Genomic DNA, 1,008,512 nt, shown 5'->3' on the forward strand with positions numbered 1-1,008,512 from the left:
GTTTATTTTTTTCAGAACTTACGATATATTGTTGTATTTATCTATGCTTTGTTCTTGCAAGATTGCAAAGAAGCTGAATTGAATTTCTCATAATTTGCAACATCTGATATCCCGAGAGAAATCAGCTAAGTATTGGCTGAGTCAACAAGCACAAGCAACCTTTCTTACGATTTGTTTTACAACCCCGAGTAAGAAGTGCAAGTAAATTACTTCAAAGTTACCACTTTATGCCAGAAAACTGACGGATCAACGTTAAATACATAATCAATTTAGGTTTTCTCTCACAAACAAAACGTAAACGTTAAATTTTAATTATCACATTTTTTTCAGTATTGGAAAGTGTACTTTATGGATCTATTGAAGCGCTGCCACGCTGGTTTGAGGTATTATGTGGTTCTGTACTATTTCGGAAGAATGAAAATGTAATGAATTTAAAAATATACTCGTATTAGAACATTGTTATAGTGCGAGATTCACCAAAAATAAAGGTGATTCTAATATTCCAAATTTAAATACTTTTAGAATCGTCCTGACGATAAGGTAGTAACCTCGAAACCAGTTGAAGTGTAATTAAAAAAATTAAAGTGGTTTTTACAAATTTATAAAAAAATAAGCGTAAAATGTCATACCACAAAGTGAAAAATGTTTTTGAAAACAATAACTTTTAGAATTGTTTTTAAAGACCACGCATTGATTTTTTTTACGTAAAAGTGTTATTATTTTTGAAGAAGTTTTTTTAATTTATTGTCTAATATTTTTTTTAAAGACTATTTTCATCGTTTCTTTGAATCCCTTCAAATATTTATGTATACCAAGAATGTGTTTATCCTTTTTGAAAATGTTTTTTTTTTTGCATCTGAGCATGTTAATCATTATTTGTTTTAATTCTTACATTTTAATTACTTTTACTTATTTTTTTTCTTCATTTTAAATAGTATTTACATTTGTACTAACTACAAAAATTTAAATATTTTTTTACTTTGAATTTTAATGTTTAAACTACTTCCAATTTATGTTTTTTTCCTTCACTTTTTTGTGCTTAAAAAAAACGGTTTTTATTTTTTTAATCATTTAAAATTACACTCGTTTAAATATAAATGAACGTATTAAGGCTTTTTAGGCTGGGCCCGTTGACATGGGATTGACAGCTATACTAAATAACAATAAAAAATACATGGTAAAATTAATTCGATTCAAATAGAATGACATGTGATGTATTATAATAACAATCCAGAAAAAAAAAGTATAAGTAATAAATTATAAATTGTATTTTATTATAGATTGTCTCAAATAGTTTGTTGACGCGTTGTCTATGTAAAACAGAAAATTTTGTATTGTCGATCTCGATAGCACACGGAATGGAAATCTTTCCATTTCCAAAAGCTATATTTATTGGCTTAAAGTGTTTTGTTGCCATAAAAAACAATACATATTTAATGATTTAATTGAATTAAAATATGCCTGTTAAAAAAAACCCAAAACACTTACGAAAATATTTTTATCGAATCATTTATATAAATATTATAGATAACATTTTTAATTAATTCAAAGTTTCGTCAACTTACTTTTGTCACGATGCTCACTCATAATAAACTAACAAAATCAATAGCTCTTTTTAGTAGCGTGCTTTTCTCGGTTAAGCTATCTTGTTAGCGTAGCGCAGACTACGAGAAAGTTTAAAAAGTTCCCATAGGGGAAGCAGTTTACATGATTTTATTTTGGTTCCGTAAAACTGGATGTTAGAAAAAATTTCCCTTTGCATTTTAAACATATTTTCTAATCTCGATTTTACTTTGTTTGCAACCTTTGAATCAGTATGACATATATTTGAACGGAGAGGGAAAACATTTTTAAGAATATAATATGGATAAATGTCTATAACACATACAGTGCTTATTACCTGATTCACTGGTTTCAGTGACCATATCACACACTATGTAACATTCACCATTCCTTCCATGTGTAAATATGTATATTTCCTCAACTCTTCCATTTGTTGACTTTTTAAAAGTAAAAGGGCTGAAATCTTTATTGGTGTTGGTGATTCAACTACTAGGCATCACCTGAAACAGATTTTCGATTTTGTACATATTTTTATAACAATGACGTATTTTGCGTGACTTACGACTTATTTTATCATCATCATTTCCCTTCCGCACGTAATGATGCATAGGTCAATGCATTAGTACGCCTATTGCAGTAAATCTGGATATTTTTTGGTACATGAAGAAAAAATGATCAGTCTTACGCTTCAGGTACTAGTCCAGGAACCACTGCACCACGAGGCTGAAATATTGTTTTATAATTACCTTTATGTCGCTTAATTATTTTTTGTTGCATTTACCGATATTTTGTCTTAGTACAGAAATTAAAAGATATGATTGCAAATATAAAAAGAAAAAAATAATGTTTCCCCAATATTTTTAGTCCGTTTTAATCAATCGTTAAAATTTTAGCAGCCTGAAATTTCGTCAACTTTTCCACAACAGGCAAACAGGCTCAATAAATTAGATATGTAAATTATAGCATAAAATATCCAGGCTTGAGAAATTCACACTTGTATTAAAACTTTTAGTAAAACAGAGATGTATAATATGTACTTTTCAGAAGGGAATATGGAAGTCTAGGCATGTACAGGGCTTATGATCTGTCATTGGCTGGTTTTCAACAACATTCATCATTCTGCATTTTCGAACATCCATATTTCTTAAATTCTTTCTTTCCTAGCACAAAATGTGTCCAAACTGTTATGATAAAATTGAAAAAGTTAAAACCATTTAAATAAGCAGTGTTACATACATGAATATGTAATTCATCTTTAAGTGACTTAAATGATGGGCATCGGAGTGAGAAAATTGATTAAATTACTATAATGGATATAGGCTATTGTGACACAAGTAAACACAGTTTTTGCTACCATTTGTGTTTGCAATAGCATGGTCACGAGAACGAATGATAATATCCGATAAAGACCTTCTATAGAATTTATCAAACTCACAACAAAAAAGGCAGTAAAAGAGTAAAGTAAAATAAAATAAAAATTGCTTTACACGAAATTAAAAATTTAAAAGAGTTACTCGTTTATCGACTAAAAAATCATTTGATTTTTTGAGTGAAACCGATGAGAAAAACCAGTCTGAAAAATAGTTTCAGGTATGTGTAGGAATGTACTTTAAAGGTCGTTTGTCAATGATCATCTTAAAATCAAGATGATTAATTGCAATTTTATCATTATTTACCTTTCAAAGTATACACTAAGAAAATATCCGCACTAACGAAATTGTGTTCTTAAGTCTGATAGTTTATAAATTGTAAATCGAATTAACTTTCATTACGTATAACATGAAAATGTTGCTCATGAGTATTTACTATTTCTTTAAAAAACAACCGAAGTCACATCTTTTGTGTATTTGTGAAAAAAAACAGTTTTTCATTTTTGTAAAGGTCTTTGGTTCACAAAGTTCTTTGTGGAAAATGCAAAATTATCATTCAAAGTTTGAAAAATAATACGACATGCATGCTTTGTGACATTTTACTTGAATATCTAGCAATCCCTAGAAACAAAGTAATATGATGAAAGGAAAAAATAATGGTCAGTTTATTTTATTCAAAGAGCATCAAGCAACTACCGTGATTTAATACACAAGTAAGAACAAAAAAATATATTGCAGAGTCCATAACGAGTATTAAATACTTATTTTTTTTTAGACAATTTTTTTTACGACATGATAATGATAAAAAATAATAATGACTTTTCAAAATAACAAAAATATGTTGTTTAAAAAGGCATAAAATAAATCAAATTCAATTTAAAACATATATTGGTTCAAAAATGTTTTGAGTATGTCTAAATGCTTGCAGACAGGCTAAATTTCCTCGCTAGGCAGTTATTAAGATCTCAATTTGTTGCAACAGAGACTTTTCAGGCGATGTCTAGTAGGTGAATTGGTTCAGCCAGATGAATCTTGCCAAAAAAAAAAGGTTTCAGCTCTTTTGCTTCACAAAAGTCAACACAAGGAAGAGTTGAGAAAGTGTGGATGTTTAAATAAAGACAGAATGATGATTTAAAAAAAAATGAATAACCCGCTAAGCCTCTATTAAGAGGCTTGTCAGCAAGTGCAATAAAGGGGATATGGGAAAGTGAAAAATACACCACAACCCCCAGATCAATTAAGAAATAATCTTTTTTGTGTTATTTTTTCTTGCAACTGGCGGGAATCGAACGCACAATGCCAGTTTCACAGTTGATCGTCTAACCAACTACGCCGCGGTGCCTGTCACAATGTTATACAGTGTGTAAAATGGGCACTTAAACAAGCCATTGACAAGTCATAAGACCTGTAAATGCCTAGACTTCCATATTCTCTTCTCAAAAATGTTTTTCCTCTCTGTTGCAAGTATTTTTCATATATTTGTTATTTAAGTCGGCCTCGTGGTGTAATGGTCAGCGCGTTTGCTTACCATGCAAGAGGTATCGGGTTCGATTCCCGACATGTTTGATATGAAATATTTATTTAAAAGGATGTTTTCACATCAGAATATTTTATGGTCCCTGGACTGGTACCTAAAGCGTAAGACTGATCATTTTACCTTCATGCAACAAAAGTGATCAAGATACGCTGTGAGTGGTGTACTAATGGAGTGCCCTATGCAACATTAGTTGCGGGAAGAGAATGATGATGATGATGAAAATCGTTAAATAAACTCAATAAGTTTCCAAAATGTTATGAAATTCTTCTAGCCTTAGAATGAGTAGTGTAGGTACTAGAAACTACTTATTGTAAATCAAAACTCACGCAGATACGCATTTTTTATAGATTTGAAACTGGTAAACGCAATTGTCTATCAACAAATTAAAAAAATATAAAAAAGGCACTGAAATTCTAAATTATGAATAAAAAAACTGAAACAAATGAAACATTAATTTAGGAAATAAAAAATATGGCTAAAACCCTTTTTATTTACAACATATATCTATGTTTTAATAATATTAGTATTAATTGCGTTGCTAGTGTTTCGGACTCACGGATCAATGGTCCGTGGTTTGAATCCCACTCTACCCCAACTTGATTCCCATTATCTAATAGTTAGTTATTCACAATTCGCCGAAAATGGCCCTTGAAATGACATATTTGGGTAAATCGTAAAAACGTTTTTTTTTTTTTTTTAATATTTTGTTTATCGTATTATGCAGTGTGTATTATACTTGTATACCCACGCACAAGCGGTGGTTTGTGGAATTTTTTGTTTATATGATGGTGTAGTTCGTTTCATTGATTGTTAAAAGCCAAACCTTAAGTCTGGTAAAACGTACGCAAAATTAGGATATCATACGACTTTGCAATTTTAAAAAACCTAAATAAGAAAAAAAAAATATTTTTAAAGGTATTTCCGTTAAAAAAGATACTTGAAAGTTTTATGTAAGTAAAATATAATTACTTCAAGACCGGCAGATTACGCCATTTCAAATTTAGACTAAACTAAGGTATCTAGAGTCACAATAAAGATGAAGTATTGAACTAAAATTTGTAACAATAATTTGAACATTCGTTTGAAAATGGCAAAATCGTATGATTTCCTGATTTTGCGTTCGTTTTACCAGACTACAGCCTTTAAAAGTGAGTGTAATAAACCCATCACTGAAACGAATGACCTGTGATTTACGTTAGAGATCGAATACATTTATACAAAAATACACGCGCAATGTTTGTGAAGAAATTCTTAAAATAAATAATGTATTGGTTTGAGTCATAATATGTCAATATGCGAGTCACATACAGTGTAAAAATGGTCAAACAGAAAGTTCTTGAACAATGAAACTATATTTGTTGCTCGTCGTTTGTGGCGATCCATCATATATAAAGTCATTTTCTTGCATGTCTTTCGCTGGTCGCCATGTTTATATTTCTGTTGGTCGCGGTTTGCAGCCATTTTGCACACGAAACTCGGTTTATTCAATTTATTTATACCACTCGCCCAAATTCAATGCAATATCCGAAGTTATGTATTTTAACATGCACATAGGTTGACATTTAAAAAAAATTCGGATTGGCATTTGTAGAAATTATTCAAAATCATTAAATTGATACGCTTTTAAGTAGTGTATACGTTGATTTTAGGGGAAAATTGTCCAAATAAGCAATTATGCATTGCTTCCCATTATTTTTGACTTTAGATAATAATGTTTTATACTTACTTTGTTAATGAGAAAATAAACATAATTGTTGTTATTTATTTAAAAATCACCGCCATAGTTTACAAACAACCTACTTGTTTGCCCTACAAAATATATATATCTATAATGTGCGCTCAAGAACCCGTTTTCACAGAACGATAAAACTAGCCAATTACCTTAGCTCATTCCTTCATACAAAAAAGGACACCATATTTTACATTTTTAACCCAATCACGGTTTTTAGTACAAAAACAAGCTTACAGATTGCAAATATATTTAAAAAATTGTCTGGAAACTACTATTTCACACATTTTTTTTATATGATACCGTTGACATAATATTATGTATCACATATAACATGTGATGTTCGAAGTGGCCGTTTTTGACATTGTTCATTTAAAAAGGAATTGGCCAGAGCTCAGACTGCTCCGACTGACTGAAATATCTGCATCTGAAAATATTATTATTATTTTTTATCGCAAAGTAAATAATAATTATTGTTTGAGTTGATTTTTACAGAACCATAGAATTTTTAAAAAAACTTATATGAAGGTACAAATTTGTGATTTTTTTTGTATATTATCAATAAAAAAATTAGCGCTCGCCACTAGATGATTAACATATAATTTATTCTAAGCGAGTTAATTTATAATTCCAACATTTTGGAGCGCAAAAAATTATTTGCACAAAAAAAAAAATAAAGGCTAGGCAACAATCACCATATTTCGTTTTTCCTGAATGCAAGACCAATATACCGTTGATGCTGTCTGTAGAGAAGATGATTGGTCTGTTGAGCAGTCTACCGAAATAGGTGGATCTTTCGCATGCTAGAATTAGTAGTTTTATTCTCTTTTTCTATATGTGTCGTAATGTTTATTGGTGATTTGGTTGTATTTCTTTACTGATTTTATAGAAAACATGTTGTTACGTTTGTACCTTTAAATTTTCTTTTTTTTAAAAGGAAAAACCCGCTAAGCCTTTATTTTGAGGCTTGTCAGAAGGTGGTAAAGTGGGGGTATGAAAGGAGATAATGAAAAATACACCACCACACCTAGACCTTTAAAAGAAAAAATCTTTCTTGGATTTTTTTCTTGCAACAATCAAACCCTCGACTCCAGTTTCACAGTTGGTCATCTAACCAACTGCCTCTGTCAAGCGTTTTTTTACAGTTGTTTAAATATTCACTTATGCATTGGAATAGGAAGGTTTGCTGTAATGTACATGACTAATACTTTTAAAAAAATTAAAAAACGTTCTGATTAAAAAAAAACGGATTCAGCATTCAACGAAGGATACGTAAGAGTTTTTCTACATTTCGTTTTTCAAAATCAGAAATTTATAGAAATTTAGATTTTTTTTCGTTTTCGCCTATTTTGCTATTTTCTCATTCTTAAATTAAAAATAATAACCAAAATACATTTTTTTAATAAAACCTGTAATAAAATTTGGTGAATTTGACCGATAAAATGTAAACATCCTGATGATTGTTTTAATCAGTTTCAAACTGGAACAAAGGTATTATTTATTAAACTTATGTATTCAAAGGAACAGAAGCAAAGTTCTCGTATAAAAGTTATCTCGGGGTAGAAAATTTAGTTGAGGATCTTCCGCTTTAATATATGCATCAGGTCACCAGCTCTTGTTAGGATCCGAGACAGAGCTAGTCTCCTGGGTCTTGTTTATCTGATCATGTCGGGAAACTCCTGCATTGTTTCCATTGGGGTTTGTAAAGTGTTTCAGAATGCAAACTTGCACTGATTTACAACTAAACTGGTTCAAGTCTTGAGAAAAATGTATGTTCGGGTACTAGACATAAATACACTTTTATGTTTTTCTCTGCGATACTATTAAAACAAATCTGGTTTCGAGATAAATATCTAGGTTAGTTTTACTGACTCCAAATCAGCGGTCTTCAACTTAAAATGGAAATTTTGTTTTTTAAACCTAGTAATGTCCAAGCTTATACGATTAAATTATATTTTACGGGTTTGATTTCTGCCAAAATAAGCATAAAATATTTGTCAACCGGGTTTTGTGTATAGTGGATTTTGCATGTTAGTTTAATTGCTGTCCTGGTGAAGAGACGGGTACGTCTCGAAATCGGTAGATGTAGAAAAGTCGGTATGTGGTAAGATACAAATATTAAACAACATTTTGTTAAGTGTTTGACTACAGAGCTTTAATGCTTAAAATATTAATTATATAAAATATTTATTTAAATGTTTTAAATGTTCGGCAATAATTCATCGACTGCCATTTGGAACACAATAAGTTTTTTTATTTATGTTATTCATTGATAATTCTAACTGACATTCCAATTCTAAAGTTATAAATTAAAAATACATGGTACACTTTCACTTAATTATTCGAGCAATTGGCATTTTCCCCCCTCTAATAAGCATCATCAGATTGGTAAATATTACAGAGTAAAAGGATCATTCAGATATGACTAAATTTGATATGATATGATATGACTAAACTTAAACCGAATTTCGGCTTTCGTCGTAGTTTCGGCCGAAATCAAAACTTATTTGAATAATATTTTGAGTACGCCCAAATTTTTAAAGACAAGGACTGGATTCAACTCCTTAGGAAGCTGTTAATATAAACATATCATAACAGGGATGAAAAACACTTGAAAGAAAGTAATATAAAAGTCTTACAAGTCTTTCAAGTTATAGAGGTGTTAGAGGTGTGACGGGTCATAAGCCCTGTAGATGTCTAGATTTCTATATTACCTTCTCTAAAGTGTTTTTTATCTCTGTTGTAATATGTCATTATTAGAATAAGTAACAAGTCACCCCCAAAATTGGGCATTTTAAATATGAAATTTAATAAAAAGCATAAATTTAATGAGTAAATTTGTTTATTCTTAGCGCTTTTTGGTTCGTTGTTACTTTATTTATTTATTTAAACGTCTTTTAGGCTTTAGCATGTTTTACATACATACATACAAATAAAGACAGACATGTCACACATACACAGAAGTAACAAAAATATATCTAATTTTTTTTTAGAAGAAAAAGATAAATATTAAAAATATAATCTTGTGAGAAGAACAGAAGTGTATTTTTAAATATAAAGACAGAAATTCATTTTACACAAAAAAAAGGAAAAAAAATGATTAAAGAAGCAAAAGAAAAAAAATAATTAAATCATTACATATTAGTAGAAAATATAGGAGGATACATAATAATACAAACATGTATTGCAGTGGAGAACAGAAGTACATTTTTTCGTATGGGTTATATTAAAAAAATCTTAAAGTTGGAAGAAGTTAGAAAAATACTTATTAAGAATTCAGATATAAGTCAATAAACGGTAAACAATTGAAATCAAAATAGTATTATTTAGGTATTACAATTACAATTTGAAGATAGTTAATTGATACACTGTCTTTTAATAATCAAAAGTGTTATACATATAACTTATATAATATGAAGCAGTTCTTTGATGTATGCTATGGGAAAATTCCTGAAGATTACTTATTAATTACAAAAGAATTACTAAAATATACATTTGAAAAATTTTGGAACTTCTAACTATAAACCAACAAATCACAAAATCAGTCTCGTTTTCATTTTTTATGTTGGACAATGACAATACAGTATTTAATTTTTCAAATGGATGACAATCCAATATCTCTAATTATGCTATTGTTCAGTAATGAATAGCATTTTGCATTTGGAATACTTCCACAAAAAGTTATGAAACAAACTTCTCAAAAGTCTGCTTGTACAAAAATATTATTAATCGTTAGTGGGGAGAATCGAAACGGCCCGGCCCATCCGACGCGTGCGGACGCTAATATTGTAATCCGATATATTTCGACCGCAGGTTTCGGCTGAGCCGACGTTTCGGCCAATTTTTGGCGAAAACCGAAACCGCGGCCAAAATTCGTTTTATTAGTTAAAACTGACCGAAACCTAAATTTCGGTCGGTCACTATGTAAAAGGGGTGATTTTTTAAATTCTCTCAGTTGATTTAATTAAATTCAAATGTCGTTATTTTTAATTATATATATTCCTCAAATTTTTGGTAAAAATAAATTGTCATTTATATTTAATTTATCATTTATTTATTTATTGATTTACACGCCCAATGGTCTTTTACATATTTTAGAAATTACATTTAAGTGCAGCAGTGAAACATGAGTATGTAAATTTGGTTAAAATAAAGGATAACATAAGAAAAGCTAAAAGATACAATAATAAGTAAAAATCAGGAAATGTACCAACATAGGTATATGGTACATAGAAAAATATTTAAAAAAAATTACATATGAAAACATACACGCATACATATACATACATATAAGTTTATACATTATTAAAGAGATACACGAGAAAAAGAAATAGTAAATAAAGAAAAATATTAAGAAATTTTACATAAATTAATTTATAACCTTTTGAATACTTAACCTATATTTATATAATGACAGACAAAATATATCAACTTCACCATACTCGTTACCTAGCCGGTGTAGTCTAGGTATTGGTGAATTGTAATAATAATTGTGACTGCCAGGAGATTCAAAAAATAACGTTAGCTGCCGAGTATTTCGAAGAGGTACTTTCAAGCTGATAACACTAGTTAATTCCGGGACGTCCAATACGCCATTTGCTATTTTATATAAATTTAATAAGTCATTTATAATTCTCCTTTTACATAGAGTTGACATATTTAGTGTAGATAATAAATTATCATAACCAATATTTTCATCATCATCATTATATATCTATCCGCACCTTATGTTGCATAGAGCACCACATCAGTACACCAAATGCATTGTATATTGATCATCAGTTTCATAAAGGTACGGTGATCACTCGAACGCTTTAGGTGCTAGTCTAGGACTCAACAATCTTACTTAACAATGATAATAAAATATATGATTGTTTGAAAAGTAATTCACCGTATTGACATATTACAACAGAGATGAAAAACATTTGAGATAAGGTAATATAGAAGTCTAGGCATCTACGGTGCTTATGACCTGTCAATGGCTAATTTAAGAGTTGATATGTTAATATTATCAACTTCTTAAGGAATGTTAATATTAACTTCTTCCAGTAACTTGTCTACGAAAAATTAGGACAAACTTAAAAAACTGTTAATCCACCTTATGTTGGAGAAAAAAAAAACTTTTAAATTAATTCTAAAACAAATGTAAATAAATTAAATATTCGATTATTTCCCGTACGTAATCTGCGTGGAAATCAACCCTGACACCATCGCTGATCATTCTCATGAAAAATAAATGATCTCCTGAATCCAAATATGACCCCCGTTTCCTACTGTTTTTGGTGGAGACCCCTCCTCACCTATGATCCCCTCACCAACGACTTTGAGCTACAACCTGGACCATCAATAGGTACATCCGCCGATGACGAAGAGTGCTCATCTCTATAATTCTTTACAGCTAAAATAATCCTTTTCACCCCACTAAATCAAATCCACGGCCATAAAACTACTATCAAAAGGTGATAAAAATTGGGGGGGTTCCCTTGAAAACGGCAAGTGATGGGGAAAACGGGGATGATATTCGGATCCAGGAATTTATTTTTCAAAAGAATCAACCGGAATGGTGTCAGGGTACTAATTTGATTTTTTTAGATGACCAGTGTATTCGAGCAGAATTAGGAATTTGGAATAATAATGCAATGTCCTGCTGGCGGATGTGGAAATAATGATTTTATCCACATGATCGAATGATTTGGAAACAACGTAAAATACGAAATTTAAAAAACCTATTTGATCATCATTCAATTAAATTTTTCGGGTCTCATTTGGGAAGAAAGTTATATATGTACGTAGGTAAGTCATGTTACAAAAAAAAATGGAGTTAAGACATTTGTCACTCTTAATAATTGTCTTATTAAATTTGCCCTATTGCCCGATGCTCATGGGTTGGTGACCACTGCTCTAGATTAAAGATTAAGAAATACAGTTACGACGAGCAAAAAGAACACTAATAGTTTTATGTTTCCTAGATCCGACTTATATAACTAGTATGACCTCTTTGTGCGCACACAATGTACAACTAGCTTAAGATAAAACGGAGCATAATCTGAGGATAGTGAAAATTTTCCTACCAATTTTATTATGTTCCGTAAGATTCAATTGTGTATTTAATTTATCTTGCTTAAATGGTTAACCTTTTATGTTGTATTTTCTTAGTAAACTGGAAGTTGTTCAAAAGTATAGGAAATTCCATTCATTTAGCGAGATGATAAATATTTATACTTTTTTGTCCCATCATATCACATCTGTTACTAATATTGCAATGTTTAAATCAAGCTCAGGACCACGTGCGTATTAATCAAACGTGCGAACAAGTTAACAACGAGGAGAATAACTGTAATTGTTATTATTATTATTATCTATTTAATGTTACTTTTTAATTTTTTTATTTATCTGTTTTAATGTAAAAAAAACCTTATTGTTATCGAAATTAGTGCATTTTAGCTCTTAAGGTGAAAATCCGCGTTAGGCTTGTGTATCACGGATTAGACTTGTTTATCGCATATTCGAAATGACAATACCAAATAAACATATCTTATTGTTATAAAAACATATATATTTCTCAAATTAAAAAATAATCTGATGTCCAATTTTAAAAAAAAAAACAGATTTTTGAAATAATGAATGCACAATTAACCGATTATTAAAAACATATTTAAATATCGATCATAATAAACAAAAACACAACTGTAAATCGAATACTTATTAACTGGAGCGTTTTAAAGTACGAGTATCATTAATAATTTTAAGTAACAATGTGAATATTGATAACTTATATGACGCCGTTTAGTAATTTATTACCTCCAGGGCTTAGCAAAATGATTTTGTGAATAAATTCAGAATATGATTAATTAATTAATATTTCAAACATGTGTTAAACTCTCGTGTGGCTGTGATGTCACACTAGTTGACATAGGATACAAGACTTGATATATCTCTCTTATTTTATGGACATTTTCACTTAAAATTTGAAAAGTTATATTCGTATAACTAGCGCTGAATTTTAAAACAAAAAATATTTATCCTTGCTACGTGAAAAATGAATGTGCGCTAATTCAGCAACACATATGTATGAGAAAGATCACGAAGATTCAACTCATAACAAGAAAGACAGAGACGCTATTTTGTAGCGAGTATTGTAGTGTTGTGTAAAACAAATTCTGTCAGTTAATGACAGTGATGAGGGACGCACGCACGTAATAGTAGCGACGTAATTATGATTTTTAATTTATTTTGCTGTAACAGGGCTACATTATATGTTTATTTGCATAAATTATGGAAAGGGAATAATTGTTTATCAGTATGCTTACATGTTTTATTTTTTTCAAAAGTTGGAACTTTAGGATATTCCGTCTTTTACTAGTGGTAACACGATGTTACATAACCGCGCGAAAAGGGATCATTTACCACAGTCTTTTCAGAGTTAATATTTTATTTGAAAATCATTATAACGCTTTTATCTGTGAATGTTTTTTCGTCTGTTTTTTCTTGTGTTTTAAAGTATCTAGTAATCTTGAACATTTAAAGTTAGTAAGTACGTTAGTTAAGATAAGACTCACAAGAAAGTAATATTTCATAGAGTTGAAGAACATTTACTTGGGAATATAAATGTCTTATTAAAATGCCCATGCGATGAAACTTTCCTTTTACTGTGCTTGATATTATTTTTGAATATTAATACGTTAACTGATCTAAAAGTTATGCGATTTTTTTTTTAAAGAAAAATTAGCATTCTTGTTATTTACCCAAATATTAAAATTTTGGTGGCCATTTTCATTAAGTTATTATTTTATTTATTTACTCATATTTTTTGTCTTACAAACTATACTGTTTTTAAAATATTTTTGCATTTGAGAATAAACAAAGAAAACCTACGCAATAAGCAGAAATAATTAACAAAATGTTTTGACAGTTTTAAACATTTCATATTTATGTTTATAATTAATTTATGTACATCTATATTATTTATACTACAAAACGCACAATGAAAGAACAACTACCTAGCTCCACTATCCATTTTTATAGCCTTTTTGAACATTTTCTCGTTACTTATTGTTTTAATAGAAAGTGCAAGTAGATTATAGATTTTATTTGAATAATACTCAAAATCCCTTTGTCCAAAAGTAATATTAGTTTTTTCGTGTGTAAGTTGTCTCCGTGTTGAGGATCTAGTGATGATTTTATTTGTGTTGTAGGGGTTATGACTTTAATAACTCACTATTTAAGCGTGTTTATCGTAGGAAATGAATTAGCCATTCACAATGTTGTCCTGGTGCCTACTCTTCTAAAAAAAATGAATAGATGGAAGCTGAACACTGTTAAATGCGTTATTTTAGGCAAATGTGTGGTATTACGATGTACGATAGGTTCTCAAAAATCAAAATTCATTCATTTTGTACTCTTATAGTTGAAATATGCACTATCGACAAAATTATTTTAAAACATCTGCGTTAAACAAATGAACAGTGAAAGAACGGCTAAAAACATTTAGTTAGTGCGTGTCCATGAAAAGATGTATGAATGTAGATGAAGCGAGTTTTGTATGCAGACAGAGTGATACTGCGATACTTTCTTTCTGCCTTCCCCTACAGGGAACCAGCGTGATATTTTTTTTTATTACAGGGGTCTTCAAATTTTTTAGCCTAAGATCTACACCGGCTCTTTTGCATATTGTAATTTCAAATTAGGAGCGAATTTTGAGTTTCGGCTGGCCGGCGAGCAAGGTATCTATGGCGCGGGTTGCGATGTTGGATTACGCTCCGTTTCAAATAATTTCCGTTGGTCCTTAGGAAGTACTAATACAGTCAAAGTATACAGCGCCATCTTGTAGCGAATAAATCAGTAAGAGCATATCCTGGAAAATTTCTTGGAAAATAAAGATTCTTGTAGTGTTCTTGAGTACTTGCCAAATCGAACGATAAAATTTTACAATGTAAATTGATACTGTGGAGCGCCGAATACCGAACACGTCCGGATTGGTAGTGCTCGAGGGCCGGTGTGGTATTGGCCCGCAGGCTGTAGCTTAGAGACCCCCGGATTATGAATAAAAAAATACATATGTTTAACATTAAAATCCATAATTTACTTTTTTAACGCTTTCAACCCGGATGTTCATTCAAATATATACGAATAACAAGATTTTTTACACGGCGCATGGCGAAGTTTAAAATCCGTGAGTTTATTTTTTAATTACTGGAACCCCGAAGTATGTCTTTATTTTTTTTATACGTCAGTTATCAATATTACATAGAAAATTTGATTTTAAATTTGACAACTGGCTCCTGGCTGGTTTTCTTGTTTTAGAGCGAATTATTGTCGTCATTATACATTATATTTAATGCAAGTTTGAAACATATTTCAGTAAAATGAAATTTATTTTTTTTAATAAAAAAATTTATGGTAGAAAGTAAAAAGTTACTAAGAGATAGGTAGTAACTTAACAGAAGGGCAAATAAAAATTTATTCGTTTTTTCTTAATTAATAAAAAAAAATCTCGTTATTTTATTTCCACATAATTTTATTTCAAGTGTAAAATATGAGATGTTTTATTAATTAAAAAAAAAAAAAAACATTATTTGACTCTTCTGTAAAGATACTACATGTTTTTTAGTAACAATTTCCTATTTGCTGTCGATTTTTACATTGTCAGATAATAAAACATAAAAAAAGATTTTGTATATTGGATTATCAGTTTGAGCCAAGTAAAAAAAAAATGTAAAATAATTTATTAAATATAAAAGATAAACAACATTAAAAATGTCGTCAGTAAGAGCAAATAATTCCGCTAGTATACACAGTTTTAATATCCACAGGAATTTATTCAGGTTTGAAAGTGTGAACTTTTTCTGTATTTATACACTCACATTTATTTGATCGACACCTAGTATTGTAATTTCTTGAAACAACAGTTTTATGGATTTAACAAAGCAAATTTGAGGATTGTATGATTTACGGCAGAACGCTGCGTTATGCAATAAAAACTGAAGTTATTTTACAATTTCGCTTACGAGTTTTGAGAGTTCATGTATTTTTATCTAACTATCAAAAAATTGAGACACAATTAGTTTTTCCTTGACTCGTCGAAATTTTTAGAGATCACTTCGGTTGACACAGTCGCTGATTAATCCACACCTGTGATGCTTAGAGCACTGCATTGATAAAGTAATATGCTGCGTATTTTTATCATATATTTAAAAAAGTTAAGGTGATCAATCTTACGCTTCAGGTGCTAGGCCAGGGGCAGTAAAATATTGAAGAGTAAAAAATATTTTTTGTCGACCCTTCTAGGAGTCAAATATAGGACCTCAAGCATGGTAGGCTAACGTTCCAACCACTGCTATTTTAGATGTGTTTAAATTTAATTCAGGTGTCGATTTGCTCTATTCTTTGAAATCCGGTGGCTATTGACTTGAGTTCCACAGTCACTGACGTCATCCTTTCCTGGCGGTGCGGCGAGTCAAGAAAGCGTAGTACTTCGTCAGATATCGTAATGAACATCACACGAAAAATCCCATCTTTAAAATATATATTATATTTGAAATTTAGAAGATTTGTGATAGGCAGTAAACCTGTTTACTTAACATGTTACAACAGAGATGAAGAACATTTAAGAGAAGGTAATATAGAAGTCCAGGCATCTACAGGGCTTATGACCTGTCAATGGCTGGTTTAAGTGGCCACTTTACACACTGTGTAACATTCACAATTCTTTCATCTGTTGATGTTTGTGAAGTTAAAGAGCTGAAACCTTTATTTATGCAGGTGAGATTCAACGAATTGAATTATTTCACCTACATACTAGGCAACGCCTGAAAATATTATTTTTTCAATTTCTATACTTCTTCATGGACCAGGTAATTTATCAACAATATTTTGAGTTTGTCCAAATTTTTGTAGACAAGGACTGGATTCAACTCCCTGGGGAGCTGTTTATATTAACATATTACAATAGAGATGAAGAACCTGTTTACTGCCTATCACAAAGGAAAAATCCACTTTTTTTTAAATAAACCTTGTATATTATAAGCCTGTTTAATTATACGATATCATTAATTATGAATGTAGTCGTATGTTGAATATTGTATTCTGTACCATTTACATTATTTTTGTATATTTTTTTCTTTTCCTTATCTTTAAATTTAAATTTATACTATTTCTATTTACTTTAATTATATGACTGCATATAAATATATGTATTTTTATTTTATTTGCAACTTTTAAGTGCCTAACATTTCTTAATTGTAAAATTGCTTTTATTTTGATGCCGATAATGTACTTAATTAATAGCTTACATCACTGTGGAAAGTTAAACTTGACTGTTTTCACAATTTTCGTTTATACATATTTTTATTTTTTTTATACAATTTATGTAAAAACTATGGTTTTTTCCCAAATAAAAATAAGTTAGAATTAAGTGCGCGGATCAATCAAATAACCTAAAGTGAATATGCAACGATCAAACGCTATCCTGGATCCAGTGCCAAAGAGAAAAAACCGCAAGTCCTTACCCCTTTATTTAATTCCTAAATTGACCCGTTTAATATTAAATATATCGCAGATTTGATCATCCCCAATTTTCTTAGAACATGTTCCTGGAAAAAGCAGAGCCATGTTTACAGTCCCAAGGTATCGAAGTAATTAACGAAACAACTTCACTAATAGGCGAACTTTTCTTTATTCGAATTCCTTCAATAGGATTTTTACCTGTACGAAGATGGTATGTTGTTGTTGAGTTTTGAAGATGTCAAATAATTATTCTGGAGAACTGATATTTAACGTCGAATATTTTTTTTCTGGTGTGTTGTGAAGCAGTGTGTTGGGGAGCCATCGGGGGTTTAATTTTGCATGGGTAGAATTACGTCGCCCTTGTGTGTTGTGTCGAGGCGCCTCGACACAACACACGAGAACAATTTGATACTGTCTCAAGTTCATAATACTCTAATAAAAAATATTTAATTACTAGTAGCTGGGTTCTAAGCTTAGATCTGTTCAGTAGGAAGTACAATTCTAGAATGAGCTTGCTAGAATATGTTGGTATGCAGATATGCTATTTCACACGCATAACTGCGTTTTTATCCGCTCAAACATAGAAAATTTTGCTTGGATTAAATTATAAATATTTTTTTATATATCTATTGTAAATTAATAATTTTGTATTGTTTTCAAATGTAGTATTAAATAAACCAGAAGGTTTGTCATTTTGTATACCTACGAAGGTCGAAATTTGTCCAACACGTTCTTGACAAATTGAAATATAAAATATGCGAGGCAAAGAGGTAAGTCGGAAAATTACAATCTCTGTTGCATTATTTGGGGGAACAAAACACAATTTCACTAAGGGAAGCGGAGTGGAAGGAAGTCTTACGAGGGTATTACTTCAAACATTGGCAGATATGTTCTACAAGATACGAGGTTTAGTAAAAAATTCAAAAGAAAAACTACTAAAAGATTTCAAAAAACCATATGAATAAAATGATGGAATTTAGTCGACTTAATGTAAAACGAGACTTTGACGCCAGCGCCGTGGCGTAGTAGGTTAGACGGCTATCTGTGAAACTGGCGTCACGGGTTCGATTCCCGCCAGTTGCAAGAAATAATTTTTTCTCAATTGGTCTGGGTGTGGTGGTGTATTTTTCATTATATATTCCTTCTTCCATATACCTCCTATCACACCTGCTGACAAGCCTCAAAATAATCCACCTAATTCATGAAGAAGTCTTGAAATTGAAAAAATAAAATTTTTAGGCGTTGCCTAGTATGTAGGTGAAATAACTCAATTACACGAATCTCACCCGCATAAATAAGGGTTTCAGCTCTTCAGCTCTTCAACTTTACAAACATCAACAGATGAAAGAATTTAAGGAATATAGATGTTTAAATATAGAAAAAATGGTGAATGTTACACAGTGTGTAAAGTGGTCACTTAAACCAGCCAATGAAAGGTCATAAGCCCTGTAGATGCCTAAACTTATATATAACCTTGACAACCTCGAAAAAGTAATTAAAAAATAAAAATATATACAATTAAATAAAAATTAGAATTAAAAATTAAATCATTCAGTAAGAGAGATTAAGAGACGTTTGGTTTAGTCGGGCGCCAGTTATTCGTAAAGAATAACAATTAGATTAAAGTTGCATTCAGTTTAATTATGTCAATGTGGAGGGGTAAGAAAGGAAATAAGATAAACGATGGAAATTAAATGTATTTAAATTAAATTATAAACAAAATCTAACCTAACTTAGAAGTAGCCTTAACCTACTTAAACAATAAACTTAAAATTAACCTTACGCCCTGATGCGGCGCGCGGCGTGGTGACGCGAAGGCGGCGTGGGTCCTTGGCGTGCGGCATGGGCACAGGACACGATGGGGGCGGCGGCGTGGTGCATCGTAGGGGGAGGCGGCATCTGGCTGCGGCGACAGGGGTAGCTGGGACGGCGGCGTCCAGCTGCGGTGAGGTATGCCGCGAGGACGGCTCGTCATGAGCGGCGGCGTGGCTTCCTGTCCCATGGCGGGGCATGAGAAGTGACGTCGGGTGCGTAGAGGGACGCACGACGTCGGCGGCTCGTCATGAGCGCAGCGGCGTGGGCGCGTGGGCGCGTGGGCTGCGTCACCGTGGTGCGGCGACGTGAGCGCGTGGGGTACGTCGTAGGCGGCAGCGTCGGGGCTGCGGCTTCAGGGCTGGTTAGCCAGCGTGGTGGCTTTTCTAGTGGCTGCTGACTGGGCTGCTGACTGGGCTGCTGACTGGGCTGCTGACTGGGCCACGGGGATGGCAAGGCACCCGCCCGTGACCCTTGAGGTCAATTGACGCAAAAGAAGAGAGTCCGAAGAGAGAGTCCGTAGAAAGAGAGTTTAAGTGGAAGAGAGTCTAAGTGGAAGAAAGTCTAACAAGGAAGAGAGTCCGGGAAGCGGGCGTCACGGTTTTTATCATCTTTTCGACGTCCCCCCTTCCCGGTTGGTCTCGTCGCTCTCATTGGCGGGCGCACGCTTCGGTCGGGGCGGTCTTCTTTTCCCGCCGAATTCCGTCTTTCCCGCCAAATGGTGTTCTTAAAACTTATTCTACTACTTAAATATTAAATTAACCTAGTCTTATAATTAACTTATGATAAGAATCGGAATAATCGGCGAGCGTGCACGAGAATAGGTATGAAGGTAGAAGAAGCGAAGTCTATATGCTGAGATAGAGTGACGTGGCGTTCCATCCTCTCTACCTACTTTTACGGGGGAACGGCGTGATGGTTGCTGTTATAATTTTCATGTAAATTGTAAAATATAAATATGTTGTTCATGGAAATAAAGTGATTTGGATTTCGAAATATAAATATTATTTTAAACTATTATTATTCGCGTTTTTAAAAGTGTCCTGAGCTTCACAAATATTGACATGTGGCCGGTTCTTGGGGTACCTTCTCGGCAAGAACAATAGGCTCCCGATTGCCTGGGCGAACGGACTTTTATTACCTTCAGCGACCCTTGCGAAAGGCGCAATTCGGGTCCTTGTTGGTTCCAAAATAATCTAACGGTATTTATTAAAATATAGACGCGTTTACAGAAATTATTTTTAAACAAGAAATTATAGAATTGATGGATTTGGCACAGCGGTACTTTCGGTCTATATCAATCTTCTTTAAAATGTTCTTCATCTTTGTTGTAATATGTTAATATTGACAGCTCCTCAGGGACTTGAACCCAGTCCATGTCTGCAAAAATTTGGACAAATTTAAAATATTGTTGATAAAAGCTTAGCGGGTAATCCTTAAAAAAAGAACTTTAATAAAAATCTTATAATTTCAAGAAAAATTGGCTTTATTTTCAATGCCCAAATTTATGAATAAAAACGATGATATATGCATACACTAGATGCAGTACTAAGCATCCGTCTTGTGTTTTACTCAACTTAGGTTCCGGAACTTAACTTGAAGTCAATAAATATGAAATAGCTTAAAAGGGCGTGACATGCAGCTTTGAATTGACCGTAAACTGTCGTAGACAGTTAGTCCCTTTTGCTCTACTGCGCGTTTTGCACCGCAATATTGATGCTGCTGTTAAAAACACAATTTGAGCGTATCGTTATATGAAGCATCATCTCTATTTATTTATATCTCAGTGTTTGAAATAATGCAAGAGCTGAAAAAGGTAAGTTATGCCACTAACCATATGCACATTAGAAATAAGTTAAGATTCTTAATGGAGCCCGTAAACAGAAGTATACGTGTTACTCTGTGAGCAACAATAAAGGATAAAACTTTCAGGAGGAGCTTTTTCCTGCATTAAAATGGAGAGAAAATTTTAATTGCTTTCCCCTATCAAAAGCATCCGGTGTTTGGATTTAGTTTCTCGAACTTTGCAAAGAATAATAAAAATAACATTTTTCGTTTTATACTCATTTAATCCCACTACCTAGTTGTTCTTTTGTTAGGAACTTAAATCTTTTGAACTGTTGAAAAACTTTATTTTATTCACACTTAGAAATTCTCAGATAGGTATGTTATGTTTTCTAATTGCCATTTACGAAACTATATAGATTTGCAAATATGACAAATCAAAACAAGTAAGTTTTGCAATGATCCATATTTTACAACAGTTTTTATTATATACATTCAAACAAAACTTATATTCTTATAATTGTTATTACCTTATACTTAAATGATTTTAATTTTAATTCTTTTATTTACATAATTATTTAAAATCATGATTTACAACCCCTGCTTGCACTTGTATATAACATAGAAATTTGTTTAGTCTCCCACCAGTCTGACAATGTCGGTCACGATGAAACTCGGTCACTGGTAAAAAAGTTTATAAAATAATTATGAATAAAAGTGGAATAAAACTATAAAGAATTTTTTTTATTATGATTAAAATGCAGTTCCACCAAGAAATGTCAGTAGAAAAACTTAATATACTATTATTTAAGTTGACAAAATGTAAAAAAAATGTTATGTATCTAATCTACCCAGTTTACCTTAAACATACCAATGTCCAATGATCACTAATAATCTTGTTAGCAACTCAATATCTTGCTACCAAAACCCTGAGAGATTTCCATTCAGAATATTTGCCATTAAGCATATTGCTAATTAAATGTCCAATGACATTATTTTATATGATATATAAACCCAAACGGCTCTCACAACAGACAGATTGACAATTACATCGAACAACTGGGCAGCTATTATTATATTCAACATCATTATGAGTTTTTTAAATAAGTTTTTTTAAGCCAATCAACAGGCTTACGTGAGCCCTAACAAATTGACAATGATGAGAAATACTTAATTTATACTTAATCCAAACAGTCTTAAAATTTATTTAAATTTGCCAAAGGTATAATTAAAAAAGGATTTAAATAGAACATTATCTAGGCAAACTTGGTAATAGTGTCATTGCGAGTCAGGAGTGACAATACTGCTTGCTTCTTGAATGCCTGCCGTTTAATGAGATTTCGTTTACTGTTCTAAGGTTCCTTGGCAGAGGGAAAAAGAATCCGATGTTAGTTTTATAATTCCCCACAGCAAAGACAGGATTGGTTCGCAAATTACGGCGAAAAACGTTAAGGTTAATCTTAGCAAGGATATCTTGGGCATCTATACAGTTAGATATTAATTTGCGCAAGAATATCAAACCAGTCGAAATCATTCTGAATTCGAAACAAGATTTAAAAGTACTCTAGACGATCATAATAGTTTATTATAAAAGTATTTAATTCGATTCAAAATGAACGTTGTTGCACATAGTTTTCAATAAAACACACAAGTTATTATTTTAAAATAAATAATTATTGATTTATAATTAGGAATAATTTATTATTTAAACAAATTTATAAATTCGAAACATCAAAAATACACTGCCAATGTGTTTGGCTAGAAGCCGCCTGTAGTTGCAAGACATCGAACCCTTCAATTATCAATTCACACTGCAATTGAATGACGAATATGCAGTGTCTGATACACAGGTAATAAATATCGATAAATGTAGCTTTCTTTTAAGAGAACGTAAGTTTATTTTGATCATTATATAAAAACATGATAAAAAATGCAGTGAAAATATTTTGACTTATTTTATTTTATTTTATTTCATTGGAAAGCCAACAGACATTTATATATTTATAAGATACAATTATACTATAAATACATATTAAGTCCAATTTGAGGCTTCCACATAATAAACAGTAGACTCATTTAATGCTATTCTGAACCGACTCCACGTACTCGGCAATAACTATTCCGATGTTGCTAATATTTCTCACATAAAGTATAGTTTATACAAATCAACTCTATTTAATCATTTCAAAGATTGTGAAGGGTAATTTACATTTTTCAGATAAAAGTGCTTTCTATGTTTACTTTTGTATGAGTACTATTGTGTACCATATTTACGCGTGTACTTATTTTTTTAATTACTTCAATTGTAATAATCATAACTATTTTTTTTATATTCTTTTTTACTGTTTTTTTTTTGAGACAAAATAATTTTATTAAATTTAATATACTTATATTTTATACCTCTTAAAGAAAAAAATATAAAGTCTTTTTTCCTTTTAAAATTTTATCTGCACAAATTTTTTATATCTTAATATATTCTTTATATGAAACAGCTGTGTTATAGTATTTATGTAACATAATACTTTTCAATTTGATTTTTATGATTTTCACGTTATATTGAAGTGTTGAATTCTTTTGATATTTATTTATTTACACTCATTATCAAAATACAATTCCATGTTCACTTTGCCCAGCTAACAAGGGTACAAACCCCGTCCCAAGCTAGGCAATTACATTTTAATATATTATAATAGTTGACAAATTAATATGGAGCACAGACAAACAAAATATAAACTTATTCGTATGCACATTTTGATACATAGATATACAGACATATATATACATATATATATATATATATATATATATATACACATATATACACATGTACATACACACACACGCACATACATCCATGCGCATACACATACATACATTCATAAACACATAGACAGTTTATTTATGCCAAACTTCATGGTTGTCATCTATAAATATATATTTTTTAAATTATTCCTTATATTTTATATTTTATTTTCGACATCCAGTAAGAATCTCCAATCCGTGGCATGCATCAACTTTTCTGACTCCCTACGACCAATGTCATGAAAGAGCGAGCGAAAGAGCGTTACCTTCCGTAACTTGACAACACTTCCGTCTTTCCACGATTCTGGCAAAAGATTATGGACCTTGTGTTGACTCCTTCACTTAGAATCAGATCCCTATTAGAGTATCTTTTATTAAAGTTGTGGTTGACGCTTGGGTAAATGTCTCTTTTTATGTGTGTAACCACTACCGTTCTCAATATATACTAGTGAATAATATTCAGTACTCTGAATTCTTTGAAGAACAAGTCACTTGGATACCGAAATGTTTTTTTTTTTAATTACTCAGATTAAAGGTTTCTGTACAATTGCTACTAATATAATATGTATCTTTGTATGGTCAAAGGCACTGCGTGCCGTGTATATTAATAAATAAATAAATAATATTGTTATTGTAAATTTTGTCAAATAAAAATAATACATTATATAATATAACTAATCATACAAAACTTGTAATATTATTAAAAATTTAAATGTTATACATGTTAATAAAAATATATCTACTTCTGAATATTGGTCACACAGTTGCACAATATAATACATAATACAACTATAGTTGACCATACAGGGTACATTTATTATGTGCCTAAATACAGAACAGCACATAACCTACTATAGGCTGCGGATTCAAGGGGCAACATCAGAACTTGATTTCTTTCTGGAAATTTCATTTTTAAAGGAAGTTAAAGATATGTTATTTTTGTCAATACAATTTAATTTTTGATAACACATATTACAGGTTCTATTTATCGTAGATAGGACCCTCAGAGATATGATACTAAGCAAAGATATTCGAAAAATTTGAAAATATAGATGGCATTTTGAAATGAAGTAGGCAGAGAACACGACTCTAAAGAGACTACGCTGAGAGATGCGTCCAGCGAGGATTCCAAAGCTTGAGATGCACGGGGCTCCATAGGGTCGTCGACCGCCAGGACGAACATCAAAGTTAGAAATCTGCATCACAATATCAAGATTTATATCCTGTCTGATCGGATAGCAAAATCTATAGAAATAAAAATGGCAAAAAACAATTAGCAGTATAAGCTCTTAAATAAAACTATTAGTATTATATTCTTAAAAAATTAAATAAGAAAGCGAATATGAATTAATTATGTTAGCACTTGTACGAAAAACGTTTTCATTTTATCAGTTTGTTAGCTGCTATTTTTTTAATTTGGAAGAATACGTACGAAAAAGACGAGTTTCTTCAGTGTGCCAATAAATAGATATGTACGTGTTTTTCTACTGCACAGTTCAATTATCGTACATGTCCGTAATTTATCTTAAAGGGTTGGTCTCCGAACGATCAACCCTTAACTAAGATGTAACTCCCCGCCCAGTACATAAAGGCCAATTTACAAGACAAACCGAATTACCGTCCTTCCATTTTTGGGCATGGATGATTCAGGTGTTAATTTAATGCCAAGAGGTCAGTTAGATGCCCTTGCTTGATTCAACTACCTACCCTTAATAATTAGGGTGAAAGAATATTGTTAAAACAAAAATCGTTTTACATGAAATACAAAAATGTTGTTAACAAAGCATTCAATATTTTTTATCAAACAATTGTTATTTCAACAAAGTTTTAAATACCTACGTATTTTATTTTTTTGACATGTTGAATTTTACTCCCTAGAGAGTTATTAAGATCTAAATCTATTGCAACTGGGAGAAAAAATAGATTTGAGGGAAGAGGGATATTTAAATACAGGCAGAATGGTGAATGCTAAGCAGTGTATTAAGTAACCATTCAAACCAGCATCATCAGATTTTGATCCCTGCAAATGCTTATAATTACATAACCACATTCCCAAAAATGATATTTTTTTAGATATAAAACAATTGTTTAACACAAAAATGAAAAATGTTTTTAAAAAAACGATGATTCGTTTTAATTTCAAATATTAGTTGAAAAAACGTGCTAGACAACAAATGTTGTTTAGATTGAACTATTTTAAATAAACAAATGAAAATTATCTGTTATAAAATTAACTTTAGATTGCTAAAAATATAAATACTGATTAAAAGCTTTTTAGGAAGAACATTAACACCTTAACGCTATTCAAATACATGTAAAATAAATATATTATTTTAAAAACTAGTAATAGAGAATCTTATATTGGTAGCGTCACAAGTTACAAAATACAAATATTAAGTTGGAATTATCACTTTTACAGCTAAAACACTAATTCGTTTAACCTCGCAGGTAATTATTATAAATGGAATCAATTATGTATTTTATTATTCCACTTTGTAAAGATTAAATCTCTGGGTAAACATAGAGCTCGTTACTTTTAATTCGATGGGCAATTAAAATCCTTCACCATTCCAATAGGAGTGAAGCTCCAATAAATTTGCATGCGAATTCAAATTATTTTCTACTTTATAGCTAGCAATAAAATTGTTTAAATGAGATGAACAATCGAAGGGAGAAAATAAAGTGCGGATCTTGAATTGCAGATCTGGGAACTAGAAGGGTAGTTAGGGGTAAGATTTATTTACTAAACTTTGATAAGGCGTCGGCGTCGCTCTTCGGCTGAATATTTTATACTCGGGGAAGGAATAGTATTTAGCCCCGCGGGGAAAATTTGGCCAACTTACTTCTGACAGGTATATAATCACACGGGAAAATGTTTACTTACATTTTGTTTGTAATCAATCATAAATATTAATAATTACTATTTGTAAGCTTCTAAAAGTTATAATTAGGCTTGACATAATTTATGTTATTTTGTTTCTTCAAATGCAAGAGTAATTAAAGGAAAATTAATATTAATTCATACAAATAGAAAACAAAAAATTTATAATAACGCATCCCAAACTCTATGAAGCCAAGAGCCCCGTGTTGAGTTGGGATACAAACTAATTGAAAGTGGAAGCATGATAATAAATAAAAGTTTTAATCTTCTCCGTCTTCTTACTGTGCCCTATCGAGTGTCCCTGACGTTGGTAATCACTTCTTAAAAGGCTTCTTCGACTTGCGCTGCCCGGAACAACTCTTCCACACATCTCACTCCGGTCCAGTTTCTTATGTTGCACAGCCAAGATCTTCTGCCAGGTCTACGTCGTCCCTCAAGCTTGCTTATTAGTATAAGTTGTATATTTTACACTTGTCTTCACCCAAGATTTGACCCATTTAGATCTTACGGACACGTATACATTTTTTTTATTCCAGTAAAATGGCTACATAGTGCATGGCCAATTCTACCATATAAAACAATTTTTTTTATAGATTTTATATTTGAAGCCCTTATATCTAGTCTCAACATATTTCGCCACCGTGTCATAGTGTCTGAGACCGCAAATGTGCAATTACTAAATTAAGTGCGCTGTTTGCGTAGAGGTATAATAAATTTTTCTCTCGCCGTAGACGTAGCTAATCTAAGCGTAAGACGCCTGTCAGCTAGTTCATCTGGAATGCATAGTTCTCTTAGATATTCTAAAGCAGTATGAATTATTATACGTGACCCTTAATTTATTCCATGGTGCTTGCGTATAATTGTTCAATAGCTCCGCTGTTTTATTTTTTATTTAATTTACACAATTGTCTGTTGTAATAAGTTTTCCTCAAAACCTGTAAATTGCTGACCAAATGTGTCCACGGTTTGCAAAAAAATATTACATAAATCCAGGTCTCAAATGCCTCCAACCGGTTTATAGTTTGTGCTTTCAAAGTCCAGGTTTCTGAGCTATACAACAGAACAGACCAAACATAACGCTTCACTATTCTCTGCCTTTGTTTGAAATTAAATTTATCATTGCAAAATATTTTTCTCATTTCGTTGGATGTTCTATGGGTCATTTCAATTTTGCATTTCACTTCCACATCTGGGTCTATAGATTTTGTAATAATTTTTAAGATTTATGAATTTCAAACTGCATATTCCCATATAACAAATCAACTACAGGTCTTTGTTAAACTTTTCGAATTAACCTACTCTGGAGGATCGCTGAAAAATAACTGACCTAATATTTTTATATAAAATCATTCATTCTAAATTCGATTGTTGCGAACTCCTGGATTTAATAAACCAATACGTAGAACTAGACAAAAAAGTCTACATTATTGTCACCCTTCTCAAACCAGCTATATTTGTCTTTCACCAATACCGCGTATACATAGACTAGGAAACGAATGTACCACTCATATCAACATTTTTAGCTTAAGTCTTTGTGATTTCAAATAATCTCTTTATAAATATTTAATGATGTTCTATAGTAACGATTAACGAATTTTTCGTAAAAGCTACTTATGCTAATGATCTGGTGTTTATTCATTTAATATTTTATACATATTTTTTGTATACTGACATACATACTCGTATCTACATACTCGTATATTTCTTTTTTAATAACCATGTTTTAATATTGCTTTTAATTTTTCGGATACCTAACTTACTCATTATTTAGTATATTTTAAATTGTAAAAGGCACTTGAGCCGTATAAAAAATAAATAAATAAATAAATAAATAAATAAATAAATAAATAAATAAATAAATAAATAAATAAATAAATAAATAAATAAATAAATAAATAAATAAATAAATAAATAAATAAATAAATAAATAAATAAATAAATAAATAAATAAATAAATAAATAAATAAATAAATAAATAAATAAATAAATAAATAAATAAATAAATAAATAAATAAAATAAAAAATAAATAAATAAATAAATAAATAAATAAATAAATAAATAAATAAATAAATAAATAAATAAATAAATAAATAAATAAATAAATAAATAAATACATAAATAAATAAATAAATAAAAAAATCAATTTAAACAAATAAATAAATAAACAAATAAATAAATAAATAAGTATGTAAATAAATACAATACTTTTCGGGAGTCAAAATTGGTTCACCATCTCCAACAGTTCATTTCATAGCCGTAAAGTAATGCTAGAGTAGTCTGCCCTGCCAAATGCTATGCAATTCGTCTTCTTGATGTTTATGATTAAACCCAATTCCTCTCCTGCATCGTTTATCTTAATAAGAAATTATTGAAAATCAGACATGTTATCAGCCAAAAAGAAAAGAAAAATTATTTAACATAAAAAACATTTATAACGGTCATAAATATTAATTTTATCAAAAAATCTCGTAACAAAATATCACAAATACTGTCTGATTATACCTTTAGGTTTAGAAAAGCCAAAGAATAAAAAAAATAACGGCTATTTTTCAATGTCCAATTACATTCAAATCAGATTAAAAAAAAATAAAAACAGCATCATACTTTGGTAACATATTCCGGAATAAGAAGTATGTCTTCTCCAACTTGTTATGGAAGAAAAGATAGAGGGCGGGCGGGATATGGGACGGAAAAGAGCATCATGACTCATCTCAGACAGAGGTTCGGTGTGCCGGATTAGACTGGTCCAGGGCCGTGATGAGATTGAGAATGATGGTCGCCAACCTCCGGTAGGAGCGGCAAAAGAAGAAGATAATAGAAAAGTTCTTGAAAACAAGTTAATAATATACATAAAAATAACACATTGTCCTTACAGATAAGATGCTCAATAAATTGACTACCCAATTATTTACTGACGTAAAACAAAAAATTGACTCTCTGTGAAAAGGAAATAAATCATAAAACAGTAAGTGATATTTCTTGGTAGAGGTACATTGTAATTTATAAAACAAAAAAAAAGATAAATATTTCACAAATGCTCGTTTTTTATTTTATTATGATTTTTTGTTTTTTTTAAAAACATACATAAGAGGTTAAACAGAGTATTCAAAAAAATAATTATTTTAGAGCAATGACATACGTCATATTGATAGTAAAAACAGTTTTCAAAAATCCCACAGGGGCATGGCCTGTTCATGGATATACAAGAGACGTTTATGAATTTTTTACTCATCTGAAAAATAGACAGGTTTATTATTTTTAAAATACAAAATCGAGATTATTTTTTTCAAAATTTTTTTTCTATAATATGGTAAAATTATGTGTTTGAGAAATCATTACGAGTGTTGTATTAGCATAGTGTAAGTTTTGTGCGTTTTCTCCAAATTTTAAAATGAGCAATGAAAAGTGTAAAAAATTTATAAAGGTTATTCAAAACAACATTCGAAAGATTTTTAAGGCAATATGTTTCCTCTGATCACAAGCCTTCAAAATGGTATGTCAAGTCAACGGTGAGCATTTTTGACATCACTTTCTGTATGTGTTCAATCGAGGCAATAGCTCGCGATATTTGACTGATTCGTTGTACAATAATGAAGGATAATACTTTACTGACTAATTTGTTGCATTTTCTTTGTTGGGTGGTATTGTTCTCTTCAATTTATTTCCAAAAACACATACGACGTTTGCTCAGAGGAATTTCTTTCTTGTAGCCCCAAGAGTGTTCAATGTCCTGGATGAACGTATTTCGTTCTCCAAAACGAAAGTTATTTTTAAAAAAGAGTGTACAAGTTTGGATTTTGTCTAAAGGCAGAGACCATTGCAGGAAACTGCTGTGAGATATTGCATAGATTTATATACTATTAAGCGTGTTGTCCAGATGCTTTTTGAAATAAAGGAGCCTTACTTATAAACCTGGTATAAAATTACGCCTAGGCATAGTGATGAAACAAGGAAGGTAGTGAAAAAATTCTTACTTATAAACCACGCATAAAGTTATACCCGATATAGAACTGGAACAGCGACCATAGAAACTTATTCAACATTTATACCTGCGTAGAACGTAGTAAAACACTGGAATAAGCCAGTGATTTGTCATTTGTCACATTTTTTAGTAGTAAATTGGATTGTAAACAATTCAAAAAACTTATATAAAATTATCTCGAATGTAAACAATTCAAAAAACATTCTGTCTTAGATTTTAGAGTTAAATATTGTTTATGAGTGTAAAAATTATCATCCATATTACATTAATGATGTAATAAACTATATTTACTTATGAGTTATTAATTTAAAAAATACTTGGTACATTTCCATTTATTTATTTTGACCAATTAGCGCTTTCACCCTCTAATGGGCATCTTCAGACTTGACATCATTACAATGGAATTCCATCAAGAATTGTCAATAAATAATTTAAATGAAATAATTTGAATGAAACACATTACATTACATACATACATTACATTTATATAAATGTTATTTAGCATTTGTTTTGAAGATGACCCTCTTTATATTTTGCTGTATTTAAACATAAAATATTTATGTTTATTTATTTTATTTTCTTAATATATTAAATGAAAATATATGCGTCGGATATTTTATTCGGTTTTATTTCGCTAGGTATTTAATAAAAAAAATAGGACTAATTTCAATTTAAGCATGGTAAATCGTCTCTCTTCAATTAGTTACATTAAATTTTCTCTTTCATAAGTCCATGACGCCCAAAAAACATAGTTTATTTACAGTTTATTCTTTTAGAAGAAATTCCAAATCTTAAACACCACAATAATAAAATAAAACATTAATAAATAAATATCATTATCGTTTTTGATTGACTTGGATTTCATAAGTTACGCTTGACATTTGTTTATTTCGTTTTTTTTGTTACTAATACTAATAACGTATTAGTATTTGTAACTGCACATGCGCACGCAGCTTGTTCATAAATGAATGCAGAAATGTGGCATAGCAAAAAAATAAACGACAGAATAAGCTTAGTATAGCCATACTAAGCCGTAAATATTTTTATAAGTAACCTTTTTCTTGTACCGGGTATAAATAGTTACACCGGGTATAGTTATTCCTTGGTACAAGCAAATCTTAAAAGTGAGGCCCTATGTATATTAATGTCATAAAATTTAATTTTAAGTTAAGTTATTATTTAATTATATACGTGCTTCCAATTTCCATTATGTTGTATCCCAACTCAGTTTGGGATGCGTTATTATTGTATTTTTTTTAAATATGTATGTCTTTGTATGAATCTATAAATAAATAAAAAAACTTTATTTCTCTTTAACTTCGTTGTTTTTGAAGATTTTCGTTACATGGAGCTTGAATGCCAAATCTTTCGGATAAATTGGAGTTATGAGCAAGAGCTAATCTGCAAACTGAAAGTGACCGAAAAGTTTAATCGAAAAACTTCGGCCTCAATTTTTTGGTTTCTTATTATATGGAAGACCGCTTAACTCTGCAAACTTTACATCTCATCTAACAATCCTCGACCATGAAATTTATGCCGAAAATTGAGAAACTCTACAAAAAATTGGCCATCAATTATTAACGTAACTGTGCCTTGTGGGGTTACGACCAAAATTTAAGCCATTTAATTCGATGATAAAAACCGTTTATCAGAGCAAAATTAGCAATAAATATTGAAAACCGCTAGAAAAGAAATTGGATGTTTGATACGAGTTGATGATTTACTTATAACTTATGCGAATACTGACACCTCACAAGGACCCAAAACAGCAAATTACTTCGTTTTTAGAATAGGTGTCACAGAAGAATCTTGGGTGTGCGGTGGTCTGACTTTGTGAGGAATGAAGCTATAAAAGAACAGACGCAGCAAACTTTGGTGACAACTGTCATCAAGCGGAGGTGATACGGTTTTTTTAAAATATTTTTTTTATATATGGGAGTTGCTTTATTATTTACCTTGCTTATAATATACAGGGTTTATATATAAAAAGATGGATTTTTCTGCAATCAAATTTCTTTAAATTTATCTTAACTGTTAGGATCAGGAGGGATATAATTACTTATGTGTTGTCTCAGCATTTGCTCACGTGGAGAAGAAACCACTTAAAACTCTAAGGGAAAAACCGGCCTGTTGGCAGTAATCAACAGGCCTTCCGTTCCACTAGTGGAGTGTTCGGCATTTTGTTCCCTACTTTGGTTTATTTTACCAATTGGCTGCACTATATTGACCATGTATGATAATACATCTCGTGTGAGTTCTTTATTTCCTTTCACCGATGGGATGTTGCGTAAATCCTAACCCAGGCTTCTGCATCGTGCCTCCAGCTGTTGCCTTTGAAATCTAAAAAAAGGGCAATGCAGGAGGTGGAGGTGATACAGTTGGCTGGGCCAAATATTGCGGGTGCCTCCTGAGAGTAGTTATTAGGCTTGCCAATTTTCGTTCACTGCTGACAGTTCGTCGGCAGTTTATGTCAGAACTTCAGGATAAGAAACTGACTTAAACTGAAAACGCATAGGAGCTGGCAACCGATAAATATGTATGAAGGCTCGTTTAAGATACCAAATGCTCCAACTAGGGAGCGACGATGATGATGATTTACTTAAAGAATCGGTAATAAATTCTGCAACCGGATTACTAAATAAGGATACGTCTATCGTTAATATTGCTTCTTCTCAATATTACCTTCTGGCATAGAATTTGAAAATACCAGAAGGCGCGTAGAATCATATTTGCATACATCGCACTGTGTCCAAAAGTCTGACATCCCGCCTGCGCGCATGCTTGAAGTGGCCGCGTAATGTTACCAGACCGCGAACAATAATAATAATAACGCGCGAAGGACATAATTTTGTGTGATCTTATGTTATGTTTTACATTGAAAAATAATTTTCTGACTTGGCTAAAAAAAAGCAGCTACTTTTACTAGGTAAACGTAAAAAAAAAACATTTAATATTTCGTTTATTTTTTTATGTAAAAAAAAAATACTTTCGTTCTTATGATTTAATTTTGAGGGCCATTTTTAACGAGTTGTAAATAACTCACTATTAGAAAATGGAAATCAAGTAAAGTAGAGTAGGATTCGAACCACGGACCTTTGAGCCGGGAGTCCGAGACACTGGGCATGGGCCCACATCGTGTTACTGAGGTAACACAGAATATTATGAAGTTCAGACTTTTGAAAAAAAAACTATTGAGACATAATATTGAATAATTCTTTTTCCGTAATTTACAAAAATTATAAGATGATTGAAGCCTGTAATAGCAAAATAAATCAAAAATTACAAATACGCCAGTCATTTGACTAGCACGCACTCCTGCTCACTGCCAATAACCAACTGATTGAACGAATTTATCTTTTATTTTTGTCCCTTTCACACAAACACCCGTCAGAAAAAAGCGTCTCTATCTTTCTTTGAATAAATTCTATTCTCGCGCTCTTCTTTTTACAATTTAACAGATTTATTGTGTTATTGGCACCGCAATTATTCGTAGAATAACTCTTTGCATTGGTAAGGATATATATTTTTTATAATAAAATCTATAACTCTAATAAAAAAACAGAATTTTAAAAAAAAATTGATCGGAACCAGCATGAACACGATCACAATACTAGAGAAAAGAACAAAATTACACTTCCATTTAGGAAAAAGGCAAAGTCACAAAATTCAATTTTATTTAAAGCAATAAAAAAGTATTACGAAATGGAAAAAAATATTTATGAAGAAAAAAACATATCAAAATTTAAAATAATGGTCAAGACATATGTGATAAACAATTTATAAATTAAATATATTTGTTATGTTATTATTAGAACACACATAACAATATGTATGATATGTGTGCCCTACTTTAAGATTTAAATAAAAAAAAAATAAAAAAATCCAGCGTTTTTTTTACAAATTTTACTTTTACGACAAGGGAAATGAATCATTCAGTAATTGAATTGTTTCTCCTGATGGACAGCATGTGGCGCCGTCTTGTAGAAACCACATGTTGTCCACATCTATATCTTGCAATTAAGAAACAAGAAACTGGGTTATCATGCCGCGACTGTGAGCATCATTAAAATTCTATATTGTCCGACCGTCCGTATTTTGAAGAAAAATGGTCCGATGATTAAAATTTTGTTTCTCAAAAATCATTCGTGGATTTTTTGAACCCCAAATGTGACCATTTTGACGATTAACAAAGCCATTGATATGATGAATCAGCCCCATGATATTGCAAGCTCTAGCTGCCAAACCTTTTTTTATTTTCAAAATATTGCTCAATATTGAAAACGCGTTGTTCGTTCGTGTGGCCCTCCTCTTTTAATAACCCTGAACCATAAGCTTTCATGCTAACTTTTTTTTCGTTGGCAACATTTACCACTAAAAATCTATTACACAAATTTAAATTTTGTCACTCAGATACCAAAATAATTTCTAAATTCCTATATTCCACACAAGTCATGTTCAAAATCGTTTTTTTTTCAAAGGATGAAAATATAAATAAACTTTCCAATGTCAATAAATAACAACAGAGATAGTAATACCTTAAAGAAGGGAATATCTGTCATTAGCTGATTCAAGAGGCCACTTTACATACTATGTAATATTTACCATTTTGCCTATGTTTGAACATCCATATTTCTTAAATTTATTCAATTTGTTGTTTTTAGTGAAGTTAAAGAGCCAAAACCTTTATTGTAGTGAAGATATTCATTTGACTGAATTATTTTACATTCTAGGCAACGCCTGAAAACAATTTCCAATTTTTAAACTTCTTCTTGGACCAGTTGGTTTTATAACAATATTTCAGTTTGTCCAAATTGTTGTGGGCAAAATACTGAATTTAAAGCCTTGTAAATGCCTAGACTTTCATATTTGTTAATCTTAATGACTTTCGAAGGGGTGAAATCTGGATCTGGACAGTCTTTTGTCTACAAACATCTAGATAAGCTCAATATTGTAACTCTCCAATGAACTAAAAACGATGAAAACTAATACAGAATTCTATTTTAGTTAGTAAAAATTTATTAAACGTTTCTATTTTTCTTTTTATTTATTTTATTTTATTTGGGATTTTTACAGCTATTACATAAAAAAAATAAGTATAAAAATCTCAACAATGCTAAAGCCAATTTAAAAAATCCACTGTAAATATAATGACACATAATATATACACAAACATGAACAGATGAAAGAATTGAAGGAATATAGATGTTCAAATATGGGCAGAATGGTGAATGTTACACAGTGTGTAAAGTGGCCATTTAAACCAGCCATTGACAGGTCATAAGCCCTGTAGATGCCTAGACTTCTATATTAGCTTCTCTTAAATGTTCTTCATCTCTGTTGTAATATGTTGATATAAATAGCTCCCCAGGGAGTTGAATCCAGTCCTTGTCTACAAAAATTTGGACAAACTCAAAATATTGTTCATAATACATAAGAAAAGAAGTTTGGTAATTGTATTTGTGTGTTCCACATATATTTTTTTTTTCTAGTATATTCAAAATAATAGAATTTCAAATGACTAAATAACTATAACAGTGTATGTCACTCTCCAAGCACATGAGCTAGTCTCTTTATCAGAAAGTTACTGTTATAATATCAACTAAATATACACTAGTAAATGTAAATTGTAATAAAAAAATAAAAAAAGATTTTATGAAACCATATTGAATTTTAAAAAACGGAGCAAAATTTAAATCTATCGTAAATTTTGGGACAGTCGTTATGTTAACTAAACAAAAAAGGCTATTTTTTTAAAGAGGGTAGGATTTTCCATTTAAGTGTGACACTGAGTGGGTAAAATCAGATATTAGAAAGTAGTAAATGTATGATATATTCTGTATACGTATTTATTTGTAGAGGGTAAAGCAATGTGTAGATGATGTAGGTAGTGTATATGAAGAGCGTAGACGAGCTGAGAGACGAAAGTAAATAATGAGATTTTAAAACCAGACTTCTCATGTATTTGATACTTTGATTGATGTCCTCGGAAATACATTTCCTTTGGTTCATTTTTGTACTTCCCCGTTTCGTTTTGAAAATATTAAATAATTTCCTATTCAAGGGTGACCATAATTTAAAAATTAATTTAGTAATATAATTTGTAAATGTGGGATACAGTAGATCTCCGTTTATTGGAACTTCAGTCATCCGGATTGCGAAATATCCGGAACGTTATCACGAAATAAAAAAATGAAAGAGATGGTGTAATCAAGTTATAATTTAGTTCTTAATTGATTGAATTTTTGCTAAAGATCAACATTTTTTTTATTTATCACATCTCTTACTATGTTTTATTTAATGGTTTTATTTTTATGATGTTTTTTTATCATATATTTTACTATATTTTTCAATTTTAACCATGTTATTTTCACTGGGTTCTAAAATATGTTTTTTACCATGTCTTTTACTTTGTTTTTTACTGTGTATTCTCTTTTACTTATATATTTTACTGGGTTTTTAAATATGATTAAACTAAATTGTTTACCGTGTTTTTAATATATTTTTCCTTTTTTTAAACAATGTATTTTACTATGATTTTCACAATGTCTAATTTTTTTTCTCTCTATGTATTGATTGTTGTTTGTGTTTTTATGTCTTTGACTGCCTTAGAACGGGGTAAAAAACCCTACTTAGATAGTCAAAGCAAACTTATATAAATGTTTAATTTTATGTTTTTAAAATGATAATAAAAAGATAAAATAAAATGAATTAATAAATAAAATAACAAATAAAAGATGCCAATGACATGACAAAATAACATGTTAAGTAAGTTTTTATGTGATTCCAATTCACTGTTTTATTTCAAAACCAATAACAATGTGGTAAGATTAAATTTTGCATTTTCTTTCAAAACTTGCTTTTATTGAATTGTTAATCCAATTATCATGTTTTCTGCATATCCAAATAACTTCTGGCATTTACAAATCCGGATACAAGTAAGGTTACACTGTTCTTGTGTGTTGTGTTTAGATCTGGTCTGTCGTGATAGCGAGTTAAGGCATAATTACATTGTTGTGTCGTGTTGTACAATAGTAAGGTGTATTGAGGGCTCTTCAGTCGTTTTTGTTGTTCATTCATAGTGTTTACTTAGCTTGCTTAACGTGCTTGCGTAATTGTGAACAGTGACTCAATGCGTTAAGTAGATGTTTCTAGAACACATTGTTGTGGTGTGTTGTGACGCGCCATAACCTCCCGCCATCACTCTGGCGCAGAGATGAAGATCGTTGGATCGGGGCTGTGTCGTGGCGCGCCACGACAGACCACGCTTGTGCAGTGCAATTTTTACTATTTAAAATACATAGAAGTGGTACGCGCTAGGTAGCTCCTTATCACAACACACCACAACAGGATAAAACAACGTAACCCTGCCTTTATTATTGTTTTATTGTATAAAAACATTGTTTTAAATTATTATTATTGCGGGTTGGTAAGTAACTAGTGGCTAATCTGAAAAAAAATATGAAACAACTTTTAAAAAGCTGAACAAAAAAGATGTTAAATTCATCATCATCATTCCCTTTCCGTATCTAATGGTGCATTAGTACACCAATCGCAGCGTATCTCGATTATTTTTGTTGCACGAAGGTAAGGTGATCAGTCTTACGCTTCAGGTGCCAGTCCAGGGACTATGAAATATTCTAGTGTAAAAACACATTTTTAAATAATATTTCATATCAACCATGCCGGGAATCGAACCCGAGATCTCTTGCATGGTAGGCAAATGCGCTGACCATTACATTACGAGGCCGACAGATTTTTGCCATTGTTTACTAATATGTAAAAAAAATATATCAAAGACATATTTCAATCTAAAACCACACTTTTATTTATTTCAGAATACTTCGACATTATAGTCACATATTTTTTAAACAAATATCTAAATTTTTCTATTTTTTTTATTGGTAAACGCGTGCTATGAAATAATTTAATCATTTATGATGATTATCTGTTACATGAATAAAATATGCTTCAGGTGACTTTAACATAGCTTATTATTCAACTTTTGTATAATGACAGTATTTATATATGGGGTGCAAATCCTGGCACCTTACCAAAACTCGAAACACCAATCTAATGAATTTTGAGTGTAAGTTTTCAAAGAGAAGAGAATGTAAGGTATAAGGTGGTTCGATTTCATTACCAATATTGAAGTCCGAAAACGGACGCAGCAGCTTACAATAAGCATCTTGAAGGTGTGACGGTGGACCTGGTTTGGACGCTTGCTGCGGATGCACCAGAAGAGCCTTAACCTAAGCTGTTTCTTAACACCTGCGGGCTTCTGCTGTCGTGGCACGCCGTCAATGACGATTTTTCGGCTTTATTCTGCGGAACTTGGGGACACGGGATTAAACTATTATGAAACAAGTAAATACAGATTTTGCTACCATTCGTGTTGGCGATATGGCCGTGAGAATGAATGACAATATCCACAAAGACCCTTTATAGAATTTTCTAAACTCACAATGAAAGGGATGGCAGTAAAATAGTAGAGTTAAATCAAATGAAAATTGTGATATATGAAAATAAAAATTTCAAAAGAATTAGTCGTTTATTAGTGGAAAGACCCGCGGTATTTAAAACGATTTCAGGTATGTGGAGGAATGTACGAGTACTTTCAGTTTCCCAAAACGATCACGTCACGCTACGATTGATGTACAAATACAGTGCCCTATGCACAATTAGGTGTGGAAAAGAAATGTTGATGACGATTTTAATCTTGCTGGGAATCAAACCTGCACCTTGTGCTCGGTGGCAAAAAAAAACAACAGAAATACAAGTAGATTTGCTGAAGTGAATTTCTAGCTGCTGTGAGGCCACCAATATTAGTATTCAACAGTCACCCTAGTAAAATCTCGTTCGGTCTCACTCGTCGCAATATCTGCGTTGAATAAGGGATTAGAACCTGCAACCGAATGTTTCATCTTGTCGACATGATCCACTGTGCCACGGCATCCATCTTTCATTCATGCGTCAGCTCTTTCACAGGGCAAAAACATCCAATATTTATGAGCGCTTTTCTCATAAATCGAGCCCATAAAAGATTTCACCGCGAGCATATTTAAATTTTATTGATTTCGCCTTTCCAAATAGAAATAATGTTTCCGGGGGAATGTTTACAGTGTAAGGGGATGTGTTTTGTGATTTGTGAGTAAAATTATAATAAATACAATATAAGTGTTGTGTTTACCAAGAATCGGAAAGTAATATTTCACAGTTTTTCCTTTAGCTCTTTAACAAATAAAACATTTTTGTTCGCCTTTTTTACTAAATAACACTTGAGCCTAGTGCTCCAAGAGTGCGAAGTTTTTGGTTTTGCGTAGATATTTACCAATAAAAGCAGTAATTCAATATTTTTTTTTGTATAACGTCATTAAACTTTAATTGTAGATGTAAAAAAATCTATCTGATTCATAGTAAAAAACAATATAAAAAAATTAGTAATTTTGAATACGCACTATACAAAGCGATCGAACGTAACAAATTTGAATGCCCTGATGCCAATGCCAATGTATTTCCTCTCTGCTAAATCTTCATTACTCTCTATGGAGTGAAATCCAGCCTGTCTACAAACATTTTGACTTATTCAAACAATTGGTTAGTCTTATTATGACAAAAGTTCGTTCACTCTATGTTTACGATGGTGTCAACTTAATGTGTGAGTTTGAATATATCAATCTAATTAAATGTATTTATAACATGTGACTGCTTCTGTGAATGCATCTACTGAAGTGGTACAGAAGTCATTTATTGAGTTAAAATGTTGGCATAATAACGTTATCAAATAAATTACATTTAGAGTGGAAAATGTTAGAATAGTCGAGAGAGTTATATTATTTCTCATCAGCAATATTCAAATAATATCATAAATAAAATAAGTAAAACAACTTTGTTTTTAACCACTAATTGGTGGTTAAAAATAAGTGGTTAAAAACAAAGTTGTTTTTTTTATTTTATTATAATGAATAACCACAAAGTTAGTGCTTCGGATATAAACTTTATATCAAATAATACCATTTAAATTTCAATAGAACTGTTACTGTAATTTGACCTACTTTGATATTTGCTTCACTATATTTTTCATTTTGTCGGCCTCGTGGTGTAACGGTCAGCGCGTTTGCCTACCATGCAAGAGATCTCAGGTTTGATTCCCAAAATGGTTAATATAAAATATTTATTTTAAATGGGTGTTTTTACACTGGAATATTTCATAGTCCGTGGACTGGTACTTGAAGCGTAAGACTAATAATATTACCTTCATTTCACAAAAAAAAAACAATATACGCTGCTATTGGTGTATCAATGCAATGCCCTATGGATCGTTCGGTGCGGAAAGGCATAAAATAATCCAATGCAATCTTAAACATATATTTGTTCAACAATGTTTCGAGTATATACAATTGTTTGACTGGCTAGATTTCATCCCTGGGGAGTTATTTAGATTTAAATTTGTTGCAACAAAAGGTTTTCAGGCGTTTCCTAGTAGGTTAATTGGTTTAGGTGGATGAATCAGGGGGCATTTTCGAAAAGTTGAATTATCAACTGTGTATTAACGCGATCGGAAAATGGGAACCAACGTGTAAGAGAGAGGGGCGCGAACCTCGGACCTTCGATCCGTGAATACGCGATACTAGCCACAGGACCACAACCCAATTCTAAATTGCTTTGTATAGGACCATCTAAAAACACAAAAAAACCCTTAGTTTCATCTGCCGTCTTTAGATGAGCGGAACACAGAAAATTTCCTTTTGACGTTGTTGATTTTGTTAAACATAATCAGTCGGACGTGCAGTTGCCCCTTTTGCACAATATCGGGAGAGAATTTGCAAGAGAGTGGCAGAAAAAACATGTTAAAATTCCTATACGTCAAATTTATCTGTCGCCACATATCCTCTCAAGTTCAGTAGAAGACAGCCAGAGGCGATTATAGGCGAGGCGAGACGTCAGTCAGCAGGGTAGTACCGCCCGGTGAGTACCCTCACTAAACTTGCATAATATATCTCTAGCTGCTGCTCTCCGGACGGAGTGACGAGAGCTAACGATGTTGGATTAGGAAGTCACGGCAAGTACGGAAATCATCGGTCGTGTAGCGGCTCAACTAATAAGCTAGGCTCAGCCGCCTTACCGGATCAATACCTACCGGAGCTTAAACGTGACTTGGCAAAAAAAGTACAAAAGTACAAAAATATTTATTGCCTATGTAAGATGAGTGAAATTTTGTTTAAATAATGTTAGCAAATATAACCACTTACTGACTTGTTATGTCTATTGGTTTCGAGACGCATCCGTCTCTTCTTCTTAAATTAAATAATATAGAGGTGTTTTACCCTAGTAATGATTAAAAAATAATATTTTCCTAACAAGGCTTTAATAATAATAATGTTTAGATAATTTATATAGCGCCATTTTTGTGAAAATCACCTCAAGAGCGCTGATATTGATTATTATTTTATGTTAACAGTCATCTATTTTAATGTTTGTAAATATATTTTGTGAAAAAAATACGTGTACTCTTACTTTTAAATATTTTTTTAAAAGTTTTTTTTAAATTAAGAAAATTTATTAATAACTTTTTATCTTTGTAAAGGAAAAATAAGTAACCTGCTAACAAGCCGGTTTCGCGGTTTAATGGGTTTTATTATTTTTTCTTTCATATTTTCTGTTCATGTTTTACCTTCTTAAATAAAAATAAATACAAAAAAAAACAAAGTTTAATCAAACGATCAAATATATTTTCAATATAGCCGCTTTGATTGAAAAATTAACCAATTTTGTAACTTTCTATCTCCTAGCTCCCCTCCCCCTTTCCAAACTCCAACCCCCATCCATTCGCCAACATAACACGGAATATTATTAACCTAATTTTAGTCCATGTTTGGACATGGTGGCGTTTTCATCCTTTTGAACTCGGCATGTAGGTGAAAGTATATTTTAATCTTTGTATATTGGTGTAGTAACTGTGCTGACGAAGAGGCGGTTACATCTTGAAACCGGTAGGCATAAGAAGTCGGTTAAAGGTTGTATACTAATATTTACTAATATTAGTTAAATTGATGACAATCTTTCTGCTTTATTCGGCGTAACTAAGGGATGCGGGATTAACGTGGGAAGGAATGAGAATGCTGGCTGGTGATAGGGTCTTCTGGAGGCGTCTAGTGACGTCCATATGCTGCATTTAGGAGCTAATGTGGAAAAAAAGAGAAATAATAGCCATGGAGTTAAAATCACTCTTTCAGGGTTCTGGTTCGATATGCTCAGAACTGTATTTATTATCAGTCCGGGAACGATATTATAATAGGGAAAAAAATTACTTATACCTCTAATATCATGTGTCATGCATTGTTTTGAAAAATTCCTTTTTTAACTTTATTTATTTTATTGAGACTCTTTTGATTTTTTGTAACCATTATTATCATAATTATTGTTTTACATAAAAATAAAATTAACTTTTTATTATTACAATACAGTTCATGAATTTTAAATATTTGAGCGAAATTGAATTAAATGCATCTATTTTAATGAAATTTGATTAAAATTAATCTAAATTGCATTAAGTATATTTTTCTATGTATATATAAGGCAATGTTTGCATGTGTGTCCTCAATATGCTAAATAACTACTGGACCGAATAACGTGCTTTTTTTCCAAAATGATGAGCATTGCGCTCGACACATTTATAGCTCTTAATATCTTCAATATAGTAAGATTAATTTTTATTTTTTGAATAGTACCTATACTCCGTAGGTACATTGTAATTTTTTTGACTACTATGTCAAAAATTAAAGGTTTTTTCATACACAAAATGATTGAAAACTGGTCCTTAAAAGTTGACAAATGATTTATCAAAGTTCAATGAAGTCTTTGAACATCGCTGGTTTAGTCGGAACAGTGATGCTAAAAATTTGAAAATCAAATCACGTCCGACCATTCGGATTCAACTCAATCAATTTATCTGAATATGACGAATGTGTGACCAGTTATTGGATTGTAGGAAATCAGCGGTATGAAACTGGTAACATTTATGCAGCAGATTCCGGATGATTGCATGTCGCAGTGACTCGACGGTAACCCGATAAACCTCCCCTGCACTAATACGGTTACCGACTGAGCTACAGAAATCCGTTTGTTAATTCGACATTAACCGTTTGGCTAATCTCATCGGCAAAGTCTACAAGTCCTCCGTCATTCGTCAAATCAAACCTCCACACCTGATGGTGCACAGGGCACGACGTTGGAATACTACATGCAGTAAATCTCGATCATGTGTGAAACCATTAAGTAGGGTTAACATTATTAAGGAAAACCAAACTTTAAACATCATATAGATAACATGACTCGTAAGTCATTTAAACAATTGGGATTCCTAAAAAGCTTTACCAAACCCTTTGAAAACCGGAAACTGATATATTTCTATGTTTGATTTTTTTTGTTTGAGTTTGATTCTCAGTAATCTTGAGGACGCCTCGTGCGAATAGAGTTCGCAATATCAAAATTATATAAAATCGATAGAATCTATTTTTAAAAAGTTCTTAAAGTACATTTTATATAAGTCCCAAATTTCTTACCCTCGTTCAAATTCAAATTACGGGCAATTTCTTACTCTTTTTCATTTTGATTCTGACAAATCGTCGCGTTGTTTTCGAAATAAAATTTATGAATAAAATATAAAACTATTAGGTAAATACTAACCTCCTCAATAAAAAACAAATAAATGCGGGATTGAGAATATTCAGACTTGGGAACATATTTGAATTAAATTAATTAATTAAATTAAAAATTAATTCTATATTTTTTTACAATAAATTTTTCTTACATTTTTAGGTTTATGTAAAATATTTTGTCATTATTACTTCCGACGTTTAATTATTAATTTTAATTTAAATAGTTTTAATTTATCATTAATATAAGATTAAGTTTGTTAATATTCTAATTATTTTGTTGTAATTTTTCTAGTTATTAAGTTCTATCTTCCTTCTAATCTTACCGTAAATTTCTATTTTCTGTTAAATAGGCACTATAAGGTTTTGGTGGGTTTTTCTGTTAGTGCCTATTTCAATTTATGTTGAAATTTTTACTGGTTTGGATATGTGTTTATTATTACAATTGATATTTTGATGTTATTCTTGTACTTATATTTTTCTTGTCTTTTGTTTCCTGTCTGTTTATGTTTTTCTTATGTTTATAAATGTAACTTGTTTTTGGCCGATGTTATCAAGTTTTGTTGTAGGCCCTAATAAAGAAAAAAAAAAAAAAAACATATTTGAGGTATTTTTGTTTTCGAGTAATGCTATTTAATTTACCTTATTACGTACCTGTTTTCAAAAAAATAATTCAGTTTCAATATTGGATATCAAAATAATATTATAAGTAATGTTCGTTTTTTCCAAATTTAAAAATGAACAACATAAGTTAAATAAAATGGTGATTTATACGTCATTCGAATAAAACATTTTTGTTCAACAATATGTTGTGTTTGTTTTTAAGTTACATGAATTGTTTTATATAATTACAAATCGTCAAAAAGGAATTTCAAGGTGACGAAAGTGAACATTTTCGACACCTCGTACTATTCGTGTTCGAAAAATGCTCGCGATATTTTTTATTTATTTGACTTTTTGTACATGATATTATTTGTGCATTGGCGGGCTTATTGCCAAATGGCAATTTCTTCTAACCAACCAATATAATAAAAGTTTTATTTTTATAATTCAAGTAACATAACATGTTCAATAGAAAAAAAAGGATAAAAAGCTAAAGATATATAACATAGAAATAAACGTATTTTTTTATAAATCATCTTTAATCAAAACAATTACTCAATGGAAAAGAGGAAAAAAGGGGAAAAGGAAAAGGAGGAGAGATTAAGGAAGAGAAAAAAGATGTTTCTTCAGACGTGATTAAAACAGAAATAATGTAGTAACATCTTTGATGGTGGATGGGAGATGATTCCATAATCGAGCCGCATGGACAATATAAGAGTTAGATAAGAAAGAGGAATTGTGGATGGGTATTAAGAGAGTGCCTTGAGAATTAGAACGAAGAGGTAAACCATAAACTGATAAGCGTTTAATTTCTTCACGCAGGTATATAGGAGCGATAGGACTATGAAGTACATTGAACAGAGGTGAGAGGGAGTGATAGTCTCTCCGCTGTCTAATTTTGAGTCATTTCAGTTGCCCACGATAATCAATGTGGTCATATTTCCTGAGACCAAAAATGGACCTTACGCATGGTATTTGCGCTTGTACGGTTACGATGCTATGAATTATTTACTAAATTTTTGTATTTTTTGTTATTTTTTGCAGCAACAGGCCAAGAAACCCAATTACTATTGTCAATTACATCACAAAACGTCCAGGCTTGAGAATAATTACATTAGATTGTTTACGTTCTCACTGGTTATCAAACCTGGAACCTTCCGTGTGTGAGTCAAGCGTATTGATTTCTAGCAGAATAAAAGAGTGTACATTATTGACTAGTTTGTTGTATTTTTTTCGTCTCCTCTTTTTCTTTTCATTTGAAACAAACAAACACCTATGTTGGTACCAAAAACAATATTTGACTGTCTGCCTGCATAATTTGCATTGAACACATTGATTATATTTTATAACCTTATCAAATTTTAACGAAAATGTTTTAAATAATTAATAAATTGCATAGGTATCTTGTTCTAATTTATTTATTTTTAATAAATCAAATTTTTTCAAAATATCCTTAAGAACCTGTAACAATTGCACAGAAATCTTTGATCCGAGTAATTAAAAAAAAAAACCATTTCGTTATCACTTGTGACTTGCTCTTCAAAGAATTCAGAGTACTGAATATTATTCAACAGTATATATTGAGAACGGTAGTGGTTACACACATAAATATATACATTTACCCAAGCGTTTACCACAACCATAATACAAGATACCCTTATAGGGATCTGATACTAAGTGAAGGGGTCAACACTGTTCTGGCATCGAGACAACACTATTACGAAGGTTCATAACCTTTGCCAATATCGTGGAAAGACGGGAGTGTTGTCAAGTTGCGGAAGGCGTTGACCTCGCTCTTTTATGATATTGGTCGTAGGGAGTTAGAAAAGTTGATGCATGCCGCGGATTGGAGATTCTTACTGGGTGTCAAAAATAAAATATAAAAATAATGAATAACTTAAAAAAATATATTTATACATGGCAACCATGAAGTTTTGTATAAATAAATTGTCTTTTTTTATGAATGTATGTATGTGTCTGCGCATAGGTGTATGTATGTGTGTGTGTATATATGTGTGTATATATATGTGTATACATGTGTATAAAAATGTGTATACGAAAAACTTTTTATTTTATTTGTCAGTGTTCTCTATTAATTTGTTAACTATTTTAATATATTAAAATGTAATTGCCTAGCTTGGAACGGGGTATGTACCCTTATTAGCTGGGCAAAGAGAACATTAAATTGCATCTTGATAAAGAGTGTAAATAAATAAATAAATAATCTGATATAAACTTGCTATTTCATATTTTTTATCGAAAATTCTCAAGAACATATTTTTTTCAAATTAATTTGAGATATTTCAATGCTTTCTTTTTTTTCTTTAGGCAACTCATTGTACTGATTAAATTCCTTGTACAATTAGTTTTGGGACTCAGTTTTTCTCCTCGTTGGTAATTTTATATTTTTTTTATCCCTAGTTTAATATGTATGACATTGACAGTTAAATTTCATTACATTTTTTATTATATTTATCTCTTTAATCATCTTTTGCATAAAAATTGCTACGTTATATTTTATTTGTTGTTTTACTGAGAGCAAGCTGATATGAATATCTTTCCTCAGATAAAATAATTGATAATTTAAATTAACAAAAAAAACTTCACGAAACACAAAAGAAGCGAAGGTAATTTCAACCGTTTACAGTTGCACGGTTGTCAGATATAAAAAAGGAAAATAAATTTTCCTTTTACCGAGAAAAGAAATATGACTTTTTCTCTTAAGTCTGCTTAGATTACCTTCTAACTACAAACGAGCAGTCTCGGTGGTTTAGTGGTCTACGTAATTGTGAATACTTCCCTTGCCATCTTATTTAACTCGTTGCAAAGGCTTGGGGTAGAGGGATTATAGTATTAGGGTAGTTGTGTAGTTTCTTCATTGAAAAATCTTTCATTCGTAGAAAACGACACTGTGAAGATTACTTTGAAATGTCTTGTCTGTCTCGTGCCTGTAATTGAAAAGGATTAAAAAGATTAATTAAATACTACAAGAGATAAAAATCCTAGTTAGCTTCACTCATTATATGGAGACAGACGAAGGATTTCTAGTAATCACTCGCCCTTTTTAAGTACTTTTTTACGATACAGTAATTGCCGAAATAAATACAAGATGTTTTGTGTTTCTAGTTATTCAAAATAGAAATGAAAATGTTTCAATAAACCCCCAAAATTTTGTGATAACGCTCTTTTATTGGTAAATTAAAATAAATAAAATATTTAATTTTATTTGAAATATTTTGCCGATTTTGTAAAAACATTGTGATCGTATTTTTTTTTTCTTTATAATCAAAAATAATTTATTAATAATAAAAAAATGGTTTTCATACAAGACTTAAGTTTTAAGTTATACATGAATCAGTTTCCAGGCTACTACCTTATTATCAGGACATAGCTTGCCTCCTATATACTGTACACCGCATCTGAGGACTTTCTCCATGGGGTGCACAAATACAAGGAAAAAATATTGGTCTTTGCTATCCTGAAAAATTGCCCGACCGTAAGGTTTCTGTAATCTGGTAGCTGGTCTCAAGTATCGTAAGCGAACTCGCCAAAAACTTCACCGCAAGGCGGACTTATCTCCAATCGATTTCATTTTGCAGAATTTTTACTTGAAAGTAGCCCTCGAGTCGAAAACACTCACCCAAAGTTCTAATTATATTTACCTTATGGTCATACTGATTACCATATCGGTGGAGCCTAAAGATAAGCAAGTGCATGTGATAGTTGGTCCTTGAACTTGCAGAGCAAAAAGGAGATATGTGGAGGGTTTGTCGACTAGGTACACGGATAGCCACCAACTCCATCAAATCTGACATTCAATGAATTAAAATATTAAATTGAAATTTTCGGTATATTAGAACTCTTTCATAAAAAAGATTTGCCGAAGATTTTTTTTTATTACATTTCTTTTACTCAGGAAATATACAGTTCAGTTACATAATTTTGAAGGTCACAAAAATAGACTTAATTAAAATGGATTAGCGAAGTTTCCATATTATATTACATGCTTACGTTATCAAAGAACTATTTTAGTACTAACTACAAGGAGAAAAAAGATGTAAATGGAAGAAGTGTAAAAATTTCATTAAAATAAAGTAAAAGGAAAAAGTTTTGTTAAAAGTACCAAGTCAGTATTTACTTAAGTGGAGATAATATTCAATTTGAAAATACTCACTAAAATAAATGAAAAAGTAGAATTTAAATAAATAAGAAAAAAACATTTTCACTCGAGAAAAACATTTTTTTTTATGAGATAGAAATGACAATAAAAAGAATAAAGACAATAATTTCAAGTTGATTAAAAAAACAATTGAGAAAATAATAACATATGACGGTAAGAAAAGTTATAGATTTTTATTCAAAGCAAATGTAAAAGTAATTAAAAGAAGTTTAAAAATATAAAAACATGCTCAGAGTAATTAAATAAAATTTTTTTTTTTAAAAATTGAGATATTTTTTAATATTTGAAAAAGAAATATTAAGAAAAGATTTTCAAGGTTGTTTAAAAAATATCAAAGCAATATTGGAGGTAATAGGAATTTCAGTAAATAAATTGAATGTAAATAAGAATATCAAAATATATAATTTAATTTGAGAGAAAAAAGGTTAAGTACTTCATCAACGGGAGTTTTATTCAAAAGTTTTCAATGCACTGTTTTTAAATAACCATAATCCTGTAGGAATGATATCTTTATGAATTAAAAATCTTTTAAATAAATAATTAAATAAAGCTGCAGGAATATAAAGTACAAAATTATAACATTTTGGAAATTTCTTCTGGACGCGCTCTAGTGAATCAGAATATTCACTATAATGAGGCGACCAATAAAGAAAAAGACTCTAGACGACTTCTTACCAGGGAGCAATAAAGTGACTCGATTGGTGTTATATTTTTAAATTTGCTATTAACCTTTCCAGTTCTTCTCTTTTCTGGGACACAGATAAGCTAAGAACACAACGAAATATAAAAACGTATTTTGCCATCAGATTGAATTACAGTGTGCCTAATAAAAGAATTGCCTTCTCAAAACATCACTTTAATGTCTTACGACCACGCTAAAAATACCTTTGATGTAGCTTATTTTTAAAACTAGTCACGCTCAAGATTATTAAGAACAAAAATCATGATTTGTATGATCAAGTATACAGGTTTGTTTGTCTTATGAACTTTTTTTTACAATTTTTCAAATGCAATTATGTTTTTTAATCCAGGAAAACGGATTTGAATAACAACGTTTTTTTCGTTTTACAAAATTGGATCAATACATTTGAGCGGTTCGTCAGGGTAAATAATTTTTACATAATATAATAATGAGATTACAATTCGCTGTAATATTTCAAATGCAATTTGAAAACGAAATCGGAGTAAGTTTTTTGATTTCTTTCGAAACATAGTTTTAATTTAATGGTTAATCCAACTATCCGGATTTTGGCATATCCAAATAGCGTCTAGCATTAATTAATCCGGGTAGTTAGAGTTTTACTTAAGTTAAAATTATTACTGTTTATTTTTTTCTGATTGATTAATGCACTAAACCCATTAAAAATAATTCATTTTAGTTATTTCGAGTTATATAAGTCTTGATCAATAAATGCTATACGATGCGGTAACATATGTGAGATTTATTTCTCAAGAGTATACAAAAGATTAATAATAATTTATGATAAAGAGCTTTAAAGATTAGACGAAACGTTTTCGCTTGGAGCTGTTTTGATTGCGCCCTCTGTTGGCCGGTCCAGCATTATCTGTAATGTTCAGTTACAACAGTTCAGTTTTCAGTTTTGCATGTAGTAATAAAAAAAAAACATATTTTTTAAATTTTTTCATGTAATTATTTCATTTTATTGATAGCTATTCATATCATACTGCTTTAAAACATACATATTTCTCTCGGCTATGTAGTAAAAAAGGGACGTTTGTTTTTGTTATAACCTCGACCAGTCAGACGATGTCGGTCATGACGAAACCCGGTCACTGGTAAAAATTTATTGATAAAAGTGGAATAAAACTATATACGTATTTTGATTATATTAATTAAAATGCAGTTCCACCAAGAAATATCAGTAAACAATATTTTGAGTTTTTCCAAATTTTTGTAGACAAGGACTGGATTCAACTCCCCGGGGAGCTGTTTATATTAATATATTACAACAGGTCATAAGCCCTGTAGATGCCTAGACTTCCATATTACCTTCTCTCAAATGTTCTTCATCTCTGTTGTAATATATTAAATGTCAGTAAGAAAGCTGAATTATACTATGCATAATGTGAATAAACTTATGGCAAATTTCAATAAATTGACTCGTTAAATCAACACGACAGGTTCCATTTTTTTATAATCCATTGCTGAAATAACATGCTTTAAACTTATATTCTATCGTATCTACTTAAAATATAACTTACTCTGTTTCCATCGAACGTACTGGACATTAGACTTGGAAAAAAAAAAGAGTCATTGACACGTTATTGGTCATGTGGTTACAAAAGGACATCCCAGCAGACTGCTCGTACTAGGTTTTCCTTTAATTTAAATGATTTAATACCAAAAACACGTACGACTTCCGCTCAGAGAAATTTCTCTTTGGTGGCCCCAAGAGTGTTCAATGTCCTGGATGAACATATCGTGAGTATACTATCAAAAAACTTTGACTCTTAAATCCCTGTTTAGAGAATTCAAGAATTTAAGTTTTGTTCCAATTTTACTTTTCTATTTCTTATTTAAATATAGTAAGATGTTACGTAAGTAAATATCTAGTTATTTAATCTTTAAACCAAAATAAAATACCCGGTAAATAACTTAATTTTAAATTTACTTTCAAAACTAAAGATTTATGAAATTTAATATGATTTAGTATATTTTTCCAGTTTGTAAAGCATTAAAAACTTAACGAAACTGCATCATTAGGTCAAATCCGCATATTTTCGAGTTAACGTTTTTTGCCAATATATTCACGATGTAAAATTCTCCAAAACAATAGCTTTTTTCAGGAAAAGTGTACAAGTTCGGACTTTGTCTAAAAATAGAGACCTTCGCACTAGACTAGTGCGAGACATTTGAGATTTTTATACTACTCGTATTAAGCGTGTTGTCCATATATTTATTGTAATGTATTTTTATGTTATTTTTATTTTTAGTATTTTTTAATCATTTGCATGCTTCCACTTTCTATTATGTTGTATCCCGACTCAACACAGGGCTGTTGGCCTCATAGAGTTAGGGATACGTAATTATTTTTTGTTAAACGTATCTTTGTATGAATAAGTATATAAATTGAGATATTTTTCGTATAAAGTTTTATGCCTTAAAGAAAAACTTTAGAATGATGTGTTTTTTAAAATATATTTAAAAATATTTATTTTGGTTAACCTTTCAGCTTTGTGGCATTATGATCAGCGCGTTTGCCTACCATGCAAGAAGTCTCGGGTTCGATTGCCGAAATAGTTGATGTGAAATATGTATTTAAAGGGTGTTTTGACACTGATTATTTCATAGTTTCTGGACTGGTAAAACTGATCATATTACCTTCATGTAACAAAAAAATGATAAATATACGCTGCAATACAAATGCAGTTCCCTATGCACCAAAGGGGCGGAAAAGGAATGATGATGATGTTGATTTTCATTATGGTTGACAAACAATAAACAGCACTTCAAGATTGCTTAAATAATCACAATTTGTTATGTTTTGATATTGTTCATCAATTATGTGTATTGAACACAACATTGTTTTGAGTTTGTCCGAATTCATGTAGATAAGGGCTTGATTTAACCCTCTAGGAAGCTGTTTATATCTACATATTACAACGAGGTGAAGAACGTGTCGTGTTGTGGTCCCGTGGCTAGTGTTGCGGAATCACGGATCAGAGGTGCGAGGTTCAAACCCAACTTGATTTCTATATTCTAATAGTGAGTTATTTACAACTCATTGAAAATGGTCACCGAAATTGAAATATTTGCGTAAATTATAAGAACGCTAATATTTATTTAAAAAAATTAAAAAAAAACATTTTAGAGAAGGGGACGAACTTTACAAACGTGGAAAAAAGAACTTAACAAACGTCAACAGATGAAAGAATCGAAGGAATATATATGTTTAAAAATAGGCAGAATGGTGAATTTTACACAGAGATATCTTCATTTAATTTCTTGTATATTATATTTTACATTTTCTCTTTAGCGTGAAACATGTTTTACTATTATATTCGTGAAAATTTTATACTGGATGTATTTACATATTCTTTGATATTTTTATAGCAATCTTTATATATATAATTCCTCTGTACGTGTGATGTCACCGTACTCCTCCTAAACGGCTTAACCGATTTACGTGCAGTTTTCAGAGAAATATAGATCTTTGCGCTGTGCGTGTTCGTAGATATTAAAATCTTCAATCGAATAAGCGAAAAATAAGTTAGGAGCATAAATGTTTATTTCATCGATCTACCAGGGTTGCATTCGAGGAGAATGCGTTTGCAAAAAAATTGAAAGATGTTGTTTTTGTGTACAAAAAAAGTTTGTTTTTAAATATTAACAAACAAAATTCGTTTTTTGTGGATCTCAATCAGATTCTTTGCTTAAATTCTTTATAATTTCTACCCATTTATTTCTTTTTTGGTAGTACAAAAATAATATTAAATTAAATTTATTTTTAAAAATCGTATTCCTACATAAGTACACCCCTTTGTAGGTGAGACTATCGGAGTTTGACGTTTGCAAAAATAATGCCAAATTTAAAAAAAAAATACATTTGAAGTTTTGGAATTCAATCATAAACAAGTAAAGTACTTAAATTCAATAATGTTTAAACATTAACATTTTTTAGTTTTGGAATTTAATTTCGAACAAGTACTTCTATAACGAAAGTTGAGTTTTACTATAGTTTAATTTATAAACGAATCGGTTTAACTATCGTTCTTCTATCAATGCGTTGTTTCACCAACGTTTTTACTTGAGTGAAATATAACCACTGTTTTTTTTTTTCCAAATCTCAAAAAAAAAATGTGTTTGATTATTTTTTTACACATTGTTACACTGTGGAATGTGACTTTGCAAACGTCAAAAAGGCAAACAAATTAAACCACGTGACTACATGGCATATTTAAACGCAACCAAATAATAACATCGGTCAACAGAATCTTAAAATAATAATATAGTTTGACAATTTCATAAAATAAAAAACCGAAAAACAATAAAAATATTTCAATATTTGAAAACAAGAATGATAAGAACAATTAAAAGTCAACAAAAATACGGTAATCCAACAAGCAAACAAAATGAAATATTATAATGTTTTTTTATTATATAAATAAAACACGAGTGATACTTTGATCCACAAATTTGAAATATCCAGTGACCGGTTTCATCGCTTTCGCGACATCTTTGAGACTGGTATCTTTATTAAAAAGATAAATGTATTAATGTTATATGTAAGTAAATTAAATAAAGTTATTTTTATCTTAAGGGTCATTATCAACAAATTTTCTTTGGGTTAACTAATGAATTGATATAATGCTATTTTAATGAGTTTAAGTATTTTATTTTATTTTTGGTGTCCCATCCTTCGTGAGTGTAGTTTTGTAAATAATGATTTCTGAAAAACAAAGGGTAAAAAGTCATTAGTAAAATTATATTTCAATGGGTAAAGTAATGGAGAATGCACATGCGTTATCTGTTCATTAAGTAATTTTTTAATCTATTAATTTCGAGAATTTCTAATTTGTCAAGTTTATGGCCTTTAGGTGCAATATGAATTATTTTTTAATTCGTAGGAATGTTTATTTTCTATTAAATGATTGGCAAAATTTGAATTATCTTTATTATTAGACCATGATTGTGTGTGCTCTTTTATGCGTGTTTTAAAGGCTCTACCCGTTTGGCCTACTTAGCATGTATTTTTAAAGTCGTTAAAATTAAGAAGGTAAGTTCCTGAGTTGGAAAACTTATCTTTTTTGTCTTTAATATTTACCAACAGTCCCGATACAGACATTTACCGAAGAAATAGTCCATTAATTACAACTTATGACACTAAAACAATTATACGCTAAAACAATACTCACTTATAGATTCAAAAACTACTCTAACTCAAATGAAAGACATAACCCCCACAATACATCACATACAAATAATATAATCACTAGATCCTCAACACATAGACAATTTAAACAAATACAATCTAATACCACTTTCGGACAAAGGAATTTTGAGTATTATTCAATTAAAATCTATAACCTACTTCCACTATCTATTAAAGCAATTAGTAATGAGAAAATGTTTAAAAAGGCTGTAAAAAATGGATACTTATTTTCTTGTTTTTCCAATCATATACTTCGCTCCCATACATCTGAGTAGGGACCAGGACCCCATAGTATATACTCAATATGTAACAAAAAAAAAATTTTAAAAATTCATTTATGGGAAGATTACGAAATATAATAGATTTAAAAAGTAGTATTCTTATATATATAAAACAATAATATGTGCACACATAAATTACTGTTCTTCCATTCTTTTTTTATGTAATGAAGAAGAAATTCAAAATATACAAATTCTTCAAAATAAGGCATTGAGGATTATACTAAAAAAAAATATATATTCTAATGTAGAAAGAATGCACAAATAAATTGACTTGCTCACAGTAAAGCAACAAATTAAATATAATGTGGCAAAAATAATAATTAAATATAATGTGGCATAAAATAATTAAGGGGATGAATAAAATAAAAACAATAATAAAATTTAACCAACAATGTCATACATATGAAACAAGGGGTAAAAAAAAGATAAGATTACCAATGAGGAAAAAAACAGAATCTCAAAACTCATTGTACAAGGTATTGAAGCTGTACAATGAGTTACCTGAAGAAATAAAAGAAATATATAAAATTGAAATATTTAAAATTAATTTGAAAAAATATGTAACTGAGAAATTTTGATAAAAAAATTGTAATATTATTAAAAGTTTATATTAGTTCTTAAAATGTTATGAACTAACTTAATAAAGCATAAATAAATAAATAGAGAACTGCTTATTTTGCCTCTTGCGACAAATATGATTTGAGTGCACCGCTCACTCTCTTTCCGGAACTCACCCTCATTTAAAGATATTTCTCAGTCATTCCATCCCTAGTAAAAATACTTTCCAGTTATACAAATTCCTCTAGCAAAGAGGTTCCCAAACTTTTTTGTGTCGTAGAACCCTTGCCATGTTTTTCGTTTTTTAGTAGACCCCCTACTTATCTGATTTTTCATAAATTTCTAACTGTAGTGAAGTTTAGTGTTAAAAACTTAAAGTTAAAACAAATGTTAAGTTTTATACATTTGTTAATTGAATTTGAATTAAAACTACTGAAAATAAAAATTTGTATCCGTTATATAAAATAAACGTAACATAAAATAAACTTAGCAATAAGTAAATGTTTTTAGTAGGAAGGATGAACCTGATGCTTTTATAATAAATTATCAACATTTGGCGTCAATTTTGTCACGTTTAATCTTAAATCTCCTCGGCTAATGATGTCCAGTCTGTTTCTTTTTTTCGTTAGAAGACTGGTAACAGCGCTGAACCTCCTTTCCACTAGGTATGACGATGGAAAGGAGAGTAAAAATTTTCTCGCTTTATTTCATAAAACAGGATAAGTAACGGGTATGTTTTTTTGCAGCCAGAAGTACAGAAATACTATCAGTGTATGTTGAGATGCACTATCGTTCACCTCCATTTTCATTTCATGGACCCCCAATTTTTTTTTCGTTGACGTAGACCCCTTGCAGGTTGTCATAGACCCCTGGGGGTTGATATAGACTACTTTGGGAATCACTGCTCTAGCTGTTTCAGTCTAACTTCATTCACAGTGATCTCACACTTAGTCATACTTTTTTTTTCAAAAACCATCATATTCGCCTGAAACACTTATCGCCCCGCTTCTATACACCACTGACTTTTGTTACCAAGAATCGCAGGTCCTCAACTAGTAAGAAGTACGGCATCACCAGCATATAAAAGACAGTTGACAGTTAAATCACCCATTTTTGCTCCCATTCTTAAACCTTTCAGTTATTTTATACCATATCTTTATATAAATTCATCAGCTATGGTGACATCACACAATTTATTTTTTTTGCTAAATGGAATTAAATATTTGACTTATACTTACGGAATTTTCTAAGTCTACCGGTTTCGAGACGTGCCCGTCTCTTCGTCAAGACACTAATTAAACAAACATGCAAAACCCACTATACACCTTCACCATATTTGTTGCACAAAATATAAAACAACATGACAAGTATTTTAATAAGCAACCCTTACATGCGCTGATTAGGTTATTAAAATATTTAATGTTGTAGGAGAAATAGTTTCAAAAATAGGAAGATGATTAAGGAAGGGACGTGAGTTTAATAGGCATAGGGTGACCATTACAATGAATATTGTATAACGGGCAATATTAAAATGTTGTTTGGTTATTGATCAAAAGACCATTATTCTATAAAGTTTTCCTAATGTGAAATATTTCCATATTATTTACCGAAACCGGTAGACATAGAAAAGTCGGAAAGTGGTTATTTGCAAATATTTAATAATATTTAGTTAAACGTTTGACCACATGGGTAATGCTTTAAATTTAATTAATGAAAAAATAAATTATATATTATTTACATGATACTCAGATGATAAACCGATTCATTAGGCAACAAAAAAATATTGTCTTAGAAAGAAAAATAAGTGATTCTGATTTTTTTTCCTGAATTCAAATATGATATCGGTTTTCCCCATAACACAAGGTTTCCAAGATAAGAAACAGACATGTAAATGCTTTTTCCATTCTTAGCTGCACGATATTCGAACACTCTGGTATACCTAGAAACTGTGAGTAGCATTTTTGAAGGCTTGCCAAGCTGCATTATCCAGCGGATTGTTCCTTACACTTTTCATCATACATTACTGATCGTTTTTGTGGACCCACAAATATTCCCTCTTTAATTTTTGCTTCATTAATTTCAGGAAACTTGTGTTTGAGGTACATGAAACCAGGAGTGGTGTCCATGGCTTTGACGAAACTCTGTGGGTGATGGAAAAATTTGAAATACACACTTGAAAACAAAATATAAACCTGCCGCATCTATAAGTACTCGTGAGACAAAAATCAAGTCGACCCAACGTCATAAGCTAAATAGTTAAAATTATTTTTAATGAAAAAATGACTAGACGCATTGCTTGTCCCGTAAAATAATTCATTTATTTATTTATGTAAATATTGAGTTCATTGCAGTCTTTGTGTAGTCCGGTATACATATTTATAATCTTCCTTTCAAACATGCAGACAATCAACTGATAAGAATTTCACTGAGAATGGAAACTTGGTCAAACAAGGCAAGGAATCAAACATTACAACTAGTGAAGCTTATATTCAATTATTTCGAATGAACTAATTATTTCGTTTAATTGATATATTATTATTATTCTTAATGGTAGAGGCTAGGGCTATGCAAGCTTATGACGTCACTGCAGCCTGTGAAGATTTATTGTGTCAGGTCCTTGTGAATAGTTATCGCCTTCCAATCATAAGTCTATAAAAAGCCTGGCTACTGTGTGGATGCGAGAGTTTTCATTTTGCTTAATCTCCAATTCCAAGCCCAGATTCGTAAAGTATCGGACTATTAGGTAAGAGGCGAGATATTTAACATTTATTGAAAGATATTTACTATATTAAATTATCATCAAGCCTAGATGATTCGGTTTGCTTCGCCATAGACTTCAGATGCCTCTTGAGAACCTTAACCATCGCGTTTGCCTACTTTATAATACCCAAATATTATATTACTCCGTTGTATTGTTTTTACACATATGTTGCAAATAAAGCTAAACAAATTTTATACAAAGTTTACCAGCGCTTTCCCTTTATGTGAAATCAACACAAAATAATGCAGATCTTGTATCTCGTGGATTGGTTAAGTCATTCTTAAGGTGGCACGGTTCAACATTCATTTTATTGGTTTTGGAGGATTTGCCTATGAAAGTTACATTAATAGTATTAGTCAACTCGAACAGAAACTGAAAAATTTTCTCGTTAGTTTGTTGGTCGTTTTAAACATCGATATTATTTTTCTTAAGAAATTTTTGTCATTTAATAAATTTCAACGAATTATAATTTGGTGACTTTGTTTTTTATTTAACTGCAAATACAAATTTAAAAATTGTAAAAATCTACCATTGGTCGTGTTTTCTAGCTTTGACGTACACAGGTGACAGTTGTTCATCTAATTACTGGACGCGGTACTGACTTAAAAGAACGCTCAGAAACTGGCCGTCGATTTTGAAGTCCGAATGGACTTTTAATCACCATATGCTCCACCTAGAACTGGGAAATTGATAAGGTTTTAAATAAAATATTTATAGAACTTAAATGTTGACAAAGAACGACAGAGATAAATAACTTTTTAGATAAGGGAATATGCAAGTCTAAGCATTTTTGCCGCATACGGTCTGTCATTTTATTTATTTAACTTTTTGTACATTGGCGGGCTTATTGCCAAATGGAAATTTCTTCCAACCAACCGATAAAATAAAAGTTTCATTTTTATAATTCAAGTTACAGAACATATTCAATAGAAAAAAAAGGTTAAAAAGCTAAAGATATATAAAAACAGAAATATACGTATTTGTTTATAAATTACCTTAAATCAAAACTATTACTCAATGGGAAAAAGGAAAAAAGAGGAAAGAGGAAAAAGGAAAGGAGGCAGGTCATTGGCAGGTTTACGTAATAGTCAATATGAAAAATCGGGATCTAATTATATAAACTAAGATATTCTCTTTCCAAAAACGTCCTGTATTTTTTGTGACCTATAATTTTTTTAAAATTAAAATTATTTCCTTAAAAATGTCGCACTATTCGCCTTTCAATACTTTAAATTAAAAAGGTTATTTGCTGACGAATATTTCACAGACCTTGGACTGGCGTCTACCAATGTCTACATATTTTTAACATAAAATATGCCTATTCAAATTTCTTTTAACAGAGAGGGAAAACATTTTTGAGAAGGGAACATAGAAGTCTAGGCATTTAAAGGGCTTATGACCTGTCGTTGGGTGGTTTAAGTGGCCACTTTACACACTGTGTAACATTCACCGTTCCGCCTGTGTTTACACATCCAAGTTACTTCACAAAAGTCAACAGATGGAAGAGTTGGTAAAATGTGGATGTTCAAACATGGGCAGAATGGTGAATGTTACACAGTGTGTAAAGTGGCCAATTAAACCAGCCAATGACATGTCATAAGCCCTGTAAATGCCTAGACTTCCATATTTCCTCCTCAAAAAGGTTTTCCCTCTCTGTTGAAATAAATTTTAATTTTAATAACTCTTCAGGGAGGAAATCCAGCCAGTCTGCAAGCATTTGGACATACTCAAACATTGTTAAAATATAACTTTTCGATTTTTTTTACGATCACCAACTATTCGATTATTGTCACTGATCACTTATGCCCGCCGCTAACCTGAATCGTCCACTCGTCTACTGTAGCTCTGTGTATTGAATGTACAATGCTCTATGCACTGCTTTCTGTGCACTGAGCGCCGAACAATGAACAATGAGGCTACTTAGTTTCAGGAGACAAGGATAAAAGATTAGTTTGTTCAGTACACAAGTAGTGGAGATTTATTTTTCAGCCCATTCCACTTCGTTTACTTTTACTGGACAGTCCTTAACTATTTTCATCCCGGTTAATTGAATTAAAATAAAGGGTACTTCTCCATTTTAAGTATCTTTTATATTTTAAGTCAAGTTTTTGATGTATTTTTTCATCAAAATATACGAAAAATAGTTTATGTACGAATACAAAACACTTGGAATAAATTTAAATTTTAACTGTACAAGTACAAATATTAATATACATTGTACGTCTACACGTTTGAAAAAATATCAACCTTTGATTTAAAAAAAAGATAATATTTTTTCTATGAAAAAAAAAACTGTGTCTTCCGCAAATAAATTTTTATACTTTACTAATGTTAGCTAATGCTTAAAATATTCAGATTATTTTGCAACCGTCTTTGCATAATTCATATTAGATACAGACACGACAAGGATACAAAGGTTTCGAAATAAAATCATGAAGCTTACTCTACTTGACCTGTACGACTTAATTGTATGAAAAAAACACACCAGGGCCCCGATAACAATGAGAATTGAACATTTTGTTCAATTTCATATACATTTTTTTTTTTTTTTGTATGCAAAGCAGAATATGCAAACAATTTTCTTCTTCTCAACATGTTCAATCGTAGGTTACTGACAAAGATACTTTAAATGTTCAAGAAAATATACTAATTTTCGTACACAAATATCGGTTTATCTTTATAGACAGTCGAAGATAACTCTGTTAACTTCCCGTTATATTCTGGGTCCAGTTTGACATGAGATACTTGACGAAATCTAAACGATAAAAATTGCAAAACCTTTTATTAATAAAAAAAAATGTTTTTGAAACCTTATAGATTTTCCTGTATTCAAAAATAAAATATATAAATTGATTAGATTTTTATAATTATTGACAATTCCCGTGGTGAGACTCTCGCCGTCTGATTCCCGTTACGATCAAAATAAATATGATTTTTGTATGCCTGGGCGTTATGCATAGCATTGCATTCTTCACAAACCATGCGCACTAAAATATATTGTTGAGAGTTTGATTTGCATTTCTAATAATTTTCAATCATTTCGCTTTTCTCAGGAAAGAACACTTTTCATTCCTTGTCATATCACATCATTCTTTTGTAATTCCATTTCCGTTCGAGGTGCCAGATTTTGAAATGAATTACCTTTTTATGTAAAAAATGAACCTTCCTTGGCCACGTTTAAGAAACTCCTTAAGCATTAAACCCTAACTTCCCATATTTTTTTTATATCCCTTTTATTTTCTGGATCCTCTTACTGTCTCTTTTTAAACTCATAATCCGATCATACTTTCTTTATTATTTAATGTGTAAAACTAAATTATTTTTTCAATAAATTCATTTGTTCTCGCTCTATACACTAAATAGTTGTGATTTGGAGAAAAGAACAATTTTTTTTTAAACAACATTTTTTTTATTGGCTGAAAGAATTTTTTTTTTGCAATAATTTCCCAAAGTGCAAATATTTTTGAACTGTTGTTTTAAAAAATAATTTGCCGCTGTACCATTTACCACTTTTGGGCTGACGTGGGACGGAAATGAAAAATAATGAAAAATTTAGTAATTTCACTTGATTAAAAAATAGTTAACAAAAGAACGCTTCAATCGTTAATTTTTTTACTAAAGTAAGTTAAGACAATTTTTGTCTAAACCAACCTAAAAAGACATGATTCCATATTAATTACTTATTCTTAAAGCAAATAATTTGAGTTCAGTAGTACACAATTACAAGTAAGTGTTATTGTCTATTCGATTTAAATTGTAGACGATATGATTGGACAATGTATTGCAGGTATTTGAATATAGCCCATATGTATTCTGTAGCAATCCATGGCAGATTAGCACACTTGTATGTGAGGTGGGTATTTATCGGTATTTGAGGCCAATTCGCTCCACTAATCTAAGATATGCAAATACACAGGTGATGCTAGGATGACTATCGTTTACTGAAAGGATTGTTAAACAATCAAAATGAAATGTAGATGTTTATCGAAAGCAAGTACATTTTATTTTTTTAGTTAAAATAAAACCACTTTGTTTGTAACCACTTAATATTTATTTCATTACAGACCAGTTTTGGACCATCTACAACGCTCTCCTTTATTATGGTGTTATTTACAAATTAAAAAATACATAACCGCTCACCTGAGGGTTTTGAGAAAAAAAAAGATGCAACTTAGAACTAACGAGGAAGTGTGATAATTATCCATGGCGCTATCTCACTGCATTTTTTTTTTAAGAATAATCATGCAGGATCTCTGGAACAACAGTTTGGAACTTTGAAATAATGAATTCAATTGAATTGTGTTTATTCATCTATATGTACATTACAAAATGGAATATCTTCATTTATACCTGTAGAAATAATGAAAATAATAAGGTTTAATTAGGTATATATAAAAGTAACATAGTTATAGATAATATTCAGAGAATAAAATGTTAAAAAAGTGAGAGAATCTTGTAACGAAAAACTCCCTCACAGACGTAAAAAATGACAATATCCAAAAGAATATTGTTCAACATAGAGATGGTCCTTTCAACGGGCATAACCATTGGCAGGTTGCTCTTGTATATTGGAATGTGAAACAGTCTATGCTGACGCTGTCTAAGGTAACTATCCGGAACATAAAAGCTAATGCTCCGCATAATTTTAGGATTGTCAATAGTACCGCGCAACAATCGAAAGAAGTGCGTAGTTAAATACACATTCCTTCTGGTCTTTAAACTGCCGTAACCGAGCATACCCTGGAAGAACTCCGTGGGATAAAGCTATGGATAATATCTGCACTCTTTCATGTAGAGAAACCGAAGAAATTTCTTCTGAACTCTCTCCACCATAAGACAGTACTTCAACTCACACGGTCCCCAAATCATGGAGCCACTTTTGAGTCTACTTTATACCAACGAGTTATAAAGAATTCTCAGTTCTCGTGTATCAAAAAACCCAGGGAATACGCAAGACGAATCCCAACATCTTCAACGAACTACTACAAACTGTTTCGATCTGATCATGAAATGTCAGGGAACTTACAAAAATGATGCCTAGATCTTTGACCTCCGAAGTCCGCATAAGATTCTGATCATTCATTTTATAGCGGAAAAAAATCGTTTTGTGGGCCCTGGTGAATGACATAACTGAGCATTTTAAAATATTGAATAATAATTTATCCCGTCTTCCCCATTTAGATACGTTTATTATATCCACCTGGAGAGCACGAAAATTATCCAAAGTTTCAACCCTCAAAAATAGCTTCAAGTCATCCGCAAAAAATAAAAAACGCGTATTGACAACAACTTTTTGAATATCATCGATACAAATAGAGAACAGCAAGGGGCCCAGGTTGGATCCTTGGGGAACACCTGAGTAAGTACATACAATTTTTGATGCAAACAAGTCATGTGAAACGTATTGATTTCGGTTTCGGGGGTAGTTCGCCATTGATTTTAGCATTCCATTCGAGAAACCGATCTCCCTCAGCTTGTTTAACATAACATCATGATTGACCGTGTCAAAGGCTTTGACAAAGTCGTTATATGAACCCTCAACCTGATGTCCTGCGTCTAATTCAGACGTAATATAGTCTGTTAATATAATTTAATTTGTTTCAACTGAGCGACCATTTTTGCACCCATGCTGTTCATCTATTATAAATGGCTCGACTCGAGAAGCGATGATTTACTAATTAAAATTTTAAATACCTTAGCTGGCGCTGAAAGTTCATCTACAGGTCTATAGTTTTCTACGGATGACTTAGAGCCACTCTTGTGAATAGGAGTAACTTTAGATATCTTTCAAATTTCAGGAAAGGATCCTGTATTTAATGACAAATTAAATAAAAAACAATGCGGCCCCTTTAAAAAATCTACGCATCCTTTAAAAAAGAACGTCGGTAAAAAATCTGGGTCAAGAGAATTGGTATTATTCAATCTGTCATGTTATTGATGGTTAACACCATCGACCAATTAATAAAAAGATACATGATTCTTCACTGATGCAAAACGTTTAAAGTTTAAAAAATTGTATTTAGTTGTTTTTCGACCGTCATCGCCAGCCAGACGTGACGTTTATAATCAAAACCAAATTGCCTGTTTGTGTTATGAAGCGTGTCAGAAAAAAATGATAAAAATAATTAAATGACCTTTTTTGGTAAATATTTGTTTATGATTGATGAGCAAAGCTAAGAATAATTTATATTTAAACATAAATACTATTTTTGTGAAGGTCTACGCCTAGCGGCGCAATTGGGAAGCTCTTTTAAGTTACAGGGAGGTACTGATAGAAATACGTTTGTAAAATATAATTAATTAGAGTTAATATTTTTTTTGCGTTCCCCGAAATCCCGTAAAAATAAATAAATGGGTTGAGATTATGGGTAATTTGAGGAAAGAATCTGATAAGGATCCACCAAAGACTAATCTAGATTATTAACGGTTCAATACGAACTTTATTTTGTACCAAAAATGAGTATCTTACGATTTTTGTTAGCATTGCATGGTCATTGAATGCAGCTCTGGTGTAAATAAACAAACTAAGTAAATATAGATACGTTTTCGTAGGTAAAACAGTCCGCGCTGACGTTTTCGAAGATTCCACCTATAACATAAAAAAAACATTATCTCTAAAATCACTCAGTTTTCGATATAAACCTTTAGCCTGAAAAATTGGTCGGTATTAACCATTCACCAATTCATACATAGACATAGACAATTTTTCAGGCAAAGGGGCTACATTTAAGGGGATTTTAAAGGGAATTAATATTTATGTTATGGGTGGATATCTTCGACAACTTCAGCGCGGACTGTTTTACCTCTCGGTTTCCTGAACCAACATTCCTCTAGTCATGCCGATAGAAGTCAGACAGCTGAAGATGATTACTTTGGAGATCGACATCTTTAACGTCATTAAAACTATATTTAAGGGCAAATACTCTCACAATAATATCAAGCCTTTGCTCAAGCGTAAAAAAGTTATTTTAGTAGAATAAAAATGAATTTGAATTGTTTTGCAAATTTAGAGATTTCAAAAGCATTCATTCAGTTTCATTTCATTTTTTTTCCGACTCCATACATAAGCGTTGCGTCGGTTCTATGAAAGCATACAACATGAAACTATAATGTAATTTGAGACGAAAAATTGGGATTTAGGTCTCAAATTGGGTTCATAAGTCATAATTATTTAATCTCAAATCTCTATTGTTAGCTATGTTTAATAATTAGGAGAAAACTCATTTTTTTATAAATAGGTACGACTACAGTAGTTATTTTATTACTAAAAACTACAGACTGTGAAGATAGTATATGCATTTCAATATTTGTTCATTGTCCTAGCATTATACATCTCTCAAAATCACACACAGTCTCAATTTTGAGTTTTAAATTTTATTTCAATTTGCGATTGTTGAAAGAGGTTAAATTTTGTTTTTGATAGGATTTTTATTTTATTTGATGACTCAAACGTTTCGAATTATATCATGATTTCTAAAGCTGAAAATTTGTTTTATTTTATTTCTCTAATTGTGCATGACATGTTTACAATATTATTCGTGGAAACGGAATATTTTTGTAAATTTTATTGTCTCATGGTTCAAGCAGTTAAATGCTACATGAGAAACTATGACTTTCTTATTGCGTCTCATGTTTGAAACATTAGCAGGTAAATTAGGACAACAGCAAAAAAATAAATGGAAGGATATTAATATGTTCACACATCTGGTATGCTTCTGTAATCTGAAGTATAGTCAACATAAAATTTGTGTTTAAATTTGAAAGCGTAATATTAAACATATAAAAAGATAACGTCAGTTGAAGTTGAAAACTGTTTCAAGTTTTATGCTTTTACGGTACCTACAATTTTAAACTTGAAAATTTTTAATTTCTTCGAAAATAAATGGCAAAGAAATAATTTACTCATTTGTTGCATAACGGACTTGAATGTATATGTGTGTTAATGCAGGTGGGATTATATTATATTGCATGCATATTCTACGAGCTGGTTATGTACGAATGGCGTTCATTACGAGAACACCTGCATATTCCTTGAGTTAAATGTCCAGTACAAACATTAGGTATAACCTAACTACCAACATAATTCTACAACTACGCCTGTGCGAAGGGCATGCTTAGGCCTCTTGTTTACAATGCCTTTGGTCTACTGAACTGCACTGAAGATATTAGCAATTTGAATCTACGAGACCAACTCACCATACAAACAATAATTGAAAATCTCATGATTAAGTGGTGCCCAGAAAACGGTGCAAACAACGTTCTAAAAGACCGGAAACAAGAAAAGTAAACCTCATTTCAAAACAAATAAAATGCTGATATGAAAGAAGAAGATTTTTTGTTGAAAAGGCTTTCTTATCACGTGATGTGGACGATAGATGACGATAAACGAAAATTAAGACGGTAAAAATTGTGCAAAAAATTTCATTGCAAACATTCAAGACAATAATATAACAATTACCAAAAATGCTGACAAACACAAATATAAAACCAGACGACTAACACTTAAAAAGAAAGGACAAATGCAGGAATGTCAAAATACTATACATTGGACTGACTTACCTGGCCAATTGAAACTTGAAAGATTTCAGAAACCGATCTTTAAGGTTAAGAATTATGGTATATCATATAAAAAATGTAACTTTTTTTTAATGAATAGAGGTAATATAGACTTTAAAAATGAGGTAGAAAAAATGTAGGTTTAAAAAACGTGTGTTTTTTTTTATTTTGTGATAAATGTGAAAAACGGAAAATGTCATAATCATTTTTTTTTGTACACCAAAAGCAGGGTATTTCTATCGTCTGTTTCATAAAGGTGATCAGTCTTTTGCTTATGGTGTCAGTCCAGGAATAGTGAAATATTCTTGTAAACCACGATTCAAATCAATATTTCAGTTCGTGAATTATTAGTTATTTCGCCCGTGACCTCAACCAAGGTGAATGCGTCAACAATGATTTTTTACCTTAAAGTAGTCATTGAGTTAAAAATGCTCGTATTGGGTTCTTATTTTCATTTTTTTATACATGAGAATCAATTATACCATAAATACATATCATAAAGTCCAATTAGAGGCTTCCACATAATATTGTTATTGTAAATGTTGTCACATAAAAATTATACATAACATAAAATAACTAATCATTAAAAACTTATAATATTACTAGAAATGTAAATGAATATTAGTCACACAGTTGCACATTACAGGAAATAATACAACTATTGTTGACCATACAGTGTTCATTTATTATGTGCCTACATACAGAACTGCACTTAACCTGCATAATATAGGCTGCGTTTTGTTTCACATACAGAACTGTATTCTTCGTCCGTTAGTACACAAAAAAAACTCTAAATAAAATGAACAAAAATTATTAAAATAATAAAATATATTTTTTTTAAATATGCAAAATCTCCGTTAGATAGTTTTCATCTGACCACCAAGAAGTAAGCCAAACGAATAAATGGTTAAAAATTTACAAGAAAAAAAAACCTAAAGAGTATTGTATGGAAATATTTAAATGAAGCTTCTAGAACCTTTTTATTATTTTAAATAATTCAACAGTAACAAGTGTGTCTACAGCCTTGTATTGCGTAATGATTTGTTTATTCGTGGAAAAAAGGATTTGAAATAAAAAACCCAACCCTTAAACCTGTCATAATACTCAGAAAATTGCTCTTGTGCAAACTTTTTTCGAAAATGAAAAAGCGTAGATACAGATCGTATTATATTTTATTCAGCAAAATACAAATGAAGGTATTGACAATATTATTTCGCTAAAGAAAACAAAAGGTAATTAAACATATTTTACCCGATAAACCAGTAATTAATAAAATAAATCAAGTTTTTCACCGATCGGTTTGAAAGCTTAACAAGTTAATTAATAGTTGGTCATTGGGTGCTCAGACATATTTTTATAATATATCGAACCTATGAATATAAACACATATATATATATATATACATATTATTTTTGATGCTTTTAAAATAAAAAATAGAATTATGAAGAAAAAAAAACACATCCAAACCATATAAAACGGTTTAAAATGTTGTTTAAAAAGCAGAAAAAGAGAGAAAGAAAAACAATTCAACTGATGAATAAACGTACATTTAGATTTTAAAATTTAAAAAAAAGTGCTCATAAATGCCTCCAAAACGAGATAAAACATAAAATAAAACAAATCAAAATTTCGAATTTATATGAATTTGAAAAAAAAAATTATATGAAAAGTACCTTTTAAAATGAAAAAATAAAATATTTAAATAAAATAAAAAGAAAGGGAAGATAAGAAAATGTATTTAAAGATACATAAAAACACTGAGTTATTTTAATAAAAGTGAAATATAACTATTTAATCAATATAGATTTTTTTTTTTTTTTTATATTATAATGTTGATTCTGTTTTTGTTGGTAACGTTATTTAGATAATTTTGTTTAAAAAATTGTGTCATAATTTCATTTTCTAATAATTAAAACAACAAAAAAATCAATCCTTGTTGTTGATTAACTAGATATTTAAATTTAATACATAAACCAATGCATTTCTTAAACCCTTATTTAATAAATTATCAGAAAAAATATGCAAAGTCTTTTGTAAAAAAATATTGAAAAGCTTCCTTCTAGAATATGTTTATACAATGATGTATACGTAAGCGTTTCATAAAATGGTCTTGATTTAAAACAGAAAAATTAAAAATTTCCTAGTTGTACCAAAAATGTATTTTTACACATTTATAATTATAAGTATTTTTTAAAATCACGTGTTTATTAAAAAAAATATATATTTGTTTGCGATATTGTTTGAGTTTGATTTCTTTAGGAGATCGTCGGGAGGGGGGATATAAAATATAACTTTATGACAAAACTCCCCTTTTTCTATGATTCATAGTTTGCATTTGTACGAACGGACTCTATTCATATTCTTCGCCCTTTGAGGCACCGCCCCCGCCCAATGATTCTGGGTGGACGAGGAAAAACTATTCAATATTTTACTGCTTTCTCATTCCGTTTGTAGAAGGAAATCAAAGCTTAATATACTATACCTGCTGGATTTTACTCAATATTTATGTTTAAATCTGAATGCACATTCATTTTTTGAGTGCATGCATTCACCATGTTTTACTTATTAAGGGTTTAACATATTTGTACTTTTTTTTTTAAATGAAAAAACATAACAAATTGCTTCATAATCAAAGTACTAAACAATTTTTATACTTATATTAAACAATGCTAATCTGTATATATATAACACAATGTTCGTATGTGATTTACTAAATAACTACAGGACCGATTTAAGCGAATTTTTTTTCAAAATGATAAACTTTGCCATAGGCATTTAATAACTCTAAAAATCTTTAATCTGAAATATGAAATAAAAGTAGGCGCGTCAATGTTTTATTTTTTATTTCCCTGGGCTGTTTTTGGGAGGATGTTATTTTTGTGTATAAAAAAGTGTGTTTTTGAATGTTCACAAACAAAATTAGTTTTTTTGAGGATCTCAATCCAATGCTTTCATGCAATTCCTTATAATTTTTACACATTTACTTATTTTTACTGGATTTTTGGAGATGATAAAATAATGATTTTGAAAATCATTTTAAAGAATTGCATTTCTACATAATTGCAACCCCTGTTGGTAGAAGTGCAGAGTTTGAATTTTGCAAAATAATTATATATTTAAAGATGAATTATTTTAAATTTTGGAATTCAATCATAAACATGTACCTAAGTACCTACTTATGAATGAAAAGTTTCACCATCTTTTTAACGTTTATTTGAACAGGTTTTTAATACTTTCACGACATAATACATTATTTTGGTTTCGAATTAAATGTCAAACTCACGTCAAAACCTAGCTGGCGGTTGAAAAACGACTAAACGCACTTTGGATGTGACTAAACATTTGGGCGTGAGTTAAGTGTTATGATTGTACAGAGTTCAAGGTGAATTATGTGTATTAATAAGTAAATGGCTTTATTTATGAAAACTGGACTTGTTTCTATAGTTAAGTAAAAGCATTATAAAGCAAAGTGGTGTTGTAATTATACTTAATCATATATTAGCTTAAAAAGAAACTTTTCTCGATTCAAACATATTTCAGGATTTTTACTCTATATTATGGCACTAGAGCAGGAATTCTTAAGCACACTATAGATGTTTTCTGTTTTTTTTTTAATAAAAATTGTTAATAATTTAAACACTCGTTGAATCTTCGGGCACACGATAAAAAATTATGATTAATTTTAAAATTATTATTAAAAAATGCAAAAAAAATATTTAAAAAAAAATTCTGTTAAAAAATAATGAAATCGGTTCAGTTTTGAGTTGCAGAATACGGGATAATGATTTTACACCTCAAAACTTGTAAAAATAATAGTACGATAGCTTTTTTGAAAGGGTTTTTATAATCAACCAAAATATTATAATTCCAGTGCCATTTTCATTAATAAACAAAAAATGTTTTGGAAATCATTGTGGCAGTGGTATTTGAACCTTAGACTTCTTGATCCGAAGTCCGTAACATTTCCGACGGGACAATCCATCATAATTTGAATTAATAACAGTATTTAATTTTCATTTTAAATACGTCATCAATGTATTTTAATAAACTTGTTTGGCATATTTAAGACGGTTCATTAGTGCTGTAAAATACTGGAAAGCCAAACGTTGAACCCTCTTTATCCGAAGGGTGTAAAAATGTACGGTCAGCTTTAGGGTAGCTACGGGTGGTATGAAAAGGCAAACTAATTGAGGTACCTCCACCTTCTATGTATTATATAGCCACAAACTGCTGCTGAGCGCAATCTTCCTGGCATTATGATGCTTCGATTCTATTCACAAGAACTGATTAAAGGCCATATCTCGCAAACGGGGATTGATACATTCAATACTGAATGGGCATGAAATCGAGAAAATGTTTCCTTAAAGTTGATGAGTCAATTTACATTTTAGCACTAAAGCTTCCGAAAAGTTTAGTTCATGAATATAAAATATTTAATAATAATAATTGTAAATCAACAAAATTACAATATCTTTATCTACTACTGGTATAAACATATTACAACAGAGATGAAGAACATTTTAGAGAAGGTAACATAGAAGTCAAGGCATCTACAGGGCTTATGACCTGTCATCGGCTAGTTTAAGTGGCCAATTTCACTTTACATACTGTATATTTTTGATGCTATATTTGTGGTGATATACTCATGTGAATGTGTCAACAAATTGCTAGTCCCATCTCAACACAGAACTTTTAGTCCCATGGAGTTGGGACCTATGTCTCAAATAATGTACAATTGACTTATGTATGTCAATAAAAAAATGAACGGTCATAAGCCCTGTAGATGCCTAGACTTCTATATTACATTTTCTAAAATGTTCTTCATATCTGTTGTAAAATGGTAATATTAACAGATCCCCAGGGAGTTGAATTTAGTCCTTGTCAACCAAAATTTGGACAAACGCAAAATATTATTTATCTACTATTTTTTTTATGATAATAGATATATCTGGATTAATGTGTAGTCTGCCTCACTAGGGACAACATGTTTTCAGGCGAACATTTTTTATGTGGAGCTAAATTAACAAAACATGACTACCTACTAGTGAACTTAGTGTCCAATTTTATGATATTAAACAACCTTTTTCTATTATTTTTTTTTTCATTACTATATTTTATCAAACGTTTTGACTTCTTTCTATCCATGTCCTGAAAAATTTTTTTGTTAATTTACCATATACGATCTGTTTTAAAATAATTTTACAATGATTTTGGCAATCTTCTTTTTTTATATATAAATGAATCGTCGTATTGTGTCTCGCAAAATAACTTGTTAGATTTACATGCGGTTTTTTACAAAATTTTCTAATTCATGTCCTTTAGGTTTACAAATAATAACATCTATAATTGCACGCTTTAACAAAATAACCAAGCATTTTGGTTTCTTATTAAATGTCAAGCTCAAGTCAAAACCCGGTTGGCGGTTAAAGAACGACTAAATACACGTAAGGCAGGGTTGAGCGTTTGAGCATGAGTTAAGTGTTATAAATTTAGAGGGTGCGTCTTTGTGTAATTGTAGATTACAATAAAACACGGTTTAATGAAGATCAGTGAACCTGTTTTTATGGTTACATAAAATTGATCGGGTTGTGGTCCCGTGGTCCCAAAGGTCCGTACTTTGGATCCCACTCTACCACACCTTGATCCCATTTTCCAATAGTAAGTTATTTACAACAAGTTTAAAATGGCCCTCAAAATAAAATATTAAGGTAAATCATAAGAACGCAAATATGTTTTTTGTATGAAAAAAAAGCATTAGGAAGTAAAGTTTTGTGGGTATACTTAATAATATTTAATCTGGAGAGTAAACGTGGGCCGATTTTTCTTCGTACACACGTATTCCCGTATTTTATCTCTAGATTATGACATTAGAGCTGTGATGTTTTAACACACAATATATAATATTTACTATTTGCGTTGTTTTGTTCTGACAAAAATAGTTTATTATGGCAACGAGACACAGTTTTATCTGTTGTCGTCGTGCACGGAGTATACAAATTATTCTTGAAAAACGCAAAACGTACCGATACAGAAGATTTTATTTCGATGATCTGTCTAAAAAAATAAGAAAACGTTTGACTTTTGAGGTGCGGAAAACGGGAAAACAAGACGTCGATTTTGTTTATTCTAAAAAAAGGCCTGAAATGCAGTTATCTTTTCGCACCGTATCGGGGAAAACAATGTTTGAATACCTATTTATTAATATTCTGTGTCCTCACGATTTATGCAAACCGAAACACAAACTAATGAATGTGTACGTACATATTTATTTTGGACTTAATACAATAATTGATATCAAACTTTCGATTATGTTCATTTAATATTTCTAAATACGAGTATGTTCTCAAATCTAGCAATAGCAAAGCATTGCCAGGTTTAGCTCGGACAAAATATAAATGAACGTAAAAGTGGAAATAAAAATAGATCTTATTTATATTTATTTCTGAGAAAGAAATCAAATTATGTACAGGGGAATAAAGTTGTAAAAAAAAAATAGGAAAGTCTATATATATTTTAAAATAAAAGTAAAGAGTACACTTTTAAAAAATACAAGGTAAGATATATTATTAGTAGCGAATTTAGAAAAGTAAGTGTTCATATATATATTTTTTTAATTAATTGCATAAACATCAGAGAATCTGTAAAAAAAACTAGCGGATTAGAAAATACGGAGCGTCCTCTGGTTAGGATAGTCTCTATCTAACATGATTTTTTAGGTCTTAAAGTAAAAATGTTGATTTACTAATATAATAATTACAAAAAAACTACAGCTTCTTAAATATAAATACATAGCTAATTAAATGCAAGAATTAAATAAAACTTAACATATAAATATAAAGTAAACATATGTGCTAAGAATAAATAATGAAACATAAATAATATAGTAAAATATATTGAAAAAAAAAACATATAAAGTAATGTAATACATAACAATATAAATATTATTTGCTCTAATTATATAAAGTAATACATTCGTTAAACTATATATATTTCTTCAAAAAAATATCTCGCTACACTTTATATGCAGAAATTTTAATTTACAAAATTCATTTTACATTTAAAGTCCTTTATATTTGGCATTTAATCTTCTGGAGTTATAAAATAACACCTATCACCCATTTCCAGTGTTTATTTGGAGGATATTTTAAAAATGTATTTACTTCAATACCATCGATCCATATGAAAGAACTGTTTAAATATTATAAATAAGGATAATAACGTATGATAAATAAAAATGTACATGTATTAGACTTTGTTTTATACAACATCATGGAACTAAATAAAATAAATAAATGAAAAAAAATATTTCAGTATAAATATGTGTGATGAACAATAAAGTTTATTGTTTGTTCGGGGTATTTTCAAAGTAGATTTTATGATAGCGTGTTTTATGTTTTACGTACAGGCGAATATTTTTAGGAGATCACTTTTTTGCTTATATGTTCTACTGAATATCTAAATCGATTTTATATACATTGTGAGTAAAATAGCGTATGCAGAGCTTTTATGAAACATCGTAAATGTGTATGTAAATAAATAATGAAGACTTTATGGATATTTGCTATGAAAACGCTGTCCGCTCGACCGTTTATCACAAGTCGTTGGCTTTCAATCGTAAAATAAGGCAGACAGTTGTAAACACGACGGACGGAATCTCTAATAAAGTTATATTATTCACTTGTGTTTGTCGTCATTTTACTTTCATAGTTAAAGTTTGTACATCAGCGCAGCGAAGTGAAAAATTAGCAGTGTGTAGAAAAGTAGAAAAACTTTACTAGATAATCTCCGGTTGCGAAACAAATCAACAAGGTTTCGAGGATTTCCAAATGTTTGTGGACAAGCTGAATTTCCTCCCTTGGGAGTTATTTAGATCTAAATTTGTTGCAACAGAGAGGGAAAACATTTCCGAGAACGGAATATGAAGGTCTAGGCATTAACAGGGCTTATGATCTGCCATTGGCGTGTAATACAACACATTTGGATTTAACTCTTGTGTGGCTGTGATGTCACACTAGTCGACCATAGGACACAAGACTTGATATCGTGGTTATACAAGTAAAAGTGACCGTTTGCAAAAATGACGAAATTGAGATTACTGACTTTTTGACATCGTATTAGCATAATGCTTGACTGATAAAAATGCCAAGTCGATCCGACTCTCAAAAAAAAATTTTTTTTTTAATATGTGACCATTTGATAGACGTTCACAGATTTTTGACAAGTAAAACTGACCAACACACAGTCACTTTTATGAGTAAATTTAAGATCCAAAGAATTGACCAAGTAACAGTTAGTCTATTTTACTTGTAGGTGATGTTACCAGTGAAAAGTAAGTTTGAGTTAGTACTCAGTAGTTAGTAATTAGTATTTGTTTTGCATTTGACAGATACGGGTTTTTTTATGAAAAGTTAATTAATAAAATTTATTCTTTATATTATTACGTAACACTTCTTAATTATCTTTTCTTTTAATTTATTTAGTATTTCTGTGTATATTTAACCTTTATAAATAAAAAAGATGGATTATTAAAATAAAGAATTCCAGAAACATAATTTATAGTTATAAAATAAAATAAAATACTACTTCTCTCAATGAACGAAACAAAAATGATTATCTGCCAAATTTAATGACAAATTTTACAGGTAAAATTGACTAAGTTTTTCAATTTATGGTTTTTATATAAATGTTCTTTAAATGTGTTTAAACTTTACGTTAAAGTTTAAAGTACCGTACATATAATATAAAATTACCAAACACTTACTTGAAAAATCTGATCTTTAAAAAGTAATTGAACTCTAGAAAAACACTAAAATGGCTCCCCAAAACATTTTCGATTTTGTCACTTGGTCAATTTCTTTTGTATGCTCACAATATATCTCTCTTATTTAAAAAAAATGAGAATTCGCATTTTTTGTAATCTTCAAATGGATATTTTCACACCCGATTTGGAAGGTTAAATTTGTATAACTATGCTAAACGTTAGTACAAAAAATATTTATCCTTGCTATGTGAAGAATAAATGTAAGATAATTCAGCAACACATTTATAAAGATACCTTATACAAGAGGAAGCACGAAGATAAAAGTCATAACAAGGAAGACAGAGACGCTGTTCTGCGGCGGGTGTTGTCCAAAACAGATTCATTCTTCAGTCAGTTGATGACAGTGATGAGGGACGCACGCGCGTAACATGAGTGGAGTATTTGTGATTTTTACATTACTTTTTATTTCATCTTTTTTATTTAATGAATCTGACATTTATATTTTGTTATGTGTTGATAATAAATTGGAAACTCTGTAATGTTCTCAATGTAACAAGAAATAAATAAATGAAATGAAATCGTTAAATTAATATAAAAAAAAAACAATTTCACTTTTGCACCATTTTATTAAGAATCCATGTAAGAAGAAATTCCGGTGTTATACACGGTTTTTCAGGGCCAGGCCGTGAAACTTTAGAGGAACATTCCTCATAGTAAGCTTTAAAAAAAATCCTAAACTTTTTTTCCAAAAAGTCATTTGAAAAAAAAAACTGAAATCTCAAAGGGTAGAAAATCCTTAATATCTTGAACAAGCCATCCTTTCACAAACCCCTACCCCTCTCCTACCCAGCCGCTTCCCATGTTCGTGTCTGGTGCGTATCGCTTTGTTTACTTTTTTAAAGCTTACCATGAGGACTGTTTCTCTGAAATTTCGCGGTCTGGCTCTGAAAACCCGTGTAAACAGTGGCAATTCTTATAAAACTATATTCAGATTTTTAGCAATCAAAAACACGTTCACATCTTATATCAATGTTTTATTAAGATGTTAAAAAACACAAAGCGTAAAAAAAGTTTCAGCTCTTTTATAATCAATATCTACGTTCTTTGAATACAAATATTCAGCGTTAGTTGCTTACTAAACAAGTTGGAAATTTAATTACGAAATAATAGATTCAAGTTCTCGATAAAAATAAAATAATTTAATTAGTCAGAAAGTTAACACATTTTTCTTCTAGCATAAATAAAGATACAAACTTTTCTTGCTTCAGATAATATTAATTGGAAGTAAGGAGGAGTTTTATATTCCTAACATATAATATTTTATCACAATTCGGGGTTTTGGGGTGACAACGGTGAACTACAAAAAACATAGTGTACAGATAAATAATACAGTATTAAAAAATATATTCTTAACATATTTTATTTATTGTTATACAAAGAAAATATTATAATTAGGACATTACGTAAAAAGAAACTTTTAGATTTATTTCAACAGAGAGGGAAAAAGTTTTCGAGAAGGGAATATGGAAGTCTAGGCATTTACAGGGCTTATGACCTGTCATTGGCTGGTTTAAGTGGCCACTTTACACACTGTGTAACATTCACCATTCTGCCCATGTTTGAACATCCACATTTCCTCAACTCTTCCATCTGTTGACTTTTGTGAAGTGAAAGAGCTGAAACCTTTATCACGTGGGTGAGATTCATCCGGCTGAACCAAATCACCTACTAGGCAACGCCTGGAAACAATTTTCCAATTTTTATACTTCTTCTTTTACCAGGTAGTAATTCAACAATGTTTGATTATGTCCAAATGCTTGCAGACTGGCTGGATTCAGCTCTTTCACTTCACAAAAGTCAACAGATGGAAGAGTTGAGGAAATGTGGATGTTCAAACATGGGCAGAATGGTGAATGTTACACAGTGTGTAAAGTGGCCACTTAAACCAGCCAATGACAGGTCATAAGCCCTGTAAATGCCTAGACTTCCATATTCCCTTCTCGAAAACTTTTTCCCTCTCTGTTGAAATAAATTTAAATATGAACAACTCCCTAGGGAGGAAATCCAGCCAGTCTGAGAAACTTTTAGCTTCAAGAAACATTTAGTTTCACATAGATTTAATAACTACTTATCAAACTATACATCACATTTAGTGAATTTAAACATTCTTTTGATAAAGAAAAAAACATAAAAAGTTTACATGTAGGACATAAAGGTCAAAAGTTAGATAGATTAGAAATTTTAGAAATAAATAGGATAAAAAATAATAGCGATAGTATATATAAAATCTATATAGTGGAGAAATGTTTTCATATATAAATGTATGGAAAAAATTGAATAATAATACGTTCGTAGAAAAACGCGACGTGTTTGGCCTTGGTTGTTGTGACGTCAAGATTCGTGATATTGTTCAATACAAATTTCATCGGCCACAAACAAATAAACATGAATCGTGACGTATTAAAGCGCGCGGCCAATAGGATCACCATTTTTGCGGGAATTCAAAATTACAAATTTAAAAGTATTTTATATGAAAATAATATTTTTATTTTTTTTACTGAACTGTATTTCATAGACCTTTATTAATTTAAAAATGTACAAAAAAAAGTTATTATTCTCTATTCTCTATTCGAGTATTATTAAATAAGTTTTAATACTCGCAGATGTTACCAGAATGCATAAAGCTTTGCAGAGTAAAGGACAACTCTAGCATTCACTTATTCACCTAAGAACTTTTCCAAGACGATTTCATGCACGCATGTATGTCATGAATACTTGTATCTTGTATAGGGTTGCCATCCACCCCGGACTGTCTGTTATTGAGCCTTCTGTCCCGACGTCCCGATGAAACCTGTACTGTCCGGATTTAAACTTACTCAGTGCAACGCTGTTAATTAGCAAAAATCTTCCACGGCCGTCCTGGCAATGAATGTGAAAATAAGGTGGCTAATGATTTCAGCAATTGATGTATTTAAAGAATTTTACAGAAGTTGAACTTGCCTCGATAAAGTGGAAATCGATAGGTTATTTGTCAATTTTGGAAATCGAATGAGTTTTTAATTTCCACTCCTGCTCGTAAAACCATAGTAGAAAAAGCCATATCATTGATGTTGGCCCAATAAAAACACACGTGCGTTTCCAGAAATTCTCCAGCAGCCTAGTGGACCACATGGTGACGATATCTACCTACTGTCTACAAAAGATTCTCTTCGGACATCTATCTCCCTTTGTTAACCATGGAGTTGATACAGTGCTTTATTTATTTAGTTTTTTATTGCTTAGTTCTTGGCATGAACACTTGACAAACTTACAACTATGCTCTATTTTTTATAAATTTATTGATATCATTCTAACTTTGCTAGAATTCCACTCGTCCATGCGCTTTGTAGCTGCACGATGATTGGTTATCTAGCTTTTATATACCAACTTAAAAATACCTAAATTTTATAAATGGTGTCTAGAATTCCAATCGTCTATGCGCTTAGTAGCTGAGAGACGTGTTGTAATCTTACTCCCTTTTATTATTCATTTTATTTTTATTTATTTTTAGTATCATTAATACACTAAATTTATTTGTCAATTTTTAAAATGTGTAAATGGGGGCTAAATTTCTAACTGTCTATGCGCTCTGTAGCTGCAAGACGTCCTGTAATCTAGCTCCTATCAGTTATATTTTTTTATTGATCTTAATTGAAAACGAGGAACTAGAATCCCAACCGTCCATGCGCTCTGTAGCTGCAAGACGTACTGGGATATTTATTAATTGTACAGCGCCCTTGAGGTGATTTTCACAAAAATGGCGCTATAAAAATTATCCAACTATATATATATATAAAGAACCGATAAAAAATGTCGTCTGCTGCCAGGAACTGTAGATCAATATTGCAGTAATTTGTTAATTTTAAATCAAAGAAGAAATTAGGCCAGCGGTACTTCTAATTAGGAAGCACCACAAAAAATATGAGAAAAACATTTCGATTACATTTCTAAAAAACTGTTATAAAATTGCCTTTTTTGCTACAACATATCCCCATTCAAGGACGTCCCGACCAGACGGTAGCGAAATAAGGCAAGCCTAGACATGTACATAATAGTGCGAGAAAAATGGGGCGTGGTCCCGTGTCTAGTGTTGCGGATTCACGGATCAGAGGTCCGAGGCTCGAACCCCACTCTACGCCTAACTTGATTTCTATTTTCTAATGGTGAGTTTTTTACAACTCGCTGAAAATGGTCACCAAAATTTGAAATGCTTGCTCTTTTTTAACAGATTGTGCTTAGTTTGTTTGCACCTGAAATAAGCGGAACTAATACCTTTTTACCACTTCTCACTTCAGTAATTTTATTTGTCTACCATTAGAGTAGGCTTTATGACTGCAAATGCGGATTTCGGGCCGATTAATTTTTTTGTGAAGCAATTCGGAAGAACGCGCTTTAACATTGCTGATAAGGAATCTTACCTTTCCTTGCCTTCAAGTAAAAGCGTGGAAATAAATTCGCAAAAAGAGCGTGCTAAGCATAAAGCACACTTTTCGTTAAGTTTTTTAGTCCTTTTAGATATTTCTCGATTCTTTACATGAGCGTATTGCGTTATTTAATTCAACCAAAATAAAGCGAATAAAAACCGTAATGTAAATGTTGGGTTTACGGCCAATTCAGGTAACATTATAAAATAAATAATAAACGGAAAAAATAAATAGCGTGGCTGTGTTTTTAGGAAATTTCCTAACTCAATAAAAACATGGTTTCGATTCGATTGGCCTGGGAATTGCGATTTAAATTTTATTTGTTCAATTTCCACATTTATCATTCCACCCCAAGGACAAACCTACGAGAAAAGGATTTTTGAATAAGTTAGTTGTTAGATTTAAATAAATAATATCCATCAAGATTTCATGAATGATAAGATATTACGTTTATAACGTTTATTTGCTAAGAGGAAAATATGAAATTTATTTTTTTTTCTATTCAACACCTTTTTTATAATGATATTATTTCAATGTTATAGATTTCTCTGGCATACATAATGTTTTTCTAACTAACTATCTCAAACGTTTTCATTTAGAAATTGTTTAATTATTAAAAGTTTAATTTCAGCACTTGATCTTTACAAATATACGCATTTTTAAACAGTATTAACAGAAACACAGTAATACAATTACGAGAGTTTGTGGAGTTTAAATATATTTTGGTTAGAACAAAGCGTTGAATATAATGACGTCTATAAAACAATGCTTTAAATGAATTATCTTTCTTCTCACTCTTCGTTTAAAGCATGTCCTCACCTTAGCGACTTAACTCAATGTTTATAACAATTCGGGGGCTTAGGGTCATAAGGGCGAAATTACAAAAAATGCTGTTTTGTGTTAAGTACTAATCTGATATCCAAACAAAATATCCTGTTAGTGACAAAAAGATGAAACTCATCCGATAAGTAGTTACCTAGATAAATTTGTGTGAAACTACAAATGAAGCGTTTTGTTTAAAGTCAGAAGAATAAAACGCCTTTTACATCATTTTGTTAATTTACTAATGTAAGCGCAAGTTAGGGTCATAGAGACGAAAGCGTAGTTTCATATTTTTGTCTCTTAAACATTTTATGCCCTATTAACTGTATTTTTTATTTTCTTTATTTGTTACCCTTAAAAGACAGTTTTTTTTTTGAAAACTGTTTTATCATTTATCTCAAAACTGTGTTTTTGTAGTTTCGCCCTTATGACCCTTAACCCCCGAATTAAACACATATTTTTTTATTTCATTTTTTTAAATTTTTAAGCTTGATTTACCCTCAACTGATGACATTTAAAAAAAAACCTCTACAATACAAAATTACAAAGAAAAAAATTACACTTAGTTACATAATTCTCGGGACTCCTGATTTTAAAATAATTCAACCTTACGCCAATGCAATACAACTGCAGCTTTGAATTATTATTTAAAAAAAACTTAAATAATCTTCCACAAATCTTAAAATCAATATTAAATATTAAAACATTCAAATCTTAACAAAAAACAATACACGAGACCCACTTTATCCTGAACTCCAAACAGTAAAAAATTGTACATCTTTTAGAGTACAATATCTACTTTAAAAAAATGTTTAAGGTAGTAAAAGTGAAGTATTAATTGATAAAGTGAATGGAAAATTAAAATTAACTGTAAAACGAACTCCCTTTCTAAACTCAAGTTTCCCACTATAAGAAAGGTAGAAACGTTATTTTAAATCATTTATTAACAAACCATTTGTATTTACATATTACAACAGAGATGAAGAACATTTAAGAGAAGGTAATATATAATTCTAGGCATCAACAGGGCTTATGACCTGTCAATGGCTGGTTTAAGTGGCCACTTTACACACTGTGTAACATTCACCATTCTGCCCATAGTTGAACATCTATATTCCTTAAATTCTTTCATCTGTTGATGTTTGTGAAGTAAAAGAGCTGAAACTTTTATTTATGCGGGTGAGATTCATCTAATTGGATTATTTCACCTACATACTAGGAACCACCTGAAAATGTTATTTTTTCAATTTTTCTACTACTTCATGGACCAGGTGGATTTATCAACAATGTTTTGAACATGAAAATGTGTTAATATAAACAGCTCCCCAGGGAGTTGAATCCAGTCCTTGTCTACAATAATTTGGACAAACTCAAAACCATTTGTTATTTTAAGCTTTATTTTGTAAACAGTTTTTTTCAATAAATGATAAAATAAACTTTACCTTAACAATTCAAACAATTATTTAAATATTGGAATCTTAAATCTTTAAACGAAACTATTTAAAAGTAATATTGATGTTTTTGTTGATATTTCTTGATAAAACTCGAAATACTCCCAAAAATGAACTGTTTAGCAAACTAGTTTCTATTTCTTGTTAAAATACTTATTTGATCTTATCTCCAAAATATGTTAAGAATAGTATGAAAACTGTAAACGTTGTAAACAATTCACCAGTCTTGAAGATGCCTACTTAGGCGAAAGCGCTCGTTGATCAAAATAATAAAAAGCAAAACTAAACCAAGAAGTTTCATTGATAAGTTGATTTTAAATTTTATCATAATCATTGTTTAAAAGTACATGGAAAGTGTGTCATCCTTAAGAAAGGAGCGATAATCCCGTTACAGTTTTTTTGCAAAATAAGTAATATTATAAATCGTTAGGAAACAGTAGGTCCTTTTTAATGTGATTAAAAAAAAAAGATATTTAAATACTGATGCGTAATAAGTTACAGAATAGTAAATTTTGTTTTTCTGTAAGACGTTTTGTGTGGTTAAGTGCTTGAATTATGTGGATTTGTTGTTAAAATATATATTATAGCTAAAAAAACTACGCTTTCGGAGGTAAAAAAATACATTATAGGAATCATAAATTTACCTAAACGATCATAATATATTTAATAAAATCATATTAATGGTCAACAGTAGAGCCGATAAAACATAGAAATCGGTAGCGTAGGTATCGCACAAAAATCTCTTCGTAGATTTTTCACTGGCATTTTATAAGGATTTATGGGTCTATAAATTCCGATTCCAGCGGTGGTATTTGTCAAAAATTCGCTGTGAATTTGTATGCATACGCATTCACGCATAATCGCAGGGTTCGGGTTCGAAACCCGGTAGGGAACTTAGCATAAAGATTCACCCTGACTCCCTGTGAAAACAAATCTAATGTAAATAAAATATAAATAACCCTCGGAAAGGACGTTACCTCCGGCGTTCCTATCAATAATCCGATTGAATTTACAAATATTCACAAAAGCAATCATTTCCATTTCACCTGTTCTTGAGTGATTGAAGATACATTTAAGCCAAGGCAAAAAAGAATACCTTACTAATGCTCACTACAGGAGTGTCTAGGTGGGTGAAGAACACAGTTCCGTGAGTGAAATAGAAACAGAACCCCGAACGAGTGTTTTCGGCTCAATGGCGGCTCTCAGGTAAAAGTCACGAAGAGCTAAATTAAATAAAAATAAGTCTGCCTTATTGCGAAGTGTTTGGTGCGTTCTCCTACCTTTTTTTAGGTTTTCTTGACAACTAAAATGTAAGACTTATCACCTTTAAAAAAAATACCTTTGGTTTTTGACCTTTTATTAATTTTTAGTATTTTTTCATAAAATTAATTGTTTTGTTCTTACGATGTACTTTCCTAAATAAATATGTATTTTCCAAACAATTTTGTATTGGTCATTAAAGAAAAAAATTAATACCAAAGATTAAAACTGAGGTAATAGTGGTGAAACCTTTTTCTTCAGTGTCAAAAAAATAAACTGTTTTGTGTATCTCAACCAGTGATTTTTTTAACCGTTTTAAATACGCAACACTCTAATGAGTAAAACAATAGCTGCTGACCCCTCCTCCCTTTCCCCAGAAAAAGATTTTGCCTTGTTTGGGTGGTCGCAGTCATGTATTAATGCAAAAGCTGTAGTCCTGAGCTGGTATTCGGCTGATATGGAGGAAAGATCGCTTTGCTAGCGTGTATTAGGTACGTAAATACGCGCCAAAAAAGTGTTTTCTACGCGCGCTATAGCGATCAGAATAACATGCCGGAGGGGAGAGTAGTGCCAGGTTTCTCAAGATCTTTAAGATGTCTCACTTTTCTATCCCGAACATTTTTAAACATTTTCCTTACTTAGGCCCATGACCTTCTAGCAAGGCTTTGCGACCCGCTGGTTTATAAACACTGGTCTAAACAATTTAAAAAATGCATTTAATAAACATGCTTTTTAACCAAAATGCATAGTCTTTTGACTGAAAACATGTAGGAAAGGTTCGTTTCGACGAATCAATCTTTTCTGGAAACAGATTTCTCAATAATCCAAATTGTACATTTGTTAGTTAGCAAAAACTTCTAATATTTTTATTTAATAGTACAAAGTTTGTTTATGTAAATGATCAGAAAATATGATTTACTCTTTAAATAAGTATTTTGTTTTTGCATTTCACAAAGAAATACTCCAAATGTAAATTATAATATTACCTTTTAAAGCGAGATGTTTAACATTAATTACCATAACAAACCCTTTTTGTTTTGCTCAGAATATTTTACAGAGATTAATTCAAACAATTTACCTTGAATTAACCACTGTTATTTTATCCGAAATCCTTTTAAAGGTAGTTTATTAACTATATGGTTTTTATAACTTCTTAATTAGTTGAATAAATAAAAAACATGTGAACAAAAACAAACAAACTTTATTGTGGTTAAAACATTTCAAGCTGGCTTTGAATCGTGCCCTTAAAACACCTAAAATATGAATCATCATTTTTATTCCATACTCGATCCCTAGTTGGAGCTTATGGCGTCCACAAAGATCCTCCAGACATCACTCCCGGAAAAAAAAACCTACAGAGTAGCGTGGTACAAACCAATAAAAATCCAGTATTTTTTGTTAAATATTTAGTAACAATGTTTTGAGTTCGTCCAAATTTTTGAAGACGAGAACTGGATTCAACCCCCTAAGGAGATGTTATTATTTACATATTACAACCGACATGAAGAACATTTTACAGAAGAAAATATAGAATTCTAGGTATCCACATGGCTTTTGACCTGTCATTGGCTGATTTAAGTAGCCACTTAACACTGTGTAACATTCACCATTTTGCCTTTATTTAAACATTTATCTAATCCACCGGATCTACGAAGTATAAAAATTAAAAATCATTTTTTAGGCGTTGCCTAGTATGTAGGTATTATTAAGGTTTCAGCTCAAACAATTAAGGTTTCAGCTCTTTAACTTCTTAAACATCAACAGATGGAAGAGTCGAGGAAATATTAATGTTCACATATAAGCAGAATGGTGCATGTTACACAGTGTATAAAGTAGCCACTTAAACATTGTGCGCTTTGTAATGTAAATAATTTAGATGTAAATAATTACGTAGTGCTAAAAACTGTCTTAATATTTTGTTGATTGTGTCTGTTTATTTTAATAGTAAGTCTTCTTTAACATATTACAACAGAAATGAAAAACATTTAAGATAAAGTAATATAGAAGTCCAGGCATCTACAGGGCTTATGACCTGTCAATAGCTGGTTAAGTAGCCACTTTACACACTGTGTAACATTCACCATTCTGCGTATATTTGAACATATATATTCCTTCAATTCTTTCATCTGTTGATGTTTGTGAAGTTAAAGAGCTGAAACCTTTATTTATGCGGGTGAGATTCATCTAATTGAATCATTTTAGGTGTTAAGGTGTAAAGTCTTCTTTGTTTATTCTCTAATGTAAAAACATTTCTCAAAAGTATATTGTTAAGTGTCCTCGGCACGGGTAATTCCAGTGAGGTCACATTATTTTTATTATTTTTTATAGTTTGTAAGAGAAAAATATGAATAAATAAATAAATAAAAATAAATAAAGAACCAGTCAATGATAGGTAATAAGCCTTCTGGATACCTGGACTTCCATATTCTCTTCTGTCAAATGTTTTTCATGTCTGTTGTAATGTGGTTAAGTTAAACATTTAGCTTTTCATAAATTCCTTTTACCAAATATTTTAAAAATAACATTTCAATTTTCAAGTTTTACTTAGAAGTATTTTAAAGTTAACCAAATAATGACGTTAAATCAGATAGTATCACGATAATTGAACAAGTTGAACGACTATTGAGAAATATAATTGAAAAACGTATCCAAAATAGATAAGGAAGTTCTCTTTACATTTTGGGGTGGGTGGTTTTACCTCTGCACGGGACGTACATTGAGTAGATAATAACGTCTGGCCACGAAACTAACCGATCGTTCGCAGGCGGAGCGGAAGTATCTCTCCAACTTTGATTACCAGGAAATTGGAGTAAGTGAATTTCTACCCTTAGTACATTATTTAAAGGTATCAAAAACCATCTTTTGGGGTGAGTACCCGCAAAAATTTTCACAAACGTTTTTATTTTATTTATAATTTTACACACCTATGTCAACAAAAGATTCTATCTCCCTTTGTTAACCATGGAGTTGATACAGTGCATTATTTATTTAGTTTTTTATTGCTTAGTTCTTGGCATGAACACTTGACAAACTTACTACTATGCTCTATTTTTTATAAATTTATTGATATCATTCTAACTTTGCTAGAATTCCACTCGTCCATGCGCTTTGTAGCTGCACGATGATTGGTTATCTAGCTTTCATATACCAACTTAAAAATACATAAATTTTATAAATGGGGTCTAGAATCCCAATCGTCTATGCGCTTAGTAGCTGCAAGACGTGTTGTAATCTTACTCCTTTTTATTATTCATATTATTTTTATTTTTTTTTAGTATCATTAATACACTAAATTTATTTGTCAATTTTTAAAATGTGTAAATGGGGGCTAAATTTCTAACTGTCTATGCGCTCTGTAGCTGCAATACGTCCTGTAATCTAGCTCCTATCTGTTATAATTTTTTATTGGTCTTAATTGAAAACGAGGAACTAGAATCCCAACCGTCCATGCGCTCTGTAGCTGCAAGACGTACTGGGATATTTATTAATTGTACAGCGCCCTTGAGGTGATTTTCACAAAAATGGCGCTATATAAATTATCCAACTATATATATTTAAGTCATGTTGTATCTCTTCTGATTACTATAGTCAACGTGTGTTTTTGAATGTTGATTTCAAATTCGTCGTCAATTTAATTTTTGTATTCCGGTTAGTTATAAATTTTATATATTTTTTTAATAGTAAAAAAAAATATTAGCGCTTTTATAATTTGAAATATTTCAATTTTGGTGGCCATTTTCAACGAGTTGTAAATAACTCACCATTAAAAAATAGAAATCAAGTTGAAGTAGAGCGGGGTTTGAACCTCGGACCTCTGATCCGTGAGTCCGCAACGCAAGCCATGGGACCACAACCCGACAAAATATATATTAATATAATTATAATATAAATACATATATTTTTTGCTCCATTGGTCAGGGTGTTATGGTGTATTTTCCATTACCTCCTTCCAGATCCCCTCTATTCCACCTGCTGACAAGCATCAAAATAAAGGCTTAGCGGGTTATTCCTTAAAAAAAACAAGTGTTAAGTATATTTACAATGCCTTGAGTTTGTTTAAATGTTTGTAGACAAGAAATGGAATCATATTAACATAGTATTACGACAGACATGAAAAAAAAAATTCAGAAGGAAATATATAGGTGTCTAGGCATCCACACATCCATTTGGCTTATGACCTTTCACTGGCTGGTTTAAGTGACCACTTTACACACTGCGTAACATTCACTATTTGGTCTATATTTGAACTTCTGTAACTTCTAACTTCGATTCTTCCATCTGTTGACATTCTTGAAGTTAAAGAGCTGAAACCTTTATTGTTGCGGTTGAGATTCATCTGACCGAATTATTTCACCTACACACTAGACAACGCCTGAAAATATTTTTCAATTCTCACACTTTTTGGACCACGTAGATTCATCAACAGTGTTTTGAGTTTTTTCCAAATTTTTGACGACAAGGACTGGATTCAACCCCCTCAAAAGCTGCTGATATTGACATATTACAACACACATGAAAAATATTTTACCGAAGGAAATTCAGAAGTCTCGGCATCATTATCATGTATTAAAATGTAATTGCCTAGCATAGTATATATAATAAAATGTTTAAATAAATAAATTTAACAATTATGTATGTATTTATATGTACATGTATAGTGGGAAAATTTTAGAGAGTATCTTTATATTCGCGTTAAATAACAACACACTAGTTTAAATAATAATATTTTTTCAGAGTTTGCCAATCATCTCATAAATTCAAATCACGATCTCAATAAAGGTACGGGAGTTAAAATTTTACATTCAAATACTGAATAAGGACTAATATTAAATAACATAGAGGTGTTTAATATTAAAAATGCTTTATATAAAAATATTCCCCTACTAAATAATCAAACATCTTTTTAGTTTGTCCGAATGTTGGTAGAAAAAAGACTGGACATCACCCCCTAAAAATTTGTTCATCTTGATGACTATTTAGAAAAAAATGGGTCATCCCTATGACAAACATTTGGACAGACTCAAAATTTTGTAAAAATAACCAACTGGTCCAAATAAAAGCTTAAAAATGGAAAATTGTTTTCAGGCGTTGCCTAGTTTGTAAAATAATTCGATCAGATGATTATTTTCACAACAATAAAGGTTTGAGCTTTTTAACTCAAATAAAATCAACAAATGGATGAAAGAAAAAGAGAAAAGTATTGAAAACATATGAGTGTTCAAACAAAGAAAAAAGTACTAAATGTTACACAATTGAATTGAAAATACCAATTTTTTTAATTGAAGTTAAATTATTGTAATAATTAATTTATTATTATAAAATACATTTTATGTACACATGTTAACACAGATAAAATAAAAAACGAATAAAATTAACAATACGTATTATTTTAATTATATCATTGTAAAAAAATCATTCATTAATATCAAACTACTAAAAACAATTATCACAATACGCATTAAAATATTTTTTTCATTTCTTATACACATGAGTCGATTAGTAATAATCTAAAAATGGTAAAGTTAAAAACGTTAAAGTTTTTCAATTTTACGGTAAAACAAATAAGAATAGGGAAAAATCATATACTACGAATACCGATAAAAATATATTAAATGTATTTTAAATATTTAATTTTATACATAACTTTAAAACATAAATTATAAAAAAATATGTTCCTAGAAAAACGCGACATGTAAGGCATTGATAATTGTGTCGTCAAAGTTTATAAAATTCTTCGATAAAAAAATTAAACGGTTACAAACGAATTTCAAAATCAACATGAATTTCGCAAATTTTTACAATTTTGCAATTACGACCCTATATTATTTTTTTTGACCGCTACATATCGGTTCCTTAGAACAGGCATTGCCTATATAGGAACGGATAGATCCTTTCAAGTATTCCGCTATACCGCACTCCTTTGCTTGCTTGATTTATCCTAAGTGTTTAAGAATAATATTTGTCTGTTACTTTGCTTATGTGGTTTTTCTAATAAATCAATAAAAATATTTTTAAAAAAACACCGTTACGTGGCCAATGCAATGACCGTTTTAGCGAAGATTAAAAATGTTTAATTTAAAAGTATGTTTTATGCTATAGTAATAAGAAGTAAAAAATAGGTTAAGTATTTCAAAGACCCATATTACTTTAAAATTGCAAAAAAAGTGATATTTTCCCATTGAGAAAATTTAATTTCAAATACTTTAAATAAAATAATTTAAATTGATTATATTTAGCTACACACTTATTTTATACAATTTATTAAAGATGGTGGAGTTCTATGATTGAGAATATGTTTAAAGAATGTTAACAATGCTTAGTTACAAATCATATGTATTTTATGTATCCTTGTTGAGCTTCCAAATAAATAAATAAATAATATTGGTCCTGTTTCTGTTAAATCGTGTGTGGACTACATATGCAGGGTGGCTAGGAAGTAGCGGTTAACCGTTGTACACGCCATCAGTTACAAGACGCGCAATAAATACCATCACAGGGTGGAATTTGGGATGCTGGACCGTTGGCTTTTGGTGTATCCTGTAGCCTTAAGCTTTCAGTGTGTGTAAATATGCATACATATACATCCGAACATACGTGGTACCGAGAGCTTAGATTGTGGATACAAGCGTGTAAATTACCCGATAGATTTGTCTGAATGAACCAACACAGATATAATACATCTGGGAGTATAATTACATTTATATATACACATACATATACATACATACATAATATATTATCAGTAAAAAGGTTAAATGACTGATGCGCTTTAAAGTGAATTTCACAATATGTTTTATTTTAACCTTTCCGAGTCTAAGCGTGGAAAAAATCTACGAGTTCCGGAGGTAGTTACCAGGGCCTCAATTATGATGGGAAGATAAAGACGTCATACCTTCATCTTGATGGTATAGTTGAAGATAAATTTTCTTTTTCGATTACAAAGGTATACTACCAACTCCCACCCTTTAGGTAGGTGCATCGATATGAAACAAGGGGAAGCATCATAACGGTATACATATCTACGCTCTTAAATGACATTACTTTAGTATGACATCATAATTAAAAATAAAATTCTTCCAACCGACTACAAAGATATACTTCTGATCCCCTCACCACCAAGTTTTGATGTAAGTACATCGGTTTATACCGATGGGTCTAGAACCCTTCACCTAGCAATTTTTCCTTAAATTACGATTTACTCCATTTTTAATCGTTTTGAGGTTGGAATTTTTTTTCTTAAAACCCAATTCAAAATATAAGAGAGGATTTAGTAAATTTTGAAGTCGAATTAAATTCTGACATAACTGTTAGTTTCCGAAACGAGTGGTTTGATGCGAAAATAATGTTGATAGATTCTGGATTATTAACATATACGATTATCTAGGCTTAAGAAAGTTGCCACTAAAAAAAACCTGTTTTTTTTCGTATGTTTTACTATCTTCCGGAGTGAATGAATCAAGACATTAAAGGACCTGGCCTGATAAATACAGACGATATAAACCATATCGTCTTAGCAAGTGTCAAAAATATTTTTAAAATTACAAACGAGCATTTTTTCTATAAATTGGGATTTATTGGAATTCATACTCGCTTTGAAGTGGGCATTTTCTATCACAAAAGCCTTTTTAAAATATACATGAAAACTATTTTAAATGTTAATGAAGTAAGGAACGCGGATAATTTTTGCTGTCATTCATTGGTTCGTTTCGATCATATGATGTCGATATGGAAAGAAGGTAGAACATACCGAGGAAGATACAGTTGCCGTTCATTTTCGATATATCTACTTGTTTTATCATTTTTTCGTCGTCCATTCGTTCTACGTGACCAAACCATCTCATAGACCCTTTCTTAATCTTATCAATTATACTTGACTCAGATTTACACTCTCGCCTGATTTCATCATCAAATGTAAATTTAAAAAATGAAAATAAACGCATCTTTTGCAAACAAAGATATTTTTGGAAAAAAAAACCGTTCTAATAAAAAAAAGCAAAAAAATGTTTTTGCAATGTGCGGATCTTAAAAGAGACGACAAGACCTTTAAAAAAGATACGGGTAAGCAGGTGGGGTTTTCAATGTCGGGATGTTTTTAGATTTTGATTGCCTTTTTAAACAATCGAGTCTAATAAGTTTTTAGTCTCCACAAGATTTTGTCTCGAAGGGAGACTTACGAGTATGTCCCATTCCGATGTGGTGTTTGGTCATTTTTCGAGGCGAGTTTTTGGGGTAGCCAAGCAATGATTTTAAAAAATCACATTAAAAGCGTTGTCTGTGAAGCGCCACAAATTTCGAATTGATAAGTTATGGACTGCCACGACTGTGACACGGTACAAATCCTTTGTAGATAAAGTTACACAAATACATTTTTAAATTTTATTTTTATCAGAAAACCTATGTTTGTTGTCTATTCATTTATAATAAGTATAAAAAATAAAGATTTCCAAACATAAAAAGACCTATTAACTTTTCAAGAATTATTTATGTATTTATTCTGTTCATAACCACCCAAGAGGCATTTACAAAAAATAAAAATGAAATACACGCTAACAAACTATATAATAAACACAAAATATACGGAAAAAATATGTGAAATTAGTTAGAAAGGATATAATAAAAAATTTACAAAGTAAAAATAAAAATAACATAGGTATGCAAGAAAAAACAGTAAGCATATAAACAAAAAATGCAGAAATATAAGCTTATGAAATAAATTCTGTAAATCAAACAATAAATAAAGTAGTTTTTTAATTTTTTATAATGAATAACCACAAAGTTAGTGCTTCAAATATAAACTTAATAATAAATAAAGTGTTACGGTAAGCAAGAAAGACAAATTTAAGGTAAATAAATATATAAGCAAGCATATATTATCACGAAAAAAAAAGAAATATAAATATGTATTTATGAAATGCGCATTTGCCAATACTACAATGCAATTTGATATAATAGTAAAAAAATTAAAAACAAGTATAAGGTAATAAAAATAAACAAGTAAGTATTTTTTCATTTGTGGAATTGAATTGGCAATAATAGTTTGACGAGAATTATGTAAAAGATATAAACATTAAATGTGACAGAAAATAAATAAATAAAAAACTTAAGCAAAAAATTATGATATCTACACAGATAACATAACCGAGAAAAAAAAGAGTTGTGCATCTGAACGGCCGTGAAAATCAAAAAATGTATATAATTGTCTCATACTGTGTAAAGTTTTTTGCAAAATTCATACATTTACTCAATTTGTAAATGGGGGCTAAATTTCTAACTGTCTATGGGCTCTGTAGCTGCAAGACGTCCTGTTATCTAGCTCCTATCTGTTTTAATTTTTAATTGATCTTAATTGAAAACGAAAAACTAGAATCCCAACCGTTCATGCGCTCTGTAGCAGCAAGACGTACGGGGATATTTATTAATTGGACAGCGCTCTTGAGATGATTTTCACAAAAATGGCGCTTTATAAATATATATATATATATTAGAAACTATTTGCAAAAGGATGATCAATAACATCGCGCTTATCTTGCTGCTACACGTTAAATAACACTGATCTAATATCACGTTAGTCTAAGTTAATTCATTTTTTATGCTTTCAGTATTGTTTACTTATAAATACAATTGTTGGTAGGTTTTTTTATAACAAACGTTTTTTAAGTGCACATTCTTTGCTTGCTTTACCCTATATTGTAATTTTAGACAAGCATACATTGATCGATTGTAATTATTTAATAAAATCATTTAAATTATATTTTTAGTACAGTATGTAGGTACGTGAAAATACATGATGCTTTATTTTTTTTAAATATAAGGGTGAGTCGTTAAAATTAAACGTCAAAAAAACAGACTGGCCCTAGGCATTTTTGAAAACAGTTTTTGTATGGAGAGTAGTCGAAAGTAACGAAGCCTTCTTGTGAACTGAGAGATCATGAATGGTTCTTGACAGATATTGATTCAGTGTTCAGTATGTAAAAAACATTTGTATTACCATTTCGTCGACCAGAATTGTAACAATGTTAATTTTAAAATATTTTTACCTACTCTAATTTCAGTACAACCGACGCGACGCGGCGCCGGGTTGCAGTCTCGTAGTAGTATCGCGAATATTGGACCAGAAGATTCTATGGTCGTATTCCACTATATAACAAATTGTTTGATATTTCCGATCACGGTAATTTTGAAATAAATATATTTTCACGTGTTTTTTTTGTCAAAAAAATCTTAAAAATTTATTTTATGGATTTGCTGGATTCAAATTTTTATTTACCAGCTACGGTTTTAAGGTTGATTCTTAAGAAAATTATTTTAAGATGTAATACAACAAAATTCAACAATTATTTAGAAACAAATTTTTACCAATCGTATAAATATACACGATAGGATGAAATTTGGGTCAATAGATTTTTTTATCCAACAATCAAAAAGTAAAAACATGTACAGATAAACATATTGAAAAAATAATCATTACACATTGAGTAATAATCCTCTCTATGTAATTTAATAATGCTTAGGTCCACTTATGATTTACTAGATTTTTTATAAGAAATCTTTTGCGAAGCGAATTGCGAAAAAAGATTCTATACACACGAATATAGTTCAAAAACAAAATATTTTACAAAACTTGGTTAAAAAGATTCAGATGAATATTTTACTCCGTGCCCGGGCATAAAGAATACAGTTCACTGTGGAAAAAAGAACCAGAACACGAGTGTTTTCGACTTGATGGCTGCTCCCAAGTAATAATCCTGAATAACGAAATCGAGTGGAGATAGGTCCGACTTGTTGCGAAGTGGTTGGAGCGTTTGCCTACCATTATTGAGGTCTTGGGTTTGACTCCTGGCAAAGTCGACATGAAATATTGAAAGGTTGTTTGAATTGTAATATTTTCTTGTTCCCAGAAGTATAACCTTTCTTGTAACATCATTTATGCGAATATTTTAAAAGTAGGTAAAACCAAAAAATATATATTAAAAACTTTTAAGATTTAACTATTATTTTGTTAAATAATGGAAAATATGGTTTTTCCTAATATCCCAGGTGTTTTGTAGGCTCGATTCAAAACCTGCCTAAAATGTTTTAAGCTTACCTTCATGTAACATATGGGCTAGAAATATTTAATTTGGTTTTAAATGCAGTGCCTTATGCACCACTGGGTGCAGAAAGGAAGATGATGAAGAAAATTAAAAAAATTATATTTTTGTTACATGATTTAGAGGTTTTCATCAATGTTTAGGATTCTCAATAACCAATATCGTCAGACAGGTTCAAAAGTAGATACAAAACCCATTATTATTAAGACACAGTACCATATATTTTTTTAGAAAAAACGCAATATGCGCTTAGTTTTAAAAAAAGTTAATGTGACGATAATATAATAACTTTGTTCAACAACAAGATTTATATTCGTTTCATTTGTAAGCTGTATTATTTCTCTTCTTTACTGACTGAGGGGTCATTGTGTGAGTGAGAAAGATAAATTACGTTTTCTAATTTTACAAATACTCCTTGCAAAATAGCGGGAGAAGTTGTTTCTCGGTCTGGCTGCTTGTAAATTGAACGAAATGTCAGACGGCGCTGTCACTGTTTTGTCTTTGCGTCGTGTCAAACAGGGGCATGTTCCATAATGCCGCGCTGGGAAATAGAACATATTTGAACATGCTGTGGCGGTAAGTTCAATTCAACGAGATTTGACCCGAAATACGAATTATGTGTTTTATTTAGGATAGTAGTCCTGTGGGTAGTGTAGCGAACTCCGAAGCAGCAAGCCCGAGGTTCGAATCCTGCCCTACCACAACTTGTTTTCCAATTTTTACACGGTTATTTACGACAAAAAGAAAATGGCCCGGACAATGAAATATTCGCACAAATCATAATAACGCAAATCGATCGTCAGATTTGTTGTTTTTTTGGTGATATAGTTTTCAACAGTTTTAATAGATATTTTATTAACTACACAGCAAAAAAAACTGTGTCATTTAAAATAGTAATAAACTATTGTAAAATAAAACTAAAATATTTTAGTTTGTGGGAAGTCTTGAAATTAAGTCATATTTCATCTTTCCTGAACTTTTTTGAAAAATACAAATGGTCTTTTCTGGAATCTAACTACCGAAAAACATATTAAAAAAATAAAAATATCCTGGTATTAAAGGACTGAAACTGAATCAAACCGAAACGATTAAAAATAACAAAAATAAAAGTAAACACAAAGGAACATTGTTTTTAACCACTTATTTTAATTTTTTCTACTGACCGGTTTCAAAATTACACGAAAATCTTTTTTTTCCACATAAATGGCATAAATTGCCCTCAAAATATACATTCAACATAAATATGAAGGGAAAAAATACATATGTACAAGTTTATAAATGTTTAAATACCTAATAAAATTGAGAAAATTCCATAACTGTAACAACAGCAACAAGTATATACACATAAGTAACCAAATATACTAAGGAAATATGTACATAAATATGAAAAAGCAAAAAAGAAAAAACATTTTTAAACATAAAGAAAAGTTTAAGAATTATATTGCGGGAGAAAAAAGAAATCAGACTCGTTTTATATCTTTTAAGTCCAGAAATAAATTTGAAACCAGTCGGTAGAAAAAAATGTTTTAAAAAAAGTTGTTTTATATTTATTTTACTACGATGAAAAACTTTAGAGACAGCGCTTCAAATATAAATTTTACAAAAACATAAATACCTAAAATAGATCTTCGCACGCAACGGCTCAAAATTAGACACTGAAGAGATTATCAAACTCTCACATTTCTGTTCACTGTAGTCCATAGTTCAAACGCTCGGGTATGTATTCTTGAAAAAAAAAATATATCAGACCATGGCTAACCTTTTTGTTTACGTTTATAAAACAGCTTCTTAAAATTAACTTATTGTCCATGTGTGAATTGCAATTTAAAAGATACGACAATAAAACCAGACATTGTCCCAGAGATATTATTAGGTTATCTCCGCAGGACAATGTATTACCCCCACCACTACACGCAGCAGCATTGTTCTCGTGTGAACGCGAATGGACATGGTCGTAGGACTATAGCGATTTTCCAAAAGAAATAATATTTTCCACACACTCGCTTAACAAACATCGCCGTCGGTCGTCTCATATTCATTTTTGCATCGTTCAAGTAAGAACTACGGTCAAATGTTTGTAGTTTTCAACGACTTTTAAATAACTCATTATTAAAAAACGGAAATCAAGTTGAGATATACTGGGGTTTGAACCTCGGACCTCTGATTTATGAGACGGTAACACTAGCTAAGGGATCACAACCCGCTTCATGTGCAAATATACACACAGAGACAAACATAACAATATGAAAAATTAAGAAAATAAAAGAATAACGGTAACTTAATTCTGTCTCTGGTATTGTTGAATGGGGTAAAGAAAATTTGATACCTACCTATTTGATTCAACCCTTCCGTTTGATTTTCTTCAGTTAAACTAAATGTGTTTTCCTAAACTGAAAACAGTCTTCTTCTCTGAACGAGTCTGGTTATTTCATAGGTACATCAATATTTTTTTTTACTTTCTTACATCAAACATTTCCTTTTACTTTCTTACAATTTGATTGTTGAGGAAATGAAAAAAACATGATTTTATTTATTTTTGCTTTATTATAAATATTTACAGTTATTACATAAAAATATGTATACTTTTATGTATGCGACGTTTGTATTCATGTGCGTATGTGTGTGTGTGTGAGCGTTTGTTAATGAAATAATGAGGGTGTGTGTATGTGTGAGTGCGTAAAAAAAAAAAAAATTTTAAATGTGTATTGTATCAAAGAGGGTACAGGATAAAGCTTGATAAGAGGTTTGAGAATTTAAAAAAAATATGCGCTTACTTTCGAAACCTTTTTAATATAAATCAATTTTTGATAAATTATGTTTTCATGCTATGATAGTATTTAATTTCAAAACCTTTCTCTGAAAACAGCATTTTATTTTAAATTTTAATTTGCACATACTTAATGAATAAGGTGCAACGAGCCCCATATAATGCAGTAGGTAACTGCAATATGCAGTACATGCGATGTAATATCAACAATCAACAAGGTTGGTGTGATAATACGCGTACGTCGGTACCAAATGAACAATGAACATAAATATACATATTATATGCACCAACATAATGTAAAAACAAATAAAACATATAAGTTTGAAAAAATCATTATAGTATTTTCATTGAATTGCTTGCATAATTTTAAATTTGAAAAACAAAATTTAAGGAATAAGTCCCTGCTATCAACGGCTATAAGCTTCGTAACTTATGATGATGAACTGATTACAAAAACGTGAATGCAATCAATAAAACTTATAACAATGCTCAATATTTTGGTTTGTGCTTGTTACCATAACTGCCATTTATTTGTTATCGCACTCTCCAATGTACACTTGCGTTTTAACTTTGGAAATTAATGAATTAAACCTCTTGATTCTCCTGGTTCAGGGCGAGGAAGCAGAGCATAATGCTCAAGCAAAAAGCACCAGGTCAGCACAACGCAAAAGAACTGAGAAAGGGATAATTGCAAAGGTTTGTTTTCGACCTTATTAAACTCAACCGAAATTAAGTGAGGATTATCGATGGAGCCCTTAAAAGGCACTACAGATTTAACAAATACCACGTTAAAAAAAACGATTCTGAAATCACTGTTAGGTGATGCTTTATGAAATAAAATATAAAAGCCGAATCCACACGTTGAACCGGAGAATGTTAAAGAGCTCGTCCCCTACCCAATCTTCTTCTCTCTCGTTCCTTAGTTCTAAGGGTCGTGATCATTGGTACTTTCTCCAGCCATTTTGTTGACAATGCGTCTCCACCCTTCACGGCTCTGCGCCTTCTCTCAGCTACATATAAGGTCGCCCGTGACGTTATTTTTACCTGAACGATCTATCAAGCTGCAGTTTTGCCCCAGCTTCTTCATCCTGCCACACTGCCCGTGATTATAATCTTCTCCAGATTTTATGGGTCACGTGTAGATATGTGTCCAAAAAATTGCAGAATACATTTGCAGCATATGGCCGATAGGCGAACCTTTACGTTGAGTTCTTGCAGTATAGAGACATTTGTTCTTCTGAGTGTCCATGGTATTCTCAGCATTCAACGCCAACACCACATTTTTAAGGCATCTATTTTCTCCTGTTCATGTGTTTTAACTATCCCTACCGTCCTATAGTCCGATACTTTATGAATCTTGGCTTGGAGGGGGATATTGAACAAAATGAGAACTCTCGCCCTTCTTACAGTAGCTAGGCTCATTAAAGACCTGGGCTTGGCACAATAGATTTTCACGGGTTGCAGTGACGTAAGGGGCCTTTAAAGCGCTGACATTCACTTTAAAGAATAAGAATTTAAATAATAGCTAAATAAAACTTGCTTAGACTTCCTTAAAAAGTTTGCACAGCATTAAAATAAACTATTTTTTTATTATATTTATATTTTTCTCTTACAAACTATAATTAATAATAAAAATAATGTGTTCTCACTGGGGTTACCTGTGCCGTGAACACTTAACAATATACTTTTTTGAAATGTTTTTACATTAGAAAATAAACAAAAAAGACTTACTTAACAAACAGAGAAAATTAACAAAATATTTACAGTTTTAAAAACTAGGTATTTATGTACATCTATATTATTTATATTACAAAACGCACAATAAAAATAACAAAAACCTAACATAAGCTTTACACTTGTACAGCGGTTGATTCAATATTGGTTTGAGCGAATGAGACAATCCATTTTACTTCTACCTAGCTCCACTGTCCATTTTTTTATAGCCTTTTTAAATATGCTCTCGTTACTAATTGTTTTAATAGAAAGTGAAAATAGATTCAAGATTTTATTTGAATAATACTCAAAATCCCTTTGTCCAAAAGTGGTATAAGTTTTTATTTGTTTAAGTTGTCTTTGTGTTGGGAATCGCGTGATTATATTATTTGTTTGTGATGTATTGTACGGGTTATGTCTTTCATTTGAGAAGGGGTAGTTTTTGAATCTGTAAGTGAGTATTGTTTTAGCGTATAATTGTTTTGGTGTTATAAGTTTTGATTCGTGGAATATTTTTTCAGTAAATGTCTGTATCGGGACTCTTGAGTATTATTCCAATTATTAATTTTTGTGCAACAAATACAATATTAAAAACTGTGTCACTCGCACCACCCCAACCGATTATACCGTACTCCAAAATTGATTGACACAATGCAAAATAAATATTTTTAAGTTCCTGTACATTATTAATATATTTCGAATTTTTTTAAATATAAACGTTAGTCTTTAAAGTTTGTTAGTAATATTTTTAATCTGCTGTTTCCACTGTGAATTTATGTCAATAACAACTCATTAATTCAATAAATACCTAAATATTCACTTAAATATTTATTTTTATTTTAAAACCACGGAGAAACACATATTATTATACATGTATAAGGGCATAGAAATGCCATTCATACATATTTATGTTCATACATATATATCCATACATTAATACATAAATATTTCGGGATATTCACCGTAATTTATAAAGCACCTGTCCCGACGTCCCTCCAAAACCTATAATGACCCGATTCAAACATTCATATTGCAGCCACGCTTTTAACTAAAAAAAAATGTTCCACGGCCGTAGGTACTGATTTAAAATGAGTAGCCGGCTTGGGAAAGGTCGCGGGGCCGCGAACAGGGCGACATTAGGTGGCAAATTATTTCAGCAATTTATGCACCTAAAAAACTTATAGGCGCTGAACTCGCCTCGATATAGATTCATTTTATGAAAATTTTAAAAATAAAGTGTTTTTTAATTTTCCTCAACAATGTTATGAGAGTGTCAAAATCTTTGTAGATAGGCTAGATTTCATCCCTAGGGATTTATTTAGATCTAAACTGGTTGCAATAGAGAGAGAAAATGCTTTTGAGAAGGGAATCCATATTCCATAAGTCTGGGGAAGAAATCCATCAGTCTATAAAATATTTGGACATATTCAAAATATTGTTGATTAAACTAACTGGTATAAAAAGAAAAAAATAATCAGGTGTTGCATTGCTTGTAAAAGAGTTCAGCCTGATGAATCTCACCATAATGAAAATAGTTTCTGCCCTTTTATTTCACAAAAGACAATAAATGGAAGAGTTTAAGAAATGCGCATGTTTAAACAAAGGTAGAATGGTGAATGCAACGTAGTGTGTAAAGGGGCCAATTATACCAACCGAAGATAGGTTATAACTTCTGTAAATGCATTGACTTCCGAATTCCCTGTTCAGAAATAATTTTCCCTTATGTGTAACGAATTTGGATTAAATTTCCTGCTTGTGTGACGTAACTGTAAAAAGAATAAGCACTTATTCAGCAATAAATATCATGTTTTTCCAATTTAATATTTTCGCAACAATATTTACTATATTTATTTAATTATCTATTCATATTTTTTTCTTACAAACTATAATTAATATTAAAAATAATGTGACCTCACATGGGTTACACAGAGGACACTTAACCATATACTTTTTTGAAATATTTTTACATTTGAGAATAAACAAAGCATACTACATAACTTAATAAACTACTCTTGAATATAAATACGCTCTTTATTTTTGTCTGTATAAGCTGCTTTTTTCCAAACAAACAAATTAACTCAACTTTGGAAAAATATTTTTTAAAAACATAAAAAAGCTCCCTTTTTTGTCTAAACCTCCCAATCCTAGAATGTCCCGAAGAGTTCCTAGCCAAATATGACAAACATCTGCATGCACTGTGCTTGTCATGATGCAATTATTTTTAACTGAAAACATTTATTATTCCCGTAAGATGTATATTTTCTTCAAAAAATGGTTAATTGATAAATCAATTGCGAAATATTTTTTTTATTTTGGGGAACGAAATTATGCAATTAAATGTTGTTACATGAAACTCTTCCGGAAAACCTCCAATGTTTTATGTTAAATGTTATGTGCACACGAACGCTCGTCGGCGACATAGTTTGGCTTCGCAAAGCCCACCCGATGGACACTGCCAGTTTTGCGATCTCTGTCAGTTTGTTGATCTCTGCCAGTTTGTGTGTGGATTTATTTAAACTCTCCATTAAAATTTCGATTAGCAACGCACTCCGACATAGTAATTAAATTACAAACCCCGGCAAACGATCAACCCTCGGCTTGATGGATTTTCGCTAAAAAACTGTAAATCGAATGGCGGTCAGGCCGTATTTTAACCTTTACAGCGCTTAATTCGCGTTCAGTTTTGATGCTGCTAATAGAACTTACTTAGGACAGACTAATGTGATTACACCGGTTTTATTTAATCCCCACAGATGTTTCAAATGGTCGACGCCATTTTGTTAACTGATTTTTTATACAACTAAATTATACTTACCTAGTCATTTGTTTCTGTTGAAGTAAATAAATGCAGGTACATAACAATGTTCTAAGTTTGTTTAATTTTTTGTAGACAAGGACTGTATTTAACTTTAAAGAAGGCTGTTAATATTAACATATTACAACAGAGATCAAGAACTTTTAAGAAATGGGAATATGCTCACAAAAACACGTCTTATCTTAGCGGCTGCCACAGACAATGAGCAAATAATAAATACAGCTGAAAATTTTAGCAAACACACCTTGTATAATGAATGATGATTTATAAAATTAACATATGGTGTAAAGTCGTCACTTAAACCAGCCAATGACAAGTCATAAGGCCGTAGGATGCCTAGATTTTCATTTTTCGTTCTATAAAAAGTTCTTCATCTCTGTTGTAAAATGTTTATATTAGCAGCTCCCTAGGGGGTCGAATCTAGTCCTTGTCTGCAAACATTTGAACAAACTCACAAAATTGTTGATAAACCCACCCTGCTTTAAGAAGAAGAAAAAAAAAAGATAAATATTTTCAGGCGTTGCCTAGTATGTGGTGAAATAATTCATTCATATAAATCTTACCCGCAACAATAAAGGTTTTAGTTCTTACAACATACGAATGGTGGTATTTCAATTTTATTTATTTTGTATATATAAAAAAATAGTTTATTTAAAATTCAAATATCAAAAATACGTCTGGTGAACGAGCTCACAGCAGGCAAGCCGACGTTTGGGCAGGACAACGTCTGTCAGGTCCGCTAGTATGAGTGTAAAATATATGAGTATATTATTCATATGGTGCATACATACATTGGTGATTGATAATGATGATTGTAAAGATGATCAAGACCTAGAGAAACAGAGAAGAGCCATGAATGGCAGGGCCTCTATGCTAGCGAGACGCTTCTTTCAGTGCAGTGACGAAGGGAAGAAAATCATATTTACATCGTATTTGAAGTCCATGTGTACAACAAAACAATGGAACAATTATACGCAAGCAGCATGGAATAAATTGAGAGTCACGTATAATAATTCATACACTGAAAGCATCCACCCCTTTCCCGAAACTGTTCATAAAGACTTGAGTCTTTCTTCAGTTTCGCATATCAATATCAATTTTTTTTTTTAAACTAACTAAGCGAAAATTTAATGTTTCTTTACAATCAAACCGCAAAAATAACCAAACAAATAAACTTTAAAAACTTTCATTGTACCCCTCACTGCAGTATTGTCAGTTTGTGATCAATCAAATACACATGGTCAGCACAATCACCCCTTTCTAATTTCCCAGTATTACAGTGTTACAATTACAATTACAATTTATACAGGCAATTATTCAGACTGCCTAGGTACTGCAGTGCCTCCAAAATATTCACAGCTGGACGCGTAAACACCTTCGCTGCCCTACTTCGCCAAAAAGCCTGGAGCCTATGGGAACGCCAGAAAAGCTCCAATAACGCGCTTCTCTAAGCCACTGCAGGGTGAGTCCATTCACCCTTGTTCAAGCGATGGCGGGATATGTTGAGACCACCATTAGCGCTTAAAATATAAAATTTTGTTTAATATGGTAGAATTGGCTCTGAATTATGTTGCCATTTTACTGTAATAAAAAAAAAAGATAGTAATGAATAATAATATAGAAAAAAGCGTAACAACTTACGTCAGATTTTAGAATATATATCATATTTAATTTCTCGCAAAGAGCTTACAGCTTGTTCCTCTAAACTCGATTGTATTGGTTCGAATATGCATGTATTATTTTTTTAATAAGCGTATCTTCCAATCCTACATACAAAGCTAGTGCACATTAGCCGGCTTATGATAGGATTGTGGCCCCACTATTTGCCATAGTACAATGTTACCATACATTTGCTTCCAATGGTCTTTGAATAATTCTAAATAAATTTAACAAATTCATTGTAAATTTTAATATTTGTTTTTACAAACATTTTAATTTTTAGACGAAAATATCCTTGCAGATAAATATTGACTTTTTATGGCGTTGCGATGCAGAATTATTAAACATTTTCTGAGTTGATTTAGTTAAATTGATTTATCAAAATACACCTAAGTTAATAAGCGTAAATGAAAAATCTTGAAACCAACAAAAAAATTTATTTTAATTGAAAAAAAAATTCTATTGAAAAACATAAATTTCAATTTTTTAAACCAAATTTAGTGTTATTTTAATTGAAAACAGTTATTTAATAGTGCTTTGGAAAGGTTTAACACTTTCAATCAATGTTTTTATCATTTTATTTAAAACCCTCGTTATTTAAAACTAAATTTAATTAAACAGAATGTTACATTTAAATTCAGTTTCTGAAGCAAAAACACACATATATCTCTGTCTGATCAACTGCTGGCAAAAAACAATCAAAATTCTAGAATTGCTGTAACGAACTCGTTTTTGTAAGTTCGAAAAATAAGTTTTATATATATATTTATTATACCGACGTTTTTGTCTATTTTTTCTGTCATTCTATGTTTTAAAAACCTTTTTTATTAAAAACATGAATAAAAAGTCCCACAAACATTTTATTATTTTTTTAATGAGCTCGTTCTTTTAAGCACGTACTTTACGACAGTCACATCGAAAATATTTGAAAATCGCATTTATTTATTTATTCATTTTACGGCACAAGTACGTTTTACAATGTAAAATATAGCACTATAATGAGTTCAGTAATACAAAAATAAAAACAATCACCACTTAAATATAGATTTGTAAAAATAAAAAAATAAAACTTTTACGAAAAACCTATATACATATTTGTATTTCAGCATACATAAGATATAAAAAAGCCCGTATATTTATAACATAAAATGAGATAACAGCTTCTAAAAATTAATCGTTACCATAAAAAAACCTAAAATATTAATAAACAGATGATTTTTTTTTCACAGAGACACGAATTAAAAATGTCGATATGAGAGGTACATTAATTTTCTAGTCAGTGTATACGCGGCATAGGGGAGTGAAAAAAATTGCTGTTTTGAGAAGGTTGACAATAATATAGAGTATTTTGTATGGTTCTACGTGTTGGTATGTTCATATTTATTAGATCCAGGAGTTTGAAACAATCGAATAAGGAATGATGCTTTTTTGATAAAAATATTAAATTTGTTGTTGTCCTGCGATCCTCCAAAGTAGGTCAGTTCAAAGAACTAAACATTCATTCGTTAATTTGTTCTATAAAAATACGCGATTCGGAATTAATGAATCTCAAAAAAAATTGTTAAACTCTTTTGACATTATTTATGTGAGTTTCGTAAAAAAGGGAACATATAATAGAGTTGTTCTCTGATTTAAATTAAATTAATTAATTTAATTAGTTGCATTAGCCTTAATACATTCTGGTTTGTTACATTCTTTCATAAACCTTTTCAAAACCATTTCACTTTGCATATAAACGGGCGAAATGCAAATTTGTTTGGAGAAATATTTTTTATTACCTTTCGGTTGCAATCATGTTAATTTTTGCATAAATCTACATAATATTTCATGTAAATATAACGTTATGTACCACCACTTTTCTAATGGAGAAAATTACGGTGACGAGTTAAAAAAATAAATAATTTAATGAGGTATTTTTACTGCCGTTGATGTTAAAAATATTTTGTTACAGAAGTATAGTACTTTTGCTTCACATGCAAGTCTACTGAATAGCATAAATCAGAATAAAAAAAACGACTCGTGAGTATTTCTACAAAGGAAAATAAGTTAAGATATGTAATAATTTGTCCCACTCTGTTTCATGAAATATTACGTATTGTATTTCTTTCAACTTTTAAAAAAAGTGTACGTACACCTAAAATAATATTTCATTTAACATAAATTATCCTTAAACTGTATAATATTTCCCACTCTGAGGATGCCCATTACAATTAAGGTTGAACTAATAAGTGAAAGTGTACCAAGTATTTTTTGTCAGTAACTTTTTTGTAAATATAAGTTATTACATCATTACAATTGAATTCCAGCAAGAATTGTCAACACATAATTTAAATCATTAAAAGTTGAGAAACTAGTAAATTAATATCAATTTAAAAAATCTTATTCATTATCATCATCATCGTTCCTTTTCCACTCCTAATATTGCATTGGTACTCCAATTGCAACGTATCTTGATTATTTTTTTTACATGAAGGTAAGATGGTCATTTTTCGGCTTACGCATGAACGTTGTTATGCAGAAAACAACCAGTCCACAAATTTGAAAAAATAAGATATTGGTGTTATCGAGTGCACTAAGGTAAATTCTATGTTCTACTAAAAACAGCCCGACCATTTTCATACTAAAAATTGAAATAATCACCTTCCGAAAATATTGTTGATCACAAAAAACGGCATTTCTTAATATGCAAAAAATACCCACAGTACTAGAAAAATCTTACAGTGCTTTAAAAATCATTTAAACTGGTCAATTACACAATCAAATTCTTGTTTGCAATATTAAAAAACCCTGATGTATTCATTGCTTATCATTTGTGAAAGTCAAAAACATTCCAACTGTTGTGTTGTTTTTATTATTGACTTTTTTCATAAAAGTGCTATTATCTCAGTTTCACTTTTCTATGGCGAGGTGTTTTCTGCATAACTACGTTCAAATATTCTACTGTAAAACTCCTTTTTAAGAAATATTTCATATCAATCTAGTCGGGAATCGAACCCGAAACCTCTTGCATAGTAGGCAAATGCGCTGACCGCTGTGAGGCCGACTAAATAAATTCACTATCAAAATAATAAAACAATTTTTAACTTCTGTGGTCATAGTCCATTGATCGATGACACACACACGTGCAATGATTTTACCTAAAATATCGAGCAACGACCAAGGAAGCAATTCATAATTTTATATGAAATACATTACATTATACTCTGCAAGACTAACAGTATTACACATAAAGTATCCGTCTACATAAGAGCAACGTCAGTCAGTCAGCCCAAGCAAGTCGGCTCAAAGAGTCAACTCAGTTCCGTCGTGTAGTCCCAGTGCAAACAGTTTAACTCCTCATCGCTGTTATTCTCGTGTCCCATAAAAGCACCGTTTATTTATTCAGCATGTAACAAATACGCATTAAACCTCAACCTCTTGTCTTTTTTCAATCTTCAAAAAAAAACACAACGGTTGATTGCACGCTATGTATATTGGCATTCAGCGAGCTGAAACAAATTAATAAAATGCGCAAATGAATAAAAAAAGTGTGTGCGCGCTAATATTAATGAATTATTGCACGATCAACCCTCACAAAAAACTTTTTCTTTTGTGACGTGTGTAAATACAAGCAGGCGCTGGGGTATTTTGGTCCCCCCGTTCGGATTATATGTATTTTTTGAATGCTGAATGAGGAAAAGGTTATATAACCATTAATAAAGAAATATCCACGCAATGACTATTCAGTAAAAAACCTATAAATAGGAAATTGAGTAGAAAAATTTGGTCTTGACTAACCGACTATTTTACAGCAGTAACGTGCTCCTTTATCAAGGTATAATTTTAACAATGTCTATATAAATCCAATTGATATTGAGGTAGTCTTTATGTCAAGTATTACTTTTTGTTTGTGGAGGTATATAGTGAGAGAATAGTGGGTGAGGGGGGGTTGAATTTCGGTTCGGCCTCCATCAAGCGAAAATCGATAGGTTCTAATCATTATCAGCTAGAAGAGTTACACAAAAATAAATTTAAATTTTGCCGAGCTGCTTTAAAAACTGTTTTTCTTTATTAAAACATTTTTTAATATAACTTTTTTTTTTATGAGGGAGGGTCCCGGAGTTTTACCACGCTACTCTAAAAAATGTATTTGCATATCAGAAACTTGCCAATTGTTCGAAATGTTTGAAAACATGTAGAATTTCCATCAAATTTGGTTGATCGGTAGATTGCTCCCAAAATTGGTAAAATTGGCAACGCTAGTTAGTAATTGAATAAAGTTATTAAACCAAAGTGTTTCTATTTTATATATAAAATGAATAACCACAAAGTTAGAGCCTAAAATATGAATTTATTTGTTTTTAATAAAATTATTCAGCAGATATTTTTGTTCCATGCTGTATACGGTCAGCTCAGTAGTAAACTGATCGTAACTTCAAATGAAATGGGATAGTGTACATTAACGGCTTGACAATTTAGTTCAAACTGAACTGTAATAACTTTTCTATCTTTGAACTCGTTTCAGTAAAATATAGCAAAAGTTTCTGCAAGAAAAATCATAAATACAGTATGGAAATATCACATTCTACGAATACTGATAAAAGTTTTTTAAAATGGATTATAAAAAAGTGATTTTATTTTCGAAATCAGTATGGATATTGTAGAGAAATGTTTTCATGCATAACTTTAAAAAAATAAATTACAAAAAATGTCCCTAGAAAAACGCGACATGTTTGGCATTGATAATTATGACGTAAGAATTCGTGACAACGTTCTATTAAAATTTAAACTTTCACAAATAAAGTTCAAATTAACATGAATCATGATGTATTTGAGGCGTGGCCAATGCAATTACCGTTTTCGCGGAAATTCTAAATTAAATATATATATTTTTTAATAAATTTTATTTTCTAATGAAATTTAATATATTTTTTACTTGCCAGTTTTTTATTGACCCTTATTAAGTTAAAATTGTTAAAAAAAGTGATATATCCCTATTAGGTTATACTGAAAATATTACCTTTTCAGGTATTTTTTATTTTTATTCTACACAAATTTGAGTCAAATTTCATACAGAGCTTAACAATAAACTGATTTGATGATTTTTATGAATTGAAAAAATGCGCTCTCATGATCAACTCTAATATTTTTACAAGTTGTAAATAATCATAATGATCAAACCTTCATCCTCACTTACTGAAGCATATGAGTGTATGGTTAAATAAACTGCAGCGTATCTGAATCACAAAACAACAAGGTTAGGTGATCAGTACTACGCTTCAGGCGACAGTCCAGGAACAATAAAATACTTCAGTGAAATCATCATCAGCCCATGTCTGCTCACTAATTGGAGTATTGGTATCCACAAAGAGCTTCCATGCATTTCTTTCGGCTGCCAAATCCTCTCAAGTCAAGTCCTCTTCCAGAAGTTCTTACATAAACTGCCGACAAACAGTGAGCAGTGGACAACCAGGACGTCGAAAATTTGATGCCTTGTAAATTAGGCAAGCGTGGTCAAGGCTCTTCGGAGGCATTCGCAGTATATAGCCATGCCAACCGTTTTGTCTTCGCTTGACTACAGTAAAGTTTTCACTTGAGTTTGCTGCGTCCATTTTCTTTTTATCAGTAAAAAAACACCATTAAAAATATATTTTATTTTAACCTTTTCGGGAATCGAACCATTACACAACGAGGTGGACGTTTTTCGACTGTATTTTATTTTTCAGGATTTCAACTCAAAAGCAACCGTTGATTTGAAAACACTCATCCTAGATTTAGGTTTAATTTCGCCACATTTTATTTTTTTTCTCCATATGTTTTTTTCATGCATACATTTACATAGAATTTAAATTACAAATTACACTTTACAAAAATACATCTTAAAATTAAGCTTTAACATAAATTGGGAAAAATTCGAACAAAAACTTCAGCGTCTGATCGTGAGCAATTCTTTTTTTAATTATTAATAAGTTTATAGCATAAAAATATGGTATGACATGGCCATGACAAGAAAAAAAAAGAAAAATTAAAGAAAAACCAAATTAACAAATGCTGATATAACGAAAACTTTATTTATTTGCAGTATGCATTTATTTTTAATTTTAATTTTTATAAAAATAAATGTGTCTATCTGTTCTTTTCATGCTAATGGAGAGACCTCAAAGTGCTTCTGTGTGAACTTAGTTCTGTATCCTGGAACTCGAACTGACAGTACACTATCAAATCTTTTGCTTATACGATTTAAATTATTACTAAATGATTCCCTATTTAAGTGAACATATTTCAGGCACTGAATAAATATTATTTTCTAAAACTAAGAAGTACACTCTCCACGTATGGTTCATAACTAGAAAATAATCAATGAGTTTGTACATTACCTTAATTATTTTGGAATTGTATTCTTCATTAATCCGGACACAAAGTGAATAATTATGCTTGAAAACCATAATCAAGTTATGGTTGAATAGGAAGCAGACTTTCGACCTCTGATAATAGCGAAAGTTTAACATTTTACACCATTATGAACTTGTATTTAAGTCAATGAGGCATTTACAAAGAAATTGTTGACGGTGTTCTTAAAAAAATGGTTTTAAAGGTGGTTCCCTACTGCAGATCTTCATTGTTCCTGGACTGAGTAACATCACCATATCTTGGTGTGACATATAATCTAGTGCCTCATACACCACGGGTTGCGAATAAGGCAACGATGATGACTTTTGCATATGGTACTATATTGATAAGATATGCAGCGTGCATAATAATTTGTGACATTATTCTTATTTTTAGTGATGAGAGTCAGTGCTATACAAGCTCCTGATGTCTCTGCGACCTGTGAAGATCTATTATGACAGGTCCCCGTGAATAGTTCCCGCCTTCCAAGTCCGGGTCTATAAAGAGCCTGGGTACTGTGTAGAAGGCGAGAGTTTACAATTTGCTAAATCTCCCCAACTAAGCCCAGATCCGTAAAGTATCGGGCTATTAGGTAGGAAACGAGCTCTTTAACATCCTCAGATTTAACCAGTGGTCCCCTGAGAATGAAGCTTCTTTTATGATGTAAAGCATCACATTCACAGAAAATGTGCAAAGGTGTTTCCTTATCTGCACTGCAGAACCAACATTTAGAAGATTTGGAAAGGTTCATTCGAGCGAGCTGATTGTTCAATCTGCAGTTCCCTGCAAGGGCTCTAGTAATAACTTTCACTTGATTTCGGCGGAGCTTTATAATTTGTAACATACAACATTTTGTATTTTGAAATGCTAGTCTTGCTATCATGAAAATTCGTTGTTAAAAAAATGAGTGTATGTTGCTTGTTGTCATACTCTTTTTTAATATTAAATCTTACCTTGCGGCTAATAGTCTCAGGTAGAACTTGTTCTTTTTGATCTCAAGGTTCCTTGAAGGATAACATGGGTCCTTAGTTACTTTCCATTAGGTATTATTGCAAAATTCTAATAAAATACTGAATCTCTTGCTTGGTTGTGAACAACGGTGGGAAAAGACAGAATACAGTGGTTCATTTCAAGTCTATTTATTGCACATCAGTAAAATATAGTTTTACAGACAACGGACATATATGTTTCTCAAGATGTTCAACAATTATTTATGAGGAACTTAATTATAGTAAACAGGATTAATAATAATTGGAGCAGAGGTCTCTCCAAGTAAGAATTAAAATTGAAAATAGCCCATTATTAAAAGGATTCGAAATTAACCTACAATGTGATTATTTCTAAGTGTCCTAGAACCGAAAATAATTTGGGCAGCGGTTCCCCGTAATGAGGATAAAGATTTGAATAATCCTGCGTATCCATTAGTTCACTGTAGTATTACATTAGGAGTCACTCATTTTCGAAGTATATTTCCACCAACCTTTATGAAGAGATGCACGCGAGGTACTCACATAATCCTCTGAGAGATTCGAACCATTCTATATTATTTTACTTGAGAAGGAAGTACTAGGAACACCAGCGATTACGAAGGATCCTAGAAATGGCGTCCTGTGTCGATTTGCCATTGAGGAGAAAAACTGCTGAGTCACGCCTCTGCAGGATGAATCAAAGAAAATGTCGACAACTCAGGTTGAAGGGCGAGATTCCGGGGTAACCTGACTCTCCATATAAATGGAGATTTGTTAGTTGTTACGTGGTGTATAAGGCTAAACAGCCGTCATAATGGATTCTAGCTTAAAATGATCATACGTATCCGATCGGAAGCTGGTTTAATTAGAATACAAGTTTTTTTTGGGCACAGCTCAACATGGTGCATAGGGAATTATACCAAAACTCCCATAGTTATTTGCGAGGGAAAACTGGCCTAGCGCGGCGTGGACACTGCTCGCGAACCAGATTGCAACTGGCTGGCTCGCCAGCGGCGAGTACTACGGCCCTGTATTCAAAAAAACTAGTGTGGTGGGAGGTATCACGTGACCGCCGCAGAATGACCGCTGTCGGGTAAAGTGTTTATTTACGCGATTGATTTGTTTTCTATATTCAATTTTACTTTTAAACTATAACGGTTCTGATTATCTTATAGGTATAATTATTTTTGTCGCGGGACGCGACATTGTTAACAGATTTATTTCTATTTTGGCTCCTATTTCTACGCTTTGGCGTTTTGCAGTTCTAACATAAACTGCTTTACCAGAACAACGTTTTTCACATTTAAATGTAACCTTCATAAGATATATTATATAAGGAGGTGACCTCCGTGGTGTAATGACTAAAACACGTGACTCACGCACATAAGGTTCTAAATTCGTTTCAAGAAAACAAAAGAAATTAAAAGTGCAGTCACGAATACAACATATTTGAGAAAGAAGCAAAATTTTATATTTGTAGTTATTTTTTGTGAAGGACTGATCAAATATACTGCTTATTATTTTTTTGAAATTAATTCATTAATTAATTCTTCATACTTACGTACGTTAATACTAAAAATATGAATTTTTAAAAACAAAACAAACAAATATCTGTAAAACGTCACTCCGAATTATGTACACAATAATAGTTTTATGTACACGATAATAGTTTAATGTACACAAAAATAGTTTTATGTACCCAAGAATGTATGTATTAAGTTTGTATAAAAAATGTATTTGGTAGTAATACTTAATGCTTATTTTTTATCCGAATAAACTAAAAAATGTGATTTTTCTCAAACCTGGGTTTTATGTGCTGTAATAATTCACCTCTAAAATTGGACTTTCTGGCCTGTTGTGGTGCAAAAAAAATAATACAGAAAATAAACAGTACGTTATACTAAGTGGAGGGGTAGATTAAACAATAAAATAGAGGATCTAATAAATGATGCGGTCACTCGGACGCCGTTCGCAAAGAATTTTTTTTCTTATCATATTAGATTTTTTCACCATCTCATGTGCTTTACATGGACGAGGCATCTAAAAAACTTGTTTTTTAGGTTATTTAAGAAATTTCATAGCGTTTCTCTGGACCTTGCATTCTTTCTTAATACCCCCATTTCCGGCATAACGACTTCCCACACACGGTCATTAAAGACACCATTTTGATAGCGTCGGCTCCACTATTCGCCTCCTCGACTATTTTATGGAAACAACAAGGCCTTAAAAATTTATCAATCATTCATGTTAATCACCGAAAAAGTTTGCAGACTTTTATGTAAAAGTTTACGATATTATCTCAAATGTTAACAGGATAATATGCGAAGTCACTGCGCAATTTAAAACAATAATAGTGAAAGAGTGTATTTAAAATAAGAAACTTGACGTTTTTCAAATTTTGGAATTGACAAGAATTTTAAAAAATATATTATTACTGGGATTCAATTAGATAAGGATATGAAAATATAAATTAAGGTTTTTATTGTGATCCTTTCAGACCTAAATAAATTCCTGTGCACAGAAGGAATATTTTTATATTCTCTATTCACCAAATGAATTATTATAATTTTAATTTTTCTCATATTTTCAGTTTTTTTTTTAAACTTTTATATTTGAACAATTATTTGACGTGATTTTTAAAGAAAATATAAAAATTAATATCCATCAATGGCACTTTTTTATTTTTTATTGAAAAATGCTATTTTTACGTTTATTTTCAATGGAAATTTTACAAAACTTAGTTTGCGGAAACATTACACTATATTAATTATAAACAATAACATAAAAATAAAACTAAGATTTTTTTTCACAAAATGGGGTACAAAACAAAAATTAGGATGAATGTTTTTCTGTTTTGTACACCATTTTGTGAAAAGAACCTTAATTATATTGTTATGGTATTTGTTGCAATCAGAAAGTGTAAAGTTTCCGCAAAATAAACTGAAAAATTACGTTTTTCAATAAAAAAAATTATAAAAACGCCATCTATGAATAATGAGTTTCATATTTTCGTTAAGAATTACCTTAACGTTAATTTTTTTAATGAAAAATGAGTCTCAAATTGATAATCAAACATCAATGTATTAGATTTATTACGTTACAGTATTTGTTTATTCAATCAAATTAATATATATTTTTTTAAATATGCTTAAAACTTCCCTTAAATATAAATTATAAGAACAACCAAAATTCGCCGCAAACAAGCTCACCAACCAGAAGCCAGTTGTTAAAGTAAAAAAAAACTGTTCTGTGTTATGCTGATTACCGACGTATCCAAAAATTACTAGAGACGTACTTTGGAATCCAAATAATATAAAAAATGATAGCTGTTCTTGAATTTCGGTAGATACAAGACTAAAAAATCGTTAAGTTGTTTATATTTGAATAAATACCCGACTTGAAAGGGTTAAATATAAATCCGTTTCATTTTAAATATCTTACATTGGTTTTGTTTGTAACATTTCTTATTCTTCATATTTTATAAATAAGTACGACAGTTATAAGGGAAATCATGCTTTTTCCGCCTAGTAAAACGATTAACTTTATCAACAATATTTTGAGTTTGTTCAAATTTTTGTAGACAAGGACTGGATTCAACTCCCTGGGGAGCTGTTCATATTAACATATTACAACAGAGATGAAGAACATTTAAGATAAGGTAATATAGAAGTCTAGGCATCTACAGGGCTTATGACATGTCAATGGCTGGTTTAAGTGACCACTTTACACACTGTGTAACACTCACTATTCTGCCTATATTTGAGCATCTATATTCCTTCAATTCTTTCATCTGTTGATGTTTGTGAAGTTAAAGGCGTTGCCTAGTATGTAGGTGAAATAACTCAATTAGATGAATCTCACCCGCATAAATAAAGGTTTCAGCTCTTTAACTTCACAAACATCAACAGATGAAAGAATTGAAGGAATAACGATGTTCAAATATAGGCAGAATGGTGAATGTTACACAGTGTGTAAAGTGGCCACTTAAACCAGCCATTGACAGGTCATAAGCCCTGTAGATGCCTAGACTTCTATATTACCTTCTCTTAAATGTTCTTCATCTCCGTTGTAATATGCGATTAACTTTAGTTAATGCCGAAATGAAACATAACAATAAATTAAGTTGATTTTAATAAGATATTTCCTTCAGAAATTTGAACTCACTTTAAAAATAAACTTATGTTATCTCTCAAAACGTCCACTGATACAAAGAAATACTTCCTCTTATATTGTTTCCTATAAAATATGTACCAATAAAACGATTTAAACGTCCATTATATCCCTTAATCTTTGAATTTCGACCGAATGTTCTGTTAAGAGGCCCATAGACAGCCGTTCTGTTAAAGGCGTACTTTATCTTGCTAGTGAGCCAAATAGCCTATTGAGCGGTATCTGCGCCTATTACACATGTGTACTGAATCCAAAGGGGGTTACTTTCAACCAAAATGGAAAATAAATTAAAACTTCACCAAGATGTCAGCCTATTTTTACTGCTTTTATTTAAATCCTAGATAAATTCAAACTCCAAAAATCTGTACAAGTTTGCTGCTTCGGCATATATTTACCTGTCATACCTAAATTAGAGACTATTAACACGGCTCCTGCAAGACTGAGTCACCTTTTCAGTTCTCACTGAAGTAATTCTCATTTATCGCGTCCACGTTACGGTGGTAGGCACCTTTTATTTCAGTAGACCTTGTGTTTAGGTGGCAAAGCGTGGGTTAGAACCCAGTTTTGTGGAGTATAACGAGATCCCTCGCCCAGAACTACGGGTGAAGACTTCAACGGCTGTGATGGCGAAGATGAAGTGCATCAGTACGACGGAACAGGCGGAATCTAATCTTCTCTCTGGCTATTCGGACATACTTCGGGCTGTGGGCTGTTGGAAGACCGCGGCGTCGGGCAGTACGTTGTGTTGAGGATGGCAGCGAAGGAACAATAGTCAACGGTGGCATCTTATGCCCCAGTTAGCAAGAGGGGTAACTATCTTATGCCTGGTTTCGCCAGGTGGCAACCGACCGTAAAACAGAAACCAAACAACAAATTTCGACGACTAGAGGGGTGATCCCAAGTAAATGGGAGATAAAACCTGGAAGATGAACAAGATAAGATAAAGCGATTATCTTATTTCAAATGTTGATGATGTTAGCACATTTTGGATATTGTGAGCAAAAATAATACATGGCAGATTTAAGACACATTTAAATAATTATTGTAATACAAAAATTCTTCTTGTAGGTCATTTACATTTTTTTTTCTAATTTGTGTATATCTACGCTTTGAAAATTTAATTAAATAAATAGGGCCAACAATTTACTTTATAAAAAAGTAAGAAAAAATTGGCATTTGGCAATAAGCCTACAAACATTCAAAAATATGGATATACAAGAAGTTAAATAAAAAATAAATACCCATGATATGGAAACGAAAAAAATATTTCAAATTGTTTGTGCAGTTCTAACGTCCACAAACTGAGAAAAATCGCAAAAATATATCTTTATTAAGTGAGTTCAAATGTTCAAAAATCCCTTTTTTGTGTGTTAGTGCTAGTCGTGAACCAAATAAAACAAAAAATTTCGTTTGTATTAGTAGGTACACCAAAATTGATTATATATAAGAAAACTTATTGCTACATACACATAAAGCAGAAGTTATTAAATATTTGAATGGACTGTACCTATCTTCATGTATATTTAAGGTTTGTTTTCAAAATAAAAACACGCTCTTTTTTGAGAAACAGAACAATTTTATTTTCGGAAGTAGGTACGAGTGTTTTTCTGCCTCAATTATAATTTTTTCGAAGTAAAATAAAATGGACAAAATTGTGGGTGGATTAAAATGTCACTAAGTGACAATTAATGATACCGGTGCTGTGCGGTGATTACAATAGGGGATTTAGGGTTCGGGGGTTGTTAAAATTAATTACCAATTGCTTTGTGCGGTGAAAAAATTGATAGAAATTTCAGTGCCGCACAGGTATTTTTTTCCAATTTAAGATGAAATAAAACTATTATTCAATACTTTTAGTTGCTTCTCATTTAAAAAAAATATGCTTCTATTTTTAACTCTATTTTTTGTATTAGTATGATGTAGATACAAAAAAAACAACGGTTTTCAAGCAGGTTGTAAGCTATTTTTTCAAAGATCCCTATAATTCTGAGTTTATCAAAAATTTTGCAAACAAGTGTATGGTATCTCTTTTATTATAGTATTATTAACTAGCTGACCCAACATACGTTGCCCTGCCCAAACGTTGGCTTTTTTTCAAAATAAAATTTTTCGATAAACTATGTACTAAGTGACATTTGACAATTCAATATTTTCGTTTCGTCATTGCGTAATTCACTGTTGCTCACTGAAAGCCCCCACCCACTTACCCGAATCTGTTCAAAGGTCTTGTGGCCTATTTTCAGATCCGCACATTGCAAAAATATTTTTTTAGCTGTAATGAAAGGTAAATTTTTATTTTTTCAAAAAAATCTTTGTTTCCATAAGATTCGCGTATTTTTATTTATGAATTTACATTTGCTGCTTTCAATGCCCCTTTTACCATCAGAGCAACCCAAGTATATACAGTCAATTTGTCTGTCACCCTCAATCGAATTTTCCCGATTCTGATGACGATGGGGTATGTTGGTTCATTAGCTTGTTAGTAAACCGGAAGAAACAAGTCTGATCGGGAAAAACAGAATCATTACTACCCCTTCACTAGCCAAACAATTTAAACCGATTAAGCCCAAAAAATGTTCTTCAATACTGTGTCCTAAAGCAAAATAAAAAAGAAAGTGCAATATCAAGATATACAAGAGTACACAGAGAGTAAAACAAGTTTTTACTCTCTGTGTACTCTTGTTTTTACAGAGTTTGTTTCAGATTGCAGCGCCACCTACCGGGTCCCATTAAACGTAGTTGTGCAGAAAGCAGCCAGTCCACAATTTCGGAAAAATGAGATATTGATGTTATCGGGTGCACTGAGGTCGATTCTATGTTCTGCTAAAAACAGCCAGACCGCTTTCATACAAACAACTGTATTAATCACCTTCGGAAAAAGGTGTCTATCACAAAAACGGCATTTCTCAATTTGCAGAAAACACCCACAAAACTAGAAAAATCTTACGGTACTTTAAAAATTATTTGAACTGGTAAAATACATAATAAGATTCTTGTTTGTAATATATAAAAAAAAAATGTTTTCATTGTTTATGGTTTCTTTAAGTCAAAAACATTCGAACTGTTGTGTAGATTTTATAATTTACTCTTTTCACAAAATGGCTATTTCACTTACATTTTTCTATGGCTGGCTGCTTTCTGTATAACTACGTTCAATTGTAAATCTAAACCATCCAGGGACGCACTCAAATACACAAAAAATTTCATCAAAATCGCTACAGCCGTTTAGGAAGACTTCAATGACATACACACGTACAAAATAATTATATATATAAAGAATAAAATAAATTGTCTCACAAATATAAAAGTGCATTATTTTGTGTTTCTTAGTAGTCCTTTCTACAAGAAATTTTTCATATTTGTTGAAACAGCTGTCAACGTTCTTATGATTTACTTTATAATATACTTAATTTTAAAATTCCTCAAAGAACGATATGTAACCTATTCAAATACGACATAAGTATTTCTGTTTAAAGCTCACAAATTTTGAAGAGCAATAAAATATTTTAATAAGATGAAAAGCATGTTTTTCCAAGAGTAAGCAATGCCATATTAAAACCCTTGATAGTGAGTATCAAGGAATAAAGTAAATATACCATGTGCATGTTTGTGAAGGACAACTTGAAAAACAATTATGTCAAGGAGTATTAACTTAAATACAAATTTCAGTGCTTTACTCGGTTATTTCTCCTATTTATCCATGTATGCATAAGGCAATGCTTGTATGTGTGTTCTAGATAGACTAAATACCTCGGTAGTCAAATGGCAAGAGGGACCATTTGTGATTCAAAAACGTTCAGGGGAGCTGAAATGGGACTCTTTTTTAAGACTTTAATTCATAAAATAATATTTTTTATTTTTACTTTTTAATAAGAAGTTACCATTCCAAAAAATGATACTGTGTATTCACTGAAATATTAAAACTTTAGAAAACTAAAAAACAGATGAAGAGGAAAAAAAAATACAGATAGCTGTTTCTTCTATCTGCTTACCAAACAACTAGACTGATTTACAAGCAGTTTTTTTTTAAATGAGAAGATATCTGATATTTTTTCGTAAATAAAAAAAAAAAGTTTTTTGCAAAAAAGAATTTCTTATGATTTCTACTTATTTGTTCCTTTTTACTGAATTTTGGTATATTAAAATAATATTAAGTGACTTTTATACATTTTTAAAAATTCTATTTCTTCATAATGTACAATCCTGTTGGTAAAACCAGAGAAGTTTGACCTTTGCAAAAAGAATTTTACATTTGAAAACAAATTATTTTAAATTTTAGAATTTAATCATAAACATGTGCCTAGGTACACCTTCACGCTTTTAAGACATAATCAGGCATTTTGGTTTCGAATTAAATGTCAAGATCACGTCAAAACCTGGCTGGCGGTTTAAAAACGTCTGAATACACGTTGAGCATAACTAACGGTATGGGCATGAGTTGGAAGTCATAATTTTAGATAGCTCAGGGTGCGTTTGTGTGTATGAATGGGTCAACGGTTTTATTTAAAAACGCCGAATCTGATTCTATGATTACGGGAACACGGTCTGACTTTCTTTACACAAACGTATTCTCCTATTTTCTCCCTGAATTATGGCATTAGAGCAATGTTTTATTCGATCAAAAAAAATATTTGCCGTAAGCGTGTCTTTATGATTTTGTTTTATTGATAAATTTGTTATTATGGGAACTAGAACCATTAAAAACCTATAAAAACGCACTGCTTTATCGGCAATCTTCAGACGCATGGTACGCAAGAATGAAAGCTATTTTTGGTAAAAAAAGAAAACGCACCTCTGCCGGCTAAAAATCGGTTCACTTTTAAGGTACGGAAAATTTGACAACGAAACGTTGTTGATTTTGTCTATTTTAGTTAAGCATAAAAAATCAGACATGCAGTTGTCTTTTTTCCACAACGGGTAGGTATCTATAAAATAGTGACAAAAAAAATAATGTTCAAATATCTATTTATCAAAATACAATTTCACCTCATGTATCCTCACAATTAATGTTACCCTATACACAAAAATAATCACGTATACATATATATATACATAAATATTTAATTTTAACTAAATACAATACTTGATATAAGACTTTCGATTATGTTCATTTAATCTATATACTCGCACATGTCTGAGCTTATACTAAATTTGGAAATACCAAAGCATTGCCAGCTCAACTCAAATAATGTGTTACTTGATGCGATGTAAAATAAAAACTAATTTTTAAGACGTTTCAAATTACTCCCCTTAATTTTAATTGAAATTTTTCAATGAAAAATCTCATTTCATTTCATGAGATTTTGCTCATAATGTACTGATGGTAAATATACCTACAAAAACAAAATTTCATTTATAATGACGGCAGGAAAAGTTTGAGTATTTTTTTTGTCAAGCAAGTTTTTTTTTGCGTTCTTATAATTTAATTAATTTTTCAATGTTAAGGCTATATCAACGAATTATTAAAAACTAACGAATTCTTAAATTTTCCATTTAAAACGTAGATACACAATGAAACAAAAAAACAACACTCAAAATATAAGAATTAAAGAAAAAAAGAACAGGCATAAATGTTTGCTTATAAAATCAAGAGATATAACAATTTTTGTGAAAATTGTTTAAATAGGCCATTTTGTGATTTTATTTCGGAGAATGTCTAGTTAATGTTTTTAGCCTACTGTTAAAAAACATAATATATTATACAACGATTATGAGGTTTTCTTAACGTTTTTCAATTATTAAATACGTAGAATCCATATAAAGTATTTCCGAAGACCTAAACCCATGAATTCTCTCTCTTACAACCTGGTTTAGTGTTTCACAATTTTTCTTTTAGGTCTGGTTTGGTATATTCTAGTGAAATTGACACTTTTCTCGGACAAAGATCTGTCGGTATATGGTAGTTCTATTTTCTCTCTTTATTTTCACGGGCGATTTGACTGGATAAAGGAAAGCCCAAAACGTACACGTCTGGCATCTAATACCCCTAGAAGAGGATCGAAAAAACGGAATCGAAAGTAATGCCAAGGGTGATCTTGTCCCGAACGTTAATTCCAGAGATTTGTAATATGTTTAACGAGCGCATGATGAATAATTTATGCATAGTTTGTGGTTAAAAAAAATTAATAAAAAATAAAAAAATGTATGAAAGAAATTTTTAAGATTGAAATTTAAAATATTTACTTGTCCAACATGTTGACAGTCAAATCAATATTGATGTCTAGAGCTTTTATTTTATTGCAACAAAAAAGAAAAACATGTTTGAGAAGGAAATACTGATGTCTAGGCATTCACAGGCCTTATAACTTGCCATAAACTTAAATTTTTATAATGTCCTAGGGAGTGAAGTCCAGTTTATAGACAAGCATTTTAACAAAGGTACTATAAACATTGTAAGTTTATTTTGTGTTCATTAAATTTAAATTCTAGCTCTTACCCGTGGCTTCGCTAGCGTGGTACTAGGGAGAAATTAGTTTAAAAAAATATTTTGTTTGTAAAATAAAAAATACCTAGTATCAATTGCCGGTCCTCTAACACTAACAAAAAATGAGACACTCCGTTAGTGTATGCCGACGTAGCATCACTTTTCTGTTTTAATATTAATAATTTTTTAAAATAAGAATTTATCAATATATCTTTTTCGGCATAAAAAGTAACATGTGAGACTTGTCAGCTTTTTGGCTAGCCTTGTGCAAAAAAAACACGTGGATCGGTCCCTCTATTGCGACGAGAAAAAAAAAAAAAGACAAATTTACTTTTGCATTTACAGTTATAAATTTAGAATGAATTTTATAAAAATAAATAAATCTAATACAATTTTACTATAAGCACGATGGTTTTATATTTTGTATAACTACCAAGTATATAAAGTGGAATTTTTAAGTTAGTGTTTTTTATTTCTTGGCGAAACCCCTCGAAACCGGCAGACTTAGAAAAATCAGTGTGTAGTTTTATGCAAATATTTATTAACATTTATTTTACGTATTTTATGTCTATCTTTGCAGGAATTAAACCCGGGACCCAGGGACTGTTAGCACCTAAGAGTAGCAATCGAGCCAAAACCACTCGTCCAGGATTTGTTCTTTTTCACACGCAAAAATCAGACTGCTATTTAGAAAAAAGGCGAAGTCACGAAATTTTAGTTTATATGAGACGGTAAAAAAATATTATCAAATGAGAAAAAAATAATCTCCAAATTCAAACAGAAATTTTAGAAATATGTGTAATATAACTTATAAATGAAATTTATGTACATTTACAGTTAATTCAGATAAAATATATGAGTAGGTATACAAAATCACTATTAAATACATTTTTTTATATTAATTTAATGCATATATTTACATTAATATTTCCCATAACGTAAAAGAAAAAAACAATTTAATACATTGTTTTTATTAGAGTTTATATAAGAATATGTTCATGGGTACCCTGAGATGGTTTGGTCACGTAGAACGAATAGACGACGAGAGAATGGTAAAACAAGTATATATGGCAAAAATGAACGGCAACGCTAGACGAGGACGACCAAAGAAGACGTGGCATGATCAGATAAACCAAAATCTTAAGTCAGGTCATGTCAAAAGCAGACAGAACCGAAGGGCATGTATGACAAGATGTATGAATGTGGATGAGGCTAGGATTGTATACCAGGATAGACGTGTGTGGCGGTCCATTCTCTCTGCCTACCCCTACGGGGAAATGGCGTGATGGTAGTAGTAGTAGTAGTAGTGTACCCTATTTCAGATTAAAAATAAAAAAGAGTTCTTCATTTCCCCTGGTCAAGGGAGTCCATTAAGCTCCTGAGAATAAGACACACATTTATTTTATAAATTTAATGCATAAATATGCAAACATATTTAAAACCCGAAAATATAACATATTACAACAGAGATCAAGAACATTTAAGAAAAGGTTATATAGAAGTCTAGGCATCTACAGGGCTTATGACCTGTCAATGGCTGGTTGAAGTGGCCACTTTTCACACTGTGTAACATTCACCATTCTGCCTATATTTGAACATCTATATTCTTTCAATTCTTTCATCTGTTGATGTTTGTGAAGTTAAAGAGCTGAAACCTTTATTTATGCAGGTGAGATTCATCTAATTGAATTATTTCACCTACATACTAGGCAACACCTGAAAATGTTATTTTTTCCATTTCTATACTTCTTCATGGACCAGGTAATTAATCGACAATATTTTGAGTTTGTACAAATTTTTGTAGACAAGGACTAGATTCAACTCTCTGGGGAGCTGTTTATATTAACACAGTACAACAGAGATGAAGAACATTTAAGAGAATGTTTTTTTTTTTTTTTTAATTGTTTTTTTTTCTTTTATATAGAAAACATACAGTACAGTTACAAAGTATTATATTTTACACAATAAGACTTAACTCTAATAGACCAGTAAAGACAACCGAGAATATATATAAAACTGGTGAATTATAAAATAATTTCGTCGGGTCCTCTAGTTAGGTCTTTAAATGCGTGTATTGTTTTGTATAAAACATAATATTAAGGTATCATTGCCATTTCTTTTTCCACACTCAGTGGTGCATAGGATACTGCATTTCTAAACCAAAGGCAGCGTATTTCAATAATCTGTTACATGAAGGTAAGTTGATCAGTCCATCACTTCAGATGCCATTCCAGTACTCGTAAATGCCATTCCAGTACGGCCTCCGTGGTGTAGTGGTCAAGACGCTTGACTCACGCACGGAATGTTCCGGGTTCGATTCCTGGTGAGAACACAAAAGTTAAAATGTGATTTTTCTCAAGCCTGGGTGCTCTGTGATGTAATTCACCACTGTAATTAGGCCTCCTGGCCTGTTGTGGTGCAAAAAAAAAATGTAAAAAAATGTAAAAAAAATAAAATAATAAAAAATACTGGTTGAAAAAACTCCAAAAGCTTCTCTTTGTATCATTTGAATGCAAAACTTGCACACAGAACAGGGTACACGCTTGTTCATTGTAATTTAAAAACCATAAGGTTTTTTCATTTTTAGTTTCAATGGATGATCATAGTAAAAAAGTTAAATTGAATGTTTTGCTGATCTTTTCTCATTTATATGCATGTTACTTTCTTTTGGTAAGTGTGTAATATTTATTTGCTTAGTGTTCGCTGCAGTGAGTTATCAACCTTTGTTCCAAATTCCATCTTCGTATGTGCATTATAAATTGACATGGAAGGACTTTGTTTGCTATAAAGAAAGTATCGTTAGTTAAAATAAGTAACAAATATTAAGTGTTACGGTCTAAAAATAACATCCACTGAAAAGTAAAAATAATTCAACAGAGATGAAGAACATTTAAAAGAAGGTAATAGAGAATTCTAAGCATCTTTAGAACTTAGGACCCGTCAATGGCTGGTTTAACCAGCCATTGACAGGTCATAAGCCCTGTAGATGCCTAGACTTCTATATTATCTTCTCTTAAATGTTTTTCATCTCTGTTGTAATATGTTAATATAAACAGCCCCCCAGGGAGTTGAATCCAGTCCTTGTCTACAAAAATTTGGACAAACTCAAAATATTGTTTAAAAATAATTCGTTAATTCCCTTGTTTAAAATAATTACGTCTTTAATAAGAAAAGTGGATTAAACATATTGCATACTCGTATTTGCAAAAGAGGCCTGAATTGAGATTATTGGTATACTTTTTTTTTAAAGATGTAAATAATTACCTTCTTTTAATTTGAGAACAGGATGCCTCGCTCTACCGAAAATTAAAACTACCACGGCCAAACATCATCATACTTACATAGGACGGAAGCTTTTCAATAATTTACCACAAAATCTACGTCAAGAAATAAATTACTAAAATAAATTACTACAAAAGCTTCTTGACATAATTAACATTAACTGTATTTTTAAAAAAAGAGATGTATGTTTATTATGTGCCCGTGTTTACAAATTTTGTGTTTTTATTTAATATTTTTTTTTTTAGTGTTATATTTTCTCAATTTTTAAAATTGTTTAATTTTTAAAAATTTATTTTATTATTTGGTTTTGCATTTTATGTTTTATTTTTATGTTATTTTGTAAACTTGCCAAACACAAGAGCTAGACTCTTTTTTGGCAAGTTCAACCTTAAGTGTTCCATTTTTCTACTGAATGTATTGTTTATTTATGCTAATAAAGGTTTTAAAAAAAATAAATAACAAATAATAATTAAGTAAAAGAGAGAAAAAAAAGTCATTTGCTAAACATGTCGCTAACAATTAAAAATATATTGTGTTTTAATACTTACCGTGGACCCGTTAAAACAAAAAAAATATCCATTTTTAATTAATAGGATGTAAATTATAAACCTAACCCAATTCATTAATGTTAAGAACGTGGAATTAAGTTAAAAAGTTAAGAAAGGAAGTGTAGAAGATCCAAGAAGAAAGCCTAATGACTGATGACGTAATAGATATCAGATTTTTACTTATTTTATTTTTATAATGTTTTTAAGAAGACTTATCAACTGAAGGATATGATATATTTTCTAGAAGTATATCGCGATATCAGTTTTTAATTTTTTTTTCCTCAACAATTAATTTGTAAACCTGTCTAATTTTTATTTCAAGTTTTGTTAAATTATTACTTCGTAAAAGGAATAGAAGAAAGGCTTCTACGAAACACTTTGCGTGAAGGTGGAAAATGAGATTTACAGGTTACTGTAATTTGTGACCTGACAGAGAGATGGTTCGACTCGAAACCAGTTGCCAAAAAAAACAGAACGTGGTTAAATATTAATGTTTTTTAACATTTATTGAAGGACTTTTTTTTTCTATAAAAAGTTTATATTTGAAGCACTAACTTTGTGGTTATTCATTATAATAAAATAAATAAAACAACTTTGTTTTCAACCACTAATTTTTATTTTTCACCGACCGGTTTCAAAGCGAACAAGCTTCTTTGTCAAGTTACGTAAACCTTGACAAAGAAGCTTGTTTGCACTGAAACCAGTCGGTGAAAAATAAAAATTAGTTGTTAAAAACAAAGTTGTTTTATTTATTTTATTACTTTTTTTCATTTACTGGTTGATTTTGATTAAAAATTAGTTATCTATTGTTATTTAAAAAATGTTACCTTATGTTTATCTATTTTTTTAAAAAATGCATTATATAAACAAATAGATACGATTTGTGTTAGCGTGGTTAGAAGCTGAGACAGACTCAATAGGCTCAGAGCCCTTCTATGGGTTGCCTAAATGAGCTCTTTATAATGAACTTAGATCGTAGGCCCAATATCAGAGTGTTATTCCCTGGCAAAAGCACCTGGTCAGATCAATGTGAAGGAAATACTGAAGGAAAACTTTCAAAAAAATATTTTGAACTAATGAAACTTAGCCGAAACAAGGGGTTGAGGGTTATCACTAAAGCCCTCATAGGGAACTGGAAATTCAATAAACATATTGCTAGAATGATCCTTTTAGAAACATTTTTATGTGAGTCTGTAGTACAAATGATAAAACACCCACATTTTATGTATGTACACACATTTTATGTTAATGTAATACTTTATATTACAGAAGCCGCATCTTTGGGGACCATCGGCACGATATATTAAGAATTTTAAGAATCTTCAAAGAAGGAGAAAATACTGGATTTCACCCCCTCGGGAGTCATTAAGATTAACAAATTACAACAGGGATGGAGAACACCTTCAAGAAGTAAATATGAAAGTCTAGGCATTAACAGGGCTTTTGACCTGTCATTGGCTGGTTTAAGTGGCAGATTTACACATGTAACATTCACCATTTTGCTTATGTTTGAACATCCATATTTCTTCAATTCTTCCATTTGTTGATTTGAGTGAAATTAAAGAGCTGAAACCTTTGTTGTTGTGAATAATATCTGGAAAAACAAGGTATAAGAAATAAATACTACGTCTATTACGCTATGATACATTCTCACCTATCCTATTTATTTTTTATCAATATTCCTACAGAGATGAGGTAGAATTTTTTCAAATTCAGGGTTATCGATACATTTAACATTATTTTTTTGGTATGTGTATTTTTGTACATACACAAATCTGGATTTCTCCCGAGGGGGAGTAGGTATATATTTTTTATCAATATTCCTACAGAGATGAGGTAGAATTTTTTCAAATTCAGGATTATCGATATTCGAGCGTTTACAGGGCTTATGACCTGTCATTGGCTGGGTTGAGTGGCCACTTTTTTAACAACATTCCCCATTCCGCTTATTAGCGAATATCGACATTGGTATCATTTTGATTCTTGTATATATCTTATTAAATGAGAAAGCATTCACTAGCGTGTTGGAGCACCATCTATGTATTGATATTGAAGTTAAGTATTTTTAATTAGCATATTACTTTATTTTATGTATTTAAGACTCTTCCGAGTTAAATTAAGTACTAGTTAAATTAAGTAATAGTAATGTAAAATTAATGCTGTATTTGGGGTTTCGCTAACAAAAACCAGATCTCTGAGATTCAAGTTCTTCAAAACCGAGCATTCTTGGTTTGAAATGGGATTCCCATGTCAAGGATATTTATCGTAACACAAAAATACTTCCTTTCAAGGTAATGGCACTGTATGACATCACTAACACTATTTCAAACAACATAAACTTTTCTGCTCACACAAATTTAAAACTTACATTTAATCATGAAATTTACAACTATAATACACGACATGCAAGAAATCTTCACATTTCTAAATTTTGTTCCACGAAGTTCGGCAAAAGGTCTCTGGAATACATTGGTCGTATACAATTTAATAAACTGCCTGATGACCTTAAAAATGAAATGTCGAGTGGTAAATCTCAAAGACTAGAAATGAAGACCTATTTGTTGAATCTTTTTGAAAGTGATAGTTTTTAGCTCAGTTTCTGTGAATAGTCTATATATTGTGTTTTAGGTTTAAATGTTTTTCTTTTCTTTTTTTAATATTAAGTTCACAGAATGTTTAAATGTTTTTATTTTCTTTTTTAATATTAATTTCACAGAATGTTTAAATGTTTTTCTTTTCTTTTTTAATATTAAGTTCACAGATTGTTTGAATGTTTTTATTTTCTTCTTTAATATTAAGTTCACAGATTGTTTAAATGTTTTCTTTCCTTTTTTAATATGAAGTTCATAGATTGTTAAAATTTGTTTAAATTTTTACTGTAAGAAATGTACTATTTTTTTTTATGTACCGTCCCAAATGAGTTTTCTCGTACAACTCCTGGGAATATAATATCATGATATTCATGTTTTATATGTTTTATTAATAAATAAAAAAAAAAATAAAAAAAAATAATAAAATTCCGAAGAATAAAATATAAAAAAGTTAATCAGATATAAATATAAAAATGTAAATTGTATAAATATAGATTCATACATAATCAAGTGTACAAAATAAAAGTATCATTAAAATCAATAAAAAAAAAATTGTATGTAAATAAAAACATTACTGAAATGATAATTGAGATATGGTTTCTAGAAACTCACTTTATACTTAAGTAAAAAATGGGAGTAATAAATAATATGCCAAATAAGAGTGAGTATTAAAATAAATTATACGAAAATACAAAAGAAAAAAAATAAAAATATCCAATATATAAAGGTTATCTTCTGTCTCCGAATAGGTTTTAAAATTAAGGAAAAAAATGTACTCATTTTCAATTGGTATTATTCTTACTGTAAGTATAGATGTTATCTTTATTTTCATATGATCAATGACTCAATATAGAGAGGTACAAACGAACCTACGATCCTAGGCATCCCCTACACCACCCTAAATCAATGGCCTCGCGTCTGAGATCTATGTACAGTTTTTTCATTTCATTTATTTATTCAGATATTTAGAACATTACATAAAAAAGAACTACTTCATTCTAAATACAATAATAGATCACAAACTACAGTAGATAGTTATATTATTAAAATAATATAACAAAATGTAAAAAGAAAAATTAAAAGTTGGAAAGTGCTTTCCTAAGGGAAGGCCCACTGTCGTGAAATATGTCGACATCCGAGGCGATGCGATTAAGTAGCAAGATTGCTCTACCAACCAGCATAAAAAAATATATACTTCTTCGTGGACCAGGTGGATTTATCAACAATAACTTCACAAACATCAATAGATTTAAGAATTTAAGGGATAAAGATGTTTAAATACGGGCAAAATGATGAAGGTTACACAGTCTGTAAAGTGGCTACTTAAACCAGCCAATGACAGGTCATAAGCCTTGTAGATGTCTAGACTTTGATATTACCTTCTCTAAAACGTTTTTCATCTCTGTCGTAATATGGTAATCATTGATCTGTTGTCCAAATCAATTCAAGTTGTTACCAAAGATAATGTACAAAATTTTCAGATGAAAGTACATTTTATACAATACATGATGAATTATAAGTGTTTTGACAAGTCACATGTTTCACATAAAAATCATCTTCGATTTGTTATATTATCCTAAATATAGAGCTGTGAAATTCTAATAAAAGAGCAAATGGAAATCATCTGAGTAAATTTTCCCTCAAGTAACGTGCTTATCATTTCCTCTTCATTGGAATCTGTTTGTCTTCTGCATCATTAAACCCATACATATCATGGCTTTAGCACTACACACATACATATTCCCATACTTTTACACCCTTATTATATACGTACGCAATACGCACACATTCGAGAATACATGAAACTTTCAATGCCAAACCTTTCATGTACTCTTTCACATCCATTGACCCAAATAAAGGTTGAAGCGCCCGGACTGAAAAATTACATACGTATGAATAGATTTGTACTATGGAAAACCCTTTCTCTCTTTCTGGAAGCGATTAAGAAATTATTTATTGACGAAACTGAATACTGAAACTATTACTCTTTGTGGAGAAACTGGGCAAATTATTCGATTATTCTTCCTCTCTGGTAATAAAAAGGCTTATTTTTCTGTGGAAAAAACATCTGTTATCGGAAAAAATGTAGTAAAAAGATTACTGTGTCATTTATAGAAAACGTTCGTCAAACGTTTGTACGAGGTTTTCCCAGGAAATGAATAATGTTAAACCCTTAAACCCGGACGACTTTTAGAAATAGACAACTCTCCTTTATCGAACCTAGAGCGTTTAATATTTTAAAAGAGCGTGTTAAGCTCTCAGCGACAAAATCTATTCTCAAAAAAGAGTTTTAAGACTGGATCTTCCTTGGGAGAGGGATTTGAGTAAGAAACTCATTGACGGTTTTTCGAATATTTTTTTTTCCATCTATTTTAAATGATTTTTTTATTTCATGTTCTTTTTTATATTAGATTTTTTATGAATTTCAATTATGTTTTTATTATATGTAGTAAATGTGGTGATATTGACTGTAAAAGTTTTATACATAATATGTGACTTTGGTTCCATGGCGCTGAGAGTTGAAACTTGTGTCTCAATAAATGAAAAATACATATATTGTGAATAAAACAAAAAAACGGCAAAATGACGGATAATAATCTTTCGGCTTTAAGAGACGTGGGATTGACGTGGGAGGAGGTAAGAGTGATGGCTGGCGATAGGGTCTCTTGGAGGCGTCTGGTGATGTCCACATGCCCCACTTAGGAGTGGATTTGGAAAAGAAGAAGAAGAAGAAGAAAAAAAAAAAATAACGTAGCTGTTATGACTTAATACTGTTTAGTAATATTCCTGTTTTGTGATAAATTTAAACTCCAGGGACTTGAACACATTCCATAAAATTACATAGTCTACCAAACTAGAATATTCTACTTTGTGAACCATTTAATTACGGTATAATTAAGCGCCACGATCTCAGTGGGTTAGTGATAAGAAAGAATTTTATCCATATGTCACCGTTATCGCCCCTAAAAGATTAGCTGAAGCTCAACTTCTGAGGCACTAAAAATAATATTAATTGGTAACAAAAAGTAGTAGTTTTTAAAAGAATTTACTATTATTTTCTTATATTTATAATTTATAAAATTAATCAAAAATAATTATCATTAAAAGGTAAGGGATAGCAATTATGTTTATCTCTTTTATATAATTTTTAAAATGCAGTTTTTTTCACCTTAAAGGTGCTACGCAGTAAACATCTGTACGCGTTTTGCAGTTGCAGAGCGCATTCGTGATTGGGATCATAGTTCCCCGTTTCCAATTATTTCTAGTGAAATATTGATGATGATAAATATAATCATCTATATTTATCAATAATTAATAAAGAGCTTATTATATAAAGCATGGGCGCGGACGGAATGTTGTTATTTTTTCAAGCAATAAAAAAATATAGATTTTCAATTTTTGTGATGTGCCTTTTGTAAATTCAGTGTTAGGCCCGAATTTAATTTATGAATAATGTAATACTTTGAAATTTAAATAGCGTACTTATACTCTTATTTGTTACTATTATTTGTGTATTTGTAATGTTTAATTCAATTACCGTTTAAAAAAAACAAAAACCCCTTGTTTAATTTATATTACCCGAACTTTACGCCTAGCCAACTAAGGCATCAGGTTCTCGACGTCCTGGACGTCTACTGCCAGCAATTTATGTCAGAACTTTGGGACGAGAACCTGAGTTGGAAGGACGCAAAGGAGTTGATGAGATGCATGGAGGCTCTTTGTGAATACCGTTTGCTTCAGCTAGGAAGCGGACAAGGAATGATGATCATGAACCCCGTCTATTTGACGGTTTACTGATTTAAAAGTTAATTTAACAGTATTGGATAGGAATAGTAAAAATAAAAAAGACGCAAAAATGATTCGGCCGGTTAGAGATCCAGCCCCTATTTACAGTTAAACAAAAAAAATAATTTCACCCCATAGGAAGTCACTGAAATTATCAAATTACAACAGGGATGGAGAACATCTAAGTTAAGGGAAAATGGAGGTTTAGGCATTTACAAAGCTAATGACCTGTCATTGGCTGGTTTAAGTAGCCACTTAAAGAGTGAATTTAAAGAGTGAATTTAAAGAGCTGAACTCTTTTTGTTGTGAAGAGATTCATCGCATCAAACTTTTTTTGTCAACTTCACTAAAATCAACAGATCGAAGAATTTAAGAAATATGAATGTTCAATCATGGCAAAATAGTAAATGTTACAAAGTGTGCAAAGTAGGCACTTAAACCAATAAATGATAGGTAATAAGCCCTGTAAATGGCTAGGCTTCCATATTCCCGTATCTTAAATGTTCTCCATCCCTGTTTTAATTTGTTAATATTTCGCGTATTTACACTGGCTGAATTTACACCCTAGAGAGTTGTTAAGATTTTAATTGAAAAAAAAGGCAGCCAGATGAATCTTAAAACATGAATAAAAATTTCAAATGTTTTACTTTACAAAAGTCAACAGATGGACGAGTTGAGGAAATATGGATGTTCATCGGCGGAATGGTGAATGTAACACAGTGTGTAAAGTATCCGGTTAAGCCTAAATGACTAAATGTCTCGATTTCCATATTTCCTTCTCAAAAGTATTTTTTCTCTCTGTTGTAATAAATAAACAAAAAAATAATAGTGTACGAATATAATCTAGGCCCTTTTTACAGTTGAAATACTCAGTTATGTTTTGCAATTTTCCGGTAGAAATGTAGATTTTTATAAAAAATTCTAGCAAAATAAAAATGAAATTAAAGCATTTTAAAATCGATTGTATCTACGATTAATCACAAATAATCTTATAACTAAGCAAAATTATCTTTGGTTTTTTTTTAGTATTTTGAAAAATGATTATTATTTTTATAAGTAAAATATCTTATATAACAAATTTAAAAACGAAATGTTTTGATTGTAAATAAAGCAGAAAACATATCAAATCAAATCATAGGCAATATTTGATAAAAATGCCATTCCGTTTGATGATAAAAAATGAAAGCCGGAAAGAAAGAAAATTTCATCAGTACACATTTTCTTTGAATTGTTGTCGAGTTCCGCTTTTAAAGCAGAAGCAGCGGAAAAATAAAATTCTAACGAAAACGATTGAAAGGCAGGAAAGGGGGCATTCGCTCTACCATATTTTCATCCCCTTTTCAGCAAAATATTTGTTTTTGCCTAATAATATAATATATTGTGCGGGATATGAAATACTTCATGCTAACGGTGCAGTAAGCGACTTATTTATGGACTTTCTACGATTTTTCATCGTTGTACAACGCAGACAGGTAGTTTTCAAATATATTGGATTCTCCTTAACCCTTTTTTATGCCGCTAGGTTTTGCTGTTAGATCAGCTCATTACCTTTGAGGTTTGGTTAACTGATTACCGAGGTGGACTATGTAAACTTCAGATAAATATTTTAATATCTTTAAGTTTTTCCGTTTACGTCTCGTGAATGAAGCACTTCACAATTCACAAGTTCACGGATACCAGTATCGTGTGACGTCATACTATTCAACATAGGATGCAAGACTTTATATATCTCTTTCATTTTTTAAAATAATGAACTCTTCAAATGGACATTTTCACACCGGATTAGGAAAGTAAAATTTAATTAAGTATGCGGCTGTTTATACAAAAAATATTTATTCTGGCTACGTGAAGAATGAATGTTTGCTAGTTCAGCAACACATCTGTATAAGGGAGAGCTCAAAGATAAAAGTCATAACAAGGAAGACAAAGATACCGTTCTGTGGCGGGTGTTATGTAAAACAGATTCAGTTAGAAAATGACAGTAATGAATCACGCACGCTCGTAATATGAGCGGAGTATGTTTTTGCTCTAACAGGGCTGAAGTATACGTTTATTTATTTATTAACGGACATTGTCCATGTATACAATTTATAATGTTTAAATATTACAATAAAATAATAGTTTAAAACATTTAAAAAAATAGAAAGAAGCATTGACAAACATAAAGGACATCGAGACAAGATCTGGACTATTTATTTAGTGCTCGTTTAAATCGTTGTAAACTTAAACCAAAAAAGTCCAGATCTTGTCTTGAGTTAACAATACGACAAAGGCGGGTCATTTGAGAATTTAGGCCATAGTTTGTTCTATTCTGATCGATGAACAGTACTTCATTGTTTCTCAATCTACGAGTCGGAATATTGAATTTTACTGGTCCCAGTAATGATGGAACATCGATTATACCATTTAGTATGCCGAACATATATATGCAGTCAATATTAGTTCTACGTTTTTGTAGACTAGAAATATTTAACATTGACTCTATTTCAGCATAAGAATAATTATCTCTCTCTAGTCCAAGCATCCACGCTATTTTTCGAAGCAAGCGATGTTGGACTGATTTAATGTTATTTATGCGATTGACATAGAATGGAGACCACACCACGGAGACATATTCTAGAAGAGGGCGAACAGTTGAGCAATAAAGAGCCCAAAACAACTCCTCAATCTCTGATGGACTTGACTACATCAATTTTGGAGTTTTCTAATAGGTACTCGAAGGAAATTGGTTGTTTTGTTCAATGAAATGACATTATTTTCCATTTTTTAATATTTAGTTCTAATTTGTTTGCATAACTTATAAAAAAGGAATTATGAACCGTATGTCTCTATATTTATTTACTATTCAAATGTCTGAACTTGAGAATATTCCGTCTTTTACTAGTGGTAACACGATGGTTCATCACCACGCGCAAAGTTCTTTTTTACCACAATCTTTTAAGAGTTTGTAAAATGTATGTTTAAGGCAGTTTATGTATCACCACTTTCCGCTTTGTCTTATGTTGTAACTATGCTGATGCAGATATTATGATGATAAAAACTTATCAGAGTAACACTTGTGGCAATATGTGACTCGCTCACAGGACGGTAGAATAACAACTATTTTGAATAAGAAAGGATGTGGTAAGGACCGAAATATTTACAGGATTACATGTTGCTAGTTTCGAAAGCTACACCATCAGAACCAGGTTCTTGTGTTTCCGAAAAAAAAATACACAAATTATCAGTGACACAGAGAGCCATGGAAAGGAGAATGCGGGTATTTTGTTGAGAGACATGAATTAGAGCGAGAACAAAGGTCACCGACGTGGTTCATAGGGCTGCCAACCAGAAATGGAGCTGGACTGGTCTATAAAATGAAATTCTTTGAAATAAAAAAAAATAAATTAAAAATAGAATCGGTCCCGTGTCTAGAATTGCGGACTCACCGATCAGAGCTTCGAGGTTCGAACCCCACTCTACTCCAACTTGATTTCCATTTTCTACTAGTGAGTTATTTACAACTCGTTGAAAATGGCCTCTAAAATTGAAATATTTGGATAAATTATATGAACCCAAATATTTCTTTTTTATTAAAAAAAAAAGAAAGAAAATCAAGATGATGATGTTGCGCCTTGACTTTACAGCCCATATTATGCAGGTTTTGTGCAGTTAATAAGTGTACGATGTATGGTCAATCATAGTTGTAATATATAAAATTATGTGCAACTGTGTGACCTTTACTCAAAAATATATTTATTTACATTTAAATTTTAAGTAATAATACATGTTGTGTATGATTAGTTATTAAATGTTAGGTATAATTTTTATGTAACAGCATTAACAATTACAAGAGTATATCGACGCCTCTAATTTGACTTTATGAAACATATATATATTTTATTTTTTTAAAAAACCTTTAACAATACATTCAGTAAAAAAATGGAACATGTAAGGTTGAATTAGCCCAAAAAGAGTCTGGCTCTTGTGTTTGGCAAGTTTACAAAATAACATAAAAAAGAAACAAAAAATGCAAAACAAAATAATAATAAAATAAATAAAAAATTTAACAATTTTAAAAAATTGAGAAAATATAACACTAAAAATTATTAAATAAAAACACAAAATTTATAAACACAGGAACATATTAAACATACATCTCCATTTTCAAAATACAGTTAATGTTAATTATGTCAAGAAGCTTTTCTTTAATTAATCCTTAAATTTTCCGTAGATTTAGTGGTAAATTGTTGAAAAGCTTCCGTCCTATGTAAGTGTTATAATGTTTGGCTGTGGTAGTTTTAGTTCTCTGTAGAGCAAGGCATTCTGTTCTTAACCTTCCCGTAATACGGCCGATGGGAGGCTCTCCTTATGCACCTGGAGCATTCAACACTTTTCGTAGATATCCTCCACTCTTAAATCATTAAATTTTTTGAACAGTTCGGTAGTTGAGAAGAAGGATGGTTTATAAAGTATTATTTTAATGATTTTTTTTTGTGGAACTTTTCACTATTTTACTTTTTTTTTAAAACTTTTTTCATATGTATTTATAATATAATTGTATCATATAAATGTCTGTTGGCTTTCATGTTTCAGCATTTTTTTGGGTAATCCCGTGTTATTGGGACTCATTCTGTCATTTTGGCTACCGTTGCAGAATGCTTCAGGATAAACTGTTTGTTTTGTAGAAAAAAAATGTTTTAATGAACCTACTGGCAATTTAAATACAACGCCTAAATAACAAAAACAATGACGACGGGCTGAAACTTAACTCAACATAGTGTCCTGCTCTACACACTACAAAAATGCCACGGAATGTACCTACTGCCAACTGCGACACGGTACAAATTACTAGTAAGTAAACACCTTTTTTTTTTCCGTCGGAAAGAATCTAACCTACACTGGATCACTCAAAAAAGATACATTTTGAAATTAAAAGTTTATTCATTACAATAAAATTTAAAAAAACCACTTCGGTTGTAATGACTTATTTTAACATTTTTCTAACGACCGATTTTAAAGCTACATTAACTTATTTTACCTTGATAATGAAGCTTGTGTAACTTGAAAACCGGTCGGCAGAAATAAAAGTGATAAAAACAAAGTAGTTTCTTTGTAATGAATAACCACAAAGTTAGTGCTTCAAATTTTAACGTAGTTATACATAAAGCAGTCAGCCATAGAAAAGTGAAACTGAGATAATAGCAATTTTGTGAAAAGAGTGAATCATAAAATCTACACAATAGTTTGAATGTTTTTGACTTTAACAAACGATAAACAATGAAAAAATAATGTTTTTTTTTTTATTACAAACAAGAATCTTATTGTGTATTTGACCAGTTTAAAAGATTTTTAAAGTAACATAAGATTTTTCTAGTTTTTTGGGTGTTTTCTGCAAATTGAGAAATGCCGTTATTGTGATCAACACCTTTTTCCGGAGGTGATTAATACAGTTTTTTTTATATAAAGTGGTCTGGCTGTTTTTAGCAGAACATAGAATAGTCCTTACTGCACCCGATAACATCAATATCTCATTTTTCCGAAATTGTGGACTGGCTGCTTTCTGCATAACTACGTTCATACTTAGTTTATAGTTTTATTTAAATGTTAGGAATATTCTTGTTTTTATGATTTACTCAAATATTTCAGTAAATGGAGATGGGGATTAAGGTGTGGTAGAGCGGGTTTTGAACCTCGCGCATTAAATCCTTTCTGGAATTTGAAGTTATTTATTTAATTCAATTCTTTTAAAAGATATGTGTATTGTCAGATAACACATAATGACAGGCGTTGAATAAATTTGGCTAACGTTTGAAGCCTTCCCTCGTGCTATTTAAACTTTCAGCATTTAACGAGCGGTTTGCGGTAAAGATGTGAGAATTTACATAACCATCCATCGTTAGTTAAATACACAGCAAAGTTATACTTTGTTTTATCAACTAATTACGCTTTTTATCAACACGTACGCTTGTTCCTGGCTTCACGCAGGGAAGGAATAAAGACATTTATTCTATGGAAATGGATTGCAATCAACTTGTATTTGCATAAGGGTATTTCACGCTCCATACAAAAAAAAATATTTTTGTTGTAATAGGTCTCAAAAGTTGTATTATGCTCATGGTAATAATAAAAATAAAACAAAATCATGTTTGGCTCACTAAAATGGACTGAAAATTTGAGAGAAAAAATGTAAGAAAAAACGTTGAATATTGTTGATTGGTTAACTCATTAAAAAATAAAACACAAAATAAAAATACCTTTATTACAGATTAAACGAACATAAATAAAACAAAAAATAGCACATTTGATAAAAAAAAATAATTTACAATCATTATACACAGTGAGAAAAGACGGTTCTCATAATTAACATGTTTGCTTACGTACTTATAATATTATATACAAAAGTAGAATAGAAATTATGATTCACTACAAATTAAAAAAGTTTTTAAAATCACAATATAAACATAATACGATCAGGAAAAGAATTCTTATTTTTAGATAATACAGTTAAAATTTCATTAGACATAATTTTACTTTTCCTAATTTGACTAAGTTGTTCCATTTTTTACTTTTTTTCAAATAAAACATAAAACACATTGTAATCTTTACGCCAATTTTCGGCACTAAATTGAACTTATATATTAATATATTTTTATGCATTTGCAAAGCTTTTTACACAGGATAAAGGAGTTAGAATTGTGCATTCAAATACCAAAAATTAACATGGGGGTGTTTTATATTAAATAAAGTCCAAAACACGTCTGCTTATATTGCAAAGATATTTATTGCTTCAGTTCATACATTACATACAGTACAAGCACTAGGAAATTGAATAAATACAAAATTATTGGCTACACGGGTTGACAAGCACTGATTTTACAGATTGAGAGGCGGTGTAAATATTATTTCACAACAGAGGGTGAGTTCGAGTTTCGGGTGGCCAAAACACGCGTGTTCCTCGGACAACCAAACTAGTTCATCCTTGTAATATGATGTCTCGTGCCGTATTTAGAAGTTAGCAAAAGGGCCTAACAACCAGCATTTGTCCTTCACTGAGTAGGTACTTAGGATCAATTTTTATGATCTGGATCAATCAAATTATATATCCGACCTAAAAATTCGGAGGTGCCAAATAAGGCAAATAACTAGGTTAACAAGGATTGACAGTATAAAATGACTGTACGGGATGAGAGCCAGGGCGTAGCCTAGTACCAAAGAGTTCCAGAAAAGGAAAGCAAGCTGGTTTGCTAGGAGAGCCCTGAGTGGAAGTCCTTACCTAAAAGTACCAAGAAGATAGGAAATCAAAAAGTTTAGAGGACGACCCGGAATACTTCTAGAGCTAGAAATCCGCCTTATAAAGGTCGAAATCGAGGGGTGATAAGAAATTAAGGGGTCTCGCGGGGCATGAGATAAGCGCGGGTGGCTAGAGGCATTGCACTGGAATGCGGTAGAACATGCAAATATATGCTAAAGGAGTTGTTAATATGTAACTATCTCGTAAGAAAATAATAAAATATGCGAAATAAAATGTATAAGGAAAAAGTGCATGCTTTAAGTTTTAAAAAATAACATTCTCCAGATACGTTTTCAAACTAGCCCGTTTTTTTTATTTAATAATGAATTAATCGGGTAAATTTCAACCTCCTACACCTCAACTTTCTACTTATATCCCAACATTTCTTTTTTTTCCACACCCCCTCCAGACTGAAGCATGAAGACATCACGAGACGCCTCTAGGGGTGATAATCCAGACGCTCTCTTGGTCATAGAAAAACCTTCTATATCGCCTATTTACATAAAAAAATACGTGAGATCAAAGTGTTTTCTACGGCCGCAAGAGCGGTTTAGAATAGTACTGCAGGAGATCCTATCGCGAGCAAGCACTCTTGCCTCCTCTTACGCCAATTCCACAACTCTTAGTTTTGCTGAATGAAGCCGAAAGATCATCATTGACAGCATTTCAATACTGTGGGAGCCCACAAGAGAAAAAAAGAGTAAGTTTTGGTAAAAGCACTCTTTAGAAAGGCAAATTATAAATTTAAATCACTTTTACCAAATATAAAACTTAATTTCAATTTTTTGTGATTATTCCCGAAAAAGTAACCTCGCAATCTATTTGATTTGAATAGAATTTTATGCCGGATCCATCTTATTAAAGCAGAAAGAAATTCATGCTTTAGGGCTGGTTTCTTTCAATCCTTGGTGAGAAAAACACCTAATAAAGACGGATAATTATCCAACTATGCCATGGTCCAAAATAGATGCAGCATGAAAATATTCGACCCATAGAACATATTTTAGTCAAACAAAAGTCAATGAGTTAAAAATTCATGTTATTTTGACATGAAGACAGCTACACATCTCGTGCCGCCGAAAGGATAATCTTTCTTGGCAGAACCGCGTCAATTTTTTTTAGATCAAAAAGAAAAGTAAAAACAGGACCCTGTATGGGCACACAAACAATTCGAGGGATACAACAATGTTAGTTTTCAACAAATTACCCGAAAAGGAATCCTTTGTTCAAATATAAAATGGTTCCTCTATGTCGGAGCTCTTCCACCGCCCTCTTGCTTCATAAAAACCGTGGACAAAAAAGAAAGTACGCCGTGACGGATCGCTCGAATACGGCACCATGGAGAACCGGTGAGTGCCGGTGCCAAAAACCGTGTGAAGAAACACACCTACTTAAAATTATTCGTCACAACGTGTCTAAGCCAGGTCTACCATCGTACCGCGTCCTCAAAACGCTCGTTATAGAAGGCTGTTACGTCCCTTCTCAGACTTTAATTTTGGTAAAAAATCAAACCGCCTTATAGCTAATATTATTATTTTTATGTCTTCATTTAAAAAAAATATATTGATTACTTAAAATGTTTGAAACAAATTTCGTTTCGACTTGACAATAAATCTCCATTTAAGAAGCCCACGTTTATTTTGAAGACATTGCAGGTAAATTAAGGCGGCATTCTAAGGACTCGCTCATGTAATAAATTCAAAAAGGGAATTTATAATTGAATTGTCTTACTTTCTATTGGAACAGAAGATTTTCACGATTACTAAATTTTCTTAAAATAAATTTTTGATTTAAATTCCATCACTCAGAAATGGCCTTAATGTTGTTTTTTCTATTCATTTACAATTTCATTCTAATTTAAAATCAGCAAATTTCGAGCTATTTCAAAAAACATTTTTACTTGTACGAATGTTGATATTATCAGTAGAAAGATGAAGAAATTATTTCGAGAGAAACAGGAGGTGAAGAAATCTTAACATGAAAAAATAGGCAGAATGGTGAATGTGACACAACTTTATCGCATACCGCATATGAGGACATTAGTCTTCTTGATGGTGCCCAAATACACGAGAAAAGCTGCTCTTAGGCGTTCTCTGTAATCTTGTCATCTTTGTGCTAAAAGAAGGTAATCCGGAGGCATATGCAATTCATTGGATTGTGGAAAAGAGGGACACGTATCAAATGATTACAAAACTTTTTAAAAGCCATGAATCTATTTTTGAAAGCCACCAGATCACAGAATTTGAATGTTACACAATGTGCAAAGTGGCCACTTAAACCAGCTACAGATTGAATCCTGTAAATGCCTATATTTTCGATTAATTTTCACCATAGTGTCCCCTATCTACGTTATAATGTGTTAATCAACATTATTTTGAATTCGTCTAAACATTTTTTCTGATATTTTCAAGATTAAAATTTTACTCAGTGCTTAAAGTTATTATTAAGGCTAGCTTTTGAAACGTCATAAACCCTATAAATTCTAGTGTAAAAACACCTTTTTAAATAAAAAAAATCATGTCATGGCAGGTGCCGTGACGCAGCCAACTGTGAAACTGGTGCCGTGTGTTCGATTCCCGCCAGTTGTAAGCAAAACATCCAAGAAATATTTGTTTCTCAATTGGTCTGGCTATTGTGGTGTATTTTTCAATACCTCCTTCCATATCAACAAGGCCGACTAATAAAAAAAAGGAAATTATCATAATGATACACCGCCGTTAAATAAAATGCCAAAATTTAATGGTTCGTTGTAATGTGATATTTTATTTATAACTTATATGTAACAGTTCTTCGGTGTATCTGTATTCTACGCTATAGGGACTTGTACTTATTATATATAAAGTAATTATAAAAATATCAATACAAAAATCTAAGGACTCAGGAGAACTTTTCCAAGCTGTAAGATGCAACCGAGTACAGCCGAAAGTGATCCGACACATCCCGACCGCAGGTTTCGGTTTAGCCGAGGTTCCGGTCAATTTTCGGCCGGAAATGTCCGGAACAAGAATACATTTATAAATACGAAAATCTTACGCAGCAAATTTTTGTGGCTCAATGCCAGAGATTTATTGCGTATATAAAATTAACATTTCTTTTAGAAAATCCAACAACGTCAAGGTAAAAACAGTATGATTAGAAATACATTTTTTTTAAATTTAATAAAATATTATCAAGATTTTCCATTATTTCATCCAATAATACATACGCTATCCTACAAATACAAACTTGCTTGATAAGTAATTAACAATTCATTATATCTCAATATCCTTTTTATTGAGGTCAACCAAGTGTTATCCTCATGAAAGGAAATCAGCCGCAAGGGTAAGAAGTCCTGATTTTGATAGAAGGTTACGTCATGAATCTGTCAAATGTGTCAAGGGGTGTTGTGATAAGGAAATAAGGGTGGTCCTTGTTATTAAGGGTGCACTCAAGTGATGTCACTGCGCCATTATCCATCTTTCGGTTATGCCGAGCATAAGAGGTACTGTATTGTAAAATTTAATTTTAAAGGTTGAATCAAATTAACTGAAATTAATTTAGAATTTTATCTTTGGTTAGATATTTTTGTTAATTTTACACATTACATTTTGATTGAAAAAAACATGTCATAATTATGTGCCGGTGCATTGACTTTTTATTGACCTGTGATTGAACTGTGATTTATCAAATGTGTAATAATGATTTTGATACTTATAATTTTACGTTTTGTTCAGATACTGATTCGTTTTTCTGAGTAGTTTTGCTGTATATCTACAGTTTTTATGAAAAACATTAAATTTTTGAAAAGGCAAACGGCATATCAACGCAGAAAATAGCTATTAACAATTAAACCATGTAGTCATGAACACGAAGTTTACTTCGTTTTTTTTATTCAATAAAATTTACTTATTTAATTGCATATTTTTTTAAATTTAAAAGTAAATTAATATTTGTGGTCAGTTTTTGTAAATGCTTTATAAATTTATAAATTTTTAAATATTAGGGCAAATTTTAGCTGAGCTTATATTTAAGCTATAAGCAGGTCTTTTGCTAGAAGCAATATCTTCCAGCCAACCAAAAAACAGACAGGTAAAATAAGTGGTCAACATTTGTACATTGAAAAAAAAACATGATTGTGCTTCTTCGAATGCATTTATTAATTAAAATTGTTTCCTTATACTTATTTTATAATAAATAAAGTTGGATTAGGTAATGAATTTGGAAGGATACATAAATATGATTAAAAAAAAGGAATTTAAAAAAATGAGAGGTTAAGAAAAATAATGTTTCAGCCGTTTCTTGGTGGTAATTAAATATTTACGTATGAAGTTGTATATATCTAAATAATAATACATGATATCAGTATTGCTTATTATTTTTAAATAAACTGAGCAAGTTCTTATGAAATAAAATTAATTGAAAAATATGTTTAGCTTTTATACCCTTTAGTCGCGTTTGAGTAGGATTTTTATCAATAATTTTCCTTTTTTTACATTGAATGACATAAAATGCTTAGAGCAACGGCCATATTCAGATTAGTAACTACATAATCTATGAAGGTATCTTATATCTATAATACTGTTCACACAATGTTGTGTACACTGTTTTTTTATGAAAGCTGTAGATTTTTTACGACGTATCAAAAAAAACTTATTTTATCCTCATGTGAGTTGTGAAAAATACATTGATTTCCTATCGAATATTCAAAGAAATTTGTTTTAAACTCCTGACAACATCTGTCTGTGATAAATTGGAAAAATTTGGCACTTACAATTGGAAAAAGAGGCCATAAATCGTGTTTCTTTTATTGGCTCGGGGTATTTATTATTGGCCGAATACTTTTGTGCAAGACGATATTTTTAGTGACGGCAATTGATTATCGTTGCAAAATATTATTTTTCGATAGAATTCTTCGCAAAAATATCGGAAGTTGCCGACAAACAGAAAAAAAAGTAGACACAGCATGTTTTTATAGTAAAAATATATCCGCGAACTTCAAACTTTAACGTTTATTTTTATTATAATCTTGAATACAAAAAATATGCTTATAAATATTTAAATTCTGTCAACGTATCACTTTTTTTTACAAAACTTTATACGTTGATTTCCTCGTAAAGTAGAAGTTCCGAATTTGATTTTCGGAATTATGAGTGACTGGTATAGTCGGTAAGATGATTGACGTGGTGGTCAAGACGCTTGACTCACGCACGGAAGGTTCCGGGTTCGATTACCGGTGAGAACACAAAAATTAAAATGTGATTTTTCTCAAGCCTGGGTGCTCTGTGATGTAATTTACCACTGTAATTAGGTCTCCTGGCCTGTTGTGGTGCAAAAAAAAATGACTCTCCCACGGAAGACTCCAGGTTCGATTCCCGATGAGATGATTTTTCTCAATCAGAGGCGTTTTCAACTATAATTCACCACTGTTATTGGGCTTTCAAGCCTATTGTGATGTAAAAAAACATAATTGAAATAAATAAATGTCTTAGTAAAACAAATTGAAGATAAGCGTCTTTATTTATTATGGATGACTTATAAAGCGCCATTTTCGTAATAAAATACCTCAAGGGCGCTTTACATCGTGATTTTATTGTTAAATTAATTTAATTGAAGCTTTTAAATTTGTAATTTAATTAAAATAATTTATTTTGTTGTCACGTGCTACGGATTTATTCAAATGATTTAGAGAACAAGTGGGTTTTTAGTTTTTTCCGAAACATCACTTCACTTTCACAGCCTCGCACCTCTGCTGGGAGAGCATTCCATGCCATAGGGCCTGCGACCGCAAATGCGCGTTCACTAAATTTAGTGCGCTGTTTGCGTTGAGGTATAGTAACTTTTCCACTCGCCGTATACGTAGCTGATCTAAGCGTAAGACGCCTGTCAGCTAGTTCATCTGAAATGCATAGTTCCCTTAGATATTCCGGAGCAGAGTTGTGCAGTAACTTATACATAAGCCAACAGAGTTTGTATTCGACCCTCTGTGGAAAACGTAGCCAGTGTAGTTCCGCGTCGTGACATAGTTGGTTAGACGGCCAACTGCGAAATTGCCGTCGTGGTTTCGATTCCCGCCAGTTGCAAGAAAAAGCATAATAATAATTTAACTGCAAGGCAGTGAACACAGAATTTTGTATTTTCCTATAAAAAAATCAATATTTTTGTATGAAAATGAATATGTTTGCATGAACATTTAAATCATCTTCTTCGATAACCTGTATTTGAACATGTTGAAAAGAAAAAAAATGCTTGTATATTCTGCTTTTCATACAGGAAATTTAAATTTAATTTTGTAGATACAATTTAAGATAAATGTTAACTTCCCAATGTAATCGGAGTCCAGGACTCGACATCATAACGAAACATTATTTCACTATGTTTCCTTATAAGAAATATAACCGCGCAGCAAATTGCAATATTTAAATGCTTTCTTATTCCTAACACAACAGTCTTAAAATAATAATTATATCAAAGTTTATCCTTATTACTTCCAAATTATAATAAAACTATAGAATATGTTAATATTAATTATATAATACAAAAACTATCCACGTGCATAAGCTATAAGACATTACCAGAATATTCTAGTGAGCCAAATACAAAAATTTCATATGTCTAGAAATTATCACATAAAAGGTCTAAACAACAGCGTATACAATCGTATATACGACGTTAGACTCACTTTTTTAAAATTAGAAATGCGGTGTCTCATGCATCATCTGATACAGATATTAAGAGAATATATATTATAATACCTAAAAAAATAAACTTAAAATACATAAAACACTGACGGACGTGATAGACGCTGTCCTGCCCAAACGTTGACTTTGCTGCTTTTAGCTGGTTCACCAAACGTTGTTGTGATATTCTATTTAATAGTTTACTTTAAACTAAGTGATATTTGACATTGAGTTCAACATTTCAATTTTTTCGTTTCGTCATTGTGTAATTTGCTATTTCCCAAAGCAAAATAATAAATATGTGTGAAATCACCAGCCATATATATAATTATCCTTTACGTGTGATGAATTATTAGTATTCAAATATCGAATTTAATTAGATACCTAGTTACTTATTTTATGGGTGGATACCAAATCATAAAATATATATTTTTAATACACAGAATTGGTTTTGTAAATGTCAAACTCAGTCAGTAAGTATTACCAAAAAATAAGTCAAAAGAATTAAATGGATACAAATTATAAAAAAATTAAGAAAAGAATCTGATTGAAATCCACAAAAAACGAACGATGTTTGTAAAAATTCAAAAACATACTTTTTTGTATGCAAAAAAATTACCTTTACCCATTTTTTTAGTATATGCATTCTCGCCGAATGCAAAGTCCCCATGTAGGTCGAAGAATAAATCGTTTATGCTCCTTACTTTTTTTGCGGATAATATTAAAGATTTTATGACCTACAAACATGCGAAGCGCAAAGCTCATTATTATACAAAAAATCGCACATATATCGGTTAAGCCGTTTAGAAGGAGTTTAGTGACACCATACGTACAGAAGAATGGAATATATAGTCGATGTAACTTATTTTTTATTTGATTAAAATTTAAAAAAAAAATACTAAACTACAACATGATTATCAATTTAATTTCTTGACATAACATTGTATATTTAAGCACAAACAAAACCCCCGGATTATATTTCCTGGTTGATATTAATTTAGATTCAACTGATATTCATATTTTATTCGTTCTCAATAATGTATCCCGTAGGATAAAAGCACTCCAGAATTGGATTTGATAGGATCCTCGATTTGTTTACTGCTAGTTCGTGAGCCATTCTGTAGTTACTGGATCAGGGTGCACGAATTTTTCCGCTAATTCCAATTTTCTCTACCTCAAAAATTGCCAATTTGCTCAAATTGGAATCATGAACTGTGTAGGATATTTACTATAATCACTACAGTGCAAGTAACTTGAATCGGAAAATCTAAATATCCTTTTATTTTATCTTGACCCATCTTCAAAACAGGTAGGTAAGATCTTCTCATGATGTTATTCCGAATGATCCAAAAGATGTTAAAATATAATCGAAAAAAAAACTGGTGGCAGTTAAAAAAAAAGGTAATTTAGAAATCTAGGCATCGACAGAGCTTATATCAATGGCTAGTTTAAGTGGCCACTTTACACACTGTGTAACATTCACCATTTTGCCTATATTTGAACATCTATATTCCTTCAATTCTTTCATCTGTTTATGTTTGTGAAGTTAAAGAGCTGAAACCTTTATTTATTCGGGTGAGATTCAGCTCTTTAACTTCACAAACATCAACAGATGAAAGAATTGAAGGAATATAGATGTTCAAACATAGGCAGAATAGTGAATGTTACACAGTGTGTAAAGTGGCCACTTAAACCAGCCATTGACAGGTCATAAGCCCTGTAGATGCCTTGACTTCTATATTACATTCTCTTAAATGTTCTTCATCTCTGTTGTAATATGTTAATATAAACAGCTCCCCAGGGAGTTGAATCCAGTCCTTGTCTATAAAAGTTTGGATAAACTCAAAATATTGTTGATGAATTACCTGGTCCATGAAGAAGTATAGAAATTGAAAAAATAATATTTTCAGGCGTTGCCTAGTATGTGGGTGAAATAATTCAGTTAGATGAATCTCACCCGCATAAATAAAGGTTTCAACTCTTAAACTTCACAAACATCAACAGATGAAAGAATTGAAGGAATATAGATGTTCAAATATAGGCAGAATGGTAAATGTTACACAGTGTGTAAAAGGGCCACTTAAACCAGCCATTGACAGATCATAAGCCCTGTAGATGCCTAGACTTCTACCTTTTCTTAAATGTTCTTCATCTCTGTTGTAATATGTTAATATAAACAGCTCCTCAGGGAGTTGAATCCAGTCCTTGTCTACAAAAATTTTGACAAACTCAAAATATTGTTGGAATATTATAATTGTGCGATTGAATTATTTATTAAATATGCATGTGATGATGCATTGAAACCAGAGGTGGTTCCTTAGTATGTGCATAAGTGCAGTGCACTGCCAAGTAAAAATATGTGCAAACAAATAAGTAGTTTTATTGATAATAAAAATATGTTATAGGTAGCTACAAAACAACAGGGATTCGTCGCAATAATTTACTCGTAAACATCATAATATTCAATACTAGCGCCAAAAGATCTAGCGAGATCGACTCTAGCGGATGATTTTCACATCTCGTCTACGCATGCGCAATCCTCCTTGTGCATGTTTTGTTTTGCATAATTTTTCACCCTGAATTTGTATGAAATATGTAATTTCTCCTAAGATCGTCATTTGAGGGAGATAGACAACGCTTAATACCGGTGAATCGCGCGTTAGAGGAAGAAGATAATATACATACTCCGGGCATTGCCAACGCATGCGCATATTTGAAGTTTAAAGTGCGTTTGCAATGTCACTTTGAACGTGCGTAATGACATGATATAAGTACAAATTTAGTGGAATAAGTATCTTATAACGTGCGTATAATGTTAGGCGAATTTAGCGCTCTTGGTTCCGATGCGCGAGCTGTCATTTGTCATTCTATTGCCCGCGTGTCACGTCAGACCGGTCATATTGTTAAAATATTATTGAACTTAATATGCAAGTTACAAGTTAACAAAATGTAAAGAAATGCACTACCAATGTTTTCGGTAAGGGGCCGCCAGTACATTAATTTGTCCATCTGGTGGCTGCTGTCACTAATGAGTCTGCCAGTCTAGAGTGTTGGTTCTTTTCATCTCTCTCTTATAACCTTTCCACCACCAACCAGCACAAGCCTCTCCAGACTGTCGCTGCCTGTTCAAATTAAGTGTCCAAATGACATTACCGAAAGGTACTTTATACGTAGATAAAGGGGAGTCTGTCTTTATTTTAGATCTCCAACAGCATTCGGACATTCATGCGTCTGACTGTCGTATAAAAAAATGTAACGTAGTAAATAAATGGGGATTCGGCGATAACAAAGCTTTTTTGTTGGATAAACGAGTATTTAATGTTAAAATAAGTAGTATCCGCTTATTTTAAAATTTTAAAATGAGCTCTAAAAAAAAACAATTTTCTGCTTTATAAGATGTTTAGTTTAATTTTACCTCACAAATATGTTTTTTTTTTTACTGTGGGCATCGTGGTATATTAGCCAGTGCGTAAGCCTACCATGCAAGAGGTTCCCAACATGGTTGATATGAAATATTTATTCTAAACCTTTAATTAAAAATATGCTCTGAAACACTTGAATCAGCAAACCATATAAAAATTGGGAATAATTATTGATAAATATTTTAAATGGATAGAATATATAACACAAAAATTAAAAAACTTTCTCATTTCTTCAAGTCAAAACGTAACATCTTATCCCTAATTAAACTCAAACAACTATATTTTATTTTATGTACTTAAATCAATTATAACTTATGGTATTATAGGATGGGGAGGCACTAATATTAACACCTTTCAAATCTGCTCAAAAATCTATAATTGAAATAATTTTGAAAAAACCCTTTAGGTAACCCCATAGCCAAGTTATTTGAGGAATTTGAGATCTTAAATATGCGGCAATTATATATTTTTCAAAAAATAATGGCTGTGAAAGCAAATTATTATATCAAATCCTAAAAGGAACACTCCCACACTATCAAAAGTCAAACTAGAGGATAAGTCATGGGTTCTACCACAAATTCTGAATTCTGGCAAAGAATTTATTTTTAATGTAAGTAAAATACTTAAACTCATTAAAATAGCATTATATCAACTCATTAGTTAACCCAAAAATAAATTGATAATGATCCTCAAGATAAAAGTAACTTTGTTTAATTCACTTTCATATGATTTTGAATTACCTATCTATTAATAAAGCTGTCAAAGCTGGTCCCGATATTTGCGTGGCAAAGATTTTTTGAACAATTTGACTAATTTGTTGATGTTAAATTATTGATGTTAACATAAGCTGTGCCTATTTTTCCCAAATAAAGAGAACAAAAGGTCACAATAAAAAAATATGACAAAAGTTTTTTTTAAGTTGTACAAAAGTTTTAGTGTTCATTATTAAATTTGGAAAAAACAGACACATCCTATATTAACATCATTATAATCGTCATTTCCTTTTCAAACCTAATGGTGTATGGTGTAACGGGTTCCTTTCCCCGGGACGTCGGTCGTAGGTGCCCTATGCACCCGCTCCGGGTCCCTCAGAGTGCTCGTTTGCCTCAGGCGTCAGGGTATTAGGGCCGTACTCTCTTATCCCAGGTTTGATACGAATTTTTTTTTTTGTATTTGTAAAAATAAATTCAAGTGTTCAGTAGACTCAAATGAGTGTTTATTTTTTATAATATAAGTTTAAATATGGAGTTCTTCAAAATAAACACCAAATCCATCAAAAACGAAGTTTTTTGTTGGGTAAAAATATGTGTTAGATATTATAAAATATTTCTGAATTTTTAGGTGATAGTGCAGTGTTATGTAAACAACATGCACGTGTTCATAAATATGTTTAAATAGTCGACTGAAGCCGAATCTTCCGTCGGCAGAGATTTAGCAATAACCGTAAAGGTCTCGTCACAGGGGGGAATTTCCGTAAAGATGCCGCCCGGCCGTGGAAATACGGCTGCATTGTAAACAGGGATTTGCATTCTAGAATTGTCTCCTTCTTTTGCTGGTAAGCTGGTCTTTGCTTGCCAGCCGACGATACATCACAACACATTTGAACATAGGTGTAACTCGCAGCTTAGAGCGTTTTGCGGGTTAAAAAACATTAAACAGTGGCATAATTGACCAAAAGAGAACCACCAAGTGCTGTGATGATTTAAAGGATGATGCAATTCGTCCCAGTAATACAAAAAGAAAAACACATTTTGTTAAAAAAAAAAAGTTTCAGTGCTTAACTACGGCGTTTGTTGGCAAAAATATAATTATGCATACATTCACACTTACAGCCAATCTGCTAAACAAAATTGATTTTTTACCCTTGAAAATAGACGCACTTAATTTATACTTTAAATACCATATTTATTCATGTTTTTAAATTCATATTCATAAAATAATTATAAAATTGTAAAATGGTTGGTCCATGCATAATTAATAATAACGTTTTTACCTCTATAATATATTGAAAACTCGTGTTTAGTGAAGGAGTTTGTTTTTCATTTGTTTTTATACATATATATAAAATATTTGTACATATATGCATTTAATTAAATTTAGATTTTATTTTCAATATATCAAACAGATTCTTTAAAATAAGATACCATACCTATTATAAAAGATATACAATTTTCCACTGTATGGAGTTTAAGCTTGGGTGAGTCTCATGTGTTTTTTAATTTTTTTTTTCATGTTATTATAACAGTTATGTGTTTGTACTTATATTCTATTAATTTGAATGACATTATTTTTATTTAGTAAACTGGTTAAGGTTTGTTACTTCTTAGATATGATTTATATTCTTTTAGTTTTATAAGCTTGTAATGTTATTAATTATATTTGGATTGTTAATTTTAAAATTTAATTGTTGTGTTTAATATTGTTTCGTCCGCAAATATATAAATTTTTTAATTTATTTTATATTTTGCTGTTGTTGAATTTTATGGCTTAACAGGTGAATACGTATACAAATGTAATTTAAGTCGCAGCAACGCGCGATATTGTAATCACTGTTTTGGATGAAACAAACCGCACTATTGCTTCAAAACAAATCGAGATACATGAAATTTAATTGAAATTGTGATACACAAAAGAGTAACTCGTTTGTTGACAGAAGAGAAAAGATTTTTTTAACGATTAAAACCTGTAGGAAAACGCACGGTCTTTAAAACAGTTTGAGGTTTGTTAAATAATGTACCTTCGCGGTTAATTTTTCTGAAATTAAACCATTACTAATGCTAATGAAATTAATCTGAATTATTTAACCTGGTTTATTATTAAATATACCTAGGACATGAAATAAAGCTCGGTAAAGATAATCAAGAGGTAGAAATAGAAAGAAGGCGAGGTTTAGCATGGGCCGCCTTTGGTAAGCTTTCATATATCCTAAAATCTCCGAAGTATTTACATTACTTAAAGTAGAAACTTTTTGATGCCTGTGTTCTCCCTGTACTGACATATTGCTGTGAAACTTTTGTGTTCACGAAAAAAAAATACACACACTATCAGTGACACAGAGAGCCATGGAAAGGAGAATGCTGGGTATTTCGTTGAGAGACAGAAAAACCAATACATGGATAAGAGCAAGAACAAAGATCACCGATGTGGTCCATAGGGCTGCCAACCAGAAATGGAGCTGGGCTGGTCATATAGCCAGAATCAGACTCTAGATGGACCAAAAAAGTCCTGAAATGGTGACCCAGAACGGGTAGAAGAAGTGTCGGCAGGCCTCAGACAAGGTGGTCTGATGACATAAGACCAGTTGCAGGAAGTGGTTGGATGCGGTTGGCTCAGGATAGGGAAATATGGAGACTAAAGGGGGAGGCCTATGTTTAACATTGGACAAGAGACGGCTGATGATGATGATGATGGTGATGATGATTATTTATTATTGAAAAATAATATTCTAAATAACTTCATAGAGGGTAAAATAAAATTTATGTTACCCAAATTTTGACAGAATCGAAATATTGCTGAGCAATTAATAACAGATAAGAAAATAATTTAATCATGTTTCAAACTAAGAATTTTTTAAAAATTCAGTTTAAGGTTCAACTTTTTAACTGTAAAAATTGGCAAAAATATCCTGAAATCCGTTTTTAAAAACGAGGCTAACGTCAATCAAAAAGCTGACAGGAATGGTCTAGACGAGTCGAAACTCAATAAAATGGAAAAATATCGATAAATTTTAATTTCGCGAAAACGAATTTCCTGAAAAGCGTAGCCATTTAAAATGCTCTCTCGTCAACCTTTAATTATTATTTAAAGCTCTCACTCAAGTTTACTGCACTAGCAAAATTGCTCCAGTGAAATGGTGTGGCGTTGACGAGCCTTTTTACCTAAAAATATGTCTAGTAAATTAATAACAGTGCAATTTTATAAGATTTACAACGCTACAATAACTTACATGACAACTTGAAATTGAATGAATTCTAGGGAAATAAATTTAAAATTAAGTAATGAATTTATTTTAGATAGTTGTTCAAATAAATTTTGAACATCTTGTTATACCTGATTCAATAATATATGGACAAAAATAAATTAATAAAAAAAACCTTGTTAGAAAATTCTGACACAAAAAAAAACTGAAAGAACAATATTAACATACAATAACTAGACTAGACATGACATGAGCTTATCATATGTGGCTGCAGATATATACATTGAATGAAATGATAACAAAACAAAATTTTGTAATTGTGTAATTTCCAAAACATCATAACGTTTAAACCAAATGACACAATTTCTTTTGAAATTCTAAAAATATTGAAAAATTGTTTTCACGAATTGCCTAGTAAGCGAATTTGTTCAGCCGAATGAATCTCACCCACGCGATAAAGGTTTAATATTTTTTACTTCACAAAAGTCAACAGATGGAAGAATTGAGGAAACGTGGATGTTTAAACTTGGGCAAAATGGTGAATGTAAATGTAAAGTGGCCACTTAAACCAGCCAATATTATCTTCTCAATTTTTTTTTTCTCTTTGTTGCAACAAATTAAGAGGTAATTTCTACCTACAAAAACTTTTAATGCAAAATAACAATTATTTTTATATAAATAGTACTTATAAAAATAGCGTGTCTAGGATTAATGCTGTTTCGAAACCAGTTGAGGTGAATCTCTTCACAACAATAATGTTTTCAGCTATTTTATTTCACTCAAATCAACAATTGAACAAATATAGATGTTCAAACATACGCAAGATGGTGAATGTTACAATGTGTAAAGTGGCCACTCAAACCAGCCAACGACATGTCACAAGCCCTGTAAATGGCTAGACTTTCATAGTCCCTTTTCCGAGATTTTTTCTTTCCCTGTTGTAATTTATTGATCTCAATGACTCCCTAAGGGGTAAAATTCACTATTTTGTATACAAACAGTTTGAGAGACTAATTTATTTTTTTTGTCTTTTTGTACACAATATACGTTGTACATTGGATTATAGCCAATTGAAAATTTCTTCCAACAAGCCAGTAAAAAAAATAATTGATTTAGATAATTAAAGTTACAAAACGTATTCAATAGAAAATAAAATAAAAAGATAAATGTACAGAAAAATAAAGAATATAGTGTTTGCATATAAATAACCTTAAATTGATACCAGTACTCCATGGAAAAGGTAATAAAGAGGGAAGAGGAATGAGGAAAGGAGGATAGATTAAGGATGAGAAAGAAAATGTTTCTTCAGACCTGTTTCAGGGGTACTGTTGAAACATTTTTGATGGTGAATGGGAGATGGTTCCACAGTCGAGCCGCATGGAGATTTCTTACAAAGAGAATGACATAGTCTAAAAACTTACTGATCAAGGGTTTAAATGTGTACAATGGGCAATTATCACAATTTTTTTTATAGGCTAATAAATTAACATGAAAAATCACAAGACAATCGGTACTATTTTTATCAAAATCCGTTAAGAAATAAGGGAGATATAAAGGATCAAAGTCTAGTCATTTGGATGTAAATAAAAACAGACAACTCATGACGTCACTTAGTTTGACGTCATTGAATGCCGAGATAGTTTTTACGTAAAAATTTATGATTTGAGTAGAGTAAGTGGAATGGAGTGACTTTGATCAGTTTCGAACTTTAAACGTGTGAGCGAAAAAATAATAAAAACTTGGTGATCAAAGTCAACCCTTCGGAGCGGGGTCGCTTTGATACATCATGATTTTATGCGTTTGTTTTGAACATTTAATTTAATTTTGTCTTTATTTAGATTTAAAAAATATAAGTTTACAACGTATACAACATTACTACTAAAGACATTTTTTTTATAAATTCAATACATATATTTTCATTAACGTTTCGCTTTACGTAAAAAAAAAAACAATTCTCGTGTATAAAATGAGGAGTGACGTTTTACAATAATTTGTTTATTTTATTTTTAATCAGTCAATATTTTTTTGTAAAACATACAAATTGTAAAAAAACGGTGTTTTCAGTCAGCGCTACACAAAAAATAATTATAAATTCATCTTTTCACTTCTTTCTGAAATATACTGTCCATTCTCCAATAATAAATAACTCAAAAAAAAAAAAAACTCAGGTATTAGGAAATTATGAAAAGGCCTGTAAATAATATGCGTTTAAGTCGAATCTCATGAAATAATTAAGTAAATAAAAATAATATACTTTAATTCCATATAAAACAAAAAATATTTTTCTAATTACTGTAAACCAAAAAATGGAATTTTAATATAAACTCAAAAATAACAATTAAAATATAAATCAAGTTTAAAATTGAAAAATATTATGGTGAATAAAAAAAATGTTTTAATAAAATATTTAAAAAAATTGATAAATATAACATAGTATACCTTGTTTCTGATTGAATATAATTATCAGTTAATAAATGTATTATTGTGTATAAGAATTTGTTTATTGGCTGACATTATTATCGAAACAGAATGAGAGGTTGTTGTGATTTTTTTTATTTGATGAAAACTTATCTTTCGCATCTTTTGAAAACATTCATTTTACCGAATAACTTAGAATCCATTACTTTATTCCAGGAAAACAATTATTGAATCTGTTGATCTGTTTCTTACAAAAACGTGAAACATACTTGGGAAATTAATATTGGCCATATTCAACAATGTTCGACAAAATTTCACAAGAAGTGCAATTGAAGTGTATGAGGTTTTTTACAAGCATTTCATAACAATTATCTGATTAACTTTATAAATCACTTCACTATTATCGTTCGAGTACAAAGTTTCACATTTATTTGCTCACATTTAAAAGGAAATCTTTTAGACTCGCTCATTTGAGTCATTTTATTTTTTATTTATATTCTGAAATCCCGTATGTTAAGAGGAAATTCCCTGTCTCAACATTTCACTATCGTTTGGTAAATCAAATTTTTCTTTTGATCTGGAAAACTGGCTAAAATGCTTTTAAGGATGTAAAACATTATATTATTCATTGTATAGTGTTTCAAATAATATTTGGTAATGGTTGGAAGCAGCCCAAATTTTTATAACAGCTTTTCCTAGTATTTTAACAAAATATTTATTTGTAGGCCCTGTCTCAAAACTTTTATTAATAAGTTCAAAAAATGTCGCTCGCAATAAAAGGTGTATATAAAATGATCAATTTAAGCTCATTTTAGAAAACTTCTTATTATTCGTTAAAAAAAAATAAAATATGAAAAATACATAATAATGGACACTCAGTGATGTAAATACCAGTGATGTCAAGGCAGTACAAATTACACAAAATTACTTTGATCATTAAATAAATAGTATATCACTTTATTGAAAAAATAGCTTGTCGATTCCATTTCAAACTTCTTGAAATCTTACTTGAAATAAAGTTATATAACAATTGCATTTAAAGCGTATTCGGTATTACCATTAAAAAAACAGTTAAAATTTACCAAAATTTATTAATGATAAGAAGTTATAGAGATAAATATAAACAATATATCCACTGATCAAGGTCGCCTTACGATTTAAATGTCGCCCCATTTTACGGTCGCCATTTATTTTAAGGTTGGCTCTCTAGGGGAAAAATCATAGACAGCAATACGCGTCGTTTCAATTTCTATTCGGATTACCAACATTTAAAACAAATGCACGATTCGTGGTGTACTGTTGGGTGGATTTGGATGATCGAATTTAGTACCAATCGAATAAAATAGCTTTTCTGATATGTTAAATATAGAAAACGAAAGTTATTAATGAAATTATTGATTATTAGAGCTTTTATAAAAACTAAAAGAGTCTTTGAGAAATCCTTTATATGTACAATTTGTTAAATCCGATATTCCTCCCGGGTGATAATACCCTATTATTTACGCGAAAAAACATAAATCCCAAAAACAATTTTTATTTTCTTCATAGTCTTTATTCATTAAAACACTCACATTATTAGAATATAAATACATTATTAAAAGAGAAAAAAGTTTTAAAACATATTTTGTCCCGATAAACTATTAAATAATAGTTTGTTATTGGGTGCTCAGACATTGGTTTTAATTATTTTTCAAATAAAAGAGTACAGAAATTATACATAGAAAATAATGAATACATATTTTTTTGTTTTTGATGCTGTGAAAAATATTATTAAGAAGAAGGAAAAGAAAAAAACTCAACACGACCAGATAAAATGGTTTAAAACATATTTTTAATAAGTAAGAAAATAGAGAAAAATAGAACAATTAAAATAAAAGAAAAGCCATTTACTTGAATATGTTTAAAACACAGAGAAAAATTTAAACACATTTATTAATAATGTGAGCTCATAAATGTAATCGAAACAAGATAAAAAATAAAAGAAAGTAAATCGAAAATTTCAATTCGTATCTACAGAAAAAATTTGAACAGTAAGAAATAAAAAATAAAAAATACCCATTAAAATTAAGATCTAAAGAATGTTAATAAAATAAGAAAGAAATAAAAGGAAATGTTAGCTTGAGAAAACAACAAAAATGTATTCAATGAGAGACAAAAATATTGAGTTAAAAAATGTTTAGCAGAAACGATAAATCAGTAAAGGAACGTTCTGTCTACTAACCACTTTCGTAATAAAACCAATTTTAATTCTTTTTATGACATGTTTTTATGTCAAGTTGCAACATATTAATTACTTTTCGAACAATATAATACAACGTACGTTATCCATATTTATTTTTAATTTTGGTACCACTAGGCTATCAACAGATGTAAATTTTGTTAGATAGCTATGTTTTAATTTATTTTTATATATCGAGCAGAAATAAACTTTTGAAAATTAATGTTTAATAAAATTTTATGTTGTGATTAGTTCCAATTACGAAGTTATGAAAGAACTTAGCAACGAAAAAAAAATAATCAAGCAATGATATTTGATCAAAACAATTATTTTCATTCAACGTTACAACAAGTAGAATAATACTTTCACCTTTAAACAAAAATAGGAAAGTAAAAATCAATAGGGCTTTGTGAAGAGTGTATTGGACTTTTCGATCACAGACGTTAATTAACAGAAAACAATTTTGCGACTTGTAAGGGAAGGCTTCAAATGTCAGTTCCCCCCACTTCTGTCCTAAAACAACCCCTACTCAACTCTTTGCCCCCTCCATACAACCTTTCACACCCCTCAGAGGATATCGCGAGGACTTTTAAATTAACAACAACTTTTGCATTGAAACTGGAAACAATGTTTTTCGTTTGTTTTCATTAATATTATTCCAAAATTCATAATGTTTTGGCATATTGTATGTAGGTATAACAGTTATTTTATTTAGTTGAAAAAACAGCTCAATTGTATTAGAAAAAATATAATATATTCATTAGTCTTAGGAGCAGTGACAGATAAAGGTATATGGTTAAGTAAGACAGGTAAATTTGTTGCTGCATTTATGTTGTACATGAAATTTAGATATTTAAATTAATAGAGGGGAGTAGGTCTGGGTAGTCAATTTGTTATTTTTTTTTAAAAATAAGTCGCCAAGCCTCTTTTTAAAGGCTTGTAAGCAGATAGAAAAAAGAGAATATGGAAGAAGGTAATGAAACATACACCACAATACACAGTTTAATTGAGAAAAAAATACTTCTTGATTTTTTTCTTGCAGCTGGCGGGAATCGAACTTCGACGCCTGTTTTTAACAGTTTTCTGTCTAACCAACTGCGCTACGACGCCGACACCTGTCTTGACTATTGTATGTATAACTAAAAGGTCTCCAAGTGCTCGCCGTTTTAAAGTTGGAAGTGGAGATACGTTTTATTTTTTCTGTATTTGAAGTTAGGATATTTTACGAACTTGTCTTGAATGTATTCTTAAGCCTTATTTGTAAAACACTTTTTGTGTTTCCTGTCTTTTAAAGTATTTATCAATTTTTATTTTAAAGATACTCTAAATTTTTGTCTTTGTTTTTATTTGAGCGGATACAGAATACAGAAACGTGTATTGTATTTATATTATCAGAATCCTAGACAAATGCTTTCACTAGATGGTTACTTCAGATAAAAATCCTAAATAACGAAAATAAGTCCGTTTCATAGATTAAACTTTGGCACACTTTCGTCTTTGGGTTTAATCTCTAGCAGTTTTAGTTCATAGACCACTTGAGTCTATTTTAAAGTACTGCTTGTTTCGAAAGACACACATCCACGAAATGGAATCAAAACCATTTTTTTGATACAAATGAAATACAACTCCTTCATTTTATAACAAGTAAACGCCAAATAATAAGTTGTTTAGAAAATCTAGAAATACTAAAAAAAATATTCGGAAATTAATAATTCAATATTTTCAAATCCTTCGTCACTACTAAAAATATTCCCCTTATACTATGCAAACTTTTTCCTCCTTTACTAGATCCTTCCACTCCTGTCAGTAAACTAAAACTTTAATTTACGAACATTAATGTTTAGTGCTTTTGTACTTTTGTACTTTTTTTTAACTAGAAGCGCATTGAAATCAACTCAAGTGCTCCAAAAACATTATTTTTAAATGAATTACATATTGAATCATGTTATCCCTCAAAATTAATGCCAATTCAATCAATAGTATTAGGCGTTGAAAAATTATATCCCTGTATAAGATTGCTCCGGGAATAAATTTATATTATCAATGCTGTCTTCATTATTACTCTTGCATGTATAAATGTACTCGTATATCATCGTTGAATAAACTTAATAGTGATGCCTTATAATAAATAAATACGTATTTTAATTATTGCAAATCGAAACAAAAAATTATTTATCAATCTGTTTACTTAATTTTATATTGTACCATATGAATGTATTATTATCATAATTATATTATTATAAAATTATTAAAGAAATAAATTTAAATGAAGAGTACATGACCTTCACTCTGCTACACCATGTATGATTAAAAAACTTCTTTATTGTATTTTTTGACATGTACGAGTATAATTATAACTTAAATATTTTCATTTCTGATCGTTTACATTTGTTATATTAAACATAATTTAAAATATTGTATTAAGTGTAAATAATTTTTTTGGTGTGTTCATATATGTTTTACACTAATATAAAAAGAAATGGTCAATATTTGTAAAAATACTATTTGTTAAATAAATAAAACCGTGTGTTGTTTGTATAAAATTAAATTTTATAAACCCTTTCAATATAGCTCATTAAACGATGATACATTGTAATGTTCACCCTGTATCTAGTAAATTTATACTCCACGTTTCTCATCTCCCCTTTTTCCAACTATCCCAAAAGATTACACATAAATAAAAATTTGATAAGCAGTGCACGTTGGTGTCCGTTTTTAATAGCATGTGCCCTATCAACACGTGATTTCAATATTTTTGTGCAACTAATATGGAGGTGTATAGTGGGATTTAAGTGTTAATATCCTGGTAAAAAGACAGGTACATCTTTAAACCGGTAAACACAGAAAAGTTGTCAAGAATATTTTGAGTTTGTGCAAATTTTTGTCGGACACGGAAACACGGACTGGATTCAACTACCTGGGAAGCTGTTAATTTTAACATATTACATCAGTGATGAAGAACATTGTAGAGAATTGTGACCTGTCATTGGCTGCATTGAGTGGCCACTTTACACACTGTGTAACATTCACTATTCGGCCCATGTTTAAACATCTATTTTCCTTTAATTCTTTCATATGTTTATGGTTGTGAAGTTAAAGAGCGGAAACCTTTATTTTTGCGAGTGAAATTAATCTAATTGAATAATTTCACCTATATACTAAACAAGGCCTGAAAATTTTATTTTTTTCAATTTCTATACTTTTTTATGGACCAGGTTTTATTGTAGCACTTAGTCTTTGTTAAGGGCAGCTGCCAACAAAGTGAGAATTGCTACGATGATTTCCAACCTCCACCGAGAAGAGGAGAGATACGAAGAAGATCAATATTCGCATCGTAAACGCTTTAAGCCATTATTTTACCGACCATTCGCTCTACATGTCTAAACAAAAGCAGAACCCCAGTCTAAATTTTGTCGATATACTTATCTCAGTCTCACTTAATGCATGAATACAAATGTTTGTGAACCTATCGTTCACACATTTGCCTGAGTGATCGCTTTTCAACAGCATTTAGCCCATTTTTATCCTTGTTTTTCCATCTAATACTTCGTTTTTATACATGAGGGTTGGCACTAAGACATCGCTGTGAACGGTCAAATTTACATTTTTGTTAACTGAGCAAAATAAGTTAAATTTTAATTTTAAATTAAATAATAGAACTTACAATTATTCTTTTTTTTTTGTATTTTTCAAAATAAAATGTCAGTATAATTGTTAATTTTAAAATAACGATTCCTAATTTATCCTTATCGAAAGGAAATTAATTTTCTTGAGGATATTTGATGATTAGAAAGGCTTCAAAATAACAAACAAAATTTTTATTTTGGTTTATTATGAATTGTGATTATGCAGTTAATAAAAAAAGCTGTTTTACTCGTGTTTTAGTTCATGAGAAAAAATAAAATCAAGTTTTTCCCATAGGATACATTGTGAAGAAAATGGTTAAGTTACTAGATTAGTGAAGTTGTTTTTCTTAATGAACTTCCTACATTTTTCAACGGATACTATCAACGCATGAAATCATTTATCCCCTTACAATTGTCCAGCATGGAGGGTGGTTACTTTCAACCCCTACATCAAAATAGTTCTTAATTACTCCACTTATGCACATTTTGTAAAAGGCAGACAAATTTATCGGATATCTTTAACAGAAGATGACCATTACGTTAATAAAGAGACGATTGTCATGTTATTTAAATTGAAATTTGTCATAACAATCATTTTTTCTTCCCCACACAGAAGTTCATAGGGTACAGCATAATTAAAATAAATACAGCGTAGTTTAATCAACTGTTATATGAAAAATAAGATGGTTGGTCTAACGATTCAAATGCCAGTTCAGGAACAATGAAAAATCGAAATTCAAAAAACTCTTAATTGACATCCATCTGCCAGAAATTGAACCCAGGATCTCAAGAAAAGTAGACAAACACAACCTACATAACGATTTCCCTACTGAGAATGTTTATCTGAGAGTTGTTATCGAGTCTAAAACACCTGTCCACGGTTCCGGTTTAGGTTATTTTTTATATTCATCAGCTCAAGTTAGTGTTGACTTCTAATAACATGGGTCTTATCAGCACGTTGGTCTTATGTTTTTGTACATATACCATTGTAAAAGCGTAGTACGTTGTGAAACCGGTTGATATAAAAAAAGTCAGTAAGTTTTTACATACAAGTATTTACTAAAATTTATAGAACTGTTTGATCTTGGTTACGCGTGAATGTTTGCTGCCATTTATATGTTTTGGTTGTCGGCTTTTCCTTGAGAAGTAGGAACCTGAGCAGCCTGGTAGTACCTACCGCATTGCAATAATTCACAAATTCTATTTTTCAAATAAAACTGACATCCGTTTTTTTTCTTAAAACAAATGATGTCTTCTGTGATCCGCACTATGAAAAACTAGCAACAAATAATATTCGTACCGCTATCTTGCTATAGGAAGTTACCGCTTATGTGTCAGCATTATTATCATCACCGCAACCAATATCTAATCCTGATACACCAAACAGAATAAGAAAAAAATTGGCATCCGCATCATTCCCGCATTTAATATCTGGTGGAGCAAGGGGGAACACTTCAACACAAGTGAGTCGATTTCAATTGCATATTAAGTGGCAGAAAACGTTCGTAGTAACGTGTGTGTTGGCTGACCTTGTTGGACCATCTTGGATCTGTTTATGCGCTCTCTAAGCTATCGAGGAATTAAACTTTGCGCCTTTCTCTCGCGTCACCAGATCTAAAAAACAATGCTTTGACCATACAAAAAAAGACGAGATTTTTAAAAATAAGCACATGTTTATGTCTAGAATTTTTTGTTTTGTTTTCTTAAAAATAAAAATATTCTTTATTTTTAAATAATTGCTCTACAAGATATTACAAAAGTTAATATGCAGGTCTAGTAAATATATATCTAAAAATATGTTTTTTTTTTTTATGTTTCGAATTACATTATGCTTAATGAATGTATATAAATAGAGATAAAATATTACATCAAAGTAGGTAGGTAAATTATTAAATATTTTCAAAAACCAAAACAGTTTTTGGGAAAAAAAAAAAATTTTATTAATTTTTTTATTCATAAATTTCATATCAAGTACATGTTTTTGTAAAACATATCTACTTTTACACATCTAGTAAATGTTATCACTGTAACTCTCCAAAAAAAGAGACTAACTCTAGAGCTCGGAGGGTGACTTACACTGTTTTAGTTATTTATTTATAAGAGTTTAAATAATTTTAAATACGAGTACATGAAAAAAAAAAACAAAGGATATGTTAATAAAAAGCATCAAACAGTAATACATTCATACTAATTAAAAATTAATGTTGTTTTTACATGAGTTAAAAAAAATCTCTTCAGATTAAATTAAAATTTGTTGATATATTATTTTTAATAGTTTTTAGTTCATTAGGAAGATTATTATAGTTTTTTACATCTTTGAAGACAAAGCTATTTTGACCATACTTGTATGAAATTTAGGAATTTTAATATTATTTATTTATTTATTTTGTTCATTAACGCATAAAAGGCATTTACAAAAAATAAAAATGAAATACATGCTAACATACTAAATAATAAACAGAATATACAGAAAAAAATTGTGAAATTAATTAAAAATGATATGATAAAAAGTTTAACAAAGTAAAAAAAACAATAATAACAAAGGTATGCAAGAAAAATAATCAGCATATAAACAAAAAATGCAAAGATATAAGCTTATGAAATAAATTCTGTAAAGCAAACTATAAATAAAGTGTTACGGTAAGCAAGAAAGACATTTTTATGTTAAATTAATAAACAAGCAAGCATATATTATCACGAAAAAATAAGAAATAAAAATATGTATCTATGAAATGCGTATTTGCCAATACTACAATGCAATTTGATATAATAGTAAAAAATAAAAAAACATGTATAAGGTAATAAAAATAAACAAGTAAGTATTTTTTTTAATTTATGAAATCAAATTGTCAATAATAGTTTGACGAGCAGCTACAAATAAACTTGATATTGTGGACTTATAAGGTGGTAAAGAATTGGACAGAATGTCTGCAGCCGTTTCATAAGTGTTACCTATGCAGTCTCGGTACCAATGAATTGTTTTGTTGGTTGGAAGAAGTACTGGAGCAATGAAACAATAAAGTTCTCCCAGTGTTGACAGCAGGTACTCTAAAATTAATCAATTCAAGTATTTTTGGTGCGTCAAAAAGAGAGTTTACAATTTTATACAGTACAATGAGATCATTAATAGTTCTTCTTTCAGAAAGTGTTGTTAGGTTAAGCAGTGTTAATAAATAGTCATAATTCACATTTTGTATTGGAATATTTAGTTTGTAGTTTATATATCGTAGAAATTTATGTTGAATGTTTTCTATATTTTAAACATGAACATTATAGCAGGGTGACCATATTGATGAATTAAAATCCAAATTACTTCTTACAAGAGAACAGTATAATATTTTCAATGATAGGATGGACTTGAAAATTTTTGTGTTTTTTGTCAAAATAAAGCCCAACATTTTTAATGCCTTGCTTGAAATTTTATTGACATGATATACAAAAGACAATTTTTCATCATTATGTTGGTATCTGAGTGACTTATTCATTTCAAATTCTTTTCTTTTTTCTTTTTTATATATTTGTAAAATATAATTTATTTTATTAAGAGTGTCTACTGTATGAACCTTTAATATTATATATAGACTTTCCATATTGAATGTTAAGGGTTTCTTTAAAATTACTTTAATTATTAATCTTTGTACTATTTTAAGAGGGTGATATATATTGCAACAACACTAAAACCAAATGGTTTGTCATGAGAAAAGCTGTTACGCACTATCTCTTCAGCGATTTCTCTTGTCAAGTCATGAACTCCTTGAATGGGCTCCCACGAAGTAAGCCACAATATATTTTAATTATTCCAGTAAATCAGTAAATCATTTGTAAAGTAACAAGTTACAATAAAACATCAAGAATTTGAAACAAACGATCAGCCTATTTATTTAGCAAAAAACATACAGCCCTCAACTTTACAACGAGCTTAAAGTTCTTTAATTCATTTTTAATTGGAGAAAAGGGCCCTTAATATTAATTTTTGTTTCAGAATTGAGAAATTTTGAAACCCAAAATCGTGGTAAGTTTACTTTTTGTCATTAGTATTGTTGATGAAATTCGAAAGTTTTCAACAAATCTTAAATTCAAATCATATTCTTGTTCAATTTGCTAATTAACCGTTCATAGTACTTCGTTAGTATTTTTGGAGATAACTCAAACATTTTAGGTTTATAAATAAAGATTTCAGCACTTTTTACCATCGTTCTTCACAGTTCATAGTGTGAAATAGAATCAGAATCAGAATCTAATATGAGCGTTTTTGACTCGATCGCTACTTTTGGGCAAAAATATTGAAAAAGGAAATCAAGTGGAGGTAGAAAAAAAAGTAAGCCTCGTAATGTGGTGATTGGCATATGTGCCTATTACGCTTGAGGCCCCGGGTTCAATTTCTGGTGGGGTGAACGTGAAATATTAATCTAAAAGCTGGTTCTACATAAATAATTGCATCCGAACGCTTATATTTTTTTACCTTGCCTTCATGTAATTAATGGTAAAAATTATTATTTATCACCATCATCAGTTCATCTCAGTTCCTTAGTTTTACCGTGATCACAAACAGCCTAGAAGCCTCACTGACAGCTGACAAATCTTATAATTTCCATGTAGGCTCGCGTCCTAAAGTTCTGACAATAACTGCAAACGAATGTCATAAAGTAGATGCTTACATAAATAATGAACGGCTTACTGAAATTGAACATGTTAAATACTTAGGACTAACAATAGACAGACAATTGACATGGACAATTCATATCAACAATTTAATTAGCAAAGTGACGTCATTATTGAGTCTTTTTTTTTAAATCAAAAACTTTGTTCCAAAAACGGAAAAAAATATGATGTATAAAGCCTATGTAAAAACTAAAATATGTTATAAGCAACTACAATGGGGAGCAGGATATCAAAATGATATAAACTGACTACAAAGACAACAAAATAAAATATTAAAGTTAGTACATGACCTTCCCCATCTAACTGCAACTAGAGAACTTTTTAAACAAACTAAGCAATTAAATATAACTGAACTCTTTCAAGTAGGATCATTAAAATTTATCAATTCAATTTAACAAGACAAGGACAATCAAGACTTATGAACCGGGGACAGAAATTATACAATAAACTACCAGACAAAACTAAACAAAAGACTCAGACAAACTTTTCAAAAGATGTGAGAAATATTATTTTGAACAACAGAGTATGAATGAAAAATGTTTATATTATTTTTGTAAAATGAATGTAATAATCCGTAAGGGTTTATAAATAAATTTTCAAATAAAAAATTATTAGCAGTAGACGTTCAGGATAAGTTGACCCTATGCCTTATAAAATTAGCAAGTGTGGTCTTTCGAGAGGTCCACCCGCAGTATGTGGCTAAGTCAACTGTACCGCCTGCGCTTGATGACATTTGCCACTAAAATATACTCTGTCATTTTAATTCTTCGTTAAAACCATTGCCCACCCAATATTCTTCTGAAACACCATTTCAAGACAATGAGGAAGTTTAGCACTTTGAGAAATTGGATAAAAATAATGTGTTAGGCGCGGTAAAAATAAGAGAACTAAATGTATGAGAAAAAAACAATATTTATTTTAACATATTACAACAGCGATGAAGAACATTTAAGAGAAGGTAATATGGAAGTATAGGCATCTACAGGGCTTATGACCTGTCAATGGCTGGTTTAAGTGGCCACTTTACACACTGTGTAACATTCACCGTTCTGCCTGTATTTGAACATCTATATTCCTTCAATTCTTTCATCTGTTGATGTTTGAGAAGTTAAAGAGCTGAAACCTTTATTTAGGCGGGTGAGATTCATTTAATTGAATTATTTCACCTACTACTAGGCAACAATGCTGAGTAAACGTATGATTTTTAAAGCAACAATTTATTTTACATAAAGTTTATATTTGAAGCACTAACTTTGTGGTTGTTCATTATAATAAAATCAATAAAACAACTTTATTTTTAACCACAAATTTTTATTTTTCACCGACCGGTTTCAAATTCATTAGTTTCGTAAACCTTGACAAAGAAGCTTGTTTGCTTTGAAACCGGTCGGTGAAAAATAAAAATTAGTGGTTAAAAACAAAGTTGTTTTATTTATTTTATTACATTTTATTGTATTTGGAATTATAGAGATTTTCTACAGTTAAAGTTTTAATCCAGTGACCAATACACCACTGGAATAGAATGATAATGATGGATACTTGGGCGCTATAGATTTTTCATTCGCTCTGTAACACAAGATGAGATAAAACATTTCGGAACATTTTTTTTTAACCCAGAAAATATTTCATTATCGCTGGAACTGTAAGTGGTTTTAATTGAAAAGCAATTTAAAAACAACCAATCGGGATGTTTATTGATAAAGGTGAAATCAGTAGCTGGAACAAAACTCCCGTTTTATTTAGAAAACATTTTGAGAAGAAGTAGGGATCTGTCAGCAGTAATTGAAATGAAGAATCTGGATTGAAATTCGTTTCAGAATATATTAAGTTTTCCTGGGAATCTTTTGAATTCTAATTTACTTCTTTAAATTATTCGACTTGTGAAATATCGAGAAACGACAACATTTGAGGAGTGTTTAATAAAAAATATCGAACAAAAATCGATATTTTACTTTTGTGAAATGGCATTAACATTCTTCAAGGAGTTACATTTCATTTAAATGATTTATGAAAGAAAAATCGAATATATTTTTTTTCGTTAGACTTATTTTGAATACTTATTTGTTTATAAATTTGTATAAACCACTTAATTTTTTTTAAAATTACACTTCGACCGGTTTCGAGGTTACTACCTACGAGGTTATTATATAAATAGCAACGCGTGTAATTATAAGTTAGTTAAATTCCTGACGATGAGGTAGTAACCTCGAAACCGGTCGAAGTGTAATTTAAAAAAATAAATTAAGTGGTTTATACAAATTTAATTTAACAAATAAACAAATAAGTGTAAAATGTCATACCACAAAGAGAAAAATGTTTTTGATAACAATAATATATTATTTTGAATAGTTCAAAATAAATTATGTACCTTAAACACGGGATTTTACTTTTTGTGGTTTCGAACTTAAAAATGCAGTAATTTTATACGTTAACTCTTAAAAGATTGTGGTAAGTAATCTCTTAACATATTATTTAACCCTGTTATAGCAAAATAAATTAAAAATCACAGATGCTTAACATAAAACATGTCACGCGCGTACGTCTCCCACCACTGTCATCAACCGACTGAAGACTGAATCTGTTTTGGACAACACCCGTTGCAGAACAACGTTTCTGTTTTCCTTGAAATGACGTCTATCTTTTTGCTCTCTCTTGCATAAGGTATATGTAAAAATGGGTTACTGAATTAGCGGACATTCATTTTTAACGTAGCAAGGATAAATATTTTTTATATCAACATTAAGTATAGTTGTACAAATTTTACTTTCAATATTGGGTGTGAAAATGTCAATTTGAAGATTACAAAAAACACAAATTTATCATAAAAAAAAATAAGAGAGATATATCAAGTCTTGTGTTCTATGTCGACTAGTATGACATCACAGCCACACTAGGGTTAATAAAACACAGAAGTCACATTCGACGTAAAAAATGTATTTATAAGTTGATATGAAAATCAGAAGTCCACTTTTTTTTAATTTATTTTATTTAATAGGGAATAAACAACAGTTGTTATATAAGAATACAAAATATCAAAAATAGTACATACATCAAGTTAAAGTTTTTCACAAATATAATGAGAGAACATGTTACACAGTAAAGAGAAAAATAATACATTATATAAGACATGATAAAAAAAAGAGCTTGAAAGAAGGTTAGGGGATGAGGAAATAGAGTGGAGGAGTGGAGGAGAGGGATTTTCATAATATAGTTGACCCATTCATAAATTTTAAATTATAATAAAATAAACATAATTAATGGAACATATTTTATCTACTTACTTTTAACTTCATTGTTGTGCAGAGATTCATCTCATCTGGTTTCAAAACATCAGAAGTCCCAGATATGCTTTTCCAATATATACTATTATTATGAAAACATTTATTATTTTTCACTTAAAATTCTGTATTGATTGAAATTATCTCATTTGGTTCAAAAGTTATGATGTTTTGAAAATCACACAACCACATTATCTTGTTTCCTGAATATTCTGTTCAATGTGACTCCTGTGGTTTATTTATTTATTATATATACGGCTTAAACCAATAACAACAGTTACATTAAGAAACTGAACAAAAAGAACATTAAACTATGTAGCAAAGACAAAAAAAGCGCAAACCAATAATAGTATACAATATATTCATAAAAACGAAAGACATTTTTAAAGATACAACGTTTAACCTACTGTGTAAAAAAACTCCCTCTAGTCACTTTTAAGTGACTTGAGGTTAGGAAATGATGGCCTGATAATCACTGTCTATTTTTATCGTATAGAAATAAACATAATACAACGGAGATGAAGAACATTTTAGAGAAGGGAAAATAGAAGTCTAGGCATCCACAGGGCTAATGACTTATCATTGACTGGTTTAAGTTGCTACTTTACACACTGTATAACATTCACCATTCTGCTTTTATTTGTGTACACAGCGTGTTAATGGCTTCTTAGCCATGTATACTATTATATATATGTTTATAGATCTCTTGATCTATGAAAAGCGAAATAACTTTCCCTAAGAATTCTAAGTTGCGCGACGAATTGTCTAATCACAAATTTTGGACGTAAGGGCATAAAAACAAATGTTGTTCTTAAAAGGTTTGATTGATATCACATTTTGAGTTCTAATTGCACGATTGGGAACATGAGAAGAAATTTATTGCAACAGAAATAGGACATCACTTATGGCATTAAATGTTTTGAAATTGCATGGAAGGTCCATCTCCGTCCAACGTTTTTCCAACGAATCCAGATTAATATGTACATTGTAAAATTGATGTTATATAAATACTTCAGCATGAGATTATTAAACACTTTATTTATAAAAACAACTATATATTAAATTTTTTTTTTCCTTTATTTATTAAATATTAGCTTGTTTTCAGGATAACTCCCATTGTTCTTCTTTGGAGGATTTCAAACTTCTTTGTGTCTACTAAGATTGACATATATACACAACTGAGCTGGAAAACATTTACAAAGAGAGAAAAATAAAGAAATCTATACATTTATAAAATTTTAATTTGAAGCACATACTTTGAGCTTAATCATTTGAACATTATTATTAAAATTTTTCGGTCTTGTTCGTTTTTAAACACTCATGGCAAAAATTTATTCAGAAAACCTGAAATAATACATTGGAAAATAGGAATGGAATACGAAAGTATGGGCATTTACAGGGCTTGTGACCTGTGTTTCTATTTATTTGATTACCGACTGGTTTCGGAGCTAATTCGTGCTTTTTTATCAAGGTATAATTAAAAAAGAGATATGCATCTAATGTCAATTGCGGCACGGGAAAAACTAGTAGTACTCGTATATCAACATTTTTTTTCCACACTACACGGTAGCCAAAACATTAGAACGAATCCAACCTGCATAGAATCACCTAAGAAATACGATACATATTGATAACAGTGTGTGTGAAAATCTACATACATATTTAAAAACAACATAATTTTTTTACCATTTTGCACAAAATATAAATAGTCAATTGGTGGGCTTATTGCCGAAAAATATTTTTTTGCCACCAACCTATAAAATAAGGTTTTATTCAAATAGTTTCAAAACGTACTCAAAAAGAAGAAAAAAACTAAAGCTTTGAAAAATAGCAATATTTGTATATAACTTAGAGTATTTAATGAAAACAGGGAATAAAGAGGAAAGAAGAATGGGTTAAGGAAGAGAAAGGAGATATTAACCTGTTAAATTAACCTAACCATTATTAAATATTAGTTTGTGAGTTGCCAGTAATGCTTTAATATGTACAACACGATATGTCAGTTAAATGTGAGGTTTTTAATGGTTTATTTCATTGGCTTTCTGGCGACTATCCAAAAAAGTTAATGTTTTTTAACGCTTTCAATTTTCGCGAACATAAATACAGCACTACATATGAGTATCTAATGTATCCAAAATGCTAATGGATTTGTCAGATATGCGCGAATTAATTTCACGAATATATTGCAAATACCGAAATAATTTAATGGCTCGAAGTAGATTTATTTGTGCGGCTTGTTTCGGGAATCGATTCATTATTAATTTACATTCTGTCATATCCATTGATGTGTGAGTAATTACAAAACTATTATTGTAATTTGAAATCCAAATTATAATATCCAACATCGGCTACAAAGGGTTATATTTTATGATCTAATTTGACAAAATAGTTATTTGGCCCTTTTAATATCACTGTATCCTCGCACGTAGGTTCTGGGTTCAACTTCTCTCAAAATAACTATTCTAACTAAATGTTATTAAATATTTGTAAATAACCACTAACCGACTATTTTATATTAATTGATTTCGATACGTCTCCATTTTTTCGTCAGGACACCAATCAAACCAACATTCAAAACCCACTACACACCTTCACCATAGTTATTCCACGAAAATATTAAACCAGAACTAGATGCATTTTAATAAGCAACTTTTAAATGCACTGATTAGGTTACGAAAATATTTTATGTTAAAGGAGAAATACAGAAGTGAATGCAGGAAGAGGTGTGAGTTTAATAGGTATTAGGTTCTTTTTTTAAAAATTACATACATTTTTTTTTGTTTCCGCAAAACCGAGGCTTGTCTGCGGGTTACGTAACTTTTTTTTTTGTTTATAAAAGATAAGAACATAGTTTAATAAAAGATGAAGAATATAATACATTAATGTGTATGCTTAAGTATCACTTGCTGTTTTTAATAAGTTTTTGAATATTTTTTTTTGTATTTAAGTTTTTTTTACTCACGATTTTCAACAACACTTTTCATTGTTCTATCTCCATAGTGATTCTTCTGTCATGGTACCGCCAGTTGCTGTGCCGATACTTGTCGGGTCACAATCTGGTGGATTACTTAAGATTTAAAACTGCAATCGAGGAAAGGATCTGTCACTATCTTATACCAACAATGTTATTAGGCAAAACGTTAACATAATCAAACAATTAACATATTACAACAGAGATGAAGAACATTTAAGAGAAGGTAATATAGAAGTCCAGGCATCTACAGGGCTTATGACCTGTCAATGGCTGGTTTAAGTGGCCACTTTACATACTGTGTAACATTCACCATTCTGCCCATATTTGAACATCTACATTCCTTCAATTCTTTCATCTGTTGATGTTTGTGAAGTTAAAGAGCTGAAACCTTTATTTATGCGGGTGAGATTCATCTAATTGAATTAATTCACCTACATACTAGGCAACGCCTGAAATTAAAAAAAAAAAATATTTTAAAGTTTATATTTGAAGCACTATATATGTTGCTTCGATTTTTTTATACTTAACCTACAATAATTATAATTTAATTTAAACATATTACAAATCATACCATATTCTATTATATTAATAAAGATTAAAAACTATCAATAATACAAAAAACTTTTTTCCATTAGACATATTTTGAGCATACGCCTCACTCCTGTATTTATTTCATGTTTTTAATATTGTTTGGTAACACGTTAAATATTTTAGCAATACTGTTTTGCAGTTACTTACTTATCGGGTCCGGACTTAAGACCCTGCATCTTCAGTGTGCAGTGACAGATATCGCCTTGTCAGTGGACATCCTCAAATCATTATATTCCCAAGTTAACTGTATTTGTGGACGCCGCAGCAAATGAGAATCATCCTGCACCTCTCTACAATCGGAGTTCATGTCATCTCCCTCCAGAAAACCCCACCTCTGTTAATTGTATTAGCACCTAGACACTCCTACACTTAGTCTTTTGAGAACTTTCCATGTAGGGAAGTCCAAACTGTGGACAATGTTTGTGCTTTTGGATGGCATTATCCAGAGCCTGTCGCCGAGTTCCTCTCTCCACTTATATTGCAGTGTCCTTTTTTCATATTTTTAAAAATAACTGGGAACAGCTAGCCTTTCCAAAGGCCCAGCTAGGTTGTTTGATTATTGATATATTGTGATTGTTTGATGTTTAATTATTGACGATACGTCTCGAAACCGTAGACATTGAAAAGTCTGTAAGTGGTTGTATTTAATAACATTTAGTAAAATATTTGACAACAAAGTTAATGCTTTAAATATTAATAATTATGTAGTTACTTTTATATTTACTTAGTAACGGCCTTAACCAGTTTGTACAGATTGTGTAATATGGTTAAATGATACGGTAGAATACAGTAAAAGGAAGGCAAAGTAAGTATATTATACGGTTAAACGTAATAAAGGCAAAACACAATAAATAATAAGATTTGTGAAAAAACAGTGAATATATTGTTAGAAAAGTAATAAAATATAATAAACATATCATACTTATTTATACATATAAAAATACACACATAGGCATAATATGTATGTTCTATACGTTTGTATAAATACCAAAAATTAATTTTAGATATTTACGAACTAATTGAATTTTTGGTTCATTGGTTATTGTTGTAACATCAGTAGTACCTATTTCCTATGAACAATTTATTGAGAATGTTGAACCAATACAGATTGTAGGTATGATTTTTTGTAACTAATGTTTTATTGCAATCGAAAGTTAAAGTTTATCATCTATTTTAAAATAAGGTTTTCAGTATGAAAAATAAAGAATGCTTACATTTTTTTGATTTTTAAATCTTTATGATTTTCTTAACACGCGTGTTGCGGACAATAAAGTGATAACAAGCCATTAAGGTATATAACAAGAATAAACATGAGCGTTCAAATTATTGTCGCTCGACCTGCGGCCAATTGGCATATGTTTCATAGAACGGACTTTAGTCTGTTGCAAAAATTCTCCGGCTACTTTTGAAGTTTTGTCTTCTCGCAATTACTAAAATGCCCATAAATGTACGCTAAGATACTGCCCAAATCGATCTGGAAAAGATAGAAAAGTGATGGTTTACATTTTCATCGGTAAGAAATGTTTTTATCTTAATCATAACTTGTTTTAAATAGTTATTTAAATGTTTAAAACACGTTTCATTAATATGTTACCAGTATTTATAAGTCAAAATCTGTCTCATGTTTCTGTCCTGCTCAGTGATACGTATAGTGAAAAGATAAACTAAGGTGATGCGTTTTCGGAAAGGATCGACATACTACCGATGTAAACAGTAAACAGAAAACAATGTACCGATGTTAACAGTCCATGATTATTATATACCTACCGCAGCGTATATTGATATTTTTTGTTACATGAAGTTAATATGATCAGTCTTACGCTTCAGGTGCCATTTTAGGGACTGTGAAATATTTAACGGTTAAAATAAATATTTCACATCAACCATGTCGGGAATCGGACCCGAGACCTCTTGCATGGTGGGCAAACGCGCTGACTACTACACAACGAGGCCGACATCATATGAACATTTTTTAAATGAACTTTTCTAGATTCTTTTGAACATATTTAGTATTACTTTTTATATAATACCAATCCGTAAGGGTTAATTGAATAAACCTGTCGATTGTTAAAAAAAGGAATATCTAAAAAATTCCCTTGAATTGTGTTTGCATATCTTATCGGCAAACCTTAAAAAAAGGTTTGCATATGGAGATCTTAAAGGGTTTTTTAAACTTAAAATTGGTGAAAAAATATTCAAACCTTTCCTTCGAGGGAGCAAATACGAGTGGTTATTGCATGCCATCCATTTCGGCCTTAGTCAGAAAACCACTTTCTGCTCAGATGGGTGACGTATTTCCAAAGCCCTAAACTGTATTGCGTCCATATTGTCATCAAATACGCAGTTCATTATTGTGTATGAACAAATAATAGTGAAGATACGGCATAGAGTCCTAAATATTTTATCTAAATATCAAAACACTATTACACAATAGAATAACAAAAATGCTTAATTTAGATGAATTAATTTGCACAGTTTTCTTTACCTTTTGTTAAAGATGATATTTAAGATGCAAAAATATAAAATAAAGACAAATATTTAATTTAATTTTAACAACAATATACATTAAATAAATACAAGAGCGTCAAATAATTTAACTTGCGAACAACCTAGGGCCAACATAAAAAAAAACAGTTTTGTGTTAACAGCAATAAATTTTTACAATTCACTTTCTAATGACCCAAAAAATAAAAAAAAACACATACGTTCTTAAAAAACACCTAAATAAAACAGTTCTTATAGCCCGCGTGACGAGTGATATGAGATGTTTTTTTATCGACTTTTTTTATAAAAACTATTGTTTTATAATATATTATATCCTCTCATACCAGCAGTTTTGCTGATTAGGAATATTTTGTACAAATAAAATATGTAATGTCATGTTATATGAAAAGATTAAAAACTTTGTATTTATCATGAATAAATAAATCTAATCTAATCTTTTAACATTTCGTTTCATTATTTTTGAAACAATGACAAATTAATAGTAACATCATCATCCTTCCAATTCTGCACATAATGGTGCAAAGGGCGTTAAACACCAATTGCAGTGTGATAATTGTGTGTTGATAAATTTTTTGTGACATGAAGGTAAGATGATTAGTCTTTCGCTTAGGGTACTAATCCAGGGACTATGAAATATTGTTGTGCGAAGACACTCTTTAAATAAACATTTCATATCACGAGGCCGACAGAAACACTAACCTACATACAAACAAACCATCACACCGTATCTTTATACGGGTAGGCAGAGATTACAGAACGTCACATCTGACGGTTTACATGCCTCACTTCCTATACATTTAATCATCTTTTCATGCACATCTCTACCGACTTCTTTAGTTTTTATCTTCAAGTATTAGTTGAATTTGGTCATGCACTGTCTTTTTTGTTTTCTGGGTTCATAAACATTCGCATCTTTTATATATTAAACCGTTCTTTCACCATTCATTTTTTTGCATTTCCAAACTACTCTCCTTTCTTGATTATGTCGACAAAGCTTGTCTCAGCCTAACACAATGCACGAATCTCAATATATCTCCTATTGTACATAATTTTTCCTTACATTCCTCTATAAATAAATTCATAAAAAACAACCTGTAACTTCAAAATATAAATGTTAAATGTCTTAAAAAGTCTAATGGGCTTTAGAAAATATGTAACTGGCCGGGTCATCCTTTATAACCAACCATAGCAGGGGAGTTACAAGAATCACAAGGAAGATAAAAAAAATGAAAAAAAATGTACAATAAGTAAAGATAAGTTTATTTTTGCTGATATTGTGTTAGTCTATGTTAATCAAAGAACTTAATAAAAGTAATATCAACAAAAAAAAAAACTATTTTTCTTTTTTCAATTTATTGATAAAAATAAGTTTTTTTGATATTATTGCAATATCTGTAACGTGATTTTATCTTGACCTAATAAATACAGGTTGTGGCAAATCATTTTTTATTTTCAAACACATTAATTTGCGACTATCTGAAAATAACTACAAAATAAGAATATGTTGCATAATCTTAAGAACGCAAATATTTATTTAAGGATTCAAGAATATTTTTTTTCATTAATACAGTCATTTCCGATGTTTAAATAGTACAATAAAAAACTTACAAGAATAAATAATTCAATTTAAATTCGGGTTGTGGTCCTGTGGCTAGTGTCTCGGACTCACGGATCAAAGGTCTGTGGTTCGAATCCCACTCTACCCCAACTTGATTTCATTTTCTTATAGTGAGTTATTTACAATTGGTTGAAAATGCCCATTAAAATTAAATATTTGGGTAAATCATAGGAAGGCAAATATTTATTAAAAATAAAAAATAAAATCAAATGTATACGGGATCGCAAAGCAATTATCGGCCAAGGAAATTAAGGTACCTATATTTTTGATTATTATTACCAGTAATAATGCTTTATTTAAAGTATATTATTATACCATCGTAAAATTGTCATGTATTTATATCCTTCGAAAACTGCTCAAAAATGATTCCGTTTGTTGCCTGCTGTGCAAGGTTTGGAAACGATTGCCAAGTCAGGGTTGAGGAGCTAACCGAAACGGTCCAAGGCATTAATCACATAAGGATCGATCGTTCTCTGTAGAGTCTGGAACATTAATCACTGTCGCCCGACTGTGATCTTTCGCTCTGAGGAGACTGAATCGCTGTTTGAAGCGTCTTCATGGAAAATTCACCGCTTCGCAATACATTTTTAGGCAACTGTATTGAAAATTATTAAAAAAAAGATTTTAGATAACGAAACTGTATTTTTTTTAAAGAACAGTAGAGACAAAAATGACCGAGAACTTCTAAGATATTCTGGAAAGCGTTAAAAAAATTCCGAAACAGCAATGAATGTACATGTATGAGCTGTCATATTGCTGGATAAAAGAAAAAATGTAAAAATGGTGATGAATTATAGTGTTAATATAATAAAGAGATGGAATGAATACTTCAAAGAGATGTTTAAAAATATACAGAGAAAATAAAAACTGCGCACGTTCCCAAGTTTAAATGCAGATGCAGGAACGACAGAGATAAAAATTGAAGAAATAAGAAGTGCTGCAAAATATATGAGGAATGGAAAAGACTTCAGACTAAAGCACAAACTGAAATACGACTGAGATAAGAATTGAAAAAATCAGAGGTGCAGCCAATTATAATAATAATGATTATGGATAACTTATATGGCGCAATTTTCGTAATATAATACCTCAAGGGCGCTTTAAAAAGTGACTACATAAAGATATAAATTTAATTTCAACTTTTGAATTGAAGAAAAATAATGTATTTTGTTACCACGTGCTAAGAATTTATTTAAATGATTTAGAGAACAAGTGGGTTTTAAGTGTTTTCCGAAACATCACTTCACTCTCACAGTTTCGGACCTCTGCTGGGAGAGCATTCCATGCCGTAGGGCATGCGACCGCAAATGCGCGTTCGCCAAATTTAGTGCGCTGTTTGCGTAGAGGTATAATGACTTTTCCTTTTGACGTTGATGTAGCTGATCTAAGCGTAAGACGCCTGTCAGCTAGTTCATCTGGAATGCAGAGTTCCCTTAGATATTCTGGAGCAGAGTTGTGCAGTGACTTATACATAAGCCAACAGAGTTTGTATTTCACCCTTTGTGGTTTACGTTTACGTAGCCAGTGTAATTCCCGAAGTAGTGGAGTGATATGACTGAACTTAGAGATTCCAATAATAAGTCTCGCTGGCTATCGCTATGCTGAACAACATCGCTCTGGATATTGATCTGTTCCATGTATCCGACGGGGTTATCCGGAGCAGGATTCTTCTACTACTTTGACATGAGTCTATTTCGTGTATTTTTTTTTCTTTTTATAATATATACGTATTGAATATATTTTTGTAAATGTAATATCTAAAATAAATGAATTGAATTGATAACACATAGTGGTTTGACATTCAGGATAACTGTATGAAAGAACTGAAAGGCTTAAAATGCGTGCAAAGCTGGATGATTTTACTGTTAATTGTCATTTGTATGCTGATGATGCCGTGCTTTTTGCTAACAAAAGTGTACGGTGTATGCAAGGAAAAGGATTTGCTGATAAATGTCTATAAATCGAATGAGATGCTTTTGAAGGAAAATTAAAGAATGACTAAATATAGAATCACTGTGAATGGGGTGGGGTTATACTAATACAAGTAGAGAAATTTGTGTATCTGGGAAGTATGTTTACTGGGGATGGAATGACTGAGAAAGACATTCTAGGATCCATAAGAGTGCTAATAACAGAGTGAACAGTGCACTTCAATCATCTTTGGCAAATAAGTGTTTGTGGCAAGAGGCAAAATTAGCAGTTCACAATGGACTACCCTGATGTATGGGAGCGAAGTATGGACTTGGAAAAACAGGGATAAAAGAAGGCTGAATGCTGTCAAAATACGATATCTCAGGCAATTGTGCGGTAAAACTATGTACGATAGATGCACAAATGTTAAGATCCATACATTATCTAAGGCTGAGATGAGCACTATCTACAAAATCAAGAAAGAAGCTCTGCATTGGTTTGGATATGTGTAGCAAATAGATAGCAAAATACAACCAAAAATGTTAACAGTGCAAATTTTGATGGATGCAGAAATAGAAAAAGACCGAGGTAGACATGACATGACCAAACTCAAGAAATACTTGAAGATGGACTTGTTAAAAGTCGGAATAATCGGCGCGCGTGCATGAAGAGATGTATGAATGTAGAGGAAGCGAGATATGAATGCAAAGCTAGAGTGGTGTGGCGTTCTTTCCTCTCTGCCTCCCTTTACGGGGAAACGGCGTGATGGTTTGTTTGTTGTTTGTTTGTTTGTTTGAATTTGTTAATGGCAATTATTCTGCGACTGACAGACATTTTAACTGAAATGGAAAACTTTTCTTTGAGAATGAATTTAAAGTTCAACTATTTATAGAACACCTAGAACAAAATAGTCCATACATATACCACAGGAATTGAGGTCTATAGTTTCTGTAATTTTGTATTAATAATAAGTCTATTTTTTTAATTTTTTTTAAATAAAAACCTTTATTAGCATAAATAAACAATTAACAATACATTCAGTATAAAAATGGGACACGTAAGGTTGAACTTGCCAAAAAAGAGTCTGGCTCTTGTGTTTGGCAAGTTTACTAAATAACATAAAAAAGCATAAAAAAGAAACAAAAAATGCAAAACAAAATAATAATAGAATAAATAAAAAATTAAACGTTTTTTTTATAAATGAGAAAATATAACACTAAAAAATATTAAATAAAAACACAAAATTTATAAATGTATAAACACAGGCACATATTAAACATACATCTCCATTTTCAAAATACAGTTAATGTTAATTATGTCAAGAAGCTTTTCTTTAATTTATCCTTAAATTTTCCGTAATTTATTTCTTGACGTAGATTTTGTGGTAAATTATTAAAAAGCTTCTGTCCTATGTAAGTATAATGATTTTTGGCTGTGGTAGTTTTAGTTCTTTGTAGAGCAAGGCATCCTGTTCTTAACCTTCCCGTAATACGGTCCAATAGGAGGCTCTCATTATGGACCAAGAAATGTCACAAGAGTATCGCAATAACGTATGCTAGTTGATCAACCTACCACTTATATTCATAATTATTATATGTTTCATCATTGTCATTTCATTTCCACTCCCTAGTTGGAGCACATGGTGTCAAAGAGCCTCCATGCATCTCTATCAGCTACACGCTCCTGTGCGTCCTCTTAGGTCAGGTTCACGTCCCGTAGCTCGTGGCAATCAAAGAGTCTACCAGGACTATAATAGCTACAGGTTGAGGTGGATTTTCTACCTCCCTCGATATATGCGATAATTGGTTTAATAGCCGAAGGTCTTCTTACCGCTTTCGCTCATTTTTTTATCAATAATTTATGTTTTTAAGAACTTAAATTTACAATCCGCGATTTTTTTATTTCGAATAAATCATACAAAACAACTTTATTTTAATGTTGTACAATTTGTAAATAACATGTATTAAATATCGTTGTCGTATACACATTTCTTAACTTATCAAATACGGTGTTGCTCTTAGGGCAAAAGCTGACTTTTCCGTGTTTTTTATTTTCTCTGGTTAAGCGTTTTATAGTTACAGATTTATAAATCTTGTAAGTCCTTGCCTTGTTTTTCAAGTTTTTATTGAAAGGAGTGCATTTTTTTATTACAAATATTAGTTTCCCACGAGTAGCACGCAGTTTTGTTTGTCTGTGGTTCGATCAGCGGGGTTGGACGATTGTCCAACTTTATTTTTCGGAGGTATCTGTCAGGCGTCGCGACCGCGTCACGAGAACGCGTGACTATTGGAAAAATCCAACACCTTTTTGAAGACCATTCCCGGGCTCCTTTTATCTTTTTCTGTCTTCTTTTCTACACAAATGTTAATATGTTGCAACGGTTTCATCGTAAGGGATTGATAAAAAAATAAAACTTGAAAGAGTTTACGCAAATTCATCTTCCTAAACCTGCGATCCTTCATTCACAAAACCAATCGCTACCAGCCAGGCTACAACGCTAAAACATGACAGGTCTAAATGGGCTCGAAACTTAGTATATCAATCACAAAAATGTTTTTTCAAGAAAAAATATTTGAAATAATAATTTTATTTATTTACTTATTTAATGCACAAAATACACAATTTTATCATAGACACTTATATTTTTTTTTTATCCCGTCTTGTTAGAAAATTCAGTGTTAAGTCAGGACTCTCAATTTATTAATCAAAAATATTTATTTACATATTAAAACAATATACAAGTTATCAAAACAATATGCAAAATAATCAAAACAATGTACAAAATAATAATAGAAGAATATATAATAATGCCGGTACTTACAGAATATTGATTTAATTACACTAAATACAATTCATTTATTATTGAAGTTGAATTAACTAGTTAATTTAAGAACTTTTTGAACAAAACAACCTATTTCTTGTATTAATTAAAATATTTATTCAATTATTGATGTGAAACATAATCTTTCATAAATAAAAAATGGCGACGCATTGAACTTGGAGTTCTGGAAAATATCATCTTGGCCGGTTGGTTTAATAATCTGAAGTGCTCCATTTAAAATCATGGGTCATCTGGTTTGATTTGTCATCAGGTCAAGTTGATTGATGCTTCCATTAAATGCATAACTTCATAGCCCGGAAACGTCTTCAAAATAACACAGTATTATGTGACGATGACAAGCTTTTGATACGTTATTTTCCGAGTTACACAAAATCCAATTTTGTTTTTTTTATTTTTAAATAGCTGAATGATTAATTTATGACTTATATTAGTAAACATTAGTATATAACCACTTACCGATTTTGTTGGTCTACCGGTTTCAAGACGTACTTTTGTCTTTGTCAGGACACTCACTACACCAACATGCATATACTAAAATACATTCCACCTTCACCACCATCATAGTATTTCCAAAAATACATAAATTACATGCAGATTTATAGAAATGCAGGTTTATAGAGATGCAAACGCCACCATGTCAAATCATGCACTAAGCTTAATTAAAAAATAGTGAGTGTCCTGACGAAGGGACGGGTACGTCTCAAAAACGGTAGATAAAAAAAATTCGTAAGTGGTTATGAACTAATATTAACTGTCGTTAGTTAAAATGTTTGACCACAAAGTTAATGCTTCAAACGTTAGTAAGATTGATTTATGGATTACATCATCATCTTAACCCCCGACAAGTTCATATTGAATCAATTTAAGAATACAAAATTCAACTGGATAATTAAGATAGAATTGTTGCCAAATATATAAGTGAACAATAAATATATTATGTAGAAAAAAAGACTCTGTGGCTTTCAATTGAAGATTAATATGATTTCAGGAGATATTGGATCAACTTGAATAAAAATAATTTTAATAACTCACACAACTTGCAGCCCCCTGTGTTTTAGCTAAGTGATACCCTCGATTTTCAAAATCGTTAATTTAATTCTTATATCTGGAAACTATATAATAATTTCATTAACTATATAATATTATTTCAGCTAATTTATTGAATTTAACTCTACTGCTTTTTTTGCACATTTTACTGATTGTTTTGCAAATTGGATTGAAGGCTTAGATATGTCAAATATTGTCATTCTTCCTAATGAACATATTTAAATTTCTAAAAAATTACTTTTGTCGAACTAAGTTAAAAAGACCACTTCCACTATCGTATTTTATTAAACAAAAATCAAAAAATGTATCATAAAATAACATAAATATAAAACCACTTGTATTTTTTTCGACCGACCGGTTTTAAAGCTACACAAGCTTCTTTATCTAGAGGGCGACAGGCTGAAGAAGAAAAAGGTATGCATCAAAACAACACCAACTTCATTGGTGTTTAAAGCACATTGTTTACAAACTCAAAGAAAATTATTTATTATACTTCTTTTTAATAAATTGGGTTTTTCTATTGACATTTCTTCAGTGGAACTACATTTTAATTAAAATAATAAAAATACGTTTCTAATTTTTTTCCACTTTTATTTATAATTTTTATCATGTTAGAGAAGAAAAGATGAAGTTGGAGAAATAATAAGGAAAACTTCAAGTTTGCAAACCACCTTATAGAGTCAAATCATATTTTTGATAAAAATACTAATGTTAAATTCCTTCACACATGTAACAAAGGTGAAAAATTAGATACACTTGAAATTTTAGAAATCAACCGATAAAATAATATTGAACGATCAGGTAGCACACGTGCATTCCCCATTATTGTATCCAATAAACAACGAACCATAACACCACTCGATAATAATTAACTGCCGGGAATTTTTCTTTTAGATGATCACTTAATTACCCCTGGACCCGGGGACATAGCTTTCGAAGGATATACCAACCAGCGTTCCCTGTTGTAGTTTTAATAAAATTTAAATTCAAATACATTTTTGTTATAAAACTTAATAAAATCGTGCAACTTACATCTGTTTTCATTATATACATTTAACACTTTGTATCCCGGAACGGTATAAATACGTGATTATATAACCATGCGATGTGTCCCGGTCCCGTGTTTTCACGTGGTTTACCAGCTATCTAAAAAAGTGTGACTTTTTCTAGTGACTTTTTTTGTTTAAAAAAATATTTGCGTTCTTATGATTTACCCAAATATTTAAGTTTGAGGGCCATTTTCAACAAGTTGTAAATAACTCACTATTAGGATTCAAACCACGGACCTTTGGTCCATGAGTCCGAGACACTAGCCACAAGACCACAACCCGATTTTTTATTATTTATTAGAACTTTTTTGCTGCTGGTAAACCACGTGAAAACACGGAACCGGGACACAACGCATGATTATTATAATCACGTGTTTACACGGCTCCGAGATACAAAACACAAAAAAAGGTGTGGGGCCCTGTATATGTGCGAACATTGCAATGCGCAATGTGGCTCTCTATAAAGGCCAATGTTGGCAAAACCATCACACAAAAATGACTTATTTGATTATTTCAAATAAATTTAAGAAGTTTTAATCATTTTAACTCAGTATTTTCATAATTATGACACTTTTAAGAAACCCCTCACAAAGCATGAAATTTCATAAAAATGTAATGTAAGGTAAATTCTATGTGTATTCGGCTCAAAGTGTTAAAAATATTTTTAATTCATACAATTGTTATTACTTCATACTAAAGTACATTTTTTTTTTTTTTTTAATAAAAAAAGAAATATCTGCGTTCTTATGATTAACCCAAATATTTAATTTTGAGGGCCATTTTCAACGAGTTGGAAATAACTCACTATTAGAAAATGGAATCAAGTTGGGGTGGAGTGGAATTCGAACCACGGACCTTAGGTCCGTGAGTCCGAGACACTAGCCACGGGACCACAACCCGATCCGATTTAAACTCTTTTATTCCCATAACTATAATAAATCATGATTTACAACTCCTGCTTGCACTTGTATGTAACATCAAAATTTGTTTAGTCTGACGATGTCGGTCACGACGAAACCCGGTCACTGATGAAAATTATAAATAAAAAGGGAATAAAACAATAGAAGTATTTTTATTATTAAAATAGTTCTCTCTATTAAGTGGAGAGTCTAATTTAATTTAAATTAAAGCAACAAGTTGACATATCGGAAATAACTTCAAAGCGACATATCAAAATTAATGATATGTGCGATAAGTGATTTCGTATGTATATGTTTCGGCCTCCGTGGTGTAGTGGTCAAGACGCTTGACTCACGCACGGAAGGTTCCGGGTTCGATTCCCGGTGAGAACACAAAAATTAAAATGTGATTTTTCTCAAGCCTGGGTGCTCTGTGATGTAATTCACCACTGTAATTAGGCCTCCTGGCCTGTTGTGGTGCAAAAGAAAAATGTAAAAAAAAAAAAAAAAAATGTAAAAAAATGTATCGGAATTTTGGCAGTAGCTTTTATCAAACCAATTAATTTCAAGGTTCTTCCAACTATTTGCGTTCAATATTCTAATATTATTTGGTGAAAATCTAACTTCGCCAAATGTAAATTAGCAGCCATTCAAGAGAGAAGTAGGAGAAAAATTTAAAATATCTTTAACAGATCTGATAAAAATATGGTATTTCCAATGTAGTATGTCGATGTCACTAAAATTGTCATTATAGGTTATCTGTATTCTTCGTAGAGTGCTATTTTTAAATAATTAGTCGTTGAGTTAGGAATGTCGAAAAGTACAGATTGACGAGTTCTACGGACAGGGACTCGATATGAAATGCCTCTAACAATTTCTGGGCTATCAATTACGTTATTAACAATTTTGTATAGAAAGCTCATATCCAACATGGTACGCCGAGTTGCGAGATTTTGAACCTTGTGAAAATTAGCGGACTCAGTCCTACTTGAGAATGAAACATGGTTTTTGAAATCTAATTGTGTAAGAAAATAGTTTTGAATATGTTCAATACGATTTTTGTGAGTATTATATTGAGGATTCGAAATCGGCGAACCAAACTCGGGGACACTACGTTCATTTGAAAAAATGCGTCAATGCGTCAGTTCTTGTGAAAGGTTTGGTTGATCGTATGACAAACCCTAAATTCCATATTTCTTTGATTCTTCCACCCGTTGACGTTTGTGAAGTTAAAGAGCTGAAACCTTGATTGTTGCGGGTCCGTCTTTATTCATCCAGCCCTTGATCTAAAAATTTGGACAAACTCAAAACTTTTTTATAAAATAAATTTTAAAATTAAAAATATTTTCAAGCGTTGCCTAGTACGCGGGTAAAAAAAATCAATCATATAAATCTCATTTGCAATAATACAGGTTTCAGGTCTTAACTTCACAAACATCAACAGATGGAAGGATCAAAGGAATATAGATGTTCAAATAAAGGCAGAATGGTGAATGTGACACAGTATGCAAGGTAGCCCCTTAAACCAGCCAATGACAAGTAATAAGTCCTGTGGATTCCTAGACATCCTCATTCCCTTCTCGAAAATTTTCTTTATTTCTGTTGTCATATGGTAATTCGCAATAAACGTTTTCACGCGTTTTCTGTTGTTTGCGGATGACTTAAAACTATTCTTAAAGGTGACAACTTTTGACGATTTTTGTCTTCTCCAAGTGGATATATCGAATATATCTGAATGGGGAAGGCGAAACAAACTTAGGTTTAATATTTTCAAGTGTTTGATCACATCTTCTTTTATTTTTTCCCTACAAAATGAATGACCAGAATCTGATAGGAACATCGAATGTTAAGAATCTGGGCGTTAGATTTGTGAGCACCCTGACATTTCATGAACACATGGAGACAATCAGTGGTTATGCATTGAAGATTTAAGGATTTGTTCTGCGTACTGCCAGAGTTTTCAAAAATACTCGCGTACTGAGAACACTTTACAACTCCTTGGGCAACATGAACTGAAATACTCTCTTATGATAGAGAAAATCCAAAAAAAAAATCTGAGATATCTCTACATGAGAGAGTGCGGGTATTAATCCTTGGCTCTATCCGACCGAGTTTCTCCAGGGTATGCTTGGCTACAACAGTTTAGAGACTAGAAGGAATGTGTATTTGACTACACATTTTTATTGATCGTTTCGTGGTATGACCAATTATTCTGAGATTAGGACGAGCATTGGTTTGTGTGTTCCTAATTGTACCTAATTGTACTAATCCTAGATTGTTTCATATTCCGAAATACAGGACCAACTTGCCGATAGTTATGACTGTTGGACAGGCAACCGCTATGCTGAACAACATCGGTCTGGATATTGATCTGTTCTATTTATCCAAAGGGGTTTTCCGGAGCAGGGTTCTCCAACTACTTTGACATAAATCTCTTTCATGTATTGTTTTTCTTTTTTATAATATTTACGTATTGAATGTATGTTTGTAATGTACGTATTATTAAAAATAAATAAATTGAAAAGAATTTAATAAAGTTGAAATTGGCTAACTGACCCTGCGCGCAGATGAGACGAAAAATATAGAAGAAATGCAGCGAGCGATCTCTTTTCAAGTGTAATAAAAAAGTGTAGTATCGAGTGAAGTTAGGTTCATTTCATTTTCCCATTCGAAAATATGTTCCAGACTTGGCCACCTGATAATGTTCTTTTAAATACTTCGCTCTCCACTGCGACGTAAAGCTTTGTAGTTTAGCTATAATACACAAATAGTAAAAGTTAGTTAAAGAATTAGCCTCTTAAAAATAAATTCACGAAACAATAGTCACCAAAACTGGAAAAGATAAAGTTTAACGTTGTATCCGAAATTTATTTTCTTTTGCCAACTTTTAGATTTCGCAGTTTTTACGCCGTTGTTTAAATTCCGCCATAATACCAAAGCGAGTTAAGAGCCTTTTGTTCCTTTGTCCTTCGCCAGAACAATAATTTGGATATTGTCCAGAACAAAAGAATAATTATCTTTGAAATAATACATATTTTAAAGTCTGTTTTTGATTTCATTAGTAAATTTAATAACCAGAAAGCGAGCTTCGCGGATTATCCTCCCCTTTAAAAAAATACTGGTAGAATGGATTAAAAAATCAATTTTCAATCGGAAAACAAATGTATTTGACTGATAACAATTTTAATTAGGTCACTGGAAAGTAAAATTCTCATATAAATCCGTCTTAATTAGAAAAAAACCAAACGAAAAGCTTTTCTTTGATAAAATATTTACATAATTGGTGTTATAAAGCTTTTTATGAAAATCATGTACAGGTGAAAGAAACTGTTTTTTTTTTTATATTTTGTCAAATGCAGCATTACGTGATGAGTTCAGTGTTATAATTTGCATTTTTGCTTCAATTTTTATTATTTTCAGTATGTTTTCAAATTTATAATGATTATGTCTCATTTCTTAACTATAAATGGTATATTTTTTTATTTACATTTATGCTTCAATTTTTATTATTATCGGTATGTTTTCAAATTTACATTAATGTTTCATTTTATAATCAATAATGGTATATTTTCTTATTTATATTTATTTTTTTAATTTTTGTGATGTAATTATTATTATTTGAATTTATTGAGCATCATTATAAGAAATTTAAAAAAAAGGATGTAAAAAAGAAGGTCCTAAACACAGGAATTTTCTAGCTGTTCGGGACCTGAAACCAAGAAACTCTGTACATTTTAATTCTGTGAAATATATAAACAAATAAAATAAATAAATAAATCTTATGTTTTAACATAAAATGACAAATAGCTTATATTTAGTAGAGTAGATTATGATACCTCTAACAAGAGCATTTTATTATAGGTGAAATTTCTCAAAAATCAAAAATCGAAATTAACTTCTTTAAAACGTTACAGATTCAGATTAACAAATATATTTTTTAAAGCGTGTTATGTGTTGTGATAGATTTTCAGTATTCGGGAAGCCATGTTTTTCAACGTTTGGTATGTTTTAACAGGTGCGGAGTTCTCCTTTCAAATGTCAGAAAAATTCGCCGACTTGAATTCGTGACGTCACGAACGGAATAATTCAAATTTTCAGAACTTAAAAAAATTATGGCGTTGATAATACCATACATAAAAATAAAAAACATTTTTTAGGCTTTGTTTGATAGCCTATTAACAAACGAAAAAAAATACTTGTCTAAGCGAAAACAACATTGCAGGAAACTAATGCAAGACATTGCACACTACTAAGCGTGTTGTCCAGATGCATATTAAAATTTATATTTATTTAAAAAAATATTTTCAGTATTTTTTATTAATATGAATGCTTCCACTTTCTATTTTGTTGTATCCCAACTCAACACAAGGCCTTGGCCTCATAAAAAAAAAGATAAGATATATTTTTTTGTAGAACTGATTTTTTTACCTGCACCAAAAACTACGCCAAAACATATTTAAAAAAATATAATGTTCAAACGTACGCATAACAGTATGGAAAGTGGCCACTCAAAAAAGCCAGTGAAAGGTCATAATCCCTGTAAAAGCCTAAACTTCCACATTCTCATATATTTAATGTTTTCCATTTCTGTTGTAATATGTTCATTCCAGATTTATAAAAGAGAAAATACTCTTGATTTTTATTTTCACCAAAACAAGCTAGAAATCACAATTACATTGGTGAATTTCAGCACATAATACCGAGATTTTGTGGGAGAAATAGTTGAAATAAGAGGGAGAGGTTAAAATAAAGGGCGTAAGTTTAATAGGTTTAGGGCGGCCTTTATAGTGTAGTGGTCAAGACGCTTGACTCACGCACGGAAGGTTCCGGATTCAAATTTCGTTGAGAAAACAAAATTCAATGTGATTTTTCTTAAGCATGTGTGTTCTGCGCTGTAGTTCACCACTGCAGTTGGTCCTGACCTGTTGAGGTGCGAAAAAATAACGTTTTTAAAACAATAAATTTTTAAAAAAATGTGACCCTTACAAAAGAACATCGTACAATGGGCTATATTGAAAGCTTGTTTGATTGTTGATAAAAAAACGTTTTTTTTAAAGCCTTTCTAATATTCTCATTTCAAATATTTCCGTATTATTTACGTTTAATTCTTTGTTATTTGTACATAAATTATTTTGTTTGAAATAATTACATATTAAATAACATTACGAATTATTATTATTTTTCGGCCTGAAGTCGCGTTTAATACAGATTAACTGAAAAGATAACAAATTACCAAATAAAATATGGCAAAAGTAAAATCCCTAATCACGGTTATTTTCCATCATTAATTTATTCAAAAGAACCCGATTCAAACATGCCGTCCTTATAAACAAGTATGCCGTAAGTAATATTCTAATTTATCTCCAGCTAGCGTTTGATGTTGTGTACCCTGCAATTGAAATTCATTAATATTTACATCCTCGTCCTTTTTATAACGAAAAAACCTCGCTACAAGGACCCAAGTAAATTGGAAAAAACTCAAGGGTAGCATCCCTTGTGACCTATTCACTGACACTTGGGGAAAAATGAAAAAATCTCCGCTGAGGTTTGTGGTTTTCTGTCACCAGGTAGCGTCACTTGACTTGGGACCAAAATGAAGGTATCAAATTTATTGAAGTGCATTTAGATATAAAAATTTTTTTTGATCAATTTAACGATAAACGTCGGTTTGGCAGATTTTCCTGTATAAAAAAATCATCCTTAAATACATATTACATCTTGGCAGAATATTGATACACCAACAATATTTTAAGAATATCTAGATGTTTGTAGACAATGCTAAATTCCCCCTAAGATTGAAATTTATTATTTATTTATTTATTTTATTTTTTCTACAAATTTATTGCATAATAAAAGTATACATATTGAAAAACAGGGAACTTATATAAAACAAGTCAATAGAAAATAAAAACGGAGCATTCTTTGTTCAGGGTAGTCTCCATCTAACATGGTTCAGCTATAATAATTAGTCATAAGCTTGCGGTAATAATTTTTGCTAATGGTTTACCTCTTCGTTCTAATTTTCAAAGCACCTTTGCAATAGCCATCCACAATTGATGATAGTTATGCAGAAAGCAGCCTGTCTACAATTTTGAAAAAAATGAAATACTATTTATTTAGAAAAAAAAAACAAATTTTAAATAACTCACCATTAGAACATGAGAATTAAGTTGGAGTAGAGTGGGATTCGAACCCCAGACGTTTAAGCCGTGAGTTCGAGACACTAGCCACGGGACCACACCCGATTACTAAAACCAAGCTATCGGGTTTAGGAAAGTAAATTCCATGTTCTTCTAAAACTGCGAGGCCGCTTTTGCTCAAAAAAATTTAAAAATCCCCTGAAAATATAATTATTTCAAAATGCCACGAAAATAAATGTCACCTCATACATTCAGAGGATGTATGAGACATTAGACGTAGCTGGTCAGAAATAATACAACAAATTCTTTTTTCTTTAATAAAAAAAACGAATGTACGAAATATTCATCATTTCTCAAAATAAAAAGCATTTCAATTGTTGTGGAGATTCAATAATTCAATATTTTCGCAAAAGTGCTGTTTAAATCACTTCTGACGAAATATCTCTATTCTTTTCCTAAATTTTTTCTCCTTTCCTCTTTCCCTTGATTCATTTTTTAATAAGTTATAGAAGTAGTTGTGATTTAAGGTAATTTAAAAACAAATACAGCTATTTATTTAATGCCGACAAATTGAATGTGATGGTTTTTGGAATAAATGAAAGTATGGCTAAATGTGAAATCACTGTGAATGGAGTGACACTAAAACAAGTTGAGGAATTTTTGTTAGTACTAGGGATGGAATGACTAAGAAAGATATTGGAAAAAGGGTGAGTGCCGGGAACAGGGTAAATGGTGCACTTAAATCAACCTTGGCCAATAAATGTTTGTCGCAAGAGGCAAAATTAGCAGTACACAACGGAGTCCTGGTCACGACCCTGATGTATGGGAGCGAAGTATGGACTTTAAAAAACAGGGATAAAAGCAGGCTAAATGCTGTCGTAATGCGATATCTCAGGCAAATATGTGGTAAAACTATGTACGATAGATGCACAAATGTTGAGATCCGTACATTGTGTAAGGCTGAGACAAGCATTATCGACAAAATCAAGAAAGGAGCTCTGCGCTGGCTTGGACATGTAGAGCTAATGGACAGCGAAAGAACGGCTAAGAATGTTTACAATGTGAATGTTGATGGATGCAAAAATAGAGGAAGATCGAGAAAGACATGGCATGATCAAATATAACAAATACTTGAAGATGGACATGTCAAAAGTCGTAATAATCGGCGCGCGTGCATGGGAAGACGTATGCATGTGGAGGAATCGAGATCTGTATGCAAATATAGAGTGATATAGCGTTCTATCCTCTCTTTAAACAGATTCATTTAAATTAGTTATTATATTCTAAAAGATACTCAATTTTTCACTGTATGGAGTTCAGGATAGGGTGAGTTTCATATGTTTTTTAAAATTTAGAATTAAATGTTTTAAAATTTGTTATTGATTTTTGGATTTCAGAAAGATTTTCAAAGTTTTTTTTCCCAATAAATGAAGTGATTAAAAGCTGCAGTTGTATTGTATATGTGTAAAGTTAAATTATTTGTAAATCTATAGTTTCGAAAAATTTGTAAATTAGTGTAATTTAAAATAAAAGTTATGGGTTATTTGAATAAAACTTTTATTCTTTTGGCTGGTTGTTAAAAAATGCTATGAATTTGGTTATCAGTCCACTAATATACAATTTACATAACATACAAAATGCGAAATAAATAAATAAGCCCTGTAAATGCCTCGATTCCATGTTTCCTTCTCTCAAACTTTCTCCATCTCTGTTCAATTTGTTATACTTATATTTTAATATACTTTTAACAGAAAATCAATGTTATTAATATTTTCCTCTAGAGAAAAGACGACCTTTGACCAAAGCTTTGACCGCACTGTAAATAAACTCGTGTACGTTATGAGATTCAATTTCTTTTCCTTTTAGATTCAGATCTAAAAATGTGTTTACTAAGCATGAACGAGTATATCTGTATTCTAGAAACCATTTTATGTTTAAATATTTACAAAATAAACGCAGTAAGTGGTTTTCCCGTGAAGATCATTTAAGATAGTTAACAGGTTTTTGAATAAAAATGCACATTTACGTTCATACTAACGCAGGCAAACATTTACAACGCTTGGTACCCTTTAAGCTTAGGCCTTTTAATATGAATTGAATAAAATTATAATAATTGATTACCTACATAGTTGAACATTTATAAGGCATTTATTTACTCATAAAATACTGTGATAAATAATCCCTTTGCACGTGGTGATGTAACATCATGTTATTGACACCTTGACATGGGGCGATCGATCTGTTTGGGGCGCAGATATTGCGGAAGCGTTTGCAAGTCACTTCAAAACTGTATATGGTAGTGAACCTCCATTTCTTGACGTTAACGCTGCTAAACAGTGTACTACTCAAAACGGTGTACAATCTATTGTTCTTCCAAATATTAATGAGAAAGACGTAGCTTCGATCATAGATAGATTAAATAATACTAATTCTCTTGACACAGATTTTTTATCGACGTTCTTTGTTAAAGGATGCATAGATTTTTTAAAGGAGCCGCTTTGTTTTTTTAATTTAATTCGGCATTAAATACAGAAAACTTTTCAGAAATTCGGAAGATATCTAAAGTAACTCCTTTACACAAGAGTGGCTTTAAATCATCCGTAGAAAACTATACTCTTGTAGCTTTACTTTCAGCGCCAGCTAAGGTATTTAAAATTTTAATAAGTAAAATCATCGCTTCTCGGTCGAGCTATTTATAATACTCGTAAATGAACAGCATGGGTTCAGGAAGGGTTGCTCAGTTGAAACAAATTTAATTATATTTACTGACTGTATTATGGCTGCATAAGATGCAAGACATTAGGTTGACTGTTCATATAACGACTTTGTCAAAACCTTTGACACAGTCGATCATGATGTTATGTTAAACAAGCTGAGTGAGATTGGCTTCTCGAATGGAATGCTAAAATTAATGGCGAGCTATCTCCAAAACCGAAATCAGTACGTTTCACGTGACTTGTTTGAATTTATTTTTTTTATCCATACTCAGGTGTCCCCCAAGGATCCACCCAGGGCCCATTGCTGTTCTCTATTTTTATCAATGATATTAAAAATTTGTAGTCAAATTGCATTTTTTATTATTTGCGGGTGACTTGAAGCAATTTTTCAGGGTTAAAACTTTGGATGATTTTCGTACTTTTCAGGCGGATATAATAAACGTATCTGAATGGGAAAGACGAAATGAATTCTTGTTTAATATTTCAAAATGCTCAGTTATGTCTTTAACCAGGGCCCACAAAACGCCTTTCTTCCGCTATAGAATGAATGACCAGAATCTTATGCGGATTGTGAAGGTATAAGATCTTGGCATCAATTTTGTGAGTGTCCTGACATTTCATGATCAGATCGAAACAGTTTGTAGTAGTTCGTTGAAGATGTAAGGATTTGTCTTGCGTACTGCCAGGGTTTTTGGTAGTACACGAGTACTGAGAATTCTCAATAACTCGTTGGTGCGAAGTAGACTCGAGAATGGCTCGATGATTTGGGGACCGTGTGAGTTAAAGTGCTCTCTTATGGTGGAGAGGGTTCAGAAGAAATTTCTTCGGTTTCGCTACACGAGGGAGTGCGAATATTATCCATGGCTTAATCCTACTGAGTTTTTCCAGGGTAAACTTGGTAACAGCAGTTTAAAAACCAGAAGGAATGTGTATTTAACTACGCACTTCTTTTGATTGTTGCGCGGTATTATTGACAACTCTGAAATTTGCAGAGCATTAGCTTTTATGTTCCGGATTATTACCTTAGACAGCGTCAGCATAGACTGATTCACTTTCTAATATACAAGACCAACCTGCCAATGGTTATGTCTGTTAGAAGGTCTATCTCTATGCTAAACAATATTACTTTGGACATTGAAATTTTTCACTTCTCTGAGGGAGTTTTTCGTTACAAGATTATCTTACTTTTTTAACATATTATTCTCTGGATATTATGTATAATTATGTGTTATTTTTATATGTACCTAATTTTAATCATTTATTTATGTATGAATAAAGATATTCCATTTTGTAATGTACATATATATGAATAAATATAATATTCGAAAGCTCCAAAATTAGATGAATAAAAAACATTTAGACATTCAGTTTAATAATTCTTTTTCCATAATTTATAAAAATAAACATACAAAAAAAAAAATATTATTTAACTTTCTATTATTGATTTGATTTATCTATGGTTACTTTCGTCAACTTTTCGTTTTGGTTTTGTAGTAGGATTTTGGATTTGTAAACATAATAATGATGCGACGTCGCCATAGACTAACAGATCGGCGTATTTTTTCAAATCGATACGAGGACCGGCCATCGATACAAGCTACTTTCTGTCCCAAAAAATACATCATTTTATCGGCAAAATTCTTATTACCAAAGAACAAAACTTATTAATTACCTTACTTATTTCTCTGTAATACCACGCGACCGAAGCCGCGAGTTAAAGATAATAATGATATATGGTAAAAAAAATAACGCAAAATAAATCTGGTTATTTATTACAATTGACATAAAGTTGCCAGTAGTACCTATTCATAAAACAAACTCCTAGTCATTAATTACGGTAGGAAAAACACAATGAAATCGTCAATTTAAATTGTAATCAATGTGACAGAATAATATTAATAAATTAAAATGGAGAATTTCATATACACAGCCATGGGCATTTTTCAGATCAAACAATAACATTTGTAAAATAAAAATCAGCAATAACTTTTTGATTTTGCAAGTTAAGTTGTATATAATTGAATCATCATTATTATCAGGGCATTGGTAAACCAAAGGCGCTGAATTTTAATCATCTGTTACAAGAAGATAAGATGATCAGTCTTATGCTTGAGGCGCCAGTCCAGGAACAATGAAATATAGCAATTTAAACGAGCTTTCAAATTAATATTAAAAGCATTAACTTTGTGGTCAAACATTTTACTAAATGTTATTAAATATTTGTATTGAACCACTTACCGCTTTTTATATGTCTACCGGTTTCGAGACGTACCTATCTCTTCGTCAGAACAAAAATTAAACCAACATGTGAAACCCACTATACACCTTCACCATAGTTGTTGCACAAAAATATATAACCAACACGACATGCATTTTAATAAGCACATGGACTGATTATGACAAACATGCACTGATTAAATTATGAAAATATTCTGTGCTGTTTGAGAAATAGTTGAAAAAGGGTATACGGGATGGAATGCGGGGGGGGTAAGCTAAATAGGTTAAGGGTGACTTAACAGTGGAACATCGTAGATTATTATTATTATTTATCAAAGGAACATTATTTTTATAGCTTTGTAATGTGAAATATTTCCACATTATTTACTTTTAACCCTTTATTTTTTGCATGTAAAATTTTAACACCTGTATTTTTATTAGATTTAAGTTGATTGGATGATTTGCGTAAAATCCCTGAGTAGAACCCTGATTTGATTCAACTATTTCTCAAACAACATTTATATTTTAATTATTTAATCAGTGTATGTTTGTCCCAATCAGTGCATATGCTTATGCATGCATGTCATGTTGGTTTAAAATTTTTGTGCAACAACTATGGTGAAGGCGTAAAGTGGGTTTTTACATGTTGGTTTAGTTGGTGTCCCGACGAAGAGACAGGTACGTCTCGAAACCGTTAGGCATAGAAAAGTCGGTAAGTGGTTATATACAAATGTTGAATAGCATAATTAATATTTGGATTTGGAAAGTAAAATTTCTACAAAGAAATATGTTTGAATACAAACAATTTATATCCTTACCACGCAAAGAATAAGTATACGATTAAAAGAGATGCCAATACTACAATAAATCTGTTTCACTGTATAAGAAGACGCCATTTTGTGGCCTGTGTTTGTGTGAAAGAAACAAAAACGAAAGAAAAAATTCGTTCAATAAGTAAGTTAGCTACATGAGCGGCGTAATTATTTTGCTGTCACAGGCATTATACTATATTTTGTATAAATTAAGGAAAATAAATTATTTAACAGTATATCTCAAGATTTTTTATAAATGTCTGAACCTCAGAATATTCAGTTTTTTTATTGAAATAACATATCTTTTTAAGATGCGAAATCAATATAATACTTTTAATATGCCACCCGGATTCAGAACACGACTTACCATTTAAAAGATTATTTTTCAACCCGTAAATACTAAAATACAGTTACGGATACGTCTTGAAACCGGTAAACATTAACTTTTCCAGCCTTAACATGAAAAAATCCCCGATTTCCTAAGGAAGTACCGGATATACCCCACCTAAAATGCTATAACTATCACTAAAACAAATGTGTCCATTTAAAAAAATGTATGTATGTGCGTAATATATTTTCTGAAAAATTTATAGATTTTTTTGTAAAATACTGTTGCGAGAGGATTATATTATAATATCGCACTGTTCATACTGTGACACGTTGAACGGCACTGATTTGATGTCACGCCACCCGTTAGTGGGGCGGTACAGAGGAGAGTTGAGAGGGGGAATGCATTGAAATGTAAAACCCGAAATCCGGATTTTTGTGATTATAACTAGAAAAAGCGACCAAATAACAAAAAGCTCACTTGGAAACTAACCAATATGTCAAAGATTATTAAACTATAAAGCAATGTATTGTAATATTTGTAGTTTGCAGGGAGAGAAGGCAAAGACAAATCTGAATTATTATTGAAAGAATTATTTAAAAAAATATTTTAATAATTTTGATACATTCTTAAAATTGTAGGGTTGTATTATGTTAAAAATAAAATCAATGTCATCATTAAAATAAACGTATTTGAAAAAAATATACTACCTACGCTTCTATTCCGAACACTCTCGTGACCGTAGAAAACACTTTTATTGCGCGTATTTAGTTTGTTAACACGCGCTTTATAAAACTTTTTCTATGGCCGCAAGAGCGTTTATAATACTAGCCCCGGAGGACCCTAGAAATCCCTCTTTGGCCAGGAAAAGTCAGAAGTCGGTAAGTGGTTATGTACTAATATTTCATCTTCATCATCCCTCCCTTTCCGCACCTAATGTTGCATAGGACACTGCATTGATACACTTATCGCAGCGTATCTTGATAATTTTTTGTAACATGAAGATAGGATGAACAGTATTACGCTTCAGGTACCAGTCCAGGGACTGCGAAAAATTCCGGTGTCATCAACCATGTCAAAAATTGAACCCGAGAACTTGAGAGTAGGCAAATGCGCTGACCATTACACCATGACAAACTGTAATTTATATAAACTAATATTTACTAACATTAATAAAAAAACATTAATTTTCTTAGAAATTTAAAACACTGATAAAATTTGAACATTATAATATTTGAACATTGCATATTACGGGAGAATTTGTTTTTAACTTCCTAAATCACTAAATTAATTAGTTTTCATCCTTTCACTGAAAGTCAAACGTTAGCAGATGATACTTCAAGTTATGTGTGTTCAAAATAAATCTCCACTAAACAATGATCTCAACAGAAGAGCAAGCTAGTTCTTAGACGTTACATAACGTTATGATAGTCAGTCGTTTATAATACTTCATATTAAATTATATCATATTCCACTTTCCGCAGCAAGGATCTCTAGTGCATCTCATATATAATCAACTCAGCGTTCATAGCCCATACTCAGTCTCTTCACTGACCCTTCATCTTGATAATATAATTAAGTAATGTTCCAACAAGACAAACATTCCGCGTAAGTATTTGATTTAAGAGAGAGCATCTTTGAACTCTTACAATTTAATATGATCATTCAATATTTTTTATTTTATAATGTAGCTCAACAAAGAACCACCATGGAAATGTTGTAAGAAGCACAAGCTAAAGAAGTAACTGACAATTTTTTTCGGTGAAATTTGTCGCAGAGAGTCTGAGGAGTGTCAAATGGTGGCTGTTAGATGGCCAACGCATGTTCTTATTTGAATACGGAAAAATCACGTTTTTTTAAAACATTTTTAAAGTAATAAGGATGTATGAAATAGCGCATCAAAAATACTTTTGAATTCCCGCAAAAACGGTCATTGCTTTGGCCGCGCCCATAAAACGTCACAATTCATGTTTCTTTGTACTTTGTTCCGAAGCATTCAAGTTTTTTAGAAAATCGTCACGAATCTTGACGTCACAACTATCAATGCCAAACATGCCGCGTTTTTTGAGTGAAATTTTAAAAAATATTTTATTTATTATTATATGAAAACGTTTCTCCACAATATTCATATTGATTTCAAAAATAAAATTAATTATCTATAATCCATTTCATATATTTTTATCTGTATTTTTCTTCTTCTTCGTTTTTCAATGTCCTTTTCATCTCTCAACTCGGGTGTTTTGCCCAATCATCTGTATTCGTAGAACGTGATATTTCCCCTTTGTAATTATATATTTTTATCAACATATTACAACAGAGATAAAGAACATTTAAGAGAGGGTAATTTAGAAGTTTTGGCATCTACAGGGCGTATGACCTGTCAATGGCTGGTTTATTGGCCACTTTACACACTGTGTAACATTCACATGAGTTGAATCCAGTCCTTGTCTACGGAAATTTGGACAAACTCAAAATATTGTTGATTTATTTTTAGTAATTTATTGATTGAACTTTTGAAGATCCTCATTATTTTTTACTATGTTTTTAATATTTAAACACATTGTTTTATTTATCACATCTTTACTGTGTTTTTTTTTTAAATATGTTATTTGCCATACATGTTTGTAATTATTTTTTTTGTTTATTGTAATTGATTTATCTATTGCTTCGGCGGTATACTAGCAACAAGAATTTGAATTTTTTAAACCATATTATGGACAAAAACTATTCTTTTTTATACATGAAATAAAACTTTCTTTCAAAAACTTAGGTATTGTAATAAAAACTCACAAAAACTATAAGAAAAAAAAACAATTTATAGAAACCTTTAATCAATAACATTTTATTCCTAAATTCTTCACCCCTGTTATCAATATTCCTCATAATTAGGAAAACCCCAGCCCGTCCACCCCACTTTCCCTTACTCTTTCTTCCCAACCCTATCAGTATCTAAGAACTTATCTATATCTTTTAGTTTCATTTATATTTTTACACCTGATGATGGGTAATTCAGAATACCTGAAACTAGTGGCGTTACAACATTAAACTCGTTCGTGTGAAAAAGTTACGAGGTGTTTTATTTTAAATTAACTCACCATTTTACCTTTGTCAGAACATTTGTTTTCTTTTTTTGAAGTAAAATAGCTTATAGACCGAAAATATTGGAAATAAAACCAGCTGGTCCAAGATGAAGTATAAACATTAAAAATGTTTTAAGGCGTTGCCTAGTAGATAGGTGAAATAATTCGGTAAGAATTTCGCCAGCATCAAAAAAGGTCTTTGAATTCACAAAGATCAACAAATGAAAGATTTGAAGGAATATAGATCTTTAAATAAAAGAAAATTGATGAATGCTACACAATGTGTAAAATCGCTACCTAAACCAGCCGTTGACAGGTCATAAGCCATGTAAATGCCTAGACTTCTTTATTTTCTTTTGTGCAATTTTCTTCATCTCTGTTGCACAACATTAATATTGATAACTCCCTAGGTAGTTGATTCCAGTTCATCGATAGAAAAATTTGAATAAATTTAAAATACTGTTTGAATTCGTGGAGGCTCTAGACATTCGACAACTTTTTTTGTAAGAGTGTTTGACACATTTCTGATCATGCGGTTACAAGAATAAATCCCAGCAGAATGCTTGTAGGAGGTTTTACTGTAATTTGAATTATGTAATACCAAAAACACGTACGAATTTAGCACAGAGGAATTTCTCTTTTGTGTTCAGAAGAGTGTTCAATGTCCTGGAAGAACACAATATGTTCCCCAAAACGAAAGCCACTTTCAGAAAGAGTGTACAAGATTGGATTTTGTCTAAGAAAAGAAACCATTGCAAAGGACTGCTGAAAGATATTGCATAGTTTATTATTTAAAAAAAACATATACTATTATTTTATATTAATTTTATGATTTATACTTTAATCGTGTTGTCCAGATGTTAATTAAATTTATACTTATTTTACACTTTTTTCATTTAAATTATTTATTGACAATCCTTGGTGGAATTCTATTGTAATAATGTAATAACTTATATTTACATATAACTTATTAATTTTTCAAATACTTGGTAAACTTCCACTTATTTATTTTGACCAATTAGCGCTTTCACCCTCTAATAGGCATCTGAAGATGCATCTGCATGTACTTTTTTTTTTCTGTTTTTTTTTTTTTAATTCTGAGCATTTGAGTGGGCCGATAGTTTTTTCCAAATTTTGAAATAAAAAGGGTCTATCAAGTTGTCTTTTGGATTACTTAAAATGCAAAAAAAAAATATTTGATACTACTTTTGGCCCTAAACCAGAGCTTGAAATTTTCGAAAAAGTCCATTTTTTTTCGCTAAACCAGCTGTCATTTCATATTTAAGCAAGAAAATCAGTCCAATAAAATTTTAAAATGTACAATAAACTTTATTTGATAAGCATCTAAGGACGTAAGTTGCACTTTTTTGTAATAAATAGGTACCATTGTTATAATGAGCCATTGTTTTTGTCAATAATAGCCAGGTGGAATCAGTTATTTTTGCATTTCGGGAGTTTTAAAACGTGTTAAAATTTATAATGTAATTAATTTATATCTTTCCTGACATAAAAACAATTTTATTAATACAGATACTTAACAAAATATTCAGACAGTTTTAAAGTTCAAACCTCGGTTGAAGGCGAACAGTAGTATGGAATATTTTTTTAAATAATTTTTACGTTCAATGTGATCCAAAATGCAACTTTTTAGACCCCCTACACTTTGATAAAAAAAACTTCATACATCATCGGCCCACTCTTATGTGCATGTCTCCATTTTCCACTATGTTGTATCCCAACTCAACCCAGGGCTCTCGGCCTGATAGAGTTTGAGATACGTTAATATTATTTTTTTGTAATATTTGTGTATTTTTATGACTAAATATAAATAAATACGTTGTTGACAAAGCATTTTATTCGAGAATATTTTTAAACCTCTCTCAAATGTTTTTTCAATTCTCAGAGAATTCTAGAAAGCGTTTTAAAATTACATTGACTCGATTTTTTCGTGTCGTTTAAATATTGAATAAGTCTTTGGGGCGTCATGATGTTATGATGGCGAAATGGCCGTAAGCGTAAAACTCCATCAGATGTACCACACCATATTGCGAGTTCTCATTGACCTCCAGACAACCCCTTTAACCAAAAAACCAATAAATCAACCTTTTCACGAAAGTAACGTGGACATTTTTAGTTTTGTTACCAAAATAATTTAATAGTTTTTGTGATTTTAAAGTTGTTTGAATAAAAACGCACTTTGGGTGAAGATTTTAAAATATTACTCGTAAATACGTTTTGGACTGTTCGTCACTGATGAAAATTTATCCCTCATTAAACATAGATAAATTTGAAAATTTTAAGCTCATTAAACAAAGATAAATTTGAAAATTTGAAGCTCATTAATAAGTTATTTACCACTTATAAAAAAAATAATGGATATGTATATTAGCAATTGAATTAAACGTATTTTACCACTTTCAATGACCCATTGTATTCATTTAAATTCTTTGGGAGGAGGGAACAACCACATAAGTCAACAAAAGAAAAGGAGCTTAGAAGAAAAATTTTCGTCTACTTTTGATTGCCCAAAAAACAATCGCTTAAATTTAATTAATAAGATCTAAAGCTTACACTTTAAGTTAATATTTTAAAAAACTAAATATATATTCACTTGATGACACCTTAAAAAAGCATCTATCATACAAAATTTCAAAGCAAAAAAATCCCCTTATTTACAAAATTCTCGAAGCCCTAGATTTCCAAATAATTTTACTTTATACTTATGCAAAATAATTGCAGTTTTTAATCATTTTTGATATGTTGGGAAAAAAAACTATATTACATATCTAGAAATCTTAAAATCAATAGAAATTATTGAAACAATTAAATTTCTATTTTTAAAAACACATGAGACCTACCCTATTCTGAAGCCCATTCAGTAGAACATTTTGTATCTTTGAGAATATAATACTGCATTTTCAGGAATCAATTTTTGATAGCAAAATTAAATGTAAATAAAATATGAAACATTTACATATATACTATATACAAATATATATATTTATATTTTTTAAAAATTCATGTAATAAGAACTTTGAGATATTCCACGAAACCAGTTACATATTCTTATATTATGCCAAGCGAAAAGATCAATTAGGGGTGATTTAACTCACAGTACCGGAACCTTGGTGGAATTCAGTGGTAAAAATTGAGATGGCGTCATCTTAAAAAGGGTGCGTAGGTCATCTTGACTCTGCACGCAAACGCTGTCGCTAGACGGCTCGTAGTGCGTTCTGGTATCTCTCGCTCGGGTGTAGAAAACGGCGCGAGTTAAATACGAATTAGCGCCAGGACTCGTTATTTCTATACGAGTAAGCGCCACTTCGTAGCATATATCAAAATGTTTTATTGAATGCTACCAATATGAATATCCGAATTATAGGGATGAACCACACCATGCACAGATATTTCATAATGGGTATTTTCGTAAGTCTTACATTAACAAAAAACCGCACCGGTTAGAACTGGTCCGATTCTTAGAAATGTGTATTGCTAATTAATTCCAGCAAGCCTCTGGCGTAAACAAGGTAATGCGAAAATTTCCCTGGCGAGTACCGAGAACGGTCGGCGACAAAATTATTTCGAGGAATATCGATTTATCTTGCAAAGGTTCATGTAATAGTTACTTAATTTCACAAGTGTCTCATGTAAACGATCCTCAATCTCTCAAATGTCCCATGTCACACTGTCAATAGATGATTGGGTTCCAGGTGACATAGTTTTTTAAATAACGTTAATGTCTTGTGCTACTTGGCCGTCAATATCTACACAATTGTACTATTTGAAATACGAACACAGAACTTCGGGTTAGTCACAATCAAACGAATGCCAATATATACTCGGCCTATATTAAGTAAAAAAAATCCAGATAAGTTTCAATCATTAACTTCTCGATAATAACATAATAGTCTTTTAAATCACATTTACGGAAAAGCAGGGAGTAAAACATTCTAAAAGGTTTGAAAGCAGAAACAACGCTCCGGAAGACGCAGAGTGAAGTATTTAGAGTTATGCAATAATGAATCGCGTAGCAACGATGAATTTTTTGGCGCGGGATATTGAATGTTTACTTTCTTCAAAGATGACTGAAGAAAAGAACGCAATGTTCCATTACAATATTTACAAACATTGGTTGAAATAACTCTGAAAATATTATTATATGCCAGCATGGGTGCAAATTCTGGCACCTTACCAAACTTCTGAGTTTTGAGAGTAAGTGCTCGATTAAGCTGTAATTTTTAAGGTGGTTTGATTTTATTACCGAAACCAAAGTTCAAGGATGGAAGTAACGGCCTCCTATAACGAGAGTTCATAGAGTACAATGGTGGATCTGTCTTAAGGACATGCTGCAGATACCACTGCAGAGCCTTAACCCTATTAGCCTCTTCTTCACACATGTGGACTTCTGCCGTTCTGGAAAGCCGTCGATGGCGATCTCTCTGTTTTCTCTCTGTATTCAGCAGAACTAAGAGACACGGGAAGAAATATTTGCGTTCTTATGATTAACCCAAAAATTTAATTTTGAGGGCCATTTTCAACGAGTTGTAAATAACTCACTATTAGAAAATGGAATCAAGTTGGGGTAGAGTGGGATTCGAACCACGGACCTTTGGTCCGTGAGTCCGAGACACTAGCCACGGGACCACAACCCGATTGACATGGACGGATGAGAGTGCTTGCTTGCTATAGTCTTCTAGGAGCGTTTGGTGATGTCAACACGCTTCACTCAGGAGAGGATGTAGAAAAATTTAAAAAATCTTTTGAAATTCAATCAACTCAGTTGGTTAATTATATGATATTTTTATAATGTTTTATATTTAAAGTTGGAAAGACTCTTACAAACATTAGATTAAATAGAAATAATATCAGGTGCATACCTACGCAGCTCAAAATAAACGAGCATTTTTACTACTTATTGGTCGGTCAAATTCATAACTATGATTATTGTTAATGACGGCGTACTGGTTTTCTGTGCAGTTAAATTAAAATCACCTAGAGAGTGAAATGTGAAATGAGAACTTCCCTTTGTTAGCCATCATAATTGGCCTGACCACAGAGTGTGTGATAGGCTAAAATATTTCAGTCTCACTCGCCAACAAGCAGGAAAATTAATAACTCATAAAATTTTCATGCATATTTTCTCAGCGGCAACATATTGTTAGCAGGAAACGAATTTGTTTGGAGTTTGCAACTTCGTAATTGACTACGAAAATATAAAGGGATATTAGACAAAGGTATTTGCATAAAATGACTCGTGTTTTAGGTGTTAATTACTCTTGTTAAAATAAATGTTATTTAAAACGATACCCAAGTTTCGTTTTTTATTTAGTTGAGAGCTGTAAATTGTCGAGTTAAACAAAATTATATCGAAATCATTTTTTATTTGTTTAATTCAAAATGTTATTTTCCCCGGTATTTAAATGAGTGGAAATTTAATAAACCATCATGTATTCACAATATTCAATTGTTGTGCTTTCATATTTATACACTATACATAGATTTTTACGCGGACCGGGGGTGCTATTCTAAACCACTCTCGCGGCACGAGTTTTTTTCATGTATTTTGTATGTAAATACACGAGATAATACAGCCACGAGAGCGTTTGGAATACCAACCAAGGTATGATCTTAGCCTAACCTTTGAAATACTGAAATATTCATGTTTATAAATGAAACTTCTTGTTGGAAGTTTGTTGTAATTTATTATAGAAAAAAAAACAAGTGATATTTTAATCCATAAATTTTGATAAACCATTAATCAGTTTTATCGATTTAGCAATATTTTCGATCTTGGTATCTTTATTATAAAGTTAAATGTCTGTTTACAAAACAGTAAGGATAGAAAATTCAAAATTATGCAATAGTAATTTTAATTGTGTTATTTTTGTGTGAATGACCTATTAATAAAATGTTTAAAGTTAATGATTGGACAATAAAGACCCTAAACCACAATAATTATATACATGGAAACAATATTTAAACTAATTAAAATATTATTATACTAACTCGAAACACTATATCAAGAGGTCCTTCACATAAAAAAAACTCAATTAAAATTGCTCTTATGGAATTTTTAATTATCTGTCATTATTTTCTTGTATAAATATATTGAATTTTATAATAAAACTACCAGTCTAGAAGATGTTTCGAAAGCGATGAAACCGGTTACTGTTTTTTCAAATTTGTAGATCAAAGTATCACTCGTCTTTTATTTCTATAATAAATTCAACATACGATGTGAAAAAACTCCCTTGAGTCAGCGTGTGGTATCCTTAGGTGAGAAAAATATTGGCATTTAATCACGGTCTTTTTTCGTCTTATTAAAATTATAGACTTTAGAAATCACAAAAACTGGTCAAATACCTTGTTTAATTATTTTTTTTTATTACAAAATAAATGAATGCATGCATTTTTTATCATTTGTCAAAAAAAAACATTTCAACTGTTGTGTTGATTTGATAATTCACTCTTTTCACAAAAGTGCTATTATTTTAGCTTCACTTTTCTTTGGCTGGCTGATTTCAGTATTACTACGTTCAAGTGGCCTGTGACCTAAAATGGTTGAATTTATATATCTCATATACTATAAATGTATAAATTAAAATTGTTATGTTTTATTCGGTAAAATGGGTTAAAGTACCTTTGTATTTGCAACTGGCATTTATTTCTCATACCAATAAAAAAACATAAATTACATAGCAAAAACTTCTAAACTATAAGAAAATAAAAAGTCAAATGGAAGGAAATGCCAAATGCAAAATTTAGAAGAAATGCTTTTTCGTGGAATTCCCACGATATTTTATTTATTTATTTATGCTTTATTAAGTAAGTTCAAACATTTTAAATACTTATATAAATTATTATTAACATTACTATTTTTTCAAAATTTCTCAAGAACATATCGTTTCAAATTAATTGTAATAATTCAATTTCTTTTGTCTCTTGGGGTAACTCATTGTACAGCTTCAATACCTTGGACAATGAGTTTTGTTTTTTTCCTCATTGGTAATCTTACCTTTTATAATCCCTTGTTTCATATGTAAGACATAATTTATACATTTTAATATTTTTTTATTTTATTTATCCCTTTAATTATTTTATGCATAAAAACTGCTTCATTATATTTTATTTGCTGCTCCACTGTGAGCAAGCCAATTTATTTGTGCGTTTTTTTCTTTATTCTATATTTGAATACATATTTATTTTGGGCCTTACTAATAAAATTTACTTTCATAATTTTATTACATATTTATTTTGGGTCTTACTTATTAGATTTCCTTATACCAGGTTCATACATTCAGAAATAACTATACCTGGTTTCATTATTTATAACCGATATTAAAAAATCTGACTTATAAAAATATTTTTTACCTAGAATAACACATCACAGGTTATTTCATGCTTAATTTTTTAAACAGTCAACACGGATATGTGCGCGTGCGCAGTAACTTTCATAACAATAATAAACAAAAACAAACGTCAAAGTCAAATTAAGACTACTGTCAGTGTAATGAAAAACATGAAAACCAATAAAAAAAGAAATGAAAATTGGGAAGAAGAAGATAAGGTAAAAACGAGTTCTTTAGTTTATTCATGTTTTTTTTTCATCACAATCAATCTAAACACATGCAAATATATAACATTTCAGATATTACAAGATACCAATTTTTAAAAACTACTTGAATCGCACTGAAAAGGTCGCAAGACTTCGAAATTGTTTAAAATTGAAAAAAAATATGTTAAACTATCCATTTTCACTACTGAAAAATATGACTTGACAGATCGCGTGCTTATTCCAGCATTATACCACATAATGTGCAGGTATAAGTTTCAATGGTCGCTATCCCAGATTTAAACTGAGTTTAACTCAATGCGAGTTTTGTAAGTAATACTTTTTGCTATACCTTCAGTGTTCTACCACTATTCTGAAGCTTAACTTTATCCCCTATTTATAAGTGTATACTCATCGCCTTATTTTGAAAAATATAAATATTTTTAATTTCCCCTTCATTACATAAAAAAAAAGATGAAAGAACAGTAATAATTTATGTGTGGACATATGATTGTTTTAAAGATAAGAACACTACTATTTATATGTTTTACGTTTCGTAATCTTCCCATAAATGATTTTTTGTTACATATTGAGAATGTGCTTTAAAATTCAACAAAGTTAACTCCGAGATACTTTATTTCATCCACAGAATTTATATTTGAAATTTCAATATTCATATTGTATCCCTGGGGTATATTTTTTCTCCCAATATTCATATATTTCGTTATTGGGATATTTAATTTAAATTTATTCGCTTTTGACTATTTTGATATAATTCTTAAATCGTAAATAATCTTATTTATCGCTGTTTTATAATTATTTCCCGATATGTAAACTAGGGCATCATCTGCAAAAAATTAGAGATTACAATATTTTAAAGATTCAACGATGTCATTTTTGTTCATGATGTGTTGGTAGAGTGGAGATGAATGGTAGAATTTAATTTATGTTATGATATTTTAGAAAATACAAAAAAAAAACTCTTAAGAAAAGCATGAACATCAAATTCGATTGACTACCCTCAGATTGAGATTTATTTGTACATTTTCTTTTTTAATAACGTCCACTTATTTTCCTTATAAATATATTTTAGTTGTAAGTACGTACTTATTCAAGTTTTCATGTTAAAGGGGTCTTATAGAAAGCTTCCATTTGTGGTCCTACCCTCATTATACCCACAATTTTCGCACCCTTTGACGGAAATAAGATTTCATAATATTTTGTCGAGTAAATAGTATTCTTCCGAAAGGTCGAGACCATAACTTCCTGGTCCAATCAAATTGGAGATAGCTACCTGAGGTTATTTAAAAAAAAAAAATGTTTATTATTTTTAACATTGAGATTTAGCCACTAGTCAAATTGTCAAATTTTGGCAACCAGTTTTAGGAAAAATTTCACGTTTAAACTGACTAAAGTTAAAATGTTTGCAAACATCATCCGATGGGATTTTGAATTATTTTATTAATTTGTTGCATAAATAAGTAAACATATAATAGATGCTTATATAAACGAAGAACAACTAATTGAAAAAGAAACATGTCCAATATTTAGGACCAACATTAGATAGACAAATTATATAGACAAGTCACATCAATCATATAATTAGCAAAATAGAAATATAATCCAATTTTTTTTTAAAAAACAAAAGTTTTGTTCCGAAAATGGAAAAAAAATATTTTTTATAAAAACCTATGTCAAATCTAAAATATGTTACATGCATTATCTATGGGGATTAGGAAACCAAAATGACATAAACAGACTACAGCGACAGCAAAATAAAATATTAAAGCTAGTATATAACCTGCCTTATCTAACACCAACTAAAAAAATCAAAACATACAAAACAATTAAATGTGAATAAACTCTTTCAACTAGAATCCTTAAAAAAATATATAAATTAGCCACTGATGTTATTGTACACGAAAAACTAAAACTTGATTTATTTTAGTAAACATTGACTCAATACGAGAATATCAAAACAATATTATGCACAATTTTCTAAGACGAAACAAAGACAGTCGATACCAATAACCAGAGAATGAAATTATACAATGAACTGCCACACAAAACTAAACAAAAAACTTTACAGAAGATGTTAAAAATGTTATCATTTACAGTAGAATGAATTCAAAAGAAAAATACAATTTTGATTAATCTATGTATCTAATCCGTAAGGTTTTATAAATAAATATCGAAAAAAAAAATAAACAAGTCATCTTACTTTGGGCGTATTTAGATAACAAATAAAAAAAAGATTGTTTACAAAATTTTGTAAAATACAGTTAATAAGTTAAATGATTTAATCGATATTCTTATATTCTTCTCGGTAAGTAGATCACCAACCGTTTTGTATTCGCGCCTCGAGTTCCCTGTGTCGTTTCCTCCATCACACAGGCAATTTCTGAGACTGAGTGAATTTCTCAGCCGGCAGACATGTTCAATATTCAATAACGTCTCTCAGTCTGCTGCCACTCTTTGCTCATATGGAAACTCGAATATTCATGGGAAAATTATAAAACAATTTCGGAGCTCTTACACTTAAAATTTCAATCATATCTCGAGAGTATCGTCGCTGCACTCTTGAATAATTTGAAGCCTTTTTTCAGCACAAATTCTGTTACAATTTGCTTTTAATATTGAACATACTGTGTAAAAAAACTCCATTATTTCTCTGTGTGGTAACTTTAAATTAACCTTAAGTAATTTGAGGTAAAGAAATGATCGCCTTTTTTCATCTTATTAAAATTATATGTGTGTCTTGCTTAAAGACCTAATGAGATCGAATTTTCCGACTGACATTTCTTAGTGGAACTGCATTTTAATAATAATTATAATAATACCTGTTTATTTTTATTTAACTATTATTGAAATTTTAATTGTTGAATAAACATTATTAAACAATGGCTAGATGATAATCTTCTTACCCTGAATATCGATAAAATGAAATATCAGACATTTTGTATAAATAATTGTTCACTTCCAAGCATAACGCCTAATCTAGGAATTTACTGTGATAAAACATACCAACTTCTGCATCGGGTAGATTCCATAAAATACCTTGATGTTATCATTTAAAGGAATTTGCGATGTAAAGCTCAGGTCCAGTCACTAAACTCTAGGTTGAGAAAGCTGTGCCATCAATTCTGCTCTCTTGGAGACATTTTTGACATCAGCGCTCTCAGAAGTGTGTATTTTGCTCTGTTTCAATTCACTGCAATCTATAAAATAGCTGGCTGGAGGGGTTGTGCGGCATCCAAATGGATGAATTTAAAGCTTCTTATAATTTCACAAAAAAAATATTGAGAATAATATTCCAGCATCCTCCAACATACCCGTCAGAGCAGTTGTTCCAATACATGAAATTGCTGGATATGAGACAATTGTACCTAAAAGAAGCAATTACACACTTCTGGTCGAACAATAAGGAGAGGTCTCAGCAAAATATCTGTACAAGGTTTTCTCAGAGCATGAATTATGTCATACTCAAAACCCGTACGAATTTTGCTCAGAGACATCTCTCATTCATCGCACCGAGAGTGTTTAATATTTGAGAAGAGCGCATTAAGGTCTCAAGGACTAAAACTATTTTCAAGAAAGTAATTAAGGACTGTATTTTCCTTAGTGGGTGGGATTTGAGTGGGAAACTCCTTTATGATTTTCCGAATGTTTGAGATAACTGTTTACCATATTGATGTGCCATACATATTTATATATTATAGGTGTAATGGTCAGCGCTTTAGCCTACCATGCAAGAGGTCTCGGGCGCAATTCCCGACATGGTTTATGTAAAATATTTATTTAAAAGGGTGTTTTCACACTAGAATATTTCATAGTCCCTGGACTGGTACCTGAAGCGTAAGACTGATCACCTTACCTTCATGTTACAAAAATTAATAAGATGCGCTGCAATTAGTGTACCAATGCAGTGCCCTATGCACCATTCGGTGCGGAAAGGGAACGATGATGATGATATATACATATATGTATTTAAAAAAAAAAAAATATGTTTCTGATCCTATATTTGTGGTGATATACTCATGTGTCTGTGTCAACTAATTGCTTGTCTCACCTCACCACAGGACTTTTGTTCCCTTGGATTTGGGACATATGTCTCAAATAATGTACAATAATCTTATGTATGTAAATAATTAAATAAAAATAAATAAATTGATAATTTTTCCAGTAACCGGGTTTCGTCGTGACCAAAATCGTCAAACTGGTGGGAAAATCATGATTTACAACCCCTGCTTGCACCTGTATATGAAATGTAAATTTGTCTAGTCTTTCACCAGTCTGACGATGTTGATCCCGGCGAAACCCGATCACTGGTAAAAATTATAAATTAAGGTGCAATTATTCTAAATTCGATTTTTAAAAAAAATAATTGTATTCAATATGTTTAGTTGTTAAATAACCCTGAAGAGGGCATCGTGTTGTTGTCCAAACTAGTCGGTTGTGTAAATGAATAAAGTGGTTCATAAAACAAAGTTGTGTTATTTCTCAAAAATATTATCTGTAACAACGATCCGCAAAGTAAGTGCTACAAACATGAAAAAAAAAATATTTCTTTTAAATAAGCTAAAGAAATGCATTAGTATTAGTATAATATTATTTATAAAGGGTTTATTAAATCTCTTATAACTTGTTAATATAATTCGATAATTAGTCAATTAAATCTAACAAACAAATACATTTGTATCAACAAACTAAAATTAATAAATTAAAATCAATAAACACGAATATAATGCCAAGCTGTCTAGTCCTGCAAATATTCTTCGACTCTATAATAACTCTTTCCAAACAGCCTGTGCTTGACAAAATCTTAAAAAAAAAATTGTTAATAATAATAATAAGGAAGGTTTCTCTTATGGGAAGAATCAGAAGGTATATAACTGCAGATTCGTGCAGGATGATTTATAACTCCATAATTATGCCTCATATAAATTATTGTAGTAGTGTTTTGTTTTTGGCAACTGAAGGGGAAAAAAATAAACTTACTGTTGAGTAATTTTGAAAATAAATAAATATACCAGAATAAAGTTGATGCTGAAACAATAAAAAATTATGACAGTACGTCAACTTATATATTTTAATGTAATGTTTTTTGTTCATAAAATGATTAATGGTTATACCTCAAAAGAGTTGACTCAAAAGGTTTTTTCTAATCAATGTGAACACGGATATAAAACAAGAAATAAACATGAACTAAGACTACCATTTCGTAGGAAAACAAGTACACAGAACACATCGATGCACCGAGCTGTACTGTATAGTTATATTATAAGGAAATACCATTGGAAATAAGAGAGCAAAAAAATATTATTTCATTTAAATGTCAATTAAAAAAACATGTGTTTAGCAAATAAATTTTCGTGTTAGCTTTATAGAAGTGTTCTTTTTAAGTGTACGTATATCGTTTGAAAAGTGTTAATAATTAGTATATGTTTTAATAATAATTAGATATAAGTTAATATTAGGAAATTCATTTATTATGTTTGTACTATTTAAAGACAAAATAAAAATAAAAAAATAAAATTAATACGAAGTTTATGCAATAATAATTAATTATTTTTTCTATGAATTGTAAAAGAATTACTAATCTTGGTTCCCATTTTTTTAAATTAAGCTATTTACAACTCGTTGAAAATGCCCCCCCCAAATTGAAATATTTTGATAAATCATAAGAACGAAAATATTTATTTTTTATTTTTAAAAAAATATCATGTTTTACATTTATGAACATTATATATAATATAATGTGTTAAGGTTTGCTTGAAAATTACAAAAAACTAACGTAATAATATTATTTTTTGTTGTTTTCGATATAAAATTTATGTATAAAATATTAAACCATAAAGTAAATACTAACCTCCTAAATAAAATACAAATAAATGCGAAATCGGGAACACTCAGACATGGTGAAATATTTAAAATGCCTTTGTTTTCAAATATTGCTACATACCACACACCTATGGCCCGCATGTGTCGGGAATATAATATATACTGCCGAAACAATAAAATTGTCATTTTTAATGATACTCTCTCAGCTTTTGCGAATTATCTCTTAAGAATAAATCTTATCTAATAAATACGCACGTACAACTTATTTTCTATTGCATTGTAACCTGTTTAAAAAAATATTCAAAAATATGTATGACATCTTAATTTATAAATCTATTTTGTGTTATTCTATAATTGAAGATATATATATATATGCATGTAAAATTGTATCGACGAATGCTTTCAAATTGTATGTTTTCTAGTTTGTATATTTGTTGAATTACCTAATAAAATAAAATAAATTAAATTTATAATTGCCAAAATATTGATTAATTAAGTTCAATTTGCAACGCCATGCCGCGCCGACTACATCACAGGAACGGACAAGTGTCAAGTCAAATTTTTCTTGTGCACACTTTTTGCTGTTCAGTATGCATTATAAGTCTGATCCATCATGGTTTAGAGGTAAAATGTTATTGCGTAAAAAATTGGGGGAGCCGAGTTTAGCGGAGCAAGTGAGATACAAATACCTGTGCGTCACTACAATGTTTACTTAAATCTTTTTAAGTCTTAAAAGAATGTCAGACATTTGGAATAAAAACCACCAGACATACTCTCAAAAAATACCATTTCCATAATTTATAAAAATAAACATATAATTTAGCCTTGCATTAGCAAAATTAATTAAAAATCATAAATACGCCGGTCATCTTACGTGCGTGCGTGCATCTCCATCACTGTCAATAAACGACTGAATATGTTTTCTCACAAACACCGGCCACAAAACAGCATCTCTGTCTTTCTTGTTATGAACTATGTCTTCGTGCTCACTCTTAAATAGATTTATTGGCGTCACATTTATTCTTTGCGTAGCAAGGATAAATATTTTTTGCATCAAGATCCAGCGTAGTTATACAAATTTAACTTTCCGAATCCGGTGTTAAAATATCGTTTGAAGATAACTTACCAAAAATACAACTTCTTCATTCAAAAAAGTAAGAGAGATAGATCAAGTTTTGTATCGTATGAAGACTAGCGTGACATCACAGCCACACAAGATTTAAATAAAATTTACGTTTTATCATCATCAACGTATTTCAATCATCTGTTACATGGAAGTAAGGTGATCAGTCCCACACTTCAGATGCCAAACCAGGATGAATGAAAAATTGAGTTTAAATCAACTTCAAAATCAATATTTCACGTCAACTCGCCAGGAATCAATCCCCGGACCTCAAAAACGGTGGACAGACAGGCCTACCACTCCACAACGAGGTCGATTTACTCCACCCAAATTCCTTATTCTGTTTTTTTTTTGTCTTTTAAAATAAGGCATATATTTGTGTTCTTATAATTGACTTAAATATTTCAATTGCGATGGCCATTTTCATTCATTTTACGATCTAATTTACGCATTTTTGTACATAGATACATTCCTAGATATATGTCTTGTTTCTTTGTCAGTTTATGGAAACTCACTTAACACTTTTAAACTTTTTAAAACTTTTTGTTTTTAGCTTCAGTCAGTCTCAACTAAGGATGCCTAAAATAGCCTCAACTTCTTGTTTAATGCTTCTGAAAGTCTTTGTTGCACTTGATACTTTTCGAAATGTCTTTCAAAAGTTAGGTTTCTAATCCCGCAGCTGATTTGCGATCTTAATATTTGCAGAATGAAATTTTTTTAATTCCGCAATTTATTGAATCCCAAGTGTTTTAGTGCAGAGTTAACTAATAAAGTTGTAGCATGGTGTTAAAAAATATGTGATAGCTTACAGTTAAAATAAAAGTAAATGTTTTTTTTTTTTTTAAGAAAAGAAAACTTAACGAAATCTTATATATCTAAGACAAAGCTAATTATCATTAATTTTATTTTGTTGAAAGTGTTTTCGGTGAAAACATAGAATGTCTGTTGTGTCATTTGACAAACTGCTACGTATTTTAGAGGCTAAATAGCCGGCAGCAGAGAAAGACCTTTCAACTTCAACGCTCGTGAGCGGTATAGATTTTAGGGCATTAAATGTGAATTCTAAGTACTTCCCCAAGCAGCTCCCTAATTCATAGAGAGTAATTTATTTTTATAATACGATGTTCTGTGTAGCTGATGCTGGATGGTGATAGGCAACTTATTTTCGAAGCAGACGACAGAGTAAGCTCTTTCTCTACTTGCAGTGAAAGGTTAGGAACTGGTGAAGAAATTTGGTCATTGTTGCTAGCGGTTTGAGCGGTATTTTCAGCCAGAACAGAAAGAGACAAGTCGTCGTCATTATTTTTGGTGTGCTAAAAATTAATTTTTGACATCGACATATTACATAAATACGTAAATAATATGCCCTATAGAGTAAAATATTTCTCAAAGTAGTGACGCAAAAACAAACACATAGCTTTTCAATTTGTTAATTTATATAAAGGCTGCATTCAGCGAGCATGCATATATTGCATACGCTACCAAAAATTTAAGCATTTTTGGTACATAAAACAGTTCGTATCAATCGAAATTCGTTTTTGGTGGTTCCCAATCAGATTTTTCCCATAAATTTCTTTATTATTTCGACCCTTTTATTACATTTTACTGGATTTCTGGCATTGCAAAAATTCTATTGTTATTTTCATCATCATTCCCTTTCCGCACATAATGATGCACAAAGCACTGCATTAGTACACCATTTTGAGTCATAAAAATGGACAAAATCGTTGAAAATTTCATATATGAATGTACCATGTTTTCGTTGTGATTTTATTCTATAAGAAAAATTTTCAAAATTTGTAGCATTTCAATCGATTTCGGTAGTTGCTCACTAAATCGGTAGGGTTGGCAACACTGATTAAGGACAACTCCTGTAATCTTCATATTGTAATCAAAGCACTGGACTAGCACAAACCGATTGTTTGATTAAAATGCACTGGTGGAATTGGTGTACCAAAGCAGTGCCCTTTGCACTTCTGGGGGCGGATAGGGACATGATCATGGTTTTTTTATAAGCAATTCTATGCCAAATTGACAGAGATAAAAGTCGATCAGCCGGATTACCTGCAGTTGGCTATCCACGGTGAAGCGAAGGGTGTGAGAGTCGAGGTCTAGCAGGACCCCGACTTCAGAGCCCGGGCCGATGCCCTCCCCGGGCCGGTGTTGGCCCCCGTGTTGGAACCAGGAGCGGGATCCAACTATGTACATGGCTTATCCAGTTTTGTCCTTTCCTATAAACAGGTAATCCATCATTTTATATAATATCATTATCATTTTTCCCTTTCCACACCTAATGGTGCATAGAACACTGACCATTTTTGTTATACGAAGGTAAGATGATCAGTCCTACTCTTCGGGTACCATTCCAGAGACTATGAAATATTCTGGTGTGAAAACACCAACAAAAACAACTTTTTATATAAATATTTATTGGCAACCATGTCAGGAATCGAACCCGAGACCTCTCGCATGGTAGGTAAATGCGCTGACCATTACACCACGAGGCCGAAAAAATAATATTTACTCACGCCAAAAGTATTTTTAGATCATATTTTTATCAGTGCAGCCCTGTGTCAACGAAGAGCTTCGCAATTGCGCCACTAGGCGTAGTTTGACTTTTACAAAAAATAATGTTTATATTAAAATATTAATTATTTTAAGTTTCGTTTATCATTCTTGAACAAATATTTACCATATGAAAGTAACGCAAAACTTTTAACAATGTTAAACAGTTAGGTTTTTATTCATTTCATAACACAATCTGGCGTTTTGGTTTTAATTATAAACGTCACACCTAGCTGGAGTTCAAGAACAACTGAATCTGCGTTGGGCATGACTGAGCGTCATTATTTTTGAAGACTTAGGGCATGTCTGTGTATGTGGCAATGGCGTCTGATGATGATGACACGTCAAACTGCATTATATAAACAAACCCCTGTATTTCTTTTCAAAGCAGGCTTTTGGATGGCAAGCTAAATATTTCACTGTCATTAAGAGTTGATAGCTATCAGGATTTTGAAAACATATCAGTAGTGCGGTCATATTTTTGTGTCGTATAGAAACGGCGAATTTTGTAGCTAACGTCAAATTATTTTACTGATCCATAATCCCATAAATCCCTCGGGATCTCACAATAAATTGTTAAAATACCTTAAAATCTTTTTTGTCTTTCGCACAGTACTAATGTTGAACGTTTTATTATTTGAAATATAATATAGGCAGAATGGTGAATGTTACACAGTGTGTAAAGTGGCTACTTAAACCAGCTATTGACAGGTCAAACGCCCTGTAGATGCCTAGACTTCTATATTACCTTCTCTTAAATGTTCTTCAACTCTATTGTAATATGTTAATATAAACAGCTCCCCAGGGAGTTGAATCCAGTCCTTGTCTACAAAAATTTGGACAAACTCAAAGTATTGTTGAAATATAAATATTTAACAAGCGGATTCGCAGAATTAAAATACCGATTCCGAGGATAGAGAAGTCATGACACTTCTATCAGTGGTTTTCTCACGTAGCAAGTGCACTAAACTGGGAGCATTTCACAAAATATTAAATTCCGGGAGCAGTAAACTTGATATCACAATAAAATCATTGAAGTTGCCGGCAATAATACTAAATCCCGGATTATATTTTATATTTCAAGAGTTAAATTTGATGTTTACAGCTTTCACCTCTACAGATATAAAATCTTTATGACATGTTATGTGTTTATGTCAAAAACATAAACTAAAGTCAATCTTGCTATATTTGTTTGACGCTTTTTGCAAACTCAGCATTGCAATCGATTTATGGTTTAAATTTTTAAAAGTCATATAGTGCTTATTTGAGTAGAATATTTTTTTTTTTTTAAATTAATAATATTAATAATGGTTTTTTAACAAAAATAACAATGACTTTTTATACTACATACATTGTAAGGTGATAGATTTCTCTGGATCATGTCTAGTCTGACTAACTAGGTACAACCTGTTTTACGGCAGACATTTTTATGCAAAAAAACTATACAGTTATACAATGTTAATTTATACCATTTTTTATGTAAGAATGTTTTTGAGTACATTTTCTGATTTTTCTCGACCTAAATTAAATAATATTTTTTTTTATTAATTTACTAAATTGAATCCGGGTCATGGTTTTGCAATGTTAAAGTAACATATTGAATATTTTGGGGCACAGAAACCTGAAATTTCTTTGTCCAAATACAGAGTTTGTGGTAGACCCCATGACCCATCCTTTAGTTTGACTTCTGGTAGTGTGAGAGTGTTCCTTTTGAAATTCGATAAAATAATTTGCTTTCACAAACATTATTTTTCTAAAAATATATAATTGCAGCATATCTAAGATCTCAAATTTCTCAAATCACATCCGAACATTGATTATTGGGATACAATTTGATTACTCGACTCGCATTTTTATTTGCATCAGTTTTATTTGATTATTTATTACATTAACTTAGGATTAATAAATACGAATAGCTTCAAACACCATTTTACTAAAAGTAGTAAAAAAAATCTATTGTAGTTTTTACAAACGTTAATTATTATTAAAAACATACGGCAAAAAAATACAAATACAAATAAAATAAAATACTTTTATAATTTTGATCCGTTGTTTCCGTTATGGAGTAAGATTATGTAAAAATTAAAACAATATGATGAATTATAAAAAAGTTATCGATGAAACAGGTTACCCGGGGGATCCTAAAAACAAGTTACCGAAAAAAAAGTTACCCTAGGGAACCCCTTAGGTCCGGGAGGCTTAAATTTTTTTATCCTATTGGCTGATCTTAGATATTGCTGATAATTAAATATTGCACTATTGTTCAACTGGAGCGTAACAATGAATAAAACAATGTAAAACGTAGAATTAAGTATTTTTGTATCTACTATAGATATTGGTCTAACCAATGATATGGGACTAAAACAAAAGATCTCGAGCATAATACGAGCATACATATGTTTTTTAACGGCTTATGCCTTTAACAAAGTATGTAAATATGAATACATTCATCGAGTATGTTCGTCATACGATAAAAATTTAAGCACAATAGATCTTAAAGCTAGGGTTTCCTGGGACAGCGGTGCCCGTATCTTAACGGCCGTAGTGAACGGTGATGAGGTGGATAGCCGTCGTAACGTCGACTAGAGAGTGGTTTTCTAGGGAAACGGTGTTAAATGGTGTTGATAACACCGTTTTCTTAGGAAACCACTCTCTAGTCACCGTTACGACGGTTATCCACCGCATCACCGTTCACTACGGCCGTTAAAATACGGGCACCGCTGTCCTAGGAAACCCTAGCTTTACACCGAAAGAAAAAAAATATATTAAAATTGCGTTTAGTTACTCACACTATTTTATTTATCGTTTTTTTATGTATTTATTTTTCTTTTATTATTAATAAAAAATATTTACACGTATGTCTGTGAATTTGTCTGCGTATATGTTCATGTGTGTATGTATGTGTATATATATATATGGGTGTTCATGTGTGTACGTATTGTTTGTTTTTTGTTTATTTATTATTTTTGTTTTTGTGTATATGAAACCCGTAATTGGTCTTGATATTTATTGTCATTCTTTGTGTATTATTTACAACTATGACTGTGTTGGTTTCAAAAATAAATCATTATTAAAAAATAAAGATAAAATACGTGTAATAAAAAAAACAAAATACAATTAACCTACCTGCCATAAACAAATGAAAAAAAAAAACAGAAGTAAACATAAAAATGTAATAAAATTATTTAAACCCATAACATTACAATAAGATTTTTAAAAAAGTAAGACGTGTTTGTACTATAAATCGTTTTCTTAAGTCTGTGTTTAGAATACCAATTCTTTCGTTTTTCTACGCAAGTTTCTTAAGTTACAGTCTATCAAATTGTTTTTACTTTTTGTGAAATAAATATTGTTGAGGTTAGAAGCTTTTGATATCGTACCCGTAACCAGTATAATCTGTATATTTCTCTTACAATTTTTTAAAAATTATATTCAAAAATAATGAGTTTACATGTTTACTCTGAATGAAAATAACAGAAACATAATATAAGCTATACACTTGTGGAGCAGTTGATTCAATCTTGGTATGGGCAAATGAGACAATCCATTTAACTTCTACCTAGCTCCACTTTCCATTTTTTTATAGCTTTTCAAACATTTTCTCGTTTCTTATTGTTTTAATTTTAATAGATAGTGGAAGTGGTTTTAGATTTTAATTGAATAATACTCAAAATCCCTTTTGTCCGAAAGTGGTTTTAGTTTGTATTTGTTTAAGTCTATGTGTTGAGGATCTAGCATGGCACCCAATGACTTGGATATAATTAAATAGACAAGTTACCAGCGCACGATACATGGCATTTCAATTCGTGGGTAATTGTCTTCCATGCTTTTATTCTTTAGCAGACTTGCGTCGTGATCGGTCGTGATACTTTGAAGAACAATACCATCGTATGTGATGCGAAAATAATTTAACTACACTGAAACTATCATTCGTAAATACAATCCTATTTATTTAGTAAGAAGACATTTCTATGATTTTTTTATGGAAATATCCAGTCAACAATGATTTTACTTCTTCGCAGTCTTAATCCTGGATATTGGTTCGCAGCAATATCCTGCATCTCGTCTTCTGTTGGTCTCTATTCTCTGCAGCCCTCTTCAACTCGGTATATAAGGCGTAGTTCAAATCCTTGCAAACTTGCTCCAAATACTCCCGTCGGGGGCGCCCTCTGTAATTTGTCCCCTCAGCCATTCCCTCTAAGATGTCGTGCAGGAGACCCTTATGGCGTAAAATATGACTGATTTATTGGGCTCACCTCTCTGAGATAGTTTTGATTAGGTGCCTATCTTCTACGATTCTGCTGAGAACCTCGTCATCGGTGATGTGGTCTCTCCAGAAAATTTTTAATATTCTTATGTTGCACCACATCTCAAAAGCCTCCAGTGGCAGTGAATATCAATCATCTGTTACATGAAGGTGATCATCCTCACGCTTTAGGTGCCGGTCGTGGAACATGAATTTTCGCAGTTAAGAACCACCTTTCTTATCAATATTTCGTATCAACCTTTCCAGGAATCAAACCCGGGGCCTCAAGCATGGTAAGCGTACGCGCCAACCACTGCACAACGAGGCGGATTTATCTTAGCTCGAATTCGATTTTTATCGAGTCGAAAGCAAAATTCTGGTTCTATTTGACACCGTTTTCTTAGTTCGCCCGGACACAATAAAAACACCAATCAACAAAGTTGAATATTTATCTCGTAACTTTATTGATTTTCCCACTTTCTGTTTGAAACTGAACTCGTACGGAATAAATTCATTATTTTTAGAAACTTTCCGCTTTGCCCCATCCCTTCTTTCTTAAAGTACCTACCCGACTCCACTTTACGGGTCGCCATTGTTTCCCGCCATGTCATTGTTACCCCTTATGTCATAGTAACCCTACCTACCCGTACAGTGACGTGAGAAAACTCGTGTGTGTCAGCTTTACCTAATGAAGGGTGACCCTGACCATTAAATAAAACCCTGACTTTAAAATTTAACCTACGTAAGGGTTGATATCCCTAGTTAATTGGTCGCTTTTGTTGGCATTTTTTTTAACGAAACGATTATGAAATTCTGCTGAAATTCAACATGAAAAAAAACCTACGTAACACTTAAGGAATATAATTATGTAACAGCAAAACACGGTATAAAGCTTGATCTCAAAATACATAATATAAAATCAAAACAAAATATTGGTATTGTTTAAAACACTAAAATATTGAATAAATATTTTTTCTGCTATTTTATGCTTTTTAGCAGTAAAAAAATATTTTATGAGCTTAAAACCGATGACAGATTATTCGGGTTTTAACTGAGCTTACAATGGAATTCTTACTTTGAAAGTCATAAATTTTGACAAAGAACTCTTTAAAAAATCAGTTTTTATTTATTTTTGCATAAAAACATTATTTTTTCTTTTACTTTTCTTTTCAAGGGCAGACGCAACAAATCAAACAATAAAGAAGCTTAATCTATTTTCAAAGTTTATCATAAATCAGAATTCCGATCAAACTATTTTATATTTTAATGCTAATTACTAATTTATTTTATTTTTAATATCTACTTTTCAATATATTTTCATCATTTCCTTTCTGCACCTAATAGTCCATAAAGCACTGCATCAGTACACCAATTATTTTTTGTTACATGAAGATAATATGAAGTAATCATTAAAAATAAAGAAAATTATAATAAACAAATCAAAAGTTCATAAAACATTTTTTTTAAATTTATTGACTTGGTGTTTACGTTGAAGAAATACGTATAAGAACTTTAACGTTAAATTTGAACACTGATTTGAGTCGAATAAAACCGTTTATTTTATTTTTAAACACAATAACAAAAAAATCTGACAATCGTTTTACCTTGTTTTGACATTTTCTAACAAAAAAGAAAATAGTTTACACGACTTATTTTTTTAATAAATTTGTATAAACTATTTTGATTGATTTTGTGGTTATTTCTTCATTTTGAAGTATTAAACTAACTTTAATCGCTTCTTTTTTTTTCCCTTTTTTCTTATATTTGTTATTTTTTTCTGATTATACTTATTTTATTTTTTGATGTCTGGTTCTATTTTTTATATGGTTTAAACCGTTATTTAGTTGCTTTCTTGATTACTTTTATTCATATTTTATAAACCGTGTGTAAATTATAACAACAATTATGTTTTTGAACCATTTGTAGGATTAAGGTTGCTGAGGTTAGTAGAGCTCCTACTCCAGTTAGAGATTAACAGAAGATACGAGGTTGCTGTTGAATACGTATTTATTACATGGTGAATAAGATACAGCACTTGGTTGTGTAGCGCGAGCATAGCGGCGATGATGGGTTGACTGACTGACTTAACTGAACTGGACTGAAGTGGGCGTTGACTACGCCCTGTGGTCTCTTTATAAGCCTCGTTCCTTTGTTCTTCATATTTTCATTATAAAGACGATGTTAATGTACTGCAAGACGCATTTCTCGATGATCTCGTGTTCGCAAAATATAATGAATTAAATTCTATAAAAAACGCTGACTTGTTTCTTGGACTCATGACTATATTTCAGGTGAAATTATTTAGCACGTGTGTGTCATCAATCATGAACTATTAACCTTAATTCCAATTATAATTACATAATTGTTTTGTGTACTGTTTTATGTTTGTTACTTTATAAGTATGATTTATATTTTGTTACTTTTATTAGATTTTAAATTATTTCCATTGTTCGGATTGCCTTTTTAAAAAAAAAATTGTAATTTTTAATAATGTGTTAAATGACATTTTTATTATCAAAGTATAAAATTTGACTTATTAATGGTATTTGGATTGTTTTTTTTTTTCAAGTTTTTGTATTGTATCATATGAAATTCTTAATTATTAAAAATAACTTTATATTTTATTATTTTTACTTGCTTTGGTTAAACACAAGCACAACTCAAAAAGCCATGGTATATAAGTGAATGTGTAAATAAATGTTATTTGAATTTGACCGGAATTTATTCCAACAAAGTGCGTTAACATCACATAAACTAGTCAATGACTATTGCAATTAATTCCAACATTTTGAATTATTCATAAAAGTTAACCAAGCGTACATAAAAAAAGGTATATTTCTAACATATGTATTTCAAAGAGGCACTTCCATTCTTTCATTATACTATATGAAAATAGACATGCCATAAAAAAGTGCTTTATTTTCAATGATTTTTTCCGTAGTAAAAAATCATGTGCACCCTAAAAAACCCGTTTCCACACCTGAGATCCGCTGAAATAGCATCCCGTGTAGAATAAGGAGGATATGATACGAGGACCACTTTACCTGGGGAAAGTTTAGTTTAGACTATCACTCCCTCTACAGAAACAATATTGTCACATCCAATCCGCTACTCATGCCAACGATAACTACCCCGTAACTCATATTTCGAAGAAGCCTTCGGAATAAATTTTATTTAAATTCAATTTTATTTATTTTAGCAAAACAATATTACAAATAACATAATATTAAATGCATTATATTGGGATAACATATCAAGCAAGGAACTCTTCAGCAATGGTTTGACATTATTAAGGCATAATACTTTCCAATAGCAAGAGTATTTGTTTCTTAAACATAGTTTCACTGATGAGAAAGATGTCAATCTCTAAAGTGATCATGTTTAGCTGCCTGACTGCTCTTCCAATCGGCATAGCCAGAGACAGGTTGGTTTAAGAAACCGAGAGGTAAAACTGTCAGTGCTGACACTGTCGAAGATAACCATCAGGAATTAAAAAAAATATGCTCCCTAAAATAGCTGCCTTCTTCTCTATAAAACCTCTTATCAGTCTGAAAAAATAGGTCAGTGTAAACCCATCCCTTATCAGCTGCAAACTGTTGGTCCCAAGCATGCCCAAGAGGAATGCAGTGGGATAGAGCCACGGATAACTATCATACTCCGTCACGTAGAGATACTTCAGAAATTAAAACCCAACATCTTCAAAACAGGGACTCATGTTCCCTCAATGCGACGTGAGTATTGAAAGTCAATTTGGATTCATAGATGACTCCAAGATCCTTAATTGTCGAAACACGCGTGAGTTGGCGGTCATCCATTTTGTATATCTGATATACAGTAAGCAATACTCTAGTGAAAGATAAAATAACGCATATCGAAATATTTAAATACATTTTATTGATCACACAACTGCATCGTTTTCTTCTTAGGTGTGGCATTAGTAAATAAAGGTAAAAAATATCTGATTATTTATCTAAATTATAATTTGGGAATACTCCAACTATCTGGTTAAATGCTTAGCAGACGTTATCCGCAAACGTTATCCATTAAATTAAGGTTTTTGAAAGAGAACTCAAAATTCGCTCTTAGATCACATTTTTATTGCTTTTGAAATAATACGGCGATTTGGAATCGCATAAAAACCTTACCTAAACATGTCCAGTATTGCTTTTACGAATTAGTGTGACCAGCGATAACATCTCCTTTTTTTTATTTCCTGATAACGATCCAAATAACTAGCAATCCAAATGACTGGAGTTTGGATAAAAAAAGTTCTTCTTTAGTTATATTGACATGATAATATATTTGAATTGTCATTTTCTTATTAAAACATAATAAGGGTTTAAAAAAATGCCTAATTTTCAGCCAATCCTATTATTTTCATAAGCTATTTTCGACGTTGTTTCACATACATATTGAGTACTTGAAGCGTATTTTGACGCTTATCAATATCTAATTATATTCTATCTAAATCTTCATCGTTTTATTTTCCGCTTCCAGTAGGCGTATGACATGGTATGCGTATACTAAATAAAGTATATTTTAATCATGTGTTACATGAAGGTAAAGTGATCTGTCCTACGTTTTTAGGTACCATACAATATACAATTTAATATTCCAGTTAATACAACTTTCAAAATCAGTCAGGAATCGAACCCAGAAACTCAATAATGGTACGCAAACATGCCACACAAACCAATTACTGCAAAACAAGGTAAACTTATCTGTACTCAATTTCCTTGTTCAGGGCGTAATGACTTGGTGGCGGAGTTAATGAAATATGATTTATTTACTAGGTTCGTGCAGAGAAGTGTAATCGAATATAAGTTTTTAGATGTTTGTTGATTGACGGCAGAAGTGAAAGTACGCGAGCCTGGTGCCAAGCACTGGCTGATACCCTACGGTTTCTGTTTCCATAAGGTATCCCCACCATCTTTCATGCATCGGCGCCATCTCTGAAATAATAACATCTATTACAATGATTTTTCCTGAGAGCAGCCATCGATACGAAAACAGTCGTCAGGTGTTCTGGTTTTATTTTACATAAATAACCGTATTCTTCATCCTATTGGACACAAATTATTACGAAATCGTATTTTTATTTTATTTTTTATTTGTACTAAATATTCCCAATCTGCAAAAGTGCTGGTTTGAGGGGATATTTTATATAATAACACAATAGTTTAAATAAAAAGTCGATAAAATAACATCACATATCACTCGTCACGCGGGCTGTAAGAACTGATTTATTTAGGTGTTTTTTAAGTACGTATATGTTTTGTATATTTTTTATGTCATTTGAAAGTGAATTGTAAAAAAATATTTCTGTATACACAAAACTGTTTCTTTTTCTGTCAGTCTTAAGTTGTTTGCAAGTTAAATTTTTAGATGCTCTTGTATTTATTTATGTATGTTGTAGTTAAAATTGAATTTTATATTTGTCTTTATTTTATTCTTTATTACATTCGCATTTTCAATTAAAATTGCAAAATTTATCGTATCAGCTCTTTAACTTCAGTAAAATCAACAAATGGAAGAATTAAAGAAATATGGATGTTCAATCATTGGCAAAATGGTTAATATTAAACCAGCCAATGATATAATAGGCATATTTCAATTGATTTATTAAAACAGAGATGAAGAACACCACCTGTCATTGGCTGGATTAAGTGGCCACTTTTGACACTGTGTAACATTCACCGTTTTGTCTATGTTTTAAAATACATATTCCTTAATTTTTCCATCTGTTGGTCTTTGTGAAATGAAAATGAACCATCCAGTGACAGGTCATAAGCCCTGTAAATGCCTAGACGTCTCTAAAATGTTTTTTATTTTTGTTGTAATTTTCTACTAATTAACAAGTTTTTAAAAGCAAAGTGTTTTTATTTTTATTTCAATACATTCATGAATAACCATACAGTCAATTTTAAATTTTATATAATCTTGATTATAAATCATGGGTTCAACGAGCTGACTAAAAGAGTTTTAATATTATTCTGAGTAAAACAATAAAGTAAAATAAATAAAACAACTTTATTTTTAATAACTCATTTTTTATTAATTCTACCGACCGGTTCCAAAGCTATACAAGCTTCTTTATCAAGGTATATTTAACAAATGAATTCTATTTTATTTTACTATATCAGTATTATGCTACACATATAAACTAATATTTTGAATTTGCAAACCATCTGATAATCATACTTTTAGGCACTGGACTAAAGTTTCTTGATGTTGAAAATAAGATATAAAAATTAGACAACATGAAAATCTTAGTAATTAACAAAGTGATTCATAATTAAAAAAAATAATAAATAACAAAATAAACCATATTTACCCCTGTCTAGTTTTAAGCAAGTACATTTTGAATTACGCTTTTCATCCTTAAAAGACAAAAATACTTGATTTATTAGTTGCATATTTGTTGTATAATTTTGATAAAATAATATAGGATAGAATTCAAAGGTTAAGTTTACCTTGATAAGAAAGCTTGTATAACTTTGGAACAGGTCGTTAGAAAAAATAAATTGTTAAAAATAGAGTTGATTTGTTTATTTTATTATAATGAATAACCACAAAGTTAGTGCTTCAAACATAAAATTTATAGTAAAACTAGCAAACCCAACAGACGTTGTCCTGCCCAAATATTGGCTTGCCTGCTATTTATTATCTTGGAAAAAGACATTACATTGATAAGTAGGTACCTAGGTACTTGTTTGCGATTAAATTCCAAAACTAAAATTTGTTAATCTTCAAATAATACTGAATTTGAGTAGGTACCGAGGTACTTGTTTATGGTTGAATTCCATAGTATAAAATAAATATTATTTCAAATATGGCATTATTTTTGCAAACGTCAAACTCCGGTCTTCTCACAAACATATGGGTGTACTTATATAGGAATACGATTGAAATTAATGTTTTGAATTTAATATTGTTTTAGTGCTACGACAAATTCAATAAAAATAAATGAATGGGTAGGGTAGTGAGAATCAGATTGAGATTCACAAAAAACTAATGTCGTTTGTAAACATTCAAAAACAAACTTTTTTATATACAAAGAAACAACATTTTTTTTTTTTTGCAAATGCATTCTCTACGAATGTAACCCTGGTAGATCGATGAATAAAACATTTATGCTCCTAACTTCTTTTTTACATATTCGATTGAAGATTTTAATGTCTAAGAACACGCACAGTGCAAAGATCTATATTTCTTTGAAAACCGCAAATAAATCGGTTAAACCGTTTAGGAGGAGTACGGTGACATCACACGTACAGAGGAATTGAATATATAAATATAAAAACTTAATCGCGTTTTCTGTAACTACATTTCATTTTACGTTTCTAAAGCTTCGTATATTATACGCAAAGGAATAGGCGTTTTTAATAACCAGCATTCCGTGCCAGATTATTTTACTTTCGGCTTGCAGTTAAAAAGCAAAAAAACACGTTATTTCCTACCTAGTTATGTCAGTAGAACCGTAAAATTTTCGTGATACTTCACCCAATATTGCTATGTTTCTAAGCCTACAAAACCCTGATTCCTTTTACAGTAGTAACGCTTTTAAAATTGCTGCGCGTTTTCAAATATTTTTGTAAAGTTTTGCTTCAAATGTGAGTAACGTTTCCGCATTGAATTTATTATTATGATTTTCAAAAAGCTCAGCGCAAAGCTGAAAGCTCATTCAATACCAGCTCAAACCATTCATAGTATTATAAGGGGAGCTTTAGCCTGTCACTAACATTGACTCGTGAAAACATTTTCTGAAGCAAGCCTAATGTTAGGTTATAGTTGAACAAAATGGCAGCAACAACTATAGCTTGTTAATGTTAATTATCACCCATGTTCGCATTTAACAATGGGAACGTTAATGAAAGGCCACAAACATTTTATTTGCTTTTCACGTTAATGTGACATCATATAACTGGGATTTGAAAAATGTTTTGTAATCATTTTAGCGAATTGATTATGTTCAATCAATTCAATCCCAGTCAATGAAAAATTCACTTCCCTTATTTTTTAAATCTAATGAAATACATACGATTTACTTCTGGATTACCTTTTTTCAACACAAAGATGCTAAGTCTATCAGATTACAGAGAAGCTTTTCACGATCGTCAACGAGCAACTTTTACTTGCACGTGGGCACAGCCAAAGAGATAAACGACCTCGGATGCGGTGTGTAAGCTATTTATAATCAGGATTTTAAAGCATAGAATATAATTGTATTTTCCACGTTTTTTGTAAATGTTGATGACTTAGTAAAACATAATTTGAATTAACAGTCTTTCGAGTATGTCAAAATGTTTGCAGACAAGCTAAATTTCCTCCCTATTCAGTTATTAAGATCATAATCTGCTGAAACAGAAAGGAAAAACATTTTTGAGAAGGGGATAAGGACAGCTAGAAATTTATATAGCTTACAACCTGTCATTGGCTGTTTTGATTGACATTACACTGTGTAACATTCACCAATCTGCCTATGTTTAAACATCAACATTTCCTCAGTTCTTCCATCTGTTCACTTTTTTAAAGTTAAATAGCTGAAACCTTTATTGGGGTAGGTAATATTCATCTGGCTTAATTATTTCACCTACTCATCGGTTAAATTTTGAACTTTGTTTATGACCGTTTAAATTAAAAAAGAACATCGTCACGAATCTTGACGTCACAATTATAAAGGCCAATCATGTCGCGATTTTAAGAAGCATATTTTTAAAAACTTTTCTCCACAATATAAAAATTGATTTTGAAAGTACAACTAATTTTTCTAAATCCATTTCATATATTTTTATTGGTATTCGTAGAGTAAGTTATATTTTCCAATTTTTTTATTAATAAATATTAATTTTATTCTAAAATTATTTCAACAGAGAGGGAAAACATTTTTGATAAGGGAATATGGAATTCTAGGCATTTACAGGGCGTGTGACCTGTCATTGGCTGGTTTAAGTGGCCTCTTTACACACTTAAATGTTTTCTCTCTCTGTTGAAATAAATTTAAATACGAATAACTCCTTAGAGAGGAAATCCAGCCAGTCTGCAAGTATTTGGACATACTCAAATATTGTTGAATTAATTTTATTCTTTAAAGGTCATTGCTTACCATGTTGCTACATAAAATACTTTTAGATAAATTTGCGATAAAAAAATTCTCAAAGTTTATTTTTTTTCATTACAATCGCTCAAAACCACTCGGAGACTGGATTGTGAAATTTAAAAGCAATTCAAACCATCCCCTTTCATAAAATGAAGGTAGGTTCGCTGGTACAGGTGTTCCGTTATGACTCGACGTCATCAGAATCGGAACGCTGTCGAAAAGGTTTATTTGTGTGAGCGGTTTACTGACAAATAGGACCAAATTTACCAGTGTGAAGTAACATTTATCATGATTACGTCACGGGTCTCCAATGGCGGGAAGGCTTCGGATGATAGCTAGCCTTGTAAGCAGGAAAAATTGAACCACTTTTATGGAAATTCGAAGTTTGCAATGGAAACATTTTTCATATTTCATGCAACTTCTGTAAAATTACATGTAGACAGTCGTATTTGTTTTAAGGAATTCTTTTGTCTTTATGAATTAAGGTTGTTATATTTTTTGCAATAATTAGGTTTACGAAATATGTAAAATTCCGTATTTGTTATTAATATTTTAAGCATTAACTTTGTGGTCAAACATTTAAGTAAATATTATTGAATATTTGTATATTACAACTTATTAACTGTTCTATGTCTACCAGTTTTAAGATGTACCCGTCTCTTCTTCAGGACACAAATTAAACTAACATACAAAACCCACTATACACTTTCACTCCAATTGTTGCACAGACATATGAAACCAACACGACATGCATTTTAATATGCAACCGTTACATGCACTGATGAGGTTATGAATATATTTCATTTTGTAAGAGAAATACTTTTAAAAAAAGGAAGGAGATAAAGGGCGGGGGGTGAGTTTAATAGGTATAAGGTGACCAGTTACAATAGAAAGTTGACAAATGGGTTACATTAAAATGTTGATTGATTACTGATTGATTGGACATAATTTTTCAAAGCCTTCCTTATGTGAAATATTAACAAATGATTTATTTTTAACCCTTAATAATTTGTATGTAAGATTTTAACTCCTGTTTCTTTATAAAAGTCATGATTAAAATTGATAAGGTGTTTTGTTAATTCAGATAAATTGTTTTTGTGAAGGCATGCACCTCATATGTTTTTTAACATGAAAACTAAACGACCGAACAAATATCAAACATAACCGGTAGACATAGAAAAGTCGGTAAGTGGCTATACAAAGATATGTTGTATTTGTAAATTATTATTTTAAAACAATGCAAAGCACGTATTTTTCTCTACTGATGCGAATTGTGGCATCTCGCTAGGGCCCAAAACAGCAAACTTTTGCATTTTGAGAATAGGTGCTCCAGAAGAATACAGAGTGTGCGGTGGTATGACTTAGTAAGGAATGTAGAAATAAGTAAACGGAACCAGCAAGCGTCGGTCCATCAAGCAGAGGCGATACGGCTAACTAGGCTATATATTACAGATGCCTCCCGAGAGCTTTAACCATGCTTGCCTACTTTAAAACGCATCGGGTAATCATAGTCCTGGATGTCTGTGACTGACGATTGGTCGGCAGATCACGTCCGAACAACGGGACGCGAACCTGACTTGGAAGGACACACGGGAGTTGGTCGCAGACAGTGAGGCCTGGAGAGATTTCGTGTACACCATATTTATTTCTTCCAACTGACCAAAAAAAATGCTCATAAACATAACTTATAGAAAGACAATTAAAAATAAATATGTTCAAACAAATATAATGGTTAATTCAATTTAATTATTTATTGTTCCCTTTTAAGCACGAACGCCTGGCATTTTATGTGCATTAATGCGCTCAGTAGCTGCAATCGACCCCCTATTTTTAAAAGAGGTTTTCTTTATATTTGCTTTCATACCATTCAAACACTTAACTCCCCTTCAAATTAAAACAAAATGTAAGTGGGGGCTAGATTACTTATCGCTCATGCGCTGTGTAGCTGCAAGACGTGCTGGGATATTTAATTATTGTACAGTGCCCTTAAGGTGATTTTTACAGAAATGGCGCTTTAATAATGATCCAACCTTATATTTATTTTATTAAATTTCATTCTAGATTTAGTTTAGATCTTCTTAACTCTTAAAAGACTGTGGTAAATAATATCTTTGCGCGCGGCGGTGTAACATCGTGTGTCGCTAAATTAGCGGACATTCATTATTTGCGTAAAAAGGATAAATATTTTTTGTATTAACATTTAGCATAGTTGTACAAAATTTACTTTCCAAATCGGGTGTGAAAATGTCTATTTGAAGATTTAAAAAATAAGTTTTCAGTATTTAAAAAAATAAGAGAGATATATCAAGTCTCGTGTTCTATGTCAACTAGTGTGACATCGCAGCCACACAAGAGTTAATGACATTTGCTGAGTCAAAGTTTTTCATTGTGTTTTGACTAATTTATGGTCTAAGAGACGAACATCATAATCAGTAGCCAAGTCAGTAATAGTATTTAGAGAGAATGGTTTCTCAGAATCATTATCATTAATCATTATTACATTCATTTCGGTACTATTTCGTTCCTCCATTGTATTTCATCTGCAGTACGTACCAAGGAGAGAACAACAGTTCGCGCTTTCAGCGGAGTCAGCCGGTGTTTTATGGCCGCCTATTTCGACTGTATACTTAGGCCACGTTTATATACCGAAGCTTCAAAATTTCAAACTTTTTATTCTCAAATGTGAATCTTTAAATGGTAATGTGTTTTGAAACTCTACGCCAGATAAAGTGCATATTTTGCCACAAAAACACATATCAATTTGCGTTGAATGTATATAATTATATACCTACGCAGAATAACACATACTTTTATTTGTTTGTTTTTAGGGTGTTTATCCGTGCAGCGAAATTTTTAAATAATTAAACACGCCTTCAACACAGTCCTCTTATCAATTTAATTCTAAAGATTGGTAACAAATAAGTCTAAAATTGATTTTTTTAAATAAATATGTAACAGTATACCTTCAAACCCTTTTTTTTTTGCACTGACAATCTCTATCATGACGTACGGTGTAATTGGTTGGGGTAGCTGTTCCAAGACAGGGTTAGATCCAGCAACGAAACTACAAAAATCATTAATAAGAACCATTCTGAAAAAGCCTTATAGATATCAAGGTGATTATTTATTCAAAGAGTTTGGAATGCTTGAAATCAGACAGCAGAAATCATCAGTTACTTATCATTACAAGACTCGAAGTTCCCGTAGCGATCTGATTTCCCAACACATGGTTATAAGTGCTTTAGCACAGAGACAATACTCCTAAATAGGACAAAAGCTATATAATTTAATGCCAGAACCATGGAAATGTCGTAAGAGCCACAAGCTCAAGAAGTTATTTACTACTTTACTCAGTGAAGTTGGTCGCAGAGAGTCTGAGGGGTTGATTGGGCCATAAAATGTTCTTATTTGAATTGTAAATACATATTTTTATTTTTTATTGATTGCATTTTCGAAGATTCTCAAATTCTTTTTGTCTTTTTTACCATGGCTTTTGACTGTCTTTTTTTTATTTGTTTTACAATTACTATTTTTTTTTTACTACGTACCTATTTTACTATTTTCTTTCAAAACATGTTTCTTGCAATGGCACTGTGTTAAATACATTTTTTTATGATTCTTAAATTTGTTTTTACTACATATTTTACTGTGTTTTAAGATATGTTTTTTACTGTCTTTTATATTTTCACTTGAAAAATGAGTTCTTAATTACGCGTTTATTTGTATTTTGTTAAAGAGGTTGGTATTTCCTTGATAATTTAAGAGTATTCTTTTGTATAGAATTTTTTTATCGGAAAAACATGACGTTTTGTCGGGGAATCAAGATGAAAAAGAGTCAGAAGTTATTCGTAATTTAGACGTGGGCGTAGTAAGGAATTCAAGACTTACATCATATATAAAAGGTAGTAAATATACATTTTTAAATCGATTCTATCAAGTTTTTATGATTTAAATATTACAGACTACAAAACGTAAAGCATGCTCAAGATAAATGCGAATCAAACTCATATTTACTTATTATATATATGACCTAAGTCAACGACAACAGTTATATGAAGAAACATGTTTACAAAAAAACTGAACCAAATTAACTATGTAGCGAAGAAAAACAAGAGCAATTAAAAAAATAGGATATGAAAAATTTGTATAAAAAAAATAGGATAAAAAAAACACAATCAACAAATAAAACTTCGAGCTAACTCATGCCGATCCATCTTCTTCTCACACTGTGTTAATGGCGAAGAGAGGATAAAAAAACCGGAAGATTTATCGTAAAAAATTCCAAGTTATGTGACGAATTGACTAATCTACACATTCTGGACATTGGGGCATAAAAACAAAAGTCGGAATATTTGACAAATATCAAAATTTAACTTCTTGTGATATAAAAAAGGCATATAAGAGTTTTCGGTTTTTTGAAGGGTTTGGTGATTGATACATTTTTTTTTTTAATTTCTAAAGCCAAGCATTTTTTTAAAACACAATTTCATTCATGTATTGCACTCTAATTGTTAAACCAAAAAATATCATCATTTTCTTATTTGCTGCTTAATCTGCTGCTGCTTAAATAATTAACTTTATGAGGACAAGAGCCTTGTGTTGAATTGAGATACAATTAAATAGAAAGTGGCCGCATGCATATTATTTAATTATACTTCAAACAAAAAATATTTCATAAACATTAATTTAAATAAACACCTGGACAACACGCCTAATAGTATTATATGAGGTGGTTTAATGCAAAATCGATTTGTAAGTGGTATAACAGGTAGAAAAAAAACTATTTATTTTTAATTTAATATGTACATTGAACTTAAAAGAAATATTCATTTGGCTACCGGATTTGTTAATCTTATGTTCATATGTGTATGTATGTGTATATATTAGGGTGTCCCAGACTATAAAGGCAATTTTTTTTTATAGATTGAGACACGCATACCCTCTTTTTTTGTTCCATTTGACCTTAATAACTGAAACAATCAATATTATTGAAATCGGATAGCGATAACCCGTGCCGACTTGATGTCAAACTTTGAATATAAAAGTTTGTATGGAAACCATAGGGGAATATTTTAACTTAATATTTTTTTTTAGATAAAACAATGGTACTTTGATTATTGTATCATATTTATTATGTATTATACATATTAATTAATTAAAGGACATTTTAATTTTTTTTTTTTTTAAGGTTTGTTTTTTACAGTCAGGATATACGTTTCTGTGTTCTTGTACGCAACGTAATAAATATTGTATTTGTTCCTCGTACACTGTCATTGAGCCATGAAAGTCTTGCATCAACTTAACAGCTCTTTCAGCCGTATCATTAACTGCTTTCAGCGACTGCACCTTCATTTTAGCGTGTTGAAACGAAGCATTAGCAGGCCACGAAGTAGGACACTCCATGAGAAAACTGTCATCAATTTTGAGTCGCCTGAAAAAGGATCTGCTGTTCGTGGAAACAAAGTCATCGATGTTTTTTTCAAGAAAAGGCCCGCTTAGTTTTTTTCTCGATGGAATGTAGCGTTTATTGTGGACCGATGGATTTTTTTTGGCCAAATTAGCAACTATTTTTACCTTACTTTCTTGGTTAATATCATCGTCAAATAGAGACAAGATAGACACTTCGTCTGCTAAATACCACAAATGCTGGCAAAACTTCTGTATAGCCGCTTTTGATAAAGTTTTTTCGACCATTTCGTATGCCTTCACAGCCTTCAAAAAGCACAAGTCCTGGTAGGGCGCTTTTACCGCTTAAGTGCATTGCAGCCAAGGCTTGACATATGATGTCGCGATAAACAGGCAGACGTTTAATAGAGCTGTTTTGTCCTTACTTGACATTTTGAATTGAGAGCTAAACAACGATATTTTTAATGAATAAATAGCTCTCGCCATCCATCTTGCTTGTGCATGGCGCCTGGAGGCCGAATTTTAAATTCATTAACTTTATCTTCGCCAAGAAATATTATGCACAGCTCTATTAACTCTCGATAGTCATCTCTTACAATTTTTTTGGTCAATTCAGTTCTGTAATACTCTAAAAGTTTATCAAAAACGGCCTGTGTTAGAAGCAGTAGTATCACAACAGAAGATCTGTGCTTTATCTTCAAGATTTCAGTCAACAATAGTATTCCAAACTGCTTGTGGCTGTTCGCTTTCCGATGAGTTTTCTAATTTTGGCACAGCAATAAGTTGTTCTTTATTATCGTATGAAATAACAATTGGTAGACGTTTCTCTTTAGATTTGCGTACATCTAAAGCCAGCAACAGTTTTCCACCCCAGTGGACAGTTACAGTATCTGGTACATCGTTTTGAAAATTAAGTTTTATAGCTTCTGCGCGCTGTTTTCGCTTTTCTGTACGAATTCTTTGGATGGAGGACTTGCTTATAAGAAAATTTGTGAGTGTTGTGACCAAGTTCTTCAATAATTGCTTCAATAATAAAGACAGAATCTCTCATACTTAACTGACACCTGTCTAATGCCGCCACCAGTTTCGGAGTAATGAAATTTTTCTTCACAGAAGTTTCAATAGTATCGGGCTGTTTCCTCTTAATTGGAATGGACAAATCTTCTTGTAAGTCCGTTACTTCAGAATAAGAAGATAAAGTTTCTTGTAATGGCTCATGAGAAGACGTAGAGGGTGTTATGGATGCCAAATAAGTGGCCAGCCGCTTTTGCTCCTGGATATTTCTAAGACTCGCCTTTTCCCCCTTTTCTGTCAATTTTTTGTCCACTCCAGCTAAATGACTAGGTTGTCCTGGCTCTCTCTGCTTTTGTTAGAAAATCTTATCTTCATTTATCTTTATTAATTGAAGCGCATTGGCATGTGCAATATCAAACATTTTTTTTGTATTTGTAACAAACTCTTGTCGACGCTGCTCAAACACATCTTGAGTTTTGTTTGCATCTTTTTGCAAATTTCTCCAATCTTAATATAAGGCTACAAGTTTCTTAACACAGTTAGGTAAAGATTTAGTTGGTATACGTTCCTTTTCCCAATAAATAACGCACTCACGAATAGTAAAATTTGCACTTTCATTGACGCTTAAATTGAACTTGCGAATATTATAAAATAAAACCACCAGCACTTGTCCATTAAAAGGAAGTTGAAAACCTGTAATTTGATGTTTTATATCCCCAAACAAAAATATTTCCTTTTTAGAACTGCGTAACTCCACAGACATGTTGACACAACGAAAACAATGCGTTCACCTATAAAAACAAACACGATATAACAAGCACATTAACACTTAGTTCGCGCGCGCCGTACTATGTAAGTTCTGACAAGTTCCGATGCAAGTCGGCACGGGTTGCCGTGATTCAATTTACGTGAAATTTTATTTATAAGTGTTTTGACATCATTTAAACAAAATTAGATGAAAAAATAAAACTTTAATTTTTCTGGGACACCTAATATATATATATATATATATGCATGTTCATGTGTGTATATGTATATTCATGTGTATATATGTATGTATGTATGTGTATGTATGTAAGAGACACTGAAAGGGGCTGAAAGTTGTAAATGTAAATATATGTTCACGCTTTTCCTTAATGAATTTAGTGAGTAGAAAATGAAATATAATCGATTCGTGATGAAAAAAAATTTTCTTGATTGTATGAGTGAACCCGATCAAAGACATTTAGTCTTCATCGGATTCAGTCAAAATATAACAACCTTATCGTTGATCGGGGATGAAGCAAACTTTAAACTTCTGACCTGAAGTCCGTGACATTGATTTATTTTAAATATATTAATGATTCGATTAAATACTAGACACAAACTGACCGCATTTCAGTATTGCAATCTATAAAATCCTCGCGTGTTCGGGTTCCCGTAGCTAGAAAAATGGGGATAAGTAAAATGTATCGATTGTTGGCGTATTTCATGTGCCTTTTATGCTCACCAAGAAATATTGCAGCTGTCATATTTATATAAATAGCTGGAGTATTTCCAATGCAGCAAATAGGAATTCTAATGGAAGACCATTTTGAGGCGGATTTTATTTCACTAGTTAATTTTATTTAAACGATCAAAAGAATTTGATTGTATGCAAATAAAATTTTAATCTGTAAATTGGATTAACAAACTACAGCAGGGATGGAGAAAACCTTAAAGAAGAGGATATGGAAGTCAAGGCATTAACAGGGCTTGTGATCTGTCATTGACTGGTTAAGGTGGCCACTTTACACACTGTGTAAAATTCACCATTTTGCCAATGTTTGAACATCCATATTTCTTCAATTCTTTCATTTGTTAATTTATATGAAGTTAAAGAGCTAAAACTTTTATTGATGTGGGTGATATTCATCTGGCTTAATTATTTCACCTACCCATTATTTCAATTTCGAACTATGTTTGTGACTGTTTAAATTTAAATAGAACATCGTCACTCATCTTGTTGTCACAAATATCAAGGTCAATTTGTTATTATCCATTAAATTAGATATTAATAATTTCGACAAAATGTACTTAATAAATAAAACCTTTGTTAAATATTTTGTCTGTACTGTGCGAAAATATTTTATTTTACTTCTTACTCGTTAACAAATCAAAACAGGGATAGAGAAAATTTTAAAGAGGGGTATATGGAAGTCTAAGCATTTGCAGGGCTTATGACCTGTCATCGGCTGTTTTAAGTCTCCACTTTACACACTGTGTAAAATTCACCATTTCGCCTATATTTGAACATTCATATTTTTTAAATTCTTCCATTTGTTGATTTAAGTAAAGTTAAAGAGCACAACCTTTATTGTTATGAGAAGATTCATCTGACTGAAATATTTCCCTTACTAGGCAACGCCTAAAAACAATTTACCAAATTTTAAACTTCTTCTTGGACCAGTTGGTTGTATTACAATATTTGAGTTTGTTTAAAGGTTTGTAAACAAAATACTGTATTTCACCCCATCGAGAGTCATTAAGAGTTTTAATGCTGTAAATTAAAGTTTGAAATATTTTGAACACGAATAATTGATCATTTAAGTGTTTATTTTATTTTTATATTTGAAACACTAATTATGTGTTCATTCGTTATGATAAAAAAGTTTTTTTTTTAAATACTACTATATTTTACAATATTTTTTTTGATTAATGATACCATTATTTTGTATATTTGATTATGTGTGGATCTTTATTTGTTTAATTTACATTTTAAAAATTGTTACCTATTCCTTTTTTCTAGATTGTTATTCTATTGCATAACATGTCATTATAAGTTAATTTTATTAATTTTACTATGTATTTTTATTATTTATTATTATGGCTTGACACGGGCATAGCCTAAAAAATAGTAATTTTGAATGAATACACAAATAAAAGAAAATAAAAAAAAACAAGTTTTTTTAACCGCTTATTTTTTTACACAAGCGGAGTAAAAATAGTTAATTATTCATTGATAAAGAAGCTTTTGTAGCTTTGTAACCGGTCAGTAGAAAAAAAAAAGTGGTTAAATTCAAAGTTACTTTGAATTTATTTTACTCAAATATATTATTTGCTCAATTCTTGCTGTAAAAAAGGATTAAGTTTATAAAAATGATTTTACTAATTTTTTTATTATTTTTTTTATTAATATGAGAACCATGTGTAATTATATGCTTTAAATTAACGTTATTTGATAATATTTTTAAAAAATAGAACAACTTTGTTTTTAACCACTAATTAGTGGTTAAAACCAAAGTTGTTTTATTTATTTTATTATTATGAGTATCCAGAAAGTCAGTGCTTCAAATATAAATTTTATAAATGATAATATTTTCTTTGTAATAAAATAAATATCCTGAAATTAACACAAAAAATCCTTTAATTGTGAAAATAACTGTAAGCAGATATCCTTAAAGATACAAAATAAAAAAAATAATGCATAAGAACCAGGGATCGATTTCTAAAAAAAATTACAAAAATATAATGTTTCTAAAAAAACATCTATTTTTTTTCCATTTCCAGCCATATTTAAATAATTTAGTATGTAAAATAGGTGTACAAGTGAAAAGATATGGTAAAAAAATATTCCAGAGTTATTTAAAAATAGTTAGTCTTCGGAAACAGTTTCACAAAAATAAATAAAACTGTTACTGTTAGTTATAAAATAAAAGAAGAGATTAATCCGCCTTTTAATCTTGTAGTCGAGGCCAAAGAAATATTTTTTTATTTAATGTGTAGTATTTTATACCTGTATTTTAGTTTCTGAACCACCTGTGTAGTACTAGTATTACAACAAATGAGCGCTAATATGCTTCTATTGAAATACCAATATAGTGCCCTTAGCACCTTTACAATCATAATCAGGTTACATTAAAAAATTAAAAAACATTTTTTTTCTCAAAGTACATAATATTTAGATAAACACATTACAACACAGGCGGAAAACATGTATGAGAAGGGTAGATGATACAGATCTCATAATATGTCATTGTCTGGTTAAAGTGTCACTTTTTACACTTTGTAACATTCACTATTCTGTCTATATTTGAAAATCAATTATTTTGTTTTACTCTTCCATATGTTTTTTTTTTAGAAGTTTAAGAAGTGAAACTTTTATTGATGGTGGTGAGATGCATCTGACTGAATTATTTTACCTACATACCACACAACGCCTGAACACATTTTTGTATTTTAATTCTTATGTTTATGTTGATCAAATAAGTTGTTTTAAAAATAAAACAACCTTGCGGTGTAGTGGTCAGCACATTTGACTGCCATGCAAGAGGTCTCGAAATAGACTTCCAACATGGTCAATGTAAAATATTTATTTGAAACGGTATTTTAACACTAAAATATTTCAGAGTTCCTGAACTGGATCATATTTCCTTCATGTAACAAAATTGATCAAGGTACACAGCGATCGGTGTACCAATACAATGGCCTATGCACCATTAGGTGTGGAAAAGAAAAAAAATAAAGTTTCAATAATTACAATATGATAAAATATTTTATTTTAATTACTCTTATCCATATAACAGAGTTGAATTATCAGATTAATCTGAACTTGTCAAAACAGAGAGCTTGCCTCGCACCTTGTTAAACCTTTTGCTTAATCAAAGGTTCTAACCAATTAATTACTCAGTAAGATATAATTTATCAAAATCGAATTAATTATAGATAATAACCTATCTAGAGTCATTCTCAATAGGCAATCGATCATCCTGAATTAGCTTTCTGTACAATAAGCAATAACAATCTACTAAAATTAATATGTTTTACAAGTTGACAGGTTCCAAAAAACATTTGCATTACACCAAAGGTATTCTGTTATTCTCTTTAAAGGATTTTTACCTAAGAGTTTGTTTTTTTTTATTATTATAGGAATTGCATTATTTTTCAAAGAAAGAGTTTGTTTGATTTATTAGTTTTATTAATTTAATTCAATGAAAAACATTTTTTTTATGGAAAAAACAAATACTTGCGTTCTTATAATTTATCCAAACACTTCCATTTTAGTGGCCATTTTCAACGAGTTGTAAAAAACTCATTCTTAGAAAATGGAAATCAAGTTGGCGTACAGTGAGGTTCGAACCTCGGACCTCTGATCCGTGAGTCCGCAACACTAGTCACGGGACCACAATCCGATTCGATTACAAAGTAAATATGTTCATAATACGAGTATGAAAGGATTGGATGGAATGTTTCAGGTGTGGAGAGTTTTAGGAGCCACTCCGTATTTGCTCGAGTGACGAGGAAACCACAAAAAATCACCAAGAGAGGGAGAACTATTGTCGATTGTCAACAGACCTTTCGATCTAATTAAAGAGTGTTCCGCAATTGGTGTTCTGCTATCTTTGATACCTTTTATTGTATTCACTATATCTATAACGGATAATGTTACCTTTTTTGATAAATCCTTATGATTTATTACTAAATCTTCATCTGTGTATACGAGATTTAGGTATTATATTTGACACTGAACTTTTTTTTCCAATTCATATTGAACATGTTATCAATAAATCTTTTAAACTCCTTGGATTTATTAACAGAAGCTCAACTTAATTCAAAAACATCAATACCCTCGAAATTCTCTTCTGTTCCCTAGCTCGCCTGCACCTAGAGTATTCCTCTGTAATCTGGTTTTCATATTATAATGTTCACATCAAGAATGCTGAATCAGTTCAACATCGATTTTTGAGAATGATTGGCTGGAGATTGGGCTAATCCAGAAAAAAATATACGTATAATAAGTTCAAAACTACCCTTAATTTATCTTTTCTTTAAGACCGTCAAAATACATCCGACCTTCTAGTCCTATTTAAAATTCTTAACCCTCTCTTTGATACGCCTGAACTACTGAGCTCAATAAAATTAAAAATTCCAACTAGAAACCTCAGAAAAACATACTCTTTTAAACCGACAACCATAGAACTAACTATGGTTTTCATTCTCCTATGCCTAGAATTCTTAACTCTGCCAACAAACATACCAGTCTTGATTTCTTTGATAACAAGTTGTCTTCTTTCAAGCGATCACGGAATCAAATTCAATTATAAACACCCCTCTCCTGCTTTCACTCCCACAAAGTCTACCAAATACTATTGAGTCTTTCTATTTTTTTTTTATAATAATTTTCTAAACATGAATAAGCCCTTAAAATGCCCATTGGCCGTTTATATGAATAAATAAAAATAAAATAAAATCTCGACTTCCTCATCGCGCCTCCAGATGAATTCTTGGTAAACTAAAAAAGTGGCAATGCATCAACAGATGGTGGGCATTTTGGGGAGCAATGTCTGGTGTTGATCTCGGATTATTTGAATATGTGCAAGTGGCTCATAAACCAACTATGTCCCTTCAGGATGTGTGTTAATTCGTATCCTACACGCTGTAGTTTCCTGAAATCAAAAACATGGTAAATATGGTACTGAAAAGTAGCCATCAAATCAAAAACATTCGTTTAAGATTCAGGTTCTATTTTACATTTAGAAATGTGTCAATCCACCCTGACACGGGATAAATAAAACAATTTAGTATTATTCATATTCAAGGCTTTAACTTTGTGGCCAAACAGTTTATTAAATAATAATCTAACCCACTTTTCTATGTCTACAATTCCATGTAATTCCAACTATACACATTCAACACAGAAGTAGTTCCACTATACACAAAAATATAAAACCAACGTTCTGATAGGACACATGCGATTAGAAGCTGACAGGGCACATGTAATTTGAAACTATGATAGTAAAAAAATATCTATTTATTTTAGCACTTTATATACATTCACAGTTTACTAACACATGCATAAGGGCGGGTTTTAAAGCAATTTCTTCCTACCTACCCAAATCGTCGAATTCAAGAAAATTAGTAGTATATGAATATCATCATCATTCCCTTTCACACTTATGGTTCATATGGCACTGCATTGGTACTCCAATCGCATATTTCATATCAACTATGTCGGAAATCAAACCCGAGACCTCTTGCATGACAGGCAAACGCGCTGACCATTATACCACGAGGCTGACATATTTTAGGTATTTTATAATATATTCGTCTCAAAACAAAACATAGATGTACATATAATATATTTTTTAAACAAATTAAATTTGACTAGATATCTACACAACACTATGAAGAGAGGAAGGTGGCAAAGAGGAAAGAAAAGATGAATGAGAACGAAAATACTAAAATATTCAGTGACATTTGATACGTGATTTGAATGTAAATAAAGAAAGGGCATTAAAAGAGTTTTTTGTTACCATTACGAAGAGACAGCCTATGCTGTAAAAAGATCTCTGAATTACTGGCAGAGAGGAGTTAATTTTAAATATTATGATCAAGATGGAGTTGTCTAGTATTTAGGTGAAATAATTCAGTCAGATGAATCTCTCCCGTATCAATTACTCGTTTCTACTCATAACTTTTGACTTCTGGCTTGAAAAAATAAAGATGTTCAAATATGTATAACGGCACGTGTCCTGTCAGCACGATGGTTATATATTTTAGTGCAACTACTACTATGGTGAAGGTGTATGGTGGGACTTGCATGTTGGTGTTATTAGTGTCCTTAAAATGAGAAGAGTACGTCTCGAAAGAAAAATCGTTAAATGGTTGGTTATAAACAATCATTTACTAACATTAATTACTATAAAGTAGTTCATAAATTAAAAGTTTTTTCTACTATTTTTTAACAGTTATTTATACTTATATTGTCACCGCTGGGTTATTTGAAACTGCCACTGACAATTTTGGTATGCATTAAAGTGACTTGAGCAAAAACCTAAATTGCTTCTAACTCCTTATCTAAGTTTTAAGTTAAACTAATCAGAGTTTTCCCACTGATTCCATATTCTCTCTAAGCAAGGATAACTTAAGGTACAGAAGATAAAGCAAATGGAAAAATATCGAATCCACCTAGAATTTATTAAACAATTCAATGTGCAGTTTAAATAAATTAAAAGAAAAACGTGAATTTATTTATGCGAACAGTATTTGTAACTTGAAGCCAAATCAAAAAATTTTGCTTTTTTATATCTTAATCCCACGATTGTTAAATTTATTAAAAACACGGATTTATCTTGCAAGTCAAGATAGTTATTAAGAATACATAATTGTATCGTCTGTTATTTCAAAAAGATTTTTGTTTAAATTTATTTAAAATGTGATGGCATATAATACTGCCCTCATCAGCAATGCAAAAAGTCAGTTTTTCGACAAAAATCACTATATGAGTTTCATATGAGGTAATTCTACAAGACAAAATTTTGTTGTAAAGCTAAAGCAGTTAAAAAATCACCACACTACGAAAAACAATAAACATATTGTTTTTTTAAGATTTTGAGTGTTTTAAGCAGTTACACAGTATTTAAAGATTCATAAGCAAAAACACAGTGTATATATGACGAAAACTGGTTTTAAGCTTCCAAAAAAATTACTTACTGTGTTTTAACTATTAGCAGTTTTTTTATAATTTGCAGAAAATTGTAAAAACAAAAAAGTGACATTTTAATATTCGACTTTTGCGAATATCTTCTGTTGTGATTATGAGGGCAGAATAGGTGTAAAATGTATGGGTTATGAAAATATATAAAAAAATAGTTTTTTTTGCGTTATTATGACATGTAGACGGACCACGTTAAAACCAACGCAGAACTTCTTTCTTGATTTTGTCCATAGTGCTTTTCTCAACCGAACGTTATGTACGGATCTCGACATTTGTATTAAAAATATTAGTATAACAATATTTTGAGTTTCTCCAAATGTGTGCAGATGAGCTGGATTTCCTCCCCTAGGTAGTTATTTATATCTTCATTTGTTGCAACAGAGGAAAAACATTTTTTAAAAAAGAATATGAAAGCCTAGGCATTTACAGTGCTTATGATCTGTCGTTGGCTGGTTTAAGCCGCCACTTAGCACGCTGCGTAACATTCACCATTCTGCCTATATTTAAACATCCACTCTTCCATCTGTTGACATTTGTGAAGTAAAAGAGCCAAAATTTATATCCTGCGGGTGAAATTTATCCGGCTGAACCAATTTTGCCTACAAGGCAAGGCCTGAAAATAATTTCCCAATTTTTGTACTTCTTCTTTTGCTAGTCTACAAACATTTAGACATATTCAAAACTTTTTTGAATCAACTCACTGGTAAAAAAATAAGTACAAAAATTTTAAAATTGTTTTCTGGCTTTGCCTTGTAGGTGAATCTGTTCAGCCGGATGAATCTCACTCACATGAAAAAGGTTTCAGCTCTTTTACTTCACAAACGTCAACAGATAGAAGAATCGAAGGAATAAAGATGTTCAAATATAGGCAGAATGGTGTGACAGTGTGTCAAGTGACCGATTAAACCAGCCAACGACAGACCATAAGCCCTATGAATTCCTAGGTTTCTATTTTCTTTTCTCGAAAATGTTTTCCCTCTGCTGGAAAAATTATTTAGTCAATTTGAATCGTTTTGTTGAAAATATTACATCTAATAAAATTAATGTTCATAACGAATAAATAAATAAAACAAATTTCCCTTGTGTTTCAGGGCTTTGTAAGAATTTATATCGGACTATTAAAAGCATATACATTTGAACCTTAATTGGTTTGGTACCAATAAATGAGGGTTATTTCCCGAGAACAGTCTTAGAAGCGGATCGCGGTTTCCACGAAGATTAAGGCTGGTTTCATTGTTTTCTTTTGTTGGCGGCCCTTATCCGGGCAAATGTTGCCAACACAAGCGACTTTATGGAAATTTATTCCTCTGGTGTCTTCTTACTGTAGTTTTATTTCTCAGGTCCCAAAACGAGGAACAAAACTCTGATTTTAAACAACGTATAAATTGCGAAGATAAGCGCCGATCCGGGCAAATTGTGTTTTGGAAATATTTTTAAGGTTATCAAATTTTGCCTCGGACCAAACTTTTCTTTGTTGCCTCATTATGGCCGTGAGTTGTACGTTCTACGGATTATCTCAAAACTGAAATGAGAAATCTACTACAAGGGCAACGCGTCTCGGTATATCCTTTTAAGAAAAGATAAATAGGTTTAGGGAGAAAATAAATATCTTTTTTGAAGAAAAATCACATTTGAAAATATAATACTGGTAGGAAAATTCTTTATTTATATTATTTTCTCCCCTTTTTTTACCATAATGTTGTTTGAACTAAAAAATTACAATTTTTAATACGTCATACATATTTTATTTATTTTTTCAAAACATACCTATTTGCTGAAGTAATTTATTGATATTATATATTATTGGTGGAATTCCATTGTAATTATTTATTAACAAAAGTTTGCCTTCAGAATTGGTGCATGTATTAAAAAATTTATAATCTTTATGCAAATCGGAAAAACAAATGTTTATTGCAGGAGGCAAAACTAGCAGTTCACAATGGAGTTCTAGTGCCAACTATAATGTATGGGGGTGAAGTACGGAATTGGGATAATTAAACTAGGTTAAATGCTGTCAAAATGCAATCCCTCAGGCAAATATGTGGTAAAACGATAAATGATAGGTGCACAAATGTCGAGATTCATGAACTGTGTAAAGCTGAGACATGCATTATCGACAGAATCAAGAAAGGGGTGCTGCGTTGATTTAAACATGTAGAGCAAATGAACGGCGAAAGAACGGCTAAAAGGATCTGAACGATGTGAAAGTTGATGTATGCAGAAAACAAGGAAGACCGAGAGATACATGACACAATCAAGTCCATCAAATACTTGAAGATAGACATGTCATGTGTAGGAATAATCAGCGTGCGTGCATGAGAAGATGTATGAATGTAGAGGAAACGAAGTCTGTATGCAAAGACAGAGTGATATGGCGTTCTATTCTCTCTGCCTACCCTTACGGGGAAACGGTATGATGGTTTGTTTGTTGTTTTGTTTGCTTGCAAGTATAAGTATGTACATATATAAATAAAGATATTTATTTTATTTTCATGCTTTTCTAATGGATCAGGATTCTAGTGTTTAGAGTTAAAGTTTCTATCAACCCTTTACGGCGCGGCGGCGGCGTCAATTAATTTATTTTATACTACGCGGTAAATAAACTGGGTGTAAAGACACACACACAATTTAGAATATATTTTTTATTCTGTTATATTTTTACATTTTTATTGCTTGCAATTGCAATATGCTTTTTATTATTAATATGTTAAAATAAAATAAATTAAAAAGAGTTTCTCAGGGTAGCACGTTGGGACCACTACTGTTCTAAGTATGTATTGATGATTAATGTAAGAGAGAGTCTGTGTGTCAGTTGTTTTCGTTGCTGATGACACAATTATTTTATGCAATGCCCCAAATGGTTTTGAAGATCCTCATTACTTTTTATTCTGTTTTTACTGTCATTTTTCAATTTGTTTTATATATTTTTTTTAAATGTATTTTAGTGTCTATATATTTTACTATTTTTGTTTACAAACATTTGGACAAACTCAAATATTGTTATTTTTATTTTTACCATGGTACGTTCTTATGTGTAAAGTGTATACTATGTGTAAATATATACTATGTAAAATAAAAAAAATATGTCAAAAATTGTTTTGATAATTGATGCTTCAGGGTGTTTTTAAAATGTTTAAATAATATCGCAATCATTTTTGTAAGTATCCTTTGTACAAGAATATAATATTCGGTCGTAAAACACCTTTCAGCAAAGCCCATCTGAAATTCAAATCCTCAAAGAATACAAAGGTGTCTTTCCGCTTTTCCGTTTCCGATCTCCATTTGGCGGGAATTTATTACAGTCCGCATTGTCAAATACAAGGAACCCATATCTGTTTCATTCATTTTATGGCTCGGTTCTAACAACCTTAGACCACATAGGCTTTTTTATGAGGGAGTATTGAAAGTCTATTTTGTTTCCACACATTTGGAAAGCCGTTCGGGGACCATGTGTAATACGTGGAAGGATAGTTCGTTCGGGATTCCCCGATACAACCCCTGAACGGGTTTTAACAACTGTCAAGAATAGCTATTGAAGGGCGGAACACTAAAATTATACACCCAAATTGTATTACTTTCTCCCAACTTCAATTTACTATTTATCCAATATTTGGTTAATAATATCAAATATGTTTTATGAACAAATACAACTTTCCCATAAGTAGCTAGTATTACGTACTCAAGGATCAGAAATCCGAGGTTTGAACTTCACCCTTGCCCGACTTGATTCCAATTTTCAAATAGTAAGTTAGTAAGTAAGGCCCGCAAACTAAAATATGTGGGTTAGGGTGTCCCAGAAAAATAAAAGTTCTATTTTTTCAATGCATACCCTCTAATTTTGTTTGATTGATGTCAAAACACTTATAAATAAAATTTCACGTAAATGAAATCACGGCAACCCGTGCCGACTTGCATCGGAACTTGTCAGAACTTACATAGTACGGCGCGCGCGAACTAAGTGTTAATGTGCTTGTTATATCGTGTTTGTTTTTATTAGTGAACGCATTGTTTTCGTTGTGTCAACATGTCTGTGGAGTTACGCAGTTCTAAAAAAGAAATATTTTTGGTTGGGGATATAAAACATCAAATTACAGGTTCTTAACTTCCCACTAATGTTGTTTTATTTACAAAATAAATATTAAGTTAAAATAATCCCTTATGGTTTCTATACAAACTTTCATATTCAAAGTTTGACATCAAGTTGGCACGGGTTATCGCTATCAGATTTCAATAATATTTATTATTTCAGTTATTAAGGTCAAATGGAACAAAATAAGAGGGTATGCGTGTCTCAATCGGTAAAAAAAAAATTGCCCTTATAGTCTGGGACACCCTTATGTGGGTAAATCCTAAGAACGTAAATATTTTCTCTGTCGTCCGGGACTCTGGTTCTATTACACCTCCTAAACTATATTCATTATCAGGACATATTATGATATATCCGATCGTAAATAAAATAGTGAATTATTTCGAAGCATGATTATAACATTGTGAATTTGTCCCGTTATTTTGTTTTGTTTTTATTTTATTTTATGTTAGCATTGACTTTTACGGCGATTTCGGATGTATTTTTTTTTTTATAAAACGCCACATTATGTGTTTCGATAAAAATATGTTTACAAATGACTTATTTATTTATTTAATATTATGTTTAATGAAAACAATGCACAGCCCCCAAAAACTTTGAATCAACGACTTGATCGGGTGGCTTGGCTGTTCATTAAATGCCAGCATTCAATTGAACGCTTAGAAAAAATGTTAAAAGCAACGTTTAACGAAAGGGCCAAACATCGCTAAGCCCCTTGAATATTAATAGTCCAATAAAAATTTATTTATTTTGTTATGTGAAGTTAGGTTGGGATGGTAGGGTTAAGTTTAATAATAAAAAACTACCTTTTCCATCATCAAACTAAGTCCAACCTATTCTATCTACCCCGGTGGCTTTTGGTTCGGCCGTTTCCAAAAAGGCTAGCATTCCGCCAGCCAACATGTTGGACATTCAGCTATCTTAATTCATTCTACGAACGGCCTGGCCATTCAATTGAATGCTGGAATTTTATGAACAGCCCAGCCACCCAATTGAATGGCTTATTTAACTATTTGGTGGCCACATTTACACCAAGAAAAGGGGTTATTAAGTACAAAAAAAAAACGTTAACCTGTGATTTACAAAAAAAATTAGAAAAACCACAATTTGCTGAAAAAAAAAAAGGGAAATACCCATCTTACTTGAATTTTTTTCTTATAGTAATAAAAAAAAAAATTAACTTATTATTAAATTTTCCCCGAAAAAACCTGAAAATTGTGTGTGAATATTATATTCTGCTTCGTCGTGTAACAGTCAGCGTGTTGGCTTACCATACAAGACCTGTAGAGTTCGATTCCCGATAAGGTTTAAATATTATTTTTTTTCAATTTGCACCAGAACACAGTCACAGTCGCTGGACTGGCACTTAAAATGTAAGACTGGTCATCTTACCTTTATGTAACAAAAATAATTTATGTATAAAAAATAAGTTGGTGTACCGAATCAGCACCCTATGCACCATTGGGTGCGAAAAAAAGTAATGACACAAACGTATTGTGTACATTCATTTTAATTAAAAACATTTTTTTTTCAATCACCCCTTAAACAGACACCGTAATAATATAAACATAAGCAATTTTATATTTATTTTTTTATGATAATACTCTAATATTTATGTTTGTTAGACACATTCTTATAGAAGAAAGTAAATTTTTGAGTATCATTTTATTATACGATTAATATTTCAGTTCATTCTTTGCACAAGATATCAAAAAATATATCAGATGAAATTTCACATAAATCTGTATAGTCATAACTCATGGAATGACTTTCATAATATCGGAGTTATTCCATTAAAGTTTAACAACTGCTTAAAGTCAAAATCGCGTTAATTTGACATCCAGTCAAAATACGCCATGTGAATTTCTTTCCTAAAATCGATTTAGCGCTCGCGTCGCGACGCTGGAGACGCCTTCCAGAGACGCTTTGCCTTGCACAGCTCAGTAAGTGATTCGGAACCATTCAATATTTGATTTACACGTCGTAAACCAATCCATAACGGTAATTATTGAAGTGAAGATAGATTTAAAATAGGAAATGTAATCAAATATCACTTAGGTTGATATTTCAAAACGTCATTATTGTCAGAAGACTATTATCCGTTTTTATGTATTTCTTATAGCAGTATTTTTTCTGTTGTGTAATTTAAATGAAAACCAAGTATTTTTAAACTAATAGTTTATATGTAAATATAAATTATTACATCATAAAATGAAAAGTATTGTAAATTTATTCAGTCAGTAAATACATCAAACCAAATTGAAACTATATTTTTACTTAACTATATACTCGTACATGTCACCAGAATTCAACATCTGCGTTTTATTAAATCTTTTAAGAGCAACTTTTATTTTTTTGCCCCAGCGTCCAGAATGTGTAGATTCGTCGAATGCAAATTATTTGGGATTGATCTTACGGTTTTTTGTAGATCTCTTAGCCACTATAACAGTGTGGGATGAAGATGGATTGGCATAGTTTAGCTTGAAGTTTTATATGCTTATCGTGTTTATGAATATGTTGTATACCATTTTTCATTGTTCTTGTTTGTATATTTATACATATTTTTTCATGTAACTGTTGTTATTGACTTATGTTGTATATACAATACATGGTCAAATAAATAAATAAATATTAAGGTAGGTACTATTTTACGAGTGAAATATCCTCGACTGAAAAGAATTGCTTTTAAATAATACAACGTAAATATTATATTTTCAGCCATTGAGACCATTTTTATCACTGCTTTCTTAACGAGTTTATTTTTTAATTGAAAATGTTTTATTATATTACCTAGGTATAAATAAAGTACTTTTTTGAAGGAAGAAAAATAGGCCATTATTAAAATTGTACGTAATTGGCCAAATCTCGCTTTGCCACGTTCTAATTAATAATTTTTAGTATTTATATGTCATATTTATTTACAAAATATAATTAGAATTACCAAAAATATTAAAATATTTTTTGTATTTCAGAATATGACGAAACATGATTGTATAGAACCTTAAGTAAACATTCTATAAAATGAGCATTATATGAATATAAGTTTTTATTTAAATCGAAATTAAATTTAAAAACACACGAAACTCACCCTACCGTGAGCTCCATACAGTCATCTACACCATAATTCCCTTTCCGCGCCTAATGGTGCATAGGGCACTGCAATCGCAGCGTATCTTGATCATTTTTGTAACATAAAGATTGGATGATCAGTCTTACGCCTCAGGTACCAGTCCAGGGACTATGAAATATTCTAGTGGGAAAACACCTTTTTATTTATCAAAAGAAAATAAATTTTAAAAATATATTAACCATGTCGGGAATCGAACCCGAGACCTCATGCTTGGATAGCAAACGCACTGACCATTACACCACGAGGCCGACTCTATGCAGTAGAAAACTATATTTCGTTTTAATATATATATTTCTCTATTGAAATTTAAAAGTCATCAACACAATGCTACAGCTATAATTTTATTTGTACATGATACTTAAAATGATTTCTTACTAATAATTAAAAATGAATATAATGTTCAATAAGTTATATGACCAAAAAATTGAATTTGGATAACAAAAAAGAAATGTTTGTGCGTAATATATTATATGCCTTAGTAAATTTAAATTTTAAATAAAAAAACAAATCGTATCCTTTTCGCACCCAAGGTGCATAAGAAACTGAATTGGTACACCAATCGTAGCGCATCTTAATCATTTTTGTAACATGAAGGTAAGATGATCAATATTACGCCTCTGGTACCAGTCCAGGGATAGTGAAATATTCTAGTGTAAAAACACCCATTTAAATAAATATTTCATCTTAATCATGTCGGGAATTAAACAAGAGACCACTCGCATGGTAGGCGCTGACCATTACACCAAGGTTATTTTATATGGAAGATAAAATAATAAATTGTGGATTGTTATGAAAATATATAAACAAAATATCAAACTTTGCGTACGATTATGGCAAAATCTGTTTTCAAACAGGATTCTAAAACAACTTGGTGGATCATGTACATTAATGTGTAAATTCTATCTCAACAACTCCTTAGACTCAGATGACTAAAGATAAGCATCTAAATACAATATTGTTTACAGTCACCGCTTCATCTATTAACTTAACCCTGCCAGGTTATCATTACAGTAATAGCTAATACACAAATAGGGGAGTTATTGAGCACAAGCTACCCAAAATGTTCAGAGTGTCTGCACTGTTACAAAATGTCCCCCTACATCTGGGCACGCCTTTTTGTTGAGAGGGCTCGTATCAACTAGATGTCGCCTATTCTGAATACCGCGTTAAGTGCGGCTACGGGTTGACCGCCCTTAGGAAGTGGTGCGGAATTTCAAGACACCCTTCTAATCTCCCCATCTGTCTGTCTGGCCGAGGCCTTGGAACTAGTTTAGGTTTATTCTTAAGTGAGTTAGTGACGTCAGAATAGAGACATCTCAGTTTCAGAGGAGGCAATGCGAAAGTGATACGGTAATGAAACGTGTTATTGAGGATACGCCATGTAACTCAACCGGTAAAATATTTAAACTCGTATGTAGTAAATAGAAATTCATTTATAACTTAAATACGTATAACGCGTTTTTACATACATATTCTTTTAATGTTTACATAAGCAGTTTTTTGCCAAGAACTTATGGGGACCAGCGAGTGAGAGACAAGGATGTGCTGGACCTCACTCGCCGTCACTCGTCACGACGTCACTCGCCCTTCTCTGTCTTCACAAGTATTCAAAAGCCCTGTAAATGCCTAGACTGCCATATTCTCTTATTTAAGGTATTCTCCATCCCTGTTGTAATCTGTTAATCTTAATGACTCCCGAGGGGGTGAAATCCAGTCTTTTGTCTACGAACGTTTGGACAAACTCAAATATTGTTATAAAACCAACTGGTCCAAGAAGAAGTTTAATCATTGAAAAATTGTTTTCAAGCTTTCCTAGTATGTGAAATAATTCAGTTAGATGAATCTCTTCGCAACAATAAACTTTTCAGCTCTTTAACTTCACTTAAAATGGTGAATGTTACACAGTGTGTAAAGCGGCTACTTAAACCAGCCAATGAAGGTTCATAATCTCTGTAAATACCAAGACTGCCATATTCCCATATTTAAGGTATTTTCTATCCCTATTGTAATTTGTTAATCACTTCAAAGTATTCTTTGTTTAATCTCTGTATTTTTTAACCAAAAATTGTAAGTTCTTACTAATGTTAGTAAATATACTTTACGAAATACGAAATGTATCTAATTTATTATGTATCTATCTCTCAATTATATCTACGCAACAAAAAAGTATCCGGCAGTAAAACAGATTAATGGAATTATTCATGTGAAACAGTAAATATCGAAATATAATTAAGACAATTATAAAGTCTCATTAAACCGAGTCTAACTACGAAGGAAAAATAAAAGTTGAGTAAAAGTACGTCAAGAATATTTATATTTATAAGTGTATAAATTTTTGAACAATAAACATTAAATCCATAATACGTATACAAAAAATTCAGGAGAACATAAAAAGCAGACTTGGAAAATCAAATAACGTTCATATTTTATTGTACGGAACGAGAATATCAATGAGGCAACAAATGAAACGAAGAAATAAAAAATCACATCAAGCCCAGACGAAGCAGTATAAAGCATGATTTAGGAGTAAAGTTTCGTGAAAATGAAGGGTTGGAAAGTAAACACCAATTTCATATTATACTAAACCCTTATGATTCTTCTCTGAAGAAAATACTTGCCAAAGTAATTGGGACACACATGATTCGGAATTTCATATACAAATACGAGCATCTAATTAATTACATATCATTCGCATCCCAGGTTAATTTTGTGGCGTCCACAAATAATTGGCTTCGGATTTGTCAGCCATGTTGTAAACGGAACGCGTCTTAAAATTTACATTTTTTAAGATAGAAAACGTTCAAAACATACATATTAGTTCAGCGAAAAGATTGCTTTGTAAAAGTATGATATGTCACTTTATATAAATTTTAAAGGAGAGGAATTAAAAAGTTTGATGGGCTATGAAAAATAAGATTTTTAGTTTACAAGCCTAATTCTAGTATCAATAGATGCATAAAATACTTGTTTCTCCAGGATTTCTATAATGATTTTTTTCCAGGCTTCCATGACGTTTCATATTTTGCCGTTTAAAGCAGACGCCAAAATAAGATATGTTTGACATATCATCTTTAGTCATCTAGAACAAACACGACAAAAAAAGACATTATTTATTTATTTATTTAACAGAAACAAACAGTCAACAATAAAATAATAATATAAAAAAAGTTACGGTTTAAGGACAGACCAGCGAAGTTTCTAAATAAAAATCATATATATTAAATTGTAGTACAACAAAAGGGTGTGTTTATATGAGAGTAAGTGTATATATGTATTTGTGTGTATGTGAGAGTAAGTGTTCAGGTGTGTGTAAGTGTGTGCATAATTAAAGAGCAAGTGGGATCGTATCGCAGCCAAGAAGAATCAGTCTTAATTTATTTAAAAAAATATATTTTACATACCATCCATAGCCATCTTGTAGCAGAAATGACATACCAGCATCTTTAGAAATAGTGAATTATAATATTTGACAAAACAAGATTATATATGTTTAACATATTATATTTTGCCATCTAAAACAAAGACGGCAAAAAAAGACAAATTTTCATAAATTGTCAACCAGTTCTCCATTTTTAATGATAGAATTTCACGTTTCTTGTCAATTTGTGTTTGTTGTTAATTGACATATCTTAATTTTCCATCTTTTGAAAAGAAATATAGACGTGTTATAAAGTGACACAGTAAATTTATTTATTTATTTATTTATTTATTTATTTATTCACACTCTTTATCAAAATACAATTCCATATTCACTTTGCCCAGCTAACAAGGGTACATACCCCGTTCCAAGCTAGGCAATTACATTTTAATATATTATAATACTTAACAAATTAATATAGAGCACAGACAAACAAAATATAAACTTATTCGGATACACATTTTGATTCATATACATACAGACATACACATATATACACACATGTATATATAAATATACACATATATACACATGTACATACACACACACGTACATACACCCATGCGCATACACATACATACATTCATAAAAACATAGACAATTTATTTATGCGAAACTTCATGGTTGTCATCTATAAATATATATTTTAAAAATTATTCCTTATTTTTTATATTATATTTTTGACATCCAGTAAGGTTCTCCAATCCGTGGCATGCATCAACTTTTCTGACTCCCTACGACCAATGTCATGAAAGAGCGAGGTCAACACCTTCCGTAACTTGACAACACTCCCGTCTTTCCACGATTCTGGCAAAAGGTTATGGACCTTTTTGCCTACGTTATAGTGTTGTCTCGATGCCAGAACAGTGTTGACCCCTTCACTTAGTATCAGATCCCTATTAGAGTATCTTGTATTATGGTTGTGGTTGACGCTTGGGTAAATGTCTCTCTTTATGTGTGTAACCACTACCGTTCTCAATATATACTGTTGAATAATATTCAGTACTCTGAATTCTTTGAAGAGCAAGTCACTTGGATAGCGAAATGTTTTTTTTAAGATGACTCGGATTAAAGATTTCTGTGCAATATTATCTGACTTTATTAAATGAAGCTATCTAATATTTTGACAGATTCTAAATCTCATCGAGACAAATCCATTGGTATACTATTTACAACTCAAGATGCCTGAAAGGATTTTACCCAGGATTATTACCAAAAAACGCTCGTCTAGGGATCTGGCTCTTCTTCATACTAAAAACGATATTAATTATACGTCCGGACACATAATTTGGTTTAAGTTATTTATTGAAAATTCTTGAAAAATTAGGCTCACCACTAACTCACCTCTATTATCCCGCTTAGTTTTATCCTGTTCAAGGATGGTATTCTGAACGCAAAAGCGCACGTAGAAAACGATTTTTTAACGCGTAGTTACGTACTAAATACACGCTAACCAGTGGTAGTATTCCGGATCGTCTCTACCCCCTAGAAAGTGATAAAATCATCATCATCATTCTCCTTCTGAACCATATTTACTACTTATTTAATGGCACTGCGCCAGTATGCCAACCGGTAAGGTGATCAGTCTTGCGCTTTAGGTACCAGTCCATGGATTATGAAATATTCTTGTGTAAAAACACCCTTGAAAATAAATATTTATATTACCAGTATTACGGAAATCAGTCTTAAAATGCACCTTAGAGAGTGAAAGCGCTAATTGGTCAAATAAATAAGTGAAAGTCAATCAAATATATTAATTTATAACTGACATAAAAATAAAATCACATATTAAATTTTTGAAGCTAATGAATAAACACTTCTCATTTTTCACAGTTTATTAATCGTCGTAGTTATGTGTATAAATGAACTTAAAAACATGATACAATACAATTTTTTTTTATATATTAACTGCAATTTTTGAGTTTTTAAACCGACATTTTTTATCTTGGTAGAACTGCATTTTAAAAAATATTTTTATTACTAAAAATAATTTATTAAATGGAGTATATTTTATCATAAATATACTCCATTTAATTAATTATTATAATTAAATTATTTATGATAAAATATACTCCATTTAATAAATTACTGCATTTTATATTACGGATGTTTTATTCCACTTTTATTTACAATTTTTATCAAACTGGTCTGATGATGTCGGTCATGACAAAACCTGACTAGTAATGAAAATCATAAACAAAAGTGGAAAAAAAAAATTACAGTATTTTTATTCATATAATAACTATGATTGCGGTTATAACTTTTGAAAAATTTACAGAAAAATGTATAAATTTAAAACAGTTTATGATTAAAGAGTGGAAAGTATGTATAAAAACCCGTAATAATTATACATACAGTTCTTCTTTCCGTGTGATGTACGTGCGGTTTTCAGCAAAATGTAGATCTTTGAGCCACACGTGTCCTTAGGTATACAATTTTTCAATCTAATCTGTAAAAAAAAGTTAAAAGCATATTTTTTTTATCGACCCATCAAGTTGCATTTGATGAGAATGCTTATACAAAAAAATGGAAGGATATTGTTTTTTTCTGTTCAAAAAAAGTTTGTTTTTGAATGATAAACAATATTAGCTTTTCATGGATCCCAATTAGATTATTTCCTTAAATTCTATATAAATTCTTTCCATTTATAAGACCAGAGTTTGACATTCGCAAAAATAATTCTATATTAGAAAATGAATGATTTTATGTTTTGGAATTCTACCATAAACAAGTACCGGTAACTACTGAAATTTAATATTTGAATATTTGTCATTTTTAATTAAGAATTTAATTATAAACAAGTACTTAGGTACCTACCAATCAATTAAAAGTCTTTCCTCAAATCTGGACAGTTATTGCACGCTTTCACGACACAATCAGGAATTTGTCTTTTCATTACCTTTGGTTTCGAATTAAATGTCAAACTCACGTCACAACCCGGCTAGCGGTTAAAGAATGACTAAATTTGCATTGCACATGAGTTAAGTGTAATAATTTTAGAGGTTTTAGGGTAAAACGTGGTTTGACTTTTCTTAATTAACACGTATTTCCGTATTATCTTTTTTGATTATGGTACTAGAGCAGTGATTATTGCACACTTTTGATTTGAGCACGACGAGGACTCTTAGCCAATCACACGAGGAGATAAAACGAAAAACTAACCATTATTAAGAATTTATGTAAATAACTCAAAAAAGGCAAAAATAGCGTGTGTTCTCATTTCTTTATTAATCTGGCTATGTATATATATAATTCTTTTGTTCGCGTGTATGTCACTGAAATCCTTCTAAATGGGACCAAATATAAAAAAACTTTTTATTTCTCTTCAAATTATACCCGCGCACAGCTTTGGGTGTTTGCTCAGTGGACAGATGAAGACTTCCACCTTCAAAAATGTTTTCCCTATCTGTTGCAATCTTCTTTTTTCTAGCTATAATTTTTTCCAAGCTCGCGTTATTTTGCAATATGCCTTCCAAGTTTATGAATTCTGAAAATCTGTTAAAAAATCTTTTTAATTTTTAATAGTACTCAATTTGGTTGCAAACTATAGGTTAAGAAACACCGGCTTTTATAAATCTCGGTTATTTGAATTTTGCGCTTTATTTGCCATGAATTTTCGCTGTCTGGCTGCTGCCTGAATATCTTTCGCCCCTCCGGCCATAGTGCAGCCCCTGGGTGGAAACCCACTGAACCATGGAAACCCACCCCCGTCTACCGGATATCCTTGACACGTCATTAGCAAAATGTTATAAAGCCTAATTCCATGCATTCAAAAGATGAAACCGTGAATTTATTGAGTAGATGGATAAATGTCTCATCACAGTTGAATGAATTTAAATGAAATCAATGAAAGAAATTAAATTTAAAAATTGAATTCCAGTTATGATGTTGTGTCTTGAATCTGGAGCCTATATATACGAGTATTATGTGCTGTACTGTATATAGACACACAATGAAAGTAAACTCTTCATGGTGAGCTATATTATTAAAATACATTATAATGTGCAACAATGCGACGGGTATTTACACAGGCGCAGTTGGTAAGACGGCCAACTGTGAAACTGGCGTCGCGGGTTCGATTCTCGCCAGTTGCATGAAGAAAATTCAAGAAAGATTTTTTAATAAATGTTATTAAATATTGCTTTATAACCACTTATATGTCTACCGGTTTCGAGACGTACCCGTCTCTTCGTCAGGACACATATTAAACCAACATGCAAACCCACTATACACATATACCATAATTGTTGTACAAAAATATAAAACCAACGTGACATTAATTAAGTAGTTTACTAATTAATTAGTGTCCTGACGAAGAGATGGGTACGTCTCGAAACCGGTAGACATAGGAAAGTCGGTAAGTGGTTAAACACAAATATTAAATAACATTTAGTCAAATGTTTGACCACAAAGTTAATGCTTTAAATATTAATGAGGATTTTTTCTCTATTGGTCTGGGTGTTGTGGTGTATTTTTCACTACCTCCTTCCGTATCCCCTCTATCCCACCTGCTGACAAGTCTCTAAATAGAAGCTTAGCGGGTTATTCCTTAAAAAAATAACACTTTTTATTATTTTCAAAAAACATAAATTACTAAATTTGTTAAAGTTCAAAGAAGGGAATATGAATATTTACAGGACTTATGAAAAACAACTCTATCTTCTCAGTGATGTATAGCTATTATATATTGCATCAAATAACTTTAATATCTCCATAAATTTAAAGAATTATGGGTCAAAATTTTCACTTTTCTACCGTTATACATTTACGGATCGGTTAAAGTGTGGTTTTTATTCAATAATAAATGTTTACTGGGATCAGAAAAAACGTTTTATCAAAAATCGGAGATTCATCACAAATACAAGAGAAAGTTTACCAATGTTTCGCATGTTGTGGAGTACGCAGCAAAATACAAATCTTAATATATAATTGTGTCGCACACTCTTTACGTCTCACTCTTAATAAAACAAGTGTATTTGAGAGCGTGAGAGACAATATCACGCATCACACGTGCAAAAAGCAAAGTTCCTAGTACTTCTTTCCCGAGACGTCAGTTAGTAGCTCCCGACTTTCATCAGGGGTGGTTCTTTTGCCCGCGCTGTGAGCATGACCTAATGTTTCTTTCATATTTTTTGCAATAGATTAAAAATATTAGCTTTTTTGACGTCAATTATAAATAATTTAAGTAATTGCCTATAATTATTAAATGTTTCAAATTTAAATTCTCTATTTTTTTTAATGTGTAATGAATCCACTAAAATCGTGACCCGCTAAAAAAAGCTAAAAGCATAGTTTGTGTTACAAATTTCGTATTTAGTTCTTAAAAAACGTTGTTGAAATATCTGCTTCCCTTGATTTAATTTTTCAAGAACAAAATTTAAATCATGCCTACAAACATTTAGACGTATTTTCAGAATTGTTTATTTTTGCGAAATTATAATTTTATATAAGCACCAAATGCTTCGGTGTAAGGTTGAGATGCAGAATCTATTTTTATCGCTCATCATTGGTAGCGGAATGAAAGTAGTTCGCGCGAAACAAGGGTGGCTCACGCCCTTATAATTCTATTTGCATTTCTTTCTGGTTCACTTCCGATAAACGGATATACACCGCCATATGTTATTCATGGGAGCAACTAACTCTCGCTGGCGTTCAGCGCCGTTTTCCTAAAAGTATTCTCTAATCTGAAGCCTTAGGAAGTTTGATAAATGCGTCGGAAAATCCAACTAATGTTAAACTTACCTTTTCCGGGAATAAATATATGATGCAACCAGCTGCATTGCATTTTAGCAGATCTGATGTATTTTAAAAATTCGAAATATTTATTTATGCACTTATATCAAAACAATTGCACATTTATTTAGATATCACTTTAATAGAAGACAGATTTACGTTTTATCCCTTTTCCACAATATTTTAAATAATCCCACGTCGCTTGTTTATCTGAGAGAGCTCTTCCAACCTCTATTATAGCATGGGCTAACTCTTCGTTCTACTAACAAGAAAACCATTTAATTAAAAAAAATGGTGTATACATAGACCAAAACTTGAAATGGAAAGACCATATTCGTGAACTAGTTAAATGTATTAGAAAATGTAAATACATACTTATTAGATTGAGGAATATTTTGAAAATCAACAATTTAAAAATAGCTTATTACTCAATTGTGCAATATTTGTTACAACATGGTATTGTTGAACGGGGGTTGCATATGCTAATATATTAAACCCTCTTAAAATATTACAAAGATTAATTGTTAAAGTAATTTTAAGTAACCCTCAACATTCAATACGAAAAGTCCATATAACACATTTAAGGTTCATACAGTAGACACTCTTTGTAAAATAAATTCCATGCAAAACTACACAAAATATAAGTTCAGTTTATACAAAAGCAATTGGGTTCCCTTGATAACATGAAAAAGTTTATTTTTATTTTCAAAACCATTTTGCTCATTTTCTCAAAGGCGAGCATTTTGCAAGCATCGAATACTTTGTTGTAGAGCACCCCTGAGAATCTCCCATTTCTTATCCCATGAGTTAGTAAACTAAAATTCCTACCGCTTTTAACTGAGTCATGATTCCAGATGTTTTTCGGACTGGCGTCAAAGCATTATGAATATTTATCTTCTCTCACGTTAAACGTATTCGAGACACGATATAATAATTAGTGTAACGATGCATCGCCATTACGCGTAGAAGAGAGCAAAATCACAAAAAAAATAAACACGGTTTTTCAGGGCCAGACCGCGAAACTTTAGAGAAACATTCTTCATGGTAAGCTTTAAAAAAAATCCTTAAATTTATTTTACGTAAAACTTATTAAAAAAAAAAATATTATATCAAAATATATTAAATCTTTAATTTTTTGGACAAACAGTCCCTTCACAAACCCCTTCTCCTACCCAGCCGCTTCCCTTGTCCGTGTCTGGTGCGTATTGCTTCGTTGGTCAAATTCGTTTATATTACATTTTTTTTGTTGGGGAAGGTAAGGGTGCACAAATGGGTTGCTAGTTTGAGAAATTAAAGATTTACTCCATTTTGAGATCATAAAAACTAATTTCTTTTTTTAAAAGAATTTTTCGAAAAATTTCGGAAGGGTTTTTTTTCAAGCTTACCATGAGGAATGTTCCTCTGAACTTTCTCGGTCTGGCCCTGAAAAACGGTGTGAAGGTGGATTTTTCTTTTCAACGTGTCTCGTACGAGTAACAGTGTAGTAATGAGATTTCACATTTTGGCGAAATCATTTGTTTCAATTTCTGATAAAAAATATTTGCATCCATAATTATAAATTTTACGCGTACAGTTAATATGTTGATTTTTTTAAGTACCTTATTTCTTCTTTAAATGGCAAAAGATGAAACGTATTCGAGTTTCATAGTTTGATATGAATCATTCATTACGTATTCAACCCTCGTATTGCCTTTTTTGTGTTTCGTATTTCTTATACCGGATTTGATTTATAGCATCTGACAGCTTATAAATGTGTTTTATTGAACGGACAAAAAACCTCGTGAACGTTTCCACATTAAAAGGGAAAGATTTACTTAGCAAACGTTTCATTTTTCAACTGCCAAAACGTTAATAGTTCTCCTTGATAAGAGAAACCGCATCTCGGAATAAGAAACCTCTCCCACGGCTCGGGGAGAAATCCCCTGTTTCCATTGGTGAATAATGCTGTTCTTTCGGCTCTTAAAATACCCATTCTTTTTCGCGTCTAAACTTTGGGAATAACGCGTTACGTGACCAAAACGAATAGACGGGATCGTCTGGAAAAGTTATAAGGATTATTTTTTATCTTTATTTTACGCGTGTTATTAAGGATCATGTTTCAAGTTTCCAGAAGTGGGCATAAACTACTCCGTATAAGAAAGTTATAGAGATCACCTTTCTTCTAAGTTAATGGTTACATTGCCAAGATTAAATTTTTGTTTCAAAGAATAATATTGAAACTACGCAACCTCAGTAATAGGATAAAAATAGCCATTTAATTTTTTTGTGAAATACAGATAATTTTTATTGTTTAAATTTGTAAGTGTGTTGGCTACATTTAGAAAAAAAACATTTTGTGTGTTAAATGTTGATTGTAAATTTAAGAAAAATAATTCATTGCCTTCTGTATAAAAAAATGAATCACGAGTTTAAATAATGTTTAATATTACTTTTACAGAAGTCATGCCGTTTAATAACTTTTTCATTGAGAATTACAAAAAATATAACGCAGCCAGTAATATACATTTGGTGTTATTGATTTATTTCCTTTATTTTTAAGTAAAAAATAAACTTTAAAAAAAATATTATGTAAATAAAACACAAGCGATACTTTAATCCACAAATTTGGAATATCCAGTGACCGGTTTCATCGCTTTCGCGACATCTTCGAGACTGGTATCTTTATTAAAGAGTTAAATGTATTCATACAGAACAGAGGTAAGGATAGATAATTCAAAGTTATATGTAAGTAAATTCAATAAAGTTATTTTTATCTTAAGGATCATTATCAATAGATGTCGCAAAAGCGATGAAACCGGTCACTGGATATCCCAAATTTGTGGATTAAAGTATCACTCGTGTTTTATTTGTATAATAAATTACAATGAACTTCCATCAAGAATTTTCACTTATAAACTTAAATGTTTTTAAAAAAATATATATCTGAAGCACCAACTTTGTGGTTAAATTTATTTAAAATGGAACACTTTGTAATTTTTACGACACAAAAGTTAAATATATTATAACGCAACTAGTTAAAGGTTTCATGAATAATCCATCATTATGCGTAAATATAAACTAAAACTTAAATAATTTCAAAATATGTTTCCAAAAGTGTATGCTGAAACAATTAATAATGTAACTTTGTGATTATTCATTATAATAAAATAAATAAAATAGGTTTGTTTTTAACACTATTTTTTTTCCACTAACCGGTTTCAAAACAAACAAGCTTCTTTGTCGGAGGAAAAAAATGAAAAAATAGTGGTTTAAAAGAAAGTTGTTTAATGAAAAAATAAACATTTGCGTTTTTACGGTTTACACAAATATTTAGATTTTGAGGCGGCTTGTAAATAACTCACTATTAGAAAATGAGAATCAAGTTTTGTTAGTCCGGGGTGCGAACCTTGAACCTTTCATTCGCAAGTCCACGAAAATAGCTACAGACTCACACGCTGATTAGAATCGAAGAAGTTCTTCATACAAAGACCGACCAAAAATATTAAAACCCAAACTACAAAAAAACAACAAAAAATACTTAAATGTCATTTTTGCATCGCCTTTGTTTCAAAAGACTCGTATAAAATTACTACATATAGTTGAAATATCGAAATCCATAAAATAATTGACATTTAAAAAAAAAAATATGTTTAATTTTAAATAAAACGGTATTTTACTCAAACATATTTAAAAAAACGTTAATTTATTTTTTTACTATTGTTCCACATTTCCTATAAATGAGATTTTTTTATAAGTTTAATAACGCAATTAAAATTTACTAAACAAAGCATCGGTTTTCAAAAATTAAATTTGTTTTATCGAACAACAAACAATTTTTTTTTTCTCATATCAATTTTATAACATAAAATATATTTAAGTATATTAATTATCTGTTACGACACAAAAAAGCAAAACTTATAATAAATACAAAATAAAAAATTGATTGAATTAAAAAATATTATTAGGTACTTGACACGTCATTTTTACTAAAAGCAGTAGGCTTAAAACCGTTTTCCTGGTTTTAACAAAATGAATTTTCGACTAGCTGTAATTAATTAATTTTGACCATTTTTATTATGATTTTTTTTTATTTGACAATTGTAATCTGCATTATTTTACGAGTTGTTTGACCCATTGCGTTATGCAGACTGTAAACATAAGTTGCCAGTTAATGAATAAACAGCAGATAGTTGCTAAACTGCCGATTTGTACAGAAAAATTATCCGCAGAAGCCGTAGTAACATTGGGTAACATTTTAGGATTTTCCTTTGAAATCCAGTTTTTGACAAGCGGTCAAACTAGTAAAACAAGAATGAAGTAGTCAGCGAATAATTGCCAAAATAATTGGTGAACTCTGACTTGCATTTGTACGGCTTCTGAATGCGTAAAACAGTGCAGGAGACCTCGCTCTTTTCTATTTTTTGGGAACATATAAACTGATCTACTCACTTTATTTTGATTATATGGTATATATTTCTAGAAATCAGTTTTAAAAAATGTTGCCAAAGACGACAACATTCAAGGGAGTTGTAATTCAGCCCCCCTGCTAGAAGCAATGATGGATACAAGAATGGATAATTATTATTACTTAGAGATATTATAAATGTCGCAAAACTCGCTTTTGAACCTTTTTTTTGTAAATCTTGTTTAAAATGTCAACCAAATTAGCGTATACTTATATTGTATCGTGTAATTTAGTCATTAGGAACAATTCTACGGAAAGTATAGCATATTAACAAGAACCGTAAAAATTATACATAACAAAATATTCGTGTCTCCAAAATATGACTAACGAAGACATAGTGTTTTTCAAAGCAAATATAATTAAAGTTTAGTCTCTTTTGACATAATTAGTCAGCAGGCCATATGTTTTTGTACACATTTTTTATATTTCCCTCTCTAGAAATTCAAGGTTTGAAATTCCCTCGCTTTGTATATTTTTTTACGTTACACACAAAATTGTTCCATAATTAGACTTTATTACTTACGTAATCAATGTCTGCTCCCCAGGTGAAGTATTTAATATCAACAAATTCATTTTTACATGGCCGAATCCGTTTTAAATGCTGGCATTGTCCGCGGGTTTCGTATTTGAAGAATTAAAAAAGGCAAGGTTATTAACCCTTGCTCACGCTCCCGAGGCCTAAATGTTTTGTTTGTCTTTGTTTTTTTCCTATCTAACAGTGCACATGGCACTTTTTTACTCAACCAAATGCCAATTTTCTTTATTTGACATGTGAAGGTGACGCTTCAGACACACGGTCGAGGAACTGTAAACAAAAATTGTGAAAAAAGACGTTTTGAACCCGGAACTTCATATTATGGAAGGCAAACGCGTTAACTACAAGACCACGGAACGAACCATTAATTTAATTTTATAATTGAAAAAAAAACCTCATTTATTTATTATACTAATTAAAAAAGTTGATAACATTAGAAATAATGATGATTTCTAAAGAGATGTCCAAAAAGGTAGTTCTGTAAGTGAAATAGAACAAGCTCCCTAGACAAGTGTTTTCGACTCGATGGCTCTTCTTCGGTCAAAATTCTAATTAAAAAAATCAAGTAAAAATAAATCTTTATTGTTGTCAAGTAGTTGGTGCAACTATCTACCATTCTTGGGGTTCAAGGTTTGATTCCTGGCAAATGGACGTAAAATACTAATTTAAAGTTTGTGTTCACTATTTATTTTCTTGTTCCTGGGCTAGGACATGAATTGTTGGATTTTCACCGTACTTTTGTGTAACAGATGATCTAAATACGCTTCATTTGGTTTGCAAGAGCAGTGTCCTTTTCATCACTGGGTGTTAACTAAACAATAAACATCAAAATAAATAAAGCAAAAATAAATGTTGGGTGAGCTCATTACCTTTCAGGCTTTGTACATTGAGAAGGAATATTAAAGACTATATTAAAATTCACCATTGTTTTAAGTGTGTCAAAATACTTGCAGACTGACTGAATTTACTTCCTAGGGAGTTATTTAGATCTTAATTTGTTGCAACATAGAGAGAAAACATTTTTGAGAAAGGAATATGGAAGTCTTGGCATTTACAAACCTTATCACCTGCCATTAGCTGGTTTAAGTAGCTACTTTACACACTGAGTAACATTCATCATTCTACCTTTGTTTGAACCAGTTAATAACAGTTCATAAGCCCTGTAAATGCCAAGGGTCTCGAAAAGCATTTCCCTCTCTATTGCAAAAAAAAAAAAATCTAAATTACTCTCTTGGGAGGAAACCCAGCAAGTCTGCAAGCATTTAGACATACTTAACACATTATTGAATTAATAAGCTGATAAAAAAATAAACATAAAAATTAGAAAATGGTTTTCAGGCGTTACTTAGTCAGTGGATTGGTTCAGCCGGGTGAATCTCACCCACATGATAAAGGTTTCAGCTCTTTTACTTCGCAAAAGTCAATTACTGGAAGAGGTGAGCAAATGAGAATGTAAACATAGGCATAATGGTGATTGTTACAGAGTGTGTAAAGTGCCCGCTTAAACCAGCCAATAACAGAGCCTTGTTAATGACTTTCATTTTTGCTTCTCATTTTTTTCCCTTTCCGTTGCAACACATTAACATCTGAATTAAAAATGTTTAGTTACTTTTAAATTCTTCCGTTTGTTTATTTTACGAAACGCTTTACCTTTACCATTTTACAAATACTGGTAACGTGAAGTGTTGATAAGATGTTTAATTCAGGTTGTTTATTTAGCACTCTTTGCATTTTGTCAGAAATATTAAGCTTTTAACATAAATGCGTCTGTCAGTAGCAATGCTTATAAAAAAATGGTGAGCAAGTGGATAAGGAGTAGATCATTCATTTCCTGTAAATTATTTTCATGACTAAATGTTTTTTTGCTTTTAATTATCAAATATCTTCTTATTCTTTTTATTTATATTTTATTGTTTTGTAATTTGTATTAGTTTTAATTTTCTTATTATTATAAGCATTTACATTTTTTTTAAATACATATTGGTCTCCTCAATACTCCAAATACATTTTAAGAATTGAAAGGATTCAAAAAAATTTTATGAAGCATCTAAACTATCGACAAAATGAACATTTTAATAACTATGAAGAAGCTGTACTATATCACAATATTGAAACCTTACAATCCAGAAGAACTATATCTGATACCGTCTTCCTTTACAAAATAGTAAATAACAAATTAGATTATCCCCAACTTCTTGAGAAAATTAAAATTCGTATCCCTCAGCGCACAACTCGGCTGCAGCAATTGTTTCATGTTGGAAGATCAAGCACAAATAACAACAAGAATGCACCTTTTCCCAGAATCTTAAATAGTTATGACAAACATTTTTTTGAAATTGATATATATTTTCTAACTTTAATTAACTATAAGAAAAATGCCAAGGCTATAATTGCAGATAATAATCATTTAACTTAATCAGTACTATCTATTTAACATTTGTAATTTGTTATAAACTTGTACATTTGTATTTATGTCTAAGAGGAAAAGCTGATCTGAAGCTACTCCGTGGGGATCCGTAAAATGATTTTTTTTTTAAATTATTTAAAAATTATAATAATAAATTAAATTTTGTACTTTTAGTTATTATTAATTTTTTTATTTTTTTCAAGTGATATGATACGGAGTGGCTTAATACAGGTACGCTTTTTTTTAAATTTTTTACATTCTATTTAGTTTTTATATAGAAAACTATAATTGGCCTAAAATTTTGGTTTATTTGTATATACTGTACTTTTTGTTGTAATGGCTGTTGTTTTCTTTAAATAAATAAATAAATATTTAAGTAAAAATATATTTTCTTATTTATATTTGTGATTTAATTTGTCGGTTTATTTTCTTTATTTTTTTATTTTTTTTTTATTTATCTATTTTCTGTATTTCTGTATTTATAATTTAAATTGTTGGTATATTTCCTAATCTATATTGATGCTTCAATTTAAATTTTTATTTTATTTTATTTGGGATTTTTACAGCTATTACATAAAACAATAAGTAAAAATATATTATTAACAATAAAAATCCACTGTAAATCTAATGACACATTATAATATAAGAAACGAGTTTACGTTATTGTATGTGTGTAAAGTTTGTATTCATGTGTGTGTATGTGAACTGCGTGAGGGAAAAGGTGCATGTGCGTGTGAGAATGAATGAAGGAGAGGGTGCGTGTGTGTGGGTGCGTAAGTATAAAAAAAATATTAATTTAAAATGTGTAATTATATTAAAAAGGGTACAAGAAAGAGCTTGGTATAAAGTTTGATTATTTAAAAAAAAAAAAGTTTATACCTACTTTCGAAACATTTTGTTAATATTTAAGTCAAGAAATATTATAAATTGTATTTTTCAAAAGTATGGTAAATTTCAAAACCATATTCTGAAAAAAAAGCATTTTTTTATTATTTAATTAATAATGGCATATTTTCTAATTGTTCATATTTATGAACATTCTTTTATTATAACCAGTAATTTATTTATTTTTTGATATAATTACAATTTTATGATTTTTTTAAGCATAATTTAATGAAATGAAAAAAATATATCTTAAAAGAACGTCCTTCCTAAATCCAGGAAATTCCTTGCTAGTCGGGACCTGAAACAAAGAACCTCTGTGCATAAAAAATATAAAAAATTCCTTGATCATCGGATCAAAATATGTTTGACAATTATGACGTCATAAAATGTCAAATATATCACAAAGGCATTGGATCGTATGAAAGCTCATTCATGTACTAGTTTTTCCCGCCAATCAAATTCTCTTTTTTGACAATCTCTTCTTCCTGTCCTACCCTCTTTTCTCCCCCAAAATGTCTTCGTTCCTTTAGTCATCGATTCTTTAAACGCCATCCCTTAGAATTTGAGCGGGGAGAGCTTACGACTACAAAATTTGCCATTTCCGTGACATTAGCTTTGATGACAGCTATTTTTATGATAATCATTTACTTTGATCACCGATAAGGACATTATAATAATTATACGTCGGACATTCAAAATATTTTTCCTTGCTTTTTCTCAAAAATGACTGAATATTTTAAATTTTGCTGACGAAAATATGACTACTTTTTTTTTTATTCAAATAAAATCTTATTTATTCATTTAATTGAATAATTGGACTATTCGACAGAATGTACTTAATAAATAAAACTTGTGATTAAGGTTTTTTCTATACTTTTTTAAATGTAAATATTTTATTTTACTTCTAACTTATTTAATTTAACAAATGTTATTATTAAAGTAATGTTAAAGAAATCCTCAATTTTCAATACTGCAAGTCTATATAAATTATTTTTCATTTAATGTTCATACAATAGACACTATTTATTAAATAAATTCCATTGTTCAAATTTATGCACAAGAATAAAAGAATTTGAGATAAATGTAACTTCCTGAAGTTTAGTTACTCATATATATCTTTGTTTTTATATTTTGACACAATCGAGTGGGATTTGTAAGTCAAGTTGTCTTATTTTGTAAATTTTTCTGAACAATTAATTTTTACCCCAGAGGCAGACGGATACAAATCCGGAATTTGATGAAATAACATTTCGATTTTCGTATCTAGTTTATGATCGTATTCATTGATTTTAAAGAAACGTTAGTCTTATTATTTATTTATTTATATATACGCTCAATGGGCATTTTTAAGGACCTATTTATACAAAGCAAATTATAATAAAAAAAAGTAGAAACACACAATGGTATATAGTAGACTTTGTGAGAGTGGATGCGGGAGAGAGGTGTTTATAATTGAATTTGATTCAGTGATTGTTTGAAAGAAGACAATTTGTCATTCCTCTGTTATCTGGTCTCCATATTATGATGTTCCCATTAAGAATATTGCATCAGTTCAACATCGAATTTTGATAAAGATAGGCTGGAGATTGGGCTTATCCAGAGACCAATATACTTCTTCTCTTCAAGACCGTCAAAATAAATCTGACCTTTAATCCTTTTTGAAATTCTCAACTTACTATTTGATGCGCCTGAATCACTGAGCTCAATAAAATTATATATCCCAACTAGAAACCACAGACAAAACATACTCTTTCATACCGATAACCATAGAATTTACTATGGTTTTCATTCCCCTATGTCCAGAATTTTCAATTCTGCCAACAAACAAACCAGTCTTGATTTCTTTGATAACAAATTGTCTTCTTCCAAACGATCACTGAATCAAATTCAATTATAAATACCTCTCTCCCGCATCCACTCTCACAAAGTCAACTATATACCATTGTGTGTTTCAACTTTCCTTTATTATAATTTGCTATGTATAAATATGTCTTTAAAAATGCCTATTGGGCGTATATATATACAAATAAATTATAAGACTAACGTTTCTTAAAAATCAATGAATATAATCATAAACTGGATACGAAAATCGAAATGTTATTTCATCAAATTCCGGATTTTCATCCGTCTGCCTGCGATGTACAAAATTATACTCTTTTTTTTCGATTCGCCCAGAGTGGGTTTCGTGACTCTACGACTTGTTTCCGCTCGTTACAAGCAGGTATGTATATGTGTACGCCCCGTAGACAAGTGTGCAATTTGTATAAACCCTACACCCTACACGTAGTTTACACGCGAGTAGCTTGCATTCAAGGGCTCTTGAAGGAAAATGCTTATTATACCGCGTGAATGCCATCTGAGGGATCGGTTCATTACTACAGACGTTCTACATGGTCGGGTATATGTACTTTGAACTTTTTTTCATTTAACATCACCATTTCAATATTTGCATCTAGCAGGGGCGAATCGTTCAAATATGCAATTATGCACAGCTCAACATTATATTTGACTTTTAACTATAATGTTTTATGATAAATATTTTTATGCGAAAATAAAATAATCTTTATTACCACCACCGTTAATATCTACCTATAAAAACAATCTACAAAATGCGCCCAGCGCCTAGTCCGTTCTCAGTAAACAATAAAACTAGCCGATTACCTCAGCTTAATTCTCTATACAAAAAAGTAAACTATATTTTATCTCTTTAACCCAAGTCAGCGTTTTTAGTACTAAAACTAAACAAGCTTGCAGATTATAAATAATATGTGAAGATTCTCTGTTTGGAAACAAGTATTTCGATCATTATTTCCGATGGACTATTTTTCTTTGATCGGATACCGTTGATATATAATGTATCACATAGGACATGTGGCGTTTGCAGTGGCCGTTTTTGTCATTTTTCATTTTAAAAGGAATCGACCAGTGCTCAGTGTTGACAGTTGCTGCTGAATGTCATTGTGGTATTTGCTCATAAACTTTTTTACAAGAATTGTATTAAAATTGTGTAAAATAAAACTACATATATCGTGTGGTTAGTAATAATGGTTCCTTCTTGGTTTTCATAGAACCACAGGAAAAATAGTTAATTATAAATATTTCTTGAATATGATGTACTTAAATATGTAAGTACAAATTAATGATCATTTTTTGTAGATTACCTATAAATTAAATCACGGCTCGCCACTGATGCCAAGGTGTAGATAGAATGTTAAATTATAATACAATTGCAAAAAATCTTAATTATTTGATACGTGATCACTCACGATTTAAAAAAATGTCCAGAGACTAAAAATAATTAGTTGTTTTTTAAAAATATTATTATCAGGTAAAGCGAACAGATGAAATTGTATTCAAACAAAACCACAGAAAAAAAAGCCGTGTATATCCTCAATTACTTATATTTGTTGCAACATAGAGAAAAAACATTTTTGAGAAGGGAATATGGAAGTCTAGGCATTTACAGGGCTTATGACCAGTCATTGGCTGGTTTAAGTGGTTACTTTACACACTGTGTAACATTCACTATTTTTGAACATCCACATTTCCTCAACTCTTCCATCTGTTGAATTTTGTGAAGTAAATATGAATAACTCCCTAGAAGAAAAAAACAGCCAGTTTGCAAGTATTTGGACATACTCAAAACATTGTACTTAATTACTTATATGTATGTACATGTAGATACAAATTGTGAAAACAAATATAGCTTACCGATAAAAAAAGTCACCGTTCGCTACTGCTGATGTCAGATAGGAGTCACATTCAGTCAATAAAGGAACATGCTACGCGTTTACATTTACAAGTGTCCACCTTCCTCCAAATACGGTTTCGAAGAATAAAGTTTTATGAACATACGAGTATAACAAAACCAGAATCTTGAACAAGTATAGTTGACTCGATATTTGCTACTCTCATACCCGTATGCAGAGACAAAACTTAAGGTGAGGAAAGTACATTCTAATTTCAAATGCAGAGAATAACCCGAAGGTGAAGACAATAGAATGTACTTTCCTTACCTTAAGGTTTGTCTCTGCATACGGGTATCAGATAAAAATTCTGAAAAAATACGTTTGAAAATGTGAAGACGCTTGAGTTTCCGGGTTCAATTCCGAGAAGGTAAACGTGAAATACTTATTTTTAAGTTGATTTTCACAAGAACATTTAATAGTAAAGAGAATCTAGGGAGATTGACAAATCAAGCGTAAGACTGGTCCTGTTATCTTATAACAAAAACATAATCGAGCTATGCTACGATTGGAGTACTTACTACTTTCCTGTGCAGTGTCAGTGCCCTATGATTAATTAATGTATATTTATATTTTTTTTATTTTTTTTATTGAAATAAAAGTCACTTAGTGCCTTTTACATATAATTTGCGTATAGTAAAATACATACATGTAAGTGAAATAAGTAAAATATAGTATTTAAAAGAAATTACAACTATTTTTTTTTATTATTATTTAATAGCATAATTGTACATTTTTACAATTTAAAAAAAAATCACTTTTTATATTTTTACTAAAACTTAAATCCCACCAAGCCACTTTTTGTAGCTTGTTGGTGAAGATTATATTTATACTGACTTAATAATATTATTTACATTTTTAAAAACAATGAATAACAAATAAAAATTAACAGCCGGAAAGATCAGAATGAACATGTTTATACAAATAATAATAAATAAATTTATTTTGAAATACAAGAAAATACATGAAAAATTAAAATATTTACACCTAAGCTACTATTCATATATAAACTCTTGATCGAGTAGCCACTCTCTTATTTTGCTCTTGTTACAATGTGAGTTAAATTTAAGTTCTTTTGGTAATAAATTAAAAATTCTAGGTACCAAATATTTGAGAGTTCTTTTTCCATATTTATTACATACTCTTGGTACTAACTACCAAGCCATCATTAGACGTGAAGCGTGTATTATGGTTATGTTTGAGAGTAAACTTGAATGTATTACTATTAATTTTTTCCAAAATGATGCAAAGCCACAGTAGTCCTCGAAAAGTCAGAGTTTTGATTGTTTTGTACATGAGATCATTATGACTTCTTTGTTATTAACAAAGTGAGGAGTAAAAAAAGATACACGGTTTAAAAATAATATTACTAGTTGTAAAAATATTTCAAAAATTAAATATTTGGTGATAGAAATATTTTGAACCTGTAAAAAAAAAGAGAAAAAAAAACTAAGAAAGCAACACATTTTAAATAAAACAAGTTTGAATAACATTAAACTAAGATTTTTATTTTTTAAATTTTATGTATTATATTATTTATTTACCTTTATTTACATTTATCAAGTACTAATAAACTGCCCATAGTGACACATCCAGGAACAACCAATATCTGTGAACTTGTCCCAACTAGCTAGAAAACCCGTTTAGAGTTGGGGCGCTTGTTATTCATTCGTAAATATACATATTACTAATGTTAGTAAATATAAGTATAAAACCACTTACCGACTGTTTTAGTCTACTGGTTTCGAGACGTACCCGTCTCTTCATCGGGACACTCACTACACCAACATGCAAATACTAAAATACATCTTTACCTTCTCTCAAAAAATGAAGAATAAGAAGAAGAAGAGTTTTTTTACATTTGTCATGAATAACTTTAGCCCTACGGGAAAGTATATAGGCCGTTTAAATCATATCAAATTGGTGCAACATCGTCTAATAAAAAAAGTAGCATGAATGATTTGCCTCAAAAGGGGAGACCACACTTATGAACAAATGGAGTCAATGTTAAAAATTTCGAGTCTACAAAAACGTAGAAATAACAGTGACTCCATATTTATGTTTAATTTACTGAATGGTTTAATTGATGTACCGTCGTTACAGGAACAAGTGGCATTCAATGTTCGGATCCACCGGTTGCGAAATAATAATTTGCTGTTCCTTGATCAACACAGCGCAAATTATGGTATGCATGCACCAATGTCCCGATTGTGTCGAATTGTAAACTCGAAACAAGATCTGAACTTTTTTGGTGTAGGTCTTTATAGATTATAAAATTTCTTAGATAGAACAGATCTTGTCTTGAGGTACGAGTAGTATTTTTTTTTGTCCTAGCTTTAATATTAATTCGATGTATTTTATTTCATTTGTACTTGTATTAAGTATAATAATATGTGTTGACCATTGTTGGAATGGATTGTGCAAGTTTGTCAATAGATAAATACATTGGATACACTGTTTTTTTTCTCCCGCGGTAAAAATTGGAGCATTAAATTGTACGAATAATTTCCCTGAAATGTACGAGAAAATAATAAAAAACATTTTAATAAAATCAGACTTCTTTGAACAAAGTCACTGATTCATATGAATCAACCAATGATTAGAAAGTTATGAAAGATATCCGGTTTAGTTGCCGTGAATGAAAAGAACTGATCTAGAATAAGTGGAAGAGAACCGATGTCACGATATCTAAAAATCACGAGGTACAGTGTTGTAAATTTTGGGAGCAAGGTACATGTGACTTCTTTGACCAAACAATGCAGTCATTTTATGTGGATAAGGATAATGTAATTGTAAAAGAAAAAAACATTTTTCCTCTATGATCTTTTTACTATTTTTTTTTCACTGTATCTAGGCAGATAAAAAATACAAATCTGTTCGAAAAAAAATCATAACAAACCAATCACACCTTTTCGCAGGACAGGCAGAGTTGATAAAACGTTACACACTTCTGTACTGACATTTAAATTCTTAACTTTCTCAACTATCATACATTCTTCCACCTATATTTGATGTTTATTAGCTATGAGACCGGCACAATAATTATTGTAGTTCTACAGTGTGTTAAAGTGAGCAACACGCACACTTTTTACTGTGTGGAAACCACTATTAGACATAGATTGTAGTATTCACGCAGTGTAGCAAATGAAGATAGCTCCTTTGTGTAAGTTCACAGTACCAACCTCATAATTTTATTGTATGCGATAATAAATAACAATATTATGATAAATAATATTGGAGGAAGCAATCCGACGGCTAATTTTGGAGACACATTGTAAATTACGACTTTTGTACCTACATCAAAATGTTGAAAAATTAATCGAATTAAAATACATATAAAAGTATGAGTAATATTGTCAAGTAATACCAAAGACACAAACATTATAAAATAGATTTCATGATAAAATTTACATAAATGTTAAGGTGGTATTACTGATTACTGCATATAACACCTCGCTACAACTTCATACAGTACATTCCAAGCTAACAACACCCTGAAGCTAACTTCATACAACTCAATTTTAGTAACTAAAACACCCGCTAGGCGGTCGCTAGGTACAATACTGTGTATACCGCACACTGAAGCTAACTTCACGCAATACAATTTTAGTTATCAAAACACCCGCCAGGTAACGCTCAACATTACGCATTTTCGTAAATCAGTGTGCGTGGTGATGTGCGTGCGCACACAGTAAATTGTGTGATTTCTCATTGCTAATGTTTATGCCTACTTTTAAGCTAATCCGCCTACAGTATCTGGTTGATTTGATTTTTATAAGATTTTCTTAAAATTCGTTGGCTTAGACTTCAAATTTACGTCGTTGTAAATTTTCTTACATCACCTGTACTGATTTTGTTTGCTATTGGTATTTTGCTAAGGCATATTTTTTGAAAAGAACCTTTATTTTGATTCATAAAATCAAAAAATAAACATGAATATAAATAAGTCTACATTAATCACGAGGATTTTAAATTATTTAAAAAAATGTGCCTTGAACCGTCAGTAGGATCGCAGTGAGTCACATTTTGCTGGAAGGTGTGATTCTATTAAATGCTGCAAACGCCCAGTTGCATTCCACCGGCAACACTACTGACTAGTCCGAGTCGTTAGCGTCCACGTCACAAACCCCGAGCAATGGCGTCAGATAACGAAAGGATGAAAAGCGATTTCTGGTGCCTCCTAACCAGAACCAACCATCTAAGAAAAGGTAACCCTGACAGAAAAATCCACCAGAGAAGGCAACGGGAAACCACTTTGGTCATCTATTGCATCGATTGCGTCCAACAAGTAGTTGTCCTGGCCTCGGAGTAGCGCAGGACCGAGACGATTTCGCTGTAATGATCGCCAACGTCATGGGGAACTTACAAGTCACCGAAAGAAAAAGATAAAAATCCCAATATGGATGAGGCATTGTATACGAATCAGACAAATCTTTAAGATATGTTTCCTTTTCTTCTGATAGTACAGTCGGAAAAGCAAAAACCTTCCTTAATATTACCAAAGGTGTTTAATAGAAATATGATTATTTATCATATTGCACCTTTAGGACGAAAATGACTCACCTTAAAAAAATCAACTTTATGGAAAATTGCAAAAGAAGAATATAAATTGTGACACCTACATATTATTGAGTCGATTGTTACGTATTTTTCGAAGTAAGCACCTGGTTTTGAGTTAAATTTTTTACCGAAGGCTTACAGCTATGAATCGATGAAAAAAAGCGTGATAAAAATATTATTTTTATTTTAAACCATACATTAATTTTACGAGTCATTATTTGATTGAAAAAAACCAAACAAAACCACTTTGATAAATAAAATAATTACATAATTTGTATCAGGTCACTAAACACATGTTTTATTTACTCACGAAATGACATAAACGTAAATAAGTCACTAAGATTATCGATAATTTAAATAACAAAATAACATTTACTTAAATAAATCATGAAGATTATCAGTTGGAACCACTTTTCAGTGGTTGGAACGGAATAATCGCAAAGCTAAATTGGTCGTTTTAATATAAAAAAAAGTAAACATGCCATTTGTATCGGATTAATATTAACTCAACCAGTTTTCGGTCACTATATGTTTGTCTGCGTTGCATCTTTCACACAGCAATGTAAACACAACACTAATAGCGTCGCTTCCGTACTAACAAGGAATCTAAATTTTTGAATAATAAAGAGATCGATGTTGCTCGGACCAAATCTATACCTACTTACCCATCTTTCCTATTTCCTAGCGCATTCCATGCAACAATAATACAACGTGTGAGTGCCAGTAACATCATTTAAAAATCAGTACGAAATCTCACATTAACGAGTAAAGTGATTTACTAATATTTCCACAAGTGAGCTGTGCCTGCGTCATTTTAGACAGCCAGTTCTATTCAGACAAGCTGTGCCAGCGTCTCCCGACCGCCAGCTTTACCAGGGCTCCAGCATTTATCAAGCCTCATCCATCAGCAGGTTAGTGGAGTTGCGCAACCTTCCTTCCTAACAATACAGTCCACTCTAAATTTTCCTTCGCTTAGGACAAAGTATTCTTCACACTTCGTCCAGTCCGCAACAGATGTAACGGTTTTGTCCTATTCCCACCCAAATGTTGCGTTTTTTAAAATGCAGAATGATGGATAATGTTCATTGAAGTTGTTTTATGATCTTGACTCAAATTAAGCTTTCAGCAAAGCGTAATCTATTTAAAATGAAATTTTTCCTTGCTGATAAATGAATTTATTGATACACGTCTCCTAAAATCTGGTACGGTCGTACTTTAGTAGATACCTGCTTTGGCGGCTTCTGCTATTCAATAGCCCATAATTCCTGTTCTACAAGTTCCGTCTTCTCTCTACCGCAGAGAATCATTGTGTTCTAGTCTATTGTACCGAGCTCGACACGATGCATTAGGGGAACAAGGCTTACTTTAAGAGAGATAGGAGGGAAAAAGAACTCTTAGAAATGTATAGACGATACGTAATTATTTATTTTCATGGTATTGTTCACATAATACTTAATGTTAAAAGATCAACGGTATAATGAGGAAGTTCAGTGTTTTTCTTTTGTATTTTTTTAAAGACTTTTAACTTAGCAGAAAAAACTATTGTTTTAAATTTTTAATGATTTATTTATTTATTAACGGACATTGTCCATTTATACAATTAAAAGAGTTTTAATATTAAAATAAGAGAATAGTTTTTAAAAATATATATTTGGACCCCTGCATTTAGTAGCCTGACGTGTCATGTACAAGGCTAAGGTAATTGGAAAAAATCGTTTTTGTTTCTCTTGGAAATGAGATGTTCGATCACTAATTTTGGTTTATTACATTTAGTCCAATCACCATTGTTGCAAAGTCCAAGAACAAGGGCTTTTAACGACAGTGTGAATATCTGTTAAGGCTGTAGTCTGGTAAAACACACGCAAAATGAGGAAACTATACGATTTTGCCATTTTAAAACGAGTGTTTTCTTTCAATCGCACAATAATAAAAAAAACATGAATTAAATAAAAACAATAATTTTTAAAGGTATTTCTATTCCCAAATATACTTAAAAGTTTTATGTAACTAAAAAATAATTACTTTTAGACCGGCAGATTACGCAATTTCGGATTGAGATCTCAATAAAAACTAAGTATTGAACTAATTTTTTTATAATTATTTAAAGATAATAAATTGAACATGAAAGTGGCCGAAGCAAAATTTTATTTTTTGATTTCGAAAAAAAGTACAAGCATTTTAAATCATATACATTTCTGTGACATTTTTCTTTATTTCCACGTAAAATGCTGCCTTTGGTAATACTTTAAAAAAAATATATTTATTGAAATATTTAAGTTTAATTTATTATATAAATAAAACACGAGTGATACTTTAATCCACAAATTTGGAATATCCAGTGACCGGTTTCATCGCTTTCGCGACATCTTCGAGACTGGTATATTTATTAAAAAGTTAAATGTATTTATACAGAACAGAGGTAAGGATACATAATTCAAAGTTATATGTAAGTAAATTAAATAAAGTTATTTTTATCTTAAGGATCATTATCGACAAATTTTCTATGGGTTAACAAATGAATGGATATAATCAAACTCATTAAAATAACATAATATCACGTGAATAAATTTTACTTCAACCCTCAGTTTTAATATGAGAATCAATGAACCAAAGTTCGGTCTAAATTTAAAGGAGCGTAATCTGCCGGTCAAAAACTAAAAATTATATTTTAATTAATTATTGCTAAAAGTATAACGTTTTTCTAAAGAATATTTGCTTAATTTTTTTATTTTTGAATTTTGAAAAAACATCGTTTTAAAATGAGTAAATTGTATAATTTTTCTACGTGGTGTAAAATTAGCGTAATCCAAGCGATTCGATGAAAATAAAACCACATAAGTTTCTTGGAAAACTTGATGAATATTTAGTTTTTGGGGCATTTTGCGCTAAATATTATTTGGTTCGATCCAGAAATGGACACTTAAATCGGATTTTTTACGGGAATTCGCGATTTACAAAAGGATATGGAGGTCAAAGGCTTTGGTCAACGAAAGACGGACGACCCTTTGGAATTGTTTTTATTCCTACCCGAAACCGGCCAATCACACGAGAGGATCGGCTACCCTTTGATAGGATGGCAGAAGTGATGGGAAGAGCACTGGGGTGGAAACTGCCCTGAGTAGATTAGCTTTCCGAAGATATTTTTCAGTTTACAAATCTCAAGTTTTGGCTGCAAATTTTTCATTTCCTTATTTTTATCTTTCTGCATATAAATACCTACATTGATTCGTAATGATAAATATTTTATGTTATCCTCAATATCCATAAACATTTTTTATAATCAATGCTTCAAAAAAAAAAACAATTTCATTCCACAATATTATTTTTGGTATGTGTATATATATTTACATATTTATACACACACAATTCTGGGTTTTATCCCAAGGGGGAGTAGGTATATTTTTATTTATATCACTACAGAGATGGGTAGAATTTTTGTTTCAAGATTATGGATATTCGAGCGTTTACAGGGCTTATGACCTGTCATAGGTTGGGTTCAAGTGGCCACTTTTATGTAGATACTACAACATTCCCCATTCCGCTTATTAGCGAATATCCATATCGGTGACATTTTTGGTTTTTGTATATATGTCATGAAACAAGGAAAGCTTTTGCTAGCGCGTTTGGAGCGCCATCTATGTATTTGATATTGAGGTTAAGTATTAAAGCAAATTACTTTATTTATGTAGCTAAGACTCTATCCGAGTTAAATTAATTACTAGTAATCGCCTGCAGATGATTCTGCAATTTATTTTTACTTAATTTTTTGACCAGATCTCCTTTACACAGCTACATAAATAAAATAATTTGCTTTCATACTTAACCTCAATATCAAATACATAGATGGCGCTCCAAACGCGCTAGCGAAAGCTTTCCTTGTTTCATGACATATATACAAAAACCAAAAATGTCACCGATATGGATATTCGCTAATAAGCGGAATGGGGAATGTTGTAGTATCTACATAAAAGTGGCTACTTGAACCCAACCTATGACAGGTCATAAGCCCTGTAAACGCTCGAATATCCATAATCTTGAAACAAAAATTCTACCCATCTCTGTAGTGATATAAATAAAAAAATAAAAAAATTTCATTCCATTTTATCGTACCGGTTAATGTCTTCAAACATTGAACTTTTAATTTCGTCATTTTATGAATTTAGGAATGTTTAATTCAATTTTTAGGTTTATTCATATTAAGAACATACACCGCAAGACAAAAAAAATTACGAGTTTACCTGCTACCGCGCCCCTTGACTTTACTGAACCCTTTTTCTAAGAAATCCTTTATCGATACCTCTTTCTTTTGTTTAATAAATTAAGGACACTATGTGTCACCTTTCTACAATATTTACATTTTAAAATGTCTCAACAGTCTTGTTTTACCCGCGTTTGAGTGAACATAACACAACAATCATGGAAAGTGCAAAGCAAATGTCGATTGCGATAAAATCCAAAATAATCACATTGTCGCAAGAAAACATATCTAATTGTGAAATATCTCGTCGAGTTGGGTATTCAGAAGGTGCAGTGAGGTTTTTATTTAAAAAAATCCAAGAAACTGGATCCATAGAACGGAAAAAAGGAAGCGGACGGGGGCGCGTGACATCTGCCCGAGATGATCGCTTAATAAAAAAAATTGTTATGCGCGATCGATTTTTAACGGCACCTGAAATACACGCAGAGATGCAGTCTACCAGCACATCAACATTTTCAGTAAAAACAGTGTCCAGGCGGCTGTTGGAGCATGGTTTCCAAGCACGGAGTCCCGCAAAGAAACCATTACTCACGGACAAAATGAAGAAGGCTAGACTGGATTGGGCGAAAGAGCACCAGAATTGGACCTTGGAGGATTGGCAAAATGTTGTTTTCTCTGATGAATCAAAATTCAACCTTTTTGGTCCAGACGGCAGAAAGATAGTTCGACGAAAACGTGGGGAAAGATATCATCCGTCGTGCGTCACTCGAACCGTTAAACATTCACCCTACGTGATGATTTGGGGGTGCATGACAGCATACGGTTTAGGACCTCTAAATTTTGTACAGGGTACGATGAATGCCATTCAGTACAAAAAAGTGTTAAAAAAACATATTATTCCAACAATCGAGGACATTACGCAGTATACCGCGGACCCAATTTTTCAGGACGATTCTGCGCCGTGCCATAGAGCCCGCACTGTGAGTACAAATATATATATTTTTAAATGCATTTTGTGACCACATGATAAATAATTTATTGTTTTTTTATAGATCAATGAATTCAAGGAGAAAATTGGCTTAAAATCGTTGACGTGGCCCGGGAATAGCCCTGATTTGAACCCGATAGAAAATTTATGGGCGAATATGAAAAAAAAAGTCGGGAAAAAAAAATCAAAAAACATTGAGGAATTAAAAAAAAACTTAATTCAAGTTTGGGAAGAAGAAATAACATCAGAAATTTTAGATTCGCTTTACGCTTCTCTAAATAATAGAATTTTACATGTTATAAAAAATAAAGGTGAATTCACTAAGTACTAAATATTTTTAAATGTTATAAATATGTTTAAATGTAAAATACTTTAATTTAAAATAAAGCGATAAGAACCTACTTCTTAAATATGAATTAAAAAATAACATGTCTTTTATTATTCCATCACAAACACTCGACCATAAATGAACCGTTATGGGTCTCTAAGGTTCGGGTAATCTGATACCTGATATATAATGGCAATTTCTAAGTACAATTCATGAGTAAGATTTTTTATTTTAACCTTGAAATAACGAGTAGTCATCACATATGTCAAACAATATAAAAAAAACTAATTAAATATCAAGAATAATTCATTATATGTCAATTTTAGTTTTTTTTGAGAACTCGTAAATTTATTTGTCTTGCGGTGTACTTGATTTCGGTAGGTACAACATTTTTGTATCTTTTACATTGCTATGCTTATAATATCAGTCCTTAATTTTTTTCCCGTAAAATCCAGGTTTTTTCATTTGCATGACAGATTATAATTTTAAAATCTAAATAAAAACTCGTTGTTTCCAACCGCTTATTTTTAGTGGTTAGAAATAAGGGAATATGTATCTGTTCAGTTGTTTATTTCAAAAACTAATAAACTTTTAAATTTACTTGAAAGAAAAGCCTTATAATTTTTTTTTGTTTATAATATCTGTAAGGGTGAAAGTTTAACGAAATGTTCAGGAAACACGATTTAATGATTGTGCGATTTTCAAAACATGACAATTTTTTAACCAAATGAGATAATTTCAAATTATTAATATCAAAAGCATTAACTTTGTGGTCAAACATTTTAATAAATGTTATTAAATATTTGTAATAAACCACTTATCGACTTTTCTATGTCTACCAGTTTCGTGACGTACCCGTCTCTTTGTCAAGACACCAATTAAACCAACATACAAACCATCATGCAAACCAACATGCCTAACCCACTATACACCTTCATCATATTTGTTGCATTTTGCATTTTAATAAGCACATGCCCTGATTAAGACAAACATACAATTATTAAATTATGAAAATAGTATTAGAGAAATAATTGAAAAAAGGTGGAGGGGATGGAGGGAGGGGTTAAGCTTAATAGGTTTAGGGTGACCATTACAATGGAACATCGTATAAAAGACTATATTGAAATGTTGTTTGATTATCGATCAAAGGAACATTATTTTTTATAGCTTTCCTAAAATGAAATTTAATATGTTTTACTTTTTTACGTAATTCGAATATAAATACCTCAATTCCCCATTACCTATAAACACTTAGCCTTGCCCGTAACTATTGGTTTTCCCCACAATTATGATTTATGTACATACAATAGTTAATAAGATTTTATTAATTTGCTACTTAAGTGCCTTGATTTATATAACAATATAAATACATTCAATCCATCTAATCTTAACATTCGTTTTAAAATACCCTAACAAGGCGAAACAATTGTACCGAAATATTTGTTTTTTTATTTGGAAAAATAAAATGAAGTGTTCACTTGACTCAAATCAGTGTTTGATTCCTTATATTATAAGTGTACATGTGGAGTTGTACAAAATAAACACCAAACCAATCAAGCAATAAATGTATATTAACTGTGCTTTCGCTTAACTATATAACACTTTATCATTTAACTATTTCATACATTTTTCACGAATTGGCTACGGCCGTTAATAAATAAATAAATATTTTATTTGATCCGCAAGATGTAAATAAACAGAAAATATATGTCGTATAAAGGGTAAAAGGTGATTCTACGTTGCAATATCTGAACCTAAAGCGTAAAACTGCATACCTTACCTTCAATGTAACAAAAATCATCGAGATACGCTAGAATTGGTGTGCCAAAGCAGTGTAAAATGCACCACTTGGTGCAAATCGAGATATTATGACAGCAAAATAGTTTTTAAACAATTAGGAGAGATCTCAGCAGAATGTTCATACGAGGTTTTTCCATAGCACGAATTATGTCATATCCAAAACCCGTATGACTTTTGCTCAGAGACATCTCTCTTTTGCCGTACCGAAAGTGTTCAATATTTTGAGAGAGCGTATTAAGCTCTCAAGGACAAAACTATATTCAAGAGAGGAATCGGACTGGATTTTCCTTAGTGGAACGGATTTGAGTTGGAAACTTCTTGATGATTTTCTGAATGTTTGAGTTAACTATTAACCATATTAATATCCTATATATTTGTTTTTTTTATTGTTATTATTATTGTTGTGTTTATAATCCTAAAAATATTTGTGATGATATTCTCATGTGTCTGTGTTCACTAATTGCTCGTCCCAATTTAACACAGGACTTTAAGTCCCATGGAGTTGAAACTTACTTCCAAAATAATTTGTAAAAAACTGTCTTTAAATAAATAAATACATTTTGTCGTTATACATCTAAAAGTTTTATTTCAAATAGATTTAAATGTAAATTAGCATTGGTTTTACTGCCGTTTGAAAGTTTTTCAATTAAATACAATTTCGTCCTTAAGAGTTATTTAAGTGAGCCCTAAATATTTCAAAACATCGGAGCATTAAATCACTTTAGCGTCGCTTCAGTTTTTAATTTAAGAAACGTCCAAACTTAATAAACAATACCGTCCAAAAACAGGCTTTTACGGTTATCTGATAATGTTTTGAAGATTTCAATCTCCAAGGATAATGCTTAATTATAGCGATACTGAAATTTTCTGCTTTGCTTTTTAATATCCTTCGTCCTTGCAGATTACAATGTCGCCTGAACAAAATTAATGGTCTCTTTGCTCGTCTCGGGGAAACAAAAGCAATGCAGGAGCTATATAGCGAACATTTGTCTCTCGATCCTTCCGAAATAAAAAATCACGTTTATTATTAAGGCAAACAAACCAAAATAATATTTACGACATTCAGACATTTGAATTTATAACGTTAATTCACGAAGCGACCGCCTTGAAATAACAATTTTACAAGAGAAAGAAAACTAAAGTAAATTTTATCGACAACAAAGTAATATAATTATATTACATATTTTTTTGTAAATTTTAGTAAATATTTTATGAAAATATTACAACAGGGATGGAAAATACCTTAAATAAGGGAATTTGGAAGTCTAGGCATTTACAGGGCTTATGACATGTCATTGGCTGGTTTAAGTGGCCAATTTACTTAACAATAAAGGTTTCAGCTCTCTAACTTCACTAAAATCAACAGATGGAAGAATTAAAGGTATATGGATGTTCAAACATAGGCAAAATGGTGAGTGTTACACAGTGTGTAAAGTGGCCACTTAAACCAGCCAATGACAGGTCATAAGCCCTGTAAATGCCTAGACTTCCATATTATCTTCTTTAAGGTTTTTTCCATCCCTGTTGTAATTTGATAATCTTAATGACTCCCGAGGGGGTGAAATCCAGTCTTTTGTCAACAAACATTTGAACAAACTCATATATTATAAATATTTTATTATTTCTTTTATTTTTATAATTTTATTGTATTAAGGAAACAAACAGTCATAAATAATTAGTATTAAAAACAATAAGTTTTAAAGATAAAAATACCAATTAAGTTTTCTTAAATTATGTTATAGATGTAAACAATGTGACACAAAGAAAATAAACAAGTTAAGTGAGAACAGAATAGTCGTTAACATTTGCGTTTTTAATGGAGATTATTATTGCTAATAAAAAAATATATTTACATAAAACATACACAAACACATATGTACATTACATGTGGTAAAAATACATTTTATAAACCACTACGATGTACATTCAGCAACTATCCCAAATAATTAACTCCATGAAGAAGTTTTCTGTATTTACGAGTATGCAACGTGCAGTTAAAAATGTATGTAAATACTTACCGGCGTTTCAATGTTTACCGCTTCAAAAAGTACCCGTCCATTTGTCAGGATACTAATGAGACTAACATAGATACTATCCCACTTAGGAAATAATATGAGTTTTTTAGCCACTTAAAAGTTTGAGTCAGGAGAATTTTTTCGTAGAAAATCAATTGTATTTTTTTTTGGTTTCAATTGAAGTGATATAAAATTATCATGGTTTAATTGAAAATGATAAAATACTTTTGTTTCTAATCAAAAGTAACCCGGTACTTAATTTTGGTTTTTTATTTTGTTCAAAAAATAAATTCAAAAACAAGGTCCAATATAATAAGAACAGCTGCGTAGGGCACTGCATTGGTACACCAATCGCAGCTTATCTTGAACATCTTATCTTTTTTTGTTACATGAAGGTAAGATGATTAGTCTTAAGCTTCAGATACCAGTCCAAGGGCTTTTTTTAAAACCTTTATTTAAAAAAAAAATTGCACCACTACAGGCCAGGAGGCTCAATTACAGTGGGGAATCATAACACAGAACACCCAGGCTTGAGAAAAATCTAATTTTTTTTTAATGTTCTCACGGGGAATTGAACCCGAAACCTTCCGTGCTTTAACAACATCAAGGAGGCTGCCAATTGATACTACGGATATTAATTAACACGTCAGTTTCAAAGAGATTGTTTTATATTTTGATATTTTTTTATATTTTTATATGGTTAGATATTTTTTTGTTTCCAATATACATATTTATAATTTATTTCCAATATATTTGCATAATAAAGTTTCAAACAAAATACTAGGATTGCTATTATTGTATTAATAAAATTAAGCAAAAAACAAACAAAATGAACATCATTGATTTATCACCATTTAAGAAAATGTTACCGTGTCCTGTTACAAGTGTAAAATTGAATCAGAACCCTGAACGGGTGTTTCTGACTAAATGGTTACTCTCAGGTAAGAAAAAAATCTTAAAAAGGAAATTGAGTGGGTATTGGGTATCAGAGTGTTTCCTTACTACACGTAAGATCTCTGGTTAGATTCTCGGCAGAAATATTTACTGAAACAATTATATTGACTGAAACAATGTTAAGCCCCTGGACTGAAGCGAGAGATTGATCATCAAATCCTTCAAATACGCTGTTGAAGTATCAATGAAATGTTTTTTGCATGACTGAAATTCATTTGTAATTTCAGTAATATAATGTTTAATTGAAATAATTGAAAGAACAAAACGTTTTTTACCCATTTAACATAATTACATTTTTAAAATCTGATTTGATAAATATGAACTTTAAATTCCACATTTAATTTCAATCATTTCGTTACACTCGAGTGAAACATAGAACCTTTTTTAATATGGCGTAATATTACGTTGGTTTTCAGTTGGTAGAGCTTTTACGAAGCACATTACTGTAGGCTTTATTACAAAGTTTAAATCTGAAATACTTCACGTTAATCTTTGTTTATAAGGCGACACTCGAAACAGCCCCACAGAATTGAAATGAGTTGTGAAAATACATGCGGTAATATTTCTTCAGGGGTTTATCAAAAATTCAACTAAGCTGGAGGTACCCAGTACTTACCTGTTTCAATACATTTTTTCTATCTTGTTATTTAAATGAAATCGTCTGTGAGTGAAAAACTTTTTTTGAACATAGGCATTTTCATATTTTTTTTTCATTTCTACATTTTTAAAATGATGTAGTACACACATACATCTTTTTACTAGTTAAATGTTTCATCGGAATACATTTTGTGGTTCAATTAACGTTTTGAGGAAAAAAATTGGCAAATTTAGTTTTGTTTGTATTTTTTTATTTTGTTAAACCAATAATCGTTTAGGAAAAAAATTTACATAAATGATACTCACCCGGAAACCAATTTTTACAATCGTCTGACCTCCTATCGTCTTAAATTTATTGTAGGAGGTTAATCATGGTTTTCTAAAAATAAACAAGAAGATAATCAAAACACCTAAATACTAATGACATAACAAGCGCGGATATCAAATTGCTGACAGTAATGAAAATAAAAGACGATTTTAATTCCCCATTTGGAAGCAAAGAGAACACCATTAACAACGTGTTAAAATGCTGAAACACCATAAAGTACTATCAGTAGTAGTTTTGTAGAGTTCAGTTTAGATATGAACAAGTTCAGTAGCATTTTAGTGGAGTTGAGTTCAGACATTACTCGGACGTTACTCTCCCGCATCATTACCAAATTTTGTATTTTATTCAACGTATTGTAATCAATGCACGTCGTAGCATTATGTCTTTTTTTCTGTCACCTCCTTCTGAAAGAGGGGCTTCTTGCAGATGCAAGCAAAAAGTCAACACATACCGTACGGTTAATATTTTGTTTTGTAATTTGCGCTTATTAATATATTGACACAAGAATGTACAATTGATTTGTAAATATAATATAATTTTCCATCAATTTTGTTCTTTGTCTGACTCGAGAAAAAATTCAAGTCAAAACTAAAAACGCAACGTTTTGTATAAATAAAAAAAAATACACATTCCTTTGATGTCTCAAAATATTTGCACTTAAAATCGCTTTTGAAATGAAAACATATATATTCTTAAATAAATTTAGTCTTGTGTAGCTGGAATTTAACACGAGTTTACATAAGAGACAAGATTATATATATACTTCTCTTATTAATTTAAATAAAATAGTGGTATTTCTTATAATCTTCAAATAGACATTTCCACAACGGATTTGGAAAAAAAAATGTACAAATTTACTTGTTTGTAATATATATTTTTTTTATTTTCACTGTGCGAAAAATAATTATACGAATGTAAATGATGCCAATACCATAAAATCTGTTTTACCGTATTAAAAGAGGACGAAAATACAACTTATAACAAGAAAAACAGAGACGCTGTTCTGTGGCCAGTGTTTGTGTGAAAGAGACAAACATAAAATGAGAAATTCATTTAATCACTCGGTTTTTGGCAGTAAGCAGGAGTCCACGTTAGTTTTGTGATCGGGATTTTTATGATTTTCAATTTTTTTTTTTATAAAACAGGTCTAAATTAAATTATGTTCGTTGCGGATTACGGAAAAATGATTATTCAAAAGTATGCAATTTTTTCAAGTCTGTATTTTCAGAATATTCTGTATTTTGTTAGAGATAACATGATGCACAGCTTTTTAAGATTTAAATTAACATCGTTTTACCCCGGTTTTTTTAAGATTGGACAACTAATCAAATATTCTTGCAATTCTATTAAATGAATGAACGAGCTTGGAATTCCTCCGAGTTCATTCCAACGCTTATAGTCAAGAATCAGAAGTTCACTGAAGCAGATAATAATTATAAGGTGGGGAGAGAATGACTGCTGATTCAATGAAAAAAATCCAACGAGAAAAGATGCTGGAGAAATGCACCCAAATGGAAAATTTCGAAAAATACCTGCTTTGAATATTTATTACTTTCAAATTTAAAGAATAATATTGAATAATATGGATCTCTTCGGCATTAAACTAATCAGAATGAATAATTGATCTTAGAGACGGGTTTTAATCCCGTGAGTAGTGTCGTGGACTTTTGATATGAGGTCCGAGGCTCGAACCCCGCTTTACTACAATTTGTTTCCCATTTTTGAGCACGGATTTTTACGGTCACAAAATTTACATATTTAGGTAAATCAAAAGAACGCAAATACTTCTTCATTAAAAAAAAAAAAATCAATTGATGAAATAATTATAATCATCCTTCTTTCCGCTCCTTATTGCCCACTTCGCCTGTTTATCTGAAAGAGCTCATTCAACCTCTTTCACAACACGGACTCTTCTTCGTTCTAGTAACGAGAGAACCCTTTTAATAACCTGTCATCGCTCTAATTTTCGCCTTGAATGCTTGGTTCTAGGAATAGAGCGAATTTATTAACAACAATTCACTTTTTTTAGACTGAATAGGTTTGAATTATTTGGTTGATGGAGGGGTGGTAACGGATTTGGTTCTCCCGATTGAATTTGTTCCTACCGGTTTACTAAAAAGTTGACGAACTAACATACCCCATTGCCGTAAGAATTGGGAAAATTTGATTTAAGTTGTCAGACAAAATTGACCGTATATATTTAGGTTGCTCAGACGGTAATCGAGTCATTGGAAACAGTTTAGTTAATTCAGAAAAATAAAATTACGCAAATCTTTTTTAATAAAATAAAAAAAATATGGTTCATTACAGCTGAAAAATTTTTTTTTTTGCAATTTGCGGATCTCAAAAGAAGCCACAAGACCTTTAAAACAGATCCGGGTAAGTGAATGGGGCTTTCAATGTCTTTTTTATGTCTACTGGTTTCAAGACGTGCTTGTCTCTTCGCGAGGACACGAATTAAATTAACATCTAAAGAAATGTGGAAGTTAAAATATTTACAGAATAATCCTCGATGCGCAAAGTGTAAAATGCTCACTCCATAAAAAATACTCCCTTCTCAAGAATCGGGTTGTGGTCCTGTGGTTAGAGTTGCGAATTCACGGGCCGGAGGTCCGAGGTTCAAACCCCACTCTACCCCAACTTGATATCCATTTTCTAATAGTGAGTTATTTACAAATCGCTGAAAATGGCCACCACAATTTAACTATTAGGTTAAATTATAAGAACACTAATATAACTTTAATTTTTTTTTAAAGTGTTTTCAATCTCTGTGATAATAAATTTGATTTTTTGATAATGTAGATTAGTCCCAGTTGCCTTACTGGTCCCCAAATCCGTCTTAGTATTTTGAAATCCGGCAGGGGATTTTTAACCCCATTTAAATTAGGTGATTTTCTATATTTTACGATGTCATTGTTCCATTTCTTGTACAGAGTAATTCTTGAATAGAACGACGTGAGCACCCTTGTTAAACGTTCCAAACAATTTTCCTCTGTAATAATTTTCTGCTTTAAAACTTCCGACCCTCGTTAATGCACGCGTCATACGGTTTTTAAAAAAGTGACGTGGAATCCAAATGGAATTTAAACGCTCGCAAGAGAAATGGAAAAATGCTATTCAAACCTAACCAAAAACATTGTGAATGAATAAAAATTTGAATTAAATTTTAATAAGTGTGAAACAAATCACAAAACTTTTTCAGCGTGATTAATGACCGGCTTAGTTTCAAAATGATAAAATTTCCGACGTTTCAGACACTTTTTAATTTCCGAAATTAATAGAGAAAAATTTGATAATTTTCGGAATGAGGTTATTTCACAAACTGGTTTGGCAAGGCATTTCATGATTATAATCAGATTAAAATCATAAAAGGTTTGAAAAAAAAATTGAAGCATGATAAAGATACAAATATTTTTAATTTTATATCAAATACAAATGAAAACACACATATATTAAATATATTTTTACAAACGAACAAGGAAAGGTCCAATAAAATTTTCGGAATGATAGGGTTGCGTAGAGGATGTGGAGTTTTAATCTACATAACTTAATAGAGAGACTCATCACTTTGACGTATAATATACAATAAATATTGACATAAATGAGTTAATAATTGGCAAGTTACACCTTGATCATATTAGTCTATTTGGACGAAAAACGGAATATGGATAGAAGAAAATTTTAAGCCCTTTTCAAATTTCTTAATAAACACAGCAAATCCTTTTGGAAAAAATAAGGCATTATAGAGGGACTTTCTTCGGGAAAAATCTTAATTCATATTATATATCTTTGAGAATATTCTATCTTATTTGAAGTTATCTGTATTAGTTAGTAAAAATAAAATATTTAGAATATTCTATTTATTTAAATTTAGATTTTTTACTAAAAACATTAAATTTGTTAAAACTTAACGATAGAAGAAAATTGATGGACCTTTTAAATTCAAAATTGTAAATTCAATATGAGATTCCCCTGAACTATTATTTCTCATCAACTTCAGGGTGCCTAGAAGAATGACTAGACAGGTGCCACCGTTTTGTATCAACAATTCACGGAGAGTGTATACTTATAATGCCGTATTCAACAGACTTCATGAACTTTGCAATAGTTATTCCCACATATCTGATTTATTTAGTGTAGGGTATTGTTCCTATTGAGCAAAGATTTTGAACTTTTTCAAAGATGGTGAATGGTAATTATATTTATTTATTCATGCATTTCATAATATATACAGTTTTTTGTTCACTTTGCCCAGCTGTATGAAACAGTACTTATGATTTTCTTGTTGTATTACAGTAAAATGTTTTATTATTTAAACTTTCTACAGAATATGTTGTATAATTTTTAGGTTAATTTTTTAAATATAATTCTCATACACTTTATTTTTACAGATTTATTTTTTTTTATAAATCTTGAGTATAAGGAAATTTATGTTTTAAAAAAAATATATATATATATTAAGCCAAATATGTGAGCATTATAAATTTTCGTAATAGGCAAATTGCCGTTCATGTAAATAAAATAAAAATAAATAAAAAATGAAATATGTGTAGTGATACTTTTTAAATCGGAATAAAAATAAATGTAAAATAAACTCCTTCTCTAAACACGAGTTTTTTTCTCTTTTTGAGAGATAGAAACGTTATTATTAATTATGTATGTACCAACCATTTTGTAATTTTATACTTATTTTGTGAAAAAAAAAACAAAAAAAAAAAAAAAATCATAATGGTCAAGTCTTTTCAAAAATACCAGAGAATCAATTAAAATTATAGGAATATCATTGAAAGTCGTCCATCATCATCTTAGTATGTCAAAATGGGTGTCGAGAATGTTTACCCTGCTTCAAAAGCGACAGCGCGTCCAGAACTAAAAAGTCGTTGGAACTCCCACGACTTTTTAGAACTCCGTCGAGGCAACCAGAATGATGTTTTGGATGGGATTTTGTTACCGTAGATGGAACATGGGTTTGTTATTATGAACCTGAATCGAAACAAGATTCCACACAGTGACATAATAAAGGCGCACTGATCCCTGAAAATTTCATGGTATCGCAATAGGCCGAAAAGGTCATGGCGACTGTTTTTTGGGACATGGAAGATACCCTGGTGATTGATAACAAATATAATAGTATCACTATTACAAAAACATGTTACGTGTATCTACTAAAGTGCTTTTAAAGGAAGGTTTTAAGGAGAACCGAACAGGAAAACATTACAAATATTTCTTGCTTTTCCAGGACAACGCACCAGTAAAAAAAATCAATGCTACAATTTATGCATTTATTTATATACGTACACAAGTTTATTGTACATTATTTGAGACATAAGTCCCAACTCCTAAAAATCCTGTGTTGATATGGGACTAGCGATTTGTTGACACAGACATAGGAGTATATCACCACAAATATAGGATCAGAAACATAAAAATAAAAAAAAAACACATATATGGCACATCAATATGGTAAACAGTTAGCTCAAACATTCGGAATATCATCGAGGAGTTTCCTACTCAAATCCCTTCTACTAAGGAAAATCCAGTCCTTAACTTCTTTCTTGAAAATAGTTTTTGTTCTTGAGAGCTTAAAACGCTTTTCCAATATATTGAAGACTCTCGGTGCGATAAATGAGAAATGCCTCTGAGCAAAAGTCAAACGGGTTTTGGGTATGACATAATTCATGCTCTGGGAAAACCTTGTCCGGACATTTTGCCAAGACCTCTCCTTTTTGTTCAACCAGAAGTGTAAAAGAGCTTCTTTTAGGTACAATGACTCCTCTTCACAAAAAATCCTCCAAACAAAATAAATTCTAAATATTTAACCACCCTTCTTATATATATCTGGCTACGCCGATGGTAATATATTCCACAATTTAAAAAAAACTTCCAAGAAAGGAATTTACAAGTGATGAAGAAGTCAAATCATGATTTTTTGTAAATTTTTAAGAAAAAGACAGAATTCGTTTGGGGTTATAAATAAATTAGTTGAAAGATCTGAAAAATGTGTACATGCTTAAATATAATGTAATGATGAAAAAAAAAAAAAAATTTAGATTAACCTTCCCTTCCATTTATAACGCGAATTTTAGGACCTACCCTCGTATGTCATAATTTACAAATGAATTCGTAAAAACAGTAATCCAATTTAGACCCAAAGATAGCAGCGAGTATGAAAGAGCGAAAAATAGTTATAAAATATGCAAAAGGTTGGTTAAGAATGGAGTGAAAGAACGCAAAAAAACGACTTAACAAAGAGGAAGGTATAAAATTGTCCACTCATTTTCATGAAAATATAAAACTGTTTTGGAAAAAGGTGAAAAAGACAAAGAACTCCTCCAAAAGTGGAAACATAAAAGCGATAGAATCAAAAGATAGCCGAATGCTAACGAATGATGAAGGAGCGAAAGAGAGATGGATGGAATACTTTATGGAAGTAAACAAAAGTACTGAATGTGTCCCTGAGCAACAGCTTGGTTGTGCAGAGGAAAATACGAGTGATAATAGGTCATGTGAGATAAGCATGGTAGAAATAAAGAGTGCGCTGAAAAGTATGAAAAACGGAAAATCCGTTGGGTATGATAAGGTCGCTGTGAAATATCTGAAGAGTGGTGGCCAGATCGTGGATACATGGCTGCACAGACTTTTCAATCTCTGCCTAAAGGAAGGACATACGCCTTTGGATTAGAGGAGGGCAGTTGTCATGCCTTTATATAAGGGAAAGGGATCTCGTGAGGAATGAAGAAACAATAGGACTATCAGTCTTCTGAGTTCTGTCGATAAACTGTATGGGAAAATTGTAATCGAGAAAGTAAGAAAGGTGACAAAAGACAAAGTGTGGGACGTGCAAGGAGCCTATATTAGGGACGTGGATGCACGGATCAAATTTTTGCGCTGCGAATGCTAACGGAGAAGTTTTTGGCAAAAAGTCAAAAACTATTCTGCGCATTTGTCGATTTGCAAAAAGCGTATGACAAAGTAGATATAATGAAATTGTGGGGCGTGTTGGAAAAGAAAAAAAATAAACTTATACGTGCAGTATCGTCTCTCTACGAGGAGAGTTTAGCATGTTTAAGAGTTAATGGGGGATTTACATCGTGGTTTGCGATCTCAAAAGGCGTGAAACAGGGATGTGTAATGTCACCATGGTTGTTTAATCTATACATGGACAACTCTATGAAAGAGATAGAATGTATGGGTATTGGAGCAAAAATTGATAATTTTTCAGTAAGTTGCTTGTTATATGCTGATGATGCAGTTCTGTTAGCAAGCAACAAGGCTGATTTAGAGCAAATAGTCTCTAGAATGTATGATGTATGCCTGGAGAGCGAATTGGCGATGAACGAAAGTAAGTCAAAAGTGATGGTATTTAAAAGGGATAGTAAGGTTACTGACGGCATATTAAATGTAAAAAACGAATGTCTCGAGCGAGTAGAAAAATTTGTGTATCTGGAAAGCATGTTTTTAAGAGATGGAAGAGTAGAAAAAGTTGTTGAAAGAAGAGTGAATTCGGGCAACAAAATGAACGGAGCACTAAGCAAAGTAATTTCTAATAAAAATATGTCAATCCAAACTAAACTGGCAGTGCACAACGGAGTTTTAGTCCCAACACTTATCTATGGAAGTGAAACATGGAACTGGCAGAGCAAGGATGAAAGCCGAGTGAACGCGGTTGAAATACGATCTCTTAGACGAATGTGTGGTAAATCAATGTATGACAGGGTTACGAATGATGAAATCAGGCGAGAGTGTAAATCTGAGACAAGTATAATTGTTAAGATTAAGAAAGGGCTTTGAGATGGTTTGGTCACGTAGAACGAATGGACGACAAAAGAATGGTAAAACAAGTATATATGGCGAAAATGAACGGCAATGTTAGACGAGGACGACCAAGGAAGACGTGGCATGATCAGATAAACCAAAATCGTAAGTCTGGTCATGTCAAAAGCAGACAGAACCGAAGGGCATGTATGATAAGATCTATGAATGTGAAAGAGGCTAGGATTGTATGCCAGGATAGACGTGTGTGGTGGTTCATTCTCTCTGTCTACCCCTACGGGGAAATGGCGTGATGGTAGTAGTAGTAGTAGTAGCAATTTAGACTTTATGAAATATTGTTGTGGTAAACACCACTGTTTTAAAGAACATTTCGTATTTATCTTGTAAGGAATCGAACTCAAGATCTTATTGATTAGTAGCTCAATGCAATAATCACTAAACCAAGAAGCAGTTTTACAGTTAATATTGAAATGTTTTTAATGCATTTTGGAGAGAAATTAAGACTTAATGAATACCTTATTAATTGTTTGCTATTTATCTAAAACTTTCCTTGAAAAATTAAGTTAATTATCAACTAATAACTTGATTTCTTAATAATGTATATGTCACTGTTGTTTTTGACAACTTAAATTATAAACGTAATTACCGGTGGCAGTTTACTAATTTTGGTAAAAACACTCAGGCTATAAACAAATTGATTCCTAAGTGCGAGTAAATAAATTATGGAACCCAATCGCTCTCGTTGAATATTAATTGAAATTTGGGGATAAATATAATGAATTACTTCAAGCTTTAAATTAGAACAGTAGGCAAATTTTGTAAACAAATTATTTAAGATTAATTAATACCGCGATTAAAAAATATCGCGCCTATAACAATTAATCTTGGAACCGACATGTTGACGTTTATCAATTTTAAAAAGCAAACGCGTCCTTACTTTTTTTCATACGAACGTACTCCCGTATTTTTTTCTTAGATGGCACCAGAGCAATAATTTTTATACAAACTTTAGATATTTACCATTGGCAAGTCTTTGTTTTTTTTTTTTTTTGATAAATAGTTTCGTATGGGAGCTAGGACCGTCCAAAAACAACAGAAAAAGCCCAGTTTTATCTGCTGCCTTTGGGCGTACGGCATTCAAACACTATAATTTATTATTAATACCATAATTTTGAAAAACGGAAAAGAAATCGACAGAAAAACATGTTTTGCTACTCTTTCTTTCTAAAATACAGCATAACAATCTATTTCATTTTTAAGTGCCGAAAATGGGGCAGCCAAACATTGATTTTGTCGATTTTCTTTGTAAAAAATCAGTCCGTCGTGTAGTTTCCTTTTTTTTCCTTTTTTGCATTGTATTTGGGAGGCTTCTGCGAGATAGCAATTGAAAGACAATGATCAAATGCATATGCATATAGGCTGTAACAACGCACTTTCTTTTTGTCCATGGCTTTAATAAAGTAAGAGAGCGGTGGAAGAGCCCCGACGTGAAGAAATCACTTTATTTTTGAACAAAGGATTCCCTTTCAGGTAATGACTTTAAAACATATCTAATCAATTAAAAACCAACGCTGTAACCTCTTTTTAATGTTTTGCATATTTATACCGGGTCTTTTTTTATTTTCCTATTAACTCATACATTTTTATGTGGCTCTGAGATGGAACATTAACCTTTCCGTCAGGCATGAGGTATGTAGCTATTCTCTGGTGGAAATAACCTGTGGCCACAAGGAACAAGCCATCATCAATATCATCATTTTAAATGTCAGAGATACAGGAATGAGAATAATTGGTTTCGTACTAAAAATGTCCGAAGACTTCGATAGTACCAATACAAATTCTTTAAACTGTAAATACTGCATTCGTTCGAAGTCAAATGGAGTAAGTACCTAACTCAAATTTGGTCTACGTATTATAAAGTACACATTTTACTTCTTGAATCAATATAGAGAAGATTTCTAAGACACATTAACTACAAGCTTAATACCCCAATAGATATAATCCATTGTGAAACAGAAGAGAAATGTTTAGATTGATGCTACCGTATAAAAGAATCACTATTTGACTGTCCAGAAGTTGTACGCTTAATAAGGTTTCATGTACCACAAAGACGAACACGGTAAAAAATGTTATTTCTAGAAGAAAACTGCCAAACCCGCGTCAATTACAATAATGTTTTTAATTGGTTTGCAATTATTGCTAATAAATTTGGGAATATTGTTAATATTTTTGACACAAATAATAAACCGGGTGACAAGCCGGTTTCGCGGTTTGGTGGACTTTTTTTTTTCCTTTTATATTTTCTGTTCATGTTTTACCTTCAAAAATAAAAATAAATACGAAAAAAATGTGATTCACAAATCAAAAAAATATCTAGAACCGCACTTTTTACTTAAAATTTACGTTTATTATATTAAGTTATCTCCTCGTATACAAGTGTATTTTGATCTTATATTTATTTTAATTTTTCATTTAAATTTAACTTTTGTGTGGATGCGATGTCACACTAGTCGACATACGGTACAATAATATATATATATATATATATATATCTCACTTTTTTTTTTAATATGAAGTTTTATTTTTTATAATATTTATATCGGCATTTTCACACAGGATTTTTATATAAAAAATTAACCTTGCTACCCGAAGAATTATGTCCGCAAATACAGCAATGTATCTGTATTAAAGAGCACGAAGATAGAACACATAACAAGGAAGATAGAGACGCTGGTCTGTAGCCGCCGTAGCCAGTGTTGTGTGAAACGAATTTAGTCGGTTGTTGACAGTGATGGGGGACGCACGCGTGAATTATGAGCGGCGAATTTATGATTTTTAATTGTTTGCTATAACAGGCCATAATTATGTGTTTTTTTTAATTATGGAAAAGGAATAAGTGAACCGTAAGTTTCCATGTTTTTTTTTTCAAATGTCTGAGCTTTAGAATATCCCGTCTTTTGCTTGTGGTAACACGATGTTACATCACCGTGCGCAAAGGGATTATTTACCAGCCTTTAAAGCGTTAATGTCATTTGTTTGTTTGACCCTGCATGAATACACAAACAATTCGAGGTAGGTAAAAATGTTGGTTGAGTGAAGCCATTGCCAAAAACCGTGTGACAAAGCACATACTTCAAATTATTTATCACTGTGCATAGAACGATGCATTATAAAAGTAGTTCAACTTTGTATTATATTTATTTATATATTTATACTTTAACATTGTATTCTTTTTTTATACAGCATAATGTTCCCTCACTGGGGTGTTCCGTGCCGAGGGAAGCATTTTACAAAATGTGAAACATGCCTAAGATTAGCTATTTTACAAAGTAAACATAATAATAACAATAAAAAAAACGTAATTAATCCAAATAACCATAAAAAACTAAAACAATTAAAAAAAAACCAAACCAATTTATAAAGACCAATAAAACAAATTTCGTAAACAGCACACATATTTTACCTATTTGGCTTGATCCACTCATCGATATGTGCGCAACCCACCTCCACCATCCATTTTTTAATGGCAATTTTATATTGTGAGAACTAACTAATTGTCATTATGGATAATGGAAGTAGATTGTACACTTTAACCGAGTAATAGGCCAATCCTCTTTGACCGAAAGTTGTATTTATTATTTTATTTTTTTGCAGCATGTATGAAGTTTAGGTTATCAGTCTTACGCTTTGCGTGCTAATCCATGGACAGAAAAAAAAATAATTTCATGTTGACCCTCTAGGAATCAAACCCCGCACACTTCCTTACGAAGCAGACATTTTTCCAATCGATTTTCTTTTTCAAAATTTTTACCCTAGAGTAGTAATTAAGTCAAAAACACTCGTCCATGATTCTGGTTTTTTTTTTGTATTCTTCGTTAACCCAGAGTCAAAAATAAAAAATCTGTTTTTTTTTGCACGGTCAGATGAAATGTATAATAAATTGTAAGCATCAAAGAGATTGATTAAATTTAAAAATCGCTCACAACAAACGAAAAAGGAAAACCCTGTCCTAACTTACAGAAATATACAAACATTCAAACATTAAGACGTACATTTTCGTTTCCTTTTGTGATTTTGTGATACCATTAGGTTTGTGCCAAATCTGAGACACTTTTCTTTCCTTATAATATTATGAGATAAGTAAAACACTTTTCTCGCCTAGAATTTTCGTTCGAGCCATCTAAAGCAGACATCTTATAAAAGAGCATTATATTATGCCCAGATACCTTTTGCAATATTCTTAATCACCATACACATTAAGTATTATAAAAAACTATATAAAATCTAACGTAAAATTAACATTCTTATATAATGTGTTAACATTTTCTGTAATGCTGTTTTTTTTCCCAAAATAAATTAAATAAGTTTTAAAAATGAAAAATAATAGATTACAATAGAAAAATCGAAAAAATATTACCAAATTTTTAGTCGATCAAGGTGAGATCAGTTCTTGGCAATTATTGTTAACAAACGGGCAATACTTCTTTTACTTGAAACAATCCTGTAATTTTTAGGATTCTAAGGCAGCTCTTTAACATAAACATCTTCACATATTAGTTTTTTTTTTCTAAAAAGAAATATAAACTTACTTATACTTTACTAAAATATTTCAATTTCTTAATTTTATCAATTCTTTAATTTAAAAATATGTTTTAAAACAGAATATCACATCATACATTCAAGGTTGTAATGATGTATCATTCAATATTAGATCTGGCTGTTTTCTGCTAAATACATTTATAAGGTTGCGTGGTCAAAAAATTTAAATAATCACTAAAACTCCTTCAAACGTAAATAAATTATTTTTTATTTATTTTAACAAAATTGCCAAGTGATTCTTAACAATTAGGTATTAAATTAAATTAAAAATAGAAAAAATGAAAAATTGACATTTAGAACACTAATTTTGTGGTTATTCATTATAACTCTTTCCTCTATCGTTCTTGTTCTACCTGTATTTTTTTTTTCATCTATTCATATATTTAACACGCCCATTAATTTATTTAAAAATAAATTAAAACTCGTTCTTTCTGACTGTGATACGATCCCACTTGCTATTGAATGATGGTCACGCTTACACACATCTAAACAATTACTCCCACACACAATTCTACACGTACTCACATACAAATACATTCAACCACACCCTTTTGTTATACCACAATTTTACATGTATAATTTTTCTTAAAACTTTGCTAGTCTGTCTTTAAATTTTATCTTTATTTTGTTATTTAATATTTGTTTACAGTTAACTTCTGTAAAATAAATAAAACTTTTTTTTTTTTAACCATTGGTTAAGTATACATTGATAAAGAAGCTTGTATAGCTTTGAAACAGGTAGGTAGAAAAAATAACAAATAGGTGGTAAAAATTAAAGCAGTTTAATTAATTATATTATAAAATAACATAATGTCACAACATACATCAGAGCTTTACTAGCGATAGCTGTTTTCTGCAAAATGCTCATCTTAGGTTGTGTGGTCATCATCATTCCCTTTCCGCAACGAATAGTGCATAGATCATTACTTTGGTATAATCGCAGTGTATCTTGATTTTTTTTTTAAATGAAGGTAAAATGACCAGTCGTACATTTAACATTTAATATATTTTTTAAAATAAATATTTCATGTCAACCATGTCAGAAATCGAACACAAAACCTCTTGAAAGGTAGGCAAACGCGCTGACCACTACACCACTATGCCCTGTGGTCAGCATCATTAAAACTGGCTAAGTACATAGTGAAATTATTTTTTTTGGTATGAAAAAAATAACGTTTATATTATTTATAATTGGTCAAAGTAAAAAACATTGCAACATTTGTGCAGATTTGATTATTCAATATTTTCACATGAGTGCTATTATCTTAGTTCCAGTTTTCTAAGGCTGGCTGCTTTTTGTGTAACTACGTTTAACTCATCTTAAAAGTAAAAATGTATGTAGTAATCTCCTAGGTATCCTTTTAAATGTTTATAATTACTATAGCTTTGTAATGAATAAATCTATCTTTTATAAATCGTATCAATTTCCATGTCGAATCTAATCATGTTCGATTATAATTAGCATAATATTCTAATTAATTCGGACATTATTTTACATGACGTATTGCAATAACTAAAAACAGCTTTCATAATATTATTCTCGCCTTGTACGTGGTTCAAGACACCAAAATATATTTCCTTTATTACAACAATAAATTTTATGAAGCTACATAACACCATATTGTTACCAAGATTATTAAGGTACATTGTGGCAGTAAGAATGTTATGTTTAATTATTTTATATGTTTTAATCACCATCTATTTATTTCAATGAAAGGTATAGAATTAGTAAATTAACATGGAAAGTTAATTAGTAAAGATTGGTATTTGTGATAATTAATAATTATTTATTTCAAGGTAACGATATATGCTAATCATTTATTAAATTTTTTTAGCCGACTGAAATCATAAAGAAATTTTTTTTTTCTTTTTTATTTCTTTGGAATATCAAACATTTAAATAACCAATTATAAAAAAACGTGATGTAATTTAATTTGTTAGTCTTTATCTATATCATAGAATTAAGAATTGTCCAGAAGAAGTGTAGAATCATATTTGAATACATCGGACTGTGTCCAAAAATCCCCCCACTATGCCCCATTTTCGCCACGCGCATTTGTGATGTTGCCACGTAATGTTGCACGTTGGGAAAAAATATATTCATAACACAAATGTAAAAGCAAAAAAAAAGCAATTTGTTATTTTATTTCTATAAAACTTTATTGTGCACGCGGAAATATTGATTGTTACAACATATTAGATATGGCAGAGTAATTAAATTAATGAACTTTGAACTTAAAATATAAAACAAATTTTATTTTACATAAAACGGAAATTTTTATATCATGTTAAATAATATTTAATGTTTTAAATAAAATTTCGGTCAAATGTCCACCACATAGTTATTTAATCAAAGGTCTAATTTTTATTAGTTTTCTCATTAAAAGAGGAAAGTAGGGTAAAAAAAAATTACTACCTTGGCATCACTAATGAAATGTTCATTTTAATTTTTTCGACAATCTGACAGATGGAAAAATAATTCGATTTTTCAGTAATGTATTTACTTACACATGCATTTGATAATTACACATAAAATGTGATCCTATTCTGTTTCTAAAAGATTTTAGCAGTATTTCTACACTTTAAAAGGACACAACAGAGCAAAGTTGAATTTAAAAAAGGAGTTGCGTACTGGGCGACGTCTACAAATAAACTAATGGGTCCAAACGTAAAACTTCTCATTTATGAAAAGTTTAGTCACCTTCTGTTTTATGTTCGTATGCGGTTTCTGAACTTTTCTTAATTTTATGATCTAAATATAAAAATAAAAGTTTATGATAGTTGGTCCTTTATAGATTTGATAACTACCGGACCGATTTACATGCGGTTTTTTGCAAAATAATCAAATTCACGTGACTTAGGTTTGTAAATAATAATATCTTCAACATGTTCATCGGAAAAGAAGTAAAGAGCGAATATGAGTTTTTCATAGAACTTCTAGGGTTACATTTGACTGAAATGCGTATTCCGAAAAATTTAGAGAATGTTGTTTTTATGTAAATAAAAAAGTTTGTATTTTAACGTTTACAAACATCAATTATTTTCAATGGAGGCTAACTTTATTAATTTCCTTATAATTTTCTAATTTCTACGCATTAACTTAATTTTAATGCATTTTAAGTGATGTTTTAAAAATTTTAACCGACATTTGAAACATTTTGGAAAAACGGATTATTACACAGAATGAACAACTGTTAGTAAGTAGCGCAGAGTTTGGCATTTGCAAAAAAAATCTATATTTAAAAATGAATTATTCGGTGTTTTAGAATTCAACCATAAACAAATACCTAGGTACCTGATTAAATTCAATATTTAAATATTAAAAAAGTTAAGTTTTGGAATTCAATCATAAACATATCAATGAAAAGGATTTTTCCTTTTATCCGGACAGTTTTTGCACGCTTTTACGACACGGTCATTTTAATTATGTCATTATATTTTACTGACAAACTTATACAGTCCATTCCAACAATGGTTAACATATTTTTTATACGAAATACATGTACAAATGAAGTATAATAAAACTAAATCAAATTAAAACTAGTACAAAAAAAAACTAAATACTTCGCCAAATCTTATCGATTTTACTTATCTATTTTCTTTTCTTTTGGTTTTAAATTAAATGTCAAGGTCACGTCAAAACTCGGCTGGCGATTACAAAATGACTAAATTTGCATTGAACATGAGTTGAGTGTCATAATTTTAGAATGCTTAGAGTAAAACACGGTTTGACTTTTCTTCATTTACACGTTTTCCCGTGAATTTTATCTGAATTTTGGCACTAGAGCACTGATTTTTGCACAATTTTGATTTGAACACGACGAAAACTCTTATGAGGAGATAAAACGAAAAACAAACCCTTATTTAGAGTAAATCAATAGCTCAAAAAAGTCAAAAATAAAAAACATGTGCCCTTATTTACAAAAAAACGTTTGTTCAACTAGCTAATCGCAGGTAAGCCAACATTCAAGCAGGACAACGTCTGTTTGGTCCGCTACTCGAAAGTATGAAAGTTTGTCCTTTATAGACTTGATAAATACTAGACCAATTTACATGCGATTTTTTACAAAATAATCTTATTTACGAGAATTAGGTTTGTAAAAAATAATAAATTCAATGTGTTATTAGAAAAAAAAGTTAGTAGCCAATATGTGTTTGTCGTCAAACTTCCAGGGTTGCATTCAACTAAAATTCATATTCCAAAATATTTGGAGAATGTTGTTTTTTGCTTATTAAAAATGTTTGTATTTTAACATTTACGAATATCAATTATTTTTAATGGATATTGAATTGATTAATTTCCTTACAATTTCTTAATTTCTACATATTAACTTGTTATTTTTGGATTTTTAGTAAGATTTAAATAATTTTAACTGGCATTCGATACATTTTTGAAATTTGCATTCCTAAATACAGTGCACCTCTGTTGGTGAGAAGAGCGGAGTTTGACATTTGCAAAAATAATTCTTCATTTGAATATTAAATATTCAAACTTTTGGAATTCAACTATAAACAAGTACCTTGGTACGTACTTAAATTCAATATTTGATAACGAATTATTTTATGTTTTGGAATTCAATCATAAATAAGTACCCAGGTACCTACTTACCAGTAAAAAGTGATACCAAATTTTTAACGTTTTTCCGAACGGTTTTACTTAAGATTTTTCAGTAAAGTTTTGTGAGAATAATACGTTTATCTTAAACGCAAACGCGGTCTGAATTTTATTTTGAAAAAACGTATTCCCGTATTTTTTTTCTGCATCATGGCACTAAAGCAGTTTATGGACAAGCCAAACATTAAAGTAATTGTAGACGTACCTTTGTGACAATCTGTATAATAGGTACATTTACTTCTAGCAACCTATTCAGGCAAAGATGTCTCCTTTTTACTCATACCTATACAAAGAGCCAACCCGATATTTACAAGTTCTGACTAACATCATGTTTTGGGCAAACAACCCTGTTTGATACAGGAAGAGGAAATTTCTTGCTTCTTACCGGATGTGGCAGATTTTAGCACCACAGTGACACCTATTACTTCCGGTTGATCCTTACTTTAGAATGAAATAAATGCTTTTAATTACACCATGAACCTATTTGATCAAAACCAATAAGCTGAAATGAAATTAACTATCGTATGCAGGAGAAAATATTTAATTAAATTACTTCTTACTAAAACATGTATAAAATTTGTATTTGATCAAATAAAAACTGTTGATTTTAACAAAAGAGCAATGTTAATATTAACTTTTGGAACTTTGTAGTGGTGAAGACGCTTGCTTTCCGCTAGGGAGTTCCTCGTTCGGTACTCAGGGCATCATAATATTTATCATTTTTATATTAGTACCTTATGTTTAGGGCATGCAATTGGTACAACAAACGCAGCGTATCTTAATTATCTGTTAAATAAAGATAAAGTGATCAGTCTCACCCTTCAAAACCAGTACGTGAAAAATAATTCAGTGTTATAGTGTCAAATCACCCTTTAAACAATATCACCCCATTTGTTGTCAATTATATTTAATTTTTGCAATGTTTTACTGTCCCTGGCTGAAACCTTTAGCGTAATACTGATCACCCTATTGTAATCTAAAATATGACCGAGATTTGCTGCATTGGGTATGCTGATGCGGTTGTCTTTACTCTATCGGGTGCTGATAAGATTTATTTAAATAATATTTCATTCTTTAAAGTATGTATGATCTGATGATTGTTTTTTTTTCCTTTCCTTCCGTGCAAACAGCAAACATTAAAATAATTCGCCTTAGAGTTTAAAAATATTTAATATATTGGTCAGTTTGCACCAGAGCTTTTTTAAATTTGATTGCTTTTTCTAGTCATAACCACAAAAATACGGATTCTATGATTTAGATTTTACATGCATTCCCTTTCCAAACTTCCCACCACACTTCCACGCTAACGGGTGCTGCGACATAAGATCAGTGCTGTTCAACGTGTCACAGAGAAAGCAGCGCGATATCATATAGTATCCACTCGCAACAGTAGTATGAAAAAATGTAAAACTCAAAATATTATGGATCAGTTTAAGGAAGAAAAAAAAAACTTATTTAATCGTTTTTTATACAATATTAATAATAAATCTCCGTTTATCATATATATACAACGCGGTATATACATTTTTTTTCTTAACGAAACAAAGGTATTTAAAATCAAACGGCGGACTTATTGCAACGAGCAGTTTTTAACAGTCTTATCAAGAACAAATTTGAAAAATATGCAATTTAGTAAAAATGAAGTAATAAAGTAAATAAATCAAAAGTTAAGAAAATACCGACCCCCAAAAAATTGTAAACTAGTATTTTTTTACACCAAAAACTAGAAAAATATGAAATTAAGAATAAACAACTTTAAAATTAAAGCATTTGAGCTGGAGTATTTTTGGTATCTTCATCAGGAACTCGCCGGTTTTTGTTACCTTCAGGCTCGGAAAGGTTAAGAAAACATATAACAAAACCAGTTCTGTGAATCCCATGATATAAATTTATTGGAATTTGATAAACTTGTAACAACTTATTAACTGTGTTTTGTGTTTTTTGCGATTTCACTAAACTTCTTACAAAATATGAGATCTAAAAAAACGCTAGTAAAACTTCAAAAATATAAAATCCAAAAATATAAATACATAAAGCAGGCGTTGGCAAAATGTTCGTTTTTTTTTTTAAAAAGAAAATATGGGGATCTCAAGTAAACTGTATTTCAAAATTATTTGTTTCAGAATTTTGTACGAAATTACTGTATTGATTTTTTATGAACTTTCAGATATTAAAAAAACAAACCCTAAAGCTTGTATTACACGAGGCATCTTTTTTTGACAAAAATACCGAAAAAAAATAATCCGGACACCAATCGATAGATAAAACTTTGGCTTTGATCTCTAAGAATGTTGAAAATCGTAATATTTTTATTTTTTATGTTTAAAATGGCGTTGCCTAATAAATTTGATGCTTTTGCTAAAAACATGTTAAATAATTTTATAAACAAACTGGTTCGCAGTACGCAACCAGGCCCAACTGTCGGGTCAGCAAACAACCTAAACATAGAAACTCGTAATATTATAAGAGCGTAATTATTTGCCAGGTTGTGGCGTTATAATGAACTGTGTGACATCTTCGATAAAAAATATTAATGAAAAACTTTACCAAACAAGTATATCTGTATTAAATAGTTGAATATTAAAGTTTTTAATTGACATTGGTCCTTTACAAAATAGTGCCAAGAAAAAATGAAATCTGACAATGGCCGTTTTAGATCCAGGCGGATAATGTGTACAATTTAACTCTTAACTGGCCTTACTTATAAAGTGTGGTGTTAAGTTATGTCTAGGCATAGTGGAAAAAAAATATTTTGATTTATTTGACAATTTTAGTGAGCGGGTTGTTTAATCTTTTACGTAATGCAGACAGTAAATATAAGTTAGAAGTTAATAAATAGAAAGCAGAAAACTTCTTACATGTCGATATGTACAGCAAAATAGATCTATATTATCTGCATAAGTGGTATACAGCAAGAAAATTGCCCAATCGATAGGTAAATTTTAACTAGCATTTGTACGGCTCCTGGGTAGATCTCGCTTCAGTTTAATTATCGGGAACATACACACACATCTCTTTGAATATATATATATATTTATTATTTTTTTATATATATTTGGACCCCTGTATTTAGTAGCCTTACGTGTCTTGTACAAGGTTAAGGTACTCGGAAAAAATCGTTTTTGTTTGTCTTGGAAATGGGATGTTCGATCACTGATTTTGGTTTATTACCTTTATGAGTCCAATTACCATTGTTGCAAAGTTCAAGAACAATGGCGCGTGATAACTTCTTTTAACTACAGTGTGGATATCTGTTAAGGATATTCCATCTTTCCTGCATTCTGCTTCAAGATTATGGCGTTGCAAACTGAAAAATGGGCACTAAAATAACAGATGTTCGATACTCTGTGAAGAAATATCATCGCATGGACAATAGTCATCATTTCTTAATTTATACCTATATTGATAAATTCTCATAGCTCCGTGTCCGGTAAAAATTAAGGTCGTTTCGAAAGTACTTTGGTGATGATGACGGAAGTTTGCTGCATCAGCCAGCGTTGGGAAAAACATTTTAGTGATTTTACCTGTAGAAGAAGCGCGGTAATGATCCTCCCAACGCTGCTGCGTATTTTGTTTTATACAGCGTTTAGCATATAATATATTTTGATTATTCGTTCCTCAAGAAATCAGTTTCCAGAAGTCAGCTTATAAAAATGTTTCTCAAGATAAATTTGACGACGAGATTCGAGGGTATTGTAATCCAGCATCTCTGCTAGAAATAATAGATACACGAATGGATACATTCTTTTTACACATAAGATATCTCAAAAATCACTTTTGAACCATCTCTATTTCAACGATGTGGTTTAATTTAGAAATTTCTATCACCATGCCTGGGCACAACTTTATATCAGGGTTTAAAGTAAGGTCCTACTTTAGGAATATCCAAATCGTCATCAGAAATTTAAAAAATAAATGAAAAGTTTTTGATTTTAGTCTATTTTACAATGAACTTTTTACAGTAAAAAAAATGTATAATATTTATTTATTTTTACATAAACGGCAACAATTGCCTTTAACATATATTGAACATAAATATAAAAGAAAAACAAAATATGTACATATTTAAATACCTAAAAAAAAAATATAAAATTGCATAAATATAACAATAGCAACTAGTAGGTAAATACACATAAACGACCAAAAATATTAACAAAATATATACACAAACGTGAAATAAACATTTTTTAAAAATACTTTTGAACATAAAGAAAAATTTAAGAATTATAGTGCGATAAAAAAAAATTAATCAGACTCGTTTTATAACTATCAAGTTCAGAATCAAATATATCAGCCTTATCCTCATTCTTTTTACCATATCTGTAGAGCCTAGGAATAGGCTAGGGGATGTGATAGTTGGTCCTAGAACTTGCAGAACAAAAAGGAGATCTGTGGCGGGTATGTCGACCAGGTACACGGAAACACACCAACTCCAGCAAATTTAGAGTGATATAAAGATACACATAATGAAAATATAATAATTACGCATTGCCAACTCCGTGGGGCCAAAAACCGTGTGTTGAGTTAGGACACAACATAAAATACTTTGTTGGACATGTTTAAAAAGTTTTTAATACTATCCCAATTCGCTGGAATATTTCGAAATCAATCAAATCTGGCATTCATTAATCCAGATAATTGAAGTTTTTCTGTAACAGTATATTTTTTTGGATTAATAAATACTTTAGTTTATAGACAGCGTATGACTATGTTAGCTAGTAGCTGCATATAAGGAAGTTTAAATTCCCAGAGGCAAAGATAAAAGGCATAAGGTACATTCTCGGGGGACGATCTCGCAGTGCAAATGGCGGGTATATCCTCCACTAAATAAACATAGTGGAAAACGAAACGACATTATTGCGCTGCATTTGTTTCCATCAAACGGTTTTATTGGAAACAGTGCGAAACAAATGCTTGCTGATGTATTGTTACCGATACACATGCAAATATTAACGTCGGATTCTCTTTGACAAAAAAGTATTGAAAACGAAAAAAATCGGAAAATTGAAACTAGCGCGGAAATTATATCAATCAATTAACATGTACAAACCTGAGTATGAAATACTTTAACTGGACGGTGATAATCACAATAATCACAATAAAATAATCACATTATATTGCAATTATGTCAGTTTATACAAAATAAGTCTGTTTGGACCAAATCTATACCTACCTACCCATCCGTCCTATTTCCTATCGCACTCCATGTAACAATAATTCTACGTGTGAGTGCCGGAAGAAACATTTTCTTATCAGTAGAAAATCTTAAAAGAACGAGTGAAGTGCTTTACTAATATTTCCACAAGCGAGTTGTGCCTGCGTCATTTTAGACTTCCATTTTAGATCCATCCAGACGTCTGTGCCAGCGTCTTCCAACCGCCAGTTTCACCAGGATTCCAGCACTCCTCACGCCTTATCCATCAGTAGGTTAGTGAAGTTGCGCAACCTTCCTTCCCCAACAATACAGTCCATTTTCCTCCTCCTAAGACGAGGTATTATTCACACCTCGTCCACTCTTCAACAAAGTCAGTATATCCTAGCCGAACCGAAGGGGGAGATTGAAACCCCCCATAGACCGATTTTAATTCGATAACTCGAGCATTATTAAAGCTATTTGCCCTTTTTTATAATCGTGAAAATTATAGAATTAAGTATTTTCCTGTTTTTGATTTAAAACTTTCAAATCGTTGCGAACGATGCGATGAGACGAACTAAGGAGAGGGGTTTGGATCCCTGCAGAAAGTTATAATAATCTTCTTCTTTCTGGATCTATCTTGTGGCTTTGAATGGAGGCTGGAAATGGCCTTAGGACGCTTGATGGTTTTTTTTATTGCGATAGCGGAAGCGGTTACGCGGTGCGGAGCAATAAGCGGTAAGCAGCGGTGTTCAAGATGGCTCGGTGGTCAATTCTTAACTTAATCTACTGGGTAGTGAGGGACAGAGGGAGAGGTGAGGGTAAGAGTTTTAATGCTATTTTATTTATTTTTCTATTTTTTATTTTGTTTATTAAGAAAAACAACAGCAAAACAAAAAAATATACACAACATTATAAAAAAAAACATAAAATAAAGCCAAATCAGTTTTCCACATAAATACAATTATAAAAATCCAGTTCAGTTAAATATAATGTATGGAAGTGCATGTGTGCGAGTTTTTTTTTTGAGGATGCGTGTGTAAAAAAGTGGAGTGTGGTTTTGGTAAGTATGTGAATATGTGTGTGATTGTATATGGGTGTGAGGGTAGGTTTAAGGACATATATATGTGGGTAACATAAAAAATAAAGATAAAATTATACATAAGAACATATAATATCGGCGCAACCAGTACTAAAATGCATATTTTATTGAATAAAGACTATAATTTGTTACAATAGAGACGGAAAACATTTTTGCATTCGAAATATGGAAGTCTAGGCATTTACAGGGCATATAACTTAGACAAACATAAAAGATTGTAGAATTAACCAACTGCTATAAGAAGTTATAAGTTTCGAATTTGGAAAATTATTTTCAGGCGTTGCCTGGTTGAGTATTTGTGTAAATCAAAAGAACGCAAATATTTATTTTCCATTTTAAAAAAGTTAAATTAAAATAAAAGTAGTTTTTTAAATTATAAAATAAAGCACAGAAATAAAATACTATTCAGTTTCTGATCTCAAATAAAAGAAGCAGAGGCATGAATTCAATTTGAATATTACTTATATCAATTTGACTATTTTTTTCCACAAAATCAATCAAATGCTAAACTTTTTAATATCAAAAGATTGGAAAATTTTTATTACGGAATATAAAACCATCTGAAATTCATGATATGATCTTTGTGATTTAAAATCAGAACCCGCTTTCAGGGTTTTTCACGAAAAACCGTGGTGAACCTTGACCAATCATGTGACATCAAAAGAACTTCAAAGAACGACTATCCTTTGAAGATAAACTTTAAAGATGAACGCGATTTTTTTCATCTCATTCTAGATTCGATCCAAAAAGCCCAATCAGAATGGCTGATGATAATTTTTTAGTTAAATCATTGTTATTATCACGAACATAATTGAATTATATTCACGTAGAAGAACACATAATATGCAAACGAGAATAAATAGTTTTATTTTAACGTAAAATGGTATATATAACGACGTAACAAAATTTAAAATCATTGAATTATGTAAAATAAGCTTTGTTTTATTAAAAAAACTCAATAAAATTGACCTAATAGGATTTTTTTCAAAAGTTTTTGTTGAAGTATACAAAAAAATGAAATCACGTATATTCTTGTACGTGATAATAATTTTATTTTCCCCCATTTAAATAAAGCGTTTGTTTATGATGTTGTAAATTAATCTTCATACGATGTGAATGGCTTACTAATATACTACTCTGTGCAATTATTTATTTTTATTTTGGTTCACAAACAATAAAAAATACATATGACATTGGTATAATCACAAATTGTTATTTTAGGCATCGTTCATCAATTATACGTGAACACAGCATGCACAAATAAAGAAAAAAAAGTTTGTAATAGACAATTTTTTAATTGGCTAGCTTAATTGAATTATATGGTTGTTATAAAAGTTATTACAATAAATTATTACTTACAGGTTATTACAAATTATTTTACCTACTAACATAACTGACTATTCGATGTTGAAAATTGCGTTATAGTTTTCCTGTAACTATTTAATACATCGTAAAAGATATAAATATTAGCATTACTTTCTACATTATTATACAATCTTAACATACGCAATAATGCATTAAAGTGTGTCATATTATTATTGAAGGTTGGACGATAAAATGTTGTGTACGATCTCAATCTTAGATTAATAAAATATATGCATATTTTCATCAACATCCCCCTTTCCTTTTCGCAGTGGTGCATAAGACACTGCATTTATAAACCAAATCTAGTTAAGTTTGATAATTTACTTAAAGGTGATCAAACTACTGCTTCAGGTGACAGGCCAGGAACATTAAAATCTATCAGTCCAAAAAAATATTTGAATATTTTTTTCACATCCATCCTGCCAAAATTTGAACCCAGGACCTCAAAAATGATAGACAAACGCGTCGGCTACTATACTTCAAGGCAAACTTATATGTTATAGTTTTTGTAGGATTTTTTAAAATTAATATTAGCCATCTAGTGGAAAACTTATCTCCACTCTATTTCCTCATTCAGGATTTTTACCTGAGAGTAGTCATTGAGTCAAAAACACTCCTCAAGATTTCTGGTTCTAATTCAAACACAGAACTGTCTTCCTTATCCGCCTGGACACGAAAGATTAAAAGTTTTCTAATATTAAGATTTTACTTCCTTTACTTTTTTTTGTTACCCGTGTATTAAAAAAAATATATCGCTCATGAATACTCATACATCTTAATTTTATTTTGTTCCTCAAATAATAAGACATTTGTAACCATTCATGTTTAGGTACTTTTTGTTGGCTTATTACTTTTTTGTTATTTTTATGTATTTTTCATCACTTTTATTTTTATCGTATAAAAATGTATTGAGCCCTTGGAGCGCTTTAATAAATAAATATGAATATTTCAATTTTATCTTAAAACATTTACAATTATTTTTAAAAGTACCGTTTTAATATTTATCCGCGTTTTTTTAAAAATATAAAACAAATAAACGATCGTGTCTTTCTTATTTTATTCATTTTTTTAATAACCCTTTTAGTTGACGTAGCAGTAGTATTTGATAAACAGTGTAATTTTATGTTTTCTTGTAAAGTATCTTCACCAATAAGCCATATAAATTGGCTCGATACATTGATGGTACTTCTATAGAAGCCCGTAAGCCGGGCTTGCATATCATACCATGCATGTTTAAACAAGATATTGTTAATTTTGTGAAAATATGGCGTGTAAAAATATACCTTCTCGGTGCTTTGTAGACTATACTACCGTCTTGAAGAAAATAAACATGTTTTGAACTTAAAAAAAAAAAATGTGGGCTTGCCTTACTGGTGAACCCTAGGCACGCCACTGGCTAAGTAATTCATGTAATTAACAATAACTTGTCATGAACTTGTACCTTTATTGTACTCAAATATGTTTTTAATAAATAAATAGGTCCAAATGAATTGGAAAATCACATTAATTATCAATCTCAACCTTAATCAATAATGTTTTTATTTTCAATTTATTACTATGTTTCATAAATGTTGATGAAGTCCCTCGGATTTGGCGCGGAAAAAAATGAGAAAATAAGGCAGCCTCACGAAAAAATGTTATATATTTCTCATAAAAGATTAATTGAGAATGGTGTTGTAAAAATGTCAGAAATAAGCCGAGGATGATTCATTTCTGACCATTTATTATTTTTATAAATGTTAGCACGGCACCTATTTTTTCCTTTATTAAAACCAGCCCTTAATTATAACGAAATGTTTCGTCTTTTGCTTCCATGCTGTCAGTACACTAACAAGTGATTCGATATTAAATATTTCTTACCAGAAAATACATTGGTTTTTTAAGTTTTACATTGAAAACATTTAATAAGTATTTGAGATATGAATTTTACATTTAAAAAATAACTTGTTTTAAAAATAAAAGACTGGACCAGTCTTGAAAATGTCGCGAAAGCGATGAAATCGGTACTTGGTATTCCGAATTTGTGGATTAAAGTATCACTCGTCTTTTATTTTTATAATAAATTACAAAGAACTTTCATCAAGAATTTTTACTTGCAAACTTAAATGTTAAAGACAAAAACATTTTTATTTAAATGCTGCTCTTTTTTATTTTTTAAAACAATATAATAAGAATATAACAGTTCTTTTCCGGAATTGATTAAACAGTTACACTAAAAACTTAACTGTTATTTAACTGACAGTTTTTCTTTGGCAATAGCTGAAACCATTTTCAATCTGTGATTGTAAAGAAAAACTTGTCAGGATATTAAATAATACTGTTTTTAATAATAATAACTGCTTCAAGTTTGGCTCACAAAAGCTACACGAAAAATGAGTCCGGATATGTGGAACCGTTCTATTCTCAACCCCATGCAGTTTGTATGCACCATAAACAGTTTAGAGCAGCGTGGTTCGTAACAAGTAACAGTTTAAATTACTTTTGTGAATCTGTTCCAGCAGTTAGCTGTATTAGATTTTTTGCCAACGCTGCTCTAAACTGTTATTTAGAAACAGTAACCGTTTCTGCCAATCCTATTTGATAACCGAAACGCCCATCTCTCATACAATGACATACTTACTATCCAGTTTATATTTTATTAAAAAATCAGTTATATTTTTCCTTTATAGGACAGTAGCAATATTTATGCCACTTTTTATAAGGTTCATCTCTTCCATTCATTCAAAATATTCTTTATATCTTAACCTACAAAATGTTTTTGATGTTGATTAGTAATCTACAAAAAAATACGTCAAAACACTACAAAGTTCTACGCGCAAATGGCCAATGGGCAGTGGCAAATACGTATACCGCTTTTATCTCTTTTCATCAAAACGCATTCAATGTTTAAATATGTACATACAAGTTTATTTAAGGTGAATAATATTAACTAAGAAAACGACCCATAAATAAAGGCATAAATATTTGCCATTGTCCTATAAATAATGGTTAATAATTTTTTGTAGATATTTCTTCATGAAAATTTACTATTAATAATATTGAATAAAGCATTAATTAATCTTTTAAGTTAAGTTTTACTTATTTTACTTGGTGAAAGCACTAGTTGGGGTCGGTCAATAAATAAATAAATAAAATTAATCGAACTAATTTGCTTGATGCTTTTAGCAATATTAGTACATCGTTTTTCAAGCTTCAAGCGTATGTCGGTAGATTATTAACTCCGATAGAAATATTAATATTTTTTCTCTAAAATAAGTTTGCCGATGCAATAAGTGATTAAAATAACTACACAGCACAAATCACACTTACAATTAACAAAAGTAATGGCTGAAAGTGATAAATTACGTGAAATTTCAAATATTTTCGAAAAGAGAATGTCAAGTTTTGAGGATAAACTTCTGCAAGCCAAAACTGAAGTCTCCGGAAAATCTAGTGCTGGTAATGTGTCAGTGATAGATAAAATATTAAATGACTTTAAAAGCTTCCGAATGAAGATGTTGGAAACGTTGAGCTCACTCCGAGCGAGAGTCGACAGTCTGGAGCTGCGCGTGGATGTTTTGGAGGCAGCCGCCAGAAACAACGTTCTGCTGCTTCACGGGGCCGATGAACAGGATTCATCTCCGATTGATGTGATTAAAAAAGTCTTATTGGACATCGGATGCACACCAAAAACTATCGCGGCCGTCGAATTCGCACACAGAGTCGGTAAGAAATCTAATAATGGGGATCGACCGAGACCTATTCTAATAAACTTCTCAGATGTCGGGACAAAAAGACATGTGTGGGTTCTGAAAAGGAAATTGAAAGGTACAAAATTTCTTTTAACTGAATATCTCACACCGCTGAGACACAAAATATTTTCAGAAGCACGTAAGAGTTTTAGGCCTGATTCTTGTTGGACAAGAGACGGTAAAGTTATTATTCACATGCCAGATGGAACCTTCAAGAATATCTGTACCATGGAACAGCTTCAACTAGCGGCAGAATCTTGCAAAACCACTGCCACTACTCAAGATTACTCCCGTAGCACAGGATCTTCAAACAGCAAGAAAAGAGATCTTCGACCTAGAACGGTTGCTAAATAAATGGAATTTAATCACATATTTGTTTTAAAACTTCACTGTAATCGCTGTTGTTTCTTTTTATATTATGGTAAACGAGATGCGACTTAATGTTAGGTTATGTTTAGCTTACTTCTTTGTATACCCACTGTATCTGTAGCTGTAGTTTGTATACCTAGATATTACATGTATAAATAGAAATTCAAAATTCTATGTTCTAGTACCATAGACCATAATCTATTACCATAGACTACTTTGTTCTGGTTTAGTGTCGATAATGAGAACATCAATTTGATCACTGATTGGTTACTCACTGCGCATACTCTATACATAATATTGTCACTGATTGGCCACATAATAGTAAATATATATCTAAATAACATTTGCCATGTCGCTTGCAAAATGTAAACAAGCAAGTAGGTGTCAAAATAGTGTCAATTAAATATCCATTTGAATGTAAAAATTAGTAATTACTTATGACTATAGACTTACATTTCACGTCATATTAAATCTCTTCTTTACGTATTTTTCATTATAATTTTTTTTTTTTTTTTTTACAATAAATTTTATACGATACTTACAAAATAGTTACTATAATATTATTTTGCAATTAATAAGTTTACTGTTAATTTAATAAACTTTTCAAACTTAGTTCCAGGAATTTTAATTATCAGTGCGTAATATTAACTTATTATACTATACCTAGCGAACATAACTCCGCTAACCAAGTCATTTCAATTGATAAACCTACATAATATTGTCTCTATTAGGTTATTTTTCCTTGTTAATAACAAATATACGCTATGGGTTTTGAAAGAACGGTTTATTAAAAGATCTGTTCTTTGTATTTTATAATATTTTCTTTTATTTATTCATTTATGTAAGCTAAAACTTGTTTTTTTAATTTTTTTATTTCGTTTTTCTCTCTCTTATGACTATAGGTAAGAGATAGAAGTTGTTTATTATTTATATTCTACTTTTTCGTTTCATGCATTTTCTATAATCTTTATTTATTAACAGCAATTCACATTTGAAATGATCTTTTAATGTTGTTGTTACTTCCATACATTTTCTATAATCTTTATTTATTATACTAACAGCAATTCACATTTGAAATGATCTTTTAATGTTGTTGTTACTTCTACAATATTAAAGTCAGTTTCCTTTATGTTTATTTAAATCAGTTTATTTCTTTTGTGTTCTTTAAAACCTTGTGTTTTAGTAATATATATTTATTTCTGTTTTAATATCTTAAACATTTACTCGTATATTGCTATTGCCTTAGGTTTTCTTTGTATTTTTTTAAAATATATTTTTTATCGTGAACTCTTTATTGTAACTCTTTATTGTAATCTTCCAACTGACGCATAAAATGAAGTGCTGTGTTGTTAAAACACATTGAATTATTTTATATTTATATACTTTGTAACCTAATTAACTTAGTTGTAGCTACTTACTTAAGTTCGTGCTATTATTCAATGTCCTCCACGTCTTCCTGTGAATCTTTCCACTCTATTACCGAATCCCTCCCTGAAACTTCTCTCTCCTATCACTCTGATGTTACTGAATCAGACACAGAGGAAGTGTCTGGTCTCCATGATATACTCTTGAATAACTTTTCATGCTATCCTAAAGACTTTCATGTATGTCATATAAACGCTCAAAGTATACCAGCTCATTACTCCGATTTTCTATCAACATTTGCGGATTTGTCAACACATGCCATTCTGGTCAGCGAAACATGGCTAAAACCATCACTACCATCAACTTTGTATCCTTTACATGGATATCGACTTATCCGCAATGATCGAACTAATCGAAGGGGCGGTGGAGTATGTATATATCTGCGTGAAGAAATAAATTATTCACTCGTAAAACAATCTGAAACCAGTGGTGGCCATCCTGAATATCTGTTTTTAAAGATTAATTTCAAATACCATGATATGATGATTGGTGTGGTATATTGTCCCCCTGATATTAACTATTTTTCTGAGATGGAAACATTGCTGGAAAGCACGGTAGGTGATTTTCACTCAGTTATTCTTATGGGTGACTTTAATACTTGTCTTTTAAAACAAGACTCCAGATGCCAACGTTTGAGAGATATTATAAGTTCAGTCAACCTATCTTTGCTACCTTTAGATCCTACTCATCACACTCAAGTTTCTCATACTCTTTTAGATCTTATTATAACTTCCATGCCTGACAAAGTCTCTAATTATGGACAGTTGACCGCTTCCGGATTTTCTCATCATGAATTATTATTTATTAACTATAAGATCAAATGTCTCAAAAGACTTCCTGTCACATTTCTTGCCAGAAACTTTAGAAGCGTTAATAAGGAATCACTTGAACTTGATGCCATGAGTTTAAACTGGTCAGTTATTAATAATCTAGAGACCATTGATGAAAAAGTTGAAACTTTTAACAGAATGATTACTGGTCTGTTTGACATTCATGCTCCTATGAGATCGGTCAAACTTAAATATCCACCTACCCCTTGGCTTACCAGTGACATTATTCAACTAATGGCGAAACGTGACAAAGCAAAGTCTAAACTTAAGTCAAATGCTTCATCTCAAAAATGGGAAGCCTTCAGAGTCCTGCGAAATCGTTGCAACCAATTGTGCAGAAATGCCAGAAGGAAATATATCCTCACAAACTTAAATCAAAACTCTACTAGTAAATCCTGGTCGTTTTTAAAATCTCTTGGCGCAGGTAAACCTAAGATAACATTATCTTCAACTGTCAAACTAGACGATCTCAATACTCACTTTGCTACACCTCCACTTATACTGGATGTCAGCACTAAATCCGACACTCTCCGACGTTTAAGTATGGCAGCTTCTTACAATTATCCACCGTTTTTATTTTCTTCCGTTCAAGAAACTGATATTCAACGTATTTTACTTTCTATAAAAACCAAATCTATGGGCAGTGATCAGCCGAGTATGAGATTGATACACTTTATTTTTCCTATTATCTTACCGGTTATTACTCACATTATAAACTTTTCTTTAAATACTGGAGATTTTCCTGAAGCTTGGAAAAAAGCATTTATTATACCACTTCCCAAAATTTCTTTACCAGTTTCTGTCAAAGATTACAGACCTATATCTATTCTTCCAATTTTTTCCAAAGTCATTGAACGAGTTGTATATAATCAGCTAAATAATTATCTATTGTCAAATAATCTTCTTGATCCCAATCAATCAGGTTTTCGTGCGGGCCATAGTACAACTACCGCTTTAATCAAGGTTACAGATGACATTAGATACGCAATGAATAACAAAATGATAACCTTGATAACATTACTCGACTTCAGTAGCGCTTTCAACTCTGTGGATTTCGATCTTTTGTTGGCTAGACTTAAAACACTAAATATGACACAACCGGTTATAAAATGGTTCGGATCGTATTTACGAGCTAGACAACAGTGCATCAAAACACCAGATCATCAATCGGAATGGGTCGATATTGCCGCTGGAGTACCTCAAGGTGGAGTTTTATCACCATTACTATTTTCCCTGTTTATTAATCCGATTGCAGATTGTCTCAATTGTTCATATCATCTCTATGCAGATGATTTACAATTATATCTTCATTGCAGACCTGAAAACACCAGCAAAGCAATAGAATCGATGTCCAAAACACTAAATTGCGTGTCAACATGGACAAAAGAGTATGGTTTACTAATAAATCCGTCTAAAACACAAATTATGTTTGCAGGTAGTCAAAGATTGCTTAGTAAACTAGACATACCTTCACTTAATCCTCTTATTGTCAATGGTACCAATATTCAGTACAGGAAATCCGTAAAAAATCTAGGAGTACTAATGGATGAACATCTCTGCTGGCGAGCTCATACTAATGAATTAAGCCGCAAAATATTTTTCAGTCTACACTCACTTAGAAGGTTGCAAAAATTCTTACCCATTAGTACTAAATGTACTCTTGTACAAGCATTACTACTACCCATTCTAGATTACGCTGATGTTTCCATGACTGATTTAAGCTGTGAGCAACTCGATAAACTTGAACGACTTCAGAATACATGCATAAGGTACATTTTTGGTCTTAGAAAATATGACCACATTTCTGATTATCGTAGGCAACTGAAATGGCTCAAAATTAGACAGCGGAGAGACTATCACTCCCTCTCACTTCTGTTCAATGTACTTCATAGTCCTAACGCTCCTATATACCTGTGTGAAAAATTTCAACGCTTATCAGTTCATGGTTTACCTCTTCGTTCTCATTCTCAAGGCACTCTCTTAATACCCATACACAATTCCTCTTTCTTCTCTAACTCATATAGTGTCCATGCGGCTCGACTGTGGAATCATCTCCCATCCACCATCAAAGATGTTACTACATTATCTCTGTTTAAATCACGTCTGAAGAAACATCTCCTTTCTCTTCCTTAATCTCTCCTCCTTTCCTTTTTCCTCTTTCCTCTTTCCTCTTTTTTCCCATTGAGTAATAGTTTCGATTTAAGGTAATTTATAAACTAATACGTTTATTTCTATTTTTATATATCTTTAAATTTTTAATCTTTTTTTTTCTATTGAATATGTTCTGTAACTTGAATTATAAAAATATAACTTTTATTTTATTGGTTGGTTGGAAGAAATTGCCATTTGGCAATAAGCCCGCCAATGTACAAATAACATTATGTACAAAAAGTTAAATAAATAAATAAATAAATAAAACCGTTGCAGAAGACCGTTGCGACACATTGCAAAGATTTTTATGGTAATATTAAGCGTATTGTGCAAATGTTTATTGGAATTTATGTTTTTGTTATATTTTTTATTTGTTTCATTCTTTATGCAAGCTTTCACTTTTTTTTTCTATCCCAACTCAACACAAGGCTCTTGGCTTCATAGAGTTAGGGAAACGTTATTATTTTTTTCTAATATGTCTCTTTATATGAAAAAATAAAAATTAAAAAATTAAAAAAAGCAATCTAACATTTAAGATAAAAACATCTAAAATATGGCTTAGTGCGACTTTTGCTTTTTGTTATTTTTAATTGTAAAAAATAAAAAAAAATATGCATAAAATGCTCATTGCAGTGACAAATTTGTAAAATTAATAATATCGGTAAACCTCTTTTTTAAAAGTAGGTACCCATTAAAAAAATATATCTGTCAACTGTTATAAACGATTTGTCTTTTATGATGATTTGTTTTGCTTAAATAACTGCATTTTATTAACAGTATTTGAGTTTGTCCAAATGCTCGCAGACAAAAGACTGGATTTTACCCCCTCGGAAGTCATTAAGATTAAAAAAACCAACTGGTCCAAGAAGATGTTTAAAAATTGAAAAATTGTTTTCAGGCGTTGCCTAGTATGTGAAATAATTCAGTCAGATGAATCTCTTTACATCAATAAAGGTTTCAGCTCTTTTACAACAACAACAACAACAACAACAACAAACCATCACGCCGTTTCCCCGTAGGGGTAGGCAGAGAGGATAGAACGCCATAACACTCTATCTTGGCATACAGACCTCGCTTCCTCTACATTCATACATCTTCTTATGCACGCACGCCGATTATTCCTACTTTTGACATGTCCATCTTCAAGTATTTGATGGACTTGATCGTGCTATGTCTTTCTCGGTCTTCCTCGTTTTCTGCATCCATCAACATTTGCATCGTAGATCCTTTTAGTCGTTTTTTCGCTGTCCATTCGCTCTACATGTCCAAACCAACGCAGCACCCCTTTCTTAATTCTGTCAATAATGCATGTCTCAGCCTTACACACTTCACGGATCTCGACACTTGTGCACCTATCATACACCGTCTAACCACACATTCGCCTGAGGGATCGCATTTCGAAAGCATTCAACCTACTTTCATCATTATTTTTCCAATTCCATACTTCGCTCCCATACATTAGAGTTTGAACTAGAACTCCGTTGTGAACTGCTAGTTTAGCCTCCTGCGATAAACATTTGTTTGCCAAAGTAGATTTTAGTGCACCGTTCACCCTGTTCCCGGCACTCACCCTCCTTTCAATATCTTTATCGGCCTTTCCGTCCCTAGTGAACATACTTCCCAGGTACACAAATTCTTCTACCTGATTCAGAATATCTTCGTTCACGCTGATCTCACATTTAGTTATATTTTCATCCCTTTCAAAAACCATCACTTTCGATTTATCAACATTTATAAGCAAATCGCTTTTCTTGCATACCTCGTAGACTTTTGTTACTAAGAATTGAAGGTCTTCTTTGCTGCTAGCAAGAGGCACGGCATCATCCGCATACAGAAGACAGTTAACAGTTATACCATTCATTTTTGCTCCTATTCTTAAATCTTTCAGTTCTTTCATAGAGTTATCGATGTATATGTTGAACAACCATGGTGACATTACACATCCCTGTTTGACTCCTTTCGGAATATTAAACCACGATGTGAATGATCCATTCACCTTCACACATGCTGTGCTGTCCTTATACATTGACGCAATAGCCCTTGTCAGGTTATTAAAATCAACAAATAGAAAAATTTAAGAAATATGGAAGATCAACAATTAGCAAAATGGTAAATCTTACACAGTGTATAAAGTGGCCACTTAAACCAGCGAATGACAGGTCATAAGCCCTGTAAATGCCTAGACTTCCATATTCCCTTATTTAAGGTATTCTCCATCCCTGTTGTAAATTGTTAGCATTTAAATAAGTTTAAATAAAATTATATACTTACTTTTTTTGTATCCAGGTGCATGAAGAATACAGTTATGTGTGAAAATGAAATATTCTTTATTTCATGTTCCTGGACTTGCACCTGAAGCGCAAAGCCAATCATTTTACCTTCATGAAATAAATAATGCATATAATATGTTGCATTCAATGTACCTGCAAAGGTTCTTTGCTTTGAAATATTTGGTTTGAAGTATTTATTGAACTAATATCATGGTTTTCTCAGGTTTCAAGTTCCGTTCAAATGTGGTTCAAACAAACCGTATATCTTTGACATATTTTAAGATCGCATTTTATCTCCACGTGCAAACCACTGCAGTTATTTTGTTTTTATTTTAATGTTATTTTGGTTTGGTTTTACACCTAAACACTAAGATAAAGAGATACAACAAAAATGTTTTATCAATTTTCTTGATGGTTGATTGCTTAGTAAAAAATCAAATAAGTAGTTATGATAATTGTTATTGTGTACTATAGAGCAATAATAATGGGTATCTGGGTCCCCAAGAAGCATATTTTTTTCGTAACTTTTTTGTCAATCATTATGTTGAATTCATTTTTAGCATAATCTTACCCCATAATAATTAGAATGTATCATAAATATAAAAGTATTATTCTTACGAATTATTTTAATAATAACAGCAAATACTGCAATTCATCGCCATAATGTTAAATAATCTTTGATGTGTTGGTCAGTTTACAAGTAAACATTTTGCTAATTGTGCGCATATTTCCAGCTATAACCACAAAAATCTGGATTTCGTTTTTTACATTAAACATGCATTCCTGCTCCCAATTTTCACCTGTGGCTCAAAGTTAACGGGTGCTGAAGCGTTAGATCAGTGCTGTTTAGCGTGTCACAGCTAAAGTAGCTTAATGTCATCTTGTATTTTCTCGCAACGGAATTTTTTGAAAACATGTATGAATTTCGCAGAAAACTAGAAAAATTATGAAAACGTTTTATAAGCACTACCATGACAGTCATGAATTTTTTTTAAAAGTCATATTATCAATCAGGTTTTTAGTGCGGGCCATAGTACAACTACCGCCATAATCAAGGTTACATATGACATTAGAAACGCAATGAATAACAAAATTCTAAACTTGATTACATTACTCAACTTCAGCAGCGCTTTCAACTCTGTGGATTTCAATCTTTTGTTGGCTAGGCTTAAAACACTAAATATGACACAACCGGTTATAAAATGGTTTGGATCGTACTAACAAGCTAGACAACATTTCATTAAAACAAGAGATCATCAAACGGAATGGGTTGATATTACCGCTAGAGTAACTCAAGGTGGAGTTTTATCACCATTACTATTTTCCCTGTTTATCAATCCGATAGCAGAATGTCTCAATTGTTCATATCATCTCTATGCAGATAAGTTAAAACTATATCTTCATTTTAGACCTGAAAACACCAGCGAAGCAATATAATCGATGTCTAATACACTAAATTGCATATCAACATCGACAAAAGAGCATGGTTTACTAATAAACCAATCTAAAACGAAAATTATATTTGCGGGTAGTCAAAGATTGGTTAGTAAGCTAGATGTATCTTCACTTAGTCATCTTAATTTCAATGGTACTAATATTCAATACAAGAAATCCGTTAATCCGTAAATCTAGGAGTACAAATAGTTGAACATCTCTGCTGGCGAGCTCATACTAATAAATTAAGCTGCAAAATATTTTTCAGTCTACACTCACTTAGAAGGTGGCAAAAATTCTTACCCATTAATACTAAATGCACCCTTGTACAAGCATTACTACTACCACCCATTTAAGGTTACGCTGATGTTTCCATGACTGATTTAAGATATAAGCGACTCAATAAACTTGAACGACTTCAGAATACATGAATAAGGTACATTTTTGGTCTTAGGAAAAATGACCTCATTTCTGATTATCGTGGGTAACTGAAATGACTCAAAATTAGACAGCGGAGAGACTATCACTCCCTCTCACTTCTGTTCAATGTACTTCATAGTCCTAACGCTCTTATATATCTGCGTGAAAAATTTCAATGCTTATCAGTTCATGGTTTACCTCTTCGTTCTAATTCTCAAGGCACTCTCTTAATACCCATCCACAATTCCTCTTTCTTCTCTAACTCATATAGTGTCCATGCGACTCGACTGTGGAATCATTTCCCATCCACCATCAAAGATGTTACTACATTATCTCTGTTTAAATCACGTCTGAAGAAATATCTCCTTTCTCTTCTTTAATCTCTTCTCCTTTCCTCTTTCCCCTTTTGTTCTTTTTCCCATTGAATAATAGTTTTGACTAAAGGTAATTTTTAAACAAATACGTTTATTTCTATTTTTATACATCTTAAGCTTTTTAATCTTTTTTTTCTATTGAATATGTTCTGTAACTTGAATTATAAAAATTAAACTTTTATTTTATTTTTTGGTTGAATGAAATTGCCATTTGGCAATAAGCTCACCAATGTACAAATAACGTTATGTACAAAAAGTTAAATAAATAAATATTTATCACCCTTTACCTAAGTTGTTCCTGATACTTAGCTCAGGAACTTGCGGATTTTATTCACCCTCAGGCTCAGAAAGGTTAAGGACCCGTTAGGATGTGGAGACAAAAATAAGAGTCAGAGGGAAACTTCAAAGGATGCTTTAATCAACCAAGGAGAATGTTTGGAATGGCAATAAAATCTATAAAAAGAAGGTAAAAACTACTTTTTTATTTTCCTTCCATAAAATTAACAATATATCTAATGGCTTTTTTTTAACCTTTACAGATAGGCACATAATTGAAAACATATATTAAAAAGTTTATCACAATAAATTTTTTAATTTGAGTGGTGTTCAACCATTGTTTTTTTTTTTTCAAAATACCTCTCTACCTCACTCAAAATGTCGTTCAATTATCAAATTAAAGAGTGTTAACCGTAAGTAAGCTTTTGAAAACAATGAGTTATTAGCCATATAAAATTTGTCGCTATCAATGCAGGCCCTGTTGTCCATGATACGTATTCAAATAGTTCATTTATAGTTTTATTCCCTCTAGTATTTACTTTCATTACTTTATTTTAGGCTTCTTATTTTCTCCTTAATTTGACGCCGGATGGCTGAAGGCATATTTTTATAAATGTTCAGGTCGAAAAGATAAAATGTCGTTTAAATTATTTTGCCAAATCTGTTGTTCCTTTTAACTGATTAGTCATTTTTTGTACTGACATGTCTTCCGGTTCAAAGGCCGTGAAAAAATATATAAAAATCTTATAAAGACTAAATATAATGAAATATATATTCAAAAACAATTGCTAGATAATTTGTGATCATGATATGATAATTTTAATAAATGACGGTTTAACTCTCGTTCATACAGCTTTAACTTTACTTACTGTATGAAAAAACTCCCTCGATTCACTATGTGGTAACCAGAGGTTAGGAAATGATCACACCTGATAATCATTGTCTCTTTTTATCACATTAACAATTCGTTTAAATTTTTTGCAAAAGAGAGAAAAAACATTTTTGAGAAAAGAATATGAGAATCTAGGCATTTACAGGGCTTATGACCTGTAATTGGTTGGTTTAAGTGGCCACTTAACACACTGTAACATTCACCATTTTCTCAACTCTTCCATCTGTTGACTCTTTTGAAGTAAAAGAGCTAAAACCTTTATTATGGGGGTAGGTGAATTAATTCAGCCGGAGGAATCCCACTCACATGATAAAGGTTTCAGCTCTTTTCCATATCATAACAAGTCAAACATAGGCAGAATAGTGAATGTTACACAGTGTGTAAACTGGCCACTTAAACCAGCCAATGACAGGTCATAATCCCTGTAAATGCCTCGACTCCCATATTCTTTTCTCAAAAATGTTTTGCTTCTCTGTTGCAACAAATTAAAGTATGAACAAATCCCTAGGTAGAAAATCCAGATAGTCTGCAAGCATTTGAACATACTTAAAATATTGTTGAACATTATTTTTATTTATTTATTTAACAATTGTAGTCAGCATTACTTTACGGGCTGTTTATCTTGCTTGTCTAATAAAATAAAATTACACTTTTTTCCCTTCAATGAATGATTTATATATTTGTCTGAGAGTAAACGACATTTCAAAGTTTTTTGGAGATTCTGGTGGACAAAATATTTCATTTTAAATTATTTAATAAACCTAAATATGTAAAAAAAAATCTTGTGTGTTAAAGTTAACCTTAAGATTCCAAAAAATTCGTTTCATGCAATTTGCTACGCCACGCCGGTTACATCACAGAAACGGATGGGTTAAGATAAATTGTTATTTTTAAGCTTTGACGTAGCGAGAGTAAAATAAATACATACGTGGGCAGACACCTGCGATTATCTCCCACAGAATATAAAGCTAACATTAACTGCCGGGGAGAGATATAGCCAGCTCAGCGTAATGCCCGCATGAATGACACTTTAAGTATGACGAGATTAATGATGGAAGCTCTCTGGGGTTATAAAAACTAGAAAACTGCGGCCCGGAGCATAAGACAGCGGCCCGGCACGATAAAGTCACGCTTCTGTTTTCCACGTATCACCGTTAAATAGTTTTCTTGTCCCGATATAAAATGCCCAACCCCAACAGGCAAGAACCCACCAGTGAAAACCTCTCAGTCAACAAAACTGAAAACTTTTGTATTGTATATTTTAAACCAAACTGTTTCCGATTTTCCCTTTTGATGCGGTGTCCTGACTCGCTCTTAAAATATTTACAGTATCTCTGGAAAAGTCGTATCACGATTACGGTACCGTGTTTTATACACACGCATGGGACTATCGTTTTTATCGATTTATTTTATGATTTTCATAGCTTGAAATATAATATTACGAAAAAAAATCTGTACGTTTCAAAAAATAAACTCATTCTTTTTGTACATTTTTCTTATGAATAAAAATGTATTGCAACTTTTTAACGTAAAAGTTACTGTTAACTTTCGTCATAAGTAAAAAGTTGGTTATTTCAAAAGCTTACCATGAGGAATGTTCTTCTGAAGTTTTGCGATCTGGACCTGAAAAACCGTGTATTCATCAACCATTTTGAGGATTTTATTGTTAACAGTGATGATTTTGTTTTCTGAAGCTATAATTTTTGTTTTTGTCATATTCATATTCAGACCGATTTTACTTATAAATAGCTATAATTGTAGAATATTCTACTATTTCTTTTTTTATATAAATAAAATTCCTTTTTTGATTATGACGACAGCGTATATCGGATAAAATAATTGTATTATTTAATTTAGCTAATTATTTCACTAATTGGTTTACATTATTTCACATATATACTAGGCAACGCCTGAATTTTTTTTTTTTTAATTTATGTACTTCTTCATTAACCAGGTGGATTTACAAACAATATTTTGAGTTGATCCTAATTTTCTCTCCCTGGGGAGCTTTTAATAAAATGTTCTCTTAAAAAACCTTCTCTAAAAAGTTCTTCATCTCAGTTGTAATATGTTAATATTAAAAGCTCCCCAGGGAGTTGAATCCAGTCCTTGTCTACAAAAATTTGGACAAACTCAAAATATTGTTGAAGTATTTAAAATGTTGATTTTATTTCAGGCGTGCCCAGCAGGTGAAATAATTCAGCCAGAAAAATATTACTCACATCAATTTTACTTTGCAAAAACCAACGGACGTAAGGGTTGATGAAATGTAGTTGTTCAAAGATTGAAAGAATTCAGAATGTGACGTACTTTTTACAATATTTTAGTAGTTATTTAGTTATTTGCGTTTGTATAATTCATATTAATATTTAGAAAACATATTCATCACACTCAAAAAACGTGTTTATTTTTACATGCATAAAAAATTATTTAGCACTTAATTTGTCATTGACCTGTCATTGACTGTGTAACATTCACCATTCTGACCATGTTTTAACATCCACATTTCCTCAACTCTTCTATCTGTTGCCTTTTTAGAAGTAAAAGAGCTGAATCAAAGCAAAGTCAGCACGTTTGTTTACCATACAAGAGGTCTCGGGTTCGATTACCGACGTGGTTGAGATGAAATATTTATTTTAAAATCTGTTTTTACACAAGAATATTTCATAGTCCCTGGACAGGCACCTGAACCGTAAGACTGATCATCTTACCTTCATGTTACAAAAATTATCAAAATTTATGCTATTAGTTAACCAATGCATGACCGTATGTACCATTAGGTGCAAAATGGGTATGATGATTGTGATGCAAGTGTTTTGATTTTGTCAATATTTCCTGTAGCAGAAGTTCATTTACAAATTTCCACAAAAAACTTAAAATATGAGAGTACTCCAAGAATGTTCAATTTCCTGGATAAACATATTAAGTTCTCCAAAATGAAAGCCATTTTTAGGAGGAGTGTACAAGTCAGGATTTTGTCTAAGGGAAGAGACCATTGCATACATTTATATACTACTAGGCGTGTTGTCTAGATGCCCTTTGAAATATATGTATGTTTATGTAATCATATTTAATGTTAATTTTTGCTTTAATTTAATTATGTACCTGCTTCCACTTTACATTACATTGTATTCCAACTCAACACAAAGGCCAAGGCATAATAGAGTTTGGGATTCGTAATTATTGTATTTTTTTGTAATATAAATGTATTTGTATGAATAAATATGTGTACATATACATGAACTTGGTTTTTTATTCAGTAAATGATAACATCAGGCGCCGTGGCGCAGTTAATTAGACGGCTATCTGTGAAACTGGCGTCGCGGGTTCGATTCCCGCCAGTTGCAAGAAAAAATCCAAGATTTTTTTCTCAATTGGTCTGGGTGTTGTGGTGTATTTTTCATTACCTTCTTCCATATCCCCTCTATCCCACCTGCTGACAAGCCTCAAAATAGAGGCTTAGCGGGTTATTCCTTTAAAAAAAAATAAAAAAAATCTAGCATTTTTTAAAAAACTGGTGAAAAAATCTCATAATTGCAAAAAAAATACTCGGCACGTTTTCCTTGCTTGTTCACGATGTATAAGTACAACATAAGCATGTCTTCATTTACTTTCCCTTTTTTACAACAAAATATCATATATAAATATCATATTATAATTTTTACAAAATATAAAAAAAATAAAAATTATATTCTCTGATTATCATACCAAATTGTATAAACAATTACACCGCAAATTCATTTATTATATGTTCCTGTAACAATTATAATGGACTTAGTAAAAATGTTGATATGTTTGACTGCACGTTGCATTTGTTCAGAAAACTTCTTCATTGAGTTGATTATTTGGGATAGTTGCTGAATGCACATGAGTGCATGAGTGGTTTATGCTATGTATCGCATGTAATGTATGTGTTTGTGTATGTTTTATATGTAGATGCATGTAGATATATGCGTTCAAATATGTGTGCATTGATGGCTCTGAGTGTGCATATTATATTTTTTAATAAATTTATAAACCTCCATGGAAACTACAAACTTTAACGATTATTTTTTTCTCGCTTAAGTTTTTTTTTGTCAAATTTAATGTTTATATCTTTAGCATAGTTTATGAAAACTAAATTGTTGTTTTTATGTTTGAAAATTTTTGTTTTTTCATACTCATTATGTATAAATGTATGTTTTTAATAAAATATAACAAAAATGTATTTGAAAATCACCTAATTTTAATTGTAATATTTTTGTTATTTGTGTACGATATTTTATCCCACTACAAAAATGATAACAAATTACAACAGGGATGGAGAATACCTTTAAGAAGGGAATATGGAAGTCTAGGCATTTACAGGGCTAACGACCTGTTAATTGCTGGTTTAAGTGGCCACTTTACACACTGTGTAACATTCCCTTCTTTAAGGTATTCTCCATCCCTGTTGTAATTTGTTAATCTTAACGACTTCCGAGGGGGTGAAATCCAGTCTTTTGTCCACAAAAATTTAGATTAACTCAAATATTGTAACAAAAATGAAAGTTTTATTTTATTATCAATAGTGCATTAATGTTATCTAAGTCAGAAAACCAGTTTCTATAGTAGGATTCCATAATCATCAGGCAATCTTAAATACTTCAAATTGCCTGTTTAATTCTATGTTATACGATTTTTCACACTAGTTGTGACCTAGTTCCGCTGTTTTTAATATGCAGTTCACTTTAGACGGTTATGCACAAAACGTGTCTTTCATACGTTTCAATAACCAAAGTAATTAAAATATTTTTTGTTAATTTCATCTACTGCTTTTTTGAACTTCTATAATAAGATGTGTTTTCCAACTAGACCTGAGGCTCTGGGTTTGATTCCGGAGCAGGTCAACGTAAAAAAATTATTATATAAAAATTGTTCAATGCAATATTAAATACTCCCTTAAAAGGCCCCTAACACATTATAAGATTGTCTTTGTAATTTAAATTACAAATCATCGTTGAAAATGCTGCAACATTGGGTACAAATAAAGGAATAATGATGATTACTTATGCACAATTCATGTTATAAATAGATTCCGAAAATATTTTTTAAAATGTAGGTGAACTGAGATAAAAGTTGGCTTACAATAAAAAAGTGTATAATGACAATTTTATTCTTGCTAAGCAGTTATTTTATAAAAACATTCATTTACACTCTAGAGAGTTACAAATTTTGGACAATTTTAAGGAAAATGAAAATCATTTTAGTGTTATTTTGGATGAATTTGTCTTTTAATTAAAAACATGGTTGAAAAAACATTTTTAATTTCGGCAGAGTAGGTAATCATTGGAGAAAAGCGCAAACGACGCGACGTACTGCACAAAAACCTAGAAAAACATTTTGGAACTTTTCAGTCGTAAAAATCAATAAAAATTTATAATTTTCTATCAGTTCTGTGTTTGAAATAGAACCAGAATTCTGACTTTGGTTTTGCCTTTGACTCGATGGCTGGTTTCAGATAAAATTCAGGGAAAATAAACGTGAAATATTTGTTTTTAGAGGTGATTTTACTCTGAAGTATTAAATTGTCCCTGGACCTAAAGCATAATTTATTTATTTATTTATTCACACTCTTTATCAAAATACAATTCCATATTCACTTTGCCCAGCTAACAAGGGTACATACCCCGTTCCAAGCTAGGCAATTACATTTTAATATATTATAATACTTAACAAATTAATATAGAGCACAGACAAACAAAATATAAACTTATTCGGATACACATTTTGATTCATATACATACAGACATACACATATATACACACATATATATAAATATACACATATATACACATGTACATACACACACACGTACATACACCCATGCGCATACACATACATACATTCATAAAAACATAGACAATTTATTTATGCGAAACTTCATGGTTGTCATCTATAAATATATATTTTTTAAATTATTCTTTATTTTTTATATTTTATTTTTGACATCCAGTAAGGTTCTCCAATCCGTGGCATGCATCAATTTTTCTGACTCCCTACGACCAATGTCATGAAAGAGCGAGGTCAACACCTTCCGTAACTTGACAACACTCCCGTCTTTCCACGATTCTGGCAAAAGGTTATGGACCTTTTTGCCTACGTTAAAGTGTTGTATCGATGCCAGAACAGTGTTGACCCCTTCACTTAGTATCAGATCCCTATTAGAGTATCTTGTATTATGGTTGTGGTTGACGCTTGGGTAAATGTATCTCTTTATGTGTGTAACCACTACCGTTCTCAATATATACTGTTGAATAATATTCAGTACTCTGAATTCTTTGAAGAGCAAGTCACTTGGATAGCGAAATGTTTTTTTTAAGATGACTCGGATTAAAGATTTCTGTGCAATTGCTACAGGTTCAAGGGCGGTTTTTGTGCAAGCTCCCCAACCAATTAGACCCTAAGTCAACACAGAATTTGCCAGTGCATGGTATAGGTGGTTCAAGTCCGGGACTTTAAGTATATTTCTAAGTGGGATGAAAAAATGTATTAAGCGCTTAATTTTTGCAGATATAGTTTCAATTTGTTCATTCCATCTCAAATATTGGTCTATAATTATTCCAAGATATTTTATACTTTGAACACTACTTAGTTTTTTGCAGTTGCAATTTACCATCACTGAACAATTATGTAGTTGAAGTTTGTGAATTTCATTAGGTTGCCCGGCGGAAGTTGCACTAAAACGTATGAACTTTGTTTTATCCGAATTTAAAGTCAATAATAATAATAATAATACTATTCAATTTGGAAGATAATCTTTATATGCTGCATTCAGTGTATTAATATAATGCCCTATGCACAATCGAGTGCCGACAGTGATATGGTGATATGATATTCATGGATTACTAGTTTGTTTTTTTTTTTTGACAAACAGCACTTGCTGCGTGCCAGTCACATGACGTGAGATGGAGTGGGGAGCCAGGTGGGGCATGGTGACGCCCGCATTAAGCCAAAGCTCGGACAGTGGGGACTTGGATTAAGGCCTAGTATTAGGCCTTGTGTTATTATAATATTCTCAATCTCTACAACCACCATCTTTTCTTTGGCAATGTTAATTTATAACACAAATATTTGTATTGAAAGTGAAAAAAACACAGTTTATTTTATAAGACAGGAGGAAAAAAAATTAGTTTGGAAATTGAGAATCGTTTTTTCAAAATACGGTATTCGCCCTGCCATAATCCCTGCATAAATTCACGTGGCGTTTTGGTTTAAATTTAAAGCCAGTATTCATACGCATCGATTGCTTGAGAAAAACTCACTAAAAACTAGGTTAAAAAAATATCAAAGACTTACACAATAAAATTTTGTGTTTTGAAAAAACGGAAATATTTTATCTTGAATATTTTTGTTTAATTTATTCTAAACAATTTTCTTTCAAAAAATACATAAAACATAACGGACGAAAGTAGGCGTGAAAAAAACGAAACGAATACTACATCAGAAAAGAAGAAACCTCTTTTGCTTTCTATCAATCCTTAATTTCAATAATTTACATTGGGTTCTTATAAAATATCAAAGAAAATTATAAATTCACTAAAGTAAAATATCACATACTATGAATACAGATAAAAATATATGAAATGGGTTGAGAATAATTCATTTTATTTTCAAAATCAATATGAATATTGTGGAGGAATGATTTCATATATAACTTAAGAAAATAAAATATCAAAAAATTTACCACTAGAAAAACAGGACATGTTTGACATTAATAGTTTTTTTATTTTTTTTATAAATATATTTGGACCCCTGTATTTAGTAGCCTTACGTGTCATGTACAAGGCTAAGGTACTCGGAAAAAAAAAATTTTTTTTTGTCTTTGAAATGGGATGTTCGATCACTGATTTTGGTTTATTACCTTTATGAGTCCAATCACCATTGTTGCAAAGTTCAAGAACAATGGCGCGTGATAACTACTTTTAACTAAGGCGGCTTCTGTGGTGTAGTGGTCAAGACGCTTGATTCACGCACGGAAGGTTCCGGGTTCGATTCCCGGTGAGAACACAAAAATTAAAAATGTGATTTTTCTCAAGCCTGGGTGCTCAGTGATGTAATTCACCACTGTAATTAGTCCTCCTGGCCTGTTGTGGTGCAAAAAAAAGTAAAAATGTAAAAAAAAAAACACTACAGTGTGGATATCTGTTAAGGATATTCCATCTTTCCTGCATTCTGTTTCAAGATTATGGCGTTGCAAACTGAAAAATGGGCACTGAAATAACAGATGTTCGATACTCTGTGAAGAAATATCATCGCATGGACAATAGTCATCATTCCTTAATTTAAGCCTATAAAGATAACTTTTCATAGCTCCGTGTCCGGTAAAAATTTGGGTTGTTTCGAAAGTACTTTGGTGATGATGACGGAAGTTTGCTGCATCAGCCAGCGTTGGGAAAAACATTTTAGTGATTTTACCTGTAGAAGAAGCGCGGTAATGATCCTCCCAACGCTGCTGCGTATTTTGTTTTATACAGCGTTAAGCAAAGCTAAAGCTAAGATTTTCTAGGACAGCGGTGCCCGTATCTTAACGGCCGTTTAATTACGGGCACCGCTGTCCTAGGAAACCCTAGCTGAAGGGAAAATTCTGAGAAGAAAAGTACCGTTCTTTTACAAGTTGCGGCTCTTGCTCGTTCATCCGCTCTCTCATTTCCTACGATACCAGCATGTCCTCTTATCCAACAGATTTGAATGATTATCCCTCTGATTTTTAGATGCTTAATTTTACTCTGAATATCTACAATTAATGGATTTATCGACCGAGTATAAGTTGTTACTTGAACGCCCGAATGACAATCTGATAATATTTTTGCAATAACCCATCTCTCTGGTGGTTTTTCTAATAACCATTCGAGAGCTTCTCGTATTACGAGTAGTTCAGCCTGAAAAACTGAGCAGAAATTATTTAATTTAAATATTCTGCCTGGTAATTCTTTATCACTCTCAAAAGGAACGAATGCCGCTCCCATTTTGCCGTCGAGCAGGCTACCATCCGTAAAGATTCTTATTTCATTGGGAGCATAAGGAGGCATATCTTTGTCTAGTAAAAGTTGTGACGTCAAGATTTGTGACAATGTTCTAAAAAAATCGAATGGTTTGGAACAAAGTTAAAAATTCACATGAATCGCGACGTATAAGGGGCGTGGCCAATGCAATTACCGTTTTTGCGGGAATTCAAGATTGCAAATTCAAAAATATTTTTAATTCAATTAAGTCGTAATTTTTTATTTATTTCATGGTTTCTTTTAAATTAAAAAATATTTAAAAAAAACAGCTCGATATTTCCCTTTAAGATTAACTTCAGGTGTAGTTGTAAGGTGAATTTTTTAAAACAATGATTGTTCACGCAATTTAACGCGAAACACAAAAAACCCTCTCCTGAAAAATTACGGTTGAAATGTTATGCATGTAAAACGAGCAGTGTAGAAATCGATGCCAATGTCAGTAATTTGACGCAATTTGGTAAATGGTGGAACTTAATGCAATTAATAACAGCCATGGACCGAACTCTGGCCACACACTAATTCATTGCAGTATGCAGATTACTGTATGCAGAGAATCATCTATCTTGATTCGACCGTCGCGCGTCGCCACAACAAACAATAAAGCTGAGTTAATTCTGGTATATAATTATATGCATAGTATAGTGTTGTAGAAAATATCGCCCGGAAGACAGGGAGCTCGTAAAGTGGTCTTCAGTGCCGGAAAAACCGCGGTGTAATAAATATATAGGGTAATAATTTAGAGCTAGTGTGGTCTCCCGTAATATTAGCGAGTCTGAGTATTATTCATTTAACTGTTAGATAATGTTTACCGCGTTTAAATTTATGGATAAATATTACGTCGTTCGAATAGGTTCTATTCTAAAGAATGTTTTATTTAAAAACAGACCAAAGCATAAAAGACTTAAAAGATATGAGACTGTTTTTATGAAAATAATATAATTTTTTTTTTATATACGCCCAATGGGCATTATAAAGGACGTATTAAAACATGGAAAATTATTATAAAGGAAAGTAGAAAGACACAATGGTATATATTAAACTTGGTGGGAGTGGAAGCGGGAGAGAGCCGTTAATAATTAAATTTGATTCGGTGATCGTTTGAAAGAAGACAACTTGTTATCAAAGAAATTAAGACTGGTATGTTTGTTGGCAGACCGAAGAATTCTTGACATAGGAGAATAAAAACCATAGTAAGTTCTATGGTTATCAGTATGAAAGAGTTTTGTCTGAGGTTTCTAGTTGGGATATTTAATTTTATTGAGCTCAGTAGTTCAAGCACATCAAAGAGTGAGTTGAGGATTTTAAATAGGACTAGGAGGTCGGATTTATTTCGGCGGTTTTGAAGAAAATATATATTTAAGCTAGTTTCTAACTCATTATACGTATATTGGTCTCTGGATAAGCCCAACCTTCAAAATATATTTCTTAAAATCGATGTTGAACTGATTCAATATTTTTGATGTGAACATCATAATATGATCAAAAATATGATTTATTATAGGAATAAAAGTCAAGTGAGACTTTAATCCACAAATTTGGAATATTCAGTGACCGGTTTTATCGCTTTCATGACATCTTCGAAACTGGTACCTTTATAAAAAAGTTCAATGAATTCATACAAAACAGAGGTAAGGATAGAGAATTCTAAATTATATGAAAGTAAATTAAATAAAATTATTTTTTTCTTAAGGATCACTAACAAAATTTTTCAGGTTACCTTATGAGTTGATAAAATGCTAATTAACGAATTTAAGTATTGTATATATTATTTTTAGTGTCCCATCCTTCGTGAGTGTGATTTTTGTCAATTAAAACAAAGGGTAAAATAACACAAGTAAAAAGCCGGTCACTGAAAACCGATCACTGGATATTCCAAATTTGTGGATTAAAGTATCACTCGTTTTTTATTTCTATAATAAAATACAGTGAACGTCCATCAAGAATGTTAACTTAAAAGCTTAAATGTTTAAAATATAAATATGAGTTTAAATCAAATATGTTTTCAAACATTATGTTGTCACTTTGAGCTTTATTATTAAGAAAATTTGTTTATTTACAGAACCCAACTTATGTAAAAATAACTTTCAATAAAAAAGGCGTATATTCAAAATTTTTAATTAACAAAATACCATAATTAGATTAAATGCGTAAACTAACTTATCAACCAACCAGGGTGATCAGCTGTTGTGTATTTGTGATAAGAGTAAAATGTTATTTAAAACACTTCCACAGTGGTCATACCATAAAATATTTCAAATCAAAAATCATTTTAACAGGAATTCTAATTCTTTCGTTTTAGGTTCAAAAGTTCATAGGTGTTAACTTTAATTTAATTGAAAAAGATTGGTGATTTTCGATGATAATTACGATGGACAAATTTATAACAAAACTGTTTACGCATTAATAATTTTAAAAATAAATCACAAGTTTATAAGTAACGACATGTTTGAACCTCTGAAACTATTTAATATGATGGCGTTTCTCTTCAGCCCTCATAACTTTCCTTCCCAGCAATCGATCTCAATATGCTTATCTTTTCAAATATCAGGGCTGTTGTCAGCTTTAACCTGACCTACATATCCAAGTACTTTAATCAACTGGAAGAGTGCCTGCCTCGAACACATTTTTGGCATGAAGCCTCGACCATGATGTGGTGAAAGATACGTCACCATCCGTCTTCCTCTGGCCGGATGTTGATCTATCGCTAGTGTCCTCACAAATTCTATCACGGATACTTCCGGCTGATTGACGCAGCGTTAAAAAGAAAAAAAAAAGGAGATGCATTTTTTCGGCATTTCAATTTTTCTTTTTCTTGATTCAAATCTTAAATAATATATTTGGTATCTCGTTGCATAATCTTCCTTTGATTATTTGTTAGACCACTTTAAAAGAAATGGTTATAGGAAATAAGTTTATTTTATTTTTATTATTTGCTTACAAAATTAATGCTATTTAAGACAGAAAGAAACTTAAGTATTTTCTTATTAATAAATATTTAAAATAAATACAGTAAAGCCTCAATTATCCGTATTTGGACGGGAGAAAACTTAAATCGACATCATCATTATCATCATTCTATGTCCACTCCCTAGTTGGAGCGTATGATGTTAACGAAGACTTTCCGGGCATCTTTGTCAGCTAAGAGCACCTGTGCATCCCCCCAAGTCAGGTTTGCATCCCGTAGTTCTAACTGACGATGAACTGCCTACAAACTCAAAGTTCAGGTTCTCAGGAGGCATCCGCAGTACATAACCCAGCCAACCGTATTGCCCCCGCTTGATGACAGTTGTCACCATAGTTGTCTGCGTTCGTTTTCTTATTACTTATTTCTTACAAAGTCAATCGACTGCACACCAAAAAAATTCTGGGACACCTGTTCTCAAAACTCAGAAGTTTGATGTTTTGAGCCCTCGTAAAGAACCACAATTCGCATTCGTAGAGGAGACTAGGTATTATTCAGGCGTTACATAGATGGCATTTGGTTTTTGCTGAGTTAATATATAATCTCCCTGCTTTACCCAGCCGCACTCTCAGTTCTTTTTGAAAGCATCCATTTTTCGTAACATGTACTCTCAGGTATTTGAAATTCACGACACTTCCGATAACTTGGTAAGACAGAGTCAGGAGATTTTGCCCATCAAGGCACAAAATGTTACACGGTGCGTAGGTTTTCAGAATATGAATATTTAAACTCATGCATGCGGATTACATGTTTAGCTTATCTACTGTGACTTGAAGACCCCTGACTGAATCATCAATTATAAATGCACCATAGGCAAAACGTAGGTCGCAGACCCTTTTGGAGGAGAACATAAATAGTCTTCTTTCTTGTAAAATTAATTTCCTTAAGATAAGTCCATAAAGATTATAAAAAAAAAAACGGTGCAAGGACGCAACCTTGACAAACTCCAGTGGGGACCTGACATCAAATTGTGACAACATCGTTAATTTTGATTCGGCATTTGCCATTTGAGTATAGGGCTTTAATAAGTTCAACTTGTTTTGTGAGTATCCTGGATGTTTCTTATATTTTTTAGAGTAAAGGTCTATGCGGACTATCAACCCCTTTTTGTTATCTACGAAACACATAGCCAAGGAATTTTTGTTCTCCTATTGAATACAGCGTATGCTGTGGATATAATCCGTGCATGACCTACCAGGTCGAAAACACGCCTGGTTTTTTCTCAATAATACCATAATGGGTCCTCAAACTCTTCGCACCATTATGCATTTGCATATTATGTCCTTTTGAATTACGTTCCTTCAACACAAATATGCTAAGGCTACCAGATTACAGAGAGCTCATTCGGGCAGCCTTTCTCGTTCGGCAACAAGCAACTATTCCGTGTATGTGGGCACTGTCAAGAAGACTTATGTCCTCGAAAGCGATGTGGGCTTGGGCACCTTTCTTGTTCTCACACCTTGGTCATTAATTGGTGCAAAGGGCCAGCAATGCCAGTGTTAAGTAAATAACAGCATTTATTGATACTATTCCTGGCCGATTACCTTTCTTTCCCATCCTTTCTCTGACCCATTTTTATGGTACCTACCTAACATCAAGAAAGAAGAAATTCAAAATTAGAAGATTCGAATTTAGAACAAAACAACATTTTTCACTTAACATAACATTGCATAAAAAGTGCTTTGATTCCTCGCGCGTCGTTGAAAACATTGTTTCATTTTATAATGCATGTTGTCATTCAGTGCCCAAAATTAATAAACATTCACATCATATTAAAGGTAGGTATCCATTCCATGTTCCTATCCTTTTTTCAAATATTTCCTTATCACAAAACTGAATGAAATTAGTTTTTCATTTACAGTCCGCCTTTTCGTTAACAGCCAGTGATGCTGCTTTTGAGACATTTCGTGTTTATATCGTCAACTTCTGGCAACGTTCTGATTAATAAAATTTGACAAGGCCATTTTAATTCACAAAGTTTGATAAAATAATGACCGCTGTCGTGATATTTTTAAAAAACTAGAATAATTTTATTTTGATGTAAGGCAAATGCCAAGATTACGTAGTTTCAAATAAATGTGTATCTTTTACTAATAAACCCGTGATTTGTTATTAACAACATAAAATAACGTTCATTTAATTAAATTGTAAGCTAACAGGACGAAATTCCTTTAATGGTTTCTCAACGGAAATATGTCATGAACATAAATGTAAAAGATATGCTGAAAATAATCACATTTTCCCGATAGGTAATTAAAAATCTATTATTTTTATACCAAAAAAATCTAAAATTCTAACGCTTGTTATTACAAATGCAGTTTACCAAAATTCCTCAAAACTGTGTACATATATTTCTAGATTATTTGTTTTGGGATCGACTAATATTGTTTTTATTATAAATGGTATTGTTATGAATTTGGTACCGAAAATTTAATAAAAATAAAAACAAACGGAAATTAAATAAAGTCTAATTAATTTTGTTGCAACAGAGAAGGAAAACATTTTTGAGTAGAGAATACGGAAGTTTAGGCATTTACAGAGCTTATGACTTGTCATTGGCTGGTTTAATATGCCTGCTGGTTTATAAATGCCTAGATTTCCATATTTTCTTCTCACAAATGTTTTCCCTCTCTGTTGCAACAAATTTAGATCTGAATTCTGATCTGACCTGAACTCCCTAGGGAGGAAATCCAGCCAGTCTGCAAACATTTGGTATATTCAAAACATTGTTGAAATTATAATTTGAACAAGTTGAAGTCAACTCGAGTATAACTCAGTTATATGGTCACCGCATTACAGGGTTCATGTTAAGGACATCGAAAGAGTTCAGCATAAATTTTTGCGTTTTATCAATTTTAAATTAAGTATACCGATTGAATACATAAATTACTCATACTTAAATGATTATTTAAACATCCAAACATTAGAAAACAGACGAAAATTAAATGACTTGCTTTTTTTGTTTAAAATAATAATGTCGATGTTCGATTTTTGTGAACTTATCAATTTGATTAATGTGCGAGTGCCTGGTCGAGTTACCCGATGTAATACTTTGTTCTACTGCGGTCCATCATCGACCAATTACAGCGCGAATTCGCTAGTAATGCGGATGCATGTACTCGCGAACCAATATGCTAACAACATCGATGTCTTTAGCGTGAGTCTTGTAAATTTTAAATATCAATGTATATGTTCCTTATCAAATAGAACTTAATATTCTGTTCATATTGTATTTTATAACATTATGTACCTAGCTGCTTTAAACCTTTAATTGTATTTCTTTAGCTTATTAAAAAAATAGAAATATATATATATTGCTTTAATTTTTTTAAAACCAACTTAAATTTAAAACACAGTTCTATATTTTATTACAGTATATTGTATTTTTTTTTTAAATTTATGTTGTTAATACACTCATCTTTTTATTTTTATACCAACTATACTTCTTAACACTGTTCCTTTATTTTGTTCCTTTATTTTATTTCTTTATATTGTGTTTTTTTTTTAATCTATGCTGTTTATATACTCATCTTCTTTTTTTATACCAACTTTACTTCTTAACACCGTTCTATCTTTTGTTGCTTTATATTGTATTTTTTTAAATTTAATGTTGTTTATATACTTATATTTTGTAAAATTTTCATGTATGTAAAAGCCTTATGGGCGTGAAAAAATAATAAAATAAATAAAATAAAAATAAATAATTAAATCATGAATTCCACAAAAAAACATTGAATGGACAATAATAAAATAAAAATGATAACTATTGGATGAATTTGTGTTTCTATAAAATAAAATATGCGAAAATAAAGCACGAGCATATTAAATCAATTTCGGCATTTGTAACAAAATAGTTTTGGTTTGTTCGGCTTCCGTAAAACATACGAAAGATATATATATTTTTTTTAAATTTGTGATTTTAAAACTTGCGTTGATAACAATTATTGTGCATCATATATATACAAGCATGTCTTCATTGATATTCAGGAATTCAAGTATTTTTCGGGAAAACAGAATATTCAACTCAATCTAGAATAACTTTTAATTAATTTGGAATAAAAAAGCTATTCTTTGTTGGTACAAGCAGTGTGCGTACTTTTTTGCTTGTTTTCTGCTTTGTTTACGGTTTCGACCGAACATCCATCCCAATCTATCCGAACTTTTTGGCGTAGGGGAGATCCGAATAAAAAAAACATAACATAAAACTCGGTTGTAAAATTAATTGGAGCACTCGGTATACGAATGCCCATTCGTAGGAGTCATTCGAGAACATTCTGGAACATTTTGGAACGTTCTGGAATGACGGGTGTCACGAAAAACATTTTCGAAAAATTAATTTGGAGAGATACGCCGCGGTCAAATGTCGGTTGCAAAAACATGGAGCGAATCGTAAGTTTTAATGTCATTCATGAGTTGGTAGCAGCCGGTCTGTTGTGCTTCCCATGTGGGTTTTGACATGACAACTCTGTTTGAACATTTTGACAAATAAAAATGATCTTCATCATCAGTACTCATGCAAATTTTATACAAACTTGAAAGATGGGCACTTTTCTGTGCAGTTAGCTTTTTAGAATTTAAGTCAACACTTTTAGAAAAAACTGATTATTCCTAAATTATGTACAATTTTTATACACCGTGTAATATTTTTAACCTTCATGTACGTAGGAAATGTTTAATGTACATCAGCAAACAGAATGTCTCTCTTAAAAGTAAAATAATCATTTAAACTAGGAAGTCACAAAATGTTATTAAATATTAGTATATAACCATTTACCGACTTTTCACTGAACTCCTCCTAAACTTCTTAACCGATTTACGTGCAGTTTTCAGCGAAATGTAGATATTTGCACTGCGCGTCTTCGAAATTTTCAATCGAATCTGTAAAAAAAGGCTAGAAGCATATTTTTTTTTCATCAACCGACCAAGGATGCGTTCAACGGGAATTCATATACTAAAAAAATGGAAGGATGTTTTTTGTTTTGAAAAAAAGTTTGTTTTTGAATGTTTACAAACAACATTCGCTGTTTATGAATCCCAATCAGATTCTTTCTTAACATTACTTATAATTTCTTCCCATTTATTTCTTTTTACTGGATTTTTGGTAAAACTAAAATAGTATTAACGGACATATCACACATTTTTGAAAATCGCATTCATGAATAAAGTGCACCCCTGTTTGGGAGAAGAGTCGAGTTTCACACTTGCAAGAAGAATTATATATTCGAAAATGAATTATTATATGGTTTGAAATTCAATCATAAACAAGTACCTAGGTACCTGCTTATCAATAAAAAGTCTTTTTCCAAGGTAATAGCAAGCAAGCCATCGTTCGGGCAGGACAACATTTGTCGAGTCCACTAGTTGTAAAATAAAAATGTGAATGTGCGAAAACTCTAAATTGTTTGATTATGTCCAAATGCTTGCAGACTTGCTGGATTTTCTCCCTAGGGAGTTGTTCATATTTAAATTTATTTAAACAGAGAGGGAAAACATTTTTGAGAAGTGAATATGGAAGTCTAGGCATTTACAGGGCTTATGACTTGTCATTGGCTGGTTTAAGTGGCCACTTTACACACTGTGTAACATTCACTATTCTGCCCATGTTTGAACATCCACATTTCCTCAACTCTTCCATCTGTTGACTTTTGTGAAGCAAAAGAGCTGAAACCTTTATCACGTGGGTGAGATTCATCCGGCTGAACTAAATCACCTACTAGGAAACGCCTGCAACGCCACATTTTTATTTCATTATTAAAAAAATATTTAAATGGAGCAACCCCCGATTTGTTTAATTTTTATTTTTATAGATATAAATCTGAGAGGATGGAACGCCACACACGTCTATCTTGGCGCATACTTCTAGCTTCTTCCACATTCATACAAGTCATACATGTTTTCGGTTCTGTCTGCTGTTGACACGACCGGATTTTGGTTTATCAGATCATGTTGCGTCTTCCTTGGTCGTCTTCGTCTTACGTAACCGATCGTTCTCGCCATATTAATTAAATTTTAATTTCACAGAAACAAACAGTCAACAGTTATATAATTACATTTAAAAGATACGGTTTAAAGACAGACCAGCGAAGTTTCGAAATAAAAATCACACATGTTAAATGGCGGTACAACAAAAAGGTATGTTTGTGTGTATTTGTATGAGAGTAAGTGTAGAGTTTTTTTGTGTGTATTTGTGTAGGAGTAAGTGTTCAGATATGTTTTAGCGTGAGTATCATTAAATAGCAAGTGGGAGCGTATTGCATCTAGATAGAATGAGTATTTATTTATTTTTAAATAAATTAAGGGGCATTTTAAATATATCAATATATGAAAAAAAGCATTATAGTTTAAGCAAGAACGATAGAGGAAAGAGTGTTGTGCACAGTTAGTATATCTGTTTTACTATAGTTTCGTCATCCATTCGTTCTCCATGACCAAAATATCTCAGAGACCATTTTTTAATCTTATCAATTGAACATGCCTCAGATTTGCACTCTCGCTTGATGTCATCATTCGTAACCATGTCATACATTGATCTCCCAAACATTCGTCTAAAAGATTCACTCGGCTTTCATCTTTCCTCTATATTTTCCATGTTTCACTTCCATAAATAAGTGTTGGGACTAAAACATTGTTCTGCACTCCCAGTTTTACTTCGATCGCTTAGTACACCGTTCATTTTGTTGCCTCATTCATTTTCCTTTCTACATATTTTTCTACACTTCTATTTCTTGAAAACATGCTTCTTAGATACACATTTTTTTTACTATTTTAAGACATTCATTATTAAAATGCTTTTACTGAAGGATTACGCTTTTATAAAAAAATACGGATTGCTTGAAAGGTAATGTTTTACCTTAGAAAATAACGCGTAGTAAGCGTCTTTAGAAAAAAATAAAAGCTACATAAAATATGTCTGCACAGCACACATTTATGTGTAATATTTTTTTGTATCTACAAACAACTGACAATGGTGGAATGATATGTGTGCAGTGCGCTAGTGTAAGCGCCTTTAATCACACACAATATAAAAAGTATTTCAGGCAAAGTGATTTTCCCACACAATAAAACAAAATAAAAATGACTTCTCTCGTAAATAATTCCGGAAAACACTTTCCTCGATTTGCGGTAATCCGCGCTACTTTCGAAATGAGAACGCCGCTTCAGTGACGTTCTTTTTTTCAAACGAAATCCGCTGTAACGCACCATTCAGAATGGGAGATAATCTCCGGCCGTAATGTTGCCAGGGTGCTCTATTCTCTGTTCTCTATTCAGTGACGGCGCGTCTCAATATTGAGTTGGAAACACTGGCTGCATATCAGATTCTAAAAAGTACCTACCTTGTACAACTTACGGCTTTTTCTCAATGGAGTCTCGAAAAGAGAACTTAACTTTTATATCAACTCGCTGATCGAGCGGTCTTAGAACGTTTGGTATTTGAAAATATTAGATGTTAACATAAGTTTTGTCTGTTTTTTTTGTAAATTGTTTAATCCGAGCTATGATACACATAGACTTGCTTTTTATTTTGAAAGAAATCTGGAATAAAACATTCTGCCTTAAAAGAAATTTTGTTGACTTTTACGTTTTATTTTATTTGAAAAACCTTCAAAATGGAATGTCAAGAAGACAAAAGTGAGCATTTTTTACATTTTTTTCTGTTAGCGTTTAGTTGAATAAAAATGCCAAAGCTGCTCAAAATATGTGTGCAGTATACGGTGAAAACGCTTTGAATTATGTCAATTTTTTTTTAAGTAATGAAAGAGAAAATATTATTGAATAATTTGATGTTTTTTTTTGTTTCCTCTTGTCCGCTTGATTTGGCAAAAAAAGGACACAACAGAATTTCATGTTTGTGTATTACACTCTCAAAAAATCTAAAGAATAAACGCAGATCTTTATCATAGTAGTAAATAACGCTTGAGTGGCTGTGAAGTCAAACTAGTCTACATACGATGCTCGGAAAACGAATGTGATGCCAATACAGCAATAAATATGTTCAAGAGAGAGCACAAAGATAGAACTCATAACAAAAAAGAGAGAGACGCTGTTCTGTGGCCGGTGTTTGTGAAAAAAAAATCAGTTCGTTATTGACAGTGATGGTGAATACACACACGCACGTAAGATGACCGACGTATTTATAATTTATTTTGCTTAAACAAGGCTAAATTATACGTTTATTTTTATAAATAACCGATAAAGAATTATCTAAAAATATATCCTAGTATTTTTTTAGATACTCGTAATTCTTTTGCCTTTTGCTTGTGGTAATACGATGTTACATCAGTGCATGCAAATAAATTATTTACCACAGTCTTTTAAAAGATAACTTTCGCGTTTTGGCTCATTGGGTAGTTTATTAAATTCGGAATGACCAATATTTTTCAGAGACCTTTTGTCGAACTTCGTTACTATTTTTTGACAAAACAAAATTAGAGCAAAACCGATAAGAAGACCATCAGTCATAAAAGTTTTCGGGGATGTGGAGAAAAAGCTTTCACAATAGTTGCAATATCAATCCCGTCAGGGATAAATCCTGAATTTGTTTACAGAGATTCGGGCAAGCAATGAATCTGATTGTGGTCCCGTGGCTTACGTCGCGGACTCACGGATCAAAAGTCTGAGGCTCGAACCCCAACTCGATTCGCATTTTTTAATGGTGATTTATTTACAACTCATTGAAAATGGTCCCTTTAATTGAAATATTTGGGTAAATTATTGGAACGCAATTTTTTTTACTTTAAAAAATGTATATGTTTATTTTTACGGGTATTTTAAGTTGCGAACCTGAAAAATAGTAATTATAAAAAAAGTGAACTATATGTTTCTTTTTTGAGTAATACCGTGTGTGTTGGATTTGTTGCGACGTTTCGGCTACCATTGCAGAAACCATCTTCATTTTATTCTGAAGATGGCTCTTGCAATGGTAGCCGAAACGTCGGAACAAATCCAACACACTGAAGATGGCTAAACTGAAGTTGAAAAGCTGAAAAGTCAGAGTAAACTGAAGATGGCTCCTCCAATGGTAGCCGTAACGTTGGAACAAATCCAACACACACGGTATCACCAAAAAAAAAACATTTTGATAACAGTGACTGTGAAAACCTTCGCTCCAATATTAAAAAAAAGTGGTTTTTTCTTTTCACAAAATGTGCTAACAATATAAGATATAAAAACAGCAGTATCTAAGTCAAGTCATGAATACCAGTCAGAACAAGTATTTTTCACAATTAAGGTGTTTTTTTGTGGATTTACCAAGAACTCGTATTGTGAATTAATAATATATATCCTCGAGAGTAAGTAGGTTGTAGTCTTTTTTGCCCTTACTTACTCTAACAAACTTGTTCAGTAAAATAAAGATTACTAGCGGTATAATTGTCTAAATGAAGAAAAACTCCAATTTTTTTGTTAAGACTAAAGCAAATTCATTTAATATATTTTTATTTCCAAAAACACTTATTTTATATCTGATTTGGGGCGAATAAGACTTTACCAAAATAAAACAAACACGTAATAAATCTTTTAACATCCCAAAATACCGGGGTTTAATATATACTGCCAAAAATGTTATTTTTTTGGCTATTAAATCATGCTTTGAGCTTTCTAGTTTCAAAAGATTTATTTGAAGGTCTATTTCATATATAATTATAATTATTACTTTCTGATAAAACCTTAATCAGAAAAATTTAGCTTTATATTTTAACATAAACATTTCAGGGAGTCATTCATTTATTACCATTGAAATTTAGTTTAATTTTAAAGTTGTAAATTTCTACGACGCGACGATGTACCGGCTTAAAACCAAGTCTGTGATACATAAAAGTAGTCAGAAACTAAAATGCAATCAACGATCCATGGAAAGACAGATGCTCAGTGTATGTCTAAGAAACAGAATAAGAAATGAAAAATTAAGGCGTCGAACTAGAGTTGCAGATACCATGGATCGTGCAGCATAATTAAAATGGACAAGACACTAAGCGAGACAAAATGATAACAGGTGGATACCCTGAAAAATAAAGTGGCGATAGCTTAATGTTGTCATAAGGATCTCCGAAATGCACAAAATATCGAGTAACATCTGATATATATTAATAAAACATTTATTTGGGAGAAGAAGAGGTTATCCCGATATTTGAACAGGTTGAGCCATGTGAGATGGAGACATTCCTAACTAGAGGAAGCTCCGTATTAATTTTCTAATTCAATAGTTTTATGTTGATTCCTTGGTATTAAATATGAATGCTGGTATTATGGAACCGTAGCGTGACACAAAGATGACCAAAAAAGACGTGACATGATCAGATAAACCAATATCTTAAGTTTGGTCGTGTCAAAAGCAGGCAGAACCGAAGGGCATGAAGATGTATGAATGTGGAAGATGTATGAATGTGGAAGATGTATGAATGTGAAAGAAGTATGGGCTAGAAATTTAAGCCATGATAGGTGAGCGGTCCATTCTCTCTGCCTACCCCTACGGGGAAATGGCGTGATGTTAGTAATAGTAGTAGTTGTAGTGTGTATGTTTATATAATATACGGGGTGTTTATTAAACCCTGTTACATCTCAACCACGATGATCAGTATAGGCAAGAAGACATATTGGCATATTAAAAAAACATTTTAGAACGAAGAAAATTTAAAGAAATAAAGTATCTAAAAAAAATGTTTTTTTACTTCTGCAGGAGAAAAACGAAGGAGCGCGGCCATGCTATTCAGACTCCCCCCTTCCCCTTCTCGTTTCTCCCCTACAGAAGTAAGGAATCATTTGTTTTTTTTTCAATATTTTATTTTATAAGATTTTAGTCGTTCTAAAAAAATATTTTAATGTGCCAATATCTCTTCTTGCTCATACTGATCATCACAGTTTAGGATGTGACAGGGTTTAAAAAACATCCTGTATTTAAAGAAAAAAAAATCATATAATAAGATCACTAACCAAGCCACATACATAATTTTAATAAGATGAACAGAGACAGAGATTCATCATCATCTGCGTCCGGTCCGTGTCCGCTTCCATGTCTGCTCCCTAGTTGGAACATAATATGGAGTCCACGAAAATCCTCCAAGCACCTCTGTTGGCTAATATATATAAGATGAACAAAGACAGAGATTCATCATCATCTGCCGGTCTTTGTCCACTTCCATGTCCACTCCCTAGTTGGAGCATAATATGGAGTCCATGAAAATCCTTCAAACACCTCTGTTGGCTAATATATATTAATACAAAACATTTATTTAAAAAATGAATAAATATAATTTGATCAGTAACCATGACACACACATAATTTTAATCAGATAAAAAGAGACAGTGATTCATCATCACCATTATTCCATGTCCGCTCAGTAGTTGGAACATAATATGGGGTCCACAACGATCCCCCAAGCACCTCTGTCGGCTCTCAACTCCCGTGCATCCTCCCAAATCATGTTCACGTCCTGTAGTTCCGACACAAACTGCCAACGAACAGTCAGACAGTGATTAGTAGACGATAAATTCCCAACCGCGGGTAAACTTTAATCTAAAGTAACCTTAGGTTACCACACAGTGACTCGAGAGAGTTTTTTTACACAGTATGTTGAAGGTATGACAGTTGCTGTTTGTTCATCTTAAGTTGAAATTTTTTTACTAGACAAGCATGTTTACTGACTACAATATGACTTTGTCAACTCTAAGTTAAGCAAACTTACTGAGGACTATCACAACACATTAAATATGTACTAGGCGTTGACATAAATTGTGTCGGTTTTTTGGTCAAATTCAAAAATGAGCACTCAATGTTAAACAAAAAAGTACTAAGTATACGTCATTTGAAATAAATGATTCTGTTTTACAAGATATTGGGTTTTTTTTTTCATCGCAAATATAATTTTATTTTAATACAATCCCTTTAAATGGGATGTCAAGTAAACAAAAGTAAGCTTTTAAATAAAAATCAGCATATAGTATTGTTTATGAATACATCGGTCTTCTTCAAAGTAAAACAACACCAATCGGCTATTGACAACATTAACAATGCTCTCTCTATGGTGTTGAATCAGTTTAATTCAAATAATTTACAATCAAATTTTTAAAAAACTAAATGTACTCGTATTAGCTTCGTGAAATTTTTGTATTCTTAAGTAAACAATTAGATTCATAACTTCAATGGAGTCCACTAACAACTAATTTATCGAACAAACGTAGTTCTGCAGCCTACGCTGTTAAAAAATATTCGACATCCTTCTAATGTAGAAACAGCTAGATTGGTATACTTCAATTACTTCCACAGCATAATGTTTTAAGTTATACTGCTGTGGAGAAGTGCTGCCGATGTTGACTGTATTTTTGTACTGCAGAAGAGAGCTGTTTAAGCAATTTACAATATGAGTCCCCGAAAATCGCTTAGAGATGTGTTCGAAAAATTCAATATATTGTCGGTCGCATGTCAATATATCCATGAACATTTTATGCACGTACATAAAAATATTGTTGATTTTAGAAAAAAACAAAGATTTTCATAGGTTCTACATTAAAAATAAATATATGCTAGTTGTGCCCACCACTAGACTGCAAAAAATAATAAATCTCTCGCCTCAAACTGCATTCGATTCTACAATAAGGTACCTCTTAAAATTCATGGTTTACAAACAAAAACATTCAAGATTTGGTCAAGCGCAGCCTGTTTGGATAGAGCTACTATAGAGTCGAAGAATATTTGCAGGACAAGAGAGCTTGGCATTGTATATATATATATATTATTTTTTTTACAATATACATAAGAGGTAAAACAGAGTATAAAAAAAATAAAGGATAATTACATAGCAATGATATACATATTAATAGTAAAAATAGTAAACAAAAAATCCCACAAAGGCATGGCCTGTTCGTGGATATACAAGAAATGTTTATGAATTTTTGCTCCTATAATAAAAAGAAAGGTATTATATTTTTTTATTATTAAGAAAGAGAAAATATTGTTATTGTAAATGATTAAAAGCCCTTTATTTATTTTATAGTAATTAAAAAAGGAATTAGAAAATATACAAAAAAAAACAAAATATATCTTATTATTAAAGGACAACAAAATATATCATAGAAAAAAAGAGTTAATATCTTTAGTTTGAATCTAGGATAGTGCGTATTTTTTAAAAGAAGAAAAATTTTCAAAGTTTGGGATAAATGAAATATTATCAGTAAAAAAATAATAAAAATTGTTTGGGCCCATAAAATATGCATGTCTCTGTGCTTGCTTCGTTTTACAATGCGGTATTTCTAACACGCGATTCCTTCTATTAGATTCGCGATTAGTGATTTTTATTTATTGATTTTAGTTTTTTAATTAAAATTTATTAGATGGGTTTAATTAACTTATTATTGATTTATATTTTAATGATTTTCATTTTATTGATTGATCTTTTATAGTAATAATTTATTTATTGAAGATCATTAGAGATTCGATGAATTCCATATAAAGAATAATAACAATAATAAAGCGTTTTCATGTTTAATCGGGGGAATAAAGGAAGATACATTATTGGCTATTTGTTGTAAAATATGGAAGGAAAATTATCGAAGTAGGTATTATATAAGAATGTTTTTCTCGAAAATGGTGAAAAAAGTTTCTTTGTAAAACTTTTGCCTTCAGTACAGGTGTTATAAGTAACGTTAGTTTTTTTCCAACATTAAGAAAAATAACAACATTTTAATTTTTTGTAACTATTCATCATTTTTTTACAGCCTTTGTAGTTCGGTTTAATCAAATTTATTATTAACCGTAGGCGTCGATAGAAGGAGTCCTTTTTTTAAACAATTATAAATTGTGCACGATAAATACATATACATACTTAAAATAATATGTGAGTACTTCACGATTTTTACAAAAAATATGTTTGATAAAAAACATCATCCCATTGTATTCCAATATTGACGCTTATTTTTTTTTTTTTTCTATCAATCCTGTTCTTCCAGTAGCCTTTATTAAAATTTCAAATTAAATGTATACCCACGCACAGGCCGTGTCTTCTTGGGGTTTTTTGTATTTGTAACTTATGCATTGTGATTGTCGGCCTCGTGGTGTCATGGTCAGCGCATTTGCCTACAGCGCAAGAGATCTTGGGTTCGATTCCCAACATTGTGGACATGGCATATGATTTATAAAGGTATTCTTATACTAGAGTATTTCATAGCCCCTAGACCTGAAGCGTAAGACTGATCATTTTAACTTCATGTAACAAAAATGATCAAAATACGCTGCGATTGGTGTACTTATGAAGTGCCAGAGAAAAAATCTTAATAAATAAATAAATATCAAATCTAACTACCCAACCTACCCATCCCTTTTTTTCCCGAGAATTTGTAGGCATGACGTCAAACTTTATTGAACACATTTTGGCAGATGAAGTGTTTAAGACCACCTACTTGTTTTTTATTTGGTAAGATTTAAAATATTTAGCGTTAGTCTATTTAAGTCTCGACAAAAGTAAAGTCATGTTCTGAACCCGGTCAGCATATTTGATTTATTTGACTGATTTTTAACACAGTCCAAATCCGAAAATAAATTCTTTTTTTACCCTTCCAAACTTCCACAAACAAATTCCTTTGAACATAAAAATTCACATTATTTAAAATTTATGGTGTTTTTTTTTTATCTTTTATGGATTAAAAATATATTTTTTTTATAAACCTTGGGTTTCAAACTAATAATGAACCGACAAATTTTATTTTCAAATGTGTTTTATTTTACAATACATGTTTATCCTATTAAAATCTTTTATTTTTACTGAAATATTTTTAAAACTTTTCTGCTCACTCAAATTTAAAATACACATTTGGTCATAATATTCATAATTACAACACGCGTTATTCAGGGAATTTTCATGTGTCTAAGTTTCGCTCAATAAAATTTGACAGTAGGTTCTTGGAAAATATTGGCCATTCTGAATATTATAAACTGCCTGATGAGCAGAGCGAAAAATTAAATAAAAATCCAGAAGTGTCGCAATTAAAAAATATTTCTTAAATCTTGTTGATAGTGAAAAGTATTAATGAAGTTTATATAAGATGGTGTTTTATGTTTCTTATACAATAATGTTTTCTTTTTATTTCGGATGTATTAATTTGTTTGATATTATGTTTTGTCAAAAAAAAGATTTTTCTCATTTACGGTAAGTTTCCTGGGAGTATAATATGTACTTTTCGTATTATATGTTTTTATTAATAATAAAATTAAAATAAAACTTGCCTTACATAATATCACTTATAAGGACTTCAGGAATTCGCTCGAAAATAAACAATCCAGCCAGAAGCCTGCTTTCAAAGTAAAGTAAATAAGAGGAACTGAAATACATGTTTCTTTAAAAATAAATAATAATTTAGGTCAATTAAAAAATCGTTTTGACTTTGTAGCGTAGTTAATTTTTTTTTTTTAATTAATGTCAAGTTCGCTCAAATTCTAATTTAATGCAAATTAAATTTCATTTAAATAAATAAGAAAACTGTTTTAAATTTCTTAAAATTAAACCAAAATTAATATTGATTATGTTATCTTATTTAAAATGCTGTGTCTATAAAATTTCCCACAGTTAATTGAGATTTTATTCTGGTGAAAGAAAATTAGATTTCTAATTATAAATATAGCCCCCAGGAAAAGAGAGCTACTCTGCCTAAGCCAGACTTATGAGTAGTTTTCTCAATAACGAAGGGAGGGGAGGCTGTATTGGCGTGATAAGCCGTGGAATAATTCAAGGGGTGTTTCCGAGTGCCTATCTCCAAGGGCTAAGGGCTGATTTGAAAACGTTAAAAATGCAAATCGAATTCGCAGTCTTGATTGGGAAATAAGGTAAGTGTTCGGGATAAATTTTATGATGAATCTCGAGGCCTTTTAGCCATTAAGGATTAAATTTGATCTTGAAAATCCTGATAAAAATATCTTGTAGCTTTCTTGACATTTAAAAAATATATATTTAGGGACAGGCGCCGGCGCCGTGGCGCAGTTGGTCAGACGACCAACTGTGAAACTGGCGTCGCGGGTTCGATTCCCGCCAGTTGCAAGAAAAAAATCCAAGAAAGATTTTTTTCTCAATTGGTCTGGGTATTGTAGTGTATTTTTCGTGACCTACTTCCATATCTCCTCTATCCCACCTGCTGACAAGCCTCAATATAGAGGCTTAGCGGGATATTCCTTAAAAAAAAATAAAAAAATATGTACTTTATTAAAACGCAATAGTCAAACACAAAAAAAACATATTTTTCCATAAATAACTTAAGAAAATTGATATGCTTTAAGTTGTTTTTCAAATAACATCATCATCATACCCTTGTCGGCACCTCATGATGCACAAGGTACTGCATCCGTTTTTTTGTAAGTATCCAAGAACGTATTCATTTATACTAAAGATATTTTAAACTCATGGTGGGCCTTAACCCAGTTCCTTTAATTTTCCACGCACTCGCTCACAAAATGGACTAAAGCTTTGATTAGCTAATAAGTTTGGATTCCACATTGGAGTCATAATCTCCTTCACGCCGTTTAGCATGTTTTGTATCTCAGTATTATAGGATATGTTCAGTGGCTCCCCGTGTCCGTACATCTAAGGCCTCTCACTAGTGCGAGGTCATATAGCTTAGTCCAGAACCCTTGGTGTACATCATAAAACAACTTGACATCACGGTGATCCAAGTTCATTATTTTTAGGCGTATTCTTCCACTCATATTTTTGTGTACGCACAATTATACGGTCAAAGATAATTCCATATCACGGTGTAGCGAGATTAGAGACGTAGGAGTAAATCTTGATAGTAGATTACTGTTTGGGTCTCACATAAATTCTATTGTTGAAAAAGCTTACCAAATGCTGGGCTTCGTTTTAAGAATTTCCAAACCTTTTAAAAAACAAAATACATTTAAAACTTCATACAACACTTTTTTACGCAGTAATTTGGAGTTTTCATATGTTGTGTGGAGCTTACAATGCATAACAAACCTAGAAAGGATTAAAAATGTTCAATGAATTTTTTTTTAATACCTAGAATATAAAACCAATAAACCGCTCTGCACTTACAGCCAATTTTCAAAACGAAATGAATTTTCGCCCTTGAAATTAGGCGCACTATATCCAAATTATGCTTTTTATATAAATTATTAAATTATAAAGTAGACCCTTTTAACCTACTCTCCGAAATTAATCTTAATGTCCCCTTTCGCGTGACAAGAAATAAGTATTTATTCCATCTGCCAGTCGGTAGCACTAACTATGCACAACACTCTTTCTTCTATCGTTCTTGCTCTAACTATAATGCTTTTTTTTTCATATATTGATATATTTAACTAGCCTCTTAATTTATTTAAAAATAAATTAAAATAAAAATCTTAATTTATTTAAAAATAAATTAAGACTCCTTTTTCCTGGCTGCGATACAATCCCATTTGCTGTTTAATGATGCTCACACTTACACACACTTGAACATTTACTCCCACATATATACACACAGACACACAAACACACTTCTTAACTTACTTTCATACAAATACACATTAACATATTCTATCGTTCTACCACAATTTAAAATCTATGATTTTTATTTAGAAACTTCTCTGGTCTGTCTTTAAACCGTATCTGTTTTATATTATTATGTAATTGTCGGCAGTTTGTTTCTGTTAAAGAAATAAATAAATGATAAATTATTAGTCATGAACTTTCGAATAACGATTTTGCGATTGAAAACATTCAATGTGTTAAAACTTAACGGAAGAAAATAGAATTAATGGAAGAAAAATTATAGACCTATAAAATGTATTCTTAAGTGCAAATTCAATATTGGACTGCCCAGAATAGTTATCTTTCATCAACTTCAGGTTGCCTGGAAAAATTACTAGATAGGTGCCACCGTTTTGTATCAACAATTAACGAACAGTGCATACTTGTTATGTTGTATTTAACAGACTCCATGAACTCGGAAATAGTTGTTCCCATGTATCGCATTCATTTCATTTTCAACGCTTGAAAATGTTATTTATACAATTTCTATACTTCTTCATGAACCAGGTGGATTTATCAACAATATTTTGAGTTGCGTTGCCTAGTATGTAGGTGAAATAATTCAATAAGATGAATCTCACCCGCATAAATAAAGGTTTCAGCTCTTTAACTTCACAAACATCAACAGATGAAAGAATTGAAGGAATATAGATGTTCAAATATGGGCAGAATGGTGAATGTCACACAGTGTGTAAAGTGGCCACTTAAACCAGCCATTGACAGGTAATAAGCCCCGTAGATGCCTAGACTTCTGTATTACCTTCTCTTAAATGTTCTTCATCTCTGTTGTAATATGTAAATATAAACAGCTCCCCAGGGAGTTAAATCCAGTCATTGTCTACAAAAATTTGGACAAACTCAAAATATTGTTTGCTAACTAAAGTATAAATCTTTTAAGTTTGTAAGTGATAATTCATGATGGAAGTTCATTGTAATTTATTATATAAATAAAACACGAGTGATACTTTAATCCACAAATTTGGAATATCCAGTGACCGGTTTCATCGCTTTCTAATGACTTTTTACCCTTTGTTTTTCAGAAATCATTATTTACAAAACTACACTCACGAAGGATGGGACACCAAAAATAAAATAAAATACTTAAACTCATTAAAATAGCATTATGTCAATTCATTAGTTAACCCAAAGAAAATTTGTTGATAATGATCCTTAAGATAAAAATAACTTTATTTAATTTACTTACATATAACTTTGAATTATCTATCCTTACCTCTGTTCTGTATAAATACATTTAACTTTTTAATAAAGATACCAGTCTCGAAGATGTCGCGAAAGCGATGAAACCGGTCACTGGATATTCCAAATTTGTGGATTAAAGTATCACTCGTGTTTTATTTATATAATAAATTAAAGTATAAATAGTGGTGTTGTGATAAACTATGCAAAAGTTGCACATGCAAAAGGCTACTACTCTGTTTTCAAAAAAAGCATTGCCAGTATATTTGGAATTTATATTTTAAATACTTATTAAGGTGGCCATATTACCTTAAGGCAATTTTTCCTATTTAATCATTGTTAACAAAATTTGAAACAAAAATAAACCTTAAGTCTACACTTTTCTATGGAGAGAGGAAGAGGGGTGGGAATGAAAGAAAGAAAAAAATATAAATATTTTAATATTAATATTGTTATTATTTTCATTGTGGATAGTTTACATAGTACCATTTATGTGAAAATCACCTCAAAGGCGCTGTTCAATAAAAATCCCAACACGTTTTGCAGCTACATGGCGCATTGATGGTCGGGATTCGAGTTCCTCGTTTCCAATTATGATTTAATTTAATAACAGATAATAAGAGAGGCTAAATTACATCATATCTTGCGGCTACAAATTAGTTTTTCAAAATTATTTTCAAGTTAACAAAAAAAGCTGGATTACAACACATTCTGCAGCTAAAGAGCGCAGATATGATTGGAATTCTGAACCATATTTATGAATTATAAGTTTGAAATGATTTGAGAGTTTATGACAAAGATTAACATAAAAAATAAACATTAGCAGAGTAGTTAGTAAGTCAAGTGTTCATAATAAAAAGTAAACAATAAAGAGCCAAGTAAATGAATTACTGTTTTCACAAATTGTATTATTGTTCACGAGATGAAAGCGACTACCGATGTCCGAGGGGTCTTGGTAACCAAAAACATGCTAGCCACATCTTTTCGGGTAATTCCTGGTAGATATGATCAACATCTCCACCAGGGGATGACGCTTTTCATTCCATCGGCTTCGTGTCCATTTCGAGGCATAACTTGTAGAACGTATATATCGATAGAGGACGCAACATTCCCGCTCAAAATTTCTTAATGTATTTTTTGCTCTATCAAAAATATTATTAAAAATAATATGAACAAACACAACGTTTATCGATGCATATTGACTTAAACAAATTATTTATTTTGTTTACAGAGCTAGTCGTATAAAACACAATTTCTAGCACCGAATTCAATGCTATTAATTTTATCACTATTCAATCAAAAACATTAAACCGGACCATGTTTACTTCCTTTTGTGAGAATTGTAATTACAGGTATTTTTAATCAAAATTATTAAACGAAATCACAATCCATCATAAACCAAACAAATAATTCGTTATAAAAATAATGAATATTTACGTTCGTTGGAGTTATCAATAAATTAATTACAAACATGTTATTCATATTCATATAAAATTAAATAAACATTAAACACATTGTTTCACAGCTGTCATCTTAAACCATCAAAACAAATTTTCTTGTTATTTTTTTTCTTAATTTGTATCCATGTTTTTATTTTTGATTTTGTGTAATTCATTTCATTGTTATATTGTAAAAGTTATTAGTGCCGTTCAATTATTGATATTAATAAAATAGTAAATTTGATACGTCATTAAAAAAAAAAATAGATTAAATATTGTGTTTGCTTATCTTTTTTTTGATGACGAGTGTTCTAAATGGAATGTCAAGTGAACAAAAGTGAACATTTTGACACCTCCGTCTGTTCGCGTTCAATCGAGGGAATAAAGTTGTTAAAGTTTGCTCGCGATATTTGTTTAGTGTACGGTGATAATTCCGTGAATGAATAAACTGCTCGTCGATGGTTTTTTGCGTTTGAAAGATGTTAGGACGATTTAAGATGGCGGTATATACATAGTTACATGTCTACAATTCATTTTCTCAGTAGTAGTTTGAAGGGGATATTCAAGAATAATATGGTTCAAGCAGTCTTCATCAAAGTCCACGGTCGTCTGCAACGCAAAATGTCTTTCAGATAAAAATAACCGTCTTTTAAACGCAAAAACCATCAACAAGCTGTCCTATCATTTATAATAACTTTATTTTATACTGCCCAAATATCGCGAACAGCTTTGGCGGCTTAATTTCCTCGATTAAACGAGTAAATCGGTAAAAATTCTAAATGAGGAAATCGAGTGGAGACGAGCCCTGCTTCATTGTTTAGTGGTTAGAGCCTTCAACCATACTTACATACCATACTTAAGGTACTCGGTTCGATTTCTGGCGGAGTGAACGTGAAATCTTCATTTTAGTTCCTAGACTTGACCTGAAGCGTAAAAAATATCACTTTTTTAATCAAAAATTCATATATGCGTTCTTACGATTTACCCAAATTCTTCAATTTTTCAGCCATTTTTAACCATTTTTTACTTACTCACTACAAGAGATATGGTATCAAGTTGTGATAGAGCGGGATTTGAATCTCAAACTTCTTATCCGTGAGTCAGCGACACTAGCCACATGACCATAAGCCGGTTCATTATTCACTGCGTTTGGTTTATCTTCAATACGGTGCCCTATTGTCTGAAATGGATAATTATTACAATGATGAATCATTATTACCTTAAGACTGCAAACTTAATAATATATACGGTCACAATAAATACACTTGCATGGAACATATTTACTGCAAAACTTTTGACAAATACATGAGAAGACTCACAATTTATCTGCGTATAAATCAAGGACGAAAGTTGTGCAAGGGTCCTTTTTGTTCATAGCCCAAGGCGAAGTCTTATACGCCCCTAAATAGGGCAGCAGCTTAACGGAAGGGGAGACTAAATATATTAGTATTTTATGCTCAGAATTGCAACCCTTAGTAAGGATACACTCCTATAAAAACTTTGGAACGGGATACTTACGAGCAAATATGAGAGGTACTAATGAGGTTTCTAGAAAACAACTTTTCCTATTATCATTTTTGTTCAGTTATTTTTTTGGCGTTCATGACGTTTACGATTTAAGCATACTTTTTTAATTACCATATTCATGAATACGTTTTTTTTAATTAAAAGAGAAAACAAATATAATTACTAATGTTATTATATATTTGTAAGTAACCATTAACCGACTTTTCTATGTCTACGAGTTTTGAAACGTACCCGTCTTTTCGTCAGGACACCAATTAAACCATCATGCAAAACCCATTATACACCTTCAATATAGTTGTAGCACAAAAATATAAAACCAACATGACATGCATTTAAATTAACTCATGAACTGATTAGGACAAACATGGACTGATTGGATTATGAAAATATTATATGTTGTTGAGAAATAGTTGAAAAAAAAAGAAAGGGGGTGTAAGGAGAAACTTTTGTTTTATTGGTAAACATCGCATAACGGGCTATATTGAAAGGTTGTTTGATTATTGATCAAAGAAACATTATTTTTTAGCTTTCCTGGTGTGAAATATTTTTATTACTTTTAAACATTTTTTATTTGGATATAAGATTTAAACTCTTGTATTTTTATTAGTTATGATTACAATTGACTAGGTGATTTGCAAATTCGGAAACACTGTTATTGTGAAGACACATCATATTATGTTTTTTAACACAAATATCAAAATATCTTGATGTTCTTCCAACGTAAACAGAACGACAAGAATTTAATTTTAATTAGTAAACACCTTAATTGTTATAATCTATTTTTGTCCGTATTATTAAACAAAAAATTGCCAAAATCGTATTTGTATAAAAAGCAGATTTGATATTATTTGGTTACAGTTTATATAAATTCATAGATAAAGTATTTACTTAAAGATTTTTTCCATTTATCATCATTATTAGTATTATTATATTTACTATTGACAGGATATAAAAATTGTTTAATTGAATATCTCTTCAGTTTTCTATTAAAAAAAGTTATTATTAGATTAATTGTATGTCCATTATTAAAAACAATTTTTTTAATCAAATTTAATTCATTTTCGAAGTTAAGTTTAGAAACAGGAACATTTATTAAACTATGCAACATTGAATGGAATGCGGAATGTTTTCGGAAAGAAGGGTGGTTAGGTGAGTTATCAATGATGATTTCCGTGTAAGTTGGTTTTCGGAGAATGTTAAATTCTATTTGATTATTGATGTTCGTCAATGTTAAATCTGGAAACTTTTATTTATTGTCTCTTTGGACTTAATTTTGTCATCAAAAGTATTTATTAAATAAAAAAATGAATTTAATTGACGTTCTATTTGAGTCCAATTACAAAAATCACCATCGTTATCTGATCAGTTCATGTTAGTCCTAATAAGTGCATGTGCTTATAAAAATGCATGTCGTGTTGGTTTCATATTTTTGTGCAACAACTATGCTGAAGGTGTATAGTGGGTTTTGCATTTTAGTTTCATTGGTATCCTGACGAAGAAATGAAGAAACTGGTACACATTCGGTAAGTGGTTATATACAAATATTTCATAATGGCCTTAATTCTCCAATGACCCGTCTTTGTCGTATTGTTAACTCAAGACAAGATCTGGACTTTTTTGGTTTAAGTTTACAACTATTTAAACGAGCACTAAATAAATAGTTCAGATCTTGTCTCGATGTCCCTTATGTTAGTCAATAATTTGTTTCTTTCTTTTAATGTTTTAAACTATTCTTTTATTGTAATATTTAAACCCTATAAATTGTATACATGGACAATGTCCGTTAATAAATGAATAAATAAATAAATAACACGACGTTAAATATTTGACTACAAAGTAAATGCTTTAAATAATTATAATACAAATATAATTTAGTTCGAAATCCCTGAAACATTATTTGCAAATAATTATCCTTACTATCTATACTGGTTCAACAAAGTCATTTATTTGTACACGGAAAACAGGTACAACTGACATTACAACAATAGCGAATGGACCGAAAATTCAATCTGTTTATAAATATAGGACTGGCGCTATAGTAATTGGACATGCTACCGAAATTGGATATTCTTAATCTAATGGCCACAAATAAACTAATGTATCTCGTCCATTTTCGGAAAGAACACAGAAAAAATGTGTTTTTTTTATGGTGGAGTTAAATTCTAACGATTTCTTTTTTTACAATTACAATAAGTTTCCAATGACTATAGCACCTATATGTTCAATTCAATTTATGTATGCTAACGTATACAACATACACAATGTGCCAACTTCTTCACCATAATATATTTATGTCAGATCAAACTTTATTTGTACCTTATATTTCATTTCTTTTCTTTTGATGTTTCCCTATTTCATAATTTTATTTTATTTGGGAAATCAACAGTTCTACATACATATTTTTAATAAACAAACAGATATAGTGAATAAACTCAGAACTAAAAACAGATTTCCACATAGTATACAAAGTTAGTAAAGAAAATATTACATATCAAATAAATACATACAATTTATACATATAAAAATGTTATTTTCATGTACTCAATAATAAAGGATTTTTTAAATATTTATTTTAAGAACATTAAGTTACTGTAAATTGGGCGGGATAAGGACAAAAATGCTTGAAGAGAGGATAAGGAGGGGAGGAGAGATGTACATATTTATTATTATAATGTCTACTAAATTACATAATACATTTTTAGTGTAAATTTTAAATCTGACAGAGTGATGTTTGTGTAATATATATTTTTAAATTTTGTTTTGTACGTTGAAAAAAATCCTACGAAAAAGGGCATTTTTAACATACGATGTTTTACTTTATGGTACATGAAACAGGTGGTACCGTCTACAAATCCTGGCTGGCACATGTATTGTTATTAAACCAAGCAGATCTGTACAGTCAACCATTTCTGTCATAATTTTGTAAAGCAGTAGTTGGTCCGCACACACTCTGCGGTATTGTAGAGAAATGAATCCATGGAAGGTGGAGGCAGTGAGAGTAGATACATAAGAAATACCGGTTTTGTATTTAAGGTACTTTAAATTTTTTTTTTGAATATTTTCTATTCTACTTATATATATAGTATACTGGGGATTCCATATCTAAGAGGCGTATTCCAAATGGCTTCTGACAAATGTATAATATAATGAAATAAGGGCCTTTGGAATGAAATAATATCTTTATTATATAAATAAAAGATCAGTGATACTTTACAAATTTGGAATATCCAGTGATTGGTTTCATCGCTTTCGCGACATCTTCAAAACTGGTATCTTTATTAAGGAGTTCAATGTATTTATACAAAACAGAGGTAAGGATAGATAATTCAAAATTAAATGAAATAAATTAAACAAAGTTATTTTTATTAATAAATAAAATACTTGATCTCATTAAAATAGCATTATATCAACACATTATTTTACCCAAAAAAAATTGATAATGATCGATAAAAAATAGATAAAAAAAACTTTATTTAATTTACTTTCATATAATTTTGAATTATCTTTCCTTACCTATGTTTTGTATAAATACATTGAACTCCTTAACAAAGATACCAGTCTCGAAGATGTCGCGAAACCAATAAAACCGGTCACTGGATATTCCAAATATGTGGATATTACTCGTCTTTTATTTATCTAATAAATTACAATGAACTTCCATCAATAATTTTCACTAACAAACTTAAATGTTTTTTTGCATAATAACGAGCTTTGCGCTGCGCACGTTTGAAGATTTTAAAATCTTCAATTTAATCAGTTAAAAATATGTCAAAGCATAAACGTCTTAGTGATCGACCTACTAGAGTTGCGTTTGACGAGAATGCACACACACTAAAAAATTGGGAATTTTTTTTTTTTTTTTACATAAAATAAAATATTTTTGAATGTTTACAAACAGAATTTGTTTTTTGTGAATCCCAATAAGATTCTTTCTTTACATTTCTTATAATTTCTGCCCATTTATTTATTTTTACTGGATTTTTGGTAAAACGAAAATAATATTTACTGACATTCAATACATATTTGAAAATCGTAATACTAAATAAAGTGCACCCCTGTTGTTACACGTGCAGAGAAAAATATTTAAAGCATGTTTTTAAATTCAACCATAAAAAGTACTTAGGTACCTACTTAAACAAATATGTTAATATTAATAATTCTATGGGCGGGGGGAACAATCACATAGAACTTTCACAAATAATTATATATAATATGGCTGGTGATATTACACTTTTTTTTTTATTTTGCTTTGGGCAATAACAAATCACACAATGACGTAACAAAAAGATTTAAATTTCGAACTCAATGTCAAATGTTACTTAATACAGTTTTTCAAAAATTCGAATATCAAAAATTCGAATATCAAAAAAACGTTTGGTGAACCAGCTAATAATGGCAGGCAAGCCAACGTTCGGGCAGAACAACGTCTGCTAGGTCCGCTAGTATAATATATTAACTATGCTTTCATTTTACTATGTTCTACTTTATCTTTATAGTATGTTATACAGTTTGTACAAATTGGCTACGGGCGTAATAAATACATATATATTATATGAACTAATTGGTAACTGCATATAATGGTACAATGAATTTATGTACTACATACGCACCTAATGGTGCTATATTTTTGCAAGCATTGCAGTGTATTAACATTGCTCATTTACGAAGAATCCATCATTAATCTTACTCTTCAGATGTTGGTCCTAGAATTCAATTGACAACGGTAAAAAACATCGGTTGTACAAATCCAAAGACTGGTTATTGTCACTTAGCTGACTTGCGGATCAGAAGTCCGTGGTTCGTCCGGTTCAGGTTCGTCGGTTAAATGTTTCCTATATTAAACCATGGCTATTTTTAACTTTAATAAAATGATAAAACTTCCTACTTACTACAATTCTAGTAGGTTAAAAACCAAATTAAATATATTCCATAGACAATGAAAAAAATAATTATTCACGTCAAAAAATAAGAATGTTTTCCATGTACATTTTTAATACCCGATATGGACAAATAAACAAAATTTGTTATGTTTCTTTTTTAATATTATTTAAATATACTTGGTATTATATTTTAATAAAAATGAGCTAAAAACTTTTCTCTTAAATACTGTAAATAAAGATGCCTACCAGAAAAGATTTCCTTACTAAGTAACCCGTCATTTTTTTGAAAAAAAAGCTTTATTAATGTTTCAGTGATCTGATTGAATTTCTGGATTTTGTAGTATTTTTGTTTTTCAGCAGAAAAGCTTGAATTATTAAGGTATTTTCTCGATGTTTTCAAAACTTGGCTGTACAGTTTTAAGAAAAGTAAAATGTGTTCCATTATTTAAGAACTTACTTAAGCGATCTGGCCACTGTTGCACTCCGTCCCATCTTTTTAAAATTAAAATTTTAGACTCCAACGCCTGCGAATGTGGAGGCATTGGAGATCTTAATCACATTTTTTTTACATGTCCTTTAATGACTGGGAGGAAAAAAATATTTGATATCTTACTAATGTTTTTTATAACCTTTCCAATTCATTTATCTCAAATTTTTTCTTGTACAAATTGTTTATTGATCAATTCTGTTTATATATTTTTTTAGTTCAAACTGTTCCCTATTATGATTTGTAATAATTGTGTCATTGAAATAATTATATTTAAATTAATTATTTATTTTTTTAAAATAAATTTATCTTACATTTTTAGGTTTATGTAAAATATTTTGTCATTATTACTTCCGACGTTTAATTTTAAATTTTAATTTTAATAGTTATAATTTATCATTAATATAAGATTAAGTTTGTTAATATTTTGATTATTTTGTCGTAATTTTTCTAGTTATTAAGTTCTATCTTACTTCTAATTTTACTGTAAGTTTCTATTTTCTGTTAAATAGGCACTATCAGGTTTTGGTAGGTTTTTCTATTAGTGCCTATTTCAATTTATGTTGAAATTTTTATTGGTTTGGATATGTGTTTATTATTACAATTGATATTTTGATGTTATTCTTGTACTTATATTTTTCTTGTCTTTTGTTTGTATGTAAATTGTTATTCCTGTCTGTTTATGTTTATAAATGTAACTTGTTTTTGGCCGATGTTATCAAGTTTTGGTAGTGGGCCCTAATAAAGAAAGAAAAAAAAAAAACTTAAATTCTCTCTTATTTCAAAATTTATGAACCGAAAGATTCGAATTCGAAATAATTATTTCCTAAAAATACATTAAGATATAGTTTCCTTCTCCGTTTAAACGTACTTGAAGTTCACAGCCTATGTGAAAAATACCCTATTCATTATTATTATGACAATTTTCAGATTATGTTTGAAACTACTGTGTGCATATCATATACAAGGTCATATACAAGGAAATATCTTTTTTTTTACTTTTTAAAAATAACAATGATCTATGAAATACTGACTAGTAAAAAAAATGCTGTTTATTAGTAGCTTAATTATTATTTTTTTTAAATTGTGATTTTGAATTTTCGCAAAAACGGTCATTTCATCAGCCACGATAATACGTCACGATTTATGTTCATTTTCAACTTCGTTCAAAACCATTAAAACTTTTGTGGAACATCGTCTCGAATCTTGACATCACAATTATCAATGCCAAACATGTCGCGTTTTTCTAGTGACCTTTTTTTTATATTTTCTTTTTTAATGACACTCGTATGAAAACATTTCTCTACAATTTTCACATTAATTTTGAGAATACAATTGATTATTCTTAATTCAATTGATATATTTTAATCGGTATTCATGGTATGTGAAATTTCCCTATTGTTTATCTTGGAAATGGGAAAAAATTGATTATTTATTTTGATTAGTTACTTTGATGAGCCCAATTGTTGCAAAGTCTATGACAAAGACAATGTGAACATCCGTTAGAGATATTCCATCTTTCCTGCATTCTGCTTCAAGAATTTGGCGTTGTAAGCTGAATAACGGACATTGAAGTAACAGATGTTTATCAATTTGTGAAGAAATATTATCGAATGGAGAAAAGTCATATTTTTTTATTTTAAACCTATAAGGTTACTTCTCATAATTCTATGTCCGGTAAAGACTTGGGTCATTTTGAGAGCAGTTTGGTGATTACGACCAAAGCCGGCTGCATCTGTCAGCGTTGGAAAAAACATTTTGATAATATTAGTATGAGAAGCGCGGTAATGATCCTCCAACGTTGCTGCGTATAATATTGTATTAAACGGTGCTTGGCAAAGCTAAGGGGAAATTCCGAGAAGAAAGTTGCCGATCTTTTACAGTATCCTATTTATTCATTATACCCTATTTTTTTAACGCTTAGATGAAGATGGGCTGGACATGAACAGGAAATGTCTGATTACAGCGTCAAAAAACTAATAAGTGTACACCCAGGTGGTAGGAGATTAGTAAAAAGACCCAGGCTAAAAAGGGAGGCTGAAGTGGTAAAGGATGGACCGCAGCCACGCCAGGTGGCAAATTAAAAGACATCGGCTCTAGATAGACAATGTACGAGGCAAAAGTTGCGGGGAGCCGAAACTCGATAAGGGCTCTTGCACTATCGTGGAGAGATATATATGTTAATAAGGCTGATCTGGGGTTACTCCGTATGGATCCGTCAGCAATAGGATTTTTAAGACCGAGTAAACGAAAAACTTTTTCCTTCATTTATTATTTTTTCATTGTTATTGTAATATAATTTTTTTACGTTTGGAATGATGCGGAGCGGGTTTTTTTCTTTCCTTTTTTTGACATTGTATTTAGTTATGTCTAACAACTTTAATTAACCTATAATTTTGGTTTATTTGTCAGTTTTGTTTTTTTTGTTTTAATGATTGTTGTTTTTTTTTCATAAATAAATAATAAATAAATAAAATATATAAGTCGGGTGATTTTGAGAGAGCAATAAAACCCATTACGGGACTATTTAGACTATTTTTAAGAATCTGCCATTCATTTTATTTTATAAATTACTTTGAACTTCTATTAAGAGATTCCACAAACTCGTTTAAATATTTTATTATTAAATATCAGCTGTTAATACACTTTTGACTTATGAGATATTTTTATGTATTTAAATCTTTATGTTGAAGTTCAGATATTAGAAACACTGCTTCACATCATTCAGACAAAGGCAATATAACTAATGATTAATCTGTTAATTATAAACGGATTGTTTTCTTAATATAAAAGCATACAGTGATTGACATCTTTTTTTTAATCCAATGAGTAACGAATGCAGGATTGTACGTAAAAACTAGCAAAAATGTGTTTATTTCATGCCCCGTGCGCGTGCTACAGACAATTTATAAAAAAAACTACTTTTAAGTTAGTTAAATAATACTCTTCAAAATAATAGCATTTTCTATGTTATTCTATTTGGGAATATTTCATAACGTTAGAATCACCTGTCTCCATATAACTTTTTATTGGCATGACAGGCAGCAGTGTGCTGAAATAATCCTTAAAACGTGTCAATTTATTTTTGTCAGTTCGGATAAAGACTGAGCTAAACGCATATCGGATTGAATGGTATTTTTTTAAACATAGGCAAAAGGCAGAATGTGGAAGTGAGTAAGTACATAATAGCGTAGCGTACTTAGCGTCGGAGGCCCACTAGTTTGTGTCCTAGACCTTTATTTAGTAATAAATTATCATTTTGTCAACCAAATTACGTTTGGAATCGATTTAACAGACAACCGAAGAACTTTGCTTAGCAATACGATAAAGCTAGAACTAGTCACGAGTTTAGTGTTTGACTATAATTTTCTCTGCGAAACTATTCTCAGCTCTCTGCAGGAGGAGAATCCTATAAATTGGTGTAGTATATTAATCCATTAAGTAATATCTAGGGGTAGAGAAAATGCACTTGAAACCCGCCCCCACTTCTAGCCCTGTATGAGAGATGTACGAAGCCACGTTTCTCGTATAATTATTATTCCCCTCGTCCTGACTTAATGCAGTCGGGGTTGTCGGGAATACAGTGATTAGGTATTATATAATGTTATATTTTATATAACACTAGGATACCTCTCACGAGCAATGTTTCCCACTGCACTTAGAAGTACTAGCTGTTTCGGGAGAAGAGTTATTCAACTAATAATGCTAATAGGAAAACGTATTAGTAACCAAAGTAGCGGTAAGCCAGGGGTTACTTGATTTGTGAAACATCATCGTATCATCATTATGAAAAAAAAACAGTTTAAATTTTTAAATCAACTAATGTTTATAAACATCATTTCCCTACCTGCACCCAAAGGTGCATAGGGCACTGCGTCATCTCAGCAACCCAGCGGTTTTGACCATTTTTATTATATGTATTTAATATTTTATCACAATGTAAATAAAAATTACATGAACAATATTTTGAGTTTGTCCAAATTTTTGTAGACAAGTACTGGATTCAACTCCCTAGGGAGATGTTTATATTAACATATTACAATAGAGATGAAGAACATTTAAGAGAAGGTAATATAGAAGTCCGGGCATTTACAGGGCTTATGACCTGTCAATGGCTGGTTTAAGTGGGCACTTTACACACTGTGTAACATTCACCATTCTGCCTATATTTGAACATCTATATTCCTACAATTCTTTCATCTGTTGATGTTTGTGAAGTTAAAGAGCTGAAACTTTTATTTATGCGGGTGAGATTTATTTAACTGAATTATTTCACCTACATACACAGAATGTTACACATTGTGTAAAGTGGCCACTTAAACCAGCCATTGACAGGTCATAAGCCCTGTAGATGACCGGACTTCTATATTACCTTCTCTTAAATGTTATTCATCTCTATTGTAATATGTTAAAAATTACATGAATTACTGTGCTTTTTTTTAAGATGCAAAGATATATTATAAACCCTATCTTTAACTTCTTGACAAAATATTAATTACATGGAAAGATTCTCGGAAATCGAATTTTGAGCCTTGTACATGGTAGCTTAACTGATTTTAAAGTAAATAATGTGGCGGTTTCCATGATGTGATGGCAAATACGTCACGTATCGTAGTTTTGGGTTTGATTCCTGGTGAGATCATAACTTATCAAATCCAATTATCTTATTCTCTATTAATTTTATTTAATAAAGAGTTTTTTTTTACAGTACCTTATTTTTATTTACCATTTTTTTAATGAATGTTTTTTTCATGGTGAAATTAATTTAAATCTTTAATTCACTGAAATAAAGTTATCATCACTTTTATTTCGATTTTTTAAAAGTGATATTTATCAAGAATAAGTGTGTATTAAACATACGTTTATTTAGTTTCTTGGCCTGTTATGTTGAAATAAAATACATATGGAAAGTTAAATATTTTGCTTAAAGTGCATTCATTTTGAACTTTTTTTTTATTCCAGGAGGCCAATGAGGAAAAAGGAGGTAAATGTTTTTTTAATAACATCCCAAAAATATTTACTTAAAAAAACTTTCATTTAATATTCGTTATCTCACTAGGAACAAAATATTATTTTTTCATGCATAAGGCCAACATCTAATATAACACCACGAAGGTCGTCAAATTTAAAATACACACCAGATTGCTTTTTCATATTTTTTCCTAAATAGTATGACAATGTTAACCGCATCAGTATTAAAATGGTGCTCTAAATATGAGCTCCCAATATCCATCGCACTCTCAAAAGGGGGGTAGTTTAAAATTGAAACATTCTAAGGGTTTGTCGCTTAGCGGGCTACTTATTGCCCTAATCCAATATGAGGGCGGGCGTACGCACGAATAGCCGTTATAGCCTTATTAAACCCTCGTCCATGAGGGACTATTATTCGTATACGTGATGCCCAGAAACTCTTCGCCTAGTTCAGCAAAGACCCCGAGTCAAAACATATAACCCGCACATATTTTGGAAATGAAAATACTTTTAAAAATGTGCACAGTGGTTTGTTTTACATGACGTTGTTTGAACACAAAAAATTGCAGGGTTTTAAAGTCTGGTAAAGCATTTAGGGTGAACTGTTTCCAAACCACATTTCAAATATTGTCAAAATGTTCAGATCATTAACGTGTTTAAGTGGTACATTTAAAATTGAAGTGTATTGTTCTTGGGTATCAAATTTTAATTTTGTTTGTAACTTTTATTTTCTGACTGTTTGTATCTATTATATGGGAACATGGTTAATAAAAAAAGAGTTTTAAGTCACTTATCATGAAATTCACAAATTATGAATCTTTTACGTGTTTAATTGAAACGGACAGTGATATTGAAATTAAATTTTTAGGTAATTTGATTTTCAAAAAATGCGTTTTGAAATTTTAGTAAAATATTAAAAGAACCTGATACGATTCTTGCGTATCAAATACAAAACCCAAAAACTGACGTACTTTTATTTTAACACATAACAAAAGAGATGGAGAACATTTTTGAGAAGGTAATATAGAAGTCTAGGCATCTACAAAGCTTATGACCTGTCATTGGCTGGTTTAAGTGGTGTTTGTTCACAAACATCAACAGATGAGTGAATCTAAGAAATAAAGATGTTCAAATATGGGCAGAACGGTGAATGTTACATAGTGTGTAAAGCGGTCATTTTTAATATATTTTTATTTTATTTAATTTTTAAAAGGAATAATCCGCTTAGCCTTAAACTTAATCCAGCTAATGATAAATCATAAACCCAAAATGTTCTTCATCTTTGTTGTAAGGTGTTAATATTAGCACTCCCCAGTGAATTCAGTCCATGCCTACAAAAATTTTGACAAACTTAAAACTTGTTGTATTTTTATTGATTTATTTAAATCTTCATGTTTAAAAAAAAGCACTTTAGAGGATTTGTTTCTAAAAGCAATAACTTCAAAAAAAGAGTTGGTCAAAAAATTGTACTAAAAAAACTTCTTGAAAATCTTTTGATACATATATGAAAAAACTAAATACATTTATAATTTCAGCTGGCGAGATAAAACTTGCACGTATAAACTTAATAAAATATCACACACATCAAAGGATGAAAAATGTGGAATGAAGTTATGAGTTTGAAGGAGACGAGAAGAGGAAACAAAAAATACAAGAATTAAAAAAATACATTAAAAAAAAGATGAAGGGAGGCTTGGGTTTTAAAAATATATTGTAATTTTTCATGCGTTTCTTAAAAGTTCATTTCTAACGTGAAAAAGTAGCTCATTCTTAGTCTGGCTCCAAGAACAGAAATGAAATCACTGAAAATTTTTGTTTCGTGTCGAGGAATGAAAAGTGTTATGTAAGTGTTTTTAATATCGCAATTTTAGAAGAAAAAAACGAAAAAAAAATGACATGCGGTGTAGATATAATTTTTAACATTCAGTTACAAGATTAAAAAAACATAAATCAATATTTGTGTAGGGTCCATAGTCCATAGTCGATGACACACACGTGTTAAATTAGTTCACCCGAGGTTGACTAATGACCGACGATGCAATGTCATCATTTTCTATCGAATCCAATACGACTTATATTACAACTCTAGCAATATTACACCTAAAGGCAGAATCGTCGCCCTGCAGTACATTCACATCATCCCTACTATGAAGAAATGAACTACAAAGAAATATGGTCTATAAAGAGACCACAGGACGCAGCCAACGTCAGTCAGTTCAGTTCACGTCAGACCAGCTCGACGACATCACACAGTTCTAGCATGTAGTTTAAGTGCAGTTACTTCAACCCATCATCGCCGCTTCACTCGTGCTACATAACCAAGTGCTGTATCTTATTCGCCATATAATACAATCTGTGTCAATCTCTAACTGGGGTAGGAGCTCCAACCAAATCCTTAACTACTAAATCCTACATTTGTATACGTTTCAGAAATACGATAGATCTACGATAGATGCACAAATGTTGAGATCCGTACCTTATGTAAGGCTGAGACAAGCATTATCGACAAAATCAAGAAAGGAGCTCTGCGCTGGTTTGGACATGTAGATCGAATGGACAGCGAAAAAACGGCTCAGAATATTTATAATGCGAATGTTGATGGATGCAGAAATAAAGGTGGAACGAGAAAGACATGGCATGACCAAATCCAACAAATACTTGAAGATAGACATGTCAAAAGTCGGAATAATCGGCGCGCGTGCATGAGAAGATGTACGAATGTAAAAGAAGCGAGATCTGTATACAAAAATAAATTGATGTGATGTTTGTTGTTAAAACATATTTCTGATAAAAACTAACAAACTTATCTGATCATTTACAATTATACTATAAAATATTTTTTTTTAATAAAAGGGTAAATGCCGGGCCATTAGATAATGTTTTTTTTTTAATGACAAAATAATTTCCAAACCTAATAATATGAGGTTTTCACAATAATGAGTCTTATTTTGCTGGTCATGCAATCAATAAAACTGAATAGATGGGATTAAAGATATCAAATTTTGTGATAATTAGATTTGTGATATCATAGAACCCATTAGCTGGGGATCAATTATAATGCTTATTACTACGTGATAGATATTCACACATGATTTCTACGAACAAAATACATTAGTAAATAATAAAATTAAGTATTTATTTGATATAAAATCACTTAATTAAATGTCATTTACTGACCGGGTTTTCACTTCGTCGAGACTAAAAAAAACTTAATAATTTAAATTTTAAAAAAAGGGTTTACACCATATTACAGGTACTTAAAATATACATAATTATATGGGCGAGCAGAGGAATTTCAATCTCGCAAAAAATCGTATAAGATGGACAGACTTGGTGACAAGCGACTAGCCTCACTCTTCGTGAGGCCTCCAGATGCTCTAAAGATAGAAGCAAATGGGGATGGGTCCTTAAAACGATCTTCCCTCCGGCAAACGAAAGAGCAAATGACTTAAAAGAAGAAAAAATACATGTTATTTTTATAATCTGGCCAACCGAGTCCATTTTAAACACAATAATATTATAATGAAAAATACAATATTTCATCATACCCTTTCCGCACCTAATAGTGCACAGGACAATGCATTGGAAAACCAATCGCAGCGTGTCTTGATCATTTTTGTAACATAAAGGTAAGATGATCAGTTTTACGCTTCAGGTAACAGTCCAAGGACTATGAAATATTCTGGTGTGAAAATAAATTAAATTTAAATAAATATTTCTTATCAACCTATCGGGAATCAAACCCGATACCTCGTGCATTGCAGGTTAACGCGCTGACCATTACACCACGAGGCCGACAGTATTTACAGTCACATTAAATTTCAAACGAAACAAATAAAAGAAAAAACAAAAAATACTGTATGGAATCATGATGGCTTACAGGTGCAAGGAATTTATTTAATATTTAATATAATAATTTTTATGATTCTTTTCGTCCTGGGTGCCTAGAGACAATTGTTAGTAAAATAAATTTCCTCAATAATTTGAGAAAAAGTTTCATGTCAGTGATGTTATAATTACCTTTTGTGATTCCCAATCCGTTAGCTTACAATGTTTTTATAATGTTTTTTTATAAATGAGTTCTGAACAGACGATTTTGGACGTAGCTCTAGGAATGAAGATGTGGAGTTAAATAAATTTTTTTATCACACAGCTGGTGTGTTCGTAAAAAGTAAGTTATGATAACAGTCCGAAACCTTTTTGTATATTTTTTTTGTTGTGTCTTTTCACTAGACAATAACATTGTTAAATTGTTTTACATGGGAAATCACAGAGTAAGGACTTCAAAAATTATTATTTTAAGACACATTATGTTAAACACATGTACAAATCCTTAATGGCTAAACTTTAAAAAACGTTCCTTCACTAATTATCAAAATTAAAAAATATATATATTTTGTTTGTTCTTCTATAACTCAATGTACTCGTTTACAGTGAACACTATTTATTATTTTTATTTTATTATATCTGTGCAGTTGTAAATTTGATGAAAATTGTTTTGAAAACATCAAGCTTTTATCATTAAACAGTATTTGTAAATACATGGTGCCGCATTGCATTCGCTATTTTTCAACATTTTTATGCAAATGAATACGTAAAACACTCTAACTAATTTTGTTTTTACTTGAAAGCATCATAAAACTTCGTGGTTTAGAAGTTCCAATTTATTGAAAAATTAAGCCTATTTAAGCCTTTAGAATACAAAGGGAAAAAATAGTTAAACCGAATGACTCCATTTTCAACGTTATTTATTTATTTATTAACAGAGATTGTCCATGTATACAATTAATAGGGTTTAAATATTACAATAAAATAATAGTTTAAATCATTAAAAAAAAAGAAACATTGACAAACATAACGGACATCAAGGCAAGATTTGGACTATTTATTTAGTTCTTGTTTAAATCGTTGTAAACCTTAACCAAAAAAATTTATATCTTGCCTTTAGTTAACAATACGACAAAGACGAGTCCATTGGAGAATTACTAAGAGACTGGGCTTCGAACCGTTTAGAAGACGACCCCAATTTTTGGCGAAAAATAATTTTTAGCAAAGAGGCGCATTTTTTGATGAATGGTTGTGTTTACAAGCAAATTAGCCGTATATGGGATGACGCCGACCCACGAAAGGTTCACCAAGTGATATTGCATCCTCAAAAAGTTACCGTTTGGTGTGGATTTTGGGCCAGCGGAGTCATTGGTCAGTATTTTTTCGAAAACGACGTTGGTGAGGCGGTCGCCGTCAACGGCGAGCGCTACAGAACGATGATAACTAATTTATTATGGCTCAAATTAAACCATATGAACCTTAACAAGATGTGGTTTCAGCAGGATGGTGCTGCGTGCTACTCAGCGGACGCCACAATTGACATTCTGCATGAAAGATTTAAGGGTAAGGTTATCTCTCGCAGGAATGATCTGAATTGGCCACCAAGGTCATGCGATTTGACCCCGCTGGACTTTTTCTTGGAGGATTTCTTGAAATTACAGGTCTATGCAAATAGTTATAATCCACCGATGCCCTAAAGGTGAACATAACACAGGCTATCGCTCAAATTCAGCTCGATCTACGCGGAAGAGTCATTGAAAATTGGACCACTCGGATCCGTGCCACCGTAAGAAGCCGAGGCGGGTATTTAAACGATGTCATACTTCACGCTTAATGGCACATATGGGCCTTTCAAATAAAAAAGAGTTTTGTTAATACCTCACACAAAACTTGTTTTATTTCATTTCAACGTATATCTATTGAAAAACCCTTTATTTATTTTATGTTAAATTAAATTAATTATTAAATTACTCTTGATAAATGACCCTCTACTTATCTTATATGTTGTGTCAACCAATGTTTCCGCGTGTACAATACATTTTTAGAGAAATTAACAGATTTCTTTTTTTGAAATATTTATGATTATATTTTTCGTGATCTGGCAACATTACACGGTGACTTCACGCATGCGCGTGATGACTATGAATACTAAACGAGACGAGACGAGACGCAACATGATTTGAATTAATAATATGTTTATATAAGCTGAATGGATTTTTAAAATAATAATAAAAATATTATTACAGTAGTTGGTAATAAATGCACTCGTACTAGAATTTATTTATTATTGAAAAGTTTTTTAAAAGTTTCCCTTTTTATGGATCATTATTGCTTGTGAACCTTCTTTCAAAACGGCGCAAAATTTCTTTCCTCGGCCCACTAATATTTTCGAAAAATAATTTGACCGAAAGACCATTTTTGCGTGTTCCGAGTTGCTGATGCGAGTCTTTTGCGAATTAAGTGGTTCATTCATAACAAAAGGTGCTTTACTCGATCTAACGGCGCCAGCCATGGATGAATAGATTTCTTCTAACAATAGATAAACCCAAGATCAAAAAAGCTTAAGTTTGATCTCGCTAGCAGAGCAAAATAAACCAGCAAGTTGTTTCAGAGCCGTAATGGGATCATACGCTTTTTCGATTCGAGAGAAGTTATTATAAGAGGGTTTTCATTTTTAGTATGAAGCAAGACAAAGTTTTCCGAAGGGAGAGGAAATTTTAAGCCAGAAAAATAAAGGGGAGATTCATTTTTCCATGTGTATATAGTCAGGTACTTACTATTCAATTTCTACAATAAATACGAAGGAACTTACTGTACAATTTCTACTGTACAAATACTAATTATACAATTTCTACAATACCTTCGTACTTACTATACAATATATACGAGCATTTGGCAGAGCAGACAACTCTAGTATTACTTTACGACTAGGAAATGAACTGTTGGAGATAGTGGACCAATTTTAATATCTCGTCAGTATTATTATAAAGTCTGTAAACCCAGATGTAGCGGTGAAATGTAGGATCGAAATAGCCTGTAGCACATTCATCAAAATGAGCATAATATTGTACAATGATAAATTTAATTTAAAACTTTGGCAGAGAACAATGTAGTTTTATTTTTGGTCTGTTCTGTTGTATGGCTCAGAATCCTCGACTTTTAAAGCACACGCAATGAACCCGTTCTTCAACGTAACTACTAATACCAATACATTCGAGATGTGGCTTCACAGAAGAATGCTTTGTATACCGTATTCATATTTGATCAGCAATGTAGAGGTCATGAGGAGAGAAAATTACAACAGACAGTTGTCAAAATTTATAAAGATACGCGAGATCTCTCATCTGGGTCACATCCCGCGCGGAGACCAGTATAAATTGCTCCAAATTATACAAATGGGCGAGATTGAGGGACAACGTGGACCTAGCAAAAGGCAAACGTCTTGGCTGCGCAGCATAAGAGTCTGGACCAGAATGCCATGTGTGAAAGAGTTATTTCGGGCAGCGCAAGACAGAGAGGTCTTTTTAGAACTCGAGGAAACCCCATACGGAACAAAAAGAAGAATACTTACTTACGATACAACTTTGTTTTTGACTACCTATTTTATTTTTCTACTTACGGTTTCAAAGCATACGTTTCTTTATAAAGATATAACTAACAAATTAAACCTATCTACTTTTATTTATATGTCAAAACATTTGGAGATATTAAGTCAAGTATTTTTGGCATGTTGTACTTGTTGTCAAGATGGCAGGTATGGAGTAAAATAGATACGATCTTTAGCGCTAGACAGGAGTGGACTAAAATATTTTTTTTTCTTATTATGAATCGCTTTTTTAATTTCTAAGCTTTCCGAGTGTTGTTAAGTTGCGGAAGGTTGCTTCGCTTTTTCATGGCATTGGTTGTAGGGAGTCAGAAAAATGGATGCATGCCGTGAATTGGAGATTCTTACTGGATGTCAAAAATAAAATAAGAATATAAGGAATAATTTTAAAAATATGTAAACAGATGGCAATCATGAAGTTTCGCATTATAAATTAATTATCTATGTTTTATGAATGTATGTATGTGTATGCGCATGGGTGTGTGTACGTGTGTGTGTATGTACATGTGTTTATATGTGTGTAAATATATGTGTATATTTGTGTATGTATATGTATCAAAACGTTCTTAAATGCACTGTTTGAAACAAATTATTAATGTCGTAATAAAACTTTCTTTTTCATACAATTCTTTCTCTGTTTTTGATGTGTATTATTATTATCTTATCTCTTTCTGATATTAATTTATCAAATATTTTTGTGTACCGTATATTATATTATTTTCACATGTATACTTACTGTTAACTAATTTTCATAATTTGTTTTTAACAAAAATTTGTTGATACCATTTTTTTTTTTTTATACTTATAAGGATATGAAAATGTATATATTTTTTTGTTTGAATTCTTTAGAAGTTATTTACAATTTGCTTTTTATTTCAATTACTTTTATTATATCCATCTAAAATAATTTTTTTCTTTTTTACTATGTAAAGTTTCACTTTTTATTTTGCATGGCAGTATGCTTCTTATTGTTTCTAAATGTATACAAAAAAGCATTGTTTATCTTTTAAATTTTTACGCACTATGTTTGTACTTAACTAAATATTTTTTGTAAATGCCCCTTGGGCGTATTGTAAAATTAAATAAAAATAAAATAAAAATAAAATGTGTATATGAGTAAGTTTATATTTTATTAGTCTGTGCTCTCTATTAATTTTTGACTATTATCATATATTAGAATGTAATTGCCTAGCTTGGAACGGGGTATGTACTCTTGTTAGCTAGACAAAGTGAACGTTAAATTGTATTTTTGATAAAAGGTGTAAATAAATAAATAAATACGTTTCAATGAGAAGTATTTTTCCGTATATTTTTTCCTCAGAAAGTTTTTGCACGCTTTTACGATGCAGTTATATTTCTTTTATTATAATTCATTCATTTATTTATTATGACGGACTTATATGGTCCATTCCAACAATGGTAGAATTATTATTTTTCTTTCTTACCAACCTTTAGTCTGTTAGACGACAATTACGGGATACATCCCGATCTGATTACCGTGCGTCCACAATCAATGCGCAGGGGTAACTAATTTTACTATTCACGAAGACACTAAATGTGGGCAGGGAAGCAGACGGAGGGAACTCTTAAAAACAGTGAAAATACGGGTTGCCAGTAATCTATTAGACTAGAATAGTATCGTAAGTGACCTAGGGTTAAGGTTTTTGACAATGCGAAGCAAGAAAGATAATATTTTCATGGTTTTGTTTATGTTGTTAATATGGTTAGTAAAATTAGTTTTACATCAAACACTATTTTCATGTCTATTATTTCGGTCACTTTTTTAATCAGTATGACATTTATGGTGTATTCATACATAAAAGGGTTTTTTTTTCTTGGTAGAAAGTAATAAATTTGTACTTACTAATATTCCAAAATAAATATTTTTCTTATTAATATTTAAAGCATTAATATTGTGATAAATATTATTAATTATGTGTATATGTACACTTATCGACTTTTCTATGTCAACCAGTTTTAAGACGTACCTGTCTCTTCGTCAGGACACTAATTAAACCAACATGTAAACCATCAACAAATATTTTTTTATGCACTGTGGCCCGGTGACTGAAAAATATTTTCTTTTTAATTTAAAAAAAAAATGTTTCTTCTTGGTCGTAATAAAATGTTATTTTTAACTATTTAGACATTGCAACATCTCATAGATTTTAGGCAAACGTTTTGATTTTCTTACCAGGAATCAAAATCAATACTACCGTGGAGGTGGGCATCTTATTTACATTTAAATGTATTCTTGTATTTGCACTTTTTGACATCGTTTACTAAAAATAAATTTAATTCATGGAAAATAAAAAAATATTCCGTGAAAAATAAAATATACGGAGATGCATTGTAGTAAATATCAATTATTGAATCCCGGAGTACCGAATTCGCTGGTAAAATAATTGTTTGACAGAAGTTTAATTTAACGCGTGCGTGCATGCACCATATAGCGTGTACTACCAACCAGCAACATCCTTACAGTAGGGATGCAAATAACAGATTTGTAAAATTATAAGACACTTTATTATCAAATTTATGGGATAGAAAACGTTGTCCGAGGGATTGGATTAATTAATGGTACAATCATTACACTTCACAAGAAAAGCGATTCTTTAGAGTGCAATAATTACCGCGGAATAACTCTGCTGAGCGTACCAGGAAAGATTCTTGCGCACATAGTCTTGGGCAGAATACGAATTCCTGTACTGCAGATTCTGAGAGTAAACAAAACTGATTTTATTCCTTGTATGTCGTGTGCAAACTATATCCATAATATAAGATGCATTCTCTAACAGAACAATAAAATGAACTCACCCCTTACGTGTTGTTTCATTGACCATGAGAAAGCAATTGATACCCCGCATCGACCATCTCTTTGTAAAATTTTTGACGCGTATAGTATTTTTCTCCTAACATTATTGCTGTTACAAAAGCGCTCCACATAGACAACAATCGTCGTGTGACAGTTGGTAGCTCTTTTACTGATCAGTTCAGGATCTCCACTGGAGCGAGGCAAGGATACGTCCTTGCACCGTTCTTATTTATCATATTGATTGACTCTATACTATGCAATCAATACCACCTGATCGTGGCATAGAAATAAACTCTTCCCTATAGTTGTGCTACTTGGAGTTTGCAGGCGATGCGGTTTTTCTTGAAAAGTCTGTTAATTATTTTCAGGAAATTGTTGACAAACTGCAGGAAAACTCTGCTCGTCTGGGTATTAATATTAATACCAAAAAGACTCAGATCTTGTTCAAAAAATCCTGTCCTGACCTTGATTAGCCTCTGTATAATAATGGACAGAAGATCAAGAAACTTAAAAGCTTTAAATACTTGGGAATTCACATAACTGAAGATGGAAGCATGCACAAAGAGCTCGCCACCCGCCTAGAAACTGCTGGAGCAATTTTTAACGTATAGCGTATGGTCTGAAATTTTGGCACCTTACCAAAGCTTAGAACACCAAACTGCTGAGTTTAGAGTGTAAGTACTTGAAGAAAATATTAGATATAAGGTTGTGCGATTTTATAGTTATAATTGAAGTCCGAGAATGGACGCAAAAACCTCCTATAACGAGCGTCTTGAGGATGCGGTGGTGGACCTGGATTAGACACGTGCTGCGCATACCTCAAGAGAACCGCAACCCAAGTTACCTCATCTTTAAATTTACGTGCTCTCGCCGTCCTGGAAGGCCGTCGATGACAATTTTTAACTTTATTCGGTGCAATAAGGTGCGCTGAATTGACGTGGGAGGAGGCAAAAGTACTGGCTGGTGATAGGGTCTCTTGGAGGCAACTGGTGATGTTCACATACTCCACTAAGAAGCGGATGTGGAAAAGAAGAAGAAGAAGTTACAAGAACCCTACGTCCAGGCGGATGAAAAATACAGTTCTGCTTGGAATAAATAATAAATAGAACAACAATAAATAGAACAACCCTGGATGAGTGTTTCCGACTCGTTGGCTGCTGCTAATTGTGATGTAGTGAATGCGTTTATCTTCCGTTTTTGAGGTCCTGGGCTCGATTTTAAAGGTCGTTAAACCACAATACTTCATTGTTTTAGGACTGGCACCTGCATTGAAAGGCTGATTACCTTACCTTTACGTAGCAGATGATTGAAATACGTTGCATTTGACGTGACAATACAGTGCCATTTTCACCATTTGGTACAGAAAGAGGAATTATGATTATGATATAAGAATATCTAATTATTTCTCCGCAACAACTATATCTTTTGCGGTTTCATAACGTTTTAGGTATTGTCCTGTCATCAAATCATTAAATCGGCAAATTTACCTAATTTACCAACTTTTTCGGTCCGTACAAAAAATCCCTCGCCTTTGCTGTAGAATCACACCAACAGTGCTACTCAATGAAAATTTCGTTAACTGTTCTGAAGATCTTTGGCAGAGGTGAATATAATCCAACGTTGGTCCTTAAATTTCCCACAGCGATGACAGCATTGGTACACAAATAAGGGTTAATAAGATTGGGGTTTATCGAGCAAACATATCATGGGCATCTAAATAGTGAAATATTTTTTGTGCAAAAATATTAAACTAGCTAAATTGTATTTTATTGGATTGCTAGCTGTAAAGCAGGCGTCGCGGGTTCGATTTCCGCCAGTTGCAAGAAAAAATCAATTTTTTTTTTTTTCTCACTTGGTCTAGGTGTTGTGGTGTATATTTTGTTACTTCCTTCCACATATCATTTTTCTAACACTCTGATAAGCCTCTAGATAGTGGTTTAGCGGGTTATTACTTTTTGAAAAAATGAAAAGAAAATATCTGTAAAATTAAATGAATATGAATGATTATTTTATTGCACCTCACTCCTTGCATCACTACTGTGCTAGAAAAGTTATATTGTAAATATATAGGGCGGAAAACTGAACGGATATTGACTACGCCCACGCTTGCCGGTAGAACTGTGCCATAATTAACGACGATACAAAGCTTCGGTAGTCGACCATGCGTACCAATGTTACCTTACACACTTACTATCAATCAACGATACGTTGAACAATAGATGCTTCAAAGCCACATAGTAAAAGCATATGTGAATATTTTTTTTTACAATTACTATTCTGGCAGTTTTTTAAACATTCCACCATCATATATTTGCACCCAGTGGTGCATAGGCCACTGTATTAGTACATACTTCAATTGCATTAAATCTGGATTAATTTTGTCCTGTGGAATAGAAGGTATAATGATCGGTCTCACGCTTAAATACCAGTCCAGGCACAACACGGAATTTCATTGAAAGCCCTCTTCACTTACTCGGATTTGTTCTGCAGGTTGTGTGGCCTCTTCTCAATTAAAAAAATTTAAGCTTTTATAAATGATTAGATATAGATATAGATATAGACATAGATATAGACATAGACATAGATATAGATATAGATATAGATATAGATATAGATATAGATATAGATATAGATATAGATATAGATATAGATATAGATATAGATATAGATATAGATAAAGATATAGATATAGATATAGATATTGATATAGATATTGATATAGATATAGATATAGATATAGATATAGATATAGATATAGATATAGATATAGATATAGATATAGATATAGATATAGATATAGATATAGATATAGATATAGATATAGATATAGATATAGATATAGATATAGATATAGATATAGATATAGATATAGATATAGATATAGATATAGATATAGATATAGATATAGATATAGATATAGATATAGATATAGATATAGATATAGATATAGATATAGATATGGATATAGATATAGATATAGATATGGATATGTTAATAAATAATGTTTTTAATAAAATGCTTTGTGCCTATTAAATATGTACACACTTCTGTTTAAAATTTTGGTACTCCGGTTCTGTATTTATTTATTTTTTATCTTAAAATTGCGTGATCATTCACTAATTTTTTGCTTTTTTTTAACATCTTCTAAATATTTTTTTTTGAAAGCATCAACTACATGTACTTTTTTTTCGCTCCCTATATCTAAGTTAGTAGTAATTATTATTATAAAACCATGTAGGACTATCATATGATTAATTGTAAAGGATATTTACCGACAAGCCATATTCATTGGCTTGGTGAGTCCTGTAAAAAAAAAATATATAATAATTTCAAAAATGTCTTAAAATAACTAAAATGTAATATTGTATGTAAATAATAAATAAAAAAAAAAAAAAGCGCATCTCGAGAGAGACATATATTATTTTAATATTGCGTTTGCCGGGCGATGTCATACCCCATACACACGCTTATTCACAGATACTATCCAGTGCAAATGCGCCAGTTTTAAATAATCTACCAGCACAAGTAAGTAGGTATGTATGTAAAGAGAATGGGTGTTTGGCCGTAACGGCGAGCGTTTGCGGTTGAGCAGACCATAGGTTTGTAAATGTTTGTTTGTATTGAATCGGGTTGTGGTCCTGTGGCTAGTGTCTTGGACGCACGGACCAATAGTCCGTGGTTCGAATCCCACTCTACTCCAACTTTATTTCCATTTTCTTATAGTGAGTAATTTACAACTCGTCGAAAATGGCTCTAAAAAATAAATATTTGGGTAAATCATAAGAACGCAAGTATTTTTTTTTTCTACAAAAAGATATGTTTTACTCATCCGTATTACAATTTATGTACAAGTCAACTTTGTTCTTCCAAAACTTTTTTATTTCTGATACATTTGTATCTTTTTTTACAGAAAGAATTACTGTTTTAATTGTTTTCTTCTATTTCGATGGAAAGTATCCTCAATATTAAGTTATTGATATTAAGTTTTAAAAGTTTCCCGAGTTTTACGTAAAACTTGGATGGTGTCCAAATGTATGACATTCAGAAGAAGCAAGCGGAATGTAGTTTAAGGCTTTCATTGGTTTATCATTTCCGTTTCCGATAGGTTGTGTGGCGACAGTCTTGACTTAAGGTTCAAAATCCTGGAACATGAGGAAACATTTCGTTTAGTCTTTTGATAGAAATTTAAAGTCGATTTTAAACTTAAATGAAAAGAACACGCCGCGCCGTTTCGAAACTAGGTTTTACTATTTTAAAAGCTGATTTGAGATTATTTCTCCAAAGCAAAGTTTAGCCATGTTATCAATATTATTATTATCAAACTTTTATTCACACCCGATGGTATATAAGGCACTCCATTGTTGCTGCACTGCACTGCAAATGCGGCTTATCTCTAGCATTTGTTACAGAAATGTAAGGTGATCGGTCTTACGCTTGAAGTGCCAGCTCAGGGACAATGAAATACTACGGTGTAAAATCACCTGTAAAAAAATCATCATAATCTTCCCAGGAATCGAACCTGGGACGTCAAGTATGGTGAACAAACATACTAATCACTATACTACGAGGCGGACGTTTCTCCGCTTGATTTTCTTCTTCAACATTTTTACCTGAGAGCAGCCATCAAGAAAAAACACTCTTCCAGGATTCTGGTTCAATTTTACACTCAGAACTGTATTCTCCATCCGCCCGTATACTGTGAATAAAACAAAAAAACACGTTTTGGATCTTATAGTCAAAAATGTTATTTTGTTGTTGTCAAATAAATCAATTAGACGACGGAGTGTCGACAGACTATAACCAAAGTGATTTGTGTGTATAGAGATCAGCATACCCTTGAGCTTCAAATACTGAAGATAGATAGCTGGGGATAGGATTAAATAAAAAAATCTCCTGGACCTGGACTGGGATCCTCAAAATGGGTTGAGACGTGGCAAAGAAAATTAGCGTTCTTAGAATTTATTCAAATATATGTTTTTTTTAATCAGTTTTACTCTTGTGTGGCTGTAGTGTCTAGTTTACATACAATACAAGACATGAAATAACATCTATCTTACATTTTTAAATTATGAAGTCTGATTTTTTATGATCTTCAAATGGACAATTTCAAACCTGATTTGGAAAATAAAATTTGTATAACTATGCTAGACTTTAATAGAAAAAGTATGAATCCTTGCTACGCGAAGAATGAATGTGACGCCAATACAATAATAATAAAGTAAACCTGTGTAAGAGAGAGCACGAAAATATTAACAGAAGCTGTTCTGTGGCCGCTGTTTGTGTGAAACCGATTTAATCGGTTATTGACGGTGATGGAGAACGCACGCATGTAAAACTACCGGCTTATTTATGATGATAAATATATTTTACTAAAAAATGCTAAATTATATGTTTATTTGTTTTAATAATGAAAAGGAAATAAATAAACAGTATGCCTCCATTTTCCTTTTTTATCGTATTTTATATTTAGAATATTTCGTCTTTTGCTAGTGGTAACACGATGTAACATCACCGCCCGTAAAGGAAGTTTTTACCTTAGTCTTTTATGAGTTTAAACAATCGTTATTACCATACCAGAATATGAGAATTAACAAGGTTTGACAACGAACTTCTGCTTCGGATGCGATGAAGTTTCCGTGTGTATTTAAACAACCCTCAAAATTTTGAAAATTTTAAAGCAGTAAAAAATAATTTATTTTTTAAATTTGTAAAAACTGCATTTTATTTGTAAAGTGATCGGGTTTTAAAGGATGCGTGAACTGACTTTCCTTTGTTCAAACGTATCTCCGTATTTTTACCCTGGATCACGACTCTAGAGTAATTATTTTTTACACACTTTATCTATAGATATTCACCATTGATATGACCTTATTACTTTATTTTACTATAAATTGTCTTTTATTGGAGCTTAAACCATCCAAAAACTTGCAGATAGAAATCTATTTTTTCTGGTACTCTCACTTTTAAAAAAAATTTCAATTTTGTGGAAGGCATTATCAGTCCGACGTGCAATTGTTTTTTTCGCAGGCACCTGCAAGAGAGTAACAGTAAAACAATATTTATTCATTAAACCGCTCCGCCATCGCATATTCTTTTAATTGATAAAAATTGTTTTTTTCAACCATAATATTGTAATTTATTTAATTTTTCTTTGTTTACTTTTTTGCTTGAACAGTTGATAAATTATCTACTTCGCGCAATGTTTATTTTTTGTACATTTTTTGATATAATTTTTAATTGCTAGATACGCACTCGTCCATGCACTTTGTAGCTGCAAGATGATTAATAATCTAGTTTCAATATGTAAGTGTTACCACTCTCAAAAACCTAATTTTTGTAAACGAGTATCTAGAATCCCAATCACCTATGCGCTCTGTAGCTGCAAGACGATTTATTTTTTGAACAGCGCCCTTGAGGTAATTTTCATGAAAATAGCGCTACATAAATTATCCAAGAATAATAATCAAAGACAAAATAAGAATTGGTCGAAAGACATTTAGCATCTGGTAAAGCAGTTATGTTTTTTTATAGGAAAATATCACGTACACGCGGGAAAGGGGATTTTAATCATTAAATGGTCAAAATGACTTATGTAAACAGTTGAGAAGCTTTTTAGTATAAATGTCATAAAATTTTGATACTAATCAATCGTTGCATTACAGGTCAAAAAGTCTTTTGTCATACTTTTTTCAGATTTTTTTTAAATTTTGTGATCCAAACGACTTAAGTAATGTAAAAAATAAAATTAAATGCAAAATTTAAAAAATAGAAAATTTCAAGAATAAACTTTAATGTATTTGAAAAAAAATACTAAAAACACTTGAATCCTTATGATTTGGCCGCTTTTTTGCAACGTTGATTGGCTCTTCTGAAAAATTGACTTTTTCGACTTCGGATTTGGAATAATTAATTGGGTTTTGCATATTCAGAAATGTTTTCATGTATAACATTAAAAAAAAAACAGAACAAAATATGTCAGTAGTAAAACATTGATAGTTTGGCATTGATAGTTATGACGCCAAGATTCGTAACGATGTTCTAAAAAAACTTGAATGGTTTGGAACAAAGCTAAAAAGAACATGAATTGTGACGTATTAGGGGCGTGGCCAATACAATGGTGTAGTTTTTGCGGGAATTCATATTTACACAATTTAAATATTTTTTATGCTTAAATGTAGGTGACGATTTTTTTTTTTTTAGTGGACAGCATTTTACATACCTTTTTTACTCCAAAAAGACTGTGGTAAATAATTCTTTTGCACGCGGTGATGTAACATTGTGTTGCCACTAGTAAAATACGGAATATTCTAAAGTTCAGACATTTGAAAAATAAAAACATGGAGACATACTGCTTTATAATTCTTTTTACATTATGTATGCAGATAAACATATAATTTAGCCCTGTTATAGCAAAATGAATTTAAAATCATAAATACGTCGCTTATATTACGCGCGTGCGTCTCCCATCACTGTCATCAACCGACTGAATGTGCTTTACACAACACCCACCACAGCGTCTCTGTTTTCTTTGTTATAAGTTATATTTTTGCGCTCTCTTATAAACATGTGTTGCCAAATTAGCTGACATTCATTCTTCACGTGGCAAGAATAAATATTTTTTTGTATTAACATCCAGTACAGTAGTTACTTTCCAAATCCAGTGTGAAAATGTCCATTTGAAGATTTAAAAAAATGCAAGTTCACCATTTACAAAAATAAAAAAGATATATCAAGTCTTGCATCCCATGTCGACTTGTGTGACATCACAGCTACACAAGAGTTAACTTTAAAAATTGTAAATAAAGTGATATTTCTCTATTCTAGTTTGTTTTTTCTTCTAACTCATCAATTAGTGATGTTTAAAAACTAAATAAAATGTATCGGTCCCTTTTTCGTTCCGATAAGTAAAGTGTCTAAGCTTTTGTTTTTATTTTTGGACCACCGATAACGGCGTACCTCAAACATTTCACCTTTGGAACAACGTTTGCTTTGGGTAAGAAATTTAAAAGTTACACCCTTCATCCAAAACAAACAGAAGAAAGATACAACAGAAGAACAAGTTCCTAACTAAAAGAACGCACCCACACCACGTTTTGTAAAGAACTTACAACGGAAAAGGCATAAGTCAGAAAATTGTCCGCTTTCATACTTAAGAGAAAGTGCTTTACGTAAAATTAACACGTAAAGCACTTATTCTTGAGTAATTATATATATTGAGGTCAAAGGCGGTCACGCATTTCAACAGGGAAAAAAACGCAATGGTTTGCCATACTCATAATACTAGACACTCCTATAAGGATTTGATTCTACAGAGAGGAGTTAAAACTTTTTAGGCTCAAGGGTAGCAATACTATATAGGCCCGAAGATATATAATCTTATCCTAGATTCATAAAAATGTGGTGGGATTGCCAGGCTGAGGAAGCTGTTGACTGCATTTTTAATCTGTATTGGTTGGAGGGAGTCAGAGAAGTTGTTGTCCGATGCAGAAGAGCGTCAGCTGATTTTTAGTTTTACTGATAATGACGTAGGATTTAGGATTTAGGGATTAAGGTATTATTTAGGTGTTCATGGTAAATTTATTTTCTACTTTTAAATCTGAAAATAGGGTACACATGAGCGTATTAATATGTGTGCTCTAAAATTAATAAAAAAAATGTATTTATTTTAAAAATGATATTATAAAATACATTATTTACTGCCTTTGAACGGAAAAGCTATCCCTAGTTAGGTAGTTTAGATGACTCACCAGAAAAAAAATAATATAATGTTTGTATACTTGTACTGCTCAATTAATCTATTGCAAAAATTATTAATTGTAAATTGTTGTACTAAATATGATTAAAAAAAATTTTCACTCTACAATGTTTTTAATATGTCCAAATGTTTGCAAACAGGCTGGATTTCCTTCCTAGGAAATTATCTCTATCTAAATTTGTTTCAACATAGAGAGAAAACATTTATGAAAAGAGAATATGGAAGTCTAGGCATTTACAGGACTTATGACTTGTCATCGGCTGGTTTAAGTGGCCACAGATTCATCTCAAAAGGAGAAGTATAAAAATTGAAAAATTGTTTTCAGGCGTTGCCTAATGGGTGAATTGGTTCAGCCAGATGAATCTCACTCACGTGATAAAGGTTTTGGCTTTTTTACTTCACAAACGTCAACAGATGGAAGAGTTGAGGAAATTTGGATGTTTAAACATGGACAGAATGGTGAATGTTACACAGTGTGTAAAATGGCCACTTAAACCAGCCAATGACAATTCATTAGCCCGGTAAATGCCTAGCCTTCCATATTCCCTTATGATAAATGTTTTCTTCTCTGTCGAAACAAATTTATTAAGTACATTTAAAATTTAAATATATATTTTTTTTAATAATCTCCGTCAACCAGCACCTTCTATATTTATAAAGACAAAAAGCAAATGACAAAAAGACTCGATTTTTATCTCCAAATAGCTAGATTTAATATTTAGTAGTAAAAACACTGTCAACCTTTAACATACTGTGTGAAAAAACTCCCTCAAGTCACCGTGTGGTAACCTTTGGTAACTTGAGGTTAGGAAATGATCGACTGATAATATTTTCTTTTCATTTTACTAAAATGATATGTGTGTCTTGCTTAGAAATATAATAAGATTACATTTATTTTTCAAAAACTATTTTCATATAAAAAAATATTCATTATTTACTCGTACATTAACGTTTCCCATTACGTAAAAAAAAAACTATTCTTGTCTACATAATGGGGATTGACGTCTTACAAAAGATTTTTTTCATTTACTCTTTATTTCCTTTGTTCATTTCATTGAAGAAAAATATTTCTCTGTAAGTATAATGATTTTGTGATGTAGTCAACTTAGGAATTAAGATATTACCACCCGTTTTAGGTCGCGTACTTACGTTTTAAGACGAAGAAACACTACTTTGTATTTTGTCTTTGCGTATTTGAAACAAACAATTATTTTTATTTAAAAATTTTATATTTAAAACCTTATTTTTTCAAACAATTAAACAGTGGGTCAAGTAGCTGGTTCTTTAAAAATAACTTTTTGAATTAATTTTTTCAGCTGGTAAAATATTTGTTTAAAAAGCACCACCCCATCCGATTATTCTATACTGTAATATGTATTGGGCTTATGCAAAGTAAAAAGATTTGAATTTTTCGATGATTAATATATTCTTTAATCTAATAAATACATGTATAAGTTTTCTCTTTCTATTTACAATATTATTTATTTGCTCCTTCCATTTTTATTTTTTATTTTATAACGATATTTTTTTAAAAAAACCATTTACGATAATACATACCGTTGATATTATTACATGGGCAATAATAAAAACGCTTTAATACGAAGTATGATCAATTCCAAAGTAGATTGGTTGACTTTGTCAAAAAGAAAATCAGCGAATTAGGGTTATGCCACTTTGGCTCCGAGGGGGTGAATGTTACAAACTAAAAACCTTTCCCGAACACATCCAGCATTCCCCGTGTTCTGAAGTGGGATCTAAAACGGCTTTGGTATTATGCTCACCAAACTTCAAGAGCCTTTTTTAGAAAACCTTTTACGTATAAAGAGATTACGTGTTTTGCAATGCAACTTCTAACTAACTCAGGAGTTTATTCGCGTGCTTATAATGAGATTGAAATCTTGATTAACAAAATTTTGAGTTGATTGCTATAAGTAACATTACAGTAACGTTGCATTCAATTTCTTTATGTGAACATATATGTATTACATTTTAACTCACATATCGTAAATATAACTGATAAAGCTATTTAAGTTACCTACCAAATCTAACAGCAACTAAAGAACTTTTTAAACAAACTAAACAATTAAATGTAACTGATCTCTTTAAACTAGAATCCTTAAAATGTATTCGTTAATTAGCCACTGATGTAATTGTAGACGAAGAATTAAAACTTTTTAAAAAATGTTGGTTAACATGAACATAAAACGAGAATATCAGAAAAATATCATAGACAACCTTTTAAAACGAGAAAAGGACAATAGAGACTTATAAACAATGGACTGAAATTATGCAATAAACTACCTAACAAAACTAAACAAAAGACTCAGACAACTTTTACAAAAGATGTAAAAAATATTATCATTAACAGTAGAATGTGAATTTTAAAAGTAAAAATATTTTGTTAAATGTATGTAACCCGTAAGGGTTTATCAATGAAATTTAAATTTAAAAAAAAATATAAAAAAATATTCATTTTTCAACATTATTGGCGTCGATCTTCATGACGTTAATCAACAGGATTTTTAGTACTTATGTATTTAGGCATAACGAAAATCAACAGACGTTGGAATTCAAGAAGTAAGGTTGTTGTGAACTTGCGCTAAATGGTGGGTGTTACTTTAACCAGCCAACGTCATTTTGCGAGCCAGGTAAAAACCTAAGCTTTCGTATTTCCTATAAAAGTTCTTTATTTCTAGTGAAACTGCTTTTAATGATTATACTATATTGAAAACAGTTTACAAATAAAAGAAGCTCGTAGCTTATAGAAAAAAAAAATATTTTACATTTTTTTCCCCGCACGTTGTAAGCGAATTTAAGCTTTTGATTCCTACTTCTCATTTTACCTCAAAAGGTTACTGAAAGATCTTTTTAAAGTTTAAGGAGGGGCTTAGTTGTTTTTTGGTAGGTTTCTGTGCTATTAAAGAAAAAATCTTCTAAAAGAAAAATTTAAAGAGCAGCAGGTGTAAAAAGAAGCATCTTTGAAGATTTATATTTCTCACCAGATATTATTACAGAGAAATGAGCAGTTAGCATACGAGATAATATTTACGATTAACCATATCTCTTTGGATATCGATATATTTTACGTTACTGAAAAGAAGATCAGAGAAAATACCTTCCTATAACTCTAATTACAAGTTCGGTTTTTTTTTTTTATCTTACCATTTTTTAGTTTCACACCAAAAGCAGCTTATCTCCATCATCAATTTCAAGTAGGTAAGGTGATCAGTTTTACACACTACGCACCAGTCCAAGAACAATGAAAAATTTAAGTGAAAAATCTTTTAAACATTTTTTTCATGTCGACCTTAACAAGCATTTTAACCTTATAATTAGAAATCAAACACTGATTTGAGTCTACTGAATACTTTATTTTATTTTTACAAATATAAACATATAAAAATAAAACTTCGTGACAATTGTTTCGCCTTATTAGGGCATTTTCAAACGAATGTGAAGATTATTTGGATTGAATGTCCTTATATAGTTATATAATTCAAGGTACTTAAGTAGATAATAAAATAAACACCAAATCAATCAAATCAAAGCATTTTAACCTTTTACATCAAACACTAATTTACAATGAGGAAGTCACTTAATTTACATACTTAGAGGATTTTTACCTGAGAGTAACCATTAAGTCAATAAAGTTTGTCTAAGATTCTAGTTCTATTTAACATATATTATTATATCTAGAACTGTTTTTATCATCCACCCCAGCGAACCGTGCATTAATTTTAAGTTTTTTTTTAATTTTTAAAGTTATTCCTGAAAAGAGCCAATGTCCCATTTCTTTTCTTTAATCTCTCCTCCATCATCTTGACTTGCATTTTTCAAAGTAGACAAGAATAGATATAAGTTTATTCATCCACAATAATATTTTTATTCCTAGCTTTATTTCAGTATTTAACTTGAGAACGAATTGAAACTAAAAAAAAAATAACATATTTTATTTATTTGGATGGATTGGAGCTAAATTTTATTTGGAAATAAGCCCCCCAACGTTCAAATATTATTGTACACAGCACTCGGATATATATTTTTTTTGTTAAATAAAAAATTCAAATTTAAATAATGACCTGTCATAAGCCTCTTAAAAGCCTAAATTTAAACATTCCTTTCTTCAATTGTATTTTCCTAAGTTTTGAAAAAAATAACGCAGAAATCGCCTCGTCGGCCTAGCGATGTAATGGTCAGCGCGTTTGCCTGCCATTCCAGAGGTCTTGAGTTCAATTTCTGACATGGTTGATATGAAATGTTTATTTAAAAGGGTGTTTTTACATTTGAATATTTTAAATTCCCTTGGCCTGAAGCGTAATACTGAATATTTTACATTCATGTAACAAAAATGATCAAAATACGCTCCACTTGGTGTACCAAGGCAGTGTCCTATGCATCATTAAGTGCAAAAAAGGAATGCTGAAGATGATGACAATTCAGTAAATACACATATAAAAAACTTATTTTTCACAAAAAATATTTGTATAAAAAAATATCTAAATGTCAAACATAATGTTTTTATATGTTACATTATGATGGTGAACATATCAATGAAACTTTTTGTAGAAAGAGGCGTTGTTAACTCTTATTGTCGTAAATAATCTCTTCACGCGCGGTGATGTAACATCGTGTTACCACAAGTAAAAGACGTATTATTCTAAATTTCAGACATTTGAGAAAAAAAAACATTGGACATACGGTAATAATTCCTTTTCCATAATTTAGGAAAATTAACATTTAATTAAGCCCTGTTATACCAAAAAAAAAACATGAATTCGCCGATCGTAAATGCTGTCAACAAACGACTGAATTTGTTTCACACAACACCGGCTACAGAACGGCGTCTCTGTCTTCTTTGTTATGTGTTAAATTTTCGTGCTCTCTAATACAGATGTACTGCTATATTTGCGGACATCATTCTTCGAGTAGCAAGGTTAAATATTTTTTGTTTTAAATTCCAGCATAGTAATATAAATTTCACATTCCAAATCTGAATATTACAAAAATATAACCTCATATTTTTTTATGGATTCGAGTGGTAAACTGCTTGGTGATTTTCCGAATGTTTAAGTTTACTGTTTACTATATTGATGTTCAAACATAGTCAAAATGGTGAATTTCACACAGTGTGAAGTGGCCACTTAAACCAACTAATGACAGGTCATAAGCCCTGTAAATGCCTAGACTTCCATATTCCCTTCTTTGAGGTATTCTCCATTTTTCATCTTAATGAGTCCTGAGGGGGTGGAATCCAGTCTTTTGTCTACAAACATTTGGACAAACTCAAATATTGTAATAAAACCTACTGGTCCAAGAAGAAGTTTAAAAATTGGAAAATTCTTTTCAAGCGTTACCTAGTATGTGAAATAATTATGTCTGATGAATCGCTTCCCAACAGTAAAGGTTTCAGCTCTTTAACATAACTTAAATCCACAAATCGAAGAGTTGAAGTACTATGGGTGTTCAAAAATGGCAAAAAGGTGAATTTAACACAGTTTGTATAGTAGCCACTTAAACCAATCAATCACAGGTCATATAGGCCCAGTAAATGCCTAGACTTCCGTATTCCCTTCTTTAAGGTATTCTCCATCCCTGATGTAATTTGTTAATAGAAATAAAATTGAAAAAAATCTAAGTAGATTCTTAGGTAGGTGGCAGGAGTAAATTTAGGAAGGAGGTTTTTATTTAACTGGAATATTGTGAGTGCTTTTTAAATGTTTAATTACAGATTGAAGTTCTTTCCGAACTTTTTTGTATTTCTCGGTTTGAGAAGTACGCAATTTAAAATAAATTCAAGTAGTCTCAGATAATTATTTTATTTTAGCGTGTTATTCCCTAATGGAGGCAACGCGGTCTTACTTTTCTATAAACAAACAAACAAACCATCACGCCGTTTCCTCGTAAGGGTAGGCAGAGAGGATAGAACGACATAAAATCTTGGCAAACCGACCTCTACATTCATACATCTTCTCATGCACGCACGCCGATTATTCCTACTTTTGATATGTCCATCTTCAAGTATTTGATAGACTTTATCGTGCCATGTCTGGTCTTCCTCGTTTTCTGCATTTTTCAACATTCGCATCCTAGATTCTTTGAGCCGTTCTTTCGCTGTCCATTGACTCTACGTAAGAAGACATAAACAGATAGAAACAAATTCCCCTGATTTCACCCTGGATTTCATAATTGCTGTCATCAGCAATTATTTTTTTTACACACTTACAATATATCACGGAGTGTCTCTTTTGTCAAAATATTTATTTTTTGTGTGATACCGTGTGTGTTGGATTTGTTCCGACGTTTCGGCTACCATTGCAGGAGCCATCTTCAGGGTAAACCGTGCAGCAGTCATCAGTACAAATTACTAGTACCAAAACACTTACCTTGTTTTCTACAAAACACACAGTTTGACTTGAAAATGGCTCTTGCAATGGTAGCCGAAACGTCGGAACAAATTCAACACACTCGGTTTCACCCAAAAAAAGAAACGTATTGATTACAGTGACCGTGAAAACCTTTGCATCTATATGTCTCTTTTGTTTTGGATTTTTGATAAATTATTGCTTATGGAAGCTAAATAAATCTCAAAACCTAGAAAACGTCCAGTTTTATTTGCTGTTTTTGGACCTTAAGTATACAAGTATGATAAATATATAAAAAAACGGAATAAATGGTGACAGAAAAAAAAAAAAGTCAAATAAATTTAATAAAATGATAATGATATGTGATGCAATTAAATAACAATTCAGAAAAACAAAAAGTAAATGATAAATAATCAAATTTCAAAGATGATAAGGTAAAAAAAATAATCTTATTTGCATATTTAAGTACAAATTATACAAATTTAGATCTATACGTCATTAAATATACAAACTAATAGTATCACTGATATCTATAGATTTTTTTTTATTAAAACATAATTGAATTGATAATTGAGATATAGTTTCTACAAATGAACTCTATACTTTATTAAAAACCGAGAGTAATAAATAACAAACCAAATTACTGTGAGTTATAGAAGAAAGTGACCTATTGTGAGATATATTTATTTAAAACAGTTTTTTAATGAGTAAAATATATTTTTTTTTGATAAAAATACCTTTATTAGTTTAGATATTATACGTATATTATATAAGTTATAATAAACGCTAGAGCACTTTTTTAAGATATATAAATAAAAAAAAACAAATACAACCCTCATTTTGCCATTGGAAAAAAATATACCTAATATGAGATGTAAGCGCATCTCAATATGAGATATATGTTTTATTGGGGCATGTTTTAACAATTATTCCTAAAATAAAATTAACTCAAAATAAAACAAAAACCTTTGATTTTTCAGGCATCTCCTACACAATTAATTAACAAATTGTAGAAATAAGTTTTTTTTGTGATAACTCTCAGCAGACTTTATGGGCCCAGCTAAAACATTTTTGGCATAAGACCATTTTTCACCACATTGGTCATCTGGAAATTTCCCCGAACAAAATACGCACTCTACATCACGTCACTTCCAATTTCAAAATCGCTCTCGTTGTTTAAACAATTTCCGTATCCGAATCACTAGATGATGAAAACTAGCATTTATGTTTTTTGCGTAATGTTTCTTTGGTTATTTTTTATCTAGGTTCTAAAGTACGTTTCCTCCCTTAAGTAACTAATAAAAAAAATTCAGGACTTCTAGTATCCTTAACATACCTTTCTAAGGTTCTTTTTGAGACAAATTACGTCTTAAATGCCTTCAAATATGCCATTTCTTTTTTCCTCGCTGCGTAAACAGCAAGAATCGTTGACTCCCTTTTCCACGATTTTTTTCGTATTGTTGGTAGTATTGGTGAAGCTAAAAATAAACTGTTCAAACAAAAAATTTAAAATCAAGTAATTTTTTTTTTTTTGGGAGTTGTAATATGAGACAGCCTCATATTAAGACCCCTCACATATCTCATATTCGGAACAAACCGAAAATTTACAAAACTTTTTTATGTATTGCGCAGCTTATAGTTTTTTTATCAAAATCATGATAAAATCATATAACCTTGCACGTTAGGTCAAAAAAAATTTGAAGAAGAGCTTACTTTTGTTTTAAAAAATCTTATCCAAAGAAACTATTAAAAAGTTTTAGTGCATCGAAAATCGTCAAATCACGATTTACGTCATTTGAAGACCGCGGGTAGGCGCAAACTTAATTTAAAAATGCACGCAGGAAACAAACCGGTTTCAAATTCACTTTGGACTGGTATCAACAGGGTATCAAAATAATGTGGTATCTCATTTCAGGCACATCTCACATAAAAAGTCACTTTCCTCTACTCTGTTTAAAATAACCAAGTTCGTTTAGATTTGGGGTGCGATGCAGGAAACTGGTGATGTCCACATGCTCCACTTAGGAGCGGATGTGAAAAAGAAGAAGAGGGTAGATTTCAAATTTTAATATGTAAAGTATGAAATAATATAAGATTGCTGGTAGTTCAATGACGTAAGGTTTATTTGTTTTGCTATTTTTTTTATCTAATACTTTGTGAATAATTTTTGCCTTACATAATCCGATGTAGAAAAGTATAAGAATGTCAATTGATAAATTACCAACCATATTAATTAAGCGAAAAACGAAAGAAAAGTCAAATAATAAGGTATCAAAACATTATCTGTCAGTGTTCAATACGGCATGGGTCCTGAAGATATAAGATCGGATTCATTTACATATTAATACATAGACATACCTTAAACATTTAAAAATTATTACACCGAACTCATGCCCAAACGCTCAGTCATGCTCAACGCGTATTAAGTCGTTTTTTGAACGCCAGCTAGGCGTGACGTTTAGAATCGAAAGAAAAATACCTTCTTGTGTCACAAATATATGTTAAAACCTTTTTAATAAATATTGTAAAAGGATTGTATAACTTTTCATTGGTAAATATTTGTTTTTGAGGGATAACCAATGCTAAAAACAATGAATATTCAAAAAAAAAATCACATTACGCCCAGTGACGCAATTGCAAAACTCTTTTTAGTCACAGAAATCCATTAATAGGAATACGTATTTAAAATATAATAAACGTGAGTTAATATCATAAAAAGGATGTTTTCACATCAGAATATTTCATAGTCCCTGGACTGGTACCTGAAACGCAAGACTGATCATCTTACTTTCATGTAACAAAAATGATCAAGATACGCTGCGATTGGTGTAACAATGCAGTGCTCTATGCGCCGCTAGGTGCAAAAAAGTCATGATGATGATGAAAAAAATTATTTAAAACGCCTATTAAGAACGTTTTAAGAAGGGAATATGTAAGTCTATGCGTTTACAAGACTTATGACCGGTCATTGGCTGGTTTAAGTGGCTATTTTCGCAGTGTGCAACATTAACCAATCTGCTTATGTGTGAACATCTACATTTTTTAAATTCTCTTATTATTAAACAGACTTGTAGTGCTTAGAACGTTTAAAAAACACTATAATCTGCCGGTACATGAAATATTAGTTTAAAATATAAATATATCTCAATATGTTTCTTTTTGGGTGATACCGTGTTAGCTGTATTTGTTAGACGTTTCGTTTACCATTGCAGGAGCCATTTTCAAGATAAACGGAGTGTTTTGTACAAAAAAGTATGTGTTTAAGTATTAGTAATCTGTACCACGTCGCAGTCAGCGGTACATTTTTATTGATTTTTGTAGTATGTAGTGCTGGGAACCATGTTGAGTTTAATTTAAGCCCGACGTTTTTGTTTATGTTATTTGGGTGTTTGTGTAATCAGACACGGTACAAACTACTAGTATTTAAACACATACTTTTTTATACAAAACACTCAGTTAACCCTGAAATGGTTCCTGCTATGGTAGCCGAAACGTCAGAATAAATCCAACACACACGGTTTCACACAAAAAATTAAACATATTGAAAACAGTGACCGTAAAAACCTTCGCACCTTTTCATAATTTTTTTTTTTTTAAAAATCAAAAATATTTACATAATAGTCTTAACATTAAATTTCTGCTGAATTGTAAGCAAACTACTCGTCAGCGGGTTCTTATATATTGCTTCGATTTGTCATGCTTAACCTATATTAATCATTTAGTCGAAATAAAAAAACTGTCATTAATAAAAAATACTTTTTCCCTTTGTCTTAATTTGAGCACACGTTTCACTCCTGCATTTAACTCACTATTTTTTATTATATTTGATAACATGTTGAAAATTTTAGGTATACTGTATTGCAATGTCCTTTTGCCATATTTATAACAATATATAGGAAGAGCTTGCCCTTCCTTACTAGTTAACTTGGTGTTATAATCATGTACAAATTTGTGTTTATACAAGGAGTGCAATGCATGCAAACAAATTAAGTTGTACCAAAATAGAGCCCTTGCTGATAATTTATTTACTAATTTATGCATCAATGGTGTTAAAATATTGTGTCTCTGGCGGTATACATCTTTATGAAGTAGCAACTTGACCATAGAATTTCGCGAAATTTGAATAAAATTAATAAAAGTATTGCTTGTTAACCCCCAGGATGTCATAATGTATCGTTTACGAGTAATTGATTCTGAGAGAGATAAATAAATAATTTATTAAAATAAATAAAAAGTTAGTGAAAAATGGTATCAAGAATGTTTAATGTTTTTTTTATTTACATTTGGACCTCCGTATTAAGTAGCTTTACGTATCATATACAAGTTTAGGCACTCGGAAAAACTATTTCTTGTTTATCTTGGAAATAGGATGTTTGATCTCTGATTTTGGTTAATAACCTTTATTAGTCTAATCACCATTGTTGCAAAGTCTAAGAACAATGGCATGTGAAAACTACTTTTAACGACATTGTGAATATCTGTTAACGATATTCCATCTTTTCGTATTTTGCTTCAAGATTATGGCGTTGTTAACTGGAAAATGGGAACTGACATTACAGATGTTCGATACTTTTTGAAGAAATAAATATCATCGCATTGACAATAGTCATCATTGCTCAATTTAAACCGATAAAGGTAACTTTTCATAGCTCTGTATCCGGTAAAGATTTACGACATATTAAAATTAATTGCGAAATGCAACGTAGCTGGGATGAGCGCCCTTCACAATACTTATTTTCTAGGAAGAAAAAGAGAAGAGAGGGCTATGGGTCTGCAAAGTGCAACTCTCCGAGGGTTGCGCCCCTGGCAAGCCACCCGCATGGCCAACCCCAAGCTACGACACTGTTAAGGGATGTTTATAAAACCGCTTCTTACAGTACGACATTTACTATCATTCTGCGTATATTTTAACATACATAAGTTTTTAGGATTTTAGTAGTTGAGGATAGGTTGGAGCTCTTACCCCAGTCAGAGATTGACAGAAGAGACTCGGGGTTGCTGTTTGATGTTTATTTATTCCATGGCGAATAAATAATTAATTGTGTTGCGCGAGTGTTACGACGATGATGGGTTGAAGAGACTGCACTTGAACTACATGCTGGAACTGAGCGACTGCGTCGAACTGGTCTGACTGACTGATTTGAATTTTTCGGGCTGACTGACTGGCGTTGCCACGCCCTGAGGTCTCTTTATAGGCGACGTTCCTTCATTAGTTCATTTTTTCTTGATAGGGAAGATGTGAACGTACTGCGGGACGATGCCTCCAATTTCATGTGCAATACTGTTAGAGGTGCATTATAATGTTGTATTAGATTCTATAAAAAATGATGACATTGTTTACTTCAGTCATCATAACATTTCAAGTGAAACGTTTTAGCACGTGTGTGTCATCGATTATGGACTATGAACCCTTCAGGTCTTAAATTCTTCCAAGCTTTGATTATTTGTTGCATTTTTCAGTAAAAAATAAATGACAGCAGTACTTATAGTTGATTTGAATTAAAATCGTGGTTCATAAATTTGTTGATTATATATTAAATGTTAAAATAAAATATTTTTTAATGTCTACATCAATTAAGTATGATTTAATCTCGTCAAATGTGTTATATTTTACAACACATTTTTTAAATTCAGTTTTCGATTACTCCATCTAGCGGTTTTATAAAAAATACCTTTACCTTTATCAAACTAAGTTTTATAATTTACACAATTATTTCCAAACATCTGTTCATTTAATTATCTGGATCCCTTGTGCCGAAGACAAATTGCCTAGAAGAGATTTATAATGAGATTTAGAATTTGTGACAAAGGGTTTACAAGTACTTCTCTAAACGTCTCTACCCTAAACACATGAATATTACTAATGGTAAATATACGATATTCGGATACAGAGCCTTTATCTCGATGCTAGGAAATTCATACAAATTTTCATTTAGTTTCGGAAAGTATATTAAGTTCTTTTCAGTCTTAATTTTTTTTCTAAATATGTGAGTCTGTAGTTCATTTATAGTTAATTTTGAGTATCCCATAAAACAATAAATACGAAAGATTTTTTTTCCCTAGCCTGGGTGCGTTTTTGTGAATACTGTTATTCATTCGGTATGTTTTGGAATTCACCCGAAGTGGCTTTGTAAATAGCGGACATATCAGATTGAGATACCTGACGCGTTATCCACCCCAGTAATAAATAAAACACCAAATTATTTTATAAATCATTTTAATGGCGTAGCCGAGATCCCACAATAAAAATTATAGTTCTTATGTTGAGGGCGTTAGTAGGCGCTACTCAGGGGCAATTTTGTAGTTAGACGAGATAGAACAGCGCTTATAATTAACGAACACCCGAGTGATACCAAAGCATCCCGAATAGATAACGCGTTGGGTATTTACGAATATGCAGTAAGTAATAATAAATAATATTCCCAAATATTTGAAGCACTTATTGTATACTTTATTTGTATTAGTGACTGTAATGCAATAAATACACCTTGATCAAAGATCATATAGTTATTCAGAAACCTGTGGTTAATAAACGTAATAATAAGTGATTGAACGAAGCGTTTTAATTGTTTTCAATATTTTAACACGTTAAACAAACATGTCAGTATTATTTGCAAAATTATTATTCACAAAATCCTTTCTTAAAAAAAGACGAATGTATTAATTATTGTGACAACAATTTTCATTTAGTTCATAAATAAACTTCACAATCTACATTATTTTATAACATTTCAACACATTTCTTATAATGATATTATTTTGATGTCTAATATATTTCTCAGCAATGCATACTGTCTTTTTAATTGTGAAACCTGTTGTAAAGAAAACATTTTTAATAAATTCAAAATGGATAAAACCCTGACACAATTACCTCAAATAATTATTATTTATTAGTTTTATTTAGGTCTAGCCAAGAACAATGACAGTTTTTCCTTTAAAAGATTTTGAAACAATCTGAAAATCCACTCCAACCAAAGTATTGGTCTAATGCTTTAAATTAAAAAATTTCAATGAAAAATTTCATCAAATTTTAGGTAAAAACTACTTTCAAAATACCTTTTTTAGTTCCCTTTTATTTAAAAACATTTGAGACGCCAATGAAAAGAAAAAAATACGTTTCCTTAAATTAAACATTTCTCCGTTTTTTGCGTCTTTAATTTAAATACAAAAAATCCGTCCTGTCGCGTTACTTAGGTATTTTACGTTTTAAATATATTTTCATGTTGAATTATGTGTTCCCTCGAATATTTAGATAGAAAATTCAAGGTTTTTCAGACATAAAGGTGTTTAAAAATTCATTTCTTTTTCAAAATTTCCAGTTTTAATTGCCTACCTTAATTGAGTAAAAAAAGTCCTAGTGCTGTATGTACGATATTTTACCAATATCAATTAACTTCTTTGTAGAACTTTGATAAATATAAGGTTTTTTCACTTCATCAAATTAAATAAAAAATCAATAACTCCTCCCCAAAAAACTTTAAAAGTTTATTTATTTTATCAACAAAAAAAAACTACTTTAGTTTTTTCTTTTCAAAATTCGGTATTTTTTTCTTTCTCACGGCTGAACTTAATGTCTGCACAGTAGTTAAATGTGTGAGCTGTACTTATAATATAATGTTGTTCTATTTTTTTATTTTTCTCACTCTGTCAGATTTAAAATTTACACTAAAAATGTTTTATGTAACTTAGTAGACATTATAATAATAAATATGTACATCTCCCCCCCCCCTCCTTATCCTCTCTTCAAGCATTTTTGTCCTTATCCCGCCCAATTTACAGTAACTTAATGTTCTTAAAATTAATATTTAAAAAATCTTTGATTATTGAGTACATGAAAATAACATTTTCATATGTATAAATTGTATGTGTTTATTTGATATGTAATATATATTTTCTTTACTAACTTTGTATACTATGTGGAAATCTGTTATTAGTTCTGAGTTTATACACTATATCTGTTTGTTTACTAAAAATATGTATGTAGAACTGTTGATTTCCCTAATAAAATAAAATTAAATAAAAATAAAATAAAATATGTATATATTTCTGTCTGGATTTAAATGTGAATATATAATATTTTACATGTACTTTATATGTATTTTTTGACACTATAAGTATAATATAATAAATCATGTAAATGAATGCCTCGACACGGATTGTGCGCAGTGAGGTGTTCATATTTGAAAAAAAAGTTTTATGAAAAACGTGAAATAATAAATATTTTTTTGTGGCCTACCTCCAGGTGGTCCTTTTCTGGGCAGAGGAAAGAGCATTAGCTAATGAAGACTTTACCGTAGATTTTATTAATTCGCTCTATCGGGTAGGTGAGCGACCTCTGGATCTTTTTCCCTCCACTCCGCCCATCACAACCATCCTTTTGAGGCTCTCTGAGTCTATCCTAGTGATATTTGGAAATTATTGTAGGATTTGCCTGTAACATGTAGATGACGGTTGGTCCCCAGCATGTAGTTCAATCAGTATAGAGGCATTAGGTACACGGTACTTTAGTATGTTTTAATCATTAAATCTAGGTATTATTATTTATACGGGTACATATATTTTTGAATACGACAATTATCCATTTCAAAACGTTCTTAAATGCACTGTTTGAAACTAATTATTAATGTCCTAATAAAACTTTATTTTTCTTACAATTTTTCCTCTGTTTTTTATGTGTATTATTATTTATTATTATCTTTTTCTGAAATAAATGGATCAAATATTTTTGTGTACCAGATATGATGGTATTATCTTATATATACTTACTGTAAACTAATTTGTATTATTTGTTTTTAACAATAATTTGTTAATACCATTTTTTTATACGTATAAGTATATGTTAATGTTTATATATTTTTTAATGATGTAATAACTTATTTTTATAAGTTATTAATTTAAAAAATATTTGGTACACTTCCATTGATTTATTTTGACCAATTAGCGCTTTCATCCTCTAATACGCACGTTCAGACAGGTCGATAAATAAATGAAATTATTTTTTTGTTTAAATTTTTTACAATTTATTTACAATTTGCTTATTAATTCTATTACTTTTCTTATATCCATGTATATTTTTTTTTTTTACGATGTAAAGTTTCACTTTTTTTTGCATGGCAGTATGCTTTTTATTGTCACGAAGTTTTTATTTTTATATGTTTATATTTGTAAAAATAAAATAAAGTGTTCAGTAGACTCAAATCAGTGTTTCATTTCTAATTATAAATTTAAAATTATTACTTACTATGTTTGTACTTGACTGTATTTTTTTTGAAAATGCCCCTTGGGCGTATTGTAAAATGACATAAATAAATATAAGGGCAGGCATTTTTCAAAAGGGTAGGTACCCAAACCATTCAGTTTGAGAAAAAATTAAGTATATGGACATGTTCTAGGTAAATGAATACAGAACCTTATAATTTTATACGAAATTCGAAAAAAATAAACTAAAAATCTACAACTTTACTTTGAGGGGAGGATAGAATGAGAAAAAGAAGGAGAAAGAAAAACTCAAATATTTAGATAGTGACATTTCAATCGTCATAAAAATGTAAATAAAGAAGGGGCCTCTGGCATAAGTGCGTAGATTACCTTTTAGATTTTCCATATGTTAGAAAAAAATTATCCAGACTTTCAGTGATATATATAAAAGGGTAGTGCTTTATACACCATTAGGTGCAGGTAAGAAAACTTTAATATGAATGAAGGATATTAAAGTATAATAAAAAGATGAAATATACAGAATATGGTTTACGAAGTGTGCAAGGAGAGTGATTTGCTAATGAATGTGCAAAAGTCGAACGTCATGGTCTTTGAAAGAAATGTAACTATGACTGAATGTAAGATTGTAGTAAATGGAGATAGTTTGAAACAGGTCGAAGAATTTGTATATCTGGGTAGTATGTTTACTAGAGATGGAAATATGGACAAGGATATTAAAAGGAGGGTTAGTGCCGGTAACAGAGTTAATGGTGCCTTAAAGTCTGTCGTAGCAAATAAGTGTCTATCGCAAGAGGCTAAATTAGCAGTTCATAATGGAGTTCTGGTACCAACCCTAATGTACGGAAGCGAAGCATGGAGTTGGAAAAAAAGGGACGAAAGTAGACTGGTGCTGTTGAAATGCGATCCCTCAGGCGAATGTGCGGAAAAACAATGTATGATAGGTGCCCTAATGTCGAAATTAGAGCAAAATGCAAGGCTGAGTTAAGCATTATCGACAAAATTAAGAAAGGTCTTTTGCGATGGTTCGGTCATGTGGAGCGAATGAATGATGAAAGAACGGCTAAAAAGATTTATGATGCGAATGTGTCTGGTTGTAGAAGTCGAGGAAGGCCGAGAAAGACATGGCATGATCAAGTACAACAAATTCTTGAAAGTGGTCATGTGAAAAGTCGGAATAATCGACGTGCGTGCATGAGAAGATGTATGAATGTGAAGGAAGCAAAGGAAGTGTGCCAGGACAGAGTGGTGTGGCGTTCTATCCTCTCTGCCTACCCCTCTGGGAAATGGCGTGATGGTTAGTTAGTTAGTTAGTTAGTTAAATATACATGGGGGTAGCTAAGGGCCTAAATGGAATGTGTTGCTGCCAAATTTTAATGATTTTTTCATGAATTCTTATGTTTTAATCGTTTTATGGACACAGTATTTAAAAATATTTTTGTGATTCTGACAAGGTAGTAAAAACCAAAAACCGTTTTGTTTTTCCTCGTACGAACAATATTATTCACGGTGAAGTCAGTTAAAACTAAGGATACTTTAACAAATTTCCAGTAAGTTAGTCGACTCTAAATTCATTCGCACAAATTGGCGTCCGGGGTAAAAACGCGGGAAAAAGTAAAATGGCGCTTATAAGGTAAGGTAACCATACTATCAAAATTGAACTGTCATAGGTATTTTTGACGGATGTTTGAGGTATATCAAAGATAACGTCTTTAGAATGTTAAAAATTTACACACCATTTTTGAGTGCAAATGTAAATGAGTCTCTAATGTGCGTGCGATTATATTTACGTGAGGAAAATAGTAAATTCCATTGTAGTGGAGGAAAAAACAGAATACAGTGCTAGTTCTAGATCGAGTCACAGTCTTGTTCCCACATCAATGTGGTGAGGCGTAGTTCCAATTTTGCCATAGAAAAACTAAAATAATATGAAAATGCGAGCACTGGCAGAATACTGAATGTGTGTAAAGCGTAATATAAATGCGTTGACTTTCAAATTTTGTTTTCAGAAATGTTTTCCATCTCTGTTAAAATATCTCCACTAAACGATTCTCTCAAAAATCTTGGTCTTATCTTGATTTTTTGGCCATGAGTTTATGGAGTTAGGTGAGTGAATTGACTTTTTCTTATTTATTTTATAAATTTATTGCATTAAAAAGTATGCATACTTAATACCAGGGAATATAGATAAAACTAGTTAATTACAAAATTAATACGGAGCATCCTTTGGATAGGATAGTCTCTATCGAACATGGCTCAACCTGTTCTTAGTTGGAATTTTTTTATGTTTTACACTGTAAGTTGTTCTATACCAATATTTTTTTTTCATTAAAATACACAAATATTGCAACAACAAAAAAAAGTATCCCTAACTTTATGACACCAAGAGTCCTGTTTTGAGTAAGGGAACAACGTAACAAAAAGTGGAGGTATGCACATTATTAAACAATAGCAAAAATAAAAATGAAAAATTATTACACAAACATGTCTTTCAATAAACATCTGGACAACACGTTTAATAGTATAAATCTATGCAATATTTTGCAGCAGTTTCCTGCAATTATTATTATTATTATGGATAACTTATAAAGTGCCATTTTTGTAATATAATACCTCAAGGGCGCTTTGCAAAGTGATTATATAAAGATATATATTTAATTTTAACTTTTTTCATTGAAAAAAAACAATGTACTTTGTCACCACATGCTAAGGATTCATTCAAATGATTTCGAGAACAATTGGGTTTTAAGTTTCTTCCGAAGCATCACTTCATTTTCACAGTTTCGAACCTCTGCTGGGAGAGCATTCCATGCCGTAGGGCGTGCGACCGCAAATGCGCGTTCGCCGAATTTAGTGCAATAGTCTCTTCCCTTAGACAAAATCCAAACCTGAACATTTCTCCTGAAAATGTTTTTCGTTTTTGAGAACTTAATATCTTTACGCATGGACGTTAAACATCTTTATGGCCACACAAAAGGAATTTCTCTGAGCGAAATTTGTACGTGTTTTGGTATTAAATAATTCAAATTATAGGAAAGCCTCGTACGAGTTTTTTTTTATAACCGCATGGCCAGTAATATGTTAATTGCTCTTAATATAATACAATAACAACAAAAATGAATTCAAAATTCTTTCAAAGGCCTAGCGCGAATTTTTTAAAGTATGTTTTAAATTATAAGGATTAATTGACTAAGGATAAACTGTAGTTAAAACAGTGTCCTTTATTTTTTTAACTTAAAATATTTGTCTTTAAGTCGAGATATGCTCAAAAAACCAACATTTCAAACATATTTTGCATTTTTTTTCAATCTTCCACTACGAATTCAAGGTCGCAAAAAGAATATGTTATTAGCAACTAACAGCTATGTCTAACACACTTGTTTATAAAACTCCTTGAATTATTTCCACTTACAGTGCAATTTATTGACCAGACGTCTGAGCTATTAGTTGGATGGGGAGGAGCTTTAAACTTTCATCTAAGCCACTTAAATGTTTAAGAAAAAAATAATGATTAACTAATACTAAATAAACCAGAAAGAGGGTGAGTTTCAGTCAGTCAGGGAGTTGTTTATGGAGGTGGAGGATATTTATGGAAAATATTGTATGCCTCAGGTTCATGAAGAGCCTCCCATCGGATTGTATTACAAGAAGGTTAAAAACCGAACACCTCGCTCCAGAGAGAGCCAAAACTGCTACGTCCAAACGTCATTATAAAATCAGGCAGCTTTTCAATAATGTAGCACAAAATCTAGGGGGAGAAAAAAAATATCATACGTTTAAGAACTAATTGAAAAAACTTCCTTCTTAGGGTAACAAAAAATGAATATTTATTGTATAATATTAAACGAGTAAGTAAGGCATGTATTTATAATATTTTTAAAATAATTTTGTGTGTACATCATTATTTTTTATTTCATTATTTGTTATGTATTTATGTTTCTATTTTATTTTGTACACTTGACAAACACACAAGCCTTACTCTTTTTTTGTCGAATTCAACATAAATTGTTTTTTTTTAAACTTTATCATGTATATAAAGTTTTAAGAAAAACAAAATACACACAAAATTATTTTGAAAATATTATAAATACATGCCTTACTTAAGCTAGGGTTTCCTAGGACAGCGGTGGCCGTATTTTAACGGCCGTAGTGAACGGTGATGCGGTGGACAGCCGTTGTAACGATGACTAGAGTGTGGTTTCCTAGGAAAATGGTGTTATCAACACCATTTAACACCGTTTCCCTAGGAAACCACTCTCTAGACGACGTTACGACGGCTTCCCATCGCATCACCGTTCACTACGGCCGTTAAGATACGGGCACCGCTGTCCTAGGAAACCCTAGCTTTACTCGTTTAATATTATACAATAAATATTTATTTTTTGTTACCCTTAGAAGGAACTGTTGCAAAATAAAGGTTTCATTAAAAAAATAGAGGAAGGTAGAACGCAGATGGGTCTTATATGCATTTTTAAAATACTACATGCTAATATTTATCTTAATTTGTTGCAACAGAGAGAGAAAACATTTTTGAGAAGGGAATATGGAAGTCTAGGCATTTACATGGCTTATGACCTGTCGTTGGCTGGTTTAAGTGGCCACTTTATACCCGGTGTAACATTTACCACTCTGCACACATCCACAGTTCTTCAACTCTTACATTTGTCGACTTTCTGTCAAAAACCCAGCCTGTTTGCAAACATTTAGACAGACTCAAAACATTGTTGAATTCACTAACTGTGAAAGAATTTTTTTACATGAAAATTGTTTTCAGATGTTGCCTAGTAGGTGTTTTGGTTCAGCCGGATGAATCTCACTCAATTGATAAAGGTTTTAGCTCCTTTACTTCACGAAAGTCGACAGATGGAAGAGTTGAGAAACTGTGGATGATGAGAAACGCACGCATGTAAACTAAGTGGCGTATTTATTTTGATTTCATTTTGCTATAACAGGGCTTAATTTTACGTTTATTTTTATAAATTTTGGAATATTAAATATTAAATAGTATGCAACCACGTTTCTTTTTTTGAAATGTCTTAACTTTGGAATATTACGTCTTTTGTTTGTGGTAACACGATGTTACATCACCGCGCGTTGAAGAATTATTAACCACGTTCTTTTGACTCTTTAAAAACTGTGGTAAATAATATCTTTGCGCGCGGTGATGTAACATCGTGTTACTACAAGCACAAGACGGCATATTCTAAATCTCAGACATTTGAAAATAAAAAAAACATCGGGACATAGAGTTTAACTTTTTTTTTATATAACTTATAAAAACACAAAATTTTGTCATGTTACAGAAAAAAAAAACATAAATACGCCGCTCATATTACGCGCGTGCGTCCCCTCTCACTGTCATTGACGAAATGAAGACTGAATCTGTTTATCCGTAACAGAACAGTGTTTCTATATTTGTTGTTATGAATTATATCTTCGCGCTCTCTCTTATACAGATATGTTGCTGAATTAGCGGACATTTACTCTTCGCATGGCAAATATAAATATTCTTTCAATTGACATCCAGCAAAGTTATACAAAATTTACTTTCCAAATCCGGTGTTAAAATTTCAATTTGAAATTACGAAAAATACTAGTTCATAATTCAATAAAATAAGAGAGATATATCAAGTCTTGTATCCTATGTCGACAAGTGCGACAACAGAGCCACACAAGAGTTAAAACGGTAGGTCAGATGACAGTGGGCATTGATTTCCGGTCGTGGCTCACAGTTTGTTCATGCAGACAGGAATGGCGTGTTTTTAAAAGTTTTTTGACAACTTTCTTGTGTTCGGACCACAATATTTTAAAGGAAAGTCACTGCGTCCAAGTGTACTTTCCCTGGAACTCAGTCTTACAGCGATGAAGATAAACGTGGAGAAATAACGGTGCAACAATAATACACACTTCTGTGTTAAACGGTTGTCTTTCTTGCAACGAGAAAAATAATCAAAATGAAAGTCGAAAGTAACCGCGCTGTAACGGCGCTTAGTACAGCCCATAAAATCTTATTATACTTGCAACAAAGCATTATTGCTCGGAAGTAAAAACACGTATTATTTGAACAATGTAACAAAAGGTGATTTGAATTTTAAATTAAAAGCTTTTAACGAGGTAGCGCCAGCTTAAAATACTGTTTGATATTAAATCTTTAATGGTTTCTTTTAAAATTATGCGTTTTCAGGCTTAAAGTCAGTTGAGAGCTTTTTTAGAGAAAAAATAAGCTTTTCAGCGCTACTTTGTAATTTCAAAGCTTTAATTTTTTGAACAGGTAAGTGAAAATAAAATCGAAATAATAGAAAATAATCATAACTTCAATAAAGACACAGGATTAAAAGTACTTCATGTTAAAAATAAAATATTAAAATTAGACAACTTAGAAATCTTAGAAATTAAAAAAGCGATTCATAATAAGAGAATAATAATTAATAACTAAATAAACAATATTTCTTTTTGTCCTCTCCTGTCTTACTTAAAAAATAATGATATCAAATTACCACCAGTGTAAGGAAAAAACGACTTGATTTATTGGGTCCACGTGTAGTATTTAGTGAACATGATAGAAATAAAAAAGGAATCAATTCATTAGTTACGTAAACCTTGACAAAGAAGCTTGTTTGCTTTGAAACCGGTCGGTGAAAAATAAAAATCAGTGGTTAAAAACAAAGGTTTTTTATTAATTTTATTATGAAAATAAAATCATCCATTCAGTCTTCATTTAAATGCACATATTTTTTTTATTTCAAATTAATTCAATACTAGGTGTTCAAACAATTTCTTTTGAACATTTAAATATTTCGTTAATCGTTGTTATTTTGGATTTATGTTGGATGGGTTTTCGTGACGTTATAACAGCTTCTTTACAGTAATTATTGTTGAGAAAGTAGCACATCTCCTAACTTCCTTTAGTTGCAAATGTAGCGGTACTAAGTTTTCAAGTCAAATCGATATTAACAAGTAGAAACAAGATGGTTGCTGTTTCCTATTCTCTCTTCATAGTTCCCCGTTCTATTTGATCGAGAGTCTATTCATTTATATTGTGTATAACTGTACGAATAGCTATCGTTCTACTGCAGCAAAACAGCGTTAACAAACAGTAAATCACCCACTGTTCAAAGACTTTTCGCTGAGATAGGAGTTTTAAAACAGATTCTTATACACGCAAACGGATATACATTTAATAATATCATAAACGCAATATTAGCAGTGTACAACAGAGTTTTAGTCCCAGCACTTGTGATGGAAGTTGAATAAGCCACATTTACTCTATGTGTGTTTGGCACATTTACTAGGTTTAGGCGTTCAAATTTGTTTGCAACCTACTAGACCCTGGTTGAGTATTGCAATGTCTACCGTAAGTACCAATATTGTCTCAACCCAATAATAACAACTTAACTCATGGTTTGTGTATGCGCTTTTAATTTTCTAACTGCGATTGCGAATAAGTTATTTTTGCGATCAATAACTCATTTAATCCACTGTGTCGTGTTATCGAATTTAATATTCAAGAAAACACGTCAAGTTCCCCTTCTTCCTGATGACAGGATTTGATCGGATTCTGACTGAAATTCCAAACAGTTAAGTGCCAAAACCCAGTACAAGGTAGGTAATTGCAGTAATTGTATTAGGGTGAATAAGGATAACGCATCCCGCGAACCAAATCATTTCGAGCATTCATCTGCCAACAGGTAAGTGACGCGATGAGAAGTCAAACGTAAATCTTGCAGAGAAAGGATAAAAACAGAGTCAACGCTGTCAAAATGAAATTTTTTAAACGAATGTTAGGGAAATTAATGTATGAGAAGGTTACGAATGATAAAATCAGTTGAGAGTGAAAATCTGAGACAGGTATAATTGCCAACTTAAAGAAAGGGTCTTTGAGATTGTTTCGTCGTGTAAAACGAATGAATTTATGGTAAATAATTTAATATATAGCAAAAATTAAAAATAACGTAGGACAAGAATGACCAAAGAAGACGTGGCATGATCAGATAAACCAAAATCTTAAGCTGATTATGTCAAAAGCAGACAGAACCAAAGGGCATGTATGACAAGACGTACAAATGTGGAGAAGCTAGTAATGTATGTCAGGATAGACCTGTGTGGCGATTTATTCACTCTGCCTACCTACCGCTACGGGGAAACGACGTGACGATAGTAGTATACGTACTTTAAAAATATTTTTACTATAACCATCAGAGGCGCTTCTGCTCTTTGTGAGCCCTGGCCGCCTCCAGAATATGTCTCCATTACTCTCTGCTCCCTGCGATTCTTCTTTAGTTTGTAAAGCCAATAAATGTTTCATGTCGATAAGGCTAGGAGTTGAACTCGTGACCTCAAAAATTGTAGGCAAATGCACCGACCACTACACTATAAGGCCGATTTAACCTCACTCAATTTTCTTCTTACCCTTGGTTGTCCATGAGAGTAGCCATCGAGTCGAAAACGCTCGTCAAAGATTCTGGTTCTTTATCCCACACTGAAGTGTTTTTTTCATGCAGATAACTGGACACAAAATAGCTTAAGGAGAACTTAAAAATTCTTAAAACGGTCTCAAATGTAGTTTTTACACTGTACGTCATCATTTTAGAATCTTCGATTTTAGCATGGATTTTAGGCAAGTTTTTGAATAATCTTTAAGAAACATAATTCGATGTTTGCCCTTTTGTTTAAAGTGCTGTGGGAGTCGAAAACATTCATTTTATATCCCGGATAAACAAAATGATCTACAGTGAAATTTCAGTAACAAATTGTTTTAGAAGCAGTATAATTATTTAAATATATAATTTGTTCCATATTTATCCCCCTACTCACTGCACAGTATGAGGCGGGTGTCATGCAAAAGATAATCATGAACTAAAAGTAATTTATATTTAGTTTTTTTTTTTAACCAATACAGTCATAGTAATAAACAATACATAAAGAATAACAACCAATAACAATGCTTATTATGGTTTTTTTTATAGGAATAAAAATATGAAGAAACAAAACGTACCGTTCACTAGGGGTGAAAGGAAGTGGGATGGGAAAATAGGGAAGGAAGAGAAGAAGAAGAAATAGTAAGTCAATATTAAAACGATAAAAAAAGAATTACGTATAAATGTACACATTTATTTATTTATTTATTAACGGACATTGTCCATGTATACAATTTATAAGGTTTAAATATTACAATAAAAGAATAGCTTAAAACATTTTTAAAAAAAGAAAGAGGCATTGACAAACATAAGGGACATCGAGACAAGATCTGGACTATTTATTTAGTGCTCGTTTAAATCGTTGTAAACTTAAACCAAAAAACTCCAGATCTTGTCTTGAGTTACTAATACGACAAAGGCGGGTCATTGGAGAATTTAGGCTACAGTTTGATCTATCCTGATCGATGAACAGTACTTCATTGTTTCTCAATCTACGAGTCGGAATATTGAATTTTACTTGTCCCAATAATGATGGAACATCGATTATACCATTTAGTATGCCGAACATATATATGGAGTCAATATTAGTTCTACGTTTTTGTAGACTAGAAATATTTAACATTGACTCTTTTTCAGCAAAAGAATAATTATCTCTCTCTAGTCCAAGCATCCACGCTATTTTTCAAAGCAAGCGATGTTGGACTGATTCAATGTGATTTATGCGATTGACATAGAATGGAGACATACACACACACGCACTATATATATACAAACATACATATATATATATATATATACACACATATATACACACACATTCTTGCTTTGAAAAAATAGGTTGATGAGTTTAAAATTATTAATGCTCTGTTATACCTCGATGGTGTGTTGACCAAAAAGAATACAACTGGACTAAACACGAATAAACACTGCTTTATGATGCTTAACGTATTGTTGCTAATTAAGATCTATATGTGGCTAGCATGATAACAATATTACAAAAATGTATTAACCCCTCAGAGTAATAATGCGCATGCTGTGGAAGAGCCCAAACGTAGAAAAAACATTCCATAACTGTTAAGTATTAAGTTAGGTACAGTTTGCAGCAAAACAATGGCCCGTTCTCAGGTCGAGGATTGCCTAACCGATATTATTTTCCATTGTAATTATTTATAAATATGTAAAATGTATACATTTGACGCTCCTACAGCTGCAAGCAAACATATTGCAATTATATTATTGATTATTTCAGCATTTACTTTGTGGAAAAACATTTTGAATTTATTAAAAATGAAACACTACGTAATTTATACCACATAAGAGTTTATATATAGACCTAATGTTAAAATTAAACTCTTATGTGGTAAAAATTACAAAGTATTTCATTTTAAATAAATACTGCAAGTCACCATTGTCGATTTTTATTTATTGTAATGAGTAAATATCCATGTTATTTATTAACAAAGCCAAGAAAATAAATGAAAGCAAAAATAAATTTCCGCCAGCAGAGTGAAGTTGTCACAAATATAAAAGATAGAGCCCCTCTATAGCTAACGCATTATGACTCTGAGATTAACCCCGTAATAGACGCTTTTTTTGCCAGAATTGACAACTTAAAAAGTTTTGTTTGTTACAAACGGCAGCTAACTTTTTTAAACTTTTTGTAATTCTTAAGATGTTTTAAACGTCTTGTTTAGAATATTAAGCTTTAAATTTTATTCATTTTCTACTTAAAATTTTTCATCACAATAAAATAAAATATTTATAATGTTACACTTAAAAAAGATTTAAATTATTGATTTATATAAAATACATAATAAATATTTAGGAACTTATTACTTGTTAACAATATTTTGTTCCAAACATTATTTTGCCACTGTTATAACAAAGGTTAGTTCGGTGAAAAGATTATTTTGTTCCATTGAGAACTTTTTACAAATTCAACTTAACAGCCTAGCTAAAGTATTAATCGTATTTCTGAAAAATGCGCCTGATGATCAATTATCACAGTTTGTGTGGCTTAACACATATTTGTTTAAGAGCATCCATAAATAGTACCGTATAGTGTATGAACATTTCTAGCTTCTTTTACTTTCATTCATCTAATTATATTTAAGTATCATGCTCAATCGTAGTATCTACGTTTAGTTTATTTTGCTAGGTTCTCCAAACGTAAAATAATATATTCCATTTTAAGATGAATCTTTTTGCCATCAAACCATACGCACAAACTTTGTGAAGCTGTTGCCATAGAATACACATAAATTTGCAAGTGTCAACGTTTTTTTGTCGTAAACAATGCGAGAAAACGGAATATCCGCCATCTTTTATTTCTTTACGTGCTCGTTATGGAAACAGAGAATTTAATGTATTTTTTGCGAAATTATGAATATTTTTCTCGTATTTTGCCTGTTAAGATATTATCAACTCCAACCTACTTTTCATAGTTGCCTTTTCATTCCTTCATCCTGACAACTTTTCCTCGCGAAAACTTATTTATAATTTACTTAAAGATTTTTTGTAGTCTGTTACGATTTTAAATATCAAAATAAAAAGTTTATTTACTAAGAATATCAACAGTAATACTGTTTAAAAGTATAAAAAAAAACCAATCTTAAATAGACCCGGATAACAGGTATCCACAAATATGAAGTATACATAAATAATAATACAATGAGAGAGTGAGGGTGCGTGTGAGGTTGTGTATTTTGTGTGACAGTTAGGGTGTGGGTATATGTGAATAAAGACCCATGAAGTATAGTTAAAATGCCGAGTTATTTGTTAACATTATAAATTTAAAACAATTAATTATACAGTTAAATAATATTTTCGAATTATTTGTAATTATTTTACATTCGAATGACTTACATGTTTATTTTTATCAAATTAAACATTATAATCAATATTAAGGAACAGTTTATTTTTATTGAATAACTACACATCTGTCACCAAGTTACTCTTAGATTACATTAAGTACTCAATCAAGAGGAAACGGGTCTCTCTTTTCTCCATAAAACCGTATTCCCGTAGTTTTTCCCTGGATTATGGCACGAGAGTAATGATTTTTCAAAAAGATTTTACATGTGTCCCTAACGTTTTGCTTTTAAAATATTTTTTTACTATTTTCAAATGCATTTTTATCTAAATTCCGAAACACAAAAATAATAATGTACATATAGGTATATACAAATCTAATTTTAATAAAAAAAATTGGTTCGATTTCGAGGTGCGGAAAACACTCATTTATTATAATTGAGTTGATCATAAATTAATATTACGGATAAAATATTTTTTTATAAATTTTTTAAGTTTTTAGAATTTTCCATCTCAAAAATGTTCTCCAACTCTGTTGTAGTTTGTTAATCTTTATGACTTCATAGGGGGTCAAATTTAGTTTTCGTCTGCAAACTTGAAATATTCTGGATACTAATTTAAATTATCGTTCTAATGAATAATTTTTTAAGTGTGATTTTTCTTATTTTTACCCGGTAAATATTGGTCAACCAAAGTGTTCTGAAAAAGCTTCATCTTGTGTAAGTTTTATGTTATTCTGTGAACAAAACACTTGGCGGTCTCTGCGTTTTTGAAATTGAGCCAAAAACTCTTTCTCTCTGCCATCAATATTCATGACGGATATTATTTTCAAATGGTTTGAATGCAAAAATTTCTCCTTGCTGCAAAATTATTCCCTTTTTCTTTGTCAATATATTTTAACTATTTCGATGTTTTAAAACTATTATTGACGGCAATTTGACCTAGAAATCATGAAAAATATAATATACATGTGTTTGTTTTTAAAAAACAATTAAAAAAAAAAAACACTTCCCCATCTTTAAATCGTAAGTCCAAATTTTACTTAAGTACTTTATTTTAATTACTACCAATGTCCTTAAGTAATTGAATTATTACAACAACAACTAACAACATATTACAACAGAAAAAAATGACATTTCAAGGAAGGTAGTGTAGAAGTCTTGGCATCTATAGGGCATATGTGTAACATTCACCATTCTGCCCATATTTAAACATCTATATCTATAGGCCTCCGTGGTGTAGTGGTCAAGACGCTTGACTCACGCACGGAAGGTTCCGGGTTCGATTCCCGGTGAGAACACAAAAATTTAAAAAATGTGATTTTTCTCAAGCCTGGGTGCTCTGTGATGTAAATCACTACTGTAATTAGGCCTCCTGGCCTGTTGTGGTGCAAAAAAAAAAAAAAAATGTAAAAATGTAAAATGTAAAATTCTTTCATCTGTTGATGTTTGTGAAGTTAAAGAGCTGAAATTTTTATTAATGCGGGTGAGATTCATCTCATTAAATTATTTTACCTACATACAAGGCAACCCCTAAACAAATTCTTTTTAAAATTATTTATTTATTTACTTCTTCATGGACCAGGTGGATTTTTCAACAGTATTTTAAGTTTGTCCAAATTTTTGTTGACAAGGACTGGATTCAACTCCCTGGGGAGCTGTTAATATTGACATATTTCAACAGGGATGAAGAACATATTATTAAAGGTAATATATAAGTCCAGGTATCTACAAGACTTATGACCTGTCACTGTGTAACATTTACCATTCTGTCTATATTTTACATATATATTCCTTAAATTAAAGATGAAAGCATCTGTTGATTTTTGTGAAACTTTACTAAGCTTAGCTAAAGTTAGTCTAACGCAAGAGCTGAAACTTTAATTATGCGTGAGAGATTCATATCATTAAAATATTTCACCTAGGTACCAGGCAATGCTTGAAAACTTAATATTAATTTTTATTTCTTATAAATATTGTTAATTAGATTATACTTACACGAAAAAAAATTGTCTGCGATGATTCGATTATTTAAAAATCAATATTGTTGATTAAAACTTTGCTGAGATGCCTTAACAGCATGATAATTTACTGGTTTCTGAAAATTTAAAAGTTTTCCATACCTACATAGTTGATTTGGGTAAAAACAATGTATTCAACTCAAAACACGGCGCATTCTGGCTTGATCTATTTAAAATAACATTTTTGTTCAAACTCGTGTTCCATTGAGGAACAATATAAAAATGCCCCAAGCATTATTGGGAAATGCTGGTTTTCCATCCCAATGTTGATAAAGCTAAACTTACTCCTGTCCAGCATCCAATTTATTTTTGCCTCTGCGCACAGAAAGCAAATGCACCACGGTTACTTACAGAAAACCCATCTATATCCCGACCCACATAAGGGTACAACCCCGTTAACAAGCGCGTCGGGGGCAAATCCTGAAAAGACCCTCTGAACTCACCCGGTTCAATCGTTGGCCTTGAGACATTGACAGCATTTTTACTCGGAACAATGTTGCTATTTTCATAATTTGATTTCGACTATTTTAGAGTTAAGATTATATGTACATAAACTCAAAAACCAATATACAGTTCAAGATTCTTACTGGAATAATAAAAGTATTGAAGATAAAATTTTGTACACAGCAAAGTTTACAATACGAAAACTTAAAAATAAATGTAAATATTATGAAATAATACTTGCACAATTTATTGACACATTTTTTTTCAGGTTTGTCGCTTTTTTTATGAATCATACGGTACAGAACATATTTTGTATTTTTTTTTCAAATGTAATTTTTAAAACCAAATATTATAATTTTTTCCTGTTAATTTATATCAAATAAATCACTCGTAATGTTTGTTCTAAACCTGTAGTGTTTTCTACATTTAATTTATTACAATATGCATGTGCAGTTGAGTGGTCCGACGATGTATGAAGTTTTTTATTTTTTTAGACATCAATGTGAAAGGGGTCTAAAAAGATGCATTTTGGATCACATTGAACGTAAAAAAATATTAAAAAAAATATTCCATATTACTTGTGGCCCTCAACCGAGGTTTGAAGTTTTTAACTGCCTGAATATTTGGTTAATTAACTTTATTGATAAAATATTTTTTTGTTAGTAAAGATATAACTTAATCACATAACAAATTGGAACACGTTTTAAAACTACCGAAATGCAAAAAGTTTACACTCCGTGGAACTGATTCCGTTGAGCGCCTGGCTATGATGAAGACAATGGCTCATTTAAAACAAAGCTACTCATTTTTTACAAAACAAAATGCAACTCACGCCCTTAGATGCTTATTTAATAAGATTTAATGCACATTATGAAATTTATTTAGACTGATTTTCTTACTTAAATACGAAATGAGAGTCAGTTTAGCGCACAAAATCGACTTTTTCGAAAACTTCAAGCTCTGGTTGAGGGCCAAAAGTAGTATCAAATAATTTTTTTGATATTTTTTGCATTCCGAGAAATCAAAAAGGCAACTTTTTAGACCCCTTTCATTACAAAATTCGGAAAAAAAATCGTTGACCCTAATGTGCAGTTTCTTGTGCAAATATGTATTTCTTCACATACGTTATTTATTTTAATTTTATTTAGTCTTAAAAAAGAACAAAAATTGTATGTGAATGTCCTAATATTAAATTATACATTATTTTTGCGGTGCCTTGCCAGGTCCCCCCAACGTTGACGATCCCTACATCTAAAGCATAATAGATCCTGCGCTACTCTTGTATTCCGCAGCTAGGACAACTGCTTATTGGATATACACGCCATTGTGATTCCTAGAAAAAGATGACCAGAGTGGTTTTCCGTTCTCTTTTCTGGTGGAATTTTCAGTCGGGATTACCTTCCCTTAGCTGGAAAGTTCTAGTTAGGAGGTACCATAAAATCGCCTTTCATCCTCTCGTTATCTGCTGTAATCATACCGTTTTGAGTGTGACCTCGTTGCCCGATATTCGCGACGTTGGCGCTAACGAGTAGGACTAGTCAGTAGTGTTGCCGGTGGAATGCAACCGGGCGTTTTTAGCATTTTATAAAATCACACCCTCTAGCAAAATATGACTCATTGCGACCCTACTGACAGTTTAAACCCCAACTTATCTCTAATTATCATTAAAATATATATACTAATTAAGGCACTGCAGATCGAACAAACACCTTGCTAGAATTGACGTTTCTAAAACGTCTAGATGAAGTTTTTGCAATGCAGATGAGAAAACACCTATACACATTACATATGAATACAAAAGGAGCTTTGTCCTCGGGAGACCACTGGTTAAACCTTAAGATGTTAAAGAAGATTGTCCCTTATCTAATAGCCCGATATTTTACGGATCTGGGCTTAGGGGGTAGATTTAACAAAATGTTAACTCTCGCCTTCTATACAGCAGCCATGTTCTTTATAGAAATGGGCTTGGAGTGCGAGAACTATTTACGAGGACCCATCACAATAGATCTTCACAGGTTGCAGTGACATCAGAAGCTTGAATAGCTCTGACTATCACCTCCAAGAATGATAATTTATAATAATTATTAACATCTCTAAACAATATATTTTTATTTGAAAGCTATAACGTAAAATATTGCAGAAAACAAAACATTTTTGATATCAATTTTTTGGGAAAAACCAAAAGATTTATTGATAAAGGGCTATGTAAAATCACCTACAACACAATTACTGAACCACACACTAATCACAGCAGCAGCTTATCATCCTATCAAACCATGAAAAATTTCATGTAAAAATAAATATTATTATCTTTGTTCTTACTAATTAACAGTAATAATTTGTTTGTTCATTATTCTTTAATTTTCCTTGATAAAAATGAATTATTAAAATTTATCACAGTTCTCTAATCATCCGAGCGGACGAAAATTACAGATATGTCTGTGAAAAAAAATCCGAACCCTGGACAAGTTTTTTTGGCTCGATAGCTACTCGCAGGTAAGAATTCTGCAAGAGCAAATTAAGTGGAGATATATCCATCATGCACTCCAATAGTTTAGTCTTTGGGATAGCACCTCTTAAGGTGAATGAAACTGATCAACCTACCTTCCATGTAGTAAAATGTATCTAAATACGCCGAAATTGTAGTAATTAATCAGTGCCTTATGCACCAATGTGTGCAGGTATTGAAATAAACATTGAAAATGTTGTGTCATAAGCACTATGCGGTACAAAAAAGGGTCGAATGATGATGGCGCTATATTGACTGCATGAATGTCGCTAGTAACTCGATTTTATCGCAAAAAAGTTGTTATTCTAAATTCATGGATTCAATTAAACTTATTTATCCAAAAAGTAGCCAGTAGACAATTGTGAAAAAATAATATATTCATTTTATCGCGTGCAGTAAGGTTAATTCTGTGTTTGCTAAAAGCAGCCAGGCCACTTTATTACATAAACTGTAATAATCACCTTCTGAAAATAGTGATGATCACAAAAAAGGCATTTCTCAATTTGCTGAAACACCCACAGCAGTAGACAAATCTTACGTTTACATAGGAAAAGATTAATACTTCAAAAAAGCTAGTTGTCTTTCGTAAATTTAAGTGAATAATTACGTAGATCTTTCAATGTTTTACTTTTGTTAGAGAGAAAAAAACCTGTAATAAAAGAAAAGTTTTAATACAGAATGTCTCATATATTCAAAGTTTTCTGCAAAATGCATCTTTAAGGTTGTATTGTTCGACAGACTTTAAAACATCATTACTTTTACAGCATAATTAAATCAGTTTTAAAGTTAGTATAGCTAATGAACTAAGGCATTTTTTACAATTCAGTACCCTTATAAATTGTAAAATATGTCGAATACATAATGACACAACATACATCAGAGTTTTACTACGGCTGGCTGTTTTCTGTAAAATGCACATGTGTGGTCAACCAGATTTTAAAAATCATTGAAACTGGTCAAATACGTAATTAGGAAGTTCAGTGTTTTTCTTTTTTGTATTTGACTCTTGAAGTAAGACAACTTTTTTATGTTATTTTTATATATCGCATTATCAGCTTTGACTTTTCAAAGTTTTGTATTTCCATAATAACTCCGCATGTGACGTCAGAAGTTCTTCTCTGTCAGTCCTCCCGATCGGTTCATTTACGGTCAGCCAACCGGATACCCTTCACAGATCTAAAATCATTAGTATGTCCATATGAACAATGAATCGCCACTTGTTTATTTAATTTAAAATTGCACATTCAATTTTCCATATATATTTTTTTCAATAGCTCATGTCAAATAGCGATAACGGTTGGAAGAACTTAGAATTACCTTACGGGTATTTTTTTCTGATCAGGATACCTCAAATGTATGCAAATGTGTGGTTCAGCTAACCGTAGCTATATTTCGCAGCGTCCCACATACTCACTGAGCTGTACTATGGATAGCCTAATGATGAGCAACTAGAAGCGGTGTGGTGTGTAGTACGGAGCATAGACCGTCAAAAAAATCAACAAAATGCATTTAGTTGAGTATTTCAAAATTGTTTATTAAAATTTAAAGCGCTCCATAGCGTCGCTGCACTTCAGCGGCGCTGCGCGACAAAATGTAGTATGAAATGCCGCGCAGCTGTAGTGCTATTTGTTTAATCTTTTTTTGAGGTTCTAGTAGCATTATTTTGAATGATAGATAATAAATAACATTATTTATTACTCAAGTATAGATTACCTCGAACAACAAAAAATAAATTGTAAAGCCTAAAAGGCCGGTATTTGTAGGTGCCTGAGATCTTAAATGACCGAAGCCCGAAGGGCCCATCAACAGCAGCCCGTAGAGCCGATAAATTGAGTCTTGCAGTGTCAATTTTTTTACCATGTAACAATCCAACATAAAGTTCTTTTAATTTGACTAACCCTCACGAAAGACGCTAAGATGCAATTCAAAACATCAACAATGATTGTGCAAACCATACACGGTATATACAGAAAATCTTAATTAGTATTTTCGTTTGTAAAGTTTGTATATTAAGATGAAATATTGTAACTGATAAGCCTTAAATAAACGTAAGTAAATAGTTTTATAAAACCACTCTTTCACATCTACTGTTTTCGAGACGTACCCGCTTCTTTATCAGGACATTAATTACACTAAAATGCAAATCCCACGATCCACCTTAACCCTTTTACGATTAACCCTCACGTTTTTCAGCTGTAGCAGGTTGATTTGTAAATAAATAAATAACTCTCATTGAGGACACTGCAGTACAATCAAAAAGGTTTGAAAAACTAATTTAGTGTTTTATTTTTTGCGTTTTTAAAAAACATCCATTAATGTTAACATATATTCGCATAAATATAACCATCACACCAATTTTTTATGTCGACGCATTTTTAGACAAAGCCGTCTTTTTTTCAGAAAAAAAAAATTATTTGATATTTACCAGCCGGACCGAAGTGGGGGATTCGAATTCCCCAACGACCAATTTTAATTCGATAACTTGATTAAAGAAATTTGCTCTATATTTTTTGTTAATGTGAAAATAGCAAAAATAAGCATTTTCTTGTTTTTGTTTTTAAATTTTAAAATCGTTAAATATGTAAACAAAAAAAAACGAAAATAATACAAGGGTCAATTTCACTTTATGTGCATTCGGCAAACTAACAAAAATGAATAAAATACACGAATGAGTTCAATATGTGTACGTGAAAACATGAATAAATTATTGCACGATCGTAAACACTTTTAACATTTTATTCTCGTGACGGGAGAGTAGGCGCAAGCACAAGTAGGCGCTGGCGTCGTTTGGTCCCCCCGTTCGGATCCTGTGAAATTGTTGATGCTTAGTGAGGAAAAGGTTAAAAACCATAATGGATTATTACATTCATTAAACAAAAGAATTATTCATCTTTAAATTCATAGAAGTGATAGTAATATTCTTTGAACCTTTTGAAAAGTTTGTCTGAATCTTTTGTTTGATTTTGTCCGATTTTACATAATTTTATTTCCTGGTTCATTAGTCTAATCTGTCCGTGACTCGTTTTAAAATGTTGTATGTGATATTTTTCGAACATTTTTGTATTAATTACGCTACATGCAAATCCGACCTCATAGTAGTTGGACAAAAGTATAAAACCAAAGTGCAAAAACCTTTAAATCAGGTGAAACAGACCTAGAAAATTGTTTTTCAAACAAGATAAGTGTACAAAAATTCAGGTTTATTGTCTTTGTCTAGATAATAAAACCATAAAGCATATTTTTGTCTGGCAATGCTTTGTATTTACACTCCTACAGCCTTCTCTAGGGACACGAAATTGCCCATCTAATCCCATCCCTAGCGACACAATAATATATAGTTGGTATGCTGTCACCGCCTCATGAGGTACTGAATACAAATGAAGGAAAACTCACCTTTCTTTGTTCAAGAAGGTAAGTTTTGGACAAATTCCCATAACTCGAATCCTCTTTGTGTACACAAACCATTTACAATATTTTATAGACACAAAAAACGGCTTCAAAGTTTTCTTGTCACTCTCAAAACGGTATATTAAAATTTTTGAACGTGATAAAATATTCCAGTTTCAAATCCCACTAAACCACAACTTAATTAATAAGTAACATCTATATTCAATAATTAATTAATAAAATATTTGGGAAAATAAAAAGACCCCAATAGTTTGCCCAAATTTTCGTGGACAAGGACTGGACCCGCAATAATAAAGGTTACATATTAATATTTGAGACTGGAACAAGTAAGACTGGACTTTATTCCCTCGGGAGTCATTAAGATTAACAAATTACAACAAGGATGGATAATACCTTAAAGAAGGGAATATAGAAGGTGTTTAAGGTGTTCTCCATCCCTGTTTAATATAAGAAATGTGGATATTTAAACCATAGACAAAGTGGTGACTGTTACACAATGTGTAAAGTGGCCACTTAAACCAGCCAATAACATATCATAAGCCTTGTAAATGCCTAGACTTCCATATTCCCTTCTTTGAGGTGTTCTTTATTCCTGTTGTAATTTATTATTAAGGTTTCTGTTCTTCACAAAAACTCGTTTAAAAAAGAGTTTAAAGAATTAAAGAAATATAGATGTGTCACATTGGCAGAATGGTGGGAGTAAAAGGTTGTTTAAAAGTGAATGCACGTGGGCGTTTATTACGAGCAAATGCACGAAAAATATTCATCATTTTATAACAAGATGTATTGGAATTATTAAAGGACTTGCTAAATAATAAAAAAACATTTTTCCTGCCACCGTTTCCTATTGTATTTTTTTATTAGGAGTGACACGTTCATGTCAAACAAATTGCTTTTATCACAAGGTATTGTCCGTGCGTGTTCGCACGGGGACAATGCGACTGGCGCGACGGAGGGGGAGGGGTAATCATTATTCTGCGTAGATATTCTGCCGTCTATCTCGGTGGCAATGTCTTGGGACAATATTTTGTCCTACAAATTGCTGTCACACATGGACAATGAAAGAGTCCTGGGAGAAAACAATTGCGTATTGTGTATGTGCAAACGGCTATTTACTCAGCGTGTGAAGTGGCAACTTAAATCACAGAATGACAGGTCGTAAGCCATGTAAATGCCTAGTCTTCCATTTTTCCTTATCTAAAATATTGACCATCTATGTTTTACTTTGTTGAATAATCAGTTCACCTACACAATAACTAAACACGTTATTTCCTGACTAACCTTATTTTATATTGAGCAAATATTGCGTTGCCTTCAAAATTTCAAATAAAATGATAGCTAATAGGAATTATATTTTTAAAATGTATTTCTTTGGTAGCCTACCATGCAAGAAGTCTCGAGTTTGATTCCCGAAATAGTTGATTCGAAATATTTTTTTAAAAGGCTGTTTTACACTAGAATATTTCATAGTCCCTGGACTGGTACCTGAAGCGTTAGACTGATCATCATACCTTCATGTAACAAAAATGATCAAGATAAGCTGCGATTAGTGTTCTAATACAGTGCCCTATGCACCGTTAGGTGCGGAAAGGAAATGATCAAAATATAAGTATTTAGGTATTATTATAGATTCCACTTTTAATTGGGAAGAACAGATAAACACAGTTTGCAATAAGCTAAGAGTTTGCCTACTTAACATGTACCATTTAAAACCATACATACCATACCCAGTGCTTAGACTAGTTTACTTGTGGCTAGTTGACCCAATTATTCAATATGGATTAAGAATATGGGGACTAAGTTTTAAATCTTATACGGATAGAGTCTTGAACTTACAGGTACAAATTTTAAAAATTATCGTACCTGTAAAAATAAAGAATGAGGCAAAAGACAACAATAAAATATTATTTGATTTTGTTAACGTTTTGCCAATAAACAAACAGTGTCAGTATAAGATAGTGACAAATCATTTCCTCGATTGCAATTTTAAATCCAAAATAAACCACCAGATCATGACCCGACAAGTATCGGCACAGCAGCCGATGGTACCACCACAGAAAAACTACTATGGTGACAGAACAATGGGTAGTGTAGTATCAAAACTGTACAATTTAATACCAGCCTAAAATCGTGAAGAAAAAAACCTAATTTCATTAAAAAAAATTGTTAAAAAATTATTAAACAGCAAGTGAAACTTGAGTGTATAAATATATTTTATTCTTCAATTATTATTAAACTATGTACCTACTTATATAAATATTTTTTTTAATGTAATGTAACCCGCAGACAAGCCTCGGCTTTGCGGAACAAAAAAACAATTTTGTATGTTACTTATTTGTTAAAATGAATAAAACTTAAAAAAAAAAAAAAAAATAATAAAATAAAATATAAACAAAAATTTAAAATTTTTTTAAAAAAATTTGATGATTTTTTTAGTTACCTTATATTTGTACCTCTGAGGCAGACGGATGCAAATCCTAACGTCAAATGTTTAACCAAAGCCTAAAAAATCCACTTTCTCTAAGTGATTTTTTATAATTTATAGCATTAGTTTGTGTTTTGAGTGTCGCGATAACTACGATTAAAATAACAAACTAACAATTTAATATTTTTTGTAGTTATTTAAAATATTTGTTAACTAATAGCTGATTATTTTTTTATTTTTTAAAAGATACAGATTGTTTAGAGGTCCTATTTTTAGAAAAGCATTGATTCTATCCAACATACGAATGGACCGTGCATGTTCTGAATGTAATATTGTTTTTTCTGCCATATTAGATAATATTATACTGCCGTCATAAGAAAGAATGACGTTTCTACATAAAACAAAAAAAAGGAGAAAATAAAAATTTTGTAACTCGCAAATTGAAAAATTTGCTGTGTGAAAAATACTACAAAAAATAAGTAAATTGTTATGCGACAGTATGTATTATGGTTTTTCCTAACTCAATATGTTTATTTATTTTTATAAATTTTGCGTAACATATTTAAAAATTAACATTTTTATTATCTTTTTAGTAAAAAAAATATAAGAAAATATGTCATACAGAAATGAAAAGACATTTCTGGCTAAAAACGCTCTTTTTATGTGGTAATTAAGTAAATTTCTTTATTTCTTAGTATCAATATGCTAATCAATTCTACTCAACTAAATAAAATAGACGTAACTGGCCTTTTACTGCTTTTCAAACTAGTAACACCGACCCAATAATTAATTTACTTCGAAATTACCAGCAGATATTAAATTCAATTGAATATGAGTAGGTACATTTATTTTAGATGTTTTTATAAACAGAGAAGAAGAATAAATAAGTATTTTATTTAGTTTTGTATAATTATATAAGTCAGAACAGCCTTTTACATTTAATTATCTTAAAATTCCTTGCAGTAAAGTCTCATTTATTAGTAAAAATAATAGCGTTTTTTAGGAAGATAATTCAAAAACCGGTAGAAGCGTATTTTTTTCCGAATTCCGAGTATGTATTTTATTCTTTTTTGGAAAAAAAACTTAGATGCGTTTTTCTTTCTTATGACGGCAGTATAACAATGTCACAGTCAAGACTAATAAGCCAGGGACTGAAATTATACAATTAACCACCAGACAAAACCAAAAACCATACAAAGACTCATTAAAAATAATATCAAAAGTATTATAATTAATAAAAGAGTATAAATGTAAAAATAAAAAAATATTTATTACATTAATGTTTCATGTTTCAATCCATAATAGGTAATAGAAATATTTTTTTATAAAAAAGGTTTTTTATACACTCAAGAAAAAAACAAGAATGGAATCGAAATAGTGCTTTAAAATACCCTTTTTAGTACAAAAAAGATGCATTGTTCTTTTGTATTTTTCATGAACATGAAATCAAATCATGGGTACATAAATGCTTGTCTGAATATTTTGTTTTTTACTCATTTTCTACTCAAAAATACACAATAAAACTATAATAATATAAGACGTGCTGTTACACATTCCAAAGAAGTGGGTAATTGTACTTCTGTTGGGCTGAAAACCTGAGCATATTTTCGAGCACACGAAGGGGTTTTAGCCTTTGAACTTAGCGTAGATTTCTAAGTTTTTCGCGCTCACAAAGATCAAGGAACAGTCATTACCTAATGGGAGCTTTTATTAACTGCGCAAAAAGGTACCAAAAGTGTACTTATAGAGCTTATTTTTATAAATATATTATATTCGTATATTCTAGCCAGAGATTTCTTTGAAGTTTTTTTTTTTTTTTTTCAAATACCAAATTTACTTAATTTGTAAAAAAGTAAAATATCAACAATATTTTGAGTATATCCAAATATCGGTAGATGAGACTGGATTTCATTTCCCAGGGAGTTTTCGTGGTGCAAAATTTATTTCAAAAAAGAGATAAAACATTTTCAAAGGGTGGAAAGTCTTTTTTTTTTTTTCGTGGATTAAGTTGGGAATGTTACACAGTGTTGAATATTGATGTGAGTAAAATGTGTCAGGCATCGTCTGAAAATACTTTTTTTATATCAATTAGTTAATGAACAACCGCCTCGTTGGCAAAAGGGCATTAGTCGGCCTCGTAGTGTAATGGTCAGCGCGTTTGCTTACCATGCAAGAGTCTCGGGTTCGATTCCTGACGTGGTTGATATGAAATATTTATTTAAAGGGGTGTTTTTACACTAGAATATTTTATTATTCCTGGACTGGTACCTGAAGCGTAAGACTGATCATCTTAACTTTACGTAACAAAAAATGATCAAGATACGTTGCAATTGGTGCACAACTTATTCAAAGGTTGTTAACGACACCTGTTTTATCAAGTCACAGTGAAAGGATTGTCAGTAGGTACTATGTTTGATTATTTCAACCAAGGGTTAGAAAGCTAACACGTTTTCCCCGTGATAAAAAAGAAAGTTCAGATATACTGTTTAAAAATTCCTTTTCATTTATAAAATTAATCAGATAATTCAGACTTGTTACAGCAATATAAATAAAAAAATCATAATTACGCCGGTCATTACTCTAGGTCATTACTACTAACTGCAAACAACCAAATTAATCTCTTTCATAAAAACACCGCCCACAGATTGGCGTTTTTGTCTTCCTTATTATTAATTTTATCTTCGTGCTCATAGCAAAATAACAGTAATAACAGTTACAGTTGTACATTTAAACCTATGTTAACATTTTTAACAAGAGGCTTTTTTCAGTGCAGTGACGAAGTAAAGAAAATCATCTTTACATCGTATTTGACGTCCATGTATACAGCGGAACTATGCAACAATTATACCCAAGCAGCATGGAATAAATTAAGATTCACGTATAATAATTCATACAGGCAATTATTTGGACTGCCTAGGTACTGCAGTACCTCCGAAATGTTCACAGCTAGACGCGTAAACAAATTCGTTGCCCTAATTCCTCAAATAGCCTGGAGACTATGGGAACGCCTGAAAACCTCCAATAACGCGCTTCTCCAAGCCACTGCAGGGTGGATCCTTTCACTTTTGTTCGAGCAATGGCGGAATATGCTGAGACCGCTATAAGTGCTTCAAATATAAAATATATTAGGTCATTTTGTTTTATATAATAGAATTGGCCCTGCACTATGTAGGATTGACTGGAATTTTTGGAACTAGAATTAAAAATAAAAAAAACAAAAATAAAAACAATTTTCTGTTGTATTGGCGTCACGTTTATTCAAACAATTATCATTGTTATCAAGGATAAACAATTTTTGTGTAAAAATGCTGCATATTAATAGAAATTGACTATCGAAATCCAGTGTGAAAATGTCAAATTAAAAATTCCAAAAAAACAACTACAAATCAAGTATTGCATCGTATGTAGACTCGTGTTACACCACAGCCACACAAGAGTTAAGTTTCTTTACGCGCAGTTTACTAGGAGTCCTCCAAAGATAAAAATTGAAATAATTATTATTTTTTCCATCAACGTTATGTTAAATGTTCGATCGACTGTCACTTTAAGCCTAAGACTTATAACATTGTTTTTATGGACATATGTATGTTGCAAGTAATTGCTGATGCGCTACGATTGTAGTGTAAGCACTATTCTATTGGGTGCTGGTGAAGGAATTTAAATAAAAAGCATATGTTTATTTAGGTTAAAGTTATTATTTATTTTACTGTTATCAATATATATGCCTTCGTGATCTGGTTTCCCTTCTATGGAGGCCGGATAAATCATATCGAATCGGTGCAACATCATCTGCTGAGAAAAAAATCATGGATGATTGGTCTCGAGAGCGAAGACTACACTAACGGAGAAATGGAATCAATGCTAAAAATCTTGAGTCTACAAGAACTAAAAAACAAAGTTTACTAAATTTTTATGTTTAATTTACTAATTTTCTAATTTGATGTACCATCAAACCACAAAAAAAATTGTATTTATTCTAAATTCATGAATTTAATTGACCGCATTAATTGAATAAATAAGATATTGGTGTTATTGGGTGCAATTCGATCAATTCTATGTTTTGCCAGAAACAATTATTCCGTTTCCATACTAAAAACTGTAATAATCATTAACAAATTACAACAGGGATGGAGAATACCTAAAATAAGGGAATATGGAAGTCAAGGCATTTACAATGTGAAATTATTTAATCAGATGAATCTCTTCGCAACAATAAAGGTTTCAGCTCTTTAACTTTACTAAAATCAACATTGAGGGGAGACCCTTAAGCCCACCATCCACCCGCAGCTGTTATAGAGGGACTCTCTGTCAGCTGCGCATAGAGGAAAGTTATTATAAATATTCCTAAGGAATACAAACTCTATGCAGATTAAGGAGGGGGGAGGAGGACGTATGGACAGAGGCCAACACGTCGTCCCCACCCCTCAAGATCCCCTCAACGCCTCTGTTTTTTTTTATTCAAAAAAATATGTTAACAAATAATTTACATAAAAAAACGTATCCAAATATACAAAAACATTTTCTTAAAACTATAAACAAGCTTCATAAACTTGGACTTGCCCCTGTCTCGAGCTGTGCTTGCGGAGATAACCATCAATCGGCCCAACACATCCTGTGGCACTGTGTGCTATTAGATGACGCCAGAGATGAGATGCTGAATGGTCTGACAGGGGTCATGCGACCAGCGTGGAATGTGGATCTGATGGCCAACAGCACGAATTTTGCACTCTTCCGTCAGTTTGTCCAGACTTGGGTATCGCGTTGGGAGCTCCTCAGATGCGCGGACGCCTAGGTGGGTAAAATATGGTGGGACAGGCAACTGTTCCTGTAGGATGCTCATTCAGTTGGGTCTGTGCTTCCTTCCGAGCGAAACGCACACGTTCTTTTGTTTTGTCCTCCCCTTACGGGGGTGGTATTCGGATCCTCTGCTTTTGACCACCCAGGGAGTCCTTCTTTATCCAACGTCGTTCTCTTAATGTAAATATCCGTGTTTTTACTTATGTTTTGTGTAAGTTATGTTTGTTATGTTACTAAAATCAACAAATGGAAGAATTGAAGAAATATGGATGGTCAAACATAGGCAAAATGGTGAATGTTACACAGTGTGCAAAGTGGCCACTTAAACCAGCCAATGACAGGTCATAAGCCCTGTAAATGCCTTGACTTCCATATTCCCTTATTTAAGGTATCCTCCATCCCTGTTGTAATTTGTTAATCTTAATGTCCCCCGAGGGGGTGAAATCCAGTCTTTTGTCTACGAACATTTGGACAAACTCAAATATTGTAGTGTAAAAATCACCTTCTGAAAATAGTGTCGATCAAAGAATCGGCATTTCTCAATTTTCAAAAAACACCTACAGCACTAGAAAAATCTTTCAGTACTTCGAAAATCATTAAAAATTGGTCAAATACATTCTTGAGATTCTTGTTTGTAATATACTTTAAAAATTCATGTATTCATTGTATATCATTTGTCAAAGTCAAAAACATTTCAACTGTTGTGTAGATTTGAGTATTCACTATTTTCACAAAAGTTCTATCATCTCAGTTACACTTTTCTAGAGCTGGCTGCTTTCTGCATAACTACGTTTATTTTATGTTCCAATCCTTTGGTGGTATTATAAAAATGTGCTGTTTCTTGATGGCTTGCATGCACCAATGTTTCGCTTTTGTCGCATTGTAAACATGTCTATAAAGTAACAATCTAATTTTCTGTATGAACAATTGAATAAAGGGCACAGTATTGTTGTACCAAATTCAGCATGTATTGATTATCTGTAACATGGAGGTAAGGAGATCAGTCTAACGTTTAAGGTGCCTGTCTAGGAATTATGTAATAGTGCAGTGTAAAACCACATTTTAATCAATATTTTTTTTTATTTATATTCCTACAGGGATGAGGTAAATTTTTTTCAAATTCAAGATTCAGGATTATGGATATTCGAGCGTTTACAGGGCTTATGACCTGTCATTGGCTGGGTTAAGTGGCCACTTTATGTAGGTACTACAACATTCCCCATTACGCTTATTTTTAGCGAATATCCACACCAGGTAACATTTTTGGTTTTTGTATATATGCTACGAATCAAGAACCCACCCACAAGCGAGTTGGAAGCGCCATCTATGCATTGATATTGAAGTTAAGTATTTAATTAGCAGATTACTTTATTTTATGTAGTTAAGACTCATCCGAGTTAAATTAAGTACTAGTAAACGCCTGCAGATGACTCTGCAATTTATTTTTACTTACATTTTTACCAGATTTTTTAAAACATTTTTTGGTTCGTGTACCTGCCCACAAATCTGGATTTTCTCCCAAGACGGGAGTAGGTATATATTTTTATTTATATCCCTACAGAGATGAGGTAGATTTTTTTCAAATTCAAGATTCAGGATTATGGATATTCGAGCATTTACAGGGCTTATGACCTGTAATTGGCTGGGTTAAGTGTTAAGTTAATTTTTTTTTTGTTGATTTTTACCTTAAAGTAGTCATCGAGTCAAAAACGCCTGTTCAGGAGTCTGAATCTAACACACACACAGAATTATATTTGAACGTAGTTATGCAGAAAGCAGCCAGTCCACAATTTGAAAAAAGGCTATATTATTGTTATCAGTAAGGTCAATTCTATGTCCTGCTATAAACAATAAGACCGTTTTCATACAAAAAATTGTTTTAATCACCCTTTAAAAATGGTGTCCATCACAAAAACGTTTTTTTTCAATTTGCAGAAAACACCCACAGCACTAGAAAAGTCTTAACGAATTTTAAAAATTATTTAAACTGGTAAAATACATAATGAAATTCTTGTTTGTAATATTTAAAAAAACTAATATGTTCATTGTTTATCATTTGTTAAAGTCAAAAACATTCCAACTGATGTGTAGATTTGAGTATTCACTATTTTCACAAAAGTTCTATTATCTCAGTTACACTTTTCTAAAGCTGGCTGCTTTCTGCATAACTACGTTTATTTTATGTTCCAATTCTATAGTGGTATAATAAAAATGTGCTGTTCCTTGATGGCTTGCATGCACCAATGTTTCGCTTTTGTCGCATTGTAAACATGAGATAAGATCTGGACTTTTTTGGTCTAAGTATTTAAAGACCTAAACCATCACTACGATAAACCAGATATTGTCTAGAGTAGTAATAACTATTTTACTTTTGTCCTTGCCTTAATATTCTTTAGTTGTATTTTATTTCAATTGTACTTGTATATTTTGTAAAGAAAAGCATTTACCATTAAATATGATAACATTGATCAACGTGTCGTGTGGAGAATCAAACCATGAGGTTATGGTTGTGGTATGAACCATGAGTAATTGTTGCCAGAAAACCATCTGATCGTGACGTCAATAATCTCACGTAACATCACTAATCCCTACACCGCATTACCAGGATTAGATCCAATCAACACGAGCAGTGTGTTTCTAGAAGGATGGACATGATGGTATTTATAATAATCAATAGTTATATATTTATTCTGACGTACATGTGACATCAATAAACAATGAATAGCTTCATTGTTTTTTAGACTTGTTTTTCAATTGCCTATATTAGAAGATTATATGTAATTTAGTCTAAATAATAGTAAAAAAACACGTTTTCTCTATATTTTATGAGAATAATTGCTTTAAAAAAAAAATATTATAATAAACATGTAATCGAAAGTATTGTGCATCCCTAAGGAAGAAATCCAACCTGTCTGCGAACATTTGGACGTAATCAAAACATTGTTGAATCAACTAGCTGGTAAAATAAGAAATATAGAAATCGGAAAATTGCTTTCAGGCGCTCTTTTATTTCACAAAAGTCGACAGATGTAAGAGTTGACGAAATGTGGATGTTTAAACATGGGCATAATGTTAAATGTTACACAGAGTATAAAGTGGTCACTTAAACTAGCCAATGATAGATTTTAAAGCATGTAAATGCCTAGGTTTCTATATTTCCTTCTCACAAAAGTTTTTTCTCTCTGAAACAACAAATTTAGATCGAAATAAATCCCTAGGGTTTCTCCTTAGGGATTTATCCAACCTGTCTGCAAACATTTGGAATTCATTTTTTATGAGTTTAAATAGATAAACATATTATTGTGGTTCAAGTTTTTCATCATCTTATCACGGTGCGACTAATTTATATCATAAAAGTCAGAAATTTGGTAAATTGGACACCCTTTAAATAAATAGATTAAAAGATAAACCCGGTATAGGATTACTTGAATGCAAAGCGAACACATATTGATTTCCCATTACTGTTTTACCCCATTATAGTTACTTAACTTTAATGACTTTTCAAAAAATATAAACTTACGTCAAAACACTAATTGCGTACAATAATGTAACTTTCTTAACTTATAATGACTAGACATTCTTCCCCCTCCCGGACACTGATATAAAACCGATAATAAAAATACAAAAGTCATATTTCATAAAATTGTAAATAAATTCTGGATTATAAAATAATAATAATTGATGATAGCAGAAGGCACCTTATATAATCATTTTGAACATGCGATTACAATTAATTCTCAGAGATCTTCTGCGTTCGCGGGATTGGCCCTTGATACTCCACAAACCACAAACCTAACACCGCGTACCATATCCGCGAATACAAACCACAATCGCCAAACACATTACGGCGCGGTCACGGTACTCAGAGGGTGGGGTATTGTGGGCTTATTACACGCTGGGAATAGCGGGCCAGTTGAAACGTTTGATGAGTAGTCTATGGACTAGTTGACAGTTGACAGTTGACCGGGGGAAGGGTAATGGGTTCTACGCAGAGCTTTGTACAATCGCCATTGCCATACTGCCACTGTCACTCTGCTAAAGCAAAAGTCCCAGGCCGCAGTGTGTCAACGGAGATTTTAAATTCAAACTCAATAACTCCACTTTGGCAGGTGCCCGATCACTATTCATATAATATTATGTATAAATACAGACATGTAATCATTATATGTATCTGTGTATATGAGAACTTATTCTAATTCTTAGAGGTGGGGGTCAGTGCTATTCAAGCTCCTGACGTCACTGCGACCTGTGAAGATCTATTGCGACGGTACCCGTGAATAATTAGTACTTACACGTATATTTTGTGTTAATAACATATTTTTAATTTTGGATTTTAGGCCGGAGCGTTCTGAATAAGAGTTTAAATATTTCAAATATTTTGTAAGTTTTACTTATTAATTCATTATTGAAAATTTTCTGATACCACAATAGAGAAATATGGCTGTTTTTTTTACATTTTTAAAGCTCAAAAAGTTTATGAAATACTGTCTCGTAAAAAAAAAGATTTGCTTCTAATAGCACATTTTTTTTTTAAATTTGTAATTTTGAATTTTCGCAAAAACGGTCATTCCATTGGGCATGCCCCTTATACGTCACGATTTATGTTTATTTTTTCCTGGCCGTTTAAATTTGTTAAGAAAATTATCACAAATCTTGACGTTACAACAACCATGGCCAAACACGTTGCGTTTTCAAACGAACGTATTTTTAATAAATTTATTTTTTACATTTATCTATGAAAACATTTCTCTATACTGATTTTGAAAAAAAAATTGATTATTCTAAGTCCATTCCATATATTTTTATTGGTGTTCGTAGTATGCGATATTTCCCTATTGTACACACATTAAAAAATATATAAAAAAAAATTATAAATATTCTACAAAAAACTAAATGCGCACGAACTCTTTGAGTTACAAAAATATAAATATTAAGTTAAAATAGTTAGCAATGTTTTGAGTTTGTCATATAAAATGTCGAAAATAACTGTTGCTGAAAAAATGGGAAGCGGTTCTGGTGGAGGGGGATTGAAATCACTAGATCAATCACAAATAACTGTCGACGTGCTAATAAGCGACATGTTAACAATTTTTCACCATGGTTGTTTATCGTATTGGCGATTACAATGAAACATCCGTTAAAACATATCATTAAATGTCAAAATAATTACGTTTTGCGACGTATAATCCTGCTGCGCAATCACATATTTGAATTTCACCGGTGTAAATATGGAAAATATTCCAAAACTGCTATTTTTATTTATTTATTTATTACTTATCATGCTATTTATTGCATTAAGCCAGCGATTGGTAATCCAAATGTTAAGAAAAGCAGTCGCCATAGTAATTGTAACTTTATTTACACTTTTTTTGTATGATTAATCCATACTATTTTGCAAATGCAATTTATTGTTTTTTTTTTGTTTGTAACCGCTAATTTTTCGCCAATAAACTGTTAATACCAAACAAAAAACAAACCGACACGAGCGTCAACATAGAGAGTAATCTGAATAATAGTAATATGAACAAAAATGCGTGTGTAAACACGCATTTTTGTTCATTGTGATCGCTCAAATGCTTAGAATGTTTTTAAGCACGTCGATAGTTATTTGTGATTGAGATACTGAGACCTTTGTTCCGAGGCTCCATAATACTTCTACGGGAATACAATCAGGTAAAAAATAACATATTGCATGATCAGCAGTCAACGTTACTATTAAGTTTTATCTTTGTGCTTAAAAGTTTCAATACGTGTTTTCATATATTTGTATATAATAGTTTTTTAACTCACTTCTAATATAATTTATTTATTTATTGATTAATTATGATTACAACACAAAGGATTTTACAGGTATAATACGTTCAATTACATTCTCATGAGTTACAATAACTTAATTCGGGACATAAATAATATTAACATATAAAAAATAACACACATTTCGAACAACAAAGAAACACAGCAAGTTTAGCACCGTTATAACTAAATATAGCATAAAAACGTAAACGCCAAAAACCTTTTCTTACACAAGCAGAATAAAGATACAAAAAAACGCTTTTAAGAATAAAAAAAGTAGTGAATCTACTAAGGGAGATAAGGTCATTAACATCATATGCCATGCAGATGATGCAGCCATAGTGATGATGATAACATGTCCATCTCAGTTAGTAAACATCTGGATGCCTAAGAAATGTCATAAAGTACAACGAACGCATAATTATTGGAAACATAATTCGGATATACAAAGCGTGTGTCAGACAGATCATGGTGTATACAATAGAGGCAAGGATACTAAATAGAAAAACTAAATAGAAAAATCAAATAACTGCTCAGAACGTCAGAGATCAAATTATTAAAGGCAATCGCAGATAAACCCCAAAGCGACAGAATCCAGAGTCAAAGAGTTGGACGGAATTGCGATACCCAGTTCATAATATGATTGTTTGAATGTGCTACTCAGTCATATTAAAGATTTTCAACTTGTCTATTAAAAAACTTAGTTCCTGCCTAATGCTTTTTTCAGTATAAAAAAAATATTTCCATCAGGCGTTTATTTGAAATTTATTTGAAATAATAATGAAATCACAACTGGTCTTATAAACTGTTTGTGTATAAACATAAACTCAAATCTTACAACGATAAATTTAATTTAAAATTGAAACTTATTAATTATTAAGTCAATGTCAGTGCAATGAAAAAGTGAAGGTGTTATTTGAGGTACACCATGATGACCGGCAATTTTGGCAAATGAAGTGAAGTTTCAGTGTCCCATTGAGGACGACTCAATTAAACTTTAAGCTCTAATGGTCAGCAGTTACAGATGACAGTCATAGAATTCGGGGCTACTATTATAAATGCTTTCCCTATTCCACTAAGCTTTCGAACAGATTTTGGTTTAAGCGCTTCAAGCCGCAAGAGGCAATCATAGTAAGGAGACTCGGATATATCATTAAGGCAGAAATATTTCATAATTGTGTACCTTTGGTAATGATTTAATGTTGTTAGAAACATATATAAACAAACGCAAAAATCAAAAGCGTTAATAATGCAGTAATTAATAATGGTGTCAAGATGAACTTGGGGTAGATTAGAAAAATAAAAATAAACAAGATTGAAACTTTTGATAATGTGCCTGACAATCATCAACATTCTAAACGTTTAGCGATGAATTTGTTATATCTGACAACAAAATCTTTTATTGTATTTTATTTATGTATTTAATGCAAAACTACCTATATATTAGGAAAAAAGGGAACGCATCTTAAACTCCATGAAGTCGAAAGCTATGTGTTGGGTTGATATACAACATAACACACTACATACAATTAGTATCACCATGTGAACAACACATACCATTATGTGTGTTTATGTTATTATTTATTGTGGTTCACAAACAATAAACAATACATATAAAATTGGTATTTTGTTATGTTTAGATATTGTTTATCAGTTATTCGTTAACTCAACATGCGCAAATAAGTAAAAAAAAGTTTATATAAATAATTTCTTCTAAAAATAGACTAGCTTAATTAAATGCTATGAATATTGTGCAAGTTATGAAACTTAATTATACCAACAGTTAATAACAATTATTTTACCGAACTAAGATAAGGCACTTTAAGTTTTAATACATTGCATAACAGTTCTCTTAAAATTATTTAATGTATTGTTAAAGATATTAACTCATGTGTGGCTATGCGGTAACGGATGTCTACCTCGGGTAAAAAACTTTTAATAACTCTCTTATTTTTTTAAATAACCAACTCATATTTTTTGTAATCCTTATATGGACTTTTTTACACCAAAATAAGGAAACATTTTTATAAAAAATGCACGGGCTTTTTCTATAAAAAACAATTTCTTCATTTTGTAAAATAAATTAAAACAAACGAAAGAGATGCCAGTATTATAAGTGGTTTATTAAATTTTATAAGAAAGAGCACGAGAATATAGCATATCAGAAGACCGACAAGGACACTATTCGTTAGGGGCGGAGCTTGAGTGACCGAGAAAACAATACCGAAAGAGCACGATACAGAATTATACCACTTGTGGGACAGAGAACACATCAGTCGCGTGAAGTTTTTTGTAGTATACTGAGCTGACGCTGTATTTAACACACCGTGTTCCCGAAATGTTTCTACAATTTATTCACAATTTATCTGATTTAAATTATTTTTTGACAATTCTTGATGAAATTTCATTGTAATGATGTAATATTTACATACATTTACATATAAGTTATTAATCAAAAATACTTGGTACACTTCCACTCATTTCCACACTTAAGATAATATTTTGATTTCTATAAATCATTTTTACATTGTATAATATTCGCCAGTCTGGAGATGTCCATTAGAGGATGAAAGCGCTAATTGGTCAAACAAATAAGTGGAAGTGTACCCAAGGAAGTGTGCAAAGTTATTTCATTTAAAGTGTTCAAAAAATTTGTTCGTAACTAGTTTTAAAAAACGTGTTTACGTTGTCATTTTTGTGTATGTTTAATTATGATTTGATTATATCACGTATTACGTACTTTTATTTTATTTCTTACAAGTTTTTTTTGCTATTTTTTTAGGTTTTATTTCAATATTATTCTAAGAATATGTTTTAACAGCGTTTTTATTTATTCTAATAAAATCTAGTATTTATTTGCAATAAAAATTTGATATTATTTTTTGCATTCAAATAAGAGTTGTATTAGCATAGCATACTTTCTAGTCTCCCGGTTGATCTATTTCCGCTAAATTCAGTCGTAAGTGTAATTCGGAATTCAGTCGACAACCAGACGCGGGCGGCAGCGCTTGCTGGCGGGATTTTAAAAGGAATGAACACAATTTCTAACTTTATTTTGCATAAATATGCTTTAATTTTATATTTTTTATGTAACATCTTTGAATAAAGATCATTTTTAACACATACCATTGTAAATAATTTGGTATTTTAGCTTACATTTCAAAATATCTCGACTTATGCTTGTGGTCACATTGTGTTACACCACCGGCTGCAAAGGGATTATTCAGCACAGTCTTTTAAGAGTTAATATCAGCAATACTTTCTACATAATTATAAAATCTTAACATTCGTGATAATGCATTAAAGTAAGCCATATTATTTTTATAGGGTAATTATGATTAATAATGAAAAAAATGTATGCATTGTCTCGCAGTGGTCTCCTGCAATGGTTTCTTCCCCTATGTCATGTCTAGACAAAATCCAATTTTAAATATTTATCATGAAGATGATTTTTATGGGCATAGAAGGGTGAGTTTTGCACAGTCGGAAATAAAACAATGTATAGCATTTATGTCAAATTTGTATAGTAATTACAGTTAAATATACATAAAATATTCTTCTTCTTCTCGCGGTGCCTTATTAGATCCCTCCGACGTTGGCGCTCACAACAGCGAAAGCATCTCGGTCTTGCGCTACTCCGAGGCTATGATAACTGCTTGTTGGATGTGCTCACCATAGTGATGTCTGGAAAAAAAATGACCAGAATGGTTTCCCGTTGCCTTTTCTGGTAGATTTCTCTTTCGGGGTTACCTTCCCTTAGCTAGTTGGTTCTAATTTGGAGGCACCAGAAACTCGCCTTTCATCCTCACGTTATCTGCTGTAATCACGCCGCTATAAGTGTGATCTCATTTTCAAGGTCCGGGACGTGGACGCTAATGAATTGGACTAGTCAGTAGTGTTGCCGGTGGAAACGAAACTGGGTATTTGCAGCATTTAATAAAAACACACCCTTCAGCAAAATGTGACTCACTGCGACCCTACTGACGGTTTAAACCCCCAAATGATGAATGAATGCCATCACTAAATCTCTACAATCCAATAAATTATACATTTTATAGTTTCGGATTGCCTGCTCAATGTTGCTAAAGCTATCAAATAACAGAAAGCTCCTTCGAGCAGTTTTTCTCGTTTGGCAACGAGCAATTTTACTTGTACGTGGGCACCACCAAGGAGACTTTAGTCCAAAGATTAATTGTGGGGTATATGGGGGACAAGTTGCCACCGCTGAACGTAGTAAAGGCTCAAACGTCTGGTCTTACCTCTTTTATAATGATTGGTACCCTAGCATCCCCAATAAGAAGAGTCTCGTCCAACAAGTTAAAAAGCTAGGTAAAAAATGATAACTAATTTTAGTAAAGCAAAATCCGAGCTTTAGACCTCTAATACGGATCATAACTTAGCTCAATCAAATGAATTTATTATAAATTCTGTTTTCTGGTTTGTTATGTCATTTCCTTGATGTTTCTAGTGACATCAGCGCGTTTATGACCAGCCTTAATATATATTAAGCTTCACATAATTACTTTTTTTTGCAAACCTGAGCTTTTGTTAAAAAGAGAAGGAATTAAATCAATAATCAATTTAAAAAAATGTTAAATATCGTAAAATCGGTCGGCGTACATGACTGCCAATCAACGTTTTCTTACCATGCCTACTCTTAATATGTTCGTTTATTATAATTTAAAATGTTTGTTTACATTATGTGTCTATTTTTCATTTCAACTTTGCTCCGTCTTTCATGGCTAGTAGGCTGTAAATTCAACAATGTTTTGAGTATGCCCAAATTTAATATAATGTATAAAATTTAGAAAATCGTTTTTAGGCGTTTCACATTAGGTGAATTGGTTCAGCCGGATGAATCTCACCCACACGATAATTGTTTCAGCTCCCTTATTTCACAAAAGTCAACAGATGAAAGGGTTGAGAAAATGTAGGTTTTCAAACCAGCCAATGACAGGTCATAAGCCCCTTAAATGCCTCGACATCCATATTTCCTTCTCAAAAATGTTTCTTCCGTGTGCAATAAACTTAGAGTATGCAGTTATTTTACTAAACATAGATAACTTTTGGGTGAAAATAACAATAAAACAAGGATTCATTTTGTAATCAAATATATTCAACACTGTAGAGATGTCAATACAATCAGATATCTTACATTTCCACTAGGTTTGTTTACCACGTGCCTATATTACAACATTTAATAATGTTATTAAAGTGTTATAAATTCAAATATTATCTTGACTTAGGTCTATTACATAAGATACATACATTTATATTTATATTTACAAGGTTAAGTCTTAATATTCCTATTAAATAAATTACTTATTCCCAAACTACTCATAGGAGTTACTTTTTTTATAAAATGGCGCTTGAATTTAATCACCGCTAAATTTATTTTATTTCCAATTTAAGTTCATTTCATTGTTTTCAAATGTCTACGTCTGAAGGGGATTTTGCTAAAAATTAAGTATTTAGTAGATAAACAGTTGAGTTTTAAAGTCATTTCGTTTATTTGCACAATCAAATCAATATCTAATATTTCATTTATAGTCAATTTTACAACCCAGGCAAATAAATAATTAACCTAAAAACATTTACCGTTAGAATATTGAACCAATCAATACAAATGATTAAAAAGTGTACACAGTAATGTTTATCGGGAGGTCAATCGCAAGAGTATTTATTCTTAATAATGGATTTTTAATGTACCTTATAAACTGCATATAATATTTACCTGTCCATTTGTAGATTATAACGTTTGTATTCAGATCTGTTAAAAAAAAAACTTTCGATCGATCAATATAATTTGTTATTCAAACGAAAACTTTGAACATTTATTTTTAATAAGAGAGATAATTAATAAAAATATTTATAATTGTTAGGTTTTCGTACGTTAGAACGGCGTGTAAAACATTGTTTCCTTAAAATATTAAAATTATATTACATATTTAACTAAATTATCTAAATAACATTAACTGTTTCTTTAAATGTGTGTTATATACAGTATACTGTTATATTTATGAGCAGTCGTCAGCAATATGTGTTTTTATCATATTAATGTTTTGTTATGGATTCTGATCATGGAACTAGAATATCATATTCAATTGAATAACTAATTTTTATGAAAACCATTCAACTGTAGAATGTTGATAAAAAATCTATTCATCTATGTTAACACATTTGTCTACCCACTGCAAAATATTTACAAATATTTAATATTGCTTTGAAAGTGAGATGAATGTTTGCTTTTTGGTAATAAAAATAAGTGTGTGAACTTACGTTATCATAATTTATCATTAATTCAATACCAATCAAGAATACACGTTATAAGTTAAATTAAATTTCTTAATCACAAAAAAAATTGTTCCGAAAGTAAATAGAAGGTGTCTTGTAAAGGATAGATTTCAAAATAATTATAATCTGGAACAAAATTTGAGGATAGTTGCTAAATAATTAATCGTTTAAAAAAAATGCATTTTATAAATGAATTTATAAATGAATTTATAAATACTAAATCGTTTATAAAAAAAGTCTAAATGTATGTAATATTTAAAACTGCATTTTGTTAAAACTCAAACCATTTCTTAGACCAACATCACTTCTACTATAAATATGATAATATGAAGGTTATTAAGAGTATCAGCTAAGTGTCATCACTTTCCCCAATGTCGTAATTATGTACAATATAAAATATTATGTTTTGAGCGCTCCATATATTTTCATGCGATTTTTTTTTCCTATTTTGTTTTTATTTTGAATCTTTCTCAAAATTCGTTTCACTACTATTGCCAATATTTTTATTTGAAGTATTTTCACGCAACAATATTTAAAACATCTTCAAAGTGTTTGTTTACATCAGAGAGATTATTTTTACCCTGTTTTACAAAATAATTTTACTTTGGATAAAACTTTATTTACAAAATGTTTATTTTTTCACACCACTTAATTTTTTTTTCCACCTTCGGATTGTTCGTTAGATTTTTTCGAAGTGTTTGATAAATTTCTATTAACATCACTATTAACTTTACCGTCTTTGCTTTCACTTTGCGTGACATTGCATTTAGTATTTTTGCAAATGTCCTGCGATCTTCTTCGTCATATTTCTGGAGCCTCAACGCCATCTCCAACGTAACCTTCATCCGGACTCTCTGAAGTATTTTCAATATCCTTGGAGCTGGATGATTGGCAGGTGGGTTTGGCTTTTGTTAAATCGGAACTTTTATCGGACGCGAACCTCTGATCATTTTCTGTTGTTTGAGTCGGCACACACCTTGTGGACACGAAGTTTCCGTTCGTAATACTCGGAGTCATATCAACGAGCGACCTCTGATGACTCCCTTGAGGGTGATAGTTAGCCGGTACACAGGCAGGCCACGATTCAGATACCACTGATTGAGGCGACGTGCAGCAAGGGGTGACAGTAGGTGAAAGTGCCCCAGATTTGTAACCCTCTGGAGGAGAAGGAATATACGTGCCTTCCGGTAAACCCACTTGTTGCTCGTTAACAAACATCGGCTGTGGTTGCCTTTGTTGACTGTAGGGATAACCTTCTACAGTATATCGAACATCAGCGGGACTATAATGTTCGTATGATGGCGGTTGGTGTGACCTTACGAAAAATTCTGCTTCTCTCGAAAACCGAACTCCTTGATTTGGAGGATTCTTAACTTTGGATCTGTTGTGAGGAAGAGTTCTATAAAAGTTACTTGAATTATCTGGAACCATCATAGGCTGTTGCATTGACTGAATTTTAGGGAGTCCAAAGTCTATAGGATATCCATCACTATCCAGGAAGCATCCTGGATTAAGATGAACATCCGCTACATGTTGATACATATCGTTTCGGACTCCGCGAGGTAGTGTAGCCACAGAAGTCATGTATTTTTGTTGATCCTGCCATTTCACTTGTCGAGGTGGTGCGGATGTAAGAGAAAGAACAGTATTTGAATCAAAATTGTCATCCGCTTCGTCGTCGTTTATGTTGTTGTCTTCATCGTCGTTTTCGTTTAACGTTTTTCTCCCATTCCCAACACTTTCAGTATCGTTTATTAAATCGGGATTCTGTTCTAGCTGATAGTTACGTAAAGTAGATGCATTTAAGCAAACCATATTTTCGATATTATTCATTATAAAATCTCGCGTGTCATTCGAATACATCGCCACATGATGGTGTTGATCCGTTACCAAAATACTTCCATTCATTTTTGGTGGCAAAGGATCTAAACACTGATTTGTATTAGCATTTTTCATGCTGGCCGGATATTGCATAGCGACATCTTTACTACTTTCTTTTTTCTTCCTTTTTTTCTTGTTACGTTTGCATTGAAAGCAAGCAATTATTATCACAATCAAGATTGTTACGAAAAGAGCTCCACCTCCGATAGCAAAAGCTATAATATATTCAAACGGAAATGTAACCACGATAATGATCGGTTCTTCTTTGACTATCACTCTGATAGTATAATTTGATTGACTTTTTCCTGCTGGATTTTCAGCAACACAAGCAAACGTACCATTGTCTTCACTGTTAGTGTTATAAATGAAGAGTTCACTTCGTTTTTCAACTGTTCCTTCTTCGATATAGTAATACAAATGTATACCAGGAGCGACCATCGAATCATTTTGTAAGACTTGTCCTTGAAACCACCATGAAACTTTTGCTTCAGGAACGGCGGAGACTTGACAAAGGAGACTTACATTTTTTCCCTCGCTTATCTCAAGATAAAACGTCGTCGGGGATACATCGGGTAGACACGCTAGGTCAGTTTCGGTCAATGATTTAATCGCCCGTCCCGAAAGGCGACTAGGCGAGCTGCAACGGGGTTCAACCGAATGAGGAATGTTAAAGTTTTGTAGCCACGTATAAAGATCTTGAGAATTGCAGTCACACTGCCACTTATTATTATGTAAATCAACTCCGTGTAGAGACTCTGGTAAGATATGAGTTCCTCTCATCGTTGACAACTTATTACCATCCAGTTTAAGCCACTCTAAATGGCTCAATCCGATAAAAGCTTCATCTTCAATCATGCTTATATCACAATTACTTAATTCAAGAGCAGTCAAGTATGTGAGATGTTGAAATCCATTACTTTTAAGAGTTTTTATTGGATTATCGCTCAATGTAAGTCTCATTAATGAAGGAAAATCTGAAAATATAGCTGATGGTACATATAAAAGTAAATTTTGCGAAAGGTCTAATTCAACGAGATTTGATAAACCTTTGAAAGAATCGTCGTCTATTTTAGTTAATTTACATCGTGAGAGAAATATTTTTTGTAAATTAATTAGCCCCAGCTTTTTGAATCTCTCTTTTGATAAAATTTGAATGTTGTTTCCAGAAAACTCGAGTACTTGGGTTCCATGGTCTAGACCGCTGGGTATGATCGTAAAATCTTTGTCTTGACACTCAACAGTTTGCTTTCCATTTTTCCACTTGCAAATACATGGCTCCGGACAGGCGGGTACTCCAAAGGCGTGGAGTAAGAGAAGCAGCCACACCTGCCACCACCTCATTAGGGACGTCATAGTTTTTGCGCACAATCACATTACAAATTATAATTTTTATCGCGTAATTTATGAGAGAAATGATACTATCTTTTTGATTTAGGGAGCATTTCAAGTTTACTTTACACTTTTGGAATGGAGACAACTAATATCTTCGATTAGCCTTTCTGTAACGCCATTATCTGAAACAAAGAAAAATATGCCATTAGAATTATTGAGAACATTACGTTATATTTACAAGCAACAAATTGTTGTGTTTTTACTGTTGCCTTTTACACTATCAAATAGTTTCATTTTTATTGAACCTCCTTGATTTTGAAGATTCCAAATATTTTTTAGAAATTACGTATTAAACTAAATGATTACAAGACCTTTGCGTTAAGCTTATTAGACCAAACTAGATCCCGCAAAATAAACCCCCAACTCCGAATTTAGTTTATTTATTTTCAAAAGGCTCAAACATTTACCAGTCTTTATAATAGCTTTTCCCAATTTCTAGAAAACAATTTGTATACTTCATGGCGTCCTTTAGTTTTCACAAATGGGCATCAGGCCGATAAGGAAAAAAGTTTCAGCTACTATAAAATATTTAAAAAAAATATATATTACAACGTACACAAAAAAACATTTAATCATTGGTGTGTCTTGTTGCATTTTAAAAATTGGTTTTCAATGAAATGATCTTTAATCTAGTGTCTTTAAGCAAAAATAAGAATTTTTATTATACTAATAAAGAATATTAATAAACTACGTTTTCTTCTATATCTATATTCCTAATAAAAATTAGGAATATAGATATTGTCTTACGTCCTTGGTGTACATCATATATTAATTAAACATGTCTTTATAAAATGTGTATTCTGAATAATAAATAATAGTTAACCAAGATTTCAACGCGATAATGATAATGAGTTAACACTTTCAGATCTGAATTTCATGTGAATAGAGGAGTTAAATGTATTTTTGGTAAAACTAATATTTTTTTTAAAAATTCTTCAGACATTATTTAAGTTCATTTTATGCACACAAAAGGTCTCAAACCGATAATCAACCGTCAAAATTTTTAAAATTTGTTATTATCTTATAAATACAAATATATTTATTTTTGTTATTTTTTATACATATGTTTTAACATCGTTTTTAAATTTTTGTATATCAAACTAACTCATCACATTGTTTAATTGTAAAAGGCACTTGTGTCGTTTAGTTAATAAATATATATATATATCTTACGCGCTGGCTATGTGGGATTTTTTTATTTTTGGAATAAAAAAAATACCAAATGTAAACGAAAAAACGGTTAAAAAAATTTTTTAAAAACTATCTTCAATTCATTAATTTTACAAAAATGTGTTTAAAATTTGCATTACATGTATATAATTTATAAGCACGACAGAAATTCACTCCAAAACAAATCAGTGAGAAGCAAGATTTCAAAATTAATAATGAACTTTTCTGTGGAATCCTGATAATTGACTTATACAAAAAAATATGGAAACGTACTTAAGGTGAAAGTAATAAAAAAATACGTGTTATTTGAATGAACACCCGGAATACAAGAGTTGAAATAATAAAAAAATATTGCCATCAATAATTTTTTTTATGAAAACTAATATTTTCGTATTAAATTTAAGAATGTATTAGTCTCATTTTCAATCAAGTGTTAATCAAATAAAAAATATTTAAATTAAATATTGACTTCGATCTATTTCACCCCGAGCCGAGCTTACCAAATGGCACCAAGCAAAGCGTAGCTGTTTGCTCGGCAAACACTCGTTTATATTTTTTGTTACCCGCAACTCCCCTGTTTGGCGAATATTTCTTATATCCCGTTGTTTTTCGCCAAATATAAGAAATTTTCGCTAAAATTTCGTTTGTCGGGAACTTTACAGCCCCTCTCCAACGTAACAATAAACTCAAAGTGATTTTTAACTGTTATTTCGAGAAAAATGCAATCTGAATTTGTAAAACACCCGTTGAAATCGTTTCTTTCTTATTCACTTAAATGTTATTAAATTAACCATTGAATTTAAGAAAATAAGTCAATAAAATATATTTTTTAATAAAAAAATGTACACGAATGCTCGTTAAATCATTTTGATTACTTGTTTATTCTTTTGATAGTGATCTAGACTTTAGTACATGTGCTATAAAAATCGTCTACACAGCGAATTCCCATATTTGGTTTAACCCACTAATCCTCTACTTTAGAGGCTTGCCCGCAGGTAAAAAAGATAGGATATGGATGGAAATTATAAAAATACACCACAATTCGCAAACCAAAAAAAAAACACATGTTAAAAAGAAAATACGCTGCTAGCGATGGTGAATCAGATAAGAGCTAGTTTTAAAATTCACCTTTTTTGTAATTTTTTATGAAGTTTTTAATATATCTCGACCATAAAAATATTTATTGAATCAAAAGAAAGACTAAGGGTAAATGGATTATGTTAAAAAAAATTGATATATTTTTATACCCGTCGGTATAAAAATTACTCTTCTCATAATCGAGAATTTTCAATTTTAAATTTCTTATCCGTTGGGTATAAGTTAGTAAAAAATGATTTATTTTGTGACAAAGTTTAGAAATAAATTATAAATTCTAGTAGGATCTAAAAATTATAAATATGAAATTTTCACGAATCTTTATGTATCCATACTTGATGTAAAAATTTTAGGGTGTAAAAATACAAGTACAGAAGCAAAATATAATGAAAAAATGTTGTTTCGGTGTATCTAAATGTATTTTTAGTGTTCAACTAATCATATTCTCGTACAAGGTATAATTTATAAATTTATAAATTTATATCTGGTGATTATTCCCAGTCATCGTTAGTGTCAGGGTTGAACATCATGCACGCTTAATTGACCGTGAATTAAATCCAGAAAATGATTCTTTTTAGAAGATATCCCGGGGATTAAGACAATAATGTGGAGGGGCATTGTTTTTATACAGGCCTGACACATTTTTCATTAAATGGCCATGAAAATTGTGAGGGATAAAGGCTCTAAAAAGATCCTTTTTATCGTAGAATCTAGCAATTACGATCGTTTTGTTGAGAAACATTAATTTAACGATCTTTTCGTAACTTCGTCTTTCTTTTCTTCAAAAATGGGAAAAGGACCTATGATTATACATTTACTTAACATAGTTTTTATCGCTTCAGCCACTCTAAGCAGTTTTCTTAAAGCGACATTGAGTTATATTATAATGGTGTTATATAACGACGGAAAGCTTTTTGACGAGTACAAAACTAATTGTCAAAATAAAAATGTTTTAAATTGGTGTTTTGGAACATTTTGGTGAAAACGGAGATTTTTCGTATATTTTTTGCTTAACTAGATAAATTAAATATTTAGCGGACGATAAGACGCATCGGACCATAAGACGTACCCCAAAATTTATCTATCAATTTTTAGAAAATATAAATGTTTTGGACTATAAAACGCACCCCAATTTTTGGTTGAATTTTCAGAGCAAAAAAGTGAGTCTATGGTCAGAAAAATACGGTAACCTTCGGATAGCAAGGCTTTTTTTGTATACGTCAATAGCAACATGGATGGTAGTGCGTCACCCCACTACGTTTAATTTGAAATAAGAAAATATATGTTTTTTTTCGGATTCAAAGCATAAACTTTGTCGTCAAATATTTCAATGTTCATGTAAGGATATAGTGGTATTTGCATCCCTTTTAATACCGTTTATACTCTAGTGATGGTAAAGGTGAAAGTGTATTTCAGTATTTGCATGTTGGTGTAGTGAGTGTCCTGACGAAGAGACGGATACGTATCAAAACCGGTGGACATAAAAAGTCAGTAAGTAGTTCATCTTTATTATTTCCTTTCCGCACCTAATGGTACATAGGGCACTGCGTTTGTACACCAATGTAAGATGATCAGTCTTACGCTTCAGATACCAGTTCAGAGACTAAGAAATATTTTGGTGAGAAAACACCTTTTTAAATAAATATTTCATGTCAATCATGTCAGGAGTCGAACCCGAGACCTCTCACATGGTCGGCAAACGCACTGACCAATACAACACGAGGCCGACAAAAGTAAGTACTTATATGCTTTTAAAAAATCTTACGTATTTATTATGAAATGACTTTATTTCAATAAAAACTGAAAAGTCTTATTTGAAATATTTTTATAATTTTAAAATACTACTTTTTTATATTTAAAAAAAAAATCCTTTTGGTATTCGTCAGCGGGTGGAAAAAACGGGGTATGAAAGAAGGGATTAAAAAATACACCCCAACACTCCAATTGAGAAAAAGTTTCTTGAATTTTTTTCTTGCAAACCCATGACGATAGTTTCTCAATTGGCCGTCTAACCCCCTGTCCCACTAAATATATTTGCATGAATTTATTATTTTTATTTATGTTGCAATAATATTATATATCGCTGTTGGTACAGCATATTCATTTGGTTGGCGATCTTTTAATATCTTCTTATTCATTTTATTAATATTTTGTATGAGGCAATGAATCAGGGCATATGAAACATTACAAACCGTTCGCGCCCCTATTTTTCACAATAAAATATTTCAATGAATAATTAACATCATCAGAAAGTAACAGATTATTGGAATATGTAAATAAATGCTTAAAGTGAGTTTTTTTTAACTTCTTTAATAATTGAATAAAGGTTGAGTACGATTTATAAATATGTTAACTTGTTTGAGATCAACACTAACTAAAACAAAATTTTCCATCCGTTGGAAAAAATCATAATGTTTATTCTTATTTTTTCACATACGCTTCCAAGTGGAGCACGTGAACACCACCAGACGCCAGTGGACCACATTGCTAGCCAGCACTTTCGCCTCCTCCTATGTCAATACCGAGTCCCCTAGTTTCACTGAATAAAGACGAAAGATCATCATCGAAGATTTACCAAGACCGTGAGATCCGATCTTTTTGAGTGTAATACCTAATTATATAACTGACAATGGGATAACTCTGTCAAGCGTTACAGGAAAGATTCTTGCGCACATAATATAATACCTAATGTTTACGAAGCGAAAAAAATGTTTTGTTTATATTGTGCAAAAATAAGTCAACAACAAAATATATCACTTATCCCCACGTTAAATATCACTGAACGATGCATTTCATAATGAAAAGTATCGATGAAATTTCTTGTCTACATTTTTAGTTGTTGTTTTGTTATGCAATCTAGGTATTGATGTTTTTCTTTTCAGTAATAATAATTATTTGTTTGTTTTTTTAAATTTTTTTTTCAAAAATATTTACAAAATATTCTTAAATTAAAGTCCTGCTGAGTTGCATACATACAACTCGTCAGCAGGTTCTTATAAATTACATTGATTATTTACACTTAACCTACATTAACAATCATTTTACTTGAAAAACAATTACAGATTACATTTTGAAAAATTAAAAACTATCACTAATTCAAAAAACTTTTTCTAATAACCATAATTTGAGCAAACGTCGAACTCCTGTATTTAACTCAGTATTTTTAATATTGTTTGGTAACATATTAAATATTTTAGGTATACTATATTGCAGTGTCCTTTTGCCATATTTATTGCAGTATCTAGGAACAGCTAGCCCTTCCACACTAGTAAACCTGGTGTTGTAATCATATACCAACTTGAGTTTATACTCGGAGTGCGACGCATGCTGACAAATTAATTTGTACCAAAGTAGAGTATTGACACTTACCTTGTGATATTAAGTTACTAACCAAAGTTTTTGATTAAATATTTTGTCAAAATGACAAAATATCGAGTACCATAAGACAAATAGAAATATTAAACATTCATTTCAGAGAAAGGGGTGTTATCTTATTGGATCACTAAACAAGTGATAATCAGGCGATCGTTTCTTAACCTCAAGTTAGCATGCAGTGACTCCAGGGATTTTTTTTCACACATTGTCCGAACATAAAAATCTTTTAATTCTTTCTATTCTTTTAATCCTGTTTTTTTCGTTTTTTGATATTAACAAACTACAACATTGATGGAGAATACCTTAAATAAGGTAATATGGAAGTCTAGGCATTTACAGGGTTTATGACATTGGTTGGTTTAAGTGACCACATTACACACTGCGTAACATTCACCATTTTGCCTATGTTTGAACATCCGTATTTATTCAATTCTTCCATTTGTTGATTCCCTTATTCAAGGTATTCTCCATCCTTGTTGTAATTTGTCAATTGATATGTTTAAGATGCCCCTTGATTTATTCAAAAAATATTTAGGACTCATTATTTCGGGCTGCGATACGCTCCCACTTGCCATTAAATGCTTACGCTTACACACACCTAAACAATTACTCCCACACAAATACACACACACACACCTCTACACTTACTCTCATAAAAATACACACAAACACACCCATTTGATGTACCATAATTTAATATGTATGATTTTAAAGTAGAAACTTAGCTGGTCGGTCTTTAAACCTTTTCCTTATAATGTAATTTAATTGATTTTATAAGCTTGTTTCTTCAAAATGAAATAAAAATAAATTAAAAAAAAACTACATGTTTATTACATTTAAGTATAGTTATAATATTGTGCGTAGATTAATTACAATATAAAATATTGTTTGATTATGCCTATTATATTTAAACCGCGTAATAATCGATATGATCTTTAAAATTTTGCTAATTGTAGACATTAAATATCTACAACCAAAACAATATTATTTCTTAAAAAAATACCAACTGTGAAATTCGTGTCGCGAGTCCAATTCTGCCAGTTGGAAGAAAAAAAATAGAAATATTTTTTTCTAAATAAAAAATTTCAAAACTATGTGAAAATGTATATTTAAAAAATCGTTTTCTTACGCGCGGTGTAATTTAGAGCATCAAAGTGTGGCGCGAATTTTCTTGAAAATGTATGAAAAAAAATTAAACTAATGATTTAAATAAAAACGAACTATTTTGAACGACGTCTCTAGTTCTTCCGATTCAACCAATTATAGAGTGTCTTAATAGATCGCCGTGAAAGAAGTGGCTGCGTAATGTTGCCAGACCGTAAACAATATATTATCAAAACACAAATATAAGATAACTTTATATTGTTATGCTATGTTTTACCACAAAAAATATTTTACTGACTGAACTTACTTTTACAAGACAAACATAAAAAAATAATTAAATAATCATTAAGTTTTAAGGTAAATTAATACCGTATTTTAATAGAAAGTCTGGTAAAAAGTTCGACTACCCTGGCAATACTAACAAAAATGTCCACCTCGTTTTATTTTACAAGCTGATGGATGAAAGAATAATCAAATTCTTGAATAAAATTATTTGTGAGTTCGTTACTTGCACATGATATGTGATCCTACCGTATTCCCTTTTAATCCCAGCAGTAATTTAACACTTACAAATGACACAACACGGCTTAATTGAATTTAAATCGGCAGTTGTGTACTAAGCGACGTTTACAGAGTAACTAATGGCCAAAACATAAAGCTAGTCATTTATGAGTAGTTTAGTCAGTTTCAGTTTGATGCGCGTATGCGGTTTCTGGACTATTTTAATTCTATGGTAATCTGAAATATAAAGTTAAGGAAACAAAAGTGTTTTGAGTTCGTTTAGAAGGGGAAAACAGCACTGGGTGGTTTTCCGTAACACGGGATGTCTGGCATCCTTGTTGTAGCATTAATTGTATTTATTGATCGCTCTTTGCGGCGATTCGCTTAATTTATAGCTGCAGTTAAGTTCCCAGCATGTCGGTTGACTGTAGTAATTAGACAGGGTAGGGGGCGCTCTGGATAAAACCATTCGCAAAACGCTAAAGACAAGCGGGCTTAACAAATAGCATGGTAGATAATAAGTGTTTCGGACGCAAGATGCTTAGCTGTGGGGCAAATGGCTGCTATAGACATTAAACTCTTAGCAATATCCTTTGCCATAGTTTACCTACTTTATTTCGAGAATCTCCGGGAATAATGTCACAGATAAAACGCTAAAATTATTTCCCTTCGCAACAGATATTTAACATTACAGGTCAAAATATTTTTTAACAATATTCATTGTGATTATTTATAATAACATGTGAATTGAATTTATTGTGAATATTTGTAATAACGTGTGAATATAATTTATTGTGATTATTTGTAACAACGTGTGAGCAAAATTTATTGTATAAAATATAAAATATTTTTAAACAATATTTATTGTGATTATTTGTAATAACATGTGAATTTAATTTATTGTGATTATTTGTAACAACGTGTAAATATAGTTTATTGCAATAACTTTTATAATAATAACTAAGCTAGTCAATAATTTATTTTTTTTACTTATTTGTGCATGTTGTGTTCACGTGCAATTGATGAACAATATATAAACAAAACAAATTAGCAGAAACAAAAGATGAATCATACTTTCATCCACAAATTGGAAAAAAATAGTGACCGGTTTCATCGCTTTCGCAACATTTTCGAGACTGGTATCTTTGTTTTCCGCACCCCAAAAAAAACCGATGCTGATTTTTTTTTATTGAAAGTATCAGAAACAAATTTTCTATTTCAGCAAGTGTAGTTTTTTTTCAAAACAAACAAGCAAATCATCGCGTTGTTTCCCCGTAGGAGTAAGCAGATAGAATAGAATGCTATATCACTCTATCTTTGCATACAGACCTCGATTCCTTTACATTCATACATCTTCTCATGCACGCACGCCGAATAATTCTACTTTTGACATGTCCATCTTCAAGTATTTGGTGGACTTGATCGTGCCATGTCTTTCTCGGTCTTCCTCGTTTTTTGCATCCATCAAAATTCGCATGATAGATTTTTTTATCCGTTCTTTCGTTGTCAATTCGCTCTACATGTCCAAACCAACGCAGCACCCCTTTTTTGATTCTGTCGATCTCAGCCTTACACAGTTCGCGGATTTCGACATTTGCGCACCTATCATACATTTTTTTCAAAAATAGTATATTAATTTGTAAACCGTACGCTCAAAGACGAGAGATAAAACTTAGCACTTTTAAGGGTTTTTGAATGGTCTTTGTTCTTATAAAAGACAATTTATCAACAAAAAAACAGTATGGACACGCTAATGGTAGATATCTATGGTATGTAAAAAAAGTTATTGCTCTTGTAAAAATACGGGAATACTTTTGTTTTAAGAAAAATCAGACCGCGCATCCTTTTATTGATTCTCGATAAACTTGATTTATGACGTAAAAAATATATGGTCAAACCAAAGACAGAATAATTAAATAATGAACCATATTAATTCTTGGTTGATCACTAACAGGATCGATATCAGTATTAATTAAGTTTTTGACGGAGATAAAACTGTCGGTATATGGATGTAAAGACATTTACAGAGCTTGTGACTTGTCACCAGTTGCGTAGAGTGATCACTTGACAAGCTGTTATATACTTTTATTACATTACAAACAAATAAGCATGGAATTGAACAAGCATATATAGAAAATTAAAATAATACCTTAAACGAATATAAAAAGAACCTTTAAGCAGAATAGTGACTGCAGCACAGTGTGTTACCTGGCCGATGGCAAATTATGATATTTTTAACAGCTTCATCTATATTAAACATAAAAAAAATTACACAATAAAATATTTTGGGTGTTAACAAAGGTTATGTCCGTTTTTTTTCAAAATGAAGAGAACAAGAAGACACAACAGCAAAAAATTCCTACAAATTAGTCAATAATTTATAGCATCTTTATCATACACTGTGCAAATTTTGCGAGCAGCTCTGGCAGCTTTATTATTCTATTAAACGTGAACAGAAGGTGCCAAAAATGCTTAATTTTTTTTTTCTTTATGACATTGCATTTTGAAGGTTTGTGATCAAATAAAATAAAACGCGTAACTTAAAAGCAGACACAATATCTTGTTAAGAAGAAAATCTTTTTTTAAAAACTTTTGGTGCTCATTTTTAAATTTGGAAAAAAATGAGCACAACTTATGTTAACACCTGCACTGTATAATAGGAACGTTGGCAATTAATTGAATGCACAAACATTATTTATGTAATTTTATATAAATCAATGTAGAAATCGTAATACAAATTAACTTATATCGATTGAATAGTATGCTGTTTTCGTTATAATAATAAAATTATAACAGCCTCTCTTTTACGGTTTTCCTAAGTCTACGCACTAATTAGCAAAATTTGCGAAATTGGGGAATAAAAACGATTACTTGCTCGTAATTAAAATATTTCAACAAATAATTGGTAACAATACCTCGCAGCGAGAGAGTTCTGTAATGAAATTAAAATTTGTCAAAAGCTTCTTCTATCAATACCATAATGCTGCTTACATTATGTCATGAACTTTAATTAAATCTTGTAATTTGAGCGGTCGCAACAAAAATATAAGCCTTTTATTGCGACGTTTTGTGCTCAGCTGAAAGGGTGTCAGTTTATAAATTCTCTGAAGGCACCCGATTAAATGTTATCAATATCCCATCATAATAATATTTTCATATTTGTCATAGTTATCTCACCATTTGACGAATTATTTATTTGTATTTTTCGTTTACTTGTGTAAATGATATTCAAGTAGATTTAAGTCAACACAACATTTTATTTTGTTTTCCAAATACTCAACTTTTCTTAAACTTAATTAAATAAATGTTTTTTTTTGCGCACGGTAAAAATTATAGTATCAAATTTTACGGTAAAGTTTACTGAAAACTTACGAAATTTTTTTTTTTTTTTTAAATAAAAACGATCTACCATAAACAACGTCATTGGTTCATATAAATCAACCTTTGATAAGAGAGTTATAGAAGATTTCCGGTTTGATTGCTGTGAATGAACCAATGGGCAGAACTGATCGAGAACAAGCGGAAGAGAACCTCTGACATCACACGTGGAGTTATTTCAGAAGTACGATTTTTTTTAGATTGTAGCGCTGATAATACGATACAAAATAATTGAAAAAAATATTTTTGGCTAAGTCTTATAATCTTTTAAAAAATAAAAAAAAAACACAGAACTTCCTCATTAAACTCGATTTATTGTAAAAAAAAAAAACGCTATCTTTACACAATTTCGTAACGTCACCGAGTTATATTTCTAGGTTTGATAGTTAACAACGGTCAGTTATCAACTAATAACATTAATTTTTGGTCAAATTTGTTCCTTTCTTAGGCATACGGACACATTGAACTTAAATGAATACAAATTTATAAAAGCGATGTTTTTATTGTATTTAATATTAAGAAATTGGAAAAGCCAAAGAGAAAATACTAAAACAGAAAAATAATAACTTTCAAAACTAAAGTAAACTACGAAAGAAATACCATCGATCCATTTACCTGCATGCCATAAAAAAGAACCTTAGTTATTGATTCCAATCTTTAGTTACAATAAAAATGCAGTAAATCTAAATTTTATGAAAACTCACAAAATTAAAACGTAAAAACTTAACGTGGCAATGTGGATTTTTGACAACAAATGTCTTAACTATCTAGTCAAAAGACTGTTTAAGTATTATTTCAATGTTGATGTCGGTTGGTTGCAAATATAATTTAAATTTGGTAGCTTATTTTAACTAACATTTTCTCAATCTGAATTTACAAGGAGATAGTGAAATACCCTCTTGGTTACTTTTTGTAAAATGTATATGAAGGAGGACTAGATTTTTAACCGTAAATGCGCTTTGTAGTTGCTTTGTAGTTGAACTCATGTGTGTTACTAAAATTAGACATAATTGGAAACATCAAACTGAATCCTAACCGCGTATGTGCTCTGTAACTGCAAGACGTGTTGGTATGTTTTTTGTACAGCACTTTTAATGTGATTTTCATGAAAACAGCGCTTTAAAAATTATCCTAAATAATGATTTGTAAGTTATTTTTTTTATATTGAGTTATAATGGATTTTCATTTATTGATATTTTTATATGTTTTAAAAATATTTTTACGCATTACATTTCTAGAAATTCTTTCTCTGGCTATTTTTAATGGTTTTTCTCTCACATAATGTTTGTTTTGAAACGATAATCGTGCCATGTTATTTTTCGGAACAATGCCTACAGCCTTCTGAAAATAATTACCAGCTGACGCCTGACACCCATGACTCGGCATTTTCTGTTCTGTTAGACCAAAACATGCTCTATCCTTTCATATCCTTCTCTCACTTTCGTTCTGTCCTTCACATTTATACGTTGTAATGTTAATATATATTACATATATATTAACAATATATTAATGAAATCCTTGACAGAAAACTAAAGATAGTCACGTTTTTTTATTGAATAATGTATTTCGCTTACACGTAATAAACTATTTTCTGTTGCTTTTAGACCATTGTTTAAAAAAACTGTAAGATGTTGATATAAATATGTATCGTGCCAAAAACATTAACTCTGAGTTTCAGTTTTTTTATAAAAAAAAATTATCAGTCAAATTTAAACGATGAAATAAAAATCGCTACTTATTAGAGTAAAGGGATCTGTCTAAACTCTCTTTCAGTAACCTTAAATACCTCAATATCCGGAGAGATGCGGTTGTAAAAAGCCATTGTTTTTCTAATTAAAATCACTCGTATATTATTTGCACCGATTGTTTTTGTTTTCACATTTACATTTGACATTTTTGTTTGTGAATATACACATGTAATTTGAACAGTATTTTATTAAAACTAGCAAGAAAAGAGACGACTAAGACGACCTTTAAGATTTTGGAGCAAAAATCAACCGTAATTTGAATGATTCATTGAAACATAAACCCCCCAATAATACTTTTTTATAAAACAAACATATCTTTTAGCTTTTATGTCTTCCCATAAAAAGTCATTGAATATTAGCTTTACGTATGTATTTCTTTCAATTACAAATTCAAATACATTTTACGATTAAATATGTGCACAGTTCACCATTTTTTCACAGAAACACAAAGTAAACGGGCAACCACTGAACGTTTGTACTTTTTTTAAAATACTAATTATAAACTTACTAAAATAATATAAACTTTCTAAGATTGAGTTTGAAACTTAAGCTTAAATTGAAACTAACCATGAAATATAGCTGACAGCTGTACCGCATTCCGTATTTACGTAAAGCATCGGCCTTACGAAAGAGACTGTCGATTTTGTGGAACGTCGTCTCTGTCGCTCACGTCCAGTGTAGAATGAGTTTATGAATGACAAAGACGGCGCTATACAAAACAAACGATGCAAACAGTGTCTTTTCGCATGTTTCCGTTCTTTTCAGTTCATTAATTTTAGTATCAAAAATTCTACCAACGAAAATTAGGCCTCTTTATTTCGAAAATATGTTCAAGGTACTTCATAGTCCTAACGCTTTTATATACCTGCTTGAAAAATTTCAACGCTTATCAGTTCATGGTTTACCTCTTTGTTCTAATTCACAAAGAACTCTCTTAATACCTATTCCTCCTTCTTCTTTAACTCATATGGTGTCCATGCGGCTCGACTGTAGAATCATCGCCCATCCACCATCAAAAATGTTACTACAGTATCTCTATTTAAATCACGTCTGAAAAATCATCTCCTTTCTCTTCCTTAATCTCTCTTTCTTTTCTAATCCCTCTTTTCTTATTGAGTAATAGTTTTGATTTAAGGTAATTTATAAACAAATATATTTTTTTCTTTTTTTATATATTTGTAGCTTTTTAATCCATATTTTCTATTGAATATGTTTTGTAACTTGAATTATAAAAATAAAACTATTATTTCATTGGTTGATTGAAAAAAATTGCCATTTGGCAACTAAGCCGTCAATGCACAAAATGTTAAATACAATAAAAAAGTATATAAAAAATTATAAAAAATAAGGCTGAAATTTCTATGCACGAGTTTGGCTGGTCACCACGGTACAGCGAAGTAATTGACACAAGACCGCCACAAGATAAAAGATCAATAAAATGCACTTATTATTAATGTGATTTTTCATTATTTTATTTATTAATCGGCATTTATCATCATTTTCATATGTGAAACAGTACAGCATGAGACTGACTTTAATTTATTTTAGAAAAATTTTCTCCCGGTAGTAGAAAATGAATAAATACAACCAAAGAAGAAAATAATAAAAAAGTATCTACCCACCCTTGTATTACCGGACCGAGTGGATTAGCACAATACGTATGAAACGGGCCCATACACGACAGACACAATTAATCATTCTTAGAATAATAATAAGATAACATTCCGTATGTAAAAAATATATAGACATTTTTTTTGTGCAAAAAAACATTAACAATGCGCCATATCGACAATTGTTTCAGTGAATTATTCGGGATTTTTTTTTGAAAAGTGATTGTTGTCAGTAACCAAACTATTATTGTCAATATTCACTTGTTTTTTCAGCTGCCTTAAGTTGCCACCGATTCTTGAAGCCTCCGAATTTTCGTTTTATTTTTCTCATTTCTTGTAAATGTTTTTTTCTAATTTGAAAACCTATTTACCAAGACAACATTTCGATGATATTTATCGTTTAAGGGTTTTTTGACGTAAAAAGAACCGTCTTTTCAATAAGTAAGTTTAAATTAATAAACCGCATTTATTTCAGCATCTCGTGAAAGAAGCATTTTTGATTCCATTTAATATTTGTTTTGTCATTAAAACGGTTACGTTTCCTAACTTTTACCAACCAATGTAAACTGTTGTGTGGATCTGATGTCACACTAGTCAACATACAATTCAAGACTTAATTTAGCTCTCTTGTTTTTTTCAAATGATAAATTTGTATTTTTTGTGTTCTTCAAATGAACATTCTCACACCGGATTTGGAAAGTAAAATTTGTATAACTATGCTGGATTTTAATACAAAAAACATTTGTCCTTGCAACTCCTAAAAAATAAGACAACGACGCTGTTCTGTGGCTGGCGTTAGTGTGAAAAAGATTCAATTTCGTAATTGACAGTGATGAAGGACGCACGCACGTAAGATAAAGGGTGTATTTGTGATTTTTTATTTATTTTGCTAAAAAAAGGTGAAAAAAGATGTTTATTTTAATATTATTACTACTACAAGCATCACGCCATTTCCCCGTAGGGGTAATGAGAGAGAATGGATCACCACACACGTCTATCCTGGCATATATTTCTATTTTTTTCCACATACATACATCTTGTCATACATGCCCTTCGGTTCTACTGGCTTTTGACATGACCAGACTCAAGTGATCATGCCACGTTTTTCTTGGTCTTCCTTGTCCCACGTTACCGTTTTTATGAATTATGAAAAATGAATTATCAAATGATTAATTATTATTATTAATTATTATTACTATTTAAATGTTATTTGTGTTTTTTTTCTTTTTATATACTTTTTTTGGCTTGTATACATAATTTCAATTTTTTCAACGTTTTTGATAAAAAAAAATAACCTGTATTAGGTGTGCGCATATTTTGTTAATTAAAAAAAATGATTTTATTTTGTACTAGTTCAGTATGTATATATACATCCATGTAATTTTTAAACTTTTTCAATTTTCTTTCCCAGATTGCATAATGTTAACATTATTTTGAATTTATTTCCATGCCTAGTATTCTGTTTATTCTGTTATTTTCAAGTATTTTTCATACCCTTTTTAATTTGTAGTATATCATAATTTTAATTTTTCTGCTTTTGTTAAATAATATTATAGTTTAAATTTAAAAACGTCTCTAAAAAAATTATTATCTGTATGTCCCTAAATGAGTTTTTTTTAAAAAAACTCCTTGGGAATATTGTATATAATTATGTATAATATGTTTTCAATATAATAAAAATAAAAAAAAAACATTTTATTTGTATGCTTTTTTTATATGTGTGAACTTAAGAATATTCCGTATTTTGTTTATGGTAACACGATGTTACATCACAGGGCACAAATGATTTACTCACCACAGTTTTTCAAAAGTTAAATGAGTTTAGTATACAATAATTCATAAACACGTATTCTCTTCTACGGATGCGAATTGTGGCACCTCACTAGGCCCTAAACCAGCAATATACTTAGTTTTGAAAAAAGATGACTAAGAAGAATCTTGGGTATGCGGTGGTTCGACTTTTTAAGGAATAACATAATAAGAGATTAGAAGCAGTACAATCCAGTGACAACTGTCATTAAGTGCAGATGAAAAACTGTTGGCTGGGCCATATACTGCGGATGCCTCCTGAAAACCACGCTTACCTACTTTTCAAGGCATAATGATCTCGACGTCCTAGACGTCCGCTGCTGACTGTTCGTTCGTTTATGTCAAAACTATGGGACGCCAAACTGCCTTGGGGGGATGCACAGGCTCTAACTGTGGAGCGAATATGGTATGATGTTGATAAGATATTAATTTTTATCTGCTTGATCAAAAATCTTGAAATAACCCGTTAATTTAATTTGGTATTTGAAATTAAATGGTGCTTATTTTTTTCAGTTTTTAATTTTAATTGTTAATTTTTAGAGAAGTACAAAAAATCAATACAATTCCATTTTGAATTATATTATAATTATTACTTAAAAATATGAATATTAGTGCCCTTTTTTTTTGGTTTCTGTTTGAACCTTTTGAAAACAAATCGTTAAAATGATCACTTTGTTGATAAAATGGCAATTTCGACAGAAAATGTCCAAGGATTCAGTTCAAAAAATGTATTTTCATTTTTACAAAATATGTCTACGAATTTAGTAAGAAAAGCCTCATTTATTTCGACAGAACATTTCAAAAGAATTGGTAAAAGGGAACATTTCTATGTCGGTGGAATATGTTGAAGGATTTGATAAGAATTTTTTTTTTTCTTAATAACATGTCTCAGGATTTCTAAAAAAGGCATCATTTTTTTTATCTATAGAACAATTTATAGTGGAATATGTTTCGTATGGTTATGATAATAAGGAAATATCATTTTTTTTTTCATTTTTAAAGTAAAAAAAGTCTTCGAAATACTGTCCAGTAAAAAAAATATGTTTTTGCTAGTTATTAGTAGCATAAAAACCACTTTTAAATTTGTTCTTTTGAATTCCCGTAAAAAACGGTTATTTCATTGGCCACGCCCCTAATAATAATAATAATATTACTAAAAATAATAATAATAATGGTTTATTAACCATAATAATAATAACTTTATCAACTACATACACATTATCAGTTTATCGAATACATTTCGATTCATGTTTATTTGTTCTTGGCGTGTGAAACTTGTTCAGAACAACATAACGAATCTTGACGTCACAACAACCAAGGCCAAACACGTCGCATTTTTCTCATAACGTATTTTTATTTTAAAAAAAAATTAATTTGTGTATGAAAACATTTCTCCCCAATACCCATATTGATTTAGAAAGTACAATTAATTATTCTAAATCCATTTTCAATTTTTTTATCGGTATTCGTAGAATTTAATAATTCCTTAATGTATAGAATTATTAATTACCAAATGTTTTTTGCAAGGTAGTGTTATGTGCCGATGTAGTGCAGCACACAGAGAATAAATATTGGAAGTCCAACAGATCAATTGAGAAGACACGAAGATGTTGTATATTAATTTTATTATTTAAAAATATTACAAAAAGCCATTAAACTTTGAAAGCTACCGTGTATATTAAAACTAAGTTTTACGTCAAAGAGACGTAGTAACCACGAGAGATGACATTTCTAATTCATCCTTCAAAGGACTGAGTATGGATTAATATAATACAAGTTTTGGTATTTTGGATCGGTAGGTTTGATACAAAAAAAAATGTACATTTATTATTTCTACGCTACATCCTGAGATTCACGCGTTGAAGCATATGGTTTTCAAGTGCATACGATGAACGACCCTTTTTAATAAAAATACTTGATTTTTGCGTTCCGTAAGATGTTAATATTGGTCTCAGGGGCTTAACCAGATGGTGAAGTGCCAAATGCATCAAAATTCTGGGTATATTTCATCCTGTGGAGAACGTTATTTCTACCACCAGCTTACTAAATACATAATGTGCCCTGTGTACGACGTCCGTGGTTAATCCATAACACTAGCGTGAATAAAATAAAAAATTTGAACTTTCATAATTTGGTCTGGATTTTTATTTACATCTTAATCGACACAAATTGAATAAAATATAACGAACGAACACCAAACAGCACTTTTTGAATCTAGCCCTGAAAATTGGAACAATTTAACGTTAAATAAAGGATGGTCCAACGATGTTCATCGTTAATTGTAAATAAAACAAAATGTTAATTGTAAATAAAATAAAAATTTTCAGAGAATTATCTTAATTTTTTAAATATGATAGAAATATCTATGACAATTATGTGTAAAACAAAATATCGGTCAAGTGCAAAATAAAGATATTTTTCTGCAAAATTTTGGTTCATTTACAATGAACATCGTGCGTTTTGGTTGGACCACTCTTTATTATACGAAAGAAACAACGTCGTTTTGAAAGCAACCAGATTCAATCGTGGACGGGTAGTCTGTCTTGGGTTTCCGGTCGTTAGCGCCGTGTTTCGTCTCTGTGTTGCCAGGCTTATCACCTTAAGTTTGATGGGCCCAGTGTTGCAACTGCCCATAAATTTAATTATTATGGACTTAGATTAAATTATTTTATTTATTTTGTACGTAACTAATATTGTTTGTCGACTTCTGAAGTATTTCAACTAAATACAGCTTTTTGTGTCCAGATTGTATGTACAGTTTTGTTTGTTAAACCGAATACTCTTAAGAATTTACTTTTTTCGAACCCCTTCCTGTTTATACGCTGAGCTCGTGAATAATAGCTTTTCGCTTATATTTTTCGACCCCCCTGTATTGCTTTATGTACTTACACTAACTTGGCTCCTATTCTCAGGTCCTTGTTCCGCGGGTCGTGTGTCAACAGGCTCAGTGTTATCTGGCCATAAATATTTTTTATTAGTTTGACCTCTTTATAAGATTAAATAAAAAAACGTTTCTGACTTGCCTTCGATAAATTGGAATTGTCGTCCATTAATAGGTCATACGTATTTTATGATGAAGTAAACAAAGACGATTTGATAAAAATCTGTACCATTTATTAAATGGTCGCCAAAAGTCTCAATAATCGCCGCGCACGCATTCTAAGATGTACGAATGTAGAGGAAGTGAAGTGTTTACGCGAAGGACGCCTTCCGTGCGTGAGTCTTGACTCACGCACGGAAAGTTCTGAGTTCGATTCCCGATGAGAACACAAAAATTGAATGTGATTTTTTCTCAAACCTGGGCATTCTGTGCTGTAATTTAACACTGTTATTGGGCTTTCTGGCCTGTTGTGGGTGCAAAAAATACATTTGAGAATAATACGCTTTCAACACCAATGTTTTGTAGGTACAATGTTATAAAAAAGATAAGAAGTGCTTGTGTGAACTAACGTTATATCGTTTTCTATGAGGGAGTTAAATAATTGTGTATATAACTTCCGATACATTATATTATATTCAGCACCAGCCGATATTTAGAGTTAAAGCGAGTTGAATATTGCATGTCGTGTGTTATAGACTCAGCAAACTTCTAGAAGTTTTAATTACTTAAGAGTAGGTAGTGACTGTCAAACAATTACTCAAAATTAATTATATTAAATAAAAATAAACAAATATTAAACGGTAGGACTCCAGCTATCCTAACTCTAACTATCCGAATCGCTGATTATTCGTGTCGCTTTCAGAATTAAAATAAAGTTATATTAATATGACGGAAATATTTAGGACTAACGATAGACATGGACAGTTCACATCAATAATTTAATTAGCAAAATAGCAACATTATCGAGTCTTTTTTCAAAAATTAAAAAGTTTGTTCCGAAAACGGAAAAATATCTTATGTCGAATCTAAAATATGTTATGTGCAACAACTATGGGGAACAGGAAACCAAAATGACATTAATTGAGTACAACGTAAGCAAAAAAAATATTGAAGCTAGTATATGATCACCTTTATCTAACACCAACTAAAGTAATTTAAAAAAAATAAACAATTCAATGTGAATGAACTATTTCAACTAGAATCTTTAAAATTTATTCATGAGTTATCCACTGATATTATTGTAGATAAAGAACTAAAACTTAAAAAAATTGTAATAAATTTGGACAGCAAACAAGAGTATTAGAACAATACCACATACAACATTCCAAAACAAGACACAAGGTGACAGTCGTTAAATATTACCCCCTTCACAAGATTACACATTTTTTTCAATCATCATTTCAGGTTGGTGTTGGCTTCTTATGACAGGAATCCTAAAAGTACCTTGAATGTATATTTTTTTGGAACTAATAAGGGGAAATGTTATTCGAATGTTAGTGTTATTAGTGTCGTGACGACAAGACGGATACGTCTCAAACTGGTAGACATACAGTTGTGTACTGATATTTTTCAGACTTACGAATTGTATAATTCATACTATCAAACCTAAAAAAGTACAAGGCCTTGTCAACCACTCCGTACAATACAATTTTCAAAAACATGTCAAGGCAGACAACGGACAAACAATGTAGGTTAGGTACAATACACAGTTCTCTGTAGTAATATTCTATGATGTCTTGTTTCGGCCCTACCCAAAATGGAGACGCCAAAGTTTCGAAGTTTGCGGAAAGTGAATTTCAAATAAGGGAGGTGGTATTTGTTGTTGTGAACTTCCATCAGACTGTTTTGTTGTTAGTTTTGATAGCCATGGTACTTGTCATAGTTTTCACATCAAACGTTTCATTATATTTTCATTTAATATCAATCGTAAATGTCAAACGTAACAGCATTATAATTTTACGGTTAAAATAAATAAGGTTGGAAATAGTTCACTGATGGAATTTATTGCTAGCCTACCACAACAATAAAACTTTATATAATAAATAAAGTTGATATTTCTTTACTGGGGTTACAATAGACGATAGGTAATAAAGCATATATTTTATTTTTTAAAATGTGTTTGGTGGTTTAAGAATATATAAATGTATAAATATTTTAACCTGTATTTATATTTTTTTTATTTTAAGCTCCATTCATATATTATACGGGCTACATACATTTAACAAAATATTTATAGTTTTAAAATTCATACTCTACTGTTAATGATAATTTTTTTAACATTTTTTGTAAAGGTAGTCCGAGTCTTTTGTTTAGTTTTTTTCTGGTAGTTTATTGTATAATTTTAGTCCATGGTTTATTAGTCTCGACTGTCTTTGTCTCATTTTAGAATGTTGTAAAGATATATTTATGATATTCTCGTATTGTGTCCACGTTTACAACAGTTTTCAAGTTTTAATTCTTTGTCTACAATTACATAAGAAGCTTATTTATGAATAAATTTTAAAAATTCTAGTTTAACGAGTCCAGTTAAATGTAATTGCTTACTTTGTTTAAAAACGTATTTATTTTCTGTTATATAGAGGAGGTCATTAACTAACTGTAGTATTTCATTTCGCTGTTTTTGTAGTCTGTTTATGTCATTTTGATTTCCTGTTCCCCATAGTAGTTGCATAAAACATATTTGAGTTTTTACATGGGTTTCGAACATTAGAATTTTTCCTCTTTTGGAACAAAACTTTAGATTTTAAAATAAATATGTATTTAAGCATTGAAACTGTATTAATTTTAAACAAATATTCTAATTATTTTGATATTAAAGTACATACGTATTGATTTTTACAATAAAAATCTATTTTCCGAATTTTTGTTCGGAACATTTGTTCCGAACATTTGTTCGGAAACGGTGAGGTTCCCTTATATTTGAACATCATATTCTAAAGCAATTTCTATAAATCATTAATAACCTAAAAATTATTGTCTCATTAAAACATTAAAATTGCAGTAATTAAATTTTCCTATTTTCATTGAAACTTTTTTGCCAGAATTACATTTTTTTATTTGTTTTTTTTTTATCCAGTAGCATATTTTGATTGATAGTTTAAGCAAAATAATGCCATGATATTATATAGTTTAGATGTTATTCTAGAGAAAAATAAATATTTGTGTAAGCCTGTAGGATATCGTACCCTAGATCTTACGTATCCAAACAGGCTTACTGCAATTCATATAGATACATTCATTTACAAATATTTTTTTTAAAAAATAGGTATTTTGAGATTATGTTTCTTATACCATTGAAGTAATTATTTTCAAAGGAAAATACCCATGCAATGTATATGGTGGGAAAACAACCTTACTATTTAATTAATTACATAAATATTTGTTTTAAATTATTTATTTGAATAATTCATAAAATAACAATCCATTTTATTTTATTATTCGATTTGACTGGAGGCTTGGTTTTAGTTTTCAGGTTAATAATTACAAAAATTTTAATTAAATAATGGAGCGTGAAAAGTCCAAAAACACAATTTAACAATTTGTTAAGCTAAATTCTCTGTTTAATTAACTTTCCCGATAAAATTATAACAATAATAGGGAATGTTTGCACATTCGGCATTATTGTTTGGAAACATTTACCGTTTGTGGAACAATTTTCCCCATAACCATAACTCTGCTTTATCGGGCCCAGGAAAATCATTTATTTCGCTTTATTACTCGGCGACTAACGCTTACTGAACTGCCAATAATATTACTTCGACTAAACGTTTTAGCGATCTAAAATTTAACTGTTTGACGAATTTTCGACACTTAGAAATGTGATTAAGCGGTAAAATTTAATGAAATAAATACATTATATCTTGAAATGGAAATTGACCTCTTGTTGAATATGTTAGAATGATACTAAGACGTAGTTGCTTAGACGGAAAAATTAAAAAAAAGTGTGAAGCTTCACCTTAACACTAATTAAATAGTATTCATTAAAAAAGTGTTGACTGACGTTATAATATCTAAAAAGTGTATATTAATTGTTTTTCTTCCTCAAGGTAAGGACCTGCATCTTGGCCTCCACTGCGCTCTATTTTCTGCAGCCCTGTTCAGCTCAGCATATGAGGTGCAGTTAAAGTCTTCGCACGCTTGTTGAAAATACTCTCATCGGGAGTGCCTTCTGTGATTTGTCCCCTCAGCCATTCCCTCTATTATATCATGCAGGAGACCCTCATGACGAAAAATGAGGCCGATTCATTGAGCTCGTCTCTCTGAGATGATTTTAATTAGGTACCTCCCTTTTTCGATTCTACTGAGAACTGAGCTCTGTCGAGATTAATTCTAAATTAACCTTGAAGTGCCTACGGGCGATTAGTTGTGTCGATGAGCGTAACAGTATGACATTAATTTGGGAGTGTCCAGGGATACTCAAACATCGACGGTAACGTGCAACTGATGAACTGACAAGGCTGGGAGCTGAGACAGCCCCAATAGGCCCTGAACTGTACTGTGGATTGCCTAAATGTGCTCCTCGTAATACATTTAGGGCATGAGCTAGGAAGTAGAATATAACACTCTAGCAAAAACTACTGGTCAGCACCATGCAAAGAACTGATAAAAGGGTACTTGCAAAGTTTTGCTTTTGACCTAATAAAGCTCAGATAAAATCAAATGAAGGTTATCACTAGAGCCCTTACAGGGCACTGCAGATTGAACAAACTCCTCGCTAGAATGAATCTTTCTGAAACTTCTAGATGTAGGTTCTACAGTGCAGATGAGGAAACACCTTTGCACATTCTATGTGATTGTGATGTTTTACATTATAAAAGGAGCATCATCCTCCGAGGACAACTGGTTAAATGAGTGGATGTTAAAGAGCTCGTCCCCTACCTAATAACCTGATATTTTACGGATCTGGGCTTCAAGATGAAGATTTTTCTCTTGCCTTCCACACATTACCCAGGTTTTTTATAGACCTGGACGTAAAGCACGAGAACTATTCACAGGGACCCGTCACAATAGATTTTCACAGGTAACAGTGACGTCAGAATCTTGCAGAGCACTGACCCTCACCACAAAGAATAAGAATAAGGCTCAATATGCTCCATTCATATGTCTTGACAAGTTGCTTGCGGAGCTTTAGATCTACTCGTTTATGGTGTGACTCGAAAATCTTCAATTTTTTTTATTGAACGCAAGACGTTTATCTCTTTTGCGTTTTTTAGTGTTATTCTTAACATTACTGCATTTATTTGCCGATAGTTACGGGTAAAAGTCAGCATTTTAGTTTTGCTTATGTTTATTCACATGTCATATTTATTATTTAGTACGATTACATTCTCCATGAACACCAAAACTTTTGTGAGTTCTCCTTTACTTTTTGCAATCCAAAAAATATCATCATCAAACGTTACAAACCATTTCAACGTTAAGTAAACTCCTGTCAAATTACTCCATAACTAAAGTATTGTTTTTATACGGTTTAATAATGTATTTAATGCTGTTATTTAATTTTCCATATAGGGTAACAAAGCTCATTTCACGGGGCAATGAATAAAGCAATGCCTGTCAAATAGGCTAACACATTCGTTCAAACAAAAAATTATTCTGAAAATTAATTGAATAATTGAGTCGTGTCCTTTCTACGTGATTTTCATTCCTTTAGTAACATTTTAATATTTGTGATGGAACTTTATATCACGACATCAGGCTTCCTCAAATTCTCCAAAGCTTTATTCGGAATTTCATGGGATTTGAAATATTAATTGGATTTCGTATGTACCGTACTTTCGAAAGCTCAACTAAATGGATTACGTGTGCACTGTTATATAATTCACCTAGTTTATTTCAATTCCTTGGGGTTAATTTGAAATGACAACTGTTCGTCTAATAAAAAAATGCAGAAAAAAAAATAATCGATATTTATTTGCGGGATCTGATATGCTATAAATGCAAGATTGACAATAAAAAAATATTTTTTAAAACACTATTTTACATAGTCATATAATTTTTGGGTATCTTTCACCATATTTGCTCCAAAGCGGAGCATGACATCACCAGATGCCTCCAGTCGGCCCTATCATCAGCCAGCACTTTCACCTTTTCCCGTGGTTGCGTGTTGGGCAGCCATTCACAAAATGCCGGGCTCAATTCCCAAAGATGCAAAAAATGTGTATTTATTTTGATCGTGACATTTCTCATTAACATTAAAATGTCATTCCTTGGACTGATTCCTGAAGCAAAAGACTGATCAAATTGCTTTTTCCAAGATAAAAAATATCGATATGGTCTACCAATGCAGTGCCATATGAAAAATAATATTTCGATAGGGAAAATGATGAATACGTTTTTATACGAGTAACATAATATCAAAAAAATGAAATGCAAAAATAGTTCGAATGTTTTAGATTACTAGCGGACCAGTCAGACGTTGTCCTGCCCGAACGTTGGCTTGCCTGCTATTAGCTTGGAAAAAGACTCTTCATTGATAAATATGTACCTAGGTACTTGTTTATGATTGAATCCCAAAACTAAAAAGATATTCATATTCAAATATTGAATTTAAGGAGGTACTTGTTTATGGTTGAGTTCCAAAACAAAAAATTAATTTTCAAATAAAGAATTTTTTTCGCAAATGTAAAACTCGGCTCTTCTCACAAACAGGAGCGCACTTTATTCATGAATACAATTTTCAAAAAATTGTTAAATGTGAGTTAATATTATTTGAGTGTTAGCGAAAATCCAGCCTTAACAAATAAATGGAAAGATATTATAAGGAATGTAAGGAAAAAAATCTGATTGGGATCCATATAAAGCGAATGTTGTTTGCAAATATTAAAAAACAAACTTTTTAAACACAAAAAAACAACATCCTTCCAAGTTTTTGCATTTTCGTCGAACGCAACCCTGGTAGGTCGATGAAAAATTAATTCATGTTTCAATCGTTTTTTTGACAGATTCGATTGAAAATTATTAATATCTACAAACACGTGCAGCGCAAAGATCTACATTTTGCTTAATACCACACGTCAATTGGTTAAGCCGTTTAGGAGGAGTTTAGTGCCACCACACGAACAGAAGAATTATACATATATAAAGATAATGGCTTGAAAAGCGATTAAAAAAGGCAATTAAAATCGTTTTTTAAAACGTATTTTGAATAAATATTTAAAAAAACAATTTTAATTGTTATTATTTCATTACATTCTGTCGTTTACCATTGTACTATATATTTAAAGTTATTAAAGTTTTTGTCAGCATAAACATTGTTAATATTTCAGTGCCAATGCGGCGGAATCACGTAAATGTAAAAAGTAGAGGTTTACTTTGGTTAAGGCTTCTGTTGAAGCCTTTTTAAATATAACAATGTTTGATTATGTCCAAATGCTTGCAGACTGGCTGGATTTCCTCCCTAGGGAGTTGTTCATATTTAAATTTATTTCAACAGAGAGGGAAAAAAAATTTCTGAGAAGGGAATATGGAAGTCTAGGCATTTACAGGGCTTATGACCTGTCATTGGCTGGTTTAAGTGGCCACTTTACACACTGTGTAAGATTCACCATTCTGCCCATGTTTGAACATCCACATTTCCTCAACTCTTCCATCTGTTGACTTTTGTGAAGTGAAAGAGCTGAAACCTTTATCACGTGGGTGAGATTCATCTGGCTGAACCAAATCACCTACTAGGCAACGCCTGGAAACAATTTTCCAATTTTTATACTTCTTCTTTTACCAGGTAGTAATTCAACAATGTTTGATTATGTCCAAATGCTTGCAGACTGGCTGGATTTGTTCAAACATGGGCAGAATGGTGAATGTTACACAGTGTGTAAAGTGGCCACTTAAACCAGCCAATGACAGGTCATAAGCCCTGTAAATGCCTAGACTTCCAAATTTCTTCTCGAAAACTTTTTCCCTCTCTGTTGAAATAAATTTAAATATGAACAACTCCCTAGGGAGGAAATCCAGCCAGTCTGCAAGCATTTGGACATAATCAAACATTGTTGAATAGCTACCTGGTAAAAGAAGAAGTATAAAAATTGGAAAATTGTTTCCAGGCGTTGCCTAGTAGGTGATTTGGTTCAGCCGGATGAATCTCACCCACGTGATAAAGGTTTCAGCTCTTTCACTTCACAAAAGTCAACAGATGGAAGAGTTGAGGAAATGTGGATGTTCAAACATGGGCAGAATGGTGAATGTTACACAGTGTGTAAAGTGGCCACTTTAACCAGCCAATGACAGGTCATAAGCCCTGTAAATGCCTAGACTTCCAAATTTCTTCTCGAAAACCTTTTTAAATATGTTTAAATAAATGGTCGACCTCATGGTGTAATGGTAAGTGCGCTTTTCTACGATAACAGAGGTCTCGAATTCAATTCCCGACATGGTTGATATGAAATATTTATGTAAAAGGGTGTTTTTACACTAGAATATTTCATAGGCCCTGGACTGCTACCTGAAACGTTAGACTGATCACCTTACCTTCATGTAGCAAAAAATACATCAAGATAAGCCTAATTGGTGTACTAATGCCATGCGCTATGCACCATTAGGTGCTGAAAAATAATGATGATGATGATGATATGTAAATAATCTATCTGGATTCACTATTTCAACTTATGTACCGATCGATTAAAAAGAGCTTGCGCGTTCACAAAATTCACCATAACGCATTTAAAATCTACAGGATACTGATTTAAAAAAGTTTATATTTAATCTGACCCAAATGTGATATTTAAAAAAATAATCGGTATGGAATTAGAGCGTTTTGTCTATGAAAAATAGAAATTGATTAAGAAAATGTAATAAATGAATACTTTTTTATACACGAGATAATTTTTTATTTGATATTTTGTAATTATCATATTATAATATAAATGAATACAATGTAATTAAAATACATACCAAAAGTTTTATTTTTAAAGTAGATTATTTCATGTATACCTAAATAAATAATGGGATTCATTGTTTATCAATAGGTGTCTATATATTATTCTCTACAATATAACTTGCACCGTGCATTTATTTACTATATATATTATTTTTATTATAATGAACACAAAATATTTGATAAAAAATGTACTTGTTCAAATTTAAACATAAATGTCACATTTTCTTAACATTAGTTTTTTTTTAATATACACAACCCTCTTAATAAAATTTTTCTTGAGATTCACTAGTGAATTTTTTTTTAAACATAACTCATTCGACTAAAATTTAATAGTAAGTTTTTTTAAATCAGCATTCTGTTAATTCAAAATGGGTTTGTGTACGTTTTGGGAACTCGCCAGCTCTAAATAATTGACCTATGCACGCGTGATTAGATTAAATAAGAAAGTATATTTAAAAACCAATGATTAATATCCATATATTGGATATGTATTCTTATATTTTTACTATTAAGAGTCGCAGCAAAATTTAGACGAACGCATGAGCATTCTGTATATATTTTATTACCATGTCAATATCAACAATCAAAGCATATTTGTCTCTGTCATGCTTATAGGTGCGTCTGAGTGCGAGAGAGGCATAGATTATTTTCGATGGCATACGATGTGTGATGTCATACCATACGCTTATTCACAGATAGTACACAAGCAATGTGTAAATGCATTGTTCGCGCCAGCTCTTCCTAACATACCAGTATACCAATGCATTTTCTCTTACACCAACGTGACAGACAGATATAGAATAAATCGGTTTCTCAGACATCAAAGTTAACAATGTAACATGATAGAGAACAAAATAAAATAATACTGTATGCATATCAAATAACATATGATTTTGACGTAGAAATATTATTTGTAATGAATACTGGCAAGAAAACATTTAAAAAAATAGTATATCGAGAACAAAAATTACACAAACGAAACATAAAAATACTTAATTTAATAAATGTGATTATAAAGCAATAAATTGTGTGTAAATTTAATAATAAAGTAATTTAAGTTTGCTTTTTATGCACCACAACACACTGGAAAGGCAAATCTAGATCCATTATAAACTAGAACACAAAAGAAAAATAACCCGGAATGTTATTCACTCAAAATGGTGCGTCAGATACATATTTCCTTTTTGAAAAAAGAACATGGAATTTATAGCATTTACTGGGTTTTCTATTTAATGATTGTGATACGTAAACACGAAACCGCGGGACATGTTTTATTAATCTAAATTAAAATGAAAACTGTGGTATTTAAATATCGTCAGTAGTTTTTTTCGTGGTTAAAATGAAACAAAAACAATACAATTAATTACATGAATATTTTTTTTCTGAGAAAAAATTTTATTGAGAAATTTTGATGTAAAATTGTAATATTATTTAAAGTTGTTATGAACTTACTTAAAAATGCATAAATAAACGTACATCAATATTACAAGTACTGATGTTAGACACAAGTATTGATAAAAATATTTTATACTAATTTTTACCAACATTACCTGAAATGTTTGCCCAGAGAGTAAATTTTTTAACTTTAACAACAACAACAAACTATCACGTCGTTTCTCCTTAGGTCTAAACAGAGATTAAAGAACGCCATATCACTATGCCTTTGCATATATACCTCCATGTTCTACGTATTATTACACGTCCATCCAAGAATTTGTTGGATTTCAAAATGCCCTTACTTTCTCGGTCTTCAACACATCCTGAACCTTTGTAGCCGTTCTTTTGCCAATTCTTCACTTTACATATTCAAACCATCGCAGACTTCGTAAATATAAATAATTTAATAAGTCTCTTTACATGAAAAATTATCTTGAGTTGGTCGTCATACAATATTGTCAAAGGTCCAATCAAGATACTTCCTATAAAAAAAAAGTATCCTGTTGTTCTGTTTTAAAATAAGCTTAAAATTTAATTTCAAATTGTAACTCGAGAAACCTTTGGTTTTCCCGTTGTATTCTCCTTTTCAAAGTGCTTTATTAAGGATGATAAGATTGAAATTTTTTATTCGAATATTCTTGAAATAGCCTCGCGTCTCTGCGGTCTATTGTCATATTTACTCAATATAATTATATTCGCTGAAAAAACTGGTTTGCGGGAAGTGGTATTATTATGTTATAATGAAAATCGTTTTTATATTTATTTTATTTTTTTATTGTTGTTTAACAAAAGATTCATGAAGACATTTTCATTAAATATGAAGAAATACATAATGTGTTATTATGAATACCAGTAAAATTATTCGATTTTAAATTCAACATAGCCCGCACCCAGAGTGCATATCGTCTGACTTACTTGCAAAACTCCAATTTCCAAAAATAAAAAATTTACACGAGGGTGAAAAAACAGTATAATTTCAAAAAAAAAACTGTTTTATCACTCTCCTGTAAAAAAATTTTTTTTGGAAATTGGAGTTTTGCAAGTTAGTCAGACGATATTGTACTGAATTAGTACCACAATATATAGTGATTTGATTATTTGATACATACAGTCAATACGATCAATCCTGTTATTAAGGTGGCACTCCAAGGATAGAGGAATATTTTATTTTGAGATTCCCTCTTGAACTAGTATTTTATGCCAGCCTTTAAGAGTTTAAGATGGCAAATGCACTTACCATAACACTAGGAGGCGGACTAATTCATTCATTTCTCATCTTGTGAAGCTTATTAGTTTCTTAGTAATGATTTGTGAGGCTGTAATGTAATCGGCCACAGGTGACTCAAAAACACGTGAAATTAATTTGTTTTCACATTTATTATTTAGTCTAAGTATATCTCTTTTGCAATCAATATTTAATATTTTTATGTTCCCAACCGTGTCACCAGAAGTCAAAATCTGTTATTTATCAAATCTTTTAACAACAATTTTTGTTTTTTTTCCCCAATACCCAGAATGTTTAGATTAGTCAATTCGTCACACAACTTGGAATTCTTTAGAATACATTTTCCGGCTTTTTGTAAATCTTCTCTTAGTTAGCTCAAAGTCTTTTGTAGAACGTATTTTCAAATATCTTGTAGATTAATATGTATCTTTTTTAGGTCATCCCGTGTAAGTTGGACTCATTCGCTATTACATGGGATCACCCAAAAAAATATATTTATTGATAACCTTGACCATGAAAACCAGCGGATCTTTATTGAGTACCATTATTTTATTGCCCTTGTTAGTTCTTAGATAGTTCTTATGCTACATAGTTGATGTTCTTTTTGTTCAGTTTCTTGTAAATATGTTTTTTCATATATCTGTTGTAATTGGCCTAGGCCGTATATCTATAAAAAAAATTCTAAGCATGATTTTCATATTCTCTATATTTCTATATTTCATATTTTTTACCTGAGAGAAGAAATCGAGTCGAAAACACTCGTCTAGGCTTTTATAACTTTTTTGTAATATAATATTCTGAATTTAAATACTCTTACCTATTTGTGTATTCATGATAATATATTTTTTACACCTTTAATAAACTAACAAACTAATGGTTAATCTGGGTTTATCTCTACCGTAAAAGAAGCAGTTGTCACAGCTGAATTTTATTTTAAGATAGTAAATACGATTTATAGTAAATCGGCTTCTTTGTATCAAAATTACTTCGTTTCATATTTCAGTGGACGTAATAGTTGACTGTAAGAAAATCTTCTCAAAGTAATGAAATGATTTAAAAAAGGTTTAATACCTTTGAATTTAAAAAAAGAATAATGATCAGGCATTTTACGTAATTCGGGATGCTTTGAATATTATATTACACCGTCGAAGTTTGAAATTTCATACTGGAATTTGATGAAATCTGTGAAATGGAGTAAAAATTTCGGATATGAAATCCCTTAAGAGTATTTGAAAAGCGTTCGGCAGTAACTGAAGCCCGGAGAATCTGCAAACTCCAAGAGAAAAAAGGTATCTGCGGCTATTTATCTTTTACATCATTCGTCCCAGAGGCTTTTGTTCTGGGCTGTGGCAGATTTGCGCCGAGAAAGCTCCACTTTATATCCAAACGTCCCGAGAAATGTTTACGCAGTCAATGTGTCCGGAATAATGGATGCTAAGAGACGTCTCGTTCCTGAACCCGATGCTTCGAAAAAATACCCCTTTCTCACACATGAGCCCCATTCCCAGCGCACCCGTCTCTGCCCAAGGTACATGGCGCGGAAAACGAATAACAGATTCTCCAAATAAGCCTAAATTCTGGCGAGTATAAACGATGCGCCGCTTTTGAGATACGCCGCGATATTAACAAACAATATCTTGATTGGCTGAAACCCTAAAGTGTTACATCTATTGAGCGTTAAGAAGCTTTGAGATTCAAGGATAATGTCTTCCCATTCATTTTTTCTTTCTTTGAAAGAAATATAATAACAAAAGTTTTGCGGGATAAATAAAATACGTAGATCTATTGTTCGATATTGTAATATAAATAATTTATTATATAAGAAATAAATACATTAGAACATTAGTCATAAAAAAAGCTTGTAACATGTTTTTGTCTGTTTAAAACATGAATTATTATGATATTCTCATTTATCATTTCATTTCTTGTTTAAATTTAATAAACTTCTTATTAGTCATTAATTTATTTTTCAAATTTTATAAAATTCTTACAAGCTGTGTAATTTCTATTTATGAAAGAGGCAACACATTTCTAAATAATGAGTATTCTGAATAATAATGGCAACTATGTAAAAAAAACATTGACGCTTCTATTACAAACATTCTTTTTTATACCTATCTCAATAAAAATGGCAACCCAAATTATTTTCTTAACATTCGTTCATTTTTTACACTGAGCTACATGCTATTGATTTTTTGTAGCAAAAAAGGAATTTTCACATCAACATATTTCTTTCAAAGTAGCCACAAGAAACTGCCGAAAATATGAATAACGTCATTTTTGTTTTGAATTCCGCGCCCTATTTCGGCCCAACCCCCTCCTGTCCAAATAGGAATACAAGTTTAAAAAATATATAAATTCACGAGGGAAATGAAACAAAAAAGGAAACGAAAGTCTTTCTCTATTTGCCAATGAAAACTGAATGTATTCAAGGGAACCTCCCCTCTCTAGCTATGCCCTGTCCGACCATACCTCGGGTAGATTCATTGCTTTTTACCAAAAGCTTTTTATTGCGAAGGAAAGAGGAAAATTCATCACAAACTGGCAGATTTTGTTAAAGCTCGAACCATGTGCTCAGGGGTTATTCAAGATCAATTTTATTGCTTTTTTATTGTTTTAACGACACCATTTAACTCTTTGTTTACTTTACTATGTGTTCGATCGACTCAAAACGCAAAAAATTCAAGTATTTACTTAGAGAAGGTTTATAATAGAGCTCAGGCCTTAGTAAACTTAATTTTAAAAACCTACAATTTTTTTGAAAGATGAAAGTACAAAATCTAATTTTGTGACTTTTTAAAATCTTTTTTTCATGCATGTATTATTTGGTTTTTATTTTAATTCTTCGTATGAAAATAAAACGTTTGAAATAACAAAAACGACAAAACACTTCTTAAGTATTACTTTGCGGAAGCTGGCTTTTCAATCAATAAATTAAGCAATGTATTTGGTAGCAAAACTAAATGACGATATATTAATCTAGTATTGATGTGAACAAATAATATATAATAAGTATCACGAATTAATAATTTTTAAAAAACATGCACTAAGAAAGAAACGTGACGCGTAACTTTCACATCATTATATATATTTAAAGTTGTTTCAAAATGAATTTTATAGCTAAGCAATTATAGGGAAAAAAACGTTAACACTTTAAAAAATTTTTTTTTTCAAAAACTCTTAAAAAATCGTTTAAATGTTAAATTGTTTGAGAGCAGAAAACAAAACAAACATGATAACTAAACAATATTATTGACTTCCGCATTCCCTAACGTTTTCTATCATTTTTTAAATATATTTCAATCACCAGAAACATTTAATAATAATATTAATTAATTTGAATTGATTAAAAGAGCGAAATGATGCAAAACTATTCTAGCATATAAACCAAGCAATTTTACCAAATAAAACAATAACATATCTTTTTTAAGTATAAAAATGTTTAGATAATTAACAAAATATGTATTCCTTGGAAATTTCCTTGGAAATTTCAACCAAAGTACAAAACAAAAAAAATAAAAAAAATCAACTTTCGTGGAGAGAAAGAAAAAAAAGATTTTTTGCATAAGAAAGATAAAATAAAATAAATTATCTTATTTTGTGTCCTTGTGGTGGTTTAAGTATTTCCAGCCATCGCTCGAACAGCAAAAAATATTTATCTTGACAAATTAGTTATAGTGAATACTAAGATAAAAAATATTTTTTTAAATAAGTGATCTGCATTTTTTGGTAGCAATGTTTTTTATACAGCCAGGTATACCATTACTATTATTTGATTGTGTTTTTTTTATACATATATGCTATCATAATAAAAATTGTTACAATATGCCTGTTCCCAAATGAATTTTAAATGTGAAAATGAATTTAATTTAATAAATTATAGAAATAATAAAATTTGCCCTCTTGGGAATGTAACATATTATTTTGTATAGTATGTTTTTATGTTTCTAAAAATATTACCATTATTAAATACAATTGAATTGAGGACAGATGAATTGTTTTGAGCACCACTGCAAAAGGAAACTATGTGAAACTAAATCCTCTCAAGTTACACGGCAGTTTTGTCTGAGAATAATGCCTTGAGATTTATGTGTTACAATGAAAGTTTTTGCATTTTAGGAGCATTCCACGAGAACTGGGACGAACTACGATTGCCGTTCTAGAAACAAAAATAAAATAAAATAATCAATTCATATTATGAAAGATAAATTGTATTTGTTGCTCAAACTTTGTGAACAACGTGTTTTCAGAGAATTTATTTGACCTAACTTTTTACACCGAAGTTTACAAAGAGCGGCTAAAACAGCAATCGTGCATTTATTTATTTTATATTTTATACAAGAAGAACCAGTTTGTACAAAACACGCTCATATAAAAATCACTGTTATTTCTTCCGGGTAAAAGAGAGTATCTTTGGTCCCCCAGGTAGCATATTTTTTTTAAAAGTTTTTCCTTGGTCATATTACTGTTTTTTTTGCATAATCCTACTCTATGATTTAAAAATATATTGAAATTATATTTTTGAATAACGACGAATTCTTTTCATAATGATTTACACTAGGAAATCCCCCCTAGAAAAATAATGTACACCATAAAATGGAGCGATATAAGCTCCGAGCGATTAAAATCCATAAAAATAATAAAAAACATATTATTGTTTCCATTATTGAGTCATTTCCGTCAGTTTTTTTTTCGAAATGCAAATTAAAAATTTAAAAATTTAAATAGACAAACAGATAGATAGTTTAATTGTGTTGTGGTCCCGCGGCTAGTGTTGCAGACTCACAGATTAAAGATCTGAGGTTCGCTCCCCGCTCTACCGCAACCTGATTCCCATATCCTAATAATAGGTCGGCCTCTTGGTGTAGGGGTCAGCGCGTTTGCTATGCCTGCCATGCAAGATGTCTCGGGTTCGATTTCCGACATGGTTGATTTGAAATATTTCTTTAAATCGGTGTTTTAACACTATTTTATTTTACAGTCCGTTGGCTGGCACCTGAAGCGTTGTACCTTCAAATTACGAAATTGATCAAAATATGCTTCAATTGATGTACCAATGCTGTACTCTATGCACCATTAGGTGCGGAAATGGAATGAAGAAAAAATAGTCAGTTATTTTTTATGTAAAATATATATAAAACATTTCAGAGAAATATTGAAAAAAAATACATAAATGAGAAAAAAGGACTTCGTACTCCTTGAAATCTTTATATGGCTACACATTCACGAGCGCACATCTAACAGCCGAATAGATGTGTTTATAACCTTAAATTTGACATACATTACATTTTGTATATTGCGTAATTCAATAAATCAAGAAACATTTTTTATTTAATGATATTGAATTAAGGGGCCGAAATATTACAGTGTGACATTTAAACAATGCGGCTTTCAATTACAAATTAGAGCAAAAAAATACAAAAAAATAGTAAAACTTTGTAACTTTTTCACACGTTTTGACATTTAAATTAATTTCATTGAAGTTGTGAGCGAGAAATTTAAACTGTTTTTTTCCTCATACACAGCGTTTAGACGTTGCCATACCGAATAAGCTTTAAACAATAAATTTTATCCGACGAAAATGTGTCCAATTTACATAAATAATAGAGCTCAAATTCCTATCCGCTAACTTAGTTTATCGTTTAACATGGCACGGCACCAAACAATAACAAAGGACGGATTTATGTATAATTATTTTTTTTATTTATTTAATTTAACAATCAGCAAGTAAACACACAAATCATAACAACATGAAGCCGAATAATCGCCATTCGATTTCTTTTAGCGAAAAATTACCCGCGAGTAGAATTTAAATGAATAATACCAAAAAAAAAAAATAATAAAAATCCGCTCACCCTAATTTTACCGGACCTAGTGGATTGGCTCGATACGTGTAAAACGGGCCCATACATGATTAACTCAATCAATCACTTTTAGAATAAAAATATATTAGAGTTGTCTTTGTTTTTCCTCCGTGCAAACAGCAAAAATTACAATTCATTCGCTGTGTAATTTAATTATCTTTGATACGTTAATCAGTTTGCACGTGTGCTTCTTTGCTATAACATAACCACAATAATTCGTATTCTGTGCTTTACCTTAAACATGCATTCCCCCTCCTAACTCTCCCTGTAGGTCCCTGCTTACAGATAGCCTGACATTAAATCAGTGTTATTCAACGTATTGCGGTGAGAAGACCACAATATTATAAAGCATCCTTTTTCAACATCATTTTTTTGAATACATGATTTTCGCAGAAAATTCCAAATATTAAGAAACAGTTTTATTAGTACTACCATGACAATTAAAATGACATATTTTTTTTAGTACTTAATATGGTATTTTGGCTCCGGAGGTATTCCTGGTACCCCCCTTCGAATCTCGCGGATATTTTTAATGCTTGGTTTCAGAAAGGTTCAATAATATCATCATCACAAAACCCTTTCCCACGTTTTATGGTGCATAGAGCACTGCATTTAAAAAAATACAATGTATCTTGAGCATGCGTTCTATAAAGGTAAGGTGATCAGTCTTACGTTTCAGTAGCCAATCAAGGGACAGTGGAATATTGTAATGTAAAACCACCTTATTAACTAATATTTCAGGTTCAACGTCCCAATAGTCGAACCCAGGACCTCAAGCATGATTGGCAAACATGCTCAACACTTCCCAACGAGGCGGATATTTCTCCAATCGATTTCTTTTTTCAGAATTTTTACCTGAGAGTAGCCATTGTCGAAAACTTTTGTCAAGGATTCTGGTTTTATTTCACACACAAAACTATATTTTTCATCCGTCCGGACACAAACAATCATTTAATAATTGTGCCGTTATTTTTTCAAGTGTAACTGTATTTTATTATCAAACATAACTTAAAATAATTTTTCTCTTCTCATTTTTTTTATTCGTTTTCTTTTCTTATTGATCAAAATACTTTCACCTCTAACAAATAATTCAATAAATGTGCTAGAAAATGGAAATCAAATAATGTTAGAGCTGGAACTAAATTCTTTACCTCTAATCCATTAGTCAGCAATATTTCCACAGAACCATACAAATATGTATTTATTTCTTCCTGAAATTAAAAAAAAAACGTTTCCCAGAAATTCTGCAAATGTACGTCATACACCACTTAGTTGGTTGGATAATTTTTTTTGGGTTAGTTTGTAAACAAACAATGGAGTAAAGTTTTAAAATATTACGAAGAAAATTCCAGTAGTTTTCAACAGATGCTGCATCCGTTTCTTAACTCTGAATCATTAATTTATAGCCTTAAGTCGTTAAATGTAACGACGAGTCGAAGCAAATTAAGCGAATGCATAGAATTTGCCTGAGCGATTGTTAGCGCATTATAACAAAACCTCCCTCGGGTTAACGCTCTTTACCAAGTGCCAAAAATATTTTATGGGCTCGAGACTTCATTTTAACTTGACACCTGCGGCTAGGGGCTCAAAACCCTCTGACGTGTTTCCACTTAGCTACCGAAAATTATGAAAGGTCGTAAATCAACCATGGGTGACATTCAAAACTCAGCCTTTTATACTTACTTTAGAGTTATAACATTAAATTTGTCGCGTGTGGTGTTGTAATAAGTTCTTGCTAAGATTTGGTGTCGAAATTTGGGCACTTCACCACAATTCCATTGTGTAGAATCTTAAAACGGATGCTGTTGTATTTCTGTTAAATGTAATTAAACTTCACACAAACGCACGTCACACACAATAATATTACCAACATAACATTAAACAGAACATTAACAGTTTTTTTATACATAAAGTAATTAAATTTGCATTATACTTGCATCTTGGCATCGTGGTAAGAAATTTGAGCTTCGTTCGTAATGTTCTAAACAAATTGAAAAAACATATACACATATTTTGTTTTATATCTGATAATGACTAAAAAAATCATACGATTTAAACATTTTAAAACGCCTCTTTTAGCTAAAAAAAAACACGATTGAAAAAAAAATATATAAACACATTTTTAAAATTTGTCAACAGTTAAATATTTTGATTCCTTAGGCTGGGTTGTTTGATCAAAAGTAATAGTTAAATGTTTAAAAAAATTTATTTTTTTCAATATACCGTATAATAATTTTCGATAACCTTTGAATATATCCCATTATATGATGTTTCATTGTAATGGTACCCTATACCTATTAAACTCACGCCCCTCCCTCTATCCCTTCCTACTTTTTTTAACTATTTCTCTCATTCATAACCTAACCAGCGCATGTTTGTCCTAATCAGGGCATGTGCTTATTAAAATGCATGTCGTGTTGGTTTTATATTTTTTTGCAACAACTATGGTGTAGGTGTATAGTGGGTTTTGCATGTTGGTTTATTTGGTGTCCTGACGAGAAGATGGGTACGTCTCGAAACTGGTAGACTTAGAAAAGTCGATACGTGGTTATATACAAAAAAATAATAACATTTAGTAAAACATTTTACTTCAAAGTTAATGCTTTAAATATTAATAATAAATGTAAACCGTTCGACTTGATTTCTTTTTTTTACCTTGGGGCTGAACGTTGACACGGCATGAGATTCTGAATGTTCTAGTTATCTGGGATAATCTAGTTTTAAAATTTGAGCTCATTTCATTTTGTTTAGAGGATTTTGGCATTAAAACACCACGCTTGCAAGACGTGTTGGTGAGTTTGGATTCAGACACCCTTAACATAGAGAGCAGACGCTGTTTGTAGCCGCCCACTCCGGGTAAGACGCTAATGCCTGTTTCGTTCACGGGAGGTATTTTATTTTTCTCCTACCCTGCATATCTGCCGAACATTCCCCTATCTACCACCTGGGGACGAGTCTTCTAGCGGTTACAGGCTCCCCGAAGGATAAATGATGAAAGCGGGTGATAGGAAGGAATGGAGATGTTGTCTTTATTCAGCTGTGAAGAGAAAAAGGCTGATGAAGAAGAAAGTCACCATAGATTATTCAAGATCCTAAGTCAAGAAAATGCAAGTGAAGCCATGCAAAACTTTGTGGACATCCTCAACACACAGATAAATGAAAATTATGATACATTAAAAATTACTCACAAACAAAAAAAGATTACCCCTTGGATCTCAGACAATTTAGTGAAATGTATAAAAAAACGTGATCATCCACATATTTTAACTAGAAAACACCCAAACAATGATTCTCTTCTCCATTATTATAAAAAATATAGAAATACGTGTACCAGAACTATAAAAAAAGTAAAAGAAAAATATTACGCCAACAAAATAAAAGAAAGCAGTTATGATACCAAAACTATATGGAAGGTCATTAAAGAAATAAACAATACGTCAAACAAAAACCAAACACTAATACCGAGCATAGTTGAAAGTGATAGGACATTCGCAAATAAACAAGAAATTGCAAATGCACTCAACAAACATTTTTCTACCATAGGAAAAAAACTGGCTGGTAAAATACTTAACAAATTGAGTAAAAAAGAGTGGGAACTAGAAAACACTGAAAATATTGAATTTAACTTTCCAGAAATGTTTACAATAAAAAAAATTACAGTAGAAAAAATTTAAAAAACTCTAAAAACTGACTGCTCAAAAGGACCTATCGGTATAGATGCTAAATTTTTAAAGATTTTGTATGAAGAGATAGCTATATCAATCTGCCACGTATTTAATCAAAGTATAAAAACAGGTGAATTCCCAATCCAGCTGAAGGAAACTTGTGTGATACCAATTTTCAAAGAAGGTAAAAAAACAGAACTAAATAATTATTTACCAATATCTCTTCTAAACATTCTCAGTAAAGTTCTGGAAAAATTTGTTAACACTCAACTTACTAAATACCTTAGTGAAAATAATCTGCTTTCAACAAATCAATACGGATTTCGTAAAGGAATAGGAACGCAGGATGCCATATAAGACATAACTGAATACATTTATCAAAACGTAGACCAAAATGAAAAAACCTTAGCAGAATTCCTTGACCTTGCTTAAGCCTTTGACTCAGTGTCACAAATACTTTTGGTTAAGAAATTACAAGCATATGGAATAAAAGGTGTATGTCTAAATTGGTTCGAAAGTTTTATTTTCAAAAGAAACCAAACTGTAAAAATAGGCCATACAATTAGCGAAACGTGCCTGTGGGCCAGTGGAGTGGCTATATCCATAAAAAAAATATTTATTGAATGTACATACCTATTGTATAAACATTTTTGTTGACTATGTATTTGTATTTTATATTGGATTAAATAAATAAATGAATAAAACAAATTAACGGTTTATTGCGTTTCATTCAAAGCAAAAGTTGGGAGAACATGCTACTTTCAATTCCGATAAAATATGTCATTCCACCGGAAAAATCCTTATTGAAAAACGTCAACTCTTATTGATAAACAACATTTAATTACTACTAATTATATACCATGAGTAATTTCTCTCTAATACCACGTGAGTGAAGCCGCGAGTAAAAACTAGTAAATACATAATTATTTGCATATTATAATAAAATTTGTTCCTCTTAAAACACAAGCTGCACGCTCAAAACTGCTTCCCAAACACATATTTTACTTTGAAATTACACTTCAAGACATTTAGTTTCCTTCGCCATGTTTTAGATACAGTGCCGGTCAAAAGACGAGGACTAATGGCCGCCATTCGTTTTAAAGTCCCTCGGGCAGGTCGGGGAAGAAGTTTCCCCACAGATCTCTCGCAAGATGCGGTCCAGGCAACAGTATCCAACGGTCGAGTGTAAAACTTTGCAAATACTTGAACAGGAATGCAGAAATGGAGATATTAAACAGATACGTACTGTGTTCAGTTTCGTGAGTTTGACTCAAAATGGTCATTAAATAAAAGTTCTGCTTATGGAATCATGTTGGGAGGATATGCGGTGCCAGACTCAAATAAATAAGGATATGATTGTTGTTTTTCTGACACTCTCTTGCAAATGACTCCTCGATACTACGCAAAAAGAACAAATGCACGCTGGACTAGTAACTAAGATCGACGTTTCGCTGTACCGCATTCCGCACTTCAAAACTTAACCGATTTTCTTGTTTTGTTAATTTTAATTTTTCCAAAATTTATGGTACAAGCCTTAGTTGTGCCAGTCACTTTTACATATTCGTATTTTTTATAACTTTAATTTACAATATAATTTATAAATCTTAAATAAAAAAAATAAAGGTAGTCAAATGGCAGAAGAGAGCATCTGTATTTTTTTCTGTGTTTTAGTTTTCAATTTTTTTTATCAATATTCCAGTAAATACACATAGAATAAAAAAACAGCATCATTGAGAATGGTTATTTATCATTGAAAAGTAACTCGAAAATATTTTAATTTGTGGATTAAAGTCATGAAATTGAGAATTTATTTCAGTTCTCCTGAATATTTTTGAAAATTACAGATGGTCCCTTTTGCCATCTAACTACCGAGTTAACTTTCAAGATTTTTTTTTACTTTATAAAAGTATTTTTTTTGCATTTTACAATAGGTACACATAAGTTGAGAATAAAAAAAACTATTTAATTTAATTTTTTAAAATCCCGTGTGTGGGCATACATTTTATTTTTAATTGAAATAAGTCTACTGGAAAAATACGAAATCAAAAAGTTTAAAAATAAGTGTTAATATAAAAATACAATTTGGATATCGCTAAACCTAAGAAATATATAATAAAAGTATTTATTTAGAAAAACGCTATTTAAGTTTGCTTTTTTAATCAATAATTTCAACAAGTATTTCTATCGAAACTGATTCAAATAATTAATCGGTATCATATTGTCCTTATGAAATGCATTTAATCGTTATAAAGCTATGAAAAATAAGTGTCTTTGCCCGAGTCTAGATGAACGATAAATGATTTTAAGTCATTTATTTATCTTTGACTAGATTAATTATTTTTTCGGAAAAAAAATCTATTTAAACTATATATACTTACATAAAACATTCAGTTCTTACTAAGAAGATAGTACAAATATTGATTGTATTCTTTTTTATGCCAGTTTACTGTGAGATTAAACTGTATGTCGCGCCTTTTTACGCTGTTACGCTGTTGTTTTGCGCTGTTCCGGAACTTAGTTTGAATGGAACACAAGACGGGTGTTTACAGCTGCATCTAGTCTTGTATTTCAATGATTTAAAAAAAAAGTTTTTTTTTCACCTTAATTTTTTCTTGACACTGGAATGTGTCTGAATCTTAGACCAATCTCATATCGGGTTGTGTCTCGTGGCTAGTGTCTCGAAATATCCCAAAAAAAACACCCCCACACTACCAGAAGCCAAACTAGAGGATGGGTAATGCGGTCTAACACAAACACTGAATTCGGGCAAAGAAATTTCAGGTTTTTGTGCCCCAAAATATTCCATTTGTTACCCGAACATTGCAAAACCGTGACCCGGATTCAATTCAATAAATTTGTAAAAAAAAATGGTTACTGTGTTTAGGTAGAGAAAAATAAAAAAAAATACTCAAAAACATTCTTAAATAATAATTGTATTGTATTGTCATTATTATAAAATTGTATTCTAATAAATTAATATTGTATAACTGTATGATAAATTAAGCAGTCGGTAGTATTGTTATTGTTTATTTTGCATATAAATGTCTGCTTTAAAACAGGTTGTACCTAGTTAGGCAGACTAGACATGATCCAGAGAAATCCATTACCTAAATATGTATAAAGTAGATAAATAAACTATTATTTTCGTTATTAAACCGTAATTACTATTATTATTATTATTATCATAAGAACGCAAATATTTTTTTTCCTTTAAAAAAAAAGACTCAATTCAATAAGATACGTAGCAGTTTTAGTAACGACGCAATGCCCTACGCACTGCTGTTTGAACTTGGGGAAATTGTTATGCTCAAATAAGAAAATAAAACGTGCAAAATTTAAGCGTTTTAAAAATAAAACAGTTTCACAGTAAATCCAAAGAGAAAAGATTTGGAACATTTCCATGTACAATCAATCTGCCAAAAAAATCCCAGTCGAAATGTTCAACCAAACCTAGAATTCAGTTTGGGTGTTGCCATGTTTGATTCTGTGGTTTTGTAAACAAAAACCTGGATTTTATTTTGGTGGTATTTCAATGGTTGATTTCTTTTCTTGTTCTTTTCAAAGAAAGAAAAAGATGAATATGCCATTTTATTTCCTTTCGATTTTTTACAAAGTAATAATATATGTTTGCAAAATGGTGATTGTTACTAATTTAATTCATAAATATTTGCCACCTAGTCAGAATTAAGAGTGCTGGATATGATAAAATATTTATCAGGGCTACTTAATTCCTTTGTTTTGGAGAAAACTCAACAATTGCTTATGTACACAAGGACTGGATTCAACTCACTGGAGAGCTGTTAATATTAACATATTACAACAGAGAAATATATATCATATATACCGAGTTGTGGTCACTTGGTAGTATTGTGGACTCACGGACCAAAGGTCTCAGGTTCAAATCCCACTCTACCACAACTCGGTTTCCATTTGTCCAGCACAAATCATTTCCGACATTTAGAAAATAGTCATAAAATTTAAATTTGTGTTAGGAAAACGAAACTGAATTTGATTGAATAAAAAGAACTCTAGTAGTTTTCTATAAAAAAACAAAATAAAAAAAGAGATGAAGAACATTGTTGACAAATACACCTGGTCCATGAAGAAGTATTGAAACTGAAAAAAAAAAATTTTGGGCGTTGCCTAGTATGTAGGTGAAATAATTCATCAGATGTTTTATTTTCAGACCATTTCTTAAAAGCTGTAAATAACTAGATGAATCTCACCCGCGTAAATAAAGGTTTCAGCCTTTTAACTTCACAAACATGAATACATTCAAGAATTGTAGGAATGCAGATGTTAAAATATGGACAGAATAGTGAATGTTCCACAGTGTGTAAAGTGGCCACTTAAACCGGCCAATGACAGGTCATAAGCCCTGTAGATGCCTAGACTTCTATATTACCTTGTCTTAAATGTTCTTCATCTCTGTTGTAATACGTTAATAAATTACTTATCTAATTTTTTACTTTTTGTGGTACATCTAGTCCTTTGTTATTGTTATGGTCAGTATTATTATTACCGTTTTTTATGCGTTAAGGTATGATATTATGTAAGCATCTTTGATCAAAAAAAATTTATTTAGTATAATACAAAACATTGAAAACATGATTTTTGCGGTGTTTATTAATCAAAAATGTACAGTCTAATTAGATTCAACTACATAAAGTTATGATACAGCTTTCATTTTGTTACACTGCGTTCTCGTGGTAAACTTAGGAAACAATAACAACTCAATCAAGATTTGGTAAGTTTTATTGAATTGCTGACTGTGTGTGTAACTTGGAGATGTGTGTTTTTCGGATCAATGAGTCAATGATTGAATTTGAAACAGTTGCTTGGGGAGAAAAACTTCGATTTCCGAGAATTGATAGAAAACCTTTGACACTTAGACTAAAACCTGAAATAAATTCAAATTAAGCTCGTGCATGCATTTAAAAAAAATGATAGCTGAAATAATTCATCTATTTGTTTACTCAAATGTACAATACAGTAGGACTACCAATTACAATGTACATACATATGATAAAGTTATTACAAAAACAATATTTTTTAATTTTTTATTTTAATATTGTTGTGTTAGTACATTCTTATGTATTTTATAATTATTGTTTTGTCCGAGAACATAAAAGTTGAAAATAAAAATTGTAAAAATACATTTTTAATGTTGTTGTACGCTTGTCTTTTTATGAGTTTTTTCCGAAAACTCTGAATTTTTTTTTTCCTTATCCGGGCGAATAAATAATGCGATTTTGCATGTGAAATAAAAAAAAAACTTTGATCGAGCGTTATTTACTTAATGGCTAACATCGGATAAGAATACTAGAAAAAAAAGGTAGAGATACATCCACCTCGTTGTAAAGTGGTTGGCGCGTTTGCCTACCATTTCTAGGTTCGATTTCGAAGGTGGACGAAAAGCCCATTACTTCTATTGCATATTTTTTTATGTTTCTGATTCTATATTAATGGTGATATTCTCATGTGTCCGTGTCAACTAATTGCTATTCCCGTCTCAGGACTTTTAGTCCCATCGAGTTGGGACTTATGTCTCAAATAATATACAGTTAACTTATGTATGTAAATAAATAAATAAATACATAAATAGAAAAAAGGCGTTTCCAATTTTCGATTCAGTTTTTAGTTTGGCGAACAAATTTGTAACGGATGATTTCAGTTTGCACTTGCAATTTTTGACTTATCGAATATCCATATAGATGGCCATGATACCTTTCCTCAGATTACCCTTAATGTACCTTATAGTAACTTGAGTACCAATGCTGTCTTTGCCGTGGGAAATTTTAGAACCAACGTCAAATTTTTTTCCCCCTGCCAAAGATCGAAAGAATACTTTAAAAAAACTCATAAACAGTTCTGTCAATGTGTTCCTACAGTAAAGGCAAGCATTCAAGAAGCAAGCGGTGTTATCACTCCAAACTTTAAATGACGCACTTGTCATGTCTGCCTAGATCATACTATGACTATATTTGTTGTACGTTTAATAAGATTCTAAGATTGTTAAGGTTAAGTAAATCCGTGTTTTATATCGTTAGTGACAATCTGTTCCTGGGATGTTATTTCAAACGCCAGACTGATCACTTTACCTTTTACGGGACAAAAATAATCTAGATACCTGCAATTGGAGAGCTAATGCAGTCCGCTAGATCCGATAGCCAAATTAAGACGATGATGATAATAATTTAATATTTCAAAATATACATTTAAGGTCCTTGATTAAGTTTATCATAATTACATTTGATTTATTACTCTGATTGTCGTTACAATTATAGAAATCCTAAATTTCGTCATAACCGAAAAAAGTACTGATTTTGTTTAAAAATAAACATAGATTGAGTTTTGATTGAAAAACAACATTATTTGATTAACAGCGGACACAGTTTGGAATTTTAACAATCATCGACGAGTTCATATTTCCAATAAGAGAAGATTCAAATAAACATTTGGCAAATCAGGTCAATATTCAGATAGCCATGAGATGGAGGCACGCACACAGCCGCACGTCACACACAGGCGGAGAGAGGGAAACACAAAAATAAAGGTTTACCCTCACTGACACAGATGTGAATGGAAATTTATGTACATGAGTATATGTTAAATCCGGCCAAAACCGTGAAATAAGCGGACAGAAAATAGAGGGTTGTGTTTACAGAAGTGATTTAGATTATGTAAACGAAAAAATCGTAAAATGCCTTCCCAAAGATGGGATGGTACGTATCTACTAGCTGCACGCTAACTTTATGTATTATCATCATCACTCCTTTTTCCGTACCCAGTGGTGTAAAGGGCAGTCCATTGGTTAACCAAATGCAACGTATTTTGATCATCTGTTTAATGAAGGTGAAGTGATCAGTATTATGAATGCTTCAGGTGTCAGTCCAGAAACAATGGAAGATTGCAGTTTGAACAATCATAAAAATCAATATTGCATGTCCACCCTGAGAAAAACTGAACCTAAAACCTCAACAATGGTATACGAACGCATCAACCACTACACAACGAAGCGAACTTATCTCCACACGCTTTCCTAATCTAGGATTTTAACCTGAGACCAACCATCGAGTTAAAGTCACATGTCTATGATTATGGTTTTATTTCTGGCACAGAACTATATTTTTCACCAGCCTAGCCACAGATAACTAATTGGCGGCTATTTTATGCTCGTTATGCTTGTACAACTCCATGTTTTTTTTAAAATTTTAATTAAGACGCAGGTTCAGGCTTACTATTTGATATTTTTCAAATCAGACAGTTGTTTCACCAAATGAAAACATTTTTGAACGAATGATTTAAATTCATTTGAAAATTTCGTAATAGGGCGAAAAAATTAACCATTTTTTTTCAAATCAGAACGTAATTGAATGTAAAAAGCTCGACCCTGTCCACGTGTAAACAGCAACCGGCTTACAGACAAAATTAAAATGAATTTAATACCAAGATGTATTGGAATTGTAAAAGGACGAACAAAACAATAAAAAATATTGTTTTCTGCCTCCATATTCAGCAGAATTCTTTTTTTTGCTGTAGGCAATCATTTTTCCACTGAGATAGCCTGCCCGTCTGCCTCGGTGGCGATGTCTCGAGACAATGTTTTGTCCTAGAAATTACTGTTTGCACGTGAACACTGGTCTATTCCTGGGACAAAACAATATTGTTTTGTCTACGTGTAAATGGACTTTATCTCCACGGAACAATGATTACCCCACCACCTGGCCGCATTGTCCTCTTGTGAACACGCACGGAAAAGGCCTTGTGACAATAGCGATTTGCTCGACGTGTTGTTCCCGCAAATTTTATCTGTCGAAAATGGAGTCAGAAAAAAAACATTTTCATTATTCAATTTTTTCTTTAACAATTACAAAATTGTACATATTAGTCGCTGACTCGCTCATAACAAACGCCATCATGGATTCATTTTTGCAACGCTCTTTCTCAATATCTTTCAATTTTCGTATTATCCCAGCGTCCTGTCCCGCGCGGTCGAGGCTGAACTGCCTATGGTTCTTAAACAAGAACTTTAGGCATTTTTATTGTTATTTATTTAACAGAAACATACATTCAACAATGATTGAATGACATAATAAAGATAAGGGTTAAAGACAGACTAGCGAAGTTTCTAAATAAAAATCATACATATAAAGTTTATATTTGAAGCACTAACTTTGTGGTTATTCATTATTATAAAATAAATAAAAAATTAGTTACGTAAACCTTGACAGAGAAGCTTGTTTGCTTTGAAACCGGTACATGAAAAATAAAAATTAGTGGTTAAAAACAAAGTTGTTTTATTTATTTTATCATAAAAATCGTACATTTTAAATTGTAGTATAACAAAGGGGTGTTTTTTATACGTATGAGAGAAAGTTCAGATATGTGTTAGCCAGAATCATTAAAAAGCGAAACAAAACAAGGTATTGTAAAAACATCGATCATTGTTTACAAAGTTTGAACGGTACCACTGCTCTAGGTTGTTATTTAGGAAAATATTAGAAAACTGCGAATACTGTTAAAAATATATAAAACGGATTCAGAAAAATAAATTGTGTTTTTAAAATCAATATGGACATTGTTAAGAGATGTTTTCATGCATAACTATAAAAAAATAAATTATTAAAAATATGTCCCAACGAAAACACGACGTGTTCGGCCTTGATAATTGTAACCTCATGATTCATGACGATGTTCTGTTTAAATTTAAACGGTTTTAGAAGAATCGTGACGTATTAGGGGCGTGGCCAATGCAATGACCGTTTTTGCGGGAATTAAAAAATATAATATTATTTATGTTTAACTTTGTGATCAAAAATTTTAACTCATGTTAGTTAATATTAGTATCTGAACACTTACCGACCTTTTTATTCTACCGGTTTTTCAACTTCTTAAATCTGCATGTGATTTATATATTTTTGGAAAAACTTTATATATGCTACGGTGATGGTGAAGGTGGATGTGTATTTTAGTTCTTGCCTATTGGTTAGTGAGTGTCCTAACGAAGAGACGGGTAAGTCTCGAAACCGGTAGACAAAAAAGTCAGTTAGTTGTTTTATACTTATATTTATTAACATTAGTTAAAAATTTTTTTTTTTTTTTCCTACTAATAGGCAGTAAAAATATTTTTTTACTTGACAGAATTTTAAAGACCATTTTAAGGTTAAAATGGTTTAAAAAAGTGGTAATTTCCAAGTATATGTTATTTATGTATATGTAGGTACTTTTTACGAGAAATTCGTTCTTGTTAATTCTGAGTTACTTATGATTTTGATTTGGGACATCATTTATTATTAAAGAAGTCCGGATTGAGGTTAGAAACAGTAAAAGCCCTATGTCACTAAATATGTATGTCCCAGTTTTACAGTATTGGATACTGGAGAACGTGATGTGAATGTTATTTACCGCTCTGTACGTCTCAAATTTTGTTTGCCTCTTTGCTTCAGTCACAAGATAGGAATACACCTACTCCAAATCGGTGGAAATATGTCAAGGAAAGTGTTTTGTGGAAGCTCTGTTTGTTTGGGAGAATGGCCAAAATTATTGGTAAATATGTGAATAAAATGTATTGCGTACAATGCATCTACCCTAAAAGCTTTGGTGTCTAAATTTTGTAGGATTTTATTTGTGTTCAGGTTATTGTTTTTTTTTGTATTTGTAACTTTTTCTTGTGAATTTTGAACTTTATTTGTAACCGTTTAAATTAAATAGAACGTCGTCATGAATCTTGAGGTCACAATTATCAGGGCCAAAATGTTGCGTTTAAGTAAGGACTTATTTTTCATAATTAAAAAAAAAGTTATGCATGAAAACATTTCTTACCACAATTATTTTTTCTTAATCCGTTTCATATATTTGTATCAGTATTATTATAACCTATTGCAAAATGCAAAAAAAAAAAAATATAATAAAAATTAAAAAACGTAATGAAATAAAATAAACAAATCTTTAGACAATTTTTCTAGTGTCTGTCTGGTAATAAAATATAATCTCCCTGGAAGACGTGCGAGACAAATGATTTGGCCTTGTGTGTCTACAAATTTTATTTTAGTTTAATTTAACTTTAACTTGGTCTCATAATATTATTTCGTGTTATTTTTTGTTGTATGTACATATGGTTTAATATATATCATTTTATATTTAAAAAAAAAAAAACAATTTTCTTACTTTTTTGTTTTCATTTGCCATTTATTGATTTATTTTTTGCACGACATGTTAGCTTATTCAATAATAAAGGGTAAAATGTAATAATATGAATATATTTCACACTAGGAAAGCTTTAAAAAATAATGTTCCTTTCATCATTATTGATCAATAATCAAACAACCTAAACAAGATTTTTTACTCTATTCGAGAGGTAGAAACGTGATTATTGAGTATATATGTACCAACCATTTGGTAATTTTATACATATTAGTCAAGAATTTTTTCAATAAATATATAAAACCTTTCAATATAGTTCATTATACGATTTTCCATTGTTATTGTTTTAAACCCATTAAACTGACTAACTTATGAAGAGGTTATCATTCTTATGCTGATATGGAGTCAATGTTTAAATCTCTATTTACCCTTTTCTTTGTCGTATTGTTAACAAGATCTGGACTTTTTTGGTTTAAGTTAACAGCGATTTAAACGAGCACTTAATAAATAGTCCAGATCTTGTCTTGATGTCTTTTATGTTTTTCAATGCTTCTTTTTTAAAAAAAATATTTTTAACTATTCTTAAATTGTGATATTAAAACCCCATAAATTGTATAAATGGACCATGCCTGTTAATAAATAAATGAGTAAACAAATACCCCTCTTTTCACCCCCTCCTACTCGTTTTTCAACCATTTATCCCTCAACATATAATATTTTTATAACCTAACCTGGGCATGTAAGGGTTACGTGTTAAAATGCATTGCATTTTGGTTTTATATTTTTGTGCAACACCTATGGTGAAGGTAAAATGATGGCTTTGCATGTTTGTTAAATTGGTATCCTGGTGAAGAGACGGGTACGTCTTGAAATCAGTAGACATAGAAAAGTCAGTACGTGGTATTTAATAACATTGATTATGTATATACGCATTTATTTTAGCGATTTTTCAAAAAGTAAATAAGTACGTAGTTATATTTTTTAATAATTAATTTATCACTTACCTAATAGTTGTTGATAATCCTCGTTTTAGCTTTAGTGTTTGCTTCCAAATACTCCAAGTACTCCCAAAAAGTGCTCAATAAAAGTGAATTTAATATTAAAATATCTCTGTTAATAGAGTCTGGTTTAAGTCAGAATATCTCTTATCTGCTTCGAGCGGAAAGATTTAGCGCCTTCAATATTTGACGCTCCTAGAAGTGTGCTCGTAAATGTGATTTAGGGAGCTAAAAAACTTCGTGCGTATGGATTTGGTTGGTGTGTTTTAATTTCTTATTTACGCTTCGCAATATGTCAAAGGATAAATCGTATCAAAAGTCTCTCTGTTACTGGAAGGATTCTGTCAACCGTGCTCCGACCAAATTCTATGTTTATTTAAAACCAATGCTCAAAGGTTACATTAGGAACTAATTCGTTTGATATCCACACTCGGGAATTTCGCTTTTACGATTTTCTTACACGTTTATGCCTCATGTTATTCATTTATACTTCCCTGAATCATTTTGATAGGGAGATTCTTATTTGTCAGTTATTTACCTTTTGCAACCCTGTAACGAATTAGATTTAGCGGTTTGAAATACGTAAGTAAATAAACATATCAAACGACAAACTCAATTTCGTTACAGTACCTACATAAATGATATTTTCTAAAAAAAAAATTGTTTAGTACTTTTGGAAACTCTAATTGATATTGCTTAAAACTTATTTTTTATTATGAGAACGGATTCAGAAGACCAATAAGCATTTTTACACTCCAACGTGCATCTTTAAATGAACCAAGTATTTTATTTTGTAATGTTTATCATTAAGTTATCATCTAAATAATCACAATGGAATATAGAGCAGAGAGGAAAAACACTTTTGAGAAGGGAATTTCTAAAGACCCTCTCTCGGTTGCAACAAATTTATGACTCCACAGGAAGGAAATCTAGCCTGTCCGCAAACATTTAGACATACTCAAAACATTGTTAAATAATAGAATTCCATCAAAAATGGTAAAAAAATATTAATCCATTCAAAAAACAACCTAAAAAATTAAAAAAAGAACCAAAAATATTACCAACATAATACAACCCAGAATCTACAAGACATTGTTTTATGATGACTATACGTTTACAAAACATAAATCGGGCGCGTTACGCCCGTACGTATTGTGGATGCAGCGCATTCCCTGAATATTTGAAAATAATATGTATTTTGTTATCAAAAACTATTAAATATGAAAAAAAAAATCTAAAAATATTTCTAAAATGGTCGCCAAAAATGTTCGAGCGCACGTGATTGACAAATTCAAACTATTTTTTTTTTCAACATACGTATGCGTATGCGTATTTCCTATATCGACGTACTGAATATAAAGGTACTTTGGCCTTTGAATCTGGATACTACTCTTTATTTTGAGTCCAATCCTATTACAACTGATCAAATTTCCGCGCACGCGCATTAAGATTTAGACTCATAGAGATAAGAGCATCCAACTTGTGTAGTGCCGAGAAAATACGACTATAATAACATATGGTATGCAGATTTAAATAGAGTATTGTTGAAATTTGGCGAAAATTTATAAACATCTCAAATTTTAGGTACAGTTCTAATGTTTATAGCTTAACCGTTAGACGCACCGGCTCCTGTATAGACGAAAAACGGTTAATTAATATTATTGAAACGGAAAACTTATATAGCATCATTTTCGTCATATAATACCTCGAGCGCACTTTACAAAAGTGATTTCATGCTATATTGGTTTAAATAAGATATCTATCTATATTTTCTACCATGCCTACTAAAAGTAAAACCATGATATTTTTTTTCAGTATCCCTACTGATAATATTCACCGCACGCGCCTGATATGTATATATATATATATATATATATATATCGTTCTCACCTGATTCTACTGCCGCTGTTTGTATGTATTATAATTGCCAACTATTCTACCTTTATGTATCTTATAATATGTAGAATTTATACACGGTAAAGAATTTTTTTTTCTTCATAAATTTCATAAAAAGTCAATGTTTTTGTAAAATTCTAAATATATCTACTTTTACATATCTAGTAAATGTTATCACTGTAACTCTCCAAAAAAAGAGACTTACTCTTGTGCTTGGTGAGAGACTAACACTGTTTAAGTTGTTTATTTAAAAGAGTTTATATAATTTTAAATACGAGTACATGAGAAAGAAAAATACAAACATAGAATATGTTAAGAAAAAACATAAAACAATATGTTCAAACTAATTAAAATTTAAACTTAAATGGTATTTTGTTTCACGTTTTCAAAAGTTCAGTAGGCGCAAAATAGTACAAAGCTTATAATAATGGACTTCAGCTCTACGGGAAATAAAATACAAAAAATGTTTTTTTGCGTGCCGTAAAAATTAGAGTATTTAATTATACTGCAGCTTCCTAAAAATGTACAATTTTTTTTTTTAAATATTTTAATAAAAACGAACTACTTTGAATGACATCACTAGTTCATAAAAGAGCAGTAAAAGATAGCCGATTTACTTACCGTCAACTGACCGATCGGCAGAACTGACCGAGAATATGCGTAATAGAACTTTTAACGTCACACGCCGAGTAATTTTAGAAATACAAAACTTTAAAAAATCACGATGCTGGTAGTATGATATATTAAAATAAAATGAAAAGTGATTCGGTTTTGATTCATTGTCTTTTAACAAATGAAAAATATATCAACACCACCATAATTCGTATTGGTAAACAAAATCAGATACCAAATAGTCTAGTAGAGATTTTTTAAATATCTGTTTATGAACGTATTTATGTTTGAGACTTAATTCTTTTCAAATCTGATAAAAGCTCATTAAATAGGGAAATGACATTTCTTGCGTTCTATCAGATAGGATTACCAAATTTCAGCTCCAGTAAGTAAAAAATTATAAAATGACATTTTCAATCGTCGTCAGTAACAAGAGGAAAGTATTTCAGTGGTAATTTAGTTTCCACGGAAGTTTGCCTTCGAGGAAAAGGGATTACACAACTCGAACCAGTTTTCTATAAAACTTGAGGCAGAAGTTAAAAGCAAATCTTTGCAGTAATTAAATATTCCGAAATGTCGACTGGTGCACTGTTCATGAATATTCAAGGACTTGTTATTGAATAATTTCCTTTCCGCTCACTAGAGTCCCGCTGTTCTTTTTTATTTGGGGCACTTCGATGGCGCTAAGGCAATCTGTTTTATTTAGGTATTCAAATTGAAGACTCGCCCTGCCATTGTTTAGCTTCGACTCAATATGCAAGTTTATCAGGTGAATCTGTAGTACCTACAAATCGCTACAAAGAAACGCAAATTAACTATTAAACTCTATTTCCAGCGCAGCGCTTTGGACCGAAGGACCCTCATCTATCGCATGACGCCCTCCCCTCTCAATATTTAAGTACAAAATTGTGCTCGCGATATCGACGAAGCTTTTGAGTCGTAAAAATATATTATAAATGGTTTGGTTTATCTCATAGAGGCAGATATTTCGCTAACTTACCCTTCCTTCGCGAAATGAATCAGACTTTGGGTGGTTAAAAGCATTCTATAACAGGATTATTTGAACCTTTTAGCAATGGTAGATAGTATCGAAACCAGTGAACCGGAATTACGCTCTACATTTCAGATATCCTCCCGTATCAAAAAAGATTTGAATGGGGATGGCGGAGATCAATGAAATATAATATTCGTAAGAGACGTTATTACACCCTGGTTGAAAAAGCACGTCGATGGCTCAGTTCCATAGAGCGATAGCTAAAAAAAAAAAAACGTTTTGAGTTACATTATATTAATTATATCAACAAATAGAGACACCCTATCAATTTTACAACTTTACTATAACATTTAACATTACCTGGGCTCCATAACTAATTTAAACGTAGTGATAATTTTACATAACAACTTTCATTCATAAACTAGTAACCATTGTGTATATATTTCACATAAATACATATATTTAATACACTATTAAATTTTAAAAGGCCGTGTATTAATTTATTATCTCCGAATTTAAGTACTTAAATAATACAAGATTGTTTTATATTGTATACCTTTTATTAACTTATATCTTGTATTCTTTAATATTATTTTTCTATGTTCTTCTAATTTTAAGATTCTTTTAATATAACCAATGGGAAAAAATGAACTTTTGTTCTCTCTACTGGAATATGTGTATGTATGTACTATAAGTAAGATTAGTTTTTAAATATTTTTATTTTCTTATTCTTATTAATTCATTTCCAATTTTTTGCTACTTTTGAGTAAAATATATGTCTGTTCTTTATACATGTTAAACATGATAAAGCCTACAAGAAGTTTAAATAAATAAATGCATATATATTACACTTAGGGTGATATAAATATTTTTTTGTTTCAAATCAATTTAGATGTGTCAAAATATTGGTCAGCCATTTCTCAAAACTAGTCATTTCTAGTTATCTCTATGTGAAAGTGAGCCATCGATGTGTTGTTTCACATGTGATTTTTAAATATGTTTTTAATTTACATATTGGATATGAGTTATGATGAGACACTAGTAATAAGAGTATCACACTATTGGCTTATAACGTATCTACCAGTAGCAATTCGTAATTTATTTTATAGGTAATCTACAAAAAAATATTATTGATTTCTATATATTTTTCTGTACTATCTATTTTTCTTAATACAGACTATCTTTTGTATTTTTTTAATGTTATTTTGTTTATTTACTAATTTTTTTTATTAATCACATGTAAAAACCGTATGAGCGTGAAAAATTAATCAAATTGAATTAAAAGTAAAAAATTATTTAAATAAATTGAAAATTAAACATAGTCATAAATGTATTTATTTATGTATTTTTAAGCATCTAATAACATAAAAGTTTGTTAGATCCAAAGAATATTGTATTTTAAGCTTTTGTGTAATTGGGTACCTATATTAATTGGCATTAACTGTACCAATGCTGTGTTCTTCGGGGTTCGATGATTTCGGTAAAAAAAAAAAATATTTTCGTAGCGGTGAATTTGTTTGAAATCGTATTTCAAATACAATGCAGTTTGACATTCTGCCGTCATAAGAAAGAAGGATGCATCTAACATTTTTTTCGAAAATCAGTCAAATACACATTCGGAATCAGAAAAAAATACGCATCTACTGGTAATTGAATTATCTTCCTGAAAACAACAACCCTATTATTTTCACTTATAAATGAGACTTAACTGCAAAAAGTCTTGAAGAAAACTTAATTTTAAAGGCTGTTCGGACTTATATAATTATAAAAGATTGATTAAAATACCAAGTTTTTTTTTCTATTCCGTTTTTAAAAACATCTAAAATGAATGTACCTACTCGTATTCAATTAAATTTGAGATGAGCGCATCTGCTGGTAATTTTGAAGTTAATTGATTTTTAGATCGGCGTTACTAGTTTAAAAAGCAGTAAATGGCCAGTCACGTCTATTTTATTAAGTTGAGTAGAATCTTTTGGCATATTAACACAAAAAAAGACATTTAAATAAAAAGGGCGTTTCTAGACAGAAACGTCTTTTCATTGCAGTATAATATATTTTCTTGTATTTTTTTTTACTTAAAAGAAAATAAAAATGTTAATTTTCAAATATATAACGTAAAATTTATTAAAATTAATATATACATTCTGTAAGATAACTATAATACATACGGTCGCCTAATAATGAACTTATTTTTTCAAGTATTTTTCAAACAGCGAATTTTCCAGTTTCCGAGATACAAAATATTCATTTTTTCCTTTTTTTGTTTTAAGTAACGCCCTTTTTTCCTACGACGGCAGTATTAAACACACATGTTTTATTGCTCTCCTGGTTGACGTATTATTTATTTCATTAGTTTTGTATACACATTATTACATTCTTACTAGCAGAAAAGAATATTTATCTTTAGTGACAATTATAATAATATAATTGCCGTCTAAATTATGGAAATATACGTCGGAATGTCTCTCCTTCTACCATCCCTGCCGATCGTCTGGGTTATAAATTTCCTTCAAACAGTTCTCGTGAGAGTTGAACGCGTTTCACACGAGCTAAATTATTTCTGGTGACGAAGTTTTTAGGGGATCCAAAACGCTGAGCTGTCGTCCGACTTAAGCACCGAACTTCACCCAATACAGGAGAAACTTTTGCGTTAAATGGACTGTGAACGCGCTAAGCCGAGGATGCACTATGGAAGACAACCTATATTTTTTACACCAAATGTGACTAGTATAAAGTCACTTTTATATGGATCATAACACCGAATAATCAAAAATAATTGGTCAGTTCCTCTACAAAGTTGCTAACTTTAGAGGAAATTACAGTACCGCTTTTATTTATTTAAACACTTAGTATATTAGGTATTAAAGTAAGTTTTGTTATTTTTTTCCAAATTTAAAAATAAGTACCAATAGTTTACAACATGGTAAAGATTATACGTCATTTGAAATAAAATTTTCTACTCTACGAGATACTGTGTTTGTTTTTACGTTAGATTCATTATTTTTTTTTTATTACAGGCCGTCAATTGAAATGTCAAGTAAATAACAGTTAGCATTTTTGATACCTCATTTGTTCACGTTCAATAGAGTGAATAAAGGAGAAAAAAAAAAAGAAAATAAAGAGAAACAATTTTTTTACTTATTTGTTGTAATTTTTTTGTAGTGTCCTCTTGTTCTCTTCATTTAGAAAACAACGGACACAACTTATGTTAACACCCAATACACATGCAGTTAATATACATAATATTTAAGTGCAGGCTTTTCTTCCAACCTATTCAAAACATTTCGATTTGAGAAAATAAGAAGCATACTACCCCTTCAACAAAACATTGAATTAAGTAACAAAGCTTAAATTTCGAAAAACGAAACAATGGCCGCCTCCGTGGTGTAGTGATTAAAACACTCGGCTTACTCACGGAAGGTTCTGGGTTTAATTTCCGGTGAGAACACAAACATTAAATGTGATTTTTCTCAAGCATAAGTGTATTCTTCTGTAATTCATCACTGCAATTGGGCTTTAAGGCCTGTTGCGGTGCAAAAAAATAATACAAAAATAATAAAAGTAGGTACATAAAGTATTATCCTAGTGAAATCATATGCGTTTAAACAACTTCAAATTATGTAAAAAAAATCACTAAAATAACCGGATTTACAATTTTGATTATTTTATTGCTGCTTCTTTTGCAAAATATACAACCATGTTTCAGTTTCTTTTAAAATTAACCGCAAACTCAAAAAAATCCTTATTGCAGCATCTAAAACCAAATAAATAACCAACAACTCTTACGAAAAGTTCATTTTGTTGCAAATTTAGTAGATATTGCATATTGCATTTCACAAAAATATTAACATATCTCACAAACAAAGTGTTTATACCAGAATGTTATTCGGTTGACACAATAATCACACATCATAATAGGATGTCCGGCAGATTTTTTTTTTATTACTAAGTGACTTTTTTAATGAGAGTTGTGCCGGTTTTTCAGATTTTTACGTAGTATTTTTGGAATTTCCATTAAAATTTTTATCAAAGTTGGCGTGTTTTTGAACAAAATATTTTTTGTAGCGAGTTAAAATCTGATCGGTTATTTGTCTATTTATTTAACGCATGTAAAGTGGGCTTTAAAATCTGATTGGTTCTACCTGTATATATTGTAATACTACTGGTACTTTAGTTGAAGAGATTTAGAAATTAGTTCTACTACCTCCGCCGATCTGTTAAAGATACCTCTCCATAAGCGCAAAATGTCAAATAAAATTTTATCCCTTGAGGAAAAGTGCAGCGAAACGTTTACAAAGATCGGAACGATATTAAATTATAGAATAAATGTTTCGATAAACATAAAATTTCCTACGAAACCTAGAATTTTCAAGTAGAAAATGGCAACCTTTGCCATATTTTTTCTACGGTTATGTACTAAATTTCAATTTAAAAAAAAACCTTTTATTACTTTTCAACTTATTATTTGGACTTTGCTTTTCATTTTATTACTTATTATATGGAGTCGACAATTGCAAATGAGAATGGGCAAAAATCTAAAAAATGTTCTCTCATAAAATTTAGAAAATATTTTTCAGAACAATAATTTTTTTATTGACGTTATTATTAATTTATTTAAAATGCAATACTTTATTTTATATTTCCAAGAAATTTTGGAGAGAAATCGTTAGTGAAAAAGCATTTAATAATTTTTTTTTTAGAAACTTGTTTGAACCTTATTTTTGCATAAAACAATAGACTCGACTTTATATGCTGTGCTTCGCACCTCTATTACTGATTATTACACCACTGCAGTTGGTTTAAAGCCACAGTTTACCACCCAAAAAAGTCGGTAACTCATCAAACTACATTTTTTATTTCCATATTTTTTTTAAGATCATCGTTTATTTAAATATTATTCAATTTTATGTTAATTTTCTTAAGACATCTCTAATTAAAAACATGGTGTATTTTATATATTTTTTCAAAAATGCTGTCTACCTCAGAACAGGTATTTACTATAACTATTGAGAATAAACAATGCTTCATATGTTTGTTTATATTTTAATTAAGCTTATTTTTTTACCTTCTTCACTCTTTTGCAAACAGAATATTAAAATACTATGCGAATAATAAACTGAATATTTTATTATTATGCGTATTTACAATTTAACTTTTAACGATTATGTAAAAAGACAGAAAAAAAAATATCATCTAGGTTTTATGTTTAACAAATTTATAATTAACTTCATTTATTTAATTCATCTACTTACCTCTTAGAAATAAAAAAAAACATATTTATTTAACGGCAAGGTACGGTCTTTTTCAGAAAAGATAGTCACAAAGAAAATATTTTTAATAAATTAGTGTACCTCTACTGAATACCAAAAACACCAATTATTTGGCGGGCTCATAATCAAAACTGTAGCCGTTATAAACCTTAATGTAAAATTCAAAGAATTTTTAGGATATTAACTTATATTAATTTAATATTCAAAACTGCCCTTATTTCAACGTAATGCTAATTGGATTTCCATTGAAAAACTATTTTTATGGTCTGATAAGTAAGAAGTTGGTATGTTGGAATATCATTAAATTCGTAGGCTTAAATTGTCAAAGCAAACGGCTCAAATATTTTTAGCGAGATTTACATACAATTTGTTGAACCATAAAGCTCGTTTTATAATTATTTTAGAACAGGAAAGCTTTTTCCGTTTCTAACGAATCATTTCCGGTAAAACATAAAAAATATCTTAAATTTCGATTCTCCCTTTTAGTTCCTTTTATTTAATTTTTATATTTATTTTTGGAGTATATTTTTTCGCCTTTTCTGTATTCATAATAAATAAATATAAAATCTGTAAATGGTCTTACTGTTTTAATTATTTTCTTATATCTCGAGTTTGTTAATAAGACTACGATTTCCATAAGAAATAAATAAACATGGACTACTGGATCTAACAAAAATGATCAAGATACGGTGCAATTGGTGTACCAATTCAGTGCCCTATGCACCATTAGGTGCTGAAAAAGAATGATGATGATGATGATATTTTGAATGAGTGTATGTGTACATACGTTATATTTTTATTCGATGCCCGGCATGGTTCACATGAAATATTTGTTTAAAACGGAGTGTTTTAACCAAAATATTTCAGTTCCTGGACTGGCGCATAAAGCCTAAGACTGATCATCTTACCTCCATGTAACAAAACATGATCAAGATGCCCTGTGATTGGTGTATTAATAAAGTGCCCTATACACCAGTTGGTGTGGAAAGGGAATGATGCTGATATTATTTTTAATAATGTACGTAAATATGTATTTATATATATTACAAACAATTTCTATTCATGATTTGCTTTGTGAATAAAAGTAACAATACTAATGGTTTAATTATTCCTATTGTTTGCGAAAAATAAACCAATTTTGAATGTGCAAAAAATTATAGTCACCCAGTTAATATAAGTTGTCAATTTACTTTTTGGCAACAGAGTAATGTTCTATGCCAAATACTATTTATGCATTTACCTATAGTATATTTTATTTACTGAATTTAATATTACCAATTATATACAAATTATATATTTTTTAAATAAATTCTTAGGCAAAAAAAACTTGTAAAATGTGTTTTTAGGCACGGGATTTCCCCGTAAGGAATACGCTTTAACTAAATTGTGTATATTTTTCATCGATAAATTTCTTGTGAGAGTAGACAAAGAGGATACAACACCATATCACTCTGTCTTGGTAACAGAACTCGTTCCCCCTACATGCCTACATTTTCTGATCATTCAGACTTTTGGCATGTCAATCTTCAAGTATTTTTTGGTCTTTTTCGTTTTCTGCATCTATCAACATTCACATCGTAAATCTCTTTTGCCATCGTTTTGCAGTCCATTCGCTCAACGTGTCCGAACCAACGCAAAACTTATTTCTAAATTTTATCGGTGATGCTTATATCAGCCTTACAAAATGTATGAATTTCCCCAATTTCTATATCCATTTTTTACATTGGCATATTATTCGAATTACAAAAAAGCAAATAAATGTTTATTCTACGGGCCTCAAAAATATAACTGTGCATTAAAAAAACACAACTAATAAAACAATCGAATTATGAATATTACAACAATAAAGGTCTTAAGCCTGGTAAATGCCCAGACTTCCAAGTTTAATTCCCTAAAATGTTTTCCATCTCTAAATATATAAAAATATCAATAAATTCCAGTTTTTGTCTACAAATATTTTAACAAACTCAAAATATTGTTGATATTATAAATACTTAGTCAAAAACCTCATTTATGTCTGGTATTCATTCAAACTATCTAATCGCATTTAGATTTAAGCGATCGGTAAAACATCATATGTACCCCACCAACATTACGCTTTCAATTTTTAACTTGACGTATTTATTATTTTGGTTAACCACCTCTCCACAAAAGCGGCATCAAATATCCGTCACCCATTGATCTAGTGCGGATATCCCAAAAAAATGACGTGTTTGCATGTACATTATTAGCATTTTTATGATGAAACATAACCTGCATGTTTTTCTGTGTGTTAAACATTACAAACAATTTTTTTTTCACGAATATTGTCGAATGTATTCTATTTAATACAACATTTTAAGAAAATGATTGGATTTCTTTTTATAGAAATATATTTTGGGTGTACAATTTTTATCAATTAGTAATTCAGTAAAGCTCCGTTACGAAACGATTGTGAATATTTTTTATTTAATGAAACCATCCCTTTGTTTATTTCTTATTTATTTCTCAACTAAGCTAATATTACATACTATATACACGAATATTAATACTTGATTTATTGACATATCAACTTACATCATTTGCGGTCAACAAAACATTTACATTAATATTCCTTCTTTATACATTGAGGCACCTCTTTAAACATTTTCAAGTATCTGTGCCTAATACAATTTTCAGGTTCTGTTTTTTTTTCAAATAACAGCCTTGTTTCATTTTTTTATTCGTAGTAATACACTTGTGAAAATTTTTAACACTTTCTTATTAATTCAGTATTTGGGCATTCGATAGTTAAAAATGAAAACATAAAAACAAGCATAATAAATTTCTCAAATGTCTCTTTTTATCACTATCCATATGAGGTCTTCTCGCATTGTTTTTATTTTTTTATATTTACCTTTCTTTAGCACTTTTTACTTAAGCATTTTAAATTTTTTCAAATTTCTGTTACTGGTTAAATTGAACGAAATTTAACTTTTACGGACAGCTGCAAAATTTCTATCGTTAAAATGCATTGAATGTAATGAATTGATTAAAAATATTAATAGTAAAATAACATAGTACAAGGTTTGTTTTGTTTAATAAAAATCTAGTTCGAAACAAAATACTGTAATTTAATTGTAATCCATCACGATCGCTCTTAACTTCACTTTGTTTTCTTTTATTTTGGGTATTTTAAGGTATTTGTGATAATAGTCATGCAGTTTTACGCCAAAAAATTAAGAACAAATCACTTTTTCAATTTGAAAAAGTCAAGCAGAGCTTTTTGTGACACTTTGTAAAATTCAAAAAAAAAAGATAAGTTAAAAAGCGGGTCAAAATACGCCAAGAACAAAAATTTTGATTTAGCAAATATAAAAATTATAATTCTTAATGTTTTTCACTTTAAGTTGACCCATATTTGATAACATCGGCGCCGATGCCGACACTTATATTTAAGGCGCGACAAATCCGACGTTGATTTTCTCATTTTAATTAGCCCTTTCTCGACAGGCGCGATTCTTGGCCCACTGGGGGAGTGCTATTGGCACAAGTTTTGTACCACATTATTATTAATGAGACGTCGGGTTCACAATGGAAGTTTCCTTGTCTCTCGGAACATTTATCATGTACCTACCGCCACGCTCTTCCTCTCAGATATTCTAAGGAGATAATTCAGAAAGCGAAAAGATTATTTGCCGCCTAAGGAATAAAACATAAAAAAGAATACTCTACTCATATTTTTGCGAAAGATTTAAAGTCACTGAAAGTTATTTAACTGATCTAAGGTAAAACAGATCCCATGAGGTTTTTTACCTTGTCGTTAGGATAACAATAAATTTTCAGTTGTTTATGTAAGAAATTACTGGAAAATTGGGACAAAACGTGATTTCATTTACCCAGAAATATTATTTATTTATTTAACTTTTTGTACATAATGTTATTTGTACATTGGCGGGCTTATTGCCAAATGGCAATTTCTTCAAACCAACTAATAAAATAAAAGTGTTATTTTTATAATTCGAGTTACAGAACATATTTAATAGAAAAAAGATTGAAAAGCTACAGACATATAAAATAGAAATAAACGTGTTTGTTTATAAATTACCTTAAATCAAAACTATTACTTAATGGGAAAAGGGAAAAAGAGGAAAGAGGAAAAAGGAAAAAAGAAAGGAGGAAATAGGTGATGTTTCTTCAGAAGTGATTTAAACGGAGATAATGTATTAACACCTTTGATGGTGGATGGGAGATGATTCCACAGTCGAGCCGCATGGACACTATATGAGTTAGAGAAGAAAGAGGAATTGTGGATGGGTATTAAGAGAGTGCCTTGAGAATTAGAACGAAAAGGTAAACCATAAACTGATAAGCGTTGAAATTTTTCACGCAGTTACATAGGAGCGTTAGGACTATGAAGTACATTGAACAGAAGTGAGAGGGAGTGATAGTCTCTCCGCTGTCTAATTTTGAGTCATTTTAGTTACCTACGATAATCAGACCAAAAATGTACCTTATGCATTTATTCTGAAGTCGTTCAAGTTTATCGAGTTGCTCACAGCTTAAATCAGTCATGGAAACATCAGTGTAATCTAGAATGGGTAGTAGTAATGCTTGTACAACATGCATTTATACATGCATGCTTGTACAATGTATGTAAGACACAACAAGGTTTTACTCGTTTATTTTTATTAAATATGCGTTTGGTTTTAAGTTTTTTAACAGAAAATAAATATATTTGTGTTAAAAAACTGTACGGATTATTTAAATTGAAAAAACAGTAAAAAAATAAAAATTAAAAGATAAAAATAAATATCTTTATTAGGTTTAAAATTAACATTCAAAAAGTACATATACTAAGTAAATATCGTATCTTAAAATTAGAATAAAATTTACGAAAAATAAGTCTTACCTTATTTCCATGAAGTTTATCCGATTATTTTGCTTTGTAATCGTCTCAACCTACAAACAAAGGAAGATCATTAATTAATTATAGTTATGTATTAAAATATAATTGCCTAATTTAGAATGAGGTTTGTACTATGTACCCTTGTTAGCTGGGCAAGGTATACAAAAAAGTGTATAAATCATAAAATGCGTGAATAAATAAAAAAATATTTACATTTATATATTACAATAAACATACTACAATCAAAGTTTTGAAACAATTAATTTTTTTCATCCCAATATCGTGAAACAGCCTTTTTATATTTTTATTTTTCAAATGCATATTATTGCATATTTTTTATTGAATATTGATAGTTTTTGCATTTATTTTGAGGAATTCTATGTTAAATACAAAATAATTCAAACCATTTGTATTTTTATGCCACACAAGAGTTTAAGGGTGAGTTTATGGCATTTGAGAACCCAATTATGGTCCCGCGGCTAGTGTCTTGGACTCAAAGTCAAGTCAAGTCGAGTCAAACTCAAAGTTTAAACTCTACTCTACCACAAAAAGAAAAAAAAACAAAAGTTTTGGCTATTCATAATTGGGAGATGAAAAAGCCAAATAATAAGAAGAAGAAGAAAGCTATTCATAATAACTTATCATTATGTAGCTGTACAAAATAAACCTAATCAATTTACAATACTATGCCTCTTGATATAAAATTAAATACAAATGAACAGCAATCAAAATTATTTGTTAAAAAACGGCTTCTGAATTTGGGTCCCGAGAACTGCCTTGACATGGTAACCCCACTAAAAAAGTAGTATATTTGAACTCGAAATTATTGTTTCATGTCTACTAATTACATATACGGTTTATTCCCATACAGTGCTCTGATTATCATTGTATAAAACATTGTTGTACTCGTATTTGTGTATGGGTATTTGCGCAGATGATGGCAGACCGGTAGCTGGCCGCTGTAGAGGAGCCAAGTAGCCCGCCACGATGGCATGCTTTAGCTCAATATCTCACATTAGTCGTGGGCAAAATAGTTTTGTTTTCAAAAGAATAAAGTATCACAATAATCTCCCCAATGAACTAAAAAAAATAAATTAAAAAAAAAAAATATTTACATAATTCAGTTTATTGTACATTATTTGAGACATATGTTCTAGCTCCATTGGACTAAAAGTCCTGTGTTAAGATGGGACTAGCAATAAATTGACACAAGACACATGAATATATCACCACGAATAAAGGATCCGAAACATAAAAAATAATGAAAAAAAAATATGTATATATATGGCACTTCAGTATGGTAAACAGTAAACTCAAACATTTGGATCAAGGAGTGTCCTACTCAAATCCCCCCCACTAAGGAAAATCCTTAACTTCCTTTCTAGAAAATAGTTTTTGTCCTTGAGAGCTTAATACACTCTTCTCAAATAAAACACTGAAATAATAAATGAGAGATGTCTCTGAGCAAAAGTCGTACGGGTTTTGGGTATGACATAATTTTAAAACCTCGTACGGACATTTTGCTGACACCTCTCTTGATTGTTCGACCAGAAGTGTGTAAGTGCTTCTTTTAGGTACAGTTGTCTCATATTTAATCTAGCACTTTTATGTATTAGAACAACTTGTCTGACTAAAACTAATACGTCACCAAATAAATATAAATATGTTTTTTGACCCTAGTAAAACCAGCATTCTATTTCAATTAATATTACCGTGTTATTAATGTCTATTTTTCTCCTTATTTAGTAAGATTTTTCGTTATTTTATTGTATATTTGAAATAACTATACTTGTAACGGTGTAAATCACTCTCCTAGCATAATACGTAGTCTTTTTTTTATTACAGTTATAATATTAATCGTTTTGGAAAAAAAACATTTATCATTTTATGTAACTTTATGAAATTAATAAATTAAAATGTGCTCTTCTGCAAGAAAAAACAGTCTTAGAGGCGTAATTTTTTTTAAAAAAATAAAAAAACTTAACTTTTATCTGGTGTAAAATGAAAAGGATTATTTTTATTTCATATTGAATTTTTTTGAAGACAGTTAAAAAAGCCGTTTTTTAATGCTGACGCTTCCCATTACCAATAAAACTATTATTTATTTCCCGATATTAAATTTCTCATTATGTTTGGCTTTACTCAATTAAATGAATTATTTAGATATTATTTTGAAAACAGCCTTCATAAACTGGCAGTTCATTATGAAACAATTCGGAAGTATCATTTATTATAATTTAATTCCGCTCCAGATTACTTTGCTAGATCTATTAAAATTTAATCTCGGTATATTTTCAACGTTTTGAATTATTCAAATTAATGTTTTTTGATAAAACCACTGTCTTTGAATTAAACAAAATGTTTTTTCACTGGGAATAATATTTCATCTCGCCAAAGTGGCGCGGCAAACTCGTTACAAAACTAAACAAGTATCTCAAATTACAACAGAGATGGAGAACATTTTAAAAGAAAGGATCAAGAAGAACATTTTATATTTCAAGGGAATATGAAAGTCCAGGAGTTTACACAGATTATAACGAGTCATTGGCTGGTTTATGTAATGTTAACAGGTTTCGTTATAAAATTAGCGATGCTCTTCAAAAACATATTGACTTCACAATGAGGAAGTTCAGTGCTACGGAAACTGGAAAAAGTAAATGTTTTCTTACGAGTGGTAAAAATTAAAAGATTAAATTGTACTGCTAAGCTTCTTGAGCATTGTGAAAAATTTTCAGTTTATAGGAAGCCAATTTACTTATCAGCAGAACTCATTGAATATAACTTGTGATATTTTTCTTAAATTAAATTTTTGCGCTCTTATGATTTAACAAAACTTTTCAATTATGGGGCCATTTTCAACGAGTTGGAAATAACTTACTAATAGAAAATGGTAACTTATTTGTTGTAGAGCGGGGTTCAAACCTTAAACCTTTAATCCGTCCACGACACAACCCGGTTCTTACACCATTCACTTTGTGATAAATAAAGAAATATGAGAACGGATGCAACAAACGTATGTGACTACTGTCATCAAGCGGAGGCGAAAAGGTTAACTGAATCATATACTACGTAAGATGCCTTTTTAAGGCCTTAACACTTGCCTACTTTACAAAGTATCGGGTTCTTGACGTCCTGTCTGTTTACTGGCATTTTTTGTCAGAACTAAGAGACGCGAACCTGACTTGCGCACGAGGGCTGGCCTGGGGCTCTTTGTAAACTCCATATGCTCCAACTAGGGAGCAAACGAATGATGATGATGATGTACTACGGTCTCCAGCAGTTCCCATTTCCCTTTTATTGTTCAAAATAGTTATTAGCCAAATTATGAATTCTGTTTTGGCGAAATATCGAGGCTTCTCTATAGTGCTGTGTAATTTAATCCTAAGAACTAAGTTTAGGTGGCTAATCGTTCTGTAATTTGGGGATTTAGAAACCAATCCGACCTGTGGTGATCTCAAGTAATGTCTGCAAACATTGACTGTCGTATAAACCCTCTCTTCCCGGTTACATGTAGCTAATACATATAACATCTAATAACTTGAATATATCTATAAATAATTATACAACTATCAGAGATCTTAAACTTAAAAATGATAATCATATCGACGATATATCAAAAAAATATTTGATAAATAATAATTTTTGGGCACAGAAAATGCATTAAATATCAGAAATCGGAGACAAATCACCAACACAACCAAAGTGTCGCTAGTTGCAGCGTATAAAGTAAAGGGGCTCCGAATATATATATTTTTTATTATTTTTATTTTATTTATTTATTGGGGATATCAACAGTAACAAAATACATGTAACAAAAATATAACAAATAAAATATACAGAGAATAAAACCAATGACAGATATCCACAGAAATACATCAAATACCCGTACAATACATACTAGTTTGTTTGTGTGAGTGTAAGTGAATGAGAAGGTGGGTGTTATATTGGAATGAGGGTGGACATGTGTGTAAATATTGCACAAGTGTCAAGTGTCGAAAATATAATTATTGTCTTACATTATTTTTACGTCTCACTCTCGATGCTACATGTACTTGTATATGTTCGAGAGCAAAGGAGACAATTTTACGCATCACCCAGGCTAATAACCAAGAGCCAGTACACTACACTGCTAGACGCCAGTAGCACTCCGAGCTTCATTAAGGGGGGTCTTCTCGATCCTGCTGCGAGCGTCCAGTAATGTTTTTGTCATGTTCAATTAAAAAGTTTATCACCTTTGACTTTTAAATAATTGAAGCGGTTGCGTATGAATATTTCGTTTTTCCGATTTAAAATCTCTCATGTTTTTGCATGTGTAATAACTACACCGCTCTGGAACGCGAGTATGTTCTTGGCACAGTAACAAAAGGGTTAAAGACATTGAATGACTGGGAAAACCGATAGGACACTGTGGTTGAGATGTTTAAGGGACATCTATGTACAGAAATCCCTCGAGTGATAATTGTTTTATATACCCAGCCTCCACAAACTCAACAGACATTTTGTGATTTTCTCTCCCACAACCTCTTCTTTTGTTTCGAGAATTGTGAACCTTAATTCTATTAGAAATTCTTATTACTTTACGCGAACACCGTGTATTTTAATAAATCAGATCTTGTAGCGAAGAACCCAGAATTAATTTAAACACCTTCCAGAAACTGTGTAAATATAGTTTAATACAATCAAAAGTGCTAGAAATCGACTTACATAAAAACAAAAACAGTGCATATCAATTTAAGTTTATAGTTAACAATTTAACTAAATTCGGTACAGTTGAAGTCAGATCCCAATCATTAATAATAATATGAATAAATGTATTTTTAATGAATCGTGTTGTGGTACCGTAGCTAGTATAAGCAATCGCTTTGTTGTAAAACATTTAATTCTGTGTTTTTAAATAATTATACATAACTACTCACCGGGTTTTCTATATCCACAGGTTTCGAGACGTACCCGTTTCTTCGTCAGAATACTGAATAAACTAACAAGTGGAATGTGCATGTTAGTTTAATTAGTATTCTGGCAAAGAGATAGGAATGTTTCAAAACCAGTGGACATAAAAGTCGCTAAGTGGTTAGATACAACATTTAGTAACACGAAAATGATCAAGGTTCGCGGCCATTGGTGTACCAATACAGTGCTCTATGAATAATTAGGTGTGCAAATGGAATAATTTTGATTATGATTATGCTATATTTTTTTGGAAATATATTAGTTTTTTTAATGATTTATGCGAATACTTCTATTTGAATGACACTATCTTTCAATTATACATAACCGTATTAGAAAATAGAACACAAGTTATGGTTGAGCGGGATTCAAACTATGGTCCTTCTGATCCGGAGTTTTTAACTCTGCCTACGCTGATATAAACATGAACCATCAATCTTTCGAACCAGGTTGTGGTCCCGTGGTAGTATTGTGGACTCTCGGACCAAAGGTCCGAGATTCAAATCTTACTCTACCATTTCCATTTTTACAGCGCAAGCTATTTACGACTTTTAGTAAATGTTCTAAAAATTTAAATAGTTTAGTAAATAATAAGAATTAAAATATTTTTATTTTTATATTTAAAAAAAATAAAATATTCAAATCAATTGTGAGAGTAGTATTAAGATGTGGTCCAAATAAAAGTATTAAATTTATGTTATAGAGATCAAATGTCCTAGATATAAAAAAAGAGAATTCTTTCCAATGTTCTGGCTTTTACTATATGAATAACGGACTGCTTCCTAGGTTAATGTTAAAAAGTGTTCAATGCTATAAAGAAGCGGGGTTTATTTCAGGCTTCCTAAGGTAAGACTGACAGGAACTCAAAACAACCTTTGCTTTATTTATTTTTTAAATATTTTATTAGTTGCGATAAAGTCTTAGAGAAGATTTAATCATCTCCACTTTTCTAGAAAAATGATTGTTTTATGAGGAAAGAAATAAATAATTTGTAAAATTCGTAGATTTATAGATAAATTTAGGTAAGGTATATTTGTGTAAATTAAATAGTGTTTTGCGTGTGTGTAAATTTTTACCTTTCCGATACTGAACGTGAAAATATTTCTCGATTTCTTAAGAGGATTACCAGGAATACTCCAGCTAAAATGCTATAATTGCAACTTTTAAAAAATGTCGTTATTATTGTCATTGTAGTGTTGATAAAACTGTTAAATAATATAACAAAAGTCTTCTGCAAAATTTAAACTTTTTTTTTTAATAAAAGAAAGGGTGCTTTCTGGCACAGCCCTGCTCTCACTATGACACCTTAAATAGCACTGATCTAATGTAGCGCCATCCGTTAGCATAGCGATAGAACAAGAAGTTAGAGGAAGAATGCATGTAAAGTTTTAATCATGAAATCCGGATTTTTATGGTTATAGCTGAAAAAAAACAACAAATATCAAAAAACACACGTGTAAACTGACCAACATATCAAATAACATTAAACTATATTAAACTGTAGAACCATGAATTGTAATGTTTGCTGTTTGCCCGGGGGAAAGCAGACAAAAAATAATAGAACTAAAAATATAACATATGTGAATTATTTTTTAAAAATTCGGAGGAAAAATATTTAAATGATTTTTTTACATTTTTCATTTATTGTTGTAGGATCGTGCAAATAATTAAATCAACTTTCTTTATTTTGGCAGAAAAAAGTGGTTTAAACCCACTTTTTTCTACTACCATTTTTGGATACTTTTTTTACTCTTCAAATATTTTTTTCAAACAATTATAAACCATTTTACAAGTATTTTTTCGATTACTAGGAGGAATCCATTTTGTCTTTTTTCCTTAGAATGGAAAGTGTTCTTAAGGACTATATGTTAATACATTTCTATAAAAAAACCGTTCTACAAAATTTTCAGTATTATAATATTCTTCCATGTCAAATCCTAAGAGCCGTTTTATGATTTTTAAATCCAATATTGAGTCACTTGAAGAACTTTGAAAATTGGTTTATAAATTCTTTTGAATCTGGTTATATTATTAATTTAAACCGTGTTTTTTGCTGTGAAGCTTCGTCTAGACTGAGAAATTTTATTTTTATTATGTGTTTGTTTATTGTAAGAATTAATTGACTTTTTTTAAAGACAGAAAAATGTTTAAAAGTGAAAGGATTTAAGAAAATACTGATATTAATAAATCTCTTGGATACTAAAAACAAAAAGCGTGCATTCAAGAAGATTCAATAAGAGTAAGAAGTGATTCTGTGAGCAAATTTATTCGATAATTCAATTCGATTTAAATTATATATTGACAACTCCTGATGGGATTTCCTTGCAATTTAAAATAGAAATTAAAAGTAAGTAGTACACTTCTTCTTATTTATTTGACCAACTAGCGCTTTCATCCTCTAATAGGCATCTTTAGACTGTCAAATATTAGACCAAGTTATTGAAAAAGTGTGTTGGCTGTGTACTATAAAGGAGGATTCTATAATATATATTGCTTTATTGCAATGTACATGGTCAAAATCAGGGGGCTAATAAGGGTGAGTTTTAGAAATTTGTCAGCTGATTTGCTAAAATTCTATCATTCTATCTATGCAATATTAGTAAGAATACAAAGTGGGTAAAATTAAATTATGAAATAAAACCAGTATTACAGAAAAATAATAATTTAATTTTGTTTTCTAAAAAAAAGATTAAGGCATTTTTTTTTCCAACAGGTGTAAAAGGTAATGAAATGTGGATGTTTAAACATGGGCAGAATGGTAAATGTTACACACTGTGTAAAGTTGCCACATAAACTAGCCAATGACAAGCCATAAGCCATGTAAATGTCTAGACTTCCATATTCCCTTCTCAAAAATGAGATCCCTCTCTGTTGCAACAAATAAGGATCTAAATAACTCACTAGGGAGAAAATCCAGCATGTCTACAAACATTTTGACATGGGTACTCAAAAAATTGATGAATTTGAAACTTTTTTAAATCAATCAAATAACTCGCGGAATCAACTTAAGAATCTTACAGATAATATCAGTTAAATAATATGCTTATTATAAAAAAAATGTATTTTTAAACAACTTTATCTTAATACATTTTAAGTATGTAGAACGTTATTAATATGTTCTCGTTTAAGAAAAATTTCACATATTTTATGCAAAGTTGTCAATTTCATTCATCCATTGTGTTCTGTGCGAAACCACTGAGGCATGCGATATAAATGCAATTCTTAATACGAATTTGTACACAGCATAAATCTATCAGAAAGTTTTCAATAAAGGATTATAGTCGTGAATCGTATGATTCCTACAATATTACCTGTTCAACAAGCCGAGATCTGGAAAGCTAAATACTTTGAACTGTGCATCAGCAATGCGAACAGCATACAAAAGCCTATATTCTATCGATACAGTGCATATTTGTATAAAAACAGGCCTTTGAACAAAACTTCTAAAGAATTTCATTTACTAGTTTCTATTTACTTTATTTTTACATATTACAAATTTAAGTTGTATTCATTTTCATTCAAAATTATTTCAGATTTTTCTCTACGTTCACTGGTTGACTGAATCATTATTATTTTATTTTACATGTCGAATTAAGTTAAACAATTTGAAATATAGGATAGTATTGGTTTTGAATAAATCCTTCTTAAAAAATATAACATATTTATCAAGACAATTTTGTTTTTTTATAAAAATAATAAATATTTGAGTCCTTTTGATTTACCCAAATATTACATTTTAAGGGCCAATTTCAACGAGTTGTAAATAAGTCAATATTTAAAAATGTAAATCAAGTTGGAGCAGAGTTAATTATTACAGATTTAATAATGTGCATTTAGTGTTTCATGTCCTGCTAGGGAGTTTCTTGTGTTCAGTAAAGACTTTTCTTGTTACAAAGTATTAACTATATTATTTTTTAAAAGAAATAACCCGCTTTGCCTCTATTTTGAGGCTTGTTAGCAGGTGGAAAAAAGAGAATATGGAAGGTGGTAACGAAAAATACACCACGATACCCAGACCAATTGAGATTTGGATTTTTTTCTTGCAACTGGGGGGAATCGAACCCGCGACGCCAGTTTCATAGTTGGCTGTCTAACCAACTGCGCCACGGCGCCTGTCTCATCAATCAATTATATTGTCTTTTAAAAAATGCAAATAATATTTTTAAAATGACGTTATAAGTAAAAGAATAAGAATGCAATTCTCTGGATATTACATAGTTTCCAAGTGATTTCCGTCTTCTGAAAAAGGCTGGTTCTGATTTGTGCAAGGTGCTTTAAAGTTTGACTGGATGCACGTCGTGTTGTATTTTATTGGATTGTATTCTTTGCTGAAAATTAAAAAAATGTTTAGAACCATCCTGAAAACAATACTGTCAGAAATAGAAATTCATAGTTTCATTGGTACTTTTAAATTCTGTAAAAATAAAAATATAACGCGACATCACAGGGTGATCTATGCCTAGAAAACAATAATGGACAATGTCCGTCAATAAATAAATACATTTTTTAGGCGATATTTTTTTTTTTTTTTGTGTGTATATGTTCTAAATATCATGATCTGAGAACGGAAAAAAAGGACAATTAAGTAGCTGGGTTTACAAAAAACAAATATTTAAAGACAGGCGCAGTTAGTTAATCGGCAAACTGTGAAACTGTAGGTACTATGTGTCTAAAATACTGTCGAGTAAAAAATATGTATTTTTACAGCATAAAAAAACCTTTTTTAATTTATGATTTTAAATTCCCGTGAAAACGGTTCATTCATGTATTGGCCACGCCCCTAATACGTCCCGATCGGTTAAGTTTTAAACTTTGTTTGTGACCATTAAAATTTAAATAGGTTATCGTCACGAATCTTGACGTCACAATTGTCAAGGTTAAACATGTCGCATTTTTATTGAGACATACGTTTTCACAATGAGATAAAAATATTATGCACGAAAACATTTTGCCACAATATCCATATTGATTTAAAAATACTTTTATTTTTTTCTAAATACATTTCACTTGTTTTTTTTTGTATTAGCAGTTTGTGATATTTCCCTATTGGTCAGGGTGTTGTGTTGTATTATTAATGTTCAAAATAGTAACTTTGCGCTCGAACATTTTAATTAATGTGAGTGAATATTAGTATTTAACGCTTACTGACTTTTAATGTCTACCGGTTTTGAGACTTCAAGAGAAAAGACATAAATGATAAAACATAGAGGTGTTTCACATTAAAAAAGCTTTAAAAATTAATATATCCCTAATAAATAATCAAATGTCTTTTCAATATAACCCACTTTTTGATGTAAAAATTAACCAATCATTTAACGTCTAACAATAACCCTTTCCTTTTTATAACCTCTCCCTCCTCTTATTCATTGAACAAACCAATTTTGCCAGAGCGTTATTTGTACCATTTTGTCTCATAATATATTTATTCAAACCCCAAAAATATTATTTTTACCACTCCGGAAGGCAGACGAAGCAGAGGCAGACCAAAATTAAGATGGCTGGATAATGTGGAAAGTGACATTAAAGCATTTGGCCTGACGAACTGGAGAAGAGCTGCAGGGTGCAGGGAGGAATAGAGACAGATTCAAGAAGTCAGGGTCTACAAAAGCCTGTAGCGCCACTGATGCGGATGAATATATTTATATTTATGCTCAAATAAACATGTATAAATGTACAAAAAGTTTTGGTCAAAATGTACGCGGGGTTAACAAATTTATTTTACCAGTATCGCATTTCCAATATCAGTTTGGTAGTGTGTCTGGGTTCTTGTGGAGTGCGATATTAGTGACGTTTGAATAATTAGGAAATCTGCATCCTTTTAATTAGATACACATTTCGAACCCCCAATAATTGAAAACCGGCACGAAACATGAGGAGCGATCGTCATTCAATACACATTACCCCTCGATTCTCCGCACAACTCTAGTCGTTGTGAAATACTTGACTACGGAGAAATTTCAAACTCTCGTTATATTTTATTTTAATGACGTTAATTATCAATTCCGCTTCGATATCGGAATCGCAAATCGTGAAAATATTTTTACGAGTTTTGTTATTTCCTTTTCCCCAAACGACTAACTGTGTCCCAGTTTTATACAACAGCATTTTCGGCATGTCCAAATTATTGTAAACGAGTACTGGATATAACCATCAAGAGGCTTCTGTCAATTTGAGCGCATATTTTTAGTTAATTTTAAAACAAAAAAAAACATACCGTGTAATTCATCAAGTGGACATTTGCAACAATGCATTGCCATACTTGTGTATTTTAACTGGCAAACACCTCTTTGAGAAGGGAATATGGAATTTCAGGCATTCACAAGGCTAATGACAAGTTTTTTTAGAAAGCTAAAAAAAAATAGCTCAATGATTTCCTTATGAAATGAATGAATATAAAATTTGATGTGAATCTGAAAATAAGGTTATTATAAATTAAATAATAAATTTATTACAATATAAAACACATTACAACGTTTTACAAAACCACTACACCGAAGTAATCAAGTCAAACGATTTTTCTGTTAATTGAAAACCGCACGGACTTTAATAGCTTTATAAAATGTCCGCAAAATATTTTCCCAAAAGCACAAACCCGTTATTTACAGTATGCATAATACAATAACGGACATAAAATTAAAAGATCCTATTATCTGGAATCCAATTACGCCGCTACTGTGAAATAACCATATAAAAATTAAAATTGTAATTGGTTTAGCGAAATCGGCCGCCCTAACTCCATGGCCCATAAAATGGCTGAAAAAGAGTTGAAATTGGGACAGCGAGAATAGTTTTATACCGCATTTAAGTGCTCTCCGCTAAATTATCTTTTATTATATTAACGAGTTATATAAATATAATAATTTACTTGGGATGGGTTACCACACAATGGGTAACGGATAATGTATATATAACAACTGAGAGAAATGTTGCTTTTAATTTAAGTTTCGAGAAATTCTGCCAAAAACGAAGTGCTTAATTTTAAAAAAATAGTACGCTTGTTGAATTGTTATTGCGGTTTTTTGTTTATTTATTAGAATATCGTGTCTTTATATAATATTTTATCCGTTAAAGCTTTATTATGATCCAAGCTGGTTTCTCAACATGCGTCTCTATCTGAATATAGAAATAAATTGGAGCATGTATATAATACTTGGTTCACTAGTGTAGATGGACTAGCTCTCTCTAAATTTAATATTAAAAACGGGAAAAAAACACTAGAGTACAATATACCAAAAATGTATAATATTCTCCCATTAAATATAAAAATAAAAAAACTTATCTGGCTCAAGAGGAAGACGTCTGCTGAGAATCTGGCTTTTAGAACGTGGTTGTTAATTTGTTTTTTTTTGTGTTTTTCTTTTTTATTTATTCAATTTTTCATTTGCGATGTACATATTTTCTTTTTTTTCCATAGTAATAAGAGTTTAAAAGATAAGATTCTGTATAAATAATAGAACTTAACTATAAGCACCTGCTGACGAACTGTATTTTATGCAGTTCGGCAGAACTTAATAATTTATATGTTAATAAAAAATATAAAATTTAAAAAAAATACAATTTTTGTTTTCTGAGAAATACAATGATTTCTTATCATAACGATTAAAAAACTACAAATCCATTTGTGAAAGTTTGTCTTAGGGTTCGAAATATTTGTTTAAACTTCAGCAGCAATAATGGTTAAGTTTTTCATAAATCATAAAAAATAAAACATTAAAAACTTTTCATTTTAAACTCCAAGGTTTCGTATTGCATCTTAGAATTAAGATTGCTCTTTTTTAATTTTAATGAAATTAAGAAAGTTTTAACATTAAAACGAACTTAAGATTTTTAGACAATTTAAATATTTGAAGCTTTTGTAATGTTTTTTTTGGTTCACCGATAGGCACAGACACATTAGCATAGGCTTATCACACAACTTTTATGCACTGTAGGTAGATCGCCAAAACTATCTCCTTTCCAAACATGTTTTTTTTTATTGATTTTATGATGCACCCCCATATTTTAATGGTATGGCCATTTTATTTATGTTGTAAATAACCACGGAACAAAATGTTAAACAAGTCATTTATAGTAGATGACGGGGCTGAATCCTCGTACTTCATGATCCAAAGCGAGCTACACTGCCCATGGGACTACAACCCATCTTGATGTGTAATTAAACCGTTCTTAGTTTTAAAAATACTAAAAAAAAACACAAGTAAATATGTATTCATTTATTCATTTACTTAACAGTTTATTAAATCATTACTAGTCTTACTAGAATTAAATCTCCTTTGTTTTTTTTTTTTAATTTACATTTTTTTTTCGCTAACACAAAAGAACTTCTTCCTTTGTTTATTTTTCATCTGATAGAAAAGTTGTTATTTTATTTCTACTTGGTAAAAAATATATGACAATAGCAACTGCGAGCTTGAAATCAATTAAATAGCTGAGACGGCAAAAAAAGCAATGGTAAGCTCGGAAAAGATACTGGCGGACAGAGCCATATCTTTAATTTCTTAAAAGAATTTTTTTTTTTTATATAGGGCGGAAACAAAGACAATAAGGGCAAAAGAACGCAATGCGAATGCGATGTGTTGCTGGAGGTTTATGCTCAGAATACCCTGGGCATCCAGACGCACCAACCTCTCCATTTTACAGGAACTGAAGCTAACGGACACTCTCAATCATATGCCTCAGACGAATTCTCTGGTATTTTTAGTCACCTTGCAAGTAGAGAGCTGCAGTCAAGAAAGCACGACTTAGTGGTCACGATCCTCAGTCGCGTCGCGAAAGACCGACTCGTCACTTCCTGTGACGTTAATTCGTGAACATGTATCTGAGAAAATGTTGTTGACTATACATTATTAAAATACTACCGTAATACATCCATAACTGGACCAGAAAAAAACTTAATGCTTATGTTTGCTAACTGTTTAAACTTGTATTCAGTATTGTAAAATCACGAGGGCCCCGATTAAAACGTTAAGTCATCGAGTTATCTTCAATAGGGAAATATCACATACTACAAACACCGATAAAAATACATGAAATGGATTTAGAATAATTAATTGTATTTTCGAAATCAATATGGATATTGTAGAAAAATGATTTTATAGATAAATATTTTTTTAAAAATAATAAAAATTTTTAAAAAATTTCAAAAATATTTCTCTACAAAAACGCGACATGTTTGCCCTTGGTCGTTGAGACTTCAAGATTTGTGACAGTGGTCTTAACAAATTTGAATGGGCAGGAACAAATAAACATGAATCGTGACGTATTAGGGGCGTGGCCAATGGAATGACCGTTTTGCGGGAATTCAAAATTACAAATTTAAAAATATTTTTTATGCTACTAATAATTAGCAAAAAAATTTGTTTACTCTTTAGTATTTCATAGACCCTTATTACTTTTAAAATGTAAAAAAGATAAATTGATATCACTATTGTCCGAAAAGTAAAGTCGAATTATCCGTACAAAAATGTGAATTAAGATTCTAAGATGCTAAGGCATAATTTTTTTTTTCAAAGATTTAAAATCTACCTTATTGACAAGGAAATATAAAATTTTGAACAAATATATGCATTATTGTACGGAAAATTCGATTTCACTTTATAGATAATTGAAGATTCTCTTTCAACTTCCCATTTTAATTGGGGCCCAGGTTAATATTTGGGTGCTTTATTGTATATCACAGTATTTCATAAAAAAAATCATTGCTTTTCGGTAATACGCATTTTCAAAAAAATTTTTAGCCTCATTATCACTTCTCTCTGAAAACAACATCATAAGCACGTCTTCGTTAATGCATTTAAGTGCTTTTATTGTATGTAAGGTTTGTATAACTACATGACAGGTTACGGCAAAATGGAGGAGAAACGTGACAGCAGGCTAAATGCTGTGGAAATGCGTTCATTAAGGGATAAGGGGGTGTCGTTAGTTGATTGTGAGAGAAACAGGGTGGAAAGAAAAAAATCGAGGAATAGATAAGGGCTGTGGAGAGATTAGCGAAACTGACATAATGTATTAAAGAACACAATATATGATCACCTACATCGTTAAAAAAATTTCTCGGAACTTAAGCTGCATTTTGATTTTTAATTTCACATTATTAAAAATTCCGTACATATTTTATATGGAAATTAAAATATGAAACATATTGACGACATGATTTATGCATATAAACACGATATTAATACAAGTTAATCTCATTTACACTATGCTACTTGGTTAATTTTAAATTCTAGTTACCGTTTTGCATTATCTGTAAATGTGTTATAACTGAACATCGCACGGAATGAGAGACCTGCCAACAAAGGGCGCTGTCAAATAAACAAAGAACATGAAATATATTGTCTTCTTTTCCGCGTATCGTGCGACGGTAGCGTTTCTGACTCTAGATCAAAAGGTTGCATGTTTATATCACGTCGGGATCACCACTGTCGGGATGTGAATCGATGGATGACTATTCCGATTGGAGATTAAATAATTACAGTCATTTAGAATTTTATGATGATTATCAAATCATTCACGATGTAAATAACTTATATGAGGTCTGTATTTCATGTACTAGACAACCTTGAAAAGACTTATTTTTAAACCAGTTAGTTTAATCCATTTTTTTTAGTTTATCAAAATGTGTTTCAAAATAATTCAATCAAATTAAACTCACCCACATGAATATAAATAAATCATAAATTTTAGATTCTCAATTCATCATCTTTGGTCTGTTAGTTATAACATAACACTTCTTCTCCCTACATAAACCATTGTTTGTTCTCCTTTTTTTATCGCCCTTTTCTTTTAAAAAAATGTTAAATTTCATTTCATTGGAAAGCCAATAGATATTTATAAATGTAAAAGACACAATTATATTATAAATACTTATCATTAAGCCCAATAATAGACTTTCACAAAATATTGTTAATGTAAATGTTGTCACAAAAAAATTATACAAAACATAAAATAAAATCTAACAAAATTTATAATATTACTAAAAATGTAAATGTAATACATAGTATTAAAAATATATCTACTTTTGAATATTGGTCACACAGTAGCACATTATAATATATAATACAACGACAATTGACAATACAGAGTACATTTATTATGTACCTATATACAGAACTTCACACAGCCTGCATATCGTCTGCTTAGAGGTAAAACTCATTATTTGCAATATTGAGCAAAAATGAGTTGAGTGTACAAAATTCATTATCTACATTCAATGTATGATATGTAAAAGTCATTATCTGTCTAAAGTAAAATAAAATCCCACAAAAACCATAAATTACATTATTTCAAATTTTTGTGAGAAGTAAAATTAATTGTGATTTTTACTTGTTGAAATCGATATAAATTTTGCAGGTTAAAGTTACTAAATGACTTAGTGCATTTTACTTGTCAATGGTTTAATATGTATATATTGCTTCCTTCTAACAATAGCCCACTAAACGCTATCTTTTGGATGGGCGGTAAGAGGGGATAAGCGGAGGGATATCGTTTTCTCCCAAATATCAGCGCGATAAAAAGAGAAAGCTACAGGGATGGGCCATCTTTACATGACAGGTACAATTCTTCAATTGAGAATTTTTAATTTTAAAGCAATAACAAAACTAAAGTAAAGTAAAAATTAATAAAAATCTAAAGACAAATATTTTCCACTCTTGCTAAAAATAAATTTCAATTCATTTAAAAATAAGTAAAATATTTAGAAAATGTCAAAAAATATTTTGAATCTTATTATCTCAGAAACATGATTTATGCAAATAATGAGTTTAACCTCTAAGTAGACGATAATATAGGCTGCGGATTCAAGGCGCAACATCATAACTTGATTTTTTTTTTGAAATTCCATTTTTAAAGGAAGTTAAAGATATCTTATTAATATCAATATAAGTTAATTTCTGACTACACATATAACGTGTTCTATTAACAAATGAGATTTGAAGGATTTAGAAATTTTAAAGGGTATTGGTTTCTGGTCTGCGTTGTTGGGGCTCTAAAATTAATAAATGATAAAACCTGAGGGCAATATATCATGTTATTTAAAGTTTTATACATAAAATGGTGTCAGCCATGTTCCTGCGAATTTGGAGAGTTTGGAGTTTAGGTAAGTTTGTAGATTCATCTGGACCTGTATTCAGTCAAGTTCAGTTCAAGTCAACCGTCTAAAACTGCAATACGATATAAATTTTGATTGTATAGATTCAATTCGGTTAATGTGAATAAAATAATATGTACATTAAAGTGTCCCCCCATTCATACACCAATCAGAATATTGTTATCCAAAGCCTTTACACATCTGATGAGGCTTTAAATAAATTTGTTTTCACCACTCTAACCAATAATAACAAACAACAACAATATGAACCCTTTATTGAGAATGGTACCTTTGGGCTTTACTGTATGTTTAGGGGATATTTTTGTGACTTTTCCATTATTTTAGGGTCACCGAAATCTACTTTTCACCCGTGCTATTTTGTGCATTTTTATTTATTTATTTCTGAATAATTCATGGACAATTTTTATTTACATACGCCTATTCTGCCATTTTTTTTAAAGTAAATATAATTAAAGGTATATTAAACAATAAATATAAATACTCAACAAGGAAAACAAGGATAAATTGAAATGAAGGAAATAAAACCTAAAATTAAAAGAAAAAACATTTTATACAGTTAAGTGTTTTAAAAAAAAATGTTAATGAACTTAATAAAAAGAAACGAAATAAAACAGAATGAAACAAAATAAAGTAAGTTAAACGTTTGATACATAAAAAGCATTCTTAAGATAATAATTTACTGAATAACGATCTTGATGAAAAAATTAAAAAATTATAGAAACAATATGATAAAAATATTTTTTTACAAAAAAAAATATTTATATGAATTTCATTTATAAATAAACAAAACAAAATTATTGAATTTAAAGATGAAAAATTTTTTTTACCAAAAAATATTTGTGTTTAAGTGATCAACATCGCTGCATATCGCATTTTCATTTTTTAAAATTCTCTACAGAGTATTGTGATGCATCATAATTGGTACTGCCAAAGTTGGGAAAGAAAATCTGACAGTTTCTAGTCATGCATTTGTTCATTTATGAAGGTAAACCTGACATTCCAAATAAAATTAAAATAACAAGTACAAGAGTTTACAAATGCGTTCTGGATACATTACCATTGTTAACGTTCTAGTCCTTGGTCATCAGTCATCCAGGCTAGAATTACTTTACGGGACCGTTTTAAGGTAAGATGATGAAGATGTCAATTCTCACTTATCTCTACCTCCGCACAGTATTTCAATGTTGTCAACTAGCTCAGTGTTACGAGTAAGGACCCTTCGGTCCTAGTTTGTTGGGTGGACTCCTAACGACAGTAACATCGCTAAGATTTCAAGTTATTTTTTAAAAGTTTATAATACATCACTAGATTTCTTTTCTCAGCGAATAAAAAGGCTAAATACAAGTTACTCTATTTGATCAAAATAAACATAAACAGATACTTAAAGGGAATTCCGACAAAATGGATCATGCAATACGGACAATTATGACAAAAGGTAAACGACGACGGTCATCACCGACAATTCAGACACATGAAATAACAATAATTATAAGCGAGTAAATCCGTAAATGTTAATAAACAAATTGCTTATGATAAGTTTGAAATGTTTTGTATTCGGAGTGAGCATCTAAAAGCTTTATACGTTGGCCCAGTACAGGAGAAGGCGGGGCAAAATGACACACCAATCATCAATCTTCAAACTACTCTTACTTATATACTCTCTTTGTCTTATATTTATGTAAAAAAAAAAAAAAAAATTGAGCTGGAATATTGCGTACATAAAACAAAACTACACAGGCCAAAATGGATACCAAGTCATTGGAACAATAGGCGTCATCTATTCCCTCAGTATCTACACATGGGCATCTACTATCTTCCAGGAATAAACGAACAGTCTGTTTGCCACATGTGCGACACAAACTACTAACAATCTACGAAAGCTTACCTTTGGATATTTTTCATTGTTTTGTTATCTTTAGTATTGAAACGGTGCTTTATCTGTTCAGTTTTTTATTTTTCACTTTTTATCATGAATACTTGACAAATTTACAATTCTGACCTATGTTTATTTTTGTACATATATTGATTTAATATTAAGCAGCTAGAATTTTACTCATTCATGCGCTTTGTAGCTGCAGGACGATTGATAATCTAGTTTTAATAGGTAAATGTTATCAACTATCAAACGCCTGAATTTTGTAAATGGGGTCAAGAATTCCAACCATCCGTGCTCTCAGTACTGCAAGACTCTTGCGTTGTAATCTTACTCCTATTTTTGAAAAGTTCTTTTTAAAAATAACATATTAAAACACCTAACATCATTGTCAATTAAAAAATGAAATGTAATTTGGGGATAGATTTCGCTCTGTGTATGCGCTTTGTAGCTGCAAGACGTGCTGTAATACAGCTCTTATATGTTATAATTATTGTTAAACATCATAATTGGAAACGAGTATCTAGGATTCCAACCGTTTATTTATTTATTTTATTTATTTATTTATTTATTAGTTTATACATACAATGTTACAAAATGGCACAAAAAACACTCTGGCAAAATTCTGCTAGTACTAGGAGTAGGCTCAGTATATGAAGGGTCGGCAAGCCAGAAATATTAATACGCCTAATGTTGCAATCGGTTCCTATATGGGCAAATGCCTGTTCTAAGAAACCGATTTGTTGCGGCAAATATGGTTTACGAATATTTTTCCTATAAATAAAAAAAACTATATTGAAGAAATAAAAAAAAAAACAGTTATAGCCCAAAAGAGAAGAAAAGAAAAAAAAAAATAGTTTACATTAAATGTAAAAATACAATTAAATACACAAATATAAAGCATACATACTTCGTTCATACATATACACATACATACATATATACACACATATACATACATATACATATATATACACACATTCATACACGATATATATGCACATGCGAAAATACAATAAATTTATATATGATTCAGTGGGATAGCATAATATTTAGATTACTATCTTCAATAAATTCTCCGATTCCTTACTTCCAATGTCTGTCAACCAAATTTTTAAATTTCTTTTCAAAACTGATGGTTTATCAGATTTCCAAAAAGACGGTATCAGGTTGTATAGTTTAGGTCCGTTATATAGAAATGATTTTTGGAATACCGCTGTACGTGCTATTGGAATCACCAAATCGTTTCTTACTGTACTCCTGGTTAAGTGCGTATGACTCACAATCACCTGAGTGCTCCTATTTTCGTGGATGTCAAGTATTACTTTCCTCATGTAGATTTGCCTTAAGCCAAGGACGTCTAAGGATTTGAAAAGGCCTTAACTCGGATGATTGTACGGTTTTCGCAATATTATCCTCAATATTGATTTATGTACCTTAACCAAGGGATCAAGAATAGTCTTGGCAGCTCCTCCCCAACAAATACATCCGTAGGCCAAAACAGAGTTGCACAAACCATAGTATATACTTTTAATATCTACAATGGACATGCTCTTTGTTTATGCTCTTTGTAGCTGCAAAACGTGCTAGGATCATTATTAATTGCACAGCGCCCTTGAGGTTATTTTCACAAAAATGGCGCTATATTGATTATCCATATAATAGAAATAATAACAAGTTGTCTGCATGTGCAACCACTGAATGAAATTCAATGTTATAATATCTCTCCCTCTTTTATTCTCACCTAGTTCAATTTTATATATTAAATATAAATATTAATATCTTCCCTAATATGACATCAAATATATTTTACTGTTTACGGTTTTATATTTAAAAAATCTTATGTTATGAATAATGTTAATCGTCCTTAAAAATGCCCATAAGGCGTAATACATGAATAAATAATGTTTTCTCGATCGTCAACAAAGATCTGATGAATATTTAGCGACAAAACAACTGCGAATATCGACGGGAAAAGCAATCGTAACCAGGGCAGCAGAAAGTTGTAGGGTGGTAGTAGCTAGTACTTAAACTTTGTTCATCCGAAAAGTTAGTTCCCTCTAAAGGACTCCTGAGTACCATATCGAGTCCACTCAACCCACGCCCGTGTGCTGATACTAATTAATTCCACCACCAAGTAGAGTAGAGCTGGCAGCGACAACTTTGCGTGCGATCTCTCTCTGGTACAAGCGCCTTTTGAGAACCCTTGAAACATATTATTTTGATCGAATGTTAGCTTAAGTAGCAAATCCACATAATATGGTCGTCCGCATAATTATTTAGATTCTAATTCTATTTTATGACAGTCATGGCCTGGAACCACGAGATTGAAACTTATATTCATACAGAAGAGTGGTTTCGTACGAATACTTTATAACATATAAGTCTTTTTTTTTAAACTCTTTTGATAATAAAAAATAGAAAGTAATTTATGTAAAGTATGAATCTGAGTATGTAAAGTATGAATCTGATTATGCAAAGTATGAAGACTGGCAAATGTTACACTGTGTGTAAAGTAATACAAAAAATTGTTTATCTTGTGCTTAATCAAAGTTTTTTTTTCTTCTTAAAATTTAGCACAATTGCGGCCTCAGAACGTATATAAGTTTTGTTAGTTCTTGTTAGGAAAGCTCTGACATCAGTTCAAAATATGGTAAGAGGAAAGATTGTGTGCCCATTACAAACAGTCAGCAACAAAAGTATCCTAGTACGCCAGGGAAATAAGATTTACTTCAAACCATCAACAACGTTTCAATTGGAAGTGAAATATTCCAAATATAAAAGTTATGATATGTGTTTAAATGAGAGGATCCTATGAGGAAAACGTGTTAATTTTTTTTACAGAAATACTTGAAAGTTAGCTCACAAGAAACGTGTTTTGTTGATTGTAAGAAATATATTGGTTTGTTTTAAACATAGCACCGTCCAAAAAACTATAATTTTAATATTTTTTCCTTCCTCTAAAATAGCTAAATAATGCATGGCGAATTCTACAGCATAAATGAAAATTTATTTTATTTTCTTATGGTGATTTAAAAATAATAACATAATATGTATTATATGCGAATAAAAGACAGAAGAACAAAAATTTAAAAAAAATAATCAACCTGTCATATAATAAAAAAATAATTGCATGAGTTTTTGTAAATATAAGAAAAACTAAATAAATTATTTAATGTTGTGTCTTTATGGGAGTTTCAGCATTTACAACCATCATTCGAACAGGGGTGAATGGAGCCACCCTGCAGTGGCTTGGAGAAGCGTGTTGTCGGAGCTTTTCAGGCGTTCCCATAGGCTCCAGGCTCTTTGACGAAGTAGGGCAGAGTAGGATTTTGGTTTATTAGTATTGTCATACAGTGTGTTACGTGATTGCTTAAAGCAGCCAATGATAACCAACTTTGTGCTCAGTTGTTTAGAATTCCATACTCTCAATATTAAGACTCCTTTATAATGAAATAAATGTAAATTAAAACACATGTGTTTACGAGGCGAGTAAAGCCCATTAAAAAAAAAAGATAATAATATTTTCCAAACGGGAACACATTCAAGTAAAACGGTGAAGTCTCTCGAATAATGATATTAATTTATAAATAATCATAAGCCGGTATTTGATATCCCATGAGGCGGGGGAAGTGTCTCAAGAACGGAGTTAGTGTCTTTATCCAGAAACATCCCTGTGCTTCTAACTACTTCACAAAAAGGAAGGGATGAAAGTAGCTTATGGGAAGGAAGATACTGACGTAATGCGAACATTGAAGCTTTGAATTATTATACCTAGCGGAGAACAGATCAAAAATATTACAATGTATTCTACTGTGTGGTGAAGTTTTTAATAAAATCGGAATTATTACAAGTTACCCATATATTTTTTTAAATTGTAATTTTCTAAAATTCTCATTAAAATATTGTTTTTATCGTTACGTTTTTGTTCATGAATTTTAAATTTTTCATTATAATTTTTTTATCTGTAATCAATCCTACATAGCCCAAAAAACTTGTGCTTACACAAGCAGAAAAACTTACACAACTTTTCTTAAAAAGTTTTTTGGATTATAAATATATTGTTGTCTTATATTTAGTTATAAAGGTGCTAAACTTGCTTAATTTCTTTGTTTTCAACATGTTTGTTTTTTAATATTTATATAATTTAAGTCCCTAGCTACAACTTTTTGTAACAATATATGGTTTAAGATTTAAACTTGAGTTGTTTCTTGTAACTCCTGGGAATGTAATGCACATGTTTTAAACTTGTAAAATACTGTTATTTGATTTATAAATATTTTTTTTTTTAAAAACCTGAAAAGACCCCATTACAGGACATAAGGTCTGTAAGCGCCTAGACGAGCATATTATTTTTATTAAAAACAATGTTTTCTGTTTCTATTAAATAGTTTCAATAAAATATTTTAACATCCGGTATATAGTCAAAGATAAAACTTTTTTCTCAAGAATTTTTTCGTAAGCACAAAAAAAAAATTCATAGTATTCCGAATAACAAACTACTTATTTCTTCAAAGTATCTATAAAATTTTATTCATGCTCAGGCGTATAATAATTTAGAGACCCAAATAAAATTCAACGCACTTGTTTTTGTGAATTTTGGTTTTAGAAAATACTTTGGGCCGTTGCTTCCTTACAAACATATATTTATCCACACACCTCATGAGTTTGCGAATCAATTTATAAACTAATTCCTCTTTTCATTTATGTTGACTAAAAAATATTTTTAACAGAGTGAAAATTATAAAATAAATTACACATTGGTTTTGTTTTACAAAAAAATCAATAGTTTTAAAATTTTTAAGCACTTAAAAAATATACTATTGGTCTCGTGGTGTTATGGTCAGCGCGATTGCCTACCATACAACAAGTCTTGGGTACGATTCCTCACATGGTTGATTTGAAATATTTATTTAAAAGAGTGTTTTCACACCAGGATTTTTCATAATCCCTGATCTGGTACCGGAAGCGTAAAACTGATCATCTTACCTTTATTTGATAATAATGATCAAGATACTTTGCGATTGATCTACCAATGTAGTGCCCTATGCACTATTAGGTGCAGAAAGGGAATGATGATGACGAAGAATTTATTTATTGTATTATCATAGCTAGCCATTCCGGGCCTATGAATAATATAAATATAATATAATATAAAACCAACTGGTCCAAAATGAAGTTTAAAAATTGGCAAATAATTTTTAGGCGTTGGCTGGTGTGTGAAATAGTTCAGTAAGATTAATTTCTTCACAACAATAAAGTTTTCAGCTCGTTTACTTTACTAAGATCAACAAATGGAAGAATTGAAGAAATATGGATGTTCAAACATAGGCAAAATGTTGAATGTTACATAGTGTGTAAAGTGGCCTCTTAAACCAGCTCATTTTAGGTCATAGGCTTTGTAAATGCCTAGACTTCCGTATTCCCTTTTTGTAGGTATTTTCCATCCCTGCTGTTATTTTTTGTTTGTACGTTTATTCGTTTCTTTGTAGTATACATTGTTGGTATTTTTTATCAAGATGGAGTCGTACTATCAATACGGATTGTTTTATCTATGTATATTAATGTATATGGCAATAACGTTATTGTATAAATATGGCCTTATAATATTCATATTGTACACTACTTCAAATTAGGCATTTATGGACATAAATCCTCGTTTTATAACATAGAACATTTACAAAGTTCCGTTAATCCTATGTTTACCTTCAAAAGTCGCATTTCTCAAAGTGTGCGATTACGCCCCCTTGTGGGTGCTTAAAGTCTTTGGGGAGGCGGTAGAAGGTCCTGAGAAAATTTGGGGTCGTTGAGGCGGTCTAGGGAGGGCATTGCTGATTTCTTAAAAGGGCTTACCATGCGTCCCGTTAAGCTCTTTTTAAGGTGGCCATCATATGGTAAGTTCAAACATTTTGGAGAGCTTTGGAAAAATGTTCAGTCTCAAAGTGAGCGGTGGACGAAACAAATTTGAGGACCTTAATTCTAAAAGTACCTGTACTTTAAATTAAAGTTGACCTGTCCATGTGCAGGCGATGAAGAATACAGTTCCATCTGTAAAATATAACCACTTTCCTGGTAGAATATATTCGGCTATATGGCTATTCTACTAAAAAAAAGAAATGAAGTGGATATGAATTGCCCTTATATTCTACAAGTAATTGTTTGTACGTTTTCCTACCACGTTTAAGGAGCCAGGTTCGATTCCGATAATTTTAAGGCATTTAGAAAGTTTTGTTTTCATTTTGGCTTATTGATCATGTCCAATTTACTTTATCTCAGTCAGTGAAGAATTCACTTTCCTTTTTGTCGACACAAACCAACAAACCATCACGCCGTTTCCCCGTAGAGGTAGGCAGAGAAGTTAGAACTCCATATCACTCTGTCTTTGCATACAAACCCCCTCTATATTCGTATATCTTCTCAGGCACGCACGCCGATTATTCCTTCTCTTGACATGTCCATCTTCAATTATTTGAAGGACTTGATCGTGCCATGTCTTTTCGGTCTTCTTTGTTTTCTGGATCCATCAACATTTGCATTGTAGATCTTTTTGGCTATTCTTTCGCTGTCCATTCGCTCTGCATGTCCAAACCAACGCAGCACCTCTTTCTTGATTCTGTCATATTCGATAATGCATGTCTTAGCCTTACATAAATCGCGGATCTTGACATTTGTGTATCATGCATCGTTTTCTCACACGTCTGAGAGTTCGCATTTTGACAGCATTTAATGCCAATCCCATACATAAGAGTTGGCACTAGAACTCCATTTTGAACTGCTAGTTTTACCTCCTGCGATAAACATTTGTTTGCCCAAGTAGATTTCAGTGCACCATTCACCCTGTTCTTGGCACTCACCCTCCTTTTAGAACGTTTCTCATTTTTTTTCATCCCAAGTAAATATCCTTCCAGAAACACAAATTCTTTCACCTGATTCAGAAAATCTCCATTCACACTAATCTCACATTTGGTTATATTTTCATCCATTTCAAAAACCATCACTTTCGATCTTTCAACATCTTAACAAAACTCAATGTAATGCATATTATGTACTTCTGGATTACCTTCTTTTAGCGCAATTGTGCTGAGGTTACCCGATTACAGAGAGCTCCTTCGGGCAGATTTTCTCGTTAAGCAACGAGCAATTTTTCCATATATGTCAGCGCCGCCAAAGAGACTAACATAATATGTCCTGAGATACTTTGTGCGGAATTTAATCAAATTGTCTTATACAAATAGAAAAAATATAATTTGATTGTATTTTCGTATTATTGCTGCAAATTTTATCTTGGTTCCACAATAAAAGTTCAGTTTGAGTAATAATCAAAACGTGATTTTCGAGACTTTCAAAGTTTTCGAATGTTTGCAAAACCTTCCAAACATTTGTCTTACCTCAGTTTTGATCTTAAAGCGTAAAATATGGACTTTGGTCAAAGTTGCTTGAAACTTTACGAAACAATGACCTACTGAGGATTTTCTAAAACATCATCAGGAGTATCGGGTTATTACAGTAAAAATATTAAAAGCGCTTGAAATGATAAAATGATGACGCATTAAGTGGTTATTTGTTTATCTTCAAATTTGCCTAAACCGGTCTGGTCTTATTACATTATTAACATTTATTTCCAACTATGCATATTTTTCGTAGTTTAAATAAGCTTATGGCTAAGAGGACAAATTGCAGAGGGCGCCCCCGATAGGAATATTTGGAGCAAATGTACGAAGATTTAAACTGCGCCTCATATGTCGAGCTGAAGAGAGCTGCAGAGAATAGAGACGAATGGAGGACGGGGTGCAGGACTTTTCTGCAAACCACTCGCCAGGATTGAGACTGCGAAAAAGAAATAAGTTTTTCAAATTACTATTTATGCATTCTTAAAATAAAAAATAATACGCTTTTAATGAATTTATTCATTTTTATACCTTTAAATTGCTTACAACATATTTTTTAAGACATAAGTCTCAACTTCATGAGATTAAAAGTCCTAGGGTGAGTTGGGGCGAGTAATTAGTCAACACAGACATACGAGTGTATCACCTTAAATATTATATGGGATAAAAAACGTATTTTTACTTTTTTTTTTTAATCATCAGGAGGACAATAAATGACCTTTTGTTTATTTATAAATTATTAAAAAATAAAATAGATTGCCCCGAACTGTTTAATAAGCTTTCGTATTCCACATAGACCAACAAGACTTATTTTTCTGTTTTACAGTCATCATTATGGTACTTCATTGAATTCACCGATTATTCACCTGCAGCGACTTGCAAATCAATACAGTGATGTTTTAGATTTATTTTATACCACGCCGCTGATGATCAAGTCCTGTGTTTTGAAAAAGAATTAACAATTAAAAATTCAAATAATGATAAGCTCTTCACTATTGTTTTAACTCTTTACTCTTGTGTATAATTATTTTGATTTTTTTTTATTGTTTGATATTTATGTTTATATAAACCATGAACTAAATTTTTTAACTTTCCTTTTAAAGCACTTTCTTTTTTTTTCTTCGCTTCGCCTTTTTAAAAACCGCTTTTTTGTTTTATTTACCTTTCTTTTATAAACTTAAATATTTATATTTGTTACAGATGTAATATTTCTTTTTTATATTTAAAAACTGTTTACCATTGTATACTTTTCTCGATGGTTTTATTCTTTTTTTAATATTATGTTATTATTTGTTGTATTTTTTTTACTGGTTTTATTGTAATTATGTAAAAGGTTCATGGAACCGTAAATTAATAATTAAATACGGTAAACAGCAAACTCAAACATTCGAAAAATCCTCAAGGAGTTTTCAACTTAAATCCCTCCCTCTATTCAGTAAGGAAAATCCAGTCTTTAACCCCTCCTCTCTCAGCTTAATACGCTATTTGAAAATATTGTTTTTTTTTTTTTTTATTTGAGGAGATAAACTAAAAAAAAATATAAAAAGAAACATAATGAATCCCATTTAACCGCGAAACTCAGTTGTCAGCTGGTTTTTTTTTTCTTTCCTCGCATTATTTCAATAACGTTATTCACCTATTACTTAGAACGCTTAAACGTTTTTCATATTAATACAATATTATTTTTATCGAAATCAACCTTTAAATTTGATTTTCCTCAGGTGTTTCAATAATATTCTAAGCGAACGATTTTTCATAGGTTCTTAGTATTCAGAAAATAAAGCATGTTTCAATTTGAAATTGAAATATCGCATGGTTGAATTTTAAAAACGCTTTCATGGACTTTAAACTATTGCTCAACATACATTTTTTTTTTAGTTTTTTTTTTTCATAACTTTATTCGCATTAAAAATTTATTTAAAGATAAATAAAACAAAATTTCACTTTCCATTGCTTAAAATTTGAAATAGGAAACGGAGTCTTAGAAAATTGCGAATATACGATTATTATTAGTATTATTATTACGGATAACTTATAAAGCGCCATTTTCCAAACAAAATACCTCAAGGGCGCTTTACATAGTGATTCTTTTAAATTTGTAATTTAATTAAAATAATTTATTTTGTTGTCACATGCTACGGATTTATTCAAATGATTTAGAGAACAAGTGGGTTTTAAGTTTTTTCCGAAACATCACTTCACTTTCACAGCCTCGCACCTCTGTTGAGAGAGCATTTCATGCCATAGAGCCTGCGACCGCAAATGCGCGTTCCCTAAATTTAGTGCGCTGTTTGCGTAGAGGTATAATAACTTTTCCTCTCGCCGCAGACGTAGCTGATCTAAGCGTTAGACGCCTGTCAGCTAGTTCATCTGGAATGCATAGCTCCCTTAGATATTCCGAAGCAGAGCTGTGCAGTGACTTATACATAAGCCAACAGAGTTTATATTCGACCCTCTGTGGAAAACGTAGCCAGTGTAGTTCCCGAAGTAGTGGAGTGATATTACTGAACTTAGAGATTCCGAAAATAAGTCTCGCTGCGGCATTCAATACAGATTGTAGGCGAGTCATTTTGTTCATTGGTAGATCTGCATAGATACCATTACAATAATCGACTCTAGACACTACAAACGCATTTATTAATTGACGGGCGGCATCAACCGGCAAATTTTTCCGTATGCATTTAATTTGTCTCAGCTGGTAGAAGCATGAACTTATCGTTCTACTAATTTGAGCGTCAAGAGAAAGGTCAGAATTGAGTAAAACTCCCAGTAGTTTAACGGTGGGTAAAGCGGTACTCCCTACATTGGGTAGGGCCGTATCCTGGATCAAATTCTGTCGTCTGGCTGAAGCGACCCATAGTTGTTCAGTTTTTGATGGGTTTAATGTTAGTCTGTTTTCAGCCATCCAGTTTCCTATTTTCTCGATGCATCCATCAATTAAATTGACAAGCACACTTCTCTTGCCTGGTTTGCAATAAAAATAAATCTTAGTATCATCTGCGTAGCAGTGAGACCATAATCCACATTTTTTTATAATATTCTCTATATCTTTAGTGTAAAGGAGATAGAAGAGTGGTCCGAGTACTGACCCTTGAGGCACTCCTGTAGACACCCGAAAGTTGGTTGAGCTTTTACCCTGGAAAACAACTGCATATTCTCTCTCATTAAGATATGAACTGAACCACATATGTGCCTGATCACGGATACCATAAGTTTTCTCCAGACGTTTAAGCAAAATATTATGGTCTACAGTATCGAATGCAGCACTCATGTACAGAAGAGCCATCAACACCAGATTACCAGAGTCTACCGCCGTTATAATGTCAGATAGTTCTCTTATCACTCCCGTCTCCGTAGAATGAAAACGTCGGTATGCCGATTGCTTTACCGAAAATAAAGAATTCTGCTCGATATAGGTAATGAGCTTATGAGAAACTATTTTTTCTAGTATTTATGATACGATGGGAAGATTTGAAATAGGGCAAAAACTGGAAAGATCTTCCACATCAAGTTGGGAGTTTTCATATATTCAAGATATTCAATAAAATCAAATATTGACATCTAAAATAACTGTTACCAAAATAAAATAATTGTATTTGAATAATGTCAACGATTCAGAAATATTTTTAGGCCTTGTTTTTATGCCTTTGGGTCCAAACTTTTAAAAATTATTTAAGAGAAAACGTCCTTTTAATAAAAATACACGATTTAAATACGTGATATTAGCAAGTTTTTTACACAGCGTTTGTTTTCGTGATTGTTCTTATGTCATTTAAATTATCTTTTTAAAAAAAAAAAAAAACGGACGAAAAGATTTTAATTCGATCATCAATCTTAAGATTTTATAAGAAAATAATAATAGGTACTCGATCAGAGAAAGAGGCAACATCTCCTTTTCTTTTACATATTAAATGTTAACTGTTACCTCTACATGAGAGAGTGTGGATACTACCCATTGCAGTACCCATCATTGTTCCTTTTGAGTATGTTTGATATCACAAGTTTGTGGGTCAGAAGAAGCATTGCGGCGCGTATGATGGTCTTTAAACTTTTTGTATGCGTATATGTTCATGTGCGAATATGTATGTATGTGTGAGTGTGTGTGTATGTGTATGTGTATATATGTATTTGTATGTATGTATATATATGTGTATAAATATGGATGTGTGTGTTTATGTATATGTGTGCATATTATATGTGTACATTTAGGTACATTTTTATTTATTTTTTCATTGTTTTATATTAACTTACTATTTCTTTTTCTTCCCATCCCACTTCCTTTCCCCCCTAGCGAACTGTATATTTTGTTTTTTTCATATTTTCGTACCTATATAAAACATATAATTGGTCTTGTTATTTGTTGTTATTCTTTATGTCTAATAATAATACTAAAAATCCTAGTTTATTAACAAAAATAACAATAACTTTATCTAGTACGTAAACACTTAAGTAATATATTTTTCTCGATCATGTCTAGTCTGCCTTACTAGGTACAGCCTGTTTTAAGGCAGACATTTTTTATGCAAAAACAAGCAATACAATTCTACCTACTTGTTAATTTACTAAACAGTTATACAATATTCATTAATTAGGAATTTATTTGGAGTAAATTTTCCAATATTTCTCGACCAAAATCCAGTTACTATTTTTTTACAAATTTGTTAAATTGACTCCAGGTCATGATTTTTAAAGTTTTGGGTAACATATTGAATATTTTTGGGCCCAGAAACCTAAATTTTTTTTGCCCGAATTCAGAGTTTGTGATTGATTCCATTACTCATCCTCTTGTTTGACTTCTGGTGGTGTGGGAGTGTTCCTTTTAGGATTTGATAAAATAATTTACTTGCACAAACATTATTATTCTAAAAATAAATAATTGTCTTATATCTAAGATCTCGAATTCCTCAAATAACTTGACGCTGGGGTACCTAAAGCTGATATTTGAGCAAATTCGAGACGTTTTAATATCGATTTATTAGTGCCTCCCCATCTATGACGGCTTTGGTTTCAGACATACAAAAAAAAAAAAAAAACTTCTGTAGGGATTAATTTATAATCCCATCATTTTGAAGCGCATAAAATTATGTGCACCAAGTATTTGTTTAGAGCTAGGCTAATACAGATTGTTTCCTAAACGCAGGACAAATTTGTGGTTGATGATGACTGTGGGGAGAATGATTAGTTTGTGGAACAGCCTACCAAGAGAAGTGGTTCTTTTCCAAACTGGGATTACCAGTTTTAGATTTTTCCACTCTAATTATGCATCATAATGTGTATGTATGACTTATTTGTCATTGTTTCCTATTGTTTTTATGGACCATTTGTAGGACTTTATTAATATATATCCCTTTTTTGTAACATTTTATTGTAAATATATTATAATTTAATATGTTTTAATTGTAGTTAGCGGTAGTCTTGTATTATACATTTTCATTAATGAAAATAAACTGACGAATTCACATGTGTAATTTCAACAGGAAAAAAATTGACAAAACTGACCCAAATTAGAGATGTAAATCAACATTTTAGTATTGTAAATATTAGGAGATCGATTCGATTAAAAATTATGTGTTCCTCTTGGGAACATTAGTAGCAAATATGTCAATTTAATGTTACTGACGTTATAGCTAAATTTCACACACCTTCGTTCCGACTAGAAATCAAACACAGACCTTGGAGAACCGGTTTCATATATCGTCTTATCTGATATGCAATCTTTAGATAAATTACATTAAATGTTAACTTAAGTGAGCTGCGTAAGGGTGAGTGGAAATTATAGGTGAATAAATCGACAATAACTTCACCATTAATTTCAGAATTCGTGTTCAATGGCGAATTTCGCAGATAAGCCTTAACGTTTTCAGCAAAATAAACGTTTGTTCCAAAATAAGCGAATTGAACATGTACGATATGTAAATGAACGACTCTCACATAAATAATTTGCGGAATCTTGATAATTTGAAATTTGTAAATAAACCTCATTGAATTTCATTCATTATATCTTAAAATATATTAATTTATTATTGTTTTTAAACTATGCCTATTTTTTTTGTGGTTTTATTTTTTTTTCAATTATGACAAACAAAAAATCACAAAAAAACATAGCGTGGGTATAAATACATTTATTTAAAATCTTTATAAATATATGTAAAAAATATATATATATAAAACCTGCGTGTTGTACATAAAAAAAACTATTTGAATCTGCCTTTTTGCAGTGAATTCCGAAAAAAATAAACAAATGCAAATAATTAATACCTATTAAAATTTAACATAAAATTTTCTATAACTTTCACATAAAAAAAACGTAAAACAGTTTTGAAGTTATGAAAAGTGAGTACCTCTGCTCGAGTCTTGGTTAAATAGGAAATTTTTATTACACTATCCATTATTTTGCTAGATCAATAACATAAAAACACTTTTAAGACACTGTTAACAGTAAATTTTCCCCGGTTCTAAGAGTTCAGCTTCCTGAAATAATGGTGGGAAGAAAAAGTTCAATTTTTATAATTAGTTTGTAAACGGTTTCCAAAGACTAATATAAACATGATTGTTTTAAGCTCTCCCTCTTAAAATTATTATCTTAGAAAGAGAAGACTACATAGGCATGATAAAATATTTATTATAATAAATTTTACTAAATATTTTATATTACCACTCACCGATTTTTCATTGTCTACCGGTTTCGAGGCGTACCCGTCTCTTCGTCAGGACACCAATTAAACCATCGTGCAAACCAACATTTTTATCTGGTTTATTTACCCATTTTGAAACGATATTTATTTTATTTTATTTTATTTTATTTATTTGGATAACCAACAGCTATAATTATATCATATTTATATAACAAAACAAATAACAAATAAGCCAATTACAGGTTTTCACAAGTAGCATCACAGTAAGTTAAAAAAGATTCTCGAACATAAAATGAATAGTAATTAAATGTAAATTTAAAAGAAAAGAAAAAAAATACTACGAGTTATTTTGAAAGCAAACGCCGCACGTTATTAAGATTATTTTCAAATAAATCTATGTTAAATGATTTATTTAGTACATTAAAATTATTAAAAGTTCGCCATAAATATGAATTTTGCCTATAATTAGATGAAACAAGAGGTATGTGAAGATGAGGGTTATTTCTTAAAACTTTGGAAGGAACATTGATAGAAAGTTTGCAAAGTAGTTCAGGACAGTCAATTGAACCAGAGGCAATTTTAAGTAAATAAATTATATCCGCTATTTCACGACGTTTTTGCAGAGGCAGTAGGTGATGTTTTTTACATATATGAATATACTGGTCAGATTTAAACTCAAGTTTCAACCGGAAACACATGAACTTTACGAATTTTTTTTGAATATTTTCAATGCGTGATATCTGCACATTGTACATAGGATTCCATATTTGTGATGCATATTCTAAGTTGCTTCGCTTAATATGATGATTTTTATTGATTTATATTCCAAATATTTTATCGTTCTTTTATACGTGTGCAAATCTTGGCACCTGACCAAAGCTTAAAACACAAAACTTCTGAATTTCGAGAGTAAGTGCTTGAAAACACAAGTATCAGGTGGTTCGATTGCATGACTAACATTGAAGTCCGAGAACAGACGCCTCCGATAAAGAGCGTCTTGAAGGTATGACGCCGACAGAGGACCTGGCCTGGTCACATGCTGCGCACGCCTCAGGAAAACCTCAATGCAAGTTGCCTCTTCTTTACACCTGCGGGCTCCCAACATCCTGAAAAGCCATCGATGAAGATCTTTTGACTTATTTTTTTTATCAATATTCCTACAGAGATGAGGTAGAATTTTTTCAAATTCAGGATTATCGATATTCGAGCGTTTACAGGGCTTATGACCTGTCATTGGCTGGGTTGAGTGGCCACTTTACGTTTTTAACAACATTCCCCATTCCGCTTATTAGCGAATATCGACATTGGTATCATTTTGATTCTTGTATATATCTTATTAAATGAGAAAGCATTCACTAGCGTGTTGGAGCACCATCTATGTATTGATATTGAAGTTAAGTATTTTTAATTAGCATATTACTTTATTTTATGTATTTAAGACTCTTCCGAGTTAAATTAAGTACTAGTAATCGCCTGCAGATGATTCTGCAATTTATTTATACTTATATTTTGACCAGATCTTATTACACAACATTATTTTTTTGGTATGTGTATTTTTGTACATACACTTCTTTTGACTTCATGGTTTATATTAGGAACTAAAAGACGCGGAATTAACGTCTGAAGCGACGATTGTGCTGATTGGCGATAGGGTCTCCTGGAGGCGTCTTGTGATGTTAGAACATTAAAAAAAACATAGACAGTATTAAGGTCTTGTAACTTGTTCTAAGACAATCAATAATAATAAAAACAAACTATTTTTTTTCCGTACAAGACAACAGAGGGGAAAATTGTAGACATATGAAATTTAAAACACGGAAAGAGTTGTAAATGTGAAATAATTATTTAAACCAGCCAATAACAAGTAATCATCAAACAAACAAATACCACTTTCTGGCAAAGGAATATTAAGTATTATACAATTGAAATTTATAACCTACTTCCAAGTTTATGGAACAATGAGTAACGATAAAATATTTTAAAAAGCTTTGAAAAATCGATGTAATATAGGAGGAGGGTATAAGTAAAATGGATTGTCTTATTCTCTCAAATCAATACTGAATTACCTGCTTCACAAACGTATGGTTGATGTTATGTTTTTATCATTTTATTGAATTTAAAAATATAATTTAATAATACAGGTATAAAGAAATAATATATAAACATAAATACGTTGTGTTTAAAACTATCTTAACATTTTGTAATTTCTATTTGTATATTGAGCCTTCTTTGTATATTCTCACCTGTAATAAAATAAAAAAAGGATATTGGTTAGTGTCCTTGGCACGGATAACCCGAATAAGGTCACCTTATTTGAATTATGTTTTATTATTTATAATGTTTAAAAAAGTATAAACAAACATTTCATCCCAATAAACCCCCAAGCTTTCATTTGAATAAAATAGTTTTATTAATCTTTAAAATAATTGACAATCTTGAGTAAACGCGTACCAAATAAAATCCTGTGAAAATTCTTCTGTAAAAACTTAAGAACAGTAGAAATATTTTGATGTGAATTATGCGTGTCTAAGTTAATAATTTAATCTAAATTCACGGTTTGTTTTGTAAGTACTAAAAACAAAATATATTGTTTTATGTGTTTTGTAACGTTAGCTCTTGTGTATACGGTATTCTAATAATAACCCACTAACATTATGTGTGTTGTTAGTCAGTTTTCTGCGGAAGTAGAGAATGCTAAAGCCTTTAAGAAAGGTATTAACGTCGAACTTCATCAGCCAAAGTACGGAGAAAATAAAAAATTCACCCGCACAATTTCTAGAATGATCAAACCATATTATTAAGATCAAGTTTACGGCATCGTTCTATAACATTGCATAACTAAGCATACACAATACACAAAGCATAAGAAGTCAAATGAGATAAAAACTTTGAGTATCCGCGAAGCGCTCAAATAATAAAATTTAATCTTAACCAATAATTTGAATGTTGTCCATAGATAGCGCTTGCGGCCCGTTTAAGAAATGTCCTAATATATTGTTTTTACAAACATCTATATATGTACAAACTACTGCACCTAATTATATAAAATTAAATAGGAAGTCTTCTGAAATTTTATTATTATCCGTTACTATACTGGAGTCATACCGTATCTTACGTTATGACTCCAGTATAATAACGAGCGAATTGTTCTTATACGATATTATTAAAACTCTAGACATGATACAAAAATAAGAAAAACACTTGTTTAAATATTATTCAATCTTTTTTGATATTATTTCGTCGGCGTCAAACGCGAACAGGGGTCAAACGTTGCCATAAATAAAAGACGGAATAAAAAGGATGAGGTCAACATAATATGAAACACGGGTTGTGGTCCCGTGGCTAGTGTCAAGGACTCACGGATCAGAGATACGAGGTTTGAGCTCCACTCAACCCCATCTTTGTTCCCATTTTCTGATAGTGAGTTATTTACTACGCGTTGAAAACAGTCCCCGAAATTGAAATATTTGGATAAATCATAAAAATAAAATTGATGTTTTTCGAACGTATTTCTTGATAAAACTTTATACGTTTTGATACAGGAAAGTTAAACAATAATACATGGTATTATGCTATTAATAATTTAAAGTAATATTATAATTCAATTTGGTAATTAATTGATAGTAAACATAAATTCAAAATTTTTTTTTTTTTTTAATAGAATAATTATACATTTTTACAATTTAAAAAAAAAATCACTTGTTATATTTGTACTAAAACTAAAATCCCACCAAGCCACTTTTTGTAGCTTGTTGGTGTTAAAATTATAAATAAAACTCTTTGAATTTTGATTTAAAAACAATGAGCATTTTTACTAGTCCTGAAGATGCCTGCTTAGGTGAAAGCGCTTGTTGGTTTAATTTTTGTAAATCGTTGGTTGAGTTTTTTTAAATAACTTTATCAAAATCGTTAAATCACAAGAACACAAAAATTCATATTCCAATTTTAAAAATATTCAAAAACTGAACACCGTTAAATAAAATAATTTATCAATCTGATTTGTTTTTTATAAGTTGGTATGCATAAGTGAAAAAAAAACACACTACATGCAAAAATTGAGGTATTTGTGTGTTTGCGCTCGCAATTTTAAAGAAATTTAAATTAACGTATTGACCTCTAACGGGAGCAAAATTTTCTAATTTCAAATTTGAAGTAGCGTAGATTAACTCGAGTGGTTTGGTTAAGACAGTACAGCGATATGTAGTGGCACCGAGAGCTTGTCAAGCTGTGGTTCCGTTCCGAAGTATAGTGGATACTAGACAAGCCCATTTATAAATTATAAACTATCAAACAGCCGGGAAGTTCTGCCAAGTCGACAATAAATCTTAATTAAGCGCCGAACAAAAAGCTCGGCTTTCGTTAAGCACAACACGAGAAGTGGGGGTTGTGAAACTTTTTCCTCCTTTCTTCCTTCCTTCCGGATTCTTCGTTGTGAAATTTTAATTTGCGCTAACCTTTCGGATAATTTTTTTCGCGAAGAAAATTTGTCTTGTTTTCCAAAACTTTAATCTGTATTTATGAACTACGCTAAGTCTTGTTTTGAATAAAAGTATTTTTAATATTTAACAATTCGCAGTATCTTCCTTCATTCTGTGATTCCAAAGAGTTTTTTTTTCGGTCCGAAATCTTTTTGGCAGTTCATTTACTTAAGACCTTTGTACGAGAAATCGGGGAAAAGGTTTCTTTTGATTTTTTTAAATAAAACATTGTGTGCCTTCAAATATTTATAAACAGCCTCAAGCTTATTGAAAAAAATGAGATAATTTATTTACGCACACAAAACAAAACCTCTGTCCCCTATTTCAACAATCCAAAAGATTTTTTTTCATGTAAATACGTGTTCGTTTATATATAAAACACGAACTAGCACAAAAATTTACAAAAAGAGCACAAAAATTTTTAAAAAATAATTGAATACTTCTGAATAATTGACAAGTATTATGAAACATAATTTTAATCGTGAATAAAATTAATTAAAATTAACACAAAAAAAAACTTACACTTATGGTTTTTAATCGTTTAAGCTTATTTGAAAGAGTTGACAGAGAAACAGTCCGTTCTGATGAAAAATGTATACGAGTGATTTAACACAAACCATTTTCGATTAAAATTTATATTATTTAGCATCTTCAGCATAAAAAAAAAAAAACTAAATATATAGTAAATTTATTAGAAAATTGTTATATGATAGGAATTTTTAAATTGATCTGTCTGTTTTTTATTATTTTCAGTGACTGAATTAATTGAACAAATTAAACAAGCAAAATCACAAATTAAAAAAAAATAATAAACATGCAAAATAACAATACCTAAAAAAATAAAAACTGTGTATCTTTAACTGAAAAATATCAATAAGGTAAAATTACATTTCAAAAATAAAACCATGAATTAAAAAAAAAAACACTTCGTTTGGAAATTAGTAGTTATTATTTTATACAAAACCGCAAATTAAGTGTTTTGAAATATCAATAAAAATTTAAAATAGGACTGAATTTGAAAAAAGCAACGTTGTAGAGAAAATTTTTTTTTTTATTTAATTACATGTATATACCATGCGCAGTGCGTTCATAGAACGCATGGAACCATCGGTTTCATGAAACCATTGGCGTTCATAGAACGCATGAAACCCCTTTATTTAGCCCAATAATGTTTGAAAAATAACATGTTCAATTAACTAATTATTATTTATAATACCTTACATTTAGATTACTTTTACTGTAAACAAATAATGTAATAATAATTTTATAAACATTATTAGTGACAATTTGCGGAGAAATTTTACTATCGCTTTATAAAAAAATGATTAAAAACAACGTAACCCCCAAAAACATATATTTGTCTGCGCTGTCATGCGCGTACTGATCGGCGCATACTTGCTACTGGCTAGCTGCGTATCGATCTGAAGCAAAAAACGATCGCGATGGAACCAAATTCGAAATTCCGTTCCAGCGCCGTACTGAACGCGCAACCCGCGCAGTCGCAGGCTAAAACTTGGCTCAAGAAGCTATTGAAACATACCGATACATTATTTTTCGTACATTATTCATGTAGTTTAGACTCGATGTGGACGCAACGCCGCGCAGCACAGATGCGATTTTGGCACTAAACATTATAATTTGTATTTTGTGATGGAGTAAGATTACAAAATAAAATGCAGAATTTTATTCAAACATAAAATCAATGTAATGTTCATTTGATTTAAGAAAAATTTTATACTCTTCTATATATATAATGATTTTTCGGCTTCAAATGACTAGATCTTTTTTGTTAAAAAGTCATGTTCTTTAACAAAATAATATCTTGCATTTTAGTCCAATAAAATATAACGCTACAAAATACTTCGGATTTATTTACTCTACTCGTAGTATATAAAGTGAAGTTAGTTGATTTGTTATTAAAATTTATTACTAGATATGTAAAATTATTGTTATTATTTCCAATCATATGTACATAGTAAAGTTTGTATGTAATTTCTTAAGGGCAGTGTATATTATTATGATTTTTTATTTTTTTATTTGAGAAAAAAACAGCAGTGTTTACATATATTGTATACAGAAAAAAAGAACACATATAAACAAAAATTGTAAAAACAGTCAATTTGAATTTTCCACAGTGGTGTAAGCTATTGATTACGTAATGTTTATTAAGAAATGTTAAGCACTTAAAAGTTTTAAATAAAATAAAAAACATATATTGATAAACAGTAATAAAAGTTAAGTAAATAGAAAAAATATCAATTTAAATTTGAAGAATAAGAAAAGAAAAAAATTATACAAAAATAATGTAAAATATAATATTGACCATACGAGTTCATACATAATTAGTGGCATCGTATAATTAAACAGGTGTACAGTCTATGAGAAATCTTCTTTATTTCATAAAGGAGAGATAAAAAATGTCTGCGTGACCGGAGAGAACAGTATTATAATATTATGTTTCAATTAACTTTATATTAATTTCTAATCAAAAACCCCTACCTACGCCTTTTGTATATAAATATGTATATTAAATCATTATTTTTAGATAAATTCTGTTTTTAAAGATTTCGGTAAAGTTTGGGAAGATAATTTATTTTTTTCCAAAATATAATTGAAATTTCAAAGTACCTTAACGAAAGAATTAATAAAACGAAACCACATATCCAAAGCGAGTGCTTTACATATTTAACATGCACAGGAAGTAAACCCGCATAAGTATGTAGTAGTATTCAAACGTTATGTTTAATTTGAGTGCAACAATAGATAGACCAGAATGCATCCGGTCAAACTAGCAGCACGGGCCAACGCCGGACTAAAGCGACGCCGACGCTGACACCGTGCGACGCCGGCGCCATAACCAACGATTTACAACTGCTGGCTTTAAAACCACGCGCAACCTGCTGTCACGTTAGATATACAGACGACATACAAAATACTCAACTTTTTTTGTTGTTGGGTGTTTAAAAAGTGGAAGCAATGAAAGAGCATGAAACTAGCTTATCAAACCTAGTGTCAGGTGAAAATACTTTTCAGGTGAAAACACGTTTCAAAATTACATGAAAATTTTGTATTTTGTAATTTGTAATTTATTAATTAATTTTCTTCCTCAAAGGCAAAAATTCTAATAAATGCAGTGCAGTGGTTGGTACATTTGTCTCATATTCTTGAAGTCCCGGGTTCGATTCCTGGTAAGTTTTCTTATTTGAAAAAAACGAATTCATAAATATACGTATTTATTATACATGAGTATTTTATTTTTGTTTTCATTTTTTTGTTATTATTTATTATATTTACACATTCAATTTGCAGTTTCTGAATTACCTTCTTTTTTGAACTATTGAAATAATTTTATTCTATTTCTGGGTTATTTTAATGTATACTTTTGATTAATAACTAACAAAGCCGTGGAAAATTACGACGGTTTTTACAATTTAAATTTCAAATGTGCCCTTATTTCATATATGAATTATAGGGTCAGCCTTGAGGTATAGTCAGCGCGTTTGTCTAATATGCAAGAAGTCTCGGATTCAATTCCTGACATGGTTTACATATTTATTAAAAAACGTGTTTATAGACATAATTATTTCATAGTACCTGGACTGGCACCAGTAGCGTAAGACTGATCATCTTATCTTCATGTAACAAAAATGATGGGGGATGGTGCGATTGGTATTCCCACGCTCCACACAACGGATACAAACTCCAAATTCTAGTTAGAATATAAAATATAACACATCAAAAACAGAGAAACCTTCGCATTGAAAATAATTATTCAATTTACTATCAAAATGGTCAAATAAAAGTACTCTAAAACCAATAACGTAGTGCAAATTTTCATATCCGTTGAATTTTGCATGGCTTTAACATGTTGTCTTTGCAAGCAACGTAATGTTTTGTGTTGTGTTTGGATGTATGTGATACATTTAAATATATATACAATTCAGAATTGATCAGTTTAGACTTGAATAACAAAACAATGATTATAAAATCGTGCCAAGAAAGCGAAACAAATCACGAAACAAGGAACAAAGGAACCAAACTATACATTTTCAGCTGAATTTCGGGAAAAGGGAATATAAAGAATGTAAAATACAACCAAACTCTGTTTTGAGATACATTTACGAAAGCAAAACATTTCGCTTGTAAAGATTTATCTTTATTTTAAGAGACCAAAAAATTACACTAAAAATTCCAGAAAAATAATATTCATGTTTTGTCAACTTTTTTAAAAAACTTATTATTTACTCTTTGTTATTAATTAGATCTGAATTATTTCGCTAACATTACATTTTTTTTCAATTCCTGGGAGAGTAAACGAAAAATACTTGTCTTCGAGGTAGTTTTACACTACAACATTTTACATCACTGGACTAGCAACTAAAGCGTAAGACTGATCCGCTTACATTCCTGTAATACATGATCGAGATATACTAATTTTCTCATAGTTACAAATAAAGACGGTATAAAGTAAAATCGATATTTTTGTACGAAAATGTAAATATTCAGAAGAAATTTAAAAATATCTTGGTCGGTAACTTGTTATTAAAAATCTTAAGAAAAAGTAATTATAAAAGTATTTTAATTTTCATGCAGAAAATTTAATTTTGGTTCTTAAATAAATTTTAAGATAAACGTTAACAATCCATTGTAATATAGCCCCAGTAGCTCAATCAAAACTAATTATCGACCTGCTTAAAAACATGCTAAGCATTTGAGCGATCACAATGAACAAAAATGAACACGCTTTAGTTATCGCAGTAATAAGTCAACGCGTGTGTAATATCTTAAGTCAACGCTCGTGTCAGTTTGTTTTTTGTTTTCTTCGTAAATATATACAGTTCATTGGAAAAAAATCGGCGTTTACTATTAAAATAATACAATACATTGCATTTGCAAAATATTAAGGAGTATCTAATACAAAAAAGTGAAAATAAAATAACAATTACTATGGCAGCTGCTTCTTGACATTTGGCTTTCCAACCGCTGACTTAATGCAATAAATAGCATGATAAATAATAAATAAATTAATCAAATTAGCAGTTTTGGAATATTTTCCATATTTACATCGGTGGAATTCAAACATGTGATTGCGCAGCAGGATTATACGTAGCGAAACGTAAATATTTTGACATTTAATATTAGGTGTTCACGAATGTTCCATTGTGATCGCGAATACGAAAATCACGTCGCTTTTTAACACGTAAGAACTTTTTTTTTTTTTGGCTGGTATTCCGAACGCATTTAGAGCGCGCTATAACGCTTATTTAGTAAATAAAAGCGCGCTTTGCCGCGCTATAATTATTGCGTTTCGAATACCACCCCAGGTGCCGATTAGTTTGATGATTTTTACGATATCAATTAAATAGAACCAGAATCCTTAGTTGTTTTGAGTTGATGGCTACTTTTAAAGAGGTTGAAATTCTGAAGAAAAAAAATGAGAGGTAAGTTTGCCTGTCGATTTAGTCCAGAAGTCAATATTCAGTTTCTTTGTCAAAAAATATTGAATTATTTTACGACGTTCAATTGCTCGGGTAAGTTTTAACACATTGCTTGCTATCTGGAACTCTAGTCTATGGCTACTTTTAAAGAGGTTGAAATTCTGAAGGAAAAAAATGAGAGGTAAGTTTGCCTGTCGATTTAGTCCAGAAGTCAATATTCAGTTTCTTTGTAAAAAAATACTGAATTATTTTACGACGTTAAATTGCTCGGGTAAGTTTTAACACATTGCTTGCTATCTGGAACTCTAGTCTGTACTCGGTCAAAATGAAATTACTATTATTCAACTCTTGTATAACGCTAGTACTGACTCCTATGTGAGAACAAATCCTGGCACCTTACCAAAATTAAAAACACCAAACTTCTGGATTTCAAGAGTATGCGCTGGAGGAGAATATAAGGTATGAGGTGGATGTATTTTACAATCAACATTGAAGACCTAGCACAATCACATCAGTCTCTCTGAAGGAGTGTTAATGGTGCGGGGTTGAATCTGGCTTATACGCGTGATGCAGATTCTTTGAGAGAGTCTTAACCAAAGTAGCCTTTATTTACACTAGCGAGCTCCCGTTATCCTAGAGGGCCGTCGGTGACAATCTTTCGGGTTCCAGTGACGCAAGATTTACAGTACGGGAGACAAAAGTACTGGCTGGTAATGGGGTCTCCTGGAGGAGTCTGGTGATGTCCACATGCTCCATTTAGAGCGAATGTAAAAAAAAGGAGAATAATTTTACTACACTTTATTGATTTATTTAAAACTTCAAGTACAATGAATAAGTACTATGTACGGGCTTATTGCTGAAAGTAATATCTTCCAGCCAACCAAAAAACAGACTGGTCAAAATAAGAGTTGGTCAAAATTTTCTACTAAAAAACCATAAATCATTATCAAAAGATAAATACTGTAACCACTGAATAGATAATAATATCTGTGACGAACGATTATTTTTCATCCCGCCCCATTTAAGCAGCGCGTAATTAAGCACGGGTCCGAATAATATTTTTTGGTACGAAAAAAAATGAGTATGGCAATACCATGACAGACCTTGCATTTTGAAAAGCAAAAGCCGCGAGTGACAGGTGAAATTTGTAAATAAACGTGAAACTTAACAAAACCTAAAATGTAGTTTGTTATATCGTGGGAGCATCGCCTCACGGCATGCTTCCTTTAAACAACATCATATTTTTTTATATTTAAAATTTATGGTATATTACCATCTTGTCTCACTACAATACACAGAGCAAAGCTGTCAACCAATAAAGGCCCCATTTAATTTTTCAATGTAATTGAGGTTCATTTTTTTTTGTAAATCTTTGAAATCTGTTGATACATTGAGTGTTGACATTATTTTATTTTATCGAAATTTGACATTTTTCACTCCTCGCAGGGGAAAAATAAAATTCATACAATACATAAAATAAAAATAACCTTATTAATTAAAACTAACAGCTGTTTTTTTAATTCAGAGATAAGGCTTGCACATATTTTTTTCTGAATAGTTCATTTAATATATTTTATTTATATATTTTTTTTTACAAAATACATATGACGTAAAATAGAGTATTCTAAAATAAAGAATAATTACATAGCAATAAAATACATATGAACAGTTATGTCACATATATTAAATGATGAGGAATGTGGAATCAGATAAGGAGTTTGGTAGAAGAGAGAGAGAACCAAGGAAAGAAAAGGGGAGAAAAATATGTTTTAAAAGAAAAAAAAACACTAAAATTCAGGGAGTTTGGGATTCTGGAGATATATAATAATGTTTCGGGCGTTTCTTGAAGGTGCATTTTTTATATGAAGAGGTAGATTAATCAAAAGTCTAGCAGCTTATTATCAAAATTTGTTAAAATTTTATATTTAAAGCACTTACTTTATCGTTATTTATTGTAATAAAATACATTTATATAACTTCGTTTTTACCCACGAATTGTTTTTTTTTTCTACCGACCAGTTTCAAATCTTTACAAGCTTATTTATAAAGGTATATTTAACAAATTAATTCTATTTCATTTAATTAAATCAATTATTACTTAATATTATGCGGTGTGTGAAACTAATAAATTAAGTGTTTTTGTCTTGTTAGGGTGGGAGGTGGAATGTGAGGTGGAAACTATCTATAAAATTAGACAAGACTAGACTAAAGAAAATTTTGTTAATTTGGTTATTTATAATTTATCTCTTATAATGAATAGTTTTTTTAATTTCTAAGATTTCAAAGTTGTCTAATTTTAATATTTTATTTTCAACGTGAAAAACTTTGTTTGCAATTTTTTTATTGAAATTATGATTATTTTATATCAGATGGCTTACGAATTCAGAAAGGATATTTTTATTTTGGCACCTTAAGTGATTCATTATAGAAATAAAAGACGGGTGATACTTTAATCCACAAATTTGGAATATCCAGTGACCGGTTTCATCGCTTTTGTGACAACTTCGAGACTGGTCTTGAAGATGTTTACAGGTTTTATACTATTTCTCACATATTTAAGAGATTAGAAGATCAATTAAGTATTTTAAAAGGGAACAAAAAACATAAATATTTACAAGTATTTTGCTAAAAAGTTCATTTTTGGGAGATTGGACCGAAATTGGGATTAAGCATTTATTATTTTAAAGTTGGGAAAAAACACACGACGAAGGCGAAATACAAAAGAGTGAGAAATACACATTCAAAGGTAAGTTAGCACAAATATAAAAGCTGTAAATGTAGTAAACAATTCACCAGTCTTGAAGATGCCTACTTAGGCAAAAGCCTTAGTTGGTCAAAATAGTAAAAAAGTAAAACTAAACCAATCAATTTTATTCATAACTTTATTTATAATTCTATCAAAATCATTAAGTTTGTAGTTTTATCAAGAAACATCAACAAAAAACATCAATATTTTAAAATTTGTAATTAACGACATAGTTTTTATTATTTATTTTAAAGAAATAAGTTTGATTTGGTGTGCTTGATAGTATTCCAACTTATTTTAAAGTCTTAAAAAGTCAACATTGAAATTGTTTAAATTTTTGTGGACAAGGATGGGATTCAACTCCCTGGGGAGATGTTTATATTAACATATTACAACAGAGATGAAAAACATTTAAGAGAAGGTAATATAGAAGTCTATTAATCTACAGGGCTTATGACCTGTCAATGGCTGGTTCAAGTGGCGACTTTACACACTGTAAAACATTCACCTTTCTGGCCATATTTGAACATCTTTATTCCTTCAATTCTTTCATCTGTTGATGCTTGTGAAGTTAAAGAGCTGAAAAAAAAGCTTGATTAGTCCACCTGGTCCATAAAAAAGAGTTAATTATAAATTTGAAAAAAAAACATTTTCAGGCGTTCCCTAGTACGTAGGTGAAATAATTCAATTAGACGAATCTCACCCGCATAAATAAAGGTTTTAGCTCTTTAACTTCACAAACATCAACAGATGAAAGAATTGAAAGAATAAAGATGTTCAAATATGGGCAGAATGGTGAATGTTACACAGTGTGTAAAGTGGCCACTTAAACCAGCTATTGACAGGTCATTAGCCCTGTGGACGCCTTGACTTCTATATTACCTTATTTTAAATGTTCTTCATCTCCGTTGTAATATGTTAGTCTTAAAAAGTGTTTTTATGGTTATTTTCATCATTTGGCGGCAAAGCTATTGGCTCATTTTACCCATTTGAATGTGGTTTACGATCTCGCGGTTCGTTATTTCACACCCGGAAGTTGGGCCTGTGGAAGTGGAGCATGCAACGTTGCCTCAAAATGGAAGTAACTTTTAGAACTAACAAATCCGGCGCCATTAACTACTGTTATTATCTGTGACGACTCGCAGTCATGATGAGCTTTTGTTCGAAATACCATCGCTCGTTCTAGATTGTTATAATTAATGTAAAAAATTCAAGCATTTTTAAACGCAGTCAGTTTTAAATAATTGAACGTAGTTATGCAGTAAACAGCTAACTATAGACAAGTGAATCCGAGATATTTGCACTTTTTTGAAAAGAAAGAATAATCAAATCTACATAGCATTTGGAATGTTTTTGACCGAATAATGATAAACATTTTTCTTACTTTTTTATTTAAATTTTTCATTGATAAACCTTTACGGGTTACAAACATTTAACAAAATATTTTTAATTTTAAAATTCACATTCTACTGTTAATAATAGTATTTTTAACAACTTTTGTAAGGGTTGTCTGAGTCTCTAGTTTTGTCTGGTTTTTTATTGTTTAATTTCAGTCAATGGTTTATTAATCTCGATTGTCCTTTTCTCGTTTTAAAATGTTGTATATGATATTTTTCTGATATTCTCGTATTGTGTTTATGTTTACTACAGTTTTTTTCAAGTCTTAATTCTTCGTCTACAATTTCATCAATGGCTAAGTTATGAATGATTTTAAAGGATTCTAGATTAAAAAGTTCAGTTACATTTAATTGTTCAGTTTGTTTGAAAAGTTTTTTAGTTGCTGTTAGATAAGGTACGTCATATACTAACATAAATATTTTATTTTGCTGTCTTTGTCGTCTGTTTATGTCATTTTTATTTCCTGTTCTCCATAGTTGTTGCATATAAAATATTTAAGTTTTTACCTAGGCTACATACATTTTTTTTCCCTTATTGGAACAAAGTTTATGGTTTTAAAAAAAGACTCGATAAAGTTGCCACTTTGCTAATAAAATTGTTGATATGAATTGTCCAGGTCAATTTTCTGTCTATTGTTAGTCCTAAGTATTTAATATGTTCAATTTCAGTTAGCCGTTCATTATTTATGTAAGCATCTACTTTGTATCATCTAATTAATACATAAGTTTTTTTAATATCACAAACAAAAATCAAATGTATTTGACCAGTTTTAGTGATTTCTAAAGTAGGTACCTTAAAATTTTTCTAGTGTTATGGTTGCTTTCTGCAAATTGAGAAATGCCATTTTTGTGATCGACACTGTTTTCAGAAAATGATTATTACAGTTTTTTGTATGAAAGCGGTCTGGCTGTTTTTCGCAAAACATAGAATTGACCTTATCGCACCCGATAAACTACCATATCTTTTTTTTAAATTGTGAACTGATGCTTTATGCATAATTACATTCAATTGTAATAGGCTTAATATCTTTTTCAGCATCACCATCATCATCATCGTCGCTCTTTTTCGCGCTCAGTGGTACAAACAGCTCTGGTTTAAAAAAAATGTATATGAAATACTGTCCAGTAAAAAAATATTTGTTTCACAATTATTAGTAGAATAAAAAATATATTTAAATTCCTGCAAAAACGGTCATTCCATTGATCACGCCCCTAATATGTCACAATTCATGTTTTTATTTTATTCCTGCCCATTCAAATTTGCTTAGAACATTATCACAAATCTTGACGTTACAACTGTCAAGGCCAAACATGTTGCGTTTTTCTTATCTACACCTAATGCCAAAAAAAAGTTGTCTACACCTTACGTCGATAAATGTACTCACTGCAATATTTTGCTTACAGATATTCATCACCAGGCCCGAATGCATGCCGAATGCAATGAACTTTAAAAAGAGGGATTTAGAAAAAATATTCTACAATTGACAACAAATATTCATGGGAATAAATACTAACAACGTGGTTTTAAATTCTGATTAAGGAGATCTTGACAAAAAACTTTGCCTCGATCCTAAAGAAAAACAAAACCTAAATATCAGATTATAAATTGACACTGCAGTAAGCAATAAAACTCTCCATTATACGATTATGCTACACTCTGGCGTTAAACTGCATGCATTATATTTAGAGGTGTAATAACTTATATTTAGTAACATATTACAACAGAGATGAAGAACATTTAAGAGAAGGTAATATAGAAGTCTAGGCATCTACAGGGCTTATGACCTGTCAATGGCTGGTTTATGTTGCCACTTTACACACTGTGTAACATTCACCATTCTGCCCATATTTAAGAATCTATATTCCGTCAATTCTTTCATCTGTTGATGTTTGTGAAGTTAAAGAGCTGAAACCTTTATTTGGTGAGTATTATAAAGTGGCCACTTAAACCAGCCATTGACAGGTCATAAGCCTTGTAGATGCCTAGACTTCTATATTACCTTCTCTTAAATGTTCTTCATCTCTGCTGTAATATGTTAATATGAACAGCTCCCCAGGGAGTTGAATCCAGTCCTTGTCTACAAAAATTTGGACAAACTCAAAATATTGATTATATTTATATTTAAGTTATTAATTTAAAAAATTCTTTCACTTATTTATTTTAACCAATTAGCATTTTCACCATCTAATAGGCATCTTCAGAATGGTGAGTATTATACAGTGTATGGATAATTTATATAAAACTAAATATTATCTCAGTTTTGTATAAATTATCCTCACATTGTATAATATTCACCAGTCTGAAGATGCCCATTAGAGGATGAAGTAAATAAGTGGAAGTGTAACAAGTATTTTTTTAATTAATAATTTATATGTAAAAATAAGTTATTACATCATTACAATGGAATTCCATCGAGAACTGTCAATAAATAATTAAAATAAAACATTATATTTAGCGTAATAAGTATATCTATGAGTTAAATAACTCTACAAAACTATCAAACATCAAACAATATTTTTTTACATTTAAATTAAAGAGTGGCAAAAAACTGGGTAATTGTATACTTTCACTAGCACCTAAAGAAACACCAAAACAGTTCTTAGATTTTTTAATTACCTCAATAAAGCGTGAAATATAACACGCATTACATACTGACACTAACCAACATGAATTATAAATACGTATTTCTTAGATCCGAACCTAAAATATTCGCATAAAAAAATAACGAATATTTTTTGTCTTGGAATGGTATCGAATAATAAAACATTTATTTCATTTTCGTACGCATGAAGTATTTCTTGGTATTCATTTATTTATTTACATTAAGGAAAATTAATTTCCCGGAAAACAATTCGCATCTCCCAAATATGATTATGAAATAATCCAACCTAATGATGTTGTAAATACATTTTCTAGCTAAAGTTTTCTCAATTCTGTGTTTAATATATCGCGGTGTCAAAATGGCGGATATTTGTAGGGGCGCAAAAGCTCCTTTGTGGGGAAGGAATCCACATTCACGCGATTCTGCTGAATATGTCGACAAAAGAGTACATTGTACGTCCTTAAACTCGCAAGGTTCAAAAAATATTAAGTTCTTTTCATTTTGGCTAAGGCAATTATAGTGAGGTCATAGAACTTTGATCACACAAGAATTATGAATATTTGTGTGACATCTTTTATAAAGGTTTCATAACTCATATGGTTTTCAAATACAATGAAGAACATTTTGATAAAAGGTTAAAAACCTACATACGAATATTTTTAAAAATTTTATAACGTAAGTTTAAAAATGCAACTTTTTAAAAGAAAACGCAACAAAAATTTAACTTTTACTTGAATTTTTTTTTAACACGTTTTGTTAAAAGTATTATTTTTCCTAACGCTAAGACGCTTGTTTTATGTATGTGAGCATCGGGTTCCCGAAAAATCATTTTTTTTTTTAATACGTTAGCTGTTTTTTGCCCCTATCACAACATTAAAAAAAATTTAGTCTAACGAAATTCTTTTAATCAGTTTTTACCATTTTTTTTTCTTTACTATATCGCCATTTACAGTCCTGATTGGCTACTATTACCCATCAATTCTAATCGACAGATTAGCCACCCCGGTTTAATAACAATTCAGCAGTCTTTTGTATTTTATTTATGTTTACTTATTTATACACTTACATTAAAAATATATATATTTTTATTTCATTTATTTATCTAAGATTTTATTTTATATTATTAATTTGATTTTATTTTCTTTATTTTATTTAATTCATTTTATATATTTTATCAATTTTAGTTACTTTATTAAGTTTATTTTGATCATTTTGTTTATTCTGTATATTTAGCTTATTTATTTTATTTTGTCTACTGGTTCATTTTTGTAATTTTATTTATTTTTTCGTCGGTATCGTGGTGTAATGATCAGCGCGTTTACCTTCCATGCAAGAGGTTTCGGGTTCGATTCCCAACATGGTAAACATGAAATATTATCTAAAACTAAAAATGTGTTTTTACACTTAAATATTTCAGATTCCCTGGACTGGTACCTGAAGCGTAAGACGGATCATCTTACCTTCATGTAACAAAAATGATCAAAATACACAGCGATCGGTGTACCAATACAGTGCCCAATACACTATTAGGTGCGGAAAACAAATGATGACGATACTTTGATAAATACAAATATATTTTTTTGTACATCTTTCCGACCAATTTTTCTTCACAATCTGTTTTTTTTTGTTTGGCAGGAAATATTGCTTTTTGCAATAAGTCCCCCAAAATATTTATTCTTTGTACTTAAAGATTTAAATAAATGAGGGATATTGCAATGCCTTTTTATTGACAAATGTATAATAATCACCTGAAGTATACTAATGATCGACGATGCAATGTCATCATTTTTTATCGAATCTTATACATTCGTATAATGCAACTCCTATAGTATTACACGTTAAACCGGGAGCATTGTTCTACAGTACATTCACACCGTCCCTACTATGAAGAAATGAACTACAAATGAACGTCGTCTATTAAGAGCCCATAGGACGCAACACCAGTCAGTCAGCCATTCAAGTTAGTCAACCCAGCAAGTTCAGTTCACGTCAGACCAGCTCGACGTCACTCAGTTCCAGCATGTAGTTCATGTTCAGTCTCTTCAACCCATCATCGCCGCTACGCTCGCGCTACACAACCAAGTGCCGTATCGTATTCGCCATGTAATAAATACGCATTAAACAGCAACCTCGTGTCTTTTCTGTCAATCTCTGGCTGGGGTAGGAACTCCAACCAACACCCAACTCCTTATTCCTACATTTGTTTCTTCCCACTCCTTCATAATATAAATAATTCACAGAACCATTACATTTAAAATATATTAAATATCGAAAATATGCTCTAGTAAATAGATTTCAACGCGAGAACGCCAAGTCTTATAAATATTTTACAGCCACACATTTTACTCTTAGTACTCATTATTCGTATCCCTCTCTCGGATGTAATGTCCCCTCCGCGATGGGCCCCCCTCTTCCTACTGCTTGTCCCCTCCCAAGATGTAAAACTCCGGCGATATCCACAACCGCAAAATTTTGTTGCAGACTCCTGAATTATTCATTAGCACCACATTATGCATCAGACGGCTCCGTCCACAGATTGACAAGGTCAAATTACTCACGAGAAAACGAAATTTACGTTAATTTCATCTCCTGAATTTTAAACCCGCTTTTTGAATAAATATTGTTTTTTTTTATTAAGTAACATCAACATAACGGAACTTCTCTATTTTTTCCAAAGATGTTTATAATCCCATTATTTAAAAATGATTAACAAAAGCCTCAGATAAAAACTTCTCAATGAATTTGATTTCTGTACTTTTTTGCATGTAATATTTATGAAATAATGGTTCTTACATTCATTTTTAATCCATATTGAATTCAATTTTTTTTTTTTATAATTATTTATGTTATTTATTTTTAAAAAATCAACAGCCATTATGACAAAAAAAATATCTACAAATCAACCAAAATTAAAGATCAGTTATAGTTTTCTAAACATTACTAAATACAATTTCGAAAAAAGAAGAAGAAACGCCTACTTTTATAAAAGATGTTCATTAATTAACAATTAACTCTTGTTGGGCTGTGACGTCACATTAGTCTACATACGATACAAGACCTGGATTTGAAAGAATTTTTTTAATAAATATGCTGGATTTTTATACAAAAAATATTTATCCTTGCACGAAGAATGAATGTAACGCCAATACAACAATACACTTGTATAAGAGCACGAATATAAAACTTTTAACAAGGTTGATAGAGACGCTGTTCTTTAGCCTGTGTTTGTGTAAAAGAGAGTCAGTCAGTTATTGGCAGTGAGCGGGGGTGCACACATGTAGGGTGACTGGCGTATTTACGATATTTAATTGATGTTGGTATAACAGGCGTAAACTCTATAATATTTTTTGTGAATTATGGAAAAAAAAATATTAAACAGTTTGTATAGATGTTATTATTTTTTTTATGTCTGAACTTAAGAACATTCCGTCTTTTGCTCAAAGTAACACGATTTTACAATACCGCGCATAAACGATGGTTTTACCACAGACTTTTGATAATTAAGAAAAAACAAATATATAAAATTAACTGACACTAACAAATTTAAAACTTAAATTTCACTTTTCTTTATTTTTTAAAATGTTTTCATAAAATTATAGAATGGTTTTTATTTTTCCGTGATGCCATCCATAAACCGTAAATTGGTAACCATTGTGAAAAAAAAATCTCAGTGAATAGGACAGAATCATTGTTTTTCCTTGGATTTAAATAATTTTGTTTTTCTTGCTTGGATTTAATGCATTATTTATGAAAAGATTTAAGCAATAATGCGCGACACCTGCTGAAAAATAAATTCAAGGGTGTTTTGGATTAAAGACGCACCCTTCGTTGCTTGCAACGACTGTTATTTTCAAATTTACATTATAAAATAATATTATTTTAAAAACATTATTTTTTAATCAAATAAAAATGATCGGAAACATTCACGTCTTTAATGTTTATGAGTAGTAAATATTAGTTGTAATATAAGCTATATTTTTTTTTTTTTATATATTTTTTTTTTCTATGCTAGAAAAATGGCAGCAAAGTTCAAACTTGGAACCTCTGATTCGTGCATCTGCGACACTACCACTGGATGAAATACCACCGATTTGTGAATTAATTAACACAAACATCATTGTGACAATAGAATGATACAATTAACTTTATTAAATTATTTTAGGTTTATTGCATAAAACCGCTTTACCAATAAATGAATTATGTATTTGTTTTAAACATGTATTTATATATTCATTTATTATTTTTTTATGTTGAGAACGGGAGATAAAAATATACTAATTCTTCAAAATAAGGCGATGAAAATTATACTCAAAAGAAAATGTATTGTAATGTAGAAATAAAGCACAAAAAAATCGGCTTGCTCACAATAAAGCAGCAAATAAAACAAAACGTAGCAATTTTTTTACGTAAAAAAATTGAGAAAATTAATTGAAATAAATTACCAACAAGGTCATACATATGAAACAAGGGGTAAAAAAAAAAGATTACCAATGAGGAAAAATCAGAATCTCTAAACTCATTTCACAGGGGATTTAAGCTGTACAATGAGTTACCTCATTAGATTAAAGAAATAAAAGGAATTGAATTATATGAAATTGATTGGAAAAAATATTTTTTTAAGAAATTTCGGGAAAATAATAACGTTAATAAAAGTTTATGTTAGTTCTTAAGATGTATGAACTAACTCAATAAAGTACAAATGTATTCATAAAATGAACACACAGCTAACAAATTGTTTAAGTAAACTTTATTTCACATTTAAAAAGATACATGTTTTTTAATTTACCTAATACTAACCAACTTTTGAAATGCAGTTTGAAAATGTCATTAAAAAGATGACTTAAGTTTGAACTCAATGAAAATAATAATATTTGAATTTAAATGATGAATAAAAAAAATCTAAATCGTTTGGAAATTTAAGCTTCTACATTCAAATACAATAAGCGTTAATTTTTTCTACTAAATTAATTTTAGTTTGTCGTTTTTATTCAGATCATGTGTCATTATTTTAACAATTAAATACAGAATAGACATTTCTCTCAATAATCACGGACTATAAACATTAAACATTAAATGGCGTTATATGAACACAATGCGTCATGTTTTCTATTCACTGTCCTTAGTTATTTGACTTCACTCGTTGCTAGTTGCTAGGCACTGTTGTTGTGTTTATGCCACGATTCGCTTTTCTCAAACACCAAATCATTTGTAAAGACTTTTGTCTGTGGCAAAGTTGAGCGTATTCACAGTGAAGGTGTCAAAACTAGGGTTAACCTATTCAAAACAATTAAGTGTGAATTAACAGCGCGTGTATAGCTCCCGCATATTGTTATAGTCAGCAAGGGTGACAACTTTACAAGAACTCTGAATACACTTTCAGAGTTCTAACTTGTCATGGATTATGATGTATAGTTGCTTGTTCTTATGTACACTGAGATGTAATGAAATAATATTCGGTAATCTATCATATTTTTTTTCGGAATAACGAAAGTTTTACTTGGGAACATTTTTGTCGCGAAGGGTGTTAAGAAATGATTGATACTATAGTATTTCCAAGAAACGTTATTTTCATTATAAATGGCGAACAGTTACGACTTTCCACTCTTGTATTTATTTAACAGATATCAAAATGATAGATTACTTAATTTAATGTTATATTTTGACAGTTTTATTTATGATGTAGAGAAAAATACGTTTATCTAATAAAAGGTCTACGCTTTACCATTTTTCGTTTATGTAAAAAAATAAAGATAAAAAAGGGTAATTGGTATTTTTTTTAAAGGACGCATTACATCACAAACCGCTTTGGGATCACGTGGTAGAGTTGCCTCCTCACAAATCACAGATTTAAGGTCAGACTCCGTCATGCTACAACTACAATTAGAAAATTATAATATAGTTATTATTGGTCCTTGACTTACTGTGTCATGACTATATACGAATTTTCTAGCAAGTCGAAGCAAGTAAACAGAAGTCGTTCCTGGTTGTGTCACCGCACGTTTTTTTGTAACTTATTCATAAATGAAAAATCGAAAATAGTGTGTTTTATTTTCTAGTTAAAATAAATTTTCATTAGAATGAGGAAGTTTGGTGTTTGTTTTATTTGTTAATAGACTATTAACTTAACCAAAATTATAGTTTTTGAAATTTTTTAATATTGCGTTATCAGCTTAATGAGTTTTAAAAGTTTTTTATATTTTTAAAATTTCTCCGCGAGTGACGTCACAAGTTCTTTTTCCCTATTTCTCGGTGAGTTCTGCGTATTGGTCAGTTAACTTACCAGAAATCTATCACAACTCTCTTATCATTGGTTGATTCATATGAAAATAAAATAAAAATCGAACACTTTTAAGAAACTTTTCCGTACAATTTAATACTTTAATTTTTACCATGCGTAAGAATACATTTTTTTATATCAGATTTCCTGTAGGGCTGAACTTCCTCATGACTCGCGTCACTATTTAAGTAGTTAAATATTTTTTAAAAGTAAGTAAATGCTCATTTTTTATATCTGAGACGCAAGATGAAACTTGTGTATTATTCGTTTTAAATTATTTTCTGATTTTGCGACAAGGATGGCATCGTCTACATAGCATGTAATGTTAACGACCATATCTCTTTTAGACCTAGATTTACTATTTCCTTCATTCTAAAGCGTTTTAATATATTAATTTTGTTTGTAAAAGAAATTCAAGCTCTTCATGATGCAACAAATAAATATGTAGGTACTTTATTTTGAGTATGTCCAAACGTTTGTATACAAATGACTGGATTTCACCCCCTAGAGAGTCATTAAGATTAACAAATTACAACAGGGATGGTAAACGTTTTAGATAAGGAAATATGGAAGCCTTGGCATTTACAGGGTTTATAACCTGTCATTGGCTGGCTTGAGTGGCCACTTTACACACTGCGTAACATGGTGAACGTTAGATAGTGCATTAACTGGCCACTCAAACCAGCTCATGACAGGTCATAAGCCCAATAAATGCCTAAACTTCCATATTTCCTAAAATTTTCTACATCCCTCTTGTAATTTGTTAATCGTTATGACTCCCTAGGGGGTAAAATCCAGTCTTATGTCTAAAAATAGTTTGATAATAATTGTCTGGGCCTCGATTACAATGAAAAGTTAACTGAGTTATCTTCTAAGTGTTATATACAAATATTTAATAACATTTACTTAAATTTTTAAGCACAAAGTTTATGCTTTAAATTATATATAGAATTATCGTCGACTGTCAATAAAGAAAAACCGTTATTTGTGTACAAAAATAAGTATATTTGCATCAACATTTAAAGTATCTTTGTTGTTTACCTATAATTGAACGTAGTTATGCAGAAAGCAGCCTGTCCACAATTAAAAAAAAGAGATTTTCGTGTTATCAGATGCAGTAAGGTAAATTGTATGTTTTGTTCAAAACAGCTAGGCCGCTTTTATACAAAAAACTGTAATAATCACCTTCTGAAAATGTTATCAATCACAAAAAGGGTATTTCTCAATTTGCAGAAAAAACCCACGGCACTAGAAAAATTGTGCTTTACTTTAAAAATCATTAAAACTGGTCATATAGGTAATAAGATTCACATTTATAATATCAAAGTAATAATGTATTCATTGTTTCTCCTTTGTCAGAAGTCGAAAACATTCCTCTGTTACGAAAATTCGATTATTCACCTTCACCAAAGTGCTATTATCTCAGTTTCACTTTTTGCATAACTAAGTTCAATTGAACATGTAAAGAAGAGAAAAATGTTTACATATTCTGCTTTTCATAAAGAAAACTTAATTTTACTTTGTACATAAAGTTGAAGATAAATGTTAACTTCTTATTGTAATCGGGGCCCTGGACAAACTCAAAATATTATAATAAAACCATCCGGTCTCAGGAGGAGTTTAAAATTGGTTAATTATTTTCAGACTTGTCTAGTGTGTGAAATAATTCGATCAGATAAATCACTTTACAACAATAAACAATAAAGGATTCAGCTCTTTAACTTTTAAAAATCAACAGATGGATGAAGCATTTAAGATATATGGATGTTCAGGCATAGGCATATTTGTGAATGTAGTCATACACAGTATGCAAAGTAGCCACTCAAACCAGTCATTGACAGGTCATAAGTCCTGTAAATGTCTAGATTTCCATATTCACTTTTCTAAAATATTCTCCATCCGTGTTGTAATGTGTTAATGTAGGTACCTATATAATAAACAGATTTTTTTGTATCGAATAACATAATGCTTTATAGATCTACATAAATTAAGATAAAATACTTCATTGAGTAAATAAATGCGTTTCAAAATTATATCAGTTAGAGGCAAAAAAAAAAGTTTATAAAAGTATTATTTAAGTGTCATTATACGTAATAAAAAATAGTACAAAAATCGATATACTGATTTGATTGTTTTTTTTTTCTGTGTAGTATTTCAAATTCGCAAACATACACTTAATTATTCTAAAGAATTAAGATTTCTTAATTAAGAAAATATTTAACAAAACAGGATAGTAAAAAAGTTTTTCGGAACCACCAGATTCCATATTTCCAACGCTAACTCTTTGATAATAATTGTGCTGTACGAATTCTAAAATTTGAGTGGGTAATCAAATCACGAAACATGTGAGCTAGGGAGCGGTTTATAATTTTTGCTAGCACGAAAAGTTTGTGCTGTGGATAGCATTAGCATCTGCCAGTTTGCGTTGATTATAGAACATACTAGCGGCGTATAATAATTATTATCCTCAGACATGTGAAATATGTAAATTCATATTAACTATTTGCGAAAATGTTAACGCTAGAGTGAACGGCTGAGCAGACGTCGTTCATAAAGCTAAAACATTTATGGGAATGTTCCATTAATTTATAGAAAAGCTTACGTATCGGAATATCAGAAACGATAATAATGTTCAGCTTCTAAAATAAATCTTATAGACAACGTAAAAAAATATATTTGTAGTTTCATAGGAATCAACTTTTAGAAGATTTCGAAACTTGTTAAAAATTAAATTGTTTTTTAAAACTATTGTAGATTTTTATCAAAGCCCGCTTAGCGTCTATTCTAAAGGCTTATCAGCAGATCGGAAAAGTATAATACCATAAGAAATTTTGAAAACAAAAGAATTGATAAAAATAAATTCACATACAAAAAAGAAAAAAAAAGTAATAAGAGACAGAGCAATAATTAGGGAATGTCAAATATTATAAATAGGTTTTTTTAACTGTAGAAAGAGTGTGAATGAAAATATTTCGATTGGGTATGTTAAAATGTTTGTGGACGAAGACTGTATTATACTCCCTGGAGAGTTATCAAGATTGACATATGTATACAGGATGTTCTTTAAACCCTGTCACATCCAAAAACACAATGACCATTATGGGCAAGAAGACATATTAGCATTTTTAAAGAAATATTTAGAACGAACAATTTTTTTAAAAATAAAGTATTTAAAAAAACAAATGGTTGCGGACTTTTGCAGGGGAGAAACGAGGGGGGCGATGCCGCGCGGTTGACGGTATATAAGACTCCCTTCTCCCCCCTCCTCGTTTGTCCCCTGCAGAAGTAAGCAACCATTTGTTTTTAAAATATTTTATTTTTGTAAATTTTATTTGTTTTTTTATTTTCATGTGCCAATATGTCTTCTTGCTCATACTGATCATCGTGGTTTCGGTTGTGACAGGGCTTAAAGAACACCTTGTATGTGTTTAATATATATATATATGTACGTATGTGCATGACAATTATGAGATGGAGAATAGTAGTCAACAAATTAAAGAAATGTGTTTGTTTAAACATAGACATAATTGCTAACGTAATAAATGTTTTTTTTTTTTTAATAAACTGGGCTGCATGTCAACAGCCTTACTCCTATAACATGGAAACGTGGAGGTGTTGCCAAGCTATGTATATAGAGTACTGGCTGCGTTTCTTCACGCGATTGCCATTGGTCGGGGGAGTCGAAGGAATTAATGGCTACTGTAGGAAGTAAAAAATTGTTGCAAAAAACTATTTCTGTTTTTGTTTAAATTCTCGTTATCTCGAAGGTTTTCTTTGAATTTTAAGATATTTAAAGAATTGGGAAATGTAGTTGTATTTTATTAACGGAATTTACAATGAGACATTTGCCGGTCTTAGCACGAGGTACTAACCTTAGTTGATCTGGCAATGATACCAAATATTTTATTTTTTTATTAACATTTTGTAGATATGCTTGTATTTTGTATCTGTGCTCAATGGAACATGGGTGTAGTCTGTTTGTGTTTAAAAAATAATAAGTTTTAATTTGACAGTCTTGATTGTGATCCGGATATTCGAGTATGTATGTTTATCTGTTTTTTGTAAATTTATTTTGTAATCTAATAAATAACATATATGTATGAGTGTGTCATACGTCAAATGTTATCAATTAAATATAAGACAATTTATTCACATATTTCATTATCAAATTCGATTGATGTGAGACTTATCTTTCAATGCGTTTGATGTAATTATAATATTTTTTATTAGTTTAAGTTAATCATATATTAAAAAAAAAAACAGTGGAATTTCGATATTTTGTATAAATCTATCGTGTGTTTAATTAAGCATGATACAACTTTAAATTGAAGCGGATGCAAAGATTTGTTGAAATTAGTATGTGTTTATTGAGTTCAAAATGATAAATATATGCACATTTACTTTTTGCAAATGAAATCCGACAAAAAATATCCTCTGCGACTAGCTGAGATTTTTTCTAACAAATCTAGCGTTATGTTTGAAATGGTGGGTGTTAAATTGGCTTATTAGCTTCAAGAGTTATTGGATTATTTCCGTAGAGCATAGAAATAATTCAATAGCTACAATTACAGGACCATTTTAGAAATAATATTATCGTCAAACTAGTCACGCAATAAATTCACGGTTTCAAGACGAACTATATACGTTTGTTATCAAACTAGTTTGTACTTAACACTGATTTTTACAGTAAATTTCTGCGATTTGTGAACATTTTTGAGTAAAAGATGTTTCATGCCTTGATACCCTAAATACCCTGACTGTCAAACCAAGTTATCGAAAGAACATGAGTTTCATATACCTGGGAGTATATGTTACGGAAAATGGCAGCTTTCAAAAAGAACTGGGAGTGCGGCTAGAAATTGCAGGCGCCACATTCAATAGTATAAAAGCTGTCTGGAAATCGGATATTCATTCAGTGAAAACCGAATGCCGCCTATATAACGCCTGCATAACACCTGTTCTCCTCTACGAACGCGAATCGTGGCACCTCACCAGGGCCCAAAGCAGCAAAATTCTGAGTTTTGAGAATAGGTGTCTCAGAAGAATATTGGGTGTGCGGTGGTTGGACTTTGTGAGGAATGAAATAATTAGAGAACGGACGCAGCAAACTCCGGTGACAACTGTCATCAAGCGGGCTAGACCATGTGCTGCGGATGCCTCCCGAGAGCCTCAACCACGCTTGCCTACTTTACAAGGCATCAGGTTCTCGACGTCCTGGACGCCCACTGCTGACTGTTCGTCGGCAGTTCGTGTCAGAACTACAGGACGCAAACCTGACTTGAGAGGATGCACAGGAGCTAGCAGCTGACAGAGATGCATGGAGGATCTTTGTGGACACCATATGCTCCAACTAGGGAGCGGACATGGAATAATGAACAATGAAAGGTATTTAATTATTCATTCGATTTGTGTATAGTACAAATGTAAAAATAAACTCTTGTCATTAATTAACCAATCGAAAGTTTTATCAAGACAAAAAAACATTCATTTTTTTTTTAAATGCCCGGTTGTGATATTTTTGTACCGTTTTAAGAGATTCATATTTCACTGGGTAAAACAACATAATCTGCTATGTACATTAAACAGACATGTTCTTCTGGTAATATTTTTGAATATCATTCCTTTTTTCCATTCTGCCATTACATAACATTACTAACAGGGGTAAAGTAAAATACATGCAATCTGCTCATGTTTTGCATATGCTACACAATCTACACACTTAGCATCCCTCTGTATATGTAAACATATTATACAGCCTTTGCCAAAAATGATATTAAGTTTCGTTTTTCCAGCGTTGCCTTGCTGTTACTAAGTTTGCGTGAAAATTGAAATGGATACACCGCTTTGTTCTTGCGAAAAAATAAATCAACTAAAAAAACACAAAAGTATCATCGTCATCTTTTCCTATTCGCACCTAGTGATGTATAGGGTACTGCATAAATACTCGAATTTCAGTATATCTGGATCATTTTTTTTCACGTAAAAATTTATCAACATCTTAAATCATTATTCTGACATCTCTCTTTAATCCACTGGCCATTTTTTAATATTTATTTATGCTTCAAAACATTTAAAGGACTAATATAAACATAACTATTTTTTATCTAAATTTTTCGAGAACTAATTTTCTCAAAGTACTCGTTATTTTAAATATACGCCTGTTTCTTTTATTTCTTCGGGTAACTCATTATACAGCTTCAATTCCTTGGACAATGACCTTTGAGACTCTGTTTTTCTCTTTAGTTTAATGTGGTTGATGGTTAATTTCAATTAAACTGATAATATTTCATTGATTTAAAACTATAAAAATTTTCTTTCTTTAAAAAAACACGCAGTTTTCTGGATTCAAACTAAAAATATTAACTCTGTTATAATAAGGAATATTTTTTAATTATTTTTTTCATTTTCATTTTTAATTACTTTAAAATTAAAATATACCTTTTAATATTTTACAGAATATTTTCTTTTCTGTTTCTTATTTTACACAAAAATATAATACCTGTCTATTTATTATAGGAGAAAAAATTCATCAACATTTCCTGGCTTTGCCTTTGTGAGATTTTTTAGTTTACTATTTTTACTGTTAATATGTATTCCATTGCTATGTTATTATGAGTTATTTTTTAAATACTCTGTTTTACCTCTTATGTTTATTGTAAAAAAAAAAACAAAAAATTTGAATAAAAATTTTTTTTTTTTTTTTAAATAATAATTATATTCCGAATTGATTTGAATCCGGATCATGGTTTTTAAATGTACGTGGAAACATTTTACATTTTGGTTCCCAAAAACCTGAAATTTCAATGCCCGAATTTTGAATTTGCGGTAGACCCCATAACGGCCATAACCCATCCTCTAGTTTGACTCTTGGTATTGTGGGTTTTTAAAATTTTAGCTGTTGAAAATTAAAAAGCATTAAAATTTATCAATATAACCACGCGTTATAAATTTTAATACCTTTACTTTTCTTAATGAAGTTACTTAAAAAACACCGAGGGTCACAATAATCATCTGCGTATTTCATTTTTGTTTTGTACATTCACATAGAACACGTTCTTTCGTTCATAAATATGATTGTATTATGTCCGTAACTTCGGCGTGAATGTGAAACAGGAATGAAATAAACAGAGAATACATCCTCTTTATTACACTCGTGACCCAGATTGTAAAACAAAAGCATTTTTCAGCAATATCAAGCGCACGAATAAGTACTGAGATTCTATGGTGATGAGATGGGATATATATTCCCGTGTTTAAGTCATCCTTTGTAAATAAACATATTAACAATAGCGTCATTTAAATAAGTTGCTTTTATGATATTGTTACCATAGCTCTTGTTATAACGAGCTGTAGAGCGATATCTACATATAATTATATCATTTGTCAAGCGCACTAGAAATAACAAAGCATGTGGTTAAAAACGTGAAAACGTTAAAAACTGACTTATATTGTTATAAAATACTTGGTTTTGTAAAAAAAAAGGTAATTGACTTATTTTTTCTTCTATTTCATTTTTAACATCTTAAATGAATTAACCTACTCGTATTCAATTAAATTTAAGATGGGCGTATCTGCTGGTAAGTTCGAAGTTGATTGATTATTACATCGGCGTCACTAGTTTGAAAAGCAGTAAATGGCTAGTTACGTATATTTTATTTAGTGTAGTAGAATAACACATAGGCATATTAACACTGAGAAAGAAATACATTTACTAAATTACTAAATAAATGGGCGTTTCTAGCCAGAAACGTCTTTTCATTGCAGTATAACATATTTTCTTGTATTTTTTTCACTAAAAAGAAAATGAAAATGTTAATTTTAACGTAAACTTTTTTTTAAATAAATATATATATATATTGCGTTAAAACCAATCATAATACATACTGTCGCATAATAATATACTTAATTTTTGTAGCATTTTTCACACAACGAATTTTTCAATTTCCGAGTGACGAAATATTTATTTTCTCCGTTTTTTGTTTTATGTAGAAACGTCTTTCTTTATTATGACGGCAGTTTAATAATGTTACGCTGTTAAAGAATGCTTTGTGGTGTGTGTCTTAATCAGGCATTTTTTTTTAGTTTAAACTGATCAGTAAAAAGTTGTTTTTGTTTTTATTAATTTTTTTGCATAGAATAACACATTGCTTCTACCAAATAAAATAATGGAAATCTATTTTTAGTATTATTATTATTTTTATCATATTCTATACACACAAATTTTTCATTTATAAAAAATTGCTTTGACTATCTAACTTGTGTTATTTACTTCGTTTTAAGACAGTTAAAAAATATGTAAAAAAACTGTTTATAATATATAGAAACAATTACAAAGTTAGTGGACAAAGTGAAAAACATAGTAAAAAATGGAGTAAAAACAGAATAAAAAAAAATAGAAAAAATGTTTTAAAAACATAATTTAAAAAATGGAAAAAATGTTTTAAAAACATAGTTTAAAATGGAGTTAAAACAAAATAAATTATAAAGTAAAAACATAGTTATAAATGAAGTAAAAAATGTAGTGAAAACATAAGAAAAATTGAGTAAAAACATAGGAAAAGATGAAGTAAAAACATAGTAAAAAATGTAACATGTTTAATAAAACTAAATATATATTTTTTTTATAAACTTAATAAAATGCGCAGTAAAAACAGAATACATACTAAAAAACATATTTTAAGCCATAGTAAAAAAAATCATAAATGTGTATAACAAAGAGGATATAAAAAAAAAACATAACAAAATACCGAGTAAAAAGAAAAAAAAAACATTGTAAAAACCAAAGTAAAAGATGTAATAATAAAAAATGTATATGTATATAGTTAACAAAACATATTTTATTAAAACATAATTTTTAAAATACTGAACTCAATAAATGATATATTTTCTCTGTTACAAACAATCTCCTTTCGTTTTCTCCCCGTGGCACTAGAAACAATAATCTTTTGCATGTCAAATTTAACTTTGACTTTAATCCCTCAATGTCAAGAAAGTGCAGTGCAGTAAATTCTTCCAGTGACTTGGAGTTTCTTGGGCTGGATCTTCCTGCGTTCCGAAGATCAATTGCTAAGGTCAAGAAGAGTGTGGGGGGTGCCATGGCTAAACTGAGCTACTTTAAAACTTATAGGTACTCTACATTTCTTCTAATTTACTGTTTTCATTTTTGTCTTAAACTAAAGTTAAAGCATTATTATAAATACGATAACAATCTTTTATTTAAATGAATTGATATTTGGATCTAGTTAGACAATCTTTTGATCACCTCCGAACATTTTAAGTTTTGCAAATTTATTTAATTATTATTTATACAGCGATTTATATTTGTATATATTTATTCACTTTTGCATTGAGTCAAATCATGTTTTTGATAAAAATAAAATTTTTAAATTCCTTCGCACATGCGGCAAAGGTCAAAAATTAGATACACTTGAAATTTAAAAAATAAACCGCTTAAAGAATTGCCCCGATAAAATAATATTTAACGATCAGGTAACGCAGGTTTTTTTCCCATTATTGTATCCATTAAAATACAGACAATGAAATTACTCGATAAGAATTGTCTGCCGGGAATTTTGCTTTCAGAAAATCACTTAATTACCCCCGGGCCCGGGGGCATGGCTGTCATTAAAATTACGAACCAGCGGCCCCTGTTATAGTTTAAACACTTTGTATCCCGGAGCCGTGTAAACACGTGATTATATAACCACGCGTTGTGTCCCGGTCCCGTGTTTTTATGTGATTTACGAGCTGTTCAAAAAAGTGCATTTTATTGACATCTAGTGACTTTTATAAGTACTTTTTTACTGCTGGTAAACTTTGTGAAAACAACGCGTGGTTATTATAATTATTTGTTTCCACGGCTCCGGAATACAAAGCACAAAAAAAGGAGTGAGACATAAAGGCCAATGTTAGCAAAACTATCATACAAAAATGACTTATTAAATTGTTTTAAATAAATATGAGAAGTAAGAATTGATTTAACCAAGTATTTGCATAATTATGACACGTTTAAGAAACCCTTCAGAAAGCATGAAATTTCACAAAAATGGGCCGGGCACAGGGTAAATTCTATGTGTATTCGGCCGGTGTTCAAAGTGTTAATACATAAAATATAAATACATTTACATTATGAAACTTTTTAAAATTATAAAATTGACAGCTGTTCTATTATATACATCCAAAATTCATAAAATTTTGAATACCTTATTCTTAAATTATTTCAATTAAACTCTTTTATTTCCATAATTATACAAAATGATGATTAACAACCCCTGCTGGCACTTGTATGTAATATAGAAATTTGTTTAGTCTCCCACCAGTCCGACGATGTCGGTCACGACAAAACCCGGTCACTGGTAAAAATTTATTAATGAAAGTGGAAAAAAACTATACACGTATTTTTATTATTAAAATATATACAGCCAATTACAACAGTTGTATGAAGAAACAATTGGACAAGAAACTGAATAAAAAAATGTAAAATTGTGTCGCAAAGACAAACATGGGCAACAAAATAATTGTGATTAATCCGTGTTCATTTTTGTTGTGCTTACGAAAAACCACTATACTCAATTTGTTGGTAACGCAATTGACAAGGTCCAAAGCCGTTTTGGCTTCGTTTATTTCGCTTAGTAAATAAAGACCACAATTGTAACAAATCTGTATGCATTCTAAATAAATATTTTTGCAAACACATGAATCCAATAGTACAATTAGAACTCAAATGTACTCATTAGCAAACATTGTATATCAGATGAACGCGTAACCGCATGCACGTCGCTAATTTTACAGAGGGTGTATATTTCGGCATGTTTGTTAAAATAATACCCTTCTGCCCGTAGGTGTATGCATAATGGAAATAATATTTAGCCGTCTAATGTTAGCAAACAGCTTTGGTGTCCGATACACACAGACATTTGGTATTATAATTACGTTTGGAAACTACGTGTCAAATTAATTTACGAAATTAATGATAGTTATGATTTAATATTGACATGTCAATTTTATTATTATTTATCTTCGTTTTACATAAGACTTTTCATAAAAAAAATATAAGAGTATCTGTCATATTTTACAGGTATTTTTTTTTGTAAATTCAGTTATAATTTCAATCTATGATGGAACTCACACGTACTTTTATATATATATTGTAAATACATTATTCGTGTTTAATAAGTAACCGATATTTCATTGTGAAACTGCATTTTTATCGTAATATCAAAAATACTATATTCAGTTAATTAAATGACATTTTATTCATACATTACTATATTTTACAGTATATTACTTCCATCGATGCATGGCTTCTATGGTAAAAACTTTTTCAGAAATTAGGTATATAGGATCATGGTGAGGTAGTCCCGTCCCAGTTGGTGATGAACAGAATAAGTGAGGTTGCGATTTGAATGCGTATTTATTACATGGCGAATAAAAAATAAATTAAATAATGTTACGGCGATGAGGTGTTGAACTGGCTGCTCTGGGACTCACTGATTGACTGACTGGCTGACTGTCTCATTGTTACCATGCCCTATGATCTCTTAATGGGCTACGTTCCTTTGTTATTCATATTTCTATAATAGGAACGATGATAATGTACTGCAAGACGTTGTTCTCGTGTTTTGCATAAAACAATGTGTTGAATTCAATAGAAAAACTTGACTTGCTTCTTTAAGTCGTTACACTATATTTTATGTGAAATTATTTGACACCTCTGTGTCATCGATCAATGAACTATGAAGCCCACGGGTATAATTATTTTAGATTATTTTGAACATAAACATTTACAGGTAATAACGCGCTGTGCTGTAGATAGTAATATAGATCGTGAATTTAATCAGAAAATCGTTTTATATTTAGGTATATCACTTTCAACTGTTGTGTTTTGTAATGTTTTTACTTCAGTCTTTTAAATTGTTACATTAATATAATAAATATTGAGGAATCGTGTGAATATACGGATATGAACGTAGACATTTTCGTTATATTTCTTAGTTCTCCCTAATGACTTTGAGATTCATTATATTTAGTAGATACGTTCAAATTTACTTCAGAGTAAAAGGAGCATGAACTTAATTAAACTAATTTCCCGACGGGCATCATAACATCGGCATTATATATTTAATTACATTAGTACCAGTACAAGAAATTGGTTAACGAATTATACATTTAAACACACAACACACCCGCGGTATCTGAAAAAACTTTTTCATTGAAGATTAAAGGGTATAAGACGCTTTTAATGTGACGAATACTTCTGTAATTTACTTCCGCAGATAAAAGTATTGTTTCTTAATTGGTAAAGTTTCTTTCATTTGCCTGAGAATGAAAGACATTGTACGTCTCAAGCGTTCTTAAGTATCTAATTCCACGAGCATATCGCGGTCCATTTTAATTTCGCGTTTCACAAGGGGGAACCGCACTCTATTCTTATGTTAAACATCGCGGTCGGAATGCAGGAACCACCCACATACTTCCACGCAAGTGGCGTTATTAAGAACGGAATGTAATTGCACATTTCAGCGGTATTAAGGTTTTGTTCTCCGCGTTGCTACCCCAAAAAATGTACCACTTTAGGGGCGAGTTTTCTGCAAGTGCTCTTGTGTTACATTTTCCAGATGGTAATACTCGAATAAAAATATTTGTAAGATTTGGTTTATTGTTTGGTGGGGTATATGGCTGCGTTCTCTCCATATTCTACGTTCAACCCCCCTTTTCCAAACGGAATTCCTTAATAGCATAATAAAACTAAACATAATTGTTAACGAATAATAATAATCTGTAGTATAAAATGAAGAATGACGGTCATTCTGTCGTTTGCCTTTTGAAAAGGTTCAAATTTTTTTTTGTATCGTCGGCTTCTGCCTTGAAAACATATACTTACTTACTTACTTAGCGTGTCCGGTTGGATTATATCCTGCCATTCTAATTGCGGCGACAGACATCGCCTTGTCGTTTGTCACAATTAGGTTCCCAAGAGTGCAGCCTTTACCCATGAGCGGGCATGTCAATAGGTGGCTGTCGTCCTGGGTCACACAATATACCATCACCAGAGAGGTACCCCCACCTTTGGAGATTTTTTTTACATTGTGCAACACCTACCCGTAGTCTATTGAGGGCAATCCATAGGGCGTATGGAAGGTGTTCAACTCCTTGGATACCCTCATTTGGATCCATCCACGGACTCGCTCTAAGATCCTGTTGCTATAGTTCTTCTCTCCGCTGTTGTAAGGATTCAACAGGGGAAGTGGCTTTGATAAAACTGTTTCTAGGTTTCAGACGCGAGGCCGTTGGTTGGTGTAGGTGTGGATCGTGGGTTTGTTTGCACCTCTCTGCTTCTGCGGCTGTTTTTCTTCGAATGTGTGGTGGAGCTATTCCGATGATTGAGTATATTTTATCAGTCGGTGTTGTTAGTTTGAGGCATCTTGCTACTATTTGTGCCATTTCATTGACTGCTATGTCCATCTGTTTTTGGAGTGGGCAGATTTTTGTCACACCGGACACGCAAAAATTCGAAATTAAATTTTAAACTGTTAAACAAACATTGTCTTAGTATTTATAAGTGGTCGGTGTGTAAACAAAAAGTAGAAAAAGAAAACAATTCATTTTAAAGTATTATTTTGCGCTTTTTTCTTACTAAAATATGTGACAAGTAGTGAATAACGGAAACTTTCAAACAACAGTGCGCCTACTTTAAAATCATAAAAAAGTACATGAACCCATTAAAATCATTTAAGAATGTATTAATTTGTGATGCGAATGTACCAAGATTTAACTATCTAGAATACTACCTCCCACGATAAATTACAACAGTGCTACCAAAAGTGAACTTATTGATAAATACTCTTTACTTTAAAATATTATTTCCAATATGCTCGTACATACAAAATAATACTTAAATCCTCAAACTACTCTCATACACCCGTTTGTCTAATAATAATGTAAAAAAATAAATAAAATCGAGCGGGAATTTCATTCTCATTATAAAACGAAATAATACAGACTAAAATGGATACAAAGTCGTTGGAACAATAAACTTCTTTCCCCCCTTCGGCAACTCCACGTGGACCGGACCATTTTCTAGGAATTTAGCAAAAACATGTGTTTGCACATGTGCGATACTGCAACAGTGACTAGTGACTACCGAACATCTACGAGGGCTACCCTTCGGATATTTTTATCTGTTATGTCATCCATAGTGTTAAAGTGCTTTATCTGTTTAGTTTTTTATTGTTTACTTTTTAGCACGAACACCTTACAAATTTACTATTATGCTCAATGTTTGTTTTTGTAAATTTATTGATAATTTTAAGTTGCCAGAATTTCACTTGTCCATGCACTTTGTAGCTGCCAGACGATTAGTAATCTAGCTTCAATAGGTAAATGTTATCAACTATCAAATATACTAATTTAATTCATGAGGTCTAGAATTCCAACCGTCCATGCGCTCAGTAGCTTCAAAACTTGTTGTTATCTAACTTCTGTTTTTATAAATTTGTTTGTTATATATTTTTTTTTAATCTCTTAACTTTATTGTCAAATAAAAAATAAAAAAATGTAAATAGGGGCTAGATTTTTTATTGTCTATGCGCTCTGTAGCTGCAAGACGTGCTGTAATCTAGCCCCTGTATATCATAATTGGAGACGAGGAACAAGAATCCCAACCGTCCATGCGGTCTTTAGCTGCAAGACGTGGTGGGATATTTATTTATTGTACAGCGCCCTTAAGGTGATTTTCACAAAAACGGCGCTATATAAATTATCCAAATATATATAAGCCTTGCGCCGAAGTTCTAAGTACAAATAGCGTTGCACCCCATGTGGTCACCGTAAGTTTACGTATTATATTGTTTCTAACATACACTATGCATTATTTTAACATTTCAACGGAGTCACTTTGCACTTGCATTTTATTTAATTTATTTATTTTACAACGATGTATTTATTTAGATTATGTGGACAGAAATAGTGTGTATAGCAAGACTATTTTTCGTTTACTGCAAAAATACATTAAAGGGTCCCTATCAATTGTAGCATAACGTATGAAGCATTGGAAAGCTGTGACGTAGAAAAATGTATTCAAATTCTTGTGGTACGTAAAAGTTTCCTGCACATTTAATTTATTTGATTCATTTCGAATACAAACAGATGTACAGGTTAAATGAATATTCTTTTAAAAAACTATATAAAATGTATACATAGTAGGGCCTGCCATCCGATTATATGTATTCACTAAATAATACTGTAATAAAGCGACGACGGCTTGAAGTTTAAACTATATAAATAATTATTATACTATATATTAAAATAAGATAAATATGGACAAAACAAGGAGATAGTGAAAAGGAAAATAAGGAAATTGATAAGGAGTGGTAAAGGATGATTGAAGGAAAGTGAGAGTGGAAAATTGCATTTGATTGAATGATTAAACAAATTATGAATGAAGAGCAAGAATCAAGCCTATTAATTCTCTTCCGTACATATTGTATGGAGTGTTAAATATATCGAGACTATTAATTTTTTTGTTAAACGTTTCACATATACGAGGGATCGTAGAATGTTTCCGATGATTAGTTTTAAATTTATGAATATAGAAAATATCAGAGAGTCTAGTTGGTCTGGAGGGGACACGGTAAGCAAGTAGATTAATGAGTTCCGGGGAATCGAATTTATTATTGACAATTTTATAAAGCAGGATCTGATCAAACATATCTCTTCTGTGTGCTAATGAATCAAAGTTATAAAATTTTAATGAAGCTAAATAATTTGGAAAATGCAAATGAAATTTGTATTCTAGTTTTTTCAGGAATTTTTTTTAACAATAATATTACAATTGAAAATGAATTTCTTTTTTACGTTTTTTCAATTAGATAAACTACTTATTTATTTAAAAAACTGGCCGTATATTTATACAAATGAGTTGTTTTTCTGGGTTTATTTGGAAAATTTTGTCTGCAACTTACTGCATCCCGCCTTTAAAATGCATTTTTCGGATAACTATGCCGTTTGTCGTTTATATTTCTGAATGGCATACAAGACACCATTCGAGCTACCATTATCTGGATAAGATTAACCTGAAAACATTTTCAGCTTCTGAATGGCAGTCAAAACCTTTATCGCTTTCAGGCCTGAACTGATTCCTCTAGATACACAGAATATTTTGTATTCTAAAATTTTCAAAAATTTCAGCATGAAAAAAAATATGTCTAAGAAATTGTTTAACGTTTATTCAAATGAACACTGGGTCTCAAACTGCTAATTAATCTTACAATATTTTAAATCAATTAAGTTTGGTTTTAGCATTATTAGATTAAAACACGCCTTTAAAACATTTTAAATTTAACAAATTAAACAATTAAAAATACAAAAGGAATTCGCTCCAAAACAAACCAATCAGAATTTAGCTGTCAAACTTAAAAATGAACTTTTATGAGTAATATTGACTACCAACATAAGCAAAAAAATATATAGAAGGGCTTTAGGATACCAGTACAGGAGTACACTTAACCTGTCCGGGAGTGAGTTTCTGCCGACAAAACTGTATCTGGGGAGTAAGTTTTTTTTCCATGTTTTTTTTTTACTTTTTATAATTTTATATCATTGTCAATGCTATAAGCAACATATTTTCTTGAATAAAAATAATAAATTATACCAGTAAATATGATTTATATCAAAATTATCGATGTTTTATTTCATGGGTTGTCAACCATCGGTTTTACAAGCCCAAATAATATTTCTGAAAATAATCGGACGTACATGTACGCCCATACTCCATTGATGAAAATTTTGTTTGGACGACCATGTACGGCCATACTCCCGGACAGGTTAATAAATACTTTGATAAATAACTGGGCTGAAGGGGTAAATGCATTTATCCTTATATCCAACCCCGTCCTTAGATTTGCGCATTAAAGTAAGCACGGAAATCCTTTGTGATCATATTTCAACTCTTCAGAATGAAAGGACACCCAATATAAAACAGAATTTATCTTTGATCCTTTGACGGTTTTTTGTCGGAATGAAATTTCAAGCTGAACTGAGAGTTGATTAAATAAGTATTGAAATGATTGATGTCTCTCGCCTTGCAAACCGCGATACTTCTAACGCTTTTCTTACCCTCCATTTTAAAACATGCCTTGCTCTCGAAATAGAGGGCAGATTTTACTCGTGTTGCTAATTAGATTGAATATTAAAGACTCGATTTGAATATATTATGTGGAGTGAACGATCGAGAGGTGAGCGGAAAGCCCTTCTTTCTCTCCCAAGCGTATTTGGATTATGAGAAAATCAAATTTCCTCTGTAATTCATAAATGAAGTCTTAATTTCATTGTATGGCGATTGTTTCACAGCCCTTATAACAAGTTAAGCAGGTGTTAAGTCCTGGCCTTAGATCACTCGCTTCAACTATTTAAGGGGTTGGCGGAAATAGCGAAGAGAACTTAACTTTGTTAATTCGATTTTTAATGACAGACGCTTCAGTTTTTTTTCAATGAAACTAGTTTTTTTATGACAACTTAATTTGATTCAAAAATACAATAGTTTTATCATATGGTAATTTAAAAAATATTTACCAAAAAAAAAATTATTTTACATACGCAGTACTGACTACTACGCTTCATTCGATGTTCAATAGTGTTTTAATTAGTTAATTTACTAAAATTTTACTATTTTTTTTTTATTTTTTTTTAATCGCACTCATCGTTTACCTCGTTTAATAGTTTAAGTGATGACTTAACACTATGCGTGTCATTCCCCATTCTGCCTGTTTTCTTTCTAAAAAAAATAATCCAGCTCTTATTGTGCTAAAAATTTCCTCGCTTTACGGTGCTGTGTAATGACTACACATGCAAAAAATGAGAGATTTTAAATTGGAAAAACGGAATATTCATAGACAATTTCTTAAATTATTTTAATTTGAAGTCGAAAGTTATTTTTTTTTCAATTTAAATGCTAAGCACGTGAAAAAACATTAGTTCTTGCTTGCAGTCACAGAGCGGACTAAAGAACCATCCCTGGCGAAATCAGAAGAGCTGAAGAGCTACTAACTTGTACTAACCGGCTGACTGGCGTTTGTTATATGTAAGTACTGGCAACTTTGATTGTGTGTGACGCGTGTGACGCGTGAAATTGTCTCTCTCGCTTCCGAATATACCTTTGGTATCAAGAATGAGACGTAAAGAGTGTGTGAGACAATTATTAAATCGGTATTTTTTTACTCAATAGTACGCAATGTGCGACACATTGGGAAACTTTATGTTGCATTGATGATGTATTATCTCCGATCGGTGATTAAATACTTTTTCTGTTCCTAATAAGCAATTATTATTTAATAAAAACACCTTTTAACCAATAGTATTATGGAGGAATATCAATAATCTCAACTCAAAATTCATTATATTTAAAGATAAATCAAAGTTATTCGATGCTATGTGTACTAGTTATACATCACCGAGAAAGGAGAGAGAGAGATACATATTTGCGTTTTCATGATTTACCCAAATATTTCAATTTTGAGAGCCGTTTCCGACGAGTTTTCGTAATTCTAATAGTATTTAATACACTATTGGAAAATATGAATCAAGTTGCAGAATAGGGCTGTTCGAATTTCAAACCTCTGATCCGTGAAACCGCGACGCTAGCCACTAAACCACAACGCGTTTTAAAAATGTAAACTAACCCTTCCATCTGTTGACTTTTGTGAAGTAAAATAGCTGAAAGTTTTATTGATATGGGCGAGACTCATTAAGCAGAATTATTTCACCTTCTCTCATCGTAATTTCCCAATTTACACAAAATAACGTATAAGGCACTGCTTTGGTACCTGGATAAACCTTATAATACGGAAGGTAAGGTGATCAGGCTTACGTTTCAGGTGCCTGATCACCTGATCCTGATCATATTTTATTATTTTTTTTGTAAACATACTGGTTATATTGTATTACATAACATATTTATTTATTGTATTTTTTGTATAAGAGTTGCTTTTTTTGCCTTGCGTATTATTTTGGAACAATTTAATAGTAATACATTCAAGTTTCCTCTCAAACATAACCATAATACACGCTTCACGTCTAATAATGGCTTGGTAGTACCAAAAGTATGTAATAAATATGGAAATAGAACTCTCAAATATTTAGTACCTAGAATTTTTAATTTATTACCAAAAGAACTTAAATTTAACTCACATTGTAACAAGAGCAAAATAAGAGAGTGGCTACTCGATCAAGAGTTTATATATGAAAAGTATCTTAGGTGTAAATATTTTAATTTTTCATATGTTTTCTTGTGTTGAAAAAATAAATTTATATATTATTATTTGTATAAACATGTTTATTCTGATCTTTCCGGCTGTTAATTTTTATCTGTTATTCATTGTTTTTATAAGTGTAAATAATATTATTAAGTCAGTATAAATATAATCTTCACCAACAAGCTACAAAAAGTGGCTTGGTGGGATTTTAGTTTTATATAACAAGTGAAAATTTTTTTAAATTGTAAAAATGTATAAATATGCTTTTAAATAAATAAAATGTATAAGGCTTATATTAACTGCAAAAAATATGTTCCTTCTAAGTACTCTGACTATAGTTTGAAGATCTGGTAGAATAATTGGCTGTGGCCTTATTAAGAAGCTTATCCACATTTGCTTGAAGAAGAGAAAACCACAGAAAACTCATTCAGAAGAAACCGAGCCCATTGACGGACATCAACATTCTTTCCGTTTCTCTTTGAGAGCGTTCGGCATTTAGTGTCTTACTTTTATTTATTTCAACAAATACCTTAATTGCTTTTACATTACCTAATTATTATACTACCTCATGGGATAGGTCTATTTGACTATTTTCTGTGACGATATCTTCTAGGTCCTCATCCACACTTCTACATTGCGCCTCTAGCTGCATTCGCTCTAAGCTAAAAATGGGACAATGCATCAACAAATGAGGGATTTTTTTTTATAAAACCTCCGGGACCGGTGAGGATTTGAGTCAGTTCGTAGCCAATTTGCTGCGTTTTCCTGAAATAAAAGGCATGAAAAATTGTTGTAAAAAATATTAAAGTGACTTGTTCAGAAGTATTACTTAAATACCGGTCGTTTTAGAGCTCAAGAGTTCTGCTTCTTACTTTGTTTTCGGCAAAACTTAAAGGAAATCTGGCAAAATCAGGAGCTGTTTTCTTGAGAGTTTTTTATTGTAACAGATCACCTCACTAGGACCAAAGGAGCAAAATACTGCGTTTTAAGAATTTGCGTATCTTAGTTGTGTCATGGTTTGACTTTGTGAGGATTGAAGATAAAAGAAAACGGACGCAGCAAACTCCGGCAGCAACTGTTATCAAGTGGAGGTGATTCGTTTGGCTAGGCCATATTCTCCGTATGCCAGCTGAGAACCTTAACCGCGCTTGGTTACTTTTAACGAGGAATCAAGGTTTCGACGCTCCAGACGTCCGCTGCTGACTGTTCAATGGCAGTTCGTGTCCGAACTACGGGAAGCGAACCTGACTTAGGAGGATGCACTGATGCTGGCAGCTAACAGAGATGCCTGGTGACTTTTTGTGGATACCGCATGCCTTAACTTGAGAGCTTAAATGATGTGATGACAAAGTTTTTCTAATGGTTTCTTCGTGCTGCTGCGGATATCCTTATCCCTTATCCCTTTTCCCTTTCCCTCGATCTATAAATAGGTACCTAATAGATCTTTTCTCTACTATCCGTGACCCTTTTATAGATTCTGTCAGATATACATATAACAGGTCTGGTAGCTTTTAGAAAGAATTTCAAGGCTTTAAAACGTTTTTTTCGGTGAATTGATCATGTCAAATCAGTTTAATCCCAGTCAGTGAAGAATTCACTTCCCTTTTTTTTCTCAATCCAATGAAGTGCGTAATTTGTTATTCTAAATTATATTAATTCAAGACAAAGATGCCGAGGCTACCAGATTACGAGATAAAGTAGACTTAAGTCCTCAGATATGCAATATATGCTAGGCAAGCTATGTAACAAATTTTTTGAAAGCCAAAATAATTATATAAAAAAATAAATTAAAACTTACTAAAAAAGTTACTTGGTGGGTTTTAGTTTTAAAAAAGATATGCCTTAACTATCAAACTAAGCCAAAAAAAACGTGTGCATACATACAAATGAATTTTATCATAATCGCAATGATTTTTAAAGTTTCATAATTTTGAAAATCCTATTGAAATTTCTTAACTGGACCCCCAACGACGTCACGAGCTCAATACGGTGAGTTTTTCTGATCTTTACAAATAGAACCCCGCACGTAGAATTATGTGTGCCTGCTCAACGTCAAAACACGCTAAATGTTAAAAAACATGGCTACCCTGGAAACCGTAAATCTATCATAACAGCATGAAAACGCTTAAATTGATTAGTTTGTTTTCAAACTCGTGTTCACACGAACCCGTGACATTTCAAGATAGTTTATTCTTATTCAAACCATTTTCTTTTTTTTTTTAATTCTTTTTTATTTTCGAAAAAATTCTAATTTTTACCGTGTGAAAGAAAATAAAATCATATCCAATTTCCAGTTGCAGTGAACTTCGTCATAATGAATTTGTATTTTAATGTTTAAAAAATATGAATAATAATAATAATAATGTTTTTTGTTTAAAAATTCTTCCAAGCTAAATTTTCCTCGTCGCGTCGCTTACATTCCTCAGAAATCCTTAACCCGTACCCATTACGGCACCTCAGAGGAGAATAGTTCCTGAATATGCCAGGTATTAAATTATTTTGCGGTTATTCGTCCCAACGTGCTTTACTGCGGCCATTTCGGTATGCCGCAGATCAAGACTATTCCGCAATGGGCCCAGATGCCCCAAGACGGGTAAAATAAGCGCTTTATCTAAAAATGCCCAGTCCAACAACCGCTCCGGAATAATTAATCGTAAAGATGACTTACCCATTTTAATTAAAGCTGTTAGGAAATTCCTTGGTTTATTATTTTTGTGAAATGCTCGTAAGCTAGGTTTGGCAAAACTGTATAAACTTTTAGTAATATTTCCAAAAAAAAAGATATTCCATTAAAGATCACTCTACACGTTGGCCAATACGTTCACCAGTATGCTGGTGCGCGTATTGGTAAACGTGTAGATTGTACTGCGCAGTGCATTTTTTCAAGTTCAATGTGCGGATAGTAAAAGAGACATTTAAAATACACAGATACCCAAATGACATAACCAGACACGACGCCGACGGGCATACATTAAATTCAACGTGGCTTCCAGCACTACATGAAAATATACGCACAAGAAAATGACTCTACCTACTGCCGACTGCGACACGACATAAACTACAAGTTCATAAACACGTCACTTTTTTATGCAACACATCGCACCTTTCGAACAAAAGCGACTTAACTAAAAAAAAACCTTCAAATGAGTTGAGATCATAAAACGACTTCAATGAACATTATTCATCTTTCTATAAAATTCGGGTGGGAATAGGACAGAGAATTTAGGTTCTGTGTCAGTGCAAAAACGACGCTATTAGTCTTATGTTCATATTTGTGTTTGAAGGACGCAACGCAGAAAAACATGTAGTAACCGAAATCCGGTTGAGTCAATTTTATTCCGATACAAATGGCAACTTTATTTATTTTTTTAAAATACGGAATAAACCAATTTAACTTTTTTAATTGTTCGTTCCGACTTACCGATAATCTTAAAGACTTGTTTAAGTTTATGTTTCCTGATCTAACCTAATAAAAATTATGTCATCATATTTATCAAAGTGCATGTGTTTGTTTTTTTTTTTCTATTTAATAATGACTCATTAAATATATGTCTGGTTTCAACTTATAATAATTCAATATCTTTCTTATTTGGGTGAGTCGAAACGTCGTAACAAATCCAACACACGCGGTATTATCCAAAAAATAAACATATTGATAACAGTGACCGTGAGAACTTTGGCACCTTTTTATAATGATTTATTTTTATTACGATTTTTTTTTCATATATTCATAGCTGAATGACTTCGGTACAATTTTTACTCACAGTTTGGTGCTTACATCGCAAAAATGAAACAATCGACGAAAGAATACAATTGTGTCTTAATTGAATGTAGTTATACAAAAAACAGCCAGCTATAGAAAAGTGAAACTGAGATAATAGCCATTTTGTGAAAAGAGTGAATTATAAAATCTACACAATAGTTTGAATGTTTTTGACTTTAACAAACGATAAACAATGGAAACATAAGTTTTTTTACATATTACAAACACGAATTGTATTGTGTATTCAACCAGTTTAAAAGATTTTTAAAGTACTATAAGATTTTTCTGGTTTTGTGGGTGTTTTTTGCAAATTGAGAAATGCCGTTTTCGTGATCGACACCTTTTGCCGGAGGTGATTAATGCACTCTTTTATATGAAAGCGGTCTGGCTGTTTTTAGCAGAACATAGAATCGACCTTACTGCACCCGATAACATCAATATCTCATTTTTCCGAAATCGTGGACTGGCTGCTTTCCGCATAACTACGTTCAATTTAGATTATTATTTTCTCTTTCCCAAAAAGATTATTTTTTCAGTTGAGTCGGTTTCGTCCGAGGTGCGACATAGTCTTCCCTGAAGATGGCTTTTACATCGGTCGCCGAAAGGTAGAAACTAATCCAACGTACTCGAGATTACCAGAAGACGACTCAAGTCAGTAAGTCAAATATTTACAAAGATTTTTTTAAATTCCCTATAAAATCTCAAACTGAAACATATATACATTTTGTATTATTTCGTATCAAGCGCACTCCAGGAACATAAAATATGTTCTCGTCAAAAAAGTGGTCCAAATCAAACTGGCGGTTACCTATCAGAAAAACGTTCCCCAAAAAATGAAACCGGTAATCGGATTTACTTTCACTCTACGTAATACATTTGAAATTGAGAGGCAATATTATAGTATTAAATATACAGAAATGGAACTTTCTCGGGATTTTTATTCGTGTCTGATAAACTTTCCGAAAGCTACATTATTCTGAAACTGCTTCATACTGGTACCCAGGGAAATCTCCATTTTCACAATAACATATATTCATTTATAATATTTCATTTGCGAATTGAATATCACTACATTTTTCATACAAATTACTTTTGTATTTTCCAGTAATTAATTTTGTCCGTATCCGGGTCGATATAGAATATCTACTTTTTTCTGTGCAAATAAACACAAAATGAGTGTTTTCAACTTTATGGCTACTTTAAAAAAAGTTCCTTAACAAGGCCGCAACTGACTTTCTTACCAGATCTTCACACAATAATTGGAGTAGTTAAAAAAACACACGTATTGAAGTTAATATATCTCTTGTATCAACATAACAAACGTGGAAAAACGTTTAAAACTACTATCTTAAAAGATCACTCAAGGAAAAATACTGAATATTCAAATCAGGTAATGATAAATCTACCTTGTGGTCAAACATTTTAACTAAGGTTAGTCAAAATTATTATGAAATCACTTCCCGACTTTTCATGTCTACCGGTTTCGAGGCGAACCTGTCTCTTAATCAAGACGCTCACTACACCAACATGCAAATATTCAAATATTTTTTCACCTTTACCATCACCGTAGAATACATAGTACGAGTATTTACAAGAAAAAATACATGAATTACATTCAGAGTTAAGGGAATGCAAACACCAACATGTCCAATTATGCACTAAAATTAGGTTAATAATATTTAGTAATGTATTGCAGAGTGGGTAGAAAGGTAGTGAAGTGAAAGTTCTAAAAGACAATGCGTCACGATTCATGTTAAATTTCAACTTTGTTTCTAACCTTATTTTAACGTCAAAATTATCAATGCCGAACATGTCGCGTTTTGCTGGCGACAATTTTTTAAATAATTTCTTTTTAATTTTAACAAATTACAACAAGGATGGAGAATACCTTAAATAAGAGAATTTATAAGTCAAGGCATTTACAGAGCTTATGATCTGTCATTGGCTGGTTTATCATTGGCTTTTTTAATGTTTTATAATATATGAAAACATTTCTCCACAATATCCATATTGATTAGGAAAATACACTAAATTTTTCTACATCCCTTTCATATATTTTTATCGGTATTTGAAGTATGTGATATTCTCTTATTATAGGTGAGAGAAGAAAAAAAAAGTCAATATCAGTATTCAAATAAATAAAAAAATACGAATGAGTTTCAAAAAACCTTAAAAATATTAATGTTTTGATAAAGTCTACAAATTTCTTTTATATTGTTTGTTTTTTAAGGTACATATATTGTTTAGTGAGTAGTGATTATTTACGTTTTTTTACAGATTTCTAAAGGAAACCAATGTAAAAATTGGATGAAAAAAAATCCCAAGACGAAAAAGATTGTTCCATAATGAAGTCAATATGAAACTAGAAGCCAATAATTGAAACCTGATATTTCAGAATAATAGATTCCAAATCAAAGAAATTTGGCTTTACATAATAAGTTTTTGGTGATTGATATTAGGAGAACTCTTACGTGATTTGTGACGTGCACAGGGTGGCAAAAATGTGGTTTTCAATTTTTTTAGTACGATTTTTGATTACCAAGATCAATGACTTCCATGAAAAAAAAATTTTTAAACCATTACATAAACACTTAATTCTTTTTTTGTATCATGGTATTTTTTTTTATTCATAAACAATTTATTGATTTACTAATTCAAAATTATATTTGTTTTTTATATTGATGAACTTATTGATGCTTTTTAGGCTGTACCCATGTAAAGCCATAATAATTACCAAGAAAAAAAAATAGAAAGTAGAATAAATTAAATTTTAATAACACGTGATGCGATAGAATAACAATTTTTAAAAATGAAGTGCTAATAATAAATAATAAAACAATTAATAAAAATATACCAAAGAAGATAACATTAAAAATAATCAGATATTAATATTAAAATATAAAGTAGACAAATTTTGTAGCATACATAATTTAAATATCGAAAATAATAGATTAATTTAAATCAATAGAAAATAATACATAAACATAGGAAATTGACGTTTTTAATTATAAAATTGTGCTTATAAATCAAAGTTACAAATAATTCCCAAATTTACTATGATTGGTTTATTTATATTTATTAAGACACAAATCCCAACTCCGTGGGGCTAAATTTTTGTGTCGAGTTGGAACAAATAATATACAACAGTTTTTTTTTGCACCACAACAGGCCAGGAGGCCCAATTACAGTGTTGAATTACATTACAGAACTACTAGGCTTGAGAAAAATCACATTTTAAATTTTTGTGTTCTCACCGGGAATCGTACCCGGAACCTTCCGTGCGTGAGTCAAGCGTCTTGACCAATACACCACGAAGGCCACGTTACCAAATAAAACATAATATAATAATAATAGTATGGTTATATAGGATTTGATGCTTATGAAAAGCACGGGAGCTTCTACCCAGTTGGAGTTGTCAAGAAAAAGATGATATGCTTTGATGCGTGATTGTTACATGTCGTATAAACTGATTGATAGTAAGAATTACTGCGTTAATGTTTTATGTTAGTAAATATTTATTAAATATTGAACTCCCTGACTATATGATGGAACTGACTGTATGAATTAACTTTCTAAAGATGTTACCATTTCTATATGGTTATTTCCCAGTTTTCATTTTACTTCGAGGTTGTGAACGAATTCCGTGTTTCTTAGCGATTTTATATCCGTTCGTATTATCAGTTAGTTATTAATAATATAAATGTTATGACAATATGTTTTTTGCATCCTGGAAATTAACGTAGTTATGCAGAAAGCAGCCAGTCCACAATTTTGGAAAAATGAGATATTAATGTTATCGGGTGCAGTAAGGTCGATTTTATATTTTGCTAAAAACAGCCAGACCACTTTCATACAAAAAACTGTATTAATCACTTTCGGAAAAAGTGTCGATCACTAAAACGGCATTTCTCAATTTGCAGAAAACACCCACAATACAAGAAAAATCTCATGGTACTTTAAAAATAATTTAAAATTGGTCGAATACACAATACGATTCGCGTTTGTAATATATATAAAAAACTTATGTTTTCTTTGTTTATCGTTTATTCAAGTCAAAAACATGCAGACTATTGTGTAGATTTTATAATTCACCCTTTTCAGTTTCACTTTTCTATGGCTGGCTGCTTTCTGTATAACTGCGTTCAAATGTATGATTTTATTTAAGTTCCAACATTATCTCAAAAACATTATTAACAAAATTACACATCAATATGGAAATAGTAGAGACAAACATTTGATTTGCATGAAATGACAAAGATCATTCACTAAAAATCATTAAGGACTTCACTTCTCAAATCCCTCCCTCCGAAAGAAATCAAGTTCTTAACCCCTTTTTTAAAAATGGTTTAGTCCTTAAGAGTTTAATATGGTATTACAAAACATTAAAAATTTTCGGTGCTATTAAAAATTTATTCATATGAGCAAAAATAGTGAGGGTTTTTTGGTTTAAATAACAAATATATTTTATTTAAAAATAATAATAAGTAAAATAATAAAAAATCGGACATTCAGCTCACGTATTTATGAAAAATTATTTTTGTGGTTTATATAAAAAAAAACGGCTAATTAAAAAAATTTAATTGTTATGTTCACTTATTTTCACATAGAATCAGTAAAACCGAATGAAATATTTTCAAACCAAAACATTAAGACTCTTTGAAACTTTTGTAACCTCATAGTTCATTAAATGCTTTCTACATTCAAAACTAGCAAATCCACTAAAACTAGGGATGTTTATTTACAAGATTAGCACTATAATCCGTACTGGAATTTGCATTAAACATTAAAGCAAAAGTTCTACAAGCGCTTCCTGCGTTTTGTGCTTAAGATAAGAATCTCCCTTATCTAGTGTATTATGTTCAGATACTGCTATTACACGTTTTCTCTCTACCCTTGTATAATCTAGAATAGAAAGAGATTCGACTTTGATTCCGTTAGTTTTGGTTTCCGAAGAAATTTCATTACCAGAAACTCATTCTTCTGGTTTGAAATTACGAGGAACAAAATTAAACCCCGTTTCTGAAATAGGTCAGAGAGAAGAAGATAATTTTACCGTTTCATATTACCCCTGTCAAGAATATAAATTGTTTGAATAAATTTCTTCTACTGTGAGTTGGGGCGATGTGCGTGCAAATATTACCGATTATTATCAGAGAAACGCCGTCACAACCACCATTTTTCCTGGCAAATAAAAAGATCGTTACGTAATAAATCTAATTGTGAAGTTTCCTACAAGGCGGACCATCCGCTCGGAACATTTGGAGATAGCGAATTACTTTCTTCTGAAGACTTAATTCGCATTTCACTCCCTCAATTATAATGAACACTGTTTTTGTCACTAAAAATATATTTATAATCATCGTATTTATAATAATTTTTAAAAACATATTACAACGTAGAAAAAAAACATTTAAAAGAAAGAAAAGAATTAACAATAAATAAAGGGTTTAAATAAAAAAAGATTGAAGTAACATAGGCGATGTATCATAGCATTAAAAAGTAAAACAAGTATAACACTTGGTACATTTTTATAATTTAGAAAAGAACTGATTAAAAGTAGTGATTTTAATTGGTTTAAAGATAAATTAAATAAATTAACATATTACAACAGGGATGAAGAACATTTAAGAAAAGGTAATAAAGAAGTCTAGGCATCTGCAGGGCTTATGACCTGTCAATGGCTGGTTTAAGTGGCCACTTTACGTACCCTGGACACATAAAGGTAACTTGTCGTATTTAAAAACGAATGAAAAAAATGATTTTATTCTGTCAACGTAATTTTAAATACATAATACTTTACGTGTCTGGACGTATGAAGAATGGAATTATGTATGTGAAAAAGAATCCAGAAACCTGGTCGAATGCTTTTGACTCGACAACTACTCTCGGGTTAAATTTTTTAATCGGGAAATCGAGTAAAGATAAATCCGCCTTGTGGTGTAGTGGTTGGGTTTTTTCGCTGGAAATGCTGGGCTCAAAAAGTCAACCACAAAGGTCTTTGGTTTGATTCCAGGGAAGGTCAGCGCGATACAAATGAACTTCCTGAACTGGCGCCTGAAGCGTAAGGCTGATTACCCTACTTTCATGTCACAGATAAGCTATATACGCTGCATTTGGTGTAACTATGCGGTGCCCTATACACCATCGGGTGCTTACATGCGTATTATGGTGATGATGTGTTAGTGAACTTCCATAGTTATCACCACCAATATTAAAACATTATATAAAATAATACAAAAGGCAAATAAAATATATATCGGGTGACAAATAAATTTACCATATTATACACTAAAGTGTACTGACGGTGATAATTGTAAGCAGTAATTGTAAATTCTAAGTGTCTTTTGCAAACAAAGAATATTGATAAAAAAATAATTAATCGTTCAAAAAAAATTCAATATTTAAATTTGTTCAAATGTTTGTAGACAGAAGACTGGATTTCACCCCTTCGGGAGTCATTGCCTAGTATTTGAAATAATTCAGTCAGATGAATCTATTCACAGGAATAAAGTTTTCAGCTCTTAAACTTCACTAAAAACAACAAATAAACGAATTATGGATGTTCAAATATAGACAAAATGGTAAATGTTACACAGTGTGTTAAGTGGCAACTTAAACCAGCTAATGACAGGTCATGAGCTCTGTAAATGCCCGGACTCTCATATTCCCTTATTTAAGGTATTTCCCATGCCTCTTGTAATTTGTTAATGTTTAAAAAAATAGTTTTTGCAATGTGCTAATTTGAAAAGAGGCCACAAGACCTCTAAAACAGATCCGGGTAAGTGGGTGGGGTGGGGCTTTTGATATAAGGCTTTTTTTTTTTTTGTTGTGAAGAATGTATAAATTTAACTCATGAAAACACAAATAGGGGGGGGGGGTTGTTTATTTTACTAATAGTATTAATAAATGCAGGTCTACTGAAATAATAAAAGGGTATGCTTTAATGATTTCGTTCTATTTTAAATTTGGGTTACAATTATTGTAAGAGTAGGGTTAAATAAGAAAACAAATGTAATTTGTACTCAACAGGAAATTAAGACTAAATGTTATTTCGTGTCACTTTATAACTGATAAGCTTAATAAAAATTCAAATTATTATTTTTCAACAATATTAAACATTTTCGTAGAGTTTTATTTAAATGTCATACTTTATATTATTATAACGAGCTGAACCCAAAATTGCTTTGTTATTGCTAGATTATATATAGTAAATAGCCGTATATATATTCAATGGATTCAATCGAAAGTTTGATTTTTGAATTTCGGTTAACATAAATAATAGGGATATGCGGTGACAAATAATTTCGACAGTCTTGCGTTTTTCAAAAATAGTTAACATATTTGTAAACCGCGTGCCTGAAGACAGTGGATAAAAATAATTATTTATTTTATGGAAAGACCATATTAGTGAACTAGTTAAATGTACTAGAAAATGTATGTACATATTTATTAGGTTGAGGAATACTTTAAAAAATATATCATTTTAAAATAGCTGATTACTCAATTATGCATTTTTTGTTACAATATGGTATTGTTGGATATAATATAATAAACCCTCTTAAAATAATACAAAGATACATTATTTAAGGAATTTTAAAGAAACCATCAACATGCAATACGGAAAGTCTATATTAATTATTCAAAGTTCATACATTAGACACTATTTATAAAATAAATTCCACTTTATTTTATTTTATTTAACTTTTGTAAATAATGTTATTTGTACATTGGCGGGCTTATTGCCAAATGGCAATTTCTTCCAACCAACCAATACAATAAAAGTTTTATTTTTATAATTCAAGTTACAGAACATATTCAATAGAAAAAAAAATTAAAAAGCAAAAGATAAATAAAAATAGAAACAAACGTATTTGTTTATAAATTACCTTAAATCAAAACCTTACTCAGTGGGAAAAGGGAAAAAATAGGAGAAGGGAAAGGAGGAGAGATTAAGGAAGAGAAAGGAAATGTTGCTTCAGGCGTGATTTAAAAAGAGATAATGTAGTAACATCTTTGATAATGGATGGGAGATGATGCCACAGTCGAGCCGCATGGACACTATATGAGTTAGAGAAGAAAGAGAAGTTGTGGATGGGTATGAAAAGAGTGCCTTGAGTATTAGAGCGAAGAGGTTAACCATGAACTGATAGGCGTTGAAATTTTTCACGCGGGTACATAGGAGCAAATTATAAATACAAATTTATAAACAAGAAAAAATAAATGAATTTGAGATGAATAAGTCACTCTGATAACAAAATAATATTAAAACCCCGTAATTCCACACAAGTCATTGTCAAAATACCTTCGTCTTCAAAGGTGTCAAAAGTTACAATAATGTCCCCAGTGAACTAAAAACTATAAAAACTAATATATCTATAAATAAATTCAAAGGTAATCTAAAGAAATTTTTGGAACAAGTATAAAAACTGCAATTAATTTTAATTAGTATGAATGTGTTATTATTTTCTGTTTTTCTTTATAAATCCTATGTTTTATTTCTCATGTACTCGTATATTCAAAATTATATGAACTCTTATAAATAAATAACTAAAACACTGTAAGTCACTCTTCTAGCACAAGAGTTAGATTCTTTTATTGGAGACTTACAGCTATAAGATTTACTAGATGCATAAAAGTAGATTTGTATAGAATATTTAAAAAAACATGTACCATTTATAAAATTTATAAGTAATTTTTTTTTTTTTACTTGGTTCATAAATTTGTTTTTACTGTCGGCCTTGCAGTGTAATGGTCAGAGCGTTTGCCTATCATGCAAAAGGTCTCGAGTTCGATTCCTGACATGGTTAAAATATATTTTTAATGGGGTGTTTTTACACTAGAATATTTCATAGTCCCTAAACTGGTACCTGAAGCGTCAGGTTGATCATCTTCCCTATGTATAATAAAAAATATCAAGATACGCTGCGATTGGTGTAGACCAACGTTGTGCCCTATGCCCCATTAGGTGCGGAAAGGAAATGAGGATTATGATGAATACTACTAAAAAAATACATTATTTCTTAAGATGCTATGATCTAAGTAAATAAATATAAATAAAACTGCAGAGACGAAATCAATTTCGAGGGAAGAGATACAGAAGTCTAGGTATTTATAGAGCTTATGATCTTTTATAGTTTACATTATTCACCATTCAATTAATGTTTGAAAGAAAAAAATTATGTTGTTTTATTATTATTAACAAGTTTACTGACAATATTCTAGTAAGTACAATTTGGATACAATTAGGTTTGACTTTTAATCCTATGAAAATGAAAGATTAAGAAGTAACAAAATGAGTATTGTTCAAACAAGCATAGATAAAAAAAAACATGAGAAATATTTTAGGCATTTTATAGCAGTTGAAAGAATTTTGAACAATTTCATTCAATTTTATTCAGTGTGTAGTTGATCGCTTAAACCTGCTAATTACAGTATATAAGTCTCTTTACTCCCAAAATGTCAACATTCCCTTTTTAAATATTTTTTCCATCTCTGTTGAGATAGCGTTCTTTTGTAAAAGTATATTCCTTTGAAGCAAATGAATATGCAAGATCTGCCAGGAAAAATAATGATGAGATATCCATGACAGCAACTTTCCCTCCCAAAATAACGACTGAGTTATTCTTTCAGATTTTCGATTGAGACGTTACCTTCAGGCAGTCATTTGCATTGAAAACTAAAGAAAACATAAAAATATTTCATCTTTTATTGAAAACTTGAATATTTTGAAAGCTTTTTGATATGTAAAACAAGTTCAGCTAAGGATTTTTTTTCCTAAAATTGAAAATAGATTGCTTTTAATACATACTTTTTCGGTGTGGTAATATAAAGGTCTAGATGTTTACATGGATTTTTACCTAACGTTAGCTGTTTTAGGTTACTTTAAATACATGTATCATTATATTGATATTTTTTAAAGGCATTTCTTGATAAAACTCTACAGTTAATAATTTAGTTAAAATTATCAAAACAACTTTTTGGTTTAGTTTCACTTTTATATAATTTTGACTGACGAGCGCTAACCAGTCCTGAAAATGCCTTCTTAAGCAAATGCGCTTGTTATGTTATGAAATTTGTCCCGGTTTCCATTATAACTAAACTTAAACAACCTGCCCCGTTTACGGTAATTAACCCGAAGGACAGCACTACTGGCCGGCGCATCCCGAGGGGACGCGGGCGGACTTGTCAGAAGGGAGGTTTTTGGAGGGTTCGAAAAACAGCGGTTAGGAAATCGGGGGAGTAAAAACTAGGGGGAAAAGGGGAAAACGAAGTAGAAGGAGACTGTTACCCGGCTCTTGGCTCAGTGATAAAGAGTAGTTTACAGCAGCCTACAATTTGGAGGAGTCGAGCCAAATCTTGGTGGCAGAGGCTGCAGCATCGAGAGCAGCCCACACGGATACGTAGCTTCCTGTCTCTTTCTTCCTTTCCCTCATTTTGTTTAAATCAAATGAGTGAATGATTTATACTAAGGCGTGTTTATTACTAGTTCCTGGTACATATGGATTAGTCACTTGAACCTCAGCGGCGTCCGCTCCCCAAGGTCTTAGAGGCGGACTTATAACTCGGTCATTGGTCAAAATAAAATAAAAATTAAACTTAACCAAGAAGTTGTATTAATAATGTATGTTTATAATATGTTTCGTCGACGGAAATGAAAAATACTAATGGATTAAGTGTCAATTGTTCAAGCAAGGAGAAAACTGCTATTTCTTCATCTCCCTGTCCCTACATTCCAGTTTATCCAGGATCGGGAGTCCTTTCTGTCCTGGGTTGTCAAAGTAGGAGCACTGTGCGCTGCTAACTCGTTCTCAATAGTAGACCACCATGTTGCTGGGGGTCTGCTTCTACCTCTAGTTTTAGCTGGGATGTCGAGCGCTTTTCTTACTGAAAAGTTCATCTCTACGCTTGATGGGACTATACCATTTCAATCTGCTTTCTTTCAGGTTTTCAGTTATCGGTGCCACTTTGAACGATTTTCTGATATACTGGCGGATCCCGTCTATGCGTGTTACACCACCTGCCCAGCACAAGATTTTCAATAAATTGTATGGAACTGTGCTTTTTGAATATTGTCCAGCGTTACGCACTGTATAAAATTGCAGGTTTTACCACTGATTTATAAGCATTTTTTATTGCACAGTACGCCAGAAAGAGATCTGCACTTCAACTTTGCTGTCTTGGTACGGTGATGAACCTTTTTATCTACACAGGCACTAGTCGTTAACATTGATCCAAGGTATTTAAAGTGCAACACCTTGGGTGGCTTTGCGTTGTTATTATTGTTCAATATCAATTATATTGTATTAACCACAGGCGGTATTTTAATTTGTGCATCAGCGTAGTCCACTACCAAGTATAAATATATGAATTAATAAATGATAACTGATATTAAACACAAGTAATTTAAAGAAACGGATCAATCACAACAAGTATGGGTATATTTTATTTTATACTACCAATTAAAGCGCTAGGCAGATCGTCTTAAACAGACGACATTCCTTTTCTGCAAACTCACGCGTGCGCTAATCGCCATTGTGCATATTTTATTTAGACGAGATTTAAATCTGAATTAGTAAGGAAAAAATCAAAATATGGTAAAACCGTGACTTGAGCGATAAAGACTACGCTTAGCGGTAAATCATGCGTTAGAGTGAGAAGACGATATCATTATCCGTGTAGTGACGACTCATGCGCAAATAGTTTGCTCGTAATTTCACTTTGAACATGGGTATTTATGAAATATTGTAAATAATTTCTAAAATTTAGTTTCCTACAAGGTGAGTGCGTATAAAAAAAAGTGCGCAATTGGGGATTTGGTGTATCGTTGGTTTATTTATTTATTTTGTTCTATTTTATTAACATAAACGGCAAATCTGCCTTTTACAAATATTTATAATATTAACATATTTGGATTAATATATTTTTTTTCCAAAACGTGAATATTAAAAACAAGATTTATAAAAAAAAAAATCACACCAAAAATTGTACAAGATATAAATTTAAAATAATAACCCCAAAAATTATACGACATATTCAGAAGAAAGTCTAAATAATAAAACATTCTACAGTAAAACAACAAGAAAATCATTAGTTCTGTTTCACACAGCTAGGCAAAGTGAACAAAAAATTGTATATGAAATGCATGAATAAATAAATATAATTACCATTCACCATCTTTGAAAAAGTTCAAAAGGTTTGTTCTATAGGAACAATACCCTACACTAAATATATCAGATACTTGGGAACAACTATTGCTGAGTTCATGAAGTCTATTTAATACTGCATTACAAGTATACACTGTCCGTGAATTGTTGCTACAAAACGGTGGCACCTGTCGAGTCATTCTTTCAGGCACCCTGAAGTTGATGAGAGATAACAATTCAGGGCTATCCCATATTGAATTTACAATTTTGAATAAATTTAAAAGGTCTATAATTTTTATTCTAACGTTTAGTTTTAACAAATTTAATGTTTTTAGTAAAAAATCGTAATTTGAAAATTCATAACAGATTCTAAGTTTAAAATTTAATTACCGTAAGAATTTTTTTTTGGACTCTTTCAAGAGAATTTTGGTGACAGTTGTAGTAAGGAGTCCATATTGTTTACAGCACCGTTCTAGGCATAGTATATTACAATATTATTCAAGTTAAAAAATAATCTACCAGCATTTTTGTTTGGCCGCCTGTGGTACCTATGTGGATTGGAAATATTATTTATTTTTCACCTTATAACCCGGTTCCTTTAGTATGAAGTACGAGAGTATTTTTGTTTTAGTAAACTATATTTTCTGATATTATCAAACAAATAAATTATCAAGTATATTCTCATAAACCTTTGTTTGAACCGTAAATTTTAATATCACTTATAAAATAATATTCCATTGAAGTATAAATTATTCTTATCTATTTTAATATCATGGAGACGTACGATGGGGTCACGAAACCCTTAAAGAGGATATATTTTTTATGAAGAGTAGAATTCAATCACCTGGATTCAAAATAAATGATAAGAAGAAATGTTTTTGCTAATTTAGAACTCTTATGAGAAAAGTTTAGGAATTTCTTGTAATCATATCCGGTCTTCTGAAAACTGGAAATCAAACGATTGTCGAAAAACTTTACCAAACTTTTTTACTTGCCGAAAAAAATCGAGTTTTATGAATATAAAATAAATAATTTGCGAATTTAATGGAAATTTTATATCGTGTACTTTGTGATGATCTCCTTCCGATCAAAGAAACTTTTCTAATTTTTTTTAATTTGCAATTGCCATTTGCCATTTTTGCAGGTTTGCCACGCAAAATGAATATTGATCAAAGCGTGTAGTTTGCAATAATTATTTATTTTATTGCACATTACAACGGAGAAAAAAAATATATATTTGAAAGTATTTTTCTGCTTTTTCTAAAAAATATATTAGCGTTCTTATGATTTATCCGAAATTTTAATTTTGGAGTATTTTCAACGAGTTGTAAATAATCCATTATTAGAGTGGGGTTTGAACCTCGGACATCTGATCTCACAAATCAAACGTCCAAGTCTACTGAACAAATGATTTTATTTTTCAAGATAAAAACAAAAAAAATCTTTGACAATTTCTTTGCCTTGTTTGCAATTTCTAAACAAATTTTCACAGAAGTTTTTGTATTTACACAGTTTAAATTAAACAAATCGTTCAGTAGACTTAAATTAGTTTTTAATTTTTATATTAAAATAATGAATACAGAATTTTGCAAAATAAACGCCAAATCAATCGATAAAAATTTAAAAAAAAAACATTCTATTCTGCAATTATTGTATACACCGTCATAAAGCGACAGTGAGATAAAACCTAAAATTTTAATTTTTAGATAAACATGCAGATACAATGTTAATAAACCAATGTTCTTAAATAATAAAATACTGAAGTAAGATATTTTACCTTTATTAAAATATAGGTACCATAATATTGGTACTCTAAATTATTAAATTTTGTTATAAGCTTTACAAATTTGTTTGTCAGATATATCTCGTTGCTACCCATTCACCATCCTGCATATAATTTTAAAGTTTTTTTGTGAAGATAAAAAGCTGTTATGAGTTCCCACGAATGAAGAATACAAATACGTTTGTGAAATAGTATCCAGAACCCCTAACGAGTGTTTTTGATTCATTGATTACTCTCAGGTAAAAAACCTAAAAAGGTCAAATCAGAAGATATAAGACCGCCTCATAGTGTTGTAGCTAGCGTTTTCGCCAAATATGCTGGGTGTTGGCTGTGAAATATTTGCCATTAACGTTGTTTTACAATGCAATATTTCAACTTTCGAGTCTTCATGGGACAATCTTATTCGACAAGATAAAAGCAGTAAGGACTCGTAATATCATAAAAATGTTATAATGATTGCACGGTTGAAACTTAAGCTGAGTGATCCGGTTATTTTTAAAGTAACTGATGTGGAAATAGGGTATATAATTGGATTACTTGATCCGAGAAGGCTTCTGCTTTAGATCGTTTCAATGGCCAGATTGTGAAGAATGTCGGAAGATTTTCTAAGAACGAGATGCTGGCCTTATTTGAGACCTGCATATCGCGTGTATATTTTTCAAGTACATGGAAAGAGGGCCTCCTTAGGATTATACCTAAAGGAAATGATAAAAAGCCCCTGACCTAAGAACCTATCTGCCAATTACTCTCCTTCCGGTTTTCGGAAAGTTATTAGAAAAAGATTGGACTTTTGTCTGTCATTTCCATGTGAGAGACAATTTGTTTTGACAAAGTCACGATCGACGATTGATGCTGTTTGATTTGCAATAATTAGAGTATTATTTGTGGTGGGAAATTTGCGTGCAGAATCTTTTTAGATATATCTGGTGCATTCGATAACGCATGGTTGTCTTTGTTATAAGTAAAACTTCTAAGGGACGCCTAAGAAAGTTGTTTAGGATTAATTCTTCGTTTTTGATCATCTGTGAAGACTCGTAAGACTACAGTAGGCTGTCCCTGGGGCTCCGTCTTGGGTCCCGCTTTTGTTGTTTTGAATTGGGTGAATTTATTTCATTTTTTTAAAATATCACTTTAACTCTCAACTTCATTGTCAAATAAAATAAAACAAAAAAATGTATTTAGGGGCTAGATTTATTACTGTCCATGCGCACTGTAGCTGCAAGGCGTGCTGTAATCTAGCTCCTTTGTATCAAAATTGATTGTACTATATCATAATTGGAGACGAGGAACTAGAATCTCTAATAAATATATATATATATATATATTCGGATAATTTACATTGCGCCATTTTTGTGAAAATCACCTCAAGGGCGCTGTACAGTAAATAAATATCCCAGCACGTCTTGCAGCTACAGAGCGCATGGGCGGATGGGATTCTAGTTCCTCGTAAATATTGTCGCTTATGCGGATGATACTTTTTTGCTGCTCTATTGAGATAGCCGAAAAGAGAGTTGAGGGCAGTATTGAGCAAGGTATTTATTTTGTTTTTTTTTTTTAATAAACACACTTTAAGCACTTTGTGGTTATTCATTATAAATAAAATAAAATAAAAACAGTTAATTTTTGCAAAATAAATAAATTAATATTATGACTTACGTCTGTTGCGATGTATAAGTCCTTAATCCAGTTTATCCTGAAAATAAAATAAATAATAATTATTATTACGGTTATACCCTTAAGCACACATGTCACAAGTTTGCGGGCAAGAAGGAGTATAGCCTTGCTTATGGGGTAGTCTTTAAACTTTTGACGGGTTAATTTATAATCCTAACATTTTAAAGCGCATAAAATTATATCTTCGCAACTAATACTTAAGAGCAAGGCAACACATACCATTCGTTTTTTCTGAATGTAGAAAAAACATACAATTGAGTGTGAATGTGAGGAGGATAATTGATCTTCTAAACACCCTACCAAGACAGGTAGATCTTTTTCATGCTAGGATTACCAATTTTTGACTCTTGCTCTCTAAATATGTAGTATAATTTATATTAATGATTTTTTTATAAATCTTCATATTGTCACTGATTTATTTCAGTTAATAAATGTTACAGTTGCCTTCGTTTACTATAGTTTTTATGGACTAATTGAACGTAGTTATGCAGAAAACATCCAGTCCACAATTTCGAATATATGCTATACCAATGTTATCGGGTGTAGCTAAAAACAGCCAGACCGCTTTCATACAAAAAAAAAACTGTAATAATCATCTTCTGAAAATGGTGTCGATCACAAAAACGGGGTTTCTCAATTTGTAGAAAACACCCACAGCACTAAAAAATCTTCGGTACTTTAAAAATCATCATTACTGAAAAATACAAAATTAAATTCTTGTTTGTAATATAACAAAAAAGTGTTTTCATCGTTTATCTTTTGTTAAATTTTGACTTTAGAAAAAGACGAACAATGAAACAAACAAAACAAAAACAAAAAAAACTAGTGTTTTTGTTGTTTATATTTTGTTAAAGTCAAAAACATTCCTACTTTTGCGCATACTTGATTATTCACTTTTTCACCAAAGAGCTTTTATCTCAGTTTCACTTTTCTATGGCTGGCTGCTTTCTGCATAAAAATGTTCGATTGTTGAACCTTAATTATCAATTTTTAACCATATTAATAAATGTACAGCGTAATAGGAAAATATAACTTTATTTTACATTTTTAAAGTAATAAAGATCTTTGAAATAATGTCCAGTAAAAAAAAAAATTCTTACTTGTTAGTGGCATAAAAAAATATTTAAATTTGTAATTTTGAATTCCCGCTAAAACGGTCATTCCATTGGCCACGCCCCTATTATGTCACGATTCGTGTTAATTTATTCCTGACCATTCAAATTTGTTTAGAATATTGTCAGAGTAGAGTCACAACTATCAAGGCCAAACATGTCGCGGTTTTCGAGAGAAATATTTTTTTAATTTTTTTTATATTTAAAAATAAAATCATTTTTCCACAATATCCCTGTTGATTTCGAAAATACAATTAGTTATTCTGGAATCCATTTCATATATTTTTATCGGTATTCGTAGTATGTGATATTTCCCTATTGCCAATTGCGCTGTATTGTACGTTTAATTAAATAAATAAATAAATTTACATTCACATGAATACATCCACACGGACAAGTATAGATTACACAAATATATTTTTAGTATTTACACACTTATATTTTATTCACGTTTGTTTTTTTCACAACGGAAATATTCATAAATGTACCGTATATGTACGGGAGGGTCCAATGTCTTGCAAGGCACCCGCTGGAACAGCGCGGGTCTAAACCGTGCAACTCGATTATCAGCTAATACTTTATTACGTTTGCGTTACTATAAGTGTAAAAGCACTTCAAACGATGATATGAATCATAAGCGCACATGCATATGTAATGTACATATTATAATGAAATAAAACAACTGCATATTTCAATTTGTTTATGCTTATGGAGTGGTTTTTACAAAAACTATTAAATACATACATAATATACAATTTAAAATAAGATATACTACGGATCGCTGCCCTAGTTCTTGTATGTTCAATAGACCATTAAAAAAATTGAATTACGAATGTCAATATGTTCATTATCTTATTATTTGTTCATGTAGCTGAAAAAATATTCTTTTTTCCGTTATTAAATAGTATTTTCAGCATTTTTTTAGTGCCAATCTCCACTCACTGATTTTACTTATTTGACTTTCAAAACAGATAAAATGTATTTTTTATATTTTGCAAAATGGTCTATTGAACACACAAGAACTTGGGTAGCGGAATGTAGTAAAAAAATCATATACATTTAAAATTGTCCTTAAAAACACAGAAAAAAATTAATAAGAATTAATAAATTATTAAATGGTTAATTAAGTGCACATTGTCATTTTTTTGGTTTTTTAGCCGCTTGTCACTCTCGTTCTTTGTCAACGTTTCGAAACGCATTACGGCTTCAATTCTCGGGGTTGTAATGTGCTTCTGAAAGACTACGAGAAAGTAAAAAAAAAAAACACATAACTTACTTAATGGTTATCAGATGACTTGAATTTCAACGGTGACGTTTAAAATAAACAAAAAAATCATCGTATCAAATATTTCTAATTTTGGTATTTTTTATAATAATAAGAAAATTTATATTTTGATGTCAGTTTTTTATTGTAATAACCGTGTTTTAAATTGGAAACAGGTTTTAAAGCGGGGTTTGAACCTCGGACCTCGGACTTCCTAATCCGAAGTCTGCGACTCAACCTATGAGACCACAACTGTGTAATGTAAGACCACTCACCCCTACCCGACAGCCCGTTTCTTTAAGGGCTCGCGCGTGAAGAGAAAGATTTAGCAATATGAGAACACTCGTCTTCCAAATATCAGCTAGGCTCTTTAAATACCTAGGCTCGAAGACGAGAACTAACTAACGAGGCTAATGGATGTACTCAGGTTGCAGTTACGCCATGAGCTTATTTAGCACTGACCTCCACATACAAGAATAATGAGTAACGTCAAGATCAATCGATCCATAGTTTAATCCCTTTATAAAATAGTTTTACAATGAGATCCAAAACAAAAATCGAATCAGGTGATGTTCCTGTGGCTAGTGTCTCGGACTCACGGCTTTAAAGTCCGTGGTTCGAATCCCACTCTACCCAAACTCAATTCGCATTTTCTTATAGTGATTTATTTACAACGCGTTCAACATAGGTCTCAAAATGAAATATTTGGATAAATCATCACAACGCAAATATTTCTTTAAAAAAAACAAAAATAACTCACTTTTTAATTTTATCGGCTTCGTAGTGTAATGATCAGCGCATTTTCCTACCATGCAAGAGGTCTCGGGTTCGATTCCTGACATAATTGTTATAAAATATATATTTAAAAAGGTTGAATATTTCATAGTCCCTGTACCTGACGCGTAAGACTGATCATATTACCTTCATGTAACAAAAATGATGAAAATACGATGCAATTGGTATCAATGCAGTGCCCTATGTACCATTAGGTGCGAAAAGGCAATGATGATTATAAATTTTATATTTGGAGCACTAAATTTGTAATTATTCATTATAATAAAATAAATTAAAGACAACTTTGTTTTTAACCTCTTATTATTTATTTTTTCTTTTCTTTAAGTCCACTCCTGTCTAGTTTAAAAGATCGTATTTATCTCATTTCACACTTCCCATCTTTAAATGAACACACGGCAAAAAAAAAATACTTTTTACCTTCATATGTGTCGCTATAATATTTAGTTATCACTGTTAAAAAATATATGCTAGAATTTATTAGTTTAGTATACCTTGGTAAAGAAGCTTGTGTTGCTTTGAAACCTGTAGAAAAAAAAAGTTATTGAAAAATAGTTGTTTTAAATTTATTTTATTATAACTCACTTTTTTTAGTAGCTCTAAACATGGTATAAATTTGTGTTAAATAAAATTAACTTGTTTTGTTGGATGTAAAAACCTATGTACGAGTAGCATATAAAATAAAAAAGCTCGGAGCTTACGGGAATTTTAAGGAAATATCGTGAAGCGTTGCAAAATAAAAAGTGTACAAGGGATTTAGTTAATTTGATTGCCATAAACACAAATAGTATTTCGTAAAATTGTGTAATATGGGGTGTTTTTAGCAAAGCCCGTATGAACTTAGTTTTGTTGGATATTTTAACCTCTATCACAGAAATTATTTTCATTTTCAGGGTGGAGTTACGTAGAGTGATTTTTTTACTAAAGTTATTTTATTGTTCTGAAAAATTGACACCACTAACACTCCATTGTAAATGAACGATAATTGTAAAAACTTACATAAATACGTTCACAATGTGATCTTTATTTTTACAATTTTTTCTCTCTAATGTTATTTTAAGAGTAAGTCATATGATAATTATATCTGATAAAATAGATTCCCCCGAATTGGTTAACCGCATTCATCTTAAGGTACCACAGAGACAAACGCGTTATACACAACTTTTCCACATACCTAAATGCAGAACAAATTCGTCAAAAAACGCTACGATTAACCGTATTATGGATACGTATAACAGGAAATTTAACGAAATAGATATATTTACCAAAAATATTAAATTTATCAAAACTGCCATAGGTAATAAATTGTCTTTGTCCGCATCCTCCTCTCCGTTGCTCTCTATCCCTGAACATATATAAGTTTTATAGTGAGAAGATCTTTTAATATAATTATGTATCCCCGTACTGCGGGCCAACTGTTTGTGACACCTGATTTTTATAATCCGAATCATTTCTATTAAACTTATATGTTATTCTTATTTATATATTATGTAGGTGCATATAATATGCATTCGTGTGTTCGTTTTGAATCAACGTTCGCGTATTGTCAATCCTTATTTTATTGTTGTCATTATTTCGTATTTACTGCATTTTGTGATTACCTACTGTATTGTATAGGACTCGTCCCACATTATTCATTCGATGTGTATCAGTTAAATTTAAAAAATAAAATGCTTTTTTTTTCTTCAGAATACGGTTTTGAAATTTAACATACTTGAAAAAAAAAAAAAAAACAATTTATATCATTTCGTCATTTGAATTTTAACAAAAAGGTTTCTAACTTTTTACTAAGCTCTTTATTGTACCATTTTTAATACAATTTACAAGTTTTAAGCAAATATATTATTTTCATACTTACGCACCCATACAAACGCACCCTCTCCCTCTTTCATTCCCACACGCACATGTATCCTCTCCCTCATTCATTCACGCATACACACATTCACATACACATGAATACAAACGTCACACAAATACAATTACTAAACTTCTTTTCTTATATATTATGTGTCATTATATTTACAGTGGATTTTTTTAATTGGCTTTAGTATTTTTAAGATTTTTCTAATTATTTTGTTTATGTAATAGCTGTAAAAATCCCAAATAAAATGAAATAAAATAAAATAAAATAAAATAATTTCATTCCAAGTTTTGATTTAAAAAAATGGTTTTAGAAAAAACTTTAGGATAATAAATTAACTTTTCTTCGTTTTGGGAATTTAATTAGTCGAATTTGTAATATGATGAATTTATTTTAAGTTTTGCTTAAAAAAAAATAATTGATAGAAAAAAAACTGAATAATAATAAATTAACTTTCTTTCGTTTTAGGAACTTAATTTGTTAAATTTGTGAAATAGTTTCAGGAATTTGTAGAAGGAAAGCAGAAACCATCGAATGTTAGCAACTTCTGGTAAAGTATTCACAAGATTCCAGCCAACACGGCCAAAAAGGGTCATGCTTGATTTAAGAAAATACCCCAGTCTATTTTCTTCAGCGAGCGTGCTTCTTGACGAGACAAAAAACTTTTGACAGTCATTAATGAGAAAAAGAAATAGCACGCAAAGACTGGCTCGTGTACCACCTAGTACTTAAATAAAATTAACCGATAATAATAATAATAATAACTATAAATGAGGACGTAAATTATTAAGCAATAAAATGTTTTTTTTTTTTTATTTAGGGATAAAAACAGTTGCCATATAAAAATATAAAACACAAAAAATAGTACATAAATCCAGTCAAAGTTTTTCACAAATATAATAAGGGAACATTTTTTATTACACAGTAAAATAAAACATTATATAATACATATGGCTGACTGATTAAAAAATTTCATGATTATAATTAAAGTAACATTAACTTACATAATTACACACTGACCAATGTTTCATTTTAAATTATTTCAAAACGTTTTTTTGAAGTCACAAAATTTTATATAAAAAAAAAAAAAAATTGTCAAAAAATAACATAACAATAAACAAAAATTTAAACATTACAACCAAAAATATATAAAATATACATGGTTTTTCAGAGCCAGACTGCACTTCAGTGGAACATTTTTCATTGTAAGCTTTAAAAAAAAATCTTTATAATTTTTTTCCAAAAATTCATTTAAAAAAAATAAAATTATAAATCTCAAAAGGTAGTAAATCCTTAAGTTTTTTGGATAAACAGTCCTCTACAAACCTCTATCCCTCTTCTACCCACTCGTTTCCCTTGTCCGCGTCTGGTGCGTATCGCTTCGTCGGTCAAATACGTTTTTATCGCATTTTTTTGTCAGGGAGGAGTAAGGGTTTGCGGAAGGGATGCTAGTCTGAGAAAATAAAGATTTACTCCATTTTGAAATAATATTCAATTATTTATTTTTTTTAAATAAATTTTTGAATAAAATTTCATAAGATTTTTTTAAAGCTTACCATGAGGAATGTTACTCTGAAGTTTTGTGGTCTGGCCCTGAAAATCCGTGTCCATGTTTAATTTTTTGTATATTTATTTGTTATTTGTTATGAGTCGTATTTAAGCAGATGAAAAAAACTGTTCTGTGTGCGAAAAAGAACCGGAACCCTGGACAAGTGCTCTTGACTCGATACCTTCTCTCGGAGAAAAATCCTGATTAAAAAAATCTAGTAGAGAAGATTCTGTTTAGTTACGTGTAATGGTTGGCTCATTTTTTCAGCATTTTTAAAGTCTAAAGTTCAATTCTGGCTGGGTGGATATGGACTTTTAATTTTAAAAGCTTTCTGAAGAGTAATATTTGCATCTAAAGCGTTAAACTGATTACTCTAACTTCATGGTAAAATTAATCTAAATACTAAGAATTTGCTTTATAAATCTAGTGTATTATGCACCACGGGGTGGGGAATGGGAAATGGTGATGAATCAATTTCAAATGTTGCATTTCCACAAATTTATAGTTACTCCGAAATCAGTTTGATAAAACCTTAAGTCGGAGATTTTTTATAAATTATTTTTTTAAATTCCCTAGATTGATTGGCAATTTTAATCGTTTTTTTAAAAAATTTTTTACTAATTTTCAGAATTCGAAAAAAAAACGTTAATGTTTTTTCAGTAAAAGTTCGCCGTATTTTGACGCAACTAATCATCACTTTCAATATCTTACCTTAAGTAATAAATCTTTCATAGAAATACTGTTTAAGAAAAAATAATTAACTTTATGAAAAAACCTATACCTATCCACGCAAAGGTACACAAACGACATCAATCCTTATAATGAAAACTACAGCGCGATAAAAAAACATCTTCAGAGTTCAAACGACACACGGCACGATAACCCAGGAAACACAAAGCGCATTTTGCACCTCAATAGCCGAGAAAATCTTTAAATATTTCTCAGGCATTCAAACAATTTATTTTTATCTCTCGTTTGTAATGTTCAATATCATATCATAAATACTTTATATTTACATAATAATGATTACTACATTCTTTTTTTTAGTAAGCTATAGATTTATATTTAGGTTTTTTTTTATTAATCTTATATTTATATAAGTAAAGAACTAAACATTTGTTAACAATATTTTGAGTTTGTCCAAATTTTTGTAGACAAGGACTGGATTCAACTCCCTGGGGAGCTGTTTTTATTAACATTTTACAACAGAGATGAAGAACATTTAAGAGAAGGTAATATAGAAGTCTAGGCATCTGGCTGGTTTAAGTGGCCACTTTACACACTGTGTAACATTCACCATTCTGCCTATATTTGAACATCTATATTCCTTCAATTCTTTCATCTGTTGATGTTTGTGAAGTTAAAGAGCTGAAACCTTTATTTATGCGGGTGAGATTCATCTAATTGCATTATTTCACCTACATACTAGGCAACGCCTGAAAATATTATTTTTTCAATTTCTATACTTCTTCATGGACCAGGTCTATTAAGAAGTATAGAAATTGTTGGTGAATCGATGTATACATGATATCATTTGAAAAATTAGGTTAATCTTTCCGCATTCAGAAGCTCAATCACGTCTGTTATTACCGACGCGATAAAAAAATGTAATGTTAACACTTTGTATCCCGGAGCCGTGTAAACACTTGATTATATAACCATGCGTTGAGTCCCGGTCCCTTGTTTTCACGTGGTTTACCGACTGTCTAAAAAACTGCATTTTATTGACATCTAGTGACTTTTATTAGTACTTTTTTGCTGTTGGTAAACCACGTGAAAACACCGGGAGACCGGGACACAACGCGTGATTATTATAATCATGTGTTTACACTGCAACTGCTTCGTGATACAAAGCACAAAAAAGGAATGAGACCCTGCATATGTGCGAACATTGCAATGTGTGGCTCTCCATAAAAGCCAATCTCGGCAAAAGTATCATCCAAAAATGTTTTGTTAAATTGTTTTAAATAAATATGAGAAGTTTCAATTAATTTTACTTAGTATTTTTATAGTATTTTTATAGGGGCTCAAATTTTGGTGGGGCCGCGGTGGTGCATATTTTGCTGGAAAATATGTACATATAAAATGCCGTGTAATGCTGCAGTTGCATTCCATCAGCAACACTACCAAAAGTTCTACTCCCTAGCTTCCATGAGTGGTTTTTTTGGCCCCGCGAGCCCTGGGCAATGTGGCCACTGGCATTAACATCAGTGCCATTGCAGATAGGGAGAGGATGAATGGCGAGTATCCGGCGCTATAAAACGGGACCCCTCCAACTAAGCGTAGGTAACCCCGACAGAAAATTCCACCGAAAAAGGCAACGGAAAACCACTTCGGTCAATAATTCCCAGGATATCACTATGAAGAGAAACCAAACAATGGCCCCGAGTCCCGGGTGGTCCTTAAATGGACCAGGGGTGCGAAGAATCTCCCGGCTCGACAGAACTGTGGAGGAGCTGTTTCGCACTGCTCAGGTCAGGGAAGCTTTCTCCCAAGTGATCGTCAAACCCAACCCAAATCAACATGACACGTGAAGAAGAAGAAGATTTTCATAATTATGACACTTTTAACAAACCCTTCACAAAGCATGAAATTTCACAAAAATGGGCCAGGCACAGGGTAAATTGTAATTGTAATAAATGTGTATTTGTCAGGTACTCAAAGTGTAAAAGACTTTTAACTGACGCGATAAACATGTGTGATTGAGCTCTAGAAATTATTTATTATATTTTATATCCTTAGACTTCCAGAACCATTGTATCAAAAAAATTCGTCCAGTCTCTGAACCGTGTTTTATTCACAAATGTTTCGCAAGCACATGCTACCACGTTGCGTCATTGTTTCTCGTCTAGTTGGTCCAGGGTAATAATTTGCATATTTTACTATGCTCTTCGCTACCCGTATGTCACGTGGGTTTACTTAGACAGACTCTCCCTTCTGGTAGGTACCCTCGCTACCAACTGCCTACCGTAGCCGCAGTCCGAAGAACACTGGCGCTTTATACTACGTCACAATGCATAAATACGTGTGTTTATTCAACAGCCACACGGCACCAAATTAAACCCATATATATGTTTTTATTCACTATAGATAGTATTTTTCATCAATCATTAAACAGAGGCAAAATGGTTAATGTTACACAGTGTGTCAATTAGCCATTTAAACATTTTACATTTTTCTATAAAATTTTTAGTAATTTTGTATCCTTTTATTAATTCGTTTTATGTAGGTGACGTAAATACAGTCTAATTTTCTTTCCTCTTCTTCCATAGTAGTAGCTGTTAAATTAAGACGTTCAGTGAATTTTTTTCTTTTTTATTGATAGAATATTAAACTAAGCCAAGTTTTCTATTATTTTTTTTAAATATCGTATTATCAGAGCTATGATTCTTTAAAGTTTTGTATTTCTGAAATAACTCCGCGTGTAACATCAGATAGTGTAAAGTTTCCGCAAAACTAAGTTTTTAAAAACTTTCATTGAAAATGGCTTGTTTTTAATGATAAAAGCGCCATCCACAAATAAGTAGTTTCATATTTTTGTTAAGAATCACCTTAAAGCTGTAGACTGGTAAAACGCGCGCAAAATTAGGAAATCATACGATTCTGCTATTTTAAAACGAATGTTTTTTTTTAATCGCGCAATAATAAAAAAAACATAAATTAGAAAAGAACGATAATTTTTAAAGGGATTTCAATTAAAAAATATACTCAAAAATTTTATGTAATTAAATTATAATTATATAAATATAATGTTTGTATTTAATTGACTGTCGAATACCTTTGCACCATAAAAATAAAAACCACGAACATATTATACTACATAATAACCAGGCATTTATAAGTAATCGTCGTAAATAAAATTTATGATTGTAATAATTTTTATGTTATTAAATTATGTATTTTTGTATGATTCAATCTTATTTGGCGTATTATTTATTACTCCTATGTCTTACTACAGTGTAGAGTGAGTTTCTGGAAACCATATCTCAACTATTATTTAAATTATTAATTTATTACGTACACCTTGTTTTTCTGGATTGTTATTCTACTGCATCACATTTCATTTTAATTTAATCTTATTAATTTTGTTATGTTTTTTTATTGATATTTATTATGGCTTAACACGGACACAGCCTTAATAAGTTCACTTATATTTGAACGAATATAATTTTGAATGAATAAAAAAATAACATTAAAAAATTTAATCTCCTTAAACCCAATATTTCTTAGGCACCATTGAATGCGGTAAAGACAGAAAAAGAAAGAAAATACTTCTGGAAGAAATTGTATCTAAAGAAAACAATACGTTCTTATAAAGCAGTAACAAACAAGTCCAATACAAAATGAAGGACAAACAATGGTACGCACATGTCGCTACATTGGGTTTACTAGGCAGGTCTAGGAATTTAATGTTCCGTATTACGATATATTTATTAGAACTTCGTATTAGGAGGGCTGCGTAGAAAGTAAATTTGCCTTTTATCGATTTCCAATCCAAACTTTGTTTGGAAAATAATGTTTTCTTTCTCTGAACAGTGATATTCGTAAGCCCGAAAACCGTAAGAAACAGGAAAACGCAATATAAATGAGAAAAATAAAACGTAAGATAAATACTTCAGATGAGTTTTCAATGAAAAAATTTATATTTTTAAGTAGATGGTTGCTTAATAAGATATAATACATAGGTAATGCGAAACATAAATCTATATTATTTTCTGTAGATATTTTTTTGATGTTATAGTAATAGTATTGACTTTCAGCTCAGAATAAATTTAACGCGAACACTTTTTTTACTAAGTAGTAATCAAAAACTCGGTTTTACGTGTTTTTTCGCATCGCATTGCATTGTATTTTTACGAATTATTTCCGACTTTGAAAAAAAAGAAAACAAGCCACAGCGCCGTTCCCGATGTGGTGGGCAAAGATGATACTGTGGTGATTCTGTTTTCGTTAAAGGATAATTAATTGAATTGGATTTTGTTACAAAGTTGCGCATATTAAAATAAAATATTAATTTAAATATTTTGTGGAATTATATTTATAAATAAACTAAAAATATAGGCAATCTAGCAATTTATTTTATTTTTATTTTTATTTTCTTTTATTCAGGAAACATACAGTACAGTTACAAAGTTTAATATTTTACACAATTGGACTTAATTCTAATGGACCAGTGAAGTTTCCATATTAAAAAGCAATTTAATGTAAGGTTAATTATGAAAGTATAAAAAAGAGAAGGAAAAAGAAAATATAAATGAAAGTTGTTTAAAAATTAAAATTTAAGTGAAAAAAATATATTTTAAGGTTTGTAGTTTGTAGTGAGTATTTACAAATGGAAATAATATTAAAAATGAAGAAAATTCGTAAGAGTAATTAAGAATTTTAAATAAACGCAAATTTTAAATAAACGCAAATTAAATTACGTTTACGATGAATGTCGTTAGTTTTGTCGTGTCGGTCGACCGGTACCATCGTTGAATGGAAAGTCTGGTTTACGTTTCCGTTTCGGTGCAGTCGGTGCCTTGTTTGATTGATGGGCCTGGTACTTGGTGTTTTCAGTGCCCATACTTGAACGTCATATCACTCTGTCTTTTCAAACAGACCCTGCTTCCACTACATTATACGAGTACATCTTCTAATGCACGCACGCCGATTGTTCCGATTTTGGACATGTCTATCTTCAAGTATTTGTTGGATTTGGTCATACTCTATCTTTCTCGGCCTTCTTCATTTTATGCAGCCATCAACGTTTGCATCGTTTATCTTTTTAGGGGTTCTTTTGCTGTCCATACGCTTTACATGTCCAAACCAATAGACTTAATCGATTGGATATTTGTTTTTTCTTAAAAATAGTTCACCATGTTCTGCATTAATCATTTTTTCAATTTCATAAATATTATTGTAGTTAGACAGAAAATAAGCGTTTTGGAAAGGATACAAATGCATACAATAAATACTTAACAAACTTTTATAATAAAATCCTCAATATTATACATAAATAAAATATACAAAAAAACCGGTCCGTTGAAATAATGAGCTTTGAATCAGTTGCTCTTAAAATAGGTTATTTCTGACACTTTTCAATTTCTTATTTTTAAAATTAAAATGTATTTTTTCAAATAATTAATTAATAAAAAACTCGGCAGTTTTAATAATTCCAATGAAACTCAATTGAAACTTATGAAAAATTAAATATGTTCTACAGTAAGTCTTTGAACAAAAATAATTGACCGCACAAAAACTGTTTATTTGGCAAACCTGTAAGCATTTTTTCTGCACTAAGCTTAGTGTAATTTAGGAATTTTGCCGTTTTGGAATAACATCTTAATCGAATGAAAGCAAACCGCACTTGTTCAATATTGAGGGAGTTTTCCTTAATAAAACATGCAAAAGTTAATTGTTTTTCCTCTATAGACTAGCTTTGTTTAAACTTCCTACAGCTGCTGGTCTAAATGCTTAATGCGTTTTCTGAACTAACTCTAAATGCATAATTGAGTTTTTAAAAAAACTGTTTCGTTAACGTTCTTCAAGTCTCTTCCAGTATAACTTTTCTTAGTTTCTAATTAAGTTAAGTGAAGTTCATGCTTTCCAAGCAACCGTCGTAATATTATTTCAGATTTACTCTGTTCAGTCAATAGTTTCTAGAGACTTTTTCAGGGCATACAAAAATCTACAATAATGCGATTCGCCATTTTGAATTTTTGCATTGATGAATATTAAAATATGTTAAAACATAGAAATGGATGTAAATAGCATTATCTTAGATTTGAATTAAGCGCGGGTATATTTCGTTATACTTATTGTGTAAATCAGTATTTTTTTTGGCATATGAGGTACGAAAAGCAATGAATTTCATTAATATTCCAAAAGACTATAAAACGTTTTACTAAAATACGTGATTCAGGCCTACGATACAAACTTATTCCAGTCATACCGAACTACAGTGAAACTTCCAAAAACGGTCCATAAATCTAAAACACTTTTCAGATTAAGGTGATACTAAATAAAGTCTGGTGCTAAAAAATGAAATAAACTTGAAAATATTGTATCAGTTCCGAAGAAGGTACCTTAAGTTCACAAACTTTAATTCTAAAGCAAGTCCATTATCACAAAGATAAATCTTGAAATGAGCGCTTTATATTCCCAACTTTGGTACATAAATTTCCGAAATTCAAAGAAGAAAGCTGCCTGTGAAAACCATTTTAAGATAATTAATGGGGTATAATTTATCGTTATCAAATTGATTAAGTGATTTATTCTATAATTACTGGTAATAGCTTCACTTGCTCTTCGACTTGCCTTATTACTTCTTACTTCTTACCGTATTACAGAATAAACTAAACAGGTATCATAAATTAGGTCCTAACAAACTGTACGAACTTTGTCTTCAGGAAATTTGCAGTCAATCTTGGAAAATCATCCAGTTTCAGTTTATATTATAAATTCCAAGTATCCGATTTTAAAATCAATTTTATTAAAAAAAAACAAACCTGTTATTATTAACAGATTTATCGTCACATTTTTTATGACATAAAATTAATTAAAAAATTTATATCAAGTACGCTTCACTTCATTACTTTAAAATAAAACCGCACGTATTAAATTAATTGTTAATTGAAACCGCATCATCCAGAATCAAATGTTGCTAGAGTTATAAACTTTCAATATTTAAAAAAATCATTGAACTTTAGAGTTTGTATGGATTTTAACATTAAATAATCTAATAAAACTTTTGTTAAATAATGCATAAACAATTAAGTTTTTGATTAATCAAACATAACTGTTAAATAAAGAAATGTAATTTAACGAATATATAAATATATTTTTTAATATGTACAGGTTTATTTGATTTATTTTTTAGTTTTAATTAATGTTTCTATCTCTTGGAGTCAATGCATAATATTTTGCACTGTTAAATCTGTGGCTTGGATATATAAGGGCTTTATATTACAGAAGAGTAATTCGGTAGTCCGATGGCAGAAGCAACCATCTGTAATTTTTTAGTCTCCTAAAAATTCTGGAAAATACAAATACTCCCTTTTGCCATCTGGCTATCAGATTATTTGGCCATTTTGTGGAATTATAATGAACTGTTCATTGTCTTTGATAAAAAATAATAATAAAAACATTACAGCATATTTTTACATTAGCCCTTCTGGATTCATGACGCAAAAATTTCCTTATGAAATATTCGAGAGAATCAACGTGAATTTCAGTGATTTTTGAAAATACAATTTAAAAAGTACTAAATTCCCAAAAAAAACGTTACAAAAATTAACGGTTGAAAAACTTATTTAAAAACGAACATTAAACTATAGTTATAGTATTAAGTAAATATTGTTATGGCCACTTGCAACACTAGACACTTATAACTCCAGGTGCCAGGTCTACTAACACAGAAACACAACATGTCACCAACATCTGAGAAACTAAATTCAGACTCTCTTCGCCCAGCATTGATTCCAGTTGTCTTCGAAACAGCGTTGCTAATAACAATTACCGTAAATTAATTTCAATAATCACAGTTAGGTTTAACCAGTATTGTTCGGTATTAATTTCATTGTATTTTATTTTAGTATACTCAATTAAGTTGTGAATAAAACTTCATTTATATAATGTGAAATATTATATTCTATACACGCAACCTTGTAACAAAACTTTGGTCAGTCCAAATTCAATACAACTTTCATTTTACACGAAAACAGATTTAATACAGAGTAAAATATTAACTAAAAATAGCAAATGACAGTATATATAAATACGAAAATGTTTTTTTTTCTCAGTAAGATTAAACATTTTATTACATGCGCTTACAGTTACGAAAATATATGCACCTTAGCCTAAGGATATAATAAACATGTTTTATGCATAGTAGAAAATACTGAGTATTTCTTGAAGCAGAAATAACAGCCATGTATCACTTTAGTCTCTGAAGTTCAAAATGAATATTCTCTTCAAAATAAATTCTCATCCTAAATTTTGGAAAAATTCACTTGTTTATCTTCGTTTTGGCAAATACGATAGCCTTATTTACTATATATTTTGTTTTGTTTTATCATTATTAAATTTTATTTAAGAATTAGTATAATACGCTCATTTCAGACAGAGGAATAGTCCAATAAATTATGATAATGCTATTTTCTTAAATCAGTTACGCTAAAATTGTAACTGTAAATAAAATTTGAAATTGAACAGGCTGCCCGGATTTTTTTACTTAAGTATCCAAACGTTAGATAATTTAATTTCTTCTTATGTTTTTCCGAGACTAAAAGTTCTTCGCAAAATAATACAACTACAGTTTTTCTGGTTTAAACATGTTTGAGTGAGCTCTAAATATCGTAGTTTAATATAAACCAACACTATTGCTAAAGCATATCTTAAAAATTAACTTATAAAAGCAATATATCAGGTCAACTTTACTAGAAACTGAACTTGAACTGTAATTATTAAAGAAAAGGGGTTGCTAATCAATTATCAAACTACGATTTTTACTTGAAGGTTGCCAACGATTTGAAATTACTCGTGAAGGTTTTAGCTCTATTTAAAGAAAAAACCGTTTTGCTTATTTATTGTAATGATCTATTATTATTTTATTTTATACAGTGAAAACATATAATTTGTATTTTTCCCATACGTTGTTTTTAAAAATAAAATTGTCCTGAACTAAAAACAAAGTAAAAAAAAAAAATTCTGGGAAATTTTTTTTTGGAATAAAATTTATTTTGGGATATCAGTCTTCGGGATAATTTTCTTCCGGGATAAGATTTTTTAAAATATAATGTAACGGCAATGTAGATCTCCTGTTAATAAGATAATGCGGCCTTTTACATTGGAGATACCTGCGAGAGTGGAGAAGGCGAACTACCACTCATCTTGGAGGACGTTTTCACGTGGTGCCCTAGAAGTAGGTACCACCAACCGTCGAGCGTATACATCAAACCCGACAGGTCGGCAACCCAGAGGATCAGTGACGTAGGTAAGCATATAAAAGCACCGACGCACTGATCGCTCGCTCTTATCTCTACCTCTGCTACCCGCCACCTACTACCAATATTCAAGATCTACGTCTTCCGAAATTATTTTCAGCAGCGTAGTAGAAAATATTCAAATAATCTTAACTTCAGTGTTCAATTTTAATATTTAAGTTAAATATTCTTTAACATATCTCGTTCATTTTATTGTATTTTATTTTTGCTTTAATAAATAGTGCTTTAAACTCATGTAGGTACCGACTTCATTTATTTAAGAAGTTCGAAGCACCTTTTTGAAGAGCAAAGATGAGAGATGATGAAAAGAGATGTTAGATGTAGAGCTTTAGTCGACTTTCTAAAACACATTTTAGCCTGAGGTGCAGAAATAAAAACGTCTCCGTGTAGCGTGTACACGCTAGTCGACCCTACAGAGACAATAGAAGAGTCGACAATTGGTGACTAACTGGCAACTCCGAAAATAGGTTCCTTAACGCTACTAAGTACTCAAAAAAAATTTTTTACTCAACAATATTTCATCATCCCATATTTATTTAAAATTGAAAAAAAATACATGAAACTTCTCTATCAAAATTAAAGTTACTTTTGTTGGTATTTAATATGCCGAAATTCGACAAATAATTGACTTTCCTTTGTGTGAGTGGCAACAGCATATGGGCGGTGAATCGGAAAACTTTCTATCGCAATGTTTGTTATTTAGCCAACCAGGTAAATTGTAACGGTGACAGTGCCTACGGGCAAAGGAAATAGGAAAGGGTGACCCAGTTCCCATCTGCCACCCACCAATGCCAGATCTGAGGCCACAAAACAATAGGCCGTAAAATATTATATTACAGGACAATCGGAAGTAATCTGAATGAAAATAAAACTGGGAGGAATCGTTGAATATTCATTTTGGAACATTCTAAAAGACGTCATTTAATTTTAAAATACTCAATAATTTAAAACACTCAAAAAACGTTGAATATTTTATTCATTGAATTAAAGCTTTAATTTGTGTAAGAGAAGTTTTTCCAATTGCGTTGTTTTAAGACGGTCTGTCTAGCAGTTGCAGTTGCGTATGCGTCCCGCCGCGCTTCCTACCATCCTGGAATCTCCGCGGAACTTCACGTTAGGGAGTTGGTGTTGGAGCTCGTACTCCAGTTAGAGGTAGACGGAATACCTAATCGTTGGTGTCGATGCGTATTTATTACACGGTGAATAAGATACCGAACTTCATTACGAAGTGCTATTGTAACGACGATAATCAGTTGAACTGAGTGACTGGGTGACATGGACCACATGCTGGAACCAATTGACTGCCGTAACTATGCCCTGTGGTCCTTGTATAGGCCGCGTTCCTTTGTTTTTCACGTCTTCGTGGCGTAGACGAAGTTTATGTACTCTTGGACGTTGCTCTGAATAAGTCATCCGATTTCCTCATTGAATCAAAATCCAATGTATTGTTTTTAATAGAAAATGCCGATTTGTTCCTTGGGTCGTCGCTCTAGATTTCAGTTAAAATCATTTGGCGTGCGTGTGTCATCAATCAATAACGTTTGTGCTTCACAGTTGTGATATATGAAACATTAAGTTAATCTTTAAACGGTTCATTCATCGTAGTTATAGACGAGTAAAAAGGCATTAAATATATAAACTTACATTATTCAGATTCTGGACTTGAGCCTCCGTTGAGTAAAAATAAATAAAATAATAACATAAAGAGTTTTAATTGTGTAGGGTATTGTGTAATTAACAATTAAAATGATTTTTTTCTTTTCAATGGAGGTAGAGAATCAATTTACGGGGATCCGTCAACATATTCGTAAATACCTGACGCGTCATCCATTCGGGATGTATCGGAATGCTCCCGAAGTGACTTCGTAAGCAGACGTGATGGATAGAGATACCTGACGCGTTACTCACTCCAATAATAATCGAAACATACAAAATTACTTACTATTTAATTTTAAGACATTTTATGGCGTAGCCGAAATACTACACTTAAAACGAGAATGTTAATGTTAAGTGACGTTAATAGACCCAAGTGATTCCGAAATATCCTATTTTTGAGTGACACCGATACATCCTGAATAGATAACGCGTCGGGTATTTACGAATATGCAACCTGTCTCAATCCATTTTCATTTACACTGGTCGCCGTGACCTCGGGACCTTCTTTAACACTGACCTCTTTCAACAAAAGTACACTTTACATCATTTTCAGGCGTTGAGTATAATTGCAAATATTTCATATTTAAAAATATTTTTTTTAACAAAAATAAATGATGATAATACTATAATAAAAACAAGTATAAACTCCACATCCAAACACAATTATTAATTCGTTACCTATAGTGGAAATACCAGTCTAAAATATTAATACAATATTAATTTACCGATAAGTGGTTTTCCTAGAAGTTTGTTAGTAATTTACATTCATTAGAAAATCAGAAAGATGTGTAATTAACCAAACATTGATTTAATAAATATTTTGTTAATTATTAATACAGTAGACGTTACTTTGTAGAATAAAGTAAAATCCTAACGCCATTAAATAGGATTGGTGTGAGATGTTAATTAGTTTTGTTACTCTGTGGTTTCTAATTACTCTTCAGAGTTGATATACTTAAAGTTTTAATAGCATTATCTTATATCTAAATAGTGGCAGTGTAGATATTTACTAATTTTATCACTAAATTCAACATGACTTGGGAATGGTAATATTAAATTTCAAACACTCTCTTGCTGTAATCAGATTATTAAATAACGGTTTTGCGGAAACAGAAAATGAGAATCTAATAAAAAGAGTTTTTATCTTTTAGTGCATTTGAGAATCTATATTATGTTGTCAATTGATGTTCACTCTGCCCACAAAGAAAAGCCTAGAACCTTGGAAACCATTCGATAAAAAATGAAAAAGAAGTTATTTTTATTTTTATATAATAAATAACCAAAAAGTTTTATTATAAATTATATGGTATTTTTTCATTAACTCTTTTTCTATGAAACAATAAATTGTGAAAATATGGAAATAATTGCGAAACATATCATTCGTAAAATTATTTATTTCACAATTTAAAAATATGTACTGAGGTTCATTGTTTCAGGTCCCGACAAGCTAGGAAATTTCTGTGTTTAGGCAGGACCTTCTTTTTTACATGCGTTTTTTTTCATCAAATGATGCTTAAAAAAATCAAATAATAATAATATCAACAAAAAAAATACATTTATTAGAAAGCATACCGATAATAATAAAAATTGAATCATAAATATAAATTAGAAAGATACTTAATGTTATTAAATATTTGTATATAACCACTTACGAAGGTGTATAGTGGGTTTTGCATGTTGGGTTCATTGGTGTCCTGACGAAGAGACAGGTTCGTCTCAAAACCGGTAGACATAGAAAAGTCGATTAGTGGTTATGTACAAATATTTAATGTTTAACTACAAAGTTAATGCTTTAAATATTAATAATATAAAAAATATACAATTTATAATTAAATAAAGAAACAAAAATACAAATTATAAAACATAAGGATAATAATAAAAATTGAATCATAGTACATTACAGAATATACTTATTAAAATTTAAAAATGAAAATACTAATATTAATAGGAAAATTAAAAATACATAAGTTTCAAAACGTAAAAAATAAAAACAATATTTGAATAAAAAAAACAAGAAGAAACGTGTCAATTGAAACCAAAATAATTTTTAGTCATATAAATAATTTACAGGTTTCAAAAAGGTTTACTCCTTATCTACCTGCTGACCATTTTATGATTAACATTGTAACTGACAGACGCCTTTATGTCAAAGTCGTTCGTTCGTTTTTTCATGGCCTTTTCACCTTATGTCAAAGTCCATCACGTTTAAAACCTTGGGGCCCAACACTTTAAAATGCTTCTAAAAATGGCAGTTCTATTTTGAGGTACCCATGCATAAAATAAAAGTAAGATTTTTCCCCAAAATTTTTAACAAAAGAAAAATAGTTTTTTCTTAATTTAAAGTGATACTAAAGTCAAATGAATATGTAGAGATGGTTGTTGCTTTCAAAAAAATATTTTGAAAGCCCCACGGAAAACAAATTGACTTAAAAAATGAAACATTCAACGATTTTTCGTGTTAAAATTCAAATCCTTATAAAATTCTATTAATATTTTTTTAACTGTGCGCTGAGGGATACGGCGCATTTTGCATTAACCGAACGCGCCTAGGGTGGAGATGTTTTCGTTTTATAAAAAAACAGCCGTTTATTAAATTAACAAAAAAGCGGGAAAACGTAAAATAGCATCCGAGTTTCTTTTCCATTTTGACGCGTCATTGAATCGGCTTTATTTCGATCAATTTGGGAAGGGAACGTTGTACAGTTTTACAGCTTTGCTACGCTTAATATCTAGTACTAGCTTCTCGAAGCAAGATTTCTACCGAAGTATTGCACGTATAATATATAGCATTGACCGGGTCTGAGACGCAAATTGGTATTCCATAGCAGGGCTCCCCGCCTCGCCGCGCGCCGCTTCTATTCGGACGATGATTGAATAAATAAATGAAGCCTTGTCCGTGCGTACGGACTATACTCGAGTCTTTTCTGGGTTTTTCTTCAAAAATCGAAGCAAATACAAGTTGCAATATTGGCTGATTCGACACAGTCTTAAATCTCAAATCTCATACCATTGTATCGCCGGAACACAAAATTAAAAACTGCTTTCATTATTTTAAGTTACTACATAATATTTTGGATGTTTGTAGCACTAACTTTGTACATCATTGTTATATTTTAAAGGTATAAATGAAATTACTTTGTTTTATAAACCACTTTTTTTAAATAGTTGCGAAGGTTTTCACGGTCACTGTTATCAATATTATGTATCTTTTTTGGGTGATACCGTGTATGTTGGATTTGATCCGACGTTTCGGCTACCATTGCAGGAGCCATCTTCAGGGAAAACTGTGTGTTTTATAGAGAAATGTATGTGTTTATATACTAGTAATTTGTACCGTGTCACAGTCAGCAGTAGGCACATTTCTAGTTTTGTAGGAAAGAATAATTATGTTTATGTACTATTAATTTGTACTGTGTCGCAGCCGGCAGTAGGCACATTTCTATTAGTTTTTGTCATATGTAGTGCTGGGAATCATGTTGAATTTAATTTAAGCCCGTCGTCTTTGTTTATATTATTTGGGTGTCTGTGTATTTCAATTGCCTCTTTTATTATTCGTGCACTATAATTAATAGGTTTATGTAGAACTTTTGGTTCAAAGGCGAAAAAATGTCCTGTGTCTATAAAGTTTTTTTTTTTTTTTTTTTCACTTTTTTTAATGTCACAACCAACTAGTTTCGGCAACTTTCGTTGCCACTTCATTTGCTTCTTCTTAAACGAAACGCTTATCCAGAAAGGGCGAATTCGCCGCGATTTTCTCGTGCGTATTAGGTAATCGCGAATCAAGCGCGAGTCGAGAGTCTGGCAAAATGCACGCGATTTACGCGTGCATTTTGAATTCGCGCGATGCTTGCGTACGCGATGTATTGGCGCCTAGTATCTCGCTAAAGCTAGGGTTTCCTAGGACAGCGGTGCCCGTATTTTAACGGCCGTAGTGAACGGTGATGCGGTGGATAACCGTCGTAACGGTGACTAGAGTGTGGTTTCCTAGGAAAACGGTGTTATCAACACCATTTAACACCGTTTCCCTAGGAAACCACTCTCTAGTCGACGTTACGACGGCTGTCTACCGCATCACCGTTCACTGCGGCCGTTAAAATACGGGCACCGCTGTCCTAGGAAACCCTAGCTTAACGCGCAAATGAATTCACGCGAAACGTTTCGCGGCGTATTCGCCCCTTCTGGACAAGCTCTAACGTAACACGACGGCGACGTTACGCTTCTAGGGGAATTTTTTAGCACAGTTTTTACAGAGAATTATTTTCTTCAACGACGCCTAACATTTCGTTAGAAATAAAATTATGCCCATAATTACAAAAAGACAGGTTTATTATAGTTCGTCTATGGAGTAAATTAAAACATTCCGTTATACTTTTTTTTAAATGTTTTAGGCGTATGTATAGCCTGTGAGCTCGCCAATACATGACAGATGACATTAACATAACCATAGAAAAACATAGCAGTTGAGCTCTCAGAAGTAAAGCAACGTGAATGCAGCAATGCTTGAACTACATGTCAATAATATTCTAATAATAAATAATATTATTTGGCCATACGGAACTTTAAAGCACACCTTGGTTTAATTACTAATAGTATTTTATCGGTTAGGTAGGTGTATTTAAAAAAAATGTTGCGTACCTGAAAAAAGCACAAATAATTATGTTTTTGTAAATGATGTCAGTAGCTACACTCAGAGAGTGGCTTTGTGACGTTTTGTCATTTTTTATAAGAAATTCATGGCGTAGCCGAAATACTGTTATAAAAACGAGGATGTTTTTGTTGATTGACGTAAGCAGGCGCTACCCAGGGACGACTTTGTGACGTGAGAAATTATTTTAAAAAAGAGATTTATGGCGTAGCCGAAATATTGTAACTAAAACGAGGATGTTTTTGTTGATTGACGTTAGCAGGCGCTACCCAGGGGCGACTTTGTGACGTGAGAAATTATTTAAAAAAAGAGATTTATGGCGTAGCCGAAATATTGTAATTAAAACGAGGATGTTTTTGTTGATTGACGTTAGCAGGCGCTACCCAGGGGCGACTTCATGACGTGATGAAATTATTAATTTAATTTTTTTTTTTCATTTTACATAGCGTAGCCGAGATAAGAAATTGCGTGGTGTTTCGAAATTTAACCGTGTAGGTAGCCGCCTAGTTACAATATTATTTTTGTATTTGTATAACTCCTGTTTTATAATGTTTATGTTTTTACTTTTAATCGCTATCCGTTTTTTAAATTATGTTTGTAACACTCAGTAATATTTATTTTTCAAGTATTCAATGTTATTTTTGCATTTTAATTAATATTGTTATTATAAAGCGTATTTTTATTTATTCGAATTTACTAGACTGTTTTTATTACAAAAAATAAAAATGCATATTTCTCTATGTATTTTTCTGTTATAAACAATTTATTAAAATAATACACATCAAATTTCCATTGTCTGTTGATTTTATTTGCAATCTTCTTTTTTTTCGATGGTTAAAACTCTAGGAAATTCAAAGACAATAAAATTTTTACTGTCATATATTGGCGAGCTCACACGCTATACATAGCCCATGTTTTATATTTCCGTGTCAAGAAAAAAAAATACAGTTATCTGAGTGGAAAAGAACCAGAACCCTTGACAAATGTTTTCGACTCGATGACTTTTAGGATATTTTTTTAAATGGAATCGACTGGAAATTCGTTTGAATAAAATTACAATTTACCCTCATATTACTAATCATCATCATTATTTCCTTTCCAAAACTCATGATGCATAGGGCACTGCATTGGTACATCAATCGCAGCGTATATTGATCATGTTTGTTAAATTTAAATAAATATTTCACATCAACCATGTCGGGAATCGAACCCGAGACATGTTGCATGGCAGGCTAACGCGCTGACCATTACACCATGAGGCCGACAAAATATTACTAATAGGTTGGCAAATAAGAGTCGTAAGTTGAATAATGTTGCTAATATTTTAACTCAGTTAATTCATAACTTAAAAGATTTTACGTAACTCATTTTTTACATTTAATTTGTTTTACTTATAATCACATAGTTTATCTCCATTTTTTCTCCTCATATAATAAATGTACAAATCCATTTATTTATCGGATCATAAATATATACATATTTGAGCTAAAACACTAACCACTAATTATGTGTTTATTCATATTGTGCCTAAAAATTGAAGGGGAAAGACTTTGTTTTTGAAAACTTATTATTCATTTTATTAATGAAATAAATGGTGAGTGGTAGGAGACGGTATGTTTATTATTTTTATTTTCCATCATCTCTCCAGTTTTATTTAATGAACTGTATAATATTTAATCTATCTTTTGTATTTACATCACACAAACATTGATTCAGTCTGGCAATCTTTGTCATTACAAAACCCAGTCGCTGGTGAAAATTATAAATAAAAATGGAATCAAATTAAAATCGCATTTTTATAAGTATAATTCAAATGCAGTTTCACTAAGAAATAATATCAGCAGAAAAACTCAATCATAAATGGCAGAAAACTGTGTACAGTTAAAAAAAACATCTTTCAACAATCATTGCTACTGGGTACCTACGTTTTTTTAACATTGTTACATTTTCAATATTAAATCTCTCGAAATACTTTTATTTTTATTAGCGTAATTTCCATCAAGTCCGGACTCGAAGTAATGAACATTTATTGAACGATTTTCCTTAATTCACCTTTTGCACGCTTCCAATTTCACAGTTCTACTTTCATTGATTTTTTATTTTATCCAAAGAATTTCATCCTCTATTGCATTACGAAGATTGATTGCGTAAAACAAATTTTCTTTCAATATTTTTAATTAAATAAATTCGCTACTTCGTAAAGATACTTCGTTGAATTGACAACATAATTTTTTGTCATTTTTTAATTTTTAAATAATATAATAAAGAAACACGTTTCAAAAAAAACGTATACCTAACTTTATGAGACCAAGAGCCCTGAATTAAGTTGTGATTCAACATGATGAAAAATGGAAACATCCATATTATGAAAAAATACTTTAACAATTATTACATAAACATACATTTTATTAAACATCTGGACCATACGCTTTGTTAGCTACAGAAAAAGTGAATGTAAAATTTACTAGAACACGTAAAAGAATTATTTAAACAAATTGTGTTCTATATTCATGTACGATTATAAGGTATGCATATTTTATATATAGCCATGCATATTTTTTGTATATTATAAGTAACAAATAAAAAGTCACAAAAAGTTTTTTTTTTTTACTAAAATTGTTTGGTGACAATTTTTAATGGAATTTTTTTTATTTTTTTTTTTTTATTATTTTACATATTTATTACAGCAATATACAAGTATTTATTTACACAACAAATTAATTCAGTAGTAACAGTAAGCAAACATATTTTTTATTTTTGCTGTTGGTTCATCTAAACTGCCTAACTAGGGATAGTTTCCCCGTTCTAAGGCAGTAAATTATGTATTTTACAATGATATTTAAAAGTATTTACAGTTTTATCATAATGTGTGCTTTTTCAGTCTTAAAGGTAAACAATGAATATCCAGAGAAAACATAAATAATACCAAAATCTCTATATCCTAAGTCCCAAGTCATTACTATTAAAACAAGCAACCAGCTTACGTCCTTCTACATCGGACAACAAATTCTCTGTAATTCCATTGTAATCATGTAGTTACTTATATTTACGTATAATTTACTAATTTAAAATACTAAGTACACTTCCACTTATTTGTTCGACCAATAAGCGCTGTCACCCTCTAATGGGCATCTTCAGACTGGTGAATATTATACAGTGTAAGGATATTTACCAGTCTGAAGATGCCCATTATTACATAAGTATTTTAAACATATTACAACAAAGATAAGAACATTTTTGAGAAGGTAACATAGAAATCTAAGCATTTACAGGGCTTTTGACCTGTCATTGGCTGGTTTAAACTTTAACATCTATATTCCTTTAATTCTTAGTCCTGGTCCATGAAGAAGTATAGAAATGGAAAAAAATAAGCTTTTCAGGCGTTGCCTAGTGTGTAGGTGAAATAGTTCAATTAGATGAATCTCACCAGCATAAATAAAGGTTTCAGCTCTTAAACTTCATGAACATCAACAGATCGAAAAATTGAAGGAATATGGATGTTCGAATAAGGGCAGAATGGCCACTTAAACCAGCCAATGACAGGTCATTAGCCCTGTAGATGCCTAGATGTCTATATTACCTTCTCAAAAATGTTCTTCGTCCCCGTTGTAATATGTTAATATAAACAGCTTCCCAGGTAGTTGAATCCAGTCATTGTATACGAAAATTTGGATAAACTCAAAATATTGTTCAGGTTTTATAACTAGTAACTTATTTGTAAATAGAGGTTATTACATCAATGAAGTATTTAATAAGTATTTATAATTTTATTTTACTATACTGTAAGAGCACTTGGATTTTTTTTAAATATGTTTTTTAAAATTCAATCATCTTACAAAAAAGTACAAACATAGGTACATCAAAAGATACAAGGTATTTAAAATATTGTATTTTATAATTTTTTTGTTGGTAGCCACTGCAGTGTGCACTGGCCCATGGGCTCTCGGAGTAACAAATGTCTTATTATTTTGATAATGCTTATTTTTTAAAATAGGATTGAATTAAATATTACACGTTACATATATTTCAACAGCAACGATAACATTTTGACAACACAGAAAATGAAGCGATTGGACAATTTGACGGGAAAGCGCTTGTACTTTTAGAACATCCAGGGGTTGAATTTTGCTTCACTCGCAAACGTTTCAAATTGCACCCTCCCTTGACCACGTGATGTGAATCTCAAGTGCCTTTACTAGAGCTTATTAATCCCATTGAATACCAAAAGATGCCCAGAAACCTTTAACTATCATTACGTTTGTCAAAGGACATGGTTGACTTGACCGTTGACATCGCTTTTAAAATAAAGTTCATTAAATTAAATTTGTACATGCGGCTGGACTTAATTCTCTTCTTCTTTTTAGTTTTTAATTGGCTTTTTCACCCCCCAACTGGGTGTTCTAGCCAGTGTCGAGTTTTAAGACTTAATTCTCAAACATTATTGAATAATATTAAAAAGACCTCAATTATTTGATTGGGGTACAAATATTTTTTATTTATTAATTTATGCAAAGATACATATTACAAAAAAATAATGACTCATACTTAACTCTATGAGGACAAGAGCCCTGTTTTGAGTTGGGATACAACGTCATGGAAAGTGGGTGGATGCATATTATTAAAGAATACCAAAAATAAAAATTATAACCTTAAAATTTATTTTAATTTACATCTGGAGTATGTACGAGGGATCTTAAAAAGGTTACAGCCCTAATTTTTTTTTTTTTGAAAAAGTGTATTTAAAAAAAAAATACAGGATATTGTTGATACACTTACTGACTATTTTTCCACATAATTGCCATCCCATTAAATGCACGTGGTGAGCTGTTTTTTTTTTACCCTCCTCGAAAAAATCTTCCGCCAGCTTCTTCCCTCACTTAGAAACTTTTTTCTAATCCTGCTTGTCAGTTAAAATTTTAATTTTACCTATGGAGTACCTTCAAAGAGGTTAAAAAATGATCATTTGAAGGTGTCAAGTCAGAGGAATACGGGCTGTGGTTCAAAACATCCCAACCAAACGAGTCCAAGCATGCCTTAGTGAGGACGGGCATTGTCGTGCAACAAGCACCCTCCTCTCATCAGTATTACCCTTTTTTTCTTTCGAACGCTCCTATCGAGTTTTTTATGGTATTACAATAACGTTGTGCATTTATGGTCTTCCCTTGAGGCAGAAGTTTGATCTAAAATATACTTTTTTGGTCACAAAACACTGAGGCCATGATTTTTTTGTCAGAAATTGTCGTTTTGAATTTTTGGTTTAGATGCGTATCTACCTAGTTTCTTAGTTGAAATCAATCAAGCTTGGAGTCATCAGTTTAATTTTAAGACGTTATTAAGCTGCATTTTTGTTTTATTAATGCACTGTTGCCTTAAATGGTTTTGATGCGTATTAGGTATTTCTCTGAAGTATGTCAATGTCAACCAAGGTGATTTTTATTTTGACTCGTAATTCTCTGTTCTCTAAAGTAGATCAATATGATTTTCGTTTCAATTCTTACATTGTATTTTTCTGTACCCTGTTGGAGTCGATCAATATGATTTTGGCCGCACGCGCGGCCTGAGGATATGTGTCTTCTCTGCAGATGAACTCTCGGAGTGTCACATTAATCAATCTACTAGACCCAGAAGCCTCCGGCTACAATTAACACCAAACAATGGCACGAGGAAAAAGTCTTGAAATGAGCACAAAGAGGAAAACACAAAAGATGACAAATGAACGGAATGAGCGCCATCTTGGAATCACTTTATTGGTGGGGGGAAGTTTAATGAAGGACGTACATACATGTGGGTACATTAATTAAATTATTAATGCGAGATCATTTTCGCAACTGCTACGTTAATTTTATAAAGTTCAAAGTCCACCATCACAAAATATTATATTGTCATTCATTCTTACCTCTTAAAAGACTGTGGTAAATAATCTCCTTGTGAGCGGTGATGTAATATCGTGTTACTACAAGCACAAGACGGAGTATTCAAAAGGTCAGACATTTGAAGAAAAAAAAATATGGAAACGTACAGTTTAATATTACCTCATATATAGTTTAAAAAAATTAACTTATAATAAGGGAATTTTAGTATAAAAAAAAAAACATAAATTTACGCGTGCGTCTTTCATCACCGTCGACAACCAACTGAATTTGTTTGCGACAACACCGGCTACGGCAGCAAAAGAATAGCGTATCTGTCTTTTTTGTCATGTGTTTTATCTTCGTGCTCTTTCTAATACTAATGTATTGCTGTATTTACGGACATCATTCTTTGAATAGCAAGTTAAAATATGTTTTGTATAAAAATGTAGTATAGTTTTAAAAATTTACTTTCTCAATCCGGTGTGAAAATGTCCATTTGATAATTTAAAATAATGCAATTTCATCATTTAAAAAACCGAGAGAAATATATCAAGTCTTGTATCGTGTGTCGACTTGTCTGACATCACAGCCACAAAAGAGTTCATTTAATAATAAAAAATATTACGCTTATAATTGCACATAACATGAACTTATTTTTTGTACATAATATAAAGCAGTTAAGCATCATAAGTTACATTCGTTGTAATATTCTTCAAGAAATTCAGACAATATTACTTAATATGAATAATCCGTAATGGTGACTTCAATCGTCACCTAAATGAATAAAAGATTCGCATCTTCAATAAGTTATTTGTCATTGTTGCAGTAATTGCAACCTTTGTCAATCTTGTTGAAATCATTTGAGAATGATATCCAGTACTTGACTATAAACATTTATAAGTACTCAAAAAATTGTTAACAATCGTATTTATTTTCAAACTCTTTATGTCAGGGCGGATTAGGAAAAAAAATCAGTTTAAAAAATAAAAACTGAGTCCGGGACGAATGCTTTAGACTCGATGGCTGCTCTCAAGTATAAATCCTGATTGAGAAAAACGAGCGCATATAATTCCACTTCATAGTGAAGTTGTCAGCGCGTTTATCTACCATGATTGAAGTCCGGGTTCGATTTCTAGGAAGGGCGACATGAAATTGCTTCTACACTGCAATATTTCATGATTCTGGACTGGCGCATGAAGGGTAAGGCTGATTACATTACCTTCTTGTAAAATATGATCAATATGCGCTGCATTTGGTGAACTAATGCAGTGCCCTTTGCATCATCGGGTACGGATATGATAATGTTACCTTTAAACGCACCTGTGCAATCCCTGACAAATACAATCTTTAACATTTGATATGAATAAAAACATAACGTTCTGGAACTCCGTCGGTTTACTATTTTCTGAAGGTAACAATGCGTTGATCTCAGTGGCTCGTAGCGTGCCACGATCCCCTAAACAACTCGTATTTTACTTGCAAAGTATGGACCAATCCACATGTCAGCCGCACGTATTAAGGCAAAAACCGACATCTCTTGGAATGTGGTACAAGTGATATGGAAAAGGGAGGATTCTTCAACATAAATTGAAGAGACTTAAGTAGATCCTTGTTTTGTGATAAACTTCCTTAGGCATTTATTTTTTCTCTCTCTTAAATATACAAACAGTCAAATCACTCACATATGAAGATCTTTTATTTTAATTTTCCGAAATAATTTTAACAAATATTTTGATTTCATTTTATAAAATACACTGCTTTTACCCGTGGCTTCGCTTACGTAGTATTAAGGAGAAATTATAAGGGTAATTGATTAGTTATGTCGTTCATCAACAAGAGTTTTTGTTCATCAATAAGAATTTTACCGGTGAAATTATCGGGATTGAAAGTAGCTTAGTCTTCCTATCTCTAATAATGAATTAAGACGATCCGTTAGTCTACGGCAGACGTTATTTGTTATTTTATTCGCAAATCTAAAGTCCTACTACAAAACCAAAACGAAAAGCAAACCAAACTAACTATAGAAAAAGCAAGTTAAAAATAGAAATTTAAAGAATTCATTTCAAATTTCTTAATTTTGAGATCTCACTTTACCCCTTACTTATTTTCAAATAATATTGTTCATTATTATGCATTTCATAATATTATATACAATTTTTTATTCACTTTACTCAGCTGTATGAAACAGTACTTACGATTTTTCTTGTTATATTATGTTTTTTACATTTATTCGTAAATTGTTTAAACTTTCTACTGAATATGTCATATACTTTTCAGGTTTAATTTTTTTTCATAAATCTTGGAAAAATAAAAAAAAGGAAATTTATGTTTTCAAAAAAATTTTAAAAATGAAGCCAAATGTGTTAAATAAAAAATAAAATAAAATAAAATAAAATAAAATAAAATAAAATAAAATAAAATAAAATAAAATAAAATAAAATAAAATAAAATAAAATAAAATAAAATAAAATAAAATAAAATAAAATAAAATAAAATAAAATAAAATAAAATAAAATAAAATAAAATAAAATAAACTAAAATAAAATAAAATAAAATATTATTAAATTAAATTAAATTAAATTAAATTAAATTAAATTAAATTAAATTAAATTAAATAGAATAAAATAGAATAAAATAGAATAAAATAAAATAAAATATAATAAAATAAAGTAAAATAAAATAAAATAAATTAAAATAAAATAAATATAAAAAAATCTGTTATACAGCACTTCTGCCAATTACAATGTACATAAATTAAATAATTGGGTATCTACAAAAACATGATAAAAAATAGCACAATAGATTTTCTTTGTTTTATAAAAACAATAGGAAGCAAAAACGAATAAGTCACTCTAACGTAATGATACATAGTTAAAGAGAAAGAGTCTAAAACTGACAATCCCAGAATGGAAAAGATCTACCATTCTCTGTAGGCTGTTCAACAGACAATTATTCTCCCCGCAGGCATCAACAACGGTAAATTTGTCCTGCATTTTGGAAAAACAAATTGTCTGTGTTGCCTAGCTCTTAAATAATTTCTCCGTTCATTTAGTTTTATGCGCTCCAAAATGTTGGGATTGTAAATAAACCTTTTTAGAAGTTTAAAGACCATCATAAGCTAGGCAATGCTCTTTCTGACTCCCAAACTTGTGATAATCATACATAAAAGTAACAATGATGAGTACTGCAATGGGTAGTATCCATTACTCTCTCATGTAGAGGTAACGAAAAAACTTCTTCTGTGTTCTCTTAACCATTTGTGAGTAAGTTGCATTTATAATATTAGTATATAAATATTAGAATATATTTATTTTTGAATTAAAGTAATAAACCCTGATAAAATAAACTAACCGTTTGAAATGCAGTGACTAGTAAATAAAATTTTGAATATACCATACAAACGTTTGTAGACAAGTACTCAATTTCAATATGATTAGGCATCTCGTGTAGGTAGGATTCGTTTCGACGTTTCGACTACTGTTTCAGGAGCCATCTTCATTATTAACAATATCAGGGTACAAAGTGATGGTTAAATACCAACATGTCTATTTATATTCTACGTGGAGGGGGTTAACACTAATATATTATTAGCAGATAATACATTTTTTCTTCTTAATTTTATAATAATTTTCTGTTACGTACATAAAATCACTAGTCTTAATTTGTATTTCAAGTCATTGAGAACTTACTACCTTATTTAGCGTATTTTTGATAGGGATTTAAATTTTTTTTTTACCTTTTATAATAATAAAATAAAAAAATATTTAAAACTATTCCGGGAAAGTATTCCATTTTCTAATTGTAACGGTTTATTAGGGTGTTTTCGCACGGTTCGGCGCGGCGGCCATAATCATATTTTCCCTAAAGTTCTGAGCAACTTATGACAATGGCCATCCATTATTATTCATGGCACTTTTCTCGTACCTGCTCGCTACTTGCCCTTTCTCGCATTAAGCCAAACCCACTTAAACCCTAACGCGATAAATGATATCAAGGAGAGTGGTGCTGGTGCTGCCTCTCTCCACCTTTCTACCCTAAACCACACGCGTGGGCCGGAAAGAATTGTGTAAATCACTTTTATTGTACAAAGGCAATTATATGGCCCTTTTTATTCATATACCACGCAGAATTTAGTACTTTCTGCTTTCATATGTAAGTAAAACTATTAAAAAAGAGTGATTGAGTTCGTGTCTGAGTGGATAATATCCTCTAAAGGTTAAGGGTTGAATTCACAATGTACAAAAAGTGAACTTTTTATAGAAAAGGCCGAGATATTAATTGTGAGTACTACAATACGACTTTATGACTTCACCAAAGAAAATCAAATAATGTATTACTTAAAATTATTACGTTTCAGGGGTTTTAAAAAGGCTTGTGACTGAGCTTAATCTTTGTTTCATATTATATAAACACAGAAACTTTGTTTACTAAAGATTGTCAAAAACTTAATTGAAACACAATTTTAACCTTAAAATTGGCATCTAATAACTTATGTTTGATCAACAAATCATTATGTTTTAATATAAGAACCTTTTTAAAATGTTCTTATCGTATCCTTCTGTAGTATTTAATGATTTTTTTAATGCAAACCCATACACAGGTAATCTCTGTGTGAGTTTTTTTTGTTAATATGATATATTAGTCAATTTTGTACAGGTAACGCCCTGTTGATCACGGGGATACGTTCTGGGGGGCGATAGCAATAAGAAGTAAAGGGTGGCATGCCGTCACCATGACGGTATAGTTGAAGATAAATTCTCTAGGGTTATTACGAAGATACACTACCGATCCCCCACCTTCAAGTTTACACCGGTATGTACAGACGGGTCTAGTACCCCACGGTACACATATTTTCTCTTTAAAAGTGTCAAAAAATTAATTTCCCCGTGCAGTTGTTGCTTTAACTACAATTTATTTATTTTTGTGATCATTCTGAAGTGACCATTTTTTTCTTAAAAGCTCATTAAAAAAAAAAATCGGTTTATTTTGAAGTAGAATTTAATTCTGGCATAATTCTCAGTTTTTTATCCAAATGGCTGGATATAATAACATCTAACCGTTAAAACATTGCTACCATAATAAAATAATTTAGTTATGATATTTTTACTATCTTCCTCGGTGTACGTATCGAGGTGTCAAAAGATCCAGCTTTATAATACCTCGGTAGATAAATACAGACTGAAATTACGCATACCGTCTTGGTAATTTTCAAAAGTCATTTAAAAATGATGTTCAAGCGCATTTTATGCTATAATTGGGATTGTATTTCATTGCTATGTAATTATTCTTTATTTTTTCAATACTCTGTTTTACCTCTTGTGTATATTGTAAAAAAAAACAAATAAATAAATAAAAATATGGCATACAAAGAAATATACATCATTAAAAAATGACGCGTGCGTCTCGTGTAAGCGCTCTATGCGTACTGCGAGACTGCGACCGCGTGATTATGTGGCCACTCACTCGCGCTCATATTGCCGGTCTTTTGACTCGCGCTCAAAAAACCGACAAAGTAGGGAGCGGTGGGCACGACGAGGAGCATGACGTGCGGCATGAGGAGTAATGTTGCCACACTGCGTCTCTGCCTCGTTTCCTCGCTACTTCCCATGCCACTCGTCGAGTGTGTGGCAGGGCCATTATACACAAAGTAAAATTAGGTTTTCGGTATGAAAAGCAGAATATGCATACATTTTTTTTCTTTTCACTATTTTCAATATTGTTCAATTATAAGTTACCCATGAAAATACTTTTAATGCTCATGCAAATATACTAATTTTTGTAAACAAAAATGTATTTTTCTTTATAAACAGTCTCTATTAACTTCTCGTTGTAATCGGGGCCCTGGACATGGTCATGGCCGTGATAAGTGAAATTTCGCGATCAACGGAAAATATTTCATTGAATTCTATCGGTTATTTTTTAATTGATTTTATGTTTGCACTAGCCGATTTGCCAATCATTTCAAGGCGATGCAAGTTTTATCGTTTTTTAAACCGGCCAAAACTAACCTTAGCTTGCTTTAAAAAGTTCTCCATTTCAAGATTTTAAATGATTCCAAAGATTTTTAATTTGTTCGTTTTATAACACAATTGATTGCACTGTAGACACAAAGTAGAAATCTGAAATCCCTACCTACAACTCCAAAAAAACACCATTTTCTATAATTTCTATTAATTTTAGTTTCTTTACTAAAGTCGCAACATTGCAAAAAATATCGCATTTTAAGGAATCCGCACTAGCCGGGTATGATCAACGGGGAATAACCTTTATTTGAAAGATTTATTGTAAAATCAAAGAAACATATTTGTATATATATATGTAAATTAATCAAAAAAACATATAAAGAAACAAACAAGCAAAGAAAACATATCACAACAGAGATGAAAAACATTTTAGAAAAGGTAATATAGAAGTCTAGGCATCTACAGCGCATATGACCTGTCATTGGTGAGTCAAGTGGTCCATGAAGAAATATAAAAATATACCTGGCCTATGAAGAAGTATTGAAATGGAAAAAATAACATTTTCAGGCGTTGCCGAATATGTAGGTGAAAAAATTGAATTAGATGAATCTTACCCGCATAAATAAAGATTTCAGCTATTTAACTTTACAAACATCAACAGAAGAAAAAAATTAAGGAATTTAGATGTTCAGATATAAGCAGAATGGTAAATGGTACACAATGTCTAAAGTGGCCACATCAACCAGCAAATGACAGGTCATAAGCCCTGTAGATGCCTAGACTTCTATATTACTTTCTCTAAAATGTTCTTCATCTCTGTTGTCCTGATCGTGCGGGTTCACCACACGAGGACAATGCGGCCGCGCGCGGTGGTGTTGTCCCGCGGAGATAGCCTGCTTGTGTCTTAAGTACAATGTCTCAGTCCATTGTCCAGTCCTCCGAATTTCTGACTACACGAGGACAATAGGTCTATGGGCCTACTGTGGCGCTACATTTTCATCCTGGCAACACCGCAAACACAAAAACAGGAAACGGACGGATCGTACAACGCGGCGATAGAAGGATCAGAAATCGTCTGTCTACAGCCAGTTGTGGTTTAAATCCGTTATTGCTCTCTATAACCCCAACCTATAATTACACACATATCATAAACTTTGAGTCAGGGTTAAATTCATTCAGTGTTTGCATTTTGGTCTAATAAAGCCTTTGTGTATTTGTAATAAACTTTATTGTAGCTGACGCGCTACCGACGAGTTAGCGGGTCCACCACTCTTCAATAGATCAGTCCCTTCCGCTGTTTGTAAGGTAGCGGAAACCGAAGAACGAAGCACACACCTTATTTCACTGGCAGCGGGAACCAAAGGGCGAAGCACTGGCACTGATTCACTGCAGTGAAAGGCCGATTTGACTAGTAGTCCTGAAAAGGACTTAATTCCAATAGAGCACCGCGGTAGGGATCCGTAAGGTGAGAAGTCCAGAAGTTGAATCCAAGGGCAGGCGAAGGTCTTGTAGCGTAGGCGGAGAGTAGAGCGGGAGATGATTCAAACACGAGTAAAAGGTAAAGACTGGTTTATTTTTGGCGCTGCGTCGTTTTATACATAACAAATCCGCGCGGCCGACATAGGCCGGCCAATGGCAGGCGGGAGTAGGCCGACCAATCCTGTCGCGAGAGAGATAGCGCGCTGTCGCCCGCTCTGTCAATCTCTCTCTCGTCACGTATAACGACTACCTCCCCCCGCCACGCGGCCGCACTAGGGTGCAGACCGCGCGGTAAGAAACATGTACAGAGAAGAAGCCCTAGGAAGGGCTGCTGAGTCTATACGACGTCCGTAACATTTGTATTCAATTATACCAACAAAAAATGTAAGTGAATCTTTCATTTAAATTTCACGCATCTTGCAACAAAATTTTGGTTAGTCACATTCCTACAAAAGATTCACTACGGGTCCGATGCTAGGGGTGCACAATGTGGTATTTTTATCGTGTAAACGCTACTTTAACCATGAAAGGAACTACGGAGAATTTAATATTTAATATCGGAATGATGTAAAACCTTGTGTTTTGTCCGCTATATAAAACAAGTATTTGGTAACATCTCAAAACAGATAACTTTTACTACCGCTGATCATGAATTCGCTCGAAGCTTAAAACTTCGCCGGAATCTTCTTTGACAAAGTGTCACACCGATATCGTAAAAGTTGTCATGTTAATTTGCACACTGTAAATACATTTCAATTTTCTTACACCGAGTTAAACAGGCCGGGCCTCTTGCATGTGACGGAAGAGTCTGAACTACCCCGGCGTAACGGAATAATGAATAGATTTTCGAAAATCTTCGTATAAACACCGAGAGGGGGTCTTTTCTCGGGGAATAATTACAAATCACTCCCCGTAACACCTGTCACAGTTGACGGGGAGAAAACCGCCCGTTAAAACTGAAATTTACGGATGTAAAGCGAAAAACGATGTATCATCGCGACCGCAAAATGGCGGGGAACAACAGAGAGAGACAGCGAAGTATTAGCAAACTTATCTTAAACGACACGTCCTCATTAAGACGATTGTTAATTACACGAGACGAATTGTTAATTGTCGGGAATATTTGTTAACATTACGCTCACAGCGCTACAACGAAGACATTCAAAAGTACGCACTGTCATAATACAACAGCGAAATCTGGAAGACGGATTATTTAATAATGAAGATGTTATTATTAAAAATAATTGTTGCAATAATTGGCGGCCTCCGTGGTGTTGTGGTCAAGACATATATACATTTCTGATCCGTCTTTTCTCTTCAAAATTTTAAACAATTTTATCGATAGTCCATTTCTCTTGGAGCGTATTTCAATCAATTGTCAAGTCGTAACGACAAGTTCATTTTTTTCATAATTCATTGTCCAAAAAAAAATATGTTCAAAACTCGTTTATTTATCGTAGCTACTCCAAATTTAATTTACTTTGTCCCCATTTAGATATTTTTAATATAAAATTTTTTGACTTCAAAAAAATTTTTTGAAACACTGTAAATCGAAACATTTGTCAATGTGTAATAAGTTAATGTTCCTTAAATTAGGTTTATTTTATTATAATATCAAAATGTTAAATTGGTCAACTATATTATGCGAATCCCTCTCCTCCACTCCTCCACTCTTTTTCCTCATCCCTTAACCTTCTTACGAGCTCTTTTTTTTTCATATGTCATATAATATTGAGGTAATTTGACAAAAATGGCGCTGTATAAATTATACAAATATACATATTTATATATATATAATATATTATTTTTCTCTTTAGTGTGTAATATGTTCTCTCATTATATTTGTGAAAAACTTTAACTGGATTTACGTACTATTTTTTATATTTTGTATTCTTACATAACCACTGTTGTTTTTCCTTAATAAATAAAAATACAATACGGTTTAAATACATATAAGGGTGGGCATATTGCCTTCAGGCGTATTCTTCCTACCTACCCAAACCGTTCAGTTTGAGAAAATTACATGTACATGGACAGACTGAATCTTACAATTTTAGACAAAAAATAAAAACAAAGATTAAGAAAATAAAAACACGAAAAAAATATACACTATATTATGAAGAGAGGAGAGGGGATGGGAAGGAAAGAAGAAGGATAAAGGAAAAACTGAAATATTTAGATAGTGACATTTCAATCTTGTCTTAAATGTTAATAAAGAAGAAGCGTTTTTAACATTAGTGGGTAGATTATTCTACGATCGAGCAGCTACTACTGTGAAAGAGAAAGCAAGAAAATTAGAGCGATGAAAGGGTATTAACGGTGTTCTCTCGTCACTAGAACGAAGAGATAGTCCGTGTTGTGATAGAGGTTGGAAGAGCTCTCTCAGATAAACAGGCGAAGTGGGATTATTTAAAATATTGTGAAGAAGTGATAGAATGTGAACGTTTCTTCTTTACCTGATACTGAACCAGTGTAGTTGCGTGCGATATTCGGTTATGAGATCGAATTTGCGAAGATCAAAGATATACCGTATACAAACATTCTGCAATCGTTCCTAGGACGAAGAGATGGTTCATATTATGATAAAGGTTGAAAGAGCTCTCTCAGTACACCTATGCATAAAAAAAACATACACATGACACAGAACGTGAGTTAAAGCCAGTAGATTAGCTACATTCACAGATAAAAAATGTGATATATACATTTTGTTAACTCAAACTATGTATTGCATGCATCGATCGCAAAGTCTCGATTGTGTGGTATTTTAAGTTTGAAACAGAATCTGGACTTTTTTGGTTAATGTAGATTTAAACAATTACTAAAATAGACTAGATCTTGTCACGAGGCCGTAATTATTTTTGTCTCCTATCCTAGCTACAATTTATTCATTATCATTATATATATATAGTTGGATCATTTATATAACGCTACTTTTGTGAAAATCACCATGACCGCTCCTCAGTTGGAGAATACGGTATTCACAAAGAGCTCCAATGCATCTCTATCGGCTGCCAGCTTCTGTGATCCCTAGTCAGGTTCTCGTCCCAAAGTTTTGGTATAAACTTCCAACGAACAGTCAGCAGTAGACGTTCAGGGCGTCGAGAACCAGATGATTTGTAACGTAGGCAAGCGTGGTTAAGGCTCTCAAGAGGCATCTTCAGTAAATGTCCTAGTCAGCTATATCGCCTCCGCTTGACGACAGTTATCAACGGAGTTTGTGGGGACATCTTCATCCCTCACGAGGTCAAACCACCGCACACTCAAGATTCTTCTGCGACACCAATTCTCAAAACTCAGTATTTTGATGTTTTGGGCCCTAGTGAGGTGCCACGATTCTCATCCGTAGAAGAGAATACGTGGTATGCAGGCGTTACATAGGCGGCATTTGATTTTCGCTGGGTAAATATCCAATCTCCGGACAGCCTTTATACTATTGAATGTTACGCCTGCTACTCTTAGCCGCACTCCCAGCGCTTTCAAAATGCTGTTTTTACTCGGATTCAATTTTTTTTTTAAATTTACTTTGCGTTTATTTACTGATATATTAGTTTGAATAGTTTTGAGTTCATTAGATATCATTGTTAGCATCCGCGTCGCAAATCTCTGGCAATGGGATCACACCAATAACGGTGTGATCACAGTAGATAACGAGAGGATAAAAGGCGAGTTTTTGGCCGGTCAAAACCAAAACCAACCAGCTAAGGGAAAGTAATCCCGACAGAAAATCCACCAGAGAAGGCAACGGGAAACCACTTTGGACATCTATTCCCGGGAATCACTACGGCGAGTACATCAATAAGCAGTCGTCCTGGCTGCGAAATGTAAAATTAGCGCAGGACAGATACCTACATATGCTTTCGCTGTAGTGATCGCCAACGTCGGGCAAGGCACTACAAGAAGAAGAAGAGATCCTTGTAACTTTTTATTCCTTTGACAATGTATATCTTTCTATATTCCCGTAAAGAGCCATTATTTTAGTGTAGTACAGATTCACGAAAGCGTCATGAAATAATATATGATTAGCTTTTCCCTTTAGCGAGATAAACCAAATTGTACTGTTACTCCCCAAAACATTCCGCTCGATGTCCTTAATAGTCCAAAACAACTTTGTGGACTAATTGCTAATACCAACAGTATTTCAGCAAACGATGCGATAGGTCCAGCAAAGTGAAATGGAAAAGTTTCAGAAGTTTGTTTCAAACACTACCCACGTGTTCGATTTAATGAGGGACTCCACGAACTTTCACACGACGTTTGCTATTAATTTAATTATTTTTCATCGAATCAAGTATAAATTCAATTAACGAATCAATTTACCAAGGCTGTCCGAAACGATTCCCACAAATCATTCCGGGGCGTTTCCAATCATATACATTGAAATATTTGAAGAATGGTGCAAACACTAAACGAACTTCTGAACTTTTTCAAAAGTGGTGAATGGCTTTTATACCTTTAGTGTAATAATTATATAAAACGGTAAATATATATTTTTTTTGTCATACAGGGTGACTGCAACTAAATCCGCCATAGCAAATCCGCATATAGAGGAGGTCATTTGCTAATTATTGGACCTTACTTTCCTTAGCTAAAGTTTTTTAGCTTGAAAGATTTATCAATTTTCATACTTAAATGAGATTTTTCCAAAATTTGACCTTCAAGCATTCAGAACTTTTTTTTTTTCATTATTTAAGTAATTAAAAAATATTTGTTGGTAGTTATAAACATTTGTGATTAAAATACGTCAGAACTTCCCTCAAACAAGGGTTAAAAAATAAAATATTACGCTTAAAAAAGTGTCAAACTAGAAAACTAACTAAGAGAATAATAAATTATTGAAACACCGTTGTTTTTTTTCATTTCAGGTTGAATTTGATCGCAGAGTTTTTTTTTTCAAAGCGTTATGTCTTATTTTTTAACCCTAGTTTGAGGAAAGTTCCAACGTATTTTAATCACAAATGTTTATGACTACCAACAAATATTTTTTAAATACTAAAATAATTAAAAAAACTTAAAGTTCTGAATGCTTCAAAGTCAAATCTTGCAAAAATATAGTATAAAAATTGACATATAGAATACGCACGAATACGCTCCATCTAGAATACGCTTCTCGTATTTGGTTTCTATTCTACAGGACTCATATTGACCATATCGAGTCTGTCCAATACCGTTTTTTAAGAAAAGTGGCATGGTTGCTCGGATTACAAAGGGGTAATTATACTTATTTTGAAATAGAGCAATCTCTTAATTTGTCTTCATTGGAAAGACGTAGAACTGAGATGGACCTTAAATGCATTTTCAAAATAACCAACCGTGTCACCAGAAGTCAAAATCTGCTATTTATAAAATCTTCTAAGAGCAACTTTGGTTTTTATGCCCCAATGTCCAAAATGTGTAGATTAGTCAATTCATCACACGACTTGGAATTTTTTGGGATAGATCTTCCGGCTTTTCGTAGATCTCTTCGCGACTAAACAGTGTGGGATGAAGTTGGATTGGCATGGTTTAGCTCAAAGTTTTTGATCTTTCGTTTTTTAAAATATATTTTATACTTTTATTGTTTTGCCCTTGTTTGTCTTTGCTAAATAGTTTTATTTTCTTTTTGTTCAGTTTCTTGCATTCATGTTTCTTCATGTAACTGTTGTAAATGGCTTTGGCCGTATATATATAATAAATAAATAAATAAATAAATATCTCCCAAGCTATAAAACTTTAGCTTGGAAAAGTAAGATCTAATAATTAGAAAATGACCTCCTATATGTGCGAATTTGCTGTGGCTGGTTCAGTTCCAGTCACCTGTTTACATCTCATAAAATATTAAATTTGAACGTTATAATTATTTTTAATTTTTTTAAACTGAATTTATGATGTAATTTTTAGGTTGAAATTTCGATTTTAAATCTTGAGGAAAAAAAAGTGTCTGTTTTATAAAAATAATCAAACCGAATATATTCATATAATAATTTTCATTAAAGTCTATTTTGTCGTATATTTTAGTACAATAAAATAAATCAATAACACATATAAACACGATAAAGGTGAATCTTTAAAATATCGTTGAATAACACTATTTTTGGATGATGAAATAGTTTGCATATTCGATGATAATAATATGACTCGGTGATAAAAAACATAACTTTTGATTTAGAATTCATTTTGAAATCTTTAAAAGTGAAAAAAATTAATTCAACATCGCGAAAACAAAATATATTAATATTGTGAGAAAATTTTACCCTTAGGAAACAACAAAGTGATGATGAAGCCAAAAATTCCGTGTATGAAATGAAATATATATATCTCGGGGTATACTTAGATAGAAAATAAAAATTCAAAACACTTTCCCAATACGTTTTTTAAAAAATAAATGGTTAGATTAAAAAATATAAATAATGTTAACACTAGTATTCTTATATATAAAACAATAAAACACATAAATTATGGTTCCTTTTTTATGAAATTAAGGAAAAATATTTTTTTCTTAAATTCCACACAATGAGGCAACTTAAAACAAATATGTTATAAAATGAAGAAATAAATTTATTTATTTTATTTATTTATTAACTTAAAGGCACAAGTCAGACATAAGTCCAAACTCCATGTGACAAGGCCTGTGTTGACACAGACACAGTACTGTGTGCACAACAATAAATATATATATAAATAAATAAATTGTAATTTTACTAAAAGTTTATATCAATCATTGAGATGTTATGAACTAACTTAATAAAGCATAAAAAAATCATCATAACCATCAGTATTTTCTTTCCGCATATAATGGTGCATAGGGCGCTGCATTGGTTCACCAAACGCTGTGTATCTTTATAATTTTTGTCACGTGATGGTAAGATGATAAATCTTACGCTCGTCGTCCAGGGGACTTTGAAATATTTTTAGTGTAAAAACACCCTTTTAAATAAATATTTCATGTTTACCATGTCGGAATTGAACCCAAGATCTGCATGGTAGGCAAATGCGCTGAACACTACACCACGAGGCAAAAAAAAAGTTTTTATTTTTCCAGAACGAAAAAACTTTCTTTTTTATTCATTTTGCTTTTGTAGCGTATTTTCGATTGTTACTTTAAATGATTAGAAATCGAGTCACACAATAAGCGTGTTTTCTTACTTTTAAGGTTACTCCGTGCACGAATGTACATACAAAAGCCTAGCAAACATTTTGTGAGCCGTGGCATTTTTTCAATAAGCCAAAATTCAGCCGCTGCGAATTGATACCGCAAACAGAATCGTGTGAAAAAAAGAAATAAACCTATCAGTAAAAAAATTCGGGGTTACGTGTTCGAAATTCGAATTGGGTAGGAAATGGCGGGAATCTGTGGGAAAGAAGCAAAAACGGGTCGCCCGACGCATTTTTATTTTCATTTGTTTGATTGAAATGGGATTTGATCTAAAAAGCTATTGGGAATACTTCAAGATGGATGCGAAGTGTAACTCCGGGTGTCTAGGGATAGAACACAGACTGAATGTAACATACTCCGTTACTTTTTACTTCAGCCAACCTTTATCAATTTTTATAATTTTCTAAATGTCGCACGTACTCGTTTGACAGCTTCATTCGTTTTCACAGCTCCGTTTACTCTCGTCAGGTAACTTAACATCTTGTTGGCGTTGTAAAATTTGTCATTTTTGTTATGTGTATGTTTAACATTAATATCTTGCAGTTTGCTGGAATTTTTGAAACAAGAACTGGATTTAAAACTGGAAAAGTCAGCAGCCTGCCGAATAAGAAAAGCTGCCAGAAGGAGCTCTTTGTAATCTGGCAGTTTTTGTATATTTGTGCTAAAAAAAGTTAATCCAGAAGTATAGAATATACAGAAAAAGAGAGAAATCTATTCTTTATTGATTGGGATTAAATTGATTATATGTGATCAAATCGCAAAACTTTAAAAAGCCTAAGAAGTATTTTTGAAAACTACTAGATCTGTATGTCTGAAAGGATTTATAGCAGGGTCACGGATAGTAGCGAGAAACTTAATTTAGTAATTCCATAGAGTGAGAAAGAAGCAAGACTACTTGATGTATTAAGATGATTGATTTGGATAATTGCAGCAACATGAAGGATTATCAACAATAACAACAACAATTAAAGTATCGTTAAATTTACCATAACCCGATAAAAACTGCATAGTTCAGTAATTGGAAATATGCCCAAAAAATACTTAAGCGCTGACGGATTGAAGGAGAAAAAAAGAAAGGTAACCTTGTCTGAAGGGAAAGATTTCTATCGGGAATCCCAAGCATCAAAAATAACATTTAAAGGCAAATTTTAAAATCCAATTGAGACATTCCTTCAGTTAAAATTAGACGGATTCCATCAATTACAGAAGAACGTTTTTTTTTAAAGTTTAAATTCATAGATTGCCGACAGAAGACAAGCCCGTTAGAACTAATGATGGGAACTATCGAAATATTTAGATAATCGAAATACAAGTCTTGGAGACATGCAAATAATCGAATTCAAACATCGAATCAATCGAATTTGGTTCTTCTGCGATTGGTTTACCAATGCAGTGCCCTATGCACTTTTAGGTGTGGAAAGGTAATGATGATAGAAATTCTATTTCTGGGAAACAAACTAATAGACGTGAACTTTATACGTCACACGCAGAGTAATTTCAAAATAAAATCAAAATTAAAATCATAGTGCTGTTGATACGACACGCAAAAATGTTAAAAGTTGTGAATGTTAACCCATATCTTAATCAGCTCAGGTTAGTCCCTTTATATTATAAACACAATTTCATAGCAACAATTTATTTAACATTAAATACTTGAATTTTATTGAACACGAATGATATTTTGCACTTCCAAAAAATCATTAAAATTAATTACCATTGCTTTTGAAACGTCATGTCAGAATTCATATTTCGATTGTTTCGAAATGTCAAGTCCGGAATCATATTTCGATTGTCTCGAAATCTCGAGTCCGGAATCATGTTTCAATTGTCTCAAAATCTCAAGTCCGAAATCATATTTCGATTGTCTCGAAATCTGAAGTCCGAATTCATAAATCGATTGTCCATTTCCAATGAACTCACTCGAGATGCCTCGATTATTTTTCCGATTAGTACGAGTGAACTCGATTAGTTGTAAGCATTTCGAAATGTCTCGATCTTTTTAATAATCGAATATTTCGGTTACTTTAATTCGATTATTCCCACCATTCTTTAGAACCGGTAATGCTTTCTTCGAGCATGTTCTATATATATTGTTATATAGCAAAAACCAGAAGATGTTGGTTTTGTCCACCGATTAACAGATAAAAGAATTGAAAGAATGTGGATGTTTAAACGTTTGCAGAATGTTGAACGTTATACGGTGTATAAAGTGGCCAGCCAATGACGGGTAATGTTCTTCATCTCTGTTGTTATGATTTAGGTATATGTTATACTGATTTAAATAACCAAAATCATAATCTTACATGTACATCATGATTATTCTTGTTTTTTTTATTTATTTTATTAAAAAACAGCTCGATACCCCTTCTATTTTATTATATATATATAATTAAAATAAATTTTTTGTTTTCGTTTTGTCATATTTTGTTTACTATAAATCACGCAGCATTTTTACTATACTAATTTTATTAAAGTAAACCTTTTAAAATTAAAATTAAAAAGCGATTCTTATCTATGTCATCTCTAAGGTATTAGAAACTTTCTTATTTTTTTTAATTTGTCTACTCTATATTACTAATAAACACATAATATATGTTTGTTTATAAGATACCCGAATAAAAATTTTCATAACCAATTGTCTTAAGATGTGGGTAAGCGAGATAAAAAAACGTGTTAAAATATCGTTTATTTAAATTTAAATGGCGCATCTGCTTTATATTTGATTTATGTAATTTTTAGAAAACGTTGATAAACAACGTATAAGAAACTTGGTTGAGGCAGTTTAAGCTAGACAAATGACGAACAAGGTATTTCCAACCGAACGAAGAACTGGTTCTAGAAGCCTTAATTCCCCGCCAGCTAAGCGACTTATCCACAAAATGGATTTGAGAAGTAAATTTTGCACGAAAAACTGGTGACGAAATACAAAGACCTTTTTCATATGTGCCCTAAATTTAATATCACGTAAGCATGTGGAGCGAGGTGTAAAGAAAACACCAGCTCGGAATTATAATAGCCAAGTATTAGAGAGCATGGTTTATCTTTTTCCTTCCCGGCTCAAGTAAAAAGACCCCTAGAGTAAGTTGCTTCGGGGGTGGATTCATGACTTTAACAGTCTGGGGTTAATAATGCCGTGCCAATCTCGAGCGAGATAAAGTTATCAGCAAAATTGGCAAATATTACTTAACAGGATTAAATATGGAAGACGCTCGGAAGATTCCTCACACCCTGTGTACATACTTACTTACTCATTTGTCAGAGAAAGATAATCAATTTAACGCGCGGAGTACGTCGAGGTGCTACTAATCCCAAATGATTTATAAATTTCCTAATAACGTTACTGAAGGAAATTATAACTTTTGCCAAAAAAGTTTTTCCAAGATTTTCGATTTCGGTTTTATCAACCAATTAGAAGATTTCGTTAAAAAAAATGATTTTTAAACATATTTTATTAGATTTAACGTTAATTACAAAATATTAAATAAAATCTTAAATATTTAGAAAAGTAACATGTACGCTACATACAGATACAGTTATTTGAAATTTGTCCAATCTTCAATTGCTCAAACACTCTGCTTATTATTCTAAAGTATATTTTAAAACCATCATGACATGGAATTAAACACAATTAAAATCATAGCTTTTAATGATGGTAATAGAATAGATATAATTTATGATATTGAAAAGAAAAACTTTTTTTAAATATCGAAGTAAATCCATTTTTATAATTTCTGATACAATATATATGGATAAAACACTTTTACGTCTTTGCCTTTTAGGTTTTAAAACACAATAAGTCATTTAATTTTAATAATAAGTAATTTAAATTTGAGATCAGTTTTTATCTGCCTATCTGCTTTAATGATTTATTTTTTACCCAATTTGTCATCGTGATCAATGTTTAAAACCACTGTGTATAATATGTACATGTGAAGGTACTTACGCTACTATTTTTTTTTCGTTTATCTACTGTATATTGTTTGAACTGTTTATTTCTACACACCATAAATGTTTTGTATAGTAAAAGAAACTACGTGTCGTGTATAAATAAATAAATATTTTCATTTCCTGGGTATAAATTTCAGAAGACGAGCTCACGAAATTATTTTCAGTGACCCACGTGTCCACATAAATATAACATTATATTCACTTGGTTCGCATTGAACGTAGGTTTCTTTTTATGTTCATGGACCATCAAAACGTCTCTTTTTTTTTATTCATTAAAAAAAATCCTACGTCTCTATTATTTTATGTCATTTCCTTATTTCTTAATGACTATTTCTAAAACGAATCTTTCAATCATTTATCATATTGACGATATAACGATACTCAAATGTAAGATATTTTTAATTGAATTTTTTTTCCGGAAGATAGATGTAAAATGCATGTAAGAAAAAATGATGTCTGTAAAACGCAATAATTAGTTTATATAAGGATAAACATGTTATTTACAATAAATGTAAGTAAATATTTGTAGATAACCAGTTACTTAATATTCTATGTCAACCGATTTTGATACGTGCCTGTCTATTCCTTAGGATACTGATTACACTAACACCCAAAACCAACTAAGATACACCTTTATCATAGTCACAATTAGTATCTTTGCACAAAAATATAAAGACAGTGTGCTGATAGGAGCCATGTTATTAGAAACCAACACCAGTTTGTACTGATTACATATTGTTTCCAAGTCATTTGGGAAAAAATCTGCCATCAGTACAAGCTGGTGTTGGCTTTTATAACTTGGGTCCTATCAGCACGTGGTTGAAAAAAAGGTTTGTAGCGGGTATTGCTTATTAGTGAAATTATTATCCCGACGAAGAGTTGGGAAAGTTTCGAAACCAGTAGACAAACTAAAATGAATAATAACAGAGAAGGTAACATAGTAGCCTAGACATCTACAGGGCTTATGATCTCATCTCTGTTGTAAAATGTTAATATAAACAGCTCCCCAGGGAGTTGAATCCAGTCATTGTCTACAAAAAATTGGGCAAACTCAAGATATTGTTGCTAAAATTAATAAGTTATTCAAAAACATTTCCTAACATTTATTTTATTTATTTATTAAAAGAAAACAACAGCGATTACAACAAAAAAATAAATATATGCAAATCAACCAAAATAACATGCCAATTATAGTTTTCTAAACATAACTAAATGCAATGTCAAAAAAAAATAAGAAAAAAAGCGTACATTGAAATATTTATTAAAATATTTTCAATGTCAAATAATTTTACACTTATTTATTTATGATTTTTTATAAACTTCTTTAACTTTAGACTTAAAACTGTAATTTTAATCAAGAAACGGGTGTAAATTTGTTAAGTTTGTTCAAGACCTGATGATGAGGAAGCTATCTCGAAACCGATCGACGTATAACTATAAAGTTAAAATGGTTTATTCAAATTTATAAAATGAATAAGATGTTTTTAAATGCTTAACCACAAAGCTACAGTAATTCCGGGTAACATTGGAATTCAATATAACATTGAACAAAAACCTGACTTATATATGACTGATTACTTTTTAAAAGAATAAAAAAGCTTTTTCATTTTTTTTTATTTATTTGTGTGGTACCACCGCTCGAGCCCAAGAGTAAGTATGTTTGGGGTAATGGACACAAATTCATGTTTTTTTTTTTAATGTTTTGGATCAGAAGAGTATTTATATCAAAAAAATATAGTTTAATGTTACCCGGAGAGGTTTTTTAGTCAAAAATCAATAATTTTGTTCATCGACAATACTTAGGTACAAAGTTACCCATATATCAATATAAAACTGAACCACCCATAAAAACATCATTAAAGTTATGTTTTTATGTAATTTCGTAAATTTTGTGGACAAATTTAGTTATATGAAGTATCCAGAACACCAAATAATTCATAAATTTGCAGCTGGCTCAATTCAATCAAAAAAACATTAGAAAGAACTTGTTGAAGTGGTCCAATGTTACCCAAAATGACTGTAATGCTTTTAATATATTTTTATATTTTTTTAATGTTTTATTTACAAGTTGCGTACAAAATATTCTGACTGTAGTGCTGCGTAAATAGACATGAGCCAGGTTAATTGCTTTGTTGAGTTCTTACTTTGAAACTTTATTCTTGGACGCACAAGGAAAATATGGAAAAATTTGAGAATTTTTCGTCATAATAATAACAATGCTTAGTGGTATAAACACGATCTAGATACGAGACTTTTTTCATATTGACATGCGATAGCTGTTCTCTACTGGCTCTGACTCTCCGTAAAACATCTGATTTATTGACAATATTGGTCCATGGTATCCGGAGCATTCTTCGGTCTAACCACGTCATATAATAATATCGCCTCCAACTGATACTCCAGGGCATCATAGGGAGACGACGAGGAGTTGATTGAAAGCAGATCGCTGCCCTTGTTCTTGTATATTCAAAAAACCATTCTGCAAATTTTACAAGAGACATTTTATTTGTTTTTAAAGTCAAATGAATAAAATCAGTAAGTAAAGATTGGTACTAAAAAAATGCTGAAGATACTATTTAACTCAATAAAAACTGTGGTAAATAATCTCTTTACCTGCGGTGATGTAATTATGCAAATTAACATATTTGTGATTTAAATTAATTTTAAATCACAAATATGCCGCCTTTTTTACGCGCTTGCGTCCCTTATCACTGTCATCAACCAACTGAAAACTGAATCTGTTTTATACAACACCCGCCTCAGAACAGCGTCTCTGTCTTCCTTGTTATGACTTCTTTCTTCGTGTTCTCTCTTGTATAAGGTATTTGACGGCCTCCGTGGTGTAGCGGTTAAGACGCTTGACTCACACACGGAAGGTTCCGGGTTCAATTCCCGGTGAGAACACAAAAATTTTAATGTGGTTTTTCTCAAGCCTGGGTGTTTTGTGATGCAATTCACCACTGTAATTGGGCCTCCTGGCCTGTTGTGGTGAAAAAAAAAAAAACAAGTCAAAACAAGTCATCTGTATAGATGTGTTGCTGAATTAGGGGATATTCATTCTTCGCGTAGCAAGGATAAATATTTTTTACATTTACATTTAGCATAGTTGTACAAATTTTACTTTCTAAATCCGGTGTGAAAATGTCCAAATGAAAATTACGAAAAATAAGAGTTCTTCATTTTTTTTAAAATAAGAAATATAAATCAAGTGTTGTGTCCAATGTCGACTAGTGTGACATCACAGCCACACAATAGTTTATAACGGAAAAAAAACAATTATTTGGCTACATGGACGCGTAATAAGAAAATGAGCATATTGGCATTCATAACTCAATTTTGCTAAAAATGGTATGTTGAACATACAACAACTATGGCAGCGAGATGTCCTGGCTGCGCAACAACGGGGAATAAACCGGAATAATACAAGTTGAGGATCTGTTCCGGGCAGCCAAGGACAATGAAGCTTTTGCCTCAGTGATCGCCAACGTCGGGCGTACTTTACACGGCACGTGAAGAAAAACATCATTTTTTTTTTTTAACCGCGTCCTCCCGCCATCTCATATTAAATTTTACACCGCTGCGTATCTTGATCATTCTTTATGCATGAAAATAATACAATCAGTCTTAAGCTTCTGGTACAAGCCCCGGGATTGTTAAATATTCCAGCATAAAAACATCTTTAAATACATAATTCATGTCAACCGTGCCGAGAACTGAATCCGAGATCACTTGTATGCTAAACAAACACGGTAAATATTTGATCACAGGGCAGAAAATAATATTGGCTATTAAACTGTTTTCTGTGTTTTCGAAAAAAAATATCAATTCAAAATCATTCATTACGTTTTATTTTTAAGGTTTCTGATTTCAAATTTGATTGCTTGCTTATTTTAAGACCACACTAAGAGCTCATTAGGGTAGACCGATGCTATTTGGATCACTTTCAATGTTTCCTTTAAAAAACAAAAATTTATACATATTAAAAAATATATGTTTCTAAATATTTAACGTTTTACATTATATTTTAATATTGATAGTCAAATAAATTACACAAAAAAAATATATTAAAAAAATACTGTATACCTCTTCACTGATCCGATTCACCACATATATGAGTGGTAATTCGGATCAGCAGTGGGGTCACTCGAATCAAACTCAATAGAATAGTTGGATATGAAAAAAATAAAATATATATCATATGTATTAGAATCCATAGATAATGAACATATAATATTATGACATTAATTTACACTCTTTCTGGGTTACATACTGCACAAATAAAAACATTATTAGATCTTTTTTGTCATTGCATTTTTTTGAGGCAGCACTATTTGCAAACCGAACACTGAATTCAATCTTTCTTTGGAGGATGCACAAAAAATTTATTGCATTAAATGTAAAACCATTTTCTTGAAGTCCCAGCCAACAAAAAAGCAGTTTGTGAAGATTGTTTACTATCCTGTGGTAGTTTTTCTCTGAATTGTGATTTTGTGCGGTTTTTGGAGAGATCATTTTTTATCTTCTTTGCGTTAGAAACTTATATTTTCTCAAAAAAACTTTGAAACCTAGGAAATTCATTTCAACTTCACCTTTATTCTGTTTACTGTGCTTTTAAATAGAAATACATAATATTCCAATACAACTACATTGCTTACCTTCTAAGAAAAATACTAAGAACGCAGATAATCGGAAATCCCCGTGGCTAGTATTACCTACTCAGAGGTCCGAGGTTCTATCTCCACTTTTACCTCAACTTGATTTCCATTTTCTAATAGTGAGTTATTTATAACTCGTTGAAAGTGGCCACCAAAATTGAAATAGTTGAATAAATTATAAAAACGTAATATTTCTTTTTTTTTTAATAAAATAATTACAATAATAATTAAACATCAGCTTTTTATTTGATAACATTTTTTTTCTTTTTTTTTTAGAGTTTATTTAAATTGTTATATTTATTTATTTTCTTCATCTCTGTTGTAATATATTTTTATTTGATGCATAACTAGTTCGATCTTAACAAAGATCAATGTTTTGCTGTCAATTCACACAAACTGTAATACCGGTATTTTTTATAACAGCATCCAATAGATGGTGGTTGTACGGTTATTTTTATTCATTCTTATTTTGTAACAATAGCCAAGATACAGCCAATTTTCATGGCTTGATCCGAATAACCCGCCTGATTCGAATAGCCACGGTCTACCCTACTGAAAAGGTACACAAAAAACGCTACACGTTAAATCGTATTTACTTTAGCGAATGCTCGCAGATCTCATATTCACACTCTTTGGAAAATACCATCATTAGTGAGGTATTGGCACCACTAGAGAAAATACTTTGAGAAAAACGAAATTAATTCCAGACTCCGCGTAAAAAACACAATCGTGCGGACTGTTTGCTGGCCTGCGGTATAAACTATCCCAAATTAACGCCTAAAGGAACGATAGAGCGGTCAAGCCACCCCTAGCCATAGTCTCCCTAGCCACTCGTGGCCACCCCTAAGCGGAGGTCGAACGATACCCGGGAAAAGAGAAAGCGCTGTAACTTGGCCTCGTTAGGTTAATTTACTAAACGTTTTAATGAGGTTTTTATGAAATTCGCCCATTGTATTAAAAAAACATTTATTTTTTTACACTTATTTAACAATGCAAATACGTTGTCATATTATTTAAGGCCTATGACTCTAACTGCGCCACATTTGGCTTAAATATATCAACAATTTTACAATTCTAACCGACGCGACGTGCATCTACCTCAAAGTTTATTTCAGAACTGACACAAAAAACGTATTGTTAGACTTACCTTAACAATACTTAAACTAATCAAATTTTCCAATGGTTGTCTTCTTTTTCAACCGGATATTGACTGTTTTAATTAAAAGTGGGACATCAATTGTCTTCAACGTAACGTTGACAAATGTAAAGTAATATCATTCTCTCGACAAAAAAAAGCGATACAATTTAACTACAAACTAAAAAAATATTTAACACCAACTACAGTTTATAAGTCCTGAAGATGCCTAGACTTTTATATTCTCTTCTCCAAAAAGTTTTTTATCTCTGTTGTAATATGTAAATATTAACAGCTCCTTGGGGAGTTGAATCCAGTCCTTTTAACAAAAAAATTGAAAAACTCAAAACATTGTTGATAAATCCACCCGGTCTTCAATTTCTATACAAGAAGTATAGAAATTGAAATATATTTTCAGGCGTTGCCTAGTATGTAAGTGAAATAATTTAATCATATTAATCTCACCCGCAACAATAAAGGTTTCAGCTCTTTAACTTCACAAACATTAATAGATGTAGGATTTAAAGGATTATAGATGTTTAAATATAGGCAAAATGATAAATGTTACTGAAACCAGCCCATGACAGTTCATTAGCCCTGTAAATGCCTAGACTTCTATATTCCCTTCTTTAAAAAGTTATTTATATCTGTTGTAATATGTTAAAAAATATTTCTCTTTTAATGGGTTCATCAACAAAGGATTTTAGCATTACTTAAGGTAATAAACTCTTCTATCGTAAACACATTGATAATATTGTTAACAAATCTCTCAAACGTCTCGGTTTTATCAAAAGAATGATGACGGACTTGAAAGATAAAAATACCATCAAAACTCTTTGTTGCTCACTAGTTCAACTCCATCTAGGATATGCTTCTCTAATTTGGTTTCCATTCTATAGAACTCATATTGACCATATAGAGTCTCTCCAATACCGTTTTCTAAGAAAAGTGGCATGAGTGCTCGGATTGCAAAGGAGTTATTATTCCTACTTTGAAATAGAGCAATCTCTTGGTCTGTCTTCATTAGAGAAACATAGAACTGTAATGGACCTTATTTACATTTTCAAAATACTTAACTCTATATGTGATATTTCATCTCTGTTGCAATAAATTATTTTTTTTATGTTCCCAACCATGTCGACAGAATTCAAAATCTGGTATTAATTAAATCTTCTAAGAGCTACTTTTGTTTTGATACCCTAATATCCGCAATATGTTTATTAGTCAATTTATTGCACAATTTGGATTTTTTCTGGGATCTATCCCATTTCTCTTCCGACTTTTCATAGATCTCTTCGCCAATTAAACAGCGTGGGACGAAGATGGATTTACATGGTTTTGCTCGAAGTATTATGTGTTGATTGTGTTTAAAATACATTGTTTACCATTATTTTATTGCCCCTTTTTCTTTGCAATAAAGTTTTGTGTTCTTTTTATTCAGTTTCTTATACATATATTTAGTCATGTAACTGTTGTAACTGGTTTAGGCCGTATTTACAATAAATAAATTAAAAAAACTCAACAGTACGCCGTTAGTCAAAATTTGCAATATAAAACAGGCATCTCCAGCGTTTCGAAATACTCCCATGGTTTTATTTAATTACAGAGATAAGTATAACTACATTCAAGTGATTTTGATACATTAAGAGGTTTTTTGTATTTTATTATGTTATCTGGAATTATGAAAGGGTTTTTTGAATAAAATTTCTGTAGCAGGCCCACGGAACATGGAATTAAAAAAAAAAAAAAACGATATTTACTCAACTATCCATAAAGAACTTTCAGTTCAATCAGTAGTAATATAGCTTCGGTTAGAATGACACGAAGTGATGTTCCTTATACTTTTATCTGACCCTGAACATGGAAAATCATAAAATTAGTGCTTCAAATATATATTTTAATTTTATTATATTTAATTATAATTTAACATAAGCATTTTTTTAAATGCTAAAAAATTTCATCCTGCAAAATTTAGTGGTTTTAATCCATGCTTACTTAGATCTGGACTTCAGACCCTGCCTCTTCAGTGTGCAGCGACAGATATCGCTTGTCAATGGCCATCCTCAAATCATTATATTCACAAGTTAACTGCATTTGTGGACACTGCGGCAGATGAGGATCATCCTGCACCTCTCCACAATCGCAGTTCATTTCATCTCCTTCCAGAAAACCCCACTTCTGTTAATTATATTTGCCTGGACATCCCTATCTTTAGTCTATCGAGAATTTTCTACGTTGGGAAGTCCAAACTGTGGGCGGTGTTTGTGCTTTTGGATGACATTATCCAGAGCATATCGCCAAAATTCTCTCTCCGCATATCCTCTCTGCATTTTTCTGCATAGGTCTCTAAGTCAGTTGTGACTTTGAGGAAACTCCTTTTCAATCCCAGTCTCAGAGGAGACATTCGATGGTCGTAAAAGAGGTGTCTAAGGTCATGGATATTTTTATGTCTCTCTGTATCCACTGCTACGTTTCTCCTAATGTTAGGTGGAGCGATCCCTATTATAGGATAAAGTTTGTGCACCGGTGTGGACTTAAAGCAGTCAGACACCAGTCGCGCCATGTCATTTACAGCATTATCCACTTGTTTGATGTTTGCTGATTTATGCCAAAACGGACAAGCGTACTCTGTTGCGGAGACACACAAACCCAATACAGAAGTACGGAGTACATGTGGATGTGCTCCTTAAAGTAAACCGGTGAGCTTTCATAATCCATAAAAACAGCAAAAACAAAGACAACTGAATCATCAAATCACATCGAAATACGTTAGGAGGAAGAATCTTAAACTGGTAATCCTAGCATGAAAGATATTTACTTTCCTTAATTTGTCCCGCATTCAGGAAGAACCAAAATAATTAGTATTGTTAAGCTCATAAGTAGTGTTTTTTCCCAAAGTGAGTTATATGTTACTCTAGAAAATGCAAGTTTTTTTTGTATGTTAATTAAAAAAGCTCATTTTTTTGCAATGACATTCAGTGATTTTTTTAAACAGCTCATTCTTATGAGTATATTTTTTTTGTGATATTTCATTAATTGGGAATTCGAGATGTAAATTTATATTCTTAAATTTAGAACCCAGAAAACTATTTTCCATTTGAGGGTTATTTCTTAACGCTTTTCACTTGAAATGGGATAAGTCCTCGTTTCCTCGTGTATAAGATTTCACAACGTTTTATTTTATATCCATCTACCCTTTTAAACAATATTTTATATTTTGTCACTTGCATCAAATGGTTGTGTATTTTATTATTTATTCCAAATTACGTGCATGATCAAAAACTGAATTGTTTTTTTCTAAATAAAGAAATAAAAGACAAGAAATACTTAAATTCATAAATTAAGAATAACTTATTATCAGATTGCGACTGGTATCTTTAAAAATAAATAAAAAACGTGTTTGACAAAAACCGACGAAATGTAGAATTTTGATTAAGAATTAACCATACCAAATATCATTTAAAACTTCAGTTAATATTTGTGTATTATTTACGGATTTATCTGTCTACCGGTTTCAAAACGTATCACGAGCTTCACAAAAGTCAATAGATGGAAAAATTTAGGAAATGTGGATTTTTAAACATAAGCAGAATGGTGAATGTTACACAATGTGTTAAGTAGCGCTGTAAATGCCTAGACTTCCATATTTTCTTCTCAATTTTTTTTTACTGTGGCAACAAATTTAAATTATATTTTAGTACTATTGATGAAAACGAAATATAAATTACCACCAAGTGGAAGAGATCTATCACAGTTGTCATTATCTCTCGTGATCTTGTCAAATAGACGTCTTGTTTTTGATATTCCAAACATCGACATGTTGACTTATCTACCGAAAGTCTTCTTCAAGCCAATGATTCATTACGCCATTATTATCCTTTCCATCGAACGCCTTCCTCCTTCCTGATACGTGATCGGTGTCCTAATAGAGATCCTATTTTTGAAGGAAATGAATCCTACACTATTACTTCTAACACATATTTCACGTCTAATGTAAAATTTTCCTCATGATGGAGTGCCATTCACCCTTGGTGCGTCAAATAAAGGCGTCAGCAAAATTATAAGTATATTTTAAGACAGATCGTAAAACGACTTTGCGAGCAATCAAATAGCTATCTACGGGTAAAATGATTGAGACGTCACATTAACTCACGGAATTTATTAGGGTATTAAAACACCAATCCTATAAATTGCAAAGTTAAATGTCAAGTACTCCTTTGTTACCCTTAATTTTTCGAGTCTAAATTTATTCGACTACGATTAACTTTCTTGAGAAAAGTATCAAATGACAAAATGATTTTATACGTCGATAATTTTTACTCAAAATGAATTATATTTAGTCTTTGAAACACGTACCATGAAAATTGCTAACATATAAATAATTCATGATAAATTTTCTAGTTAAATTATTTAATTAGTTACAAAAAATTATTCACTTGGGTATCCTGAATCGTGATTTGTTATTTTTATTTAGTTTATAAGAACTTACAACAGAGATGAAGAACATTTAAGAGAAGGTAATATGGAAGTCTAGGCATCTACAAGCATTACACATTATCTTAAATGTTCTTCATGTCTGTTGTAATATGTTAATATAACAGCTCTCCGGGGAGTTGAATCCAGTCCTTGTCAACAAAAATTTATACAAACTCAAAATTTTGTTTTTAAAAACTACTTTTTTACATAAACTGAAAAAAGGATTTGCAAATGCAAATGGTGATATTGGCATATTTTTTTATTCTCCGTTTCTAGGCAAATAAAAAATACAATTTTGTGTATTTAACTCGATCGCTGGGGTCAGGCAAAAATCCTGAATAAGGAAATCGAATGAAGGTAAATCCGTCTTGATGTGCAGTGTTTGACGCATTCGCTCACCTTCGTGTAATAGATGATCGAACGACGTTGCGGTTTAACAATGCAGTGCCCTATTCACCACTTGGTGAAAAAAAGGAGTTATTATTATAATGAATAACTTATATAGCGCCATTTTCATAATATAATACCTCAAGGGCGCTTTACATAGTGATTCTATTGTTTAACAAATTAAATTGAAACTTTTAAATTTGTAATTTAATTAAAACATTTTTTTTGTTGTCACATGCTACGGATTTATTCACATGATTTAGAGAACAAGTGGGTTTTAAGTTTTTTCCGAAACATCACTTCACTTTCACAACCTCGCACCTCCATGCCATAGGGCCTGCGACTGCCAATGCGCGTTCACTAAATTTAGTGCGCTGTTTGCGTAGAGGTATAATAACTTTTCCTCTCGCCGTACACGCAGCTGATCTAAGCGTGCGACGCCTGTCAGCTAGTTCATCTGGAATGCATAGTTCCCTTAGATATTCCAGAGCAGAGTTGTACAGTGACTTATACATAAGCATGTTTTATAAGGCATGTTTTAATACTTTTAAACTACTTTTAATTACTTATATTGTATATGTAAATAAAATCAATATATTGCTGCTCTTACTATAATGTGTCATTAATTTAAAGATGTTTTTGAAATTTACTTAAATTTACTGTCTTATATTTCACTTAAAGATTCTTCTCATCGTTTCTTTAAATCCCTTAAAATAAATATGTGCATATTTAAGAATAATAATTAAGAATTTACTGTCTTATATTTCACTTAAAGATTTTTCTCATCGTTTCTTTAAATCCCTTAAAATAAATATGTGTATATTTATGTTTTTCCTTTTTTTAAAAAATGTTATTCATATTTTATTTTATTTTTACATCTGAGCATGTTTTTCATTCTTTATTTCAATTCTTAATTTTTACAATATCTTTAAAATATCTTTTTTTCACTTAAATTTTAATTTTTAAACAACTTTCATTTATGTTTTTCTTTTTCCTTTTCTTTTTTATACTTTCATAATTAACCTTACATATAATTGCTTTATAATATGGAAACTTCACTGGTCCATTAGAATTAAGTTTTATTGTGTAAAATATTAAACTTTGTAACTGTACTGTATGTTTCCTAAATAAAAAAATAACATTTAAAAAAATAAAAAAAATAAGCCAAAAGAGTTTGTATTTGACCCTCTGTGGAAAACGTAGCCAGTGTAGTTCCCGAAGTAGTGGAGTGATATGACTGAACTTAGAGATTCCGAAAATAAGTCTCGCTGCAGCATTCAATACAGATTGTATGCGAGTCATTTTGTTCATTGGTAGACCTGCTTAGATACCAGTTGATTAGAATTTATATTGTATGCTGCTGTTTTCTCAAATAAATTGTAGGTAAATGTATTTAATTTGGTAAACAGATATTTTAATTATTTGAAGTCCTTAACATCATGCTAGTTGATATTTCTCGAAGAACCAGAATATGAATTTCCAGTGTATAATATAATTACTGGGAACGAAAATAACCTCCTTGAGTAGTAATTTTCTTACATCCTGCCATACAAAGTAACCTCTGAGTTTCTTAAGGCTTCTCGCTCAATTTACAATGTTTAATATCAAACCAAAGTTATTAAAATATAAAGAGTTTGTAAGGATATTGTGCGCATGAAACAAAGCCTAGCTTACCCGCGGTGAGTTTTAAACCACGAACAAAAGGTCGCAGAGTTAAATCTCATCTTATTGCAGGGGAAAGTGAGTTAAAAGATTAAACTCAACCTTTAATGATATCATTCATAAGCGTGATCCCTGTCTCATATCACGTATATATATACATATTTTTGGATAATATGTCTTTGTTTATTTATATTTACTGCTTTCAATGCCCCCTATCATATCGCCGTCAGAGTTATCTTAGTATTTTATACATTCAATTTGTCTGTCATCTTCAATTTGATTTTCCTAATTTTAACGACGATGCTATGAAAGCACTCACCCTTTTCTCAAAACTGTTCATTAAGACTTGTGTCTTTTTTTTTAGTTTCACATATACACTATCAATTTTTCAAAGATAATTAAGCAAAAATGTTATATTTTTTTACAATCAAACCGCAGAAATAACAAAACAAAGAAATTTCTAATTTCTGCATTGTACGCCTTATTGCATTATTGTCAATTTGGGATCAATCAAATACACAAGGTTAGTACAATCACGTTTATCTAATTTCACAGTATGGCAGAGAAAGAATACAGTGTTAGTTTCAAATTGAGACTGCGGCCGCATGCTCCAAATCCCGTTTCAGAAAGATAAAAGAACTTAGTAATACAAACAAATCAAGCAACGACACAAAACCCAAAAACATATTGGAAACATTAAAAGAATTTGCCTTATTCAACATGCACTCAAGCAAAGAAGAAAAACAGTACGTATACCAAAGCACATAAGTAAAACAAATTATCAATAGCTTGTGTTAACCGGAAAAAACTAGTCCGATCGGGAGAACCAAAACCGTTACCACCCCTCCACCGGCCACAATTCAAACCTATTAAGCCCAAAAGAAAGTCATTGTTCATAATTTTGCTCTATTTCTAGCACTACCCTATTCAAGACAAAAACCTGGCACCAACCTATTCAAAACCAAGTAGTATCCTAGTAAAGACCTATCAACCAACCTTATTAACCGGATGCAATATTAAAACTCAATCCTGCATACCAGAACAGCGTCAGGTGCCAGTCCAAAACAGTAAAAAAATAAAACCGCTTCTTCTTCCTGACAATGTCCCAACCTCAGAATTATTATTTGCTAGACAAGCCTTTTAGCTTTTTTGCACAAAACAAGACTTTTTGGTTTCGTAGTGTAATAGTCAGCGCGTTTTCCTACCATTCAAGAGAACTCAGGTTCGATTCCCGACATGGTTGATATGATATATTTATTTAAAAGGATGTTTTCACCCTAGAATATTTCATAGTCCTTGAACTGGTACTCGAAGCGTAAGACTGATCAATCTTACTTTCACGTTACAAACATGATCAAAATATGTTGCGATTGGTGTACCAATGCAGTGCTTTATACTCCATTGGGTGCAGAATGCACATAACAAGAGCTTTCCAAATTTTTGTTTTTTTCTTAGTTTAACAACAAACGTGTAACGCACGGTTTCCGTTTGCGCTTGCAATTCTCGAACTGAGTATCTACGGTTCATTGTATTGCTGTTAACTGTTGTTTACTTCGTGGTCGATAATCCTGAAATGGTTTTTGACCATACGTGTGACTTTTTTAGTCTGTGGCGTATTATTGCACTAAGATCTCAACGCATTGGCCTGGTAGGCTGTTTGGATGAACTCTTCTCATTCTTAGGCCGTATATTCTTCGGTTGTGGGTAACACCTTCATCTAAGTCGCACAATTAGCTCTTCTGAGTCTTTATGCCGTATTTCAGAGATCATTATCAAAGTTAAAATTTGTAACTTTATGTTCTTAGGATTTGTACTGTGTCGCAGACATTTGCTCTCTACAGGTCGTTTATTTAAAAATTGTATCGTTTCCGAGTATTAAGACGATTTCATTTGAATCCCATCATCTGTGTGTTTATTGTTGGGATGTTTTTTGCTTTGTTTCTTTTACCAATCGAGTTTGGTGACTCTTTGGTAACGAGCACGAACGACACACGGCTTAATAACTCAGAAAAGCTTATTGTGCATGTAAACGGTCGTAAAAAATCGAGATGTTTTTTTGAAGTATTTTGGAGTTTTGAGTTATCCAGGAGTCGTTTGGTCTTCCTCTGAATAACTGTCGGGGACGATTTACAAACATTCCCTTATTTGCTGTATGGCCTGTTGGTCTTTATTTTATGTGCCCGTACTATCTCTGCTGTTTCTTTTTCACGCAGGCTACCACGAATGCGTAAACTATCCATTTGATATTTTAATGATATTCCTGCTTGTACACCTAAGCGTTCGTATTTCTCATGTTTCCAGTTGCCTAGAATAGGATTTGCGTATAACCCAGTTTTATTATTTTTATTCGGCATTCCATCCTAAGAAGGATGAAGCATACATAATCGCGGGTCTTACAATAGTCAAACCGCCTTCTCTAAAAAACGCCTTTAAATAATATATTTAAAGTCAACACTGTCAGGAGTCGCATTAAGAACATCAAGTATGGTATGCGAATACAAAAACCACTAGACTACGAGGCGGACTTATCCTCACTGAATTTATTTTTCAGTATTTGAAAATGAGAAGAGCTGTCGAGTCGAGGACACTCGTCCGTGGTTCTGGCTCTATTTCACAAACACAAGTGTATTATTCATTTGCCCGAACACGTACAATACTATGTATTTTAAATTATTGAGAACGGTATTACTTTTTTATAACTTTTACAATAAATTTAATAGACCAAAAAAACTTTTTAATTTATTTCCTTAATAAACATCAAGTTTACCACTCATCCAATAAATACATTAATAAACTTTCTGGGGTACTATTCTTTACCACTCTTACGGCACGAGAAAGCGCGCGTTTTTTATGTAAAAACACGAGATAATTCGGCCACGAGAGCATTTAGAATACCAGTTCTGGTAGATTAAATTCAGCGCATGTCTCCAAAGATTTGGATGGGCTAAAAATATTATTTTATTGCTAACCAAAACGACTGTCGGTATAGAATTTTCACATCTAATTTTATGGAGATCCTGTTCAACTTCGTGAATTAGTTCTAATCTACCCTTAGCAACACGTGTAGAAGCTATTCAGACCTCCTAAGACAATACAAGAACATTCAAGGAAGATTAAATTTTAATACTCCATCAAATCGAATTACAATACATTTCAAATGTTTTAAGGCCATTAGGTATTATGTACATATGTTATGCTAACCTCGGTGGGTTTGATTAAATGCTAATTGATTTACCTCTGAATTACACTCAGGTGACGGATGCTGATAACTACTTTGTTGTTACATAAATGTTTTAAGTATATTTTTTAACAGGAATACCTTTAAAAAATATTGTTTTTATCTAATATATGTTAATTTACTTTTTTAATATTGCGCGATTAAAATGAAACGTTCGTTTTAAAACGGCAAAATGGCAAAATTGTATAATTTCCTAATTTTGCGTTCGTTTTATCGGACTACGGCTTTAATGCTTTTTACCATTCAAATGTATTTTTAATTTCTTTATCTTTTAATCAAGTGATTTGCATCATATAAATATATTTCTGATGATTTTTATATCAAATCACTAATAAATCCTACGCAACTCATATTGACAAAAATATTGAAAAAAAATTATGATGTTAAGCAATAAATCTATTTGTTCTACTGAATTTCAATAATTGATTTTTATACTTCTTAAGCGGATCAAAATTTTGGTAAACTAGTAATGAGCTCCAACAATAGCTTTTATGTAAAATAACCCCTGAGGCTAAACAGAATATTTTTGTTTTCAATGTTCTTAAATGAACTGCCTTTTCTCATTGTGAAATAGATCCTTCTAGATCATATAGTATTCAATTATCCCTTCCTCTCGGATATCTCGCATTAGAATCAAAGCCTGAAGGCAAACGCAGAAGGCAGTTTGATTCAGTAAATACCCTGAACGTATAGCATTCGTTCCCTTCCCCTTCAACCGAATGTCTCTTCGGATTCCCAAAACAATGTTTTAATTAAAATACCTTTCAGGCTCACTAAAGGTTACCACCCCCACCTGGGCCCGTATTAAAATGGGATGGTAAGAGAATCACCAATGTTCGTCGATATAGTGAACTAGAAATTCCCATTAGAAAATTTGAATATTTGTAAAAAAAAGGCAACTGACAATCTCTTCACAAATACCAATTCTGATGTTTCAATTTGTATTATTTTATTAAGAAAAGCAAATTTTGTTCCGATTAAAATATAACAAAATACTAAAATTGGGTTTTCATAAATTACGTAAAGAACGTAAATATTAAAGTTGACAAAAAATTATAAGACCAAAAAAATATATAATTCTACTACTCTTATATTAGGGCTATCATTATTATTCCGTTATATGCACCTAATGATGCATAAGGCACTGCATTGATACACCAATCGAAGCATATCTCGATCACTTCTTAAAATAATCAGTTTTACGACGTTTGACGACGATGTTGGTGGTTATGACGACGATGATGATGATGTTGATGATGGTGGTGGTGGTGATGTTGATGATGATAAGGATGATGATGATAATAATGACGGTGGTGGTGGTGTTTATGACGACGATAATGATGATGCTGATGATGATGATGGTGATAATATAAAATCTCATAAAAACGCTATATCGTTTGATGTGATGGTGACGATGGTGATGATGATGATGATGGCAATGGTGACGATGATGATGAAACATAAGGTTTTTTGCACACAGTGCTTTATTCGTATAATTACCGTGATATTATAACAGAAAAACATAAACCTAACACAGCACCAATTACGTATACAACACAATGTATAATACAATTTTGAAACAGGACAACAAAATGAGAGGAAAATATGTTTAAAACGTGATTCCATTTGTGTTGGTATCTCTATAGTTTTGAATAAGTGACTTCTGTGAAAAGTGTGTTTTATATCCATTTTTAAAAAGAGGCTAAATATTTTAATTATTAATAGAAGCTAAATATTATTATTGTAAATAAGACGCTTCTGTTCGTAGTGGAGAGCTCAGTCGTTAAATAAGTCAAGATCGTACATCTTCTCAAATTTTCAGAAATTACTAATTGCTCTTCCTAATAGAGAATTCTGAGCTGCTCTGGTATTGAATTTGTCGTTGCTCGGGAACGTAATATTTCTAGTGCGACAAAGGGGTATATTAAAATTGATTTCAGACAGCAAATCGGCACAATCGAACCGTTTATAAAATATATTATAGATAAACAATTGATCCGCAATCATGCGCCATTGTTAAAGCTAGGAAATTTATGTTGCACGTATTCAAGAAATTTGTTTTGTACTTTATCTATTAAGTTAATGCTAATGTTAAATTGAGGGTTCCAGATGCAGTGGGCGTATTCAAAGTGACAACTGACTAATGAGGTATAAAGTACAATGGCAGTTCTTGAATTTTTTAATGATTTACATACTCTCATTAGAAAGCCTAACATTTTATATGATTTTGATAATATAGCTTCCATATGGGTGTTGAAAATAAGTTTTGTGTCCATGATGACTCCCAAATCCCTGCAGCTGTTTTAGTTTTGGATATTAACGTTATAAACATTATAGTGATGATGATTTTCGTAATGGTGAAGGTCATAATGATGATTTTGATAATGATGATGAAAATATCGATAAACATAGATAAATTTCTAACTGTTATATTGTAATCAAGTATCGTGATACATTAGTAACTTTAGTACCCCTTTAAGGCTTTTTATGTGTATAAACGTCCGCAAGTTTGTTTGCGCCCCTAATGAACTTCCCTTATTTAGAATTCTCCGCGCGTTTCACTGTCAATCCACAGAATACACATGCTACCCTTGACAAGATATGAAACGCGAGACGATGTCAAAAAACCCCCGGCTGGATACATTATTCCTAACTCTCGAGGGATTTTATTTTATGTTTTTGATTCTAGAATTTTTAACAACAAATCTTCTTTGCGCCGCGAGGTGTTGTATATCATTATTTCTCTGTAATACTGAAATAAAAGCTCAGCCTGCTTTGATGAAACTAAAAAATCTCAAACCGCATTAGTCAAATGCATGAAAAAAAAAATCTATCAAAAGTTTACATTTTAATGATCAACGTATTTTGCAAAACGTTTATTTTTGTATGAGTTGTAAAATAAAGTTAGCGCAATTGATAAATAAAGAAAAAAATATTGTAAGTACAAGTGTCTTACGTATTTGCCTACAAATAAAAAAAAAAATTTTTTGACATTAAGTACTCATCAGAAAAAAAAAATCTAATTGGATTTCTATTTAGAAAATGACTTCTTTTTAAATTATAAGCTATTAAGACAACATATATTAAACACGATATATTATGATGATAGGAGTATTGGTTTTACAAACAGCATTTTCCCAAAAGTGCGTGTTATTCTATTATCTTAATAATATTTTGTTGATAACATAGTATTTTCGAACATCTATGTATATGTGCAATGCGTTCAAGCAGAAACAACAACTATGCTTCTTTGTAACTTAATACTTTCGGTATCAAATTATGAAGGTATAATTTTCCAGTGTTGGCAAAATGAAAAATAAAAAGCCTAATTTGAGATGAGCATCTCAACACGCAACAGCGCGGCTGCTAGCTTTGAAATAACGCTTTATGGAATTACCTCCAATTTTCGTCAAAGCACCGAGTTGACTGGTATGAAATTTCATACAACTCTTCAGTGTACGCCACTCGCCTGGCCCTCTGAAGGAAATCTATCAACGCAAAGGTGAAAATCTTCCTAGTTTACGAAACCACTTATTCTGCTGAAATATGACCAGCACGCAATGACACCCCGAACACTTGAGAATTATTCCCAAAACGAGAAAACACCCTAGCCATTAATCAAACCGGGGCTCGTGTCAAATGTGCCAGAAACTCACAGGACGAATCTCTAGTGCGTGTCGTGTGCGCAATTTATGTGAGAACTTCCTGATTTTTTCAAAATGGTAAATAATGAGCGGCATGTGTCACCATTTTGATTTTGAGAGAGCTTGTTTATACACCTTTTTCAGTTATGCATAATAAGAGCTGAGAAATAAGTTTTATAAAAGACGAGCAAAAAATGTGTTTATAAAAGGACGTTCCATTATTCTTCCAGTCACGAATCTCACTTCAGCGTAATGCCTTTGTAAGTTTATACAATTTTAAGGAAGAATTTTCCCCTTCTATTAAGCAAGTAATTCAAAGTGAATATTATTATGTTGTGTCATTTTACAATGAACAAATTAAAAATAAAGTGCTTTTTAATGGCTATTCGGATTTTCATGTTTTTATTGTAATATTTTAATTGTTATTATTGTTCTAGATAACACGAAAATAACTCAAATTAAATAACTTCACAAAAACAATAACAATAGTCTTGATAACACGTCTGCATTAATTTTAATCAAAAAAAAAATATTCATGCTAATGTTTTCGTGAGAACCTTTTATAGTAATTATCAAAATATATTTTTCTTAAAACGTGACTATTTGCAATGTTTTTTTTCACATTCTAACTATTTTTATTTGTAAAATCTTACTGAGTAACGGTACAAAAATAATAGTGTTTTAACTGCATTTGAATGATTATTATTTTTACACAAATTTCCACGTCTTAAATAATATGAAGAACACGAAATCTTCTGATTTGTGAATTATTATTGTATTGTGATTAAATTGTTTATGAATAGCGCATACCAAAATATAACAGTTTATTAATATGTTTGTTAAGTTAGTTTCACGTATATTTCCTTCCTGGTTGTTTAACTAAATAAATTGTTACCTTAGAAATGACTTTATGCATGGAAACGTGAGTAATATTGAAAGTAGTTACTACTTATTTAACTCCGCATATGAAGTATGTACTCGTATTAGCGCTTGCAACGAATTTCCTAAAATGTGTTCAAATATAATTTTTGAGAACAAGCAGATATTTTCGAGTGGTATTTCGTAAATTGTAAGATAATATATTATAATGGTTTCGTGTTTTTAATTCCAGCATATTACAAAAACTTAAAAGAATTATGTTCGAGGCTTGACTCTGTTGTACAGAAAAACAAATTTTCTGGGTCATAAACTAAATAAAAAAATCTCTGCACAGAGACATGATCAAATTTCTAGAATTACGTTTATTAATTAAGCAAATATTTTAATTTGAGTTTTTATCACAGTTTTTAACAATTTAGAAGTTAGAGTTTAAAAACCACTACGAATTTTAAAAAATATGTATTTGATTTGAGTTACGTTTATAAAATTATTGCACTTTATTATTATTTGTTAACTAATGAAAGCCCTTCACTTGAAAAGCGAACGCCGGATTAGAATTGACGTTTCTGTTACATACTGGTTTGGCGTCACCACCGGAGTTCAACAAGGCGGCGTACTTGCACTGTTAGTATTTATGAATACGGATGAATATAAATAGGATTATGATCCTCATCAATTTCATACTAAGGGCCGGTTTTATAAACATCGGTTCGTCAACTTGATGCCATTTTTTTTTAATATTTGGTATACCAGCCGATAATTGCGTTTTATAAACGTTCGTAGCGTTACGAGTCGTTAAATCTATGGTTAAATGGTTACTGGCTGATTTTGGCCGGTTAAATTCATTACGATTCGTTACCTTCGGCGCCGCTGCCGTATTTGATATGACATTTGTTTTATCACATTGTTATTTGATCAAATCTCCGCCCATATAACATGCAGATAGTCATTATTTTGAGATTTAGTTGAATTACCAGTTTTATATGTTTTTTACTCTGCGTGGTGGTAAAAAACCTGCTTTAGTCTGATGCATAAATATATTCTGCAATTAAAAAACAACTTATTTAAAACATGGTTTATTAATATAAATCTATACAAAAATTACAAATAATAGTAAACACTATCCATCGTTATCTGCTGTTTTTCTGCTCGCTTTTAATAATTTTAATTCACAGTGTTCTCAATTCATAGTACTTTTTTGTGTAAAAACTTCTTTCAAAATTGTCAAGTATTTGTATTTGATGTATTTTTTAATTCAGTGAATACCGTTCGCGTTTGACAGAAAAAGCTTAGATAAAAAGATTTTTAATAGACAATTGACAAAAAAATGTAGAAGCTGCGACTAATATTTTAATTTCTATGAAAATGCTTACCGGCAACCGTCCGTTAAGAAAAATGGTTTATAGAACACAAAACCGTCGGTTATCGTAATGAACGGCCAACGGTTCGTTACACTTACGGAAGTTTGATAGATGTTCATAAAACCGGCCCTAAGACTGTCAATACCATAATATCAAAGAATGTTCATATCCTCTATATCACAAAAACCCTACGACTTACAGTATGCTGATGACGCCGTCAATTTCGACAATAGGTTAAACAAGTAGTCCGCAAGCATTGATTTAAAAATATATGTAAAATCTCGTATTTAGGTACCCAACATCCCCAGTTTTTGTTAGGTGAAGTCATCGAAGGGGTCGAGAGTTTTAAATACCTGGGAGTGTACGTAAAGGAAAATGGCTGCTTTTAGCATAGCAAATTTGCAGGTGAGATATTAAACAATATGAAAGCTGTCTGAAGATCAGATGTTTACTCAGTGAAAACTGAATATCGCATGTGCAATGCCTGCATCTAGCTCGTATTCTCCTCTACGGGTGGGAATCGTGACGGCTCGCTTGGGCCCAAAACAGCAATCCATTGTGTTTTGAGAATAGGTGGCTCCGAAGTATTATGGGAGTGCGGTGGAATGACTTCATATGGAATGTGGAAATAAAACAATGGACGCTCCTACCAACCGCCATCGAGTGGAGGTGATACGGCCGGCTAGGCTATAGTATATTACAAATGCTTTCCGAGAGCTTTCACCACCACGCTTGCCTACTATACAAGGCATCAGGTTTTTGCGGTTCTGAACATTCGCGGTTAACAGTTTGTCGGTAGTTTACGGGACGCCAATCTGACTGAAGAGGACACTCAAAAGTTGAGCGCAGACAAAAACACCTGAAGAGGTTTTGTGGATACCATATGCTCCGCGAACATGGATTTTGCAATAAAATAATTGTATAATTTAATTATCTGTTCTAACACTTGCTGGTATGCAAACAATATAAAATATACTGGAAGCTAATTTTACAAGGTTTTGAAACAACACGGAACCAAAAAGGAAACTTTAGTATCTTTTTATCATTAATTTAACACAATTTAAAATCGTTATATATTACTTTTACTATTCTAAAGTATTGTTTTGTCATGTTAAATTATTTTATATAATTAAGGTACAGAGTCATCTGGTTCTTCCCAAAATCTTTTTTTTTGTTACCATACTAGTGGTGCAATGTGCATCGTTTATTGAGTTAGTATTAACATTGTACTGCGTGGAACGCATCCCTCGTGTAAAAACAGGATAAAACGTCATTTTAAAGGGTTCAGTGAAGGAAATTATGATGTAACTTAATGGTTTTTCATGAAATCAAATACTGAATATTGTCAGATACGTAGTTGGTGGAACTAAGTTTCTTTGTGATTGTGGTAATGAAGACGGTGTTCGTCGGAATTTGATTTCTAAATCAAGTTAGTTACTTAAACTTTCTTGGCAAGCAGAACCCGACATTGTATTATAACTTCCGGGAACTCAGATTCTATATTATCAAATTATACTGGAGCAATTTCATTTTCCAGGTAAACGAGTACAACAAACAATATTTAGTTGTTCAGTAAATAGGCATTTTGTTTTAATTCCAACCAAAGATTTCTTAGTAAATCAAAAGAAAACTATTCTGGGAAGTTTACTGGCGGTAACAAAATAAATAAGTGTTTTTATATCCTTTTTATTTTGACTTATAGGGTTAATCAATTTTTATAAAACTCATTACCTTTTGCTCACTTGTTTGCGTGGTCACTTAACAAATTGTGTAACATTAACCATTTTGCTGAATTTGAAATATATGTATTTCTTCAATTCTACCATATGTGTACTTTTGTGAAGTTAAAGAGCTAAAACTTTTTTTAAAGCAGGTGAGAATATTTCGCCTACTGGGCAACGCCTGAAAACCTTTATCGATAATATTTTGTGATTGTCCAAATGCTTGTAGACAAACACTGAATTTCACGTCCAGGGAAGTTAATAAGATGAACATCTTACAAATGAAATGGTCTTGGCATTAACAAAGCTTATTTATTTATTTTACTGAAACATAAAACTAAATTTTGTAGTTTATTTTCGACAAGTTCTCAAAACAAGCATTTTAGAAAAGAGATGTAGAATATTTAAAACAAGGTAAAATGAAATTATAGACATTTAGAGGGCTAAATGCCAGCCATGGTTTAAGTGGCCACTTACACAGTGTAACATTTACTATTCCATTTATTACATAAGTAACATTTATTTTATATTTGAACACTTATATTTCTTTGATTCTTCCGTCTATTGATTTTTGTGAAATTACAAAGCTGAAACCTTTATTGCAAAAATCTCCGTTACTGCCTAGACTTTCCATTATTTAATCATATCTTTTAAAATAAAAAAAACTATATTTACTCTTTAAGATGCAAATTTTGTCAACAAAGTCTAAAATGAACTAAAATTTTCATTATACATAAATATCAAATAATAAAAAATATTCATCATAAACTTTTCTACTCAATTTTTTTTCGTCTCCAAATCCTTTTTGTTTTTCTCTTGAATGTGAAAAAATATTTACCTTGTAATGAGGAAGTACAGTGATTTAATGCTTATTCCTTTTTTTAATCGTCTATCGAACTATGCAATTTTTTTTTTTTTTTAATGTTACAATGTTTTCTAATTGTCAAATTATTCCACTCGTCATAAGTTCTCATTTGTGAGTTCTGCCAATTGGTGAGTTGGCTTCCTGGAAACCGGAAGTCTGTCACAGCAATATATTATTGGTTATTTTAGAGAATTTTGTGTCGCAGTTTAGTGTAGTTTATTTTTGTTAACATAGTTTTTATTATTTTTTAAGTACATTTTCGATAAACTTCGCTATACAATTACATACTTTAATTTTTACCGCGCGTATAAAAAATAACATCAAATTTCTCGTAGCGTTAAACTTCCACATTTTCATTAATGTTATATTTTCATACAAATTATGTTGTTCATCGTGTTTTGATTTTTCTTATCTCCAGCTAATAAATTCACCAAAAATTGCCGACATGATTTTTCGTTATATCTCGCGGTCCGTATTTGGTCGAGTGTTGGACATTTGATATCAGAGAGAGGTACTTGTCCCAGAGCGGCCAAACAAAGCGACGGGTAATCCTTCTAGATAGGTGATCCCTCGTCCTGGGAGTCAACTGGGCCAGGGGTTCTTAACCATCGGAAATTCCCCAAGGAGGGGAGTCAGAATTCGAGGGGGTAAATTTATGAGTTATAGAATGTGAAAACATTGCTTTGTATGTAAATTCCTAAACCACAAACTAAATTACTTCGCAATTCGACTTACGATTGTTAATTACAATCGAAATATAATGATTCTAATTATATTACTGTTTTCATCAGGAAAAGCCCAATCATACATTTCTAAGGCAAGACAAATCGCAGAGTAATCCTCAATTGCAAAATGACGATTTGAATTATTCCAAATTGTTTTTTTATAACTAGAAACATGTAATCAGCAATGATTGAATTACATATAAAATATGAAGTTGTAAGACAGACCAGCGAAGTTTCTACATAATAATCATCTTATTCATTAATTATTATTTTAGAAATTAATGATTGTGTCTGTCATGTACGGACCCGTTTCACAGGTATCGTGCATTGGCACTGTAGGTTGTTACTCGGATCAGTAAAATTAGGGTGGGTGGATACTTATTTATTATTTCCTTTTTTGGTTTTATTTATTTAGTTTCCGCTCGCGGGTGAAAATATTGCTAAAATAAATCTAGTCAAGATTAGTTGGCCTCGTGGTGTACTGTTTGTGTATTTACCTGCTTATTGTTAAATAAAATAATTTAAACACATGAATGAATTTACCTTACGTTATTTGATAGTGCCGTGCTATGTTGAACGTTTGACTTAGTCGGTGGATAAAAATTTGAGCTCTATTCTTTTGATAAATCGGATTCATTTTATTCTGTTACAGTTCGACCTTTAAAGTTTGGGTTGAAGTGATCGAAAACTATAGGAATACACATGCGTCCTATACAAAGACAACGTTCTACAAAATTGACAATCTATTTCGTTTCTTATTTAATTTATCAATTGTCAACGCGTACGCATAATGAACGTGCAGTTAAATGTTAATTGTTTTAATTTAAATGCCCGTTTATAATTTAATGGTATACTATTCAATTGGGGTTTAAGTAGAATAAAATAAAAAAAATCGTAAACTTTCTGAACATTTTGTTAAGTATCTCTGTATATTAAGTCTTTTTTGTTTATTCTCACATGTAAAAAGATATTTTTTAAAAGTATATTGTTAAATGTCTTCGGCACGGGTAAACCCAGTGAGGTCACATTATTTTATTGTTAATCTATGTTTACAATGGAAAAATATGAATAAATAAATAAATCAACAAACGTATTATGAACGACCAAAGGATAAAGGTATTTTGGCAATTGTTTTCACCAATAATTGAACCCAAAACCTTTATGCGTGCGTCAAGAATCCTAACCACTACACCACGGAGGCCGCCGGAATATTTAATATATTAGACTGAGAGATTAAGGATATATTTGTGTTCTTTTGATTTACTTTAATATTTAAATTTTAGGGGCCAGTTTCAACGAGTTGTAAATAATTGACAATTAGAAAAGGGGAATCAAGTTCGAACATCGGACCTCTGATCCGCGAGTCCCCCCCTTGCCACGGGACCACAACCTGTTAGTAAGACCGAAATACTAACTTAGCTTAAAAGGTGACTACCAGAGGTCTGAAAGAATGACAAATGTTGGTCTAAAGGGCCAACTAACAGACACCCGAAGGGCAGATAACAGTATTTATTAATTATGGTGCATTCTTAAATAAGTGAGTTTATATTACAAATGTTAGAGGTGGTGTCTGTCTGTATTTGTATGAGGTAAGTGTTCAGGTGTGTGCAAGCGTGTGCATCATTACAAAGAAAGCGGAAACGTATTGCAGCTAAATAAAATTAGTATTTAATTGTTTTAAATAAAGTAAGGGGCATGTTCAATATACCAATATATGCAAAAATGGAACTTTTAAAACTATTTTAAAAAGCAGCATTCGTTTAGATGCTAATAACTTATAAGCTAACATATTGTTTCAAATGCGTGTTATGAGTATCTTAGATAGGAGAGAATAACGTTTTAAATTATGGTGAACCAAAGACTGATTGAGTCTTCAATGAAGCAGTTTTGAGAATCATTAATAAAGAGAGAGAGTTACTGACTACTGTCAAAAAAAGAAAAACCTCATACTTTACTGACGTATTTCGCAATATAGAGTATGCCCTTCTTCAAATTTTTGGGCAAGAAAAGTTAGAGTGCAGGCGGGGTTCGGGGCGAAAAGAGCTTCATGGCTCAAATATTTTAGACAAACTCTGGTTGGAGTAGCAAAAAAAAAGAAGAAGAAGGTGAAAGAAAAAAAAACTAAAGGTAGGAAACCCCTGAACTAGGTCCTGGGTGTCAAGGGGTAATATTGGACAGGCTTACAAAGCACGGACGGGGTGGTACAAATCAGGAACATCGGGTAACTCTATACAAAACAAATATGACAACTACTTGAGTTTGTTTTGACGGAAGTTGTCCATAAAACCTTCCGGGATAAGAGTATTATTACTCCTATTATATACCAAATGCTTTTCATATTACAACCATTGTTGTACAAATAAACAAAAACGAACAATAAAACTGCTAATAAATACAAGTGTGAACAAAAAATAACTGAAAATTTAATTAAATAAGATCTTAATGTCTTTACCTACATAGTAACATTAAACATTTGTTATTTTTATTTATCAATATATTTCAATTAACACGTCATCATCATCAAACCTTAATCCATGCCCGACGACCCATAGGGTACTGTAACAGATCAAGTAAGTTTGAAAATGTCGTAATAAGATAAAACGCGAAAACAAAATAAAAAAAGTAGAATTCTTACCTACTTAATCCACGTCTGCTCCTTAAGTGAAGCATATGGTATTCACTAAATCTTACCGAGCCTTTCTGTCCGCGGCCAACTCCCGTATGTCCTCAGAATCAGGTCCGCGTCGTCTAGTTCAGACGTAAACTGGCGACGAACTGTCAAGCGTGGACGTCCAAGACCACGTGGCATTCGGAAGGCATCTGTATTATATTATCACCCAGCCAGCCTTATCGCCTCCGCTTGATGACGTTTGTCACCAGAGGTTGCTGGGAGAATCAGCGAGAAAAAAATTACATCATGATTTTTTAAAACCTTTTTAAAATCACAAAAGTCACAACTATAAGTTCATTTCTTTCTTTGACTATGTTACACCTATCGTTAAGGTTATGAGCGTTTCAAATCTCGTTTCTATTGAATTAAGTATTAAAAAAAACAAGTTCGTTACAAATAATATTTTTATTTATTTACAAAAAACGCTCATTAAAAACATTCAGCAAACGTTAAAAAGGTTAGACGTCAGATTTCTCGGCGTCTCTACTACAAAACTCGCGTGTTTTGCACGAAAAGATACGTCCAATTTGACGTTTTTATATGTTTGTTTGTTTTAACAGGCTTTTTACTCGTACCAAAAAAAATTCGTTTTTACCTGCTCATTTCTTTCGTGTAAATAGCATTTTAAAAATATTCGTGAAAGAGATAAATACAGTGAAAATTTTAACCCTTAAACCAAAGAGCGAACTTGCGCAGAACTTACAAAATTTGCTACGTCAGTACTGTTTTTTTTATTAACAATTGGTTTTTTAAAAATAGATTTAATGAATCCTTTTTGACAATTTTTTTTTTCGTTTTGTTTGGTTAACTGCGAGCAAACTTAAAACCATAAACAAACTTTCGTGTTCGCTTCTTTCAAAATTCTGTCATCCAGGGAGCTGCAAAAGAATTATTTATATTTCATTTATCTTAGTATATAAATGTATTTATTCCTTTAATAACAAATTCCTGTTTTTTTTTCATGTATTATAATTTTTTTATTTTTTTTATTTATCTTAGTAATATATTTTTTTTCAACGAGTTTTTTACCTCTCTTAACCATAGTTATTTTCAAGCAACGTTTTAGAACTCATTAATCTGTTATAGAATGTAAAAGTATTCAGAAAATGTTTACATGTCTATTTAAATATGTATTAAATATATACTATACTTCAACATATTAAAAAAAAAAACACCTTTAAAAAACTGTTCAATCAGCCCATGTTACGAGTGATATGTTATGTTATTTTATTTACTTTGAATTAAGTCATAATATATTACATCTCCTCATACCAGCACTTTTGGTGATTGGGAGTATTATCTATCATTAAAATATGCAACGTAATGTAATATTTAATTTAATATGTAAATTAAAACTGTATATTTTGCAATAAATATGTAAATCTAATCTAATCTGAATAGATAATTAAATATAAGGTCTATGTTTTTTTTTTTAAACGGATTATAAAACGAGTTATAATCTTAGAGTATTTACATCGTTATAATTGTTTTGTTTTATTTGTCATATTTAAGTCGAAACATATATTTTATATGTTTACACGTAATAAGTAAACATAATGTTTTATTTTACAGTTTCAAAAGACTATTCGAAAAACACAAAAGTTAATTATGAAAGACTTATTTATAAAAAAGCGACTTTAAAATTAAAGAAAAAAACTAAAAACTCTAAACAATTATTTAAATGTATACATAAAATTAATGCTCTTTGATTACATTTTATTAAATAAGATGACTGAAAAATAAAAATACTTAGTTCATTGTTTGTACTTACTTAATTTTCTATATTCAACAGTAAAGGCGTTTGTATGTTACAATAGAGATAAACAACATGTAAAAATATGAATATGAAAATTTAGGTATTTACAGGGCTTATGACTTGTCATTGGCTGGTTTGAATGATTATTTTACACACTGTGTAACATTCACAATTTAGCTTTTGTTTGAAATTCGATATTTTTTATTAACACATCGATGAATCGAAGAAATACAAAATATGAAAAAGGCTAAATGGTTAATGTTATACAGTTGTAAAGTGGGCACTCAAACTACCCAATGACAGGTCAAAAGCCATGTAAATATTTGATTTTATCTTTTTTTAAATGTTTTCCATATCTGTTGCAATATGTTAATCTTGATTACTCTCTAAGGGGTGAAATCCAGTTCGTGTCTAGAAATATTAAGACAAACTCAAAATATTGTTTTGTGAAGTCGAGGTTTTTTTCATTTCCCTTTATTATAATAACAAAATGATTTATTTTTCTTAATTAGATTACAATAAATATATGTTATTACTATAAGAAAAAAGAAAACGAACTGTGAAATGAATATGGGTTGGATATTTTATCAAAATGAATTACATATTATTGTTAAGCCTTTTTAACACAATCACGAATAAGCTTCCATTTTGATTCATCATTATTTGTATGCTTTTGGCAAATCTGAATTAAAATACAAGAACGTATTTACTAAAAAAATACGTAAAAGGATTGTGCAAAAGCGATAGTTTGAGATTCCGGCAAAGTTGAAAGAAACATGGAAAATTTATACGAAACTTCTTTAGACGAATCTGGAAACTGTTACAAAGTAAAGATTGCAAACAGAAGACCTTCAACAAAATAAAAGGAATGTTTCGAAAATGAATTCAATCATTACTGAGGGAAAGATGGAAACAGGAAATGGCAAAAATTGCTAGAATTTCATACATTATTCATTATTCATTTCGGCATGGCTTCTAATATGTTCATGCCTTATAAAACGGAAAACGATATGTCATTTTTTTCTTTTATTGGCCATTTCTTTATTAACCAAGGATAATAAAGTTGATACTAGTTCTAAATACACATTTTTTTTGTAAGTTTCTCTACATAAGAAGTATTTAAAAGTATTTCAATGAAAAATGTTAATTATAAATTTAAAAAACTAAAATGCAATGCAGTATAAATCTGCGTACAAGATTTCAGAGCTGCAGATTACAATAATTGCAATTGGTGTAAGAAGTATTCTTGCATATTACTTTGAAAGAAAATTAAAAACTGGTTGACAAATTACTACCAATTCAACCGAACGAAAGGTTTCAAGATTTTAAGTCAAATGAAGGAATACAGCAAATATGCTAAAACTAAAAAACTAACGAACTCAACTAAAGTTTTTTTTAACAATGGTTAGTGAGCATGTAAATGACCCACTAACAATAAATTGACCCGATTTTCTCCTACTCATACTGCTTATGCATCTATTTAATAACATTTATCATTCACATTTTTATTGCATAGGGCACTGCAAAGATACATTGTTATCAAACTTGTTTCAAATGGAAATTTTCAATTAATCAGCTGAATTTCTATTTTTTTTAAATCTAAAATAATTTTTTTATAGTTATATTAAAACAGCAATAAAATTGTTTGGCAGTCAAATCGATGGTCTCAAAGAAAACAATACTTATTTTATCAGTTACGTTATATTAACAAGATAATTAAGTGTCTGTAATCATTGATGGGGTTCAAACTGTCAGTAGGATCACAGTGAGTCACATCTTGCTGTAGGGTGTGATTTTATAAAATGCTGCAAACGCCCAAATGCATTCCACCGGCAACACTACTGACTAGTCCTACTCGTTAGCGTCTACGTCGCAAACCCCGGGCAATGGGATCACACTGCGGAGCAGCGCAGGACTGAGATGCTTTCGCTGTAGTGATCGTCAACGTCGGGGGGACCTGACCAAGCATCTCAAGAAGAAGAATCATTGATTAAGTTCAAATTAATATTGAAATTCAAAGAAATGGCCGTAGTTTTTATGATACTCATTTAAGTTTATATGTAATAGCAAATAGGAGAGAATTTTCAACCAAAAACAACAAATTGTCATTAACAATACCTTTCTCGTGAGCAATATTTTGTTCCGGAAATAAACGAAATCGAAGATATAGTGCTCTGGAGCAGATCTCGCAGAAGATTATGAAGAAACCATATAAATCAAATGAGCTGCGATAGACTGGTGTCCACAATCAGCCCAAGGATTGCCTTCCTTGGGCTGATGTGGACACCAGTTCCCACTTAGAAGATCCCCTAAGCGATAGAAAAACACTTTTCTTAGTGACCTTCGAAATAACGTTTAATAAATATTAACCAGTATACAATCTGTAAAACAGTCAATTTGCTACCTATACCTTCAATAAAATTTAAAACATAACTACTATTAATTAACTTTAATCACAACCGAAGCACTTAAAACGAACGCCTAAGATAACAAATTTCAATTAATAAAGACCTCTCCTTTATGACATCACAGCGTTGTCGTAAATAATTAAGTTATGGCCAAACATCACATGATAAGTTAAATACAGTTGTTGATTAATTTCTACCACCGACTACAAAGTACACATTACTTCCTCTCTATTTACTTTTCTGAAAGGAGAAACAAATGGTTTTTCTTCAAATAACCCACTAAAATTTGGAACCGCATCCAGATTACGAACCACGGCTTGATACCTATAAAACTTACATAAAATACTGAGTTGTTTCAAGGCGTAGAACACAAAAGTCTCATTCATCTCTTAGTCACGTTTTACTGATGGTTTCATTGAGATAGCTCCGTTTTATGTAAAAATTCACTGATCTTTAAATTTTTCTGACGTATTCAATAAAAATGATTTTTATTTCCACAGAGAGGAAATAATTTAATTTGTTAGTGCCTACAGCACAATACATTACTTTACAAAAGTTGGGTGTTTTATTCTTTTTTTATGTTTTATTCTTATGCTCTACACAGATAGAAATATTAAAAATGTATGCGTAAAATAATGGAAGCCTTAGTTCAGGGGTGCTCAAACTTGAACTGCTGACGATCTACCTCAATATTGTTAGACTACGATTGATCAACTCTGAGAGGCTGCAAGTATGTGTGATGCAAGATTGTCGTCTACGTAGGATGTATAGTGGCATATATATTAGTTTTCCGGGGTTTTTCTGGCGTAATTGCGGATCGAATAAATGTTAGTTGTTTATTCATTATATTTTGTTTTAGTTACCTACCTACTAAAACAAAATCTATAAACAGTTCTGCATCGGATATTTTTTCTCTAAATCGACCAAAAAAATACTCACTATGGACCGTTTGAACACTTCTGCCTTAGTTAATACCTATATGAAATTGCCCTACGGAACAAAACATTTTTTTTTAATTGAACATCAAAACAGTAATCACTAAGGAAAAGTATTTTTTATTAAAATTGAATAGGACGAAATAATTTATTTCAAGTGAATTAATGGTATGGTATGCATAACCAGAATTCTGAATATTTTAAGTTCTAGATAATATTTCTCTAGAAGCATTGGGCGTTGTTTTTAAGAAAAAAAAAATTTCACCTCATTAGTGACGAATAATTCTTAATTTAATTTAATTTAATATAGAAATATTCATCCATTTGTTTTCGTCAATCGTTCGCCGGTCTAGCGTTCGTATTGAAAAATATTATAAATGACATCCATTTCGTTTAGGCGACATATTACTAATGAGTTTTCATATGTTAACACGTGTAACGATTTGAAAATACATAGTTACGAATGCATAAAATACAATTTATAATACACGTTAATAAATTAAATATGTTTTTTCTTCGTTCTGTAAATGATATAGACAAACAAGCTATTTAAAATTAGTATAAATTTTAATATGTTACATAAAAATAATATTTATTATGTTTTTGTCATTTAAAAACAAGGTCTCAAACAAACTCTAGGTACCTCAAGTGAAATATTTTTATTAGTTCTACAGATACCAATTTGTTTAACTAACAAAATTGATGATGGATTTTTTTTGATATTTCGTGATATAACTCCACATTATTATTCAATTACTAAGACAGAATATCAATTAACGTTCTTTCACTTTTACATATTTTACTTTTATTATTTTATTGAAGAATGTTGCTTGTAGATGATACTGCCTGTTTGACGAAAGCACTCAACGGTCAATAAATCTAAAGCATTTGCTGCTGTGTGTCAAAATTATTAACTTGAACTTGTGATTTAGAGTCTGCGACAATACCACGGAATTTCAACTTTGATCGTTGAATTCACGATTACAAGTTAGATGCAATATTTCATCAGGAACCCCCTTCGTTATTCTAAATTAATAAGTCATTATTATTCCACAGCGAAACTATGATTCATTGAATATTGAATTTCTTCCCTTCTGTTGTAAGACCCGGCGCAATGACCGAGAACGTCCCTAGTATGTCTTGTATAAGCCTATTCATCTTCAGGACAAAAGTGGCTGTTTCATTTAGTCCGACGTCCCCTAGACAGGAGGTAGAGAAGGGTGGGAGAGGATATGATCTCTAGAGGAATATCCTCATACCTATATATTAGTACACAACCTCCCTGGAAGCGGTGACCAAGATTACACTTTTTCGTTTTTTATTTCTTTCGAGATAAAAGAGCCATTTTAACACGACAATGGTACTGATATGAGATAACTAGAACTTTCATCTAAAGAAAGCGTCAGGTCGGAAGGCTGTGAAATCAACCATTGAATCCGTTATGTTTTGTAATATTTCGTGTGTTATCTTTTGTTTACGCTCCGCTCCATCCTAGCTAAACTTTTGTAAGATTTCTAAAATATCATTTTTAATTTGGTTTAGTACTGCTTTTGTATATTATGTGAAACAAAGGATTTTAAAGAAGTTCGACTTACCTGAAAATGTTGTTGTATGGGAATGATTGCGTATAAATGAAAGATTTCACTTACATATTTATGTGGAGTTTATTATTAACTTAATTGACTACAACAAAGGAAATATACAACAAAATGGATGCCGACAACACTGGTTGAATCTAACTGTGCTATGTGTGATGAATTAGCGTTAAATGTTGAATGTCGTTAATAACGTTGTGTCAGAATTAGCGCCGGGCGAAGAGAATTTGAATTTAGTTTTTCAGTTCTTGGTGACGTGTAGCGTTGCTGCATTGGTAGGCCTAACACTTTGTAGTGCTAGTATCAAATTTTGTAATTAGATCTTGTGGCCTGTTTTTCAAAAAGTATTATCCTCCTGCGAGGTCATTCCCTGCTGTCAATCCATCTGTCCGGTGGTCTGCCTGGGAGTCGTTTACCTTGGGGTCGGGTCAAAGCATATGAGGAAGTCTGAATGGCTCCATTATCCTTACATCTGCATACAAATGTCTTCTCCGTCGCCTCCCCCACCTAACATCTTCGGTCTCGCACATTCCTTTATCTTTAAGTTTCATACTCTGTCTCAGACATTCTTGCCAGATTCACACAAAATTATACTTTGTAATAGTGAACGTTAACATTATTATTCATTTTTATGAGAAAATCATAAAAAATTTTGGAGTAACGGGAACATAATTTAGCACGAAATAAAGACCAAGTGGTTTATCAAATAGCCAGTACTCTTAATTGCATCATCAACATAGAATTGTTTACTTAAAACTTGAAATTGTGATATCCGCTCTGCATTTGATCCCAATGATAAATCGCGTACAAACTTTATAGATTTTTAATTTGCTGGGTATCTTTATATCAGGTTTTCTCCGTAAGTAATTTTCCATACAACAGTCGTCGAGAACACTAACATTAATTGTGATTAATTGTGAATAATTGTGAAACCCTTTTTACAAAATATTAGTATACGACTACATACCGAATTTTTGTATCTACCAGCTTCAAAAAGTACCCGTTTCTTTGTCAGGACGCTCACTTCACCAACATGCAAATACTAGAATATGATTTCACATTCACCATTGTCATGGTTTACATAGTATTTACGAAAAAATACATAGATTACATACAGAATTAAAAGGCATGCACAAAACATTTGGTTAATAATATTTAGTGGTATGTTGGAGAATGGACGGGGGTAGGAGTTTGAGAAGAGGAGGGACTAAGAGGTTGAAAGTTGCGTACTTTTTCTGCAACATTATTTTTCTTCTTAATAATCTACAAATCATAAATTTATTTTTTATATTTGGAAATAAAAGTAAATAAATTTTAGAATACTAGTTCGTGAATCAAAACAACTTTTAAAGTAAGAACATAAAAATGATCACCATTTAAAGTATCTTGAGTTTTAATTTTTTTCGAAAAAATGTGTGATTTATTTATTTTTCAAACTATAACGTCACGGCATTTTAAAATATATTATATGCTGGATAATGGATTTTGAATTCACATTAATATGTATAAGTGTATTACTAAATGATTTCCGATAAATTGCTCGTGTTCCATTTGTGAACCATAATTCATGGTCACCTTAATTTCGGGTTTTAACCCTTCAGGTCCCGGGTGTGGGGTACAAGTCGGTGTACCGCGGCGCCAAGGGTGACCATACATTATTTATGTGGCGCCCGGTACTAAAGGCCCGACGAAAGCTAAATGATTGCCACATTCTAATGGCCCATTTTGCGTGTGAACGGTTGAGCAATACATGATAAATTAAGAAATTACTTTAACATTTAAATTTATATGGAAGCCTTTCTGTATCGTTTTAAGAAAACAATTTTATAACAAGCATTTTTTACAGAATGATTTTGTTTTCTTTATAAATTTACCTTTATTATGAAATTTTTATTGTGTGTACGTAGTTACAAGAACCCTTAAGATGATATGCGGTGGAAGAGTGGTTTGATGAATTAGTATATAAATATTTTAACATATTATAACAAAGATAACGAACGTTTTAGAAAAGGAAATATAGAAGTCTCAGCATCTACAGGGCTTTTGACCTGCCTAATAAATCCATCTGGCCCATGAAGAAGTATAAATAGTAAGAAAAAAAAATTGGGGCGTTAAATAATTCAATCAGATAAATCTCATCCGCATTAGTACAGGTTTCAAGCTCTTTAACTTCACAAACATCAACAACTTGCCCACTACATACCGCACACCGCATCTTAGGACATAAGTCCTTGGCGGTGCCCACATTAACGGAAAATTTACTCGTTGTCAAACGAGAAAAGCTGCCCGAAGGAGCTCTCTGAAATCTGGTAGCTTTAGCATCTTTGTGCTGAAAGAAAGTAATCCAGAAGTACATAATATGTACTTATTGGATTGAGAAAAGAGGGAATTGAATTCTTCACTGACTGGGATTAAATTGATTGGACATAATCAATTCGCCGAAATGATAACAAAACTTTTTAAAAGCCTTGAAATTATTTTTGGAAGCCACCAGATCTGTATATCTGACAGGGCCCATAACAGGGCCACGAACAGTAGTGACAAACACCAACAGATGAAAGAATAGATGGAATATAGATGTTTAAATGTAGACAGAATGGTGAATGTTACGTAGTGTATAAAGCGGCCACTTAAACCAGCCAGTGACGGGTCACAAGCCCTGTAGATGCCAAGCCTGGATGGCAATTCTTTGGCTGCTTTGAACACCGGTCTATCGCTGCTCATTATATTTATGTGGTCTCTCCAGAATCTTCTACGGGATCAGCTTCAGTGCATTATATCTTCGATTTTGCCGTATAAAGTCATTTCGGTCCTAGTTGCGCAGTGTTTCCAGTAATCGACTTCTTTATTCCCTTCTCTAAAATGTTATTCATCTCTGATGTAATATGTTAATATTAACTGCTCTCCCGGGAGTTGAATCTAGTTTTGGTCTGCATGAATTTAACAAACAAACTCGAGATATTATTTTAATATAATTTTTCTGACACTCTATTGCTGATGCTTCCCTCAGTATAATATGGATACTTCAACGATCTATGAGAATTTCGTTTAATTTAAAATTATGAAAAATACTGTTTAGTTCCTGAATAAAAAAAAGTTTTTAAAAAAAAATGATGATACTTTGCAAAAAAGATAAATGCATATCAGAGTGTTCCTAAGCCTAAATAAAATTGAAAAAAATGAGGTCTCGCATACCAGTTTTTCTTCTCCAAAACTAATCCGATTTTTTTTTTTTACAATCTTATAAAAAAGGACGCTTTTGAGAGTGTTTACATGGCCTTTACTTCTATAAACGACTATTTATAAAATTAAATTAATAAACACTAGTAACTCTCCACTGGTGGATATCCATAGCGTTTTAAAAAATCATCGCTTCTCTGCCATAATCCACGGAGAAAATACAGGAATATATTGATTGATTCGGTGTTTATTTTGTAGAACTCCATTTTTTAACTTATATTATTAGAAATAAAACACTGATTTGAGTCTACTGAACACTTTATTTTATTTTTACAAATATTAAAAAATATAAAAACGAAAATTTCGTGGCAATTGTTTTGCCTTGTTAGGACTTTCGTTTGAAAATGCCCTTAAGTGTTCAGTAGACTCAAATTAGTGTTTGATTTCTAATATTATAAGTTTTAATACAGGAATAGTTTGTATGACAAAAAGTCAGACCACGCATCTTCTTAACAATAACGGTTTTTTACTACAAACATTTATTCACCTTCATGTTCACATTTAAAAACAAGATCATACTGTTATTTTAATAGTGAAGAAATTAATATCAAACTAACGTGATAAAAATTCGCTTATTGCTACAAGAAGGCATTTTGATCAGTCGTACACTTCATTTTTTCTAATCAATGTAAACGTGGATATGAAACTAGAAATAAAAATGAAGTAAGGCTGTCATTTCGGAAGAAGACAGATACACAAAACTCGTTAATGCACCGAACTGTACAGTTATATTATAAGGAAATACCATTGGAAATAAGAGAACAAAAAAAAAATTCATTTTATTGTATGGTAAAAAAACATGTGTTTGGCAGATAAGTTAGTTTTCAAAAAGTAATCTTTTTCGAGTTGGCTTTATAGAATATTTTTTGTGTACGTTTATTGTTTGGAAATGTTAATAATTCGTATTTTTTTAAATAATACTGAGATTTAAGTTGATATTAGGACATTCTCATATTATGTTTGTACTATTTTAAGATTAAATAAAAAAAATATATAAAAAAATAAGCTAGTCCAGAGGCAATAAAATATTGGAGTTTAAAAACACTTTACAAACACATATTTCACGTCTGTCTTCCTAGTAATCGAACCCGGGACCACAAGCATGGTAGTTGGAACATGCCAATAATTACACTAAATGCGGACTTTTCTTCAGTCAATCTGTGTTCTCAATTTTTTTTATCTGAAAGTAGCCATTGATTCAAAACTAATTCATACTGGTTCAGTTTCACAGCCAAATCCAAATTATGTTTATATTAGAAATTTTGAAGTATTGTATTTTTTTAAGTAGTGTATCCCTCCGAACACGGAAATAATTTTTATTTTTTACTTTTATGTGTACGAACGGATAATTTTTTAGTTCTGAGTGCGAAATAGAACCAAAACCTAGACGTGCCTTTTTGAATCGATCGCTACTCTCAGGTAAAAATCCTGAAAAGGATAATTGAATGAAAATAGGTTCACGATGTGTTGAGTGTTGTGGAGTGGTTTGCGCGTTTGTCTACTATTTTTGACGACCTGAGTTTGATTTCTGGGTGAGCGTGAAATATTAAATAAATCGTTCTACACTGCAATATTTCAATATCCTTTGACTGGTTCCTGAAACGTAAAACTGATCGTATTACTTTCCGTGGATTTCATTCCCTAGGGATTTGTTAATGTCAACATATTACAACAGAGATAGAGAACAATTTTAGAGACGGGAATATGGAAGTTTAGGCATTTACACGGCTTTTGACATATCATTTGCTGGTTTACATACTGTAATATTTTCCGTTCTGCCTAGTTTAAACATTTTTATATCTTCAATTCTTGCATCCATTTTGATTTATTTAAGGCAGAATGGTGAGTGTTCCACAGTTGTAGAGTGGCTTTCAATCCAGCCAATGAGAAGTTAAAGTCCTGTAAATGCCTAGACTTCCATATTACTTTCTCTTAATTTGTTGTTTTGATATTATAATCAAAGTCTACTGCAACCTGAGTGCCAATTTAGGAAAATGATGATGACGAACCAATTTTTACAAAAACTAACAATTTTTTTTTAATCTGTGGTAAATATAAGTTTATGAAAGTTCTTATTTTTGTATTTCAAATGCAATTTTTTTTTTAGTAAAGAGAAATAATTACATAGGATCCTGAATTCCATTTGTTTTTGTTCTAGGGATGAAAAGGAATAATTTCTTTAGGAACCATGAAGCTCGCTTCCACGGAATTAAACAACACTTTTTCATAATCTAGCCACTTGAGACTTCTGTACATGAGAAAAATGAGTAAGAATTTGTATGAAATTTCAAATGGAACATTATCCACCCACGCGTGTTTCTCTGCAACAAAACACTTTTTTTTTTTAATCTAGCATATTCAAAATAAATACGAATAAATGGAAGTACTAGAACTTTTCCATAATTCATGTCGGTTCTTTAACTTATTTATTTACTTTTTTCATTAACGCCCAAGGAGCATTCATAAAAAAATACACATGCTAAAATACTTCAAAATAAAACGCAAATAATCAAATAACTAAATGTACAGAAAAAATATGTGAAATTATAAAAGATGCAATAAAAAACTTAAATAAAGTAAAAAAGAATGAAATTAAACAAAAAAAACAGTAAATATACAAACAAAAATACCAAAGATATAAAATTACAATTTTAAACGGATTTTTACGATTCTAATGATAAAGCTAAAATGCATAATAAACATGGTTTTATTCATAATTTTGGGGAGAAAGACTGAAAAGTAGGTGAGTTGGCCACCCCTTTTAATAAAAAAATATTTTTATGTATATTACTTGCAAGCTACGAGTAACATGGGTATATAACTAAAAAAATAGTGTAAGAAGTGACTGTTTACAAGTGTAAAGGTTTATATCATTTACCCTTCGGTTATCGGCAACCACTTTCGGCAAACATTTTTGAGAATAAAATATAGAAGTCTAGGCATTTACAGTTTGAGTTTGAGTCATTGGCAAGTTTGAGTGGCGGCGACACACTTTGTAACATATACCATTCTGTCCATGCTTAAACATCCACATTTTCTCAACTTTTCCATCTGTTGACTTTTGTGTAGTAAAAGAGCTGAAATTATCATGCGGGTAAGATTTATTTGGCTTAACCAATTCATCCACTAGGCAACGCATGAAAACAATTTTCTATTTTTTTGTTCATTTAACGATGTTTTGAGTGTGTCCAAATATTTGCAGACGGGCTGGATTTCCAATGACAGGTCAAAAGCCCTGTAAATGCGTTGACTTCCACATTCCCTTCTCAAAAATGTTTTCCCTCTCTGTTGCAACAAATTTAGTTTTTATAATTTTCTGCCTACGAATTCCTAGTTTTTGCAGCCAAAAACTTAAAACTTATCTCCTCCACTTGCGTGATGATAAATGGATTAAGCTCCGTATTAAAATGAGCTCTTTCATTAAGATGGCGTCTTTATGAATATTTCCGAGATTATAAATCTCGGGCCATCTTAACGAACCAAGGCCGGCAAAAAAACTTTCCTTTAAAATATTCAGGGCGACGCTTTTGTAGGCGGGCAAAGAATACTCCACAAAAGGGCATATTTGTACTGCACAAAGGTAGTCTGAGGCCCCAGACATATAGCCAAGGGAAAAGGTGAACAAACAAGAAGGTACAGATTCCTGAAGAACATAAAAGCTGAGTATAAACTTAGATCACTTTTATACTTAATCAATGTTTCATTACCTGGAAGAAAACATAATCTGGATTCAGGAATACTAAAATAACGTTGTAACGGATTTACCGAATAGGGAAATATAACTTTTTAAAAACATTTTTAAAGTAATAAAGGTCTTTAAAATCCTGTCCAGTTAAACAAAAAAAATGTTACTTATTAGTCGCATAAAGAATATGTTTTAATTTGTAATTTTGAATTCCCGCAAAAACGGGCATTCCATTATCCGCGCCCCTAATACGTCACGATTCATGTTTATTTGTTCCTGACCATTGAAATTTGTTTAGAACATTATCACAAATCCTGACGTTACAACTATCAAGGCCAAACATGTCGTGTTTTTCTAGAGACGTATTTGTAAAAATTATTTTTCAATATTTATATATGAAAACATTACTTCATAATATCCATATTGATTTTAAAAATACTATTAATCATTTAAAATCCATTTCATGTCATTTTTATCGTTATTCGTTGTATGTGATATTTTTCTATTCTAAAATGGAATCATTTTTTTCAATATTACTGAATGTTAAATGGAAAAATTTTAATCTGATTAATACTTAAATATCTACATATATTTCAATTTATTTCAACAGAGAGGGAAAACATTTTTGAGAAGGGAACATGGAAGTCTAGGCATTTACAAGGCTTATGGCCTGTCATTGGCTGGTTTAAGTGACCTCGTTAAATTACGTTTAAATTACTCGTCAACCATGTGGAATCAATGAAACACAAACCTCTAGCATGGTAGGCAAATTTGTGATCACTTGGCCAGAGACGAACGCCATTGGGCAGGATGTTTATTAAAGTAAAAAAAAATTACAAAATATATTTATTTCCATACGACATACATTTATGACAAACGACGAGTATATAAATAATATAGTCAATAAATCACTGAAATTACTTGGCTTCATTCATAGAATATCACCCGATATTCTAATGCTCGCACTATCAAAACTCTTTATTGCTCAACTGTTTGCCCTCTTCTAGAATATGCCTCTGCGGTCTGGTCTCCATTATATGTGAATCGTATAAATCACATTGAATCAGCATTGCTTGCTTTAAAAATTAGCGTGGATGCTGGGACTAGAGAAAAGTTATTATTCTTATGCTGATATGGAATCAATGTTCAATATTTCTAGTCTACAAAAACGTAGAACTAATATTAACTCTGTATATACGTTCGGAATATTAAATGGTTAAATTGATGTGCCATCATTACTGGGACAGGTAAAATTTTGTTTTCCGACTCGTGGGTTCAGAAACGAAGAAGTACTGTTCATCGATCAGCATATAACAAACTATGGACTTTAATTTAAAATGACCCGTCTTTGTTGTATTGTTAACTCAATACAAGATGTGGACTTTTTCGGTTTAAATTTACGATTTAAACGAGCACTAAATAAATAGTCCAGATCTTGTCTTGATGTTTCTTATGTTTTTAAAGGTTTTTTAATTATTTTTACACGTTTTTAAAATGTTCTTATATTGTAATATTCATCTTTTTAAATTATATAAATGGACAATGTCCATAAATAAATATTGAGAAATGAATTTTTAACTGAGGACTAGTGTTCTGTGTTGTGTTGCGACGAATAACAAACTAAAAACATATATTTGGACTATGAACAAGAATCCCAACCATCTATGCGTCTTGTAGATGCAAAACATGTCGGAATATTTATTTTACAGTCTCTTGAGATGATTTTAAGAATAATGGTCCTTAGTAAATTTTCAAATTATATATACATAAGATAAATTAGATTCACGGCAAGGTGATACGTTTTGATATATTATCGAGTTGAGTTTTTTATAATATTGGCGCTTCATAAATTATCCATGATAATAACAATATTTATAGTTTGTAGTTCTGAAAAAAGTCTATTTTTTTATTATTTTCTTTTATTCAGGAAACATACAGTACAGTTACAAAGTTTAATATTTTACACAATTAATGACTGAATTCTAATGGACCAGTGAAGTTTCCATATTATAAAGCAATTATATGTAAGGTTAGTTATGAAAGTATAAAAAAGTGAAGGAAAAAGAAAAACATAAATGAAAGTTGTTTAAAAATTTAAATTTTAGTGAAAAAAATATATTTTAAAGTTTGTAGTTTGTAGTGAGTATTTACAAAAGGAAATAATATTAAAAACGAAGAAAATTTGTAAGAGTAATTAAAAATTAAGAATTAAAATAAAGAATGAAAAACATGCTCAGATGTAAAAATAAAATAAAACAGTAATAACATTTTAAAAAAAAAAAGTAAAAACATAAATATAGACATATTTATTTTAAGGGATTCAAAGAAACGATGAGAAGAATCTTTAAGTGAAATATAAGACAATAAATTTAGGTCAATTTAAAAAAACATATTTTGTATTTAGTGAGACGAAAATTAACAATTGTTAACATTAAAAACATGTTGAGTTTTAATTTTTTAATCTTCAAACATAAAGTTTACTAAAAAACAAATTAGTTTATTTATGTCATTTAATACCCAGGAAGTTATAATAAATAAACATAAACGAATATTTTTCAACGCGCGTATACATTTGTATCTGACATGTTAACACAAATCGGAATACTTAAAGATATTATCAAGAGATTTGTGTTAGAGCTATCTTATTTCCATGAGACCTCTAGCGAGTTTTATTTGGAAATCTTGCGAACGCCACATTTTCCAATTTGGCTGTCATCTCGCCATGGATGTGTGACACTGTAGCCACCCAGTCTCGTGGCTAGGGAAGCCAGAATACGGAAGTTGGAAATAGTGACGGTATTATTAGCATTAGCATCGTCATCAAATCGAATCAAATTAATCATCGATAGCATAAACAAATCACGACAAACTTTTTAAATTGATTTTAACATAAATTTCTGCTTTATTTGAAAGCGCAAATTTTACCTATGTACGAGCATGTATGTAATAACAAACGACTGCTTACTTGATCGAAAACCTCACCGCAAACACTTCCCTAGGCCGCGATTTTGATGGGAAGCTAAGGACGTCATACCTTCACCATTACTGTAGAGTTGAGGATAAATTCTATCGAGCGATTACGAAGATACAATTCCGACTCCCTATCTCCAAGTTCTGGGTGGGTAAATCGATACGTTATAAGGGGAAGCATACGTCACGGTACACATATCTACGCACAAAAGTAACGTACTATCGTAGATTCTTTCGGTTACTGATAGTTCCTGAAAAATCGAGTAACAACATCCATAATTTTTTATTTTTTTTCTTTATTAAGGAAAAACAACAGTTTTTTTATAAGAATACAAAATATAAAAAATAGTATATACATCCAGTTAAAGTTTTTCACAAATATAATGAGAGAACATGTCACACAGTAAAGAGAAAAATAATATATTAAATAAGACATGAAAAAAAAAAAAGAGCTCGTAAGAAGGTTAAGGGATGAGGAAATAAAACTTTGTTATAGGTGTTTCACAATTTCATTTTTTTACAAGAACACTACAACAGTTTTGGGAGAGCTCTCCTCCCATCGACGGGTGTTGTAAAACTGTATGTATCACCCTTCGATAGGAGGAGTGCTCTCCCAAAACTGTAGTAGTGTTTTTGTAAAATAATAAATTTGTGAAACACTGATACCAAGGTTTTATTTTCATAATAATTTATAATGAAGTGTTACAAAGTGAATGTCAATTTAATAAACAATATTTTAACATTCACCATCATTCCATGTCTGCTCCCTAGTTGGAGAATATGGTGTCCACAAAGAGCCTTCAGGCATCTCTGTTGGCTGCAAGCTTCTGCATATCCTCCCAAGACAGGTTTGCGCCCCGTAGTTCTGACATAAACTGCCAACAAACCGTCAGCAGCAGACGTCCAGAAACAACTTTTGATCAAAAAATCTTAGAAAGCCAAAAAAAAATTTTACAGCTCATCCTTATTAAAATTGGCCAATCTGTATACAAAAACCTTCGAAAAATTGCAATAAAAAATAAAAATTAAAAACCCGTTACGGTTATTTAAAAAGAATTATAAAGTCTAGCCATAGTATGTCTCATCTCATCGTGTGCTTTTTTAGGTCGGTTGATTAAAATTTTGTCTTCAATTTAATTTTTCAAGTCGTCAGGTTCTTATTCTTAGAGGTGGAGGTCAGTGCTATGCAAGCTCCTGACTTCACTGCGACCTGTGAAAATCTATTGTGACGAAGTAGCCAGATACTTCGTTTTAGTATTTAAGTCCATTATATCGTTTTTTTTACTGTCCTGCGTTTGTCTTTACTTTTTTAATGTGGTAATGTTGTTGTTTAGAATTATGTTTCAATTTACACTTCAATTTTCGAAAGTCAGACTAACGTGTTTTTCAGCCTCGTTGTGTAAAGTTTGGCGCATTTGTCTACCATGCAAGAGGTCTCAGGTTCAATTTCCGGCATGTCTGAAATGAAATATTTATTTTTAAATGTATTTTTATACTGGAATATTTCATTGTCCCTGGACTGGTCCCTGAAGCGTGAGACTGATCATTTTACCTTCACGTAACAAAAAAGATCATGATACGCTGCAATGGCGTACCAATGAAGTACTCTTTGCACCATTAAGTCCCGAAAAGGAATGATTATTGATGTGTTTTTTCATACAGGAAAGTCTAAGAGGCAAGAACATTAAGCATGCAATGCTATTTCAATTAGCATGCGAATACAATTTAACAAAAATAACGATAATTTTCATTACTAGTCGCCACCTAGTCCCGTGGCTAGAGGATGGGGGGAGTGGAGACGTCGGTGGGGGGGCCTTTGTGAACACTTTTGTGCTGACGTGTTCTAGAGACATCACCCTCTCCCTTCCGCCACCCCTCCTAAAGGGAAACATTACCCACGCCATCGTTGATAATAGTAGGGAGTCCATTCGTCAGAAATAAAAAAATATTTCTTGTAATGCGCGGCAATGCAGCATGACCGTATCTTGTGGGCGCTATTTAACATAAGTTGTGTCGGTTTTTCTCCAAATTTAAAAATAAGCCCCAAAAGTTAGGCAATGTGATAAAAATAACACATCGTTTGAGAAAATTTGCTCTGCAAGATATTGTGTTTGCTTTTACGTTGCAAATATTATTTTATTTAATTAAAATCCTTCTAAATTAAATATTTTAGCCTCCTCTTTTACAGTAGAAGCTGCTCAGTTATGGAATAATCTATCCAGTAATGTCAGAGACGCCCTCCTTCTTTATTTGATTTTTTGTTGAAACTATGAATAAGTTCTTTTTTTTAGTTTTATTTTCACTTAGATTTTAATTGTTTCATGTGTTGCTACAAAAAAATTGTGTTTTAATATAAGCACTCATTTTTTAACTTTTGTATATCTATCGTACGAGTTTTCTTCCAGTAGACTGGAAAAACACACATAAGCCATGCTTTGGGGGGTTTTTTGTTGTGTTAATATAATAGTTTTTTTTGTATGTGTAACTTATGTATACCCATTAAAAAATGCAAATAAGAAATTGTAATAAATAAAACCAAAAATCATAAAATTTAGATTCAAATCACATATGAAGTAATAACCTTTCTCCTCCTTCTTTCCTTTCCTTTTTATCTCCTCTTCTCTTTATAGTAAAGTGTAGATATTTAGACAATTTTTTTTAAAAAGATTTATGGGTACCAATGTTTTGTTCTGTGGTGAAAACATTATAATATACCGAATATGTTCATGTACCACTGATTATCTCAAATTCAACGGTTTGGATGGGTAAGAATAAATTGCCTTAAGGCAATATGCCCGCACTTATGCATATATATGTAAACTGTATATGTGTATAAAGTGTATAAATAAATAAATGTAAAGCATTTTTGACGCCTATTTCCGTTGGCGATCAATCGAGATAATAAAGCTTGAAAACTGTTTGCGATATTTGCGCAATGTACTGGGAGGATTTTTTAAATTATCGACAAATTTGTCGTAAAATAATGACGAAGAATAAATTATTGACTAAATTGTTGCGATTTTAATGGAAAAAAACCCACTGAACTTCCTCATTCTAGAAAGGATTAAACCAAAAAGGTAAGGCTTGCCAAAATCACATTTAGTGAGTTTAATTTCAAAGAGTCGCTATTATGACAAGAAATATCCGGTTTTTAAAATGCATTAATTTTTTTAATTTTTTTAAAAATATTTGTTTTATTCAGAAAACATACAGTCATACATAATAAGTATTAAAAACAACAATTTTTTAACACAAAAAGACCAATTAAGTTTTCATAAATTATGCAAAATATATAGTTTAAGTTAAATGTGATATAAAAATAATTAAATAGGAATTTCAAGTGAGAAAATATCAATTGTTAACATTTGCGTTTTTTATGGAGGTAATAAATAGAAATAAATTAAAATACCGAATGCACACTCCGAGCCATCCACGCACACACACATGAACGCACATATAAAACATACACAAACATATACATTACATGCGGCACATATACATAGCATAAACCACTCAAGATGCATATTCAGCAACTATCCTAAATAATCGACCCCATAAAGAAATTTTCTGTATAAGTGCAATGTGCAGTTAAAAATATCTACATCAATACTGAGTCCATTATAATTTCTATAGGTACGTCTAATGAATGGATTCGAGGTATAAAAAGTGAATTTTATGTGGTATAGCGAAGAGGACAACGGAAACCAAAATTTTGTAAAAGATACGGCGAATAAACCATATTATTTAGAATTTTGAAAAGAAAAATTGAATCAGATAGATGTAAGGCGCCTTTTTCGTAGTGATTCTATATTGAAATTAATCAAAAAATCTGCAATGCTTAGTAATGCATTAAAATATATCATTCAGACAGTTGGGGTTTTAAACTAGATGAAAATAGAAACTCGAAACACTGTTTAGAATGAGTTTCTGATTTTTTTCCATAAACATGCCTGCCGCTTCTGGTTTTGAAGCTTCTCTTGCGGTTGAAAGACCATAGCGGCGGCGGCGTATGCAGAAAAAAACTAGATGAACTGCAGACAACACATGGAAACTACTGAAAACTCCTTCAACTCCTTTCAGAAAGTACAAGGAACTTGTTTCGTGTCTATCTGCACTAGAGTTTCACATTTAACGCGTGAGCTATTTTCTACTATTTACCTTCAAAACAGGCAAACGTATTTTTATAAATAACGATGAAATATGTTACTTAAGATTTTTCACTGAGCATTCTTCCAAGATCTTACTTGTAAATCTAGTAAATGTCCAGGTATAATGATAGAATAATGACGATTTAGTCAAACATGTACAATAAGGACGGTATATTAAAAACTGCCTGGTGGTGTAATGATCAGCGCGTTAGTCTACCATATGAAAGGTCTCAGATTCGATTCCCGGTATGGTTGATATGAAATATTTATTTCAATGGGTGTTTTCACACCAGAATATTTTATCATTCCTGTACTGGTACCTGAAGCGTAAGACTGATCATCTTACCTGCATGTAACAAAAAATGGTCAAGATACGCGGCGATTGGTGTAGCAATGCAGTGCTCTATGAAACATTAGTTGCGGAAAGGGAATGACGACGATAGAAAAAATTCATACTTCTAAACCTCGCGGAAAGTAATACTCGGTACAGAGCTAGGAGAGGACCATAGAAAGTTATTCCACGTTTGTACCCGGGTCCAACATAGCAAAGCGCTGAAATAATCACGCTATCTATCATTTGTCACATTTTTCGGTTGTAAAATGATTTGCATTTTTGTGGAATTTAAAAAATTTCGAAAAAAAAGATTTTAAAGAGTAATATCGTTGATAAGTGTGAATACGATTATAAATTTTACATGACATTCAGATATTTTATTTAGCACATGTTTTAACAATTTGCACCACTGGATACGGGAAGACGAATAACGATATTGTTGATAAATATAAACTAACAATTATTTTAGTATTTAAAAAACACTCAATATACCTCATTGTCCCAACGCTCCACTATACCTTTCTGAAAAATTTCAACACTTATGAGATCATGGCTAATCCACCTCTTCGTTCACATTCTCAAAGCCCACTCTTAATTCTCAATCACATTGACTATTCATTTTTTTTCAGTTCAAATAATGTATGGCTGTCGCGACGTTGACTCTCCCATTCACCATCAAAAATATTTCTACAACAATATTGTTTAAATTAAGTTATAAGAAACATTTTATATCTCTTCCTTAAACTATTTTCTTTTCCTCACCTTTGATTTTCAATTTCCTAATTAAGACAATTATCGATTATAATTTATTTAAATGTTCAAATTACTAATTCCATTTATATACATTTTTTCCCATACGTGTCGAAACTAAAAAAGTAATAATACCGTTTCTTGTATTAGTTGGTTTAAAAAAAAATATCTAGAAATAGTCCTGTCAATGTGCAAATAATATTAAACAAAATGTTAGTTAAATAAAAAAAATTTAATCATTCAACTATACACTTGTATCTATAAAAATATCCGTTCTAATTTGTATTTTTTTTTTGCTTCAGAATTAAAGAAAAATATTGTTTATTTCTTTACACAAACAATGGTTAATGAGCTTTTTATTTATTAAATCTATGTAAAATGTTTTCAATCGGCCTGTTAAAATAATATTCAAATCAATGTATATGACAGAAAACTAAGTTTTTTTATCGAATAAATCATACAATTTAATAACTGTATCAATTTTACTAACAATCAACTGGTATTATTACTTTTTAATTATTCGATATGTATTTAACAATACGAAGTCTATGAAACAAGGCGTATGATTTTAAAAACTGCTTTCCTTAACGTTTGCATATTTATTTTACGTTTCCACAACTTAAGTGCTGACGAGGCTTTATTTGTAATTCTCATTTTATTTTTTACTTTAAATGTCTGCTTTTAAAAAAGGCTGGTCAGATTTTCCGAGGCACAATTAATAATACTTGTACATAAAAACATTCATCAGCGTAATTGAGCTAGTCTTTCCCGTCACTATAATCTTGAGCTTTTTTTTAATTTGGGAGGTGCTTTTAATGTAAATGTTATTTCATTTTAACCATTCTTTTTCAATTTGGCCTCTACAGTATCGTTTAAGAATATTTTTTCTTTTTGTTTTGTTTTCATTGCATTTAAATATTAATAACTGGTGATTGTATTTTCAATATTATTTTTAAATAAATTATTTTTGTATGTTTTTAATATTTTTATGGATTAATAAAGCACAGAACCCAGTTTATTAATTAACTCTTTTTATGTGTTGGTTCAAGCGTCTTCAACTTTATGTATTTAACATTAAATATATCTAATAATTATTTTTTTTCAGCTCTGAAAAAAAATATCAAATAATAAATAGGTGACGCCTTAAAATATTTACCTCTCATAATATCGTTTATATTATATCATATTACATCAAGAGCTTGCGGTAAGGTTTTCGATTAACGAATCAGTCATTTGGTACTGCGTACATAACGTAAATAAAATTGTTTTGATACTATCAACACAGAAACTCGAATTAAGATCTTTAATATAAACTACAAATTTATTTGCATAAAAGAGTTTTACATCATAATTAAATATTATGATACCATATTCCCATCTTGTTAACCGATTTAAGTGCTGAATTTGTTAAAAAACCGTCACAATATATGTAAAATAAACCTGGATTGGTATTTAATAATTGGTGCCAGTGATACTAAAACTCTGAATTTGCGCGTGCGCAAACTTGTGAAATTCATTTCTGGAAGACCGCTTTAATGAAATTGAAACACTTACGCAGTTCTAGAATCCAGAATTAGACTAAGCGCAGTGCATTTTTACACCAATTCGCGCATAACTGCCAGTCACACAGTTGTGGTTGTCGTAATTTTTTATAAGTTATTAATGAACGAACATACAAAATGAACCTGATTATGTTTGTCGGCGTCATGAAATAGTGGTCAGCGCGTTTGCCTACCATTCAAGAGGTCTAGGGTTGTAGGTATTGAATTAGGTAATCAACAAAATTTATTGAATAAAAAAATGTATATACTGTTTGTAAAGAGGTCAATTTTTTAGTGAGCCGTTGGTTCCATCCAGTCTATGGACGCAAATAGGATATTTGTTTGCTTTAAAAAATACAAGACGTTTTCAATGATTTTTGCACCAAAGTATTTAACAACTTAATTAAAACGACGGAAATTTACTGATTTTTCAACATATATTACATTATTTACTACCCCTATCCTTCTCTTCTTTTTTTCCCCTTTCCTATTGATCGTAACTTATTCATTTATATGCAAATATTAGACAGTCTAAAAAAGTTTATATTTTACCTAAACTTGAAACCATTTGGTAATAAGTCTATAAGTGTACAAAAAACTAGTTTTTTTTCATAAATATAACGAATCACTCAAACCAGCTGATGACGAGTCATAAACCTTCTTTATGCATGTAAATCAATACAACATTCTCAGCAAGGTTTTTTATATCCGTGAAAAAAACCTACCTTTCTAACTTACTTTTTAAAGTAACATGATGTAATTCTCTCATTTATTTTGATCGGTAATTTTCCTTAAAATATATTGCGAAAATATTTGTTTGTTTAAATTTCAATAAGTTTTAGAAATAGTGTATTTTTAAAAAAATGTTTGCCTTGATAATCGCAATTCTTACAACCTGAGTTTCTTATAGGGTAAAATAAGTGCCATCTGATTTTATTCATCCCTTTACTCGTATGCATTGCATAAATACAATTCAAAGCTTATTCTTGATTTCTTTCTCTTTTCTATATGGAAATCAGAACTTCGCATTCATGTACTCATACATTGCCCTGAACAACATTCTCCTAACGGTCTTAGCATTAAGTAAAGAGCCCTTTGAAGGAGAATGTGAATACATTTGCTTTGCATATAAATTCCTGCACCACAAACATAATTCATTTAGAATTTTTAGAACCACATTAATTAAAAAGCTTTTCACAATTTTCCCTGTGAGCATCCTAAAAGTTAAGCATGATTAACAAACTGGTTAAGTTATGGCAGTAATTGAACAACCCGCAAATATTGATGCCTCTTTTCATTATTGATATAGATGACAGTCTGCTCTATGTGACTGAAGACAATGTTGATGACGAAAATAGATTTAAGATGAAGTAAAAAAAATAAAATATTTTGGGGTTATAGTAGATATCTACTTTTTTCTTATATACTCGTATTATGTTTTATTAGATAAGGGTGTATTTTTTTCATTGATTTTAGTATTGCTAACATATTCCTAATAATGTTTTATGTAATAGCTGTAAAAATCCCAAATAAAATGAAATAAATAAAATAAAATTGTCAGCTAAAATTTGCATAACATTTTGAGTACGTACTCGTTCATCAACAACAAAATTTCACAAAAGACAGAATTTTTAATTGGATTTTTTTTAAATCACAGTCTAAAATAAATTTTCAAACATAAAATAAACAATAAACTAAATCCAAAACAAACTACAAAATTATTAAAAAACAAACGCAACGTGTCATTACGATTCTTCAAAAATAAATCTTAGTTTAATGATCTCGTTATAACATTAAAATTATTGAAAGTTCACCATAAATATGAATTTTACCTATAATTAGAAGAAACTAGAGGAGTACGAAGAAAGGGGTTATTTCTTAGAGCTTTTAGAGGAACATTAATAGAGAGCTTAGAATTTAATTCAGGACAATCAATAAAACCAAGGTAAATTTTCAATACATAAATTATATCAGCTATGTCCTGACGTTCTTCCAGAGGTGATATTTTTTTACGTATTTAACCTACAAACTAGGCGACGCCGAAAAATATTTTTTAACTTTTATATTTTTTTGCGGAACAGCTGGATTTATCAACGAACTTTCAGTTCATTCGAATGTTTGTAGACAAGAACTGAACTCAAAACCTTTATCACATCATGTATTACAACAGAAGTGAAGAACAATATTAGATGAATTTAAAGAAGTTTGGGCATTTACAGGGCTTATGACCTGTCTTTGGCTAGTTTAAGTGGTCATTTTCAAATTTTTTTTTCAAATATACGCTGAATGATGAATGTTACACTGTGTGTAGAGTGGCCACTTAAACCAGCCAATGACAGGTCACAAGCCCTGTAGATGCCTAGACTTCTACATTCCTTTCTCTTAAATGTTCCTTATCTATGTTGTAATATATAAATTAAATTATCAATCGATATTAAAAATATTTTCATACCACTTCCAGTTAGTAACGAAACATTTTACCATATAAATATATCAATAGCATTAATTACTTCAAAATCGGTTGACTACAATAACAGGCAATTATGTAATGCATTATGAAAAAAAAGACATTATAAAATCATTTTATCTATTCTTATAATCGATTTACTAATAAGGCGATTAAATGTTTTGGATATTTGCAGCGAACTGTAAAGAATTTTAATTCCATCACTACCCTCAAAGTGCTACTTACTGCCTTGGTTAGAAGTAATTTAGAATTTAATTCAACAATTTGGTCACCCTTTTACAATGTTCTTATTTTAAAGTAAGAAAGAGTACAACGTAAATCCCTTAGATTCATCAATTACAAACTTAATATACCCACTGAAAATACTGATTACGATAATTTATTATCTACACTAAATATGTCCACTCTTTGTAAAAGAAAAATTATAAATGATTTATTAAATTTATATAAAATAGCGAATGGCGTATTTGACGTCCCGGAATTAACTAGTGTTATTCAGCTTAAAAGTACCTGTTCGAAATACTCGGCAGCTAACGTTATTTTTTGAATCTCTTGGCAGTAAATAATTATTATTACAATTCACCAATACCTAGACCACACCGGCTAGGTAACGAGTATGGCGAAGTTGATATATTTCGTCTCTCTTTATAATAAATATAGGTTAAGTATTCAAAAGGTTATAAATTAATTTGTATAAAATTTCTTAATATTTTTCTTTATTAACTATTTTTTTTTCTCATGTATCTCTATAATAATGTATAAACTTATGTGTATTTATATGTATGTGTGTATGTTTTTATATATACATTTATCAAATATTTTTCTATATATTGGTAAATTTCCTTATTTTTACTTATTATTGTATCTTTTAGTTTTTCTTATGTTATCTTTTATTTTAACTAAATTTACATACTTATGTTTCACTGCTGCACTTGAATGTAATTTTTAGTATATGTAAAAGCCCGTAGGGCGTGTGAATTAATAAATAAATAACCTGTGTTTATTTTATAAATACACCTTACAACTACTATAAAGTACTTTTACATAGTACAATAGTACTGTATTTTAAGACTCTAGATTAATAAGACGATACTTAATAATAATATAATGTTTGTGCACATGATACTTAAGACATTATAAAGTAGCAAAGCGTACTTATAAGCTAGTAAAGTCAATGGATTTGAGTTTTATAAAAGGAAGCTCTCATATAACATTGTAAAACTATCTTGTTTAATGTATTCTAAGTTATGAACTCTATCTTTGTAATAACTTCGGAACGTGAATGTGCTTACAAGTACGGATATTATACGATATATCGTATTCAAAACCAAACTCTTTATAACACTGAACAACTTCTAAAAATCTTGTTTTATACGAAAATTCTCTAAACAATAATTTTATATTATTATATTCAAAACAAAAGCTATTTTCAAAAAGAGTGTACAAGTTTGGATTTTTAAAACAACCATTGCAGGGAAACTGCTGCGAGATATTGCATAGACTAAAACTGCTGCGAGATAAAGATATAATATAGACAGGCGCCGTGGCGAAGTTGGATAGCGGCTAACTGTGAGACTGGCGTCGCAGGTTCGATTCTCGCCAGTTGCAAGAAAAAAATCTAAGAAAGATTTTTTCTCAATTGGTCTGGGTATTGTGGTGAATTTTTCGTTGATTTTTTTTCATATCCTCTCTTTTCTACCTGCTGATAAGCCTTTAAAATAGAGGAAAAAAATAAAATAATGATATAATATTTTTTTCTAAATAATAAAAAAGTTAAGCGTGTTTATCTAATAATTTTTAATTTTGTTTTTAATAATGTCGATGCTTCCACTTTCCATTATATTTTATCCCAACTCAACACAGGGCTCTTAGCCTCATTGAGTTTGTGATATGTTATATTTTTTTTGTAATGTATACACATATGTACATTTTATTCACTTTTTTCCATTATGAAGTAAAAATAATATGACTTCACTGGGGTTACTCGTGCTGAGGACACTAAGCAGTATACTTTTATATTTTTACATGTGATAATATACAAAGAAGACTTTATATACAAAGAGAAATAACAAAATGTTCACCCAGTTTTAAACACAACGTATTTATGTTTACATTTCATTTGTGTATATCTTTAATATTTATATTACAAAACGCAAATATTTGTTTTAAATTTTTATATTTTTGAATATATATTTATAACTTACACAGATGGCCTGATGTCTATTCATATTTTATAAAAACAAATATAATTTCATACTCATGTTAACAATACAATCAGAATAATATTCCATTTTCCCTCCAGTGAAATCTGAAACAATGACGTCATGGTTATAACATAAATCTTTTCCCATTTTCTCTAAACCCAAAAAACACTTTTCATTGTCTTTTGTCAGTTCAAAATCTTTCAGAATATATACTGGATGGTAGATCTAAAAACATGGTATGGATATAATTTATTTTTTAAAACCTATCCTAATCAAACAAAATATTTTGTTTTCTAATTACCTGTCTCGAGACATGAATTATTTCACTTTTTTTTGTTAGGTCAGTGGGTATTTAACACAATGTGTTATGAATTATTACTTCCACTAAACGATCCGAAAAGTTCGTTACCGATTGATTGATTTAAATTATTTATTTTTTGTTTCCAACTTCTGCGGAAAGTCGTTAAAGATTTTTGTTTCGTGAACAGGAAAATCCGCTGCCCGTTTGTTAGGGATTTATGTAGGTACTTCGATTAATTATTTATTATAAGATTAAATAACTTTTTTGATCTATTTACGATCAAATGTGATAGAGAAAATTTTGTACCATAAAAAGACGTTTTATGTTTTTTTAAACCAATTTAACCTTTAACATACTTAGTGAAAAAACTCCCTTGAGTCAATGTGTAGTAACCTGAAGTAACCTTAAGTTAACTTAAGGTTACGTGAGGTGAGGAAATAAACGCCTGATAATCACTGTCTCTTTTTGCTTTATTAAAATTATTATTTGTGTCTTGCTTTGGTGATCTAATTAGATAACATCATTTGACTGTTTTATGTATTTGTCTTAGTGCACTCGATATTTTGTCATTTTTGATAATCTGATGGACAAAGATTTTATTAAAAAATTTCTTACTATCCTTAACGTGTTATTTTCTTTTTTATGTGTTAAAACTACTTTAAAATTGAAACAATATTCAAAATAGTTGCCGAAATATTGATTTATTTATTGCATTTTGCTACGCGAGTTACATCACAAAAACAGACGGATTTACATAATAGGCTTGTAAAAAAAGCTGTTTTTTTTAATAAATTTTCTATGATACAGGTACACCAAATGTTACTTATTCTTTATATAAAATTTTTTTTTTTTTTGGTGATCCCGTGTAAAGTTGGATTCGTTCCAAAGTTTCAGCTACCATTGCAGAAGCCATCTTCAGAATAAACTGTGTTTTTATAGAATAAAATGTGTGTTTATATACTAGTAATTTGTACCATGTCGCATTTGGCAGTAGGTACATTCCTTCTCATTTTTATAGTGTGTAGTACGAGGAACCATGTTGAGTTTAATTTCAGCCCGTCGGCGTCGTCATTGTTAATTTCATTTGGATGTTTGTGTTTTTCAATTACCTTTTTTATTTTTCTTGCACTGTAATTTCTAGGTTCATGTAAAATCTTTGGTTCGAAAGCAAAAAAAAATTCCTGTGTCTGCCTAAGTTTACATAAGTTTAAAGGCCCAAAAAGTTTCAAAATCATTTCGGTAAATTGATAATTTCCAATCAATTCTGTCAGTGAAGAATTCACTGCCGTCTTTTTCTCAATCCAATGAAGTGCATATTATGAACTTCTGGATGACTTTTTTTCAGCACAAAGATGCTGAGGCTTTTAGATTGCAGAGAGTTCCAAAAAGATACTTTTGTTCTTAAGTGTAATGTGCGGTATGTTGTAATCAAGCTGTAACATATTAATTTCATTTTTGAAAGTTTTTATTTATATTTAGAAATTAATTTACGCATGACATAATATATTTTTTTTAAAAAGCCATCGATTAACAAAATAAACTGGCACTTATATACAAAATAAATCATTTTAGTTCCAAAAGTACAGTTTCATTTGATTTAGCCTAAGGTAACAGTAAAGTTAGAGATTGCATTGTTTTTCAAATGGAAAGTTAATGATGGAACAAAACCTCCTGAAGAACACGCAGAATTCATTGAAAAATAAAATTTAGTGATCATAAACTGCCAAATTGTGTTTTTCTGTTTGCAATAATACCAAATATATTTTTTTAACTGTTAAATTCCCACTTGGAAAACTGTAATTTTTGAATTTGATGAATATGTAAGTGAAATACATATTATAAATAAACTCAATTTACTGCCATAAATATGTTTTATAATACATTTCATTACGATTCACAGAAAGTATTATCATTATTAATAATAGAGGGATATGCTATCGAATGTACATAAGCGTAATCAGATACTTTCAGAATTTCTCTAAGAAAAGTTTTTATTTCACCCACAATAAAATGGTTGCCTAAACATTAAGGGTTAATTGAGTATCAACTAAAGGTGTTAACAATAAAGGTGTTCTGTCCCGTGTTCTGTCTGTGTTCTGTATTGCTAGTTAAATAAAATACTGAGGATTGTGGTAAAAGCGTTTTACTCTGGCAAAAAGTACTTGGTCAGCATCATGCGAAAAAACTGGTAAAAGGGTACTCGCAAAGGTTTACTTTCGACCTAATAACGCTCAGCCGAAATTAAGTGAGGGTTCATTAGAGCCCTTACAAGGGACTGCAGATTGAACAAACACCTTGCTAGAATAAACCTTTCCGAAATGTTTATATGTAGATTCTGCAGTGCAGATGAGGAAATACCTTGACACATTCTATGCGTATGTGATACTTCACATCATAAAGGGAGCCTCATCCTCGAGGACCACTAGTTAAACCTGAGGATGTTAAACAGGTCGCTCCTTACCTAATAGCCCAATACTTTACGGATCTGGGCTTGGAGAGGGAGATTTAGCAAAATGTAAACTCTCGCCTTTCACACAGCAGCCAGGCTCTTTATAGACCTTGGCATGGAGGCGAGAACTATTCATGGGGACCCAGCACAACTGATTTTTACAGATTGCAGTGACGTCAAGAGCTAGAATAGCACTGACCTCCACCTCTCAGTATAAAAATAATAGGAACGTGATAAATGGAAAAGAATTTGCAGGTACTTTTTCATGACGAATTTGTAAAACTGAGCAAAAATAAGAAAAAAATATCATTTTAAAATTATAACTAAATCGTATTTCTCGCCACCCTATAACAAATTTACAAACTCTCTACTTCGCAAATTTTCACTTTTGTTTGACTTACATCTAATGAAAAACCTTTCCTTTTCTGTAATAATTCACTAAGTGTTTTTGTACACACAAACCATTCTGACAAATGTTTTGTTTACTCAGCTTTAAATTTACTTACCGGAGTGAATTGTACTCCTGGCAGAGCGTTCAATATATACAAACTGTAGTACCTAATAACAATCAATTTATTGCAACTGCCGCCTGCTGGTAAAATTCGTTTAGTCAGAATAAAAGGTAACTAAAAAGCACAAAAAGGGACCTGCTTTGCAAAAATACAACATGTGAACAAGAGAATTATTAAACTAAAAGTGATTTAATATTCGTATATAACCACTTACCGACTTTTCTATGTCTATCGGCTTAGAGACGTACTCGACTCTTCGTCAGGACACCAATTAAACCAACGTGCAAAACCCACTGTACATCTTTACCATAGTTGTTGCATAAAAATATAAAACTAACTCGACATGCATCTTAACAAGCACATGCACCGATTAGGACAAACATGCATTTTTTTGACTTGTATGATTGATTATAGGTAATTTTGTTAAATATAATAATTTTAACTCTTATCGACTTTTTATTTAAGTCTCACAAATTATATGCTGTATAAAACAACTGAAGTTTTCTCGACCTCTCACGATCCCCCTACAGGGCTCCGCGACCTCTCAGGGGGTCGCGACCTACAGGTTGAAAAACAATGACACATAGCATAAAGTGAGTTGGAAATGCATATAAGGTCCACCTCAGTTCAACGTTTCTCCTATGAAAACAGATCAAGAGATTTATCTATTTCGAAATTGAAAAAATTTCCACTTTGGTGTCCAAGTAACCATGCTATTTTTCTTAGAAAACGGTATATGAAACACATATATTGTTTATTTTCATTTAAAAATAGTCATCACACTTATGTTCATCAGCCAGAATTTTAATTTTTTTTTATCTGAAGAGCATTTTTTTAATGAATATTTTCGTTCTTATCATTTGGCTAAATATTTTAATTCAGAGTGCCATTTTCAACGAGTTGTAAATAACTCAGTACTTGAAAATGGGAATCAAGTTTTAGTAGAGTGGGTACCATGTTCAATAAATATTTATTGTTAACCATACTGGAAATGGAACCAGAGGCCTCTTGCATGATTGGTAAACACGCTGACCATTAGACCATAAGGCAGAAATATAGTATCACCATTATTGTGATACGATCAGTTGGAAAATAGTCCCGATTTAAGATTAACGCGATAAATGATATGCGATGTAGATTACATATACATATTATAAGATTCATTTTAACCGAGTTTACATGATAAGAAATATTTATAATGAAGACCTTTAGAGGTTAGACAGAACCTATTTGCTGGGAGCTGTCTGGCGTGGAAAAGATAAAGATATATGTCCATCCTTTTTCCAACGTTTGACAGCGCCCTCTGTTGGTAGGTCCTACATTCTGTGCGATGTCCTATTGTAACAACATACTAACAAAAAATCGTAACCGACAAATACAATATAATATTAACAGTAAAATGTATATTCTTCTAAATTATTAAGGAATGTACTTTGGGAATCAAATTTGGTTTCGAATATTTATTTTATTGATACCAATAAAATAAGCAAAAAGGCAGCTTTTAAAAAGAGCTGGGAGTGCGGCTAGGAGTAACAGGCGCCACATTTAACAGTATGAAAGCTGTCTGGACATCGGATATTCACTCATTGAAAACCAAATGCCGCCTATATAACGACTGCATAACACATAACACTAGGGCCCAAAACAGCGAAATACTGAGTTCTGAGAATATATGTCTGAATCTTAGGTGCGCTTGGGAGTGGTTTGACTTTGTAAATAATGAAGTAATATGAGAACGGGCGCAGCTAACTCCAGTGAAAACTGCCATCAAGCGCAGGCGATACGGTTGGCTGGGTCATACACAACGGATGTCTCCTGAAAGCCTTAACAACGCTTGTCTACTACTACAAGGCATCAGGTTCTCGACGTCCTGGACGTCCGTTGCTGACTGATCGTCGGCAGTTTGTTTCAGAACTACGGGACGCGAACCTGACTTGGAAGGATGCACAGGAGCTGGCAGCCAACAGAGATGCAGGGAAGCTCTTTGTGGGCACCATATGTCTAACTAGGGAGCGGACTTATGATGAATAATTTTATCATTGTTCATAAATCAGTGCGATTTGTAACATTTCAATTAGCTAAGGCGTGTCTCCATTTCTTTCCTTGTGTATTCCAGCATTGTCTTCCTTGTTTTACGTTTGTAAATGCCTTAGACCATTATTCTTCTAGCAGAAACTAATTACATTCAGAGCGATTCGGGTAAGGGGCGCATTAATGATGACGATATCAATAAAATAAATATTTGAAACAAAATTTGGTTCTCAGAGTATATAACTTATATAGTTGGATAATTTATACAGCGCCATTTTTGTGAAGTAAATCAACATTACAGCCCATCTTGCAGCTACAGAGTGCATGGACAGTAAAAAAATTTGCCGTTTTTTACAATTTTTTGAAATTGACAAAGAAATTTAGTGTGTTTTTGAAAATTTAAAAAATATAATAATATTGTTTTGTTTTTGTTCTTTAATTGTACGTTTTATAATGTAAATAATAAATGTGAATATATATGAAATATAAACATAAATACGAAGTGTTCAATAAGTATCTGAACATTTTGTTATTTCTGTCTGTATACTAAGTCTTTATTGTATATTCTCAAATGTAAAAATATAAAAAAAGTATTTTGGTAAGTGTCCTCGGCATGGGTAACCCCAGTGAGGTCACATTATTTTTATTATTAATCGTAGTTTATAATGGAAAAAAATATGAATACAATCACTTTTATCCAAATTATTTTTATTTATAATCATTGTTTATAAGTCAGCCTCGTGGTGTAGTGGTCAACGCGTCTGCCTACCATGCAAGAGGTCACAAGAATATTGCATAGTCCCTGGACTGGTACCTGAAGCGTAAGACATCATCTTACCTTCATGTAACACATATGATCAAGATATACTGCAATTGGTGTACCAATGCAGTGCCCTATGCATAGGGAAGGATGATAATAATGAAAGAATTAATCAATACATTTAAATAAATTAATAATACAATAGAGTAATATTACAACACGTCTAGCAGCTATTAAGCGCATGGACAGATGTTATTTAATAATTAAGAAGACAAAGTGTTCTCCCAAAAAATCCTGTTTTTGTCGGTTACGGTGGTTTGGCGATCTTGGCTCGACATCACCTATGAGAAAAGTTGGCATGCCGAGTCCCCTAAAATAAATGTCTCCGCTAATAGGCTATTCCACGCACTCTGCGCATAGTAGATATGAACGTTGTTAACCAGTCCCCTTAAATTACGACACGGCAAACTAACTGTTCCCTGTAAGCTAAATGAATCAGTTGCTAGTTGCTCTACTAACTACCCAGCGTGTACAGTACAACTAACGCTTTTCACTCTTGCGGAGAAATTTTACTCATTGAATACCTCTCTAATATACATCACCTAAAATCCACTCGACTCTCACTTCTAATCCCTGGACTTCAAAGTCCTAACGCACCTATATACTTCCGTGCAAGATTTAAATGCGCATCAGCTCATGATTAATCTCTTGATTCTTATTCTTAAAGCATCCTCTTAATACCCATTCACAATTTACCTTTCTTCTCATATAGTATCTCCCATCCACTATCAAAGACGTTACTTCAGTATCTCTGTTTAAATCACGTTAGAATAAATGTATCATTTCTCTCTAAATTATTATTTCTTTAATTAATTTTATTTATTTATTAACATACATAAGTTTATTGTATATTATTTGAGACAATTATCAAAATTAAGAACACTGTAATTCCACACAATGAGGCAAAACAAAAATGTAATTAATTAAAGAAATACATTTATTTATTTCGTTTATTTATTTACTTAAGGGCATTACACATTATTTTAGACATAAGTCCCAACTCCATAGGACTAAAAGTCCTGAGTTGAGATGGGACGAGCAATTATATGACACAGACACATGAGTATATCACCACAAATATAGGATTAGAAACATTAAAAATAATTATAAAAAATATTTTTACAAAACATATATATGGCACATCAATATGGTAAACAGTTAACTCAAGCATTCGGAAAATAATCAAGGGGTTTTCTACTCAAATCAAAATCAACTCAAGGGCGTTGTATAATAAATAAAAATCCCAACACATCGTGCAGCTACAGAGCGCATGTATGATTAGGATTATTGTTCTTCGTTTCTAATTATTGAATAACATTTTTTTAAATTAATTTTTACCATGGTATTTTTTATCTAGTTTTTATTATACTGTAAGAAATAAGGCAATAAGTCCGCCATTTAAATAGGTATTTATCATTATTTTTGTATGTGACATTGTTTATTATTTATTTATTTATATGCCCTACGGGCTTTTACATGTATTGGTAATACTTTCAAGTGCAGCAGCGTAACATAAGTACGTATATTAAGTTAAAAGTAAGAAAAACATTAAAAAAACTAAAAGAAACAATAAGTAAAAATAAGAAAATGTACCCACATAGGTATAGGGGTATACAGAAATGTATTTTATATATTTACATACATAAATACACCCGCATTCATATTCATTAGAGTAGGCCAATGATGTATGAAGTTTTTTTTTTTATACATCAAAGTGAAAGGGGTCTAAAATGTTTCATTTTGGATCACATTGAACGTAAAAAATATTTGATAAAATATTACATACTCTTTTTGGCTCTCAATTTGGCCCTTTGAGTTAAAATACTTAATAAAAAAAAAACATTATTACGTTGTTCTTTATTTAAAATAAACAATAGCAACTACTGTTTACTCACATTTAAAATCTAAGGTCCTAAACGTCCTTATAGAGCAGCCGACGATCAGTATCGACCCATTTTATCGTAGTTGTTTAAAAGTTGTACAGCACTTTTAAAATACTGCGTTAGTTTATGCTATTACGGAACAATCTCTCATTATAACAGTCGAAACCACGACGATATTTTAAATAATTATTTTACAAAAATAAAGAAGATTAATTGCCTGTCAGCTTTCTAAGAAGCCTTCTAAAAATGGATCGAACTAGTCCACAGAGCTTTAGCAGAGCGCTTTGCATTTCCTCGAAGCTTTATCGTAGTTCGATAGGGGATTATGAAGTGAGCCACCCTTACAGCCCTCCAGAACAGAGATATCCAACCTTTCTTATTATTTTTTTTCATAAAAAAAACCTGTTTATCGTACGTATACTATTAAGTTAATTAGGTAAAACCCGTGTTGAGCCTAAATGTAGACAAAAATAATATATGAATATGGCTGCCTCGAGGCCGTAGTGGATAAGGCGATTGACTCACACACGGAAGGTTTCGTGTTCGATTCCCAGTGAGAACACATTAAATAAATGTTATTTTTCTCAAGCCTGGGTGTTTTGAACAGTAACTCACTACTATAATTAGGCCCCCTGGCCTGATATGATGGAAATAATTAAAAAAATATTTAAAAAATTTAAATTTTAAAACCGGTCGGGGTCCCCTGATAGGGTGATAGACTCCGTACCCAGGGCTCGGATTTCATAAAGTGTTTTTACACGCTGACATGAAAATAAAATGTTGTGGTAAATCACGATTTCCATTTTTAAAATACATGTCTTTAGCAGTCACCTGGGCAAAGTATTTTTAAATGATATTGTGCGGAATTGCTTGAATATTTCTGAAACAAGACTGACAACCGGAAGGCGCTGAATCGTTTTAAAATAATAACACAAAAGAGATCGCTCTTTTTTCCACGCCAACCGCCTCAAAACGAATACTTCACATTTAATCTCTAAAGATCTTGATTATGAATTATTCTTACCATGGTAAACTAAGTGAAATATAAATCTCATGCAAACATTTTTCAAAGCGTATTATTTTATCATAGCCCACATTTTTAATAAATAAAACTTAAAAATATCACGATGTTTACAATTCTCATATTAAAAATATGTTAACATATATTTTTGTTCATTACTTTGTTTCTTAATACGAAACTATGATTATTTTTATTGCCGATTTTGGATTTAAAACAGTTGTAAATACACAATATATATATATATTTTATATACTAGCGGACCCGACAAACGTTGACCTTTCCGAACGTTTGCTTGCCTGCTATTAGCTTGGATAAAGACTTTTCATTCATAAGTAGGTATGTGTACCTAGGTACTTGTAAGTAATTGGATTCCAAAACTAAAAATTGTTAATGTTCGAATATTAAATTTAAGTAGGTACTTGTTTATAGTTGAATTCCAAAACACACAATCAATAAACAAACGTCAAACTCCGGCACCAACAGAGGGGTGTACTTATGTAGGATTATGATTTTTTTAAATGTTTTAAATTAAATATTACTTTAGTATTACCAAAAACCCAGTAAAAAAAAAAACATGGGTAGAAATTATAAGGAATTTAAGGAAAGCATCTAATTGAGATCCACAAAAAACAAATGCTGATTGTAAACATTAAAAAACAAACTTTTTTAAAACAAAAAACATATTTCCATTTTTTCGCAAATGCATTCTCCTTGAATATAATCCTGGTAGATCGATGAATTAAACATTTATGCTCCTAACTTCTTTTTTACATACTCGATTGAAGATTTTAATATCTACAAACACGCACAGCGCAAAGATCTATATTTCTTTAAAAATAAATCTCTCGCACGTAAATCGGTAAGCCGTTTAGGAGGAGTACGGTGACATCACACGTACAGAGCAATTATATATATAAAGAAGATATACGCATGGTGCCATATTCCTTCCATTGTGAAAGTAGTTTAAATAATTGATAGTTCATTAAAAAAACAAATATAACCTTATTTAAAAATAATTTAGTTTTGATAGTTAGCCTTGATCTGACGTAAGAATAATTATAGGTACATAAACATCGTTCAAAACTATAAAAAAGTATTGCCTTTCAATGGACGCAGAAATGATCGCGGGATACAGAGACATATATTTTTTATTTATTTGACAAATTGTAGTCTGCATTACTTTACAAGCTGCTAAATATATATGTGTATTTTGGAATTGAAACTTTCAAAATAATTCGAATGGAAAAATTAATATTATTTTACTAAAGCTCTAATATAATGGCGTAATTATTAAATTTAGAGTGCTTTGTAGCCCACGTTGAAGAAACGTTGTATCCTACGAGTATCTTGGATTGACATTACAGCTTACCTTGAACGAACACACGAACCTTCTTTAAAATCGCCATGTCCCTCCTCCGACATGTTTTGACGATCCATCTTGAACAAACGATTTGAGCAATCTAAGACGAACGCTCGAATCCACCCTTCCTGTGTTTAGAATCCCTGCTACAGAGACTTTCGAGCGCAGACCCTGTCACCACATTTCTTCTAATCTAATTTAAATAATACTCGGGGATGCGACAGAAGTCCTACAAAGGGCACTCCACAGGGTCGTAAGTTACGCGATATCGCTCCTCTAGGACTCGACACGCATTAGGAGAAGTACACTGCTAATTTCACCCTCCGAATACTATGAGGATATATTGGCCCAATGAGCTTTTATAATTGGTGCCGACAAGCCAATTTTACATACAATTAACCATATCATAACGTTTTGTCTACGGTACGCCATACCCAAATTTGTTCCTCAAGTACCATATAATTTTAATGTGGCATTGTTTTTGTTTAATAAAAATTTATTATTCATAGGTGACTGTTTTAATTGTTACAGTAATAAAAGAATCAAAAAGAAATATTTATGTATTCGTTCACACAGCATAAATTACAAAAAAATAGGCGAATGATCTATTCCGTTGGAAAAAGCAATGGTAAAAGTAACCTTAATTCTATTAAAATGGGAGCTCTCGTGCAAATGTGTGATAAGACGACGTATGATAGGTGAACAAATCTCGATATCCGTGCATTATGTAAGGCTGAGACTAACATTGTCGACAAAATCAGGAAATAAGTTTTCCGTTGGTTTGGACATGTAGAGTGAATGGACAGCAACAGAACAGCTTAAAAGATTTACTTTGTGAATGTTGATAAATAGAAAAAAATATGGCACGACCAAATCCAACAAAAACTTTTGGATACACATGTCGAAATTCGGAATAATTTACATGCGTGCATGAAAAGATACAGGAATGGAGAGTAAGCAAGTTCTAAATATATAAATACTTTTTTTTTAATTATTAAAAAAAAAATACACTCGTTTAAATATTAATGAACTTATTACGGCTTTTTGGGCTGTGCCCGTATAAAGCCAAAATAATTAACAATAAAAAATACATATTAAAATAATTAGATTTAATCATAATGTCATGAAAATCAATAGAATAAAAATCCAGAAAAACAAGGTTATCATTTTTTATCATCATTTTAAAAAAAAATTAAAATATAAATTAAACAAATTGAGATTCATACATAGTCAAATATTCAAAATAATGGTATCAATCAAATCAACAAAATAATAATATAATATAGTCGAACTCGTGGTGTAATGGTCGGCGCGTTTGCCTATATTGCAAGAGGTCTCGGGTTCGATTCCCGACATGGTTGATATAGAATATTATTTAAAAGGGTGTTTTACACTAGAATATTTCATAGTCCCTAGACTGTTACGTGAAGCGTAGGACTGATCACTTTACCTTCATGTTACAAAAATGATCAAAATACGGTTAGGTGCGGAAAAAGAATGACAGTGATGTAAAATATAGTAGCATTGAAAAATAAAAACAAAATAATTGTATCATTGAACTCAATAGAAAAAAGATATAATAGATATATATAAATACATAATTGAAATGATAATTGAGATAATATTGTTTTTGGAAACTCACTTTATACTTTAGTAAGAAATAGAAGAGTTTTAAGTGGTTTCCCCTCCACGTGAACAAATGCTGAGAATTTCCTGATTAGCTCACATTAGTTTATCCCTCCTGATCCTAATACTTCAGATAAATTTAAAGATATTTAATTGCAGAAAAAACCACTTCTTTAAATATAAACCTTGTATATTATAAGCAACTCACATATAAAATAAAGCTATCGAGTCGAAAACGTTTCCTCACCAAACCTTTTTTTATTATGTTAATCAAAATATGGTCAGAAAATTGATTTGGAGTCAAAGTCTAATAAATTAAGTGTTGACCCTTATAATGCGTATCTTATACGGTATTTAATATTCTCTCTGCCGAGTTATTTTGGAGGTTCGACCCTCGAATTGGGCTGCGCATTTTTCAGGTACGGCTTTCGGATTTTTTCTTTCACATGCAAATGATTCGCCCTTTTAATCCGGTGTGCCAGGATCATCTATTTGACAAGACCCGGCTATTGTTTGGGTCAGCCTTTCTAGTGACTGCATGAGGAATAGATTGTTTGGAAAGGTGGAGCGTTTTTCCAAACAATTCGCCCCTAACGCGAATCCCTCTGAATGTGGCTTGTTTCGGCTGGAAGAATAATGGCCTGATATTGAATATTTATTACTGTGAAACAATGAAGACAATGCCGGAATACACACAAAAAGAAATGGAGACGCGCCTAAGCTAATTGGAATGTTGGAAATTGCACTGATATAGAAGCGATTATGCGCAGCTTACTATTTTATTTGACTATCCGCAATAATGTTTTACGGTAGCTTTATTTACAGAATAACAAGCAAACAATTACTTTATCTTATAAATCATTGCCTCCGTTTGTATTTTTTCCAAATACAAAAAAATAATAATGAATAAAACGCGCCCAGCGCCAGCAATTAGCCAAGGAACTAGCCGATTACTCCAGCTTATTTCTTCATACAAATAAGTGTCCTATATTTTGAACACCTTAAACCCTAGAGTAAACTTGCATATAACATAAATTCTTTTAAGATTCTCGATTTGGAAAACAGTATTTTTAAGGACAATTTTTCTTGAAATTATACCTTTGACATATGACTCGAAACACATGTGGCACTCGACGCGGCCGTTTTTAGCATTATTCACTTCTGGAATAAATCGGCCAGTCGATATTTCAATCGGAATGAGAATACCTAATACTGACTGAATTCATTATGTTTTTTTTTTTTAACTTTTATATTATGTGTTAATTAAATGGATAATATAGCCACACAATATAATATATCACGAAATTACGTCGTTTGAGTTGATTTCATAGATGAGAGTTGTTGTATCACACAGAACTACAGAAAAAGTAGCAATTTCTAGGGTATATATCACTGACATTATAGTATGTACCTACTTTGTAGGTACAAATAAATTATATTTTTTAATATGCATACATATATTTATATATATATATTTACATAATTTATATAGTGCCATTTTCTTGAAAATCACTACAAAACTACAAACAAAAAAAACTAAAATCACTTAATTATAAATGCCTAGCTAATTTAATGTAAGAAATTAATAATCGTTATTATACAAATATAAAGTATACGTGTATGTGCAAAACATATATAAAACCGTTTATAATATCATTAAAAAAAACAAATATAGTAATGTAATACATAAGACTATCAATAATATGTGTACCAATTATATAAAGTAATACGTTTATTAATCTACATATCTTTTTCAAAAAGATCTCTCGCCACACTATTTATATTATTTTATACTTTATGTTTTAAAATTATTTAAGAAAACATTTTTCCATAATATCCTTATTAATTTCAAAAATATAATTAATATTTTATTCATTAATCTATTTGTAGTATGTGACGTTTCCCTATTAGAGGTTGAAAAGCAGAAAAAAGGTAGAGATTAATAATAATGTCTTCAAAAATTATTCATTAAAAAAGACACTTAAAAATAAATTTGACAATTAAATTCTGGAACTGCGATGATTATTTTAAAATGAAACTTAGTTTTTTTTAAATGGCGTGAAGTTTTATTTTATGCGGAAAAACTTTTTTTTAACTCCTCTTCAATTACTCGGTCCTGACTTTTGTGTAAATTCCCCAAATTTCCCACGAATTTTTAAAGTCATTAAACCCTGGATCTGCTTAGCCTTTAAATTGTTTGTTTGAATTACTTACGCATAACTTTGAATAACAACAGGCGACGAAAGCCCTTTATGAAAAATAAATAATATTTTCACTGCGTATAACAAAAAACTATAATGAAAAACACAAATTCTGGAAAGGACTTCTGTCCATGGTCAAAATAAAACAATGATTAAATTGACATGTTTTGAAAAAATCGAATAGAAAATTTACGAACTTTTATGTATGTATTTTATTTTACATTTATTTTTTTAAATCATACTTTTAAATGAGTTCGGTTAAATTAAATAATGCCCATTAAAAATAAATACAAATAAACATATTACAACAGAGAAGAAAAACATTTCAGAAAAGGTAATTTAGAAGTCTAGGCATCTCCAAGGCTTATGACCTGTCATTGGCTGGTTGACACACTTGATAAATCCACTGTTAGCCACTTAACACACTTGATAAATCCACCTGGTCCATGAAGAAGTATACAAAATTGAAAAAAAAAATTCAGGCGTTGCCTAGTATGTAGGTGAAATAATTCAACTAGCCACTCTCTCAAGATGCTTGACTCACACACAGAAGGTTCCGGGTTCGATTCCCGTTGAGAAACACATAAATTAACATGTGATTTTAATAAAGCCTGGGTGTTCTGTGATGTAATTTAGCACTGTAATTGGGCCTCCTGGCCTGTTGTGGTGCTTTAAAATGTATAAAATAAATTAATTAAAAAATATGAAAACATATTTTCATTTGTGTTCAAATAACAGCATCATAAATAGAACTGTTTTTTGCATTGTTTAATATTTATAAATTATTACTTTTTTTTCATGTGTTAACCATTCCGCAATCTTTTTTAAGCGATTTGTGTAAAATTGAATTTTGTGACTGATATTTTTCTAAATTTAAGCCTGATCTTTACTTTTTATCTTTTATTTATGTACAATTTTTTTTTTAATTCTGAGGTTAATACTCGTAGTATTCACATATTATAGAAAACTTTTTGAGAAAGAAATCCGCTCAAATTTTTTTTTACATTTGTGATACTCATTTAGACATTGGAATAAGTAAAACCAAAAAAATTGACTCAATTATTTTATTAACTATTCAAATAACAGTGCAATATTATGTTAACAATTCTAATCATTAACTTCGGCATGCTTTTAAAGACCATCTTGGTGAATTCGTTAACTAGGGATTTTGTAACCCTATAACCTTGGATTACCCGTTTCTTGTGTCGTCACAGGATATGAAAGGATAAAAGAGGTGATAAAAGATAAAAAGTTCTTATAAAGGGAATCCTTTGAACCATTTACTTGGTTTAAAAACGGCTTGTGCAAACTTCAACCGCTTCATTTGAAGAAGGAAATTAAAATATTGTTTATTTTTAAAAGAGACATTTTCATTTTTAATGAAGGAAATCTCCCTAACGAACTTCATTGGAACATTTTTTCTTTTAAATTGAACACAATTTTTCCATTAATATTATTTCATAGATATTTTTCATTCTGAAACTACGTAAAGTTTTTCTTCTTGACGCGGGAAGGTAAAATCATTTTTATTTCGAATTACCAACTTAAAAAAAAAAATGAACAACTCGCTTAACTTATATTAATTTCAGAGGCTTGTTAGCAAGGAGGAAAGAGATGATACTGATAGAAGTTATGAAAAACACATAACACTCAAACCGATAAAGATGTTCAGTGGTTTATTAATTTGTTTTATTTTGTTATTTGACTATCAAACTAAGCATTTTTATGCATCGCATTATCATCGGTACGAATTTTTTAAATTTTTGTATATTTTTAATAACTTTGCGAGTGACGTCAATACTCTTCTTCGGTGAGCTGTCCTGATTGGTGACATGACTTCCCCGAAACCATTAATGTATCACAACACTCTATCATTGGTTGGTTGTGAAACCTTGTATCATCATTTAAAGTAGTTCGTATTCATCAAAATCGTTTTTTCATACATTTCGCCATACAATTGAATGCAATATTTTTTACCGAGTGTAAGAAAATATTTTTTATATCCTATTTTCCGTAGCACTGAACTTCTTCATTTTGAAAATATGATGGCAAAAAGCATATTTAAAAAACATAGCAAAAAACCGAGTAGAAAAAGAAAAAAAACAAAATAAAAAATAAAGTACAAGATTTAATAAAAATAAAAGAAATGTGTACACAAATCATTTTTTTTTGTTTTTTAAATTACATAGTAAAAAAAAAATTAAAGTCATGAAATCTTACTTTTACGTATAACCTGATAAAGTAAAATTGTTTGCTTTTTTTTTTAAAGTTGTAATGTAATGTAAAAAATAATAAAATAAATAAAAACTATAATGTTTTATATTAACTAATGATAAACAACCACTCTAGATTTAATATCAATGTGTATTGTTTTTTGTGTAAATTTATTTTTTGCGTAATTTGGGTTCCTCTATTTTTCACATTAGTTTTTATACTTATTGTAAAAGCCACCTTTTGATTAACACATGCTTATTAATGGATTATTTGACATACTGAGATTTTTTTTCTTCATATTAAGTATACTCGTAAACAGTACATGTACATGTTGGCCTCGTGGTGTAATGGTCAGCGCGTTTTCTGCCATGCAAGAGGTTTCGGGTTCGATTCCCGACATAGTTGATACGAAATATGTAGTTAAAATGGTGTTTTTACACTAGAATATTTCATGGTCCCTAGACTGGTATCTGAAACGTAAGACACATAACCTTACCTTTATGTAACAAAAATGGTCAAGATACGTTGCAATTGAATGCAGTTATGCAGAAAGCAGCCTGCCATAGAAATGAAAAACTGAGATAATAGTATCTTTTTGAAAAGAGTGAATAATCAAATCTACCCAACAGTTGGAATAATTTTGACTTTGACAAATGATAAACAATGAATACATTATTTTTTGCATTACAATTAAGAATCTTTTTTAGCATTTTACCAATGTAATGATTTTTTTAAGTATCGTATGATTTTTCTAGCCCTCTGGGTGTTTTCTGAATATAAAAATATGCCGTTTTTGTAATCGATACTATTTTTATATGGTGATTTCTACAGTTTTTTGTTAAAAAGCTGTCTAACTGTCTTTATCAGAACATAGAATTGACCTTACTGCACCCGACAACACCATTGTCTATTTTTTTCAAAACTGAATACTGGCTGCTTTCTGCACAACTACGTTCAATTGGTGTACTGATGCAGTGCCCTTTGCACCATTAAGTGAGGAAAAGGAATGATAATGACGTAGACAGTACAATGTTTATATTTATGGATTACGCAGACAGGGTATAGTCTAAGTTCTCACGCTATACGAGCGGATTATATGTAAAACATTGAATCTGATAATGTTGTGAATGTAAAAAAATTGTTTAAACGTATTTGAAAAATTATAATTATTATCATCTTATTATTTTTATTATATTCACACATTTTACAAATTCATTTTTAAAACAATTATACAGAATATTTAAAAATCTATAATTTTATTTTTAAGGAGACACTTACCAGTTTTTCACCTTTCAGTTTTCAATTACAGTCCTGAAAATATAAAAAAAATATTAGTATTTCTGAAATTTCAGTGAGTGAAATGGTTTATTTCAATCATAAATTATTAAAGAATGTAAGCTTATTTATCAATACTTACAAACATTAATATTACATTGTTTTCTATTAAGGTTCTTCCATAAAAATAATTATGTTACCAACATGTTACTGTAAATGTACGGAATATACGTCATTAACTATGATTTGTAATAACCAAATTTCTATTTGGAGATGAAAAAATATGTGTCTACCTATGTCACGTTGTCATATTACGAGAAGTAGAGAAGAGATCTTATGATCTAACTGTTGACAGAACTCCTGAAGTATACTCTCATAAGAACTGTGATTTGTCTGACATATAAAAGACAGCGTGAATTTTATTTGATAGAAACACTCTAGAAGCCCGAAATAAGGGCTTCATCTGAAATCCTATCATCACATTTCGAAAAGGCATTAGAAAAATAAAATACGGTATTCCATTTTGTCGAAACGTCAAAAAGAAATTCTTGAAATGTTTATGAAAAAACTAAAGTGGATACAATTCTTAAATCTAAATAAGAGGCTTCAAAACACAATTTCAAAATATTATTTTCAAAAAAGCGTACGAATGCTAATTCTTGGAAAATATTATAATATATATATTGAACATGGAAGTATTTTTTAGGAAGAATACCAGCAATATAAAACATTTATTATGTAAGCATAAAATAAAGCCAATAAAGTAGTACAGAAAAATACAATTTATAAATTATGGTGTGTTTAATAAAAGTAAATAAATAAAATTATAATATAAAAACCAATAAGAGAGAAGAAAAATTTCAAAAAATTGTTTTAATAATCTCACTTTAAATGTTGATAACCTACAATTAAATACATCTAATGAATCAAAAATTTAATTCATCGTTTCGAGCTAAAGGAATCGTGGGAAATTCTGCGCATATTAAAAACGAACTACTGGTAGATGAAATAAATATACGCACGTGTGATGGGTCCAATAGCCACGTACATTAATGGTCAATCCCGAAACCTGAGCCGGCCTATCAAGGCTTCTACTAAACATATCATGTAGGATCCCTTTACCAAACGATGATCTTCCAGACCAAAAAAAATATGTTTAAAGCTGTAGTCTGGTAAAACGAACGCATAATGAGGAAATCATACGATTTTGCTATTTTAAAACGATTTGTTTTTTCAATCGCGCACCAATAAAAACACATAAATTAGATAAAAACTGCAATTTTAAAGGTATTTTTGTTAAAAATATACTTAAAAGTGCTACTAAAATATAATAACTTTTAGACCGGCAGATTACGCCATTTCAAATTTAGACTTATCTTAGGTATGGGGGATCTCAATAAAAACTAAGTATTGAACTGAAATTTGCCATAATAATTTTAAGACAATACATTGAACATAAAAGTGGCCGCGGCTAAATTTAAAATTTTTGTTTTTGAAAATAAATAAAAGCATTTTAAATCACATACGTTTTTGTGACATTTTCCTTTATTTCAACGTGAAATTATGGCATCGGTAATACTTAAAAAAAAATATATTTATTGAAATATTTTCGTTGAAACCTTTTTTTATAGAATTGTATTCTTTATTTTTTAACAAAGAAGATCATTTTGATGGCAAAATCGTATGATGTCCTCATTTTGCGTGCATTTTACCAGACTACAGCCTTAAAATAGAATCTTATAGTATCTTTTTTATTTGTCCCAAAGTTCTATACCACGCTTAAGTTTAAATTCTAATTACAAGCAAGTTTCAATTCTTTTTTATTTTGATTCCCTGACAAAACGCCGCTTTGTTTTCAATATAAAATTTATCTTTCAAACTATAAAGTAAACACTAACCTCCTCAATAAAATACAAATAAATGTGGGGTTGAGAACACTCAGATATCAGGAGGTATTTTAACTGCCTTTGTTTTCAAGTAATGCTACATACCACACAGCTATGCCTAGCATGTGTCGGGAATATAATATATGCTGCCGAAATAACAAAATTGACATGATACTCTCCCAATTTCTGGGAATAATCACTTAGAAATAAATCTAAGTTAATAAGTATACACGTACGACTTATTTTTCATTGTATTGTATACTGTATGAGAAATTTTAAAAACATATTAAAAAAAACAACAAATGTAATTATTAACATATTTTAACAAAGATGAAGAACATTTAAGAGAAGGTAATATAGAAGTCTAGGCATCTACAGGGCTTATGACCTGTCAATAGCTGGTTTAAGTGGCCACTTTACACACTGTGTAACATTCACCATTTTGCGCATATTTGAACATGTATATTCCTTCAATGCTTTTATCTGTTGATGTTTGTGAAGTCAAAGAGCTGAAACCTTTATTTATGCGGGTGAGATTCATCTAATTGAATTATTTCACTTACATACTAGACAACGCCTGAAAATGTTATTTTTTGTAATTATATCTAATTCAAATAATTATATAATTGAAAATATATATTCATGTGAAATTGTATCGACAAATACCCTTTAATTGTATGTTTTCTTTTATGTATTTTTGTTCAATTATCATATAAACTAACACATTAATTTCATTTATAATTGATGTCGGTAAATTTGCATCTGCAATTAAGATGTCTTAAGAATGCTGAATATATCCAAACCTTACCGTGTGAGTGACATATTGGGGAGACTAAACAGTAGACGAATATTCAAGCAGTCTGCAAACGTAAGCAAGGTAAATAATTAAATATTACCATCACTAAAAACTTGATAAATGCGGAGACCATAACCTATCTTTTTCTATGCCCGGTTCACATTATTATCGATGTGGTTTAAAGAGACCAGTTTTTTGTCTAATTTTAAACCTAGATCCCAAACTATTTAATCATGTTTGGCTTGGTTACCAATAAAATACTATTTAAAAAACATCTTTATGAAGTGCAAAAACTTTACTATCTACAATATTACTATATAACTGTACTTGAGTATTATAATTCATGTAGTTTTAAAAGCTGCAACATATGTATATATGTAAAAATAATTTATCATTTAACCTTTTTTAACTTTTTATATCTTTTGCAGTTTTTTAAAGGTTTATATATAAATAATGAGGACCAAAAGACTGCTTTGAAAAGTAAACCAAGTCATTTTATACAAACAAAGGATCAATAATCGAATCCCCGGTATATCCTTTTCTTGTAATTGGTTGTAAAATTGCCGAGAGATATATTATTTGGACAGTTTACACCAAATTTGGAGCAACGCTGGCGAAGGTTTTTAGCAGCGGAAAGCATAAAAATAAATGGACCGTTGATCAATTTGTGATATTTCTACCGGGCCATTATTAATAAATTTATTATTTTAGTCAGTAAAAAACATTTATAAAACTCGGTTACATTTTATAATTTATTTCTGTGTTCACAAAAGTAATTGAATTAAAAATAAATATCCCGTATATTTTATTTGTAAGAAAAGATTCCTAGCTGGTCTTTTACCTAGTACCTGGCTTTGTAATACAAAATCAATATAAAGGTTAAATGTTTTGCCTGCTTTCTTTGTGGATTTTTTTTATTTGTATTACTTTTCAACTTGATTATTGTTTTATTTTTAGTTTATATATTGTATGTATTTTTTCAAAACATCTAAATCAAAATATTTTTTCTTTTAGCTTTATGATTTAAAATCCGTTGCAAGATTATTCCGATTTAATACTAGTTGTTTAGTATATGTATAATAAAATAATATTGGTCATGATTTTTAAATAATGCAATAAACATAACATATTATTAATATTTAATGCATTAACTTAGTGGTTGTATATATTAAATATCTTTTTTCAACTATTTCTTCTACAAAATAAAATATTTTCATAACATAATCAATGCATGTAAGGTTTGCTTATTAAAATGCATGTCGTGATGGTTTTATATTTTTGTGCAACGACTATGGTGAAGGCGTACAGTGAGTTTTGCATGTTGGGTTAATTGGTGTCCTGAGAAAAAGACGGGTACGTCTTGAAACCGGTAGACATAGAATAGTCAGTAAGTGGTTATATAGAAATATTTAACTACATTTAGAATATTTCATCCATGAGATTTTTTTTTAGAGTTTATAATATATAGTCAAGAGTTTTAGAGTTAAAATAGCACGTATTTATTAGGAGGCTTTCGGGGTGGAAAAGAAAGTGATCTGTCTTGGGTTCTTTGTTTTATAGGATTTTGACAGCGCCTGGAATGTATGGAAGAATACTGATAGAAAGAGTAAGAAACGTGACCAAGGAGAAAGTATGGGATGTACAGAGTGAATTTATGAATGGTAGAGGATGTATGGATCAAATATTTGCATTACGCAATATGACAGAAAAGTTTTTGGCGAAAAACCAGAAGCTTTTTTGCGCTTTTGTTGATTTGCAAAAAGCATTTGATCGAGTTGATAGGAAAAAATTATGGATGGTTCTATCGGAGTATGGAGTGAGTGACAACCTTGTCCGCGCTATTGCTTCCTTGTACAAAGATAGTGTAGCGTGTGTAAGGGTAAATGGGTCATTAACTTCCTGGTTTGACATCCCTAAATGAGTCAAACAGGGATGTGTAATGTCACCGTGGTTATTCAACATATACATGGATAAATGTATGAAAGAATTGAAAAGTATGGATGTGGGAGCGAAAATGAGTAATCTAACTGTCAGTTGCCTTCTGTACGCCGATGACGCAGTCCTCCTAGCTGACAGCGAAGAGGAACTGCAATCCTTGGTTACAAAGGTTTACGAAGTGTGCAAGGAGAGTGATTTGCTAATGAATGTGCAAAAGTCGAACGTCATGGTCTTTGAAAGAAATGTAACTATGACTGAATGTATGATTGTAGTAAATGGAGATAGTTTGAAACAGGTCGAAGAATTTGTATATCTGGGTAGTATGTTTACTAGAGATGGAAATATGGACAAGGATATTGAAAGGAGGGTTAGTGCCGGTAACAGAGTTAATGGTGCCTTAAAGTCTGTCGTAGCAAATAAGTGTCTATCGCAAGAGGCTAAATTAGCAGTTCATAATGGAGTTCTGGTACCAACCCTAATGTATGGAAGCAAAGCATGGAGTTGGAAAAAAAGGGACGAAAGAAGACTGAATGCTGTTGAAATGCGATCCCTCAGGCGAATGTGCGGAAAAACAATGTATGATAGGTGCCCTAATGTCGAAATTAGAGCAGAATGCAACGCTGAGTTTAGCATTATCGACAAAATTAAGAAAGGTCTTTTGCGATGGTTCGGTCATGTGGAGCGAATGAATGATGAAAGAACGGCCAAAAAGATTTATGATGCGAATGTGTCTGGTTGTAGAAGTCGAGGAAGGCCGAGAAAGACATGGCATGATCAAGTACAACTAATTCTTGAAAGTGGTCATGTGAAAAGTCGGAATAATCGACGTGCGTGCATGAGAAGATGTATGAATGTGAAGGAAGCAAAGGAAGTGTGCCAGGACAGAGTGGTGTGGCGTTCTATCCTCTCTGCCCTCTGGGGAAATGGCGTGATGGTTAGTTAGTTAGTTAGTTAGACAGCGCCTTCTGTTAGCCTATCTTTTATTTCGCGCGATGTTGAGACACATAACAAAAAAAATGTTTATGTATGATTATCTCTCCAGCTGACAGTAATATTAATAAAATGTTTATAAATAACAAACAAAAAACACACATATAATATAAATTATTTTTTTATAAAAATAATTCATTGTAAATTGCTTTAATAAATATGTAAAAAATAAATAAATAAAAATAAATAAAAAATAAAAGTTATCAGTCTTACGCTTCAGATACCAGTCCAGAGACTATTAAATATTCTAGTGTGAAAACACCCATTTAATAATAAATATTTTTTATCAACCATGTCTTGAATCGAGCCCGAGACCTCTTGAATGATAGGCAAACGCCCTGACCATTACACCACGAGGTCGACAGTAGGTATACTTCTTCATGGACCAGGTGGATTTATCAACAATATTTTGAGTTTGTACAGATTTTTGTAGACGAGGACTGGATTCTACTGCCTGGGTTTCAGCTCTTTAACTTCACAAACATCAACAAAATGAAGGAATATACATGTTTAAATATGGGCAGAATGGTGAATGTTACACAATGTGTTAAGTGGGCGCTTAAATCAGCCAATGACAAGTCATAAGCCCTGTAGATGCCTAGACGTCTATATTACCTTCTCTAAAATGTTCTTCATCCCTGTTGTAATATGTTTATATCACAGCTCCCCGGGAGTTGAATTTAGTCTACAAAAAATTTGTCAAACTCGAAATATTGTTGATGAATAAAATTGTCTAAGTAATCAAAACTTTCAACCACTTGCCTTTTTCATGGAGTATCGGAGGCATTAAAATGTCTGAATTCTTTTCCGTGACTTAAAAATCCATTAATATTATACTCTAACTTCCCTAAAATAATTTCATGTCACCATTTGGCGCCGCGTTTATTTTCGGTCTGCTTATTTCTAGATTAATCCAATTATTTGTGGATCACTTAGCATCATTTTTGATACTTTCATTTACTTTTCATCTTGATGGAATCACAAAACGTTATCGGAGTGCTCATTTATATCAAAATTTGAAGAACTATTTTAGATGAAACATATATGGAAATGTTTTACCAAGTCAATACTTTTATTGCATTCCATCTAATTGATTAAAATCATATAAAGTTTTATAAAATAGCACAAAAATGAAATGAAATGTCTTGTGCCTAGGACAAACTTTACATTATTATGTTTTACATACAAATTTATTATTTAACATTTTTAAAAGAGAAAAGTGTATGTAAATAATTTTTTCTTGGCAATCTATCAGAAATTATTATATTTATGATCCTTGATAGTTTTTTTACGGTTTAAGTTGTGATTTATTTCGTAATAAATTAAACATAGTTCACCCTAAATGTTTTCATCTTTTGTTGGTCAGAACAAATACAAAGAAATATTTATGATCATGGATTATTGTGCTACGAGATGGAACTTCAGAATATTGTACGTATAATAGTATATTAAATACGAGAGGCTTAAGGATTTATTTATTTCAAAGGAAACGGAAGATAAATGAAAATTAGGCTCAGTCCCAGAACGTCTTTTTATAAGAAAAAGACATTTTCTATTTGATCTTTATTTCTTAAGAAAAATAATGATCAAATAACTTTTATTTTTAAGTTTTTTTTATATTATAGATTAAAAAAAAAAAAAAATATTTGAACTAACATATTTTGTAATTTAATAACTTTTTTGTTTTTTTTTTATTTACGTGTTTTAAAAAAATCCGTTAACCTCTTCTAGAATATGCCTCCGTGGTCTGGTCTCCATTATATGTCATTCGCATAAATCACATTGAATCAGTCCAATATCGCTTGCTTCGAAAAATAGCGTGGATGCTCGGACTAGAGAGACATAATTATTCTTATGCTGAAATAGAGTCAATGTTTAATATTTCTAGTCTACAAAAACGTAGAACTAATATTGACTCCATATATATGTTCGGCATACTAAATGGTATAATCGATGTTCCATCATTACTGGGACAAGTGAAATTCAATATTCCGACTCTTAGATTGAGAAACAATGAAGTACTGTTCATCGATCAGCATAGAACAAACTATGGCCTTAATTCTCCAATGACCCGTCTTTGTCGTATTGTTAACTAAAGACAGGAAATGGACTTTTTTGGTTTAAGTTTACAACGATTTAAACGAGCACTAAATAAATAGTCCAGATCTTGTCTCGATGTCCCTTATGTTTGTCAATGCTTCTTTTTTTTTTTTTTTAAATGTTCTGAACTATTCTTTTATTGTAATATTTAAACCTTATAAATTGTATACATGGACAATGGCCGTTAATAAATAAATAAATAAAGTGTTGAAATGTGATGTCTTGTCTGTTAAGTGTAGTCATCGTGAAATTAACACTCATATTGTAGAGAAACAGCATTAAAAAGCATAATTTCTGCTTTTTACTTTAGAATTGTAATATGTTTTATATATTTTTATGAAACAACTATGTAAGTATACTAAAAATCAATTAGTCAATCAGATTACCTTTTTTTAAATTATCAAATAAAAACATTTTTCCAGTTATATATTATTTTTTTTAATATTTAAGTAAATAAATATACTTACATATTACAACAGAGATGAAGAACATTTAAGAGAAAGAAATATAGAAGTCTTTAGCCCTGTAGATGCCTAGACCTTCTCTTAAATTTTCTTCATCTCTGTTGTAATATGTCAATATAAACAGCTCCCCAGGGAGTTGAATCCAGTTCTTGTCTACAAAAATATGGACAAACTCAAAATATTGTTGATACATCCACCTGGTCTATGAAGAAGTATAGAAATTGAAAAAATAACATTTTCAGGAGTTGCCTAGTATGTAGGTTAAATAATTCAATTAGATGAATCTCACCCGCATAAATAAAGGTTTCAGCTCTTTAACTTCACAAACATTAACAGATGAAAGAATTGAAGGAATTTAGATGTTCGAATATGGGCAGAATGGTGAATGTTACACAGCAGACTTCTGTATTACTTTTTCTCAAATGTTCTTCATCTCTGTTGTAATATGTTAATATAAACGGCTCCCCAGGAAATTGAATTCAGTCCTTGTCTACAAAAATTTGGACAGACAAAATATATTGTTGAAAAATAAATATACTGAGATAAATATAGGTTTCAGTTTTTTAACTTAAAAATAGCAAAAAATTAAAGGAATATTTATGTTCAAACATAGGCAGAATGGTGAATTGTACACATTGTGAAAAGTGGTCACTTAAACCAGTCAAAGACAGGTCATATGGAATATTTTTCATCACTGTTGTAATAAATTAATGTAGTCGAATTACTGGAAAATATTTCTAAAAAGATCAAATTAAAACTTTCAAGTAAAGTAATTCATTTACATTAAAAATTTTATGAGCAACTCAGATAAATTTTAATAGAAAAATTTGGATGGTTTAAATCAATTTATTTTTTTCCGAAATTTAGCTTCATCATGTTAAAATTTTTATTCGAATACAAGTTTCACGTGTGTCTAATCAAACGTCTAATTCCTATGTCCTCAACTTCAATATAATGAATCTGTAGCTACAGGCGTCTAAGCCTGATTGATCGAATGTTCGAGAGAACAACGCCTTATAAAACATTAATCAAAGTAATTGCTCTCTAAAAACCTCATCTCAAAATAAATCCATTGGCTTTTTTCAGGTAAATCAAATACTTCTGTAATGAAGATTCGATCAGTATTCTTGGAACGAAATGTTTTTTACAGATATATTCGAAACCTTTCCGTAACACCGGTTCCTGGTAAACAATATTTTAGTTTTTCGAAATCTTTATTGAAAAAATGCGTGTAGATTTTTACGGTAAATATGAATCGTCTTTTTTGGATGATTCCCTGTAAGTTTTTTTTGTTCAGTAACATTTATTTTTACTATCTAAAATAAATTGATTCAGAGTGCTTCGAAGTTAAAAAACATAATTTGAGTAACTGTACCTCTGTGTAATAATTTAGACATATCTAAACGAGTAATTTTCCCGAGTATGTGGTTACCAAAAAGGAGATTTTTGTACTCAGATGCAAAGTACGGTATGTACCTGAGGTTCGGGGTTCGATTTCTAACAGGATCAATGTAAAATATTAATTTTATTAGTTGCTCACTTTAATATGTCACTGTCCCTGGACAGGCACCCGAAGCGTAAGACCTATCAACACCTTACCTTTATATAACATATATATATATATACAGTTGGATAATTTATAAAGCGTCATTTTTGTGAAAATCACCTCAAGGGCGCTGTACAATTAATAAATATCCCAGTACGTCTTGCAGCTACAGAGCGCATGGACGGTTGGGATTCTAGTTCCTCGTTTTCAATTAAGATCAATAAAAAATTATAACAGATAGGAGCTAGATTACAGGACGTCTTGCAGCTACAGAGCGCATAGACAGTTAGAAATTTAGCCCCCATTTACACATTTTAAAAATTGACAAATAAATTTAGTGTATTAAAGATACTAAAAAAAATTAAAAATAATATGAATAATAAAAAGGAGTAAGATTACAATACGTCTTGCAGCTACTAAGCGCATAGACGATTGGAATTCTAGACCCCATTTATAAAATTTAGGTATTTTTAAGTTGGTATATGAAAGCTAGATAACCAATCATTGTGCAGCTACAAAGCGCATGGACGAGTGAAATTCTAGCAAAGTTAGAATGATATCAATAAATTTATAAAAAATAGAGCATAGTAGTAAGTTTGTCAAGTGTTCATGCCATATTATTAATGAACAAATTCAGCACCCTTCGCAACACTGGATGTAGGAAGAGAAATGATAATGATGATGATGACATTTGGCAAAAACCCCATACATATATTTATATTTAGCTAAAAATAGAAACATGTTAATTTTTAGAAAAGCATTACTTGTTTATTGTGACATTTCCACTTGATTTGCATTCAACCAACGTAATTAATTATTGATATCTCATGTACAGATCGATCTCGATAGTCATCACTCACTTCCTCCCTCCTATCTCTCTACACATTCCTCACCATAAGTCATTTCGTGCCGTGAATTACAACTTGCGGCATACAATAGGGTTCCGCTCCAGACACGGCTCGGATTGACTGTAGTGTCGGAATATAAATCATCGCTATTTTAAATCAACTTATAAACATGCTAATAAATGAGTCGCGTGGAATGTTACTGTGGGCCCTTGCAACAGTCGACACTTTCAACACCGGGTGCCAGGCCTGCCAACGCAGCAACGCAACGCGTTACCAGCAACTGAAAAACTAAATTCGCACTCTCTTCGCCCGGCGCTGATTTCGGTTGTTTCGACACGACGCGCGACGCGACTCGCGAATTTTAACATTTCACAAAAAAATAATTATATTCATACTCTGTTCTTCAAAATAATATTTTTTACATCTTTTGAAAAGTTTATTTTTATTGTATGTTTATTGTATAATTTCAGTCTCTGGTTTATTAGTCTTGATTGTCCTTGTCTTGTTTTAGAAAGTTGTTTATGATATTTTTCTGATATTCTCGTATTATGTCTATGTTGACTGCAATTTCTTACAAGTTTTAGTTCTTCGTCTACAATTACATTAGTGGCTAATTTATGTATAAGTGGAAGTAAGTTTGTGTTTGTCCATTTAGTCAACATAGTTAGGACTTCGTTTATGTCATTGTTTGTTAATACGTCAATTAGATTTTTATAGTATAGTCCAATGTCTTCGGCATACATAATATGTTTTCCCTTGAAATTGTAGTGTGATAAATCATTATGTATAAAATATATCATTAAATTCATAAATCACGGTTTGGTTCAGTCTGAATTGTCGGCATCAATTTGAGTGTATTCCTTATTTGTTATATTCAATCAAATTAATAATAAAGTACACGTATTCATGTGAAATCTTTTATTTATTCACATTCATTTTTATACAACAAATCGCAATTTCATACAATCATTTTCTACACGAAAACAGCTTTACTACATTGTTAATAAATGTTTTATCGCTATAAGTGGAACAGTAGAATTACTGTAATAATAAGTTTTAATGATAGCTTGGCACGCACATTTATATGCATGCACGCAAAATATTTGTTAATTTTAGAAATATTCAAAGTTTAAAAAAGCCTTTTTCTTAGATATTTTTTTTCGGATTATTGTTTGTTGCAAATTTAACTAACTTTAAAGATTAGTCAGTTTTCGGGTGGATGGAGAATACAATTCTGTCTGTGCAATAAAACCCGATTTTCGGACTAGCATTTTTGACTCGATAGCTACTCTCAGGTCAAAATCCTGGAAAAAGAAATCAATTGGAGATAAATCTGCTTCGTTACATAGTAGTTGGTGCATTTATTTATCATATTTGAGGTCCCGGGTTTGATTCCTGAGAAGGTGGATAAAAATATTGATTAATAAGGTGGTTTTACACTATTACATTTTATTGATCTTGGACTGTCTTCTGAAGCGTAAGACTGATCACTTTACTTAAATGTAATTTATTACAAAATATTATTTGGATTTGGTGTATCAATGCACTGCCCTACGCACAGAGTGCGGTTAGGGACATGGTGATGATGATGATGATAAAATAACACCCTGTTTGTTCAAATCGGTTAAGCAATTGTTGAGATAATTATCTAAGTTTGACTTCATGCGCGGCCATTCTCGTGACGTCACAGTAACCCTCTCTACCACTACAGATTTCGATAATAGGCTTTTTCTTACTCAGAAAATTACCTCAATTCCGATCATACCTGGTGATCCATCACGCAGGTTCATCACGTCTATTAAAAATTCTTCATCGACACTTATTCATAAGATTTTTTTATCAAGTCGATAATAACCGACAAGTGCGGCCATTGTGATTGAGCTGCTAATGTCAATGTGTGTATAATACTGTTTAGTCTGACGAAAATCGTTATTGGACCACTTTTTTCATTTTGAACGTAAGTGATATTATTTTTCAATCGGCATTAACTTAGTGAAATAACATGATTCAGTTCGTTAAATTAAACATTTTGTTTTCATATCCATATCCCATGTCTCAACATTTATATTGAAGAAAACAGAAAGCTTCTTATTTTTCGCGTGATAAAGCACGAGCGCTTTCATTAAGCGAGTATTCACGTGCAAAATAATTAACAAGTTTAACCCGTAAATCGTTTTTATTTAATGAGATGAGCAGAACTTATAAAGCATAACAAGTTAACTAATTATTTCTAAGTAAGCAGGAAAAATTGCCGTTAAATTAATAAACTCGCCCTTTTTTGTTATTTTTTTTTAATATGAGCAGACAAGTTGACTTTTATAAAGTTAACGTGTTCGGGTTAGCTTTAAATGTTTTTTTTTTGTTTTCACAAGAGTAAGGCCCATTTCACATGTGCAGCGCGTATCCATGCGACATCGCATAGTCAGTAGAATTGTATTTGTGTGTGTGAGAAGGGGATGGGGACTGCGGAACTATTTCATTCCTAAAGTATCGATTCGAATATTCGAATATCGATTCGAAGTTACGGGATCATGTATATATATAAATATACATACAAATTTCATTTGTATGTGTATATATATAAATAAAAATAAAAATTTCATTTGTATTTTCCAAATTATATACCTAACTTCTTTAAAATTTCATAACCTTGATTCATTGAAACACAGAAAAGATATCTTCAATCAGATCCTGCTTTACAAAACTGTAAATAATAAATTTGATTCCCCAGAACTAATTAATCTACTTGCATACCATGTCCCCTCTAGACGCACTAGACTGATATTTTCTATCTTCCTAACATTAATTCTGAAGATGTTTTTTAAATTAACTTAAACTTACTGTCTTTTTTTTAAAGTTGCTTTTCATCGGTTTTTTGAATCCCTTGAAATATGTAGGTACGTAAATATATTTTACCTTTAAAAAAAATGGTTTGTGCACTTGATCATGTTTTTTTATTCTTTTTTATTTTAACTCTTACTTTTTAATTACTTTAAGTAAGTTTTTTTATTAATGTTAATATTATTTCCATTTATGTAAATACTAACTAGAAACTTTTAACATAACTTTTTTACTTCGATTTTAATTATTTAATTACTTTCATTTATGTTTTTTTTCCCTTACAATATTGTACTTAAAAAATTCAAATAGTTAATTGATAAACTTAGCATGTAATATAATATGTAAACTTCACCGGTCCATTAGAGTTAACTCTAAATTTATGTACTATAAAACCACATTATTAACACATTATAGAATTTATACAATGGTTTCAATTTGTCGGTACAAATATATACATTTATATATAATGTGTACAATTACATTATGAGGATAACTTTTACTGTACAATAATAATATTTATGCTAAGTACCTACTTGTTACAATGTATCAGTATTATTGTACATGTTAGGGAGGGGGACTAAATATATTGTGTGAGGGTGTGTATTTACTAAATATATTGTGTATTCATGTATGGGTGTGCATATATGTGACAATGTGTAGTGAATATAAGTTGACTTATTGAATAATGATTTTCAAAAAATAATTGTTTTTTTCAAACCTTTATGAGGAAAGCTATCAACCACCTTATCAATCGATTTAAAATTGTTAAGAATGCTCTGGCCTAAAATCCAAATTCAAAAATATGTAAAAATTTCAACAAAGTAATAAAAAACAAAAATATAAATATATATGTAAGTACTCATATACACACATACGATTACATCATTAAATTATTATTGAGAATAATATTCCGGCACCCTCCAACATACCCGTCAAAACAGCTGTTCCAATACATGAAGGTGCTGGATATGAGACAACTGTACCTAAAAGAAGCACTTACACGCTTTTGGTCGAACAATGAGGAGAGGTCTCAGCAAAATGTCCGTACGAGGTTTTCCCAAAGCATGAATTATGACATACCCAAAACCCGTACGACTTTTGCTCTTTCTTTTGCTTTTGGAGGATCTTTGTGAACACCATATGCTCCAACTAGGTAGCGGACATAGAATGATGATGATGATGATGACTTTTGATAGGTTGACTATCAAACAATTAGTAAAAAGTTAGTGCAAATACCGCTTTTTCGCTATTTCGATCAACTCTATTTGATGTTCAAACGTGTATCTTGAAAAGAATTGGTCCAAAGAAAAAAAATATATGAACATTTTTAATAAATTTTATTTTCTTAGGCTTTCATATTTTTTATATTAAATCTTAATCTTGTTTATAAAACTGGTTCATAATATTTCCAGTTTTCTGCGAAATTCATACATTTTTTCATAAAATACTGCTGCGATAATATTTTATATGGCAGCGCGCTCCTCCCGCTGCCACGTTTTGGATACCACTGATTGAAATTACGCCACTAGCTAGAGGGGCGGTACGGCGGGCGGTCGGGAGAGGGATGAGCGAGTTCGTAAACCATATACAGCGTGTTTGTTAATTTATTTGAATTAATTTTAAAAACTAATAATATTTTACAAAATAATATAGAAAAAAAATCACACAGCTCAATCTTAATGTGTTTAAAATTGTTGGTATGTTTCCCAAATAAAATACAATAAAGTATAACACGGCACGAATTCCTTTTATCGGTTACATAGGTAGATATATTATACAATTTTACAGAATACGACGACTAAAAATAATACAAAATAGTCTATTACTCCACAGTAACTCCATGGCAAAAAAACTTTGAAAAATCACAAAATCGATTTAAAAAAAATTAAGTACAATAAAAAAAAACTCGAGACCTTAAAAAATCTAAAATACGAAATTAAAAAACTTGAAAATCAAATAATCAAGAAATAAAAACTCAAAAATCGAACAACGCCGTGTAAAAATTTATATAATATGCAAAATTAAAATAAAAAAAGTTAATTTGGACGTAGGACTAATTATGTTATGGGAACGTGTTGTTGAAGTAGAAGGTAGAATATTGCTCCATTGGTAACCCGATTTAGAAGCGAAGACGTTTTCTCCGTCATTTTGGCTGTTTTCTTCTAAATTAACACTATCCTGGTCGAAATAATCAGATTCATCGTAATCTTCGATTACAAAGTCATCTGTTTCAGAAACATCATCTGAAGATTCTTACTCTAAATCACTGTCATCACTGGAAGACACTTCAATATCCGTATCGTTTAGAAGCTGCTCAATGACATCATCCGTCAATTTTTTTCTACTCATTTTGAGATTGGTGAAGTAAAAAAAGGTTTTATAAATTTCAAAAAATTCACTTATTATTCAAAAAACACCTTTGTATGCAAAATCCAATGCGCAATATCCAGAAAGCTAAATATAAAAATTATGTTTATTTGAAATTATTAGTCATAATAATACTTTTTTCTAAACACCCTTAGCATGCAAAATCTTACTCGCGTAAACTGGATTGACCGAAGTATCAAAGATCACTAAACTGTGGAGCAAATAGCAAATGAATTGTGATGCATGCTGTTTGCGCGGTGGGGAAACAAAGACAAATGTGAATTATTATTAAATGAGTTCCGCGGAAAAATATTTTAATATCTTCGATACATTTGTAACATAATGGAGTAGAGTTATACATAAAATGAAATCAATATGATGATTAACAAAAAAGGTATTGAACAATTTTTATTTTTTATTTTTTTATTTTTATTTATTTGGATAACCAACAGCTATAATGATATCATATTTATATAACAAAACAAATAACAAATAAGCCAATTACAGGTTTTCACAAGTAGCATCACAGTAAGTTAAAAAAGATTCTCGAACATAAAATGAATAGTAATTAAATGTAAATTTAAAAGAAAAGAAAAAAATACTACGAGTTATTTTGAAAGCAAACGCCGCACGTTATTAAGATTATTTTCAAATAAATCTATGTTAAATGATTTATTTAGTACATTAAAATTATTAAAAGTTCGCCATAAATATGAATTTTGCCTATAATTAGATGAAACAAGAGGTATGTGAAGAAGAGGGTTATTTCTTAAAACTTTGGAACGAACATTGATAGAAAGTTTGCAAAGTAGTTCAGGACAGTCAATTGAACCAGAGCCAATTTTAAGTAAATAAATTATATCCGCTATTTCACGACGTTTTTGCAGAGGCAGTAGGTGATGTTTTTTACATATATGAATATACTGGTCAGATTTAAACTCAAGTTTCAACCGGAAACACATGAACTTTACGAATTTTTTTTGAATATTTTCAATGCGTAATATCTGCACATTGTACATAGGATTCCATATTTGTGATGCATATTCTAAGTTGCTTCGCACTAATGTACAGTAAAGGATTTTAAGTGTCTTTGCCATAGTGAACGACGTAGAGCTACGCATAACAAAGCCAAGCGCACGCGATGACTTTTTTATGATGCTGTCAACATGGGCGTCAAAAAGTAATTTACTATCATGGAAGACACCTAGATCCTTTACACATAATGAGCGTTGGAGGTTTTGACCCTTAAGCACATAGTTAGTACGTAAAAATTTTACTTTGCGACTAAATGTAATAACTGAACACTTAGAAGGATTAAGGTCCAAGCAGTTGGAGTTGCAGTAATCCTCTAGACGGTCGAGATCTGACTGCAGATCAAAGACGTCAGCTGGGGTCTTGATTGTTGCAAAAATTTTCATGTCGTCAGCAAAACAAAGCAAACGCGAAGAGGTAAAGCATTTATCAATATCGTTAACAAAAATTATGAAGAGCAAAGGTCCCAGAAGAGACCCTTGAGGCACCCCGCTGGGGACCCGTACCCAACTAGAAATAAAATTATTAACCACTACCGCTTGCGACCTGTTGTCTATATAAGATGAAAACCATCTGAAGAGGTCACCTCTAATACCGATTTTAGTTAATTTTTTTAATAGTAATTTGTGATCGATTCGGTCGAAGCATTTACTGTAATCGGTGTAAATAACGTCTACCTGATGACCACCGTCCATTGATACAGTTAGGTAATCATTAAGTAAGATTAAATTTGAAACAGTAGATCTCCCTTTTAGAAAGCCATGTTGAGATGGACTCAGTGAGTTTTTAATGGCGGAATATAGTTGGTTATAGATTATTCTTTCAAATACTTTAGACACTATACACAGTTTAGAAATTGGTCTATAATTGACAATATCGGTTTTAGGCCCTTTCTTGTGGACTGGTGTTATAAAAGCGGATTTCCAAATATGTGGGATTGTGCATTCTTTGAGAGATCTTTTGAATAGCAAAGTGATTGGTACACATATAGTACTAGCAGAATTTATGAGAAAACATGCGGGAAGGTGATCAGGTCCAGCTGATTTTGATGTATCTAGCTTTAAGAGTAGATTTTTTACATAGTCTGTGGTAATCACTATGGAATTAATATCTGAGGTATACACATGAGACGAGGTAGATGAGGGATTAGTGGAATTTCTCGATTGGATACTAGCTGGATTTAGAAAAGTGGAGTGAAAATATTCAGAAAATGCGTTGCAAATTTCAATACCAGTGTTTACTCGCATATTACCTAATACAAGACTATTAGGAATACAGTTAGATTTGGATTTGGACTTCACATACGACCAGAAATTTTTAGGTGAGTCCTCGATGGACTTTTCCACGAATGCAATGTAAGAATCGTGACAATCCTTTTCAAGATGTTTGATTCTATCACGTAATAATTTAAAAGTTATTAGATTGGAGTGATTGCCGTAAGTCTTATATTTTCTTAAGTATTTATCCTTTTCTTTAATTGCTTTTACTAGCGCGGGGGAGTACCATATAGGATATGAACTGTTCAAAGTCTTAACAGCGGGTACAAATTTATCTCTCAGATTTGTAAAAGTATTGTAAAAAAAGTTTACGGATTCGTCAAATGATCTAATTGAGAATTCAGTATGCCAGTCGATGTCAGAGATTGTACTATTTATTGAATCAAAGTTTGCTTTATTAAACAAATATTTAGTTAGCGGTGCAGGCTTCAGGTAAGTAAGTTCAATAAATTGAGCATTAATGAAGAGAGCATTATGATGCGGGTCAATAGGTACCAATGGGTCCATACATTCACTAACATTAACAATGTCATTAGAAATTACCAAATCTAGGATCCGTCCGTGTTTATTAAAAATTCCATTAAATTGCGACAAGTTATGTGTATTCAATTCATCGATAAGTAGGTACTCATCGTGACTTTGAGCATTAGAAGGCAAGTATGAAACATTATCAGTTGAAAGCCACTTAATACCGCTCAAGTTGAAATCACCTATTATCAAATATTTGTCAAGCGGGTTATTAGAAATTGTCATATTTAACTTAGAGAAAAAATTTATCAATTGGTCGGAAAAGGAATTGCCTGATTTTTGTTTACATAGGTATAGAACACATAAGTGTAGTTTGGTGCGCGTACGGGTACCTGCGAGATTAAGAGATAGTGTTAGCCACAGATCTTCAGCGCTGGAGTTGAATGTCGGCTGGGCAATAGCTTATATTTCTTTACGTACCGCTAGGAGAACACCGCCGCCCCGCGACTGTCCCGTTGCCGTGTAATCCCGATCGCGACGCCGAACCATATAGCGGCTGTCAAATAGTTCACTATCGGAAATGTTGTCGTTTATCCACGTTTCGGATAGAGCTATAATATCGTAACTAGATATGCTTAAATTACGTTGGAATATAGTAGTCTTAGAACGTAATCCCCTTACATTCTGGTACAGTATATTTAAGTTGGTGTTAGCCATAATAAAGATCGTAAATATTAATTAACATAATTATGAAACAAAATAAAATAGAAACATGCGAGTATTGATTCCGAAGATTACTGGTACGTAGTTTAGGCAGAAAAAAGTAAATGTAATGTGTTAGAGCGGGCGAGCGGATATAATTTGCAATAAATGTGCGAATAAAAGAGACATAAAGATGTAGATACTTGCGTTGTAGATAAATAAAGTTAAATTGTAAGTAAACATATGAGTATATAATAATATAATAAAGCGAGCGTTTGCTTTCGAAAACAGGGGTTACAAACACATTCAAAACAATCATTGACAGTAATGCGAGTACATAAAAAATACATAAGGAAAGTGCGAGCGATATAAATAATAATAAACATATTAAACGAACTTGTTTAAATCGGCCTCAGTGTTTATAATGTGGACACTCGAAGTATCATTCAATCTTGCATGAATTTTGCCATATTTTACCCAAATATACTTATATCCCTTTTCATCCTTCAACTTGGATTTGGTCATCGTAAGGAATTTCTTGGTCAACGGAGTCAGATGGTCGTTTATATATATTCGATTGGTCGAATGGAAGCCTAAATCGTTAGCTGATAAGTTTTTCATGGCGCGAGCGGCTGATGTGAAATCTTCCTTTAAATATCGATTAATAAAACTCACTATTATTGACTTCTCTTTAGAGTTATGAACCGGTACCCGTGATATATAATTTATTTGGGATTTAGGAAAAGTGTAGTCCACCTTTCGACTGATGCTGTCTAATATTGTGAATAGATTTTCGTCAAATATGCTACCTGGGGGACCCCAGATACCCCCCTTAGGCACGGGAGGGCTAAGGGCATTATGTCCACCGATCCTGTTAAGTTTCAAAATATGATAACTTTTTTTGTCAAAAAAATTAAAAAAGTACACGCCGAATGACCTTGAACGTCCCATACTTATAATAAATCTTGAAAACCACCCGATGGATCTAAACCTGGTTTTCACTGTCATGTAACGTGTCCTAAAACAAAGCTACTTGTATTTGTTGCATCTTCGAAAAATAAAAATTAGTACGTCATATTCATTTCTTACCGAAAATTACCGTAAAATACCGCGGAGATTTTACCGCCGTGCATCTCGAATTTATTGCGATACAAGTAAATATCGTTTTTGCTACCATTTATGCTTGCAATATACACATGTATGTTCATAAGGATGAATGACAATATCCGACTAAGACCCTCCATATAATCTTTCAAACTCACAGTGAAAGGGGCAGTGAACGTAATAAAGTTAAATTGAATTGAAATAATATGCGAAATTAGAAATTTCAAAAGATCTACTCATTTATTGACCAAAATATTGTTTTTTTTGAATGAGTAAAACCGATAGGAAGACCCACAGTCTTTAAAACGGTTTCGGGTATGTGGAGGAATGTACTCCTGCTCCGGGGAATTACGCTTTCGGGAATTTTCCCGCGGTACATCATTACTTGCACCTCCAGTACCTTATGCACCATTGGGTGCGAATAAGAGTTTGATGGTGATGAACATAATGTCATTGTATTATTTTAGATGTTTGTAAATCTAATATTGTGGATCATCGTAATATATAATTTTTATTTGAGAATAAAAAATACTGTTTTGTAATCCACTGTATTTGCTTACACAACCGAATATATAATATATGTATTATGTATGTTTACTTGTTAAATAACCCTAAAGAGGGAAACATTTTGTAGCCGAAACTAGACAGTCAAATTGTTCCAAAAAAAATTTTTTTTTTTTTGTATAATTTGATTGTTTTAGTAATTTTGTTGATAGTTAATTTTCTGCTTACTAAAGTTGAAGGTGTAAACAAGGACTTATACACTCGCATACGTTAATGTTTATTGTATGCAATTATTACTTTATTATGTCTATATAATGATTTAAATCATATATACATTTAAATTAACAATGCACTGGCCTATGCACCATTAGGTTCTGATAAGGGTTTGGTGATAATGTATTTCAATATAAATTTTACCGATGTATATATAAATTTACTTTAATATAAAGAAATATTCGTTTTTATAAACGATAAATCGATATTATTATCGAAACTTATTTAAACGAATAATGACGGTACATTACTTTTTCACTAACACATTCGTAAAAACTCTTTGCGATGTTCTTATGAATATTTTTAAACCTGTTATTATAATCGAATATTTTATATCAGTTTAAAAAAAAAAAGGTATTTATTTAAGAGCAATATTTTCCGAATAATAAATAATTTACATGAAAACGAAAAACTGCACTAATAAGTGCATATTATTTATTTATACCCTTTCTAATTTATATTATAAATAAGTGGGTTATATTGTTCATTTTGTTTATATATGTATTTTAAGTTTCTAGTAAAATATTATTAAAAGTGTTTGCACGTAATTGATGAAAAATAAGTAGTGCATTTTTTTATTTTAATGTTTCTGTGTATTATTTTTCATTGTTTGTAAAGCAAATAAATACATTAATGTCAGGCGGGATGGGATCTCTATGAAGACGACAGCTATTATTTAATAATACGCTAATTAGCAGCGTGGTTTATTTACATTTCTGTGCGTTTGACTTAACGGTTCCTAATTTATCATTTCATTTGTGAATAAAAACTAGCAGATTTAAGATATATACGAATTAAAACATATCAACAAAATTTAAATAATAATACGTTGTGTATAAAAATACTTATTTAGTCATGTTTCTTACAATAAAAGGAACATTATGAAAATTCGTCAAAAATATTTAATACGTTCGGTATTTTTTTACTTGTCTAAATCACTCTATAGCTAACAATATATTGAATACTTAAAAATAATACAGTTTTTTTTCTATTAAGCTAACGAAATAGTAAAAGAAATCAATGCCAACCTAGCCAAATAAAAAATATCTATCTTTGCTCTTTTGCCTAAATTTTGGGTTTCTGCCTGATCAATTTCAATATATGAAATTCAATTTTAAAAAACATGTTAGGTTTTTAACACAGAAAAATAATTTTAGTTTAGTTAAATTAATTTATCAATTTTTGAGACCAAATCTCAACTCCATAGAACCAAATTCCTGTGTATTGAAAGCAAAATACAAAACAATTGTGTTTATAAACAAAATGAACAAAAAATCTTTTGAACATAGGGAACAAGATTTTTTCTAATCAGTGTGAACTCGGATATGAAACTAGAAATAAAAATGAAGTAAGTCTGCCATTTAGTAAGAAAACAAAGACACAGAACTCGTTGGTTCACCGAGGTGGACCATCAGAAATAAGAGTTTAAGGAAAGACCATTAGAAATAAGAGAACAAAAAAAAATCATTTCATTTGAATGTTAGTTGATAAAACATGTGTGTAGCAGATAAGTTAGCTCTTAAAAAGTGATTGCATTCGAGTTGGTCTTAAAGAATTTTTTTAATTAGTGAAATGTTAATAATTATTATATATTTTAATAACAATTCGTCGTCGTCATTCCCTTTCCGTACCTAATGGTGCTTAGATTACTGCAGTGGTACACAAATCGCAGCGTATCTTGATCATTTTTTGTTACATGAAGGTAAGATGATCAGTCTTACGCTTCAGGTACCAGTCCAGGCACTATGAAATATTCTGGTGGGAAAACACCTTTTTAAATAAATATTTCTTATCAACCATGTCGGGAATCGAACCCGAGACCTCTTGCATGGGAGACAAATGCGCTTATCATTACACCACGAGGCCGACTAATAATTGTATATAGGTTAATATATTAGCACATTCATGTATTGTGTTTGTACTATTACAAAACAAAAATAAAAAAAAACAAAAAAATATTAAAACCCATAACTCTATCAGACAAGAAAAGCACGAATATAAAAATGTAAAGTTTTGAAGTGACAGAGGCAATGTAGCATAATGTATTTCTTTATATTAAATCAGAGCTACAGACAGAATTACATATATGAAATAATTACAGTTTTGAAAAAAATGCCTCAAAAGTATCGAATATTTCAATATATATATACATTTATATTTATTTTTATTTTATTTATGAAATATATAATACATATCTAAGATATTATACTCCCAGGAATTTAAAAAAACCTCATTTGGGACCGTAAATAAAAATGAGACATTTTTGTGACAATACATAATATCATACATAGTAAATACATCCGAAATTGTAAGAAAACAAAAAGAAACATAAAGCATAGTACTTTACACCATCTATATAAATAAAATTAATAACTATCACTATCAAAAAGATTTAAGTAATATTTTTTAATTACGACACTTTTGAATTGGCTATTCGATTTTTCGTGTTTTAATATTTATTTAAAATTCGGAATGGTCAATACTTTCCAGAAACCTTTTTCCGAACTTCGTTGAGCAAAACTTAGGTACATGAAAATTCCCTGATTTACGCGTTATTATTATTATATTTATTAAATTATTTTATAGAAATACACCACTCTTTCTCAATGGTCCCCTTGATAAAACCTGTGTGAAGGAATATTTCTTTTATTAAAAAAAAGGTAATAATAATAACAAAAAATAGAAAAAATACCTAATTAAAAAACACCTTTTTCTAAACAGAAATGACCGAAAAATATTTTTTTACAATAATAATAATATTACGAGTACAATACATAAGTTTTTATGTATTTTTTTAGTTAGTGTATACAATAAAGCATTATAAGAGTAGGCATATTTATTTTATAGATTTTTAATTAATATTTTTTCTTTCATTCTTCATACTTCATAAGTATTTTGAAAAAACAACGCATTATCCATAAATAAAAAGTCGATTACGGGAATAATCTAATTCGGTTATTCGAACTATTAATATTGATAATAATCGTTTGCGATTAAGCACACCCCAACAGATTTATGTCTGACAGACCGGGTCGTATTCATTTTACAACGCGTGTGAAAAGGTAACAGATTTTGTATGCGTTTGCAGGATAAGCGCGGTAAAATATCGGGTAGTATGGATTTGCGTGGCAGGTGTGAAAACGGCCTAAATGGTTTTGTGAACAAATATTACCGTATTATAAGGTATTCTTTGTTTATAATGTGTAAGTACTTTTAATTGATTTAACATCGACTTTTCCCTTGTGTATCTGTTTTTTTTTCTCGGGATTATTCTTGTTTTTTTTTTTGAAATATGGTTAATTTATTTAAAATTTCGTGGTTTGATAGGATAATGTGCTATTGCGGTGATTGATGTGTGGTTCAGTGATTGTATTGTAAGTGATTTTTCATGAATCCTTATCAACAAAACATCATCTTTATCCCAAAAATCAAAATGTTTGGTTCTTTGCAATCGTTTCTTTTATAGTTTCAAGTCTAAATAGTTTCGAAAAATTTGTTTTCAGTTTTATTGTAATTAGATTTAAGATATTATTAGGACATTCATATTTTATAAGAATTTGTTCCATCTGCCAGTGAGTAGCACTAACTATGCACAAGACTCGTTCCTCTATCGTTCTTGCTCTAACTACAATGCTTTTTTTTCATCTGTAAATATATTTTACATTCTTCTTAATTTATTTAAAAATAAATTAAGACTCCTTATTTCTGGCTGCGATACGATCCCACTTACTATTTAATGATGCTCACACTTACTCACACCCAAACACTTACTCCTACACTAATACACATAAACACACATCTACACTTACTCTCATACAAATACACATAAACACACCCTTTTGTTGTTACACAATTTAATAATATGTATGATTCTTATTTAGAAACATTGCTGGTCTGTCTTTAAACTGTATTTTTTTTATATTACTAAATCATTGTCGACTGTTTGTTTCTTTAAAATAAACAAATAAATAATGTTTGTACTATTTTGAGATCAAATAAAACAAGAATATGGATACGAAATTTTTAAAATCATAATTTTTTGGCCTAAGTGTTAATTTCATGGCGTCGTTTTGTAAAAATTCGAAAATATTTTAAGCAGTCGCTCTTTTCAATAGTTTTAGCAGTTTAGCTGTTGCTTTGATATCATGAATCCGCGTTGCCCACGCTAACTATTCCATCACGTCTGCATTGTGCCAAATATAGGATATGAGATGTGGCTGACTGATGCGTTGTCCCATAACTACCTATATCTGACAGATTAGAACACTAAACATGCCACGAACGCAGCCAATTGAAATGCATTGTGGCACTTAGCTGCGTATAGCATATTTATGATTGATGATATCAATTTTATTTATGTTCAAAGCATTAACTTTGTCGTCTAACATTTTGATAAATGTTAGTAAATATAAGTATTTTTATACTAACGCTTACCAACTTTTAATGTCTACCGGTTTTGAGACGTTATCAAGACACTTACTACACCAACATGCAAATACTAAAATGCACTTTTACCTTTACCGCCACCGTAGTATTTTATTTTATATTATTTTATTTGGGAAAGCAACAGTTCTACACACATATTTTAAGTAAACAAACAGATTTAGTGTATAAACTCAGAATTGTTTAGAAGAATGCTTATGTGAAAAAATTTCAATAAAAAAAAAAAAAAATTAAAAAAAAACTAGATTTCCACAAAGTATACAAAGTAAGTAAAAAAATTATATTACATATCAAATAAATACATTTAAGTTTATACATATCAAAATGTTATTTTCATGAACTCGTAAATAGTTTTCAATTATCAAATATTTTTTTAAGAACAGTAAGTTATTATAAATTAGGCGGGATAAGAACAAGAATACTTGAAGTATTTACGAAAAATACATAAATTACAGGCAGATTTAAAGAAGGTTAAAAGGTTTTTTTTTTTTGGTTGGAGAATGTTGTACCTACATAAAGTGGCCACTTAACCCAGCCAATGACAGGTCATAAGCCCTGTAAACGCTTAAATATCCATAATCCTGAATCTCGAATTTGAAAAAAATTCTACCTCATCACTGTAGGGATATAAATAAAAAAAAATAAAATAAAATAAAAATAAATAAAATAAATAAAAAATAAAAATAAAAAAAAGGGTTAAAAGGATTCATTATCCCCTCCCCTCATGCATTCAGCGACATATCGCTAAATATTAATAACCTAATTTTGGTGCATGTTCGGACACGGTGGTGTTTATACCCCCTTTAACTCTGCGTGTAATTTTACCATTTTTTGTAAATTGCGGTGACTGTAAAGGTAAAATGAGGTTAGTAATGTACTTTGAAAACTCTTTTATCTTATTTTCCAACCGAGAAAGTTATCAATAAGCCTTAAAATATAGGCAAAATGGTGAATGATGCACAGTGAGAAAAGTAGCGAATGCAACCAGCTAATGATAAATCATGATAAATCATTAGCTTAGTAAACGCCTCAACTTCCATTTTCACTTCTCAAAAAAATTATCTGTCTACTTACGGTTAACAAAAAAGCTTTCAGGTCTAAAAAGTGTTATCACTTTCTTATGCATAAACATATGAAGCAAATTATTGTTCTTAATGATTTTTTGGTTATTCATTTAATTTATCTTTATTTATTTATTTATTTATTATATATATACGGCCTAAGCCAATAACAACAGTTACATGAAGAAACATAAATGCAAGAATCTCAACAAAAAGAACATAAAACTATTTTGCAAAGACAAACAAGGGCAAAACAATAATAGTATACAATATAATAAAAAAAACGAAAGATCAAAAACTTTGAGCTTAACCATTCCAATCCAACTTCATCCCACACTGTTAAGTCGCGAAGAGATCTATGAAAAGCCGGAAGATCTATCCTAAAAAATTCCAAGTCTGTTTAATCTGAATTTTATTTCTGAACAAATTTGACCCAAGTCATGTATTTCCAATAACATTCTTAAGTATCTATTAGGTGTTTTTACCAAATACGTCTCGGAGACTTTTTTTTCCGGTAAGTTTTAAAAAACAATATATACAAATGCGGCACTCAGGAGTGAGGACTATATTTAATCCTTTTGTAATGGTCAGTTGGTTCACCTATCATGCAAGAGGTCTCGGGTTCGATTCCCGACATGGTTGAAATAAAATATTTATTGAAAAGGTTGTTTTACACTACAATATTTCATAGTCCCTGGACTGGTACCTGAGAAGCGTAAGACTGATCTTCTTACCTTCATGTAATAAAAATGATTAAGATACGCTGCAATCGAAGGATCAATGTAGTGCCCTACGCACCATTATGTGCAGAAAGGGAATGATGTAATGTTATTTAGGAAAAAAATTGGTTTCCATGTTCTAAATTTTTTGTACAAAAATAAATAAGGTTTATTTGGGTCGGGTACCTTAATATTAAAGCCAAAACAATGACATTATTTGTTAGATACCCAAATAAAACTTATATTTTTGTAAGCACATATACAAACAACGACTTTTTTTATTATTATGATCTTAACCTTTCCAAACCTGAATGAATTCCTGTGGATATGAAAAATATATTTTAAATATAATATACAAACATTCTCAGTGTACTGAAGGAATTATTTTTAAAAAATTGGTACATAAAATTCTTTTGTACTTGAGAATTATTTTTACAGTTCTTTTTTGTTAACAATGGGTTTTAAACGTATAATCAACCAATAAAATGCATTCAAAATGTGTTATTAGCTTACAATTTATCTTTTTTTAAACAATTTAATTTAGTTTTGGGGAAATATGTTTAAAACTTGCCTTACAAATCATTTATAAGGACGACGAGAATCCGCTCTAAAACAAACAAACCCACCAGAAGCCAGCTGTCAAAATTAAAAACGAACTTTTTTGTTTAAGGCTGATTACCGACGTAAACAAAAAAATACCGACGGACTTAGGCGCTCCAGTACCTAATTGAACAATAAATTTACCGCTTTTAAATTTCATTGAGTATAAAAGTAAAAAAACTTAAAATCCTTGCATGTTTTTTTCAAATTGTATTATTTCATGGGAAACCTTACAATTTACAAATGAACATTATCAAATAATTTAGTTGGTTTTTATCAGAACGTTAAGTTCGTTTTTAAATTTCTGTGTAGTCATTGTTTTAATATTGTGAGGTAAGTCATGGTACATTTTTAGTTCATTGTTTATAAATTGGGATTGGCCTATTCTTGTTTTGGCTCTTTGTATGTGGTAGTGTTGTGAGTGTTGTGATTGTGTATGTAAGTTACTCTTGTCAGTGAGATGTTATAGTTTTTTATGTGCATTTGTGTTGTTTTGTAGATTAATTTAAGTTTTTCTTGTTTTATCGGGCCCTTCTATACTTACGATTGAACATCCGGGCTCAAAGATTTAATTAAAAATCTTTAAACCATTTTTCACGAGAGCATTTTTTACATCACTAGTATTATTCAAATATGTGATATAAAAATATCTGATAAGAAGCCAGAATTATTTTACGCAAATATTGCGAAAGTGAATTTTTTCTTACGCGAATAAAAACCTAGTGATAAAACTTTATAGTATCTTTGACAGAGCGAATGTGACCACGTTTGTGAATTCGCAAAACGATAAAATAAAAATGTATTGACATTTGCTGGAAAACTGTTTTATATCTCTGTATTAGATCAAAATCTATCAAGAAAAAACGCATTGATATCTTTAAGAGTAAAGAAGTTTTCTTTTTAAATCTGCAGACCATTTTAAAAAGGTGTAAAAAAACCATTAAAATTATAATTTAATTAAACGAAATATTCAAAACAATGACGAACAGTTGATATCAATTTTTTTTTCCTATAAAATCAATCAAAACTCTAACTGCAAATTGAATAAAAATCTTTCTACAATGAACAATTTAAATTGAGGTTCTGCAGTGCTGATGATAAAAAACTTTACTTCAACTTCAATGTGTTTATTTGAAACGTTTGTGAACATTACAAATATATATTTTAGGCATATGACATAACAAGAGAAAAAAAAATATTGCTGTACAATTTAAATGTGATAAAATGATCAAATAATAATACCCAGTAATTAGAGTCAAAGGAAGCTATCCTCACTGAACTTTCTTTCAATAACACGAAATATGTCGATATCCGAAGAGATACGGTTGAGTAAAGACATTGCTCTTCTTACTGGCATCAACATTGCCAGTCTGGTTCTACAAGAAGGAAGATAAAACAGCTTAAGCGACCTATGTCTAAGGTAGTTATCAGGAGCATAGAGAAAAATACTCTCCATTACACCTAAGTTGATCGTAATACCACATTCTTTGTAAATGTGACGCTATATCGTTATATATACGAGGATATAAGAAACCTCGCCCCTTACCTAACAGCCTGATTCTTTGAAAATCTTGGCATGGAGGGAAAAATTTAGCAATATGAGAACAACAGCCTTCTACTCAACAACCAGCTTCTTTAAAAATCTGGACTTGGAGGGCGAGAACTTATTTTCGAGGACCCGTCAAAATAGATCTACAGAGGTCGCTGTGATTTCAGTAACTCATTTTGCACTCACTCCCATCTACAAGAATAAGAATTATGTATTACGAGCGGAACCCAGCAATGATTTTCTATTAACACAATCAGTAATTTATGAAGTTAGAATTGAATTTTCAAGTAAGTTAACGTTTAACTTTACTTTACGTAACCTGTTTCGTTTGGATAAACGTAAAAAAGACGGCGTAACTTTTCAATGGTGAGTAGGTGCTTAGGTACTTGTTTATGATGGATTCTAAAATTTGAAATAATTCATTTTCAAATAAAAAGTTCTTTTTGCCAATGTCAAACTCTGATCATCTTACCAACAGGTGTGAATTTTGTGTAAAAATACGATTTTCGAAAATTTATTAAATGTCAGTTAATATTATTTTAGCATAACTGAAAATCTAGCATAAAGAAATAAATAGGCAGAAATTATAAGAAATTTACGGAAATAATCTGATTGGGAGACATAAAAAACAAATTTTGTGTTTAAATATTTAAAAAAAACTTTTTTGCGAACAAATAAATAACTACCTCCAATTTTTGTTTTTTTCGAATGCAGCCATGATTAAAGTTAAGTAAAACATTTACTTTCCTAACTTTCTTTTTACTTAACGTATTAAGAATTTAATCTATAAATATGCCTATAACAAAGTTCATAATTTTGCTGAAAACCGCACGTAAATCGGTAGAGTAGTTATTTAGTATATCGAGGACACACATAGGAACATTTCTTTTTATTTATATAGATTTATAGCGATCTACATAGAAGGGCCAAAATGACACATTTGATATCGGTTTTTTTCTTAAACTTTGTTAGAATGAACGTGTTTTATAATAAATTCAACAACAGAAAAATAAACACACTTTACAGATTTAATTTCAGAAGTAAAACTTCTCGTTTTCTTTTTATTTTTTTATTTTTTTCTCTTTGAGTCTAGAAATATCGTTACAAATATAATATTTCCCAGTATGATTGCGAGTAGTTTCCTTCAGAACTATATTGAAACTCGTTTTATCCCAAAGTCCTGAGTTGTCTTTTTTTATTGCACTTTCAACTGTTTTCAAATGCAAAAACTTCCTCTTCCGAACGGTTTCTGGGAAGTGTATTGTGTTTTGGGGAGAAGAAATGCCAGTTTTCGGAGTTTCCCGCCATTAACGACAGGCTGTCGTATAATAAAAGGATATCAGCTTACTTACTGAGAGATAAAATATTTTCGTTGGATTTTTATGCCCTTTTCTATAAGAGGTATTCAAATAACAAGGTAAATACTTGTTACCAAAGCCTTAGTATTTGTATGTCCTAATTTATTATGCAGATTATGATAATAAATGGAAAGCGTACAAAGTGATAAATCTCCTTGGTGCTTTGTTTTCGAACTTAAATATACCGAAAGTGTTAATAAAATGTCCTAAATCCAACGCTCAAAATAATTATGAGTTTCATTTTTATATTCACGGCACAAACAAAGGGGTACTTAAATTTTTACTTTATTGGAATAACCTAATTACTGAACGACTTTTAATATTTTCGGAAATTATGTACAAAGCGGCGTTAAATTAATATTTTACTTAAAAACAACATTAAAATGAATTATGATCAATTGCATAAGTCTGTGTCGGACTGATGGATGAAGAATACAGTTTTGTGTGCGAAACAGAATCAAACCCTGGACGATTGTTTTCGAGGTAAGAATTCTAAAATATGGAACCGAGTGGAGAAAAGTCAGACCGTACTGTAGTAGACGGTGCGATTGCCTACCACGGTTAAGGTTCTTCATCGAAACATCTTATTTGAAACTAGATAAAAGTTTAGAAACACGGGTATTTAGTGTTCATGTACTGAGGAAGTTCAGTGCTACGGGAAATTGATGAAATTGTACTCGAGTACAATAATTAATCGCTTTAGAGATGGAAAGATAAAGAGGACTAAGAAACTCTTCAAAGAGTGGAAAAAAATATTCCAATTTATGCAGATCTTTACTGAGACGGCAGTAAAAAAACCCTCTCTCATATCTGTATACAAATTTATTCAAGAAAGGACATTTTTGGACATGAATAAACCATTAAAAATTCTCATTGAAATTTAGTAAGAATACTCGAAGGGAATTGGCGTACAATTGTTAGGGGCGCAAATAATCTAAATGTGTAAACTTAAAACGTTGCCATCGTAATAGCAAGTATTATATTAAAGTATTTACAGCCAAATATGGAAAAGTCTTCAAAAATAAAAAATGGATACAATGGTTGATCGTATACATTGAAAATATTTTTTAAAAAACCTTATACTCTTCTTTTCTAAATGGTTCATAGAACATCGTATTTGTAACATCATTTTGGGTTTTTTACCTCTTTCGGGGGTCAATAACAATGTTGCGGAGTGGACGAGCTGTAAAGAAATATCTCGAGAAGAATAATTTGGAGAGTGGACGGTACTGTTGGGGTAGGAAGGTTGCCCAACTCCACTCACCTGCTGATGATGAGGCGTGATGTGATACTGGAAGTTGGTGGAGAAGCTGGCGGTCTCTCGACGGCACAGCTTGTATGTGGTGCTGGCGGTCCAAAAAGACGCTGGCACAGCTCGGCTATTGATAATTTGATGTGAGCACTTTACTTGTTGAATATTATTTGTGTACTGAAGATATATTTTTTTTGCGGCACTCACACGCGTGATTATTGTTACGTGGAGTGTGCTAGAAAATAGGAAGGACAAGTAGGTAGATATAGATTTGTTTGAGAGTTGTTCCGAACCAATATTGAAATAGTTTTCTGGGTGTTCCAAGGTACAAAAAAATCACATTACAATATAAAAAAATACTTTATTTACTACTCACCAGGAAACGAAAATAACATTGAGTGAGTAAAGCAAGCATCTTAGCCACTACACCATGTAAACCAGCAAATTTATGCTGATAAGTTATTATATAAAAACGTGATCAAATGACTTTATTCTTATTTTCGTAGGTAGAGGTCAGTGCTAAATAAGGTCCTAGCGTCGGTGCGACTTGAAAAGATCTATTGTGACGGGTCCCCGTAAGTTAGTTCTCGCACTCCAAAGCTAGGTCTTTAAAGAGCCTGGCTATTTAGTGGAGGACGAAAGTTCTTATATTGCTAAATCTCTTCCTCCAAGCCCAAGTTCTTAAGGTAGCGGCCTATTAGGTAGGGGGCGAGTGCTCTCATTCTCAGGTTTTTAACCAACCAGCAAACTAGCAAATCTAACGTTGATCAAAGCTTGTAAAATTTGTCTATCTCCATTTTCTTATACCTTGAACCACTATTTAACAAAGAGAACCAAATTTTGATGGATAGATTTTTATTTTACTTTGTTTATTTACATTATAAACATTTTTTTACATGCCCCAACTTCCAAAAAATTAAATCCGTGTTATAACACTTGATACTCAATAGATCGGGACTTACAAATCAGCGAATAAGTAATATGATTCACGTACATTAACCACGTACTGGACAATATTCATGAATGGCCCAATAAATGGCTTCTCACACCCAATGTTAACGAATCTACAGTTTCTCACATCGGCTCGAAAACCCCCAAACTTATATATAGCCCAAATGATGTAGATTTGAAAGTTGTGAAACAACAAAAAGACCTCAGAATAACAATTACAGATGATTTTAAATGGAAATGTTACAAATTAAACATATCAAAAAAATCCGATTATAATATCTACTTGATAAAAAAAGCCTTTTCAAATTTAATATCGAATATGCTACTGAAAATATACTAATCCCATATCAAACCTACTCTCAAATACGGGTTTCAGATATGGGATCCCTATTTTGTTAAGGATGTATATCATCTTGTTGTAAAAAGCCCAAAGACGAGCTACAGAATTGTCGCCGAGACTAAAACAGCTTCCACATGTGGAGAGACTGAAAACTCTCGGTCTCACAACACTGCAGGAACGGCGAGAAAGGGGTGACCTAATAGAGACAAGATACTTAAAAGTCACTATAGTTGCCCAAATTTGGATCCCACGTTCAAGCTTAAACAAGTTCCTTGTCTTCGAGACCACAGTCTCAAGCTGGAGAAAATGAGATTCAATATAAATCCACGGAATCATTTTCTGAGCAATGGGGTAGTCGATGGTTAGAATAAGCTACCACAAGAGCTGATCTATATGTGTCGTGTCAATGGGTTCAAAAACGGACTAGATTTGTTTCGGAAAAGTTAAAGTGCGCCAACAACCAACTTTTGTTGAAATAAATTTAAGCATATCAGCTTTAATACCGCTTAAAATCAATACAATAATGATAACGTTATTTTTGCAGAATAATAATTGTTTTTGCAAGTATTAAGAAAGAAAAAAAACATACAAATTTCTGAAAATATAAATTCGTTTGTTTCAAGTACAATTCTACTTAAATACAGCGTTCTCTCTAGATGAACGTGAAAAAATAATTACATAACCTAATTTTTACTCGTGAAATTTTTCGTATTTTAAGCAGAATTTATATTTAGTATGCAAATTATTCCTCCGGTGAAAAAATTTTGACTTGCACTTGTGTTTAAAACCGTCTGGTACTGAAAGACAGAGCAACTTTGGAGTGAAATATTGCATCATCAAATATCGCAAATTACCTGGTCCATGAAGAAGTATAGAAATTGAAAAAATAATATTTTCAGGCGTTGCCTAGTATGTAGGTGAAATAATTGAATTAGATGAATCTCACCCACATAAATAAAAGTTTCAGCTCTTTAACTTCACAAACATCAACAGATGAAAGAATTGAAGGAAATAGATGTTCAAATATAGGCAGAATGGTGAATGTTACACAGTGTGTAAAGTGGCCACTTAAACCAGCCATTGACAGGTCATAAGGCCTGTAGATGCCTGGGCTTCTATATTACCTTCTCTTAAATGTTCTTCATCTCTGTTGTAATATGTTAATTATATTTCAAATGTTGATTCGATCAGTCATTTCATTCATTCTCTAACAAGCATCTTTAAATTAGACCACAATAAAGTTCAAATTAGAGATTTTAAAACTAATGGACCTAGGGATGTTTTAATCTACTCAACTTAATTAAGTCAAGCTACAATAACTCTTCTTTGGTATATTTAAACCGTTATAAAATAGACTCCTTACAACGGCTGAGACTAAATAAATATGTATAAATAACGGACGGACAACAGCGCGTGTTTAATGAGACTTTTAAGGTATTAGCAAAATGTAAATTCATTCTAGAAGAGAGCTTTTCGTTCAAGTCTTTACTCTCAATTTAATTTTAACTTGTCGCCAAAGGTTAAAAGTGTTTTTATTTAACCTACATTATTTTGAGATGTTAACAGCGGAAAATTAAACCAAAATAAAAAATTGGGTCATAAAATAATAATGTTTGAAGAAATATACGATATTCTTAAAACAAAATCTGTTAATTAATTAAAATGTAATTGCACTCGTTATTTTTTCTAAGAAATAATGGCTTCATTTTTTAATATTTAATTCAATTAACTTTGTTTCCTTAGATACGTTTTTTTGTATTTTTTTATTTTAACGTGTTGTACAAATTATAAATTGTACATTGATAGATTTATTGCCACATTCTTCCAACCAACTGATAAAATAAATGTTTTTGTATTTGTTTTAGTTTTTGTATTGCCTAAAAAATGTATTACATGTCTTTGAAGTATTATTACCTAGTTGATTACTAACCAGATTATTTTTATATTATTTTTCTTATATTTGAAGATATCTTATATTTAGAGATGTCACGTTTTTTTTTTACTTTTTGTTGTTTTTTTTTTAAATGTTATTTTCACTTAATTGTTTAGTTTTAATTATTCTTGTATATTTCATATTATTTATTACATTATAAATTATTCACTTTTGTGAGTATTATTCATTGAATAATAGTTTTCATGTAAGGTTATTTATAAACAAATACGTTTATTTCTATTTTTATATATCTTTAACTTTTTAATCTTTATTTTCTATTGAATATGTTCTGTAACTTGAATTATAAAAATTTCACTTTTGTTTTATTGGTAGGTTGGAAGAAATTGCTATTTGGTAATAGGCCCACCAATGTACAAATAACATTATGTACAAAAAATCAAATAAATAAATTAATTATGTCAGTAAATATTTTTTTTTAAACTGTTGATGCATAAATAAATAAATGTTTAATTTTCTTTGTATTTTTATTTAGCCCTATTTTCCATCGTTTTTAAGTCACTCTTTGCCGTTCTTTTATAAAATAATGTTGTTTACCTTAGCAGTGTTATTGATCCTTGCTAAAACGCTTGCATCATATCCCACACCTCGGTATTTACTGTTGATTCTTCGTCAACAGTTTGTGTGTGAACTTCAGGCTGCGGAGCTGGCGCACGAGTATTTGAAATAATCGATGTCGTCCGACAGCAAAGCTACGAAGCTATTTTAAAAAGCATATACTCCAAACATAGAACAAAAGTCCTATAACTAATTTTATTAAAGAATATTCAGTACTCAGCGAGACACATTATATATAGTCTTTGGTTGTGATGTGAAACTTATAAACATAAATAGAATACATGTTTTATGTACGTACACAAAATATATTACTATTTTGAAGTCGAGATTGGCTAATTTCATAGTATTTTTTACTCACAACTCTCCACAACTCAGAAGTCCTGATTTGCTGCAACAACCAGCAGTAACGTAGTGCATTCTGTACGTCCAGTTAATATTCCGTCGGATTTTCTAACAAATTCGTCGTTATTTTTTTTTATTATGAAAGCCAACAGATTACAATGTTTATTAATTACAGTGTAGGTTAAATTATATATTAAGATCCAATTACAGGCCTTCTCGTAAGCTAAAAGATAAATATTACCAATAAGAAGTTAAGAATAGATATTAAATTTAGATATGTATGTACATTTTACAGTGCGGATAACATAATAATAAGTATACATACATATGCAGCGAGTATAACATTTGCGATAATTATTGAGCCTTATAAGAAGAAAATAATAATTATAAAAATAAAAAAACTCAAAAACTAAAATAAAATAAAGTGTTTATAATAATTAACCAAATATCAAACTCACATACACATGTACATGTACATATCCATACACAATGTAACTGCACAGGTAGGTATTTCGGTTAAATAAGATATTATATAAGAGAATATTAAAAAACATATTTAAAAAAAAAAAAAAAAAAAAAAAAAAAACAGTATGTGTTTAATTGGCTTCCATTGCATCAAAAATATTTGTTTGTTTGTTTTAAAATTCAATGGCATCGAGGCCCAGGTTTGTGGAGGCCAATGACGAGGGCTATTTCAGAAAATAATGTTGTCGCCAAAATAGTCATGCAGTAAACTCATGGTTTTACAAAGAGCTGTATGCGTTTGGTAAACGGAACTCTGATGTTTACAAAAACATTCAACAATTTACGATCGCTGTTTGATTTTAAGGTTTGATATTCTTAATGTCAGTACTGTTATACGAGTAGTTCCTTAATGTAAAAAAACAACTGTCATCAAAAGTTAGACGAGAGACAGTATTACCAATCTTATGTTCTGTTACGACAAAATAATACAACGTTATTATTGTTTAAGTTTTTTTACTTTTTTCTGTCTTGTGATTTTATTTACCATTTTTTTATATAAAATCAGTAAAGTACTGTTAGAACTCTAGTTATAAGAACCACGTTAATGAAAATATAACGTATAATTTCATTTTTCTGGCATAGTGGTAATCAAACGGAGTACGATTGCTGAATAAAACATTCTGACAGTGCGGCATATTCATAATTTATGAAGAGGCTCTCTTTTGTTCTGCATGATTGAAGAGTAAAAAGAAGTATTTTCATCAAAATCGCTTACCTCTGTTTGTTTTACTTCAATATTTCAATACACAATAGAAAAACATTTTTTTCTGGAAAAGTTCTACATCAGTCTTTTTTAAGCTGCGATAACATTAACACTGCAAATGCAGTCACTTATTATGTTTATGTTATTGTTCATTTACTTTAGTTGTGTTTTAATAATTCCCGCTGGTTGCAAGAAAAAAATCCAAGAAGGTTTTTTTCTCAATTGGTCATGGTGTTGTGGATTATTTTTTTAAATCTTATTTAATAACGCGTTTTTTCCATCTGCTGGTAAACCTTTAAATTGCTATCGAACCTCTGTATTAAGGGAAATACACGTCAAAAAAAATCTACTCTTACATCAGCATTTGATGGGAGGAAAACTTGTCGAAATCCGACGCTGCCCAAACACTAGGCTCGGAGGTTGCGCTTTTGAAATAATAAATAATAATAAAAATAATAAATAACGAAATATTTGCTTTCACACTTGTGAATCATCAACAGTCCTAGTCAGTTCAGATCATAACTAAAATCTCACATTTTTTATTTATCATATTGTCAATTTAAAGCAAAAAATACGAGGCATATCCAAAAAGTAAGAGTACTGTTTGGCTCTCATGCTGTGAGATTTTTTTTCCAAAAGTTGGCAACTCTGATTAGTAGGGGGGTTTCTCTTGAACACAACGAGCACCGGCGGCCCTCGTTAGTACCAAAACTTGCCTCACAGTGTTTGTTTCTCTGAAAGATGTCAATAAGAAATTCCACCAAGTGCGAGGTGCGCGCTGTCATAAGGTTCCTTCTCGAGGAAAGAAAAACTCTGACTGAAAATTTTGCGTGGATGAAAACTGTTGGTGGCGAAGGTGCTGTAAGCCAAACAAATGTCTTTTAATGGTGTCGTGAGAGTAATGAAGGAAGAACGAATATTCATAGCGAGCAAAGAAGTGGAAGACCTTCAATTGTGACCGATGAGTTAGTGCGAAAAATTGACTAAACTATTCGTGAAGACCATCGATTGACAGTAGATGAAATGTCTGCGGTGTTTCCACAAATTTTCAGATCTCCGTTATTCAAAATAATTACAGAAAAGCTGGAATATCAAAAAGTGTGCTCAAGATGAGTTTAAGCACCAATCGAATCGGGTCGCTAGTGCTCGCGAGTTCCTTGAGCGATTTGAATTGGAATTTGAACTTGTTTGAACTTGTTTGGTTGAGATATTTTGAACCACCTTGCATACTCCTCTGACATAACGCCTTCAGATTTTCATTTTTTATTTTTTCTGAAGACTCACATGGGTGAAAAAAAATGTCTTATATATGAGGAGGTGAAACAAGAGGTCTTGAAGTGAACGAAGGAGATGGCTGGAGAGTTCTGTGAGGAAGGCATAAAAAGCTTGTGCCACGACTTACAAAGTGCATAGAACAGGAAGGCAAATAGGTGGGAAAATAAGTCATATAAGTCAAACAATAAACTGTTCATTTTTTTTTTTGTTTATTTTTTTTAAAAACCAAAGTTGAGTACTCTTACTTTTTGGATATTCCCCGTATAATATGTAAAGTTTGCTTAGTTAGAATGTAAGTTTAAAATAGCGCTACATAAATCAGACAAATATTTTTACGATTATTAAATAGGAGATTAGTGGGTTTGTTTCGCATTTAACTTATTTCAAATCATGTTAACGTTTTTTTACAGATTATCAGGTTTTTATTTAATGCTTTGCTTTACCTTTGATTGAAAAGGCCTATGTTTTAGTGGTAAAATAAGTTAATTTTCATATCTAGATTTTCAAATTGTAAAACATATTTGATTCCAACAATAATTTTAAAAAAATCATTGAGTTTCTTAGTAAAATTGAGTGTTATATTAAATGTTAAACTACTGACATTTTGTAGTGGAACTGTCTTTTAATAAAAAAAGTTAAAAAAAAAAAAAAAATTTTGAAGAAATCTTTTTTTAAAAAAACGAAAAATGATTAATATTTCCGTTATTTTCATTTTAGGGGCCATTTTTAACGAGTTATAAATAACTAACAATTTGAAAACGAAAATCAAGTTACTGTAGAGTGAAGTTCGAACTTTAGACTTCTAATCCGTGAGTCCGAAATCTTATTTAGATCTGTTTAGTAGTGACGGTGCTTAAGTTTTTTTTCCAACCATGCATCATCCACCACTCTTTTACTTTGAAGATCAACTATAAGCTATAATTTCATTTTTCCAATAAAATTTGTCGTTTTCCAATCAACGATTACTCTTCTGTTTCGGAAATTGTTGATTGGACTTTTCCTGAGGAAAGTACTAATGATAAATATATTTTTTTGTTTTACGTTAATGCCCTTTATTTGTTTTTGTGAAAGGGTAATTCCAATTTAAAAATATTCTTAGATTTAATAAGGTTAGTTGTCAAAAATATATTACGTTTAAGTAGTCACACACTGACAAGTTGTCATTCATGTTAATGAGGAATTTCAGCCCAACCAAGAATTAAATTTTTAAAATGTTTACGTATACACGTGAATATTTAAAAAATTTGGAGTAGGAAATATCTCAAAAATGCACGCAAAAATAAATAAAAAAATGTTAAAAATAGTATTCATTTTAAAATCGTAAATAATGACGTCACTCCTTATATATACGTGTAGTATTTCCGGTTTCCGCTTTAAAGCCCCCGCACCTTGTAAGGAACGTTTTGACCATAGAACAAAAAGAGTATGATCTTCATTATACTTTTGTTTTAACCAGAGATTATGTCAACTTTCTAGTTTTTTCTAAATCAAAACGTTTGTAAAAACAACCATAACGTAGAAATAAGCAAATTACGATCAATCAAATGAAGTAGTCAAAGCAATATTCCATAGATTCTTGTCAGTTTTGTTATTGGCTGGAGAAATACAACTTACCGCGGTCAGTGAAAGTAAGAACGCCAACCATTTCATGACGTTACTACTAAAAAGAGACACACTGATTACAGTCATTTGCCGCGGTATTTGACAAATGTAACTTTAAAAAATCATATCTTTGTAAATAACGCACAAAAAAAAAAATATATATATTTGCTTAGTTAAATAGTACGATAATAGAAAATAAATCAATTAGAAAACAGTGGAATTCCTCATTGTAATAATGGTACGATATGATGAGTTGGTGAAAGTACGATTTGACCCATATTCACTTGATAATATCGGATAAAGTTTGGAATTCAGCCAAATCTCTAATTAGGGTGACACCCTCTTATTACCTAAATTGTTCGTCGTAAATATGTGATAACATAAAGTAGAATTCTATCGCTTATATTTATACGAGTATATGTCTCGCACCTCTCCATCAAACGTTCGCCGTGATTAATCGCTTCCCAGGATTAAATTCCGCTTTCGGTCGGATGTCATATTCCATTCGGTGCCATCTTATCTGAACGAACTTCGTGTTCATGACAGAATACAAATTTCGCCCCAGTTATTCACTAGATTGTGAAAGGAGCATGTTTTGGAAACGCACTACTTGCAAGAAACTCCAACCGCAAAACTAAGTATCAAAATTATCAGAATCGTCTTCTCACAAAATTTGTTATGCATCTAGTTTTGTGTAAAGTAAAATGGAAGAATATTGCACCGATAATTTTGAGCTAAGTTTACTTACTTAGCGCGTAAAAAAATTAACTCTTTTTTTTCAGAAAGTGCGTTTCTTAATATATAAAGAACAGCACATATATAATCTAGAAATCGAAGATGAATAATTTTCTGGAACTTTACTATAAAAACAGAAAATTTTCATATATCTCAAGCCTTGAAGAATATGGCACAACCAATCAGCGTTATAATAGCGTAAATCATATATCATTAATAATGGTTAGTTTAAAAGTGTTATGTAAGATTGATTTAAATTATTTATTGACAATTTTCGATGAAATCCCATTGTTATTAATTAGTAGCTCGTATGTAAATATATGTTATATCATCATTATGATGTAAATAAGTTGGACAATATCTCGCTCTTTCCAAGATTTTTGTTAAATGGAAATGTGCCATGGAAATACCAAAAAATTGATGTTATGTAGAAGACTGACAAGTATAGTTAAAATTATCGCCATGGTATGTTTACAAGTTTTGAAATTAATATGTGTCCCGTGTAATGATAAAAATAATATTTAGCTGATTTATTAACCGCCTTTTTCGTAAACAATCACCTCAAGGGCGCTTTAAAATTGTATGCATAAACTTACATTCTAACTAAACTAAGTTATCCTTTAAGTTTACGTAGGCAGAGGAGCTTGCAACGGCAAAAGCACGACCTCCAAATTAAGTGTTTGGAAAGCGCCAGATTTTGACAAGTTTTCATCTGTCCAAATCAAATGCCGACCTCAAAGTGATTTTTTTCAGACATGTATTTTCTCTTATAAAAAGATACGTTAGGTATCTTGGAGCAGTTTCATGAAAGGATTTAAATACTGTCCAGTAAAACTTGCATTTTATTCTCTCTGGGCTTTTTAACCAGTGCATATCTCGAAGATATTGTGAGACGTGATATTTTTTTTTCTTCTTCTTCTTTTCCATATCCGCTCCTAAGTGGAGCATGTGAATATCCAGCATTTCACCTCCTCCCACATCAATCCAGCGCCCTAATATTTTTTTTACTTCCGTAAGCCTTACTGTTGCATTGAACTCAGATTGAAGTTTATCAGTTTGGTATTTTGGGAGATTTGCGTATATTTTACTACAGTAATCTTGACGTAAAATGACATAAACATTCACAAGAGCTTTAGTTGCGTACATAGGAATGTTTCTCCGTATTTATTTAATTTCTCGATGATGGAAGAAACCAACACTTACCGTTTTTTTAACCTAATAATGAAGAAAAAGATTTGAATCTTAATGAACACCCGGTAGTTTAACATTCACACTAAGAATAAGGTATGATTACAACATGTGATCGAAATTGGAAATCGGTCTAAAAAGTGTTGTCATTTTTTTTGTTAAACCTTAGTTTTAGATGGATCGAGTTTGAGTCTGTTTGATGACATCTAGTTATTGACAGTTTGGATGCATTGAGACACGTAATTTTTCAAGTTGTTTATATCTTGAGGAGAACAGTAAAAATAGATTTGTTGCTCATTCGCATAACAGTGAAAAAGTAACCCAAACGAGTGAATAATTTTGGTCACATCGTTGATGAACACTGTGAAGAGCATAGTACCTAGCAAGGAACCTTGTGGGACGCCAGATTTAAGGAGAGTAAATAAAGACTTTTCTCGACGTATTCCTCGTGGCATACGCCCATTTTACTATTTCATGTTTATTTTGTTTAAAACCTTCTAAAAGGAAATACCTGACAAACTAAGAGTCAAATCCAAGATGGGTTTATATATTTTCTCATAAAAAGGCATTGGAATAATACTTATTATAAAAGCGTACTGACAAATTTTCTTCTGAGTATTTTAAGCAAAATTCCAAAAGTAATAAAAATAATTTTACACGTGAGTAATTACTAATAGAATTCTTCATTTTGAAAACAAATAAAATAAATGTAATTTAAACCTGTCATAAAAAAAAAAAAAATGTTTCCCACCGAAAAGTCTTTAGACTTAGTGGGTAACAAATTCTTTTATGTATTTTTAATTATAAAATAAATGCTGCTCTGCAGCACTGAAGCTGAATACTCCCTAGTTAAAAACGTTTTAACTATTTGTTTATTTTCCTTTATTTTATCGATTTAATTTTTCCGATTGTTTTTTTTTTATTATTAAATTATCTTATCTATTGTTACGTTCTTTTTGGCTGTTTTTTATGTCGTCGTATAACGACATAAAATTGTATATTTATTTGAGCTGCCTGGGTCGTGCTATAAAAATCGTACTCGCAATAATTATAATTGTTTTTGCATCCACTGACAAAGCCATAAACGTTAATGGATAAATATACCACAAACAAAACATTTTGTCAATAAATATTATTGACTCTAATAATATGTATACTTACGTTCTCAAGTAGTCACTATCGTTATCATCATCATTCCCTTTTTGCACCCAATGGTGCATAGGGCTTTATAACTCTAATTGCAGCACATCTTGATAAGTTTTTGTTACATGAAGGTAAGATGATCAGTCTTACGCTTTAGGTACCAGTCCATGGACAATGAAATATTTCGGTGTGAAAGCACCCTTTTAAATAAATATTTCAAATCAAGCATGTCGGGAATCACACTCGAGACCTCTTGCATGATAGGCAAGCGCGCTGACCATTACACCACGAGGCTGATATTAACTGTTTTCTTATTTGTCATATAAATAAAGCAATATATGGAAATAAACGTGTTCTCATTATAGTTTTAAAGGAAGTAATTATAAACATAAAATAATCAAAGAAAACAAACCCGGACACCCACTTTATCCCCCTGGTGATCCATAGGGTACTTACTGTTATATATTATTTAATTTTACTTGCTGGATGACCGAAAAAAGGTCATACCGAGGTAGATAAATACAATTTAATGGTCCCGTATAAACACATCGATACAAAAATATATCAACAAAAGTAATATAACCCCTCACTCAACATTACCTGTTAATGATAAAAATATATTTTGTAGTAAAATTATTTTTTTTAAATAGGGTGAAATATTAAAATCCACTAAAAAATCTACCCATAAAATCTATTTCCGAGATTATACTTTATCTAAGAGTTTTTTATCCCTTCCAGTTCTTTCTGGTTGAACCTTAAACGTTTCAAACCAACTTCATTTGTTGATATCCGAATAAACTCTGAAAATATTATTTGAAAAACGCATTCTTTTTGAAAGTCAAGCATAATTCAAACACTTAATTTAATTTTAAATATGATGCATTTTAAGAGAAAACATTTTTAATTAAACAAAAAACTATGCTGGTTATTTTTGATTGATTATACTGCGCGGAATACTTTATTCTACTAAATTATCTATTTACGTCTAATCGTGTTGAGAAATATGTAGCTAAAATAATTTATTAAGAACACATTTTTTTTTTTCACTTATTTTTAAATGTTAAATATTAAGATTAAATTACGGAAATTTCGTTATTTACTTTTGACATTCATTTGCAAAATAACTGTATCTGGAAATGTGCCATTAAAATAATTTATTCAGAAAACTAAATTTATTTTTTTATTTATTTTTAAATGTTAAATATTAAGATTTAATTGTGAATTTTTTTTTTTTTACGTTTGAATTTTATTTGCAAAATAACTGTCGAATAATCGAATAAATAAAATAATCAAGCATGTTTATAATTTATTGTTGTATCTTTCATAAACAAATCATTTTCATTTGAATATCGCGAAGATCGTCATTAATTAAATTGTTTTTTTTATAAAAAAACATCTTTTATCTACATTTGCTTTTCAACTTCTATATTCAACTGAACTAAAAATATAATTTACTACGATAAAACTTTGGTAATGTTGCGTTGTGATGTTAACGCTTCTAAGAAACCTTTAGAGAAAAGCCATTATCGTGTTGTTTTGATGAAAAGTGACAAGGTTAAGAACCTTTATACAAGTCAACGAACAGCGGACTAATGTAGGTATAGTATATTAAAATTAGTCTGTTATCCATAAAATTCTCACTCTGCAGAAATTTACCAGAATACAAAATAATACTAATTGATCACAAATCGCTTTTTTATTGCTGTTTCTATTTAATAAATATAAAAAAGCACAGTCTATTTTATTTATTTATTTAAACACTTTATATGCGAGTACAGTTTACATATGCATAAGGACGAGCATATTACCTACTCAAACCGTTCGAATTGAGAAAATTAGTTGTATATTATTTTATTAATATAAACGGCAAATCTGCCTTTTACAAAAATTTATAATACAAACATATTTGACTTAGTAAATATATATTTTTTTTAAAACATATAATTTCTTTTACCCAAGTTTTATAAAAAAAAATAAACCTCAAAATTGTACAACATATTCAGTAGAAAGGTTAAACAATTCAAGAATAAATGTAAAAAACAAATTAAATAATAAAACATTTTAAAGTAATATAACAAGAAAATCATAAGTACTGTTTCATACAGCTGGTCAAAGTGAACAAAAAATTGTATTTATTATGAAATGCATAAATATAATTACCATTCACCATCTTTAAAAAGTTCAAAAGGTTTGTTCTAAATATATCAGATACGTGGGAATAACTATTGCCGAGTTCATGAAGTCTGTTTAATATGGTATTACAAGTATACACTGTCCGTAAATTGTTGCTACAAAACGGTGACATCTGTCTAGTCATTCTTCCAGGCACCCTGAAGTTGATGAGAGTTCAGGGCAATCCCATTGCCTTGTACATTTGAATGTGAATAAAAAAAGGGTGTCTTTGACATAACTGGGTAGATTATTATTTTATCAAAGCAGCTACTACTGTGAAAGAGGAGGCAAATAAATTAGAGCGGTGAATGTATATTAAAAGCGTTCTTTCGTTACTAGAACAAAGAGATAGCCCATGCTGTAATAGTGGTTGGAAGAACTCTCTCAAATAAACAGGTGAAATAGGATAATTTGAAATGTTGTTTACAATTTATTGAATTACATAATCTAATTTTTTTGCTTATTTCTTTTTATTTGTTATTAACTTTTAAATAAGAATGTTAAAATTTTCTAATTTAATATGCAATAAAGATTTATTGATGATTTTGAAAGTGAAACATTATTTCCAATCAAAAAGAAATGACTGAACAATGAGTTGTTAGATATTTTTTAAAATGTACCCCAGAACTTTTCTCCTCTTTGTTTCTTTCTTGAAAAGAAACCTGAAAATCTGAAATCCTGAAAAGTCTACAACCACCCTTCGGAGTACTATGTATTGTCACATTATACGTAGGCAGGGCTACCTGACAGTATAAATACATACGTACTTATCTGACAAGTTTGTGTATGAAATTCTTTCCCTCGCGACACGTTCCTTTTGTGTTTTGTATATCAGAAAAATACGAGACAGCTCTGAAGACAAATTGTCGGAAGATAAGAACTCTTTGTTAAAATAAAATGTATGAGTGGAGATAAATTAATTTAAATTACGGGGAATGTCGACGGTGGAAATGGGCTTTCTTTCGTTTTATAGTAGTTGTTTTAAGTGTAGACTTATTAAGATTCCCATTGCAGATAAACTCGCAGTATTTATTTCCGAAAAGTATGCCTGAGACTAATGTTCACACAATAAAGAAGACATTTAGGGAAAAATACGCTAAAATAACTAATCTATTACGTCTTATATCAAAATAAATCATTAACTATTTGGTTCAAATAGATTTATGCTTTATTAACTAAAGAGAATTTTATACTCGTGTATAATATGAGCGAGTTGAACTGGGCAATGCTTTGCTATTACAAGATTTGAGTGTATACTCGTATACGTATTACATTATCATGATCGCAAGTTTATCAATCATCATTATATTTAGTTCGAATACTTTATTTTTTTTGTGATTCGGATTACATAAATTGTGAGGATATGCGGTTTTAGGGAATTTCGATAAATAGATGTTTAAATTAATTTTTTTTATGTACTGTACTGCATGTCTGACTTTTTATGGGTAACTAAAAAAGACAACTCAGTGTCATGTTTTCCGCATCTAAAAACTGAATTCATATCAAAATTAAATTTTCTGTATCGGTACGTTTTACGTTTTTTTTTAAAAAAGTGAACCTACTTTAATACATTGCGCTCGAGGACAGCACATAAAACTAAGTGTTTTAATGGCTTTTTGGCTAGTTCTACTTGCCATTGTAAACACTTTATCAAAAAACGTAAATAAGATGCTGTTGCTTTTCATTGGTTTGTAGGTACCTAGTACTTGTTTATGATTGAATTCTACAACTGGAACTTGTTCATTTTTAAATACAGATTTTTTTGGACATGTCCAAACCATTGTTTAAATAAAATAAAAGTTCTTATTTATAATATGTTACAAATTTTCTGTCATGCTATGTGCGCGTGTTAGAGATATCTTATTAAAAAATCATTTTATGATCTAGCATATGATGATTTTATTACATCCTCAAATCTCGTCGTCGTTTTTTTCTTCGGAAACATTTTTATAAGCTGATTTCTGGTAGATGTTATATTATCCAAATACACTGAAAGAGATCAATTTGTATGTTCCCAATAAATATACAGAGCAAGATCTCATGTACTGTTTTTCATACCGAGAAGCCGTACAAATGCAAGTCAGAATTCTCCCATTAATAGAGAAATTTGATTGCTAAATGCGGCTTCTGCAAATAATATGAATCTGTTTTTCTGTACATATCGCCAGCTAAGCAGCTATCTGCTTTCTATTCATAAACTTTGAACTTATATTTACAATCTGTATTGCGTAAAGTAATGCAAACTTCACTTTGTCAAATAAATAAATAAATAATTTGCTTGATGCATTAAAACCACTTTACAGCAATCAAATGATGATTGTCATTTAATCAAACTTAGGGAATATTATAAACTCTAGATTTGCCTATCTCTATTGAAATTTGCATTGGATTTTTGACACACGGAGCGCAGCAGCAGCGACCCAAATTATTCAATAAGAATTTTTTTTTTCAGTTTGGAGAAACGTTTTTAGCTGAACGCATGTCGGTTTAAATTGCTGTTTCTTTTTATATCCCTTAGTTCCGCTGAAAAAAGACCAAAAGATCGAAATCGACGATCTTTCAGGACGACGGGAGCCCGTGGGTGAGAAGAAAAGTCATCGTGGGTTAAGACTCTCCTGAGGCGTCCGTAGCGCGAGTCCAAGCCAGGTCTACCGCGGCACCCTGGAAGCGCTCGTTGTAGGAGGCTGCTGCGCCCGTTCTCAGATTTCAATGTTAGTTTTGAAATCGAAACATTTTTAACCTAACAATCCTCAAGTACTAACTCTCAAAATTTTGTGTTCTGAGTTTTGGCAAGGTGCCAGGATTTGTCCCCATATAGGAGTACTGGCATTATACAAGTTAAATAATTGGTATTTCGTTATGACCGAGTATAGACTAGAATTCTAGGCTCTTTTTTCTTGTTTTTCTAGAGTTCTAGTTCCAGTCAAAATTTCTTCAGCAATTGGATACTACCGCTTTCAGTTACGTAAACTCCCTAGTATTGAAAGCTGACAACTTTTTCAATTCTCTGCCCAATATTCAAGAGACAAGCTGACCAGTATCAGAACACATTAAATGATTATTTTACCAAACTCATTTTAGAATAATAATATCCAAACACATTTTACGGTAATATTTTACGTTTTTGAAGAAGCAAGTGTAGTTACAGTTTTACCTCCGGTCCACTTATATTTTACTTGAACGCATAACTCATTTTCTCATAAAGCATAACTATAATGTTCTTGAAATATCATGTTATCGTAGATGAGTTATTTTAGTGGACTCTCAAGCAGGCTTGAACCTAAGAGAGCTTAAGGAATATAATAATGCTTCTCTTGCTGTCTACGGCATACTAAGTACAATCCAGATCGAGTACAACAACATACTATTCGTTGCAACTCAGTTAACTATATAAACTAATATGTTTGTATTTTATTAAATGTTAACAGTACACATAACATCTCTTCCAAAACTGTTCAATTGAATTATGTAGTGTTTATTTATATTTTGAGTTGACGTTAATTTCGTAGAAATCTTTATTTTTATTTTTACATTAAAATCCGGCACCGATTGGAGTTTACCAATTTAGTGTAATAATTTTTTTTTTTTTTTTAAAGAAAATGTGAAAAATCAAACAGTCGTTTCACCTTGTACACGCCAAGTATGATGCATTCAATAAGGAAATTCAGCTGTTTTTAAAAAAATATGTATGTGTTAGTAAACTATTGAACGAAGAACAAAAAAAAAAAATTTTTATTCTTATGTACGCATGATTTTTTATGTCTTGTAATTTTAGGTCACGAATTCAAGTAGATGAGTTTTTCTGGCATTTAAAAAGAAAACCCCGGGGCTGTAAAACACACTAAACGTACAAAAACATGACTACACGGGAACCGAAAATCTATCACAACACATAACAACGCTTTAATTTATAAGCTATTATTCGAATGAACCTGTGACCTTTCAAAGTAGTGAATTTTCATTAAATGATTTTTATTAATATACATACAAGAAAACATTATGTGTGTACACAATTTCATAAATGTGATTAAACTGTTAATAATACCACAATTTCAGAAATTTATTTTTCATCCCAAGGCACTATAATTTATTAAACTAATGAGAAGGTTTTTCTCATCATTCGATAATATTATATATTTTTTATGAGAACCTAACATTATTAGAAATATTTATGTATTTGACGATCATCATACTTTTTAATTTACGTACCTCCAAAGATTAGTTTATATAACTTTGCCTACATTGGATTTTTTCCCACATACTTGTAGAGTTGGTTTGCTCTGGATATGATATTTTCCTTGCCTGAGGGGTGGAGTCTAGATGGCAGTACTGAGTGCAACCCCCGCCGAGGGGGAGACAGACATAAGTGGTTCATGCTGCCTCGTTAATGCTATGCCAGGTTCGCCCTTTCACCGTAACTTGGGTTGTTTTGATTGAAGAGACGAGTAACAGAAATGAGTTATTTGGCTTAGGACACAAATTATTTTCAGTGAAGGTTCTAAAACTAACTGATGTTTTATCGGTAAAGGTTGTTTTTTTATCACTTTAATTAGATGTCAGGTTAGATTAATTACCGCTTTCATCCTTATTGCAAGATCGTCAGACTTGAACGTTCTTTATTTTTTTTAAATTCTAAACTATTCATACGTTTGTTGGTTTGAAACTTTTGGGGTTAAGGTATTTAAATGTAAACTTATTACAACAGAGATGAAGAAAATTTCAGAGAAGGTAAAATAAAAGTCTAGGCATCTACAGGGCTTATGACCTGTGATTGACTGATTTAAGTGGCCACTTTACACACTGTGTAATATTCACCATTCTGCCCATATTTGAACATCTATATATATCTCACTAATGTTAGAGTCTTTATTTACATTTAATCAAGATTGAAATGTCACTATCTAAATATTTAAATTGTTCCTTTATCCTTCTTCTTTCCTTCCCATCCCCTCTCCTCTCTTCATAGTATAGTGTTATTTTAATATATATATATTTATTTTTGTTAATCTTTGCTTTTAATTTTTGTATAAAATTGTAAGATTCAATATGTCCATGTATTTATAATTTTCTCAAACTGAACGGTTTGGGTAGGTAGGAAGAAATTGCCTTAAGGCAATATGCCCGCCCTTATATGTATATTTATTGTATATGTTTATAAAATGTCAAATAAATAAATAAATATATTCCTTCGATTCTTTCATCTGTTGATGTTTGTGAAGTTAAAGAGCTGAAACCCTTATTCATGCGGGTGAGATTCATCTAATTGAATTATTTCACCTACATACTAGGCAACGCCTGAAAATTTTATTTTTCAATTTCTCTACCTCTTCATGGACCAGGTGGATTTATCAACAATATTTTGAGTTCGTCCAAATTTTTGTAGACAAGGACTGGACTTAACTCCCTGGGAAGCTGTTTACATTAACATATTACAATAGAGATGAAGAACATTTTAGAGAAGGTAACATCGAAGTCTATGTATCTACAGGGCTTATGACCTGTCATGTGTAAAGTGGCCACATAAACCAGCCAATGATAGGTCATAAGCCCTGTAGAGATGCATAGACTACTATTGAGTACTTACTACCAAGAGGTAATTTTCACAAAAATGGCGCTATATACATTATCCAAATATTTATATATATGTTTATATATATATATATATTACCTTCTCTTAAATGTTCTTCATCTCTATTGTAATATTTTAATGTTAACAACTCCCCAGGGGGTTGAATTCAGTCCTTGTCTACCAAAATTTGGACTATTTCAAAATATTGTTGGTATTTAAATGTGTTTTTTTTTAACTAAAAATAATGTTAAAAAAATTATTGCATATTCGTTCCGTTATATATATATATTTTTTCAAACCGGGTAAAAATCTGTGTATCCATGAGTTTATTTGAATGAAAATGAGTTTTTATTACTATAAAGCCTGCTTAATTAAATGTTGATATTTCAAATTAAGTAAAAGGATAATTCCAAACATGTCTACTAGACGTATTGATGTTTTTATACTTAATGTTTTTTTTTAATGAACACAAAAATTTATTATTTCGTTTGTTATATATATTATATATATATTATTCATAAATATAAGTTACTTTTCTATAACAGTTTACCGGGTTGTGGTTCCGTTGCTAGTGTCGCAGACTCACAGACCTGAGGTAAAAACCTCATCTTGCCACTACTTATAAATAGTGAGTAATTTAATTATCCTATTTTCTAATAGTGATTTATTAACAACTCGTTGAAAATAGCCCCCAAAATAATATATTAAGACTAATCATAAAAACTAATGTACTTCTTCTTTTTTTAATAAAATTTGACTGAAAGTGCTTTATATTTTTAGACCCTTTTTCTTGAGTTATTGAGGCATATTTTATCAAATTTATACCAACCGTTCCTCGAGCCTAACTTGAGCCCTTTAAAGTTTCAAAGTAGCGAAAGTTTCCAGACTATTTGCATATTGTACTTTTTATCGTGCTTTACAAAATGTTTGTATCTTTTCCAACTTTTTTATACAATACAGTATTTTATTATCGTACGTAGAAAAATACGTTTTAATTTTTTCCTGATTTCATAAGTAACTCAAAATATTGAGGAAACACATTTAAATTCCATTTTAAAATATTTCAATAATCTTTATTTGATTTTCGTCTTGGTTTTTATAATTATTTCTCCTTGCAGTTGGTAAAAAGAAAACTAACCGTTAGATATAACAAATCCTTAGAAGCTAAAGATTTTGACTCTCCGGGCCTCGATTTGTAAGCATCTCAGACATTCAGAAACATTGGTCCTTTGCGTCTCGCTATGTATTTTTTGTTGTTTGAGCGATCGAAAAGTCAGCAATAAGGAAGAATCTGTCACTTAAAATAATGCTACCACAATCACCCAAAATATTCAAATATATATGTATAAACATGCGCACGTATTAATGAGTGGATCTCTTAAGTGATTTTTCAGTGTAATATTGCAAAGTCTGACAATATTGAATTTGAAGTGTCTTATTTTTGTGCATAAAATTTTTACTCATCACTAGATACAAGTGAGAAATAATATTTTTTTAATATACTTTTCTCCTACAACAAGCCAAGAGCCCCAATTATTATAGTGGAGAACTACAGTAAAACGAACTCGAACTTTGGAAAAACCATATTTAAATTTTGCTATCTCGCTGAGAATCGATAACGAATATCTTTGTTTTAACAAAATATTTTTAAAATCTACTTTTATTTGTGATGTGAGAAGGACAATAAATACAAAGTTGTCTTTAAAAATTGTGAGATCTCGGTCACCAAGAGCTTAAAATATACGAGATTTATGATCTGACTAAGAAAGTTTGTTTTTTTTTTATTGGGTAAACAGTGTGTACAAAACACTAAGTCTTTTTTTGTATTATTGGTGTAGGACACCCATGCACACACTAAAAAAAATGTTAACGATGAAGATATAATAATTCAAGTTGCGTTTAACAAAACAAATATAGAAAATCAGAAATTTAATAAATGTATGAAATGATAATAATAAATGAAACATATGCTTTTCTTAACATTTTTACGACTTTTAAATAAAATTTTAGTTAATTGTTATGAAAAATATTAACCTTGGTTAATTTAGTTATATTGCTCGCAAATTCTAGGCATTGTAGATTGTTTTAAAAAGTTGATTGACGCGTTGTCTGTGTAATCAGGTAATTAAGCCTTGTTGGTCTAGATGCCACATGAAATAGAAGTCTTTCAAGTAGATTAGGGGAATCAATTTTATCGTTTATTAATTTGTACAAAAAACAATTGTTATGATTCTTCGATTTTGAAAAAAGTTCATTCTATGGTACTGCATGCTTTCAGTATAATTAGAAAATCGTAAATATAAAAATCCGTATTTAGTTTTAATCCACTTTTATTTATAAATTTTTACCAATGACCGGGTTTTGTCGTGACTGACATCGTCAGACTAGTGGAAGACTAAACAAATTTCTCGTTATGTACAAGTGTAAGCAGGGGTTTTAAATCATGATTTTATATAATTATGGAAATAAAAGAGATTAAATAAAAATAATTTAAGTATAAAGTAATAACAATTGTATGAATTTTAGTTTTGTTTGAATGAATATTGTAAAAACAGTTTCTTTTACTTAAATTATTTTAATTTAAACTCTTTTATTTCCATAATTATGTGAAATCATGATTTAAAACCCCTGCTTGCACTTGTATACAACAAAGAAATTTGTTTAGTCTCCCACCAGTCTGACGATGTCGGTCACGACGAAACCCGGTCACTGGTAAAAATTTATAAATAAAAGTGAAATTAAACTATATACGTATTTTCATTATTATAATTAATTTGCAGTTCCACCTGGGCTGGTATTCCAAACGAAATTATAGCGCGGTATAGCGCGTTTTTACGTACTAAATACGCATTATAGCGCGCTGTAAACGCGTTCGGAATACCAGCCCAGGAAGCGTCAGTAGAAAAACTAAATTTATAGTTAGGGATGTTAAGGATTAATCGATAGTGGATCTGTTTAAACAATTTGTGTTGTACCCTTTCAAATTTCTTAACACTAACATTAAAGCAAGGTGACCATATAGCATTGTAGTATTTTAATAAGGGACGAATAAATGTTTGTAAAGTTTTTCATATTGTTCTGCCTGATTAAATAGTTTCAATACCCGCACGATAAGTCCGACCAATTAAAATGTTATTTTTAAGACAATTAATTAAACGTTAGTTAAGTGTCAATAACGACACTTTTATTTGATTATTAATAAATTATAACAGTATTATTTTTCTTAAGGGAGCTTAGCTTTTTATTCGTTTGAATTAATATATATCTTACCCACACAAAGATAATATTTAATAATAAATGGATGCATAATTTATATAATATTAAGTTTCCCTCACGATACATGTACATGAAAATATTTATGTGAGAACAAGATACAAGAAAGGAAACAATCTTCGAATTGAAATGCCATCTATTTCGCGTTTGTAATATGTTTATTTAATCATTCGTTATTTCTCACCGATCAATTTCTTATTTGGAGTATTAAGGATGTTCGTTAATGAATCTTATAAAAAAAATCTTAATGTACCTTTCTTATAAAGAAACTAGTATTCTGTATTAATATAACCCAGTGAATCTTACCCTTATTTTTAAATAAACGATGTCGTATAAAGTCACTAAAACTACTTGCTTAATTTTGGAGCCCAATGAGGCGTGATTACAAATACATTTTAAAAATGTTGACGATACCACTAATTAATTCTGTGTTTCAAAGTTTAGGGCGCGTATTAAGGTTTTTAATTATCAAGAATATCCTTGAAGAATAGCCCCAGGGTGAAAAAAATTTTACGTCTTTCCGTGATGAAAAATTTGACTTCGTTATTTTTCAGTGTTTTCAATTTCTATAACAGCAGCTTAAAATAGGATTTGGCAAGAATATTCTTCTAGGGTTTGAGCAAAAAGTATTTTTTAATTATTCTTTTTAATAACTTACGATAAAAAAGTGAAGCCGAAAATGAGGGGATCATTTGTCATTTTTAACAATGTAATTCATATTGTCTATACAAATAAAGCGCTGTATGAAAAGCGTTACTTAAATGTATGAATCTTTTCAATTTAATTAGCTGTGAAAATATTTGAACACTGTCATAACCGTACATTTCAGTATTTAAATGTATAAAGTTTACTTGTTCTTAACGTATTCGGTATCATTATTGCATATAACTTAGTATTTTGTATACAATGTATAGAAAACGAATTTTGCATATTCAACATAATATTAACAAATTACAAAAGGGATGGAGAACATTTTAGAGAAGGAAATATGGAAGTCTACAAGGCTTATGACTCTGGAAGAATTGAAAAAATATGGATGTTCAAACAAAAGCAAAATGGTGAATGTTACAGTGTGTAAAGTGGCCATTTAAACCACCCTATGATTGGTTATTTCTTACCCATTAATTTGTTACACCATTGTTAATATTGATGGCTCCCTAGGGGGTAAAATCCAGTATATTGTCTACAAACATATCGACGAACTCAAAATATCGAAATAAAACCTAATAATTTACTCCACTTGACCCTTACGATTGAACTGTACGAAAAACATATAAGTTTGACATAAAATACTTAATTAACTTAATAAACTTAACTTAATTTATTATATAATAAAATATGAGTCTTTAATCCACAAATATGGAATTTCCAGTGACCGGTAAAAGAAGAAGTATAAATTTTTTTTATTGTTGTCAGACGTTGCCTAGTGGGTGAATTGGTTCAGCCAGATTCACCCACATGATAAAGGTTTCAGTTTTTTTACTTCACAAAAGTCAAAAGATGAAAGGGTTGAGAAAATCTGGATGTTTAAATACAGGCAGATTGGTGAATGGTACACGTGTAAAGTGGCCATGTGGAATGTAAAGAGGCCACTTAAACCAACCCTGTAAATGCCCAGACTTTCATATTCCGTTCTCAAAAATGTTTTTCTTCCCTGTTGCACCAATATTATCCTATGCTAACAGCTCCGATATTTCAATTATTTTATTTTTTTATTTCCTTAAACTTCAGTGGCAAGCTGTCGAAGACTTTTAGTCTTGTGCATAGGTAATTTTGCCGTTCGTATACCGCTAACTACTTTTACAGCCAATTTTTAAAATAGACTTTTTGGGTTCTTTTCAACCCTTTTAATGTTTAATTTTTTCCAAATTAAAAATACGCGATATAAATAAATAAATATTTTAAGTCATACGAGTATTCTTTCAATTAAACTAAATCGTAGTTAGTACAGAAATTAATTAGGTTGTATTTCATACAACTGCAGGACCATCTACCAAAATAATTAATTAAACGCCAGTGTGACAATTAAATCCTTCATTGTTTTAATTAGATATACCACTCAACCAGGCAAGCCTAGTCCCCGAGTGGCAGGAAAATACAGACATAATTTAACTCTTAACAATTGTATGTATTTCCATTTATTATGTGAATAGAAGCACTTAAAATAATTATTCTTTTAATCAATGCGCAAAACGCAGTTTATATGATTTTCCCTTTTTTTGTTGTAAAAATGGATACTGGTACGATTTTTACAATCTATCTATCTTCATTCTTCTATCTATCTATCTTATATATATAAAAATGAACCGCCATGTTGTGTCTTGCAAAAATGGCTTGACAGGTTTTAAGCAAAATTTTCTAATTTACGTCCTTAAGGTTTACAAACAATAACATCTTCAGTATATTGAGTTGAAAAAAAAATTGTAGCATAAATGTGGTTTCATCAATTTTTCAGGATTGCATTCGTCTAAAATGCATATTTTGAAAAATTTGGAGGATTTTTTTTTTTACATATTAAAAGAGTTTGAATTTTAACGTTTACGATCAACAATCATTTTTAATGGATACTAAATTGAAAAGTTTCCTTACAATTTCCTTATTTCTACGCATTAAGTTATTTTTAATGGATTTTTAGTAATGCCTTAGTAATTTTGTCTGACTTTTGATAAATTTAAAAAAAACGGATTCTTACACGAAATGCACGGCTGTTTATAAGCAGACCAGAGTTTGACAGTTAAAAAAAGAATTGTTTATTTCAAAACAATTAATTGATGTTCTAGAATTCAACCATAAACAGGTACCTAAGTACCTACTTTAATTCATTATTTGAATATTAATAGTTTTTAGTTTTGGAATTAAATCAAACACAAGTATCTAGTTACCTGCTTATCAATAAAAAGTCTTTTTCATTTTATCCAGACAGTTTTTGCACCCTTTTACTACACAATCAGGCATTTTTCTTTTCAGTAGTGATTTTTGCGCGATTTTGATTTGAGCACAACGAGTCCTGATAGCCAATCACATGAAGAGATAAAAAGAAAAACCAACTTTTATTACGAATATATAAATAGCTCAAAAAAGTCCAAAATAAATAGCGTGTGTAATTAATTTCGAGAAAAAATGTTTGCTAAACCAGTTAATAGCACGCAAGCCAACGTTTGGGCAGGACAACGTCTGTCGGGTCCACTAGTATGTAATATATATTGCACCTTTAGAACAAAAACGATTTAATTTTTTAAAAACTCAAAATCAGTTTAAATCATAAAACTACTTCAATGAACATTATCCATCTTTCTGCATTTAAAAAAAGCAACATTCGGGTGAAAATAGGACAATACTGTTACATCGGTCTCTTTATTACTCAGAGAATTGAGGTTCCGTGTCAGTACGGAACATTAACAATTATATTATGAATACGAAAATACGTGAATCATTATTAATTTGACGCAAACAGTTATTACGTAAATGATTCTTCATAAAATATTTATATATTATAACGTTTCAACCATTTTAAAACTCGTTTTTTTATTAAAATATTAATAATATTGACCTTATTCCCAAAAATGAAAAGGTTAAAACTCGGTATGAAGGTAGATACAAAATGATATATAATGTATGTATATTAAATTAATGTCCTCGATCCCTTCAGATCATCCCTTATAGCTTAAAAGTTTAACTCCCTGATCGCCATATTTCAGGAAGCTAGCAGCTAAAGGGACATCATCAGATTAATTTAATTAAAATTATAATCCTCCCTCATTACTTAGCATTCAATATTACGAAGGGTTACCTAGCTACCTTTTGGGTTTGTATTTTTCCTATTAGCACTATACCCAAGAAAAAAAATACTAGGCCCAGCAAAAAAAAACTAAGCATTCCATTATTTCATCAGAAAAAAATTAACAAGAGAAAAGCGTTTTTTTTTCAAATCTACGTATTTACTTTGTGTAAAATAACTTAAATACATTGATAATGCCGACCAGTTTCAGAATATGACTGTTTCTTTTGTCAAGGCTTTAAAAGTACATTTAAGTATCTTTTTCTTTTCAGAAACAAAAATGTAATATTTATCCATATATGTATCTTAAAAAATATTTCTTATGTATCTAAATATTAATTTTCCTGTCATAAAATCGAAGTATGGTTAAAATGTGTATTTTCCACTAAGTTACTATTTTGTTTTCTCCGTAATATATTTTTTCTCTGCTTTTTAAAAAATTGAATTGTTTATGGTTTATGAAACACTTTCGAGTAAAAATTAAACTTTTTTGTAATTATTAGTAGCATAAAAAATATTCTTTATATTTAATTTTGGTTTCCCGCGAAAACGCTTCATTGTATTGGCCACGCCCCTTATACGTCACAATTCGCAATGAATTTTGTCGTTTTGTCATTTCAGTACGTATTTTGTATTAAAAAACCGTAGTATATTATTTTATCGGTGTTTACTTACATATATTTTTTGTTAATTGGAGAAATGAGAAATTATGCCTGGAAGAAAATGTTATAAATTCTATATAGTACCAAGATGCACAACGAATATATATAATTCACAGTAAAAACCACTCAACAATAACAGTCCATACAGATAGTTAGAAAAAATGACAAACATTGTAAACGAACATGAATCTTGGCGTCTTAATTGTCACGATCAATTATTATGGAGCGTTTTCGTGACGACATATTTTTCAACAATTTTATTTTTTAAGTTATGAATGAAAACAATTATGTAAGAGGGTGTTTTTGTATGAGAATAAGTGTACAGGGGAATTTGTGTAAGAGTAAGTGTTCAGGTGTGTGTAAGCGTGTGCATCATTAAAAAGCAAATGGGAATGTATCGCAGCCAAATATAATAAGTCTTAATTTATTTTTTATTTCAATAAATTGAGAAACAAATATATATCATTTGATCAGGAACAGTAGAAGAAAAAGTGTTGTGCATAGTTAGTGCGACAGACTGGCCGATGGAATAAATATTTATTTATTGACACGCGAAAGAGGACATTACAATTCATTTTGGAGAATAAGTTTAAATAGTCTCCTTTATTATTTAAAAATTTATTTAAATACTTGTAGCATATTTAAGATAAAGTTCATGTATTTCTAAGGACGAAAATTCCATTATGTTTAGTTGATTGGCTGTAGGTGCGAAACGTTTTATTGTTTTTATAATGCAGGCATTTTCAAAATTTCCATTAAATATTTTTTATCCTTTTAATGTTTATCAAGTATTATGATAACAGAAACAAATTGATAACATTCAGCGCAATTCTATAATCAGATAACAATGATTTTTTTTTTTAAAAATACAGTACATTTTAAACTTACGAGTACTAATTTTTTTTATAAAATGCAGTGTTAGAAATAAACTCACAAAAGATTTTAGTCTACAACTACTTTTTACACAGCTTTTCACAGCTCTTTAAGTTGACACAAGTCTCGACAATTGGCGTGGAGTGTTCGTGAATAATTCTAGAAAGATCTAGGAATCTCTTTCTCAAAGTGCAGATACATAGATCCAACACCTTTAAGAAGTTTCAACGGTAATGGTTCAATTCAGAAAGTATTCCAAACTGCCATGCCGTCCTATTCGGTGCTAAGAAATATTCAGTCTCAGATCTCTTTGCGAAGAAACATAAAGGATCATTTTATTTACCATCAAGTGGTAAGTTTAAGGGTGGCCTTAGTAAATGAAACTTTCAAATAGCTCGAGTATGCGATAAATTATTAAACTTTTAATTAAAGTGAACCGTTTACAAATGAAACTTTATTGATTAATCACAGTCTCAAACTTAGCCGATTCGTTATATTCTTTATGAGAACAGCGTAACTTTTGATACAAACAAAAATTATATTTCATTGTTTGAACAATTATGATTTTACTAATTCATTTCAAATTATTTAGTGAAAACATCTAAAGTAATTCTTTATTTATATCTAGAATACAATCAACTAAACATTTAAATCACATGAATCGGGTTGTGGTCCTGTGGCTAGTGTCTCAGACTCACGGTGATGAAACATTTGGGTAAATCATAAGAACGCATTTTTTTTTTTTAAACTAAAAAACAAATAAAGTTTTTTATTTCAAAATTATCGAAATATGTATTTTTGTTCTTTTTAATGTTTTTTTTCTACAGTAATTGAAGTTCTTTTGTTAAGTAACTTGAAAACCTCATTTTATAATTTTCTTCAGCATGTAATATTATTATGTATGTGAATGAATGTTGTTAATTTATATTAAAGTAAAAGTTTAAAAAATAAATAAATAAAATAAAAATAAAAAACTAGTTACATTACAAAAAATAATTATGATCTCGAAATATTATGCTTTTAAAGTTTATTATAAAACTAATATAAAACCACTTACCAACTTTTCTATGTCCACTGGTTTTGAGGCATACCTACCTGCCTCTTCATCTGGATACCAATTAAACCAACATCCAAAATCTACTAAACACGTTTACCATAGTTTTTGCACAAGAATACAAGACCAACACGATATGCATTTTTATTAAAATTCTTATTAGCAACCCTGACATGTACTGATTAAGTTATGAAAATATTTTATGTTGAGGGAGAAATAGAGAGAAGAGGTGAAGGGAGGGGCGTGAGTTTAATAAGTATAGGTTGACCATTACAATGGAACGTCGTATAACGGTCTGTATAGAAAGGTTGTTTGATTATTGATCAAAGAAACATTATTTTTTTAAGCTTTCCTAATGTAAAATATTTGCATATTATTGCCTTTTAACCATTTATTATTTGTAATTAATATTTTAACTCTTGTATATTTATGAAAGTCATGATTAAAATTGATAAGGTGATTTGCGAATTTGCGAAATTACCTAATACAGGTTATGTGGAAAATTTGTATACCTCAATAATACACTCTCCGTCATTAAGAATTTTCTAAACACGTGGAAGAAGGAACAATACTCATATGGAATAATAAAGACATTCTCTCGAACGTAATACGAAGCCGGTTGTAATCTTCTCACGAAACGCTGGGCTCCAGATCATTTTATTATATGTTTATTTAATAGTAACAATAATTTTTATTTTCAAATATTTAAAGATTTACCATTCTGCTTATGTTTTAAAGTCAGGTCGAAAATTCTATAAATGGCCCGACTCCCACATTCCCCTCTCAAAAATTTTTTCTCTCTCTGCTGCAACAAATTTAATCGTATTATATTTGTTTGATTTCTGTAATAATATTTTATATTTGTTATACTATCATATACAGAATAACAACATATATTATCAAAACGTATCGTTTGTTACACATAAATGGTTTTTTTCCAAATAATTCCTATGTTAAATCATACGCTATTTTACTTACAATCGATATTTTACTAAGAGTCTTTTTTTAAATATAGTATCGTGTTTGCATTTTTACGAAATCGTGTTAAATCTTTTCAATTAGCTTATATGAAAAAGATCTAAAAATAAATATGCCTACCATTTTTTTTTCTATAATCGGTCGATATTTATACTTACGCTGGACAAAAATATATTTAAATATTTCACTTGTGAAATTGAATTTTGTCGGTTGGGATATTATACATTGGAGGTTTCAAAATATTGATCGGGCTGCTTTTATTCTGCGTTTTATCTCAGTGTCGGAGTCTAGATTCTCAGTAATGATGTTGTCAAGTACCTGAACTCTTTCACCCTCTGAATATGGACATCCATGTACTTTAATTATTTTAATTCTATAATTGTTGCTTTTGACATATAATAATATGCTTCTCAGGCCATGATTTCTCAAAACATGTTACCAAATAATTGTACATGGACGTCCAGCCACATATTTCCTCCCAGTAGGCGAGATTACGGGCTTGCGAGCAATGATTATAAACATACGGGGATTGGAATAAAGGCGAGCTTTATACGGGTTAAGTTAGGCTTACGTACCGTCACCTGAGTTCTGCTTTGTTCCAAATCCAATTAAAGACTAACGCTTCCTTTATTCAATAATTTTGAGTTGTAGAAGTCATGTTCGTTTAGGCTTTAGTGATCAATTTGGGAAGATGGGTTTAAGGTAACACGTACATAAATTATACTTAAGTACGTACGTATTTATTTCCACTCTAATTCTTGTTATAATTATGGATAACTTATAAAGCGCCACTTTCGTAATATAATACCTAAAAGGCGCTTATATAAATTATAAAGGTATAAAGTGATTATATAAAGATATAAATTTAATTTTAACTTTTTAATTTAAGAAAAATAATGTACTTTGTCACCACATGCTAAGCATTTATTCAAATGATTTAGAGAATAAGTGGGTTTTAAATTTCTTCTGAAACATAACTTCACTCTTACAGTTTCGGACTTCTGCTGGGAGAGCATTCCATGCCGTAGGGCCTGCAACCGCAAATGCACGTTCGTCTAATTTAGTGCGCTGTTTGCGTAGAGGTACAATAACTTTTCCTTTCGACGTAGATGTAGCTGATTTAAGCGTAAGACGTCTGTCAGCTAGTTCATCTGGAATGCAGAATTCCCTTAGATATTCTGGAGCAGAGTTGTGCCGTGACTTATACATAAGCCAACAGAGTTTGTATTCCACCCTCTGTGGAAAACGTAGCCAGTGCAATTTCCGAAGAAGTGGAGTGATATGACTGAACTTAGAGACTCCAAAAATAAGTCTCGCTGCGGCATTCAATACAGACTGTAAGCGAGTCATTTTATTCATTAGTAGACCTGCGTAGATACCATTACAATAATCGACTCTAGACACTACAAACGCATTTATTAATTGACGGGTGGCATCGACTGGCAAATTTTTGCGTATGCATTTAATCTGTCTCAACTGGTAAAAGCATGAACTAATTGTTCTACAAATTGTTATCTATTTGTTTTATTTAGAATTACTGTGTCTTGTATAATACGATTTTAATAAATCACGTATCATAAAAAATAATGAATTGATTATGTGTAATACGTTTAAAATTAACAAAATGATTTGTTAGCTTTAGCTTTGTGGTAAATTTTTTTACTCAATGTACATGAATAATCGTATATATCCACTTACTGACTTTTCTATGTCTACCATTTAGAGACGCACCCGTGTCTTTGTCAGGACACTAATCACACTACCCTTCAATACAGCCCATTATACAATTTTGCACTGTAATGGTCACACTATAAAACTATTGCTCCCACAACAGGTGGCCTCCGTGGTGTAGTGGTTAGGACGCTTGACTCACGCTCAGAAGGTTCCAGGTACGATTGCCGCTGAAAACCCAAAAATTTAAATGTGATTTTTCTCAAACCTAAATGTTCTATAGTATTATTCACCCCTCTTGGCCGGTTGTGGTGCAAAATTTTTAAAAAAAAACCAAAGATTTTGAAATAATTATAACCAGTGCACGTTAGCTACAAAGAGCATTTGCCTTATCAGCACGTTGGTTTTATATTTTATGTTACTACTAAAGTGAAGGTGTTTGATGGGATTTGCATGTTAGTGTAATTAGTATCCTAAAAAAAAGACGGTACTCAGTAAGCGGTTATATATATTTATTTTCAAACATTTAATAAATAAATTCATGTTTATTTAAAACATTTAAACATAGTATTAAAGTTTTATATTAAAAGTTACGTATTTTCGTCACATTTTATTTGAAAATTCCGTAGATATTATGAAAACAATAAATTTCATGATATTAAAATAAAAAGCCATATTTTATTTGACAAATGTCTTAACGGAGACAAAAAAATAATAAATCAGACAGACATTTTAATAGGAATAGGGGAATTATCAAGAAATTGTGGAGATTTAAAAAGTTCAAACAAAAAAAATAATTTATGCTTTGCAAAAAGTAATTTGAATGATATCCCTGTCTCGGTGATACATAGGGCACTACATTGGTGCATCAGTTTCAGCGAATGTGTATCAATTTTGTAACGTGGAAGTCTCACACTCGTCATTGGCGTGTCCCAATCGATTGTTTTTTTTTTTTAATAAATTGTCTTTTATAACTCAGACTATTCAAAAACCCTTAAAAGAGTTAAAATTTATCTGCCGCATTCGGACGTTAAGTATACAAATATCATAACTAGTTTTAAAAACAGCAAAAATTGTCGATTCCGAAAATTTAAATCTATTTTTAAACTAATGAATCATTCATTAAAGAATATAAAAATAATTCGCAATGTGCGATGAATCTGAGAAGTGAAGGGTTTCAATGCAATATCTGAAGCGTAATACTGATCACCTTATTAATTTACTTCTTATGAATAATACATATAGTAATTTCATTGGCGGGCCTATTATCAAATGGCGTAAATGTTATCAGTAATTGCGGAAAAGGAATAATGAAATAGAAAACAAGATTAAAAACTAAGGGCTTCCTGATCGTTTCCCGAATTACAAATTAATTTGGAGAGTGAACATTAAATTGCGTTATACCAAGGTTGTTAAATAATCTCCCACAAACCATCATAAACTGAAGAAATATCTTCCCAATACTTTATAGTGCCTGTTAATGAATAAATTTGTAAAATATTTTTTAATTTTTTTTTATTTCTTAAGTTAGCTTATATTAAAACTAATATAAACTATTATGTACATTTACATCATCTATATATATTTACATTTCCTTACAGTAACTTATACATTTATTTTTAAATTCTTTCAGACACTTTTCATTCTTCATACATTCAGGCATCTCATCATACATTTTTAAACCCTTATACATCAAACAATTTTGCGACTCAGCTCTTTTCAATAATGGTAGTCTTATTTTATCCTTTCGTCTAGTAGCGTATTCATGACAATTTTTGTTTAAGACAACTTTATCCTTAAAATATTTTGGTAATTTATCGTGAAAAAATTTATGTATAAATATCAACATATTAAATTTAAGTCTCCTTCTTACAGATAACCATTTTAGTTCATCTCTCATTTTTTTTTACATTGCTATATTTATTTTTCTTAAGAACTATTCTCATCGCTTTATTTTGTAAAATTTCATGTTTATTTAAATTTCCTTAGTTTGCTAAAAATAATATTGTTGAGCAGTAATCTATATGTGGAAGAATGATTGTTTTGTAAATTAGTTCTGCAGTATCTTTATTTAATTTATTTCTCAATCTACTAAGGAAAAATATTTTTTTTGATATTTTTTTATTAACGTGTTCAAAATTTGCATTTAATGTCAATTTTGAATCAAGTATTATCCCCAAATATTTCATTTCATTAACCTTTTCTATGGTTTCATTATCAATAAGTACATTCATCCTTGGGTTTGGCTTTTTCCTTCCTAACTCCATGTATTTTGTTTTTCCAACATTAAGCTGAAGTTTATTAATTTTGAGCCACTCAGATATTCTGTTTAAGTCCTCGTTTAATTTTTGTAAAGTCTCTGTATAATTTTCTCCCTCTATATAGATTAATGTATCATCGGCAAATAATTGTAGTTTTCAGTGTTTTATTATATTTGTGATGTTGTTTATATATATTATAAATAAAATTGGTCCTAGAACTGATCCTTGGGGAACTCCTAAATTATTCTCCAAAGGTTCAGATATTTTGTTTTCTATTTTAGTTACTTGTTTTCTTCTTTGAAGATATTCTTTGAATAAATTGAGGGCCTCATTTGATAGTTCTATTATTTCAAGTTTTTGTAGTATTTTTTTTCGATCTATTGTTTCAAATGCCCTTTTAATGTCCAAAAACACAGCTAAAACATACATATTTTTATCCATTTCCCTTTTCCAAGTATCAATGACAATATTAATTGCAGATTCACACGAGTTGTTGTTTCTTAAACCTGATTGTTCCTGACAAAGTAATTTATTTTTTTCTAAATATTCAATCAATTGTATTTTTATTACTATTTCCAAAATTTGTTCATATTTCGGTAACATGTTAATATAAAAAAAATAATGTAAAATAAACCTGTCAAATTTTTTTTTTTTTTTAATGAGTTCAACTGAAAAGTCTTTAGACTTAGGGGGTAACAAATTGTTATATGTATTTTAAATTTTTAAATAAACTCTAGAAATTCGTATAATTTCTTATGATTTATTTTTCTCTTCTAGAATATCTGTCTAATTACAAAATAATCATTACTTAAAACGCGGTTGTTCACGATTTACCGAGGTGTTTGGATAACATTTTGCTGAGTTGGAACAAATTATAAGCGAAGTGGCGCGGAGCTCTCTTGAACACGAAATGGCGGACTGGAGACGGAATGTATAGTACTCCGAGTTCGTAGTTCAGTAGTTTCCTCTCCACGCCGTGCGCAGGCAGCCACTCGAGCTGGCGGACGCGGCGCCGCCATTGGCCGCGGCCGGTGGAAATGTCGAGATAAGAAAACTCGGAGCTTCTTTTACTCATTTAACGAGACTTTTCTTGTAAAATACACTTTTTCTCGGCTTATTTGTTAAACATGACAGCTTTCGCGGTACGGAAGCGAGAACGCTGTCTCAGAAAAAATGTAGCGGGAGATAAAAATATGAGCAATGTTACCATACATAAACATCAATACCCGTACTTTAAATGATTTATTTAATTGGAAAGTCAAAAAGCAATTATTAAATCATAAGATATACATATTATAAATATTTTTTTTAGAGTCAAACTTTTTTATTTATTTAAGAACTTTGCCTTTGCATTATTGCCTTAAGGCAATTTCTCCCTGTTTACATAAATCGTTCAATTTGAAAAAATCAGTTGTATTACAGTGGTTTATAAAACAAAACAGCGATGTACATATTTTATTTTTTTAATAAAAATTGACTAATTATTTACTCTAAACTGAAGAGGGAAAGAAATAACGAGGGAAAGAAAGAGCAAGGAAAATAAATAGAGAGGACTATAAATAAAGAGGCGTCTCTGACATTGATGGGTAGATTATTCTATAATCAAGCAGCTCCTTTTGTGAACAAAGACTTTCTCGTAATCAGTTATGTAAATTGTCACATAAATATAATATATAATGTAAAATAAGTAATGGTACACAGCTAAACTTATTATAAATACGTAAATAAATGTACTTTATTCGCGTATTTATGTATATATTTACTTATAATTAAATATACTTTGTTTTATTTCATTTCGATAACTTTTTTAACTGTGACGTAAAACGATATGCTTCGGTAAAATTATTAACAATATAACAGACTGACACATGTCAAAACATAAACGCGCTGTCATTAGCCGTTTGGTTGCTACAGCAGCGTGAAGTTGGTAACACTTCGAGCGCCTACCCCTGTATTTGTATACAGAACACCAATGTCAATCGCACATTATAATAACGAGAGCAAAATAAAATATTGAAGCTAGTATATGACCTCCCTTATCTAACACCAACTAAAGAACTCTTTCAAAAAAACAAAAAAAATAATGTTAATGAACTATTTCAACTAGAATCTTCAAAATTTATTTTTAAGTTAGCTAATGATATCATTGTAGCAAAGAACTAAAAATTGAAAAAAAAATAAACGTGGACATAATACAAGAATATCAGAACAATATAAAAGTATAATAGTAATTTGGAATTCGAATCTGTAGTCCGGTCACCGCAATTACATAACTCACATTAATTTAATTGAATCTGTGCGCAAAAAAAAAAAATGTATTTGTATCCTAACATTAAAATGTAACCTGGGCAGTACCCTTCAGTCTTACAATCAGCGCCTAGAACCCTCTTGGTCTAGATAAATTGGAATTTAGGAGACAGATTTTAGACATGATATATCTTTATAAAATAATTTATTGTAATGCTGATTCTACATTTTGTTTAGAAAATGTACCCCTGAATGTCCCAAGTCGGCGATTGAGATTGCACGCAATATGTTTTCTTCCAACCTTCAATAATAATATGGCGCACTTTAATGCATTATCACGTATGTTAAGATTGTATAAAAATGTTGAAAGTAATGCTGATATTGATATATTTTACGATACATTTAATAAGTATAGAATCAAATCAAATAGTCACTTATGTAAGTTTGATAAAATAATTTGTAATAACCTGTTAGTAAAAATTTATTGTAATAACTTTTACAACACAATGAATTGAATTAAGCTAGCCAATAAAAAAAAATATCCATCATAAACATTTGTTTTCTTTATTTGTGAATGCTTGTTCACATATAATTAATGAACAATATCTAAAATAACAATTTGTGATTATTATACCAATGTCATATGTATTGTTTATTGTTTGTGAACCATAATAAAAAAAATATTACTTACAACATTCGCAAAAAACATGAACAATCAAAATTAATAAATCAGGGACTGAAATTATACAATAAACTATCAGATAAAACAAAATAAAAGATATAGAACAAATTTTCAAAGGGCCTAAAAATAATTTTATCAACAACAGAGCATGAATAAAAAATAATATGTTATTTTAGTAAAATGAATGTAATAATCCGTAAGGGTTAAAAAATAAATTAATAATAAAAATATATATTTATTAATATTATGAATGCATTTAAGATACATGTAAAAAAAAAATTTGAACACTCAGTTATACCTGAACTAATAAACAATATATAAACAAAAATAATTTAAAAACAAAACTTTTTTTATAAAATCTAGATGTTTTCTGATAGCACTATCTACCTAAATGGAGGTTTGTTTTTAACAAAAACCATCGCTATCCCATGAAACGATGCGATAGACCCAGCATAGCTTATTTCTGCAAGTAACTCATTAAACATCTTAAGTCTTTCATGATACAGACTATTCTAAGTTGCCTGGATTCTTGTTTTGAAGAGTCTAAAACGTTCACCTCCCCTCGTAGGATAGCGATGAATTGCGTTATTACGCTGAACATTACTTAACATATTGTATTCGGACAATAATTTATTTTTAAAATTTAAATATTAACACTAATGTATTTAAGATTAGTCTTTACTTTACCGAAAGTATGTTCTATACCGTCAACTTATGCTGAATCTTCGTATTTCTGCCACATCTCAATATCGTCCTCATTCCCCTATTCTGAGCTTGTCATGACATTATGTTGATTTTCAGTTCTCGGAAAGAGAATACTTAAACAATAATTGAAATGCAGCAAAACTGTTTTCTTAAAAATTAATTTACTCTTTTTTTTCTTATTCGATTTAAAAATCGTACGTTTTTGGAAATGTTATTGTTGATATACTCAAAATGTGACGCAAATATTATAATAGCCTATTATCCATTATTACCCCTGAATATTTATTTTACCTTTTTCTTTATGTATATTTTCCCCGACAATATTTAGTTTGTTGCATTTTTTTATTGGTTGCTTTCATAAATTAATTTTTCAAAACATTAAAATTTAATTTATTTTTATCCAACCAATAAGATATTTAGTTTAAATATCTTAGTAAGTAAATATCATTGACATTTTTTACAGCCGCAGAGTGTCATCGCAAAAAAGATTGAGAGAAGAATATTATAAGCATTTAACAATATCAAACAAATAAACTAACAAACCATCACGCCGTTTCTCCGTAAGGGTAAACAGAGAGGATAGAATGCCATATCACTCTGTTTTTGCATACAGACCTCGCTTCCTGTACATTCATTCATCTTCTCATGCACGCACGCCGATTATTCCTACTCTTGACATGTCCGTCTTCAAGTATTTGATGGACTTGATCGTGCCATATCTTTCTCGGTCTTCCTCGTTTTCTGCATCCATCATCATTCGCATCGTAGATACTTTTAGCCGCTTTCCTGAAAAACCACTAAATTTGACAAATCGCATTCTATATTGGATTGACATTTATAAGGTTCGTTAGTACCTATTTAAAATTTGACAATATTTATAGTTTTTTTTTTTTTAACTCCATATCTAATGATTTAAATAAAAATATCAATAAAAACGCCTTAGATTATGTTTTATTAAAAAATATTTATAAGCTTTCTTATAATTTACCCGAATATTTCTATTTCGGTAACCATTTTCAACGCGTTGTGAATAACTCACTATTAGAACATGGAAATCAAGTTGGGGTAGAGTTAGGTTCGAACCTCAGACCTCTGATTCGTGAGTCTGCAACACTTATCACTATACCACAACCCGATTTAAATAAAGATATTTTAATGACAATCTTATCAAAATCATTATTCAAATATGGCGAGTGCACTCGGGTAAAAATCCTGCAAAAGGAAATCGACTGGAGATTAGTCGGTCTTATGGTGTACTAGTTATTGCGTTTGCCAGGCATTTAATAAATAAGTAATTGTAAAACAGTATTTATTGGTCCACCGTATTGTATTTTATCGTTCCGTGTAGATTTTTGCCGTGGTGTGAAATGGGCCAATCATGCGATATCAACTAGTGGGCTCGTGGTTTGCACGTGCACAGCGGTCCAGTTTCCGTGAATGTACGATAGCAGCTTCACTAGATACAAAAGATGCAATAGGCAATTTATTAACCAGGTTGCCATTTATTTTGTAGACTTCCATTTAAGAATCTAAATGTTCGAATCAACCATTGATTTTAAGGGTGTACACGTTAACTAAAACACAATCGCTACCTATGATATATCATAATTTAATAATTCAGAAGCATAAGTTTTCTACCTACGTATTTATATTATAATGGATATCTTATATTAATTTATGAATAAATAGAAATTATGGTTTAACAAATACATATTTCTTTAAATACGGTAAAGACAAAAATAATCCCAATTTTTATTAACAAAACAAATTTAGATTCAGTAGTAAAAATAATTATTTACCAAAGCAATTGTAACAAAATAACTGCGATCTTACATGTTCAGTACTTGATACAACAGATAAAATTGAGTATTTTGGTGTATACATAGACCAAAACTTAAAATGGAAAGACCATATTAGTGAACTAGTTTAACGTATTAGAAAATGTATGCACATATTTATTAATTAAAGAAATATTTTTAAATTAATAATTTAAAAATAACTTTTTTCTCAATTGTACAATCTTTGTTACAATATGGTATTGTTGTATGGGAAGGTGCATACTAATATATTAAACCGTCTTAAAATAGTACAAAGATTAATTATATAATTATTCAATAATTTTAAATAAACCCTCAACATTAAATACGGAAATTCTTTATAAATTATTTTAAATTCACACCGTAGGCACTATTTATAAAATAAATACCATTTTATAAAAAAGAAAAAAGAAACGAATTTGAGATGAATAAGTCCACTCAGATACCAAAATAATGTTTAAATCCCTAAATTCCACACAAGTCACGGTCAAAATAGCTTTGTCTTCAAAGGTGTCAAAAGTTACAAGGATCTCCCCAATAAACTAAAAACTATTAAAACTTATACATCGATAAATTATTTCAATGTAAATTTAAACAATTAAAAAAACTGCTTTTAATTTTAATGAGTATGAATGTGTAATTTTTTTCCGTTTTTCTTTTTTGTATGCTTTAAGTTTTTTTTTTTTCATTTACTCGTATATTCAAAATTATATAAATTCTAATAAATTGATAACTATAGCAGTGTAAGTCACTCTCCAAGAACAAGAGTTATAACATTTACTAGATGTATAAAAGTAGATTTGTATAGATTTAAAAAAACATGAACCAGTTATGAAATATATTGATTAATAAAAAAAAATATATAGAGCCATTTTCGTAATAGGACACTTATTGCGATAATTTTTGTATTTTGAACTTCAACATGGCAAAAAGTGGAATCCCGTCTTTTATCCTTTAAGGTCTAGTAATGATACACATAATATTACAATTCACACACACTGTTGTGCATAATATATATTATGTACATTTATTTGTGTGGATTTCAACGAAACTTCGTAAATTAAAAAAACATTCAATATACATATTTGTCGGCCTCGCGGTGTAGTGGTTAACGCGTTTACCTACCATGCAAGCGGTCTTGGGTTCGATTCCCGACATGGTTGACATGAAATATTTATTAAGAATTGTGTATTTACACTAGAATATTTCGTTGTCCCGGGACTGGTACCTGAAGCGTGCAACTGATTATCTTAATTTAATTTAACAAAAATGATCAAGATACACTGCGATTAGTGAACCAATACAGTGATCTATGCACCATAAGATGTGGAAAAGAAATTATAATTTTTAAATATATTTTTTATTCGTTATCGGTTTGATTTTTATTAGTATTTCTAACACGTTATTATTGATCGTAAGCTATACCGCTGATTTATAAGAGTATAAAATTTTATAACGAACAGACCGGCCATTACTGAGAAGCTCATTAAAATCTTATGACGAAACTCCTAACTATGCAAATTAATAAAAAGCCACTCTCATCTACCGCCATTAAAAGTATAAAAGTATTTCATAAGGACGAAAATTCCCTTGGAAATCTTCTAATTAAAAGAACGTCGTTATTTTTCAATCGCAACACAAACTTTAATTAAAGATATCATCCATGGAATTGAATACAAAACAAGTTTATAAATCACGAATTGCATGTGAATTTTTAATTAATTAAAAAACATTTAACTAAAAGTTACAAGCATTAAATATTTAACTTTTAATAGTTACAACTACTACTACAACCATCACACCATTTCCCAGAAAAAAAAGACCACCACACACGTCTATCCCGGCATACATTTCTAGCTTATTCCACATTCGTATATCTTGTCATACGTGCCCTTCAGTTCTGCCTGCTTTTGACATGAGCAGACTTAAGATTTTGATTAATCTGATCGTGCAACGTCTTCCTCGGTCGTCTTCGTCCAACGTTACAGTTCATTCTTGCCATTTATACCTGTTTTACAATTATTTTGTCACCCATTTGTTTTACATGACCAAACCATCTAAAAAACCCTTTCTTAATTTTATCAATTTTACCTGATTCAGATTTCCACTCTCGCCTGATTTTATCAAGCGTAATCCTAGCATACATTGAATTTCCACACATTTGTCTAAGATATCGCATTTCCATCGCGTTCACTCAGCTTTCATCATTGTTCTGCCAGTTTTATGTTTCACTTCCATACAGTGTTGGGACTAAAACTTCTTTGTGCACTGCCAGCTAAGCCTTGATTGGCATATTTTTATTAGCAATAATTACTGTGCTTAACCGTACCGTTCATTGTATTTCCCGCTTTCACTCTCTTTTCAACATCTTTTTATAGTGATAAATTCAAATACATATAATTTCTTATCTTTTAAGACTCAGACGTGAGTTCAGTCAGTGAACTTAAAATTAGGCTTATGTTATTATAACTCTTTTTTTGTCCTTCATTTTGCTTTTGTCTTTATTAATACAGTTCAAACGTAATGCAAATGAACTGAAAATTTATTTACACTTATTTGTTTATATTTTTTTTTGTTTTGTTTATAAATCTGTTTTTTGATAACAATAATATGAAAAATTTATTGCTAATGCAATGCAAATATTATTTTACAAGTCATGTTAAATTATAGTACAAAGTGTTTTTTTCTTCAAATGTTGTTAAAATGTAAAAAATAGTTTAAGCATACTGCGAAAGTAATTACGAATACAGTGCGAATTTACGATTAACATAGTGGAAAGATAATACAAATATTAAACATATTTACCTTTAGTGTATAAAAATTTAAACGTGGGACTAATTTAGTGCATAAGTAGTGAAAATATTGTAAAAATATAGTTCAAGTGTAGTCGAATTAAATTAAAATGTAGAAAAAATATAGTAGAAATGAATTGCAAATATGTCGATGCGTAAGCTGGTTCACGGTAGTAGGTTTTTTTTTTTTTTTTAATGTTACGGCGCGAATGGAGTGAATGGACTGAACCTTTTTGTAATTTTCTGATTCCTCTGGATGTTTAAACGGCAAAACCTTCCTATTCCAAAAAATTCCCATCGGTTTTTTTTATTCAATTTTATATTTCGCCATGCGTTTTTTGAAGCAAAATTGACTAGCAATGGAACGCGTATTTTGATTGAGGTCAAAACGGACAAAGATTTCAGTTGACAAATTAAAAGTATTAATTTGATTTGCAAAATTTTCATATAGGCAAAAGGGAAAAGATTGAATTTGACTAGAAAAGGGGAGACATAAATAAGAATTAATTAACGATGTGACGCATTTTTAAAAACCAGCCTAACCAAAATGATACCAATATCATTTGGTCACATCAAAAGACGTATTACAGAGAATTTTTATTTTGTAGCACCAAGAGTGTTCATATTTTTGAATGGACGTATTAAGTTCTCCAGCACGAATACTATTTTCAGGAGAAGTGTACAAGTTTGGATTTTGTCTAAAAGAAGAGACCATTCCAGTAGACAGCTGCGAGATATTGCATAGATTTATATATTTCTAAGCGTGTCTAGATGTTTATTGAAATATTGTTGATGTAATATTTTTTTTTCTTTAATAATATGCATACTTCCACTTTTCATTATATTGAATTTCAACTCAACACAGGGCTCTTGGCTTCATAGTTAAGGGTCCGTTGTTTTTTTTAATAATATATGGATCTGTATAAATAAATAAAATAAAATAATTATGTTTTTAAATGTAACGTTTGAGTTTGATTGTTGTGCATATTATTTAAAAATGTAGTTTAAGTGTCGAGCAAATTAAGTGTTAATAAAGGACAAAATTATTTTGTACAAATGTAGTAAAAAAGTAGTTCAAATATACAGTTAATTACAAGCATTTGCACATACTTAAAACATTGTTGAAAAAAAAAAATCTGAAAAGTTAGAAAAACTTTTTTTGTTTTAATTTAAATTTATGGATTACATTATATTATACCATTTAAAACATTAAAAATTAAATACTTTGACTACAATAACGTACCACTAGCCATATGACATTATTTTTGCATAGATAGATGTTTAATTAATAAATTAAATATATTTTATTAAAATAAAAGAAAGCGACTCAGTGGATCAAAGCTTAGTGGAATGTCTAGAGACATTGGATTTGCACGAATTAAAGTAATCTAAAGCACTTCTATTCAAAGAAGTCCCATTTTTTGAAGATCGTTACGCGACCGTCCCCGCTAGGTTCTTATTGTGTCACCAAAGAAATTTTAGAATAAAACCGCATTGGTAGGTGCGTTCGTAACAGACAAAATAACAAAGATTGGTTGCAGTTTTTTATTTGACGAGGAACAAATGTTACATTTATACAACGAGTTGATCATTGAAGCGAGGGTAAATTTACCATCATAAATGATTATTTTCAAAGTTCACCTGGCCTAACCCTTCACATGTTCAACCCAATGTGTGAAGGTTACATTTCTCATTATTCCAAATTACGGCCAAGAATAGAGAAGATTTATTACTAGCAACGGTCTCCATAAAGCCAATGTCTCGGAATACTTGAGAGAAGTGTAATAGTTTACGGGAGAACCCCTCAAATCAGGGGACCTTAAACCAAACTACTTCCATTTGACGACCTCTCTATAGTCTTATACTGAATTACAAAGCCTGGTCTGGGCTACTTAGCGCATATGCTAGAGGGTAACTTTAATCTCCAATTCTCAAACTTGAATTTTCCTTAATATGTTGTATTTGCTAATTTATTTAAAATATATATTATTTTGTCTCACACACACTAATGGATCGCACCGCACCGGCGTGACACGTCGCACAGTGTTTCGTTTCATATTGCAATAAAATAATAAACGAATTAATCGGGTTGTGGTTCTGTGTCTCAGACAGCTAGTCCTGCTAGTGTCTCGGACTCACAGACCAAAGGTCCGTGGTTCGAATCCCACTCTACCCCATCTCGATTCCAATTTCTAATAGTGAGTTATTAGAAATTGTAATATTTCCATATTATTTACATTTACCCCTTTATTATTTGTATGTAAGATTTAAACTACAGTATTTTTTATTAAAGTCATGATTTAAACTGATTGGGTGATTTGCGATTGTGAATTATTATTGTGAAGACACCTCAAATGTTCTTTAACACGAAAATCAAAATTTCTTGATGTTCTTCCAACGTAAACTGAAGGACAAGAATTAGACGGTAGACAAAGTAAAGTCGGTAAGTGGTTATATACAAATATGTATTTAATAACATTTAGTTATAGTACAGTGTTTGAAACTACACTAAATAAAAAAACTCTATGACATATGTGTGAGTATGTAAAATTGTTAAACTGTTAAGAAATTCATAATCACCATTCCGTTTCCGCACCTAATGGTGCATAAGGCACTGATTTGGTACACCAATCTCAGAGTATTTTGATTGTTTTTATTATATGAAGGTAAGATGACCAGTATTGCGCTTCAGGTACCAGTCAAGCAAGTATGAAAACACCCTTTAAAATAAATATTTTATTTAAATCATGTCGGGTATTGAACCCGAGACTTCTTGCATGGTAGGCATTCGCACTGACCATTACAGACAGATAAACAGATTTTGAAGTTAGATCACTTTTTCTTCGTCTGATTCTATTCGTTTTCTATCTATGCATTTACATTTCTGGGAAGTATTTGTGTAAGTACGGTATTTCTCAAACCTACACAAAATTGGTTTTAGTTCGAGAGAGTGGGTCGTGTAGAGATCGTTGTCAGTAACTCCGTCGGTTAACTGTAGACCTTAATGATAGTGCTGCACCGGATTTATAAATAAAACAGGTTTGTTTCATTTTTTAGGTTGTTTTAATGATTGGCGTTTTATAAACTTGGGTTGGCATAATTAAAATGACACGATTTTAATAAAATAGTTTACACAATTTTTTTGGTGTTTCTCTCTTCATAATAATAAAAAAGCATGAGTGTCAGATGTTTATCCTGAAACACTAAATAATTTAAATGACAATTCAATAAATAGTTTAGAAATCTTTTATTTTCCATAACACCTAAATAAATTGAAAAAAAAAAAAAAACGGCATTATATTTTTTTTTCTCAAGAAATATATAATTTTTGCGTAGTAGTCTTTATATAACATTTAAAAAATGACCTTTACATATCACATAATATAATAGTAAATTTTTTTTTAATGTAGATAACCCATAAATACGTGAGCAATACATATTTTTACATATTTGTTTTTGCTGGATGTAACTATGTAGGTAAACACGCACTGTACAAATATTTTTTTTATTAAGTACATTGTTAAGTGTCCTCGGCACGGGTAATCCCAGTGAGGTCACATTATTTTTATTTTTAATTATATTTTATAATGGAAAAAAATATGAATAAAGATGCAAGTTGTATATCAGTAGGGTATATCACCCTTAAGCAACACAGCTTTCCCACCACGTACCTCACACCGCATCTGAGGACATAAGTCTCATTGGCGGTGCCCACATACACAAAAAAATTACTCTTTGCCGAACAAGAAAAGCTGTCTGAAAGAGCTCGCTGTAGTCTTAGTTTGTGCTAAAAAAAGTCATCCCGATGCACATAGTATGCACTTTGTTGGATTAAGAAAAGAGAGAAGAAAAATTTTCACTAACTGGAAATAAACTGATTGGACATAATCAATTCGCCGAAGTGATTACAAAACCTTTTTAAAGACTTGAATTTTTTTTTTGTTACCACCAGATCTCTTTATTTGACTGGACGTATAACAGGGCCGCAAATAGTAGCGAGAAACTTCATTCGGTTATCATAGAGAAAGGTAAAGGAACAAAACCACAGGATGTATTCAGAAGACTGATTTAGATATCCGTAGCAACACGAAGGGCAATCAAGAATATTAAAAACAAATAATTTGTCATTAAATTTACCATAAATTGATAAAAACTGCGTAGTCCAGTGATTAGGGATAACCCAAGAAGATTTTAAGCGCTGACGAATCGAAGGGAAAAAAGATAAATTACTCTTCCTGAAGGAGTAGATTCCCATGGCGATTGCCAAGCATCAAGAAAAGTATTTAGAGACTTTTTTGTATATTCGATTGAGACTTTCTTTCGCTTGGGATGAACGCCACCAATGACAGAGGAACGCTTTCTTTTTTAATGGAAATTCACGGATCGTCGCTGGATCTCCAGATCCAACGAGGACAAGCATGTGCATCCGTCAAGCATGTTCTATATGCTCTAGCAAGAGCCAGAATAAATTGCCCTTGTCCGCTTAAAATAATTCGCCTAAAATATGGCAACTGACATTGGTGTGTCCAATAACCAGCTGCATATCACAAGATGCCTAAGAAAATGGATTAAAAATAGACCGTTGAAGTTCAAAAGACAACCCCCAGCTGACTCTGGCAAACCATCTTTCCTAAATTCACAGGCACACTTAGGAAACGCAGCAGGAAGCGACAGCAAAGACATCCACTATGACTTGCTCAAATACATTTATATTCTTTCAAGTGAAAATGGACCACCCCGCTATCATCACTCACTATCTATCCCATTAGTTCAATAAACATATATATTCATTGTAAAAAATTAAGAAATATTGTTACGTTTTCTAGGGCGTTGTACATTGATTTAGAGCCACATGACAGATTTAAAATACCCCACACAAGAACATAGATGTTTGAAATGTCAAAAGTTTGAAAAGATGCAAAAATAAAAAATCTGCAAACAAACAAATAAACCATCACACCGTTTCCCCGTAGACTTCTACTTAAGCAGAGAAAATAAAACGCCATGTCACTCCGTCTTTACATACAGACCTCGCTTCCTTTACATTCATACGTGTTCTCATGCACGCGCGCCGATTATTCCTGCTTTTGACATGTCCATCTTCGAGTGTTTGATGGACTTGATCGTGCCGTGTCTTCCTCGATCTTCCTCGTTTTCTGCATCCATCAACATTCGCATCGTAGATCTTTTTAGCCGTTCTTTCGCTGTCCATTCACTCTGTATGTCCAAACCAACGCAGCACCCCTTTCTTGATTCTGTCGATAATGCATGTCTCAGCCTTACTAAGTTCACGGGTCTCGACATTTGTTCACCTATCATCGTTTTACCACACAGAGGGATCGCATTTTGACAGCATTTAACCAACTTTCATAATTATTTTTCCAATTCTATACTTCACTCCAATACATTAAAGTTGGCACTAGAACTCCATTGTGAACTGCTAGTTTTGCCTCTTTGTTATATCTTATGTCTCACCTGTTTCCACAATAATAATTATTTAGAGAATAATACATGAATTCACAGAAAAAGTCATACTACTCGTATTTGGAAATAATAGTTTTATTTTCGTTAAAAAATAACTCAATTTCTTAAGTTTAAAAACTGTGCTTTGTGACTTATTTTCCTTAAAATAATATTGATAATCGGTTTTAATACTTGTTTACTTTTGTAAAGTTAAATATTAAAAATTTCGGATATGCATTAGTAGAATTTTTACCCTTGCAGCTTTAATCATGTTTACATCCACCATTTTGCTGGTTCTGTGTAAGAGAAAATATCCACCAACCGGGTCAGATTTAGAGAACAAAGTGCGCGAATAAACTCAGAGCACTGAACCGATATTTACGACTGATGTAAAAATCCATTTTAACCCTACAATGGACCAGAGAACGAAAAATTACGATAGCTGAAAACAAATAAAATGTTTTTGTTGTTCTAAAACTATGGTAATAGATTCATCTCAAATAAAAATTCCTGACATTATTTTATTCAGTGCTAATATAATCCTATTTAATTTATCCTTGAAGAAAATAGCCTTGTTGTCTAATAAAACTATTTATGAATATTGTTGTTGTATAAAATGATTTTATACGACCCAAAAAATAGAATGGAAATAATCTGATGAGACGCATTTTTCATATCTAATTTGTTTATGTTTTATACTTAACTATCTAACATTTAAGGTTGTAAGTGAATATTTTTGATGGAAATTCATTGTTATTTATAAATAATTCATAAAAGAATTTGACATGAATAAGTCACTCAGATACCAACATAATATTTCATTTCTTAAATTCCACACAAGTCATGGTCAAAATAACTTTGTCAGCAAAGATGTAAAAAATTATAATAATCTATATATCGATAAATAAATTTAAAGTAAATCTGAAGAAATTTTTTGAACACGTGTAAAAACTACATTAAATTTTAATTACTATGAATGTATAATTATTTTATGTTTTTTTTTTTATATATCCTGTTTTAATTTTTTTTTCTCATGTGCTCGTATATTTAAAACTATATAAACTCTTATAAATAAACAACAACAACAGTGTAGGTCACTCTCCTAGCACAAGAGTTAGTCTCTTTTTCTGGAAAATTACAGTGAAAACATTAATGTATAAAAGTAGATCTGTATAAAAAATTTAAAAAACACGTACCCTTTATGAAATTTATTAATTAAAAATAATAAAAAAACATTCTAGAAATAAAAGACGGATGATACTTTCACATATATAATCCACAAATTTGGAATATTCAGTGACCGGTTTCTTCGCTTTCACGACATTTTTGAGACTGGTATCTTTGTTAAGAAATTCGATGTATTTATACAATATAGAGGGTAAGGATAGAGAATTCAAAATTAAATTAGAGTAAATTTAATTTAATTATCTTTAACAAAGTGTTTCAAGTTAGCAAATGATTTAAATAATGAAATTTCTAATGAGTTTAAGTTTATTTTTAATTGTCCCAATCCTTCGTGAGTTTGATTTCTGTCAATTATGATTTCTGAAAAACAAAGAGTAAAAAGTCGTTGGTATAATTATTTTAATGGGTATAGTAATGGGGAATACACGTGCGTTAGCTGTTCATTGAATAATTCTACCTCGGGTTTATTTTTTAATCTATTATAAATACATTGAACTCCTTAATAAAGATACCAATCTCAAAGATATCGTGAAAACGATGAAACCAGTCACTGGATATTCTGAATTTTTATATCAAAGTATCACTCGTCTTTTATATCTATAATAAAATACTGTCTAAAATAGTTAGATAGGTAGATTCTATTTGCTGTGTGAAATTATGTTATATACGTCGATGTTTTGGACATGATAGATGACGGGCAGTTTCACTGTTGCCTAAACGAGCTACTTTAAAAAAAGGTTTTTTTAAAAGAAATATTTGCGTTCTTATAATTTAATAAAATATTTCAATTTTGACGGCCATTTTCAACGAGTTATAACGTGACTACTTACAGCTAACAAAATATTATTCTGCGATCAATAATCAAAATCAAAAAACTTCACAAAAACAAATGAGACAGAGGAAAAATGAAGTGACTCAAGTACCAACAAATCCGCGTTGACAGTTAACAGATTACAGAATTACAGGCGTGGGATGCGCGCGCATGTCTTGGTTCAAATATTTGTAAAACATGAAGTTTTCTGATTTTTATGAATTTCATGAATTTCACTGCAGCTTTTTACATTGGATCAAGACAAGATCTTGTACCATTTTCTAACCCAAGTAATATAAAAATGGGAAAAATTGTAGACGAACGCCATGGGAGAAGAAACTTAAGAGAAAGGTTCCGCTGTAGCTTCAAACCTTTATTCAGAGCAACTGCAAACTTATTTGCCATGATGGTTAGTAACGTCCCCTGCAAAGTGCCATTATAAAAATAATTGTTCATATTGTATACACATGTACTATACCCGGCATTATATATCGTACGTCGGCATTTAGAAAGAGACTTTAGGCTGTATTTGGCTTTGTAGAGCTTCGTCTTTGTCATGCACGTATCACGTGTAACGTCCGCTAGTTGTTGCTAAGCGTTTATAACTCTTAAAAGACTGTGGTATAACTCTTAAAAGACTGTGGTAAATCCCTTTGCGTGCGGCGACGTAACATCATGTTACCACTAGTAAAATACGGAGTGTTCTATAGTTCAGACATTTGAAAAAAAAAATAACATGGAAAAATTCTGTTTAATAATTCCTTTTCCATACTTTATGCAAATAAACAAATAATGTAGCCCTGTAATAGCAAAATAAATTTTAAAAAACAAATACGCCGCTGATGTTACGCGCGTGCGTCCCTCATCACTGTCATTAACCGACTGAAGACTGAAACGGTTTTGGCAAACACCCGCCGCAGAACAGCGTCTCTTCCTTGTTATGACTTCTATCTTCGTGCTTTCTCTTGAATAAGGTATCTGTATAGATCTGTTGCTGAATCAGCGGACATTCATTCTTCGCGTAGCAAGGATAAATATTTTGTGTATAAACATTTGGCATAGTTATACAAATTTTAATTTCTAAATCGGGTGTGAAAATGTCCATTTGATAATTACAAAAAATACTAATTCATAATTTAAAAAAATATATCAAGTCTTGTGTCCTATGTCAACTAGTGTGACATCACAGCCACACAAGAGTTAAGGACGGTTGAGACAATTTTAAATGAACATTCAATAAAATGAACCATCGGAAGTTTGGATAATTAAATAGCCGTAAGCATTTTTATAAACGATAACTTATGAGATGTCAAACGTTAAAGAAGAAGTGATCGTTTATTTTTGTTTAATTTATGTTTTTTTAAATATTATATAACAATAATAACCATGAAAAAGCTGCAGTACATCATAAAATCGATAACTTACGATCTAAAAGAATCATCAGTGATACTGCTTTCCTTTACAAATGATGTAATAATAACTTAGATTGCCCTCAACTGCTTAAAAAAAAAAAAAATTCGTATTCCTCAACGTACAACTCGGCTGCAACAATTATTTCATGTTGGTATTTCAAGCGCAAATAATAATAAGAATGCGCCTATGCCCAGTATTTTAAATAACCATAACACGTTTTTTGCTGAAATAGATATATATTTCCTCACTTTAAACAAATTTATAGAAAATGCTAGAACCCTAATTAAAAATAGTAATTATAATTTAATCTAACTGTACCTACCTAATATTTAGTTTTTTTGTGCACTTTCATATTGTGAGTGGCTATTTCAATGTTCTTTTATTTTTTGGTTTTTTATTATTTAATTATTGTTGTTTTATTTTTTTTACGAGAGGAGTGATGCGGGGTGGTTTTTTAAAGGTGTGAGTTTTTATTTAGTTTTTTGTTTAGCCGATAATTTCAGTTCATTTGTAAATATTGTATTTTTTTGGGTTCTTTTAAAAAAAAATAATAATAATTAAAAAGCTTTGCAAACCACTTACATAATAAGTTTTTTTTTTGGTGATCCCGCGTATGTTAAATTCATTCCGACATTTTGGCTACCATTGCAGTAGCCATCTTTATGGTAAACTGTCTCCAGCAACGGTAGCCGAAACGTCGGAATGAATCCAACATTCGCGGGGTCACCCAAAAAAGACAAGTATTGGTAAAAGTGACCGTGAAAACTTACGCACCTACTCAGTAAAATAATATTTTTTTACCGACCGGTTTTGAAGCAGCATAAACTTATGGAAGAACCAGGTTTTATCAAACTAAAAATATTTCCACTCCTACTAACTAGACGTTTTAGAAATAAAAATTGAATTTTAACCCCGCTCATCCCTCACCTCACACTTTCACAAAAACAAAATACTACATGACAAGACTTGACTTATTATCTCCGTATATTTAGATTAAGTATTTAATATACCCTTTTAAAATAATTAAGGAGATAAATAAAAAAATACATATAATCAAATTTAACCAACAATATCATACATATGAAACTAGGGATAAAAAGGATAAGATTACCTATAAGAAGAGAAACAGAGTACAAAGGATTGAAACTGTGCAATGAGTTACCTAAATAAAAAAAAGAAATAGAATGCAACAATGTTATGAGTATGCCCAAATGTTTGCAGACAGGCTGGATATCCTCCCTGTGGAGTTATTTAGATCTCAATTTTTTAGCAACAGAGAGGGACTTAAACCAGCCAATGACATACCGAGAAAGCCCAGTAAATACCGAGAATTCAATAATCCCTTCACGGAAATGTTTTCCCCCTCTGTCGTAATAATTTTAGATCTAAATAACTCCCTAGTAACAAAATCCAGCCTGTCTGTAAACTTTTGGACATACTCAAAATATTGTTGAAAAAATATGAATGCCACTTAACAGCACTAAGAACAAACTAAAAATGAATCAATAATAAATATCCGTATATTTATTTTATGTACCTGTATAGAATAAACCTTACCGGTAGCAATGTTACTTTATTGTAAGTAATGTCGTGCGATCTCAACGCATTAAGACAAATAGATTGGCAAAGTTCTGTATCTCAAACATTTATTACACTTGGACCCGATAAGGGAAGCCGGGGGTGGTTTAGAAACTGGTTGGATCAGTTGCCCCGGGCACTCCCTGATTAAAGTTGCAAGGCTGTTGTATACGTTATGTTTGAAACTCTACAACTCAATACTATTCCGGTACAACTTGCACTTTGTTTGACACTAGTCTTCTAATCAAGCCAGAATAAACCCGACCCCTTAGCATGTCACGCTTTCGTTTCGTATCTCATCATCTTCGTCTTCTTATCGTCCCGTTTCTCTCCACTGCTGAATATGGGCCTCTTAATTTTTTTCCATGTTTCTCTGCCCTGAGCACTCTGTTTCCACTCACGTCCCACGAGTTCGGCCTCCTCTATGGTCTCCTTACTTTTCTTTAATTTTCATGGGGTCCCGATTTAGTAATCTAGGAGTCCGCATTTCAACTTGTTGTCTCGCCACATGACCCACCCACTGCCGTTTATGTCGTCCCACTTTTTTTTTAATATCGGTCACCTCTGTTTGGCGTTTAATCTCCTCATTCCTTATTCGGTCTCTTAAGAAGACCCCCAATATCTGTTTTCTCTAGACCGCTGATTGCACTTAATTTTGTGCAGACTTTTGGCAGTGAGGGACATGGTTTCAAGACCGTATGATGTCACCGGCAGAACACAAGAGTTGTAAATTTTGGCATTCAGATTATTTGTCCTTGTTTCTGAAAACGTGTTTCAGCTTTCCAAAAGTAACTTACCTTAATTCGATTCATTACGGCAGTTTCACAGTGTATCTAAATTTAAAAAAAACATAAATTACCATGGTAAAAGCATGATTATAATTCCCATCCGATGTGGAATTTTTTTTTAAAAACAAGTGTCCTCTAGAAGATAATCATTTGAAAGTGACGGTGAAGCAGTAGTGAGCGGTGAGTTTTTAAATTGCTAAGCTACGAAAATTCTGATTAAATGTCCATAGCGGTAGTATGGCATATGAAACGAAGTCTATTTTATATTTGACAAATAATCCATAACAATATTTTCTAATGTACCACAAACATTTGATTTAAAAAAAATACAAATAAATTGGAACCCTTAAGGGCTCGAACCCTTGTCCTAGTCATAAGAAAGCAACGACACATCCGCGCGGCTATTTCGTGTTTTAGGCCAAGCGCCGAAAAAGTCATTTATAAAACTGGATAATTCATTAGCGTACCGGTGCATCTTTGTTTAAGTCCGACTATTATAACTTGTCTTGAAATAAAACAATATTTCTTAATTAATGAGATAAAAAATTAATAATTAAAAAGTTTTCCTTACCGAGTACGATAGTTCACCAAACAAAACATAAATTGCGTTTTATGAATCATTTTTTCATCGACTTTTATATCACACTATTATTCACAAAACAACATAAGTTATACATTTTATATTTCTTCGTTTACATGTTTATTTATTCTTAAGACTATACACTAGTAACGTTTTTATCATAATTCAAACTTTATTTTTAAAGTTTAAATGGATACTGAAGAATAACTTATAATAAACGTTTTATAAATCATGTATATTTTATTATTGTTTAGCAAATCTTTGTTTTTAAAAACCCACTAAAGGATTTATACTGATACGCTTATATTATGGATTCAAATATCAATTTGTTTCGATTAAAATATCAAAGTATCAATTTATTTTAAAGATAATTTACTTTCAAACCACCGAAACATAAGTATGATCAAGTATTATTATAACTTCCGTGTTAAGACATACAAAATATATTCGTTATCTCTTTCTCACACATAACGAGTGCGTATATTGTCACTTTACTTAGACCGTCATAAGTCAAATTGATTTATTTTAAAAAATACTAGCGTTAACACAGTCATTAACATAGTCCAAAAGCCTTAAATTTATTACAATATTTTAGTATGTCCAAATGTTTGTAGACAAAAGACGGAATTTTACCCCCTCGGGAGTCATTAAGATTTACAAATTACAACAAGGATGGGGAATACCTTAAATAAGGTAATATCTAAGTCTAGGCATTTACAAGGCTTATGACCTGTCTTTGGCTGGTTTAAGTGGCCACTTTACACACTGTGTAACATTCACCATTTTGCCTATGTTTGAACATCCCTATTTCTTCAATTCTTCCATTTGTCGATTTTGGTGAAGTTAAAGAGCTGAAACCTTTATTGTTGTGAAGAGATTCATCTTACTGAATTATTTCATACAATAGGCAACGCCTGAAAACAATTTTTCCGTTGGATTATGAGTCGTTCTCCATGTTAAGAAAAAGATCAAAAGTTTTGCCAAAGGCCTGTTATAAATCGTATATTGAATATGTTAAAGAAAACTTGGTAGACAGCATAAAAGTCTTTTTGTCATACTCGAAAATATTACGAGCTACTAACAGTTTACCTAAGTTAATGAATTTTGCTGATGAATGTGCGAGTAATGTAATTGATAAAGCTTCTTCCACATTCATACATCTTTTCATACTGTCATTCAAAGATGATATACGTATAAAGTAAATACGTATAAAGATAATAATGAAGAGAGCATTGATACTATAAATTTATTCCCGGAGCAATCTTATACAGTGGTCTCTTCACATTATTTCTTTCATCATCTATTTGTTCTACACGATCAAACCATCTTAGTGATCCTTTCTTAATCTTATCAATTACACCTATCTCAGATATGCGCCTGCGCCTGATTCCACCATTCGTACCCCTGTCATAAATTGATATCCCACACATTCGTCTAAGTGACCGAATTTCGACCGCATTTACTCTGTTTTCATCTTTCTTCCACTAGTTTCATGTTTCGTTTCCGTACATGACTGGGACTAAAACCCCGTTATGCACTGCCAGTCTAGCTTCGATTGACATATTTTTATTAGCAATTACTTTGTTAAGTGCACCGTTCATTTTATTGTCCGTATTCACTCTCCTTTCAACATCTTCTTCTACTCTTCCATCTCTTGTTACCACGTTTATCAGATACAAAAAATATTTTAACTCATTGCATTAATAATGCAGTCAGTAACCTCACCTCTCATTTAAAATATCAAAGCTGTAAACTTACTTTCGTTCATTACCAATTCACTCTCCAGGTATACATTATCTCAATTGAAATTTAATTTAAAGAGTACAGACCTTATATTGCACATTTATAATAAAATAAACAAATGTCTTATAGTTTTCATGCTTTAAAAATAAAAAAGTATTTCAAAACTGTAACTGTCACAAGATAAAAATAGTTATAATAATAAATGTAAACGAAAAGTACAATTAAATTCAACTGAATGTATAATATGTTTTCAATGTTATTCGCGATTTGTAAAAATACCATTCATTCCTTTTAAAACTAATATTTTTATGCTAAAATATCGGATTTTAATTTTAGTGGTGGTTTAAATATTTTCAACATTAAAAATTTTCGCTTCAGGCGAAATATTAATTTGATGATCTTTGACAAATAATATTGTAAATAATCTTCTATTCTTATTTTAAATGAACGTTTACTTGATTTAATTTTCTATCACATCACCATTTTCTAGTGTTACTTTTAAAACTGATTTTATGAAGAAAGACCTCTAGATTGAAAAGTTATTTACATTTTCACTGCTTATTGTAAACATTATCACAAGAAAATCGTAAACCTTCGGTAAACTTTTCCGCCCCCACGATAATAAAATTCAACGAGTTTAAATTAATGCTAACTGCTTTTATTCTGAAACAAAGTAAATGTTTAAATAAAGCTCTTATCAAAGCTTTAACAATTAGATCATTATCATTTATATATTGGTATCTCAACAGAAACTAAGAAATAAAAACAGAAGATGGTGGAATATTTCTAGTTGTTGATTATTGGGAAAACATCTGCAACTTTTGCATCAACGAAAATTTTAGCTTGGTGAGATTCTTTCGGAATGTTTTAAATAATTTATCCAAATACTTTCATTTTGGTAGTCATTTTCAACGAGTTTTAAACAACCCGCTATTAGGAAATGGAAATCAAGATGGGGTAGAGTGAGGTTCGAACCTCTGACCTCTGATCCGTGAGTCCGCAACACTAGCCACGAAACCACAACCTGATTTATGAATATGTCCAAATGTTTATAGGCAAGCCCTGTATTTAATACGTAGTGGATTTTTTTAAATATCATCGTTTTAAAAATTCAATTTCATTCAGATTTCACTCTCTAGGGCAGTGGTTCTTCGCCGGTGCTCCGCGAGCTTGTTGCAAGTGCTCCGCGAAATTATGAAAAATAAAATTAAATGTTGACTCATTTACTGTGCGATTTGAGTTACAAATATAATGGCTAGATGGCAGCACCCTTGCAAAGAGAGGTTGTGTGCGCTCACCTCACAACAACTGTCAAGTACCCTGTCGAGAACCGTTTCTCGGTTACTAGCACTTCCACGCAAGGGATTCCCCTTGCGTTATTGCGTTTATATGGCTAATAGACAGACCCAGCGATTAAATATATTTTGTCTGTTTATTTTGACAGTATTGTATGTATGGTGTTTATAACATAAGAGCATCTTTAATTTTCAAAAAGAATATTACAGTTTTCAATCTCATGTTTGTGTGAGTTAGATTTCTTGACATTAATCAATATTAAAACGAAAAAAACCAAGCAATTTGTATAAAGATTTGGAAGTAGCTTATTGAATTTTAGACCTTATATTGCTAAAATTTATTAAAGCCAATAAGCTCAGGTGTCACAATTTATCATTTTCGCCACAAAATTTTCATTTGAGTATTTATGTTTTTATGTATTTAAAAAAAAATTAAAAAAATTCAAATGTTATATGTTTACTAAAACTAAAATCCCACCAAGCCACTTTCTGTAGCTTGTTGGTCGAGATTATATTTATACTAACTTTTATAATATTATTGACATTTATAAAAACAATGAATTACAGATATAAATGAACAGCTGGAAAGATCAGAATAAACATGTATATACAAGTAATAATATACAAATTTATTTTTGAAATACAAGAAAATATATGAAAAGTTAAAATATTTACACATAAGGTACTATTTATGTATAAACTTTTGATGTTACAATGTGAGTTAAATTTACGTTCTTTCGTCAATAAATTTAAAATGCTAGGTACTAAATAAATGAGAGTTCTATTACCATACTTATAAATGTAATTTTTAACTTGTCTGTTATAAAATAATCAGTTTTATTTTAGATAAAAGTTATTTTTATATTTTTTTGCATCTTTAATTCTGTTGGTGCAAAAAATGCTCCCTCACCTACAGCTCTAGGGAGTTATTAAGATGAATCTCACACCCATCAATAGACGTTTCAGCTCTTCCACTGCACAAAAGAGATGTCAAAATCAAAACTTTTTATCCGCAACCAGTTTTGGGTGGGTACCTGAGAATTTAAAGACAAACGAACGCAGCTTAAAATAAGGCTGTCATTAATACCATGAAGTGTCTGAATATATTTGGTAGAGAAGTTGATTAAATATATGGATTAATCCCTTGTCAATTAAAATTATGCTACTCAAAGCATTAAAATGGTAAAACTGCAATTTCATACAATGCATATCATTTAACCATTACATAGTGTATTTATGTTTTGAAATTCTCTAAAATAATATTCAGTCTTAATAATTTGCACCAATATTTCATTTTGGGGTTGATTTTCACGAATTTGAAATAACTCACTATAGATAGGAGGAATCGAGTTGGGAGTAGAGTGGGATTTGAACCTTGGACTTTTGATCAGTAAGTCCACTACAATAGCCACGGGACCACAACCCGATTTATCTGAGGTCCTTTGAAAATTAAAAACGTATTTATAACTTAGCCGTATTTTTATTTATAGATAATTAACAGAAATTGAGATTTTATTTTAAAGGAAAATTTAATATTGGCATTTCTTAAAACTTGAGTTTTTCTACTGACATTTCTTGGTAGAACTGCATTTTAATTATAATAATAAAAATTCGTTTATAGTTTTATTCCGCTTTTAAATAAATTTTTACCAGTGATCGGGTTTCGTCGTGACCGACATCGTCAAACTTGTCAGACCAGACTTTACACACTGTGTAACATTCACCATTTTGCCTAAGTTTAAACATCTATATTTCTTCAATTCTTCCATTTGTTGAGTTTAGTTAAGTTAAAGAGCTGAAACCTTTGAGTGGTCACTTAAACCAGCCAATGACAGGTCAAAAGCCCTGTAAATACCTAGACTTTCAAGTTCCCTTATTTAAGGTATTCTCCATCCCTGTTGTAAATTTTTTATGTTTTTTGAATATTATTTGTACTATAAAAGTAGCAATTTCTAAACTTTTTATAATTGTAAATTAAATCGAATGAACTTACTCGTGAAAGCAATTTATGCATAATTATAATATAGTTTTGAAAAATACTGCAAAATAAACAAACATTAGTGTGGTGAAAATGATTTAATTAATGTATTTATATATCGAGCTAAAGAGGGCTGCAGAAAATAGAGACCAATGGAGGACGAGATACAGGACTTTGCTGCAAACCAATCCCCAGGATTAAAACTGCAAATAAGATATATATTTTATTATTACCATAATAAAATAAAACGATAATATTTCTTTCTACAACTTATACGCATGCATCCTTCTTACACACAACATGCTTAGAATTTTACTCAAACACACACACCAAACCATCGAAATAAATATTCCTGAATATATGCCCACTTATCTCAGTACACCAAAACGTCGAAGGTAAAAATAAAACAAAAGTTATTTTGCCGGGGCAATAATAATTTTACTAGAATACTTCAAATTTCATTTCGTTTATCCATATTCCTTCGTAAATTTCAATGCGTCAATACACAGGTACCATAATGGTTCCGTATGGGTATTGCTACATTATTCAGAATTCGGACGAATTGTAACAGGCTCTGAGAGCGATATTATGTTATCAATCGCCAATATCTGCCTCCCATCCGACGAATCGTACGATACAAAGATGTATACATACTTTATACCCACGTACATAGACGTATCTAGACATAATATACATTCAGAATACACGCACAACTGCCATAAGAAACACCTTTGTTACACTCTGATATCAACTGAGAATCTTTTACACAATCTGGGGGCAAATGTGTATAGTTATATAGGGGTGTTCAGTTACTACCCACATCAATATTATCACTTATTATACACACGTAAAGAATGTTTGTTTATTAATCAAATCATACGGTCTTTTTTATAAATACAAAAACAATTAAAAAAAGTAAGACCAATTACAGATTTCACAATAATTTATTATGATCACAGAAAGAAGAAAGGGGAAAAAATTTATATACTAAAAAAAACAAATATTAAAAAATTAAATAAAAAGTACATGAAAGGGAAATGACATTGTAGAGCTCCAACTTGACTTTCCTACCCTCTCTCTCTGCTTCCATGAACATTTATATTTCTTTAGAAAAAATTATAATCAACAATAATTAATTAGATGCAGGTAGTAAATGTTCATATGAATATGTAAGAATCAAAAGTTAAAATTAAAAGCTAAGTTGTTCTGTTCTGTTTTTTTTTTATGATCCTTTAATTTGATGCTTTAAAAGTAAGAACCTTTAATTATTTATCCATATAATATGAAGCGTAATGTATTTATTTTATTATGCATAATATATGTATTCTATTAATAATAGAGAGTCACAGGTATTCTGATATACTTACAGGAAATTGTCTATACGTTTATTTTTTGCTATTTAATCCATTCCACTTCAATCTCTCTTTGAGATTTGGCAAAATGTTTCATCCATGCTTCAGTATTATCTGTGATACTTTTGTCAAAATGTAAAGCTACGTAAAACCTCTTTTTTGAGTATTGAGTTAGCTGGTGGTAATCGGAGGTTAGGGAGTAAAGGATTGAAGTTGGTCTCTTGATGTTGACATGCAAATTATTACTATATTTTGAGTTAATCCAAATGTTTGTAGACAAAAGACTGGTATCTGAAATAATTCGATGAAATGATTTCTTCACAACAAAAAAGGTTTTAGCTCTTGAATTTTACTCAAATCAACAGATATAAGAACTGAAGAAATATGAATGTTCAAACAAAGGCAAAATGATAAATGTTACATAGTGTGTAAAATGGCCCCTTAAACCAGCCAATGACAGTTCATAAGCCCTATAAATGCCTAGACCTCCATATTCCCTTCTCCAAAATGTTATTATCCCTGTTGTAATTTGTTAGTGCAAAAAATTGTATATTCTAAATTTATTTTATTTTTTTATATTTATCTATTTATTCATTTTTTTAACAATAGAGTATTTCTCGAATCGGAAATAATGTTAAAAATATAATATATTATCTATTTAGAGCGAATTTTAACAATTCTCGTGATATAACTATCAATGTATTCAAAACAAGTTATCATTTATAATTTTTGGTTTTCAAAATAAGCACATACAAAATGGTTTGCAGTTGCCACTATAGTCATTTTGACATCACGAGTTATGCCCGCCGACTGCGCGTCAAATAAATATTGTGTGCAAGTTTGACGTCATATGTGCCGTTTGTCCTGGAGGGCGCGTAACGTCTCGTTTTCGTGTAATTCAAATAATGCATATTTTTAACCTTTTTAGAAAATTCCATTTATCCGATGTCACACAAAAAAGTATTGATACCGTTTCCATTGTAATAGTTTGCTACTAACAATAATAAAATGTGAAAAGACCATCTTGGGCCAACATTTCAACGGGAGGTTAGAGTGCAAAAGATTAAAGATTGAATTGTTCAAAAAATAAATCCGCGAACAGTATTCTGCAATATCAAGAGACCGAGAGTGACCAACATTGACAGGCGCCGTGGCGCAGTTAGTAAGACAGCTAATTGCGAAACTGGCGGCGCAGGTTCGAATCCCACCAGTTACAAAAAAAAAATCCGAGAAAGCAATTGGTCTGGGTGTTGTCGTGTATTTTTCATAATATTTTTCATATATCCTTCCATATCCTTTTTTCCACCTTTCTCCAATAAGAAAATATCACTTTTTTAAAACATTTTTAAAGTTATAAAGGTCTATAAATAATATGTTAAAAAAAATATTTTTTTGCTAAGTAATAGTGGCATAAAAAATACTTTTTAATTTGTAATTTTTAATCCCCCCAAAAACGGGCATTCCATTTGCCACGCCCCTAATACGTCACGATTCATGTTTATTTGTTCCTGCCATTGAAATTTGTGTAGAACAATTTTATGAATCTTGACGTCACAACAACCAAAGCCAAACACGTCACGTTTTACTACCTTCATATTTTTATTGAATTTCTTTTGTACACTTATGAATAAAAACATTTTTCTACAATATCTTTATTGATTTTGAAAATACAACGAATTATTTTTAATCTATTTCATATATTTTTATCGGTTATCGTAGTAGGTATGTGATATTTCCCTATTGCCTCAACTTCAAAATTATGAATTTTTAAATCGTATTAAATGGGTCAATAGTTTTTTTAATTACCAACATTACCAAATATTAATTGAGAAACAATAAAAAAAAATAAGAATAATAATTTTCCACGCGTCTTTCATTTTTATCTGAAATTTTTCACACCGACATTGTTCTTCAATTATTCTTAGACCTTTTTTATTTTTTCTATTTCAATTAAATGATGGATATTTTATTATTCAGACTTGTGTATCGTTTAAATTTTAGAGAATTCATGGCTTTTAATAAATTATTTATGGAAAGTCTCATTCTTACTTTAGATTAATCGTCATTTCCTTTTTCGAAATAAATAACAATGAAATTGCGCCTTATAAAAATAATTTTGATAATTAATTTAACTAATGACTATCAGTTTATTTATTTATTTCATTTTGTTGACATTCATATCAGTACATTGGCGACCTTATTGCCTTATTGCAATAAGTAATACGCTGCATGAAATATCAGAGTTTTATTTTTCCGAACTCGCAATAAAATTTTAGGAATTTTAAAATCAACAACCTGTATTTAGCATTTCACTATCGCAATATTCTCGTACTTAAGACATGTGTATACAATTTTGAAGGTGCTTCAAATTTACATAACTTACACATCGTTATTCCTGTCAGTTCACATCATGTAAAGGTACATATTGAAGAGGTGAATTCCTTGAATGTAATCGATTTTTCGGTATGTCGAGAGTATACTGCGCGGGAAATTCTCACTCCTTTGTACTATTTTCAATATTATAACCTATATTTAAATACTCTTTAAAATCCATAAACATGTGCATAATAATTACAATCGATGATATCTTTATCTTTTGGTGGCCTCCGTGGTGTAGTGGTCAAGACGCTTGACTGACGCACGGAAGGTTCCGGGTTTGATTCCCGGTGAGAACACAAAAATTAAAATGTGATTTTTCTCAAGCCTGGGTGTTCTGTGATGTAATTCACCACTGTAATTGGGCCTCTTGGCCTGTTGTGGTGCAAAAATAAAATAAAATAAAATAAAGAAGTATCATATTATAAATACGAGTATATAATATGTCAAGTTATTAAGATTTCCTGTTAACTTGAACTTTGCAATGAACAAATAAAATAATCAAAATAATGAGTTTATTCTAATGTTAATATGGAAAACTTACTTACGTACAATAGTTATAAGATACAATAAAATAGATATTGTATTGTATGAAAAATAGATGTACATATTTTTGATTGCTATCCTATTTTTACAACATATTTTTATTTATTTGACACTTTAAATACATATACAATAAATATACATTTAAGGGCGGGCATATTGCCTTAAGGCAATTTCTTCCTACCTACACATAAATACTTGCATATTATTGATTTGTCTTACATATGCAGTAGGTTTGCATATTATATTGCATTCCAAGGCAATACTCTTCTGACATCGCTTCAGCTACCCGCGCTTGCTTTATGCTCCGTGAGACCACCAAAATTGTAGTTTCATCTTAATTTTGGCTTTTACAAGGAAGACTCCAGCAACAGATAATAAAGTATTCCTGGTCATCTTTCAACCATTTTGCTCAGCTGTCTTACTTAGTAATATCTTTTTAAGACACCTACTCAGTTCCCCATCATATCATCCTGCTTTCTTGTTTGGAACTATTAAGTATCTGCCACTGCCTACCCAGTTGTTTACCTTATTTGGTTCATCGGGTACATTGACTTCTTATAGCTGATCCCTGGTACCTTCTCAGTAAAGTACGAATACTGCTTTTAGGCGTTTTGCAAACTTCTAAATATGGCGTGAGACATCTCCATACTATGCAGAAAGCATTGCTGTTAGAAGCGCCACGTATTGTTTTCCTTTAGCCGTCTGGAGCCATTAATTACCCTGTTTCGAAAAACACCCTTTTATATAAATATTTTCAAGACCTCTTGCATGGTAGGCGTACGCGTGACCACTGCACCTTGTATGATACCTATGTATAAATAGAAGGCATTAGCATTTATCAATTGTTTTGATAAAATTATGTTTTACCTGTACAAACAATAGAATCTCATAGAATTTTAAGAATTTTTTAATTTTTTTATGCTATGCCATTACATGGTCGCTAGATCAACTGATGACTGGATGAAATATAAAATAAAATAAAATAATGTTGATTGTGTATACTCGACTAATTGATATGTATAATTCCTTACAGTTTCACGTGCTAAAATCGAACCAGTGTTATTATTAATCATTTGTTGGTTCGTTTTTAGTGGCATTTTTGTACTTAAAAACTCATACTATGGATAAATATTTACTTGCTAATTTATTTCTTGTTTTGCACATTATTGGCCGCTTTACATGATCTAAAATCATGTTCAGTAAGTATTATAAAGGATTCTCTTTGAAACTGTACCGTTTGATGTAACTTAAAGGTAAACCGACCAACGTAACAACTTTCAAAGCGAAACTTTAAGTTTCGTCTGTTATGACTGCCTCTATTCAGAAAATACTTGCTTAATTTACAAGAGAAAATCTTTTGAAAACATACACTTATAAAACTCTCGTTAATACTAGAGAAAATATACAAAACTTCTACTTCAAACATGTTTCGTATTATTGATGTATCGTTATTTTAAACCACCAAGAACCAGCTATGGGCTTTGTTATAATATTGTTCAAGTGTATTATTGAAGCTGGGCCACGATTACAAACGCTATTTTAATCGGTACATATCGAGACAGTGCTTTTCTACTATCTTCCTCGGTATGGCAAATTCCGGTTTACCAACGTGTCGATACGTGTTTTCATTACAGCATCTCAGACGGCATATGATCAAATTGAAAGAATAAGTGACACTAAAACTTTACTCCGCGTTCAATGATAAATTAAAATAAAAGTATTTTTGTTTTCAATACTCTGTTTTATCATTTATGTTTATTGTTAAAAAGCAGAAAAAAAAAATTTTAAAAAAAAAAATAAAAAAATTAACGGGACAATTTATTGAAATATTCTCTAAGAGATACGGACTATAAAATTGTTCAAATTTTTTAAGAGAAAAGGCAGGTCAGAATTGCTTCAACCTTTAGTAAGAGAAGTTTACTTATGAAAGTAAGAAGAGTCTTCATACGATTTAAAATACAGTTAATATTTCTAAATCAATTTACATATTTTATTGGTATTATGAAACGATGCTACCCACCCTTCATACTCTTGCTGAGATCTCCTGTGGGGGGGACAGTTTTTTTGGTTATCCGGAATGCGGAATACTATAGAAACTTTTTGACATAGACTTATTAAAGTTATATATCCATACCTACCTCCATATTTATCTAAAAGGTCAATTAGGCCAAACTCAATTCGACAAGCAGGATTTTCTAGTCCTAAGAAGGTGTGAATGTGATCACAAACGTTGATGATCTCGTCAATTAGGTTTTAAAATATTAATGATAAATTAAACTGCAAGACTTCTGTAGAATACCAAACAAACCATCATTTCCAGAATTTATTGATACACAAGTATATTAGCACAAGCCTTGAAGATTCCATAAATGAGTGAAATGTTTAATAATAAGTAGAAACATGGCAATGTGATTATTTAACGACAGTAACCATCATATGATTGTTATACATAATCGAAGGTTCAAGAATCCTAGTGCCTTGTAACGGAAGTTTGCGAGGTAAATGTATCGAACGGCTGTAAGACGCATATCTTTAGCTTGAAGTTATGATATTTTGCATATTGTGCAAACTTTTACACTGCGACTGGTTTGATAGAAGTTATTATTTTTATTTTTATTATAAACTGTCCAAGAAAAATTGGTCGACACGCAGTAGATAGCTTTTTAAGCTGATAGAACGTTAAAAAGTGTACTGCGTAGTGACGATTGCATTTGTTTCGTGCCTTAAGGAATAGCGTAATTACACACATAACTAATTGAAAGAAAAGTCTATTTATTACTGCATTTGGTGCAGTTTGAATTGGTTATCGACTCTTTTGTTTAAAAAATCGTCTAACACTGGACTGTGACATAGTTTGAAATCTTCGGAAAATTCTAGAATTTTTGAACTCGCATTAACGGTCATTTTCGTTTATGGCATAGTTATGAATACATAATTTATTTGCGCGAGGCAATTTTTATAAAGAAGTGTCTGATTATTTCACTAGTTTTAATCGAACCATTGGATATAAAGGTTATCAGACCGACAATAATTTCACGATAATGAATTCTATATCTATTGGATACAGACCAGTTACTAGCGGACGACAGCTTGTTGCAAAAACGATGAATCACGGCTTAAAGGAAAATCCAAAACTGCCAAGAAGGGCACTGAGTGCATGAGGTAAGGACAGAGCGCGGAGGGAGAAAATGTTCGATGTTTGAGACTCTTTGTCGGAATAATTCTTCGGTTAAATTATTATTCATACCAAAAGTTATGTAACATTACAATTAGTATAATATGTGATATTTTCCTATTCTAACGATTTAAAATACGTAGAAGCGAAATCGCTAGATAGCTCCCCAACAAATCACTCCACAACACGACATTACAATGTAACCCTGTCTTAAATTTCGTCTTGTATTTATTTTGATATTTCTCACGTAATAAGTCCCCGCGTAGGGTTGAGTATGTACAAAGGAGTATAAGTTTATATTATCACACGAATGAAAAGCTCCCATGACAAGATACGAGTCGCACGTGTCGCCTTTTTTACCGCATTTCTTTGAAAATAATGCTTACGTCATATATTTATACGCGAGACACCGTCGAATCTAAAGTTATTAAATATACTCATAAATCTAAATAACGTTTAAGAACTCATAAATATTCATATCCTCTACACTACTCATAAAATACATTGATTTTTATATATAACGCCTTCATAAGTTTTTTTTGTGTTCTGTAACATTTAAATGGTACGATCATCATAAATAATTGATTTGAAAACGCTTTTTCCACTTTTACTACCCAATGAGAAAGTTCAGTGATAAGGGATGAATTTTAAAAATGTTTTCTAAAGCTCGATAAACATTAGAGCATTTAATTATAATAGAGCGTTGTTTTAGATTTCCTGTTTCCTGGAAGCCAACTGACAAATCGGCAGAACTGACAGACGAGAATACAATACGCCACAGACGGAGTAATATCAAAACTACAAAACCTTAAAAAATTGGTAATACTATACCTAAAAATATAATAAAAATAATTAAAATAATTAAAAAACCACTCAACTTCTTTATTGGTCCGCATTTCAGTCTTCCTGTTTAGTTTATTAAGAGCTAATTATTATTTATTCCAAAACCTCACGATTAATTTATTTTGATTAACATTGCAACAGAAATAAAAAACATTTTATTACAGTAAATATGAAAGTCTAGGCATTTACAGGTCTTTTGACCTGTCATTGGCTGGTTTGTTTGGCCACTTTAAACACTGTGTAACATTCACCATTTTGCCTATGTTTGAACATCAGGCGTTATCTAGTAGGTGAAATAATGTCACGTGAATCTCACATACATCAATAAAGGTTTCCGTCTTTTAACTTCATAAAAATCAACAGATGGAAGAAATAAGGTCGTTCAAACATTGGCAAAATTGTAAATGTTACACAGTATGTAAAGTGGCCACTTTATCAGCCAATATCAGGTTAAGCCCTGTTAATACAAATATTTTCATATTTATTTTTCTGATTTGTTCTCAATCTCAGTTGTTATTTATGTTGATCTTAATGTAAAATGTTAACATTTACCCTAAGGAGATAAATTCAGTCACTGTCTACAAAAATTTGGACAAACTCAAAACATCTTTGATGGATTTGTTTTGATTTTCAATTTATCGTCGTTTCTTTCAACAAACCAACTTTCTGTGATTATTTGTACAATTGAGGTATTTTTATGTTTGATTTATTACTTAACAAGTATTTTTTTGCATTTATTGTTATGATAACAAAATAAATTATCAACGTTTGTGAATTTACTTTCCATGTTATTCTGAATTAATACGAAGGCGGATAAATAAAACTTTGAATTTATGACTACATAAAAGTATGCATTTATTTTGCACTCTGGAAGGGTCCGAAGACTTGCAAGACACCTGCTTGCTCGACGCCGGTGTAAACTGCCCACTTCGAGCTAAGCTTAGATTAAGGTGTCTTTAAGTTAGATATACATAATGGAAACAGCACTTAAGCGAAGAACTTATATGAGTTGCAAGTAAATTCTTTTAAAGCGTCGTCTATTGGATATTTTGCATTATGTTCAATGCAAAAATTGCAATTACTACATACATGTATATTATTAATTGTTTCAGCATACCTCCAAGCACAAAAGCTTGTTACTTTTTTGAAGAGGAATAGCATAAAAAAAAAAAAAAATTATATCAAAATAAAAATAAATTCCTTCTTAAGTATAGTTAATTCATTCATATCTGTGGTGATATACTCATGTGTCTGTGTTAACTAATTGCTCGCCTTTTAGTCCATATTCTAGTCACTTTTAGTCTTTTGGAGTTGGGACTTATATCTCAAATAATGTGTAATAAAATACATGTATGTAAATAAATAAATAAATATATAAAAGCCTTTTCTCCGGGCCTGAAAGTAGTTAAGTGATTTTCTAAAATTTAAAAGGGGTAACTAAGTGATTTTCATAATTTTGCCGGACCCAAAGACATGGTTTTCAAAGAAACTACCAACCAGCGACCCCTGTTATAGTTTTTATAAAATTTACATTCACAGAATTCAACATTTTTACCATAAAATTTCATAAAATTATAAATTTTACATCTGTTTTTATTACTCATATATTTAAACAAAACTTTAATACATACAATAAACAAATTACAACAGGGATGGATAACATTTCAGTGAAAGGAATATGGAAATCTAGGAATTGACAGGGCTTATGACCAATCATTGGCTAGTTTAAGTGGCCATTTTACACAATATGTACCTATACCATTTTGACTAAGTTTGAACAGCCATATTTCTTCGATTTTTCCATCTGTTTATTTTAGTGAAATTAAAGAGCTGAAACTTTTATTGTTGTGAAGGAATTTATCTGATCGAATTATTACACATACTAGGCAACGCCTGAAAACAATTTTCAAATTTATAAACTGCTTTTTGGACCAGTTGGTTTTATAAAATTATAATATATATTTATGTTTTGTAGAATAACATTTTAAAATGCTATGTATTCTTACGCAAACCACTAATTTATATATTATATAACTGATTCAGGGTAATTTTAAATACCCGAAATTTGCTGTATTTTACGAGTAAGTAATATTAAACTCGTGTGTGGTATAAAAATACAGACTGTTCTGTTTAAAATACATCTTAAATTTTATTCTATAAAGAAAATGCTTAAACAATTAATATTATAAGTACACTGATTTCATATCAGTAATTGCAATTGTTGCATTTGATGTTTAGTTTAATATGTATTTATAATATATTTGAAATACATGTTTTTAAATTGATAAAAAAAGACTCAAAAAATATTTTTGTACGCAAAATGTGATCTTGATACGAGCATAATTTTAGCATATATATATAGGAACATTTAATGAAAAAACAAAAACATGACAATTATAATCATTTGTTACTATTAAAGAAAAATAAAATAATAATAATAACTAATAATAATTTTGTTTTTTTTTGTCGCGTCCTCTTTTTTTCTTAATTTAAAAAAAAACGGACACAACTTAACATTTATTAAATTAAACATCTTTAACGTACACTGCGCAAATGTAGCGAGAAGCTTTGGGAGCATTATTTCTTCGATTGAATATGAACAAAAAGTGGTTTCGAAAATGCTTTCATTCGTCTACTTGACATTCTATTTTGAATGTTTATTGCTACTACTACTACTACTACCATCACGCTGTTTCCCCGTAGGAGTAGGCAGAGAGAATGGACCGCCACACACGTCTATCCTGCCATATATACTTAGCGTCTTCCACATTCATACATCTTGTCATACTCGCCCTTTGGTTTTGTCTACTTTTGACATGACCAGACTTAAGGTTTTGGTTTATCCGATCATGCCACGTCTTTCTTGGTCGTCCTTGTCTTACGTTACCGTTCATTTTCGCCATATAAACTTGTTTTACCATTCTTTCGTCGTCCATTCGTTTTACGTGACCAAACCATCACAGAGACCCTTTCCTTACGAGTATAATACACTAAAATACTACATCTAACGTAAAAGTAAACACAATATCTTGTAGAGCAGAAAGTTTTCTTTTGAATGACGCATAACCTATACATTTTTTAAAAACTTTTGGGGCTCATTTTGAATTTGAAAAAAAACGGACTCAATGTATTATATATACTAATGCTTATCTATTGACTTTTTGGTGGAATTTTTCAATAGCAATGAATCTTTTGCGATTGACTTTTTTTTTCGAATTATATTGTTGAGTACGCTCAAAAAAAAATATTTTTCTCTTTATTAAACCTCATTTTAATAGTATTTTCAATATAGCCAAATGTTTGTAGACTTATTAAAATGGAATTTAATCTTCTTAGAATTTTATATAAATAGGCCAAAATCTCAACAAATTTTAAGGACAAAACAAAATATTCATCAAAGCTTCACTTTAAATTTTAATCCAAAGAGGCTTAAATTCCAGTATGTAGACTACATATATTTGTAAATACTCAAATGAATATCTAATTAAAACTTAAGAGCTGTAAACTGTACTTAACATCGATCGTTTTTCGAACATTGATTAATGAAAATATTTTCAAATAATATTATTTAACGCCGTGCGCCGGCTTTAAATTATGAAATGATAAACCTTGAATTGAAATAAAATGTCACAGGGGTGTTTGGTTTGTGACGTCATATCTCGAGAGAAAATTGTGAGGTTAACATAACAGTGGGGGTTGCTCTCTGGCATAAATTTTTCAGGGACTTAGATGGAAAGATAAATAGGAACTTCTTTTATCGCGTACTCAGAGGAGAAAATATTGAAAGAAGTTAAGTGAAAAGAGGAAAAATGCTAGTTTATTTTCTATTTTTATAAATAAAATGGATTTTCGTAGAGAAAAGTGAAAAAATGCCACAATAATAAGCTGGTGAATATTTATATTTATTACGAGAGTCATCTCTACACAAAGAAAATATTTACATTTATTACGAGAGTTATCTCTAGACAAGAAAATATTAACATTTATTACGAAAATTATCTCTAGATAGAGGAAATGTTTACATTACTACGCTTAATTTATTAGAATTTCAGTCTAAAAACTCATTAAAGTAGAAAATATGGCTTCTTCTGCGTCGCAAAAACATCGGTATTTTTTGTTAAATTTTATCGAAAAATTGAGAAGCGCCGATAAACAGATCGCTGCTTCTCGGGTTTATTCGTTTTGGTTGCTAATTGTGTTATTAACAATGCTATGAATTCCAATACAAAGCGACATTTAGAGCTCACCTTATACTGGAGTCTCACACAAATGAGGGCAATAAAAGCTGTACCACCACTATAATAAGAATAGTTTTCCCATCCTTGTTCTACAACTATGCCTAGATATCACTTTATAACAGGTTTATAAGTATTTTATAAGTTTGCGCGATGCAAGGATACGAAATAGCTATTACGATCACTAAAATATCTTGCAAATAATAAAAAGGACCATCACCCATGTTGAGATTTATACATTTTGATCATTATTTAGGAAGTAAATTTTAATTACAAAAAAGAAACTCCCGTAATAAATGTGGCGTAACTTTGGAAAAAAATTAGTTCCTCGAAAACATAAAGTTTTGATGATATTTGATCACGGATTGTCAAAAAGTGGACAAATAAACTTTTTTTATTAGTATTAATATTATTTATTTGTTTTTTTTTTTTTAATAAATAACTAAATACATAATATTTATTTTAATAAAATAAATAAAACAACTTTATTTTTATTCACTAATTTATAATGAATAACCACAAGTGCTCCAAACATAAAATTTATATTTAAACAAAATAAAAAAATATACGTAAATTAAATATTTATTTTTGTCTAGTTTTTAAGATCGTGTCCATCTTACTTTACAATTCTCATCTTAATAAGAGCAACATCTTGATTTATTGACTGTATATGTTTGTTGTACTGTCGATGTGTATTTAATCGATAATATTCAGTAATCACTGTTAAAATAAAATTGGATACGATTCATTATAAAGTATACTTTAATAAAGAATCTTGCGTAGCTTTGAAACTGGTCGGTAAAAAAAATAAAAATAGCTGATTAAAAACAAAGTGGTTTAATGTTTATTGTATTATAATGAATAACCACAAAATAAGTGAAATAAATATAAATTTTATTTTAGTATAAATAGTTTTTCTTTGTGCTATTAAATAACACTGTTTGAGCTCAATCTTGTAATAATTGACGACTTATTCTGTTTAAAATAAAAAAAAAGAGTTAGTGTTAAAGGGACGTTTTAAAGTGAAAGTGACATTACATTTTGAAACTTAAAACAGCAGACGATCTAAAAAAAAATGAAATGAAGACCTTTGGTAAAACACTCCAGTAAATTATTAAACTCGAAAAAACTGTCGAAGAAAGGCTTTACAATAAGAAGGTTACTATACTTCAGGAAACACGCTTACGTAAGCGTTTTTAAAGTAATATAACCTGAATTTTCCTTCCAAAATCTACTTTTGCAAAAAGGACGGGGGAAAGTATGTTTTCTCACGCCCGCGCTCATATAAATAAAAAATGCGGAAATTTATACCAGCCCGTTAAACGAAAGGTAAACTTTGAGAATTTTCCTGCGGCCAGAATTTAAATGATGGCCGACCTAATCGACTTACATAAAGTAAATATTTATACTTTAAATAAAAAATACAAAACTTGAGGTGATTTGCTCCATAGATATTGCAAAATTGAGCTTTTTTTATTTTGTGACCTTTGACAAGGTAGAAACTACAAATAAATAAGTCTAAACACGACAAACACAAACAATTACTTATGTTTCTAATTAATTGCAATAAAGGAGAAAACGTGAAAAACATTCAAGTGAAATATGGAAGTTTAAGCATTTGATTATTTTACAGAAACATAAAGTCAACAATGATAGAATTACAATAATAAAGATACGGGTGAAAGGCAGACCAGCAAAGTTTCTAAAAATAATGCATATTATGTAAAAGGGTGCGTTTGTGAATATTTTTATGAGTGTAAGTTTACAGGTGAGAGGCTGTGTATTTGTGTGAGAGTTCAAATGTATGTAAGCATGTGTAACATCAAAAAGAAAATGGGAGTGTATCGTAGCCAGATTGAATGAGTCTTATTTTATTTTAAATAAATTAAGGGGCATGTCAAGCATATCAATACATAAAATAAAAAAATAATTTAATTCAACAAGAACGATAGACAAAAAAATATTGTGCATAGTGAGTGCTACAGACTGGCCGATGAAATAAATATTTATTTCTTGTCACGCAAAAGGAGACATTAAATTTAATTTTGGAGATTAAGTGTAAAGACTACTTTATTATTTGATAATTTATATAAATTACATAATTATTCAGATAAATTCCGTTTATTTTTAAGTGAAAAAAATCCATTATGTTTTTTAGATTACCTGTAGGTGTAAAGTGTTTTATGGTTCATATAATCTAGGTTATTTTTAAAAATGCATGTTAGGTTTCGTGGGCTCCACACAACTGATGCGAACTCCAATTTACTGCATACAATAGTGTTATGTAGAGTCTTAAATGTATTTAGTTTTTTAAAAGGGTTTGAATTTTCAAAAAATGAATCCCAGCATTTGGTAAGCTTTTTCAACGATACAATTTTTGTGAAACCCAAACAACAATCTACTAACAACAAAATTTTCTAAGTTTCTTATATCGCTGCACCGTTGTATGGAATTATCTTTGATCGTATAATTGGGCGTAATTGAATTTTTACTTTTGGTAGATGTCATTGAATAACATTTTGGAAAATCAATTTACAATAGATTTTTATTACAGTAATCAATTAGACAATCAAAATCATTTTGGATATATACACAGTGCAATATATCGCTAACATTGGCAAAAATCTTTGCATCATCAGCAAACAGTAGATTTTGAGAAAATTTAAAGCACTGACTCATATCACTAATATTGAGAGAAAATAATTTGAGACCCAAATGGGAACCTTGCAGAACACCAGAGCTGCAGCATTTGAAACAATATAAGACACCATTTATGGCTACTGTCTGGGATCTATTTTTTGCGTAAGAATTCAAACATCTTAAAAGATCGCCATGACATAACATTCCATAATATTCCAGTTTGTGAAACAAAATGTTATGGTTCATTTTATCGATTGTTTTTTGAAAATCGGTGAATAGGGGGTCAAATGTATTATTTTATCAAAGCAAATCATTAGTAAAATTTGTTTATTCAAGCTCGAGTAAAGCTCAAGTCTAATCAGACTCGCAGTCGAAATCAGTATTTACCCTTACAAAAACCATGTAGATGTGTTATAATAATGGGAGCGATAGCAGATGTGAGTTGATCAACTACTATTATTTCCATAATTTTACTGAAAACTGATATGTTTTAAACCATCATCATCATCATCATCATTCCCTTTTCACACTTAACGGTGCATAAGGCACTGCATTGGCACACTTATTGCAGCGTATCTTGATCATTTTTGTTACATGAAGGTAAGATGACCAGTCTCACACTCAAGGTACCACTCAAGGGACTATGAAATATTTTTAGTATAAAAACATCCTTTTAAATAAATATTTTACATCAACCATGTCGGGGATCAAAACCGAGACCTCTTGGATGGTAGGTATTTTAAAAATAAGTCTATAATTTTCTAAATCACGCCTGTTTTTACCTTTTTGAATAGGGGTAATAAATGATTTTTGTTATATACTGGGGAAAATGAATTCTGTAAACGATCATGTATAGAGACCGTGTAAGTGACTTTTAACTTGATTAATGTTAGCAAATATTAGTATTTAACCACTTACCGTCTTTTTATGTCTACCGATTTCGAGACGTGCCCATCTCTTCGTCAGGACACTCGCTACACTAACATGCAAATACTACAATACACTTTTTTATTTACCGTCACCTACATACACAGTATTTACAAAAAAATACATAATTAACATGCAGAGTTAAAGGTTATGCAAACACCACCGTGTCCAAACATGCACTAAAATGAGGTTAATAATATTTGGCGAAATGTCGCAGAATTTGTTGGTCAGGGGTTAGGAAGGAGAAGGGGTAAGTAATTGAACGTCACACGGTTGGTTTATTTTTAAATAAAAAAGTTATTAAAGTATTAATAAGGGGAATATAAATTTTTAAAGCTTTTATAATGTGAAACACCTTAATGTTGTAAAATTACCTTAACTTCCGTGTAATTTGTGTATTTTTTTGTAAATACTATTAATACTACGATGACGGTAAAGGTAATAGTGTATTTGAGTATTTGCATCTTGTTGTGGTGAGTGTCCTCACTACAACAACGTTGTGCGTTGGGAGATCCTCAGATACGCGGACGCCTAGGTGGGTAAAATATGGTGTGACAGGCAACTGTTCCTGTGGGATGCTCATTCAGTTGGGACTGTGCTTCCTTCCGAGTGGAACTCACACGTTCTTTTGTTTTATCCTCCCCTTACGGGGGTGATATTCGGATCCTCTGCCTCTGACCACCCAGAGAGTCCTTCTTTATTTAAGGCCGTGTTTTAACTTTTGTTTGTTGTGTTACTATACGTTTAAGAAATTGTTTTTGTATATTTGGGTTCGTTTATTTATGTAAATTGTTTGTGTAAATACATATTTTTGACTAAAAAAGAGGCATTAAGGGGATCCTGAAGGGTAAGGACGACGTGTTGGTCTCTGTCCATACATCCTCTTCCTCCTCCTTAATCTGCAAAGAGTTTGTATTCCGTAGGCCTAATGATCTCCCCTCATAATTGATTTCACTAATGTGAGTGTTCTGACGAAGAGACTGGTACGTTTCAAAACCAGTAGACATAAAAAGTCGGTACGTGGTTAAATACTAATATTTACTTACATTAATTGAAATGTTCATTAATTGAAACTCAAATATTGGTTAAAAGTTGGTAAATAATACACTCCCCATGATATTGTCAGCACATTCTTTATTTGTTCATACTCAAAAGTTAGTTTTTCATGTTAAGGAAAATCAAGTATCTGAAAACAGATCCAAATATCTATCCGTTAACGCGTTTTATCGAAGTTCTGCTGTACGTAGAGTATTTTAACCATGCACAAATTAGTATTTCTTGGTTTCTCCCGTTTCCTAGTTTAATACAAATGAATATATATTGTTTAAGTGATTCTACAAAGGAGTTGGCTCTATGTTGAGGATATAACGTACAATTAATAACAGCATAAACAAGATAACGTTAGTACGTTTGTCAAAGGGTTTTAATATAATTTAGTTTGGCTTAGATCTGAAGCCTTTACGAGCTACTGATTTAATGCATTTATCATAAGTGCGTTAACGCCGTTAACACTAATTACATTATACATATAACATATAAGTACCTAGTACTCAGCTATTGTTTTATAGTTGGTAAAATCAGTATAAGAAAATCAATAAGGCGTTCTCCGTGATATAGTGGTTAACTTTCGGAGGCTGTGATTTAAGAAGATATAAGACTTAATATAGATATATTTTTTTTAATTTTTAATAACAAATAAAAATGCAATATTACAAGTTAATACAATTTTCTACATTTATCAAATACATATATTTACATTAACGTTTCCCATTGCGTAAAAAAAATAAACAATTCTTGTGTACATAATGGGGAGTGACGTCTTACAATAGTTTATTTTATTTTAATTAATAATATTTTTAGGATAACATATTTAAATTACAAAAAAGATATAAACGATGTTTTTAATCAGTGTTACATAAAGAAGAATTAAAGATGTAATTTTTTACTTCTTTCTTAAATATATTGTATTCCTGACAGTACTTTTTATTATCTTTGTTTATTTCATTAAATAAAAATATTCCTCTGTAAGTATAATCATGTTGTGCAGTTGTTGTTTATAATTAAGGAATTAAGATATTACCACCTGTTCTAGGTCACATACTTACGTTTTGTGACCTAGAAATACTACTATTTATTTTATCTTTATGTATTTGAAGCAAACAATTCTTTTTAAATAGTAATTTTTTATCTAAAACCTTAATTTTTTTAAATAATTGAACAGTGGGAAAAGTAGATGGTTTTTTTTAAATAACTTTTATAATTATTTTTTGTCTTTTTTCAACCGGTAAAATATTTGTTTTAAAAGCACCACCCCATCCGAATTTTCCGTACTGTAATATGGATTGGACGAATACAAAGAAAATCATATATATCTCTTTTATTTGTTTAAATTATGAAATTGTATTTTTGTAATATTCGAGTAAACATTTTCACATCGGATTTGTAAAGAGAAAAATGTATGAAGACGCGGGATTTTAATACAAAAAACATTTATTCTTGCTATGCGAAGAATAATTATAAGAATGAAAGTGATGCCAGTATCATAATAAATCTATTTTGCTGTATAACAAAGAGCAAGACAATAGAACTTAATAAGAAAGACAGAGACGCTGTTCGGTGGCCGGTGTTTGTGTGAAAGAGACAAAAACATTAAATTAAATTCGTTCAATTAGTCGGTTATTGGCAGTGAGTGGGAGTGCACGATAGTTATATGGCCGGCGAGTGTATGGTTTTTAATTTATTTTCCTATAGCTGGCCTAAATTATGTTAAATTTATTAAAAAAATGAGAGTGGAACTATTTAACAGTGTTTTTTTTCGATTATTTTTCAATGTCTGAACTTCGGAATATTCTGTCTTTTGCATGAGGTAACATAATGTTACATCATCGCATGTCTAGGAATTTTATAGCACAGCCTTTTAAGAGTTAAAATGCTTCACTCACATACGGAAGATTCCGGATTCGATTGCCGGGAAAGACACAAAAATAAAATCTAATTTTTCTCAATCCTAGGTGTTCTGTGCTGTAAATCACCCAGGCATTTACTGGACTTATGACCTGTCATTGGCTGGTTTGAGTAGTTACTTCACACACTGTGTAACATTCACCATTCTGCCTATGTTTAAGCATCCACATCTCCTCAACTCCTCCATCTGTTGATTTTTGCGAAGTAAAAGAGCTGATTCAGGAAATGTAGATGTTTAAACATAGGCAGAATGATGAATGTTACACAGTGTCTAAAATGGTTACTTAAACCAGCCAATAACAGGTCATCAGCCCTGTAAATGCCTAGTCTTCCATAGTCTCCTCTCAAAAATGTTTTCCCTATCTGTTGCAACAAATTTAGATCTGAATAACTCCCTAGGGAGGAAATCCAGCTTGTCTGCAAACATTTTGACAAACTGAAAACATTGTTGAAAAAGTAATTCATCAAGTTAATGTAAAAAATATCAAAAGTGATGGATGTAAATTTATTAAACAAATAAATATTTTTTATGTATGAATTTTTCAGAAGCAAGGTTATACGTATATTCTTAAACAAACCAAAATATCAACAAAAAAAAAAACATTAATGAATTTGGTTTTTTTTTTTTTAACGCGCTTTTGGCTATTTTCAGCTCGTCTTTTACTCAAAAAATGCTTCGTTCTATACGATACGAGCCTATACAAATAATTAGATGAATAAATAAACCGTTTATTATTTCTAAACACTGCTGAAATTCTGTACAAGGACTCTTGAAAAATCAATACCGTGTCCCATACAAAGAGTAAATAATAATATTGTTCTTCGTGTTAAATGTCGCAGTACAAAAATATTGAATACAGAGCTTTCTTATCCATACAGCATTACATCTGTTACCCTTCTGTGTGGGACGCTCGTGGGGCAAGATCTCCAAGCACGCTCTCTTATTGAATTAACACCGGTACTAAAGCAGTGAGCTGTTCTGTGGACGAGGGTAGTGTGGAAGTTGTATTTGCACAAATCACTGCTGCAATTGAACAAGACTGAATAGCTCCCGGCTCTTGCATTATCTGGAGAAAACCTTAATCCAAGATATACGAGTTCGGCCACTCCGCAGCCTGTGAGCACTATGGATAAAGTACTCAAATGTGAATAAAACATTTCTTTGAATAGAAATGTTTTATGTATACACGAGTACAGGAGTACAGGAAGTGCGAAAAATGTTTTTTTTAAATATATAAGTAAATACTATGGAAATATTTCATACTAAAAAAGCTTTTACAAATAATGTTGCCTTTATCAATAATAAAACAACCTTTCAATATAGCCCATTATACAGTGTTTCATTGTAATATTAAAAATAATAATATTGGGCTGATTTAAATAGCGCTTTTTTTGTGTAAAATTACCTAAAGAGCGCTTTACAATTGTATACCTAAACTTACATTCTAACTAAACTAAAGTGATATATTATATTTTCAGATTTAAAATTGAGGGTATGATAGTTTAAAGAAGTGGGATTTTAGTTGGGATCTAAACTGACTGGGACTGTCAATGATTCGTAAGTTTAAAGGCAATTGGTTCCAGGCAGAGGGGCCGGCAACGGCAAAAACACGATCTCCAAATCTAGTGTTTGGGGAGCGCCGGATTTTGAAAAGTTTTCCTCTTCCTGAATCAAATGTTGACCTTAGAGTAGATTTTCTTTGACATGTATTTTCCCTAATACAAAGGTCCGATAGGTATTTTGGAGCCATTTCATGAAGGGATTCGAATACTGTCCAGCAAAGCTTGTATTTTATTCTCTCTGGGCTTTTTAACCAACCCTATACCTATTTAATTCACGTCTCTCCCTTCATCCCCTCCCTCTCTTTTATCGTCAAACATTTATCGTTTCTAATAAGATAGGATTATTGATTCTAAAAAACGATCAAGCACGATCTGACATTTTTTAATGTTTGGCTGGAGCTTATTTGTCGAACACCTGATAAACAATTTGTCAACATTTTTCTATAGAGCTAAGCAATTATTGGCAGTGTTTATAACTTTAAAAACCTTTACGTCGTCAGCAGACAACAATACCTTAACATCAACAAATATATCTTTTACAAAATTTTGTACAAAGATAATGTTTATCAGTAGTTTTCAAAAATTAATACTCAAATAATAATATTAATTACGTTTAGGGCAATCTTAAATAATATATTTGAAATAGATACATCTCTATTCAATATTACATCAATTGTTTTAGTTTTTATTTTTCAAGTTTCGCATATCTGTAAAAGGCGCAATCATTTCTACAGCTGATATTTCATATTAAATAACAAATAGCTAATATTTCTAATGGCAAAAAATACAAGTTAAACCAAATGTTCGAAAATGAAGTTTTTTTTGTCATTTTTCATTGTTAAATTGCGTTGAAGTTTTAAATATAACTAATAAATTTGCATATTTGATGTGAACTCGTTACAACTTTCAAAGAAAATAAATTTTTACTTAAAAAATAACCCCTTCGAAGAAAAATCTCAATAAAATGGTTGCAGAATCTTATACTTGACCGTACGTAAGCGTGGGTACATTGCTATGTATCAGGATTATACCTCAATGTTTTCAGTGTGTGGGTTGTAAAGGGTAGCTCTGTTTTATTTTTTATAGTACCTACAGCCTTAGGTGAGTTTGTAAGCCCTTCGGGTCGCTAGGTGGACCCTTGGGATTCATTGTCCTAGAGTGAGTAAAGGGGTACGCATACCCATAAATCTCCATCCCGCTTAGACGCAATGTCTTTGAAAATCATATAATTTTATACATACATGGACGTTTACCTATTTTATATGTAGGTGAGCGTCATTAAATATATCAATCTTATTTGACGTGAAAAATAATGTAGATTGAACTCAATAAAGTTTTAAAAATATTATGGAGTATAGAACCTAAAACTTGTTTGAATGTTTTTTTTCAATAATTGAATCGATTGCACTTGACTCGGAGGTATTATTTAAAACTATACTCAGTACTTTGTTATGCAAAATTTTATTTTTTCTCGTTTGTAATTATTTCGCGTTAGTACCGTGTCGCATTCACAAAGTTTAGTTTTTATAAATGCACTCTTGTATTTTGATTATATTTTTAAACATTGATTTTTCATAATTTACTTTGACATCGCTTTATTTTTTTTGGAACTATAAGAGGCCAAGAACCCCAATAACAGTGGTGAATGAGAAAGTTATGTGTGTTTTTAAATATTTTTTTATTTCTTATAGACCATATAACTGATCAAAAAAATGTTTTAATTTTTACGTACCGTATCGCTACGATTTTTTAAAGTTTTGTATTTTCTTTTATTACTCCTAGCGTGACGTCAGTAATTCTCTTCGGTTTGTTGTCTTGGCTGCCGGGTTGGCTTCCTGGAAACCGGAAATCTATCACAACACTCTGAAATCGATTGATAAAGAATAACTTATGACGTCATTTAAATTAGTTAAATTAATGTTTTTTCATTTTAGAGACACTTTGCTCAGCAATTGAATGCTTTAATTTTTTTTCACATGTAAGAAAACATTTTTTATATCCAATTTTCCGTAGCACTGAACTTCTTATTACGCTCTTACCGGGAATCGATCCTAGAACCCGTTTCGCCTGAGGCAAGCGTCTTAGCCAGTAAACCACTCGAGCTGTTGAGTGAATAACAGTGAAGTTAAAAATATGATAAAAGACAGAATTCCTATTTCTGACTGAAATGCATTGAGATCCAAACTGAGTGCATCGTATATGATTGAAACCACTGCAAAATTAGTTGTTGCTGTTGCCACAACTTCAAATATAATTAGTTTCTATCTGAAGCGGTGAATGTTATAACATAAAATGATTGGGTTTGCTTCCACGGTCCCGCTGCGCTGGCTATACGAATCACTCGACAACTTGCCAAATGTGAAGAGCATTCAAACAGATAGAGTTATTCACCGTTCTGAAGAGCATACAACGTTTCCAGCAACCAGCGTACCATATATTCAGGGGCATCCAAATTACGATCCGCGGGCCAAAACCTGTCCTAGCGCGATGAATTCAGCCTCGTCTTTCTTCTTATCCAATTTGGCAACAAAAAATGTTAACGTTCTTTTTATATAATAATAAAACGACAAGGTATACTTCAATTCACATATTTGGAATATCCAAAGACCGGTTTCATCGCTTTCGCGACATCTTCGAGAATGGTATCTTTATTTAAAAATTCAATGTATAAGAAAACATAAACCAATACAATACTTGAACGCATTAGAAATATCATTATTAACATATTACAACAGAGATGAAGAACATTTAAGAGAAGGTAATATAGAAGTCTAGGCATCTACGTGGCTTATGACCGGTCAATGGCTGGTTGAAGTAGCCACTTTACACACTATGTAACATTCACCATTCTGCCCATTTTTGAACATCTATATTTCTTTAATTCTTTAATCTGTTGATGTTTGTGAAGTTAAAGAGCTGAAATCTTTATTTATGCGGATGAAATTCATCTGATTATTTTGAAATTGAAATTCATGAAATTATTTTACCCACATACTAGGCAAGGCCTGAAAATGTTATTTTTTCAATTTCTATACTTCTTCATGGACCAGGTGAATGAAAAATAAAATTTTTAGGCGTTGCCTAGTATGTAGGTGAAATAATTCAATTAGACGAATCTCACCCGCATAAATAAAGGTTTCAGCTCTTTAACTTAACAAACATCAACAAATTAAAGAATTGAAGGAATATAGATGTTCAAATATGGGCAGAATGGTGAATGTTAAACCGTGTGTAAAGAGGCCACTTAAACCAGCCATTGACATGGCATATCTATATTACCTTCTCTTAAATGTTCTTCATCTCTGCTATAATGTGTTAATCAAAAATTTGGACAAACTCAAAATATTGTTGTTTAAACATAAGTTTTGTCAGTTTTGTATAAATACATTGAACTTCTTAATAAATATACAAATATCACGAATGCAATGAAACCGGTCACTAAATATTCCAAGAATGTGGATTAAAGTATCACTCATCTTTTAATTAAATAATAAATTACAATGAACTTCCATCAAGAATTTCCACAAACAAACTTAAATATTTTAGTTTTTTTTAAATAATAATTATCATCATCGTTCCCTTTCTGCACCTAACGATGCATAGGGCGTATCTCGATAATTTTGATTGCACTGAGGTAATATGATCAGTTCTACGCTCTAGGTCCCAGTCCAGGAACTATGAAATATTCTAATGTAAAAATACCTTTTCAATAAATATTTCATTTCAATCACCTCGGGAATCGAACCCAAGACAAACGCGCTGACCACTACACCACTAGGCCGACATTCTACACAATAATATAACTAAATATGTTCTTAACATGGAAAATCAAAAATATTTATATACCAATCCAAAAGGTTTAGTTTAGTAAACTAGTCGAATGATTTAAATAAAAATATTATGTTTATATAAAATTGTACGACACAAAAAAATTGGTGGCGTTGAAGGAGACTAGGGTGGGTAAAGCGTGTACATTAATTGATTACATATTTTTAAGCTCTTAATTTTGATCAAAATCACATGTCAAAAACATAGTTAACTAAATTCGTTAAACAGTAGCGTGTTTAACAGCTAGTCGCCCAGGACTCTATAACGTCTGTGGTGGAGGAAGATTTTCTCCCTGAATGTCTAACATGCTACTCTATTTTTGGCATTACCATTTGTTTATTTATTTGACAATTGAAGGCTGCATTACTTTACGGGCTGTTTAACCCCTCACGTAATGCAGACTGTAAATATAACTCACCATCAGCCCTGATATTATCACTTCCTTATCCGCAGCAAATGGTGTAACAGCGTATCTCAATAAGGGCAATATGATCACTGATCACTCTCACTCTTCAGATGCTAGTCCAAAGAGGGTGAAATATTCAACGTAAAAACAGTTTTTAATGGTGTGGGTTATTTATTTACTCTAGACTATTCCATGCAAAAAATGATTTAGATACAAAGCAATTATAACACCAATTATCGATAATTATACATTTACCCAAAAAATACATTTCTAGTGGAATCATTAAAGATAATAATTCTATTTTTTTGTTTTTTTTAATTCCTCGTCCTTTTTGTATGTTAATTTTAAAAATAAAAACTCGACAGAATCGATTCAAAAAGTTTTCTTAAGATACGTTTTAGTTTGTTTTTTAAATAATAAGTGTAATTTTTTTCAACAATGTTTGATTATGTCCAAATGCTTGCAGACTGGCTGGATTTACTCCCTAGGGAGTTGTTCATATTTAAATTTATTTCAACAGAGAGGGAAAAAAAAAATCTGAGAAAGGGAATATGGAAATCTAGGCATTTACAGGGCTTATGACCTGTCATTGGCTGGTTTAAGTGGCCACATTACACACTGTGTAACATTCAGCATTCTGCCTATGTTTGAACATCCACATTTCCTAAACTCTTCCATCTGTAGACTTTTGTGAAGTAAAAGAGCTGAAACCTTTATCACGTGGGTGAGATTCATCCGGCTGAACCAAATCACCTACTAACAGTGTGTAAAGTGGCCACAGTGGCAGTGGCAGTGGAAGTAATTTTTTCACCCACATCCAATTGACGAGATTTTTTTTTTAAAACATGATATTTACCTCTCATGGTGTTTTGATCGTTTTTTTTTAAATTGAAGCCAGTATTTATAAGCATCGATTACCCTAAAAAAATACACTAATACACGCTAAAAACCGGCTTCAAAAATATCAACGTCTTACACGAAAAAATGTCGTGTATTGAAACAACAATATTTTATCGTGTATTTTGATCCCTCATTTCAATAACTAAAATTGGGTGCTAAGAATTATAAACTCACAATTCGATTTCATTATTGTTTAGTTTTAAGGTGTTTTACTTTAAAACACAGATCGTTCACACTATTTGACGTGCATTATAAAAAACCCTCTCAAGATAAATTACGTTTCAAACAAATGTCGAGTTTTTATATGCATATTTATTGAATTACCTTATAAAATAATAATTAAAAAATATATTTATAAAATAAAGTGTTCAGTAGACTCAAATCAGTGTTTGATTTCTAATATTATAAGTTTATATTTCTACACTTTACATATTGTTTTGTAATGAACATACTGTGGACAATTTTATTGGCCTAGTAATGTTTCTGAATTCACAAGTTTAGTCTTGCCAACAATAAGTAATGTTTTACTAAATGATTAAAACATCATCATTTATGAAATAATTTTTCGTTTGTAAGAATATTATAACAATTGCTTGTAAAGTGCTAACATCAGCATTCCAAAATGGTATGCCCTTAGATCAAATAGTTTGAAGATACCTGATGCTGTTACTAATATAGAGTAATTTAAGATTTACTCTCAGCTCCGTGTTATTTCAGAACAGCCCTCACGGGTAGTGAAAGCGAGGAAGTGCTGTAAACATTTTGCGAGAATGTATTTTGACGTAAAATCTTACGCTTTTACACACTTGGAGGCGAAATATTATTATTTCTCTGACTTCATTCTTCCAAAAGATACATCTTTACCCAAACTGCGTTGGATACTTACGTGTACTTATTGCGGATATAACCAACACACAAAGACAAAGCTTTTATGCAATGAAGCTAACAAATCGTCTACTATAATGAAATTGAATCATACAGTTCATATTTTTTTTTATTTGTTCCAAACAAAAATGCAAAATAAACAGTGCGTTCAAGTGTTTCATCGCCTACATTTATGTGGTAGTGCCTGTCGGTGAACAAATTCAAAGAATATGCGGTATCTGACAATTATAATTAATAGGTATTTGAAAATATTTTTTCCGTCACCAAACAGATTTCCGATACTGTGCAAAAAAGGCAACTGCCTGTCGGCGTCGGACTGATTATGCCAAGCTAAAATCGACAAAATTGACGTTTCGCTATCCCATTTTCCGCACCCTAACCGAACCGATTTTTTAAAGTTTTTTTAGAAAGAATATCAAAATGAAATTATCTGTGTTGGTATGTTTTCCGTTTTTTTAATTATTTTTCGTATTTGTATACAGTAGGTCCGAAGACGGCAGATAAAACTGGGCGAACAAAACGTCTAAAACAATTTGTTTCCGTTGTATCATACGAGTAGATGGAGTAAAACTTGAACGTCCATTGACGTCCAGGGATCTCGGGGTACTGTTCGACGCTAAGTTATCATTTAATCTACATATAATGTCATTATGCAGTAACTCCCTTAAAATGCTTGGATTTGTTTTCAGGAATGCCAAGATTTTTCCGAATATTCAGGTTCTGAAAACATTGTATAATTCCTTGGTAAGAAGTCGCTCGGGATTTAGTTCTATCATTTGGTCGCCAAAAAAAACACACATTCCTTAATGAGAGAGAGGGTGCAGAAAAAAATTATGGGTTATCTGTTTCTCAGGGAGTATGAATTTTTCCCTTGGGTTTTTCCGACCGATTTTTTACTTGAAATGCTGGGCTACTAATCATTGTTGTGGAGAAAGAATATTAATTTGGGTGTTCACTTTCTTTAACTGATTAGTGGTCGCATACATAATTCAAATATTCTGAATAAATTTGATCTGTTTGTCCCTGACAATTATCTTTTAAAAGGCAACACAGGTTGTTCTACCTTCCACGATGCAGAACCAACCTGCCAATAGTTATGCCAGAATTTAATCAAGCAATCTTGTTATTCAATGGTGTCGCCTCAGATATCGATGTATTTCATAACAGTGGAATTTCTCTTAGTAAGGAAATTTTTCAATTGTAATTTGTGTGCATTTTACAACACTTTTTTTTAATTTATTTTTTAATTGATCTGTTACGTACATTTCGTAATGTATTGAGAATGAATTACCCTTGAGGTACCCTTTAATGTTCTTTATGTTAATTAACACAAATAAATGAAAAAATAAATCACTGCACTAGTGTCATAATCCTGGGAAAAAATACTGGAATACGTTTGTATGAAGGAAAGTCAGATCGCGTTTCCTTCTAAACACACAATTTTTGTTTTCGTGAGTATGCACACTCCAATATTTAACAATAATATGGCAGTGTCCCTAATGTTTTTTTGTGCTTTCTGGATTATTTTAGCAGATCGTTGAAGAGACCTTTCGTTTCCGCGTAATAACTTTATCTAACCTTAGAAACAGATTTGTTATTAATATATTATTCCATTAAATGTTAACAGAAGCTGCCATTGTTCGCGTGTTTATTATTTCTACATTATTATACGAATTATCATGGTTGAGGTGATACATCATAGCTGAAATAATATATTATTGTCAAAATTAAATAGAATCATGAATATTGTTTGTATTGCTATGGTAATATGCCGTTTATTGGAAGCCTGTTTAGATATCTGGAGTTAATTTATTGAAATACGAAATATGGCATGCCATAACATTGGAATCGAGAAAACAATACTCATATAACCCTCATTCAAAAAACCAACAAAGATTTTTAATTACTAAATGTACAGATTTGACTTAAATGTTTACTTAAATCTACCTTGACAAACAAACGTTTGTCGCAAGAGACATAACTAGCTGTTCGCAATGGAGTTCTGATGCCAACCCTATGCATGGGAGTGAAGTAGGAAATCGGAAAAACAATGACGAGAGTAGACTAAATGCCATCGAAATGCGATCTCTTGGGTGAATGTGTAGTAAAACTATGTATGATAGGTGCACAAATATCGAGATCCCTGCGATATGTAAGGTTTAGACCAGCATTATCGATAAAATCAAGAAAGGAGTGTTGCGTTGGTTTGGACATGTAGAGCGAACGGACAATGAAAGAACGGCTTAGAGAGTTTACGATTTGAATGTCGTTGGAAAAATAAGGAAGACCGAGGAAGACGTGGCACGACCAAATTCAACAAATCTTTACAGATAGACAAGTCAAAATTCGAGATAATTGGCGTACGTGCTTGAGAAGATGTATTTATTATTTTTATTTTACTTTATTTGGAAAATCAACAGTTCTTCATGCATATTTATAGTAAACAAACAGATATAGTGTATAAACGCAGAACTAATAACAAATTTCCACAAAGTAAACAAAGTTAGTAAAGAAAATAACTAGCACATTTTATTAACACGATAAAATATATCATTTAAAAGCAATAATAAAATTAGTGTCATATTTAAACAATGCACCAATTAAATCTTCAAAACATTGTTTTATTTTAAACTAAACTGAATTTTGTATTTCCATGCAAAAAGTGATGACTAATTAACATTAAAATAATTCCAATAAATTCATGCCGATACAATTTTCGTCGAAACAATATAAATTATTTTATTATGAAATCGAATCAAATGCAGTATTCTGAAATGATGTTTAATTAATAACGTTTTGAATTAAATCAAACGTTTTCAAAACGAATTTATAGAAGAAAAACAAAATTGATTGACATTTGTTTCAGTTGCAATTCTAAAAACATGGTGAAATTTTTAAATCAATCTAAAATAATCATTTTATTAATTATGATTGGGTACTAATATAAACTTCATATTAATATTTTTTTCAATGGAATTTAAGTTCTTGTCTTACGTTTTATATGTAAACATCAACAGATGGAAGAATAAAAGGAATATAGAGGTTCAAATAAAGGCAGAATGGTGGATGTAACACTTCGTGTAAGGTGGCCACTTAAACCAACCAATGACCGGTCATAATCTTTGTGGATGCCTTGACTTCATATTTCCATCTCTTAAATGTTCTTCATCTTTCTTGTAATATGTTTTTAAAAACTAACTACTTTGAACTCAGTTCCTGTCTAAGAAAATTTGGACAAATTAAAAACATTGTTGACAAATTCACCTGGTCCAAGAAATATAAAAATCGAAAAGAAAATTCGGGTGTTCCCCAGTATGTGGGTGAAATAATTTAATCAGATGAATCTCACACATATTAATAAAGGTTTTAGCTCGTTTACTTCACAAACATCAACAGATGGCAGAATTAAAGGAATAAAGATGATCAAATATAGTCAGAATGGTAAATGTTACACAGTGTGTAAAGTGGCCTCTCAATCCAACCAATGACAGGTCATAAAACCTGTAAATGCCTAGACTTCTTTGTTCCCTTATCTAAAATTATTTCTGTTGTAATGTGTTAATAATTTTGGAACACTTTGGTCTAGATAAATTGGAGTTTAGGAGACAGATTTTAGACTTGATACATATATCTTTATAAAAGAATTTATTGTTATGTTGATTCTTCATTTTGTTTAGAGAATGTACCCTTGAATGTCCCCAGTCGGCGATTGAGATCGTACACTACATTTTACCTTCCAACCTTCAATAATAATATGGCGCACTTTAATTTCATTTCACTTATTTATTCAAATATTTAGAACATTAGAGAAAAAAGACCCAATTCATTCTAAATACAATAAAAGATCACAAATTACAGTAGATAGTTATGTTATTAAAATAATATAACAAAATGTAAAAAGAAAAATTTAAAGTTAGAAAGTGCTTTCCTAGAAGGCCCACTGTCGTGAAATATGTCGACATCCGAGGCGATGCGATTAAGTAGCAAGATTGCTCTACCAACCGGCATAACCATTGGCAGGTTGGTTCTGCATCGTGGTAGGTAAAACAATCGATGCTGTCTTTGTCGAAAAAATAGTTATCAGGTACGAACAGACCTACGTCCATCAGAATTTCTGAGTTATGTATGTATGAGTTATGTATGCACTATCACGTATGTTAAGATTGTAAATAATGTAGAAAGTTATTAATTTATTTTAATTTATTTATATGGGTATTTTTAAGGACATATTTGTACATAGAAAATCATTTTAAAAGGAAGTAGAAAAACACAATGGTGTATAATAGACTTGGTAGGAGTTTAAACGGGGGAAAGGTGTTTATAATTTTATTCGATTCAGTAATCGTATGAAAAAAGACAACTTGTTATCAAAGAAATCAAAACTGGTATGTTTGTTGGCAAACCTAAGAAGTCTGGGCAGAGGGGAATGAAAGCCACACTTAGTTCTATGGTTATCGGTATGAAAGAGTAAGTTTTGTCTGAGGTTTCTAGTTAGGATATTTAATTTTATTGAACTCAGTAGTTCAGGCGCATCAAATGCTGATATTGATATCTTTAATGATACATTAAATAATAATAGGAAAACTGTTACGCAATTTATACAATTAAATCGTCACTCATGTTAATTAGGTAAAATAATTTGTAATAACCTGTTCGTTATAACTTTTATAACAATTATAGAATTCAATTAAGCTGGCCATTTTTTTTTTTTAAAACTAACTGAAACTTTTTTTTTCTTTATTTGAGCATGATGTGTTCACATACAATTAATGATTAATATCTAAAATAACAATTTGTTATTATAATACCAATGTCATATGTATTGTTTATTGATTGTAAACCATAATAAATAAAATAAATTAATCGATTTGGAAATGGACCCCTGCTAAGGGACTTGATTGTATAACAAAGGGAACGAATAATACACATTTTAAAGATGATATGAAAATCTAGGCATTTACAGCGCTTATGACCTGTCAATATGGTTTAAGTGACCACTTTACTTATTTTAAGGCACTCGTTATAGGAGGCGGGTACGTGCATTCTCGGACTTCAATTTTGGTTATAAAATAAAACCACTTTACCTAATATTCTCTTCGAGCGAATCAAATTTGGCTGAAGCAGATACGCAGACTAGATATAATTTTATACTTTCAACTAATTAAGTAATGCTCTCGGGAATTGAGTTTGTAAAGTATTCACCTTAATCAGCTAATACCTGGTTATGACCACCTGCATATACCTTCGTCAACGTCATCATTCCCTCTCAGCACCTTCAGGTACCAGCTCATGGACTGAGAAATATTCAACACCTTTTAGAAGAAAATTTTCATGCCAACCGTGTCGAGAATCAAACCCGAGACCTCTTCCATAGCAGGCGAACAGTTAAGAGGAAAGGCGGTGTCTAAGAATTTGTACAAATGTGTATTTGAACATTGTTTGTTTTATGTCCATCTCTCGCAAACGTCTCCCCGATAATTTGCGAAAAAGACATTTCATTTGCATAACTAAAACCGGAAAAAAAAACTACGCGCTTTTTTAGTTTTTGTGACGGTCCTAGCTCCTATAAAAGAAAATGAAATAAAAAAGACAATGAGATACGCCTATGGTAAATATGTATTGTTTGTAAAATAATCATTGCTCTTGTGCCATAATCAAGGGAGAAAATACGTGAATACTTTTGTATGAAGAAAAGTCAGACCGCCTTTCCTCTGAATGCTTACCTTCTGGAATATCTTTTCAAACCTTATATTTCCGTCTTCATATCTTACCCATCACATACCGTACACAGCTTAGCGTGCAAACATAAAAATAAAAATTGCTCGTTGTCGATTGAGAAAAGCTCCACAAAGAAGCTCTCTGTAATACACAAAAACAACCAAAAAAAATCCATCAATTTATTATATTCATCTTAATCTTTTTGGTCATTTTAAAGATTTCACCTAGAATATTCTTTCATGAGATTCAAAATATTCACAAAGTCCTATAATCGTGATCTATAAACCCAGTAAGTTTTACTTCGTTGCCGATTGAGATAAGCTGCACAAAAAACCTCTCTATAATCCACAAAAACAACCAAAAAATCCATCAATTTACTGTATCTATCTTAATCTTTGTGATCATTTCAAAGATTTAGCCTACAAAATTCTTCCATGAGATTCAAAATATTCACAGTCCCATAATGGCGACCTATAAGCCCTATACCTTCGGTGTATCGCGTTATATTCTTTGTACACTCTTTTCCTCCCATAAATCATCTCTCAGTATTTTCCTCTCGCAACAAAATACAGGGGGTTGTTTAACGGACCCATAAATTACATGAGGGAATGTATTTAAAAGTCCACACATATTTATCAAAAAGCAGTGGTAATCTGCGGGGTATTTAGCGTTATATCCCCAGAAAGAACATTTCACGTGTAAAAGGAGCAACATTCTGGGACATGTTTGATTACATTTATGTTTAAATGTTTTATTTAACCTGGCCATTACTTTATACAGTGCAAGTGTGTTAAATTCTTATACACTTCTAATAATATGATTTATAATTTTTAATTCACATTTAAAACATTAACTTTACTAAATGTTGATGAATATTTTTAATTATCTACTTACCGACTTCTCTATGTCTGTCAGTTTTATCAGGACACTAATTACACCAACATGCAAACCTCACTATACACCTTCAACATAATAGTTGTATTTCTAAAAAATAGTATCCCGTTAGTAGTAAATAGTAGTAAGCAAAATGTTGATTGTTATTCAGTGAGTAAAGTGGCCATTTAAACTAACCAATGACAAGTCATCAGCCCTGTAAATGCCTAAACTTCAATGTTCCTTCTGGAAATTGTTTTTCCCTTTCTGTTGCATTATTATATAAGATATTTTGTTGTGGCGGATACGCGTGCATTGTGCATGCAACTCGATAAACAGTGAATAAATCAAATGTGGTCAATAAATATATTAACATATAATTATGTTCAACGCTACACATTTGTACTAATAAAAGCCATATAATTTAGACATAATAATTTGATTATCCGATTAAAACTAATAGCATTGAGTTCGAATATGCACTTAATGAATTGAGTCTAATAAAAGGGCAAAACAAAATTGTTCGTTCACAGCATGATTCAGCCCGTTACTCTTATTATTCTACTATTGTCATGGTCAGCAAAGATAAGGGTTAGTCTCTTGTTTTATTGTTAATCAATGATGAATCAACATCTTCGTTTCTCTTGAATTTGTATCAAATAAACTAAAATATATTAAAAAAAACAAGACAATTGCAATTTCAAATGTTAATTCACGTGAATTTATGTTTCTAGTTTTTTAAATTTATTTCATTCAATACAATAAAAGTTCGTGTTTTTATTTTTTGATTCGCATAGTACTCTCTTTTATATCTTGAAGGTTAAGAATATTTTAAATTATAGCCCTGTGCTTGGCAACAAATAAAAATAATTTAAAAGTAAAAACAAAACCGGTTAAATACTCAAATATCATAGGCCCAAGAAGAAATATTAATAATTGTACTATAATATTTTTGGTTATATTTTACAAGATTTTAAGCTGTTTTTAAGGTACCACTTTTCTCATTATAATAGTTTTTGTGTATACATTTTTATTTATTTACTAAACATCTTATGCCTTTAATAAAATATGAAATTAAACATAAAACAAAATTCTAATACTCGTGTAATTGTCTAAATAAAATAATTTAAACGTAAAAATATTGTCAAATTTAATACATTTTTTTTTTAAGTATTCACACCCATAACTTTACCATACATAACAAAACAACAGAAGATAAAAATAATAAGTTTTGAACAAATTTTTCATGCCAACTTTTCTAGGACTTCAACCTGGACCTCAAGCATGGTAGACGAAGGTCACAGGGGTTCTGAGAGTTAATACTAAGTTATTATTTATTTAAGGCGCGTAATGTATTGGGGAAAGAGTAACAAAGAGACTAGGGAGTCGCGCCTTGTTTCGCTCTTGGCTGAGGAGCCAGCGCCAGCAGTTGCTACTAGTGTGGCTGTTTGATCCAGCGAAAAGTGGAGGTCGGTCGCAATTGTGTAGAAATGCAATCCGAGCCTATATCGGTCAGTAAGAAAATTATCGTTTTTATCGCTTATCAGCAATTTGCGTAGAATGTCAAACCAACTATTGCATTATATACTATATTAAAATCCTATATAAGTAAAAATTATTGATGGAAGTTTATTGAAATTATTTTAGAAATAAAAGACGATTGATACTATAATTCACACATTTGGAATATCAAGTGACCGGTTTCATCGCTTTCGCGACATCTTTGAGACTGATATCTTTATTATTATATTCAATATTTAACACAAAACAGGGATAGAAAATTCTAAATTGTATAAAAGTAAATTATCATTAATAGATATCATTAATAGAGTATTTCGGGTAAATTAATGAGTTGATATAATGATATTTTAATGATTTTAAGTATTGCATATACTCGTATATAGTTTTTATTGTCCCATCCCTCGTGAATTTAATTTCTGTCAATTTCTGAAAAATAAAGGGTAAAAAGTCATTAGTCAAATTATTACAATAGATATAGTCATGCGGAATACACGTGTGTTAGTTTATTTTTTAGTCTATTAATTTCGAGAATTTTATGTTTGTCAAGTTTATGGCCTTTAGGTGCAATGTGAACTCGGGAACTTTCCTTCTTAATTGTAACGGTTTTAAAAATACATGCTACGTAGGCCAAACGCGTAGAGCTTTAACGCATAAAAGCATATAGATTTACGGTTTAATAATAAAGATAATTCAAATTTGTCAATCGCTCAATAGAACATAAACATTTCTTTGATTTAAAAAACAATGTAAAAATAATTCATGTTGACAAACAGGAAATTATCGAAATTGATCAATTAAAAAATAGCCCCGACGTAGAATTACTTATTGAACAGCTTACACACATGTATTCCACATTGCTTTACCCATTTTAATAATTTTACTAATGGCTTTTTACCCTTTTTTTTTCAGAAACTGACTGAAATAAAACTCACGAGGGATGTAACAATAAAAAAATATAGATTTTATACCATACTTAAACTGATTAAAATATTATTATATCAACTCATTAGTTAACCCGACACACTTTGTTAATAATTCTTAAGACAAAAATAATGTATGGTTAATATGTAAAGCATTAACTTTGTGGTCAAACATTTAACTAAATGTTATTTAATATTTATATATAACCACTTACGCCGGCAAGTGGTCAATCGGTAAGTGGTTATATATAAATATTTAATAACATCTGGTAAAAATAGTTAAATTCAATTTAGTGTCATATAATTTTTGATTCTCCGTCCTTACCCCTGTTTTGTATAAATACATTGAATTTCTTAATAAAGATACCAGTCTCGAAGATGTCGCGAAAGCGATGAAACCGGTCAGTGGATATTTCAAATTTGTGGAGACATGTATCACTCGTATTTTACTTCTAAGATAAATTACTATATTTAATGTATATTGTTTATTTACATCACTTGTAAAAACAATGTCTCATTACTTTATTTTAAATTTCATAAAAGGCAGTAAGCCGTGTATGGTAAAAAAAATGACTTTTAACAAATATTTCCAAAAAAACTTTTTTTTTCATCCATTTTTGAATTCCATTGTTCGAATGCGTACCTACGTACACCAATTGAAAATCAATTTTTCTTCTCTTTTCATGAATGACCATTTTGCTAGTATGTGATAATACGCGTGATCTCCCATTATCCTCACTTGTCCATAATAAAATCCGTCCCAAAGGACACGAGTTGATACAAAATCTTCCTCTTTCGCATTTCTTTACCGTAAAAAATCTGTTAACAGCGTACAATAGACTTACTCCAAGAATCACTCCCTCGAGTGAATTCCTCGCAAAAAAATATTTGACGAAGTAATAGTTTTAATGTACTCGCCTCTTCCGAACCCAAATCTACCCTTAGGGAATATTGTCTAGGGTCCTGAAGATAACGAGACTATCAGCCTATCTCGAGAGATCTTGAATAATAATAATCGTAGTACAAAAATTTATTTTCTTTCTTGAAAACGAAATTATATTATGAAAGTTAGCGCATAAAAAATTCGCTCGTGCAGAAATTCGTTGAAAGTTGTTTTAACCTTTCCCGTTAAATTTACACTAGTAGATATTTAATTATGTGGAATAAATATTTACTAGTTAATATTTTCTACCTAATTTGTACGGATTTGATGAGTTGACATTTAGCAATTGCGAAAAGAAGCTGTTTTTTAACTACGACGTCACGCCATTTCTTTTAAGCTAAATTAGTTTGCTAGTTGCTGAACTTAGAACCCAGCGTGTACAACGTTACTAACGTTATTTGCTCTTAGTAAAAAAAAATACTCATTAAATACCTCTTTAATGTACGTAACCTCAAATCCATTGGCTCTCACCTCTGTTCACAGTACTCCATAGCAGGGGCGAACCGTGTGTAGAAGCGATTATGCGCAGCTTACCATTATATTTTATTAACAATAATAATGTTTTACTATAACTTTATTTACAGAAAAACAAATAAATAATTACTATTTATTTCAAATCAATCGAATCAGCAGGTTGTTAATTCAACAATGTTTGAGTATGTCCAAATGCTTACAGACTGGCTGGATTTCCTCCCTAGGGAGTTGGTCATATTTAAATTTATTTCAACAGAGAGGGAAAACATTTTTGAGAAGGGAATATGGAAGTCAAGGCATTTACAGGGCTTATGACATGTCATTAGCTGGTTTAAGTGGCCACTTTACACGCTGTCTAACATTCACCATTCTGCCCATGTTTGAACATCCACATTTCCTCAACTCTTCCATCTGTTGACTTTTGTGAAGTAAAAGAGCTGAAACCTTTATCACGGGGGTGAGATTCATCCGGCTGAACCAAATCACCTACTAGGCTACGCCTGAAAACAATTTTCCAATTTTTTTACTTCTTCTTTTACCAGGTAGTTAATTCAACAATGTTTGAGTATGTCCAAATGCTTACAGACTGCACATTCTACACATTTGTCTAAAAGATCGCATCTTGAACGCGTTCACTCTGATTTCATCCTTCTTCTGCCAGTTTCATGTTGTTGTTGAATACACACGCAAACAATTAATGAATAAATAAAAAAATTAAATCGTATAATTTCATTGTTTGTTTTTTGACTCCTTTATTTAAAACTGCTTGGTCAAAATATTTCAGGGAGAAAAACTAAACTTTCCATTATAATAAACACGGTTGTTTTTTAATCACTATATAAAAGCATTTTGATTGAATTTAAAATAAAAAACATGTTTACACGCTGTAAACATATTTTGTGTGAAGGCCGCTTCAATCTTGGTATATTAATATTGAGCCAAAGGTTTTTCTCAGTAAAATACTATATATCCATCGATACATCTCTTTTGTATTCTTGGAAAAACCATTTTGGGTAATTTCGTTAATCTTCTTCGTATGATCAGGTTCTATTCTGGAAGAGGCTGCCTCTCATTCTTTGTTATATGTACAACGGGGATGAAAATGTTTTACATCAGCCATAATGTAAAGATACCATGATCTTTTGTATTATCTTGTAGGAGGACAACATATCTGAAAGGTAGTTTTAAAAGCTAGTAACAGGGTGCTACCTATTACATACATAAAGTTTTAAAAATTTGACCTAGATTAATAAAATTATTTGATTTATGCTTCATTACTCAAAGGGTACTTTTTCATACTTCTTTTTATACCAGTTAACAATGTTTTCAGTGTGTCCACACGTTTGCAAACATAGTTAGAACGGTAAATGTTACACATAATGTTTAGTAGCCCCTTAATGCCGATGACATGTCATAAGCCGTGTCAATGCCTAGACCTCCGTGTTAGTTTCTCAAAAAGATTTTATTTTCTGTCGGAATAAATTAAAATCTTATTTACTGAATTTAATTTAGCTTTTCTATAAATATTTGGATATACTCAAAACATTATTGATTATAATAGGTTCCTATTTTTGGAGATGAATTACGTAAAGCCTTTTTAAGTTTAACACATTGTGACATTTTTAACCGTACTTAAAGTTCCATATCCCAAATTTTCCGTCACTTTTATGGGTTGAATTCTCATAATTTATGGATTTTGAACGGGAAACTAAACCAATCGTAACTCATTTTCACTTTTCACTTTAAATTTCCGAATTCGAGCCACACTATCCGAATGAAAATAATAGGTTTCCTCCCTTCGCCCACGTGATTACTCCATTTCCTGGGTCACTTTCCATTTTGTCGTAAATTCTGCCGTAATTTTCTCAAAGCTTAACATCTTTCAGGAAATAAATTTTGTAAACAGACAGCACTTACTTTTTTAAAAGGAGCACTTTTCTCACGTACGTAGTTTGGAGATAAAATTACTAAGGTGCTGGGGTACAAAGGCTTCTTTTTCGGGTTTATGTAGAGAAATATTACATTGTGATTCTGTAGCCTGAAAACATCTTAATGCTAACATTACTATTTCTTTTTATTAATATTTAACTTTACTTTCAGAAAAAACTGATAATTATTTGATGATTGACTATGACTGATTGAACCGGGTTGTGGTCTTGTGGTAGTATTATGGACTCACGGACCAAAGGTCTAAGGTTCAAACACTCATCACAACTCGATTTCCATTTTTCCATGTTATTTCCGACTTTAAAGAAATTTTCTGAAAGTTTTTATATTTGAGGTAATAAAAATAATTCAAGTATTTCTCTTTATATTTAAAAAAAAAAGTTCAACCAAGCGTTTTGTATAATTTTACAAATTGCTTACGTTAGAAATAAAAAAATACCTATTTAAAATACAACTGTTTACATAAATTGTCGTCTAAATAAATTAATCTCCTTATTTGTTTTATCAAAATGAACAAAGCTTTAATCTCTTTGTAGAAATATGCTTTACTAAGCTTTAAAAAAACCAAGTGAATATTCTTTAAAAAGGAGGACCCAACAGTATATAGCCACTGAATAGATAATACACTTGACGTCTTGACGTCACTGCGACCGGTGAAGATCTAATGTGACGGAAGGCGGTATATTTATGTACATATTCAATACTATAATAAAAACGTTAATAATATTGAATAATTTATAATTCAATGGCTAGTATAAGGCTTTATATTGATTATTATTTTATGTTAACATTCAACTGTTTAAATTTGTGTAAATATTTTTTTGTTTGAAAAATACGTATGCTTATCCTTTGGTTCTTAAAAATGCTTATATTACTTGTTAAATTTAGATAATTTATTTAAATCTTTTTTTTTGGAAAAGAAAAAAAAACCTGCTGACAACCGGTTTCGCGGTTTAATGGGTTTCATTATTTTTCCTTTTATATTTTCTGTACATGTTTATATCTTCTTCTTATTATTATTTTATTTTAATGAAGGGGAAACACACATAACAAACAATTACAGCTCCTAAATTGTTTTACAAGAAACGGCCTACAATGAGGGTAGAAACATAAAAAAAAGTGAATATTTTTACTAGCTAGGTTGGTTTCGCTATAATTTTTTATAAATGTTAAAATGTGTTTTTAATTTATTATAAATTATTATTATAAATAAATTTAAAACACAAAGCGTTGCCTGCCATCAAATTATTTTTATTCGCTATTTTTAATAAAATAATGAGACGGTTTAAACAATTTGAAAAATTAAATGGTAAGTAGTTGAAACAATGTTCTTGCTATAAATTTAAGCAAAATAAACAAGAAAAAAGAGACAAAACAAGGATATGGTGGGAAAGAAAAAGAAGGAACGTAATGAGGAGTGATGGAGGATGAATGAAGGAAAGTGGGAGTGTAAAATTGCATCTGATTTGTTGACGAGAAATAAAGAGAGAAAAAGACAAAACGTTTATTTCTTGTTATTTTGAATCAAGCTTGTAAGTTCTTTTCTCTAACTATTATACGGAGTGTTCTCTTTCTACATTAAGTGCGGAAAGGATATGATGATGATGAAATATAAAAAATGTAAATGGTAAGAAATGAAATCTTGTAATAAAAATAATTCAATATCTGCTTCTCTCAATAATTTTGAAGATTTTTCACTTAAATTTACGTACATTGTCATAAAAAAATATCAGCCTCGGTAAATCTATTATTATATTGGTCGCATATTTAGGTGTTGTAGTTTATTTCAAATAGTTTGTAGAAGATTCTGTCTTGTCGGTCTAGATGGCACATGGAATGGAAGTCTTTCAAGTAGATAAGGGGTATCAATTTTATTAATGTGTATAAAAATAACTAGTCTAACATTATTCTTCGATTTTTAAGAGTTTATTCCATAGTACTGCATACTTTCAGCATGGTTAGAGAAGTTTTAGTTTTACCGGTAGTCGACCTGTTTAAATCATTTTTGTTGGACCCTTTCTAGTCTATTAGTACTAACAATATAGTTAATTAACCAAATAGGAGTACAGTATTCTAGCTGGGGACGAACAAATGTTTTTGATATAAAGTTTTTTATATGTCTCTGCTTGTTTCAATACATAAGTGAAATGACCTACCTTTCGCCATGCGCTCGTTATGTGTCAATGATCCAATCGACACGTTTTTAGGGCGGTCAAAAGTACGTAATAACCTGAAATAAAAGAAAAACGCTTTACACAATATCTCAAATAATAAATCTTGAAAATATGAGCAATATCAGCGCTTTTAGCGAAAGAGCGGTAAAATGGTATTGTTAAGTTTGTTTGTTCGCGCCGTAAATTGCTGGAATACTTTTTTCTAGTCCGTATTGATTTCGCGAATATAATGGCAAGTTATTGCAAGCTTTGCTAGGGGAAACATATATGTATTTATACCTCGGGTCTTGAGGAAAAGACACCCGGGGAAGGCTTCGATACCGAAAAAACTTTCTGTTTTCATTTTAGCAATTTTTCTAGGTTCGGTCATTTAGCGTGACAATCATGTTGAGAAAGTTATTTTTTTTTTTTTTAATTTAAAACTTATTTATTAACGGCCGTAGCTAATTTGTACCAAATTTGTAATATAGTTGAACACAGTAAAGGGAAAGCCTAGTTCATTGATATATCGTCACACAACTTAGAATTCTTTGGGATAGATCTCTTTGCCACTAAAACAGTGTGAAATGAAGATGGATTAACATAGTTTAGCTAAAAGTCTTATATGTTTATCGTTTATATGAATATCTCTATTACCATTTTTTGATTGCTCTTGTTTGTCTTTGCTACATAGTTTTACGTTATTTTTGTTCAGTTTCTTGTACACATGTTTCTTTATGTAACTGTTACAATTGGCTTAGTCTGTACATATATATACTTATTTATTTATTATACGGCACAAGTGCTTTTTTCAATATAAATTATAGAATGATAATGAGTTCAGTTTTACAAAAATAAATAAACAATATTAAAACATGTATATATTAAAAGATAAAATAAAAGTAACAAGAAAAATATATATACATATATGTATGTAAGCATACAAAATATATATAAAAAAGTCGGTATATTATGAACATAAGATGAGTTAACAGCAGATCATTTGCATAAGTAACTTTTGCAAATTAATCCTTAATCGTTGCCATAGAACATCATAAAATACTTATAAAGAGATGATTTGAATTCACAGACTCGAGTTAAAATTGTCAATATGAGAGGTACATTCATTTCCTAGTACAGACTACATAAATAAATACAGGTAATACATAAAAAAATATGTTTAAATATAATAAAATTAACACACAGTTAATGCAAAGATTATTATAGTTTTTTATTTGGTCCCTTTAAGTCATAACTCGATAATCACAAAAGTACATCCTTTGATACCCATTTAGGTCAGTTGTACATAATTATTTTTTTCAAACCTGGTAATATACAGCTTATACAAAACCTTTTTTAAAACAATTATAAAAGAGAACCGCTGTTGCATTTTTCGTAAATAAGTTGTTGTCTTACGATCACGACGATTTATCTGACAAGGATGATTTTAGTGCACCGTTTACTATGTTACAAACACTCACCCTTCTTTGAATATCTGGTATAAAATTATGTCAAAATAATATTTGCATGTACCGAAACAGAATAATTAGCTTTATTTTTGGAACCAATAAACTCAAAGGGAATTATTAAAAAATAAATGGCAGCCTCGTGATGTTACGCTCAAGATACTTGCCTCCATCACATGGATTCCGGGATCGTTTTTCAGGGGGATGATTCACCAATGTAATGCTTAGTTTCTTGAAGTGCTAAAAAATATTTTTTTATTAAAAAAACGTTTTATTATAAATTGATTGATAATCTTATAAAATACAGTAAAATGCTAATACGAAATTCTTCATAAAACCCCACAATAATACGAAAAATTCTTCGTCGCTTATTTTACATCGTAATAAATTATATTGAGTGACATTTCAAGTCTGGAATTTTAATATGACATACCAATCTAGTCGGTAAGAGCAATAACAAACAGAATATTTACATTATTTTCTTTTTTATATTGCTAACCTTTATCAAGGGAAAACGCTTTTTTGTTTAGTAAATGTAGTTTCTGAAATTAATAAAGATTTTATTCTGGCTTTATCTTTCGTAATAAATTCTAAGTTAAAAACTAGCGAATACCCGGTATGTGTTCTAATGACACTCAAAAAATAAAATTGTTTGAGCCTTATTCATAAACTTGGTACAAACTTACGTACAGTAGTAGTATACAGATGGGAATACCATCCTTATTCTACCACTATGCCTAGACGTAACTTTATACCATGTTTATAAGTAATGCCTTCTGTGTTTTTATTCGGTTTTTTTAAGTTCTTTCATAATAATAATAATGTTTTTTTAATTCCATTTCGATTGGGTTTCAGATTATTAAAAAAAAACTGTTTCCGAAAATATGAGTAAAAATAATTAACTTTTAAAAATAACTTATCAAGATTTTTTTTCAATATTTACTATTAGGAGTTTCCCGGTAAAGATTTTTTGTCTAGCTCCGGGACACCATTTATAATGTACATATAGATGGCACCCGATAATCTAATTCGAATAGGTACTTCCATAATTTTTAAGGACGCTGCACATTGAGAACTCAAACATGTCTTGAAACTACATAGTGCATGGATGGTAAGGATTTGAGTTCTTTGTTTCCAATGATAGAAATTAATTACAGATAGAGTCTTGCTGCTTAGGAGCGCGCGGATGGATTGATTTCTAAATCCTTTACGAAATGTAAGCACGCAGTAATTTTATAATTGATGTTATTTACACATTGAAGCTAGATTAACAAACGTCTTGCAGCTACAAAGTTCATGGACGTATGGAGTTCTAGCAGCCTAAAAAACATTTTAATAAAAAAAAATACACCGAATGGAGAAGAGATTTTGTCAAGGTACATTTAATTATTTTTTTTTTTTGTTTATTCATATAAATACAAATATACTTTTTACAAAAAAAATAATAACGGATCCCTAATTCTATAAGGCCAAGAACCCTGTATTGGGATACAACATAATGCAAAGTGTAAGCGTACAAATTATTAAACATTTGCCATTAAGAAATGGATAGTAGAGGTGGGTTGCGCACGGATCGATGAGTGGATCAAGCCAAATAGGTAAAAATTTGTGAATTGTTTATGAAATTTGGTCTACAGGTCAATATTAATTGGTTATGTTTGTTATGATTATTTTGGTTTTTATTACTTACTATGTAATAAGTATAATATTAATTAGATTAATTTTCGTTTTCATTTTATTATTCTGTTAACTTTGTTAAATAACTAATTTAAGGAAGGTTTTACTTATTGTAAAATGTTTCTTTCGGCAAAGGACACCCCAGTGAGAAAACATTATTCTGTATAAAAAAAAAGAACACAAACATTGTTAAAGTATAAATAAATAAATCAATAAAATAAATAGCAAAAATTCCAATTAAAAATTGTTACTTAAACATAGATTTCAATAAATATCTGGACAACACGCTTAATAGTATTTAATTATTTACAATATCTCGCAGCAGTCTCCAGCAATGGTCTCTTTTCTTTAAAAAAAAACAAACTTGTACACTTCTCATGAAAATATGTTTCATTTTCGAGAAATTAATGTGTTCATCCAGGACAGTAAACACTCTTGAGGCCACAAAAGATAAATTTCTCTGAGCAAAAATCGTACCATGTATTTGGTATTATTAAATTACTTAAAAACCTCGTACGCGCATTCTGCAAGGATCCCCTCTTATAACTGTATCACTAAAAATGTGTCAACGACTCTTTAAAAATTCTTTATTACCTACCAGTACCTTTATAAATTAAAACAATGTCTGAAATAGGAAAATGAGGGGACATCTAAGCATCACTCTGCATATTTTTTTGTACACTTATTAAGGGGTCCGTGATAGAAGGTTTATTATTAAGTATTATTTTAAGAAAATGAAAATTTTATACCTCAGAAAACGATTATATAAAAATATATACTGGCCTATAACATGTATATAAGTGCATTATAAGTATGATTATTTATATTTATCATTAAGAATAGTTCTTTCATACATTCAGACTACGAGGATGGGATATACGAGTACATATTATGGGCCTTACTGATTTATTGATTATACGGCATAATTGCCTTTTACAATATAAAATATAAAATTATAATAAGTTCAGTTCTACAAAAATAAAAAAACAGTACTAAAACATGGATATATAAAAAGTAAAATAAAAATAACAAGAAAAATATATGTATGTCAGCATTCAAAAGATATAAAAAAGTCAGTATACTATGAACATAATATGAGTAAACAGAAGAAGTATCTTTTGCAAATTAATCGTTAATCGTTACTATAGAACATCATAAAATATTTATAAAGATATGATTTGAATTCACAGACGCACGAATTGAAAGCCTGATATAAAGTTACGCCTAGAGATAGCAGTAGATTAAGGATGGGTATACCATTCTTATTCTACAACAACTGTAATAAGGACGGTATTCCCATCCGTATTCTGGCACTATGCAGAAGCGTAACTTTATACCAAGTTTATGAGTAAGGCCCAATGTAGTTTAAGCTCAACCGTTTTGCACATTTTAAATTCGCGCATTGCGAGCAAATGAACTTAAAATATTGGACTCCCCAATAACAAATTATTATATCGCACCGTCTTTATTTTTTCACGAGTGTTTAAAATTTCAACCATGTAATTTCGTTTAGTTGCAAAATGCCAATAAAATTAATGCGTTCGATGATTGTAAAATTAACAATTTTATGTCTCGAATAAAAGGCTTATTTAAAAAATAACTTACGTAACACCAAATAAAATTTGCGATTTTCTCGCTTGTAAAGACAAAACAGGGCGTTTTAATAATTTGCTTTTGAAACCCATATTATCACACATGCTTTTTGTTGAAACGCAAATCTCATTACCGTTGTATGTAATATTAATTTTAAGCCTCGTATTCCAGTACTTTGAATATATTAGAATTTCTTTTGCGGTGTACGCATTTTGAAAATACTTAGAATAAATTATCTTGTTCAGATTTGTAATCTAAAAGGTTTTATGGTAATCATTTCTCCGCAATGATAATACCCAAATATTATTAAGTATTCATTATAAAACAATTTTGAGCCATCACACAGTAATCTTTTGTGGTTTTGATTTCCTTTCGCAAATGTACGATTTTCGAAATTAGTTTATTTTTAGATTTAACAGCACGAGTTTGCATTATTAAATTAATTACAAAATGAAAAAAACAATTATGTTATTAATATTGTGTAAATTATTGATCGAAGTTCATTGAAATTTGTAATAGTAATACAATACTTTTTAATCGAGTAAAATGGCTTATTAATATCGCTATTGCGCGTATCCAATTTTACCATATATAACACTTAAATTTATCATAAACTTATAATATTAGAAATCAAACACTGATTTGAGACTACTGAACACTTTATTTTATTTTTACAAATATAAAAAATATAAAAACAAAAACTTCGTGACAATTGTTTCGCCTCGATTAATTTACACGCTATAATTCAGAAGATTATTTTTATTTTCTACTTAAGTACCTTGAATAATATAACTATATAAGGACATTAAATCTATCTAATCTTCACATTCGTTTGAAAATACCCTAACAAGGCGAAACATTTGTCACGAAATTTTAGTTTTTTTTATATTTGTAAAAATAAAATAAAGTGTTCAGAAGACTCAAATCAGTGTTTGATTTCTAATATTATAAGTTAAAAATGGAGCTCTATAAAATAAACACCAAATCAATAAATAACTTAAATTTTATTTTAATACCATTTTTGTGCTAGCTTAATTTTCTGTTGTTGTATATTATTTCAATTGTACCTGTACGTATTATAAGAAAATGTGTTTGCCATCGTTGAATGGACTCAATAAGTCCGCAAATAAATAAATAATAAACACTTTGAATTAATTAAACAATAAAGAAAAACTGACAATAAAGGCTTCTGTAGTGTAGTGGTCAAGACGCTTGACTCACAAATGGAAGGTTCCGGGTTCAATTCCCAGTGAGAACACAAAAGTTTTATGTGATTTTTCTCAAGCGTGGGTATTCTGTGCTGCAATTCACCATGGTAATTGTTGTATATTTTAAAAACAATTCCTTAAAACCAACAATTTAAATAAATAAAAATAAGCAAACAGTAAAAAAAATAAAACTTTTTTACAGAAAAGAAAGAATATGAAACTTAAATGACAGTCTACAACGACAGCAATTAATTTATTAAACCTCAGTAGCTATTGATGCAGACATTTTTAACTGCACATTAAACAGAAAATTTCTCCATGTATTTTTTTTTTGATAATTGCTGAATAATATTGAGTCCTATTTTATTTCCAAATTATTCCTAGTCAGTGAAAAATTCACTTCCCTCTTTTTATCAATCCGATGAAGTGCGTATCATTTACTTCTAGATTACTTTCTTTCAGAACAAAGATGCTAAGGCTACCAGATTACACAGGGCTCTTTTAGACAGCTTTTCTCGTTCGGTAACGAGCAATTTTCCCGTGTATGTGGGCACCACCGAGGAAGCTTATGTCCTCAGGTGCGGAGTGCGGTATGTGGTGGACAAGCTGTACATATTGAGTGGTTTATGTAATGTGAGACGTATATAAACATATATATATATATATATATGTATATATTATGTTGTTTAATATGTGCCTGTGTTTATAAATTTAAAACTTTTGTGTTTTTTTTTTTTTTTTTAATTAGTGTTATATTTTCTCAATTTTTGAAAATTGTTTAATTTTTCATTTATTTTATTATTTTGTTTTGCATTTTTTGATTCTTTTTTATGTTATTTTGTAAACTTGCCAAACACAAGAGCCAGACTCTTTTTTGGCAAGTTCAACCTTAAGTGTTCCATTTTGTTACTGAATGTATTGTTTATTTTTGCTAATAAAGGTTTTTATAAAAAAATATAATATATAATATATAAATATAATATATAAAAATATATATGTATAGAATGTGACGCATGTGCGTTTTTCTGCGTATGCTTGTAAATGTGCAAATATTTATATATGTATGTACATGTACGTGTGTGCATTCGGAAGTTTTGTTTATTCTTAATTATGAGGAAGTTCAGTGTTATTCCAATTATTTTTTTGTAGATAGACTATTGAACTAAGCCAAATTTTTTTTTTATTATTATTTTTTATTATCAACGCTATTACTTTTTGAAGTTTTTTTTTTCTGAAATTACTCCGCATGTGATGTAAAAGGCTCTTTTCCGCTTATTCTCGGTCAGTTTTGCCGATTGGTCCGTTGACGGTAAGTAAACCGGATATCTTTCACAGCTCTCTTATCGTTGGTTAATTCATATGAACTAATGACGTCGTTCAATGTAGTTTGTATTTAATAAAATATTTTTTACGATATTTTTTATACATTTTCAAGAAACTTTTGTATAAATAAATGCTCTATTTTTTAAGAAAAACATTTTTTTTATTTTAATTTTTAATGTAATATTTACATTGTTTATTTTATTCATAAGTCTTTTGTTATTCAAAAATCTACATTTTAAATGAGTCTGTGTTTTCCGAATAGATTTAAATAATATACTAAATGTCATTTGCCAAGACATATGTATGGAGCGAGCATATTGATGTACGGTTGTGAGACAAGGTGCCTTACCGAAAGAGATAAAAAAAGACTATAGGCCTTCGAGATGTGGTGCTACAGAAAAATATTAGGAATTTGCTGAAGACTGCGAAAAAAAAAACAATGTTATGTAATATTTGTATATAACGACTTATCGACTTTTCTATGTCTACCAGTGTTAAGACGTCAGGGCACTTTTTTATATTTTTATTTATTACCTGACATTGTCCATTTATACCATTAAAGGGTTTAAATTTTACAATAAAAGAATATTTAAAAACATTTTTAAACAAAAAAAAAAAGAAGCATCGACAAACATAATGAAGATCACGACAAGATCTGAACTATTTATTTAGTGCTTGTTGAAATCGCTGTCAATTTAAACCAAAAAAGTTCAGATCCTGTCTTGAGTTAACAATACGACAAAAACGGGTCATTGGAGAATCAAGGCCATAGTTGGTTCTATGCTGATCGATGATTAGTACTTCATCACTTCTCAACCTGCGAGTCGGAATGTAAATTTTTTTTTGTCCCAGTAATGATGAAACATCGATTATACTATTTAGTATGCCAAACATATATATAGAATCAATATTAGATCATCGTTTTTGTAGACTAGATATATTTTACATCGACTCTATATCAGTATAAAAATAGTTACTTCTCTCTAGTCTAAGCATCCACGATACTTTTCAATACTTTTGAAGTATTTTTTTAAATATTATAAATAATACAATAAATAGTAAAGAAAATATGAGCCGAAGTTTTTTTGGGGTTTAGTGTTAGAGAGTGGCGTTTATTTATAAAATAAGCTTCACGAAATCATTATCAGTGAATTCAACAGATCATTTTCACATTTTCTCGTTTAATTATCGCATTTTCTCATTTACCTTGTACAGTGTACAGGACGTGCTAAAATCATATAATATGTATGATGATGAATCTAATAATTCCACCTTTCATCGCGACACCCTGTGTGATGTGATGAATACTTTATAAGGAGGGAAATATACGTGTACTGGCACACAAACTGATCATAATATTAGATTACAATTCATAATCAGGTTTTAATCTTTGCGAGGGACAGTACTTTACAATTCCCAATTTAAAAACTAATTATACTTCGAACAATCAAAGCAGTGCGGTATTGCACAACACTTATGAGGATCTATTAAGATTTATATTCCCATAAATTCAAAAATCAATTTCATTGATTGCATTCGCTAATTGATTTAGGAATTAGTTGAACTGTAAAGTTTTATAAATATTTATTATTTACGTTTAAAGGTTGGACGACCCAAAATTAGATCTGTTCTTTAAAGAGGGTTATATTATTATAAAAAAATCAACTTGCATTTTTAGATTGGGTGTTTACAAAATCATTGCCCTTTTTTTCCAAACGTCAATCATGTATTCTCCTTCATTATTTTACAAGAAATCAGTAAATAATTTAAAGCGTCTTCAACATACATACACAGCACAAATATCGTAAGCAGCTTTATTACCTCGATTGAACGCAAAAATGCTCACTTTCGTCTACTGCACATTATATTTTAAAGGCTTGTTATTATGAATAATAATATGTGTACCGTAAAAACAAACAAATCGTCTTGAAGAGCAGAACATTTTATTTCGTATGACGTATAATCATGATTCCGTGTGGTTGAAAATTTGATAAACCAACCGTATTGAAAAAGATAATTACGATTTGGTTGACAGACATTGGAAGTAAATAATCAGAAATCTAAATACGAGTATTATGAAATCCCACTGAATCATTTATAAATATATTTTTTATACATAATTGTATATTTTTTTAATTTTAATTTTTATATTAACATAAACTGTATGGATATGTATTTTTTCTTTTGGGCTATAACTGCTTTTCTACTTCTTCAATATTATTTTTATTTATGAGAAACATATTCGATAACTGTATTTGAACAACAGGCATTTACCAACATAGGAACCGATTGGAACATTGGGCATACTAATATTTCTGGCTTACCGACCCTTCATATACTGAGCCTACTCTATGTACAAGTAAAATTTGCCAGTGTTTTTGTGCCATTTTGTAAATTATGAATTGTATGTATAAATAAATAAACCTTTACCATTTCGTTTAATTTACGAGCTCATTTTTAATATAACTTATATAAACACCTAATTTAAAACGTATAAAAAGATCGTGTTCGAGATATAATTAATATATCAGCTTACAAAAAAGTATCAATTCAATGGCAAAGTGGAGCTGTTTTTTAAAAAATATTTGTTCTTTATAACAAATTACAAATTTCAATAAAAACCCAAATTTATTGAAAACCAGTCTATTCACAATCCGCACACTAAATTCTGTGAACTTTTTTGCGATCGCAGGCCCTATGACATAAAATGCTCTCCCAGGAAAAGTGTGAGAATGAAAATCATTTTCTGAAAAAAATTGAAAACCATCGTGTTCTTTAAATTAAATAAATACATAATTTACATGAGAAATTATTTAACTCAATAGTTTTTCTTTTCAAGCTTCTTTAAAGCCGCTTCGATTATATCATATAATATAGGTATATTATGTTACAAAAAATGGCAGCTTTCAAAAAGAACTGGGAGTGCGCTAGAATTAGCAGGCGCCACATTCAGCGGTATGAATGCTGTCTGGAGATCGAATATTTACTTGTGTAATAGGTGTCTCAGAAGAAATTTGGGTGCGCGGTAGTTTGACTTTGTGAGAAATGAAGCATTAAGAGAACAGACGCAGCAAACTCAAGCGGAGATAATACGATTGGGTGTCCCGTATACTTCTGAGAATTTTAACCACGATTGCATATTTTACAAGGCATCAGGTTCTTGACGACCTGAACGACCACTGATGACTGTTCGTAGGCAGTTTCAGTCAAAACTACGGTATACGAACCTGACTTAGGAAGATGCACAGGAGCTAGCAGCCGATAAAGATGCATAGAGGCTCTTTGTGGATACCATACGCCTCAACTAGGGAGTGGACATGGAATGATGATGAAGTTATTGTCCAACCAATCTTTCTCGCATACCTTTTTCACATTTGTGATTGGTTTTTATCTGAGATTCGGCGTCGAATATTAGTATTTTTACTTTATTTTATTGATTTAACTTTTTGTACAAAATATTAATTGTACATTGGCGGGCTTATTACCAAATTGCAATTTCTTCCAACCGACCAATTAAATAAATAGTTTATTTTCATCATTCAAATTCCAAAACATATTTAAAGAAAATAAAAAGTTAAAGATTAAATTAATATAGAAATAACCGTATTTACATACAAATTATCCTAAATCAATACCATTACTCAGTGGGAAGAAGGAAAACAGAAGAAAGAGGAAAGAAAGAAAGATGTTTCTTCAGACGCGATTTAAACAGAGATACTGTAGTAACATCTTTGATAGTGGATGGGAGATGATTCTACAGTTGAGCCACATGGACACTATATTAATTAGAGAAGAAAGAGAAATTGCGGAAGGGTATTAAGAGAGTGCTTTGAGAATTAGACCGAAGAGGTAAACCATGAACTGATAAACGTTGAAAAATTTTTAAGCGTGTCATCTGCAATAGTTATTGTTTTGCCTTCAGTTGCACAGTTCAATATAAATGACCATAAGCATAAATTCTGATCATTCTTCTTCTTCAACGGCTCTACAGCTCATATCAAGACTTGACCTCCGTCAACTTTCTCCTCCCACTCTTTCCGTCACCCGCTGCAACCCTCCAGTTAGATACTTCTAATAGTTGGGACGCCCTTGGTTATGCCATCTACCCATCGCAGCCTTCTGAATGCTCATACAAGACTTTAAATTATCTCAAATAGTAATAATCTAACGCATTATTTAATAATACTACATGATCCGAAAATATAGCCCTTTAGTGTATGTTTAGTGAATAAGCGTGGGTACAATCTATGAGAGTGGTTTCTAGGGAGGTTGGTATCTTGGTTCTCTATGATGGATAGAATTTTAATTACATCGTTAATACGAGTTGATCCCCACTCACCGCCGCACAGGTTCCATCTGCCTTGCAACGAGTCCATAATCCTTCCCAAGTAGTAGATATAATATGAATTGCTACACTCCCAAATCTTTTTCAACGTAGATCAGATTACCTGCCAGCATTTTCATTTGAAACATGATAATTAAAACCTTATTTCTTAAAAACTTTGTCAACGCTTTTATACAGATATCCCAAAACCCACACATTCTTGTTGAGAGCTGATATGATATCTTACTGAGAATTTTGCTTTGCTCTTTTCAGGAGAGTCACTTTTCCATTCCTCGACATAGCGCATCATTTTTCAAATATTCCTTTTGCGTTCAAGATGCTCAACAATGAGCTACCTCTTCATATAAAAAATGCATCTTCTTAAACCACCATCAAGAAATGCTTGAAACATTACTATATATCCTTAGAATCCTGATCTCCCTGTCCTAAACCAATAAAATATTATTTTACTATACATATTTTATTGGTTTCTCCTTGTTTTTTCTTTCTCTCTCCTTTTTAACTAATTATCTGATTTTATATTCATCATTTTTTATATGTAAAACATAATGTACTGTTTAAGTTAATATGTACAAGCCTTATCTCCCCATCAAAAAACAGCTATTATTTTCAATTAATCAGTTTTTTTTTTTCGTGTATGTGTCTTTTGATGTATATTTTCGTTTTTTAGTACAAATTGTTGACCAACCATTATTTTGACCAATCTGTTTTTTCGTTAGCTGGAAGACATTGCTTTTTTATTTATTTATTTATCAACGCATATAAGGCTTCCACATATACAGAGGTTATAAACAATTTACAAAAATAAAAATACAATTAAAAATTTAAAAAATCATCATCATTCCCTTTCCGCACCCAATCATGCATAGGACACTGGATTGGTACACCAATCGCAGAACTCTTTTTTTTACATGAAGGTAAGGTGATCAGTCTTACGCTTCAAGTACCAGACCAGGGACTATGAAATATGCTAGTGTGAAAACACCCTTTTAAAAAAATATTTCATATCAACCATGTCGATAATCGAACCCAAGACCTCTTGCTATGTAGACAAACGCGCTGGCCATTACACTACGAGGTCAACATACATAATACATACATAAAAAACAAATGAAAATCTAGAAACTATAATACATTCCAAAAAATTATAAAAATAATTAGCTTTTGAAATTTGGTTAAGTTTTAGCAATTTTAGTGGGCTGTTAAAGTACTTATACTTTAAACTTGAAGATGTAAATAAATAAATAAATATGCCTGTCAGGACTCTAAATGATAAAATGTCTTAAGTTTTTGAGATATTAACACTTTTATGGATTTCGTAAAAATTCACGACTCAGATCATTTTCAAAGGTGTCACTTAATGAATTTCCTTTTTTTTGGTAATTCTAAATAACCCTTCTATTGATAGCAGTTTAAAATAATTCTAATAATGCCGTGCATTTGATAAGAAAATCATGCATGTCCCATTCATGAATTAAAAACAATACCTGTTATATTTTACTCTTCAAACTAACGAATGTTTACTGATATCATATTTACATATTCTGGTGAATCATTTGCTGGCTTATTAGCCTTCAAAGTAAATGCGTTAGTTTTCGGGACAACCTGTACTGAAAAATGTCAACAATGTTTCAAAATTCACATTTAAATTTGTTTATTTCAAATACACTTCCGCCCTGAAATGCCAACGGGTAACATCGATTTATATTGAAAAGGATTAAGATATGTAGCGGTTTAAATTTTATTTTATTCATCGGAAGGATTATGTTTATACCAGCAATTGCAACACTCGCACCCGGTGAGAAAAAAGGGGTCAAAGATAAGAGGGTGACTTTTTATTTATACCTGACCAAATTGATAATTTTATTTACTTATTTATTAAATGCTCAAAGTAATAACACACCACTGGCCAATAGAGTCGCCCATGTAGACAAAAACCATTCTGTAAAAAATAATTAATTACAGCAATACAACGAAATTTGGGTACTTGGGTCGAGAATTGCAAACGCAAACCAAAACCTTCCGATACACATTTGTTGTTAAACTAAAAACCAAACCAAAGTTTTGTAACGCTTTTGTTCTATGCAATAGAGCTAAAGGACTTCTCTAGTGAATTATTACTCTGAGATTAAATGTGTTTTTTTACATAATATTTCTGTGAATTCAAAGCATAAATCCTCGACCTTTCGCATTATTTGACGATTTTTCTTTGGCAACATCTGTTGATATTTTAGTGATTTTTTTTTACATGCGATTTATCATTCTTATTCTATTTCAAATAACAACTTCTCTTCAAATAAACCTAAACAAAGAAGCACCTGATTTAGCTAATGTAAAATATGACCTAAATATCAAGAGAAGTTATACGTTGTTTGGTTTAATACAAGCAACATAAACTTTAGAGAAGCTAAAGCTAACTGTTCCTTAAACTAATGAAATGTCACATATAACTCACTGCAAAGCATCAGAACGTAAATGTGGTTTAAAAAATCCAATTATTTCAATTGTAACCTCTAAATTTTATGAAAGATTTGGCAAGTTCACCCAAACAAAAGAATTTCTGCCATTTAATATTAAAAGAAAATAAATCACGTTTGCTCATCCGTGCCGAGGACACTAAACTTTTAAATAAAATATAAAATATTAACGAGTGTACAGACAGAAAATTTTATTTGTACAAAATATCAACGCAATAATAGAAGTTGTTTTAAAAGCCATATTTTTTTCATAAGTTTTCTCTAAACACATTATATACTCGAATTTTTTGTAAAACTTTTAGATCTAATGAACCTATGCAATCTTTAGGTTACGGATTTTAAGCGGAGCTTTTTGCACGTGTGATGTCATTATAATGCCTTCGTAGTTTTGAAATTTTAAAATAGTTACGATCGAATTAAGCTGATATTAAGTGATTCTACGTTTCAGGCAATAGAGTTGAGTTTTCATGATATTTATTTAATAAACAATATTTTGTCATTATAATGCCTTCGTAGTTTTGAAATTTTTAAAATAGTTACGATCAAATTAAGCTGATTTTAAGTGATTCTTCGCTGTAGGCAATAGAGTTGAGTTTTCATGATATTTATTTAATAAACAATATTTTGAGTTTGTTTAAATGTTTGAAGACAAGAACTGGACTTAACTTCCTGGAAAGTTATCAAGAATAACATATAAAAGAAGATAATTTTGAGAAGGGAATGTAACACGGTGTGTAAAATGGCCATTTCACCAGCCAATGATCGGTCAAAAGCCGTGTAAATGAATAAACTTGTTTATTATATTTTCAAAAATATTCTCCATCTCTGTTGTAATATGTTAATATTTCGATAACGTTATTTGTTTAAATTAACAGTTTTGATAACGTTAAGAATTTTGTATGAAAATTTAATCATATTTTTTAAATAAACATTGCCAGTAATAAGATGTGTTAGGAAAATGGTAAATGCTGATTACCTGGCAACATGTAGACTAATTTTTATTAGATCACATTGATAGTCAGATGGCAAAAGGGACCATCTGTAATTTTCAAAAATGTTCAGGAGAGCTGAAACACGTCTCGATTTCAAGACTTTAATCCACAAACTAATATATTTTACTGTTGTTTTTCAATAATAAATTACCATTCTAAAAAACGCTGATTTTTATTTTTTCTGCGTGTATTTACTGAAATATTAATTAAAGCTTTTGAAAACTTAAACATGGACAAAAATACAGATGGTCCCTTCTGCCACCTGACTACCGAAATTTACTGAAAGTGACTAGTATTTCTGTAATGGAACTTTGTCTTATTTGATTCCCCTATTTTAATATCTGTTGTTAAATAAAGTTAGGAAATGCCTTTGGTCTCGGCGGTAGTTTCCGGGCATACATTTACCTGTCATACCTTAACGAGACCATAACCTCGGCTCCTGGAGGACTGAGTCACCTTCTCAATTTTTTAATTCTCGTTCAGCGCGTTCATGTCACGGGAGTGCACTTTTCACTTCAGTAGACCAAAGAGTTTAAGTGGCTAAGTTCGGGTAAAGACCCAGCATTGCGTGGTAACGCGATCCCTAGCCCAGGGATACGGGTAAAGACCTCGACAGCTGTGATGGCGGAGATCAAATGCATCATTGCGTGGAACAAGTGGAATGGGGACCAATCTTCTCTCAACCCGGACATAATTCTGGCTATGGGCTGATAGAAGACAGTGGCGTTGGGCAGGACGTTGTGTTGGCACAGCGCGGGTTTAAACTGTGCAACTCGGTTATAAGCTTAGACTATACCCTGTCTGCGTAATCTATAAGTGTGAAAGCACTACAATTAATGATACGAATCATACGCGTTAAAAACATGTGAGTCGAGGTCCTGTAAAAATAGGACGTTGTGTTGAGGATAGCAGCAGAAGAACAATATTCGACGGTGGCACCCTGAGCACCAGTTTACAGGAGGGATTACTGTTTCGGCGTCAGGTGGCAACCGAATGTAAAACAGAAACCAAACAACGAATTTCCTAGTCCGATATGTAGACTGAGGACTAAAAGGGCTGATCCCAAGTAAATGGGGCATACAGTCAGAAGAAAGATTAAGAAATAAAGTTCGTAAATAAATGCCCCAGGGCGGATTTTGCATAGTAAATAATTCACTAACAAAAGAGATCTGATGATTCATGTGAAACAAATCACGTAAAAAATCGACAGCGGGCGTTCTCATTAATATTAATTTATTTATCTCACGATGTTTAAATCCTTATCAATACCTTGTGCCAGCGATATTTCCTGACATGTACAAATGAACGGAAACGATGATATACGGTTTTCTTTCCCATTATCAATATTTTGGCCGCGGGAATACGGAAACGAATACGCACTTGCGCAGTCTCACGCCATCACTAGCTCTGGACTCTGGACCATCCCTGCTACACACGTTATTCCACCATTATTTTTTTCCTTTTTAAAATGGTTTTGTTTTTTTAAACTTAAAAATTAAATTCGAGATTCGTACAAAAGAATGGCTTTTAAAATGGAAATGAGTTAGAGAAAAAAATAAAAGTTTATTAGAGATACAATATTTTCTATCCGTGCTATTTATTTATTTTACGGAAAAAACAGTCGACAATGATATAATATCATTAAAAAAATACGGTTTAAAGACAGGCCAGCAAAGTTTCTAAATAAAAATCATACATATTAAAGTGTGGTACAACAAAAGGGTGTGTTTATGTGTATTTGTATGAAAGTAAGTGTAGAGGTGTGTTTGTGTGGAAGTAAGTGTTCAGGTGTGTGTAAGTGTGAGCATCATTAAATATTAAGTGGGATCGTATCGCAGCCAAATGGAATGAGTCTTAATTAATTTTTAAATAAATTAAGGTGCGTGTTAAATATATCAATAAATGAAAAAAAAGGATTTTAATTAGAGCAAGAACGTTAGAGGATAGAGTGTCGTGCATGGTTAGTTCTACAGACTAACAGATAATTCGTATTTTCCAAAACTTTTATTTTATCAAACTTCATGTATTATTTTACTTGATTTTATTTTTTTCTATCAGTTGACACCTTTCTGAAGTTTTTTTTTCTACGTATTTTTTTTTACGCAAATCCAAAACAAAATGGATACTTTGCTTTATCTAAAACCATTCGTATGCTCTTAACGCACGAATCTCATTAAATACTCAATTTATTGTATTTATTTTTTTAAGAACGTGGAGTTGTTTTAAACACCGTGTTTTTCTTTATATGGAAACATATAGAAATTCTCATTTATATATATATATAACATTTTTCATGACACTCTCTAAGCTTTTGCGAATAATCTCTTAGGAATAAATCTTATTCAATAAGTACACACGTACAACTTTTGCATTGTGTCCTGTATAAACAAAAATATTAAAAAATATGTATCACAACTTAACGTATAAATATATTGTGTGTAATTCTATAATTGAAGGTATATATGCATATTAAATTATTTCGACGAATGCTTTTAAATTGTATGTTTTCTAGTATGTATCTTTGTTGAATTACCTAATAAAATAAAATAAAAATAAATAAAATATATACATATATACATTGAACGTATAAAGCGGAATGTCGTAACACAAACCGATTATGTCAGTGACGGTAAATCGAAAGACGACTCTGGAATCGAAGGCCCCTGAAGTCTTGTCCAACTAAATAGGCAATCGTCCAAAATCGTTATACTTCCCTACGTACATAACGTAGGTAGATAGTGGGAGGGTAGCTACCGTACTGCGGTCAAAGTGTAGCTCTTTCGGAACGAAGTAATTCGCCGGAAGTTGGAACCTTGCATACCTCTCGACTGAAAGAAGTTGGAATGCCTTCTGGTGTTGACAAACGCGTCTCTGTGACCTATTTCCTTTGCGTTATTCACAAATATTGCTTGTAACGTTATACCTCGCTAAGGGTTGCAAACTCCAATGTAGGACCGTTATTTATTATTTGTCGACAATGCCAATGTGAGTCGTAAATTCACAAAAATATCATATTTTATCCTACTGAAGTTTTGCCCAAATTTACAGTTTCTTGCGTATTTATTTATTCTAGAATAGATAGATAGAAACGTGTCACCAACAATTATTAATTATAATAATAAAAATACTTTACAGTTTTATTCCACTTTTATTTAACACTTTTTTTTAAATAATCTTTTTACCAGTGACCGGGTTTCGTCGTGACCAACATCGTCAGACTGATGACGTCAGACGAATTTATAAAAATATAAATATAAATAAATAAAAGGGGAATAAAACTATAAAATATTTTTATTATTATAATTAAAATGCAGTTCCACCAAGAAATGTCAGTAGAAAAACTCAATATATTAATTATTAATTTTATATTAAAGACTTAATGTTTCTATTTAAGCTTTTAAATGGTATTACTGACTGCCCCCAGTTTAATTAATTTCCATGTACCTTTTGAAGGTACCCATCACACCAAATTATTTTACTGCACCTTTGTTAATACTAATGCAGCAAAAAATTCGTGCATTTATAGAAAATGCAACTTTTATAATAATACTATTAGAGCCAATGCGAGTGATATCTTTAACTTAAATAATCAATAATTCAAAAAGGAAATCAGCGACAGCATGTAGGCATTGTCACCGTGGGTAAGTAGCGATAAATAGATACAATATTATTTTTTCATTTTATTTTAAATTTACAATGGTAAATATGTACAAACATTTTATTTATGGTTTTTCCAATTCTATTTTAGTGTAATATAAATTTAAATTATTATGAAAATAAAACTTTGTTATTAGTATTCCACAATTTTGTTTTTTTACAAGAACACAACTTTAGTTTCGGAAGAGCACTACTCCCATCGACGGGTGATATAAAACTAATATAGTAAACACAGAATATTGTTCACGATGTTACGAAGTGAATACCGATTCAATTAAAAATATTAATATGAATTTATTCATGGCACATTACGTACATAGATAATTATAAGTTTGGGATCATTTTTAGTCTAGTTTTAATTACCTTTTATATTTTAACCTAATTATTGTATATGACTGTAGATTTTAATTAATAAAAAAAATAAAAATAAGGTTGAAACATAGACCGGCGAAGTTTATGGGTTAATTAATTTATTCCAAACTTTAAGTTCAAGAATAAGTGCACTTAGTTGGGTTTATGGTTAAATGCATTATCTTCTGAGTTCTAAAGATTTTTACATTAAAAAAAACTCAAACATAAATAATTATATATTATTTTAAGTGTGTTCAAATGTTTGTCGGCCTCTTGGTGTAATAGTTAGCGCGTTAGTCTACCACGCAAGAGGTCTCTGGTTTGATTCCCAACATGGTTGATATAAAATATTTATTTGATAGGGTTTTATTACACTAGAACATTTCATAGTCCGTGGATTGGTACCTGAAGCCTAGACTGAACACCTTACGTTCATGTAAGAAAAATAATTAAGATACGCTGCGGTTGATATACCAATGCCGCGTCCTATGCACCATTAGGTGCGGAAAGGTGATAAAATCATTAAATTTTTGTACACAAAAGACTGCAGACTGCAGGAGGTTGAATGGTTAATGCTACAAAATGTGTAAAATAGCCACTTAACCAGCCATCGATAGGTCATAAGCTATGTAGATGCCTGAACTCCTACATATATTCTCCTCTCTCAAATGTGAAATATAAAATCCTTGAAATTTATTATTATTTATTATTATTATTTATCAAGATATTACCTGTTTATTTAAAAGCCGCTTCCGAAGTGTAGTGGCTAAGAGGCTTGCTTCAAAGAGATCACAAAAACTAATTATTTCTACTAATTAATTCAATTAACATTTTACAACAGAGATGAAGAACATTCAAGAGAAGGTAATATAGAATCTAGGCATCTACAGGGCTTATGACCTGTCAATGGCTGGTTTAAGTGGCCACTTTACACACTGTGTAACATTCACCGTTCTGCCTATATTTGGACATCTATATTCCTTCAATTCTTTCATCTGTTGATGTTTGTGAAGTTTAAGAGCTGAATGTTCTCTTGAATGTTCTTCATTTCTGTTGTAAAATGTTAATATAAACAGCTCCCCAGGGAGTTGAATCCAGTCCTTGTCTACAAAAATTTGGACAAACTCAAAATATTGTTATTAATTTAACTTAATATTTACGTTTTAATTTAACATCTGCCTGTTGCGATGCAAAAAATACAAACACAAATAATATGGACATAGTAATAATAATGACAATAATAATAATAATCATGGTTTATTTTAAAAAACACAACAGTTTCTTTATCTACTACATACACACTTAGGTAATAGTTTTCCCTAGATCATGTCTAGTCCGTCTAACTAGGTAACAGGTTTTAAGGCAGATGTTTTTATGCAAAATAAACAATAATAATACTACCAACTAGTTAATTTAGTATACATTTATATTACATCGTGTTTCATCATCATCATTCCCTTTCCGCACTTTTATAGTCCATTGGTACACCAAAAGCAGCGTATCTTAATCATTTCTGTTACTTGAAGGTGAGATAATCAGTCTTAAGCTTCAGGTGCCAGTCTGAGAAATCAAATATTCTTGTGTTAAAAACACATTATTAAGCAAATATTTCATGTCAACGAGACCTCTCTCTACTCTTCTGACCTGACCTCCACTCTACGAGGCCGGCATCGTGTTGAATTGCTATTAATGCGTGGATAGAGCCACTGTTTACACGTGGAAACGATTGAAAATTCTAATAATAAGTAGATAAATATAATAAATTCTGTATTTTGGAAGACAATCCCTTTTTAACAAGCAGTTGAAAGCTAAAAGAGAGATAATTTATCAAAATACAATTTGAATAAATATATAAAATTTAAATAAATTTAATTCACTTAGTTATTTTTTGGTACTATTTTCATTTTATTTTCTTGTCGGGAAAAAGTATTTTACGAAGCTCGCGTTTCCAAAATATTTTTTGTACATTTTGTGCTTGATTATAAACAGGTTTTCATTTTATCTTCGCCGAGTTTACTTTTTGTTTGGTTTGTTGTTTGGACAAAGTAGAGGTCAAACCACACTACAGCGCCGCTGCATTTCAGTGGCGCTGAGTGACAAAATTTTGTATGGAGTGCTTCGAAGTGTAGCGCAGCTGTAGTGCTGATTGTCTCATCCAAAACAGTGAAAATGAATAATACATCATACGAATTTTGTACATGTGTATTTGGATCTATATATGGATAAATATTATACGTTTTTAAGAACTAACAAGTACACACATAAAATCATTATTCACACAGACCCAATAAGCACACGCACACATCCTTTCACAATCATGCATATGCAATCACACGTAGGTAAACTAAACCACACAAATATTTTTCAAATACCATAACCTGTAATATTAAGTAGTACATACTTGTATTTTTCTTGTATTCAAATAAATAAATAAATAATATTCGTGTTGCCGCGACGCGTTGCCCAGTACCGCTCCAGTACGGTTCGACTTTAAGGCATCACTCGAATTACACTACATTGACAAAAGTAAATAATTCTAGTAAATATTTCATAACTTGAAAGTAATATCCGAGTTTCGTCATAATTTGTTATCTTTATCCAGGTGGATGAAGAATACAGTTCTGTGTGTGAAATAGAACTAGAATCATCGACAACAGCTTTCGGCTTGATAACTGCTCTCAGGTAAAAATCCTGAATAAGAAAATCGAGCGCAGATAAGTCCGCCAAGTAGTGCAGTGATTGGAGCGTTTGCCTATCATGCTTAAGGTCCCGGATTCAATTCTTAGGAATGTCGACATGAAATATTGAAGAATGGTGGTTCTACACCTGAAGTAATCAAATATAATATCCAATGTTGCTGATCGCCTTACCTTCATGAAACAGGCGATCGATATACACTGCATTTAGCATACCGATTAAGTGCCCTATGCGCAATCAAGTGCTGATATAATGATGATGATTTTTAGATTGTCCAAGTGCATGTTGACAAGGACTGAATTTAATATGTAAATCTTAATAACTCCCTAGGGAATTAAATCCAGTCCGTACCTTAAACAATTTGGACAAACTAAAAATAACGTTGATGACAAACTTTAGCCTTTCGGAAAATTGGATACGAAAATTGTTTTCTTACGCGCGGTAAATATTGGAGCATTAAATTATTTGCAAAGTTTCTTGAAATAAATATTTTGCTTATAATGAACTACTTCGAACGACGTCACTAGTTCATATGAATCAACCGATGATAAAAGAGTTGTGGAAGATTTTTGGTTTACTGACCGTCAACGGACCAATCGCCAGAACTGACCGAGAAGAAGCGGAAGAGAACTTGAGACATCATACGCCGAGTAATTTTGAAACCCAAAACATTAAAACATCATAACGCTGATAATACGATGTATGAATTTCTTAATTATCATAGTTTAATAATCTATTTAGGAAATAAAAATACGAAAAACCACTGAACTTCCTCATTGAACTGGTCAAAGAAAAAATAAAGAAATTGAAAAATATTTTCGAGCGTTGTATTGTCTAGTATGTAGGTGAAATTATAACACCCGGATTGATAAAGGTTTCAGTTCTTCAACTTATCTGCTCCAATATGTTAATATATCATCATAATCGTATTTATTTTATTTATTATTATTATATATATCAATTTATATACATATAAGGGCGGGGATATTGCCTTAAGGCAATTTTTTTCTACCTACCCAAACCGTTCAGTTTGAGAAAATTACAAGTACATGGACATATTAAATCTTACAACGTCATACAAAATTAAAAACAAAGATCAATAAAATAAAAATGTTTTTAAAAACTAACACTACACTGTGAAGAGAGAAGAGGGGATGGGAAAGAAAGAAAAAGGATAAAGGAACAACTTAAATATTTAGATAGTGACATTTCAATATTTACTTAAATGTAAATAAAGAAGGGGCGTCTCTAACATTAGTGGGTAGATAATTCCACAATCAAGTGGCAACTACTGTGAAAGAGGAAGCAAGAAAATTAAAGCGATGAAAGGGTATTAAAAGGGTTCTCTCGTTACTTGAACGAAGAGATAGTTCGTGTTGTGATAGCGGTTGGAAAAGCTCTCTCAGATAAACAGGCGAAGTGGGATTATTTAAAATATTGTGAAGAAGTGATAGAATGTGAATGTTTCTTCTATGCCTGATACTGAGCCAGTGTAGTTGCGTGTATCGACACCCAATGATACTACTTAGCATGAATATTATTATGTTACAATAATAGTTATCCTCATAAACTGTTATTAAGACACATTCCATATATTTATTTCTACAGACATATTAAAATCATTGTATAAATTCTATAACGTGTTCATTGAGGTATATAACTAGGGTGAACACGAGAGTTCGAAATACGTTCCCTCAACCTGCGGCCAACTGGCATATGTTTGATAAAACAGACTTTAGTCAGTTGCGAGCGTTCTCGGCTACTTTTCTCCTCGAAATTACTAAAATGCCTATATGTGCGCTAAGATACTGCACAAATCGATCTCAAAAAGCGATGGTATAACCTTTCACCGGTAAGTAACCTTAATCAATACTAGTTTAAAATAGCTATTTTAAGGTTAAAAAAACATTTCATCAAAATGTTACCAGTTGCAAGCTATCTACTATCTCTTTTCTACTCAGTTAGTCGGGCGTATAGTGATACGATAAACAAAGGTGACGCGTATGCGGAAGGGAGCAACATACTGAATAAAACTTACAGTAGAACGATGTAAACAGTCCGTGTTTTTTACTTACTACTTGTTTTGCTTGTCAAAGTCGACGTGATATGACGTGACAATACTTGCTGCCTCCGCTGGTTTTTCCTTTCCTTTTGGGACGGCTTTTTAGCTCAGATTTGTATGAAGTGTTATCTCTATATATTATATGTCAATTAACGTGTTTTGTTTTTTATGAAAAAATAAAATAAATAATAATAGTTGCATAAAAATACAAAATCAATGTGCTGACAGAACACATGCCGTTAGTTGCCAACACCAAAGTGCGCTGTTTTAATTGTTTATTTAATGTTTTATTTTGTGGGAAATTGTTTGAAAAAGAAAAGGAGAGAAAACAACGTGCTTAGAGGACAGGACAGGACCAACGTGCACCGATTAAAATTTTTAGAAAATGATTGATTTTATGGGAGAAAAAGTAGAAAAAAGGGAGTGGAAGGAAGGGAAGATCATGAATTTAAAAGGTGCAGAGTGACCATTACAATAAAACATCGTTTAATAGGCTATATTTGATTGGCATGTTTTCTTTTTAAGGAACAACTTCCCAAGCCTCTTTTTTAAAAGCTTATCAGCAGGTGGGAAATAGAATATGGAAGGAAGTTATGAAAACCACAACACCCAGATCAATTGAGAAAAAATCTATCTTGGATTTATTTCTTGCAATTGACGAGAATCGAACCCACGTCGCTAGTATCACCGTTAACTGTCTTACCAACAACGCCACGCCACGTTAATGTAATAAATGTCATGACAAAGACTACTTGAAGTTTAAAACAAAGTGTTTTATTAATTATATTATATTTTAACAAAAACTTATTTTTGTACCGACATACCGACACATGAAATTTATAGTAATCTAATCATTACTTTGTTGAAGGTGCATGTTGGTGTAATTAGTGTACTGACAAAGCTACTAACACGTCTCGAAACCGGTAGACTTATAAAAGTCGTTTTGTGAAAATTTAATAAAAAATTGTCAAAAAACTACGTAACAATAAATTTAAAAGATAAAACTGAATTTACATCCATAAGTGCCAACTCCCAAAACTCAAATGGGGTACTGAGATACGAAATCAATAATGTAACGTCTTGACAGAGACGAAATGGGAAGAATTTTATATTTCGCCGCATGTAAGGTATTCGGAAGATGGTCGATTTGGGATAGGGTATAAACTTGGTAGCAATATCATCCATCACAATCCCTGGTGGCCCACTAATATTTGATGGATATCTACCGCATACCTTCCCCATGTTCTATTCAATTAATTGTATCCTCAATTTCCTTTGCAACCCTCCCCCGTTTAGGACAACTACATACTTCACATACAAGGAGTGGACTGTCTTGCTCCAGGGCTGCGATAATAAAGGTTATTTTCATCGGTACATTCCGATACGGTAACTTAACTTCTGTACTATCTACTTCGGTGCGTTATACCGACTTGTCATCTCGAGATCATATGATCGAACCCATCCAATAAATGACCCTGAAAATTTAGTCCGCGTTTCTTACTTAATTAAAATTTCAAATACTTCTCATTTATATTGTAAATAGGCTTTTGTGATAAAAAGTGACATTTCGAAGCGATTATAAACTCCAATAAATCCCAATTCGAGCAAAAAATGCTCGCTTGAACATGTTTTTTATAAGATTGACAATTACCAAGACGGTATGCTTAAAATTCGTCTGTATTTATCTACCGAGCGAATACAAAACAGGCTCTTTTAACGTCTCGACACGTATACTCAGGAAGATATGTAAAATGGTAAAAAGGATAGAAAAAATAATACAACTTAATTTAGTTTTTACAGTGGCAATATTTTTACGCTTCGATGCTCTATGTGTTAATCGAGCAGAATCTAGCCACATTATATGTACGTCTAAGCGTTCATTTTCAAAACAAACAGTAAAATCAGAATTCAATACGACTTCAAAACTTACTTTTTTCTCTCTCGAATTTTAAATAGTCATTTTTTTTAAAAAAGGCCCTATTTCAGAACGATTAAAATTCAAATACATCGTTATTATAGGAAACATTGCTCGATGGAGTAAAATTTTTGACACTTTTCATGCGTAGATATGCGTACTGAAGGGTACAAGCCCCGTCGATACATACCGATGTACCTACCTTAAAACTTGAAGGTGGACGGATCGGAAGTGTATCTTCGTAATCACTCGGGAGAATTTATCTCCAAATATAAAATCATAATAAAGCTGTCGCTCGTTACATAACGATGTATCTTTGTAATCGCTTGGGAGAATCTATCGTCAATTATATCGTCATAGTGAAGGTATGACGTCCTTAATTTCCCAGTACAATCTCCACAGTATCCATATTGATTTTGAAAATTAATTATTCTGAATCCATTTCATATATTTTTGTTGGTATTCGTAGTATGTGATATTCCTTATTATACAATCGCAACATACGTGATTTTGCATAAAAGGGTGCCATATTATTATTGAAGGTTTGAAGATAAAATGTACCGTATTATCTTAATCGGCGACTGGAAATATTCAGAGATACATTCTCTTAACAAAATAATGTAGAGTCAATATAACAATTAATTATGTTATAAAAATACATCAACTCTACAATTGATCTCCTAACTTCCAACTTATTTATTTTTTTATGGACAAAAGTATTATATGCACTGATCATAAAGCTGAATAGTTCTGCCCAGGTTACATTGAAATATCAGGTACGGAATTTTTTTTTGCGCAGATTCGTAATGTTGTGACCAGACAACACATCCAAATTCCAAATCACTACGAACTAATGAATTGTATAAACAAATGAGAGATGATACATCTTAAAAGGTCAAAATGTTCTGTTTATGAATACTATTGACACATTAATGCACATAGACATGCCCTGAGATACCTCATTAATTATGCTCAAACGATCAGTCATGCACAACGTATATTTGGTCGGTTTTAGACCGCCAGCCAGACGTGACGTTTAGAATTGAAACCAAAATGCCTGCTTGTGTCATGAAAGCGTCTAAAAACTTTTCGGGTAAGCATTTTAAGAAGGATTGTGTAACTTTTCAGTGGTACACATAAGTTAATAAGTGATTAACTAAGCTAAAAACAATTTATATTCTAATACAAATATTGATTTTTGTAAACGTCAAACTGCGCTTTGAGGCGCAATGAGGAACTTCAGCCCTACGGGAAATTGGATACAAATGTTTTTTTCTTACGCGGGGTAAAAATTACAGCATTAAATTGCACGGCAAAGTTTCTTGAAAACGTACAGAAAAAATAATAAAAAATATTTTGATAAAAACGCACTACTTTAAATAACGTCACTGGTTCATGTGAATCAACCTATGATCTGAGAGCTATGGAAGATTTCCGGTCTGCTTGTCGCTTCTGGACCAATGGGAAGAACTGAATGAGAATAAGCGGAAATGAACCTCTGACGTTACACACGGAGTTATTTCAGAAATACAAAACTTTGAAAAATCGTAGCGCCGATAATACGATACATAAAAAATTTTAAAAATAAATTTTTACTTAGTTTAACAGTCTATTAACAAATAAAAAAAATTAAAAAAACCACTGAACTTCCTCATTGCGAATTTTTACTTAATTACAGAATACGTTTTTAAAATACAATAAACGTGAGTTAATGCAGTGAAAAGAAATAAATGGGTGGATTTTATATGGAACTTAAAGAAAGAATCTGATTGGGATTCACCAAAAACTAACGTTAAAATATATATTTTTTTAAACTATCAAAAATGATATTCCTCCTATTTCTTGTAGTTTATTCATTACCGTTGAATGCAGCTCTGATGTAAATAAACAAACTTAGTAACTATGGATGCGTTTTCGTTTCACTACTTTAAAAAATATTTTACTCTCTAGTGCGAGTAATATTTTACTCTATGTATTGATATGTCAATGATAAATTTCAAAATAATAAGTTACAACAAATACTGGCAAACTCCTTCCCTTAAAAATGCTAAACATGTCTCCAAAGATATCAATGTTTCTCGCAGTGAATTCGAATAATTTATTATAAATGTGTACACATGCGAGATGGAAGGTTATAATATAATGTATTGGAGATGCAATGATCAACTTTTAATATACCTGGATTACGAAGTGGTGGGTTAACGTGTATTTTAATATTGTTTTTACGTTATACCTACATAAAAACATAATATTGAAAGCCTCCTCCCATAGAATAAAGAATAGTCCAGAAGGAGCGTATAATCATATTAGAATACATTGTACTGTGTCCAATAATTCCCCCACTTTGCCTCACTTTTGCCGCGCGCATTCGTGATGCCGCCGCGCAATGTTGCAAGATGAGAAAAAATATAGTTATAACACAAATGTAAGCAAAAAAAAAAAGCAATCTGTTAATTTCTCTAAAATTTTATTATGAACGTGAAAATATTGACTGACACAACAGAGTAGATAAGTAAAGGGTCATATTATAAGAGTAATTGAATAAATGAATTTTAAACTTAAAATAAAAAACAAATTTGATTTGACATAAAACGGATATTTTTATATCATGTTAAATAATATTTTATGTTTTAAAGATAATGTCGGTCAAACGTCCACCACAAAATTGTTCAATTCAATTTTCATTAGTTCTCTCGTTAGATGAGCAAAGTAAGGTAAAAAAAAATACTACCCTGGCAACACTAACAAAATGTTTATTTTGTTTTTTCGACAATCTGACAGATGGAAAAATAATTCAATTTTTAAGTAATGCATTTGTAAAATACACATTCATTTTTTTATTACACATGAAATGTGATTGCATCCTGTTTCTTTAAGATCCTAGCAATATTTCTACACTTTAAAAGGACTACACGGCATAGTTGAATTCAAATCAGGAGTTGCGTACTGAGCGACGTCTACAAAGAAACTAATGGGTCAAAACGTAAACCTACTTATTTACGAGTATTTTAGTCGCCTTTTGTTTGATGTGCGTATGCGGTTTCTGGACTATATCCAATTCTATGCCCCCTCCATTTACCCAGATTCGTTTTTTTTTATCAAAGGATCAACCCGCTAAGCCTCTATTTTTTAAGCTTATCAGCAGGTGGGAAAGAGAAGATGCGGAAAAAGATTATGAAAGTACATCACAACACCCAGACCTTCTACCCAGATAATCTTCCTTTTTTTTCTTTCTTGCAACTGGCGAGAATCGAACCCGCGACGCCAGTTTTATAGTTAGCCACGGCGCCTGTCTTAAGATCTTATAGTTTTTTTCAGATCCTCATATTATATTTACATTCCATGCTCAGAAAAATTAATTTCCACCAACTAAATATATGCCTTTTATAATTTTTTTTACGATACTTTTGTTAAAGAATATAAATTTCACAGTCCCTGGACTAACACCTCGGGCGTATGGCTAATTTTTTTAATTTATTTTATTTATTTATTCAACTTTTTATACAAAACGTTATTTTTACATTAGCCGGCCTTTTTTCAAATGATAATTTCTTCCAATCAACCAATTGAGTAAAGTTTTTTTTTTGCAATTCAAGTTGCAAAACACATTTTTTAGAAAATAAAAATAAAAACGCTCAAGGTACACAAAAATAGAAATAATTGTATTTGTTTATAAATAACGTTTAATCAATACTGTTTCTCGATGGGAAAAAGGACTAAAGAGAAAAGGAGGGGAGATTAAGGAAGAGAAAGGACATGTTTCTTCAGACGTGATTTAAACAGAGATACTGAAGTAACATCTCTGATAGTGAATGGGAGATGATTCCACAGTCGAGCCGCGTGGACACTACAAACATGAGTTAAAGAAGAAAGAGGAATTGTGGATGGGTATTAAAAGGGTGCTTTGAGAATCAGAACGAAGAGGTTAACTATGAACTGAGCGTTACGACCATCAAGTAAAGTAAACAGAAGTGAGAGGAAATGATATTCTCTCTGCTGTCTAATTTTGAGCCATTTCAGTTGCCTATCATCATTCAGAAATGTGGTCATATTTCCCAAAACCAAAAATACGCCTTATGCATGTATTCTGAGGTCGTTCAAGTTTATCGAGTTGCTCACAGCTTAAATCAGTCATAGAAACATTAGCGTAATCTTGAATGGGTAGTAGTAATACTTGTACGAGTGAGCATTTAGTATTAATGGGTAAAAAATGTTGCAACCATCATGCAACAAAAAAAATATCTACATACGCTGCCGTTGCTGACCAATCAGTGTTGATAAAATTATAAATCATATCTACTTAACGAAACAGGAACACAATACGTCATGTCGTTTAGAATCAACCCAACTTAGAACTTTTAACTTTACTCAGTTATCGGTGAATAATTGTTCAACCACAAAAAAGGATACCTATTTTTTTTTCAACGACATGGAAGTAAAACGCAAAACACGAACGTTCGTTCTAACGATAGCAAAATCCTTATTTACGGAAGTCTCCGTTTGTAATCCCCTTGGTTATTTCTGCCTATGAGCCTAGGCAATATCCACCAATAGGAACCTTACACCTCGCCTTTCTAAGGGTTCTGCTTTAATTGGATTAATATAATTACTCCACGACGCCGACGCAAATATTTCAACATGTTCCTACTACTTAAACATTTATATAAATGAGCAAATGATTATTTATTAAAGTTGTGAAAGTTTCTTGAGAGAGGTAAGTTTCCTAGTGTTTATGACGATTAATGGCTTAGATATTGCAACGTATTAATAAACCGTTTTTGATTATCTCGTGAATTGTGTATGTTCCGAAGTAAAGTGTTAAAGGAAATCTGTGGAATAATGAATTCATAAATCAAATGAATCCATTATAATTCAAAAAGCACACTTATGCCCTCCTGTTGTACTTATTATTTTATCAAATGCGCCATTACATAATATTACTCATTAGCCGGCAACTACACATTACTCCGGCAACTACACGTGGACCGGACCATCTTCTAGGAATTTAGCAAACAACATGTGTTTGCACTTGTGCGACACTGCGACAGTGACTAGTGACTACCCAAAGTCTATAAAAGCTACCCTTTGGATACTTTTATTTGTTGTTATTCATAGTCTTAAAATGCTTTATCTGTTTAGTTTTTAATTGTTTACTTTTTAGCACGAACACTTACCAAATTTACTATTATGCTCAATGTTTGTTTTTGTAAATTTATTGATAATTCTAAGGTGCCAGAATTTCACTCGTCCATGCACTTTGTAGCTGCAAGACGATTAGTAATCTAGCTTCAATAAGTAAATATTATCAACTATCAAATATCCAAATTTAGTAAATGAGGTCAAGAATTCCAACCGTCCATGCGCTCAGTAGCTGCAAGACTTGTTGTAAACCAACTTCTATTTTTATAAATTTGTTTTTTATAATTTTTTTTAAATATCACTAAATCTCCAAAATTGTCAAATAAAAAATGTAAATAGGGGCTAGATTTCTTATTGTCTATGCGCTCTGCAACTGCAAGACGTGCTGTAATCTAGCTCCTGTATATCATAATTGCAGACGAGGAACAAGAATCCCAACCGTCCATGCGCTCTGTAGCTGCAAGACGTGGTGAGATATTTATTTATTGTACGGCGCCCTTGAGGTGATTTTCACAAAAACGGCGCTATAGAAATTATCCAAATATATATATGTATATAGCCAAGCATGCTTGACTAATGTGGATACAAAATACAAAGTCGTTGGAACAATAGGCTTCTTTCCCCCCTCCGGCAACTACACGTGGACCGGACCATCTTCTAGGAATTCAGCAAAAACATGTGTTTGCACATGTGCGATACTGCGACAGTGACTAGTGACTACAAAAGCTACCCTTCGGATATTTTTATCTGTAATGTTATCCACAATGTTGAAGTGCTTTATCTGTTTAGTTTTTTATTGTTTACTTTTTAGCACGAACACTTTGCAAATTTTCTATTATGCTCAATGTTTGTTTTTGTGAATTTATTGATAATTTTAAGTTGCCAGAATTTCACTCGTCCATGCACTTTGTAGCTGCAAGACGATTAGTAATCTAGCTTCAATAAAATGTTATTAACTATCAAATATCCAAATTTAGTAAGTGAGGTCTAGAATTCCAACCGTCCATGCGCTCAGTAGCTGCAAGACTTGTTGTTATCTAACTTCTATTTTTATAAATTTGTTTTTTATTTTTTTTGAATATCACGAAATCTCTAAACTTCAAATAAAAAATGTAAATAGGGCCTAGATTTCTAATTATCTATGCGCTCTGTAGCTGCAAGACATGCTGTAATCTAGCTCCTGTATATCATAATTGGAGACGAGGAACAAGAATCCCAACCGTCCATGCGCTCTGTAGCTGCAAGACGTGGTGGGATATTTATTTATTGTACAGCGTCCTTGAGGTGATTTTCACAAAAACGGCGCTATAAAAATTATCCATTTATATATATTAAAAAAACACTATCTTCATCGTCTGTATCTATATCGTCGTTTTTTTCCGCTCTTAATAACGCATAGAGCACAGCATTGGTACAAAAATCGCCGCGTATCTCGATCATTTTTGTCAAATCACTTTATTATTATTACCTATTTTTTTAACGTTTTTTATTATGTAACCGAAAAAATACTGTGAACAATAATGGGGAGTGACGTTTTACAATAACTACTCCAAGTGACGTCTTAAATAACTATCCTAAAACAACAACAAAATATATACAGCATTTTTAAACATTTTGTAATCTTGGCTGTTTTATCGTTTTTTTATTCATTTTATTAACTCTCAAAAGGCTGTGCTATAAAATATCTTTACATAAAAAAACACAATATTCTGAAGTTTAGAAATTTAAAAAAAAACGTTGAGGCTCTGTGAAATAATTCCTTTTCCATAATTTATAAAAAATAAAATAGTATAAATATTTGTAGCACTGACTTTGCGGTTCATTGGAAAATTTTAGAGGTATTAATAAAAATAACTTATGAATCACTTTTTATTCACACAACCGACTAGTTTCGGCAACTGAACGAAGCCCTCTTCATGGTTATGTAATAACTTTAGAATTGTTGCATAGAAGTAATGAGATTGAATGTCATCAATTTTTACCGTAAGCATTCTACCGGTTAGATAACTTGTAAATCAATTTAGTATAGGTCCGCTGATACCCAAACTAGATAGTTAATTCGCAATAATTTTTAAACATACCTTTTCAAAGGCCTTGCTAAAATCGGTATAGATTAAAGCAACCAATTTTCGTTTTTTATAAGAATCTAAAATAACATTTTCATATGAAAAAATAGTTGATCTAGAAGACATGCATCCATGTTGAGAAGTGATTTCTATTTCAAGAAGATATTTTATTTTAAATAAGTTTTTCAAAAAGTTTTGGCATGCATATTGATCTGTAATTTGTGATGTCACTCTCATCTATCTCCACTTGTAAATATGGAAGTTAAAAGACTTAATATCCACAATTTAGGAAAATGTCCCTCGGATAAAGATTTTCTTAAAATTATATGAAGTGAATATATTAGGCAATCGACACATGTTTTAATGAACATAAAATATTTTTTATCAGACCCAAAAATACATTTGGATTTAAATTGTTAAATACTTTTTTCTATATCCGTAACTTCAATGTGAAGACAGGAAATATGTAAATTAAAATTACTTTTACTTTCAGTTAAGTTAGTTTGTTGATTTTTTGTTCATATACACTAAAAAAAAATTTCCAAAAAGATTGCAGTATTAAGTAGATTGAAGAAGTATTGTCATTTTTTTAAGTTTTAAAATAATTAAATATTTTTTACACATTGCTTCTTACTGAATTTTCAATCCTGTAAAATAAAGTGTTGAAAACTGGTCCGAATACATTAAAATGAACTAACAGCGCAGACGCAGGACTAGCGAGAAATGTCGCTAAGTTAAATGAAGCCACAGGCCTTCTTGTTAGTCCAGAGAAAACTGAGGGCTAAATATTTGCTTTATGATCGGATCCCTTCGAATATAATTTTGGAATTATCAAGGCTGTTTATTTATTAGCTTAAATATATATTTATATGCTATATATATTTAATCCTTTCGAGCACAACTGTTTGGTAATTTAGTCGCTTTATTTGAAAATGTATTTTGAACTTCGTATACCAACGGACGACTATCATAATGTTTATTCCTCGTTTTCTCAAGAGACAGACCAGTTGTTTGGATTATTAATTGGTTTGTTAAATGTATTTATCTTAAATTTATCACTTGGAAGTAGACGCTTGGAAGATGTACCAGAATTACTGCCCCGAAATATTTATTAATATTTAAACACGCTGTAAATAAAAAAAAAACATACATTTTGTACTAGAGAACGAATCGCCACAGTTATTTTGAAAAAACTGTCTACTTTTCCCACTGTTCAATTATTTAAAAAAATTAAGGTTTAAGATATAAAATTGCTATACAAAAATAATTTTTTGCTTCAAATCATAAAGATAAAAAAAATAGTTGTATTTTTAGGTCTCAAAACGTAAGTACGCGACCTAGAACAGGTGGTAATATCTTAGTTCCTAAATTAAAAACAACTACTGCACAACACCATTATAATTACAGAGGAATATTTTTCTTTAATGAAATGAACAAAGTTAATAAAAAGTACAGTCAGGAATACAATATATTTAAGAAAGAAGTAAAAAATACATCATTAATTCTTATTTATGTAACACTGATTGAAAACATCGTTAATATCTTTTTTGTAATTTATGTATGTTATTTTAAAAATATTATTGATTGAAATTTAATAATTTATTGTAAGACGTCATTCCTATTATGTACACAAGAATTGTTTATTTCTTTTACGTAATGGGAAACGTTAATGTAAATCTATGTATTTGATTATTGTAAAAAAATGTATTTAGTTGTGATATTGTATTTTAATTCGTATTAATAAATAAAAAATAAATAAAACATGCATCTATCTTGAAATATAGTACCCGGGAACCTAGCTTTTTTCATGTTCATACATCTTGTCATACAAGCTCTTCGATTGATTTTGGTTTTTCTAATCATCTCAAGTACTTTTTGGTCATTCGTGTCCTACGTCATTATTCCCTTTTGCCACATACATCTGTTTTTCTATTCATTCGACACCAATTCATTTACATGACCAAACCATCTTTATAGTATTTTCTTAGTCATGTCAATTCGTTCTCTTTATGGATTTGTTTATTTATTCACGCACTTATTTATTCCATTTTACAGTTGTATTTACATTTATTTTTATTAAATACGGGTACAATAAAAAAAATGAACAACCAAAAAAAATTAAACCTTGGACAAAAAAATAAATAATAATTACTACACAACATTATTTTGGTACGTGTATTTGTACACAAATCTGGATTTCTCCCAAGGGGGAGTAGGTATATATTTTTATTTATATCCCTACAGAGATGAGGTAGATTTTTTTTCAAATTCAGGATTATAAATATTCGAGCGTTTACAGGGCTTATGACCTGTCATTGGCTGGGTTAAGTGGCCACTTTAAGTAGATACTACAACATTCCCCATTCCGCTTATTAGCGAATATCCACACAGGTAACATTTTTGATTTTTGTATATATCTTACCAAACGAGAAACCATTCACAAGCGAGTTGGAGCGCCATCTATGTATTGATATTGAAGTTAAGTATTTATTAACCCAGCCAATGATAGGTCATAAGCCCTGTAAACGCTCGAATATCCATAATCCTGAATTAGAAAAAATTCTACCTCATCTCTGTAGGGATATAAATAAAAAATAATTACTACCTCAAGACAAGATCTGGTCTATCTTAGTGATTGTTTAAATCTAGAAAGACTTACACCAAAAAAGTAAAGATCTTGTCTCAAGTTTACAATGCGACACAATCGGAACATTGGTGCATGCATGCCATTTTTGGAATCTCTAAGTTCCGTCATATCACTCCAGTACTTCGAAAAGTACAGTGGCTTCGTTTTCCACAGAGGGTGGAATACAAACTTTGTTGGCTTATATAAATCACTCCACAACTCGGCTCCGGAGTATCTAAGGAAATTATATATTCCAGATGAATTAGCTGACAGGCGTCTCGCGCTTAAATCAACTACGTCTACGGCGAGAGGAAAAGTTATTATACCTCTATATGTTTCGGACCGTTACCGATGTTTCGGAAAAAAACTTAAAACCCACTTGTTCTCTAAATTATTTGAATAAATCCGTAGCATATGGTAACAAAATTCATGGTTTTACTTAAATTACAAATTTGAAAGTTTAAATAAAATATTTTTATTAATTAAATCAATTTGTAATATAAAGAAAATGGTGCTATATAAGTTATCCATAATAATAATAATAGTTGATAGCTTTTTTTCTACCTTGTTTTCATCCTTTCTTTGCCAGTTCTATATTTTACTTCCAAATCGAGACTAAAACTGTATTGTGAAATGCCAATATATATTCGATTGACATATTTTACTATCAGTCGCTTTACTTATGCCACCATACGTGAACAAAATATCAATAAATGGAAAAGCAACGATTTATACCTCTATTTATGTGAGTTTTAGTGGAATTTGATGAAATAGTGAAGTGTTTATTTATTTTTATTTTTATGTTATTAATAACAAAACATTGAGTAATATGAAATCAAAAAGTACCAAACTCCAAAAACTCCTTATGATTAGAAAAATGTACAATAGATACTAATGTGAGTGGGAAGTAATATTGGTAGATTCTGAGAGCATGATGAAACTTTATTTATTAAACAATGAACTTAAGTTCATTTTTTGCGTAGATTTTGAATATGATAAACCTATGGTCTTTTTTTGGGTAATTCCGTGTCAGTTTGGCACATTCCAACGTCTCGATTACCTTGAAGAAACAAATAATTTTGAATCAAATTGTTTTTTTTTTTTTTTCTTAATTTAAAATAATAAAAATATAACAAATACATATATCTTTACTAGAATAATTAGTAGAGGTGGGTGGTTCAGTTATTTTAAAGGAGCAGTAACAGTTAGCGTTTAACAAATTTAACTTATTCGTGAAACAGTTAACAGTCTAAAAAATCTAGTACTAGAAGCTGCGGAAACAATTTTGCAAAAAAAAAACTCTTGTAACGAACAAAACTAGTCAGGATATGTGATCCTTAGGATATCACTTCTTTGTTTCGCTTGAGGAGTCGCGGTCATAAGCAAACTATAACTGATTTTTGACAAGGAATAACAACATGTTAAAATTCAATATTAACACTTTGTATCCCGGAATCGTGTAAACACGTGGTTGTATAACCACGCGTTGTATCCCGGTCCCATGTATTCAGGTGGTTTACCAGCTGTTCAAAAAAGTGCATTTTGATATCAAGTGACTTTTATTAGTACTTTTTCATTGCTGGTAAACTACGTAAAAACACGAGACCGAGACACAACGCGTGGTTATTATAATCACGTGTTTACACGGCTCTGGGATACAATCTGACCTGTATATTTTATTTATTATATTTTATTTTATTTTATTTTATTTTATTTTATTTCATTTTATTTCATTTTATTTCATTTTATTTCATTTTATTTCATTTTATTTCATTTTATTTCATTTTATTACATTTTATTTCATTTTATTTCATTTTATTTCATTTTATTTCATTTTATTTCATTTTATTACATTTTATTTCATTTTATTTCATTTTATTTCATTTTATTTCATTTTATTTCATTTTATTTCATTTAATTTCATTTAATTTCATTTTATTTCATTTTATTTAATTTCATTTTATTTCATTTTATTTCATTTTATTTCATTTTATTTCATTTTATTTTTTTTGGGAAATCAACAGTTCTACATACATCTTTATAGTAAACAAACAGATATAGTGTATAAACTTATAACTAATAACAGATTTCCACATAGTATGCAAAGTTAGTAAAGAAAATATATTACATATCAAATAAATACATCCAATTTATACATTTAAAAATGTTATTTTCATGTACTCAATAATCAAATGATTTTTTAATATTTATTTTAAGAACATTAAGTTACTGTAAATTGGGCGAGATTAGGACAAGAATGCTTGAAGAGAGGATAAGGAGGGGAAGGGAGATGTACATATGTTTGAACATTGCAATGTGGCTCTCCATAAAGGCCAATATTTTCAAAGCTATATAGTTTCAAAAAAAAATACGAGAAATTTCAATTGATTTAACCCAGCATTTTCATAATTATTACACTTTTAAGGAACTCTTCTCAAAGCATAAAATTTCACAAAAATGGGCCGGGCACAGGGTAAATTTTATGTATATTCGGCCGGTACTCAACGTGTTAAAAAAAATGAAGCAATGATCACCAAAGACTTATTTGTAACAAAATCTTTTAAAAAAATTAGATATTGGTTAGGTGCTTTTGATATTGAAGTACTTGGTAAAGTCTTTAGTGCTCAGACCCGACCGTAAGATTCTTTGATCTCTCTTATAATGTTGAGCAGTTGATATATTTGTGAGTTTTGCTAATTTTGTTTCTCATTTCCCATTCAATGGGGCGGAGATTATTTTTCGTGTAATTAACTCTGATAAAATAGCAGTTAAATGAGTCCCAAGACAGCTCAAGCCTTTGATCATCTTTTATTTAATATTTAACTCAACCGGTCCATTGGTTCAGTCAACCGGATAATTTTATTTCTGATCTTTGCATAGCCATTTTTCTGAATAATGTTTTATAAGAAATATCAAAAATACTTTTATGTGCTGACATACATTCCATTTTTATTTATTTTTATAAAATTTGAAGAATCATTTAAATTTATAAAATCTAAACCGTAAATACACTGTGTGAATCAATGACGTATACTCGCAAAGAGTATAGAACGGCTTCTGTTCTAGTTTCGCCCGAAACCGAAGATTTTTAAATAAGTTAAAAGTTACTTCACATCGCCCAAAATTAAGCAAATTTATTGTTAAACCTTACGAGTTCATTAAAATAAGTGTTAAATAAAGTACAGAATGAAATAAAAAGCTTAAATTTAATGAGTTCATTTGATTATTTTTAGAGCTTTTTGGTTTGTTAATCCGTTATACATATAAACAATAGTTTGAGTTTGTCCAAATTTTTGTATCCAAATACTGGATGCAACTCACTGGGGAGCTGTTTGTATTAACATATTACAACAGAGACGTTAAGAGAAGGTAATATAGAAGTCTAGGCATCTACAGGGCTTATGACCTGTCAATGGCTGGTTTAAGTGGCCACTTTACACAATGTATAACATTCACCATTCTGCCCATATTTGAACATCTATATTCCTTCAGTTCTTTCATCTGTTAATGTTTGAAAAGTTAAAGAGCTGCAATTTTTATTTATGCGGGTGAGATTTATCTAATTGAACTATTTCACCTACAAACTAGGCAAGGCCTGAAAATGTTATTTTTTCAATTTCTATACTTCTTCAAGGACCTGGTGGATTTATCAACAATAGTTTGAGTTTTGCCAAATTTTTGAAGACAGGGACTGGATGCAACTCACTGGGGAGCTGCTTATATTAACATATTACAACACAGATGAAGAACATTTAGAAGAAGGTAATACTAAACCAGCCATTGACAGGTCATAAGCCCTATAGATGCTTAGACTTCTATATTACCTTCTCTTAAATGTTTTTCATCTCTGTTGTTATATGTAATTTTACATATAACTTATATGTAATAGTTTTTTAATCCTCGCTGTAGAAAATTCAAGTTTTTAACTATAAAAGAATTACAAATATATAAATATGAAAGATCTTAGAACTGCTAACTGTAGTCACTAAATCACAAAATCAGTCTGGTCCGAACGTAATCCAACTTGTCCCGACCGCAGGTTACGGCTGAGCCAATGTTTCAAGATCAAAAAATCAAAACCAAAAACAAAATAAAAAAAATGTCAAAAATTGTCTGATTCTCGTTTTATTGGTCGAAACCGAAACTTTGGTTGTACATTATTTATTATACGTCATTGGTGTGAATAATTTTGTTTTTTAGCTTTATTTTATTCAAACAGCCTTAAGTTAAAAGGTGTTCAGCATATTTCACGTATTGCCATTTAAATATATAGCGGTTTTACCAAGAAAAAAGGCAGGCATGAAATAGAAAACCGATTGAATAAAAACATTGTACGTATTACGAAATGAGTTTTACGATGCTATAAATTAGACTACATTGTAGATTGCTCATATGCTCTCCATCTTGGTTCCTCGAGAGGATTACTTTTCCGTAATATGCATAATAATAAAAAATGGCGAACCCATATTTTGAGGGGGGCCTGGCTTCACATATCATCATATTTACAACAATTAAAACTTTGAAAAAGTTTATTAAATATATTTAAATTTAAATAGGTGCGAAGGTTTTCACGGTCATTGTTATCAATATTATGTATCTTTTTTGGGTGATACCGTGTATTTTGGATTTGATCCGACGTTTTGGCTAACATTGCAGGAGCCATCTTCAGGGAAAACTGTGTGTTTTATAGAGAAATGTATGTGTTTATGTACTAGTAATTTGTACCGCGTCACAGTCAGCAGTAGGCACATTTCTAGTTTTGTAGGAAAGAATAATTATGTTTATGTACTAGTAATTTAATTTAATTTACTAAACATCCAGACAAATCCGCAATAGCGGAACACTTTATAGACACAGGACATTTTTTCGCCTTTGAACCAAAAATTCTACATAAACCTAGTAATTATAGTGCACGAATAATAAAAGAGGCAATTGAAATACACAGACATCCAGATAATATAAACAGAGACGACGGGCTTAAATTAAATTCAACATGGTTTACAGCACTACATATGACAAAAACGAATAGAAATGTCCCTACTGCCGGCTGCGACACAGTACAAATTACTAGTATATAAACATAATTATTCTTTCCTACAAAACTAGAAATGTGCCTACTGCTGACTGTGACACGGTACAAATTACTAGTACATAAACACATACATTTCTCTATAAAACACACAGTTTTCCCTGAAGATGGCTCCTGCAATGGTAGCCGAAACGTCGGATCAAATCCAACATACACGGTATCACCCAAAAAAGATACATAATATTAATATTTAAATTTGTTTTATCGTTTTATTTTTACAAATTAACAATTATCATTCATTGTTTCTTCACAATATTTTTTTTGTCTTTTCTTATTTTTAAATATTTATTCATTTATCATGTTTGTAAGTGAAAATTCTCGATGGAAGTTCATTGTAATTTATTATATAAATAAAAGACGAGTGATACTTTAATCCACAAATTTGTAATATCCAGTGACTGGTTTCATCGCTTTCGCGACGTCTTCGAGACTGGTATCTTTATTAAGGAGTTCAATGTATTTATACAAAACAGGTAAGGATAAATAATTCAAAATCAAATGGAAGTAAATTAAATAAAGTTATTTTTATCTTAGAAATCATTATAAAAAAAAATCCGGGTTAACTAATGAGTTGATATAATGCTATTTTAATGAGTTTAAGTATTTTATTTTTAGTGTCCCACCCTTCGTGAGTGTGATTTTTGTCAATTACGATTTCTAAAAAAGCAATGGGTAAAAAGTTTTGCCAATCATTTTATAGAAAATAAACATTCCTTTGAATTAAAAAATAGTGAAAAAATTATTCATATTGCACTTAGAGGCCATAAACTTGACAAACTAGAAATTCTCGAAATGAATGGATTAAAAAATTAACTCGATGAAGAATTACTTAATGAACAAATAACACACGTGCATTCTCCATTACTGTACCCATTGTAATATAATTTTACTAATGACTTTTTACCCTTTGTTTTTCAGATATCATAATTGACAAAAATCGTACTCACGAAGAATGGGACACTAAAAATAAAATACTTAAACTCATTATGATAGCATTAAATCAACTCATTAGTTAACCCGGAAAAAATTTTGATAATGACCCTTAAGATAAAAACAACTTTATTTAATTAACTTCTATATGATTTTAAATGTCTATCCTTACCTCTGTTTTGTATAAATACATTGAACTCCTTATCAAAGATAATAAATTTCTGTGTAAAATATTAAATTACAAAGTAGATACTAACCTTCTGAATAATATACAAATAAATGCAGGATTGAGAAAACTCAGACATCGGGAAATATTTAAATTGCCTTTGTTTTCAAATAATGCTACATACCACACACCTATGGCCCGCATGTGTCGGGAATATAATATATACTGCCGAAACAATAAAATTGACATTTTTCATGATACTCTCAGCTTTTGCGAATAATCTCTTAGGAATAAATCTCATTCAATAAGTACACACGTATAACTTATTTTTTATTGCATTGTATCCTGTATAAACAAAAATATTAAAAAATATGTATTAAAACTTAACGTATAAATCTATTTTGTGTAATTCTATAATTGAAGATATACTCGTATTTGCATGTTAAGTTATTTCGACGAATGCTTTAAATTGTATGTTTTCTAGTATGTATCTTTGTTGAATTACCTAATAAAATAAAATAAAAAACATAAAATAAAATAAATAAATATAGTCTCGAATATGTCGCGAAAGCGATGAAACTGGTCACTGGATATTCCAAATTTGTAGATTAAAGTATCACTCGTCTTTCATTTATCATATGTAAAAAAACTTTAAAAAAAAAACAAATATACCAATAACAGGTTTTCACAAGTAGCACCTCAGTTACTTGAAATATATTTTCAAACATAAAATAAACAGTAGTCTAAATCCAAAATGAAAAAAAAAACATTATGAATTATTTCGAAAGCAAACGTCGCACGTCATTATGATTATTCACAAATAAACATGTGTTTTATTTTATTTTTTATTTTTTTTTATTTCTTAAGTTAGCTTATATTAAAACTAACATAAACTATTATGTACATTTACATCATCTATATATATTTACATTTACTTACAGTAACTTGTACATTTATTTTTAAATTCTTTCAGACACTTTTCATTCTTCATACATTCAGGCATCTCAACATACATTTTTAAACCCTTATACATCAAACAATTTTGCGACTCAGCTCTTTTCAATAATGGTAGTCTTATTTTATCCTTTTGTCTAGTAGCATATTCATGACAATTTTTGTTTAAGACAACTTTATCCTTAAAATATTTTGGTAATTTATCGTGAACAAATTTATGTATAAATATCAACATATTAAATTTAAGTCTCCTTCTTACAGATAACCATTTTAGTTCATCTCTCATTGATGATTTTGTTATTCCATCAAAATTATTAAAAGAATTACGTAAATATAAATTTAGCCTATTATTAAATGAGACAAGAGGAGTATGATGAAGAGGGTTGTTTGTTAGAACTTTTGGAGGAACATTAATAGAGAGCTTGGATAATAATTCAGGTTAATCAATTGAACCAGAGGCAATTTTTAATAGATACATTATTTATTATACAACAACCTGGTGGCAGCAATTATTATTATGAATAACTTATAAAGTGGCATATTCGTAATTTAATACCTCAGGAGGCGCTTTACATAGTGATTTTATAGATAAATAAATTTAATTGAGGCTTTTAAATCTGTTATTTAATTAAAACAATTTATTTTTATTTTTTTAAATTGAAGTTTTGAACAAAGCTGTTGTTTTTATTTTGTTAAAACAATTTATTTTGTTTGCACATGCTACGGATTTATTGAAATGATTTAAAGAACAAGTGAGTTTTAAGTTTTTTTCCGAAACATCACTTCACTTTCACAGCCATTTCACTACGTTTTTGCAGAGGTGATATTTTTTACGTATTTTAAGGTATTGATGGGATTTAAAGTAAAAATTCAACCGGAAAAACATGTACTTGACCATTTTTTTTAGTATGTTTTCATGAGTGATATCTGCACATTGTACAAAGGATTCCATATTTGTGATGCATATTCCAAGTTGCTTCGCACCAATGTACAGTACAGGATTTTGATTGTCTTTTCCATGGTGAATGACGAAGAGCTACGCATTACAATGTCAAGCGCACGTGAAGACTTTTTTATGACGCTGTCAACATGGACGTCGAAAATTAATTAACTATCATGGTTGACACCTAGATCCTTTACACACTTTAAGCGTTGGAGGTTTCGACCCTTAAGCTCATAATTAGTCTGTAAAAAAGTTTATTTTAAATTTTAAAAGATATATGTATTCATTGAATGTTAGCGGACTTTTTGTCAAATGGCAATTTCTTCCAACCGACCTATTGTGTTTTCAAAAATTTTGCATCTTTCATTTTTCATTTTCATTTCAGGCCCGTAGTTTCAGGATCCAACAATTCTACTTCATCGGATGCATACAGGTATTTCCTGATAAGTTTGAATTTGTTTTACTGACTAATTGTGCTTTATTCTTTTACTTAAAATAATTTTAAATCATTTTAATAAATCCATAAGTGTAATAACTCAGTTAACTGTTTTACTTGAATTACAAATACAAAGAGTTAAAGTTGATTAAATGCATTTACCCAATCACTTTGTAAAGCGCCTTTGAGATGATCTTTTATAAAAATGGCGCTTTATAAGTTATCAATAATAATAACAATAAACAGGGTTGTTTAGAATAGTACCAACGTAGAAGTTCTTCGTGGAAAATAACTCATGTTTGTAAGATACGAATAAATGCTTAAAATGTACGAAAACGCACGCAATAGCTTGCCGAAATTCTAAGTGACAAATACATTTCGTTAACAATATTCATTTTGTATTTCCAAAATAAATATCTATCATACAAACTTGGATCGGAATGTTTTAAAAAACGATGTAGTCTTTTTACAAACTGTCATGTATGTTTATTACGTATGTACCAATTGAGAAATAATAGATTATCTAAGTGCTACGTATTTTATTGATTGGTGATTTTTTTATTTATAAGAATAGTTTTCAAATTTGTAATATTTATTCATGAAGGCAAAATAGTTTTTTTACTTAATCCTCAAATTCGACAACTTTTTGTGAAATGTTTGACTCTAATATGTTATCACCACTGCTATTGACAGAACATTAATAATTCATAAGTTTTACAAGTTGGCGATAAACGTATCCATGTTTCCTTCACTTCCTGCAAATCTTTCTTTCGTCAACTTTCTTCTGGTTTGTGTTTCACAAAGAACTCGTTTTTTTAACGTCTGCCATGGAAAACTTTGTGAAGAGTTATTCTCCCCTGCTGCTCTATTGAAATTGGTTGACAGAATAATATTTGTGAATTTACGAAAAAAAATTATCTTTTAAAAATAATTGTTTGTTATGAATTTAGATACATGTTTTATTTTTTGTTTACACGCACAATCCTCATTTTAGATTTATTGTATTAAAATTATTTGGTAAAGAGTCATTTAATAATTCTTTTTTGTCATAAAATTATATATTGTTTAGTAAACTTCGTACAAAATTCAATAAACAAATTTAAAAAATCAATTGTTTTCAAATTAAAACATCACCATGATTCATTCCATGATTCCAGTTTTATTCCTAATTTCCTCATTCTTACTCTGTCTCTTAGTCTTAGTAAAAGTCATGGTCTCTAATGCAGTACACATGATTTATATGTTTTCTTTTTCCGACAAATCTATTTTACTCACATAACAATATTCTTCATTCGCTTAGAGACGGAAACATAAATAGAGCGGTCCTGTTTTTTTTTACGCATATTGAAATATATGTATTTTACAGATTATTTAGACTGTTTGGTTGATTTGAAAAAAAAGGACATTAAGGCTGGAGTCCGTTAAAGCTGGTACCGGGAAAGGCCGGGTTAAAGGTAATAAAAACTTAAATAAGATATTGTTAGAAATTGAATATCACAACCAGAATTATTTTCTCGAAAAAAGAGAAAACATTTCTATAAAAAAAGGTTTTAACTGAAATATTTTAATTTTTTTTTAAGTATTGCCAAAGGCATAATTTTACGTACAAATAAAGGAAAATGTTATAAAAAAGTTGAGTCTTAATTTGAAATGGCGTAATCTGCCGGTCAAAAAGTAATTATATTTTAGTTATATAAAACTTTTTAGTACATTCTTTAATAGAAATACCTTTAAAATTGAATGTTTTTACATAATTTAGATTCTTTTATTTGTTGTTACTGCGCGATTTTTAAAAAAATGTTCGTTTTAAAATGGCAAAATAGTATGATTTCCTCATTTTTCGTGCGTTTTACTGGACTACAGCCTTAATGTTTTTAGTTAAGCTAGTGGCGTCTATGTAAGGACAGAAAATAATTATTCCCAATAAATTACGAATTGCTCCCAATTGATTTGATTGCTTCAAGTCTACGATTAAAGAAAAAAAAACAGGGAACCTCTTTTTAAAAGGGAAAATAGATTTAAAAGTTGTGAATTTTCTGTACAAGCATTCTTTAAGGCACCCACACATAAAGCATTATCTGTGTTGGTAATGATCCTTTAAAATGAATAGAAAAAAGATTGAAAAGACCTCCTATTCACTGACCCAAATTTACTCGTCTCTGAAAAGTCCTCCAAAAATGAGCGCTGATTGTTCTCGAATTTTATTTGATGACTTAGGGAGTTATTATGCCTTGTGAAAACGACATTTGTAAACTTCGAACACAAAGGACTAAAGAAGGAAATAGATTTAGCTTCAAAAATCTGTTTCTACCGACTTTTGTTACACTTTTTAAAAAACAATCTAAAATACAAAAAAGGCTATTTTCGTAAACTAAAATCGAACAGAATATTTCAATAAGAAAAACGGTTTGCACAACGTACAAAAATATAACGGCCACTACTTTTTTTGCTTATTTTATTTTTATCATGCATTTAATATTATAGTTATACATAAAATATTAATTAGATTAATTAAAGGACAAAAATAAAACAAAATGGTATTCAGGATAATTTGAAAGAAAACCTTCTGCTCTACAAGAAATTGTATTTGTTTTTACGTTACATATTTTATTTTACTTGTTTACTAGCCTTCAAAATGGAATGTCAAGTAGACAAAATGGGGTATTTTCGACACCAACTTTTAAAATCTATCTAATTGCAATGTTTTTACTTTTATTAAGATAGTTGTACAAATAAAATTTAAACACTTGGTTTTACCTTAACTAATAAATAATATGTACATAAAAATGATTTTAAAAACAAAACATTGTTATAAAATCCAGACGCTTTCCGGCGACACTCTATCTACCTATATAAGATGTTTGTTTTAAACAAAAATCATCGCATCAAACGTTGTTCAGAAAAAAAAAATGTTCGCTAATTATTAGTAGAATGAAATATATTTTTTAATTTGTAATTTCGAATTCCCGCAAAAATGGTCATTCCATTAGCCACGCCCTTCATACGTCACGATTCATGTTAATTTGTTCCTGGCTATAGAAATTTGCTAAGAAAATTATCACGAATCTTGACGTCACAACACCAAGGCCAAACACTTCGCGTTTTTCTAGCAAGGTATTTTTATTAAATTTCTTTTTCTTATTTATGTATGAAAACATTTTTAAACAATATCCATATTGAATTTGAAAATACAATTAATTATACTTAATCCATTTCATATTAAGTATTTTTTAATTTGAAAGAAAAATCTGAAGAACACTTAGATTTAATGGAAAAAATGTCAGCAGTCCCAGATACACTATTTTATTTTTACTTTTATTATAAAAATAATCATTACTTTACATTGAAAGTTCTATGTATATTGAAATTATCTCATTTGACTCAAAAGTTATGATGTTTTGGAAATCTCACTATCACAAAATTTAATCTTGTTTCCGGAACCCAGCATTCAATGTGATTTCCGTGGTTTATTTTTTAAGGTACGAAATTTTATTTTCGTGACTTAAAGTTTTTTTTTCCATTTAGTATCAAAGTCCTCTCTTTATTCGTGTTTTCACTTGGCATCCATTTTGTATGCACCAACATTTCATTAAGCTATTTATATGTGATCGCTTAATTACTTCAGTAATTAGATTCCTTTACAAATGTAGTCTCTTCACCATAATTAGGCCAGATTACTGAACCGGAAAACTGAATTGGATGGTCATTCTGGCACACTATTAGCGGACTAATATTGGGATTCCAACTACACCTTTTATTGCCACTAGTGACCCAATAAATACATTATTTATTGCAGTACGGAATATATATTATTGCCAATACGATTTCAAAAAACTATCTTAAATTTGTGATCTTCATCAATGTTTTGAGTAACTCTCTGTTGCAGCAAATTTAAATATGAATAACTCTCAAGAAAGGAGATTCAGCCTTTAGCAAATCATTGTTGAATTGACTACCTGGTAAAAGAAGAAGTATGAAAATTGGACAATTGTTTTCAGGCTTTGCCTAGTAGGTGAATTGGTTCAACCGGATGAATCTCACCCACATGATAAAGGTTTCAGCTCTTTTACTTCACAAAAATTCAAACCAGCCAATGGTAAATGCCTAGATTTTCATACAACCTTCTCAAAAATGTTTTCTCTCTGTTGCAACAAATTAAAATTATTAAAATCATCATCATTCTCATTCATGCATAGGGCACTTAAAACACTTTTTTCAATTAATGTTTCATGTTAACCATGTCGGGAATCTAACCCGAGATCTCTTGCATGGTAGGCAAATGCCCTGACCACTACACCTTCAGCCGATTAATGATAAAAAGCTGAAAATAGTTTTGTAATTTTCTATGATTACGTAAAATACTAAAAATTAAAAATAAATAGATATTTGCCTGATAATACAAAATAAATTCAATTCAACAAAACAGGATTATATTTATTACTAAATTATACTTTGATAAGGAAGCTTGCGTAGCTTCGAAACCGGTTGATAACAGTTCTTGTTACAATTTTTCAACCTTAATGACTCCTGAGGGGGTAAATTCCAGTATTTTGTCTACAAACGTTTGGACAAACTCAAATATTGTAATAAAACTAACTGGTCCAAAAATAAGTTTTTTTTTAAAATTGTTTTCAGGCGTTGTCTGGTACGTGAAATAATTCAGTCAGATGAATCTCTTCACAACAATAAAGGTTTCAGCTCTTTAACTTTAATTTAATCAACTGGTGGAAGAATTGAAAAAATATGGATGTTCGAACATAGGCATAGTGGTGAATGTTACAGTGAGTAAAGTGGCTGCATAAACAAGCCATGTTAATGCCTAGAATTAAAGTTCTCGGTTTAATTCTTCACATAATTGGTAAGTATTTATTTTCTTCTGTTGTCAAAAATGATTTTTATGTCATGACACGTCTCAATGCGCACTAAGCACAATATAACACAGTACCTACCGAACGCATTGAAAATTCTATACCTAGTCTTCAGTATTTATTTCTCTAGAAGACATTATAAACTTTAAAAACTATATCAACAAAAGTAAAAGCTATCTTTGTTCTTATCTGTATTTTTTTTAATATGTCTGTTTCTAATTGAGGAATTCCCAAAATATATATTAAAAATAATTTAATTGTGTGATTGTTAGGTAAACATGTCGACGTGCACACATGTTGGATTAAAACTAGTGATTTAAATGTGTAAATACAAAGGTTTACCGCTTGCTTTGAGAAGAAAATAAAATCATTTTCATTTAGTATTCCTTCTGATAAGAACCTACTTACTTACGTTTAATATTGACGCATTGCGGATGGACTTAATTGAATTCCTACGTCTACGAGCATCATCAAAGGTGGTGAGAAAGGCGTCTGCTCAAAGCTTTCAGTTTTCATAATCTTCTCAATCTACCCCCAGTAGGTTTTAGTATCCGTTCCTAATTCGCATATATTCGAGTCGTTAAACCGAAATAGCAAAAAAAACATGTTGATTTATGTAGATAAATAACGTTTGTATTTTTCGAAGTGTAAATTTCTTTAGCGCACGGCATATTTATCGCACCTTTAGGACGAAACGACTCAACTCAAAAATAAAAAGAATGTAAATTGTGACACCTTTATATTATTTCGTCGATTGTTTCGTATTTTTAGAAGTAAGCACCAAGACATTTTTTTAATGAGTCATTATTAGATTGAAAAAAACAAACAAAAGCACTTTGATAGATAAGATAATGACATAAATTTTATTAGGTCAGATCAGGTCACCAAACTCATGTTTTTATCAATTCACGAAATGACATAAACGTGAATTAGTCACTAAGATTATCGATAATTTAAATAATTAAATGAAATTAATTTAAATAAGTCACTAAGATTATCTGTAAGTTGGAACGAAACAATTACGAAGCTTAATTGGTGGTTTTATTATTTCAAAAAATAAAATAAACATTCCATTTCTATCGGAATAAAATCGACTCAACCGGCTTTTGGTCACTATATGTTTGTCTGCGTTGTGTCCTTTACACAGCAATGTAAACACAACACTAATTGCGTTGCTTCCGTACTAACACGGAATCTAAATATTCTGAGTAATAAAGAGACCGATGTGACGGTTTTGTCTTATTTCCACCCGAATGTTGCGTTTTTTTAAATGCAGAAATATAGATACTGTTCATTGAAGTCGTTTTATGATCTTAACTCATTTTAAGCTTTTTTTAATTAAGTCGTTTTACTTCTAAAGATACAATGGCCAAAAACTTAATTATTTTGAATATTAAATATTGACTTAATGTTATTAAATATTAGTAAATAACCATTTACCGACTTTTCTGTGTCTACCGTTTACCTAACATGCATAACTCGCTGTGCACCTTCACCATAACTGTTGCACAAAAATATAAAACCAACACGCTGTGCATTTTAATAAGCATCCCTTATATGCACTGATTAGGTTATGGGAATGTTTTATGCTGTGGAAAAAATAGTTGAAAAAAGAGGAAGGGTATCAAGGGAGTGGGTGAGACCATTATAATGGAACATCGTTTAAACGGCTAAATTGAAAGGTTTTTTGATTATTGATTAAAGGAACATTATTTTTTTAAGCTTTTCTAGTGTGAAATATTTCGATATTATTTACATTTAGCCCTTTTTAATTTTTATGCAAGATTTTAACTCCTGTATCTTTATTAAATTCTTGATTAAAATTGACTTAGTATTTATTTATTTATTTATTTATTTATTTATTTATTTATTTATTTATTTATTTATTTATTTATTTATTTATTTATTTATTTATTTATTTATTTATTTATTTATTTATTTATTTATTTATTTATTTATTTATTTATTTATTTATTTATTTATTTATTTATTTATTTATTTATTTATTTATTTATTTATTTATTTATTTATTTATTTATTTATTTATTTATTTATTTATTTATTTATTTATTTATTTATTTATTTATTTATTAACGGACATTGTCCATGTATACAATTTATAAGGTATAAATATTACAATAAAAGGATAGTTTAAAACATTTTTTAAAAAAGAAAGAAGCATTGACAAACATAAGGGACATCGAGACAAGATCTGGACTATTTATTTAGTGCTCGTTTAAATCGTTGTAAACTAAAACAAAAAAGTCCACATCTTGTCTTGAGTTAACAATACAACAAAGGCGGGTCATTGGAGAATTTAGGCCATAGTTTGTTCTATTCTGATCGATGAACAGTACTTCATTGTTTCTCAATCTACGAGTCGGAATATTGAATTTTACTTGTCCCAGTAATGATGGAACATCGATTATACCATTTAGTATGCCGAACATATATATGGAGTCAATATTAGTTCTACGTAATTGCGAGTTCGGAGAAATTGTTATTCTAAAGACCCTTTATATTATGTTTTTTAACATGAATATCAAAATTTCTTGATGTTCTTCTAACGTTAACTGAATGACAAGAATTGCATTTTAACCTGAATTATTTACTTAAATACTGTTTTCTTTATTAATAAGCGATTACTTACCAATATTATTATTCGTTTAAAAAACAGGTTTGATATTATTAGGTAAAAATTTTGATACATTTTTGGATAAACGTAAAATTTAAGTAAATAATTCTTTCCCAATTATTATCATCATTAGTATTATTATAATTAGTGTTAACAGGATACAAAAAAAAATTATTTGGTTTTTTATTTAGTTTTCTATTTCATATTGATTCCTTGATTAAGAAGTTTGTGTAGCTTTGACATTGTTTTACATTTAAATATATTATTTTAAACTAAAATTAAACTATAATTTTTTTAACTGAAGAAATATCTTCTAGTTACTTTATAGTGCCTGTTTATAAATAAATTTGTAAAATATAAATAAAATAAATGTAATATAAACCTGTCATAAAAAAAAAATGTGTCCCACCGAAAAGTCTTTAGACTTAGTGGATAACAAATTCTTATATGTATTTTACAATTATAAATAAACGCTGCTCTGCAGAACTGAAACTACGACTTATTTCCTATTTTACGGCTTATTCCTGAAGTAATAACATCCATGATAATATAAATAATTAAATTTTCTTTTTCGGTTGAAAATAATTGCAAATGCAACAGAATGCTTTTTGTAAAAGGAATAACCCGCTAAGTTTCTATTTAGAGGCTTGTCAGCAGGTGGGATAGATGGGATATGGAAAGGGGTAATGAAAAAACACCACAACACCCAGACCGATTTAGAAAAAAATATTTTTCGGATCCTTTTTCTTGCAACTGGCGGGAATCAAACCCTCGATGCCGGTTTCACAGTTAGCCGTCTAACCAACTGCGCTACGTACAATACACGCCAAATACAAAATAGGAAAGGACGTTATTTGGACAATTTTCAAATATATACTTCTATTTTGCTGAGAGTAATGGGGGTCCACAAAGGTAGATTTGTGGACTTTAGGCTAAATTAATGCGTTTAAGTTTATTTTAGATTAAAACGACAAATATTTCACATCCCTTAAATTATTGCCTTCAATTTTAAACTGGATTGATTTAATTTCGAGCGTTTCCCGATCCACCCTCTAAATAAATTTGCTTTAAAAATGTATCTCTACTCGTTATAGGTAAAAAGGTGTCATTAATAAAATGAATGACGTCACCGACTCTTTTAGTCGGAACTGAAATTATTCGATACAGAAAATTAATGGTATTTAAAACATTCATTTATTCATTTTTCATGCAATTTATATTTTTTTATACATTACTATCCAAAATTTTGTTTCTGTAAAAAGGGAGTGGTACGAAAAAATATTGAAGTATATCAAATATTTAAAAATAGAAGTTAACGTGCGTATTTATAAACATCCATACATAGATTAAATAGATACTTTTTAAAAAAAGTGATTTATATTTTTTAGGTAAAATATTTTTGTACCTTTTGAAAGTGTAATATTATTCTACGATGATATAAAAAATAAAATAAAAAAAAAACCTTCAACTATTACATGAGCCTATTAAAATTGATCTGTTGTAGAGAAAAATAACATATTTTTTGTATGAAAATTGTGCATTGAATTAATAAAATATTATCTCATATTATCAACACAGTTTTATCATTTACATGATGGCCGATTTATGCCTATCTTGTAAAAGTTCCGTAAACTGAAGCAAACGACTACTATGGAGGTGTTTTTCGAAACAAAAGAAAAATAATTTAACAATTCCATAAAATATTAAACTTTAATTAAATACCAACCTCCTCAATAAAACAGAAATAAGTGTGAGATTGAGAATACTCATACATCGGGATATATTCGAATTGCTTTCATTTTCAAGCTTTGCAACATACCATACACCTTTGGCCAGCATGCGTCGGGAATATGAAACGTACTGCAGAAATTGCAAAATCTGTATATTTCATGTCCTTCTCCAACTTTTGCGAATAATTTCATAAAAATAAACCTTAAATAACAATAGTTTATAAATACACGTGTAGATTTTTTTGCAAGAAAAAAAACAAACGAATGGACTTCCGTCTATTCTCCCTACTTTAATATTAATCTCTACAAAGTGTGTTTAATTAAAAAGGTATGTATCCATTTTTATTGCATGATCATATAAAATAAAATTAATTTATTAACATTTCATTGTGATAGCCAATTAACTAATTTAACTCTTACGCAAAGCTCTTATTATTGATAAACTAATTTTAATTTGTTTTGATCATAGTAAAATTATGATTTTCTTGCCTAAATAATAACTAATATCATTGAGTTAACATAACTTTATATTGATTCAATGGTAATATTGTTTGTTTAATGCTTCAAATTTTAAGTAATTATACAAGTTTCTGGTAGTTAATATCAACAACTTGCTTAGGTAATAAGAAAAGTGAATCCACTCGAAGAAAATAATCTTGATCAACGTTAATGTTAAACATATTAAATTATACTGCTTAGATATGTACATACTTAAGTCATGTTTTTTTTATTATTTGATAAACTATCGTCTTTTTAAAACTTTATTATCAGCATATTAAAGCGAGCTATGCTTTCATATATTTATTATTAAAACTGCCTTTCCAGTAGTCATATGAAACAGGACAAAAATGACATAAAATTATTCAGCAACGTAAAACAAGGGCGGTAAAATAATGGTTAACAATATATTCATAAACACGATAAACATATAAGACTTCGAGCTAACCCATGCCGATCCATCTTCATCTCACTCTGTGTTAATGGCGAAGAGTTCTAAAAAAAGCCGTAAGATCTATCTAAAAAAAATCAAAGTTGTGTGACGAATCGACTAATCTACACATTCTGGACATTGAGGCATAAAAACAAAAGTTTCTCTCACAAGATTTGATAAATAATCGATTTTTACTTCTGGTGACACGGTTAGGAATATGAAATTTAATTTATTGCAACAGAGATGGAACATCACTGATAGCATTAACATAATAACGGTCCATCTCCGTTCAACTTTTCTCCAATGACGACAAAGTGAGAGAGTGCTCTATTTCAAAATAGAAATAATTACCCCTTTGCAATCCAAGCAACCGTAACACTTTTCTTAGAAAACTCAATATATGTTCTTTAGAATGTAGACCGAGTTAGAGAAACATTAAATCATTTTATGAATTGATTCGGGTTCGATTCCTTACAAGAACTATACAAAATATTTATTTTGAAGGTATTTTAAAGAAGTTTTATTTTGTTGCGCCTTGGAAATCGGTTATGTGTTTTTCACAAAAATGTTCAGAAGAAACAAAAAAAATAAAATGTCTGGGATCATTGTTTTTTGAGTGAATACTTAACTGTTGTACGTTTATGATAATTGGTACGATATCATTTAAAAAAAATTGTTTCATTTAATTTAGTACTCAATGTTTTCTGGTCATATTTTTTAAAACTTATATCTTATATATCTCAATTATCATTACAATTTAGCTTTTGCATTATTTTTTATTGATTTTAATAATGCTCTTATTTTTTATATTTAATTATTTCTGTATCTAAATTTGTTTAATTCAAATATTCCTATTTATATTCTTAGTATTATAAATTTTTTCTTGTTCTTTATTATTTATCTTTATTCCATTTTTTTCTTATTTGTTTATTTTTCCATACATATATTTGCATAGAATTTTCATAACAAAAATACACTTTAAAAAATACATCTTAAAATTAAGCTATACCATAATTTGTAAAAAATGCCCACAAAGACTTCAGCGTCTGAGCCATTTAAAAAAAATTAGTTTATAAGTTTATAGTTAATGGTATGACATAACCGTGAAAAGAAAAACAAGATTGACGTTTGCTGCTATTACAAAAACAGGATTAATTTGCAGTAAATATTATTTTCTTAAAGAAGTCTATCTGTTCCTTCCATGGCAATCCAAGACCTCAAACCAACTTTAAACTGTATCAGAGATTTAATGTATTGTAATTCTTTAGGTAGGGTATTGTATCACATGTGAATTTTTTTTTCTAGTTAATTATTATGGCTAAAAATTGACATGGCCTTAAAAGCCACAATAAATAAATACATTTTTAAACAAATATAATTTTTGGTTAAAAATTTATTGTTAGCTTAAGACACTTATTCGATAAAATGAATGCACTTAGATGGTTCCTAAGGTGCAAAGACGATTTTGTGGTTAGGATCTGAAGCTTTTAATCAATCATCTTACTTTTATGTGATAAATTGTAAATCAGAGTGCAAATATTTCTGGATTTTTCCCTGAGTTTGTACGATGAGTTGTAAACCTTTTTTTTGGAAAATATGGCATTGATTGCGCTTTATTTATTTAAAATAAAATAACAAAGACAAATATTTGTGTTTGTTTTAACAATATTTTTATATTAGCAATGAGGAAGCTCAGTGCTACGGGAAATCGGATATAAAAAATTATTTCTTTAACGCCGTTAAAATTAGAGCATATAATTGTAAGCAAAGTTTCTCGAAAACGTATGAAAAAAATAATAAATGGTTTGAATAAAATCTAACTACTTTTAAAAGTCGCATTTTTTTTTTACAACAATATAAGTAACAATATACAAAAATATCAGCTTAACTCACCAACGACAACTCGTGACGTCTAGGGTGAAGTAATTTTAAAGTAAACTCAATTTAAAAAATCATGGTAATGATAATAATATGTTAATGTTTTTTTTTTAAATTATAATAACCAAGTATTAAAAACTCTAAACATCCTTATGTATCCAAATTTCGCTTAAAGAAGTTCGGCAAAAATATTTTTGAAACAATTGGTCGTTCTCAATTTAATAATCTGCCCGATGAACTAAAAAACGAAAAGTCGAATAGTCAATCTAAAGGTGTAGCAATTAAAAAATATTACTCGAATCTTTTTGATATTGATAGTTATACTGTTTCTTATATTTCTAGTATTATAATGACTGATATTGTCACAAAAATGTTTCCTTTTTATGTACCATTTCAAACGAGTTTTTTTTAATACTCCTGAGAGTGTCATATCTTGTTCTTGTATCAAATGTTTTTTTTATAATAACAATTTAAACCGTTTAACTTCCCCGTTGCCGATTTTTGTTTGAAAGGAATAAACGGACAAAACCTTTTGTATAGTCAAGAAATAACCATTTCAAGTTATTAATAATCGAAAGTTTTCACGTCTGACAAACTTCCTGAGCAGGAGTACCAGTTTTCGTGTTTCTCCTTGGAAAAGTAGTCAAACTGTAATAACATTCTGACGTTTCAAAGTTGTGAATTTAGTGTTGATAGACACATGAAGCTGGGGAACGAGAACCGCTAACCTCCTTTATTACGAGTATGGAGAAGAAAGTGAAATGTTCCTTATTCCTTATCTCAGGCAAGTTTTGTGGCTTTCTTGCACTATGAAAGCCTGGTTTCATAATGTTAACCCTTTGGATAATACATACACTTTACTTTGAAACTGAAATGAGGTATGTCTACTGTCTAAGTGTCAAATTAAGCCAGTTTTGTATAAATTTTAGATTACAAGTATGTCAATCTGAGACAAATTAATAACTAAGTAGTGTAATATATGGTAATGATATTAAATATATTCAAGGCGTCTTCATCTTCGTCTTCTTCAGCCTTATTCTCTACACTGCTGGATAAAGACCTCTTCCAAACGTCTCCATTCTTTCCTATCACCCGCTTTCATCATCCACGTTTTACCGGCAATAGAGGCAATGGCGTCGACCCATCTTTTCTGTGGCCTTCCAACACTTCTTTTGTTTGCCCATGGTATCCACTTTATTACTCTAGGTGTCCAGCAGCCATCATTTTACCTCACCGAGTGACCTGCTCACTGCTATTTTAATTTTGCTGAACGATCCATGATTTCCACGACTCCTGTTCAGCGCCTTATTTTTTCATTTCTTATTCTGTCTCTTGGACATATATCGAGCATCTGGCTTTCCATGGATCGTTGCTTGCATTTTAGTTTCTGGCTATTTGTCTGTGTTACAGGCTTAGTTTCTAGTCCGTACATCGTCACCTGGAATAAACACGATTCATAGACTTGTTTTTTTAAGCATACCTTTAAGGCATACATAACACAAAAAAAAATTCAAACAATTTTCAAAACGAAAGACAATTTGTCACTTTCGGACTTTTAGCTTCTAAACTTTTTTAACATTTTCAAGAGTCCCACAAGGTTCTAATTTAGGTCCGTTTTTATTTTCCATTTTCATAAACGACATTACATATGTGGTATCGTATTAACGAGTTATGTTGCTTGCTGATGACCTAAAATTGTTTCTGAAGATTTCCATCTTGTATGATTGCCGTCTTCTCCAGTCCGATATTAACAATATATAAGAACTAATAACATCAAATTTGAATGTTTCTAAATTTTATATTTAACGATACACTAGGATATTGAAATCTTTTTCCAATTATTTATATTTATAATTACATACGTTTTTCAAAGTTTCATAAAACAAGGTTTTATATCGTCGGGTCAATTCCAAAGTCGTGAATATGCAAAAACAGTATTTTGAGATAATGAGGTCTCAAGTTTAGAACTGGTATCATTGATCTATTTAAATTGTTAATGAACTAGCTTTATGTGGTCAAATATCTCAAAAACCTATTTATTAAGATGATTTATTGAAAAATTAAACTATTTATCATTCGACTTTATTTTTATCACATTTCTGATTTTGGCATTGCAAGATTTGTTGGAAATGAACTATTTGTATTATTTAATTTTTTTAGTTTTCATATAGGGTTAAAAAATGTTTTTTTTTTATATTTCATTAAAATTAAATCTGTTAAACAAGTACATGCATTTCAATATTTTTTCAACCATTTTAAAGTTATTTTTTCTACTAAAAAATAAAAGGATAGTAAAAAGAAAGTGTTATTGATACGAGACTCTTAAATCGCGAATTTCGCGATCATAGAGCTTAGTAAATTAAGCATAATTAGATGACATAACATTAGCCAAAAATGCTGACATACACAAATATAACACCAGACAACAACGACACTATCATATTGAAAAAGCAAAGACAAACACAGGACAGTCAAAAATACTACATAATGGACTTAAACACTACAAAGACTTACCTTACTACTTGAAAACTTTTACTGGAGACAAATTTAAAATCAATCTGAAAAAGCACATGATGACTGAACTAACTAGACTAGACGAGACATAAAATGAATAGACAATATAATATTTCTAATGTAACCCTAACGGGTTTTATAAAATTGTAAATAAATAAAATAAAAAAAATTTCCATGCCAAAATCTTTAAGGTAAAATTAGTGAATTTGGCATTGCATCAATTTAGTCAGACTGATGAAATGGTAGGTGGTCAGATCTCAGTCCTGTTACAAAATTTCAAATTCGCTGTTTAAGTAGTGTGTGCTCCGTTTAAAATAAACTATAGTGGTATATTTAATTCCAAACCGGCAAAAATGCAGATTCGTGACTTTGGCATTAGCACGGCGACATCTTGTAAACACATCTTGAACAAATAGAAAAAATTGTTAATCTGGGATGCTTGATTTCAAGAAATCGATGAGTAGAAAAAGATGTTGAAAGGAGAGTGAATGCGGGCAACAAAATGAACGGCGCACTAGGCACAGTAACTGCTAATAAAAATATGTCAATCGAAGCTTAACTGGCAGTGCACAACGGAGTTTTAGTCTTGACACTTATGTGGGGAAGTGAAACATGAAACTGGCAGAGGAAGGATAAAAGCCGAGATAACGCGGTCGACATGCGATCTCTCAAACGAATTTGTGGGAAATCAATGATGAAATCAGGTAAGAATGTAAATCTAAGTCAAGTATAATTAATAAGATAAGAAAAAGTGTCTGAGATGGTTTGGTCATGTAGAACAAATGGAGGACGAAAGAAAAGTAAAACAAGTATATATGGTGAGAATGAACGGTAACGTGAGACGAGTACTACCAAGAAAGACGTGTCATGATCAGATAAACCAATATCTCAAATCTGGTCATGTCAAAAGCAGGCAGAACCGAAGGACAAGATGTATGAATGTGAAAGAAGCTAGAAATGAAATGGCGTGATGGTAGTAGAAGTAGTAGTAGAATTCTTTGTCATTAAATAAATATTGATTTTGAAATAAACCAGACGATATATGTAATAAAAATCCCCAAAATGCAAATTGAAGTGTGCAACATATAAAATTCTAAAATTAACATTTAAAGCACAAATATACAACAAATTTCAAAATAAAACTAACTGAAAAAAGTGAAACGAGATTTGTTTTACATACCACATCACTCTATCTTTGTATGCAGATCTCGCTTCCTCTAGATTCATACATCTTCTCATGCACGCCAATTATTCCTACTTTTGACATATCCATCTTCAAGAATTTGGTCAAGCCATGTCTTTCTCGGTCTTCCTCTATTTCTGCATCCATCAACATTCACATTGTAAATATTCTTAGCCGTTCTTTTGCTGTCTATTTGCTCTACATGTCCAAACCAGCGAAGAGCTTTTGCTAAACGCTGTATAAAACAAAATACGCCGCAGCGTTGGGAGGATCATTACCGCGCTTCTTCTACAGGTAAAATCACTATAATGTTTTTCCCAACGCTGGCTGATGCAGCAAACTTCCGTCATCATCGCCAAAGTACTTTCGAAACGACCCAAATTTTTACAGGACACGGAGCTATGAGAAGTTATCTATATAGGTTTAAATTAAGGAATGATGACTATTGTCCATGCAATATTTCTTCACAGAGTATCGAAGATCTGTTATTTCAGTGCCCATTTTTCAGTTTGCAACGCCATAATCTTGAAGCAGAATACAGGAAAGATGGAATATCCTTAACAGATATACACACTGTACTTAAAAGTAGTTATCACGCGCCATTGTTCTTGAACTTTGCAACAATGGTGATTGGACTCATAAAGGTTATAAACCAAAATCAGTGATTGAACATCCCATTTCCAAGTCAAACAAAAACAATTTTTTCAGAGTACCTAAGCCTTGTACATGACACGTAAGGCTACTAAATACAGGGGTCCAAATATATGTATGGCAAAGAGCTCCTTTCTTGATTTTGTCGATAATGCTTATCTCAGCCTTACATTATGTACGGATCTCTAGATTTGTGTATCTTATATTTATATTTTAATGATTATTAAATTGTTGTATTTAATTAGCTCTGCATTTATAATTAAGTTGGTTTAGTTTTTTTGTTTTTTATTGTTATATTAGTATAAAACTACTGATACTGTTAAACATAAAAAAAACTCCATTTTAGAACAGGCTTAGCCATATTAGATGGAGACTATCCTAACCAGAGGACGCTCCGTATTAATTGTATAATTCACTAGATTTATAAAGGTATTAAATTTGTAAACTAATTTATGCAATCAATTTACAAATAAAAATGAAATGATAAAACACTAACTTTGTGATTTTCCATGTTAAAAAACACGACTTAATATTTTTATCTTAATTTTTAGTGGTGCTTAGAGCACTGCATAAGCACTCCAATCGCAGCGTACCTGGATCATTTCTGTTACATAGAAGTTAAGGTTATCAGTTTTACGTTTTAAGTACCATTTATACAAATATTTCACATCAACCCTGCCAGAAATCGGACTCAGATCTTAAGAATGGTAGGCAAATCAGCCAACCTTTGCACTAAGAAGCTGACTTATCCCCACTCGATGTCGAGTAGCCGTCGAGTCGAGACCGCTCGTTTGGGGTTCTGGTTCTATTTCACGTGCGGAACTGTATTCTTCATTCGCATTTAAACGGTAAAACAAAATGTTTTTACTGATTCTGAAAACAAAACACGAAAAGAACAGGAAAAAAAATTAATAACTAACATCCAAAACTATTTTTTTTTATTTTATACATAGTTACTTAAATTATAACTTCATAAATATTGCACTTTATTTAAAAACGGTATTGTCGATGTTGTTATAACACGTGTTGGTTTACAAACAATACAAAATTTTAATTCATGTACCTACATCAAAAGAAAAAACAAACAAAAATATCAAGAGTGCCTTTATTTCTCATAAACATTTTTAATACCTAAGAGACTTATTCTAAAATAAGAACTCTTTTCTGACTTTCCTTTGAAATAATAATGGATTAAAATGTCTCGTTTAAAAATAATCACCATGATATGCTCAGATGCCTAAAATACTCCAAAAACATTTTGCTTAAATTTTTTTCTTTTTTTCAACAAAGCAAATAATTCACCTAATTCTATATTTCAAAATACTACGTTAAACAAATGAAGCGAAACTTTTTTCTTACTGAAAAGCAAATGATAATTTTATTCATTCAAATTCATTTATTCGGTTCAAAACAAAGCTCTAGGAACTAATTGCATATGTTATGTGTGCAATTTTACCAGTGATGTACCGTGATGAAAAGTTTTACAGGCTCTAGAAACAGATCACATCTGGGTCAGCACAGTGGTTGCAATGAGGTTGTGCTGCATCCATTTAAAAGCCTCCAATAATTTCGCAGAAATTATTGCTTCTGAATAGTTGTTCCAGTGCATGAGGGTACTGGATGCGAAGCAACTGTACCTAAAAGAGGCATTGACACACTTCTGGTCAAACAATAAGGAGAGGTCACAGCATAACGTTTGTACGGGGTTTTCCCAGGGAATGAATTATGTCAAACCCAAAACCCGGACGACTTTTGCTCAAAAACGCCTTTTTTTATCGCACCCAGAGTGTTCAATATTTTGTAAAAGCGTGTAAAGCTCTCAAGGATAGAATATATTTAAAAAAAAAGAGTTTCAAGTTTGGATCTTCCTTGGGGGGGAGATTTGAGTGAGAAACTCGTTGATGGTTTTTCAAATTTTTGGGTTTGATTTTATTTCAATTTTATTTTTTCAGTTTTAATGTTTTTTTCATTGCATGCTTCTTTTTATGTTTGGTTTGCCATATATTTTTTTATGATGCTTTTGTTATACGAGTATTAAGTAAATATGGTAATATTGACTGTAAAAGTTTCATACATATATTTTTCTCAACTCAACACAGGACTTTGGTTCCATGGTGTTGGGACTTGTTTCTCAATAAATGTTTAAATGAATATATTGTAAATAAATTTAAATTTAAATAAATAAAATAAATGCAGTCTAAAACGCCAGCATCATCAGCATTTCTACCGTAAACCGCGGTGACTTTGTTCCAAAATTAGCAGTAACCATAAAAAGTTATCATGGTGATATTTTATTCTTCGTTCTGTTCAACGTATGAAAAAAGTTTTCAGGCTCTCTATTCACACCGGACTAAAATAGGATGAGATGGGCTGGGCCTCTGAAGAGAATTTCATCATCACGGGTACCAAAAAGAGTCTCGATGGAAACCCAGAAGGCAGAAGAAAGGTCGGTAGACCGAGACTACGATGGAAAAACGACGCAAAAAAGGATGCGTCCCAACTACTGGAAATCTCCAACTGGAGAACTGGAGGGCTGCAGCAGATGACGGAAGTTAATTAAGGCCAAGGTTCGATATGGGCTGTAGAGCAATTGAACAAGAAGATGTAACGTAGCAAATACCGATTCAATGAATAAAAGTAGATTTCATTTTTATAAAACTGCCTAATCAATTTGAATAAAATCCTTTCAATATTAGTATACTTTTAATTTTGAGTCAACTTATGGTGCGTAAATTAGAAATATTGAGATTTAGATGAAATATTTAATATACTAAAAATGAATTAGGTAATATAAACATATTTCGAATTGTTGAGGGCGACGTAATATTTACTCAATATATGTTTCAGCTAGTAAGGCAATAACGTGTCTATTTGTTATACTTACATCAGTAGTTCCATGTCAGTTAACAAAAATGTTGTGTGAAAGTTAACAAAGTAAAGCACTAATAACTAAAATAGTTTCACTAGCAAATTATTTGGTCTAACTTCGGGAATAGTTTTCCGAATATTCGAGCAGTGCGAGTTGAATATTTGGGCACAAGTTAATAATAATATGCAACTTTTCGTTTGGATTGCTGAAATTAACTCGAGCCAGTCCCAAACTCGTAACAATCACACCTAATTAACCACAGAGGCACTTTACAAAACATTCAGAGTTAATGGTTATGGTATGTAATGCAAGGAACTCGGGAACTTAATAATTGGACTGTGCTATTTTCAGTAGTGGCGCGATATTGCTCGTACTTTGTATCATACTTTCGTCTGTTTCTCGAGACGAGCTCTTAAATCAAAAGAGATGAATCCCTTCTAGAACAAATTACTTGATTTAAAGTAATCCTCCAATTTGACAGCTCAATTCGCTCGGGTTACTTCAGAGGCAACTTTAATTGGGAGAGACTTAAATAATCATATACTACAGTGCACGAGTACTATATCTCAGACATCTTACGATTTAACTAAAGTGAAAGATACACAAAAATTCCGTAAACTTAAATTTCCTATTTCACATATCGTAAAATATTTGCAGGTACACATTACGAAGAAAATGTGTAAGTAATAAGTATATATTTTGTTAACTGTGTATATAGTTTTAATATTAAATCAAACTCTGATTTTAGTTTGCTTATTTCGTTAGTTTAATTTTTTTTTATCCGAAAAAAAAATTGGACAATTGTTTCGCCTTGTTAGGGCATTTACAAACAACTGTAAAGATTGGGTAGACTAAAGATCCTTGCATACAATTACACAAGTCTATGCACTTAAGAAATAATTTAACGCACCATGCTGCGTGTATAACATTATATAAGGCCCTTAAGTCTAGTTAATGTTCCCATTCTATTGAAAATGCCCCAACAAGGCAAAAAAATGGCCCGATTTTTGTTTTTAGTCTTAAAAATAAAATGACTTTATTAATAGAAAACCTCATTATTTTTAAAACTAAAATTATAATATTGATTCTACAAAATAACCACTAACTCAATAAATAACTTATACCATACGTTCGTATTTCTTTTATGTTGGATTATTTAAATGAATAAATAAATCTAAATTTTATTTATTTATTTATTCATTCATACAAATACATACATATTACAAAAAAATACAATAATAACGTATCCCAAACTCTATGAGACCAAGGGCCCCGTTTTGAGTTGGGATACAACATAATGGAAAGTGGAAGCACGTACATAATTAAATAAAGGCAAAAATGAAAATTAAGTATTATTACATAAACTCACATATATTTTAAAGAGCATCTGGACAACACGCTTAATAGTTTATAAATCTATGCAATATCTCTCAACAGTCTCCTGCAATGGTCTCTTCCTTTAGCCGAAATCCAGACTTGTACACTCCTCCTGGAAATGGCTTTCGTTTTGGAGAACTTAATACATTCATCCAGGACATTGAACACTCTTGGGGCCGCAAAAGAGAAATTCCTATGAGCAAATTTTGTACGTATTTTTGGAGTTAAATAATTTAAATTACAGGAAAACCTCGTACGAGTATTCTGCTGGGATCTACTCTTGTAGCCACATGACCAGAAATGTGTCAATGACTCTTTTAAAAAAAAATCTAATGTCCAGTACTTTCATTAATTAGAACAATGTCTCAGATGGGAAAGTGGGGAGACAACGCAGCATATTAAATATTTTAAATATTTATTTGAAAAGTGTTGATTTAATTTTTTTTATCGAATATTTACATTATTTATTGTGAATATTTATTATATAATATTTATTTATTTTGAATATTCGCATTATTTACTAAATGTTTCGACGTTTTTAGCCTTCTTTAGGCTTTCTAAAAACTCATTAAACCTATTAGCCTTTATAAAATATATTGTTTAGATTTCCAGTCGGTCACAAATATGTCTAATATACAACAAATATCTCTATTTCATGTTTTAACAAAAACCTCATATACTATTTTCATTTGTTTTCTCTTTCCTCTCTCGAATAATTAACACTTTATGTCTTTCAGCGTTCAGTACTAAAAGTTTTTTTTTCAACTGCGAGATTTCCTTGGTTAATTAATTAATATTTTAAATCAAATGGGAATATTATATAAAAATGAAAGCTCAACCCTGCTATTTACAATTGAAATCTCGCGAAATCGCACTACCCTAAAAACCTTATTACTCGTTCTCCAAGCATTCACTTTTGATTTTAGTTACCCTTTTCCTATCAGTGACTAGGAACTATTCACTTTGACGGAAAAGTTCGATTGAGTTTTTGGCACTTACGGAAACGATAAGATTTTCAAGGTTCTACCAGGAAGATGGACTAAGTAAATTGTTTATGTTTACGAAGTGCAGAGAAAATCTAAATATGCCTAAGCACATTCAGGATTTCATATAATAATTCCTAAGAATTTGTTTTATTCAACACTGAACCAATATTATTTTTGACGTCTATTCACAAAAATTATATTTTGTTCACGAAAACTCGTCATTAAAAAAACGTATTTTCATTTGTCACTCTTCATCTTTGGAAAATCAAAACGGAAATTCAATCTTGAACAGTTATTTCGAAAAATAACACTTTCTTGAATAGTTAGTCGTATGATTTTATAGCGCACGAGTAACAAGTAATAAATTTCCTCCATTTTTTAAAAATCATCCCTTTGAAGGAATATGTCGAGTTTCGTTTATTATAAACTCAATACACGTTTGGGCAAAATAAAACAAACATCCGCAAACATAAAACGCGTATATCTCTTTCCCGAATCAAGCTCAATTCCTGGGCGTTTGGTAGCCGTGTATGTTTGCGACCCCTAACCCTCGACCAATTCCATCGTTAAAACCGACGCCGATAAAAGCACGACAAACGGAAGGCTGTGTATACTGGAGGCTGTAGATATATCACGTAGTGCCTTTTATTCGTCAGCTGTTAATGAACGAAATGGCGGCAACGTGCTGACCTTTTTTCTTCCGAGCGGACATTACGGTATGTCTCCTACTCCTATGCCAAATCCCCCCCGGACCGGATGCGGACGCCTTACCACTTATTCGGTTATTTTTCCAAACTCACGCGTTACAGCCGACATTCATTAGAGGGTTAATCGTATGAAAAGAAAGTCATCAATTTTCATATCGGCTTACGTGTGTTCCGAAAGAAATTCGTGCGAATCACTCGCAAAAAATCGACGCATGACTGATTAATATTTCGTTTTAATTTCGTACAAAACAGAAACCTCGATAATTACTCAAGCTGGCAGCTTACTTTCTGAAATGTGTGAATGAACAGAAAATTCAAATAAAAAATTTAGAAAATTACCCCAAAATTACAAGGCATAAATTTTCTGATTTGAGAATTATTTTCCTTCTTTTCCTTCTTAAGTCGTCACTTCATACAAATTATTTTTTATCATCATCATTATTATCATTTCCTATCCGCACCTAGTAGTGCATAGGACACTACATTAGCACACCAACCATGGTTTATCTTGATCATTTTGTTACATAAGGGTGAAATCGGGTTGTGGTCCCGTGGCTAGTGTTGCGGACTCAAGGGCCAGAGGTCCGAGGCTCTAATCCTACTTAACCCCAACTTGATTTCCATTTTCTAATCGTTAGTTATTTAGAACTCGTCGAAAATGGCCACCAAAATTAAATATTTGGGTGAATTATAAGAACGCTCAATTTTACGAAAACTCGAATTTCAACAGCTTTTGAAAAAACTATGATTGTTCTTTTTCATGTACGGGTGGATGAAAAATACAATTCAATGTGTGAAATCAAACCTAAATCCACGTCGAGCCTTTTTGATTTGATGGCTACGCTCAGGTAAAAATCCTGAACAAGAAAATCGAGTGGATAGACCGCCGTATAGTGAATTTGGTTGATGAATTCGTCTACCATTCTTCAGGTCCCGCGTTCAATAATGGAAAGGTGGACATAAATATTGATTTAAAGGTAATTTCCTCTGCAATATTTCATTGTTTCTGGGCTGGCTCTCAAATTCATGCAACAGATTATCAATATATACTGCATTTGTTGAACCAATACAGTACCAAATGCATCACAGGGTACGCATAAAAATATGATGATGAAGATGTTACTTAAAACGTCACAAAAATATGTACAGTTTATTGGTAAATTTATGTATTCAATTGTGTTATTATGATGTAATAACTTATATCAACATATAAGTTGTTAATTTAAAAAATACTTGGTACACTTCCACTTATTTATTATATTCCACTTTCGCCATATTGGGCACGCCACTGAGTTTGTAATCTCCTTTCTTCGAAATAATCGCGAAGGTGTAAAAATTCAAATTCAATTCAAAAGAAGAGTCAACAGTTAATCCATCTCCTTGGAAGTGACCAGGAAGACGAATTGGATGCAGACCAGGACTTCGGGATTGCCCAGGTCAGTTGTATTCAGTTTTCTTTGACGGATTACCTGTCGGTTGGGTTCGAACTGTTGGCCATTGTTATATAAATTAGCTTTGATTGTTATTTGCGAATCGAAGCTGCAAAAGAAGAAATATGTGTATAGCTTGTGATTGACAGAACATTATACATAAAATGGTTTCCACTTATTATATATTGTACAGTGTATGGATAATTTTTTACTCACCAGTCTGAAGATGCCCATTAGAGGGTGAAAGCGCTAATTGGTCAAAATAAATACGTGGAAGTGTACCAAGTATTTTTTTAATTAATAACTTATATATATTTTTTTAATTATATATATAAAACACGAGTGATACTTTAATCCATAAATTTGGAATGTCCAAATTTTGCCAATCATTTAATAGAAAACAAACATTCCTTCGAATTAAAAAATAATGTAAAAATTGCACCCAAAGGCCATAAACTTGACAAATTAGAAATTCTCGAAATTAATAGATTAAAAAATAAACCCGACGTAGAATTACTTAATGAACAGATAACACATGTGCATTCTCCATTACTTTACCCATTGTAATATAATTTTACTAATGAATTTTTACCCTTTGTTTTTCAGAAATCATTATTTACAAAACCACACTCACGAAGGATGAGACACCAAAAATAAAATAAAATACTTAAACTCATTAAAATAGCATTATATCAATTCATTAGTTAACCCATAGAAAATTTGTTGATAATGATCCTTAAGATAAAAATAACTTTATTTAATTTACTTACATATAACTTAGAATTATGTATCCTTACCTCTGTTCTGTATAAATACATTTAACTTTTTAATAAAGATACCAGTCTCGAAGATGTCGCGAAAGCGATGAAACCGGTCACTGGATATTCCAAATTTGTGGATTAAAGTATCACTCGTGTTTTATTTATATAATAAATTACAATGAACTTCCATCAAGAATTTTCACTTACAAACTTTAATGTTTTGAATAACTTATATATAAATATAAGTTATTACATCATTACAATGGAATTCCATCAAGAATTGTCAATAAATAATTTAAATGAAATAATTGTGTTATTGATGTTCTAAATAAATGTTGCTGTCAAATACAAAATATAAAATGTCTGTCATTAGCTTTAAACAAATTAAACATATTTAAATATGTGTTAATTCTTTGAATAACAATACATTACTTAGTATAAAGCCTTATTTTTAAACGCCGTTTTATAATAAATCATCTCAAGGGCGCTTGAAATCAACCGGCTCGTTCAAAATAAACATCTTCAAATTTATGGAAATGGTTTTTTTATATTACAATATCACACAAAATGATTTATTAAATTTATGTTTATTTTGAAAACTTAAATCTACGCAAATTAATATGATAAATGACTATTCACAAATTTCTATGGTGTGATTAATCAAAATGTTTCAACATACCTATTTATAATTCAGACTTGTATTTATTTAGAAATTTAACTCTACCATCCAAATTATCTTTCTAAACGAATTCTAGTCAACGGTCGTCAATCAATTCTATCGATCAAGCAAATTTTATGGAAATTAAAATTAAATCCAATAACAACCAGCGCTTTGAAAGCAGGGTGACATTAGCGATGATGTTTATAATATCTTCAATTATTTTAAAATTGGATACTTATAGGAAATTTCTCACTAACCAATTGTTTCAGAAATAGATTGGATTGTTGTCTTGTGGGTAGAGTCGCGGACTCACGAATCGAAGGTTCGAGATTCGAACGCCGCCCTACACCAATTCGATTCCCGTTTTCAAATATTGTGTTGTTGGCAATTCATTGAAAATACCCCACAAAATACGAAATATTTGGAAAAATCATAAGAACGCATGTATTTCTTTTTTATTAATCTTATTTTGTATTTTAGTTTAATTATTTTCAGGATTTATTTATCCATTCCTCGCAGTGCAAAAGACACTGTAACATGTAATATTCAAGTTATACCACTTATGAAAATATAAATTATTATTATAGGAATCAAATTAAGTGGCATATAGTAGGAGTCTACATTCAAGGCGTACGGAAGGAATGCGGTGGTGTGTTGTGACACTGTCCGGTTGAGTTTAGATAAAAATTAGCTGGTCATTCTTTTCATGGTCATGTCATACCATATTTATAAGCTATATACTTTTTAACAATTAAAACAGGAATGGCCCACGCTCAGACGCTGAAGTATTTGTGGGATTTTTTTCCAATTTACGTTGTAGCTTAATTTTGAGATGTATTTTTCCAAAGTGTAATTTTGTAATTATATTTCTATGTAAATAATATATGTATGAAAAAAAAAATATCCTTGAATACCGAGGAACTAATTTTGATCGAAACTCAACCAGGCAGCGTCAAAATACCTTACCGTATTCCTTTCATGCGCCTTGAACGTAGACTCCGACTATATATTTATATAGTACTAATGCATTTTTAAATGTTAAATAAAATAGAGGCGTAACTTGAATTTCAAAATAAATTTATACCTTTGTTTTATGGCAATTTCTCACTAACAGATTGTTTAAGAAATATATTGGATTGTTATCTTGTGGGTAGAGTCGCGGACTCACGAATCGGAGGTTCGAGATTCGAACGCCACCCTACACCAATTTGATTCCCAATTTCAAATATTGTGTTGTTTGCAACTCATTGAAAATAACCCACAAAATACGAATTATTTGGAAAAATCATAAGAGCGCATGTATTCATTTTTTATTGATCTTATTTTGTATTTTAATTTAATTATTTTCAGGATTTATTTATCCATTCCTCGCGGTGCAAAAGACACTGTAAAATGTAATATCTCCAAATAGTTTTGTTAATTTATTCGATGCAAAATTTTTCCGAAAGGAGATTGCTGCGTCCGTTCTCGGACTTCAATGTTAGTTATCAAATCGAACCACTTTATACATAATATTTTCCTTCAGCACTTACTCTCAAAACGCATAAGTTTAGTGTTCTGAGCTTTGGCAAGGTGCCAAGATTCGCACCTTTATAGGAGTACTGGGATTAAAAAGAAGTTGAATAATCGGCATATCGTTTTGACCGAGTATAGACTGGAGTTCCACAGAGTTTTTTTTTTTTTTTTTAGTGTACACGGCAAAAATGCCTTTTATAAACTTAAACATAAAATCATATAACATCAATTTTATCTATATATATTACACAGTTGTTGTTTAAATTTTACTAATAAAATAACTTTGCGATTTTTATACTTAACATACTTAGGTAAAAAAAATAAAAAATATATACATAACGCGGTACATTTGGAATATCAAAAATCATAAATTATTGATTTGTTGATATTGTTGAAATGTTTATTGAATTCCCTAGGTATAATACTAACTGTCTCTTGCTAAAGAGCTCAGGGGTTCTCAACCGTTATAAAATATATATTTGTATAATATATACAATATGTACTATCTTTGTAACAATATGGTATTGTAGGATGAGGTGGTGCGTATGCTAATATATTAAACCCTCTTAAAATAGTATAAAGATTAATTATTAATTTTGAAAAAACCCTTAACATTCAATACGAAAAGTCTATCCAAAATATTTAAAGTTCATACAGTAGACACTCTTTATAAAATAAATTCTATTATGCAAATTTATAAAGAAGAAAAAAAGAAAGAATTTGAGATGAATAAGTCACTTAAATACCAAAATAATATTAAAATTCCTAAATTCCATACAAGTCATGGTCAAAATAGCTTTGTCTTCAAAGGTGTAAAAAATTATAATAATTCTCCCAATGAACTAAAAACTTTTAAAAATAATATATCAATAAATAAATTTAAAGTTTATCTAAAGAAATTTTTTGTACACGTGTAAAAACAACATTAAATTTTAATTAGTATGAATGTACTATTGTATTGTGTTTTTTCTTTGTATATGCTATGTTTTTTTTTGTTTTAAAAAAGAAATATTAACGTTCTTATGATTTACGGAAATATTTAATTTTGAGGGCCATTTTCGAGTTGTAAATAATTCACTATTAGAAAATGGGAATCGAGTTGGGGTAAAGTGGGATTCGAACCACGGACCTTTGGTCCGTGAGTCCGAGACACTAGCCACAGGACCACAACTCAATTTCTCATGTACTCGTATTTAAAATTACATAAACTATTATAAATAAACAACTAAAACACTCTCCAAGCACAAGAGTTAGTTTATTTTTTTGGAGAGTTACAGTGATAATATTTACTAGATGTGTAAAAGAAGGTGTGTTTAGAATTTTACAAAAACATGTACTTTTTATGAAATTTATTAAAAAAAAATAATTTAAAAATATGTTTATAAAATAATAATAAACCTTTAAAAAAATTAAATTTTTAAAAAATAATTTGAATTTGAAAACTATAAAAAACAAGTATCTAGTCATACGTTTAAATATACATATTTAACGTGTATTTATGTATCCATTTTTTTTTCTCTTTTAACAAATTGACATAAATAGGTACTTAAACAGCAGTCAGAATCCTAAACTATTTCTCTAATGGCAAGTTTAAACTTCATTTGGCTAATGTGGAAATGTCAATACAACTGATCTGGTTCCCTTGACTGTGCAATCTTGAAATAGATGAATTCATAGCATAATTAGTGGCAGCAATATCTATATGAAATGGCACATTACGTCTAGTAGTCCTAACAGGTATTCGGAATTGAATCATTTCTAGCAAGTCAGGAAAATCTAACATGTCATTTATTAACAATATTTCGAGTTTGTCCAAATTTTTGTTGACGAGGACTAGGTTCACGCACGGAAGGTTCTGGCTTCGATTCCCGGTGAGAACACAAAAATTTTAATTAGATTTTTTCAACCATGGGTGTTCTGTGATGTAATTTACTACTGTAATTAGGCCTCCTGACCTGTTGTGTTACAAAAATAAATAAATAAAAATAAATAAATAGATGTTCAAATATGGGCAGAATGGTGAATGTTATACAGTGTGTAAAGTGGCCACTTAAACCAGCCAATGACAGGTCATAAGCCCTGTAGATGCCTGGATTTCCATATTGCCTTCTCTAAAAAGTTCTTCATCTCTGTTGTAATCTGTTAATGCCATTTATTATCTTAAAGAGAAACATTAAATCAAGTGTATTAATTAAGAAGTCATAGTTTATAGATTTTATAGGAATAGATAGCTTGTAATTGATAAAACGTAAAAATTTTATCTGCACTCTCTCAAGTTTTAACGAATAAACTCCGTAAAATGGGCTCCAGAAACTCGAATCATATTCAAGTATGCTTCTGACAAGTGATTCATACAAAGTTTTGAAAGGTAAAGCTGATTTGAAATCTTTGACCGTTCTTAAAATATATAATAACGATTTCATTGCTCTATAAGTTATCTCACTAATATGAGGTATAAATGACAGTTTTTGATCAAATACAATACCTAGATCCTTGATTTCTGATACGTTTAGTAAAACATTTTGATTTATACTATAATACTCAAATAAGAAAGGTTGTTTTTTATATTTATAGATGTATGGAATATACTAGAGGTTCTTTCCTCTGTGAAAAGCACAACATTTCAAAATGGCGTTGTTCGCGTTATCGCTATGACTGCTCTGCTCAATTTTTTATAGCGTTGAAAACCGTTTATAATCCAAATAATTAGGTGAAAATCCAAGATTTAATGTTGAATTAGGTTGGTATATTATCAACAAAATATAATTAAACTCGATTAGAGCTTGTAAAAGGAAAAGTTATCTACAAACGATTTCGCGACCTAGCCGAGTTGTTCAGACAGTAGTTAACAACTGTCAGTAATCAATTGCAACATCAATTCCTGGTAAAATTTGTTCCTTTCTAATGCATAATGACATATTTATCTAAAATACACCAAAGAAAAGAAAAATTTTGATTCTTATAATATTAAATATTAACAAATTGGAGAAACTAAAGAAAAAATACTAAAACAGAAAAATAATAACTATAAGCGAACTACAAAAGAAATATTATGGATACATTTACCAAAATGCCATAAAAAGTAATCTTTATGATTGATTCTAACTTTCAATAAGATATTAAATAAAATATATATCGAAATATCTAAAACTTATAAAAACTAACAAAATTAAAGGTAATAACTGAAGAATGGCAGAGTTGTTAGATGTGCGTAGGAATGCGAATTTTGAAAGATGCGCGGTTTTTTTTAAAAAAATCGTAGATTTGAACAGGCAGGGCTTTCCGCGAATATGTTGCCAGACGAATGTCTCCATTAACTAATCGAAAGATTGATTTAGCATTATTTCAATGGTGAAATCGGTTGGTTGCATATAAATATGACTGACATCGGGTAGCTTATTTAAATTTACATTTTGTTATAAGGATTTACAAGGATATGGTGAAATACTCCTTCAGTGTCTTGAAAATATCTTTAAAAAACCACCCTATAAATTTCGGCAAAATTTACTTTTATCTTTACATTAATCGACCAAACAAACTGTAGTTACCAAACAGCCATTACTCATTCTTAACGACTATTCGTGTATGATATAGTTTATATTCCCTTTGCATATTAAACACTAAAACGGTATATTAGATTCATTTCGAGTTCTTAAAGGCATTTTTATTATTACAAAACTACGCAATGAAATCCAAAATGACTCCATTCGTTTTATTTATTCTGACTAATAAATTTTATGGGTTCCTTTAGTTTTATCGATCCGGTATTGTGTACTGACAAATGGGTGTGATTTTCCAAATTGTAAACAGATGGTCGTCAAACGGTAGGCTCCAATAAAAAACTAGATATTGTTACGGCAATACTATGATTTATTTGTGACGTTGATTGATTCTAAGTTGTTTCTTTCGATTCTTCAATAAATCCAATAAATCTATCATAAATAATAAATATTCTCGAAGATAAAATTCCCCTAATGATATTTGCGACTATTTGAAGGTAAAATAAGAAGTAAGATTAATTATTTGTCAAAGACTTATAATATGATAAATGATGATTATTTTTATGGCAAGCAGGTTTGTAGCAACATCGAACACGATGTAATGTCACGTCTCTGCACAAGCAGTAATCTAATCTCCACCTCTGACATAAAACTATACAATTGATATACAGTAGACTCGAGAGTGGCTCTATGATTTGGGGGCCACATGAACTGAAGTACTCTCTTATGATAGAGAAAATCCAAAAGAAGTTTCTGAGATATCTCTACATGAGAGAGTGCGGGTATTATCCTTGGCTCTACCCGACCGAGTTTCTCCAGGGTATGCTTGGCTACAACAGTTTAGAGACTAGAAGGAATGTGTATTTGACCACACATTTTTATCGATTGTTGCGCGGTATGATCGATAATTCTGAAATTATGATGAGCATTGGTTTGTATGTTCCTGATAATTACCTAAGACAGCGTCAGCATAGATTGTTTCATATTCCGATATTCAGGACCAACCTGCCTATGGTTATGCCTGTTGGAAGAGCTACCGCTATGTTGAACAACATCGCTCTGGATATTGATCTGTTTCATGTATCCGAAGGGGTTTTCCGGAGCAGGATTCTTCGACTCCTTTGACATGAGTCTCTTTCGTGTATTTTTTTTCCTTTTTTATAATATGTACGTATTGAATATATTTTTGTAATGTATATGTTATATTTAAAATAAACAAATTGAATTGAATTGAATTGAATTGAAATCAAAATACTATCCAATCTAAGAGACGTTGCCATCAATGTTTTTTTAAATCCGCAAGCACTTCGACATACAGTATCAGCATTAGTATAGTTTTACAGTTATTATTTATGCAATACATATTAGTAAAACAAATCTTTACAGTGAATTAATACTAATGTAATGCATATTATTAAAAATAAATCTATACAGTGAACATTTATTATGTGCCTACATACAGAACTGATTATGATTTACGAATATCCTTTGTAGGCCTGCACTGCATCGTAATCAGTCGCATCGTATCTCTATCATTTTTAATTACATAAATGGGATATGATTAGTAATTATTGCCATTTGCCCCTCTTTTTTACTCTTTTATCATAATCACGTTAGATACAGAACTCGAGACCTCTTGCATGTTCGGCAAACTCACTTTCCACTAAAACACGAAGCGGACTATTAAATTGTATATACTCATACAAATCGAATAATACATGTACTCAAATGTAGGTACTGAAACATTCATCAAAGTGTTAAACTCGGGTATAAAAGACGTTAGTCCCCTAGTAGGGTATCGGACTCGAGATAAGAATGTTTGAGGTTCGGACCACGCTCCACCCCGACTTGTTTCTCATTTCCTAACATGATTATTTACGCTTAGGAAAAAGTAGCACCAAAATTAAAATATGTGGGTTAATTGTCAGTACGCAAATACTGGTTTTTGTAGAATTTTAGGTGATTTAAATTGACCTTTTTCAATGTCAAAGCAGGTAAAAAACTACAATTGTAAAATTCCATTTAGCAGATTTTTTATTATGTGAGTTCTGACTGCTTACAAAGGTTAAATAGAATAAATCGAATTGGCAATCCAATGATTTTCGTACATCAAAATTGCCAGTGTATTTGACATCCTAATTTAATTATTTCCTTTACAAATTTTAACAATTGTTATTTTGGATGTTAACTTTGATACTGCTTGTTCCACAAACTAATTTCAGTTTCCGCAATGTTTTTCTAGAATATTGGTTTGGTATAATTGGAAAGCATTTACAAATTATAATATACGTTCTTTTAGAGATTAATATATTTCTTTAAAGTGAGTACGTACAACAAAACGGATATAATGTTTTTTTGCATTATGTATATGGACAACGCAGATCCAAAATTTTTAAATTCAAATAATGACATTTGCAAGTATTTTTTTCTAATTGAAATTGAGTGTAAGTTCAAGCTTTTTAAAATAGGTTGGTGTATTAATAAAAAACGTTTATTTATAATATTTCATAAATACCTACTTTTTTATTTACAAATACCTTATTGGTATTTTTTTATGGAGATTTGCTTATTCAAATTATTACCTTATCCGCGCTTAATACCATGCATTGGAAGAACAATTGTACCGTATCTCGACGCCTTGTTTCATGAAGAGAGAAAGATTGGTCTGCCGCATCTGATGCCAGAAAAGAACACCTATTTTCTTTACAAATGAAGTACAAGCGGTACTGCAATCCTTAATTTAATGCGCATTTTTTTATATATATTTTTTTTTATTTTGTTTTTTTACAATAAATAGAGTACTAAAGAAAATTAAGCATAATTACATATCAATGAAATACATAATTATAGAAAAATAGTAAACAAAATTCCCACAAAGGCATGGCCTGTTCGTGGGTATACAAGAAAATGTTAATAAATTTTTGGTCCTATAGTAAATAATGGACAGTTATAATATTTTTGTATAACATAAGAAAGAAAAAATAAAATATTCTCTAAAAGATAATATGGTATTTAAATTATTTTTAAAAAACACTAAAATATTCCTTATTATTAAAGGGCAACAAAATAAATCATAGAAAAAAAGAGTTCATATCTTTAGTTTGAATATAGGATAGTGCATATTTTTTAAAAGACGGAAAATTTTGAAAGTTTGGAATCAATGAAATATTATGAGTAAAAAAAGAATTAAAAATTTTTGGGCCTATAAAATACGCATGTCTCTGTGCGAGTCTCGTTTTACAATGTGGTATTTCTAACACACGATTCCTTCTTTGACTTGATCTATTTGAATTACTTGTAAATAAATATTTTTATTAATTTATATTCTTAACACATTGCTACAACGTAATATACAACCATTAAACTTTAAACCAATATCAAATTATATTTTACGTTTCATTTATTTTTGTAGAAGAAAATTAACAACCGAGCTAATTTGGATTTATTATTTACTGCCTTCATAAAAAGATTTAATTTGAATTTCTGTCTCCTTGTAGTTACACGCATTCCAAAAAGGAAGCCTGAGGTTATTCTCACCCAGCCATAATAATTCGGCGGCAATTATTTTTCTGTTCAAGGAGATCAATATTTCATTTCTGTATTATTATTCGTTTCCTAACCTTACCTTCCCTTGTGTTAAGTTATCAGAAAGTCAATTGCGTTTTCGTTCGTATGTAGCCGAAACAAGTGCAAATACAATTACGATAGAATCAAATGACTAGGATACAAAAGAAAGGTACGATATGCTAGCTGACACACATTTGTTTAAATTCATTAGTATTGTATCACTAATAATCTAAAGTTCATATTGCCCGGGTAGGTACCCGGGGTAAGAGTATCATAGCAGTATATCTACAAATATAGCCATACTATAGGTTTTATCTCCATTAATACAAAGTAGAGTAACATACAATTATTTTTTTACCTTCAATCATTCAAATGAGCGATATTCATAAACAGGGGTCAAAATAGCTTTTGTTCTTATTCGGGGCAAGATGGTCAAACAAAAGCACTGTCAAAATTATTCCACTTTTTCAAAAAATTTAAAGTAACATTGGTAACATTTTTTTTCGTTCTGAAACAACAACGTATCTCTATCTGACCGACTGAGCAAATAGGCCTTTAACTCTATAGATTTTAATATACTTATGAGCTATTGTTCTTCTTGCGCACAGTTACTCTTGCCCCACGTGACTTAATTAGTAAAAAATGTTTCATATTTTAAAAATACGCTATCCGCTTAAATTAAAAATTTTATACAGCGTCGACCTTTATAAATTATCTCCGTAATTTGTAAATACCTTTTAATCTTAATTTTATTAGATGTCACCACGCCCCACCAATTAAGTTCAAGCGTTTATCTTGTTGACATGAGAATCTTTAACGTTTATCCAATTCAAACAATAAAATGTTAGCAGTCGACAGTGTATCTAGTACCTATATAAAGTCTCGTAAGAAAAGCATTGCAAACGCAATTTAGAGAACAGCATTGTAAGCGTATTGATATTTTTGTTGACAAGCTCTAGAGTTATCAAAACGGGTTTTTTTAAATAATATAACTGATTTAATAAATGACTTACTTAAAAATCTGCCTAAGCTGCAATACGAAATTTTGTATTCCTTTGATTTCAATATAACGCAGCAAGTTGGCTATGAATTGACTCATATCCTCGCTGGTCAATGTGGTTTTAGGAGTTATCTTCTCCGCTTTAAGCTCTCAGAATTCAATAGCTGTCCATGTGATGGACGAAACACCCTAAAATGTCTCTCGTTTGTTAATGCATTGTCCCTTTTTCAGCTCAGACCACATAGAGCCAGATGCGTGCTGTAAAAGGCTGAATGAGGATCTGAGAGATATCGCAACCGTATTAAACCATAAGAACTTAACACATGAGTTACTATCATATATGGTAAAAATAGTACAGATAATTGTCAAAAGAAATAAAAATAGGACACAAATTGCCAAACGCTGTCGAAGTGGAACGGATGGTCTGTTGATATTTATCAATAGTCCGGCGTGAGAGCCTATTTGAGTCTAAATGAGTTTTCTGTGGTTTCCTCTTCAATAAGCAAATGCTGAGACGTTCCTTAACAAAGCCACAGCCGACTATCCCGCCAGATCCTCACACAATAGTTAAAGAGTTTGAAAGAACATACATATTGCAGTAAATATAAGCTTTATACATAATTAGCAAGGAAAAAAAAAGCAACTTCCATTAAAAAAATGTAAAAAACTGGTCTTATGGATACCTGCAACCTACGTTCATAAACGGATTGAATATCAAATAATGAAATACTAACATTAGATTATTTAAGACGTTTGTTTATCATACTAATAAAATTGAGATAAATTGGTATTTTTTGTATCGAAAATCACCTTTACGACTAAATGCAAACGTGTTAAAAAATATATTGTCATTTTTTACAGCCAATATATACTCATGTTATATCATACATATCCTGCGTAATATACACCTAAATATACGAAGCCATTGATTTCTTTTTTTTTTAAATTTATCAAACTTAAAAATAGTTATATAAAATTAGCCAATGTTTAACTTACCTTTAACAGTTTATCGTTAGACCACGTGACGTAAACAAGAAATCTTTACCGTAACACGACACAAAACTTTTAATTAATTAGTATCAAGCTTTGTATACTAATACACCCACTTCTAATGTATAACCTCCTGTTGTATTCACTTTTTATTTTCACCAAAACATTGTAAATTTAATTACATAACTACCCCTGAGTCATCATCATATCAAAAGCTTATCACAAGCCAATGTCACTGCGCATTTGTTTGAAGTTTGGAAACTTTTAATGCACGAATAATAATGACTTTAAAATATTTTAATTACTTAAGAAATAAAATTACACTTATTTAAAACTTACGTTATCAATAAACTTACTTATTCTTTTCTTTATAACTCCCCTTTTAATCAAAGATTTTTTAAAACTTCACTATTTTTTTATTTTGTTTTTGGGTTTATCTGCCGTTTTTTTTTCGGGCGATTGTTTTTTTAAACACGTTATTTTTCACTTTTCGGGTTGTTTAATTCGGTATTTTTTATGCTAACTCGAGGGTAGGTGTGTATGGCGGTGTCGTCCAGACAACGGACGTGCAGACCAATGCGACGCTGGTCGTTGACTGGCGAAGTTAGAGCCGCGCAGGCGCGTCGCGACGCCCTCCGGGTCTCCCCTCGATCACCCCAACCACCACGCTATCCTCCCCCTGCCCGGCGCAATTAGATTCTGATTGTGATGAGAAAGAATCGCCCCCTTAACTTGTGTCAGTAGATATCGATGCCCAATCAATATGAACAATATTAAACATAAAGGGCCACATGGGAATAAATGTATTAAAATGCAGTCACTAGGCAAATTACAAATACCTACGTTTTCAAGCAAAATCCGATATGTAATCTGATCATATTTAAATCATCTGTGTATAAAATTAGATCTTCAAAAATAACGGTATAAAGCCATTAAGAATAAAGAAAAATGAATTATGAATATGAATAAATCTTTGTTTAAAAATACTAGTTTCGCTTTACCCTCTTAAAATGTTATTTTTAATGATATTATTAGCGACTGACCGAAACGAAAACCAATTTTCGGCTTTTGTTCTAGTTTCGGCCGAAACCGAATCTTATTAATATTCGGTAAAAGTCACTCTAAAATCCCCAAAATAAGGCGTTTTTATTGTTAAAGCATACGAGTTAATTAAAATAAGTGTTAAATGAAAAACACAATGAAATAAAACGCATAAATTTAACAATATGTTGTTATTTATTTATTTATTCATCAACGGTTTACAGAACCTTTTACAAAAATTATATTATAAAAATAATTACAGCAGAGTAACTTATAATATGAAATATAATGAAACAATGTTTTGAGTATGTCCAAATGCTTGCAAACTGGCTGGATTTCCTCCCGAGGGAGTTATTCATATTTAAATTTGTTGCAACAGAGAGGGAAAACATTTTCGAGAAGGGAATATGTAAGCCTCGGCATTTACAGGGCCTATGACCTGTCGCTGGCTGGTTTTAATGGCCATTTTACACACTTTGTAATATTCACCATTCTGCTTATGTTTAAACATCCACATTTTCTCAACTCTTCCATCTGTTGACTTTTGTGAAATAAAAAAGCTTTGGAAATCTGAAAATTGTTTTCAGGCGTCGCCTAGTAGGTGAATTGGTTCAGCCGGATGAATCTCATCCGCGTCAATTATCGATTTCAATATTTTAAATAATAATAACCAATCAGACATGACTCTATGGTCTGATAATTTAAGTAATCTCATTTGGCTTCTTAGGATTACTCAGTTTTTAGTTCTAGTTTTGGTTATGTTTTACATATTTTTATTTGATTTTATTGAAATAAACGGCACTTGGTGCCTTTTACATATTATAGGTAGTTACTAATACAATCATAAACATACGCGTCAGTAGTTAGTAGTATATATTGCGTTTAAAACAAATTAATACAACACTTAACAGTTATTTACAAATCAAGAAGTCTAAACAAGATAAACAAATTAAAAATATTATTAAAAATATATATAATTTGGTAATAGAAAAATTTTGAGAATGTAAAAAAAATTTAAATTTTATTCTACCAAGATAATGCGTTTGCTTACGTTAAATTAATTCTTTTATTTGATTACAAGCCTTCAAAATAGAATGTCGTTTAGACGAAAGTGAGCATTTTCGATGCCTTCTTCTGTTCGCTTTGAATCAAGGAAATAAAGGAAAAAAGAAATAAAAAAATAAGAAGAATACATTATTGACTAATTAAAGGGGAATAAGAACGCCATTTTCGAAAACTGCCATAAAAGTTTCATTAAAAACATGGGTTTTAACATAAGTTTTGAACATTTTTTTTAAAAATGAAAAGAATATTAGAACAAATTACATCAAGTAAGTTAATTATGAATTTTTTTTTATTTTCTCGGTTGAACACGAACAAAATTAGGCTAACAATGTCATACATACAAAAATAGGGGTTAAAAAGATAAGATTAACAAATACCATATACAACTTTTTAAAACAAGACAAGGACAATCAAGACTAATGAACCAGGGACTGAAATTATACAATAAACTACCAGACAAAACTAAACAAAAGACTCAGACAAACTTTACAAAAGATGTAAAAAATATCATTTTAAACAACAGAGTATAAATGAAAAATGTATGTATTATTTTATGTAAAATGAATGTTATAATCCGTAAGGGTTTATAAATAAATTTTCAAATAAAAAAAAAATAAAAAAAACAATGAGAAGAAAAACACAGTCTCCTTATTCACCATACAAGAAATTGAAGCTGTACAATGAGTTACCTGAAGAAATAAAAGGAATAGAAAGCATTGAAATATTTCAAATGAATTTTTTAAAATATGTTCTTGAGAAATTTTGATAAAAAATTTAAATGTTATAAAAAGTTTATGTTCGTACTAAAGATGTTATGAACGAACTTAAAAAAATATAAATAAATAAGTAAAATGCTCATTTTCGTCAACCGATCATCATTTCATCAATTAAAATAGTACATAAAAGTTAAAAGCCAACACAATATCTTGTAAAGCAGAAAATTATATTTCGTATAACGTAAAACCTTTACCATTTTGTTTTTTTTTTGTGCTTATTTTTAATTTGAAAAAAAATAGATAAAAACTATTTTATCACCTAATATTATCGATTTTAATACAAAATTTGTACATAGATTCTTTAAGAGATGGTCAAAAAATTAGTTTTTTTGGGACCGTAATCAATATGTATTCATAATCTCATAACAATTCGTTTCTCAAAAGTTTCTTTCTTTTAAACTAAACAACATTAACGTTTATTGAATTACTAACATTTCAAAGACATTTAAAAAAAACTTTGTTCGAAAAACCCAAAGTCTTAAAAGTTTACTCTATTTTTAGGAATTCCTTCCATTTTGCCGTGCGAACTGGACCAATTATTGTAAATAACAAAAAAGGTTTGATAATAATCCATCGCCTTCGCTTTCGCTTTCGTGTATTTTATTTTCTTTTATTCAGGAAACACATTAAATAATTGCTTTTCGTTTGCTCACCTAGAGCCTTGGTATTAATAAAGCTAAATACTTTACCATTTAGTTTTAATTTAAAAAACTTATTTAAAAAAAAATATTCAAGCTTTAACTCTTTTTTATCTAGCAGTGTGTCAAATACTAATTTTAAACATTTTGCATTGGATACCATAGTTTCATTTTATTTATTTATTTTTAGTTTTATTGAGAACATTATAGAGTATCCAATTAATTCTCAACACATTACAAAATATACATATCAGATTTATTAAATAGAAAATAGAAAAAAAAAGTCATGTAAAATTGACATACATATTACAATTTGGAAATTGCCCTCCTAAGATTAATCTCACTGTCATGAAATATATCGACATCCGAGGCGATACGATTGAATAACACGATTGCTCTACCTACCGGCATAACCATTGGCAGGTTGACCCATGTTCCCTCTGTCGAAGATAATTATCAGGGACAAATAGACCAAATTTATTCAGAATATCAGAACTATGTACGCGACCACCAATGAGTTGAAAAAAGTGAAAACCCAAATGAATATTCCTTCTCCCCAACAATGATTGGTAGCCCAGCTTTCCTAGTAAGAAGTCAGTCGGGAAAAGCCACGGGTAAAAAAATAATAAAATAAAAAATTATAATATCATATATAAGTAAGCATATATTTGTAAATTATAAGCTGCATCTGGTCGCATAATATAAGCAAAAACTAAACTCAGAATTTAAAAACTGAAAAATTCATCCATAAACACAAAAATATATATGATTTTAGAAGAAACAGAGATTTCCATAGGTTCAACAAAAGAAATGAAAAATAAACTATCTGTGCTCACTACGAGTTCATTATTCCATCTCCGCTCCCTAGTTGAGGCATTGGTGTCCACAAAGATCCTCCAAGCATCTCTGTCGGCTTCCAGCTCCTGTGCATCCTCCCAAGTCAGGTTCGCGTCCCGTAGTTCTGAAACGAACTACCGACGAACATTCAGCAGTGGACGTCCAGGACGTCGAGAACCTGATGCCTTGTAAAGTAGTCAAGCGGGATTAAGGCTTTCAGGAGGCATCCGCGGTACATGACCAAGCCAACCGTATCGCGTCTGCTTGATGACAGTTGTCACCGGAGTTTGCTGCGTGCGTTCTCTTATTACTTCATTCCTCACAAAGTCAAACCATAGCAAACCCAAGATTCTTCTGAGACACCTATTCTCAAAAGACAGAATGTTGATGCTTTGGGCCCTAGTGAGGTGGCACGATTCGCATTCGTATATTAGAATAGGTGTTATACGGGCGTTGTATAGGCGGCATTTGGTTTTCGCTGAGTAAAAAGCCTACTATTAGACTTCAAAAATATGTTGTTTTACCTCAAACTACATACGATTCTACAACAAAGTCCCTCTTGAAATTCAGGCCTTGCATACAAAGAATTTTAAAGATTTTGTCAAGCACGGACTATTTAGATAGAGCTACTATAGAGTCGAAGAATATTTTAACAAAACAGCTTGGCATTAGATTCGTGTTTATTGATTTTAGTTGGTTGATTTTAATTGTGTTGTTGATTTGAATTTATTCGTTTGTTGAGTTTAGTTTACAGATTGTTGAATTGTATTATATATTTGTAATTTATTGACGTTTATAAGTGATTCAATGAATCCTATGTAAAGAATATACTTAACTAAACTGAACTTCCTTGCTGATTATGTATAACATTTATACTTTCTGGCATTGTCATTTTTTCGTCAAGCTACTTTTTCTATTATCTGGGAGGGATAGTCGACTATGGCATTACTATATTACGCAACTGAAATATTATTTAGTGACGAGTAAACCGCAGAAACCCTATCAGGAGAAGCCGGATTATTGACGGACATAAAAAGAATTCCAGTTTACTTGGCCCATACATTTTATATGTGATAAGTAAACCTTTTTATCAGAGATGGAACTTATTAAAGATAAATTTTAACTTACGTTATTGTACAATTAGGTACGTGTTTTATTTGTTTATTTGAATCTTTAAGTACAAATAATAAATGCTAAAAGCAATACCTTCCAGCCAAACAAAAAACAGACTGGTTAAAAGAAGAGTTGATCAAAAGTTTGTACAAAAAAAGCAATAAAAAAATACAAGATAAATCTATTCAATTTAAAATAACAACTGTATTTTAATCCAACCTGTTAAAATCACGTGTTTTCCAATCTCAATTCATCTAATTGAGGAAGAAGAAAGTCGCTGAGCATGGCTCTGTAGCGCTTGGCGTCCATAGTAGTCATTTGGCCCATGGAGTATTCGAAAAAAATAGGCTCGATGACGCCCCTAGCGTAAACATCATATCATGCAGTAACTTTGAGGAGATGTAATGGCTCCTCGTGGGTTATACGCGGATTTTCTGTACCCCAGAATCGATAACTCTGCTTATTCACATATCCACAAATATCGAAATGGGCCTCGTCGCTCATGATAATTTTCGACAAAAAAAATGTCGTGGACGAGAATTAGGATGGCTTTGGCGTAGGTTACATGCACTTATTTATATTTGGATAATTTATATAGCGCCGTTTTTGTGAAAATCACCTCAAGGGCGCAGTGCAATAAAAAAAATATCCCAGCACGTCTTGCAGCTACAGAGCGCATGGACGGTTAGGATTCTTGTTTCTCGTCTCCAGTTATGATATATAGGAGCTAGATTACACGTCTTGCAGCTACAGAGCGCATGGACAATAAGAAATCTAGCCCCTATTTACATTTCTATATTTTTATTTGACAATGGAGTGTACAGTTTTAGTGACTTTTTAAAAAATGAAATAAAAAACAAATTTATAAAAATAGAAGTTAGATAACAACAAGTCTTGCAGCTACTGAGCGCATGGACGGTTGGAATTCTAGACCTCATTTACTAAATTTGGATATTTGATAGTTGATAACATTTACCTGTTGAAGCTAGATTACTAATCGTCTTGCAGCTACAAAGTGCATGGACGAGTGAAATTCTGGCAACTTAAAATTATCAAAAAATTTACAAAAACAAACATTGAGCATAATAGTAAATTTGTAAAGTGTTCGTGCTAAAAAGTAAACAAAAAAAAAAAAACCAAACAGATAAAGCACTTCAACACGATGGATAGCATAACAGATAAAAATATCCGAAGGGTAGCTTTCATAGATGTTTGGTAGTCACTAGTCACTGTCGCAGTGTCGCACATGTGCAAACACATGTTGTTTGCTAAATTCCTAGAAGATGGTCCGGTCCACGTGTAGTTGCCGGAGGGGGGAAAAAAGTCTATTGTTCCAACGACTTTGTATCCATTTTAGTCTGTATTTTTTCGTTTTATAATGAGTATGAAATTCCCGCTCAATTTTATTAATTTTTGACATTATTATTAGACAAACGTGTGTATGAGAGTGATTTAAGGATTGACGTATCATTTTGTATGTACGAGTATATAAGAAAGGATATTTTAAATCTATTGAGTATGTATCAATAAGTTCACTTTTGGTAGCACTGTTGTAATTTATCGTGGGAGGTAGTATTTCAGATAATTAAATCTTGGTACGTCCGCATCACAAATTAATACATTCTTAAACGATTTAATGGGTTCATATACTTTTTTATGATTTTAAAGTAGGCGCACTGTTGTTTGAAAGTTTCCTCTATTCACTACTTGTCACATATTTTAGTAAGAATAAAGCGCAAAATAATGCTTTAAAATGAATAGTCTTCTTTTTCCACTTTTTGTCTACACATCGACCACTTATAAACATTAACACAATGTTTGTTTAACAGTTAACAATTTAATTTCGAATTTTAAGCTATTATTGGAGAGAGAAACTATAATTCACGCCCAGCCGGTACGGAGGCTGAGCGCGAAATTTGCGCACTTGGTGGTCAACAGCTAACAGCTGATTCTCTGTTTGCACTTTGTAAAGGAACATCTTCAAGTCTTTTACCGAAATCTCTGTTAAAACCGCCGATTGACGCTCAATTGCGTGGCACGTTGTCTAGTCGATACTCCGAGGTCCTCTGCTACACCTTCTGCCACAGCCGCGATATTCTCAGCAAAATGGCTGCTCCGGGGCTGGCCAGACATGGCAACATCGTGCGTTGTCCCATACTCTTCTAGACACGCGGCTAAACGCCATAGTGTTTGCCTAGTTGGTGTCGGACGACCAGGAAATTTGCGTCTAAATTCTCGCAGCGCCAACACCACCGATGAATTATTCCGCAAAATGAAAACAAATTTTCTGTGATCTTGAGGAATATAGCGCTTCATGTCTTGTTCACGTGTATTTTGTATCTATTTACTTCACAAATGTCAAAGCAGAATTAACGATTGCCGCCATTTTCAAAAATTATTGCATCTTTCGATGGGTGATAACTTTAGCCTCACTTTGTATATGTATAAAGTCGGCCTCATGGTGTAATGGTCAACGGGTTTACCTACAGTGCAAGAGGTATCGGGTTCGATTCCCGACATGGATGATATAAAATATATATATACAAGTCCCTGGATTGGTACCTGAAACGTAAGACTGATCTTCTTACCTTGATGTAACAAAAAATTGTCAAAATACGCTGCAACTGGTGTACCAATGCAAGTGCGGAAAGGGAATGATAATGGTGATATAATAAGTATCTTATTTTTATTTTTTCATATAACAATTTTATACTGATTATAATTGCAGTGTTGTTAACTTTAGAAAAGTTTTTCGAATAAATCGTGATGCGTTCATTTTGCTTTGCGCTATCCTATGTATTTTATTAATTTTTAATTGTTAAAAAATTTCATAAAAGGTACATGTTTTTTTTAATTCTATACAGATATACTTTATACATCTAGTAAATGTTATCACTGTAACTATTATATATTTAATAAAACGTATTCAATACGATTTTAACAATACATTTCATAGACTTTTTTTGACAGAAAAAAAAAAAGTTTTGTGTGTGACATAAAATCAGAACAATAAAAAAAGGAAATCAGCCAATTAAAATAATGCTGACGAAATAGAACATTATTAATTTCATTCTTTAATTTTGATAAGAATGTGGTTTGTCCATGTTTGAACTTTTGAACGGTTTGAAAAACATGGTCGTGTATTTCCTTTATCAAAAATGGTTGTAAAACACACAATGAAGCCATAGAGTGAGGATTGTATGTCAGGAGAGTTGTATAATGGCAGTGGTCGGTGGGTGGTGTTAGCCGCCCTTGAGGAGAATCTACACAAAACGACCCTGTACAAATAGGCCCATATTAAGGGGAAAGGTAGGATTAGGGTAAGGGTTAAATATTGGGATTGAGAAAACTCCGCTATTTTATAACCTCTATCAAACTTGTGAATCTTATATATTTTATTCATATGTTTATTTTTACATATCTCTACATAATTTCTCAAGAAAATTCGTTCTTTTAAATTGATTTCACATTTAAAAAAAAGCGTTTTATAAAAACAAAAAATTTTCAACTGTAGGAGTTGTGTATTTGTGTGGTTGTGTTGTTGTTAGTTGTGTACCTTTGGATATTTTTTTTATTAATGTTAGTAACTTTTTTCTCGATTGTTATAGAGATAAATATTTATGTATCAGTTTCATATTTTTATTGCCTATAGCTCACTATTTTTTATATGCTAGATTTGGCACATATTTTATTTTATAGCTATTTTCATAAAAAAATTGTTTTTGTTCACAGGTACATACATATGAAACAACAAGTAGAAATAAAAACAGCTTTTAACTTTAAAGAAACAATACTTAATTTAAAAAAATGTTCGTACATTGTCATGAAAGAACACGAATGTTTAAAAAAATATGGGTATGTTGGTACATAAAAAAATTAAGACCAAGAAAAAAAAATTCTGAGAATTTTGGTTTTCGACGTAGGGGTATTCATAAAATTATTTAGAATCATATGAGTAGGATTCCTATTAAATGACATAGCAATTGTCACATAAAAAACGACCTCCATCTTTTACTCTCTAAAATATGTTCAAAGGTACATTTGAAAACTAATGCTTAAATTTAAACAGTCGGAAATAAATTTAAATAAATTTAATTTACATTAACAGACACTTTTTATGAGTAATGAAAAATTTTACAGAAATGGGTTGCCTGTTGATAAAAATGTAATCACAATATATTTTTGGGTAATTTTTATCTATCATCATTCCAGAGATATAATGATTACCCAAAAGTAGAAAACTACCGATACAAAAAAAAATAAGTACTTATTTTTAAAACAACTCTACAAAATGTGTCATACTTAAAATTCAGTACATGGAGAACAATATATTTTTTAAATTAGGCTAATTCGGTTTTCTAATATACTTTTAAGAATGATGTTAAATTAAATTGCTTTTGAAAATATGAGTTTATTAAAAAAATTACATTTTTCCTTATTTTGCACCCAGTGGTGCATAGGGCACTACATTGATAAACCAAATGCGCAGTATTTCGATCATACTTTACATTTAAGTAATGTGATTAGTCTTACTCTTCAGGTGCCAATCCAGGAACTATGAAATATTGCAGTTTAAACAACCTTTTTAATCAGCATTTCACTCCAGCTTGCCAGGAATCAAACCCAGGACCTCAGGCATGAGAGGAAAATACGCCAACCACAACACAACGAGGCGGACTTATCTTGATTTAATTATTCAGGATTTTTACCTAAAGAGCAGCCATCGAATCAAAATCACTCGTCCAGGCTTCTATTTCATACACAAAGCAATATTCTTAATCCACCTGGACATAGATAAGGAAAGGTATTTACTCGTTTATTATTTTTAACAACGTAACATACTAACGAATGAAGTTATCGTATTACGCCAGAAACCTTTCATTTTATGTGAACGTATTATGTATCAAACGTTGTCAGAAGATAACTGTAAATAATAAGGTCTTGAATTTGCAATCCGCAAGAACGAGACATCAGAAGTTTTGACGTCACATGGAAGTCTAGGCATTTTTTAGGGCTTATGACCTGGCTTGCATGCACCAATGTCCCGATTGTGTCGTATTGTAAACTCGAGACAAGATCTGGACTTTTTTGGTGTAAGTCTTTATAGTTTTAAAAATTCACTAAGATAGACCGGATCTTGTCTTGAGGTAGAAATTTTTAGTTTTTTTGTCCTAGCTTTAATTTTATTTAGTTGTATTTTATTTTATTGGTGCTTGTATTTATTAGAAAAAAATGTATTTATTATTGTTAGAATGGACTGCATAAGTCCGTCAAATAAATAAATTGGCTGGTTTAAGTAGCAACTTTACTCGTTGTGTAACAAACATCATACTGCCTAAGTTTAAACATCCACATAACCTCAATTCTTCCATCTGTTGATTTTTGTGAAGTTATCTTAATATAACATCTGTAAAGCAACTTTATGTGAAAGCTCTGTTACTGTACGCGCAAAAAGACAATCAATAAGTACTCACAATATAAAATTGCTGTTAAGAAATGGATAGTGGAGGTGGGTTGCGCACGGATCGATGAGTGGATAAAGCCAAATAGGTCAAAATTTGTGTACTGATTATGAAATTTGGTCTACAGGTATATATAAATTGGTTATGTTTTTTATGAGAATTTTAGTTTATATCGCTTATTATATTAATGATAATTAGGTTAATCAGATTAATTACGTTATTTTTATTATTATGTTAAATTTGTTAAATAACTAATTTAAGGCATGTTTTACATATAGTAAAATGTTTCCCTCGGCACAGGACACCCCAGTGATGGAACATTATTATGTATAAAAAAAAGAAGTTTGGTACTAGATCTTTACAGTACATAGGTTTCAAGGAATTAAATAAATTGCCACAAAAATTTAACCAATTTCAAAATACAGAAACATGACGTGCGAACTGAAGAATTATTTTTTTCAGAAGTATTTTGAATAAACAATGTTAGTTGATCCAGAAAATGCGCATCTTGAACACATAATTTTTAATATTTTACCGTTTTTGCTTGTAAATATATCTAATTTTTAATACTTTTGAAATGATTTTTATGCTTTTTCATACTTTTTTAGCTTGTATTATGTAAACGTAATTTTAATACGTTTTCCATACTTTTTTAACCTATATTGGGTACATTTATTTTGTTAATTTTAATACATAATTTTTTTACATTTGCACTTTCTTACTCGTTCAACTTGTATATACGTATGCATACATGAAATTTTTCAAATTTAATTTTTTTTTTCTTTTTTTTTCTTTTTTTTTCTTTTTTTTTCTTTTGTAGATTGCATTATTTAGCTTTATATCATTTTGAATTCATTTCCATACCTTGTATTATGTTTATTTTGTAATTTTTAAAAAATTTTTCACCCACTTTGAATTTGTATTGTATCATAATTTTTATTCGGCTTTTGTAAATAATGTTATAGTTTAAAATATAAAAACCTCTGTAAATAAATATTGTTATCTGCATGTCCCAAAATGAGTTATTAACAAAAACTCTTTGGGAATATAAAATAAAACTACGTTTAATATGTCTTCAATTTTAACTTTAAAAAAAAAGGATGAATTTATTTATACAGAAAAGGTAAAGATGATATTCAAAATGAATAAGAATAAAATAAAGATGAATGTTAAATTAAATTTGAACTGCAATATACATCAAAGAAATACAAGAGCAACCAATAATTTGACTTACAAACAAGCGAGGACTAACATTATATGAAACAGTTTTTTGTATACAGTGATAAATTTCTACAATTCACTTTCTAATTACTTAAAAGATATATGCAAAACACATACATACTTAAAAAAACACATAAAAATAACCGTTCTTATAGCCTATGTGACGAGTGATGTAATGTTATTTTATCGACTTTAAATAGTGTCATAATATATTATATCCCCTTATACCAGCACTTTTGCTGATTGCGAATATTTTTTACCAATAAAACGTGTAATGTAATATAAAATGTAAAGTAAATCGATGTATTTTGTCATAAATAAATCAATCTGATCTAATCTCTGTTGCGATTTAATACAAATTACTCCTCAAACAAAATTTCCCCAATTATATTATTTAATATACCATTAATTCATATTTTAATAACTCAGTTCATGTTAAATTTAATTTGTTTATTATTTTGGTAATCTAAGATGTTTTTTTTTAAAGGGGGAAGGATGGCCTATGAACGTGTCTCTTGTGAAAATAGTTTGATCTGTAACATTCTTCAATCGGCTTATATGATGTTTATCATAATTTTCTGCTCAAATGTGGATCATTTCCTTTCCGCGCCTAGTGGTGCATAGGGCTCTGCATTGTTAACCAATCGCAGCGTTTCTTGATCATTTTTGTTGCATGAAGGTAAGACGATCAGTCTTACGCTTCAGGTACCAGTCCAGGGACTATGAAATATTCTAGTGTGAAAATACCATTTTTAAAAAAAATATCGGGATTCGAACCCGAGACCTCTTGCATGGTAGGCAAACGCACTGACCATTACACCAAGAGGCCGACAATGCGGATTTACAAAGCTCAAAATAATTTTCGTACAAGTTATATTGTCAATGGTTAAATCTTGAAAAACTTAATCCATTCTTTATTTTAATACATTTTTAATACTTATACATGGTCTTGTTCAAATGGTAGGTCAATTCATCATTTTCAAATTCAGATCAAAACCTTCATTGTAATAATCAGCTTGATTTAAAGTGCTACTACTACTACTACTATTACTTCTACTACCATCACGCCATTTCTCCGTAGGGGTAGGCAGAGAGAATGGACCGCCACACGCGTCTATCTTTAAATGCATTTTTAGCTTCTTAAACATTCATACATCTTGTCATAGATGCCATTCGGTTCTGTCTGCTTTTGACGAGACCAGACTTAAGGTTTGGGTTTATCTGATCATGCCGCGTCTTCCTTTGTTGTCTTTGTCTCATTCTAGCCATATATACCTGTTTGACAATTATTTCGTGACTATTCGTTCTACATAACCAAACCATCTCAGAGACCCTTTCTTAATCTTATAAATTATGGCCGACTCAGATTTACACTCTCAAACAATCTCATCATTTGTAACCATCATACATTGATTTCTCACACATTCTTCACTCTGCTTTCATTCTTCCTCTGCTAGTTCCGTGATTCACTTTCGTACATAAGTGTTAGAACTAAAGCTCGATTGTGCACTGCCAACTTAATATCGATTTACATATTTTATTAGCAATTATTGTGCTTAGTGCGCCGTTCCTTTTATTGTCCGCATTCACTCCTCTTTCAACACTATTTTCTACTCTTCCATCTCTTGAAAACATGCTTCCCACTTACCAGATACACAAATTCTTCTACTTGTTCAGATATTCGTTGTTTGTAAAATGTTCCATAAATGTATTCATTTGATGTTGAATTTACAATATAAATGGTATTACAATATTTTGAGTTTGCCCAAACGTTTGTAGACAAAAGACTGAATTTCACACCCTAGGGAGTCATTAAGATTAACAAATTAAAACAGGGATGGAAAATCTTTTAGAGAAGGAAATATGGAAGTCTTCAGTTTTTTGTCTACAAAAGTTTGGACAAACTCAAAATATTGTAATAAAATCAACTGGTTTAAGAAGAAGTTTAAAAATTAAAAAATTATTTTCAGGCGTTGCCTAGCATGTAAAATAAGTCAATCACTCTTCACAAAAATAAAGGTTTCCGCTTTTTAACTTCACTGAAATCAACAGATGGAAAAATTGAAGAAATATGGATGTTCAAGCATAAGCCAAATAGAGATTGTTACACAGTGTGTAAAATGGCCACCTTAACCAGTCAATGACAGGTCATAAGCCCTGTAAATGCCTGGACCTCCATATTTCCTTCTCTAAAATGTTTCCCATCTCTTTTGTAATTTGCTAATAAACGTTATTATTTTTTATTTTGACACGCTTTAAAATGAAACTTTGGCAGTGTGTAATAAGTTTATGTTCCTTTTATTATGTTCATGTTATATAGTTTTAAAATTTTGATTCAGTCAACTATATCATAAAAATCCCTCTCTTCCTCTCTTCCACTGTATTTCTTCATCCCTTAACCTTCTTGCTCTTTTTTCTCTAGTCTTATGTAATATTTTTTTTATAAAAATAAATATCAGCGTTCTTATAATTAACGCAAACATTTCAATTTTGGTAGCCATTTTCAACGAGCTGTAATTAACTCACTATTAGAAAACGGAAATCAAGCGCAGGTAGAGGGGGGTTTGAACCTTGGACCTCTGACCCGTGAGTCCACAACCCTAACCGCGGGACCACAACCCAATTAGTTTTTCATATTATTACTAGTGTTTCTTTTTGTGTAACATGTTCTCTCATCATATTTGTGAAAAACTTAGACTGGATGTACGAGTATGTACTATTTTTTTATATTTTACATTTTTATTTAACAACTGTTGTTTTTCCTAAATAAAAAATAAATTTAAAAAATACTTCCTGCTGTTATGTGTATTTTACTGATGAACCTTACATTTTCTGTCTTTTTAATTTGGATCTTTCGATGTTATTTTATATTATTTATTTATTTTCTCCATTTCTTTATTTCTTATTTTGAAAGAGTTTCATGCTTCTTGACTGGGGTTGATAAATGCAGTGAGATTATCCGGATTGTCTTTTTCTACGTTTTATTTTCTTTTCCAACCTTCTTTACTTACAGATAATTGAAAAATATTTCATCTGTTGAAAGACAACCCTTCAATTGTCTTGGATGTTTATTATTTTGTGTTTTCTCAAATATTTTATTTTTTGTGATTGGAAAGAACAATTCTGTGGAAGGATAATCACCCATGAGTGTGTTGGCCTTTCCCCATTACACCACTGTGATACAATATATAATTATATTGAATGGTTTTTTTTTCTTTAGCAATTTATAAAAACGTATTACTAACGACTGTTGAGGATTAAATGTACAAATTGAAAATACTCAAATAGTGTCAAATCATTTTTTTTATAAATAAAGATAAAAAACAATATTTATTTATTAATTTATATATCAACGGTTCAAAGAATCTTTTACAAAAAATAATAATTTACAAAAATAATCACAGTAGTGCACAATAATCATGTAGTGTAATCATGATATAATAGAATAATTAAAACTACAAAAAAAGTGAAGATATAATACAAAAAAAAAAGTTAAAAAGAAACATAACATCTCTAAATAATATATAAGAAAAACCATGAGAAAATCTTATGCTCTAAATATAAATATAGCACAGTAAAGTCAAAAATAACTAGAAAATAATAATTAAAAATAATAAAACAACATTAGTGTTTAAAAAAATATAAGTTTTTTGAACAATAAAATAAAAAATTTGAAAAACTTGAATTAACTAAATAATACCTTTATTTAGTGAATTCATCATCATCAGTTGGTTGGAAAAAGTTAACGTTAAGTTAACTTTGTCCAAAAAGTTAACGTTAAGTTGTTTAGGTATTCGATATATGTCGGCCACGTGGCGTAGTGATCAACGCCTGCCATGCAAGAAGTTTAGGGTTCGGTTTTCGGCATGGTTGAGATAAAATATTCATTTAAAAAGTCCCTGGATTGGCACCTAAAGCGTAAGAATGATCATATTTTCTTCATGTAACAAAATTATCAAGATTCCCTGCGATCAATGTAATAATGCAGTGCTCTATGCATTATTTTGTGCGGAAAGGAAATGATGATAGTGATGTTATAGCATTTGGTAGAAAATTAAATCTAAAATAACGAATTGATAAGGAGAATAAGAAAAATACTAATATTATTATTAAATAAAAAAATATGTTTTAGAAACTAGTGGAAACTTGTTTAAAATCTTTTTTTTTTATTTATTTAAATAAATCGCATAATATATCATGTAAATCGTTTTTTCTAATAAATGTGTTTTTTAATCCCTCTTTGCATTTTTCTGAAATTGCTCGGAGATCTCAAATTCAACTTTAATCGTTTCTCATACAGTTTAAGAGCGTAATTTTTTAGCCGCAAACTTTGATCCAAATTATATTTCTAATATGAAAATTTTAATATTTTGGTATCTTAATTATGAGATTGCGATGATTTATTTTTCTTGAGAAGTAAACATTTTTTATAAATGTACTCGAGACGCCTGTAGTTGGTAGCCTTATTTATTATTTTTTTTTATTTATTTAATTTTACAATACCTCCAAGGGGCATTTACAAAACATATACAGGTAAGTACAAACATAGTGCGTAAAAATTTAAAAGATAAACAATGCTTTTTTGTATACATTTAGAAACAATAAGAAGCATACTGCCATGCAAAATAAAAAGTGAAACTTTACATAGTAAAAAATAAAAAAAAAATAAATGGATATAATAAAAGTAATTGAATTAAAAAGCAAATTGTAAATAACTTGTAAAGAATTCAAACAAAAAAAAAATACATTTTCATATACTTATAAGTATAAAAAAAACGGTATCAACAAATTATTGTTAAAAACAAATAATGAAAATTAGTTAACAGTAAGTATATATGTGAAAATAATATAATATACGGTACACAAAAATATTTGATAAATTAATATCAGAAAGAGATAAGATAATAATAATACACATCAAAAACAGAGAAAGAATCGTATGAAAAAGAAAGTTTTATTACGACATTAATAATTTGTTTCAAACAGTGCATTTAAGAACGTTTTAAAATTGATGATTGTCGTATTAAAAATGTCTATTTCACAAGTAAATTTGTTGGCTAAAGAATGTAAACGCGGATTTGGAGAGTGTCGTGCATAGTTAGTACCCACGTATGTACTCGTAGTTGCAAACAACTCCGTACTTCTAGTGACTCGATTAGGTATTTTGAAGTTAATGACTTATATGTTATGTTCAAAGCTATACCACGAACAGGTTAAAAATCAAAAGTCAAACCCGGAATAATAATCTTCGACAGTCCGCTTTATTATCACACCACTTTTTTTGTATACTTAAATTTAAGTCTAGGCATTTCATTTTATTATTCTTTTATATCTCTGAAATCTAGTCTTTAAAACTCCTTTCGAACAAGTCAACTCATTGTATTATGTAATTCAATTCGGTTTCTGAGAACAAAATGTTTCATTTCAAAGGCTCAATGTTTTCTGTAATCACTCTCTTGCCGTTTAGAACCCACGTGACAACGCGACATGTCTCTTTTCAGCAGCTGTAGCTCAATCACAAATAACTATCGATGTGCTTAAAAACATGCTAAGCATTTGAGCGATCACAATAAACAATAATGAACATATTAAAATTTATTTCAACAGAGAGGGAAAACGTTTTTACGAAAGGGAATATGGAAGTCTAGGCATTTACAGGGCTTATGACCTGTCATTGGCTGGTTTAATTGGCCACTTTACACACTGTAAAACATTCACCATTCTGCCCATGTTCGAACATCCACATTTCCTCAACTCTTCCATCTGTTGACTTTTGTGAAGTAAAGGAGCCGAAACCTTCATAAAAGTTCTTTTTCAGCTCCTCTGTTGAAATAAATTTAAATATGAACAACTCCCTAGGGAGAAAATCCAGCCAGTCTGCAAGCATTTGGACATACTCAAACATTGTTGAATAATGAGCATGCTTAAGTTAACGCAGTCATAAGTCAACGCGTGTGTAATCTCGAAGTCAACGCTCGTATAGGTTTGTTTTTTTTGTTTTATTCGTAAATAAATACAGTTCATAGGCAAAAAATAGGCGTTTACTATAAAAAAGAATTCAATATATTGCATTTGCAAAATAGTCAGGAGTGTCTTACACAAAAAAGTGTAAATTAAATTACAATTACTATGGCGACTGCTTTTCCTGACATTTGGCTCGCTAACCGCCGCGCCGGCTAAATGCAATGTATAGCATGATAAATAAATAAAAATTGCAGTTTTGGAATATTTTCCATATTTACACCGGTGAAATTCAAATATGTGATTGCGCAGCCGGATTATACGCCGCGAAACGTAAATATTTTGACATTTAATATTAGGTGTTCACGGATGTTCTATTTTGATCGCGAATACGATAAACCATCATGGTGAGAACTGGTTGGAGGCAATGGTCGTATGCGTGCAAAAGATCGGAAGATCTATGAGGAAATTATTAGAATATCGTAATTTTTTGTTAAGTTAACTAACTGTTGAATCTGTTACACAATAACGCGTTGCAAACGGCAAGTTGGCAAATGACAAAATGCAAGTTGCAAATGTGAATATTGATCATTGATTGTGGTTAATTGGGAACTTGAATGCGTCCAATCACCAATGTCACAAACTCCAAGAACAATGGCGCCTAATTACTACTTTTCATGACAATGTGAACTATTGTTTTTATTTAATATCAGAAAACCCTACTCTGTGATTTATTTGTTCCAAACGGTCATATTTCATTTCAACGGTCTCGATACTCATTAAGTAGGTATTACATATCAAATCAAACGGTTAATAATGGCATTTGTATCACGTTTACACCACTTCATAAAGCAATATTGAAACTTAATATCAAATGTAGCAAAGTTTATGGATCACTAAATTTAACGACAAGTAAAAACTTACCTTCTATCGGACGGGCGCGATAGGATGGGATAGCAAGTTTGTTAGACGTGTGCCAAAAAGTTGTAAAAATAACTGGCGACACTATTAATAATGTAATATATATTTTATGACGAATATTAATGTGTATTTTACTTCATTCTAGTATTAAAACAAAAATAATGAATTTTTTAGTTAAGGCTGTCGTGGTTTTTTTGTTGTTAGACGGGAGTTGCTTATTTTTTACGTTTACAAGGCTTACGTATACTACAAAATGTATGTTTCTTCTATCTACTCTAACTTTTATGTGGGGATCTGGTGGGATAAACGGCTGTGGCCTTGTAAAGGAACTCCTCCATATTTTCTTTAAAAGGAAGAAACCGCAGGAAACTCATTCAGCGAAGCCGGACTATTGACAGACATCAACGGACCTTTCATTCCACTTAGACAGTGTTCGGCATTTTGTGTCCTTTTATTTATTTTCACAATAGGGAAATACCACCTTCTTTTATTTTTTTAATTAATGGAGAAGAACTTTTGGAATACTGTCGAGTAAAAAAATATTTTTTTTGTAATTGGTAGCATAAAAATATTTTTCAATTTATAAATTAAAATTCCCACGAAAATGATTCATTACATTAGCCGCGCCCTTAATACGTCACGATTCGGTTAAATTTTAAACTTTGTTTGTGATCGATTAAATTTAAATAGAACGTCGTCACGAATCTTGACGTCACAATTGTCAAGCCCATGCATGTCTCGTCTTTGAAAAGCCATCTTTTTTAACAATATCATTTTTAAAATTAAATATGAAAAAATGTCTCTACAACATGCGTATTGCTTTTTAAAATAATTAAAATCCATTTCACACGTTTTTATCGGATTTTGTAGTATATATGTAATATTTCTTCTACACTTTTTAATATTTTTTTGTTAGGTATTAATTTATTTAAAACTTCAAGTACAAAGAATACGTACTTTGGCGGACTTATTGGTAAAAGCAATATCTTCCAGCCAATCAAAAAACAGTAGGTCAAAATTTTGTACTAAAAAAACATACATTTATATCAAAAGAAACATACATCGGTTAAAATAAAATATTTTTTAAAAAACTAATTAATTCAAAATAACAGTTTTATGCATTATAAGTATGAATTATGAGTATCAATTATAAGTTTTAAATTATAAGTATCAACTTCAATAGATGACTAAAACCAAAATTAAACTACAGTAACTAATGATAAACAACCAACTTTCGTTAAAATAGCTTTAAGCATATTAGCTTTAAACTGCTCGCATAAAATTAATAAAACAATAATAATAATAATAAATATTTCTACGTATGATGGCCAATTTCATGGAAAAGGGAATATGAAATACAAGGCATTAACAGGGCGTATAATCTGCCATTAGCTGGTTTGGATGATCACTTAACACATCGTGCAACATTTATTATTCTGCCTAAAATATGAATGTTCCAGAAAATACTGAATACATGTTAGGATACGTTTTCCCAAGTCAGGTCCGTGTCCAGTATTTCTGACATGAGCTGCCGGCGAACTGTCAGCAGTACACATCCAGGAGTAGACAACTTTACGCCTTCTAAAGTAGGCAAGAGTGGTTAAGGCATCAAAAGCCAAAGTATGTGGTACGGTCAACTGTATCGCCTCCGTTTGATGACAGTAAGTTGTCAGGTGAAGTTGCTGCGTCCAATCTCTTTTTTTTGTTATATCTTACTAATTCAAATTACCAAACACCAAAAATTATTCTTCAACGCCTTATAATTATTCAATGCTATTAGACCCATCGCACCAAAAAAATATAAGTTGAAAAAAAGGTAATGTCAAATTTGTGATTCGTTAAATTATTATTTGTTTTTTTTTTAAATGAAGCATAATAAAAAAATGTGTCCTCAGTGGGGTAACCCGTGCCGAATTTTATAATATACTTCTTTATTTTTTACTAACGAGAAATACAGGCAGAAAACTTAATATACACCGAAAATTTACGTAACATTTTTTTTTTAATCACGCCGTTTCCCCGTAGGAGTAGGCAGAGATGATAAAACGCCATATCACTCTGTCTTTGCATACATACTTCGCTTCCTCTACATGCATACATCTTCTCATGCACGCACACCGATTATTCCTACTCTTGATACGTCCGTCTTCAAGTATTAGATGGACTTGATCGTGCTTTGTTTTTTTCGGCCTTCCTCGTTTTCTGCATCCATCAACATTCGCAACGTAGATCCTTTTAGCCGTTATTTCACTGTCCATTCGCTCTACATGTCCAAACCAACGCAGCACCCCTTTATTGATTCTGTCGATAATGCATATCTCAACCTTACATAGTTGACGGATCTCGACATTTGTGCACCTATCATACATCGTTTTACCATGCATTCACCTGAGGGATTGCATTTCGCAGCATTTAACATACTTTGATCATTAATTTTCCAATTCCATACTTCGCTCCCACACATTAGAGTTGGCACTAGAACTCCACTGTGAACTGCTCGTTTTGCCTCCTGCGATAAACAATTGTTTGCCAAAGTAGATTTCACAGTTCAATTTTTTTAAATAAGTGTTTTATATTTTTTTTTTCTCAAAGTATATTTTTTATATTATCAAACATTTTTTTTTAAAATCAAAACTACAATTCACATAAGTTACTCTAATGGAGTGGAGATTTCAAAATTTGTTTGGCCCAATGACACGATACATTTTACTGCTATCCGCCTCGCCTCTATTATCTATTTTTTATGGCCAATTGTTACGATTTAATCAAAATAGACAAAATGGCTTCATTTTTATTACTTTTTATCATACAATACATTTTCCCCATTTCGACAAAAAAGTATTAAAGAAGAAGTTCTGTGCTACGGGAAATTGGCAATAAAAAGTTATTTCTTACACACAGTTAAAATTAGAGCATTTGATTGTACGGCAAAGTTTCTTTTAAATGTATGAAAAAAATAATACAAATTAACTACTTTTAGTGACGTCATGAGTTCTTTTAAATCAACAAATGATAAATTTGTTCTGATAAATTCCTTTCCGGGTGTCCAACTAACCAATCAGGACCTTTAGGTGATTTTCACAAAAATGGCGCTGTATTAATTATATTCAATAATAATAACTCACCGAAGAGAACAAGTGACGTCACGGGCAGAGAAACTAAAAAATTACAAAAAATAAAAAAATCCTAGCAATGATAATACGATACATATTTTTTTTAATTTGTCTTAGTTTGACAGTCTACCAGTGGCGGCTGAAAAGATTAAAAACAGGGGGGACATTTTTTTACTAAACAGGTACATGTGAATTTTACAATAATTTTATAGGAATTTTTTATTTGGAACAATACATAAATATGTCTACATATATTTTTCTAATATGTTCCACAAATTTACAAGATACCTAACACAGCGAGTGCACTTTATTTTGGCTCATAGAGTTTCTTAAAAAGGTCTTAATTCGCTTTAGTTTTGAAAAGTATATTTCACTCTCAACTATCGCCATCGTAATTCCACAAATAAAAATTACTAGTACCTACATTTAACTTCTAAAACACAAACAAATTCCTAAAAACGTATAGGATTTAAATTTTAAGTCAATGTGAATTTAGTGCATACGAAACAGGACCGTAAGAAACATCAGGTAATTGGACACATGCAAGAAGCAATATTTTAAAATAATAAATTATTCACAAAGCTCATTTTAATCTTGTAAAAAGCCATGAGAAAATCTGAACTTATTTCAATATTTTCCATTGAAAATTCGTCCTTTTTAAATGTAGGTATGTAAAATACATAGGAATATATTAATCATCGTATCTCTTCCAGTTTAAACCAATGCCAATATGAAATTATTATTATTAATCTTATTCTTATCTACCTTGTTTCATATTGTTATCTCTCCGCGACAATGCCCGCGTTTGAATTATTTTTGGGCAAAATGTTCCGATGTTTATGTGCGCACGAGGCGTTTCATCTTTTTCTTTCTCATTAGAAAATCTGGACATAAGACATTAGCTTTGGGACAGTTACAGAAATGACCCGCGCATTCTACAAAACATGAATATTTGACGGCGCACGTGCTTAATAGTATTCTAGATAACATTTGTAGAAACATAAATATAAATAGATTCTTATGTATTTGAGTGAACGGTTTTAAAAAAAAATATATAAAACTTAATTTCATTATACGAGTATGATATACTTTCTTTATAATGTATTTTAAGTTAGTTAATTTAATTTGTGGCAAGTTTTAGGGGGTCGTTGACCCAATGGACGGACATAAGAGGAAGCCGCCACTCTAGTCTACTAAAAAATAAAAATATATTTAAAAAACTACTGAACTTCCTCATTACTTCACTTTTTAAAATCATTTTTCGGATTGACTTACCAAATGACACCTTAAATAGAAGTGCTGCGTGAGAGCAGTTCGATGCATACTCACGTAATAAATTTCGGTCACTCTCTCACAGATGCCTCCTCGAATACAGGGCGAAAAAAACAACTGCACGTCGGACTGATTATGCTTAACTAAAATCGTTACTATCGAGATCTAGTATTCCCTAAAACTGAAATTATTTTTTTGTCGGAAATAAATTTTCTGTATAGGAAGGTATGTTTTTTTTTTCAAAAATACTTATCATGTTTGTATTTCTTTTGTACAAAAATTTCAGATAAAAGTAGACGCTTTTAGGAGTTTTCGATGGTCCTAGCTTAAAGAGCTTAAAGAATAAGATTAAAGACAATATAAAAATAAAATAAAAATCAACTAAAGCATGCCAATAGTATGTAAATCTATAAAGGTAAAAAAATATCGTTCTTGTGCCATAATCCGGGGAGAAAATACGGGAATACGTTTGCATGAAGAAAATACCTTAAAGTCAGTCATTCGAAAATAAACACCAAATTTTGGAAAAGAAAATATGAATGCCAACATGAACACGATCACAATACCGGAGAAATAAATAAATAATCAGACTCTCAAATAGGTGCGAAGGTTTTCACGGTCACTGTTATCAATATTATGTATCTTTTTTGGGTGATACCGTGTATGTTGGATTTGATCCGACGTTTCGGCTACCATAATTATTCTTTCCTACAAAACTAGAAATGTGCCTACTGCTGACTGTGACACGGTACAAATTACCAGTACATAAACACATACATTTCTTTATAAAACACCCAGTTTTCCCTGAAGATGGCTCCTGCAATGGTAGCCGAAACGTCGGATCAAATCCAACATAAACGGTATCACCCAAAAAAGATACATAATATTAATCAGACTCTCGTTTAGAAAAAGGCGAAGTCAAAAAATTTAATTTTATACATGATTTTTCATGGACCGTGAAACTTCAGAGGAACATTCCTAACAGTAAGCTTTAAAAAAATGCTTTTAAAATTTTTCCAAAAAATCGTTTTTTTTTAAAAAATCGTTATTTCAAAATGCAGAAAATCCTTGATTTCTCGGACAAGCAGTCCCTCCACAAACCACAACCCTTCTCCTACCCAGCCCCTTCCCTCGACCGCGTCTGGTGCGAATCACTTCGTTGGTCAAATATGTTTTCACAGCATTTTTTTATCGGGGAGAGGTTTGCGGAAGGGTTGCTTGTCCGAGAAATTAAAGATTTACTCCATTTTGAGATCATAAAAATAAAAAAAAATTTAAATCACTTTTTGGAAAAAATTAATTAAAGTTTTTTTTAAGCTTACCATCAGGAATGTTCCTCTGAAGTTTCGCGGTCTAGCCCTGAAAAAGGCATAAAGCAGTAAAAAAATATTTGAAATGTGAAAAAACGTTTATAAAGAAAGAAATAAACAAAATTCAAACAGAAGGTTAAGAAATATGTGATAAATAACCTTTTAATTAAACAAACGTTCATTGTTATTCTGTCTATTTTAAGTTTCAAAAAAGAAACTGCGCATTTTCTTAAAAGTTAGTAACGAATGCTTTTTTATTTAATTTTTAAAATAACGTCCAGTTATGACTTATGACACTTTTGAGTGCTGCTTGTGCATGCGCAGTGAGCAGTGAGTATTTACGTCAGGGAAACTCAATAAGCGGTAGAACGTGCTTTCAGAAAACTATGAAAATTGTCGCTGACTGGGTTGAGTTTTGTTAACTCACTGAACCAAAGGTGAGAACTTTGACTTTGCCTCTCAGCGGGTCTTTGCGTCCCTACAAACCACTCTATCCTACAAAGTTAAGACGACAAAATGTAAAGCACGTTAAATTGTGATACTTCACAATATTTCGCAAGTATTAAACCGGCCTCTTTTAAAGAAAAATCAGCAAAATATAAGATGATTTTTATTTATTTTTTCTTGTTCTGTGGCTTCAAAACACGACGTTGTTAAATATATTTGTTTAAATAACGTCAACTGCTTTTTAAAATTAAAGTAATAACCCGTTGGGCTTCTATTTCAAGGCTTGTTAGCAAGTGGAAAAGAGGAGATATGAAAGGAGGTTATGAAATTTATACCACAACACCAAGACGAATTGATTTTTTTTTTCTTGGAACTGGCGGGAATCGAAAATGCGACCAGTTTCACAGTCACGCGTCTAACCAACTGCGCCACGGCACGTATCAATTATTTTACTAATAAATCACACAATGTTTTATTAACCGTTTCAATTCTGAATTAACTCCTGAAAATTTACAAAATATTTATATCCTGGGGGTACTAAAGGAATTATTCGAAAATTTGTAGTTTTTTTTTTTTTTACATTTCTTTTTTTATAAACAAGAGGTCTTAAACTGATAATTAACTGACAAAATTAATTTTAAACGTTTTATTATCTTACTGTGTACGTTCATTCAATCAAATCAATTAAATTTTACCGAAATATGTTTAAAACTTGCTTTAAATATAATTTGTAAGGACGACAAAAATTATTCGCTACAAAACAAACAAACCCACCAGAAGCCAGCTGTCAAAGTTAAAAACAAACTTTTATTTGTAATGCTGATTACTGACGTATAAAAACAATATAGACTTTCTCGTACTTGGGGATCTCAGTAATTTTAAAATAAGCTCGCTGTTTTTGAATTTACGTAGGTACGAGATTAAAAAAATCTTTAAACTCGTGTAGGTATGATTGAATGGATGCCCGGGTTAAAACGGTTCAAATATTTGTTTCACTAGCTCTTACCCGCAGTTTCGCTCACATTGTATTACGGAAAAATTATTTAGGTCACGAATTAGTTGTGTCGTTTATCAATAAGAATTTTCCCGGTGGAATTATATATTTTATCGGGATTCAAAGTAGCTTGGTCTTTCAACTATCGCTATGAAAGTAATACTATGATCCGTTAATCTATAGTGACGGAGCATCGTTATTTTCTTCACCAATTCAAAATATTACTACAAAACTAAAACAAAAAGCAAATCAAACTTACCATTGATAAAGCAAATCAATCAATGAAATTTGAATAGCTAATTTCAAATTCATTATTTTTGACATACCACCTTACCGCTTACTCATTTTCAAATAATGTCGCTCACTGTCGATATATTATTTATATTTTTATTTTAAATTTATTTAATTTAATCCCTGTCCCTAGTTTTGAGTGGTTTGCTCTCCACATGAGCAAATGCTGAGAAGTTCTTGATTGGCCCACTTAAGCATAACTTTCCTGTTCCCAGTAGTTTTAGAAAAAATAAAATAATGCAATTGCCGACAAATTTGTTAGTTGAAATATAAACCTTGTGTATCATAAGCAAGGTAAAAAATAATAAAAATCCCTATGCGAGAAATTATGTCAATCGGTCGTCCGTTGAGGCGTGAAGGAAGCACTGACAACACTTGTGCATTTATAATATTAGTATAGATATTAATACATTCATCAATGTTGACAAAATAAACTTGCGCAAGATGATTTTTTTTGTTTTAATTTTAGTCACATATTTGAGTACCAAAGTTAAAAATTATAGCAAAAGAATCCCTTTTTTGTTTTACTAAAAAATTACATGCGTGTTTTGATTTACCTAAATATTTAATCGACAATGTCAATGATTGTTAAAATCTTCAGAAAAATTAAGAAAAAATATTTATTTGGTGTTCGACTAATAAGCTGCAACTAAACATTAAAAAATGTCAGGTCATGCGATTTTTCAGAAGAAATTATCATATCATATTTGATTATTCAATTGGGAACAACAAACTAATTTCTGTTTCTGAAGTGCGAGATCTAGGTGTCATTTTTGATCAAAAGTTGTCTTTCATCAGTCACATACTGCATAGCTAATAAATCCTTAAAAATGTAAGGATTTATTTTGCAAGTGACAAAGAATTTTAAAAATATTAATATTTTGAAATTGATGTATACAGCTTTAGTTAGGAGCCAACTGGAATACAACTCAACCATATGGACTCCGTATTATAGTTCACACCAATTTACTCTTGAAAGAGTTCAAAATAAATTTTTAAGATACGTTAATTTTGAACTCGAAATAAGATGTGAATTTACTAACCATGATTTCCTATTAAATACTCTGAACTTTTAGAAACTAACTGAGAGAAGAAAAATTATAGATTTATTGAATTTATTTAAGATTGTCAACTTTACATGGGACTGCCCAAATCTATTAGCGCTCATTAACTTCAAGGTACCTGGACGAATGACTCGTCAAGTACCTCCGTTTAGTTGCAACAATTCACGTACCGTATACTCGTATAATGCTATTCTGAATCGAATCCATGTTCTCGGCAATAACTATTCCGACGTTGCTGATATTTTTCATTTAATGTAGAGCTTATATAAATTATCGCTATTTAATCATTTCAAAGATGATGAACGGTAATTTACATTTTTTAGATTATAGTGCTTTCTATGTTTACTTTTGTATGGGTACTATTGTGTACCATATTTACGTGTTTACTTTTTTTTAAATTACTTATTTTTTAATTACTTTTATTGTCATTATTATTATAATTTATTTTTTTAATACAAAATGATTTTACTGTATTTAATATACTTATATTTTGTACCATTTAAGAAAAATATATGTAAATTATTTGTTAATTATTTTTACATCTAAATATTTTTTTTTATACAAAACTGCTGTGTTATATATTTTGTATTTATGTAAAATAATACTTTTATTTTTAATTTTTAAGTTTTTCGCATTATATTGAAATGTTTATATTATTTTAAGGTAAAAGGCACTGCGTGCCGTGTATGTTAACAAATAAATAAATTTCTTGTTGTAAATAACACAATCATACATGCGAGTAGAAAAATCGGAATCATGTTGTGGTAGTGCAGGGTACGAACCTCAGGTATTTGATCCGGGAGTCCACGACTTTACGCAGTATAAAGTAAAATGTATACCCAAACATAAAATGTAGCCTAAAAATGTCAAAAGAAATTTAAAAAATTGTACTTTTTTGTGAATAAATATAATATTTTTCCCTCAATATACTGTTGCCTTGAATTATTAAACTTTCGGTTCGATGTATTTGGAACCGATCTGTCTTACTTCAGAAAGCTCTACTTTTTGTTTGTATTTCAGAAATATAAGCGAGAAGACATTTTGGAAACAATAGTTGTATTTTTGGCAGTATGTCTGAATTGATATAAAATAAAATATCCCTAGCACAAGTAATTCCGTATTTCTTCGATTCGTTTCAAATCGCACAATATTTTATCTGCAACAAGTTTTGAAGAATAAACATTTTATATCGTAGGAATAATAAAATCCACCGTTCGTTTTCTTCGAAATACTGTTTTTTTACCGTTAAACCAGTTTTTTTGGTAATCAATCTAGTTTGGAAGGAAATATTTTTTCTATTCTTGAAAAACGTAGTCAATCTTTTTAGAATTGCTTTGTTAGCTAAACATTAGAGAAGTATTTTTTGCTTATCTTTTTAGACATGACATAAATCACTTAAACTAAAAAAATATAGTTTGATTTATTTACAGAAAGAACAGATAAATAAATACACAGTAATTGTAATTAAAGTTAGAAAATTATAACATTATTTATTTATTTATGCTTTATTTATTATTATTTAGTTAGTTCATAATATCTTCAGAACTAATATAATCTTTTTATAACATCACAATTTCTCGAGAACGTATTATTTCAAATTTATTTTTGATATTTCAATGCTTTCTATTTCTTTAACTTCTTCAGGTAACTCATAGTACAGCTTCAATCTCTTGTACGATAAATTTTGCGACACTGTTTTTCTCCTCATTGGTAATCTTATCTTTTTTTTCTCCCTAGTTTCATATGTATGATATTGTTGGTTAAATTTTTATTTTATTTATCCGCTTAATTATTATACGTATAAAAATTGCCACATTATTATTTATTTGTTGCTTTACTGTGAGCAAGCCAATTTCTTTTTTCATTCTTTTATTTTAATCCTAATAATAATGTCACAATGTTCAGATATTTTATTGTAAAATAGTTTTTTCTGTTTATTAATGGCGTACTTTAAAAACCAAAGATGTTTTGTAGTATATTACGTAAATTAGGAAAATTAGTTCATATCGATCGATGGGCAAAGGACAAATTATAATTATATGTATTGTACAATGTGAAAGTAGGTCGAGGACGGAAGACTTGGCAAAACTAAACAAATAAATTCCTATTTATGTTATGTTATGCTGAGTACACATAATTAAATCATAGTAATATTTGATATCCAGCTGGTATAATTATTTGCCTCTTGGTTAGCGCTTTTACCTTCCACGCGTGAGGTTTTGAGTTTGATTCGCGGTAAGGATTTTTTAAGTATTCAATATTTCATAACGCGTGAATTGGTACCTGAAACGCTAAGCGTCACACAGTTCCAATTTCTTTAAGGGCGCGAAATAGGCAAACAAGATATACTGTGGACGTAATTACTGGCATATCCAGGGTGGGCCTTAACTGTGTTCGCGGTTTTTTTAGTCATTTTTTTAATAATACGCAGGGCTAGCGCGGTGCGAAGGGTAGCGTTAGATGCGCTATTTCGTAGAATTTTTAGTCGCTATGGAGCCATTCACGGGAAAGCAACGCGCGTCTTGTATTCGCGCATATTACGTAAACAATTATTCCGTGACGATTTCGAGACAAATATACGGCGCTCACTTCGGTTTACGAGACATATTTTTTCCCTTAAATATTTCTTTCTTGCAATATGTAAATATAACAATTTTATTTTTAATTTTTATTATGGATTGTTTAAAGGATGGCAAGCGGATGTATAATTTGTATCATATATTTGCTTGCTATCTTATTTCAGTTTTTATGTACATATTATTACTTGTTACTTTATTACTATTTGTTGCTATATTATTGTTGTTAACATACCTATGTGTAAATATTTTTCTGTCCCAAAATGAGTTTGTTGTAACTCCTGGGAGTACAAAAAAAAATTTGTATGATTTTAATAAATAGACAAGCGCCAAGCGCAAAGTCTATTCAGGAATAGATCAAAATGTTTGAGACAACCGGCTCAACTGTAAGAATAATGAATGAAGGCTACCCGAATAATAATAATGTTTGGATAATTTATAAAGCGCCATTTTTGTGAAAATTACCTCAAGGGTGCTGTACAATAAATAAATATCCCAGCACGTCTTGCAGCTACAGAGCGCATGGACGGTTAGGATTCTAGTTCCTCGTCTCCAATTATGATTTATAACAATTATGATATATAGGAGCTAGATAGCAGCACGTTTTGTAGCTTCAGAGTGCATGGACAATAAGAAATCTAGCCTCTATTTACTTTTTTTTTTTTTTTACTTTTTGACAATGAAGTTTAGAGTTTAATTGATATTTTTAAAAAACGAAATAAAAAGCAAATTTATAAAATTAGAAATTAGATAACAACAAGTCTTGCAGCTACTGAGCGCATGGACGGTTGAAATTCTAGACCCCATTTACTAAATTAAGATATTTGATAGTTGATAACATTTACATAATATGATAAAAATAATATGATCGACAAATAGAATTTCAACAACATAAGAATTATTATAAAAAGTTAACAATAAAAAATAATAAAAAAACACAATAATAATACATTGATCAAAGAACTAGTAAGTATGGCAATTAAGTGAACAGGTAACAGCACAAAAAGTAAAATATAAAAAACTCAACAACGAAAGCATTCCTTAACTTATTATTAAGGTTAACAAGATGATAGACGATACTCAAACTCGAAGGGTCCTTGTTTTATTTTTATATGCAGTAAACGGGATCTATTGTCCTTTTCCTAGTAAATAACTTTAAAAACATTTGGTTCACATTTGTTCCCTCATAGATGATATTAGATGCGCATCTGTGTGCGTGGTGCAGGTACCCAGGGATCTATCCGCTTCTTGTTAATTTTGTTTGTTATTATTAGACGCATGTTTTCCGCTTAAAATTTCTGATTATTATTATTTCACTTTGATTAAGATGTCAGATAAACTTGTGTATTACTTTTGATACTCGAGTAATTTTACGTGATACAGGAAAAAGGGTGTCATTTGTATTTTTAAATTAACGTAGATAGGTAGCACTTTATTATACAGAAATTGTTTGATAATAAATTGTTAAATTTCGGCACTTGATCTTCACAAATAAACACATGTTTAAACAGTTTTAACAGAAACACAGTTATAAAATCACGAGGGTTTGTGGCGTTTGAATATATTTTGGTAAGAACAAAGCGTTGAATATAATAACGTGTATAAAAAAATGCTTTCAATGAATTTTCTCACTATTTGTTTATAGCATTTCCACACCTTAGTGACTTAACTCAATGTTTATTACAATTAAACACATATTTTTGTATTTTAAACTAAAGTTGCAGAGAGGAAATATATTCCACACCCAGCCCGCTCGGAGGCTGGGTGTGAAAGTCGGCGAGGATACCAGAAGTTGTTTAGCATGTTAGTGATTCAGTAAGGGAAAATCCACAATAATTAATTTGAAACAGAAACCAAGCCTTAAAAAACAAGAGGACCACTTTATAAAAAAAATTACGCAATGATTTACATTTAAAAGCCTATAAAATTTAACTGATGCAAGAGTTAAAGCCGAATAATACCAATTTTTGACTGTTCTGGAGATGTTCCCCGGGAAACTCATTTCCGAGGAGGATACATTGAGTGGCCCCCACGGAGCCCGGATCTCAGTCCATGTGATTTTTTTGTGAGGATACTTAAAATCAAGAATCTAAGACGATCCATTGATGCATTGTCCTTATAACAACAACAATAAATCAGTTAAAATAAAACATTGTACGGGAAATTAACGCCATCCCACGGGCAACTTTTCAACGTGATTTTTAAGAATTTACGAATCCGCTTTAAACAATGTCAACAAGCTGGTGGAACTCACTTGGACAATATATTTTTTAAAACTGGGATATTATGAAAATTTTCATTTATTGTTGTTTCCGAAAATATAAATAAAACATTTGAAAGTTCTACAATTGTTTAATTTTTGGCATTTGAAACTAGGTATACAGTTAAGGCCCACCCTATTGTATAGTATTAATATACGTTTAAAATGTATACGCTAATCAAAAGAAGTGAAGTAACACAAATAGTGCTAGTCTTATTACGCATGTAGATGTTTATAGGATTACCTACATGGTATGGATTGCTAGCTGGGCAGGCATCAACTATATAGAATCTTCCCTTCCAACTTCTTTTTCTCTTACTGCTCTGTCAGGTATCCGCAACATTGGCAATCTCTCGGCGAAAGTCTCTCTGTCCTGTGATGCCCGGAAAATCTGCTCCACAGTCCTGAAGCCAGTTCAGTTTCATATATTACACAACCAGGACATCTGTCTTATTCCAGTCTCTCGGTGACCCTCAATCTTGCCCTTCAAAATTAAGTGAAGCAAGTGGTACTTTTCTCCACGCATTATGTGTCCCAGAGACGAAATTTTACGAATTTTTATGGTGGTCGGTTCGTTCTAGCTCGACATAAGACTTCTGAGTTCGTTATCAGGTATGTTCAGGATATCCTCAGCATTCTGCGATGCAACCACATCTCAAGAGTCTCCAGCCTGTTCATAGTGTTAACCTTCAGAGTCCATACAGTAACTAGACTTAACAGTAACTTCCCTTCCAACCATATCCCATAAATACAAAATTGGTTCTAGACATTTGAAAGTAGTCTTCTAGTAGACTTTAAATAAATATATATTCAAGAAATCTTAGAAAGGAGGGACTATAAATAAAATAAATATTTATTCAATCGCAGTAAAAGGAGAATATGAAATAAATATAATACAAAATTGTGTGGCTCTAAGGTAAGATAAAATAAAAATAAAAGTAAATAACAAGACTATATCTGATATTTGCCCTTGTGTTAGTCGTTTAGCTCAATCAAAAGCAGATAAGATCCCACTAAATGAGAAGTTGCCTAGGACTAGGCAGATAATAAAATAAAATAACTAAAGTTACTTTCTAATTTTAAAACATGAGAAAATGTCTAAAATGATTAATTATGAATGAAACGAATGGCTATAAGTGTACGGTTTGTAATAAAGCATAATGGTTTTTAAGGTATAATCTGAAAATCTAGAATAATATTTCCTTAAATATCAAATAAAATAAAGCTTTAGATTAGCAATATGCAATATTAAATTAAACACCCGACTTGATGAAATGAAGACAGTTTGGTAGAAAAATTTACTCATCAGAGTATTCAAATAAAATATTGAATTACTACTCTTAAACCAACTAGTGAATTGCAAAACATGATCTTTTCATTATCATAGAAAATGTACTACCTTATAGAAAAAAATGTCACCATTGACCTCCGTTTTATTAATAGAAAAATTAATGAAAATTATTAAGAGAATGATTTGAATTCAATAAAAACTGATGTAGGTAATCTGAATGAAGTTAAATGTAATTTAATAATTATGTAAATAATAAATTCAGTATAAAAAATATTTTGTAACATAAATTTACTTTCTACTCCTTGTGTCAAAATGGAAAAGTAGAAAGTTTGTTGTGTCGAGAATTTGTGGAAGTTTGTCCATCCCATGATTTCATGCATATCATCCAGCATTCTGAAAGGATTTGGAGTGGACAATCCTCGTCTAAATTCTTGGAAAGTCGCCTCAGGAATTGTTTCACCTCATTTTCTAGTCGTGCTTTCATAGCGCGTCTTGGCAATTTTCAAGAAGCAAAGCCTAAGCTCAAATCGACGGCATTTTTCTCTTGAGAAATCTCGTTACTGTCATATACATGCTAGTTTTATTTGATAAATATATTATATAGATGCTCTTCAATAAATTATATATAAATTTCTGAGGCAAAATCATTAAAAATAAGAGCAGGAAGTTAGTCTGACAAAGACTAATCGGCAAGGCGTCAAAATGGACGCCTTGCACTTTTACGGACTACATTATTTTATAATTAGTTCGTCTTATGCGAAATTATTTGACAAATTAATGGTCGAAGCACGCCGTCTAGCTTTTCGATTCTCTCGCTAGGAAGCAGTAACATTGCCATATGTGGAAAAATGGCTATTTAATTCAATTTACAGTGCCTACTCGGATTAAACATGTTCTAATACTTAAGATATAGGAGATGTACATATATAACGTTAAATAACTTGGGGAAAAAGGAGTAGTAATTATAATCCAATTACTTACAATATTTGACTTTGTCCAAATGTTTGTAGACAAAAGACTGGATTTCACCCCCTCGGGAGTCATTAAGATTAACAAATTACAACAGGGATGGAGAATACCTTACAGAAGGGAATATGGAAGTCTAGGCATTTGTAGGGCTTATGGCCTGTCATTGGCTGATTTAAAATTCAAATATTGAAATAAAACCAATTTTAAAGGTATTCTCAATCCCTGTTGTAATTTGTAAAATCGTTTACTCATTGAAATCGTTGAGAACACAGTTTTATAACAAATAAATATTTTTTTAAAACACGCAAATGTCATCATTTTAAATAAAAAGTAAAACAAAATTGTTTTTTCTTTTTTTTTTCTTTAACTCTTGTTACATAGAGTCTACATAGGGTAGAAGATTAATTATATATGGATATCTCAAATTTATTTAAATGATAATTTTGTATTTTTTGCAACCTTCAAATGGAAATTTTCATTCCGGATTTGGAAAGTGAAGTTTGTATAAATATGCAGACCTCTAATAAAAAATCCATTATCCTTGCGAAGAATAATTATAAGGTGAAAATTATGTTAATACTACTAATCTGTTTAATTGGATAAGAAAGAGCATGAGAATATAACTTATAACAAGGAAAACCGATACGCTATTCTGTGGCCGGTGTTTGTGTGAAAGATACAAAAACAAAAGAAGAAATTCGTTCCATTAGTCGTTTATTAGCAGTGAGCGGGAGTGAACGCTAGTTAAATGACCGGTGTATTTTTTAGTTTTAACTCATTTTGCTACAACAGGCCTAAATAATAAAATATTTTTCTATAAATTATGGAAACATAATAAATTTACAGTGTGTTTCTTATTATTTAAATTAAAAAGTATGAACTTTAGAATATTCTGCCTTTTACTTGAGGTAGCACGATGTCACATCTTTCTTATTTTTTTAGCACAGCCTTTTATGAGTTAAAGCTTCTTATTAAAAAAAACAAGATTTTTAAAGTATAAAAAAATCACTACCGTATTTTTCGGACCATAAGACGCACTTTTTTACTCTAAAAATTAAACCAAAAACTAGCTTATCGTCCAAAAACATCTTTTTTTCTGAAAATCGATAGGTAAATTTTGAGGTGCATCTTATGGTTCAATGAATCTTATTGATCGCAAAATACAGTAAATTGTATTTCCTGAAAAGCTGGATTTTTAGAGATACTTTAGTTTATATTTCACATGCAATTGACGTTCCTACTTCGACCTAACCGGGAATTTTAACCATGGCCGTATGCATGCTAGATAAACACTCCAACTATACACCACGAAGCGGACAAAAAATATTTTGTGAAAACTTTTATTTCCCAAGGCGCAGAATTTGAATCCAAAAATTTGATTAAAGCACTTATTGACACGGTGTCAATAGCTGTACCCGATCGTAAATCGTTCGGCCATAGTTCGGGCTCACAAAGATTGTGTCAATATTTCAAATTTGGAATTTCACCATAGCGCGCTACCCCTCTTCATATATTGAAATTCCCACAGTGATAAGTTAAAATCGGTCTATTTGGGTTTGAATAACCATATAGGAATAACCTTGTTCCCAAACACTCATGAGAGATGAAAAACTTTAGAATCTCTTCAAAATTTTTAACAATTTTACCGATACTCCTTATCTCTCAAAGCGTATTTTAATCAATTGTCCCCTAAAGTCAACACGAAAGTAAAAAAAATTTTCAATCCATTGCCCAAAAAGAAATATGGTCAAACTCGTTTATTTATCGTGGCTGCTCCAAATTTAACTTATTTTGTCCCCGTTTAGATATTACAAAATTTTGTGACTTCAAAAAACAAGCTTCCTGAGACACTCTAACATGAAACATTTGTCAGTGTGTAATAAATTTATGTACCTTTAATTGTGTTCATGTTATTATCATTTCAAAATGTTGAATCGGTTAACTATATTATGAAAATCCCTCTCCTCCACTCCTCCACTCTATTTCCTCATCCCTTAACCTTCTTCCTTTTTTTTCTTGTCTTATGTAATATATTATTTTTTCTCTTTACTGTGTAACACGTTCTCTCATTATATTTGTGAAAAACTTGAACTTTATTTATGTGCTTTTATTATATTTTACATGTTTTTTTTCCTAAATAAAAATTTAAAAAATTTATGACCTTTTAATTTTCCTTCTCTTAAACCCCTTAATTCACAATCTTATGATTAAATACTTATTTTTTAAATTTCATTAACATACTAGATTGTACCCACCTAGAGATAACTTATTTAGGTAATTAATTAGTGGTATCGTTTATCAATAAAAGTTTTTGTTTTTTAATACGAATTTTCCTAATGGAATGATATATTTTATCGGGATTGATAGTAGCTTGGTCTTCCAACTATCGCTATGAAAGAAAAAAGGTAATTCGTTAGTCCATGGTGACGTCACATCGTTACTCTCTTCAAAAGTCTAAGATCCAACAACAAAACTAAAACGAAACGCGAACACAAGGAGGTGTAGAAAATGTTCTCTTTTGTCTACCTGGTATTCCATTTTAAAGGCTTGTAATCACTACTACTACTACTACTTCTACCATCACACCATTTCCCCGTAGGGGTAGGCAGAGAGAATGGACCGCCACACACGTCTATCCTGGCATACAATCCTAGCCTCTTCCACATTCATACATCTTGTCATACATGCCCTTCGGTTCTGTCTGCTTTTGACATGACCATACTTAAGATGTTGGTTTATCTGATCATGCCACGTCTTCCTTGGTCGTCCTCGTCTTACGTTGCCGTTCATTTTTGCCATATATTCATCCTTCCTCTGCCACTTCCATGTTTCACTTCCATACATAAGTGTTGGGACTAAAACTCCGTTGTGCACTGCCAGTTTAGCTTCGATTGACATATTTTTATTAGAAATTACTGTGCTTAGTACTCCGTTCATTTTGTTTCCCGCATTCACTTTTCTTTCAACATCTTTTTCTACTCTTCCATCTCGCGAAAACATGCTTCCCAGATACACAAGTTCTTCTACTTGCTCGAGACATTCGTTGTTTACATTTATTAAGCAGTCAGTAACCTCACTATCCCTTTCAAATACCATCACTTTTGACTTACTTTCGTTCATCGCCAATTCGCTCTCCAGGCATACATCATACATTCTAGAGACTATTTGCTGCAAATCAGCCTTGCTGCTTGCTAACAGAACTGCATCATCAGCATACAACAGGCAGCTTACTGAAAAATTATCCATTTTTGCTCCAATTCCCATACATTCTATCTCTTTCATACATCGCTTGTAATCAAATAAAATATTATATGTACCTAACGTAAAAGAAAACAAAATACCTCGTAGAATATAAAAAAATCTTTCGAACGACGTACGAATAACGACCCTTTCCATTTTTTTCATCTTGTGGTACTCATTTTAAAATTTGGAAGCAAACGGACAAAACTTAAGTTATGTATCCAGCCCCTGTGTACAAAAATTTGGACAATCTCAAAAAACCGTTGAAAAAAAAGTGTTTCAATTTTACATTTACAGTTATCTCCCATTTTTGGACCTTATAATACATACTCGAACGGCATTACACTTTTTTTATTTTACTAAGATTTTTTTTACGAAGTTTTGTTTAAATACAACTCAATAATAAAACGTACATTTAGATTTTTCTATAGATAATGTTGGATTTCAGTAAAACCTACATGATCTTAAAAAGTCATCACCAGTACAAAAGATTCTAATCATTCGGTTTCCCGGCCTCAACGCTCTCTGGAATTCTATTACAAAGAAACCGTTAGAATTGTATAATATTATACATATTTGACCTAAATTTTATATCCTTCATTCGAGGCTTTGAACTGAGTTACATTTATCAGTTATATGATATCAATAACGATACTGAAAAAAGGTCGTATAATTAAACATTTGTCATTTTTCCAACCCTTATTTTGAAAGAATAAATATTTTTTTTTTACTCATTCGATAGTTGAATAGGCTTCAGAATTCCAAATAAAAATGTTTTTTTTATTTTCATAAACGTTCACCCTGAATTATTGTGATAATTTTATTTATTTCGAATACAAACAGATTTACGGGTTATTTTTTTTTTTTTTAACTATATAAAATGTATACATAGTAGGGCCTGCCATCCAATTATATGTATTCACCAAATAATACTGTAAGAAAGCGATGACGGCTTGAAGTTTAAACTATATAAATAATAAATATACTATATATTAAAATAAGATAAATATGGACAAAACAAGGATATTTTACTATGTTTTGTTGATGAGAAAAAATGAGACCATTATAATACATTTCCTTTAGGACAGGTTGAAATAACTGCAAAATGCCGCCAGATAAGAATGCCTACACTGGCAATACTTTTACACTGCGGTCACTATGTGAGCGTTGGCATTCTTATCTGGCGACGACTTTACGACTAAGAAATAATGAATTTCTGTTCTTCGGTCGACATAAGACTAAGTTTAGTTTCAAGGCACGTCTACCCAAAATGATCAGACTTGATTGTGAAAATCAGGATCTGAATTATGTTGGTTGTAAATTAGATAACATTACAATTCAATAAATTCCTTACACCTTTAATCAACTCATTATGTTTGACCATTATATAAATTTGTATTATTCTTTTTGTGTTTCGTTTCCAGTTGCACGTTACAGCATATAATTGTATTTTTTGTTGTAATATAATATTTGTTGAAAAAATACTCCGTCCGTAAATTTATTAATTACCGGCGGCGGCCTCCGTGGTGTAGTTGTCAAGACGCTTGACTCACGCACGGAAGGTTCCGGGTTCGATTCCCGGTGAGAACACAAAAAATTAAAATGTGATTTTTCTCAAGCCTGGGTGCTCTGTGATGTAATTCACCACTGTAATTAGGCCTCCTGGCCTGTTGTGGTGCAAAAAAAAAAAGTAATGTAATGTAAAGTAATGTAAAGTAATTAAAATAAAATTTATAACTTTATTAACCAATGTTACTAGAAGTATTATGTTGTTCGTGAAAAGGCGGGTGAAGAATACAGTTTTGTTTACAAATACAAAAAAAACTCTGGACCGGTAATCAATGGACTCTCAGGTAAAAATTCTGAATAATCTGATAAAGACACATTATCGTCGGGTTTCTGAAACAAGTTTTGTTTTATATTTTATTTTTTTATTTAAATTTTACAATAGGTTTAGATACATAAGTTACAAATACATTTTATTCAAAATTTCAATAAAAGCTACCGGAAGAATACGATAGATATAAAAAAAAGAAGTACTAATATTAGGAACATTATTGTTTTTTCAATAAAAATGAAAAAATAATAATAAATTTTGTGCTAATTATTAAAAGAAGAAGCTATTTCAATCTGCTTTTTTGTCCATAATTTCAACAAAAGTTTCAATCGGAACAAATTCACATAATTAATATTTATTATATTTGTTGTCCTTATAAAATGCATTGAACAGTTTAGGAGTTATAAAAAAATAGTGACTTTGCCCGAGTCTGGATTTACAATAAGGGATTTCAAGTAGACTATTCAATATTTGACTAGGTTTATTGAAATTTCTAGGAAATAAATGTTGACGCCTAAAAACATATTTTATACACTGCTGGCAATACATTTCTCATCGCTTCAAAAATTCAGCTTCCTGAAATAATTGGTTGGAGGGAAAGGTTGAAGTTTTACCAAGTTTAATTTTGGTAATTAGTTTTTGTGCGGTTTCCAAACAAAAAAGTCGGTAACTAGCGTTTTACTAGTTGTGATTTTATTTACTTTTTAAATAAAATTATTTGATGCCAGTTATCAAAAAACATAATTTTTCAAAAATTTGCAAGCAAATTATATAGGTGTGTGTATTTAAAATATGTTCAATATTTAATTCGTTCCAAAAATATTTCCAAATAAAAATGTCAGGTCATGCGATATTTTAGAATCAATCATCCTATTTCATTTGATTATCTTATTGCAAACGATAAATTAGTTTCTGTTTCTGAAATGCGAGATTTAGGCGTCACCTTTGATCAAAACCTGTCATTCGTCAGTCACATAAACTGCATAGCCAATAAATCCCTAAAAATGCTAGGCTAGATTTTGTGAGTGACATGGAATTTTTAAAATATCGCTAAATTGAAATGTACGTACACAGCTTTAGTTAAGACCCAGTTGGAAAACAACTCAACTATATATACTCCGTATTATAGTACTCACCAACATGCTCTTGAAAGTGTTCAAAATATTTTTTTAAGATACGTTAACTTTAAACTTGGAATCAGATACGAATTTATTAACTATGACTTAATATTAAATACTTTGAACTTGTTAAAAACTAACTGAGAGAAGAAAAATTATAGATTAACTTAATAAATTTAAGATTATTAACTTTACATGGAACTGCCCAAATTTATTAGTACTCATTAACTTCAAGGTACCTGGACAAAGGACTCGTCAAGTACCTCCGTTTAGTTGCAACAATTTGCTAACAGTATACTCATATAACTGATGAATCGACTACATGTACTTGGCAATAACTAATAACTATTCCGACGTTGCTGATATTTTTAACATAAAGCATAGTTTATATAAATCAACTCTGTTTAATCATTTCAAAGATGGTGAACGGTAATTTACATTTTTTAGATTATGGCGCTTTCTATGTTTTCTTTTGTATGGGTACTATTGTGTACCATATTTATGTGTAAACTTATTTTTTTAAATTACTTTAATTGTTATTATTAAAACTATTTTTTTGATATGCATATTTTTTTTTGAGACATAAAAGAATTTTATTGTATTTAATATACTTATATTTTGAACCTCTTGAAGAAAAAAATGTAAAAATATTTTTCCTTTTTCAATATCTAAATATGTTATTTTTACCAAACTGCTGCGTTATATATAGTATTTATGTAACACAATACTTTTCAATTTGATTTTTATGTTTTTCACATTATATTGAAGTGTTTATATTCTTTTAAATATGTATCTTTGTATGGTTTGTCTTTTAAGGCACTGCGTGCCGTGTATATTAATAAATAAATACAATTGAATGTTTACATGATTATTATTATTATATCCAATAAAAAAATTGACACAAAAAATAATCCTGTTATAAACAGTCCTGTAATAGAGAAATATCACATACAACGAATACCGATAAAAATATATGAAATCGATTTAGAATAATTCATTGTAATTTCAAAATCAATATGGATTTTGTGGAGAAATGTTTTCATACTCGTACATAAATATAAAAAAGAAATTCAATAAAAATACGTTCATCGAAAAACGCGACGTGTTTGGCCTTGGTTGTTGTGACGTCAAGATTCATGATATTTTTCTACGCAAACTTCAATGGCCACGAACAAATAAACATGAATTGCGACGTATTAGGGGCGCGGCCAATGGAATCACTGTTTTTGCGGGAATTCAAAATTACAAATTTGAAAGTATTTTTTACGCTACTAATAGTTAGCAAAATATATTTTTTTTGAAAAAACTTTGCTCTAAAAGATCTTTTGATAATACAGTATAGTCTCCGTATTTACTTTATTTACTTTGACTTATTTGCTCAATATGTATCGATGTCATATTTAGATCACTGTAAAAAATAAAATAGGATGGTTGATAAAGAAGCTTGTGCAGCTTTAAAACCAGTCGGTAGAAGAAAATAAAAGTAATTAATAACAAAGTTGTTTTATATATATTTTATTATGAATTAACGTTTTTAATATATTACGGTGATGGTAAAGGTGAAAGTGTATTTTAGTGTTTGCATGTTGATGCAGTGAGTGTCCTGACGAAGAGACGGGTACGTCTTAAAACCGACAGACATAAAAAGTCGGTAAGTGGTTATTAAAAATATGTAAGTTATTACATTTTTATGCGTAGCATATGAGAAAAGTTTTGTTTGGGAAAGACATGTCGACGTAATAAAACGAATAAACAATGAAAGATGGAGGACATAAAATTTTCAACTTATTCCTAGCGAATAAAAGAGGGGCGATATTATAAAATCAAAGGGTTTCCGAAAAGGTAGTAGGTACCGCAATAAACCATAGAAGGTGGTGGTTAAGGTCCGTCCCGAAGGATTATTTTGTCCCAGTAAATGTTCCTTTCCTTTTCATATTATTGTTTGTAGAACAAATGAACCGGACAGTAGGACCCGATCAAACAGAAGCTCCTTTAATTGGGAGCTTTCGTCATAACAAGTCTAGTCCTAACTGCGGAGACTTGCCGAAAGCTTTCAGTAATTGCTTTATCCGTTTATTTATTCAAATTTTTACTCGCCCATTTTATAGGCGGTGGTTACAAAAGACAAGTTAAAAGGAAATGCACGCTTAGAAATGAGGAAGTTTTGTGCTAAGGGAAATTGGATATAAAAATGTTTTTCTACTCACCATAAAAAATAGAGCAATTTATTGTACGGCAAAGTTCCTCGAACATGTGTGAAAAAAATAATTAAAATAAACAGCATTGAATGACGTCACGAGTTCTTGTTAATCAACCAATGATAGTATTTTGATAGATTTGCGATTTACGGGAAGTCTATTCTCCAATCAGCAGAACTCACCGTAGAGACTATTTCTTGTCTAACTTATATAGTGTCCATGCGGCTCGACTATGGAATCATCTCCCGTCCACCATCAAAGATGTTACTACAGTATGTTTGTTTAAATCACGTCTCAAGAAACATATCCTTTCTCTTCCTTAATCTCTCCTCCTATCCTCTATCCTCTTCATTTCTTTTTCCCGTTTTTTTTTTTGTTGTAAAAGAATAACCCGCTAAGCCTCTATTTTGAGGCTTGTCAGCAGGTGGGGGTAGAGAAGGTATGGAAGGAGGTAATGAAAAATACACCACAACACCCGGACCAATAGATAAAAAAAACTTTCTTGGATTTTTTTCTTGCAACTGGCGGGAATCGAACCCGCGACGCCAGTTTCACAGTTAGCCGTCTAACCAACTGCGCCACGGTGCCTGTCCGTATTGATTTAACAAATTACAGCAGGGATGAAGAATACATTAAATAAGGGAATATGGAAGTTTAGGCATTTACAGGCCTTATGACCTGTCATTGGCTGGTTTAAGTGGCCACATTACACACTGTGTAACATTCACCATTTTGCCTATGTTTAAACATCCATATTTTTTCAATTCCTCCATCTGTTTATTTTAATGAAGTTAAAAAGCTGAAACCTTTATTGTTGCGAAGAGATTCATCTGACTGAAGGTAATTTATATACAAATACAGTTACTTCTTTTTTTGTATTTCTTTAGCTTTTTAATTTTTATTTTCTATTAAATATGTTTTGGAACGTGGATTATAAAAACAAAACTGTTTTTTTATTGGTTGGTTGGAATAAATTGCCATTTGTCAATAAGCCCGCCGATGTACAATTAACATTTTGTACAAAAAGTCAAATAAATAGAGAAATTATGACGTCACAGGCGTGGTAATTTTAAAACAATCAGACCGCTTATAATACGATACATAAAAAATAAATAATGTAATTTTGGTTGAGTTAGATAGTCAATTAACAAATAAAAATAATTTTAAAAACCACTGAACTTTATTTTTGTGTTCGTTCCTGTGTGGCGCTATAAAGCTTGTTTTGTTCTGCTTTTTTTTGTCTTAGATGTGTAATAAATATTTTATTTTTATTAAAATATTTAAGGGTGAATTCAATTAAGATGAAACTTGGTCTGACTTTTCTTCATACAAACGTACTTCTGTTTTTTCTCCATGGATTATGACAATTTAGCAGTGATTATTTGCACACTATAAATATTAACCATTGGCATCGGCGCGTCTCTACAGATTCATTCCCTACGTCCCTACGATTTAACGCCATATACGAGTATAGTCGTACGCTCACACTTAGCTTATGCGTGATACTGTTCTTATGGTATATTTGCCTTTGAAGAATACGCGGGCAGGCAAAAAAATATCTATAAAAGGGTCGACCTGCGCCGTGATTATGAACGCTATCTTCATCGGTACATATCGAGACGGTATAAAACTAGCATCTATATTTATGTACGAAAATGTATATATTTGTATGAAAATTCAAAATTTTTTCGTCGGTAACCTGGTAATTGAACATGTTTAAAAGAAAAAAATGTATGCATATTCTGCTTTTCATGCAGAAAACTTTATTTTACTTTGTAGATTAAATTGAAGATAAATGTTAACGTTCCATTGTAATCAGGACCCTGGGTACGTACTCTGATGGGAAGTGAAAATTTATCTTCAGTTTTATCTACAAAGTAAAATTAAGTTTTCTGTACAAAAAATTTTATATTTTTACTTTTTTTTCTAAACATGTTAATTACCGGTTACCGACGAAGATATTTTGAATTTTCATACAAATATACACACTTTCGTACATAAATATCGATATTAGTTTAGACTATCTCAGTATATACCGATGTTCATGCAAATATACTCATTTTCATACACAAATATCGATTTTTGTTTGTAGTCGAAGATAACTCCGTTAACTTCCCATTGTAATCGGAGCCCTGGATTACTATAGTAATTCTCTAGTGTTAAATATATCCTTGTACCTCGTCAAGTATCTGAAAAGTAAGACTTAAGACTTAATTAAGTATGCATAAGGTCCAATAGAAGTATGCATAGTAGATAAAGATTTATCAAAATGGATCGCGTACATATTATAACTATCATGTTTTTTCACGGCAAACGCACATATAAACTAATTATGATATATGCGCAATTAGATGCCAGCGTAGGAAAGGGGATAAAAATATTATTATAATATGATATACCTAGCTTAACTGGTTCATAATTTCACTAGAAATTGGGCGTAAAGATATTAAATTGAAATTTATATGGCCATGTGTTTTATTAAGAGACCGACTAAAATGATATAATATCTACTTGCATACTTTAGTATTGGTTGGTAGGTTTATCTTAATACTAATATATTTAATATTAAGATGTACATAAGTAGCAAAATTGATTCTTGTTTTAAGTTCAGTGTGCATATTGAAAAAAGAAATAATCTTTTTGCAACAGTTTTCGTTGGTATCTCCAAAAACAGTGATCATGGAATGTGGCGTTTTTGCTTGTAACCATCTCAACTTAACTAAAAAAACATCTTTATGTATGATAATATACTTCGTATTAAAAAAATATTAATTAAGGATTTTCATTAAAAAAATTGTATCTTTTTTAATATTTTTGAAAAGTTTTACAGTAGGAGCAATTGTATTGTCTCTAAAATGAACATTTCACCTTTCAGACAGAACTAAACAGCCCTATTTATTGAGAGGCTGTTCTCGGGGTTAATCTGAAATCTTAGTTATTACGTCCGCAGTATTACGCGATTCAGTTCGCCCCTATAAGGAGCATTAGGGATTATCAATAGTACATTCATTTGATCAACGGCATTGTTTATGTTCACTGTAATGTTCATTGTCATAACATTATATCAATGCGTTGCATTTACCCTAAGATCCTGTTATAGTATGTACTCGGAGTAACTTATTAGGTAACTGAAATTTAATTAATAACCATCTACATTAAATCAATAAGAGATATTGATATTATTATACTGACTTTCTCTCCTGACAGTTCTTGGAGGAACTGCATTTTAATTTTTACAATACTAGCTATGAAACGCGTATAAAAAAAGACAGCTATTATACATGGCACCTAACATGACAATATCGTTTGGTCAGAAGAGTAATATACCTACATTGTTCCCAGAATCTACAACACTATACCACTTGATACAAAATTAATCGAAAATTCAAAATTAAACAAAAATTCAAATTAATGGTGAAAAAATGGCTTCTTGATTTGGGCCCCGAGAACTGTCTTGAAATAGTCATTGGTCACTCCTCCAAAGCAATATTCTATTGAATCTATTTCATTATTCAATCAGAAGCTCGTCTGGTGTTGTCGCATTGCACAAATAAAGCAATAGACCGTATCTTGCAGTATTATATTAATTTGCCGAATGAGGGTCGTATTGCTGTTTTCATAATTAGTCATAAAAATTTCCCGGAAACCGGAAATATGTTGGCGGTTTCCACAGCAACATAACAATACTAACTTAACAATACTAAACTTGAGACGTCACAAGCGGATTAATTTCAGAAATACGAAACTTTCAAAAATCATAGCGCTGACAATACGATACATAAAAAATTTACAAAAAAAATCTTTGGCTTTGTTTAATAGCCTACAAATAAAAAAATAAAGAAAAACCACTGAATTTATTTATCAAATTTATATCCAATTTCCCGTTACACCAAACTTCCCCACTACACGAACAATAGCAAAAACTATTTATTCACTTGTATAATCTAGTTTTAAAAATCCATTACCAATATGGTATTGAATAATAATAATAATATATATCTATGCTACTATAATCCATACTAATATTATAAATACGAAAGTGTGTTTGTCTATTTGTTCGTTTCCTTCACGTCACAACAGAGTGACCAATTCACGTGTTTTATTGCATAGGGATAGTCTGAGAGATGAGAAGTAAAATAATATACTTATTTTTCCTTCCGAATCAAAAAAATATATGATACATCAACAATGAGCAACATTATTTGAAAATGATAAACGGTAAGGTGGGATGTTAAAAATAATCCATTAAAAATTCATTCTTTGAGTTTCTAAAGTTGCCTTTCTTTATTATATATTGCTAGGATTTTGGATTTATGAACAGAATAACTATACTACGTTGCCATAGACTAACGGATGCATAGTGATGGTCGGAGGACCAGCAATTGAAACAGGCTACTTTCTATCATGAAAAATATATTATTGTTATTCCATCAAAACTAAATAGCTGCCTTCTCGAATACTACGCGAGCGATGCCGCGGGTAAAAGATAATAATGTGTTGTTGCCCTTTATAGAGCACGTGTATCAGTAACCTCCCATAGCCCAGTGCGAATTTCAACTCCTTACGTTAACACGTGATTTTTGTGGCTGCTATTAGTGAAGTTATGTTTTGGTTGTGTGTCACGCAAAATGGAACAGCGGAATTTGGAGCAACGTTGTGCCATCAAATTTTATGTTAAGCTTGGAGAATCGGCAAGTGTGACGTTCTAAAAGTTAAAACAGACCTATGGGGAACATTTTTTATCCCAAGCACAGGTTTTTCGGTAGCACAAATCATTTTTGGAAGGCAGAGAACACGTTGAAGACAAACATCGTTCAGGGAGGCCTTCAACTTCAAAAACCGACGAAAACATCGAACGTGTGAACACTCTTGTGAGATCAGACCGTCGGTTAACATTAAGAATGTTGAATGAACAATTAAATTTAAACCGTTTTGCCGTTCATCAAATTTTGACTGAACATTTGCACATGAGAAAGATCTGTGCCAAGATGGTGCCGAAAAACCTCACAATTGAGCAGAAGGAGATTCGAAAAAACAAGTGTCTTGATCTTCTTGACAGAATCGCTAATGAGCAAAATTTCTTTAGTCGTGTGATCACAGGTGATGAATCATGGATTTTTTAATACGATCCTGAGACCAAGAGGCAAAGTTATGAATAGCACACTGCAAACTTTCCTCGACCAAAGAAAGTTCGAATGAGCAAATTGAAAATCAAATCGATGCTGATTTGTTTTTTTGACAGAAGGGGTCATCAAATCATCCATAATGAATTTATTCCTCCAAAACAAACTGTAAACCAAGTTTTTTATAAAGACGTCCTTAAAAGGCTCAGAAAAAAGGTCATTCGCGTGAGACCAGACATAGCAGGCAAATGAATGCTCCATCGTGACAACGCCCCATGTCACACTGCCCTCTCCATAACAGAATTTTTGACCTCTAAAGGTATTCCTGTGGTTCCCCAGCCCCCCTATTCACCTGACCTCAGTCCCTGTGGCTTCTTCCTTTTCCCTAAACTGAAAAATGTCCTCAAAGGACGTCATTTCGGGACTTTAAAAAATATTCAAAAGAGTGTAACAGACATGCTAAAGACCATCCCGGTTGAAGGCTTCCAGCGCTGCGACCAACAGTGGGAACAACGTCTCCATCGGAGTGTAGTTTGCCCAAGGGAACTACTTTGAAGGGGATAACATTGATGTTTGAAAAAAATAAAACTTTTGTAAATAAAAAATCGGTCTCATTACTTTTCTGCCACACCTCGTATATTAAAAGAAGCAAAGCGGATAGACTCAAATGACGTGTTATTTCACGAGTGTGTGCATTTTTATTCAATGTTCAGGGCCCTGATTACAGTGGAAAGTTAACATTTATCTTCAATTTTATCTACAAAGTAAAATTAAGTTTTCTGTTTGAAAAGCAGAGTTTGCACCCAAATTTTTCTTTTCAACATGTTCAATTATAGGTTATAAATGAAGATACTTTAAATGTGCATGCAAATATACCCATTTTCGTTCACAAATATCGTTCAGTCGGAGATAACTCTGTTAACTTCCCGTTGTAATCGGGGCCCCAGTCCGTCGTATTTACGCGCGACCTGGGCTACGCTATAATATGAGTGTACGCGCATGGCTATCGGAAAACTCATACTCATAAGTATTCCGATGGCGGAACACTTGGGCTGTAAATAAGTTAATATGCCGGCGATTTATGCGACAGGGATTAAAGCTTTACGGTTTTGATAAATTGTTACTCCTGGTGAAGTTCGATAGCGGGATACGTTTTAAATGTCTTTCAAACTCGTCCGATTTTTGTACGTGGATATATTTTAAACTTCACCGCACACTTCGCGCGTAAGCATCGGATATTAAATTAATTATATAGAACAAGTCAATATTTTGATATTTGACATTTATTTATTTAAATCTTCGAGTACAAAAAATTATAATATTGGTGGACTTTTTGCTAAAAGCAATATCTTCCAGCCAACCAAAAATCAGACGGGTCAAAAGAAGAGTTGGTCAAATATTTGTACTAAAAAACAAAATATGTATCAAAAGGTAATCATCATTTCCCTTCCTGCACCTAATGGTGCATAGGCCCCACTGCATTGGTACACCAATCGCAGCATATCTTGATAATTTCTGTTACATGAAGGTAAGATGATCAGTCTTACGCTTCAGGTACCAGTCCAGGGCTTATGAAATATTCTAGTATAAAAACACCCTTGAAAATCAATATTTCATATCAACCATGTCGAGAATCGAATCCGAGACCTCTTGCGTGGTAGGTGAATCCCCTGACCATTACACCACGAGAATGACTATCAAAAAATAAAATAAAATAAAAATAGAGAGATTGAAAGTTTAAACGCTTTTAAGTATTATTTCAAACAATGATAAAATTGCTACTACATAAAGATGTATACCACCAGAGACACAATATTTCAATACCATTAATGCATAAATCTGTAAATAAATTATCAGTTGGGGCTCTACTTTGATACAACTTAATTTGTCAGCATGCGTCGCACTCCGAGTATAAACACAAATTCGTACATGATTACAACACTAGGTGTACTATTATGGAAGGGCTAGCTGTTCCTAGATATTGTAATAAATATGGCAAAAGGACACTGCAATACAGTATACCTAAAATATTTAACATGTTACCAAACAATATTAAAAATACTGAATTAAATACAGGAGTGAGACGTATGCTCAAATTATGGCTAATCGAAAAAAGTATTTTGTAAAAATGATAGTTTTTTAATTGTTGATAATGTAATAAAATATGGTATGAAATGTAATTGTTTTCAAGTAAATTATTATGAATAATCGACGCAATTTATAAAAACCTGCTGACGAGTTGTATGTATACAATTCAGAAGGACTTCAAAAAAAACAAAAAAAAATAACTAACAAGAGGCAGAATTACTGTGATGAAATACAACGCAGAACACTCGGGATTTGGGAATCCAAGGAGAAAATCCAGTCCCTTAGACAACTTTACTGTCTCTCTCTAAACAGCTTTGTCGATGTGTTTCTATAGCAAAATCAAGCATTTCAGAAGCAAGCGGTGTTATCACCCCTGGCTTCCAAAATCATTCGCAAACAAGTGGAGGCGTATAAAAAAATTTTTTTTTTAAAAATAATCACCCCTGGCTTGAAAATGACACACTAGCCATGTCTACCTAGATCATGCTACTACAATACCTATTTTAATTTAAAATGGTGTCTGAGATTGTTTAGGTTAAATTCAGACAGTGTGCTATAAATATTTAATGCCAATCCATAAGGGCTTTTTCTAAGCCTGTCGATTAGCTTAAAAATATAATATAGTCCGGTGAGCGGCGGTAAGAAAGTTATTAGGTAGGCATAAAGAGACAGTAGTTGACTATATTGATAAATATCTTATCGTATTTACTAAAACTAAGTAAATTTTAACACCTTTTCAAACACAGGTATAGGTATGCATTTTATTTTAGTTGTTACGCCATGTGTCGCACCTTATTTTATCTGGCTATCGGATACAATTTAGAAGAATCGATACCGTCTTCCTTTACAAAATATGCAATAACAACTTAGATTGCCCTCAACTGCTTGAGAACTTAATTTCATCCATTATCAGTGTTGTAACACATATTATTATGACATACCAATATTTAATCACCTGTTTCACAAACATATAGTTTGTGTTATGTCTTTTTTCTTGTATTGTGTGTTTTATAATATAAATAATATAGTTATACAGATATTAAATATAAATATAAATACGCAGTGTTTATAACTGTCTTATCATTTTGTAATTTATCTCTGTATATTAAGTCTTCTTTGTATACTCTTACATGTAAAAAAAAAACAAAAAAGGTTTATTGTTATGTGTCCTCGGCACGGGCAACCCCAGTGAGGACACATTTTAATATTATTTACTATTGTTTATAATCTGAAAAAAAAAAATATTTATATGAAAAATGTTTTCGGTACATACGGCTTTATGCAATATTAAAAAATTACCAATCGGTCATTATTTTTTAAGAAGTTATTGGATCAAAGTAAAAGATATCCCTGACATCAATATAAAATAAATAATCACAGACCACCAGCAGCGAAAAAAAAATTAAGTGAATCGGGCGATGTTAAAATACATTCACTTTGTTCAATTGTCAACAAAATATTTGCTCACTTAATGTATCTACTTATTTATATAGGGTAGTTTTACTAAAAGGTTGGCTAGTATCGTATTTTTAGCTAAAACAAATAATAGAATGATTTTATTTTAACATAGGCACATTTTTTATTAAAAAGAGAAATGCTAGAGTTCTTATTATTTACTCAAATATTAAAATATTCAGACCATTTCTGCTGTTCTGGGAAAAATAGAAATCGAATTGCGGTAGAGTGGGATTTGAACCTGGGACCTTTGATCGGTGAGTCCACAATACTTCCACAGGACCACAACCTAGTTTGTTTTAACATAATGTACACAAAGGTTGACAATCACAATGCGAAAGATGCAATATCTATATATATTTTTGGTGATTCACTAAATGAATTCTAAAATAATTTATTGACAGTAGGTTTGTTTTCTTTTACGCCTTTTACTGCTTATTTAATTTTTTTATTATTTTACAATTATTATAACTTAAATTTTCCTTGATGGAGAATGTTGATTTTTTATTTTTATTTTTAAACTAGTTTCTGAAGCTTTTATACTTTAAAAAAATATAAAAAATAAATCCTTATTTAAAAAAAAATGTTTTCCTTGAACGTCGCATGCTGTGAACAATAATTTTAAATGGTGACGGGTCGAACAATACGTCGTCCATCTTTCAAAAAGGCGTATCTCGAAATTGTTAATTTTTAAGACGATATTTTAAGAATTTGTTGGGAAAAATTATTTTTAAATAATCTTTCTTTACTTTGCTGGTTTTTAAAAATTATTTTAAGACAGTATGATGCCGATTTATTCCACATATATAAGTTCGTTTTTATTAAAATATTAATAGCTCAATTTCGTCAAAAAACCAAATACGCTTTTTTGAAAGATGGACGACGAATTGTTGTCTGTGTTGTCGATGTTTGTATATAGAGTTGTTTGCCAGTGTTCCTAAATAAAATAAACAAATAATCATAAAGGTATTGTAACCTTATTTTATTTAACTCTTGCCTAAACATAAGTATTGCTTTGACTATGGGTTGTCATAATTAGTTGCATTATATTATTAAAATATTAAGTAAAATATGTAGGTAGGTATTTAATTGAAAATATATTTAACTCTTGTGTGGCTGTGATGTCACACTAGTCGACATACGATACAAGACTTGATATATCTCTCTTATGTTTTTTTAATTATGTTGTATTTTTTGAAATCGTCAAATTGACATTTTCACACCCGATTTGGAAAGTAAAATTTGTATAACCATGCTGGATTTTATTACAAAAAATATTTAACCCTGCCACCTGAAGAATCATGTCCGTAAATACAGCAATACATCTGTATTAGAGGGAGCACGAAGATAGAACACATAACAAGGAAGACAGAGACGCTGTTCTGTAGCCGCCGTAGCCGGTGTTGTGGGAAACAAATTCAGTCGATTGTTGACAGTGATGGGGGACGCACGCGTGAATTATGAGCGGTAAATTTTTGTTTTTTTTTTGCTATAAAGCTAGGGTTTCCTAGGACAGCGGTGCCCGTATCTTAACGGCCGTAGTGAACGGTGATGCGGTAGGCAGCCGTCGTAGCGGTGGATAGATTGTGGTTTTATTTTTTAACGGTGTTATCAACACCGTTTTTATAGGAAACCATTCTCTAGTCACCGTTGCGACGGCTGTCCACCGCATCACTGTTTACTACGGCCGTTAAAATACGGGCACCGCTGTCCTAGGAAACCCTAGCTTAACAGGGCTGAATTGTATGTTTATTTTTGTAAAATATGGAAAAGGAATTATCAAACTGTATGTCTCTATGTTTTTTTCTAAAAATGTCTGACCTTTAGAATATTCCGTCTTTTGCTTGTGGTAATACGATGTTACATCACCGCGCGCAAAGGGATTATTTACCACAGTCTTTTAAGAGTTTAAGTATTTTTTACAAATAAATATTTGCATTCTTATGATTAAATTAAATGTTTTAATTTAGGGGGCACTTTCATGTTGTAAGTAACTCATTATTGGAACACGGGTACCACGTTGTGGTAAAGTGGATAGGGTTCAAACCTCAGACCTGAATTCCATTAGTCCGCGACACTAGCCACGGGACCACAATCCGGTTTATAACCCTTGCTATTTTATGTTTTACTAATCATAAAATAAACTAGAGCGAAATTAGCAATGGCGACACCTTTCAGAACTGTAAGTATGTATCGGTAGGGCAGGGGCGAATCGTCCAAAAAAGCGATTATGCAAATCTTACCATTATATTTGACTTTCCATAATAATGTTTTATAGTAACTATGTTTACGGGAAACTTATTATTATTTATTATAAAATACCACAGCCGTTAATATCTTCCTACAAAAAAAACTATAAAGTGCGCCCAGCGCCCATTCAGTTCTCAGTGAACGATGAAACTAACCGATTACCTCAGCTTATTTCTCCATACAAAAAAGTACACTTTATTTTTCGTCTTTAACCTAGTCGCAATTTTTCAGTACTAAACAAGCTTGCAGATTACAAATATTATTTGAAGATTCTCTATTTGGAAACTAGTATTTCGAATATAATTTCTAAATGACTACTGTTTTTCTTTGATAGGATACCGTTGACATATTTTGCAAACATAAAACAAAGGTTCCTTAGTTTTTTAAAGATATTTTATTGTACGAGTAGATACCTACCTATCTCATAATTTGCATTTTCGCCGTCTTGTGATGAAGCGGTTTTGGTTATCGTGTATGAAAGACGTGGAACGATTCTCGGAAAATTCATGGTAGCGTTCACCGGAATGTTTCATAGTCCCCGGTCTGACATCTGAAGCGTAAGACAAATTATCTTACCCATATAATAAATAATACTCTGCAATTGGAAAATCACAATCATAATTATTCATTATTATTTATCACAAAGGCGGTCCCGTGGTGTAACGGTTAAGACATCTGCCTCACGCGCGGGCTTTGATTACCAATAAGACAATTGGGTAATAACCCGAATGTTATTCACTTTAATTGGGTCTCTTTGCCGATACGATGCAATAAATAATTAAAATAAAATATTTTGTAATTTGAATTTCCATCTGTGATAATGATATTTATAGTAGGCTTTAACTACACCCAGTACTAAATAATATAGATAGTACCTACGGATAGGTAAACTGTATGCCGAAGGTAGGTGCCACAGATATATTAACATAATCGAGGGCAATAGAAAAGCTGCCATAAATCTGGTGCCAATATAAATCCTTGCAACCAATGAAGCTAATTAAAAAAGTAATTACCCGCTTCAGCGAGTTCTTATTCAGATTGATTGAGCGTTCATTATTCAACGCCAAAAGAGTTTCATCGAATAATTGCTTCGTTTGACCTCTCTAAACCGTTTTTTCTATTTTTTCCATCAAAGTGAACTTTTAAGGTTCTTACCTCAGGACAGAAAATGTTACGCTTTTAGAGCAATCTCCGAGGTAAATTTATAATGGAGTCAAAAAATAGTTTAGGTAGGTACTTTTTTTAGATTTTAAAATCTTTTTCTACCAGCAATTTTCAAATATTCGTGGGTATGTTACCAAATAGATTACTAATCATCTCATCTCCTCAATATTCCAAATATATTTCAAGAATTAAAAAAAAAAAAAAAAATCGATACGTTACAATCTAGAAGAATCATCAATGATACCGTCTTCCTTTACAAAATATGCAATAACAACTTAGATTACCCTTAACTGCTTGAGAAAATTAAAATTCGTATCCCCCAACGTACAACTCGGCTGCAACAATTGTTTCATGTTGGTATTTCAAGCACGAATAATAATAAGAATGCATCTTTTTCCAGAATTCTAAATAATTATAACACGTTTTTTACTGAAATCGATATACGAGTGTATTTCCTCACTTTAAACAAATTTAAAGAAAATGCTAGAACCCTAATTGAAAATAATAATTATAATTTAATCTTACTGTACCTACCTAATATATTTTTTTGGTACTCTTTAGTATTGTAATTAATTAATTTGTTTGAAAGAAGAGAGGACGGAGGGCTGATCTGGGGTTACCCGTATAGATCCGCTGACGAAAGGATTTTTAAGTCCGAGTAAACAAAAAACTTTTTCTTTTATTTTTTTTATTATTTCATTGTTGTTGTAATATTTTATTTATTTTTACGTGTGAAATGATGCGGAGTGGCTTTTTAAAGGTACGCTTTTTTTACTCTTTTTTTTGACATTGTATTTAGTAATGTATAGAAAACTTTAATTGGCCTATAATTTTTGTTTATTTAAAATAAAAAACCAATAAAATTCCCTCATCCGAACTCAATGGTGCTCAGGGCACTACATTAGTACCTACTCCAATCGCAACGTAGTAGCGATCATTATTTGTACCTAATATAGGTACGTGAAGGGAAGGTCACCAGTCTCACGTTTAGGTGGCCAGACTAACAACCATGAGATAATGTAGTTAAAAACCACCTATTAAATAATATCTGTATTTCAGGTTGACCGGAGACCTCAGGTAGAGTAGGCCAACAAATCTCCTCTCAATTTCCGTATACCGGATATTCACAGAGCCATCAGGTAGAACACACCCGCCGAAGGTTCTGTTTTCACGCCGAATCCAATACACCAATGCCATCTATGACTTTTATATCTAAGCAAAACCAAAAAATAATTCATCGACCATTTTTGCTATTTTCCGACTTACCCCTATATCGTAGCCCTAACTTATAAAATTAAAGTACAAAATCATATCAATATTTGAGGTGGTCCAAATGTTCGTAGACAGGACTGGATTTTACCCCCTGGGGAGTCATTAAGATTAACAAATTACAACAGGGATGGAGAATACCTTGAATAAGGGAATATGGAAGTCTAGGCATTTACAGGGCTTATGACCTGTCATTGGCTGATTTAAGTGGCCACTTTACACATTATAACATTCACCATTTTGCCGATGTTTGAACATCCATATTTCTTCACTTCTTCCATTTATTGATTTTAGTGAAGTTAAAGAGCTGAAACCTTTATTGTTGTGAAGAGATTCATCTGACTGAATTATTTCACATATTAGGCAATGCCTGAAAACAATTTTTCAATTTTTAAACTTCTTGAACCAGTTGGTTTCATTACAATTTTTGAGTTTGCCCAAATGTTCGTAGACAAAAGACTGGATTTCACCCCCTCGGGAGTCATTAAGATTAACAAATTACAACAGGGATAGAGAATACCTTGAATAAGAGAATATGGGTTAAAGAGCTGAAACCTTCACTAAAGAGAAAAACTTACCTAAAATCAACAAATAGAAGAATTGAAGAAATATGGATGTTCAAACATAGGCAAAATGGTGAATGTTACACAGTGTGTGAAGTGGCCACTTAAACCAGCCAATGACAGGTCATAAGCCCTGTAACTGCCTAGACTTCCATATTCCCTTATTCAAGGTATTCTCCATCCCTGTTATAGTTTGTTAAACAAAATCATATGTTGGTGTTTTCTGTTAGGACTTCAAATTATTAGTAATCAGCATTTGTGTAAAACTTGTATCATATTTTTTTTTTTTTTGGCTAAGTTCAAGTCTATTAATTAACAAATAAAAATATTTTTTTAAATTCACTGAACTTCCTCATTGGCTTAGGCCGTACATATAATAAATAAATAAATACCATATCTTTCGTCGGCAATGCTTTTTCTGTTCAAGATGCCAAACTTAAGAATGAGCTACCTCTTCCTACCAAAAATACACCTCCCTTGGCCACTTAAAGGAAACGGCTGAAATATTATCACATATAATACACCCTTAATTAACATTAACCTCCCTTACTTTATATTTATTATTTTTATTCCTTTTCTTTCATTCCATCCTCTTCCAGTCTCCTTCCAAACTCTTTACCTGATCCCACATTCTTCATCATACAGATAATGCGTATAATATAAATATTTTTAATTGCAAGTTTAACGTGCAAGCTCTATCGCCCCACTAAAAAATAGCTGTAATTTTAAAATAATCCAATGTATTTATTAATATATGTATATATACACAACAGTCCCGTTTAATCGAATTTCCGGATAAACCGAATTACTGAAAAACTTTTTGTATCATCGTATTCTACACTGCTCTCATACAGTGAGCATCGCGAGTGCATGGACTGTACACGAGTATTCAGCCAGTGCCGAGCGAGAACTCGTATCATTGACTGTCTACTGACTCACCTCCCCCCCCCCCCCCCCCTTCACATTGCTATTGTCGCTATCCAGGGACACCTGACATTGAATTCTGTCTGATGTGGCTGGCTCTCATGATAATTTTTGTACATTAGTAGTATATTATTTGTCGCGTTGTCTTTAGTGTGTCAATATTATTTAGTGATCTGGAGAGAAATATAACAGAAAACGAGTTATTGTGACAATGCCATACATACGTCTGTATAATAAGTCTCTGTTTTGACAGGCGTGTCACCTGGAGTTCGATGTGTCCAGTGTTGCAAGTTTCCAATCAAATTCAGTTAAAGGGAACTGTTGTGTTAATACATTTATATGAATATTTTTTAATGTACAAGTTTCAACCAATTTTTCATTTCACCAGTCTGTTTTAAGATGGCTGGAAGATGTTACTTTTAGCAATAAATCCGCCAAAGTGTATATATTTTTGTACTTAAAGTTTTAAAAAAAAAATACTTGGCATAAACTATTCAGTACAAAGTACCAGCTGGTTCTAGATCAGAAAATGTTAGGTTTTTATTTTTTTGAGTACGTGGATAACAAGCAAATTTGCCATAAAAGCTAATAAACACAATCAAATCAGGGCAGTGAATACAAAATAGTGTAATGAGGCCAGATACCCTTACAATGTGAAGACATTGATGTATCGTACGCTTCGGAAATTATTTCAAAATTCTTGATTGACATCGATAAAAATTAAAGTCATATTAAATTTATTTGAATAGATATGTATAACATAAAATTATATAAGTAATAAAACAGTTTTTAGCTAAAACTAAGGTACTTTATTTTTCATAGCAGGCTTGTAAATAAGTTACATCAGCAAAGCCATAAAAAAAATATTGAAAAAATATAAAAAAATTATTAAATTATGTACACATTTGGTTAAGATTTGAAATTAATAAATATCTTCGACAATAAATTATTCATCAATATGTATTTATGTGGAAAAAAAAGCTTAGCGTTTAGTGATTAGTGCTTATTAAGAAATTTAATAAAGACATCCCAGTTGGGTATTCTCATAGATTCCTCCATCATTTGCCAGTTTGGTGATGACACATCACTAGCTAACCAGTTGAAATCGTCCAAATCATTCCAGTTATTTACACTGGAATCTAAGGCAGCCATGACAAAGTCTTTATCTAGGCCCTCATATTTGTAATTATACGGAGCCACCCTAATACCATGACAATCTTCTATAATAGCTTTGCTCGTAACGTGGAGATAAACATCACAACTCGAAGAGGAATGGAAACGTAATTGCTGACAAGCTAGAGCCATTTTGCAGTTGGTGCATTTGTCAACAAATATGGATGTAGTTACGGGACCACATAATATGACACAATTAGATAAATTATCCAAATGCAATGTAGCAAGATTTCCTTCGATAAATACTACACAGTCTGCGAGATAGCTTAAAGATACATCTTTCTTGGCAACCTCATCTCGGTGTAAGGACAAGTGTTGTTTAGACAGGTTTGTGAAACCGCATGAGACTATATCCCAACTCTTCTTATTTTCCACTCTTATATTGTCAATGTCATCTTTAGAATCAGGAATAGAGTTGTTTTCACATTTTTTTAAACCTTTTTTGTTTCGAAACCCAAATTTCTTTTTAGGAAAGTGTATATTTTCTAATTCAGCGCATCTTGTCTGAAGGTTTTGAATAATATCTTGAGACTTTCGCATATTGTAATCTTTCAAGAATAAACTAGAAGCGGCGAGATATTTTTGAAGGTCTCTTAGATCTTGAGTAATAATGTCAAATTGTGCGAGTAATTGCCCACTTGGCATTTTATCTACTTTATTTAAGGCAGACTCAATGTTTTCTGTCTTTTCTTTAAAAAAACTACAAAAATAATCTAATTGCTCATTAGACGCGTTGATTTCTTCTTTCAGTTTATGTTGCTGCTGTATTAATTCCAGTCTTCTGGCATCCCTTTTGTATAGCTTATCTACAATGAATGTTTTCTCTTCCATGGTGAGTTAGGAGTTGACGTAACCAAATTATTTCTGAGAAACCTTTTCTCTAAGTATTCTGGTTAATTCAGCACTTCTCCTACTGGCTTCTGCACTAGCGACAGGTGAATTGCGAGCGATTTCCTGAAATAATACCAAACAAAATTAGACCACCTTGTACACATTTTGTTTTTAAGGGCATAATTTTCAAATCACAACATTCTATAAAATCAATAACGAAAATTTCACATAAACTATTAAAATTTCAAAGATTTAATTACAATAGTTAGTTTTTGCTGATAAAACCATGAACCATCATATAACTCACATTTAACCGCAGAATAATATATTGTAATGTACAATGTATACATACTTAAATTCAAACAAACAAACCATCATGCCATTTCTCCGTAGGAGTAGGCAGAAAAGATAGAACGCCATATCCCTCTGTCTTTGCATACAGACCTCGCTTCCTCTACATTCATACATCTTCTCATACACGCACGCCGATTATTCCTACTCTTGACATGTCCATCTTCAAGTGTTTGATGGACTTGATTGTGCCATTCTTTCTCGATCTTCCTCGTTTTCTGCATCCATCAACATTCGCAGATCGTAGATCTTTTTAGCCGTTCTTTCGCTCTACATGTCCAAACCAACGCAGCCCCCCTTTTTTGATGCTGTTGATAATGCATGTCTCAGCCTTACACAGTTCACGGATCTCAACATTTGTGCACCTATCATAAATAGTTTTATCACACATTCGCCTGAGGGATCGCATTTCGACACCATTTAACCTACTTTCACAATAGAGTTCTAGTGCCAACTTTAATGTATGGGAGCGAAGTATGGAATTGGAAAAATAATGACATACTTAAATTCATTATAATATAACAGTTACCCAGAAAACAATTTCCATAGTAACGGATTGATACCATTTCAACAAAAGTATTTGGTGTCTTTATGTTTAAAAGCGAAAATATGAGTACTAACTTACAAATTCCAAACTTTATATTTAGTTTATAATAATTAAAAATCAGTATGAAAAGATTCTCTCTTATACCTAAGTCCGGAACAATCACATAAATTTATTAAAGTTAGAATATCTTCTTAAGTGGGTGGAAAAATCTAAAAAGATGATAAATCAATGAATTAGTCGTAAATATGAAGGGAGTAATTCAACAGAAACTTAAGTACGGTTATGCAGTACAAATAGAGATAAAATTTTATGAACTATCGTTGCTTGGAACATCATAATATGAGAAGAATGGAAGTATTAAGAGTAAAAATGACATTGATAAATTTGAAGGATTTCATTAAAATTTACATATTTTCTGTAGTAACTTGAAATTAATTATAGAGCACTTATATCATATCATCATCACCATACCCTCATCTACACCTAGTGGTGCATAGGGCAATGCATTAATACATCAAATGCAGAGAATCCCAATCATCTGTTACATGAAAGTAAGGTGATCCATCTTACGCTTCAAGTGCCAGTCCAAGGATAATTAAATTTTATAATATCGAACCACTTTTTCTACCAATATTTCATGTCGACTTTACTAAGAATCCAACATGGGGCCTCAAAAATGGCAAGCGAGAGTGCCAAACACTACACTACAAGGCGGACTTGAGTCCACTCGATTTCCTTTTTCAGGATAATGTAAATATTAGTTTTTACATCATTCCCCTATTTGTACCTAACATGCATGGACAGCTACATCAGCTTATATACTAAAATAGTATATAGTATATTGACAACGGTATCACCAAGCAAGTCAGATTTGACAACTTGACAAGAGAGAGAAAACATATTTATTTCAATGTGTGTTCAACGTTTTTTTTAAACATTTAAATTAGAGATGCCACGAATATTCTACTTTTTTTAATGTTCAGTATTCCACCGAATACTGCTTACTATTTCGCCGAATACCGAATCATGAAAAAAAATGCATATATTACTCAAAGATATATCTATTTTAATCGCAAATTATTTGTTTAATACTTAAAATCCATCAGTGGTAGTTGTGATGAATGAAAACAAATTTTTTGGCATTTGTTTGTGGCTAAAAATTGCAGTTTTCCTCATAAATAATACCTCCCGTGATCTTGTTGTTACACAGCAAACACACAGCCTGTTTATTATCTTCACTATTTCATAATATTCCCAAATAGGTGATTTTTTATGAAATGGTGCCATGATGTATGAACAAATAATTACTAATAAGGTCTATTGATAATACAATGGGATGTAATAATTAACAAATAACGTGTGTCGCGACATGATCTACTCGCAAATGAAACAAATACGCCCGCTCTCTCACGCTCTGAATGCACACATCTTTTACCAAACATTCGGCCGTCGAATATTCAGAGCTTCAGCCGAGAGTGGGGCCGAATATTCGGTAATCAGCAAAATCGCTTTTCGTGGCATCTCTAATTCAAACCTTACTTTACAGTTAGGTAAAATACATATTTTTTTTGTTATTACTAGCAATGTTTGAATATATTTACCGCCAAATCGCATAACTGGATGACTTGGGCAGTGATGGATTGCTACCAAAAACAATAAAGGGGGCAAAGTGTATTAAGTGTTTACTAAAGATATTTTAATAAAAAATATATTATTATAGTATTGATTAATATTTGGAAGACATAACGGGGTATGTAAATGTATTTAAAGTAAATATTGTAAGCACTAGGTATGTTATCATGATTGATGGAGTATTTTTATGTTCGGTTTGGCTGTAAAAGATTTCCAGTGACAATAAGTCTGCCAATTAACCATATACCTTTGTTTTCTTATATTGTATATAAGGATTATGCGCCTATTAGTGGACCAATATCATCTTTAAGCTGTGATTTGATAATACACACAATCCGGTATCATTGACATATAATACATAGACATGCCCTAGAGTAAAATATTTTTTAAAAGCAGTGACACGAAAACATACCCATAGTTAATAAATACTGTTTATTTACACCAGGGCTGCATTCAACGAGCATGCATATGCTACCAAAAAATGAATAATACTCATTTTTGGTACATGCAAAAGTTTATATTTTAACGTTAACAATCAACATTCATTCGCTTGTGGTGACTCTGAATCAGGTTCTTTCATTTAATTCCTTATAATTTCGACCCAATTATTTCTTGTCACTTGGGCATTTTGGTTTCAATTCTAAACGTCACGCCTAGCTGGCGGTCGAAAATGACTAAATACGCGTTGGGCGTGACTGAGCGTTTGGGCATGAGTTAAGTGTCACCATTATTATATGTCAATGGTTGAATAGATAAACTAATAGCTAAATAATGTTATAAGATGGTGCACAATTAAAGCAAATACACAAAATAAATGCAAACAATATAAAAAAATAACACTAACAAAATGATAATAACGATTAGAAGCATAATTGGATTGTGGGATGAAATCTTAGACTATTTATAGTGGGTATTTTGTGTACCTTAATAGTATTTTCATCTGGTGTGACAATCTTAAACAGCGTGTAACCCACCGTACCACCGGTGAACATTAGTACTAAAGAAGCAAATATTCGTCCCATCTGAATTTGTGAGAAGAAACTCTTATAATTTCCCTTCTTGCTTCCAAATTTTGAGATCCGACTCGCGTCCTTTATAGTCCTTATTGGCTAATTCCCCACAAGAATAAAATAGATCCAAGGCCCAAGGATACCTGACGTATGCTTGATATCTGTAATCTAAAAAAATAACATCAGATGGTCCGCGAAAAGTCGATTTATTAAATTTCATTGAGCAAAAACTAACCTCTATTTGAGTTAAATCGATCCCACGCAGCGTACGAAGCAATAAACGCCACTGCTTCAGCAACCAAAAGTATTTTGGCTGAATTTACAATAAAACGTCTAAACCCTGGCTTCGGTGCTTTGTGTAACATTATAAAATTAAAATAAGAGCTTACGGGCAGCCATTTCCAGACCAGAGATAATGTAGAACGTAGAACCAGAGATTATACACATATCGTAGAACTATAACCAGAGATTATACTGACTTTTGACTATAACTAGTTTTCTAGACGATTCGATCTAACCATAGATAAGAGTCATGAAGGCCAAGAAAAACCATAAACCATAAAAGTATATTTATGGTGTGAATTAGGGGCCTAATTTTTTACGTAATTCTATAAAACACTTGCACAGCAAATTTCAGTTCATTTGGAACACAATAACCCGTGCCGACTTGTATCGAAACATGTTCATATAAGTAACGATACAGTGCAAGCAAAGAAAATTCTTAGTCTAGGAACAAACTTTTAAATTACAGGTGCCAAGTTACCTTTAAATTGACAAGTTTTTGGGATATTGTTTTTCAACAACAACAACAACAAACCATCACGCCATTTCCCCGTAAGGGTAGGCAGAGAGGATAGAACGCCACAACACTCTATCTTTGCATACAGATCTCGCTTCCTCTACATTCATACATCTTCTCATGCACGCGCGCCGATTATTCCGACTTTTGACATGCCCATCTTTAAGGATTTGTTGGATTTGGTCATGCCATGTCTTTGTCGGTCTTCCTCTATTTCTGCATCCATCAACATTCGCATTGTAAATATTCTTAGCCATTCTCTCGCTGTCCATTCGTTCTACATGTCCAAACCAGCGCAGAGCTCCTTTCTTGATTTTGTCGATAATGCTTGTCTCAGCCTTACATAATGTACGGATCTCAACATTTGTGCATCTATCGTACATTGTTTTACCACACATTCGCCTGAGAGATCGCATTTCGACAGCATTCAGCCTACTTTCATCCCTGTTTTTCCAAGTCTATACTTCGCTCCCATACATCAGGGATAGGACTAGGACACCGTTGTGAACTGCCAATTTTGCCTCTTGTGACAAGCATTTATTTGCCAAGTTCGATTTAAGTGCACCGTTCACTCTGTTCCCGGCACTCACCCTCCTTTCAATATCTTTCTCAGTCATTCCATCACTAGTGAACATACTTCCCAGATACACAAATTCCTCTACTTGTTTTAGTATAACTCCATTCACAGTGATTTCACATTTAGTCATACTTTCATTTCTTTCAAAGACCATCACATTCGATTTATCGACATTCATCAGCAAATCGCTTCTCTTGCATACATCGTAGACCTTTGTTACCAAGAATTACAGTTCCACTTTGTTATTAGCAAGGAGTACAGCATCGTCAGCATACAAAAGACAATTGACTTTTAAATCACTCATTTTTGCTCCCATTCTTAAGCCTTTCAGTTCTTTCATGCAGTTATCGATATACATGTTGAACAGCCATGGTGACATAACACATCCCTGCTTCACTTTTTTATATTTTCAATATTCGTAAAATTAAATAACCTGACAGTGAAAGCGCTAATCTAGTAATTCGTGAGTGCATTATTTCCTTGGTAAAAGCAAAAATACCCATGAAATCACTTCCAATTGTGTTAAAAAAAATTATCGATCTTTATCACATTTGGTGGGAATAAAAAAAAAACGTAAAATCCGAAGAAATTGACAAACGGCGGGTGGAAAAATTTCAAAGGGATTTGGATAAATTATTTGATATCGCACACGTACTTATATGCCCTTGAAAGAATGAAGATAGACAAAGATAAAGTATTCTTACGGAAATAAAGGGATCCAGGACTGGTATTCCGAAAGCGTTTACAGCGCGCTATAATGCGTATTTACGTAAAAACGCGCTATACCGCGCTATAATTTCGTTTAAAATACCAGCCCAGGACGTCCGAGCTACTTGGTTGGCGTAGACAAGAAATTCGCTAAGAAATAAGAAAGGTAACTCGAATTGGAGGAAGAAAAAAGAAAACTAATTGCATTTACTTCATTTTATAATTTTCTACCGCAATAAAAAATCAAAATAATTTTGGCGAAGAGCCTTTTCCGGAGATATCAGCTGCTTTTGAAGCGACTGAAACGTCAGGAAAAAGATGTAGAAAGGATTTTGTTTCACTTAAACTGATTGCGGATTTAGACAGATGCCAGCTGAGCATTAGATATTCCGTCTGTACTTATTCTTCAGGCCACCACAGAAGCACTAGATCTTGGCGTAGACGAATATCCAATTAGTCAATCGTCCATTCAAAGGGTTTGATCTCAAATATGAAAGGAAAGGGTAAAAGCTTTAAAGACAGATTTTCAAAATCAAGTGCATAATATAGTAAATGTTTATTAGGACGGGAAACGGTTACCTGAGTTCAAGAGTTCTAAAGAAGAGCGGTTACCAGGGTTGATTTCTTTGGATGATAAAGAACAACTTGCTGTCCCAAAACTGGATAGTTCTTCTGGCAAAGATCAAGCCAAGGCGGTTTTAAACGCACTTCATGATTGGAACCTCAGTCAGGGCCGGTTTTAGCACTATCAGCGCCCTGGGCGGGATTTTTACGGCACCCCCTATCTTCCACCCCTTTAAACCCATACGAAAAAAGGCAAGGTTTATAATGAAATAACCATTTGTTTAAAAAATTCGTTGTTTCAAATGTTTTTTACATATTGGTTACCGTTTGAACGTTAAAAAATGGCAGATTTGAGACGATGAAGATAAAGCTAACGTTAAACAGCAAACCGAAGAAATCAGGCAACGATTTAAACGTGACATGGGTCTTATTGTAGATAAATCAAAACCAGGATTTGGTTCTTCAAACGATGGAAACACTGCCCGTCGTTTTTTTGGAAACCCCGAACAAAGTGCTCAGATCACAGGAGTAGATGTTACAATCATTAGTCATTTCGATATTCTTTTAAGGACATTATCTTCTGGTTTTGAAATAAATACCGTTGAATTTAACAACCTTTGTGTTGAAACTAGAAAATTATACATAAGTCTCTATTCTTGGTATTGCATGCCAGCTACTGTACATAAAATATTAGTTCATAGTACAGAAGTAATTCGAAGCGCACTCCTTCCTTTTGGGCAACTTTCGGAAGAAGCCTAAAGCTAGGGTTTCCTAGGAAAGCGGTGCCCGTATTTTAACGGCCGTAGTGAACGGTGATGCGGTGGATAACCGTCGTAACGGTGACTAGAGAGTGGTTTCCTAAGAAAACGGTGTTATCAACACCATTTAACACCGTTTCCCTCCGCTTCACCGCTTGACTCACGCACGGAAGGTTCCGGGTTCGATTCCCGGTGAGAACACAAAAATTAAAAATGTGATTTTTCTCAAGCCTGGGTGTTCAGTGATGTGATTCACCACTGTAATTGGGCATTCTGGCCTGTTGTGGTGCAAAAATAAAAATAAAATAAATAAAAATACTGTATTATTTGTTGTGCTTTTAAAACTATTTAATAAATCGTTTTTCG

General features: G+C 31.0%; 2 protein-coding genes across 3 annotated transcripts; both read right to left on the reverse strand.

The window, feature by feature from the left end:
- Nucleotides 1-447,241: 447,241 nt before the first annotated feature.
- On the reverse strand, nucleotides 447,242-941,945 carry kek2 (leucine-rich repeat, immunoglobulin-like domain-containing kekkon 2 protein). Its single transcript, XM_088224643.1, has 6 exons — nucleotides 941,352-941,945; nucleotides 861,484-861,557; nucleotides 729,496-729,528; nucleotides 609,091-609,127; nucleotides 514,608-514,657; nucleotides 447,242-450,203 (listed from the first exon to the last, which is right to left on the reverse strand). The coding sequence occupies exon 6, from the start codon at nucleotides 450,040-450,042 to the stop codon at nucleotides 447,610-447,612; it is 2,433 nt and encodes an 810-aa protein (XP_088080769.1). The 5' UTR covers nucleotides 450,043-450,203; nucleotides 514,608-514,657; nucleotides 609,091-609,127; nucleotides 729,496-729,528; nucleotides 861,484-861,557; nucleotides 941,352-941,945; the 3' UTR covers nucleotides 447,242-447,609.
- Nucleotides 941,946-999,982: 58,037 nt separating this feature from the next.
- Nucleotides 999,983-1,005,265, reverse strand: Tbcc (Tubulin-binding cofactor C). Of its 2 annotated transcripts, none has more exons than XM_088224644.1 (3): nucleotides 1,004,976-1,005,265; nucleotides 1,004,654-1,004,908; nucleotides 999,983-1,001,323 (listed from the first exon to the last, which is right to left on the reverse strand). In XM_088224644.1, exon 3 carries the CDS (start codon nucleotides 1,001,198-1,001,200, stop codon nucleotides 1,000,193-1,000,195), a length of 1,008 nt encoding a protein of 335 aa, XP_088080770.1. In that variant the 5' UTR covers nucleotides 1,001,201-1,001,323; nucleotides 1,004,654-1,004,908; nucleotides 1,004,976-1,005,265; the 3' UTR covers nucleotides 999,983-1,000,192. The 2 variants fall into 2 exon arrangements, with proteins under 2 accessions (XP_088080770.1, XP_088080771.1); XM_088224645.1 differs by having other exon boundaries at nucleotides 1,004,654-1,004,901; nucleotides 1,004,976-1,005,216.
- Nucleotides 1,005,266-1,008,512: the final 3,247 nt, after the last annotated feature.

Source organism: Micrasema longulum, unplaced genomic scaffold (assembly GCF_059751315.1).
Source record: "Micrasema longulum isolate JH-2025_06_02 unplaced genomic scaffold, ASM5975131v1 h1tg000301l, whole genome shotgun sequence".
In the NCBI taxonomy this organism is placed as follows: Eukaryota; Metazoa; Arthropoda; class Insecta; order Trichoptera; family Brachycentridae; genus Micrasema; species Micrasema longulum.

What these genes read in the sequence shown, in the direction of transcription:
- Tbcc (XM_088224644.1), bottom strand. Translation starts at nt 1,001,200, where the DNA reads ATGGAAGAGAAAACATTCATTGTAGATAAGCTATACAAAAGGGATGCC.
- kek2 (XM_088224643.1), bottom strand. Translation starts at nt 450,042, where the DNA reads ATGACGTCCCTAATGAGGTGGTGGCAGGTGTGGCTGCTTCTCTTACTC.